At 42.2% G+C, this 983,859-nt stretch overlaps 2 protein-coding genes across 4 annotated transcripts; one reads left to right on the top strand and one right to left on the bottom strand.

Annotated features, from left to right (window-relative positions):
- Positions 1 to 19,040: 19,040 nt before the first annotated feature.
- Positions 19,041 to 184,426, bottom strand: CPA6 (carboxypeptidase A6). The gene is made up of 11 exons (XM_033933670.1): positions 183,956 to 184,426; positions 136,626 to 136,701; positions 81,951 to 82,075; positions 72,660 to 72,774; positions 63,223 to 63,324; positions 57,709 to 57,813; positions 43,654 to 43,764; positions 43,071 to 43,161; positions 25,704 to 25,906; positions 21,032 to 21,116; positions 19,041 to 19,324 (listed from the first exon to the last, which is right to left on the bottom strand). The coding sequence occupies exons 1-11, from the start codon at positions 184,054 to 184,056 to the stop codon at positions 19,137 to 19,139; spliced, it is 1,302 nt and encodes a 433-aa protein (XP_033789561.1). The 5' UTR covers positions 184,057 to 184,426; the 3' UTR covers positions 19,041 to 19,136.
- Positions 184,427 to 323,334: 138,908 nt separating this feature from the next.
- PREX2 (phosphatidylinositol-3,4,5-trisphosphate dependent Rac exchange factor 2) lies at positions 323,335 to 951,630 on the top strand. Of its 3 annotated transcripts, XM_033933976.1 has the most exons (41): positions 323,335 to 323,814; positions 412,500 to 412,571; positions 427,601 to 427,723; positions 440,483 to 440,587; positions 450,414 to 450,515; positions 458,309 to 458,470; positions 492,817 to 492,950; positions 500,981 to 501,084; positions 518,012 to 518,161; positions 533,367 to 533,511; positions 537,670 to 537,770; positions 562,021 to 562,124; positions 570,816 to 570,865; positions 593,285 to 593,360; positions 599,649 to 599,721; positions 606,617 to 606,759; positions 611,937 to 612,029; positions 621,210 to 621,358; positions 636,437 to 636,522; positions 640,842 to 640,978; positions 644,443 to 644,563; positions 656,351 to 656,535; positions 664,565 to 664,726; positions 693,785 to 694,007; positions 696,494 to 696,701; positions 706,793 to 706,972; positions 708,040 to 708,084; positions 727,161 to 727,255; positions 737,557 to 737,639; positions 740,495 to 740,585; positions 750,445 to 750,573; positions 792,553 to 792,594; positions 798,033 to 798,250; positions 807,182 to 807,284; positions 817,274 to 817,417; positions 842,814 to 842,928; positions 864,585 to 864,651; positions 868,203 to 868,393; positions 919,936 to 920,038; positions 945,147 to 945,214; positions 951,226 to 951,630. In XM_033933976.1, exons 1-41 carry the CDS (start codon positions 323,674 to 323,676, stop codon positions 951,269 to 951,271), a joined length of 4,869 nt encoding a protein of 1,622 aa, XP_033789867.1. In that variant the 5' UTR covers positions 323,335 to 323,673; the 3' UTR covers positions 951,272 to 951,630. The 3 variants fall into 3 exon arrangements, with proteins under 3 accessions (XP_033789867.1, XP_033789868.1, XP_033789869.1); XM_033933977.1 differs by lacking the exon at positions 708,040 to 708,084; XM_033933978.1 differs by lacking the exons at positions 323,335 to 323,814; positions 412,500 to 412,571; positions 427,601 to 427,723; positions 440,483 to 440,587; positions 450,414 to 450,515 and adding an exon at positions 453,420 to 453,489.
- The last annotated feature ends 32,229 nt before the right edge of the window (positions 951,631 to 983,859 follow it).

The raw sequence follows: 983,859 nt of genomic DNA, 5'->3' as shown, positions 1-983,859 counted from the left end.
TTCCATGTTTGGAGGCTCAGGGACCAATCCCTTGGGAGCAAGGCTCGCCCCAGGTTCGGTCTACAGTGGGTTTGAGCGCAGGCTGAGTGGCTCCATGATGGTTTTTCCAGGATCAACGACAACTGCTTTCCTCCCCCCCTCCCCCATCTGCATGCACAAGGTTCCAGTGGGGATTGAGGACTCCGGCCAGTTCGTTGAAGCATGAGAGGCAGTCTGAAGAGACAATCAGTCCAGATTCCAGGCTCTTTTGAGGCAGACATTTTCCCTGTGGGCTGTCTGTAGCTTCCTCACAAGCAGCTCCCAGCACATAGCATGGCACAGTAACAGGCTGGCAACCTTTAAATCAGAATTGGGTTTTTTTTGTGTGTGTGTGTGTGTATGTTTTGGTGTTAGAGCCAGGGTCCCCCCACCTCTAAAATCTCAAAATCGCTAGTTTTTGGACCCGAGTGTAGCTCCCCCCAGGCCGTTTAAGGTGCTAAAATCACTGCTGCAGTGGCCATCTTGGATTTTATGATTTGAAATTAAAAGCCTCTATCTGCCTCAAAAACATCTCGATTTTGATTTTAAAAAAAACAAAAAACAGGTGTGATAGACTCCTTAGGCCAAGATACATTGGATTCATGCCAGATTTGTGCTGGATTGTCTGTGTGCCACGTACCACTCGACACGTGAGGGGGGGGGCAGGAGCTGCTGGCTTAGCTTCCTCTTGTTCCTTGGTGGTGTTAGTGCCCAGATGGTGCAAGGGCTAGGGAAAAAAGTCCAGGTTCAAGCCAGGGAGCAGCACAAGTGCATCCTGGGCAAAGTGCAGCCGTGCCACTGCTGCAAAACTCTAGAAAGGAGGTAATGAGCATCAACATGGGCCGTCTGACCATCCTGGATAAGGGTTTCCCCCTGAATTCATCAATATGATGTTTGAAGCTTACATGATTAATAAGGGCCCTCAGAGATGGCAGCCATGCTGGCGCCGGGGGTTCCTCCCTAAGAGCAGTTCCCCAGCATAGTGCCATGCACAAGACAGGGAATCCACCCTAAGGAAAACTGGGACAAAGAGGGCTCTGTATCAATGCCTTTACTGTCCCAGTCGGGGTCTTCTGTAGCAGGAGATGCTGCTTCATCTCTAGGGGAGGCTGGATCTGGATTTGATGGAGGCCCTTGATCTCAGAGAGGACCCAACTGTGCACAGACTGTTTAAGCCCTAAGTGCTTTTGGAGGTGATCACGGAATCCCTACTGGAATTAAAGATAGAGACACCACAGTCCTCTGCCACACAGTGCTTGCTTATGAGCAGAACAAAAGGAAAGGCACATTTCCCCTTCTCATCAACAAGCAAAAAACACAGGAAACAAACACCTCTGCACCAATGAAATCCAATACACAAGAGCAGAAGGGGCCAGGTTTTCAAACTTTAATAGCAACCAGTAGTGCGAAACAAATGAATGAGTCAATCAACCAGTCATAAAAACATCTTGCAAGTTATGTGACTCGACACGCAACGTGTTTCGGCTAAAACTCCTGCAGCAGGAGACCATATATACCCTAGTAAAAACAAACCAATCAAAATCAATTCCGTAAAGGTAATCAGTTCCGTAAGGATATGTGCAAGTCCTTGCTCATTGGGTTCAGGCTCCAGCAATACAATCTGGTGCTTCATAGCCATCCCGCACTCACTCTTCTTCAGATTCACTGCACCAAGAGCGGCACGGCAAAAGGGGAGGCTGCACACTCCTGTCCAGGATTCCCGGTACTACCTCCTAGCAGCTCCCTCTCCCACGGATCTGACTCGGCTGTCTCTGGTACTGTCCCACCACTGATTCCGCAGCCACTGAACGCAGAAAACTGAAAAACAAGCACTACTGGTTGCTATTAAAGTTTGAAGACCTGGCCTGGCCTCTCCCTTCTCATCAAAACATTACAGAAATGCTGATGGACCATTGGGAGGTCCTAGAGGGGCCCCTTCAGGTGGCCAAAACCATGGCAAAGCTCTGCCCAATGGATGCTGAATTTAACCAGCTCTTTGTTCCACTGAAAGTGGATTCCTTAGTGGCACAAGTTACCAAGTGTACCTCCTTTCCCAGTGAAAGTGGTGTGGTTTTAAATGATGCCCAGACCACAGGCTGGATTTTGTTTATAAGAAACTCTTTATAAGGACATTTACTTTTTGGGAAAGGTCTGGATGATCTTATAGCCAGTGTACAGGACTGTAAGCCAAAGACCTTACTGGACAGAAGTCCTCAAACACCTAGGGGGTCAGGGCGCAGTAATTTTCGGACCACAAGACAATATCGCCAGTTCTCAGGAGCTTGGGACAGGAGCACCATTACAGCTCAGGAGCTTGGACAGAGGACCATTACATCTCAGGAGCTTGGGATACAGATCATTTCTGTTCTGCCTTCATTTTATGTGGGGACTTTCTCAATTCATGTATAATCAAGTGTATATGTGTTTATTCTAAAATGTGTAAGTAAAATGTGCTCTGTGGACTAAAATCCCCAATAAGCTTTGCTTCTCCCAGAGAGCCAGGCTGCAACCACAGAACTTAAGCCCACCCTTCTTTAGCTTCTGGGAGAGAACAGTATTAGAGAATGACACGGGGAAAAATTCTGTCCCCGTCACTGCCCCATCCCCATCCTCTTCACTGCACCGTCCCCGCCATCCCCTTCACCACCCCGTCCCCGTCTCTGCCGTCCCCTTCACCGCCCTGTCACCGTCCCCGCTGTCCCTTTCACCACCCCGTCCCCGTCTTCAGCGTCTTCTCCTCTCCATCCCCCCACCCTCAGCACCCTTCACGCAGTCCAGCAGCTCTCTCCCGCTGGCCAGCTGTGCATTTCCCTCCCTCCCTCCCTTTCCCTTACCTTTTCTTGTGGCAAAACTGGCAATTTGTATAAGGCTATGCGCTGTATTACAGCCGGAGCCTTGAAGTTGCGTCGCGTTGCCTGCTAGAAAAGTCTCCTCCGATGCAACCGGAAACAGGAAGTTGCATCAGAGGAGACTTTTCCAGCAGGCAACGCGACGCAACTTCAAGGCTCCAGCTGTAATACAGCTCATAGCCTTATAGAAATCGCCAGTTTCAACAAGAAGAGGTAAGGGAAAAGGAGGGAGGGAGGAAGATGTATGGCCGGCCGGCAGGAAAGAGGGGGTTGCCAGATCAAACGCTCGTTCACCGCGTGTGCTAACCATGCACCACTCCATGGGGCGGTGAATGGCCTTGTCCCCAATCTCACGGTGACCTTTTTTTTTGGTCACCGTTTTGGCGAGTTACCCGTGGCTAGCCGCAGGTAACAATCACCGTGTCATTCTCTAAACAGTATCCATAGTGTAAGATCGCATGCTGCATGAAAACTTGGTCTAGCATTGTCCTTTTACCAGGTTTTCACCCTTTATTTCCATTAGCATAATACAGCTTTGGTTCATTATCTAAGTCTGGAGCACAGTGTTATTTCCCACAAGGTGTGTGGACACACTTCCAACTTCCCATTGAATAGGATGTGCTGGTAGAGTAAGAATATTCTGTAACAGTTGGACTGCCTTGAAATCTTCAAATTGTAAGTGTTTATTTTTTATTTCAAGTTATTAAAGAAATTGTTCAAGACCTACAGAGTCTGGCTGATAACACTAAGGTTATATAAGTAAGGGTTAACTGAAGGGATTCTCAGAGAAGTGCCAGTCTAATTCAGTGTGTTCAGCAGTGCATGGCCATGAGGACTCCTTGCTTTTCAGTACAAAACCTGAGGAGTTTTCAGTGAAATTCTATGGTAAAGACTGTCCATTAAGGCTGTTTGTAGTGTAATGTAATTAGTGCTATAAACTAATTATAAGTATTTAGTCCTAAGTTATATGGCTCTCATATTAGGGAAAAGCACTGAATTGCATACCCAGGGAACAAACGTTTTGCTTGCTTATTCGCTTAGATAAGCCAGACCAAGTGATGCAAATAATGCTTTTATTCAGAATTTTAGTATTTCATAGAAAAATAAAATTTGGGCATACCACAATGCTAAGGATTAGATGCATGCATAAATATATATATAGCAAAATATAGTATAATATAAAGCAAAAGGGGTTCATACTCCCTATACAAAACCAATTAACAAAATATAGTGTTAATATTGCTCATACTATATTTTGTTAATTGGTTTTAAATATATAGGTATACATAGCACTGCTATACAGTTAGCAAATCTGGATCAGACACAATGGGGCTCATAATCGAAAGAGAAAAACGTCCAAAAACCGGCATAAGTCAGCACTTGGACGAACATTGTCCAAATACATCCAAGTGCCGATAATAAAACCGGGTTTTGGACGTATTTCTAAACGACCTAGGCCTTCATAGTGCCGCTGAATGACCAAAGCTAAACGGGGCTTTTCAGGAGGAGTGTCGATGGCGGGAGTTGGGCGGGACGTGGGCTGGCTTAGACTTAGTCGTACAGCATGTATAACCGAAAGTTATACAGCCCAGGATCGACGGAACTTGGATGTTGTGATTTAGACCAGGGGTGCCCACACTTTTTGGGCTTGCGAGCTACTTTTAAAATGACCAAGTCAAAATGATCTACCAACAATAAAATTAAAAAATTAAAAAAACACACAAAGCACACTGTACGCAGAGAAAATGTTAATTATTCATATTCTGGGGTTTTTTCAAAGAGGTCAAGGCAGATGACTATGCACTGTCACCTCAGTAACAACCATACAAAAATAGACAAATATACCCCCCTCTCTTTTTACTAAACCACAATAGCAGTTTTTAAGCACAGGGAGCTGCGCTGAATGCCCAGCGCTGCTCTCACTTCCTGCGCTAAAAAACGCTATTGCGGTTTAGTAAAAGGGGGCCATAGTGCAAAATATATACAGCAGATATAAATTCAGACACATTTTGATCACTAAATTTAAAATAAAATCATTTTTCCTACCTTTGTTGTCTGATGATTTCATGAGTCTCTGGTTGCATTTTCTTCTTTTGACTGTGCATCCAATCTTTCTTCCCTTCTTTCAGCCTGTATGCTTCCTCTCCTCCAGACCTCATTCCCTCCCCCAACTTTTTCTTCCTCTCTCCCTGCCTCCCTTTCTTTTTTTCTCTCTCTTCATGCCCCCTTTCTTTTTTTCTGATTCCCTTCTTTCCTTCTGTCTCCCTGCCTGCCCCCTTTCTTTCTTTCTTTCTCCCTGCCCTCCACCAAGCCACTACTGCCACCATTGGGGAACAGGCCCCCAAGCCGCCGCCGCCATCAGGTAACAGGCCCCAAAGCCGCAGCCGCTGCCGCAGCCCCAAGCTCTCCCTGCTTCCCTGCGTCAGGCCGACCATCATTCCTCTCCCCGACGTCAATTCTGCCATCGGAGAGGAAGTTCCGGCCCAGCCAGGCAGCGATTGGGTGGCCCGAACTTCCTCTCCGACGGCAGAATTGACGTCGGGGAAAGGAAGGCTGATCAGCTCGGTAGATCGCCAAGGCAAAGTGAGTCTATTACAGAGCCCGGGATGGGCTCCGCGATCGACTCACTTTGCCTTGGCGATCTACCGGTCGATCACGATCGACCTATTGGGCACCCCTGACTTAAACCATGTAAAACATGGTCTAAGTCACAAAAACCCACCTAAAGTCACCAGATAAGCACTGCAAACACATAAAACAGACCCCCACACACTACCCCAGTTATCACCGTCCCCCCCAACCCCATAAAAATCGTAATCACACCTTTAAAATTCAGCCTCCAGACCATCATCACCTGGCAGCCTGGCATAGGAAAGCCTAGTCGTCCAGCACAGAGGCGGCTTAAGCTGTCTTGGAGGTGGGTTAGGGACTCATGGAGAGGAGAATCCATGCCTATAAGCCCCTGTAATCACTGCATTGATACTTAAACATGTGCACTGCCCTATACACCCCCCAAACCCTTTTGTACTGGCATATAAGTGGCTCCTGCAGCCATAAGGGCTATTGGGGTGGTAGATAAGTGTGTCTAAGGGATTCTGGAGGTGGTTTGGGGGGCTCACCATGACCTATAAGGAAGCTGTAGTGAGGAGAAGACATGGCACCCTTTTTGTGAAGTTCACAGAAATGCCCTGTAAGGTACCCCCACTATTTAGGTGCCATGTCTGGGTGTTCAGTCCATCACTTTGCAGACCCTTCCCACGTCCAACAGGACTTTTTCTAGGCGTTTTTGACTTGGACAAAAATATGGTATAAAGATGGACGATTTAGCGACTTGGACGATCAGATCGGCAGGATGTATAGTTAGATGATTTTCGAAACAAAAATAATTTTGGACGTATTTTTTGAAAATGTGTCCTAGGCTGTTTTTTTACTTTGGACAACTTGCGTCTTAGACGAAAATGGACTTAGACGTTCCTTTCGATTATGCCTCTCTATATGCATATAGAAACAGATCTCCTAGAGACAGAAAAGCACACAGCTAAGGGTTATCACAGAACTAATTACCACATCCCATAAACCTTTCCCTTCAGGCAAATGCTCTGTAACTATCTAACCAGTTGAACAATAGAGAATTCTTGCTCTCACCATTAGTTTGTAGATGGGTGTCTCCAAGGGGAGTGAGGAATTGTTTCTTCCCAGGCAGTTAGCCAGAAGCGTGCCCAATCAGAACTCAATCGCTGTTGGCCGATTCTCTACCTGATTTTCAAACAATTGATTCACTATCAAGTTTGCATGCAAATCCACCGACTCAATTGCTCATGCGCAGAGCCTTGACAGTAGTGACAAGAGAAGCAGCCTCCTGTCACTGCTGTCCGGGCTTCTGCTTTTTTTTAATGGGACAGATGTTCTGTGTGACTTAAACGTGCACCATCTGTCCCATTAAAAAAAAACAACAATCGCGCACCCCGCTGAGCCGCTAAGCCACTGTTCGCCTGCCCGCACCCTGAGCCACCGTTTGCCGTGCTTCTCTGAAAAAAATGGCAGTAGGGATGCCCACTCCCTCCTGCCACAAAGGATCCCGCCTGCTCACTCCTCCAACTGGCAGGAGGGATGCCCACTCCCTCCTGCCACAAAGACTCCCGCCAAACCACCCGCTCCCCCAAAAAAACCAGCAGGAGGGATGCCCACTCCCTCCTACCACAAGGACTCTGCCAGCCCACCCGCTCCCCTGAAAAAACTGGCAGGAGGGATGCCCACTTCATGCTGCCATGAAGACTCCTGCTGGCCTGCCACCACAGTGCCCCTCCCCTCCTCCCCGTCCCGGTGTCCATACCTTTCTGTTGGGAGCAGGAGGTACCAGAAACATCTCCTGCTCTGCTACGCCACTGGGCCTTAGGCCCCTCCCCGATGCATCATGTGATGCACCGGGGAGGGGCCTAAGGCCCTGATTGGCTTAGATGCCTCGTGCTCCTCCCTTGGGAGAGGCCTGAGGCATCTGAGCCAATCAGGGACTTCCTTCTTGTTTATTTTCTTTATCCAATCTTGTCAAGGATAGACATAACTTCCACATTGAAGAATTTAGGTGGTATCTGTTGAATCTCCCATACTCTTAGTGCAGGTTGTGCTCAGGTTGGTGACTTGTTTGTTTTCAACTTGTTATGTGTTGCAAATGGTTAAGTTTGTTTCATCTGTCTGATGTTAGTGATATGAGCAGTATTTCAGCGCCATTTTGGGGGGGATCGCAAGCACCTGTCCTCCTCCCCCCCCACTATTGCATGCTCGCGCTCCTTCCCTTCCCTCATACCTCATTAACGTTCACAGTGTGAGCAGCATCCCCAACCTGCTGCTTGTGCCAGTGTCTGCTTTTCCTCTGACTTCACTTTCTGGACCCATGCCTAGGAAGTGATGTCAGAGGAAGAGCCTACTCACGAGCAGCAGGTTGGGGGTTGCTGCTTGTGCCGCGAACATTAAAGAGGGGAAGGGAAGGCAGAGAAGAGGGGGAGGGAGTAGGGCACCAGCATTCCAGGCGCCTCACACCCCACTACACCACTGCACATACATATTCTGAAATATCATTTACTCATTTCTGATCTGAAGAAGAAAGTGTTACCTTTGAAAGCTACCGTAATCAAAAAAATGTATTAAGTTAGTCCAACAAAAAGGTATCAACTTTCTTTTCTTTGTTTTATTTCTGCTGTTTTAATTTTGTAAGTATGTGATTGCTTTTTAATTGTTAAATGGGCAGTCCTTGAACCCAAAGGGTTGTAATGCCATATTAAGGTGGTTGTCCTAATTTGGGCAGTTTGCAATTCCAGGGGTGGAGAGTTTTAGGGGGGAGGGGTGGGTGGGGGGAGGGTCTTTTTGGTTGTTGCATTTGGATTGGGAGTGGGGGTGGGGGAGGGGGGTATACGGTTTACATGTTTCGTTCCAAGTCACTGTTTCTGGGTTTGGTGGGAGGTGGCTGATGGATGACTTGCTCCAGGACTCATCAGAGTCCAGGGCCCTGGTTCGTGTTGTGTTTTCGGAACTACATCTGTTGGGGAATATGTAGGTAGGAGATGTGTATTATGTCCCAATGGACAACAAAATGTTGAGATTGTTCTTATGTTGTGGATATTGTTCCTGTGTTCTTTTCATGATGTTGATATCATCTGTCTGCTTCTGTTGATTTGTGGTTTTCATCAATAAAATTGTTTAAACTTAATTGTTAAATGGCATTCCTTTCTATGTTCAACTTTTTAATGGACTGTAAACATCAGTTACACTAGGTATTTCCCTATCATGTGAGGGCTTACAGTCTAAGCTTGTACATGGGGCAATAGAGATTTAATGGCCAAATTTTAAATGCTAACATGTCCATTAGATTCTATGGATGCGTTAGCATTTAGCACGCACTAAATCGGCTAGTGCGCCGTAGTAAAAGGACCCCTAACTATTTTTTCTGTGACCCTCCAAGTACCTACAAATCCAAAATGTGGATTATCAGAAGCTATACACAGCTGAAAGCAGTGCAACATGCAGAAAGTGAAAAAGTATCAATGGCTCTCACCTCCTCCAGCACTGGACATTCATAAGCTGCGCTGCCTCCAACCATTGCTCCAAGCTGCATGTTCTGGAACATTGCCCGCCTCACTGCTGTAACCTCAAGCAAGCGCTTTCCTGCGTCTGCACGTGATTGGACTCCACCTCACAATTGCATACAGATGCAGGAAAGCACTTGTGTGAGGTTACAGCGACTGCCAGACACTTGTGGAATGGACGAGGGCCTCAAAATACTACCTGGTGGGCTGTGAGTTTGAGACCACTGTATAGCCCATACCAGTCATTAAAGTACTATATTTTTCTATATTGTGTCTAAGGTCATTTTGAAAACTGTAGGGTGGGAGTGAAAAATGTATTCCCCTAGGAGAATTTACTGCTAAGTGTAATTCCACACACCCCCCCTTACAATTTTCAAGGGAAGAAGTGGAAAGCTGCATTAAAGATTCTAGTAACATAGTAACATAGTAGATGACAGCAGATAAAGACCCGAATGGTCCATCCAGTCTGCCCAACCTGATTCAATTTCAATTTTTTTATTTTTTTTTCTTAGCTATTTCTGGGCAAGAATCCAAAGCTCTACCCAGTACTGTGCTTGGGTTCCTACTGCTGAAATCTCCATTAAAACCTACTCCAGCCCATCTACACAGTTCCAGCCACTGAAGCCCTCCCCAGCCCATCCCCCACCAAACAGCCATACACAGACACAGACCGTGCAAGTCTACCCAGTACTGGCCATAGTTCAATATTTAATATTATTTTCTGATTCTAGATCCTCTGTGTTCATCCCACACTTCTTTGAACTCAGTCACAGTTTTACTCTCCACCATCTCTCTCGGGAGCGCATTCCAGGCATCCACCACCCTCTCCGTAAAGTAGAACTTCTTAACATTGCCTTTGAATCTACCACCCCTCAACCTCAAATTATGTCCTCTAGTTTTACCATTTTCCTTTCTCTGGAAAAGATTTTGTTCTACGTTAATACCCTTCAAGTATTTGAATGTCTGAATCATATCTCCCCTGTCCCTCCTTTCGTCTAGGGTATACATATTCAGGGCTTCCAGCCTCTCTTCATACATCTTCTGGTGCAAGCCTCCTATCATTTTCGTTGCCCTCCTCTGGACCGCTTCAAGTCTTCTTATGTCTTTCGCCAGATACGGTCTCCAAAACTGAACACAATACTCCAAGTGGGGCTTTATCAATGACCTGTACAGGGGCATCAACACCTTCTTCCTTCTACTGGCTACGCCTCTCTTTATACAGCCCAGCATCCTTCTGGCAGCAGCCACTGCCTTGTCACACTGTTTTTTCACCTTTAGTTTATTAATTCAGAGCAGTGGATCATCATTTTGATTAGAAGGGCCAAGCAATCTAATTTCCAGTTCTGCCCCTCAAGCTCTCTAGTTGCTAATGCTGTATTGGGCAAAAATTTAGTAGGGCAGTGAACCCAGTGGCCTACCTCATTCTGTTGACTGCATTAATTTCTATTAATTTCACTTGTAAAAATTGGCATTTTCCCTTTACCCTTCCCCCCCTGTCTCTCTACCTCCTCAATTCCATCAGAGATAGCAATCCATCCCACTAAGGTGACTTTGAGATTTGGAGTAACATGAGCAGCATATGAAATCAAAGATCAGTTTGTGCTGAATAAAGCTATCATGGCCAGCTGGCTGTAACTAAATCTGAAACTTCTGCATAGCATGGATCAACTACAAGGAAAAAGCATTTAATAGTATCTCATGCACTTGGATAATAAACTGCCATGAAATTTACAAAATAAATCCTGGAATAGTAGAGTACATCAAGTTCATTGTGAAAATGTAGCAAAACTATGCTCCATTTCAATTTCATTTCATCTAACTGCCCCCTATGCCTGGAATAAATTACCCAAGTTTGTCCGTCAGGCCCCTTCCCTTGTTTAAATGCAGACTGAAACCCTACCTTTTTCATATAGCCTTCAATCCTTAACCCTACTCCTCTGCCCTCCAACCCAGCCTGCTGATTATCTATTCCCCTTAACTGTATCCATGACATACCCCCTCTTCTACGAAACCGCACTAACATTTTTTAGCGCAGAGAGCCATGCTGCTCCCGACACTCATTGTGTTCCTATGAGCGTCGGGAGCAGCGCGGGCCATTCAGCGCGGCTCCCTGCACTAGAAACTGCTAGCACAGTTTCATAGACGAGGGGCTTAGTAACATAGTAGATGACAGCAGATAAAGTTTTGGCTGTTTAGATTGTAAACTCTTTTGATCAGGGACTGTTTTCTTCTTTGTGACTGTGCAGTAGTAGTAGTAATTATAATGGACAATTTGTCATGTGTATCAATCAGCATGATTCCATGCAGATTTCAAGGAGGTTCCTTTTCACAGTCCTTATTTTGTCTGGCACTGTATTCATTGATTAATTTAATAGGTTCCTGAACTATGCCTTTTACCCAGTCCTAGAAAAATAGATTATCTACAGATAGCACTGCATCAGCTTTATTTAAATTTAGCTCATCTCTTTACATTAGTAACTCAAGGTTGTTTACAGTCAGAATAGGTATTTCCCTGTCCTCAGAGGACTTACAATCTAAGGAGTCTATTTGCTAAGCTATGTATTAATGCACATTTTTGACAAAACCACTTAACACAATCATTTTTTACCATGCACGTAAATATAAGAAATAATAGGTTGTAAAGCACAGACATACATGCAAAATTGCTCATGCAAAATGAATAACACAGTTTGTCTTAAACTTTACAATTTGCATTATTGAAAGTTAATATTATTAGAATTTATTTACCACCTTTTTGAAGGAATTCACTCAAAGTGCTGTAAGCAAGTTAACAATACCTCAGCAAGCATTACATTTCTCCCAGGATAATCAACCTCCTAATGCACAAGCTGAAGTTGTGATGTTTAAAAGAAGCCCAAGATCCACTTGAATACCATTTTAAAAAATTGTGTCTCAAATGCCAGAATATGGGGCAAGACGACATCAGAGCAGGACATGTATATGAGGGCTCCTGATTCTTTGGATTAATATCTTTACCTTGAAATTTGCTTCTGTAATGCTTAAAAGAAGAGAGAGACAGAAGGTTATCCCTCCACACGTTCAAGTAACATCATCTCCACACCAGACTGTAATAACAGCCTATACAGTCAATGCAGCAATGGTGGGCAAATCCGCTACTGGGTTGAGGGAAGAACCCAGTCAAGACAAAATGAGTTTTTGTTGAGCCCAGGAAGACCCAATCCACCTCCTGCTTCAGGAAGTATAACAGATGATTTGTCGCAAATGGAGGGCCCTGGGAGTTTACATGGAGAAAAGCACCAAAGTCCTATGTTCCACCTATCCCAACACTGAATAATGTGTCAGTGCTTTGTGGAGGGACATTGATATTGGAGTCATATGGTGGTGAGGGTAAGGGAAGGCAATGATCTGTTGTACTTGGAGCTGCAACTGCTGGAAACATGGTATCTTTATTCCCCCCCCCCCCCCCAAAGCTGTTGAAAAAACTCTGGACAATGATTCTGGACTCCCTTTGGACTGCCACTGAGAATTTACACTCAGTATGTGTTAATTTTGTTTCAGTTTATTTAAATCTCTCTGTAGGCAAAAAACATAATCTATGAAGCGGACCCAACTTACCATTTGACCAAAGTACACAGAGGGATATAGTATATCCACCGCTCCTCCAAAGATCCCATAAACAAATTTGCCACAGTGCTTTAGTCAGATAGTATGTTGGCTCCGCTTCATAAATGATGTTTTTTGCCTATGGAGGGGAACCCTGGAAGAATTTTATCAGTTCCTATTATATGTTAATGACAGGGAGTTTCATCTTCAAGCCAGTGCACTATATGATAAATTCAAACAGAAGAAAGTCTGGAAAAGAGCCAGGTTCTGTTAATGGGCATGGTTATTAAAATCCTACCCCCCCCCCCCCCCAAGGTTCTGAGAACCTATTAGTATGTGTTTTACCATATTCTCCCCTTAGCCATCAAATTTGTAAAGCTATTTGCAAACACTGGTCAATTTTAGGTATTCACCCCCCGTTGCAACATTTACCCAAATTCGCATTTAGGCATGGTAAGAATTTGGGTGAGATGTTGAAATGTTCATGGAGTCAGGATGGGACTGAACTCTCAATGAAGGTCCCACATCAAGGTTGTGGCCATTGTGTTTATTGCCCTATTATCTGGCAACAAAATTGTATCATTGTTCCCCGCACAAATAAAAAATTATTTTTAAGTACGAGCACTCTGTGGGAGTGATGGGTCCCAAGTGACGGGCTGGGTCAAGAATTGGTTGAGTGGAAGGTGACAGAGGGTAGTGATCAATGGAGATCACTCTGAGGAAAAGGATGTTACCAGTGGTGTGCTTCAAGGTTCTGTTCTTGGGCCTGTTCTTTTTAACATTCTTATAAACGAATTGCTGAAAGGTTGTCGGGTAAGATTTGCCTCCTTTACGGATAATACCAAAATCTGCAATAGAGTAGACACGTTGGATAGTGTGAATAACATGAAGAAAGACTTGACGAAGCATGAAGAATGGTCTGAAATTTGGCATCTAATATTTAATGCTAAGAAATGCAAGGTCATGCATTTGGACTGCAAAAACCCAAGGGAACGGTACAATTTAGAGGGTGAAGAACTTATGTGCACGACAGAAAAGCGGAACTTGGGTGTGATTATATGTGATGATCTTAAGGTGGCCAAACTTGTTGAAAAGGTGATGGTGATAGCTAGGATGCTAGGTTGCATAGGAAGAGGTATGGCCAGTAGGAAAAAGGAGGTATTGATGCCCTTGTATAAGACTTTGGTGAGACCTCATCTAGAATATTGTGTACATTTCTGGAGGCTGCACCTTCAATAAGATATAAAAAGGATGGAGTCAGTCCAGAGTAAGGCTACTAAAATGGTATGTGGTTTACATCAAAAGGCATATGGGGGACAGACTTAAAGATTTCAATCTGTATACTTTGGAGGAAAGGCGGGAGAGGAGAGATATGATGGAGACGTTTAAATACCTACTTAATGTAAATGTGCATGAGTTGAGTCTCTTCCATTTGAAACTCTGCAATGAGAGGGCATAGGATGAAGTTAAGAGGTGATAGGCTCCGGAGTAATCAAAGGACATACTTTTTTACAGAAAGGGTGGTAGATGTATGGAACAGTCTCCCAGAAGAGGTGGTGGAGACAGAGATTATATCTGAATTCAAAAGGGCCTGGGATAGGCAAGTGGGATCTGTCGGAGAGAGAAAGAGATCATGGTTACTGCGGATGGGCAGACTAGATGGGCCATTTGGCCTTTATCTGCCATCATCTTTCTATGTTTCTATGTATTAAATATTACATTGGACATACAAAAAGAATGATAAAAGTGTTCATAGCTGAACATTTATCTAATATCAGGAGACAGCAGCTTCAGGCACCAGTAGTATCTCATTGGGGGCAGACAGGGCACTCCATAGATGAGTTTTGTTACACTGTTATAAAGCAAATTAGAAGCTTTAGGGGTGGTGATATATCCCATAGGTTGTTAGTGGAGGAACATAGATTTATTTTCGAATGGCAGACATTAAATCCAGGGGGATTAAATGAAGAGATCGAGTGGTTCCAGTTCTGATGGTTTCATGTATTCATCATTTGGGTGGGGGTGATCTTTTCTCTGATTTTGCTTTGTTTTTTCATTTTCCATTGTTACTTTTTTAAATTTTTTTATTGAGTAACATTAAAAATCTCTGCGGGAAGTATGATGGTTGATTGTTTAATTGGAGTGTAGAGTTTTTGCTTTGATTTATAATGGAGCAACTGATGTTAACCAATCAAATGCAGAGGTGTCTTTTGATGTCAGTACCTCTATAGTAGAAAAAAGCTATTCTGTGGCTCTTCTGTCCAAAGCTTTGCTCGCTCTGTGGGTTTTCCTTTCAAATCTTATCCACGTAAGATATTAGCAGTATTTATGGTAATAGACACACATTGATTGACATATTTTGTAACAGTATATGAGATGTATTAACACTTATGAAACCTCAGGGTTTATAGTACCTTTTGTTATTATTTAGGGTTATTATTTATTTTACAGCAGTGCCCCCTCCTGACGAAGCATATGCGAAACTCGAGTAGAGGGTTGCAAGTTTGGTTTTAAATACATTTGTTCGTTTGGGATGACTGGAGTTGGATGTATGTATGAGCGCAGGAAGTTTTGGTGACACCATCCTTTCTTCAAGAATTCAAACACGTTTAAGATAACAACTATAACAGTTTATGCTGAATAAGTACTATAGTCATTTAAATTGTACTAAAGAAGGCGGTGTATGGGACCTAATAGTGCTATGATGGTCCCTTCAAACAACCTGCGCTACTACAATTATTTGTACTAATAAGCACTTTAGGTTGGTGATCTGAGCACTTTATTTGCACTTTATGTGAACTTTTTTTAAAAAAATTAAGGGCTCCTGTTACAAAGGTGAGCTAGCATTTTTAGTGCACGCACCGGATTAGTGTGTGCTATAGCGCTCGCTACCTGAAAAACTACCACCTGCTCAAGAGGAGGCAGTAGCAGCTAGCATGTGTGACATTTTAGCGTGCACTATTCCGCGCGTTAAGGCCCTAATGCACCTTTGTAAAAGGAGCCCTAAATTTTATTAAATTTACAACAGAGCTACAAAAGGAATCTTAACCTATAAGAAATAAATAACAGTATTAAAAGCAAGCGGCTGCATTCGTAGTTGTTACATAGCTCAAATTATGATAAAAATTAATATCAAAATAAATTTTATAGTATATGAAGTAAGTTCACAAATGTTATAAAAGGGTAGCATTGTCTAATGGGCTAATCTAGATTTGGAAAAATACGTATCTAGAATACTCCAATCTCTATGTGTACTTTTACGGTACATTTTTTATTGAATTTGACTAGTTGAGTATTTATTATTTTGATATTTTAACAAAAGCTTTGAATTATTATTGAACTCCTTATTGGCTTGTGGTTTCTCAATATGTTAATGCTTATCATCCCAAGATACAATTTACAGCACAATGGGATCAGCACCAAATTTCGTTTTTGGATATTCAAATCGGAATGAATCAGGAGGGTTTTAGTACCACTGTTTTTTTTAAAACCCATGGACAGAAACACACTATTGGCCTTTTCTAGCATGAACCTGTGGAGGGGCATAATCAAAAGGGATGTCTAAGTCCGTTTACGTCCATCTCGCAAGTCGTCCAAAGTTAAAAAGAGCCTAAGACACATTTTTGAAAGATACGTCCAATTTTTTTTTACTTTCGAAAATCGTCTAATTATATGTCCTGCCGATCTGATCGTCCAAGCCGCTAAATCGTCCATCTTTATACCACATTTCCGTCCAACTTTCCGTCCAAGTCCAAAATGCCTAGAACAAGTCCTGTTGGATGTGGGAGGGGTCTTCAAAGTGATGGACTGAACACCCAGACATGGCACCTAAATAGTGGGATACTTTACAGGGCACTGCTGTGAACTTCACAAAAAGGGTGCCATGGCTTCTCCTCACTACAGCTCCCTTATAGGTCATGGTGAGCCCCCCAAACCACCTCCAGAATCCCCTAGACCCACTTATCTACCACCCCAATAGCCCTTATGGCTGCAGGAGCCACTTATATGCCAGTCAAAAAGGGTTTTGGGGGTGTATAGGGCAGTGCATATATTTAAATATTAATGCTGTGATTAAAGGGGCTTATGGGCATGGGTCCTCTTCTCTATGGGTCCCTAACCCACCCCCAAGATGACTTAAGCTGCCTCTGGGCTGGATGACTAGGCTTTCCTATGCCAGGTGGCCAGGTGATGGTCTGGAGGCTGAAATTTAAAGTTGTGAATAAAATTTTTATGGGGGGGTTGGTAATCACTGGGGTAGTGTGTGGGGGGTCTGTGTTATGTGTTTGCAGTGCTTAGCTGGTGAGTTTAGGTGGGTTTTTGTGACTGGGCTGTATAACTTTCGGTTATACATGCTGAACGACTAAGTCTAAGCCAGCCCACATCCCGCCCAACTCTCGCCCTCGACACGCCTCCCGAAATACCCCATTTAGCTTTGGACATTGAGCGGCACTATGAAGGCCTAGGTCATTTAGAAATACGTCCAAAACCTGTTTTTATTTTCAGCGCTTGGACGTTTTTGAGAAATGTTCGGCCAAGTGCCGACTTAGGCCGGTTTTTGGACGTTTTTCTCTTTCAATTATGAGCCCCATATTGTCTAAAAGTAAACCTCCCTTTTGCTCAGTTCTTAAGATTTCGGCAAATTTGTCAGACGAGAGATGAATTTAAGGAAAGATCAAAGGAATTATATGCCAAGTTTGTGGAGCAGGGGTATCCTGAGGGTTTAGTGAAATGGGCCTACAAAAGGGCACTATATAATGAAAGAGAAAATCTATTACAATATAATCCAGTGGAGGAATCTAAGAAAATTATACCGTTCGTATTGCGGTTTTCCAAATTGTCCCCCTGTGTGCAATGTGCTATCCGTCTCCATCTGCCAATGTTAAAGATACAATCAAAAATGACAGTGAAAGATGTGTATCAACAATATAATAACACATACCACCCCAAGTTGATACCTAGAAATTAGCCTAAATGGAGGAAAAGATCTCAGATTCACCACTTAGGGAACATGTATCGTTCTCCCTAAGAATGTATATTGTGGTGATGAGTTTCTTTCATTGATCAAAAACCTCCATCCTATTCTAAATAAATCATTAATATTATTATTTTTTAATTTTTATTGTTTTTTAATTTAATGTTAGCAGTATTACTTCATTGTTTTAGATAATATCAATGATTGAATAAATATATTTCATTCACAGGGGCCACTCATTCTATGAGTTGTACTACTCAAAGATAGCTCCCTTATATATATCTCTCAAAGAAGTATTGGGGTAAAAAACAAACACTTACTTATCTGTAAGTTGTAAATCATTAGATCCAAAAGTTGTTTGTCCAAAGTCTGTGCGTACTCAAAATAAAGAGTCTCTGAACGCTCCCAATACCTGACCCTCTCCTTCCCTATGTTCAGCTTCTCTTCTCTCTTCCTTTCCTCCTACATTCCTTACCCTTGGATCAGCATTTCTTTCCCTCTGTCTTGCTATCCCTGACACCCACCCCCCCAAACCACAGGGTCAGCATCTTTTCCTCTTGCACCCCCTATCATTTTGCAGCTTTCTCTCCCTCTCTGTATCAGTTGGTCCAGCATCTCTCCTCCTATGGCCTAGTGTTTAGAACTACAGCCTCAGTACCCCTGAGGTTGTGGGTTAAAACTCTGTGTTTCTCTTTGTGACTCTGGGCAAGTCATTTAATCCTCCACTGCCCCAGGTACATTAGATAGATTGTGAGCCCACCGGGACAGATAGGGAAAATGCTTGAAGTACTTGTATATAAACTGCTTTGAATGTAGTTGTAAAACTACAAAAAGGTGATATACGTCCCAGATGGTGAAGGAGGGAGGGAAGGGTGGTGGTGGAAAGAAATAGAACAGACATTGAAGGAGGGTGGAGAGGAATAGACCCTGAAGGGAAATGTGAAAGACAGAGTGGGGAGAAGACGCTGGAAGGGAAGAAGACAGATGCCAGATTATGGGGGAGTGGAGGGAAAAAGATGGGTGCCAGACCAATTGGGGGGGGAGGGTGAAGGGAGAGGCACAGTAACAGAGAAAATGGAAGACGCAGAGAGAAGACACACAGTGGATGGAAGGAATTGAATGAGAAGATGAGGAAAGCAGAAACCAGACAACAAAGGTAGAAAAAAAAATTCTATTTTCTTTTTTTGCTTTAGGATAAAGTAGTATATTAGTTGTGTTGATAAAAATTTATAAACAAAGCCCTGCCAGCTAAACATCTCTTTCAGCAGCCAGAACTTTGATTTATAAGGAAGGAATAAGCTAAATATTGCAGTACTGAGGCTTATATGGATGCTGCAGGGACGGTGACGGGGCGGTGAATGGGATGGCGGTGACGGGGTGGTGAAGGGAATGGCGGTGATGGGGCGGTGAAGGGGACAGTGGGCCGGGGAAGTGATGGGGACAGATTTTTTCCCCGTGTCATTCTCTAGTTTCAATGATGGTTCTTTTTATTATGTTTTAAATCACAATTAATATTTTTAGAAATAACTGCAAAGATGTACACATGGAATTTATTGTAAACATTCCTCCAAAAATAAAAATTCAGCTTTTGAAAAGAAAAAAGAGCATCAGTCAGACCAATGCATTTAACACTCAGTGGCACTTTTTCAGGATATGCATTGTGATATTTTTAACAGCAAGCATTGTCTCAACACAAGTAGGTTTAATTAGAGACTCAGGAAGCAAAAATCCAAAATGCCCAGTGTCCCGCAGTTCAAATGCATAGGCATATGGGATGCCATTTTTGTATGCCCAATCCATGGAGCTGCCAGAGCTCACATCTGAAAAAAGAAAAAAAAAAAGACATATGGTTATTTTTATTTGAGTTGCAGTAATTTTTATTGAATTTTCAAATAACAAACAAGTATAACAAAACAAACAGAAGAACATAAAAACTAACCTACATTGGCTACATCTTACACTCGAGAGCTCACAAGAAGTTCTCTATTAATTTATCTAGTCTCCCATGTAGCCACCCCAGGTAGCGCTATAGAAATAATTAATAGTAGTAGTAGTAATAGCATGCCCATTTTTCTATTATAGTCCCCTCATATCTGATACAGTCAAAATAAAATTCTACCAATAAGATTCAGTAATAGAAAGAGAACAGAAACACAGAAATATGATGGCAGATAAAAGCCAAAATGGCCCATCCAGTTTGCCAAACCACAGTATCCACTATCTCCTCCTGTCTCTAAGAGATACTACATGCCTATCCCACGCTTTCTTGAATTCAGACACAATCTTTGCCTCCACCACCTCAAGGAGACTATTCATGCATCTACTACCCTTTCTGTTAAAAGTATTTCCTTAGATTACTCTTGAGCCTCTTAACTTCCTACATGCCCTCTCACTCTGGAGTTTCCTTTAATTTGAAAGAGACTTGCCTCATACGTATTTATGACATGCATAAGAACATAAGAATTTGCCACTGCTGGGTCAGACCAGTGGTCCATCGTGCCCAGCAGTATTTAAATGTCTCTATCATATCTTCCCTCTCCTACCTTTCTCCAGAGTATACTGTGGCCAGGCCAGGCCCCAAGTGAGTGGGAAAACCCGGCTCGGACCACAGGTAAGATTTTCAGTGTGCCTTTTATGTGGTTGGTAGAAGGAAAACCCAGACACTGGATTTCTTATAAACAAAACTTCACTGGGTTTATTGTAGGCAACAGAAAAATTATCCCAAAACCAAAATAACTGTTTTTAACAGTTTCTGGTATTACAGTTCACGTCATTCCAGTGCCTGCTCTCTATGAATCAGTCCAGGGACTGGACAGTCCTTGTCAGCATAATATAAGCAAAAAAAAAAAAAAAATCAAAATATACTTTACAGTCTTTTGGATTCTTAAGCTCTCCCCATATGGGGCTTGTGGCTGTTCCTAGCAACAGTTCTGCCAGCACTACTCAGGCACTACAGGTGCCAGCACTACTCCAAAGTATAGTGCAAAAATCAAGTGGCAAAAACGTATTCTCTCACTCTGTTTTAAAGAATAGCAATTTATCCCACTAAGGACTTTCACAGCCCTGCTCTGCAGGCTGTGTGGAAGCAAGCCTCCCTTTGCACATAGCTGTTCAGTCCCTCCCAAAATGCCCCCCAAAGTCCTTTAGCTTTGGTTCTTTGGAGACTTTGCTAAGTGAGGTTTTAATCACACATTAAAACTCAGGCACTGCTGCCTTGTTACTACCTGTAGCCTTAATTCAGCCCAGGTTTCTTTGGCAGAGACTTTTCTTTTACTGTGATGAAGGAAACAGCTTTTCACTGGTCATTTTCACATGTCCATGCCTTCTTCTAGCACACATTCCCCTGGGTCAGTCTCACTGTACCTCCCTCACCCTGTATCACTGGGGCTAGAGCAGGGGTGGGCAAATTTTTTGACTCGTGGGCCACAATGGGTTCTTAAATTTGCCAGAGGGGCCGGGCAATCAGGGGGGGTGCAGTGCAGGGGATTTTCTGATGCGCCAAAGAATGATGGCATGAAATGACTTACAGAGTATACTAGAAGCTGGACCATAGTTGTATCTTACACCATATGCTGATTGAAGAGCGACTATTGCATTGTATGCTGCAGATTCCTGTACCATAGAAGAAAAACATATTTTTTACAAAACTTTTATTTACTAGATTAAATCTTAGATAACTAAAACTGAAATAATTGCATTACATTATTTTCAAATATTTCAGTGCCTAACAACTAGAGTTATTAATATGCATTACCACATTAGCAGGTGCTAATCCCATTAACATATGCTATTTTCCTGCAGGACCCATTTTGTGCAGTGGGATCTAGTATACCAGGGGTAGGCAATTCCGGTCCTCAAGAGCTGGAGCTAAGTCATGTTTTCAGGATATCCACAATAAATATGCATGAGATAGATTTGCATCTGAAGAAGGAAGTGCATGCAAATCCATCTCATACATATTCATTGTGGATATCCTGAAAACCTGACCTGGCTCCGGCTCTTGAGGACTGAAATTGCCTACCCCTGTAGTATAATGTACTTTGATTAAAGCCATGTACATCATCTAGGGCAGTGGTTCCCAATCCTGTCCTGGAGGACTACCAGCCAGTCAGGTTTTCGGGATAGCCTTAATGAATATGCATGGAACAGATTTGCATACCTGTCACTCCATTACATGCAAATCTCTCTCATGCATATTCATTAAAGTTATCCCGGAAACCTGACTGGCTGGTGGTTCTCCAGGACAGGGTTGGGAACCATTGATCTAGGGCACATTTTACGTGAATGGAGACAGAGCAATAGCTTCTAAGTGCAATTAGATGCCTAACTGTTGTTTACTCTGGATACTTAACTTCCGTTTGAGCACCTAATTAGGGGGGGATGCACATAGTTTTCAGAATATGAAAATATATATGTTTCAATCCCTGCCCTCATTCGCCCTCCTTCTCTCCCCCCCAAGAATAACTTTGTTAAATGCAGATCAAAGTACATACAATGAACAACATACTTGTGTTTAGCCAGTCACAGAGTTGTCAGTTTTCAGACAGCCCATTTTGGGTAAAACACTGTTAACGTAAGAGTTGACATACTGATCAAAGGTCCATCAAGCCCAGTATCCTCTTTCCAACAGTAGCCAGCCCAGGTCACAACTACCTGGCAAGATCCCAAGGAGTAAAACAGATTTTATGCTGCTTACTCTAGAAATAAGTTGCGGCAATAAAGCGAAATCAGCTGCAAATTTATCAAAAAGTTTAGAACTTGTTAGACTCATTACGCAATAGATGAATAAAATGTGGGAAAACCTAGCTATATAATGATTGGGGGGGGATTGTTATATTCTGATGTAGTATGATTGCACAAATTTTTCTTACAAATATTCAATAAAAAATATTTAAACATGAGAAATAAGCAGTGGATTTCCACAACCTATCTCGATAATGGCTTTTGGACTTTTGTTTTATGAAATTATCCAAACCTTTCTTAAATTCTGCTAAGCTAACTGATTTCACCACATTCTCCAGCAACAAATTCCAGAGTTTAATTACCAGTTTAGTGAAGAAATATTTACTCTGGTTTCTTTTAAAACAACTACTTAGTAGCTTCATGCATGCACCTAGTCTTCTTCTCTCGAGAGCCTTCTTTCTAGTCTTCTCTCTAGTCTCGTTCTCTCGAGAGCCAGAAGGCCCAGGCAAGAGGCGGGAGCTTGCTTTCACTCTCACAACCAGCAGAAGGGGTAAGGAGCGTGTTTGAGAGGAAGGGCGGGTGGATGCTGCTTTCAACACGGGGGTGCGATGCGGTTCTCGCGGGAGGGGGCGTTCGTGGGGGGGGGGTGCGATGCCGGTTCAGGGGGTGCGATGCCGGTTAAAGCGGGGGGAGGGGGTGATGGAGCAGCGCCGGTAGCCTCGGGTGGGGGGGTTTGGTGGAACGAATCAAAGCGTGTTTCCATTCATTCCTATGGGGAAACTCGCTTTGATATACGAGTAACTTGATTTACGAGCATGCTTCTGGAACAAATTATGCTCGTAAACCAAGGTTCCACAGTATTTGCTTTCGTAGCCACCTTGTGCGCCCAGCTTTGGGTGACCTATATAGAATATAGGAGTTCATATCTCACGCTTACAGATAATTCATCTTAAAGACAAATATATCAGTTCAGTGTGTGTTAATAAAGTCAATGTAAACGAGATTGAATATGCATGTTGCTATCTGTATACTCTCCAGTTTCAAAGCAGTAACTAAATAATTTAACAACTAACTGAAACTTGCTGGTAGCACAGTACATTGGCATACTGTAGCAACATAGCATGGATTACACTGCTGGGGGTCTAATTTGGCTGTTCAGCCTTGGTTAGCAATATGATAGCTATGCTAAATTCCTCATAAAGATTATCCTGAGGTTAATAAATTAAAATAGTATTAAATGACTGGCAGAGAATATACAAATTGTTATTTCCCTCTTTGGCCAGCACACTGTAAAGTCCTGTAGCATGCAAAATTTAATGTGGATGATGTAGTAATTGGACCATACAAATTCTAGCTTTTATAGATACAGATTTGCTGCCTCCAGGGCATTTTAGCAGTAAAAATAAAATGCTGCAGGCTTATGCAATACTAATTTACCTTACCACTATTAATGTTTCGTTGCAGAACTACGGGAAAGAGGCAAACACAAACCCCTAATTCTGTAATCATAGCACTGGATTTAGTAAATGGTGCCCAAATTTTGAGACTGGAATATTTGGCACAGAATGTTATTCTAAAAGAGTTGATTTTGGGGGGATCTTTTGGCTCTTTACCCAGTCATATTGCACCTGTGTTGAGTCTGATCCTTGTGTCTTCTACTTCATTGAATAAAGGCTCTTCCTAAGTACACGGCCATTGTGTCTCTCGTCTGCTTTGGTATCTTGCCTCACTTTTAGAGGTTCAAATAAACTCCCTAGTTTAAAAATGTTATTTCCTGTTATGGAAACTCCGGACCATTAGATCCCATTTTAGTTTTAATGCATTCAGGCTTTTGGTTCAATCTTTAGCTTTAAGCACTTTAGACTACTGTAATTTGATTTATTTAGCTTCATGTAAAAAGAACATCAAAAGGATGCAAATTATCCAACATACAGCCGTTAGACTGATATTTAATCTGAAGAAGTTCGATCATATATTGGATTATTACTGGCGTTTACATTGGCTGCAGATTGAAGCAAGAATATTATTTAAGTTTAGTTGCATCTGTTATAAGACACTGCATGGCTTGGTTTCTACTTACCGGTACATCATTGCTCACTTTAAGTTTGTTGACAGAATGTGCTTTGCACGGGATTCTAGATTATTTGCATTTCCTTCAGTAAAAGGCTGCCTATATAAAGATTCTTTAATAGAATTCTGGCTTTAGGGATAAGAATTTTGGGATTATGATTCAAAGGTCTGATACTTATGTAATTTTTGGGAAAGCGATAAAAATCTATCTATTTGAGAAATTTTTCAAATAGCTGAATTGTTATTCACTGTGAATGCGTAGTACTTTAGAATTGTGAACCACACAGAATTGTAAGGTAGTAGCAGTATATAAATGAATTGTTATGTTATTCTGCTCACCTGTTGATATAATAGAACCATATATCTGGTGAACAGTTTGGGTAAATATCAATTGTTGCATGTCACCATCCCTGATGAAGGTCCCACTGGAGGACTGACACAGATGCCAAGATGCCAATGTCAGTAAATCCTAAGCTACCACTGCTTCCATTACTGGCCGAAATAGAGATAATCCAGTTTGAATGTAGATTCAAAAACGTAAAGCCGAATAGCAGAACTTAGAAAATGTCTAATATTAAATCTGAGATACTGTTATCACTAATAATAAAACCCTAAGCACGCATGCGCACTCCTTCATGCGTGATCCCTGCCTCCATGATACGTAGCTCCGTGGCCTGCGGCAGAGAAATGTTAAAGTGTTCGGCGTGGGCATATGTTCGGGACGTGTGCGCATGATGGTTTAATGTATCCATCAGCAGTTATTGTATGCCGGTTGCCCTTTCCACTGTATACAACACAACGCGTGATTAAAAAAAAAAGGTAGGTGGGAGAACGGGCACGATAAACAGACAGGCAGGGACATTGACAGAAAGACAGAAATAGAGACACATACACTGAAAGACAGGTAGGTAGGAGTGAAAGACACACACAGAAGGACAGGAGGCCAGGGAGAGAGATGGAAAGAAAAAAAAAAACAGACAGCGGACAAGGAGAGAGACATACAGAAAAAAAGAAAGACTGACAGACAGCGGCCAAGGAGAGGGAGAGAAAGAAAGAAAGACATACAGATATGGGGCCAGGGAGAGACACTGACAGAAAGAATGACAGACAGACAGGGGGGCCAGAGAGACAGACAGACAGCAGCCAAAGAGAGAGAGACAAAGAAAAAAAGACAGACAGACAGAAAGCAGCCAAGGAGAGAGAGACCAAAAGAAAGACAGACAGAAAGCAGCCAAGGAGAGAGACAGAAAGAAAGACAGGCAGACAGACAGAAAGCAGCCAAGGAGAGAGAGACAGAAAGAAAGAAAGAAAGACAGACAGACACATCTATTTTAGCACCCGTTAATGTAAAGGACTTAAAGACTAGTATAAGAAATATGAGCCGAGCCCTTCTGTCTCACAAGAAAATAATACTTATCAGTGAATGACATCCTCTTAATAACTTACCACACACTCAAAATTTGGAATCGCCGCATATTTGTAGGAGTACGGATACAGCAACAACTGGGCATATGCATGAAAGGATAGGTAGGCTTTGATTTGCTTCTTGCGTTTGCGGAGAAAGTTAGCGGCAGCTTTTACTTCAGGTTCTGATTCGGGATAAAGTCCACAGTAAGTGTCATCACAGGGGTGCAAAGAAGCACCTTCATCTTCAAATTTGAAAAGGAAAGAGAGATCAATGTGACTTTCATGGGCAATGCTGAGAAAAAATCACTTTAGCAGGGATGTTAACACAATATCCCAGTGAAAAACTGCAACAGTGCCAACTTGGTTTCACTTGTAGGAAAACATTATTAGTGTATATCATTGCCCTAAGTCTCACTTGCTCTTTTCTTGGACTACTGTCACCCCTAAACCGTTTATAGTTTATTTAACACTTACTATACTACTCCAACTGGCAAAGCAGGTTTAAGCGGTGTACAAGCAAAATAGGGGAGAGTGTGCAGTAGTAGTTAAAGCTATAGCTTCAGCACCTTAGGGTTGTAGGTTCAAACCCACGCTGATCCTGGGCAAGTCACTTAATCCCCCCATAGCACCAAGTACATTAGCTAGATTGTGAGCCCACCAGGACAGACAGGGAAAAATGCTTGAGTACCTGAATAAATTCATGTAAACCGTTCTGAGCTCTTCTGGGAGAACAGTATAGAAAATTGAATAAATAAATGAAATAGAGAAAAAATGAAAAGAACTATAATAATGACAGGATAGAGTTATACACAAACAGAAGGGCCTTCTCAAGATTTGACTTGATTGTTGTGCTCCCTAGAATAAGGGTTTGGTTTTTGTTGGTTGGGGGATGTGTGTTTATCTAAGTGTAATTGTTACTTTCCTATCTTGATTTGTAGTTCTTTTTACATTTTTTAGATTGTACACCGCCGTGCTCTACTTCTACAGTTACAGGTGACATAGTAAGTTCACAATGAGTAAATAAATAAATCAGTCAACGGAAAAGATGGAGTTGCAGCTAAATTTATGGATAAAGCAAATGGTGAATGAGAAAAAAAAGCACAGTGGACAGCGTTACTCGAGAGGGTTCAGAGGAGAGCGACGCGTCTGATAAAGGGGATGGAAAACCTTTCATACACTGAGAGATTGGAGAAACGGGGGTCTCTTTTCCCTGGAGAAGAGGAGACTTAGAGGGGATATGATAGAGACTTAGAAGATCATGAAGGGTATAGAGAGAGTAGAGAGGGACCGATTCTTCAAACTTTCGAATAATAAAAGAACAAGAGGGCATTCGGAAAAGTTGAAAGGGGACATATTCAAAACGAATGCTAGGAAGTTCTTCTTTACCCAACGTGTGGTGGACACCTGGAATGCGCTTCCAGAGAGCGTAATTGGGCAAAGTACGGTACTGGGGTTCAAGAAAGGATTGGACAAGGGAAATAGAAGAAAAGGGGATAGAGGGGCATAGATAGAGGATTACTGCACAGGTCCTGGACCTGTTGGGCCGCCACGTGAGCGAATTGCTGGGCACGATGGACCTCAGGTCTGATCCAGCAGAGGCATTGCTTATGTTCTTATGTTATGAAAGCTAGCGATATTTACAAACACGTCACCCAGGGGCAGGAAATCATGAAACTCTTTTCTGAAAGTTCAGGTTGGCTAGCGCATTTTAAAAAGCAGTATGCGTTACAAAATGTAAGTCTTTCTAGGGAGGCAGGTTCAGCTGACAATGAAGCTGCTGAGGAATTTAAAACATACCTGCTAAGTGTAATTGAAGAAAAGGGTATGTGCCAGAGGAGGCATTCAATGCAGATGAGACTGGCTTGTTTTACAAGCAGACTGGGAAATGGACATATATAATGAAAATGGCAACAAAAGTCCCAGGATTCAAGGCATTTAAAGATCATACCACACTGCTACCATGTGCCAATGCCAAGGGTGATTTCAAATGGAAGCCTCTAATGGTCTATAGAGTCCAATATCCTCACACACTTAAAGGAAAGAACCTCCGTTCTATCTTACCACATGTGGTGGAATACAATTTGTACTACAGCCAGGTTTGAAAGAGCGGCTACTCTCAAGAATAGATCCCTTATCTCCTTCACACGTGTGTGGAAGCCTTTGCTAGATATTACTTCGCCCCCTTACTAATCGGTATTGTATTAGGTCTTTTTGGGTTGTTTCACTCTCAGTCATACTTTGTCATTTCAAGATGCCTATATTATTGTATTGTGGAGACATGCTTTTACATTTGTCGCTGTACCTTTCTATTTGTTGTATTTGCACTTCCATATTGGTTTTTTCTCTTTTGATACTATGATGTTGTACACTGCTCATTTTTGTACATTCTTATAAAACAATAAAACTTATTGAACTTAAAAAAAAGGAAAGAACCTGAACTACATGCAATAATGAGCATCAATGTTGGAAAAATAGTTCAGTGTCATGAAGGTATGTGATCCCATGCTAAAGCACAGTCTAAAATTCAAGCTTCTGACAAGCTCTACATTTGCCCCTTATGCTAAAACCAAAGGACTTGAGAAAGAAAGCCAAGCAGACAAGGCTGACACAGTTTTTTCAGACAACAAGTCGTGAGACACACGCACCAGAGGTTGATGTGACAGAAGTTGACTTGCCAGCCTCGACTCATGCACCAGAGGTTGATTAGGCTGAAGCAGACCTGCCAGCACCAACCTCTTCATCTTCTACAGATACAGTACTGTCATTCTGGAGCTGTACGCCTGTCCCTCTCCAGAGGTTGATGTGTCAGAAGGAGAACTGTCAGCCTCGGCTCATGAGCTAGGTTGATCAGGATGAGTGATACACTTTGAGTAATACAGTACAGTACTGTACACCTGTATTTGTGTAAAGCTGGTTTTTGTCAAGCAATGTTTTCATACATGGTAGTATACCATCTCTTTGTATATGTCCATTTCTCAGTCTACACTGTAACATCCTGAACCATTTTGTCCCAGCGTAGCTAATGCACCAAAACCCCATTAATTTCTTATGGGCTTTGGTGCATTTGTCACAGGAGAATTGCTACAGTAGCTTTGTAAAAGAAGACCTAATTGCATACTGCGGTTGTATAATAATGTACAGTACATTTCTGTACCATCTCTTTATATATGTCCATTTCCCAGTCAGCGCTGTAGCATCCTATCATAATAGTGAGCACACTGAGGGCTCCTTTCAGAAAGCCCAATAGCATGTCCCAGCATGGCTGCATATTTATTTTTCAGTACTGTTGTGTGTAATTTTTCTTTTAACAGTGTTACTCTACTTCTAATGGTGAGAAAACTATGGTGCATTGCTTGGATTAATGAGCAGACTTATTCCTTACTGTGGTAGTGCAATACCGTATACATTCAGTGGCGTACCAAGGGGGGAGTGGGGGGGGGGAGCTCCGCCCTGGGTGCAGCCTTAGGGGGGGGTGCACAGCCGGCCAGGTCTGGAAAATTCTACCGGGCCAATCAGCCTGCCTCTCCCCGACATCAATTCTGCCATCAGAGAGGAAGTTCGGGCCAGCCAATCGCTGCCTAGCTGGGCGGAACAGCACAGTTACTTACCGTAACAGGTGTTATCCAGGGACAGCAGGCAGATATTCTTGACTGATGGGTGACGGCACCGACGGAGCCCCGATACGGACAATTTTAGAGTGATTGCACTCTAAGAACTTTGAAAGTTCTAGTAGGCCACACCGCGCACGCGCGAGTGCCTTCCCGCCCGACAGAGGCGCGCGGTCCCCAGTTAGGATAAGCCAGCTAAGAAGCCAACCCGGGGAGGTGGGAGGGACGCAAGAATATCTGCCTGCTGTCCCTGGATAACACCTGTTACGGTAAGTAACTGTGCTTTATCCCAGGACAAGCAGGCAGCATATTCTTGACTGATGGGTGACCTCCAAGCTAACAAAAAGAGGGATGGAGGGAAGGTTGGCCATTAGGAAAATAAATTTTGTAAAACAGATTGGCCGAAGTGTCCATCCCGTCTGGAGAATGCATCCAGACAATAATGTAATGTAAAAGTGTGAACTGAGGACCAAGTAGCAGCCTTGCAGATTTCCTCAATGGAAGTAGATCGGAGGAAAGCTACAGACGCTGCCATAGCTCTAACTTTGTGGCCCGTGACAGAACCTTCCAGTGTCAGGCCCGACTGAGCATAACAGAAAGAAACGCAAGCAGCAAGCCAATTGGAGAGAGTGCATTTAGATACAGGATGACCCAACTTATTAGGATCAAAGGACAAAAATAGTTGAGGAGATGATCTGTGGGGCTTAGTACGTTCAAGATAGTAAGCCAGAGCACGTTTACAGTCCAAGGTATGCAAAGCCTGTTCACCTGGATGAAAATGAGGCTTTGGAAAAAATACAGGTAGGACTATAGACTGGTTAAGATGAAAGTCAGACGGCCGGGCCGGTGTTCCCTCTAAGCTGAGCAGGAGTCCTCCACCCACAGTCTCACCAATAGAGGGTGCTGTTTTACTGTCACATTTTTCAATTGTGAGGGACAGGCAAGTTCTGCAGGACTCCAGGGAACATACCTGTCCTTAGCGACTGAAAATATTCCACCCCCTAGTGGTAGCAATGCAGCTGGAGGACACCTGCTCAGCTTAGAGGGAACAGTGGTTCACCTTAGGAAGAAATTTGGGGTGTGTACGGAAAACCACCTTATCATGGTGAAAAACAGTGAAAGGTGGATCGGCCACTAGTGCATGCAGTTCACTGACCCTCCTGGCAGAAGTGAGAGCTATAAGGAAGACCACTTTCCAGGTAAGAAATTTGAAATGCGCTGTGGCCAAAGGTTCAAAAGGAGGCTTCATTAAAGCGGAAAGAACCACATTGAGATCCCAGACCACAAGAGGAGGCTTGAGAGGTGGTTTCACATTGAAAAGGCCCCTCATGAACCGAGAAACCAAAGGATGAGCCGAGAGGGGTTTTCCATGAATTGGCTCATGAAAGGCAGCAATTGCACTAAGGTGAACTCTGATAGAAGTAGATTTAAGACCAGAGTCAGACAAGGAAAGAAGATAGTCCAACACCAGTCCCACTGCTAGAGACATGGGATCATGGTGATGTAAGAGGCACCAGGAAGAAAACCGAGACCACTTCTGTTGATAACACTGGAGCGTGGCCGGTTTCCTGGAAGCATCAATGATAGAGCGGACAGGCTGAGAAAGGAGTGAGTGAGCCAAAGTCAGCCCGAGAGATACCAAGCTGTCAGGTGCAGAGACTGTAGGTTGGGATGCAGTAGGGTCTGCTGATGCTGAGAAAGCAGAGAAGGAAACAGTGGAAGAGGTATGGGTTCCCTGGAACTGAGTTGAAGTAGAAGGGAGAACCAATGTTGCCTGGGCCACCGTGGAGCGATGAGAATCATGGTGGCTTGTTCCCTCTTGAGCTTGAACAGTGTTCGCAGCATGAACGGTAGAGGGGGAAAAGCATATAGGAAGAGACTGGTCCAATCCAGGAGAAATGCATCGGGCGCCAGACGGTGAGGAGAGTAGAGTCTGGAGCAAAACAAGGGCAGCTGATAGTTGTGGGGAGCTGCAAAAAGGTCCACTTGAGGAGTGCCCCATTGAGCGAAAATGGTCTGAAGAGTCGAGGGATCGAGAGTCCATTCGTGAGGTTGGATAATTCTGCTGAGATTGTCCGCTAAGGAATTCTGTTCCCCTTGAATGTAGATAGCCTTCAGGAATAAGTGACGAGCTGTCGCCCAAGACCAAATCCGTTGGGCTTCCTGACACAACAGGCGAGAGCCCGTTCCTCCCTGTTTGTTGATGTAGTACATTGCAACTTGATTGTCTGTGCAAATGAGTAGTACTTGAGGAAAGAGAAGATGTTGAAACGCCTTGAGGGCATAGAACATCGCTCGGAGTTCCAGGAAATTGATGTGGTGTTTCTTTTCCTGGGCAGTCCAAAATCCCTGAGTTTGGAATTTGTTCAAGTGAGCTCCCCAGGCGTAGGGGGAGGAATCTGTGGTGATGACTAGTTGATGAGGAGGTAGATGGAACAGCAGACCTCTGGATAGATTTGAAGATGTCAACCACCAAAGAAGCGACTGTCGAAGAGACGAGGTCACAGATATGTGTTGTGAACAAGGATCCGTCGCTTGGGACCATTGGTTCGCTAAGGTCCATTGAGGAGTACGCAGGTGGAGACGTGCGAAGGGTGTGACATGTACTGTCGAAGCCATGTGCCCCAATAGCACCATCATGTGATTCGCAGAAATGGTAATCTGTTGAAACACCTGCTGACAGAGATGGAGGATGGCGTGAAGGCGGTTGGATGGAAGAAACGCCCTCATCAGAACAGTGTCCAGAACGGCTCCAATAAATTGAAGTCGCTGGGTTGGAATGAGGTGAGACTTGGGTAGATTGATTTCGAACCCTAATAGTCGAAGGAAGTGAATGGTCTGATTGGTGGCAAGCAGAACCGCCTGAGGGGAATGAGCTTTGATCAACCAGTCGTCCAGATAAGGGAAGACTTGAAAGTTGTGAGAGCGGAGATAGGCCGCTACCACAATCAGACATTTGGTGAATACCCTGGGAGAGGAGGCCAGGCCGAAGGGTAGCACTTTGTACTGATAATGATGTTGATTGATGAGAAAGCGCAGATATTGCCTGGACGTCAGATGGATAGGAATATGTGTGTAAGCCTCTTTGAGATCGAGGGAGCATAGCCAGTCGCCCTGAGCGAGAAGAGGGTAGAGGGTGGCAAGAGAGAGCATTTTGAACTTCTCCTTGACCAAACATTTGTTGAGATCTCTGAGATCTAAGATGGGTCTGAGGTCTCCGGTCTTTTTGGGAACTAGAAAGTACCGGGAGTAAAAACCCTGACCTCGCTGATCTTGAGGAACTTCTTCGATGGCATTGAGAAGAAGGAGGGATTGAACCTCTTGAGCGAGAAGGAGGGACTGAGACTTGTTGGAAGCAGACTCTTTTGGCAGGCCTAATGGCGGAGGAGTCTGAAAATTGAGGGAGTAGCCATGGGCTATGATCGAGAGCGCCCACTGGTCGGTGGTGATTACCTCCCATCGAGAGTGAAAAATGGTTAATCGACCTCCTATGGGCTGTGGAAGAGGACAGGAGGGAGGGAGACTGGCAATGCCCAGGAGAAGGGAGTCAAAAGGGCTGAGTCGGCTTAGTCTGAGTGACATGCTTTATGGTAGGCGGCTGTTGCTGACGTGCTTGTTGGTGCTGTTGCCGCAGCCTCCGAGGTTGTGGAGGTTGAGGCTGAACTGGCCGAGCAGAAAACCGCCTCTGATATGATGGCTGCTGTCTAAATGGACGAGGAGGAGGAGGCTTCTTTTTATTTTTCAGCAAAGTATCCCACCTCGTCTCATGGGCAGAGAGCTTTTGAGTAGTGGTATCCATAGATTCTCCAAAGAGCTCATCACCCAGGCAGGGAGCATTGGCAAGGCGGTCCTGGTGGTTCACATCAAGGTCGGAGACTCGGAGCCATGCCAATCGTCTCATCGCTACAGACATAGCTGTGGCTCGGGATGTGAGTCAAAAGTATCATAGATGGACCGGACCATGAACTTCCTGAGTTGTAGGAGACTGGAAGTGCATTGTTGGAATGCAGGAAGCTTACGGTCAGGAAGATACTTTTGAAAAGAAGAGACTTGCTGAATCAAATGTTTCAGGTAAAAAGAGAAGTGAAACGCATAGTTACCTGAACGGTTGGCCAGCATTGCATTTTGGTAAAGTCTTTTACCAAATTTATCCATGGCCTTGCCCTCTCTGCCAGGAGGGACAGAGGCATATACACTAGAGTCTGCCGATTTTTTGAGGGTGGACTCCACCAGCAGAGATTCATGTGGCAGCTGGGGTTTGTCAAACCCTGGAATAGGAATCACCTTGTAAAGCGATTCCAGCTTCCTAGGGGCTCCTGGAACGGTGAGAGGAGTTTCTAAATTTTTGTAAAAAGTTTCCCTCAAGATGTCATGGAGGGGTAACTTTAAAAATTCTTTCGGAGGCTGGTCAAAATCCAAAGCATCAAGAAATGCTTTGGATTTTTTAGAGTCAGACTCTAGAGGGATGGAAAGGGTGTCCGACATCTCCTTAAGAAACTTGGTGAAGGACGAGTGCTCTGGCTTACCAGCAGGATCCTGCGCCGATGTAACATCCTCCTCCGAGGAATAATCTGCCTCGGTACCGAGGGGGTCATCAGAATCATCCCACAAATCAGGGTCCCGTACCGATGACAGACGGCCCTGAGAAAGTGGGGTAGAAGGTTCGGTATGCTTGGTTTTGCGTACCGATTTACCAGACCTCATGGACACCGTACCGGGTGACTGTACAGCAGTACGGGTGTCAGAGAACAGCACCGGCTCCGAAGTCGAGTAAGCAGTGCGTCGAAGAGACTTCTGTTCCGCCGAGAGAACAGGCATAGAAACAGATTTTTGCAGTGCCGACAACGTCGATGCCGACAAAATAGGCTGTTCGACGATCGGCACCGAATGCTCAGTAGGTACCGACACTGGAAGGCTCGGAGTCAGCAGAGCCGGGAGCAAGTGTTGTAACTGCTCCTTAAGCTGGACCTGAAGGATGGATGCTATTCTCTTATCCAGAGGCAGTCCCGATGGCACCGGTACCGCTTTTTTCTTGCTCGGTACCTGCGGTGCAGCTCGACACTCAGGCGAAGTCGATGCCGATGAAGAGGCAGTGACTTCAATAGGAGCGGAGCGTTTGCGAGGCCAGCGCGCAGTCTGCAGGACTTGGCTCACTGCTTGTTCGACTGGCGGGCTAAGGACAGTAGGGGATGGCTTCTTAGCCGGCTTACCTACAGGGTGCGACACCGAGGATGGATCTTGCGGTGTTGAAGTCACCGGTGCCGATTTGGAGGAAGATGACGGTGCCGATGCCGGGGGAACTTCCATGGCGGCACCGAAAAGAATTCGCTGTTGAATTTGGCGATTCTTTAGAGTTCTCTTTTGGAGAGAACTGCAGCGGGTGCACGTTTCTGCCCTATGGTCCGGACCCAGACACTGAAGGCACCACTTGTGCAGGTCAGAAAGAGAAATAGGACGTGCACACCGCTGACACTTCTTAAAACCCGGTGAAGGGGGCATGAAGGGAAAAACGGCCGTAGCAAAATCGAAGCCCGAGGCTTCGATGGTGCCAACAGGCCCCACCGGGGCTGACCGGAAAAAAGTCGAAAAAAATGGACCTTTTTTTTTTTTTTTTTTTTAAATAAAAGAAAGAAACGATAAGGTGAATAAATCACAACAAGAAAATAACGCGCGAGCGGGAAGGCGAGAAAAATTTGAAAAAATTTTCCAACAGCAGCGTCTTCTTAGCTCCGCGGAAACTAAGAAACTGGGGACCGCGCGCCTCTGTCGGGCGGGAAGGCACTCGCATGTGCGCGGTGCGGCCTACTAGAACTTTCAAAGTTCTTAGAGTGCAATCACTCTAAAATTGTCCGTACCGGGGCTCTGTCGGTGCCGTCACCCATCAGTCAAGAATATGCTGCCTGCTTGTCCTGGGATAACTCCTCTCCAACGGCAGAATTGACGACGGGGAGAGGAATGCTGGTCGGCCCGACGCAGGGAAGGAGAGCTTGGGGCGGCAGCAGCTTTGGGGCATGTTACCGGATGGCGGTGACTTGTGGGGCTGTTCCCCAATGGCGGCGGCAATGGCTTGGGGGAGGGCAGGGAGAAAGAAAGGTGGCAGGCAGGGAGACAGAAGGAAAGAAGGGAAACAGAGAAAAAGAAATGGGGCATGAAGAGAGAAAAAAAGAAAGGGAGGCAGGGAGAAAGAAAGGGCAGGGAGAGAGGAAGAAAAAGTTGGGGGAGGGAATGAGGTCTGGAGGAGAGGAAGCATACAGGCTGAAAGAAGGGAAGAAAGATTGGATGCACAGTCAGAAGAAGAAAGTGCAACCAGAGACAACAAGGTAGAAAAAATGATTTTATTTTCAATTTAGTGATCAAAATGTGTCTGAATTTATATCTGCTGTATATATTTTGCACTATGGCCCCCCCTTTTATTAAACCACAATAGCGGTTTTTAGCGCAGGGAGCCTATGAGCGTCGAGAGCAGCCCTGGGCATTCAGCGCAGCTCCCTGCGCTAAAAACTGCTATTGTGCTTTAGTAAAAATGGAGGGGGGTATTTGTCTATTTTTGTATGGTTGTTATTGAGGTGACAGTGCATAGAGTCATCTGCCTTAACCTCTTTGAAAAAACCCCAGAATAGGAATGATAATTAATATTTTCTCAGCGTACAGTGTGCTTTGTGTTTTTTTATATATTTTATTGTTGATAGATCATTTTGACTTGGTCATTTTAAAAGTAGCTCGCAAGCCCAAAAAGTGTGGGCACCGCTGAGCTAGAGCGTTGAAGCTGCATGTTTCTGCTGTAAAGGTCATCTCTGACGCAACCAGAAGTTGCATCAGAGACGACCTTTACGGCAGCCATATGCAACTACAACGCTCCGGCTGCTGTAAGAAGGCATTTTAGACATCGCTGACCACAGGACAGGGAGGTTTGTCGGACCGGGCCTGTTGTCCGGGCCGGGGGAGGGGGGAAAGCGCCACGAAGGTAAGGGGCAGGGAGGGAGAAAGGGAGAAAAGGTGAGGTGGAGAGGAAAACAGGGTAAAACAGAGGGGGGGGAGAAGGACGCTGAAAGCACATGGGGAAGACAGAGTAGGAAGAAGATGCTGAATGGAAATGGGGAATAGAGAGTGGTGAGAAGATGCTGAAGGGAAATGAGGAACAGAGAGTGGGGAGAAGATGCTGCAGGAAAATGGGGAAGAGAGAGTGGGGAAAAGACGCTGAAGGGAAATGGGAAAGAGAGAGTTGGGAGAAGACGGTGGTAGGGAAGAAGACAGAGATGCCAGACTATGGGAGGAGCGGAGGGAAGAAGATGGGTGCTAGACCAATTTGGAAGGAGGGAGAAAGGGAGAGGCACAGTAACAGAGCAAATGGAAGATGCAGAGAGAACAGAGACAGTGGATGGAAGGAAGAGAGTAACAAGAAGATGAGGAAAGCAGAAACCAGAGAAGACAAAGGTAGAACAAAAATTTTCTATTTATTTATTGCTTTAGGAGACACTGTTTCACTGTTTCTGTGGTGTTGCATTGTATGCAGAGTCCAGCTTCTTGCTGGTTCAATTTAACCTTTGTCTATGTTTATCCTCCCTTTTACAAAACTGTGGAGCATTTTTTAGTGCCAGCCGTGGTGGTAGCAGCTCTGATGCTCAGAATTCTATGAGCGTCAGAGCTGTTACCACAATAGCTAAAATCCACACTACAGTTTTGTAAAAGGGAGAGGGGTTAATTTGTGATGACATATTCCATACTAGGTGAAGGTGTTTTCTGTGTTCTGTGTGTTCAAAAGACATAGTTTTCTGTTAGGATTGATGGTGTAGGATTGATCTGTACTAGTCTGGCTTGTTTAGTTTTACAATGGGTGTATTGATGTTGTACTGCTCACTGCAGTATGTAAGATGCTGCCTTTTCCTAGGTATTCATGTGTGACATGTGGCTTGTTACTAAAAATCATGTTTTTTGTACAGATGGGGGGGTGTGTGTGCAAAAAAATGATGGGCCCCAGGTGTCACATATGCTAGGTACGCCACTGTATACATTACTCTATTTATTTTTCAGCACTGTTTGCAATTGTTTTGTACTTTGTGACCATTTGCCTATGCCTGCTATCCAATTCCCAGGTTAGCAAGAATATGGGATGTGGGTTCAAAACAGTCCACATATAGCAAGGCACACTATCCTGAGGAACAGAGCCCACAGCCTGGGGTTATCCCATCAGAATACACCAGAGGGAGTGACACTGCAGGATCTCCTCAGGAGGAAAGCACACATGCAACCAGTAGTTATTCCCCTGACTACCAGAGAGGGAGATATAGAGCCCAAAGTACACTACCTTCACCTACCCTATTTTTCCTATAGGATCCATTATTCACTTTATGTGGTTTTGAGACTCAAAATGTTCTGCTGGAACCTAACCTCTATTAAGGCACAGCATTTCGTTATGCACAATTTGGCAGACTTTTCTGGGAACAATACTTACAGCGAATAATGAAACATAAAAACATAGAAGATGACGGCAGAAAAGGGCTACAGCCCATCAAGTCTGCCCACTCTGCTTACCCACCCCCTGTCTATGCCCTAATGACCCAATTTCCTTATCTTGACCCTCGTAGGGATCCCACATAGGTATCCCATTTATTCTTAAAGTCTGGCACGCTGTCTGCCTCGATCACCTGCATTGGAAGCTTGTTCCAATGATCAACCACTCTCTCTGTGAAGAAATACTTTCTAGTGTCGCCATGAAATTTTCCGCCCCTGAGTTTGAGCGGGTGCCCTCTTGTGGCCGAGGTTCCCTTGAGAAAGAAAATATCATCTTCCACTTCGACACGTCCCGTGAGGTACTTAAATGTTTCGATCATGTCTCCCCTCTCCCTACGTTCCTCGAGAGTGTAGAGCTGCAATTTGTTCAGTCTCTCTTCGTACGAGAGACCCTTGAGCCCCGAGATCATCCTGGTGGCCGTCTGCTGAACCGATTCAATTCTGCGCACATCTTTACTGTAAAGTGGCCTCCAGAATTGCACATAGTACTCCAGATGAGGTCTCACCATGGCCCTGTACAACGGCATTATGACTTCAGGCTTTCGGCTTCCTGGCTCCAGGCAGATAGCAGACCTCCCTAGATTGCATATCTGGTCTGCAAATTGGTCCCTCGGTGCCCCTCAGCATGAGAGCAAACTGTAAATCTTATTCCCTCCAAATTGAAAAATAATATAAAAGATTGCAACTACTTCTAAATATACAGCCAGGCTAATTTTTTTAACTAAGCCAATTCAAGACGGTTAGTCCACTGCTGAAGAAATTACACTGGTTACCTATAGAAGAGAGAATTCAGTTGAAAATCACCTATATAGTTCATAAAGCTATACATGGAGAGAATTCAGACGGACTAGTCTCCTGTATCAATGTTACAAATTTCTTCCAGAACTCCAGATTGACCCAATGTTTTAAGCTGACCGTCCTTCCCTCTTCACATGTTCACTGGAAAAAGTTGTATGGAGCTAACTTTGAATTGAAGGTCAATGAAGTCATCAGCATATGCTGGGTGTCAGACCTTGCCTCTTCTGTTTCCTATGATGTTGAAATATGAAAATAGCAAACATATCAGTAAGGCACAAACCCAGAGTTTGACAGTTTAGTAGGTTAGCGGATAAGCAGAATAGTTGGGGAGTCTGGTTGAAAATGTTCTTTTGTAAGCAGATTTTAATAGGGATTTGGGAGTGGATACCAAAGTATATTAATAGTTTTACAGTACTTTGTCAGCAGGAAAATGAGATGATTGGTCTTATGTTGTCTTTTACTTTGTGTCTGTATGACTGATGGATAATAATAATAATAATTTTATTTTTATATACCGCCAAAGCCAAAGTAGTTCGAGGCGGTTTACAACAAGAAGAGCTGGACAGTCAGCAAAGAAATAACAATGAAGTCCTTGAATACAATGAAATCTTAGAATAACAATGATGTCTTTGAATACATGAATATTTGTAGGGAGGAAGAGAGAGAGTGAGAGTCACATTGTAGGGACGTCAAGTGCAAGTAAGTAGAGCACAGGGGTGAGGCTTTTTAAGAGTTCTTGGTTAAAAAATCAGTTGAACAGGTTGGTTTTAACTAGTTTTCTGAAGTTAAGGTATGATGAGGAGTGCTTGATGAGATTGCCTAGCCAGCCATTCTGTTGACTTGCTTGGAAAGCAAGAGTTCTGTCAAGGAATCTTTTGTATCGGCAGTTTTTTTATTATTGGGTAGCTAAACATATGCATTCTGCATGTGGGCCTGGTGGGACAGTCCAATTTAAAATGGGCGACCAGGTATGGGGGGGGGGGGGACAAACCAAGAATGGATTTGAAACAGAGGCAGGCAAATTTGAACAGCACTCTTGCTTCTAGGGGCAGCCAATGGAGGTTTTGATAGTAGGGGGTTATGTGGTCCCATTTTTTTATACCGAAGATCAGTCGCACTGCTGAATTTTATATTATTTGGAGTCTTTGAATGTTTTTCTTGAGAGAACTCAGAAAGATGATGCTGCAATAGTCGAGCAGGCTTAAAATTGAGGATTGCACCAGTAAATGGAAGGATGCTGCGTCGAAGAACTTTCTGATGGTTCTTCATTTCCATAGTGTTGAGAAGCCTTTATTGATCAGTAGCTCTGTGTGAGTATCTAGAGTGAGGTGACGGTCCAGTGTCACTCCCAGGATTTTTATGGTGTCGACAAAAGGGAAGTTCTGTCTATTCAGGAAAATTGAAGTGTCTTTGATTTTGTTGTTTGGGCTTGCCAGGAAGAATTTGTTTTTTTCGGCGTTGAGTTTCAATTTGAACTCAGTCATCCATGATTCAATTTGCTTTAAAGTTAATGCTAGATGATTCCTTGTCTCAGGAGTCAGGCTTGTTAGGAGGAGGATTATGGTGATGTCATCGGCGTAGATGTAAAATTTGATTTTTAATTTTTGCAGTAGATTCGCCAATGGAGAAAGGTAAATGTTGAATAGAGTGGGAGATAGGGGAGAACCCTGTGGGACTCAGCTGGAGGATTGATTATTATTGCTATAGACTCGGTACGATCGTTTAGTCAAGAATCCTTGGAACCAATTTAATACATTACCGGAGAGTCCTATTGTTTCCAAGCAGTCAATTAGGATGGCATGATCGACCAAATCGAAAACACTACTCAAGTCCAGCTGAAGGATTAGTGCACTAGAGCCTTGGCTGAATAGTGTCAGGAGGGAGTCCAACAATGAAGCAATAACTGTTTCTGTGCTGAATCCAGAACGAAAACCTGATTGGTTGTCATAAAGTATGCTGAATTGTCCAGGTACGTTACTATCAATATATTGGAATTCTATGTTCTTATCTTTTAATGTTTGAGATGATTTTGATTATAAACTGTTTTGTTTTTATTTTGGGCTAGGCGGTATATTAAGTTTTTAATAAACATAAACATTACAATGGGAATCAGCAGCCTGCGGTACAAAGATACAACAGGTTGATGACTCCTACGGTACATCAGGGAGTAGTAAAAGCTCATTGTTACTGCACCTTGATAATTTGCTCTAAAAGTGAAAAAAAAATGAGCCCTGTATTGTACTGGTAGCCAGGGAAGTTTATACCAAAGTTGGCTTAAGCCAGGGCTGCCCAAGTCTGGTCCTCGAGATCTACTGGTAGGCCAGGTTTTCAGGATATCCACAATGAATATGTATGAGATAGATTTGCTTGCACTGCCTTCTTGGTATGCAAATCTCTCTCTCATGCATTTTTATTGTGGATATCCTGAAAACCTGGTCTGCCAGTAGATCTCGAGGACCGGACTTGGGCAGCCTTGGCTTAAGTCATAAGCCAGATGCAGTGGCTCAGAGTTCCTAAGAAAAAGGGCACCAAAATCCCCTGCCTCTTATTTCCTCAGCTTAACTTAAAAAAATTAGTGAGGTGGTCAGCAGAGAAGCATAGCCAAGCCAGGACAAAGATGCTGCTTCAGGACTGCCCCTGCATGTCCTCCTGTCATCCCTCCCCTTGAGGCACAGTATATCTCTGTTTGAGTATGCTTGGTGGGAAACAGCTGATGCAGAAGTAGCATTTATTGTAAAAAGTGTTTCAGCATTTGGCCCTGTTCTCTTTGCCACAGCTGCTGCTATAGTGCATCAAGAGCCAACATCTCATGAAGAATAAAGGTCATTTTTCTGCCCAAGCCCCAAGTGAGAGGGGCACTTTGATCTGACCGCTGATCCAGGAAGGAAGGAGGGAAGGAATTTTGCTGAAACTTGGGCGGGGTGGGGAGGGGGTGAGCATGCAGAGCTGAAGGAAAAAGGGGAAAGCGTAAGGGCCTCTTCTATTACACTGCACTAGCAGTTTCTAGCGCGAGGAGCCGCGCTGAATGGCCCACGCTGATCCTGACGCTCATAGAGTTCCTATGAGTTTTGGGAGCAGCACGGGCCATTCAGTGCGACTCTCTGCGCTAAAAACTGCTAACGCAGTTTAATAGAAGAGGGGGTAAGTGAGTGATATTTTCATTCTGATTTGTTAAACAGGGTTTCCTGGGACACACTGACATATCTAGTGTTTGGGATATCCACAATGAATATGCATGAGAGAAATTTGCATATAACAAAGGAGATACATGGAAAATCTCTCTCCTGAAAACTCAAATGCCTAGGTGTCTCCTTTGGACTGGGTTGAAAACCAAAGGTTTAATATAATGGATTTCATTTGACTTTTCTACTGTTTTGAAAGGGTTTATTGGTATTTGGTATTTTTTGATTTATATGAGTTCTTAAACCCAGAGACTGTTCTGTGTTGGCAGAGGAAGGGAGAATTATGAAATTAAACAGTGCAGTTTCTGCGCCAACTGAAAATGTACCCATTTATGCGGCTTATACTACAAGATTGGCTCCAAGTTGGGGGGGGAGGTGGGGAGGAGGGATAAAAGCAAAAGGGTGCCACAACCTCTTGAGCTGCCCTGCTGACTGATCAAAATGAAACTGCATCTTAGGAATGCTCACTGCTTCTGTCATCACCTTGAGGATCTTTTACTAAAGTGCGTTTTTGCACTTATGGTGCCATAACAACAAAAATCAGCATATTCTCTGAAATTAATGCATGGACATGTGTATCAGTGTACATAGAGCCTGGCTGCAATTAGATATCTGAAAATTTTAGAATAGGTTAACCTTGAACTGATTTCATACTTCCTTGAGATAAATGCGACTGATGCAGATGCATGCCGAAATATGGCCATGTCGGGTCTTGTTTCAATAAACTAACTGGCATCATGCTGCTACTCCTATCTTTATATTATTGTTTGTTGGACATTTTCTCTATCTGTGACTGACTAACCCTATGTATGTCTATTTAAGTTAAGCAGGTATTTGTAGAATACTGCTTAGGCACCATACTAGCATTTATATATGTAAATGTTATTATTTATTCAATTTTCTATACCATTCTCCCAAGGGAGCTCAGAACAGCTTATATGAATTTATTCAGGTACTCAAGCATTTTTCCCTGTCTATCCTGGTGGGTTCACAATCTATCTAATATTCCTGGGGCAATGGGGGGGATTAAGTGACTTGCCCAGAGTCACAAGGAGCAGCATGGGTTTGAACCTACAATCCCAGGATGCTGAGGCTGTAGCTTTAACCACTGTGCCACACTCTGTATATCTGTGCACCTAGCTTATAGAATTGCCTTGCACGTGTTTCTTAGGCAACCAATTTTAACCCCAGAATTACTGGTTTATATTATAAGGATAAACCAAGATGCAACAGTCTTTTAGTTATGCTTCTTGGTGTTCCTAGCAGCCAAGAATATGCACTACCTGTAATCAAGTTTTCAAACGTACCACACCAATTCACTTTCCAGTTCCGATTGGCATCTGCACCGTAGCAGTGGAATCTGGAGTTCTTGGATCTTGTTTTTCTCCAAAACCGATCCTGGAAAATTAAAACAAATGGTATAGAAATTGCTTGTATCATAACCCGGCTATCTCATAATTCCTCTATTCCATGATATTCACCTGGCACAATACAACTAGGATTCTCTTCTTTGCTTACCATTTACATATTATGCAGACCATCATGTTATGGTAAGAAATGCATTCAGCAGTGTCAGTTTAACAATTTTATTAAGATTAAATAATAAAATCATCAGTATTGGAGGAGCAGTATGATTTCATTCATGAGTATTGCAGTCATCCTGAATTAGTGATAACTAAAATCATATCAATTATGTAAACATTCTTGCTTTTCTGAGTAATTCATGAATCAAAAAGTCAAGAAATCAAAAATATATATAAAATTTTTTACCGGACTGTCTTAAAACATTTCTTGACTAACTTTTGGGACCTACCATCAGGTTTACACAAAATGGCAACCACTTGATTTTACCTAGGGAAGCACATTTATAATAAGTTCTAAGATATTTACCTTGGTCCAGCTGAAATGATAGCCATCAACATTAAATACTGGCATGACATAGAAATAGAGTCGATTCAGAATCCTTCTCATGCCAGGATCACTATGGTATGTGTCAACCGCCTGTAAGACAAAATACAATAGTTAAAGTAAGTCAGATTATAGAAGAACTTTTGCAGTCTGACACAGTTTTGTTAAATTAGTTCACAGTTCCAAAAAACCATTGTGAAAATTCAATTTCATAATGATAAATACAACAAATTAACCTCTTGAGCAAGCCATTTCTTTTCCTCTTCAAGGAACAGAAATGAGGGACTTTGTTCTTGAGATGAATAGCAAAGGGATCCACCAAGGGGTACACCATACTTGCAAGTTCTCCTGGGCAATACCATGTTGAGAGACCACTTGTGGGATTGCATTATCTTGCTTAGTCTGTTCACCAGACTGTTGTCTTTCCCCGCCAGTTATGTGGCCCTGAGTACCATGCCTTGACTGAAAGCCAAGTACCACATCCTGACTGCTTCCTACTTGTTGACATAGTACATTGTCTGTTTGGATGAGGACAATTTGATGCATTAGCTGATCTCTGAAAACCTGATGTGAAGCTGAGTCTCCTGAGAAGCAGACTATTTACCATGAATATGGAGTCCATCTGCATGAGCTCCCTACCCAGGATGGATACATCTGTATTCAGTGTCTTCTAAGGAGGAAGAATTTGGAATGGGAGTCCCAGGATTACATTAGGTTAAATGGTTCATCACAGGAGCAGCTCCACAAGTTCCGGAGTGACAGAGATGATGTTTGCTAGGTTCCTAGTGGCCTGATACTATGCAGCTAGGGTCCATTGAGCCTGCCTTAAATGGAGGTATGCCATGGGCAAGGCATGCACAGTAGGGGCAATATGACCTAGCAACCTCAACATCTACTGAGTTGAGGCTTGCTGGCTCTGTTGAATCCAGTGGGCGTTGTTGATCATGGCATTGGCCTTGAGAGCCAGAAGAAGGGCCTGGACCATGTCTAGCTGGGTTCCAATAAACTCCAATGGTGGAACTGGAAGTAGATGGGACTTTAGATAGTTTATAATGAACCCTAGTCACTCCAGCACCTAAATGGTTTTCTGCATTGATTCTTGAGAACCTTCCTGTGATGTACTCTTGACCAGCCAATCATCTAGATAGGGAAAAATAAGCACTACCAGTCTGTGTACTGACACTGCGACTACTGCAAGGCATTTTGTAAAGACTGGCTGTGGATGGAAGGCAGGATGTGATATTGGTAATGGTGTTTCCCTGCTTGAAGTTTGAGATACATCTTGTGGCTGACATGTATCTACTGTATATGTGGTTGCAAGAATTGTTTAAGTCTAGAGAACATAACCAAATCACTCGCCTGATTCATGGGAAGTAAGATGTCTAGGGAAACTACCCTGAACTTTTCTTTGACCAAATATTTGTTCAAAGCTCTTAGGTCTAGGATGGGATGAAATCCCCCCCATTTTTTGGGCATGAGGAAGTACCTGTAATAGAATTTCTTCCCTTCTTCCCCTAGTTCTGTGTGAGTGTCTCCTGAATCGCAGGTTCTAGGTCTGAAACATGCAGCTAGCTGAGTGTGCACATACCAGTACTTAAGATGGAGACTGGATACCACATCAGAAGCATCATAGGTTGCCTAGATATGTGCTTTTGACACTCCTGCATGGCTACTGACTGGTGGAGATCTCTGGTCTTCTATGGAGCTAGAGTGTCTGCAAACTCTGCCACTCTGAGCATCAAGATATTCAACTAGAAGCACATGTACAGCTGATAGGACTGTATGCAAGAAATTAGCAGAGCCCTGAAATACCTTGCTTCTAAAAGATTCAAAATATCCTTCCCCAGGGGCACTGAGGCATGAGTCCTGGAGCTTTTGGCTCTTTTGAGAGTGGATTCAACCACCATAGAATGATGAGGAAGATGCTGCTTCTGGGATCTAGGAGCCTTTTGGACTCTGTATATAGAGTTTACCTTCTTATGTATAGGCCACATCTCCAGAAACTGATGCCTCAAGTTTTATTTAAAATTTGATACACAAGCTTATCAAATATTTCTAAGCGATTACAATTCTAAAATGGGGGGACAATAACATATATGGACAAATTCAAACAGATATATACTACTGGACTAGTACAAGATGGGAAAGGGGAAGACCAACAAAAGTAATAGTGCAAGAAAAACATATAGGGTTAGAACAACAAGGAGGGGAAAGAGTAAAAATAGAAGTGTGGATAAAGGCTGTCAAAAAAATGTAAACAATAAAAAATTTAAACGATGCAAATTATGTCTTGATCCTTGAGTTTAGGTTTCGAAGGTGAGGGAGGGAGGGAAGGAGTTGGGTCAATAAGGAGAAGAGGTTATGTGGTGCTTGAGGTTTGTCTTATGCCATCAGGAGCATGTGGGAAAGCAGCAGCAGTGGTGGGGAAGTGAGGAGGCAGGATACCCGAAGGAATTAGGGTGGAGGGAGAGAGAAGGGGCAGGATACTCAATGGAACTGGTAGGGGAGGGGGAGAGAGAGAAGGGGGCCAGATAATCAGTGGAATTGGGTGGAAGGAGAGAGATAAGGGGGCAGATGATGGAAGTGGGATGAAGGGAGAAAGATAAGAGGGCAGACGTTGGATGTCAGTTACATTTGCTTCCAGAATCACAAGCTGTGTCAGCTCTAGCAATTCAGAGGAACTCCCAGGTCTCTCCAGTGCACAAGCCAGTACCTCCTGTAACATCCTCAGAGGAGGTGTGATTGGTTCACTTGGGCCCAATGAAATCTCGCTGTCAAGTCGGGCTCCTTCCTTAGCCCAGCAGCAGATTGCTCAATGCAGCAGATACCACAGAAGCATAAATTATGGTTTGTTGCAGAGAGGAAGTAACAGGAGGGTAAACCTTTTGTTTCCCTATTTGTTTAGGCACTGAGGGAGTTAAAAGGTAATAGAAACGGGAGGACAGGTGTCTTCAGTTCCTACTTGGAGTGTGGAGTGGAAGGGTGCAGAGACCCAAGGAAGAAGTCTTCCCAGGCATCTGATGTCATTTAGAGGCACTGGGGTGTTGCTCATTTAAACAGCTTTCTGCCATGTTACTGTATCTGTTGGAGAAGTATATTCAGTTCCTGCCTGGAGTGTGTAGTGGAAGGGAGTGGAGGCTCAAGAAAGGAGCCACCCCAGGAGTCTGACATCATCTAGGGTGTTGCTCATTTAAACAGCTCTCTGCCATGGTATGCGGCCCACGATCGCAAGACTTTGGGAGCATGCTTAAAGAGGCGTTACCAAAGGGGAACACCCCTTTGGAACCTTATTGGAGCCAACTGAGTAGCCCTTGAAAACTCTAATTTGTATCAGCGTTGAGTTGTTCCTGAATCTCTTCCAAGGTACTGTGTATGGTTTTTATATTTCCCTGTTTTTTCTTTTTTTTTTAACCATCAAGGGGAAAAGAAAAGGCATAATAAAAAGACCTAAAAAGAAGGTGCATGGTTCAATGGATTCTTTTGCTATAGTAAAAAATCTTCTTTCAACTACTACTGCAGAGTCCAACCCTCTATCTAATGCTGAGCAAATTTGAAAATCCCTTCTTTGAGCCCAGATCCATTCTCACCACCTAATCCACCAAAAGTATCAATAAGTTCTGCTCCAGTGACCTCTAGTCCTTTGTCAGTTGTAGTTGGGCCTGGAGATATCAATCATCAATCAGAACTTGTAGAGACCTCGCAATCATTTTAGGAGTAATTTTAGGAGGATTTACATTATCACTGTTATGTCCTATTTATGTTTGATTTGTTGTACTGTATGTGATTCTGTTTGTATATGTACTCTATTGTGACCCGCCTTGGGAAAGGTGGGGTATAAATGAATAAATACAAATCAGTTGTTCCATTTAAACCTGATCTAACTTTATCATCTTCTGAGCTGCCTTCTAATAATGAGATAACTTGGTAAAGAGCCGATGTCTAGATATTCCGGAACTTGGAGGCTGGATGGTGGCTGGCTGACAGTTGAGCTCCCTCCTTTTAAACAACACTTCTTCATCTATTTAATTATTTAATTATTAAAAACACCAGCAGGAGTTCCTGGGGAGAGTTGAGCGAGGGAGCCCTTGCTCCGCCCTCTCCCAGACCAGCGGGGGACCCGAATTAAAAAATCTAAAGCACCAACGGCGCGCAGCCTTTACCGGACCCCCTCCAGCCACCAGCAGGAGTTCCTGGGGAGAGTTGAGCATGGGAGCCCTTGCTCCGCCCCTCTCCCAGACCAGCGGGGGACTTGAATTTAAAAAATCTAAAGCGCCAACGGCACACAGCCTTTACCGGATCCCCTCCAGCCACCAGCAGGAGTTCCTGGGGAGAGTTGAGCGTGGGAGCCCTGCTCCGCCCCCCAAAATTCCCCTGCTGGACCGAGTTTTTCTTCAAGAGCAACACCTCTGCCTTCGGGTGCTGCTCCTCACTCTAACCACCACTTCGGGCCGCGTGGGAGCCGTTGCTTCGCCCCGAAGCCCAGAGACTCTCATCGCTCTCCTCAGAAGCAGCTCCCTGTCTTCGGGGCTGCTCCTCTCTTCGGCCCGGTGACTTCGGGCAGCATGGGAGCCCTGCTCCGCCCCAAATTCCCCTGCTGGACCGAGTTTTCTTCGAGAATAGCACCTCTGCCATCGGGTGCTGCTCCTCACCCCAACAGCCACTTCGGGCCGCGTGGGAGCCGTTGCTCCGCCCCGAAGCCCAGAGACTCTCATCGCTCTCCTCAGAAGCAGCTCCCTGTCTTCGGGGCTGCTCCTCTCTTCGGCCTGGTGACTTTAGGCAGCGTGGGAGCCCTGCTCCGCCCCCGAATTCCCCTGCTGGACCGAGTTTTTCTTCGAGAGCTGCACCTCTGCCATCGGGTGCTGCTCTTCACTCCAGCCGCCACTTCGGGCCGTGTGGGAGCCGTTGCTCCGCCCCCGAAGTCCAGAGACTCTCATCACTCTCCTCAGAAGCAGCTCCATGCCTTCGGGGCTGCTCCTCTCTTCGGCCCGGTGATTTTGGGCAGCATGGGAGCCCTGCTCCGCCCCCGAATTTCTTCACTCTGGCCTCTTATCCTCCTTCTCTGCTCCCTCACAAACTCTTCCCACTCCCAAAAACCTCTTCCCAAACTCTCCCGATACTACATTCCCCAATAACATCTGTCCTAGGCTCAGAATTTCCCATGCTAGTATCCTCCAGACCCCATCATTTTAAAAAGCACCGAGGTGCAAACCTCTCCTCCCTAAAACCTGTTCCCCCAGCAAACCTGCCCATCCTTACCTCTGACTCTCTCACCCCAGTCCCTACTCTCTATTGTAATGCCAGGTCCGTCAGAAATAAGACCCAAATAGTAAAAGATTTACTTGAGGATTTTGATCCGGGTTTTTTGTGCATCACTGAATCATGGATCGAAAAAGATGACTTACTCACACAAAATGAACTCTGTCCCCCAGGCTATCACGGTCTTTTCTCTCCTAGATTAAATCGAAAAGGAGGAGGTCTAGCCCTTCTCTATAAATCATTCTTTAATGTTGAGCTCTTAGAAAAGGGTAGTCACCCCTCCCTGGAATTCATGCTAGCCTCAATAAACGACGAACTTCGCCCCCACCCATTAGGCATCCTGCTACTTTACCGCCCACCCAACCCCTGGAATAAATCTTCTGACTTTGTTCTTGAGACCATAACAAAGGCCTATCTAAAATTCCAAAGACTACTGATCATAGGTGACATAAACCTTCACCTAGACGACAACACCAACAATGACTCAATTGAGTTCAAAGATTTCCTCACCTCCTTAGGCTTCACTGCTTCCCCGCCCACCTCTACCCATGAAAAGGGGCACTCCATTGACATCATTAGCTTTCTTGACCTGACTGAGCATAAAACTTCCACAGATATGACCCGTTGGGAACATGTCCCCTGGTCGGATCACCTCCTAGGCTCTTTCTGCCTCCCTGTCTTCATGTCAGCCCTTGATACCCCAACCCGTACCACAAACTCCATCACCTACCGCAAAAAGATCTCAAATGAACTATTCTGGTCCCAGTTTCTCAACAAATTCCCTCCCCTTCCCACTCACACGAACCCTGACTCAATCTGGCACAACTGGGTGACCCTTTCCGAATCCACGTACCGTGCCCTTGCCCCTCTAACCACTAAACCCATCTCCTATTCTCACAAGGCTCCCTGGTACCTCCCTTACCACAGAGAATTAAAACAGAAATGTCGGGCTCTGGAACGGAGATGGAAAAAATCAAAATCTCCCCTAGATAAGCAATCCTGGAGAGAAAACATCAAATCCTACAACTCCGTACTAAAAAAAGCTAGGAAGAATTACTATGGAGACAAAATCTCCAGGTCAAAAAACCAAAACAGTACACTGTTCCACATCTGGCAGAACCTAACTTCTAAAAATGACTCCGCCCCCTCCCCCCTCCCATCTCCAAATGACCTAGCCAAATTTTTCAACGAGAAGATCACTACCATAAAGAGCTCGTTTCCCTTAGCTATCTCCTACAACTCTCTCCCCCCGAAAGACTCCGACGCTATCCCTACCGACAGATCATGGACTACATTCGAACTTGTATCCGAGACCCAGATCTCTAAACTTTGCCTCAAACTTAAATCCTGCAAGTGCATCCTAGATCCCTTCCATTCCTACCTTTACGAAAAAATCCCTACACAGGCCAACTCTTCCCTTACTAACCTCATAAACAAAGTCTTACTATCGGGCCTGTTCTCCACCGAAATGGGACACATTGCCTTATCCCCTCTTCTGAAAAAACCCGATCTTGACCCTTCCTCACCATCAAACTATCGCCCCATAGCAAACATCCCTCTTTTAACAAAACTTCTAGAGACCATAGTTGCCACTCAGCTCTCCTCTTATCTAGAAAGATTCTCCATTCTCCAACACTACCAATACGGATTTAGGCCCAATTTCAGCACCGAGTCCCTCCTAGTTTCCTTAATTTCAAAGGTGAAACAACTACACGCCCGAAACAAATTTGCTGTTCTCCTACAGTTTGATCTCTCCGCAGCTTTCGACGTCGTGCATCACGACATACTAATCTACCAACTTTCCGAGATTGGGATAGACTCTTCTGTCCTAAAGTGGTTCTCAAACTTCCTTCGCGATCGTTCCTACATTGTCAACACAAACGGCTCCAATTCCGCTTCATGGACACCATCCTGTGGTGTTCCACAGGGCTCTCCCTTATCCCCTATTCTCTTCAACATATATATGACCTCCCTGAAGCTCCTTAAACTATCCCCCCTTGAAACAATTTACACATATGCAGACGATATCCTCATCCTCCTCGAAACAGATCCAAACCTTACAAACCTCCAAGAGAACATCACATCATGCATAATGAGACTTCACGCCTGGTCCCTCTCAGTACAGATGAAATTAAATGAATCAAAAACAAAATTACTCTGGCTCGGCCCAAAATTAGCTCACCTGCCCGCCCTCTTCACCCTACCCACAGGCCCTGCTCTACACCTTGAGTTCTCAAACAAGGTCCTTGGCATCACTATCGACTCCTCCCTTTCCCTCAACGATCACCTGAATTCCCTGGCAAAATCTTGTTTTTTCAGTCTCCACATGCTGAGGAAAGTTAGATCCTATTTTCACCAAAAGCATTTCACCGTCCTTGTACAATCCATCATCCTATCCAAACTCGATTATTGTAACGCCATCTACTTAGGCCTAATGAAAAAAAGTCTTCGCAGACTCCAGCTTATCCAGAACACTGCGGCTAAGCTGATTTTTGCTAAACGCAAATATGACCACGACTCCCCTCTACTTACCAATCTTCACTGGCTCCCAGTACTTTCCAGAATTCATTTCAAATGCTCCTGCCTGGCTTTCAAGATCATTCACGGCATCCTTCCGCCCCTAATCCCTCTATCCTTCCTCGCCCCGACACCAACTACCACCAGATCTGCCCACAGACATAAACTATCCTTCCCCTCTCTACACGGAATCCTCCACGCAGGTAAACTGGGTAGATCCCTCCTCTCCAAAATCACCGGCCTCTGGAACGACCTCACTGTCCCGCTGCGGAACCTGGACTCCCTCCAACTATTCCGAAAACAGCTAAAAACCTGGCTTTTCTCTAGCATATAATAATCTCTTCTCCTGATTACATCTCCTCTTTTTATGTTTTGTAAACTCTTTCTCTTCTCTCTTCCCTTATTTTTTAAACTCTGTAAACCGTGTCGAGCTCCACTTCAGTGGAGAAGATGCGGTATATAAACCTAAGGCTTAGTTTAGTTTAGTTTAGATATAGACCCATATCGATCTTGACCTTTATAGTCTGGGTCATAGAGAAAATCGCTTTGTCCCGATTGGACAAATTTATTGATGAAGCTGATTGCTTAGATAAGAATCAATTTGGTTTCAGAAAGAATCATAGAGTTGAAACCTTATTACTTGCTGCTAATGATGAATTGTGTTTGGGTCTTTTTTTTTTTTAAACCTTTATTCATTTTTAATACTTTCATTAAGTGAATACAAGGAAAAGAATACATTTTACACTTTGGGTCTTTATCAGGGGCACTGCTTTTGTGCTATTGCCTTAGACATATCCTCAGCATTCAATTATCTTAATCATCATGGTTTACTGGAAAATTGAAGACATATAGGGGTTGCAGGTAGAGTTTATGATTTGTTTCTGTCATTTTTGACAAATAGGAGGTTGTGTGTGCATAGTAATGGTGAAGTGTCATCAGAAATCCACTTACATTGTGGAGTGCCACAGAGCTCAGCTCTATCAGCCACTCTATTTAATATTATCTATCTTCATTGGGTGAGCTGTTAGATAAAATGGGTGTCTCCTACAGGATCTATGCTGATGATATTCAGTTTTTCTTTAAGATACAAAGATGGGGAGAAGAGGAGTTGTCTAAAGAGCTAAATGGTTACATGACCAAGATCACTGAGTGAATGAAGAATAAAGGATTTGATGTGAGTATAGGAAAAACATAAATCTTGATTGTTGGAGAGGTAGATGAACACCTATGGCCCAACGAGATCCATGTATGCGGCCATTTGATTAAAATTAGTAAGGAGATTAAGGTGCTTAGTATGTTACTTGATGCTAAGCTATCTTTATAAAGTTCCAGGTTTCAAGAGTAGTCCAGCTTGCTTATTTTGCCATGCGAAAACTATCCCACTTGAAGAATGTGTTAACCAACTGGGATTTCAAAGAAGTATTATAAACAATGGTATTATCCCAGCAGGATTATTGTAATGGTATCTATATAGGCATGCCCTCTGTTTGTATCAAGGCATTACAAACTGTTCAGAACTCAGCAGTTCAAATGTTGATGGGAGGTTCTCGCTATGATCATATTAAGCCCATCTTTAAAAAGTTACATTAGTTACCCGTATCATTTGGTGTTCAATTTAAAATCTTAAAATTGATCCAACAGGGTGTTTACGAAATTCTGCCAGATTATCTGGCAAAATGCCTGTTGATGTATAGATCACCGAGAGCCCTGAGGTCTGAAAACCATTTGTTACTTGATACAGGGAAATTGAACAGTGTTCAATATGTGCAAATCAAAAAATCGTGTTTCTCTACATCTGGGCCGGTCCTATGGAATGCTATGCGTTAACTTGATGCAATTTAGAAAACTGCTTAAAACCTCTCTCTTTGCACAGGCGTTTTTCAGCTAGGTCCATGCTTTCAGTTAAGCTCATATACCCCTCTTTATGATGAATATGGTAAAGTGCTTATAACCTTTGCCCCGGCCTTTTGTCTGTTTTATACAGTATTTGGTTTGTTATAACTGTATATATAAGAACATAAGAACATAAGCAGTGCCTCCGCCGGGTCAGACCACAGGTCCATCCTGCCCGGCAGTCCGCTCCCGCGGCGGCCCAAACAGGTCACGACCTGTCTGAATCACCAGAAGGGGCTCCCTTGCCACCTTGGTTTCTCATTGAAGTCCTATCTTCCCATCGAAGTCCTAACCCTCTGGTCTTGCGCATGCACGACCTGGTTGGGTTTCTATACTTATTACCTGGTTAGCTTTCTATACTTGTGTTACATCCCAGCTCCTCCCTCAGTATCCCACGATCCCTTTATCCCTCAGAAATTTGTCCAATCCCTGTTTGAATCCCTGTACCGTACTCTGCCTGATCACTTCCTCCGGTAGCGCATTCCAAGTGTCCACGACCCTTTGCGTGAAAAAAAACTTCCTTGCATTTGTTTTGAACCTATCTCCCTTCAGTTTCTCCGAATGCCCCCTCGTACCTGTTGTCCCCTTCAGCCTGAAGAATCTGTCCCTATCCACCCTCTCTATGCCCCTCATGATCTTGAAGGTCTCTATCATATCTCCTTCAAGATCATGAGGGGCATAGAGAGGGTGGATAGGGACAGATTCTTCAGGCTGAAGGGGACAACAGGTATTTAAAGCTGTGTATGTAAATTGTGAGCCACTTTGGTTTAAAGTGGATTTTAAATGCTTTAATTAACTAAATAAATACTAGATTTTCCCTTAAGCTGGTTACATTTGGAAGCTGAAGGTATGATTTAGAAGTAACATCAAGCTCTAAGGAGAGGACTTTAACTAACTGTCTGTCTCAATTGTGCTCTTTCACAGGGGAAGCAGCAGCTAAAGTAGCCTCATTACAGACTGATTTGGTTTTGCATAGTGGGAAATTAAATGAGTATTCAGGGAAAATGGATTTATTGGAAGCCACTAATGCTTCTCTAGTGAAAGGGAATATGATACTTGAGAATAGATTAGAGGAGGTGGAAAAACAATTAAGTGCCAATAATTTTCATTTTTTTCATTTTATTTATTTATTTAATTTTATATCTCGTCCTCGCAGGAGAGCTCAGAACGGGTTACAGGTTTACATACATAACAAAGCATGGTAAAACATAGCATGAAAAACATGGTATGGTGCAACAGCATGACAAGCATTGTATGACAAAACCTAGGATGGTAACATAGCATGGCAAACAGTGTTATATTTATATATAAGAATTCTATTTCCCCTAAAGAGATGTTAAAAACAGTATATGTTGGAAGTTCTATCCCTTAAGACTTCCTTACGCCCACAAATTTCTAAAGCATATGTTTCTTCTTCTACTGTATAAAGAATGTTTCAGATGTGTGTGTGTGTGGGGGGGGGAGGAGGGTTGGGGGGGTTGAGATGGTATTGGCAGTGAATCTGACTACTATGCTGGAAACCTCTATTCTAGAGACTGCACTATAGGCTCCTTTTACTATGCTGCGATAGCGGCTTTAGCGTGCTTAATTGCCGCACGTGCTAGACCTTAACGCCAGCATTGAGCTGGCGTTAGTTATAGCCGCGTAGCATGGGTTTAGCGTGTTAAAATTCTGCATGCACTAAAAACGCCATCGCAGCTTAGTAAAAGAAGCTCAATGAAGGGAGTGTGTGGTGCAGTGGTGGGAGCTACAGCCCCAGCACCCTGGGGTTGTGGGTTCAAATCCTGCACTGCTCCTTGTGCCCCTGGGCAAGTCACTTAGGGCTCCTTTTACGAAGCCGCGTTAGTGGTTTAACGTGCGTAATAGCGCGTGCTAAACTGCCGGCCACGCTAGACGCTAACACCAGCATTGAGCTGGCGTTAGTTCTAGCCATGTAGCACGGATTTAGCGCACTAAAAACGCAGCTTTGTAAAAGGAGCCCTTAATCTCCCAGTGCCCTAGGTACATTAGATAGAGTATGAACCCGCCGGGACAGATAGTGAAAAATGCTTGAGTACCTGAATAATTTGTAATCCGCATAGAATTGTAGGATATGCAGAATTTAAATAATAAAATAAATTTTAAAAATACCTTGATAGTTACTTTTTCTTGTAGTGAAGATAGCGATAAAGTTTTGGTTAATTTCTTCAGGAAAAGATTGGCTCATTTCATGGCTCTCCCTCAATTTATGTTTATCTTAATGTCTCTCAGAGAACTTAGATGATCCATAGAGAGTTTCTTCAATTGAAACCCAGGGGAAGATTATAATTTTCTAGAGCCCAAACATTTAGAAATTGTAATTCAACTAAGGAATCAGTAAAGTCTGCATCTTCAGGTTAGTTGAAGTAATAAATATGCATTGGTGATTATGGCCCCCTTTTATCGAGCTGCGTCAGGGTTTTTATTGCAAGTCACTGCGGCAAAAGCTCTGATGCTCATAGGAATTCTATGAGCATCGGAGCTTTTACTGCAGCAGCCTGAGATTTAAAAAAACCCCTAATGCATCTTGATAAAAGGGGGCCTATATTAGGTATTTTTATTTAACAGGGTTTCAGCTAGATGAGTTCAAGTAATTGAGTCTTATCTTTTATTTTCTTTAGATTTGTCTTGTATTTTGTGTGTTCTCTCCTCTCAAGTTCTTTAATATTCTCTATGTACAGGAAATAATTTGTTTAATATCAATAATGGTATTTCTTTTATTTTTGCAATTCGTCCTGTGAAGACTTTGATATTTGATTATATTTGAGATTATATACATTTAAATTTCAATAAAAAAGTAATAGAAACAATGACATTTATGCCTAAAGGCGTTCTATTAATACTACTGCCACTTATCATTTCTATAGTGCTACTAGACATATGCAGCACTGTACATTAAACATGTAAGAGACTATTTCTGCTCAATATAGCTTACAATCTAATCAAAACAATCAAACAGAACGAATAGGGGTAGGGAATTTCTCACAGATGGAAAGATAACATGCATAATACTCTGATACCATCTTGGTTCTCTCCCTGTTCAGAAGATATGTTACTTAACTCCACTGAGAACTGAGATAGTAGTTGATGCAAGAGGCCTAGAAATATTTTGAATAGCGAGCCCTCTGAGATTTCAAAATAAAATTTTAGGGTGTATCTCAGCTAGCTCACCCTGACCCCAACTCCAGTTATGTCTTTTTTTCCTACAGAGAACTGATAACAATTTTTAAAGGGGCCTTCTCAGCAGGTAAATACCTATTTGCCCAAGACGATTCCCTTTACAAAATTGACCCCCAATGCAAACATCATAAATATATATAAAAATCATAGTCCTACTTTTCTTACAGTTCCATAGGATGTTTTTACCATATGCAAGCTCAGTTCTAGAAGGCCGCAAACCAATCTGTCTGAATATTCCTAATGAACATTCATGAGCTATATTTATTTAGTTTTATTTATTTAAGTACAGTGATACCTCGGAATCCGAATGACCCAGAACTCGAACAACTTGGAATCCGAAATTTTTTTTGTAGTAAATTTTGTCTTGGAATCCGAACTCTGCTTTGAAATCCGAACACCCTGCACATTGTATGTGTGTGTTTGTGCCCCAGAATCTGAATGCTGCTTTGGAATATTTGTTAATATTTTACCTTAATATCCAGTGTATTTCCTGTTAAAATTTGAGTTTGTGAGACCCAGGAACGGATTAATCCAGTTTCTATTATTTTCAATGGGAAAAATTGTCTTGGAACTGGAACGCTTTGGAACTCGAACTGAGTTCTGGAACGGATTAAGTTCAAATTCCAAGGTATCACTGTATTTATATACCACTTATAGCCTAAGTGGTTTACATTCAGGTACTCAAGTATTTTTCCCTATCTGTCCTGGTGCGCTCAAACTCTACCTAAGGTATCTGGGGCAATGGGGGATTAAGTGATTTGTTCAGGGTCACAAGGAGCAAATATACTTCATGCATATTCATTAGGAGTCACCTGAAAACCTGACTACTTTACAGTGCTTCTGTATTGCGATTTGATACCCTACACTAGATATTGAACCTTTTGTTTCAAAAAATAGCTTTATACCAGGCAAAAAGTACCAGGACCATAGAAAATGCCTTGTCATTTTCAAAAAGAAGCCTTAACATACACAAATCTGGCAGTCCAAGTTGTTACTTGGATAATAACACTGCATCTCTTAGAGCTTTACTTGCATCCCTTTCATTGTGAAATGTGCTCCCTAGTCTCTTAGAATAGTCACTGAAAACAGCACAGCTTTTGGGATTGCCTGGGCATGCAACACATTCATTTATAGTTTTATAGAGTCAATAATAATAAAACATTAAAAACTCACTTCTTTCACAAACCACTGGCAGAATGCAGGGCCAATCCATTCTCTTGCATGAATGCCGCAGTCTATCCACACAGCTCGTTTGTAAGGCCGTATCCTTTTGCCGAGCTGAAAATGTGAGTATTGGCAGTAAAAATGATGGATGTAAAGAGATACATTCTTAAATAATGCCAAAGTATGGCTACACAGCCTTTTCTGTACATTTTTCAATGTATCTAGCTACCAGCAAAGATTGCTACCTCTGATTCTGAAATATGGTATAAAATTCATGCACAAAATCTGTAAACTCATCACGGTAGAGTTTCTTCCCCGATGAGTTCAGATAAGTGCAGCTTTTTCTCTTAAACCATTTGGAAATGATCTACATGAGAATGAAAAGTTGATAAAATTCGATAAAGGGAAATATAATATTTATGAGTATACGGAGAGCACAATAAAATGAAGTAAGTGAGAATACTCTAGTGAAAATTAGAAAGTGTTGGATTGTGACGATCAATGATGTTAAATATTCTCATTCAAACACAGCTTTGAGAAATCACCTCTGACGGTCCTAAAAGCACTTTAAGTGATATGTTGGATATATTTGCTTATTAATGAACTATAAAATAGCACCTGTCACTTGTGTGTAATTGCCAATTAGTGGCACCAAACATCACGTAAGTACTATTCTGTATCGTAAGCGCACAATTGACGCCTATCTTTAGGTACCAATTCACAGAAAAAGACATGGGGGAAGTCACTGCTTGCCCTAGATTGGTAGCATGGAATATTGCAATTCCTTGGGATTTGGCTAGGTACTAGGACCTGGACTGGCCACCGTGAGAACAGGCTACTGGGCTTGATGGACCATTGGTCTGAGCCAGTAAGGCTATTCTTATGTTCTTATGTTCTTCATGCTTATAAATTTATGTCTACCACTCATTTTTCTAGATTTATGAGCCTAGGATTGAAAAATCAGTGCTAAGCTCCTTGCTTATAAATTTATGTCTACCACTCATTTTCCTAGATTTATGAGCCTAGGGTTGAAAAATCAGTGCTAAGCTCCTTGCTTCTTTTCCCTGCCCGAAATCCACCCTTGCTGCACCCACTTGTATTTAAAATCTGCCAATCGAGATCACCGCCCTACCCTGGCCATCTCTTAACCCTGTACTTGCCCACCCAAACTCTTCATAAGAACATAAGAAAGGCCATCTCCGGAACAGATCTTAGGTCCCTCAAGTCCGGCGATCCGCACACGCGGAGGCCCCGCCCAGGTGTGCCCTGGCATAGTTTTAGTCCTCATATCACTCTAAGCTTCTCGTAAGGAGATGTATGTCTAGCTTACTCTCGCAACATCATTAGAGAATGACATGGGAACAAATTTTTACCTGTCCCCATGGGAACTCATTTCCCCATCCCATCCCTGTGAGTTCTTTTCCTGTCCCTGCCCCATTCCTGTAAGCTCCATCCTCCTGATCTGCACAAGCCTCAAACACTTTAAAATCATAAGTGTTTGAAGCTTGTGTGGTTAAAGCAGAACTTACAGGACTGGGGCAGGGACAGAAACAGCGACAAAACTCATGGGGATGGGACAGGGAAGAATTTGTCATCATGTCATTCTCTAATCAAAATGTACTAGTAATCCCAACTTCCAGACACATCACATATGAAGGAATTCTCCGCATCATCTTCTCCATAACAGGACCTACACTCAGACTTGACACCTCGTTAGACAAATTTAAGATAACACTGAAAACCTTCTTATTTAGGGATGCATTTGGATAATTTCTCAAATCCCTTTACTCTCTTCTCGACCTACCCAAGATGCCACCCTGCATAACTACTTCTACCTCTTATTCTCCTTCCTCTCAATCACCGCAGTTAAATCTTTCCTTTATTTTCTTTTCTTCCTACCTCCTTAAATCTTTTACTATCATGATCAATTACTATGTAAACCATATTGATGCCATTGTGTAATGCGGTATATCAAAAATACATTGAACTTATATTCCTAAGTTTAGGAGTTTAGTAAAATTTTGAGTATAGATTCTAGGCGCCCAATTTAGGAGTATAACTCTGAAAGCTAGAAGCATAATCTCTTATAATAAAACCCTAAGCGGCACATGCGCACTCTTATCGGTGTGCTTCCATGATCTGTAGGTCCGTGGCCGGCAAGAGTGCGCATGCGCGCTTACTACGGCCCCACGCACGGAAGAGATTTTAAAATGCGGCACTCCCTGCTCTCAGCAATGGCATTTTTTGCACGGCGGTTTCCCCAGATTAAAAAAGAGACTATGGCGGTGGAGATAATAGGGGAAGCTGAAGAAGTCAGCTGTTTGCAACGGCCCTGCACTCGCGGTCTCGCTGGCTCCCTTGCTGGGGTTTTTCGCGGTGGCGGCTCCTCTTGCCTCCGGCCCTGTGTCTGGGGCTTCTCCGGGGGCTGGCTCCCATGGAGATGTTGTTTTTCTGTTTGGGGCTGCGGCGGCGGCTTCTCTCGGGAGCTGCACCAGCGTCGGAGACCTCTCTGATGTCACAACGGCAGAGACAAGGCTTCCGACAGAGGGGTAGCATTTTCGTGGGAGCCGGCCTTCGGAGAGGCTTGGGACGCGGGGACGGATGCGGGAGGGGCTGCCGCCGCGAAGGGCTTTGGTGAGGAGCCCAGGCAGACCGCGAGTGTGGGGCCGTTGTAAGCGCGGATCGGTCGAGGAGCCGTCGCTACCCGAGGCTTTGAAATTGCTCTCCCACCTTATTCACTTCGGGATGATGATGTCACTCCCTTCCTCCCCGGCTCTGCCTCTGCCCAGGTTCAAAAGCAGGAGAGGCGGTCAGCCTGCACTCTCTCTGTCTCTCGCTCCAAAATCGTGGACGGGCTCAAGAGTTACATTAGACAGCTTTCATCGCCCTGAGCCCCCCCCCTTTTTTTTTTCTTTCCGCTCCCTAGATTGAGACTGTGCAATGAATTTCTCTAAAGAGTCCAGATTGTCTCTCCAATTAAATGTTAACATTTCATATCTAGCACCCGTTAATCTAACGGGCTTAAACACTAGTTTTTTGAATATCAGCCTTTCATTTATAGATGATCTGGGTAAAAAATTTCATTTAACATCATTATAAAAATGTGAATTTGACAATTAAACTCAACGGTCAACAATCTAAAACCATTCTATAGGTGATGGTTTGAAAGAGGTCAGCCTTCAGTTGCTAAGGGCTCTTTTTACTAAGCTGCATTAGCATTTTTAGCGCACGCAGCATTTTAGCGCATGCTAAACCTGCGCTACGTGGCTAGAACTAATGCCAGCTCAAAGCTGGCACATGGCAATTTAGCGCATGCTATTCCGCGCATTAATGCCCTAAAGTGGCTTAGTAAAAGGAGCCCTAAATCCTGAAGCCATTTTACATATTGTAAACATTTGCCTCGACCCTATAGAATTCTACAATACTAAACAACCAAAAAATGGTGGGAAACTCTTTTCTAAAGGTCTTAATTTTTCAAAACATGCTTTAATTTTTATCCAATAGATTAAAGGATTAGACATGACAGACTACATTATACATAGAAAGCAATTTTCATACCACTGGCACTGCTGCAGAATTTGTAGGCACTTTTTACCTATGGATTTTCCATTCATTTTCAAAGTGAACGTAAGCAGGTACTTTCATTTTGTTAACTGCCTAAGATAAAAGTACCTTAGATAGTTGCATCTGATTTTTCTGTGGGCACTTCTGTGGGCATGTAGCTCTGAAAATACAAATCCAGTGTTGCACTCCCTAACCTAGGGGCCCTTTTACTAAGCTGCGGCCTACACTAATTCATACTTAAGGCAGTACCATGGGGTGCGCTCAAGTATCCTGCGATGGTTTTGAGTTCAGTGTACACTACCCATTGTGAGGAATTAGACAGGCTCCAGAGTACAATAGTCATGGAAATGTCAGAATCCCACACACATATCTGACAAAGATGCACAAATTACTCACACTCTAACCTGGGCACAGATGTAATTTACTTTATTATGATTAGCTCATACTTTCATACAATAATAGAAAAAGTTATACAAAATAGGAATGAAAACTAATCAGCACAGAGTTCTCAGGAAAATCATTACAAAAGGATAGGCAAACAGTGGTATGTGAGACGAGACAAGATAAGAGAGTCAAAGACAGAGAGGGGGTTTGTACTCCTTGCAGTGTCCTCAAAGTCAGAAGAGAACAATAAACCCCTGCTGAACCTAGCACCTTATATTGGTTTCTCTATGACAAGGCTGCTCAATTCCGGTCCTCGAGATCTACAGGCAGGCCAGGTTTTCAGGATATCCACAATGAACATGCATGAGAGAGATCTGCATACCAAGAAGGCAGTGCAGGCAAATCTCTCTCATGCATACTCATGCATAAAATTATTTGTATAAGTGTATTTATAGTTCTCATTAGCTTCATTAGAAGAGAATTGTTTAACCATTTAAGGCTATTTATTGGTGAAAGTGGTTCCATATTGAAAGCATTTGATGGATATTCATTGTGGCTATCCTGAAAACCTGGCCTGCCTGTAAATCTTGAGGACCGGAATTGAGCTGCCCTGCTCTATGACATGTTCAGAGTAAGAACATTACATATTCATTAGGTCAGGCAACCTTGGTGTAACTCAGGTCAGGACAATATAAATTCCTTTTCATCTCTTTTCATGTTCCTAGCCAATCTCTGGATAATGCCATATCCCTGGTAAATAACAAAACATGAATTGGTCCTTAGTTGGAGGGTCATGAATGATGAGCAGGGGATAAATTGCCACACATATTCCTTTAGTCATGGGATTCACTTTGCACTCTTCCTGAACTTCAGGTCTTATCAGGAATGAAAAAAATAGAATGAATGGAAATTCAGAAAAAGAACTGATGGGAACATTAGAGATTCAGGAAGACAGGCACCTGGCAAGATTGCCATTAGCTCTAGATAAAAATTTATTGTAGTAATTAAAGAATAAAGGATTCTTAAAGTCAGAGAAAGAATCATGGAAAAAGAATTGAACATCAAAGACTTGCTTTCCAAGATTCCTCAGGAGCTAATCTTGTGACCTCTTCAAAGGCTCAGTGTCCTGAAGCCTTGAGCATAGGCATCCTGCATCCTCAATTAGATACCTGCTGCATTCATATCAGTTCTTCTGTGTGCAAAGAGGGTTTACAGTGAGAAATGTATTTCATATATCCCACTATAAAACCATATCTTCTCATCTTCCCCCTCTCCTGTTTACTATGACCGAGGGAGAGGACTCTCTGCATATGGGGGCACTAATAAGAAGCAAGTCATACAGGAGAAGCCAGGGGGAGAATGTAGTTAGGACATGTTTTTGTAAAAGGGTCCCATAGTCTCACCCCTGAAAAAACCTGCACAGTATAGACAAAAGTGCATTCCTGAACCATGCACTACTGCTACTACTACTTGAAAAGTACCCTCATAATAAATTTTGTCAATGAAGAGGGTGGTCTGCATCATACTGTTTCCTATTTGGTTCATATGCATTTTACTAAACCAGTTGCTTTGTACCTTGAGCACATACAGAGGTCTTCCTTCATATGATTTTCCAATGGAGAACATGGATATAAGATCTGAATGAGTTTTATTCATATAATACATCCAACTTTGAATCTAAAATAAATACATAAACACAATTGATGTTAATGGCTGTGTTCAGTGAAACAGAATGTACCAGTCTTTCACCTTTTCCTTCATGGCATAAGAGCAGTAGGATATGAATAAGATCTATGGAGATCCATCATACACGAGGGGGTGAAAAGTTCTCACCCAACCAACTAACTTCCTAAATACTGAGCGTTATTTTGCCACTGTAGCTGAAAAGAGTGGTATCTTATTTCATTAATTGCCAATTTGCAGAAACAAAATTCTATGTTTTTGACATTTTTTTCAGATCATTCATTGAACCATTTCCACATCTTTCTCTTTTTGGTTGGGCTGAGAACTTTTCAGCACACTATCAAGGGCCATGATTGTACAAGAAAGACAGATGGATTAGGGTACCTAACTGTAAAATATTTTTCTTGCCATACTGTATGCCCTTTTCCTTTGAAAGCTATAATAAATAAATGGAGGAACCCTGAAGTACTTTATGACAGGCAAATAACCTTTTGCTTTCAATCTAGAAAAATATTACAAGAGCAACTTACAAAATTTACAGTACTCTCTGGTGGAATATTAGAAAGAAATCACAGACAGGAGAGGGTGTGAGCTGGGAGAGTTAAATCAATCAAAATCAATATATGGGGAACTCACTGTTAAATTCTGTGATATATATATATATATATATATATATATATATGCATTAATAATTAATCACAGGATCATATGCTATTAAACTTCTAAAACAATTATATATGTGTAATATGAGGTGCTCAGAACCAAAACCCAATGCCAAGTGTTAAACAAACATAGCAAGGGTTGCCAGAGGGACCATCACGGCACCCACTGTCCCAGCCACCTATAAATACAGATATTATCTACAACGAATGCTCAATACAAATACATATAACTTATCTCAATATCCATGGTGGCAGTGGCTTTTTATCAGCATTCTTTGCTGCTTAAATATGTTATTATAATTGCTGAAGTTGATCTTATAAAATCAACTCGAATTTCCATATGGACGCTTCATCAGGAGGGGTAGCTCATTCTCAGCCATTACTACCGGCTGGGCTCACAAACCCCAGACTGATCACGGTTTCAGCAAAGGCAGATCTTGTTTGATGAACTTACTGCACTTCTTTGAGGGAGTAAACAGGCATAGAGACAAGGCCAACCCGGTCGACATTGTATATCTGGATTTTCAGAAGGCATTTGACAAGATTCCGCATGAACGACTACTTCGGAAAATTGCGAGCCATGGAATCGAGGGTAAAATACTCACATGGATTAAAAACTGGCTGGAGCATAGGAAATAGAGAGTGGGAGTAAATGGACAATACTCAGACTGGGGGACCCGTGCTCTTCAACAACTTTATAAACGATCTGGACATAGGTACGACGAGTGAGGTGATTAAATTTGCGGACGATACGATGTTATTCAGAGTAGTAAAGACACAGGGGGACTGCGAAGATCTGCAACGTGACATAATCAGGCTCGAGGAATGGGCATCAACATGGCAGATGAGGTTCAACGTGGATAAGTGTAAAGTGATGCATGTCAGTAACAAAAATCTCATGCACAAATACAAGATATCCGGGGCAGTACTTGGAGAGACCTCCCAGGAAAGAGACTTGGGAGTTCTGATCGACAAGTCGATGAAGCCGTCCGCACAATGTGCTGTGGTGGCAAAAAGGGCGAACAGAATGCTAGGAATGATAAAGAAGGGGATCACGAACAGATCGGAGAAGGTTATCATGCCGCTGTATCGGGCCATGGTGTGCCCCCACCTGGGAGTACTGCATCCAGCACTGGTCACCGTACATGAAGAAGGACATAGTACTACTCGAAAGGGTCCAGAGAAGAGCAACTAAGGAGGAGTTGCCGTACAACGAAAGATTAGAGAAACTGGGCCTCTTCTCCCTCGAACAGAGGAGATTGAGAGGGGACATGATCAAAACGTTCAAGGTACTGAAGGGAATAGACTTAGTAGAAAAGGATAGGTTGTTCACCCTCTCCAAAGTAGGGAGAACGAGAGGGCACTCTCTAAAATTGAAAGGAGATAGATTCCGTATGAACATAAGGAAGTTCTTCTTCACCCAGAGAGTGGTGGAAAACTGGAACACTCTTCCAGAGTCTGTCATAGGGGAAAACACCCACCAGGGATTCAAGGCAAAGTTATACAAGTTCCTGCTGAATCGGAACGTACGCAGGTAGGGTTAGTCTCAATTAGGTTGCTGGTCTTTGACCAGAGGGCCGCTGCGTGAGCGGACTGCTGGGCACGATGGACCACTGGTCTGACCCAGCAGTGGCAATTCATATGTTCTTATGTTCTCTCTGCTCATTATTGTAGATAATATCTGTATTTATAGACGGCTGGGACAGTTGGTGCCGTGATGGTCCCTCCAGCAACCCTTGCTGTATTTGTTTAATACTTGGCATTGGGTTTTGGTTCTGAGCACCTCATAATACACATATATAATTATTTTAGAAGTTTAATAGCATATGATCCTGTGATTAATTATTAGAGTTAAATCAATAACATCTGCTATGTAAAAACACTAGCTGGGCTTTTTCAGGGACTGTCTGGGCTCTTCTTTTCCAGCTTAACTTTTAAAAGACAATGAGTCCCAATTTAGCAACAGAAAAGGAGTCTGTATGAGTTACTGTATTTGTGTTTAAAGATAAAAGGACGAGACCTGGTGCAGATAATTGAACCTTCAGTAGTGACTTAGATTACAATACTTTCATCCTAAGTACTTGAGTCTTTTTACAACAGTGCCAGAGAAACAAAGGTAATAGGGAGATCTTTCCCTTTGCTTAAATTTAATTTCTTATATAATGCATGCAAGCCCTTTTCCTTTGAAAACTACAATAAATAAATGAGGAAACCTTTTAGTACTTTATACAGGCAAATAACCCTTTGCTTTTGATCTAAAAAAATAAAATGCAACCATAATATTACAAGAGCTCTGTGCCTATAAAAGTTCAAGGCGATTTACAATTAGACAAGAGCCCATGCATCATGGGGAACTTGGAGAAGAAGCTGATATAACATTTTAAAACTAAGACGAGACAAGACAAGTGAGGGGCTTGCGGGAGAGCTGATAGAGGTAGGACAGTAAAATTCAGGGCCTGGAAACCCTTGAAAGTCTAAAGGGTCATCCTGTTGGAAGGCGGTTGCTGTAAAGGAATGTTTTCAGTTTTCTTCTAAAGTTCAGGTAGTTGGTTTCTGATCTTGTGTCTATGGGAAGGCTGTTCCAGTTTTTTTGTTGTGGCATAGGTGAATAATGTGCTGAATATGCATTTGTATTTGACTCCCATTGGAGAGGGGAGGATCATCTGGAGGTGTCGAAGATTCTGACAGATGAGAGTTGAAGTTCAAAGAAAATATGGTTTATCACATCCGCTGAGTTGGTGTGGTATATCTGGTACAGAATGCAGGATGTTTTTGAACTGTATTCTGGGCGCTACTGGTAACCAGTGCAGCTTATGGAGGTAGTTGGATATTGCATCGTATTTTCTTAAGCAGAAAATCAGCCTGATTGCAGTGTTTTGTATTAGCAGCAGTCTGTGTAGTTGTGTGGTACCCAGGCCTGTGTATAGTGAGTTGCAGTAGACCAGTTGTATGAGGATGAGCAATTGCACCATGATGGCAAAGTGGTCCTTGTCGAAGAAGGGCCTGATCAGTTGCAGTCTTTTCATGCTGTAATGTTTTTTTCCTGAGATTGAATATTTGAGGCGAATAGGTGAGTGTGGAGTCTAGGATGATACCAAGTACTTTCGAGGTTTCATATATTTGGAGGTTGGTGCCCAAGGGTAGGTTTAGTGAGTTGGGAATGGTTTGCTGTGGTGTAAGGAACCAGAGCAATATGTTTTTTTTGATGAGTTTAGTTTGAATTTGTTGTAGATGGCCCAGTTAGATATTTTGCTTATGTAATTTTCAGTTTTTCTGGGATATTGGTGGAGGCTGGCTTAATCGGTGTGGTAATTAAGCACACCAGTTTTCAGCCAGTCAACCCCCCCCCCAAATAAAAAAAACAACATTAAGAGATCAGCATCGAACTGTTAGAAAGTCTAGTGATGCCTAGGTGGAGGCACATTCCCATGCATAAGGATGCCTATGTCTAAAAGTAGGTGTGGTTATGGGTGGAAAATGACTTAGCCGTCATTAGGCTTCAGACATAGGTGCCTCCAAATTAGGCGAGGATGAGACGCTAGGTGCAGATAATTGAACCTTCAGTAATGACTTAGATTACAATACTTCAATCCTAAGTGCTTGAGGTTTTTTTTTTAACAACAGTGCCAGAGAAACAAAGGTAATAGGGAGGTCTTTCCTTTTCTTAAATTTAATTTCTTTTATAATGCATGCAAATCCATAAGCTATTGAAACAGTGTACCTTCAGGTACAGTAGGTATTTTTCTGACCCTGGAGGGCTCACAATCTGAGAAGCCCTTTTATTAAGTGTGGTAAAATCTGGGCTTAACGCATTTTAACATGACACTTTTCTAGGATTTTTCTGATCTGAGGAAGAAGGGGTTACCTTCAAAAGCTAATCATAAACTACATCAACCATAGTGCAGTTTTACAAAACCATAGTGCAGTTTTTAGCACCAGATGAGGCAGTAATAGCTCTGACATTCCTATAATTCCTACGAGCGTCGGAGCTGTTACCACCGTGGCTGGCGCTAAAAACCATGCTTGGTTTTTTAAAAAGGCGGGGGGGGGGGGATGTTAGTCCAATAAAAAAGATATTATTTATTTCTACATTTTAACTAGGATTTTTAACATTTGCAGGTCATGTGCTAATGTCCACATTAGCATGCAAGACCTGCATAAACTTAACGTAGGAGCTCTTATGACTTCCTATGTAGGAGGTGCTAGCTGGGTAATTCTATAAATGGTGCCCTAATCGTCATGTAATGACTCCTAAGTTTGGGACCCATACCCAAATTTTATTTTTTAATTGGCTTAATTGGCATGGTAATTGACCATGCCGTTTTTCAGCAAATCAACCCCCCCCAAACATTAAGAGTTTGGCATTATATTGTTAGAAAGCCTAGTGATACCTAAGTAGAGGAGCCCTCCCATGCCTAAGGATGCCTATATTTAAAAACAGGCATTGTTATGGGCGGAGAATAGGCGTGGTTGACTTAGGCATCATTAGGCGTCAGAAATAGGCGCCACCAAATTAGGTGAGCGAAAAGCTGGCCTAATGGAGCGGAACCTATGCCACCTAAATATGCTAAATGGCAGATTGACAATCATGCCAAGTGGCGCCTACAATGCAGGCAACATTCGGTACCGTTTATGGAATCTGGCCCTAGGTACTCCCATATTACTCTCCATTATCCAGTTAATGTGTGTTAATCATAACTGCGCTAGCTGGATAATGCAGGAATGCACACTTTCTGCCCATGATACACCACCTACAAAATATATATATTTTTAAAAAATTGACAATTTATTTCTGTGTCTTTTTAACCCCTCCCCCCTTTTATGAAGCCACATTAGACTTTTTTATTGCCGGCCACGACAGTATTAGCTCTGACGCTCATAGGAATTCTATGAGTGGTGGAGCTAATACTGCCACAGCCAGTGATAAAAAAAAGCCTAAATCAGCTTCGTAAAAGGAGGGTGGGGTGGGGGTTAAAACATCGATAGTCTATCAATCATTCTAGGTGGATTACACAGGTACATTCATAATTACAACAAACATACTCATCACACCAATAACACAATAATAAAAACTCAGCTTCTGCAAAGACAGTCAATAATTATGTAGCTTCATACGTCTGCTGAAACAAATTTTTAATTTTTTTTTTTTAATTTTGCAATGTTCTTAATGATGCATCAACCAAAATACTGCAGAATGTTTTAATACATTTCTACAGCAGCCTGTTATTTGCATGCTTACCACGTGTTAAGGGTCAAATTTGTACCTGAGATGATGGAGAATTAAGTGTCAAAGATGATAAGGAGCAACAGTGGGATCTGAATAGGGCTTCTGCTTAAACTATTAGGTTACTCACTTCTTTCAATTAAGACTGGCACCCTCAACTGCATTCAGCTGCTGGGAAAAAAGGTATACCTTTCACACTTTCTCCGTAATATGGCAAACCTAAATGTGAATAATTCAAGTTTGTAAGGAAATTCAAGCTATAGTTATTGTATATACATCAGGGGTATTTATTATTTCACTCTTGCCAAATTTTAAAAATGTGTTTCTAGCAGAAGCAGGAGTACTCTCATAAAACATTGGAAACTCCTGTCCTCTTTGATCTTTAGAAACTTGAGCAGTCTTTTAATCTTTTTTACAATGCATCCTCTGCAGAATGATGCAAAGACTATTTTTGAATCAGATGAAACATAGAAACATGATGGCAGATAAAGACTTATGGCCCATCTAGTCTGCCCATCCGCAGTAACTATTTTATCCCTTCCTCTCTCTAAGAGATCCCACGTGCCTATCCCAGGCCTTCTTGAATTCAGACACAGTCCTTTGTAATTTAGGTTCTGGAGAAAGGAGCGAAGTGACACATACATAAACAATTAGAACTGCCAAAAAGGGAGAAACTGCTGTTGCCTTGCCTATTCTGAGAATGCAAGTATTTTGTTAGTATATTCTTCTAATGGTTCAATGAAAATTATAAGAGGCCAATGCAGAAAGCTAATTGCATGGGCTCCTAACACAAGTGAAATGCCAAACTTTTGCTCACTGATGCAGTAAACAAATGAAATGCAAATAGGACCTGAGTAAAAGTCGCACACCAGATGCATGTGCATAAGATTCTGCACTAAGGGCAGTTAGTACTATGTGCACATCTGGCCAGAAAAGCTGTATTGATGCACATCTGTACATGCGCTGGAATGCTATTCTGCGCATAACATTTTTACAATACCAATATTTATGCACAGAACATCATTCCCTACAACACTTTACCTAGATGTTCAACATACCAATATAGTCGTATTTTTGTATGAATTGGATCATCAGAAGTTGTTCTTCAATTAGCACTCCATATCAAGGTTAATCAAAATTAACATCTATATCATCATTGATTCAGTTTTTCTTGGACGCTTACCTTGGCATCTGGTATCGATGATTTGGATTATTCTTCCCAATGTGCATTACTTTGCATTTGTCCACATTAAATTTCATCTGCCATTTGGATGCCCAGTCTCCCAATTTCCTAAGGTCTGCCAACAATTTTTCATAATATGCATGTGTTTTAACAACTTTGAACAGTTTAGTGTCATCTGCAAATTTATGTTGTTATGTACTATTGAGTCACTGTTGACTCATGCTGACCCTATGGACAGTTGCCCTGAGCTGTATTCAGTTATTAGTCATGTAGCTAATTCTTGATAGAGGGGTTTCCATAGCTGTTGAGAGGAGACTGAGAGGGGACATGATAGAAACATTCAAGATGCTGAAGGGAATAGACTTAGTAGATAAAGGCAGGTTGTTCGCCCTCTCCAAGGTAGGAAGAACGAGATGGCACTCTCTAAAGTTAAAATGGGATAGATTCTGTAAAAACGTAAGGAAGTTCTTCTTCACCCAGAGAGTGGTGGAAAACTGGAACGCTCTTCCGGAGGTTGTTATAGGGGAAAACACCATCCAGGGATTCAAGACAAGGTCGCACAAGTTCCTGTTGAACCAGAACATACGCAGGCAGGGTTGATCTCAGTTAGGGCTCTGGTCTTTGACCTGGGGCCGCTGCGGGAGCGGACTGCTGGGAGCGATGGACCACTGGTCTGACCCAGCAGCAGCAATTCTTATGTTCTTATCACATTTCCATAGCTGCTGTCATTTTTTTGATCCATCACATTGTTGGTCTTTCTCTATTGCACAGACCTTCAACCTTGCCATTGATATCTTCCTCTAATGATCTTTCACTTTGCATGATAAGTCCTTTGTGTGAAACTCAGGGCCTCTTCTATCAAACTGTGCTAGCAGTTTGTAGTGCGGTGAGCCACGCTGAATGGTCTGCGCTGTTCCCGACGCTCATAGAGTTCCTATGAGCGTCGAGAACAGTGCGGGCCATTCAGCGCGGCTTTCTGTGCTAAAAACTGCTAGCCCAGTTTGATAGAATAGGCCCTCAGTCTTGTCATTTAAGTTTCCAAGGAAATCTTAGGTTTGATCTCTTCCAAAAATGATTGATTTGTTTTTTAGGCAATCCTGTTCGTTTGTCTTGTCTGTTTAGATTGTAAGCTCTTTCAAGCAGGGACTGTCTTCTTTGTGACTCTGTACAGCGCTGCATACATCTAGTAATGCTATAGAAATAATTAATAGTATAGTAGTAGTCCACTGTACATGCAATATTCTTCTGCAGCACTATAATTCAAAGACATTGATTTTCTTCCTAACTTGATTTTTCTCTGCTCAACTTTTTCATCCATAAGGTGTTGTTGAAACTACAGTACAATAGTTTGGAAAAGTTGGATAAAAGCAAAATATACAAACTCTCACATTCTTTATTAATATAAACTTAAAAACAAGAACTGCAGTTACAACAGGCCAGTTTCCTGTGCTTATCTTATCTAATAATATTTAATGTACCTTATATATGTGAATATAAGATGATCCAAATATAAGTCGTTACCCTTTTTCCACCATAAAAAGAGGAAAAAAAAAGGTTGACGCGAATGCTAGCTTGTGTGTGTATGTTTAATATTCATGTGCCCTGCCCTGCTGAGATTTGCATCCAGCCTCCTTCACTCCCTGCGCTGCTAGGCTCTCCACCCTGTCCCCCATGCCTCCTTGCTAGGATCTGCACCCTGTCCCACCTCCCTGTCCTGTACCCTGTCCCCCCTCTCTCACGATGTCCTGCAGGCCTCCACTGAACCTGCCGTATGACCTGGTGGTCCAGTGGTAGGCCGGGAAAGGAGGGATCCCTCCCGTCTCTGGTCCGGGCTTATATGGTCAATTTTTTTTTACCTCCCTCCCGCCTCTTCCCGCTTACCTTTTTGAATCCCTAGTGGCCAGTGGAGTAACAGGCAGGAGCCTACCACTGCCTACAATTGGGATGCTGTTTATAAAATTTGTCCCACAATGTTTCATGCAGATCTGCATAAGGAACATGGCCATGGGATGGGCATGGGCAGGTCAGGGGCATTCCCTTAAAATACACAAAGTGTTAGAGAATAATGAGTATTCATGCACAGCTTGTGTGCTGAGATTTATACTTAGTTTCAGTTGGTAAGTGACCAAAGATGAGCATGGATCCTAGAGCTATGCACTATTCTATATAGGGTGCCTGTCCCAGAACACACCTGTTATATAATACCATTCAGCGCCAGGTTGTAGCACTATCTGCTGAATCCAGCCCATCCAGTACATACCTCTTCCAGTGAATGGTATGCTTCATAATTATATCCTAATACTGCTCTCCGGTTTCTAAGGGACTGCACCCCAATTTGTTTCTCAATCAAATTCTGCAGGTTTGATATGAGGACCCTGGATTAAAGAAAAACATAAATAAAATAGTCATTAATTGCAAGAATAGAGAGTTGCAGAAGACGCAACTTGGGTAAGGAGTAGTAAACCAGTGAACAAAGAATGTAATGAATATGAAAGTTATGTTTTCTCATTCTGTGGCAAATTTCTTTTGTAAATATTTGACCCAAATATTCAAAAAGTCCTCTGAGTGCGGCAGCACTATCTGGGCAGTGCTACGGTGGTCCAAAAATGGAGTTTGAGCCATCCTGGAAGTTAAATGGGCACCAGCTGTATTCAGCGCTGGTGCCTGCATGACACCGCTTAAATAGCAGTCCTAACTTTGTCCAGTTTGGCTTACTATTGGCTATGTTCGCATAACTTCGAGGTATTGCTGCTGAATTGGATATTCAGTGCCAATGCCTGGATATGGAATTTTTAAATATAACAATGATCTGTGTTAATTTTATCATGATGTAATTCCTGGTAATGACATGTCTTTTAAAGATGATTCTAAACTGCATTAAACTCCTGTTTGGGGTAGATTAGCATTTCATAAGAAATAATGTAAAGTAATTGAATATTTAGATTTAATTTAGCCAGCAGTAGCCAGCATTAAAAAAAATGTTTACTGCCATCAGACGAATATTATTATATTTGAGTTCAATAATCTAAGACAAAAATAGTGCTTGAACAAAGACGGAAAAATGTTTCTTTGAAAACAAAGAACCTATATTACAAAATTGTCAAAGTTTGAAAAATATTGTCCTTACAACTACATTGACATGGGGCTTGAAAGATAATGTTGTGTCTAAATAGATAATTGTCCAAATAGCTTAAAAACAATAATCTTAAAAACAATCCACAAAGGGTGTATACAGTCACATGTGACCCACAAGATAAGAACCAAATAATGTATACAATAAAAATGACCCAACACGGGCCGTGTATTGGCAAAATAAAAATGCCTTACTCAGGGGGTCTTATAATAATAATTTTATTTCTTATATACCGCTATACCAGAAGTTCAAAGCGATTTACAACAGAAGTACATACAGACAGTGTTTGAGATACAAAATTAAAACAATCAATCTGAAATACAATAACAGTTAAAAGAGTACATCAGTTAAATCTAAATTCTAAAAGTTGGAGCAGTGGCGTAATTAAGATGTGGACAGCTGTTGGGAAATTAATAATGAGATAGGTAGAACATGATTTGAGATTTAGAAATTGTCAAACAGACATGTCTTCAGTAATTTTCTAAAGTCAACATAAGAAGTGGCCTCAAGTATGGGTTTTCCAAGCCATGTGTTCAATTTAGCTGCCTGGAATGATAACATTCTATTAGAAAACTTCTTATATTGACATGATTTCAGGGGGGGATAATTAAATAGATTTATTCTGTGGGTGCTCTTATTGGAACAGTTTAAAGTGAACTGAGAGGCAAGGTAAGCTGGTAGCATCCCAAAAACAGCTTTGTAGCTAATGCAGGCAAACTTGAAGAGAACTCTAGATTCCAAAGGCAACCAGTGGAGTTTTTGAAAATAAGGGGTAATATGTTCCCATTTTTTTAAACCAAAGATTAGACGGACCGCAGTGTTCTGAATTAATCTCAGCTTATTAATTGTTTTATTATAAGCTCCAAGGTATATAATACAGTAATCCAGGGAACTCAAAATGGATGATTGTACTAGTAAACGAAAAGACGATTTGTCGAAGAATTTTTTAATAGGGTTCTAGGCTGTCTTAAATGTAAAAATATAAAAGTCACAAAACATCCAAGTAGTTAAGAGGCTACAGACAAGCAACACAGCTCACAAGAAGGCATTTTTATTTTGCTAGAACATAACTGTCTGAAAGCTTTTGGTCAAAACCAAAACTACAGCTAAAACTCATTACCTAGTTTCAGCTGAAACTGAAAACTCAAGTTTGGTTGAGTGAATGTGAACCAGTGAAGGCCGTCTGTGAGTGGGAGAGGCACTCTAGAGGGGGTGAGTCTGGAAGGAAGGGCAACAAATGGTACAAATTTTCAGCTTCCACTAAAAACACATGGAGGGGCATTTTCGATAGGATGTCTGAGTTTGGACGTTTTGGGAAAGATGTCCAGAAATCCAGTAGAGAAAATGTCCATTTTCAAAACAGCAAGACATCTGTCTAGATGTTTTGGCCCTTAGTACATTTATCTTTTTTGAACATTTTCGAATACAAAGATGTTCACATGAAAAACACACAAAAACAACTATTGGGACGGCCAAGCAAAGAAAAGCAAAACTTAGCAAACTGGTCACAGATAGCTGAACACAGCTGAGCACAGCAAAGCAGAGGAACATTCTAGGGGGTACTGCAGTGGATATCACATCAAAAAGTCCCAGGCACACAGGTCACTATAACCTGCTAATATTGTACAAGGAGCCCTCCAAAACTTACCCCCAAAACTTACTGTACACCACAACAATACCCCTTATGCCTGCAGATGTCATCTTTATATAGGTACAGTAGGTTTTGTGTGGATTCTGGAGGGCTCACTATACATTATAAGCAGGTTATAGTGACTTGTGTACCTGGGACTCTTTACTGCAGTTCCCCTTAGAGTACTCCTCTGCTCTGCTCAGCTCAGCTGTCTATGTGGCCATCTGAAGCTGTAATATAGATTGGAATGTACTGTTTTTTCACATTTTTAGGTGGTGGGAGGGGGTTGGCAACCACTGGGGGATAAGGGGGTCATGCCTTAATCCCTTCAGTGGTCATCTGGTCATTTTGGGCACCTTTTTGATCCTTATTCATTTTTAAAACAGGTCTAGCACCCAAATGTCTAAATGATGCCCTGAATGTTTTGTTAAAAGTTTGATTATCCCTGCAGAACATCCAAGTCCTAAGCCTACTCTAAGCTCGCCCAAAACATGCCCTGTTACAATTTAGATGGACTGGAGACAAAACAACCAGAAAGACATCTAGAAAGTCAATTTTTAAAATGCTCATTTGGACGTTTTGACTAGTAAGGCGTCAAAGTACCAGTTTATGCTGTCTTTTGGATGTCTGTCTTTTTTGAAAATGAACCCCATGGTTATTTTTGACGAAAACAAAAAATATGGCTGAAAAATTAAACTAATCTTTTGGTCAAAACTGAAACTGAGCAGAAAAAAGATTTTGGGTCAGTTTTGACACTGTAACCAAAACTGAAATTTGGTCAGCCTCTAGTGCCTAGTCATGGTACATGGGCTTGTCGTGCCACTGGGGCTTGTGCACATCTGATAAGCTGAAAGTTATGCCATCAATAGTTTCACTACCATCAGGGTCTCTCAAGGTGGACAGGCTTCAGTGGAGATGCCAGACTAATGATGTACCATTCATCTGGGCAGCAGATGGGTAGTGTTGGAGGTGGGAGATTGCGTTTGATACAACAACATTGAATTTATTCTGCACAGAAGGCCCGCAAATCTACCTCTGTATTCTGCCATGAAAACTTGATGATGATGATGAGATATAAAGAACCGACGTATAGTGCTGAAAGATGGTTCCCTAGGTCAGAAGGCACTCACTGTGCTACTAGGGAATTGCCGATAGTCACCTAGAGTATGCTCAGTGTTTGTGAAGCTGACAGATCAAAGCTGCCAGTTTGTCTTGATGCTGGATAGAAAAGGGAGATCAGAAGCTATAAAGATATTCTTAACATAGGAACATGGAACGTACGAAGCATGAACCAAGGAAAATTGGAAATTGTTAAAGATCAAATAGAAAAAAGCATAATTGATTTGATACTACTACTATGTATCAGTGAACTCAAATGGGCAGGACAGGGCCATTTTCAATCAAATAAGCATTGGATCAGCTACTCTGTTCATGAAACACACAGGAAAAATGGTATGGCTTTCATCCTCAACAATATGCTTTCAAAGATGGTACTAAAGTACAATGTAATCAGAGATAGAGTCATGTCAATTCATTTACAGGGAATTTGATCAATATCACCTTGATGCAAATATATGCTTCAGTGACAGATGCGGAAGATGAAGATATAGAGTTGTTCTAAGAAACAACTTCAAGATGAAATAGATCAAATGCCGAAACTAGATCAACTGATCATTATGGGAGATTTCAATGCAAAAGTAGGAAGAACACCTGAAGATGCAGTGGTTGGAAAGCATGGCATAGGAGAAAGAAATGAAGCTGGTGATAACTTAGTACAGTTTTGTAAAATTAACCAACAAACATCACCAGTACAAGTGAACTTCTCCAAATGGCATGTATTGAAATCAAATTGACTACATCTGCATAGGAAAAAGATGGAAATCTACAGTTTTGACTGCAAGGACTAAACCAGGAGCTGATTGTGGAAGTGACCACGAGCTTTTGACATTCAAGATCAAAGTAAAGCTTTGCAAGATCATTAGAGACCTCCCAAAATATGACATTGAAAATATTCCATCAGACTATTGGATAAAACTAGACAATAGATTTCACTGTCTTGATACAGGAGATAGAGAGCCCGAAGAGTTATAGAATGATATAAAAACTGTAATTGTAGGAGTTGTTCCTTCTTCTCACACCTGGGGTTAGGCCTCTATGATGTCTTTTGCAAGAAAAGAAGAAATCATCTTTGTCATCTCTGCTGCCTGCCAGGTGCATTCTGGACTTGTTTACAAGAACTCTGTGTTTCTTCAGCCCGGCTCAGCTCTTGAGAAAGTTGTAGGAGGGATGAGCTGACATAATCGGCATGTGTCTCTCTTATCTACTGAGGCACCTCTCTCTGAAGGTTGGTACACGAATACACAGAAAGGCTACTAATTGGGGAAAGGCTGCTAATTGGGATTGTTTCTGGATTGGTCAGAGGGAGATCATCTGATGAGAACTAAGGAAAAGGTGCCTAATTAAATGTTAGCCTGTGCTGAGGTGTAAGGAAGCTTGGATCTTAGCATAGGTTTATCTGCACACCTTCTATAATAATAAAAATCTGATAAGTTACCTCTTGTGATTAGCTCTACCAAAGAGTGAAGAAACAGGACTTTTGATACAGATCTTGTTATCACTTCACATAAGGAAACTGTTGCAGACCTAATTTACAGCTTTTCCAGTGACTAACAGACTGTTCCTGATCAGAGGAATTTTCACATCTGCTACGCTGAAGGAAACGAAGAATTCCATCTCCTGTTCTGATGAGGCATAGCCTTGAAGTGGTGAGAATAAGGAATTATTTATTTTCTCAGCTGGGTCAGATAAAATTCTATTGTTTGGGATAAGGATAGTTAGGTCCCATGGTGATAAGCTATTTTTAGATTGCTGCTATTCAGGAATTATTATTATAAGGAATTGCCTATTGTGTAAGAAGTAGTTATATTTGCTCATTTACTTAGGGATTATTGTGTAATAATTATGTAATGAGATATATGTATGTATTCAGAGATATTGTGAACAAATAATTAGTTATTATTTACTGCTGGCTTGTGAATTATATTTTTCTATTTCTATAATAAAATATTTCATATAGCCCTGATCTCTATTCTTAGTATAAACTGGCAAAAATTACAGAATCCGTGGAAAGGTATTTATAGTTTCCTAGATGTGAGACGTGTGCATGACTTATTTATGTTGCACTAATTAGTTATACTCATAAATCTACCTACATAATTACTGATGAAGCTAAAAGAACACTCCAGAAGAGAAAGAAAGCCAATAAATTGCCTTGAATCTCAGAAGAAACTAGAAAAGTAGCAGAACAAGACAAGCAAAATTTTCTGGGTGTTTCAATGTCAAGTTCAGCAAGACAAAGAACGATACTTAAAGGATATTTGTCAGAAAATTGAATAGGAACATGTAAATGGAAAAACTAGATTAGTGTATCATGAGGTTAAGAGATTGCAGCAGAAATTCCAGCCTTGGTTGGGGATGCTTAAATACACCAATGGAATGATATTGAATGATCCAGAAAGCATGAAAAAGAAATGGAAAGAATATATGGAAAATCTATACAAAAAAGGCAATGAGGATAACATTGGGGAAATTGAACAGGAAACTGAGGCTGAAGAAGAAACAGATATTTTGAAATAAGTCATAGCAGCAATTAAAGCTTTATCGAAAAACAAGTCACTTGGTATCGAAGGTATTACAATTGAATTAATCAAAGTCTCAGAAGGGCTATCATGGCTCTCACTAGCACTGTGTCAACAGATTTGGAAGGAAAAAACATGACCAACCGATTGGAGAACATCACTGTTCATACCGAAGAAAAGTGACACCAAGGACTATAACAACCACAGAATGATTGCATCAGTTCCACATGCCATCAAAATATTGCTGAAAATAATACAACAAAGGCTACAATCATACATTGAGCAAGAACTACCCGAAGTTCAGCTGGTTTCAGATAAGGTTGAGGAACAAGAGATATCATTGTCAATGTTAGATGGATGTTGGAGAAGAGCAAAATATATCAAAAGCCCCTATACTTTTGCCTCATCAGCTACAGCAAAACTTTTGACTATATGGATCATAATAAACTATGGAGAACTCTAGCACAAGTAGGAATACCGAAGCACATAACTCAGCTGATAAAGGGCCTTTATGAAAATCAAGAAGATGCAATGAGAACAGAATATGGCAACATTGATTGGTTTCCAATAAAACGTGGTATCAGGCAAGGATGCATCTTGTCACCTTACCTGTTCAACCTCCTTAGCCCCTGGAGCAGGGAGCCAAAGCTCCAGTGGGCCCCATTGGATACCTGCTCAGTACAGCTTTATATCTCCTCCATACTTGACTTCCTCTTAGGGAGGAAAGGCCTGGCTCCTCCCTTAAATTCAGAGTTTTATACTTCTCACGGCTATTGGTTTACTTTCTCAGAACAGTCCATCCCCTATTCAAATTTGTATAGCATCTTTTATGTTGATTGTAAACCGCCTAGTTTTTTAGGCAGTATAGATATTGTACTTCCTATGTTGTGTCGCTGTTTTGTAATATTTTGGCCTGTTCTCTTTGATTCCTTAATAAAAATGATGTTTAAAAAAAATCTTTCTGAGCAGAATTCTCTTTCTACAACTGCACAGGAAAGCACAGATTACTGCAAATATAATGTTAGTCCAATAAAAAGATATCACCTATAACATTTGTTGATCTTTATTTTTTTCTTTTAAATATTCAAACTCTTGACATTGTAAGGACATGGGAAGATAGAATAATAAAAATACAAAAGAATATAACTAGAGATGTTCTAGGGACAGAGAGAATAGAAGTATATTAATGAATTATTTAAGCCTTGCAATTCCTCTCTTAGATTACAATGCACCACAGCCAACTCTGCAATGAGAGGGCATAGGATGAAGTTAAGAGGTGATAGGCTCCGGAATAATCTGAGGAAATACTTTTTTTTTACAGAAAAGGTGGTAGATTCGTGGTACAGTCTCACGGAAATAGAAACTGTGTCTGAATTCAAGAGGGCCTGGGATAGGCACGTGGGATCTCTCAGAGAGAGAAAGAGATAATAGCTACTGCGGATGGACAGACTAGATGGGCCATTTGGCCTTTATCTGCCGTCATGTTTCTATGTAACAAATGTTTCTTTCTTATTGCACATTGACTCTTTAACAATTACACAGATGGAGCAGTATATCAAATACTAATAAACATACACATTTTATCTATTTATCTATACAAACACACTTTTTTTTAGCAGTAGAGTTAATCTTTCTGCTTTATCCATAGTCATTACATCATTGTATCCCCACTGCAGTCAGGTGGCAGAGTGTTAATTCCCTCTTATTATACAGGCTGTCAATCTCAGCCAAGAAGTAACCATTCTGAATGTGAAACTCAGAATTCAGCTTTTGATGTGCACTGAAAAGCAGCCTGAGAAGCAATCTTTTATTCATGTGTAGGATTTATCACAGTTATACAGAGATCCTTCCCTTCTGTTTTGGAAAGGATCATTATTACATCACTATGTCTCCAGTGAGGTTGAATGGTTTGGCCTTGTCCCCCCCTCCTGTGTTGTACAGGCTTCAGTACCAGACAAAAGGCCAAGGAGGGATTGTCTTCAGCAACTGGCCCAGACCCTATACGTGTCCAAAAAGAGGCCAAGAGATGGATCTGTCAACAAACTGCATCACTGTTGTAGAGAGATGCCTGACTTAAACGCACACTCAGGTTTTGACCACTATAGCCCAGGGTTCTCCAAAGTCCCCCCTCGAGGGCCAAATCCAGTCAGGTTTTCGGGATTTCCCCAATGAATATGCATTGAAAGCAGTACATGCACATAGATCTCATGCATATTCATTAGGGAAATCCCGAAAACCTGACTGGATTCGGCCCTCGAGGAGGGACTTTGGAGACCCCCGCTATAGCCTGAGAAGCATGAGGCTTACTGCAAAGTCTGTGGTGTAGTTTGTACCAGGAAATGGAGAGTTGTAAAACAAACGAGTGCTTCTTTTTCTATAATTAATGGACTGTGCTTTGTCAATTGCAGTGTGTGTGTGGTAAAGTATAATGACAAAACCAACACAAGTTATCTATATTTAGAAGCACAACAGACTGTGGAATTAGAGGATGAAATGATTCCTTTTTTTCTGAAAACAGCTGTAATCTAAGGAAATACTTTTTTTTTACAGAAAGGGTGGTAGATGCATAGAACAGTCTCCCAGAAGAGGTGGTGGAGACAGAGACTGTCTGAATTCAAAAGGTACATAGATAATATAGGCATCAGGCTTTATTCTAACTTTTTCAAAGTCTTCTGTAAACTAACACTTCTAAATCAACAGCACCTTGAATAATTAATTTTGTTTCCGTTTTCAGACCTCAGTGGTATTGCTGCGTGTAGTACAAATTTTCAACATATGCACACCAAAATTCAAAAGGGCCTGGGATCTCTCGAAGAGAGAAAGAGATAATGGTTGCTGCAGATGGGTGGACTAGATGGGCCATTTGGCCTTTATTTGCCATCATGTTTCTATGTTAGGAACACTGCTTTGCAATGTAAATGGCTGCAGTTCATTATACAATCTGTTTATGTCCTCAGCTCTTCATAAAATAGCTGTTTTGTTGTAAAAGAAAAACATGCTATTTTTGAAACAAATTAAAAAGCACTTTTCAGTGCAGCATACTTGAAAACAGATTATGGTGGCCTTGCAATCCTTTATTAAGCAAGAACTGGTTCTGACCGGCAGACAGAGTAGGATTAGATGCCCTTTAATTATGAAAGAGAAGCTTACTTGTATTGAAGGCTTGTGTGCTGGAGGTAGGCTAGCAGGGCTTGTGAGCTGTTTCTTGTTATGTGTACATCCACAATAGTACCCTCTGTGATGTAGGAGACACTGCTGGGCTGCCACAGATCAACCTATAGTGCAGGAACCAACCTGTAATTCATATTCATTCAATGTAGATGGGGATAAATTGTACATCATAACATATTAAATGATGGCAGACATCTAGTCTGCCCTGTAACATCAGCTGTATTGCCTGTACTCATATCTAGGGTTACCATATGGCTCCAGAAAAAGGAGGACGGATTGAGACATCCGGGTTTTACTTCCATTGAATGCAATAGAAGTAAGGAGGACAGATAGAGGCATCTGGGTATTACTTTCATTGAAAGCAATGGAAGGAAAACCTGGATGTCTCAATCCGTCCTCCTTTTTCTGGAGCCATATGGGAACAATGCTCATATCTATCTATATTTATAGCTTTATAATTTGTATCTATATCTAATAAAAATATAAAAGTGTCATCAAAATCAGTTGCAAGATTCTGCAACATACACTTGGATCAGGGGCAGGGTGATGATGATGATTGCTGACTGCAATTTCTCAGTCTCTTTTTTTCTGGTTTCTCTTATTCCTTCTCACCCCTTTGTGTTTCTTTTCCTCCTTTGTCTGCTCTTCACTGTTGGCAAACATTTTTCGGTTCATGCTCCCTCTCTCCTGCACTGTGAGCATCTACCCATTCCTCCACCATACCACTTTTCTGTCCCACAGCTTATATGCATGTTTACATTATGTTGGGGTTTGTGCCAACAACCTGCATATTAAAGCAAGGAATAGATTTACCATATGGCTCCAGAAAAAGGAGGACAGATTGAGACATCCGGGTTTTACTTCCACTGAAAGCAATGGAAGTAAGGAGAATGGATAGAGACATCTGGGTTTTACTTCCATTGCAAGGAGTATTCTGGAAGGGCCATATAGTCTTTACTATCATAGGCTGAATGTTGTATTTGACCCATTCCCTCCAGTCTCTTCGAGACCTTCCTGCCTTCATGCTCTAGGCCAGTGGTTCCTAATACTGTCCTGGAGGACCACCAGCCTGTCAGGTTTTTAGAATAGCCCTAATGAATATGAATGAAAGAGATTTGCATGTAATGAAGATAATAGGAGTGCAGATCTGCCCCATGCATATTCATTAGGGCTATCCCGAAAACCTGACTGGCTGGCGGTCCTCCAGGACAGAGTTGGGGACCACTGCTCTAGGCCTAAGTATAACTTTGACCCTACTATCTTATCTAGAGACCCTACAGTCTCCCTCTAAGGCAGTGTCCCGCAATCTTTTGACGCCGTGGCACATTAAACTTGGCACATGCATGACATCTTCATGTTGACATCCACGCATGTGCGGAGACCCTCAAGCTGTGGCCCTGAGCCTGTTTCTACACCAGTAGGAGTTACTGACAGAGGAGAGGTGCAGGGAGAGGAGGAGAGACACCTGTAAGGAGAGGTGCCGGCGCCGGCTGACAGCCTACAGGATGTGCCTCTTCCCCTCGCCAATTTATGCAGCACACCTGGAATCTGCTGAGGCACACAGTTTGCGATACACTGCTCTAAGTAAAATAAAATCTGTACCCTAGGTTCAGAAAGCAGGTCATTCCACTTCTATTCTTCCTCTCTAACTCTGGAAATCATATCTTGTTACCACAATACATTCTTTCATCAGTTCAGCCATCCATTCCTTCAACAATCAACAACCCATTTTGTTCTGTCAGCAAATGTTCAGCTGCACTAAAACACATAGGGCCTGATTCTCAAAACCGTGCCATAAGTTAGGAGATGGTAGGTGCCCTACTGCTGGCTGCCTAACTTAATTGGTTTAATTGGTTATAAATGGCATATATCCTGTGTTCTGGAAAAATTGGACTATGCAGATGGGCCTCTGTCAAATCCAGAGAGACTAGAAATTCTCCTGAAGCCACAACGTGATCACTGACTGCACCGTTTCCATTTGGAAACGTGGGATTTTGAGAGCCGCAGTCACCGCTTTGACACCCAAGATTGGTGTCCAGTCCTCGGAGCCTCTTTTTAGCACAATAAAGTATATCAAATATCTGTTGGAGTCTGAGTCTATCTCCGGAATGGGTTCTATGGCTTCTGTATCCAGCAGTCTCTGAACTGTTGCTCTGAACTTGCCACAATTTCCGTCTTCCCCACTGGGGAGTCCAGAAAAAGATCTGGAAGGGGACAATAGAACTCGAGTTTGTACCCCTCCCGCAGAATATCCAGCACACAGCAACTGCGGAGAGCCCCGCCCATTCCTTCAAAAATGCCGAAAACCTCCTTCCAATGAGTGGAAGCTCAGCTGATGTCCTGGCATCATAACTGCTTCTTTGGGGACAGAGGCAGAGCGGGCTCCTGATGAATGCAGGCCCCTAGCCCCTCCAGATCTATGCTGGCATTCTGAAATGGTTTCTTGCCTGAGGAACTTCCAGAATATTGGTGACATTGCCTGGAGGCTCAAAAAGTTTTACACTCCAATGCCTGAGAGGCTTGAACCCTGCTGTCCAGTAAGGATTTTGGTTTACAGTTTTGCACACTGGAAATAAGGCCATTCAAGTCTTTACCAAAGAGTAATTGCCCCTTAAATGACAGTTTACTTAGAGTCGCCTTGGAGAAAGAATCACCTGACCACTGTCTAATCCACAGCATCCTGCGGGCAGAGATAGAGTAAACCAACAGCTTGCTCATAACCCTGAAAAGGTCATACAGGGCATCAGCTATGTAATCCACCCCAGTAATCAAAAATGGAAGATCCTTGTCCACAACAGTGTCCAGATCGTAGCGCAACTTAGAGTGACAGGCTCAGGTGACAAAAGATGCCTCCGCGGCTTCTTTCAAACCAGAGGCCATGGAGTCAAAATGCCTTTTGAGCACAAAATCCATTCTGTGGTCTTGGACATCCTTCAACACCATGCCGCCTTCACTGGCGAAAGAGGTGTGTTTGGTAATCAGTGCCACCAGAGAATCTACCTGGGGTAACAAAGAGCTAGTTAAAAGCTTTTAATTTCAAATTGGGAAATCTAAGATGTCCACCACTGCAGCGATTTTAGTGCCAACAACAGCCTGGGGAAGCAACACAGAAAAATAAAAAACTAGCGATTTGAGGATTTTTGAGGAGAGGAAACCTAGCACTAACTCTGGAAACCCTCCAAAATCAATTTTAAGGAACCCCTAAATTTATTTGCCATGCTGTCAGCCTGTTACTCACTGTGTAATGCTGTGTGTTGGGAACTGCAGAATGGAAGCTGTAACAGCTTACAGGGAGATCCTCTGCCTCAACAAGTCTAGAATCTAAAGTGCTTGTTTCTTCTGACTGCCTCTCATGCTCAATTTACCGGCCAGAGGAATACAATTTACTGTCTGGAGGAAGGCAATAGGCCTCGATCCTGGATGAAAATTGCCACAGAGTGACATAGACTGCAATCAAGCCCACTATCGGACGCATCTGGGGCGAGCTGTGCTCCCAAGGGACCAGTCCCTGAGCTCTTGAACAGTTAAAGCAGGCTGTCCAAGTGGGTGCACTGCAAAGCAGCCAACTCCTTGGAAGTAGACTCTCTGTCTCAGAGTCTGTGCTCTTCCACAGCCAGAGCTGTCCATCAAGGGGATCCTCTGCAGCATGAAAAATAAGCCTCACAAAATAGTGAAACAAAATATTGAATTTAAAGAAAAATAAACATGAGCAGAAAAGAGAAGCTTCTACTCTCTCACTTGTAGGAAGACAACTGAGGAATTGGAGGACAGCCCAGAGAAAAGAGAGGAGGTGCAAACGTATGCAAATGAAGCTTCCTACAAGATTTCTCGTGAGGAGGGATTGATTACCTGAAAGTTCAGTTAGGGCTATGGTCTTTGACAAGAGGGCCGCCGCGTGAGCGGACTGCTGGGCACAATGGACCATTGGTCTGACCCAGCAGCAGCAATTCTTATATTCTAATGTGCATGAGAGGGCCGATAGACTATGGGAGTTAGCTGGATTGACTCCCTCAGTTAATGCTGAGTCTGGATAGTCAATGCTGGACCATTTTCAGTGTCTGGCATTGAATATCTGGTTTATTTTTGGATGCTATAAAACTTATCCAGCTAAATCGATATTAAGCACTGGCTGGCTAAGTTTATAGTGGCCAAAGATAGGCCAGCTATTTACATGGCCCAATTTGACTGCTAACGCTTTAAATTATGTGGAGAACTGGCTATGTCATGTAACATAGCCAGCTATCTGCTAAGCGCTAATATTCAGCTAATATTGTAAAATATCCTGAAAACCCAACTGGCTGGGTTCCCTGGTGCGCAAAGTTAGGCTTGGAATTTTTTGTATAGTTTTCATTTCTGCGCTTAACTTAATTGGTCAACTAGCATTCAATTGGAACTAAGGATCTATTATTTGACCTTCAGTAATAATTGGAGCCAATTAATAGTTATGCTTGTAAATGTCTTATGAGGTATTCTATAAGCACTGCATAGTACTTGCAGGCCTGAAAGGACCCAGGGCTGTAAGTATAAGAACAGTATTGTACAGTTTCATGACTTGTTTATCTCTTTTGACCATTACTCTAGCTTACTCAGTTTTAGCCAGCTCCACCTGAGTTCTTGTCAGTATTACCTGGTAATGTCTGTTAGTTGTTATGCAGAGATAACAGATGTCCATCAGGGAAGCCACTGCTTTAAGACCCAAAGTCAAGGCCTCAAATTACCTTTTTAGAATTGGATCTAGTTTGCAGTCCTGAGCATCCTTCAGGATCACACACCCTTCACTGGGAAGCAAAATATGCTTTGTAACCTGTACCACCAAGGAATCCACCTTAGGTGGTGTAAACAGTTGCTGGAAATCAGGAGCCATGGGATACAGTTTAGACATTGTCCTAGCCCCTTGCAATGGCCCCTCTGGTGTTTTCCAATGCTCAGTCAGCATCACTGGGTTTTCAAACTGCTCAGCAGTGAGTGCTGTGTTGAGGCGGTTTGCGAAACCTCTAAATCTAGTTCCCACAGAGAGACTGCAATGATTTAATTTAAGTTGGACGGTTTAAAGAGTCTGCACAATGTTGAATCCTCTTCCTGGTCTATGGCTTCTATATCATCATGGCTGTCCTTGCCCCCATGAGAAACTATATCTCCTACACAGGAGGCACTTCTGGAGAGAAGAGGCATAGACTCGAAACCCCAATCATCTCAGTCCTTCTTACGTGGTACACAGACGCTCCTAAGGCGCCCATCCAGTACAAAATTGGCATAATACAGTGGTTAAACCACCTGTGATTCTAGACTCAAACAAGGTGCTCTGAAGCAGGAAGGGACTTTTAAAATAAAATCGGGAAATTCAAGAAGGTTGCTGCGGCAGCAGTTTTAGCACCATAAACACTCTGGAGAGCTATAAAAACGGACAAAAAATGTCAAAACAGGACTTTTTTTTTTTTTTTTTGGGGGGGGGGGGGCGGAGACACCCTCAAAGAAGCCACAGAAACTTTTCAAAACCTCAATTCAACTCCACCCTGATGTCTCTCATAGACAGTAAAAGACTGTACTCACTGTGCTGCCATGTACTATGCCTGCATCAGTTTGCACTGCAGCTGGATAGAGGAAAAACTTTTTCTGCCCCAGACAAACAATCAGGGTATCCCGGGGCTTGTCTTTTAAGACTGTCTTTTACATAGGTTATTTATGTTTATTAAAATTTGATATCCCTCCAAATCTTACAACCGTTCTCAGCGGTTTACTTAAAAAAAATTCAATAAGATAAAGAAAAGAACTCCTCAAAACATAGGACAACACTAAACAACCTGTAAACCATTATTTCAAAGAGTGTGAGACGTTTAAGGAATGCCTGTTAACTTCTCAATCAATGAATCTGATCCATCAGAGAGGAATTTATGCCAAAAGCTAATTGAAAAAAATGGGTCTTCAATAATGTCTTAAAAGCCTTAAGATTTACTTCAGACCGAATATGGTTCAGAAAATGATTGCAAAGACTAGGTGCTACATAAAAAAATGTTTTATGATAGAGTAATTTCCCACTTGGCTCTACACACTATAGACAGAACTAATCTATTATCCTGCAATGATCGTAATGTACATCCTGGAGTATAAGGGATGGTCAATGAGTTCAAGTAGGCAGGAACCATAGTATGAAATGCTTTATGACTATTAAAATTTTGAATTGAATTCTATAACTAACTGGCAACCAATGATAATGTAGGAAAAATGGGAGTAACATGGTCAAATTTATTTTTGAACCCTAATAACTTAATGGCAGTGTTCTATTACATTTGAAGACATCTAATATTAAATTTTATAAGACATGCATAAACGATTTTACAGTAGTCGAGTCTTGACATAAAAAAGCATGGATTTAAGTATGAAAACTGTCATTATCAAATAAGGATCTAACTGCTCTTAAAGATCTCAATACACAAAAACCTTTCTTTATGACATCTGATACCTGGGCTGAGAAAGTAAGGTGTGAATCAATAAGGACTATCTTTTTCCTCAAAATGCAATGATATATTTGGAATAGTTAAATATCCTGTAAGCCAACATGTGAAACTTTTATTAAAGTTTATCACTAATTTGTTCTTCAATAGCTAAGGGCTCCTTTTACAAAGCCGCACTAGCGGTTTAACACGCATAATAGCATGTGCTATACCACCGGCCACGCTAGCTGCTACCGCCTCTTCTAGAGCAGGTGGTAGTTTTTCGGCCAGCGCAGGGGTTAGCGCTTGATGAAAAGTCACGCGTGTTAAACCCGCTAACGTGCCTTAGTAAAAGGACCCCTAAGTTTGAACTTGACTAAGAGAATTATGTGCAAAGGTAATGACAAAGAAATGGGACCAACTTTCACTAATAGTGATATATCATCTGCATAACAATAGACCTTAAGCCCACATTCTTCAATCAATAACAGTGGTGCCTAGAAGATATTAAACAAAATAGGCAACAATGCAGAGCCTTGTGGTTCACCACATTGTAGTAATAGTAGTAGAACGATCTATTTGAACAACTGAGAAGGATCTAATCCCTAAAAATGATTCAAACCATTTCAGCACTGTAGAACCAAAACCCAACATCATTAATCTACTAAGCAATAGTTGGTCAAAGGCTGATGTGAGATCTAATGAAATTTAAAATGCATGAAAGCCATTATCCAAAATCTCAAGAACCAGCATGAAACCCTCTATCCATCTAGTCATGAACCTTTTTGCAGATGATAACAAGATTTGTAACAGAGTGGAAAATATGAAAAAGGATCTGCAAAAGTTAGAAGAATGGTCTAGCGTCTGGCAACTAAAATTCAATGCGAAGAAGTGCAGAGTGATGCATTTGTTGGGTGAGAGGTTGATAAGCACAGATGGAGAGAAGGACCTTAGGGTGATTGTGTCTGAGGATCTAAAGGCATCTAAACAGTGTGATAAGGCAGTAGCTGTAGCCAGAAGGATGCAAGGTTGTATAGAAAGAGGAGTAACCAGCAGAAGAAGGGAGGTGTTGCTGCGAGGCTGCACTTGGAGTATTGTGTTCAGTTTTGGAGACTATATCTGGCAAAGAAAATAAAAAGACTTGAAGAGGTCCAGAGGAAGACAACGAAAATGCTAAGAGATTTGAACCAAAAGAAGTATGAGAAGAGACTGGAAGACCTAAATATGTACATTCTAGAGGAGAGGAGGGACAGGATAGAAATGATACAGACATTTAAATACTTGAAAGGCATTAATATAGAACCAAATCTTTTCTAGAGAAGAAAAAAGGTAAAACTCGAGGGCACAATTTAAGGTTACAGGGAGGAAGACTTAGGAGCAATGTTAGGAAATTCTTCTTTGCGGAGAGGGTGGTAGTGGCCTGGAATGCCCTCCCGAGGCAAGTGGTGGAGAAAAAAACGGTGACGGAATTCAAAAAAGCATGGGATAAAAATAGAGGCTCTCTAATTAGAAAATGAAGGATGTAACTTAAAGAACTAAGGCCAGTATTGGATGGACCTACACAATCTGTGTTCCATATATGGTGATTCGGTTAGGATGGACTGGGGTGGGCATCAATGTGAACTCCACTAATATGGAACAGGAGGATGTTACTGGCCAAACTTTGTGGTAGATGTCCTGCAAACAACGGGATGGTTGGATAGGTTTGAGTGAGCTTGGACAGCAACTTCAGCATTTGGAACCTAGGACAATACCAGACTTTACAGTCTATGGCCCAGAAATGAATATAACTTTATGGGTAGACTGGATGAACCGTTGAGGTCTTTATCTGCCGTCATTTACTATGTTATTAGTCTACATGCTTCTTCGAGTGGGGAGGGGGGGGGGGGGCACAGCTGGAACCTGCAAGGTCTCCAGACCAGTGTGGGGCCTGATAACAGCCTGTACTCATGCGCTTCAAACAAAGCCAGGTGAGCAGACTTCCAGGGGCCGAACTCCAAGCCAATCCAAGTATTAGGGCTGATTGGACAGACAGGTGCCCTGCAGCAAAGGTGGCCCGCCCAGTTAGGAACTTCAGAACCTTTAGCTTTTTCCAAGCAGAGCGAGCTCCAAAGTCTTGGAAAAACTTTGATTAATACCCAAAAATAATAAATATTAAGCAGAGCAGATGAAAGAGAGAGACACCTCCTCGCTTTCAGTAGGAAAAACCAATGAGAGAGGGCAGTGCATGGTAATGCAGGGAGGTGGCGTTGAAAATGTTAGATGATACTTTCTGCATTCCCCTGCTGGGAGTTGGTGGGGAGAGAAGCTACACTTTGCGGCTCTTTGTAAATCTTAGGTCAAACATTTTGGATAAATTGACTCTTTGCTGTAAAAAGGTTGCCGACCCATGTTCTATATATCATAATGACAAGAATGCCTAGCTGTTCTACATTTCATTTCTGACTTTAATTGCTCATGCTGAAATTTTGAAAGATATGCCTAGATCCCTGGTAAAAACCACAGACTGCTATATACAGTATATACCATATATGAAAGTTAAAAAAAAAAATCCTTGGCAAACACAAACAGTACTCGGTATGTTAGGCAGGTGGCAGACCTCAGCAGGAAAGGAGACGCTATAAACAGAAGTCTGAAGGAAGTTGCCTTCCAAAGGTAGAATGTTGGTGATACTATAGATCAAAAGAAAAGAGAAAAAAAAATGTTCAGAATTTTAAAGCCTTGGGCAGTGAATGAAAACCTAAATAAAGGTAAGTCACCCCTAATGAATGATAATGAATATGAATGTCAACATAGATAGGAAAGCCAAAGGGTAAATGAGAAAGTACATCTGGAAAAAGAACCAGTGATATGTCTCCAGGTAAAAAGAAGAAGATGGCATGTCTTAATCAGCCACAATTGAGACGGAAATAAACAGCCAGATGCCCTGGGCATTCTCCACAACAAAGAAAAAGAATTGGAAAAAAAAAAATCTTAGTTCTTCTAGAGCTTCTTTCAGATCTACATGTGGAAAGAAAAATAACCCTTAAGGCACCTAATAAATGTCAAATCTGCTAGCAGCAGGAATATGAGTGTCATAATACAGCTTTTAAATTTTGTGCTAAAAGATTTAAGGGGGGGGAGACAGTGAGAAAGCAGAGGAGTGCGACTGCTCGTGTCCTCAAAAGTTGCAAGCCAGTGAGATTTTCAGGATATCCAGAATGAATACGCATTTTGAAAGGTTTACCAGCTTGTAGCATCTGAGGACCAGAGATATCCTTTCTGCTGGGTTTGTACCGAAATCCAAGCAGAGAGGTGCGTAGTTCTAAAACCACATGTGTTATTGCCCCTCCTGACCTGACAGTGCGTTACACACTCTCCCATATTTACTTGATTATAAGTTAAGAAATTTTAATCAAAACAAACCTTACAAAAAGCAGAGGGTTCTCTTATCTATGAAGTTGAAAAAAATTAAGCACCCCCTTCAACCCCATCAGCAGCTTGATCCTGCATCTCTTCCCCACCAGCCCATGGGTTCAGCATTTCAATCCCCACTCTCTTTCTTTGTACCTTCAAACGTATCTTCTATAGAGCTGTGGCCTAGATTTTGACCTAAGCTGACTTTGGCCTGCTCTGGAGTACTCTCTCTGATTCATCTGACCACCTCTAACTCAACATCTTGTTTCTGCAGTGGCAGGACTAGGGTTACCAGATGTTCGGGTTTCCCCGGAAATGTCCTCTTTTTGAGGACTGTGTCGGGAGTCTAGGCGGATTTTTAATTGTATAACTTTTGTCTGAGGAAACTGGACATCTAGTACCTCCTACATGGGGTTACCAGATTTTTTGTCTGGAAAATCTGGACCCCCCTAGTCCCGCCCCAGACCCTATACCCGCCTAATGCAAGTCAATCATATGACCCTATACCCGCCTAATGCAAGTCAATCATATGACAGCGCCTCCGGGAAATAGGTCAGTGTTTTCAAGGCGCTTATCTTTGCTGTGAATCGCACCTATGTAGACGCTTTATGGCACGTAACATCCAGCATTAGCCATGCTAATCATGGCATTATGCGCCGGTAAACACCTCCTGAGACATGATTCCAGTGCCTTTTGTTTAGGCACTGGCAGGCACTTTAAATTGAATGTTGCTTGCTGTTTCTAACAGCATTTCCCAATTAACTTAGGTGCTGGAAGGGCGCTGTTTATAGAACTTCTCTCTTACTGCTGGAACAGTCTGTGGATGGAATTAGAGGCAGAGCCTGGAGTTATACCAACTGCCAATATTCAATGCCAGTGCCTGGAGAGCTAACTGGATATCTGAGAACACATAAAACGCATTCCTAATTGTGGCACTCATTTTTGAAGCACTGGGTCATCTCAAACTAGCCATAAAAAAGTCCATCTGTCGAAAACATCCAAATCACGATTTTCAAAAAGCAGAATTTGGAGGTTTTACTTGCAGTTTCTCCAAATAGCAAGGGGCATGTTTGAGCCATGTTTTGAGTGGGACTAGGGCAGGCTCATAATTAAGATTTCTTTCAAGCGATAATGGAACAGGAAGAAATGTCCAAGGCAAAAAAGGACATTTTTAACTAGGTTGTTTCAATCACGTTCAGAGTACTAAAAGGTGCCCAGATTGAGCAGCTGACCACTGGATGAAAGCATGACCCCTTCTTAGGTGTTATTGACCCTCTAGGAAGTGAAAATGACAGTGGATTCTAGGTTCTTTGACAGTTTCGGGTATGTATTATTTTATTTATTTATTTAAAAATTTTATATACTGCCTGGAGTCTCAGCAGTTTCCAAAATAAAATACAGAAAAAAAACATAACAGCATATACATACCATTATACAGTAATTCAATACAACATACTAAAGTGCAACATGAGGAATCTTCAATATTCATCACTTTCATTACAGGTAAATCAGAACAGTATCAGAAAGAGCAATTCACAAATATGCATCAACAAATAACTTTGTTTTAAGCAATCTCTTAAAGCTATAGTGGTTAACACATAATCTTAATTTACCACGTAGCTTATTCCATAGGGACATACCTATAAATGAGAACATTTTTAATTACATTACATTAGGGATTTCTATTCTGCCATTACCTTGCAGTACAAGGCGGATTACAAATGGATTGACTGGAGATTAGAAGTATTTAGGGAGTAGTTTGCACATTTCTTTGAGTTGCTAAGGATTACATCTGAGTTGTCAAGATATTGGAGATACATATGTAGTAGTTGCAGGTGATGCTTGGGACATTCCTGATTGTGTTAGTTGGGTTTTATGTGTTTTTTGAATAGAAGGGTTTTTATTTCTCTCTTGAAGGTTTTATAGTCTGTGGTCGAGATCAATAGGTTGTAGAGTTGGGGGTCGAGTATTGCAGCTCGAGGAGCTAGGAGGTTGTTGTACAGATTTTTTCTTTTGACATTTTTGGTTGGAGGGTGTGTGAATAGTGAGTGGATTCTCCTATGTCTGGTTGAGGTGGATTGAACTGTCTCCGTTTATTGCTTTAAATAGTAGGCAATAAAATTTGAAGTGTATTCTCGCTTGTATTAGGAGCCAATGTGAGTGGTGGTATGCCTCTGTGATGTGGTCGAATTTCTTCAGTGAGTAGATCAGTCTTAGGGCTGTGTTTTGTATTGTTTGTAGTTGTTTTATCATGGTTGCTGTGCATGGGAGATATAGTATGTTGCAGTAGTCTATTAGACCTAGGATTAGGGATTGTACCAAGAGTTGGAATTGTTTTCTGTCAAAGAATTTTCTGACTTGCCTAGCAAATACTTTATATTCACAGCCGTTTGCAACATCAATCGCATACTACCTTCTAATTGCAAAGCTCTAGATGGTCTATAGACCTCCTAAAGATACTGAAACCAGTAAGGCACAGAGCAATACACAGTCTGATGCACCAAGGATAACACCTTAAATTGAATGCGTTGTTCAATCGGAAGCCAATGAAGGCTTTTTAATATGGGAGTTATATGTGCTGTTCTTGTGGCCCCACTAATCAACCTGGCTGCTGAATTCATCGAGACCTGTAATGCTTTCCACCTAGTTTTTGTCAAACCCAGAAATAACGGTCATTTCTAAAAGAATAGCAAATAACTGCAAGGAGTGGCCTAGTGGTCAGTTCAGTGAACTTTGAACAACCGGACCCAGGTGTAACGCCCACTTTAATGCTTTTATTTCATACAAATACGTGAGCTGAGTTCTCCTGTAAAAGAGAAATACTTACTACATCTGAATTTATTCGGCAAATGTGATGGCTATTGCATTGGTGTACCTATAAGAACATAAGAACATAAGAAGCGCCATCTCCGGATCAGACCTTCGGTCCATCAAGTCCGGCGATCCGCACACGCGGAGGCCCTGCTAGGTATACACCTGGCTTATTTTTATAGCCAACCATATCTTTATATGCCTCTCTCAAGGAGATATGCATCTAGTTTGCTTTTGAAGCCTAGGACTGTCGATTCCGCAATAATCTCCCCTGGGAGAGTATTCCAGATGTCAACCACTCTCTGTGTGAAGCAGAACTTCCTGATATTAGTCCTGAACTTGCCCCCCCTTAGCTTCATTTCATGTCCTCTTGTCCGTGTCAAATTGGACAATGTAAATAGTTTTTTCTGCTCTATTTTGTCGATTCCTTTCAGTATTTGAAGGTTTCGATCATATCCCCACGCAGTCTCCTTTTCTCAAGGGAGAACCAATCCCAGTGTTTTAAGTCGATCCCTCATATTCCAGTTTCTCCATACCTTTTACTAGTTTTGTTGCTTGTCTCTGCACCCTCTCCAGCAGTTTTATATCCTTCTTAAGGTTGGGAGACCAATCTTGGACACAGTATTCCAAGTGTGGTCTGACCATCGCTCTATAAAGCGGCATTATAACTTTCTCCGATCTACTCATGATTCCATTTTTTTATCATGCCTAACATTCTATTTGCTTTCTTTGCCGCTGCCTGCGCATTGTGCCGACGGTTTCAGGGTCCTATCAGTACACCCAAGTCCTTTTCTTGTTCGCTCTTACCCAGAGTTTGCACCTGACATTTCTATACTCGTGTTCCTTGTTCTTTCTGCTTAAATGCATTACTTTTCCACATTAAATTTCATCTGCCATTTCTCCGCCCATTTCTCTAACTGACACAAGTCACTCTGGAGTTCCTCGCTATCCTTCTGCGATCTGATTGCCCGGCATAGCTTTGTGTCGTCTGAAAACTTGATGATCTCACTGGATGTTCCTTCTTCTAGGTCATTGATGAAATATTAAATAAGATGGGCCCAAGTACCGAGCCCTGGGGCACACCACTAGTCACTTTCTCCCAGTCAGAGAACTTCCCATTTATGCCCACTCTCTGTTTTCTGATATCTATCTATCTCTCTCTCTCTCTCTCTCTCTATATATATATATATATATATAAATATATGTATACATCACATATCACAAATATCTATGCAGGCTACAATATACACACAAATACAATAATAGACAAACGACCAGAAATTGAAACATTATAATAACAATCTGCATATAAAACATCATCAATAAAATTCTAAATACAACAACCAGTATTTCCACCCTTCCTAAATTACAGAAAGCTTCCTGAAAAATGAAAGACTTCAAAGACATACAGAAAGATAGAAATAAAAAAATCTGCTGAGTATTCTCAGGAAGTGCATTCCACAACTGTGGGTCTGCTACACTAAAAACCCTAGAACCAATTGTGGCTTTAGCGATAGACCGTAAAGGAGGCACTTCCAACAAATGATGAGACACAGACCGCAGTGAGCAAGATGGCACGTATGGTGCAATCAAATTGGTAATGCATGCTGTATGGCCTTGAACACTAACATCAGGATCTTGAATTGAATCCTCCAAGAAACTGGTAGCCAATGCAACTTGGCCAACAAAGGAGTTACATGTTCAGTTTGAGGAATACTGCTGCTGAACATACATATGTTTATTGCTTATACTTGCTCTTCCTCAAACCATCTGTCTTTCATTCCTCTGTAATTCCCCATCTGAGCATTGTGTATAGATGCACCTTTTTTTGTCCAGTCTGTCTGTCATAACTACAGCAGATTGTAAGCTCTTTCCAGAAGGGACTATCAATTCCATATTTGGTGTACAGCGCTGCATATGTCTAGTAGTGCTATAGAGATAAGTAGTAGCGGAGATTTTTATATACATAACTGACTATTTTCTGAATTAAATGGCTAAAATTATACATTGATCTGGCCCTGAGTTTTTATTTAAAAAAATGCACTTATGCTGTCAGTACCACTGTTGCCCACAAAAGTACTTTTAAATATCGGCCTTCCTATATTTAAGATTTGTTTCAGGAGCACAAATCACTCTGTAGAGCTGTTTATGGATGTTCAGTATATCATAAGCTATTTAATTACAAGCTTGTTTATTCTTGAAAGAATTCTTCATTGCACTTGTTCTAGGATTGCTTTGTTCTTAAAACATTAAAAAAATTAGAAACAAGTGGTATTTGAAGAGCAGATCACCTTTAAGCATTCCTGAGCTCTTGCTTCTAAAATTTTTATGAGAAATTATATGTTTCTGACTGAGTTAACTGGAGAAAACACTGCCTCAAGTGTGTATTAAACTATACAATTAACTTTAATTAGCAGATTGGCACAATCCTTATAATTTAAATTGTTCTAGGGTTTTAGGGAATGACAGACAAAGCAGGAGAAACATACATTTGGAAGATATACAGCTTACTAGACGAAATTACAAGGAAGTACAAGATAATAACAGTTCTTATTTAAACAACATGGTCAATGTGCCATGCTGAAAGGTTTAACTCATGCTTACAATGCTTCAGTCATAAATACTGTAACTGTACCTTACAAAATGCATGGGTGTCCAAAGGTTTACGCTCAGGAGTACATCTCCATAAGACAAGCAAATATCACTGAGTTGGCCCAAAAATTTCTGCTGAAGAATGAAAAGAAAGTGAGAAAGCACAAGTCCAAATTGAGCAGTACAGACAGATCTTGGAGGAAAACCTCTTCTAGTCTGCTAGTTACATGGGACTGGGGCGAAACATAGAAACATGATGGCAGAAAAAGGCCAAATGGCCCATCCAGTCTGCCCATCCATCTCTTCCTATATCTATGAGATCCCACGTGCCTATCCCAGGCCCTTTTGAATTCAGACACAGTCTCTGTCTCCACCACCTCTTCCGGGAGACTGTTCCATGCATCTACCACCCTATCTGTAAAAAAGTATTTCCTTAAATTGCTCCTGAGCCTATCACCTCTTAACTTCATCCTATGCCTTCTCATTTCAGAGCTTCTTTTCAAATGAAAGAGACTCGACTCTTGTGCACTGTCAAAGGCTTTGCTAAAATTTAAATATACCTCATCTAGTACACTCCTTCTATCCAATTCTCTGGTTACCCAAAGAAATTGATCAGATTTGTCTGACAAGACCTACTTCTAGTGAATCCATTTTCCTCTGGTCCTGTAATCTTCAGGATTCCAGAAACTTCACCATTCTCTGTTTTAAAAGCATTTCCATTAATTTGTTTACAACAGAAATCAGACTTACTGGCTCGTAATTCCCTACGTCTTCCTTATTTCCACTTTTGTGGAGAGGGACCATATCCGCCCTCCTCCGGTACTACTCCAAGCTCTAGAGAAGCATTGAAAAGGTCAGTCAGTGGAGCCAACAGAACTTCCCTCAGTATCCTCGGATGTACACCATCTAGCTTTGCCTACCTGTAGATTAGCTAGCTCCTCATGAACACAACCCTCTGAATATCAATCAGGGTCTACCACTCCTCCATCCCTATTCGTGTTTATCTTCTGCGGTCCTGCTCCTGGCGCTTCAGCCATGAACACAGAACAGAAATATTTGTTAAGAAATTCAGTCTTTTCTTTATCAGCTTCTACATATTTCTCCCTTTCACTTTTGAGTCTCACAATGCCACTTTTGCACTTCTTCCTATCACTGATATATCTAAAAAATGTCATCTCCCCATTTTACCATGTCAGCTATTTTTTCTTCCATTTGTATGTTTGCTTTCCTGACTACTACTACTTAACTTTCCCAGATACTGTATTTTTACCTGTCTTCTTCTTTCTGTGATCTTTTGTAGTTTATGAAAGCTAACCTCTTATTCCTTACCTTCTCAGCTACTACTTTTGAGAACCAAAGTGGCCTGCTTTCCTTTTACCTACTTGCCTCACAAAAAGGTCTGTTGCCCTTACAATAACTCCTTTTAGTTTTGCCCACTGCATTTCCACTCTTCCAGACGTTCCCATCCAGACAATTCCTTTATGTAATCTTCCATCTGAACAAAGTTAGTTTTTAAAAAAGTTTATAACCTTTACTTTTGAATGAACCCTCTTTATACTCATCTTAATATTAAACTGTACCATGCAGTGATCACTGGATGCAAGATGATAACCCACTGTAACATCAGAAACACTTTTCTTGTTTGTAAGCACTAACTCCAGGATGACCCCATCTCATATGGGTTCCATTACCAACTGCTGGAACAGTTCTCCTTGTAGAGAATCCAGGATTTCCCTACTTCTAGAAGACCCCAAATAGGGATACCCTAATCAACATCCAGCATATTAAAATAACCTATTAGTAAAACTTCCCCTTTTTTAGATATATTCTGAATGTCTACTATTAAATCTGTCCATTTCTTCCCTTTGTGAAGGAGGCCTGTATATCACACCAATGTAGATATATTTACCATTCCCTCTTTCCAAATTGATCCACAGTGCTTCTTCCTTGCCTTACAGATCCTGTAATTGTGTGGCTTTAATATGATCTTTAACATATAATGTTACTCCCCCTCCTTTTCTTCCTACCCTGCCTTAGCCATGGATCTCTGTCAACCACGTTTCCATGATCGCCACGAAATCCAACTCATCTTCTTCCATCACAGCATCTAGAGCCAGAATCTTGTTTCCCATACTTTGAACATTAGTATATACTGTTTTCCAGACATTGCCCCCTTTTCCCATCCATGTAGAGGTATTCAGTGACTTACTTACCTGAGGGTTTATACTTCCCCAGGCTTTGATCACCCTGCCCCATCGCTTCTAGTTTAAAGCCCTCTTCAGTAGATTATCCAGCCTGTTGTCAAAGCCACTTCTTCCCTTATTTGATAGATGCATACCATCCCTGCTCAGCAGCCTTTGGAAAATCATCCCATGGTCTAGGAAGCCAAAACGCTGTCGACACCATCTACGTAGCTATGCATTCATCTCCAGGATGCAAACTTCTCTGCCCTGGCCTTTACCCTCAATAGGGAGGATGGAAAAAAATACCACCTGCACACCTGATTGCTTCATCTTCTCTCCCAGAACCACAAAGTCACTAGTGCAGGGGTACCTGGCACTATCATTAGTGCCAAGGTGGATGAGTAGTATCGGATAATAGTCATCAGGCTTGATGAGTCTCAGCAAGCTCTCTGTAACATCTTGGATTTTGGCACCAGGTAGACAGCATATTTCCCAGGACATCATGTCTGGTTTGCAGATGGCTGCTTCTGTACCCCTAAGAAGGGAATCAGCAACCACCACTACCTTATGCCTCCTAGTGATCATGAATCCAGTAATTTTTCAAGCTTTGGTCTTTTCTCTCCTTGGGATGCTTTCATATCCTCCACTTCCAGGGCTGCATATCGGTTCTTCAGTTCAAGAGTGGGGCATTGAAAGAAGCAAAATTGAGTCCAGCTATCTTCCCTCAGCATAGCCTCTTCTTTCCCACTGCTGGAAATCTTTGACGCCTCATGAACCATTTCATCAACGTACCTCTCATTCTCATGGATGCTTCTCAGTATCACCACCTCCTCACTCAGTTCCTTTACTTCCTTCATGAGGGATTCCAGCCGAAGACAGCTTGCACATGGAACTATTGCCTCTGCTTGGGTAACATTTTCTGTCTGCACAGAGACAGAGGCTATAACCTGAGCGAGGCGCGAGCTCTTCGACCCCCCCCCCCCCCCGACACAATACCTGCAGGAGGGAGCCCAACCCCTCCTGCCAAGGTGCGAGCCCCGTGACTCCCCACCCCTCCTACAATACGGGCAGGAGGGATCCCAGGCCCTCCTGCCCACAATGCCCCCTCACAACCGCTCCCTGAACCCCTGATCGCCCCCTCAAACCCCACAACACCCCCCTCACCCCCCTGCACTTACATTATGTTGGCTGGACGGACGGGTTTCAAGCCTGGCTGCCCGGCAGGCCTGCCATTCTCCAAATGGCGGGCCTTAGGGCCTGATTGGGCCAGGAGCCTAAGGCCCTTGCCCGTATTTTAGGGGAGGTGGGTGGTTGTCGTGGGCAGGAAAGCCTGGGATCCCTCCTGCCTGTATTTTAAGGGGGGTGGGGGGGTCACGGGGGTTGCGCCTAGGCAAGAGGGGTTGGGCTCCCTCCTGCCAGTATTGTTTCGGGTGGGGGTGGTTGAGGGGATCGCACCTTGGCAGGAGGGGTTGGGCTCCCTCCTGCCGGTATTGTGTCGGGGGGGGGGGGGAGTCATGGGGCTCACACCTCATCAGGAGGGATTGGGTGCCCTACTGCCAGTATTGTTTTGGGTTGGGGTGGTTGTGGGGATCGCACCTCGGCGGGAGGGGTTGGGCTGCCTCCTGCCGGTATTGTTTCAGGGTTTGGGGGCAGATCGCGATTCTCCCTGAACTGCCGTGAATCGCGACTGTTCAGGGGGTGGGATCGCGATCTTGGCAGGGGAGATGTGGCATCTCTCCTGCTGTGATCGTTGTGGGGGGAGGGGGGAATTCTGTAACTGGTGTTATTTTTGACAGACACCAGTTACAGAATCCAGCTTGATAATGTGTTCTAAATTTAGATGTAGCGTCTGGGCGATTAAACTGCTGAACGTAGAGGTATGCCATTCTCAAAAGAAACCTAATTTTGGACTTTTTTTTGAGAATGGACATTTTCCCTGTTGCTACTTTCAGTGTTTAGGGCCTTAGGCCAAAAGGGGACTTAGACGTTTTTTTTTTTATTATGCCCCTCCATACTTCTGAAAAGATTAGACAGGCTGGTATACCAAAGAGAGTCTACCAAATGTTGAGGATTATCAAATGCCTTTTTTGCTCCTCCTTGCTATGCAGTCAGTCTTCATCCATACAAGATGCGGGCTAACTTTTCCACCAGCAAATTAATTCAATATGTGAAGATGTTCTCTTAGGCTTCCATAGTTGGCGTCATGATAAGAACATAAGATTTGCTGCTGCTGGGTCAGACCAGCAGTCCACTCTTGCGGCGCCCTTAGGTCAAAGACCAGTGCCCCATTTGAAATCTAGCCTTACCTGCGTATGTTCTGTTCCAGTAGGAACTTATTCAACCTTTTCTTGAATCCCTGAAGGGTGATTTCCCCTATAACATCCTCTGGAAGAGCATTCCAGATTTCTACCACTCTCTGGGTGAAGAAGAACTTCCTTATGTTTGTATGGAATCTATTCCCTCTCATTCACTTCACCTTGGAGAGGGTGAACAATCTTTCTTTCTCTACTAAGTCAATTCCCTTCAATATCTTGAATGTTTTGATCATGTCCCCTCTTAGTCTTCTCTTTTCAAGGGAGAAGAGGCCCAGTTTCTGTAGCCTCTCATCGTACGGCAACTCCTCCAGCCCTGTAACCAGTTGTCTGGGTCTTGCCACGTCTGAATAAGTGTAACCGACATTGCAGGCTAAAGAAAGCCACAGCACGATGGCTGAAACATCGGTTGCACATATTCAGATGCAGCAAGACCTGGACAATTGCAGTATCTTTGTTAAGGTGGATTAGCCTATAGATTGTAACTGGCAATTTGCACCATATGTACCTGCAGCTCTGTGCAGACTGCACCACTCTAAGCCTTCTATAAAGTGTGATGGTCATTTTAATTTTGTGTTGATTCCATGCTCTTTTTCTTTTCTCTTCTCATCCCCCTTCTTTCTCTTTATTTTGCTCCCCACTCCTTCTCCTATTTTTATTTCCCCCTTTTCCCCTTTACTTTCCTTGTTGGACCATGTTTCTTTTTTTACTTTGTAGCCCTCATTTTCCATTGACAGTGTTCCAACAGTTTATTATAAAGTAGTTTCATTCCTCCCCTAAGTTTCCACAATATTTAATTATTACTTGATTTATGATTGGAATTTACAGTATAATCATATAAACACATATCCAGTATTTTATTTGTAAAAGCTCAGCGTTATGTGTAAACATGTTGATTTGGTCTGGTTTTGCTTCTCTGGTATCTATGATGTTCCTCATTATAGTTTGTTTAATTTAATAATTTATATATTGCTTACAGCCTAAGCGGTTTGCATTCAGGTATTTCTCCCTATCTATCCCAGGGGGCTCACAATCTGACTAACATACCTGGGGCAATGGATTGTTAAGTCACAAGGAGCAGTGATAGATAGACTTGAAACTGCTGCACCCTCACTGACCTTTAGTTACCACTACTTCTCTGCAGTGATATAGTCAGACAGCCAATTTGGTGTCTCTTTCTCTTTCCTTCCCTTTCCTTCCCTTCCCACCCCCTTCCCAGCTTCTTTCTCTCCCTTCCCAACCCCCCCAGCCTATGCAGTAGTTTCTCTCTTTCCTTCCCTTTCCACCCCCCGCAGCCCGTGCAGCATTTCTGATTCTCTTCAGGTCACCAGCAGTGGTTCTTCTTACACACTGCCAGCGGCTGACTTGGAAGCCTTCCTTCTGATACAAAATGCAAACATGTCAGAAGGTAGGATTCCAGGTCAGCCCCCGGCAGTGTGTAAGAACTGCTGCTGATAGCTTGTAGCTGTTGGGTGGGTCTGAGCCCAAACTGGGCGGGCCAGAACCACCCAGGCTCTTCTCGTGGCTATTCCTCTGCTTCTCTGTCATTATTTTTCTGAAGAAGGACCATAGTCACTTGTCTTCAATCCTTTGAAACCTCTCCATTCTCCAAAGATCTATTAAATAAATCTTTAAGAAGACCCATCAGATTCTCTCTAACTCCCTCAATATCCTGGAAAATGTCCCATCCAGCCTCATGATTTTGTTCACTTTCAGTTTTTCAAGTTCTTCATAAATACTTTATTCTGTGAACAACATGAAATCTACTCGATTCCCATATATACCTTTTTCAGCCGACTGTGATCCTTCTGCAGGATTTTCTGTCACTTGTACTAGTATTCTGAAAAAAAAGTAGGTGCCTATTTTTCTTTATAGAATAGGCTTGAAATAGGTGCTTGCTTACCCTCTTATGTTAGGCACCCTATTGCAGAATTACCTTCTAAGTATTGCTGAGCATTTCCATCCAGCTACTTCATTCTATAATCTGTTTTCTGAGCAGCAGTTTTCAGTTTGTTTCCTAGATTTTGTGATATTACAAGAGATAGATCTGCCTTTTTATTGGCAGTCATACTAAGGTCCCTGTGAGGGAGTCTATGGGGTGCTTCCACTCCCCCTAATGAATACTCCCTTACAATGTCAGAACCACCTTAACATAGGGGGCTCCTCCTTAGGGGGACATGACATGGGAAGGAGGAGACAGGGAAGCAGCTGCTATGAAGTATAAGAGGCAAGGTCAGAGCTAGATTGAGGTCCAGGGGAGAAGGAAGGGGTGATTCCTGTATGCACCTTGACTACACCCACTAGACATTCTGCGTGGCTGAGGTAAGCCAACCTTTCTTTTGCTGAACACGTGTGAATTTTGTTCTGATATCTGGCTGGGGCTAGACCATGTTGCCTGACTGAAGGAAAACTGTTACAAGATTGTGTTTGGGGCGTGGCAGTTGCAAACCATGGTCCATGCCTCAGGTCCTATAAGCCACGTATGCCTGGCCCTCTGAAGTAACAGGATGCAGGACTTTTTCTTTTGCATTAATAAAGTGTTTTCCTTTACTACTTAATAACTTTATTTTTGTATACCGCAAATACCACAAGCAGTTCAGAGTGGTTTACAGAGGAAGAGACTGTACATAGCGATGTTACAGAAAATATTTTCAAATTACATTGGTATCAGGGATACAACAAGTATTTCAGAGGTACAACAAGGCAGGAAAGAGTCATAGAAATTTATCAAAGAGATAGGTTTTAATTGATTTCCTAAAGGATTGGTAGGAGGGTGCATTTGAAATGAGGGTGGTTAGGCATTTATTCCATTTGCCTGCTTGGAATGACAGTGTTCTATCAAGGAATCTCTTGTAGATACAGCCCTTTAGGGAGGGGAAGGCAAACAGATAGGCATTGCGTGTGTGAGTGGTGCTTGGGAATACAAAGTGGTGTGACATGAGTACTTGTGATTGTGTCTGGCTGTGTGGGTACAGGCCCAATCCAAGCCCCACTTATACTGTTACATGTAGTGTTAGAAGTGGGATGCTACTCAACTCACTAGAAGAAGTGAACCCCACGATCTGGGCCTGAGTAATATCACACCATATTTTGAGACTAAGGGGACTGGCTCTTGAGAGAGGAACCTGAAACAGTACAGCTAGTGCCGAATAGGCAGAATTTTTTTTTTGTACTCGGTGTGCTTGGGGGCTGCCAGTGAAACATAGAGAAACAACTACAGCCCTGTTGGAGAGCCAAAAGCAGCAGCAGCAGTTTATACTGGCACACCTGGAGCAGCAGTGGCTACAGCCACAGCTTCTGCTTGGCTGGCTGGTCGGAGACCATATGACTACATATCCGGGAAATCTATTAACAGGTGGCAGGCAAATTCCATTCCAGAATGCCAACCCTGATGGTCGTGCTCTATATAAAGATGTTAAGGCAGCCATCTTGGAATGGACGGGCCGTACCTCAGAATCCTACAGGCAAAAGTTTTGGAAAAGTACCCTCCTGACGAAAGAGGCACCTTGCAGTTTTTTCTACAGATTGAAAGAGGTTGCTACCCGGAGAAGTCTAGGGTGGCAATAGCAAATGTGGTTAGAAACATAGAAACATAGAAGATGAAGGCAGAAAAGGGCTACAGCCCATCAAGTCTGCCCACTCTGCTTACCCACCCCCTGTCTATGCCCTAATGACCCAATTTCCTTATCTTGACCCTCGTAGGGATCCCACATGGGTATCCCATTTATTCTTAAAGTCTGGCACGCTGTCTGCCTCGATCACCTGCACTGGAAGCTTGTTCCAATGATCAACCACTCTCTCTGTGAAGAAATACTTTCTGGTGTCGCCATGAAATTTTCCGCCCCTCAGTTTGAGCGGGTGCCCTCTTGTGGCCGAGGGTCCCTTGAGAAAGAAAATATCATCTTCCACTTCGACACGTCCCGTGAGGTACTTAAATGTTTCGATCATGTCTCCCCTCTCCCTACGTTCCTCGAGAGTGTAGAGCTGCAATTTATTCAGTCTCTCTTCGTACGAGAGACCCTTGAGTTCCGAGATCATCCTGGTGGCCATCCGTTGAACCAATTCAATTCTGCGCACATCTTTACTGTAATGTGGCCTCCAGAATTGCACACAGTACTCCAGAAGAGGTCTCACCATGGCCCTGTACAACGGCATTATGACTTCAGGCTTTCGGCTGACGAAACTTCTATTGATACAACCCAATATCTGCCTTGCCTTAGATGAAGCCTTCTCCACTTGATTGGCAGTTTTCATGTCTGCACTGATGATTACTCCTAAATCTCGTTCTGCTGAAATCCTAGTTAAAGATTCTCCGTTCAAGAAGTACGTCCTGCATGGATTTCTGCTTCCGAGGTGCATGACCTTACATTTCTTAGCATTGAAGCCTAGCTGCCAGGTTGAGGACCAACTTTCCAATGTAAGCAGGTCCTGCACCATATAATTCTGTAAACTGCATTCACTTACTATATTACATAGTTTGGCGTCATCGGCGAATAGTGTTATTTTACCTTGAAGCCCTTGAGTCAGATCCCCTATGAATATGTTGAAAAGAAGTGGACCCAGGACCGAGCCCTGCGGCACTCCACTGGTCACCTCCGATGTTTTAGAGAGGGTACCATTAACCACCACCCTCTGAAGAACAATTCCTGGATGGACTACCCCAGGCTATGAGACACTGGGTGAGACAACACCCCAAGCTAATGCTGGAAACAGCCTTGGAAGTGGAGGAAATGTTTCACTAAGCCCAACCAGTTTCTGAATCAGGGAGAGAGAAAAGTCCAGGGGGAAGTCCCTGGAAGCAGGACGAAATGACAAGGGTTGAGCAACCCAGGTAAAGATAATGGTCAGCAAGTCTGGGAGGTCAGAAGGCTGTCATAGAACAGTTTTCATCCTGCTTTTTTTCTTCTATGTAACCTGAAACTTTCATCATTGTGGCCTTTATAAATAAGGAGCTAAAACCTATCTTAGAGACACATTCTAATGAGAACACTAAAGCCGGATTCAATAAATGGTGCCCAAACATAGGCGCCATAAAAATCTGCGCTAAGGTAGCATTCAGTAAAGGGCGCTCAGTGCAGTGTTCTTTGCTGAACACTAGCTTAGTGCGGATTTTGCACCTAACCTTGGTCATCAACATCAGTGGTATAGCGAGGGTGGGAGGCACCTGAGGCAGGGGCGCCACCCTGCTCCTTCCTTGTAAAACCCCTCCCACTTCTTGTGTGCCCCCACACCACACTCACACCCTCCCTTCCCACCCCTGTACCTCTTTAAATCGTCATCAGCGTGAGCAGCCTCTCCAGCCTGACTCTCATGCTGGCATTGGCTTTCCCTCTGATGTCACTTCCTGGCCCCATGACCTGGAAGTGATATCAGAGGGAACCAAGCTGGCGCGAGCAGCAAGCCAGAGTAGTTGCTCGCACTGGCAAGATTTTAAAGAGGTACAGGGGGCAAGGAAGTAAGGGTGTGACCGTGGTTGGGGAGTGGAGAGTTGTCGGTGCCCCCATTATGACAGTACCTAGGATGGTCTTCCCCCTTGCCTCCCCCCCTTACTATGCCACTGGCCAGCATTTACGCTTGCTGAAACTTAGTGCAAATTATGATGCCAAGTTTTTGGCAGTTGGGCATGCAACTTCTAGTATACTATAACATCATGCTTAACTTCTGAGAATGTCCGGTGATCCATGCCTCCTTGGAGTTGTGCACTATGAAATTTAGGTGTAGATATTATAGAATAGCTACTAGGGCAGATGAATAACTCCATAATGGTGCCAAATAATGTCAATCATTGATTGTTGATGCCTCATTAACGAATTACTTTATATGTGTTTCTGCCCTCAAGGGCAGATTCTGTATATAGGATGCCAGTCTTAGCAGCTGCCTAAGAAGCAGATGAGAATCACACACTGGTGTCCTATACAGAATTGAATCTGCCCTAATGTATAGACACCTAACCATGCCTAACTGCCCTGATTCTCTAACCGGCATTCATGTCACAGGTGCCGCCTCTATTTGAAATGTAGGCCAGCTCGCCTAAGGCCACTTCTAGGCGAAATCATGCCCAGCCTTGGGCGAGCTTAAGTGTCCTAATACATTTCCCTTAACCGTGACAAACACCTACAGTATAGGAGTCCTGCCTCAGGTTTTTTTTTTGTTTTTTTTTTAATGTGCGTCCTGATTAGCTGCTAGACTGAAGTAGGGTGACTACTACTGCCTACAATTGGGATGCCCTTTTAAAGAATCAGCCCTTCAGTGCTCAAATTTGACGTCCAACTATATAGAATCTGGAGAAGAGATAACATACTCCAAAACCTAGTCTTGAGCTGAGTTAGGAGTTGATCAGCAGAGCAATACTAGGAGTGAGAAAGTAAGCCAGGGCTCTGTAGCTTAGCCACAAGGGAAACCAAACCAAGAAACATATACCTCCAAACGTCAGTCATCTTTCTTGTCACTTCTTGTTGCTAACATGCTATTTCTGAGAGCTGATTCAGCTTATTGAGCCCATCTAGTCCATTCCCACTGTCTCACATGAGAAGTAATAGGGGAGGGGGTATTGTTTTATTTTTGTGAAAAAGGAAAATTATGTTCTTTTCCATTCCTCTTTCAGTTTCAGACTTTACAATAGATCCTTTCCATTACAGAGCTGTCAAAGAGAATCAGTTTTTTCAGAGATTTTTCAGATCATGGCATCATATAGGCCAGAACTCCTTCCTGCTCCCTCATGTCCCTCCAGTAAGATAACTAGCACAGGAATCTAAAACTTAAAAATAATTTTTCAACCTTTGTTTCTCTGGTGGTGTTCAAATCCAGGCTGAAAGCCCACTTATTTGAAGCTGCATTTAAATCCTAACCTTACCAACGTATCTATCTGTCATCCCCTCTATAGTCCCCTACCATCTATTCAGCCCCCTATAATTCCCTACATGAGTACTAAGTTCATACTCTCCCTTTTTGTCCTATGTTATTCTGCCTCATCAGCCCCTATCTAATTCCCTACTTGAGCACTTTTGTCCTATATGCCTGTCATAATTAGATTGTAAGTTCTTTTGAGCAGGGACTGCCTCTTGAATGTCCAATGGTAGTGCTATAGAAATAATAAATTACTGTTGTTATAGTTTTTCATCCTCTGTATCTGCTTATTTTTGTTCTTCTCTTGTTTCCTCTCTGCTTTCACATTCCCTCTCTTAAGAATTCTTTTCCAGTCTTCCTCTCATTTCTCTTTCCTCCATGTGTTTGTCTCTCTATAGCCTCTCTTGCTCTACCTTCTCATTTACTGTTCAGTCATGTGAAAAAAGTAGGACACCCCATGAAATATGCAGCTCTTTCTTAAGAAATTGCACATATCAATGTCAAATGTTTTTTTATTTATCTCTAGAAAAGAAAGTGATATAATTGCAGTTAAACAACAAAAATTTCCTAGATTTACTCATGAAACAAAAGATATCCAAAATAATGTGTATTCTAACTGAGGAATAAATTAGGACACCTCCACATATCCTCCCACTTAAAGTAACTCAAATTACACACAGGTGTATCACATCAGGTGCACATAATTAGAGCATCGTTACTCAGCATTTTGAAGGAGGTTTGCCCTGCTTAAACCTCAGACATTTAGTATGGTATGCTCATGACTGCTGCAGTGAGAGTGAACACCATGGTGAGATGAAAAGAGCTGTCTGAGGCCTTCAGAAAGAAGATTGTAGCAGCTTATAAGTCTGGTAAGGGATTTAAAAAGATCTCAAAAGAATTTGACATTAGCCATTTCACAGTCCGGAAAATAGTGTACAAATGGAGGACTTTCCAAACAACTGCAAACATGCCCAGGTCTGGCCATCCAAGCAAGTTGACCCTCATAGCAGACTGCAAGATGCTAAAAGAAGTCTCCAAAAACCCTAAAATGTCATCTTGGGACCTATAGCAGGCTCTTGCTACTTTTGATGTGAAAGTGCATGCCTCTACAATCAGAAAGAAACTGCACAAATGTAACTGGCATGGGAGGTGTGCAAGGAGGAAGCCTTTGCTTTCTAAGAGAAACATCAAGCACTGACTGAAGTTTGCCAGAGAGAACATAGACAAACACCAGGACTTCTGGAATAGTGTTCTATGGACTGAATTATTTGGACACCAGAAAAAAGGACATGTTTGGCATACACCAAATAAAGTATTCCAGGAAAAGAACCTCATACCAACTGTGAAGCATGGAGGTGGAAGTGGAAGTGTCATGGTTTGGGGATGCTTTACAGCAGCAGGACCTGACCAGCTCACCATCATAGAATCCATCATGAATTCTACCGTGTATCAGAGGGTGCTTGAGGAACATGTGAGGCCATCTGTAAGAAAATTAAAGCTGAAGCAGAAGTGGACCCTGCAACACGACAATGACCCAAAACATACCAGTAAATCCACCAAGGACTGGCTGAAAACTAAGAAATGGAGAATCCTGGAGTGGCCGAGTCAAAGCCCTGATCTTAATCCCATTGAGATGCTGTGGGGTGACTTGATGTTGAAAAATTATATACTGGATAAGAATCTTGCCTTCCCAGACTCATGTATGGATAAATGAATAAGCCTCAGCCCACCACCCCACCACTGTAATATCTTGTTACTGCAGGTGCAATCATCACTGGCTGTTTCATTCTTCTATAATTTAGTAAATGCTTTTATTCAAATAGTGTGTTTAAATAAATAAATAATTTATTGAGTGATAATAAGAAGTACTTGGATTCAGTGTACTTATCTTATGCCAGCTGAACTCTGAGAACATGACCCGACATGTTTCGCACCATCTGTGCTGTATCAAGAGTCCCCCTAAAATAGTAACAGGAAGGTGACATTAGTGCATATTCTATAACATCACCCCACCCGTTCGGCTTTATGTATATTTTCCACCCAGCCTTAAAATCAAAATCTTACCGGGTCGCCTGTGTCATCCGACTCTGCCTATTTTTGCAAAAGAGCAAGATGGCGTCAGCGTGTACACCGGTGTTTAAATAGTATCCTCCCATTCAAATCTGTGACTCCTCCCCCCAAAAACCCTATTGGTCAAAATCTGTCACAACAATGAAGCCCATTCCAATTCGCAGTTGAGTCCATAAGGTTCAAATGTATTAAGAAAAAAGGTGTTTCTCTGCTCATGTTCATTCAACTTAATTAAACCTTTACTCGCCAATCGATCCTCGAACCCCTCTCTAAATTCGTGGATTTCTTCCTTAGGAAAGAGGTTTTTAAGATTAGGTCTTTTATAAGGGATTTCACACATTTTTTGAGGAAATTAGCTTTGGCTGATATACACACGCATGATAGATGGCTGGTTACTTTAGATGTAACCTCCCTATACACCAAAATCCCTCAACTTCAGGCACTTGAGGTGATACAAGAGGTATTAGATAAAAGATCCACCCCTCAATGAATTCCTACTGGATTCTTGTTGAAACTGGCTCAGTGGATCATCCTAGACAATTTTTTCCAATACCAGGATCAATTTTTCCAACAGACCCAGGAGGTTGCGATGGGGGACACTATGGCCCCCTCAGTAGCAGCCCTTTATATGGCCAGATTCGAGGACAGATTTGTATATACATCGAGATGGTATACCCATATATCTTTTTGGGGTTGTTTTCTTGACAACATTTTTCTAATCTGGGTAGGCACCAGAGAATATCTTGATGAGTTTTTTTCATACTTGAACTCTATTAACCCCAATATTACTTTTACAATGTCATGTCATCAAACACACATCCAATTTTTGGATATTGCAATCTCCATTATTGGAGATGAGGTCCATACCTCCCTCTTTAGGAAGCTGGTCACCCGTAACACACTTTTACATTTCAACAGTTTTCACCCTTATAAACTACGTTTTAATTTACCAGTGGGACAATTTTTACGGATACGGCGGTTATGCTCATCCGTGGAAGAATTTCGGAGGCAGGCTGATTTACTATCTGACTGGCTACGGGTGAGAGGCTTTCCTAATAGAGCCATTAAGTAGGCTTACACAAGGGCAAGATTTGCCAACGCGAACTCCTTCTTAATGAATCGGACACTACCCAGGAGGAGGAGAGTGAGACCCTCACCAAAAGCTGTTAATTTTGTAGTTCAGGCCATGAGGAGACACTGGCATATAGTGCAGGGCATTTGTCCTTGTACAATTTCCCGAGGTTTGCATACTCGAGGGGTACGACGCTGGGCCAAAAATGCAACTTCCAAAAATATGGATGTAGGAAAAGAGAAATTGGGAGTCAACATATAGGTTGTGGAAGATGCCAATGGTGTCACTTCACGATTGAGGGGAGGTCGTTACCGATTGTAACACCAGCGATGTTATATACACGATTATCTGTCCGTGTGATTTAATATACATGGGACGCACTTCAAGGGCGATACGTGTTAGGTTGACTGAACACAAATCTCGGATTCTGAACAAAGTTGCTAAAGCTCCTTTGGTTGACCACTGGTTGGTTCACAATCATAAAGTTGAAGACATGCGATGGCGTGTCATTGAGAAGGTTGTGGGGAGGGATGGTGGGAAAGATTTAATTAAGCTGAATGAACGTGAACAGAGAAACATCTTTTTTCTTAATACAGTTGAACCTTATGGACTCAACTGCGAGTTGGAATGGGCTTCATTGTTGTGACAGATTTTGACCAATAGGGTTTTTGGGGGGAGGAGTCACAGATCAAAAATTGGCTGGCGGGCAGGAAGCAGAGGGTAGGAGTAAAGGGGCACTACTCTGACTGGATAGGGGTCACAAGTGGTGTTCCGCAAGGGTCAGTGCTGGGACCACTGCTGTTCAATATATTTATTAATGATCTAGAAACGGGGACGAAGTGCGAAGTTATCAAATTCGCGGATGACACAAAACTCTCCAGCAGGGTCAGAACTGTTGAGGAATGCATAGAACTGCAGAGCGACCTGAACAAACTGAGTGAGTGGGCAAAAAAATGGCAGATGAGCTTCAATGTGGAGAAATGTATGGTCTTGCACATAGGGAAGGGGAACTCCATGTACAGCTATACGATGGGAGGGAGGGTACTTGGGGAAGGCAGCCAAGAAAAAGATCTGGGGGTATTGGTGGATAACACAATGAAGCCGGCGGCGCAATGTGCAGCGGCCTCAAAAAAGCGAGCAGAATGTTGGGCATTATCAAAAAAGGTATCACTACCAGAACGAAGGAAGTTATCCTGCCACTGTATCGAGCAATGGTGCGCCCACATCTGGAATACTGCGTTCAATACTGGTCGCCATACCTCAAGAAGGACATGGCAATACTCGAGAGGGTCCAGAGGAGAGCAACGAGGATGATAAAGGGTATGGAGAACCTTTCATATGCCGAACGGTTAGACAGGCTGGGGCTCTTTACCCTGGAAAAGCGGAGACTGGAAAATCATGAAAGGCATAGAGAAGGTGGAGAGGGACAGATTCTTTAGACTAGCAGGGACAAATAAAACAAGAGGTCATTCAGCAAAACTGAGAGGAGACAGATTCATAACGAATGCAAGGAAGTTCTTCTTCTCTCAACGGGTGGTAGACACCTGGAACGCGCTTCCCGGAGAGGTGATAAGACAGAGTACAATTCTGGGGTTCAAAAAGGGACTGGATGACTTCCTGGAAGCGAAGGGGATAACAGGGTACAGATAGAGGTTTACCTTACAGGACATTGAGCAAATAGGGTATGGACATTTTAGGTTAGGTAGGGAAAACTTTCAGGTCATGGACCTGGAGGGCCGCTGCGGGAGCGGACTGCCGGGCACGATGGACCCCTGGTCTGACTCGGCAGAGGCAATGCTTATGTTCTTATTTGAATGGGAGGATACTATTTAAACACCGGTATACACGCTGACGGCATCTTGCTCTTTTGCAAAAATAGGCAGAGTCGGATGATACAGGCGACCCGGTAAGATTTTGATTTTAAGGCTGGGTGGAAAATATACATAAAGCCAAGCAGGTGGGGTGATGTTATAGAATATGCACTAATGTCACCTTCCTGTTACTATTTTAGGGGGACCCTTGATACAGCACAGATGGTGCGAAACATGTCGGGTCATGTTCTCAGGGTTCAGCTGGAATAAGATAAGTACACTGAATCCAAGCACTTCTTATTATCACTCAATAAATTATTTATTTAAACACACTATTTGAATAAAATCATTTACTAAATTATAGAAGAATGAAACAGCCAGTGATGATTGCACCACGTAATTTCTTCCCGCAGTAACAAGATATTACAGCGGTGAAGTGGTGGGGCTGAGGCTTTTTCATTTATCCACACATGAGTCTGGGAAGGCAAGATACTTATCCAGTATATAATTTTTCAACATTAATTCTGGACATACTGGAGTAAAGATCATATGAACCATTGCCATATCTTTAGTGGGGTGACTTGAAACAGGCTGTACATGCAAGAAAACCCTCAAACATCTCACAGCTAAAAGAATTCTGCATTGAGGAGTGGACCAAACTTCCCTCAGATCAATGTCAGAGACTGGTAGGTGGCTACAAGAAGCATCTCCCTGCAGTTATTTCAGCCAAAGGGGTAACATTAGCTATTCGGGTGTAGGGTGTCCTATTTTATTCCTCAGTTAGAATGCGCTATTTTGTGGATATCTTTGTTTCATGAGTAAATCAAAGGAAATTTTTGTTGTTTACCTGCAATTATATCACTTTCTTTTCCAGAGATAAATAAAAAAAAAAAGATTTGACATCGATATGTGAACATTTCTGAAGAAAAAACTGCATATTTCATGGGGTGTCCTAATTTTTTCACATGAATGTATTTCCTTCTAGTGTATGGCCATTAATAGGACAAGTCGAATTGCAGCCATTTTAGAGCCACACGCTAAAATTAGTGCAGGCCACTTTTTAGCATGGCTTTGTAAAAGGGCCTCTTAATGAGCCAATTTTCACCAATAACATTCAACATTCAATTATTGGCAATAACTGGCAATGATTAGAATTTATACTTGCATCTTAAGGTAGGCTTTTTACAGACTTGTTTGCATGGGGGAGGGAAAACTCCTTAAACTGTTACACCCCATAATTTACTCATACAGTAGTTGGTGGATTAGATTGTCTTGATCCCCCCCAGTTTGTTGAGTTGTTCCTTCTTACCTGTGTCTCTGCAAACTATTTAATCTCTGGTCACATGTACTGTATTCTATTTTACTGTCTCTGCTAATGGCTTTTGTTAATTACAGTATGCACATCAAGGAGCTTATTATAGAAAACATATGGGCAAGCTCCCTTTGCTGGAGAAATTTGCTGCTGTCTTATATTTGAAAAATTGATGGAAGAACATATGCATTCTGTTTCAACACTGGCGTTCGTTCTTCCGTGCTGAAAATGCCTTTTACATTTCGAACATGAGAATTATCCAAGAACGCTGAGGGAGCAACAGATGTGGATTTAAAAGCTTAAGTCCACTGTTTTTCAATATTTTGTAATGTTAGCCCAAGAAAATGTATCATAATCTGGAAAGGTTCTAGTTTTTCTGCAGGACCAATATGGCAACTGGAACATTATATTTTATTTACCATACATGCGCAAATAAAAGCTGAGATGTTTTGGCCCAAAAATGGGGGTCTTGGTTTATATTTGAGTTCTCCCCTTACTGGACCCACTGCAAGTCTTTTCCCAGGCCTGCCTTAAGCACTGGTGGTCCAGTGGTGAGCCGGTACAGGAGTGATACCTCCCATGTCCTATCCTGGCTGGCTCTGTACCATCCTGCCCCCCTCTCTGAACCCATCATAGGCCTTTCCCTGTGCCTACCTTAAACCCTGGTGGTCCATTGGTGAGCCGGGGCAGGAGCGCTTCTCCTATGCTCCTGTCCTGTGTAGTATCGCTACTGAAAATGGCTGATGCAAGTTCCCGCAGCAACCTCACAAGACTGCTGTTAGGGCTTCAGGTCAGCCCAGAGAAAGGCTTGCGATGCCTGCCCTGTTCCCTGTCCTGGCCTACCACTAGACCACCAGAGGGGGACAGGGTACAGAGCCTGGCAGGGAGGAGGAACAGAGAGCAGAGCTTGGCAAGTAGTGTGGGGTTGGGTGCAGAGCCTGGCAGGGAGAATTTGGTTCAGAATTTTTTTTTCTTGTTTTCCTCTTCTAAATCTAGGGTGTGTCTTATGGTCAGGTGCATCTTATGGAACGAAAAATACGGTAGCTCAATACACTTCATCCACTTTTCTTGCAATGACTTTAACCTCTTTGAAAACAATTCTTCTGTTTGACTTTCAAACCAGAACATCACAGCTTCCTTGATTTCTTCATCACTTGAAAACCCCTGTCCATGGAGAGATTTCTTCATAATTCAGAACAGGAAATAATGTTAGGGAGCAAGGCCAGGACTGTCAGGTGGATGGTTCAGCTGCTGAAACCCACATTTGCGGATGGCAGCCTGTGATTGTTGTGACATGTATACTGGCGCATTGCCATGAAGAAGCAGCAGCATGTCTGCTGAGAGTTTTCCTCATCTTTTTTCCTGATTGACTCCTGCAGAGTGATCATTGTGTTGGTGTAACTCTCCCCAGTTATGGTTGTCTTGTGTGACATGAACTCCAGAAGCAAAAGTCCTTCATCATCGCAGAAGACAGTTGCCATTACTTTGCCTGCAGATTTTCTGTCTTGAACTTTTTGGGGATGGGGATGACTTGTGCTTCCACTGCATTGACTCCAGTTTGGACTCAGGATGCCAGTGATAGACCCAAGTCTCATCTCCAGTTATCAAATGGTCTTCACGGAGCATCTCCAAGTTCTCCTGACAGCCCTGGAGTCTCGTGGCCTCCTGACATGGCATCAGCATTCTTGGAACCCATCATGAACTAACCTTGGACATGCCCAAATTTTAATGAATTATTTTGCAAGTACTATAGTTAGACTACAAACTAAGAGGCTACAAACAAGCAGCACAGCTCACGAAACTACCCACGTATGTAGGGGAGGAGATCATGAAGCTGTGCAGTTAAGTAATGGTAGAATGGACTTTATTTTTCTTTGAAGCAGCAATGTATAAGTGTTTTGTGAATACAATGAACCTTACAACCTTACATTATTTTTGGGCATGGGCATTTATTAAATTTGTAAAGCCTACTATTTTGACTGAAACCCACAATGTTTTATGGAGCTTTCCTGATCTATGAAGACTAACTGAGGTCTTTTTCTCTACATTATTAGTTTCAGATGAATTGCAGGTTTACTAGGCAAATTTTTATGGTTTGTATGAATGGTGATTGTAATTGAAATCACCCATTATTATACTGTTGCCCAATTTGCCAGCTTTCTTAATCTCTGAAAAAAATGTCTTCATCTGTCTGCTCATTCTGTCCTGGAGGACGGTAGTATAACATACCTGTATATTCCTTCCCCTCACACATGGAATTTCTATCCAAATGGATTTCACACTGCTATCTATGTTATGCAGAATATTTATTTTGTTTGATTTAATTCCCTCTTTAACATATAATGCAACCCCCCTTCAATTTGATCTACTCTATCCTTGCAATATAATTTGTACCCAGGTAACACAGTGTCCCACTGATTGTCCACCTTCTACCAGGTCTCTGATATGCCTATTACATCTACCTCATCATTCAGTGCTATATACTCTAACATGCCTATTTTATTTTTTAGGCTTCTAGCATTTGTATACACATACTTCAAATTGTGTTTTTTCCTTGTATCTCCAGCCTGCTCAGAAGATGACAGGGGTAATTAGAAACCTTTACTCTGCCTTCCTCTTAAGCACGCCTGGTTTCTTTCACCATTGTTGAAACCTCTCTATTAGGACTCCCTAAATATCCTGTTTCAATAATAACAATGTCTTCAATTGACTGTGACTGGATGCTGAATTATCTAAATGAGTGGATGTTGAATTAACTGAGGGAATGAAGGTTGAATTAACTGAAGAAGTAGATGCTGAATTAGCTGATGAAAAAAATGATACCAAGTACAAGTAGAGAGGATGAAAAAGGCAGTGAAGTTCCTTGCTTGCCGTGGCCAGATGAAGATTTTTATACTACAGGGTGCCAAAGAATATCCAAAAGAACGAAGGTCTCTGGAATTCACTAATAAGGTCAAAGAGCTGAATTATGAAGATAGGAAGTCTCAAGTAAACTTGAGGTAGTGGGTCACATGCCAAATTGAAACCTATAAGAACAGAGATTACGGGCAGGCTCTTCTAAAAGGGTTCACTGAGATCTACAGCATGTTGCAATAGTTTTGAAATATGAGTTAATAATTTTTAAACAACTACATCCCTTATCCTATTCTCATCAATAGCTCCTTTCAACAAGTTAGAAAGATAGTACATTATTTTATTTTATTATATTATATTGTAGTTTTTCAAATGAACAGAAATAAATCCAAACCAGCAACATATAAGCAGGTTTTACGCAGCAGTATTAGAATTAAACCTTTACTTGGTTTGATTCACTTTTTTTTTTAAATTCTTTATTCCTTTTCAAACTTATAATAAGTGTGATAATATATCCAATCAAATAACCATAAATATATCACTTAATAATCAACGATACATATGATATTCTCATATCTCCCCCCTCCCCACCCTTACCTATCATATAATCAATACTTATACAACATGTAACAATAAAAATACCCCCCTCCCTCCTCACAATTGAACTTGTAAATTTAAGGGAAAAAAGATTCACTTTATCATTCAGAATTCTTCATCTTGTATATTATCAATTGATCATTGCTGTCTTGTGGCAAGTGTTGCTTATTTCAAATCCAGAGTTGCCTTTTATGCAAATAGTCACACACAGCAGGAAAGGTTTTTAATTGACTGTTTAACTGTACATGAACAAAGGTTTTTGGGGTTTTTTTTTTTAGAATTTACTTAAGATGGAACACACACATTGCTTGATTATCTTAGTACAAGACATTACTTATAAACAGTTCTTATTCATACAATATTACAGAAGTATAAAAATAGTTTTTCAGACTACAATTGGGTATATTTCTAAATCAATAAAAAATCTACCTATCCATGGCAACAAAGCATGTTTGTGCAAGCAAAAGTAGCAGAGATGCCAAAGGAGAACCATCCCAAAGAACGAGATTTACCAAGCCAAGGACTGAGATTGAAGGCCAAAGAATGAGATTTTATATCCAGGGTATAAATATTCTTCAGGTTCGGGGAAGAAATATGAGTAATAGCATGGCGGCATAGTGTCAAGCAGAGCAGCGATGCTAATACTCATGTATTTTTCCCCACCCTGAAGAAGTAAATGAAACGCGTCGGTGAGGGGAGATGCGTTAACAATATAAGCTAAGTCAATTATAGAAATATATTTATAAAAACGCACATATAAAAAGCACAAGGTTATAAACCATTACCAGGATCAATGAGGATTGCAGCCACGTTGAGTTATACTACTCATGTGGCAGTCTGAGGATCCTTGGTATATCAGGTGATCTGTCTGAAATATCTATTTGCTCTTGAGAAGACATGTAACGCTATGCTCATTGTATTTGATGTGATTTAGAAGTTAAATGAAAGCGCTGTACACTAAACACATAAGAGACAGTCCCTGCTCAACAGAGCTTACAGCAATCTATTCACAACAGACAAACAGGACAAATAAGGGATTAGGGAATTACTTATGGGGGGGAATGATTAAAACAGACATGTAAACTTATTAGTTACTGTACCTTCCAGTCTGAGCTAGAGAAAATGTCTATCTTAAAGATGTATTTTTCTAAGAATTTTTTTTCCAGCCCGAGGAATAAAATTTTCCCTCACTGGCCTGAGCTATTCAATTGCGTAGGAGGTTTTCTTTCCGTTGAAGCCTTATTTTTTAGCTATAGGGGCCTCTTTCTTTTTGATATTTCCTTCCAAGTGTCTGGTCACACATGAGGGGAATAATTTCTCTTCTTAGATTCTCTTCAATTGGAAAAATTTCTTCTTGGCAAATCTTCTTCTTAATTATCTTTAATTAAACTCATATAGTGTGCAGGATTTTGTTTGGGCTCCTTATTCATTGTTTTACTGTTTCTATTAGATCTGACACATCGGACAAAAGTATCAAATAAGGATACTGAGCAAGGACATTGTAAAAGAGGGCTCGGGACTGAGTGGGAATTTTTGGAAAAAGGACCTAAGGAAGCAATACAAGGGCCCAGGGCCAAGGACATTGAGCAAGGACTTTGTAAAAAAGGGATCGGGGCTGAATGGGAATTTTTGGGAAAAGGACCTAAGGACGCAATGCAGAGGACCAGGTCCAAGGACATTGAACAAGGGCTCAGGACTGAGTTGGAATTTTTTGAAAAAGGACCTAAGGATAAATCGCAGGAGTCTAGGGCACAAATGACATTGGTAGGCAGGACTAAAAGAGAACAACGGATTCCAGAGGGACAACCAAAAATGGGGAAACAAGCTGAGGACGAAACAGATACACCACAGGAGGAGGATGACCGAGACGAGGCTTGGGGACTAGCAACTCACAGGGGGGACGCCGGGAGTGCCAAACCACGAGGAAAACCAGCAAGAAAGGCGAACAACAGGGACTTACATTGCTTGTACACTAACGCTAGGAGCCTAGGGGCTAAAATGGGAGAGCTGGAAGTATTAGCCTGCAAAAAGGGCCTAGACATAATTGGAGTCACAGAAATGTGGTGGACTGATGACAATAAATGGGATGTAGCCTTACCAGGGTTCAAACTCTACAGGAGAGATAGGTCACACAAAAAGGGTGGAGGAATAGCGCTATATATAAAAGATTCCATACCTTCAACCAGGATAGAAACAACAGTAAGGGCGGATGACTTGGAATCACTACGGGTTAAGCTACCAAGAGGAACAGGAACAGACATAAAATTGGGTCTGTACTATCGCCCACCTTGACAATCGGAAGAAATCGACCAGGACCTGGAGGCCGAACTGAGGCAGTTATGCAAAAGTGGAAGTGTGGTGGTGATGGGGGACTTCAACTACCCGGGAATAGACTGGAGCATCGGGCACTCAAATGAGGGAGACCAATTTCATGGAGGTCACAAGGGACTGTTTCATGGAACAGCTGGTCACGGAACCAACACGGGGAGATGCCACTCTTGACTTAATCTTCAACGGACTAGGGGGACCCGCTAAGGAGGCGGCAGTACTAGCCCCACTAGGAAACAGCGATCACAACACGATCCAGTACAGGCTAGAAATTGGACCATCAAAGGGGAAAAGAACCACAACGACAGCACTCAACTTCAAAAAAGGGAATTATGATGCCATGAGGAAAATGGTGGGAAAGAAACTCAACGATACCGCAAGGAAGGTAGAGTCTGTAGAAAAAGCACGGTGCACGAAGCACAGAACCTGTGCGTCCCCAAGTTCAGGAAAGGGTGGAAGAAAAATAGAACAAAAAACCCAGTGTGGATAACAAATGCAGTGAAAAAGGCGATAAGCGATAAGAAGGCATCATTCAAAAAATGGAAAAAGGACCAGACAGAGGACAACCAAAAGGAACATAAAAGACACCAAAAGGAGTGTCACCGAGTGGTTAGGAAAGCAAAAAGAGAATATGAAGAGAGATTGACAGGGGAAGCAACAAACTTCAAATCATTCTTCAGGTACGTCAAGGGGAAGCAACCAGCTAGGGAGGAAGTGGGACCCTTGGATGATGGAGACAGAAAGGGAGTGGTAAAGGAGGAAAAGGAGATAGCGGACAGGTTAAATGAGTTCTTCACGTCAGTTTTCATAAGGTAGGACACAACCAACATTCCGGAACCCAAGGAGATCGTAAAAGGAGATCAGGATGAAATTCTGGTCCAACTAGAGGTGAGCAAGGTGAATGTCCTCAGGCAGATAGACAGGCTAAAGAGCGACAAATCGCCAGGTCCGGACGGCATTCACCCAAGGGTACTCAAGGAACTAAGGAACGAAATAGCTGAGCCACTTCGACAAATATGCAACCTATCCTTAAAAACTGGAGAGATTCCGGAGGACTGGAAAATAGCAAATGTCACGCCCATCTTCAAGAAAGGCTCAAGGGGAGACCCAGGAAACTACAGGCCGGTGAGCTTGACCTCGATCCCGGGAAAGATGATGGAAGCGCTGATTAAAGACAGCATCTGGGAACACATCGAAAACAATGGGCAGCTAAATTCGAGCCAGCATGGCTTCTACAAGGGCAGGTCATGCCTCACGAACTTATTATACTTCTTTGAGGGGGTAAACAGCCAGGTGGATAGAGGGGAATCCATAGACATCATTTACCTTGACTTCCAAAAGGCCTTCAACAAGGTACCACACGAAAGACTGCTAAGGAAGCTATGGAACCACGGGGTGGAAGGGGTGGTCCACCGATGGATCAAAAACTGGCTGGCGGACAGGAAACAGAGGGTTGGAGTGAAGGGCCATTACTCAGAGTGGCAATGGGTCACGAGCGGAGTTCCGCAGGGGTCGGTGCTGGGACCGCTCCTGTTCAATATATTTATTAACGACCTGGAGGCAGGAACAAAATGTGAGGTTATTAAATTTGCGGATGACACTAAACTATACAGCAGGGTCAAAACCATGGAGGACTGTGAAGACCTCCAAAAAGATCTGACAACGCTGGAAGAGTGGGCCAAAAAGTGGCAAATGAGCTTCAACATAGGGAAATGCAAAGTCATGCATGTTGGGAAAAAGAACCCGATGTTCACTTACAAGATGGGGGGATCACCGCTAGGGGTGGGCAACCTTGAAAGAGACCTGGGAGTGATGGTAGACACAACATTGAAGGCGTCGGCGCAGTGCGCCACAGCCTCAAGGAAAGCGAACAAAATGTTGGGTATCATTAAGAAAGGTATCACGACCAGGACGAAGGAAGTCATCCTGCCACTGTATCGTGCAATGGTGCGCCCGCACCTGGAGTACTGTGTCCAGTACTGGTCGCCGTACCTCAAGAAAGACATGGCGGTACTTGAGAGAGTCCAGAGAAGAGCAACTAAGCTAATAAAGGGTATGGGGGACCTCTCATATACTGACAGACTGAAAAAGCTGGGGCTTTTCTCCCTGGAAAAGCGACGACTCAGGGGAGACATGATAGAAACCTTCAAGATCATGAAGGGCATAGAAAAAGTGGACAGGGACAGATTTTTCAAACTAAGGGGAACCACAAGTACAAGGGGGCACTCAGAGAAATTGAAAGGGGAAAGGTTTAGAACAAACGCCAGGAAGTTCTTTTTCACCCAGAGGGTGGTGGATACATGGAACACGCTACCGGAGGATGTGATAAACAGGAGCACGCTACAGGGCTTCAAAGAGGGTCTGGACAGGTACCTGGAGGACAAAGGGATTGAGGGGTACAGATAGGAGTAGAGGTAAGGTTATAGGGACAGGATTAGAGGTAAATTATAAAATTAGTCAGAGACCACTGTTCAGGCAGTGGGCCTGATGGGCCGCCGCGGGAGCGGACCGCTGGGCGAGATGGACCTCTGGTCTGCCTCAGCGGTGGCAACTTCTTATGTTCTTATGTTCTTATATTCTGATATGATTATACTGTATATTATTTATTTACTGTACAAAGCCACTAACCTAACACATATACAAAGCTATCAAACAAAAGGAAGCTAAATAATTACAAACAATAAAAATAGAAGTTTTATCCTTTCCAAAATATTTCCCTAAAAAACATCTTTTAACTTTTTTTTCTAAAATATAAGTAAGCTCTGGAATGCATTGCCAGAGGATGTGGTAAGAGCGGTTAATGTAGCTGGTTATAAAAAAAGGTTTGGACAAGTTCCTGTAGGAAAAGTCCATAGTCTGCTGTTGAGACATAATATAACATAACAATCAGCTTATATACCACAGGACCATGAAGTTCTATGCGGTTAACAAAAGATTATAATAATATATACAATTGAATAGATTGGAAATTATATAACTTAGATAAAAATAAATCTAGCAAAATGAATTGCAGACATGGGAGAAGCCACTGCTTGCCCTAGATCGGTGGCATGAAATGCTGATACTATTTGGGGTTTTGCCAGGTACTTGTGACTTGGATTGGCCTCCGTGAAAAAGGGATACTGGGCTAGATGGACCGTTGGTCTGACCCAATAAGACTATTTTTATGTTTTTATGTTCTTAATCACAGCTGGACATCAAGGGGGCAATTCTATAACAGGCTGTCTAGAATTAGGCATCCAGGGGGCAAGTAGTAGGAGACTATGTGGCTCATAATAAAAAAACAAAAACGTCCAAAAAAGTCACAAAAATGATCTGGACTTCCAGGAAAACTGAAACCATCTAAGTCATATAATCAAAAAGGGTTTTAAAAAAACGTCCTATAGAGTTGGACACCAAGTGAAAGACACCTACGATATAGGCCGTCCATGGGCATGCGTACAGACTGGATGTCCATGTGCGATAACGGAAATAAAGGCAATTTGTTTGGGCATGCCCAAAGATGCCTTCAGTTAGATCTGTTTTAAAAATACGGAATGTGATTCCCAGACTGTCTTTTGACCCACTAGTGACCTGGTTGAGTTGGAAAGCTAGAGCCGAGCATTTGTCTGAATAACTGCAGAGTTACAGAGTGCTAGATTGGCTGTCTGTGTCCCTGTGTACTGTAACCTAACCTGCACTGCTTCTGACTGACCCATTTCGTACCCCACAGCCCCCTGCCATCTCACTTCCCCACCCCTCCTAGCTGATACTTGTCTCTCTACCTCTCCACCTCCCTTCCATTTCCACTTACTCACTCTCACTCACCTTGCTTTCTGTCGCTGTGCTGTCTGTTTTGTGTGCTAGGAACTGCAGATTGAGTGCTAATTGTATGTAAGCTATGTCGGGGGTGGGAGGGGGGGACTGATTGAGGACTGCTGCTGCTGGCTGTGTCTGGGATAGTGAGTTCTTGGGTGTCACAACATTTGTTAGGTGGTGGTAGTTAGTGGGAATAGTGGGCTGCACCTGAGGTGATGGGTCATATATGGAATTAATTCACTGGTGGTAGCTGAAGTTCTGCTGAAGAAGGAAGAGAGAGATCAGTGAGGGTCCCATAGGAGATATCCCTGCATGAGAGTCTTCAGGGCTCCATCTTGCTTCCTAGATCTCACAGATCAACAATGTATAGATAGTGGGACCGAAGAAGACAAATGCGAATAGGGATGGAGGAGTGGTAGACCCCAATCGATTTTCAGAGGGTTCTGTTCGTGAAGAGCTAGATAAATTAAAGGTAGACAAAGCGGTGGGACCGGATGGTGTACATCTGAGGGTGCTGAAGGAACTTAGGGAAGTTCTGGTGGCTCCACTGACTGACTTTTTCAATGCTTCTCTAGAGTCAGGAGTGGTACTGAAGGACTGGAGAAGGGCGGATGTGGTCCCTCTTTACAAAAGTGGAAGTAAGGAAGAAATAGGGAATTACAGGCCAGTAAGTCTGACTTCTGTGGTAAGCAAATTAATGGAAACACTTTTAAAACAGAGAATGGTCAAGTTTCTGGAATCCGGTGGATTACAGGACTGGAGGCAACATGGACTCACTAGAGGTAGGCCTTTTCAGACAAATCTGATCATTTTCTTTAACTGGGTGAACAGAGAATTGGATAGAGGATGTGTGCTAGATGTGGTGTTATTTAGATTTTAGTAAAGCCTTTGACAGTGTTCCACACAAACGTCTAATATATAAACTGAGTGCCCTCGGGATGGGTCCCAAAGTGACAGGCTAGGTCAAGATCTGGTTGAGTGGAAGGCGACAGAAGGTGATGATCAATGGAGATCACTCTGAGGAAAGGGATGTTACCAGTGGTGTGCCTCAAGGCTCTGTTCTTGAGCCTGTTCTTTTTAACATTTTTATAAACGATATTGCTGAAGGGTTGTTGGGTAAGATTTGCCTCCTTTGCAGATGATACCAAAATCTGTAATAGAGTAGACACGCCGGATGGTGTGAATAACATGAAGAAAGCTTGAAGCTTAAAGAATGGTCTAAAATTTGGCAGCTAAAATTTAATGCTAAGAAATGCAAGGTCATGCATTTGGGCTGCAAAAACCCAGTTTAGGGGGTACAGTTTAGGGGGTGAAGAACTTATGTGCACGACGAAAGAGCAGGACTTGGGTGTGATTGTATGTGATGATCTTAAGGTGGTCAAACAGGTTGAAAAGGTGACGGCGAAAACTAAAAGGATGTTAGGGTGCATAGGGAAGAGGTATGGCCAGTAGGAAAAAGGAGGTATTGATGCCCCTGAATAAGACTCTGGTGAGACCTCATTTAGAATATTGTGTACAATTCTGGAGACAGCATCTTCAAAAAATATAAAAAGAATGGAGTTGGTCCAGAGGAAGGCTACTAAAATGGTGCGTTGTCTTTGTCATAAGGCATATGGGGACAGATTTAAAGATCTCAATATGTATACTTTAGAGAAAAGGCAGGATGCGAAGTTATGATAGAAACTTTTAAATACCTACATGGCATAAATGCTCATGAGTCGAGTCTCTTTCAATTGAAAGGAGCTCTGGAATGAGAGAGCAAAGGATGAAGTTAAGAGGTGATAGGCTCCGTAGTAATATAAGGAAATACTTTTTTACAGAAAGGGTGGTAGATGCGTGGAACAGTCTCCCAGAAGAGGTGGTGGAGATAGAGATTGTGTCTGAATTCAAGAAGGCATGGGAAAGGCACGTGGGATCTCTTAGAGAGAGGAAGAGATAATGGTTACTGCGGATGGGCAGACTAGATGGGCTATTTGGCCTTTATCTGCCATCACATTTCTATGTTTCTGTGACAGCTATACAGGATCACTGTCAGTAGCTGAAACACGTCCTTTGCATTCTTAGGCATTGGGAGCTTCCAGTCTGTCCTAGCAGCCAACAGAGGACTCACCCAGCCTGCTATCTCTAACTGCCTCACCCACAAATACATCACCCTCTCTACCACCCCACCCCCAGGCCCTACAGAGCACCACAGATCAATTCTATAGCATAGCCCACTTCCTCTCATTCAGGGTGTCATAGACTGTACATAGGTTGCACTCAGACACCCCACCCCCGGCAGATGAGGCCACCTACAGAAACAGGAAAGCATTCTATTCAATGAGCATGCAAGTTGTGTGCAATGCCCAGGGGGAGATAGTGGATGTGTGTGCCCAATACCCTGGCTCTACGCATGATGCCTACATCTTATAGCATTCTGAAATTTACAGGATAGTGACCCGAGGGAGTTCAATAGCAGCTGGCTGCACCACATCACAGGGATACACCAACCCTATACCCCCTAGCCCAGGGGTACCCACACTTTTTTGGCTTGCGAGCTACTTTTAAAATGACCAAGTCAAAATGATCTACCAACAATAAAATTAAAAAAAAAACACAAAGCACAATGTATGCAGAGAAAATGTTAATTATCATTTGTATTCGGGTTTTATTTCAGAGGTCAAGGCAGATGACACTAAAATATGCAATGTCACCTCAGCAACAACTATACAAAAATAGACAAATATACCCCCTCACCTTTTACTAAACCACGATAGCGGTTTTTAGCGCAGGGAGCTGTGCTGAATGCCCCTCACAGCTCATGACGCACATAGGCTCCCTGCACTAAAAACCACTATCGCGGTTTAGAAAAAGGGGGTCATAATGCAAAATATAGACAGCAGATATAAATTCTCAAAACGGACACATTTTGATCACTAAATTGAAAATAGAATCATTTTTCCTACCTTTTTGTCTGGTGATTTCATGAGTCTCTGGTTGCCCTTCCTTCTTCTGTAAATCCAATATTTCTTTCTGCCTTTCTTTCTTTCTGTGACCTCCCCTTTTCTTTCTGTCTCTCTTTCTTTCTCTCTCCCCCTGCCCCCCTCTTTATTTCTTTATTTCTGTCTTTCTCTCCCCCGCCTGCCTATCTCTTTTTCTTTCCCCCTGCCTGCCTGTCTATCTTTCTCTCTCCCCCTGCCTGTCTGTCTTTCTTTCTCTCTCCCTCTGCCTGCCTGTCTTTCATTCTCTCTCCCCCTGCTCCTCCCCAAGACATCGTGATGATTTCCACTTTCCCAATTCTTTCTCTCTCCCTGTGGCCACCCCCCCCCAAACCAGGCCTGCCTCTCTCCCTGCTTCCCTAAGCAGGCCTGGTGCGTACAAGATGTCGGAGAGGAAGTTCCAGGCCAGCCAGTCAGCGATTGGCTGACCCAGAACTTCCTCTCCGACATCAGAATTGACGTCGGAGGTGAAGTCTTGTGGGTCCGGTGCTTGTACGCGCCTGGCTCGGCTCGGGGAGACAGGAAGAATAAGATCGCAAAGGCAACGTGATCGACTCGCGTTGTCTTTGCGATCAACTGGTCGATCGCGATCGACCATTTGGGCACCTCTGCCCTAGCCTCTCTATCATCCTCCTAAACACTCCCTCTTTGCCAGCTCCACCAATCTCTCCCTTCTGCAGGTCAACTGGAACTCATTGCCTCCCCCTCTCTCTTTGCTTCCCTTCCAAGGTAACAAAGGCTATTTTCAGCGAGCCCCACCGTGAACCCACAAAATGCCTCAGAAGAGAACTACAATTGGCAACACAGGAGCACCAGAACCATCATAGAGCACACCTTTGGTCAGCTCAAGAATTGCTTCAGATGTCTTGACAGTTCGGGGGCTGGGAAGAACTGCTCCACTGACCAGAGAAGGTGGCTCAGATATTCATGGCCTGCTGCATGCTCCATAACCTTACCCTCTGAAAAAGGCAGCCCTTCTCAGATCTCTCACAGCAACACCAGCAACAACCACTAGATGCAAATGAGGAGAAGTCCTCAGTGGAGAGTTCACCAGGGCGCGTTCCAGGAGGGGGTCTACACCAGGCAACTTTTAATACAGACAAACTTCCACTAAAGGTCAGTAAAATGAACAGGTTTATTAATGCTAAACAGCTGTCATAAACCCCAGCAACTCCACCACTCCCCCTCCCCCACTACTACTATTAATTATTTCTATAGCACTACCAGATGTATGCAGCACTGTACAATGTTACAAAGTCCCTGTTCAAAAGAGCTTACAATCTAAACAGATGAGACAGACAAACACCCCCACCCCTTCCCCACACTCCTCCCCCAACACCCTAAAAAAATGAAATTGGTATAGCTCAGAGCTGGGTACTGCTTTTCGGCACCCTGGAGAGAGAAACATAATTGAAATTACCTCCTCTTTCTCTAACCCTTCCAAAGCTAGCATCAGTAATGGTAGCAGCAGCACAATCAGATGGACCTGAAGCAGAGGCAGTAGGTATTGCTGCAACCTAGGTAAAAACTACCAGCAGCAGAGTTTCTGTAGTTGAATAAAATGCTGGCAGTGGCATAAATCAATAGGCTTCCAAGAAGGAGCGTGCCTTGTTCTAGTCTGGAAAGTTTAATTTTGATAATAAACAAATCTTTCACTATTATAATCCATCTGAATTCACATGAAGAGCCGGACCCAGAGCATCTGAGTTTATATATTCAGATTTAATTCCCTGCCTTTCGCTTGTGGCATCAAAAGCTGGTTATAATAAAAATTTACAACATAGCCTTTAAAAATGAGTACACAATAACATACACACATATAATTTAGTACTTATGAAGTGTTGGAGTAGCCTAGTGGCTAGAGCGGCGGGCTGTGAATCGGGGAACTCAGGATTCATATCCCACTAATGCTCCTTGTGACTCGGAGGAAGTCATTTATTCTCCCATTGCTTCGGGTACACAGCCCTATGGAGGCAAGGAAGTAGCTAGCATCTTGATCTACCCATAAAATGTGTGACCTAAATCCATACAAAGTTACATAAGTACGTTTAAAAGATTATATAATTCCAGATTCAAAGCGCATGGAGTCATCAAGCCCCAATCTCCCCCCCCCCCCCAGCTTAATGAGCCACAAAAATCTGTGCTCTTCCTCAAGTCAACTGAATAATCAATTCCCATCATCACACATCTGACTGCAAAGCCAGAATTTATGATTTTTTTTTCCAATAATACAAATAACTTGGCTCACCCTAAAAGCTCCAAAGCCAAAAGAACTGAGTTCCATCCATATCACAACAACAAAATAACTAAACACTAGGAGGCTCATAATCGAAGCAGAAATACAACTAAAAATTGGCCTAAATCAGCACTTAGACGATCAGTAACACAAGTCGTCCAAGTGCCGACAATCGAACCAGGTTTTAGAGGGTGTTTCATGAGTGTCAAGGGTGGGATTTAGGCGGGACATGGACCGTCCTAGACTTAGTCGTACTGCATGTCTAACCGAAAGTTTTACAATACTGCCTAGACGGAACGTGGACGTTATGACTTAGGCCTTCTAAAACCAGGTCTAAGTCCACAGAAGGTATCCAAAGTGACCAGATAAGCACTACAGACACAAAATACAGACCCCCCAAACACTGCACCAGTGATCATTGACCCCCCACCATAAAAATCATAATAACAACTTTACATATCTGCCTCCAGAACATCAGCACCTGGCAGCCTAGCATAGGAAAGCCTAGTACAGCTGCACAGGGGTGGCTTAAGTGGTCTTGGGGGTGGGTTAGTGAACCATGGAGAGGAGGACCCAGGCCCATATACCACTCTAATCACTGCATTCATGGTGAAACATGTGCACCCCCCAAAACCCTTTTTACTGCCTTTTATAAGTAGCACCTGCAGCCATAAGGGCTATTGGGGTGGTAGACACCATGAACTATAAGGTTGTTATGGTGAGATATGTATGTGGCACCCTTTTTGTTTTTATTTATTTATTTATTTATTTATCATTTTCAAACTTATATCAAGCATATTAACTTGTACAGAAAGAAGTTTAACATATGAACACATTCCATCAGATTAACATTAAAACAAAAGAGAAGAAACAAAATATATATATGCTAACTTTACTCAAGTCCTACATTAGGATCCAAGATTAACAAAATGCGAGAATATCAAGAAAATAATCACTAATATAAAACTATAGAGCTGAGGGCTAATGCCTATATTAATAAAGAGCTAATGATGTTGTTCTTCCTTCAGACGAGATGATACCAAGAAATTAGTTAACTGAAATGGTTCATAGAAAACATATTTAATCTGACGGTGATTCACTATACACTTACAAGGTTGCCTTAAATAAAAAGTAGCCCCTAAAGCTAAAACACCTGGCTTCAAGAGAAGAAATTCACGTCGTCGCTTCTGCGTTTCACGTGAGAGATCGGGAAACATCTGGATTTTAAGTCCAATAAATTCTTTTTGTCTATTTTTAAAGAATAGTCTCAAAATCCATGCCTTATCTGGCTGAAGAGCCACTGTTAGAATTAATGTCGCTGGAGTTGCCAATTCTTTATCTGATGTTTCAAGTAAAGTTGACATCAAAAAAGTAAACCTCCCGGACCCCAAGAACTGGAACCAGATAGGGGGGAGAGACTAGAGCGGAGCTGGTGGATATAACTATCCCTAATGATTAAGTGATAAACACAGGAAAGCCCTCAGTCACACAGCCACTCACTGGAAAATCCAGCGGAACAGGCTGTCACTGGCTTACACCCAACAGGGTGTTAACTGTGAAACATCCCCGGGCTTTTACACTGTGTGTAATTTATAATAAAGTGCACCCAACAGTGCTCGGTGTGAAAAAAGATAATAAATCAAAAAAACAAGTAAAGTTGAAACATCTAATGCTTCTTGATTGTTAGTCACATATTGTTGAACTTGATTTTTTGTAGGCAAATAATAAACCTGGGAGAATGGAGGCATGCACTCCTCCGTAATTCCCAGTATTTCTTTTAAGTATCATTTAACCATTTCTCTAGGGGGCACCATAGCGACCCTTGGGAAATTAATCAATCTTAGGTTATTACCACGAGCATTATTTTCCAAAGACTCAATTTTTCTCCTAAGATTTGTATTATCTTTAATTAATGTCTCTTGAACATTTTTGAAAGATATCAAGTCCTGTTCCATTTTCCCACTAGTCTCTTTAGACAGAAGCATATTATTTTGAAGTTCTTTTATCTCTTTTGTTTGTTCAATTAGCTTCCCTTCTATATATTGAAAATGGGGACTTATGGCTTTACCTAAGTTAGCCACAAGATCCCATACTGATTCCAGAGTCACTTCAGTGGGTTTGGTTATAGAAAATTCACCTTGGTTAGTGAAAAAATGCTCACCGTCTATTAAAACCCCTTGGGTTTTTCCCTTCTGGGCTTGTCCTTCACTTGAAGTTGATATGGCCTCGGTTCCCCCAATGGGGCTCTCCTGGTGAAGTTCCCCATCTCCCAGGCTCTCCGCTGGTAAACTTGCCTCCAGAGGAGGAGACAATCCAATCCACGAGGTCTCCCCACTCCGTGGAGAACTTGTGGTCCGAGGCTGTGAGGGCGGCGCTCTAGCGACAGGGCTGAGGGTGGTGTCCGGCCCAAGGAGATTCGCCGCGGTCCCGCCTTCTCTCAGCGTCTCCAGCGAGCACACAACTGACGCCGGTGGGGCACTTTGCATCCTCCTCAGTAGTTCGTCGATAGTGCCGACCGAGATTCCTGCGGTATGCCGAGAGGCAGCAGCAGCACTCCGTCCTCGTCTCTTTGGCATGTCTGTAAGTACTAACCCCTCTCGCCGAAAATTCCTTTATATCAGACGAGTTCTGAGGAGCGCTCCTCAGCTCTAGAGGTATGCGGCCATCTTGGATCTCACCCGTGGCACCCTTTTTGTGACGTTCACAGCAGTGCCCTGTAAGGTACCCCACTACTCTGGGGCAATATTTAGGTGTCCAGTCCATCACTTTGCTGACCCTGCCTACGTCCAAAGGTCTTTTTCTAGGCGTTTTTGACTTGGACAAATTTTTACACGAAAATGGGGTATACAGATGGATGACTTAGCAGTCTGTATGATCAGACAGATGGAGTACAGTTAGACGATTTTTGAAAAAAAAAAAAAATATATATATATATATATATATATGTTGGACAGATTTCTCATAAGAACATAAGATTTGCTGCTGCTAGGTCAGACCAGTGGTCAAATGTACCCAGCAGTCTGAAAATGGACCTTTTCCCATGTCCGACTTTGGGCGACTTGCGACTTAGGCCCAAAACGGACTTAGACGTTTCTTTTGATTATGCCTCTCTGGATTTTTTGTAGATGTCAAGCAAGTGTACCATTGATAGTGAAAGGGTTGTGATGACCTAAGAGGCTTATACTGTACATATGTAGATGATCCTCCAAATATTCTGGAGTTCCTTAAACTAGATTAAATGTAAATCTAGCTTCGACCAGCAGACAATGCAACCCATGTAAGATGGGTATAATATGATCATATATATTTCTGGTGTAAGTAATCTGGCCATTGTATATTAAAGCAGCTCTGATCTTTCAATGTGTATGGGCAATCCCTGATACAAACAGCTGAAAACTGAATACCCAGTGGCGTACCAAGGGGGGGGGTGGTCTGCCCTGGGTACACGCCCACAGGGGGTGCACAGCCGGCCACCCTCCCTATTCTGCCGCTGCTGCCTTTCCTTAACCAGCAGCAGAGGCAGTAAACAGGGGTGTCCACGGGTGCTCACTGGCGTTGCTCAGCTTCTGGCCGGCTCCCCTGCTGAAAGCCGCGGGTGTCCACTCCTCACACGATCCACAGCTGCATTGGAAGCCTTTTCTCTGACGTCATGACATTCATGTAAACCTTTTTTTTCCTTCTCTTCCTATATTTTAAGTTCTTGTAAACCGTGCCGAGCTCCACATCTGTGGAGATGATGCGGTATATAAACTTAAGGTTTAGTTTAGTTTAGTTAGTTTAGAGAGAAGGCTTCTGACGCAGCTGTGGATCGGTGAGGTGTAGACGCCCACGGTTTTCAGCAGGGGAACCGGCCAGACATGCTGAGCAGGGAAGGGGGGGAGGAGAGAAATGCTGGGCAGGGAAGGAGGGAGGGTAGAAATGCTGCACAGGGAAGGGGGGAGAAATGCTGCAAAGGCTGACATGCTGCTGCTGCACAGGGAAGGGGGAGGGTAGAAATACTGCACAGGGAAGGGGGGAGGGTAGAAATGCTGCAAAGCAAGGGGGGAGACATGCTGCTGCTGCACAGGGAAGGGGGCGAAATGCTGCATAGGCAAAGGGGAGAGAAATGCTACTGTTGCACAAGCAAGGGGGGGGAAGAAATACAGCACAGGCAAGGGGGGTAGAAATGCTGCTGCTGCACAGGGAAGGGGGGAGAGAAATGCTGCTGATGCAGCACCCAATTGAGGAAAGCGAGGGAAGGAGGGAAAAGGAAGACAAGGGAGAAGAACCAGAGATGCCAAGTCCTTGGGAGAGAGGGAAAGGAAAAAAGGAAAGGAGATACTAGACCATGGAGGGGGAGGAAGAGATGCCATGGCATGAGGGAAGGGAAGGAGATAAAGATACCACACTATGGTGTGGAGTGGGAAGGAAGGATGGAAAGGAGAAGCATAGGGGAGGGGGTGGAGACAGAAAAATGGAGAGGGGGTGAAGCTGAAATGAATCATGTGCAAAGGAGAGAAGGGACCCCAGATATACAGTTTATTGAAGGGACATAGAAAGAGGGAAGATGCCATATGGAAGAGAGAGAGGATGGACAGTAGATGGAAGGGGTAGAAAGAGTGTGGGCAGTAGATGGAAGGGGTAGAGAGAGAGGGCAGAAGCTGGGTGGAAGGGGCAAAGAGAGGCAGATGTTGCATGGAAGGGAGAGAGGACAAACGCTGTATAGAAAGAAGAGAGCAAAGAGAAGATGATTAAAGCAGAAACGACAAAAGGTAGAAAGATTTTTTTGTTGCTTTACTTAGAATCAAGTAGTATTGTAACTCTATTGATAAAAGTTTATAAATAGGAAATGGAAATAAGGCAATTTTTTGGACTAAACCCCTTTCCTCAGTATAGGATACCATAACAGCAGTATACTGTACTGTTCTGAAGAAAGATTTGGCCTCTGAAAGCTAATTAAAAAATGGATTAGTCCAATAAAATGGTATTTTTTAATTTCTCATTGTTTTATTTCTATTTGTTAATTTGTAAAGTGGTGATTGTTATGTATCAGTTTTTTTTCAAATTTACATCTACTGTCTTTATATTTTGCACAGTATTAGAGGACATGTATTACTGTTTTTGTGGTGTTGCATTGTATGCAGAGTCTGGTTTCTTGGCAGTTCAGTTTAACTTTTGTCTACATATTTCTATTTTTAGTTTGTGATTATTCCATATTGGGCAAAGGTGTATCTGTCTGTGTGTATGAAAGGGACATGGCTTTCTGATAGCATCAATTGACTGTGCAGGATCTGGTTTGTTTAGTTTTACAATGTATGTGTTGGTGTTCTAGTGCTCACTGCAGTGTTTAAGATGCTGCCTTTTCCTAGATACACTCTTGTGCGATATGTGGATTGTTACTAAAAATCATATTTTTGATATAGATGGGGGGGTCAAACAATGATGGGCCCCGGGTGTCACATATGCTAGGTACGCTACTGTGGATACCATTAAATGTACAATCATGATTAGATACGCCTAGTATAAGTAAAGATACAACTGGTGTATTAAACACATAGCAAAATATCAATCACATCACAGCAGATATCTGAAGGTCATGGATTGCTGCACATCCATCTTAATCCAAGGATTACATTATATTATATTATATTACATTAGTATTTATGGATAGCTAATATACCCCAAAAGGAGTTCAATGATATTTACAATTTAGAAGAGTCTGGTCATATCCAGGGATTACATTACTTCATTAGGGTTCATGACACAGATAACTTGGTTTGTGTTTGTGCAGGTGTATGATTTAGCATTTATTTCAAGGTGGTTATACATTTTAAAATAGGGTAAAAACAGAACACAATTTAACATAACTTTAACAAAATAAACATACAAGATTAGATAAAACAATGATATACACGATTAGACAAATGGAAAAAAGGGGAGAACTACAATGATTAAAGAAAAGTAAGATACAAAGGTATAAACAAAACGGAGGGATTATATAAACAAAAGAAAGAGAATGATGTGGAACCATGAAACCTACAAGTTATTCCACACTTTTCTAGACACTTTTCATTTCATATCATTGAAACAAAAAAGTGTCAAGAAAAGTATGGAATAACTTGTAAGTTTCATGGCTCCACATCATTGGTTGAGCTGAGAACTTTTCAGTGTCCCCTTGTATAAAATTCAGGGGATAAGCCCATTTTGTAGTAGCACATCTTAGTGAAAGGGCCCCTTAGTATTCTGGAGGTGTACATTTTTGGTTTCTGAATTGTTAAACTGCAGCTGGGTTGTTATCTAGACTCATGAAAAATTTGAACAGAAATAAATATTTCCATGGAATATTGCTACTCTGTTTCTTTGCCAGGTTCTAGTGTTTTTTTGCCAGGTACTAGTGGTACTTGATGGACCATTTGTCTGACCCAATAAGTCTATTCTTATGTTCTTAAGTATAAGGGCTGCCAGATACAAAATGTGTGCATATATTTGGACGAATGAGTGTGCTACAAATGTGTTGTTTTTTCAGACTAAGATTAATATTGTCTTGACTGTCCAACTCTTATAACAACAGTGATAAATTGTTAAGTCTTATTCCAAAGAATGACTATGAAGTGAGTGCACTGAAACATATATGTCTTGACGTCTCTCAAAAATCAACTTTTATAAGTTATTTTTATGTTTTATACTATTTGCCTTCCGAAAGCTAAAATGATTATGAGCTAATCAAGCCCCACAGTTACAATGTAAAAGAAGTATCACAAATTGTATTAATCCCAACTATAAGGAATCTTTTATACTGTCTTCTCTATATACATTTTTCATGCATGAGGGTTCTGGATGTATCTGAACCTGCATAAGTACACAATATGCAGTACAGTTTCATCTCTTATTGTTCCAAACTATTAAATAGCATTTGTGCTATTTTTTAATGACATATATGTTTTAAAAAAATTTTCTTTGAGTATCAAATGAAACACGAAAAGTATTTAGTCACAAATACCAATAGCAACAATTCTTACATTAAGGAAAGTTAGAAAAATGGATCTTACCTTAAATTGCTGACACATATGTTTCAGTGCAATCACTTCATAGTCATTCTTTGGACTAAGTCTTATCAATTTATCACTGTTAAAATGAAAACAAACAGTAACTGACTTGCAGACAGGAATAGTGGAAAACTTGAGCTCACCATGAGCCTTTTAAGTCATGGACTGTATGACAAGTTTCTATGAATAACTTGCTAGTTACATACACACATGGCCTAACATTGGAGGGCAGTGTCACTGGTTAGGGAGGATTTGGCAGCAGGAGGGAGTGGGCATCTTTCCTGCTGGGGGATTTGCGAGGGGGGGTTGGCAGTTCTGGCAGAAGGGAGTGGGCATCCCTCCTGCAGGGGACTTCATGGGGGGGGGGGGTTCCCTCCCGCAGTCACATAGCTGATTGCGGCAGGGGAATTCCCTTGTCGTGATCAACTCAGCAGCCATGTCTATTTGAAATGTAGGCCAACATTTTGCTGGCCCACATTTCAGGGCCCACATGGCCCGAGGGAGACACCTAGGGACACTTCCAGGTGAAACCACGCCCATGCCCAGCTTTGGATCTGTTAAGTGTCCCGATGCATCTCCCTCAATTGCAGCTAATGCCTACAGTGTAAGCATTCTACCTCTGGGTTTAAATCCCTCCCCCCCAAACCGTGCATACTGATTGGCCGTTAGACAGTGGTAGCACGCCTACCGCTGCCTACAATCGGGATACCCGTTTATAGAATCAACCCCTTAGTATAGCGATTTTCTACTTTTTTCATTGAAACATAAAAAAGTGAAAAATTATTGGATTAAGTTTATACCCCTTGATGGAGACTGCCCCAACTTTGTTTTGTGTTTTTTAATTAATAATTTATATTCTGCATATCCTACAATTCTATGTGGATTACCAATTTTTTAGGTGGTCAAGCATTTTTCTCTAACTGTCCTGGTGGGCTCCCATTCTATCTAATGTACCTGGGGCAATTGGGATTAAGTGACTTGCCCAGGGTCACAAGGAGCAGCACGGGATTCAAACCCACAACCTCAGGGTGCCGAGGATGTGGTACTAACCATTGCACCATTGAGAACTGGGCTGAGAACTTTTCAGCAGCCCCTCATAGGTAGACTATACTTGTAATAAACAAATAAAATAAATCATATTCAAGCCCTTTTCTGACTTCATGTGCAACTTTCTTTAAATTAATTTCTTTTTAACTCATGTTACACTGTTACAACAATCTATGTGCAACATGTTCCACTTCCACCTTATGCTGTCTATTGATATTGTTTTTGATTGCGTATGCCATACTAAGTACTGTTATGTGAATATTTTTCCTGCTGCAATTGTCACTTGCCTATGTCTGGATTGTTCTTTTTGTACACAGCCTTGGGTGAATTTATTCAGAAAGACAGTAAATTAAATAGCTTGTTTCACCTTTCAAATATAAGACAAAGATACTTACCTGTAGCAGGTGTGCTCTGGGGATAGCAGGCATATATTTTCACAGGTGGGTGATGTCATCCACAGAACTCGGTAAAGACACTACCAAGTACATTGCCACTTTAAATCTTTAGACAGTGCCTATACCGTGCACGTGCAAGTGCCTTCTTGCCTGATGTCAGCTCGCAGGACCATCAGTTCAATAACAAAGCTAAGAAGCCAACTAGGTGGGTTGTGAGAATATATGTCTGATGTCTTTAGAGGATACCTGCTGAGGAGAAGTGGACATAATATTCTCACATGTGAAACACCGAAACTGCCAGGAAGGAAAGTTGGTGCTCAGATACACAAAAGATTTTGCAAAGCTTCTTGTCCAAATCGACTGTCTCTTTTGGAGTTTTATTCCAAACAGTAGTGAGGTATGGACTGAGGACCAAGTAGCTGCTTTGCAGATGTCTTCAATAGCTACAGAGTGGAAATGAGTCACTGAAGTAGCCATAGTTTGGACATTATGGGCTGCCACATGGCTCTGAAGTGTCAGCCCAGCCTGAGTATATGTGAAGGAAATACAGTCTGCTAGCCAAGTGGAGATGTTCTCTTGGTAATAAGAACTCGGAGTCTGTTACGGTTAAAAGCCATAAAAAGCTGGGAGGTTCCTCTAGTCTATGAGCTTTAGACTGGTCCAGGTAGTATGCCAGACACGTTTGCAGTCCAAAGCATGGAGAGCTGCCTCTTCATGATGCGTATTCAATTTTGGAAAGAAAACAAGCAGAACTGTGGACCGGTTGAGGTAGAATTCTGGGATGACTTTAGGTAGGAATTTTGGATGAATGCAAAGCACTATTTGTTGTAATAGAATCTTGTGTAGAGAGAATCAGATGCATGCGTTTGAAGCTCACTCACACAAAGTGCAGACGTGAGGGAATGAGGAAAATGACTTTCCAAGAGAGAAGTTTGAGAGAACAAGATGTAAATGGCTCAAAGGGAGACTTCATTAGAGCAATTAGTACTATGTTAAGATCCCAAACAACAGGTGGAGGTTTGATAGGTGGTTTCATGTAGAATAGGCCTTTCATAAAATGGGCTACTAAGGGATGAATAGATAGAGGATTTTGGCCAATTGAGAGTGAAACGCACTGATAGCATTTAGATAAACTCTAACCGAATTGGATTTTTGACCAGCGTTAGCGAGGTGTAGAAGGTAGTCTAGTATGGATGGAAGTGGACATGTGATGGATTCAAGAGAATGTGAGCATAAGGATCTCATCCATTTGAAACAGTAGCAGCGCTGAGTGGAGGGTTTTCTAGATGCATCAATGACAGCAGATAATGCAGCTGAGAGGCAGAAAGCATTAACATGTTCAGTGAAAGGAACCACACTGTTAATGCTATAAAGTGGGGCTTGGGGGTGAAGGAGAGATCCCTTGTTCTGCATCAGTTGCATTGGGAATAGTTGTAACTTCCAGGGTTTTCTGGCCGAGAGCTCTAGGTTTGGTTTGGCCAAAGTGGTGCAATGAGGATCATGGTGCCTCAATCTTGGTGAAGTTTAAGTAGAGTTTTCCTGATGAGAGGTATCATAGGAAATATGTAGTGGAATCTATCTCATCAGTGAATGAGGAAGGCATCCAACATGATGCGACTGGGAGTATTGAGTTTGGAGAATTATGGAAGTCTGTTGTTGCAAGGGAAAGCAAAGAGATCTTTATCCAGTGTACACCATTTAGTGAAAATCTGATGTAAGATGGATGTGCTGCAAGACCATTTTTGAGGCTGAAGGAGTCTGCTCAATTTGTCTGCCAAGGCATTCTGCTTTCCTGCTAAGTAAACTACTCGGAGAAATATGCCACAAGCAGTTGCCCAATTCTAAATCCCTATTGCTTTCATGTAAAAGGGATGAGATCCTATGAGCCCTTGCAATGGCATTCCTGGCCAGGCAGGAGCCTGGGGCAGAGCACCCTCTCCTCTGGCCGGAGCATCTCCCTGCATATGGCTGTCAGCTCTTCCAGTCCCCCACCCGGATTAGGAAGTTGATGTCAGAGGGAGTGGGAGCTGGCGGACCGCAGACCTGTGACTTCTCCAGCACCCCTGAGAATCCTGCACCTGGGGTGGACTGCCCCTGCCCTTGTTTGTTCAGGTAGAACATAGCAACTTGATTGTCTGTATGGACAAGGACTACCTGTTGGAGGAAACTATCCTGAAATGTTTTAAGAGCATTGCCTTTTGCTCACAGTTTGAGAAGATTGATATGGATGGTTTGTTCATAGTGAGACCATACTCCTTGAGTGTGGAGGTCGTTGAGATGAGCATCCCATCCTAACATTGAAACATCTGTGGTTAGAAGTTTTGAGATGATGAGGGGCTGGAAGGAAAGAATTCAAGTGAGATTGTGAGGAGCCATCCACCAATGGAGAGAATGATGAAGTTCCAAGGTGACTTGGATTGTATCAGACAGATGTCCCGTGGCTTGAGACCATGGGACAGCAGGGTCCATTGTGAAACTTTGAGAAGAAGACAATGCAATGGAGTGATGTGTACAGTGGACACCATGTGATTGAGAAGGCATAACATCTAACATGTGGAAGTGCATTGAAGGGAGGAGACTGAGAGAGGTGAATAATAATAATAACTTTATTCTTCTATACCGCCATAACCAAAAGTTCTAGGCGGTTTACACTAAAAAGAGCTGGACAATCAGCGAAATACAATAATACAGTAAAAAAAAAATACAAATATTTGTAAAATAGAATTTAAATAATAAAACTCACCAAGTAATAAACTTATCGAACAAAGTGGTCTTAATTAATTTCCAAAAACTGCAATAGGATAACTTGCTTGAGATTGTCCACACTTTACTGTAGTAGTAAAGGTCGATTTTCAACTCCCTCCAGAAGATCCAATGAACTTCAGTGCCTGAGAAGGGTGTAGATATGACTTTTGGTAGTTGATGGCAAACCTGAGCAGCTCTAGCAGATGAATTGATGGCATGCTGAGCTGTTTGCAATGAAGAAGCCTTGATCAACCAGTCACCTACATAGGGAAATCCCTATATGCAAAGGGCTGCTGACACTATCACTAGGTATTTTGTAAAAACAAAAGGAGCCAAAGCCAGTCAAAGAGCAAGACTTTGTATCGGAAATATCGAGATCTAATGTGAAAGCAAAGATACTTCTATGAGCAGGTAGGATGAATATGTGATCTACATATTTGAGATCTACATAGCAAAATCAACTGCCTTTTTCTAGTAGAGGTAGAAGGGTTCCTAGAGTTACCATGCAAAACTTCTCCTTTATCAAGTATTCATTGAGACCTTAGAGGACTAGAATTGGTCGATGGTCTCCGGTCTTTTATGGTACAAAGAAATAGTTTGGGTAGGATCCCCAGCCCTTCTACTGCAGAGGAGCATGTTCTATTGGGTTTAGCTGGAAAAAAGCTGAGAGTTCTTGGTTGAGGAAGGTCTTCTGGAGGGAGTTGAAAGGATACTCTTTTGGGGGGTTTTCTGATAAGTATGAGATGCAGCCCTCAGTAAGCACCCCTTATCTGTTATTATAAGAGTCCAATGTAGATAGAAGTAGATTAATCTGCCTCAGATGGGGAAATTGGGAGAAAGAAGCAGGGATATATTGGCAATGCTCTCTAGAAAGGAGTCAAAAAGAAGACAGCTGTTTAGACTGAGACTGAGATTGTGATTTCTGTGTCTTTTGTTGCCTTGCATGGGGCCACTGAGCAGGAGGCCTAGAAGATGGTTGATTGTAATGCTGTTTGGTGTTATAGTAATGTGAGCATCTGATTGAAGCAAATATCTTCTAGACAAGGAAGAAGATTGAGAGGTTTGTGGTTTAGATAAAGTGGTTATATGAGGGGTGTTCAATAATTTATCTATCTTAGTAGGAAAGAAAACAGTTTAAAAAATGTTTGTTTTATTTTTCAATATAGATCCCTGATAGCTTTATCCACTTTTCCTGCAATGACTTTTAACCCCTTTGAAAAGAATTCTTCAGTTTGACCTTCAAACCAGGACATCACAGCTTCCTTGGTGTCTTCATTACTTGAAAACCTCTGTCCATGGATAGATTTCTTCAAAACTTGGCACAGGAAATAATCCGAGGGAGCCAGATCAGGACTGTAGGGTAGATGGTTCAGTTGCTTAAACCCACATTCTCAGATGGCAACCTGTGGTTGTCGTGACATGTGCACTTGCACATTGTTGTGAAGAAGCAGCACGCCTGCTGTGAGTTTTCCTCATCTTTTTTCCTTGATTGACTCCCGCATAGCCATCATTGTGTTGGCGTAACTCTCCCCGGTTATGGTTGCCATGAGTGGCATGAACTCCAGAAGCAAAAGCCCTTCTCATCCTAGAAGACAGTTATCATGACTTTGCCTGCAGATTTTTCTGTCTTCTTTTTTGGGGTGGGGGATGATTTGTGCTTCCACTGCATTGACTCCATTTTGGACTCAGGATCTCTGTGATGGACCCAAGTCTCATCTCCAGTCATGAAATGATGAAAAATATTAATTTGCTCTTCACAGAGCATCTGCAAGTTAACCTGACAGCTCTGGAGCCTCGTGGCCTTCTGATATGGTGTCAGCATTCTTGGAACCCATCTTGCACTAACCTTGAACATGCCTAAGTTTTCATGAATAATTTTCCAAACTGTACCTGCCGAGATGCCCATTTCTTCAACTATTCTGGAAACCTTAATTTGTTTAGTCTAACAAAATGAAATCCTCGACTTTCTTGCACATTTCTGTGGAAGCTGCTTCCACTGGCCATCCAGTGTGAAAGTCAGCTTCAATGGACTCCACTCCACAAACTGTAAAATGCTTGCTCCAAAATTTTACTTTATAAGATGATGGAACAGACACCATAAACTGCAGTCATGTGTTCACGGATCTCCTTTGGCTTTTTCCCTTCTTTTGTGAGAATTTTTAGCAATGAACAGTGCTCCAAATCTAGCAGTTTCTTATTTGATTCGCATGAGGACTCTCTTGACACCCTGTCTCTTGGAATGTTAGACTCACACTGAGCCACAACTGTGCATGAGTAACCTTGAGACATGTCACAACATGCACAGACTTGTTTCAACATGCTTGCTACTTTTTTTCATACTCGGGTAGATAAATTATTGAACATCCCTCATAGTATCTGTGTGTTTTTAAAAAATCTTTCCTGCCACCTCCTCAATTTTATCCCTAAATGTATTTTTGAATCTAATGCAATTGTCGTAATATCCAAAATATATATATATATATATATTTATTAACACATTAACATGGGTGTCAAACAATAAAGCTAAACAATGTAATACCTAGTAGCTTTAAAGAAGATTCATACGAAAAGAAAGCATTCTGTGACTAAGGACTAGATCAGTGCCTAGTAAAAGATTTTGGAAGGATCCCAACTGCAACAACTTTGTTTTCTCTAAATTTTGTATCAGAAAATGGGTAAAAATGCTTTTCATGGTTTACCAGTTTGGTACCATAGTTGTTATGTCATTTGTATTTGAAAGAACAAGCAGAGTGATATCAACAGCATATGTACAGCAGCCTGTACTGCCCCCACTCATGTCTCCTCAACCCTTGGTCTCCCCAGAAGCATGGTCTGAACTCGACATCACACCAGTGCCAGATCTGAATATTGTGTTCATTTCTGGAGACAGTATCTTGCTAAGGATGTAAGAAGATTTGAAGCGGTCCAGAGGAAGGCAACGAAAATGATATCTGGATTGCACCGAGAGACATATGAGAAAAAGCTTGAATACCTGAATATGTATACCCTAGAGGAAAGAAGGGATAGAGGAGATATGATACAGACGTTTAAACACTTGAATTGTATTAATCTACACACAAATCTATTCCAGAGATGGAGAAGCAGTAAACCTAGAGGACATGAGTTTGTAAGCTTAGGAGTAACGTCAGGAAATTCTTCTTCACAGAGAGGGTGGTGGATGCTTGGAATGTCCTCCCTGTAGAAGTGGTGGAGGGAAAAACAGGGACGGAGTTCATAAATGCGTGGGATCCCTAAACAGAAAGAGGATAGTAATGACACAAAACTTGACAGATCAAAAACTATAATTCTGTTTATGATGCACAGGAGTAATGCTTAAATGGAAACCCCAGCAGCAGGGAAGTGAAGATGATACTAGATGGACCTCTATAGTCTGTGTTTCCTATGTGGCAAAACAGATTGTAAGGGGCTGGAGTTAGTTTTGATGATGCCTCCAGCAGTAGAGCAGTGTGGAGCAGTAGAGCTGATTCTGGACGGACTTCTATCGTTTCCGTCCCATATGTGGCAGGATAGATCAGGAGCACTTATTTATTTATTTTATTGTTTAAATACTAGTTATATCCTAAGGGTCTCATAATTGAAATGGAAATACGTCTAAAAACCAGCCTAAATCGGCACTTGGACGATCAGTAAGACAAGTCATCAAACTGGGTATCTAAAAACAACTTAGGCCTCAGTGCTGCTGTACAACCAGAGCTGAAAGGGGCGTTTTAGGAGGAGTTGTCAGGGTGGGATTTGGGTGGGACGTGGGCTGACCTAGACTTAGTTGTACTGCAAGTATAACCGAAAGTTTAACGAGGCTGCCTGGACGGAACTTGTACATTGTGACTTAGGCCATGTAAAACCAAGTCTAAGTGCCAAAAAGGTATCAAAAGTGACCAGATAAGCACAGGAGACACAAAGTACAGATCCCCACACACTTACCCAGTGATCACTGACCCTCCCACAACACCATAAAAATCGGAATAAAAATGTACATACCTGCCTCCAGAACATCAGAACCTGGCATAGCAAAGTATGGTAGAGCAGCACAGAGGTGGCTTAAGTAGTGTGTGGGTGGGCTAGTAAACCATAGAGAGGAGGACTCAGGCCCATAAGCCACTATAACCATTGTATTTATGGTGGAACATGTGCACCCCCAAACCCTAATGTACTGCCATATAGGTGCCACCTGCAGCTGTGAGAACTATTGGGGTGGTAGACAGGTGGGTCTAGTAGGTTATGGGGGTGTTTTGGGGGGCTTACCATGACCTATAAGTGAGTTATGGTGAGATGTTTATGTGGCACCCTTTTTGTAAAGTTTGCAGCAGTGCCCTGTAAGGTGCCCCACTACTCTGTTGCCATGTCTAGGTATCCAGTCCATTACTTTGCTGGCCCCTCCCATGTCCTAAAGGTCATTTTATAGGCAGTTTAGACTTGGACAAATTTTTGGACTAGAATGGGGTATAAAGATAGACAATTTGGCGGTCTGGGCGATCAAACAGCTTGCCGTACAGTTAGACGACTCTCGAAAAAACAGTATTTTGGACGCATTTTTCGAGAATGGACTTTAGACACTGCCGACTTTGGGTGACTAGTGACTTAGGTCCAAAACGGACTTAGACGTTTCTTTTGATTATGCCACTCTAAGTAGTTTACATTCAGGCACTTTATCATGTTTCCCTATCTGTCCGGATGGGCTCAAACTCTATCTATTATACCCAGGGCAATGAAGGGATTAAGTGACTTACCCAGGGTCACAAGGAGCAGCGAGGGATTTGAACCCACAGCCTCGGGGTGTTGAGGCTGTAGCTCTAACCCCTGTACCACACACTCCCATTTATGCATATTTTATACCACATTCAAATCGTCTGAGTACAGGTCTTACCTACGATATCTTGGGGATGGGGGTGGGGAGACATTTTATACTGGAACTTAGCAAGTAAATTGAATGGCTTGTTAGTTCAACATTGCCTTGAGAATGAATGTGACCGTTGGGCACACTGGATAGACCATCTACTGCAGTTTAGTAAAAGCACCCTTTAGGGACCATAGTAAAAGCCAATGATCAACTAAACTAAAAACTGATGGAAAATCAAACTAAGATTATGATTGTGAACTCTATCTAGCAGATTCCTGATTTCATGTTCTTGTAATGCCCCTAAAAGAAATTCTATGCTTAAGCCCTTTGGAAAAACAGATTGTGGAAGATTGTGATAGTGTGCTTATCTGTTCTTAACTTAGCTGTTCACTGGATAAATTATGTTTTAGGATACACCTAAGACAGATACCTGATGAGCAAGAACTAATAAATGTATTCATATCCTGCAAATGTGAGAAGTAACAAAGTGACAGTTTGGGGTTTTTTTTTAATGCTTGAACAATTAGTTTGTCTTGGCAATAGAACAGATACCAGAAAGAAGGTATCTTTAAGTTTGAGCTTGTTCCAAATTATGACTTACTTTACCCAGACTCTTTGTTGCACTTTTGCTTTAACCATATTATCTGTCTGGGCAAGGCACTCGTTTCTTCTCTCTGGAATCCCGTGGATTACCGGACTGTAGGCAACATGGATTCAACAGAGGTAGGTCTTGTCAGACAAATCTGATCAATTTCTTTGACTGGGTAACCAGAGAATTAGACAGAGGGAGTGCACTAGATGTAGTGTATTTAGATTTTAGCAAAGTGTTCCACAAAGGCGTCTAATAAATAATTTGAGTGCCCTCAGGAAAGGCCCCAAAGTGACTGGCTGGGTCAGGAACTGTTTAAGTGGAAGACAACAGAGAGTAGTGGCCAATGGAGATGATTATGAGGAAAGGGATGTTACCCGTGGTGTGACTCAAGGTTCTGTTCTTGGGCCTGTTCTTTTTAACATTTTTATAAATGATATTGCTGAAAGGCTGTTGGGTAAGATTTGCCTCTTTATGGATGATACCAAAATCTGCAATAGAGTAGACATCCCAGATGGTGTGAATAACATGAAGAAAGACCTAGCAAAGCTTGAAGAATGGTCTGAAATGTGGCAGCTAAAATTTAATGCTAAGAAATGCAAGATCATGCATTTGGGCTGCAAAAAACCAGAGAGAGTGGTACAGCTTAGGGAAGAACTTATGTACATGACAAAAGAGCGGGACTTGATTGTATGTGATTATCTTAAGTTGACCAAACAGGTTGAAAAGGTGATGCTAGGGTGCACAGGGATGCTAGGGGTCAGTGGGAAAAAAGGAGGTATTGATGCCCCTGTATAAGACTCTGGTAAGACCGGGGAGTAGAAGGTCCACCATTTTGAAGAGGCAGGCCTGCTAGCTGGAGGGGGTAAGCATCCCTCCAGCTGGCCTTCGTAAACAAGGTAAGGGGGGCGGGGGGGGGGTTTGAGTGCATGATGGCAGCGGGGGTAGGGAGTGAGCATCTCTCCCACTGCTGGGGGGGGTTGTCATGGGGGGCTGCTTGGCGGCAGGAGGGAGTGGGCATTTCTCCCGCTGTCAGTGTGGATGCTGGGGGTTGGTGCATGGTGGTGGGAGGGAGGGAGTATCTCCTGCTGCTGTGGATGGGTGGGTTGCATGCCAGTGGGAAGGAGTGGGCATCTTTCCTGCTGCCATGTGGGTGTGTCAGGGGTTGTTGCATGATGGTGGCAGTGGGCATCTCTCACGTTTCCGGGGGGGGGGGGGTTGCATGGCGGTGGGAGGGAGTGGGCATCTCTCCTGCTGCCATCGGGGGGGGTGGGTTGCATGCCAGTGGGAAGGAGTGGGCATCTTTCCTGCTGCCATGTGGGTGTATCAGGGGTTGTTGCATGGTGGTGGCAGTGGGCATCTCTCCCGTTTCTGGGGGGGGGGGGTTGCATGGCGGTGGTAGGAGTGGGCATCTCTCCTGCTGCCATGGGGGGGGGGGAGGTTGCTTGATGTTGGCAGTGGGAGGGAATGGGCATGCATCCTTTCTGTTAATCTTCGATATGAAGGGTTTTTTTGTGAGTTTATTCTGTGTTTGTGCTGATCACTATCACCAGCAATCGGCACATGCAAATTTAGTAACCCTCCACGACCTTCTGCAAACCTCATTTGCATGCATGTTTTTTAAAGAATGACTCGCTTTTTTGAAATCGTTACAGTGGTGTCCACGATAGCTGCCCATCGGATTTTACCATGAACATTTGAGAATCTTCCCCTCAGTAAGGTAAGTACAGAAATGCAAAGCCCAGAACAATAGCAGCCTGCTGAGCTTTGCAGACAAAAAAAGCAAAGCTGTACAAGCCCTAATGAAAGTCAATGGATCACTTTGTTCTTTTTGTCTCCAGGTTAACAATAGAACCCATTGTAAAATCTCTGAGAAAAAAAAAGGAAGGGTTTGGCTGCTATGGTTCAAATCTTTTGAATCCTGCTTTAATTTAAATTTACCACAATGGAAGGATAGATTGTGCTTATCTACCGTATTACAATGTGCTATACTGATCGATTATAATTCACTAAAGTTTCTGACATATGTGAGTTATCCCTTATGGGTAAATTAAAGGCAAAATATATTTAATGGCTTTAATAGAAGTAACTGTGAGCAACTGAATGGTACACCAATGAAAGTGCGCAGGACATTGGTGCGCTGACAATCATGCGCCAACATCTGCACGCAGGATGAATGCGCACCGCCAGTTCCGCCGCTTTTATGCATTACTGTTAGAATTCTGAGGGGGTGGGGGAACCTTGTTGCCTTAGTGGAGGAACCCTCCCAGTACACTTAGAATTGGTCGCGGGGGGGGGGGGGGGTTGGGAGGGGGACCCCCAGTACACTAAAAACTTCAGTTCTCTCGATGTTCAGGAGTTTTCAGTATAGTAGGGGGGTTCCCCCCAAACGCAAACAGTTATAAGTGTAGTGAGGGGTTCCCCTTACCCCCCTCAGAATGCTAACGGTAATGCTTAAAAGTGGCAGAATTGGTGGCGCGTATTTGTCCTGCGCGCAGATGTTGGCGCACCAATGTCTGACACGCTTTTGACATGCCACCAACTGAACATATCACTTTTCCACATAGTCCCCATGCAAGATTATCCATTTGTTGTATCGTTCAACTTGCTTCTGTATTTGTACAGAGAAGACGTTTTTTGGCTGCTCCCGAAGCCAGGTGAGCACCACTTCCTTTACTTCAACATCAGAAGTGAATCTGTGCCCTCACAGTGTCTCCTTCAGTGGACCAAAGATGTGATAATCACTAGGCGCCAGATTTGGGTTGTAAGGACAATGTGAAACATAGAAACATAGAATATGACGGCAGAAAAGGGCCATCGGCCCAACAAGTCTGACCACTCTAAGAACCCTCCCCCCTAAGCACTTCCTCGAAGTGAACCCACATGCTTGTCCCATTTTTTCTTAAAACTGAGCACGTTGCTGGCCTCAATTACCTGAAATGGAAGATCATTCCAACAATCAACCACCCTTTCGGTGAAGAAATACTTCTGAGTGTCACCATGAAATCTCCCACCCTTGATTTTTAGCAGAAGCCCTCTTGTTGCCATAGGTCCTGTAAGGAAAAAAATGTCTTCTTCTACCTCAATACAGCCAGTAACATATTTGAACGTCTCTATCATGTCTCCCCTCTCTCTGCGTTCCTCGAGAGAGTATAGCTGCAACTTACCTAGACATTCTTCATATGGGAGATCCTTGAGTCCTGAGACCATCCTAGTGGCCATTCGCTGAACCGACTCCATTCTCAGCACATCCTTTTGATAATGTGGCCTCCAAAATTGAACACAATATTCCAGATGAGGTCTCACCATGGACCTGTACAACGGCATTACAACTTCGGGCTTTCGGCTGACAAAACTTCTAGCCTTGGATGATGCTTTCTCCACTTGATTGGCAGTCTTAATATCTTCACTAATGATTACTCCTAGGTCCCGTTCTGCAACAGTTCTTGTTAAGGTCTCACCATTCAGGGTGTAAGTTCTGCATGGGTTTCTGCTGCCAAGGTGCATAACCTTACACTTTTTGGCATTAAAACTCAGTTGCCAAGTTGCAGATCATTGTTCTAGTAAGAGTAGGTCCTGCGTCATAGTGTCGGGCACGATGCTTTTGCCCACTGTATTGCACAGTTTAGCGTCATCGTCAAATAATGCAATTTTATCTCGAAGTCCCTGAGGCAGGTCCCATACAAAGATATTAAATAGGATTGGACCCAAGACCGAGCCCTGCAGCACTCCACTGATCACTTCCGACGTTTTGGAGGGAGTACCATTTACCACTACCCTCTGGAGTCTACCACTGAGCCAGTCTTTAACCCATGCAGTCAATGTTTCTCCTAGTTCCAATGAACTCATCTTGTTCAATAACCTACGGTGTGAGACACTATCAAAAGCCTTACTGAAGTCCAAATACACGACATCCAGGGACTCTCCCATATCTAGTTTTATTGTTACCAAGTCAAAGAAGCTGATTAGATTGGATTAGCAGGACCTTCCCTTTGTAAATCCATGCTGGTTGGGATCCTTCAGCCTCTCATCACTCAGGATCATATCTAATTTGTGTTTAATCAATGTTTCCATAAGTTTACACACTATTGATGTGAGACTTACCGGTCTGTAATTCGCAGTCTCCGACCTGCATCCCTTTTTGTGGAGCGGAATGACATTAGCTGTTTTCCAGTCCAATGGGACTTTTCCCGTGCTTAGGGAAAGATTGAAGAGCGAAAGACATTTGAACCCAAGCTGTTGCACTGTCTCTTCTGCCGCTGCTGCTGTATGAGGACATGCATTGTCATGGTGCACCAAGACTGTTTTGGACAACATTTCTCTTCTTTTGTTGCAAATTTCAGGCTTAAATTTATTTCGCAGCAATGCACAGTAATTTTCACTGTTCACTGTTTGCCCGTGCTTTGTCCATATTGAGTCAATATCTGATGGTGAATTTCAAAAGGTTTTACTTCTTCTGCCCAAAGAAAGCACATTACTGCAAGTTGTTATTCAATGGTAGTCCAATAAGAAGCCACCTAGCTTTAGGCAGTAGGAATATATGTAACTAGCAATATTCTAGTCATTTATGCACATAAGTGACCATTGGTACACTCAGATGAACTCTTGTAGCATAGTGACTAGAGCAGATGTCCTATAGTGGCACACCATAGAATTGTGAAACACTGGCCATTGTTGGTGTGCCAATCTGCATAAGATGAGATAAGTAGATTTTGCACTATTATCTTGTTTTCTTTCTCTGCATTGCACAGAGTCATTTTGAATTTGGCAAAAAGGAGGTTATACAGTGGTGCCTCGCATAACGGACGCCTCGCACAGCGAACGCTGCGCACAACGAACTTCAGGTCTTGCTTCCCACAACGAACTTCGTTTCACACAACGAAGTCGCCCGAGCTGCATCGCTTAACTGCCCTCTCTCCGCCTGGCTCCCTGTGCAGTGGCGCTACATATTTTAAACCCCCCTGCCGCCGCTGCTGCATATTTTTAAGCCTCTGCCGCCACCGCATATTTTTAAACCTCCCCCCGCCGCCACATATTTTTTTAAAAAAGCCACCACTGCTGCAACTTTAATCTCACCCGCTCACTCGAACTAGTGGTCTAGCAAATTTCCCAGCCAGAAGCGCAGACAGAGATCAAGAGCAAGCCTTCTGTGCTACTGCCTGGGCCTGCGCTGATCTCTGAATGGCTGCAGTCAGCTCTCGCGGGACTCACAAGAACTAACTGCAGCCAGCTCTTGCGGGACTCACAAGAACTAACTGCAGCCATTCGGAGATCGGCATGGGCCCACACAGGCGTGCAGAGGAATTGCTCCTGATCTCTGCGCTTCTGGCCTGTACGCCACTGGCTGGGAAAGATGTGAGGAATTAAAAAAGGTACTGGGGAGTATGTGGGGGGTGATTATAATACACAGCAAGGATCAACAAAACCCCTGTCTCCCCTCCCCTTCACATATATCCCCTCTATATCATGCTAACAGCTCTAACAAGATAAATTTATCTTTTTTTATGTCATCTTAGCATATTTTATGCTACAGAACGAATTATTTTTTTTAACATGTATTGTTATGGGAAAACGCGTTTCACATAACGAACTTTTCGCATAACAAACTTGCTCCTGGAACGAATTAAGTTCGTTGTGTGAGGCACCACTGTATATGCCCTTGAGGTTTTGTTGGGGCAGGCCCTAAGCCGCTGTGGTGGCTAGCTTGTGCTACACTTTCTGAGGCTTTTCCCTCCTTTTTTGCATTTAAATTAACTCGTGCAGGCCAAGTTGGGTTGGTTTGTGATTGCTGGTTTTTGCTGAAGGCTCCGTTCATTGCACTAGTTGGTGAAAGTATTATGCTGTGATTATTGTTTGTTTACACCATACTGTGCTTTTGGGATAAAGATCATATGAAAGCCACACAATTGCAGGATCTACAGAATAAGGAAGAGACACTGTGGTTTAAACAGGAGAGAGAGAAAGGAAAATATATTTACATTGGTGTGATATACTGGTCTCCTTCACAGATGGAAGAAGTGGACAGAGATTTAATAGAAGAAATTCAAAATGTAGCTGTAAAAGATGAAGTAAAACTAATAGGAGATTTTAATATGCCAGATGTTAATTGGGATACCCTATTGCAGGATCTCCTAGAAGTAGGAAGACCTTGTTCCAGCAGTTGGTGATTTAGTGCTTACTGGATTAGTGCTTACAAATGGGGAAAGTATTTCTAATGTTATAGTGGGTGATCATTTGGCATCCAAAGATCTCCACAAGCTGTGGTTTAATATTAAGACAGGTGTAGAGAGGGCTCATTCAAAAGTGAAGGTTCTAAACTTTAAAAAAAATCAAATTTTGTCCTTCTCCCCCCTCTGTCTTCCCCATGAGCTTTCAGCATCCTTCTCCCCCTCTGTCTTCCCCATGTGCTTTCAGCATCCTTCACCCCACCTCTGTCTTCCCCATGTGCTTTCAGCGTCCTTCTCCCCCTCTATCTTCCCCATATGCTTTCAGCGTCCTTCTCCCCCCTCTATCTTCCCCGTGTGCTTTTAGCATCCTTCTCCCCACTCTTTTTTACCCATTTCCCTTCAGCGTCTTTTCCTCTCCACCCCACCTTTCCTCCCTTTCTCCCTCCCTGCCCCTTACCTTTGTGGCGCTTTCTCCCCCCCCCCGGACAACAGGCCCGGTCCGACAAACGTCCCTGCCCTGTGGCCGGCGACGTCTAAACTGCCTTCGTACAGCAGCCAGCTGCTGTATGGCTGCCGTAAAGGTCGTCTCTGATGCAACTTCCGGTTGCGTCAGAGATGACCTTTACGGCAGCCACACGCAACTTCAGCTGCTGTAAGAAGGTAATTTAGACTCACGGCCACGAGGTAAGGGTAGGGAGGTTGAAAGGGAGCTGTTTCAAATTCACCACTGAATTTTCCGGACCTGGCCAGCTGTTCACCCCCCCTAAGCCTGCACCCGGGGCGGACTTCCCCCCCCCCCCCGTCCCCCCTTGGTATGCCACTGAGCAGTAGGTAAAACTGAAAAGAGCTATAATGTAAGAACATAATAATAATACTAGCCTTACTGGGTCAGACCAATGATCAATCAAGCCCAGTATCCCATCATCAGAGTCCAATCCAAATCACAAGTACCTGGCAAAAAACCAAATAGTAGCAGAATTCCATGCCACCAATCCAGGGCAAGCAGTGGCTTCTCCCAAGTAAATGTAAGAGGGAAAGAAAGCCGGTTTGGTTCTTAAAAGTAGTAGCTGAGAAGGTAAGGAAAAAGAGATTAGCTTTCATAAACTACAAAAGATTGCAGAAAGAAGAGAGGGAAAAATATCTGGAAATGTTAAGAGAGGCTGGTTGAGTAGTCAGAAAAGCAAAGCCCCCAGTAAATATAAGCCCTCAGATAAGTGAATCATTAAATATATCTTTACATAATTGTGAAAAAGGGATAATGTCTGGAAAACAGTATTGAATATACTAATGCACGAAGTATGGGAAACAAAGTGATGGAAGAGGCTGAAATGGATTTAGTGGTGATCAAAGAAAAAAATAGTAGACATGGTAAAACGGGGAGACAAGACTTTTTTAAAAGATATATTGATGATAGGTGGAAGTATAAAAGTGGTATTGTGAGACTCAAAGGTGAAGGGGAGGAATATGTAGAAGTTGATAAAGGCTAAATTGCTTAACAAATATTTCTGTCCTGGGTTCACAGCTGAAGCACCAGGAGCAGGACTGCAGAAAACAAAATCAAATAGGACTGGAGATGTAGTAGACCCTGATTGATTTTCAGAGAATTTTGTTCATGTGGAGCTCACTAAACTAAAGGTAGATACAGCAAGGGGGCCGGATGGTGTTCATCTGAGGGTGCTATGGGTCCTGATTTTAAGGGGGTAAAATCTAATAACTCTAAGTACATCTGTGGTGATTCACAGATAGATGGAGCATAGGTAAAGAAGGACTAGTGCCCCCTGGTGTCTAGTGGGCTTAGGGTAGGAGCAACCCCCACTCACTCCTGCCCCTTTTGATTCAAAATGGAGTCCATGACCCCCTACTGCCAGTCTTTAGGTATTACTGCTAGGGATCAAGCTGACAAGTAGAAATTGCTCATGCCCCAAATCCAGGTAGGCTAGATGGGGTGTCTTCAAAGCCCAGGAGAAGTACTTGGGGGGTCGGCATTGAGATGGAGAAGTTATGAGGGGAGTCTTTGTGGTGGTGGTGGTGGGGGGGGGAACAAAGAAAGGGCATCTTCTATTTTCAAGCACTTAAAGAAGTGGCCTGGGAGCATTGAGCTCCAGCTTTGCTGGCAGTATTTTTCCAGGAATAATGCAGCTTTTACAAAGCCACAGTAGAGGTTTCTACTGCAAGTCAGCGAGGTAAATGCCTATGTACATCGGAGCAATTACCTTGCCGGCCTGCAGTAGAAACATCTACTGTGGCTTTGTAAAAGGAGCCCTTAGTTAGGAACTTAGCCGTAGTAATTTTTTTTTTTTTTAATCTACATTTTATTCAAAGTTTTCATGAAGTATACAACAAAATTATGAAAACAAAAAATACATTGTTAAGCTGCAAGCTCGCAAATCAGAGATAAGGGAGTCAGACTTTTAAGGTCTTACAGAAAGCGTCAAGAGGAGCCGAAGTCCTAGTAAAGCTGGAGATATTATTTTGTTTAAATGCTATTATTTCTTCATATTTTCTGAAGGTACAAAGATGATTCCACCATTCATGGAAATTGAGTTTGGAATTGTCTTTCCAATTGTAGATAATATGATGGTTAGGTAAAGCTATCATAATGTCAAAAATACTGTTGAATGGTGGTAAAATAGAAATATCAGGGTTTTAAGAACGCAATATGATGGATTTATATGTCATAGGCAGGTTGTTGTCCAAGCGAATTATAGAGAGAATTTTAAGACCAATTTAGACTCCTAACTCAAAACGATTTAAATAAAGGCCTCACTTACTATTCTTTAACTTTACAGTGATGACAAATGTTTTCTTATTTTCTCATATTTTTTCAAAGACCTTAACTAAGCTAGATATCAATTGGTCAGAAGGAGTTGATGAAAAACAAATCTTACAAGTGTAGAAGATGTGTCTTAGAGAATAGCATGGTGACTAAATTCATCACCATTCCCATCCCGGCCTAGATCGGGGCAACTACCGAGTTAAGCTCATTACTTTCCCCCTCTTTTACTAAGGTGCGCTAGCATTTTTAGCGTGCGCTGCATTGCAGCATGCACTAACCCCGCACTAACCATGCACTAACCCCGGAACTAGCACCAGCTCAATGGTGGCGTTAGCGTCTAGAGTGCGTGACAATGCAGTGCACACTAAGCGTGTGCTAAAACCGCTAACGCAGCTTAGTAAAAGGAGCCCTTCATTTTTTTTATTGGTTAATTGGTACTGATAATTGAAAGTGCCATTAAAAACTGATTTAAAAACAATAAAAAAATTCATTAGCCAGTAGGCACCTACTACCTCACAGCAGGCATCTACAATGAGGTACATACCAGTGCCTAGCAGCATCTATCCAGAAAGCATGCATGGTTAGTGCTGGAGTTTGGGCCTAATATACTCAATTTAGGCGCCGCTAGGTGCGTTTCTACAAACAGCATCTAACTTTGATTGACATATGGCAGGTACCATTTTCCTTGGTGCCAACTGAGTTAGGCGCGTTTATAGAATCAGGCCCTATGTGCCAATTGGCTTAAGACTGTTAAGTGGGATTGAATGCCCTTTAATACTGTGACATAAAAAAATGTCATATGTACTGCTTAACATATTAGATGTGCATCTTATTAATATTTTACATATATAAATAGGGGAGGCAGCAACAAACAAAAAATCCAACAGAACTGCAGTGAAATATCGAGTCGAAGAACAAAAGCAAAAACTGCAGTGATGATGTACAGAACGCCAAGTTTTAATAAACAATCATAAAAATAAATTCATAAAAAAGTTTGTATCCAAAAGAACATAAGAACATAAGGATTGCTGCTGCTGGGTCAGACCAGTGGTCCATCGTGCCCAGCAGTCCGCTCACGCGGCAACCCCTAGGTCAAAGACCAGTGCCCTAACTGAGACTAGCCCTACCTGCGAACGTTCCGGTTTAGCAGGAGCTTGTCTAACTTTGTCTTGAATCCCTGGAGGGTGTTTTTCCCCTTTAACAGCCTCCGGAAGAGCGTTTCAGCTTTTCACCACTCTCTGGGTGAAGAGGAACTTCCTCACGTTTGTACGGAATCTATCCCCTTTTAACTTTAGAGAGTGCCCTCTCATTCTCTCTACCTTGGAAACCTGTCTTTATCTACTAAGTCTATTCCCATCATTATCATGAACGTTTTGATCATGTCCCCTCTCAGTCTCCTCTTTTCAAGGGAGAAGAGGCCCAGTTTCTCTAATCTCTCACTTGACCCGACACGGTCCGTGTTTCAAAGAAACACTCCTTCCTCAGAGGGGGACTGGGCTGCACACAGACCAGCCAGCTGAGGTTGTTGCCTGTGTTAAAACTTATTCAAGACCATCATCTCACAGGAGCTCAGAACGAGTTACAAATCAGCTGATTCCAGTTTTTATCCAATAGTCATCCATCAGGTTTTTTTGGTATTGATACATTCGAGGTCCCCTGAGGAAGGAGTGTTTCTTTTTTTATAATCTTTATTCATTTTTAAAACTCACAATAAGTGTAACATATAATACAATTATTTTGTACTTTAACATCACTTAATACATCATCAAATTCTAACTCGCATCAAATATCCCCCTCCCTTATTCCCAACATTTATTCCTAAGCAAAAGAAATCACCCTGGACGTGTATGAACAAAAGGAAAAAATTAATATGTATTCTATGCAGTAATTTCAATCTACAGTATCTTGTTAATGGCTCCCAAATAACCTGAAATTTCTTAAAATTTCCCTGCTGCATGGCAATTATCCTTTCCATTTTAAATATGTGACACAAAGAGTTCCACCAAAAGCTATAATTCAGCCTATCCCAATTTTTCCAATTATTCATAATTTGTTGTATGGCAACCCCTGTCATAATGAGTAGATGCTTATTATTATTAGAGGATATTTGGCTTTTAGCCCTCATTGACATGCCAAACAATACAGTGTCATAGGATAATGCCACCGGATTATCTAACAAACTATTTATTTGACCCCATATTGATTTCCAAAAAGCAAGTATCAATGGACAATAGAAAAACAAGTGATCTAATGTCCCAGCTTCAAGATGACAGTGCCAGCATCTATTTGATTTAATAATAATAATAACTTTATTTTGTATACCGCCATACCCAGGGAGTTCTAGGCGGTTCACATCAATTAATCAAAATTACAAACAATGAAGTCGTTGAAATTATCAGGAAAGGAATGTACAGGTCATTTAAGTTAACAGTTTAGGAATGTACAATAAGAAGGAGAAGATGGAAATCAGATCAATGGTGGATGGGGTGAGCTATCTAACTTCTGTAAACGAACCGGGGTCCAAAATGCTCTATGTAACAGAAAAAAACAAGATTGTCTCATAGATGCAGACAATGCACATCTCATCCTCCAAGCCCAAATACGTGGCCATTGAGATGCAGTAATTTGATGCTTGATCTCAATGCTCCAAATGTCCCGAAGACCAGTTTTTGGTTTCTTATTTAAAAATCCAGATATACCACTGAGCGGCCTGATGTCCCAGGAAATCCACCTGAAAGCATAAGAGCAGCAAACTATACTGATTACTGAGATTTTTCCATTCGGAGAACCCAACCTGAATGGCCTGCTTCAACTGCAACCATCTATAATTTTGTAATTTATTAAGACCGAATTTGTGTTGCAATTGTGAAAAATCAAGCATCTTACCATCTGAAATAACATTATCCAAAGTACGTATACCCGCCTTCATCTAATACTTCCAGATGACCTTAAATCCGCCAATTTGAATCTTGGAGTTCAGCTATAGGGTCTGATGAGTTGATATATGAACCGAAATAGGTGTTAAATTATTCACACATTTTAAGGTTTTCCATGTATCTGTTAGGATTCTATTATCCTTATATAATCTAGGCATCTTAATACTTAATATATGACTCAATCTCAATGGTCTTGATAGATCAGAAACACTTTAATATCGGGATGGTCAGATAAAAAGAAAAGGGGGACTTAATCTTGAAAAAGCCTTGGCGGCGAAACATGTCGATTTGACAGGTCCCTGATCCGATTACATTAAAGAAAAGAACGACTTTTAAGATGTTATTTCACTTTAGCATTTAAAATTTTATGAAAATATAGTGTATAAGCATGAGCACTTTATAAATAAATACAAAAAATAGAAAAACTTTTTTGATAAATGGGCGAATGAAGAAGCCACAGCCACAGTCATAGCCAAAAAAGTTATATATCGCCAAAATGGAGGCGAATAATTGGCATGTCTGACGCCCTAAAAAGTTAATGAGAAGGATGTGTTGAGATGGAAAAGACATTGACAGAAGAACACTAGTTACACAATATATGTCAATGTAAAGAATACTGGCTGACACATTTACTTCAATCTCAATGGTGACATGACTTGCCATTCCAACCTTAACTAGTCTGGGAGATTTTCCATGAGCTCAGGGAGGATCCAGTACATACCCTGACGCATAATAAAGGCTTGATGGTACCTATAAAAGTTGGGAAAATTTACCCCACCCTCCACAATTGGCTTTTGTAAAGATACTAAGGCAATTCTTGCTGCTTTCCCCAGCCAAATAAATTTTGTCAGAATACTATTTAATTTATTGTAAAAAGACCCCTGAAAAAGCACTGGCAACATACCCATTTGGTAACAGACCACAGGCAGAATCATCATCTTAACTGTTTGGACTCTCCCCCACCAAAACAGATGTAATGGGTTCCAATGCCTACACATTTCTGTGACCTTCAGCAATAAAGATTTTTCATTTATTTTCATAGATTCTTCCAGTGTACTTAGGAAGGAGTGTCGGGTCCAGTCTTACCATTCCTTTTGGATACTATGGGGCTCATAATCGAAAGAAAAATACATCCACAAACGGGCCTAATTCGGCACTTGGATGAACATTTCACAAATACGTCCAAGTGCTGATACTAAAAACGGGTTTTGGACGTATTTCTAAATGACCTAAGCCTTCATAGTGAATGACCAAAGCTAAATGGGGCGTTTCAGGAGGAGTGTCGAGGGCGGGAGTTGGGCGGGACGTGGGCTGGCTTAGACTTATTTGTATAGCATATATAACTGAAAGTTATACAGCCCACGATCAACGGAACTTGGATGTTGTGACTTAGACCATGTTAAACATGGTCTAAGTCACAAAAGCCCACCTAAACTCACCAGATAAGCACTGAAAACATATAATACAGACCCCCACACACTACCCCAGTGATCACCGACCCCCCCACCCCCATAAAAATTTTAATCACAACTTTAAAATTTAGCCTCCAGACCATCATCACCTGGCATAGGAAAGCCTAGTCGTCCAGCACAGAGGCGGCTGAAGTCATCTTGGGGGTGGGTTAGAGACCCATAGAGAGAAGGACCCATGCCCATAAACCCCTGTAATCACTGCATTGATACTTAAACATGTGCACTCCTCTATACACCCCCAAAACCCTTTTTTACTGGCATATAAGTGGCTCCTGCAGCCATAAGGGCTATTGGGGTGGTAGATAAGAGGGTCTAGGGGATTCTGGAGGTGGTTTGGGGGGCTCACCATGACCTATAAGGGAGCTGTAGTGAGGAGCAGACATGGCACCCTTTTTGTTAAGTTCACAGCAGTGCCCTGTAAGGTACCCCACTATTTAGGTGCCATGTCTGGGTGTTCAGTTCATCACTTTGCAGACCCCTCCCACGTCCAACAGGACTTGTTCTAGGCATTTTGGACTTGGACGAAAAGTTGGACAGAAATGTGGTATAAAGATGGACAATTTAGCAACTTGGACGATCAGATCGGCAGGACATATAATTAGATGATTTTCGAAATGAAAAAAAAGTTGGACGTATTTTTCGAAAATTTGTCTTAAGCTGTTTTTTACTTTGGACAACTTGCCAGATGGACGTAAACGGAATTAGAAATCCCTTTTGTTTATGCCCCTCAAACTGTTTTATGAATTTATTTTTATGATTGTTTATTAAAGACTTGGCATCCTGTACATCATCACTGCAGTTTTTGGTTTTGTTCTTCGGCATATATAAATAGTAGAGACTGAACTAGGCTTTTTTTTTTTTTTTGGTTGATCAAGCATAATGAAAGCAAAACATACAGTGCATCTCCGGTTCAGTTGATTTGTGTGCATAATAAGCAGACAATATACAATATCCTTTATTGTCTGATATGTTGAAAAGCATCAAAGAAGATTACTTGCCCAGACACACAGAAAGAAAATCTCTTCCAGGGAAATATTAGCTGTTCATGACAACATGGATTAATATCCAGAACTTCTCATGTATGAATCCAAAAATAGAAACTATCAGATACCTAAAAATACAAATCACACCCAGGCTGCACTTGCCTCCACATGACCATCACTGTCACTTTGGGGATTTTCATTAGACAAAACATTAACGAAGTTCTAGGAAGGGATATAAATGGTATTCTGAAATCATGTTTTCTTTATTTTTGAGATCTTACATTATTTTTGAGCCAACTCAGAAAAGAATTTCCAAAATTTCATATTTTATTTTATTCCCATCATCTTTTTAAAAACTAAACTATGATAGAGGTTTCTACCACAGCCTGGCACACTAAATGCTCTGACGCTGCATCAGAGCATTTTAGTGCCCCGGGCTACAGTAGAAACATCTACCACGGCTTAGTAAAAGAGGGTCTTAATTAGGTAGAGCTGCAAGTTATTTAGTTAGATCTGAGATTAATGCATCAATTACTAATTGTGATTTTAAAAAATGAATCCTTTTGCAACACAAGAACATAACATAAGAGTTGTCATACTGGGACAGACCAAAGTCCATCAAGTCCAGTATCCTGGGCAGTATATCAAATTCCATTCCCCTTTCCTTCCCTAAAGAATTAATAATGTCCCTCCCTCCAACCTTGAGATCCAATATCTCTCCCTTTCTCTTCCTTTTCTCCCTCCTCCTCCAGGAAAGAAAGAGAATGGACCTGGGAAGAAGAAGAGGGAAGGAAAAAGAAAAAAAAGGAAAGATATTGGATCAGGGGTGGGAGGAAGGGACATTATCAGTCCTTTAGAGAAGGAAAGGGGGATGGAATTTGATATGCTGCTTTTCTGTGGTTATAATCAAAGTACGAGGGTTCTTCAAAAAGTTTCCGCACATTCATATTTTCACGGGAAATGGAGCGGGAGAAGTGGTAAGAGGGCATGTCGTAGAATATTATACGACTAGTCAGTCAGGCAAACCAGCTCACCTTGCATGCAGTGATGTAATTTGCTTTTGAGATATTTAATAAATGGCGTTAAAAAAATAAAAGTGCAGAAACGTTTTGAAGATCCATCGTAGTTCACATATTATATACAGGTGCTTATTTTGTACGAAAGACACAATGAGCTACAGTGGGAAAGAAATAAATGAATAAATAAATTTTAAAAACTGCCTTTGATTGCATGATTAATCTCAATTAAAATTTTTAATCAAAATGCAGTCCTCATTTTATTTGTGCAGAGACTGTGCTCTGTGTTATGTGGTTTCAACTAGTAAGGTGAGATTTGAAAGTCATGAAGCTCACACATTTGGAGGGGCATTTTCAATAGGACATCTAAGTCTGAGTTTGGATGTTTTGGGACAGACATCCAGAAGTCCAGTAGAGAAAATGTCCATTCTCAAAACAGCAAGATGTCTATCTGTTTGGGTTTTTTAATGACTTATGTAAGTTCTGGATGGGTTTAATGACCCAAAATCTCCAAACTCTTTCCCAAAATCTTTCCCAAAATGTCCAAACTCAGACATAGAAGTCCTATTGAAAATGCCCCTCTGTGCCTCTAAATGGCTGATAAAATTTGATGCAGGCTAGTGCAATGTGACGAACATAAATGACCCGCAAAGGAAGCGTTGGGGTCGTTGAATGACCATGGAATAAAGGGAGTGCTAAAGGAGGTCAAAGCCATTGCCGACAAACTCAACACATTTTTTGCGTCTGTATTTACCGAAGAAGATATACACAACATACTGGAAGCCAACAAGCTATATGCAGGAAACGAAGACGGGAAACTGACGGGTTTGATGGTCAGTCTAGAAGAGGTATGCAGGCAGATTGATAGGCTTAAAAACGATAAATCCCCAGGACCAGATGACATCCATCAAGGTAATCAAGGAACTAAAAGGGACTAAAGCTGAGCTGCTTCAACTATTAGCCAATCTGTCAATCAAATTGGGAAGAATTCCGGAAGATTGGAAGGTGGCGAATGTTACGCCGATCTTCAAGAAAGGTTTGAGGGGAGATCCGGGAAACTATAGACCGGTGAATCTGACCTCAGTACTGGGAAAGATGGTAGAGGTGCTGATAAAGGAACGCATCATTGATCACCTTGGTGGGCACGATCTGATGAGGACCAGCCAGCACGGCTTCAGCAAAGGAAGATCTTGCTTGACGAACTTGCTGTACTTCTTAGAGGGAGTAAACAGGCAGATAGACAAGGGTGACTCGGACGACATTGTATATCTGGATTTTAGATGGCGTTCGACAAGGTTCCACATGAACGACTACTTTGAAAAATTGCGAGCAATGGAATCGAGGGTGAAATACTCACGTGGATTAAAAACTGGCTGGCGGATAGGAAACAGAGAGTCAGGGTAAATGGACAATACTCGAACTGGAAAAGCGTCACAAGTGGAGTGCCGCAGGGTTCGGTGCTTGGACCCATGCTCTTCAACATATTTATAAATGACCTGGAAATTGGTACAATGAGTGAGGTGATTAAATTTGCAGACAATACAAAGTTATTCAGAGTAGTGAAGATGCGGGAGGATTGCGAAGACCTGCAACGCGACATAAACACTCTCGAGAAATGGGCCGCGACATGGTAAATGAGATTTAAAGTGGATAAATGTAAGGTGATGCATGTCGGTAACAAAAATCTTATACACAAATACAGGATATCCGGTGCGGTACTTGGAGAGACCTCCCAGGAAAGAGTACTGGTCGAAGAAACCGTCCACAAAATGTGCGCCGGCGAAAAGGGCAAACAGAATGCTAGGAATGATTAAGAAGGGGATCACGAATGATCAGAGAGGGTTATCATACCGCTATACCGGGCCATGGTACGCCCTCACCTGGAGTACTGCTGCCAGCACTGGTCGCTGTACATGAAGAAGGACATAGTGCTACTCAAAAAGGTCCAGAGAAGAGCGACCAAAATGGTTAAGGGGCCTCTTCTCCCTTGAAAAGAGGAGACTGAGAGGGGACATGATCGAAACGCTCAAGATAATGAAGAGAATAGACTTAGTAGATAAAGACAGGTTGTTCACTCTCTCCAAGGTGGAGAGAACGAGAGGGCACTGTCTAAAGTTAAAAGGGGATAGATTCCATACAAACGTAAGGAAGTTCTTCTTCACTCAGAGAGTGGTAGAAAACTGGAACGCCCTCCAGAGATTCAAGACAATGTTAGGCTAGTCTCAGTTAGGGCACTGGTCTTTGACCTAAGGACCGCTGTGTGAGCAGACTGCTGGGTACGATGGACCACTGGTCTGATCCAGCAGCTGCAATTCTTATGTTCTTAAAGAAGAATAATCCCAACTGTAAGTACAAAATACAGGCTTCTGAGTTTGGAGCCAACACCAAAGAAAAAGATGTGAGCTGACCGGCTGCCGATATGTAGCAACACTTAAAATTGGGCAGTGCCTCTGAATATTGGCTTTAACCAGCCATTCCCTAGCTAGGAAGATTGGAGACTGTCTGGGGCTGGAGTTTGGGCAGAGCCTCTAATAATATTAATAGATGATTTTTATATACCGTCAGCAGTGGCATAGTAAGGGTGAATGGCACCCAGGGTGGTAGCGGCCCTCCCCTGCCCTCTTCCCCACCACCCCCTGCTGCATGCGCACCCCCTTCCCTTTCCCCATACCTTTTAAACTTCTCCAGCATGTGCAGCATACCCACGTCAAGGTTGGCTCACCCTTTGATGTCACTTCCTAGGCGTGGGTCCTGGAAGTGACATCAAAGAGAACGCCGATGCCAACGAAGGCAGCAATCTCATGCCGGGGAAGTAAAAATGCTATGGGGGAAGGCAAAGGAGAGGAGTGGGAGGGGGCAGAGGAGGAGGAGGAGGGGTGCCATGCCCTAAGCAAGATGGCACCCAGGGTGGACCACCCAGCCACTGACTATCAGTACCAAAAAATTTAAAATGATTCACAATCCCAAAAGTTCTATACACTCTACGCGTTATATTTATAAAATAATAAAAGAAAAAAGGTATTTAAAATATCAAGAATTCATAAAAAATATAATACACCAGTTAGCAGTAATATTCCATCTGCTAACTGGCTAAATAAGTGGATAAAATTAGGATAGCAAAAACACTGTTCTGCCTTTATCTACCAAATTAATTGGGCATCAGTCTGAATAGTGGCTGGCGCCTGGTCAACTTCTGAGCTGCTACACTAACCTGGATATTTAATGCTGGAGGCTAGATATTCTGCGGCATTGAATATCCAGGATTAATTCAGCCCATGGCTATGAGCAACTTACAAGCTGCTTATTGCTATAGGTTGAATTGTTAAGCCCCGTCTTATAGGCATTGTAGATGAAATTTTCCAACCAGTGTATCACAGATGTCAAAAAAGCAAATTGAACTGGAAAAGGTACAGAGAAGGGTGATGAAAATGATTAAAGGGATGGGATGACTTTCTTATGAGGAAAGGCTAAAGTGGCTAGGGCTCTTCAGCTTGGAGAAGAGTCAGCTCACGGGGTGGGGGGGAGAGGGGTATGATAGAGGTCTATAAAATAATGAGTGGAGTGGAAAGGGTTGATGTGAATTACTTGTTCACTCTTTCCAAAAATACTAGGACTAGGGGGCATGTGGTAAAATCAGTTAGCTTAGCGGGGTTTAAAATGGTTTGGAAAATTTCCTAAATGAGAATTCCATAGGCCATTATTGAGATGGCTTGGGGAAATCCACTACTTATTCCTAGAATAAGCAGCATAAAATCTGTTTTACTGCTTGAGATCTAACTAGGTACTTGGAAACAGGATATGGGGCTTGATGGACCTTCAGTCTGTCCCAGTATAGCAATTCTTATGTTCTTAATGTAGAAATTATTTGGAAAAAAAAATGCATAAAACTGTTTAGGTCCCTGGTGCAACTGCATCTTAAGCATTGTGTGTACAATAGTTTTGGTTGCTCTATTTGAAAAAGGATACAGTAGAACTAAAAATGGTTCACGGAATGGAACACTTTTCTTAAGACTGAGAGAGGCTATGCTAGGAGTGGGGTAGAAGGGTTAAACACAGCAAGGCACTACTGCATTATTTAACCTTCCAAATAACATAAAAACAAGGCAAAAATTCCATGGGGCCAATATTTAGCTGGCAGCGAGCAGTGTGGTTAAAACCTGCTGCCGGCACCGAACCTAGAAATTCAATGGTGCACCGTATCCAGCGATCGGCATTGAATTTCTGGTTTCATTTTTGGCCACCAGAACTTAACCAGTTAAGCCAATATTCAGCACTACCCGGTTAAGTTCCTAGTGGTTAAAGATAGGCCCAATTTTTGACCTATTTTAATCACTAAACCCAGTGCTGAATATCGGCGTTAACTGGCTACATCATGCGATATAGCCGATTAGCCTCTATGTGCTAACTCCAAATATTCAGTGGGGTTCATAGTGGCGCGCATGACACCAGCGTGCTGACAGTTCAGCGCAAGAAAGAAGCGTGCCACCGAAAGCCGCCAAAAACTTATTTTTAAAGAGCTCTGAAGGGGGTGTAGGGGGGAACTCCCCCACTTTAATGCATAGTTTTTGCGCTGCCATTGGGGGGGGGTGTGGGGGTTGCAACCCCCCACATTGTAGAGAAAACGGAACTTTTTCCAATTTTTTTCAGGAAAAGTTCCGTTTTCTCTACAATGTGGGGGGTTGCGCCCCCACACCCCCCCAACGGCAGCGCGAACACTATGGATTAAAGTGAGGGGGTTCCCCCTAACACCGCCCGTCGGAACTCTTTAAAAATAAGATTTTTGGCGGCTTTCGGCGGTGCGCTTCTTTCCTGCGCTGAATTGTCAGCTTTGGATTGTCGGCGCGATTATCCCGTCACCATTCAGTGGAGATAACCAGGGATATTCAGAGTTGGCTGATTAAACGCTATTTAAATGTTCTTATGTTCATTGCTAACCAGTTAAATAGTGCTGAATATCAGGGGCATTAAATTAATGACTAGCAGACTGAAAACAAATTTTAGAAAGGTGGTTTTTTTCATGTACTGAATAATTAAGTATGGAATCTATTGCTGGTAGATACAATCAAGGTGATTAACACGGAGACGGTGGTTACAAAAGAGGACTGGACAAGTTCCTGGAGGAAATATCCATAAAAATTATTAGCTTGTTAGACTTGGAAGAGCCATTGTTCATCCTTGGAAATCAACTATGGGAAATAGATCTATTTTTTGGGATGTGCTGGATACTTGTAACATTGACAAGCCACTTTTGGAGAAAAAATGTTGGGCTTGCTGGACACTGGTTGAATTCAGCACTTTTTTTTAATATTCTCTCTTATTTAGAAAGACTTCTATTGTTTGGAAATCAGTTGGCTTCATATGTCCTGTTATCCATAAACATTCCCATGACCTTAAATTCTGGATAATGTGAGTTTTCTGATGAAAGGAATTCCAGTACCCATAATAAATTTTGGCTCAGTTATTCTGGGTAGAAAGGATCCCTACCGTAAATCTGGATGAAAATTTAGATTGTGTTTTCATTCTCTCTCATGACCTTTAAGTCCCAATCCTAAGATATAATGATCAGATGTTCTACAAAGAAAATTAAGATAATACCATGTTGCAAACTTCTATATGGTATAATAAGCTTTAATTATTGACAATTTTTCTTGCTGCCATCAGTTCTGAGACAAATCAGAGGAGTTTTTTTCATGTTTTCTTTTCAATTTCCACGACATCATATTCAGTCATTATGGGATGGGATGGAATGGACAGCAGGATCTTGAAATAGAAGGTTTTGAACTAAAAGACAAAAAGGCTTTAACCTGTGTTTTTAAGCTCAAAAATAGATCTTTTTCTCTGCCATTACTGGGTAAAGAGTTCCAAAACACGGGTCCTGCGATCATAAACATTGGGCTCCTTTTACGAAGCCGCACTAGTGGTTTAACGCACGTAAAATAGCATGCGCTAAACTGCCGGCCGCACTAGCCGCTACCGCCTCCTCTTGAGCAGGCGGTAGTTTTTCGGCCAGCTCAGGGTTTAGCGCGTGATGAAGTCACGCGCGTTAAACCCGCTAGCGCGGCTTTGTAAAAGGAGCCCATGGTTTCATTTAATGCTGTGTATGTCTGTTGTAATCTGCCTAGAACTTTGGATAGTGTGCAATAGAAATATAGAAAATAAATAAATAAACAAAACGTAGAAACATAGTAGATGACGGCAGATAAGGACCCGAATGGTCCATCCAGTCTGCCCAACCTGATTCAATTTAATTTTTTTTTTCTTCTTAGCTATTTCTGGGCAAGAATCCAAAGAGAGGAAGACTTAGGAGTAATGTTAAGATAATGGTAGATATCTGGAATATCCTCCCGAGGGAAGTGGTGGAGAGGAAAATTGTGACGGAATTCAAAAAGGTGTGGGATAAACAGAGAGAATTTCTAATTAGAAAATGAATGGTATAAATTAAAGAACTAAGGCCAGCACTGGACAGACTTGCAAGGTCTGTGACCCATATATGGTGATTTGGTATAGGATGAGCTGGGGAGGGCATCAATGGGAACTCCAGTAACTTGGAACATGAGGACGTTACTGGCCAGACTTTATGGTAGGTATCCTGCAAGTAATGGGATGGTTGGATAGGCTGGAGTGAGCTTGGACAGCAACTCTAGCAGTTGGAACCTAGGACAGTACCAGGTGGACTTTACAGTCTATGGCCCAGAAATATCAAAGAAAAAAAGACAAATTAATTTAATCATGAATTTATAATGTGTATAACTAATGAGAAGATTGGATGGACCGTTCAGGTCTTTATCTGACATCATTTACTATGTTACTATGTAAATAAAAATGTTGGACATGATTTGTAAATCTGGAAACTGTGTGCCCTATTATTAAAGAATGCTAAGATTTTGCAGTTACTGCACATTAATGGCCAAAATTAATCTGTGGTAAGTGCAAAGCCTCTGCATATCTTCCCATAAAGATCACACGCAACATTACACTTACCCCCCTATTATGTACTGTATATGGTGCCTAAGGATGTGCATGCACACTGCTGCATAGCCAATGTGCGCTCACTACTTAATTAATTGGCACCAAAATTTGCCAATTAACATCTGCTAACTCAGACCCTGAGTTTGGTCCATCTCATTTTTTTCTCCATTTTTCTCATCTACTTTTTTTTTCCTACCTTTAACTAGATTTTATTCATCCTTCTCACCCCCTCAGTCTCCATCTATCACCTACTTACCAGGTTTTTATTTCCTGCGCTTACCCACTTAGTTCTCCCATTCCTATCTATGTCTTACTTTTTCCCTCAGTCTTCTATTTACTGTTTTTCACCCAGTTTCCCAGTTCCACTCACCTTCCTAGCCTATTACCCCTTTCCAACTCCAGCTCCTTCTCTGTCACCGAGATTTTAGGTTTATTAAAACTTGATATTCAGCCCTAGACGGCACCAGTCCCTTTAAGTCTTATCACCTTATTCAGGATCCCATTTCTCATTTTACCTTCCCTATTTCCAGACTTTATCACGCTGAATTCTTTGACGGCTAAAGGCTGACCAATCCTAGCCCAGCACAGAGTTTGGGCTCCTCCTCCTTAGCGTCATGCAGTCATGGAGCACAGGAAGACCTAGTGCCGTTGGGGGATTCAGTGCCTAGAACAAGAATCCCTAAAGGCATTTTGTTTTAATTTGATTGGTTGGGCTGTTAGAACTTCTAAGCCTGCTCACCCAATCAAATTAAAACAAACAAGCTTTTATGAGATCCTCTCTAGGTGCTGAATCATTTAACAGCAGGATGCTATGGAGGATGATCCAGAATGCTGTGCTGGCCCTTGACAGCAGCCCCCCCTCCCCACCAATCCACACACCTCTCCAGGCCGCCCTGCCCATCCCACTGCAGTACCCCTGGTGTCAAGGATAAGCCCAGCCCTGCTCTGGCCCCAAGGTGAGTACATATTTTTAAACTACAGGTGAATGAGCAGAGAATAGAACTAGGGTAATCCAATTAACTCACTGAGGAAAGAGGACAACACTCGCTCTCTCTTTTACCTATAGGACCTGCTGAAGAAGGGACAGAATTTCTTAAGTGCTTAGATCTAGGTGGCCTCTTCAGAGAATTTTCAGGAATTGGTTCTTTGCTTTTCATATTTCCCCCAAGGTTCACCGATAAGCTCTTCAGCAGGATGAACCTCATCAGTGAAGGCATCTCCAATGCACTCCAATGTTGCATTTCAGAGTGATACAGTAATATTTTTTTTGTGGTTGGAGAAGGACCAAGTCTAACATTTAGGAAAAACGTACTGCTATCTATAATTAAGGACATGCCTGGAGGCTACGTTTACTACTACTACTATTAATTATTTCTATAGCACTACCAGATTCTGCTGCCTGCCAAATTTGGTAAAATAAGAGTTCTGGCCACTTTTAGAGAAAGTCTTCAGGTAACAGAGCTTGGGGATCCTCGTTAGCTAAAGCTTTTATATTTTGAGTTGTGAGATGCCGGGGTAGGGCAGTGGGCACAGAAAATATTATGCTTCATTCAATTTAGGGTTAGGCACACCTACAATTTAGGTGTTAGGCAGCCCAGGTATCTATCTTTGTTTAAATTTGTTGTAGAGAGTAAGACACTTAGGCCTCCTTTTATCAAACCATTGTCACAACCCTAACCCTAAGGCTCGGCTTGTGACAGGGAAGGCTTTGCCTAACCCTAGCCTGACTTTAAAGAGGGCTAACCATTGTGACAGGCCAGACACCAAGAGTAAGGAAGACTCTGAATTCCCATTCAAAACCCAGCTCACAAAACCCTGGGGAGGTGAGGAATCTGGAGGGAACAGCCTAGAACTGCCTCAGAACAAATCCACCAGCTCAGCTAACCCACAGCTGCAGGGCTTAATTAGAAGCTCAGGGAAATCTCAGCCCAAGCTACAGGCTGCCCTGCCCCCGCACAGAACAGGGCGTGGTCGCCTCAGTGCTTTAGAGGCAGCACTGAGGAGGAACCAGTCAGTCTACCCTGGGTCAGCCCAGGAAGGAGGTTCACAGGACAGCTCTCCTGAACCTCAGAGCTTTCAGGATATTGAGATGGTGGATGCAGCCCCTGTCTCTGATGCCAGCCAGCTAGCTATTCCAGAGCCCATGGAATTTATGGACACTAGCATGGATACTGAAGCATGTATGATGGATGAAAGTTAAGTACACAGTCTTTACTTTTTGTGGTGCTTAATTTTGTGAACTTTTTGGTTTTTTTTTACTTATCTGTTTGCACCTGTTTGGAGCCATTGAGCAGTGCTGGGCTCTCACTGCAAAGGTGCCTAAACCTGGAAGCCTTTAAACTGGGTTTATTTTGCTTGAAAGTTTTTGTTGGTGTTTGCCTTTTGAGGATTAAAGGCGACTGCAATATGGACTCTGTGTAGGGTGATAGTTGGGGAGAATCCACACAAGATCCTGGGTGGGATTGTGGGGCCATTTGTGGCAAGCTGTTTAAATACAGATTTGAATAAGTGGATTCGGCTATTCCCCTCCCCCACCAACTGCTTTTGAGTTGGCTGGGACAGGCCTACTTCAATCCAGGCCTGAGTACAACGCTTTCATTCCTCAAAGAAAGTGCTATAGTCTTATTCCTGTCCTGTTTTGTAAGGGCAGGCTTATTAAGACTGGACTATTACAGACTAAGCAATTACTTACCTGTTATACCTGTAAAGAAGGTGTGGGCTTTTTGTTTTGCAGCCCGGTGATTCTTTTATGTTTTCTTTTGTTCATGGAGTCAATGAACTAAACCCTGAGAAGGGTCTGTGAACTCAATAAATTGGGACTCAGTTTTATTTTGAACTTTATTGTTCCTGACCTGTTTTTGTGGTTCTTTATTGACCAACAAACCAGCAGGACTTCCAACATCTTCTGGAAGCACGTGGGCCGCAGGTTATTCTGGGCACTGACTGGGGCCAATAGTACAAGCCGGCACCGGCGGTGCCACACCATGTTAGGGTATTTTATTGCCGGCCACTGTGGTAAAAGCTCCAAAGCTCATAGGAATTCTATGAGCATTGGATCATTTATCGCATCGGCCAATGATAAAAAAAACTCCCTAACATGACTTGATAAAAGGAGGTCTACGTTAGCTGCAATTGAAATGCCTTTCTTTAGAAAAGCAATGATTATACTTTTTGTATTTAGCACTTGCTACTGAAAGGGTGCTTTAAAAAATATGCAGGAAATTGATCTTGGATTCACATTTTCAGAAAAGATGAGCTTTGGGCTTACAATAGTATTTCTAAGGGGAGTGGCTGGCTTAGGAAGGCTACATAGCCTTTCACAGACAGGGCACTGATTCAAATCAGCTCCAGAGGGCAATGACCAGAAGTCATTATCACCTGAATGCCATTTTGTAGCCTAGGTGAAATGGTAATTTCAGTCCTATAGTGTGATCTTCACATTTAATATCTACCTTCACAGTCTGACAAAATCTGAAACATCTTTGGCAGCCTTAACAAACTCTTGGAAATTGAATTATTCATTTACCCTTAGAGATGCGTCTACAGAAGAGTTTAGGTGAATTGAGATAACTTCAATGGCATAACAAGAGGGGACGGAGGGGGCGGTCGCCCCAGGTGCAGCCTTGGGGGGATGCACAGCCGGCCAGGTCCGGAAAATTCCTGGGCTGCAACGGCGACGGCACTCAGCGGCATCGGTGAATGGTCTTGTCCCCGCAGTTAAGAGAGGGAACGCACGCGGTCCCTATCATGCTCCTTCCCTCCTTACTGCCGCCGCCGAGTTGAAACAGCTCCCTTTCTTCCTCCCTGTCCCTTACCTTCGTGGCCGCGAGTCTAAATTACCTTCTTACAGCAACTGGAGCGTTGAAGCTGCGTGTGGTTGCTGTAAAAGTCATCTCTGATGCAACCGGAAGTTGCATCAGAGATGACCTTTACGGCAGCCATATGCAACTACAACGCTCCGGCTGCTGTAAGAAGTCAGTTTAGACATCGCTGGCCACAGGGCAGGGAAGTTTGTCGGACTGGGCCTTTTGTCCGGGGAGGGGGGGGGGTGAAAGCGCCACGAAGATAAGGGGCAGGGAGGGAGAAAGGGAGGAAAGGTGAGGTGGAGAGGAAAAGACGCTGAAGGGATATGGGTAAAACAGAGGGGGGAGAAGGACGCTGAAAGCACATGGGGAAGACAGAGGGGGGAGAAAAACGCTGAAAGGACATGAGGATGACGGGGGAAGGACGCTGAAAGGATATGGGGAAGACACAGGGGGGGAGAAGGATGCTTAAAGGACATGGGGAAGACAGAGGGGGGAGAAGGATGCTGAAAGGACATGGGGAAGACAGAGTGGGGAGAAGATGCTGAATGGAAATGGGGAACAGAGAGTGGGGAGAAGATGCTGGCAGGGAAGAAGACAGAGATGCCAGACTATGGGGAGAGCGGAGGGAAGAAGATGGGTGTCAGACCAATTTGGAAGGGGGGGGGAGAAAGGGAGAGGCACAGTAACAGAGCAAATGGAAGGTGCAGAGAGAAGAGAGACGGTGGATGGAAGGAATTGAATGAGAAGATGAGGAAAGCAGAAACCAGACAACAAAGGTAGAAAAAAAATTCTATTTCTTTTTCTTTTTTTTTTCTTCAGGATAAAGTAGTATATTAGTTGTGTTGATAAAAAATTATAAAAAAGCCCTGCCAGCTGAACATCTCTTTCTTCAGTTCAGCAGCCAGAACTTTGATTTATAAGGAAGGAATAAGCTAAATATGGTAGTACTGAGGCTTGTATGGATGCTGCGGGGTCGGTGACGGGGCAGTGAATGGGATGGCAGTGACGGGGCGGTGAATGGGATGGTGGTGAAGGGAATTGCGGTGACGGGGTGGTGAAGTGGACGGTGCAGTGACAGGGAAAGATTTTTTCATGTCAAAAGCTTCCCTCTGACTCAGCTTCCTGTTTCCGCTTTTGACTGAACACCGCATTGCCGATCTGAAGTTCTGTTGATGCCGGGGGTAGAAGGAGGCCCGTTGCCAATCTTAAGTATCATAGCGGGGGGGGGGCTTACCGATCTTGTTGCCAAAATCGGAAAGGTGAGGAAGGGAGAAAGATGGGCCTGCGGTGGATGGAGAGATTGAGAGAAGGGGGCAGATGATGGAAGTGGGGAGAGAGAAGAGGGCAGATGATTGAAGTGGGGGGAAAGAGAGAGAAGGGGCAGATGATGGAAGTGGAGAGAAGGGGGAGAATGAAGAGGGCAAATGATGGAAGTGGGGAGAAGGGGAAGATGATGGAAGTGGGGATAGAGAAGAGGGCAGATGATGGAAGTGGGGGAGAAGGGAGAGCAAAAGCTGAATGGAAGTGGAGAAAGAGAACATATACTGGATAGAAGAAGGGATAAAGAAAAAGGACATATGCTGGGGGAAGAAGACAGAGTTAGTGAGCTAGTAAAGGGGTGGCATGCTGTGGGTAGACATAGTGAAAAGAGGGAAACTGAAGCCTGCATAGTAAGAAATAATTTTATTTAGATGGAGGCAGAAAATAAAGAAGGAAGACCAGAGAAGGAAAGGGAAGAGAGAGAGGAGAGAGAGATGCCAGAGAACGGGGAAGGAGACAGAGATATCAGATCTGAGTGGAGGAAATGAGAAGAGAGAGATGCTAAAAACCACAGGGGGGGGAGGGAAAGAGAGATGAAAGGAGAAAGATGCCAGACCAAAGGGTCTAGAGGAGAGATGGCAGAGGGAGACAGACAGTTTCTGGAAGGGGCAGGCAGTGGATGGAACGGGCAGATGCTGGATTGAAGAGACAGGGTAGACACTGGAAGGAAAAGAGTGAAAAGAAGATAAAAGCAGAAATCAGAGACAATAAAAGGTAGAAAAAAATCATTTTATTTCTATTTTGTCATTAGAATATATCAGATTTGAAATATATATACTGCTAGAGACATAACTGGGACTGCAAAGCCCAGGCAGTGTTTCTTTAGCTTCCAGCTGGCTTAGGGCTCTCTCGGACCAGGGGGCAGTTGCCCTAGTTGCACTCCCCTAACACTATTCTTGTTATGTGTGACTGCAGTATTCTGTTAGCATGATATTTCTGTGTAGCATTCTATAATAATTTGGCTTGTTCAGTTTTCTTGATAGTAGAGGGGATATATGTGAAGGGGAGGGGAGACAGGGGTTTTGTTGGTCCTTGCTCTGTATATTTATATTTATAAAATGACAATTGTACGGAATATTGTTTCTTTTTATACTTTAATAAAATATGTTCAATATAAAATCATAACTGAGACTTGTGCGGATGGGATCAGATGGTTTGCGGGGACTGAGCTTGCAGAGACAGGGCAGAAATGTGTTTTTTAAATTTCAGTCTTAGTAGTTTGCCAGTCCACAAAATAATTATTTTATTTCTGCCGGTCCACGGGTATAAAAAGGTTGAAAAACACTGCTCTAGAGCAGAGTTGGCAGCTGCACTGAGGTGCAGGAAGGTCCCACAATGACTCATCTGCCGGCTTTGCTCCGGAAGAAGTAAGTTATGTCGGAGGGGGTAGACCAGGCAGATGCAGTCATCGCGGGTCCTTGCCACAACTCCCTGCGTCTGCCGGGTCAACCCCTTCCGACATAACTTACTTCTTCCGGAGAAAAGCCTGGAGTCATCACGGGACATTCCAGCACGTGGCTGCCGACTCTACTCCAGAGCTAGTACGTCGGATGGGGTGCACCAGCAGCTACAGTCATCGCGAGAAAGGAGCAGGACTGCTAGAATGAAAGAGTGGTGCAGGGAGAGAAAGGGGGCAGGGTGGTATGGAAGGGTGGTGCTGATGGAATTGATGTACAGGGAAAGAGGAGAGAGACATAAGGGGGAAGCATACTGGATGGAATTGGATTGGAGGGAAAGAAAGGGGGCAGATGCTGATTGAAGAAGGGTGGATGGAGAGAGAAAGGGCAGACATTGGATGGTAGTGTGGCAGGTAGAGGGGGAGCCTATGCTGGATGGAAGTGCAGATGGGAGAGATAAGGGAGCAAATGCAGGAAGGAAATGGGAGGAGAGAAAGAGGGAAGCAGACGATGGAAGTGGACAGAGAGAGGAGAAGGTACTAGATGGAAGGGGTAGAGAAAGAGGGTACATGATGGAAGGAGGGGATAAATAAAAGGAGAGCACATGATGGGGGAAAAGGATTGAGTTAGGGAAAAACTGGAGGGGATGAGGGAAAGAAGTGGCGAGCTGTAGGTAGACAGTAAAAAAGGAAATTGATGAGAGGATAGTAAGAACGTAATCTAGATAGATGCAGAAAATAAATTGAAAAGGAAAATGAGGGAAGAAAGGGATTGCAGAAGAGAAGTGTGGGAGAGGGAAGGAGAGGAGAGAGATGCAAGACCAATGGGGGTGAAAGGAGAGATGGAAGGGGGAGGCATACAGTTTCTGGAAGGGGCATAGAAGGAGAGAAGATGCCATATAGGGGCAGAGAGATGGCAGACAGTGGATGGAAGGAAGAGAGTAACAAGAAGATGAGGAAAGCAGAAACCAGAGAAGACAAAGGTAGAACAAAAATTTTCTATTTATTGCTTTAGGAGACATGTGCCACTGTTTTTGTGGTGTTGCATTGTATGCAGAGTCCAGCTTCTTGCTGGTTCAATTTAAGCTTTGTTTATGTATTTCTATTTTATTCCCCCTTTTACAAAACTGTGGAGCGTTTTTTATCGCCAGGCGTGGTGGTAACAGCTCTGATGCTCAGAATTTTATGAGCATCAGAGCTGTTACCACCATGGCTAAAATCCACACTACAGTTTTGTAAATGGGGGAGGGGTTAGTTTGTGATGACATATTCCATACTTGGCAAAGGTGTTTTCTGTGTTCTGTGTGTTCGAAAGACATGGTTTTCTGTTAGGGTTGACGGTGTAGGATTGATCTGTACTAGTCTGGCTTGTTTAGTTTTACAATGGGTGTATTGATGTTGTCCTGCTCACTGCAGTATGTAAGATGCTGCCTTTTTCTAGGTACTCATGTGTGACGTGTGGCATGTTACTAAAAATCATGTTTTTCGTACAGATGGGGGGGGGGAGGGTGCCAAAAAATGATGGGCCCCAGATGTCACATATGCTAGATACGCCACTGCTACTTAGTAGCCTCATTGCATGCCCCCCTAGTCCTAGTATTTTTGGAAAAAATGAACAAGTGATTCACATCTATCCTTTCCACTCCACTCAGTATTTTATAGACGTCTTATCATATCCCCCCTGAGCCATCTCTTCTGTAAGCTGAAGAGCCCTAGCCAATTTAGTCTTTCCTCATAGGGAAATTGTCCTATCCCTTTTATCATTTTCGTTGCCCTTCTCTGTACCTTTTCTAATTCCGGTATATCTCTTGAGGTATGGCGACCAGAACTGCACACTGTATTTAAGGTGCGGCCATACCATAGAGCAATACAACGGCATTTTAACATTTTCATCTTTATTGTCCCTTTCTTTCCTAATAATTCCTAGCATTCTAATTGCTTTCTTAGCTACTGCTGCACACTGAGCTCAGGGTTTCAACGTATCCTCAACAATGACACTTAGATCCTTTTCCTGGGCATTGACTCCTAACATTGAACCTAGCATCATGTAGCTATAGTTCTGGTTCCTCTTTTCCACTTGCATCACTTTGCACTTGCTCACATTAAACGTCATCTTGCAATTTTTCACAATCCTCTTGCGATTTAACAACTTTGGCCAACTTTGTGTCATTAGCAAATTTAATTTATCTCACTAGTTATTCCCATCTCTAGATCATTGATAAAATATGTTAAAAAGCAGCGGTCCCAGTACAGACCCCTAGGGAGCCCTGCTGTTTACCCTTCCCCACTGAGAATATTGACCATTGACTCTGTTTTCAGTGAAAAATCTGAGGTTGACTTTTTTAAATAAAGAATGAAATTTCAAGGGTTTGAGAGATGAACAATAACAGATGCTTTCCAAACTAACATTTGTTTTCAAGAATTAAACGGTATTGGCAGTTAAGTTTGACTCCCTCTTATAAGCCAATGATTTGAAATGGGGTTTTCTCTCATAGGTGCTAGTTCTGTGGGTGCTGAGTAGGACTGGGTTATTTGTTAAAATTTTGGCTATGTTGCAAATAGTGTATCGGAACTTCTCTAGAAGGGACTTTTTTGAACAATTTCTATATAATGTATTGCGTGTCTACAAGTTTTTTGAACAGATATTTGTTATATAATGCATTGAGGCTTGGATTCTCAATCCAGCACTAATTTTCGGTGCTCATTCCTCTGCTAAAAAATGCCGTCCAAAGAGTGATTTTAACTGAGATTTGAGGTGCATACCATGCCTAGAAAATTGGCACCAGAACTGCACCTACACAGGTGCTTTAGGCTGCTGAATGCCAAAGTAGGCTTGGCCAGTGCTGGAAGTAGCATTAGGCAGCCTAAAGCGCCTAGGTAGGCGCAATTCACAAGAAGATGGCGGCCAGAAATGTAGGCCCGGAAAACCCTGGCCTATCTTTAGAGTGCCTAGCTTTCTCGTTGGCGCGATTGCAAAACTGGCATCAATGCGTGATTAACATGCGATCAGCAGCCGCTTTTAAGGCGGCTACTGATATCGGTGCCAGTTTGAGAATCCGGGCCTAAGTGTTCACAAGTTTATTGAGAAGTTTTTCAGCATCAACGATAGAAACCTGTAAACTGTAAGTCTCAGATTATAGGTGTTATTTTATCTGAGCAGGTTTCTGAGAGGAGGGGGGGGGAGTGAAGGCACAGACACAGCAAGGGAGGAGTGGGGGGAGGGGGAGAGGAGGAAAGGTGCTGGCACCCAGGGTGGTCTGCCCCCCCACCCTTCCCTTACTACGCTACTGGACTACATGTTGAAATTAATCTATTATATTATCCCGGTTAGATTATTGTAACGCCTTCAAAGACTACAATTGGTTCAGAATACCGCCGTGAAGTTGATCTATGGAAAGAGCAAATTCGACCATGTGACTCCTTTGCTTTTCTCTCTCTATTAGCTCCCGGTTTATTTTAGAATTCAGGTTAAGTGTTTATGTATTGTTTTTAAGATTTTACATGGTATCTTTGCTCCTCTTGTTCCTCTGCTATGGAATGTTTATAGATTTTCATATGCGATTTGAACTTTTTCTTCCTTCTAGGAAAGGAATTCAAGGAGCTAAGAATTTTAGCAGCTCTCTGGTGTTTAAATTTCCCCAATTATGGAATGAACTTCCCCTAATTTTGAGGTGTCCCAGTTCCTTCCAACTTTTCCGTAAACTTCTAAAATCTTTTTATTCACTAAACATTTTGAAAACTAACTCTCTTGTATTTCAGTTTACTTAATTTTTTTAATTCATTGTCAACCACGTTGAGCTTCCTTTGGTTGAAGACCCGGTATATAAGGTTACATTTTAGTTTAGTTTAGTTTAATCAAAATAACACCTGAAAGCAAATACAACCTGATCAGCAATCATCCTATATAATAAAAGGCTAACTCGCGCATGCGCACTCCTATTTGCGTGCTTCCATGATCAGTAGTTCCATGGCCGCATGAGTGCGCATGTGCGAGTCCCCAGCCTTACTTTCTAGCACCTACCACTCGCCGAAGCGCTGACTCCCACGGAGATGTTGTTTTTCTATTTGGGGCTGCGGCGGCGTCTTTTCTCGGGAGCCGCACCAGCGTCGGAGACAAGGCTTCCGACGCTGGTGCGCCTCTTGAGGGAGACTGCCGCCACGGCTTTGGACAGAGGGGTAGCATTTTCGTGGGAGCCAGCCTTCGGAGAGGCTTGAGAGTGTGCATGCGCAGCCAATCAGTGCCCTCACCACCTCTGCAAGTCGAGAGAGATCACGGGCGGTCAGCGCCCCCACCACCCCGAAGATGCACACAGTAGCAGCAGGGCCATCGTCAAAGGGAGCACAAAACATGGCAGAAATTAAGAGTAATCAACAATTCCTCTTGCTTCTCACCTCAGAATCCAGGCTCCCGGTTGATAACGAAAAGGCGGAGCAAGGAGACCACAATCACAGTAAGCACGAGTTCGGGACATTAGCGAGCAGGGTTGCCATGGAAACCCCGCTCGAGTCAAGTAAAACCCTTAGACTGGAGGAGAAAAAATCTCAAAAGGTACAAAAAATCTCCCCCACCCCAAAAAAAGATGTTAACAGAATAGGAGGGAAGAGACAACTGGAACTAACCGCCTTAATAAGTGATTAAATGAAGTCCAATGTTATAGTGAAGGAAAGCCCTCAGTCACACAGCTAACCTGGGGAAAAGTAAGAAAACAGCTGTACCCTTGGGGTTTTCTTACTTTTCCCCAGGTTAGCTGTGTGAGTGAGGGCTTTCCTTCACTATAACATTGGACTTCATTTACTCACTTATTAAGGGGTTAGTTCCAGTTGTCTCTTCCCTCCTATTCTGTTAACATCTTTTTTGGGGGTGGGGAGATTTTTTGTACCTATGGAAACCCAGCTGGCATAACAAAAATGATGCAGTAGCAAGGGTCAGTGAAAGGGGATCAGGAGCGACATGCATAGCAGGGGCTTAGAGGGCAAGAGAGCTGCAGTTGGAGAGACTGAGGAAGGGAATGTTCAGATAAAGAAGAACTGAGACTGAAGAAGGAATAAAAATTAAAAAAAAAAAAAAAAGGAAGAGACACCTATAGGGAAACACAGGATTAGGAGCATACAGAGAAAACAGGAGAACGTAGAGGTTTGCAGGAATCAGGAGCATATAGATAAAGGAGAGCAGAGACCCCTGCAAGAAGAGAAAAAGAGCAAAGAGACTGGGAATGATAAAGAGCAGAGATGTTTGCAAGGAGAAAAAGCGAGGCAGTAATGTTACAGCTGGAGAGTGCAGAATGAGGAAGAAAGCAGAGACAGCGCTACACAGGGAAACGGAGGGAGGAAAGAGACAGAAAGAAAAAGACAGACAGACATATATTCTAGCACCCGTTAATGTAACGGGCTTAACGACTAGTATGAGAATAAGATTCCTAAATCCTAGAGGAACCAAATACAAAACTATTCACTCTACAACCTTCTCATAACTGGAAGCAAAATGGTGAAATCCTTTACTAGCACAACTAAGAACGATAAAGCCATATTTTGACTTTTTTTTCATTTAGATTGTTAGTACAATCTCTTATTTTGAGTTTACTGGATTATTGTAATGTTCTTTATCTTTCTATTTTTTTTTTCCAATTCTTTATTCATTTTGCATCTTACAATAAGTGCACAATATTACAACATATTAAACTTTTACATATCACTTGAAATTCATTCAATTATGATTTTACATAGATAAATTTATTCCCTCCCCACCCATACTTCCCACAGTAATTTACTTCTAAATATCATATACATATTGTATCACTATCTAAAAATAAGATCTTAAAAAGAACTTTCTACCCTTCCCTCTCCCCTATATATAAATACACTTTCATTGGAAAATGATATCTACTCATTACAATAATTTGTTAATGGCCCCCAAATCTTTTTAAAATTATTATAATTCCCTCTTTGTATGGCAATTGATCTTTCCATTTTATAAATATGACATAGCGAATTCCACCAAAATGTGTACCAATTGCTGGTAATATGTTGCATGGCGACCCCTGTCATAATTAATAAAAGCTTGTTATTACTTGATGAAATTTGACTTTTTGCTCTCATTGACATCCCGAACACAATTTCTAAACAAAACATAAAAAGGTTGCAGATCATTCAAAGTACTGCGGTACGATTGATTTTTGGATTGAAACGAACTGATCACATATCGCAGTATCATCACAGATTACACTGGCTGCCAATGGAAGCTAGAGCAATTTCCAAGTTCAGTTGTATATGTTTTAAAGCTTTGAATGGGCTTTTGCTATTTCAAATTCGTAAACAGAAAACATTTACGCAAAGTACGATTCCTTGACTTTCCATCAGTAAAGGGATGGTTTTATAGACGATGCTTTGGCAAAATGTTAGCATACCAGCCGGCTACATGGGAAAAACAAGTCAGCACTCACATATCATTTTCCACTTCCTATTTGGCTTTTAGAAAAATGTTGAAAAAACATAGTTGTTCCGGCAAATATTTTGATTAATTTGCTGTGATCATGCTATGTTGGTTAGTATTTCTTGATTTGTGAACTGCACAGAACCGTGAGGTAGTTGCAGTATATAAGCATCTATGTTATGTTATGTTAAGGAACACCCCAGATTTGTCAACTAGCTTGTCTACTTTTTTACTTATGCCCAGGAACAGCAATCAGCAAAGGGTCTGTGAGTGTTCACAGACTCTGCCCTTCCCTCCTGTGTGGTTTTCCTGTTAAGACTGGAAACCCACACAGAATATGGGGGATCAGTGAGGGTCTTGTCCTGACTTATTGCTGTTGCTGCCACCTCTGCTGCCTTCATTCTTTGGATAAGGGTATGGGGTGAACGGGAGGGGAATGACATATCACTGTTTTGCTTTCATCATAAGTTAGGAGCATATTAAATTTTATATTTTAAACCAGCGTGCTTATTTTGGAAGTATATCAAACCTTCATAAGTAAAAAAAATAAAATAAAATAACTTGATTTCACGTTGTATAAATGTTTGGGAAGCACAGACCTAGGGCACCTAGTACCGTCTGAGCTGCAGGGAGCCCAGGGGCTGCTGGAGTGGTCATGGGTCTACAGTCTGCCTGAGTGTGGCCATCAGCTCTGCTGGTCCCTGCACCCGCTGATGTCAACTTCCTGTTTGGGTCGGGGGACCAGCAGAGCTGATGGCCACATGCAGGGGGTGCTCTGCACAGATGGGGGGATGGGGGGGGGGGGTTGTTCTGACTCAGGTTCCTGTCCTGACAGCTATGCCATTGCTATCATCACATCCTAGTAACATAGTAAATGATGGCAGATAAAGCCCCAAATGGTCCATCCAGTCTGCCCAAACATACACTCTCTATAATTTAATGAAAATTGTTCATTTTCTTAGGTATTTCTGGGCCAGAAACCCAAAGTTCTGCCTGGTACAGTGCATAGGTTCCATCCTGTTGCTCCAACATTTCCTTTAAAATAATAAAGTGAACCTATTCAGTTCTGTTAAAAAAGTTTAAGGGCATGCATCCAAATATTGAATTTAAAGTGCAATACATAAAATCATCAATTATAAGGTTGCTTTTCTGAGCTGAATGGTGTTAATAAATTTGTCACTGTCTTCTGTTTGTAAAGAAAACAGCAATTAGGCTGTACAATGAGGTCCAGTGTTCTGCAGCACCTGCAGTGCTCTGGTTCTGGATACAGGTCACAAAAGCTGTGAAATAACATAACATGTCCCGTGAGGAGATTTATAATTTCTAAGGGGAGCTCTAGAGAGTGTTTGAAGAGTGCTGATGGTGGTGTCAGAAAAGAATTCACATACTTTGCCAAACTGTAAGAGGGGGGAGGGGGAGGGGGGGGAAACCCGGGTGGAGGAACTTCAGCTCACTAAGGGCTTCTTTTACGAAGCCGCGTTAACGGCTTTATCGCACGCACATTTTTAGCGTGCGCCAAGCCCCACGCTAGCCGAAAAACTACCGCCTGCTCAAGAGGAGGCGGTGGCGGCTAGCGCGGCCGGCGAATTAGCGCACTCTATTACGTGCGTTAAACCGCTAACGTGGCTTCGTAAAAGGAGCCCTAAGTTACAACAAGAGCCTTTGTGGTCCAGAGCTGCCTCTTAATCCTTCTTCAAAAGTAACGGTCGCACGAATTTGACAACCAATTTCATAACAAGCATCCGCTATCTGTGCATTTTGGGGGCCATTCCAGAAATCTGACCATTTTCATACACAAAATAATCCTTATCAGCTGGATTCACTGAATTTATGGTTTTGAAATCTGCTTTAACAAACTTGGCCTCATTTTTATTTACTGTGGTCAAGTGGGGTCACAATACAAATACGTTTGTTTCCCTTTTTCAACTCTATATATTGAAGCTACAGCCTCAGCATCCTGGGGTTGTGGGTTCAAACCCCGCGCTGCTCCTTGTGACCTTGGGCAAGTCACTTAATCCTCCATAGAGAGGTACGTTAGATAGTTTGTGAGCCCACCGGGACAGATAGGGAAAATGCTTGAGGACCTGATTGTAAAACCGCTTAGAAAACCTTGATAGGCGGTATATAAAAATACTACTAATAATAATACAGTATACTGATGAAACTTATCTAATAAACTTCCTTTGACCAAGCACGTGTTTGCAGAGGCTGTCAAATCTGAACAGGGATCCAATGCCATAGGATCTCTAATTCGATGCCATTTACAAAGGTATTAAAGTGGCCCGGAAGAGTAGAAACTGCACTTCTTCGTAGAAATTCAGAAGCATAGAAAAGCTGCGAGAATCAAGACCCAAAGGGAGGGGGGGAAAAATGCATAGTGTAAAAGCAAACGCAGTCATAAACCGGATCCCTTAAAGAAGTCACTTACCCAGCGTAGAGGTTGTTGTAGAGGTGGCTTTGCACTGGCAGCCAAATGCTAAGGAAGGCAAGACAAAGAGAGAGAGCCGCTGTCCACTTGCTGCGAGTCATGCCAGCAACCCAAAGAAAAAGGAGCCGAAAAGAAACTTTAGAACAGACCCCCCCCCCCCCTGGCAAAAGAAAAGTACTGGAGCAAGGGGTGGGGGCGACGTTATTTGCAGCTGCAGATAAAGAGAGAAACTGTCAAACTAGCAAGAGCAAGTTGCAACTTTTTCAGTTGAACTTGAGAGGGGGGTGGGGGAGGGGGGGAGTTCATTGCCACTGCCGGAGAAGCTGCAGTGTATCTTGCGCGTGAGACACGGGAGCCGCGTGGGGCTCTTGACCCGCCCCCTCTCTGCATGGGAGGTTGGCTCGCGGGACAGCAGCAGCCCAACCCGGAGCTGGGGGCGGGAGAGGTGGAATGAGGGAATCCTGGACCAGAGCATGTGACCTCCTCCCCTCAACCCCTCCTCCTCCCCCTCCCTAATGGATTGTGAATACACGGAGGGCTGATGGGTGCACCTTTACTCTTCATGGGCCTTTAGCTCTAGGGTGCCGGTTCCTCAAGCACTTTCTGCAGGGCTGTGAAATACGTTTAGTCCTGGTTTTATTTATTTCTTTATTTACATTTCTTATATACGTTTTCTAATGCTTCATTTGTTTAAAGCAGTGGTTCCCAAACCTGTCTTGGGGGACCCCCAGCCAGTCAGGTTTTCAAGATATCCCTAATGAATATGCATGAGAGAGATTTGCATACCTGTCACTTCCATTATATGCAAATCTCTCTCATGCATATTCATTAGGGATATCTTGAAAACCTGACTGGCTGGGGGTCCCCCAGGACAGGTTTGGGAACCACTGGTTAAAGAAATGTTGGATTTAAAATTCCCTCAGCGCATAGCAAGTTAAAGGATCACTTAGATCAATGGTTCCCAACCCTGTCCTGGAGGACCACCAGGCCAATCAGGTTTTCAGGCTAGCCCTAATGAATATGCATGAGAGAGATTTGCATATAATGGACGTGACAGGCATGAAAATCTGCTCCATGCATATTCATTAGAGCTAGCCTGAAAACCCGATTGGCCTGGTGGTCCTCCAGGACAGGGTTGGGAACCACTGACCTTAGATCGCAGCATGGAATGGTGCTACGTTTTGGGTTCTTAGGAAATTATTGAGTTGTCTTTTCATATATTTATAATAGTCACACAGTACTTTGTGCCATTCACTTCACTATTTATAAACAGATTCATCATATCATTTTTATCAATTAAATAAACACTTGAATTAATTAACAGCCCTTCAATGAACTAGGAGGAAGGTATATCATACATTTAGGACCTTCCATAACATACATTATCCCAGGTCTGTATTCTGTTAGATTTCAATAATCATTTATACCAAACCTCCTTCCCTTCCCTTAATTAGTTAGTTGGTATCTTTATTTAATTTATAAATATATGAAAAAAACAACTCAATAATTTCCTTTAACCCGATTTGTTTATAGTTATTCTAAAGTTTGGGTAGGGATTTATGAAAAAGGTCCGTTTTGGGTTTTTTTTCACGTTTTTGGGTTTTTGCCAGGTACTAGTGGCCTGGATTGGCCACCTGTGAGGACGGTCTACTGGGCTAGATGGACCATTGGTGTGACCCAGTAAGGCTATTCTTATGTTCTTATTATGCAATGCTATTTTTATAGATTTTTTTTTTTTTACTCCTCCTCCCTGTCACATTGTAGAGCCACCCCCTAAAAAGTACATAATGCCTGGTGAACACTCCCCACTTCAAATATATGGTGGAATACAACATAGTACAAAATTCGACATATAGGGCTCCTTTTATCAAGCTGCGCTAGCGGGGTTAATGCACGCGACTTTTCATCACGCGTTAACCCCCGTGCTGGCCTAAAAACTACCGCCTGCTCAAGGGAGGCGTTAGTGGCTAGCGCGGCTGTCAGTTTAGCGTGCGGTATTACGCACATTAAACCGCTAGCACGGCTTGATAAAAGGAGCCCTTAATATGGCGAGAAGCCCATTAATGCTAGTACTGCCACAGAAAAGTAGGTCATATGCATAAAAAATGTCCAGTCACAAAACGTCATTATACTGAATATTATTGTCCAGTTAATCAGTGCTATCCATCCAGGGATTTATAATGTGGTCATCCATGCTAACGACTGGTATCACATGGTGCCTGATGACCACAAGGCATTCTGGTAGAGTGATCCCTATAATCAGATCAAGAAATATCAAGATTGGCACAGAATGTTCATAACGTTTAAAGCAGTGTCTCAAATATTTTTTTTTTTAGCTTCAACACACTATAGCAGAAATTATAAAATTGCAAAACCAATACAAAATTAAATTAAGAGTTATTTATTTAAAGCTCTTTAAGCTATGTATGGGTAATTGTAACAAAGGTGAAACTAAAATAGAATAAAATTGCTAATCAATGCAATAGATGTGCTTGTTTTTGACTGCAAATTAATTCAAAACGTAGCTTGATAGTCAACAAGCAAACATGCATTTCATCATCCACCTTCTGCAGGCAAATCATAGGTTGCATACGCAGGAGTTTCGTCAGCCGTAAGCCTGAAGTCATTATGCCATTGTATAGATCCATGGTGAGGCCCCACCTGGAATACTGTGTGCAATTCTGGAGGCCGCATTACCGTAAGGATGTGCTGAGACTGGAGTCGATCCAGAGAATGGCCACCCGGATGGTCTCGGGACTCAAGGATCTCCCGTACGAGGAACGGCTGGATAAGTTGCAGCTGTACTCACTCGAGGAACGCAGAGAGAGGGGTGACATGATCGAGACATTCAAGTATCTCACGGGCCGCATCGAGGTGGAAGAAGATATCTTCTTTTTCAAGGGTCTCGCAGCAACAAGGGGGCATCCGTGGAAAATCAGGGGCGGGAAACTGCACGGGGACACCAGGAAATTCTTTTTCACTGAAAGGGTGGTTGATCGCTGGAATAGCCTTCCACTTCAGGTTATTGAGGCCAGCAGCGTGCCTGATTTTAAGGCCAAATAGGATAGACACGTGGGATCTATTCACAGAGAAAGGTAGGGGAGGGTCATTGGGGTGGGCAGACTAGATGGGCCATGGCCCTTATCTGCCGTCTATTTCTATGTTTCTATATTATGTTTCTATGTTCTCTTTTTTATTTCAATTTAATTTCTGTCGGAGCTGAAAATCCAAGTTTGCAAAGATAAGAAGATCCAAATGGGAATAAAGCCTTGATTTGCCTTGTTGCTCAAGTTAGGATAACTACTGCACAAAAAATAAAAATAAAATGACTTGCCATTAGCTTTCCAGGACCAATCACATCAAAGAATGATACTCGTTTGGGCAGTTGTATCCTTACACGTACATGTCATATATTGTAGTATATACTAATGAAGGGAATTTAAAAAAATAAATTCTAGAATCTTTCGTGGTACACCTGGAATCTCTTCGGGGCACACCACAGTGTCTTGGCACAGTTTGGGAGACGCTGCTTTAAAGCACGTTTCAGCTCGGATGCTTCCCCGGGATGGATGGTATGCTGTGTGGCTGAGTGTGGATGGTTGGTATGGATGGACAGATGAGTGTTGTCTGTAAGTTGGGTAGGGTGGGGATCGATTCTGTGTGTGTGTGGGGGGGGGCAGGGGGGTTGTCCTGTTTGGTGCTTGCTGAGCGGCATAAGAACACAGCTTGCTCAGCAGTCTCTCTGCTTTCTTTGCTATTTTGGGGATACTGGGTAGGGGTTGGGGGGGGGGCTTCCGGGGTGGGTGGTGTGTTTGTACTTGGGAGTGGGTAGGAGTGGGGATGGGGTTTTATTTGAAAAACTTGTTTTGTTGTACTTTTGGTGTTCTCGACCTTGTCGTACTCTTGTTTTGTTTTGTGTATTTGCTGATTGTATGATTTACACTAAAGCATGTTTCAGGTGGCTACATAAATACATTCAAGCATAACTTTGTAACTGGTAGACACTGATAACACATGGTCATTCGCCTGTACAAATCCATAACTGCTTTGCCAACTAATTAATATAAATCATTTGCAGAACATGCTATTGAATAGATTGGTTTGGCCATGCTAATGAATGAAAACAAAGTTCGTGCTTCCATTTATACACTTGTACTTAATGCAATTTTTAAAGCAATATAACTATATGAAATTAAAGCTGATATAAACTGGACCGATTCATACCTCTAGTGTCAACATGGTCTTCATCAAACCATTCTACACCTTCTGTAAGCTATCACTGCCATTAGTTGTTGCTGTCTTCTCGCAGCTAATCTGAGTGGATGAACTCATTATGGCTCATCAGGAATCCCACAATGATGCAAATGCGTCTGTTGAGCTATCATGATACAGTCCACATATTTTGCAAATTTATTGAACCAGCATATTCTGAACTAACGGACGGTAAGGCATTGTAAGGCATGGTTTTGAAACTTGTAGCACTTCGAGGCAATAGCTTTGAATGTATGTATAGTATACTTCGCAACAGAAACTACCAATAATAGGAGCACGCAACCCTTCAGAAGTCTGCATCGGTGAAACTGGTGGTGGCAGAAAGCGATTGGGAAGAAGGCTGAAGTATGAACTTCATGGTTGTTGGCAGCAGTCAGGATCAAAGCATTTCAAAATATGAGTGAAATCTTGACTTTGCCTAACATGCCCGTTTTATCAGTGAATTGCTTTGGAATGCAGATCATCCTGACTCATTTCTGAATCTTTTGGCTACCTACAGGAATCCCATCAGTCACCATTGAAGACTAAACCTCGCCCAGTCTCACATGCAAAGGCAAAATGATTTCTCTCCAACTGCTCACAATATTTTCTTTGCTGTCAGGCTGGCTCCCACAGTGCTCGTGAAGCAGAATTAATTCAGCCAACTCTCTACTCAGAGAAACCGTCCCTTCTCTCCACTTGGTTGAATGCACTTCTACCAGGATCATTTATAGCCATGAAATAAGCATCTAAGTCATACTCCAAGAAATGATGGATTGCAATATTAACGACCCTGTCATAATGAGGGTTCTCGTCGGGGCCACCATCAAATGTCACAATCATAACTGGCTTCATATGCCCAGCGCTATCTTTTATTAGACTGTCAAACTCAGATTTCTGAAATCAGCTGCATGTGACAAAGCAGTTGATGATTACATTACATTAGAGATTTCTATTCCGCCAATGCCTTGCGGTTCAAGGCGGATTACAAAAGAATTACAGAAAAGGTATTACATGAAGAAGATATCTGGTAATTTCTAGAGGAGATGAAGAGCAGATGAGTAGAATGGCAATGCATGTGGAACCAGAGTAAGATATTGCCTGCAGTTGTCTGATTTCTGGAGCTTTTATTTTAATGCTAGCACATATAAACAGGATGAACTTGCGTGCTGATACAATAACCCAATTGATTAATACGCACTTAATTTCTTAGAAAATGTCCTTGCTTTCAATAATATGTAGATAGTGTCAAATAGATCACCATCCCTAGGGACCCAATCTCCGACGTTAAGTTCCCGATCCTCAGAGACAACACACTGGGGTCAAGGCAATCATTTCCCCAATGATTAACATGTCGCTTCGTCACAGGATCTACTCTTATATTGTATTATAAATACTTATAAATATTTTTAAATCCCCTTAATGTAAAAAGTTTCATAAATAGTGTTATAGAAACCAAATTTTTAAATAACAATCGTACTTAGCTTAATTTGTGGTCAGTTTTGGGATAGCTCTGTGTCAACATGTTTCACTGGAACGTTTTTTCAAGACAGTATAAACTAAGGGGATTGGCTGTCTTGAAAAAACGTTACAGTACTTGCACCCCATCTCCTTTCTGTCCCCTACGCCTCTTCCCACTCTTCCTCTCACAATGTGCCCTCCCCCCTTCCCTGTACCTCTAGTTGTTCACTGCCGCAAGCAACAACTTCAACGTGTTCCTTGCGACCGCATCAGCTCCCTTGCTATCACTACTGGGTGCCAAGCATAGGAAGTGATGTCAGAAGGAGAGCCGCTGGGGTTGCGAGGAGCACGTTGAAGTTGTTACTCATGGCGGTGAACAACTGGAGGTACGGGGGAAGGGGGCGCACGTGTGGTAGGAGATCGAGGAAGGAGTGGGGGTGGAGGAGGGGCACCTCTCACCCTCACTAAACCACTGCAAGAGGCGCTTGTTTATTTAGAGCTGTAATTCCAATAGGAGCTCTAGTTTTATTGTCCTGACTTAGGAAACATACCTCTTGTGGACCAAGCCATGCAGCAATCTCCTCCAGCTTGTATATAGTACCTTTGGCAAATCTTCCGTCTACATGGAATTTTTTAAAGGGGGGGGGGGTTCAAACGAGGCCAGGGCTAGTGACATGCTTTTTTTATTTTAAATGTCAGCGTTCCTGTCAGTGCTGGAGCCAATCAGCACTCAGCCACTGACCCAGAAAAATTAGCGCAGAATAGTGAACAGCTAATTAATATTGCAATTTTAACATGGCATTAATTTGCATACTTTTTGTTCTGATCATGCCTCGGTAATTTTATTGCACAAGATTTATGGTAGAATTTGATTCAGCTGTGAACATTTGAGCATCAGCCCATTAATGAGCAGTTTATCTGCTTTCTAATGGCCTCTGTATGTTGAAACGGCTTCTGTGCTGCCAGGGTAGGCATCAGCACAGTTCACTGAAATAAAGCAGGCGTACAAAATAGCTGGAGCAGAAAAACAAGCTGCGTTTCAGTGAAGTGCCCCCTGATGAAGGCGTTTTAAATCATCAGTGCAGACATGAAGACTGCCACTCAAGTGGAGAAGGCTTCATCTAAGGCACAGCAGATGATGGGTTGTAACAAGAGAAGTTTCGTCAACAGGAAGCCTGAGGTCATGATGCCATTATACAGAGCCATGGTGAGACCTCATCTAGAATACTGTGTGCAATTTTGGAGGCTACATTACCGTAAAGATGTGCTCAGAATTGAGTCGGTTCAGCGGATGGCCACCAGGATGGTCTCGGGGCTAAAGGGTCTCTCGTACGAACAAAGACTGAACAAATTGCAGCTCTATACTCTCGAGGAGCGTAAGGAGAGGGGAGACATGATTGAGACATTTAAGTACATCACGGGACGGGTCGAGGTGGAAGATGATATCTTTCTTCTCAAAGGACCCTCGAACACATCCGCTCAAACTCAGGGGAGGGAAGTTTCGTGGAGACGTCAGGAAGTACTTCTTCACGGAACGAGTGATAGAGCATTGGAACAAGCTTCCAGTACAGGTGATCGAGGCCCGCAGTATCCCAGACTTCAAGAATAAATGGGATACCTATGTGGGATCACTGCGAGGGTCATACCAATGAATAGGGTCGCTAGGATATAGACTTAATAGAGCAGGTCAGTAGAGTTAAGGGGGCCAGTAGACTTAAAAGGGGGTCAATGGTATGGGCAGACGTGATGGGCTGTAGCCCTTATCTGCCGTCATCTTTCTATGTTTCTATGTTTCTAAATGCCGAAACTGGGATCCTTGTTGGGACTTCTATGTTTTCAATAAAGACTTTTTACAGTTGTTAAGACATCCACCTTGCTTTTTAAAAAAAATTTTTTTTTGCTTGTATCTCAAGGGGAGGAACATCAGCACACAGCATATTAAAATACCGTACATGCTAAATTACATTATATTACATTAGATTAGGGATTTTTATTCCGCCATTACCTTGCGGTTCAAGGCGGATTACAAAAGAGATAAAGAGGGTGAATTACAAAAAGATATCAGGTCCTTATTGGGGAAGAGAGAGAGAAAAGAAAAAAAAAATAGACCAGGTTGTTTTGGTGGTTCGGGGGGGTTAGAGGGAGGAAAGAAGGAAGCTTGGGAAGATTAAGGGGTCCTTTAATCAAGCCGCGCTAGCAGGGTTAGCACGTCGGACATTTCATCACGCGCTAACCCCCTTAGCCGGCTAAGAAACTAATGCCTGCTCAATGCAGGCGTTAGCGGCTAGCACAGCAGGCGGTTTAACGTGCGGTATTACGCTACTACCGCAGCTTGATAAAAGGACTCCAAAGTCTTTTTCAGGGTTTTCTGAATGTTTTGTACTTTGGGGTCTTTAACAGTAGGTTGGAGATTTGGTTGTCTAGTTTTGCTGATTAAGCTATTCTGCAGCAAGTAGAGCTGTGTGCTTATGTCTACCCTGGGGGCGAAATGCCTGAAATCTAGGTCGGATGCTGGTGTATAACCCCCACTGTCAGCATTGACCTCATCTCCTTCCCCTCTACCTCACTCGAGCACCCTCTCATTCCCCTAAATCATCAGACCCCATTCCCTCCCACCCCCCACTACAATATAAAACAATGACCAGCCCCCACCCACCCAAATTGTCTTCCCGGTGTCCAGTGACATACCTCCCTCCTCCCCCCCCCCACCGCCCAGAATTTAAAACCAAGAAGATCTCATTGTTGCCTCTTTCATCAAGGAACAGTGATATTTCCTCAAAACAAAACACTACTGATTTTAAACTAGCCATCGATGATTCATGTGGTATATAAATCGAGTTTAACAGTTTTCTTATGAAGCCGCATATTGGTGATACCAGTTACCAAGCAAAATAAGATGTAACTATAAATTATTTAAGAAACTGTTGAAGATGTATTTATTTTGAAAATGTATAGAAAGAGATATCTGATAATATTTGATAAGGAATGATAAGTGCAGACTTGTTATATACAAGGTTATGACTAATTTTCTTGATATGTAAGCTACACTGATATGGCTTGCACAGCTTAGAAATGTAATGACTTCTAGTTGCATTCCATTGATTTAACCCACCTAGTACTTCTTGATGGGGCAAGAGCGATGCAAGTCACTTCATTGGCTTCCCATTCGTTTCCAAATACAATTCAAACTCTTCTTACTGACCTACAAATGCACTCATTCAGCTGCCACTCACTCTCTCTCCCGCCTTCCCCCCCCCCCATGAGCTCTTCCCCTTCCCCTTCCCCGCCTTCCCCCCCCCCTCCTATCTGTGCCCTTCTCTTCAACTGCCAGCTCCAGACTCCCCTCCTTCTATCTTGCTGCGCCATATGCTTGGAACAAGCTGCTGAATCCCTGCGGCGGGCTCTGTCTCTGGCAGTGTTCAAGGCCCAGTTAAAAATCCACCGCTTCGAGAGTGCTTTGACTCCTAACTCCTCTCACCTTGGGTTCTGCATCCCCAACCCTATATGTCTGTCTGTCCAAGTTAGATTGTAAGCTCTTTGGGGCAGGGACCATCTATAAATGTAAAAATGTACAATGCTGTATACGTCTTTCAGCGCTATGCAAGTGATTATTATTAGTAGTAGATAATACAGAAATGCGAAGGGGACAACTCAGGATCTCAGGCAGGCAGGTGATCAAAATATCTTAATGGGGATGCACTAGAAGCTAAATACATTAGTTATGGCTCTTTGTCACACAAAAGCAAAACCAGTTTATCCAGTTAGCAAGGTCCAAACAACAGGTAATTTCTTCTGTGATTTATAGAAGTCTAAGGTTGGTGGGAAGCTAATTAATTTTGGCTGGAGAACACACCAGGACAGGGGATTAAAAAATAAAAGAAACAAAAAGAAATAGGTAAAGAGACCTGCCTCTGCTCTGTCAAGGGCCAGCTGTATGAAACAATTTTATATAGGCAGAAGGCCTCGAAATATAGAACCCTTAGCCAGGGGTGTGTCAGTCATTACATACGTCAGTGCTTTGACCTAAACAGGATGGTACCAGGAATCCATTAGGATCCTGGCTTATTTGTAAGCAAACACATGAAAAAATAATCTTGAAAATGGACAGCAGGCAGATATTCTCACAACCCACCCACCTCCCCGGGTTGGCTTCTTAGCTGGCTTATCTTAACTGAAGAGACCGCGTGCCCTCCGTTGGGCCGGAAGGCACTCGCGCATGTACTATGCAGGCTATCACGAACTTTCTAAGACCTTAAAGTGGCGATGCACTTTTGAAGTGGTCCGTACCGGGGCTCCATGGCTGATGTCACCCATTAGTGAGAATATCTGCCTGCTGTCCCTGGATAACACCTGTCACAGTAAGTAACTGTGCTTTCTCTTAGATACAGAACATCCCAACTTGTTAGGATCGAAGGAGACGAAGAGTTGAGGAAATGTCCAATGTGGCCAAGTGTGCTGCAAGTAGTGGGCCAAGGCTCGTTTACAGTCCAGTTTGTGAAGAGCCGTTTCTCCAGGATGGGAATGAGGGTTAGGAAAAAAAAAACACTGGAAGCACAATGGATTGATTGAGATGGAATTCAGTGACTACCTTTGGAGGGAACTTTGGATGAGAGCGAGGCACCACTTCATGATGAAACACATTGAATGATGGATACACCACCAGTGCTTGGGGTTCACTTATTCTTTGAGTAGATGTGGGAGAGATGAGAAGAACCACTTTCTAGGTGAGATATTTGAGATGAGCCAAGGTTATTGGTTCATCTGGATTTTCAGAAGGCGTTTGACAAGGTTCCACATGAACGACTACTTTGGAAAATTGCGAGCCATGGAACCGAGGGTGAAATACTCACGTGGATTAAAAACTGGCTGAAGCATAGGAAACAGAGAGTGAGGGTAAATGGACAATACTCGGACTGGAAGAGCGTCACCAGCGGGGTGCTGCAGGGCTCGGTGCTTGGACCCGTGCTCTTCAACATCTTCATAAACGATCTGGACATAGGTACGATGAGCGAGGTGATAAAATTTGCGGGCAATGCAAAGTTATTCATAGTAGTGAAGACGCAGCAGGATTGCGAAGATCTACAACGTGACATAATCAGGCTCGAGGAATGGGCTGCAACTTGGCAGATACAAAGTTATTCAGAGTAGTGAAGACACAGGGGGATTGTGAAGATCTACAACGTGACATAATCAGGTTTGAGGAATGGGCTGCGACATGGCAGATGAGGTTCAACGTGGACAAGTGTAAAGTGATGCATGTTGGTAACAAAAACCTCATACACAAATACAGGATGTCCAGGGCAGTACTTGGAGAGACCTCCCAGGAAAGGGACTTGGGAGTTCTGATCGGCAAGTTGATGTGTGGTGGCGTCGGCGGCGAAAAGGGCAAACAGAATGCTAGGAATAATAAAGAAGGGGATCACAAACAGATCAGAGAAGGTTATCATGCCGCTGTACCGGGCCATGATGCGCCCACACCTGGAATACTGCGTCCAGCACTGGTCGCCGTACATGAAGAAGGACACGGTACTACTCGAAAGAGTCCAGAGAAGAGCGACTAAGATGGTTAACGGGTTGGAGGAGCTGCCATACAGCAAAAGATTATAGAAACTGGGCCTCTTCTCCCTCCAACACTGGGCTTTAAAACCATGGAAACAGGAGACTGGGCTAGATGGACCATTGGTCTGACCCAATGTGGCTGTTCTTATATTCTGAAACAGGGACCCCCATCCTACTGTTCTCTCCTTCCCCTTTTCCCTACCCCTTTTTTTTTTTAATTTTCTATCTTGATGCATTTGTTATCTCCCCTGTCTCCCCCCCACTGTTTCAGTAAGTACCGTTCAACTGTCAACCCCCATAATATTATTTATGATTTCTTAGATTTTATATTGCTTTTATGTTTCTTTTCATCGTAATTTTACTTTTTATAAATATTGTAACCCGTTTAGGTATTCCTTGATAAACGGTATATCAAGTAACGAATAAACTTGGAAACGTGGAATAAACTGGGTGGTATAAATATATAATTAGTGGTAAACACTGCTTTCTGTAGCTTAAAATGGCATGCTGCAGGGCACACTGAGGTGTTTCATGGTAAATTTTGCATGTGCGCATGCAAACTGCAAGCTAAAGTATTTTTCAGCTTTTTTACAGAGGGGACATATCAGAGTGGAGAGTGGGTACATCTATGCAAATCAGCAGGTTGCCACTGCCACATGCTAACCAATTAGCACAGGTTTAGTGTGCGAGAACTGACTGCAGCCAATCACAGAGAGGCATGGGACCAGGCAGAAAGTGCAAAGCTTGCGCTCCGGCATTGTTTGCCGCTCTGCAACTGAAAGGCAGCTGTCCAGCAGGAGACTGCGCAGGACCACCACCTGTTAAAAAAGAGTACCGGGGGGAGGTGTATTCGCTCCATAAGACACACCTACTTTTTCGCTCCCTTTTTGGGGGTGGAAAAAGTGCATCTTGTGGAGCGAAAAATACAGTAGTTATTCTAATTAAAATAGTTTCTTTAAAAATATTTTAAATTATCTATAACAATTCTATTCTATGTAAAGCGCTCAAATAATCATTTTTTATTTCTTGTTTATTTTTTTTATTTCTTGTTAGATAAACTTAGAAATTATTCAGGTTAATATTCTCTTATAAAAAATTTTTATACCTTTTTATTTAACTTATCTCTAAATTCTGTGATATTGAAACTTTATCTTTTCTCTCACAGGTAAACATTCAGGGGTAATGCAATAGTTAAAAAAGAATTATTTTATCAGCAGGCACTGTATTATGACAATTCTAATAAGGCAGGAAGAATGTTAGCTAATTATCTTAAAGTAAAGAAAAAGAAAATAAATATTGTAGCTATTAAAGATGAAAAAGGGAAAACTCATTCCCAAATTAATAACATTTTCGAACAATTTATGAAATTTTATAAAGCATTATATTCTTCCGAGCTTGATTTGAATAAGAAAATTGATGGAATTGAATTTTTAAAATTAATTGATGGACCTAAAATTCCTGATCATTTAAAAGAATCTCTTGAAAAGCCGATAACATTGCAAGAGATACCGATAGCATTGAAATCTCTTAGAGCTCCAGGTGGAGATGGTTTCACTGCTGAATTTTATAAATCATTTCAAAATTCTTTATTACCTCAATTATTAAATTTATATCAAGATCAACTAAATAAAGGTTGTATTACAGGTACTATGGCTGAATCTTTAACTATAGTATTGCCTAAGCCAAATAAAGATCCTACTTTGGTTTCAAACTACAGGCCTATTTCATTGATTAATGTGGATGGAAAATTGCTGGCAAAAACTCTAGCCTTGAGATTGGCTAAGGCTCTCCCATATATTATTGGAATGCATCAGACAGGGTTTGTAGCTCAAAGGCATTCTTCTAATAACACCAGATTGGCGTTTCATATGTTGAACATATCAAAAAATTTAAGAGATCCTGCTTTCTCTGTGTCACTTGATGCGGAGAAAGCTTTTGATCGTGTGAAATGGTCTTTTATGTATCAGACAATGAAATGGTTTGGAATTGGTTCAGGATTTATACAAATGATTCAGACATTGTATAGCTCCCCTTCTGCTAAATTGTATATTAATAACAATATATCTAAAAAGTTTGAATTACAGAGGAGAGTTAGACAAGGTTGTCCGCTGTCTCCTTTATTGTTTGAAATTGTATTGGAACACCTTTTACTGGCTATACAACAATCAAAGGAGATTCAAGGTATTCCTTATTCAGGTCGGGAATATAAAGTTTCAGCATATGGGGATGATATTTTGCTTCCGCATTTATTAGAATTAATAAATAATTTTGGAAGAATATCAGGATATAAAATAAATTGGAAAAAATCAGAGATTCTGCCATTAAATATTCATTGTCAAAAAGGATTATTTGATTCATTTTCATTTTTATGGAAAGATGAAGGCATCAAATATTTAGGAATTTGGATTCAAAACACAATAGAAGAAACAATGAAAATAAATGAAAAAACTTTACTGAAAAAGGTTACAGAGATGTGTGAACAATGGAACCCATTGCACCTGTCATGGTGGAGGAGAGTTCAGACTGTTAAAATGATGATTTTGCCTGTAGTTTGCTATCAAATCAATATGTTACCAATTTATTTTCAGGGGTCCTTTTATAAGAAATTAAATTGTATTCTAACAAAATTTATTTGGCTTGGAAAATCTGCAAGAATTGCTATGGTATCTTTGCAAAAGCTAATTGCGGAGGATGGGGTAAATTTTCCCAATTTTTATAGGTACCATCAAGCCTATATTATGCGTCAAGGTATGTATTGGATCCTCCCTGAACTCATGAAAGAGTTTCTGGATTGGTTGACTTTGGAATGGCAACTCATGTTTCCTTTGAGTTTAATTCAGTAGATTCAACATCTAGTCTTCATAAACCACTTTACATAAACTGTTCACGATCCTCAGAGGGCTAAAGATTCCCTTAGGGTCATATGAATATATCACTGAACCCAATCGTCATAGGATTGATAGTTTATGTATATGTTTTTTATATTTTTCTAGTTTTACTTAAATCACAAAGCTATTTTTAACTTTTTCTGTAATATTATACTTAGCTTGGTATTAGTAGTCATCATTAATAGGGAGCGTCTCTACCGACACGCACATGTTTCAAGTTAATCCTTTCATCAGGGTTGAGGCTCCCGTGATTATTCTAAAACAAACAGAAAAATCAAAAATATTATCCTAAGCCCTATGAGAATATTTACCTCTTACACTAATGTAACATCCTAACCAGATTTCAGTTAAAGTTATTTTTGTAAAAGTTTTTTACCCTTTCCTTATTATTTAAAACTTACTATCATGCTTTTCCAAACACCGCTCCTCTCCATAGAGTAACATAGTTTTAGCGGCATCTGTCATCAGTTCCGGTTTATATAGAAAGCTTCAATTCGAAACTCAACGGCAAAACAAACAGGAAGTACCCATCAAAGGCATTTTCTTGTGAAAACTAGATATAACTTTATATTACAGACATCCAATCTATTTCCTCATTTAAACCATTTGGAACCAAGGTATTTAATAAATATATCCATTTCTGTTCTTTAGTATTTAAAGCCTTTTTATAATTACCACCCTCCCTCCCTATCTGTATTGTATCAATCACACGCCATCTTATGTCATGCCAAGTATGATTCATTTGTCTCCAGTGGTTGACTATCGGGGCTGTATCGGTTTCAGTGCTGACCCTTGATTTATGTTCATTTAAACGTATTTTTACTGATCTAAAGGTTCTACCTACATATACTTTTGCGCATGGACATTGAATAATGTACACTACATTCATTGTGTCACAACTTGTAATTTGTCTCGAATAAATTTCTTCTCCTGTTTGAGTATGAACCCATTTTTCTCCTGTCATAGTGAGGGAGCACCATTGGCAATGACCAAAATTGAAAATTAAATTAAGAAAAACAAGTTTTGGCTTTATTACTTAATTCCTATGAGTTTTGGAGCTTTTACCGCAGTATCCAGCAATTAAAAACTCTAACACGGCTTGATAATAGGGGGCCCTATATGAGTAAATTTTCAGTAGGACACCTATACCAACAGATAATAAAACACAAAGAATCATATAATATGGGGCTCATAATCAAAAATAAATATGTCTATAAACCCGCCTAAATCAGTACTTGGACAATCTAAAAGACAAGTTGTCCAAGTGCCGATAATTGAAATGGGTTTTAGATATACATAAAAACGATTTAGGCCTTGTCAGTGCTGCTGTGCAACCAGAGCTAAAAGGGGCATTTTAGGAGGAGTGGTGAGGGCGGGATTTGGGCGGGACGTGGGCTGATCTAAACTTAGTCATATTGCAAGTATAACCAAAACTTTAACGAGGCTACTTGGACGGAAGTTGTACGTTGTGACTTAGGCCATGTAAAAACAGGTCTAAGTGGCAAAAAAGTATCCAAAGTGACCAGATAAGCACTGCAGACACAAAGTACAGACCCCCGTACACTGCCCCAGTGATCACTAACCCCCCAACACCATAAAAATCATAATAAAAACATACACATCTGCCTCCAGAACATCAGCACCTGGCAGGAAAGCCTAGTAGAGCTGCATAGTGGCTTAAGTGGTCTTGGGGGTGGGTTAGTGAACCATGGAGTGTAGGACCCAGGCCCATAAGCCACTCTAATTACTGCATTCATGGTGAAACATGTGCACCCCTCAAAACCCTTTTGACGGGAATAGCTGATCACACGTAATTGGAAGAACCATGACAGGATTAATTACACTTTTTGGTGGGTAAATGTGTGTACCACATATAAGTATGAAAGAATGATGGCGGAACTTTTGGGGACTAGTAAGTCCTTTAATGATGTATGGAGTCCATTGACTACTTTTGTTGCATTACAGTAAGGGTCATGTTTCTTCCCTTTTCATTAGATTTCTTTACACATCCAGGGAGGGTGTGTGGGTGGGGGTAAGGAAATGTACTTTGAGGAGTTAAATTATTTAATTATAATATTGAAATCACATCATATGTTTTATTGTATGAATAATTAAGATGAGGATGGGAGTAAATGACTGTTTAATGTAATAATTGCATAGTTAGTGTGTTCTATGCAGTATTTTATGATTTACCAATGTATTGCACTATCAAAGTTTGAAAATCAATAAAGATTTAAACAAAAAAACCCCAAACAACCCTTTTGTACTGCCATATAAGTGGCACCTGCAGCCATAATGGCTTTTGTGGTGGTAGACCGATGGGTCTAGTAAGTTCTGGGGGTGTTTTAGGGGCTTACCATGACCTATAAGGAAGTTGTGGTGAGATGTTTATGTGGCACCCTTTTTGTGAAGTTCACAGCAGTGCCTTGTAAGGTACCCCACTACTCTGGTGCAATGTTTGGGTGTCCAGTCCATCACTTTGCTGACCACATCCAAAAGGTCTTGTTCTGGGCATTTTTTTACTTGGCTGAATTTTTGGATGAGAATGGGGTATAACGATAGACGACTTAGTGGTCTGGATGATCAAGCGGCCGGTCATGCAACTAGATGATTTTCAGGGGGGGGGGGAATATTTTGGACGTATTTTTTGGGAATGGACATTTTCCTTAGCTGACTTTGGGCAACTAGTGACTTAGGCCAAAAACGGACTTAGAAGTTTCTTTTGATTATGCCCCTCTATGTGTTTGAAATTCAGGTTGCACTTAAGCAGGTATTAGTGGCATAACAATTACATAAATACATTTTTTGGCACTCGTATTTTCAAATTTACTCCTGAAGATTACAAACAAGACTTTGGATTAGCCCCTTCTCTCCCTCCTCCGTGAAATGCCTTTTAAAAAAAAATCATCCAGTGAAAAGTATGAGCACTGCTTGAACATTTTTCAGGCACCTGGAAATTCACTGATACAAATTCAGCAACTCTTCCTGTTATAACTCCTTGTAGTACACACACAGATTCCAATTAAGTTTTTGCACATTTAGCCTGTACTGTTACAAACTTATATAATATGTACAAATATGACATAGCAGATTTAGCATAGGAAAAAAGAACAGGATTTCTGAACAGTGCCCAATTAGAGTATAGAGTTATTCAGTGTAGATTGTGAAGGCACTGACCACCTACTCAGTCACTTAACATGCCTGAATCTACTTCCCCATTTGGTCACAGAATGTCAAAATATATACCCTATACTTAGACTGAACAAACATTGAGATAAGAACAGCAAAGAAAGCAGAAAATGGAGGAGGAGGACTCGGAGATTAATAGAATTCTTGTCTTTCAAAGGGAATAACAATAAGTGAAAACAAACTACAATGTTCCAGAGATCCTCCTACAAAGGTTTCTTGACTCCAGGGGGTATATTTTTTCCTGGGAAGATTGTTAAACTGAAAATGGATTAATCAACAGGGTACTTTAAACTGCAAGAGCTTTAAACTTGAACACCACAAAGAGCAGCTGGAAAAGAGGACCGATTTCTGCGGCAGGGTGAAGTTGGCATAATGCTTGAAAGTACAGTATCTCCGTAGACTTTTTGATTGCAGTTCAATCTATGGAAGCTTGCTTCACTTTAATTGCACTGTACAAAGTGGAGAAAATAGCATTCAGGGCAGAAAGCAGACCTTTTCGATGAAGCCATCCATGCAATGTGCTGCGGCGGCGAAAAGGGTGAACAGAATGTTAGGAATGATAAAGAAGGAGATCAAGAACAGATCGGAGAAGGTTATCATGCTGCTGTACTGGGCCATGGTGCGCCCTCACCTGGAGTACTGCATCCAGCACTGGTCACCGTACTACTCGAAAGGGTTGAGAGAAGAGCGACTAAGATGGTTAAGGGGCTGGAGGAGTTGCCATGCAGTGAAAGATTAGAGAAACTGGGCCTCTTCTCCCTTGAGCAGAGGAGATTGAGAGGGGACATAATCAAAACATTCAAGGTACTGAAGGGAATAGACTTAGTAGATAAGGACAGGTTGTTCACCCTCTCCAAGGTAGGGAGAATAAGAGGGCATTGTCTAAAATTGAAAGCGGATAGATTCCGTACGAATGTAAGGAAGTTCTTCTTCACCCAGAGAGTAGTGAAAAATTGGAACGCTCTTCCAGAGTCTGTCATAGGGGAAAACACCCTCCAAGGATTCAAGACAAAGTTAGACAAGTTCCTGCTGAACCAGAGCGTACGCAGGTAGGGCTAGTCTCAGTTAGGGCACTGGTCTTTGACCAGAGGGCCGCCGCGTGAGCGGACTGCTGGACACGATGGACCACTGGCCTGACCCAGCAGCGGCAAGTCTTATGTTCTTATGTTCCTTCTCATGAAATCTATGTCTGAGAACTCCCGAATTCTGTTTTGCACATGGGAGAGCTCAGAGCACTATGATGGGATTGTATAGGATGGAATAAATGTTAAGCATTAAGGCATGTTGGTAATGGACTTTATCTGCACCCCTCTGGTATGGTATATTACAGGCACAGTTTCTCTGTTATTATTGAATCTTTTACTTCTAGGAAGTGAAAAAGATCCCATGGGGGATAAATCTATAACTGGACCCCTATGTAGAAAGCCCCCAAATGTGCTTATTTTATGCCTATTTTATAAAGGCCAATTATACAGGCCAACATATGCTGCTGCCTCAAATGTTAGACTAATTTCTGGATATATTTGACCTGCTGATTCCAAAAATGGCACCAGTTTTCTCCTAACAGCTCTAGTTTTTGAGATACAGAACATGTGCCAAATACCACTCTTCACTCTCCTCGCCCATTAAAAATCAGGTTATTTTAATGTAGTGTTTAAATTAATATCTTTTAAGCATGAAGGAAACATATTAAAAATGAAAAGAAAAGTATACAACATGAAAATCTACTTATTTCATACCAAAAGCACAAGTTTATGATACATACTTTTCAGTCTTTCAACACAGAAGAAGCTTCTTTTGTAAGACTTCTGAGAATGGGATCTGCCAGGACAATCCTGCATAAGATTCCAACAATAGTCTGCCATCATGTGTGCATCCCATCTTTCTTTGTATCTGGCTTCCATTGTTTGTATGTCTTGGTGTATGGTTACACTACTGAGTGGCAGAACCAGCTATATCCAGGACAGGCAAAAATAGACCAAAAATTTAATGTTGATAGCTAGATTAGGCACCGGCATTGAATTTCCAGTATTGCCGCAGACCACGGGAGATCACCAATGTTCTCCCATGATCTGAATATGAGTTAGTGAGACTCCAAATACCACACTGCATTGGGGATATATTCTGCACATTATGCCACAGTCCAGGGTCAGGACTCTCTAAGCAGACATATACTATCCAGAAAGTTAAACATTAATACATCAATGTACACAGGAAGCCCTTTTAATTTTCTGAAATAAACTTTATTGACTAAATATAGTAGATGTACTCACAGTTGGTAGATTTTTCAATATTTTGTGGCAGAGGTGAGAGAATGGTTAGTCAGTATGATATTCCAAGTTCCAAAGATGAAATGCTGAATTATGCATGTAACAATACAAAACCCCAAAAAGGGGAGTACTACAAATATAGCAGAAACAAACAAGTCTCCCCTGACCCAAAAGAAGGGTGGAGGGCAGAGGCCGCTGAACCAAAACCAACCTGCCACAAATTATTAAGTGTGAATGGGAAGCCCTCAGTCTCACAGCTTGCAGTGGGAACACATCCCTAATGCACCAGCTGTCACAGTCATGCATGTAGTCAGATAGCTTCTCCTTGACTTAGACTATACAGGGCAATTTGGAAGCATGCAGTTCTTGATACAAAGAAGTTTTACTGTTTTATTATCTTTTCACTGTTGAAGCAGACTGCAGAAGGCTGTCCTTTCAGATATGAGATTCAAAGCAGGAAGGGCCTCTAAATTTCCCTGCTGGAATTGGTTAACTTGGCAGATACAATAAACCACAGTGAGCAAGATGAATGTGTTGATCTGGGAGAGATGCATCACAAAATAAAGAGCAGGACTGTCCGAGCTGGAAATGCACCCTATGTGACACGCTGCCAGAGCTCCTATCCTGGCCATTGCATTACAGTCAAGCAAAGAAGACAACGGACAGGGCACAATGTTGGAGCCCCCACCTCCCTGTGCGGCTGTACTGCCCACACATAGCTTGCTACGGCCCTGCTAAAGTGGGCAACGCCAATGCTTGAACCTGGAAGTAAACTTGAAGTCCTGCAGGGGTAAAGAAATTCCTTGCAGGGCTTCCCTTATAAAACTGTAGCCAATGTGCACATACCTGGGTTTGTCTGTGTGCGCACATTTTGCATCTGCATTTGAAGGAAGTGCAAAGTCTACACTTAAAAGTATGTATAGAGTTTGAAAAATAAATCTTCACATGCATTTTTTACTCCCTCAATCTAATTGAGCCCATTTTGTGCTGTGTAAAGTAGTGCATGCACTTTTACCCACATATGTGAACAATAATGAAACTGCATTTTCATGTGGATAAGATGAATTTTAATTATTGCTCCACAAAATAGCTTATATTAGGCACATCTGTTCTACTGCTGTGCAAGGTTTTAATTTAGTGCTTTAAGAGGAGATGCTCGGATGTAGAATATTTGGCGGAACACCACTAACAAATAATAAGCCAAGTATACTTCAATGATACTAGAACATAAGAATAGCCTTACTGGGTCAGACCAATGGTCCATCAAGCCTAGTAGCCTGTTCTCACGGTGGCCAATCCAGGTCACTAGTACCTGGCCAAAACCCAAGGTATAGCAATGTTCCATGCTACCAATACAGGGCAAGCAGTGGCTTCCCCCATGTCTTTCTCAATAACAGACTATGGACTTTCCTCCAGGAACTTGTTCAAATTTTTCTTTAAACCAGCTATTCTATCCACTCTTACTACTTCCTCTGGCAACGTGTTCCAGAGCTTAACTATTCTCTGAGTGAAAAAAAATTTCCTCCTATTGGTTTTAAGAGCACATGAGGAAAAAGCCCTAAAACACCCAGATACCCGGAGAATCTTTGTGTCTTTCTTGGGTTATAAAATAATATTGTTGATCAAAAACCTCATTGTGTATATCCTATCAATCATCTTGTGTAATTTTAATTTTTAATATGAACCTATCAATGAAAACTTCAACAAAATTCAAATAAAATATTCAAAATTTAAGGACACACTTAACTTGCACCCAATGAAGGCCCAGCTTCTTCAGGGATCCTGTGTCCAAGGCAGTGTTGTAGTACTGAATGAACAAAGCCTCTTAAAATCATAAAGACGCCTTTTGCAAACTTCAGGGATTCAAGACAAAGTTAGACAAGTTCCTGCTGAGCCAGAACGTATGCAGGTAAGGCTAGACTTAATTAGGGCACTGACTGGCCTTTGACCTAAGGGCTGCCGCGGGAGTGGACTGCTGGGCACAATGAACCACTGGTCTGACCCAGCAGCGGCAATTCTTATGTTATTCACTCCTCAGAATAAGCTTAAAATAATATAATAAGCAGCAATAATAAAACACAGGTTTATGCCATGATTTTGAAACTTGTGCTAACATAATAATGTATTCAGAACCATTATGAATTATATCACATAATTTAGAACGCTCATCTGACAGGAAATAGACCAGTTGCTGTCAAATTATAAACATTTGCTGTAGTTTCCAATTGTTTTTGTAATACAAATGTTTATATTTATAGTCCAAAAGATATTCAAGTTTGGTACTCCAAAAAAATTAATGTAGCACATTCTTATGGAACTGCTGACATCATACATTTCAAAATGGCGCCAGCCATTTAACAAAAATGCCATCAGGATTGCAGCAATCAGATTATCAGCTGAAAAACCATAGCACACATTGGCTGCAACTCTCTGGTGGCACGAATGTGCTAAAATCAATTCAATGAAGAAAAAAAAAAAGAACCAGTTCACATAAAAGCTTTTCAATCTTTATAATTGTTTAACCCAGTGGTGTGTAAAGAATTTTGTTTCTTTTGTAGCAATTTTTTTTGCCACAATCTCCCCTTCTGATATTATCAACAACAACAATTTATTATTTCTATAGCGCTACCAGGCACACGGTAGCATGGAATGTTGCTACTCTCTGGTTTTTGGTCAGGTACTAGTGACCTGGATTGGCTACCGTGAGAACAGGTTACTGGGCTTGATGGACCTTTGGTCTGATCCAGTAAGGCTATTCTTATGTTCTTTTGTTCTTATACATTGTATGCAAGAGATGGTCCCTTCTCAGAAGAGCTTACAATCTAGTTATGACAGACACACAGAGGGGGCTAAAAGGTGGCAGGGGACTATTAAGGGACTGACAGACAGATGTGTTGCTTAGGTCAGTGTTTAAATGCAGATTCAATAAGTAGGTTTTTAGTCTAGCTTTGAATACTGCCAGAGATGAAGCCTGATGTAGTGAGCCAGGCAGGTTGTTCTAAGCATTTGGCGCAGCAAGGTAAAAGGGACAGAGACAGGAGTTGATGGTAGAGGAGAAGGATAAAGAGAGGAGAGACTTGTCTGACGAGCGGAGTTCCCGGAGGGGAGTATAAGGGGTAACAAGAGAGGAGAGATACTGAGGAGCTGCAGAGCGAGGCTATTTGAATGTCAGTAAGAGGAGTTTGAATTGTATGCGGAGATGGATTGGGACTCAGGAGCCAGTGAAGCAACCTGAAGAGAGGAGTAATGTGGGTATAATGACCCGGGCAGAATATGAGGCATGCAGCAGCGTTCTGAACAGATTGAAGTGGAGAGATATGGCATAGTGGTAGACTGGTGAGAAGCACATTGCAGTAATCCAGGCGAGAGGTGATAAGGGCATGGATGAGGGTTTTGGCAGTGTGCTCAGAAAGACAAGGAAAGATTTTAGCAATATTATAGAGAAAGAAACAATAAGCTTTGGCAGTCTGTTAGATATGAGAGGAAAAGGAGAGTGACAAGTTGAAGATGATCCCGAGGTTGCGAGCTGACGAGACAGGGAGGATGTGGGTGTCATCCGCCGCTATAGAGAATGGGGGAAGGGGAGAGGCGGGTTTAGGAGGAAAGATAAGGAGTTCAGTCTTGACCATGTTTAATTTTAGTGAGACATCCAGATAGCAATGTCAGAAAGGCAGGCTGAGACTCGGGCCTGGATTCCCATAGAAATTTCAGGTGTGGAGAGGTAGATTTGTGAGTCACATAGAGCTGTGGGATGAAATTAGAGCACCGAGAGAAGCAGTGTAGATGGAGAAAAGAAGAGGTCCCAGGACAGATCCATGCAATGTGCGGCGGCGGCAAAAAGGGCAAACAGAATGTTAGGAAGGATAAAGAAGGGGATCACGAACAGATCAGAGAAGGTTATCATGCCGCTGTACCAGGCCTTGGTGCGCCCTCACCTGGAGTACTGCATTCAGCACTGGTCGCCGTACATGAAGAAGGACACAGTACTACTCAAAAGAGTCCAGAGAAGAGCGACTAAGATGGTTAAGGGGTTGGAGGAGCTGCCGTACAGCGAAAGATTAGAGAAACTGGGCCTCTTCTCCCTCGAACAGAGGAGATTGAGAGGGGACATGATCTAAACATTCAAGGTACTGAAAGGGTTAGACTTAGTAGATAAGGACAGGTTGTTCACTCTCTCCAAGGTAGGGAGAACGAGAGGGCACTCTCTAAAGTTGAAAGGGGATGGATTCCTTACAAACGTAAGGAAGTTCTTCTTCACCCAGAGAGTGGTAGAAAGCTGGAACGCTCTTCCGGAGGCTGTTATAGGGGAAAACACCCTCCAGGGATTCAAGAGAAAGTTAGACAAGTTCCTGCTGAACAAGAACGTGCGCTGGTAGGGCTAGACTCAGTTAGGGTGCTGGTCTTTGACCAGAGGGCCGCCGCATGAACGGATTGCTGGGCATGATGGACCACTGGTCTGACCCAGCAGCGGCAATTCTTATGTTCTTATGTTAAGTACGCCAACCGATAGTGGAAAGGCAGCGGAGAAGGATCTTACAGAGCTTATGCTAAAGTTGTGACAGGAGGGATATGAGGAAAACTATGAAATTACAGAGCCCTGAAACCCAAGCGGGGACAATGTTTCAATGAGTAGGTGGTGATCTATGATGTCAAACACCGCAGATAGATCAAGGAGGATGAGGATGGAGCAGAGTTCTTTGAATTTGGCTAGAGCAGATCATTGGAAACTTTAGCAAGGGCAGTTTCTGTGAAGTGAAGGGGGTGGAAGCTGGATTGAAAGGGGTTGAGGATAGCTCAAGCCAAAAGGAAGTCATGACAACGGCAGTGGACAGCTCATTCTAGTAGTTTGAATAAGAAGGTGAGAAGGGAGATAGGGCGATAATTGGAGGGTCAGGTAGGGTCCAACGATGGCTTTTTCAGGAGCGGCATAACTATAGCATGTTTGAAGACGTCAGGTACAGTTCCAGTGGAGAGCATAGGTTGATGATATGGCAGATAAGGGGGATGACAGTAGGGGAGATGGTGATCAGCAGAGGTAGGCATTGGATCAGAGGAATAGGTAGTAAGTTTGGAAGAGGAAATAAGATGCACAGTTTCCTTTTCAGTGATTTCTGAGAAGAAAGAAAAGGTGGCAGGGGACGATGGAGGGTCAGCAGGGAAGGCCGGAGGAGGGAGAGACTGAGGTGGATCAGTTGAGAACTTGAAGGTAATTTTGTGGACCTTGTCATGGAAGTACTTAACTTGGTCTGGGGAGAAAGTGAAGTAGGAGTCGGAGGCAAGGGCACCTTTAATAGAGAGTTGAACATAGTGAAGAGGTGGCGAGGGTCGGATCAGAGGGACTCAGTTAAATGGGTGTAATAGTCTTTCTTTGCAAGTGAGAGAGCAGCTTGGAGGGAGGTCAGCATGAATTTGAAGTATACGAAGTCAGCATGGGTGCGGGATATCAGCCAGTGGCATTCCGCAATTATATCAATATTGAAACAAAGTAGGCTCTGGAAACTATTAATTAATTAATTTTATTTATTTAAAATGATTTATAATCTGCCTATCTACAAATCTAGGCGGGGAACAATACAAACATATACAATCAGCAAACTATGTTGCAGATCCTTACAATACTGACCGCTTCTAATCTACCTCTAGTTAAACTAGATCTATGTTCATTTAATTCTAAGATTTCTTGTTATTTTACCCATATAGATTTTATTGCATGGGCATAAAATACATAAACTGCAAACTTACTATTACAATTACAAAACTGCTTGAGATGATAAATTCTACCATCTGCTGGACTGAGATAGAACTTCAATTGTAACATAATTTCACAGTTCTTACATGCCCCACACTTATAGGCCTCGATTCTACATTTAACTCCTTGCGCCATTTGGCACAATTGTCAATCAACCGCTAGATGCTGTTTATAAAATTGCACCTAATAGCGCTTAAGAGTTCTTTGGTACCGGATCCTTGAATCCTTAGGCAAACTTCCAGGGTTTTCTTGGCCTAAATATGTGCACCTGAGGTATGCACCTACTAGTACCTATGTCAGTCCATACTCAAACTCAGCCCCACATCCATCCCTAACCATGCCTACTTGCTGGTTGCTACTAGAGGTCTGCACGGGAACGGGGATCACGGGAATCCCCCCTAACCCACGGGACTCCCACGGGCACCCCCCTCTGGCCCACGGGGATACCCCTCTAGCCAAAGGGACTCCCACGGGGATGGAAGGCTTTGGAAGCAGGGTTCGTCCATCTAATATAATAAAATGCTAGGCCGCGCATGCGCACTAAAAAAAATGTGTTCCCTGAGCTGTCCCGTTTTTTTTAGTGCGCATGCGCGCGTTTTACGTCATCACCTGCTCTCCACCTTGCGCCACCAATCACTGTCATCACCTGCTCTCTACCTCGCGCCACCGATCATTCCTCCTGCACTATGCCACGCCAGGCATGTCCGCAACCGGCCTCGAGCTCCTGGGGGCCGGCGGCGCAGTGCTGAGGTCCCGCCTCCGCCCTACACGGCGCCGCCAGACCCGGCCCTACACTGAGATCCGCGATCGGGTTGCCATGGAAACCCCGCCGCAGCCTCGCGGCTAGGTAGGGGGACAACAATCGCGCTTATGTTCAAGCCGCCGCCACGACTCCTCTCTCGAACCGCACCAGGATCGAGAGAGGAGCTGCGGCGGGGGCTTGAGCATAAGCGCCATTGTTGTCCCCCTACCTAGCAGGCGGCCTTCCTCACCCGGCCCCACCGTTCCTTCCCTTCAGTTCAACTCCGCCTATGTTAAAAGGAGCTGCTTTGAAATTGGAGCCCTGCCGCCACCGTAACACGATATGTCAGAGAAGGAGCGGGACCAAGGCAGAGGGGAATGTGCTACGGCAGTGGCAGGCCTCCGATTTCGACGCGGCTCCTTTTAACATTGGTGGAGCTGCACTGCACTTGATGGAGGGAGGGAAGGAAAGGTAGTTGTGCGCTGTTGAGCCCCTCTTTGCCCTCAGACCCTCTCCTAACTGCTCCCTCCTGTCTCAGACCACTGGGGGGAGGTGCCTGTCTTCAGCTGCCGGGATGGAGAGAGGGAAGAAGAAAGAAGGGGCCCTGGCAAGCGAGTTATCAAAAGCCAACCATAGCCTGGGACCCCTACATGATATGAATAATGACCAGACAACAAAAGGTAAGAAAAATAATTTTATTTTCTGTTTTGTGATTACAATATGTCAGATTTGAAATGTGTCTTGAGGGAGGCTGCTGCCACGGCTTTGGACAGAGGGGTACCATTTTCGTGGGAGCCGGTCTTCGGAGAGGCTTGGGACGTGGGGACGGATGCGGGAGGGGCTGCCGCTGCAAAGGGCTTTGGTGGGGGAGCCAGCCAGACCGCAAGTGTGGGGACGTTGTAAGCGCGGATTGGTCAAGGAGCCGCCGCTGCTGAGGCTTTGAAATTGCTCTCCCACCGTCACTCCCTCCCGCCCCGGCTCTGCCTCTGCCCCTGCCCAAGTTCAAAAGCAGGAGACATCTAGCACCCGTTAATCTAACGGGCTTAAACACTAGTATAATATAATGGACATGTCAGCCTTAGTAAAAGAGGGGTTTATAAGTTAATTACCTGAACAGAAAACAAAAAAAGGGTTCCACCAAAGAGATTCCACAAGGAAAACAGCAGCGCAAACACAAAAGAAACTGACAGGAATACCTTTCTTAAATTTGATAGTTGCCACCCAAGGAAACTAAAGGAGGGTTTACCCTTTTCTCAGATGCTTAGAATCCAGAGGAATTGCACTGAATTAGATGAATATCAAAGACAATCAAGGATCTTACAAGATAAGTTTTCCTTAAGAGGATATCCCAACCATGTGATCAATAAAGCAAGACGTCGTGCCAAATATATAAATAGGGATCTTCTATTAGATGCTGGGAGAAAAAATCTATTAGAAGATGATGTAGAAACTTGTGTTTTAAGATATTTTTCCAACAGTAACACCGTTGCACAGATTATCAGATACAATTGGGATATTATAAAACTGCATCCCTCCTTTGAAAAGAAGAACCTCAGGATAGCTTTCTCCAGGTATTCTAATTTAAAAGAGATTTTATGCCCGTCTACTATTAAATCTAAAGTAACATCTCATAATATTAAGGGCCATTTTAAGTGCCAACTTTGCAGTATTTGTGACATCACATTACAGACCAAGACCTTCATTAATCCACAGAATAATAAACAATATGTGCTCAGACATTTTACAAACTGCAGAACTACTTTCATTGTATATGTCATCATTTGCCCATGCAAATTACTGTATGTTGGCATGACTACAAGAGATTTAAAAACTAGGATATCTGAATACAAATCAAATTTAAAACGTAATAGAAGTTCAGAGGTCATAGTAGAACATTGTGCACTTTTTAAACATACTTTTAAAGATCTCCGTTGTTTAGCCATTGATCACGAGCCCGTGATTCAACGTGGTGGTGACAGGGTTAAAAGACTTAAACAGCGGGAGTTAAGATGGATTTACCTTCTTAATAGTATGCATCCTTTTGGCCTCAATACTACTATGGATTGGTCAGTATTCATATGATTTTGCTGACTTTGTTGGTCATTTGTCAAAGAAGTTTCTTTTTTGTCCAATCAGAATAATACAATAGTTTGTTTCAGAGCGCATGCGTCAGCGTCTCTAGTTTATAAGCGCCATTTTCTGAAGTGTGTTGTGTAAGAACAAACTGAACTGCTTTTGTTAAAGTAAGTACACTGTGCTTATATTTATGGCATTACTATATGCATTGAAATCTTAATTATTTTTATCATCTCTTTATGTTTATATGCAGCCCGTTTATCCTTAACCCTGACGAAGCCGCTTGATAGCGGCGAAATGGGTTCCCGTTGGATACGATACACGGGGCCAGAGCGGTGATATTTTGTATGCCGTCTCTGCAAACTAATTTCAACTTTAAGCCAAAAGAAGCCAAAAAGATAAATCAAGCAAAAAGATAAGTGCTAGTTTTTTGGCTCTGTCATATAGTTTTTTTTGCATCATTAGGCTAGCTAACGTACTAGCCAATTGGATAATTGCTATTTTGCACAGTCTGGTACATGCTCGTTTGCACAATCATTTTGAACGATGAATGAATGATTGAATAGGCTGAGCTAATGCACCAGCCACTTTACAATTGTTAGGCTAGCTAATGCACTAGCCACTTTACAATTGTCATTTGCACAGCTTTGATACATGCTCATTTGCACAGTTCCCAGATAAATTAATTTATATTTCTTAAAAAAGAAAAGTATATAAAAAAATTTAATTATATGTGGAGTAGGTTTAATAAATAATACATTCACATTTATTTAATAATGACAAATTAAGTCAAATAATATGAAGGTTTTTTGATCAATGAAAGATACCCACGCCACAATTCCATTCTGGATGATATTATTATGATCCTGGGAGTGGCAAGTCTGAGATCTTTTCCTTCATTTTGATTAATATCATCAAAATTTTGATGGTTTTGCTCTATTAGAGCAGGGAGCCATGCTGAATGATCTGCACAGCTCCTGATTCTCATAGAGTTCCTATGAGTGTTGGGAGAAGTGCGGAGCATTCAGCGTGGCTCCCTGCCCTAATAACTGCTATCGCAGTTTAGTAAAAGGAGAGGGGGGGGGGGGGGTTAATAAGCGTGGAGAGGCATAATCAAAAGAAATGTCTAAGTTCATTTTGGGCCTAAGTCGCAAGTCGCCCAAAGTCGGACACGGGAAAAGGTCCATTTTTGAAAAATACGTCCAACATATTTTTTTTTTTTCCGAAAATTGTCAAATTGTACATCCAGTCGTCTGATCGCCCAGACCACTAAGTCATCCATCTTTATACCCCATTTTCGTCCAAAAATTCATCCAAGTCACAAACGCCCAGAAAAAGACCTTTTGAGCGCAGGAGAGACCAGAAAAGTGATGGACTGGACACTCAGATATGGCACCAGAGTAGTGGGGACCTTACAGGGCACTGCTGTAAAATCCACATAAACATCTCACTACAGCTCCCTTTTAGGTCATGGTGAGCCCCCCCAAACACCCCTAGAATCTATTAGACCCCAATAGCCCTTATGGCTGCAGGAGCCACTTATATGGCAGTACAAAAGGTTTAGGGTTTGTTTTTTTTTTTTTTGGGGGTGCACATTTTTCACCATAAATGCAGTGATTAGAGTGGCTTATGGGCCTGGGTCCTCCTCTCCATGGTTCACTAACCCACCCCCAAGACCACTTAAGCCATCTTTGTGCAGCTCTACTAGGCTTTCCTATGCCAGGCTGCCAGGTGCTGATGTTCTGGATGCAGATATGTAAAGTTGTTATTACTATTTTTATGGTGGTGGGGGTGGGGGGTCAATGATCACTGGGCAGTGTGTGTGGGTCTGTGCTTTGTGTCTGCAGTTCTTATCCTGTCACTTAGGATACCTTCATATGACTTAGACCTGGTTATAGATGGCCTATGTAACAACGTCCAGGTTCCGTCTAGGCAGTGTTGTAAAACTTTTGGTTATACATAAGGTGACCATACGTCCCGTTTTGAATGGGAAAGTCCCTTTTTCAGATCCCCTGTCTCGTTGTCCCCACTCACAGCTTCGGGACGCCGAAATTTCCCGTTTTCAGAGAGGGCGTCCTGAAGCTGTGAGTGGGGATAATGGGACAGGGGATCACAGCCTGGATTCGGTAGCGGCAGCATCATTGCTCGGGCCCCGCTGGCCCTCCTATCACTCCCTCCCATGCAAACCCTTCTGACCCTCCCAGTGAGATAACCGAGCAGCAAACCTCCCTCCAGTAGCGTCGGCAGCCGCAGCACGCTAAACAGGCTGCTTCACGGCTTTCTCCTGCTGGTGAAGCGTCACTGATGACGTCATCATTGACGCGGCAGAGGGACTCACCGGCAGGAGAAAGCCGCGAAGCAGCCTGTTTAGCGTGCTGCGGCTGCCGACGCTACTGGAGGGAGGTTTGCTGCTCGGTTATCTCACTGGGAGGGTCAGAAGGGTTTGCATGGGAGGGAGTGATAGGAGGGCCAGCGGGGCCCGAGCAATGATGCTGCCGCTACCGAATCCAGGCTGTGATCCCCTGTCCCATTATCCCCACTCATAGCTTCAGGACGCCCTCTCTGAAAACGGGAAATTTCGGCGTCCCGAAGCTGTGAGTGGGGACAACGAGACAGGGGATCTGAAAAAGGGACTTTCCCATTCAAAACGGGACGTATGGTCACCTTATGTATAACCAAAAGTTTTACAACACTGCCTAGACGGAACCTGGACGTTGTTACATAGGCCATCTATAACCAGGTCTAAGTCATATGAAGGTATCCTAAGTGACAGGATAAGAACTGCAGACACAAAGCACAGACCCACACACACTGCCCAGTGATCATTGACCCCCCACCCCCACCACCATAAAAATAGTAATAACAACTATTATTAGAGGACAGAGAGGAAGGCCTGAAGCCGGCAACAGCAGTGAATTGTGAATGCTGCTGCTGCCCAATGAAGTTCAGGACACCAGGCCTTGGTTGACAGAAGGAGGAAAGGGAGCAGAGGGGGAGAGAATTGGGGAGAATGTTGCTGTACCCAACTGGAGGGAAAAAGAAGATGAGGGATGGAATGAAAGGAGATGCTAGGGCTTGGAGAGAAGAAGAGATGCTAGGGCATGGAGGGAAAGAGGAAGGTATGCCAGACCAAGGGAAAAGGAAGGGGGAAAGGAAGGAGGAGATGTCAGAGCATGGAGGGGAGGAGAGATGGAAGAAAAGGAAAGGAGAGAGATGACAGGAATCAGGGAAGGGATGATGCCAGACTGTGGGGTGGGAAGGAAAGAAAGGAGAAGAGAGAGGTGCCATAGCACAGGGGAGGGGATGGTGACAGAGACAGAAAAACGGAGAGGTGACAGAGTTGAAATCAATCATGTACAAAGGAGAGAAGGGGCACGGGATAGATAGTTTATGGAAGGAGCTTAGAAAAAGGGAAGATGCCATATGGAAGAGAGAGAGAGAGAGAGGGTGGACACTGGATGGAAAGAGCACAGAGGGCAGTGAATGGAAGGGGTGAGATAGAGGGTGAACAGTAGATGGAAGGGGTAGAGAGAGGGAAACAGACACTGAATGGAAGTGTGAGGGAAAGGGGGAGCAGATGCTGGAAGGAAGTGGGAAGGAGAAAGAAAAAAAGGGCACATGCAGGATTGAGAGAAGAGGCTAGAGTTAGTTACTGGAAGGGGTGAGGGAAAGAGGTGGCAAGCTATAGGTAGACACAGTGAAAGAGGGAAATTGAGGACTGAATAGTAAAAAAGAATTTAGACAGAGGCAGAAAATAAATTGAGAAGGAAGACCAGGGAATAACAGGAGGAAGGGAGCGGAGAGAGAGATGCGGGATTGGGGGCGGGACTGAATATTAATAGATGTCCCGTTTTGATGAAAAAAATAAATGGTCACATTAGTTATACATGCAGTATGACTAAGTCTAGGACAGCCCAGGTCCCGCCCAAATCCTGCCCTTGACACTCCTCCTGCCATGCCCCTTTTAGCTCTGGTCATTCAGCAGCACTATGAAGACCTAGGTTGTTTTAAAAATCCGGTTTGATTATCAGCACTTGGACGACCTGTCTCACTGATCGTCTAAGTGTCAATTTAGGCCGGTTTTTAGATGTATTTTCATTTTGATTATGAGCTCCACAGTCTCCTAATCTCTCTATGTCAGCCTATTTTAGTCTCCTTGTTACATACTCCAACCTGTATAGCTTTAAAAATAAGAAAATGATTACAATAATTGAATGTAAAAGGTTTATAAATGGCCAGACAGCTAAAAAAAAAAGAAAAGAAAAGAAAATCTGCATAAAGGTAAAACTTGAAGAATAAATAAAAAAATGGAGGCACAGAATGGAGGAGTAGCCTAGCTTGCAAGGACCTGAGGGCTACAGGGTCCATCCAGTTCAGAGACTGTCCTGAACGTTATAGAGCATGGGAAGATGAATTGAAAGATGCTCTACAACCAGCTAGTGTGAGATGAGTCACGGCAGAGAGAAAGAGAAAGGAAAGACATCTGCTTGGTATCACCCTCACCTGAAGCCCATAGCCAACCAAGTCACATCACTGGAACCAGATGCCAAGACCCTACTCTTACTGAGCAAAGATGCACTGGAGCTGTTGGATACTACTAGTCATGCAAAGGTCCATGTGACACCCCCTAGGAATAGGGTCTTGACTTGGGCTGGATGATAGTGTGTGAGCAAAACATTGTGTGAAATGTAATTTCATACATACTGCAGCCACTCATGCATACCTGTTTAAGCTTTATTTCTAGTGATTTTTCTCCTAAGATCCCCTCCCTTTTCCTCTCATCTAAGCTTGAGTCTTTTGTCTCACTGCTGTACTTTCTGGTCACCTCTACAACCTTTACTCTGATGGGTCTGCTACCTATTGCCAAGCTCTGTTCCTATTGATCTATTCTCTTCTCTCCCCTAGCCTTCTGGGTACTACTCACATTTCTGCTTCCATCTCATCCACAGGTGGCTGTAGTCCCCGAACAAAGACCAGCCTTTATTACCTGAAGCCATCTGACCACACACATGAACAATTCAGCATTTCATCTCTGGAACTTGGAATACCTTACTATCTACTTTTCTCACCTCTGACACAAAGTTTCTCTTCTTCAGATCTTCACCACCAGCTGCAATATTCAAAAATCTACCAACTGCGAGTACATCTACTATATTTATTCAATATATTTCAGAAAATTATAGGGAATTCCTCCATGTGCGTTGGTGTGCTAAGGTTTAGCTTTCTGTTGAATTTACCGCTGAGAGAGTTCTGGACTGAGGCAGCATGCTATATGAGAACAGAATAATAACTAAGGGCTTCTTTTACTAAACCATCATAGAGCTTTTTACCATGGGCTGGCAAAGTAAATGCTCTGACGCTCATTCAATTCCTATGAACGTTAGAGCATTTACCTCACCGGCCCATGGTAAGAAGGTCTACTGTGGTTTAGTAAAAGCCAGTGTGAGTGAAGGAAATATAATTTAAAATAAAACTAAGGATTGGTATCCCAACATAGACTGAGCATAAGTATGTAAAAATTTGATCACTATAAAACCAAATATTCAATTATTTAACCTGAATTGTAGGAGCCTGATGTGAACACAGCCTCTGGCTTCCTTAATAGTTCAAAAGATAGATGCATTGAGGACAAGAACACCTGAGAAATAACCATTTTTGAAACATTTTTCTGTTTCAAAAATGGTCATATTCACTACTAGATTTTTGTGCGTGTTCCACAAAATGACCAAATTCAGATTTAGTTAGCAATCTCTGAGGATGCTTTTTTCGTTCGGTATACGAACTTCACAAGAAGACATTATATTACATCAACGACTAGGAAGTCCTTTCATTTAAGATTACTTCATTTTTGAGACTCCCAAGACTCCTGAGGCAGGCCAATTTGGTCAAAACATGTACATGTCGAGTCATTGAGATTTTGGATGAATAAAGGACTTTTACAAAAGATTGAGTTCACCAGTCTTGGACATTTCCACTCCTTTTCTTTACAAATTCAGATTTGGACATCATATCAAAAATGCCTCTCCACATTTCTTTACTTATGATAGACTATACATACCAAGACATGGATCTGCTTGAGCAAATCCCAATTCTTGAGCCCAAAATATATGCATGTATATGACATCAAGCTACATATTTAGACACATATGACAGTTTTTTTGTCTTTTTATATTTCACTGCTAAAAAAAACATCCTCTAGAGGGCAGTATAATCACAAGGATTATTTTCATTGCAAGAAAAAAACCCCTATAAACACTGAAGTATGGCTATGGAAACCAAGTCACTTTGCAAACAATTTCTGCAATAAATATATTAAAAGTTCTCATAAGCATAACTTTTATAATAAGGGAAAAACATCAGACTTCATTTATAACAGCATTTGAGTTGTGAAATTATTTAATAGTCTACCATTCACTAACAATTTTATTTTATTTGGGGGGATTTATTAACAGCCTATAAAAGAGATTCACCCAAGGTGGTATACAGCAGGTACAGTTTGCCACAAAACTTAAAATTTTGTTAACAGAATAAACAATAAAAATGAATAAAAATAAACATAAATACAATCAAAGATAAACTTGGAGATGACAAATTAAATTCTGGTAATAGAACTAACATACTACAGAATCAGAAATATACATATTTAATAGCACTATAAAACAATCATATAATAAAAATATGATAAATGTAATCAGTTTATGTATTACAAAGTATTGCCAGGCTGCTGCTAGATGTCATAGCAGCCATTTTGGAAAAGCAGTCTCTAGGGGCAGGAGCGAGTGGGCTTGGCTCCTGTCCCCCACTAACCATGCTGTACTACAAAGGATTGCAGGTAGGCCTGGGAGGGGGGGGGGGAAATATCCTGCATATCGGTGAATTGGAATGGGAGATTAAGCGGTTGGAGGAGAGAAGGGAGTTGCCTTGGAGAAAGCTTGAGAACATAAGAATATCCTTATTGGGTTAGACCAATTGTCTACCTAGTCTAGCATCCTGTTTTCAACTGTGGCCAATCCAGGTCACAAGTATGCAGACTGCAGTATCATGCACTCCTCGTCCTCGTCCTATTTTAGTTTTAGAAAATTAGTAAAAATGAAACTGTTCAACCGATTTGTCACCTAAGAATTTGTCGTTCTGTATACTGAATTCATTGTTTCTTCATTATAACTATGTCGCTGATTGTCCAGCTCTTCTTATTGTAAACCGCCTCGAACTACCATGGCTTTGGCGGTATATAAGAAATAAATTATTATTATTTATCAGAAGCCAGGCTCATTATGAGCCAGAGAACACCAAAAGCGATAATATAAAACATCAGTTATATTAGCGTTTAAGCTAACAGCTATAATTCTCCTGAAGATGCTCTATTCAGAGTGAAACAGAGACGCTCCGTCGGAGCACTTGAGCACTTTAAAGAAGCACTTGAGCACTTTCAAGCTAACATTTGAGTACTTTAAGCCATTTTGTCTAACTCAACAAGAAGATTATACCATCAGCTGCCTATATTGTGGCCAAGAAAAAAAGCTAAGTACAAAAGTCAAATTAACAACATGCATTTCTTTAATACTGTTTGCTAACGTGATTACACTGAAAATATGGTATTTATAAGCAAAATAATATATATAAATAACATAAATTAACAAGAAAGGAGAACTTAAATGGACCAATGATAGCTTACATTAAGGCTAACTGCCTGTTTTACAAAGCCGTGCTAGCAGCTGCTGCGCGGCAACAGCCCCGAAGTCCTTTAAATCTCTATGGGCTTTGGGGCCATTACCCCACAGCAGCCGGTAGCGTGGCTTTGGAAAACAGGTCCTAAATTAACAAGACTAGTTCTAATGTCATAAATAGCTGCAGGCACTTGTTATCCCTTCTCCTACATTAGAGGATTTACCAGAATGGTTGTTGAATAAATAATTCATAATTTTCAGAGGGAGGAATACTCTCAAGCATAGTCCATCTACTTTTTGATTGAGTAACTAGTTGGAGACTTTTGTTGTGTAGGGTGTTGATTTTTGTATTATTGATTATTCTTTATAACCCACCCTCCATTGTTATGCAATGTGATATACTTGTTGGTGTCCTTCTCTTTCGATTTCTTCCGTAGTTTTCGGAAGCTTATCTTACTTTTCTGTAACTCTATTGTTTATAAAATCAATAAAATTACTGGAACTAAAAAAAAAAATAAATAAAAAATAACGTCTATGCCTGATTTAAAGTCCTAACCTTTGCTGCTGATTCTTTTAGTTTCTTTTTAACCACGTTTCTCATTTTCTCATAGTTGCCCTTTCAAAAATTAAATGCCACTACAATAGATTTCTTTAGTGACGTCACTTCAGATATCAGCTCGTATTTGATCATGTTTTTTGATCATTGTTTCCAGCGGACCCATAACAGTTACTTCTCGTACTATGCCTTACATTCCACTAAGCACTAAATCTAAAATAGCTTCCCCTCTTGTCAGTTCCTGGACCAGTTGCTTCAAGAAGCTTTTATCACTTCTAGAAATTTTACCCCACTATCACTCCTTGATGCAACATTTATTGAGTCATGTTGGAAGTAATCGAATGGAAGAGACTGAATGAATGGTGAAATGAATAGTGAATACCCCTGATCATAGGCTTCGTAATGGGGGAGGCCACAGGAACCATGGCCTCCACAAAAATTGGCAGTCGCTGGTTGGTGCCCGCCCTTCCACCCGTTTCCTGATGTACTTTAAAGCTTCGAGGCAGCCATCACACAGCATCAGTGAGCAGGCTTGCCCTGGAACCCTTCATTCTACTTCTGGGGCCAGGCTTGCTTGTTGACGGTGTGCAGCGGCTGCTACAAAGATTTAAAGTACAATGCTGGGAGGAAGTAGAGGTTGTGTCAGGGGCTGGTAATGGGCCATGCTACAGGATTCCTCTGGGACTAGGGCAGAGCTCCTGGGTCCCCCCAAACCAAACAGTGTTCCCCTGCCTATGCCCCTCATGCAGCCCGAGGCAAAACAGAGAATACCTATTGGGTGTGGATCTGTGATTTCCTGCAAAGTATGGAAGATTTACTCAGATGGAAATTACTCGGGTCAAGTTGTGACTTCACAGCAAAAATGGTGGAATACTACATCCAAGTCCTTATTTTTCACTATATTTATTTTTTGAAGAAAGTAGTACTAAATTTCTCCTTTTTTCCAGTTTCCTTTAAAAGGAACTGTCACAGAATATAATAGATGTTTTTTTCACAAAGTTATAAGTGAATTATTTTCATGAAGTTGTGAGTGAATTGTAATAAGAGTTTTTTTAAGACCCATGAAAACTAACAGGTCTTTTTCTGCACTTACATTTTTGTTCTGTTTGTGAATTAAGGATTTTGGATAAAGGGGCGAGTGCTGTTTAGGTTTGATTTTGAGTACGTATTTATTATTTTTGTGTAATTAGAAACATGATGGCATATAAAGGCCAAATGGCCCATCCAGTCTGCCCATTCACAGCATCCATTACCTCCTTCCCTCCCTAAAAGATCCCACATGCCTGCCCCCCCCCCTTTCTTGAATTCAGACACAGTTTTTATCTCTACTACCTCTTCCAGGAGCCTATGCTACGTATCTACCACCCTTTCTGTAAAAAAGTATTTCCTTAGATTACACCAGAGCCTTTTAACTTCATTCTATGCCCTCTCATTCCAGAGTTTCCTTTCAAATGAAAGAGACTCAACTCATGCACATTTATGCCATGTAAGTATTTAAATGTCTCTACCATATCTCCCCTCTCCCAGAACGAGTTACAAAGTACATCCACAATATAATCAAGACAGGACAAAGATTACATAATTTACAATATAGACAACAAAAAACATATCCACTAAGCAGCTCTGGTGAGAGTAGGCGGCGTAGATGCTTTGACTCTGTATGGCATTTCTGGGTGTATGACCTTAAGACGCTGCCTTCCTGAAGCTCCAGAGTCCATCTAGTGTTCTATCAGATGGAGAAATGGTATGCCATAGTCTGGGTATGAAATGTGAGTAGGAGCATTTGCGGGCTGTTTCAGTTTTGAGGGAGCGGCTAGGAGGTATGGTCAGTCATTTTTCTCTTTGGGACCTCAGTGGTCACTTTGGGAAGTAGATTTGTAGTTTAGTTGTCATGTAGTGTGGAATCGTTTTGTGGAAGATTTTGAAAGCGAGCATCAGGCTTTGAAGGCGCAGCGTTTTTGAATGGGCAGCCAGTGCATGGAAGCTAATACAGGGGTAACATGGTTGCGAATGCCAAGGTTTTTCAGGAGGTGGATTGCAGCATTTTGCACCCTTTGGAGGCAGGACAGAGTTTTGGTAGGGAGGCAGTGTGTTGCAATAGTCTAAGCGAGATAGTACAAAAGCGTACAGTAGTTGGGTGAATATGGGTACTGAGAAGTATGCAGGTATGGTTTTTAGCTGGCGGAGGTAGTAGAAGGAGGAAGATACTAATCTGGATACGTGATCTGTCATTGATAAGTTTGAGTCGAGAATTACTCCTAGGCTGCGGACATTATCCTTGGGTGTAAGGGTGTTTGTGCCCTAGGAAAAGGATGGATGGGGGTATACGCAAAGATCTTTGTGGATCCAGAGAAGTTCTGTCTTGGACTCATTTAACTGTAACTTGTTTCCGGTCATCGAAGTCTTTATTTCAGTTAAGCAAGACTGAAGATTTTTGATTTGTGTGTCTGGGTAGTAGGTCAGCCTAGTAGGAGGTAGAGTTATATGTCATCTGTGAAAGAGTAGATTCTGATTCAGTGTTTTTCCGCTATGTCCAGTAGTGGCTTAACATAGAGGTTGAAGAGGAGTGGTGATAATAAGGCTCCCTGAGGCATTCCATAGTGGAGTGGTTTGGGTTCAGTTAAGGATTTCCCTAGTAGAACTCTCTGGGATCTGTTGTTCAGGAATGAGGAGAACCATCGAAGTGTGTTGTCACGGATTCCAATGGTTTTTAGCCTGGACAGGAGGAGAGAGTGGTTGATGTGTTGAAGGTAGCACTGAGGTCTAATAGTACCAGCAGTGCATCATTTCCTTCATCTAGAATTTTCCAGAAGTCATCTAAGATGTCCAGGAGACTGTTTCTGTGCTTTGGTGTTTCCTGATTGGAAGTTGGAGAGGGTGACATTTGTCTCCATGAAGTCTTGTAGTTGTGTGAGTACTGTCTTTTCCAATATTTTTGAGATGAATGTGAGGTTTCATCATCTGTCTGCTTATTCTGTCCTGGAGAATGGTAGGAAAGCCCTATCTGTATATTCCTTTCCATCACACATAAAATTTCTATCCATATGGATTCCACACTGCTATCTATGTCATGCAGAATATTTATTTTGTTTAATTCAATTCCCTCTTTAACATATGTATAGCACAACTCCCCTCCAATTTGATCTACACTATCATTGTGATATACTTTGTAAACAGGTAACACAATGTCTCATTGATTGTCCTCCTTCGACCGGGTTTCTGAGATGCTTACTATATCTACTTCTTCATTCAGTGCTATATATTCTAACTCTTCCATCTTATTTTTAGGTGTCTATTGTTTGTACATAGACACTTTATTTTTTTCTTGCATTTAAAAAACTGTACAAAAGTTGACAGGAATAATTTGCATCCTTTGTTTTCCTTTTAAACACTCTTGGCTTTCTCTTACCATTATTGAAATCTCTGTATTGGGATTCCCTAAATGTCCTGTTTCAATAGTATCCTTCAAGGATACTCCCATATCAAACCATCTACTCTTAGGCGACTGTCAGCTTCTCCCCATCTGTCTCCTTTTTAAACGTTAGCACCAGTATCCTGGTTCTTTCCCTGTTAAGGTGTGGTCTGTCCTTTTGGAACAGGCTCCCCCTTTCCCAAAATGTTGCCCAGTTCCTAACAAATCTAAATGCTTCATCCCTGTACCAATGTCTCAAACAGGCATTGAAACTTTGGAGCTCTGCCTGCCTCGTGTCCATATGATTTTATAATTGTACTAATATGTTTTATATATATATATGTGTGTGTGTTTGTGTATTTATGAGTACAGTATTTTTTATGCCCCTGAAACAGCCCCGGGCAAAAAAAAAAGACCATGTCAGGCATCTGTTTTTAACAACCTTTAGGAAGATTAGTGAATAAAGATATGTTTTACTCTAGCACAGAAGTATTGCCACCCTTTGTTTTATTTGCACGATGCACTTTGGACTTGTACTATTTTTAGCTGTTTTATTGTCTGTTCATTTATCTATTGTTTTATCCTGCTTTTAATTTTTTTCAACAGTCTGCCTGTGATCTCTCTGCTGCCGCGCAGCGGTGGCACATCTGTGGACTCCGCCCCCTTTTAACCCGGTACATGTTCTTTAAATTCTGCATCTTTGCGGCACATGCCGCAAAGGCGCACACCTTTGGCGCACGCTTAAGGAGTAGGTCATGCTCCTTATTGCACTCCTTTGTACGCGACTCCTAGGGTGTAGAGCAAACTACAAAGCCTTTCCAAGTAAGTTCGTCAATAAATTCTTCTCTACTTCACTACTAACTTTTGGCCTTCTTAACTATTTCTTGTTGATATTCTATAGTGGACACTTATTCATTTGTTTGCACTCTTTTAATAGGTCCTTAAAAATGGAGAATCATCCTTTTAATATTCCTGTTATATATGGTCATCGTCTATTTAAACCAGCCAGTAAGGCATTCTCTTTACAATCTAGAGAATGCTCTAATATTCCTCTGCTTCCTCAATATTTTGCTTCTTTAAAAAATGAAACTTCAGCCTTTCCAAAACCTAACCAAATTAAAATAGGGCTAATTAATGTTCATTCTCTTAAAACCAAATATCACTTAATTAAAGATCTCATTACTCATTTCTCTTACAATGTACTATGCTTAGTGGAAACATGGCTTACTGAAGGAGAAGAAGCGTACCTTTCTTATGCTTGCCCTCCTGGCTTTTCTTATCTTTATAATCATTGTCTTATTAAACGCGGAGGAGGTCTGGCAGTTATCTTTCAGGACCCTCTAGTAGCAGTTTTAGAATACTCTCCAATAAATTCCCCAATTGAATTCCTACAATTTACCCTATGGACCAAACCCAAGTTAGATGCATTTCTTATTTACCTTCCACCACCTGTTAACTGTGCAAATCTGTTTCATCTACAATCACTTCTCTTTGATTTTGGATCCTCCTCCATTAATCCCCTGATCTTAGGAGATTTCAATATTCATTTCGAAGACCTGAATAATCATTACACCAAAGATATTCTTTCCCAGCTTGATCACTTAGATTTATGTCCACTTTTAACTGTTCCAACTCACCAAGCAGGCCATACAATTGAAATGATCATAACCTCTCTTCTTACTAAGGTTAACTATTAATTAAACTCTTTCTAACATAGCTATAACTCACCAACTTAGTAAGTATAGAGATTCCAATAACTTATCGTTAGATTCAATTGTAGCAAATTTCAATTTAAACCTTTTGGATTCAAAGACTCATTCTTTAGAAGAGCTTCTATCTCAAAGGAACGCTTCCACTAAACATCTATTGGACACATTGGTTCCGATCCAAACAAAATTCATTTCGGCAAGAAAGAGGTCTAACCCCTGGTTTACAGCAGAACTAAGTCTAATCAAAAAGCAACTTAGATCTCTTGAACGAAGTTGGAGAAAAGATAAGAGCCAATCAAATTTTGATAAATTTAAAGATCATTCTAACATATACAAAGGAAAAATAAACCAAGCAAAAATGAAATACTATTCTAATCTAATTCTTAAAGCTAAAAATGTTTCTACACTTTATGCCATTCTAAAAGCGGTTACTCCTACATTTAAAAAACAAACTAACATTTCTAATCCCGTACTCGCAGCGCAAGAACTTGCTACCTATTTCTCAGAGAAGGTTAGCAATATAAGGAAAAACTTAACGATAAAATATTCAATTCCTGCCCCGGATCAAGAGCCTGGACTATTTCTGTCCTCAAAATGTTCACATTTTAATCTTCTTAATCTTAGAGAGCTTGAATCCCTTATGAAAACTATCAACACCAAAGGAACGCAAGTTGAAGTAATTCCTCCCTTCATTCTTAAGAGATATTTTGCAATTTTTGGTCCTTTAATACTTACCTTGATTAAAGAAAGTCTGCAGCAAAGCATTATGCCTTTAGCATGGAAAAAAGCAATTATCCGTCCTATTGTGAAAGATCCCAAAATTAGCTCTGAAGAAAAATCAAATTATAGGCCCATTGCAAATATTCCCTACTTAGCAAAGTTAACAGAAAAGATTGTATTTAATCAAATTTCAGAATATGTAGAAAAAACAAACGTCCTACATTCAAACCAAACGGGTTTTAGACAATATCACTCCATGGAACATTCTTTAATAGGCATGACAACTTCCATACTCTATCATCTAGACCATCATACGTCTGTTCTTCTGATTTCAATCGACCTTTCATCAGCTTTTGACACTATCGACCACATTCTTTTATTAGATAGGCTTCAATCTATCGGTATTTCAGATCAGGTTTTGCTTTGGTTTAAATCCTATTTTGATGATCGCTCTTCCACTGTCTTCTTTAATAATACTACTTCTGAAAGTTTTTCAGCACCTTATGGAATTCCGCAGGGATCGATTCTCTCTCCTCTTCTATTTAATATTTTTCTTGCACCCTTCATGACCCTATGTCAATCTATTGGGTTTTCCGTATTTGCTTATGCGGACGACATTCAGCTCTTCTATTTAATATTTTTCTTGCACCCCTCATGACCCTATGTCAATCTATTGGTTTTTCCGTATTTGCTTATGCGGACGACATTCAGCTCTTACATCCTCTTGACTCCAACAGTTCCTTTGAAATATCAGCTATAAATGGAAAACTTGAACAGATTCATCAATGGCTCGATTCAAATAGATTGGCACTTAATATTAATAAAACAAATGTCATGCTTTTTCCTTGGAAAGACAATCATACACTCTCCTCTCCAATTACTATTAAAGGCATTGCTTTGAAGTTGATTCACAAGATTAGGATTCTCGGGATTATCTTTGATGATAAATTAACCTATCATGATCATGTTAGTTATGTTGTAAAATCCACTTTCTATAGTCTCCGCCAAATTCGTTCAATGTCTAAATTTTTATGCCCAAAATCTCTAAATATACTGGTTCACTCTTTGGTCATTTCTAAAATCGACTATTGTAATGCCCTGTTTAAAGGACTAGCTCAAAAATAAATTAGACACTTGCAAATTATTCAGAATGCTTCAATCAAACTTATTGAGAAAGCTAAAAAATTTGATCACGTGACCCCACTACTTGAGAAGGCACATTGGCTTCCAGTTGCTCATCACATAATGTATAAATTATGTCTGCTTACTTTTAATTCCTTGACATTTAAAACCCCAGCGTTTATTTATAAAGTTTTAATTCCATATACTTCATCTAGAGTACTAAGGTCAAATGACCAACATTTATTGGTTGTTCCTTCTTTAAAAGTTATTAATACACGGCAGCAATCTATCTTCTCAGTTACGGCCCCTCAAGCTTAGAATGCCCTTCCAATTTATTTAAGAGAAGAAAGGGTTTTGGAAAAATTTAAGAGCAAACTTAAGGGTTTTCTTTTTAAAGATGCATTCAAGGATTAAATGAACTGCCTATGCCTTTAATTTATCCATAATATTTTAATGACTTGTCTCTTCCCTTTCCCAATGTGTTTTTTTTTACCTTAATTGTTTCTTTTATAACTAAATTGTATTTCTTCTCTAACTCTCCTTATGTTTGACCTTGTATGTATTTATTGAATTTTAATATGTTTAGTAGTATGAGTTTTTGTTAGTTATATCTGTTTCCCTCAACTCTGTAACTTTTAATTGTACATCGCTTAGAATTTTGAATAGGCGATAAATCAAATTTTATAATAGACTTGGAAACTTCTCTTCGGCTTACTGTTATCATTTCTTCCATATTGGATCTTGTTAGCCGAACACTTTGCTGTTTTCTGAGACCCTGCTGTACAGACAGCCTATTTCGGTGCTGCCTCTGCTGTGATGCAACACAGCATTTGAAGGACTGGGGATGGGTGGATAGAATGCCAGACCTGCGCAGGTGCATGAGAGGGGAGGGGAGGGTAGAGAGACAGTTGGACCCAGGCATGGGGAAGAAAGGGAGAAGATGAGAGGTGATAAAGGTGCAATTTCAGGTGGGTCTTACTATTGGGAGGCTCTGGGCATTTTGCTAGGCTTGCTCAATGATAGTTATGCCTCTGAATTAGATGTGCAGCATCATTTTGTGTCACTTGCAGAGCTTGTAATTTATAGTTTCGAAGACCTAAGTATGGGGAATTATAATAGTCTACTAGAGGAGCATCTAAACTTTCCACCAAAGTTCTCTTATCAAATGGTAATTTTAGATCTTTCAGTTTCTAATCATTCTTAATTACATAGAAACAGAGAAACATGATGGCAGATAAAGGCCAAATGGCACATCCAGTTTACCCATCCATAGTAACCATTATCTCTTCCTCTCTCTAAGAGATCCCACGTACCTATCCCACGCTTTCTTGAATTCAGACACAGTCTCCATCTCCACCACCTTCTCCGGAAGACTGTTCCATGCATCCCACCTTCATTTTTGTAAAACATTATTTCCTTAGATTACTCCTGAGCCTATCACCTCAACTTCATCCTATGCCCTCTCATTCCAGATCTTCCTTTCAAATGAAAGAGACTCAGCTCATGTGCATTTATGTCACATAGGTATTTAAACATCTCTAAATGGTATGTCTGATTTGAGAACACAATGATAGGGAAGAATCAATTAACTCCCAAATATTTAATGCACACATTACTTCACTACTTGCATACTTATGGTTATGACCTGCAGGGTTAAGGGAAAGAGGGAAGAGTTTGATATTTGCCATAAAAGATGGGTTTGCTTTCTCATTCTGTTCCTAAGTAATACTATTCTAGTTCTGATGCATTCCTTATGCAATTTTCTTACCCAATGAATTTGGAGATTTGCTTTAAATTAGCAGAAAATGAATTGCTTTCAACCATCACAATATACATTTCAAGTTAATGTGAAACTGAAGTGCATTGGAAGAAAGTTGAGAGTAGATTACTCTATAGCTTGAAAGAGAAATTTTTGATTCTTCTTGAATCTGCAACTTAAGGGACTACCATCAAACCTGTAATTTGACTTTGTGGTATAGTAAGAATAAATGAACATAAGAATAGCCTTACTGGGTCAGACCAATGGTCCATCTAGTTCAGTATCTCATCTTCACGGTGGCCAATCCTGGTCACAAGTACCTGGCAAAACCCCAAACAGTAGCAATATTCTATGCTACCAATTCAGGGCAAGCAGTAGCTTGTCCAAATATTTTTTAAACCCATATACATTTATCGCTATTACCACATCTTCTGGCAATGAATTCCAGAGCTTGAGTATTCTCTGAGTGAGAAAATATTTCTTCCTATTGGTTTTAAAAGTATTTCTCTGTAACTTCATCAAGTGTCCCCTAGTCTTTGTAATTTTTGATGGGGTAAATTATTGATCAATTTGTACCTGTTCTCCATCACTCAGGACTTTGTAGACTTTAATCATATCTCTCCTCAGCCGTCTCTTTTCCAAGCTGAAGAGCCCTAACCTCTTTAACCTTTCCTCATATGAGAAAAAGGTAAACCATGTCTGAATCATGCTATAGTGGTTTTATCAGTAATCACATTCTGACAATCCACATTCATTTTTAGTCCTTTCAGTTTTCTTATCAGCCATCTGCATATTTCAGCTGTAGTCTCCCAGCTTCCTATTTACAAGTACATAAAGTTACAGTGCTTCTAATTTTTTTTGTGACTTTGACTCCACGATTGTGGCCAGATAAAACTGGCCCCCCTTGGAGTTACAGAATAATGATGTACCCATAGAGAACCCACCTAGGTCATGGCCCCAAAAATAGGCTTTGTGATTCTATTTGGGGTCCTGACCCATAGTTTGGGAAGCTCTGAGTTACAGTCCTGAATTAAGTCCAATTTTCCAATGATCTCGGTCTTGTTATTCCTGCAAAGATGAGGCAATCTTTTGTGAACAGAGTCACTACTTTTTATTGTGGCAGAACAAATTATAGATAGTTTAAAATTTATTTGATAATACTTAATTTTTATAGTACAGGTACAAATATGTCCCTATTCAAGGAACTTAGGGCCTCTATCAAACTGCGCTAGCAATTTGTAGCATGGTGAGCTGCGCTGAATGGCCCAAGCTGCTCCCAACGCTCATAGAGTTCTTATGAGCATCGGAAGCAGCGCGGGCCATTCAGCACGGCTCTCTGTGCTAAGACCTGCTAGCACAGTTTGATAGACGAGTCCCTTAGTCTACTGCAAATGGGTACCTAAGGCATTGGACTTACCCAGTGTCCATTGAGGACAGAGTATGATTAGAACTCTAGCTTCCCTGGTGGTTAACCCATTGCTTTAACTTCTAGGCCACTGAGAAACCATCACAAACCAATTAGCCAGTGTGCCTATCAGATGCTTACTGTACTAATAATTTATTCACAAGACAGCCATTCACTAAAATTTCAATTATAATTTTAATGACTCCTATGAAACAGCATGAAGTATATTGTTGAGAATATTTTCTAAACCAATTAAAATTTTTGGGGGCTGCTGCTGCTAGTTCCTCCCCCCCAGCCTTTTAACTAAGCTGCGGTAGAGGTTTCTACTGCGGCCCAGAGCGCTAAATGCTCTAACACTCATAGAATTCCTATGAGCATCAGAGCAGCGTCAGCATATATAGTGCTCCGGGCCATGGTAGAAACCTCTATTGTGGGTAAGAGGGCCATTATGATGTCTTCTGAGAGGCATTCTCAATATTCCTAGCGTTATGGAAATTTATTTATTTACAATTTTGACATGCCCAGTGGTGTAGTAAGGGGTGGGGGTGGGTGCGGTCCGCCCCAGGCATGGTCTTCCTAAGGGCGCGGCACCCCCACTCCTCTCCACTCCCCCATTCCTTTCCTTGCTGCGCACGCACATCCCTTGTCTTCCCCTGTATCTTTTCTACTTCCCTAGCATGAGGTTGCTGTTAGATTCAATAAATTATGCCCAAAGTTAGGTGAACGGGATGATTCAAGCTAGGCAAGTGTTCTTTAAAGGAAATTCTGCACAAAGCGCCCTTTATAGAATCTGCTTCTAGCTGTTCCCTTCTCCTCCACTGCCAATTCCAGACTTTTGTTCCTTTCATCTAGCAGCCCCCTATGCCTAGAATAAATTACCTGAGTTTGTCCACCAAGCCCTGAAAAGGATTCAGGTCCCAATTCCTGCCCCATACTTTCTCTGTCTCTGTCATATGTAAGTCAGGTACCTGGGGACACATCTTAAAGACCAGAAACCATCTTTCAAATATGTCCGTCTTTTATTATGAGTTTCACATCTTTTATACGAATCAGGTTTGCCAGCATGTGATGGCATGTGACGTAAGGTCACATGAAACTTTAAACACATCAGCATTTTTCCTATCTAGAGATTGAAGTCCAAAAGGTAAGAAAAAGCCTTGACCAGCAGAGCTTCTTAACTAAAGCTGTCTGTAAATACGGCTTAACAAAACAATTGAATTCACTTCACTACAACTCTGTTTAAACATTCATGTCAAAGAAAGAAAGACAAACATAGATGTCCTTATACCATCTTCAAAGAAGGGAAAGATAAACAGGGCCTACCTTTGCATCTTTAAACAACATATGCCTAAGGACACTTACTAAAGTTCTGATACGTGTCCGTTCAATTCCCCTCTTACGTCATGTAAATGACGTCACAAATACACAGCATGAGCTGGAAGGGAGTGATACTCTAGGTATGTCTCTCAAGGAGGGGTCTTTTTAGGAGCTGTAATACGAATAACACAGTACATGAGCAGTCAAGACAAGAGTGCAAATAATAAGAGATTATGCATTCAACTAAAGTGCTGATCCCAAAAATTAGATAAATCAGAGTTACATTTGAACTCAGCAAAGAGGTCTGCTAATTTCTGAATGTCCATAGGAGGACCTATATTGTCAGAAAGAAAAGTACAACAGCATAAAATACTGAGGAGAATTTTTCAGAATTCTCAGCTAGAATCATATCTAGGGCCATATGATTTTGAGAACCATCTGAGAAGTGGAGCCTAATTGATCAGTAATACCTTGCAAGGCGTCCCTAGAATAGTTCACAAAGCGTTGCTGATTATAATAATTTTAACTAATCCGATCAACATTCTTATTAATAGTAATAAAGGGAATAAGGAACTCAAACCCAGCCTTAACCTGAGCTCGGGCCTTAAATTCATCTGGGACCCCTCTTGGGACCCCTATAGCATCTATGTATACATGTGATCAGATTTATATCAAGACAAATAAAAGGAAAAACCATGTGAATAGGAAGGATGCCCTTCAGAAAGAATATGCAGAAGCATAGTAACCTTAACTAAAGTGCACTGGCCTATCCACTGGCTGGGTAGCTTAACAGGGAGCCAAAAGTCTCCATAAAGCCAGTAAATATCAAATCTAATGCAGCAACAATGGGGCATACCTATGAGCCAAGACAGAACAATAACCTGGGGGTAAATTACCTACAAAACTACTCTGTGTCAGATTAGAAACATGACATGTGTAATTGCCCTTATAGATGATAACGGCAATATCAAGCTTTTGCTGTCCTGGCAACAAAGGGTATTTAGAACACTGCAGTGCACAAAGAGGATAGGTAAAATTAGAGGAGATACTGGTAAATAACCCAAAAAGGCATGGTTGGATACCAGGAGGGAGGTCCAGAGGTACGGTTCCTAGATGGGGTCTAGCTTGAGCACATATGTAACAATTACTCTTATTATGTTGATCAGCAGTGAATTTCATCCATTCTAACCAAAGGTTACGTTCTGAAAACCCTACCTTAACAGCCACAATATCTTCAAAAGTGGGATTAGCAATAGCCATCATGTCAGTAAGTTTATTGAATGTAGGGGCCAGTGGGTTAGTATTTTTTGGGGCCCCCACAAAATGGCGGGAGAGGATGAGTGGAGGTAGATAGATCCCGTAAGAAAACTGATGATAGCTAGACCCACCCTTAAACCACATGTCCATAATGTACATACCTTCATCAGTAGGTCTAGGGTTGTCAATAGTAAGAGAAAGCTTAATAATTTGTGCAGGAACACTTTTCCTATAACAGTGTCCAACCTTATGAAGGGTCATACAAGTAAGCAGTGATTTACCATTTTGGTCCACTGTTTTTCAGGGTATTTTCTAGTTTATAAGCCCAGTCAGTATTAATATTCCACCCTACCACTCCCCAGAATGCACACTTATCCCCCCAACGTAAGTCAGTAACATATACATATATGTCCTTAGTTTTAGGAATCTCTGAGGACCAATGGCACAGCCTTGGGATATCAATTGATGAACAGTCCACAATGTCACAATACTCAAAGGAGAAGGTGGCAACTTGCACACTGCTGGAATTATACCAAAGGGTAGCATCGGTCTTTTCTGGATTCCAATTGAAGGACAGCCTTTGCGAGGGAGTAGTCCAGCTTGACGTCGTTCGCAAAGAGGTGTCGGGGGTGCTGTTTACAGTAGGAGTGTCATTTACAGATGGGTATGGGCAGAAAGTGTCGTGGACCCAGAACACATCATCCCTGTAGACCCAGTTAGAAATGATCCATACAGGGAGAAAAACTAGCAGCAGCGTTGCCAGTAAGAGAATGATAAAGTTGGTAGAATGCTGCAATGAGATCATCATGTTGTTCCACTGGAGGAGGTGAAATCTGCGCAGGGAAGACTTGCTTCTGGGGTTTTAGGTTAACCCTCTTCAAGCGACTTGCGTGGATCCAAACAGGAAACTCCTCAGTGAGTGCAGCGGGCCTGGGCACAGCGATCACAGTAGTGGGAAGGCCAAAGGGGAAATCCGTCTGCTTCCGATCCTTGGAAAGCTGCTGGATAATCACCAGGCTGGAAAAAATGGGTAGGAATCTGTGGAGAGAAAGGAGAAGTGCAAGACACGTTTCTTTGAACAAGCCCTAATATTTCAATTAGCTTTTGGACGTATTCCTCCTGTATCAAGGGAAAATCTACCCATGGGGCAGGGAAAGGTCATCCCGTGAGAATCTCAAAGGGAGAGCAGCCAGATGTCTGTGCATACAGAAAGAGATACTTGAAAAGAAATGCTTGAAAAGCATTCCAAATATCATTCAGCAGCTGTACTCCAATGTGATCCAAATAAGAGATAGAAAACAAGAGAAACCATGTTGCCTGTACTGAATGTGGCAACATGTAACAATACCAATTCATTCACTTAGCATAGCCATGGCAAAAGAGAGACAATACTCACTTACTTAAGGTTCTTAATTGAACAATCCAAAAGGATATGTTTTTTCGTGCTTCATATAACTATTATGCACTTCAGAGAGACCATACTGATGTACTGAATGTATTCAGAAATGTATATTGAATGGATCATATGTAGGGAACACCACGAAATAAACGCTGCATAAAGTAAAACTTTTTCTTATAACCCCTAACTAAACTATATTCAGAATATAAAAGCTAAAAGTAAAAGAACATTGCGCAGTTAGGCTAGTAAGAAGTGGAAAAAGAGCTCTAAAAATGGCCAATGTTATGTATCCTGGGGTACCCACTAAACTAAAACAAGTAGACATGACACAGACAAAACATAAAGTTTTTTAAACGTGGAGCTATTTCTCCATCTGTCAAGTGTGCAGGGCTGAATTTAACTCTGCAAATAAACACATTGATATAAAAAAACCAAAACAACAAATAATGTATATCATAACCATCTCATATTTGAAAAAAGGCATAAAGCTAATGTCTCTTTGGAGCGTCTCTATCTCTGCAGTGATAAAGAGGACCCGTGGAAAACATTAGAAATATCTGTGCCAAAATGGATCTGGGATGGCTATGTATAAATCCGGAAAAACCCTTTTAAATTAGCAACATCCTAACTTCAGCTAAAACAATAGAAAGGAATTGTATTTTCCAATTTATTTTCAATTCACAACTGTGCCAGCTGTAATTATTGAGCTATATATCTCTGTATCAAGGAGCAAAAGGTCAAGAATGAAAATATCACTAGCAAGAAGTTAAAATGTCGAGCGAGCACTACGATAACCAATACCATGATATTGGGCAATGAATAAGGGAGAGCTAGCAGCTGGTATCCAGGGTTTCCCCTCTTTGCACCAAAGTCCGTCCAAAAGGGCGGCTTTGGGCACCTGCCAAACGCCAGGCAACAAATTCAGAGGAAGCTGTGAAAAAAGAGAGGAAGAGAATCCTGTTCACCCTTGAGACCCAGAAGCCTATTTAAAAGAAGGGCTTGGACATCGTGAAAAGTATGAAGGGTAATGGGGTGACCTAGGATCAGAAAAGTAACCATCTCTACCACCATAGCACAAGCAGCCAGGGAACTTGAACAGGAGTGACTATAAAAAAAAGCAACAGAGCGTAATTTACCGCCATGTTCTCCCTTCATGGTGTTACAATAGTCCCAAACAAAGAGATAAAACATGTGGGCATAAGCAGGAAAACCCAAACTTGAGCTAGAAACCAAAGCACATCTTAAATGTCCAACATTTCATAAGTCCATCTGATAAGAGCAGTCATTTCAGAAACCAGGGTCTGTCTCAAAATCTGGTCATAGAAGGAACAAGCAGAGATCCATTGGCGGCAGTGACCAATCATAGCAAGAAAAGTAAGCATGTCTTTCTTGTTAGCTGGGCGGGGCAGAACAGCAGCAATGCAGAAAGTGCAGATTTTCCTTTGACCATGAGACAGGACAAAACCCAGGTATTTCACTTCAGATGTACACCAGTGCAGTTTATTTCGTGACACCTTGTGACCACACACAGACAACCATTATAAAAGATACAAACTATCAGCCTGACAGGTCTCCTGAATTATGGAACACAAAAAGTTGTACAAAATGAGAATAGGACCATGAGGGGCAGTGCATGACTTTGTAGAATAGCCCGAAGGACATTCCACACTAGGTATACTGTTGCTTAAAGGTGAAGGCAAAAAAAGAGCTGAAAAGCCTCACCAAAGGGACTAAAAATAAAACATTCTTTAGGAAAATGACAGAAAAAAATCATTGGCTGCCGATGGAATGGTGGAAGAAACATAAGTGCAATGAGAATTACCAAAACATTAACAGCCCTAAATCTAGGACGAAACAGGGAATGCCATCAGCTTTGGCAACAAGAGCGACGGGCGTATTATAAGAAGAGATGGTGGTTTTGATAATGCCGGAGAAAAGTCAAGAGACAAGCAGTGGAATCTCACCTTACTGCTTTATAAAACCAAGAATGAGTAACTTCAAAGAAGCACTATAGGGGGTCAGTGGAAGCCCAAACAGAGAAGTCTGGGGGAAGGGACAAAAACATTCATGCACAGACCCTGATAATGAAAGCAAAGAACAGATTAGCTTTGCTCTGCACAAGAAAGAAAACCTTTAAAACGGAATTTTTTCTTTTTCTTGTTTCTTTTTTTTTTTTTTTTTTTATGATCCAGCACAGAACACAAAGAAAGCAGCCGGTAGAAAAAACGCACAAAATTAGGCAGGATCAAAAGGAAGACAAGAAATAATGCTTGTGTACAAACTACAAGGGAAAGATCTTAGACTGATTCAAACAGCGCTTTCAATTCATTCCACATAACAGCATGTCCTACCTCAGTATTAAACATTGGTGACACAGAAAGATGGGAGCAAAAGGAAAAATGTCATACACACACACAGCCGTACAAGTCTCATTTGTCTAGGAGTAAGTGCCTTTATGACTCATTACAAAACCCATATAACAATGCAAAAATATTCGCTTATCTTACCTTATAAGCGAGGTACAGTAATCAGAGACAATAAAATCTTATACTCTATAAAAGTTTTTAACCTTACAAATGACAGAGTGGGCAGGGGGGGGTTCTATAAATAAATTCATTCTTCCCGAAAGAATGGCAGCTGCGTATATATATGAGGGGTGCTTACCGAAAGTACCCCGAGATTTTTCCCAAAAAAACTCCATAATAGAACCCAAAGCTTGAACTTAAAATAAGGGGTTGGGTACAGGTCACCACTACCCAGTGAGTATTAAAGAACAGAAAAAATTCAGAAATACTCACAAAATACCGGTGATATCATCTGCCCATCGCGGACAAGCCCCCAACTGAAAAGGATTCAGGTCCCAATTCCTGCCCCATACTTTCTCTGTCTCTGTCATATGTAAGTCAGGTACCTGGGGACACATCTTAAAGACCAGAAACCATCTTTCAAATATGTCCGTCTTTTATTATGAGTTTCACATCTTTTATACGAATCAGGTTTGCCAGCATGTGATGGCATGTGACGTAAGGTCACATGAAACTTTAAACACATCAGCATTTTTCCTATCTAGAGATTGAAGTCCAAAAGGTAAGAAAAAGCCTTGACCAGCAGAGCTTCTTAACTAAAGCTGTCTGTAAATACGGCTTAACAAAACAATTGAATTCACTTCACTACAACTCTGTTTAAACATTCATGTCAAAGAAAGAAAGACAAACATAGATGTCCTTATACCATCTTCAAAGAAGGGAAAGATAAACAGGGCCTACCTTTGCATCTTTAAACAACATATGCCTAAGGACACTTACTAAAGTTCTGATACGTGTCCGTTCAAGCCCTTTCCCTTACCTTGTTTAAAAGCAGACTGAAAACCCACCTTTATGATATAGCCTTCAATCCATAACCCTACTCCCCACTACCCACCAACCTAGCCAACAGATTAACTGTTTCCCTTAACTGTATCCATGACATCCTGTTTGTCTGTCTTGTCTGTTTAGATTGTAAACTCTTTCCAGCAGGGACTGTCTTCATTGTGACTATGTACAGCGCTGCGTATATCTGGTAGTGCTATAGAAATAATTGTTATTATTATTATTAGTAGTAATAGTAGTAACATCTGAAGTTTCTTAGTGATAGACTGTGCCGCACCCTGGAGTACTAGCGTATTTACCAGAAAATAAAACCTAGCTGGAAAATAAGCTCTGGCATGATTTTTCAAGATGCTCGTAATATAGGCCCTACCCCCAAAATAAGTTACAGTTAAGATCAACACCCAAAGCTCCCCCCCCAAATGTCCATAGTAGGAGGAGTGCCCAATTCCCCCTGCTATAACGGCAAACCCTCCTGACGCAGTCCAAGGCAGTAACGATGCTCAGTCCCTCCTGCGGATGGCCCCATCATCTCCTGAACCCCATCAACACTCCCTGATACCCCAATATCCCCGACACTGCTCAACTCCACCCCTGACACTCACTGACCCCCAACATTCCTGATTCCACCCCAACACCCCCAAGATCCCCCTGATACTCCCCGCCTTTATCCCGAATGCCCCCGTACCTTTATCTGATGGCTGGCAAGATGGATGCCTACGCCCTTCTGCTGGCAGGCCCATCCCTGCAAAATGGCAGGCCTTTCCCTTTCTGGTGCATTCTGGGATGCACCAGGGAGGGATCTAAGGCCCTGATTGGTTCAGGCACCTGGGCCAACCAGCGTCTTAGACCTCCTTCCCAGTGCATGACCATTCAAAGTACAGACACAATGTACTTGATTTAATGGTAGATTTAAAGGGAATAATACCAGTATTTTGACCCCCCAGAAAAAAAATAAGACTGTCCATCCCCTGAAAATAAGCCCTAATATGTTTTTTGGTGCAAAAATTAATATATGACCCAGTCTTATTTTGGGGGGAAAACGGTATATTACAATAGTCAATACGTGTGATAACCAAAACCAAAATCAGAGTTTGAAAGGAAGATGTGTCAAAGAAAGGGTGGCCTGAGCGGAGCTGTCGTAAAATGTAAAAAATGATTATGCAGAGAGCAGAACGTGAGGCACAAATGACAATATGGCATCAAGTATGACACCAAGGTAGCGAAAAGAAGATACAGTGGTGACTGTGGTTCCTAATAAGAAAGAAGAATATCAGGAGAGGAAAGATATCCAGTGAGCCAGCAGGTGACAGTTTTATCAGGATTGAGTACCAAATGAGCAGCTAAACCTAAGCAAGTCTGCAAAGAGGAAATGTCTGGTGATAAAACATCAGTATGGAGCATAGAAGATCAAGATGGCATCGAGTGCAAACACCTGAATAGTCTGCACTGCTCGTCTTGCCTGTTCCAGCGTTTGTGGTGACTCTTTCCTGACTGCAGTATGGGAAAGAGGAAAGGAACCTCCCGCCCTAACCCTCCAATGATTGGAACCCCCCAGCGTTTGGTCCAGATGACAATTAAGAGTGCTTTTGTCCATTCGGGTGAGGATACCTGACCTACCTCGGGGGAGAACTCAGATTTTTCAGGCGATCTCGGTGTGGGAGCGGGCTGGGCGTCGTTGAGCCCAGAACAGAGACTGGTTCCTCCCCCACCTGGAAGTGATTTGGTGCAGGAAGCAGCTGGAGTTCTGGACCTCAGCATAGGAGGGACGTCTCCAATGGAACCCACGGAGGAAGGTGCAGATGGATTAATTCAGCGATCTCCCTGCACTAAAGAAGAAGAGGTGAGAGGTGCTTCGGGAGGAAATGCTATCAACTTTGCAGAGTTGAAAAAAACAGATTGATATGGAAGCGCTCTGGCAGGCCATATTAGTCATGGATTCCAACCTTAAATTGAGTCTTTCAACCTTTAAAACAGACTATGGAACTGTATTTTCCAAGGTGGAGCAACAGAGGGTACTGTTATCTAATTTAAACCAAAAATTGGAGAAACAAGAAGTCAAGTTAAATGAGATGAAAATAGTGGAATTGGAAATGGTTAAGGAGAGATCGTATATTTCATGTAAGATGGAGAACTTTGAAAAACAATTGAGGAAAAATAACTTAAAATTTCTGAACTTCCCAAAGTGTCCTATTATATCATTGGTTGAGATGGCAAGAAAATATTTTCGTGAGATTTTAGTCATTCCACTAGAAGATTTACCTCCAATTGTGAGAGCATATTACTTGAATATGAAGAGAACTCAAGGGGAATGCCTGTAGATAAAGTGGTGGAAATTAAATTGTCTTCATATTTGGAACATTCTCTTGAGGTAGTAACGGATAGAACTACCATGTTGATAACTCTCTGGAAAGTGATAGGGAATATATTCTTCTTTTCTATTTCCGTCATATTAATGACCAGTTTTTAGGCTCTAATGTTTGTATTTTTCCTGATCTTGCTCAGAAAATTCAGAGACGAAGGAAAGAATTCTTGGCCTTGAGGCCAAGAGTCCTTGCTCTGGAGGCTACATTTGTGGTTAAATTCTTTGCAAAATGTTATGTATTATATCAAAATAAGAATTTTCTTTTTTTTTTGAGCCTAAATAGCTCTTAGAATTTATTGGGTCAAAAATAAGGGTTGGTAAGCATGTCTAATGATGTATGACCTTTCATTGTGTGCACATACCAGTTGTAGGATGGGTTATCTAGTACCGTTACTCTAATATAAGTTTAATTATTAATGAGTGGAAATTAATTTTTATCTCCAATATTGTGGGCTAAATAGGAGTTAAATATTTTTCCTTATGTTTCATTACTTTTGATTTCTTTGATCTTTGTCAAGTGGTAAATGTAATGCTTGCTTGTAAAATTGAAAAGCTCATAAATAAAAAATAAAGCATCAGTATGATGAAGAGTGAGGACATCGACTGTATATATATATGAACTGACATATAGTTCTGGAGAATGATGACAAGGGGGGCTAAGGAAAATATTCGAGAGATGTGATGCTAATTAGCAAGAATGAAGACCCCTCATGGCCTCAAAGTGTTGTGGTGAATGACATGAAATTTGTAATACATAGGCAGCTGAATATTTTAGGAGTCTGATTAGATTCAACATTAAGTATGAGAGATCAAGTAATGGCTGTGATTAAGACAGCATTTTATTTTCAAATGCGCTCGTTGAGTATACTTAAACTAATGCTGTCACAATGGGATTTTTGTATGGTAGTACAGACTGCAATTATTAAAAACTGGATTATTGCAATGCACTACTTTCATTGTATGCTAATAGATTTCATGCACATTCATTGAGGAAATCCTGAAAGCTCGACTGGATTGCGGCCCTTGAGGACTAACATTTGACACCCCTGCCCTAGAGCATTAAGGTCTGATGGGAATATGCATATATGGATGGGTTTGTACATATGCATTATGAAAATATAAGAGCAACTGTGATTTCAGGAGTAGGAGTAGTTTTATGGAACAAATTGACAGGACCACTGAGATCACTATCTGATATTTTACAATTTAAAAGGGGTTTGAAAACTACTTTGTTTACAAAAGCTTTTATATAAGGAATAATATTGTAATAAGTAAATTTATAGGATCTGTTTAAGCCTGCTGTATGTTGTTTGATAATTATGTAATGTATTTTTATAAACCGCTTAGGTTTAAGCGGGTTAGAAATGTTATAAATAAATAAAGAGTAATGGAGAGAGGATTGAGCCCTAGGGACCCCACAGGAAAGAGATTTAACCTTCGAAGTGAAATGATTAAAACAAACCCGATAGGTATGGTTAGAAAGAAAAGACCTAAACCACGCTAATACTATATGTGACAGTCCTATATCCTGTGAATGGGCAATAAGCATTTCATGGTTGAGTAAACTGAATGGGTGTTTGGTTGTCTGGGGGGTATTACTGCTGGGATGCTTGTTGAGTGATTGTTGTGACTTGAGACTGGTTGTGTGAGGTTTGCCTGAGTTTGTCTGGGGGTTTCTATTATTCAAAATGTCAATTGTGCTGGGCATCCAATCGAGGAGACTTTGTACTTTGCCTCATGGTTACCATGTTCATTCGCTTGTTGACTTACCTGGCTGTTCTGCCTTGCTTTTCTCTGTTTTTCTTTTGGTTGTATGCTCCTTTGCAATTGCTTATGAAGATATTAAAAATAAAATTGAATGTTGCTGACAAAGCAAGAACTCCTTATACTAAACCATAGAAAAGCTTCTTACCACGGGCCAGCGAGATAAATGCTCTGACACTCATTCAATTCCTATGATCATTGGAGCATTTACCTCACCGGCTTGTGGTAAGAAGCACTTTCGCAGTTTAGTAAAACCCAGCGCAAGTGAGATAGCTAGGGTTATTTGACTTCTATCGAGTAAAGAGTGGGTAAGTACTGAGGCTAGGACGGTTTCTATGCTATATGCAGACTGAAATCCTGACTGACAAGGATGCAAAATGAATTTCTTCTCCACAAATTGAGTAAGTTGAAAAAAGACCACTCTTCCAATCACTTTGCTAATGAAACTAGATGTCCAGAAATTCTATTTTTGATCCAAGGAGAATAGCTGAAGTATTTCTTTTCATTTTCCAGTAATACCCTGATTCACAGTGAATACTTTAAATGAATCCAACTGCATCTTTAGAGCTGAAGAGAAGCTATTTTCATCTTATTTTGGATAAAATGGTGTGGTAGCTGTGTTAGTCCACTTTAAAATAGAAATTAAAAAAAAAAAAATACCCCAAGAAAAAAGGATATGATACCTTTTTTTTAAAAAATTGAACTAACTGCTTTGCCATTTGTCAATCACCCACCCTTCTCTGCCTCCCATCCTCCATCCCAGCTTTTCCTGTGAGATGTCTTTTTGGTTGCACTTATATTCTAATATTTGTCATCTTATGCTCATTTCTGATTTGAAGAAGATATCGCCTTCAAAAACTAGTGTAAAAATACATTTGTTAATCCAATCGAAATTTTATTTATATACCACTTATATCCTAACGGGGTAATAATAAAAAAAAAACAACGTCTAAAAAGTGTTCTAAATGGCTACTTGGACGATCAAAAAGCCTGATCCATAACCAAAGCTGTTTTTTAGACGTATCTAAAAACAGCTTAGGCCTTTCCCCTGCCACTAAACGCACAGAGAGAAAAGAGGTGTGTTTAGAGGAGGGGAAAGGGCAGGCAGTGGGCGGGAGGTGGGCCGACCTACACCTAGGCGTACAACAGGTATAACCAAAACATTAACAGGTTGCCTAGTTGGCACTTAGACCTTTTTAACTTAGACGTAGTCAAACCAGGTCTAAGTGCCGAAAAAGGGGCCGCTGAACTCCCCTTCCCTGTACCTTTTGTTAAGTTTGCCAGACGGGAGCCAAATCTGCCTGTCCGGCAGGCAGCCAACAGCAGAATGGGGACGGATTGGCCCAGCCGTCCCAAAGCCCCGCCCACAGGTGGGGCCTAAGGCGCCTAGGCCAATCAGAATAGGGAGGGGCACCTTAGGCCTCCTTCGCCTAAAAGCCCTTCTGTTGGACGTTTGGGGCTTAGGCGTTTTTTTGTTTCATTATGGCTAAAAAGTATAGACGTTGTGTAGGTGTACTTGTAGACGTGGTGGAGATTGGGTGTTTAGGCAGAGGAAGGCCATAATCAAAACAAGGACTTTTGTTTTGGTTATGGACACTTTCCCTGCTTCTGCGTTGAACGTTTCAGGACTTAGGCCAAAAGGGGACTTAGACGCTTTTTTTGATTATGCCCCTCCACGTGGTTTACATTCAGGTACCGTATTTGCCGGCGTATAAGACGACTTTTTAGTACCTTAAAATCCTCCCCAAAGTCGGGGGTCGTCTTATACGCCGGGTACAGTTTACATGCCCTTACTTGCGGGGCTGGATGTACTCAGTCGCGCGGCTCTTCTTCTCCCTACCTTCTCTGCTTGCAGCACAGAGCCGAACGGAAGTCTTCCCGACGTCAGCGCTGACGTCGGAGGGGAGGGAGGGCTTAAACAAAGCCCTCCCTCCCTCCGACGTCAGCGCTGACGTCGGGAAGACTTCCGTTCGGCTCTGTGCTGCAGGCATGGCAGGTAAGGAGAAGGAGAGTAGCCTCGCGGTTCGAGTGGCTACCAAGAGAGAGGGGCGGCCGCCCCGCCCCGGTTGCAGCACAGCCGGCCAGGTTCCCTTACTTTTGTGGCACTTCCCCGACCGACCGATAACAGCCCGGGTCTGACAATCCTCCCTGCCCTGTAGCCGCGAATCTAAATTACCTTCTTACAGCAGCTGTAAGAAGGTAATTTAGATTCGCGGTTAAGGGCAGGGAGGTTTGTCGGACCGGGGCTGTTGTCGGTCGGTCGGGGAAGTGCCACAAAAATAAGGGAACCTGGCCGGCTGTGCTGCACCCGGGGCGGTAGAGAAGGTGTGCGGAAGAAGGGGTCGTCTTATACGGCGAGTATAACACAAAACTCTATTTTTTAACTAAAAGTTGGGGGGTCGTCTTATACGCCCAGTCGTCCTATACGCCGGCAAATACGGTACTTTATCATGTTTCCCTTTCTGTCCTGGTGAGCTCAAACTCTATCTAGTGTACCTGGGGCAATGAGGGGATTAAATGACTTACCCAGGGTCACAAGGAGCAGCAAGGAATTTGAACCCACAGCCTCAGGGGGCTAAGGCTGTAGCTCTAACCCCTGTGACATACACTTACTAATGCCTGCTTTGTAGGCAGTTAGCTCACAGTAATGTGGACATTCTAACAAATTAGTGCTAGAATATTCACTCTCTGCCCTTGACATGTCCCCTCCATGCAAAAATAAATGTTTTTAGAGTGCAGGTAGAGCACATCAATTAGGAACTTACTGCAGGAGGCCTGAGTGCGTCCTGAGTTTTAATATACAGTGCTGCATATGTCTAGTAGCGCTATAGAAATGATAAGTAGTAGTAAGCTCTCTTAAAATGAACTATGTTTATGCTTCTTTTCTTTAAAGAGAGAGATGCTTCCGTAGAAAGAAACACAGAAAATGTTGGCAGATAAGAACTATTTAGGCTACCAAGAACCCACTGGACCACACTTGTCCCTCCAACTATTGCCCCATCTCCCTCCTCTCCTTCTTATCCAAGTTACTTGAACATGCTGTTCACTGCCGTTCCATGATGGCCTCTTATCCCATGCTATCCTGGATCCACTTTAGTCAGGCTTTTTTGCCCACTGCATTCCACGGAAACTGTCCTTACTAAAGTTTTCAATGACCTGTTCTTGGCCAGATCCAAAGGCCACTACTTTATCCTCATCCTTCTCGCTCTGTCTGCTGCCTTAATACACTGTCCTTGCTGGGATTCCAGGGTTCTACCCTCTATAGTTTTCTTCCTATCTCTCCCATCACACTTTCTGTGTATGCAATGGTGGTTCCTCCTCCACAGCCTTCCCACTATCCCACTTTTCTCAATCTACACTTGCTCACTTGGTGCGCTGATCTCCTCCCACTGCTTCCGTATCACCTTTATGCTGACGACTACCAGATCTACCTCCCAGATCTATATCTCTACTGAAGCCCAGACTAGAGTCTCAGCCTGCCTGTCTGACATTGCCACCTGGATGTCTTACTGCCATCTAAAATTAAATATGGCTAAAACAGAGTTGCTCGTCTTTCTACCTAAACCCACCTCTCCACTTCCCTCGTTCTCCGTCTATGTGGACAACACTCTCATCCTTCTTATTTTGTCTGCTCGTAATCTCGGGGATCATTTTTGACTCCTCTCTCTCCTTCACCATCCAGATACAATAAATCACTCAAATCTGCTGCTTCTTACTCTATGATATTACCAAAATCTGACCCTTTCTCTCTGAGCATACTACCAAAACACTTATCCAAGCCCTCATCACCTCATGCTTAGACTACTGCAACTTGTTACTCTCAGGCCTTCAGTTTAGCTACCTTGATCCCCTCCAATCCGTCCAGAATTCGGTTGCACGTCTCATATTCCAGGAGGGCCGCTTTTCTCGCATCACATTATTTTAAGTTCTTGTAAACCGTGTCGAGCTCCATTCTCATGGAGATGATGCGGTATATAAACTTAAGGTTTAGATTAGATTAGATTAGATTACCCCTCTCCTAAAGCCACTTCATTGGCTTCCCATCCATTTCCAAATACAATTCAAACTCCTCTTACTGGCCTACAAATACACTCACTCAGCTGCCTTTCACTATCTCTCTTCACTTATCTCCCCCTATGACTCCCCCCTGTGAACTCCACTCAGCTGGTAAGTCCTCCTATTTGTGCCTTTCTCTTCAACTGCCAACTCCAGACTCCGTCCCTTCTGCCTTGCTGCTCTGTGTGCTTTGAACAAGCTGCCCGAATCCCTACGGTGGGCTACATCTCTGGCAGTGTTCAAGGCCCAGTTAAAAGTCAACCTCTTTCAGAGTGCGTTCGACTCCTAACTCCTCTTACCTTGGGTTCTGCATCCCCAACCCTATATGCCATGTTTGTCCAAGTTAGATTATAAGCTCTTCCGAAAAGGGACTGTCTATAAATGTCAAAATGTACAGCACTGCGTAAGCCTTTAAGTGCTATATAAAGTAATAAGTAGTAGTACCAGTCCAGGGACTAGCCTATTCCTGCATACATTAAGAATTATTGCCCCCAGCTCTGATTTATCACTAGTAGTTCAAGGACAGTGCTCCTTGGTTACAGCATCTTTATCACTTGCTCGCTCGCTCTCTGTCTTCCTGCCCATCATCCCTCTTCTTTCTCCCTACACCACTTCCCCTACATCCTCTTCATTCCAGTCCTTGACCTAGTTCTTTCCCATTGCTAGCCCTGCATTCCTTTTTTTTCCACTAAACACTCCTTGCTTTGCAATCTCTTTTTTTCTCCCCTTCCACTCCATGTCCAGCAGCATCTCTTCTCCTCTCCCACCCACCACTTGGCCAATAGCTTTTCCTATTTCTAAAAATGCCCTCCACTATCACAATACAAAACCCTGCAGGATGTTACTTCCCGTGTATATTACAAATCTGCCATACCAAAACAACAGTAACTCATAGAGCTCAAACAAAAACAGCTCTGTGTGAAAAGGCAACACTGCAAATATTTCACTGGGACTTAAAATACCAATGCATCCAAACAGAAGAAGTCAGACTGCTAACAGATCCCTGCTTGCACAAATATTACCTGCTAACAGAATATTTTATCTCAACCCCACTCATAAAACAGATCCCAGCTAAATACAAGGCCCTTTTACTAAGATGTGCTAAGCCTAAGAAAAGTTCAGCGCTTCGGTTCAGTTTGGTAGGGCAAAAGGATATTTGTGGGTTTTTTGCTGTTCACATGTAGGCTTTGCCCCTAACCCCTACGAATATGGAGGGAAAAGTGTACTCATTTTGGAAGTGGTAGGAATATAGAGGAACTCTGTCTAGAATAAATTGAATATATTTTTCCTTATGTTTATTTGACACTAATTAAAGTGTTTAGCCTCAGTATTTGGTATACTGCTTGAGAGGCTAGTGATTAGATGTTTGAGAAGTCTACCTCACACAACCAGTGGTTGGTTCTGCAGAGAGGTTGAAGACCAAAGTAGGGGTGTATCTGATAAGGATCCGTTATTTGTGGTAAACACAAGGACTATGATAGGCCCAAGGGCTTATTCATGTCTCATTGCCTTGCAATTGCTTGTCTCTTGACTGGAACGATATATTGGAATATACCTGAGCTTCTCACTCTTCTGTCCATACTCTCAGTGCTAAAATAGTCTCCTTTGATCTGATTTACAATTTATATGAATTTTCTGTTGCTTTTTCTTCACAAAACGTTATCAACTCTTACAAAATAGTGATTAATCAACCAATGAATTCAGATTTTGGCCCTGATTCTGTAACCGGAATCTGCCAAGGCAGGTGCCTACAAAACGGGTGCCTGCCATGTGTCAATCACCAACAGTTGCTGCTTTCAGAATCACGGCTCCCAAGGACCCTAGGTGCCGGAAATGTAGGCCATTGTTTTCCAGTTGACCTACATTTCTGGCACCCCGGGTCCTTCCTGAATCACGGCCAGCGATGCATAGTGACACTGAAATCTGGCACCACCCTTAAACACGCCCACTTTTGGGCTTTGGTGTCACTATGTGCCTGTAGCTGCAGGGGGCCTAGGTGCTGCTCCCAGAAGCCACATAATGGTGACTATTTTTTTTTAAGAGGTTTTAATTGGGTTTTAATAGCATGACCAATTATCATGACATGTAAACCCAATTAAACTAATTAAGGGGTTCTTTTATTAAGGTGCGCTAACTGATTTAGCGCATGCTAAATGCTAAGGTGCCCATAGAATATAATGGATGCCTTAGCATTTAGTGCGCACTAAATCGGTTAGCGCGCCTTAATAAAAAGACCCCTAATTTAGGTGGCGGTAGAATAGCTACATAATATACTAAATAACTAAACTATATAATAAAAGAAATCAAATACAAACAATACAAGTTGGACATCTCTAAAGGTAATCTAAGATTTAATTCCCCCTAAGATTGAATTACTTAACTTTTTCCTCTAATGATAGTTTTTCTAATTGATCTGGTTAAAATAAGATGTGGAGGGGCATTTTCGCTATGACGTCTAGTTTGGAAGTTTTGTGAAATATGCCAAAAAATCAAGTTGGGAAAATGGCCATTTTCGAAACTACAAAACGTTTATCTTATTTTTTTCAAAAATGACCTGTCTAAATGTGTTTGCCCTTAAGGCCAGATTCTGCAAAGGGCACTGTAATCAACAGCCTAAAAAAAATGCCGCTAATCACATGTCAATCATGCTTTGGTACTGTACTTACATGAGAACATAAGAATAGCCTTACATGGTTAGACCAGTGGTCCATCAAGCCCAGTAGCCCATACTCACGGTGGCCAGTACCTGGTAAAAACCTGAAGAGTACCAACATTCCATGTTATTGATCCAGGGCAAGTAGAGGCTTCTACCATATCTTAATAACAGACTAAGGACTTTTCCTTCAGGAATTTATCCAAACCTTTCTTAAAACCAGCTACGCTATTTTACTTAATCTTGGATTTCAAATGATGAGGACTTGAGTGAGATTTAAGATAAAAAAATATTTTTCTTTCCCTTTATATACTATATATTAAGTTTGAATTATTTTCCTTTTTTTTTTATCTTTTGAATTTTGCTTTCTGTACAAGTATATACTTGATTGTTATATTTGAAAAATGTATAAATAAATAAAAAAACAAAAAAACAAAAAACCAGCTACGCTATCTGCTCTTACCACAACCTCAGGCAATTAGTTCCAGAGCTTAACTATTCTCTGAGTTAAAAAATATTTCCTATTGGTTTTAAAAGTATTTCCTTGGAGTTTCAACGAGTGTCCCCTAATCCTTGTAATTTTTGACAGAGCAAAAAATCGATCCACTTGTACCTGTTGTACTCCACTCTGGATTTTGTAGACTTCAATCATATCTCCCCTCAGCCGTCTCTTTTCCAATCTGAAGAGCCCTAATCTTTTTAGTCTTTCCTCATATGAGAGGAGTTCCATCCTTTTTATAATCTTGGTCGCTTTTCTTTGAATCTTTTCTAGTGCCGCTATATCTTTTTTGAAATGAGACCAGAATTGAACGCAATACTCCAGGTGAGGTCATACCACGGAGCGATACAAAGGCATTATAACAGTCTAAGTTTCCAAGTTTATTTAAAATTTGTTAATCCGCTTATCGAATTTCTAAGCGAAGTACATTTTTAGTCTTGTTAACTATCCCTTTTTAAAATAATTCCTAACATCTTGTTTGATTTTTTGGTCACTGCCACACATTGGGTGAAAGGTTTCATTGTATTGTCTACAATGACACCTAGATCTTTCTCTTGGGTGCTAACCCCTAAGGTGAACCCTAGCATCTCAAATTGTGATTTGGGTTATTCTTCCCAATGTGCATCACTTTGCATTTGTTCACATTAAATTTCATCCGCCACTTGGATGCCCAGTCTTCCAATTTCCTAAGGTCTGCCTGCAATTTTTCACAATCTGCATGCGTTTTAACAACTCTGAACAATTTAGTGTCATGTGCAAATTTAATTGCCTCATTTGTCGTTCCAATTTCCAACTTTCGGTGGCTTTTATAGAATCTGGCCCTTTATGTTTTACACGTGAGAAAATCCTTTCTAGTTTCCATAGCAAATTAACCAGGTCATGCTTTATATTATTACAGTTGACTGGTATTACTGTTTCAAGACACAAAATGATGTGAACGTAACCAACATTTTCCAGTCCCCAAATCCTACATCCAATTATGTACTAAAAGCAATAATGAAATATACTTTCAATTATACATGATTTATTGACATGCATGTTTCCTTTCATTCTTTTTCAGCTGGGCTGCTTATGGGTCTGCTGACTGGATCTGTCCATGGAATAAATTGGTAAAACAACACAAGGAACATGACTAATAGTCTATAAACGGCTCATCTTTCTTAAACTGCCTTCATTTTCAGGATCAAAGGAAGATAGTTGTTTTATGAAATCTTATGGGGGTTTTCCCCCCTAATTCCAGTTTATGCTGCATTTTTCTCCTATTTTAGGGGCCCATTACCAAACTGTGGTTAAAAGTGAACTTACCCTGTGCTTATGTGGGTTATTTCAGCACACTAAGGGCAAAATGGCTGCTTTTTTTAAATTAATGGCCATATGCCATTAGTGTGTGAGCATTTATTGAAGGGGGAAGATAAGGGAATAGGGATTGTACACTGCCTTTGTGTGGCTTTGGTATTCAAAGTGGCGGGCACTAGGGAATTGAGTGACTTGACCAGAGTCATAAGGTGCTGCACTGGGATTTGATCTCACAATCTCTGGGTGCAGAGGCATCAGCTCTACCAGTCAGCCACACCTTCCCAACTGACACCTCTTTTGTAGGTGGTAAGGGCTTACGTGCTAATCCTGTGCTAACTGTGTGGCAGGCCCTCCCCCAACAACCCTGACAATCGCACCCCCCCCCCCAACAAACATACCTCCCTGCAAATCATTTGCATGCAAACTTGATAGTGAATCAATTGCTGTTGGAGAATCGGCCAACAGCGATTGGTTGAAAGTAGATGTGAAGGAGCATTTTCGCTATGATGTCAGGTTTGGAAGTTTTTGTGAAGTACATCCAAAAATCGGATTGGGAAAATGATCATTTTTGAAACTTCAAAACGTTTGTCTTATTTTTTTCAAAAATAACCTTTCTAAACATGCTTGCCCTTAGGGCCATATTCTGCAAAAGGCACTGTAATCAACAGCCTAAAAAAAAAAAAATACTGCCAATCACATGTCAACCACGCTACGGCACTGTTTGCAGAATTATAGCCAACATCAAAGGTAGGTGCCATTTGTAGAATCCGGCCCTAAGTATATGATATTGACACCTATCTCCTCTTCTATAAAACTGTTTTTAGTGCGGTAAGCCGCACTGAATGGCCTCCGCTGCTCCCGACATTCATAGAGTTCCTATGAGCGTCGGGAACAGTGCGGGCCATTCAGCACGGCTCTCTGCGCTAAAAACTGCTAGCACATTTTTAATAGAAGAGGGGGCTAGCGAGTGAATTTAGAACCCGCAATTAGAGGGTGCTTTATAGAGCCCTGGTACAAGGACTTTTACTCCAAAGACTATATTAAGAGGGTCATTAACCATCACCACAGCAGAAAATGCAGATAACTAAATCTCACCCTAATCTGTCAGCCAATTCTGTGCTCTTATCTACTACAGCCACACAGATACCATTTTGAGACTCTAAATAGTTTGTATTCTAGTTTAACTAAAGCATAGGTGTTCTCAACCCCCCCCATAGAATGTGTATTATATATTTAAAAAATCATCTCAATTTTCTGTAACACGTGTGTACTATTCCTGTGGCTCGTTACTGATCCTGTAGCATGTAGATTCACTATAGCATGTGTGTTCTTAGCTTCCCCACAGCATGTATGTTATCGAAAGCCATCTCAATTTTCTGTAGCTTGTAATTGATCCTGTAGCTTATATGTTATTGATCCTGAAAACTACTATGTACATATCCTTGTAACCCGTTTTGGGCTCCTAGGGAGGATGGGCTATAAAACTAGTTAACTAACTAAGGGGTCCTTTTACTAAGGTGTGCTAACTGATTTAGTGCACGCTAAATGCTAAGGCGCCCATAGAATATAATCTGTTAGCGTGCCTTAGTAAAAGGACCCCTAAATAAATAGGTAGCACTAAATGGTCTGTATTATCTGTCATGCACATAATCAGGGGCACAGGGGTGTGGCCATGGGAGGAGCATGGGTGGGTCGGAGCATTCCCTTAAAATGCACACAGGGTTATAGAACAGTCCGGATCTGGCCACAACTTGCACGCTAAGATTTACAACTGGTTTCAGTTGGTGTAAGTCCTTGCATGCAAAGTTGAGCTAGGCATTATTATTTGTATTTGATTTATTTCATTATATAGTTTTTCTTTCTTTCTTTCTAAGATTTATCAACCACCTATTCCTAGGCGGCATTACAAAAGTAACATACACAGAATAAAACAAGCTAGACTTTTACAGACATCTTGGAATTACAAAGGAATAATTACATTTTAGGGAGCTGTTATTACAGTACCATTCATCCTGAAGCCAATATTAAATAGCACATCATTTATTGAAAAAGCGTCTAAAAATAGTGCAATTTTAAATATATTTTTTTTGTGTGTAAATCATGTTTTTATTGTTGAACATTATAAAACTCAAACACCCCAACATGAACAGCAGCCAAAACCAGTTCAACAATAGTAACAGTTTTCCGTTTCACCCCCCCGCCCTACAAATTCCATATAGCCCCTACCCCTGCCCCACCCCTATGCAAAAATAAGAGGTTCAAATCAGACATCGGAAAGCTGTACTCTTATGCCGTCCGACTCTCCAGGAACTGGGACACCCAGCCCGCCCCTGTCCTAGAACCTCCCCCCATAAAAAACAAAAAAAAACCAAAACACCCATCCCACCCCTTCAAAATCAAGCACACAACCAGTCACTCCACCAGTCACACCATGGTGAGACCCCCAAAACACCCCCCAGAACTGACTAGACCCACCTGTCTACCACCCCAATAGCCCTTATGGCTGCAGGTGCCACTTATATGGCAGTACATAATGGTTTGGGGAAGTTTGGGGGCGTGCAGTGGTTAGAGTGGTCCTCCTCTCCATGGTTCACTAGCCCACCCCCCAGACCACTTAAGCCACCTCTGTGCAACTCTACTAGGCTTTCCTATGCCAAGCTGCCAGGTGCTGATGTTCTGGAGGCAGATATGTAAAGTTGTTATTACGATTTTTATGGTGGAGAGGAGGGGGGGGGGGGTCAGTGATCACTGTGTAGGGGTTTGTAGTTTGTCACTGCAGTGGTTATCTGATCACTTTGGATACCTTCTTGTGACTTAGACCTGGTTTTAGATGACCTAAGTCACAACTTCCAAATTACATCTAGGCAGTGTTGTAAAACTTTTGGTTATACATGCAGTATGACTAAGTCTAGGATGGCCCATGGCCCACCCAAATCCCGCCCTAACCACTCCTTCTAAGACACCCCTTTTAGCTCTGGACGTACTGCAGCACATTTTTAGATACGTCTAAAACCCGTTTCGATTATCGGCACTTGGACGACTTGTCTCACTGATCGTCTTAAGTGCTGAATCAGGCCAGTTTTTAGACGTATTTCTGTTTCAATTATGAGCCCCTTAATGTCCATATTTCATCTTGCAAAATAAATGCCTCTTCAATAATTTCTTAAATGCCTTGAGATTGCTTCGGGGAACCAGGACAAAAGGCAAAACAAAAAAAAAAATCTAGGCTGGTTAGGAGTTCAACACTAAACTCCGAGCCTGAGGGGATATTGACTGAATGTAGGCGTCCCAAGTCAACAGGAAGACCTTCTTCCGTTTGAAAGAGAGGCGAGCACGACGCTGCTTCAGAAGCATTAAACCATGGAGATGGTTCCGCCAAGCCCAGAAAGCAGGTGCGGTCGGTTGCATCCAAACACTCAGAATAGTTTTCTTTCCCAGAACAGCAGCCTTTCGAAGCAGCAGCCGATGTCCCCTTGCAGCGATATGAAAAGATGCATATCTATCTAGCAGAAAGCCTGCAGGCGACATCGGAAGAGATTGCCCAAAAAGGCGCTTCAAAAATCAAAGAATAGCCCTCCAAAAAGCTTTAACTGTAGGGCAGGCTCAAAAGGCATGAAAAAAGGAGTTGCTTCCCCGGCTTCACTTCGGGCAGGTCGGAGGAGAGACACCCCCAGCCCTATGTACCTGTTCCTGAGAAAAATAGGCTAGAAATACCACTCTATATTGACATTCCTGCAGTTCAGCACTGGGAGAAAGAGACGAAATATGATTAATAAGGTCTGAGAAATTCAAGGACTCCACAGGTATACCCAGATCCCTCCCCCAACGATGTCCCAAATCCTCATATCGCTTACCAGGGTAAACTTTGTAATATCACGCTTATTTCCCTCTTCCTTGATGTGGACTGGATTGTGTGCTTGTGCTATCTGAGCACTGTATGAATGAAAATGTCCAATTAAAAAAGAAAGCACTAATGTGTTCTTACCGCAACTTAAAATTCCTTATCATGGGAGAAGCAGAAGTATACCTCCCCCTCCAGGTCTGCGTCAGTGTCCTTTCGGCCCTCTTCTCCAGCTATGCATCACAGACGTCACCATACTGAGACTGGCTCACCATCTCTTCAGTCAGTATCAACCCTGAGGTATGCCTCTAAAGTGGGGTCACTGGTGCCTCGACACAACACAGCCTGTGCCCATGGCACATCAACCATAACAACTCACGATGAGGGAATCTATTTCCCTTTCTGTTACTATTTATTTATTTATTCAGTTTTCTATTCCATTCTCCCAGAGGAGCTCAGAATGGTTTACATGAATTTATTCAGGTATTTAAGCATTTTTCCCTGTCTGTCCTAGGGGGCTTACAATCTCTTTAATGTACCAGGGGCAATGGGAGAGGGGGGGGGGGTGTTAAATGACTTGCCCAGGGTCACAAAGAGTAGCATGGGTTTGAACTCACAACCTCAGGGTGCTGAGGATGTACCTTTAACCACTGTGCCACACACTCACCACTTATCTTTTCAACACTGCTGACAAAGAACTAGGGCTCACTCCTCCATCCCAACCTATGCTTCTTAACTCTCTCCCGGCTGCTAAGTGTCAACATGTTCTCAGCTCCAATGTCAGCCATCCTTGAAGCCTCTAGAGAGCCTCATACACAATGCTCCTATCACTTCAAATGGACTCACTTCACAGTTTGGTGCAATGTTCACTTGCTCTATCCCAGCACTTGTCCTCTGCCAGCAGTGCTTGACTATCTTCTGCACCTGTCTGACTCTGGTCTACAAACCACCTCTATCAGAGTCCACCTCCGCACTATCAGTGCTTTCCATCTCCCACTGGATGGAAAACCATTCTCCAGGCATCCTTTGGTTTTGAAATTTATGAAGGGCTTACTCAATACCAGACCACTAATTAAGCCTCCTGCAGTGCCTTGGGGCCTTAATATGGTTCTCTCTGCTCTGATGAAGCCCCCCATTTGAATCACTCTCAACTTCATCTCTCAAGCATCTCACCTGGAAAGTAACCTTCATTATATCCCTTACATCCGCATGCCGAGTCATTGATCTCCAGGCCCTTGTATCGGATCAACCCCATATAATGTTCTATAGGGGAGATATGATAGAGACATTTAAACACCTACCTGATACAAATGTGCATGAGTCGAGTCTCTTTCATTTGAAAGGAAACTCTGCAATTAGAGGGCATAAGGTGAAGTTAAGAGCAATGTTCCCTCTAAGCTGAGTGCATGAGCGATCGCTCACTATTTTCATTGGCGTCGCTCATAACTTTTCTTGTGTCGCTCACTAAAATATGCAGTGGGCGCGAATGGAATCGAGCGCGGGCGGAGGTGAGAGGAAGCGGTGGCGGCGGCTCAGGCCAAGCGCCGGCGTGGCACCGCATCTTGATTGATCTGAGTATGGGGAAATGAGGTCAGTGGAATGCATAAGGTCAGTAGATTTCAAAAGTAGACAGTTCTGATTTGCGGGATTGTGATGATCTCCTTGGGTGATGCCGTGCCTACGCGTCCTCCTCGGAGCCTTGTTTTTTCCATCCGCCGCTCTGCACCACTGCCTGAAATGTTTTTTGAAGCTTCAGTCTGCCCTGCTCGCCTTAGTGTATTTTAAGCTGAAAGATGCAGCGGCGGCTCCTCTCAAGATCCCTGACTGCATCGGACTTCCGACGCAGGTGGGGATCGTGAGAAGAGCCGCTGCCACGTCTTTCAGCTTAAAAATACACTAAGGCAAGGCAAGGAGCAGGGCAGACCGAAGAACAGCATGAACATACCAGTAAGGCTGGGGACTCGCGCATGCACACTCCTGCGGCCACAGATCTACACCTCACAGAACACGCAGATAGGAGTGCGCATGCGTGGCTAGTGTTTTATTATATAGGATTAAGTTACTTTAAATATCAAAGAATTAATTATTTTTAAATAATTCATGGCCACAATCTCACGGGCACTCGTCCTCCATGCCTGCTCATAAATTTGTGGAGTATGTAACTTGTCGCTCATGCATATTTTTTTTTGCACACACCTCATCAATTCTTAGAGGGAACATTGAACATAAGAACATAAGAAACGCCTTCGCCGGATTAGACCTAGGTCCATCTAGTCCGGCGATCCGCACACGCGGAGGCCCAGTTAGGTGCTCCTTATTGGAGACCCAGATTTCCCGTATCCCCCGATGTGATTTGCAAGAAGGTATGAATCCAACTTGCGCTTGAAACCCAGAACAGTAGTCTCTGCCACAACCTCCTCTGGGAGAGCATTCCAAGCACCCACCACTCGTTGTGTGAAACAGAACTTCCCGACATTTGTCCTGAACCTGCTGCCGCTCAGTTTCAGGCTATGATCTCTTGTCCGTGTCACATCTGAAAATGTCAGTAATGCTGTTTCCTGGTCAATTTTATCAAATCCTTTTAATATTTTAAAAGTCTCTAATAAATCTCCTCGCAGTCTTCTCTTATCGAGGGTGAACAGTCCCAGTTTTCTGAGGCGTTCTTTGTAGCTCAAATTCTCCATACCTTTGACTAGTTTCGTGGCTCGCCTCTGCACCCTCTCCAGTAGAGTTATATCCTTCTTAAGATATGGTGACCAGTGTTGGACACAGTATTCTAAGTGTGGTCTGACCATTGCTCTGTAAAGTGGCATTATGACGTCCTCCGATCTACTCGTGATCCCCTTCTTAATCATGCCCAACATCCTGTTTGCTTTCTTCACCGCCACTGCGCATTGAGCCGATGGCTTTAGGGTTCTGTCTATCAGTACCCCCAAATCCCTTTCTTGTTAAGAGGTGATAGACTCCGGAGTAATCTGAGGAAATACTTTTTTTATGGAAAGGGTGGTAGATGCGTGGAACAGTCTCCCAGGAGAGGTGGTGGAAACAGAGACTGTGTCTGAATTCAAGAGGGCCTGGGATAGGCACGTGAGATCTCTCGGAGAGAGAAAGAGATAATGGTTACTGTGGATGGACAGACTAGATGGGCCATTTGGCCTTTATCTGCCGTCATGTTTCTATGTTTCTATGACAAGGTTATCCTTCGCACCCACCCAAAATTCATGCTGAAGGTGACCTTGGACATTCATCTCAACCAGTCCATTGTGCTCCCAGTGTTCTTCCCCAAGCCACACTCCCATCCCGATGAAGCGGCACTCCATACCTTGGACTGCAAGCAAGCTCTTCCTTACTACTTGGATCACACCAAGCCTCACAGGACTTCCACTCTGCTGTTCCTGTCTTTTGATCCGAATAGACTGGGAGCTCCTATCACCAAGAAGACCATCTCTACATGGCTCGCAGACTGTACCTCTTTCTGCTATGCCAGTGCTGGACTGTCACTCGGAGGCTATCACGACACACAGAGTTCAAACCATGGCAACTACAATGGCTCATCTCCACTCTATTCCCACTGCAGACACACCTTCACATCCCACTACTACCTGAAGACCCATTCCAGGCGAGACAGCCAACTTGGCCATGCTGTTTTACAATATGTAATTTCCTCCTAGAAGCCAATGTCCCCCCAAGCCGCTTCATCTTACCAGGCTCATGGTTGTTGGTGATGCCCTCTTCTCAGAGAGATGATCCTGGCAGCTAGGGAGTCCCACTTGTAAGAATATCCTGCCTGCTTGTCCTTGGAAAAAGCACAGTTACTTTCCTGTAACAGGTGTTATCTGAGGATAGCAGGCAGTTATTCTCACTACTCTCCTGCCTCCCCTTCTTGGCTTCTTAGCTTGTAATTGAACTGAGGATCTCTCAAACCATGGGGAGATATGGGGAACTGGGGCATGGGTGCTGCAAGCATGCCTGAAGTTCTTAAAGTTGTATCGTATTTTTTCTTTTGAACATTCACACTGGGGCTCGGTCTGAGACATCACCCACATGTAAGAATAACTGCCTGCTGTCCTCAGATAACATCTGTTACAGGAAAGTTAATTGTACTTTTTTGACCAGACAAGACCAATTTTATTCACTTGAATAGGCAAATATCTTTCTGCTGAAATTTTTCTAACACTAAGGGCCTGTTTTACAAAGCTGCACTAGCGGCTGCAGCGCAGTAACGGCCCCGAAGCCCATAGAGATTTAAAGGGATTTGGGGCTGTTGCCACGCGGCTTTGTAAAACAGGTCCTAAAACTTAGGTAAACTTAGTGCATAATGAACAGTCTCTCTCAAACAATTCACATTCATATTTTTGTTATGCATGAGTGAATATTTCTTTGGTAAAAGAACCATTGAGAAGCCTACAGCATATGAATAAAATTATCCAAAAATAGGCTGCATGAATTTCATTCTGTCATAGAACCTCAATATTTCACAGTGATCTTCACTGCCTAAAAGATATCAAGCTATTCATTCACACTGCAGCAAAGCTAGAGCATAGTTCTTCAGGCTCACATAAAAATGATTTAGTTTAGTGATGAATATGCTTCATTTATTGTCAGTAATTTGGGTAGAATGAGAACCATATGGTCTCACTCATAAAACAAATGTGAAATTAAATATTGTTTCTAGTCACAGTACTGATTATAATGCTCCATGAGAAACAGAGGAGAGGGTAGGAAGGCAGAGTCCCTGTCATCTGCTGAAAGAAACTGTCATATTTCTTACAGATGTCACAGCAATATGCTATCAGATTACAAAAGAAAACACCAAATGACTATGGGTGATAAACTGGGGTCTTTTTACTAAAGATGTGGGACAAACCCCATCACAAAGAACAGTGTGCATTAGAGGCACAGTTTTTAGTTTTTCCAGACAGGTCGGGAGCTAGGGGAGGGCTTAAAACCATTTGTAAAGACTAGCTTTCTCAGAAGTACTGCCTACATATGGAAAGGGAGGGGAAAAAGTTAAAAACAAAGAGGACTTCAATAGGTGGCTCAAAGCCTGGTGTCATCAAGAAGGCTTTAGGCACCTAGGAGGATGGGGAAATACATGGAAAGACAAGAGACTATATTGTAATGATGGGTTACATATTATTATAGCAGGAAAAAGTATCCTTTCTGAGAAATTTAGGCAATATGTTTCTAGGCGTTTAAACCAGAAGGTGGGAATGGCATATGTATGAAGGACAATTATGGAGACCACCCCCAGCAAAAGACAAGATGTGATGGTAGTAAAGATAGCAACGTAAACAATATTAGTAACTCACATCATAGCAATGCAACAGGAAGCAAAACTAAACAAAAAAACTATACAAAAAATGAGTTTACCACTGAAAGATAGCTGGAAAGCAATGACCACAAAAGCTCGCAGTCTAAGCAACAACGTTCATGATCTGCAAGCCCTAATGTTAGAGGCAGACCTGGATATTGTTGCTATCACAGAGACATGGTTCAGTGACTCCCATGGATGGGATGTAAACATACTGGGATATAATCTTTTTGGGAAGGACAGAGATGGTAAAAAAGGTGAAGGAGCAGCTCTCTATATAAAGATTGATATCCAAGCGACTGAAATGCAGGGGACCTGGGGAGAGGAAGAAGCGATATGGATCGCTCTGAAAAGAGAAGATGGGACTTCTATCTATATGGGTATAGTCTACAGATCTCTGACTCAATCACAGCAAATTGGTAAAGATCTGATTACAGACATCAAAAGGTTTGGAAAGAAAGAGGAGGTGCTGCTGTTGGGTGATTTAAATTTGCCGGATACTGACTGGAAAGTTCCATCTGCAGAATCAAAATGAAGTAGGAAGATTGTGGATGCTCTTCAAGGGGCTCTGCTCAGATAAATGGTGACAGAACCCACGAGGGAAAAAGCAATTCTAGATCTGGTCCTCACAAATGGAGAGAGTATCTCTAATGTTGGAGTGGGTGCCCATCTGGAAGGTAATGATCTTCAAATGGTTTGGTTTGATATAACAGCTAAAGTGGAGGGTGGCCACAGAAAACTCAGAGTCTTAGATTTCAAACGTATAGACTTTAATAAAATGGGAGAGTACCTGAAGAAATTGCTGTTAGGATGGAAGGACATAAGAGTTTCAAGTTTATTAGGTTTTTATATACCGCCTATCAAGATTATCTAAGCGGTGTTACAATCAGGTACTCAAGTATGTTTCCCTACCTGTCCCGGTAGGCTCACAATCTATCTAATGTACCTGAGGCTATGGAGGACTGAGTGACTTGCCCACAACCCCAGGGTGCCGAGGCTGTAGCTCCAACCACTGCGCCACACACAGTGGTCTAAGCTGCAAAGAGCAATAAAAATGGCTACTGACTTTTATGTGAAGAAACAAAACCGAAATGGGGAAAAAAGGCAAAAGAGTTGATATTTGTGAAATATAAATAAAATCAAGAAGAGGAGAACAGAAAGGACTACCAGGTGAAATTGAAAGAAGCCAGGAAAGAGATAAGTCTGTTGAAAGCGCAAATGGCTAAAAATGTTAGATATTTTAGTGAAAGTAGGAAGATGAAAAATGGAATTTAGAGAATAAAAGATGCTATCAACTGATATGTGGAGTGTGATGAGGAAAAAGCAAACATGCTTAATAAATATTTCTGTTCTGTGTTCATGGAAGAAAATCCTGGAGGACTCAGATTGTCTGGCAAAAAGTTACACATGAGAATGGAGTAGATTCTGCACCATTCACAAAAGAAAGTGTTTATGAACAACTTGAAAAATTGAAGGTGGACAAAGCAATGGGACCAGATGGGATCCATTCCAGGATATTGAGAGAGCTCAGAGAGGTCCTGGCGGGTCATATTAAAGATTTGTTCAACAAATGTTTGGAGACAGAGGTGGTTCTTGGGGATTGGAGAAGAGTGGATGTGGTCCCTATTCACAAAAGTGGTCACAGAGATGAAGCGGAAAACTACAGGCTGGTAAGCCTCACTTCGGTTACTAGAAAAATAATGGAAGCATTGCTGAAAGACAGAATAGTGAAATTCTTAGAATCTAATGGGTTATAGAATCCTAGGCTACATGGTTTTACTAAAGGTAAATTGTGCCAAACAAATCTGTTTGAATTTTTTGTTTGGGTGACCAGAGAATTGGATCAAGGACATATGCTAGATGTAATTTACTTAGATTTCAGCAAAGCCTTTTACATAGTTCCTCATAGGAGGCTCTTGAGCAAATTTGACAGGCTGAAGTTAGGACCTAAAGTGGAGAACCGGATTAGAAACTGATTGACGAACAGATGCTAGAGGGTGGTGATTAATGAAATTCACTCAGAGAAAGGAAAAGTGAGTAGTGGAGTCCCTTAAGGATCGGTGCTGGGGCTTATCCTGTTCAATATGTTTGTGAATGACATTGCCAAAGGGTTAGAAAGAAAGGTTTGACTTATTGCAGATGAGAGCAACATCTGTAACAGAGTAGATACCAAGGAAGGAGTGGAAAACATGAAAAAGGATCTGCAAAAGTTAGAAGAATGGTTTAATATCTGGCAACTAAAATTCAATAATGAGTCAAAATGTTGTGTGATCGTTTCACTGAGGTACCCCCCTCATCAAACCCAGCATGCACCTAAAAAGAGGGAGATAAAGCCTCAGACTATTGTAGCAGTAAAGAACCAAAAGGTACAAATCAAAACTGCTTTTGATACTTCCATTGGCAAAAAACTCCCTCACAGAACAGCTCAGGTTTAGAAAAGGGCAAAGTCACCCGAAGACACGTTAAAGGACTTAGCTGACATAAGACGACTTGAGCTGCAACGCTGTCACATCTTTTCAACAAGTGACCTTGTTTCACCAATGTTTGGCTCATCAAGGGAATAAACAGTACAGCCTTGAAAAGTACAGCCATGCTGAGACCAGCCCCACATGGGTGCATGCTAGGTTTGAAGAGGGGTGTACCTCGGTGCCACGATCACACAACATTTCATTATATGAACATATTATATGTTGTGCGTCCTCGTATAATTTGTTAACTAAAATTCAATGCAAAGAAATGCAGAGTAATGCATTTGAAGATTAGAAATCGGAAGGAGCCGTATGTGTTGGGAGGTGAGAGGCTGATATGCACAGATGGGGAGAGGGACCTTGGGGTGATAATGTCCGAAGATCTAAACGCAAAGAAATAGTGTGACAAGGCAGTGGCTGTTGCCAGAAGGATGCTAGGCTGTATAAAGGTGGCATAACCAGTAGATGAAAGAAGGTGTTGTTGCCCCTGTACAGGTCATTGGTGAGGCCCCACTTGGAGTATTGTGTTCAATTTTGGAGGCTGTATCTGGCAAAGGCCATAAGAAGACTTGAAGCGGTCCAGAGAAAGGTGACAAAAATAATAGGATGTTTGCACCAAAAGACGTATGAGGAGAGACTGGAAGCCCTGAATATGTATACCCTAGACTAGAGGAAAGGAGGGACAGGGGAGATATGATTCAGACATTCAAATACTTGAAAGGTATTAACATAGAACAAAATCTTTTCCAGAGAAAAAAAGTGGTAAAATCAATGAGCATAATGTGAGGATGAGGGGCGGTAGACACAAGAGTTGTCTTAGGAAGTTCTTTACAGAGAGGGTGGTTGATGTTTTGAATGCACTCCTGAGGGAGATGGTAGAGAGGAAAACAGTAACAGAGTTCAAAAAAGCATGGGATAAACACAGAGGATTGCTAATCAGAAAGTAATGGAGATATATTGAAGAACTAAAGCTAGTACTGGGCAGATTTGCACAGACTGTTTCCCCTATATGGCCATTCAGTTGAGGATGGGCTGGGGAGGGCTTCAATAGCTGGGATGGTTTAGATGGGCTGGGGTGATCTTTGATGGAGACTCCAGTAGATGGAACTTAAACACAGCACCGGGCAGAGCTCTGGATTTCTGGCTCAGAAATATCTAAGAAAAAGGACAATTTAAATTAAATCATTAAATTATAGAGAGTGCATGGTTAGGTAGACCGGATGGACCTTTCGGGTCTTTATCTGCCGTCATTTACTATGTTACTATATGCTATCATTCAATTAGACCACAGCAGTAATAAAATACAAAATTCTACAGAGAAAAAGGAAAAAAAAAGTTAAGAGAGAGAGAAGAGACATAAAAGGAAATACTTGAAGCTCATACCTGAAGAAAAACTGGCATTTGAGAGAAAAGAGAGGTTTTAAGATAAGGTTTGAATCTGAGTCTACATGACTCTACCCTAAGAGATGAAGGAAGGCATTCTAAAATAAAGGGATTAGGTAGGCAAAGGCAGCCTATTGTGCGGTTTCTAAACACGTGACCTCTGGGGAGGGCAAAGTAAGCAGCTTATCATAATATAAATGGAGGGGTTATGCAGGTTGGTTTGGGATTAGTAAATTGAATACATTTATTTATATCACCTATATTTGCATAACCACTATGCAGAGGATAATAAGACATACATAGTGAAAAATATCTACAAATAACTAAATAAAAAATAGGTCCGTAGGAAGACTAACTGGGTATACAAATCCCTACAGCATAGAGAACAATAGAAACAAAAGGGAAGTGAGGAGACATAAGCCAAAGTCTTCAGTCTTTGAGAAGTAAACAGAACATAAGAATAGCCTTACTGGGTCAGACCAATGGTCCATCAAGCCCAGTAGCTCATCTTCACAGTAGTCAATCCAGGTCACTAGTACCTGGCAAAAGCCCAAATAGTAGCAACATTCCATGCCACCATCATCTGTTGGTTCCAAAAGACTGCATAAAAGTAATGTGTCTAACTGCTTCTTAAAAGCCACAGTCTTTCACAAGATTCTTGAGTACGGTGGAAGATTACCTCACTCTTCTGGACCTGGGATGGAAAAGCACAAGCCCTAGTTTTAGAGAAGTGAATTTGCATAGCCAAGAGACACAGAATAAAGGGTTCTACGAGTATGAAAAAAAAAAAATCATGAAACAAATCCTGAAGGAAACTGGTAGCCAATGCTGTTCAGAGAGAAGAGGAAAGGGTTCTTGTGATCAGATGTAAGGGCACTGGAGAGAAATTTAGCTGCTGAATTCTGAAGTAATTGTGGACATGGCATTAGAGGAAAGTAGCTTTGATCCTGCAGTCCAAGGAGTTAGAGTAATCTATATGATTAAAAAACAAACAAGCAAACAACGAAAACCCTCCCAATGAGTCATAGAAAAATCAGAGTGGCTCTTCCACAAAGTGTAAATAAAAAGGATTTCACGAATACTGCTTTGGGTGCTCAAAGGTTAAATATCAATGCACGAGCCTAAAATAGTGATATACTCATATAGTATAATGGGGAGATGCTGCATGGTAGGATATGAATGGGGCAATAAAGGTTATCTGGCAATCCAGGTAGCTTCTGAGTGGCTATTGGGGCCCAAAAAAGCTAAATAATATTGGTTGTAGTACTGAGCATGAAAATCAGTACTATTTAGCTTCTTATGGACCCCATTAGCCACTCTAGCGCAAACCCTTGCCCTCAGTGGCTTCTACTATGCTGCTGATATCCAGCAAGTGGCATATACTTATACATCTCACCTGACCTTAGTCACCACAATGCATTTCTGGCTACCAGAGCCAACTGGCTGTCCTTTCACAGCCTAAAATTAACTCCACAAAGTCAAAAATCCTCTTTTTTTTACACTTTTCCATCTTGCTGCTTCCAATCTGATGGTGGTGTACAAGTTGACTGCCTATTTTTTTTGTTACATGTACTCTTTTCTGCAATATCTTGGAGAAAAATGGAAGGTTGTATACCAGACAGAAATTGGCAATAGCAGAAGAATTGCGATATGGCTTCTTTAGGATTGAACAAAGGGTAGCACGTTTCCACGTGTAGGAAAGCAAGCCCATAAAGAAGCTAGTATGGATATGAATGAAAAATAAAAGGGGAGAAGTCCAGATAAAGGGATTCTTTGTTAGGTATTCCTCCATTCCTGGGTAACCCTTGTTTGTCCAGGCAAGCATTAGGCTCTCATTTCAATCCACACACTAAGCATGCCACTCACAGTCAAAGCAGTCCACACAGATATTTTCCAAACTGTGAAGGGTTTACTTTAACATGAACCTCAGATAACTGGGACAATGCTACAAAATAACTGTTTACAAGACAAAAGTATATAGGTTTAATCAAGTAAAAGTAGCAACAGTTATTTAAGAGATATTTGGAGCATTGAGATTAAGCATGAAATTACTGCATGTCAATGGCCACGAATTTGATCTCGGAGGATGAAATGTACTGTGTCAGCATCTATGAGACAAACTTGTTTTTTTCTGTTGCATAGAGCATTGTGGACCCCTGTTAGGCTACAAAAATTAGATAGTTCTTTGTCTAATAGATGTTGGCATTGTCATTTGGAAGCAGGAACTTTAGATCATTTACTGTTTCATTGCCCATTTATTATGAATTTTTGGAAATCAATTTAGGACCAAATTAATAATTTGTTAGATAATCCAGTGGCATTATCCTATGATACTGTGATATTTGGCATGGAAATGAGAGCAAAAAGTCAGATTTCTATGAATAACAATAAATTATTACTCATAATGACTGGTGTTGCCAGGATTGGAGAAGATTGGAGAAGAATGAATTACAACTTTTGGTGGAACTCTCTATGCCATATCTATAAAATGGAAAGATTTATTGCATTACAAAAGGGTTATTTCAAGAAATTTCAGGATGTATGGAAACCATTAACAAAATATTGTACGGAGTTTGTTTCCCTTAAATTTATTAGCATTAATAGGGTAGGGTGGGGATATTTTATTAATATATATTTATATTATATTGGATTATATGGTAGGGAGGGAGGGAAGGGGGAGGGATAAGATTTTAAATAATGTGCAAATGATATATTTATTGTTAATGTGATTGAATATATGTAACACTTAATGTAATCCTAAAAATGAATAAAGAATTTACAAAAAAAAAACAAAAAAAAAAACAGTTATACCTCTGAGGATTCTCCTTTTTAGTTCTCCTTTCTTAGTTATAGTTCTCAGAGTAGAGCTGTTTCACCCAAGAGGGATATCTGGGATTGGTCATTTTTCTGCTCCAGGTCAGATTATTAGGGACATTTTCAAAACACCAAGATGTCCAAAAAACAGTATAAATTTGGACGTTTTTTCTCGCCAAAATTTCCAGGTTCTGATTTTCAAAGCCGATTGCTAGGCTTCTTAGCCACTGTGCATCCAAAGTTCGAGGGGGGCATGTCATGGGTTTGCCTAGCACTTGGACATCTTGTGGTGATAATTAAACATTTCCCAAGACATCCAGGCTAGAACTTAGATGTCTGGAGCTAGACCTGTTTTTAAAAAGTGTCTTAAGTGCCAAAAAGGTACCCAAACTGACCAGACGACCACCGAAGGTAATTATATAATGACCCCCCCTACATCTCCCAGTAGTCACTGACCCACCTCCCACTCCACAAAGATCTGAATGAAACACTACATACCTGTCTCGAGAACTGCAGTAGCTAGTATGGGAAATCCTAGTAGAGCAGCACACAAGTGTCTTAAGTAGCCTGGTGGGCAGACTAATGAACCATAGGGGTCCGTTACCAAAGTTGAACATGAGATATTTAAGCACATGCAAAAGAAAGGGAGCTTGAAACGCCAATGCTGAGCAAATGTGCCCTTTTTTCTCATGTTCAACTCTGGTTCTGACCTTCTAGTTATGGACCCCTGATGAAGACAGTCATATTAGCCAAAACACGGACCTTGTAGGGTCCTATGTTCCCATTCATCTACAAGAGTTCATTTTAATGTCATACCATTTGTCAGCTGTTTTGATCTGCTAAAATTGGAATCATCATCAAGGTGACATGGTTGTAGTGCACAAGACATGGTTGTAGTGCACACCGATATTTTCGTTCTTTCTTTTTTAACTTTCTTTAGTTTTTAATGCCAAGAAAAAGTGCAATACAATTTATATACAAATAATGATAATCAACCAAGCACTTATAATCAATCAGTATCTATACAAAAGATAAAAATTCCCTCCGCCTTCCATCATTATCATCAGGAATAATACCAAAACAAAAGATATACTCCCTCCCGCTCCTACCCCCCCCCCGGATGTGTGGGTAAAAAACAATAGAAAATAAAGATAAAGGACAACTATAGCAAATCTACAAAAGATGTCAATGGTCCGCAAACTAATTTGAATATCTTATTATGCCCCAGCATGTCAGCATTCATTTTCTCATATTTATAAGTTAAACATAAGCTCGCCCACCAAAAAGAAAAAACTAAGGTGATCCCAATTCTTCCAATTGCGAGTAATCATTTGCATGGCTATCCTGGTCATAATAAGGAAAAGCCGGCATTTATAGCGGTCAACACACCGATACTTTCATGGGATTATCAATTTTATCAGTTACAGTTATTGTTTTTATGGCTTTTGGCTGGCATTGTTTTGTGGTTCTTATACTTATACTCCATCTAGCAAGAGTTAATTCTCTTCTAGTAACATATTTCACATCAGTCTCTACAGTCATATATGCACTCTGATATGATCAATTTATCATACTCATTTATGCACAGGACTTTTAGTAACACATAAATAGATTATTTTATAAGGATCAAAGTTCAGGAATCAGGTTAGAAGTTGCTTGAAACATAAATTTCTTCCAGTGACTTCTCAACGCCTGGCTCCTCAGCTATATTTTATTGCTCTAAATTATTTCTTATGCTGAGATCAGAGGCAAAACACTCTTGACATCTGCAGTCAGCAAAATAGCTTATTCGTTTGTTAAATTCACCATGCTTGCTTCCCCTATGAGATTTTGTGCAAAAATTAAGGTTTTATATTCACAGAAAATTTATAGATCAATGTGAATTAAGAAAGAAGGATACTCGTAAACAAAGACTAGTATGATTCAAACAAATAATACATTATTAAACCAGTGCATTATAATCTAATTATTTTAAACTTTGCTAAACTTCGAGCTAGAGCAATCATTTATGATAAATGGTACAGTACTTGATGCAGCAAAATGGAAGAACTAACAGCTGCTTATTTCTACAAGAAATAAGTCATGCCTGTTTGGGAATAAAGAAAAAGCATAATCCTTAGCACAATGCATTAGTGTAATTTGATGACCATAAAACTGTTTAAATCAGAGCTACAATGTGTGGGATGTATACTGTGAAATTAGAATCTGAAACTGAGGGCTGGGTGCATTGGTTGAGAGCAAAACATAATTCAGTGTAAGCCAGAGCTGACCAAATTTGGATAGGGTTTAAGAAAGCCCCTGAACCTGAATTTATCAGTTGAAATTTCCCCATTGTCCATTAATGCCTTGAAACGTAGTCTGGCTACTACCAGTCAGCAACAGATAGGTTTCTAGTCAGCAAGTTCCCTAAATATGTTGCCCATGATGCTTCTGGACACCCAGCCATAGTTGTAAACTGAGGCACAGATTTATTAATAATGGCATATGAGGTATTATTGTAGAGGGAGCTGCATGAGCATAGGCTCGTAGATGATGATACTGAGTGATCAGAGGTGAATTTCTTGTATTCTTAAGATAATGCAATCCTCCTTTTAGGGACACATGTTGAAAGCAAGCAGAGAGCCACCTTTGAATACTGCTGAGCACTAACCAACTCAATGTCACCTTGAATTTAGGAGTATTCAATGGCGGAGCAGAAGACACTGCAAAGACCCAGGAGGTTGTGTGACAGTCTCTAAGAAAGTCCAGGTGTAGAGAGTGGCGTTCCAAAACCAGTTTGATTGTAATGAAGACAGCGAGAGTGGCAAAAATATAGAAATGAGGCATGGGACCAGGGTGTACGCTGCTATCCATTTACAGAATGTAGTCCTTCATGACTAAAGCCAGTGTTGGCCCTCTTGTCATGGAGGAACAGGTCTCGCTATCTTTGCACAGGTCAGATAGGCTTGTCATTCAATTGGCAGCAAGCACCATGGCATGCCTTATGACAGGGGTAGGGAACTCCGGTCCTCGAGAGCCATATTCCAGTTGGGTTTTCAGGATTTCCCCAATGAATATGCATTGAAAGCAGTGCATATTCATTGGGGAAATCCTGAAAACCCGACTGGAATACGGCTCTTGAGGACCGGAGTTCCCTACCCCTGCTCTATGATTATAAAAGAATTTTGCACAGGATATAAAGGTAGAGGTGGCATGCTGATAGTCCTGTAATGTGACAAACTACTGTGCATATTTAGACGGTTATAGGAACACAGACTTGTTGATGCAAAGTGATCTTATTTCTCTTTCTGTAGACAGTGCTTTGAACCTTCCATTTGAGTTCTTTATATTTATTTAATTTATTTTATATCTCATACTCCAAGAAGAGCTCAGAACGGGTTACAGAGTTATATACATCATACAGAACAAGAAACAGAGTTACATACATGATTCATTTGTTGGTGTGCTGGTACAGTTGTGGGAGGTTAATAAATGGTCCAAGAGGGGCTTCTGCTGATTTCAGAATTTATGGGTTCAATGTAGGTTCTTGATTGTGGGTAGTGGTCAGCTGGGGCTATGTAAACAGATAGGTTTTTAGTGCCTTCCTGAATTTTAGTAGTGAATCCAGAGATAGTTGTTGTCTTTAAAAGTGGTTTTTAAGGGTTTCTGGGTAGAGAATGACACGGGGAGCGATCCCCGCAGGGAGCTGCGGCTTGGCTGCGGTTTGGCTGCGGGTTATGGAGACTCCAAAGCCAAATCGCCGCAGACACGGGGACAAAAGTTTTCACCGCCCGCAAAAACGGTGAAAAGATTTGTCCCCGCAGGCCAATGTTCCCCCTTCTAGGAACCGCTATTTACCTGTGTTTCACCGTGTTCGTGACCGGGTGTTTGATGTCTCCGCCATGTTGTCTGTCTCCTCCAACTCTCGATCCAACTTGCACGTTGCCGCATTGACTCCGCCCCCCAATATACTGGCTCCTCATTTGTCAGATCAACCCTTCCTGCCCATAGAACCCGCCCCCCCCCGACGATCGCCGGCAGGAAGGTGCTCAGCCCTTCATGCCGACAGAACCAGCCCTCCCCAATGATCGCGGCAGGAGGGTACCCATCCCCTCCTGCCTACCCCAACAGCCCCCCCGACGATCGCAGCAGGAGGATATCCAACCCCTCCTGCCAGCTCCCCAACAGCCCCCCTATGATCACTGGTAGGAGAGTGCCCAACCCCTCCTGCCGGACCCTCCCCCAACAAACCCCGCCATCCCGAAACACCACCCTTAGTCTTACTTTCCAAGTTGGACCAGACAGCTCCTCGCTCATCTGGCCAGCAGGCCTGCCTCCATCCAAATGAGGCGGGCCCGCCCCTCCCCTCCCCTGCCTAACCCACAGGATCCTAGGGCCTGATTGGCCCAAGCACCTAAGGCCCCTCCTATAGCGGGAGTGGCTTTAGGTGCCTAGACCAATCAGGCCCTAGGATCCTGTGGGTTGGGCAGGGTAGGGGCGGGCCCGCCTCATTTGGACGGAGGCAAGTCTGCTGGCCATACGTGTGAGGAGCCGTCCGGTCCAACTTGGAAAGTAAGACTAAGGGGGTTCCGGGGTGGGAGGGTTCGTTGGGGGGGGGGTCCAGTAGGAAGGGTTGGGTACCCTCCTGCTGGCGATCTTAGGAGAGGCCATTGGGAGGACCGGCAGGAGGGGTTGGGTACCCTTCTGCTGCGATTGTCGGGAGGGCCGTTGGGGGGGTCTACAGGAGGGGTTGGGTGCCCTCCTGCCGTGATCGCTGGGGGGAGGGGAGACTTGCAGCCGTCTACTTACCATGTAGGCTAACATTGTAAGCATTAAAAGTACATGTCGTGTTTGTTTTTGTATAGTTATTAACTAATATTTAACTAAGTTTTAAAGTTTTAAAGAATGTTTCCTTTATACGTAAATAAAGAAAAGTATATAAAATCGTACCCGTTTGAGGCTTTTATGTATGCAGCGGTGACGGTGATGGGGCGGTGAATGGGGTTGCAGTGGCGGGGCGGTGAAGGGAATGGCGGTGACGGGGCGGTGCAGAGGATGGTGAGATGGGGACGGGGCGGTGACGGGGACCAATTTTTTCACCGTGTTATTCTCTATTTCTGGGTTTAGAGATAGGGTCCCCTACCTCTAAAAACCTATTCTCTGAATTTTTTGATCTCTTATTTTGTTCCTATGGGCTATTTTTAGCACTAAAATTGTTGCCATGGCTGCCGTCTTGGATTTCACAATTTTGAAATAAAAGCTTCTATCTACCTCAAAACACTTTAATTTGGTGCCAAAACAGTCCTGATGGACTCGTCTGATCAGGATGTTAAGGACTCATGCCAGAATTGCGATGGCTAGCTGGCTGAGGACTGTACATCTTCCATTTGCCATATGGCATGTGAGGGGGGGGCGGCGGCAGTAACCACTGGCTTAGCCTCCTCTAGTTTTTCTGGAGGTTTGGGGTCCCTCTTGAATCAAGTTCCAGGTCAGAAATCCTGGCTAAAACTGAGAAGTGGTGACAGGGCATCCCAGGCAAACTGCATCCACGCATCTATTGTGAAACCCCAGAGTGGAACGCAGGAACGCCTTCCAGGGCCTTCTGGGTGACCTGGTACAGCCTTTGCTCCAGAATTTATAGGCATGATGTACGAAGTATACCTGAATTACAGTGGTCACAGTGACCCCTCAGGGGTCACAATGGTGGTAGCGCCAGGTGTTATTCCCTCTAAGGACACATTTTTCCCACCACAGAGCCATGTGTAAGATGCGGAGATACAGTCAGAAGACTGAGATGAAGTGAATTTGATATTCATGCCTTTACTGCCCCATTATCATGCCTAGGAAAATCAGGTTCCGACCATGTGGCAGCACTGGATCTCAGAAAGGATTCAACTGGGTGCAGGTTGTTTAAGCCATCAGCGCTTTTGGGGATTATTACTGAGTCTCTCCAAGAATTAATGATAGAGACTTCTCAGGTCTCTGCTGCCCAGTGCTCACTTATGAACAGCACCAAAGCTCAGACAACATGTTTTCTTTCCCATCTGGACATTACTAAGAAGATCACAGACCATTGGGAGGTCCTGAAAGGGCCTCTTCACGTGGCTAAGACCAAGACAAAACTTTATCCGATGGACATTGAATTTCATCAGCTATTCAGTTCACCAAAGGTGGATTTCCTGGTGGCACAGGTTACAAAGTGCACCTCCCCAGTGACGGGGGAGAGGTGCTGAAGGATGCACAGGACTATAGGCTACTTTGTGTCTTTGAGACAATTTTGAAGCCAGAGCTTTGAGGTTGAAGGTAGCAGCAGTGGTATCATATGTCGCATGGACTGTTATGTTGTGCTCCGGAAGCAGATACTAACACGAATCCACAGTTCCTTATGTTGGAAGTGGATTATGTGGCAGATGCTTTGTACGAATTATTCAGGATCCTGAGCAAGGTTTCTACGTATGTCATTTCTGCACAAAAAATGTTCTGAATTAGACGTGGGTGGGAGATTCATCCTTGAAAGCCACGCTGATCAAATTGCCGTTTAAGGGTCAATTGCTTTTTGGTAAAGAGCTGAATGATCTTATGGCCAGTATGTAGGATTGAAAGTCAAAATCTTTACCTGACAACAGATCAAGGGCCCTAGGGAATCAGGTCAAGCTAATTTTCATGGATTTCAGTGCTTTGCCTAATATTCTAGTGGACCTATGGTCCAGAGATCTTTTCAAGACTAAATTTAGATTTGGAGGCACTAACTGTCCCCAATTCTCCAGATCTCACCCCACAGCAGCCCCCAAGACACAGTTTTGATGCTAGGTCAGAAGCTATACCTCCAAGGATAGGAGGGAGGTTGTCAGCTTACTGGGAGGCATGGGTGAAGATCACTTCAGACCGCTGGGTATTGGAAATAATTCAGGAAGTGTACAAGTTCAAGTTCTTTCATCTCCTTCCAGACTTTTTTTTGGATTCTCCAATGGAAAAGGCAGAGAAGGCAGACCGAGTCAGAGTGACAGTAAAGAGGCTACTAGATCTAGCAGCCATAGAAGCCATCTCAGATGAAGAATTGGGCTCAGGTAGATACTCTATATACTTTATTGTACCCAACCAAGACTTAGAAGACTGGAGGCCAATCCTTGATCTGAAATCAATCAGTGCGGCTTTCAAGATACCGTGCCTCTCTGGACTTGACAGAGGCCAACCTGCATATCCCCATTTTCCTGGATCACAGGAATTTCTTGAGGTTCCACATTTTGGAACACCACTTTCAGTTCTTGGCTTTTCTGTTTAGACTGGCCATGGTGCCATGCATATTCACCAAGGTGATGGCTGTTGTAGAAGTGCACCTCTGCAAGGAGGGGATACAAGTACATCTTTACCTGGACAATTGGCTGATACAAGGTCCGTCCGAATCTGAGGGAAGGCCGACAGTGGAGTCCATGGTCCAGCTGCTACAGATTCTGGGCTGGGTCATAAACTTCAAAAAAAGCCACCTGGAGCTGACACAGTACCTGGAGTATCTGGGAGTTCTTTACAACATGATGGGCAACAAAGCTTTTCTCCCTGAAGCCTGCAGAGTGAAACTCACATGTCAGATCAGGGAATTTCAGGACAGGCTAGTACTGATGGCTTGGCATTACCTGCAAGTGCTGGAGTCAATAGTAGAAATATTAGATGTGGTCCCCTGGGCTTTCTCCAGGATGCGCTCTTATCCTGCTGGTCACCACAAATGGCTGCATTGCTGATGCCCCTATCTTGATCATCAGAGGCATGGCACAGTCTGAACTGGTGGCTGGAGCCTCAGAAGGGCATAATCAAAAGGAACGTCTTAGTCCGTTTTCGTCTAAGTCGCAAGTCGTCCAAAGTAAAAAACAGTCCAGGACACATTTTCAAAAAATACATCCCAAATTTTTTTTGTTTCAAAAATCGTCTAACTATATGTCCTGCCGATCTGATCGTCCAAATCGCTAATCGTCCATCTGTATACCACATTTTCGTTCAACTTTTCATCCAAGTCAAAAATGCCTAGAACAAGCCCTGTTGGACGTGGGAGGGGTCTGCAAAGTGATGGACTGAACAAACAGACATGGCATCTAAATAGTGGGGTACCTTTTGAACTTCACAAAAAGGGTGCTATGTCTTCAACTCACTACAGCTCCCTTATAGATAATGGTAAGCCCCCCAAACCACCTCTAAAATCCCCTAGACCCACTTATCTACCACCCCAATAGCCCTTATGGCTGCAGGAGCCACTTATATGCCAGTAAAAAAGGGTTTTGGGGGTGTATAGGGGAGTGCACATGTTTAAGTATCAATGCAGTGATTATAGGGGCTTATGGGCATGGGTCCTCCTCTCCATGGGTCCTTAACCCACCCAAAGACGGCTTAAGCTGCCTCTGTGCTGGATGACCAGGCTGCCAGGTGATGATGGTCTGGAGGCTGAATTTTAAAGGTGTGATTATGATTTTTATGGGGTTGGGGGGGGGGGGGTCGGTGATCACTTGGGTAGTGTGTAGAGGTCTGTATGTGTTTGCAGTGCTTATCTGGTGACTTTAGGTGGGTTTTTGTGATTTAGACCATGTTTTAAATGGTCTAAGTCATAATGTCCAAGTTCCGTCGATCCTGGGCTGTATAACTTTCGGTTATACATACTGTACGACTAAGTCTAAGCCGGCCCAAGTCCTGCCCAACTCCCGCCCTCGACACTCCTCCTGAAATGCCCATTTAGCTTTGGTTATTCAGCGGCACTATGAAGGCCTAGGTCATTTAGAAATACGTCCAAAACCCATTTTTATTATTGGCACTTGGACGTATTTTGACAATGTTCGTCCAAGTGCCGACTTAGGCCAGTTTTTGGATGTTTTTTCTTTCGATTATGAGCCCCTCAGTCTCTATCCCGAGGAGTGCTGCTTCGCATCTTCTCATGGGTGATCCTGATGACAAATGCCAGTCTTTACAACTGGTGAGCAGCCACACGGTCTTACCACCATACTTTCACAAAGTTTTATAGGGTAGATATAGTGGCTAAATTAGATATTGCGTTTGAATCTTTAGTACTTTCAGCATGTTCATCTGTCCCACCCTAACTCCTAGGGAACTACTTTAATATGTTCCAAGTGTTCCAGAATGATGTGCCTATTGCACTAGAAGGAAAGACCAGATACTTAACTTTGATAATCTTCTTTCTAGTAAATAGGCACATCATTCTGGAAGCCTGCCCTATCAGATGTTCATAGCCTGCTTGTTGTCTCGGACATGCCCATATTTCTGGGTTCCTTGTTTCTTTCCCCTGTCCAGTTCAGTCAAGAAGAGGGGTAATCTCTACTATTGTGAAGAGACCATGCAGTATCTTTCAGAACTCTAGGACTGTTAGTACAGGTTGCGGTTAGGTAGGTGGCCTGTTCATTCCACCACATTATAGAATTAAATGTTTAATGTTTATATGTTATGATATGAGCAGAACAGACTTGTTTCTTGGGGAGAGAACATAAGAACATAAGAATTGCTGCTGCTGGGTCAGACCAATGGTCCATCCTGCCCAGCAGTCCGCTCACGTGGCAGCCCGAAGGTCAAGACCAGTGCTCCAAATGAATCTAGTCTCACCAGTATGAACTTGTCCAACTTTGTCTTGAAACCCTGGAGGGTGTTTTCCCCTATAACAGACTCCGGAAGAGCATTCCAGTTTTCTACCACTCTCTGGGTGAAGAAGAATTTCCTTACGTTTGTATGGAATCTATCCCCTTTCAACTTTAGAGAGTGTTCCTTCGTTCTCCCTACCTTGGAGAGGGCGAACAATCTACTAAGTCTATTCCCTTCAGTATTTTGAATGTTTCGATAATGTCCCCTCGCAATTTCCTCTTTTCAAGGGAGAAGAGGCCCAGCTTCTCCAATCTCTCACTGTACGGCAACTCCTCCATCCTCTTAACCATTTTAGTCGCTCTTCTCTGGACCCTTTTGAGTAGTACCATGTCCTTCTTCATGTACGGCGACCAGTGCTGGACGCAGTACTCCAGGTGAGGGCACACCATAGCTCAGTACAACAGCATGATAACATTCTCTGATCTGTTCGAGATCCCCTTCTTGATCATTCCTAGCATTCTGTATGCCCTTTTTGCCACCACAACGCATTGTGCAGATGGCTTCATGGACTTGTTGATCAGAACTCCCAAGTCCCTTTCCTGGGAGGTCTCTCCAAGTACTGCCCCGGACATCCTGTATTCATGCATGAGATTTTTGTTCCCGACATACATCACTTTGCACTTATCCACATTGAACCTAATCTGCCATGTCGATGCACATTTCTCGAGCTTGATTATGTCACGTTGCAGATCTTCGCAATCCCCCTGTGTCATCACTACTCTGTATAACTTCGTATCGTCCTCAAATTTAATCACCTCACTTGTCGTACCAATGTCCAGATCGTTTATAAAGATGTTGAAGAGCACAGATCCAAGCACCGAGCCCTGCGGCACCCCGCTGATGACGGTCTTCCAGTCTGAGAATTGTCCCCATACATTTATATTTCCTCTCTAGGGCTGACGCTTTGGTATGAAATGAGGAATTGGAGGACAGCCCAGAATGATGGGTGGTGGAACAGAAAAATGTAAATGAGACTCTCTGTGCACACACCTGTTCCTAAAGTATCTAGACAACTGATCCTCTCTTCTCTCTCCCCTCTATAGCGATTAACTTGTTCTATTGATCACTCTCTCCTCAGAAATGGATTTCCCGTCCTATTAACCCTCTTTCTTCCTCCCCTCTTAAAGTCAATCAATTTGTGCCTTTGCAAACCGCATAGAACTTCACGGTATTACGGTATATAAGCTGTTATTATTATTATTACAGGATCTTGTGACCAGGGATAGCTGACTTTGATAAATACCTATGAAAAAGGACCGGCACCTACTAATGCTGCAGGCACTCTTTCCCCACCAAAATAACATTTGTACTTTTGAAAATACATAAGTGTGTAGGTATAGCAATTCATATTCCAGTGACCCCAGGAACACTTTCACTAATATGTTGGGTAGTTTATTTTGTAACAACTTGCTTCTGCGACGAAAGCTTTGAAAATTTTCCTTCATTTGTACAATGACCATTAAATTATACACAAAACATATCAACAGAACAAACATTTGAAAACTCCATTAGCCCTTTATTTAAAGAAACCAAAATAATGATCCAATAAAAAACGTTCTTGGACACAAAGTTTCAAATTTGATAAGATGCCAAACCTTCTTTACATTGATCTGAAAACTTATCTAACATACAATTTATGTTGCCCAATGAATATTCACATAACATATGGTATTTCGTTATATTTCTTCGGAAACCTTTGGCATTGATTCATGGCTGCACAACTCATTACCTTCACATTTTCTCTTTCAAACTGAGCTCATCTTGTTCACCCCCTGCATCTAGGCAGGGTCTACTGTACTTTAGGCAGCCCAAACAGATGTTTAACTAATCTGCTCTTCAAAGACTACTCAATGGATATTCCATCACCTCCACAAATAACTTATTCTATTGTTTATCTTTAACTATCTTGACAGCTAGCAAATTCTTCCAAATGTCTAACTGAAATCAGACCTGCTGCAAAGTGACACCATTATTTTTTTCTCTTTATTCAGTGGAAATGGGAAATTTAATTCTCATGTTCTTTATTTAAGTATTTGAATATTCCATCATCAAAATGCAACTTCACTATAAATCTTGTCACTTATTTTATACCAACAAATTTAGTATTAAACTAAAAACAAATCAGTATTAAACTAAAAGCTACATAGGAAGGAAAAAGCCTCACAGAGCAGAAAACAGGCAAACTCTTTATTTTCTATATGTTACATACATTAACATAAGAATATATACCTGTAAAGTCGTGGGTATATGTTTTGAAGTTTTGAATTTGGGCTATTGATTTTGAATGTATTGGGGGGAAAAAACCCAAGGGAGGTTTTTGCCTGTGATTAAGAGAAGTGAGTAAAGAATAAGTTCAAAGTTGTAAGTTGTTTTTTGCTCTGTGAGGCATTTTCCTTCCTAATTAAAAAGGGCCCCCTTTATCATGCTGTGCTAGAGGATTTTAGCGTGAGCCGGTGTGATAAATGCTCTGACACTCATAGAATTCCTATGAGCATTGGAGCACTTATCTCTAGCGCTGCTTGATAAAAGGGGGAGGGGTGGGGGGTTGTAAGCTTTTAGTTTAATACTGAATTTGTTTTTGCAGTATTATAAAATAAGTGACAAGATTTTTTGTGACCTGCAATTTGGTGTTGGAATTTTGTTGCGTTTCACTTCCTTTCTATGCTTTTTAGAATTTGAATATTAGCATTAAGTCCATGCTCATTCTTCTTTTCTGTGTGCTTTAGTAAACCTAACTCTTTCAGCTCTTTCTCATATATCGAACATACTAACCCCTCCCCCAATTTACAAAACCGTAGCACAGTTTTTAGTGCCGGCTGTGGCGGTAACAGCTCTGATACTCCTAGGAATTCTATGAGCGTCGGAGCTGCTACTGCCATAGCTGGCGTTAAAAACCACGCTACGGTTTTGTAAAAGGGGTGGGTAAGGGCCCCTTTCATCAAGTTGTGCTAATGTTTTTTTAGTGTGAGCTGGTGCGGTATATGCTCCGACACTCATAGAATTCCTTATTTTGCTGGCCCGCACTAAAAACCTCTAGCGCAGCTTGATAAAGGGGGGGAGGGGTAATTTTGTTGATCATATCTGGACTCCCTCTGGAATATTCACATATTTGTAGAAGTGTGGACCCCAAATTTGAACTGAATGTTCCAGAAAAGCCTTTCCTGCAGTCCAGTGGAATGGACTAATGGCTTCAAATGTCTTGAATATGTATCAGCGGGATGTCATTTAAAATTTTTTTAATAACAGCAGAATATTCCTGACATATTTAGATTGTTGCCTATTACAGTCACAGCTTCCAGCTTTCTGTAGCTCAGGGGTATTTGTGCACAATATTTGAAAATTCTATTTGGAGAATCTTTGGCATACATGAATAAATTTGCATTACTTGAGGTGCAAAATTATTTTAAATCATAAATGTAGCTATGTAGGTTTCATCTGGGCTCTATTTGAAGATCAAAAAGGTGGAGAATTATACTGTCTTTGAGGAGAACTTTGTGTAGGTCATTTACCCTCCCCCCCCTTCTCTTTTACAAAACCTTGCTAGTATTTTTAGCACTGGCCTTAGCAGTAACAGCTCCAATGCTTATACCCCCCACCCACTTTTTACAAAACTGTAGCGCAGTTTTTAGTGTGGTGGTAACAGTTCTAATGCTCAAAGAATTCCTATGAGCATCATAGTAACATAGCAGATGATGGCAGATAAAGACCCGAATGGTCCACCAGTCTGCCCAACCTGATTCAATTTAAATTTTTAAATTTTTTCTTCTTAGCTATTTCTGGGCAAGAATCCAAAGCTCTACCCGATACTGTGCTTGGGTTCCTACTGCCGAAATCTCCGTTAACACCTACTCTAGCCCAACTACACACCCCCAGCCATTGAAGCCCTCCCCAGCCCATCCTCCACCAAATGGCCATATACCGACACAGACTGTGCAAGTCTGCCCAGTACTGGCTTTAGTTCAATTTTTAATATTATTTTCTGATTCTAGATCCTCTGTGTTCATCCCACGCTTCTTTGATCTCAGTCACAGTTTTACTCTCCACCACCTCTCTCGGGAGCGCATTCCAGGCATCCACCACCCTCTCCGTAAAGTAGAATTTCCTAACATTGCCTTTGAATCTACCACCCCTCAACCTCAAATTTTGTCCTCTGGTTTTACCATTTTCCTTTCTCTGGAAAAGATTATGTTCTACGTTAATACCCTTCAAGTATTTGAACGTCAGAATCATATCTCCCCTGTCTCTCCTTTCCTCTAGGGCATACATATTCAGGGCTTCCAGTCTCTCCTCATACGTCTTCTGGCGCAAGCCTCCTATCATTTTCATTGCCCTCCTCTGGACCACTTCAAGTCTTCTTACGTCCTTTGCCAGATGCGGTCTCCAAAACTGAACACAATACTCCAAGTGGGGCCTTACCAATGACCTGTACAGGGGCATCAACACCTTCTTCCTTCTACTGGCTACGCCTCTCTTTATACAGCTCAGCATCCTTCTGGCAGCAGCCACTGCCTTGTCACACTGTTTTTTTGCCTTTAGATCCCCAAGGTCCCTCTCCCCATCTGTGCATATCAGCTTCTCTCCTCCTAGCATATATGGTTCCTTCTGATTATTAATCCCCAAATGCATTACTCTGCATTTCTTTGCATTGAATTTTAGTTGCCAGGCATTAGACCATTCCTCTAACTTTTGCAGATCCTTTTTCATATTTTCCATTCCCTCTTTGGTGTCTACTCTGTTACAAATCTTGGTATCATCTTGTAGCCCACTGTAGCCCAGGACAGGGCTCAATAGCACTCCCAGTGGATACCACAAAATAGCACACTGACGTGTGACCCAAAATGGAGTCACCCTGCAGGACTGGACTTTAAACAGGAACCATAAATCATAGCTACAACAATTGTAGTTCATAGGAGAATCATTCCATTTTATTCCTTCCTTCACAAAGGTAAGTAGATCATTAATGTAGCAGAAAAATTGTCAGAACTTCAAACAGCCTCAAAACAAAAATACCAAAAGAAGCAAGCAACTAAAACAGCACAAAATAAAGTTCAAGGCTTGCTCTCAGCATTAACTTAGTCTCAGCTGTGCCTGAGGATTCAGTGCTCCACAGAGCTAGTACTGACTGCTCCCAAGCAGGCAGTTTCAAAAAGCACAAATACAGTTCATGGCACTTGTTCCATAGCTCTAGTGCCCAAAGTTCTAATAAAGCCTCTGGCCAGTTCAGAGCACTGCCAGGAAAGGAGAGTGTCAGGTTTTGCAAACGAAAGGCCTCAATACAGGCTTTCAAAATTCCCGCCCAGGATGATAGCAAAACCTCTCCCAAACAATACACACTCCCAGCTTACCAAAACAAAAATAGTCCCAAACAGTCAAGTGCAAAAAATCACAACTCACTACTTGCTGGTAGAGACCCAGTCTACCTGCATGGCTTCAGAAACATCAGGAGCATACTCTGCCAGACTTTCCTCACACTCCATGGGCTGTTCTTCTGGAAATAGCAGCTCCTCAGCTTGTCCAGCCTCTAACAGCTCCATGGGAATAGGCTTGTTGCTCCTGCTTGGCCCCGGGGACTCCCTAGGGAGAAAAGGTTTAAACCTTCTCCCTAGCTGACCTCCTTGCCTGTTCTCAACTGCAGGTTTAAATACTTTGGGGCAACACCTTACTCTAGTTGAGTCAGCAGAGTAGCTGGGACCTCTTGGGCTCCCCCGGTGGTGGCTCGGGGATGAATCACCCAATTCTTCATCACATAAATCAGGCTCCCTCTGGTGGTCACAGGCTAAATTATCAGTCTCAGGATTTACATGCACCTTCCTGATTCCACCTCGGGTTTTCATTTTTACTTTTTTTCCTGAACTAACAGGGACCCTGGCAGGCATCGTGTCTGCCTGGTCACAATCTGCAAAAAGGCACACTTTTCCTTCTAACCCTTCAGCAATGTCACTCACAAACATTGAACAGTATTGGCCCCAGCACCGAACCCTGAGGGACTCCACTACTCACCTTTCCTTCCTCCGAGCGACTTCCATTAACCACCACCCTCTGGCGTCTTGTTTCTAACCCAGCCAGTTTCTAACCCAGTTCACCATTTTGGGTCCTAACTTCAGCCCTTCAAGTTTGTTCAACAGCCTCCTATGAGGAACTGTATCAAAGGCTTTGCTGAAATCTAAGTAAATTACATCTAGCATATGTCCTCGATCCAGCTCTCTGGTCACTCAATCAAAAAATTCAATCAGGTTCATTTGGCACGATTTACCTTTTGTAAAGCCATGTTGCCTCGGATTCTGTAACCCATTAGATTCAAGGAAGTACACTATCCTTTCTTTCAGCAACACTTTCATTATTTTTCCAACAACTGAAATGAGGCTCACCGGCCTGTAGTTTCCTGCTTCATCCCTGTGACCACTTTTATGAATAGGGACCACATCCGCTCTCCTCCAATCCCCAGGAATCACTCCCGTCTCCAGAGATTTGTTGAACAAGTCTTTAATAGGACTCACCAGAACCTCTCTGAGCTCCCTTAGTATCCTGGGATGGATTCATCTGGTCCCATCGCTTTGTCCACCTTCAGTTTTTCAAGTTGCTCATAAACACTGTCCTCCGTGAATGGCACAGAATCATCGGCACCATGGCCAGTGCTAAAAACCACACTATGGTTTTGTAAAAAAAAAAAAAAAAGGGGGGGGGAGGGAGGGTTAGCTAGGCAACATATATCAAAATCCATCTACAGTATTTAAAAGTAGGCAGGTATTTTATAAATGGCTTACCATTAGCCTTCTGTAAAATATATAGCACCATAAAAAAACATGTATTTATTGGGTGCCACACACAACAGAGGTTACAGCCTTCTGAGATGAAGTGCTGAAGTACATTATTGGCTGCCTGGCCACATGGATGGGAGGCCTCCACATACCTTGGCTTCAGAAAATTACTCAAAACTTACCTATTCAGCGAACAAGACCCTTAACCTTCCCCCCTCCTGCAATAACACCTCGCCCCTCGCACTGTTCTTCACCTCCTTCATGATATCTTCTCTCTTCCCTACCTTCTATCCTCTTCCTTCCTCATCTTTCAATCTCTGATAAAATGTTGTAAATCTGCATGTCAACGCGGATCCTAATTTAATTGATGTGAACCGCCTAGAACTCGCTGGGTATGGCGGTATACAAGAATAAAATTATTATTATTATTATTATTATAAAGACTAGGATCAGGGGATGGTGCAACAGCAGCACAGGTAAAGACAAATGCAGTGATGCTGTGCCACCTACCTCAGATTTGTTTTTCAAAAATTAAATTTTCATTAATCCAGCAGCAACTGGCCCCTACCAGTGGATGGCTGTAGGCTTTTTGTCGCGCTTGCTCAATCATAGCTATGTGTTTGGTAAGGGGAAAGGGGGGAAAGTGACATGAGATGGTATAATGATATGAGAGAAAAAACAGGAATAAATGGACAAAATGACGAGGAGGAATGAAAATGTAACAGTGAATGGTAAAAGATGAGGAAGGGAGAAACTAGGAGAGCAGAAGCAATTCATGGAAAAAGTTTCATCTTTGAGAGGGAAGAATAGGTTAAAATAAGAGATGATAGGATAGAAACACAGAATAATGAAGGCAGATAAAGATCATATGGCCTCTTCTGAATTTCCTAGTCCCCTGAACTTAACAGAAGTCCTTGAAACTTATATAGAAGAAGTAATCTGTCGTTCTACTCTTGTGGTAACATTTGTCTTTCAACAAGACAAAGAGGCACTTCTTAGACTGTTTTTCAGGTTGAAAGAGGTGACCTTTCTGGACAGTAAGATCAGCATGTTTCCAGATGTCTCAAAAGCAACTCAAGCCAGACGAAAAAGATTTCTTGAATTGAAAGTTTGTAATACAATTGGGGGCCAAGTACCAATTGAGATATCCTTGTAAATGTAAGATCCTTTTGGATCAGAATTCATATATTTTTTTTGAGCCCTCTCAATTACAATTTTTCCTTGAGGGAAAGGGAATAACAATTTCCAATACTTCTGAAGGGAATTTAGGACAGCCCTAAAAGTAAAAAGCAAGAAGATGTAACACTACAATTACTATGGTTTTGCTTTTATTCCTTAAAATCAATCTCTCTGATATGTAAATTGTTTCTCCTCAGAATGTGGACTTATTTAGAGTGAATTTTGTTAACATTGGATCCAGGTATTATTTCCTGTAGAAGTGTGGAAGTTCTCTCTTTATTTTTCATATACGTAATGTTTATATATATATATATATATATAATGATAAATTTTAAAAAAAGATCATATGGCCTATCTAGTCTACCGAACCATGCCATCTACTATCCCTTCCTTTTCCTTAGAAATCCAATATACTCGTTCCATGCTTTCTTGAATTCAGATAAACTTTGGGCTAGATTCTATAAACTTAGTAGGCACCTAGAAAAGGAGCACCTGTCAATCAATCAATTAGGTGCTGTTTGAAGAATTGTGCTTAGTGGCGCCTAAATCGAGTTAGACGCTGGTAGGCATGTACACACCTTAGGTGCCAGTATATCAAGCCAGGGTTTTCCTGGCCTAAAATACTGGCGCTTAACTGAATTCACAAACTCTGCCTCTAACCATGCCTAGTTGCCTGTAGGCGGCTCGATGTAGACACCTATATTGAGGTGGTAGGCTCCTACTGAGTTAGGTGCCTACCAGCTAATTAATTTTTTAAATTGCTTTTTAATGGCACTTTCAATTATCAGCATCAAATAAACCAATTAAAAAAATTAAGTTAGATGCCTAGATTGGTAGGTACCCTGATCTAGGTGTCTAACTTTAGGCTTCTTTACAGAATCAGTGCCTTTTTGTCTTCACCACCTCTACCAGGAGGCCATTTCACGCACAGCACATCTCTTGGGACATCATGTCTGGTCTGCACCAACCACCTTTCACCTCCTACTGGTCACTGATCCTGCAACTTTGGGGATTTTTTAGCCTTGGTTCTTCCTCTCCCTGGAATGCTCTCATCTCCTCCACTTCCAGAGCTGCATACCAGTTCTTCAGTTCGAGGGCAGGTAGAGTCACAGTATCAATCCTGTACAGTCCCATAATCTGAGTCCAGCAGTTCTCCCTCAGCACAGCTTCTTCATTTCCACTGCTGGAAATCTTAAATGCCTTATGAAGCATTTCATCGATGCACCTCTAATACTTGCGGATGCTTCTAAGTCTTTTATATACAGTCAAACCTCGGTTTGCGAGTGTTTTGCAAGACGAGCAAAACATTCTCGCAAAACGTGTTTTGCAAACCGAGTGTTGACTCGATTTGCGAGCACCCCCCCCCCCCGATAACCGGCATCGCTCCCCCCGCTCGCAAAGGGCCCCCTCCTGCTCGAATCGGCATCCCCCCCCCGAGAACAGGAACCCCCCCCGCCCGACCAACTTTAACTCACCCCCCCTTTGGCACCGGCACGCAGCCCACAAGTGCCGGTGCTGCTTGAAGATCTTCTTCCCAGTCTCTGCCGGCTTTGAGCATGCATCTGCGCATGTTCAGGCCCTTCTAATTCTCCCTCTCGCCGAGATTCTCGGCGAGAGGGAGAATTAGAAGGGCTTGAGCATGAGCAGATGCATGCTCAAAGCCGGCAGAGACTGGGAAGAAGAAGATCTTCAAGTGGCACTGGCACCGGCACTTGTGGGCTGCGTGCCGGTGCCAAAGGGGGTGAGTTAAAGTTGGTCGGGTGGGGGGTTCCTGTTCTCACAGGGGCGGGTGCCGATTCGAGCGGGGGGGGGGCCTTTGCGAGCGGGGGGGGAGCGGTTCTCGTGCGGGTGCCAGACCGGGGGGGGGTGAGTTAAAGTTGGTCGGGCGGGGGGTGCCTGTTCTCATGGGGGGTGCCGGATCATGCGGGGGGGGGGGGACTTTGCGAGCGGGGGGGGGGGGGAAGCAGCGCCCTGGCCTCAGGGGGGAGGAATGTATCAAAGGGAGTTTCCATTATTTCCTATGGGGAAACTCGCTTTGATAAACGAGCATTTTGGATTACGAGCATGCTCCTGGAACGGATTATGCTCGTAATCCAAGGTACCACTGTATTTATAATATTCAGCTTTACAGTTCAAAACAGAAAGTCATAATCCTTTAAATAAAAAATCACACCTCTTTAGATATCTTTCTAGCCCAGAAATAATGGGGGAGTTACTGAAACATTCACTATAATATTACAAAAACTATACGACGGCCTACTAGCCACTCAAGCTGCAAAAATAGATAACCAAATCTCCAACCTATTGATAACTACCCCAGACTACAAGATGTTCAGAAAGGAAATAAAAACTATACTCTTCAAGAAATCCCTTAATAAAGCTTAATACCATGAATACCCCTTCTTCCCTTCCCTTCCCCAACCCCTGATCCTTCTTATCCCTCTCTTGGAAACGATCTCTGATCTAACTTTGTAATCCTTTTTCCATAACTCTTTTTGTAATCCGCTTTGAACCGAAAGGTAATGGCGGAATAGAAATCTGTAATGTAATATAGCCCATATTATTGGGCCAAAACTTACTTATGCTTATAATTAACTCCCTACAAAGATCAGCAATTATTGTCAACCCCCTTTTCCTTAGATAGTACTTGTTTACTCAAAAATTGTTCTAATTGTAATGGATCCCAAAATATAAATTCTTTTTGTTGAAAGTTAATGATATATTTACATGGAAACTTTAAAAAGAAGACTGCTTTCAAAGCTACTACTCGAGATTTCATTTTAAGGACTTCTTTTCAACGATATTGTATTGCTCTAGTAACATCAGGAAAGACTGATACGAGATCGCCACAAAATTTCACAGATCGATTCTTAAAATATGATCTCGTTTTTAAATTTTTATCAAACTCAGTTAGACAAGTGATCAGGAGAGTAGACCTATCTAATATAGTGTCCTGGGAATCCTCCAGGAAGTCTGTTAAATCAATCTCTGTGGAAACGTATAGGTCTGTCTCTTGATCAGATTGTATTTTCTTTTTCTGAGGAATATAATAACAATTCATTATTTGCAAGGACTCTGCATTAGTTAATCCCAATATCTCCTTGAAATATATCCTAAGCAAAATTTCTGCAGATATCAAATGAGTTTATGAAAAATTAACAAAGCGGAGATTCTTTGATCGTGTCATATTTTCCATTTGTTCAACCTTGGAATGGATAATACATGAGTCTTCAACTGCAGACATAGAAACTTGCTGCAATGTAGAAACCTGTGATTCAATTGTCTTTATGTTATTATTCAATAACAATAAATTTGAATCAACGTTCTCAGATTTTTTTAACAACATCAGATGAGAGGTCTGAAGATTGTTTGATTACTGTTCTTAACAACCCTTCTACCCTCATATTAACTTGCCATAAATCCTTCAAGATAATGTCCTTTGGTTCCTCAGATGGTCTCAAGTCTCCCCCATTGCTCTCTGATAAGGAATTCACTTTAGGGATTGCAGCAAATTGCAATTTAGAAGGAGTTAAGGAAGATTTTAGAGAATCATCCAGGGATTCTATGGGATCTGTAGGTCGGTGACGGGTCAAAAGCGCGCGAGGACGAAGGTGCGCCGACAACCCAGCGCAGACAACTGAGCGCAGGGCTTGATCACGCCAAAGAAAAACCGTATTTTAAAGGGTTCTGACGGGGGTGTGTGTGTGTGGGGGGGAACCCCCACTCTACTTAATAGGGATTGCGCTGCCTCACGCTGCCATGTTGGGAAAAAGTTAAGTTTCCAGTATAATGAGGGGGGTTACAACCCCCCAAACCCCCAAACCCCACATAACGCCAGCGCCATCTCTATTAAGTGGGAGGGGGTGTTCCCCACCAACACCCCCCGTCAGACCCCTTTAAAATATGGTTTTTCTTTGGCGCGATTAAGTCCTGCGCTCAGTTGTCTGTGCTCGGTTGTCGGCACGCGCTTTTGACTATGAACCCTGTAGGTCCCATAGCTCCAGACATTGGTGGAAGGGGAAGAGTTCTGTCGAGGGGACTAATCGATGCTCCGGATAAAGATAAAGTATCTTGAGTTACCGTAGTTATAAAAGTTGGGTCAAATGATGGTCCATAGGGCCAACCAGAGCTGGGGTAGAATTTTTAACCTTTCTTTTACCCCTAGAATAATTATAAATTTTAGTTCTTACCCAAATAAAGATATGATCCCAGAGTCCTCGTTACTCCTCGGTACTCCATGGGGCTCCCAAGTGAGAGGTTGCAAACTGAAAAAACACCATGAATTCCTTCTCTTACACCAAGCAGCATCATGGGGTAAAGACCTAGAACAATTACTTTCGCCCTCTACTTATGAGGAATTTAGGAAACGTCTAAAAACACACCTGTTCCTAAAACATCTTGACAACTGATCCACTTATCTCTTTCCTCTCAATAGCGACCTATTGTCCTTTTGATCACTTTTCTCCTCAACAATGAATTGCCTGTCTAATTACTTCTCTTTCTTCTTCCCCTCTTGAAGTCAGTCAATTTGTACCTTTGCTTAATCTTTTGTAAACCGCATAGAACTTCACGGTATTGCGGTATATAAGCTGTTATTATTATTAGAGCGCGCCCCTTGGCCGCATCCTGCGTCCACGCGCAGCGGCTGCAGTTTACTTTCAGTTGGAGGAGACAGACCCGGGTGACATCACTGTCCGTCTCCCCAGGTGCCTGTCCGAAACGGGCACCAGGTAAGACAGAGGAAATCAGTAGATAAGCGCTGCTGGCCAAGGCAAACAAGGTCTCCTCAAAGACGCACCAAACTACGGTAGCTCGTCAAAGCTTCAGGAGCTGCAGCTTACTTTTCAGGTGGAGGAGACGGACCTGGGTGACATCACTATCCATCTTCCCAGGTGCCTGTCTGAACGGGCACCAGGTAAGACAGAGGAAATCAGTAAATAAGTGCTGCTGCTGCTGGCCAAGGCAAACGAGGTCTCCTCAAAGACGCACCAAACTGCGGTAGCTCGTCAAAGCTTCAGCAGCTGCAGCTTACTTTTCAGGTGGAGGAGACGGACCCGGGTGACATCACTGTCCGTCTCCCCAGGTGCCTGTCCGAAATGGGCACCAGGTAAGGCGGAGGAAATCAGTAGATAAGCGTTGCTGCTGCTGGCCAAGGCAAACAAGGTCTCCTTAAAGATGCACCAAACTCCAGTAGCTCCTCCGGATGCTTCTAAGTCTTTCCACCTTCTCTCTCAGTTCCTTCATATCATTCATGAGGAATTCAAGCTGAAGCCGTCTTGCATATGGAACCAACTCTACCTTGGAAAAGATGGAATATAAGTATACCATAAAATGTAATCACAACCAGTTAAGCACTCGCATTTTCACCATCCCCCTTGGTATGGACCTTACAGTAACTGGGTTAGAAATTGTTTGAGTGGGAGGTGACATAAGAAAGTAGTTAACTGATGATAAGGTCATTATCGGTGGTGTGCTGCAGTGATTGACCTTTAATCTACTTCTTTTTAATATTTTAAGCAATAATTTTGATACCTAAATTTACAATAGGGTAGAGGCCCTACAACAGGGGTAGGGAACTCCGGTCCTTGAGAGCCATATTCCAGTTGGGTTTTCAGAATTTCTCCAATGAATATGCATTGAAAGCAGTGCATGCAAATAGATCTCATGCATATTCATTGGGGAAATCCTGAAAACCCGACTGGAATACGGCTCTCGAGGACCGGAGTTCCCTGCCCCTGCCCTACAGGTGTGGGATTTAGTGAAATTTGAAGCAGGGTGTAGAATAGGGGTAGCCAACCTTGGGTGGCCAACCTCGGGTTTTCAGGACAGCCCTGATGAATATACATGCACTACCTCCAAGTTGCAGGATCAGAACTAGATCTGGAGGTTATAATATCTGATTATCTTAATGTGGCCAAACAGGAAGACAAGGCAAGGGCAAAAGCAAAAAGGATACTTGGTTACATAGGGAGCTGAACGGTCAGCAGGAAAAAGAAGGTGCTTGTGTCCCTCTAAGTGTCTGGTGAGATCTCATTTTGAGTACAATGTTTAATTCTAGAGACTGCAACTTCAAAAAGATATACACAAGATGGAGTCAGTCCAGAGGGTGACTACTAAAAATGGTCAGTGGTCTTCACCATGAAGTGTATGGGGACACACTTAAAAATCTCAATATATAAATATTTTGGAAGAAAGGTATGAAAAGGGAGACATGATAGCAACATTTAAATACATTGGTGCATGACAAATGCACAGGAAGCAAGTCTCTATCAGTTGAAAGGAAGCTGTGGAGCAAGATGATATAGGATGAAGGTGAAAGGGGATAGAATCTGGAGTAACTTTAGGAAATATTTCTTTACAGAAAGGGTGATGAATATGTGGAATGGGAACCACAAGAACAAGGGGGCACTCAGAGAAATTGAAAGGGGACAGGAAATTCTTTTTCACCCAGAGGGTGGTGGACACCTGGAATGAGCTTCCGGAGGTTGTGATAGGACAGAGTACATTACGGGATTTCAAAGAGGGATTGGATAAATTCCTGAAGGATTCGGGGATTGAGGGATACAGATAGAGGTAGAGATAGGACTATGAAAGGTTAATAGATAGAAGGAAAAAGGGAAATGAAGAGTTTCAGACAAAGGATTACTTTACAGGTCATGAACCTGATGGGCCTCCGCGGGAGCGGGCTGCTGGGCGCGATGGACCTCTGGTCTGACCCAGCGGAGGTAACATCTTATGTTCTTATGTTTTCAGTGGAGATAAGGACTGTATCGGATTTGAGAAAACATGGGACAGGCACAGAGGCACTCTAAGGGGACGCAAAGGATTGTAGAACTTAGTAGTTGATATGGATGAGCCAACTTGATAGACCTTATGGTCTTTGTCATCAATTTCTATGTTTTACAAGCTGTTATTATTTCTCTTTGTTAGAATATTGTGTCTTGCACAGCGCTAAGCATAAACCACAGGATTCTAACATAGCTAACCTTGATCCCCCACAATGACAATTGCAGTACAACATCAGAGAAATTTGGTCTCTGGCCTCTGGCTTCTGCTTACATGGGAAATACACCAGTGACCATGTGACTAATTGTTTTGCAACCTGATGGAAGTTCTCTTGGCAGCCCGTGCTCCTGGCAGAGAACTAGGCACTGTTGATTATTCTGAAAAGGAACAGCTCTTTAAGAACACTGGAGATGGGATCTGGATGAATCCCAAAATCTTCGAGTAAAGCAGGTTTAAACAAAAAAAAAAAGGAAAGCACTACTGTACATAGTCTGGGACAGCATCTGTTATTTTACGTTGCCAACATACTTAAATAGAACGTTTTTCCAAAACCCCTATCTTAAATGATAACTGATAAAGTTCTTAGAGGAAAGATGTTTAATCATGAGAAAGCCATCAGCGCAACAGCCTTAAATGGCCCACAATAAATAGTGCAGTGAAATCCTCAATTGTGCAACACACTTCCTTTAGAGATGCAAATTAAAGCAGAGCCTCTTTAATTGGTCTCAGCAAAAATATTGCAGGAGTTGCAATGACAAGAGAGTTAGGATAGATGGCCACTTGCTTTGGTGCAGCTAGAAATAAATTAGTATCACCGGGAAATGTCAGCTATATGTTTGGAGGCTGGGCGATATGCTTCATAAAGTCATGACAGAGAGGTGATTAATAGGCAGCTTTCTCCTACAGCTTCTTTCTAATTGGATGCAGTTGAGCAAAGATCAATCACAGAAGAATTTAGCTCATACATGATTCCTTTGTCTGGCAGATGTCGCACCGGCAAAAGCCTAATTAACGTGACCGTGTGTATGCGGGGAATGTCAGTATAAAGGAACCAATAATTCTAATGCTATTGTGTTGTAAATACCTAGGATTCATTAGGATTTTGGAGGGATTTAAATTCTGCCTTTTACTATTCCCAGAATCTCAACGCTCAAGGCAACTGCCTGGTTTACCTAATGGAAGGGTCAGTCTTATTTAATGTGGGGAATTAAAGCTGCATGATTTCAGTCTTAGGAAAAGGATGTGGGGGAGGTCAAGCTAGGTACGGAAGGGAACAGTTCAAAGTGACATTTATTTACTCCCCCCTTTTACCACAGCCTGGAGTGCTAAACACTCCGATGTTCATAAGAATTCTACGAGCATCGGAGCCGTGTCGGAGCATTTAGCGCTCTGGGCCACAGTACAAACCTCTACCACGGCTTAGTAAAAAAAAAAAAAAAAGGAGAGATTTATTTATTGACTTGATATACTGCTTACATCATTTAAGGAACAAAGCAGTGTACAAAAACAAATTAAATCTTAAAAATGAAAGGAACTCCAGTAAATGAAAGAATCGGCATACATTCATTTAAGTCCATCCGTACAAATAAAAATAGAAAGTTTAACCTCTCATTTGCCTATTGGGCCTGATTCTATAAACAGCGCCTAATCGGGCCTAACTTGTAGGCACCAGTCTGCACGGTTATCAATCATAAGACATGCGCATGACATCACCAAGTTGCATCTGCGCGGGTGCAGATGCCCTCCCAAAGGGGTCCCAAGCTGGAAGCTTTTCAAAACCTGGACAAAGTGCCAGGTTTTGGAAAGCCATCTGGACACCTGAACATGTCCTCTAAAAAGAGGATATGTCCAGGTAAATCCGGATCTCTGGTAACCCTACACAGAGCCAATCAGGATAGGATGCACCCACAAACAGGAGACACAAGAATACAAACATTCATTAGGAAAGATGGAATAGGCAGGAACATTGGGGCCAAAATTTTGTCAGTGGCAGTAAGCGGCATTGAATATCTGGGTACAACTGCTGACCCAGAAGTTAACCAGGCACAGGCTGATATTCAGACGGGTGCCTGGGTAACTTGTAGCATAAAGTTAGGTAAACTGTTTTGCAGTTATTTAGCTGCTAAGCAGCTAATTTTCTGCTTCCCCTCAACTCTGCCCCCAGACTACCCATGAACTAGCTGGTTTCAGCTTAGATATTTAGAAGGGCTATTCAGTGATGTGTGGGAAGAGCTATTGGACATGAAAGATGGCTGAAGTGGGCCAAATGCAGCGTTGTGGAACAGCAGTTGAAGTCTAGAGATTGACAAGAGCTGATCCCCAGCTAAGTATTGATTGCCATCAACCACATGAGGACGGCTAGGCAACTGGTGTCAGCAAAGTATAAGTGTTATAAGACTTTATGGATCAAGACTGTGTTTCTTTATATGTTATTTGCTGAAAGACTGCCGTTTCCTTTGGAATCTAAAAGGAAGAGACTTTTGTCCTGCAGTGTTAAATGTTGAGAGATTCTGTTGAATTTGTTTCCCAGAGTTGGTGGAAAAACTGTATGCATATGTGGATTCTAAGGGGCTCATAATCAAAACTGAAACATATCTAAAACCCGCCCAAGTTGTCACTTGGATGACCTAAAGGACAGGTTGTCCAAATGCCGATAATCAAGCCAACGTTCTGGACGTGCCATGGGACTTTTTATGCCACTGAATGCCGCTGCGTGCCCAGAGCTGAAAGAGGTGTACCGGGAGGAGTGGTTAAGGCAGAATGTGGGCGGGATGGGGGGCCGACATAGACTTAGTCATCCTGCAGGGATAATCGAATGTTTTACGAGACATCCTGGATGAAACTTAAACGTTGTGAGATAGACGATGTAAAAACAGGTATAAGTGCAAAAAAAGTATCCAAAAGTGACCAGAGATAAAGTAAAGACCCACACATACTCCCCCAGTGTTAACTGACCCCCTCACACCTCCACAAAGATCAGAATAAAAAAGTACATACCTGTCTCCAGTACATCAGCACCTGGCATAGGAAAGCCTAGTAGAGCTGCACACATGTGTCTTAAATAGCCTGCAGGGTGGGCTAGTGAACCATAGAGAGGAGGACCCAGGCCCATAAGCCACTCTAACTACTACATTTATGGTGGAACATGTGCGCCTCCCCAAACCCCCCCAAAACACTACTGTACTGCCATATAGGTGGCACCTGCAGCCATAAGGGCTATTGGGGTTGTAGACAGGTGGGTATAGTGGGTTTTGGGGTGCTCAACATAACTTATAAGAGAGTTCTGGTAAGATGTTTATCTGGCACCCTTTTTGTGAAGTTCACAGCAGTGCCCTGTAAGGTGCCCCACTGCTCTGTTGCCATGTCTGGGTGGCCAGTCCATTACAATGCTGGCCCCTCCCACATTCAAAAGGTCTTGTTCTGGGCGTTTAGGACTTGGATGAAATTGTGGTAGAAAATTTGGTATAAAGATCGACATCCTAGCAGTCTGGACGATGTTCAGCTAGACAATTTTTGGAAAAAAAAAATTCTAGATGCATTTTTTTTTTAAATAGGCATTTTCCCCACTGCCAACTTTTGGCATCTAGCGCCCTATGCCTAAATTGGACTTAGACGTATATTTTGATTATGCCCATCTAAGTGTAGTTTTTTAATGACCTATGATTAAGATCTGCCTGTTCTATCTTGTAGCATGCGTTTAACTGTAGCAGTGCACTTTACTCACTGAAGTCTTTTTTTTTTCTCCACTATGTGTGAGTTGTGCAACAGTGTTTTCCACTTCTCTGGAACAGAGTAGAGTTTTTCTTTTAGTGATTTTGATATTCAGTGAAGTGCCATTGAAAAAAAATGCCTGGATAGCTTTGCACAAGCAATTGAAATGGCCAGGAGCCTCTCTTTGAATATCAACCCCATAAATTTCATTCATGCAAAGCAGGAGAGATGGGAACACAGTTCCTGCTGGAGAGTGGAGGGAAGGCTGCCCGGTTGCAGCCAGCTAAGTTCAGACGGTCTGGCCATTTTGATATACTGTATACCAGCTCTTTGCTTGCTCTGCCAGTAGCCAGCAGGAGAGAATGTCTGATTGAGGGAATGTTTCTGCTGCTGACTTGTAGGTGGGGAGAGGGCGTGAATGGTATGAGGGAATCAGAGCAGGAATAGCTCCAAGAAGAAAACCAGCTTGATGCCTGGACACCTGCCCCTTTTTACCCCCTCTGCAGTCCCAGTCCTGATCTCAGGACTTTGCTTTGTGTGCCTTGTTTCTTAATATTTTTCTCTTGCCACTTTTTAATCTTATGGTCATATGGTTTCTAATTTAAGCTGTATGCCACCATGTAGCTTTCCTTGCCAGTTCAGCCTGACATTTGGATGGCTGGTCTGAATAAAAAATGTATTTTCACAATAGTCCTGGATGTTGTCAAATTATATGATGCTAAACTTGAACAAAACAGATTGGTGTTATGTGACTCACTTGATTGATCATACTTTTGCCTCTTAGGTTTTATCTCTTAGATAGGCAGTCTGAGCTGGCATGGTTAAAAGGTGAAGTGAAAGAGGCTATTATAGCCAAAAAACATCCTTTAAAGAATGGAAAAAGGATCCAAATGAAGAAAATAGGAAGAAACACAAGCACTGGCAAGTTAGATGCAAAACATTGATAAAGACAGCTAAGAAAGAATATGAAGAGAAACTTACAAAAGAGGCAAACACTCATAGAATATTTTTAGGTACATCAGAAGTAGAAAACCTGTGAGGGAATCTGTGAGACTGTTGGATGATCAAGAAGTGAAAGGGGTGCTCAGGGAGGATAAGGCCATAGCAGAAAGACTGAATGAATTAATTACTTCGGTCTTTATGGAAGAAGATGTAAGAGATCTACCTGAACTGGAAATGGTTTTCAAGGGTGATGATGCGGAGGAACTGAAAGAAATCTCGGTGAATCTGTAAGATGTACTGAGCCAAATCGACAAGTTAAAAAGTGATAAATCACCAGGACCAGATGGTATACATCCCAGGGTACTAAAAGAACTCAAACATGAAATTGCTGACCTGCAGTCTGTAGTATCTGAAGATTGGAGGGTGGCCAATGTTAGGCCGATTTTTAAAAAGGGCTCCAGGGGAGATCCGGGAAATTACCGACTGGTAAGCCTCACTTTGGTGCTGGGAAAAAAATAAAATTGTGGAACATGTAGACAAACATGATTTAATGAGACGGAGTCAGCATGGGTTCAGCCGAGGGAGATCTTGCCTCACAAATTTGCTTGACTTCTTTGAAGGTGTGAATAAACATGTGGATAATGGTGAGCCGATTGATATAGTGTATCTAGATTTTCAGAAAGCTTTTGATAAAGTTCCTCATGAGAGGCTCCTGAGAAAATTAAAGAGTCATGGATAGGTGGTGAAGTTCATTTGTGGATTAGGAATTGGTTATCGGATAGAAAACAGAGGGTAGGGTTAAATGGTCATTTTTCTCAATGGAGGAGAGTAAACAGTGGAGTGCTGCAGGGGTCTGTACTGGGACTGATGCTATTTAACTTATTTATGAATGATCTGGAAATTGGAACGGCAAATGAGGTGATTAAATTTGCAGATGACACTAAACTGTTCAAAGTCGTTAAAAACGCTTGCGGATTGTGAAAAATTGCAGGCAGACCTTAGGAAATTGGAAGACTAGGCATCCAAGTGGCAGATGAAATTTAATGTGGACAAAGTGATGCACATTGGAAAGAATAACCTGAATCACAGTTACCGGATGCTAGGGTCCACCTTGGGGGTTAGTGCCCAAGAAAAGGATCTGGGTATCATTGTAGACAATACGATGAAACCTTCCGCCCAATGTGCGGTGGTGGCGCCCAAAAAAGCAAACAGGATGGTGGAAATTATTATAAAAGGGATTGTTAACAAAACTAAGAATGTCATAATGCCCCAGTAATGCTCCATGGTGCGACCTCATTTGGAGTATTGCATTCAATTCTGGTCTCCTTATCTCAAGAAAGATATAGTACACAATAAAACACAGGATTTATCAGTACTATTCAAGTTTCACTAATCTTCGATTGATTATATATTACATATCATAAAGAAACCATTCTTTTTATAAATATAATACACAACCTTTTTATTAAATAATTATCAATATTATAAATATAAATACTTGCTTAAATATATATCATTCATCACATAACATACAGAACTTCCCCCAATTCATACTATCAATCTAACATAAAATCATAATTCATCCATCAATCAGTAGGACAATACTTGAAGTCTCCACGTTGACACTCAATTCATTGTACTTCCAGCTTGTTCATATATTAGTTCCAATCGATTTGTGCTTTATGGTTACTTCCACAATCTGTCCAAATTGTGTACAAGGATGTTGTTCCCCACAACCTGTCCTATCTTCCCTTCCATCCATGTATAGCATCCCCGCTTCTCTTCCCTTCATTTCCTTTGTCTTCCCTTCTATACATGTGTAGTATTCCTCCCTCCATGCATGTCCATCATGATTGACTATCTTCCAAGGGACTAAACAGTTAATGCAGAATATTCTGTAATTTGCTGTGCTGATTAACTCTCCCTTTTACAAAAGCGCGGAAGAGGTCTTAAGTGCCGGCTGGTGCATTGAATGCTCTGAGTCTGTACTGCTCCGACGTTCATAGGAATTCAATGCAGTGGCGTACCTAGCATATGTGATACCCAGGGCCCATCATTTTTTGACACCCCCCCATCTACATGAAAAATATGATTTTTAGTAACAATCCACATATCGCACAACAAGAGTGTACCTAGGAAAAGGCAGCATCTTAAACACTGCAGTGAATACCAACACATACATTGTAAAACTAAAGAAGCCAAATCCCGCACATTCAATTGATCCTGCAGTCAATGCCAACTGAAAGCTATGTTCTTTTCATACACACAGAACAAAGATACACCCTCGCCCAATATGGAATAATAACAAACTAAAAATAGAAATATGTAGACAAAAGTTAAACTGAACCGCCAAGAAACCAGACACTACAACACCACAAAAACAGTAATACATGTCTTCTAATACTGTGCAAAATATAAAGACAGTAGATGTAAATTTGAAAAAAGTGATACATAACAATCACCACTTTACAAATTAACAAATAAAAATAAAACAAATAATGAGAAATAAGAAAATACCATTTTATTGGACTAATCCCCGTAAGCTTGGTCCCCATCCCCGCAAAACACCTGATTCCATCCACACAAGCCTTGAATTGTTTTATATTGAACTTATTATACTAAAGTATAAAAAGAAACAATATTCTGTACAATTGTCAATTTATAAATCAGCGTCTTCTCCCCACTCTCTCTCCCCCATTTCCCTTCAGCGTCCTCAGCCCACTCTCTCTCCACTTTCCTTCAGTGCATGCACATAAAAACAAGCAAGTAATTTTATATCATTTTCACTCTATTCATTCATAGAAATTAAAGTCTAAATAATGCCAGTCACATAACAAAACATGATTTTACAAAAATAATTCCCTGCACAGTCAAGCCTGCAAGGATTCCTAGATGTCTTTCAGCAGCTCCCCTCCCTCCCTCCCCCTTACCTTTGTGGCCAAGTCAAAATGATCTACCAACAATAAAATTTTTAAAACACAAAGTACAGTGTACGCAGAGAAAATGTTAATTATCATTTATATTTCGCGGGTTTTCAAAGAGGTGAAGGCAGAGGACTTTATGCAATGTCACCTCAGTAACAACTATACAAAAATAGACAAATATACCCACTCCTTTATTAATAAACCGCGATAGTGGTTTTTAGTGCAGGGAGCTGCGCTGAATGCCCCACGCTGCTCTCGACGCTCATAGGCTCCCTGCGCCAAAAATTGCTATTGTGGTTTAGTATAAGGGGGCCATAGTGCAAAATATAGACAGCATATATAAATTTTCAAAATGGACACATTTTGATCACTAAATTGAAAATAAAATCATTTTTCCTATCTTTGGTAATTTCATCAGTCTCTGGTTGCACTTTATTCTTCTGACTGTGCATCCAATATTTCTTCCCTTCTTTCAGCCTCCTGTATGCTTCCTCTCCTCCAGACCTCATTCCCTCCTCCAACGTTTTTTTTGTTTCATCCTGCCCCCTTCTTTCTTTCTCTCTCTATGCCCCCTTTCTTTCTGTATGTCTGTCTTTCTCTCTCTCTGTGTCCCATTTCTTTCTTTCTTTCATCCTGCCCCCTTCTTTCTTTCTCTCTCCATGCCCCCTTTCTTTCTCTATGTCTGTCTTTCTCTCTGTGCCCCCTTTCTTTCTTTCACCCTGCCCCCTTCTTTCTTTCTCTCTTCATGCCTCCTTTCTTTCTTTCTTTCACCCTGTCCCCTTCTTTCTTTCTCTCTCTCTCCATGCCCCCTTTCTTTCTCTATGTCTGTCTTTCTCTCTCTCCATGCCCCATTTTTTTTCTTTCTTTCTTTGTTTCACCCTGCCCCCTTTCTTTCTCCCTGCCCTCCCCCATGCTATCGCCATTGGGAAACATGCTGCTGCCACCGCCGCCAGGGAAAGGCTGCCACTGCAGCCATTGGGAACAGGCCGGCGCCGAGTTTTCCCTCCCTGCTTTTCTTCCCTGCGGGGCCGACTAACTCTCGCCGCCCGATGTCAATTCTAATGTTGGAGAGGACGTTCTGGGCCAGCCAGGCAACGATTGGCTGGCCCAGAAGATCCTCTCCGACGTCAGAATTGACGTCGGGTGGCGAGAGTTGGTCGGCCCCGTGGGGAAGAAAAGCAGGGAGAAGTCGGCACCGGCTTGTTCCCGATGGCGTAGTGGCAGCCTATTCCCCGGTGGGTGGCCAGTTGTGCACCTCCTTTGGGCTCGCACCCGGGGCGAACCGCCCCCCACACCCCCCTTGCTACGCCACTGACTCAATGACCATCAGAGCAGTGCAGAGCATTCAGCACACCGGCCAGCACTATTGAAAGAAAAAAGGAGAGGGAATCTGTGGAAAGCTGTACTATGTTTGCAAGACAATGCACCTACTTACAAGGCCGGCAAATGATGGATGTTTTGACGCAGTTGAGGTTTCAGTGCATAGACCATCCGCCCTACTCACCAGATCTTGCTCCATCTGACTTTTTTCTGTTTCCAAACCTTAAAAAGAGTTTGAAAGGGAGACAATTTTCGAGTGATTTGGAAGTGATTGCAGCAGCAGAGCAGTATTTCAGTGTCCAGACATCAGAGTATTTTTTTTTTTTTTTTGGAAGGGTTACAGAAACCGATGTGCCAAGTGTAATGAACTTAGGGGTGAATATCAATGGCTCCACATCATTTCCTTCTTGGTTAGGCTAAGAACTTTTCAGCACCCCCCTCATATTTGCACACTAACTGATATAACCACTGGTAGCACAGCAGAATCTACTGCTGCCTCAACAGAAGGCAGAACGTGCATCTACACTATCGGCAGTCCAGTAGTATAGCATGTCATCAAAAGGTGCTTCTAGTGCTCATCCCTGAACACTCCAACACATGATGCAGTAACCTTGGTCTTCTTCCTGGCATTCCAACACTTGTTGAAATAACCCTGAATGCTCTCCTCATTTTCACAATGTCATCCGCTTCCACCTTCTAACTCACCCATGCCCCTGCAATAAGAAGCCCCACTCAACCAAACCCTCAATTCTCCCCTGGGATCAACTGGGAGTTTCCCTGGTGATCCAGTGGTACTGGGGCTTCAGCTGAGCCCCTTTGCATCTGCTCACGACTGCGCTAACATCCAAAACAGCTAGTGTGATCCTTAGCATCATCTTATGGCATTGCAATAATACTGCAAATTGACTGCTGCATGTCACAGTGGCCATTTTGGATCCCAGTGTAGTCCCAGGTGGTAGGAAAGGGGCTCAGCTGCCACCTAGGTACTCCTGGACCACCTGAGCGATCAGACAAACAGAAAAATTACCACATTTATAGTGTCATATGATACGTTAGATAGATTGTGAGCCCACCGGGACAGATAGGGAAAATGCTTGCGTACCTGATTGTAAAACCGCTTAGATAATCTTGATAGGTGGTATATAAAGTCCTAATAAACTTGATTATATGAAACTTGAAACTTATATATAATTAGTGAAGGTGATGATGCATAGGATACCTTAAGATTCCAGATTCATTTGCATGCCAAAATCCTTTCTTTTTCAAAAATACATTCTAACTTTTGAGAATATCTATGTTTCTTTTAAATTTTATCTCTTTATCCAAACAGCTAAAAATAAATGTATAATCTCTTCATCTCTTATTTGTTTGTAATAATAACTGTGTACTGTTTTTGTTCCAACCCCTTTGTTGTTTCATCATGCCATTCCATGTTTGTCTTTTCAAACTCTCCTGTATATTGGGTAGTTGTTCTGTTCCTCTGCTGTGTGAGCATTCTTTCAAAGGGAGAGTCATTGTAATGACATGGGGTCACTCTGCAAGGAACCTGAGCAGAAGAGTCTGGGGCAAGAGCCAGCAGGAACCCAGTCTGAACAATCCTGACCCTTCCAGGGTACTTGCAAAAAAAAAAAAAAAAAAAATTCTTCTTAAAGTCAACTTTAACTTCCATTTAAAGATGAAACTTAAACTTAGATTGTAAGTCCACTAGGAACAGAAAAAGTTCCATCATATATTATATGTTAAACTACTTTGGTTGTGCTCATTTCACTTTTTCTAATTCATCTGTTCATTTTTTGCTTTTCCATCAGTTAAGGGTTGTTTATATATTTAAAAAAACCCACTTTCATCAACCTCTCATTTCAAACTGCAATTAGGGATAAAGAGTAGAATCATTTAATTGCTAACTCTGTTTCTTATGATCATTTCAGGAAATTATTTATTTATATGATAAATTTTTGTAATCTCAACATCTGTATTTCTCTGTGACTGCACAGTCTCTTTTTATTGTAAATCGCAAAGGGAACTCCAGAGTGAGAAGGACTGGGATGAACTTAAGAGATGATAGGCTCAGGAGTAATCTAAGGAAATATTGTTTTACAGAAAGGATAGTAGATACGTGGAATAGTCTCCCGGTAGAGGTGGTGGAGACAAAGCTTGAGTCTGAATTCAAGAAAGTGTGGGACTGGCACATGGGATCTCTTAGGGAGAAGAGGAAATGGTGGATGCTGTGGATGGGCAGTCTGGATGGTCCATTTGTCCTTTTTTCTGCCATCATTTATTTATTTATTTAGATTTTTATCCCGTCCTCCCAGTAGCTCAGAACGGTTTACAAGTAAACATTCACAATGGAGTGAATTGTACATACAAGATTAGACAGTAGATTTAAATACTTGGACATACAAGACTGTGCAGCAGTTTAGATATAGGGACTATACAGCAAATTAAGAACAGTAGTTTAAATATAAGTAGTTTAGTTTAGATACAAGTTATTTGAGTATAGGCTGAGAGTGGACTATACAGAAATTTAGGCAGAAGATTAGAATGGAGAAAGAAGGGTAGAGGTGGGGTTTAAGGGGGTTGGGTGTAGACTGAGGGTGACCTTTAGTTGAAGAGGAGGGTCTTTACCATTTTCCGGAATGTCATTAGTGAGTTCTGTAGTCTGAGTTGAGGGGGGAGTTGTTTCTATACTGAGCTGAGAGACATTCATATTTGCTGTGCCCTTGCAAGGAATAGGCCTCCAAAGACACTATAATTACAGAAGTAGCTTTGAGAATTGCTTCCCTGTGTGCTTTCACCATAACTTGCTGAGTATGTGCGGCATGTCATGAACATAAGAATAGTCTTACTAGGTCAGACCAACGGTCCATCAAGCCCAGTAGCCCATTCTCATGGTTGGCCAATCCAGGTCACTAGTACCTGGCCAAAACCCAAGTCCTGTGGCCATCCTCGCTCACAGTACCACAGGCCCATAAGCCTTTTGATTCCCACCACTCGGTGCTTCCAGTATCTGCTCAGGCTCATTAGAAGTCCATCGTAAATCTGTTTTGTTTTCACCAGCTTTGGAATGATCTTCTTCCCATGGTTATCTTTAAAAAGGTTAAAGTTGCCTTAAAAAACCTATTTCTTTAAGAAAGCCTTTGGATGCCCAATGTCTGGTTGTGATGGCAGGGTTGAGGTCTGTCTTTGGAGAGTAGCTTTCTTTTTCTTTCCACTTGAAGAATGTTGGCACTCACAACTGGATGAACGTTTTTTCTTTTCTATCCACGTTTTATGGTGATCCTCTCTACTCTTTCTTTAGTCTGTAAACCCCTTTGATAATAATAATAATAATAACTTTATTTTTCTATACCGCCATAGTCAAAATGACTTCTAGACAGTTTACATTCAAAGAAGGCTGGACAATCAGCGAAGGAGAGAAATTTTACATAAGAAATAGGAGTTGCAAGAGGAATTACATCAGGTTAGCCAAGGGGAAATATAATAGAGAGAAAAGGCCATCTGTTTAGGCGATGAATTTGTCAAATAGTACGGTTTTAATTGATTTTCGGAATGCGCTGTAGGTCTGCCTGGCACATGGTAAAGGTGGTATAGCAAGTACTTAATAAACATTTCTACGTATTATTTTTATCATCAAGGCGATGAAGATAATTTGTGTATCATTTCACATCCACAAAGCATACTGGAAAATGAAACATGTATTTGAATTGTTCCACTATAGCAGTCCAATATTACCAGATTTATTCAATTGTCACTACATCCTGCACTACAAAGGGCACAGCTGGTATAAAAAAAAAAAGTTATATTTTGGCTCAGCCATTGAGTGACAGAAACGGAATGAAAATATTTTCAGGTGCAAATAATCCTTAATTGTCACAAAGGCCGGGATTCTAAAAATGGTGCCTATATCGGGGATGCCTGGCTGAGTTCCACACAGAACTCAAAATTGTTTAATTAGCTTAATTGGAGTGGTCAATTACTATGCCATTAAATGCTAATTTAAAAAAAACAACAAAACATTAGTTTTGAGTACTGTATGGAATTTGGCATAGTACCTACCGATGCCTACAACGAGGCACCTAACTGCATGCATGCATGCATGGTTAGGGGCAGAGAATAGGTGTGGCATGACTTAGGCATTGGTAAATTAGGCCAGGAAACCCCTGGCTTAATACTCATATATTGATGCCTAACATTATGACACCTCCCAGTGCCTAAGAATTGATTTAGGCGCTGTTAGGCATGATTCTATGAATAATGCCTGGCGGTTCATTGACAACCACGGCGCTAGAATCAGGGCCAAAATGCATTTTTGTCTGTGCTGGAGCTGTTTATACTGTCTGGCAGTCTATTTGTATCTCAAAATAACTCCTGTTAATTTTCATTTCACTGAATATTGGTGGCTTTTCTTTGCATAACAAATGAGACTGAGAAATATAATAGTGAACTGGAAATTTCACTGCTTGTAGCAGGGTGCCAAAATGTCCTCTCCTATGCAATTGCTGGAAGAACATTCTGCTCAGAGAGATGCTAATCATATCGGAATAGTGGGCGCCCCCGGCGGTCTATTCTTGAATGAGGCCCAATAGAACTGAAGCATAAAAATCTGAGTTCAGGGAAGGACCTTGTCTTCCTCCCACAGAAGGGTCCACAATTAGGAGCATGTAGAATTACAGCAAGTGGGCTACCCTACTCTGGGGCCCACATGAACTATAGCTCCCTGCTTAAGGGGCTAAAAGAGTAGGAGAAACGCAAAGAGGCGGACAGTCTAGTTGACAGCTATTCCCTAGTGCATACTGAGAGGAGAGAAGCCTGTTCCCAAAAAGGCTGAACCGATCTAGAATTGCCAGTGTCCGCATTTCAGGAAGAATACAGCAGAATCAGAAGGGGTAGAGAAAGGGGCGACAAAAATGATAGAGGAGATAGGATGACTTCCCTTTGAGGAGGGTTTGGGGGCTGGGGTTCCTCAGCCTGGATATTTCTGCATTTTTGATATTTGTTTGAATTAAATTATTCATTTAATGATGTCCATCAATGTTTTAATGTTTAATTAAATTTTATGTCTCATATGAAATATTTATTAATGTATTTTATTGTTTAAATACTATGTGGGCTTCCATTTGCTATGTGATGTTAATCTGTTTTCATTTTTATACATCAGTTTTTTCCTTTAATGCTGTTTGTTGCAAAACCTTATCTACCACGGTATGTTCAATCCACTTCCTTTTCTGGCTCCACTTTTTTTCACAAATTATATTTTATTAGTGTCACTTGATTCCTTTCCCATCACTTTTAAAATTATAAGTTTATATACATACTTTGCTCACTTTCTTTCCTTTTCCTTTACAACATCATGTCTTTTTCCTTTCACAATTCTTTTTGAAGATATAGAGATATATATATATTTAATATTGTCACCACTTTCTATGTTCACTATCATTTATTTATTTATTATTTTATATATTTCACATTGCATTATGCACACCATCACCTGTCTCACTCATTAAGATATTTTCTAAGTTTTATTTACACTCAATGTTTATGTTTATTAGGACCCCTGAGGAAGGTTTGTTGTCCGAAACACGGACCGTGTCAGGTCCCTTGGTTGGTAATAAGGTTGTATATACCATTAGAGTTTGAAATAAACAGTGCCTGCATCTTGTACATAGTCTGCAGTTGTTTTAAAGTGAGTTAAAACCACGGGCTTGAAAGTGAAGTTAAAAGAAAAAAAAAATTGCTGCTTTTGTAAGTACGCACAGACCATCTACATGGAAAGAAGATGGTCTGTGCATGCTTCAAGCTCACTCACTAGCAATCCACGTAGTCGGAGGCATGATCGGCAGATTAGTGAATGTAGCCCAAAGTTTTCCTTCAGGAAACACGTCAATCAAAATGGACAAAATGGTTAAGGAGACGTGATCTTAAACATAAGGATGAGAGATTTCATAGTTGCAGCAAACATAGAAAAGCTGGTGAAACAGAAGTCTGTATATTCTGTACGGAAAAGTAGAAAAAATTAATCTCATAGCTGGCTATAGCGCTCTAATGGTAGAAATTGATATACAGAGAAGTAAGAAAGTGGCATGTCTCATCCATTGGAAACTTTGTAAACATTATAACATTGCTGTACTGGAAAAGCACTGGGGTTGCAACTTTGAAAAAACTACGGAGAATAAAGAAAGTGTGATCACCTGGGACAACCCCATTTCAACTGCTAAGAAAATCAGTCACAGTGATAAAGGAGAAAAACACAAGAATAGGATTGATATTAAAAGTATTTGTTCTGAGTGATTATTATGTACATCGTGTGGAGAGAGACAAGTATCAAGAAATACAGTCATAGATCAAGAACATGCAGTAGAAAGATACAGATATATTTCCCATTGTTTGATTTAATGCAATTTTCAAGCACATCTTGATAAGTTGCTAACACTTATTACATCTTATGAATTCCAAAAGGAAGGAGTCTTCGGCACTATGGCAAGCATTAGTAATAAATTTCAGAGACTGAGATCATAATCCACATACCCCCCTTCCTACTGACACAGACTATGCTGCAAGCCTCCACATGGAATTCCACACCGAGAACCGAATCTGAGCCATTTGGAGAAACTGACTTGGAGAGCCTGTTAGTAGAGAAAGAGAAAATGTGCCATTGTGTCACACTCTTAAGTTTAATAATAATAATAATAATAACTTTATTTTTATATACCGCCAGCTATCTTGCGACTTCTAGGCGGTTTACAGTAGAAGAGATTGTGAATACAATAAAAGAAAATGTAAATACAGTAAAGAGAAGCTTTACGTACAATGAATTAGGAGTTTAACAGTGTACATCTCCATACAATAAAGAGAAACTTTTCGTACAATGAGTTAAAGCGTATAGCATTATACGTCTCGTACAATGAATTAGAGAGTGAGGCAGTCTACATCTGATAGTATTAATAATGTTAACAACAGTTTGTGTGTTACAAGGCCCGGGAGTGCCAAGCTGTTTGCACAGAAGTAGTAATATTCCGTGACTTGAATGGAGTGTTCGTAGTTAGTGATTCGGGGTTGGGGTTAACAGTTTGCAAGTTTAGTTATGTGATGATGTTACGAGGGGGGTTGATGTTCCGGTTCATTGCCTAGGTGTTTCAAGAATAGGTAAGTTTTTAGATGTTTCCTGAATTCTTCATAATTGTTTGTGTGTGCAATGAGTTTTTCTAGGTCTTTACCCCATATGGCTGCTTGGTATGATAGCAGTTGTTGATGGTGTCTCTTATATTTGCATCCTCTAGCCGGTGGGGAGACAAATTTCATGTGTGTTTTTTTTCGTGTCTGTTGGTTGGGAATGAGAAGAGATCTGTGATGTATTTTGGGGCTAGACCGTTTAATACTTTGAAGCAGAGACATCCTAGCTTGAACTTTGTGCGCGCCTCTATCGGCAGCCAGTGTAGGAGTCGGTAGGAAGGGGTTATGTGATCGGACTTATGCTTTCCAACTTGTTCTTCAGGGCAATAGGAGTGGAGGTGGGGGACAAAGGATCCCTTTCAATATGAAACAAAATGAAAAGGGAAAATTTCTCAGATTTTTTTTCATTTTGAAAATAAAAGAAACGAATTTCATTGGCTGAAAGACTTCTGGCGGAAGCATGGGGCTGTGAGCAGGGCTAGCTCATGGCTCTGGTACGCCCGCTACAGATCTGCACATTACTCAGCGGTTTTTTTTTAACCTCGGCTCTCTGTGTTTTTGAGTGGGGGATCGCAGTCGGGTTCTGTTGGAGCGCTTTTGCGGCTCTCTGGGTGATGGCCGCTCGCCTGACTAAGACGGACCGTGAGCGGAGGAAGCAGCCTGACACCAAGATGGCGGCGCACGTGGCGCCTGCCTCACCTGAGACCCCCAGCTCCCTCTGGGTCGCGGAGGTTACTGCCGAGTTGCAGGCCGCGCTGAAGGGCACGCTAGGTAACAAGCTGCAGCGCACCTTGGATAAGCTTGACACCTTGGACCAGTGGTTTGCCGCGTTAACATCGGAGCTTCGGGAGACACAGCAGTGGGTCAGCTCTGCTGAAGACGTGGTGAAGAAGCTCACGCAGGACCAGGCCAGGCATGCCACCTCTCTGGCAGTGCTTAAGGCCAAGGTGGAGGACCTCGAGAATCGGTCCCGCCGGAACAACCTGAGGTTTGTGGGCTTGCCCGAGTTCCTGGTGGACACTGATCTGGGGGACTTTCTGTAGAAGTAGTTGGTGGAGTCCTTGGCTATCCCACAGAAATTAGGCCCTCTATTCGTTGAGCGGGCACATCGCCTGGGGTCCTGGAGGGATGGTGTGGATCGCCGCGGGTGGTTATCTGCCGCCTGCTCAACTATTGCCATAAGATTGAGGTGCTTCGGGCCCTGCGCCAGGGGAAGAAACTACTCTGCAACAACAAACCGTTCCTGTGTTTCCAGGATTACTCAGCGGAGGTCTCTCGGGCTCGACACAAGTTTTCTCCCCTTTGTTCCAGTCTCGTCCGTCGCTGTGTTCCCTTCTCTCTTCAATACCCTGCACGTTTGCGGGTGATGCATGCCAGCCGGGCACACCATTTTGACTCTCCGGAAGCTGCCCAGCGATTCGTGGAGGAGAAGTTCCCAGAAGTTGCCCCGTGATCTTATGGAGGTCTTGTTCGGCAGAGTTGGCTGTGCAGGGGGCTCGCTCCTCTTGTTTCTGGCTTTGTGCGAGTTGTGCTGTCTCCCCTGTGGGACTTCACCCATTGACGTTGGCATTTCTCTGGGTTTCCTGGGAGTGGACTTTGATGCCTTTTCCTTCCCTGCTGGGATTTTGCTTTCTGGTTTTGTTTTCATCTGATGTGTTGGGGGAGGGGGTGACTGCTTGCTCTGTGACAGTGTGAGTGGGTGACAGAGTGGGACTGGAGGGGGATGCTGTGGGACATAGCTGTGGTGGATTTGCGTGTGTGAGAGTGTTCGTGCAGGGTGGGGGTTTGGGCATGGGCCAGTTGTTGTGTGGTTGGAGTGCGTCAGGTCTGTTTGATGGGGGAATGTGGTTGAGGTGGCAGCCTCACTTGCCTTGCGGTCTTGCCCCCTTGTTATTTTTTTATTTTTTGTACCCGCAGTTTTTCTGTTGTTAGCTTTCCTGGGGCTCAGCCCTGGGGGATCTTTTTGTTTCTTTGGGTGCCTGTATAGAGGTGTTCTCTAGGGCTGGGGTACCTTTGTGGGGGGCCTGTAGTGGGCGACCTTGCTTTCTGGAAGTGGCACCCCTAGGGCTGTGGTACTGGGTTTGGTTAGGGTTGGGGAGGAAGTGGGAAGGGGGTAGGGTGGTTTGTTGGGGGGGGGTGGGGTTTTCCTTGGTTCAGACAGGTGGGAGGTTGGGGGTTTCCTGGGTAAGCAGTTGGAGGGGTGGTGGCTGGGACACTCCTCCAGCTTTATGGTGTGGGATATTCTGTATCTGCTATTGGCTCTTTTTTTTAGTCTTTCCTGGAACATAACCTGATTTCTTGGAACGTGGGGAGGATTCACTCGCCTATTAAGAGGTATAAAATATTACAATTGCTGAATTGTAGGAGAGCCCCCATCGCTTTTCTACAGGAGACCCGGTTATCCTCTGTGGAGCATGCTAAGCTCTGTACTTGGTGGGTGGGTGAACATTTGGAGGCTCTGGCTCTGGAGGGGAAAGGAGGAGTGGTGATTCTCTTTTGCAAGGGCCTTCACCTGCAAACTCACAAGGTTCTTCAGGATCCTGAGAGACAGTACCTTATTGCCTCGGTTTCTCTTAACCATAAGCCCTTACTGTTTTGTAATCTTTATGCTCCTAATAATCCTTCTGCCCAATTTTTTCGGAAGTTGCGTAACCTCTTGTTGCAATTTGGAGATATTCCTCTGATTCTCAGTGGCGATTTTAATGAGGTTCCTGATCCACGGATGGATCGTTCTTCTTCTGTGGGTCGGGAGACGCTCAGGGCCTAAACTAGGGCTCTGCTATTGGCTTCTTCTTTGGGCCTGCTGGACGTTTGGAGAGTTTTATACCGGTGGAGAGAGATTATTTGCATCTTTCTTGGGCCCTTGGGACGCTATCTCGAATTGATCTTATCCTCCTTTCCCGGGGTCTCCTTCCTGCAGTTCAGGAAGTGCTACTGGGGCCCATTGAAATCTCGGATCATGCTTGGGTGGGTCTGCGTTGGCTTTGGAGGTCGCCCCGGGAGGGTGGTATTCCATGGAAATTCCCTTGTCATTTATATTGTAACGCCCACTTTCACGACTTTTTGTTGGCCAAATGGGGGATTTCAAATGTATTAATCGGGAACATAGAGAGGATCCTATCCTCTATTGGGAGACAGCGAAGGCCGGGTTGCATGGGGAAATCAGGGTGTTTGTGGCCTTCTAGGCTAAAATGCATCATAGAGCAATTCTGGCATTGAAACATAGGGTTCAGACTCTGAGGCGGCGTTTCGACAGCACCGCTACGTTGGCGCTCAAGATGCAGCTTTTGGAGACACAGCAGGAATTAAATGAGCTCTTGCATCGGGGGGCTCAGCGGTCTAGGGAGCACTATAAATTTCAACTTTTTCGTTTTGCTAATAAGAGTAGCAAGTTGTAGGTGCGTTTGGCTCGCCCTTTATCGCGGGTCCGCAGATGTCATGGCTTTGCGTGACGCACAGGGAGTACTGCATCATAAGACAGAGGATATTAGTCGTATTCTGTGGGACTTTTTCGCTGACTTGTATGCCTCGCCGGGCTCAGACCTTCTTGATGGGGGGGGGGGTCTATTTGGACAGCTTGGATTTTGCCCCGTCTCTCTGTTGATGACTCAGCAATGTTGGAGCGCTCTATAGTTGCGGAGGAGGTGGAGTGGGCGATTCGTGCTAGCCCGTTGGGCAAGTCTACAGGGCCCGACGGCTACCGCGGTGAATTTTATAAGTTGCTAGTCGCTTAGATCGCTCCGTTGTTGTCTGAAATCTTCAATTTAAATGTGGCTAAGGGCTTTTTGCCGTGTTATTTGAACTTAGCTCAGATCATTGTTCTTCCTAAGCTGGGCAGGGACCCAGCCCTGCCGGAATCCTATAGACCCATATCCCTGCTGAATTTTGAGATGAAATTGATGGCTAAGGTGCTGGCAAATCGATTGGCCCGGGTGCTGCCTTCCCTGGTGTCGGAACAGCAGGTGGGTTTTGTGCGTAATCGGCCAGGGTCTAAGAACCTTCGCCGTATTTTGTTGGCCCTGGAGAAAGTCGGTGTGGATGGTACCCCTGCCTTACTTGTGAGCTTTAACGCCGAAAAGGCTTTTGACTAGGTGAGGTGGGGGTTTCTCTTTGCTGCGTTGTGGGCATATGGGCTAGGCCTCTTTTTCTTTAATGTTATTTGTATCTCTTGCGTAAAGATGTCCGGGCTCTTTACTCTTTGCTATCGAAGTTTTGTTGGGGGGGCCGGAAACCTAAGCTGGTGGGCTCCTGGTGCCAGGGAGGTTTCGGGATGCCGGATATTGCTCTTTATAATCGGGCGTGCCTTTTATGACATGTTTGGGATTGGGTCTTGGGTACTGATCTTTATACCGATATCTTCATGGAGCATGATTATTTTTATCCTTCTCACCTCCTTTCCCTTCTTCATGCTCGGTTGGCGACGGTGCCGACTCCCTGTAGATGTAGTATTTTGTTTCGCCCGCCTTGGGAGGTGTGGAGGCGGTTGCTGCCTCTTTGGCGGCAGGATTCTCATGTTAGTGTTTTGTTGCCTCTGACTGGTAATCTCTCCTTTCCCCCGGGGTTATTTCCCTCTGTCTTTGGGCGCTGGCGAGCTCGAGGCTTTGAGTTTATTTTTCAAGTTCTGCAGGATGACGGGACGCTCCTTTCCTGCGAAGAGCTGCTGCATTGTGGTCTGCGCTCTCAGGGCCTTATCTTTGCTCATTGTCAATTGAGGCATTATGTGCAGTCCCTTCCTGGGGATTCTCTTTTCCTAGATTTTCGGATTCATTTTCGAGCCTTTTTGGAGGGGGGGGGGGGAGGATCCTGAGCCTAGGGTCTCGGTCTCCTTATTTCATAAACAGCTTGGGGCTCTTGGGCCCCCGCGGGATTTCTCCTTTATGTTGGCAGCTTGGCAGAAGGATTTGGGGCGGGAGCTTGGGGCAGATTTTTTACTTCGAGCTCTTCAACGTATCCCAGCTTTGGTGCATACTGCAGAGCTCTGAGAGTACCACTTCAGGTCCTTGTTGAGAGCGTATGCCTCCCAGAGTCGGGCCTACCATATGGGCTGTGTTGACACCCAATACTGTCTCACCTGTCACATGGAGGTGAACTCTTACTTTCATGGCCTTTGGGGTTGTGAAGGTATTCAGAGCTTTGGCGGGCTTTGGCTTCCTTTCTTCAGGGTCTGTTACGGGTTCTTGTCCCTGTCTCTGTATTTCACATGCTGTTTGCTCATTTCTCTCTGTTTTCTGTTTATACCTGCTGATAAATTGTTTTTGAGAAAATGTTATATTCTGGAGAAAAAGTGTATTTTGAATTTCTGGCTGGCTGATGTTCCTCCCTCCTTCTTGTTACTGGAGGAATAAATTGCACAAACTCCTAGGCTGGGAGGCCACCATGGCTTCTACCTCTCGCCGAAGGAACAGAGACTTTGTTCGTATTTGGTCTCCCTATTTGGACAGTTTGTCTCCCCGGGTTCGTAGTCGTATTTTGAACAGACTGCAGTTGTATTCTACCCTGCCTGTCTGATTTGGGGGGAGGGGGGCTGGAGGGGTTGGGGTGTGTGGTGGTACAGGAAGGGGGTCTGCTGTGGGGGGGGGAATCTGGGGGTTAGGGGCTCCTTGTAACCTGGGAGGACATCAGAATCCAGTCCTCTTGGGGGGGGGGGGGTCTTGTCTTATTTACTTGAATTCTTGTCTGCTTTTTGAATTTGATGGTGTATGGTTTGTTCTTGTTAATATAAAACAGATTTCAACTAATTTCATTGGCTATTTCATGTCAAACTAAAGCTCGTATGGAATCTGAACAAAGAGTGTTATTTTGCTGGACTGCAGCTGCTTGGAATGAACAGTCATCAAGGGAAGCTTTCAAAAAACACCATTACTATTTTTCTCAACATACATTTCTTTCTACTTGCCAGATCATAGGTGGGTTATGAAGTCATAAGTTCATTCTGAAAATAATAAAACTGTACTACCAAACATCAATTTCTCAGAAAAAAAAGCAAGCTGCTTTGGTCAGGTGACAGCACTCCTTACTGATATTAAAATAGAAACGATGGAGGTCAATATTCAAAGCAATTTAACCAGGCAAAAGAGGCTCCTGTCCTTTTGATTGTCTATGTCAGAGGTAGGGAACTCTGGTCCTCGAGAGCCGTATTCCAGTCGGGTTTTCAGGATTTCCTCAATGAATATGCATTGAAAGCAGTGCATACAAATAGATCTCATGCATATTCATTGGGGAAATCCTGAAAACCCGACTGGAATATGGCTCTCGAGGACCGGAGTTCCCTACCCCTGGTCTATGAGGAACAATCCAATGATATTCACTGGCACTTAACCGGTTAATATTGCTGAATAACAGCACTATCTGCTAAAGTCATAGCTGGAGATTTTGGGGGTAGTCCAGGCAGAGTCAGCACTTATGTGGTTAAGAGCCAATTCAGCACTCAACTGCATAAATTAACTGGACAAATTGGACTGCATAAAACTCAGTACTATCTTTGCCCAGTTTCAATTAGGCACTTAAATGCAGAATATTGCACTTACCCCCTCGGCAATAAAAAAAACAATAACCCTAACACGGCTTGATAAAGGGGGGGGGGGGCTTACTTTGTAGGTACAAAGTATGAGTATGTACAGTGTTTTCAAAATGTAATCTCCATGTATTTTATGCAGTTCGATCTCTACACATGTGCATTGGACAGCACAATTACTTCTATTCTCATAAAAAACATTTATTTTTCCTGCAAAACTACCTCTGAAAATCAAAAACATAAAACCCACTATACTTTTTGAGCATTAAGTTTCAATTTTTTATGACAATAATAATCATATGAATCAACACTATCAGTAAAAAATGAAGTATAATAACAAGGTAAATTAAATAAATTTCAACTGTTTGTTAGTCCACAATAGTATAAAGGAGGAGGAATTCCATAAAGATCGAAGACTATTTTATTCGCTCATTTATCAAGGAAAAAAATGGTAGCCTGAACTGGACCTAAATTAAACTTCTTGAGCGTTCATTCCTGAATATTGACAGGGGTACTTGCAGACCTCACCTCATTTTCCGAAATAAATCTTGTCAACTGTGTAGAATCAAAAAAGATATATTTGGCTCCCTTGAAATTAACCAGACATGTACAAGAAAACCTCAATACAAAAGTAGCTCCCAATTTCAAAATCTGGGGCCTCAAAAGCAAAAATTGTTTCCTTCTTTTTTGGGTTAATTTAGATACATCCGGATACATTCTTATTTTTTGATTCAAAAACAAAACATCTTTATATCTGAAAAACAGCTTCAATAACCAATCTCTATCTGAACTAACTAATGCTAATTGCACAAATAATGTAGCTAAGGTAATCTGTTCTGAATCTGATTTTTCTATTAAATTCGCCAAGTCCAATAAATCTAATTCCAGTTCCTGATGATCTTCCAGAGTTTTCTTCTTTCCCAAGAAAATATAATAAATTTTAGAAAAAGGTGGAAAGGAATTCTGTGGGATTTTCAGAATCTCTGAAAGATATCGTTTAAACATATCCATTGGTGAAGTGGTTGTTAATTTAGGAAAATTAATCAGCCTTAATTTTGTCTCCTAGTAATATTTTCCAAGACTTCCATCTTGAAATTAATATTACCATTTTCCTTCATCAGGAGATGATTTTGTGCTCCAAGATTTTCTAATTTTTCTCTTGTTCAATTGATTTTTTCTCCTGTTTATCCACCTTTTGTTGCAAAGTCAATGTCTCGGCCAATATAGCAGAACATTGGGTGGAAAAAGTTTGAAATTGAGTCCCCAGTGAAAATTGTAAAGTGGCAATTGCTTCCCATATTGAGTTCAAGTCAATCATTGTAGGCTATTCCAAGGGTGCCACAGTATAAGTAAATTTCAACTCATTTAAGTTCACAGTACCTGGTTGAATATTAGATGGTGACCATACTTGCTGTTCCCCTGCCAAAATCAGGTTACCTCGCAGCAACGATTGAAAAAGGGGAGCCGTTGACAGACTCTTAATCGCAAGTTCTTCCTCTCGATCTTCCTCACAGGTATCAGAGGCCGCCGCCTTGATCCCCTCACTCCCCCCGTCCTGCTGCAATTGTTGGGGGAGTGGCTGTGCAGGCGTATTATGCTCCTCCGGCAAGAGAGTAGTTTATACCCAATACTTTCATGGTAGTCTGAATAGGATAACTAAGTTTATTGATGCATAGTAGTGTTTTGGTGTCAATCGGATGTGGCGAAGCTATAAAAAAGTTTTGTTTTTTTCTGAATTAAGTCTTAGTTTGAATTCAATCATCCATTGCTCCATCAAATTTAGTGCTTCTGATGCCTTGGGAGTAACTTCCAAGAGAGAATTAGCAAATGGGATGATGATACTAAGGGCCCCTTTTACAAAGCCGTGGTAGCAATTCCTGTGCTTCAAATACACTGAAGCCCGTAGGAAATGAATGGGCTTTGGCGCATTTGCTGTGGGAGGATCGCTTTCACGGCTTTATAAAAGGGACCCTAAATTTCCTAGTGGTGGATTATTGAGCTATCAGAAAAGGGTTTATTTGTCTTTCTAGATTATGGTTTTAGAGAAGATATCTACACCTGGATTTTTGCTTTGTTAATTTTGTTTCCTGTCACTCTCTCTTGTATATTACTAAGGATACCTCTTATCGGGCACTATGAGGGGCTGCTGAAAAGTTCTCAGCCCAACTAAGAAAAGAATGACGTGCAGCCATGAAACTTACAAGTTATTCCACACTTTTCTTGACACTCGTAAGTTTCATGGCTCCACAACATTCTCTTCTTGGTTAGACTGAAAACTTTTCAGCAGCCTCCTCTTATGAGGGTATAATTTACAGTATATATTATTTAATTCTAATTTTTACTGGTTAGCCTTTTTGATTTGTAATATCCCAGTCTCTGGGATATTACAAGATTTTTTGAATTTGTGATTGTTTTTAATTAATAATAATTAAAAATTATAATAATAATAAACATAAAATAGAAAAAATAACCCTGAATGAGAAAAATATACAAGTGTGTGAAGATTTTTTTACAATGCACTGTATACTTATCATATTTTCAGTTTTGTCCTTTCTTTATTCTTTTTGGGTTATTTTTACATTTTATCTTTCATTCCATGCTTCTCCTTTCTCCATTAGTCTCTCTGCTATTAGTCTTTCTTGTCTTCTTTCCCATTCTGTCTTCTTTCTTTCTCTTTTCTGCCATTCATTCACTTCTCTTATGCTTTCTCCATATCCTATAGTGTCATATAGGATCTCATACAAAATTATGATGCTTATCCATCAGATCTGTTTCAATGGCTTCCCTGTATTTCTACTGATTTTCTTCTGCTGTACAAGATCCTTCTTTGCTGAAATGTATGGTGTGTCTTAAGACTTATTTATATGAAAGGAAGAAAGCGAGAAGATGGGACTTTATCTGAACATCAGGAAGACCAAAATCATGACTACCGCCAATATGAAAGTCCACATAAAGATCAACAATGAAGAAAGAGGAGTGGTTGACAGCTTTGTTTTCCTTGAGTCCCTCAATGATCACAGTGGTGGTTTGATAGCGGAGATCAAGAGTCAATTAACACTGGGGTGTGCAGCCATGGTGAGTATGGACCAAATATGGAAGTGCAAGGATGTCTCAGTCACTGTCAAAGACTGATCACTGCCATTGAGTTCCCAATCACAACATATGGCTGTGAGACATGGATACTCAAGAAAGAAGATAGAAGAAAAATCGACACCTTTGAGCTGGAGAAGACTTCTATGAATCCCATCGATAGCTAGGATCACCAACAAAGATGTTCTTGATCATATAAACCCAGAGTTGTCCATGGAAGGCAAGATTAACAGACAGAAACTGATCTATTTTGGATATGTGATGAAGGTGAATTCACTAGAAAAGGAGGTGTTACTTGGAATAGTCAGTGGTAAAAGGAAGCAGGGGAGACCAAAGGCCCATTGGCTGGATACCATCAAGAATGACACAGGAATGAACATTAAGCAATTGAAAGAAGCCATGGAAAACAGGAAAGGATAGCGAAGACTGGCCTACAGAGTATCCAAGAGTCGGACACGACTAAATGAATAATAGTAGTATATGAAAACACCAGTCTCTAGTACAGTGTTCTTTAATGCAAGGCCTGGGTGAAAATAACAGTCCCTGGAGACCTCTGGAGTGGCCCTCACTACCTCTTTACCCAAGCTTGTTATAGAAAGGGGGAATTGGATGGGGGAAGAGCCATATACAGTACTTTAAGACAAAGTATTTCTTGATAGACAAAGAGAATGTATTTGGAAAGTCCCACTTCTTCGAGGATAACCCCAAGGGAACTTTTGAAAGTGGGCTGGTGGGGATGGATGCCATTGACACTTGCTGAAATACAGTATTGTGGCCACACATTGAAATATATTGGCGGCTCCCCTTCAGCTTAGTTAGATCCAAAGTGGCACCGACATAAAAAATGAGTGAAGATTACTGCTTTAGTACTATGATGTAGGGCATAACACATTGTTCCATTTCATTTTTTCTCTTTCTATTCTTTTTTTAAAAACATATAACTTCTTTTCTTGCTTTTAAATTGATTTTCTTGCATTGTTAACCACCTAGCGGCTATAATCATAAATGGTATATCAAGTAAATGAATCTTGATCCTATCATTTCTAAGTTCCCTCAACTTTATAAAAAGTTGCCTAGGTTGTGAAGGCATGTAGGCACAACTTCCTGTGAAATCTGCAATCAATCCAAAATTAAGGTTTTTTTTTTTTTTACATCAAGGATTCTTTGTAAAGCCTCTTAGCTGAACCATGAATTCCCTCTGTTGAAGCAGCATCATTGGCTACTGGTAGCCCAATGAATAAAGTTTAAAGTCCTTACAAGGGGGGAGTGGCTTAAGGAAGATGGCCGCGGGTGGCTGGAGTTAGACGCCAAGGATGTTCCCGACTGCTGTTACCTTTGAAATGGTGAAACAAAAGTCTAAACTTCGGGTTTTTCCAGACGAATCTTTGCCAGCAGCAACGGGCCCGATGGACGCCTTTCTTCAGCGAGGGACGCCAACACAGCCGGAGGCTTTCTCGGCTGGGAGAGACACACTGGCTGAAGCGTTACAGCTCTCCCTCGAGGTAACATCTATAACCCCGGAAGAGCGGAGTCCTCCGAGTCGCCCGGGGGCGTTTGACCGGTCGATGGAAGAGCAAAGTCCTCCGAGTTGTTCGGGGGCGTTTGGCCAGTCGACGGTGGAGGAAATGCCCCTGGGTGTTTGCTCTCCAGACCTGCTGAGATCGGGAGTCGGCCCAGCAGGAGGAGGGGTGAAGCCAAATCAACCATCTGTGCATTCGGAGGAGTTGGAACAGAAACTGCCTCAGGATTTCCTGACACTGACTTCATCGCCTGCTGAAGTTCCAGGTACTTTTTCATCAGAGGTTCTGGGTGCTGAACTGATACCAATGCAGAGGCCCAAGGTTTTCAATATGGAGACAATTTGGGAAGCAATATCTAGTTTGCAAATCTCTTTGAGAACTCAAATGCAGCAACTTACTACACGTTATACCTCTGTTGTGTCTGAAAATTTGGAAATGAAAAATAGGATATCCAGCGTTGAAAATAAAGTGGATGGACATGAAACTAGAATAAAAACAGTGGAGTCCCAGGCTTCGGTCTGGGTAAGAGATAGTGGAAACCTTAATTTTAAGGTGGAAATGTTGGAAAATATGACTAGAAGAAGTAATCCTTGGATTATTAACTTTCTAAAATTACCACTTATCTCAGCGCAGGATACATTTAAAAAGTATTTGAAAGAAGTTTTGAAAGTTCCCGAAACCTCCTACCCGCCTCTCACTAAAATATATTATTTACCAACTAGAGCATCTGTTCAAAAACCAAACCAGCAGAATCTGTCTGCTGATAGTTTGGATTTGACAAATTTCCTGGAGAGGTCAGGTGAAGAGATACCGGCAACTGCTACGCTACTTGTACAATTTGCTATAGATGCTGACAGGGAATGGATGCTTAAATTGTTTTTTAAGTTTAAAGATGTACCATTTATGACTAAAACAGTGAGAATGTATCCAGACGTGTCACGAATGACCCAAAAGAGAAGAAAACAATTTCTTATTTTGAGACCAAGGGTTCTGCAGTTAGGAGCGACGTTTGTACTCAGATTCCCCTGTAAATGTGTAATGACCTATCAAGGAATAGATTTATTTTCTTTGAACCTCAGCAGTTGATAAAATTTATTTCTGCTAAAGAGCAAACTTAAAATTCTTGAGAGAATTTCAGTCTCAACCTGCTCAAGTATAAGGTTTTTGGTCTTTGTTCTCTCCTGCTACCATCTTTTATTTTCTTTGTATTATTTGATATAGATTTCAGCCATTGTAAAGCTTTCTCCCTCCTTGATTGAGGTCTAATGATACAAACCAGTAAAAATTCATTTTGGGTCTAATGTTTTTGCCATATGAGAAAGAAAAATTTTGTTTTGTTCTTGTATTTCAACTGTATATGTTCATTATTACCTATTGTCTCATTTTAATGTTTGAACTGAGTTGTATTATTTTCTTGTTTTGACTAATATTATGTCAATACTATAAAATGAAAATAAAGAATTTTTTTTTTAAAAAAAGTCCTTACACACCAAATTCTCTATTCTGGCACTCCACTGTACCTTTCCTCTTACATTATCCTTTATACCCCTTCTTGTATACTCCGCTTCTTTGATGATCGCCGTCTCTGTTTCTCATCCCCATCCTCTATGAACATTCATGCTTATCTGCATTTTACTATTTGGCAATCTATATAAGACTCTGATGAGACCTCGTTTAGAATACTGTGTACAATTCTGGAGAACGTACCTTCAAAAAGATATTTCTGCACTGCGCTTTCTTGTGCCGTTGTGCATGCTAAAATCGGAGCTTAGATGCTTAGTTGTACTCAGATGAAGGTGATTTTGATTTTCGAATCCCTGAAGAAACCATTTCATCGATGGTGAAACAAGATCTTGTAGGAGGAAGAATGGAGGAAGAACGCTTTGCCTGCCGCCTTATTCTGCTGCGTTTCCAACACAAGACAGGGACAATGTATCCTATAATAGGAGTCAGTGAAGTTGTTTGGCTACAATCAAAAAACTGACTAAATAAAGCTACAACTCCAGAGAGTAAGACCCACTTTCCAAATATTTTGCTCAGAGAATTGAAACTCTGAAGAGGGGGAGGTAATCCCCTCTTGGGACAAGAGTTTACCATCCAGTCCTTGCGCCATTAATATAAAAAACAGGTCACTCTCTGAGGTTTAAAAGGCTTATGACTTTGTATATAGTTTTTAATTGTATTGATGGTATTTCAATTTGTAAAAAGTTTGCAAAAAAGTTTGCATTCAGGTTGTCACTGGAATGTTAGGTAAACCTCACTTAGCTTTTAAAGAGGGGTTCAACAGGGTCCCAACGTGGCCCCGTTTCAGCGTCTGCTTCAGGAGACCCCACCAGCTATGATACAACACTTGCAAAGCAGTCAAGAGATGTTATTATTGTAATATCCGTGAATATTAATCATTTGAAGAGGATGGGCAGACTGGATGGGCCATTTGGCTTTTATCTGCCGTCATGTTTCTATGTTTCCTTTGGAAGTCCTTGCTAAAATACTTTTGTCTAGAAATGTCACTCCCAAAACTTAAGAGAATCATACAAGTGGGGATGAAAAAGTACACATCAACCAAGGATAAATTAGATGAGTAAATATTTATTAAAATATGATTCTGTCTCTATCAAACATTCACTGTATGTCGTGGACCCGACATGGTCTGTGTTTCGGCATTTAAGCCTGCCTCAGGGGCGTAATTAACATCCAGCAGGTAACATTCTTGTGACGACAATGATTACTGTTGTACTCAATAGCGTATAATCCAAGGCTAAAAGAGTAAAAATATATCCCTTCACTGGGAGAAGCAGCGATGCAAGTAGCGGTATGGAAACGCTGAGAAAGCATTTGAAAACCCCAAAACTTAAAGCAGGTATTAAGACTCATTTATTTCTGGCTGCCTTTGATACACAATACCTCTCTTCTACTCCTTAGCATAAGCTAAACAATAGCAAGTGCAGGTTAATCATAAGTCAAAAAACTCCACTCAACAAACAACTTCAATGCAGCAAAACAGTCTGAAAGCATCCTCGGGCATATCAGAAAAATAGTAACACTCTCTCAAGTTCATAAAGATGCAGGAAAAAACCCAGCACTTATCTTAACAGCAAAACTGGCTATTCCTCTTCTTAGCACTCAAATCCTGCACACTGTATCTCGACAGGAGTACCCTGTTTCACAATTTGCGTCTTCAAGAGAAATCCATAGAGAACTGCACAGCAACAGCAGATGATTCAAAATGGCCTACCGAGTTAGGCACCTACCAGATAATTAATTTTTTAAATTGGTTTTTAATCACTTTTTAATGGCGCTTTTCAATGAATGGAGCCGATTAAACCTAATTGAATAATTAAGGCCCTCTTTTACTAAACCACGGTAGAGGTTTCTACAGTGGCCCGGCGCACTAAATGCTCTGACGCTCTTAGGAATTCTATGAGTGTCCGAGAAGTGTAGGAGCATTTTGTGCTCTAGGCCGACTAAGTAAAAAGGGAAGGGGAAGACAGGGGCCTAGATTGGCTAGGCGCGCTGATCTGGGTGCCTAACTTCAGGTGACATTTATAGAATCAGGGCCGCAATTCATAGAATTGTATAAAATTGCATGTGTCATTAGGCAGAAAGCCCGTAACATGCCCATGCTCCTCCCACTGGTATAGCTTACTTGCAATTGCATGCTAAGTGCCATACGTGCCATGCTTACAGAATAGCACCTAGCACTTATATGCATATTTGCCAATTAAGGGCCCAAAAATCATGCGTAAGTGCTAGCATTCTGTAAACTTTGGTGTGCATTTGGCAGTTTAATTTAGGTGTGCCTTATAAACTGCTAATTGAAAGCATGTATTGTTTAGGGTTTGTGCAAATCCAGGACATACAAGGTCTGTTCATAAAGTTCCAGGACTGATTTTATAAAAATTTATTAAACAATCTTACAACTTATTATTCCATTGGGTCCCCTTCAAAGTACTCCCCTTCTGTACATATACACTTTCCCAACATTGTTTCCACTTCTGGAAACAGTCCTTAAACACATCTTCAGGAATTGCTAAAAGTTGTTGTGTCAAATTTTGCTTTATGTCTTCAATGGTGTCGAATCGCTTTTCTTTCAGTGTGGATTTAAGTTTAGGAAACAAGAAAAAGTCAGCAGGGGCCAAGTCACAAGAGTAAGGTGGCTAGGGAAGAACTGTCATTGTATTATTTGCGCAAAATTTGCAGTTGTTCTTCTGGTTGTTGGTCATCAACCGTGGAACAAACTTTGCAGAAATGCAAGACATCCCTAACTTCTCTGTTAGAATGTTGTGGCATGAACCAATGGAGATGGTGCATTCTTCTGCAAATTCTCTAACAGTTAATCTCCGATTAGCGTACACAAGAACCCTTACCTGATCAAAATGATCATTATCAGTCGACGTTGATGGTCTTCCAGTTTGCGAATTATCTTCCACTGATTCACAACCACTTCTGAAGCGTGAATACCATTCTAAACACCTTCCACTCATGACATGTTCCCCATAAACCACTTTCAACATTTCATAAGTTTCTATAGTGGTCTTAATCAATTTAAGTCAGAACTTCATGCTGTAGCGTTGCTCATTGAGGTCATACATGATGAAAAATAGCTGATCACGAAAACACACTTTCACAAAATCTGCTGTAGCATGGAGACAAAAACAGATATCAACAAACTGAAAAAAGGAGGTTACTCGTGAGGTTTCAAGCTACTCAATGCTGCCTAGTATGTCTCTAAAGTATTTCCTTTTGGCGTGCAATTCAAACTGTCTTGGAACTTTTTGAACAGACCTCGTAACTAGGCCACCATAAGCAGTTAAACCTTGGTGACAATGCTTCGGGTACAGATCAGTAGGACAAGAGACACAGAAAAGCAATGTTGTATAAAGAACTTCGTAGTTTTGTTAATTAAATGTATAGGAATTGAAGAGCTATATAGAATTTTTTCCCCCACTTTTGCTTACAGTCTGTGTGCTGGATATGTACACATATTTCACTTTTGTAAATGAGATATGACTGGAAATCAATGCAGAGATGTAGGCAGGAGCTAGGCAGTCCTGCGTCTCCCTTTTAATTTGCTTTTGCACTGAGGGACCTGCAACCTATGGCAATGCCCCTACAGTGTAAACAAGTCATCAAACTGAACCAGAGCAAGGGCTGGGGGAGCGGAGGAGTTGCCGGGTGGAGAGCTGATGTTAATCTAAGGTGCTGAAGAATTTTAACAGGCTAGCCTGCCTGACTGTAAAAGTTTAGAGCCCCTTTTTAATCCAAGGCTCCTTGTTTGTGATCCCAAGCCCTTTCTTGACAAATTGTGAGAAACAAGCAGTGCTGCTGGCACACAGTCCTTTCCAAAGCAATGCTTCCTTTCCTTTTTCCTGAGATTTGGTGAAGGGGGGTGGGGGTGGGGGAGGTGTTTAGAGGCGGAAAGCTGGATTTAGGATGAATGGGACAGAGTCACATGGATACAAGCTTTTGATTAATGTCCAAATACTTGTGGAGCCTTCAGACCACATATTACAGATCTGCAAGCAAAAAAACAGACTGTTCCTCTGTGTCCTACAAAAAGAGAGGGAAAAGAGACTCTATTTACACAGAAGGCTTTCTTCATTTGACCCCCCAACCACTTCTTCAGCTGGGCTATTTAACAGACCTGGAAACCAGCTTAAACATGTGAAGAAAAAAAATTCAGAGGAAGATAGCATGTAACTTTGAGGACCCTTCTGAACTTGTTGCAGGAAACACACTGAAGCCACTTTTTTTTCCCCCTCCACTGAAGAACTGAAGAGGAATTCCAGAACAAATTCAGCAAAAGTGTGATGCATTTCATTTTCTAAAGAGGAAAAAAATAGATACAGCTGTATATGCCTTTTGTAAAATGACAGAAGAAAGTAAAGCTGAAAGCAGAGGAGAAACGGGAAAGGATGTAGAAAAACAGCTTCGCCTGAGGGTCTGTGTTTTAAATGAACTTCTCAAGACTGAAAGAGATTATGTGGGCACTTTGGAGTTTCTTGTGTCGGTGAGTTGCCAGAGGTTCAGTTTGTCTTTATTAGAGGCTAAAATGAGAAAGACTGATGCTGTTTCAGACGGTGGAGAGTCGGAATTGTAAATAAAACTGAAGCAGCTGTACTTTAAGAAATGCAGCAAAAGGTGGCAAAAGGGGAGATTTAGGCAGAGGGGAAACTGTAGTGAATTCAGGGAAGATTTGTGACTTGTGGAATAGGATGAATAGCGAATCAATGTAGATCCTTTAACCCTTTAGATACTGATTGAATCTTTGGGATGCTACTTTAAACATTGATAATACAGAATTATTTGTGCTGTATGTGACATGCCTATGTACCTGTTGATTTAGGATAAAAAGTGACAAACATAATGGTAGTCTAAATTGTTTTGGAAAACTTTCTTACAGAACAAAGTTTGAAAAATGCAGTGAAAGGGCTAAATGATAAAACAAGGCTGTTCATTTCCTGATGATTCTGATATGACATATTGTCGGGAATTGTTACATGAAGGGGCCTCATTATTAAAGTGCATTAAGCACCTAACACAGGAATTAGCATATACAAACTGACACTTAACATGTGCTAATTCTTGTGTTACGTGCATAATATAGCATGGTGTGGGATATGGGCAAGGAATGGACACGGAATGCACGGCAACTTACTGCACGTTCACTGGAACTGCAGCGACCCAGATCACACATCCATGTTACCTGCTAGGCGCTTAATGTGCAATAAAACATATTTTCTCTGGGTTGTGGGCCGATGCTGTAAATATCCCGAGACGTTGCACACAGTGATCCTGAAGGTCACTTTGCAGTGAACCTGAAGTTGATTTTTGGCAACTATTATAGAGGAGCTGCAAAACTTTATCACACTTAAGCAAAAGGACCTTGGAGAACCAAATAAAACATTGCATTTCTGAAGCAGTGCCTTGGAAATAAAGAGAGGATGGCGGACTCTCTTTCCCAGAAGGTAACCTTTCCTTTGTCTCTTGAGTTGCAATTACTGTTGCCCCCCTCAAAACTCGGCACTGTATTCTGATAACTCTCCTGCCAATTTTGTCAGTCTTTTTGGTGAAGGAATGCAGGCTTCCTCGGTGATTTGCTTTTGTTATAAGTCAGCTCATGATGTGCCTGAACTGCAAGCTTTCAATAATGGGCCCTTTTTCCATAGGGACACAATAGGGCAATTGGCAGCTAGTTTCTGGGGCTTCACTTCACTTTTCAGATAACAGGGTAGTTTCTCCAATCTAATTTTCATTGGTCTCTGAGACAAGATTCTAGTAGGGGGTAACAGAGAGCAAAGGGGGCATGATCTGCAGCCTGCAGCATCTGTTTAGCATTAAAACCACATAATATAAGCATCCCTTCCTCAAATACTCTTTTTATTTTTCCCTTTTTGTCTGCTTTCTGTTGCCTTTTGTGCTTTCATTTTAAAAGCTAAATCCAGATATATTAATTGTATTTGAATATTTGCTATTTCTATTGCTTTTAAATCCAGTTCTGCATATTCAGTAGAAATGCTTAAGAGTCTTGGATTCTAAAGTGCTGGTAGAATTACTTGCATTATGATTGCTATTCTCTGTAGGAATTGAGCAAAATATTGCCATAGAAAGGGCACCACCTTTTGTTCCCCACCGTACTCTTGGCTTTTATTTTTTATTTTTTTCCATTTCATTTTCAATCTGCAGAATCATTTGCAGAGTTCCCCGTCTTTCGTCTCCATCTGAAGGGAAATACCTCAAACACCCAACTTCCTGCACCTGGTTGCTGAAGTTTGGATCTGTTCCAATTAGGCCAGGGACTTTGGAGGGAAGCAGAGAAGACTTGTCTATTTAACCATGAATTTTGATTCAGGAATAGCATCTAAAAATATAACCTGATGGTACTACCTGATGTTTCTTCCTTTTTATGTGTGTGTGTGTTTGAGGGGGGGGGGGGGTTTGATTCCAATTAAAAAGAAAAAGCCTTTTGGAAATTAGTAAACTGGTGATGGTTAAAGTTTCTCCTCCTGATGGTAGAGGGGGGCTGGATGGCAGATTTTGCCATTCTGGGACAGACTGAAGATCCATCAAGCCCAGTGTCCTGTTTCCAACAGTGGCCAACCCAGGTCCCAAGTACCTAGCCAGATCCCAAGTAGTAAAACAGATTTTATGCTGCCTTTTTTAAACCCTGCTAAGCTAACTGATTTCACCACATTCTCCAGCATTGAATTCCAGAGTTTAAGAAATATTTTCTCAGGTTTATTTTAAATCTACTACTTAGTAGCTTCATTGCATGTCTTCAAGTCCTAGTAATTTTGGAAAGAGTGAACAAGCGATTCACATCTACCCTTTCCATTCCATTCATTATTTTATGGACCTCTATCATATCCCCCTGAGCCATCTCTTTTCCAAGCTGAAGAGCTCTAGCTGCTTCAATCTTTCCTCATAGGGAAGTCGTCCCATCCCTTTATCATTTTGTCTCCCTTCTCTGTACCTTTTCTAATTCCGCTATATCTTTTTTGAACCTAAGAACATAAGAATTGCCGTTGTTGGGTCAGACCAGTGGTCCATTGTGCCCAGCAGTCAGCTCACACGGCGACCCTTAGGTCAAAGATCAGTGCCCTAACTGAGAATAGCCTTACCTGCATGGTTCAGCAGGAACTTGTCTAACTTTGTCTTGAATCCCTGGATGGTGTTTTCCCCTATAACAGAGTGATGCAAGGTCATTATAACATTTTCATATTTGTTTTCCATTCCTTTCCTGATAATTCTTAACATTCTATTTTCTTTCTTAGTAGCCACCACACATTGAGCTGAGGGTTTCAATGTATCCTCAACAATGACACCTAGATCCTTTTCCTGGGCAGTGACTCCTAACATAGAACCCAGCATCACATAGCTATAGTTTGGGTTCCTCTTTCCCACATGCATCACTTTGCACTTGCTCACATTAAACGTCATCGGCCATTTTGATGCCCAGTCTTCCAGTCTCACAAGGTCCTCTTGCAACTGTTCACAATCCTCTTGCGATTGAACAACTTTGAATAACTTTGTGTCATTAGCAAATTTAATTATCTCACTAGTTATTCCCATCTCTAGATCATTGATAAATATGTTAAAAAAGCAGTTGTCCCAGCACAGACCCCTGGGAAACTCCGCTATTTACCTTTCTCCATTGAGAATATTGACCATTTAAACCCACTCTCTGTTTTCTGTCTTTCAACCAGTTCTCAGTCCATAAAAGGACATTACTTCCTACCCATGACTCTCTAATTTCCTCAGAAGTCTTTCATGAGGTACTTTGTCAAATGCCTTTTGAAAATCCAAATACAAAATATCAGCCGGTTTACCTTTATCCACCTGTTCATTCACTCCTTCAAAGAAATTGAATAGATTGGTGAGGCAAGATTTCCCTTGACTTCCTCTCATTAATCCATGCTTACATATATGTTCTGTCATTTTGTTCTTTATAATACCATTTTGCCTGGCACCATCGTCAGAGTCAATGGTCTATAATTTCCCGGATTACCTCAGGAACCCTTTTTAAAAATTGGTGTCATGTTGGTCACCCTCCAGTCTTCTGGTACTATGCTGGTTTTTAAAGAAAAATTACAAATTACTAACAATATATCTGCAAGTTCATTTTTCAGTTCTAGCACTCTGGGATATATACCATTTGGTCCAGGCGATTTGTCAAATTGACCCATTACATCCTCCAATGTTACAGAGATTTGTATGAGTTTCTCTGATTCATCAGAACTGAATAGAATTTCTGGCACTGGTAACTCCCCCACATCTTTTGAGTGAAGTCTGAGGCATAGAATTCATTTAATATTTCCGCTATGGCCTTGTCTTCCCTGAGAGCCCCTTTTATCCCTCAGTCTTCTAGTGGTCCAACTAATTTTCTTCCTGGCTTCTTGCTTTAATATACTTAAAAAAGTTTTTTACTAGGTGATTTTGCTTCCAGCACAATCTTCTTTTCAAGATTTCTCTTTTCCTTCCTTATTAGCGCCTTGCATTTGACTTTACATTCCTTGTGTTGTTTACAATTATTTTCAGTTGGATCCTTCTTCCACTTTCTGAAGGATTCTCTTTTATCTCTAATAGCTTCCTTCACCTCACTTGTTAACCATGTTGGCTGCCGTTTAATCTTACTTCCTCCTTTTTTAATACATGGAATATATCTAGTCTGAGCTTCCAGGATGGAATTTTGAAATAAAATCCATACCTCATGTAAATTTTTGACCTTTGTAGATGCATCTTTAAGTTTCTTTTTTACCATTCTCCTCATATTATCATAGTCTCCTTTTTTAAAGTAAAGTGCTGTTGTACTGGATTTTCTGTTTAAACTTATTCCAGGGATTATATCAAATCTGATCATATTATGATCACTGTTATCAAGTGACCCTAGCACCATTACCTCCCTTACCAATTCATGAGCTCCACTAAGAACTAGATCTAGAATTGTTCATCTCTTGTTGGTTCCTGAACCAGCTGCTTCATAAAGCAATCCTTGATTTCATCAAGGAATTTTATCTCCCTAGCATGCCTGGATGATACATTTATTCAGTCAATATCGGGGTAGTTGAAATCACCCATTATTACTGTTACCCAGTTTGTTAGCCTCCCTAATTTCTGATAACATTTCAGCATCTGTCTGTTCATCCTGGCCAGGTAGACGGTAGTACATTTATTTCACTATCCTTTTACCCCTCACACAAGGAATTTCTACCATAGGGATTCCAAGGTATGTTTCTGCTCCTATAGAATTTTTAGTCCATTCGATTCAAGGTCCTCAATATATAACGCTACGCCTCCACTGATTCGATCACCCTATCACTACAATATAACTTGTATCCCAGTATGACAGTGTTCCATTGGTTATCTTCCTTCTACCAGGTTTCAGAGATGCCTATTATATCTATCTTTCATGTAGTGCAATATATTCTAATTCTCCTATCTTGTTTCTTAGGCTTTTGGCATTTGCATACAGACATTTCAAACAGTGTTTGTCATATCTATTTACAATTTGCTCAGCAGTTGGCAAAGATAATTTGCAATCTTTAAAATCAGCCTGCTCTGAATTTAAGGAAAATTAGTCTACTGCAGCCTGTATTGCAATCTTACTATCAGGATGCCCTGTCTTTCCTTTTATGATGATATCCTTTACAGATACCTTATCCCAAACCATGCTCTTTTGAGTGACTGTCGGCCTTCCCTCGGTTTCTAGTTTAAAAGCTGTTCTATCTTCTTTTTAAATGTTGACGCCAGCAGCCTGGTTAAGGTGGAGCCCATCTTTGCAAAATAGGCTCCCCCTTTCCCAGTTTGTCGCCCAATTCCTAACAAATCTAAACCCTCCTCCCTGCACTATCGTCTTATCCATGCATTGAGATTCCGGAGCTCTGCCTGACTTTTGGGATCTGTGCATGGAATAGGGAGCATTTCTGAAAATGCTACCTTGGAGGTTCTGGATTTTAACTTATTACCTTAGAGCCTAAATTTGGCTTCCAGAACCTCCCTATCATATTTCTCTATGTCATTGGTACTCATATGCACCAAGACATTAGGTACATAGGCTTGTTCTCCCACTGGGGCTTGCGTGCATATGTGAAACTGAAAGCTATGTCATCAGTAGTTTCACTACCAGCAGGGCCTCTCAAGGTAGACAGGTTTTAGTGGAAATGTCAGTCTAACAATGTACCACCCCTCTGGACAGCAGCAAATGGGCAGTGTTAGAGGCGGAGGATCATGTTTGATGTGACAATGGTGGTAACATTAAATTTAGACTGCACAGAAGAAAGGCCCGTTAATCTACTTCTGTATCCTGCCATGAAAACTTGATATTATCAAGTTGCTAGGACTTGAACATGAGTTGATGGTACCTAACTTTTACATAGATGCGGTTCAATTCCTGCCTTGGTAAATAGGTTCTTGGTCTGTCCTGGTTGAGTAGAGAATAGGCTGAAGTGAAATGTTTTCTGTTTAGGGCAATCTAGACCTTTCTGTGGTAGAAAAGTACCATTTTAAGCACAGACTTAGGCTCCAAGTAAGGAAAACCATGGATAGTATTTATGGAACTAAGGGTTCCAGTTTCAGCAAACAGTTTGTACTACGAACAAAGATGCCTCCTTTTATTCACAAGAATAGAAATATTTATAAAGTCTATACCTACAGGTAATTCATAATAAATGCAGTCTATGCGCTTGTATGATGAAATAGCAGTAGCAATACTTATATATCATACTTCTCTAGTTGAGAATATACCAATGCAGAAACCAAATTCTCATCAACAGAACATTTCATAACCCTATTACCATGATCAATCAACTAATATTTTTTCCTCTTTTCTTCCTCTCAGCTCATCCATATCACTTAAAAACATAAGAATTGCCATACCGGGTCAGACCATAGGTCCATAAAGCCAAGTATTCTGTTTTTAACAGAGGCCAAGCCAGATCACAAGTTCCTGGTAAAATCTCAAAAAGTAGTAAGTTTCCATGCTACTTACACCTCGGGAATAAGCAGCAGCTTTTCCTTGGTCTATCTTAATATTGGTTTATGGATTTCTTTCTCCAGAAATTTGTCTAAATCAACCATGCCTATTCTCTGCCCCTAAACATGCCTACTTTTCTGACAGGTGTTGCTAGGTGCTGGTAGGCACCACAAGGTGTTCAATGTATAACCCTAATTAAGTACTTAAAATTTTTTTTAAACAGTTTTTAATGGTGAGGTCAATTACCACGCCAATTAAACCAATCAAAAACAATTATGTATGAATTTTAGGCATCATTAGATATCTTTGATTAGGGCAGTGATTCCCAACCCTGTCCTGGAGGAACACCAGGCCAATCGGGTTTTCAGGCTAGCCCTAATGAATATGCATGAGAGAGATTTGCATATGATGGAAGTGATAGGCATGCAAATTTGCTTCATGCATATTCATTAGGGCTAGCCTGAAAACCCAATTGGCCTGGTGTTCCTCCAGGACAGGGTTGGGAACCACTGGATTAGGGTACCTAGCAGTGTCTAACCTAGGCACAGTTTATAGAATCAGACCTTAAATACGAGTATAGAATATGGTCAAAAGTCAATTACGTGCATAACTGCAAATTAGTACCAATTAAGTCTTGTTAAAGTCAATTATTGATAATAGAAACATAGAAACATGATGGCAAATATAGTCCAAATGGCCCATCTACTTTGCCCATCCGCAGCATCCACTATCTCCTACTCTCCCTAAGAGATCACATTTACCTGTCCCATGTTTTCTTGAATTCAGACACAGTCTTTGTCTTCACCATCTCTACCAAGAGCCTATTCCATGCATCTACCAACATTTCTGTAGAAAAGTATTGCCTTAGATTACTCCTTATTATTCCTGAGCCTATCACCTCTTAATTTCATTCTATCCTTTCTCATTCTAGAGCTTCCTTTCAAATGAAAGGGACTCGCCTCATGTACATTTAAGCCACGGTGGTACTTAAACGTCTTGATCATATCTCCTCTCTCCCATCTGTTCTCCAATGTATACATATTAGAGATTTTTAAGTCTATCTTGATATGCCTTATGATGAAGACCACCAACCATTGTAGTAGCCTTCCTCTAAACTGACTCCATCCTATTTATATCTTTTTGAAGTCTTCTAAATGAGGTCTCACCAGAGTCTTATATAGCAGCATCAGTGCCTCCTTTTTCTTAGTAGCCATACCCCTCCCCATACACCCTAGCATCCTTATAGCTTTTGCCAATGCTTTTTCAACTGGTTTAGCCACCTTAAGATCATCACATACTATCTCACCCAAGTTCTGCTAATCTTTTGTGCATAAAAGTTCTTCACCCCCTAAACTGTACCGTTTTTGTAGCCCAAATGCATAATCTTGTATTTTTTAGGATTAAATCTTGGCTACCATATTTCAGACCATTCTTCAAGCTTTGCTAGATCCTTCCTCAAGTTATTTACAGCTTCTGGGGTGTCTACTCTATTACAGATTTTGGTATCATCTGCAAAGAGGCAGCAAATCTTACCTGACAGCCCTTCAGCAATATCACTTACAAAATGTTAAAAAGACCAGGCCCAAGAACCAAACCTTGAGGCACAACAATGGTAACATCACTTTCCTCAGAGAGCTCTCCATTGACCACTAACCTTTGTCACCTTCCACTCAACCAGTTCCAGACCCAGTCAATCACTTTGGGGTCCATACCGAGGGCAGTCAGCTTATTTATTAGATGCCTATTTGGAACACTATTGAAGACTTTGCTAAAATCTAAATACATTACATCTAGCACACCCCCCAATTCTGTGGTCACTCAGTTAAAGAAATTGATCACATTTGTCTGATAAAAACTGCCTCTAGTGAATCCATGTTGGCCTGGGTCCTGTAATCCACTGGATTCCAGAAACTTCATTATTCTCTGTTTTAAAAGTGTTTCCATTAATTTACTTACCTCAGAAGTCGATTTACTGGCCTGTAGTTCTCTTCTTCCTTTTTCCACTTTTGTGGAAAGGGACCACATCCGACCTTCTCCAGTCCTCCTGTACCATTCTTGACTCTAATGAAGCAATGAAAAAGTCAGCCAGTGGAGCTGCCAGAATTTCCCTAAGTTCCTTCAGTACCCTCGGATGTACAACATCCAGTCCCATCACTTTGTCTACTTTTAGCTTAGCTAGGTCCACATGAACACAATTCTCTGAAAATAATTCAGGGTCTACCACACCTCCAGCCCTATTCACATTTGTCTTCTGCAGTCCTATTCCTGGCGCTTCTGCTGTGAACACAGAATAGAAATATTTATTAAGCAAGTCAGCCTTATCTTTATTAGCTTCTACATATTCCTCCCCTTCATCTTTGAGTCTCACAGTGCTACTTTTGCACTTATTCCTATCACTAATATATCTAAAAAATGGCTCCCCCACCCATGTTTTACCATGTCAGCCAATTTTTCTTCCATTTGCAACTATGCTTTCCTGACTACTCGACCAGTGTCTCTTAATTTTTCCAGATATTTTTGCCTGTCTTCCTCTTTCTGTGATCTTTTTTAGGTCATAAAAGCTAACCTTCTTTTCTTTACCTTCTCAGGTACTACTTTTGAGAAACAAAGCAGCCTTCTTTTCCTCTTACTTTTCTTACAAAATGGTTTGCTTTCCTTACAATAGCTACTTTCAGTTTTGTCCACTGCTGTCCTACTTCTTCCAGATGTTATCATCCAGACAACAATTCCTTGATATAATCCCCCATTCAAACAAAGTTTTTTTTTTTTTTTAAAGTCTAGAGCAGGGGTGTCCAACCTTTTGGCTTCCCTGGGCCGCATTGGATGAAAAAAATGTTTCTGGGGCCATGCAAATGCTGCAGCAAGACATAGGAGGGAGCCGGCAAGACGGTAAATATCCGGGGGCAGCAGAGGAAAACACTGCATTGCCCTCGACTGGGGCCGCACAAAATACTTCACGGGGCTGCAGGTTGGATACCCCTGGTGTAGAGCCTGTACTTTTGAATGAGCCCTCTCTACACCTGTCTTAATATTAAACCACACCATGCAGTGATCACTGGATGCTAGATGATCATCATCTAGCATCAGAAACACTTTTCCCGTTTGTAAGCACTAAGTCCAGTGTGGCCCCATCCTGCGTGGGTTCCATTACCAACTGCTGGAAAGGTTCTCCTTGTAGAGAATCCAAATTCTCCCTACTTCTAGAAGACCCACAATAGGAATACCCCAATTGATATCTGGCATATTAAAATCACCTATTAGTAATACTTTCCTTTTTACAGCTATATTCTGAATGTCTACTATTAAACCTGTGTCCGCTTCTGTCTGGGAAGGAGGTCTGTATATCACACCAATATAAATACATTTTCCATTCCTTCTTTCCAGATTGACCCACAGTGTTTCTTCCTTACCCTGCAGATCCTGCAATTATGTGGCTTTAATATGATCTTTAATATATAACACCACTCCCCCCTCCTTTTCTTCCTACCCTGTCTTTTCTGAACAGCCTAAAGTCCAGTTTAACTATATCCTGTCCAGTATAACTATATAGTCATGGTTCTCCGTGAACCACATCTCTGTAATCATCACAAAATCCAACTCAACCTCTTACATCACAGCCTCTAAATCCAGAACCTTGTTTCCCGTACTTTGAGCATTACTATACTGTATACTATATACTATATACTTGTTTCCAGATATTGCCCCCTTTTCCTATTTGTTTAGAGGGTATTTAATGATTCACTTCCTTGAGGACCTGGGAGCTTTGATCATCCTGCCCCAATGATTTTAGTTTGAAGCCCTTTTCAGTAGGTTAGCCGGTCTGCTGCTGAAGACACCCCTTCTTTGATCGATGCACGCTATCCCTGCTCAGCAGCCCTTGGAAAATCATCCCATGGTCCAGGAAGCCAAAACACTCTCTACGACACCATCCATGAGGTGTGCTTCTTGGCCTTGGCCTTTACCCTCAACAGGGAGGATTCACGCGCATACCACCTGCGCACCTGACTGCTTCCTTTCTCTCCTAGAGCCACCAGGTCACTTTTGATACGCTCAGAGGGAGTACCTAGCGTATCATTAGTGCCAATTTAAGGCCAATTAACAAATTAAGAGGCCCTGTTATTAAACTGCACTGAAAAGTAGCCTGCACTATTTTTTTAAAGTACGGGTTACCCATACGCTGAGGCCACTTTCTAGCTTGGCTTTAAAATGGCTGCAATTTGGCTTTCTCTGTTAATGAAGTAAACAAGCCACGAAGGAGACTCTGGTGCCCAATCACTTTTATTCTATATCAAGACTTTTGATATAGAATAAAAGTGATTGGGCACCAGAGTCTCCTTCGCGGTTTGTTTACTATTTTCCAAACTTTGGGGAAGTTGGTATCTCCTGCTTTCCCTATTAATGGCCATGCGCTAATTTCGACATTAATGCATGAACCCTTCCCATCACCCATTTTGTAGTGGGTAAGGCCTTTCGTGCTAATCCTGTGCTAATTGGTCAGCGCGTGCCAGTGCCCCCTGCACTAACCATTTAGCCTACTCTCCACCCCCAAACGTGCTCCGTGCACTAAAGAATAAATTGGTACTTTTTAGCATGTGGGTGGAATGTGCTGAGTCTGTGGTTAGCACATGGCTCCTGAGCACAGCCTACTATCACCATTTTTTAGGTGGCAGTAAGTTATAAGTGATCATCTGCTGTTATGGGAACGGATAAACTTGCTAAATTGAGCTGATAATCCTATCGGCACCATGCAGAAGGAAATGGAACAAGGATAACTGCGTTTGTCCCTGCTCCTCTGGATATAGGAAAATAAGGGCTTAGATCAGTGGTCTCAAACTCAAACCCTTAGTGGGGCCACATTTTGGATTTGTAGTACTTGGAGGGCCACAGAAAAAATAGTTAATGTCTTATTACAGAAATGACAACTTTGCATGAGATAAAACTCTTTATAGTTTATTAATCTTTCCTTTAACAGTTAAAGGAAAGATTTATAAACTATAAAGAGTTTTAACTTAAGCAAAATTGTCATTAACTATTTTTTCCACGGCCCTCCAAGTACCCTATTTTTTCTGCAGCCCTCACATTTAAAGTTTAATATCTTTCCTTTCTCAAAACTGACACATTTCAATCACTATATTGAAAATAATATCATTTTCCCTACCTTTGTTGGCTGGTGACTTTATTTTTCTGTGCTTTTTAACTATGTTTCCAGGGCCTTCTTGTCCTTTGACTGTTTTTCTTTCCGTCTTCACTTTCTGTCTTGCATCCATCTTTGGCATTAACTTAATATTCAATTTTTCTGTTTTCTTTTCAAAATCTACATTTCCATGTCTTCCCTTCCTTCTATTTCTCTCTTCTTCCGTCCCTATTTCCATGGTCTGACATCTCTTTCTTTCTTTTCTCTCCCTCCCTCCATCCTTCCTTCCTTTCCCGTGGTCTGGCATCTGTCTCCTTCCCTCCCCCAACTTTTTATTTCTTTCACCCTGCACCCTTCTTTCTTTCTCTCTCTCTCCATGCCCCCTTTCTTTCTACATGTCTGTCTTTCTCTCTCTCTCTCCGTGCCCCCTTTCTTTCTTTTTTTCTTTCTCCATGCCCCTTTCTGTCTGTGTCCCGTCTCCCTTCTTTCTTTCTGTCTCCCTGTCCCCCCTTTCTTTCTTTATTTCTCCCTGCCCTCCCCCAAGCCACCTTCGGAGAACAAGCCGACGCCGAGTTCTTAGTTCTCCCTACTTATCTTCCCCAGCACAGGGCTGACCAATTCTCGCCACCCGATGCCAATTCTAACGTCAGAGAGGAAGTTCCGGGCCAGCCAGGCAGCGATTGGCTGGCCCAGAACGTCCTCTCCGATGTTAGAATTGACATGGAACAATGGATGACAGATTTCAAGCTCAAACTTAACCCAGAAAAAACAAAATTCTTCGTTGCCTCCCCTCACCCGCTTGACAATAAAACCCCATTATGCATCAATAAATTCAACTATCCCATCCAGCCCACCATGAAGATATTAGGCGTTACTCTAGACCAATGCCTAACTATGAAGGATCATGTGGACTCCCTATTCAGAAAGGGTTTTCTTACTCTCTGGAAACTCAGATCCATTAAATCATACTTCGATACGTCAGCATTCAGAATCCTAGTGCAATCCCTCGTACTGGGTCAACTTGACTACTGCAACATCGCCTATCTAGCAATCTCCCAAAAGAATATGAGACATCTTCAAATAATGCAGAATGCTGCGGTCAGACTTATCTTCTGGCTGAAGAAATTCGATCACGTGACACCTTACTATCGGCAGTTGCACTGGCTGCCAACGGAAGCACGAGTAAAGTTTAAATTTGCCTGCCTCTGCTTCAAAGTACTATATGGACTCGCCCCCAAGTACATAACGGACCTTATCTCATTTACTAACAACAAGCACAAGAGAAACACACATTCAAAATTCATTTCCCCTCCAGTTAAAGGTTGCAAATTAAAAAAACACCACGAACACCTTCTCTCTCACCAAGCAGCCCTATGGGGTAAAGACCTAGATCAATTGCTTTCGTCCGCTACCTACGGGGAATTCAGGAAGTGCCTAAAAACGTACCTGTTCTGAAATACCTAAACAATTGACCCACTCTCCCCTACCTTAACCCCCCTCCTCAGTCCACTTGAATTTCACGACACTGTGATACTTATAAACTGTTATCTTTATCTTAGCGTAATTGTTCGTTGTTATTTTCTAAAACACGCGGCCCATTCCTAACAGGGCCTCTCGGACATCACCCACCAACATGTACATCTTAAACTCTTGCTCAGCAATTTGTATTTCTATTTTCTTGCTTTCTTAAAGTCTCTGCTCACTGTATCCCCTCTGAATATCTGCTTATTGTATTTCGCTGAATGTCCAGCTATCTTGATTGTAAACCGCCTAGAAGTCGCAAGATTGTGGCGGTATAGAAGAATAAAGTTATTATTATTATTATCGGGTGGTAAGAATTGGTCGGCTCCGCGCTGGGGAAGATAAGCAGGGAGAGCTAAGAACTCGGTGCCAGCCTGTTCCCTGATTGCAGTAGTGTTAGCCTATTCCCCGATGGTGGTGGTGGTAGCCTATTCACCAGCTGTGGCGGCGGCCTGTTCCCCAGTGGCGGTGACTTGGGGGAGGGCAGTGAGAAGGGAAGCATGTTGGGGATCCCTGCTTTAGGTAAGCTGCGAGCCGCAGTTTGCCGACCACTGACATAGGCCAATGTGAAGAAACACCACCACAGGAGAAATCATAGGGAGTAAAAAAAAAAAAATTTCTGTGGGACAAATAATCGCAATTTCCAAAGAAACACATTTTTCACATACTTGCCAAAGTCCTACAGCCCTATATTGCAACCGCCACCACAGCCTGGGATGCCTCGTTGCTTGGTTCCGGTGCTTGTGGGTGAGCTGCAGGGCAGAGTGAGCCGTGCGCTCCGGATCCGGGCTGATAGGGAGGCTGAGATCGCGAGATGCACAGTGCAACCCAGAAGCTGCTAATGCCGCCTGGAGGGAGGCTGAGACTGGGAGAAGCACATTGCCATCAAGAGGCCGTTTGTTGACATTCCCTCCGACGCAAGTCATTTACAGCACTTGCGGTCTGTACGCGATCGTCCTCTCCACAATCGGAAAACTTGTGAAGTGGAGAGGACAGATCGCGGGCCGCAAAATAGTCCCTGGAGGGCCGCATGTGGCCCATGGGCCACGTGTTTGAGACCGCTGGTTTAGATGGTTATACGAGTCATTTTTATAAGAAGTTTGGGGATCAGGTGGGATCTTTATTGGTTCACTTAGTTAATGGGGTTCAGCAGGGGGGCCTTTTGCCTGGTACAATGGGGGAAGCGGGAATTTCGATTTTATTGAAACCAGGAAGGGACCCAGCTCTATGCAGGTCGTATAGACCCATTAAGAAGGAAAATAGGGAGTATAGCACTGCTGATAACAGGAGTGAATTAAAGGAGACACATTGTAATTCATTTTGCTACAGCTAACATTTTTGTAAGTGATATTTCCAAAGGGCTATCTGGTACGATTTGCCTCTTTGTGAATGATACCAAAATCTGCAATACAGTAGACACCCTGACGGTGTGGATAGCATGAGAAGGAACCTAGTAACATTGTAACATAGTAGATGACGACAGATAAAGACCCAAATGGTCCATCCAGTCTGCCCAACCTGATTCAATTTAATTTAATTTTTTTTTCTTAGCTAATTCTGGGCAAGAATCAAAAGCTCTGCATGGTACTGTGCATGGGTTCCAACTGCTGACGTCTCCGTCAAAGCTCACTCCAGCTCATCTACACCCTCCCAGCCATTGAAGCCCTTCCCTAACCCATCCTCAACCAAAAGGCCATATTCAGACACATACTGTGCAAGTCTCTGTCACCGTTTTCCTCTCCACTACCTTTCTAGGGAGCACATTCCAGGCATCCACCACCCTCTCCGTAAAGTAGAATTTCCTTGCATTGCTCTTGAATCTACCACCCCTCAACCTCAAACTATGTCCTCTGGTTTTACCAAAAATTGACAGCTATGATTTAATATTAAAAATTGCAAGGTTATGTATTTCGGGCTGGATTTTCTAACCGATGCCATTGTCGACGGCTGCCTTAAAAGGGGCCACCGATCGCGTGTCAGCCATGCAACTGCGCTGGTTACAGAATCATGCCTCTGGCAAAGGTAGATGCCGGAAATGTAGGCCGGGCAGTGGCATAGCGAGGGTGAGCGGCGTCCGGGGCAGTGGTACCCCTCCCCGCCCTCTTCCCTGCGTGCGCACCCCTTCCCAATACCTTTTTAACTTTGGCACAAGCAGCCACTGACTTATTGCCCGCGTCGGCTTCGGCGCTCTCGCCGATGTCACTTTCTAGGCACCAAAGTCGATGTGGTCAGTAAGTTGGTGGCTGCTCGTAAAAGGGTATGGTGGAAGGGAAGGGGCACGAGTGGCAGGGGAAGGAGGGGGGGGACGGAGCGTTGCCGGCACCCCAAGGAAGATGGCGCCCTAGGCGGACTGCCCCCCTCCCCCTTACTATGCCATTGAGGCTAGGATTTTCCAGGCCTACATTTCCGGTGCCTACCTTTGATATTAATCACACTTCTGTAGGCGCTTTAGGCCACCTAGTGCTAAGTCTGGCTTTATAATAGCCAAATACAAAATAATACTTCTTTAGCTACAAATCCTTATTTCATATAGCAATTTTCTCACACCGCCACACTAAAGCATTTCTCACAACGCCACACTAAAGCATTTAGCTAATGTAACTAGTGGTGGTAGCACTCCTCACTGGAACCCTTTTGTATCGGGAGGGGATTGATGCAATAATGTTTTGAAGCTAAGTTTCACTTTAAACTAAACTATTTAAATTACTATTAAAGTATTAAAATGTTTTAGGTGTAAGCACTGTCACTTTAAAAGAAAAAAAAAAAGCTATAAAAGACATATAAAAAGTTAAAAACAATACACACCGATACAAAAGTGTGGTAACTAGTGCTACCACACTAGTTACATTATCTAAATACTTTAGTGTGGCATTCTGAGGACCTTCGGTGTGAGAAAATTGCTATATGAAATAAAGATTCGTAGCTAAAGTATTATTATTTTGTATTTGGTTATTTTGAATATTTTTCTGGTGCCTCATATGATTTGACTTCTGGCTTTAGCCATGCCTACAGTGGCATTAGGCAGCCTAAAGCACCTACAGAGCTATGATTCCGGCACCTTGTAATTCAATTAATAATGTTGTTTAAATGGCATTTATTATTTTTTTTTTTACTGAGCTTGGGCTCCTACCAGCACCTAAAAAACTGGTGTCATTTAGAGAATCCGGAACTTGGGCTTAAAAAATCCTGAGGGAGTGGTACAGTTTAGAGGTTAAATTACTTTTGTTGATGAATGAGGAACAGGCCTTGGGTGTGATTGTATATGAGGATACAGTCAAATCTCAGTTTGCGAGTACCCCCGCCCATGAACTGGCATCGCCCGCCTGCAAACGCCACTCCCCCTGCGTGAACCGACATCCCCCCGCGCCCCCCCTCCCGTGAACCGGCATCCCGCCCACCAAAACTGAAGGCTTACCCCAAATCTGGCTCCAGCACATAGCACCAACCCACAGGAGGTGCCAGTGCCTGAAGATCCTGCCTCTTCCCGGACTGGGCCTTGAGCATCTGCGCATGCTCAAGGCCTTCTGGCTCTCGTTCTCTCCGAGATTCTCAGAGAGAGGCGGGAGCCATAAGACCTTGAGCATATGCAGATGCTCAAGGCCCAGTCCGGGAAGAGGCAGGATCTTCGGGCACCGGCACCTCCTGTGGGTTGGTGCTGTGTGGTGGTGCCAGATTGGGGGTAAGCCTTCAGTTTGGGCGGGCGGGGGATGCCGGTTCGTGCGGGGGGTGGGGGGGAGCATTCACAATGGGGGCAATGCTGGTTCATGTTGGGGGAGGTGGCGTTTGCGGGCGGGGGCGATACCGGTTCACAGGGAGGGGATGTGGAAGTGCACCAGTGGCCTCAGGGTGGGAGGGGGGGGGGTCTTTTGGGGATGTGGTGGGGTGGAGCAGCGCTGGTGGCTAGGGGGCGGGAGGGGAGGTGGAACCAATCAAGCGAGTTTCCCTTACTTCCTATGGGGAAACTTGCTTTGATATACATAGTAACATAGTAGATGATGGCAGATAAAGACCCGAAGGGTCCATCCAGTCTGCCCAACCTGATTCAATTTTAATTTTTTTCTTCATAGCTATTTCTGGGCAAGAATCCAAAGCTCTACCCAGTACTGTGCTTGGGCTCCAACTGCCGAAATCTCGACCGACCCAATACATCTCTTTGGTGGATGTTTCAAGTTTTTATTAAAATTTGATTCTGTCACTTATCAAATTTCTAAGTGAGTTTACAATTAAAATGTAAGGGGTGAAAGTAAAAAACGCCAATAACAATACAAATAATAACAAAAGGAAGATAAAACAACATTAATTAAAAGGATAGAAAACATTAAACGAGTAATTTGGTTTACGAGCATTCTTCTGGAACAAATTATGCTCGTAAACCAAGGTTCCACTGTATTAAGGTAGCCAAACAGGTAGAAAAGGTGATGGCAAAATCTAGAAGGATACTTGGGTGCAAAGGGAAAGGAATGGTAAGCAGGAAGGAGGTGACAATGTCTCTGTATAAGTCTCTGGTGAGATCTCATTTAAGAGTATTGTGTTCAGTTCTGAAGAGCAGCACATCTTCAGAAAGATAGAAACAGAATAGAGTTGGTCAGTGGTCTTTGTTATAAAGCATATAGGGGAAGTCTTATTGATTTCAACATGTAAACTTTGGAAGAAAGATAGGAAAAATAGAAACATGATGGCAGATCTATCCGCAGTAATTGTGTGGCTGGGGAGTGGAGAGGAAGGTGCCAACCCTCCTACCCTTACTGCTACTGGATCATATGGTCTTTATCTGCCTTCATTTTTCTCTGTTTCTGCGTTATGTTTGCACACTATTTGTTGCCTTTGCCATTGCTGAAGTTATACGTGACTGAAATACTTTTGTCAAAACCTAGTTCAGAACTACCTATGTGGAGCAGGCTCAGTTTCTTTTATGTACCTGATGGAAATGTTCTAGGTAGCTACCTAGGTGAACATACCAGAGGTTACATATACATAGAACATTAACAGCTCCTTGACTTGGGTCTCAGGTTGTCTCTTCCCTGCTGTCTCATTCTGCCTTCTGCTGAGTTCCAAGTTCCAAGTTCTTGGATCATAGACAGCTACAGGCTGACCTGTGTCCGTTCCAACCCCCTCCCCTTTTACATGCATGCCATTTGTTGAGACAGAGATGGAGGGATGAAACCAAAGGGTGCACATCAGTGCAGAAAGCCATTGCTCTGGCTCCTTCTCCAGCCTCTTCCCTTATTATTCTCTGTTGGCTAGGTGAAGAGGAAGGTTTGGAACAGCAAACAGCAGTTCCCAGGCACGGAGATTAGTGACTCCCTCAAACTTTGGCACCAGGCTGTGTTGCCTATATGTATTTCTGGCCCTGCCATCTTCAGAATTTAGAGTTTGTCTATGTGCCTTATTTCTAAAATGCTGCAGAAGGAAGTCTCACTTGGCTTTATTCTACATTTTAGCTGAAGTTGTTATGTGGGTGGGAAGTGGTAGGACAATATGATTTAAGCAATGCTATGTTTACTGTAGAAGTGTGGGAACTACTGTATATGCCTATTAATACAGACTGGAGTTCCTAAGTTAAGATATTTGCATTGACTTATAAACAGGAAACAATGGACACCTAATTGCTAGATTGTATGTGAAAAGGTCTGAGGTTTTATATGTAGTATCGTGCAATGCCCACAATGGATCTGTCAGCATTAAAATAATACAAAAACCAAAAGCAACATGTCATACAGTAGCAACTAGATTTCATTGTGTAAAAAGTATGATTTTTGTTCTCTTTTGTTTATTTATTTTTACATCTGGATATCCTTAATTGCAAACTATTTCTAAACGTCCCAAGAAGAAGGTTTTGGAAAGGAAGTGATATACAGGAAAAAGCAGCTTGTATGCCATATTTAAATTAGTATTGAAAAATCTGGCAAACATTTATATAGCTTGTGTACACTAAATGAAGAAATAGTTTGCCAATTTTAGGGCCCTTTTTACTACACTACACGTGCAAATCTCTGCGCATTAAGGCCCGAATTCTTGTTGGGATGCCGAAAGTTAGGTGACGGTAGGCATTCTACCGCCACTTAACTTAATTGTTTTAATTGATGTCAAATGACACGGTAATTGACTGTGTTGTTTAAAACCAATTAAAAAGTAAATTTTTTAAAAAGGCACCTAGGTCCCTGGTGATTAGTGGAGCATAGTGACGCCAAAGCCTAGAAGTAGGCGTGGTTAGGGAGCAGCACTGGACTTCTGCATCACTTTGCACCACTGGCCGTGATTCTGATGGGACCCTAAGCGCCGGAAATGTAGGACTGTGAAACCCTGGCTTACATTTCCGGCACCTCAGGTCCTATCAAGCTGCAATTCTGGAAGCGGCACCTGTCGGTAATTGAGATACGGCAGGCACTTGCTTTGTAAATGCCTGCAGTGGCAGGCATCGCTTACAGAATCAGCCCTAAATTGTTTAACAGGCTAATCAGTACCGATAATTTGCAATTAACAAATAATTGGCACTAATTAGAATTTACAAGCACTACTGTTTAAACTTATTCTATAAAGTGGTACATGTTAATTCTAGTGTGTGGCTCTCAACAGGAACATGGCCAGGGGAGGAGCATGGGTGAGTCATGGGTGATCCTAAAAGTTAGGTGCACTGTTATATATATATAATTTTTATTTAGGTATTTATATACCGCCTATCAGGATTATCTAGGTGGTTTAAAATCAGGTAATATAAGAACATAAGCCGTGTCTCTGCTGGGACAGACCAGAGGTCCATCATGCCCAGCAGTCTGCTCTCGCGGCGGCCCATCAGGTCCAGGACCTGTATAGTAGCCTTCTATCTATACCCTTCTATCCCCTTTTCCTTCAGAAAATTGTACAATCCCTTCTTGAACTCCAATACCTTACCCTGTCCTATCACTCCCTCTGGAAGCATGTTCCAGGTGTCCACCACCCGTAGCTGAAGAAATATGCAGTAAAGTACAATGGTGTATGTTTTGGCCCTCTAAATATTATAAAATATAAAATATGGCCCCTGATAGAAAAAAAGTTGGATTAGTCTGGTATAGAGAGTTTGAGAGTGGGGTTGTTTGGTTATTGGTTTTTTATATTTCCTTACTGGTTTGAATGGATTGTTTGCTTTATGAGGCACATATTAACGGTTTTCAGAATTAGCTTGTGCATTTAGGCCAGACTTTTCCTGGCCTACATTTCCGGTGCCTACCTATGATGTGAATTATACATCCATAGGTACTTTAGGCCACCTAATGCCTCTTCCAGTGTTAGTTACACTCACAGTGGCGTTAGGCGGCCAAAAGCATTTATGAAGGCACGATTCTGGTGCTGATTTTTATAAGCACTTGTAGGTTCCTTGAATTTCAGTTAAAATTATCATTTCAATGGTGCCATTTACAGAATTTGGACACCTACCAGGCGCTGTTTAGAGAATCCAGGTCTTACTGCCTGCTTTTTAATAAATAAATTGAGTATCTAAAAGGGCAACATGCAACCAGATGGCTGTACACATTGAAAACAACCATGGGGATGACACTGGAGACCTTACTGGACTAGCACAAAATCAATTTCTTTTTAGATATGTAATTCATCAAGTCTCTAGGACTCGAACCTGAGTCCTAGAGACCTAACATACATCTAATTTAGGGCCCTTTTAACAAAGCCACAGTAGCAATTCTCTCACAACAAATATACCAAATCCCATAGGAAATAAATGGGCTTTGGTGCATTTGCTGCAGGAGAAGCACTTCTGCGGCTTTGTAAAAGGGGCCCTTTTTATAAAGCACTAGCTGATGCCCCGGCATTGCACGGGTATTTAATTATAGCAATAACACTGTAAATGGATTCAAATAAAGATACTTTATAGTGGTGAATGAAATTATTTTTCAACAGCTTTATAAAAAGTACAATATTCAAATTATAATGTGAAATATTTGACAAAATGAATACAATACAACTAACACATAACTTGATTATAAACAACATTTTTAGTTTCACCTCCAGGAGCAAGAACATATAAAATCTTGGGTGAACCCACCCTTGAGCAAGCAACATAGAGTTGTCCATGGGAAAAACAGGGGGATCTTAAATCCACTCCACAGTATGTAATAGTCTGTCCCTGTGATTTGTTGATTGTGATAGAGAATGCAAGTCTCACTGGAATTTGCAATCTCGTAAACTGAAAAGGAAGATCTGTTGGAATAAGTGGCATCCAAAAGTTTCAGTATTGATTTAAACAACTCAATATGTGGAAACTCAGGTTGAAAAGAAACTCCATGCAGTTTTTTCCCGGTTCAGAATGGAACCTGTGTTCCTAGTTCAGCATATGTGAGTACTCATGTAATGTAATAACATTATGAACTGGGGTGCATGAAGGAAACAGTTACAAACACAGTTAGAACATACAAACTCTATATGTATGGTGTCCGTGGTAGAATAGAAACGATGTCCCTAGTGGTTATAGTGTCATAGAAAGTGTTTTATAGTTGGAATTACTGTGAGAATGGCAGCTTTTTACATTTTTTCCATTGACATGAATGGGTGAAATCTGATTTTATGTTTGTAGCTCCGCCCACGTGTGCAGGTGGGCCGCGAGACCCCCAGAACATATCATCCCAGGTAGTGAGGGATCTGCATACCAAGTTTCGTTCAAATCGGTCAAGCCGTTTTTGCGTGATCGCGGCACATACACACATACATACCTCCGATTTTATATATATAGATTCAGAGGGTAATTTTATAAAATCATTTTCACATATATATGCCAATATATTCATGTATGATGTCTCTTAAAATTACCCTAAGCGTAAAAATATGTGTGAAGGCAAGATTGTACATAATAGGTATAAGCATGTTCTGTGCACACTTTGGGCAGAGTGTAGGTAGTGGGATGGTATACAGTATGGGGCTAATAATCGAAACAGAAAAACATCTAAAAACTGGCCTAAATCGGCACTTGGACGATCAGTAACAAAAAACATCCAAGTGCTGATAATCGAACAGGGTTTTAGACGTATTTAAAAACGACTTAGACCTTCACAGTGCTGCTGAATGACCAGAGCTAAAAGGGGCATTTTAGGAGGAGTGGTGAGGGCGGGACGTGGGCCATCCTAGTCTTAGTCGTACTGCATGTATAACTGAAGGTTTTACAACACTGCTTAGACAGAACTTGGACGTTGTGACTTAGTCCATCTAAAACCAGGTCTAAGTCCACAAAAGGTATCCAAAGTGACCAGATAAGCACTGCAGACACAAAGTACAGACCCCCCACACACTGCCCCAGTGATCACTGACCACCCACATAAAAAACGTAATAACAACTTTACATATCTGCCTCCAGAACATCAGCACCTGGCAGCCTGGCATAGAGCTGCACAGAGGTGGCTTAAGTGGTCTTGGGGGTGGGTTAGTGAACCATGGAGAGGAGGACCCAGGCCCATAAGCAACTCTAATCACTGAATTCATGGAGAAATATGTGCACCTCCCAAAAAAACCCCAAACCCTTTTGTACTGCCATATAAGTGGCTCCTGCAGCCATATGGGCTTTTGGGGTGGTAGATAGGTGGGTCTAGTAGATTCTGGGGGTGTTTGGGGGGCTCACCATGATCTATAAGGGAGCTGTTGTGAGATGTTTATGTGGCACCCTTTTTAGTGAAGTTCACAGCAGTGCCTTGTAAGGTGCCCCACTACTCTGTTGCCATGTCTGGGTGTCCAGTCCCTTACTTTCCTGGCTTCTCCCATGTCCAAAAGATCTTTTTCTAGGTGTTTTTGACTTGGATGAATTTTTGGATGAAAATGGGGAATAAAGATGGAGAACTTAGTGGTCTGGACGATCAGACGGCTGGACGTACAGTTGGATGATTAAAAAAAAAAAAAAGGTTGGACGTATTTTTTGAAAATGGACCTTATCCCATGTCCGACTTTGGATGACTTGTGAGTTAGGCCAAAACGGACTTAGACATTTCTTTTGATTATGCCCCTCCACATATATATTTTAAAAATGCACATTTTATACCTGCTTTCATGGGGTGCGTCTTATCTGCAATTTATGCATGATTTGTGCTGGTATTTAAAAAAAAACAAAAAAAAAAAACACAACACATGGGGGGATCCTCAAAAGGACATCCAAGTCAGAACGTCCCAAACAGACATTCATCTCACATGTATTTTTGATGGATGTCCATCAAAGCAAAGTGTCATAATTGTCACAAGATATTCAGCAGTATAACTGCCTCTGCACAGTTTCTAAATATGTTGTGATATTTATGATGCTTTTAGGGGCATAATCAAAAAACGAAGTTGTCAAAAAACAGCCTAAGTCGACACTTGGACGTCCTAGTTGCTGGGACATCCAAGTGCTGATTTGGGGACGTGCAGCCAACAGTGGTTCACATGCTGCACTGATGTTGGAGAGAAGGTTTTGGGGTCAGCTATGTGCAGTGGGTGAATGGCTGTTGGCTGCGCATCCCCCCAACAAGCTCTGAAGGCAGAAGGAGAGATTGCAGCAAGGAAGTACCTGGAAACATCCCCCCCCCTTCTCTCCCACTGACCCGGAAGGCTTTCCTCTTATGTCAGCACTGACATTGGAGGGAAGCCCTGTGGGTCAGCTTCGTGAGGGTAGGGAGGAGGGAGAGGCAGGCAGGGATCCTCGGCAGCAGCTTCAGTGGGTGGGGTGGGCAGCAAGGAGGGATCTCCGGCGGTGGTAGCGTGGCTTTGACGGATGGGCAGGCAGGGAATATTCTCTGCAGCAGCTATGCTGTGTACCCCCAACAAGTGGCCCGTGTACCCCCAAGGGTGCGTGTACCGCATGTTGAGAAACACTGTGCTAGAGTTGGATGTTTTGCGGGGATAAGCAAACCTTTTCAAAGACGTCTTTGATAGAACTTAGACATTTTGGGCTAGTCCTTTTTTGAAGCATCTAAATGCCAAAAAGGTACCCAAACTGATCAGATGACCACTAGAGAGATTAAATATTGACTCTCCCACACTCCCACAGTGGTCACTGACCCTCTCCCACCCCCAAAGTTCTGAATGAAACAGTACTTACCTGTCTCTGGATGAGCAGCATCTGATATGGGAAATCTTAGTAGAGCATCAATCACACAGGTGTCTTAAGTAGCCAGATGAGTGGGCTAATGAATCTTAGAGATGAGGAGCCAGACCCATAAGTCAATCTAACCACAACATCTATGGTGTTAAGTATGAGCCCAATAAAACCCTACTATATTGCCATATAACCATACCATACCATTTCTTAAACCCCACAATTATCAACAAGGAATCATTGCAGCTTACAACAAGATTAATAAGGATTCATACAGTAACATCAAGGATCAGACAATGTTGAGTTCAAGTCCTGGATTACAGTGAGAATAGATGTGTCTTTAATGATTTCCTGAATTGAAGGTAGGAAGGGATCTGTCACAAGCAGGCTGGAAGGCAATTCCAAATCTTGGACCATGGAACTCGAAGGTAGACTCGAAGAGAGATTTTTTTCCAGATTTGATATGGAGAGGGGAAGGGCAGTTTAAGGCATTTGGCTGATCTTGAGTTGTAGAAACAAATTGTGACCTGAATGGCAGATGTTAGGCCAGTCATGTTTTCCCCATATATAGCCTTGTGGACCATACATGTGACTTTAAATTGAACTCTGCTCTTAACTGGCAACCAGTGCAACTCCACCAGTAGTGGATTGGCCTTATCAAACCAGGTTTTGTGAAGGATCAGTCTAGTCGTTGTTCTAGAACAGCTGCAATCTTTTAAGACCTTTCATTGGGATGTTGCAGTATAGTGATTTGCAGTAGTCCAGATAAGAGTGAAGTTGGGCTCAGGGCTGATTTTATCATTCTCAGTTGGGGTGGTAGACTGGTGGGTATAGTAACATAGCAAATAATGGCAGATAAAGACCCGCATGGCCCATTCAGCCTGCCCAACTGTACAAGCTGTATAAACTAATGATTTAATTTAACTTGCCCTTTTTCTTAGATATTTCTGGGCCAGGAACCCAGAGATCTGCCTGGTATTGTGCTTAGGTTCCATCTACTGGAGTCAGTGGCGTACCTAGCATATGTGACACCCAGACCCATCATTTTTTGACCCCCCCCCCCATCTATATGAAAAATATGATTTTTAGTAACAATCCACATATTGCACAAGAGTGTACCTAGGAAAAGATAGCATCTTAAACACTGCAGTGAGCACTAGAACACCAACACATACATTGTAAAACTAAACAAGCCAGATCCTGCTCAGTCAATTGATCCTGAAGTCAATGCCAACTGAAAACTATGTCCTTTTCAAACACACAGAACAGAGATACACCCTCGCCCAATATGGAATAATCACAAACTAAAAATAGAAATATATAGACAAAAGTTAAACTGAACCGCCAAGAAACCAGACTCTGCATACAATGCAACACTACAACACCACAAAAACAGTGACACATGTCCCCTAATACTGTGCAAAACACAGTAGATGTAAATTTGAAAAAACTGATACATAACAATCACCACTTTACAAATTAACAAATAAAAATAAAACTAATAATGAGAAATAAGAAAATACAATTTTATTGGACTAATCCATTTTTCAATTAGCTTTCAGAGGCCAAATCTTTCTTCAGAACAGTACAGTATACTGTTGTTATGGTATCCTGTCCTGAGGAAAGGGGTTTAGTCCAAAAAATTGCCTTATTTCCATTTCCTATTTATAAACTTTTATCAATACAGTTACAATACTACTTGATTCTAAGTAAAGCAACAAAAAAATCTTTCTACCTTTTGTCGTTTCTGCTTTAATCATCTTCTCTTTGCTCTCTTCTTTCTATACAGCGTTTGTCCTCTCTCCCTTCCATGCAACATCTGCCCTCTCTTTGCCCCTTCCACTCAGCTTCTGCCCTCTCTCTCTACCCCTTCCATCTACTGTCCAACCTCTCTCTCTCTTCCATATGGCATCTTCCCTTCAATAAACTGTATATCCTGTGTCCCTTCTCTCCTTTGAACATGATCAATTTCAGCTTCACCCCCCTCTCCATTTTTCTGTCTCCACCCCCTCCCCTATGCTTTGGCATCTCTTTCTTTCTCTTCTCCTTTCTTTCTTTCCTTCCTTCACACTCCACACATGGTCTGGTATCTCTATCTCCTTCCCTTCACTCCTCCTATGCCATGGCATCTCTTCCTCCCCCTCCATGGTGTGGTATCTCCTTTCCTTTTTTCCTTTCCCTCACTCCCATGGACTTAGCATCTCTTGTCCCTTGTCTTCCTTCTTCCTCCTTCCCTCTCTCTCCCCAATTGGGTGCAGCAGCAGCAGCAGCATTTCTCTCCCCCCCTTCGCTGTGCAGCAGCAGCATTTCTCTCCCCCTTGCCTGTTCAACATTTCTCCCCCCTTTGCCTGTGCAGTATTTCTATCCCCCCCTTCCCTGTGCAGCAGCAACATTTCTACAACCTCCCTTCCCTGTGCAGCAGCAACATTTCTCTTCCCTGCCCAGCATTTCTGGCCAGTTCCCCTGCTCAAAGCTGCGGGCGTCTACACCTCATGCGATCCGCGGCTGAGTTGGGAGCCTTCTCTCTGATGTTGTGATATCAAAGGGAACGCTTCCGACGTAGCTGAGGATCGTGCGAGGAGCTGATGCCTGCGGCTTTGAGCAGGGGAGCCAGTCAGAAGCTTAACAACCGCTGGACACCCCTGTTTACAGGTTTACTGCTGCTGCTGCTGGTTAAGGAAAGCAGCAGCGGCAGAATAGGGAGAGTGGCCGGCTGTGCACCCCCTTGGGGTGTGCACCCGGGGCGGACCGCCCTCCGCCCCCCCTTGGTACGCCACTGACTGGAGTCTCTGTCAAAGCTCACTTCATCCCATTTAAATCATCCCAGCCATCAAAGCCCTCCCCAGCCCATCCTCAACTGAATGGCCATATATGGGACACAGACTGTGCAAGTCTGCCCATTACTGGCCTTAGTTCTTCAATATATACCCTTTATTTTCTGATCAGAGATCCTCTGTTCATCCCATGCTTTTTAAACTTTGTCACCGTTTTCCTCTCCACCATCTCCCTAGGGAGCTCATTCCAAGCATCAACCACCCTCTCCATGAAAAAGAATTTCCTAACATTTCTCCTAAGTCTACCACCCTGCAACCTCAATTCATGCCCTCTAGTTCTACCATGTTGCTTTCTCTGGAAAAGATTTGTTTCTATATTAATACCTTTTGAGTATTTAAATGTCTGTATCATCAGACATTTAAGAATTCTAGCTCTCCTCTACAGTTCAATACACCTAAAAGAAACTATGAATAAGTAGGGGGAAATTGTACGAAAAGATATTGACGTATAACATATCTGCTTATATATTTGAATAGTCTTATATAGCCTGAACACTGGAATGAATTTCCACGTCAATAAAAGTAATCAAGCTATGAGTAGAAATGACCAGTTTCTTAAAAGAACTTGGTAAATAGCAGCATGCTAACAAATCACATGAATAGAAGAGAAGGGAAAGGGTTTAGCTCACTGGATTTGACGATAAGCCTATGCAATTTCCTTTTCCTTTCCTTTGTGAAAAAGATTATAATGCGTCAGGAAAAGTTAAAAGGAAGTGCAAACACAATTACCATAGAAAGTTCAAATGTATTTCATTCACTGCTTGTTTCTGACTGCTGCCTGCTCGAGGGCCGCTAAGTGAGAGGTGAACTTGCATTTTGTTATCCTTTTGTGACTCACGGTTAAGATACAAGTGTGATTATGCATTTGGCTTTTATCAAAGTAAAACCTTATAGATGTACTGTAACTTTAAGGTTTACATACTCCACCCTGGCACAAGCATTGTTCATGAAAGAATGCTTCCTACATAAATCAAAGGATATGGTGGTGATAAATGGGATGGAACTCTCGTATGAGGAAAGACTAAAAAGGTTAGGGCTTTTCAGCTTGGAAAAGAGACGGCTGAGGGGAGATATGTTTGAACACTACAAAATCCTGTGTGGTGTAGACTGGGTACAAGTGGATTGATTTTTTACTCTGTCAAAAATTACAAAGACTAGGAGACACTGATGAAGTTACAGGGAAACAGTTTTAAAACCAACAGGAGGAAATATTTTTTCATTCAGAGAATAGTTAAGCTCTGGAATGGTTAATGTAGGTGGTTTTAAGAAAGATTTGGACAATTTTCTGGAGGAAATGTCCATGTAGTTTGTTACTGAGACAGACGTGGGGGAAGTCACTACTTGCCCTGGATCGGTAGCATAGAATGTTGCTACTATTTGGGTTTTTGCCAGGTACTAGTGACTTGGATTGGCCACCATGAGTTTGGACTACTAGGCTGGACTCGTTTAGAGCACTGGTCTTTGACCTGGGGGCCGCCACATGAGCGGACTGCTGGGCACGATGGACCACTGGTCTGACCCAGCAGCGGCAATTCTTATGTTCTTATGCTAGATGGCCCATTGGTCTGACTCAGTAAGGCTATTCATATTATGTTCTTATGTTAAAGGTACAGAGAAGGGAGATGAAAATGATATAAGAGAGGGGATGACTTCCCTTTGAGGAAAGACTAAGGTGGCTAGGGCACTTCAGCCTGGAAAAGAAACAGCTCAGAGGAGATATGATAGAGGTCTATAAAATACTGAGTGGAGTGGAATGAGTAAATGTGAATCACTTACTCTTTCCAAAAACACTAGGACTAGGGGACATTCAATGAAACTACTGTATAGTAGATTTAAAACAAACTTGAGAAAATATTTCTTCACTCAATAGGTAATTAAACTCTGGAATTTGTTGCCGGAGAATGTAGTGACAGCATTTAGCTTAGCAGGGTTTAAAAAAGGTTTGGACAATTTCCTAAAAGAGCCGTCTATAGGCCATTATTGAGATGACTTAGGGAAATCCACTGCTTATTCCTAGGATAAACAGCATAAAATCTATTTTTCTCCTTGGGACCCTGCCAGGTACTTGTGACCTGGATTGGCCAGTGCTGGAAACAGGATATTGGGCTTGATGGACCTTTGGTCTATCCCAGTATGACAACTTTTATGTTCTTATGTTCTAATACCCCAAGTTTGACTGTCATTTGACTTACATGAACATGCAAGAACTAGCATTGTCCAAGGGACTGTAAGAAACAGGATATAAATCCAAATAAATAAATAAAGAAGCATCTGTCCTTTTGCGTAGGCCGTTTTTAGTATTTTCTTGTCCAGGTAACTGTTTTGTGGTTGATAAAAAAATCTTTGGTCTATTCTGCCACAAGATTCTTCTGAATAGTGATCTACATGGATGAACATTTCCCAAACACATCCAAGTGCCGATACTAAAAATGGGTTTTGGACGTATTTCTAAACGACCTAGGCCTTCATAGTGTCGCTGAACGACCAAAGCTAAACTGGGCGTTTCGGGAGGAGTGTCAAGGGTGGGAGTTGGGCGGGACGTGGGCCGGCTTAGACTTAGTCGTACAGCATGTATAACCGAAAGTTATACAGCCCAGGATCGACGGAACTTGAACGTTGTAACTTAGACCATGTAAAACATTGTATCAATAGAAGTTTCGTCAGCCGAAAGCCTGAAGTCATAATGCCGTTGTACAGGGCCATGGTGAGACCTCATCTGGAGTACTGTGTGCAATTCTGGAGGCCACATTACAGTAAAGATGTGCGCAGAATTGAATCGGTTCAACGGATGGCCACCAGGATGATCTCGGGGCTCAAGGGTCTCTCGTACGAAGAGAGACTGAACAAATTGCAGCTCTACACTCTCGAGGAACGTAGGGAGAGGGGAGACATGATCGAAACATTTAAGTACCTCACGGGACGTGTCGAAGTGGAAGATGATATTTTCTTTCTCAAGGGACCCTCGGCCACAAGAGGGCACCCGCTCAAACTCAGGGGCGGAAAATTTCATGGCGACACCAGAAAGTATTTCTTCACAGAGAGAGTGGTTGATCATTGGAACAAGCTTCCAGTGCAGGTGATCGAGGCAGACAGCGTGCCAGACTTTAAGAATAAATGGGATACCCATGTGGGATCCCTACGAGGGTCAAGATAAGGAAATTGGGTCATTAGGGCATAGACAGGGGGTGGGTAAGCAGAGTGGGCAGACTTGATGGGCTGTAGCCCTTTTCTGCCGTCATCTTCTATGTTTCTATATGTTTCTAAGTCACAAAAACCCACCTAAAGTCACCAAAGAAACACTGCAAACAAATAAAACAGACCCCCCACACACTACCTCAGTGATCCACGACCCCCCCCCATAAAAAATATAAATCACACCTTTAAAATTCAGCCTCCAGACCATCATCACCTGGCTGCCTGGCATAGGAAAGCTTAGTTATCCAGCACAGAGGCAGCTTAGAAACATAGAAACATAGAACATAGAAAAAGACGGCAGAAAAGGGCTATAGCCCACCAAGTCTGCCCATTCCAAATACCCGCCCTCTGGTTTCACTCCCCTAGGGATCCCCTGTGAATATCCCATCTTCTCTTAAAGTCCGACATGCTGTTGGCCTCAATCACCTGCAGTGGGAGTTTGTTCCAATGATCCATCACTCTTTCAGTGAAGAAGTATTTTCTGGAGTCGCTATGGAACTTCCCTCCCCTGATTTTTAGCGGATGCCCCCTGGTGGTCGAGGGTCCCATGAGGAAGAAGATATCTTCTTCCGACTTGATACGGCCCGTGATGTACTTAAATGTTTCAATCATATCACCCCTCTCTCTTCGTTCCTCAAGTGAGTACAGCCTCAGTTTATTCAGTCTTTCTTCATACGTGAGATCCTTGAGCCCCCAGACCATCTTTGTGGCCATTCGCTGAACCGACTCGATTCTCTGCACATCCTTCCGGTAGTGTGGTCTCCAGAATTGAACGCAATACTCCAAGTGAGGCCTCACCATGGACCTGTACAGCGGCATCATAACTTCAGGTCTCCTGTTGACAAAACCTCTACGAATACAACCCATCATTTGCCTTGCCTTGGAAGTAGCTTTCTCCACTTGATTTGCAATCTTCATGTCATCACTAATGATCACCCCTAGATCACGTTCCGTCGTGGTCCTGGCCAAGGTCTCACCATTTAGTATGTAAGTTCTGTGCGGGTTTTTCTTACCCAGGTGCATTACCTTACACTTTTTAGCATTGAAGCCTAGTTGCCATGTTGCCGACCACCGTTCAAGCAGTAGTAGATCTTGCGTCATATTATCAGGTAAAATGCTTTTACCTACTATGTTGCAAAGTTTGGCGTCGTCGGCAAACATTGATACCTTTCCTCTAAGTCCTCGGGTAATATCTCTTATGAATAAGTTGAATAGAATCGGGCCCAAGACCGAGCCCTGCGGCACTCCACTGATCACGCCTGACGTTTTGGAAGGGGTACCGTTTACCACCACCCTCTGAAGTCTACCACTCAGCCAATCCTCAACCCATGTAGTTAGAGTGTTCCCTAACCCTATTGATTTCAGTTTGTTCAATAATCTTCGGTGTGGGACGCTATCAAAAGCTTTACTGAAGTCCAAATACACCACATCCATTGATTCTCCGGCATCTAGCTGCCTAGTAACCCAGTCAAAAAAACCAATCAGGTTAGATTGGCAGGATCTGCCCTGGGTGAATCCGTGCTGGTGTGGATCACGTAGGTTTTCCTCGTCTAGGATCATGTCAAGATGTCGTTTGATCAGTGTTTCCATGAGCTTGCACACTATAGACGTGAGACTCACTGGTCTGTAGTTTGCCGTCTCTGTCCTGCATCCCTTTTTGTGGAGTGGGATAACGTTGGCGGTTTTCCAGTCCAAGGGGACTCTTCCTGTGCTTAGGGAGAGATTGAAAAGAACAGATAATGGTTCTGCCAGGACTTCACTCAATTCTCTTAGTACTCTGGGATGTAGGTTGTCTGGTCCCATAGCTTTATCTACTTTGAGTCTTGATAGTTCGTAGTAGACGCAACTGGGTGTAAACTCGAAATCTTGAAACGGGTCCTTCTGGTTGTCTCCCGTTTGAAGCAGTGGACCAGCTCCCGGTGCTTCACAGGTGAAGACTAAGCAGAAGTATTCGTTTAGTAATTCTGCCTTGGCAGAATCTGATTCTACAAGGCTACCGTCCGATTTCTTCAGGCATTCTATCCCGTTTTTGTTTCTTTTCCTGTGACTAATATAGTTGAAGAAGGATTTATCCCCTTTTTTAATGTTCCGTGCTAGATCTTCTTCCATTTGGAGTTTGGCCTCTCTGACTGCTATTTTGACAGCTTTAGATCTGTCTAGATAGTCTTCTTTCACCTCTCGTTTACCTTTATGCTTGTAGGTGATAAATGCTTCTTTTTTCTTTTTAACGAGGTCCAAAATTTTTGCACTGAACCATTGGGGTTTTTTGTTCCCCCTGTGTTTACTCATTGTTCTTGTGTAGCGGTTTGTTGCTTCGTGTAGGATGGACTTCAGAGTTGACCACATATCCTCCACATTGTTAGGTAGTGCTTGTTTATGTAACTCCTGACGGACAAAATCTCCCATACGGTCAAAGTCTGTGCCTCTAAAGTTGAGAACCCTAGTTGCCGTGTTTGACCTTGAGAAACCTTTCTTAAGGTTAAGCCATACCATATTATGGTCGCTGGAGGCCAGTGTGTCTCCAACTGAGACATCCGAGATGCTATCTCCGTTGGTGAGTACCAGGTCCAGTATCGTTTGGTCCCTGGTGGGCTCCAACACCATTTGCTTGAGTCGTGCACCCTTTATGGAGTTCAGAATTCTTTTACTGCCACACGTAGTCGCGGAGAGTGTGTTCCAATCTGCATCGGGCATGTTGAAGTCCCCTAACAACACTGTGTCTCCCCGTAGAGTGATGTTCTCTATGTCCTCTATCAGTTCTAAGTCTTTGTCTTCTTGTTGTTTCGGAGGTCTGTATATCACACCAAGGTATAGGCATTTTTCATTTCCTCTGGCCAGATTCACCCAGAGGGATTCCCCAGAGTATCTAACATCTGTAATCCTGGTAGTTTTGATGTTATCCTTAGTGTATAGTGCTACCCCTCCACCTAACTTGCCCTCTCTGTCGCGACGTAGTAGATTGTAGCCTGGTATAGCCATATCCCACACATGCGAGTCTGTGAACCAGGTTTCTGATATTGCTACCACATCTAGGTCAGCGTTTATTATCTCAGTCTCTAATTCTAGAATTTTATTGCCCAAGCTGTGTGCATTAACATACATAGCCTTCCATACCTGTGAAGAGATCCCCTTTTGGGTTAGAGTGACTCCTAAATTATCATTGATATTTCCCTTTAGATTATCATGGATAACATGCGTACCTACCTTAGACCCAGAAGTGTGGGTGTGACTCGCCTCCTCAGGATGGTTTCTTACTGCTCTGGGATATAAATAAGTGCCCTCCCCCAACTTACCTAGTTTAAAGCCCTGCGGAGTAGGCGGGCCAGGCGATGTCCGAATACGTTCTTACCTCTCCTGGTTAGGTGTAGTCCGTCGGGTCCCTGTAGTCCCTGGAGTGTCTCACCGTGGTCTAGGAATCCAAAGTTCATCTCTGTGCACCACATGCGTAGCCATTCGTTAGTCCGTTGGATACGCTCTTCTCTAGCTCTGCCTTTGTTTCTTACTGGGAGGATCGATGAGAAAACCACCTGCGCTCCTATCTGCTTCAGCTTCTTTCCCAGGGCTCCAAAGTCGTCGGGAATGTTCTCCGTGGTACTTCTGGCAGTGTCGTTTGTACCTACATGGATGAGAAACATGGGAAAATGATCATTGGGCTTTATAAGTTTGTCTAGGCTGGTGGTGACATCCCGGATCCTGGCTCCGGGAAGACAGCAGACCTCTCTTGACTGCAAGTTGGGCCTGCAAATTGGTCCCTCGGTGCCCCTTAGCATGGAGTCCCCAATGACCACCACTCTTCGTTCCTTCCGGAGGGGCTGATCCGTGAGCCCTGGATTTGAGGTTAGGTGCTGAGTATTCTCCTGAGCCCCTTCCGTTATTTCCGTTGTTTCCTCGGTGTTCCCTTCTTGTAGGATTTGAAATCTGTTTCTGAGGGTGAGTTGTGGGGTAGTTGTAGAGTTATCCTGTTGGAGAGAAAAAGAAGAAGAAGAGAGTGAGAATAAGGTGGATTTTCTTTGCTTGCCCGTAGAGGAGGTTACCAGTTGCCAGGGGCCGGCATCTCTAATCATCTCCTGTACTCCAATCATTGATTTTAGGGCTGTAGGTTTGGGGGAGTCAAGGATGGACCTGTCGTGGGTTCGCTCTGTGATGTGAGACAGTTCCAGGATAGCCTCGTCGATGAAGGCCTCGTCATCTCTGATACTCCTCAGTCGCTTTACCTCCTCCCTGAGGTTCAGCAGTTCCTGCACGATGTCCTCGTCTGTGTGTCTCTGTCCCAGCTCCTCTGTCTGCGTAGAGACTGTAGTGAACGTTGGGAGTGGAATGGTCACGGTCTGCACAGAGACCTCTGCCCTCTGATCCGTGTCACCCTCTTTCTTCTGAGTATAGACCTTGGCCATCCCCTGGATCCCTCCAGACGCTGGGGTGTTGATCTTGATAGTAGCCTTGCTGCCACGTGTCCTCCCTGCCATTTCCGGCAGATTTATTTCTGTAAAAGAGAAGGGTTGAGATATCAGAGAGTTTGTAAGGAGAACGGTGGAGAATGAGATATTAGAGAGTATGAGAGATTAGATAGAGAGTAGAGAGTATGAGAGCTTAAGTCATCTTGGGGGTGGGTTAGGGACCCATGAAGAGGAGGACCCATGCCCATAAGCCCCTGTAATCACTGCATTGATAATGAAACATGTGCACTCCCCTATACACCCCCAAAACCCTTTGTACTGGCATATAAGTGGCTCCTGCAGCCATAATGGCTATTGGGGTGGTAGATAAGTGGGTCTAGGGGATTCTGGAGGTAGCTTGGGGGGCTCACCATGACCTATAAGGGAGCTGTAGTGAGAAGAAAACATGGCACTGGTAGAGGAGGAGGCAGACACCGGAGCAGCGTTTCTGTAAGCTCTTGTTTTAACTTACTTCAGGGAGAGGAGGCAAATCGCGGTTGCAGGCAGGCAGCGTGGGGTAGGCAAGACCTAACTCCGCCCACCCCCAACGCGTCACCAACTCCGCGACTCGGCTCCCCCTTAAAGGGGAGAGCGCCAATGGCACGTGGCCGTTCGGCGCGCGGCAAAGGCAAGCAGCAAAGGCGCTCGCCTTAGCGAGAGCGCTTTTGCGAAGACGCCTTAAGAAAGAGCCAGGAAGGTAGGCCAACAAATTAATTTAACAAACTCAGACGGTTGGTTGGGACAAAGGGAGGAAAATAATTGGTAGGAGGACTTGCTGATACTTATTGGTACAGAGGGACAACACATATAGCACACATACAGCACAGGCAGCTTCGAGGAGGAACAGGTTATGAGCAACCACGGAAACCAGAAGATGAGCTTTCCAGTCTTCTGCACCGGCTGCAGTATGTATGAGTACCTCCCCTCGGGGACTATGGCATACATTTGCAGCCGGTGCAGGGAGCTGGAAGGCCTGAAACAGCAAGTCTGGCTGCTGGAGGGAATGGTGAAGGAACTGGAAGAACTTCTCAGCAATAAAGAGGCAAATCGCACATAGGGGAGGTTGATTGTGGAGTCTAGCACTAGTGAGGCGATTGAAGAATTGGAGAGATACATCGAAGATGCCCACCATTAGATTGTGGAGACCCCAGGGCTTGAGAACAGCATCCGAAAAACCCAAGAAGGAGGAGGATTTGAAGAAGAAAGGAGCACCAATACAATCAGCACAGACGACAGACTATCTGAGGATATGGCGCAGATGACAGAAGATATGACTTACACCGAGGATACGGATTTAAGACCCCCGAGGAACCTCCAACTAAAGAAGATTGGGATTATAGTCAGAGATTCTATAATAAGAAATGTGGATAGCTACATTGCGGGAGGAAGAGAAGATAGACTGGTCACCTGCCTGCCTGGAGCAAGAGTGAAGGATGTGGCCAGCAGGATCACCAGGATTTTAGATGGAGCAGGAGGAAAGGATACGGCTGTACTTATCCATGTAGGAACCAACGATGTATGCGGACGGAAGTATGACAGGGAAGATATGAAAGACCAGCTTCGCTCACTTGGAAGGAAGTTGAAGGTCAGGGAGGTGAAGGTGGCTTTCTCGGAAATTCTTCCAGTTCCGAGAGCGGACGAAAGGAGACAGGATGAACTGAGAGCTGTGAACGCCTGGATGAGGCGTTGGTGCGAGGAGGAGGGTTTCGACTTCGTGAGAAACTGGACAACATTCTGGGGAAAAAGCAGGTTCTATAGAAAAGACGGACTACACCTCGCCAAGCAGGGAGCAAGGGTCCTGGCTGAGAATATAAAGAAGTCCATTGAGAAGGCTTTAAACTAAAGATCAGGGGAGAGCCGACAGTCGACAACCGGTCGATGGCACGGACACCAGGGTATCCTGGTGAGGTAACTTCAAGCAATCACAATGATATAGGGCAAGAACAGGAAGATACTTCAAGAGCCGATGAAAAAGATCAAATGGATACAAAAAAGGATGTGAGGACCAGTAAATCCAGTAAATTAGTACATTTTAAATGTATGTACAAACTTTCTGGGGATCAACTGGAAATTGGCAACGTCAAACTGCGGCAGGGAGTTAAAATTCCTTGAAATGTTAGGTGATTGCTTCCTTGAACAAATGGTAAGAGATTCAACAAGAGGAAATGCAATCCTGGACTTGGTCATAAATGGCATTGCTGGAAGGGCAGCAGATGTAGAAGTTACGGTCCCTCTAGGGACAAGTGATCACAATATGATCAATTTTACCATTGGCATCGGAAAGGGGAAACCAATCAAGACTAAAACCATGACCTTCAACTACAAAAAAGGAAATTATGTCAGCATGAGAACTATGGTTAGAAAACGGATAAAGAAGGGCATAGCAGACATCCAAACAGTTGAACAAGCATGGTCTCTACTGAAAAACACCATCACAGAAGCACAGAATCTACACATTCCGAGGATATCCAAAGGAAGGCGTAAAAAGAAAAATGATGAACCAGCTTGGTTATCCAAAGAGGTAAAAGACGCAGTGAGGGAGAAGAGGAACTCGTTTAAAAAATGGAAACGAGAAAAAACGATGGAAGCCTGGAACTGTCACAAAATCGACCAAAAAAAGTGTCATAAAGTGGTAAGAGACGCCAAAAAAGTCCATGAGGAGAAGATAGCGCAGGAAGACAAAAACTTCAAGCCCTTTTTTAGATATATAAAGGGAAAGAAACCAGCAAGAGAGGCGATAGGCCCTCTCGATGATCATGGAAAGAAAGGGTCAATTAAAGAGGACAAACAGGTAGCCGACAGGTTAAATTCATTCTTTGCCTCAGTCTTCACAAAGGAGGACACTTCAATAATGCCAGACACAGGGAAGATATTCACCGGGGCCACAGAGGAAAGCCTAACAACAGTGAAGGTGACGTTGGACATGATTTACTTCCAGATTGACAAACTAAAAAGCGACAAATCCCCTGGACTGGATGGAATTCACCCGAGAGTATTAAAGGAACTTAAGGAGGAAATTGGCGAACTATTACAAACAGTGGCTACCATGTCAATTAGAACTGGACAAATACCAGAAGACTGGAGGATAGCAAATGTCATCCCAATTTTCAAAAAAGGATCAAGAGGGGATCCAGGAAACTACCGACCTGTGATCCTCACATCGGTTCCAGGGAAAATAATTGAAACACTAATCAAAGAGAACATTGTACAACACTTGGAAGACCACAATCTAATAAGGGATAGTCAACAAGGCTTCAGGAAAGGGAAATCATGTTTGACAAATTTACTACAATTCTTTGAGAAAGAGAACAAACAAATGGATAGTGGAGAACCAGTGGATATAATTTACTTGGACTTTCAGAAAGCATTTGACAAAGTCCCTCATGCAAGACTTATGAAGAAACTACTAAGCCATGGAATAGGAGGAGAAGTACACAGATGGATCGGCAAATGGCTTGAAAACAGAAGGCAGCGGGTTAGCATAAATGGGAAATTCTCGGATTGGGAGAAAGTGACTAGCAGCGTGCCCCAGGGCTCGGTTCTTGGGCCTATCTTGTTCAATATTTTTATAAACGACCTTGAAGAGGAAACAACATGCAATATAATAAAGTTTGCAGATGATACAAAACTATGTCGGGCGGTTAGCTCTCAAAGGGACTGCGAGGACCTCCAGAAGGATCTGAACATGCTGGAAACGTGGGCGATAAAGTGGCAGATGAACTTTAACATAAACAAATGCAAGGTGATGCATCTAGGAAAGAAAAACAAGGAACATGAGTACAGGATGTTGGGGGTGAAGTTAGCAAAAAGCGAACAGGAAAGGGATTTGGGGGTACTGATTGACAGTACCCTAAAACCATCGGCACAATGTGCGGCAGCGGCGAAGAAAGCGAACAGGATGTTGGGCATAATTAAGAAGGGGATTACGAGTAGAACGGAAGAGGTCATAATGCCACTTTATAGAACAATGGTCCGACTGCACTTAGAATACTGTGTCCAACACTGATCTCCATACCTTAAAAAGTATATAACTCTGCTGGAAAAAGTGCAGAGGCGAGCCACGAAACTTATCAAAGGAATGGAAAATTTGACCTACAAAGATCGACTCAGGAAGCTGGGGCTGTTTACTCTTGAGAAGAGAAGACTGAGAAGGGATTTGATAGAGACTTTTAAAATATTAAAAGGATTTGATAAAATAGACCAAAAAGAAGCATTACTGAAATATTCTGATGTGACACGGACAAGAGGACATAGACTGAAACTGAGTGGCAGTTGGTTTAAGACAAATGTCAGGAAATTCTGTTTCACACAGCGCGTGGTGGGTGCTTGGAATGCACTCCCGGAGGAGGTTGTGGAGGAGACTACTGTTCTGGGATTCAAATGCAAGTTGGATGCACACCTTCTTGCATATCATATTGAGGGATACGGTAAATCCGGGTCTCCAAAAAGGAGTACCTAAATGGGCCGCCGCGTGTGCGGATCGCCGGACTAGATGGACCTCGGTCTGATCCGGTGAGGGCGTTTCTTATGTTCTTATGTTCACCCTTTTTGTGAAGTTCACAGCAGTGCCCTGTAAGGTACCCCACTATTTAGGTGGCATGTCTGGGTGTTCAGTCCATCACTTTGCAGACCCCCTCCCATGTCCAACAGGGATTGTTCTAGGTGTTTTGGACTTTGACGAAAAGTTAGACAAAAATGTGGAATACAGATGGACGATTTAGCGACTTGGATGATCAGATCTGCAGGATGTATAATTAGACGATTTTCGAAAGTAAAAAAATTTTGGACGTATTTTTCGAAAATGTGTCCTAGGCTGTTTTTTACTTTGGACAACTTGCGAGTTGGACGTAAACGGACAAATTTTTACAGGTATCACCAAGCCTTTATTTTGTGTCAGGGTATTTATTGGATCCTTCCTGAACTCATGGAGAATCTTCTGGATTGGCTGATATTGGAAAGTCATCTTATGGCTCCATTATGTCTTAACTAATGTATTAAAATAGCCCAATGTTGTTTATGACATTGTCTATGTAATATACACCATCAATCCATCAATCTTTACATAGAAGAACACATGTTGGGATGCTGTGGAGCAAAACAAAAAGGAGGAACCCGTTCTTGAAACAGCCTTCGGGCGAAACTGGTTGAACCTTAAGGTCCTTCCCGAGGTTTAAAAAAAAGAATGAAGAAATAGCTAAAGCTAAGTACAAAAGTTTTAAAGTTGTATAAGAAAAGTTTATCAATTTACACAAAACATAGAATACAGAGCACAAGCACTTTAAAAAAAACCTAAGGTCTGATGATGAATAAAAACCATAAAGAGAAACAAGCCTTCAAATAATTTGGCTACTGGTTGGCTGGAACTGAAGACCATAGAGGTACTTAGAAAGGTATTATCTGAAAAAAATATCACTTAGAAATTAGGCACTTTGAAGTTTATTATATGCCGTTGTGGATTGATGGTGTCCATTACGTCTTAGCCACATTTTGAGTATCAAGCTTCCTAGAATATATAAGGACAATAGTATTCTTCTTTCCACCTAGAATACATTAAAATTTATAAATACTTTAACTTCTACTCCAATACAACAATCCAGGTGTCAATCCCTATGGTTAAACTCCAAGATACAAATCGGTGAGTCTAAAATCCTCTGGAAACATTGGTTGCAGGCAGGCATACATACTCTAGATCACTGTTCTTTAACCGCTGGTCCATGGACCGGTGACGGTCCGCAGGAAATTTCTGCCAGACCGCGCAGGGCTGGTGAGATTGACTAACTTCAATTTCCTGCCGGTCCGCGTAGGGCCAGCAAGATCAACAGCTGAAGTCCGTGCAGGGCCGGAGAGATCATGGGGAGCCTTTGACAGTGGCTTTCTCCCCTCTCTGCAGCTTTCCTTTACTTACCAGTGCAGCGATTCACGAAGGCAGCCTTGGGGCTTTTGCTGAGTCGTGGCTGCCTCTGATGATGCAACTTCCTCTTTCCTCAGAGGCGGCGTGACCCAACAAAGGACCCGAGGCTGCCTTCCTGAATCACTGCGCTGGGAAGTAAGGAGAGCTGCTGAGAGGGGAGAAAGCCACTATTGGAGTCTGGGAAGCTGCGGGGCAAGGGAAAAAAGGGGACAGCTGCTACTGGAGAGGGAGAAGGAGAGATGCTGCTGGGAGGGGAGGAGGGAAAGGAGTCTGGGAAGCTGCTATTGGACCTGGAGGGAAGGAGAAGGAGAGATGCTTCTGGTGGGGAGGAAGGGAAGAGAGTTACTGCTGGACAGGAGGAGGAGGGAAGGGATGAGGAAAAAAAGAAGGAAACAGTTGGCAGGGAGATTAGAGGAGGGGAAGGGGAGAAACAGGCATGAGAAAGTAGAGAGATTGATGATAGGAAGGGGTCAGCAGAAAAATAAGCAGAGAGGGACAAAGATGTTAGATCTGGTGTAGGAGAGATAAAAATGAAGAAAGCAGTGAATCTGGAATGAATCATGTAAAAAGGAGATAGAGGGCACAAGCTGGATGGAAAGGGGAGAGGGGCATAGAAAGAAGACAGATACCATATGGAAGGGGGAGAGGACAGACAGTGGATGGAAGGGGCAGATGCTGGATTGAAGAGACAGAGAGGGCAGATGCTGGAAGGAAGAGAGTGAAAAGAAGATGAAAGCATAAACCAGAAACGACAAAAGGTAGAAACAAATAATTTTATTTCTCTTTTGTGATTAGAATATATCAGATTTGAAATAAATATCCTGCTAGAGCTGGTGTTAGACATAACTGGGGCAGTGCTTCTTTAGCTTTCAGCTGGCTTAGGGCGCTCTCTGACCAGGGGGGCAGTTGCTCTAGTTGCACTCCTCTAAAACTATTCCTGTCATGTGTGACTGCAGTATTGTTAGCATGATATTTCTGTGTAGCATTCTGTAATAATTTGGCTTGTTCAGTTTTCTTGATAGTAGAGGGGATATATGTGAAGGGGAGGGGAGACAGGGGTTTTGTTGATCCTTGCTCTGTAATATTTGTATTTATAAAATGACAATTGTACAGAATATTGTTTCTTTTTATACTTTAATAAAATACATTCAATATAAAATCATAACTGAGGCTTGAGTGGATGGGATCAGATGATTTGCGGGGAACGAGCTCGCGGAGATGGGGCGGAAATGGGGTTTTTTAATTGTAGTCCTAGTAGTTTGCCGGTCCACAAAATAATTCTTTATTTCTGCCGGTCCACGGGTGTGATAAGGTTGAAAAACACTGCTCTAGATGATGTAATTCAGAATGGGAAAATGGTAAATTTATTACAATTGCAACAATCATTTGGCATTTCAAAATCTCAGGGTTATAAATGGTTGTAGTTGAAACAGGCCTTTCAGAAAGGGTTCCCAGACTGGCGTAACTTAAAAAATCAGTATAGCTTGCCGGGCTTATGTTTCCAGACAGATTTCCAAGGGCACTAGGCCGCCAAGTGGTACAAACTAATATCTGAATATTTGACTATAAAACCTAAAACAAGCCTAAAAGACATCTGGAGCATTGAAACAAAGCAACATATCTCTGCTATGCAATGGCCATGGATTTGAACTTGGAGAATGAGAGGTACAGCGTCAGCATCTATGAGACAAACTTGTTTTTTTTCTTATATAGAATTTTTTGGACCCCAGTTTGTTTACAAAAGTTGGATAGTTCAAAGTCTAATAGATTGTGGCACTGTCATCTTAAGGTAGGGACACTGGATCACTTATTGTTTTACTGTCCCTTGATACTCAATTTCTGGAAATCAATTTGGGGTAAAATTAACAGGATATTGGAGGCTTCTATTCCACTGTCTTATGACATTGTTTTATTTGGGCCTTTATTGAAACCTAAGAGTTCAATTGATGGAAAAAAAACAGAATTCTTCTCATTATGACGGGGGTGGCTATGCAGTTAATAATGAGAAATTGGAAGAACTGGGACAGATTGAATGTTACTTTTTGGTGGGAAACTCTTTGTCAATATTATAGATATGAAAGAATGAATGCTGAACAATTGAGACATAATAAAAAGTTAATAGAAATATGGGGTCCATTAGCGGCATTTGTTAAACCTGATTAATCGAATAAACCTTTAATTCCTAGTTGATTTCTACACATATCCAGAAAGGGAGGGGGGGAATGTACTTTGTATTAATATTTGTTTGCTTATAAGTGCTGTGTAATGTATTGTTTGCATTTTGTATTTGATCTGAAAATTGATAAAGATTTACAAAAAAATTAAATAAATAAAATAATTCCACAAGGGCTCCCAGGACTTCCTAAGAGCTGCCTCCAACATGCCACTGTTCCTGTTGTAACATTTCCCTTGGGTTTGACTGCGGTTTGTATTTAGCTTTTGAGGCTAAAGACATTCTCTTGTACAGAGAAAATGAAATAAACCAAATTGGAAAATTCCGTCGCTGGGCATTTGTTAAAATTTCGAAACCATATGGAAAAGCTTTGCCTGTTATGCCAAGATTATATTTCCTTTCACATGTAACAGCAGGCTCAAAAAAGTGACAAGGACATTTAAATTAAAGTCAGATGATTTTGTAGTTAGCGGTTCGCTTTTGTGGTGGTAAACTCAGAAGAATTTGGATGTATTATAAAAGATTAAAGGGCCATTTAAACAATTAGATGAACAATTAAATCATTTGAACTAAGTATCATCTCTTTTTTTCATCTCTGCTCATCGTTTTGTTGTTCCTTACTGAATATTTTCTTTTTAGAGCCACAATTTATATTCGCACATATGGGATTTTAATCTTATAGGCCTTTTTGTGCACAGAAAAATGTTTTTACATGCAAATGGATGTGCTTATACTATTGTCAAAAGATATGTGTATGTGCCGAGATTTAATGGCATGCATTTTGCAAGTGGGCATTTACATAGGTACAGTGGTAAAACAAGATGACATAATTTGAGGTTGAGGGGTGGGAGACTCAAGAGCAATGTAAGGAAATTCTTCTTTACAGAAAGGGTGGTGGCTCCTGAGAGAGGTGATGGAGAGGAAAACGGTGACGGAGTTCAAAAAAGGGTGGGATGCGATCTAGAATCAGAAAATAATAATAAATATTGAAGAACTAAGGCCAGTACTGGGCAGACTTGCACGGTCAGTGTCTCTATATGGCTGTTTGGGGGAGGATGGGCTGGGGAGGGCTTCAATGGCTGGGAGGGTGTAGATCGACTGGAGTGAGCTTTGACGGAGACTTCAGTAGTTGGAACCTAAGAACAGTACTGGACAGAGCTTTAGATTCTTGTCCAGAAATAGCTATGGAGAAGAAAAAAAACAACAACAACAACAACAAAACACACAAATTTTTAGATTGAATCAGGTTGGGCAGACTACATGGATCATTCGGGCCTTTATCTGCCATCATCTACTATGTTACTATGTAATTTACTTAACAGCTGTAATTTGAAAAAACAAAACAGAACCATGAACAAGTAGTGTGACTATGGTTTGGAGGAAAGCAAAAGTCTAATATAAGACCCAGAGTCTGAACCAGTTATAATAATTTGGGAGTTGATATTCAGAAGGGTTTAAGCAATCTGAATTTTGGCAGGTGCCCGGTTAAGAACATAAGAATAGCCTTACTGGGTTAGATCAATGGCCCATCAAGCCCAGTAGCCCGTTCTCACGGTGGCCAATCCAGGTCACTAGTACCTGGCCAAAACCCAAGGTGTAGCAATATTCCATGCTACCGATACATAAGCACATAAGCACATAAGCATTGCCTCCGCTGGGTCAGACCAGAGGTCCATCATGCCCAGCAGTCCGTACACACGGAGGCCCATCTTGTCCAGGACCTGTGCAGTAGTCCTCTATCCGTACTCTTCTATCCCCTTTTCTTCAGAAAGTTGCCCAATCCCTTCTTGAACCCCAATACTAACTAGAAACGCCTTCATCGGATCAGACTTTAGGTCCATCTATTTTGGCGACCTGCACACGCGGAGGCCAAGCCAGGTGCTCCCAGATGGAGACCCTGATTACCCATATCCCTCAATGTGATTTGCAAGGAGGTGTGCATCCAACTCACGCTTGAAACCCAGAATGGTAGTCTCCGTCAACACCTCCTCTGGGAGAGCATTCCAAGCGTTCACCACTCGCTGTGTGAAATAGAATTTCCTGACATTTGTCCTGAGCCTGCTGCCCCTTAGCCTCAGTCCATGACCTCTTGTCTGTGTACCTTTTGACAATGTGAACAACGGTGTTTCTTGCTCAATTTTATCGAATCCATTCAGTATTTTATAAGTCTCAATCATATCTCCTCGCAGTCTCCTCCTCCCGAGGGTGAACAGTCCCAGTCCTTCGAGTCGTTCTTTGTAGCTCAAATTTTCCATACCTTTTACTAGCTTCGTGGCTCGCCTCTGCACCCTTTCCAGCAGGGTTATATCCTTTTTTAGTTATGGAGACCAGTGTTGGACACAGTACTCCAAGTGTGGTCTGACCATTGCTCTGTAAAGCGGCATTATAACGGCCGCCGATCTACTCGTGATCCCCTTCTTTATCATACCTAACATTCTGTTTGCTTTCTTTGCCGCCGCCGCCGCACATTGAGCCGATGGCTTCAGGTTCCTGTCTATCAGTACCCCCAGGTCCCTTTCTTGATCGGATTTGGCCAATGTTACACCTAACATTTTATATTCATGTTCCTTATTTTTCCTACCCAGGTGCATCACCTTGCATTTGTCTATGTTGAACCTCATTTGCCACTTTTCCGCCCATTCCTCCAGCTGATTTAGATCCGGCAGCAGCAGGAGGCTATTAAACTCTATGAAAGGAGCAAGCCTCAGGCAACTGGTGTTGGAACCGACAAGGGATCAGGCAATACTGGACCTGATACTTACCAATGGAGAAAGTGTCACAGAGGTCTCGGTGGGCGACACATTGGCCTCCAGTGACCACAACATGGTTCAATATCAGGAAAGGTTTCACTAAATCTACTACACTAACCAAAGTCCTCAAATTCAAGGACACAAATTTCAAAGAAATGGGAGACTTCGTTCACCAGGCGCTACAAAACTAAGAAGAAACCGATAACGTGGAAGACATGTGGTCGACTTTGAAAGCAACCATACAAGAAGCAACAAACCGCTATGTAAAATCAGTAAGTAAACGGCGAAGGAACAATAAGCCACAGTGGTTTACTGCGGAGATCTCAGACCTGATCAAGGAGAAGAAAAAAAGCATTCATCTCTTACAAACAATCAGGGAAGCAGGACTCTAGAGCAGACTACCTGGCCAAATCAAAAGCCGTCAAAACAGCAGTCAGGGAGGCTAAATTCCTCATGGAGGAGTCTCTAGCAAAGAACATCCAGAAGGGAGATAAATCCTTCTTCAGGTATATCAGTGATAGAAGAAAAAACTCAGGCGGGATTGTACGTCTTAGGAAACCAGACGGAGACTATGTGGAAAAGGATTCGGAAAAAGCCCAACTATTAAATGAATACTTCTGCTCAGTCTTCACCCGAGAAGCGCCAGGGCTCGGCCCTCAGCTACAGACAAGGGTTGGCTCAGTTGACCCGTTTAGTAACTTTGAGTTTACGCCCAGCAGTGTCTACGGTGAGCTGTCAAAGCTCAAGGTTAACAAAGCAATGGGGCCGGACAACCTGCACCCCAGGGTGCTTAGGGAGCTGAGTGATGTCTTGGCGGAGCCACTGTCCGCGCTCTTCAACCTCTCCCTTAGTACAGGCAGCGTCCCGTTGGACTGGAGGACGGCTAACGTCATTCCACTCCACAAGAAAGCTCAAAGATGGAGACAGCAAACTACAGACCAGTGAGTCTAACATCGATAGTGAGCAAACTAATGGAAACTCTAATCAAACACCAATTAGATAAGATCCTGGATGAAGAGAATCTACGGGATCCCCGACAACATGGATTTACTAAGGGGAGATCCTTCCAATCCAACCTGATCAGCTTCTTTGACTGGGTAACGGGGAAGCTGGATATTGGGGAGTCCCTGGACATCGTGTACCTGGACTTTAGCAAAGCATTCGATAGCGTACCACACCGCAGGTTACTGAGCAAGATGAGTTCTATAGGATTAGGTAACACATTGACGAAATGGGTTGGGAGCTGGCTTGGAGGTAGGCTCCAAAGGGTGGTGGTGAACGGCACCCCCTCCGAAATGACGGAGGTGATTAGTGGAGTACCACAGGGCTCAGTCTTGGGCCCAATCCTATTCAACATCTTTATAAGAGACTTGGCAGAAGGGCTTTGAGGTAAAATAACATTATTCGCCGATGACGCCAAACTGAGTAATGTAGTGGGCAAATGCACAACAGACGAAGATTCAGTGCCCGACAACATGATGCACGACCTACTCCTACTAGAGCGATGGTCTAGGACATGGCAACTCAACTTCAATGCCAAAAAATGCAAAGTTATGCACCTGGGCAGCCAGAATCCATGCAAATCTTATACCCTTAATGGCGAGATCCTAGCAAAAACGGTAGCAGAACGAGACTTGGGGGTAATCGTCAGTGAGGACATGAAGTCTGCCAATCAAGTGGAGCAGGCTTCGTCCAAGGCAAGACAAATCATGGGCTGCATACGAAGGGGTTTCGTCAGTCGTAAGGCGGAAGTCATTATGCCATTGTATAGATCCATGGTGAGGCCCCACCTGGAATACTGTGTGCAATTCTGGAGGCCGCATTATCGCAAGGATGTGCTGAGACTGGAGTCGGTGCAAAGAATGGCCACCCGGATGGTCTCGGGACTCAAGGATCTACCATACGAAAAACAGCTTGACAAATTACAGCTATACTCGCTCGAGGAGTGCAGAGAGAGGGGGGACATGATCGAGACGTTCAAGTATCTTACGGGCCGCATCGAGGCGGAGGAAGATATCTTCTTTTTCAAGGGTCCCACGACAAGAGGGCATCCGTTGAAAATCAGGGGCGGGAAACTACGAGGTGACACCAGGAAATTCTTTTTCACTGAAAGAGTGGTTGATCGCTGGAATAGTCTTCCACTACAGGTGATTGAGGCCAGCAGCGTGCCTGATTTTAAGGCCAAATGGGATCGGCACATGAGATCTCTTCACAGGGCAAAGGTAGGGGAGGGACATTAAGGTGGGCAGACTAGATGGGCCGTGGGCCCTTATCTGCCGTCTATTTCTATGTTTCTATGTTTCTTCTGGAGATCTTCACTTTCTTTTTGTGACCCAACTGCCCGACATAGTTTTGTATCATCTGCAAACTTGATTATAATACTTGTTGTTTCCTCTTCAAGGTCATTTATGAAGATATTGAATAAGATGGGCCCAAGAACCGATCCCTGGGGCACGCCGCTAGTCACCTTCTCCCAGTCTGAGAATTTCCCATTTATGCTTACCCTCTGCAGTCTATTCTCTAGCCATTTGCCTATCCATCTAAGTACGTCCCCTTCAATTCCGTGGCTTAGTAGTTTCCTTATAAGCCTTGTATGCGGGACCTTGTCGAATGCTTTCTGGAAGTCCAAGTAAATTATATCCACCGGGTCTCCGTTGTTGATTAGTTTGTTCACCTTCTCGAAAAATTGAAGTAAATTTGTCAAACATGACTTCCCCTTCCTGAAGCCATGCTGACTAGCTCTCATCAGGTCATGATTCTCCAGGTGTTGCACTATGCTATCCTTGATTAGTGCTTCAACCATCTTCCCAGGAACCGACGTAAGACTGACAGGTCTATAATTGCCTGGTTTTCCTCTCGATCCTTTTTTGAAGATTGGGATGACATTCGCTATCTTCCAGTCATCAGGTATTTGCCCGGTTCTAATTGACATGTTAGCTAGGGTTTGTAATAGTTCTCCAATTTCTACCTTTAGCTCCTTTAATACTCTCGGGTGAATTCCATCCGATCCGGGGGATTTGTCACTTTTCAGTTTGTCAATCTGATAGTATATCATGTCCAATTCCACGTTCACTGAGGTGAGGCTATCCTCTATGTCACCCATGAATACCCTTCTTGTTTCCGGTAATGTTGTTGTGTCCTCATTGGTAAAGACGGAGGCAAAGAATGAATTTAGCCTATCTGCAATTTGTTTGTCTTCTTTAATGCACCCTTTCCTTCCTTGGTCATCAAGAGGGCCAACTGCCTCTCTTGCTGGTTTTTTCCCTTTTATATACCTGAAAAAGGGCTTGAAGTTTTTGGCTTCTTGCGCTATCTTTTCCTCATAGGCTGTTTTGCGTCTCTCACCACCTTGTGACATTTCTTCTGGTCGACCTTGTGTCTAATCCAGGCCTCGGTTGTTCGTTCGCGTTTCCATTTCTTGAACGAGTTCCTCTTATCCCTTACCGCATCCTTCACCCCTTTAGTTAGCCAAGCTGGCTCTTCTTTGTTCTTTTTTCACCTTCCTTTGGATATCTGCAGGATGTAGAGATTCTGCGCTTCGGTTATTGTATTTTTTAGTAGGGACCATGCTTGATCGACCGTTTTGATTCCGGCTGTCTTATTCTTGAGCCGTTTTTTTACCATGACTCTCATTTTGTCATAATTCCCTTTTTTGAAGTTAAAGGTTGTGGTTTGGGTCTTGGTTTTTTTTTCCCTTCCCAATGCCAATTTTAAAATTGATCATGCTGTGATCGCTCGTCCCCAGGGGGACCAGGACTTCCACGTCTGATGTTCTCCTAGTTAAGCCATTGAGGACTAAGTCCAAGGTTGCGGAACCCCTTGTTGGTTCTCCCACCATTTGTTCTAAGAAGCAGTCCCCTATTGTTTCCAGGAACATCGTTTCCCTGCCACAGTTCGAGGTTCCTAGGTTCCAGTTGATCCCTGGATAGTTGAAGTCTCCCATGATTGTTACATTTCCCGTTCTACATTCATGGTTGATTTCCTTCATCATTTCTTCATCTGCTTCTTCTGTCTGTGCTGGGGGTCGATAATAGAGGCCAATTTTTGTGTCTGCATCGCTTTTTCCAGGGATCTTTATCCAAAGGGACTCCAGTTTTTTGTTTCCTTCCATCTGCCCTTCTCTGATACTCTAATCCTTCTTGGACATAGAGGGCAATACCTCCCCCTTTTTGCCCTATTCTATCTCTTCTGTATAGTTTGTATCCCTGCAGTACTGTGTCCCATTCATTTTCCTCATTCCACCATGTTTCTGTTATGCCAATGATATCAAGTTTTTCTCGTCCCGTTAGTGCCTCCAGCTCCCCCATTTTGTTTCTCAAGCTTCTGGCATTTGTGTACATACATTTGAGCAACTTTTGTGCTGGCTTCTTTGGCTTTATAGTCTTCACAGCCCTCATTGTATCTATTTGCGCTCTTTTCCTATCACTTTCAATCTCAACATGCTCTTCCCCTTTATCCAAGCAGTTGTTCGTAGGCTCATCTTTGGAATCACCTGATGCCCGGGCCATTGACTGGCTGTCGACTGTCGGCTCTCCCCTGCTCCTCAGTTTAAAACCTTCTCAATGGTCCTCTTCATGTTTTCAGCCAAGACTCTTGCACCTTGCTTGGTGAGGTGCAGGCCGTCCTTTCTATAATATCTGCTTCTTCCCCAGAATGCCGTCCAGTTGCGTATGAAGTCAAACCCCTCCTCATCACACCATCGTCTCATCCAGGCGTTGATTTCTCGCAGCTCCTCCTGTCTCCTTCCATCCGCTCTCGGTACTGGGAGGATTTCGGAGAAGGCCACTTTCACCTCCCTGACCTTCAGTATTCTTCCGAGTGAGCAGAGTCGACCCTTCATTTCCTCTCTGTCGTACTTCCGTCCACTCACATCGTTGGTTCCCACATGGATAATCACAACAGTGTCCTCTCCTCCTTCGCTGTCTATGATCCTGGTGATCCTGCTGGCTACATCCTTTACTCTTGCACAGGGCAGTAATGATCACACGGTTCTCGGAGAGGCTGCTTACTGACCAAACAACTGTGAACACACAAGAAGATAGTGTGCAATCAATATATTGATTATTATAATTTAGTAATGGAGTACCCTCAGTGTGATAGAGCAGCGAAAGGAGCAATACTCCAGCGCTTTACATCATGAGACAAGGACCAACCAGTCCCTGCCCCCACACCATCATGGGGTACTTCCAAGGTGTGTTAAATAAATCAAAAGAAGTGCAAAAAGTGCAAAATAAAGCACAAAGAAAACACAAGTGAGGTCAATCAAACAGTCTCTCAGAGAACCTCCCCCAGAAAACTCCCACAGAATCAAAAAGCCGACTTAGCTGCAGATGAAAACGGATGATAAAACGGTCTCCCAAAAACAGAGAGAACATAAGAACATAAGAACATAAGCAGTGCCTCCGCCGGGTCAGACCATAGGTCCATCCTGCCCGGCAGTCCGCTCGCGCGGCAGCCCAAACAGGTCACGCCTGTCTGCATCACCAGAAGGGGCTCACTTGCCACCTTGTTTTCTCATTTAAGTCCTATCTTCCCATCGTAGTCCTAACCCTCCGGTCTTGCACATGCACGACCTATTGGGTTACTATACTTATTACCTGGTTAGCTTTCTATACCTGTGTTACATCCCAGCATCTCTCTCAGTATCCCACGATCCCTTTATCCCTCAGGAATCCGTCCAATCCCTGTTTGAATCCCTGTACCGTACTCTGCCTGATCACTTCTTCCGGTAGCGCATTCCATGTGTCCACGACCCTTTGGGTGAAAAAAAAACTTCCTTGCATTTGTTTTGAACCTATCTCCCTTCAGTTTCTCCGAATGCCCCCTCGTACTTGTTGTCCCCTTCAGTCTGAAGAATCTGTCCCTATCCACCCTCTCTATGCCCCTCATGATCTTGAAGGTCTCTATCATATCTCCCCTGAGTCTCCTTTTTTCCAGAGAGAAGAGCCCCAGCCTATCTAATCTCTCGGTGTATGGGCAGTGTTCCAGCCCCTTTACCAGTTTCGTTGCTCTCCTTTGGACTCTCTCAAGTACCGCCATGTCCTTCTTGAGGTGCGGCGACCAATACTGAACGCAGTATTCCAGATGTGGACGCACCATCGCTCGATACAATGGCATGATGACTTCCCGCGTCCTGGTTGTTATGCCCCTCTTTATGATGCCCAGCATCCTGTTGGCTTTTTTCGAGGCTGCTGCGCACTGTGCAGATGGCTTCAGTGATGCATCCACCAGCACACCCAAGTCTCTCTCAAGTCTGCTGTCTCCCAACAATGCCCCCCCCCAATTTGTAGTTGAACAACGGGTTCTTTTTCCCTATATGCATGACCTTGCATTTTTCCACGTTAAAGCGCATTTGCCATTTGTTTGCCCAGTCTTCCAGCTTGTCCAGGTCCCTTTGCAGGTCCTCACACTCCTCCCTGGACCTAACTCTACCGCACAGTTTGGTATCGTCTGCAAATTTTATAACCTCGCACTTTGCCTCCTTTTCCAGGTCATTGATAAATATGTTGAAGAGTAACGGCCCCAGCACCGATCCCTGTGGCACACCGCTCGTGACTCCCTGCCAGTCAGAATATTGGCCCTTCACTCCGACCCTTTGCAGTCTACCCGACAACCAGTGCTTGATCCATCTGTGCACATCCCCTCCCACCCCGTGGTTCCACAGCTTCCTAAGCAGCCTTTCGTGTGGCACCTTGTCGAAAGCCTTCTGAAAATCGAGGTAAATGAGATCCGCAGGATACCAGGTCCAGGCCTCCTTTTTGGTATCTTGTTAAGTTTCTCTGGCAGGTTTCTGGAGTCTGTTTTTGGTTACCGATACAGGGCAAGCAGTGGCTTCCCCCATGTCTTCCAGGTAAGCACATATACCCAGATGTTTAGTGCCAAGAGCTGCACATGCCCTGGCATTGGATATGTGGATATTTTATACTTACTTCTATAATTCCACTGGAGTTCCTTTCTTTCCCAACCCCTGTAAACCGTGCCGAGCTCCACGCTGTGGAGAAGATGCGGTATATAAACCCAAGGTTTAGTTTAGTTTAGTTCAATTGCTTACTGCTGTGAGCTGGACATTATTCCAGCTAATTTAGTTGCTGGGGGAGGAGGAAGGGGAGATCAGAAGAAATATGTCTACTAATCATCATTGTTGTTTTTGTTCTAATGGTTAGGGTAGCAGCCTGAGAACCAGGGAAAACAGGTTTGATTCCCACTACAGCTCCTTATGACTCTGGGCAAGTCACTTAACCCTCTATTGCCCCAGGTACAAAATGGGTCTACGACAATTAGTAGGAAGACCAATTGTGGCATCCTGCCCACCAGCCACATGCCCAACATTTCTCCTTCTCTAACCTCTCTCCAGCACCATGCCACATCTCATCCTCCAGAGAGAGAGGAGAGGGAGAAATGTTGGATGTGGTGGTGGAGAGAGAACAGCGGGGGCAGATGGAAATGGATGCAAAGCCTGCAGCTTTGTGAAGAAGTGTAGCGGGACTCCCATTGGTGGCCCAAATTCTATATCCCACGTTCGTGCCCCCCTCCCTCCCTCCTTCCTTCCATTCTTTGTCCCAAGTTCACATCCCCTTCCTTTTTTTCCTTCTTTATTCCAAGTTCGTGCCCCACCTCAACATCTCTTTCTCTTCCACCCTCCATCCTATGTCTCAGGTTCATGCCCCATCCCTCCTTCCCTCTCTTCAGTATTCCAATGCGCTCCTTCCCTCCCTTCTGTATCCCAAGTTCATACCCCCCTACCACTGGTGTGTACCTCTGGCAAGCTCTAAGACATCCATATAGGCCTCCTCCTCCTTTTCTAGTCTGACAACTCTCTCTCCCTCCTTCCATCACCCTTCTCCGGAATCTGACATCTCTCTCTTCTTTGAGTCATTTCTCCTCCCCCATGTAACATTTATCCCTCCTTTCCTCCTTTTTGCCACTGGCAGTCCAGCATCTCCTATCCCTTCCTCCTTTCTGGCTCCCTCCCTGTCCAACATTTCTCCTTCCTTCCCCTCCAGCAGTCCAACATTTCTTTCTTTCTGCCTCCTGCACATTTCCTCATTCCCTACTCCAACCAACATCTCTCTCTCTCTTCCTCTCTGCCTCATGCACACTCCCTATCCTCTCTCCCTTCCCCTGAGTGTTACATTTCTCTTTCTATTCTTTCTGCGCTCCCCAACTAACCTCTCTTCTTCTCTCTCCATGAGTCCAACAATTTCTGCCTCCTACACACTGTCTCTCTCTGTCTCCTTACCCCTTCCCCTGAGTGTGACATTTCTCTCTTCTTCCTGACCCCCCAGTCCATCTCTCCCTGTCTCTTTGTGCGTTCTCTCTACCCCGCACTGACATCACCAGTGGCAGCTAATCACATACACTGCCCTGCTGCCTGGCACCAGCATTTTTCTCTCTACTGCAGACCTGTCTCTGAGGAAGCAAAATGAAACAAAAAATGTCAACAAAAGTGTGGAATAACTTGTACATTTCATGGCTCCACATCATTTTCGTCTTGGTTGGGCTGAGAACTTTATATCTAAAACTTGTATATCTAAAACTAATAAACATAAGCAGGATCCACATTATCTTTTATTCATGACAATAGGAATTGAGAACTGAGGATAATTGGTTTTGTTTCCAGAACCTACCTTGTCTTTTTGTCAGAACAGAGACATCTGTTGGGATTTCTTTCACTCCTGTCTACACACCAATATGCTTTTTGCATTATCACCTTCAGTGGTTTTCTGAAAGTACTTGAAAATAAATGAACCCCCCCCCCCCCCCAAATCTTCTTCCCACTAAAGCTCTTTCAAAAGTATATTGATTGGCAGTGATTAGAGGCTTCTTGAATAATGGCAGCAATCTCCTGGTCCTGAAGAAAGACATGGGGAAGCCACTGCTTGCCCTGGATCGGTAGAATGGAATGTTGCTACTCCTTGGGTTTTGGCCAGGTACTAGGGACCTGGATTGGCCACCGTGAGAACAGGCTTGATGGACCATTGGTCTGACCCAGTAAGGCAAGTCTTATCACTCTGAAGTAATGTGCAAGGACACTTACAGAGTCAGCTGTTCAGAGTTGGATGAAATTTTTTTTTTCCTGAAAACTATTTGCAAAAACCAGACTCAAGCTTAGAAATTCACCTGGATCTTCTGTGTGGCCAGGGGTGGGCCATCCAATAGGCACAATTAAGTGGTTGCCTAGTGAAGTAGCTTTGAAGCAGGGCAGCACAAAGGAACTGCAGTCAAAATAAAGCAATGGTGCTGACAATGACTCCAATTCAAAAGTGCCATCAGCTTGTATGCTTACACACAGGAAAAGTAAGAATTTCCAAATAGCACTTTTTTCCAGATAAATGGTTTTGGAAATTGCCCTCACTAGCTATAGGCAGTGGTGTAGTAAGGGTGAGCGGCACCCAGGGCAGTGGCGCCCCTTCCCTACCCTCTTCCGTACCCCCCCTTCCCTTTCCCCATACCTCAGGCGTGAGCAGCCTGCTGCCCACGTCGATATTGGCTCCCTTTGATGTCACTTCCTAGGTGCGGGTCCCAGAAGTGACATCAGAGAGAGCACCAAAAAGGTACAGGACAAGGCAAGGGGCACACGTGGCAAAGAGAGGAGTGGGGAGGGGGGGAGGGAGAGAGGAGGAGGGTTACTGCTGCACCTTTAGGAAGACCATATTCAGGGTAGACCACAGCCCCCTTACTACGCCACTGCGTAAAGGTTAATCTTAAAATGCATGATGTCCACGGTGACATGTCAAAACCGCGTGAGACAATCACATGCAGACAAAGCCGGACTGACAATCGCGCACAGGACATCAGCACGCTGGATTTAAACTCAATTTGAAAGCGCTCCAAGGGTGTGTGTGAGGGGGGAACCCCTCCCTCACTTAACTTAGTAGTGTTGGCGCTGCCGTTGAGGGGGGTATGGGAGTGTGGGGGGAACCCCTCACATTACAGAGGAAACTGAGCTTTTTCCCTAAAAATAGGGAAAAAGCCTGTTTCATCTATAAGGGGGGGTCCCCCCAACCCCCCCAACAGCAGTGCCAACACTACTAAGTTAAGTGCGGTGGTTCCCCCCCCATCCCTCTTCAGAGTGCTTTCAAACTGAGTTGAAATCCAGCACGCTGATGTCCTGCGCGCGATTGTCAGCCTGGCTTTGTCTGCGTGTGATTATCTCGCATGGTTTTAACTATGTATTGATGCTCAATTGTACATTTTTACAGTGTTTTTCTGGAAGGCATGGCACTGAGGTATTCATGGTGGTTGAGTTTATCAAAATCTCAGAGCAATGCCTAGAGATGTCTTGAAGTTAGTTGGAAGGGTGGCTGAAAGTTTACCTAGGACATGGCAGTTGCTATGCCGCTGGATTAGCTCGAATTATAACAATTTTAAAATATTATATAAGCCATGTGGTTGCCTATTCTGGTTCCACTGGACGTCATGAGACTTTTCTCATTGACCCAGGTACGAAACAAGGATCTCAGAGGAACTAATGTTATCTCTGAATCTCTTTTCAATATAAGGTAGTTGATGTGATGGAATATGCGAGGGAAAGATTGGAGTAGATTAAATTATAATTTCTGGTGGAATTCTTTATGTCATGTTTATAAAATGGAGCGATTTATTGCAATACAGCGGGGATGTTTTAGGAAATTTCAAGATGTGTGGGAGCCATTAACAAAATATTGTACTGTTTAGATTAAATTGTCCCTTAAATTTACAAGTTCAATAGTGAGGGGGGGAGGTTTTTATTTTATTTTACTATTACATATTCTATAAGATATTTGATTATATGGTAGGAAAGGGTGGGAAGGGGGGTGATAAGAGTTTATGTTTTGTACCAATGATGATTATTAAGTGATGTATTTATTGTTAATTTATTTGAACATATGTCACACTTATTGTAAGTTTGAAAATGAATAAAGAATTTTTTAAAAAAAGTAATATACGAGGGCAAATCAGAAATTAAAGGCAATTGTTAAATTATGTGATAAACGGATCAGAGCTAGTGAAATGCAACATTTGTACTCGTACGTTGCCTGTTGGATGGTTTGTCCACTCACAGTGCAGCATTCAGCCTTTAGTCGTGTGGCAGCCAAGAAGTCAGAAACATGGATGTTCCATTGCAAGATTGCACCATCGAAGAACAACCTGCAGCAGTACACTTTCTTTGGGCACAAGGAGTGAAACCTATAGAAATTCACCATCGGATATTGACTCAGTACGGACATAGCACTATGAATCAATGAAAGGTTTTTGAGTGGGTAAATAGGTTTAAAGCCCATCAGCATTGCACACTCAAAAGCACATTGACAGGGCAGATACCTTGGCTGCAAATTGTATCAGATATGGATCTGCATTTGCCATAATGCGTGATGGCTTGGGATACAGGAGACACTGCGAGGTCTGATGATGAAGTAAAGGGACTGGTGCTCACCTGGCTCTGGGAGCAACCACAAAACATCTCTGCAGGAATGCAGGAGCTAGTTGAATGATACAACAAATGTGTCTTCTTGCATGGGGACTATATGGAAAAGTGTTGTGTTCAGTTGCTCAGTTACTTCTATTAAAGCAGTTAAATGCTTTTTGCCTTTACTTTTTGATTTATTACAATGTTTTGACATATATGTAACACCATTAGCAAAAGTAAAAGCTTTTATATGGTTTACAAAAGCAAAAATAAGTGATTTCAAGTTGAATATCAAAAAATCACACTATCAGACAAAATATATTCAAAACAATCTCTTATCGATAACAGAGAAAAGATCTCAGTTCTTTCCAGGGATAGTTGTCATCTGGAAAACTATGTTAGCTATACAGCTTCATAGGAAAAAACATCCTTGGTCTACAAAAACTCCGTATGGTATGGTGACAACTATCCCTGGAAAGAACTGAGGTCTTTTCTCCATTATTGATAAGAGATTGTTTTGAATATATTTTGTGTGGTAGTGTGATTTTTTAGAAAAGCAAAAACCATGAAGAGGAAAAGAAAGGATAGGGAGGAAGGGGGCACCCAGAAGAACAGTTGTAGGGTCATTCACAGCCACAAGTATAGGATTTTCCCTTAGAAGTAAAGTTATACAGGTCTGTGTGGTATGAAGGAGCTATGCATATATGGTGGATTAGATGCTGCATACGGCAGGCATTAATCGAAAAGCAGATTGAGAGATGGTTTTCCAAAGAATGGAACTGCTGGTTTCAGGTCCATGTTTTATATGAAATGCTACTTCATACACACTATTTGGCAGCAATATGTAACTAAAGACATATGGTTATCATCTAAAGGGCTATTATTGCTTCTTTTGGAACAGCAATAACCAATGCTGAAATAACCATGTCTTGTGCAATCAATAATGAAAATTGCTGCTTTAAGAAATATAAAGGGAATCCAAGAAGCCAGCTGAAGAATGCGATGCCACCCCCTCCCCCCCATATGCACATGAAGAGTGTTGAACTAGATTCACTAGAAGAACGTGCAGTTCTAGACTGAAAGGTTTTCTAAAGCTCGGGAACTAAATTAAGGGCCCTGCTATAGTCAGATGGCATCATATCATGGAGAGAGATGATGATTTAACATTAAAAATCATTAGCAAAATTCGTAGCATTTTCACATGACTAGATTAGAAAATAGCATAGAGAGTGCGTCTTGCTCTCTAAAGAGGAGAGTTGTCCCCGTCCCTGCAGGAACTCAATTTCTCCATCCCATGCCCGTGAGTTTTCTCGCTGTCCCTGCCCCTGCCCCTGCCTCATTCCTGTAAACTCTGCCTTAACCGGACCAGCCTCAAACACTTATGATTTTAAAGTATTTGAAGCTTGTGCAGATGAGGGCAGAGCTTGCAGGAATGGGGCAGGGACAGGAAAAGTACTCGCTTGGACGGGAAAATGAGTTCCAGCAGGGACGGAGTAAAATTTGTCTCCAGTTCAAACCCGTGCTGCTCTTTGTGATCCTGGGCAAGTCACTTAATCCTCCACTGCCCCAGGTACATTGGATAGACCATGAGCCCACCAGGACAGATAGGTAAAATGCTTGAAGTACCTGCATGTTAACAGCTTTGAGTATGGCTGTAAAACTACAAAAAGGTGGCGTACAAGTCCCAATCCCTTATCTGTGCTTTGGAGGTTCTGCATGCTTTACTGAAGCTGGCTCTTCAGCACAGGGAAGGCTGTAAGGTACTGGAAACAGTTAGAAACCATTTACTTGTTGTGGGATGATCTGATCTGTAGCCCTGCTCGGGAAAAGAGTGGGCTGCGAGAATGTTTGGCCTTGAATATGAGAGTGAAAACAGCCATAATCTATGACTGTCTAGCCAGCAGGGACAACTTTCAGAAAATAGTACTGGCTGATCTTTGGTTAGAGGAACTACAGGGAAAACGGAGCAATGAGCAGTACAGTTTTCATAGGGAAAGTTAAGATTCTGTGGGTGGCAATCATAAGGACTTTAAAAAAAAAAAATTTTCTCTCTATCTGTGTGTGCTTTTGGATATTTTCTTCCTATTTTGCAAATTAAAGGGTCCCTTTTACAAAGCTGCAGTAAAGGATGCTGCTGTGGTAATTACTCCGAGTCCATAGGGGTTTAATGGGCATCGGAGTGTTTGTTGGATGGCAGCCGCTTTTGCAGCTTTGTAAAAGGTGTGTGTGTGTGTGTGTTAGTTAAACAGGAGTTGGCATCTGTTGAGCTATGGTATCATAAACCCTCATTTGCCACTACCCAGAGATTTTTTTCCTTCCCAACTTGCTTAGCTCAATCATTGCTATCGTATTTCTCATCCCAAAGCCATGTATAAGACTCTGGTGAGACCTAATTTAGAATATTGTGTACAATTCTGGAGGCCGCACCTTGAAAAAGATATAAAAAGGATGGATTCAGTCTAGAGAAAGGCTACTAAAATGGTGTGTGGTCTTTGTCATAAGGCGTATGGGGACAGACTTAAAGTCTCAATCTGTATACTTTGGAGGAAAGGCAGGAGAGGGGAGATATGATAGAGATGTTTAAATACCTACATAATATAAATGTGCATGAGTTGAGTCTCTTTCATTTGAAAGGAAACTCTGCAATGAGAGGGCATAGGATGAAGTTAAGAGATGATAGGCTCCGGAGTAATCTGAGGAAATACTTTATTTAACGGAAAGGGTGGTAGATGCATGGAACAGTCTCCCAGAAGAGGTGGTGGAAACAGAGACTGTGTCAGAATTCAAGAGAGCCTGGAATATGTGCGTGGGATCTCTCAGAGAGAGAAAGAGATAATGGTTACTATGGGTGAGCAGACTAGATGGGCCATTTGGCCTTTATTTGCCATCATGTTTCTATGTTTCTATAAGGGCTCTTTTGGAATCCCTACAGTTTTGGTTCTTAAATCCTGCCTCTAGTGCAGGGGTGTCAAACTCAATCACTTAAGGGGTTGAAATCTAAGTCACGGGCTGAATCTTTTATTAAGATACTTACCCCCTCTTCTATTAAGCTGCGCTAGCAGTTTTTAGCACAAAGAGCCAAGCTGAATTGCCCGCACTGCTCCTGATGCTCATAGGAACTCTATGAGCATCAGGAGCAGCGCGGGCAATTCAGCGCAGTTCCCTGCGCTGGAAACTGCTAGCGCAGTTTAATAGAAGAGGCTCGGGGGGCATGGCTTGGCTGCAGAGCAAGATGGATGCATGATCTCACTGCTCTTCCCTCAAAAGCATTATTCAGTTAATCTGTCAGTGACGGAGATCAAATTTTATCTCTAAAATTGAATAATTTACTTAGTAACATCTTCTACAGCAAGTATGGCTTCTGGGAGACAGACCAGATTAGATATAGCATTTGCTGCAGGGGTCATGGCTACACGGGCTAAACCAGACCCACAACCCCATCAAAAGTGCCTCTCCCTAAGGACACATCTGAAATGTTAGAACAAGTGATATTGGAGCTGAAATCTATAAAGGAACTACTTCAAGATAATACAATCAAGCTAAATACTGTACAAGAGGAAGTTCATACTCTCTTTCAGCAGATGAAGGTATGTGATGCCCGGACTGAGCAGTTGGAACGTCGGGTTTCAGAGGCAGAAGGCAGTTTGAATCAGTTTAAAACTGACCATAAAACACTGGCTCGTTTAACCAAAGAACTGGAAGATGCCAATAACCAAAGCAGAAGGAATAACATCAGGTTATTGGGTCTTCTAGAAGGGGTAGAGGGCTCAAATGCAATTAATTTCTTAGAGGAGTTATTGCCAAAGCTGCTCTCCATCAAACTGAAACATCCATTGGAGATAGAGAGAGCCCACCGTATACCTTCAATAGATGATCCGGCCTTTTCTGTATCCTTGGATGCAGAGAAGACCTTTGATTGAGTAGAATGGTCTTTCATGTACCAAGCAATGAAGTGGTTTGAGATAGGGCCTGCATTTATTCAAATGATTCAAACCTTGTATAGCTCTCTTTCAGCTAGAATTTATATTAATAATATGTTTTCGGAGAGATTTTGTTTAAAGAGGGGTGTTCGGCAAGGATGTCCTTTGTCTCCTTTGCTTTTTTATATTGTTTTGGAAACCTTGTTGTTAGCTATTCAGCAGGCGGAGGAGATACAGGGAATTTCATATGCAGGTCGAGTCTATAAAGTTTCGGCTTATGCGGATGATATCTTGCTTCATTTGATGAATCCTGAAGTAACTATCCCTCATTTGTTCCAACTGATAGAGCGTTTTGGAAAATTTTCTGGATATAAGATAAATTGGAATATATCAGAGGTGCTTCCATTGAATGTTCATTGTGTAACGGGATTATTTGACTCTTTTCCTTTCCTTTGGAAGGAAGAAGGAATAAAATATTTAAGGATAATGATTCAAAAGAAGCTGGAGGATACAATGATGGTAAATCTTTATTGTTGAAGGTCAAAGAAATGTGTGAGCAATTGAATCCATTACATCTTTCTTAATGGGTGAGAGTCCAAACTATCAAAATGATGATTTCGCCTGAAATTTGTTACCAAATGAGTATGTTACCAATTCAATCATCTTTTTATTAAAAAAACTCAATGGGATTCTTTCAAAATTTCTTTGGCTTGGTAAAAATCCTAGAATAGCCTTAGTTTCACTACAGAAACCTAAATCATCGGGAGTGGTAAATTTTCCAAATTTTTATAGATATCTTCAAGCTTTTATTTTGCGTCAGGGTATGTATTGGATCCTTCCTGAACTTATGGAACATCTGCCGGATTGGTTGATTCTGGAAAGTCATCTTATGGCCCCACTTCATCTCAACCATGTTGAATATCAAGCTTCCCAGAATCTATAACAATAATATGATTTTTCAGTCAACATGGAAAACGCTAACATTTATTGATCAGTTAATTCCAGTCCCGATACACAAAACCACCAGTCTGTCCATATGGTTGAATTCCAAGATATTAGTAGGCAGTTCTAAAATCCTATGGAAGCATTGGCAGGCATTCGAACATTAAATGATGTAATTATGGATGATAAAATGGCTTCTTTTTTACAATTATAACAATCGTTTGGAATTTTGAAATCTCAAGGATATAAATGGATACAGTTAAGACAGGCCATTCAGAAAGGGTTCCCTGCATGGCGTGCTTTAGTAAATCAACATAGCTTGCTGGCCATATGTTTCCAAGTGGAGGCTCATGGTCACCAAGCCTCCCAATGGTATAATAATAATAATTTTATTTCTTATATACTGCCAAAGCCATAGTAGTTCGAGGCGGTTTACAACGAAGAAGGACTGGACAATCAGCGAAAATGGTACAATGGTACAATCAGAGAAAATAGGTACCAGAGAAAATGGTACAAAAAGAGAATATAGGAATAATCAGTGAAAATGGTACAATCACCGAAAATGGTGCAATCGGAGAAAATAGGTACAATCAGAGCAAAAAGGTACAGTGAAGAAGGTCAAGACAATCTGAGTTAAGGTTCAATCCAAGAATGTAGATATAACAAAGGGGTACAGTGGATGTAGGCATATAGGTAAAAAAAAACCAGAGGGTAAAATCAGCAGATGAAGATGCAGTTTAATGGGAAGCAGTATAATTGGAAGCAGTTTAATGGGAAGCAGGACATGGTGAGATAAGAGGGGCCAAGGGTAGGGCATAGGGTTGTAAATCGGGTGAATAGATTAGTTTTTAATAGTTTCCTGAAGTTTAGGTAGGATGAAGCGCGTGAGATGATGTGGGCCAGCCAGTTATTGAGTTGACCTGCTTAGAAGGCAAGAGTTCTATTTAGATATCTTTTGTAATGGCAGGCCTTTAGAGTAGGATAACTAAACAGGTGGGTTCTGTGTGTGTGTTAGGATAAAATGGGGTACCAAGTAAAGGGGGGCCGAGCCAAGGATGGATTTGAAACAGAAACAGGCGAACTTGAATTGCACTCTTGCTTCCAAGGGAAGCCAGTGAAGTTTGTGGTAGTAGGGAGTTAAGTGTTCCCATTTTTTTAGTCCGAAGATCAGTCGGATTGCCGTGTTTTGGATGATTCGCAATCTTTAAGTGGTTTTTTTGAAAGATCCTAGGTAGATGATGTTGCAGTAGTTGAGTAGACTTAAGATGGAGGATTGCACAAGTAAGTGGAATGAGGGAGCGCTGAAGTATTTTCTGATGGATCTTAGCTTCCATAAGGTGGAGAAGCCTTTTCTGACCAGAAGGTCGGTGTGAGTTTCGAAGGTAAGGTTGCGGTCGAGAGTCACTCCTAGAATTTTTAAGGAGTTTGTTATGGGAAAGACTTGGTCATTCAGGGAGATTGAGGGGTCTTTGATTTTTTCGTTTGGACTCACCAGGAAGAATTTGGTTTTATCTGAGTTGAGTTTCTGTTTGAAATCGGCCATCCAAGGTTTTTTTTTTTTTTTTATAATGGCCTACCTCTACATTCAGCTGTTTAAACACCCAGACCACCACTACATCATTTACCACATATAATGAACCAAAAAAAGCCTAAGTCCCAAATGCCCAAAACCAGACCTTTTAGGTGAAGGAGGAGCCAGTCCTTCGCCTAAAAGCTGAATTCTGTAACCGGTGTCTGTCAAAAACACCACCGGTTACAGAATCCACCCCTACCCCCACCCCAGCAACTATCGCGGCAGGAGAGATGGCTCATATCCTATGCCACGATAGCGATACAACCAAGTGCCACCAACCGTAGCACTTGGGATCACTATCGCAGCAGGAGAGATGAGCCATCTCTCCTGGAGTGATCCACCCCTCCTCCCCGATTGAATTGGGCAGGAGGGAGCCCAAGCCCTCCTGCCCTAGCAACCCACCCCCAACACCTATCCGGGCAGGAGGGAGCCCAAGCCCTTCTGCCCAGATGACCCCCTTACCCCCACCCCCACTAAGCTATGGGCATGAGGGATCCCAGGCCCTCCTGCCCCGACGCAGCACCCCATGACCACCCCCCAAAACCCCCAATAAGCCTGCCGAATACCACCCACCCGCTGACCCGCAAACCCCCTCCACCAACCCCGCGACACCACCCCCACCCCCAACACCGCCCTTACCTTAAAGAAAAGTTGGCCGGACAGACAGGTCCCAAGCCCATTTGTCCGGCAGGCCCGCCATCCATCGAATGGCAGGCCTTAGGGCCTGATTGGCCCAGGCACCTCAAACCCCACCCACAGGTGGGGCCTGAGGTGCCTGGGCCAACTGGAATTGCTAGAGAAAGTAGCAATTATCTGCCCAGTCCTGCTAAGTGGGAGTGTGGGAGATGTCTCACTTAAACAGGAGTGTCCAGCTGAAGGTAGTAGACTTGGCAGATCTATTTATTTATTTTAAAAAATGTATTACTCGCATACATCCAACAATTCTGAGCGAGTTATAGTGTCAACATGCATATTTAAAACAATATCACAGACAACAATGACAAATGAAGACAAAACATGTCGTAAGCTATATCATAGAAAGAAATGTCTCTCTAGTTCCATCAGTTGCAGGAAACAAAACTAGCAGAACATAATCTGTCTCATAAAATCTTTCTGACTCAACCATTTATCTAAAACATTTCTGGAAAAGCAAAGTTTTAACCATTTTCCTAAATGAAAGATAACCAGAAGCATTCCTGATGTGCAAAGGTAGTGCATTCCAAAATGTAACTCCTTGCCCCCCCAGCTCTCTTTCTGAATGCACTTCTCCAGCTTTCTCTCTTCTCTTTCTTCTCTCTTCATAACCCCCCTCCCACCCTTCAGCTTTATCTCCTTCTACCTCACACATCACCATTCTAGGACTTCCCCTCTTCCCAGTGCACTTCCATGGGTTGTATCTTATTTGTGGCAGAAGGATGTTTTTTTTTCTTTTTTTGCATCCTTGTGGGTTGTGTGTAATATAAAGTGGTGTTTTTTAAATGTAGTTTGGGACAGCAGGGTCTGTTTCTTAAATAATTACCATGTGTTCTGAGTAGTTTGGAATAACTGGGTAAACTGTTTACACTGAAAAATGAGATGGAAGGCATGTGTGACCCATCTTTTCGAGAATATGCAACAGAGTCCTAGAGTGATTGGATTCTGGGATACTAGAGGAGGAGGCGGATGTATCCTCTTCCCAACCAAGACACTTCTGGCTTGTCTTCCTTCTCCCCATTTCTACCTAGTGCTGAGTAACGCAAACGGAGGAAGAGGAAAACAGCTGTATAATGGGCCATGTCCTCCTTATTTGATGCTAAGTGCTGAATTTGAAAAATAGGGCTCATGGTCAGCACTGAGCAGAGGAGGAGGATGCAGTTTGTGCAGCTGCTCTCCTCCTCTGATTGAGGGGAGGGGGGCAGAGAGAGAGAGAGAGTATGTGTGTGTGTTGGGGGTGGCGTGATAAGGAAAATAGGAGGGCAAGCCAGAGGTGCTGCTGGGGATTTGGATGTGTTTGTGTGAGGGTTTGGTGGAACAGGAGGGCAAGCTGGGGTGTGGGAATTTTGCAGGTCTGGGATGAAATAGAGTAGAGAGAAAGGCAAGATACAGTGCAAGTTGTTACTGCCTCCTGATCTCTGTGCAGAATTCCGTGTGATAAGTGCAGAATTTTGCACAGGAAAGGACCTCTGTGGAAATGCTGCAATGAACAATGGCGCAGAATTCCCCCAGGCATAAGAGCAGAACAATGCACAGTATCTGCTTTAAGTGAAACAAAATGTTTGGGTGCTATGTGACACATTTTGTCACAAAAGTCTAACCCAGGAAACTGCAACTATTTCCAATCACACTTCTGAGAGCAGCACCCACAATATAAATGGCTACTTTGAAAGATAATTGCTATAAAAATGAAAAAATAATTTTGAAGAAAATAATCAGTATTTCAATTTACTGGTTCAATTTACATTATTTAAAGTATAGACAAAGGGGGCATAACCTTTGGAATTTATAGCTTGAATGCTAACATTTTTTCTTAAGTGTTTGTTTCCTGCTCTGTGACTTCTCTAAGCACTTAACATTCTTATGGATAAACAAAATAAGCTCATGATGGCTTTTTCAGGGAAAATTTCTAAAGAACCCAGAATGCCAGTTGTTGCAAAGGCAGATATTAAAATAAGTGCCAAAAATATATACTAGAAAAGAGAATGTAACTGCAGGTAAGGACATTAAGTCTTCTTACTTCCTTCTTCCTTCTAGTTTTCCTGCTTTACTTCCTGGTGTAATGTTGCATACCCCAGTTGATATCTGGCATATTTGTCCTTTTATTTATAAACTAATGATGAGAAGAACTGAAACAAATCTCTGTAAACTTGGAAGATGTAATGGGGCAATTTGACATATTAAAGAGAAGCAAATCACCTTGACCAGAAGCTTTACATTCTGGAATACTGATGGAACTAAAAAAAAGAACTTACAGAACTATTATTAAAAATATGTAATTTATCTTTTTAAGAACAAGCTTGTTTCCTGAAGACTGCAAGGTGGCTAGTGTAATGCTAATTTTTAAAACAAGATCCCAAAGGTGATCCTGGAAATTATAGACCATTGAGCCTAGTGTTAGTGCCTGACAAAATGATGGAGACTATCATAACATAAGAACATAAGCAGTGCCTCTGCTGGGTTAGACCAGAGGTCCATCACGCCCAGCAGTCCGCTCACGCGGCATCCCATCAGGTCCAGGATCTGTATAGTAATCCTCTATCTATACTCCTCTATCCCCTTTTCCTTCAGGAAATCATCTAATCCCTTCTTGAACCCCAATACTGTACTCTGACCTATCACACAAGTTTTTCAAGTTCAAGTTTATTAGGATTTTATATACCGCCTATCAAGGTTATCTAAGCGTTTTTTACAATCAGGTACTCAAGCATTTTCCCTCTCTGTCCCGGTGGGCTCACAATCTATCTAACGTACCTCTGGAAGCACGTTCCAGGTATCTACCACCCTTTGGGTGAAGAAGAACTTCCTAGCATTGGTTCTGAATCTGTCCCCTCTTAACTTTTCTGAATGCCCTCTCGTTTTTGTAGTATTCGAAAGTTTGAAGAATCTGTCCCTCTCCACTTTCTCTATGCCCTTCATGATCTTGTATGTCTCTATCATGTCCCGTCTAAGCCTCCGCTTCTCTAGGGAAAAGAGCCCCAGTTTTCTTTGAAGGGATGAATAAACATGTGGATAAGGGTGAACGGGTCGATATTGTGTATATGGATTCTGAAAAGGTATTTGACAAAGTACTTCATGAACAACTCCTGAGAAATTTAGAAAGTCATGGAATAGAAGAATGTGTCTATATCTCACATATGAAAGAAAAATTAACTCAAATAATAATAATAAAAAATATTTAAGAAACAGTGAGAAGAGAGGCTCTAGAGCAGTGGTTCCCAAACCCTGTCCTGGGGACCCTCAGCCAGTCGGGTTTTCAAGATATCCCTAATGAACATGCATGAGAGAGATTTGCATATAATGGAAGCGACAGGTATGCAAATCTCTCTCATGCACATTCATTAGGAATATCTTGAAAATCCGACTGGCTGGGGGTCCCCCAGGACAGAGTTTGGGAACCACTGCTCTAGAGTCTTGGTGGGAGAGAGAAGGTTCATGGAGTAACTTCAGGGGGAAGGTGAGGGTCTGAGAGGGAACCTGGGGGGTGGGGAAGAGGGGGGATCGGCAAATCTTTTAAAGGCATTTGCCCCTTGCTCTCCAGGAGCATGCACTGCCTATTCACCTTAGATTGGAATTAAAAACTTTCCTATTTAAAGATGTTACGGTTGTTAGGACTCAGCAGGACTTTGATTTGCAGTATTTTTTTAAACCCCCTCCTTCTGTTCTCCCCCCCCCCAGCTTTCCTTTCCATAGATTGTATTTCTCCCCCTCTTCCCCTTTTGTTTCTGTAAAAAGTCTTTTTATGTATATATGTTCACTTATACTGTTAAATTATTTTTAAGCATTTTACTGTATACTGCCTAGATTTGTTTTAGATAGGCAGTGTATCAAAAGCTAATAAACTTGAAACTAGCAAAATAATGCAGCTTGTGAGGATGATAGTGACTTAAATTATGTATTTATTGCGTGGAGTCACTAACCTGTGGCACTGAGTTACTGCAGGTTAATGATGCCCACGGTAAGCTAAGCTGTGCTAAATTTGTTATTTTTTACCACTCTTTAGTTACTTCTCTTCTTACAGTGATTCTCAATTCAGGTACATTACCAGAAAGTGTCTTATTTCTTGGTAAGCTTCCCTCAGGAAGGAAATCTGTTAGTTACATTGTGCTAGTTTTAATAAGCCAGAACAGGCCATGCAATCAAGTATGGAAGTTCTCTGAAACGTTTGGATATGATGATGTTAATTGTACAATGCTAATAATAGCTTACTTAGAAGCAATAAATTATTTTTGAAATGCAGTTGTTATTATTGCCTAATCTTTCAGAACCAGATGCACGTTTCCCTCATGATTGCACAAAATGTACAATTTATAGGAGGTGAAAGAGTGCTCATTAGTCTGACATTTAGATCTTGCATTCCCTTTCTAGAACAGAGTGAACTGAGAAGATGAGTACTGCTCTTAAGGGGTTCGATCAGTATACATAAGCCCAGTAGCCCGTTCTTATAGTAGCCAATCTAGGTCCCTAGGACCTGGCCAAAACCCAAGGAGTAGCAACATTCCATGCTACTGATCCAGGGCAAGCAGTGGCTTCCCCCATGTCTTTTTCAATAATAGACTATGGACTTTTCTTCCAGGAAATTGTCCAAACCTTTCTTAAAATTAGCTACGCTATCCACTCTTACCACAACCTCTGGCAATGTGTTCCAGAGCTTAACTATTCTCTGAGTAAAAAAAAATTACTTCCTCTTATTGGTTTTAAAAGGATTTCCCTGTAACTTCATCGAGTGTCCCCTAGTCTTTGTAATTTTTGACAGCGTGAAAAACTCAATCCACTTGTACCTGTTTTACTCCACTCAGGATTTTGTTGACTTCAATCATATCTCCCATCAGCCATCTCTTTTGCAACCTAAAGACCCTAACCTTTTTAGTCTTTCCTCATATGAGAGGAGTTCCATCCTCTTTATCATCTTGGTCATTCTTCTTTCAACCTTTTCTAGTGCCGCTATATCTTTCTTGAGATAAGGAGGCCAGAATTGAACGCAATACTCCAGGTGAGGTCACACAATGGAGCGATAAAGAGGCATATCATTCTTAGTCTTATTAGCCATCCCTTTTAAAATAATTCCTAGCATCTTGTTTGGTTTTTTGGCTGCTGCCGCACAATAGGTGGAAGGTTTCATCGTATTGTCTATGACACCAAGAGCCTTTTCTTGGGCGCTAAGCCCTAAGGTGGTTCCTAGCATCTGGTAACTGTGATTTGGGTAATCCTTCCCAATGTGCATCACTTAGCATTTGTCCACATTAAATTTCATCTGCTACTAGGACGCCCAATCTTCCAACTTCCTAAGATCTGCCTGCAATTTTTATAATCCACATGCGTTTTAAGAACTTTAAACAGTTTAGTGTCATCTGCAAATTTAATCATCTCACTTATTGTTCCAATTTCCAGATCATTTATAAATAAGTTAAATAGCACCGGTCCGAGTACAGATCCCTGTGACAGTCTACTGTTTACTCTCCTCCATTGAGAAAAATGGAGAAAATGGAGAAAAATGGAGAAAATTTTGACCCTACCTTCTGTTTTCTATCTGATAACCAATTCCTAATCCACAACTTAACTTTGCCACCTATCCCATGACTCTTTAATTTTCTCAGAGGACTTTCATGAGGAACTTTATCAAAAGCTTTCTGAAAATATAGATACACTACATCAACTGGCTCACCTTTATCCACATGTTTATTCACACCTTCAAATAAACCAAACAAATTGGTTTGTCTACGTGTTCCACAATTTTATTTTTTTATAATTGTTTCCACCATTTTGCCCGGCACTGAAATCAGGCATACCGGTCTGCAATTTACTGGATCTCCCCTGGAACTCTTCTTAAAAATTGGCATAACATTGGCCACCCTCCAATCTTCAGGTACTACAGACAATTTTAGTGACAGGTTACAGATCACTAACTGCAGGTCATCAATTTCATGTTTGAATTCTTTTAGTACCCTGGGATGTATACCATCCAGACCAGGCGATTTATCACTTTTTAACTTGTTGATTTGACTTAGCACATCTTCCAGATTTACCGAGATTTCTTTCAGTTCCTCCTCCTCATCACCCTTGAAATCTTTGGTTCGGGTAGATCTCTTATATCTTCTTCTATAAAGACCAAAGCAAAGAATTCATTCAGTCTCTCCACTATGGCCTTATTCTCCCTGAGCACCCCTTTTGCTCCTCGATCATCCAACAGTCCCATGGATTCCCTCACAGGTTTTCTGCTTCTGATGTACCTAAAAAAATTGTTATGAGTTTTTGCCTCTTATTGAAATTTCTCTTCACATTCTCTCTTAGCCATCTTTATTAATGCTTTACATCTAACTTTCCAATGCTTGTGTTTCTTCTTATTTTCTTCATTCTGATCTTTTCTCCATTTTTTAAAGGATGTTTTTTTTTTTGGCTCTAATAGCTCTTTTCACTTCACCTTTTAACCATGCCTGCTCTCATTTCCTCTACTTTCCACCTTTGCTGATAAATGGAGTACATCTGGTCTGGGCTTCCACGATGGTATTTTTAAATAACATCCATGCCTGGTTTACAGTCCTAACCTTTGTAACTGATTTTTAACTTCTTTTTAACCATTTTTCTGATAGTCGCCCTTTCAAAAATTAAACACCTCGACAGTAGATTCTTTTGCATCATCACTCCTGCTATCAGCTCAAATTTGATCACGTTATGATCACTGTTTCCCAGAGGACCCCACACAGTTAACTCCTGTACTATTCCTTGCATTCCACTAAGGGCCAAATCTAAATTAACTCCTCCTCTTGTCAGTTCCCGGACCAGTTGCTCCAAGAAGCAATCATTTGTGATGTCTAGGAATTTTACCCTAATGTAACATTTCACAGTTAATGTTGGGGTATTATTATACTGTTGCCCAATTCTCCAGCATTCCTAATCTCTGAAAACATTTCTTCATCTGTCTGCTCATTTTGTCCCAGGGGATCTTTATACTCCTTCCCTTCACACATGGAATTTCTATCCATATGGATTCCACACTGCTATCTACGTATGTCATGCAGAATGTTTCTTTTATTTTATTCAATTCCCTCTTTAACATATAGTGCACCCCTCTCCAATTTGATCTACTCTATCCCTGAGATATAATTTGTACCCAGATAATACAGTGTCCCATTGATTGTCCTCCTTCCACCAGGTCTCTGAGATGCCTATTATATCTACCTCATCATTCAGTGCTATATACTGTGCTCAGGTTCCTCTTCAAAAAGAAGGTACTTTATAATCTTAATACTCACCAAGGAGCTAACTAATAGAGTCATTAAGTGGAATCATCCTGTGTTTTAAAAAGAGTGTGGCACAGCGGTTAAAGCTACAGCCTCAGCACCCTGAGGTTATGGATTCAAATCCACACTGCTCCTTGTGACCCTGGGCAAGTCCCCCTCCCATTGCTACAGACAGACTGTGTGTTGGGACCGACAGGGAAAAATAGTTTGAGTACCTGAATAAATTGATTTAAATCATTCTGAACTCCCATGGGAGAACAGTATAGAAAATTAAAGAATACTTTTCCTATTTCTACCTATCCTCCCAGCTGCCTATGCTGTTCTTCTTCACAAATATAGCACTGCTATTAGGTTTCCAGCTTCAGCATCACATGCAGCCCTTCTAGGTTTTAATGTTTAGTAGTTGGTCTCAGCATTAATTCTCTGATTGAGCAAGCCATTTTCTATTTTCCTAAAAAAAAAAAAAAGCATTTTTCCAAAGAGGAGGATGAAGGGTCATGATGGTGATGATGTTTTGCCTCTATTCCCCAAAGAATGTAAGAATGTCACAGGGACTTCCGGTGACGTCATGGGGATGAGTGGTCGCTGAAAAGCACTGCTCCCGTCCTCGCGAGCCCTGCCGTCTTTTTTCCCCACTTGCAATCGGGATCCGAGTGCTCCGGAGGTACCGGGTGCTTCGTTGCATCGGGGGACGTCTGTGCGGCGCGATTTTATAGCGCTTATGGCTTCAAAACCGTCCCGTCCCGCGCGTGATTGGGGCCAACTTCAGGAGCCCAAGATGGCGTCGGACGTGGCTCCCTCTAGCCCGACAGCATGTCCCGCGCTGACTTCTGACCTCGTGGCGGAGGTCACAGCAGCAGTGGAAGCGGCAATTGACAAAAAACTGCAGCAGTTCCTGGACAAAATCAATGCTGCTCACAAACGGCTGGATAGCTTGGGGCTGGAGCTGGATGAAGTTCAGCATCGGGTGAGTACTTTGGAGGACCGGGTGCAGCCGGTAGAGCTGGGATCTTCCCGGATGGCCAAGGAGCTGGCAGCCCTAACTCAGAAGGTGGATGACCTGGAAAATCGGGCTCGCCGGAGTAATCTGCATCTCGTCGGTCTCCCGGAGCATATCCTTGATGCGGAATTGCCTGGCTTCTTGGAGAGTTGGATCCCACAATCACTAGGTTTGGATGCCCGCTTGGGAAAGTTCCTGGTGGAGAGGGCGCATCGCCTGGGGCCTCGGGGACCAGAGGGTTCCAGGCCTCGTGTGGTTATATTCAAGATCTTAAACTTTGCTCATAAGACTGCTATCTTACAAGCCCTTTGAGCTGGCAAGGGTCTGCACCACGAAAATAAAACTATCCTTTGTTTTCAGGACTATTCTACTGCAGTGGCGGCACGACGCCGGGAATTTACACCTATTTATTGCTGAGTATCTTTTGTCTCCGCGCAGAAACCACGCGGTAGACCCTCTAGTCTGGTGTTTTACTTTGTTCCTGGTTCTTTGTATTCGGATTGTGGTTTACTTCTTTGTATACTTCTTTTCTTAATAAAAAGAAAATTTGAAATTAAAAAAAAAAAAAAAAGAATGTCACAGTATTTCTGGAGTTAGAGAACTGAGCAGTCCTCTAAATATGATGTCCTAGAATTTACTAGTTAATGTTTTTTTCCTTGACAATGCAATCATCAATCACTATTATCATCATCATCATCATCATCTCAATTATGAAGTGCTTTATCCATTATGGAGGTTAGTAACTACATACTGTATGGTGCATCAGCTGTCTACTACAGCCTTTCACTATGGAAAAGTCCATAGTCTGCTATTGAGGCAGATATAGGGGATGCCTCTGCTTACCCTGGGATCAGTATCATGGAATATTGCTACTATTTGGGGTTTTTCCACAGGTACTTGTGGAAACGGGATACTGGACTAGATAGACCATTGGTCTGACCCAATATGACTATTCTTATGGCATAAGTAAACTAGGCATGGACCTAGGGCCCAAAAGTTTAGAGGACCTCATCAGATATGCTGAGGACTCAGGAGTCTAGGATTACCAAATCTGGAATTTTTTTTAGGTTGCTACAGATTTGTAAATCAGTTATCCTAAAGCCATAAAATAGTTAAAGGGTCTGGATAGTTTTCAGAGTTTAGCCCTCTATATTTCTCCAATCCTTCCCCCCCTCCTTCCAAGAGCAGAGACTGTGGTAGGATCCAGCCAATGGGAAAGCTGCTTTAGTCACAGGAAGGAGGAGCTAAATGGCAAGTGTTGGGAAGATGAAAGGGTCTTGGAAACAGCTAGTGAGTAAAGACTGAGTGCCATTAGGTGAGAAAGGTTGTTGAGAAGGACTAGAAAAGTAAGAGTAATGGGGAAAATATGAGAGTAATCCTGCAGGCTGAGTAAAAGCTAGTAGAAAAATGTAAGAATTTTACATGATACTGGACAGTGTTGTTTGAGGATGGGGCACAGACTGAATGAGAACATGAACTAAGAAGCCACATAGAATTAGTAGAGTGTTTGTGTGTATGTGTGAAGAGTGAGAGCATATGTGACTGAAACGCAAGAGAGTGGATATGTGTGTATAGAAACCTCTTATCAAATATTTAAGAAAGGCCTTAAGGCATTTTTATTTATAGATGCCTTTAGAAATGATTATGAGATTAAGGGTAGTCCAGAATACTGCTGTTTGCCTCATTTTTGGTTTAAAAACAATGGGAGCATATCACTCCTTTCTATCACAAACTGCACTGGCTACCGGTGGAGTCTAGAATATTGTTTAAGTTTTCTTGTATTTGTTACAAAGTAGCATTTGGTCTGTCACCAAGTTTTCTTCTTTCTCATTTTTCCTGGAGTCATTTTAATAAAAATACACAGAGAGCGCAGTTATTTACTTATCCTTCTATAAAATCTTGCCGCTATAAGAGGTTCCTTGAGAAAACTTTCTCTTTTCAGGCTGCTAAAAAAAATATATGGCTCGGAAAAATGATGTTAGAAGCTTCTTCTTATTTAGATTTTAGGAAACTATTAAAGACTCAATTATTTAATAGGCTGACATCGTAATGGTTTTGTCTTTTTTCTTATTTCAACTATGTTGCATTTTATTCTTATGTTTCTTATCTGCATGGTTTGCACTTTCATCTTGATCAATTTTATTGAAATGTATGTACTGCCTTTTGTTCTATTTTATCAAGATTTTTATTGAAAATGTATGTACTGTTTTTTTCTTCATGCTGTGAGCCGCTTAGAACCTCGTCGGTATGGTGGCATATAAATAAATAATAATTATTATTATTAAAGAGACCATATAGCAGCTTCAGGCAAACCACTAATCCCCCTTTCATGAAGCTGCGTTAGGGTTTTTTTTTAAAATCACTGTCCATGGCAGTAAGCTCATAGAATTCCTATGAGTGTCAGAACTTTTACCACTGCAGCCGGCAATAAAAAATGCTAACACGGCTTCATAAAGGGGGGTGTGTGTGTGTGTAAATTGCAGTAGACAAGTTAAGAAGACATAGCGAGGCAGTAGGGATGACAATTGGAGTTCTGCCAGGACAAAGGAGACACAATAGCTGTTCTGTTTTCTTTCCTATATGAAATTGTATTTAATTTCCTACTCTGTTTATAATTTACTTTTGTAAACAGCCATGACAATATTTTCCAATAGCTAAATCTAGCTAAACCAATAATTAGGTTATTTATAATATAAATGATTACCAGTATATACTGTAATGTCCATCCCTTTAGATATAGCACTCGTGGATTCAGTAAAACAATACACTTCCCCTTCTGTATTCGCTGTTATAGGGGAATAGCATGACAGCGAATACAGAAAAAACGTAAATAAATTTTCGTATGTTATTCGCAGTTTTTCTGTTAAAAACACTAGAAAGTATACGAAACCGTGAATAACCTGACCTGTTCCTGTGAAGAAAGTGTAGCGATTTTCGCTATACTACGCTGGGAGCATCAATTTTCTCTGTGCAACACTGGGAGCAGTGATTTCCTCTGATGTAATTTTGGGGGCAGAGCCTGCAAATTCAGAAACCGCAGTTAATGAAACCGTGAATACGGAGGGGCAGTGGCATACCTAGCATATGTGACACCCGGGGCCCATCATTTGTTGACACCCCCCACATCTATTTGAAAAATATGATTTTTAGTAACAATCCACATATTGCACATCAAGAGTGTACCTACGAAAAGGCAGCATCTTAAACACTGCAATGAGCACTAGAACACCAACACACACATTGTAAAACTAAACAAGCCAGATCCTGTACAATCAATTGATCCTGTACAGTCGATGCTATCAGAAAGCCATGTCCCTTTCATACACACAGACAGATACACCCTCGCCCAATATGGAATAATCACAAACTAAAAATAGAAATATGTAGACAAAAGTTAAACTGAACCGCCAAGAAACCAGACTCTGCATACAATGCAACACTACAACACCACAAAAACAGTAATACATGTCCTCTAATACTGTGCAAAATATAAAGACAGTAGATGTAAATTTGAAAAAACTGATACATAACAATCACCACTTAACAAATAAAAATAAAACAAATAATGAGAAATAAGAAAATACCATTTTATTGGACTAATCTCTGTAAGCTTGGTCCCCATCCCCGCAAACCACCTGATTCCATCCACACAAGCCTTGAATTGTTTTATATTGAACTTATTATATTAAAGTATTATATTAAACAATATTCTGTACAATTGTCAATTTATAAATCAGCGTCTTCTCCCTACTCTCTCTTCCCCATTTCCCTTCAGCGTCCTCAGCTGACTCTCTCTCCACTTTCCTTTAGCGCACGCACATAAAAACAAGCAAGTAATTTTATATCATTTTCATTCTATTCATTCATAGAAATTAAAGTCTAAATAATGCCAGTCACTTAACAAAACATGATTTTACAAAAAGAATTCCCTGCACAGTCAAGCCTGCAAGGATTACTAGATGTCTTTCAGCAGCTCCCCTCCCTCCCTCCCCCTTACCTTCGTGGCCAAGTCAAAATGATCTACCAATAATAAAATTTTAAAAACACAAAGCACACTGTATGCAGAGAAAATGTTAATTATCATTTATATTCCGCGGGTTTTCAGAGAGGCCAAGGCAGATGACTTTATGCAATGTCACCTCAGTAACAACTATATAAAAATAGACAAATATACCCCCTCCCTTTTTACTAAACTACGATAGCAGTTTTTAGCGCAGGGAGCTGCGCTGAATGCCCCACACTGCTCTCAACGCTAATAGGCTTCCTGCGCTAAAAACCGCTATTGCGGTTTAGTAAAAGGGGGCCATAGTGCAAAATATAGACAGCATATATAAATTCTCAAAATGGACACATTTTGATCACTAAATTGAAAATAAAATCATTTTTCCTACCTTTGTTTGGTAATTTCATCAGTCTCTGGTTGCACTTTATTGTTCTGACTGTGCATCCAATATTTCTTCCCTTCTTTCAGCCTCCTGTATGCTTCCTCTCCTCCAGACCTCATTCCCTCCCCCAACTTTTTCTTTCTTTCATCCTGCCCCCTTCTTTCTTTCTCTCTCCATGCCCCCCTTTCTTTCTGTAAGTCTGTCTTTCTCTCTTTCTCTTCGTGCCCCCTTCCTTCTTTCTTTCTCTCTCCATGCCCTCTTTCTTTCTCTCTGTCTGTCTTTCTCTCTCTCTCTCCGTGCCCCATTTTTTCTTTTTCTTTGTTTCACCCTGCCCCCGTTCTTTCTGGCTCCCTGTCCCCCCACCCCTGTTTCTTTCTTTCTCCCTCCTCTTCCCTATGCCACTGCCATTGGGAAAATGCTGTCACCGCCACTGAGGAATAGGCTGCCACTGCCCCCATCGGGAACAGGCCGGCTCCGAGTTCGCCCTGCTTCTCTTCCCCGCGGGGCCGACCAACTCTTTGCTGCCCGACGTCAATTCTAAAGTCAGAGAGGACATTCCGGGCCAGCCAGGCAGCGATTGGCAGGCCCAGAATGTCCTCTCTGACGTCAGAATTGACGTCGGGCGGCGAGAGCTGATCGGCCCTGAAGGGAAGAAAAGAAGGGAGAGCGCGGCTGACTTGTTCCCGATGATGGCATTGGAAGCCTTTCCCCAGCAGCAGCCTATTCCCCGATGGGTGACCAGCTGTGCACCCCTTTGGGGCATGCACCTGGGGCGGACGGACCCCCCCTTTGGTATGCCATTGCGGAGGGGGAAGTGTATTTTATATCAATGTAGATGGCATATTGTAAAAATAATTTTCAACTTGAAAAACTTTAGAAACATATAGCTTCTGGAACCTGAGCAATATTTCAAACCTCTGAAAACCCAAAGTGAATGTAACATATAAATTCCTCAGATCAGCAGAGTGTTACATGGTCTGCTAACTTCCTCCCTGCAAGGAAACAAAACAGCATAGCAGTCTAATCCTGGCATATCAGTATCAAGGGAGTGACCTAAAACTAAAGGAACCTTCTGTGTAGATCATTTTCAAAAGGAAACATGGTTCATTAGCTTCTTGATAAGTTTAGTGTATGCTATATTGATTTAAAACACATTAACCTGTGAATTAAAACATATTAAGTCAGTGCTTTAAACTTAAATTAAAACAATGTGAAACAAAATGAAGAATATCCAAAATTAGGAAAAATGTCCTCAAAATTAAATGAAAATATTTTCCCGTGAGCATACCATTACAACCACATATAGGCAGTGATATTTGATTCAGTCTTGTAAAAGTGGTTTGGCTGCAGTATAATCACGTTCATTGTCAATAATGATTAAACTCAATCCAACAGTGTTGCTAACTGACAATATTTTCCTGTCAACCTTAATATGTGTTCCCCTCTCCCTCTGAGATACACTCAGGTGATATGATATAAAAATATGTATACTTGATCTGTTCTTGCCATTTTTGGGACATAGACTATATGGCCCTGATTCTGTATAGGACGCCCGGGAGGGGTGTCCTATACAAAATTGGGCCTATACTAACCCCGATTCTGTAACCGGCGTCCATGTTACAGACGCCGGTTAGAGAATCAGGTTAGAGTAGACGTGGTCACTACACTTATCGCGGCAAGGGATCTCCCTGCCGTGATAAGTATAGCGACTGCCTGTCCGATCGCCGGTAGGAGGGTGCTGAACCCCTCCTGCTAGAAGGCTGCCTCCTTGACACTACCGATCGCCGGCAGGAGGGTGCCCAACCCCTCCTGCCGGAACGCCCCCCCCCGAAATTCCTGATCAACAGCAGGAAGTTGCACAACCCCTCCTGCCGGAACGTCCCCCAAACTCCCAATCGCCGGCAGGAGGGTGCCCAACCCCGCCTACCAGAAAGCCGTACCCCCTCTGGACCCCCCCGCGCTACCACCCCCTAACTTCCCCCCAACTAACCTCTAAAGTGTTGGTCGGCCGGCCGGGTCTTGCTGCCGTCCAGCCGGCAGGCCCGCCTCGTTGAAATGAGGTGGGCCTGCCCCTTCCTGGCTCATCCCCTCTATGTCTAAGGCCTGATTGGCCCAGGCGCCTAGAGCCTGGGCTAATCAAGCCTTAGGCTTAGTGGGGATGTGCGGGCCCGATAATCCTAAGGCCTGATTGGTCTAGGCTTTTTAGAGTCTGCCTGTCCCACCCCCTTTGAAGGCCTGCATCCCCCCCCCGAAGGCCTGCCTGTCCCCCCTTTTGAAGACCTGCAACCCCCCGTAAGGCCTGCCTGCCTGTCCCCCCTGAAGGCCTGTACCCCCCTTTGAAGACCTGCATCTCCCCCGAAGGCCTGCCTGCCTATCTCCTCTGAAGGCCTGTACCCCCCTCCCCGAAGGACTACACCCCCCCTGGAAGGCCTGCGTATTCCCCCTGGCCTCCCGGAATCAATTTATTCAGCAGTCTGCAATAAGATCGCTGGCGCTAGCGATCTTTGCAAGCTGCCATATCGGAGTGTCTTCTCTCTACTGCGGTCTCGCCCCTCCTCTGATGTCAGAGAAGGGGCGTGACCGCGGCAGAGAGAAGAGAGCTCCGAAGCCGTACAGCAGCTTGCAAAGATCGCTAGCGCCAGCGATCTTATTGCAGGCTGCTGAAATTAGGAAAATTAATTCCAGGAGGCCAGTGGGGAAGACGGACAGGACAGCACAGCAGCGGGAGACCAGCGGGTAACCACTTCCCGACTGACCCTCCCCACTTGTCCTCTAAAGCAGAAGCGGCAGGCCAGCAAAAGGCAGCGCTGCCGCTCCTGCTTTAGAGGGCGAGTGGGGAGGGTCAGTGAACGAATCGGGAGGCCGATTTTTTGTTGGGGTAAATTGATTCGAATCGATTCAACCAAAATGAATCGGTGAATCGATTCGAATCGTGAATCGGGCAGCATTAACTCACATGGATTAAAAACTGGTTGGCGGATAGGAAACAGAGAGTGGAGGTAAATGGACAATACTCGGACTGGAAAAGCATCACGAGTGGAGTGCTGCAGGGTTCGGTGCTTAGACCCGTGCTCTTCAACATATTTATAAATGACCTGGAAATTGGTACGATGAGTGAGTGATTAAATTTGCGGATGATACGAAGTTATTCAGAGTAGTGAAGATACAGAAGGGTTGCGAAGACCTGCAACGTGACATAAACAAGCACGAGAAATGGGCTGCGACATGGCAAATGAGGTATAACGTGAATAAGTGTATGGTGATGCATGTCGGTAACAAAAATCTTATACACGAATACAGGATGTCCAGTGCAGTACTCGGAGAGACCCCCAGGAAAGAGACTTGGGAGTACTGGTCGACAAGTCAATGAAGCCGTCTGCGAAAAGGGTGAACAGAATGCTAGGAATGATTAAGAAGGGGATCACAAACAGATCAGAGAAGGTTATCATGCTGCTGTACCCGGCCATGGTACGTTCCCACCTGTAATACTGCATCCAGCACTTGTCGCCGTAAATGAAGAAGGACACAGTACTACTCGAAAGGGTCCAGAGAGGAGCGACTAAAATGGTTAAGGGGCTGGAGGAGTTGCCGTACAATGAGAGATTAGAGAAACTGGGCCTCTTCTCCTTTGAAAAGAGGAAACTTAGAGGGGACTTAATCGAAACATTCAAGATAATGAAGGGAATAGACTTAGTAGATAAAGACAGGTTGTTCACCCTCTCCAAGGTAGAGAGAATGAGAGGGCACTCTCTAAAGTTAAAAGGGGATAGATTACATACAAACGTAAGGAAGTTCTTCACCCAGAGAGTGGTAGAAAACTGGAACACTCTCCCGGAGGCTGTTATAGGGGAAAACACCCTCCAGGGATTCAAGACAAAGTTAGACAAGTTCCTGCTGAACCAGAATGTATGCAGGTAAGGCTAGACTCAGTTAGGGCACTGGTCTTTGCCCTGGGGGCCGCTGCGGGAGTGGACTGCTGGGTACGATGGACCACTGGTCTGACCCAACAGCGGCAATTCTTATGTTCAATTCATGTTCTCTAATTCTACCATTCCTCATCTCTGGAAAAGATTTGTTTGTATATTACTAGCTTTCCAGTTTTCAAATGTCTGCATCATATATCTCCCCTATTCCCCTATCCTTCCTTTCCTATAGGGCAGCAGTTCTGAGTCTGGTCCTTGGTTTACCTCTAGCCAGTCAGGTTTTCAGGATTCCCACAATGAATATGCAAGAGATAAATTTGCGCACAATGGAGGCAGTGCATACAAAGATATCTCATGCATATTCATTGTGGATATCTTGAAAACCAGAGTAGCTTGGACAGTGGCTTAGTAAGTGGGGAGCAGAATGCCCTGAGCACTGTCTTGGTGGGGTCCTGGCACCTCTCTGCCCCCCCGTGCCATGCTTGCACCCTCCCTTTCCCACCCCTTAACTTCTTTAAAATCTTCGCCAGCACGAGCAATCTTAGCCCGCTGGTCGCACAGGCTTAGCTCTCTTTCTGAAATCACTTTCAGGTCACTGGGGCCAGGAAGTGATGTCAGATGGAAAGCCAGTGGGAGCAGCAGGCCGGAGAAGCTGCTCGCACTGGCAAAGATTTAAAGTGGTACGGGGTGGGAAGGGACGGCGTGAGTGTGGTGTGGGGGTGTGGAAGGAGCGGTGGAGGTTGGCGTGTAAGGCGCTAGAGGCGGAGAGGAGGATTCAGGGAAGCGCCACCTCCTCGGGCACCTCCTACCCTTGCTTGCTACTGGGCTTGGTGTATACTGAGGACTGAGTTGAGCAACCTTGCATTAGGGTATACATATTCATATGTTACATAGTAACATAGTAGATGACGGCAGATAAAGACCCGAATGGTCCATCCAGTCTGCCCAACCTGATTCAATTTAGATTTTTTTAATTTTTTCTTCTTAGCTATTTCTGGGCAAGAATCCAAAGCTTTACCCTGTACTGTGCCTGGGTTCCAACTGCCGAAATCAAGGCTAATATGTCTTGTGGTGCAAATTTGTAAAGAACTTGCTTAAATTCCCTTCTCTTTCCTGCCCCATGTCCTATATTCTGTGAAAACAGAGAATGAGCCACTGATCTTCATATTGCACAGAACATAATCCGAGTAACTATGTTTTCCAGACACACTGCCTGCTTATTTTGCAGCAAGCAGTGACTGAAGAGATTTTGAATGGCATATAAAAAGGCTGATCAATGTACATTTCATTTCTGTCAAAGCTCAGTTTGAAAAATGGTTAAGATCCAGCTGTATTCAGGTGGTATTTCCCATTTTATTGCTTTATTGGTCAGGAGCGGGGAGAAGCAAAACCACAGAAGCAGATTTAGGAGCAGTGGTGAAGCATACTGTAAATTCAGGAAAGAGCTCGTTTCCTGTGCCGGATGTGGTGAACCATTTGTGTTACAGACTTTCAGTTTTATGTCCATGTCTCCCTACTGTAAATGGATAGCTTAGTGCAGTTCATTTGCAAAGTTATTCTTCATTTATTTATGTTTAAAATCATATATTCCTAACCGAAAGGAACCCCAGTGGCTTGCAATTTGGCATGTGTAATTCTGTAAAATATGAGATCCCATCAAGTTCAGTTTCTACTTCCCACACACTTTGCAGTGATCCTGAGTTAATCCTTTAACTGAGTGATTCATAAATCTGTGCCACTGACCCCCCCAGTCTGGTTTTCAGAATACCTTCAATAAATGTGCACAAGATATGCAAATTATATTCATACATATTCATTGTGGATATCCCAAAAATCAGACTGATTGTTGCATTGATTGTGTGTGTGTGTGTGTGTGTGTGTGTGTGGGGGGGGGGGGCAATGTTCCCCCAACTGCAATAAGCTGCTTTGCAACATCATGGTCCACCAGAGGGAGAATTTGGCTTCTTATAGCCCAGGTGAGAGAAAATGATCTGTACAAATGATTTGCTGGGTTGTGCATGTCACTGGAGCACAGGGGACACATACATGCACACCGCACTAGCCATGGACAAAACATATGGTGGTTCCTAGGTCAGGATTAATTCGTTGAGGACCTCTAGGCACCCAAGTCCACTGGACTTCCTGCCCCACCCCACCCTACTATGCCCTACCCACCCCCATTTATTTACCCATTTTCTTCTTTACTTCTTTTATTTTAAAATTCAAAACAAACAAAGATTACCAAAGCAGTGACAGTGTAATACTCCTCATGGTGGATCTAGTATACCAGCTGCCTTCTTTTGTTTCCTGACCCTTGAAATATAAAATTGTACAATCCATTGATAGAGACTGTATAGAAATCAATTTAGAGCTGAAAAATTAGCTATAGAGATACTATGGAGGTTTTCCATACCAATGATTGAATACACAATTGACTCTAGAATTCATTGCCAAAGAATGCTGTTAGTTTAATAGGATTTTAGAAAAAGGTTTGGATAATTTCTTAAAAGCCCATATGCCATTATTAAGATGGACTTGGGAAAATCCACTGCTTATTTCTAAGCTAAGCAGTATAAAATCTGTTTTACTTTTTTGCGATTTTGCCAGGTACTTATGACCAGGATTGGCCACTGTTGGAAACAGGATACTGAGCTTGATGGACCTTTGGTCTGTCCCAGTATGGCAACACTTATTTTCATATGTATGTTAGCACTATAGTGTTAAAAGTGAGCCTTTATCCTCCATATTTAATCTCTCTCTAACCTTTCTTTCTGGTGCAATAGGTCTTTCTGGACAGTAGGGTATTCTCATGCTCTCTAGCCATGCAGGATTTTCCACTCCTCCTACTGAAGGCTTTGCTGCCCCCTTCAGTTTTTTCTTCTGTTTGCAAACCAGGAGGTGTCTTTCTGATCTGCTCTGTATATTTCTTTATTATTGGGGGTGGAGGGGGTGGGTTTGCTATTTTTGTGGCTACCGGTACACCAGAGCTCCCAGCTCAGATGATAACTCTGCCTATGTGGAGAAGAAGCAGACTTGGGTCTGCAATTGGCATATTAATCCCTTGGGGTCCTATTTGGCCAGCCTGCAGAGATCTTTGTGGAGCTCGGAATCAATACCCCTAGTACCTTTACTCGCCTACTGAATCACAGGGGCTTGAGCACAGGCTGTTAGGCATCCAAAGAGGGCTCAGCGGGGCTCTTCAGGGTGCCGGTTGTGATTTAGCCTCCCCCCCTTTCATGTGTGTGGTTCCGTGGGGGTTAAGGATTAATCTGACCTCGGTCCGACTAGTAGCCCAAAGATTTCGGCATTGGAAGAATGACTGATTGAGGCAGAGTTTCTTCTTCCATATCCAACTACTTCTGGTTACTGTGGATGGGCAGACTGGATGGGCCATTTGGCCTTTATCTGCTATCATGTTTCTATGTTTCTCAGAGCTGAGGCAGGATGCAGCACCTTCAGAGCACATATCACAGTGTGTGAGGCTATTACAGCCTATGGGCAAAATTGTGTGTGTGTGTGTGTGTGTGGGGGGGGGGGTTCTGAAAATCTTGTTTTTAAGGGTTTCTGCCAATTTCCTATAGTGTCCCCCACCTCTAAAATCCTGCTTTCTGGGTTTTCTACTTTTAGGTGTCATTTTTTAGTTGCTTTTGTTGGCACTAACACACTGCTGTGGTGGCCATCTTGAATTTCCTGATTTTTTTCAAAGTTCTCCAAAACCTTCAAATCACCTCGTTGTACCTCAAAGCTAGCAGGAATGGAGTCCTCAGGCTCTTTTACCCCTAAATCATTCAAGAGTTGCGCTGGATGGTCGTTTGAAGAGCATCTCTGTGCAGGGCAGGATTAATTCGTCGAGGGCCCCTAGGCACACAAGTACACTGGGCCCCCCTACACCGCCCCACCTCACCATGCACCCAGGTGGAAACAGGAAGCTGCGTCAGAGGGAAGCTTTGGCAATACAGCCTTTTTGTAGTTTTACAACCACGCTAAAAGCAGTTTACTTACAGGTACTTAGAAACAAAGAAATATGATGGCAGATAAAGCCCAAATGGCCCATCCAGTCTGCCCATCCACAACATCCACTATCTCCTCCTCTCCCTAAGAGATCTCATGTGCCTTCAAGCATTTTCCTTATTTATTCCAGTGGGATCACAATGATTCTAATGAAACTGCTTATGGTTTTACTATCAATGCAGCAAAATGTGCTAAACATTAGTTCAATTTTTATTTCAACCTCTGAAGTTCGATTATGAGTAAATGGAAGTTAAAAAAAAAAAAATTCAGTTACCCAGAGATGAGATCCTCAAGATAGGTTCTTGAATCAGGGGTCCTTGGGACCTAGATATCTAAATCAATTACCCCCAAGTCTAATAGCTCTGAGCCAGAGCCCCAGGGCCAGAAGTATTTTCACTTGAAACCCTGAGCTAGAGACTTCCTGTTATTGAACACTGGACACTGGATCCTGAGCTAGGGACCTCTAAACCAGATAGATCTTTTTTCCTAGGACCCATAAGCTAAAGAGATTAATGTTTGTCCTTTGATTTCCTTGAGAGCCCCCCAAGCTAGAGAATTTTGGCTCAAGACCATAGATCAGGTTTTCAAATTCCCTCCTCTAGGGCAGCAATTCAGTCGGGGTTTCAGGATTTCTCCAATGAATATGCATGAGATCTATTAGCATACAATGAAAGCAGTGCATGCAAATAGATCTCATGCATATTCATTGAAGAAATCCTGAAAACTCAACTGGATTGCGGCTCTCGAGGAAGGACTTTGACACCCCTGCCATAGATCATCACAAACTTCCCCTTCCCACTATTTTTCCATATCCACTAAGCCAAAATGGCTGTCCTAACTGTCCAGTTACCTATCTGGTTACCAGTCTGAATATTGTCATTACATGGATAAGTACTAGTGACCTAACTGTATTAATAGTTATACTTATCTCCCTGTATTAGTAACCCTATTGAATTCTGCATCAATCTGTCCATTGTAACTTCCTGGGTAACTGACTCAACCTCTTGTAATGTAATCCATCCTTAAATAGTGGAATAGAAAACAGATTAACAAAACATACTCAGATATTCAGCATTACCTGGTATCTAGGTACCAGTGCTGAGTACCTGCCTATAAAAAAAATGCGAAATGCAGTTGGCCCAATATTTAAAAATTGGATGTCTTTATTAGTTTTGAAAATGGGTGTTTCCCCGCCCCGATATTTGGACATCTTGCGAGATATGTCCAAAGTTGGATTTAGATGCACTGTTGAAAATGCCCCTCCACGTCTTAATTTTGGTTCACTGTTTTATGTTACCCTGCATTTTTAGAATTAATTTTTAGCTGCCAAATTCTGGATCGTTCTTCAGGCTTCATCAGGAGTTAAAGCATTTTGTTGGATAGCTACTAGACTTGAACGCCCATTTTACCTAGCCTTTTAAAAATATGTGTAAGACAATGCAGGAGTGCATGCAATTGCCACCATGTCCAATGTAAACAAACCATTTTGCAAATATACATGAGGAAAAATGGGCAGAAAAACTTGGCAGATTCCATGTAGAAGTGCCGGCACTTATGCAGAGAAACAGTGATTTTGGAACTTTCATGTGTAATTGCTGACACTTCTAGCTACAGTGGAACTATTTTATAAACTGGATGCATAAGTGTTGCCATTTAACTAGTGAATTTGCAATTTTGGGGGGGAGGTGGAAATAAAAATCTGTGGATTGAGAAGTACCCCTTTAATCCCTTGAATTAAATCCTGTCTGAAACTACTACTAGTACTATTTATCATTTTTATAGCACTGCTAGACATACGTAGCGTTGTACATTAAACATATAAGAGACAATCCCTGCTCAATAGAGCTTACAATTTAATTAAAACAGACAAACAGGACAAATAGGGTTTGCCCCTAACTGTGTACCTCTGTGCAAAAGCTAGCAATGAAATTTGTTTGAATATATGCATATTTCCTTTGTAAGATGGGGGATATTTGTAAACCTACTCATTCTATAAATTTGCATGCCCAACTTGATATTTAGCTTGCAAAGTCGCATGCCCAAGTTATGGAAAGGTCAGTTATATGTGTAACTTGATTGAAACTGGATTTAACAACAAATTATTGGCTATTATAGGTGTTGAGCAGCATTAATTGATATTAATTAGCAGTTAAGCAAGTAATTACCATTAGTATTCTACAAAATGTGCTTGCAATGGGCTAGATTCACTAAGCAAACCAATTGTGTATCGCTCGGTTTGTGCTCACTTTCCTATGGCTCGATTCACTAACCTTCCTCCAGACCCCATCTGCACCCGATCTGATCTGCGCATGCAAATGAGTAAAAAGGCATGTAAATTTCTTAAGGCATCGATTCATGAAACCATTTCGTCCAAACCGACTGGTCTTTCCGTTCCAAAATGTTTTGACTGCTGAGGACCAGTCGCTTTACGTCCTCGGCGACTATTCCTGCCTACAACTGCCGTGTGCATATTAAGAACCCCATTAAAAATATATATCTACCCCGCAAAAAATCCAAAATATATCTAAACTTTAAATATATGTAAACTTTCATGTACATAAGCATTAGAAATATTTTTTTGATTTTTTTGGAATGCGCATAGCGAGCATGGGAGTGAATCTCAGATTTGTAATGCGCATGGCGAGAAAATCATGGATTAACCCTGTGCTTTCCTTGCGCATTGTACATTTCATATATCAATGCCAAATTTTAAAAAAATCAAAAATTAAAAATAACTTTTAAGGGCCAGCTATCCCTCCCCCCCTTCTTTCCAGCTAGATTGTCACATGCATCTGACGTCACGGGGTCACCTTTGGTTGCTTCGTGCTTCATTGCAGAAAGAGTCGCACAGCCTCCTGGGAGTCGTAGGCTGTATATAACAGCGCATGATCCCAGAATATCAAAAGGTTGCAGATCATTCAGAACACAACTGTTCAGTTGATTTTCAATTTGAAAAAATTTGATCATGTAACTAAATTCTATTGGCTCCCAGTTGAGGCAAGAATATTCATGTTAGGTTGCACTTGTTACAAGACATTTTTTGGCCTTATACCTGATTATATTATTGATCACTATAAATTTACTGACAGAAAACGCCTTTCTCATTTTAGATTATTTGCATTTCCTACTGTAAAAGGTTGCTTATACAAAAGATTTTTATCTTTTCAAGCAGGATCATGGAATAAACCCTTTTCTCTCCTGATAACAAACTCCAACTCCTATCTTTCCTTTAGAAAAATGCTAAAGATCTATTTATTTGACAAATGCTTCTGTATTGAATATGATTATAATACAGTGGAACCTTGGTTTACAAGCATAATTCGTTCCAGAAGCATGCTCATAAACCAATTTACTCGTATATCAAAGCGAGTTTCCCCATAGAAAGTAAAGGAAACTCGCTTGATTCGTTCCACTTCCCATCTCCACCCCACCCCACTACATCCCACCCCCGAGGCCACTGGTGCATTTCTACATCTCTCCCCACCAAGAACCGGCATGGCCCCCTGCCTGCAAACGCTGCCCCCCCCCGTGAACCGGCATTGGCCCCCCTTGCGAACGCCTGCCCCCCCCGTGTGAACTGGCATCCCCCGCCCACCCAAAATGCAAGCTTACCTCCCGATGTGGCACTGGCACGCAGCACCAAGCAACAGGAGTTGCCTTCTGGCTCCTGCCTTTCTCCGATCTTTGGGCACCGGCACTGGCACCTCCTGTGGCTTGGTGCTGCATGCCAGTTCCACATTGGGGGGTAAGCTTGAAGTTTGGGCGGGTGGGGGATGCCAGTTCGCACGGGGGGGGGCGGGTGTTTGCGAGGGGGTTGATGCCAGTTCACGGGGGGAGGCAGCGTTTGTGGGTGGGGGGGACGATGCCGGTTAGCGGGCGGGAGGACTCGCAAATCAAGTCAATGCTCGGTTTGCGAGTCACGATTTGCGAGAATGTTTTGCTTGTCTTGCAAAACACTCACAAACCGGTGCACTCGTAAACTAAGGTTTGACTGTACACTGTGCTTGTACATTCTCTTGATTGTTGTTAACCGCGTTGAACTGAGAGGTTACTGCGTAATATAAGAGAATTTGTTATGTTAAGTTATTTTTTCTAAAGTAATGGAAGTATTTGAAACTAAATAATTTATTTTCTTACATGATTTCTTTCAGGCATTCTTGCATCGAATGAGACAGTGTGCTGCTGCAAAGTCTGATAAAAACATTACTGAGGAAACAGTAAAGGTTAGTGCTTCTTAAAATATGACCCCTTTAGAAGCTGCAGAGTATTGTAAACTCATTGCAGTGTCTGGAACATGGAGTCCAGGATGGGGCAGCCATGCTATAAAAGTCCCTAAGGGATCATACATTCATTCACTTCGATAAAAACTGCACACTGAGTGAACTTTACAAAATCCAAATCAGCAAAAATAGGGCAAAAGGCAGAAAAATCATAGGAAACAAACTGAGGATATACTGTAGGGTGTTGCCATGTTATTTGATTAACAATACATTTTGGAGTAACTTGGAGGTTAAAACCTCTTTCAGGACAGTATGAACAAAATATGACAATAATAGATTTTATAAATGAATCATAAAAGCATTTTATTAATCATCTAAAGGGGAAAGGTTGGGGTGAGGAGGTGGCTAAACAGGGAGAGATGGATGGGTGATCAGAAGGTGACAAAGCTGTAGAATGTTATGGTTTACAGTTATTGGAAACCCAGACCTTTGTTAAGACTTTTCGGGGCAGATTCTGTAAAGGACATCTAAAATTTAGGCGTCCAGGAGAAGAATGCTGAGAGCAATTCTATAATGCATAGATGCACACTATAGAGAATCACGCTCTGTGGCGCTGAGCAAATCTAAGTGCATCTATATTGTTAGACGTCCTTTGCAGAGTCGCCTTTTAGGCATTGCATAGACGTTCTAATAATGTCTATAACATTATCGTGTGTTAGCATTATGATGTCATTAGAACGGTGATTTTATGCTGGTTATTTTACATTAAAACTGTATGCAGTAAAATACTGACACCACTATTATATTTAATTTATTTATCTTTTAATTATTTATGTACCATTTATATCCTATGTGGTATTTAAATTGGCTCCTTTATCATATTTCTCTTCTGTTCCAGTTAACCAGGATCACAAGGAGCAGTGTGTGTGTGTATGGGGGGGGTAGGGGGAGAAGTGGATTTGAGCCAACATCAGGGTACGGGGAGGGGCATAATCAAAAGTCCGTTTTGGGCCTAAGTCGCTAGTTGCCCAAAATCGAACATGGGAAAAGGTCCATTTCCGAAAAATACGTCCATAATTTTTTTTGAAAATCATCTAACTGTACGTCCAGCTGTATGATCGTCCAGACTGCTACGTCGTCCATCTTTATACCCCATTTTTGTCCAAAAATTTGTCCAAGTCAAAAACGCCTAGAAAAAGATCTTTTGGACATGAGCGGGGTCAGCAAAGTGATGGACTGGACACCCAAACATTGCACCAGAGTAGTGGGGTACCTTACAGGGCACTGCTATGAACTTCATAAAAAGGGTGCCATATACACATCTCCCCACAACAACCTTATAGGTCATGGTGAGCCCCCAGAAACACCCCCCAGAACTGATTAGACCCACCTGTCTACTACTCCAATAGCCCTTATGACTGCAGGTGCCACTTATATAGCAGTACATAAGGGTTTGGGTGGGTGCATATGTTTCACCATGCATGCAGTAGTTAGAGTGGCTTATGGGCCTGGGTCCTCCTCTCCATGGTTCATTAACCCACCTCAACTTAAGCCACCTCTGTGCAGCTCTACTAGGATTTCCTATACCAGGCTGCCAGGTGCTGATGTTCTGGAGGCAGATATGTAAAGTTGTTATTACGATTTTTATGGGGGTGGGGATGGTCAGTGATCACTGGGGCAGTGTGTGGGGGTCTGTACTTTGTCCCTACAGTGGTTATATGGTCACTTTGGATACCTTCTTGTGACTTAGACCTGATTTTAGAAGGCCTAAGTCACAACATCCAAGTTCCTTCTAGGCAGTGTTGTAAAACTTTTGGTTATACATGCAGTCCGACTAAGTCTAGGATGGCCCATGTCCCACCCAAATCCCGCCCTCGTCACTCCTCCTAAAACGCCCCTTTTAACTCTGGGCGTACTGCAGCACTGTGAAGGCCTAAGTCATTTTCAGATACGTCTAAAACCTGGTTCGATTATCGGCACTTGGATAACTTGTCTCACTGATCGTCTAAGTGCCGATTTAGGCCAGTTTTTAGCCGTATTTCCGTTTCGATTATGAGTCCCTAAGGCTGTAGCTCTACCTACTGCACCACACACACTCAGATAGTAAACTTCATTTCAATTTTAAAGCTAAGCTTATATCCTCTTGATTTACAAGCAGTCATTTCTCTCGGATAAATATCAAACATGTACCTTCAACACTCGTCTAATTCCTCTTTTGGCCTCTATGTTCCTTAGAGTACATAAAATATATATATATATATTGCATACTAAATCCTGCAATTTTTTGGTGTAATGAGGACTCCTTCAAAAGCAGGTCTACTTTTGAGCATGAGTTGGGTGCTAGATAGGCTTGAGTTAGGTGGATGAGTTGGGCGTCACTTAGGCATGCTTGAGGCATCTACATATGAATGGGGCTTCTATTTTTTGGGGTCTAGAGGACTCCAGTTTGATATTAAGGTCAAAAGATGTTTAATAATGCATTACTTAAGCAAAGCACATGGAATATATATATTTATTGCATACTAAACCTATTTTGGGGGTAAAGAGGACTCCTTTTTGATAATAATAGAAAAAGATTACTCAAGCAAAGATTACTCAAGCAAAACAATATATAGATGAAATATGCAATATATATATATGAAGTATGCTATATATATGAAACCTCATTCCCAAAAGGCTAAGAAAATAAGAAGAGAATCCCTACTCACAACGGCTGTAGTTCAGAGCAAGTGGAAATGTCTGATGCACAATCTTGACATCATTATGACATCATCAATATGCACCTAGATGGCAGAATGCCACTAAAATATAATAGGAATATGTGACCATACTAGGGATTTGAACCCACCACCTTGGGAAGATGGAAGAAGTGCCTTTAACTACTGAGCCACAGGAGATTTATTTTAGGCAGGTGTTACTGCATTGAGATGAGACCTTAGGAGATCATAGCATCTTAGGGGAAGTTTCCCTCTGCATCCTGGAAATGACAGAGTGCAAATGTAAGTGGCAAAGTCCACAACCCATACTCTCTTATGAGACTAAAAACTAATGGAAATGGGGGTAGCTGTGTGGATTTGAACCCATGAGATGTGGAAGAAGTGCCTTTAACCACTGATCTACAGGAACTTTAATTTAGGCAGGGGTTTCCTATTATTTTTAGTGATATTCTGCCATCTAGGTGCATATTGATGATGTCACAATGATTGTTCATCAGACATGTCCACTTGCTCTGAACTACAGCCGTTGTGTGTAGGGATTCTCTTCATAATTTCTTAGCCTTTTGGGAATGAGGTTTAGTATGCTATATATATTTCATGTGCTTTGCTTGAGTAATGCATTATTAAACATCTTTTTCTATTATTATGAAAGAGAAGTCCTCTCTACCCCCCCAAAAAATTTATTTATTTACTTTTCTATACCATTCTCCCAGGGGAGCTCAGAACAGTTTTACATGAATTTATTCAGGTCCTCAAGCATTTTTCCCTGTCTGTTCCGATGGGCTCACAATCTACCTAATGTACCTGGGGCAATGGGGGGATTAAGTGACTTGCCCAGGGTCACAAGGAACAGTGTAGGTTTGAACCCACAACCTCAGGGTGCTGAGGCTGTAGCTTTAACCACTGCGCCACACACTCCAATATCAAACTGGAGTCCTCTATACACTCAAAAATAAAGCCCCGTTCACCTTTATGCCAACACCTCTGGCACACCTAAGTGAAGTCTAAGTCACGTCTACCTAACTTGCGTCTACCTAGCAACCAGCTCAAGCTCAAAAGTAGACCTGATTTTGTAGCACCTACATTTTAGGCATTAGGTAGACACATTAGGACGCTGAGCAGCATGCGATTCTGTAAATGGATGTCTATTTCAAAGCCACACCTACGCCATGCCTATCCTGTTAGGCACAGCTTTCCCCGATGGGCGTCCACAAAATTGTGTGAATCGTGTCCAGCCTTTGCACATCTATTTTCCATTTATTGTTTGTTAAAGTCGTTAATTGGGCTTATTATCCACTTTATTTGGACGCCTAAATCGATGGATATCCACATTATGCATGCCTAAAGTTAGATGTCCTTTACAGAAACAGCCCCTTCTTGTTTCAAAGATTCCCATTTTACCTAGAACGTAGCGATCAGAGTTCAGACAGCCAGGCCAGGATGTGCTCAGTTCCAATTATTTTAGGAAACAAATTGCTGACATGGAGCCTTTTCTAAAGTAACCGCAGGTGTGTGCGTGTGATTACTGGCACATGCAGCAGCAGTTACTATTTTAGAAAGATACACATTGAAAATGTGAATAGCACAGATTGGCAGCATCCATAGAGAGGTGTTGGCATTCGCATATGGAAATTGCAATTTTACAACTGCCTGGTGTAAGTGATTGAGCCATCTTCTCATTTATATGTAGTGTTTCAGAGATCTTAAAAATACTACTGAACCTCAGATAGCGTTGAACTTGATAACTATAGTGCATACTCATGCTAATTCTTTTGGGGATCTTCAGACTGCCACCCAAGTAGCATAACTCACTGTGGTATGAATCCTCATTAATCCCAGTTTAGCATTTTTAATATTAGCATTGTTATAATTTAAATATTTATAATGAGCAGAAATAGATAAATTAAGTATAGTTTAATGGCTTAAGTTATATGCGGTTTATCCCCTTGCCGACGTGTTTCATTGTACTTTACCACTATGTATCAATAAACTTAGTTACCCTATCCAGCCCACCATAAAGATACTAGGTGTAACTCTGAATCAATGCCTGACCATGAAAGACCAGGTGGACTCCTTAATCAGAAAGGGATTCTTTACTCTCTGGAAACTCAGATCCATTAAAGCTTATTTTGATACATCGGCATTCAGAACCCTGGTCCAATCCCTCGTACTAAGTCTACTTGACTACTGTAACATCACCTATTTAGCAATTTCCCAAAAGAATATGCGACGTTTACAATTGATGCAAAATGCAGCAGTCAGACTGATCTTTTGGGCTAAAGAAATTTGACCACGTGACACCCTACTACCGACAGCTGCATTGGCTGCCGATGGAGGCACACGTAAAGTTTAAATTCGCCTGCTTCTGCTTTAAAGCACTACACGGACTTGCCCCCTAAATACATAACTGACCTTTTCTCCTTCTCAGCCAACAGACACAAGAGAAGCTCACATTCCAACTTCGTTTCCCCCCCAGTGAGAGGTTGCAAACTGAAAAAACACCATGAATACCTTCTCTCACACCAAGCAGCATCATGGGGTAAAGACCTAGAACAATTGCTTTCGCCCACTACTTATGAGGAATTTAGGAAACGTCTAAACTAAACTAAACTAAACCTTAAGTTTATATACCGCATCATCTCCATGGGAGTGGAGCTCGACATGGTTTACAAAGCTTAAAAATATAGGAAGAGAGAGGAGAAAGATTTACAAGGGCATATATAAAGAGGGGAAGTAACGGGAGAAGAGATGTTATATGTTAGAGAAAAGCCAGGTTTTCAGTTGTTTTCGGAATAGTTGGAGGGAGCCCAGGTTCCGCAGCGGGATAGTGAGATCGTTCCAAAGGCCTGTGATTTTGGAGAGGAGGGATCGTCCCAGTTTTCCTGCGTGGAGGATGCCGTGTAGAGAGGGGAAGGATAGTTTATGTCTGTGGGCTGATCTGGTGGTAGCAGGCGTCAGGGCGAGGAAGGATAGAGGGATTAGGGGCGGAAGGATGCCGTGAATGATCTTGAACGCCAGGCAGGAGCATTTGATATGAATTCTGGAAAGTACTGGGAGCCAGTGAAGATTGGTAAGTAGTGGGGAGACGTGATCAAATTTGCGTTATAAGTTTGGCTGCAGTATTCTGGATAAGCTGGAGTTTGCGAAGACTTTTTTTTGTTAGGCATAAATAAATGGCATTACAGTAATCGAGTTTGGATAGGATAATGGATTGTACAAGGACGGTGAAATGTTTTTGGTGAAAATAGGATCTGACTCTCCTCAGCATGTGGAGGCTGAAGAAGCATGATTTTGCCAGGAAATTCAGGTGATCGCTGAAGGAGAGGGAGTAATCGATAGTGATGCCGAGGACCTTGCTTGAGAACTCAAGGTGCAGAGCAGGGCCTGTGGGTAGTGTGAAGAGGGTGGGCAGGTGAACTAATTATGGGCCGAGCCAGAGTAATTTTGTTTTTGATTCATTTAATTTCATCTGTACAGAGAGGGACCCGGCGTGAAGTCTCATTATGCATGAAGTGATGTTCTCTTGGAGGTTTGTAAGGTTCTGATCTGTTTCGAGGAGGATAAGGATATCGTTTGCATATGTATATAGTGTTTCAAGGGGGGATAGTTTGAGGAGCTTCAGGGAGGTCATATACATGTTGAAGAGAATAGGGGATAGGGGAGAACCCTGTGGGACACCACAGGAAGGTGTCCATGAAGCAGATTTGGAGCCGTTTGCGTTGACAATGTAGGAGCGAGCGCGAAGGAAGTTTGAGAACCACTTTAGGACAAAGGAGTCTATTCCTATCTCAGAAAGTTGGTAGATTAGTATGTCATGGTGCACTATGTCAAAAGCTGCGGAGAGATCGAACTGTAGAAGAACGGCAATTTGTTTCGAGCGTGTAGTTGTTGCACCTTTGAAATTAAGGAAACTAGGAGGGACTCGGTGCTGAAATTGGGTCTGAATCCGTATTGGAAGTGTTGGAGAATGGAGAATCTCTCTAGGTAAGAGGAGAGCTGAGTAGCGACTATGGTCTCTAGAAGTTTTGTTAGAAGAGGGATGTTAGCTATGGGGCGGTAGTTCGATGGTAAGGAGGGGTCTAGATTGGCTTTTTTCAGAAGAGGGGATAAGGCAATGTGTCCAATTTCTGTGGAGAACAGGCCCGCTTTATTTATAAGGTTAGTAAGGGAAGAGATGGCCTGCGCAGGGATGTTTTCGTAGAGGTAGGATGGGAAAGGATCTAGGATGCACTTGCAGGATTTGAGTTTGAGGCAAAGTTTAGAGATCTGGGGCTCGGATACGAGTTCAAAAGTAGTCCATGATCAGTCAGCAGGGATAGGGTCGGAGTCCTTCGGAGGAAGAGAGTTGTAAGAGATAGCTGGGGGGAACGAGCTCTTTATGGTAGTGATCTTATCATTGAAGAATTTGGCTAGGTCATTTGGAGAGGGGGAGGGGGGAGGGGGAGGAGTCGTTTTTAGAAGTTAGAAGTTTTAGAAGTTTTCAAAGTTTTTCGCCAGATGTGGAACAGTGTACTGTTTTGATTTTTTGACCTGGAGATTTTATCTCCATAGAAATTCTTCCTAGCTTTTTTTAGTACGGAGTTGTAGAATTTGATGTTTTCTCTCCAGGATAGCCTGTCTGAGGGGGATTTCGATTTTTTCCATTTTCGCTCCAGGGCCCGACATTTCAGTTTTAATTCCCTGTGGTATGGGAGATACCAGGGAGCCTTATGAGAGTAGGAGATGGGTTTAGTGGCTAGAGGGGCAAGAGCACGGTATGTGGTTTCGGAAAGAGTCACCCAGTTGTGCCAGATTGAGTTTGGGTCCGTGTGATTGGGAAGAGGAGGGAGTTTGTTAAGAAACTGGGACCAGAATAACACACCTGTTCCTAAAGCATCTAGACAACTGATCCACTCATCTCTCTCCCCTCAATAACGATTAACTTGTCCTATTGATCACTTTCTCCTCAACAATGGATTTCCTGTCCTATTAATTCTCTTTCTTCCAACCCTCTTAAAGTCAATCAATTTGTACCTTTGCTTAATCTTTTGTAAACCGCATAGAACTTCACGGTACTGCGGTATATAAACTGTTATTATTATTATTATTATCAAGGTCGGGGAGAAACTTAACTTATGTTTGCCTGGCAAACATAATTGAAACTTATGTTTGCCTGGCAAACATAATTGAAAATATTTTTTTGCCTATTGTTTGTATATGCTAATCTCATACTTATTGCAGACCATCTTGTTGTAAGTCCAAAAGGACTCTTATATTTGTTGTACTCTACTTTGAGCCAGTGGAATAGTAAGGGCGGGTGGACCGCCCTGGGCGCCATCTTGGTGGGGGCACTGCCACCTCTCCATCCCCCATGCCATACTCTCGCCTTCCATTCCCTGCCCCATACCTATTTAAAATCTTCACCAGCAGGAGCAACTACTTCTAGCCTGCTGCTTGCACTGGCCTGGTTCCCTCTGAAATCACTTCCGGGTCACGGGGCAATGAAGTGACAGAAGGAAAGCCAGCACAAGCAGCAGGCTGGAGAAGCTGCTTGTGCTTGCGCTGGCAAATATTTTAAGAGGTATGGAGTGGAAAGGGAAGGTGAGGAAAGAGCGGGGAGAGGAGGGTGCGGGAGTTGGTTGGCACAAAAGGTGCGGGGGGGGGGGGAAGAAAGGAGGGCACATGGGATCGTCACCACCCCAGGCACTCATCCCCTCGCTACTCCACTGCCTTGAACAAACTTGAAATGATCACTATTTGCATGTGTATATGCTTTTAAAATAAAGTCATACTATCTTATGTTTCTGGATTGTTTCAACACTTCCTGTTAGGATCCTGGCCATGAGGTCATTGATACAGTGCTCTGGTCCTGAGAAATGTTTCCCACAAAGGTGTCAACTTTGGCTTGTTTTGTATAGTAGTATTGTTGTGATGTTTGTGTGCATTTATTCTTGTCTTTATCTTTTGGTCTGTCTCATATGAACATAAGAATAGCCTTACTGGGTAAGACCAATGGTCCATCAAGCCCAGTAGTCCGTTCTCACGGTGGCTAATCCAGGTCACTAATACCTGGCCAAAACCCAAGGAGTAGCAATATTCCATGGTACCAATCCAGGGCAAGCAGTGGCTTCTCCCATGTCTTTCTCAATAACAGACTATGGACTTTTCTTCCAGGAACTTGTCCAAACCTTACTTAAAAACAGCTACACTATCCACTCTTACTATATCCTCTGGCAACGCATTCCAGAGCTTAACTATTTTCTAAGTGAAGATTTTTTTCCCTCTATTGATTTTAAAAGTATTTCCCTGTAATTTTATCGAGTGTCCCCCAGTCTTTGTAATTTTTGACGGAGTGTAGCATCTTTCTTCTTACAGCCCATGAGTAGAAAAACAGAAATGCAAATAAAACCCACTTTTCAGACTACTTGAGTAAGCTATAAGAATGCTAAGACTCCATAGGCAATGCTGGATATACACAAAGCTAGACAAGCTAAAACTTGGGGTCTCACATTACACAGAGCTTCATGTCTCACTAAGCATGGAAAAATATCAGACCTAAATTTTACTTCCTACTATTTAATTGAAGGTAGCCTCTTAAATTTTTCCAGCTTAGTTTGCCACATTACCCATAAGTCCATCCCTTTCCTCAGGGCTTTCCATTCAGACATCTGTCCTGCTAGAGCCTCTCTTGGAATTTGTTGGCTCTTTTTCTCTCACCAAAACATTAGCAGATACCTGATTTCAATCCTGGTTGAATCTGAGCAGGATTCCTGGTTTCAGAGATGTAATACACACAATTCTCAAACTCACTGTGCTGTTGAATCCTTTGTGGAAGCAGGGCAGGATTGAATTTGTTGAGGGCCCCTAGGCACACAAGTACACTGGGCCCCCTGCCCCACCCCCATGTATTTACCCATTTTCTTATTTACTTCTTTATTTCCACTTTATTTCTTTTATAATTCAAAACAAACAACAAAGGTTACCATACCAGTGCCAGTGTACAATTTTTCTTCTATGCAACCTCCAAACATCTCTAAACAAATCCCCCTTCCTTCCTAGATGAAGAGATCTTCAGCTGGCAGGGCTTTGGGAAGCCCACCAATTTATATTTTCCATATGGGTAGGAGGCAGGAGGCATGGGGGGAAGAAAATTTAGTGCCCATCATTTTATTGGACTAATACATTTCTTACTTAGCTTTCAGAGGTTAAAACCTCTTTCTTCAGATCAGTAAACTATACTGCTGTTACAGTATCCCTGTCCTAACCTGAGGAAAGGAGTTATGGTCTCGCTGCACAATGCAAACACAAATCCAAAAAATCACCCAAAAAGCATTCTTCACAATGCGAAATCTAAGAAAAATCAGAAAATACTTTAACAAAGAGCAATTCAGGATCATTGTCCAATCCCTTGTGCTAAGTATTGTAGACTATTGCAACAGCCTCTACTTACCTTGCCCGACCAACACAATAAAAAAACTACAGACCATCCAGAACACAGCCCTCAGACTCATATACTCACTCAGCAAACACGACCACATTACCAATGCATACCTTGAATCCCACTGGCTACCAATAAAAGCAAGAACACAATTCAAACTCTACTGTCTCATTTTCAAAGTAACCCACGGCACGGCACCCAGTTACCTAAATAACCGTTTTCACCACTACCTCCCACCAAGAAGAAGGAGAACACAGAACCTTTTCACCTACCCACCACTCAACGGTACTCGTCGTAAGAAACTTTACGACAACCTCCTGGGGACACAGGCAGCTAAAATAGATTCTGACATCTCAAAATTACTGACCAAAACAACAGACATAAAAGAGTTCCGCAAAGAAATAAAATCATTACTGTTCAAAAAATATCTCCCATCACTCTAACCACCACCCAATGAGCTCCCAATCAACGACATCGGAAATACCCACCTATATTATCTCTTTATCTGTGATCTAGAATGTACTGTAATTCTTCTACACTACACCCGATTTAACCGATCGAGTTGACATGTATTACCTCTGTAAAATGCATTATCTTCTGTTATATGTATTATCTTCTGTAATAAGTATTATCTTCTGTGAAATTGTAGTATCATAACTCATTACTGTTCCTGTAACTTACTCTTATCCTGAAATGTAACTCTACTGGAATATCCCAGATATTTTCTATATTGTAATCCGCCTAGAACCGCAAGGCACAGGCGGAATAGAAATCCCTAATGTAATGTAATGTAATGTAATGTAAATTAGTAAAAAATGTATTAAAATTAGTTCAATAAACAGTATCATCTTATTTCCATTTTCTATTAATAAACGATTATCAATACAGCTACAATAATACCTTATCCTAAAGCAAAAAAAATAAATAAATAAAACAAATATAATTTTTTTTCTACCTTTGTTGTCTGGTTTCTGCTTTCCTCATCATTCTCTTCCTTCCATCCACTGTCTGCTCTTCTATATGGCATCTGCTCTCTTTCTATGCCTCTTCCAGAAATTATCTGTCTCTCCCTTCCATCTCTTTCTCCCCCCCTATTGGTGTGGTATCCATCTTCTTCCTTTCCCTCCTCCAATGGTCTGGCATCTCTCTCCTCTCCTTCCCTTCTCTCTCCCACACCCTCTTGGTCTGGCATGTCACTCCCTCTTCTCCCTTCCCCCCACTTCCATCAGCATCAGCCCCCTTTCTTTTCCTCCATCCCAATTGCATCCAGTATCCTTCCCCCTTATGTCTCTCTCCCCTTTCCCTACATACTAATTCCAACTACATCTGCCCCCTTTCTTTCCCTCCAAACCAATTCCATCCAGTTTCTTTTCTCTTTCCTTGCACACCAATTCCATCAGCATCTGCCCCCTTTCTCTCCCTCCACCACCCTTCCATACCATCCTTCTCACAACCCTGCCCCCTTTCTGTTCCTCCACCACCCTTCCATAGCACCCTGCCCCCTTTCTCTTCCTCCACCACCTTTCCATATCATCCTTCTCACAATCATTCCATACCACCCTGCCCCCCTTTCTCTCCTTCCATCACCCTTCCATATTCCTTTCCACTACCCTGCCCCCTTTCTCTCCCTCCACCACCCTTCCATGCTCCTTTCTTTCTCCCCCTCCAAACATTGCAGTTGCCGGCTCTGCCCTCTGAGCTCCATTAGAACAGCTGACGGCAACGGGTTACCTCCTCCCCGCATCAACGGCAACGCCCCCCACATCAACGCTCCCCCCACATCTATGGCAACGGGCCTCTCCCCCGCATCAACAGCAATGCGGCCGGATCTCTTACAGGAAGGTCCCGCGATGACTGCGTCTGCCGGTCCATCCTCCTCTGACGTCACTTCTTCCAGAGCAAGTAAGTGACGTCAGAGGGGGATGGACCAGCAGACGCAGTCATTGTGGGACCTTCCTGTAAGAGATCCGGCTGCATTGCTGTTGATGCGGGGGGGGGGGGAGGGGAGGAGGGGGGGCGTTGCCATTGATGCTGGGAGGGGGCCTTTGCTGTTTAAAAAAAATGGCAAGGTGAGTAGTCCTCCTTCAGCGGGCCCCCCTCACCTTTTCGGGCCCTAGGCACGTGTCTACTTGGCCTATTGATTAATCTGGCCCTGCCTGGAAGGCTTTTTAATCTTCTCCAATGTGTGTGGGAAAGACTCTGCTTATCCCTTTCTGGAGCTTAGAAGCTCAGGCCACAGCTACCTCCCATGCTCTTTAGAGGATGGAGAGCCACAGCCCCTTGATGCCTCCCCAGCTGCAATGAACTCTAGTTTTTCTCCCTGTGATTCATGGATCCATGTTTTGTACTAGATTGCCATCCATGAGGATGGGCAGTTAAATCACTCAAGGTTGTACCCACTTAGTAGGAGCCTTTTCTCCGTAAAGATCCCCCATTTTAACATATAGACACATCGCAGCTGTACATTTGGCCAACATTTGGCCAATATTCAGTGAAATGTCCATCGGCCAAATGTCCAGCTACGCTACAGAGAATCTCTGGTTCACACTGAATTCAAACTCACTTCATTCCAGTCAGCTGTCACAGTCCTCAAAGAAAACTATGATGTCAATATAAAGTCTACAGTCTGGCCTTTGGTCCCACACTGTCTCTTTACCATTCTCAACTCTGTCCTCAATCTCCACTTATTATCTCCTCCCTCTTTCACTGTCCAGGTCACAGGACTGATTTCATTCATGACAAGAATCACAAAATGACTCTGAAGATCTAAAAACCAGCCCTCCATTACCCTGTCCATCTCATTTCTTCAGTCTTCTTGCCTGCAACTTTCTCCTCTACTGAATTTACAGCCAACTGTCTGTTATGACAGACATTTGGTTACAGACATTTAACTGACAGACATTTGGTTGACCGACATTTCAACTCTTGTCAGTCAAATGTTTGGTGAAGTGACAGTCAGCCAAATGTCTGGGAGTCAAACACATATAGGTAGATATTCAAAGTGAACTTTTGAATAATACAGAGAGACTTCAATCATTGTTTATGTTTTTCTGATAGTTACTCTATACTTGGTGGGGGTTTATTTGTGTTCTGCATGTATGAAAGAGACCAGGTATTTGGTTGGCATCAATTATCTCTGTAGAACTAATCTGTCCTAATTCAACTTATTTAGTTTTCCAATAGGTGTATTGATCCATTGCCCACTGAGATCAATGGAGAATGGGATTGTGGGGTTGGGGGGAAGACGGGAAGACAGATAAAATGACTAATGGACAGTTGATCCTGGAAACAGAGGACAAAGGAAAGCTGTATGTGAAGACTGAATGAAAGAAATAAAGATATTACTACCAGCAGTATTATCTTAGGGGCGAAATTGAGGGTGGGGAGATGGAGCTAGGGTGAGGTTGGGGGTAGAGCTTGGGCCTCACCCAAACAAAAAGATGTTTTACTGCCCCTGTGGGGTATTAAACATCCAGAAATGACACCTGTCTATTTAAATTGCTTGTCTGTAGCTAACTGGGCATATTCAACAGCATTTAAATGGACAGTGCCACTGAAAATCCCAGACTATTTTGAAAGCATTCTCAAGGCAGAATTGGCATTTATCTTTATGTGCCTCATCATAGCTATTTAAGTGCTGACTATTGTACTTAACCTGCTATGTTTTATCTGGCTGTCTGGCTGAGTATGTCTGGATATTCAATGCTGGAGCCTGAACATGGCCCATCAGTGAATATTCAGGCATAAAGTCAGTAGCAGTCAGCACAACGCTGAGCACCGCCAGCTGAATATCTACCCCCATATATTTCTTACTGGAATTCATGGGTCTCCAGCAGTGGTGTAGTGAGGGAGGTTGGCGCCCGGGGCAGTGGTGACTGGCATTGCCGTGCGCCCCCCACTCTTCCCTGATGCTTAAGCTCTCCCCCTGCCCCACCGCATACCTGTTGAAATGTTCGCTGGCATGAGCAGCATCTTTCACCTTCGGCTTGTGTCGACCTTGACTCCCTTCTAATGTTAAGTTCTGGTCTTGTGACCAAAACGTGATGTCAGAAGGACGCCGAGGCTGGTGCAAAGCAGTGAGTGGAAGATGCTGCTTGCGCCGGCAAACATTTAGAGGTATGTGGGGGGTGGGGGGGAGGAGAGGTGCCTGTATTGGTGCCCCCCATGAAAACTGCGCCTGAGTGGTTCGCTCCCCCCTTTACTACACCACTGGTTTCCACAAAATTTTCTAAGTTTCCAAGTTTATTAAATTTTTGATAAAACGCCAATTGTTTTACAATAAAAAATGGGGGAAACAATCAAGAGTCTAATTAAAAACAATACAGACATAATGTACAATAAAACAAGAGGAAAGTGGGGAGAATGACAATATTTAAAAGAAAAGCATACAAAGAAGGTAAAAACAGAAGAGGGAGGGGAGAAATCAGAGTTCAAATAGATCAGAGCGATCAGAGGACGGGATCAATTTTCGTAAGCATCTTTGAAAAGGAAGCATTTTAAACTACCTTTGAATTTGTCTAGATTGTTTTCTGCCCTTATATGGGTTGGTAAGGAGTCCCAGATTGTGGGAGCAATAATGGCAAATGACGTGGCCCAACGAGTACTGATGATCTTCACGGAGGGCACGTGAAGAAGATGTTAGATAGTGGATCTTAATGTCTAAGAAGGTCATGTGGGATGAGAAGCTTGTGGATGAAAGCAAGTTCTTTATTATTTTGGACTTTGAAGGTAATAATGACAATTTTAAAAGTAATTTGATGCGGTATTGGTGTGTTTTTTTTAGCAGAGGTGTAACATGGTCAAATTTTTTCATGTTTGTGATCATTTTAATAGCAGTGTTTTGGATTAGTTGAAGTCTGTTTCTTGTTCTATTTAGTATTTTTCTCTCTTTCTTTCAGATGCTCTTCTCAAACCTTGAGGATATTCTTGCGATACACAGGGAGTTCCTGGCCTTTGTGGACGCGTACTTACAACCTGAACCTAACGCACATCAGGAAGTGGGAAAGTGCTTTCTGCAATTTGTACGTCTCATTTTATCATTACTGTGGACTTGAGTGAAATATCTTTTAACATCTACTGACTAAAAAGAGAAATCTCCACAAATGGCAGGAAAATGGATATTGCAACATAAAAAATATATATATAGGAGTTCTTTTACTAAGCTTCCTCTCGAGCATCCTGCAGTACATTACATTACATTACATTACATTAGTGATTTCTATTCCGCTTGTGCCTTGCGGTTCTAAGCGGATTTTGGCATCAGTGTTTGTGGGTGACATGTCAAAAGCGCGTGCCGACAACCCAGCGCAGACAACTGAGGAAGCGCGCCAAATAAAAACAGTATTTTAAAGGGCTCCAATGGGGGGGGGGGCGTGGGGGGGGGAAAAACAGAGGAAAAAGCTAAGTTTCCAGTAAATGACGGGGGTTACAACCACCCAAACCCCCCCACAACGCCGGTGCGATCTCTATTAAGTAAAATGGAGGGGTTCCCCACCAACACCCCCGACGGAGCCCCTTAAAATACTGTTTTTCTTCAGCGCGCTTCTGCCTTGCGCTCAGTTGTCTGTGCTGGATTGTTGGCGCGCCTTTGTCATCACGCGCTTTTGACTATGAACTGTGTTTGTTACCCATACTCTAAAAAATAGATTTTATTTTTTAGTGTTGGGGGTAGGTCTCAGGGTGGAGAAATGGTATATTCTATGTTAATTGGTTAGTGCAGCTACATGCCATGCGCTAACTGATTATGTGGCTAGCATATGAGCCCTTATTGTCACATGCTAATGGGAAAATTATTGTGCGGCCTTTAATAGACAAATCATAGCAATATGGCTGTTCGATGCAATCTTACAATTTTATTCTCCTTGAGGTACCTGTCTTAGGGATCCTTTTTCAAAGCTGCAGGAAAAAGTGGCCGTAGGGCATCTTTGCACTGATTTTTCCCATGCACTAAGGCCCATTTTCCCATATTTCCTATTAATAGTCATATGCTAATGTTGCCAATAGTGTGCAGCCATTAAAAAAATTACCCACTTATCACCACCTGTTTCGTAGGTGATACAGGTCTATATGCTATTCTTGAGCTAACTAGGAATGCCTACTCTTTGCCCATGATGTGCCTCCTCAAAAATATTACAAGTATTTTTTAGCACGCAATTAACATGTGCACATTCAGAATTACTGCAATACGCTTGAGTGCATCGCATGGTATACCATTTTGAGTTCTGTTAGGTGCATGTTAGCACCTAACTCGGCTTCGTAAAAAGCAGGAGTGTAGCCGGGGTGGACTAGGGAGGGTGGAAACAAAGTAATGCCTCCCTTCTGTGTTAAAAATACATTTGCTGGCTAAAGATATTTGCTGCCTGAACTGCCCCCTTTTCCTTGTGTTGCCCTAGGAACGAAGAAATCAGTGGCCTGCATCCAGTTGCTGATGCCAAGATTCCTCGCACATGCTGGCATCAGTGACTGGAAGCACGTCACTAGCTTCCTCATTCCTGCAGGTAGGAAACCTCTTTGGTTGTTGGGGCTTCAGCATTCCCGTTAGCTCTTATATGGGTCTTGCAGTTTTGGAGGGGAACTGATCCCAAAATGTGTGTGTGTGGGTGCCCAGGCCTCCAAGGGCCACCCCCTGTGGCTACACCATGGGAAAAAAATGGCCCTTACTTAAATGATTGCTATTTCTCCCTAAAAGGACATAAGAACATAAGAACATAAGAACATAAGAAATGCCATCTCCAGATCAGACCTTCAGTCCATCAAGTCCGGCGATCCGCACACGCGGAGGCCCTGCCAGGTGTACACCTGTTGTAATTTATAGTCCACCATATCCTTACATGCCTCTCTTAAGGAGATATGCATCTAGTTTGCTCTTGAAGCCTAGGACGGTCGATTCCGCAATAATCTCATCTGGGAGGGCATTCCAGGTGTCAACCACTCTCTGAGTGAAGCAGAACTTCCTGACATTAGTCCTGAACCTATCCCCCCTTAGCTTCATTACATGTCCTCTAGTCCGTGTCAAATTGGACAATGTAAATAATCTTCTCTGCTCTATTTTGTCGATTCCTTTCAGTATTTTGAAGGTCTCGATCATATCCCCACGCAGTCTCCTTTTCTCAAGGGAGAATAATCCTAGTGTTATAAGTCTGTCCTCGTATTCCAGTTTCTCCATACCCTTCACCAGTTTTGTTGCTCGTCTCTGCACCCTCTCCAGCAGTTTTATATCCTTCTTTAGGTAGGGAGACCAATGTTGGACGCAGTATTCCAAGTGTGGTCTGACCATTGCCCTATAAAGCGGCATTATAACTTTCTCCGATCTACTCGAGATTCCTTTCTTTATCATGCCCAACATTCTATTTGCCTTCTTTGCCGCTGCCGCGCATTGTGCCGACGGCTTCAGGGTCCTATCTATCAGTACACCCAGGTCCTTTTCTTGTTCACTCTTCCCCAGAGTTGCACCTGACATTGTATACTCGTATTCCTTATTCTTATTGCCTAAATGCATTACCTTGCATTTCTCCACATTGAACTTCATCTGCCATTTCTCCGCCCATGTTTCTAACCGACACAAGTCGCTCTAGAGTTTCTCTCTATCCTCCTGCGATCTGATCGCCTGCTAATAATGACACAAGAGGGGGAAACCCACATTGGGGCCCAATTGCTGATGTAGTCCATTATGAAAAGGGTCACCTGAGTTGCAAAGAACAATATACCATTAGGACATGGAATGTGAGAGGGATGAACATTGGAAAGCTGGACATTATCAGGAGGGAAATGGAAAGAGCAAGCGTGGACTTAGTGGGAGTCAGTGAACTGCACTGGACTAGATCTGGGGACTTCAGCTCAGACAACTACACCATATATTACTCAGGCAATGAGACAGAAAGGAGAAAGGGAGTTGCCATTGTGGCCAACAAAAGGATCACAAGGTGCGTACAAAGCCCCCAATACATCAATGTCCATCCACATCAGAAGGAAACCTTTGAATGTAACCATCATCTAAGTCTATGCACCAACAGCAGATGCATCAAAAGCAGGACATTGAGGACTTATATGCCCAGGTCCAAAATGCACTCAATAGAACCCCAAGAAAGGACATCATTTACATTATAGGTGACTTCAATGCCAAAGTTGGAGAAGGAGAGGATGCAGGAGTGGTTGGCAGGCATGGCCTGGGAGAAAGGAATGATGCTGGGGACCGCCTTGTGCAGTTCTGCTAAGAAAACAAGCTTAGAATCACCAACACCTTCTTCACCCATCCGAAGCGGCGCCTCTGCACCTGGACATCCCCAAGTGTGCAGCATTGCAATCAAATTGACTGCATTATCTGCCAGAAAAAATAGAAGGGATCAATTTTCTCAGCAAAAACACTACCAGGTGCAGACTGTGGATCTGATCACCAACTCCTTATAGCCAAAGAGGGTCAGACTATGTAAGATCAAGCATCCAGACATACAGAGGAAGTTTGATGTCAGTGAGATCCCTGTGCAGAATGCATTCAAAGTGAGTAACAGGTTCTACCTGCTCAGGCAGGAAGGAGGGGGCCTAGACGAATTGTGGACAGAGATCAAAGGAAACATTGCTGAAACTGCTCAAAAGCAAATGCCATGCAAGAAGCCAGTACATGGTAGGAACTGGTTAACTGCAACCACCCTCCAAATCGCTAATAAGAGAAGAGAGGCAAAGGCTAATGGCAGGTTGAATGAGACGAGGCAATTCAATGCTGATTTCCAAAGAGCAACCTCGAAAAAGGCTTGGTCTTCTGTCCTCCTTTGAGAGTGAGGGCTCAAAGAGTGTGAGAGTGAGAAAGCTTTCAATTGAATATGACTCAATCCTAATGAGTGAGACTTGGCATCTCTGGTGCACCTCCAGAATTTTCAAAATCATAGTATACATCCAGAATGTAATACATCCTTCATGCACATATGCGAGACAGATTTTTCTATTGTCTTCCTCTGCTTCCAAAACATTCAAGAAGCAGAGGCTGACATTTTACCTTCAAAAGGCATTCACAAATCAACAACCCAGCCTCCCTCCAAATATTAATTTAACCCCCCCACCCCCACCCTATCACAAAACCATGCATGAGCTTTTTAGTACCAGTCAGCATGCTGAATGCTCTGTGTTGCTTCGAGACTCATAGGAACTCTATGACTATCGGAGCAGCACGGAGCATTCAGCGCGCTGGCCAGTGCTAAAAACCTCTTGCGCAATTTAAAAAAAAGGGGGGGGGGATTAGTTATTAATTGCCTTTATGAAGCAATTCTTCCAAGGTGGTGCTCAATATGCATAACTTGACATAACAACTTGCATTGTAGTAATGGCTAACCACAGTAAAATGACCAAATGTCAGGGTAGTACATCAATTAGAACAGTGATATAAATTAAATTCTAGTAGTGGCACTAATATTATACAGTGTCAGTAATGTACACTAGAGAATGACACGGTGACAAAATTCATCACCGTTCCCGTCCCCGCGGATAACCGCGGGAAATAATCCCATGTCATTTTCTAGTGTCTATTTCAACCTCAGTCCTTCTACACCAGCATTCTTCAAAGCAAAGCTTGCGGGTCAGTGGTTGTGGCTATTCATACTCGGATTATTCCCTCTCTCCTTAAAGAATGACATGAAGATGGTTTCCCGCGGTTATCCGCGGGGACGGGAACGGTGATGAATTTTGTCACCGTGTCATTCTCTAATGTACACATTAAAATAGCACAGTAGAACATTCATAATGATACACCTTAATACGCAGCATGGTAGAATATCTTATATCCTGCTGATTTAGCCTAAAAAAAACCACTCAAGTGTTATTGCAGAGGAATGTTTTAAAGTACGGAAAAGATCTCAGTAATGCTTTAGCACAGGTTATTTAAACGTCCATGCCATCCAGCACATAATCATTGATCAGAAAAACCTTCCTTCTATTAATATTAGTTTATTTCATGCATCTTGTGTACTTGTAGTGCTATTTCACCCTATAATTTATTAACAGAACTGAAAAAGAAACAGTTTCAAAACCTAGCAGTTATTTATCTGGCTCTCAGTTCAAATCCAGATCATTCCATCCCAGGATGAGAAAGAGAAAATCTGCAACAGAAGTCTGACTCACAGTTCAAATCACTTTCCATTACAACAGGAAAATTCAGGGGGGGGTTTCTCTATAAAACCAGCAATTACTTATCTGGCTCTTGGCAGAAAATTCTGTTTCTTCTACAAAACCGGTGATCATATGTCTGGCTCAACTGATGCTCTGTTTCGCTTGATGCTTCTTCTGGAGCCTGGATTCGCCAGCTATATATATATATAAAAAAACCCTTTCACTTTCTATTGTGTGGTTTCCTTTATATTGTCATTTATCTGCCAGTCTGCATTACTCTGCAATTGTATACGCAGTTGGGATCTATAGACAGACAAGATGGGATAAATAAAAATGGGTGGCTAGATAAACTGTAAATTATATGTAGAGTAGAGGTTGACCATTGGAGAAGGACATTATGTTTGGGAAGATTGAAGGAACCAGGCGAAGAGGGTGACCTGCAACAAGATGGCTGGACACATTGTAAACAACTATGGGGATGACATTGGATGACCATTCCATAAAAACGGTAATTCATCAAGTGCTAGGACTCGAATGTGAGTCAATGGCACTAACTAACTAGAGGCTGACCGAAACAGCTTTTTTTTTTCCAGTTGCAGCCAAAAGCAAAACTGCCACTGAAACTGAAAGTTTTTGGCTGAATCCAAAACTGCAATTGAAAGTCATAACCTGGTTCCGGCTGAAACTAAGGCCTCCTTTTACAAAACTGCAATAGCAGTTTCTAGCATGGGGAGCCACGCTGAATGGCCTGCGCTGTTTCCGATGCTCATTGAGTTTCGGGAGCAGCACGGGCCATTCAGCACGGCTCCCTGCGCTAGAAACTGCTATCGCAGTTTTGTAAAAGAGGGGGTAAGTTTGGTTGTATGAATGTGAACAAATGAGGGCCTCTGGTGACTGTCAGAGCTTGTAGTCTATATCCCTCTGCAAAGCCTACAGTATCCAAGCTAGAATATAATAATTTAAATAATGAAAGAATGTATTTTACCTCCAAGCAAAATAGCCTCCACACCCATCGACTGCAGCTAATGAAAACAGAAACAATAAGCCACAATGCTTTTACAGTGACTGACTTTGCACCACACTTGGAGTGACCTTTGACCTCATGATGCCACAGAAAGGCTATTTCCTAAGGAGCTTATCATCCCAAATTTACAGACCTAAATACCTGCTAAAATTTTGTATCAAAGGCATTTATTTGGAGCATTCAATTTACCATAAAAACTATTGTGCAAGAACACAATGGCATTACTTGCAATTATGCAATTGTAGTACAAAACAAAAAGCAACAACCACCTCCCCCCCCAAAAAATAAAAAATATATATATAATTCAAAAATAAAGAGTAGAGGTACATTAGAAAGAGCGTCAGCCTGTCAGGTCAGAGAGGGAAAAATGTTTGAGTACCTGAATGTACACCTCTTAGGTTATAAGTGGTATATAAATACTAAAATAAATAAATAAATAGAGTAGCCCCCCCCCCCCCAAGACAACTTTACATTTCATGGTAGTCTAATGATATGATCAGGGAGGAAGTGATGTCCCAGTCATGTCAGACATTTTGAGGGCAGTGCAAGAATGGGCAGAACTGGAGATTGTTCCTGCCCCAATTATATCCCTAGACTATCAGGGATTGTAAGATAGGATCAGGAAGGCTTATTATGGGTGGGAAGGGGTAGGCACTCAGGAAGATCCATGAGGAAGGGAGACTCCAGTTTTGGGTGGGGAGGGAGACAAACAGGACAAAGCACAAATTTTTGGTTTCCACATTCAGCTGCTGGGAGGCAGTCTGGATAACACCTGTGATTGGCGCTGACTAAGGATATATTCAGAGCTAGGCTGTTTCTGGTGACCAGCACTGAATATCTGGGGGGGGGGGGGGGGGGGAGAGGGCAGCTAAAAAGATAACTGGCTAAATCAATATTCAGCACTATTTGGTTAAGTTTATATCAGTGAAAGACAGGACTGTCCAATTTGGCTGCTAAACTTAATCGCTCAGTGCTGAAAATAGCCAGTTATTGCATGATATACCTGGTTAACTTTTAGCCACTAACTGTAAATATTCAGTGTGCGATAACTGATTATCTCACATTGGATATTCGCATTTAACCACTCAGTGCTGTTTCTGGCTGGTTAAATAGCGCTGAATATTGGCTGCATGGTCATTTTCGTTTGAAACAAAAACATGGCTGAAACCGAAACTAGGCAGAAAAGGGATTTTGTGCCAGTTTTGGTGCCTGAAGTGAAACTGAACCCAAAATTGGGTCAGCCTCTAATGTAGCATCAAATAAGGTTTGTGGAACTGCTCTCAATTTCAGGATGTAAGGCAAGCTAGTCCAGATGTGATGCTAGTGGTTGGATAGTCAGTTTCCACAGTCATTAATGGCTTGAGAATAGAGCTAGGCCTTTATCAAATAGGATTCCACAGCAGAAACAAGATGTTCTCCAATTACCAGACTATTGTAGGTCAGCCCCGGAGACATCACACCACAGTGACTTAATCCAATGGGCAACCTTAATATCCCATTATATTTGCAAGCCCTTTTCTACCTTTCCTACTTCCCTTGTTGACAGTTTCCTAGTGGTACGCTGTTTCTTCTAAAGAAGCATCTGATCCTACATCATCACCACAATCAGTGCAGAGTGTTGCATTTATACGGCTGGAAGTCTTAAGAGACTACTCATTCAGCTATAGCAAAATATGTGTGTCTTTCCACAGACTGGTATCACCCCTAAACCAAACCGTATGGGCTCTTGTTCACAAATGGGGCACTAGAACTAGACAAGTAGAGCTGCCACAAGTGTGATAGTCATCTTCTCTCTTACTTTATTCTGATCCCGTGATCAGAGGCAGCGTTCTTATACAGTTTGGGTCAGCTTGACAAACATGAATAAAGGAGACACTCTATACTGGACTGAGTCCAGTGAGTACAAAGTAAAGTATTACTCCAGAAGTGGTACTCATTATCAGTCTGGCAGCACAGATTGGATGCATCAAGAATGTGTGTGAACCAATATGCGCCTCTCCCCTCGCTTTGTTTTGTCTTATGTCAAAAAAATAAAATGTGTGCGAGTTCAGAGAGGTAAAGTGCATTCAAGTGTTCTCTTTAAGATGAATAGACTTGATGTTGAACTCAACTATCAAGGAAGGAGAGGGGTGAGAAAATAGATTTTCCCACCAACCAGCAGCAAAACTGTCCTGCTTATGGAAAAGATACTTTTATTACTGCCTTTTGCTTTGGCATTTCAAAGCGGTGGGCACTAGAGGATTAAGGGACTTGCTGAGGGTCACAAGGAGCAGCACTGGGATTTGATCTCACAACCTCTGGGTGTGGAGGCAGCAGCTCAACCAGTGAGCCTCACATTGTGAAAACATATTGCTGTTCATATTTGGGCAATCCCTTTAAATCTAGTAACAACCAGTTTCCCCTGTTACTCAACTACACTAAACCTGGCCACTAAAGGGTCTCCTCAGTAGCACTAAACATCTCATAAACACCATGGTACAATTGCTTCCTTCTCAAACACAGTATAGTGACAGTAAAGGAAGTAGCCACAAATGATAGGGCTGTGCAATTTTCCTTGAATACATTTCTAATCTCTGCACTTAGCAAGGGTTGATAAGTAGATTTTATAAAGCTCCATTGCTAAACTCTTATCACTACCATTAACCTTTTGTATTTACTGCAGTGCATGCCATTTTATCTACATGGGCCTAACTTTAGTCTATGGAAACTTTAATGTACAGAAATCTGAACAAGTAGTACATGATGGGAAGTGAGGCAATGATGATAATATAACATAACATTATACTTATAGACCACATTACCAAAAAGTTCTACGCGGTTTACAAAAGATTATAAACATTAAACATAATCGCATATTTGAATGAGTCAGCTAGTCAGGTATCACATAATAGGAAGGACTTTGGTGATTAGGCCTAAGCTGTCATTTGCAACAACATGGGGAATGTCAACATATCTTACGCCGATGAAAATAGTTAACAAACAAAAAATGAGCACAACAAACAAACTGAAAAAAAGGACATTTTGGCCCGAATTCTGTAACAGGTACTGTTGTTGGCTGCCGCCTTAAAAGCGACTGCTGATTGCGTGTCAATCAGGTGACGGCACCTGGTACAGAATCATGCCTCCGGTAAAGGTAGACACTGAAAATGTAGGTCAGGGCTTTCCTGGCCTACTTTTTCAGCACCTACTTATGATGTGAATCGCGCCTCCATAGGTGCTTTAATCTGCCTAATGCCACTTCCAGAGTGAGCCACGTCCACAGTGGCATTAGACGGCCTAAAGCACCTATGGAGGGGTGATTTGGGCACCTATTCTTTAGGCACCAGTAGGCACCTTGAATCTCAATTAAAAATGTTGCTTCAACAGCGTTTTTAACTGAGTTTGGGCACCTACCGCCGTCTACAAAATGAGCACCTTTTAGAGAATCCGGGCCTTGATGATATTTTTGGGATTAGGATAATAGTGCATCAGGCCACGGAAATAATACCTAATCTCCTCCTTCTCCCAAAGCTCCTTTGAAAACACACACCCCATCACATCCCCCTGAAGAACTCCCTAGCAGATCACCTATTGAAGTGCCCCCCCATCACAAATTTTTCCTGAAGAGCTTCCTTTCCAACAATGGCTCCTTACCTTCCCATAGCCCCCTCCCCAAACCTACCTGTATACATCCTTGTGGTCTTTGGGCTATGGGGCAGGAATGATCCCCAGTTGCTCCTGCCTCTGTTGATGTTGGTTCAAAACGGCACTAGTGAGCCCTAGTGGTAGTCTTGTGGTACTATTACTAGGGGTTTAGCTGCCATATAAGGACATTTTGGGAGATGGCCACATGCTTTTACTTCAATTTCTAGCAGGCTAAATAGATAACATCGTCAGCATAAGCATGTATGTGGTCATTATTTCTCTGCATATGTTTGGGAGGGACCAGAAGCATTTTTGTAATGGAGTCTAAATATATCTAGAACAGGGATAGGCAATTCTGGTCCTCGAGAGCCACAGACAGATCAGGTTTTCAGGATATCCACAATGAATATGCATGAGATAGATTTGCATACAATGTAGGCAGTGCATACAAATTTATCTAACCAATGGAAGGAGAGGGTGATCAATAGTGCATTGGAACAGCATAACAAGGAAACAGACCCCAAGATCTGATATTAAGATTGTTCCTCTATACCAGTGGTAGGCAATTCCAGTCCTCGAGAGTCACAGGCAGGTCAGGTTTTCAGGATATCCATAATAAATATGCATGAGATAGATTTGCATCTCAAGGAGGCAGTGCATGCAAATCCATCTCATACATATTCATTGTGGATATCCTGAAAACCTGACCTGCCTGTGACTCTCGAGGACCGGAATTGCCTACCCCTGATCTAGAAAAAAGAGATTCAGCCGCTATCCGGATAAATCTATCTGGTCTAACTCAGCTGCAGTAATAGCTAAACAATAGATATCTCTGAATCATCACATTCAGTAGTTCAGAGATATCTATACATTTCATTTAAAAATTTACAGAGTTTATCCATACATCTTTAAGTTAATCCACTGTCAGTGAATATTGCCCCCCAACCCTCACTCATTATTTAAAACCACAGTTCATTTAGTTCTTCTCCATTTTATCACATATCTCCACCATAAGATGGATACTGACCTAGGTAAAGAAGTAAACTTTAAAAGTGAAAGTTCATGGGATTGGTAGGCAGAAATTAAAGCTAAAGCTCAAAGTAGTGACCAAACATACTCAACCCATCCAACCAAAATCCAATCACAATCCACCCCACAGGAAAAGAAGCAATCGCAGCAGACAGAACTTGGTCTCAATTCCCAAACATAACATGGCCAGAATTTAACAAATTATACAAAAAATACAGCCATGCCTCCTGTGACCTCAACCATTGCCCCTCATATCTCCTTACCACCTCTAGTATAAAGTTCCGCACCATAATTCTACAATGGATCCAATTCACACTCACAGAGGGCACATTCCCTGACAACCTCAGCGAAATTGTCATCACCCCAATCCAAAAAGACCCAAAGGCACCACAAAACCTCCCTTCCAACTATAGACCTATAGCCTCAATACCGCTATATGTCAAAATTACAGAAGGCCTAGTAGCCAAACTCCTCACCAATTACATAGAGGACCACAACCTACTACACCCCATGCAATCAGGATTCAGAACAAATTTCAGCACAGAGACACTACTAGGCTCCCTCATGGATACCGCCAGACAACAACTTAGTATAGGGAAAAAAATGCTACTCATACAACTGGACCTATCGGCAGCATTTGACCTAGTAGACCACAACATCCTTCTACAGATACTAGATGCAATAGGCATCTCAGACAAAGTATACGCCTGGTTCAAAGGATTCCTAAAACTCAGAACCTACAGTGTAAAATCAAACAAAGAAAAATCAGAATCCTGGTCAAACCCATGCGGCGTACCACAAGGATCTCCACTGTCCCCCACCCTCTTCAATCTATACACTGCCTCTCTAGGAACCCATCTGGATAATCAAGGCATAACATCCTATAGCTATGCAGATGACATCACCATCCTCATCCCATACGATCATTCCAAACCTACCATGACAGAGGAACTTCACCAAACACTGGAAGCGGTCACAACCTGGATGGAAAATCACAAACTTAAACTCAATCAAGACAAAACCAAATTCATCCTCCTAGAAAACGACAGGATCCAAACCACAACCATCCTAGAAATAAACACAACCAAATATCCCATCCAAACAACAATAAAACTACTAGGCATGACCATAGATAGATGCTGCACAATGCAGCCACAAATAAACAAAACAACTCAAAAATCATTCGCAATCATGAGAAACCTGAGACAAGTACGGAAATTCTTTGAAAGCACACAATTCCTACTTATAGTACAATCCCTAGTACTAGGAATACTGGACTACTGTAACATTCTCTTCCTCCCATGTCCGGCAACCACGATAAAACAACTCCAAACAATCCAAAATACAGCCTTAAGACTCGTCTATTCATTGAAAAAACACGACCACATCACTGAAGCCTACATCAACTCACACTGGCTCCCAATCCAAGAAAGAATCCAATTTAAATTTTACTGCATATTATTTAAAACACTACATGGAGACAGCCCATCATACCTGAACAATCGCCTCATCCAAGCAACCAGCACCAGACACAGAAAAACGCACTCCCCATTCATACCCCCCCCATCCAAAGAAGTGAAAAGAACAAAACTACATGACGGCCTCCTAGCCACACAAGCTGCAAGACTGGATAACCAAATCTCCAACCTTCTGATGACCACCCCAGACTATAAGACGTTCAGAAAAGAAATAAAAACCACACTTTTCAAGAAATTCCTAAAACAGAAATAACAACACGACCACTAAAAACCCTCAAGATCTTCATATTATCTCTCTAGCTATTCTCTACAATTCATATAAGTCTGTCATTCAGTAACACTGTAATTCTTTATTCATTGTAATTCTTTATTCATTGTAATTCTGTCCTTAAACTAACCTTTTGTAATCCGCCTTGAACCGCAAGGTAATGGCGGAATAGAAATCCCTGATGTAATGTAATGTAATGTAATACAAAATATACAAGAAAATAAATAAATAAATGATCAAATTTCATCTTTTGTTGTTGCAGAAAGATAGATTTCGGATCTACGATGAATACTGCAGCAACCATGAGAAGGCCCAGAAACTTCTGCTAGAACTTAACAAAATAAGGACTGTGAGGACTTTTCTCCTGGTAAGTTTTGGATTGGGAATTTAACATTTGCTTTGGTGAATTGTTGTTGTTTTTTTTTCTGTACAGTATTTTAGCTCATGCCTTTTCAGTGATAGATCAAGGTGAGTTATATTCAGTAAATGCACATGAAAATTGTACCTTCAAAAAGATATACATAGGATAGAGTCAGTCCAGGGGTAGCTGCTAAAATGGTCAGTGATCTATGTCATAAAGCTTATGGAGACAGACTTAATGATCTCAATATATATACTATGGAAGAAAGTTCAGAGAGGGGAGCTACTGTTTATCTTTGTATCAGTCTTGGGTCTGCTGAAACTGAAACTCCCCTTTCTCAATCAAAACCACTGCCTACTCTGCCCTTACAACCAACCAAAACCGTGATTTTCTCACCAACTCTAGGCCCTCCCTGGGCCTACCATAAGAGCCACAGTAGTCTAGTGGCTTAACATAGGCAACATCAATTCCCAGTCACTTCAGCCTATGTCAGCTCCAGTCTCAAAATGGCTGTAGTGACAGTCAGCAGCAGTCTCCCAAGGCTGCCACTGAGGGTAACAACAACTATTTTGATGGCAGAGACAGTAGAGGAAGGAGTAGGGTTATCATATGGCTCCAGAAAAAGAAGGATGGATTGAGATATCTGGGTTTTACTTCAATTGCTTTTAATGGAGGCCATATCTGTTGAAGGATATAAAAAGACTTGAAGCAGTCCAGAGGAAGGTGACAAAAATGGTAAGGAGTTTGAACTAAAAGAAGCATGAGAAGAGAATGGAAGACCATTATTGAAACCTCTCTGTTGGGACTCCTTAAGTATTCTGACTCAATAGTATCCATCGATACTCCACATTGAACCATCTGCTCCTGGGCTACTGTTGGCTCCCCTCTCCCCCATCTTAGTTTAAAAGCTGCTCTATCTACTTTTTAAATGTTAGCGCCAGCAGCCTGGTTCCATCCCTACTATTTTGTAGCTTCATTGCATGCCCCCTAGTCCTAGTATTTTTGGAAAGAGTGAACAAGCGATTCCCATCTACCTTTTCCACTTCACTCATTATTTTATAGACCTCTATCATATCCCCCCTAAGCCTTCTCTTCTCCAAGCTGAAGAGATCTAGCCAATTTAGTCTTTCCTCAAAGGGAAGTTGTCCCATCCCTTTTATGATTTTTTGTCACCCTTCTCTGTACCTTTTCTATTTCTGCTATATCTTTTTTGAGATACAGTGACCAGAATCACACACAGTATTCAAGGTGTGGCCGTACCTTAGAGCGATACAAGGGCAATTAAAAGACAAAGAACGGTTCATAGTCAGTGGCACGCAAGACACCAGTGTGCCGACAATCCAGCGCTGACAATTCAGTGCAAGACAGAAACGCACTGCTGAAAGCCGCCGAAAAACTTATTTTTTAAGAGCTCCTATGGGGGGTGTGTGTGTGTGGGAACCACCCCACTTTAATGCATAGTGTTCGCGCTGCCGTGGGGGGGGGGAGTTGTGGGGGTGCAACCCCCCATATTATAGACAAAATAGAACAGTTTCCGATTTTTTTCAGGAAAAGTTCTGTTTTGTCTATAATGGGGGGGGGGTTTGCACCCCCCCCTCCCAACGGCAGCGTGAACACTATGCATTAAAGTGGGGTGGTTCCCCCCCACACCCCCTGTCGAAGCTCTTAAAAAATAAGTTTTTCAGCAGCTTTCGGAGGCGCGCTTCTGTCTTGCACTGAATTGTCAGCACTGGATTGTCGGTGCGCCGGTGTCTCGCGCGCGATTATCCCATCACCCAATGAACACACCCATGAGCTAAATACCAAATTTATAAAGGCATACAGTCAATGGTCAAAGCTATCATAAAACGAACCTAGACAAAAAATGTTTTCAGAAGTTTCCGAAAGACTATTTAATCGGAGACATCCTTCAACTGGGACAGTAATAGTCTCTACCTTTACGCTACCTGAAAAGCAAAAGACGAGTTAAATAGTTTTACTGAGCACCAACCTTTAAAAGGGAGAAAATAAAAGGGACAAGCAGATCTTAAGGAGTGAGATTTCATGATAGGTGGAAAAAGTACAAGATCATACATACTCGTATACTCCAGTGCATCCCCTTGTAGAATCTTAAACAGAAAACAATAAAACTTGAACAAAACCTTCCCTTTGATCGGGTGTCAGTGTAAGCATTTATAGTACTGAGAAATAAGGTTATAATCTGATCAAGAAAGCGAATAAATTAACCTGACTGCAATATTTAGTACAGTCTAGAGCAGTGGTCTCAAACTCAAACCCTTTGCAGGGCCACATTTTGGATTTGTAGGTACTTGGAGGGCTGCAGAAGAAAAATAGTTAATGTCTTATTAAAGAAATGACAACTTTGCATGATCCAAAATGTGGATTATCTGAAATTAGTTTATAGATCTTTCCTTAATTGCTTCTGATAATTTCAGCTATACACAGCAGAAACCATTGCAACATGCAGAAAGTGAAAAACTATCAAAGTATCAACTGCAAGAGACAAGATTTTGGACCAACTATTTTGAGGCCCTTGGTATTATAAAGGATGATTGATTCTTTATGGAAAACTTGTGCCTTAAGTGTCCTCCACCTGCACTGCCTCCAGTAGTTACCTTACGTTCTGGAACGTTGCCCGCCTCACTGCTGTAACCTCATGCAAGCGCTTTCCTGCATCTGCACCTGATTGTGAGGTGGAATGGAGAGGACAATCGCGTACAGACACAGGAAAGCGCTTGCGTGAGGTTACAGCAGCTAGGCGGGTAATGTTCCAGGACACGACCGCCGATCACTTGAGGCACAGGTTTTCCATAAAGAGTCATTCTTTATAATACCAAGGGCCTCAAAATAGTACCTGGCGGGCTGCATGTGGCCCATGGGCCGCGAGTTTGAGACCACTGGTCTAGAGGGTTTTTTAAAAGTCATCCTTGAGCAATTCAAATAGAGAATGTTGCAATAATCTAATTGGGGTAGCAACAGTAGTATCTGAGCCAGTAAATGAAAGTGGATTGCATCAAAAGCCTTCCACGAACAGCGCAAATTCCTCATCAAGAAGAAACTCTTCCTTGACCAGGAATTTAACTTGCGGATTGAATGACAAGGTTCGATCCAGCCAGATCTCCATTATTTGAACGGTAGAGCACAATTTGAATTCCTAATTGTTAATTCTGAGCGATGAAATTTGAATCTACTCACTAACATTATTATAGTTTCATTTTCATTTAACTTTAAATGAAAGCACAGCATCCAGTCGCTTATGATAGTCATACATTTACGTGCAAGTTCAATGGCTACATCAACCAAAGGATCTATAGGGATTAGGATGATTATGTCATCTGCATTAAGAAAATCACCATAAAACCCTCCTGTTTTAAAACATATCCAAGGGAGTGGATGTACACATTACATAATGAAAGTGGGTCAACTTCCAACTCCTTGAGATTATGGATTAATAGGGGCATTACGGTTTTTGTGATACAACTTGATTTGTCCGCGGCTTTTGATTTATAGTAGTACATTATGTTAGTATATTATTAGTATATTATGTTACAGCAATTAAGATGAGATCGGACAGAATAACGGCTTGGGCTGAAGGAATTTTGAAACACAGGACTGTACAAGTACAATGAGGATATAAATTATCTAAGAAAAGGACAATGTGTTCTGGGGTATCACAAGGTTCCCTACAGTCCCCTATTCTATTTAACATTTATTTGGCTCCTTTAGGCAAGATCCTGAGTAAATTGGGGGTTATATATTTCATGTATGCAGATGACATTACACTGGTGTTCCCAATTAAAGATTAATTTTAGATAACACTATCTTTTTTAAAATAATGTGTTCAGGATTGTGACATATTAGAGGAGTAAAAGTAAAAATTAAATTAATCAAGATAAGACAAAGATATTACGGGTTGAAGGATCATTGACTAAACTTATTTGTGTGTCATTTGATCTTGGTCTTCCCAGAGGTGAGAATATTGGAGCGCATAGTAGATGCAAAGTTAACTATGGAATTTCATGTTACTATGGGAGTTCCGAAGGTGGATTAGTTAAAATCATTTAGGTGAATTAATTAACTTCCCTCAAAGGAACAGTTAGCTAATACTTACTGTTGAAGATTCACATAATACATAGAAAAGGGAGTGGAGAATATTCATGGTTCCTGTGTCAGTCACACACATACAACCTACTATCTCTGATTATACACAATAAGATCAGTCGTCATAAACATAGCATGCAAAAATGTGGGCCAGATACATACAACAAGATTGTTTTCAAAAAGCTATGCTATAATCTTTTTTGCAGCATGAGAAAGAATGTTTTGGCAGGAACACCTACAAAAATTCTGTCATTTCTGCAGCTCAGGGATTTCTTCAGAAATATAGCTACCCTGCCAATGTCCAAAACTGCTGTTCTCTAGGCCAAACCATGTCATTTCCTCCATATGCCAAAAACAATCACATATCCTAAATTCTACTGATGGTTGTTAGGATCCCCGCTAATCCTAGGACTTTATCAGGCCACAATGAAGCTACCAAGTCAGTTAAAGGTGGAGGAGTAGCCTAGTGGATAGAGCAGTAGGCTATGAATCAGAGATACCAGTGTTCAAATCCCATTGGCTGTGATTGTGGCCTTGGACAAATCACTTAACCCTCCATACCTCTTCTACAAACTTAAGGGCCTCTTTTATTAATCTGTGTTAGTAGCTAAAGTGCACCTAACACAGCTTAAAAGAGTTTACTCTGGGAATCACTCAGATATCTTGGAGTAAGTTTGGCATTAGCATATGCAAAATCCGTGCTAAAGAATTTTTACAATTTTTTCCATGGAGGGGCCATGTTAGAGCCAGAGAGTGAGCATTTCTTCACTAATCAATTAGTGCATCTATATTATCATATGCTAACTGACCAGCACAGGATTAGCGCATGAGCCCTTACCACCTACAAAATGGGTGGTAAGTGCTCATGCATTAATTTTTGTTAATGACCACATGCGCTAATGGCAACATTAGCACATGAAAACAATCAATTATGTTTGCAATTTATTTTCTTGAATTGAGATAGGAAGTGAAGTCAGTCCTATACTGTAAAGAAAACAAAGACGCAGGACCGGATGCTCTAAAATCGCCATTAAAATCCTGTGGGTCATTGTTGTACCAGGAAATGGTCCAATTTGAAAATGGTGTTCGATGTTGAAACTATTTTACATTCAAATGAGTTTTGCAGAGGTCCACTAGAATCCCATCCTATCAGTCATTGGAGAAAATGACTGACACGTGCACAGAGCTGGCAGGGGAAGCTGACACATGTGGAGAGCCAGTAGGGAAAGCCCTGAACTGCTGAGCGGCAGGCGAAGCCCTGAAGTAGCCTTCTGCCGCTCAACTGTTTGGGCAGGAAGAGTAGGTATTTTTTAATGGGTACAGATGTGCATGTGTTACACATCCACGTCTATGCCCATTAAAAAAATAAAAGTCATGCTGGGACTCCCCTCACCAAAGATGGCCCCCCTCCCCCACCAAGCTTTAAAAAAATGGCAGGACGGAAGCCTCCAGGACCTCCCTCTCCCCCCTCCCCCACACACCTTTAAATTGAAGATCAGCAGAAAGGATGCCTACTCCCTCGTGCTACTGAGAAAGAGTTCAATGAAGTCTGCAGATCGTATGGCTTTGTGATTTAGTCAGTGATGGCAACCAAAGTGCAGCTTATTTAGACTGGAGTGCAGCTTACCCTTTTGAGAGATTCCAGCTAAGTATAAGTTTCTGCAAGTTTCTACAGCTTTGTGAAATTGACTACATAAGACTGTTTTTGGAACCAGTTTTGAGTGGGACTGATTAGTAAAACTGATATAGAACTATTTTTGAATTTATCAAAGTCAAGTTATACCAGTTTATTTGGGAACAGGCGGTTTTTCTTCTTCTTGGAGTTTTTTCTGGACTGTACTTTTCTTTACCGGTTGTAAGCCAATGTATCCAGGGGCTGCTGTTTACCTGGATACAGGTTCAGGAGAAGTTCCACAGGATGAAAATTCCTCTCTTAAGCAGTAAGAGAAGAGCTTCCCGTCCTGATATGTAAAAATTGGACACAAAACACTGAAGACTTAGAACAAAATCTTCGAGATTTATTATAATAAATGCAAAGTAAATATCAAATTATAAAGTAGGAATAAGAAACTCGCATTACATTCTCCTGTTCAAATTCCTTCAACGAAATCTAGACAAAGCTATACATTTTATCCTTTCTCTGACATTAACGTACACTAGCTCCATATTCTAATTTCTCTTTTAATGATTGTATGTCTGCGCGCCAAAATAGCACAGTTTTTGCAGCATATTTATTGCTAATGCCTGCGTTTGTTGAATCTTTGAGGCTTAGGGCTCCTTTTACGAAGGTGTGCTCAGCGTTTTAGCGCACGCACCGGATTAGCGCGCGCCATAGCATGCCCTAGCCGAAAATCTACTGCCTGCTCAAAAGGGGTGGTAGCGGCTAGCACGTGCGGCAATTTAGCGCGCGCTATTCCGCGCATTAAGGCCCTAGCACGGCTTTGTAAAAGGAGCCCATAGTTTTCTTTAAAATATAGAATCAATTTCACTTCCTATCTCAGTTCAAGAAAATAAATTGCAAACGTAATTGTTTGCTATAGTGAATTTACCAAGTGTTTATTCCCTGTTAGTACAACATTAGCTTATGGCCATTAAATCATAAACTAGAAAATCAGCCATTTCCTGGCTATGAAAAAATGGCCTAAGATTTTTGGAAAAAGCAACTATAAATACAGTATATAGAAACATAGAAAAATGAATACAAAGACCATATACACTATCCAGACTACCTATCCATTCCATCTGTTACTTTTTCATCTTACATAAAGATCCTCTGTACTTATCCCAAGCTTTATCAAATTCAGATACAGCTTTCATCTCTACCAACTCCACCGGAAGGTCATTCTTTACATTCACTACCCGTCCACATATATTAATGGCAACCAGTGGAATGCGATGAGGGCTTTCAGGGGATTCAGTGTGTATCCATGTGTTTGGATGTGGGCCTCGACTGTTTGCTGGTGATGCATGATGACCTTATCCTCTGACGCAGCATAGCGAAATGGAGATTTCCCCATCGGGCACGACTGGCTGTGGGGGCCAGGCAGGCTAGTACCTTTTTTGGGTGCTTGGAAGACAGCCTGAATACCGTCTGCAGCTAAGTTTTCAAGTTTTGTTTCTTCTGATCACTTCTGAAATTGTTTGAGACTTTGTGGATGTACTGCTTTTTTTGCTCACCCATTTGAATTTTGAAATTGATTGGCGTGCTGATGATGTTTGGGTGGTTCCCTTGAGGACAGCTACAGTGTTTTTCCCACTGCTGATAAGTTACCACATGTGTGTTTGTGATTTTACCTGCTCTTGTTCTATAAGTGGAGTTCTTTGCCATATGAAGCTGAACTGAGGCTTTTTCTCCACTTTTTTCTTTGTTTTCTGTGTGTTGTTGTATGAGTGGGTTTGTACACAGTGTGTGCGGGGTTAGTGCAGTGGGTGGACCTTGCAGTGTCTTGGGGGTTCCCTTTGGTTCCTAATAGGACATAGTTTGAGAAACCATGTGATTCAGTGAATCCCTAGCTCTACAGCCCTGCTTTTTATTATTATTATTATTTGTGTTGTTTTTTTTTTTTGCTTGATGCAGTTCGATTTGTTGAGTAGGCAGCCTGATCAACCAGTCAAACTGCATTAAACAAAAAGTAAACAAACAAACAAAAAAAGCAGGGTTCTTAGGCTGAGGATTTTCTGAACCCCCTTGAAGACCCTGACAGTACTGATCTAAATTTGATTGGCTGAGCAGCAGCTGCCTGTTTCCTGCTCAACCAATAAAATTCAGAGCAGTGCCCTTAGGGAGTGGGGTGAATACCCTGAAGGCCCTGACTGCATGCCACTAACTACCCTGTACATGTTTTAGTTTAGATTTGCTGTAGGCTATGTAGCTATTTGTAACCTAATAGGTTTTTGATATTTATCATACTTTTCTATTCGGATTTTTTTTTTGTTTTTTTTTTTAACTTACCATGAAAATAGTGCATTATGCAGTAGGATACTCTTAAATGCTCTTGCCCATGTAGAATCTGAATATAATAGTAAATATGAATCATTTAAGTCAGTGTACTTTGACCAGTAAGCAACATAGCTTATTCTCAGTTTGGTTCAATGGACGTGGTACTTTACACCACTGCATATAAAAATCATCCAGCAACAAAAGGACACTCACAGTAATAATTTGAAAATGGACATTGAACAATCAATGATACAGTAAGAAATTTGAAAAACAAGACTTCACATAGCTGCCGAACTACATTTAGGCTCCCTTTTATCAAGCTGCATTAGGGTTTGTTTTTTTTTATTCGCGGGTCACTGCAGGAAAAGCTCCGACGCTCATAGGAATTCTATGAGCACCGGAGCTTTTAACGCAGAGTTTACTGGTTAGCACATGGATAACATGTGAGCCCTTAGGCCTTGATTCTATGTAACTCCTAGGTGCCATTTCGCGCAGTTGTTGACCACTAGGCGCTATTTATAGAATCACGCCTAGCGGCAGCTAAGCATTCTTAAGCACCAGTAAGTGTTAAATCCTTAGGTGTACTGCCATTTAGTCCAGGGTTCACCTACGGTAGGCACCTACCCCTGCTTAACTCAATCCTTACCCAAACTCCTTCTCAAATCTGCCCCGAATCCACCATTAAGCATGCCTACTTGTTTCTAAATTGTTTTTTTTAACAGCGCTTTCAATTATCAGCCCCCTTTTATCAAGCTGCGTTAGGTTTTTTTTTAATCGCCAGCCGCTGTGGTAAAAGCTCCGATGCTCATAGGCATTCTATGAGTGTCAGAGCTCTTACTGCAGCGGCCGGTGATTAAACCCTCCCCCCCCCCAAAGCGGCTTGATAAAAGGGGGCATAAGCTAGGTGCTTAGATCAGCTAGTCGCACTGATCTTGGTGCCTAACTGTAGATATCTTTTATAGACTCAGGGCTTTACTGCCTACAAAATGGATTGTGGTTAAGTGCTTGCGCTCACATGGTAATTTTTTTTATTTTAATGGTTGCATGCATTTGGCTATTTAAACAAAAAATGTACATAGGCCATTTAAATGGCTGCGATAACAATGGCCTTAGTGAAAAATTTGTGTAGGATGGGTGAAGGCCATGTTTTACCGCAGTTTAGGAAATGTGCCCCAATGAAAAGAGTATCCAAAACAAAACACTTGTTAAGACAAAATAAATGAAAAAAAAAAGGAAAATGATATGAATAATGAAAACTTTTCAATTGCACCTCCCAAGAAAATTCTACTACAAGCTGATGATAAATGTAGAATACTAAAATATTAACTTTAGCTAGACTGACCTACAACGCTTTTAGAAAACTCATAAAAACTGCCTTATTCGACAAATATATCATCTAAATAATTTCCTCACCGAACACTTCTCTCTCTTCTCGTTCCCAATTTACCCCCCTCCTCCCCCCCTCTGAAATCCTTATCAAACCGTATTTTGCAATTCGGGACATATCTTCTAATATGCCCCTCTGAAAAAATTTCCTAAACTGTATATTGTTAATTTTTCAATGTATTTTTATAATTTGCGACCTTTTTCCTACCAGGTCCTCTCAAAAATGTCTTAGCGTACTGTATACTTTATACTTTCGCATTCTTAAAGTTGATGTACTCTGTATTTCCTCCAACTATCTGTAACTCGCTGAATGTCCAGCTCTCTTGAATGTAAACCGCCTAGAAGTCGCAAGATTATGGTGGTATAGAAAAATAAAGTTATTATTATTATCTATTTATGCTTTAGAACTGCATGCTGCTCGGCGGCTGGAAGAACACGGATGTCCCTCTGGAAGGATATCTAGTAGCACCAATTCAGCGAATTTGCAAATACCCACTTCTTTTGAGGGTACGTACTATATGAGAGTTTCTTTTATAGGATGTTTGCTTTTATGATTAACAATTACTGATTCTCACAAAGCATTTAGGGTCCCTTTTACCAAACTATGGTAAAAAGTAGCCTTAGCAAGCCCTTATATCAGTTTTCCCATGCACTATTTTTATTGCAGCAGTAAAATGGCTGCATTTCCTTTTTTTTTTTTAATGATCATGTGCTAATTTCCCCATTAATGGATGAGCCCTTACTGCCACCTTTTTTAAGAAACATACCGTAAAAACATGACGACAGGTAAATAAGTCAACCAGAAGAAAGGACTTGTAAAGAAAGAAGTGCGATAATCACATGCTAATCACATGCTAATGTTAGCATGCTCTGCGGTATGCTATTGTAAGCTGTTAGCAATTACCACAGTATACAGCAGTACCCTCAGATACCTGTACTGTTAAATCATTATAGATTTCTGTAAACAGCTTACACAGGTGAAAGATATCATTCACTGGGTTCTGCGTTTGTTTGTATAAAGTGCAAATGCTTAGGGCAAACAATCCAGATAAATAAGGCCAATAGGCCTGTCCAGCCTGCCCATCCACAGCATCCACTGTCTGGAACGCGTTGCCAGAGGTTACAGTAAGAGCGGATAGCATAGCTGGTTTTAAGAAAGGTTTGGACAATTTCCTGGAGGAAAAGTCCATATACTGTTATTCAGAAAGTCATGGAGGAAGCCACTGTTTGCCCTGGATCGGTAGCATGGAATGTTGGGTTTTGGCCAGGTACTAGTGACCTGGCTTGGCCACTGTGAGAACAGGCTACTGGACTTGATGGACCATTGGTCTGATCCAGTAAGGTTTTTCTTATGTTATTATTAAATTATTTATATACCACTTATATCCTAAGTGGTTTACATTCAGGTACTTTATATAATATTTCCTTATCTGTCCCGATGGGCTCAAACTCTATCTAGTGTACCTGGGGCAATGAGAGGATTAAGTGACTTGCCCAGGGTGACAAGGAACAGCGAGGGATTTGAACTCACAAACTCAGGGTGCTAAGGCTGTAGGTCTAACCACTGAACCACACACTCCCACATTTCTTATGTTCCTCTCCCTAGGTGATCCCACGTGCCTGCCCCATGCTTTCTTGTATTCAGATTGAGTCCTTGGCTTCATCATCTCCATCGTGAGGCTATTTCAGGCATCTACCAGTCTTTTGTTAAAAAAAAAAAAGTATTTCCTCCTGAGCAGTGGCGTAGAGGATGACAGGCGCCCGGGGATCCCCCCCTCCCAACCTCCGCATTCTCCTTCCCCACTCCCTCCTGCCGTGCGCATGCACCAATTCCCATGCACCTCTGTAAAGTTTCTGGTGCGAGCAATAACCCCCAACCTGCTGTCGCACCAGCATCAGTTCTTCCTCTGTTGTCACTTCCTAGGCACATGTCCAGGAAGTGACATCAGAGGAAAAGCAGATGCTGCCATGACAGCAGGTTGGGGGTTGCTGTTCGCTCCAAGAATGTTACAGAGGTATTGGGGAAGGGAAGTGGTGTGCACGCACAGCAGTGAGGGGGGGGGAGGGAGGGGAAGGGGGGGAGGAGTTGGGGGGAGAGGACAGGTGCTTATACCCTCACCAAGATGGTGCCCGGAGTGGACCGCCCTCCCCACCCCCCTTACTACACCACGGCTCTTGAGCCTATAACCTCTTAACTTCTTCTTATGCCCTCTCATGCTGGAATTTTCCTTCATTTGAATAAGGCTCACCTCCTGTACATTAATGCTAGGCGGTAAGGGCTCATGCGATAATCACATGCTAATATTAGCATGCTCCGCGGTATGCTATTGTAAGCTGTTAGCAATTACCACAGTTTATTAAAAGGACCCCTTAAAGGACAAGTCAGTAAGGTGTGTCTATAGTTAGCCACCAATTACAAGCACATATAGAATAATAGAACTTATGCATGTGATTGATAACTTTCAAAACCCTCAGTCCGTTATTTCCACTGCTCCATATCCCCTTCTCTGTGTCTCTCCTTTTTGTGCTTTATAAACCTTTCTCCTCTCTGATCTTTCCAGCTGTAATTTTATCATCGTATCTATTAGAATGTATCCTCTTCTCTTTTCTTTGTCAGGAAGTAGATTACACTCAGTGCATCAGCAAGTGTTATTCTAATATCTGCTTTCTATTCAGAAAGGAACTGGGCTATGGGAAGAAGAGTTGGAACATCCACAAGGATTGCAATAGGATACTCTGTTCTGGCTGGAATGTGTATTTTCCATTGACTGTGACAGTGGCATAGCTACAGGTGGGCCTGTGTGGGCACAGACCCACACATTCTTGGCTCAGGCAACACAATCCCCTCTCTCCCTCTCCTTTTTTGGTGGTCCAGTATCTGCCCCTGTTTCTGAACTGCCTCCCCGGTGTAACTTAAAGGCTTCTTTGGCAGCCGAAGCAATTCAATTTTTCTTCCTGCACTAGGGTTACCATATGACTCCAGAAAAAAGAGGACAAATTGAGACATTCGGGTTTTACTTCTGCTGAAAGCAATGGAAGTAAGAATAATGTGACCATTTATTTTTTTTCATCAAAACGGGACATCTATTAATTGAGAGTCCCGCCCTAGCCCTGCCCCCAATCCCAACCCCAAATATGTGGTGGGTCGGGACAACAGGACTGTCGGTCCAATAACGGGACGGTCCCGTTGAAAACAGGACGTATGGTCACCTTAAGTAAGGAGGACATATAGAGGCATCTGGGCTTTACTTCCATTGAAAGCAATGGAAGCAAAACCCAGATGTCTCAATCCATCCTCCTTTTTCTGGAGCCATATGGTAACCCTAGCCTGCACCAGCCCTGCAGGCTTCCCTCTGCTACATCCTGTGGATGAGGAAACAGGAAATGATGTCACTGAGGACGGGACATGGCAGAGGAAAGTCTGCAGGACCAGCACAGGCAACAAAAATGAATTGCTGTAGCCACCCGGGATGCCTCTAAGGTACATTGGGGAGGGAAGGGGGAGTCAGAAAAAGGGTGAATTGTAGTCTGGAAGTGAAAGATTACTGAGAGAGGGAGAGATGCTGAATGCAGGGGCTGAGGGGAAAGTAAAAAAAAAAAATAAAAAAAAATCTGTATTTTATATATCTAAGGGGAAGAAGGAAGGCCCATCCAAGTTAACTCTAGGCCCATCAAAAGTAGTAGTTTTGACAATGCCACTTCTGTGTGAGCAGTATTTCTGCAGCAACTTCCAAACCAATTTTTATGGAAATACTCTGAATGCCAGATTCTGTATCCCTGCGCTGCATACTGTTGACATACAAAATCTGCATTTACAATAAAAAAAATGATATACCTAGAGAATATGATTTATCATGAACACGACACGGAAGCCCTGTGAACATCTTGGTACCAAAATGGAATCCTCTGGAAGTCCTGCACAATAAAATAGCATCTGCTGGTTGCAATTCTTTTCTGTATATGTTTTTCATTGTTTATTTTAAAATGTGGTATTAGCCAATAAATAGAGGACTCCTTTTACTAAACTGTGGTAGAGTTTCTTACCGCGGGCTTATGAGGTAAATGCTGAAATGCTCATTCAATTCCCATGAGTATCGGAGCATTTACCTCACCAGCCTACTGTAAGAAGCTCTACCACAGTTTAGTAAAAGCCAGCAAGAATCAGGTAGTAATATAACTAAGGCAGTGTAGCCTAAGTCTAAATTTTTCTAACACGCTTTTATAGTACATTACATTACATTACATTGATGTCTTCTATCCCGCCAATACCTTTCAGTTCTAGGTGGTTTACAACAAGAAATTAGCCTGGGCATTCCCAGGGAGATTACAAGGTTGATAGCTATAGTATGTGTCGGGATCTGGGAATGGTTGATACGGTTTGGTTAGATCATTTGACAAATTTCTGTGTCTAGATTTCCTCACAGAATGTATTATTTTTTTAAAGAACATTACTAAAAAATCTGTGGTGCACTTACCACATTATTGTACATAGCGCTAATTTTTCATGATACCAATCCAGGGTAAGCAGTGGCTTCCCCCATGTCTTAATAACAGACTATGGACTTTTCCTCTAGGTAATTGTCCAAACCTTTCTTAAAACCATCTACTCTAACCGCTCTTACCACAACGTCTGGCAATGCATTCCAAAGCTTAACTATTCTCTGAGTGAAAAAAAAAAAAATCCTCCTATTGGTTTTAAAAGTATTTCCCTGTAACTTCATCGAGTGCCCCGTAGTCTTTGTAATTTTTGATGGAGTGAAAAATCGATCCACTTATTTGTCACAATTATGCTAAAGGGTTATACCATTTAATCAAACGTACTTCAGAACAGTAATTCAGTACAGACTCATTTTATGGGAAAATTATATTTTAAGTGTCCAGCTAAATGTGCTGAGGGGTTCCGTCGAATAGCATTTAAACTTCTTATTCACAATAACATTTTTTTTTAAACTTCTGAAAGGTATGATTATTCTTGATGTAAGTAAATTTAAAATAGTATGAACCCTGAAAATCTTTACTAAAGAAATATGATCTAGAAGTAAATGTATTTTTATAAAATATGGCTGAGATGCACAGATAATTGCAAGTTTTTCTCTGCCATTTGCAAGGGTATCAGGTCATAATACTGTTCCAGGCATTAAAATAAGTATGTGGCTCATTGGGCTCTTTGGACACTTACGAGGTGTCCAGTTTGTCACAGAATTGGCCAAGTATGTGCTAGTCTTGTAATCTGGAGGTGGGGGGACCCTTAAACACTTGGAAATGCATAATCAAAAGATACATCTAAATCGATGCGGACATATGGCACTAGATGCCCAACGATGACATCGAGAAATTGTCCATTCTCGAAAAATACATCTAACATATTTGTTTTTTGAGAATTGTATATCTGGACGTCCAGGCTATTGTTCATCCAGACCGCCATGTCATCTATATTTATACCATATTCTCAACCAAAATTTCATCCAAGTGCCAAATATCCAGAACATGACCTTTTGGATGTGGGAGGGGCCATAATTATTATGGACTGGCCACCCAGATATGGCAACAGAGCAGTGGGGCACCTTACAGGGCATGCTATGAACTTCACAAAAAGTGTGCCATATAAACTTCTCACCAGAACTCCATTATAGGTTATAGTGAGCTCCCCAAAATACCCCCCAAAACTACTATAACCACCTGCAGGTGGCACCTACCATATTTTTGCGCCATAAGACGTACCTGACCATAAGACACACCCTAGATTTAGAGGAGGAAAACAAGAAAAAATCCCATTCTGAACCAAATTCTCACTGCCAGGTTCTGTACCCTATCCCCCTTCTGGTGGTCTAGTGGTAGGCAGGGACAGGTCACAGGGCAGGCAGGCCTAGTGACAGGCAGGACCCCCCACCCTGAGGCAGGCAGGGACACCCAAAGTATATAATCTTTCTTCTCTTCTTCACTATCCATGTGTACCATTTCCTCCCCTTCCATTACGTATCACGTCTCTGTATCTTTATTCCTCCTCTTTCCAGCATTATTCTATGTCCCTGTCCCTATGCTCCCTCCTCCTTCAGCATTTCCTTGCTCTGTTTCTTTCCATCCCCATGTTAAGCTTCATTTCCTTCCTCCTGTACTCCTGACCCCCACCCTCCACCCCGAGGCAGGCAAGCAAGGCAACCCACTCCCCGAGGTAAGCAGGCAGGCAGGCAGGGCCCCCCGTACCCCCTCTGACCTCTCCCCCGTACCTTATAGTTCCTCCGGCAAAGATTGACGTGCCTTTTCCTCCATGTCCCGCCCGAACGAGAAGGGAGTCAGAGGAGTGGCGGTGGAGGGAGCTGAGGCCCGGATGTGCCGCCCAGCATAGCCATGGGGGAAGGGAAGGAGGCCGGAACCAGTTGCCGCTGCTGCTGTTGCTGTAGCTGCTTGCTCTTGTCAGGGCCACGCTGCCATGCTGACTCCCAGCGACTTCTGGTTCCAATGGCTGCTGCTTGCGCCCGGCCCACGGGGAGTGTGTGGGAAGCAGGACTTGCTGTCTCCAGTGGCAGAGCGGCGCGCAAGGCTGCCTGTCTTTTCGGCTGACGCGACTGCCTCCTCTTCCCTTCTGTAGTGGCAGAGCGGCGCACAGGTTTGCCTGCCTGGTCCCATGCCACTTCCCACAAGAACAAAAGTGTCACGGGACTAGGCAGGCAGCCTTGTGCGCTGCTCTGCCGCTACAGAAGGGAAGAGGAGGCAGCCTTGTCAGCCAACCAGGCAGGCAGCCTTGTGTGCCGCTCTGCTGCTAGAGAGGCAGCCACGCCCAGCGAGGGAGGACACCAAAATTAAAAGGTAACCGGGGGGTGGAGGTGGTGGTTTGGGTATTCGCTCCATAGGACACACCCTTTTTTCCACCTACTTTTTTGGGTGGAAAAAGTGCATCTTATGGAGTGAAAAATACGGTTTATATTTATTAAGAACTTTATATACCGCATAACAGCCTAACAGGATATGGCAGTATAGTAGGGTTTTGGGGGGTTTTGATGGGTGCACATGTTCCACCCACATGTCATGGTTAGAATGGCTTATGGGCCTGGGTCCTCCTCTCTATGGATCACTAGCCCCTAGGTTATTTAAGAGACCTGTGTGCAGCTCTACTAGGCTTTCCTATTCTAGGTGCTGGTGTTCTGGAGACAGGTATGTATGCTTTTATTCCAATCTTTGTGAGGGTATGAGGGGGGGTCAGTGAACACTGGGGGGGGGGGTGTTGGGGGTCTTTACTTTGTCTCTGCATTGTATATCTGGTCACTTTGAATACCTTTTTAGCACTTATACCTGTTTTTACATTATCTAACTCACAACGTATAAGTTCTGTCAAGGATGTCTAATAAAACATTCGCTTATCCCTGCAGGATGACTAAGTCTAGATCGACCCACATCTTGCCCCAACCACTCCTCCAAATTCGCCTCTTTCAGCTCTGGATGCAAAGTCCCTGGATATGTCCAAAATATAGGTTTGATTATCAACACTTGGACGATCTGTCTTTTAGGTCAGGGGTGTCAAAGTCCCTCCTTTAGGGCCGCAATCCAGTCGGGTTTTCAGGATTTCCCCAATGAATATGCATGAGATCTATTTGCATGCACTGCTTTCATTGTATTCTAATAGATCTCATGCATATTCATTGTGGAAATCCTGAAAACCTGACTGGATTGCGGCCCTCGAGAAGGGACTTTGACACCCCTGTTTTAGGTCATCCAAGTGCTGACTTGGGTGGGTTTTTAGACATGTTTAAGTTTTGATTATGAGCCCCATGCTGTTTATTGGAAGCTTGTATACTGCTACTAATGACTGGGGAGTCAATTCTGAGCGGTTTACATGAGCTTCAGTAATGCATGTTCAAAAGTGCAGTAGTATTGCGGGGAAAGTCAGGGAAAAGTTGAGACTATTATTTAATTTAAGGCTCCACTCATTTATAAACTCGTAATTTTATGGTCTGTGGTATTGTCCACTGTTTTGCACAGGGATGAAGCTAAACTGTTTGATATATTAATGGGTTAGAGAATACAACATATCCCGACTGAATGGAAGAAATAGCTGCTTTAAAAAAATGAAAAGCTTAGTATATTTTAAAAAGGGTTTAGTTCATTTGGGGCAATGGGAGGATTAAGTGACTCAGTTCGTGTTTGTGCCCTGTTGGGATTGGGGTGTTTTTGTAATTCATTGCCGATAAATGTCAATAAAGAATTTGAACTCAGAGTAAGTAATGGACACTCTATGTTGCACTGGAGCCAAATATGATGCACATGAAAAGGCTGGAGCTGATCTATTCTCTGTGCATTGACAGGAATTGCTGAAGAGGACTCCAAGAAAGCACAGTGACCACGCAGCAGTGATGGAGGCCCTCCAAACCATGAAAGATGTCTGCTCCAACATAAATGAGGCAAAGAGGCAGATGGAAAAATTGGAGGTTTTGGAAGAATGGCAGTCTCACATTGAAGGATGGGAGGTATATTATAGTCAATGTTTGATTTATAGCACAATTTAAAGGCTTTGGATCCTGATGGCTAAATTGTTGAGAGGTTTCCACAGCTGTAATAAAGAAAAATATATACTCCTAAGGGGAGTCTTGTGATGAAGTGGAACCACAGTATGGAAAACAATTTACAGTTTCTTAATTCTGTAAGGAATACAAACTCAGATTTACTCAGATTTTTGTTGTTATTGTCTGCATAGATTCAGATTTGAAAGCAAATTTTATGAGGATAACAGCTACAATGCAAAACCCTTTTTTCTAAAATAGCTTTATGCCCTTGTTGTAGAGGCATTCCATATATAAATGATGGCAATTAAATATCTGGAGAGACTCAGATGTGTATATACCATTTTACAACAGGGGTCATTTACATCTGGGGAAAGCTCAGTACATCTGGATGTCAAGGAGGTAGGGGTAGTATAGGAATAGGGAGTGGTCTACGTGGACCTACAATATAAGCATATAATTCCCATTTCATATAGGGGGTCCATACGTCTGTATGGGAAAAAATAGATGTTGAAACTTAACTTAAGTCACATCTAAGTGCCTGTTGAAGGGACAGCTATAAATTCTAACTTCCGGGGCCTCCTCTGATCACTGTATTCAATATCTGTTCCCCTCTTCCTATCCCAAAAGATAGCAGACCCACCTGATTCAAGCCCTACCTCAGAGGGTAGAATATTTTCCCATAAATGAAAGCATGACCCCAGTAGCAATACGACAATATTACTGCTAGAGGTCTTGGTATCCATTTTGGCCCAGTGAAGCATCATAGCAGGAGCGAGTGGGCATTCCTCCTGCTCCACTAGACCCTAGGGACCCCTAGTAAGGCTAGGGATAAGATCAGTGGTGAGGGGTAGAGTGGTCTTTTTGAGCTTATTTCTGCACCATGGCGGGAGGGGGTCATGGGGGAAGCCATTTATTTATTCAATTTTCTATACTGTTCTCCCAAGGGAGCTTAGAACATTTTACCTGTAGTACTCAAGCATTTTTCCCTGTCTGTCCCGTGGGCTCATAATCTGTCTAATGTACCTGGGGCAATGGGGGCATTAAGGGACTTACCCAGGGTCACAAGGAGCAGCATGGGTTTGAACCTACAACCTCAGGGTGCTGAGGTTATAGCTTTAACCACTGCACCACACTCTCACATTGGGAGAGGGGGTCATGGGGGAAGCCACTGGGGGAGGGTTACATTTGGAAAGGGTTGCTCTAAGTGGGAGATTGCTGACAGAGAATAATCAAAGGAAAGAAGGTTGATAGAGGGGAGAAGGGGCTCTGCTATTGGGGCTCTTGGCAAAGGAAGCAGCAATTTTGAAAGCTGCTCCTATCTCTTTATGGGAGGGAATTGATTTTTTTCCCCTCATATGCAGCTTTCTAACATTGCTGTTCTCTCTAGTCATGGAAAGGCTTTGATACACAGCCATGCACCTATTTTATAAGAGGCTCTATATTTGGCAAAGCTCCATGGAAAATAATATGAAAATTCTTGGACGTGTGAATTCCCCCTCCACATTTTATCTAAGATGTACCTCGTTATCTTTTATGAAGGCGAAGGGTTAAACCTTTTGTCAGTCAGTGTTGAAAATTAAGCAATACAACTTTCCAAACATTGTAATGTCTGCTTACTCATGGATAGTAACCTGCTGGGCGTCAGCAGTTCAGCCATTAAGCTATCACTTTCTATTATCTAGCTAAACCTTCACATCTGCAGTGCAGTTTCCTTGTGGCATCTGAACCAGTGCGGTTCAGAATTTGAGAAGCTTTTATTTCAGTAATAAAACATGAAAGAGAATAAGTAAGCAAATTCTGGCTTCACTTTTCTTCTCGCCTAAGAAATATCCTCAGTGCATTCTACGTAGTCTTGCTGTGACTACGGGCTCCTTTTATTAAGTTGCGCTAGGGCTTTAACGCACGGAATAGCGCGCGCTACATTGCCACACGCTTGACCTTAACATCAGCATTGAGCCGGCGTTAGCTCTAGAAGCGTAGCACGCGGTAATTTTCTGCGTGCACTATAAACGCTAGTGCACCTTAGTAAAAGGAGCCCTATGTTTCAGATTCATTTTACTGGACTTGTTAGATAATTTCAGAATTATTTATGACATTTAACTTATTTTTTAAAAGGAGAAAAATTGGCTTTAGAGTTTGCCAGAAAAGTTTTATTTGGGTCATTTGGGGAAATTTTCATTTTGATCAGGTTACCCTCCCTTGTATCATCTCAGGAGAAGACACTAAGCAAAAATGTTCTGACTCAATTCCCACAGACCCTACCTGCTGTAATCCAAGTCTCTCTCCTTCTACCCCCTTCCCTGTGGCTCCTACTTCTGGCCCCTCTCCCTGCAGGCCCTCCATCCACTCCATGCAAGTACCCCAGGCCCACCTCAATGTCTGATGGCTCAGTGGTGGATCATTTGAGAGCAGCAATGCCCATTTACTCTTGCTCACGATCAGATATGCATTATGCATCCAAAACGGCACCTACAACCTTTCACCCTGCAGAAAACTCATTATATGGTATATAGTCCTCTCCTAGTGCATCCCAGGATGCATTGGGCAGGGGCAGGACACCATTTTGAAGAGGTGGGTCCTATCAGCAGGAGGGAGTGGGCATCCCTCCTGCCAGTCTTCAAAATAAGGTACAGGGGGTTTGGAGGGGGGTCAGGAGTTTTAGGTGGGTCCTAGGCCATACAGCCAGGTAGGAGGGAAGGAGGGAGGGTTGGGTCCTTGAGCTGGAGGAGGGCTGTTCTTTGAAAGGGGGGCAAGACCGTAGCCCACTAGAACACCAGGGAATATTTTTTTGTAGGGGTGGGGCTATTCAGCGGTTTCTGCAGCCGCTGAGCCCAGCCGACGCCCAGATATCCCCGCGGCGGGAGAGTTCCGCGTCAGACCTGAGTGAGGGAGCACTCGGGTCTCTGGACTTGATGACATCACTGTCTCCACCGCATCTCTCTGCGCCCCCATGTCCAGCAGAGGCACAGAGTGTCGAGCTTGGCCCCGAGGGAGAGGAGCTGGAGACCCCGGAGCAGGCAATGGGAGGAGCTACTGCCCTAGCTGGAACGCTGGGTGGAAGGGCTGCTGAAGGAGAAGGAGCACCAACAAGCACCCCAGCAGTGATACTGGAGATACTTTTGGAGGCTATCAAGAGACTGGATGTGAAGGTGGAGAAGACTGCCTCAGATATTGAGGTAATGGTTAAGAAAATGGATAACTTTTCTGAAAGTCTGGTAAAAGTTAAGCAAGAGTGCATGGACAAAATACAAACTGAGTCAGCTTCATTGAAAAATTCAATTACCACTATTGTTAAAGAACAAAATTCCACTGCCCGTAAAATAGAAATGATTGAGAACTTTAACAGAAGATTGAACTTGAGAATCCTAAATTGCCCAAGGATTTTGGCAATATCACCCATTGAGATTTTAAAAAAATTTCTGGTAGAATGTTTGAATTATCCGCAAGATCAGATTCCACCCCTAAATAAAGTATACTTTTTACCTACTTCAAAAAGAAATTCAGATATACCTAAGGGTGAGAACTTGGTCACTGATAAAGACTTGCAAAATCTTACGGCAACATTAGAGGAATCATCTATGGAAGTTAAAGAAAGAGGAACTTTAATTGTTAACTTTATCTTTGAACAAGATCTTAATGCAGTTATGAGGTTATTCTTTAAAAAGTCTGGATCACTCTTTTGTGGTCAATGTTTATGGTTATATCATGATGTAACTAGAATAACCCAGGAAAGACGGAAAATGTTTTTGGGCATGAGAGAAGAGACAAGGAAGCTAGGTGCTACTTTTTTGCTAGCTTATCCAAGCGGTCTGAAATATGTGTATTTTACACCAGATCATCTACATTCCTTTTTAGATCTCAAAGGTTTATCTAGTGGAGGGAATGTAGCTTAAAGGGAATGCTGGGTTGTAGCGTTTAAGTCTTTACTTTTTCGTTGTATTATTGTAATATTACTCCCTATAATATCTTTGTTTTCTTTTTCCTCCTCCTAATTGAGGTCTAAGGAAGAGTTAAGTTTCATATATATATTTATTTTAAATATTGCAATGTTTAATGATGTTTTTCTTTTGGAACATGATTCTGTATTTCTAAACCAAGTAGTTATACTTGTAAGTATGTTAAATTTAATAAAAATAAATTAAAAAAAAAAAAAGACTGCTTTAATGAGTCTTACTGACACGGAAACATTTAGGGCTAGATTCACCACTTAGCGACCCCTTTGTGACCCGATTTCCCTCTGACCCGACCATCCTCCAATCCGTGCATGCAAATGAGGGGGAACGGCATTCAAATATAGGCAGGCAGTGATTCACTGAAAAAAAACCTGCAATACCTACTGGGCTGGCCGATCAACATACAACTGCTGGGGACCAGTCGTTCACGTGGTTTCCAACTGCATCTCCTGCTCTCTGCTGCGATTCTCCAGCTCTCTTGCCGGCCTGCTCTCTTCTGCCCTGACTCTCTGCTGCGATTCTTCTGCCGCCCTGCTCTGCCCCAAATCTCCTGCGCTCTCTGCCCCAAGCGCTGCCCCGGCCTTCCCCTACAGTGCGAGCCTGTGGTTTTAACCCTCGGGTTTAAAGAGGGTTAAAACCACGTGCTCACTGGGCTAAGTTAAAAGTTAAAAAAAGGGTTGCTGCTCTTTAAGCATGCACAGACCATCTACAAATGGTCTGCGCATGTGTCAGGATTGCTACAGAGCAATCCGGACAGTCGGTTGGGGGCGTGATTCCGATCACCCTCATTTTCATGAGGGCGATTCGTGAATCATTCCCCCCTACACGGATTGGATCCGATCCGTGCCCTTAGTGAATCTAGGCCTTAGTGACTAGAGAATGACATTGATTTGGGGGACCTGTAAGTACCTGTGGTAAATCTGCAGTAAAAAAAAAAAGGGCATTTTTACCACCCCTGTAGTGAACCACTCCCTCCCCATGATTATCATGCTGTTTCCCTCCCCTCCCCTCAAACTTTTCTGTTCATACCTTATAGAGCCTCTGAACTCCCTCTACCATCACCAATTCTCATAGGCCTGCTATGGGGCCTTCCCTCTGCTAAAGTCTCTCCTCAGAAGATGCAACTTCCTGTTCCGCTTAGGAAGGATGCATCCTGGGGAAGACTGAAGCCTTGGGACAGCTTCTTTCAATCGCCGCTGTGGGATTCCTGCTAGCAGCGATTGAGGTTCTTGGGGGTTAAATTCCTGGGGGTGGGAGGGAGAGAGAGAGAAAGAGGAAAGATGCAAGCCGCTTATTTTGGGCTATGCTGAGGAAATGCTGCTGGGCATGGGGCCCCCTGGAACTGTGGGGCCCAGAGCAGCTGCCCAGATTGGTCCCCCTCAAACTCCCTGCTCCCTGTCCCTTATCCTGCTGTCCACTTAATTGCTCTCTTTGTCCATCCTCTCACTCTCACTACTGCTACTATGAATTATTTCTATAGTGCTACCAGACGTACGCAGCGCTGTACAGAGTAACAAAGGAAACATTTCCTGCTTGAAAGAGTTTACAATCTAAACAGACAAGACAAACAGGATGTCATGGATACAGTTAATCTGCTGGCTGGGTTGGTCGGCAGTGGGGAGTAGTGTTATGGATTGAAGGCTATATCAAAAAGGCGGGTTTTCAGTCTGCTTTTCTTCTCCTCCTGTTGCCATATCCCCTCTCTTCCTATCCCAACCTCAGCCAAACTTTTTTCTCTGTCCTTATCCCTTTACTTTTTCCTCCTTGCGCCCTGATCTTCCCTCACTCTGCCCACCACCTCTTCTTCCCCTCCTTTTACTGCACATCCCCTCTTTCCATTCTGACCCAGCCCTAACCCTTTCTCTCTTCTCCTTATGCCATCTTAATCTCTCCTATCTACTGCCATCCTCTCCTCTCTGTGCCCCATTTTGCCCCATTCTTTCTAGTTTACCATTCCGAGTCCCAAACCCACCCCATAACCACCTCTGTGTGCCCCCTGCCCTCCCCTCTCACTTTAGCTTCTTGCTCCCTAAACTCCCCTCTCTCTCCTTTACATCTGACCAGGCCAAAAATAAAAAAGGCATTGCAGCCAGTATGTCCATTCATCTCCCACCACTGTGATCATGATGATCCAACCTCTCTTTTTCTTCCTTCAGTAACCTGTAGAGGTCCAATGAATGTTAGTAGATCTTTCTTTGTGATCTAATTATGTAAATCGAATTGAGCTCCTATTTGATTCGGTAAATAAGACTAAGAATTAGATTAGATTACAGCTGTGGAAGCAAAAAATTGGATGACTGTAAGAGAAATGCTGCAGTGCCAACTGCTGCTTCTTGAGAACTTGACACAGAGAATATAGATAACAGGAGCCTGGCAAAATGCCCAGGGCCACCCAGTGTTAGGGGCTGCTTGCAGATGAGCCCTCCCTTCCACGCACCAAGTCCTGCACTTCCCCCCCTTCCCCACGCTCAGCTGCTTACCCACCTGCCAGGTTCTCCTCAGCTACAGTGACAGAGACAGCACTAAAGTCTGCCTCTGGCCAGCAGAAGTTTTCCTTTGGTGTGTCCCGTTGCTCTGATTCAACTTCTTGTGGGCAGGACATAGCAGAGAAAAGGTCCTAAAATATAACAGTCACTGGATCTAAATTCAGTTGTCTAAATTACGAAACTAAAATAAAATAAAATTGCTTATGTGCATATAAGTGTGCAGTGCCCAATCTCCTGCATTGGAGCCATGGTGAGATCAAATGAGGACCATCATTGTACTTATAAGTCCCTCTGACTGTACTGATTTTACTAATTACGCATTATCCATCAATGATCTCTATTTACTCTATATATGTGTTGATATCAAGAGAAACACTAATCTTTTTGATTTCTATCGCTGGTAATTGTTTTCAGCTATGGCTCCGCAGGATAATACAGTGTGCCATGGTAAAGGCTCAGTCCACTCCCTTGAACATGTCGCCCGAGGAGCAAAGTCTTTTGGCACAGCCCCCACTGCCAACATTGTTGGATTCTGATGTTGGCGAAAATAGTGTTTCAGAGCTGTACCAGCTCCAGGCAGAGAAAGGGGAATCCATGGTTCTGGAATTGCAGGGAGGAAGTTAAGAGCCTACATGCTCGGCAATGGTGAATAAGAAGGAAGCTGCTCAACCTGTGGGTGTTGCAGGTACTGGAATGACTTGGACCTTGGCAGCATTAGTGGGGAACAAGACAAATCTACATGGGAAGCTATTTCTGTCCTTCAGAATAATGGGCATTCAAATATAAAAAACATTCTGTACACTTTGATATGGTGGTTGCTGAATCATCAGCTTTGAAAGTGAAACCATCTGAGCTTGAAAATAAATCTGAATCTTTAGGGACAAGTCTGGATGAAAGAAAGTGTGAATATATGAGCCGAGGTTGAAATTCTGGAAAATGTTATCAGGTGTCAGAAACTCTGTTTTTTAAATTTCCCTAAAGCATTTTCTCTGTCTGTACAGGATATATTTAAGAGATATTTTTTACAGCTATATTAGGTTCTAGAAACCTTTATACCTCCAATCTCCAAAATTTATTACCTCCCTGCTCGAAAGAAACATCTTTGCTCAACCTAGCAGTTTGGAATTTCTATGGACAGTCTGGATTTGACTTATTTCAAAGAGAGATCAGATAACGAACTCCTGGTGACTGCTGCATTACTTGCTCAGCTAGCTTTAGAATGAGAGGGTATGGCTTTTGAAATTGTTTTTCAAATTTATAGATGTTGGGGTCAATATTCAAAGCAATTTAACTTGCCAGAAATAGCTTCAGGTCAGTTAAATTGTGTGTTTGGGGCTAACTGCTAATTTTCAGTGGCACTCGACTGGTTCCAGCCAAACTGCAAATCGACTCTTTTGGGGTCATTCTGGTAGCAGAGTTGGCACTTGGCTGGTTAAATGCCGATATTCAGCCCTTAACCGGCCAGGTTAACTGCATAAATAGGACTGCCTAAAAGTCAGTGCTATCTTTGTGCAATAACCCATAGCTGGTTAAGTGCTGAATATCAAAGTTAACCAACTATGCCTTAGCTAGCTCCACAAAACTACCTATTCAATGCCAAACCCTGACAGGGCCCAGCATTGAATATCTGGGTTTAATTACTGGTGATGGTTAGGAAAACACTGATTACTGCGGGCTGATTACCGCTGTTCTGTTTATGATTTATAAAATTCAAATGTATCCTGATGTATTGAGAATCATCTAGAACAGTGGTTCCCAGCCCTGTCCTGGAGGACCACCAGGCCAATCGGGTTTTCAGGCTAGCCCTAATGAATATGCATGGAGCAGATTTGAATGCCTGTCACTTCCATTATATGCAAATCTCTCTCATGCATATTCATTAGGGCTAGCCTGAAAACCCGATTGGCCTGATGGTCCTCCAGGACAGGGTTGGGAACCACTAATCTAGAAGAAGAGAAGGCAATTTCTATTGCTTAGACCTCACGTGTTACAGCTAGGGGCTTCATTGCTCTTGTAAATGTGCAATTACTTTCCAGGGAGTACGGCTCCTGGCAGGCTAAATGACGCTAAGCTGACTAACCACTAATATTCAGCGTGAGATAGCAGGTTATCTTCCGCTGAATATCCCAGTTAGCAGTTAGTCTGATTACCATCTATGCCATGTATTTATTCATTTAATTTTCTAGCCTGTCCTCCCCCAGGAGCCCAGAAAGGATTACAGCGATAAATGCACAAAGTTTTGAGGTATACGAATAGTGGTATATTTATATTACATTGACATAGGGTACAATCGTATTATAACGCCATAGGACTGAGGCATACGAATGAGGGTACATTCACATTATAAGGGTACAATCACATTAATTGGCCTAGGACTAAGAGTACATTCAAATTTTATTAGCGATAAAGGTAAGGGAAATAGCAGCTTATTCAAATATATTGGTGGCACAACGTGCTGTACTTGACATGTGCTCAATCTAGGCATATAGAGATGCCATTCTAGTAAATTGTAGGTATTTGATTAGAATACTGTCTCCCCATATTTGAGATAAGGATTAAGTCGGCAGTGGTATATTTTCACCCGAGCTGGAGACTTGAGGCTAATGAGGCCTTGAGCTGTGGGGAAGGTGCCCATAGTCAGCAGTGTGGCTAAGTGAGCTGTTTTGGTTGCTTACTGTTCAAGACTGGTTGTTAGGGTCTTAGAGTAGGTATGCATTGGTATGAGAACAATCTGGTTTTTATTGCTTTCTGGAAAGGTAGCAGGCTATCTATGGCTTAAATATCTGTGGGAGCTAGTTGCACAATTTTGTCAAACTGTGCGAGAAGGATCATCTTTGGGCAGTTTTGAGTTGGAGCTGGAGAGCTGGTGGGATGCTTAATCTGAGTGGTCTGGTCGGATGATAGATGGGGAGTTTTACAGCTATATAGTGGGGAGCCATGTTGTGGAAGCGTTTAAAGGCAATGGTCAGTTGTTTGAAGATGGCTTGTTTTCATGTGACATAGCTGGTCTGCACCTATATTCATTGGCTAACATAAGAATAGCCTTACTGGGTCAGAGCAATGGTCCATCAAGCCCAGTAGCCCATTCTCACGGTGGCCAATTCAGGTCACTAGTATCTGGCAAAAACCCAAGGAGTAGCAATATTCCATGCTACCGATCCAGGGCAAGCTAAGTTTAGCGGTCAGATAGACCTGCCTAATAGTACTACTACTACTACTACTACTACTACTACTATTTATCACTTATATAGTGCTGAAAGACATATGCAACACTATACATTTTGACTTTTAATAGACAGTCCCTACTCGGAAGAACTTACAGTCTAACCTGGACAGACAGACATGACATATAGGGTGGGGGATGCAGAACCCAAGGTAAGAGGAGGGAAGATATGATTGAAGTCTACAAAATCCTGAGTGGAGTAGAATGGATACAAGTGGATCGTTTTTGCACTCTTTCAAAAATTACAAAGACTAGGGGACACTCGATGAAGTTACAGGGAAATACTTTTAACACCAATAGGAGGAAATATTTTTTCACTCAGAGAATAGTTAAGGTTTGGAACGCATTGCCAAAGGTTGTGGTAAGAGCAGATAGCATAGCTGGTTTTAAGTAAGATTTGGACAATTTCCTGGAAGAAAAGGCCATAGTCTGTTATTAAGACATGGGGGAAGTGGGGGAAGTCACTTGTTGCCCTGGATCGGTAGCATGGAATGTTGCTACTCTTTGGGTTTTTGCCAGGTACTAGTGACCTGGATTGGCTCCCATGAGAACGGGCTACTGGGCTTGATGGACCATTGGTCTGACCCAGTAAGGTCATTCTTATAAAATCTGAATGTAAAAGATGAAGGAAAACACTGTCAGTGGCTGTCTATGTCACTGTACTAGACCCTTGTGGGGACCTTTCTCTGCTGATGCCTGGCCTATGGAATCATATAACCACAGGCACTGATTTTAATCTGCCAAGTACACTCCTGTGCAACGTCCACCCACTGCCTGGAGTAGAAGTTCATACCTAGGAATTGAACCAGGGATGTACCCCCATGGAAATGCACAGCATTTACCATGTGAGCAAAAAGGCTGACCTTGTGTGTGTGCATGTTTTCACTTTGCTCTGTCATACCAGAGACAGATTACCTTAAAGCAAACAAAGAAAAGAGGTCAGATTCAAGAGCCCTCTAACCTTCTTGCAACCCTACCACCTACATAACTGTTGCATATGTCAATATTCTGATTGCTACTCTCTTCTGCTTGGAATAGTAGATATGAGCTGAGCTCTGTCTCTCATCCTTACCCATCTTAGATTACATTGGGACCTGCCCTGTCTAGAACATAAATCACAAAAAGTTCAGGCATTCATCCACCTTTTTTTTTTTTTTAATGTGTACCAAGTAATTCTTACTCACAAAATAGTATCCAAATAAATTGATATAAGACCTCAGTGGCTAAACTCAGAGTTTTAAATTGCATTTCCAAAAGATTACTAGCCAAGCCTCATCACTGGTCTTATATCAGCATTTAAATTATCATTGATTATCTGTCTTCAATCAAAGCTTTTAATGATTTTCTTAGCTTAATCATGCCTTAATTTTAAGCATACTGTATCTCACTGTCAGGCAGTACTTTTGAAGAGGGAGTGGAAAATATGAAAAAGGATCTGCAAAAGTTAGAGGAATGGTCTAATGCCTGGCAACTAAAATTCAATGCAAAGAAATGCAGAGTAATGCATTTGGGGATTAATAATAGGAAGGAACCGTATATGCTGGGAGGAGAGAAGCTGATATGCACGGATGGGGAGAGGGACCTTGGGGTTATAGTGTCTGAAGATCTAAAGGCGAAAAAACAGTGTGACAAGGCAGTGGCTGCTGCCAGAAGGATGCTGGGCTGTATAAAGAGAGGCGTAGTCAGTAGAAGGAAGAAGGTGTTGATGCCCCCTGTACAGGTCATTGGTAAGGCCCCACTTGGAGTATTGTGTTCAGTTTTGGAGACCATATCTGGCGAAAGACGTAAGAAGACTTGAGGCGGTCCAGAGGAGGGCGACGAAAATGATAGGAGGCTTGCGCCAGAAGACGTATGAGGAGAGACTGGAAGCCCTGAATATGTATACCCTAGAGGAAAGGAGAGACAGGGGAGATATGATTCAGGCGTTCAAATACTTGAAGGGTATTAACGTAGAACAAAATCTTTTCCAAAGAAAGGAAAATGGTAAAACCAGAGGACATAATTTGAGGTTGAGGGGTGGTAGATTCAGGGGCAATGTTAGGAAATTCTACTTTACGGAGAGGGTAGTGGATGCCTGGAATGCGCTCCCGAGAGAGGTGGTGGAGAGTAAAACTGTGACTCAATTCAAAGAAGCGTGGGATGAACACAGAAGATTTAGAATCAGAAAATAATATTAAACATTGAACTAAGGCCAGTCCTGGGCAGACTTGCACGGTCTGTGTCAGTGTATGGCCGTTTGGTGGAGGATGGGCAGGGGAGGGCTTCAATGGCTGGGAGGGTGTAGATGGGCTGGAGTAAGTCTTAACAGAGATTTCGGCAATTGGAACTCAAGCACAGTACCGGGTAAAGCTTTGGATTCTTGCCCAGAAATAGCTAAGAAGAAAAAATCTTGGAGACCCCAATATGATTTAACGTTTCACATAGGCTGCATCGGGATCCCTAAAACCAGCATTAAAAAAATGAGTACTGCCTGACAGCTAGATGTGCTTAAAATTTAGGCATGATTAAACCAAGAAAATCATTAAGGGCTCCTTTTACTAAGGTGCGCTAGGACTTTAACACGCAGAATAGCGCCCGCTACATTGCTGCGCACGCTGGACCTTAATGCAGCATTGAGCTGGCGTTAGTTCTAGAAGTGTAGTGCGCGGTGTAGTGTGTGGTAATTTTCTGTGTGCGCTAAAAACGCTAGCGCACCTTCGTAAAAGGAGCCCTAAAAGTTTGATTGAAGATAGAGATAATCAATGATAATTTAAGGGCTCCTTTTACAAAACCACGCTATGGCCTTAATGCGCGGAATAGCGCACGCTAGAATGCCACATGCGCTAGCCGCTGCTGCCTCCTTGTGAGCAGGCATTAGATTTCCAGCTAGCGTGCGCTATAGTATGTGCTAATCTGGTACGTGCGATAAAACCGTTAGCGTGGCTTTGTAAACGGAGCCCTAAATGCTATCTATAACAGTGTTCTTCAACCTTTTTACACCTATGGACCGGCGTGAAAAAAAAAATTATTTTGTGGACCGGCAAACTACTAGGACTGAAATTTTAAAACCCCGTATCCGCCCCGTCTCCGCGAGCTCGGTACTCGCAAACCATCTGATCCCATCCGCACAAGCCTCAGTTATGATTGTATACTGAATGTATTTTATTAAAGTATAAAAAGAAACAATATTCTGTACAATTGTCATTTTATAAATACAAATATTACAGAGCAAGGATCAACAAAACCCCTGTCTCCCCTCCCCTTCACATTTATCCCCTCTACTATCAAGAAAACTGAATAAGCCAAATTATTACAGAATGCTACACAGAAATATCATGCTAACAGAATACCGCAGTCACACATAGCAGGAATAGGGTTAGGGGAGTGCAACTAGGGCAACTGCCCCCCTGGTCAGAGAGAGCCCTAAGCCACTGCCTGGACTTTGCAGTCCCCAGTTATGTCTAACACCAGCTCTAGCAGTATATATATTTCAAATCTGATATATTCTAATCACAAAATAGAAATAAAATTATTTGTTTCTACCTTTTGTTGTCTCTGGTTTCTGTTTTCATCTTCTTTTCACTCTCTTCCTTCCAGCGTCTGCCCTCTCTGTCTCTTCAATCCAGCATCTGCCCCTTCCATCTACTGTCTGACCTCTCCCCCTTCCATATGGTATTTCTCTTCTTTCTATGCCCCCCTCCCCTTTCCATCCAGCCTATGCCCCTCTCTCCTTTTTACACAATTCATTCCAGCTTCACTGCTCTCTTCATTTTTATCTCTCTTACACCAGATCTAGCATCTTTGTCCCTCTTAATTTCTCTGCTGACCCCCCTTCCCATCTCATTCCTGTCTCTCCTCTTCCCCTCCTCTAAACCTCTAAACTCCCTGCAAGCTGTTTCCTTCCTTTTTTCTTCTCCCTTCCCTCCTCCCCCTGTCCAGCAGTAACTCTCTTCCCTTTCCTTTCCCTCCTCCCTTCCCAGCAGCATATCTCCTTCTCCCTCTCTAGGTCCAGTAGCAGCTGTCCCTTTTTCCCCTTGCCCAGCAGCTTCCCAGACTCCTTTCCCTCCTCCCCTCCCAGCAGCATATCTCCTTCTCCCTCTCTAGGTCCAGTAGCAGCTATCCCTTTTTCATCATGCCCAGCAGTTTCCCAGACTCCTTTCCCTCCTCCCCTCCCAGCAGCATCTCTCCTCCCTCTCCAGGTCCAGTAACAGCTGTCCCTTTTTTTTTTTTTTTTTCACCATGCCAAGCAGTTTTCTCCCCTCCCAGCAACTCTCCTTACTTGCCAGTGCTGCGATTCAGTAAGGCAGCCTCGGGTCCTTTGTTGGGTCGCACCGCCTCTGAGGAAAGCGGAAGTTGCATCATCAGAGGCAGCCCGACTCAGCAAAAGCTCCAAGGCTTCCTTCCTGAATCGCTGCGCTTGTAAGGAGAGCCGCTGGGAGGGAAGAAAGCACAGTCTGAGGCTCCCCATTAACTCTCCGGCCCTGCACTCCTTAATCTTGCCGGTCCTGTGCGGACCGGCAGAAAATTGAAGATGTTTATCTCGCCGGTCCTGTGCGGACCTGCAGGAATTTTCTGCGGACTGACACTGGTCCGCGGACCGGCGGTTGAAGAACATAGGCAGCCACTGACAGTGTTTCCCTCCATCTTTTACAGTTAGGTTTTGTAGATGAAATTATAAGCAAAAGAAATAAAAGGACTTAATTATCAATGTGGGCTGTCATTAAGATATGTTATTGTATCATTAACGTGCTATTTTAGCACGAGTTCTATTTTATACAATGAGACTTAGGGCTCCATTTATTAAGCTGCACTAGAGGATTTTAGCACGAGTTGGCGTCGGTAAATGTTCTGACACTCATAGAATTCCTATTAGTTACTAATAACTGAGGTAAACTGTAATCTAACATGACTTAATAAGTACAGTACTCCCCTGAAATTTGTGGGGGTTATGTTCCAGGAACCCCTGCGAATTTTGAAAAACCGCGAAAACATTTTTTTTGGCAGGGGAGACAGGAGATGGCAGCTGGAGAGGAAGGAGAGGTCAGCCGGAGCACCGGCGAGTGAAGGAAATCACTCACTGTATTCTCCGACTGTCTTTTCCTGTACTAAAGTCGGGCTTTGACACGCAGCTCCTGATTGGTAAGGCCCGACTTTAGTACAGGAAGAGGCAGTCGGAGCATACACCGAGTGATTTCCTTCACTCGCCGGCGCTCCGGCTGCCCTCTCCTGCCCGGTCATTCGTGGTCAAAAAATACCACGAATGACCGGGACCGTGAACCGCCGACCGTGAATTTGAGGGGGAGCACTGTACACCCCAAATCATATCTCTGTTTGTGACTAGTAGAAATAGGCCTTTAGGAAATGCTTTACAAGGGAACTGGAACATATTTCTAACACATAAAAGAAGTAAAGTTGTTTTCTTCATGAATTTGTGCTCTCAAAATGCTTTGGTAATCAGGTGCATGCATAATTTCTCTTAAAAGATGTCAAAAAACAGCATCTTGAACAAATGAGTCATAGGATTATGGATGTTTTAAATGTTTATAACAGATTAACCTGTTGGAAAAAATCTTCCTCATATCTGACTTTGGGGTCCTTTCACTAAGGCGCGCTAACCGATTTAGTGCGTTCTAAAGATTAGCGTGCGCTAAATGCTAAAGCATCCATTATATTCTATGGGCACCTAATATTTAGCGCGTGCTAATTCGGTTAGCACACCTTAATAAAAGGACCCTTATATGAGGTGGTGCTGAAGAGGTTCTCTTCCCAACCAACCAACTTCCTAAATTCTTAGTGTTATTTTTCTACTGTAGATGAAAAGAGTGTTTTCTTATTTTGTTAAGTGCCAATTTGCAGAAGCAAAATTCTATGTTTTGACATAGTTTCAGATTATTGATCGAACCGTATCCTTGTCATTCTCTTCTTGGTTGAGTTGAAAACTTTTCTGCACCCCTCGTAGGTATGTGCTGTGAAATAGGCTGTTATTTCTCTGTCTGTCTCTTCCTTTCAATCTCTTCATTATCCCCAACTCCTGCTAACAAACTTAACCAAAAGCTAAACACAGACCAGTCTGGAATACATCCAGTGCCACCCATGATTAAAAGAAGCACACAGTGTTAGAAATGCTCCCCACTCCATTTAAAAGGATTTTTTATTTTTGTCTCATTTATGTGCATTTAAATGTTAGAATAAAATAAATATATGTAACATAAAACAGATTTCTAAACTCCTTGCTCAGAGCCCCAAGGTGGGAGGTAAGCTGTAGGGGATCCAGATGGCAATGAACAGGGTTGAGAAGGCTGGGGGATGGGGTTGCTCTTTGGAAGGGGGATGGTCAAATGAGTTAAGCTGAAAAGCAGGCGCTTGATTTACAATTGACATGCACTACTATAAGAATTTCTGCCCAAAGAAAAATGTGCTATTCAAAACTAACACTTAGAAACATAAGTTCACGCTCTAGTGATGACAGGGAAGGATTAATCCACACAGGTCTGTTGGTCCTTCGGACAACAAGTTAAAAACAAGAACCAATGAATGTTTTATTGGCTCTCATAAGTGCACCTTGTGGAGAATGGGGGTGGGGGGAGTGACCGTGGAGTGCATGGTGTATTGTATGAGTGGTGAGTTCGCTTTCTTTTTACTTTTTTTCCTGGATTTAGTTTAGATTTTGGTTTAGGAGGGGACAAGGATTGTATGTGGTTTTATATTCTAAAATAAAGGCTCTGGTCGGTTTGCCGAGGGCTGGGTAATACTGGTTCAGTTGTCGTGAACAGTGGACTGCTTGACACGGATTGTACTATCTTTTTTCCTTTGACCTGCACTGTTCTTTTTTTTTTTGTCATATCATGTTTATTAAGACAGAGAAAAACCAGGTACAGTTGAACAGAGGAATAAGGCAATAAACAATGAACACAGCAGATACAGAGTCTCATGAGAGGCGCAAAATGCAGCCAAACAGGCAAAGAATTCAGTACAAAAAGTAAGCATCAGACATTGCAGCATGTAGGTGTCTAGTAAAAGAAGTGTATAATGACTGGCACAGTGCATCAAGTATCTCGGTCATTTTAAACCATGTTTATATAGAATCCCCAAACAGTACGACCACACCATGCTCTCATACACGAGATCAGTCACACCAGACCCACAAATGCACCCACACATCTACACCCCACTCACATCCCTGGCCTCAGACATACAATGAGCGGTCCTCCACAGTGGCACCACAGTATAATGTAGGAAAGCGAAAGTGGAAAGGCACAACCTCCTGATACATGCGTGAGATAGCAAAATGACAAAAGATCAAAAAAATTTTTTTCCTCAGAGGGATAAGCACTCCTCCCACAGGCCACAATAAACTTTCCACTTATCTTGCTGCCGAGATAAGTAGGAATCCAGTTCACAGCGGGCTTCCTGCTTCATCAGAGCAATCCACATAGGTAGGTGGGGACATCCTCAGAGGCCCAATGTTTGAGAATAAGCTTTTTCCACAGTAATATAGCATGCAGGGCGAATTTTTGAGAGGGTAGGTCCAAGCCGTGCTGGAGCCACTCCTGTACATCCCCCAACAATAATGCAGGAGCATTCCATGGAAAATCACAGTTAAGCAGACTTTTTAAGCAGGTATGTATCGGGACCCAGAATTGCAGTTTCGGACAGTCAAAGAAGGAATGTAGAAAAGTTCTCCTCTGAAGTTTACACTTAAGACAAATGCTATCAGCCCAGAGGCCCAAGCTGTGCCCTCGAGAGTGGGTGAGATATGCTCTATGCAGTATTTTATATTGGGTGTCTTGAAGGGAGACTGCCTTTACGTGTAAATAAAGCGTTTGAAAAAACTGGTGGAGGTCATGAGTCGAGACCCCCAATCTCGTTTCATCAGACCATTCCTTGGCCAAGTGTGTCTAGCTGTCCTCCAGCTGTATACCAAGTGGATATTCTATTGGATGAGGCAGGAGTAGACAGAAAAACTGCATCAAATTTACCAGAGGTCCAGCGATCCCCAGGAACCCGGGTCAAAGACTGACAATAATATTGAATTTGAGTGTATGTGTAGGAATGAGTGACAGGTAAATTCCAAGCAGCTCGCAATTGGGGAAGGGATGGACAGAGACACCCCCCCCCACTTGACCGACAACACTCAGAGTTGTGTCCCTCTCCCCACGACCCCACAATTCCACAAGGCCATGCAGTCCGGGACCAAAGTCAGGATTACGAAGGAGAGACAAGAATGGAGATGCGATGGGGAGGTGAGCCTGCCGCAAGCACCACCACCGCCAGGCCTTCTGAAAAGTAAGCAAAAAAGGGAAAAACTGGGCACCAGTGCCCCCGGAACCCCATCCCCCCTGTGAACAAAATATGAAAAAGAGTGAAGTAAACAACACTCTGCAAGAAGAGCCGGAGGGGAGTAACGCCGGGTGGACACTAGCTGTTCGTGTATCCATCTAAGCAGCGCCGCAACATTATAAATACGGATATCAGGGAGACCTAGGCCACCCCCACTCCTTACTATGAGATAATTTCAAAAAGCTGATGCAAGCCCTTTTGCCACCCCAAATAAAAGCCCGAATGACCGACCGATAAAGACTTTCGTCAGCGCGAGTGAGCCAGACCGGAATGGTTTGGAGTGGATACAACAACTTGGAAAACAATACCATTGTGACCAAGGCTACTCTGCCCATCAAAGAGAGAGGAAGGGAGTGCCATTTATGACAGAGTTTTGATTTTGCTAAGTGTAGCAGTAATGTTTGCCATGTATAGTTTACTGTGGTCCGTATATAACATTATGCCCAAATATTTTAGTTTCCCAGGATCAATGCCTATGCCGAGATGCGCACACAGGCCGCCAAGGCCCGGAATCCCAGTAACAAAGCCTCCGTCTTATCGAAATTAATGCGGAGGCCGGAGAAAGTGCCGTAGAATGTGATAAGAGACATAAGAGATGGGACATTCCGGTCAGCATGCTTGATATACAGCAACATGTCATTGCAAACATGCTGATACGGAATTCTTGGGTGCCCACCCACAAACCCTCCATGCCGGGGTCACAACAGATGCAAAGCGCTAGAGGTTCCAAAGATAAGAGGAAAAGAAGGAGGGATAGAGGGCATCCCTGTCGCGTGCCCCGGCCCAGAAGAAAAGGGTCAGCTGCAATTGAGGGTTGTGATACAAGGCAAACACCCAGGCAAGAAAATCGCCCCGGAAGCCAAAGCGTTCCAAAACCCAAAAAAGGTGTGTCCAAACACCATATAGAAAGCTTTTTCGACATCTAGGCTAGTAATCAAAGCCCTATCAGCTGGAACATAAGAAGACTGTAATACCGCCAGTACCTTCAGTAGGTTCATGGAGGCGTGTCTGCCTGGCACAAAGCCCACTTGATCTTCATGAATGAGCGCAGGGAGAAAGGCATTAAGACTCGATGCCAGGATACTAGCCAGGAGTTTAAAATCCTGGTTCAGTAGAGAAATGGGACGATAGGACCCCAGAGCATCCAAGGGGTGGCCTGGTTTCGGCAAGATAATAATATGTGCCCTGTTATGAGAATCCCCGGGTGGAATCTCCATGCGTAGTCCCATAAAATAAGCTTGTAAAGGTAAAAATGCCCCAGGGTCCAGTAGTTTGTAAAATTTGGGTCCCGGTGTTTTGGCTAATTTAAGTTTTTTAATAGCCGCTTGAAGCTCGTCCCTTGTAAGGGTGATGCGGTGTTCCTCGGTCAGCTAGGTATGGCTAGATTGCTGAAAAAGGCTTCCTGGGCCACGGCGGTGTCTGGCTGCGCAGAATAGAGGTAGGTGTAACATTGCACAAACTGCTGTGTGATGGTCTGAGGATCAGTGTGAAGCTGACCATGTTTGTCCTTAATAGAGGTTATATGTCTGGCCTTGGGTGGATGCACCAGATTGGCGAGCAGACGTCCCGTTTTGTCTCCCCAGTGGTGCAATTTATAAATGTAACAATAAATACTATGGTTCGCCCTTTCATTCAACAAATCATTAATTTGAGCCTTTAAAAGGCCCAAGGCGTGTCTGGTAGCGTCATCCAGGCCTACTATATGTGATCTATGTAAATCATGTAACTCTCTGGAGAAGGATAAAAGTTTCTGGTCATGACGCTTCTTTTGCGCCACGGAGTATGCAAGTATATGGCCCCTCATGACTGTTTTTGCGGCCTCCCAATAAATGACAGGGCCTACGTCTTCAACCGAGTTAGTCTGAACGTAGTCCTCCCATTTCATTTTAAAATAGGAGCGGAAATTAGCATCCAAATATAGGTATGGAGACATCCTCCAGATGCGAGTGGCAGGGGAGGAACTGTATTGCAAAGGTAAGGCGAGAAGGGCATGATCAGACACCAGAGGCTCCAGAAGCTGCGCCGCTGTTTGGGAAAGATCACTTCCGAGATAAGAAGATAATCTATCCATGAGTACACCGCTTGATGGTGTGAATAAAAAGAAAAGTCATGCTCGGCTGGATGCATAATACATCAGGAGTCCAATAGGTTCAGCTCCTTCATGAGAAAATTTACCCCCTTGGCAAAGTGACCCTTTGAGGGTGGTTTGGTCGGTTTGCAATCCCAGGCAGGGTGGGCTACGACGTTGAAATCCCTCCCCCCCCTCCGTATAAGGGAATTGGAACCCAGCAGCACCAAAAGACCCACCAGGGAAGTGAAAAAGCTATGCAAATATGTGTTAGGGGCATAAACATTACAAAGTACTAAAGAATGCCCCCACAGTTCCCCTACCAAGATGAGGTATTGTCCCTGAGGGTCCGCAATCTGCTGATGGATATGAAAGGGTATATTTTTATATACAAGAATGGCCACCCCACACTTATGGGCTGTGAAAAAAGCGTACCCTACTTGTTTCACCCATTCCCTTCTTAATTTAGCATGTTCAGTGGGAGTTAGATGAATCTCTTTTAAAAATGCTATGTCAGTACGCTCCCACTTGAGGTAAGCTAAGATCTTGGTGTGTTTAACAGGTGAGTGGATCCCATCTACATTAAGAGATTTTACATTCAGCTGTGCCATAACATGAGATCAGGTGCACAGTGTAAAAGCCAGAAAGAAAAACCATACCTCAGAGCAAAGGGGGGCGTCGCAGCCATAGCCCCCTCCAACTCAAAATCAATAAGTGCCAGCAGTGGAAAGAAAAGAGGTGGAGCCACTTCTACCCAGATCAAACACACACACCACATATAAAACCCACCCACACAACCACACATACCCCCATGCACTCCACCCCATATAGTACCTCCCTCCCCCTGAACAAAGCACAGAAAGTCCATGCAAAACCCCATAGATAGAAAAAGCAACAAACAGCTCTGGGCCACGCCCAGATTTACAGTAACAAACAGTACAGTAGTAGTAACCCCAAAAGAGAAGGGCCAGTCAGCTGTGGCCAAGGAAGGCAAACAAAGCAGCATTGCCAGGCAGTGGCTGGTCAAGGTGAAATGGAGTAGTAGGATAACAAAACAGTCAACCCTGACTAGCAGCCAGGCCCAGACCCGACAATTCGGCAAGCCAGGAAGAGTGTGTGTGTGTGTGTGTGTGTGTGGGGGGGGGTCGATGACCCTGACGACCCCTGGGCATCTCAAAAGAAGAAAATCAGAAAGTCAAGAAGAACCGCAGGACCATGAAGTTCTATGCGGTTTACAATGAATTAGAAAGATTCTATGAATTACAATGAATTAAAAAAATTCAAGCGGTTTACAATGAATTAGAAGATTCTACAAATTGAATGGAACATTCATAGCTAGAGATTAGTGGTTAACAGTTTACGGGATCAGATTTGGGGGGTGAGATTATGATGGGGTCAACTGTGCAGATTCGTTACCTAGGTACTTCAAGAACAGGTATGTTTTTAGATGTTTCCTAAATTCACCATAGTTATTTGCGTGTATAATTAGTTTTTCCAGGTCTTTGCCCTATGTGGCTGCTTGATATGATAGAAGTTGTTGATGGTGTCTCTTAAATTTACATCCTCTAGCCGATGGGGAAACGAACTTCAGGTGTGTTCTTCTCTTATGTCTGTTGGTTGAGAAGGAGAAGAGGTCAGTTATATATTTAAGGGCTAGACCGGATAGTACCATGAAGCAGAGATATCCCAGCTTGAACTTCGTACGTGCCTCCATTGGCAGCCAGTGCAGGAATCGGTAGGAAGGGGTTATGTGATCGGACTTCTTCAACCCAAAGATCAACCTGACTGCCGCATTTTGTATCAGTTGTAGTCTCTGCATTTTCTTTTGGGAGATTGCCAGATGGGCAATGTTACAATAATCAAGATGGCTTAGCATTAGGGATTGTACCAGAATTCTGAATGATGAAGTGTCAAAGTATGCTCTAATGGATCTAAGTTTCCAGAGAGTAAAAAACCTCTTTCTGACTAGGGAGTCTACATGGTCTTTCATGGTTAGACCTTGGTCCAGTATTACCCCCAGAACCTTCATTGTGGGTTGAATAGGGTAGCTCAGATTGTTGATGCGTAGTGGTGTTGTGATGACAGGTGGGTGTGGCGAGTCTATGAAGAATTTAGTTTTATCTGAATTAAGCTTCAGTCTGAATTCTGTGGTCCATTGTTCCATCAGGTTTAGTGCTTCTGTTGCCATGGGGGTGGTTTCAGAGGGAGAAGAATTGAACGAGATAATGATTGTAAAGTCATCCGCATAACTGAATAATTTTATACCCTGCTGGGCCAGCTGCACGCCTAGTGATGATATGTAGACATTGAAGAGCAGTGGGGATAATGGAGACCCCTGTGGAACGCCAGATGGGTTTCTCCATGTTTTAGAGAGGTTGTAATTGAAACGTACTTGATAGGTACGGGACGTAAGGAATCCTCGAAACCAGTTAAGTACCTCTCCTCTGATGCTGATTGCGTCTAAGCATTGTAGCAATTTCTCATGATCCACCAAGTCGAAGGCTGAGCTCATGTCAAATTGCATGATTAGGGTATTAAGGTCCTTGCTGAATAAGGTGCGTAAGTAATCTAGGGTCACCGCAATCACCGTCTCGGTGCTAAACAGAGGTCTGAAGCCAGACTGGGTTTCATGTAGTAGAGAGAACTGATCAAGGTAGTCCTGGCAGCTGGTGACCTCCTCCACGGGCAAACACAGAAGACCCCCCCCCCTTTTCAATCTCCTCATCTTCTTCTTTTTCTCATCAACAAGGCAGCCTTACATCCACCCCACAACTCACCCTGAGGAACCAATTCTAGATCTTACAGAAGAGGACTACCGACGAGGAACGGGAACACGTCCAACTCATGGCTCCAACTCCAGGGACCACTGATCGACCCCCCCCTGAAGAAACGTAGAGCAATAGTCATTGGGGACTCCATGCTGAGAGGCACCGAGGGACCAATTTGCAGGTCAGACATGCAATCAAGGGAGGTTTGCTGTCTGCCTGGAGCCAGGATCCAAGATGTCACTGCCTGTATTGATAGACTTCTCAAGCCCCAAGACAACTTCCCCATGCTTCTTATCCAGGTTGGAATAAACGACACTGCCAGGAGCGCCCCGGAGAACATCAGCAGAGACTTTAGAGCCCTGGGGGAAAGGCTGAAGCGGACAGGAGCGCAGGTGGTCTTCTCCTCGATCCTCCCAGTCAGGGGCAAAGGAAGAGCCAGGGATGAGCGTATTCTAAGGACTAATGAGTGGCTACAGGGATGGTGCCGGGATATGAACTTCAGATTCCTACACCACGGAGAGGCGCTGCAAGGACTTCAGGGACCGGATGGGCTCCATCTGACCAGTAGAGGTAAGAACGTCTTCGGACACCGCTTAGCCCGACTGCTTTGTAGGGCTTTAAACTAGGTAAGTTGGTGGAGGGTACCCATTCACATATCAGTGCAGTAAGTAACTATCCTGACGAGGTGAGTCAAAGCTCCGCTTCTGAGTCTGAGGTAAGCACCCACATTACAAACAACTCTCTAGGAGGCACACTAACTCAGGTGGGAAACTACCCACAAGGTCTAAGCCATAACAAAGTATGGAGGGCTATGTATGTTAATGCACACAGTTTGGGCAATAAAATTCTGGAATTAGAGACCGAAATATTGAATGCCGACCTAGACGTAGTGGCAATATCGGAAACTTGGTTCATGGACTCTCATGGGTGGGATATGGCTAAACCTGGTTACAACTTACTTCGTCAAGACAGAGAGGGCAAGTTAGGAGGAGGGATAGCATTATACATTAAAGAAGACATCACAACCACCAGAATCACAGATGTCAAGTACACCGGGGAATCCCTCTGGGTAAACCTGGCCAGAGGCAGAGGAAAATGCCTGTATCTTGGTGTAGTATACAGACCTCCAAGACAACTGGAAGACAAGGACGCAGAATTAATTGAAGATATAGTAAATATCACCTTATGGGGGGACGCTGTACTGCTAGGTGACTTCAATATGCCCGATGTAGACTAGAACGTACTTTCAGCGACGTCCAGTGGCAGTAGGAGGCTATTGGCCTCCATAAAGGGAGCACGACTCAAACAAATGGTATTGGAGCCTACGAGGGGCCAGGTGACCCTGGACCTGGTACTCACCAACGGGGAAAGTGTCTCAGAGGTCTTGGTAAGCGATACGCTAGCCTCCAGCGACCACAATATGGTATGGTTCAACCTTAGGAAAGGCTTCCCTAAATCAAGCACGAAAACTAAGAAACTCAACTTCCGAGGCACTGACTTTGAACGCATGGGAGATTTCGTCCATCGGGCACTGCAGAACCAAGCTGTGACCGATAATGTGGAGGCTATGTGGTTAGTCCTGAAATCTACCCTACACAAAGCAATGAGCCGCTACGTCAAATCAGTAAATAAACAGCAAAGGAACAAAAAACCACAAAGGTTCACTGCGGAAATCTCGCACCTCATTAAGGAGAAGAAAAAAGCATTTATTTCCTACAAGCGAACAGAGAATGGGGAAACCAAACTAGAATACACGGCCAGGTCTACAGCGGCCAAAACAGCAGTTAGGGAGGTCAAACTTTGAGTAGAAGAAACTCTAGCAAAGAACATTAAGAAAGGGGACAAAACCTTATTCAGGTATATTAGTGACAAAAAAAAGAACACAGATGGGATAATGCGCCTTAGAAAACCAGACGGGAATTATGTAGAATCAGACTCCGATAAAGCCGAACTACTGAATGAATACTTCTGCTCAGTCTTCACATGCGAGGCACCAGGTCACGGTCCACAGTTGCAGGTTAAGCAACACGGAAGACCTGATTCGGAATTTCGAATTCACACCTGACGATGTTTACGGCGAACTGACAAGACTCAAAGTGAACAAAGCCATGGGACCGGACAATCTGCACCACAGAGTGCTCAGGGAGCTGTGTGATGTCCTGGTGGAACCATTATCTGTACTCTTTAATCTCTCCCTAAGTAAGGGGAAAGTCCCCTTGGATTGGAAAACAGCTAACGTTGTGCCACTGCACAAAAAGGGCTGCAGGGCAGAGGCTGCGAATTATAGACCGGTGAGTCTCACATCAGTAGTGTGTAAACTCATGGAAACACTAATCAAACGTAAATTAGACACAATCCTGGACGAGGAGAATCTAAGGGACCCCAGTCAACATGGATTCACCAAGGGTAGGTCCTGCCAATCCAATCTCATCAGCTTCTTTGACTGGGTAACAAAAAAACTGGACTTGGGAGAATCGCTGGATGTCGTATACCTGGACTTCAGTAAAGCTTTTGATAGCGTCCCACATTGTAGACTGTTAAGTCAGATGAAATCGTTGGGGTTAGGTGAAATACTAACTGCATGGGTCGCTGATTGGCTAAGTGGTAGACTTCAGAGGGTGGTGGTTAACGGTACCATCTCTAAAACATCGGAGGTGACCAGTGGAGTACCGCAGGGCTCGGTCTTGGGCCCGCTCCTTTTTAACATATTCATAGGGGACCTGACTCAGGGGCTTCAAGGTAAAATACCATTATTCGCCGACGACGCCAAACTATGCAATATAGTAAGCAATTGCAATTTGCCCGATAGTATGATGCAGGACCTGCTTTTGTTGGAAAATTAGTCCTTGACCTGGCAGCTGGGCTTCAACGCTAAGAAATGTAAGGTCATGCACCTCGGCGGCAGAAATCCATGCAGAACATACACCTTGCAGGGTGAAACCTTGGCTAGGTCATCAACAGAACGAGATTTAGGAGTGATCATTAATGCAGACATGAAAACTGCCAATCAAGTGGAAAAGGCGTCATCTAAGGCAAGACAGATGTTGGGTTGTATCCGTAGAAGTTTTGTCAGCCGGAAGCCTGAAGTCATAATGCCATTGTACAGAGCCATGGTGAGACCTCATCTAGAATATTGTGTGCAATTCTGAAGGCCACATTACAGTAAAGATGTACTGAGAGTCGAGTCGGTTCAATGGATGGCCACCAAGGATCTCTCGTACCAAGAGAGGCTGAACGAATTGCGGCTATACTCCCTCGAAGAGCGTAGGGAGAGGGGAGACATGATTGAGACGTTTAAATATATCACTGGACATATAGAAGTGGAAGAGGATATTTTCTGTCTTAAAGGACCCACGACCACTAGAGGGCATCCGCTCAAAATCAGAGGCAGTAAATTTCATGGTGACACCAGGAAGTATTTCTTCACTGAAAGAGTGATTGACCATTGGAATGGGCTTCTGTTGCAGGTGATAAAGACCAACAGTGTGCCGGATTTTAAGAGTAAATGGGATGCCCATGTGGGATCCCTAAGAGGGTTGAGTTAAGGTGTAGGGTCATTAGGAGTGGGATCTCTAGGAAAATAAGCCTAGGTGGGTGGGTCTGTTAGGTGGGCAGACTTGATGGGCTATGGCCCTTTTCTGCCGTCATTTTCTATGTTTCTATGTTTATCAACTGGGTATGTGCTAAACCTTCCATTATTTTTACGAAGAATGGAATGGATGCTACCGGTCTATAGTTGGTTACTGATGTTAGGGATTGTTTATGATTTTTTAGAATTGGGGCAATTATAATGTGACCGTTATTAGTTAGGAATTTGCCATTTTTGAAATTATTGGTAAGATAGCTCCACAGTGTTAGTTTAAAGTCTAATGGGGCTGCTTTCATAATGTCAGGGGGGCAGGGATCTGGAATACAGTGAGATTTAGTATACTTGTTATAGAGTTTGATAAAGTTATTCCATTCTAGATCCTGAAAGAAGTTCCAAATCATATCCACTGGTATTTCATTTCCGCGTATGTTGGCTATTTGATGTGCATGTATGTTTGTCGGACAGTTGTTCCTTAGGTTCACAATTTTTGAGTCAAAGTGCTGTGCTAGATCGTTTGCTGACGGTAATTTCGTATTGTGCAGGGATTGACTGTGACATGTGGTGTCAAATAAATTAGTAACCAAGTTGAACAGTTCTTTAGTGTTGATTCCTTTTGAACTCGTATTGGATGTATTAATTTTGGATGAGTAGAATGCTTTTCGTTTTTCTTTTATCAATTGTTTGTAGTTCTTTATCTTGGATCTCCAATTGTTCCGGTCTGATATTTCTCCCAGATCCTTTCTAGTCGTCTTTCTGATTGTTTCATTTTTAATAGTTCAGAGTCGAACCATTTATTGTATTTATTTGAGCGGTTTATTCTGTTTCATTTAGGGGCAATTTTATCTAAAATGGATGTGCTTGTTTTCATCCACTGTTCCCAGAAGTCATCCTCTTCATCTACTTCCTCACGTAATACATAATGTGCCCAGTATTCCTCTGGGTTGATGTGGCCCCTTGTGAGATGTTCTTTTTTTATCTTTGGGTGAGTTTTTGCTTTTGATTGATTCCAGATTAAGTTAAAGTAGTAGGTGAAATGGTCGGACCAGATATCGTGGCACCAGATACCATCGGATAGAGAAATGGAAGGATTTAGGATCTCCTTTGTGGACATAGCTACCAAATCTAACTGATGGCCTTTTTCATGTATTTGTGTGGATAACGGGAGATTGTAGTTTAATGAGGATAGGAAGTTTTTAAAATCTTTCGCGTCAGGATTGTCCTCGTTCTCTAAATGTAGGTTTACGTCTCCTGCTATAATATTGTAAGACGGAGTAATTGAATTGTATAGAATGAATTCATAGAAGTCCTCTTTGGCCTTTGACCAGCTTTTTGGCGGGACATAAAATATAATGCAGGAGATGGACTCTTCTAGATCCTTGTTACTAATTTTTCAGGCTAGTATTTCTAATTGGTTGGTTATCTTGGAATCTACTAAGTCAAGTTCGAGTTCTTCCTTAAGGATGACTGCCAATCCTCCCCCTCTTCTGTCTTCGCGGTTTAACATGTGAATTTTATAGTTATCTGGTATAAGGTCATTTAGTATTGGATCCTCTTCAGACAATAGCCATGTTCCATTAGAAAGAGGCAGGCTAATTGCTTGCTGATGATCCAATCTTTGATTAAGAAAGCTTTGTTCCTTACCGATCTAGTGTTGAGGTAGGCGCAGGGAACAGAAGAGGTTGTGGTGGGTATGGTGAGTGTGGTGATTTTGATAGGTTTTACTTCCCTTGTCCTTTTTTTGAGGGTACGATGTGGTCTACCGTTGCTTGTGATTACTTTAATATGATTTACTTTTTCTTCCTGTTAGTTAATTAGAAGCCTAATGGGTGTGTCAGGGTAATGGACGGAGTGGAGTTTTGGATGGAGTGAGATAACATCCCTAACATTATTGCTTAATAAATAGATTAATAGGATCAATAATAACTTCATGTTTGCCGGTTGTTGTGATTCCTTCTTGTGGTAATTGTTATGTTGGTTCTCCGTCGTTGCCAGTATTAAGTTTACACAAAGATTGCGGGGGGGGGGGGGGTCGGTAGGAGGAGCTGGTTTTCCACACCGACCCTGTATCTCTCCCCTGCTGAGGGATGCTGTGTCTTGGTTAGGGCAGCTCCCGATAGCAATGGAGTTCGGGATGGGGCGGCTCCCGATTCGAACGGAGTTGCCCTGAAGAAGAAACTTTAAAGAAAAGAAAAGGCGCCGCAAGGGCTGTTGGGGGTGGAGTTGGGCTCCCACACCCGACCAACTCCTTCCCTTGCGGCTGCTGCGGTCCTTCAGGGTTGAGGCAGCTCCCGATTCAAACGGAGCTGCCCTGAAGAGGAAAGTTTTAAAGTGAGGCGCCGCAAGGGCCATTGGGGGTGGAGTTGGGCTCCCACACCCGACCAACTCCTTCCCTTGCAGCTGCCAAGGTCTGTTTGGGTTGGGGCAGCTCCCAATTCCAAGCGGAGCTGCCCTGAAGCTGAAACTTTGAAGAAAAAGGTGCCACAAGGGCCGTTGGGGGAGGAGTTGGGCTCCCACACCCAACCAACTCCTTCCCTTGCAGCTGCCGCGGTCTTTCAGGGTTGGGGCAGCTCCCGATTCAAACGGAGCTGCCCTGAAGAGGAAAGTTTTAAAGTGATAACCTTCTCTGATCTTTTCGTGATCCTTAGGTATTTTTTAGGTTGATTATATGGTGTAAGTTTAGACGTAGTGGTGGTCTGGGCGTTTAAACAGCTGAATGTAAAGGTCCTTTAGGACGTTTTTTTTGAGAATGGACATTTTCCCTGCTTCTACTTTCAACGTTTAGGGCCTTAGGCCAAAAGGGGACTTAGACATTTTTTTTGATTATGCCCCTCCACACTTTTTAAATTTCACTGGCAGTTTTTCTTCCTATGAATTTTGTTTTCTGGTAAGTTGCAAAAGCTTAAATTCTTGGGCAGACCTACCTACAATTCCAAAATTGCAGAAGCAAAGCTGTGGACTTCTTGTTCTTTTGTCTGGCAAAAAAACAAACAAACATAACCCTTAGGGCTCTATTTTCATTGTACAATACATTCACAATTAAATTGTTCCATTTGAAGGCTGACTGCATTTGCAGCTGTTTCAAGCTTATCCATGAACAAATAATATCCCATTGTACCTTATGCCTTCCAGTCTGCAATGGACAGTGTTCACCCTCTTCATTAGTTTACCCTGAGTTGCCTTGGGGTTGCTAATGCTTTACGTGGCAGACATTCTCATTCTGAGTACACAGAACGTTAATGCCCATGTTCTTAAAAGAAACAACAAAGCATTTGTAGGTGTGCATTGAAACTATCCTTACCACCAGAACTGGCTTAATTATATAAACATCTGGTTTTCAGCAGCACCATAGGAAGATAAGGGGAAATTTTCTTCAAATTTCCTAGCAGAAGGAAATGTTTAGCACATTGCTAGCTTGGCTTGTGCAGTTTATTTTTAGAATGGGTGAGGATCAAAGTCTGGCTTAATTTCACATATGTTTTGGTAAAAAAAATAGAAATTTATGGGTGAATTGAGGATCTGCTTCAGAACATAGATTTCTCTTGCAGGTCACTTTTTACTGATATGCTGTACACAATAGAGGTCATTTTGAAAGGCTTGAATGTGCTTTTTTTTTTTTTTACATGTGTGAATAGCAGTGTTTCTATTTGTTAATGACCAATGAATGTACATAGCTGTCTTAGAAAGCCACTATATACACATACCAATTTCCAGCATGCACAATTTCCAAGGGGACATTAGACAGGCTAAAAAGGAAGATATATTAGACAAAAGAGGGTATGTCAAATTTATCAATGACAAATATAGTAACATAGTAAATGACGGTAGATAAAGACCTGAACGGTCCATCCAATCTGCCCATAAGTTATATTCATTAAATAATACATGATTAAATTAACTTATCTCTTCTTTGATATTTCTGGACCATAGAATGTAAAGTCTGGTATTGTCCTAGGTTCCAAATGCTGAAGTTGCCGTCCAAGCGCACTCCAGCCTATCCAACATTCCGTTGATTGCAGGACATCAATTTTAAAGTCTGACTAGTAACATCCTCCTGTTCCATATTAGTGGAGTTCACATTGATGCCTGCCCCAGCCCATCCTACACCGAATCACCATATATGGGACCACAGACCGTGCAAATCTGTCCAATACTAGCCTTAGTTTTTTTACTTTACATCCTTCATTTTCAAATTAGAGATCCTCTATTTTTATCCCACAATTTTTTGAATTCCATCACAGTTTTCCTCTCCACCACTTCCCTCGGGAGGGCATTCCAGGCATCTACTACCCTCTTCGTGAAAAAGAATTTCTTAACATTGCTCCTAAGTCTTCCTCCCTGTAACCTCAAATTATGCCCTCTAGTTTTACCATTTTTTCTTCTCTGGAAAAGATTTGGTTTTATATTAATGCATTTCCTATAGCAAGGGAGGGAAAAGAGGTCCCCCAGAGGCCAAAAAGAAAGAAGAAAGCTGAGAGATAAGTAAGCAGTACTATGTGTAGAACTAGGTAAACTTTAGAGAGAATCCAAATAATCTTTAAAGATGGCCCATTTCGTGTTGACTTTGGTGGTCAGAGGCCTAGTGGCAGAGATCAACATTTCGCGTGTATGCTGTAATAATACAGATTGAACCCAAAACAATAAAATTTCATGGAGAAAAAAATGCCTTCCAAGTATTTAAACGTCTTTCATTAGTTTAGCCAGGGCAAAAAGGAAGTTTCTATCTTTCATTTGAAAGGAAGCTCTGGCATGAGAGGGCACAGAATGAAGTTGAGAGGTGATAGGCTCAGCAGAAATCTAAGGAAATATATATTTTTTTAAATAGAAAGGATGGTAGATGTGTGGAATATTCCCCTGGTAGAGGTGGTGGAGACAAAGACTGTGTTTGAATTCAAGAAAGCATGGGACATGCATGTGGGATCTCTTAGGGAGAGGAGGAGATGGTGGATGCTGTGGATGGGTAGACTAAATGGGCCATTTGGCCTTTATCTGCCATCATATTTCTATGTAAAGAATGGCCATTTTGATTAGTGGATTGATTAATCAGCTGCCAAAATCTTATCAGGTTCATTGCAGATCGAATGCATGTACACTACATGTAAACTGTTTTTTATCCTACTGGGTTAATTAAAGTAGAATATCAAGTACCAATAAACATAAACATATCAAGGAATGTCCATATTGTGTCCCAGCATTGAATATCCGGGGTTAACTCAGCTCAAGGCTGTAAGTGGCGTTCAAGCGACTTTCCTCCACAGACTTAATATGAGGCCCATAGCACCTAGGGCTCCTTTTACAAAGCCGCACTAGGGCCTTAACGCGTGGAATAGCGTGCGCTAGCCGCTACTGCCTCCTTTTGAGCAGGCGGTAGATTTCCGGCTATAGCGCACGCTAATCCGGTGCATGCGATAAAACCGCTAGCGTGGCTTTGTAAAAGGAGCCCCTAATTTCTATAGTGCACAACTGCAAAGGTTGGGGTTGGGGGCATGGATCTGGAACAACATGGGAGGAGAAAGGTCATTCCAAGCAACCACATGCTAAGTTTATAGAATACCATCAGTTATGCCCATAACTGCCAGCATATAGGCACAAACATTTATGCCAGCCTTTTACACAGTGTAAGTGCTTGTGACTAAAGTTGAGTATTAAAATGGCAACGTTCATTGGTCTTCCAAAACTGAATCTAGGCACCCAGATACTGTTATAGAATTTACACTATTGACTGGGGATCACTTCTGCTCCACCATTAAGTTCCAGGGACCAGTGACTTAGTATGGGGAGGCAAACCGACCCAGGCACTGTCTTTGGGGGGGGTAGAGGGGGAAGAGCTGAAGCAGGTGTGTCTCCTCTCCAGCCCTTCTGTACCTCTTTAAATGTATGCTGGCCTCGGCTCCCTTCTGATGTCACTTCCTGGTCGCGGGACCGGAATGTGATAGCAGAAGGGAGCCAAGGCTAGCACGAGCAGCAGGTGAAAGATGCTGCTTACGTTGGCAAACATTTCAAGAGATACACGTGGGCGAGGGCGCACAGCAAAGTGGGGAAGAGTAGGGGGACACGCCACTGCACTGGGCACCAACTTCCCTCGCTATGCCACTGCAGTGAACTAACCAATAATTGGAGGGGGGGGGTGTCTTGCTGGTGTGTCTTCCATAGAAGTGGGTGTGGGGGGTATTGTGTCAGTTATAGGGTTGACTTATAGGGGTTGGAGGAGCTTTAAGAAGAGGTCTCTCCTGGGAGGGAGCTAGGTTGGCGTGCCACTTCATTTAGCACCAGCTCTTTTTAAATGCCCACCATGAGCATTAGGAGCCTTTTGTTGTTGGGAAGAAGAATCTGGGGAGAAGAAAAACACAGCTTGTGAGGTTGATCTCGTGTTACATTATTCATTTAGTGTAGAAGCCACTAACCTGTGGTGTTTAGTGACTCACATGGTAAATTAAGCTGTGTGATTTTACCTCAGTTTAGTAACTCCACCCTCCCTCCCCAAAGATGCACATTGCATTCTTGAAGACATGTAGGATAAAATCTTAGGCACTTAAGTCAGCCACAATCCATGGATGATTACTGCTTGGAAGTTTTGCATAACTTCATTAGAAGGAATGTGCTAAAAGATTAAATAGAGGACTGGACCAGATAAAATCAGAAGAAAATACTTCAGGCAAACTCCTGCCTCCCAGTTAAAAAACAAACAAACCCAAAACAAAAGTTCTATATGTGTTCTTTAAAGAAAAAAAACCCCAAACAATTGATATCTTCTTGTTCCTTTTGGTACACTGTGTTTTTGCAAATGGTAACTAATATCAATTCATGTTTTGGTTTGCGATAATATATAGAAGTAAAAAAGCAAAACTAAACTAAAAGAATAAAGGCAATGCCTTTATTATTGGACTAACTTAGGGCTCGTTTTGCAAAGCTGTGGTAGAGGTTTCTAGTGCACGCCAGCGAGATAAATGCTCCGATGCTGGTCCATAGTAGAACCTTCTACCACAGCTTTGTAAAATCCAGTGTTAGTGCATCACTTTCAAAGGTGACCCTTCTTCTTCAGATTAGAAATAGGCAAATGTTGCCAACTGTCAGTATAGGTAAGTGGAACATCAAAGCATTTCAGTGCTAAGGCCCAGATTCACTAAGGCCACGGATCGGATCCGTGGCTAGGGGGCTGATTCACAAATTGCCTTCATGGAAATGAGGGCGATTGGAATCACGCCCCCTAACTGACCGCCCGGATCTCTCTACAGTGATCCCGACACAAGCGCAGACCATTCGTAGATGATCTGCGCATGTGCTGGCTCTCCGTGCCCGGCAGAGCAGGAAACTTTACTTTTTCCCCCTTTTTTTCTTCACCAGCCCATGGTTTTAATCCGCTTTAAACCCACTGTTAAAACCACAGGCTTGCACTTGCGGGGAAGGGCAGGAGAGTCGGGGCAGAGAGCAGAGAAGCAACGCAGAGAGCAGGGTGGCAGAAGGCAGGGAAGTGGGAAAGGACCTGACGACTGGTCCTCAGCAGTCGCTTATTTTTGGATCGGTCAACCCAGTTGGGGTCCCTCATTTTGTTTAGTGAATCACTGCCTGCCTACATTTAAATGCCGTTCCCCCTCATTTGCATGTGCGGATTGGAGGATGATCGGGACAGAGGTTAGTGAATCGGGTCGGAGGGAAATCGGGTCGCAAAGGAGTTGGAACTTGATCGGTGGGCTTAGTGAATCTAGCCTTAAGTCTGTTTTTTTACATGTGTGAATAGCAGTGTTTCTATTTGTAAATGACCAATGAATGTACATAGCTGTCTTGGGAAGCTACCGTTTACACATGCAAATCTCCAGTATGCACAGTTTCCAAGGTTTTGATTTGAAGCTATTTTAAAACATCTCATAGGTTTATAACTCCATTCATTATAGTTGCTCTTTTTTCAGGGTTCCAACATCACTGATGCATGCACTGAGATGCTAATGTATGGAATTTTGCTGAAAATTTCTGCTGGAAATATCCAGGAACGTGTATTTTTCCTATTTGATAATCTGTTAGTGTATTGCAAAAGAAAACAAAGGTAAGTATGTATTTGAGCTTCTTGTTTATTCTTAATACCTAGTAATGCATATTCATTTGAAACAATACATAAATGTAAATGACATATCCTCTTATATGTAGGTATGCATGTATTTATTTATTTTAAAATGTCTTACCCACTTATCACCTAGGTAGGTTACAATTAAACATACACAAATCATTCATATAAAAGACAACATTTATAACGATACACATTAACACATAAAATATATCTTCTTTTATAGTGAGCTCAGCAACAGAACATATCTCTTAGCATAATAAGTCTTGAGCAGTCATCTTTCATACTCCACATTTTTATATAAACATAAATGACCTTGCTCAGCAACAGAACTCCTTCACGAACAAATGAGTCTTGAGCAGTCGCCTAAGGTGTTCCACATTCTTACACAAATGTACTTGACCTGGTAATAAATTCCACAATCTAGCCCCTCCTATTGAGAAAGATGCCTGGCTTGTAGACATATAAGGCCTGATTCTGTATAGGATGCCCGATCTCAGCAGCCACCGAATCAGTTTTTGAGAATCGCACACGGGCGTCCTATTTAGAATTGCATCTGTCCTAATGGACAGACACCTAACCCTGCCTAACCATCCCGATTCTCTAACCGGCCTCCATGTCGCAGGTGCCATTTAGAGAATTGCATTGCCGCGGAGTTGATCGCATCAAGGGAATCTCCTTGCTGCAATCAGCAGCAGGGAACCCCCTAACTCTCACTTGCAAGTTGGCTGGCAGGAGGGATGCTCAATCCCTCCTGCTGGAACCTCTCCCCCCAACTATTCATGGTAGGAGGAATGCCCAATTCCCCCAAACATCTGACACTCCCCAACACCTATCTGCCACTCCCTAACACCCATGTGACACTCACCCAACATTCCCCAACACTCCCTCACACCCCAACATCCCCCTGACACCTCCCAAACCCCCCTCTACCTTTAGGAGATGACCGGCAAGAGGGATGTTCACTCACTCCTGCTGGCAGGTCCGCCTCTTCCAAAATGGCAGGCCTTACCCTTACCAGTGCATTCTAGGATGCACTGGGGAGGGGCCTTAATCTCTGATTGACTCAGACGTCTAAGGCCCCTCCCATAGGCAAGATACTAAAGACCCATTCCATGGGAGTGGCCTTTGGTATCTGAGCAATTGGAGTCATAGGCCATTCCCAGTGCAACCTTAAATTGAACCCTACATTTCACTGGCAGTGTAATTGCATCAAGATTAGTGCTATATACATAGAACTGGTGCTGCCTACTAAAACTTAAGCTGCTGCTGTATGTTGTTTCATATAGTTTTTTAAAAAAGGAAATGATGTGCATTATTTCGACATAGTGCGTGTAATTGAGAAATGGCGTGTACTAATGCGAAACAGTGCTCACTACTGAAGATTAATGCATACTGTGAATAATGGATTAAACCTGAAATTAAAAGGTTTTTATTTTTTTACCAAATATAAAAATCTAGAAACTCAGTAGGTTGTAGAGAGCAGATGCCAACCTTGGACCTGATGAGTAAATCACTTTGCAGTCAAACCAAAGAGCAATAAAAGAAACTGTTGCAAAAAGGACCTAGGAAACTCCTCTAGATAGTTATCCCTGAGCAGCAGGCCCGAGGAGAGAGGGGTGCAGCCGGTACATCGCTCCAGGGCCTATGAAGCTCAAGGGGGCCCAATGAAGCCCAAGAAACATCCCAAAAACCGAAACGTGTCATTGTCTCAAGAATTTGACAACTAAGACAAAGAATGGCAAGAGAACTTTCGCATACAAGATCACGAAGCAATGAGTGAGCGCGAAGCAATAGAAGGCCGTGACAATGATAAAATACTTTTGAGTGACATAATATGGTACATTCAAGATTCAACGAACAAAAACGTGTGAAAGTGACTATCAACGAGTGTTCTCACGTGTTCATTCCTAGCTTCAAACTTATTGCTCGGATTACTCTTCCTTGCTTTCCCACCGAATCCCAGGAGGAAGAAGAAAACGGGACACGAGCCACGCTGATTCATCGTGGACTGCAAAGAAGACTTTACAGGACAGCGAAGGAAGAAATAATTCCACAGATAAAGTTTCCTGTAAATGCTGTAATTGTAGCATAAAGGACCCACTGACATCACGTGCCTTTTTGTCTATGTTATCGAGAGATTCGAGACTATAAATGGCTTGACGGTTAGCGGAAAGACAATAGCAATATTGTTCTAACTTTAGAACCACTGACAAAATTCTCTAAAGCAATACGGCAAATTTCTATGTTCTGTATTTCATTTCAGGTACTGACCTTAAACATGTCATCTCAAAAATCTTTGTACCGGGGTCTGGATTTTCTCTCAGCAGCCCTGCTGAGCAGTATCTCCAGTGGTATAGACTCCTACACTTCTCCTGCAGCAGATTCAGGAATGATACATGGCCACATTAAGAACAGTGTGTGGTTGTGAATGCTGTACCTTAGAGGCAACACTGGTAAGGATAGTTGGCCTTTTTGTCAGCTGGGAGCAAGTTTCAAGTTTATTTAAAATTTGATACAAATGCTTATAAAAAAATTTCTAAGCTGTGTACATAATAAAATGGGGGGAAACAAGAATGTTTAAAATACAAACAAGGACAAACTTGGACAACAGACAAACAAAGACGAGGGGAAAGTTGGTAGAACTACAATGGTTTTAAGAAAATAAAACAATGAGGGGTAAAATATTAGGTTGGAGAAAGGACAGTGCAGCAAGTCATATGTAAAATAGATAAGAGTCGATGATTAGGCATTCTAATGATCGGTGTGCTGAGCCTCAAGGTTTTAAGTTTCGAACGCATCCTTGTACAGAAAGATTTTCAAGGAACTCTTGAATCTATCTAATACAGATTCTTCTCTAAGATCAGCAGGAAGCGAGTCTATAACTGGGGTGCGGTAAGCAGCAAGAATCTTAAAATCTATAAGTTCTGGGTTACATGCAAATCTGACTTAAGAACATCTTTAAAAACGTGACTTGTTCTTAACCCGGGGACTGCCTGTAATTCATTCTTTGTTAAAGAATCAGCAGAGTGGTCATGAGTTATGGCATTATCGCGCAGTGTTATCTTTAAATTTTCTTGCCAAGGTCGTAGAGAGGGTTGTGCTTTCAGAACAATGTTCTTGACGAGTTCCAATTTGGGTTTCTTCCTAAACATTCTACAGAGCTGCTGTTGGTGTCAACTCTGGATTTTATAGACACTTTTAATATGGAGAGAAATCTGGAGGGACAAGCATATATTATGAAGGAATTGCAACGATTGTTTTTAACATGTCACAAGCACTAGAATTATTCAATCACCGATGAGGCTCATTACCGATAACATACCATCCTATTCACAGATAAGTTTTGTTTAATTAGTTTATTTAGTTTTCTATATAATTTTTACTTGGATGGTAGTGGGGACGGTGAAAATCTATGATGGTCCCCTAAATGAACCTCATTATGGTGTTATCACCATTCACGGGTTTTTGGGTCTGAGATTTACACAATATATAACAATATATAATTATAATTATAAGAGTAACTGTGATTATAGAAGGCATTGTTCAAACTCTGGATTTTATACATGCTGGTCTCAACCATGGAGACTGTTTTCTTATGATTTTGTTGGACATTTTATCCGCATTTGATACAACTAGTCGTCAGATTTTATCGTTGAGGGTGAGATCTCTGGGTTTGGAGGTAAGGTTTGGGAGTGGTTCCATTGTATGTTGACGGACAGGACTTGCGTGGAAGTCTCTCACGATTGTTCTGACTATTCTGTTCTTACAAAAGGCATGCCCCAAGGATCTGCTGTATTGGCTGCTCTTTTTAACAGTTACTTATTGTCTCTTTGTCAGGAACTTAGAAAACTGGGTTTAAATTTTCAGCTGTATGCTGACGATATAGTTTCTGTTTCCAGTGCAGGGTTCTTTGACTGATGCTCTCTTGCAGCTTGATAATTACTTATAGGTGATTAGAGATTGGATGGGCCAGAATCAGCTTAAATTAAATGTTGCAAAACTCAAATTTTATGCTGTGGATGTGGTAATCAGTTGGATATGCTTCCATCTGAGATTGTGTTGGATGATGTGAAGATTCCAGTATTTAACCAATGCAAATACTTTAGGTGTTATTCTTCATGCTACTTTATCTTTTAAACTGCAAGTTAAGGCTGTGGTGTCAAAAGCTTTTATAAAGATTCATTTACTATGAAGATTGAGGCTAGAATTATATTTAAATTTGAGGCTAGAATTATATTAAAATTTGCATGTTTATGCTATAAGATGTTGGCGGGCTTTGCACCCACTTATGAGACATTTTGTCTTTCCAACAAATACTCGATTAAAGAGAGGAAACTCTTTATTTTCCTTTCCGACACTAAAATGGTGTACTTCAAAAAGATTTTTGGATAAAAGTCTATCTTACCAGGCTGGTGTTTGGAACAAAATCATAAGTAATTTGATGTTGAACTCGTTTACTTACCAAACATTCTCTGAAGACTTATCTATTTGATAAATTTGTCTAAGAAACTTTAGTAATGTAACGAATTATGCTCATGAATGTATTTCATCTGCGTTTGGCACTTTCTCTTGATGTAGACTACTCTCATCTGCAAGGTTATAAATAAATGTATTATTTATTATTATTGTACAACCTTCACACTGTCATTACTGCATTGCAATTCACTTGGCCCCAATTTATCAAGCTGCATAAGGTATTTTTTTTTTTTAAATCACAGGCTGCTGTGGTAAAGGCTCTGACACTCATATAAGCATCGGAGTTTTTACCACTGCAATAAAAAAACCCTTTTACAGCTTGATAAAATGGGGCCTTTGCTTGGTTTAACGAAATATGTCATTCAGGCCTTACAGCTTTGCACAGATTGTTGCTGCATGGATATTATATGAGCTTCTAAATCTGAGCATTTTACACCTTTTTTGCGTGATTTGCATTGGCTACCTATTTCACTTTGCATTGAATTTAAAGTGGTATTTTGATTTTCAAGGTATTGAGCGACATTGGTCTTGTTGCGTTCAGCTCTTTATTTCGTTCATACCAGCCATCACGATCACTACGTTTCAAAAGCCAAATGCTGCTTGAAATTCCTTCATCTAAATCTGTGACTCATTCAATTTTTCAACGCTCCATGATATCGGAACAGGGTGCTTCATTGTGGAATGCTTTACCTGTTGAGGTTAAGGGAGCTTCTAGTGTTTTGCAGCTTAGGAAACCTGTGAAGACAATTTTTTTCAAGCAAGTCTTTCCTCGACTGTTATTTTTGTTTTTAAGGTTTGTTTCTGTTGTTTTCTGATTGTTTGTCTTGATTTTATTTCAGTGATTTTGATTACTCTGGCATGTTAGTTGGACTGAGCTTTGTTTTATCCCAGACCTGTCATCTGTGAACATATACGCCACAGTGACCCCTGATGTAGGCGTTCCTCAGACGCCGAAACACAGTGCTGTGTCGGGTCCACAGCTTCTGCTTGTGCCCTTTTCTGAAATAAACAAGTTGGTCTTACTTCAGTGATCTTTAGTGGATGTTCATTGTCCTTTCCCACTTCCTTTTGTGCTGTTTTATACCCGTGGGATCTCTGTCCTGTTGGACTTTTTGGTTTTAATGTATCCCGCACGGAACTGTAGGTTGCTGCGGGTAATACATTTTTAAATACATAAGTAAAATCAGTCAATCAATCAATCAATATCTGTATGTAAAGCATGTTTTCATATGGAAAATAAATATTATAAAACTGTGCACTGGTATACATGAATTAAAAATAGCGGGCTGGTATTCAAACAGGATTATTCAGTTAGCAGAAAATGCTAAATACATAAATCTTAGTCCCATATTCAGCAATACTATCTGGATAATGCTATTGAATATTTCCTCTGACTGCAACAACACTGTCTGGATAGAGCTGAGTGGAGCTGTCACTTATCTGGATAGCAGTGGTTTTCAGTGCTGCTTGCTGGATAAATCACATAACTTAGGATAGAGAAAAAAGCCTCTCCTAAATGTATGCAGGTTGGTTATCTGGATAATGCTTAAATATCGCCGCTATTAGGATATCTGATGCAATGACTGCAAACTCTAGACATTCAGGGGGAAGTTAAAATAAATAAATAAAATGAAATATATCATAATACCTCTTTATTGATTAATGTTGTGACTGCGACTGCATTTTGACTAGTGTATATAGCTGTAGTTGGCCCATCTCAAAATGATATAGACTAGAGGATCTAGAAAACGTATACAGAAAGGCAAACAAACTGATAAAGTATGGAATGGCTGAACAGGTTAGGGCTCTTCACCTTGGAGAAGAAACAGCCTTTTCAGGCTGCGTTTAACTCCAACCCCCCCCCCCCCTAACTCACTAAAGTAACCGTGCCTGAGAAACTTGTCCTGTTTGTTTAGATTGTAAGCTCTACTGAGCAGGGACCCTTTCTCACATGTTTTAATGTGCAGCGCTGCTTATATTTAGCAATGCTATAGAAATGATAAATAGTAGTTCGGTTACGTAGGACATGCCTTCATTGTCATTCAGGTTCATGCTAAATGTTGCATCTCCTTGTCAGTGTGGGGGTGGGGGGGGGAGCGGGGGAGGTTGTCTTAATGTGCCCATTAAGGCTTTATTTTATAGCATATTATTTTTAGCATGTGCAAAAGGGCCTTGACCTAAACATTCCATTTTACTGCATAGGCTTCTGAGCTGTAATGTGGGTTATTCTGAACTAAGTTTTATCTGGGAACAGAGCTAAGTTCAAGAATTTAGAACCAATTCAAACTGGATTCACGATTCTTCCCTAGAATTAGCCTTTGATAAGTGGGATCACCTATTCTTATACCCCTTCCTTCTCTCTCACCCTCTCCCTTTTGTGTCCAGCTTTTAAGATATTGTGGGAACAGAAAATGAAAAGAGAGGTCACTTACTTTCTGTACCTTCATCTTTTTGAATTAGCCTGATTGAGCGTAAACTAAGAATGAGATCTTTGGTTCACATTTGGATGAATCCTTGCTGGGCTGAGGTGGACTCAGATATGACTACGGGGTCCTTTTATCAAGCCGCACTAGCGGGGTTAGCGCATTGGACATTTCATCACGCGCTAACCCCCATGGCTGGCTAAAAAACTAATGCCTGCTCAATGCAGGTGTTAGCTGCTAGCACGGCAGGCGATTTAACGCACGGTATTATGTGCGTTAAACCCCTACCGCAGCTTGATAAAAGGACCCCTATGTGTCCATTCTGATTTCTTTTCTTTTTTGTGTTTTATTTAAATATACTGGAGCTTAGATCCCAAAGCTCCTCTTTGATCAAACAGAAGAATTTGTTGCACTGTTGTACACAGAGATATATATCAAGTGGTTCATTATACAGAAAACCAAAATGTGGTCTTTATGCGTGTTTTCGTGGGCTGGATAAAGCAGTAATATTACTGGGAATTTTATGAAAAGAAATGTAAGAGCGAAAATGAAATCGATTAGCATGGTAGATGCTTCAGCTATCCTTACATGCCTGGAGGGACAAAGAAGTGGCCTAAGGCTCAGTATGAGCCTATGTGAGCGAAATCTGAATGAAAAATTAGCTTTCCTATCCGAGGTCAGCAAAAAAGGAAGTTGCTGAAAATGGACAAAGTGCTTATAAAGAAAAGAGTCTTTGATCGGGTGGGGGGGGGGGGGGGGGGGGCGGGGCGAGGAAGGAGCAACATAAAAGGATGTGTGCGTAGTAAACTCCATCAGGCATAGGAATGGCAGGATGTTTTTGTTAGGAAGGCCAAGCAAAACAAAACATTCTGCTAATAATATGTTGCTTTAGTAATGGATAATTAAAAAATGAGGAACAAAAAGGTTTAATACTACAAAGCTTTAATAATTTCCATTCTCCACTAAAGAAGCCTGTTTTATATTCTAGCTGAGGTTCTCAGAAACTGTCCCTTAGCTTAACGTGTGTCAAGGAAGGGGTGGGGGGGGGGGGGGTGGAGGAATGGATCAACACACTTGTTCAGTGCTCTTAAGCTTCTATTCTCATTCTAGGCGATTAAAGAATAGCAAAGCATCCACAGATGGACACCGCTATCTTTTCCGGGGTAGGATTAACACAGAGGTGATGGAAGTAGAGAATGTGGATGATGGGACTGGTAAGTAACTTTGAGCTGATCAGAACCGCCCCCCTACCTAGACACAGTGATGTAGAAGGGGGTGAAGTGGTCTGCCCCAGACGCCATGTTGGTGGGGGTGCCGGCTCCCCTCCTCCTCTCCTCCCCGCCTTTCCCCACTCCTCCCTTCGCCAAACCTGGCACTCCTCCCCTCATCTCCACCCCCCGCTTCTTCCCTGATCCCATCTGCCACACGCGCGCTCCCTTCATTTCCCCCATAACTTTAGCTGTTCACCTCCCGCAAGCAAAAACTTTAATGTGCTCCTCTCAAACATGTTATCTCTCCCACTGACATCACTTCCAGGTGCTGCGCCTAGGAAGTGACGACAGCGGGAGTAACAACGGGATCGGGAGGAGCACGTTGACGTTCTTGTTGCTTGCGGTGGTGAACAACTAGAGGTACGGGGGAAGGGAAGGGGCGTGCATGTGCCAGATGGGATCAGGGAAGGAGCAGGAGAGGGCGGAGACGAAGGGAGGGGTGCCACCCTCGCTACGCCACTGCCTAGACACCTACAGACCTATTACAATGATTTTCAACCCAATTCGTAGGGCAAATCTAGACAGTCAGGTTTTGAGGATATCCACAATGAATATGCATGAGTTAGATTTGCATAAAATGGCGGCAGTGCATGCAAATTTATCTAACCCATGGAAGGAGAGGGTGATCAATAGTGCATTGGAACAGCATGATAAGAAAAAAGCACAATGGGCCCCAAGAATTGGTATTAAAGATTGTTCCTCTATACCAGGGGTCTCAAAGTCCCTCTTGAGGGCCGCAATCCAGTCAGGTTTTCAGGATTTTCCCAATGAATATGCATGAGATCTATGTGCATGCACTGCTTTCAATGCATATTCATTGGGGAAATCCTGAAAACCCGACTGGATTGCGGCCCTCAAGGAGGAACTTTGAGATCCCTGCTCTATACCAATTCTTATTTATTATTTATACAATTTTCTAAACCATTCTAAAATAAACTAAACTAAACCTTAAGTTTGTATACCACATCATCTCCATAAAGATAGAACTCGGCACAGTTTACAGGTAATTCAATAAATGAGGGAAGGACATAATAAGAAATTAGAGGTTATGAAGAGGATAGCTAGCTTTACATTTTAAATAGATAGCTTTACGTTTTGGAGAAAAGCCAGGTTTTCAGATGTTTTCAGAATAATTGGAATGAGTCTAGGTTCTGCAGCGGGGCAGGGAGGTTGTTCCAAAGCTCAGTGAATTTGAAGAAAAGGGATTTCCCTAATTTACCTGCATACATGACGCCTTTTAACGAGGAGAAAGATAGTTTGAGCTTGTAGGCGGATCTGGTAGTGTCAGGTCTTGAAGAATTCCAGGATAGTGGGATTAGGGGAGGAAGAATGCCATGTAGGATCTTGAAAATTAGGCAGGTACATTTAAAGTAAATCCTAGAAATCACCGGAAGCCAGTGAAGTTTTGATAGAAGCGGGGAAACATGATCGAATTTGCTTTTTGCGAAGATCAACCTAGCCGCAGTGTTCTGGATCCGCTGAAGTCTTTGAAGATTTTTCTTGGTTAGACTTAGATAGATGGAATTACAATAGTCCAGTCTGGAAAGAATGATTGATTGTACAAGGACAGCAAAATGTTGTTGGCGGAAGCAGGATCTCACTTTCCTCAACATGTGAAGACTAAAAAAACATTTTTTTACCAGAGAGTTGAGATGATCATTAAATAAAGTGTAGAGTCAATAATGATGCCCAAAACTCTCCCAGGAGAGCTCCGAATGGTTTATATAATTTATTCAGATACTGAAGCATTTTTCCCTGTCTGAGCCTTGAGGTCCATTGTACTTTTTCCTTACTGTGCAAATTTCTCAAAGACGTATTCACAGAGGATATCTTGAAAAGACTGGCTTGGTGAGTAAATGTATAGAATACCAGGATTTATGGGCTGGATTTAGTAAATGGTGCCCAAATTTGAGTGCCCAGAAAATGAGCGCTGGTTGCTGTTCTAAAAATGGTGCTCTGAGTTGGGCGCTGGTGCTTAGTGCCAGGATCCAGGTGCAATTTTAGGCACGAGGATTTACACCAACTCAAACCTGATGTAAATTCTCACGCCTACCTTAGGCGCAGATCTCCCGTATTCTATAATACTGCAAGAATCTTATGTGCCTGATCCCAAGGCCATGGCCCTTTTTCAGCTGCGTGCTAAAGAAAGTGCACCTCTTTTTTACAGAATAGCGGCTAGCACGATGCACATGGTCATTCAAATGGTAGCCAATTAGCACCCATTTATCGGCACTAATTGGCTCGTTAATTAAATTGCATGCACAAATTAGGTGCACTTCCAAATCTGTGCATGCAATTTTGCCCACTATTTATAAAATTTGGTGGTATGTATGTAAAGTTGACACTTACCTTCGAAGTGCCAGCAGGGCTTTTCTAAGCACTGATCTGTAATAGCACATGCAGGTGGCATTGTGAGTACATGTACAAAATTATATACTTGGGGGAGACAAGGGTAAGGCTCCCACTTATGTATCTGAGTGAATTTACATCCTGCAATTTATGTGACTTCAGTTATACAAGGTTAAGAGTGCAGGTAAGCAAATGTTAGGCGCATTGATATCTGTTACGTAGACACACTGATAACCTGTTACACTAGCATTGTAATGGAATCTGGGTGCCCATATACTGATATGGACTAGGATCCCACCGCACGTTCTTGTGGTGTCTAAATGGAAGCCCCCAGTAGTAGAATTGTCCTCTAAGGTCTCGCTTGTGAGGCATGATGACTAGCTGAACAATAGATTTGTGAGAAAGCAGTGGGTCATTAAGGGGGACAATTGTTTAAAGACTCTGCCTTTGGGACAAATCTACATACAGTAAATGAATCATGTCAGAATTAATCTTTCCACTTGAACTACCAAGTCATTCTCTACTTTACTCATCTTCCTGAAGATGTTGCTCTTTGACAAATCTCTCTTTCAAAGACCTATTACAATGATTCTCAACTCAGTCCTCAAAGCACACCCAGCCAATCAGGTTTTGATGATATCCACAATGAATATGCATGAGATAGATTTGCGTACAATGGAGGCAGTGCATGCAAATTTATCTAACCAATGGAAGGAGAGGGTGATCAATAGAGCAGTGGAACAGCATAGCAAAGAAACAATGGGCCCCAAGAACTGATATTAAAGATTGTTCCTCTATACCAGTGGTTTCAAACTCGTGGCCCACCAGGTAAAATAAAACAGTTTCTTGATCATATGTCTCTAGCTATAAATTATAATATTATTATTAAGACTTGGCTAAAAGGAAAGATTTATAAACAATAGAGAGTTTTACCTCATGCAAAATTGTCATTTCTTTAATAAGACATTAACTATTTTTTTTCTGAGGCCCTCCAAGTACCAAAAATCCAAAATTTATTTATTTTTATTTTGTATTTATTTATTCCATTTTCTGTACCATTCTCCCAGGGGAGCTCTGAACGGTTTACATGCATTTATTCAGGAACTCAAGCAGTTTTCCCTTTCTGTCCCGGCGGGCTCACAATCTATCTAACGTACCTGGGGCAATGGGGGGATTAAGTGACTTGCCCAGGGTCACAAGGAGCAGCGTGGGTTTGAACCCACAACCTCAGGGTGCTGAGGCTGTAGCTTTAACCACTGCGCCACACTCTCCACAAAATGTGGCCCTGCAAGGGGTTTGAGTTTGAGACTAATGAGTTTGAGACCAATTCTTGAGGTCCATTGTGCTTTTTTCTTACTGTGCAAATTTATTAGACATATTCACTGAGGATATCTTGAAAACCAGACTGGCTTGGTATGTCCCTAAAACTGAATTGTAAACCTCTGTTCTAGGACAAGGAGCTACCTATTTTAATATACTTTATTTTGGAAAGACATGGCAGAAGAAAGGCCCTGCCAGAGCTGGCTAGAAGCAGCCTGTGTATGGCGCTTCTTCTGTTCACCATCTGCCGCTACTGCCTCGGTAAGGGAAGGAAGGGGGCTGTTAGGATTGGCTGGCGCTGCTTCATCGTGACTGAGGGACGGAGGGAGATTGTCAGGTTTGGCTGCTGCCTCGGACCTGGAGGGAGGGGGTTGTCAGGTTTGGCTGCTGCTACTGCTTTGGGGACTGGAGGGAGGTTGTTTGGAGGTTGTCTGAGGAGCATGGGAGACATTTTTTTTTTTTGACTAGCAATTTTTTTGCCGGTTGGTTGAGAGTGCTAGTTAACTTGAATGCTGGTTAACTGAGATTCTACTATATGTACATATATCAATTTCAGTTCTATTTTATATTTAAAAAAGCCTTTGCTTACCGTTAACTGTTCCTATCTTCTATGACATACAAATCATAAAAGTTATTTATTTATTTATTAGGATTTATTTACTGCCTTTTTGAAGGAATTCACTCAAGATGGCGTACAACAAGAATAAGTCAAACATAAGTAATAGACAATTACAGCAATTAAAATATTCAAATTACAGTATAAAGTATAGCATTGTATGTTACACTGCAATGTCAACGCAGTATGTGATAAAACATTTTAGTAGATGGCGTAGGGTGTAAGCAAAAATGGAATATATAGATAAGACAGAGTAACAGGAGTAAGAAAGTAAGGGGACTAATTTAAAGAAAGTTGCAAATGAGGTCAGAAAAATGGCTGAAAATCATCTTAGCTAGAATAGGAATGATAAACATATCCTATTATAGTATGTACTGTATAGCTGGTACCACTCCTTGTGTATATTTGTGCTAGCAAGTTAGCTATTTCCTCCATTAAAGGCCTGGTATGATAACACATTCTATAAATAGAAGATAAAATAATTTTTTCAGGAAACAAAGCCTGGGAGATGATAGTAGGGGATGACTGAGTCTCCCTCTTTTATTGGGCTCATCTTCTCCTCCTCCTCTTGTATTTCTCCTAAGAAAATCATTTATTTTTCACCACTGTTTTTCGATTATATTGATCAAAATATTGTGTCGATATAAATCATATTAGCGTTCGATGGTCTTATATATTTTTTTGTTGGCTCCAGTCTGTAACACCACAAAAATTCCAAATTTGGTGCCCCGTGCTTTTATGCTAACACTGGGATATGTTTGTTTGGTCTTTTTTTTTTTTTTAAACCATAAAGCAAACTGCTTTTAATATTTTTTTTCCTCCATGGAGACTCTGAGATGCATGAAAACACATGCCTTCTGGGTACTGAATGAACACGCAAGCTGAATTTTTAGTCAGCAGTTTCCTGGTGGTGTGAACAATAAACTCAGGCTGTTTTTGACATTTCTCAGCCTGTGTATATGAGCCTTGGCCACCTTTCCTTCTTATTGCGACATTGTTGAAAGGATACCAGCAGGGCGGCTGAGGCTTATGATTATCACAGCAAAATGTTCAGTACTGAAACCCCCCCCCCCCCACCACCACCTCAACCCACCTCAGGTCTTATTGATTAAGAAGAAAAGTTACAAAAATAATAAAATCCTAAGGCTATTATTGGTTTGTTCTTAGCCAGAATTATTTCATTTATTTCATTTTCTATCCTGGCCTCCCCAAAGAGCTCAGAATGGGTTATAGGTTGACATACATAATATACAGTTTACAGGTTAAATTTGACATAGTTACAGTGCAAAATTTATCAATATAAGTTTTTGTCCTAATGTTCCACATACCGAGGATCTCGTACCAATATACATTTATATTTCTTTATAATCTATTGGGCCCTAGGCAGGACAGTTAGGTGAAGCAGTATGTTTTTATTACTTTCCTAAAGTTTAAGGGATCTGATCTGTGGAGGCAGTTGATTCCATTGTCTTGGTATGAAGTGGGAGTAGGAATATTGTTTGGCGGTTTGCAGTTACTGTATAATTCTTTTGCCTCAGAAGCCACGTAAGTTCTTCACCCCCTAAACTGTACCGTTCCTTTGGGTTTTTGCAGCCCAATTGCATGACCTTGCATTTCTTAGCATTAAATTTTAGCTGCCAAATTTCAGACCATTCTTCAAGCTTCGCTAGGTCTTTCTTCATGTTATTCACACCATCCCGGGGGGTCTACTCTATTGCAGATTTTGGTATCATCCACAAAGAGGCAAATCTTACTTGACAGCCCTTCAGCAATATCGCTTATAAAAATGTTAAAAAGAACAGGCCCAAGAACAGATCCTTGAGGCACACTACTGGCAACATCCCTTTCCTCGGAGCGATCTCCATTGACCACTACCCTCTGGCGTCTTCCATGCAACCAGTTCCTGACCCAGCCTGTCACTTTGGGGCCTATCCCGAAGGCACTCAGTTTATTTATTAGATGTCTGTGTGGAACACTATCATAGGCTTTGCTAAAAAATAAATACAACACATTTAGTGCACTCCCTCTATCCAATTCTCTGGTCACCCAGTCAAAGAAATTGATCAGATTTGTCTTATAAGACATACTTCTAGTGAATCCATGCTGCCACCAGATTCCAGAAATTTCACCATCCTCTGTTCTTTTTTAAATTCAAACTTTTTATTAGCATTTCCATTAATTTGCATACCACAGAAGTCAGACTTACCAGCCTGTAATTCCCTATTTCCTCCTTGCTTCTACTTTTGTGGAGACAGACCACATCCGCCCTTCTCCAGTCCTCCAGTACCACTCCTGACTCTAGAGAAGCATTGAAAAGATCAGTCAGCGGAGCCATCAGAACTTCCCTAAGCTCCTTAAGCGCCCTCGGATGTACACCATCCTGCCCCATTGCTTTGCCTACCTTTAATTTAGCTAGCTTCTCATGAACACAACCCCTCTGAGAATTGATCAGCATCTACCACTCCTCCATCCCTATTCACGTTTGTCTTCTGTGGTCCCGCTCCCAGCGCTTCAGCGTGAACACAGAACAGAAATATTTGGATAAATATAAAAGCCGTCTTTTCTTGATCATGGCGGGAATAGCTATCCAAATGGTCACACATAACTGGAAAAGCCACGACAGAATAAATTACACATTTTGGTGGGCAAATGTGTGTACCACATATAAATATGAGAGAATGAATGTGGAATGTATGGGGTTTAGTAGTTCATTTAATAAAGTGTGGAGCCCATTGAATACATTTGTTACCTCGCAATAAGGGTCATGTATCTCTCCTTTTCTTAGATTTCCTTACACATCCAGGGTGGGGGGAGGGAAATGTATTTTGAGGATTAAAATTACTTAATTATAATATTGTAATCACATCATATGTCTTATTGTATTAATAATTGGGAGGAGGGTGGGAGAAAATGATTGTTTTATGTATTACTTGTATAGTTAATAGTGCGTTTTATGCAGTATTTTATGTTCAATTAATTGTCAAAGTTTGAAAATCAATAAAGATTTTTTTTAAAAAGAAATATTTGTTGAGCAATTCAGCATTTTCTTTAGCAACTTCTACATATTTCTCCCCTTCACCTGCAAGTCTCACGATAACACTTTTGCACTTCTTTCTATCACTGATATATCTAAAAAAAATGTCTTTTCTCCCCATTTAACCATCAGCTATTTCTTTCTTCCATTTGTATCTTTGCTTTCCCGACTACTTGACCAGCCTCTCAGTGGTGTAGTGAGGGTGAGAGGCGCCTGGGGAGTGGCGCCCCTCCTCCACCCTTGTCTCTGCACCCCGCTTCTCCTCTGATCCTCCCTGCCGAACACGCATCCCCCTTCCTTTCCCCCATACCTCTAGTTGTTCACCACTGCGAGCAACAAAAACTTCAGCGTGCTCGTCGTGACTCCGTCGTCTCTCCCACTGACATCACTTCCTATGTGCAGCACCCGGAGGTGACGTCAGCAAGCACACGTTAAAGTTATTGCAGCGGCGGTGAACAACTAGAGGTACAGGAGAAAGGAAGGGTGGGCGCACATGCGTGGCAAAGGGAGGAGTGGGAAGAAGTGGGGTGGAGAGGAGGAGGGGTGCCGGCGCACCCACCAACATGGTGCTCGGGACCTCTTAACTTTTCCATATATTTTTACCTGCCTTCCTCTTTCTGCGATCTTTTGTAGCTTATGAAAGCTAACCTCTTATTCCTTACTTTCTCAGCTACTGCTTTTGAGAACCAAAGCGGCCTTCTTTTCCTCGTACCTTTACTTACTTGCCTCACAAAAAGGTTTGTCGCCCTTACAATAACTCCTTTCAGTTTTGCCCACTTTATTTCTACTCCTTCCAGACGTTCCTATCCAGACAATTCACTGATGTAATCCCTCATCCGAACATTTAGTTTTTTTAAGGCTAAAATCTTTAGTTTTGAAAGAACCCTCTTTATACACTTCTTAATATTAAACCGTACCATGCAGTGATCACTGAATGCCAGATGATCACCCACTATGACATCAGAAACACTTTCCCCGTTTGTAAGCACTAAGTCCTGTATGACCCCTGTCCCGCGTGGGTTCCGTTACCAACTGCCAGAACAGTTCTTCTTGTAGAGAATCCAGGATCTCCCTACTTCTAGAAGACCCCGCAATAGGGATACCCCAATCAACATCCGGCATGTTAAAATCACCCATTAGTAAAACTTCCCTTTGTTTAGATATATTCTGAGTGTCTACTATTAAATCTCTTATCTACTTCTTCCATCTGTGAAGGAGGCCTGTATATCACACCAATGAAAATATATTTACCATTCCCTCTTTCCAAATTGATCCACAGTGCCTTTTCCTTGCGCTACAGATCCTGCAATTGTGTGGCTTTAATATGATCTTTAACATATAATGCTACTCCCCCTCCTTTTCTTCCTACCCTGTCTTTTCTGAACAGATTATAGCTCGGTACAACTCTCCCTCCGTATTTGCGGGGGTTAGCTGCAAAGCTGGCCCGTGAATAGGGAAAAATCACGAATAAATTTTGGGGCTGGCTCTGACCCACCCCCGCCTCCCTCCTGCATTCCCGGACCTTACCTGGTGGTCTAGCGGTGACGTAGGGCAGGAGCAATTTTCCTATGCTCCTGCCCTGTGCCTCGAGACTACAACGGGAACTCACGGCAGCCATTTTGATGACGGCTATGCATGGGGCAGGAGCATTGGAAGATCGCCTCTGCCCTGCATCACCGCTAAGGTACAGCACCAGGTGAGGTCCGGGGAGGTTTGGGCAGGCTGCAAATAGAAGAAAATTAGAAGAAAAATTTGCAAATAGGGAAACTGCGAATAATGAGGGAGAGCTGTATAACTACATCTCAGTCATGGATCTCTTTGAACCATGTCTCCGTGATCACCACTATATCCAACTCGTCTTCTTCCATCATAGCTTGATTGGATCAAGTATTACAGACCATGCTGATTTCTCCCTCCCCCACTAAGGGGATTGAAGTGATGCAGGGCACCGAGGAAATGATTAAGAACATAAGAAGTTGCCTCCGCTGGGTCAGACCAGAAAGTCCATCGCTCCCAGCAGTCCACACCCGCGGCGGCCCATCAGGTCCATGACCTGTAAGGTGATCCTTATCTAAACCCTTTAGTCCCCTTAATCCTTGGGAGGGGGGAATAAGGGAGGATTTGGAGTTGGCTGTTTTGAATGCCTCTTCTGTGGGGAGATTGCTGGAGCCTGTGTGCACAGCCAATTTGATGCACAACCTAATGGATTGTCCTACTTGACACTGATAATTGGCAATTAACACTTTGTAATTGACACTAGTTGGCATTAAGTTATGCATACTGTATAACTTGGAAAGCACAATTCTAAGTAAGCACTAGCTGCAGTACGTAAATTTGAAAGGGGGGCATGACCAGGGGTGGATTTTGGATGGATTGTGGGCATTCCTAAAAGTTATGTGCAATCCACACACAACTTAGGCACAGGCATTTAGGCCTAGTTGTAGCTGGCCTAAATGGGTGCACCTAAAAGTCATGTGATGCATTGGTGCTTATAGAATCATGCTAAGTGCCGTTGTAGTCAGCAGGAATTTTTTAGGTGCCCTATATAGAATCAGACCCTTAGGCCAAGATTCTGTAAATGGCACCTGAAGTTAGGTGGCTAGATTGGCACACTTTTATTGATCTAGGCGCCTAAGTTAATTTTTTTAACTAGGCTTAACCGGTGCCATTAATTGAAAAGTGCCATTAAAAATCAATTTAAAAAACCAATTAATTAGCTGATAGGTGCATAACTCAGTAGGCACTTACCACTTCAAGGTAGGCGTCTACGAGGTGTCTATCAGAAAATAGGCATGGTTAGGGGTGGATTCTGGGTAGATTTTGGGCATGGTTTGACTTAGGTGCCGGTAGGTGCCTAACTTAGGTGCACCAATTTAGGCCAAGAAAATCCTGATATAATTGGGAGTGCGCCTAAGCATTTAACACCTACTGGCGTGATTCTATAAACAGCGTGTGGCCGATGATTGACTATTGTGCTCCTCACCACCTAGAAGTTAGTCGCCATTTATCGAATCAGGGCCTTAGTGCATAACTACAAGGGGGCATACAGGTGGAAGAGGCATGAGCCTCTCTCAGCTTGCAAGTGTAACTTATAGAAAACTATAAGTTATGTTTGCTGTATGGTGCACTTAGTTGTGCCTAGGTATGCCTGCCATTGACCTAGCATAAACTGTTGCACCTATATGAAAACATACTAATTTAGGTTTTGCACCTATATGAAAGCACACTAATTTAGGTTTAAGTTAATATTCTATAATGACATCTTGACACACAGTATAGAATTGGCGCTTAGCAGCACAGCATGTGGCATTGGTGCACCAAACTGGAGCTGCCAGGTTATAAAATTGCCTTCTTAGACTGTAAGCCCTGCAGGGACAAGGAAATACCTGATGGACTTGAATGTTATTTCCCTTTAGCTGCTACTGAAAAAGTGTGATCTAAATCCAAGTAAATAACTAAGAAGCCAAATGGATTGGAATGCCTTTACTAGTTTGCATCATTTTTTCTGTAAGTGCTAGAGACTGCCTGTTTTTGCACATCTCCAATAACCATTCTTCCTATGTCCTGTCTTTTATTTTCCTGCTTTGCTATTAGATGTCTTAAAGGCTAAGATTTAGGATTTTGGATATCTCATTACCGTGTGTGACTTAAGATAAATTAAGAAGCACATGAAATGGTGACCCTAAATAAACTCTGCTAAGAGTAAACATTAATGTAATTCATTTTTCACATGTAGTAGAGTAGTTAGTATTGTGAACCAGATATTCAATACAATACAATTTTTATATGTATTCCGCCAATACCTCTATGATGTTCACAGCGTTTCACAAACAATAAAATATCTAATATTAGGTGCTTGGAAAATTCCCTCTCTGCCCAACAGGCTCACAATCTAGCTAAAGCACCTGTATAAAAAAATTACTTTCAATACTAGGGGTAACAAAAGAGAAAAAAAGAGACCAGTCAATTTAAATCAAAACCCCAGAAAGGGGTTCATTAATTCTTGCAGTCAAGCAATACAAAGAATGAGAAGATAATAATGGAGTTGATATTCAAAATGAGAGGAGAGGCTCTGTAGCCAGCGATCTTGTGAGTGGGCTGGGGTTAGAGTTGTCGCTTATGTGGTTGAGTGCCAATATTAAGCACTTAGCCACCTATGAGATAACCAGACAAACTGGTCTGCATAAAATTCAGTCCTATCATTGATCTATTTCACTTAGGTGGTTACATGCTGAATATCACACTTAACCTCATAAGTGATAGCTAGCTGCATATAACCGGATATTCAATGCTGGTCTTGGACATGGCCCATTAATTTTGTTTTCTCATCTGTTCTCAGACATTAAGGGCCGGATTCTATAAATGGTGTCATTGTCGGCAGCCGCCTAAAAAACGTCCACAGATTGTGTATCAGTCATGTAATGGTGCAGTTTCTAGAATTGCAGCTTCATGAAAGGTAGGCAACGGAAATGTTGGCCAGAGTTTTAAAGGCCTATATTTCCAGTGCCTACCTTTCATGAGAGTCATAGTTATGGAGGCGCTTTATGATCTCTAATGATACTTCTGACATTAGCCACGCCTACAGTGGTGCTAGGCATTGTAAAGCATCTCTGTAGATGGGAGAACGGCGGCCATTTTGGAGATCCCTTAGGAATCCGCTTAGAACCGTAAGGTACAGGTGGAATAGAAGTCACTAATGTAATGTACCTCCATTTTTTAAAATCGTTTTTAAATGATGCGGTCAATTATCATGTTGTTTATCACCAGTTAAAACAATTAAGTTAGGCAGTGATAGGATTCCTACCGCCACCTAACTTAGAACATCATTACTAGAATCAGGACCTAAGAGGATAGTTCTATAAGGAGCCACCTAATTGTAGGCTGTAAGAAGGCATGTAAATGCTGGTATCTTAGTCATTTACACAAATAAGTGGCTATTTACAATTGTAAATGACCTCTTATATAATACTGACTAATGCAAAAGTACACACCATTCATGGCATGTATTTTGCTGGTGGGTATGTTCAAGGGTGGAGTATAGACAGACCATACAAATACACGCATGTAAATTACTATAATTTATGTGTGTTCCAACTCACAAATGGATGCAAACATTTATACCAGCTATAAGACTGGTGTAAGTAATTGTGCCTTAAGAGTATTTTTGGCTACTTGTGCTAGTATTCTATAAAATAAAGTAGGTTCCTATTTTTCCACAGCGTAGTTTGCTATGGAAGTCACTAACCTGAGGTAGCACAATTCTGCAGATTTGTGATTCCCATGGTAAAGGAATAAGACAACTTGCTATCAACCTCCCAAGGTGTATTTTTATGATTCTTAGGAGCACTGAGCTGCTTACCCAAGAGCCATTTTGAACCCAGCCTGGCAGGGGAAGATGCACTTAGTAATTGCTTCTGTCCTGCAACCCCAGCACCACCAAAGATGCAAAGATTTGGGTAGGAGGCCCAAGGGAGATGAGGGGGAGTTATTAGGAGGCTGCAGAGGAGCTGATGGGGTGTGAGTGGGGTGACGGGACAATCGCGCGCCAGACATCAGCGCGCCGACAATCGAGCGCTGACAATTCGGCGCAAGACACAAGAGCGCCATGGGAAAACTTAGTTTTAAAGAGCTCCAACGGGGGTGTGTGTGGGGGGTGTGGGGGGTGACCCCCCACTTTACCGCATACTGTTTGCGCTGCCGTTGGGGGGTGTGGAGGGGTGCAACCTCTCACATTATAGAGAAAATGGAACTTTTCCCGAAAAAAATCGGAAAAAGTTCCGTTTTCTCTATAATGGAGGGCTCCAACCAGTGGCGTACCTAGCATATGTGACACCCGGGGCCCATCATTTTTTGACACCCTTCCATCTATACGAAAAACATGATTTTTAGTAACAAGCCACATGTCACACATGAGTACCTAGGAAAAGGCAGCATCTTACATACTGCAGTGAGCAGTACATCAATACACCCATTGTAAAACTAAACAAGCCAGACTAGTACAGATATATCCTGCAGTCAATCCTAACAAAAAACCATGTCTTTCGAACACACAGAACACAGAAAACACCTTCGCCTAGTATGGAATATGTAATCACAAACTAACCCTTCCCTCTTTTACAAAACTGTAGTTTGGATTTTAGCCACGGTGGTAACAGCTCTGACGCTCATAGAATTCTGAGCATCAGAGCTGCTACCACCATGGCTGGCGCTAAAAAACGCTCCACAGTTTTGTAAAGGGGGGATAAAATAGAAATACATAGACAAAAGTTAAATTGAACCAGTAAGAAGCTGGACTCTGCATACAGTGCACCACAGAAACAGTGACACATGTCTCCTAAAGCAATAAATAAATATAATTTTTTTTTTACCTTTGTCTTCTGTGGTTTCTTCTTTTCTCATCTTCTTGTAACTCTCTTCCTTCCATCCACTGTCTGCCGTCTCTCTTCCCCTATATGGCATCTTCTCTCCTTCTATGCCCCTTCCAGAAACTGTATGCCTCCCCTTTCCATCTCTCCTTTCACCCCCATTGGTCTGGCATCTTTCTCCTCTCCTTCCCTCTCCCACACCTCTCCTCTGCAATCCCTTTCCCTTTTTTCCCTCATTTTCCTTTTCAATTTATTTTCTGCATCTGTCTAGATTACGTTCTTACTACCCTCCCATCAATGTCCTTTTTTACTGTCTATCTAAAGCTTGCCACCTCTTTCCTTCACCCCTCCCGTGTTTCCCTAACTCAATCCTTTTCTCCCCATCATGTGCCCTCCTTTTATTTATCTCCTCCTTCCATCATGTACCCCCTTTTTGCAACCCTTCCATCTAGTACCTTCTCCTCTCTTTGTCCACTTCCATCCAGCTTCTGCTCCCCTCTTTCTCTCCTCCCATTTCCTTCCTGCATTTGCTCCCTTATCTCTCCCATCTGCATTTCCATCCAGCATAGGATCCCCACTACCATCCAATGTCTGCCCTTTCTCTCGCCATCCACCCCTCTTCGATCAGCATCTATCCCCTTTCTTTCCCTCCAATATCCTCTCCCCTTATGTCTCTCCCCTTTCTCTGTACATCAGTTCCATCAGCATCACCCTTCATACCATCCTGCCCCCTTTCTTTCCCTCCACCACTCTTCCATTCCAGCAATCCTGCTCCTTTCTCTCCCTTCATGCATCAAGGTCCTGCGATGACTGTAGCTGCCGGCTGCCAGTCCACCCCACTCCAACGTACTTGCTCTGGAGCGGACTCAGCAGCCGCATGCTGTTAGGTCCCGCGATGACTCGTCTACTGGCTCTGCTCCAGAAGAAGTAAGTTACGTCGGAGGGGGTGGACCCGGCAGATGCAGTGAGTTGTGGCAAAGTCCCGCAATGACTGCGTCTGCTGGGTCCACCCCCTCCGATGTAACTTACTTCTTCTGGAGTAGAGCCGGCAGACGAGTCATCGCGGGACCTTCATGCACCTCAGCGCGGCTGCCAACTCTGATGCAGAGAAAGTAAGCCAGAGGTAACGTGACCATTTATTTTTTCATCAAAAGAGGACATCTATTAATTGACTGTGTATCCTTTCTTTAATTTCTTTCTTTCTGCACTCAGGCCAAACAATTGTCCCTTTCTATTCCCTCCCTCCTTCCTTCCCATGTCCTTAATGCCCCCAGTGCCTCCTTCTCATGTCCTTAGTGCCCCCAGTGCCTCCGTCCCGTGTTCTTAGTGCCCCCAGTGCCTCCATCCTGTGTCCATAGTGTCCCCAGTATCCTCCTTCCTGTGTCCATAGTACCCCAGTGCCTCCTTCCCGTGTCCTTAGTGCCCCCATGCCTCCTTCTCGTGTCCTTACTGCCACCAGTGCATCCGTCCTGTGTCCATAGTGCCCCAGTGCCTCCCTCTTGAGTCCATAGTGCCCCAGTCCCTACATCCTGTGTCCTTAGTGCCCCCTGTGCCTCCATCCTATGTCCATAGTGCCCCCAGTTCCCCCGTCCTGTGTCCTTATTGCCCCCAGTGCCTCCGTCCTGTGTCCATAGTGCCCCAGTGCCTCCTTCCATGTCCATAGTGCCCCAGTGCCTCCATCCTGTGTCCATGGTGCCCCCAGTGCCTCCATCCTATGTCCATGGTGCCCCCAGTGCCTCCTTCCTGTGTCCATAGTGCCCCCAGTGCCTCCTTCCTGTGTCTATAGTGCCCCCAGTGCCTCCTTCCTGTGTCCATAATGCCCCCAGTGCCCCTTCCCATGTCCTTAGTGCCCCCAGTGCCTCCTTCTTATGTCCCCCCACTACCTTCCAGATTTTGTCCACCCCCAAAGCCTGCCTGCTTGCCTACCTATCTCCCTCCCTCCCTGCCGCGCTAAAGCCAGCCAGCTTGCCTGCCTACATCCTTCCCACCCTGCCACAGAAAAAAAAAGCGCCTCTCTCCTTCCTTTCCTCCAGTCCGCGCCTGCAATCTTACCTTCCCGCTGCTGCTGCTAATCGCCAACAAGAAGTCTTCTTTCCGACGTCAATTCTGACGTCGAAGAGGACGTTCCGGGCCAGCCAGCCTGGCTGGCCCGGAACATTCTCTTCGACGTCAGAATTGACTTTGGAAAGAAGAATTCTTGTTGGCGATTAGCAGCAGCAGCGGGGAGGTAAGATTGCAGGCGCGGATTGGGGGAAAGGAACGGCAGGAGGACCCGGACTTGGCCGGCTGTGCACCCCCCCAAGCCGTGCACCTAGGGCGGACTGCCCCCCCACCCTCCCCCCTTGATACACCACTGGTTCCAGCCCCCTAAACCACCCCAACAGCAGCGCGAACACTATGCAGTAAAGTGTGTGTGTGTGTTGGGGGGTTCCCCATTCACACCCCGCTTCAGAACTCTTTAAAACTAAGTTTTCCTGCCCTTTATTGTCGGTGCGCTGGTGTCTTGCACGCGACTGACTATGAACCGTGAGTGGACTTAAACACTTCAGAGTAAGGGGGAATATTTTCAGGCAGAGTTTTTGCTGGGCAGACGGGACCTCTGGACCACATGTCTGTTTTGACAGTTCCGGCCCCTTTAAGGTGGTACCCAGGAGCATCAGGCTGCCTGTTCCTAGTCTGATGTTCCCGGGTAGGAAAAATAATGCCAACACTATTTTTCCTCAAATAAGGATGCTTTTGAATTTCAATGCATGCAACATTATTCGATTTACATATAAATGGAGTGTTTGCATGCATTTGCTTACTTTGCATCTCATGATTATATAGTCCGTGGTACCTTAAACGCTGGAGAACCTTTCCGGACTAGCACAAAACCAATTTCTTTTTAGATCCGCAATTCATCAAGTCATTAGGACTCGAGCACAAGGCGATGACACCTAACAAGAACAACCTTAAACTAACATGTGCTATGGTAAAATAATACACAATTTTGTTGTTTAATTTACGTTAAGGGGCAAAACTCATGCATTATTCCATTAACGCAAGCAAATGATTATTTGAAATAAACTGAAATTATTCTATTTACATACATATTGTAAAAGTTATACAATCTCAGGATTCTGCCTTAGGGAGTATAATACTTTAAGAATTATTTAACTTCTAATTTATTGTGCTTTTGATCTCTAGCTGACTATCACAGCAGTGGCAACACTGTTGTCAATGGCTGGAAGATACACAACACTGCTAAGAACAAGTGGTTTGTCTGTATGGCAAAAACACCCGAAGAAAAACAGGAATGGCTAGAAGCGATTCTAAAGGAAAGAGAGAGAAGAAAAAGTAAGTGCATATTTTGCATTGCAGGATTTTCAATTTGGATAGTAAATGCTCTCTTCCATGAATGGTGCGATATCTGCTCCATTTCTTTTTTTTTTTTTTTTTTTTAAATCTTTATTGATTTTCAGACTTTGATAGTGCAATACGATTGATTAATCATGAATACTACATGAAACGCACTATTAACTATACAATTAATACATTAAACAGTCATTTTCTCCCATCCTCAACTTAATTATTAATACAACAATACATATGATGTGATTACAATACTAGAATTAAATAATTTAACTCCACAAAGTACATTTCCCTCCCTCCATCCAACCCCCTCCCTAGATGTGTAAGAACATCTCATGAAGAAGAAAGAAACATGTCCCTTACTGTATTGTAACAAGAGTAGTCAATGGACTCCATATATCATTAAAGGACTTACTAGTTCCCAAAAGTTCCGCCATCATTCTTTCATATTTATATATGGTACACACATTTACCCACCAAAAAGTGTAATTAATCCTGTCATGGTTCTTCCAATTATGTGTGATCAGTTGAACCGCTATACCCGTCATGATCAGGAAAAGGCGACTTTTATACGTATCTAAAGTAGGCTTAACATGAAGTAACGTACCACAAATTACAGCTTCGTAGGATAAGGGAATAGATGACTCAAGACTGAGATTTATTTGTCCCCAAATTGACTTCCAGAAATTAAGTATCAGTGGACAAAAATATAACAGATGATCCAAAGTCCCTATATTAACTGTACGCCTTGCCACGAAACCGGCACTAACTACAGTTTAGAGTGCCTGTGGGGTCTGCTTTTTCTTGATACAGCTGGTTGGCTGTGAGAAGAAATAAACAGAAAATAACAGACACAAGAAATAAAAGGAGCTTTGTATTGGAAATAAAAAGAGACCTGAGGTCATTGTTTTTCCATGGTGTTGTTGTAGGTGGGTTTTGGCACCTTCGTCATGAGTGCTTCAAAACCGCAGAAAAAGTGCATTTTTTGTGGGTGCCGCTCGGTGGATGCGGCTGGTAGGTGCATGAAATGTTCTGGCCGCCTCGAGAGAGACCCGGCTTCGGATATCAGCGTGTCGGGTTCTCTTTCGCACGTGCATCACTCGTCAGCGAGAGGCGGATTGAGCCCTGGGCTTCTCCTGTTGCCCACACCGGGGTTTCCTCAGCTTCCGGTAGTCAGTCAGATTCGGTGTTGTGGTCCGCTGGGGAGGCTGGGGATTCCGTTTAAGCTGCAGCTGGGGCTGGTGGTTTTTCTGTAGCGGAGGGGTCAGCTATGCCTTCATTGCTGCGTATGTTTTCTGGTGACAATTTAGCAATGGCCCTTCCCTCAGTTTTGGCTGAGAGCGTGTCTAATTTGCCCATGGCTTCAGGCAACATTCCTCCTGTCTTGGAAAGGCAGGAATAGATCTTACATGTGTCTTGCTGCCAGGTTTTTTCCCCCTGATTTGGTGTTGGTCATGTACAAGGCTTATTTACCGGTGGCTATGGGTCCTGCTTTGGTGCCAAGGGTCTCGGGGTCATCTGGGGGGTTTGTCCCTTCCACGGCCACCCCCGTTCAGTCTCCTGCCATGGCTGCCTCTGTCCATTCCCCTCAGCCTTCATCCAAGTGGCCGCAGGTATCTTGGGATGAGGATTCTTTTATGACTGATCAGTTTTCTCCAGAAGAGGAATGGGATCTTGGGGAGAACTTTTCAGATCTGTCAGGGAGGTCTGACTTTTTGGATGGAGACTATAGAGGCGCCATTTGGAGAGGACATGTCTGTTGTGCATATATTTCAATGGGAAGAGTTGCAGGAGTCTGCAGGTGTCTTCGGTTTTACACTTTGAAGAGGAAGCAAAGGCCCCCCCTTGTGTTATGGACCTTCTGAGAGGGATCCATTAAGCATCCTACTCTTTCCCTATGTATCAGGATATCCAGGATGTAGTGCACGCTCAGTGGAAAGTTCTGAATGCGCCTTTTCGCATGGTGCAGTCCGTGTCAAGACTCTACCCCATCCCTAATGGTGATAGAGATACCTTTAAGTCTCCTGTGGTTGATGCAGTGATCTCGGCTATCACGTGCAGACATACTATGCCGGTTGAAGGCAGTTCGGCTCTGAGAGACCCTCAGGACCGTAAAATGGAAGCTCTGCTTAAACAAAGTTTTGATGTTGCTTCCCTGGTTGTCCAGGCGGCAATTTGTGGTGGTCTGGTGGCCTGGTCTTGTTTACGGTGGTCTGAGTGAGTTCTTGACCGTGAGTTCACTGACTGGTCCTTAGTGGATCAGGAAGTGGCTAAGATTGAGCTAGGCACTTCTTATCTCTCTGATGCCATGTATGCTCTTTTGCGTGCCTCGGCTAAGTCCATGGCTCTTGGAGTATCTACCTGCTGTACCCTGTGGCTTCAGGGTTGGTCGGCGGAAGCAGCATCTAAAACTAAGATGAGTAAGTTCCCCTTTCGGGGCTCCTTTCTTTTTAGGGAGGAGTTAGACAAGTTGGTTCAGGTTTTGAGTGACTCTAAAGTGCCTCGGTACCAGAGGACTGACCTCGCCAGGCTTTATGAGGTGGTTCTGCCTGGGGGCATTTGCGTTTTTTTCGGAGGTACCGTCCTGGTCGGGGTGCGATCTCTTTTCCTTCCAGAGGATATTTCTTTCAATGCATGCAGTTCTTTCAGGGGGGGTCCCACCGGGGAGGTTGCGACTTCTCTGGGGGATCCTCCACCAATACAGATACTCTCAGGAAAAGGGTCAGTTAAACTCAAGTTTTTCTCTCTAAATCAGAACCCCATATGCACACAAACACCCCCCTCTGCAACACTAACAGGCTTTAATCACACCCACACAAATCAATCACACAACAGGTAGCAGCAGGGAAAAAGAAAAGAAAAAAAGAAAGAAAGGTGGAGAAAAAGCCTCAGTTCAGCTTCATCTGGCAAAAAACTCCACCTTTCATATTAACCCCTGCACTCCAAAGTGTAGAACAAGTAGAAAAAAGCACTATGGTAGCCTGCAGGGAGATGTTACATAGCACACCGGGACACACAGCCCTCAGTTGCGAAAATGTGAGTAAATCAGCACTGTAGCAATGTAGTCCAGGATTTAGCATGGAACACAGCAAAAAAAGAAAACAACTTATCTGCTTCGGCATCCAGGATCTCTCAGTCCTTCACCTCCTGGGCCCTGCAGCCACTGAACCCGACGGGGAACCCTCCATTTTGCTCTAATCATTGCATCAGGGGTTTCGAGTTCACTGCTTCTCATACGCTCTATCCAAACCCACAAAGCTCTTCAGGCTCTCATCCCACTTCACAAATCAATACCGGTGCTCAGACGCTCTGCAGCCACCCGCTAGAAATTTCACACAAGCTCCACCGCCAGACACGATACACCAATCGCGTACATTCATACAACAAAGAAGGCCGCCCACTCAATCCGGGCATTCAGTCCCACAGGCTGAACAGATTGCTGCGTGAAAATCCATTTTTGCTCTTTCTGCCGGAGTAAATGCCTCCAATTCCCCCGGCGAGCAGGATAAGCAATGTGTTCAATTACTGTGCAACGCAGAGCTCCAAATTCATGGTTAGCTTCCAAACAGTGTGTCACCAATGGCTCCTCCAACCTCCGAGTGTGCAGACAGGACCTGTGCTCAATTACTCTGATCTTAAATTGATGGTAAGAGTGCCCCACATAGATCATAGAACAGGGACACATTATAATATAAACCATCCCCTCTGTTACACATGAAGTGGCACTCCGTAGTTTATAAACTTTACCAGTCTTAGGGTGCACAAACTTGTCTGACTCAGTCATTACAGGGCACACTGAACACTGACCACAACTTCTGTGGCCCCCTGTAGTCCCCATGTCCAGAACAGGTGAAGCAGGTCTCAAAACATTAGGGCTAAGTATATCACTAAGATTCCGATTACGCCCATAAGAAAATAAAATCTGAAGATGTTGTAGGCTCGGATGTACCCTTAAGATGTTAAAATGTCGACGAATGACCTGTTGTGAACTTCTGGACATATGATTATACGTGGAGACAAAGGGAACCATGTCTTGGGACCCCTGCCCCTGACGGTATTCAAGTAAAGCCTCTCTGTGGTTATATAGGGCCCTTTTCCTGGCCCTTGCTACTACATGGATGGGATAACCCCTATTAACAAATCTCTCCTGTAGTAAGGCAGACTGGTATCGAAATTCTTCATTAGTACTGCAGATGCATCTGTAATGCAAAAATTGGGCAAACGGGATGCTGGTCTTCATAGCATATGGGTGCATGCTGCTAAATTGCAATAAAGAATTGCAATCAGTTTCTTTGACATGTATGGTGGTATGTATCGAGCCACCCTCAACTTCCACAATAACATCCAAAAATGCTATCTTAATACAATGGAAGTTCATCTCAAATGTCAATGCAGGATGACAAGCATTGATATAGTCTCTAAATGAGAGCAACTCATCCAAGGATCCATGCCAAAGGCAAAAAATATCATCAATAAAGCGGGTCCATCCCACCATCGCTTGAAAAAATCTGGAGGGGTAAATAAACCGATCTTCAAAGTACCCCATGAACAGGTTGCCTATTGTAGGAGCAAAAGTGGCACCCATAGCAACCCCCGAGAATTGCATGTTGAACTGACCCTCAAACAAAAAATACTTCTTCTTCATAGCTAGAGCTCCACCACCCATCTGGCCCAATAACTTGTTGCCAGTCCTTCCTCTGGTTTCAGTTGGAGCCCGGCTGTGAGAGTTTTACCAGGGGTGGGCTGAGATCACCATGGATCTGTGGGTCCTGGAAGTGATTTAGGACGGTTATGCTCTGGAGTTTTCCCAACTTTTATCAGATCGCTTCGTCTTCTTTCCTTATCGGGTGACTTGGAAGAAGAGGGCTTTTCGCCAGACATTGCTCAGGTTGCTGGACCTCAATGCGGTAGTCCCAGTGCCTTCTCAAGGAGATACACACTGGCAGGTACTCGTGGTGTCCAAAAAGAGGGATCTTTTCGGCCCATTTTGGATCTCAACGGTGTCAATAGGGCTCTCCGGGTTCCCTCTTTTCGTATGGAAACCCTAAAATCCATAATTCTGGTGGTCCAGCCTGGAGAATTTGGTTCGTCTGCTCATGGCAGATCCTCTCCTACAGCCCCTATCACCCAATCTTCTGTCTCAGGGTCCCATTCAAATGTTCAATCCAGGTCCCTTTTATCTTACGGTTTGGCTCTTGAAATGGCTCGCTTAAGGAAGACAGGATGTTCAGATAAGGTGATCTCCACTCTATAAGGGTCTCAGAGACTTTTGACCTCTCAATGCGTGTTTGGCATCTCTTTGAGGAGTGGTGCTTCGCATGGGGGTGGAGCCCCTCCACGCTTCTTTGCCTCACATCTTGAAGTTTTTGCAGGATGGCCTGGAGTGCAGCCTCATCTGGTCCTCTCTTAGGGTGCAGATTGCTACGTTGTCTTTCTTTTGCGGTCTCTTGCATGGTCAGCAGTTGGCCTCTTCTCCGGATGTGATTAGATTCCTGAGAGCGGCAAAATTGCTCCCACCGCCTGTTCAGCTGGCGGTACCTGCCTGGGACCTCAATCTGGTTCTCTCTGTTCTTGTTTGTCCTCTGTTTGAGTCTCTTGGTTCCTGTACATTGAAGGACCTTACTCTTAAGGTGGTCTTTCTGTTGACCATTACTTCTGCAAGACGTGTGTTTGAACTGCAGGCTTTCTCTTGTAGGCTGCCTTTCTTGAAGTTCTCTCGAGAGCAGGTCATGCTGCGGCCATTCCCTCCTTTCTGCCAAAGGTGGTTTTCATATCTGTGGTTTTCATGTTTCGTGTCCGTGGTCTTCCTGGTCTTGGGTAGTCAGGAGGGCTCTTTGGGGCAGAGACAGTTGCGCAAATTGTTTTACCATTGCATTTACAGGAAGCTCTGCAGGACTCCAGGGAATCTGCCTTTCTCTAGCAATGGAAAACAGCCCCCCGTACTGGAAGCAATATAATTGGAGGACTCCTGCTTAGCTTAGAGGGAAGCGAGGGGTGAAGAAGGTGAGATAAGTATTCAAGATTCATTCTCCCAGGAGAATCCCAGGTTTTCAGGGCCTGATTCTATAAATGGGGACTAGGGTAGTAGGGTTTACAGACATCTGGGAAAACCCTGATGAGCTCCAGCCGCATCTGGAGGGCCTCTGAGCATGCGCGGATGATGTCACACACATCCGCGCACAGTCTAGGCCCTCCAGGCACGGCTGGAACTTGTCTGGAAGAAGAAATGAAACTTTGTGGGGTGGGGCTGAGGGCGGATTGGGGTGGGGCTGGGGCGGAACGGGGTGGTCTTGAGGCAGAATGGGGCAGGGTCATGTGTCCGGGGTTTCTGGAGAAAAATATGGTAACCCTATATGGTAGGCACCACTAGGCACCCTAATCATGGATACCTAGTGACGCCTAATCTAGTTCCCCACGCAATTTAATTGTTTGTAATTGGTTTACATGACATGCTAACTGAAAAGTTGCCAAGTTTAAAATATTTTGATGTTGATGAATAAGTAAAGATACAGGGAATTTGGTGAACTGATTTACAATTGCGCAGATTTCTTGAATCTTTTGATTGAAAGTGCATGGAGTAACTTATGGTAGTTGACCACACCAGTAAAACCCAATTAAAAACATTATTTTAATGATCAGTTTAGATTGCGCACAGATATCCAAGCTGCTCCTAGCAACACCTAAGGCAAGGCGCCCTGCGATGCCTACCTGAAAAGTAGGTGTGCTTAGGAGTAGAGAATAGACATGGTTGACATAGGCATTACTAGGTGTCAGAGGTAGGCATCGGGAAATATAAAACCTGGCCTAATATTTCAGTGCCTACCTCAGGGATGCCTAGGTGTGATTCTATAAAGGACAACCACGTGGCTGGTCGCCATCTATAGAATCAGGCCCAGAGTGTCCATTTCATGGTTTTCAGAACCAGTTTATTGCAACATTCTTTAAATGGATGTCCAAATATCACCGTGAATAATTACAGGCAAGCTTGAAATCAGAAGCCTGACACAAAATCTTATCATGTTACTCAGACTGGAGGAATTTTCTCATTTGCTTTCACATTTGGGTTTGTTGCTTTATCGACATCTTTTGATTGAATATCTGGAAGGGTTATGATATAGCTCCCAGAACTATATAAATGCCAAGAATAGCAATTTTATTAAGTTTCCATTTATTGATCTTGAATAATGTAGAGTGGTTGATCTTTTGGATACATAGAAATAAAGGTCAGTGAACAAGCTGCAGGTGATGTAGTTTTATTTGAGAAACTTAATGCATTAAGTTAATCTCATAAAAATGATATCACCTAAAGCAATCCATCTTGGAGCCACTCAACTCGTATGATCCCTCAACTATGGATTTCTTCCTCAAAACCATTATTGTCCCAACTAGGGCTACCATATGGCTCAAGAAAAAAGAGGTCCCATAAAACAAACAGGCTAATGATCTGCAAAATCTGCAAGATCCAGTCTGAACAAAAACACAGCAAATCACAGTGATGAAAATATAAACAATATTTATTAAAACACTGGCCATGTTTTTGTTCAGTCCTGAAAAAGGACAGATTGAGATATCCAGGTTTTACTTCCATTGCTTTCAATGGAAGTAAAACCCAAATGCCTCACCTCTTTTTTCTAGAACACAAAACACATTGGGCGCACCAGAAACATCATTCAAATATATAGCTTTAAATCAGGTTTTACTTCTGTGCTCAGAGACCCGTTGTAGTTGAGACCGTTAAGTTAGCAAAAATGTCCCAATCAATGCACAATTTTTTCAATGTCAGTGACAATGCAATTAGTGAAACCACTTAGCTTGTGTAGTAAAGAAGTGAAACAGATCTTTCTTATACATCCTTCATTTAAGCTAGGGGTCCTGAAGCTTTTTGCATTTCACTGTTTCAGAGAACCCTGATAGCCAAAAATAGCTTCAATGGACTTTATACTCACAGGGAGAAATTCTATAACCAGTGCCTTAGGCGTCGGTAGGTGCTTCAACCCTACCATTTCTGTAAAAAGGAAGTGGGTACATTTGACCATCTTTTGTTTTATTGCCCACTGGTTCAAACATTCTGGAAAGAAGTGTGGAATAAAATGCAGAATATATTGGAAATTAATATACCTTTTTCATATAGCATAGCAATAGTTGGAACACGTGCTACTTCAGGGACCTTACTGACAGCTAATAAAAATAAGCTATTCTTGATATTGTCTGGAGTGGCAATACAATCAGTAGTTAAGAACTGGAAAGACTTCACACTTTTGAATTTTCATTTTTGGTGGGAGACAGTATGTCTCTTTTATAGATATGAAGCTAACTTAGCTGATAGGTCTGGGAATACATAAGAACATAAGAATTTGCCTCCGCTGGGTCAGACCAGAGGTCCATCGCGCCCAACAGTCTGCACCCGCGGCGGCCCATCAGGTCCATGACCTGTCATGTTTGTTTTTATCTTTACTCTTTCCATACTCTTATCTACCCTTATCTGTATCCCTCATTCCCCCTATCCTTCAGGAATCCATCCAATCCCTCTTTAAATCCCCGTAGCGTACTCTGCCCGACCACTTCCTCCGGGAGCTCGTTCCATGTGTCCACAACCCTCTGTGTGAAGAAGAACCTCCTGGCCTCATTTAAGGATGCTTGGAGCCCCTTAGAAGGTTTTGTTAAGCAGTATGTGTGACCTACCAGACAAATGGGAAGGTGGTAGGGTGAAGATTTGGGTTAGGGAGGGAGGGTTAGATAGATAGATGACTCTGTTAAAACTTCTTGCTACATGTGTACATATGTTGATAATATATTTGTATTGCATTTCTTTCTAAGATGTTAAAAAGAAAAGATTGAACTAAAAAAACAAACAAAAAATTTGTTCAAATAACCAATTCTTAACTGATATTTTCAAGGAAGATCTACTACAAATAGATACATAAGAGCATAAGAGTTGCCATACTGGGACAGACCAAAGGTCCATGAAGCCCAGTATCTTGTTTCCAACATTGGCCAACCCAGGTCACAAGCACCTGGCAAGATCCCAAGGAGTAAAACAGATTTTATGCTGCTGTTCCTAGATTTCCTAGCAGTAGATTTCCCCAAGCAGTAGATTTCCCCAAATCCATCATAATAATAGCTTATGGACTTCTGTTTTAGAAGATTATCCAAACCTTTTTTAAACTCTGCTAAGCACATTCTCCAGCAACAAATTCCTGACTTTAATTATATGTTAAGTGAAGAAATATTTCTCCCTTTTGGTTTAAATTTACTATTTAGTAGCTTCATTGCATGCCCCCTAGTCCTAGTATTTATGGAAAGAGTAAACAAGTGATTTACATTAGTGAATGACACAGAGGTCAAAATTTTCTCCGTCTCTGAGGGAACTCATTTTCCCGTCCTGTCCTGGCGAGTTCTTTTCCTGTCCATGCCCCATTCCTTCAAGCTCTGTCCTCATCTGCACAAGCCTTAAACACTTTAGAATCATAAGTGTTCGAGGCTTGTGCGGTTAAGGAAGAGCTTACAGGAACGGGGACAGCGCCAAAACTCATGGGGTGGGACAGGGAAATTGAGTATCTGCGGGGAAGGGGAAATATTTGTTCCCATGTCATTCTCTAATTCACATGTATGCATGCCACTCACTCAGTATTTTATAGATCTCTATCATATCTCCTCTGAGCCGTCTCTTCTCCATGGTGAAGAGCCCTAGTCACTTTGTCCCATCCCTTTTATCATTTTTTCATAGAAACATGATGGCAGATAAAGGCTCTTCTCTGTACCTTTTCCAATTCTGCTATATCTTTTTGAAATTTGGCAACCAGAATTGCATACAGTACTCAAGGTGCAACTGCACCATGGAACAATACAAGGGCATTATAAAATTCTTAACATTCTGTTTGCTTTCTTAGTTGCCACCATACACCAAACTGATGCGTAATATGTGTAAGCTCCAAATGATTGAAAACCCTGCAATCAGATTGATCTTTAGCTTAAAGAAATGTGAAGGTCTCTGTCTACTACTGACAACTTCACTGGCTACCCATAGATGCTCAAATTTTGTCTAAACTGTCCTGCCTTGTCTACCATGCCCTTGATACCAGTGCTCCTGAACAAATCATTCACTTGTTCTCCAATTCATTCTTCATATCATCCCAAATTAGCAACACGCACCAACTGCTCCTCCCATCATCCAAGGGAGTGTGAAATACAAATGGATATTCAATTTGTTGTTCACCTATACGGCACCTGGAACAACCTTCCCACATCAACAAGGACAGAAGCTAGTTATCTCATCTTTAGGAAAAAGCTGAAAAAATTCCTTCATGATAATTTCCTTACTACTCAGTGACTCTGCCTCCCTTCAGTGCTACAAACCTTCTGCGATTGTTGCCTCTTCTGATGTAATGTTTACACTCCTCATTCTTCACTTGTCATCCTGTGGTCACCTACCCCTCCACTGTCTTTTTTTCCTCCCTTTTATGTAACATTTCATTCTACCTGCTTCCCTTTCTACTTGCAACATAGTATAAGAACATAAGAATAGCCTTACTGGATCAGACTAATGGTCCATCAAGCCTAGTAGCCCGTTAAAACGGTAGCCAATCCAGGTCTCTAGTACCTGGCCATGCCCCATGCTTCCTCATGTGCATCTTTTGTAAATCGCCTTGAATATGTACCAGATAAGTGCGATACAGAAATTCAGATTAGATTAGTAAATTCCACAATGCTGGAGCTGTGAAGAAAAAAAATCACAGTGTTGTGTGGATTTCAAACTGGGGTGTGGATAGGACCAACAAATGATTGTTTATAGAACGAAGTAAGTAGAGTGGAATTTATGGTCTAGTTACACAGTGAAGGTATATTGGTAGACCAAAACGTAGAGCCTTCAAGATTAGTAAAAGGATCTTAAATTTAATCTTCTGTTCAATTGGAAGGCAGTGGTGTTCTTCCTGTAATGGTGAGACATGACTGAATTTGTTCACATGGTAAAGTAAATGAATGACAAAATTTTGCAAAGTCTGCAGTTTGCAGAGTAACACCTGAGAAATGCCAGAGTAATTGATATTGCAGTTATCCAGCCTAGTCATGAAAAGAGAAAGAATAAGTGTGTGAAAAATACTAGTATCAAATAAACCCCTAGCGTAGCTGCCTTAGAGTGAAGAAGCAAACCTACATAAGGAGGAACCTTGAGGGCCTAAAGACAGCTGAGATAATGAAAAGTCCCAACTGGGATGATTTTAGAGCCAAACAATAAAATATCCCCCTCCCCCCGAGTGAAGCAAGTGACCACATAGTCAACAGTCCACTGTCTTTCCAGGATTTAGAAGCAAACGGTAATCAAACTACCATTTATTCCAAAATCAGCAAATCAGCAATAATATTGCAAATGTAATTTAAAAGTAACTTAAATGTAATTTGCTGATAATGATCAGTTTTCTAGAACTGCAACGTATTTCCAATACAGAAATCAATTTTTATGTTATGTTAAATAAGGGCCAACATTTGATTTCCGTGTCTTTGTGTATAAGCTCCATGAGGCCATCCTTATCATTCTACTTTTTTTTTTTTTTTATAATTTTGAATACTTTACAATATCCAACAATTCCAAAGGAAAAAAGGAAAAACCATATTAAACCAATACATAATCAAAATATATACACATAGTTCCCTTCAAGCCCACATTAATGGGGAGCACATGCTATATTTTCAAATAAAATCAGGAAAATAAAGGATAATAATTCTAGGTTCACACAAGGGAAACCAGATTCATTCCTTAAAATTAGGATATTAATTAATTTAATTCTCCTCATAATCTCAGCTAAATGAAACAAATCTCATTTCTATTCTCTTGCAACCAAAAATTGTAGTAGTTGTATAGGATCCCCAAAAGCATACTCAACCTCTTGTAATTTAACCATACATTTACAGGGAAATTTCAGGTAAAAGGATGCATCCAGGGCCAGAACTCTATCCTTCAATTTCAAAAATTCTTTCCTCCTCAATTGAGTGGTCCTAGATACATCCGGAAAAATCCTAACCAAATCCCCACAAAATTTCATTAACCTGTTTTTAAAATACAGTTTCATTATCAATGTCTTATCCATCTCACTCATGCATGTTATTACCAGGGTGGACCGACTCTGAATCACATCTTGTGTATCTTCCAAAAATTCAGTCAAGTTTACCTCTCGTCCTTATCATTCTACTTAACACTAATACTAAAACAGCTGCTTATACAGTAGAACACCTGGTTGATTATACAGGATATAAGGTGACTCACAAGCTTAAAAAACATCTTGCAGATGTCTAGAAGTAGCAGAACTGTAAACAATTTTCCTATTGTCTTTAAAATAGAAACATAGAAACATGATGGCAGATAAAGGCCAAATGGCCCATCTAGTCTGCCCATTTGCAACATCCATTATCTCCTCCTCTCCTTAAGAGATTCCATGTGCCTTCCCTATACTATCTTGAATTCAGACAAAGTCTTTGTCTCCACCACCTCTACAGGGAGACTATTCTACTGATCTACCACCCATTCTGTAAAAAAGTATTTCCTTAGTTTACTCCAGAGCCTATTACCTTTTAACTTCATCCTATGGCCTCTCATTCCGGAGCTTCCTTTCAAATGAAAGAGACTCACCTCATGCTCATTTATGCCATGCAGGTATTTAAACATCTCTATCATATATCATATATCATATCTCATATCTCCCGCCTTTCCTCCAAAGTATATGTTGAAACATGATGGCAGATAAAGGCCAAATGGCCCATCCAGTCTGCCCATTGCAGTAACCATTATCTCTTCCTCTCTCTAAGAAATCCCAGGTGCCGATCCCAGGCTTTCTTAAATTCAGACACAGTCTCTGTCAGACACAGTCTCTGTTCCACACATCTACCAACCCTTCTGTAAAAACATATTTCCTTAGATTACTCCGGAGCCTATCACCTTTTATCTTCATCCTATGCCCTCTCATTGAAAAGTTTCCTTTCAAATGAAAGAGACTCGACTCATGCGCATGTACATTACGTAGGTATGTAAACGTCTCTATCATATCTCCCCTCTCCCGCCTTTCCTCCAAAGTATACAGATTGAGATCTTTAAGTCTGTCCCTATCCGCTTTATGATGAAGACCACACACCATTTTAGTAGCTTTCCTCTGGACCATTTCCGGATTATATTAAAACATTTATGACTGCTACAATTAAATGGGGGTGGGGTGGGGATTATTATACATCAACATTAATGAAATGGTAAATGAAAATGAGTGTGCCTCCAATTTTTTTGAAATGTTAAAAAAATGTATTCAAACCTGGTACTCTACCTTTGGCGAAGACATTGTCTATAAGTCACATAAAATCAAAACAATACAGTATAACCCTTTAAAAGCAACCCCCCCCCCCCTCACAACTCCTTCACCTATATCTCACAAGTATTGTTCCTCTCCTCACTTGTTTAGGTACAATTTTACAGTCAGTGATAAGATGTAGTCTCATCCCAGAGGCTGCCACATACGTGTTTCTTAAGTACTAATTTAGAGTACAGTGGAACCTCGGAATCCGAACGCCCTGCACATTATATGTGTGTGTTTGTGCCCCAGAATCTGAATGCTGCTTTGGAATATTTGTTAATATTTTACCTTAAAATCCAGTGTATTTCCTGTTAAAATTTGAGTTTAATCCAGATTAATCCAGTTTCTATTATTTTCAATGGGAAAAATTGTCTTGGAACTCGAACGGGGTTGTGGAACGGATTAGGTTCGGATTCCAAGGTATCATTGTATTAGAATAAGGTTGAACTAAAATGTACATACATAAATTATTATCATTAAGTAAGACAAACATAGCATCACATTGTTTTGTTCCAGGTCTCTTGCTAAACTGCACTAGGATGTCTTTATTTTATGAAAAATGAACTTTTAAAATTCAGATCTTTTTGCAGAACATACAAATATGACATTACAAAATCAAAACAAAAGAGCATTGGCAGTACAATATATTGAGCTCTCAAAGAACATCCACTGGCTATTAATTCTTATTCATATATAGCCAGTGGATGCTCTTTGAGATCTCAATATAGGGCACTGCCAATGCTCTTTTGTTTTGTTCTATTATAATTTTGGCAGTTTTTTCAGAGATTACAAAATCAATACATGATGGGACAGTTTTCATAAGTGGCCACATAGATGCAGTCTCAGGACACTTTCTACACATGAACTTTCTAGCAAGTTAGAGAAAATTCTGTCATATTTCCATGGGCAATAGTACCTACAGAGATGTCATCGACTTGTGTTTGAGTCCTAGCGACTTGAAAATGATATCAAGTTTTTGTGGTAGAATACAGAAGTAGATTGCCGGGCCTTTCTTCTGCGCAGTATAAATTCGTTGTTGTTGCCTTTGTCGCATCAAACACAATCCTCCACCTTCAGCATACCCATCTGCTGCTGCTCAGATGGGTAGCACATCGCTAGTCTGGCATCTCAGCTGAAATTTGTCCATCTTAGGAGGCCCTGCTGGTAGTAAAACTATTGACGACATAGCTTTCAGCTTCTCAGATGGCACAACAAGTCCATGTACCATGACTGAAGACCCACAGAGATAGGCAACATTTTTTTAGGGATACATTTCTTTCCATGAGAATGATGACCCCCACTAAAAGTCCATAAGTGGCACTGTCCTGTATGAAGGCCTCCTTCCTAGACTCTGGAACCAGTCTGGAGGCCTCTAGGGGCCTGCACTGGTCCTTTCTCCATCAGGAACTGCTGCACCTGCTCATACAGCACTGATGAGGAAACAAGAAAATGCCTGCTATTCCCAATCTGGTCAGGGTCATGGGTTGGTCAGAGGCTCCAAATTCAGCATCCCTTGACACTCCTAAAGCTGTTTTCACCAGCATTATTTCTTTCCCTTGGACTACGTACAGTTTCAGAAAAGCTTACTTTTCCCCATGTAATCAAATATCCCATCTACCCACATAAATTTATTTTTAATCAAGTAACTGGCTTTTGAAAATTTCCTTTTAGCAATAATTTCATGCAGTACTATTTGGATCAGGAGCTGACATTACCTAAACAGATTTGGTAATCCATGAACCTTTGTTTCTTACAACAGTTCAATCGCCTATAAGATTGTGTTTCTGTTTTCCTCATAGCATCAGTGAAACGGTATTAGAGTACCTGTGTAAAGAAGAAAATTTGTGTCTTGACAGGTCTGAAACTGGGCATGGAGCAAGATACCTGGGTAATGATTTCAGAACAGGGAGAAAATCTTTACAAAATGATGTCCAAACATGGGAACATAATCAAAGACAGGAAGAGAAAGCTTACTACCTTCCCCAAATGCTTCCTCGGAAGGTAATATACAGTACATGTATATATATATATAATATTTTTTGTTAGTATTCATATTTGGTTTTCTGTCAGTTTAATTTTTAAATATAATATTCTGATAAGAGTTGTCCAGTAAAGACCACTAAGGACTAAATATTAACCACCACCCCTGATATTCAGCCTATGGTGGTCAACGGTTTTAAAGCCTCTGACCACCATGGGCTGATACTAACATAGATATTTTTCTAACATTAAGAACTCGCTGAGGTCTTTTTCTCCAAATTTAATAAAAAATACATATATTTATTTATTGGAAGTATTCAATGACAATGTAAATATTTATAATTCTTCTGCCTAATATTCTGCCCACAGCGGTATGTAGCGTCAGAGCCACTCATAGCTGCGGGCTGACCTGACCCCAGGTATTCAGTGCTAGGGTATCTGTGGCTCCCTACATTGAATATCTGGGTATGAGCAGTAACCTGGAAGTTAACCAGACACTGGCCAATATTCAGATCAGTGCCCGGATAACTTTAGTGCATAAAGTTAGCATTGCCTTTTGGCTGTCTTAAATTTACGTGGTTAAAAACATAGTAACATACTTTAGTAAATGACGGCAGATAAAGACCTGAACAGTCCATCCAGTCTGCCCATTAGTTGTAGCCATTAAAATTACATGATTAAATTAACTTGTCTCTTCTTTGATATTTCTGGGTCATAGACCATAAAGTCCATCTGGTATTGTCCAAGGTTCCAAATGCTGAAGTTACCTAGCCAAGTAACAGACCGAAAATCGCCACTAAGGGCCCAATTCTATAAATGGCATTTAGCTCCTACGCACTGTTCAGTGCAATGTGCCAGTAGATGTAGAATCCTGCCATTTAGGCCAGGGTTTTCTTGGCTTAAATGAGTGCACCTAAGTCAAACCATGCCTAAAATCCATCCTGAATTTGCCCCTAACTTGCCTACATGCTGGTAGGCACCTTGATGTAGACACCTACCGTAAGATGGTAGGTACCTACAGAGTTAGGCGTCTACTAGCTAATTAATTTTTTAAATTGATATTTAATTGTTTTTTAATGGTAGTTTCAATTATCAGTGCTGAATATGTCAATTAAGAAAATTAAGTTAGGCACCTATTCGGCTAGGTGCGCCGATAAAAGGCACCTAACTTTAGTTATCTTTTATAGAATGAAGGCCTAATTAGTAAGTAGGCACTCTGCCTCTGGCCCACTCCTAAACTAAGCAGTTAGGTGAAGGCCAGTTAGTTTCAAGTTTCTTTATTTTTGATATACCATTTATAATACAGGTATCTAAACGGTTAACAATAAAATAGAATAGAAAAATTAAAAAATAGAAATAAAAACATGTCTGGCCTACTCCTACACTAAGGGCTTCTTTTATGAAGCCGCGCTAGTGGTTTAACGCGCGTAATAGCACGTGTTAAACCACCGGCCGTGCTAGACGCTACCGCCTCCTCTTGAGAGGCGGTAGTTTTTAGGCCAGTGCAGGGGTTAGCGCGTGATGAAAAGTCACGCGCCTTAACCCTGCTAGCGTGGCTTGATAAAAGTAGCCCTAAGTAGTTAGATGATGGCCAGTTAGCGATATTCAGCGGCACTAACGGATTAACTGCTGCTGGATATCAGGTGCCGGGTTGCTTAGCATGGTTTAATTGAGCAGGAACCTTTCCTGCCCACTTAAACCCTTTTAAATATTGGGCCCACTTGTTATTACAGATGGTGTTTTTCTATTTTTGCTTTACTCAATACCAGAGCCATGTCTGGGCACTGCTGTTGAATATCTATGGAGAAGACTTACCATGCCTTTAATGGTGGTTACTAAACAGGCTCCAGCCAGATAACTCCAGCCGGTTGAGTGGGACAGTATTTTACTGGCTGATTATCAGAATAACTCACTGTGGTCTTTTCCGAACTTCCTAGCAGTCTCCAACTCTGCTATGCAAATGTAGTACAACAAGGTCATTAATATTAAAATTATAGTAAAATGTGCTCATTAATAATAAAAGGAACACTCCAGGTGATTCCCTAAACTTGTATCAAATTTGTGGGCAAAATTTTCCGGGAGGATCTGAGCGCTGATTAGCTCAGACACTGACAAGAAAGTAAGGTTTGACATCTAAGCAAAGTGACGGGCTGAGTCAGAAACTGGTTGAGTGGAAAAGGACAGTGGGTAGTAGTAAATGGAGATCACTCTATGGAAAGGGATGTTACCAGGTTCTGTTCTTGGGCCTGTTCTTTTTAACATTTTTATAAGCGACATTGGTGAAGGGCTGTCAGGAAAGATTTGCCTCTTTGCAGATGATACCAAAATCTGCAATAGAGTAGATATCCCGGATGGTGTGAATAACATGAAGAAAGACCTAGAGAAGCTTGAAGAATGGTCTGAAATTTGGCAGCTAAAATTTCATGCTAAGAAATGCAAGGTCATGCATTTGGGCTCCAAAAACCCCAAAGAACGGTACAGTTTAGGGGGCGAAGAACTTATATGCATGACAGAAGAGCGGAACTTAGGTGTGATTATATGTGATGATTTTAAGGTGGCCAAACAGTTTGAAAAGGTGACGACAAAAGCTAGAAGGATTCTAGGATGCATAGGGAGGAATATGGCCAGTAGGAAAAAAGGAGGTATTGATGCCTCTGTATAAGACTCTGGTGAGACCTCATTTAGAATATTGTATACAATTCTGGAGACCATGCCTTCAAAAAGATAAAAAGGATGGAGTCAGTCCAGTGGAAGGCTACTAAAATGGTGTGTGGTCTTTGTGATAAGGCATATGGGGACAGACTTAAAGATCTCAATCTGTATAATTTGGAGGAAAGGCAGGAGAGGGGAGATATGATAGAAACATTTAATAATAATAACTTTATTTTCATATACCACAATACCACAAACAGTTCAGAGCGGTTTACAGAGGAAGAGACTGTATACAGGCAGTAATATTATAAAAAACTTTCACAATTACATTAGCATGGTAAGATTAATCAAATGTTTCCTGGAAGTGTTTTAGGAGTACATCAAGGCAGAAGTGGAGTCAGAGAAATTCATCAAAGAGATAAGTTTTGATTGACTTCCTAAAAGTTTGGTAAGAAAGTGCATTCAAGATAAAGTTGGTTTAACTTTTATTCCATTTGCCTGCTTGGAATGATTGTGTTCTATCAAAGAATCTCTTGTAGAAACAGCCTTTCAAGGATGGAAAGACGAACAAGTAGGCACTACGTGTACAAGTTGTGCCTGGAAATTCAAAATGATGGGATAGATAGATTGGGGATGAACCTGTTATGGTTTTGAAACAAAGGCAAGAAAACTTAAAAATAACCCTTGCTTCCATGGGCAGCCAGTGTAGTTTTTTTGTAATTCGGGTTTACATGATCTGATTTCTTGAGACCATAGATGAGGCGGACTGCAGCATTCTGTACGATTCTCAGTTGTTTGATGGTTTTCTTAAAAGATCCCAAGTATATAATATTGCAATAGTCTAAGATACTCAAGATCAAAGATTGAACCAGCAGTCGAAAAGAGAAGAAATCAAAATAGTGTTCAATGGTACGAAGTTTCCATAAAGTGAAAAATATTTACGGAAGCTCTGGAATGAGAGGGCAAAGGATGAAATTAAGAGGTGATAGGCTCAGGAGTAATCAAAGGAAATACTTTTTTACATAAAGGGTGGTAGATGCATGGAACAGTCTCCCAGAAGACGAGGTGAATTCAAGAAAGCATGGGATAGGCACATGGGCAAAGGAAGAGATAATGGTTACTGCGGATGGGCAGACTAAATTTGGCCTTTATCTGCCATCATGTTTCTATGTATCTTTGTGGGATTAGGAAAAGAGGGGCTTAGAGAAAGATCAGAGGAAAGAGAGGTCATGATGGAGGGAAGAGACATGAAGGTGACAGAAGGGACAATTTTCAATCTTCCAGTGGACCTCACCAGTAAGTCATTTTTATGGAAAACTCCATGTGGGGATTTGGAAATTAAAGGCACAAAATATGTGTAACAAAACACATGTGGGAATTTCAAAATGAAATCCCTGCATGGTCTTTAATTTTCCTATGGAAAATATTACAAAGGAAATAGCAAGCTAAATATGCTCATTGATGGTATATGGAATGTACTGTTTTCATAGGTTTCATAGTTGTAAAAATTCTTCTTTTTTTTTCTAGTGAGTTTGTGGACTGGTTAATGGAAATTGGGGAGATACAGAAGCCAGAAGAAGGAGTTCATCTTGGCCAAGCACTACTAGAAAATGGCATAATCCACCACGGTAAGAATAGTGTTGTAATTCACATATCATTAACATACGCAGCCCAGTCTTTCATTGCACTGGCCAATACTCATTTTGGTGCCTCAAATGTTAGACCTGTTTCTGGGTATATTTGACCTGCTGATTTCACAAATGGCACCAGTTTTTTTCCCCATCAAATCTAGTTTTTAAGATACAGAACATGTGCCATAGACCACTCTTCACTTTGCTTGCCCATTAAAAAATCAGGATATTTTAATGTAGTGTTTAAATTAATATCTTTTAAGCATGAAGGAAAAAAATTAAAAATTAAAAGAAAAGTGTACAGGGGATGGGAGCGGGAGGGGGGTATATCTTTTATTTTTGTATTATTCCTGATGGTAATGTTGGATGGAGGAGGGAATTTTATTTTTTGTATAGATTCTGATTGTTTATAAGTGCTTATTTGATTATTATTATTTGTATGACATTAAAAACTAAATAAAAGAAAAAAAAGAAAAGTGTACAACATGAAAATCTACTTATTTCATACTAAAAGCACAAGTTGATGATACAAACTTTCCAGTCATTTGACACACAAGAAGCTCCTTTTGTAAGACTTCCAAGAGTGGGATTTGCCAGGACAATCCCGCATAAGATTCCAACAATAGTCTACCATCATGTGTGCATCCCATCTTCCTTGGTATCTGGCTTCCATTGTTTTTATGTCTTGGTGAAATCTTTCACCTTGCCCTTCGCTTAAGTTACCAAGGTTCTCTGGAAAGCGATCTAAGTGACTGTGATCATAAATATTACACTGTTAAATTACTTACCTTTTACAATCCAATGTTTTGAATGTAAAATTGCAGTTGTAAATATGTAAACACTCTCACTATATCTGCTAACTTGTACACAAAAACATAAGCCAGGATAGCGAGGAACTCCAGAGTGACTTGTGTCAGTTAGAGAAATGGACGGAGAAATGTCAAATGTCACAAACAAAGTCAAAAACCATACCAAAAAGTGAAAAACATGTCCAAAAGAAACAATACTTATCCAAAACTGTCACACAAACGGAAAAACCGCGCCAGGAGGAGAGGTTCAACCGCGCTGGTTTCGGGAGGAGCCCTTCTTCAGGAACCTGGCCTCCAACAGAACACAAGCAGAGAGGAAGGCTGGAGGGCGGGCTTTTAAATATCAGCAGCAGTGGGAGATCAATTGCTTTTACACCTAAGCAGCAACGGGACCAACCCACCAACCTCTGCAGTCCATTGGAGAGATCAATCTACCTGCTTTTAAATATCAGCAACAGTAGGAAATCAACTGCTTTTACACCTCAGCAGCAGCAGGACCAGCCACCACTACCAAGAGACCTTTGCCCTGATCCAGCCAGGAATGTGAGCTCCTCCCTCTGCAGTCCATTGGAGAGATCAATCTACCTGCTTTTAAATATCAGCAACAGTGGGAAATCAACTGCTTTTTACACCTCAGCAGCAGTGGAACTATCCGCAACTACCAAGAGCCCACAGATTCAATCCAGCCAAGAGTTTGAGCTCCACCTCCCCCTGCAGTACACTAGGAAGATCAACTGTTTTTTACACCTAAGCAGCAACAGGACCAGCCACCACTACCGAGAGCCCTTTGCCCTGATCCAGCCAGACAAGTAAGCTCTTCCCCAGCATTCCGTTGGAAAAATCAATATGCTTGCTTTTAAATATCATCAGAAGTAGGAGATCAACTGCTTTTACACCTAAGCAGCACCAAGACCAGCCGCCACTATCGAGAGCCTTTGTCCCAATCCAGCCAGACGTGTGTGCTCTTCACCATACAATTTGTTGGAGAGATCAATCTGCCTGCTTTTAAATATCAGCAGCATTGGGAAAACAACTGCTTTTACACCTAAGCAGCAGCGGGTACATCCGCAACCACCAAGAGCCCACAGACCCGATCCTGCCAGGAGCGTGAACTCCTCCCCCTGCAGTCCATTGGAGAGATCAATCTGCCTGCTTTTAAATATCAGCAGCAGTGGAGATCAACTGCTTTTACATCTAAGCAGCAATGAGACCAGCCACAACCACCGAGAGCACTCAGACCCGATCCTACCAAGAGTGTGAACTCTTCCCCCCCTGCAATCCGCTAAGAAGATCGACTGTCGGTTCCGGGAGGCTTTCCCGCAGAGGAGAGAATCCTGCATTCACCGTGGACCTCATCTGGGGCAGCCTCCTTGGAGCGGCTGGGGCACGGGCAGTGTGTCTGGGAGGGAATGCATGGATGGGAGAACATCGCAGGGGAGGAGACATAGGCATCCTGGGACTGTCGGCCAGAAGAAGCCCTTTCTGGATATGTCAATCGCTCCTCCTAAACTTACTTGCTCCACTTCATCACTGACGCTGACCTATTCTGCTTCTATTCCTTTCTCTCCTCTCTTCTACCTTCCAAAGTATTTAGATCAATGCTGTCTTTTTAAAATGTTTATTTTATTTTTATTTTTCCTCTAACTCTACTTTTCACTTCACTATTACCCTCCAGGTACTTTAGTTAGATTGTGAGCCTTCGGGACAGTAAGGGAATTTTCCAAGTACCTTTCTTATTTCTAATCTTAATGTATATTTTCTGTAAACCGCTTAGAACCTAACGGATGTAGCGGTATATAAGAAATAAATTACATTACATTACAAATGGCAGATGAAGTTTAATGTGGAAAAGTGCAAAGTAATGCATTTAGGCAGAAAGAACAAGGAACACGAGTATAGAATGTCGGGTGCAACTCTGGGTAAGAGCGAACAAGAAAAGGACCTGGATGTACTGATAGATAGGACCCTGAAACCGTTGGCACAATGCACGGCAGTGGCAAAGAAAGCAAATAGAATGTTAGGCATGATAAAGAAAGGAATAACGAGTAGATCGGAGAAAGTTATAATGCCGCTTTATAGAGCAATGGTCAGACCACACTTGGAATACTGTGTCCAACTTTGGTCTCCCATCCTAAAGAAGGATATAAAACTGCTGGAGAGGGTGTAGAGACGAGCAACGAAGCTAATAAAAGGTATGGAGAACTTGGAATACGACTTAAGAGACTGGGATTGTTCTCCCTTGAGAAAAGGAGACTGCGAGGGGATATGATCGAGACTTTCAAAATACTGAAAGGAATTGACAAAATAGAGAAGGAAAAAAAATTATTTACAATGTCCAATGTGACACGGACAAGAGGACATGGACTGAAGCTAAGGGGGGACAAGTACAGGACAAATATCAGGAAGTTCTGCTTCATACAATGAGTGGTGGACACCTGGAATGCTCTCCCAGAGGAGGTTATTGCGGAATACACCGTTCTAGGATTTAAAAGCAAACTAGATGCACATCTCCTTACGAGAGGCATAGAGGGATATGGGTGACTAAAATTATGGCAGGTGAACACCTGGCTGGGCCTCCATGTGTGCGGATCACCAGAGTTGATGGACCGAAGGTCTGATCCGGAGATGGCAGTTCTTATGTTCTTATGTAACAGAAGACAAAGTTGAAAAACTCATTAGAATTTAAATCTATGTGCAACTGTATTAAACAGATCAGGTTGAGAAATATTTGAAATTCAAATTTATGTAGTCTAAGGAAGCCATGTTTACCATCTACATCAGGGGTGCCCAAAAAGCCGATCGTGAAGGCAATGCTAGTCGGGCTCTGTAATAGTCTCGTGTTGCCTTCGCGTTCTACCTGCTCCCCGACTCCTTAAAGAGGATGCAGAAGCACCGGGCCGACCAGCCTTCCCCAACCAACATCAATTTTGACATCAGAGAGGATATTCCCCAACCAACGTCAATCGCTGCCCGGAAATTCCTCTCTGACATTAGAATTGACGTTGGGTGGGGAAGGCTGGTCAGCCCGGTGCTTCTGCATCCTCTTTACGGCGTCAGGAAGCAGAGAGAACTCAGAACTCGGCGGCAATGGCTTGGGGGCCTGTTCCCCGATGGCGGTGGCAATGGCTTGGGGGAGGGCAGGGAGAAAGAAAGACAAAGAAAGAAAGGGGGCAGGCAGGGAGACACAAAGAAAGGGGGGAAGGGAGACAGATAGAAAGAAGGGAAACAGAAAGAAAGGGGGGATAGAAAGAAAAAAAGAAAGAAAGGGGGCATGGAGAGAGAAAGACAGACAGACAGAAAAAAAGAAGGGGGTAGGGAGACAGAAAGAAAGAAAGGGAGTCAGGGAAACAGAAAGGGTGTAAGGGAGACAGAAAGAAAGAAAGGGAGGCAGGGAGACAGAAAGAAAAACAGACATAAAGAAAGAAAAGGGACAGGGAGATAGAAAGAATGACAGACAGAAAGAAAGAAGGAGGCAAGGAGAAAGAAAGAAAGGGGAAGGGGGCAGGGAGACAGGAAGAAAAAGTTGGGGGAGTGAATGAGGTCTGGAGGAGAGGAAGCATACAGGAAGCTGAAAGAAGGGAAGAAATATTGGATGCACAGTCAGAAGAAGAAAGTGCAACTAGAGACTCATGAAATCACCAGACAACGAAGGTAGGAAAAATGATTTTATTTTCAATTTAGTGATCAAAATGTGTCCGTTTTGAGAATTTATATCTGCTCTCTATATTTTGTACTATGGCCCCCTTTTACTAAACTACAATAGTGTATTTTAGCCCTGGGAGTCTATGAGCATTGAGAGCAGTGCAGGGCATTCAGCGCAGCTCCCTGCACTAAAAACCGGTATCGCGGTTTAGTAAAAAGGGAGGGGGTATATTTGTCTATTTTTTGTATAGTTGTTACTGAGGTGACATTGCATAAAGTCATCTGCATTGACCTCTTTGAAAAAAACACTGGAATATAAATGATAATTAACATTTACATCTGCGTTCAGTGTGCTTTGTGTTTGGTTTTTTTTTTTTTTAATTCTTTATTGATTTTTAATCAAAAACATTGTCATATAAATGAAATAACAGTAGGTATTACATATATTACACTAATATCCGTACAGGTAACATAGATATCATTCAATAATATCAGTTTCTTACATATAATAATAGCACAATATATCCTAATATATAATACAAATGAAGAATAAAGTTACCCAAATGTCGCTATCAATATTTACTCCCCTCCTTCCAACCCCCCCCCCTGGATGTGTAAAGGTAAATGAACTAAAGGAAAGATATGATAAAAATATTAAATTTAGTCAATGGGCTCCAAACTTTATTAAACACCTCACTAAATCCCTTACACTGTGCATTAATTCGTTCATATCTGTATGTAGTGCACACATTCACCCACCAAAAAGTATAATTTATTCTAGCATGGGTTTTCCAATTACTGGTAATCAATTGAATGGCTATTCCTGTTAGGATCATAAATAGACGACTCTTATATTTATCTAGAGTGGGTTTCACATGTAAAATCGTTCCACAAATTATAGCCTCATATGATAGTGGAATATTTGAATCCAAAACTAGATTTATTTGTCCCAAAATTGACTTCCAATATATATAAACGGACAAAAATATAGCAGATGATCCAAAGTCAATATAACATGCCAGCATCTATTAGACTTAGAACTATCTATTTTATTTAATCAAACTGGGGTCCAGAAAATCCTATGTAACAAAAATAACCATGTTTGTCTCATAGATGCTGACGCTGTGCACTTCAGTCTCCAAGTCCAAATTCGTGGCCGAGACACAGAAATATACTGTTTTATCTCAGTGGTCCAGATGTCTCAAAGACTATTTTTAGGCTTTTTATTCAAAAATCCAGAAATTAATTTGTACCACTGGGCAGCCTGATGTCCTACTAAATCAGTTTGGTAGCAAAGGATTTGCAGGCTAAAATAAGTTTCTAAATGTTTCCATTCAGGGAACCCACTCTGAATAGCCTGCTTCAACTGCAACCACCTATATTGTTGAGACTTTAAAATGCCAAATTATTGTTGTAGCTGTGAAAAATCAAGCGGTTTTCCATTAGATATAGCATCATCTAATGTCCGAATACCCGCCTGCATCCAATTCTTCCAAGCGATCCCAGCACCGCCTATTTGAATCTTGGAGTTTAACCATAAGGACTGCAAAGTAGATTTCATTATAGGAACATCCGTTAATTTATCAATAAATTTGATTGTTTTCCCAGTGTCCAATAAAATCACATTTTCCTTAGCATAACTAGGTATTCTTATATTTAATATATGAGAAAGTCACATTGGGGACATGATTTTCCACTCCAGATATAACCAATCTGGTTGATGTTCCAAAAGCTCATTGAGGATCCAATACATACCTTGACGCATTATATAGGCTTGATGATACCTATAAAAGTTGGGAAAATTTACCCCACCCTCCGGAATTGGTTTTTGTAGAGATACTAAAGCAATTCTTGCTTTTTCCCCCAGTCAAATAAATTTTGTCAAAATAACATTTAGCTTTTTGTAAAATGACCCCTAAAAATAAACGGGTAACATACCCATTTGGTAACAAATTACAGGCAAGATCATCATTTTGACCGTATGAACTCTCCCCCACCAAGACAAGTGTAGATGGTTCCATTGTTCACACATCTCTGTGACTTTTAATAATAGAGATTTTTCATTTATCTTCATCGTTTCTTCCAATGTACTTTTAATCAAAATACCTAAATATTTAATACCATCATCCTTCCAGATAAAAGGAAATTCATCAAATAGTCCTTTTGCACAATGCACATTTAATGGAAGAACCTCTGATTTACTCCAGTTTATTTTGTAACCAGAGAATTTTCCAAATCTATTAATCAAATCCAATAAACTTGGAATGGTAGCTTCAGGATTTCTTAAATGAAGCAATATATCATCTGCATATGCATATTTGTGTTTTTTTTAAATTTTATTGTTGGTAGATCATTTTGACTTGAACATTTTAAAAGTAGCTTGCAAGCACAAAAAGTGTGGGCACCCCTGATCTATATTTTTTGCACATAATTATTTATTATAACAGAACAAAGGTGATTTTGTCAATTGAGCTTTACATTTTTATGCCAGTGTGCATTATAGAAAAAGAAGTAGATGAACAGTTGTGAAACAAAGGTCATTATACACAAAAAAGTGGATAATTTAAATACATAAATTTCCCATTCAAAAAAGATTCTACAGAAGAGATCATTTAAATAGCAGTTAAAAATTAATAAATTCAACCATATCTAAGAAACTAGAATTGATGCGGTCTATCCAATGCAAGTTTCTGAATCACTGTCCCAAATAAACACAAGGCACCAATAAATTTTATTTTTTTCTTGGCCTGTGTTGTTAACCATCACCTAATTGAATATTGTCAGATTAGTATTTAAAAATCTTTTGTACGCTTAATCACCAGTCTATCAACTTCTAAGCATATTATTGCCACCTGAGACAGATATTGGGTCCTAGGCAAACATGCATTGGTGGGCTTCCCTAACGTGGACACTCATTTGCTTTTCTTCTCATTCCTCTGTAGTTATATTCACTGTTTCCCAGATCTTCATTCATGCCTTCTTCCCTCCCACCCCCCACCCCACACACAAACTTTATGACACCAGAAATAATGGGGAGAACTGCAGAGCCTAGCTGAGACAGCAACAGGGATGTCAAGTCTACTCATTAGGAATGTGTCATACTCGTTTGAAGGCTCTCTCTCACATCTTTCATGCAAAAGAGAAGAAAAGCCAAGTGACATAGCCAATAGGAATAAATCTGAGCACACCTTCCTGTGCTTCTCTTTTTCCCGTCTGCCTTCCCCCATACTTACAAGTACATGTGCTCTGAAGCCTGAGAAAAGTAAATATTATTTTATGCTGTTTTTTTCATTTGCAAAGCAACACTACACTTAAATCTTTCTAAATTTATATCATGAAAGCACCATCTGGAAAATCTCACTATTTGGACTTCAATCTTACTTTAGGAGTGATAAATCTCACTCTTTGGGATGTTTTATTCTTGGTATCTCTGCAGTAATAGTAGCATGAAGACTAGGCAAGCTCATACTTCAAATGGAGTGGTTAATGGTTAGAGATGGAGACCTGCTAAATTACCCAGTTTTAGATTAGGCCTGAATTGGAGCTCATTTTCCCATCCAGTCCCCACAAGTTCTTTTCCTGTCCTTGCCTCATTCTTGCAAGCTCCGTCCTCATCTGCACAAGCCTCAAACACTTCAAAATCATAAGTGTTTAAGGCTTGTGCAGTTAAGGCAGAGCTTACAGGAATGGGGCAGGCACAGGGACAGTGACAAAACACATGGGGACGGGATGGGGAAATGAAGTTCCTGTGTCATTCTCTAGATTTTGCCAGGTAATTGTGACCTGGATTGCTACTGCTGGAAGCAGAATACTGGGCTAAATGGGCCATTGATCTGCCCCAGTATGGCTGTTCTTATGTTTTTATATTCTTACTAGTATTTAAGCCCGTTACATTAACGGGTGCTAGAATAGATGTGTAGACTTTTAGCACAATGGGTCGCTGAGGCGTTTCTTTCTTTCTTACTTTATGTTTTTTATCTCTCTCCCTGCCCCCCTTTCTTTTTGTCTCTGTCCCCCTGTGTGTCTTTGTCTCTTTCCTGGCACCCTGTCTTACTGTCTCTCTCCCTGGCTGTCTGTCAGTCTTTCTTTGTTTCTGTATCTTCTCCCTTTGTGAGTGTGGGGCAGTTGTAGGCGCGCAAGCGCACTCCTTCCGGCCACGGACATACGGAACACGCAGGTAGGAGTGCGCATGTGCCACTTAGGGTTTTATTATGTAGTCATTAAGCCCGTTACATTAACGGGTGCTAGAATATATGTATGTCTGTCTCCCTCCCACTGACTCTCTCTCTCTCCCTAGCCCCCTTTCTCTGTCTGTCTTTCTGTCCCTCTCCCTGCCCCTGTGTCTTTCTTTCTTTCTGTCTCCCTCCCTCCCGCTGTCTGTCATTTTTCCCCATTTCCCTGTGCAGCAGCATTTCCATCCCACTTCCCTATGCAGCATTTCCATCTCACTTCCCTCCTATCCCCCCTTCCCTTTCCTATCCCCCCCTTCCCCTCCAAGTCCCTGTATAGAAGTAGCAGCATTTTCCCCCACCCCCCTTTCCCTTCTCTTACCGCGATCTGCTCTTCTCTTACCTGCTCTGTTCGGCCCCTCCCCCTTCTTTTACTGCCGTTGTTCTGCTGATCTGGCCTGCTCCTGACCCTCCCACTGCCGACAAACCTCCGGGCTCCAGCCACGTAGGCAGCACTTTAAACACGCTGCTTCGTGGCCTTCTACTGCCGATTTCCTCTCCCGCGTCTGTCTCCGATGATGTCATCAGAGACGCAGCAGAGGAAATCAGCAGTAGAAGGGTGCGAAGCAGCGTGTTTAAAGTGCTGCCTACGCCGCTGGAACCGGGAGGTTTGTGGAGGGTCAAAGGGGCAGAGCGGGGCTGCTCTCCACCACTCGGTTGCTGCCACTGCTCCACCGGGTCCGCGAGTGTGTTGTAGTCGCGCATGCGCACTTCTTCAGGCCACGGACATACGGAACATGCAAGTGGAAGTGCGCATGCACGCTTAGGGTTTTATATTATAAGATGCTTGTGCATTATGGGACTAGCAGCACTGATTTCAGTGGGTAGAATAAAGTACCACAGTACATATAGAACATTTAATTGGAATGTAAGTTCAAAAATTGGACTTCCCCAAAAAGTACTTGAAGTTGAGTAAATTGGAGCAGTGAGCTGAGAATCATGGAATATTGCTTCCAGTCACCCTCCATTGCCTCAGGTACAAACAAGAGTATGCCAAGGGTAGGCTGCACCAAAGTGAGATTTACTGGTAATATGTCTGAGGTATACAGAAATTTGCAAATTTTTACATGTTGAATGGAATAGTCAGAGTGGAGACAGTATTAGCACTGTTTTCAAATGAGCTTGCCCAGGTAAATTATCCCTCAATATTCAGCTAGTAGTGGTCAGTGGGTTTTGGGGTTTTGTTTTTTTTAGAGAGTTAATTGCTATTGGCTAAATTAGCTGTGCCTCACCTGAGTGTTAGCATTGACTATCTAGACATGACCAGCCAAGAATTAACCACTGCCACTTAGCAAGGGCTTGTCTAATATTCAGCCCAGATCTGCTGTGACAGGGTGTATGTCCCATCACAGGGGAAAGGGTGTCCCAGGGAGAAATCCCTCAAGTGAAGACAGTATCGGAGGACAACCTGGGTCTGAGGGTAGGATGAGATAAGGGGATTTGTCTGCTCCCTCCCCAGTAACATTCCCTTCATCTTTTTTATTTCCTTCCACCCCCAACTCTCACAACCCTCCAGCCCTGACCTGCCTCTAGCTCCAGTACTCCTTTTGCTCAATCTCCATTCAAAGATTCTGCCTGTAAGGAAAAGCCAATGATGACTCCCTCCCTCAATGCTCAGATCCCTTGCCACCCTGTGGACTTATCAGGGGATTATACCTGGTAGTCTACTGGGAGGGGACAGAAGTGGTCTCCCTTTGTTCAAAAATGGCAGTGAAGACCCCTAATCTCATGGTGCTTTGACTAGTGGCCAACCTAATGACTACTGTAGAAACCTGGGAAGCTGAGCTTAATTCTAACTGCAGCTCCTTTTGACTCTGGGCAAGTCATTAACCCTCTGTTGCCCAGGTACAAAATAATCACCCATATATGATATATAAACCTTTTTTTCCCCCCTCAATAAAAGGTTGTCTATACAAAAGATTTCTTAATAGAACCCTATCCTTTCAGACAGGACTTTGAAAGTTTAAAGTTTCAAGTTTTATTAAGGTTTGTTATCTACTCAATATCATATACTTCAATGCGTATGACTTTTTTTTAAAAAAAGGAGTACAAAACAAAATGTTTTTATACAATTGAATACAAGTTATATACGTTCTAATACATAACTGATACAGAAGGCAAGGGGGATGAACTACAATATTTAAAGAAAGAGAAGAAACATTTAGGGAAGAACATATATGGTGGTAACAAATAAGAAAAAAAAGGAGATATAAAGGCAGAAATAATCATAGAAAAAAAAAAGATGGTTAGGAACAAAAGATAGTTTGAAACAAAAGTTTTAGTAGTTTGATCTTAAATTATTCTTCTTCTTACCAGGCCTTTCGAAGATTGCTAAAAACTTATCTGTTTGATAAATATGTATAATCTAGATAAGTTAATAATTTCTTACTGTTATATATAATGTTTTGTGGTGTAAATTCGTTCTGAGCTGCCCTGGGAGAATGATATAGAAAATTGAATAAATAAATAAATATTTATATGAAGTGATGGCAAACTTAGTATGGTAAAAGATAGCATGGCAAAAACATTGACAAAAATGGTAAAACCTACTCCCTCTTTTACTAAGGTGCGCTATGCTTGTTAGCGCGCGTTAAATATTAGCGCACGCTAATCATGTGCTAAATGCCAACACGTGCATGTTATCCTAAGGATGCATTAGCGGTTAGCGCACGCGGTGACTTAGCGTGCGCTAAATGCACGCTGAAACGCTTAGCGCACCTTAGTAAAAGAGGGCCATAATATGATAAAACATGGCCTGGCGAGACACAGCATGGTGAGCATAGTATGGCAAAATCATAGCATGGCAAACATAGTATTACAGAGCATGGCTAACCTAGTATGACATGACATGGCAAAATGGTAAGGTAAGCATAAAATGACAAAACATAGCATGGTGAACATGGAACGGCAAACATTGTGTGGCAAACAGAGCATGAGAAATCATAGCATGGTAGACATAGTACGGTAAACATGATGTATAGTATGACAAAAATGATGACAGTATGGCAAAGTATAACAAAACATTGTAGGAGAAAATATGGCATGGTCAGACATGTGAGGATATACTTTATGTTAGCGGGGGGGGGGGGGGAGTGACGGTATGAGAAGGGTAGGTAGAACTGATTGCTGGGGCCATGAGTACAGAGCCTGGGACACAGGAGGGTACAAGAAGAATTATGTTTCCAACATTGTTGTTGGATTAATTTGTAAATTTTTGTTATAGGTTATGTGCTATGTATTTTATTTGCTTATTTTATATTCTGGGAACTGCCTAGGATTTTGTATTAGGTAGTACATCAAATTTAATACATTTGGACTTGAATGTGCTTACCAGCATAATGTTTCACATCATGTCATCAAATATACTCTTATAAGAACATATGAATTGCCGTTGCTGGGTCAGACCTGTGGTCCGTTGTTCCCAGCAATCCACTCCCGTGGCGGCCCTTAGGTCAAAGACCTGTGCCCTAACTGAGTCTAGCCGTACCTGCATACATTCTGGTTCAGCAGGAACTTGTCTAACTTTGTCTTGAATCCCTAGAGGGTGTATTCCCCTATAACAGCTTCTGGAAGAGGTTTCCAGTTTTCTACCACTCTCTGGGTGAAGAAGAACTTCCTTACGTTTGTATGGAATCTAACCCCTTTCAACTTTAGAGAGTGCCCTCGCATTCTCTCTACCTTGGAGAGGGTGAACAACCTGTCTTTATCTACTATGTCTATTCCCTTCATTTTCTTGAATGTTTCGATCATGTCCCCTCTTTTCAAGGGAGAAGAGGCCCAGTTTCTCTAATCTCTCACTGTACGGCAACTCCTCTCATTTAGAATTTTATATTATGCCATTTACAAGAGTGTGTGGCCACTTGCATGCAAAAATGACTTTATGAAATGACCCGTTAGCCTGTATCAGTGTGGTGCTTGTATTAGATCTGGCAAAGGATCCGCCCAACAGCTTCACTGGCTTATCAGATTTATAATATTGGCAAAGGCTAAGTGGAAGAAACTAGGTACTGATCGCTCATGAATCAAATCAATAATACTTTGAAATTATTTCTTAATTATGTTGTTCTTCCAGTTGTTTAACCTCAAGATGCATTTGTTCTTCTTGTTAAGTTTCTATAACGCCAGAGCAAGTTCCCTTACCATTTTATTACCCAAACACAGTGTGAGTTCATGATGTACTGCACAATAGGAGTGATTATATCAGACTGAAAGCGTGAGCCAGACACATTCATTTCATTAGCTTGTAGATGCAGCTGTGTTCCACCCAAAATAGATTTCTTAAAATAAAACTGAATGAAACATCTGTTCGCTTGCCTTGGAAAAGCAGGGACAGCTTGCTTGTGCTCGAAGCAGCATTCTTCAGCATTGTCTCGCCAGAGTCTGCGTCACTTCTGTGGCATTGTCTCGTCAGTATCTGCGTCACTTCTGTGGAACCTCTCTTATTGTTCATTCCTGTTTCAGGCTTTGATGATCCCTTGCACTGACTAGACAGATTTTTTTTTCTCTCACAGTTAACACACTTCTGTGAAAGTAACCAATTGTCAAAACTGCAACAAATATACAGATAAAACAAATTAATAAATGAGCCAGGGAAAAACAAACTCTTTAGCCTGCCATGATTTAAGGAGGACAAACTTTCCATTCTCTCAGGAAAGGATTGCAGAAGCAGTGTCTGGTTTGTTATTCTGGTCTTGCTGCTGGGTGAGGGTTATATTTATAAACCTGTTGCAGTCCTACAAAGTGGTCAAGAACAGGAAGAACTGCACATCAGTTACTTACAGTACAAATGCTGAACCACTTTGGTTGTTTCTTGGCTGTACACATGCTCAATACCAACCTCAACCAAGGGGCTGATGCAGAAAGCTAGCACAGATGGAAGCATGTGCTTAGTTCAGCGTCTGCACAAAATTTTCTGGGTGCACAATGCAGAAAGGGATTTTGCACAAAAGCTAGCCCTGCAGATTGAGCAGTGGACTATAGATTTCAAGTTGAAATTTAACACAGAAAAAAGTAGATTTGTTTTGCTAGACCCAATGAAAAAATTACAGACACAATACTTCATCTTAATGGGCATGAATATCCGATAGCTGCCTCTATAAAAATTTTGGGAGTAACGTGAGATTGTCAATTAACCCTGTCTGAACGCACAGATCTACTAGTAAAGAAATGTTTCTTTGCTTTATGGAAATTGCGTACCATCAGAAAATACTTTGACCCTGCATCATTTAGACTGCTAGTACAGGTATTAATTTTGTCTATTCTGGATTACTGTAATATAATCTACTTGGGAACTTAAAAGAAGATCTTAAGAAGACAGAAGAATCCAAAATACAGCTGTTCGATTAATCTTTGGCTTGAAAAAGCATAACCATGTTAGCCCATACTATCGGCAATTACATTGGTTACCCATCGAAACAAGAGTTTTATTTAAATTTGCTTGCATATGCTTTAAACCAGGGGTGTCACAGTCCCTCCTTGAGGGCCGCAATCCAGTCGGGTTTTCAGGATTTCGCCAATGAATATGCATGAGATCTTTTTGTATGCACTGCTTTCAATGCATATTCATTGAGGAAATCCTGAAAACCCGACTGGATTGCGGCCCTCGAGGAGGGACTTTGACACCCCTGCTTTAAACGGATTGTCTCCAACTTACCTTTCTTCGCATTTTGAGTTATACAGGCCCATGAGGGTTACTCGAAGTTCTCACCTATTTACGTATCCTAATTTATAATCTTGTCGTTACAAGACATTCCTGGATAGGATGCTTACATTCCAGACAGGCAAATTCAAACTTGGTTAAGTGAATGTATCCATCAAGCCCTTTCTTATTGCTCCTTTCGGAAATTAGTTAAGACCAATCTGTTTGATAAATTTATTACCGGAATTGGGTGGTCTTTTAAGGTTGTAATTGTGTATCTTTTTTTACAACTGTATTTTTCACTGATTGTCCAGTTCTCTTTTATGTTAACTGCTGGTGATGCCGGTATACAAGAATAAAATTATTATTATCAAATAGAATCCATCTACTTAGCCCTAGTACATGGCTAAATGCAAGATTTTCTGTATCAGCTTCCGAGCTATGACATTTCAACTTTCTGGTTCTATCTCTAAGTTAGAGGAACAACTCCTGGGGGAAGGGGAGCTGAACAAACTCACCATAGCGTCCTTTTACATCCTCCTCCTCTTATCACCTTTACCTTCAAAGTATTTTTGATAAACATAAGTACTAGAGATGAACATGAATTTTCCTTCCATGATATGTCACAGATGACAGGCAGCTTATATAGGGCAATTTTCTAAAGAGACATCTATAGTTAGGTAACTAGCCCTGATTCTATAAACTGCACCATTGAGCTCCATTTACAGTATCACACCTAGCAGTCTTAGACACAGGTAAGCATTGAATCCTTAGGCACACTGTCATTTAGGCCAGGGCTTTCTTATTCTAAATGGGTACACCTAAGTCAAACCGTGCCCAAATTCTGTCCCTAAAAATGCCTACTTCCTGGTAGGTGCCTCGGTGTAGATGCCTACATGGATGTGGTAGGCACCTACCAGCTACTTAATTTTTAATGGTTTTTAAATTGTTTTTATTGGCACTTACAATTATCAGAGCCAATTAAGAAAATTAAGTTAGGTGCTTAGATTGGCTAGGTGCACTGATCTAGGTGCCTAACTTTGGCATTATTTATAGAATCTGGGCCCTAGAGGTCACCTAATTTACCAAACCACACCATATTGCTTCTTATATCCTGCAATGTCTGCTAGGAATCATTGTAGCTTACATAAGATTAATAAAGTTTTAAAATAGGAACATCATGAGTCAGTCAGTATGGAACTTAAGTTCTGGACTACAGTGGGAATAAATGTGTTTTAGTGCCTTCCTGAATTGAAGGTAGGAAGGGATCTGGCATAAGCAGGCTGGGAGGCAGTTCCAAATTTTGTGGCCTTGGAACTCGAAGATGGACTCAAAGAGTGATTTCCTCCGGACTTGGCATGAAGAGGGAAGTGGCAGTTTCTAGTGCTGGGTTGTTCTTGGGTTGTGGAAGGAATGTGTGACCTGAATGGCAGAAGTTAATCTGGTCAAATTTTCCCCATATATAATCTTGTGGACCATACTTGTGATTATAATTTAGATTTTGTTCTTGACTGGTAGCCAGTTTAACTCTGCTAGTAGTGGGCTTGCCCTTTCAAACCGGGTCTTGCGAAGGATCAGTCTAGCCACTGTGTTCTGGAGTATCTGCAATCTCTTAAGACTTTTCATTGGAATGTTGCAATATAGAAAGTGCAATAGTCTTGATATGGAAGTATTATTGCTTGAGCTACTATCCTAAAGCTGGTCAGGGTTAGGGAAGATCTTATTATCTTCAGTTGTCTTAGTCTGAACAACAATTTTTTGGCCAGTGAGATGATCTGCTCTCCCATGGTAAGATCTGAATCAAGAATTACTTCTAGTACTTTTAACATTTTGTTTATCATTAGCTTCTCTCCTGATGACAGAATGAGCTCTGAGTGCAGACATGAGTTGTGATCACCGAACCAAAGCACCTTCATCTTCTGTTTGTTTAGCTTGAGGAAGTTTCATTGTGACCAAGCACTTAGATCCTCAATAAGTTTCGATATGTGTTGTAATGAGTCTGTGAAAGAGTCTTTGGTTACGCAGAGGATTAAAAGGTTGTCTGCATAGGAAAAAATGTGGGTTTGTGGGAAGGAGAACCGCTTACCCAAGGCACTCGTGTATACAATGAATAATGACAGTGAAAGAGAGGAGCCTTGTGGAACCCCCTCAGAGGGCTTCCCAGGCTTGGAACTTCCTATCTTCCTTCCTCACTTCAAATGTTCTCTTGCCTAAGAATTCGGTGAACCATTTCCTCACTAATCCATATACTCTTAATTCTTATAGTTTTAGAAGTAGCAGTGAGAGGTCAACTGCATCAAATGCCCCAGAGATAGATATCGAATTGCAATAGTACAGTTTGCTTGCCTTTGTTTAGATAGAACTTCACTTATGATGTTAATTCTAGAAGAAGAGATTCTGTGCTGTGCATTGGCTTGAAGTCATGATTTTACATGAACCCATAAAAAAGATTACAGTATATAATCAATAGGCTATAAAAAAAAAAAAAAAAAAGAGGAGGGTTTGGGAGGAGTAATGGAGTAGATGGAGAGGAGTACTAGAGAAAATAAATAAGGTTGAAGCTCACTTGAGCATGATTCTGGTGCTGGTGGGGAAGGATCCGAGTAACAGTGAGGTCAGGAGGAAGGCTTTAGTTGGTCCTGGATCTGAGGCACTGCACAGATATGTGCTGTTCCAGTAACTGTGGCAGGACACTCCAGAGCTGCGTTGCGGCCTCCGGAGTGACTTCTATGCATGCACAGAAACCCAGTGCATGCATGGAAGTGATAGGCACCAGTCTTGGGGGACAGAGCTGCCAGAAACTAAGCAAAAAGAGGGGAAGAAGGGTTGGGAAGGGAGACTGAGGCTGGGGAGAAAGTCCCCACAGCCCAGAAGCTTTCTTTGTGCCTATGCACACATGGGAGAGCAGTACACGTCTGAGTTGTGGGCAGCTGTAGAATGTTGGCTGATGTGCAGAGCCACACAGCAGGTTCAAACAGAAGCATGGGGCCATGTCTAACGTGACCTTACATCCCATTTGAACGGGATCATCCCTTTTTAGGTAGCTTATCCCATTGTCCCCAAGCACAGCTTCGGGATGCTGAAATGTCCCGTTTTCTGTAGTGCTGCCTGCAGGGCCGCCATCAGGGCGGAACTACCAGTCCTGCATTCAGGGGCCTGGAGCTGACAGGGGGTCCGGGCTCCCCCAGGGTCCTAGGCAGTATAAGGTGTGTGCATGAGTGATCGCTCACTATTTTCAGTGGCGTCGCTCATACTTTGTCTCCTGTCGCTCACTCGAGGGCGGGAGGAGGTGAGAGGAAGCGGCAGCGGTGGCCTGTATTTTAAAGTTAAAAGATGCAGCGGGGGCTCCTCTCAAGATCCCCAACTGCATCGGACTTCCAACGCAGGTGGGGATTCGTGAGAGGAGCCGCTGCCACATCTCCAGTGTCCTACCACGGGGGGGGGGGGGGGAGCGGTCCGCCCCGGCTGTGCACCCGCCCTAAGGCTGCAGTCGGAGAGGAAGTTCAGGCCAGCCAATCGCTGCCTGGCTGGGCGGAACTTCCTCTCCGACGGCAGAATTGAGGTCGGGGGATTGCTGGTTGGCCCGGTGGGAAGCAGAGAGAGCTTGGGGCCTCCGCGGTGGTGGCTTTGGGGCCTGTTTCCCCCGATGGTTGCGGCGGTGGCTTTGGGGCCTGTTTCCCCCGATGGTGGCAGCAGTGGCTTTGTGGAGGGTAGGGAGAAAGAAAGGGGGCAGGCAGGGAGACAGAAGGGAAACAGAAAAAAAGAAAGGGTGCATCAAGAGGAAAAAAAAGAAAGGGCAAGGAGAGAGGAAGAAAAAGTTAGGGGAGGGAATGAGGTCTGGAGGAGAGGAAGCATACAGGCTGAAAGAAGGGAAGAAAGATTGGATGCACAGTCAGAAGATGAAAGTGCAACCAGAGACTCATGAAATCACCAGACAAGGTAGGAAAAATTATTTTATTTTAAATTTAGTAATCAAAATGTGTCTGAATTTATATATGTTGTCTATATTTTGCACTATGGCCCCCTTTTAGCCCCTGCGCTAAAAACTTCTATTATGGTTTAATAAAAAGGAAGGGGGGTATATTTTGCTATTTTTGTATGGTTGTTACTGAGGTGACAATGCATAGAGTCATCTGCCTTGACCTCTTTGAAAAAAATCCAGAATAGGAATGATAATTAACATTTTCTCAGCCTATAGTGTGCTTTATGTTTTTTATTTTATTGTTGGTAGATCATTTTGACTTGGTCATTTTAAAGTAGCTCGCAAGCCCCAAAAGTTTCGGCACCCCTGAGCTAGAGCGTTGAAGCTGTGTATTTCTATTTTATCCCCCCTTTTACAAAACTGTGGAGCGTTTTTTAGCGCCAGCCGTGGTGGTAGCAGCTCTGATGCTCAGAATTCTATGAGCGTCAGGGCTGTTCCCACCATGGCTAAATCCACACTACAGTTTTGTAAAAGGATGAGGGGTTAGTTTGTGATGACATATTCCATACTAGGCGAAGATGTTTTCTGTGTTCTGTGTGTTCGAAAGACATGGTTTTCTGTTAGGATTGACGGTGTAGGATTGATCTGTGCTGGTCTGGCTTGTTTAGTTTTACAATGGGTGTATTGATGTACTGCTCACTGCAATATGTAAGATGCTGCCTTTTCCTAGGTACTCATGTGTGACGTGTGGTTTGTTACTAAAAATCATGTTTTTCTTACAGATGGGGGGGGGGGGTGCCAAAAAATGATGGGCCCCGGGTGTTACATATGCTAGGTATGCCACTGTATGTAAAGATACCAGAAAGCTGGCGTAGCAAAAAACTTTAAGTAAATTGTTATTCTTCTAAGCTTTGAGTATTTAACCCTCCCACAATCTCCCGGGCACTCGTTTCAAGTTTATTGAGATTTTGATTTAAACGCAATATCAAATATTTTCAATGCGTATAACAAAAATAAATTTGGGGAAATAAATAAAACAATTTGAACAATAAACATACAAACATATCCATAGATGATTAAAATTATATAAGGAGTACAAGGATAAACTACATTTGTTTAAAAATGCGTCCTCCGCACCTGCTCATAAATTTGTGGAGTATGTAACTTGTCGCTCATGCATATTTTTTTTTGCACACACCTCATCAATCCTTAGAGGGAACATTGGTCCTAGGCCACCATAGCACAAATTCCTGTATTATGCTTCTGCTGTGCACAACAATAAACAATAAACACTGCTGTCATACTTTTTTTTTGTCCCCTGCTGATTTCCTGATAGCACCCCCACGGACAAAAATTGGGGGTAAGGGGTGTGTGTGGGGGCCCAATAGGATTGCTCAGTAAGGGGCCCAGAAATTTCTGATGGCAGCCCTGGCTGCCTGATTTCTGATTCAAATCGATTCACTGATTCACTTTGGGTGAATCGATTCGAATTGATTTATATTTAGAAAAAACAAGTCACTGATTTGTCGGCCCCGTTGTAGAGCCCCGTTCAGGCATTCCCTCTGCCACCCGCTGGAGTTCTTCCATCTAATGTAACTTCTGGTTTTGCAAAACCGGAAGTTACATCAGAAGAAAGGACTTTGGTAAAGGGAGCGCCGAGCAGAGTGGACCTCTGTGTGTGCGCCTGTACAGATCGGCAACAGCAGCAAGATGCAAGCAAGTTGATTTTTATATTTGGTGGCTGGCTATTTCTCCCCACATCTACAGTGTAAGTAAAGGATCTCTGCTGGAATTGGGGGGGGGGGGGAGGGAGGTAGATGTCCCATTTTGAGGAAAAAAAAAAATTGGCCATGCCAGAAAGCAGGGGAAAGAAAAGAAGAGGTATGAAGAGAAAAATATTTTGAAAAAATGTTTAAAGTTATATTTTTATCTAAAGTAGGTAAGGTGTTTGTGTGGGTTGAGGATGAGGGGAAAATGCTAGCTGCTGGCTTGTGCTGTCAAAGCCTCATGAACTTATGTAATGTAATTTATTTCTTATATACCGCTAAACTCCGTTAGGATTCTAAGCGGTTTACAGAAAAATAGACAATAGGGTGCATTAAAATTATAAGTGAAATAGGTACTTAGAAATTCCCTTACTGTCCTGAAGGCTCACAATCTAACTAAAGTACCTGGAAAAATGACAATTAGTAGAGTAATGAAGAAATAAAATAGAGAATAGATGAGAAAAATAAGAAAATAAACATTCTAATAAGACTACAATGATCTAAAGGACTTTGAAAGGTTGAAAAAAGAGGGGAGATAAGAATAGATGCAGAGGGAGAACCGTTGAAGCAATAGAATTCTGGGGAAATTTAAATGAAATTTGAATGATAAAATAAAACAAAATAAGTGGTAAAACAATAAGTGAGATTAAAAAATATATCATAAACTAAAAAGAATTGAAAATAAAATCAAAACAGTCAAAACTGAAGTGCCTGTAGCAGCTAAGGCAGCTCAAAGATCCATGTGTGTAGCTTGATGTCTGTCAGAGCTCTAAAGGGAGCACTTATATGAAAATTATATATCAATTAAGTGTTGATGAGAGAGTGGGTGACTAGTTAACATCTGAACTTGCGGTGATACTTGGCTCAAAGCTGGATAGCTGTGAGAGCATGCATGCAGCGACATGAGTAAAGAAGACATGTATATCTGAGTAGAGCTGCCTGTAAGAACCACAAGCTGTTCAAATTAAAATATTTTAAAGCTGATTTTAGCTGTGACTGCACTTACACATTAGAAGCTTGATTTTCTGGGCCAGCATAAGTTTTACAAAAATGTTTATGACTCGGCACTAAGTTCCAATAATATTTAGGGACTCTTTTACAAAGCTGTGGTAGCGATGTTGCTATGGTAAATGGCCAAGCTAGGGAGAAGTATCAAACTATGAACCAGAACAATAAAATCCAACAAAAGAGCAGAAGAGACTTGGTCTTCAAGCCAAATCAATCTTTAATAGCAACCATGCAAGTGCTATTAAAGATTGATTTAGCTTAAAGACCAGGTCTCCTCTGCCCTTTTGTTGGATTTGCTATGATAAATGCACCAAAGCCCATAGGAACTGAATGGACTTCAGTGTATTTACTGTGGCAGCATTGCTACTGCGGCTTTGTAAAAGGGGGCCCTTAAAGTTTTATCACAAAAGTCAAAGCCTAACAGGGATAATCTCCGTCAGGTAAATCTAATGAAATACTGTAATTCACTAATTTGCCTCTGGAGGTTTCTGGTAAATATCCTGAGGCAAATTAGGATTCTACTGGCTGTGAGGTAAAGAAGTGTTGAGAAACTGTAGCATTGCTAAAATGTTTTTACCAAGATTAAGGAAAACAAGCAAAAGGTTGACCCTTAATCCCATAGAAAATGCGAGTCCAGCAAAAACAAAAAACTCTGGAGATGGTGATGTTCAGGATGCAGGATTTATTAAGAAAATTACAAATTCATAATCCACATAAAATATATCTAGGACCCAAACCATTGGACAATACTGTCTTCCTCAGGGGTCCCTAAAAGTCCTGATATAAAAACACGTGGATTAAAAACTGAAAACAACACTGAGTCGTAACTCTGCGCGAATGAGGATTACTCAAAAGCTTAATAAAACCTGCATCCTGAACATCACCATCTCCAGTTTTTTGTTTTTACCAAGATTAAGATATACTCAGGTGCTGTTTCTTTAAAATTTACACTATTGTTCTATTGTCCTTTGATACTTAAATTTTAGAGGTCAATATGGGGTACGATTAACAACATATTGGCATCAATTCCACTGACGTATGAGGTGGTCATATGTGAAACATTATTACATGTTAAACCCCCTATGGATTATTATAAATGCCGCCTTTTTCTTGTCATGACCAGGATAGCCATGCAGATGGTAACCTGAAATTGGAAGAACTGTGACCGCCTAAATTTTCCTTTCTGGTGGGAAAATTTTTGCTCCATCTATAGATATGAAATATTGAATGCCGATAGTTTGGGGCACAGTAATTTATTTAAGCTGGTTTGGGGGCCGTTGACATCATATTACCTCACTATAGTAGGTCTTTGATTATGAGTCAGTTTTGGTTTATTTTCATACACATCCATTAAAGGGGTGGGGGGGGGGCTATTTCTGTCCTAATTGACTTTTGAGTATGTCCACTTGGGGGTGGGAGGAGGGTGGGAGAATATTTTTAATCTGAATAAGGTAAGGTTATTGGGGTGGAGGGGCATAATAAAAAAAAAACATCTAAGTCCCCTTTTGGCCTAAGGCCTTAAACGTTGAAAGTAGAAGCAGGGAAAATGTGCATAATAAAAATAAACGTCCAAATGGAGGGGCCTAAGACTCCCAGCCTATTCTGATTGGCCCAGGCGCCTTAGGCCCCACCTGTGGGCGGGGTTTCAGCCGCCTGGGCCAATCTGGCCCCATTCTGGAGCCAGCTGGCCTGCCGGACGGGCGGGCTTGGCACCTGTCCGTCCGGCCAACATTTCAAAGATATGGGGGGTGGGATTGGGAGTTGGGGGTGGGTCGGCGGGTCGGCGGGGGGGGGGGTCGCAGGTCAGCGGAGGGGCCGATCAGGGGTTCGGGGGGCGGTCATTGGGGGGGTTGTGTCGAGGGCAGGAGGGCCTGGGATCCCTCCTGCCCGTATTGTAGTGGAGGGTGGGGGATAGAGGGTCTGCCTGGGCAAGAGGGCTTGGGCTCCCTCTTGCCCCGATATCGTCGGGGGGGGGGGGGTCATCGTTGCCGCGGGGCAAGAGGGCTTGGCCTCCCTCTTGCCCCGATGTTTTTTTTGGGGGGGGAGGTGATGTATCGTGGCAGCCACGATCAGCTCAGCGTCCCCTTTTTCGGCACTTAGACCTGTTTTGACTTTGTCTAAGTCAAAACGTATAAGTGCCGACTAAGCAACCTGCCTAAGGTTTTGGTTATACCTGCTTCACGCCTAGGTGTAGGTCGGCCTACCTCCCGCCCACCGCCCGCCCTTTCCCCTCCTCTAAACACGCCTCTTTTCTCTCTGTGCATTTAGTGGCAGGGGAAAGGCCTAAGCTGGTTTTAGACACATCTAAAACCAGCTTTGATTATGGGTATTTGGACGATCAGGCTTTTTGATCGTCCAAGTAGCCATTTAGGACACTTTTTAGACTTTTTTAAAAAAAATTATGAACCCCATAGTCTATGTTTCTGTTTTTTATTGAATAATCATTGGAGGGGGAGGGGGGGTGAAAAATGGTTGGTTATGCATATTTGTAAGTTGAATGTACTTTTATTAACTTATTATGATATATATTTGTGTATTGCACTTTTGAAGTTTAGAAAATTAATAAAGAATTTAAAAAAAGGGGGAGATTTCTCAAAGGAAGGCATAGTTTATGGAGGAAGACTACTATCTCTACTGCTATGCCTTTAATTTGAGACCCAGGCTGAGGTCACTGGTCCACCACAGATTTAAGGCTCATCCTGAAGGGCTTCTCTGTGATTTTGAAAGCCTCTTTAATGTTCTGCTCCATGTAAAGGGCTTTTTAAAAAAATTGTTCTTCAGTGTTGACACAGCCAGGGATATGTAAAGTTTCTGGCTGTTTTAATGCGAGAAATATTTTTTAAGAAATTTAATTATAGAATATAGATTAGCCAGGAACTCATCTGCATCCTGTAGCTAATATTGCAAAAATAGTCACTAACCCACAACATTTTTCACATATTAATTCTTCAGCCTTCTGGTTTTCTAAAAATAAATGGATTTGTAGGAATGCTGTGACTGTATTTATGCAAATATGAAGGTTTGTTTGATCTAGTTGAAAGTTCATGTTTCTCCCTGCGTCAGCCAAATTTGATGCTGTATTTGTTAAATATGTTGTTATACATGACAGACTCAGGTTTCTCCGTGTGTGGTTTTACCAGAAAATCATCTTGTGATTTTCTCGCTTACCATGCAGTCTGTACACCAGAGCAAAATATAAGTGGATTGACACTGCCTGACTATTTGTGCTTCAGTTACAGATAAGCACCACTTCAAGCCAGAACAGATGCTGTACAGATTTCGTTATGATGATGGAACATACTATCCAAGAAGTGAAATGCTGGATGTGATTTCCAAGGTACGCCATTACTGTTCGTCACTCATCTGCAAATTCTCTGCATTGCAGAAACTCTTCTTGCAACCGCAGCGGGAGTTGCTACTCACAGCACAAATTTCCTTTTACAAAGCCGCGCTAGTGGCTGCTGCTGTGGTAACTGCCCTGAAGGCCAAAGAGATTTAAAGGGCTTTGGGGCTTTTGCTGTGCGGCAGGATTAGGGGGAGGGGGGAGAAGTTAGGCACCTATTTGGCCAATCTTTAGGCGCCTCTTATAAAATTTCCCCCTAAGTGTATACCCCAGTGTATCGAAAACTGTGTACCACTTGAGATTCCAGGTGTGCTGTGAGATGCCGGGGGGGAGGAGGAGAAGCACATTCTGTAGGCAGTCGGCCGGCGCCAGCACCTCTCCTCCTCCCCAGCACCTCTCCACGCCTCTTCCCTTCCAGCAACCCCAGCTGGCAGCTCAGGGCCCTGCCTAAAACTAATATATACAAGAATAAAGTTGTTGTTATTATTATTATTTGCACGTGCTCGGATGTTGATGTGATGTCACGCATGCATGTGATGTCATCGTGTCGACATCCATGCCACAGCTACCAGTTTAGTGTGCCGTGGCTTCGCAAAGTTTGTGAGACCCTGGTCTGCCCTATGCAGTAAATGCATATTGATTTTTACATCTACTGTACAGTGAGTGCAAAAATTTACACACTTTAGTAAACATGTCCCAAAGTCAAACCCATGCAGCTATCCTGGCATATATCATTATAAACTGGATCTCATTTTAACAACCTGGGCAGGGAAAATATTCTCTAACCCAACACTGCTTTTACAACAGGAGTTTTTTTCTCTCTCTCTCTTTCTTTCATCCTTCTACCTGTTTTATTCTATTGCTATGTTTTTAACTATTGTCCCCACATTCCCTCCAGCATAAAGGAAACAGCAGGATGAAGTGTCAAACTGAATGTCAGCAGCTTTAGTCACTTCTTCCTTGGCCACAGGCTGATTTAACATAAAACAGACCCAAACAACAACCCCTCTCACTTCCAGTACTCCAGAAAGCCCCCTGCAATTGTGGCAAAGGGAAGCTGAATTTCCTGCTTCCTTCCTCTGTTACTGCACTCTGGAGATGGAATAAAAAAATTTTGAAAAAGAAAATATGGCAAACATTTTAGCCTAGGCTAAAGGAAAGCTCCAGACTAGAGAATTTTAAGACAATGTGAATTATTTTATTTACTGGACCCCACTACTAATACATAGAGGATAAAAGCTGAAAGACTGAGAACAGAAAATGAGGATGAAAAGAAGAGAAACACACATACCAGAAGTCAGTATTTTTATATATAGTTTCTTAATAGAAAACAATTTAATTAAAATATTTTAAGACAAAAATATACAAAAATAATTTTATTCCATGTGGCAATTTTATAAATATTATTCACATATAAAGCTTGTTTAACATATAAAAAATGGCTTTTATAAAATTGTGCAGCTGTGTATCTGTGTGAAAAGTATGGGTGCTAACAGGAACAACCTATTTGGGCCTGATTCTATAAAAGGTGCCTAAATCAGTAAGCGCCATTGAAATCTAGGGGATACTCAATGAAGTTACATGGAAATATTTTTATCCCAGGACAAGCAGGCAGCATATTCTCACATGTGGGTGACATCATCCACAGAGCCCGCCAGTGAAAAGCGCACCGGCACTTTAAGAGCTTAAAAGCTTTCAAACTGCCTGCACCACGCATGCGCAAGTACCTTCCCGCCTGACTTAGGCTCGTGGTACCTCAGTTCTTTGTTTTCCGTGGGGCAAAGAACTTGTGTTTTCTTGGGCTGCATAGTCTTTCCTTCAATGTGATAAAATTTTGAGCCTTGTCTCATATTTTTCTGTTTCATTTTAGTTCCGAAAATTCTTTCTTTCAGTTAAAAAAAAGAATGAAAAATAGTTGTTAATTTTTTTCCTTTTCCGTTGCCTTGTTCGAGGCTTTCAGGTCTCTTTTTTTTTTTCTTTCGGTGGTTTTTCCTCAATTAAAATTGAGTTTGACTTTACTGCCCAAATCTTCCAGGCAATGTCTAAGACTCCGTGTGGGTTTAAAAAGTGTTGTTGGTGTCACCATCACATCTCTATCACCCACCTGCACAGCTGGTGTATTCAGTGCCTCAGCCCTGAACATAAAGTGGATAGGCAGCTTTTTTGTTTGGGGGACCCAAAAGCTCCACCCCTGATCCCACCCAAGCTCCACCCCAGATCCCACCCCCATAATAGTAGTAATTATAATACCAATTTTTCCATTCATTTTTCATCCTGTATATACAGTACACACAATATAATCTTATTAACAACACATAATGGTTAACCACAAAATTAAACTACACAAAGCACATTGTATGTTTCTCAACATTCATTCCTACCAGAATACCTGGCCTTAGTCACACATGCAGAACACAGATAACCTATATGCAAATACAGGACCACAAACTAAAAGTACTAATATATACAAACAAAACCCTAAGATGTAAGACTCTGCATGCAGTACAACCCTCAGAGAAATAGAAACAAATTAATTTCTTCCTGAACATTGCAAAATATACCCCCCTCTTTTTTTTTTTTTTTTTACAAAACTGCAATAGCGGGTTTTAGAGCAGGAACTCTGATTATTGGGAGCAGCGCAGAGTATTCAGTGCACCAGCCTGTGCTAAAAACTGCTATCGCGGTTTTGTAAAAAGGGGGGGGGGGATAGACAGCAGATGTAAATTCTCAAAACTGGTACATTTCAATCAGTAAATTGAAAATAAAATAATTTCTCCCACCTTTGTTGTCTGGTGATTTTATTTTTCTAACCATCTTTTCCCACTCTCTGGCTGCACTTCCTTCTGTCAACGCTCTTCTTCGGAGTGTCCTTCTGCTTCCTCAAAGCATCGACTGTCTCATTCACAGCGCCGATGTTTGTTTTCTTCATAGCACCGATCCTCATCAAAGCACCAATGCTCTTCTTCAAAGCATTTTCATTCTCCATCGAGACATCAGAGATCTTCATCGAGACATTGTAAATTCTCATCGAATACCAATGTTCTTTATCAAGGCATCAATGATCATCATCCAGACGTTCACATAGGCGCTCTTTTTCAAAATACTCTGCCTTGAAGCATTCTCAGTCTCATTCATCTTGGTACCAACAATCTCCATCTTCAACTTCGTCAGATCGGTACCATCATCACAGAGACTCTGCTAATCTAGATCAGGACTCTAATTTGTCTTCTACTCTTAATGTGAGGCTACCTTATCAGCTCCTGAATCTTATGGCATATCCTCAAAGCCATCTCCTCCACCTCCTAGAAGGAGATCTCCTCTTGAGGGTCTCTCTTTCACTAAATACATTAGACAACTGGGTAAAGATCTTCCTGTCAAATTAGAAGCAGACATTAAACCCAGAGCTGAACTCTTTGAGGCATTGGATTTTGATGAACCTCCCAAAGAATCTTGAAGCTACCAATTCACATCCTTTGTTTTCTAATTAAAGATCCTTTATGTTTATTCCACGCTTTTTTGAATTCCATCACCATTTTCCTCTTCACCCCTCAGGAGGGCATTCCAGGCATCTACCACCCTCTCCATGAAAGAGAATTTCCTAACTTTGCTCCTAGTTGCAGGACTTCCCTGTCAAGGGTATTTGTGACAAGCAGCAGACGTTTGAATTGTTTACGAAGAGCGTCTGAGTCAAGATAAGTTTTGCAATATTTTTTGCTCCCCTTGCTTTATAAATTCCTGCCTGAGAGCAAGGTTTGATCTACTTCCGGTTTTTCGGAGTGTGTGAAGTTTTTTTCTGAGGCAAGATGGTATTTTTTTGCCCCTACCCTTATATTACTTTGGTAATGTGAGGGTGCAGTTATATCTGAGTCTTTTTTCTCCACTCTTTATGTAACCGATTTCTCTGTTGCAGATCTTCCCAATTAGTCGCTCATTTTTTGTGTGATTTTTATTTATTTGGGACTGCCATCTGTCTGAATTCAGCAGCTCGGATTTTAATAGGAGTTTCCCATTAAGAGCATATTTCTCCAATTTTGAAAAAATTACACTGGTTGCCCATACATTTTTGTATATGATTTAAAATTTTGAAACTTGTTCAGTGGGGAATTTATGATACCTTGCCAGATCATTTGGCTAACTGCCTCTTTTACGAAACCGCGTTAGTGGCTGCCCTGCGCTAATGGCCCTGAAGCCCATAGAGATTTAAAGGGCTTTGTAAAAGAGGCAGTAAGTGTTTGACTGTGTACAAACCAACTAGAGATTTGAGAGCCATTTGTTGCTTGATACATGTAAAAGGAACACAGTATGATACGTAAGTACAAAGAAATCCTGTTTCTCCATTGCTGGGCCTGATCTATGGAAAGCCCTTTCAGCAATTTTGAGATTCTGTGGAAATTTATTGCACTTCAGGAAACTATTGAAAACTCATCTATTTGCTCAAGTGTTTTTCTTGAAATGAGAGGATTAGATTAATTGCAGGTGATGTATCTTGATTTCCTCATCTTTGTAAAGACCTGATGCGTAGTATTCTTCTTTGCCTTCTATGTTTTTATTGGCTTAGTTTTTATTGTTTAAGATTGTTGTGGAAATATGTTGCATTCCATACTGTGTATGCTTATTGTGATCCGCTTTGGTTTAAAGTAGATTATAAATGTTTTAAATAAATAAATAAATAAACGGATTTCTTTTTAGATCTGTAATTCATCAAGTCGCTAGGACTTGAGCATAAGTCGATGGCACCTAATTAACTAACTTTCATTGAAATGGCTTTACTGCAGGAGTTTTAATGATTGAGCAGGGGTACGGATGGAGTGATAGCATAAGCCAGGGATGCCCACACTCTTTGGGCTTGCGAGCTACTTTTAATATGACCAAGTCAAAATGAACTACTAACAATAAAATTTAAAAAAACACAAAGCACGCTGTACGCAGAGAAAATGTTAATTATCATTTATATTCTTGGGTTTTTTTTTCAAAGAGATCAAGGCAGATGACTTTATGCAATGTCACTTCAGTAACAACCATACAAAAATAGACAAATATACCCCCTCCCTTTTTACTAAACCGCAATAGCGGTTTTTAGCGCAGGGAGCTGTGCTGAATGCCCTGCGCTGCTCTCGATACTCATAGGCTCCCTGCGCTAAAAACCACTATTGCGGTTTAGTAAAAGGGGGCCATAGTGCAAAATATAGACAGCAGATATAAATTCTCAGAATGGCCACATTTTGATCACTAAATTGAAAATAAAATCATTTTTCCTACCTTTGTTGTCTGGACATTATTCAAATCTTGTTGGTCCCAGGCTCTGGTTGTCTTCTGATAACTTGCTTGCCAGGGTCTCCTTCTTTCTTCTTTCTCCATGCTAACCATCTATCTTCTATCTCTGCCCTCCCCTTCAATTTCCCTTCCCTCCCCTGGAAGTCTGGCATCTTTCCTTTTTTTCAGCTCCATCCACAGATCCACCTTCCTCAACTACCTTTTCATCGAGCATCTCTCCCACCTTCTCCACCACCCCAGGGTCCACCATCTCTCCCTTTCTTTTCCCAACTACCCTCCTATCCAGTATCTCTTCCCCCCTCCACACCATCCCTTGTGTCCAACTTCTCTCACTTTCTATTCCTTCCCTCCCTAAATCCACCATCTCTCTCCCACTCCTCTGTTTTTATACCCATTATTTCTTCCCCCCAAAGTCTGGCAAATGCACGTCTCTTTGAACCCCCCTTCCCTCCCTCCATGTACTTCTACAGCAGGGCCCCGAAAGCTTGCACCCCACCTCTTAAAGGCCTGCCTGTCCCCCTGAAGGTCTCCACCCCCCAAAGGCCTGCACATTCCCCCCTGAAGGCCTGCACATTCACCCCTGAAGGCCTGCACTATCCCTTGAAGGCCTGCCTCTGCCCCCCCCCCCTTGGAAAGCCTGCATGTTCCTCCCTGCCCTCCCACATCCATTTACCTAATTCCTGCAGGGAGCAGCCTGCAGAGAGGATCGCTGGTACTTTAGCAATCCTTGCAGATTGCCATAGGCCTTAGGAGCTGTCTTCCCTCTGCCCCGATCCTGCCTCTGACTCAGAGGAGGGGCAGGACCGCAGCAGAGGGAAGACAGCTCCTGAGACCAATGGCAACCTGCAAGAATTGCTAAAGTACCGAGAGGCCAGGAAGCAAGCCGGATGTCGCCCAGCGGCAGCTGCTCACCCGACGGCTACAGCAAGATGTGGACCAACGGGGCCAACCCCAAACTCTCCATGAAGAGCAACGAGGGCAAGCTGCCCTGCGCGGACTACATCAACATGTCCCTGGCCAGCAGCTTCACGACCATCACCCCTCCCGATTGTTACCTAAACCCAACTCCCTTCCCCGCTCCTTCAAGCACGTCCACTGCCAGAAGGACAAGAGCGCGTTACGCCCCTCTGCTGCCTGTTCTGTGCCGAGGACTCCTCTTCCTCCTCCACCAGCAGTGGCAGCCTGGGGGGCCTGGAGGGCGGCGGGGACTGATCGAGCTGACTTTTGATTGGCCAGTGTTCTTCAAGAGGCGGGCCAGTCAGGAGGGGGAAAAAACAGAAGGGAAGGGAACCCGGCTTTGCGATCGACTGGGGTTGCCTGAGCGATTGACCAGTCAATCACGATCAACATATTGGGCACCCCTGGCATAAGCAATACTGCAGTTTTGTTATTATCCAAAGCAGATATTTACCGAGGTTGAATCCTCTACTTTGTAAAATATCTATAAAGACCCTGGAAAGCACTTGTAGTATGAAGACTGGGATTATTATTTTACAAAAACATATAATCAATTGGCACTGACACACATGATAGGCAGTGAATTTTGCAACCTGTACATATACCGTATTTTTCGCTCCATAAGACGCACCTGACCATAAGACGCACCCTAGATTTAGAGGAGGAAAAACCAAGAAAAAAAAATCAGAACCAAATTGTGCCTCTGAACCCAGCCCCCTAGAAAAATAGACAAATATACTTCAGCAGACAGATTTTTCTCACTAAATTGAATTTCTTTCTTTCTTTCTTTCTTTCTTTCTTTCTTTGTTTCTTTCTTCCTCTGGCCCACCAATTAGTCTCTATTCCTTCCCTCCCTCCTTTTTTCATATGTCCTGAGTTTTTGCCCACTCCTCCTCACTGCCTTCCAGCCTTTGTCCTTCCTCCCTCCCACACCGAAGACTGTCTGCCTTCCTCCCTGCTGCGCTGATTCCTCCTCTGGACCACTGCTCGCACACTGCTGCCACAACTCCACGAAGCCTGCCTTCCTCCCTGCCGTGCCGATTCCTCCTCCCTGGTCCGTTGCTCACCCACTGTGCCGCAACTCCACGATTGGCTTGCCCGGACCTTCTCTCCGACATCAGAATTGACATCGGGGCAAGACTTGTGGACACCGCTGGCCCTTCTCTTTCTTTCCTGCGGTGGCGAGCGGGTAAGAGGGCAGCGAGCAGCACCAGCAGAGGCAGGGGGCGGGGGCAACAAGCATCAGCAGAATGCCGGGGGGGGGGAGGGGCGGAGGTGTATTTGCTCCATAAGACTCACCTCCTTTTGGGGGGTGGAAAAAGTACGTCTTATGGAGCAAAAAATACGGTAAGTGCCACATGTAAGTAGCAGATTTTGCAAAACTGCATGTCAAAGAGAACAAATTAAAAAGTCAATCTTAAAAACTCAAATTGTTGGATTCTTTTAGATGGTTTTAAAGCTACAGTAGAGTGGCAAGCACAATTGCCCTCTCAATCATTTTTCCAAATCCCATTCCAAATGAGCAGTTAGTGAACATGTATTTGTTCCTGGGAGCAGATGCAAATTAGAAACATACAAATTAGAAACATCTACACATTTCAGGATGTATTCAATCATGCTCAAAAGAGGTCCCATTAAAACCTGGATACTATTTGACATATATTATGACATGTAACAATTTCAAAATGGCTTCTTATGTTGCTAAGAGATGCAGAATGCCCCTCCTGCTGGCTCAACCTGAGAAAGATATTGGAAAAGAGATGCTACCTTCAAGTTGGAGAGTGAATATTGTGGACATGAGGTGCAGACTCTGTTTTTACGGGAGTTAACTGCTGCCTTCAGATAATAGATACAGGAACTTGGGGATTGCATGTTTGTTTCATGGGTGCAGGTGTCCAAGGGCTTATTTGCATTTTAGGGTTGAGTTGTTCTAATCAAGATCCAAATTATTGTGGCCCAAGAAGGCCACAAACATTAACTACACTGTTGATGGGTCACTTGAAGCCTCTTAAATAGATAGCATGTCTAGTGTTGATATCTAATGAAGCATAGATATTTTTCCTACTTAATTGATTTTTATGCATATTATAAGTACTGTGTGGTAATGCAAATATGCAAACAAATAATGGGCGTTGCATTTGGATATTAGTCGATATCCCCTTTAGCATGCATTAAATACAGGTAATACCACCAATGCTGTTTGAGCATGGGACATCTTATATGAAGTAATAGTTGCAACCCTAAATATCTTAATTGACAGAAGAGATGGACCCTTTCAGTTTTTCTTTACCATATTCTACCAGGCCATTAAGTTGCATAGATTTCTTAATGATACATAGGTGTTGCTCAGTTTTTGTGAGCCTGTTCTGAATTCTGCAGTGAAATGATTTATTTTCTTTTAGGCGTTCTTTGATTGGCATTATTTTCTTAATTGTATTTCACTGTCTCCAACAGGGTGTAAGGTTGTACTGCCGTCTTCATAGTCTCTTTACTCCTGTGATAAGGTGAGCTCAGTCCATAATTCCGAAGTGTATTTGTTCAAAAAATTTATTTGATTGATGACTATGTCATAGTTTCTTACTGTATTTTTTATCATTGAAATATTGTATTGCCTTTCTGTGTTTTTTATCATCACTGGAATGTCCAGTTCTTTTTATTCTGTGAACCGCCTAGAACTTTTTGGGTGTTTTCGGTATAGAAAAATAGTTATTATTATTATTATTATTATTATTACTAATGTACATTATAAACTTTGCCATGTTACTAATGAATGCCACGTAGAAGTATTTCCTATTACCCCTTACCTATTGCTCCAATAATGCATTCTTTTTTGTACTGAAAACTTTTACTTAATCAAGCATTGAAATTGCACATACATTTCTATTCATAAGATTATTTTAACAATCTTCTGTCCCCTGGGCATGATAGTGATGGATAATCCACAAATATTCACAGTCCATATTTACAGTACAGTGTAAAAATGAGCACGAAGTCATGATCATTAAACAATAAGAAATAACAGCACAAGAAAAACAATGTAAAGCCCAATTATGATTATATCATCTTTCTGAAACTAGTTGACTGTATTGATTAGCAGGTCAATACTTAGCTGCCAGAGTCAACATTTTTTTTTTAAATGCCAGCTGTAGCAGTAAAAAAAAATTTAAAAAAATCTGGATATTCTGTGCCAGGTGCTGAATATCTGTATGAAGTGAAGAGCATCAGAACGTATCTGAATTGTGGCAATATTCAATCTGCTGCAGTGTTCTCTCTAATATTTGCTGGCCTATGTGCGCAAGAAAAACATTTTCACCTTAATTCTACATATGATGCTCAAAATTGAACATACACATACACAATTTGCATGTTAAATTTGACAAGAGCCAATTAACACAGATAACTGCCCACTTGTCAATTATCGGCACTAATTGGCATTCATTTACATTTATGGGCACATCTTTAGGAGATGGGATCCCTGTGTAAAATTTACATGTGGATCAGCAAAGGGGGCATGACCATGGGAGGAGCATGGACAGATCAGGGGCACTCCTGAAATTTGCGTGCAGTGTTACAGAATAAGGGAGATCTGTGCCTAATTGAGACACGAGTATTTATACCTGGCTCCAGTTGGTGTAAATCTTCATGCCCAAAACTGGGCATCGGTCCTGGAACCAAATACTGTTCTGTAAATGGCGCTCAACTCAGAGCGCTGTTTTATAGAATAGCGCTTATCACTCATTTTTATCATCACCCAAATTTGAATGCCATTTATTCAATTTAGGGCTCCTTTTATCAAGGTGCGGTAGGCGGTAATGCCTCCATTGATGAGGCGTTAGTTTTTAGGCTTGCCGCGGGGGTTAGCGCGTGATGGAAATGTCCGACGCGCTAACCCCCGTAGCGCGCCTTGATAAAAGGAGCCCTTAGTCCTTTGTGTGCAATTATTCAGCCTTGACTCGATGTGTGCAGTATAGCCTAGGCTCATAATAAAGAAAGCCGGCAAAAATGGTTACGCGCGCAGTTGCTAGGCACGTGCACTTCCTTTCTGATGTGTGTGTGTGTTTGTGCACATCTCAGAGTACGCTGGGCTGCTCTCCTGGTAACTTATCTGGACAACGTAAGGCAGCTTTTGTCTGATCTGTTATCTGGATAAGGTATCCAGACAGACTAAGGGCTCCTTTTACTAAGGTGCGCTAGCATTTTTACCGCGCGCGCTAACACCGTGCTGCGTGCCAAGAACTAACGCCAGCTCAATGCTGGCGTTAGCGGCAATGCAGCACGTGCTAAAACTGCTAGCGCAGTGTAGTAAAAGGAGCCCTAAATATTGGTACTATCTGGATATGTTCTGGGACTGCCCTGGCTCCACCGACAATTTGCTCTGGCCCAGATGGTCTCGGGACTCAAGGATCTCCCATACGATGAACGGCTTGACAAATTACAGCTATACTCGCTCGAGGAGCGCAGAGAGAGGGGGGACATGATCGAGGCGTTCAAGTATCTTATGGGTCGCATCAAGGCGGAGGAAGATATCTTCTTTTTCAAGGGTCCCATGACAACAAGAGGGCATCCGTTGAAAATCAGGGGCAGGAAACTACGAGGTGACACCAGGAAATTCTTTTTCACTGAAAGGGTGGTTGATCGCTGGAATAGTTTTCCACTGCAGGTGATTGAGGCCAGCAGCGTGCCTGATTTTAAGGCCAAATGGGATCGGCACATGGGATCTATTCACAGGGCAAAGGTAGGGGAGGGACATTAGGGTGGGCAGACTAGATGGGCCGTGGCCCTTATCTGCCATCTATTTCTATGTTTTTTTGTTTAGAGGGTAATTCTATGAAGTAGATGCTAACATTTCCATGCTTAATACACTTGAAAATGATTAGAATAAAGGCATATATGCCAAAAAGACAACCTAAATGCATGTGTCCGACATATACAGATGAGCATTGTAGTGGTTAGAGCTGCAGCCTCAGCACTCTGAGGTAGAGAATGACACGGTGACAAAATTCATCACCGTTCCCGTCCCCGCGGATAACCGCGGGAAACCATCTTCATGTCATTCTTTAAGGAGAGAGGGAAGAATCCGAGTATGAATGGCCACAACCACTGACCCGCAAGCTTTGCTCTGAAGAATGCTGGTGTAGAAGGATTGAGGTTGAAATAGACACTAGAAAATGACATGGGATTATTTCCCGCGGTTATCCGCGGGGACGGGAATGGTGATGAATTTTGTCACCGTGTCATTCTCTGTGAGTTCAAGCTCCAGTGCTGCACTCTGTGACCCTGGGCAAGCCACTTAATCTTTCATTGCCTCAGGTATGTTAGGTAGATTGTGAGCCTGCTGGAACAAATAAGGAAATATGTTTCAGTACATGAACGTAAAAAACGCTTAGACAACCTCTATTGATAGGCAGTATATAAATACCTAATAAACTTGGAAACGTGGTAGGTGGAGTCTGGGAAGGGCAAGGATAGGACTCACGTGTAGCTACAAAGTACTGTAAGTTATGCACATCTTAATTTAGATGCACACATGTTAGCTCTATGGGCCCTATTCTATAAACAGCGCCTAAATTATAGGTGTCTAGGAATGCGGCACTTAGCGCTTGTCAATCGTAAGTTAAGCGCCGGTTATGAAATTGCGCTTAGCCATGCCTAAAGTGGACTTGGGCACCTGAAACTTAGGGGCATCTTTTTTACGCCAAGGTTTTCTTGGCCTAAATACCAGCGAATAAGCCCAAAACAGGCACCTACATGCAAAACATACCCATGTTCCCACCCACAATCTGCCTAAAATCAAGCTTACTTTCTGGTAGTTGCTTTGGGCTAGGCGCCTACCTGAAAGTGGTTGGTGCCTATTGATTTAATCGCTTACCACCCAATTAATTTTAATGTAAGCCAATTATAAGTGCTAGTTGCTTGTTATCAGTGCCAATTAAGCTTTTAAAATAATTAAGTTAGGTGCCTAGATTGGCTAGGTGCGCCGATCAAGGCGATTAACTTTAAGCATCATTTATAGAATCAGGGTCTATATGTCCGGTTCTGCTTACTTTCCATTATAGAATAGGTGTCACATAGTTGCCTGTTATAGAATTACCCCCATAGTACCAAAGTTGCTTTGACCTTTTCCCTTTAGTATAAGCAGAATATAAAATATTAATAAACATATTAATAAACAAAACTTCTGGGTTTTTTTAAAATATCTTTATTCATTTTAAATCCAAAAATAAGTGCAACATATTCTACAGACATTTTACACTTTAACATCACTTAAATTCTATAAAATAATATTTATGACAAATACATATATCATCCCCCCCTTTATACGTATCCAACAATTGCACTCTAATTAAAAGTATCATCCCACCCTGGACATGTATGTTCAAAGGGCAAAATCAACAATCACTCCTTACAGAATTCTGTAAATGGCTCCCATATATCTATAAATTTCTTATAATGTCCCCTGTTGTATGGCCATCATACGCTCCATTAAAAAAAGTGTAGCATAGAGATTCCCACCAGGACAGGTACAATTAACCGATTCCAGTTTTTCCAGTTCCTCAAAATAAGTTATATGGCAACCCCTGTCATAATACAGAGGAAGTTTATTATTATGGGCAGATATTTGGCTTTTGGCCCTCATTAACGTGACAAATAGCACGGTATCATAACATCAAGTGCCACGGGATTCCAAATGGATCTCCAAAATGTTAAGTATCAACAGACAATTAGAACAGTAAATGATCCAATGTCCCTACATTGAGAAGACAGTGCCAGAATCTATTAGACTTAGAACTATCCATATTTCTGTAACGAACAGGGGTCCAAAAAGCTCTATGTAACAAAAAAAGCATGTTTGTCTCATAGATGCAGATGCCGTACATCTCATCCTCCAAGTCCAAATTCTTGGCGATTGAGATGTAGAAATTCTCAATACTCCATAATGTCCACAAAGAGCAGTTTTTTGGTTTCTTATTCAAAAATTCTGATATTAATTTATACACTGAGTGGCCTGATGTCCCAGGAAATCTGTCTGGAAGCATAGGACCTGCAAGCTATAATGATTTTTAAGATTTTGCCAGTCAAGGAACCCCTTCTGAATGGCCTGCTTCAACTACAACCACTTATATACTTGAGACTTCGCAATACCAAATGTTTGTTGCAGTCGTGAAAAGTCAAGCATTTTCCCATTTGAAATAACATCATCTAGTGTATGTATGCCCGCCTTCATCCAATGCTTCCAGATAATAATAATAATAATAATTTATTTCTTATATACCGCTATACCGTGAAGTTCGAAGCGGTTTACAATAAAGATACATTTGACAGTACATGGGATAGAAACGGTTTACAATAAAGATACATTTAGTCAGTACATGGGATACAAGTGGGTTACAGTAAAGATATACTTTGTCAGTACATGGGACCTTAAACCTGCCAATTTGAATCTTGGAGTTCAGCCAAAGGGACTAACATGTGAATTTATGAATCGGAATAGGTGTTAAATTATTAATAAATTTTAATGTCTGCCATGTGTCTAATAAAATTCTATTGTCCCTATACAGCCTAGGTAACTTGATACTCAAGATGTGACCCAATCTCAATGGAGACAGGAGTTGCCATTCCAACCATAACCAATCTGGAAGATTTTTCCATGAGCTCAGGGAGGATCCAATACATACCCTGACGCATTATATAGGCTTGATGGTACCTATAAAAATTGGGAAAATTTACCCCACCCGCTGCAATTGGTTTTTTTTTAAAAGATACTAAAGCAACTCTCGCAGTGTTACCCAGCCATATAAATGTAGTAAGAATACTATTTAATTTCTAAATCTGAAAAAACACTGGTAACATGCCCATTTGGTAGCAAACCACAGACAAAATCATCATCTTAACCATTTGAACTCTCCCCCACCAAGACAGATGTAATGGGTTCCATTGCTCACACATTTCTGTGACCTTCAGCAGTAAAGATTTTTCATTTACTTTCATCGTCCCTTCCAACATTTTCTGTATCCAAATACCTAAATATTGTATACCCTCTTCCTTCCAAAGAAAAGGGAATGTGTCAAATAATCCTTTTTGACAATGTACATTTTGTGGAAGAACCTCCGATTTACTCCAATTTATTTTATAGCCAGAAAATTTGCCAAACCAGTCAATCAAATCCAGTAAAAGCAGGATAGAAGTTTCAGGATTCCTCAAATGAAGCAAAATATCATCTGCATACTGTGGCGCAGCCGATGCCCGTGGATAAGTTGGGCTCCAGCTAGCGCACAAGATAGCTCACCTCCGACGTGCTTCCATAAAGCTGGAAGTCCTGCTGGTCTCAAAGTTCAAATAAAGTGAAAACAGGATTCCAAAAGAGTTAATTCCCAAAATAATTCCAACCTTGGTTTATTGGTAAATGACTCTGAAACAGTCTTCTTTACAATATTAAACAAAAAAGGAATAACTGGAACCAAAAAATGAGCTGAGAAAGATATCTCACAGCTCCCACCTTTATGCAGGTAAGTAAAAGTAAATTAACTTCCAAGTTCTGCCTTTGAAAATAGGCAGCTAACATAAGTCCACTGCTTTTCCAGTGCCTAAGCAGTGTGGTGTCCAAGCCCAGGTTATATACAGGCTTGGCCCAGCCAACTTGAAAGAAGCTGGTGGGGGGAGGGGAGTAGCCGAATCCACCAATTACTTCTGTTAACACAGAATGCCACAAATGGCCCCACAAATCCCTACCAAGGATGACAAGGGGATTCTTCCCCCAACTAACTTCCCTCACCCACAGTGTTCAAACAACAACACAAAATATAACTTAAGCAGTGCAGTTATTCAGCTTCAAAAAAAAAAATCGTTTTTTCTTTCAGGCTGCACAGAAACAAAAGTCCAGCCCATACTATTCTTCTTCATTTTAAATGCACACAGCTGCTGAGACGTAGTCAAACAGTTGCTATTCTGAGCATGAAGAGTAAACACACTTTCAAACAAGTAACCTAATTATCCTCCATAGGCATACCTTCAGGAAAGTAAGCAGTTTCCCTGGCAATCCATGGGTTCTACCTCTGCTGTCTGGTTAGCCACAGGGTCAGTGTCAAAAACCCACCATCTCTATATCAGTAGAGGGGTGAGGGTCAGGAGCCCCATCCTGAACACCTCCTTCCTGAGCTGGCTCAGGGTTAGACTGCCTCTCTTCTCCTCAGAGCAGCCTCTAATACATTGAGCCGGGCACGCCCAGTTTTCTGCGGGGGGAGGAGCAGCCTGCAACTTTTTCCTACCTTTCCTAGGAGCTGCAATCAGCCTCTGCAGCTGAGAGTCAGCAGGGAAGGAGGAAGAGATCTGAGGCTGTTCCAGGATATTCTCCTCACCTTCCCTCTCCTCCCTGGAGATCAGCTACCTGAGACTTAAAGGGGAACATATCATTTTCCCTATCTTTTACCTCAGGCTTGTCACATTGGTTAGCCCTTCTTATGGCTGGGATAGTGTTTAGACAAACCCCTGCCTGGCACAAACCGAGCTTTAAGGCTAGGGGTGTGACATACCCCCACCCTTGGATTCTGCCCATCCCTAACCTTCAGGGAAGTGTGGCTCTCCCTCTTGCATTCTTGATAATGTATCAACATTGGTGCTCAGTTTGCCCGGGCGATGCACTACCCTGAACCTAAATGTCTGCAGGGCCAAATACCATTGGGTTAGACGGGCATTATTATTCCTCATGGTGTTAACCATTTAAGCGCCGCATGGTCCGTTACCAGAGTGAACTCCCGCTCCTGCAGATAATGCTCCAGGGTTTGCATCGCCCACTTGGCCGCTAAGCACTCTAGTTCGACTGTGGCATAGTTCCTTTCATTGGGATAAAGTTTGCGGCTGAGGAACAAAACTGGATGCTCAATCCCCTGGACCTCCTGACTCAGAATTGCCCCTAACCCTGTTCCCGATGCGTCTGTCTGTAAGACCAAGGGCTTAGTAAAATCTATGGATATCAGCACCGGGTTCGTACATAAGGCTTCTTTAAGGTCCTCCACAGCCTGTCTCCCTCTATCTTCCCATTGAAGATTGTCGGGCCTGTTTTTCTTTAACATATCTGTCAAAACCGCAGCCCTTGTGGAGAATGCTGGAATGAAACGCCTGTAATAGCCGAGCAGCCCCAGAAAGCCTCTCAACTGTTTTTTTGACTTGGGTAAAGGGTATTCCTTCACACAACTCACCTTATCAACGAGGGGTCTGACTTGCCCTCTCCCCACCACATACCCTAGGTACTTCACCTCTTTCTGCTCCAGATAGCACTTTTTGGGGGTTCATAGACAATTGCGCGCAAGACAATTTCGCGCAAGACAATCGCGCGCGGGACAAAATCGCGCAGACAATGGAGCGCGAGACAACTGAGCGCAAGACAAATGAGCGTGAAGACAACTGAGCGCAAGACAACTGAGCGCAAGACAATTGAGCGCAAGACAATTGAGCGCAAATTATTTTCACAAATGTGCACGAGCGAGACAACTGAGCGCAAGACAACTGAGCGCAAGATAACTGAGCGCAAGACAACTGAGCTCAAAACAACTGAGCGCAAGACAACTGAGCGCAAGACAACTGAGCGCGAGCAACTGAGCGCAAGACAACATGAGCGCATAGACAACTGAGCGCAAGACAACTGAGCGTGAGCAACTGAGCTCAAAACAACTGAGCGCAAGACAACTGAGCGCAAGACAACTGAGCGCGAGCAACTGAGCTCAAAACAACCTGAGCGCAAGACAACTGAGCGCAAGACAACTGAGCTCAAAACAACTGAGCGCAAGACAACTGAGCGCAAGACAACTGAGCTCAAGACAACTGAGCGCGAGCAACTGAGCGCAAGACAACTGAGCGCAAGACAACTGAGCGCAAGACAACTGAGCGCAAGACAACTGAGCGTGAGCAACTGAGCTCAAAACAACTGAGCGCAAGACAACTGAGCGCAAGACAACTGAGCGCGAGCAACTGAGCTCAAAACAACTGAGCGCAAGACAACTGAGCGCAATGACAACTGAGCGCAAGACAACTGAGCGCGAGCAACTGAGCTCAAACGGTTCATAGACAACTGAGCGCGGGCAACTCAGCGCGAGGCAAGGCAACTTCCCTCATTATTTTGGAGACCTTAAAAATGCATTATTAATTTTGTTAGGCACATGCCTCTGCCCTGCGCTCAGCGGCCTTTGTCTTGGTGTGGTCTTGACCTGACACTGTTAAAGCAGAGATGATAGGAATGGGAGAGGGGACAAGGACAGCTACATAACTCATATGGACAGGATGGTGAATTTTAGTTCCTGTGTCATTCTCATATTGGAAAAATAGTTTAATAAATCAAAGTAACAGGGTGGCCAGGTTACCCAGTTCCAGGCTGCAGATTTTGGGATAGTTCCAAATTTTTTTCCCAGGTGTTTTTGTCCCGTTACCAGACACATTAATTGTGGACTGTGAGACCTGTAATAGTGGAAGGTAAATGGGCATAGTGGGTGTTTGCATTGGGGTCATAATGAAATGCCATAGTCTGATGCCTGCAGTGTCTATTCATCTGATCCATCTGTCAAATGCCTAAGTTTCATTATTTCTGTTTGTCTTGCATGATATGTTTGTTGTATGAATTGTAAAAAATTTGTAAAGCTGAATTAGCTTAATAATCGTTATATGACATAATATATGTTTTAAGTGTTTATGACGATCATTATGTCATTTTCTTTGTTTGTTTAAATCGTTATTCATGTTCAAACTTACAAGTGTCTTCATGCTCTGTCGTCTTCACGCTGAGTTGTCTTCAGGCCCAACAGATTTCAAAGATTAAAGACAAGCTTCACTGCCCCTCCCCACCGAATAAAACCCAAACAAAACTGTCCACAATTTGTTTGCAGCTTTCTAGTTATTGATTTTATGAAGTGTTTTAATATGTTAAAAGACAATAATAAACAATTTGTTAAATGACGTTAGTCATTATAAGTTCATAATGTCATTGGAGTTTGTGAGTGTAAAATAAATTCTGGAATCAATAGTTGTGTTATAATGTTTTTATTTCTGAGTAACTGTATTATTGAAGAAAGCATAATACAGTGAACATATAGAATGGATAACATAGATCTCCCAGGGCAAAGTTAAATGCAAAGTAAGTATTATTGAACACAAGTAAACATGATGTGAACAGCAAATAATAACATTGAATGATAAAGATTATTATAAGAATTTTGAAATTGAAAAGATTTTGAAATTGGTCTAAAAATAGGATGATGATGAGGGCGAAAGCATAAATTCACAGAAAGAAAAGTATTCTGTATGCTTGAGATTCAGTGTTTGAACTGGAGGATGTAAAAGGCTATGAACTTTAAAAGATCATATATAGAGAAACATACATAAATTTAGTCCATATAGAGTATGTTTTGTGCAATGCTAAAGTATTGTTTCCCCATCAAGCACAGGAACATTTGAAAAATGGACATAGTGTGGAGAAAACTGACTCTTTGGCTCTCATTCAGTCAGTGTGTGTGTGTCTGTGTGCAGTGTGAGCCACAATTGTGGTGAGGTACTTAGAATAACTGAGTACTTTGCAAAAATGTCATAGATTCACAGAGAAGATGGCTTCCTATTATGGATGTTGTGTGCCAAAACACAAGTTCTCCAAGCGTGAAGTACTCTGATTAACTGAGTACATGTCGCTCAATGCTAAACTGCTATTCCCCATCAATAGGAAAGTTAGAAATATAGGTGAAATGGACTGGGCCTGGGCCAAACTGGCGCACCTGTTCAATGCTAGTGTTTTGACACTGCACTCAGGAAGTACTTAGATTAACTGAGTACTTTGCAAAAATGTCATAGATACACAGAGAAGATGCTTCCTATTATGGATTTTGTGTGCGAAACACAAGTTCTCCAAGCGTGAAGTACTCTGATTAACTGAGTACATGTCGCTCAATGCTAAACTGCTATTCCCCATCAAGAGGAAAGTTAGAAATATAGGTGAAATCGATTGGGTCTGGGGGAAACTGGCGCACCTGTTCAATGCTAGTGCTTTGACACAGCACTCAGGAAGTACGTATTAAATACATGCTATTACGTCAGGAGACCAGTGCCCCTGTTTTATTGATGGTAAGTAGTTCAGGATTTAAAGCAAACTAAATGTGCATCTCCTTACAAGAGGCATACAGGGAGATGGGTGACTAAAATTATGTCAGGTGTACACCTTATACATCTATCACATTTTGTGTGCACGAAAGGAAAGATGTTAACATATCACCTCAATGCATTTCATCTAATTTATACTTAAAGGATTAAGCATGATAAGTGTTATACTCTATTAAGAACATCTCTAAACAAGATAAGGTGTCAATCATGTAGCATTACAAATTCTACCTAGTTGACACAGCCATGTAAATTAACACTTATGTTTGATAAGGTTTTGCATTTATCCAGTACGCAGTTGTCCTTTATTTTCAATAAGTTGTATATTAAAATGTATTTTTAAAAGTATCATAGATATGATGTCAGATTTTTCTGATCATCGAAGGAGAGCTGGCAAGCCAAGTCCAGATGTGGGAGCTGAGACGGTAGGAGGCAGGCGAGTCATGATGCTGGAGACATGAATTGTGAAGTTGTAGTCACCACTGCTGCGACACAGGAGGCTGGAGGGCAAAGAAAACACTGTGGTAAGGGAGAGAGAGGGAGGGAGGGAGGGAGAGAGAGAGAGAGAGAGAGAGACACTCACAGGAGGACTGAAGATCCCACGAGACGGTAGGAGGCAGGCGAGTCATGATGCTGGAGACATGAATTGTGAAGTTGTAGTCACCACTGCTGCGACACAGGAGGCTGGAGGGCAAAGAAAACACTGTGGTAAGGGAGAGAGAGGGAGGGAGAGAGAGAGAGAGAGAGAGAGAGACACTCACAGGAGGACTGAAGATCCCACGAGACGGTAGGAGGCAGGCGAGTCATGATGCTGGAGACATGAATTGTGAAGTTGTAGTCACCACTGCTGCGACACAGGAGGCTGGAGGGCAAAGAAAACACTGTGGTAAGGGAGAGAGAGGGAGGGAGGGAGAGAGAGAGAGAGAGAGAGAGACACTCACAGGAGGACTGAAGATCCCACGAGACGGTAGGAGGCAGGCGAGTCATGATGCTGGAGACATGAATTGTGAAGTTGTAGTCACCACTGCTGCGACACAGGAGGCTGGAGGGCAAAGAAAACACTGTGGTAAGGGAGAGAGAGGGAGGGAGGGAGAGAGAGAGAGAGAGAGAGAGACACTCACAGGAGGACTGAAGATCCCACGAGACGGTAGGAGGCAGGCGAGTCATGATGCTGGAGACATGAATTGTGAAGTTGTAGTCACCACTGCTGCGACACAGGAGGCTGGAGGGCAAAGAAAACACTGTGGTAAGGGAGAGAGAGGGAGGGAGGGAGAGAGAGAGAGAGAGAGAGAGAGAGACACTCACAGGAGGACTGAAGATCCCACGAGACGGTAGGAGGCAGGCGAGTCATGATGCTGGAGACTGTGGGTGGAGTGGGGTGGGTATGGTGTGAATGGATGTGAAGGGGTGGGAGTGTGGAGGGGGGTGGGATGGAAAGGGGGGAAGAGGGGAGGGTAGTTGTTTTTATACTCTTTTTGTATTTTTTTTCTGGGAGGGCGAGGAGCAGGAGGGGGAGGGAGTGAGGCAGGGGGGAAGAAGGGAGGGAGTGTTTTTATACTTTTTTTGTATTTTTTCTGGGAGGCGAAGGGCAGGAGGGGAGGGAGTGAGGCAGGGGCGGGGAAGGAAGGGGAGGGAGTTGTTTTTATTACTTTTTTTGTATTTTTTCTGGGAGGGCGGAAGGGAGGCAGAGGCAGGGGGAGGGAGTGAGGCAGGGGGAAAGAAGGGGAGGGAGTTGTTTTTATACTTTTTTTGTATTTTTTCTGGGAGGGCGAAGGGCAGGAGAGGGAGGGAGTGAGGCGGGGGGGGAAGAAGGGGAGGGAGTTGTTTTTATACTTTTTTTTGTATTTTTTCTGGGAGGGCGAAGGGCAGGAGGGGGAGGGAGTGAGGCGGGGGGGTGAAGAAGGGGAGGGAGTTGTTTTTATACTTTTTTTGTATTTTTTCTGGGAGGGCGAAGGGCAGGAGGGGGAGGGAGTGAGGCAGGGGGGGGAAGAAGGGGAGGGAGTTGTTTTTATACTTTTTTTGTATTTTTTCTGGGAGGGCGAAGGGCAGGAGGGGGAGGGAGTGAGGCAGGGGGGGAAGAAGGGGAGGGAGTTGTTTTTATACTTTTTTTGTATTTTTTCTGGGAGGGCGAAGGGCAGGAGGGGGAGGGAGTGAGGCAGGGGGGAAGAAGGGGAGGGAGTTGTTTTTATACTTTTTTTGTATTTTTTCTGGGAGGGCGAAGGGCAGGAGGGGGAGGGAGGGAGGCAGGGGGGAAGAAGGGGAGGGAGTTGTTTTTATACTTTTTTTGTATTTTTTCTGGGAGGGCGAAGGGCAGGAGGGGGAGGGAGTGAGGCGGGGGGGAAGAAGGGGAGGGAGTTGTTTTTATACTTTTTTTGTATTTTTTCTGGGAGGGCGAAGGGCAGGAGGGGGAGGGAGTGAGGCGGGGGGAAGAAGGGGAGGGAGTTGTTTTTATACTTTTTTTGTATTTTTTCTGGGAGGGCGTAGGGCAGGAGGGGGAGGGAGTGAGGCAGGGGGGGAAGAAGGGGAGGGAGTTGTTTTTTATTTTTTTGTATTTTTTCTGGGAGGGCGAAGGGCAGGAGGGTGAAGAGGGGAGGGGGGCAGGGGGGGAAGAAGGGGAGGGAGTTGTTTTTATACTTTTTTTGTATTTTTTCTGGGAGGGCGAAGGGCAGGAGGGGGAGGGAGTGAGGCAGGGGGGGAAGAAGGGGAGGGAGTTGTTTTTATACTTTTTTTGTATTTTTTCTGGGAGGGCGAAGGGCAGGAGGGGGAGGGAGTGAGGCAGGGGGGGAAGAAGGGGAGGGAGTTGTTTTTATACTTTTTTTGTATTTTTTCTGGGAGGGCGAAGGGCAGGAGGGGGAGGGAGTGAGGCAGGGGGGGAAGAAGGGGAGGGAGTTGTTTTTATACTTTTTTTGTATTTTTTCTGGGAGGGCGAAGGGCAGGAGGGGGAGGGAGTGAGGCAGGGGGGGAAGAAGGGGAGGGAGTTGTTTTTATACTTTTTTTGTATTTTTTCTGGGAGGGCGAAGGGCAGGAGGGGGAGGGAGTGAGGCAGGGGGGGAAGAAGGGGAGGGAGTTGTTTTTATACTTTTTTTGTATTTTTTCTGGGAGGGCGAAGGGCAGGAGGGGGAGGGAGTGAGGCAGGGGGGGAAGAAGGGGAGGGAGTTGTTTTTATACTTTTTTTGTATTTTTTCTGGGAGGGCGAAGGGCAGGAGGGGGAGGGAGTGAGGCAGGGGGGGAAGAAGGGGAGGGAGGAGTGGTGACAAGAGGGTGCAGCTCCCTCGTTAACAGTGGAGCCATTCACGGGGTGGGAGGGGTACCGCGAAGTGCTTCTAGCAAGACCTGCAGTGCCCCTGTCACGTGACGAATGTGTCGAACGGATTCTTCAGCACAGTCGTTCATGTGCTCCACCCCTGCTAAGATGGTAACCACCGCCGTGTAAATGTCCTCCACTGTTACAGAACTGGGCGGAGGATCTGTGTTTGTGGCAGCGTGAGCCACAATAGTGGTCGCTGCAACAGGGGTGGTGGCCGTTGCAGGGTTGGTCCCACAATCTCTGGTTGAGGGTCGGAGGGGGGCAAAACAGGTGGAACAACGGTTGGGGCTTTGAATGGGGAGTGGGGATGTTGACAAAGGCGGCGAAGAGGAGGGGGATGCCAATATATCTGTAATGAAAAAGAGCATGAAAAGCAGGTGGACATTGAAAAGACAATTATGTACAGTGGAAGCATCTATGAGACAAACTTGGTTCTTTTTGTTACATATGAACAAACCTAAGCATTTTATATTATATTATTAAAATTCAAGTGATGTCTTAAATCATAAATGTGTTTATTAATTGTACACTTGATGTACGTTGTAAAAATGAATAAAAGCTTTTACAGTACAAAAATTACAGAATAAAAATATCATAACACTTACCGGACTGGACAGAGAGGTCGCTAAATCTGTCCAGGATGGGGGTTGAGGCAGTACTCATTGAGGTACGTGGGAGGGCTGGGGGAGAGGCGATGACAGAGGGTCGAATTTCAGGGAAAAGTTTAAGGCAGAACTTGGGTTTAGGGGGTGGGAGGGAGGGGGAACAGGGCATTGGGAATGAAGGGGCAGGGCAGGGTTTGGGGCGTTTTTTTAGGGGGATCCTAGAGGGTGGTCTAGGGCGTCGGTGGGGGGAAGTTGGATGAGACTGGGCGGAGGTGGAAGGGGGTTGGGACGTTGGATGGGACTGGGCGGAGGTGGAAGGGGGTTGGGACGTTGGATGGGACTGGGCGGAGGTGGAAGGGGGTTGGGACGTTGGATGGGACTGGGCGGAGGTGGAAGGGGATTGGGAGGTGGGGCGTCTGCGGGGGATAAGGAACGGCCGGTCAGGGATAGGGGTGTCTTCCTCCTCCTCCTCCTCCTCCTCCTCCTCCTCTTCCTGATCCTCCTCCTCCTCTTCCTCCTCACTCGCATCTGAAGACATAAATGCATGTAGTGTCAGAAGTATATGAAAAACTGTTAATGTTTAAAATGTTTGTCTGCGCGCGATTGTCTTTCGAGTTTTTGACCTGTCAACGTTTAAAATACATGATTGTTCAACACAGATATTATGACTGCACACCTTATACCCACCCGATATTTTACTGTAACATACCTGGGGTGTTGTACAGATTGCGGCGGACAGCCCGGACCCATGCAGGGTGATGTAGCCTGAGCTCGCGGGCTTTTTTCTTCAAATCCTCAACCTATTACATAATGGAGAGACATGAGTGAGCCATGATATATGGTTCATAGAGAATAGCACGTGGACAAATCGCGCAGACATGATATATATATATGCATTGAAAGCAGTGCATGGAAATAGATTGCAAGCATAATAATTATGTAAATTTTGAAAACCCGACTGGAATACAGCTAATTAAATCAAATAAGTACATGAGAGACACCATTATCAACTGCACAATTTTTCAGCAGATGTATGATGACGCAGTGCGCGATTTCAGGAGATGCGTATCCATTTTTGCCTTCCGCGCAAAAAAAAAAATTCTTTATCCGCGCCAATTTGTCAGCGCGCAATTGTCTATGAACAACATGTATTTGATAAATACTTACGGAGCGCGGTGTGATAGCGCGGGCGTTGAACAGCTGCGCAAGTTTTCCCCAGGCCCTGTCCATTTCACCTATATTGCGTCTTTTCCCCTTAACGGGGAAAAGCAGTTTAGCATTGAGCGTGAAGTACTCAGTTAATATGAGTACTTCACGCTCGGAGAAGTTGGGCTTCCGCCCACGGAAACCCACATAGGATGCCATCTTCTCTGTGAATCTATGACGTTTTTGCAAAGCTTAAATACCAGTCACATGACCGATGTTGTGGTGAATATCGTGAGATTTCACGTGACATTGTATTTTAATGCTGTTCGGTTAGAATATATATCATGAGATAACGTAACCATGGTAACGAAAATGCATTCACGTGATTTATGTTGAAATACGCAAAGAGTCAAGGGAATCATACATAACACATCGTTGCCGTGATGACGTGTATCACGTGCTGTACGTGCGCGTGTCCTCCGATGGTCAAGCGGCCTCTAGTGGCGCGCTCAGTTGTCTTGCGCTGAGTTGTCTTGCGCTCAATTGTCTTGCGCTCAATTGTCTTGCGCGGAGTTGTCGCTGCCGCTGAATTGTCTTGCGCTGAGTTGTCGCTGCGCTGAATTGTCTTGCGCGCAATTGTCTTTGCGCTTATTTGTCTGCGCTATTTTGTCTGCGCGCGATTGTCTTGCGCGTTTTTGACCTGTCACCCTTTTTGGGATTGATAGTAAAACCAGCTTTTCTTAAAGAATCCAGAATTGCCCTTACGTGCTTCAGGTGCTGTACCCAGTCAGAAGAGAAGACTACAATGTCGTCCAAGTAGGCTTCCGCATAACTATGGTGCCCCCGTAGTACTTCCGTGATTCCTCTTTGACATGAAGCCGCAGCACCATGAAGTCCGAAGGGCATTCTCTTAAATTGGTATAACCCATAGGGAGTGCTAAAGGCAGTTTTAGGCCTGGCCCTGGGAGTTAGGGGAATCTGCCAGTAACCCTTCGTCAAGTCTAAGGTTGAGAGGAATTGAGCCTGTCCCAGCCGATCTAGCAGGTCATCTACGCGGGGCATAGGGAAGGCGTCAAACTGAGATACCTCATTAAGTTGCCGAAAATCGATACAGAATCTGGGGGTTCCATCAGCCTTAGGAACAATGACAATGGGGCTACACCAGGGGCTCTGAGATGGTTCGATAATAACCCCTAGTGTCAGCATCTCCTCCACCAGATTCTGTACCAATTCCTTTTTTACCCTCAGTAAGCCTATAAGGTTTGACCCTTACTACCTTCCCTGGGGCGGTTCACTATATCGTGAGTAACCACCTACCGTACGTCCCGGTAATCGGTGGAAAAATACATCCTCGAACTCCTGTACTAGAGACTGCAATTGCCCTGCTGCTTGCGCGCTGGACAGTTGCGTCCCTATGTAGGCCCTCTCTGCTTGGCCCATATCAACAATCTGTGGGCCGAGGTCGTCGTCATGGCTTATGACAGCCAAACAGGCTAACATTTCCCTATCACGCCATGGCTTCAACAGATTGATGTGATATGTCCTGTAATCCTGTTTTTCTCATCTTTGACCTGATAATCTACCTGATTCAATTTTTTTCATGATAGTGGCAGGTCCCTTCCATTCCGCTAGGAACTTATGGGGGTCTGAGAGGCACTAAATATCAGCACCCGTCTCCCACTTTTAAGTGGCGTTCCTGGGTTTTCTTGTCATAGTAACATTTCTGTTTCTCTTGACTCCACTCCAGATTGTGTTTTCCTAACTGGCCACTTGGCCTAATCTTTTCCTTAACTGGGCCAAAGATGATATTAAAATTGGTCTCCTCCCCCTCCTGGGACCCCAATGGTTCCTTGACAATATCTAGTATTCCCCGAGGAACTCATACCGAACAGCATCTCATAGGGACTCACCCCTAGAGAGTCCTGTACTTTTTCCCGTGCCGCAAACAACACCCAATGGAATATACAAGTCCCATTCCTTCTTTCCCGACTCCCGACCTTCTTCAGCATTTGTTTTAACGTCTGATTAAAACGTTCAACCAACCCGTTAGCCTGAGGGTGGTATGCTGAAGTTTTTAGGTGACGGATTCCAAAGCCCTGCCAGAAACTTCTCCATTTCCCTCGAAAGAAAATTGCTTCCTTGATCTGTTAGGACTTCGCGGGGAAACCCACCATGCAAAGAGTCCCATTAACTCCTTCATAAGTGCCGCTGAAGTCAGTTTTCCTCAAGGGGAAGGCCCAAGGGTATCTGGTGGCTACATCTACAATTACCAAGATGAAACTATACCCCCGGGGAGTCCTTTCCAATTGGGCCACGACTGTCCATAGCTAATCGCGAATAAGGGCTCTCCTACTTTAGGGATTGGGTATAAGAGGGGCCTTAGCTGGCCTACTTAATGAGAGTTTCTGGCAAGTAGAACAGGACTATACAGAAATCTGCCACATCCTGAGAGACTCCTGGCCAAAAGAACCTACGAGCTACCTGAATCTCAGTAGCTGCCGCTCCTTTATGTCCCGAAAGTGGGTGATTATGCGCTGTCTGCAAGACTATTTTCCTCAAACCCCGGGGATTACTAGTTTGCTCTCATGTTATCCCGATGGGTCTTTACCTGTCAAACACCTACTATAATAAACCCTGCTTCACCTTTGAAGTAACTCGGGTTGTTCGTAGGTACAGCTGCCTGCTTCCAGAGTTCTAGTAAGGACGCATCTGCTTTCTGTTCGTCTGGGAAGGTGGGAAATAGCTTCATCACCTCCTTGGGAAGCCAAGGGATGTCCCCAGCCCCACTAGCCTGCTTCAGCGCTTGGCTTCTCTGACGTTTTTGCCTCTGATTTTGAGCCCGGGAACGTAGGCCTGGACCTCGGGAGCTTCCCTCTATCACCCCTTCCTCAAAGGGAAATATGGTCCCCAGCTCCTCCTCACCAGGCGAGGCTGCAGGGCCCTGAGAGCGAGTCCCTACCAAACCCTGCTTGGGCTGGAGACATTCCTCCAGGCCTTTCCAATCCCTACCCAGTATGAGGTCATAGGGAGCACCCGGTACGATAGCAATTTTCACCCTGTACACTCTATCTCCGCTCAAGATAGTGGTGGCCCGGAGAGGGTACTGCACTCTATCCCCATGAACACACTTAATAGTGACCGTGTCTTTCTTCTCGCGCCGCCCCTCCTTAGGGAATAGTTGTTGAAAACACCGGTGGACATCATGGATTGATCGGCCCCTGTGTCCACCAAGGCCGACACCTCCCTTCCTGACACAGAACTAACACCCGATATGCCTCAGGGATTGGAGTGGTACCCTTTCCCTGGGTTGCTATATAGGTCTTTTCGAACCCTACAGGCCCTTTGGATATGCCCAGCCTTCCACCTACATCCGATAACAGGTGAGAGTAATTTCCCTATGAAGCAGGTCCTTATGCTTGACATTACCAGAGGTTTTCCCTGCATGCCCCTGGCCTATGGTTTAGCCTTGGCTTTTCCAGTACTCTGAGGAGAGGTTACTGCTCGCCTCTCGCAGCAATCTGGGCATCTACATATGCCCTAGCAACCTCCAGAGTCCTGGGCCAGGGTTTTACAACCTTGCCATCCTGACCCAACCCCTCAAATTTTTTAGGCTTGATTCTAGGAATTGTTTCCCTAATAATTTCCAGGACCCAATGCCCTGGGGTCTCCAAGCAAGGGTTTAGCCATCGCTCGGCCAGTTTGGACAGTTTTTGCACGAGTGCCTTAGGCCCTCTCTTTCTCCTGCATTTATGGTAGTCCTAAAACGCTGCCTGTAATGCTCAGAAGTGTAACCTAAGTACTCCAATATATGATTCTTAACAGCGTGGTAATCATTGGCCAACTCAGGAGATAAAGTTTGGAAAGCTGACAGTGTTTCTCCTGCTAAACAGGGTAGAAGCCTAACAGCCCACTGACCCTGAGGCCAACCAGCAGCAGTAGCAACCCTCTCAAACGCTGACAGAAACTCATCCGGAGCATCTGTTGGAGTAATTTTACACAAGTTCAGCATTGAGAGTGGATTAGCTACTCCTCCTGGTTGCTGAGTATGGCTTAGTCCTGGCTCGCCGCCTGTGGCTGGCGGGGGTGTCTGCAAAATTTGAGATAGTACCTTGGTCTGCTCCCCCATTGCCAATACCATTTCATCATGCTGTCTGCGAGACATCTCCTGGGACCTGTACCAGAGTTCTTGATTGGTTTTCAACACGGCCTGCAAGTCCTCGCTTTGTTTCTGTCTTTCAGCTGCCAGGAACGCCATCAGCTGTTGCTGGTCCATCTTCTCCCAGGCCTGAAACAGAAACAAACAGAAAGACCAACCCAAGTGCGATACTTCAAAAATAGGTTAGCCAATCTCCCTCACCAACCCCTTAGCTCAGGTACTCTTACCAGAGCTGTTGGTGAGTCTGCGCCTTTGGTTTTTGGGCCTCCTTGACCCCCAGTCGCTTGTCTGCGTTTCTGTCCTCTTATATCCGCTCTGAGGTCCTCCTCCGACTCAGGTTCACCACCGATAAAGCTGGATCCTTCTGGTCGCGTGCTCCCTCTTACACACTGGCGGAAGCCTCTGGATACTGGGCACACCCGGACAGGAACCAAAACAATAAACTAAAACAACAAGCTAAAGAAAAAAACTCCAAAAAGTCAAAACTTTTTTTTTTTTTCCTCCTTTTTTTTTTTCACAGTTCCACGAATGTCCAGCAGGAGGCGCACTATCCCACTCCTGATACCAATTGTGGCGCAGCCGATGCCCGTGGATAAGTTGGGCTCCAGCTAGCGCACAAGATAGCATCACCCTCCGACGTGCTTCCATAAAGCTGGAAGTCCTGCTGGTCTCAAAGTTCAAATAAAGTGAAAACAGGGATTCCAAAAGAGTTAATTCCCCAAAATAATTCCAACCTTGGTTTATTGGTAAATGACTCTGAAACAGTCTTCTTTACAATATTAAACAAAAAAGGAATAACTGGAACCAAAAAATGAGCTGAGAAAGATATCTCACAGCTCCCACCTATTATGCAGGTAAGTAAAAGTAAATTAACTTCCAAGTTCTGCCTTTGAAAATAGGCAGCTAACATAAGTCCACTGCTTTTCCAGTGCCTAAGCAGTGTGGTGTCCAAGCCCAGGTTATAACAGGCTTGGCCCCAGCCAACTTGAAAGAAGCTGGTGGGGGGAGGGGAGTAGCCGAATCCACCAATTACTTCTGTTAACACAGAATGCCACAAATGGCCCCGCAATCCCTACCAAGGATGACAAGTGGATTCTTCCCCCAACTACTTCCTCACTCCACAGTGTTCAAACAACAACACAAAATATAAACTTAAGCAGTGCAGTTATTCAGCTTCAAAAAAAAAACGTTTTTCTTTCAGGCTGCACAGAAACAAAAGTCCAGCCCTACTATTCTTCTTCATTTTAAATGCACACAGCTGCTGAGAAGTAGTCAAACAGTTGCTATTCTGAGCATGAAGAGTAAAACACACTTTCAAACAAGTAACCTAATTATCCTCCATAGGCATACCTTCAGGAAAGTAAGCAGTTTCCTGGCAATCCATGGGTTCTACCTCTGCTGTCTGGTTAGCCACAGGGTCAGTGTCAAAACCCACCATCTCTATATCAGTAGAGGGGTGAGGGTCAGGAGCCCCGTCCTGAACACCTCCTTCCTGAGCTGGCTCAGGGTAGACTGCCTCTCTTCTCCTCAGAGCAGCCTCTAATACATTGAGCCGGGCACGCCCAGTTTTCTGCGGGGGAGGAGCAGCCTGCAACTTTTTCCTACCTTTCCTAGGAGCTGCAATCAGCCTCTGCAGCTGAGAGTCAGCAGGGAAGGAGGAAGAGATCTGAGGCTGTTCCAGGATATTCTCCTCACCTTCCTCTCCTCCCTGGAGATCAGCTACCTGAGACTTAAAGGGGAACATATCATTTTCCCTATCTTTTACCTCAGGCTTGTCACATTGGTTAGCCCTTCTTATGGCTGGGATAGGTTTAGACAAACCCCTGCCTGGCACAAACCGAGCTTTAAGGCTAGGGGTGTGACAATACGCAGAGTCTTTATATCCCCGACCTGCATAAGGAATACCCTGTATCTCCTTTGCCTGTTGAATAGCCAATAGCAAGGGTTCCAGAATAATGTCAAAAAGCAAAGGAGATAACGGACACCCGTGTCTAACTCCCCTCTCCAGATGAAAACGTTCTGAAAAGGTGTTATTAATATATAATCTGGCAGAAGGGAAACTATACTAGGTTTGAATCATTTGTATAAATCTGGAATCAATACCAAACCAATCCATTGTTTGATACATGAAGGTCCACTCTACACGATCAAAGGCCTTCTTTGCATCCAAGGATACAGAGAAGGCTGGATCATCCATGGCTTTTGTTAAATTTAACATGTGAAAAGCCAATCTTGTGTTGTTTGAAGAATGTCTTTGAGCAACGAACCCTGTTTTGTGCATACCAATAATATAAGGGAGAGCCTTGGTCAGGCGTAAAGCCAATAACTTAGCCAGAAGTTTTCCATCTACATTAATCAAAGAAATAGGCCTGTAATTTGAAACCAATGTAGAATCTTTATTTGGCTTCGGCAAAACTATAGTTAAAGATTGTGCCATAGTACCTGTAATACAACCTTTAGTCAGTTGAGCCTGATAAAAATTTAATAGATGTGGTAATAGGGTAATTTGAAACTTCTGTTTTGAAAAGCAAAGATCCCTAAACGTTTGTGTGATTAATACAATGTTTTACTTTTGCAGGGATAAAGATTACCACCTCAGAACCTACAAATCTGTAGTCATGGCAAACAAGCTAATAGAATGGCTAATTGCACAGGTAATCACATTTGAAGGGCATTATATCAAATTCACTTTACCCAGAAAGAAATCCTAGAGGGATGTGGAAGGGGTATAGGAATCACCTGTCTTAAAGCTTTCTAATGTTTAATGATTGGTTGCACAATCTAAATATGTGTTGAGAGATCCAAGAAAACCTATTGCATTAAACAGAAAATTTTATCTTTGATTTTGAGATCTAATGGATAGTTTGTTATGAGAGACTTTTAAAGAGGACTCTGTCATTGATCGAGAGATCCTTTATGCAATATGTTTTGTATTTTTTTATTCTTTTACGTTGATTTGCAATTAAATTGAATCCAGTCCACATATGTGATCCACTTCCTTGTTATTTTTGTTCCATACTCCATAGATTACCTTTTTGTAGCTCCTTTTTGGAGCTTTTTCAAAATCCTGCAAGAAGACATCTCCAATAAACAGGTGGAATGAAGGGCTAGATCTTCTAAAATGCGGTACCTCAAAAAAGTGACTTTTTAGACCACTGCATTTCTTAACTTAAAGGGACTGAGTCAGTAAAATACTTGCAATATACTGTAAATCCAAAATAGTTTCTCATTCACCAATAATACAGGCACCATAGAAGGACTTAGGCCAAGTAAAATGTATAGTTCCAAAGGACATCTCATGTCCCACCCCCCAAAGCACTGAACCTTTGTATGCTACCACTAGAATCAAGAGAGTCAGGTATTTGTGTGATCCAATCCTGCCTTCTATTCTCCTAATACATAAGTGGATGCTCCAATTCCTCCTCCAATCCTGATCCATATATAAAGGCTCCCCGTACAACTCAGCAGATCTTTCATCCCTCGTATAGCTCATCCCTCATATTCACCTTCTTCTCAAACCTATTGCCTTTTTAAAATTTATCACATTAGTGAGTAGCTTGATAATAGGGTACTAATTAAGTGTATATTTTTTTCATATACACGAGCTCATTAGCGTGACTGAAGTCTACAAAATCCTGAGTGGTGTAGAATGGGTACAAGTGGATCAATTTTTTTTTTTTTTTTTTTTACTGCATCAAGATTACAAAGACTAGGGGACACTCAATGAAGTTACAGAGTAATACTTTTAAAACCAATAGGAGGAAATATTTTTTCACTTAGGGCAGATTCACTAAGCAAACTGATCGTGTACCGATCAGTTTGCGACTCCTTTGCGACTCAATTTTCCTCTGACCTGATTCACTAACCTCTGTGCCAACCCGATTCCGATCTGTGCATGCAAATGAGGGGAAACGTCATGCAAAGTAGGAAGGATGCAATTCACTAACAAAATTCAGGCACACCGACTAGGCTGGCCGATCCAAAAACAAGCGACTGTTGAGGACCAGTCACTTGTGCAAAAAACATGTTCTCAGCCCCGATTCTCCTGTTCATGCCACCCTGCTCAGCCCCGATTCTCCTGCCTTTTTGCTGCCCTGCTCAACCTTGACTCTCCTGCCTTTACAGCCCCTATACTCTCCTGCTCTGCCTCCCTTTCCTGCAATGTGAGCCTGTGGTTTTAACCCACTTTAAACCCACAGGTTAAAACCACAGGCTCGCGAGTAGTAAAGTAAAAAATAAAAAAATAAAAAAGCATGGACAGCAAACGCATGTTCAGACCTTCTACAGGCAAAGAAGATGGTCTTCGCATGCATTGGGATTGCTCAGTAGTGATCCATGCGGATGGGGGGGGGGGCGTTCCTCTGATCGCCTCCATTTGAATATTGTCCCATTGTGAATTGGTCGGCCTGCTACGAATCAGACACGGATCGGTTACGATAAGGCAGGTTAGTTAATCAGGCCCTTAGTGAATAGTTAAGCAATGGAATGTGTTGCCAGAGAATGTGGTAAGAATGCTTTATGTAGCTGGTTTGAAAAAAAAAGGCTTGGACATGTTCTTGAGGGAAAAGTCCATATACTGCTGTTGAGACAGACATGGGAGAACCCACTGCTTGCCCTGAATTGGTGGCACGGAATGCTGCTACTATTTGGGATTTTTGCCAGGTACTTGTGACTTGGATTGGCCTCTGTAAGATGGGATACTGGATTAGATGGACCATTGGTTTGATCCAGTAGGCTATTCTTATGTTCTTATTTCTTATGCTGATAATATTACTGTCTTTTTTCAATTGGATAATATATTACAAGATATTAATCAGTAAATTTCACAGTTTTCACTTGACTACTGATTGGATGAATGCTTCTTATCTTAAACTGAACAAAGATAAAGATAATTTGTTTAAATTGGTTCCAAAGACATACAAGGGGAAGGTTTAACTCTTAAAGTTGATGGTATTCATTAAAAATTGCTGGGAATTACTCTAGACAACAAACTGACTATGGAAGCTCAGATTAATTATCTTGCTGAAAGTGCTTTTTGATCTTTAAGAAAACTTAGAAGTATTAGGAAATATATATATCAAGATCAATTTAGATTGGTAGAGCAAGAACTAATATTAAGTAAATTAGATGACTGCAACATAATTTATCTGGGAATTCCCATGAGTCTAATTAAACATTTGCAGACAATACAAAATTCAGCTGTCTGATTAATTTATAAATTATGAAAATCAGACAGACTTACACATTCATATATAGCTTTACACTGGTTGCCAATCAAGGCTAGAGTCATGTTTAAGTTGTGCTGTTTAAAATATTATATGATTGACTCCAAAATATATGAGCAATTTAATTTGCAATAATTTATAATTATTTACAATATTATAATGTTCATAATACTTTAACATTACAATTTCCAAGTTTGAAAGGAATTATATGTATAAGATTTTCTACTATTCCTCCTTTTCCTTATCAAGCCACATCTGTTTGGTCAAATCCTGCCAATTCAAATATGATCTATAGTAACTTTCACCTTTTTTAAAAAAGCGCTTACAACTTTTTTGTTTCTGAAATTTAATCTTAATAGTTAATAATGGGATAATGTACTATTACTTATGTATATCTTAGGGCTCCTTTTACTAAGGTGCGCTAACGTTTTTAGCGCACGCACGAAATTACCGTGCACTACACTGCGCGGTATGCTTCTAGAATAACGCTAGGTCAATGCTGGTGTTAAGGTCTAGCACACATGGCAATTTAGCGCGCGCTATTCCGTGCGTTAAGGCCCTAATTCCACCTTAGTAAAAGGTTGCCCTTAGTTTATTTATTTATTCCGTTTTTTTATACCGTTCTCTCAGGGAGCTCAGAATGGTTTACTTGAATTTATTCAGGTATTTCAAGCATTTTTCCCTGTCTGTCCTGGTGGGCTCTCAATCTATCTAATATACCTGGAGCACTGGGGGACCAAGTGACCTGCCCAGAGTTACAAGGAGCCCACAACCTCTGGGTGCCGAGGCTGCAACTCCAACCCTTGCACCACACTCTCAGACATAGTATGGTAGGAGGTAGCATGGCACACATTGTCCTGACAAGGATGGCAAAACATAGTTAACAAAGCATGGTAAACCATAATATGACATGGTATGGTGAGAATAGTAGTACAAAGCATGGCGTAGCATAGTATGACACAACTTGGCAAAATCGGGTAATGCAAGAGTGCGTGATAAAATATAGCATAGAAGACATGGAACAGCAGACATTGTGTGGCAGACATGGCATGAGAGAGTGAAGCATGGTAGACAGTGTGCAGACATAATATGGTAAATATGGAAATAGTATGGTAATACAAAGATCTATTTCTTTGTAAGTAATCTGCTAGGAACTATTTGTTGGCAACAGCGGAATATACATGATTTGACTGTAACTGTATTCCATACCTAGCGTCAGCCGGCTGGTCCCTTTCACTCTATTTCTCCCCTTCCTTTCTTCCTCCGTTCCTGCTTCCTCCGATATTTCTTTATCCCGTGCATGCTCCATTCATACTACTGAACTTATTCTATTACTTCTCTGTCATTAACAGATGTTAAGCTGCTCAGACATGTTTAATGAGTGGCATAGTAAATCTATTAATAAACGTGAAACGTGAAACTGAGCATTAATGGGAGTGATAGCACTGGTGGCTGAAGAACAAGCGCAAGTTGGATGCACACCTTCTTGCAAATCATATTGAGGGATACGGGAAATCCGGGTCTCCAAAAAGGAGTACCTAAATGGGCCACCGCATGCGCGGATCGCCGGACAAGATGGACCTCGGTCTGATCCGGTGCAGGCATTTCTTATGTTCTTATATAACACCACTTAATTCTTTGCTGCTCAGGCAGCATGTGAGGAGGCTCAGGCGGTGGATCACTTCGGCTGGCAGGGCTTGAATATCCCTGAATGTCATTCCACACACGGGGCCTTGCACCCAAAGTGAGGGGGGCCTAGGTCCCTGAGGCCCTCCTTCCCCCGTGGCTATACCACTGTTGTAACAGGAATGGTAGTTATTTTGGCTTAACTTACTCTTCTTGTCTGTCAGGATAGTGAGTCAAATTAAACCAAAGAAAAGTGGGAAAGGAACTGTACACATCAATTTAAGGAACAAATGCAATTTTATTATAAACAAAATTACTTAAAATCATATCATATATGTATAACCAAGCCTTATGAAAAGTCCATGGGCTCCTTTTACAAAGGTGCGTTAGGGCCTTAACGCGCGGAATAGCGCGCGCTAATATGCCACACGCGCTAGCCGCTACCGCCTCCTCTTGAGTAGGTGGTAGTTTTTCGGGTAGCGCACGTTTATCCAGTACATGCGCTAAAAACACTAGCGCACTTTTTTAAAAGGAGCCTCCAAGTCTTGTTGATTTAATGGACCCAACACGGTCCATGTTTCAACTTCTGTAGAAAAGCCTTCCTCAGGGTCGGCCTAGTGGGTGACGCTCAGTGAAAGACTCTTCAAAAGACAAGGCTTAAAGGCTGGTAAAACAGGGCCAAAATGGGCGTATAATCCACCAAAATGCCATAGAAATATGCACACAGCGTTAAACAAATGCTGTGTGCATATTTCTACGGTGTTATATGCATCTGGTGTGCGTAATTGCAGAATAAGTGCTACAAATTTAAATTTCTGCCCAAAGCAATATTCAGTTCATGCATAAGTGAGAGATGGGAGGCTCCTGCCGGGTTAAAATCCAGTGAACTGGCTGGCTGCTGATATTCAGCGGCATTTAACTGGATAATGCTGCTGAATATTGCCACTAACCATCCTATTCCCTAACTAGCTGGGTTACATGCTATTGGGGGCGGAGTTTGGGCGGATCTGCAACGTAGCTGGTTACCATTGGTTTTCAGTCCATTAACTAGATAAGTATGCTGATAAAATTAGGACAGCTGAAAGGCTGTCCTAACTTTATCTAACAAGTTAATCAAGCACTGCTCTTAATATTGGGCAGTGCCTGGCTAATTTCCAGGCCAGCACACCTACTTGGATATTCTATGCCTGAAGCTGAGAATGTCCCAACATTGAATATCTGGGATTAGTTCAGCCCTCGGCTGTTAGTGGCTTACAAGCTGTTTACCACCGCAAGTTGAATATTATTCCCTATATAGTATGCCCCAGATTTTCAAACTGTCGCCGATTTTCTAGGCACCAGTAGGCGCCTATACCTTCGTTAAAAACCATCCAAACAGCGTTTTAAAACTAGATTTGAGGTACATACCGTCACCTAGAAAATTGGCACTGGAATTGCACCTATGTAGGCGCATTAGGCTGCCGAATGCCTAAGTAGGCCTGGCCAACACCGGAAGTGGTGTTAGGTGGCCTAAAGCATCTACATAGAAAACCTTGGCCTAAATTTCTGGCACCTATCTTTCGTATTGGCGTGATTCTGAAACAGGCTCAATGCATGACTGATATGTGATTGGCGGCTGCTTTTAAGGTGGCCGCCAATATCGGTGCCGGTTCGAGAATCTGGTCTTATGTTTATAATATAAATCTGCTTAATATTAAACAAGGAGAACTATACATTTAATTGTCTTTGTTTAATAACCTAAATTGATTTACTATTAAGTAAAGCAAATGTTTGTGGAGCTATGCTAAAAAAAGAGAACATTAAAAATTGTCTTTTTAAAGGGTTGTGCTTGCTCAAGCTTAGTGCATGCTGACGGATGTTATCAAGTTCTAAGTGTCGCACAACCCATAGGAATAAAAGCAAGTCACATACCAGACTTTAGTAAACATGGCCTTTGTCTCGGAGTTTTTCTCTTTTGGTTTTCTAATAAAATATTCAAAAAAAGGTTTTCATGGCCTGGTTGAAAGTTTTGTTGCAAATCTTGGATGATAAAGGTGCTGTATTTTACCATGTTTCTGGGGCTTGCTTTTCTCATATTTTTATGCTTTGCAGGGAGATTGTCGAACGCGGGAAGAAGCAATTATCTTAGGAGTAGGACTTTGTGACAATGGGTTTATGCATCACGGTAAGAAAACCAAACCTTACAATCTTTTTTATTTGAATGCAATGCTAAAAGTCAATGTATCAAAAAAACCCACAAAAAAAACATAGAAACATGATGGCAGATAAAGGCCAAATGGCCCATCTAGTCTGCTCATCCTCAGTAACTATTATCTCTTTCTCGCTCTGAGATCCCACGTATCTACTAGGCCCTTTTGAATTCAGATACAGTCTATGTCTCCACCATCTCTTCTGGGAGACTGTCCATGCATCTACCACCCTTTCTGTAAAAAAGTATTTCCTCAGATTACTCCGGAGCCTATCACCTCTTAACTTCATCCTATGCCCTCTCATTGCAGAGCTTCCTATCAAATTAAAGAGACTTGACTCATGCGCATTTACATTATGTAGGTATTGTCGCTCACTAGGCCTCTAGTCAAGACAGCAGAGGGCGCTGGTAGGGACTAGATTCGAATCCCTGGCGTGATCCCCTGGAACTAGGATAACCCGTAGGAGTAAACTCTGGCATGGGCACTTGCCTAGGGCTACACGGTAGGCTGGCTGTATTAGCCCAAAATCACCATCACACAAAACAAGTAGTGAAAAGAAAAAGTAGTCTTTATTTAGCCCTTTCACTGGGCTAAAATTAAAATAGTCAGGCTGGCAATTGTAAATCACAAAGGCAATCCACACCACAGTTTTCATGAAAATCAAAAGAGAAAACTTTACAGAGGAACATGCAATGCCAAACAGAACGATGATACACCGTAAACTGCACCACTGAGTTGTAGCTGTTTGCAATAGCCTGCGCTGCAGATGGTCTCACAGGTTTAATCAGGTCCTATAATGGCTTTATGCTGGTAAGTACTTCAAAGAAAGGAAGGCTGTTCCTTTTTCTCCTGGTTGAAGTGGTAAGTGTGGTCTGGCTTGCAAAAATGAGAAAAAGTTTACACATTAGCATTTATATATATAAAAAAAAACCCTCAAAATAAATGCCAATCCTCTTGGTCTGCAGGGCAGGATTAACCAATAGGCCCAGTAGGCACGTGCCTAGGGCCCAAATTGGTCAGGGGGGCCCGATGAAGGAGGGTATCAACATTGTTTTTTCCAAACGGCTATGGGCCCCTCCAGCATCGATCGCCAATGCGGGCACCCCCTACCGATCAGCAACACGGGCCCCTCCCGATCGACAATGCAGGCCCCCCGATCAGCCACACAGCCCCCCTCCCATCGACGGAAAGTAAGACAAGCAAGCAACGTGGGTAAGAAAGGCAATGGGAACTGTAATTTTGCAAGCGGTGCTGCTTGCCCAAAGCTTCCCTCTGATGCAGCTTCCTGTTTCTACCTGGGCGCATGGTGGGGTGGAGCGGGGCAAGGGGCCCAGTGTACTTGAGTGCCTAGGGGCCCTCGACAAATTAATCCTGCCCTGTTGGTCTGACTTCTAGGGTTCTTGAGCTTTCTCCCCAAGTACACATTCCCAATAGTCCACACCTGCCTGAGATTACAGCCATACTGAGCAGTAGGAAAAAAAACAAAACACAACCTCACAACCTAAACAATGCAGGAAAAGAAAAAAAAAACCCTCAAACACTGGTAGAGGAAAAGAAGAAAAACAAAACACCCCAAAAAGCAGCCTCTTGCTTCCTCCTATAGAAGCTTCTGCTTGCCAGCCCAGTTTAGACAAACTGTCAAAGAGAAAGAAACCCAAAACATACTGTTCAAAGGTTTAAGCTTTTCAGGGACCCACCTCCATAAAGTCAGGGAAAATCTTGGCCTCCTCTGGCCCACAGGTGGTGTCCATTGCCTCTCAACCTGGTTGTTCCCTGGGAGTTTGCGGTTATAGCCAGTGGTTCCTCAGCATTTCCACTTCCTGGCCCATCCATGGCTCAGCAAGGCACTGCTCTGCTCCCCTTGGTCCCAGCTTTTCACCAGCTCCTTCCACTGCTGCTCTGTGGTTGTTTCACCTGCTCCTCCAGCTATTTCCCCTGGTCTTCCTGTGGCTGTTCCAAGTCCTGCATTTATGCTTGGGATAGCCACGCCTGCTGCACCTGGAGCGGGGGAAGAGGAACTGGCTCTCTAAGCTGTAGAGCCTGGCTCTCTCCAAACTGCTTTTTTAAGGGACTATCTTAAAATAACATGCTTCCCTTTTAAAACAGTAAACCTTCTTGGCTCAGAAATAAACCTTTCCTGAGGTGTGCTTTGTGTGTGGCTAGGTAACCAATCCCTGTCCTCTTCAGCTTCACTGCCTGGGGAGTAGCTAGCTGACTCCTGACTATGGCTACTGACCTGGTCAGCTCTTCTGGTAAGGAATCATAAGTTCCTAATGCTGCATTCTCTTGGGAGTAAGCCAGCACTGGTGCTGGGTTGGTCACAGTATTTAAATGTCTCTATCATATCTCTCCTCTCCCGCTTTTCCTCCAAAGTATACAGATTGAGATCTTTAAGTCTGTCCCCATACACCTTATGGTTCAGGAAAGGGAAATCATGTTTAACAAATTTACTTCAATTTTTTGAGACCGTGAACAAGCAAATTGATACTGGAATGCCGGTGGACATAATATATTTGGACTTCCAGAAGGCGTTCGACAAAGTTCCACATGAAAGACTTCTCAGGAAACTACAAAGCCATGGAATAGAGGGAGATATACACAGGTGGATAGGCAAATGGCTGGAAAACAGAAAGCAGAGAGTGGGCATAAATGGGAAGTTCTCAGACTGGGAGAAAGTGACTAGTGGTGTGCCCCAGGGCTCGGTTCTTGGGCCGATCCTATTTAATATTTACATCAATGACCTGGAAGAAGGAGTATCCAGTGAGATCATTAAGTTTGCAGACGACACAATAGCTATGCCGGGCAATCAGATCGCAGGAGGATAGCGAGGAACTCCAGAGCGACTTGTATCAGTTAGAGAAATGGGCAGAGCAATGGCAGATGAAGTTCAACGTGGAGAAATGCAAAGTATGCATTTAGGTAGTAAGAATAAGGAACACGAGTATAGAATGTCAGGCGCAACTCTGGGTAAGAGCGAACAAGAAAAGGACCTGGGTGTACTGATAGATAGGACCCTGAAGCCGTCGGCACAATGCGCGGCAGCGGCAAAGAAAACAAACAGAATGTTAGGCATGATAAAGAAAGGAATCACGAGTAGATCGGAGAAAGTCATAATGCCGCTTTATAGAGCAATGGTCAGACCACACTTGGAATACTGTGTCCAACATTGGTCTCCCAACCTAAAGAAGGATATAAAACTGCTGGATAGGGTGCAGAGACGAGCAACGAAGCTAATAAGAGGTATAGAGAACTTGGAATATGAGGAACGACTCAAGAAACTGGGACTGTTCTCCCTTGAGAAGAGGAGGCTGCGAGGGGACATGATCGAGACGTTCAAAATGCTGAAAGGCATCGATAAAATAGAGCAGGAAAATAAATTATTTACATTGTCCAACGCGACACGGACAAGAGGACATGGTTTGAAGCTAAGGGGGGACAAGTCCAGGACAAATGCCAGGAAGTTCTGCTTTACACAGCGAGTGGTAGACGCCTGGAATGCTCTCCCAAAGGAGGTTATTAAGGAATCCACTGTGCTAGGATTCAAAGGCAAATTAGATGCACATCTCCTTACGAGAGGCATAGAGGGATATGGGTGACTAAAACTACATCAGGTGTATACCTGACTGGGCCTCCGCGTGTGCGGATCGCCGGACTCGATGGACCATGGGTCTGATCCGGAGATGGCAGTTCTTATGTTCTTATGATGAAGATCACATACCATTTTAGTAGCCTTCCTCTGGACCAACTCCATCTTTTTTATATCTTTTTGAAGTTGTGGCCTCCAGAATTGTACACAATATTCTAAATGAGGTCTCGCCAAAGTGTTATACAGGGGCATCAATACCTCCTTTTTCCTACTAACCATACCTCTCCGTATGCAAACTAGCATCCTAGCTTTCACCGTCACCTTTTCAACCTGTTTGGCCACCTTAAGATCATCACATACAATCGCATCCAAGTCCTGCTCTTCTGTCGTGCACGAGTACCTGAATAAATGCATGTAAACTGTTCTGAGCTCCCCTTGGAGAACGGTATAGAAAATTGAATAAATAAATAAATAAGTTTGTCACTCCTTAATCTGTACTGTTCCCTAGGGTTTCTGCAGACGAAATGCCTGACCATGTATTTCTTAGCATTAAATTAGAGAAGCCATATTTCAGCCCATTCTTCCAGCTTCGTCAGGTCTTTCTTCATGTTATTCACACCATCCGGCATGTCGACTCTATTGCAGATTTTCGTATCATCAGCAAAGAGGCAAATCTTACCCGACAACCCTTCAGCAATATCGTTTATAACAATGTTAAAAAGAACAGGCCCAAGAAGAGAACCTTGAGGCACACCACTGATAACATCCCTTTCCTCAGAGCGATCTCCTCTGTCGCCTTCCACTCAACCAGTTATTGACCCAGCCCGTCACTTTGGGATCCATCCCGAGGGCACTCAGTTTACTTATTAGATGGGTGCTTTTACTAAAGGTAACAAGGAAAGCACAAAAAGGGAGAGGAGAGCCCCCACAGCAGGTCCTTTTGGCATTGTAAAGGAGGTCCACTTTTGAGCGTAGTTTGGGCTTCAGATAGACCTGAGTTCTATGGACAGAACTTAGGTACAGTTTGGACATTCTTAATGCTATCTGCTAATTAGCAAATAACATTGCTGTTTGTCCCCAAATTAGAAGGTTTTGCATGCAATGTATCTGTTTTGATGTGCCCTGTTTATATGGTGCCTTATTAAATGTATTTTGAGCTTAATAAAGCAAAAATAAAAACCCAGAGAACTATTTAGCAGATTGAATTAAGGATGTCCAAACTGTGCCTAAGTTCTGTCCATAGAACTCAGGTCTATCTGAAGCCCAAACTAAGCTCAAAAGCGGACCTCCTTTACAATGCCAATAGTTTTACAATTGCTATGTAACTTGCTAGCTTACTATGTAGCACACTGGTTAAACCTACAGCCTTCTACCCTAATGTTGCTGGTTCAAATCCCAGTCACTCTCTGATGGATGAGAAATAAATAAAGCATTAAACAGATCCAACTCCCAGTATCACAATTATAATGAAAAACAATATAAAATCACTATTCTAATAACATAATAATAATAAAATATTATAACATTAAGGACACGTCTAAAAACACACTTGTTCCTAAAGTTGTTCCACAACTGATCCTCTCTTTTCTCTCCCTTCTATAGTGATTAACTTATCTTATTGATCACTCTCTCCTCAACAATGAATTTTCTGTCCTATTAATTCTCTTTCTTCCTCCCCTCTTAAAGCCAATCAATTTGTTACCTTTGCTTAATCTTCTGTAAACCGCATAGAACTTCATGGTATTGTGGTATATAAGCTGTTATTATTATTATTATTATTGTTTGGATGTCTAACTCTCACCTAAAACCCGATTCTCTAAGGAAGTCTCAAAATTTGGACGTCCAAACAGTGCTGAGCGTTACTGAATGCAATTCTACAAAGAACGCCTATCTTGGACGTCTAAACTGCGCCTAACTTTAGACGCGCTTTGCAGAATTAGGGCCTACATGTATATTGTAATCATCATTGATTCATAAAGTCTCTCTTCCCAGAGCGTTATCTATTACACTTTGACTCAATATATGTGACCCCTGAGGAAGGCATACTTCATGCCGAAACACAGTGCTGGGTCGGGTCAAGACTACTGCAAATAGATATAATACGCATGTATTTTACATAATCCCTTTTGGCTCCTTCTATTGTGGAAAGTCCATTGTCCAATCCCACTCTTTGCTTGTCTCCTTGTTGGTTTTATGGGGTGACCTTCAGTTGAACTTTTTGTGAAATTGATTTAAGCAGAACATACAGTACATGGAGTGCATACATTATAAAATACTATGATTTATGGTTGTTGCTCACATCTAAGTACCTGCATTTACACAAACCTTGGGCCTGCTGTAAGCAATCAGGCCTTAATCAAGGCATGTTTTAGCCAGTTATGCTGGTATTTTAGGTGCCTATTTTATAAAACAGGCTTAAAATAGGTGCCTTAATTAGTGTTTCTAATAGGGGCAATTCTATAAGTGGGCAACTCTTTTTAAGTGCCCCAATGCTATGTAGTGACAACCTGCTCCTCAACAGCATTTGGGTACCCAATTTCCACCTAGAATACTAATGTAACCAGGTACTGGAAGTCCTCACATTTGCATGCCCACAATTAGATCAGCCATAGTCCTGGTGTAACTACAAGCCTTAAATACAGCAAGGGAATTGGATTGAACAAAATAAGCATTCTGCCCGTCTCCCTCTCATTCTCTCTACTCATGTGCACGCCCATTGTATTTAAGTGGTATGCCACTTGTGGGCTCCCTTATTAAAGAGTGCTCATTTGATTTGCTGTCATTTATGCACAGAAGTGCCAGTTTTCTATACATTTATGTGCGCAAGTTATAGACTTGCCCTTCATGTGAATACCATGCTTGTACACTGAACCACCTTGGCACACATGCCGTCCTTTAATTCATAGGCCTCAAATGCCTGAAGTGTGGTGATAGTTGAACCAGTTTGCTTTGCTCTGGCTGATCAGTGTGTGAGCCAATGCCTTTTCTTAACTGTTGCTGTGGGATTTCTAACTACTTTGCTATAACTAGATTTTTATTATATTTGGTTTATTTGTGAGTCCATACCTCAGATTCCGAATGAATTTCAGCAATATATCTAGTCTACTTATGCATGTTGAAATGGACCTTGTCTTTAAAATCCAAATTTGCTTTAAGTAGTATGCATACTCTTGAAATTGATTCATGCCACTTACACCATACAGGATTTATTAATTTGTTCTTGTTTGAATGAAGCTCTGACTAAACCTCACAAGGGGCTAACTTTGCGTTTCTGTATGAAACAGTGCTGGAGAAAAGTGAATTCAAAGATGAACCTCTTCTGTTCCGATTTTTTGCCGATGAAGAAATGGAAGGGTCAAACATGAAGCACAGACTCATGAAGCATGATTTAAAAATTGTTGAAAATGTCATAGCAAAGTCATTATTGGTAAGTTACTAGTTACAATGTATATTTTCTTTATGATTCAAAATAATATAAGGAAAATAATAGAGCCCAAATGTGAAGTTACCTGCTACCAGTGGCAGGGTGGGGAGGATTTTTTTTTTTTTTTTAATTCTTTATTAAGAACATAAGCCGTGCCTCTGCTGGGTCAGACCAGAGGTCCATCATGCCCAGCAGTCCGCTCACGCGGCGGCCCATCAGGTCCAGGACCTGTATAGTAACCCTCTATCTATACCCTTCTGTCCCCTTTTCTTTCAGAAAATTGTCCAATTCCTTCTTGAACTCCAATACCACTCTGCCCTATCACGCCCTCTGGAAGTACGTTCCAGGTGTATTCATTTTTAAAACTACAGTTGTGCACAATAAATGATACATTTACATAGAATATTAAAATTAAAGCACAATAAACTTGCAAGAATTAATGACAAAAATTATTTTCCCTCACCCTTCCACCAGTTAATCTATAAATAAATAAATACCTATAAACAATCTAAACATACCTCCTAATCAGTTCCAAAACATACCCCCCTCCCTGGATGTGTATGTTTTCCCCATCTAGAAAGGTCAATCCTTACAGTATTTAGTTAATGGTTCCCAAACATCCATAAATTTTTTGTAACTTCCTTGCTGAATGGCCATGAACCTTTCCATTTTAAAACCATAACATAGGGACTCCCACCAGAATGAATAATTTAGGGCTCCTTTTACAAAGGCCCGTTAGCGGTTTAATGCGCCTAATAGCGTGCACTAAACTGCCCAACGTGCTAGCCGCTACCACCTCCTTTGGAGCAGGCGGTAGTTTTTGGGCTACTGCGGCTTCGTAAAAGGAGCCCTTTGTCTGTCCCAATTTTTCAAATTTTTTTAAAATAAGCTGCATGTGCACGGTGGGGAGGATTAAGTAATCAAGTAACATTCAAGGCATTCCTGAGAAGATACACTCTGGAAAGAAATGTTTCCCACCCGGGAACCAATCAAATGACACATTTTGCTTCCTGCGCAGAATGCGCAATTGGTGGATCATCACTAAATTTTTAAAGGACTGGATTTCTACCAAATACACGAGGAACTCAGAGAAGCAATATCAGGAGCTATTTGAAATTTCAAAATAGTTGCAGATCTCTTTATGATTTTTGCAAGTACTGTACAAACATGGAGAGGCCACCTAATAGGTCAGTTTTCAGCTCCATGGCTGGTGTTATTTATTTATTTATTTTTAATGCTGGCTGCAGCATTTAAATACTTTATGTATATTTAGTGCCGTTCTCCGTAGAAGTGATGGTACTGAATATATGCAAACCCCTAGATTCTATAAAGAGCATGCACATTTCTGCATGCAAAATTGCACACTATTTGGAGATGTACACACAATTAAATTGGCTAATGAGCCAATCAGTGCCAATAATTGGGTGCTATCAATCAATTATTGGTGTAACTTGGCAAATAATTTGGATTTGTATGTGCATCTTGCTAAGTGCCATTTTATAAAGATCTGCACACAAATAGGGTTGCCAGATTAACCCGAAGGAAAATCCGGACCCATGGACATGTCCCCCAGGCCTGCCCCATTCTGTCTGTGTCACGCCCCATTCCTGCCCCCAGCTGGCATTCGTGCATGCACGGAAGCAATGCAATTATATCAAGTGCACGTGCGCGTGATGTCACCGTGTTGCATTTGCACATGCGCAGATGCCCCTTCCCGATGTGATTTTGAGGGAAGCTTTTCAAAACCCGGACAAAGTGACAGGTTTTGGAAAAGCCTTCCGAATCCCCGGACATGTCCTAGTAAAGGAGGACATGTCCGGGGAAATCCAGACGTCTGGTAACCCTGCATGCAAATCTTGTAGCATGCAGCTCAAAAGGGGATGCACCCATAGGAGGGGCAAAGGTGGGCCAAGGGCTATGTTCCCTCTAAATTGAGCACTTGTGCCATTGCTCATACATTCGAGGAGTGTCGCTCACAGATCTGACATGGGTTGCTCACAAAAATACTTGCGAATCTGAAAAATTCTTAGCTTGTAGAATTATTTTTATTTTTTAGATCTTGTCGCTCACATGAGGAAAAATTTGCACGCACCTGACCAGTCCTTAGAGGGGTGTTCACTAAAGATGTGTGCCGTTACTGAATACTGGGGATCTGTGCCTAACTAAATGATTGGCTGGGCTCGCGCTCCTCATCCTACCTAAATTTCAGAAAATTATTAAAAACAAATCTGTTCAACTGATTTGTATCCTAAGACCTCTTATGCCTGACCTCTTGTTTCCCATGATCTCTTATGCCTTCCACTGTTATTCTGCTCACCTTTATATATTGTACCTATATATTGTACCTGTATCCTGCTTACCTATACAAATTGTATCTATATTCGCTGATTGTACCTATTTGCTGATTGTCCAGTCCTTCTTTGTTGTAAACCGCCTCGAACTACTACGGCTTTGGCGGTATATAAGAATAAAATTATTATTATTATTATTATTAAATTACATGCCAAGATTCACACCAGGTTTCATTTGCTATAAATCCTCGTGCCCAAAGTTTGTCACTGAAATTGGCTCTAAGTGCTACTCTATAAAGAGTGTACAATTTGCAGCACCGTTTATAGAATAGCACTTTGCACAGATTGTGTACGGTACCATTTTTTGAAGGCCATTTACTGAATCTAGTCCATAACCCCATAGCTATGCATGTGAAGGACAACTATTTTGCTATATTTACATGTGGAAGAGATGTATCCACATGTAAATATAGCAAAATATAGCGCTATTCTAATAAGAGCACTTATAAGTGCTATAGCATGAAAATACAAGGGGGTGTATATGAGGGCTGTTCAAAAAGTATCAGATCTTTCTTCATAAAAAATATTCGTATGTTTATGGCATTGGAGGAATCAAGTACATCGTTTATTTTTATTTGAGAGCTGGGAAGTTTGACGTTCGCCTAGAAAAACTCGTCTTTTTATGGAGGTTTGGGATCCTTATATTCAGAATCTTTCACCAAGAATAAGAAGTTTGGTTTGCAATGATTTACGATGAAACTTAAGTTTTCTAATTACATTCCAGTTTATTTTATTTCTTTATTTTTTTCAACTTTCATCCAGGGTGAGGGATTTCATTTGGGAGAAAAGTAGGGGGTAGGGGATGGAATTAAGGGGGGTGTAGATAAGATTGGATTAGTTTATGTGGAAATTTAATTTGAAGGAATGATATAAATTTATATGAAATATTATTATTGTGATTCTTATTGTATTGAATGTATTTTTGTATTTTCTTATTGTATTGATTATTTGATTCTTTCAATAAAATTGTTATAAATTAAAAATACTCGTATTCAGATACAACAATCTTATATTAATCTCCTTCAAAGTAATCCTCTTGGGCTGCCACACACTTCTTCCAACGGTTCTGCCACTGTCGGAAGCAGCGCTGGAACGCCTCTTTTGAGATTGCTCGCAACTGGTCCGTCACATTCTGCATGATGTCTTCTCTTGACTGAAATCTGGTACCTTTCAGGGTTGTACCCATAAACCCAGGACTCATCGCCAGTGATACTGTGCTGAGGAAGTTGGGATCACTGTTCACAGCCTCCAGCATGTCCTGTGCGATCTCCAAACGGAGTTGCTTCTGCTCGATCGTTAGCAGCTTTGACACAAACTTCGCAGAAATTCTCCTGAAGCCCATATCCTCAGTCAAAATGGAATGAACGGATCCAGCGCTGATGCTCGCCTCGTCTGCAAGTTCTCTGATCGTGATTTGACGATCCTGCATCACCAGAGTCCTCACTTGGTCAATGATGATCTCATTTCTGGATGTTGAGGGCCTACCAGAACGTGCTTCACTCTCTACTGATGTGCGGCCATCTCTGAAGCAGTTATACGACTCCTTTATCTGTGTGGTGCCCATTGATTGTCCTCAAAAGCCTGTTGAATCTTGCGGATCGTTTCCACTTGGGAATTGCCAAGCTTTACACAAAATGTAATGCAGTAAAGTTGTTCAACTTTTTCTGTCATTTTGTCAAAAAAGAAAATTGGACGGCGCTCACTAACACTTCCTCACTCATCAGCGGTCTGCCGGTGACTGACAGCTTCTGTAGGCGGGAAATAATTCAAGCATGCGCATTAGGGTCGCCTCTATACATGCACCAAACCACGCCTCCCTAGCTTTATTTGTTTACACAAGAAAAGTTAAGGTCTGATACTTTTTTGAACAGCCCTCGTACCTAGGCAGAACACAAGCTTGCCAAATTGTATTTACCTTCCTCCTCTTTTATAAAAACAAACTGTATTTCAATTTAACCTTGGACTCATGTACTGTATATGTGATTTGTTTCAACCTGTTTATTGACTATATTGAGTTTTAGATTGTAAGCCACCCAGAAGGATTACCAATGACGTGAGATAGTAATATTGTAATAAATTTGGAAACTTGGAAATCCCTAGCAAATGTAATATCAGAACCACCTACTATAGGAGTGGGCAACTCTGGTCCTTGAGGGCCGAAATCCAGTCGGGTTTTCAGGATTTCCCTAATGAATATGCATTGAAAACAGTGCATGCAAATAGATCTCATGCATATTCATTGGAGAAATCCTGAAAACCCGACTGGCTTCCGGCACTCGAGGACCGGAGTTGCCCACCCCTAGACCCACTACCACTGCTCAAGGCACATTGGCAGAAGGCTGAGTGATGAGCTGTGACTTGTCACTAAGGAGCACTCTGTTTCAACCTCTGAAATTTCATCTTGCACCCCCTGGGGGTGCGGGCCCCTGTGGTGCTTAAAACCAAATGGCTTCTTTTAAAATTACTCCCTACAAGTTCTATGTGGAAAAATAGATATCATTACTGAATATATGCATGATGTGAAAATATCTAACCCTCCCCCCCTTTTAATGAAGCCGCATTAGGCTTTTTTATTGCGATGGTATTAGCTCCGATACTCAAAGGCATTCTATGAGCGCTGGAGCTAATGCCACCGCGGCCAGTGATAAAAAAGCCTAATGTGGCTTTGTTAAAAGATGTTAGATGTTTTTAATTATACTTCCATCGTATGGCTCAATAATGATATCATAGTATTTAAACATAATAAAACCTGAGTAAAGTTGAAAGGATTTTGTTTTTGTCGAAAAATATATTATTTCAATTATTAATTTTTATTGATTTCTATTTCAGATTAAACCTACTGAAGGAAGCTATGGCTTTGCATTGGAAGATAAAAATAAGGTACCGATTGTTAAGTTCCTGGAAAAAGGTTCCAGTGCTGAGGTAACACATTTTAATCAAGATAAAATCTACTAATTAATACTGGAATTGGATAGTAATTACCCTGTGTAGATTGATGCTATTCAATCTGACATGGCTTGCATTTAACTGTGGTATATTAGGTTCCATATTATGAGAATGGTCAGGTTTTACAGGGTTCAAATTTGAAAAGATATGCAGCCGTGGGTCTTAGTCTACAGTTAAGTTATCTAATATTAGATGCATTAAAAATGGAATTGTCTTAGTGGAAAATGTATCCAATTTTAGGAACAAAAAAATTTGGACATCTGATAGAGGAATAATTTTCTAAGGGGTCTATTTAGTAAACCATGGTAACTGCAAAAATTAATCTGGGGTGGGGCAAAACCTCCACTGTAACTGCTGGGGGAGTTTCAGGCGCCTGGGAAAGGCAGAAATAAACATAGAAATAGACGGCAGATAAGGGCCACGGCCCATCTAGTCTGCCCACCCCAATGACCCTCCCCTACCTTTCTCTGTGAATAGATCCCACGTGTCTATCCCATTTGGCCTTAAAATCAGGCACGCTGCTGGCCTCAATAACCTGAAGTGGAAGACTATTCCAGGGATCAACCACCCTTTCAGTGAAAAAGAATTTCCTGGTGTCCCCGTGCAGTTTCCCGCCCCTGATTTTCCACGGATGCCCCCTTGTTGCCGCGGGACCCTTGAAAAAGATATCTTCTTCCACCTCGATGCGGCCCGTGAGATACTTGAATGTCTCGATCATGTCACCCCTCTCTCTGCGTTCCTCGAGTGAGTACAGCTGCAACTTATCCAGCCGTTCCTCATACGGGAGATCCTTGAGTCCTGAGGCCATACGGGTGGCCATTCTGTGGACCAACTCCAGTCTCAGCACATCCTTACGGTAATGCGGCCTCCAGAATTGCACACAGTATTCCAGGTGGGGCCTCACCATGGATCTATACAATGGCATAATGACTTCAGGCTTACGGCTGACGAAACTCCTGCGTATGCAACCTATGATTTGCCTGCTACTGCTTGTTGATGCTATGGCTGCTAACACAGAATGCAATAGGGTTACCGGATTTTCTGCTGTAGTAACCCAGACACATGGCCCCACTCTGTTCAGCCCCCCCCCCCAGCCCCGCCTTGTTTCACCTCCAGCCCCAACCTATTCTACCTCGAGCCCTGCCCTGTTGCACCCCCGGCCCTGCCCCCCACAAAGCCTCATCTTTCTTCTCTGACATCCGAGCCACATCTGGAGGGCCTCTAAGCATGCGCAGATGCTTGTGACGTCATCCGCAGATGCTCAGAGGCCCTGCAGATGCAGCCGGAGGTTGTGGCTTTCCAAAACCTGGACAAACTACTGGGTTTTGGAAAGTCCATCCGGGCACCCAGACAGTCTTCTAAAATGAGGACTTATCCAGGTTTTCCTGGATGTCTGGTAACCCTAGAATGCAATTAATTACATGTTTAGAGATGTAGTTAACTATTATGTCTTATCTACTGTTACAGCCAGTTATTGAATTAAGTTGCATGAGCAACTGACCTTATTCTATAAATTGCACACAGAACTTTGTGTGCTAAGGGCCCGATTCAAGAACTGGCATTCAGGTTTAGACTTTGTGAAAAATCTATGCTAAGCATTATTCTATAAAGGGCACTCTGACTGAGCACCCTCCCCAAAGGGCTGTATCTACAAGAGATTCCTTGACAGAACACTGTCATTTCAAGCAGGCAAATGGAATAAATATCTAACCACCCTCATTTCCAACTCACCCTCCTACCTATCCTTCAGGAAATCAATTAAAACCTATCTCTTTCACAAATTCCTCTGACTCCTTCCTGCCTTGCAACTTCTCTGAAACTCTTCCGGATAGACCTAGCTATTCCTGGCTTACCAATGTAATTATAAAATTTTTCTTTGTAACTTCGCTGTCTGTGTACAGTCTCTCCCTCTGTAAATCGCTCTGAACTGCTCGTGGTATACAAAAATAACGTTTATTATTATTATTATTATAGAAAAGCGCTTAGAGTAGATTCTTGTGCCCAGCTATGGTGCGAGAACTTACGCCAGCTGAAACCTGACCATAAATCCTGGCGCACAAATTGAAAGTGTATAATTGTGGTATTGTTTAACACTGTGTATAAATATGTGAAAAGCCCCTGAAATGCTCACGCCCTCTTTAGGGTTGCTCACAAGACACTTTGGGGCTGATTCTATAAACGGTACCTATAGTTAGGTGTCTAACTTAATTGGCAAAATACCCTCAACAGCCTCAATAATTGGTTTAAAAATAATTGTGAGATAGGCATCTATCCAATTCTATAAATATAGCCATCTATCATAACACGCTTAATGGCGCCTAACACCTAGGTGGGCATATCTGTGGGCGGAGCATGAGTTAGGCCCTGCTAAGTACAATTCTCCAAAAACATAAGTGCCTGAAATGTAGGCCTTTAAAACTCTTGCCTACGTTTCAGGTGCCTAGGTTTTTACATAGGCGCACTAGCCACAATTCTGTAAATGGCGCCTAATCATGATTGACACACAGCTGGCACCTTTTATTTTAGGTGACGGTCAGTTTAGGCACTGCTTATGAAATCAGCCCCTTTGGGTGCACAATGTCATAGAATAGCGTGTAGGCAGGTGCACTCATAAATCCAAATTACTGCCAATTAGCACCCAATTAACTAATTAATCTGCATGTGAATTGGGGTTCTGCAACCAAATTTAGGTGACCTATATAGAATCTGAGAGTGTGTCGGATGCCTAATTGTAGAATTAGGGGGTTAATGTACACCGTTGGGCTCTGCTTGCAAATTGTTTGGTACATAGAACAAAATCTTTTCCAGAGAAAGGAAAATGGTAAAACCAGAGGGTATAATTAGAGATTGAGGGGTGGTAGACTGAAGAGTAATATTAGGAAATTCTTCTTTATGGAGAGGGTGGTTGATGCCTGGAATGATCTCCCAAGGGAGGTGGTGGAGAGGAAAATGGTGCCAGAGTTCAAAATGCTTGGGATGATCACAGAGGATCTCTAATCAGAAAATAATGGGTATATATTGAAGAACTAAGGCCAGTACTGGGCAGACTTGCATGGACTGTTTCCCCTATATGGCCATTCAGTTGAGGATGGGCTGAGGATGGCTTAGACGGCTGGAATGGTTTAGATGGGCTGGAATGAGCTATGATGGAGACTCCAGTAGATGGAACCTAAGCACAGTACCGGGCAGAGCTCTGGGTTTCTGGCCCAGATATATCTAAGAAAAAGAACAATTTAAATTAAATCATTAATTTATAGAGAGTGTAAGGTTGGTCAGATTGGATGGACCATTTGGATCTTTATCTGTCATCATTTACGATGTTACCTGTGCTCCTGTGTCCTTGCGCTGTGCTAAAATTTCCCATTTAGAAGACAGTTTAAAAATCAGTATCTGCATGTAAAGCAGTGTTTTTTGTGTGCATGAATAGAGTTGTTTATATAATTAATATCCAATATATATGCATAAAGGGGTCCTCTAATTCAGCTCTCTGGGAGAAATGTGGCACTAAACTCTTATCATGGATGAGCAGGACACCAGTGCACTATTCACCCTATATCTCTTTTGGAGACCTATTTACTAAGATGAAGTAAAATGGTGCTAGAAGCTATGTGGGATTTATTGCAGTGGTTCCCAACCCTGTCCTGGAGGACCACCAGCCAGTCAGGTTTTCAGGATAGCCCTAATGAATATGCATGAAACAGATTTGCATGCCTGCCACCTCCATGATATGCAAATCTCTCTTATGCATATTTATTAGAGCTATCCTGAAAACCTGACTGGCTGGTGGTCCTCCAGGACAGGGTTGGGAACCACCAGTGGCGTACCAAGGGGGTGGTGGGAGGGGCGGTCCGCCCCGGGTGCCAGCCCTGAGGGGGTGCTCCCGGCCTTGCCGTTCAGTCCCCCCCCCCACTCCCGAAGGACCGCTCGCCCCACTGACCTTCCTGCACCACCTGTGAAGCAGCCCACAGCGTCAGCGATCCCTGAACTGCTTGGGTGCTGCTTCCTGCGCCACGGTCCCGCCACTCCTCTGACGTCAGAGGAGGGGCGGGACCGCGGCGCAGGAAGCAGCGCCTAAGCAGCGCAGGGATTGCGTCGCGATCCTGCTGCGGCTGCTTCATAGGTGGTGCAGGAAGGTCAGTGGGGCGAACGGTCCTTCAGGGGTGGTGGGGGGGGACTGAACGGCAAGGCCGGGAGCATAGGTAGTGCTGCTTCATAGGTGGTGCGGGGAGGTCAGGGGGGCGAGCGGTCCTTCGAGGTGGGGCGGGCGGGCAGGCAGGCAGGCTTTCAAGGGGGAGGGGGGTGACAGGCAGGCAGGCAGGCCTTCAAGGGGCGACAGGCCTTCAAGGGGGGGGGACAGGCAGGCCTTCAAGGGGGGAGGCAGGCCTTCAAGGGGGGGGACAGGCCTTCGGGGGGTTGTGCAGACCTTCAAGGGGGAGGGACAGGCCTTCAAGGGGGGGCAGGCAGGCCTTCAAGGGGGGGACAGGTCTACAAGGGGGTGGGACAGGCCTACAAGGGGGTGGGACAGGCCTTCAAGGGGGGGACAGGCTCTCGGGGGGGTGCAGGCCTTCAGGGGGGGTGCAGGCCTTCGGGGGGGGTGCAGACCTTCAAGGAGGTGCAGGCCTTCATGGGCGGGACAGGCCTACAAGGGGGTGGAACAGGCCTTCAAGGGGGGTGCAGGCCTTCAGGGGGGGTGCAGGCCTTCGGGGGGTGCAGGCCTTTGGGGGGTGCAGACCTTCAAGGGGGTGCAGGCCTTCAAGGGGGGGGACAGGCAGGCAGGCCTACAAGGGGGGACAGGCCTATAAGGGGGAGACAGGCAGGCAGGCCTTCAAAGGGGGGGGACAGGCCTACAAGGGGGTGGGACAGGCCTTCAAGGGGGGTGCAGGCCTTTAAGGGGGGACAGGCCTTTGGGGGGGACTCTGGTTTAGAAGTACACGGAGGGAAGGGGGTGTTCAAAGAGACGTGCATATGCCAAACTTTGGGGGGGGGAGGAAGAAATAATGGGTCTGAAAATAGAGGAGAGGGAGAGAGATGATGGACCATGGGATTTAGGGAGGGAAGGAACAGAAAGGGAGGGAAATTGGACACAAGGGATGGTGTGGAGGAGTGATAGAGATACTGGATAGGAGGGTAATTGGGAAAAGAAAGGGAGAGATGGTGGACTCTGGGGTGGTGGGGAAGGAAGGAGAGATGCTGGATGAAAGGGTAGTTAAGAAAAGGTGGATCTGTGGAGTGAGATGAAAAAAAGGAAAGATACCAGACTTCCTGGGGAGGGAAGGGAAATGGAAAGGAAGGACAGAGTTGGCAGATGGATGGTTAGCATGCAGAAAGAAGAAAGAAGGAGACCCTGGCAAGCAAGTTATCAGAAGAAAACCAGAGCCTTGGACCAACAAGATTTGAAATATAACCAGACAACAAAAGGTAGAAAAATTAATTTTATTTTCTGTTTTGTGATTATAATATGTCAGATTTGAAATGTGTATCCTGCCAGAGCTGGTGTTGGACTGCAAACGTGAGCTAGGATTTAACAGAGAGAGGAAAAGTCCTTTTTGTTTCTTTATTTTATTTACACCATAGCGCCAGTGTGGTTAGGAGAAGCCAAAGGGCGTGAAAAAGTTATAAAACCCACCAGGAGTTTTGAAAAAAAAAAAATCACCCAACTGGCCAGGAAAATCGAATTGAAAAACCAATTCAATAGGCTGAATCGAATCAAAATTTTTTTTCCTGAATCTGGCAGCATTAGTTTGCGCTACTGTCTGAGACTTTAGGACCTGGGATTGGGTAGAGATTGCATCCTCAGTACTTTATAATGCAAGTGAAACGAGGATTTGGTCAGGCTTTTGAAGGGTCTGCAGAAAAAAAATATTGTATAGGCTGGGGACATGAGACAGCAGGAAATGGGAACTTTTTGTCCTTCTATTTTTGTGAATGGAAAGGCTGAGGATGTCAGAGAGTTCAGTTAAAATATGTGCTTTATAAGAAAATATAATAACGTGTTTTATAAAGTTTATAGCATAGCTGGCCTACCCAGTGAGGTGTTCCTAGTGGTGGTGGTGGCAGCGTGTCAATGTGTTGAAAGGAAGAGGTGGTCTGGGAAATTCTGCTGAGCAAACTCCGGGCCCATTTCCACCCCCCAGTTAGTCCACTCCACTCAACTGGTTCACACACTGAGTGGGTCTTTGGGTGTTATTATGGGATCTCTTCCAGTGGTTTATCAGTATCTCCTTCTGGTCCAAGGAAGGAAACTTTGTTATCCTTAGCATTGACCTACAGAATATGTTTGTAACAGCGCTGCTTGTGTGGCATTAGGCTATGTAGTGATCGAAAGAAAAAAACAGACCTTTGCACATTTTTGCACTTTATGGTGGGTGTATGAGGAGATTCACATTTCCTGCACAGCTAAGTCCATGTGAAGTTACCTTGTGCTGTATTTGACATCTAGCAAGGTCTCTGTTTGAAAGGAAAGATCTAAACTTAAAAATGAAGTGGCCAGAAGTTATGGTAAAAGCAGATAGTGTAGCTGGTTTTAAGAAAGATTTGGACAAATTCCTGGAGGAAAAGTCCATAATCTGTTATTAAGACATGGGGGAAGTGTCTGCTTGCCCTGGATCGGTAGCATGGAATGTTGCTACTCTTTGGGTTTTGACCAGGTATTAGTGTCCTGGATTGGCTACCATGAGAATGGGCTACTGGGCATGATGGACCATTGGTCTGACCCAGTTAGGCTATTCTTATGTTATGTTCTCATCTGTAGGGGCCTTTGTTTTCACTTCTTATTTTAATGTATTTTTTTTCTGGGAACTTATCAGTGTTTTTTATAATGGGAACAAAAATGGAAGAGAATTAATGTGTGTGGGATGAGGGGGTAACTAATTTCTTCAGCTAAATAATTCAATCCACTTCAAACAGACATAGTAGAACTCACGCACCATTCACACACCCTCCAACCAAAAACGTCAAAAGAAAAAAACTGTTCGACAACCTCCTAGCCATTCGAGCTGCAACACTCGACCCCCAACTCTACAACCAATTGACATCGACCACAGACTGCAAAACCTTCAAAAAGAAATAAAAACCCTTCTATTCAAAAAACACATAAAACCGAACTAACACAATCAGAACTGTCCCAAGCATCACCTGCAACTACTCCATATGTACTTCTGATGTCATGACAATTCAGACATAATTTATGTTATGTTATGTTTGGAATATAAGAAAATTTTCACTGCCTGTTTCTATTCTGATCATTTATTCCGTTTCATGGTCATTACAAAAAATATTTTTTTACATGGGGGGGGTGTGTGTGTCAAAAAATGATGGGCCCCGGGTGCCACATACCCTAGGTACGCCACTGGGAACCACTGATTTATTGCATAGCAATACTTGAATACTCCAGTTTAATTAATCTTGTGGCATTTTTCTATGCCTTGCTGTGATTGAGAAATTTGTGGATGTCCAGCTGCATCAATATCCAGTGGTGGGAATACCATCTTAAAATGACAATGATGCCTTCCATTGTTGTCTCTAAGCCAGAGTTGTCCAAAGCCGGTCCTCAAGGACCACAATCCAGTTGGCTTTTCAGGATTTCCCCAATGAATTTGCAAGAGATCTATTTGCATGCATTGTTTCCATTGAATGCAAATAAATCTCATGCATATTCATTTGAGAAATCCTGAAAACCTGACCTGGCGAGGGCCGATGTTGGATGCCCCTGCTCTGAGTTGAGCAGGAGTCCTCCAACTGCATTGCTGCCAGTGGGGGGCAGTGCTTCAATATTGTAGTTTCATTCACTAGGGACAGATAGACTCCCTGGAGTCTTTCAGAGTTCACTATTAAAGATGTGATAGTGATACAGTACCCCACACTGGCAGGGCTATATGTGGAGGACTTCTGCTCAGCTTAGAGGGAACTGTGTAATATCCTCCTCCCCACCTGCAAGTACCTTGGTGGCACATCTACCCTCACTGTTTCCTCCCAACCAGCCAGCTCTTAGATATAAAAAAAGTACCCAGCAGTTAAACCATAACCCCAGCCTTCAGATCCCACTCTTCTTGTAGACTTCATGCCCTCCCCTGGGGATTGTATTCCACCCTCTATATTATTCAAAAGTACCAGAATAATTATACATGCTCCTGTTCTGCGAGCTTTCAACAACAAAATGATACCAGTGACTCTGGGCTTTCCTTTGCTAGTAATATCATCTTAGTAACTGCCCCATCTCTCTGGAACTCCTTGCCAAAATATTTAAGAGAAGAGATGCCTCTAAACCATTTTAAGTCCATACTTAAAACTTTCCTCTTTGCTGATGCTTTTGGACTAAATAATATCTAAATTTGTATCTTCCTTTCTCCCTTCCTAATGTTTTTACCTTTTCCATACTTTACTTTTAAGATTGTTGTTCCTCCCTTTTTCCTTCTATTCCAGTTTGTCCTACTTAATCTGTTTGTTAACTAACTATACTTATGATGTTTGATTTTATTTATTTACTTACCCCCTCTTCTACAAAACTGCACTAGCAGTTTCTAGCGCAGGGAGCCGTGCTGAATGGCCTGCGCTGCTCCCGACGCTCATAGGAACTCATTGAGCATCGGGAACAGAGCGGGCCATTCAGCGCTGCTCTCTGTGCTCTCTCTGCGCTAAAAACTGCTAGCGCAGTTTCGTAGAAGAGGGGGCTAGTTTACATATATTTAATGTAATGTCTGATTTTATTAATACTTTTTTGTTTTATATAATCCTTTTTTATTATTGTACACCGCCTTGAAGCCTGATTAGGCAGTATTTCAAACTTTTAATAAACTTAGAAACTTACACAGTTCATTATCATAATCATGTTGTACCTGACTTAGGGACCTAGAAAAACATACAGAAGCTTACAAAAATTAGAAGTGTCGCACAGTATTTCAAAGTACTCCCTATGAGCACAATTTTATCACGTGCTAAATGAAGTTTGCTGTTAGCTCAATAAACTGAGGCCTTTGCAGGGCACATGCCTCTGTTGTCGCAGAATGGCAATTCTCTGATTGAATTTGGAAACAAGATACTGCTACATGTCAGACTGGCATCACATTTTATCTCTTGAATATAATACTTTGCAATAAGGCATACCAGAAGCTTTTCAATTTTACAATCAATTGTAATTGGTTTTGTTATTTCGCTTAGCTTGCAGGGCTAGAGGTTGGAAAAAAGATATTTGCCATCAACGGTGACCTAGTTTTCCTGAGACCATTCCATGAAGTGGATTGTTTCCTGAGGACATGCTTAAACAGCAAAAAGCCCCTCAGGGTACTTATGAGCACAAAACCGAGAGAGTAAGTTACTCTATGTATGTAGGATGAATGTTTATAACTTACCAACAAGTTTAAAAAGTGGAAGAGTGACTAACAACCAGGGAAGCACAGTTCAAATATCAATGCTATTCCTTGTGAGGTTTTGTAAGTCACCTAGCCCTCTATTGCCTCAGGTAGAAATTTTTCAGTCAATATTCAGCTAGCAGCAGTCACTTAAAAAAAATTAGGTCCCAGTATTTAATGCTGGTGGCTAACTAGATCCCAGTAGGCTCACAGAGCTTATGCAGGTCCTGACCAATGTTCAGCTAAGTCCCGCATGAGTAGGGCTACCAGACATCTGGATTTCCCTGGACATGTCGTCCTTTTGAGGACATGTCTGGGGGTCTGGATGGCTTTTCATAACCCATCACTTTATCTGGGTTTTGAAAAGCTTGCCGCCAAAATCGCATCAGGAAGGGGCATCCACACATGCGTGGATGCAACACGGTGACATCACGGGCACACGCACATGAGGTCAATGTGTCACGTCCACGCATGCGCAGATGCCATCTGGGGGCGAAACAGGGAGTGACAGAGGCAGAACTGGTAGTCCTGGGGGTGTGGCCATGGGTCCAGATTTTCCTGAAGGAAAATCTGGTAACCCTACGCATAAGACAGTTATGTAGACCCCAACTGAACATCTGCTGGACTCACATAACATTCAAGGGGGTCCTCAGCTTCTCTATTTTCCTCTTCTACCCTCTGAAATGTTCCCTATCCTTCTCATTCCCCTCATAACTAGCCCAGAGCTACCTAAGATACCTAGTGGTCCGTGGGGTGCATTTGGGGCAGGAGTGATCTCCATTCACTCCTACCCCTGGCAACTTTTTCAGCACAATGGCTGCTGAGATCTCTAGCATCAGGCCTTTGGTTGAGCCAACTGCTAGAGGCAAGAATGAGTGTGACCATCACCCTTTCTGGGCCACTTGGACCAGTCCTGGGGGGCCTATTGTGATGGGTGAGAGTCTACCTTACTGGAAGAGAGGTTTGTTCAGAAGGTAAGGGGGCAACCTCAAGCCCTCCCTGCCGCAAGCCAGAGATTAATCAAACACTGGCCATTATTTAGACCAGTGCTTTCAGGTGAACCGCACTTCATAAAATTAGGACAGCCTTTTTTTCTGTCCTAGCTCTATGTGAATATTACCACTAACCAGCTAGATTGCCATTCTGATCTAATTCCACCCCTGATTTGTCCTTAACCTTGCCAGTTAGGGAATGGCCACTTAGCAGGAATATTTAGTGGCACTGCCCATTAAGTGCTACTGAATATCCCTGCTTAGCCACGGACATGTGATTTAAATGGCCAGGATCCTCTCATCACCATTTAAATCACTTTGAATAACTACCTCTTAGATTGTGTGCTGTCCATGTAAATACTTAAGCCTCAATGCACAAGGATCCGATGCCATGGTAAAAATTACCATGGCAGGAGTGATTTTTCTGTGCCGGATGATGCTGAATAGCATGGAAATTACATGCATGCTATTCCTCTGGAACAGCCTTGGTACAAGGTGAAGGAACTGTGCCTAGCGATTATTCAGAAGAGCAATCGCTAGGCACAGGCCTTCCCCACCACCCTCCCTCCTGTCAAGTTTGCCCTGGTAAAAAAAATCAATATGCTTTTAACCGTTCTCCACCACTCAGGATTTTGTAGAATTCAATCATATCTCCCCTCAGCCATCTCTTTTCCGAGCTGAAAAGCCCTATAAAAGAAAGTGTTCTAATTCACGCTGAACCTCACTGCAAATTGCAGTATTCAAACATTTACGACAAGTACAATATAATACTAATAACCTTTAGTATGAGCTAATGCACACAGGTTAGTGAATCAACCCTATTTAAAATAATGGAGCTGCATTAATTAACACACATTAGCTCATGTTAAGGTTCTTGCAAACCACATTAATTTAGTGCAGGGTAGCACATTACCATGATTATGGGCTCAGTGTCAGTGCTAAGTATGCTTTTCTGACCCTATTTTTTCTTTGTATCTGCTGAGTGTTAGGAGCAGCGCTGAGAATTCAACGCAACTACCTATGCTAATAACCGCTATTGTGGTTTAGTAAAAGGGGGCAGGGAAGGTTTAATGTTATGTTGGATAAATTAATTATTGGAATGTATAGTAGGTGGTGAGATGAATGTCAATAATTGTTCCTTCTTTACCCTCTCCCCAACCCATCCCTCTGAATTCTACCCTGATTACTTGATACATAGAAAATGTATAGTGTCAGATATGTGCAAATTAAAAAATTCTTGTTTCTAAATTGCTTGTCCAGTTTTATTGAATGCCATAAATGGCACTTTGAGGTTTTGTAGAAATTTTTTTCAATTTTTGCTCAGGCCTTCCTTGGTTAGCACTTTGCCTCTTTGAAAGTGATGCCTCTCTATAATGATGATGTTTACTTCTTCTAAGACCGTTATAATGTATTAGTCATTCTGATCCCTAATTTTCATCTGCTTGTATGTGGTTCTGTTAAAATGTAAGAGTCTAAAACTATGTATGTTAAACTGTGAGTCACTTTGGAGAAAAGCGGATTATAAAAGAACTCAAAAGCGGGCTCTTCAGCTTGGAAAAGAGACATGTGAGGGGAAATATGATTGAAGTCTACAAAATCCTGAGTGGAGTAGAACGGGTACAAGTGGATCGATTTTTCACTCCTTCAAAAATTACAAAGACTAGGGGACACTCGATGAAGTTACAGGGAAATACTTTTAAAACCAATAGGAGGAAAACAATTTTCACTCAGAGAATAGTTAAACTCTGGAATGCGTTGCCAGAGGATGTGGTAAGAGCGGATAGCGTTTTCAGAAAGGTTTGGACAAGTTACTGGAGGAAAAGTCCATAGTCTATTATTGAGACAGACATGGGGGAAGCCACTGCTTGCCCTGTATCGGTAGCATGGAATATTGCTACTCCTTGGGTTTTGGCAAGGTGCTAGTGACCTGGATTGGCCTTGATGGACCATTGGTCTGACCCAGTAAGGCTATTCTTTTATATATATATATATATATATATATATATATATATATATATATATATATATATATATATACTGTATTTATATTTCTTTATTAGTTTTATAATTTTGACAATCACAATCAAAATACAAGAAAAATATCATGAAAAAGAAAAATAATCCAAATAATTCAAGGTAAATTTTGATTACACAATATAGTTAGTCCACTATTAAGTAGAGACAGAGCTGAAGTTTCTGAAATTTAACATACAAATTATATAACCAGGAAAATCAAAAGGAGGCTCGATTGCCGTTGAGCATTTCTTTTCTAAACGGATTAAAAGAATCAGAATAAGCAATTACTTAATTTCCTGAGATGCAATAAATTTAGATAACTGCTGTGGTTCATAGAAAACATATCTGTTCTCTTTATATACCATGACACATTTAAAGGGGTACCTCAAAACAAAGGTCGCCCCCAACTGAACCACCTTAGGTCTCAATATAAGAAACTGTTTTCTTCTCTTCTGTGTCAGACGTGAAACGTCTGGGTACATTCTTATGATATTAGACAAAAAGGGAACATCTTTATATTTGAAGAACGATTTTAACAACCATTCCCTATCTGAATCAATAGCAAACTGTACTAATAAGGTAGCTGGTACTTGAGACTCAGTTTCCGACCTCTCCAGGAAATTAGTTAAACTCAAACTATCTGCGGATAAATTCTGCTGATTAAGATTTATAGATCTCACAGGCAAGTAATATATTTTAGAGAGAGATGGATATGATGAGTCAGGTACTTTCAAAACTTCACTTAAGTAATGCTTAGATGTATCAGTTGGTGATATGGAAAATAATTTCAGAAAGTTAATAATCTGCAAATTAGTTCTCCTAATGGAGTTTTCCACCATTTCTTGCTTGAAATGAAGACTTGCACTATCCTTAATCCATGTTAGTGCTTGCGTTTCTAAAAATTTTATTCTGGTGTCATAGTCATCTGATTTATTTTCCAAAGCCAAAACTTTATTCTTCAATTCCAAACTTTCCGATAATATCCCAGTTCAACGTTGAGAAAGTTGCTGTATCTGGTTTCCCAGGGAAATCTGGAGACTAGAAATGGCCTCCCAAATTGATTCCATATTAAAGACTTTAGGTTTACGTAATTCATTTATGCCCTTTGTCATAATGGGGTCCTTTTATTAAGGTGCGCTAGCCAATTTAGCATGCGCTAAATGCTAAGGCCTCCATAGAATATAATGGATGCTTTAGCATTTAGCGCGTACCTTATTGAAAGGACCCCAAAGTGCTTTATCTTCTTTACTTTGTTTATCTGTTGATTCTACAGGACCTGGTGTTTCTTTAGCTTTATAATTGACCTCCTTGTGTCTTCTCTGAATTGGAATTCTGGGTACTGCCCAAAGATAAATTGAGCCCTTTTTGTAATTGTCCGCATGTTTGAATTTCTCATATTTTTTATTTTTATTTTCTAAAATTATCAAGTCTAGAATTTAATGCTGCCCTATACATTTCAAAATTAGAATCTTCTATTTTAAATCGATTTTACTTGTCAATTCTATCAAGCTTGCTCTTTGATGTTTCTATCAACAATATCATAAGATCAAGAGAGTATTTAGTTTATATTGCACACTAATTGTCAAAAATCCTTTTCTCTAGACAATTGTGGATCTTTTAAAATCCTGAGTATTCTAGGTATGCATTGTACCCGACAATAATGGAGTAAAGTAGCATAGTGCACCTCAAATTTAATAATGTCTTGTTTACATTCTGTAAGATCTTGCCATCTTTCAATAAGAGATTCTTTGTCCAAGTTCTCAAAAACAGGTGGTTCCTGGAGTTGATTTAATCGATCCTCTGAATAACTTAAGGCATTGGCCCAATTCTTGAAGGCCATCCCCTCAATTCTTCAAAGTAGTAACACAGAGAGAGAACCAGAGTACAAGCCACACAAAGACAAAAGAAAAGCACAAAGGGCCTTCAAGTCCAGGCAATCAAATGTAATTTATTAAGACCTGACATGGGCTGTATTTCAGCAAATCTGCCTGTGTCAGGGGTCTATATAAAATAAACATAAAAAATGACAGACAAAAGTCAATAAAAACATATAATTAAGCATAAATAAAGACAAGAATATAAAACATAAGGGTTAAGCATAAATAAATATAAGTATATAAAACAACATGCACAGTGATACTATGCCTATTTAATCAGTGCATTGATGATGTGAGTTCAGTTATAAATCAATAGAATTTGCAATGAAAAACAAATAAGCCAAATGATAAAGAAAATACTGTGTGCAGTGACATAAAAACATAAAGAATAGTTCACTAATCACTGGATACACAATCAAATGCCTAAAGAATCAAAGTATGTATGTGCTTATATTAATTTAACAGGCCAGAATAAAAGTAGGGTGAAAAAGCTCACTCTCAGACTTGCTTTATAGACATATATAGAATGCTCATACCAGAAGAAACCACATAAAACCCCCAAGTACATTACATAGATTGTGAGCACGCCAGAACAGATAGGGAAAACTGCTTGTGTTCCTGAATAAATTCATGTACAGTACTCCCTCGAAATTCATGGGGGTTTTGTTCTAGGAACCCCCGCATATTTCAAAAAACAGCAAATGCGGTTTTTTGCCTGTCAAAAGGCAGGGGAGGCAGGAGAGGGCAGCTAGAGTGCCAGTGGGTGAAGAAAATCACTCGCAGTCTGCTCCGACTGCCTCTTCCTGGAGTAAAGTCAGGCTACACCAATCGGGAGCTGCTTTGACATTCAGCTCCTGACTGATGTAGCCCGACTTTACTACAGGACGAGGTGGTCGGAGCAGACCGCGAATGAGCGAGTCTGCGATTCGCAAACCGCAAATTCAGAGGAACACTATAAACCCTTCTGAGCTCCCCTTGGAAAACAGTATAGAAAATTCGAATAAATAAATAAATTAGTGGGTAAACACAAAAAAATAGATAGAATGCATCAAGAATATAAGTATCTTACCCCCCTCTCATTATCAAGCTGCGCTGCCATACAGCGTGAGCTAAATGCCAAGCTGTCCATAGGATTAGAATGGACAGCTTAGAATTTAGCTCATGCTGCTTTGTAGTGCAACTTGATAAAAGGGGGGTGGGGTGTTAATAATTGCTAAACTTCTCTATTCATGAAAAAAGTGGTATTAAACCACCTACTGGAACTTTTCTGTGTCATTGTCTGAATCCAGCCCAACGTCACAATGCTCTTGTGTTCTGAGGTGTGTGGGTACAAAGGGCAGTTGGAGAAGAAGGCAGATCTTCCTTTGTTGCTGCATTCTGGTGGTGAAGACTTTATATTGATGCATTTATACATGTGCTCAGTTTTTAATTAAGTTTACATTAAACTTGTTTTTTCCAAGGTTGATGTGTACCGTCCCACTCCCCACTTGTTTTTCTTTTTTGGAGATGAACAATCTCTAACTTTATTACTCTTGCTCTCGAGAGGCAAGAAAAATTTTCACAGCAGGTTGAAAATAAAGTTGTTCTTCACAAAACAACGCTCTTTGAAATAGCTGATAAAACTATGGGGCTCATAATTAAAAGAGAAAAACATCCAAAAACCGGCTTAAGTCGGCACTTGAACGAACATTGTCAAAATACGTCCAAGTGCCGATAATAAAAATGAGTTTTGGACATATTTCTAAATGACCTAGGCCAGGGCTGCCCAAGTCCGGTCCTCGAGATCTAATGGCAGGCCAGGTTTTCAGGATATCCACAATGAACATGCACGAGAGAGATTTGCATGCCAAGAAGGCAGTGCAGGCAAATCTCTCTCGTGCATGTTCATTGTGGATATCCTGAAAACCTGGCCTGCCAGTAGATCTCGAGGACTGGACTTGGGCAGCCCTGACCTAGGCCTTCATAGTGCCGCTGAATGACCACAGTTAAACGGGGCATTTCAGGAGGAGTGTCGAGGGCAGGATTTGGGCAGGACGTGGGCAGGCTTAGACTTAGTCGTACTGCATGTATACAGCACAGGATCGATGGAACTTGGACGTTGTGACTTAGACCATTTAAAACATGGTCTAAGTCACAAAAACCCACCTAAAGTCACCAGATAAGCACTGCAAACACATAATACAGACCCCCCACACACTACCCCAGTGATCACCGAACCCCCACCCCCACCCCCATAAAAATATTAATCACAACTTGAAAATTATGCCTGCAGAACATCATCACCTGGCAGCCTGGCATAGGAACGCTTAGTTGTGCTGCTTAGAGGCATCTTAAGCCATCTTGGGGGTGGGTTAGGGACCCATGAGAGGAGGACCCATGCCCATAAGCCCCTGTAATCACTGCATTGATAATGAAACATGTGCACTCCCCTATACACCCTGAAAACCTTTTTTTACTGGCATATAAGTGGCTCCTGCAGCCATGAGGGCTATTGGGTGGTAGATAGGTGGGTCTAGGTGATTTTGGAGGTGGTTTGGGGGGGCTCACCTTTATCTATAAGGGAGCTGTAGTGAGATGAAGACATGGCACCCTTTTTGTGAAGTTCATAGCAGTGCCCCACTATTTAGGTGCCATGTCTGTAAGGTACCCCACCATTTAGGTGCCATGTCTGGTTGTCCAGTCCATCACTTTGTAGACCCCTCCCATGTCCAAAAGGTCTGTTTCTAGGCGTTTTTGCCTTGGACATAAAGTTGGACAAAAATGTGGTATAAAGATGGACGATTTAGCAGCTTGGATGATCAGATCGACAGGACATATAATTAGACGATTTTCAAAACGGAAAATAATTTGGATGTATTTTTCAAAAATGTGTCCTTAGCTGTTTTTTACTTTGGATGACTTGGACGAAAACAGACTTAGAAGTTCCTTTCGATTATGCCACTCCACATTTTTATGTCTTATAGTAAGAGGAAAGTGCATGTGTCATATAGAAGAAACATAACTTAGCACGGAATTCAGGAAGCATATTTTTTCACAGAAAGATAATGAATGAGTCTAATGGCCTGGAAAGTATAAGATCTTGCAGTCTTTGGATCAACTAACAGAACCATAAATTGATTTTTAAATATTTACACTTAGAATGGGCAGGAAGATATCATTATCAAGAATAGGGTAAGGTTTTTTTAATGGTAATATATGTTTTTGTGCTCTGTGGAATGATTATTGGGTGGGCGGTTGGGTGGGTGGATGGGGAAAATGGTTGATTATGTACATGTGAAAGATGAAGGTATTTTTATTGTATCATTATTCATTACTTTTGTTGTATTGCAATGTTGAAGGTTTGAAAACTAATAAAGAATTAAAAAAAAAACCCAAAAAACTAGCAGAATCTGGTATTGGGGTGCCTAACATTATACTAGCCATAGACCTGGCATAATTTATTAATTTGTTGGGATTTATTAGCCACATTTATGAAGAGATGCCCCAAAGGCAGTATACAGCATAAAACTTACAATTTTGCTAACAGCATGACAGTAAAAAGACCAAATATAAATACAATATAATGAATGACAACTCAAAATCAGCAAATTGAAACTTAATAATAGGATTACCATGAAACAGTTTCAAAAACATACTTATTAACAGCACTGAAATTTATATAAGGGAGATATGTAATACAATATCAGCTTAATACTTATAAAACACCGTGGCCAGTGCTAAAAACTGTGCTATACTTTTATAAAAGGTGTGTGTGTGTGTTAGTTAATAAGCACACGAGTACCTTGGTCCAACCCCTGCGGCATACCCCAGGGTTTCCCACTGTCCCCTACTCTCTTCAATCTCTACACTGCCTCCCTTGGTGCCCACCTGGACAAACTAGGCCTAACTTCCTACAGCTACTCAGACAACATTACAATTCTAATACCTTTCGATCAACCAAAACCCTCTATGACAGACACACTACACCAAACACTAGAAACAATAGCGACTTGGATGAAAGATCACAAACTGAAACTAAACCCAGACAAAACAAAATTCATCCTCCTCGAAAATAAGAAAGTCCCAACCATAACAAATATAGAAATCAACGCAACTAATTACCCCATACACCCACCCTAAAACTACTAGAAATGACAATAGAAAATCAATAAAACAGTATAGAAATAATTTGCAGTTATGAGAAACTTAAAACAAGTTCGAAAATTCTTTGAGAAAACACAATTCCAGCTCATAGTACAATCCCTAATACTAGGTCTACTAGATTATTGCAACATCCTCTATCTCCCTTGCCTGGCAACAATAACAAAACAAGTACAAACAATTCAAAACACAGCACTGAGACTCATCTACTCATTGAGGAAACATGACCACATTACAGAAGCATACCTCAACTCACACTGGCTTCCAATCCCAGCAAGATTACTATTTAAATTCTACTGTCTACTATTTAAAACTATAAATGGAGACGACCCAGCCTATCTGAACAACCGCCTCATCCAAACCACCTCAACCAGGCATAGAAAAACTCACACCCCATTCACACACCCTCCAATCAAAGAAGTTAAACGGAAAAAACTATATGATGGCCTCCTAGCCACTCAAGTAGCAAAACTAGACAACCAAATCTCCAATCTACTGATAACGAGCCCAGACTACAAAACATTCAGAAAATAAATAAAGACTATACTTTTCAAGAAATTCCTGAAAAAGACTTAATACCACAAGTTTCCTTCTTTCCTCCCACTAACTCCCCGACCCCCTCCCCCCCTGAAAAAAACCTGCTCTACTCTTTATCTTCCCGGGAAATTGACTTGATATTCTCCCTACCTCCCCTGAAAAATGACCAGATATTTTTTTTGTAATCCACCTTATATAACTCTTTTGTAATCCACCTTGAACTGCAAGGTAATGGCGGAATAGAAATCCATAATGTAATGTAACATTCGAATAATAGATATGAAGCTAATGCTTTTCATTATATATGACTGATACCTACACGTAATCAGAAAAATAATATAGAATACTGCTAATACTGGACAATACACATCAGTATTGTAAGCCCAACAAACTTGAAGGGCTATGGCCTCAGAATCAGAGTCTACGCACAGCAGTGAATCACAAACTGGGATGATCCGCATAGTTATACAGCTCCTGCTCCAATCATTGGCCAGTATTTAAATTTTTTAAACTTTTTTTTAAAGCAATTCAATGAAGCTAAAACCCTTTCAACTTTAAAGGGATACTGTGTATACGTAATAGCCAGGATTTGAAAAAAAGTTAGACCAAAAAGACTTATCTCAATACTAGACTTGTCTTTACAACATATTCGGTCACTAGTGTCTGTTTGCCGACGCGGCCACGTTTCGCGGGAATTTTTTAAAACATCCGCTGCGTCAGGGCCACCAGGACATTCGAAATCACAGGCTCACTAGAAATCAAAAACAAAATTAGAACATTCACACTCCCAAAACCAGCAAAACAAAAAACAATAAACCAACACTCACATCAGTTCACTCGGTCACAGATTTTCAAACCGTGTCAAGATGGTAGCAACATCAATTTTATAGCGTACTCGTGACGTCATTACGTAACACTACGCACCCACGTTACAGTTCATACAACAAAGAGTGAACTAGTAAAAATGTTACCATTCAAACGATCTATTAAGGCCTGTTGGCCACAATGTATCCAGCCTATTGATCCAGCGTTGCTCCCTTTGAGCAAGATATCTTCTAAAGTCCCCCCCTCTACTACCCGGAACAACCATCTCCAAAATTAAAGCTCTTAAGGACCCAAAATCATGGTCTCTTTCAATGCAGTGTCTAGCAAGTGGTGCCCCAACTACCTTACTTTTGTGCTCTGTAAGTCTCGTGGTAAATTTTCTGGATGTCTGCCCCACATAGATTAGATCACAGGGGCATTTTATAATGTATACCACACCACAGGATTTACAGTCAGAAGTATGTCTTAGAGTGTACTCTTTCTTATCTTTAGGATTACAGAACTTATTGGTACACATCATAAATTCACACATCTGACACGTCCCACAAGCTCTGTGTCCCATCCATACTGTATCACACCTAGGCTTAACACTAGAGAGCACAGAGGGGCATAAAATTTATTTCAAGTTTCTAGTTCTGCGAAAGGCTATCCTCAGATCATAAGCTTTAAAAATGCCAGAGGTCTGTAAAATTGCCCAGTGTCTCTTTAATGAGCGCACCATACGGTGACACTGGCTCGAATAACCCTAACCCTAAACGTGACAGGAAATCATGTAAAGTACTATAGTCTGTAAGTTACACATGTAACTGGGAGTTGTGTCCATATCACGCTCATGCACCAACCATATGTTTGCTTCCCCCCCATTGTAGCTAGTTATAGACCTACCCTAAAAATCATGTAATAATTTAAATAGCCAGCAAAACTAGTATGGCTGCTTTTGTTTCCCAAACATCATCCAGATTTTCCGTTTCCTGCATTGGATTGACTGTGCATCTGAAGAAACAGTAATTAAATATTTTAAATAAAATTCAATTGAAATTATCTTCCTGTAGTGTGCGCTTAGTCTTTCCAGTGGCACGCAAAGATCAGCAAAGCTAAAAAAGTCAGTAGATCTATATTTGGTTGAACCGGTTTTCAGTGTTTTATACTTGATGCGTAGAGTTTGGCTTTTACTGTGCAGGGCAGAATACTGACAATGAAATATAGTGCATTTTGTTTTTCTCTGTGAACATGAGATAAATCAGAGAACAGGTGCTAAATGTCACTGCTGCATTAAGGCTGCCATCTTTCCATGTCCTGGTTAATCACTGAATACCATCAAACATGTCAAAAGACTACCGGATCTTCACATCAACTCTTTTACTTCCCAAGCCATTAGACTCATTCGTTATCTTTTTGTGAGAAAAATGCTTCCTGAATCCTGTGCTAAATTATGTTTTCTTCTGTATGACACATGCCCTTTCCTCTTATAAGATAGGATATAAAAATACAGTCTTATCAGCTATTTCAAAGAAAGTGCTTTTTGTCAAGAATGTTTTTATTTTCAGCCTGCTGTGAAAATTCTTCTTGCCTCATAAAAGCAGAGTAATAAAATAAAATGATGGGGACTATTTATCTCCAACAGAATGCAGCAATAAAGGAAGATCTAACTTCTTATCCAGCTTCCCTTTGTACTCGCACACGTCTCAGAATACAAGAGCATTGTAACATACTAGGGAATTCTATATACTGTATGGTACCTAGCATTTCCATGTTGATTTTTTTAGTTTTGAAAAGTGTTCTAACAGAAGCAAGATGCCAAATGGCCCAAAAATAGCAGATCCATATGGAACTACTCTTACGCACCCGGTTATAGAGTAGCAGCTAAGTCTTTCTAAGCAAATCTGAAAAGGGGATGTAACACCACTCCTGAAAAAAGCACATTGGCTCCCAATTACGCACAGGCTTACATACAAAATAATATTGCTGTCTTTTAAAACATTAATATCAAAAGTACCGCTATTTATAGACAAACTATTGATATCATATACTCCCTCACGCATGTTGAGATCTACTGACCAACACCTATTAACTATCCCTTCACTGAAGATATTTAACACAAAGCACTAAGACATCTTTGTCACTGCTCCACAACTTTGGAATGCTCTACCAACGCATCTTAGAGAGGAAAAAACTCTAGACCGTTTTAAAGGCAAGCTGAAAAGCTTTTTGTTTAAGGATGCCTTCGATCTAAAAAGTCCAGCGGATAAGCATGCCACAGTCAATCTCTACGATAATTTTCTATATCTTTTCCAAATCCTATTGTTTTTGCCTGTAATGTTCCTCTATTCTATTATGATTGTAGTTCTCTCCTCCTTCCCTTTTTTTCAATTTGTTTGTTTATTTTGTCCTATAAGTAATCAATATGTCAGAACAACAAGAAAATTGACCCTGGTCCCTCCACAGAGAGTAATATCGAAGAAATAAAGAAATCGTGGAGCGTTAATGTCCAAGATGAAGGCTTTATTCAAACAAATAATCCACATAAAAATGTCTAGTGCCTGAACTTCTGGGAAACATATAGACCCAACACGGTCCGGATTTCGACAATATAGTCTTCTTCAGGAGTCCTATGGATAAAATATATAATAGTGTATGTCTTAATGCATGATTAGAAGAAAAATAAATAAATAAATAAAATGTGTATGGAACTTGATTGTTGCCATGTGTTAACTAAAAAAAAAAATGAAAAAGTGATACCAAAAGATATACCAAAAAAAATACATGCAGACTCCAACAAATAGACCAATCAACTGTACAAGAGCCAAACATAAATTTGGAACATACAAAAGTCCCTTGCAAAGAGTGCGCATGGGAAAAGTACAGACAAAGATATGTGAAAGGACCCCTGAAGAAGACTATATTGTCGAAACATGGACTGTGTTGGGTCCATATGTTTCCCAGAAGTTCAGGCACTAGACATTTTTATGTGGATTATTTATTTGTCTGAATAAAGCCTTCATCTTGGACATCGACTCTCCACGATTTCTTTGTTTCTAAGTAATCAATATGATCATATGTTTTAAATTGTACCCATTTTAGTTTTTGCACTTCGCTTAGAAATTTGATAAGCGATCAAATCAATTTTAATAAAACTTGATAAACAAGGGCAGGTCAGGGGTGCCCTCATACATGCAGTGTTATAGAATTGGGGGAGATCCGTGTCCAACTTGCGTGTGGGGATTTATACCTGGTTTCAGTTGGTATCAATGCTCACACCCATCCCAGAGCTCCCTTTATAGAATTATCATTCAGCGTTGATTTTTTTTCCGCATCATATACTGAATCCAGCACGTAGTGTGTCAGGAAAGAGGATATTTTGGCCCTTCGTATCAGGGTTTTTTTTTTAAATCACAGACCTTGAAGCAAATTAGTAACTGTTTTTACTGAAATTTAGGTACAGATACAGTTTCTAGCACATTTGCATCTTTAGCTAAATTTTGACTGAAAACTTTTCACGTACCAAACTGGCAAGACATAATTTTTTTAAATGCCTCCCTACGTGTTGTAGTACCATGCCCTTTAAAGAGGCCACTGCCTCTGTGTCATAGCAACCATACTGGGAAGCCTTTAGATCCCTGATAGGCCTGTGGCCTGATAGACCTTACCTTCACCAGATCTGATCCTGCCCCATGTTTAAAAAAATAAGTCCAGGACCACCATCCATCCTTCTGTAACTCTTGACTCGCTGTTTGGACACTGAACACTCATGGAAGAACATATTGATTCATAAGCATTATTATTTACACAGTGCACATTGTGGTCAGTACATCGGTCATTTTGATTTCAATCATCTTGGTCACCCAGTGAAATGCGTCTGTCATTTCACATATGCGCAAATTTACACCTGTGTTTTGATTATCTCGTTGTCATTGTGGTGTATTACTCACATTGATTCAAGTCTAGTATCATAAGCACTAGAGCACCATCAAGTCATCAACCAGAATTCACTTTTTATTTTGCTTTATTCACACTCCTAAAAACATAAGAATAGCCTTACTGGGTCAGACCAATAGTCCATGAATCCCAGTAGCCCATTCTCACATAGGCCAATCCAGGTCACTACAGTACCTGACCAAAACCAAAGGAGTAGCAATATTCCATACTACCTATCCAGGGCAAGCAGTGACTTCCCCCTTATCTTTGTCAATAACAGATTGTGGATTTTTCCTCCAGGAACTTGTCCAAACTTTTCTTAAAATCAGCTATAGGACCCCTGAGGAAGACCTTTTGGATCAAAACACAGACCGGGTTGGGTCCTCTCCAATTACTAATGTTATGGATGAACTGTACTACGTTTAAGATTGAATACACTTCTGAAGCCTAATAAAGCCTGCATCAGTGAACATCGGATTCCACAATCTCTTTTGTTCTGGACATCTACTCTTCTGTGGATCCAAGGGGGTCAACTTTTTTGGTTACTCTTGACTCAACACCATATTGCCAGATACCAGAGGAGGCAGGAGCAATTCCCGCACACTTCTACCTTGGCATTCCTGCTCTTAAAATGACAATACTTGACATCTAGTAGTACATCAGGATAGGAGGGATTTTCAGCTTTGCTTTCTGAAAAAGTAAAATTTTTAAATTTGCATTTTCCTCTTTGTTAGGACAGTGAAGATCCCAGACTCTGCAGATGGACTTGGGTTCCAGATACGAGGGTTTGGTCCGTCAGTGATTCATGCTGTTGGCAGAGGTGAGAAAGAAACATGATGGGTAAGAACAAAGTCGATAGAATAGCCAGCTGCGGTAACACAATAATCTGTTGCAATTATATCAAACTCCCATCTAACCATTCCAATCACCAATACATAGTTGAAAGACCTCTCTAAGGCAGAAGCATCATCTACTTCCCCTCCTCACAATACCAGCAGGGTTTGATTACTAGGGATGTTCATTTTTAGCACAGATTCTATTCATTAAGATGTTTTAAAAAATTATAGTGTGTGCAGAGCAGTGCATTTTTTCTAGCAAAAAAGGTGCTGGTACTCAAACGCCTGGCCATTCTTCAGGAGTGAGGTGATCACTGAGGGACTAACCCCACAGTAGCCAGGCCCCCTGCAAGCAGTCACAGAATCCATGAAAAAGCTGCACTGCAGAACCTGAGCTCTTTATTAACCCTTTATTTGACATTGTTGCTCAGAAGCAACATTTGTTTCTATGGCTCTTATGGGATATCATATCAAACTACACGCTCGACCTAGTTTACAGCACAGCAACCCCAATCATGAAAAACCAATAGAGCCGTAAAGAAAAATACTTATTGTCACCATAGGCACCAGATTCAACAACCAAAAACAGACAATCCACAACCAGCACTTCAAAAACGCTTCTTCTCTGAAAATTACCTTGAGATAGGAAAAAGCCTCAGATCCCACCTCCACCAAACCGATATCTCAGGTTGTAAATAAGTGGAGACTAACCGGGGTACATTTAAATCATCGGCATAAAAAACCTCCTCATATAATATTTCACTATGAGAAAAAGCCTTGTGCAATGCAAGTGGGTCAAAGTCCGCTTAAGGTTCAAAACTACTGGCGCCTATAGTGACATTAAAGAGCAATGTTTCGCAGAGATAGAGACAAAAGCACACCACACATCGACGATGGCCAGCGTTTCGCTAATTATTAGCTGCCTCATGATGTGGAAGGCGGTCAGTCTCTCAATCCGGCTCCAGAATTAAACATAGCGGTTCCTCAAACGAGAGTGTAGTTTGATATTATCATTGGTTTTTCGAGGGTGCTTGTGTTGGATTTGCTAGTCTTATAGGATATCTGCATCTCCAAATGCCTGTTTACTTGGCACTGTTACTCTCATTCAACATCAAGTTATGTAACACAGCGATTTTCACCATCTGCCAATTAAAGGGTTAATACTTGGAGCTGGTCCAGAGGAAGGCTTCTAAAATGGTTGGTGGTCTACATCATAAGGAGTACAGGGACAGACTCAAAAATCTCAATATGTATACTTTGGAGGAAAGGCGGGAGAGGGGAGTTATGACAGCCACTGTCTTAACTTTATCCAGCCACTTACTTGATTAGAGGTCTGAAAATGCTGCAGGGCAACTCCTAGCTTTGCCCATACTCTGCCTTCAGACTGCCCCGGTGCTAACTGGGTAGTACCATGGGGGTCTCTCAGACTTTCAGTAGAAGTTTTTGGTTATGTACATGGGGATCACCCAGCTAGCACAATTTAAACATGGGGATCACCCAGCTAGCACGATTTAAATTGGCAGGAACTTTTCCTGCCTGGTTAAATCGTATTAAACATTGGATCGATGCTGACTAGAATTAATTCTCTATAATGTCAAAACAACTGTTTATATCCAAGCATTAAAAAGTAGCTAAAAGCAATCTATTACTTTCACAGTAACTTAACATATTACTTTTGTTAAACAAGTAACTAGTAACTGCAATATACTATTTTTTTCCTTGCAGTAACTAGTAATGTTAGTATATTATTTTTACAAAGTAATTTGCCCAACACTGTATACGAGTTTGAAGAACAACATGAATAGGATTCCCTTATGTTGAAAACTTTTCTAAAGTGCGTGACTGTGGGGGGGTCTTGTCAGGGGCAGTGGAACATTTGTTTTGAAGGGGGGGGGGGAAACAAGCTCCATCCCAAACCTACCCATGCTCTACCCCTAACCCCAGCATTTCCCTTACCTACCATCCCATAGTCGTCGTCCCCACCACCACAGCGTCCAGCATCCTTTCCTGCCTCTGAACACCTCCTCCCCATTAAGATGCTAAGCACTTCTCTCCTTCCCCCCTCATAGTATTCAGCACTTCTCTCCTTTCCTAACCCCTCCTACATTCTGTATGTCTGTCCCCCCTACCCTCTTCTATCTAGCATAAATGCCTCTCTCTTGTATTCAAGCTCTTCCTTCTTTCCCCTCCTGTATTCAGCTACCCCTGATCGGTGCCGCTGCTACTTCTCCAGACTAACAGCAGCAACAGTGATGGCAGCAAAACAAAAATGAAGCCATTGCAAGGCCCCTCCATCCATCCTTGCTGCTACCCTAGAACTGGAAGTGATGTCTGAGGGAGATGGTCTGGCAGCTGCAAGGATGAATGGAATAGTCCTGCAATGGCTTCATCTTTGTTTTGCCGCTGCGGCTGTTAGTTTGGAGAAGCAGCAACAGCGGGGCCCAGGTGCGGGTGAGTTGGGCAATCTTCATATGCCTGGCTTTGATTTTTGTAGTTGCCAGGGCATCCGTCGCTCCCCTCATTCTGACACCTATGGGTCCTGTGATGTGCTAATACAGTTTTCAGCCTTGCATATTGTATAGACATGTGCCATTTTCTTCATTTTGAGTTTCTGTTGGGAATTTGCTTTTCCCTAATTTTTGCTCTTGATCTCTAATAGCTGTAGAAGAGGTACCACGTGACTACCACTAGGAGTTGCCTATGCCATTATGAATCCTAATCGTAGTGCTGGTGAGGGCAGGAGCAACTAGGCATTGCTTCTGCCTGGACCACCACTAAACCCCTGAGGGTGGCGTATAGGTAAATAGAGGGGTGGGGTGTCAATCATGTGTAGGGGAGAAACTATCTGGGCGAGGGCCCTGAGGTCAAGGAGGCATCTTTTTGGGTACTACTGGCTGGGGAGGTCTCTTTGGAAGGGAGACTGGAGAACTGGTCTTAATGTTTTGGAGCTGCTTCAGATGGGGAGGGGGTTCAACGCAGGGTGTTGTCACAGAGGGGTGGGTGAGGTGCCACTCAAGGTCAGCCGCTATGAACTCTGTGCAGTCTCTCTACGAGTAAGAAGAGGCCCAGGAGCATTGGGACATGGCTTTGCAGCCCAACTCTCCCAGAGCGGTAAAAAAAAAATAAAAAAGAAACCCAGACTTTTGGCTGAGGTTACTTTACAGTTATTGTAGGACTCTAACACGACTTATGGTTTCACCTGGTGTTCACTGCAAGTTGCATTATAGAATCTATATAATAATGAGCTGATTTACATGCCACTATATATTTTATATCTCATTACTATGCACCATGTACCATGTATCTCGCTTTCAAAGTTCAATCTAACCACATCCCTTAATTTATAGACAGACTGTTAATCCCGTATGAATCTCTGTGATAACTCCATTCACAACAATATCTTCTAACGGTCCCTTCTGCCCGTCAGTTGTTTTACGATAAAACACGCAAGACTATCTACTCAGTAGTTGCCCCCACATTGTGGTATACCCTCCCTTTGGCCCTGAGACAGGAAACTAACTTCAACAACTTCAAATCTAGCCTCAAAACCTTTCTCTTTAAAGATGCCTATGAGATCTATACTTAGGACTAATTGCTCATGAGACTCAGACAATGGCCACATATCAGATATTGCCTTTTTCCCTCTCATTTTCCCCATTTCCCTTTCTTTTTCTTTTTATACAATGTATCCCACCCATTTCCCTTTTGTAGCACGTTTTGTCTGTAAGACTGTGTAGTCTGTCTTTTTACACTATTTTTATATTTTAAAACATTGAAAAATTTTGTATAATGTAAACTGCTTTGGTAATTAAAGCAGTATATCAAGACTAAATAAACTTGAAACTTCAATGTGTTAGGATAAGAAGCCAAGCATTAGAACTCTTTAAATTGCACAAAGGGGCTAATAATATGCGTTATTGACCTAATACACTGAATTACAGTAATTGCGCTGGTTTCTACATATTATGGATTGGCATTCGTCTTTAACAGAGCAGCAGAACTCTATCGTAAACTCTTCTGTGGTCCAGCTTTTTATTTTGTGTTTCCATGAGCAAAGCTTTTCAAATATGTACAAGAAATTGAATCTCTCCCTCCCCCCCCCCCCCCCCCCGCAATTCTGATTATTTTAGCTCTTTACAAAGTGGAAGAAATTACCGGTGTTTTTGTGTCGTCTTTGAATTTGCACATTCTCAGTTCAATTTATTTATTTGCTCCATCCATTTGCATTTGATTCTGTATGATTTCTAAAAGTTAATCATTGTTTTAATTAAGACTTCATATGCTTTACTCCTCCTTCTTACAGGCACAGTGGCAGCTGCTGCAGGTCTTCACCCTGGTCAGTGCATTATCAAGGTGAATGGCATTAATGTCAGCAAAGAGACCCACGCCAGTGTCATTGCACACGTCACTGCCTGCAGGAAATATAGGCGACCAATGCAGGTAAGCAATTTGAAAAGTTACAAAAAAGAAAAACTTTATTTTTTCACAGAAGAAAACCATCAAAGAACAAAAGCGCAATATTTCTGGCTGACTAACGTGGATTACTGAATACTAGTTAACCAGACTTTAGATTTGAGGCAAATTCTCAAACTTTGAGAAGTTTTATAACCTGAGGGCATGCAATCTCATTTTTACAGAGTCCAACATGGGCCTAGTATAAGGGGCCGCTAAAAAGTTCTCAACCCAACCAAGAGAATGATGTGGAACCAAGAAACTTTCGAATTATTCCACACTTTTCTTGACACTTTTTGTTTTATTTCACCGCAAAGTAACACACCCCCAACACCCCTTTCCGGCAGTGGGAGAGATGCCCACTCCCTCCTGACGCCACCATCAAGTGACCCTCCCACTAGAAACCCCCCCAGCAGTGGAAGAAATGCTCATTCCCTCCCACCACCAACTTCAAGCAACCCCAACCCAATACCCCCAGCAGCAGGAGAGATGCCCACTCCCATACCAAGCGGCACACCCACAACACTCCCAGGCAGCGGGAGAGATGCCCACAACTTCCCACCACCATGCAACTTCCCCTGACAACCCCCCCGTGCCTCCGATGACCCCCAACGCCTCCCCTTTTACCTTATTTACAATGGCTGGCCGGGATGCCTACTTCCTCCAGCCAGCTTCCTATAATGGAGGGATGCCTACTTCCTCCAGCCAGCTGACCTGCCTCTTCAAAATGGTAAGCTTTCCCCTCCCTGGTATATCCTGGGATGCATCGAGGAGGGGTCTGAGGCTCTGATTGGCCCAGGTTGTATAAGTCCCCTAAGGGAGAGGTCTAACTTTCCTTCCTCTCTTCCACCTCAGGAATCCCCTGAATTCGGTTGATCTAACAATTCACTTTCTAACTCTCCCTTGTTATCAGGGGCCAATTCTATTCCTTCATCCTGGAGTAAATTTAATATTCCTTCCTTTACAACTTTTGAAAAGTGTCTTTCTTCCGTTCGTAAAACCAGATGCCCATTGGACCACATTCCTTCTTCCTGGATTGTGGAGGCAAGAGATGGTTTATCATCTCTTGCTCACAATATGATTTTGTTCTTCCCTTTCTATAGGTGTGGCTCCTATAAACTGGAAAAAAGCTGTGATTTTCCCAACTTTGAAAAAATTGACTCTGCATAGCTCTGTCCTATCTTATTTTTGTCCAGTGGATTTGCCTTTTTTCTCTAAACTACTTGAGAGATTTATTTTTGATCAATTGACATAACACATTGATGTTTCCAATTTTCTTCATCCCTCTCAATACGGTTATCGGAAAAAAACATTCTACTGAAACAGTGTTATTCTACTCTTGATCACGGTTCTGCTGTCCTTCTTATCTCTTTGGGTCTATCATCTGCTTTTGATTTAGTTAGCCACTCTCTCGTTTATAGTCACTAGGTATTGCAGGTATAGTTTTCAGTTGATTTCTTTCATTCCTCAGTAATTGAACATTCTCTGTTTGTTATGCTTCTGAATCTTCTTCCTGTAGTTTACCTTGTGGCGTTTCATACAGTTCAGTGCTGTCCCCTTTATTGTTCAGTCTTTCTTTCACCTCTTGCATTATTAATATAAGAATTGCAGATACGTAGTTACATTTATGCAGATGACATTCTTCGAGTTGTTCCTCTTAATCCAGCCATCCAGATTTTACTACTGTTCAATCATGCTTTAATAAGATCTCTGATTGGTTAGCCAATCATCTGATACTAAATACTGAGAAAACAGTAGCTCTTCGGGTTACAGGTTCCCTTTCCTCACCAATGATTGTTCCTAATCTTTCTGGTTCTCCAATAAAGCTAGTAAGTTCTCTTAAATATTTAGAGGTTTGGATGGATAATGCTCTTAATTTTCAACAACACATTTCCTCTGTTACAAGATCCTGTTCCAATTTACTTCGACTTATTAGATCTGTTCGTCCATACATTGATGAGAGGTGCTTTGCAGCTCTTTTATATGCACTTGTGTCTTTAAAGTTAGACTACTGCAAAATTGTTTACAGTGGTCTTCTAGCATGTGTTCTAAAGAAACTTCAATCCATTCAGAATTCAGACTCTTAACTATCGCATGTCGCTATGACCATATCACCCCTCTTCTTAAGAATAATCACTGGTTTCCTGTTAAATGCCGTATTAGTCATAAAACATTAACACTTGCATTCAAAGCTATACATTCTGGTATGCCACATTTTCTATCTAACCTCATTGATCTTTATCTTCCAACTCGCTCACTCAGATCATCAGATTTACATTGTTTGTCCATTCCCGCTGTTCATTTGACTAAACTAAATATTGCATAACTCTCTTCTTTTTTTCTCCATTGTTCCTTTCTTGTGGAACTCCCTTCCTTTAGGAATCCAGACTGAATCTTATTATTTGACGTTCAGAGCTCTTCTCAAGGCCCATCTATTTTCACTGGCTTTTTGGGAGTAATTGTAGTTGGAGATCTGGAATGGTATCAGCACATTTTTTTGTTTTTAGATGCTTTCCTGTTCAGTAGGTTTTTAAACATCTCTTTCATATCTCTCTTCACCCACCTTTCTTCCAAAGTACACATACTGAGATCTTTAAATCTGTCCTCATATGCTTTATGACAAAGACCACTGACCATTTTAGTAGCTGTCCGACTCCATTCTCTTTTTATCTTTTTGAAGGTACAGTCTTCAGAATTGTACACAATATTCTAAATGAGGTCCCACCAGAGTTCTATACGGGGGCATCATTATCTCCTTTTTCCTACTGGCCATTCTTCTCCCTGTGAATCCTAGCATCCTTCTAGCTTTCACCGTTGCCTTTTTTACTTTTTCGGCCACCTTAAGATCATCACACATGATCACACTCAATTCATGCTCCTCTTTAATTCACAAAATGTCCTCAACCCCTAAACTGTACCTTTCCTTTAGGTTTTTGAAGCTCAAAAGCATTATCTTGCATTTTTAGCATTAAATACTAAGCAGCCAAATTGTAGATGAAGATTAAGATGTAGATTGAAAATGATTTTTATGAGGAAAATGGTGCTACTCTGTCAGTTCTCCTTACATATTACATGTAATAGCATAAGCATAATGATAAATGTGCATGCAGATCTCATAAATGTTATTAAAGAAAATTCAGGTCTAAATAGATTTGAATATGTTAAAACAATTAGGTGCACATTCACACAGTTCTCTCAAGGCAGTGGAAATTGGTTACTTAACTTTTGTTGGTTATGCGAACTGAGCCTCCACAGAAAAGCATGTGCTACATGGTTTTGTGTTAAGACTTTATCTCTGGTATCTTATTTCATAATTTTTTTTCTGTAGCTTATGTGTGAACAATAAAACTGCAGATTTTTTAATGGCCTGTTGAAGAGAGAGAGCATGTAAGGAATGTCTGTTGCTGAAACAAGGTGCATTTATTTCAGTTGTAAATGTTCTTCCTTTACAGCAAGATTCCATACAGTGGATATATAACAGCATTGAGAGCGCACAGGAAGATCTTCAGAAAACAACCAACTCCAAACCTCCAGGAGATGATGGAGGCGATGCTTTTGACTGTAAAGTGGAAGGTGTGATTTGGTTTATATACCTTGACAACCTCCATTTATTCTACTTTAAGTGTTACTCACCTGTACTTAACCAGGAAATTGGAGAGAATACATAAAGGGTGATTCTATAACTGGGCACTTGCATTTTTGCATCTTCTGCACATGTAAATGCACATAATATCAACCTTTGTGCATATAAGTGGCAGCAAAGTGATTAAGAGCTATTTTGTAAGGGGATATGTAAGTGGCAGAGGGCATAAATGCAGAGAGTTCACATGGGTTGAGTGTGGGAGGGGCATATGATAAAGTACCTGAATGTAAAACCACTTAGGATATAAGTGGTATATAAAAAATAAAAAATAGGCAAAACTGGTCAATGATCTCAGTTATAAAAGGTATGGAGACAGACTTGTAGACCTCAATATGTACTCTCTGGAAGAAAGGTGAAAGAGAGGTGATATGATACTCGACGACAGTTGATCTTTTCAGTTACAGCTCCCCAAACCTGGAATTCTCTCCCTAGCCATTTAAGGGAAGAAACCAATATAGAAAAATTTAAAGGTAAACTGAAGAGTTTTCTCTTTAAAGATGCCTTTATAAATTAATCATTTGTCTTTGAACCAATTTCATTTTTTCTTTCTATAATTTTATTGAAGTAATCTTTTTTTTTTTTTTTTTTAAATTTTTTTCTTCTTCCCTTTCCTTATGTGTCCCCCTTATTTGTTTCTTTAACTTTTATATAAATTGTAATTCTTACCCATCTCCTCCCTTATGTTTCTAGTCTTATCAAATTTGTCAATAATCTTGTTAGTCATATTTATTGTATTATCCCCCTTACATTGTAATTTTATTAACATGTACATCGCTTAGAATTTAGATTAAGCGATTAATCAAATTATTATTAAAACTTGAAAAACTTGATGATTGAGATTTTTAAATATCTCTGTGGCATTAATGTACAGGAGGCAAACTTCTTTCAAAAGAGGGAAAACTCTGGAATGAGAAGGCATAGGATAAAGTTAAGAGGTGATAGACTCAAGAATATTATTATCTTAGATAATATGTAGGTGATTTATCTACATATTACCTTAGTTAATATGTAGAAATAAAACAAAAACTTAAAGGAGCAAATATATATATCTTTTTTTATTGGAATAACTTACTTCCCCCTTATTTTACAAAACAATAGCATGTTTTTTAGTGCTAGCCACGGCGGTAACAGCTCTGAATTCTATGAGCATCGGAGCTGTTACCACCGAGGCTTGCACTCCAAGCCGCACTACGGTTTTGTAAAAGGGTTGGTTAATGTAGTTTATGATTAGCTTTCGAAGACAACCTTTTCTTCCTGACATCAGAGGGATTACCTTCAAAAACTAATCATGAACTATATTAAGTTAGTCCAATAAAAAAGCTATTTTTTTCCTTTATGATTTTGTTTTATTTCTTCATAATACCTTGAAGAATGCACTAACAGGGCCACCACACCTTTTCACTCAAGATGGAATAATCTAAGGAAATGCATTTTTTTTTTTTTAACAGAAAGGGTGGTAGATGTGTGAAATAGTCTCCTGGTAAAGGTGGTGGAGTCAAAAATTGTCTAAATTCAAGAAAGTATGGGACAGGCAAGTGGGATCTCAGGGAGAGAAGGAGATAATAGATGCTGAGGATGAGCAGACTGGATAGACGTGGCTGGAGGCGGAACTGGGTGGGGTTATGTGTCCGGGGTTTTCCTTTGTAAAATATGGTAACTCTACACTGTAGCTCATTGTGATCATGGGCAAGTCACTTAACCGTCTGTTGTCCCAGGTATAAAATACAACTGCCTGTATATAATATGTATACTGCTTTCATTGTACCCAGAAAATGGCAGTATATAAAATCTCATCCCCTATTTTAGTTTCTTTATTATTGTTACTGAGTTGCTTACATGATAATGATTAAATTAAGAAGCCGTATATTAGACTGCACCAGAACCAGCTGCAAACTCAGAGATGCCAAGTGTGGATCTTCCCAAAGAGTTAGACTGAAGGCCAAAGACTGGGCTAGATTCACTAAGGGCATGGATCGGATCCGATCCGTGAGGGATCCAATTTCATCCGTGTCCGGGGGGGCTGATTCACGAATCGCTTTCATGCAAATGAGGGCAATCGGAATCACACCCCCAGCCGCCTGCCCAGATCGCTCTAAAGTGATCCCAATACATGCGCAGACCATCTATAGATGGTCTGCATATGCGCTGGCCCTCCAAGCCCGGCAGAGAATTTAATTTAATTTTTTACTGTTTTTTAACTTTTTTGCAAGCCCATGGTTTTAACCCACTTTAAGCCTGCAGGTTAAAACCACGGGCTTGCACTGGGGGAAAGGGTGGGAGAGTCAGGGGTATAGGAGTTTGGGGCAGGCAGAAGATTGGAGCTGTAGGAATTCAGGGCAGGCAGGAGTTCGGGGCAGGCAGGAGATTGGGGCAGGCGGGAGAGTCGGGGCTGAAAGCAGGAGTTTGGGGCAGAGAGCAGGGCGGCAGAAGACAGGGCAGTCGGAAAGGACCTGAGTGACTGGTCCTTAGCAGTCACTTGTTTGTGATCGGCCAGCCCAGTTGTTGTTGCAGGATTTCTGTTTGTGAATCGCTGCCTGCCATCATTTGAATGCCATTCCCCCTCATTTACATGCATGGATCGGAGGATGATCGGAACACAGGTTAGTGAATCGGGTCAGAGGGAAATCGGGTCACAAAGGGGCAGTGGCGTACCTAGGGGGGGGCGGGGGGGGCGGGCCGCCCCGGGTGCCAGCCCTAAGGGGGTGTTCCCGGCCTTGCCGTTCAGTCCCCCGCCACCCCCGAAGGACCGCTCGCCCCACTGACCTTCCTGCACCACCTGTGAAGCAGCCCGCAGCAGGATCGCGAAGTCAGCGTCAGCATCCCTGCGCTGCTTCCTGCGCCGCGATCCCGCCCCTCCTCTGACGTCAGAGGAGGGGCGGGACCGTGGCGCAGGAAGCAGCGCAGGGATCGCTGACGCTGACTTCGCGATCCTGCTGCGGCTGCTTCATAGGTGGTGCGGGGAGGCCAGGGGGGCGAGCGGTCCTTCGGGGTGGGTCGGGGCATCAGGCCTTCAGGGTGGGGCGGGCGGGCAGGCAAGCGATGCCTCTGACGTCGGAGAGGAAGTTGGTGCAGTACTAGAGGAGCGTACTGGAGGAGGAGATCTGGTTTTCTGATCTTCCCGTCTGCTGCACATAGAGGAACAGAGAAAGTCAGCTATGCAAGGTCTGCCCTGGAGAAGCCATCTTAGTGCCTCTGTATTTCACAGATTTAAAAAAGCAAAAACCCAGAAACTAAAGAGTTTCCTTATTTATATTCTTAGAAAACCAAGGGGCCTAAAGTTCACACACAAAAATCTATGCTGTACATGTAAATTTTCAAGGGGGAGGGGGTGACAGGCAGGCAGGCAGGCAGGCAGGCCTTCAAGGGGGGTCAGGCCTTCGGGGGGGGGGGGTGCAGACCTTCAAGGGGTGCAGGCCTTCAAGGGGGGCAGGCAGGCCTTCAGGGGGGTGCAGGCCTTCGGGGGGGGGTGTAGGCCTTTGGGGGGGTGCAGACCTTCAAGGGGGTGCAGGCCTTCAAGGGGGGGAACAGGCCTTCAAGGGGGGAAAGGCAGGCAGGCCTTCAAGGGGGGGGACAGGCCTACAAGGGGGGAGAAGCTACAAGGGGGTGGTACAAGCCTTCAAGTGGGGGACAGGCCTTCGGGGGGGGGGTGCAGACCTTCAAGGGAGTGCAGGCCTTCGAGGGAGGTGGTGCAGGCCTTCAAGGGGGTGCAGGCCTTCAAGGGGGGACAGGCCTTCAAGGGGGGAAAGGCAGGCAGGTAGGCCTTCAAGGGGGGACAGGCCTACAAGGGGGGGGGAGAAGCTACAAGGGGGTGGGACAGGCCTTCAAGTGGGGGACAGGCCTTCGGGGGGGTGCAGGCCTTCGGGGGGTGCAGACCTTCAAGGGGGGGACAGGCAGGCAGGCCTTCAAGGGGGGGACAGGCCTACAAGGGGAAGGGACAGGCCTTCAAGGGGGGTGCAGGCCTTCAAGGTGGGACAGGCAGACCTTTAAGGGGGGACAGGCCTTTGGGGGGGGACCATGATTTAGAAGTACACGGAGGGAAGGGGGTGTTCAAAGAGACATGCATATGCCAAACTTTGGGGGGGGGAAAGAAATAATGGGTCTGAAAATAGAGGAGAGGGAGAGAGATGATGGACCATGGGATTTAGGGAGGGAAGGAACAGAAAGGGAGAGAAATTGGACACAAGGGATGGTGTGGAGGAGGGATAGAGATACTGGATAGGAGGGTAATTAGGAAAAGAAAGGGAGAGATGGTGGACTCTGGGATGGTGGGGAAGGAGGGAGAGATGCCGGATGAAAGGGTATTTAAGAAAAGGTGGATCTGTGGAGGGAGATGAAAAAAAGGAAAGATACCAGACTTCCTGGGAAGGGAAGGGAAATGGAAAGGGAGGACAGAGTTGGCAGATGGATGGTTAGCATGCAGAAAGAAGGAGACCCTGGCAAGCAAGTTATCAGAAGAAAACCAGAGCCTTGGACCAACAAGATTTGAAATATAACCAGACAACAAAAGGTAGAAAAATTAATTTTATTTTCTGTTTTGTGATTATAACATGTCAGATTTGAAATGTGTATCCTGCCAGAGCTGGTGTTGGACTGCAAACGTGAGCTAGGATTTAACAGAAAGAGGAAAAGTCCTTTTTGTTTCTTTATTTTATTTACACCACAGCGCCAGTGTGGTTAGGAGAAGCCAAAGGGGGTGAAAAAGCTATAAAACCCACCAGGAGTTTTGAAAAAAATCACCCAACTGGGCAGGAAAATCGAATTGAAAAACCAATTCAATAGGGCTGAATCGAATCAAAATTTTTTTTTCCTGTATCTGGCAGCATTAGTTTGCGCTACTGTCTTAGACTTTAGGACCTGGGATTGGGGAGAGATGGCATCCTCAGTACTTTATAATGCAAGTGAAACGAGGATTTGGTCAGACTTTTGAAGGGTCTGCAGAAAAAAAATATTGTATAGGCCGGGGACATGAGACAGCAGGAAATGGGAACTTTTCTTCCTTCTATTTTTGTGAATGGAAAGGCTGAGGATGTCAGAGAGGTCAGTTAAAATATGTGCTTTATAAGAAAATATAATAATGTGTTTTATAAAGTTTATAGCATAGCTGGCCTACCCAATGAGGTGTTCCTAGTGGTGATGGTGGCAGCGTGTCAATGTGTTGAGAGGAAGAGGTGGTCTGGGAAATTCTGCTGAGCAAACTCCGGGCCCATTTCCACCCCCCAGTTAGTCCACTCCACTCAACTGATTCACACACTGAGTGGGTCTTTGGGTGTTGTTTTGGGATCTCTTCCAGTGGTTTATCTCCTTCTGGTCCAAGGAAGGAAACTTTGTTATCCTTAGCATTGACCTACAGAATATGTTTGTAACAGCGCTGCTTGTGTGGCATTAGGCTATGTAGTGATTGAAAGAAAAAAAACAGACCTTTGCACATTTTTGCACTATATGGTGGGTGTATGAGGAGATTCACATTTCCTGCACAGCTAAGTCCATGTGAAGTTACCTTGTGCTGTATTTGACATCTAGCAAGGTCTCTGTTTGAAAGGAAAGATCTAAACTTAAAAATGAAGTGGCCAGAAGTTATGGTAAAAGCAGATAGTGTAGCTGGTTTTAAGAAAGATTTGGACAAATTCCTGGAGGAAAAGTCCATAATCTGTTATTAAGACATGGGGGAAGTGTCTGCTTGCCCTGGATCGGTAGCATGGAATGTTGCTACTCTTTGGGTTTTGACCAGGTATTAGTGTCCTGGATTGGCTACCATGAGAATGGGCTACTGGGCATGATGGACCATTGGTCTGACCCAGTTAGGCTATTCTTATGTTATGTTCTCATCTGTAGGGGCCTTTGTTTTCACTTCTTATTTTAATGTATTTTTTTTCTGGGAACTTATCAGTGTTTTTTATAATGGGAACAAAAATGGAAGAGAATTAATGTGTGTGGAATGGGGGGGTAACTAATTTCTTCAGCTAAATAATTCAATCCACTTCAAACAGACATAGGAGAACTTGTGCACCATTCACACACCCTTCAACCAAAAACGTCAAAAGAAAAAAACTGTTCGACAACCTCCTAGCCATTCGAGCTGCAACACTCGACCCCCAACTCTACAACCAATTGATATCAACCACAGACTGCAAAACCTTCAAAAAGAAATAAAAACCCTTCTATTCAAAAAACACATAAAACCGAACTAACACAATCAGAACTGTCCCAAAGTATCACCTGCAACTACTCCATATGTACTTCTGATGTCATGACAATTCAGACATAATTTATGTTATGTTATGTTTGGAATAATGGTTACATATATGAGGTTCAATAAAAGAAAATTTTCACTGCCTGTTTCTATTCTGACCATTTATTCCATTTCATGGTTATTGCAAAAAAAAATAAAAATATTTTTTACATGGGGGGGGGGGGTCAAAAAATGATGGGCCCCGGGTGCCACATACCCTAGGTACGCCACTGCAAAGGGGTCATAACAGATCGGTACACAATCGGTTTGCTTAGTGAAACTAGCCCTAAGACTTTCTCACGCTCACACTTTGAGCTCTTTCTCTTAGTTACTGTGTCCTCAGTAGCAATGCACTTATCCTGATCCCTACCTTCATGAAAGGCAAGCCTCAGAAAGAAAAAGCCATGTCCTTTGTCTTCTCCCCTTGCCCTTTCCATTCTCTTTGTGTCTATAGTGGTCTGTGATTTTTAAACTATGCACATACTTAGAACCACTGAGTGGAGAGCACTTATCAGTTCTGAAAATTTGCACAGGTACCTGTTTTGTTATCTGGGTAAATTCCTTTGAAAATTATCTCTTTTTTTCCCTCCTCTCTGTCTACATGCTTTCAGAAGCACCAGAAAAAAAATCACTTGCCATGTTATGCTGTTGGGGATTTTTTCATTTCTAGAACAATATGGCATTTAAATCTTTTTAGATTTATAGTCCAGACATAGGGCTAGATTCACTAAGCAAACCGATCATGTACTGATCAGTTTGCGAACCCTTTGCGATCCGTTTTCCCTCCAACCCGATTCACTAACCTGTGTCCTGATCATCCTCCAACCCCACACATGCAAATGAGCGGGAATGGCATTCAAATGATGGCAGGCAGCGATTCACAAACAAAAACCCTGCAACACCGACTGGGCTGGACGATTACAAACAAGTGACTGCTGAAGACCAGTTGACTAGGTCCTTTATGACTGCCCTGCCTTCTGCCGCCCTGCTCTCTGCCCCGAACTCCTGCTTTCAGCCCCAATCTCCTGCCTGCTTCAACCTCCCGTCTGCCTCGACTTTCCCGCCTGCCCCAATCTCCTCCTGCCTGCCCCAAACTCCTGTCTGACCTGAACTCCTGCAGCCCTGACTCTCTCACCCTTCCCCACAGTGCAAGCCTGTGGTTTTAATCTGTGGGCTTAAAGCAGGTTAAAACCATGGGCTTGCAAAAAAAGTTAAAAACAGTTTAAAAAAAAATTCTCTGCTGGGCTCAGAGGGCCAGCGCATGCACAGACCATCTACAGATGGTCTGCGCATGCGTTGGGATCGCTATAGAACGATCCGGGAAAGCGGTTGGGGACATGGTTCCGATCGCCCTCATTTGCATGAGGGCGATTCGTGAATCAGCCCCCCGGACATGAATCGGATCGGATCCGATCCATGCCCTTAGTGAATCTAGCCTTTAGTGTGATGCATTTGTAATGAGTGAGACTTGGCATCTCTGGTAGCCCATATTAATGACAGATTTTATTAGGGTGTTATCTCTTGCAAAACACTATATTAGATGCCTGATTTACTAACTAACTTACTGACGCCTTTTTGTTTTATTAATTGGTGAAATTTGTATTGACTCGATATATTGACATTTTATATTGGGGGGATGCTTATGATGTCCTGTCATGTCTATGCTATATATGAAAATCATAGGGAAACAAGATTTTATGTATGTGATTTATAAGCGGTGTACAAATCTTTAAATAAATAAAATAAATAACAGGCATTAACTGAATGTTTTGTGGTAGATAATATTGATGTATCATAGTTGGTAGCAAATTATCAGCATCACCAATGTGCAATTTGTATTAGCCTATTTTAATATTAATGAGCTGATTTGCATGCATTTGTATGTGATAAATTTTAATAGTTTCATTACATTAATTTGCATTAATAGTGTATAGACTAACACACAGTCCAGTCAATATTCAGCCCATGGTGGCCGTGGGCAGAATTAATAAGGGATATTCAATGCCTGGCCATGTCCTGGCACCAGTACTGTATATTTGGGGCTAAAGCTAAATGTGCTGATTGTTGGATCTTATGCAGGTCCCAGCTGATATTCAGCTGGGAACCACATAAAGGAAATAGGTGTCCTCACCACCTCTGATTCTCCCTCCCTCCCCTATGATCCTGATCACTTTCCCTCCTACCCAATGACCTGAAGTCCCAACCAAGCTACATCCCATCCATTCCCACCCCATAGGTCTCTCTAGGCCTACTTTATATAGTCCTGATGATCTAGTGTTTTTTTATGGGTAGGAGCAATGCCCACTTGCTCCTGCCAGCCTTGGTTCCTTTTACAAAATGGCTATCACAACCTCTAGCCCTAGTGATCATCTTTTATTCTATTTCCTGAAGCCCAGAACATGACACTAACTGAGGAATTCGGGTAAAGTTCATAAACATATTCCTTCCTCATAGATGGATACCCATTTCCTCATTCTACATCATAGTCCACTGACCATGAGAACCCTTATCCCTGCAACAGTGCTACTGAATCTCTCCCCATCTCTTCCAACAGGAAGAACTTTTCTAATCCTGAACAGAAATCACTCGTTATATGTTCCTACTCCAAACCTCGCCTATAATTACACAGCTGCAAATAACTAAGTTATATTTATTCCCCATGGCATTGTTTTCAAGGGTGATGATGTGGAGGAACTAAAATAAATTTCAGTGAATCTGGAAAATATACTAAGCCAGACTGATAAGTTAAAAAGTGATAAATCACCTGGACCAGATGGTTTACATCCCAGGGTACTGAAAGAACTCAAACATGAAATTGCTAACCTGTTGCTGGTGATCTATAGCCTGTCACTAAAACCGTCTGTAGTACCTGAAGATTGGAAGGTGGCTAATGTTATGCCGATTTTTAAAAAGGGTTCCAGGGGAGATCTGGGAAATTACAGTCTGGTGAGCATGACTTCAGTGCCAGGCAAAATAATAGAAATAATTATAAAAATTAAAATTGTGGAACACGAAGACAAACTTAATTTAATGGGACAGAGTAAGCATTGGTACAGCCAGGCGAGATCTTGCCTCACCAATTTGCTTGACTTCTGTGTGAATGAACATATTGATAAAGATGAGCTGGTTGATGTAGTGTATGTAGATTTTCAGAAAGATTTAGATAAAGTTCCTAATGAGAGGCTCCTGAAAAAATTTAAGAGTAATGGGACAGGAGGTAGTGTTCAGTTGTGGATTAGGAATTAGTTATCAGATAGAAAACAGAGGGAAGGGTTAAATGTCTATTTTTCTCAGTGGAGGAAGGTAAATAGTGGAATGTCACAGGAATTTGTAGAGGAATAGGTGCTATTTAACTTATTTATAAATGATCTGGAAATTGGAACGAGTGAGGTGACTAAATTTACAGATGATACTAAACTGTTCAAAGTTGTTAAAACATGCAGATTGTGAAAATTGCAGGCAGACCTTAAGAACTTGGAAGACTGGGTGACCAAGTGGCAGATGAAATTTAATGTGGGCAAATATGAGGTTAAATCAAAAATTAAAGGCAAAATACATTTAATGGCTTTAATAGAAGTAACTGTGAGCAATTGAACATATCACTTTTCCACTTAGTCCCCATGTAAAAAGTGCATTTGTTGTATTGTTCAGCTAGTTTCTATATTCCTGCAGAGAAGTATTTCGGCTGCTCCTAAAACCAGGTGAGCACTGCTTCCTTTACTTCATCAGGCTTTCTCTTTGCTCTCTGGGCCACAGTGATGTACTTGTGTCTCGTAACCAGTGACAATTCTCTCCAGAATAGTCAGATCTTCTTCATGCCACCTCAGGAACTGGGTTACAACCTTCACACATTGTTGCTTGTGCAGATCAGTAAGCTGTTTGGGAACCCATAGTGCACAAACTTTCCTGTATCCCAGATCATCATGCATTATGGTAAATGCAGATCCATAGCTGGTATCCAAATTTGCAGCCAATTGAGACACCGTTGGTCTTCTCTAATCAATCATTCGCCCTGTCAATGTTCTCCTTTCTGCACGATGTTGATGGGTGATCGGTTACACCTGTTCTTCCTGTTTTAAATCTTTTTATCCACTCATAAACCTTTTGTTGATTCATGGTACTTTGTCCATACTGAGTCAATATCCAACGGTGAATTTCCACAGGTTTCACTCCCTCTGCTCAAAGAAAGCGCACTACTGCACGTTGTTCTTCGAAGGTGTGTGAACGAACTATCCAACAGGCAATGTAAGAATACATATGTTACATTTCATTAGCTCTCTTCTGGTTATTGTGTAATTTAACAATTGCCTTTAATTTTTGATTTGCCCTCATACAAAATGATGCACATTGAGCCGAATCGCCTAAATCATAGTTGCCACCTTGGGAGTCAGTGCCCCCGATGTGGTACTGGGCAGACTTACACGGTCTGTGTCCTGTAATTGGCAATTCTGCTTAGAACAGGCTGGGGATGGCTTTGGTGGAAACTCCAGTAATTTGGACCATGCAGACAGTGCTGGGCAGTCTTTTACAGTATGTATGTATCTCTTCCTTTAGGACAGCAGGGACACAAAGGCATACTACTAAAGGTGGGACTGGCTATAGTGGACCAAGTTCTCTGTGGGGAGAAACAACATCAACAATGTACATACAGTATGTATGTATAGTACAGTATGACAAGATGGTTTGGATAGGCTAAAGTGAGTTCCGACAGTACATCCAGTAGTTGGAATCTAAGAACAGTACTGGGAAGACTTCTACAGTCTATGGACTAGATTCACTAAGCCCACCGATCGTGTTTGCGATTGTGTACCGACCCGATTCACTAACCTTTGTGCTGATCATCCTCCAATCTGATCTGATCCACGCATGCAAATGAGGGGGGAACGGCATGCAAAATAGGAAGGATGCGATTCACAAAACAATTTCATGAACACAGGCTGGGCTGCCTGATCAAAAAACAAGCTGACTGCTGAGGACCAGTTGCTTGTGCAAAAACCCTGTTCTCTGTCCCGATTCTCCTGCTCTCTGCCTCGATTCTACTTCTCCTGCCATGATTCTGTTTCTCCTGCTCTCTGCCCCGACTCTGTGGTTTTAACCCACAGTGCAGCCCCGCTTTCAACCCGCGGGTTAAAACCATGGGCTCGCGAAAGTTTCCAGCGTTAAAAGAAAGCATGCTCAGACCATCCACAGGCAAAGAAGATGGTCTGTACATGCTCAAGGATCGCTCTCCAGCTATCCGTGCGATCGGTGGGGGGGGCATGCCTCCGATCACCCTCATTTGCATTGCTCCCATTTGTGAATCAGTCGGCCTCCCATGGATCAGGCAGGTTAGTGAATCTAGGCCTATATCCCAAAAATATCAAAGAAAATCAAAGATAATTTAATTATGAATTTATAATGCATGTGGCTGTTGGGAAGAGTGGGTGGACTATTCAGGTCTTTATCTGCTATATTATTATATTTGGATGTCCTTTTATTTTTATCATAGAAGTAATAGACAAGTTTAATACCATGGCAATAATTGATGGAAAGAAGGACCTTGTAAGTCTGACTGTGGATAATGTTTACCTGGAGTATGGAGTTATCTATGAATATGACAGCACTGCTGGAATAAAATGCCATGTGATGGAGAAGATGATTGAACCGAAAGGCTTTTTCAGTTTGACAGCACAGGTAGGCAGCACAAATGTTAGGCCTCTATTGTTTTATTGTGTTCCTTGCTTTGAAGATAACATCTTTTTTTTTTTTTTTTTGCAAACAAGCCACTAGGAATTTCCTTTCAAGCCTAGGGGCTCCTTTTATCAAGGTGCGCTACGGGGGTTAGCGCGTCGGACATTTCATCATGCGCTAACCCCTGCGGCAAGCCAAAAAACTAACGCCTCGTCAAAGGAGGCGTTAGCGACTAGCGTGGCAGGCGGTTTAACGCGCGGTATTCTGCGCATTAAACCCCTACCACGCCTTGATAAAAGGACCCCTAGGTGTTGTAGAATATTTGCATTCCTCTTGTTGCTGAGTACCTTGGCTTGTAATGAGTGAACGGATTGATTGTAGCAAAGAAAAAAAACCCAGTAATCAAACGATCAACATGAAAGCTCAAAAAACATGCCATCAGCTAAACAATGATCAATTCCCATAATTACTTCTCTGCCAATTCAGGGGCTTATGTACTGTTTCCATAAAAACAAAAGTGAACGCTTGTTTTGAAGATATACTGAAGAAAAATTTCAGTCAAGAAAAATGATGGATTCTTACAGATATTGGGCTTGATATTCAAAGCTAGTTAACTGGGTGGCAGATGTTGTCACCCAGCTAACTAGGGTGAGTCAGTGATTTTTAGTGTAATTATTTGGATATTGCCTATCTGGGTAGTCTAGGACAGCTAAGGTGAGCTGGAAGTTACCTTGTACGTCTGATATTTAGTACTGTTAATAGATAACTATATGGGCAGGTTAGGACAACAAAATGTAGAATGCCTTTCAATTAGTGGTATATAAAGGGCTCCTTTTATTAAGTTGCTATAGCATTTTTAGTGTGCGTAGAATTGCCATGTAGCACTAAACCCGTGCTACACGGCTAGAACTAACACCAGCTCAGTGCTGGCATTAGCATCTAGCATGTACGGCAAACCGCTATCACAGCTTAGTAAAAGGAGCCCAAAGTGTTATAAATAATAAGTAGATACCAGTGAAGAATTTTGGGTGTACTCAGATAATTTCTGGCAGATAGTGTATAACTGGATATTCTGACAGTTCCATGTTTAGATTGAAACGCTGTAAGTCAACATTTGACTTCAACATTAACCGCAATATTTATATCAAATCCCTTTCCTTTTCTCTTAAATATCAGGGGGACTGAATTAGAGGGCATTTTCCACTCCTCATTTCTAATAGCAGCATCTAAAAGCCTTATCAGTATAACAAGAAAAAGGTGGGAAGGGATAATACCCAGACCTCACGAACCTCGCATACCTCACGGATCTTAACTGAACGCTCTTAAAAATCTGAAGTCTGTGCCACTTTTTAGTCGCAGCATAGGTTATGGCTCTGACAGACTTCTGTGACACTTTAGCTCTGACGGATCCTAATGCTTTTCCCTCCCTATGCTGAGACTAAAAGTGGCATGGACCTCAGATTTGTAAGGATGTGCAGTTAAGATCTGTGAGGTCCGTGTTTTACCCCTTGCCGAAAAAGGGAGAAAGGAGTAGATATATATGGGACTTGTGCTGCCTGTTGCTGACTGAATATCAGCCCCAATGCCATTTTGCATTAACATACTAAGCTACTTTCACATGTATGGCTTTAGAATAATTCAAAATTGAAAAAAAACAACAACAACAATTTTGATTATAGTAATGCTTGAAACAATAAAATACTTGAGAATAATTTTCTTTAGAGTTCTAGGGGCTGATATTCAGAGCAATTTAAGTGTATGTACATAAATGTTTTCCCCACTCTTACGCCACCCAGACTCAGTCCATATGTTTGCCTACCTGCAAATTTTGGCAAATACTTACAGAATAGCACATAGGTAGAAAAATTGTCATTTAGGCCACACCTTCAAAAAGATATAAAAAGGATGGAGTCGGTCCAGAGGAAGGCTACTAAAATGGTATGTGGTCTTCATCATAAGGCTTATGGGGACAGACTTAAAGATCTCAATCTGTGTACTTTGGAGGAAAGGCGGGAGAAGGGAGATATGATAGAGACATTTACATACCTATGTAATGTAAATGCGCATGAGTTGAGTCTCTTTCATTTGAAAGGAAACTCTGCAATGAGAGGGCAAAGGATGAAGTTAAGAGGTGATAGGCTCTGGAGTAATCTAAGGAAATACTTTTTTACAGAAAGGGTGGTAGATGCATGGAACAGTCTCCCAGAAGAGGTGGTGGAGACAGAGATTGTGTCTGAATTCAAAAGGGCCTGGGATAGGCACGTGGGATCTCTCAGAGAGAGAAAGAGATAATAGTTATTGCGGTAGGGCAGACTAGATAGACCATTTGGCCTTTATCTGCCATCATGTTTCTATGTTTCTATTTCATACATACATATACATTAACATAAATACATAAGTTGCTGGACTGGGGCAAACTTAAGGTCCATCAAGCAAACACATGTGCCAAGTGAATGGAGTTGATGGTATGGTGAATAGCACTCTCACTAATATTGCAGTAAAGTCATCTTACAAAAGGAGACCCCTAGCTAACTGATGCTAAGAGTAAGCCACTATAGGGTAAATGGGCCAACCCTGATGAGTCAAGGGGGCAGGCCTCAGGAATGGAGTAGTTTAAATGCCCTGAGGCTGAATATATCAAGGAGGCCATAAGGAGGCAAGAAATCTCCCGCAGAGATCTTAAGGGCAAGGATCCTCACAGAGTGTTCTGGCTTAGGGTACAGTAACTGGTGGAGTCCCAGGGAAGAAGGATGGCCTAAGCACAGACCTTGTATGCTGAATGAGAAGAAGTCTGAGGCTTGTAAGAGAGAAGATTGCCAGGGTAGGCTCAAAACCATTTGGTACAGCAGAACCTCAATATTCGCGGGGGATAGGGGCAGAGCCGGCCCGCGAATATTGAAAAATTGCAGATAATTTTTAGGGCTAGCTCTGACCCACCCCTGCAAATAACCGAATCCCTGGGTACTGAAATCGCGGTTTCGGAAGGGGAACTGTATATCATTTTAAGCTATGATAGGTGTTAGAGATGACAAAAGAAATATTACTGTCTTAGGTGATATCAACACCTCAAAACATGCTTGTTTGCCTCCCTCAAGCCCCTACTAGCACCCAGGCTCTCCTCACTCTTGAAAAACATTAAGGCAATTCCAAGTCTATCATTATCCAGGCGAGATGTTGACATCTTTATCATTATCATTCCCTCCCTCTCCCCTGATGTTTAGAATATGAGGCCCAGATGTACTAAAGTCTCTGAATGTCTAACAAATGATGCAATACCAGTTTGACTGATTTAGTGACGACCTTAATTTGCTGACCCGATGTACACAATGGTTCACTGTGTGCTTATCCGTGCGTTCATACATTCTCTGACTCTGCTATGCAAAATATCTCCTCAGTGTTAAAATGAGGTAATTAATATTAAAACGAGCACTCCAATCGATGGCCTAACATCTCTAAAACATGCACTAAATTTAGCAATGGCTAATAACAACCCAAAAAAACTGACAAGTCGATAACTGTTACTGACAGGTTTGCCATATTTTTTCTTTTTTTTTAAATGGCCACAGATGCACAATATCTGCCCCATAAAAAAAAGCCATGCTGCCCCCTCCCCGATGATGGTCCTCCCCTCCGATGATGCCACAGAACATAAATAAAGAGAGGCAGGATGGATGCCCACTCCCTCCTGCTGCTGGGTGGCCCACCATAGAATTGATCCCCGAAGCCATGAGCCCCCTACGCCGCGAACCCCCTATGCAGCGAATCTCTTCCCCTTTCCCACCCCTGAACTTTGAAAAAAAAAAAAAATCAGTGGTAGTCCTCCCCATGGAAATGACCTCCCTCCATGACAAAACTCCCCTCCCCTTCCTCACTCCCTTTACTTAAAAAAAAATTGGTAGGAGGGATGCCCACTCCCTCCTACCTCAGTCCCCTAGCCTCTCCTGGCTCCCCCCAAACCCCTAACATGTCCCCATACTTTATCTGAAAAAGACAGCAGGAGGGATACTCAGCCCCTCCTGCCCACAGGCCCGCCTCTCCAAAATGGCAGACTTTCCCTTTCCCGGTGCAGATGACATTACCATATTGTTACCCTGCAAGGTTATCTCGAATGAATTGATTACTCAAATTTCCAATATTTTGGAAAAGGTAGAACTGTGGATGTTACAGGTTAGGTTGAAGCTTAATCCTGAAAAAACCCAAGATTTTTCTAGCTAGCCCTAATGATAAAATTCAGGAAACAATTATTCAATTGAAGGGTCAAAGCTTTGAGATAGTGCCATATTAAAAAAATTTGGGAATAACTTTGGATCGTAGCTTAATTTTTAGGAAGCATAAAGACTTGCTAATCAAAAAAAATTATGCAATATTCTGGAAATTGAGGACCATTAAGAAGCTTTTTGATATGGAGTCCTTTCGGTTGCTGGTCCAGTCTACTGTGTTGTCTACCTTGGATTGTTGTAATATTGTTTATTTAGGGTGGCCAAAAAAGACTATTAAGACTCCGATTAGTTCAGAATGCTGCAGTCTGTTTGATTTTCGGTCTTAAAAAATATGATCATGTTAGTCCTTTTTATGCTAGACTGCATTGGCTGCCATTTGGGGCCAGAGTGTTTTTTAAGTTTGGGTGTATTTGTTATAAATCACTTTTTGGATTATTACCCTCTTATTTGGTATCTTACTTAAAATTGTCTTATTCAATAAACTGTACCAGAAACTCAGGTATGTTCATCTTCCCTACCCCAAGGGCCTGTCGTTATAAGACTTTTTTGGACAGGACATTGGAGTATCAGGCAGGGAAGATGAACTCCTGGATGAGCCCGTTAATTGCTCAAGCCTATTCTTACTTTACATTTAGGAAATTATTAAAAACTTATCTATTTGATAAACAAGAATGCTGAGTTTTTTTTATTATTACGATGGTGTTATATACCGTATTTTCACTCATATACCGCGCACCCGTGTAAAATGCGCACACGGGTATAGCGCACGGGAAACAGTAATTTATGTAAATAAATTTTTATATACCGCACACACCTGTATACTGCGCATGCCGCCCCGACTCTCCCGTCGCCGCCCGACTCTCCTTTCACCTGCCCCAACTCTCTTCTCCCCCTTGAAGTCCTGTCCCCACCCTGAAAGCCTGATGCCCCCCCCCGACATCCGATTCACCCCCCCGCAGGACCGCTCGCACCCCCACCCCGAAGGACCGCTCGCACGCACTCGCACCTGCACCCGCACCCCCACCCCCACCCCGAAGGACCGCTCGCATGCACTCCCACCCGCACCCCCACCCCGAAGTACCGCTCGCACCCCCACAGCCTCCCGACCCCCCCCCACCCATCATGTAGAAGCTCCTACCGTTGTCCTGCTGCTTCCTCTTGGCGGTCCCGGCCCTTCTGTGAGCCCTGCGTCTGCGCTGCTTCCTCTTCCGGCGGTCCCGCCCTTTCTCTGACATCAGAGAAAGGGCGGACATCAGAGAAAGGGCGGGACCACCGGAAGAGGAAACAGCGCATACGCAGGGCTCACAGAAGTGCCGGGACCGCCAAGAGGAAGCAGCAGGACAATGGTAGGAGCTTCTACAAGATGGGGTCGGGGTCGGGCGGCTGTGGGGGTGTGAGCGGTCCTTCGGGGTGGGGGTGCAGGTGCGGGTGGGAGTGCGTGCGAGCAGTCCTTCGTGGTGGGGGTGCGGGTGCAGGTGCGAGTGCGTGTGAGCGGTCCTTCGGGGTGGGGGTGCGAGCGGTCCTGCGGGGGGGTGAATCGGACGTCGGGGGGGAGAACTATGTAAAAAAAAAGTTGTAAAACGCGCTCACGCGTATAACGCGCAAGGTTATGCACGGTTTGTAAAATCGTGTATAATGCGCGCGTTATATGCGTGAAAATACAGTAATTATTTTTAACCTATGTTTTAATGATTGCAACGAGTTGAAATAGCATCTTAGCTGTTGCTGCATTTGACTGATATATGTAGAAGTGTGTTTTTGAAATTGTATGTTCTGCTGAAATGTTTCAGTTTCTTTGTTGTGAACCACCTAGAACTGTTTGTGGGGCGGTATACAAGAAAATAAATTATTATTATTATCCTGGGATGCATGGGGAGGAACATAAGGTCCTGATTGGCCCAGATGCCTAAGGCCCCTCCCTCCAGCATCTGAGCCAATCAGGGCCTTAGACTCCTCTGGGCAGGGAGCCTAAGGCCTTGATTGGCTTAAATGCCCCTTGGGGGGGCCTTAAGCTTCTGAGCCAAGCAGAGCCTTAGGACACTCCCCGTACATCTCAGGATGCACCAGGAAGGGCAAGGCCCGCAATTTTGAAGAGGCGGGCCTAAGGGCCTAAGGTCTGGGCATCCCTCCTACTGTCTCTTGCAGATAAGGTACGAGGGAGGGGAGGGGGTATGGGGTGAGTTGGGGGAGCGTGTGGCTGAAGCAGGAGGGAGTGGGTATTCCTCCTGCTGATTTTTTTTAAGTATGGGAAGTAGAGAAGGGAAGGGGAGTCCTAGCATGGGGGATCGGCTCCGTGAGGGAGGCCACCCAGTAGCAGGAGGGAGTGGGCATCCCTCCTGCTGATTTTTTTTTTTTCAAAGTTCGGAGTTTGGGAAATGGAGGCGGTTCACAGCATGAAGGTTTGTGGCATCGGGGGTTGGTTCCACGGTGGGAAACCCGGCAGCAGCAGGGAGCAGGCAACCCTCCTGCCACTATTTTGTTTTTTTTGGGGGGGGCTGTAGGCTGCTTCGGAGCTTCCCTTGCCGGCTCTGTGCATATGTGAGTCGCTTTCTGAACAATCAATTGGATGGGATTATGGCTAATCTCTGCAAAACTCATTTTGCATGCAAACTTGTTGGAACATCGATTGCTTTTTTAAAATCGGCCAACAATTCAGCCCACAGCAACCCACACAGTCTTAACAACTGTTTTTAATGCACCCAAGCCTGAGTCAGCCTGCCTTTACACTCTTCACAGAAAGCCTGCTTCTTTCTGCTCCTATATAGGCTTCCTGTTTCAAACAGAAATTGTGTGGAAGGAGGTGAGGCTACATTGGGCCTTGTGTTTGCTGACTCTGACAGCTCCAGGGAGTCCTGTGGCTCAGTTGATCAGGGCAGTGAGAGCAGTTTGAGCCTGACAGAAGCGAGGAGCTGTGCCTAGCAATTGCTCTTCTGAGCAAGCACCGGACACAGTTCCTTCCCCCTTTTACCGGTGATTCTCCACACAAATAGCATGCAAATAATTTGCATGCTGTTGTGAACATCTCCAGTAAAGCAAAAAACAAACACTGCCACTATGGTATTTTTTTTTTTACTGTGGTGTCAGAGCTTTGTGCATCCTGCCCTCACAGTCCCAGCATGAGGGAAAAGATGGAGCAGTGAGACCTAATGATATGTCACTCCTTTGGTTGACTGAAGTGGACAGGATGAGGGTAGGTACTCTGAAAGAGTATCCTTATTTAGATTATTATTAGGGATTAAGCTTTGTTTTAGAGCCGAATACAGCCTGTCATTGAATTTTATGCGGCCAACAAGACCATTGGAAATATGCACAGAAAATGCCATTAACCAGAGTTCTGACAATGTAAATACCATATTTCTCAAATACAGTACTTTCAGAATAGCCACTCTAACAGTTTGTTTCCATAATTTGTAGTTATTTATACTTATTTGTAGTTATTTGTACTTATTAATCACAAAAGTTCTACGGAGCTCTGTGCATTTTCGGTTCCAACACTACCTTTTAATTTCAATGACTTCATTGTTTGTAACTCTGATTAACTGATGTGAACCGCCTAAAACTCCCTGGGTAAGGCGGTATACAAAAATGAAATTATTATTATTATTATTATATAAGGTTGCAGCCCACTAGGGATAGTACTGACATTCATGCAGCCCTCTGGGTCTAAAGGTTGCCCATCCCTGTTTCAGCATTTTCTGTGGGTATTCTTTCCAATCAAAAATAGAGATTTATTTACTTTAATCCTCCAGAATTACTGATAAATGAAAGACACATTAAATTCATACTTTCTACTTTTGACTTTGTGATTGCAGCTCCTGGAAGCGTTGGCTAAAAGTGATGAACAATTTGTACAAAATTGCAGCAGTCTCAGTTCTTTAAATGAAGTTATCCCTACTGATCTGCAAAGTACATTCGGTGTCATCTGTAGTGAGAAAATTGAGCATATTTACAGGAGAATATCTAGTTATCGAAAGGTAAGACTTCTAAAATGTCCTGCAGATTGTTCAGAAGTTGCTATTTAAAAATCTATCTATCTATAATACGAGGGGCCGCTGAAAAGTTCCCGGGCCAACCAACAAAGCTGGGGCTGTCTCTGTCGAGGGCTATACACTTAGGGATCCTTTTACTAAGGTGCGTTATGCATTTTAGTGCGCGCTAAATATATGCGCATGTTAAACACTAATGCGCCCATTATAAGTCTGTGGACGCGTTAGTGTTTAGCACATGCTAAAACGGCTAACGTGTCTTTGTGAAAGAGGAGGTTAGTCCAATGATTTTCCACTTTTTTCATTCCTTCGGAAAATATGGAAGAAAAAAAGTGGAAAATCACTGGACTAAGGAGTGCTCCTTTTACAAAGGTGCGCTAGGGCCTTAATGCGCGGATTAGCGCACACTAAATTGCCACATGCGCTAGCCACTACCACCTCCTTTTGAGCAGGCGGTAGATTTCCGGCTAGCGCGCGCTAATCCGGTGCGTGCGCTAAAACCACTAACGCACCTTCGTAAAAGGAGCCCCACGTGTGTGGCCCTCGATAGAGATTGCCCCAACTTTGTTGGTTGGGCTGCAAACTTTTCAGTGGCTCCTCGTACAGGACTATGCAAATGAGTCATTTTTACCTTACATAAGAGCATAAGAAGTTGCCTCCGCTGAGGCAGACCAGAGGTCCATCTCGCCCAGCGGTCCGCTCCCGCGGCGGCCCATCAGGCCCACTGCCTGAGCAGTGGTCCCTGACTAGCTCTATAACCTATCTCTACTCCTATTCCTATAACTTACCTCTACTCCTATCCCTATAACCTACCTCTAAACCTATCTATACCCCTCAATCCCTTTGTCCTCTAGGAACCTATCCAAACCTTCTATGAAGCCCTGTAATGTGCTCCTGTCTACCACTGCCTTTGGAAGCACAAGCACGAAGCGGCTTGTGCCATGTGAAAAACTTTTATTGCAATCTAATCTGGAGTTTATTAACTTCTTTTCTGGCCATTATAGTCCACGCAGGTGCTAGAGTAATGTTATAAAAGGGAAGGTAGTGTAAATGTATTTTCAGGTGCCTATTTTAGTTTTAATTTTATCATTTAAATTTATAATTTTATAAAGACAAGTAGGTCTCTGATTTTCTTTACAAAATACTAGCATGATAGGCTGAAACTGCACCTACATTTAAGATGCGGATACTGTATATAAGTCTGCCCAGGAGCAGATGTAAACATCCTCATCTGTGAGTTTTTAAGACTCAACACATTTTGTTGTCCTTTTACTATGCTGTAGTAAAAAGTGTGCCCTTATGTGGGGTTATCTTCTTACCATCCTAACCGACTTACCATTTTTTATATTTAAACATGATTTTTGCTCCTGGTCAGTAAGTGTAATTTTGTAATTGCTCATGCCCAAAACATATAGAAAATTTCTTATTTCCATAAAACTTTGCTTTTGTGATCAGCATAGTCAACTTTTGCAATTTACCTATTAAAAACATAAAAAAGGCCAAATGTTCATCTTTTCATTCTTATAAACTCATAAAAAACTCATAAAAAGCAACATATGAATTATTTAAATGTATTTATATTGAAGCTATACAAAGATGACCACAGAATATTTAAAAGTGAGTAAGTTTTTGAGATTTGCAATTATGTTGAAAGTCACTTTCATGAATCAGCCCCCAGATGTTGTCTCCCATTATATTCTTTATTGGCCTTGGTAGCAGCGATCAAAGTCCAGTATATCCTACTGAAAGTGCTCATCTTGCTCCTCTGAGTTTGCTCCCATGTGCTCTTTAAATGTCTCAAGATGAGCATCAAGGACATAAATTTTTAGAGACAAGATACAGCCCATTTTCTGTAATTGTTCACTAGATTTTCAACCATGTAGTTTTCGGCCATGTGATAGCCCAGGAAGCCTTGAACCACTAGAACAAAGCTGTTCCAAACTGCTTTCTCCTTTCTAGTTAGCTTCTTGGTAAATTCCTTGCACTCCAGGATCTTCTTTATCTGTGGTCCAACAAAGATAACAGCTTTGATCTTTGTCTCGGGCAGATTAGGGAAGATGTCTTGAAGATACCTGAAGGCTGACGATTCCTTATCTAGAGCTCTGACAAATTGTTTCATTAGCCCCAATTTGATATGCAGTGGTGGTGCCAGCACCTTTTGGGGGTCCACCAGTGGTTCCCATTTGACATTGTTTCTCTTCATAGAGAACTCGGTCCACTATGGCCAATTCTGCCTTTGGTAATGCCCCTTTGTGTCCCATCTGTCCCAAAGACAAGAGATAGCAGGGAAACTTGGTTAAACCCCTTGTAGACCCTTTAGGAATACCACCACTTTGACGTTTCCGATGACTTCCCAGCCGTACTCATCATACTTGAAGGCACCTAGTAAGGTCTTGATGCTGTTGTAATCTTCTTTGAAGTGCATTCAATGGCATAGTAAAGGGGGAGCAAGGGGTGAACCACTCCAGACGCCATCTTCACGAGGAGCACTGGCACCACTCCTTCTCTCTGCCCCCTCCCGTGCACCTCTTGAAATATTCACTGGTGTGAGCAGTATCTTCCACCTGCTGCTTGTGCTGGTCTCGGCTCCCTTCTGACATCACTTCCTGTTCATGGGACCAGGATGTGACATCAGAAGGGAGCCAAAGTCAGCACGAGCAGCAACTGGCAGATGCTGCTCATGCCGGTGAACATTTCAAAATGTAAGCAGGAGGAGGGAGGCACTGAAATGGTGAGGGACAGGAGGTGCTTGACACAGTGAGGAAGAGCAGGGATGCATGATGTCGATGCCATGCACCACTGCCCTGGGAACCAATCTCCCTATCTATGCCCCTGGGTGCATTAAGTGAGCCAGTGGAAGAGATGGGTACTTGTTCCCGTTATGGAGCAGCACAGCTTTGATGCTCCTGGATGAGCTGTCAATGAAGATATGCTACTCTTTTGGGTTACAGGCGATTCCAATTGCCTCAAACAGACTGGTCACATTGTGTCAAAAACAGAGCATATCTTGATGGGTGATGAAGATGGAAAAAGCTTTGTGATGCTTCCTCTGATCTGTGACTTGCAAGCTTTCATCTAACAAGTTTCTTTGCTTGAGCCTAGACATCAAAAGCTCAGCATTGGACTCGGTGCGACCAAGATCTCTGATCAAGTCATTGAAGTATTTTTACTTTGGATAGTATGGGTTTCTCTCCTCAGCTGCACCACTGATATTGTAAACTGCATCTACATCTCCCTCACTCTCTGACTTGCTGCTCTATTCTGAAGGCAGCTGCTCTCTTTCTGGGAGAGTGGGTATAGGTAGCTCAGGGCAGTGGTGTAACGAGAGTAGGAGGTGCCTGGGGCCGTGGCACCCCCCCCCCCCACACACACACACGCCCTCCTCTCCTTCCCTGCCCACACTTTTACCCTTCCTTCTCACATACCTCTTTAACCCCCTCTTTTATGAATGCATAGCATGGGTTTTAGCGCCAGCAGTGATGGTAACTGCTCCGACGCTCATAGAATTCCTTTGAGAATCAGACAGTTATCGCCGCTGCCGGTGCTAAAACCCAAGCTATGCATTCGTAAAAGAGGGAGTAAATCATTGCCAGCATGAGCAGCTTCTCTAGCCTGTTGCTCATGCCGGTGTTGGCGTTCCAGCTGACATCACTTCCTGGCACTGTGACTAGGAAGTGATTTCAGAGGGAAGTCAGGAGAGAGTGGAAAACATTTGTAGAGGTACTGGGGGAAAGTGAGGGCACGAGCGTGGTGTGGAGAGGTGCCAGCACTCCCACCAAGATGATGCCCAGAGCAGTCTGCCCCCCCCTCCACTCACCTCTACCCGTACTATGCCACTGGCTCAGGGCAATGTGGCATCAGGGTAATGGATGAAGGAATGTCTGGATATGTGATTACAGATTTATGCTTGCAAGTTCAGCGTTTGGAAGGGACCACCATGCAGAAATAGTAGTTGCATGAGTGGTCAGTGGGTTCCTGCCAAATTCTTGGAATAGCAAACTTCATGGCTCTCCTTTCACCTCTGTACCATCCTATAGAAGAACAAAATTAAATTGTGGTAATGCAAACAATAAATTTATTTCACCTAAGACTTATGTGACCATACGTCCCGTTTTGAACGGGACCGTCCCATTTTGAGATTCCCCTGTCCTGTCGTCCCCCATGCACAGCTTCGGGACACCAAAATGCCCCGTTTTCAGAGAGAGCATCGCAAAGCTATGCGTGGGGACAACAGGACAGGCGATCGCGGAGCCTGGGCTCTCTCCCTGCTCCCCACCACTGACAATGTAACAGGGCCAGGTGAGACGAATGCCAGGCAGCGATTGACTGGCCTGGAACTTCCTCTCCAATGTCAGAATTGACGTCAGGGGAAGGCTTCTGGGCCGGTCGTTGTGCAGTCGCTGCACTCGCCTCGCCTCGCCCTGTTGCTGCGTCTGCGTTGGGGAAGCAGGGAGAAATTGTCTGTGGCGGTGGTGGTATGGGGATAGGCAGGGAGAAAGAAAGAAAGAAATAAAAAGTTAGGGGAATGTGGCGGTGGCTTGGGTGGAAGGGAGGCAGTGGTGGCTTGAGGGGCAGGGAGAGAGAAAGAAAGAAAGAAAGAAAGAAAGGGAGAGGGGGTAGGGAGAGAGAAAGACAGAAAAAAAGAAATGAATGAAAGAAAGAAAGGATGCACAGTTACGAGGAAGTGCAACCAGAGACTCACCAGACAACAAAGGTAGGAAAAATGATTTATTTTCAATTTAGTGATCAAAATGTGTCAGTTTTGAAAATTTATATCTGCTGTCTATATTTTACACTATATTTGTCTATTTTTCTATAGTTGTTACTGAGGTGATATTGCATATTTTAAAGTCATCTGTCTTGACCTCTGAAAAAACTCCAAATATAAATGATTAACATTTTTTCTGCATACAGTGTGCTTTGTGTTTTTAAAAATTTTTTATGGTTACCATTATGAATTAATAAGATATTGTGTGTACATGAAAAATGAATGAAAGAAAATGGGGGCGGGGCTGGGGCAGGATTGGGGCGAGGTTGCAGACGCCATTTGAAAACTCAGCACTTTGGGTTTTGAAAAGCTTCCTGACATAATCGCGTCGGGGAGGGGCATGCGCGGAGGCATTGCGCATGTACGTGCATGCACGGATGCTGTCTGGGGGTTGGGCTGGGGAGTGGGCAGGGTGTGACAGATGCGGAACTGGGCGGTTCTGGAGGCGTGGCCATGGGTCCGGATTTTCCCCGAAGGAAAATCTGTTAACCCTCTGTAGGGAATGTCTCTCCTTTGCCAGCTTGGGCTCTGGCACAGTGCAGGATCAGGCATGCTGCCCAACATGGTCTGTGAGGGAGAGCTGTCTCTCAGGTGAGAGGAATGCTGTAAGTGTTCTGGAGAAGGCCCATATTATGGCAGGTCTGGGTCCAGCCACTCTTTTCAGGTAGGGTTACCATATGACTCCAGAAAAAGGAAGACGGTTTAATAATAATAGCCTCGATCCTTAATCACCTATATGGCTTATTCAGCAAAGGAATAAGTGCTCTGATTTTACAACTAGACTTCAGCAATGCTTTTAATCTTGTTGATCAAGAAATAATGCTACACTGCCTAGATGCAAAAGGACTTATGGGAAGAGTAAGGAACTGGATACAGGGTTTCCTAACAAAGAGATCTTACCGTATGGTGGGACATACTCAAACTCCTGGAAAAACCCCTCGGGAGTACCACAGGGTTCACCACTATCTCCCACACTATTCAACATTTACATATCATCCCTAGGACACTTTTTTACTGCAAAAGCTAAACTACTATATATATGCAGATGACATTTCAATTTTAAACCCAATAAACAGCATTACAAACGAAACCTCAGAATACATTTCTCATATTATGACCGAAATAGAACATTGGACAATCAACTTCAAACTGAAACTAAACACAGAAAAAACAAAAATCTTCCTTGCAAGCCCAACAGACAAAATTACCAAAACAATGCTACATATAAAAGATCACGACTACCCGATTACTAAAACAATAAAAATATTGGGAGTCACATTAGACACACATTTGACAATGGTTGAACACACGAATGCAGTGGAAAAAAAGTGCTTCCTGGCATTATGGAAATTAAAGGCCATCAAAAAATACTTTGACCCATTATCATTTAGATTACTAGTGCAATCACTAGTGCTTTCTACTCTGGACTATTGCAATATCGTTTATATGGGTATAACCAAAAAAACAGTGAGGAAACTTAGAATTGTTCAGAACACGGCAGTCCGCTTGATATTTGGATTGAAATAAAGCGACCATGTTAGCCCCCACTACAGACTGCTGCACTGGCTGCCAGTCGAGGCACGAATAATATTCAAGTTCTCTTGCATATGCTTCAAGCTAGTCTGGGGACTGGCTCCTACATATTTGCTATCTCACTTCATATTATACAGTCCCATAAGACAAACCAGAAACTGCAATCTATTTGCATATCCAAGCATTACCGGCATTAAATACAAAACCTTCCTGGATAGAACTTTTATGTACCAAGCAAACAAACAACAACACTGGTAGACAACTACATCAATGGAGCTAGACTGACCTACATCGCTTTTAGAAAAGTCATAAAAACTGCCTTATTCGACAGATATATCACCTAAACAGTACTACACCAAACACTAAATATAATTCTATTATTTCTAACATGTCCCCTCTGAAATACTTAACAAACTGTTTATTGTAATTTCTCTGCATTCACTGAAATTTCACTGATTATCTGCATACTGTAACTCGTTGTTTGTCCAGCTCTCTTCAATGTGAACCGCCTAGAAGTCACACGATTATTGGCGGTATAGAAGAATAAAGTTATTATATGACTCCAGAAAAAGGAGGACGGTTTGAGACATCCGGGTTTTATTTCCATTGCTTTCAATGGAAGTAAAGCCCAGATGTCTCAATTTGTCCTCCTTACTTCCATTGCTTTCAGTAAAAGTAAAACCCGGATGTCTCAATCCATCATCCTATTTCTGGAGTCATATGGTAACCCTATTTTCAGGCCTCTGTCACATGCTCAAAGGGTAGAGACTTAGGCGTAGCCAGCAGACCCCAGGATCAGGAACCAACAGCACTCCCTCTTCTTAGAGAGTGATAGCCAGGAACCACAAGACCTATCGGAAGTTCATTTTTATAGTCTTTTGGGCTCGGCTCCTAACTGGGAAGATGCTACAAATGCCTCCTGCTCTGACCTCTTGACCTGAGCATCTTCAGAAATATCTTTTAGATATTACTTCAGGGAAATTCCAGGAACTTTGGCTCCTGGCTACTGGCCCCTAGAGTATTTAGGCACTAAGTTGTCTAAAAGGGCCAGTGTGCTCCAGATAAGGCTCGATGATAAGAAGTCCCAGTTGCTTCACTTCAGTGCATCACTGATAAGACACCGAAGGAGCAGAAGTAGGCCAGAGGTTTGTCCTGTCTCTGAATTTTAGCAAGAGAAATGCATTCAGCTTCTATGTAAAAATCTATGTGTAGGCCTAACCCTTACAATCCCCCTTCTTTCGAACTCATTGGCATAAAAGTGCCTACCACACTGGATATACTAACTAGAGGTAATAGCAAGTGTGTTTGCTTGCAATGTAATAGTGAAATTGGCCTAACGATACATAAATGCCAATCTCTAAAACAACATATGCTAACACTGCCAAAATGTCAAGCGATGCAATTACCAGTAGCTTAAGCATACTTGAAATAACAGTAAATGAACAAGCATGTGAACAGATGAAGCAGATGGCAAATAAATCGCATCCAATAACAGTCCGTTGGTGCAGTTAAGCAGCAAGGAAGGCACATTGTGAATGTTTATGACAATCAAATGTTCAATGACTTGAAAGTTATTGAAGGCATAGTCACTTTAACACAAGCCATGTGCCCACTTGCAATGAAGAATGTGGCAAATGTGTGATGAGATATTTCAGTGTCCATAGTAGGATACACAGTTCATGGGTAGGCCAGACATGATCGATATGCAAGCCAATTATCAACGAAGAGATATCACTTCTTCATATTTGCACACAACGTAAATTAGTAATTGAAACGTATAAAGCAACTTCCATATGATAGATAAGAAATGTCCATTAAACAGTAAACCCATATATAGTAACTGTGTTGGGACAGTATCACAAATGAGTAGGTAATATTACATGACATTATGCTATTGTACATATTTCAATAGGCAGCTAAATTATAACTGCTGATCAGTATGGGTGGAAAACATCTTTAAAAAGAGAATGGAAAAGCCCACATAAATCTATTATCTTAGGACTCCTATTACTAAATGGCACTAGAGTGTTTTAACATGAGCCGGCGAGGTAAATACTTCAATGCTCAAAGAATTCCTATGAGCATTGCGCATTTATCTCGCTGGCCTGTGCTAAAAACCTAGCTAATTAGTATAGAAAAAAACATCATTAGAAACAGAATGGAAAAACCCTCAAATTTATTATAATGGCTAATTATCGTAAAATACAATGGTACTATGTGTTAAGTATGTTCATATGTAAGCAAGGGAATGTCCCATCCATGTGTATTGCAAACACAGGTATGCCCTAACAAGGTAGCAAAAATATCGGTGGGAAAATTGCCACACATACGTATGCACAAAGGAAATCTATCTAAAATCTCTGAGCAACAGGGAAAACTGCTTGAGTACCTGAATAAATGCATGTAAACCGTTCTGAGCTCCCCTGGGAGAACGGTATAGAAAAATTGAATAATAAAAAAAAATATTATAGGTGTGAGTGTGCCCGAGCTAATCTTATGCTGGTAAAGAGATACATAATAGACAAAGGGCCTTATTCTCGAAAATGTGCATCCCGATGGCAGACGGCAGTAGGTGTCCTACCGCTGTCTGGCAGCCAATTGGGATGCATGTTAAAAAAATAAAAAATCCCCTTCAAGGCAGGACACTGTAGGCCTCCGGATCACGTCTACGGAGAGGTGCAGCATGTCTATGTAGACACATAGCAACGCTTAAGCACACCCAAGGCAGGGCGTGGGCAGGGCTTCACCTGGAATTGGCCTTGGGTGGGCTTAAGCATCGCTACGCGTCTACATAAATGCAAGACAGACACCTTAAATGTAGCCTGCAAAATGCCGGCCTACATTTCGGGTATCTGACCGGGACTGTAGACGTGATTTTCTTTTGGACGCCAATGCGTGATTGACATGCGATCGGTGTCTAAAGAGAATCAAGCCCCAAAGGTATGAGTGTTTAGATCCCACGAGGATTACATTTCATGTGGTACATGTGGTTTTACAATTGCGTTTCAAGTTTTAAAAACAAAGGTGCACCTTAAAACAAAACCAAGATTGAACTGGTTCCGGATTTGAAAGGCATGCCTGCAGTTTAAAACTCAGGGTGGGGAGTTTGTGGCACAGTGGTTAAAAGCTACAGCCTCAGCACCCTGAGGTTGTGGGTTAAAACCCATGCTGCTCCTTGTTACCCTGGACAAGTCACTTAATCCCTCCATTGCCCCGGGTACATTAGGCAGATTATGAGCCCACTGGGACAGACAGGGAAAATGCTTGAGTATATAAACCATTCTGAGCTCTCTTGGGAGAACACTAGAGAAAATTGAACAAATAAAAAATAAAGGTTTATATGGATAACAAGTTAAATATGTTCCCCACAGTAAAGAAAAATTTTGAAAAATGGAAAAACAATCCTTTTTATTTGTTTAAATCTCAAACCCAAATATCAAAATAAACATGGCTCAGAACCATTCAGACTTGCTTGCACAACAAGGGAAAGGTTCAGCTCTTAAAACAAAATATAAGAGGTTCAGGATTCAGCTAGATCTGAGCAAAAGTAAAACTTTTTCTTTGGCTTTTTGGGGGGTTTTTGGCCTTCTGGCCCTGAAAAACAGTTCCATTAGTAAATTCACACACAAGATAAACATAACTCACACTGTTTTTAACATGATTGTTAGCAGGGTAACCAAAATAAACATCTGAAATGGAAAATATTAATGATTTAAAACCAAAGGCTCCTTTTACAAAGGTGCGCTATCGTTTTTAACGCACGCACCAGATTAGTGTGCACTATAGCACGCGCTAGCTGAAAATCTACCACCTGCTCAAAGGGAAGCTGTAGCAGCTAGCGCGCGGCACTATTCCGCGCGTTAAGGCCCTAGCCCGGCTTTGTAAAAGGAGCCCCAAGTCTTCCTCCCCCTTTTACGCATGCGCTATTGTTCTGTGTCGTTAGTAACTTTTATGAGTGCAAGCACCACTGCTATCTGGAGGAAACAATAAAACAGGTTAGAATTATTTGTAATGTCAGTTACAACATAAGCATTCTTTTTATCTTGTGTTACAGTCGGAAAAAGTTTCTTGGCGTGGTTTGAAACTTTACAGAAGAAATGCATTTTGCCCATTTCATTTTAATGATCAGGAATTTTCGTTTTGTTCCCATGTTCATAAATCTTTTTCGAGAATAGATTATATATTGGTTTCAAATTCATTAGTTCAACAAGTAACACAAGCCTCCCTAGATCCAATTATTTTGTCTGATCATGGTGGGGTGTGGATTAAAATTAAGATAATTGATAAAGAGGATAGTAGACCTATATGGAGATTTGATAATACATTGCTGGTGGAACCAAATTTTATTGAGGAAATGCAAGTGAAAATGAATGATTATTTTCAAATTAATAATACGAAGGATATCTCTATAGAAACATTATGGGATGCTTTTAAGGCAACCATGAGAGGTCAAATTATTTCTTTTTCGGCATATCTTAAAAAACAAATTAAAAAACAATTTTATAGTTTGGAACAAGATATAAAGATATTAGAGTCAAAATTAGTTGAGAAATGGGAATATTCTATATTACAAGACCTCATGAAAGCGATAGGTTCTGTAATTATTTATTTGAACTTAAGAAGTTTGGGATGCTTTGGAGGAATTACTAAAATTTAGAGAGTTCCGGTCAAAATGCAAGCTTTCCTAATGACTTCAATGGCAAGGATTGTTTATATCTGTTCTTGCTCTGTCTCTTTGTCTCACTCTGGTATTTATGTCACCATTCTTGGTTATCATCCAGCAACGTTAACAAGGTCAGTATGATGCTTAATGGATTTACAATGTGAAATTCTAGGAACAGTTAAATGATGGCATTTTAGTCAATACTGTGTTCCTGATTCCAGGTTGGGAACCACTGGTCTACATGATATGTAAGGATATGGAGGGTTCTGTGTCCAATAGACTAATGAACACTGTTTATCACTTTTACCTTCACTTTACAGTGTTCATTAGTCTATTGGACACAGGATTTCTAAATATGGACTAATGTAAAGGAGATGACTGGATTTTTACTTACACAGTAGGATATGGAGGGTGACACACCCCTATAGAAGAATCCCATCATTCATGGTGCCTAAAAAGCCACACAGGTCACACATCCAAAAACCTAGCCTGTAGCAGAGCAAAGTGAGAATGGAAAACCAGGACTTAGTAGCTGAGCCAAGAGGGAAACCATATCAAGAAACAGAGGGCAGAGAGCTCCTTACCCCTTTCCAAACTCTACCCATCTCTCCTATAATATCGTCCTGCGGCAGGCATTCTACTAAATTGTCTTTGGGATGATACAGCATAGCGAGCCCACTCAGTTCAACATCACTGTCTCCCATAAGATGTAATGAGGGATGACAGAGAGAATGACACGGGGACAAATTTTTCCCCATCTCCACGGGAACTCATTTTCCTGTCCCATCCCGGCGAGTTCTTTTCCTACCCCTGCCCCATTCCTGCAAGCTCTGTCATCATCCGATGACAGTTTTATTCTTGTGGAAATAAAAAGGGAGATGGTGTTACTGTCTATTCCCTTTTCAGTTTCAGGCTTAGTCATATGTCTCTCCATTTCAGAGCTGCCAAAGAGAAGCAATTTTAAAGATATTTTTCAAACCATGGCATCAAATACTGGTACAATCACCTCCTGCTCCCCATTACCTTCTAGTAAAATTACATATTAATTCTGGTGACTACAAGGCTGGAGAAGAATGGCAAATTACAGCTACCGCTTTCCCCTGAGCCAATTGTAGCTGGCACAGAAATCTTTACTAAAAACTTAGGGCTTCCTTTTACTACGGTGTGCTAGGGCTTTAATGCGCAGAATAGCGCGTACAACATTGCCGTGCGCGCTAGACCTTAATGCCAGCATTGAGTTGCCGTTAGTTCTAGAAGCATAGCGCGCAGTGTAGCACGCGGTAATTTCCTGTGTGTGCTAAAAACGCTAGCGCACCTTAGTAAAAGGAGCCATTAGTTTCCCAACCTGTGTATCTCTAGTTTAATTTCAGTTTTCTGTCTCTACTTATCCTTGGTTTTCTCTTTTTCCTCACTTTCCTTCTTTTAAGGATTCTCTTCTAGTCTTCCTCTCATGTCATCATAATTTCTCTTTCCTCCATGTGTATTTGTCTCTCCATGGTTTCTCTCATCTCACTTTCTTCTAGTCTTTTTCCCTCTTGCCATTTCTCACCTTCAGGTCAGTTCTCTTTACCATAACCTTCAGCTGCACTTTTCCCAGTCGTACTCAGCTACTCTCCATCTCTTTCAGCAAATCTGTCTGCAGCTTGTGTCCCCCTGTCTGCTCTTTTTCCTCTCTCCCAGATCACGTTTCCTTCTGCTAATAACCTTCTCCCTCACAGCCCATGCTCTCTCCCAGAGTTCCTCTCACCCTAATGGTCTGTTTCTACTCTTCTCCCGCAGGTCCACTATCAGTCCCCGCTCTGTGCCCCATCACCCAGCCTCTTGTCCCTTTATAGCGCCTTTATGCTTCTTTCAATATTTCTCTCTCCCAGCTAATACATCCTTCAAAATTCCATCCCTTCCTAGCCCCCTATAATCTTCTCCAAGTACTTCTTTGTCTTATTTTTTTTACCTTAACTTCTATACTCATAGATATTAATTTGGCAACATCAGTAAAATATACAGTATATATAATATATGACTACAATTTAGGTGTGACCACTTACCCAGCCATGGACCTGGTGCAAGTTGAGGGTGCCTTTGTGTGGCAACGACCAGCAAAACTTACAGTTTTAAGTAAGATTCACTCATACAAGGGAGCCCTACCTGTGTCTCGTCCATGTTCCTCCTCTGTTTATGCCCCCTTGGAAATATGCACTATGTAAGTTACATGGATAGTTGCAGAAAAGCACATATATGTACACATATGCTAATACTCTAAACATTTATGTTCATAATGCATGTGTAAATATTAGCACCTATTTTATAGAATTGCCTCCTTAGGTCTGGATTCTATAAAAGGCGTCATTGGTGGCTGTCGCCTTAAAAACTTCCACAAATCACGTGTTTATAGAATTGTGGCTTTGGGGAAGGTAGGCACCAGAAATTTAGGCCGGGTTTTCAAGGCCTATATTTCCAGCACCTACCTTTGACATAAATCGCACCTACAGAGACGCTTTACGATGCCTAATGCCACTTCTGGCAATTTTTATAAGTGTTGGTAGGTGCTACATGCTTTTAATTTTTCAATTTAAGTTAGATGCTTGACTTAAGGTGCTGTTTATAGAATATGGCCCTTAGTGAATATTACCAACACATGAATGTTCCAAGGATCGATAGTGCAGATATACCTTCTCTTCATGGAGTTAACTTGTAACCATGGTAACCAAAATCTCTCAGGATGCTTTAGCTCTGCTGTTAGTTTGAGTTGGAACAGTTTAAGTTCTTAAAATAGAAATCTAGCAGCAATGCCTGTTATCAGGACACTGTGCTCTTAACAGATTTTTTTCAGTCTGGTTCCTAAAGTCCCAGATGCTTCAAAACACGTGGACAGAAAATATCTCTTAGCCTTGACACATGACCTCATTAAGGGTCTGATTCACTTTGCTTTTCCCCCATGGACAGAATGGAAGATCATAGTGAATGAGGTCCTAAATCACAGCCAGGCATGTGGTCTCTGTGGACCTGGATGTGTGGGAGATTCAAATGAGAACCTTGTGCTTGTTTAGAGAACATTTTACCATGAAATGTCCTTGGTTCTCTTCCTAATTATTCATATATTCCTGGGCTCTGAAATCATTCTATGTTTAGATTTCTAGGTTCCCTTTCTTATTCATTGTGCTATCCATTTGAAATCTTTCTGGTGGCAAAATACTCGTATTAAGCAATTTCTACTTTTTTTAATAATAGTACTGCATTGGTTCCTGTTGTTTCATGAACGCACCAATATCAAAATGAAATCAAATAGCTAAAGTCCCTTATTCAGCTTTTTACAGATATATTCCTCCCGTCACCATTTCCTATCCCCTTTCCTATGCCATCTTTGCTATTTCCTCTCCCCCTACCATTCTCTCACATTTCCCTTATCATTCCTAAATTTAAGTAGAGCGTTCCAGTCAAATTAGCTTTATCATAGTTAATCAATAGTCATTCATAGACAATGTAAAAAGTCGATTGAGTTGGCTTTTTACATTAATAAATCCATTTGTTGGAATGCCATAGATGTATGTTTCTTCGTCTTCTCTGCTGTTATTTAATTTTTCCTTGAATCTGCAGTGGATTTGCCTTTTGTTTTGTGCAAATCAGTGCCAAAGAAATGCTTCAATTTCAGTCTTACCTTTGTTGAATTTTAGGAATTCTGAAAGTAGGGACATTACCTTAGGCCAGTGCACAAAATTGTTTTAATATTCTGATAACCTACTCTTCTTATCGTACTATCTGCTGTTTAGAGGTGCATTAATGGGCTTCCATAATATTTGTATTTGGGGATTTGCAGCTCAATTGAATGAGCTTGCATCTGATGTTTTGCTTATCCAGTTGTAGTCTTGCTAATGCAACATCAGACTGTTCCACTGAGGACCACATTCCCTTCTTAAAACAGATAAATTTCTACCTCTTTCATACCTTCAAACAGAGCTCCAGTTCACAATGGAACTAATTCCTACTTCTCTGTAACAAATAGGAATGTGCATTTGTTTGAAATGACAAGAGAAATGTGAATAAAATGATAGTGAGGGGTATTTTCGATAGGATGTCTAAGTCTGACTTTGGATATTTTGCAAAAATCTTCTAAAAATCAGTTGGAGAAAATGTCCATTTTTGAACCCACAAGATGTCTATGCGACCCCCCCCCCCCCTCCGAACTGTTGCAAATCGTCAGGAGAGATGCCCAATCTCTCCTGCCGGCACCTCCACCCACCAAACTGCCACAAACCGTCAGGAGAGATGCACAATCTCTCCTGCAAGCACCCCCCCCTCCCCCAACAAACCCGAATACTGGCAGGAGGGATCCCAAGCCCTCCTGCCAATGGTGCACTCCCCTTGTGAACCCTCCTGAGCCCCAGAATGCCCCCCACTACCCCTGACACCCCCTACCCTGGACACCCCTCCTAACTAACCTTAAAGTTGGCCAGCTAGACGAGTCCCCTGTCTGGCCGGCCAGCAGACCCTCCATCCTCGGAATGGCGGGCCTGCCCCTTCCTGGTGCATTGTGGGATGCACCAGGGAGAGGCCCAGGGCCTGATTGGCCCAGGCACCTAAGGCCCACCCCTACCCATCTCCACCATGCCCCGCCCCCGTTTATTTACCCTTTTTTTTTTTTTTTACCTTCCACTTTATTTCTTTTATTTTAAAATTCAGAACAAAGATTACCATACCAGTGCTAGTGTACAGTTTTTCTTCTATGCAACTTCCAAACATCTCTGAAGAAATCCCCCCTTCCTTCCTTCCTTCCTAGAGGAAGAGATCTTCAGCTGGCAGGGCTTTGGGAAGCCCACCAATTTATATTTTGCATTTGGGTAGGAAGCAATGGGAAAATTTAGTGCCCATCATTTTATTGGACTAATACATTTCTCAATTAGCTTTCAGAGGTTAAAACCTCTTTATTGAGGTCAGTAAACTATACTGCTGTTACAGTATCCCTATCCTGACCTGAGGAAAGGAATTATGGTCTCTGAATTAGTAAAAAATGTTTTAAAATGAGTCCAATAAACAGAATCACCTTATTTCCATTTTCTATTACTAAATAATTATCAACACAGCTACAATAATACGTTATCCTAAATTAAAAATAAATAAATAAAACAAATAGAAATTTGTTTTACCTTTGTTGTCTGATTTCTGCTTCCTCTTCTTCTCATCATTCTCTTCCTTCCATCCACTGTCTGCCCTCTCTCTGCCTCTTCCATATGGCATCTGCTCTCTTTCTATGCCTCTTCCAGAAACTGTCTGCCTCTCCCTTCCATATCTTCCTCCCCTCCCCAATTGGTGTAGCATCCATCTTCTTCTCTCTGCTCCCCCCATGGTGTGGCATCTGTCTTCTTCTCTTCCATCTCTCCCTCCCTCCCATTAGATTTTAGAATCTCTCTCTCTTTCTCTCTCTCTCTCCTCTTTTCCTCCCCTCAGATCTGGTATCTGTCTTGTTCCTTCTTTCCTCCTCCCAGGTTTGGTATCTGTCTTTTTTTTTTTTAATTCTTTATTTATATTTTGAACATATTATCAAGAATAAACTTCTTGTACAGAATATGATTAAGTCAACATAATATAAAACAAATGAAGTAACATTTATATGACAAAATTATTATTTACTCAATCAAAATTAAAGTCCCAAAATTTGAGATCCAAGATGTTCCTGAGCGAGAAACTATTTAAAAGAAAAAGAGAAAATTCAAATTACAAATTAGGCGGTCAGATGAGAATGGACCAAGAGTAAGTTTATACATTGAGATTTTCTTTATCCCCTTCAAGGCCCCTCCTGGAGAGAAATCCTGTCAGCTGAGAGAGTTCAAAGAAAATATAATTGCAAGATTTATATTTTACAATGCATTTGCAAGGATATCGTAAAAGAAATGATGCCCCCATTGCAGCGACCCCAGGCTTAAGAAGCAAAAATTCCTTCCTTCGTTTCTGAGATTCCCTTGTCACATCCGGAAATATTTGAACTTTATATCCAAGAAATTCTTTATGTCTATTCTTAAAATAAAGCTGTAATATCTAATTTTTATCTGGTGATAAAACCACCATAGCCAATAGGGTAGCTGGGATAGCTACCTCCCTCATTGAAGATTCCAATAATGATGTAATGTCCATTTGTTCACCCTGACCTTGTTGTTCTAGTGGATGCTGTTCTTCTAAATTTTTTGATGTTGGCAAATAATATATTTTAGAAAAAGGAGGAAAGGCATCATTAGGAACATTAAGAACCTCACAAAAGTACTTTTTCAAAACTTCTTTTGCTGATAAAGAAGGAATCTTTGGGAAGTTCAAAAATCTAAGATTATTCAACCGCATATTATTTTCCATCATTTCCACCTTTCTCCTAAGGTTGAGATTGTCTTTAATCAGTGTCGTTTGGATTTGATTTACTTCACTTATCTTTTTATCTATTTTTTCCACATTATTTTTCATCGATATATTTTCCTGTTTAAGTCCATTTATTTCATTCTTTTGTTCTAAGAATTTCTCTTCTAGTACTTTAATTTGAGGTGACAATGTTTGTCCCAGAGTAATTACCAAGTCCCAAATAGAGTCTAGGGTAACATTCATGGGTTTAGGAACAGAGAATATACTTGCATGCATTGTCCCAGCTTCCACAGCAGTGGCAGTCCTCTCTCTCTGGGAACCTTGCTCCATTTCAAGTCCCCTCGTTGTTCTCACTGCAGTCTCGTCTTCCTCCAGTGCTTTGCCCATTTCAGCCTCCCGGGAAACGAAGTCTGCCTCCTCGGACTGACTACTCTCCCGTGGAGAGCTAGCACGCTGTGGCTGAGGGGGCGGGGTTCTAGCGTCGGGGCTCAGAGTTGATTCTAGCCCAGGGAAACTTGCCGCGACCTCACTCCTTCCCGGCGATTCCAGCGGGCGACTCCCCGGTGCAACTGCTGCTTCTTGGTTTAGACGCCGCAAAAAATCCTCCATGGACATCTGAAGAGGAGTCTCCGGGCGCCTCGAGGCTCCAGAAGCGCCTTTCCCTCTCCTTTTCGGCATCGATAAGGCAATAGGTAAATGTTGTTTCGTTAGAATCTCTGGCGGCATCTCACTCACTCTCATCAGCTCGCGGCCATCTTGGGATATCTGTCTTGTTCCTCCTTTCCTCCTCCCAGGTTTGGTATCTGTCTTCTTCCCTTCTCTTGCTCTGACATCTCTCTCTCTCTTCTCCCTTCCTCCTGTTCTTCCCTGATCTTCCTTCTCAATTTATTTTCTGCCTTTGTCTAAATTCTCTCTTACTATTCAGTCCTCAATTTCCCTTTCATTGTATCTACCTATAGCTTGCCACTTCTGTCCCTCACACCCATAGCTTGCCACCTCTTTCCCTCATACCTTCCAGTATCTAACTCTATCCTATTCCCAATCCAACATGTGCCCTTTTTCTCTTTCTCCTCCCCACTTCCTTCCAGGGTCTGCTCCCCTTTCTCACCCCTTCCATTCAATGTCTGTCCCCCCCACACTTCCATTCAGTGTCTGTCCCCCCTATCTCTATCCCTTGCATCTACTGTCCACCCTCTCTCTTGCCCCTTCCATCCATTTCCCTCTCTGCCCTTTCCATCCAGTGTCCACCCTCTCTCTCTTCCATATGGCATCTTCCCTCTTTCTATGTCCCTTCAATAAACTGTCTGCCCTGTGCTCCTTTTCTCCTTTGTACATGATTCATTTCAGCTTCACCCCCTCTCCATTTTTCTGTCTCCACCCCTTCCCCTATGCTCTGGCATCTCTCTCTTCTCCCGTCCTTCTTTCCTTCCCACTCAACCCCATGACCTGGCATCTCTCTCCTTTCCTTCTATCTCTCCCTCCCCCCTCCATGCTATGGCATCTCCTCTCTTTCCTTTCCCCTCTGGTCTGGCATCTGTCTCCTTAGTTGCCATTCCCTCACCTCATGCTCTAGCATCTTTCTGCTCTCCTATCTATCCCTCCCACTCCATTATCTGGCATTTTCTCTCCTTCCTTTCTCTCCCTCCCTCCTTCCTTGACCCTGGTCTAGCATCTGTCTCCTTCCCTTCCCTCCCCCTCCATGGTCTGGTATCTCCTTTCCTTCCTACTCCCTCCCATGGTCTTGGCATCCCTCTTCTCCTCTCCTTTCCCTGGTCTTCCTTCTCCCTCCTTCTCTCTCTCTCTCCCCAATTGGATGCAGTAGAATTTCTCCCTCCCTCCTTCCCTCTCTCTCCCCAATTGGGTACAGCAGCATTTCCCCCCCTTCTTTCCCTCTCTCTCTCCCCAATTGGGTACAGCAGGATTTTTCCCCATCCCTCTCTCCAATTGGGTGCAGCAGCATTCCTCCCCCCCCCCCGACTGTCTGGTGAGGTCAGCTTCCCTCCCTTCCACTCCCTTGCTGCCCTCTTTCCCACCACCCACAAGTGAACTGAACCCAAGCTGCGGGGCTCTAACATTGCACATGCCGGCTTCCCTTTTCGTCTGAAACAGGAAGTTACCTCATTCCTGTTTCAGACAAAAAGGGAAGCCAGCACGCGGAATGTTAGAGCCCCCCCTCCGCCCACCTGGGTTCAGTTCACTCTAAAACTGCGCGCCCCGGCTTCCTTCACGTAACAAGAAGGGAAGCCAGCGTGTGCAGTGTTAGAGCGAACTGAACCTGGGAGGGGGGGGCTCTAAAACTGTGTGCACCGGCTTGAAACAGGAATAATGTAACTTCCTGTTTTGGGTGAGAAGGGAAGCTGACGCGCGCAGTGTTAGAGCCCCGCGGCCTAGGTTCAGTTTGCTTGCGGGCAGTGGGCAAGAGGGCAGCGAGAGAATGGAAAGGAGGGAAGCTGACCTCACCTGGTAGTCGGGGGTCCCCTGCCCTGTTTGCTTCCCCCTAACACCGGCCCTGGGGTCCCCCTGATATTTTCAGGCCCAAAGCATGTGCCTATTAGGCCTACCCTTTAATTCAGCCCTGGGGACAGATAGTGAAAATGTTTGCATACCTGACTGTAAACCACTTAGATAAATTTAATAGGTGGCATAAAATTCCTAAAATAAAATAAATAAATATAATGTATGGTGAGCTCTCCAAAATTCCCTCAACCTGTCTACCACTTCAATAGCTCCAGGTTGAGCTATATTTATTTATTTATTTATTTATTCAATTTTGTATACTGTTCTCCCAGGGGAGCTCAGAACGGTTTACATGAATTTATTCAAGCATTTTTCCCTATCTGTCCCAGCGGGTTCACAATCTATCTAATGTACCTGGGGCAATGACGGGATTAAAGGGCAAATTCTATACGAAGCGCCCAAAAGTTAGGCGCCGATATAGGCACCGTTCAGCGTGATTCAAGTAAAATTGGGTGCTGTTTAATGAATCGCGCTGAGCAGCACCTATTTGGGCACCTATTTTGGAGGCACCCAATAAATAGGCCAGCTCTAGGCACAACTAAAAGTTAAGTGCTCATGCGCATGCTTAAAAGCAGCGATTCTGTAACAAGGTGGCTAACACGAAGCCACGCCCACACCTAACATGCATAGCGCCTATTTTTTTGAAGGCTGCCTTAATTTTAGAGGCGCCTTGTGACATAATCGCTCTTTCTTGATAGGCGCCTAAGTTTCAATTACCGTATTTTCACCCATATAACATGCATATGTGTATAACACGCATACGCGTATAGCGCGCGGGTCCAAAGCATTTCAGTAAAAAAATTTTTTATATAGCACGCACACGCGTATACCACGCATTCTGCTATAACCTCCTCCCACTCCCGCTTACTCTTCTGAGAATCTCGGAGAGAGCGAGACCAGAAGGCTTTGAGCATGCACAAATGCTCAAAGCCCAGTCCAGCCCGGCACGAGGAAGAAGGAGGATCTCCCTGCAGCGCCCAGCACAGCCCAGCCCAGCAACAACGAGGGAGGATCTTCGGGCACTGGCACTGGCACTGGCACTGGCACGTCCTGTGCATTGGTGCTGGTGCCGGTGCCCAATCGGGTAAGAGATGTTTTGCGGTGCTGGGGGGGATGTAGGATCGCGGGGGAGGGGGGGTGACGCGAGCGGGGGGGAGGATGCCGGATCGGAATGAAAAAAAAAATTGTACAACGCGCTCACACGTATAACGCGCAAGGTTATGCACGGTTTGTAAAAATTGTGTATAACGCGCGCATTATATGCGTGAAAATACGGTATTGCTGATTAAAAAGCTTAATTGAGCTTGTTATTCAATTTAGATAGGCGCCTGTCTAGATGGGCCCCTCCATAATAGGTGCCTAGCATAAGGCGCCAGTTACAGAATTTGGGCCTAAGTTACTTGCCCAGGGTCACAAGGAGTAGTGTGGGTTTGAGTTCAGAGATATTAGGGGGTTGCATTAAAGAAAAACTGTACACTGGCAATGGTATCTTTGTTTTGAATTTTAAAATAAAAGAAATCAAGTGGAAATAAAGACGTAAATAAGAAAGCAGGTAAATAAATGGGGGTGGGGCAGGGCCAGGGGGCCCAGTGTACTTGTGTGTCTAGGAGCCCTTGAAGAATTAAACCTGCCCTGCATATTCTGTGTTATCACTAGATTAGTGGCCCCACTGAAAGAGCCACCAATTCTCAGATCACAAACATTTGTTACACTATTCAATCTTTGCTCTAAATTAGGCCATTTGTCTTTAAGTAGATAATTATATCAAGATAAATTTCACTTCCTGTCTCTATGACATGTCCCTATGGAACATTCTCTCACAGACCAATTGAGTTGTGTTTTGAAGCTTTTTAATGGAATGTAGCTTTTGCTAATTGCTGCACTGGGACCACATGGAAAGAACATGGAAAGAAATCCTTTAAATTCTGTCCAGATCTGCTTGGAGTCAAACAAACATCATCCTCAATTCAGAAAGATCAGTAGCATGACTTTGCAACTAATAAATGGTCTTTTTGAAGACTGTCAGTCCCCTACCATTGCACTTCAAATTTCTAAACATTTGTATTATATTTATTTCTGCTCAATAAAGAAAAATAATCAAATCTGTCTTAACTTTCTTTTCTGTTTGCTCATTTGCCATTGCACCAAGATTTTTCTGAGAATAACATGCTTCTGCAAATATATTCAGCCATGAAAGGCTTGCTTCAGTCATCTGAATAGACTTTGCAATTGCTCAACAAAATTGTAGTGTAGTTTTCTCAAACCAACCACCATCCAATTATTACATCCAACCTCCACCTATCTTACACTCTTTCCAGTGTATTATCAATCTTTAACATACTATTATATCATCTTCAATATATTATATAAACGAATGTGGCCTCAGGTACACCTCCTCCACCTTTGATATAGTCCTGCATTCGGTGGGGATATCTGTGTGTCACATATCCTCATTGGCCTACATTCTTTTTAGTTGTCTTAAATTTCTAATTTTTTAATTTTTTCATTAGCATGATATATCTAGAAGTTTTCATTTAAAAATATAAATAATTTCTTAATACCCTTGTTTACCAGAGCCGCTGTGCTATTCACCTTACTCAAAATTCATCAGCAAGATGGCGGCAGCGTGCCTAATCAATCTACTTATAGTACTACTACAAACAGCTGACTCCCTGCACAGCCCGAAGGAGGAGCTAAATCAATGTGGTCCACTCGACCTCAGAATTGAGGCCATTTGGAGCCACCGTATTCAACCTGTGAATCCAACCCTGCTCTTTAAAATTTAAAACTTGTTCCATGTTACCCTCCAACCCCCTCTCCACTGTCTCGATCACTCGCCATTCGATCTCTTCTACTGTATGATGTTTATACATCCAATGCTGTACCAGGGGTGCTTGCTCATTTTGGGTGACTATATGGGACTTATACTCATTTAGCCTGGTCTTCACCGCTCAATTCCTCCCGTTAGATTGGCTTTTTTGAGAGCGCGTTTTGCGCAGCATGAATTACTATTGCAGGAAAAGGATGCAGGGGTTGAGAACAAGCAGGAAGATCTTATATGCATTGTCCCATATTCTCTGGCAGTGGGACAATTCATTCAGATCATGAAGAAATATTGGGAGGTCGTGAGCCTGTATCCTCCTTTACAGCAGTGTCCAATGGTGGTATATAGTAGGGGTAGGACGCTGGGTCAAAGATTACACCATTAGTGATCCTACTTTTCCCTCTCTTGGAAACCTTTTCTGATCTAACGTTGTAACCCTTCTTCCATAACTCTTTTTGTAATCTGCTTTGAACCGAAAGGTAATGGCAGAATAGAAATCTGTAATGTAATGTAATGTAATAAGTACAGTGTCAGTAGTGATGAGGAGACTTACCTGCACACCGGGTGCAGACGGTGTCAATGGTGTAGCAAAACCATAGGTGGCAATACTTGAGTAGTTCCTAACAAAGGATATACTATTAGAGCGAAAAGCAATACCAATTGCAACACTACCGGGGTAGTATATGCAATTGTTTGCCCCTGCAGACTGGTATACTTAGGACGCACTAGTAGAGCGGTGAAGACCAGGCTAAATGAGCATAAGTCCCATATAGTCACCCAAAATGAGCAAGCACCCCTGGTACAGCATTGAATGTATAAACATCATACAATGGAAGAGATCGAATGGCGAGTGATCAAGACAGTGGGGAGGGGGTTGGAGGGTAACATGGAACAAGTTTTAAATTTTAAAGAGCAGGGTTGGATTCACAGGTTGAATACGGTGGCTCCAAATGGCCTCAATTCTGAGGTTGAGTGGACCACGTTGATTTAGCTCCTCCTTTGGGCTGTGCGGGAAGTCAGCTATTTGTAGTAGTACTATAAGTAGATTGATTAGGCACACCGCCGCCATCTTGCTGATGAATTTTGAGTAAGGTGGAGAACACAGCGGCTCTGGTAAACAAGGTATAGGTTTAAGGATAAAATAATATTTAGGAGTTGGATATGGGAATGTTTTAGATGCTAAGATACCACCCCTATTGGTGACATGATCAAGTTAGCGAAAGGAAGCTGGTCAAAGGGACCTGCAATCCTACCCTTATCCAGCTCCTTCTACAACTTTTCTTTTGCCACCTCCCCATGTTGATGGCAGGACAATGAATTCCATGAGTATTTAACTCCCCCATCTAATGGGCCCGTGTATGGAATCTTAAACCCTTCCACAAACCCCCGTTGAATCCCTGCGGCATTGTCCCTCCTGGGATAGAGCCCCAACCAATACTGCAAAGCTTCAAGCTTGATGGGTGTTGGCGCTAGCTCCCTCAATGGGACGGCCTATATGCAGTAACTATGTCCTTCGATTTCTACTCACTCAGCATTGGGATGCTGACTGCGCCCCCCCACCTTCTCCCCCACACACAGGTTATATGCATGCCAGAATCGGCAGTTGTTCCATGTGCATAAGCCATTATTGAACTGCCTACAGGTCTTTCTGAATCTTGAGTATCCAGCCTGTCTGCCACTACTCCTGTATCTGTTTGGATGCTCTCCCTTGTGGACTGACTGGGGGCCTCTGCCTGTCTCCCTGCCCCTGAAACTGCGTTAGAAATTGATCTGGTTGAAATGGTCTATGTGCTGACATCTCGTCGAGCCATAGGCCCATCACCCTGTGCTTCCACGTGATTGATCTATTCTCCGCCATACTTTTCCTAAATTTGATGTCGTAGTTCAACCAGGCCCACCCCCCATAGCGCTTGTGTGCCCTAATTATAGTATCTGAATATCTAATCAAGTAAGGACTCAAGTTAGGTTCTCTTTCCACCATTATGCTCATAAATATGTGGAAAGCCAAGATCCAGTTATTGATCGATTTGTAAATCTTTGGCCTTTTCTCCCTGTCTAGCTGAATAAAAATTTGGTTGTTCTCAATACACTGCTCCTCATCGGGCTCCCTTTGTAGCAAGGAAAATATATAGATATAATCTTTTTTCCATATTTTTTCTTTTACACATCTAGGAACACTCCCCGCTAAAGTGGACACTCCACAATTTACCTCTTCCCTATGCACCCCTGTTCTTGGGGTGGGAATAGGCCCCGTCTGATCCAAAACCCTACTAGTGGTTGCCCCTTCCCTATCCTTCTCAAAAGAAGACAATGCCTCCCGAATCATGTATACCAGGGTAGTCCTGCTGTTTGTGTGTTGGGCCTCCGTGCGAGAGGTTGTGTCCACAACCTGCCCCTCCGAGGCCTTACCCTGTGGTTGGCATGGTATTGCTTAGTGTGACCATATGGCTCCAGAATAAAGGGGACGGATTGAGACATCTGGGTTTTACTTCCATTGAAAGCAATGGAAGTAAGGAGAACAGATTGAGACATCTTGGTTGTTTTCAATGGAAGTAAAACCCGGATGTCTCAATCCGTCCCCTTTTTTCTGGAGCCATATGGTCACACTAGTATTGCTTGAATCGAAATGGACGCTGTGATGTCTCTTGAGGGAGTCGGACTGTCCACTGGAACAAGGTTGCTTCTCTCTGCTGGAGGGATCCCCATTGTGCTAGGGGGCATCCCTGTTGTGCTCGCTCCTGCCGCCATTCAACTCCTCTCCCAGCAAGTCAGAGGCCAACACACTCCCTTCCTGAATGCCTAGGAGCCTCTGGCGGATTACTTGCACGCCGTGCTGCTCCAACTGCCTCCTCATAACCGTCATTAGCTCGTCCAGTTCACGTTTCGCCTGCCTCGCTGAGGTGTTCTCACGTGTGGGCACCTTCTTGGGCCTCTTTGGCATTTTCTTCGGAGCACCCGCACCCTGTACTGCAGCTGGACTGGCTCCTGCTGCTTGCTTGCCCGCCGCAGCCTGCCTGGACATCTTTTTGCGCTGTGAAGGCATACTTCTACTACAAACAAACACACATTTGTTAATACTGAAAGAAAACAAGGAAACCCCCCTTTACCCACCGGCCACCAGGGGCTTCGCCCCGCTTCATGCCTAATTTCCCCCCAAACCCCCCCCATTCATCAGCAGCTAAGGCATCTTGGTGTTAAAAAACACAATACACTGTACATCAAGGATATAATAAAATTGGAAAGGCAGAAAAGTGAAGAACGTACACATATCCACCCACCCCACCCCGCTGCAAATGCCTGCACACATTCCTTGTAATCCACTTTGCTTTTTATTTAAATCAAGAATTGACCTGCCTGTTTGTACTATAAGCGCTACCTCATACATTCTATTTCCTTATTTAACTCGAAATTGACCCTGCCTGCTTGTCCTCCAAGTGCGGCCTCACCTCCGGCCCCCCAATACCGTGCCTAGCCACCATGTGGGCTATTCCCTCACCTCAAGACCCACATACAGGACTCCACCACCACATGGCCTGCTTCCGGTGGTGCCGCTGATCCCCCCTCCCCTCTCGTTCACTCACATCCTCATCCTCCTAAACTGCCGCTGTTTCCTTTCTCTTCTTACCTGCTCACCACATGCTTTGCACCTGCTCACCACACGCTCCCCCCGCCCGCTCGCCCTCCTTCCCCTCGTTCACTCCCATCTTTCCCCCCTAAACTGATGCTGTTACTTTCTTTTACCCGCTCACCCCACACTAATCACTCTGCGTCGCATTCTCTCCTAAATAAAAGCGGCCGCCCATAGCGAGACCCACCATTAACCGCATACTGGAGCCGGAACCCGGAACTCGCTGCCCACTGAAAAACGCTGGCTCGCTGAGCTCATCACAATGTCTCTGCTCCCTAAGGCCTGCCTGAGAGGAAACGCTGCAATGCGGCCACCTATGCCTGATGCTTAGCTGTAAAGAGGCTTGGGATGGAGCTCGCCTACTCAGCATGCTTCCCCAAAGGCCCGCCTCCCCCATGCCTCATTGGCCTACACCCCCCCACCCCGGTACTGTCCTTTGAGCCTGCCTCCTTCCCCCATCCCTCTTTCCTTTCCCCATGTTGGCATGGCCTCAGCCATTTTGTCGCCACTGCACACTCCATGTGGGGGGTAGGGCGCTCTTCCTTTCCCTGCAGTTTCATCAAGTGTCCCCTGGTCTTTGTAATTTTTGACGGAGTGAAAAATTGATCCACTTGTACCGGTTCTACTCCACTCAGGATTTTGTAGACTTCAATCATATCTCCCCTCAGCCTTCTCTTTTTCAAACTGAAGAGCCTTAACCTTTTTAGTTTTTCCTCATATGAGAGGAGTTCCATCCCCTTTATCATCTTGGTCGCTCTTCTTTGAACCTTTTCTAGTGCCACTATATCTTTCTTGAGAAAAGGAGACCAGAATTGAATGCAGTACTCCAGGTGGGGGTCACACAATGGAGCGATACAGAGGCATTATAATATCTTTAGTCTTGTTAACCATACCTTTTTAAATATTTCCTAGCATCTTTTTTACTTTTTTGGTCGCCGCCACACATTGGGCAGAAGGTTTCATCGTATTTTCTACAATGACCACCTTTCATATCTATTTACTAATAATAGAGACTAAACCTAAATAAATGGATCACTTTATAACCCTAATAAAAATAATTACCAGAATTTGTCCAGCTATAAGCAAACCAAAGCTTATATCTTGATATTCTAAAAAGCTAGAGCGAGTACAGAATAACTGACCCTGACCCTGAGGAAAGATTTTGAAATGCATCGGAAAGTGACATGGTTTAAAAAAAAGTTTAACCTGTCTCTGTTAACAAATAACAAATAATAATTAAAAGATAGTAAAAGGAAAAGGTACAAAAAATTATTTATAAAATGGAGATGGGCCTTTGAAGATGTGGGATAGTGTGAGTTATGTTACCACATGGCAATCTGAGGTCCGAACAAAGTTAGATTAAAATGACCTGCAGAATATGACCTTAACTATAAGAATCCCATCATGTTGTTTTCAGTTGTGAAATTGTAACAGTGTTCTATAATAGCATCTGGGTGCCCAGATGTTGTTATAGAGTTGTCTCTTACTGCATGTTATCAGGGCACCTAAAGGAAGGCAAGTACTTAAAGAATTGCCCCCAAATGTCTGACAAAACTTCAGGGAAGGGACAGACCAAATGATTTCCAAAGGAAAAGGTACCAGTGGACCTGCTCCCAAAAAACTTTATTTGTTTATTTGTTATCCACCAGAGGGTAACAAATCTATCCAAAGGACCCAATGTTGTTCATAAAAAAAAAAATCAAATTTTTTTTGGTCCAAAAACCAATTTGATTAGAAAAGCTGAATAAAAAATATACTGTCCAGCAGAAGATAATGAATATGTTCAAGGACCCATTGTTGTTCAAATTACCTGACACATATCTGTGTGGGCAAAATTGCCTGCTTCAGGGGGGACACAATTTCTAAAACATAACACAAATATGAGATGAGCAATAAATATAAACATAGAAACATGATGGCAGATAAAGGCCAAATGGACCATTTAGTTTGCCCATCCTGCCAGTAATAATATATATATGTGAAAAATATATTTTAAAAATAGTTTTTTCTGCTGTTTGGTGCATGGCTTTTCTCCTTTTTTTGTGTATTTGGATCCCAAAATGTCTGCACATCCCTATCAAAGAGAATGTCATTTTGTTTATATTTGAAAGGTTTGTTTTTGTGTGTGTGTTATTAACAAATGTGAACTTTGAAGATGAGCAATAGCTCTATGTGTTCCTGCACATCACAATGCGCATTAAAGTTTGTTGAACGATTCATATGGCAAATAAATATTATATAAATAATCACTCCAGGTTCCACATACAATTGGCTTGTACTTATTCAAGAGGGAAAGACCTCAGTAACCTGCTCCATGCACCGAATACAAAATTCAAGCAATGGTTTCTTCAGCAGGACAAAATCACCATCATTGGTCATAAAACCCTCACAACCAACCCAAACAATTTTTTATGACAGTGTCTATAGCACCTTATTCTTTAAATCGGTAAGTGGTTGAAAAAATATATATGTAATGCACTTATCTGTTCACAAATAAGAGCCCGACGGGACCCGTTTCGCCCTCCTATTGGCTTCTTCGGGGGACTTTCTGACAGCTGAACAGAAATGAGAAAAACAAGTGCTTCAAACTCCTATACATCAATGGCACAAGCAAACAATTGTTTCTAACACTTTTTTACGAAATAGTACTCACTGCATTCAGTTTAAGAGGTTCCGTTCCATTTGTTTTGGAGTAGTAGTTAAATAAATATTATATGCCAATGATTTAAGTAAGAGGAATATTTTATTATTGTCACTATTGTTTGCACCTTTAGTTTTCCCGAGTCCTGAAAAACAGAGCTTGGCCAACGTTTAAACAAGCCAAGTCAAAGATCTCCCCACTGCACAGCAGTGACTTCTGTCCAACCAACTGTCATATCAACGTGATGGAAGTGTCATATCCAAAAACATCAACATCTCTTGGTAGTGCCTTTGGTGTTCAGTTGGACTACAAGAAACAAGCATCTCAAGACAAACAAAACAAAAATTCTGAGCAAGGTAGGACAGCTTATTCTGTTAAGTCAGTTTGATGAGGTAGGATAAGATTGGTGACTTTTTATTTTAAGTATGAAAAATAAACTTTAAATGGAAATAATAGTGAATGTGGATTTAAAAGAAAATGCTGCCAAATTTCAATCAAGGAAACAGAAGGTTACCGATACTAGCAAATCTCTATGATTATATTCTCTCTTATGAGCTGCCTAAGTTTTTTGTTAGAGAAATGTTCTAAACCAGTAGTTCTCAACCCTGTCCTGGAGAACCACCAGGCCAGTCGGGTTTCCAGAATAGTCTAAATGAATATGCATGAGAGAGCTTCATATAATGGAGGTGCCAGGTGTGCAAATCTGCTCCATGCATATTCATTAGGGCTGTCTTGAAAACCCGACTACCCTGGTGGTCCTCCAGGACAGGGTGGGAACCACTGTTCTAAACTATGCACTATGGACTGGATTCTGTAACTGGCACCTATAAAAAGATATGTGCCTAAAGTAGGCACCTATAGCATGTCAGTCACACTTAGTCACCCATTACAGAATCGCACCAAACTTAAAACAAGTGCCTATAATGTAGGCCAGGGTTTTAAAAGCCTAAATTATAGGCACCTAAGTCCTTTAAATCTGAATGTATGTAAACAGGAGCCCATTAGTTAATTATTTTTTTTTATATGTGATCCTTTACCTGATGCCTACTTTGGGACCAAAATAAAAAATATATATAGTTTTACTTTTTGGTGGGCAAATCTATGCTTAAGTTATATGTATGAGAAAATGAATGCTTACATGCTAGGCATACTAAGATATTCAAATTAGTTTGTGGTCCATTGACGCCTTTTGTAGAGTTGTTATAGTTGTCCTTTATCTTTATTTTCCGTTGTTTTGCACCCACACATCCAGGGGAGGGGTGGGAGTGGGGAGTGGGTGTTTTGGTATTATTCCTGATGGTAATGTTAGGTGGGGGGAGGGAGTTTTATTTTTGTATAGATACTGATTGATTATAAGTGCTTATTTGATTATTATTATTTGTATGTAAATTGTATTGTACTTTCTGTTGGCATTAAAAACTAAATAAAGATTTTAAAAAAATAATAATAAAATAAAGATTAAAAAAAAAAAAAAAATATATATATATATAAAGAAAATCTGCATTTGTCAATTCTGTTTAGAAATCTGTTGCTTTTTCAAAAGCTCAGAATCTGTAGGTACTTTTTCCTGCCAAACCACCTTGCAGTTATGTAATCCACTTCCCTAATCCTGACAATTGGAAATGCACTGAAGCACTTCTACACAAAAGGAGGCTAGACAGCTTTCAAATAGCCCAGTTCTGCAGGTAAAATGCCAGTTTTTCTCATCAGTGGCTTAGCAAGGGTGAGAGGTGCCTGGGGGGAGGGGTGGCGTCCCTTCCCTGCCCTCATCTCCACCCCCTCTCCTTCCCTGATCTCTCCTGCCATGCACGTGCCCCTTCCCTTCCCCCGTATGGAAGAAGAACTTCAACATGCTCTTTGCGACCCCGTCAGCTCTGACGTCACTTCCTATGCGCAGCACATCACAGAGACAATGTGGTCACGAGGAGCACGTTGAAGTTGTTGCTCATGGTGGTGAACAACTAGAGGTTTGGGGAAGGGAGGGGAGGAGTGGGAAGAGGTGGGAGGGATGGAGAGGAGGAGGGGAGCTAACGCTCGGGGAAGACTGCCCCCCCCTTTACTACGTCACTGTTTCTCATATAAATGGTTTTGAAAATTGCTGTTAATTGGTAGAGTACTTTCTTTTAGGCAGTTTCTACAGTGAAAACAGATGCAAAAGCAGGCATAAAACATACCTCTTGACTTCTCAACAAATAACTGATTAAATTAAACTAAGCTAAATGCCAAATAGTTTTCAATGTGAAACATTTCTAACAGTACTTTAGAATTGACCTATAAATAATAAAATGGTTTAGAGGTATACATAGACAGGAACAAAAACATTGTGGAGATGACGATGTCCAAAATGCAGGTCTTTATTGAAAATACAGTCAATTAATCCACATGACGAGATGTCAAGGACCCAACAATTGAAGACTAAGGACCCAACACGGTCTGTGTTTCGACAACCCAGCTATTGATGTTTTTTCAATCGCGCAGAGTTTTCTACTTGGACAAGTCCATCCCCATATTTGACCACGTTTAGGTTTTAGGATTTGATTCACGTTTTTGCATTAGGACTTTCAGGGACACCTGAGGAAGACAGGGTTGTCGAAACACGGACTGTGTTGGGTCCTTAGTCCCCATTTTTTGGGTCCTTGACATCTCGTCATGTGGATTAATTGACTGTATTTTCAATAAAGACCTGCATCTTGGACATCATTGTCTCCACAGTGTTTTTGTTCCTGTCTTGGTTGAGCTTCGGGTCTGTGGAGTATTAAGGGTCAATTTTTGTGTGTTTGGGGTATACATAGAAACGGAGCAGATAATCATTTTCACCTGAGATTCTTTTAATCACCTACAGGAAAACTGAATCCTATGATTTATATTCAGCATACCATTACCACAATGGCAGCTCCATCAGGACACTCACTGGGACAACAGGATGGCCATGGCCTGAGGTACCTTCTAAAAGAAGAGGACTTAGAAACACAAGATATATATCAGAAATTGTTGGGCAAACTGCAGACTGCCCTAAGAGAAGTGGAGATTTGTGTTTCACAAACAGATGAGTAAGTATAACTTATATGAAACTCCCATGGGAGTGGGTTTCTGACAGGACTTAGAAAGAGGTGTTTGTGAATAATGGGTTTGAAACCAGCAATTATCTATTTGTGTTAAAACTGAAGAAGGGTTTCTGTATGCCACTTATCTGACTGTAGGAGGATTGTATCCAATTTATGAAAGTTACATGACTGAGTGTGCAGAGGATGTGGATAAACTCCATATGCAAATCATGCACTGAGGGATGAACACTCAAACACTTGGATGAAATGTTATGCATTTTAAGTGGTTATCTAATGAATGGGAATAAAGCTTGTGGACTCAATTGAATGTGGGGATGTGAACTGAGCAGAGCTGAATCATAATAACAAAAGTGAATATCTACTCTCCAAAGGTTCAATGAGGGAAGAAATGGTGGGAGAGAGAGAGCCAGCATGCTGAATTAGAATCTATAATCTGTGAGTTTGCACGGCTTAGTGTCATATCTCTGAATTATACTCATTTGGGAGGTGGCGCCCTAGATGGGAAACACTGTCACTGGCTGACATACAACAGAAACTCAGGGCAGAGGACCAGCAGCCCTTGGGAGCTGGGTTTTAGGCAAGTGGCCTTTGGGAGCAGTTCAAGGCAGAAGAAAAGGGCCTGCAGAGGCACTATCAGTGTCTGAGGAACAAGAAGAGCAGAGGGCACTCCTCTAGAGGGAGCCCTGTTACTGGTGTTCACCGAGCCCTTTTGAGGGCTGGTAATCAGGACCCCAGCAGGGAGCTACCCTAGAAGTTCCTCTTGAAGGAAGGGAAGGCTATTTGAATGCAGATTGGATAAATGCTCCAACACTGCTCCGACACTCATAGAATTCCCCTGGCCTTAGGCATCTGAGCCAATCAGGGCTTTAGGCCCCTCCCCATGCATCTCAGAATGCACTGGGAAGGGGAAGGTCTGCCATTTTGGAGTGGCGGGCCTGTGAGCAGGAGGGACTGAGCATCCCTCCTACTGTCATTGTAATATAGAGGTATGGGGGAGGTTCGGGTGTCTGTGCGGTGGTTCTGGGGGTCCAGGAGGCAGGGAGTGGGCATCCCTCCTGCTGATTTTTGGTAAAGCGGGGAAGGGGAGGGGTCAGTTTTGGGGGGTCTAGGCCATGTGAGGTTCAGTTTGGAGGGGGTGTTTTGCAGTGGCTGGAGGGAGTGGGCATCTCTTGTGCTGATTTTTATTGAAGTGCAGGGAGAGGGAGTCCTGCGGGGGAGTGTCATCATCAGGGTGGGGGTCCTCAACTTTTTTTTTATGGGCTAGATACTGTGTGTGTGTTACACACACATTTGTGCCCATAGAAAAAAAAATGAAAAAAACAGGCGGACCTGTTGGTGATACAGTTACTGACAGATTAGACCTGTCGTTTTTTTGGGTCGGTATTACTGATCCGATTCTGGCATGCAATTTTAGGTCATCGATCGGATGGCTGGTTTTAATATTAATGACCTCATTTTAATAGTAATGAGGTCATTTGCATGCCAGAATTGGAGAATGTACGACTGCATGGAAAACCATGCAGTGAGCCCTTATGAGAATCAGGTCTGCAAATTTCCTCAGTCGCTAAACCAGTCAAACTGGTTTAGCAACCACTGGTACATGATCAGAGAATTTTGGGCACCTAGCATAGGGGTGGGCAACTCCGGTCCTCGAGGACTGGAATCCAGTCGGGTTTTCTGACTCCCCCAATGAATATGCATTGAAAGCAGTGCATGCAAATAGATCTCATGCATATTCATTGGGGAAATCCTGAAAACCCAACTGGATTCCGGCCCTCGAGGACCAGAGTTGCCCACCCCTGATCTAGCCCAAAGATCTAGCAGAAAGCTTCACTACTAATTTTGGCGTTCACCAAGGTTCAATTCTTTCACCCCTCTTATTTAATATCTTCCTTGCCCCTCTGATGCCCCTCTGCCAGTCTATAGGCTTCAGTGCGTTTGCCTATACAGATGACATACAACTTCTTCACCTCCTTGATCCCAATAATCATGCAGAAATCCATTCCATCAATGAAAAACACTGTCAAATTCATCACTGGCTCAATATAAATAGATTGGCACTCAATATCAATAAAACTAACGTAATGCTTTTTCCTTGTAAAGAAGAAATTAACCTCATTGATCCTATCACTTTACTCGGTACCACTCTACAAACAGTTACTTCTATCAAGATACTGGGGGTCATCTTTGATCAGAAACTATCCTTTCACAAACACATTAGCAGTGTAGTCAAATCCACATTCTTTAGGCTGAGACAAATTTGTGTGGTATCTAAATGGTTGGAGCCCAGATCTCTTAATATATTAATTCACTCTTTGGTCATATCAAGAATTGATTACTGCAATGCCTTGTTCATAGGAATCCCGCAGAAAGAAATCAGACGGTTACAGCTCATTCAAAACGCTTCAATCAAACTTATATGGAAAGCAAAGAAATTTGATCATGTTATCCCACTTCTTGAGAAATCTCATTGTCTCCCAGTAGCACATCGAATAATCTATAAGATCTGTCTTTTAACTCTTAAGTCTATTTTATATAAAACCCCGGCTTTTATTGAGCACGTCTTAATACCATATACTCTCGCTCGATCACTTAGATCTAATAACCAACACTTGGTCATCCCTTCTCTGAAATCTATTAATACCCAGAGGCAATATATTTTCTCTGTCGTTGCTCCACAATTCCCTCCCAATATATATAAGGGAAGAGCGGCTTAAAGACAAATTCAAAAGCAAGTTGAAATGCTAACTATTTTTTTTTTTTAGAACTCCATCACTATTTTAATTAATTTTCTCCAGATTTTTAGGGTTGTCTTTCCCCTATAATTTTTTCCTTACTCGTCTCCTTTACTCTCAAAATATTGTATTTATTCCCTCTTTTTCCCTTAGGGTCCGTTTTGTTTGTTGGTTGGCCTACGTTAATGAGGTCATCTCCCTATATTGAGAAATGTACTACATGTTTTTAAACCTGTTCATTGCTTTGAATTATGATTAAACGATACATTAAATTTTATTAAAACTTGAAACTTGACATCACGCACATACACGCATGAGCGTGATGTCATCACATTGATGTCCATGCAGGTACGGAAGCCCTCTAGATGCGGACTGGAGCTCAGCGAAGGAATAAGAGGTTTGTGTGGGGCTGGGGCAGAATGGAGTAAGGCTGGGTTCAGAATAGGGTAGGGATGGGGTGGAACAGGATGTAGCTGGGCAGAATGGGGTGGGGTCAAGGGTCCTCTTTTAAACAGGAAATCTGGTATCCTTACTTGTATCTTGTTTAACTGTACAAACAACTTGCCATGAATTTAGCTCCCATCTGTTTATCCCAATGAACTCTGTACCACCCATTTTGCCCCATCTAATATCTGCATTTGACCCCTCAGCTATAGGATAAACTATATTATAGAAAAGCAATACCTATATTATTTGAATGTTCTGATTTGTGCTTATTAGATGCTGCATAAGTAATGTGACCATTTATTTTTTTCATCAAAACAGGACATCTATTAATTTTCAGTCCCGCTCCCAATCCCTCCTTAGCCCCACCCCCAATTTCTTCCATTCATTTTTAATGTACACGCAATATCTTATTAATTCATAATGGTAAACAAAATTTAAAAAAACACAAAGCACACTGTACGCAGAGAAAATGTTAATTATCATTTACAAGTTTCAGGGTTTTTTCAAAGATGTCAAGGCAGATGACTTTAAAATATGCAATGTCACCTCAGTAACTACAGAAAAATAGACAAATATAGTGCAAAATATAGACAGCAGATATAAATTCTCAAAACGGACACATTTTGATCACTAAATTGAAAATCGAATCATATTTCCTACCTTTGTTGTCTGGTGATTTCATGAATCTCTGATTGCACTTCCTTCTGACTGTGCATCCAAACTTTCTTTCTTTCTTTTCCAACATTTCTTTCACAATCGAGCCCCATCCCCTTTGGGTTCAGGTCTCTCTCTCTTTTCCCTCTGTTATCCTCCCCAGATTCAGTGTCAGTTTTCCTTTGTACCTTTGTTCCAGGTCTCCCTCTTTTTCCCTCCTCTGTTATGATCTTGCATCTCCCTGTTCTTCCTAAGGGTCTCTCCCCCTCTGTCTGAACTTCCCATAGTCCGCTGCATCTGCCTCCTGTCTTTCCCCTTTGGTCCAGGCTTTTCTCTCTCTAGCCTTTCTAATCTGCTTACAACCCCCCCCCCCTTTTCTCTGCCTCTTTCTCTCCTTCCTCCCTCCCTCCTTATGTCCCCCTCACTGCCTTCCAGCCTTTGTCCCACCCCTCCCCCGAAGCCAGCCTGCCAGCCTACCTGTCTGTCTGCCTCCCTCCCTTTGAAGCCTGGCCTACCGCTGATTCTTCTACTACCCCAACTCGGTCCACCATCGCAGCCCGCTGCTGCTTCCCGCCCACCGCCGCATTAAAAACTGCAAGAAAGGAAGGTCCAGGCGCCAGACCAGAAGCATTCTCCCTGACGCCAATTCTGACCTCAGAGAGGAAGTTCCGGGCCAGTCAGGCAGCGATTGGCTGGCCCGGAACTTCCTCTCCGATGTCAGAATTGACGTCAGGGAGAAGGCTTCTGGGCCGGCGCCTGGACCTTTGTTTCTTGCAGTTGTTGCTGCAGTGGGTGGGGAAGCAGGGAGAGAGCCCATTCGCCCACGCTCGCCTGTCCCGTTGTCCCCACACACAGCTTCGGGAAGCCGTCTCTGAAAACGGGACATTTCGGTGTCCTGAAGCTGTGCGTGGGGACAACGGGACAGAGGATCTGAAAAAGGAACAGTCCCATTCAAAACAGGACATATGGTCACCTTATGTATAAGTATTAAGTCTTTTTTTATAGAATCCCATCTACATAAAGGTGCCTACCAGAGATGGATTCAGAGCAGAGTTTGGGCCTTGATTAACTTAGGTGCCAGGAGAAAACTCTGGCCTAAATGTTATAGTGCCTAAGAATTCTTAGGTACCACTAGGAGTGATTCTATAAATGGTGCCTAGTGGATAATTAACAACCATAACGAATGGCACCTAGAAGTTAGACACTGTTTATAAAATCAGGGCCTTTGTATTTAATGTGGTTTACTATAAGAGCTTGTTATGTAGTTATAAAATGTATAACCAAGCAATCTACAATTGATTGGTTTATAACCACTACACAAAATTAAATTGTACATATCAGACATATCTCATAATAACACATTTTAAAAACACACACACATTTATGCCACAGCTATTCTTAGTCATTACTTTATTTGCTATGACAAATCAATTTCTTTATAATTTACTTTCACAACCAATATTCTTTGGAAAAATTGTTTAAAAAGTGTCCATGTACCAGAACCATAGATAAATTTTCTTTAACAAAAACCCAGCTGCACTTGTGGTATATGGAAATGTCCAGGAGATGTAAGATCATGATGATTCAATTATCAATAGATGATATAGGGCGGAAGCTGTCCTACTCTACGAGAAGCAAAACAATTTTACATATGTATTTAAATACCTAACTCAGTTACCCATCATTTTATTTTTCAGTCAGAACATTAGGTACTATGTTCTGACTGCTCACACCCTGCTGGTTCTGGCTTCCACCCTCCCTGCTCTTCCTGTTCACCCTTTTCAAGCAGACCCCTTGGGCCTCCTTTTTCCCTAACTCAGTTACCCATCATTCTATAAATAAAATGATAGATAACTGAGTTAGATATTTAAATACATATGTAAAATTGTTTTGCAATTAAACTCTGGCAGCACACTAATAGCCCACTAGGGAGAAAGATAAAGGTGCGCTAGCGTTTTTAGCACGCGCAAACCACGTGCTAAACGAAAAATACTAATGCAAGCTCTATGGAGGCATTAGCGTTTAGCGCGCAGCTAAAACTGATAGCACACCTTAGTAAAAGGAGCCCAAAAAGTTGCAACCTGGTTTCCTGATAGGCCCTACATTCCTTCAGTTGCCCCATTCTTAGATCTTATTGGTTTGGCAATTTAAATATCTTTAGGTGCTCATAGATCATCTCCGCCATAGTTTTAAAAAAATGTTTTTGGGCCTTGCGACAATTCAGAAAAGTTCTTTCCTTCCTGGATGAATTTCCCGAAAGACTTTAAGCTCTAATATCTTCCCAGCTGATTACTGTCATTTGCTGGACTCCTTCTTTACCTTATAAAGTGATTGCAGTCTGTACAAGACATGACAGAGTTTTATGTCATGCTTCAAAGCAAGATTGTGTTACACTGCTATTGATGCAGCATCACTGGCTTCCCATACAGTGTAGAATTCACTATAAAATTCTTACATTAACCTACAAGGTGAGCTTTTTTTGGTGCAGTATCATTACTGTGGATTTCAATGACACTTCCTCTTTGTATGGAGCCTCCCTTTGTCAACTTTAAGGTGGCTTTAAAATGCTACTTTTCTCATTTAGCCTACCCCCAATTATTATAGATTTCAGTAGACAACTCCAGAGCAGATCACTGGCAGAGAGGCTTCAGAGGGACAAGGAAGATATTAAATAAGAGGGGTGAAAGAATTGAACCTTGGTGGACTTCAAAATTAGTAGTGAAGCTTTCTGAGATAGTATTGTTGAATGAGACTATAGAAGAGTGGTCGGTAAAGTATGAACGAAACCATGCCAAGACTTGATCTGTGATCCCGATCGCTTCAAGTCGTCTGAGAAGATCGTGATCTACAGTGTCAAATGCTGATGAAAGGTTGAGTGATATTAAAAGAATGGAATTATGGTAATCCAGTTGGTAGTGAATGACTGTTGACATGCCTATTAATGAGTGCTATGTTGAATGATGTTGTCTGAATCCTGTCTGATTAGGGTGTGGAATATTTGTCTTTTTAATAAATTCTGAGATTTGGGAAAAAACAATTTTTTCTGTCAATTTAGCCAAAAATGGGATATTGGCTATGGGCCTGTAATTTGATTTGTTATGTGAGCTGTTTTTATGATTTTTGATAATTGGCCTGATATTAGAAGTTTTCCATGAGTTGGGAAGACTACTCTGTTGCAGACTCTCTGTTACCAAGGAATGAATAAAGGGACCAAAGACTGTAAAGAAACTTTTAAGAACAGATGGAGGAATCGGTTCACCCTGTGTGCCCTTGATATTAATGTTTTGAATGTGACGTCCGATCTCCCTTAAAGTGGAGAGATTAAATCCTCAATCTCAACCTCAAATGAGCAGTACTTTACTTTCGGATCTACCCACAGCCCAGGAACTCGCAGCTTATTTTTCTCAAAAAGTTACTGACATCAGACAAAATTTGCCCAAAATAATACCACAACCTCTTAACATTGGTTTTTTCCACTCCATCCACCCCTCTGCTATATGTGCTAGGTTTATAGATTTTAGAATTGCATATAAGACTGATGAGTTTTTGATACCTTCGATTTTCTTTGTGTAATATTTCATTTTATTTTGGATTTATATAAAGTTGCATGTTCTTTGAACTTGTTCAGGTTGACGAGGATTTTACTCTATCTCCACCGTCCTTCTAGAGCTCTGAACATCCGCACTGTGCAGAGGCCCTCCAGATGTGGCCCTGAGCTCAGGGCCTTCCAAAACCTAGACAAACTGCCGACAAATATCTTCCTACTTGGGGCCATGACACCAGTAATGCTTCACGACATTCATTCCTACCAAAACACCTGGCCTTGGTCACACATGCAGAACACAGATAAACCCTATGCAAATATAGGACTACAAACTTAAAGTCCTGATATACACAAACAAAACCCTAAGATACTAGGCTCTGCGTGCAATATAACAACAGAGAAATGGAAAGAAATATATTTATTCCTGAAGTACAAAATATAGACAGCTGATGTAAATTTTGAAAGCTGACACATTTCAATCACTAAATTGAAAATAAAATATTTTTTTCTACCTTTGTTGTTTGGTGATTTTATTTTTCTATTCATCTTTTCCCAGTCTCTGGTTGCACTTCCTTCTGTCTGTGCTCTTAACTCTGTTTCCAGGGACTTCTTATCCATTTGCTGTTTTACTCTCTGTCTTCATTTTCTGTCCTATATCCATCTTTGACATTAACTTTTAACATTTAACTTTCTTCCATTTTTCTGCTTTCTCCTCAAATCTATCTACTTTTCTATGTCTTCCCTTCCCATCTATCCATGTGTACCATCTTCTCCCTCTTTCTTCTCCCCTATTCCCATCTATCCATAAACAGCATTCTTCCTTTTTTTTTTTTTTTACCATTCCCCACTCCTCCCATCCCTATGCACAATCTCCTCCCTTGCTCTCCCTTTCTCCTTCCCCACCCCTCCCATCCCTGTGCACCATGTCCTCCTTCTCTCTCCCTTTACCCTCAATCCCTGTGTACCATCTCTTCCCTCACTTTCCCTCTCTAACAATCCGACATCTGTATTCCCCATTTCTCCTTCCTATGGTCTGGGATCTTTTACCTCTCCGTTCCACAGTCTGGTATCTCTCTCCCTTCCTTCATTTCCCTTCTCCCCCTTTGTGGTCTGGCATCTCTGTCTTTCCCTTCTCCTCCCCCTGCCTTAGTCAGAAATCCCTCCCTCCCCTTTCCTTTCACTGGCCTTACCTTTCTGTTCTCCCCCTCCCTCCCACACACACACACTTCCCCCTCTAGTGATCTGACATCTCTCTCCTTCCCTTCCCCTCCTCTTTTGGTCTGGTATCTCTATCTACCCCTTTCCTTTCTTCCCTTGCAGGTCTAGGGCATCTTCCCTTTCCTCCCCATCCCCGCAGGCCAGCATCTTTCTTATTCCCCCCTCCCCCCGGGATCTGGTGCTTGCTTATTCGGCGCTGCTGTAAACTCTTGGTGCCGCCAGCAGCGTGAGTGAACAAAACAGGCTGCCTTCGGTGACCCAGAAGCTTTTGTTCTGTAGAGAGAAAGCTTCCGGGTTGCCAAAGGCAGCGTGTTAAGCTCACTCATGCTGTGAATGTCATGAAGAGTTACAGCAGCACTAGGTGAGCAAGCACAGGATCCCATAGGGATAAAGGGGTGGTGGCAGGAGGGAGTAGGCATTCCTCCTGCTCAGCATATTTCAGGAGGGGTTCAGGGACAGGAGGGAGCTTAAAATGAAATGCACTGTAAAATATGAGGGGATGCTGAAAAGTTCTCAGCCCAACCAACCAACTTCCTAAATTCTGAGCATTATTTTGCCACTGTAGCTAAAAAGAGCGTTCTTATCTCATTAAGTGCTAATTTGCAGAAATGAAATTCTGCAGTATGTTTGGACATTGTTTCAGCTCATTGATTGGACAATATCTACATCATTCTGTTCTTGGTTGGGCTGAGAACTTTACAGCACCCCTTCATAGAGTTCTGTGGCAGTCCTTAACAGTGCAAAATTGCATTACTTTGGACACTCATCCCACATATACCTCATGAAGTTCAATGTGGCTTAAAAAAGAAAAGCTGGAAATACCCAGGATCATGATAAAATATGTTTAAGCAGATTTGACTTATGCAAAACAAATTTTTAAGAAAGTTTTCAACATTTTGCAAAATAGTTTATAATGTGTTGCCTCCCTTGCAGCCTGACAGGGGATCAATAATATGACCACAGATTTGTAAACTATCTACTGATTTATGGTTACGTGTTTTTATTGTTTTACCAATTTATGTATGTAATACCATGTAAACCGTTTAGGACTTAGACGGTATAGAAATTCTTAAAATAAATGAATAAAATAATTGGGGTTAGAAAATGACGATCTAAATAATATCTTTAGAAGATTTTTTTTTTTTTTTTTTTTAAACATATTTTTATTGACAGCGAGAGAGAATACACCATAATTTCTGACTGATATGTTGATAAGATTTGACATGTAACCTGGAGCCTGTCAATGTAATATCAAGGCTACAAAAAAACAACGTAATTTAAAGATAGCCCAGGCTTCCACTGAAAGCCAGTGCAACTCAAGAGACAAAGGTGCTACACTTTCAAATTTTGATACCTTAAACAAGAGTTTGCCTCTTTTTTCTCATTTCATTTTTCTGTGGCGCTCAATAAATATTGTACAGCCTATTGACAAACATTGTAGAAATGTACCCAGCATGCTTTGTTTTATCACATTGCAGCCTCCTATCTTCAATAACATATTCTCCCAAATGTGACCGTAAAACACCTGAGTCAATAACAGCAGGTGAGAATGACAACGAAAAAGGAGAAAAGAATGGGAAGAAGGTTTGCTTTAATGTGACTGGAGAAGAGCAGGAAGATTCAGGTCATGACACGATCAGCAACAGAGACTCCTACAGGTAACTAAACTTTCCTTTGCTGTCTGTTTTTGCAGGAAAGAGTTTTGCTGGGGAAAGCAATTCAGTAGTTCTAGAAGCTTGCATTTGTAATAAATGTATGCATTCGTGAGCATGAATTTGGTTTCCTTGATCATCTATGACGTTAATGTACATATAATCACAAGTATGCATGTATACCTACAAATTTCTATACATATTCCCCAGAATTCTATAAATGATGGTAAAAATTGTGTGCAATTTTGGGGGTGTGCCCAATTTATATGTACAATTTAATTGAGTAACAAGCCAATCAGTGCCAATAATTGGTATCTAACAATTAACTATCCACCTTGGAGCTAATTGGAATCAATTAAAAGTTACGTGCATCTGGATCCTCGTAAAAATTTACTTATGACCCCCTCCCAAAGGTGGCGCAGCCATGTGAGGGTCATAGGTGTATCGAGGACATTAGGTGTAAAGATTTATGCCAGGGTTAAGTTGGTAAAAATGGTCAGACCTAAGTTGGATGCCGTTCTCAGCACCAAGTGCTATTCTGTACACATTGCCTATCTTTGAGCACTGTTTATATGAGTAGAATAACTTTGAGCAGTGTTTGTAGAATAGCACTTAGTGTGTTTTATTAGTCGGTACCAATTTTCTGGTGCCATTTATATAATAATCAACTGTGTACACACAATCTGTCTAAATAATTAATACATCCAACAATCATGAAAAAAAAAATGCTCAACAAATTGTGAAAATTTCATTTTAGAGTATAAAGCAAACTTTTTATGGCTGTACACACCTCCAGTTTGAAACTAATTTCAGTTTTACTTAATCGCCTCATTCAGTAATACCGTATAACTCTTTTGGATTCATAATATAGGAATCAATGCAGGATTTCCGATTGTTTAAAGCATTTTGTCATTCAAGGGAATCTCTGCCTGCTGCTGCTTATAGAGAGCGCTCCTGAAGGAAGTAGCATTATGTTTGTTAAGATTTTAAATAAATAAAGTTATAACTGTTGGAAATGTGAATTTAATATCGGGGTGACTGCCTTTACTTTTTCTGGAACCATTCTTCTGTAGGACTGTGTCCTGGCTCAGAGAGCAGAACGAAGTGAGTTCAGAAAGGTAATGGAGGATTTGTCTGTATGTTTCATTTTAAGTGAACATTAGTATTCCTTGGGGGCCCTTCTACTAAAATGTGTTATGCTTTGGGCTTAATGTGATATTTAATGTAGAATTTTAATGCACAGAAAGCCCAAACTAATGCTGCATCAAGAAGGGACATTCCCAGTATTTTTTTTTTTTTTTTACTGCAATTGTATGTTAATGTTCAGATTAATACATGATCTCTGCTCCTAACTAATGTAGAAGCACTTAACATCTCCTATTTAAGAAGTAGTAAGTGGTCCTGTGTTAACTCTGAGTTAGCATGCAGTAAACATAATACGAAGTTTAATGTGTGAAAACAGGCAACCTGCCATAAAACCCCTTAACATAGTCACACAGTAGCCTATTTCTGAGCATTAACCCCAGATTCCGTATTGGTTGCTGAATTTGCCATGCCAAAATTTGGGTACAGTCCTGAGATGCACATGTATCTTAATGGAATGATGAGCCAATTAATGCCAATAACTGAATGCTAGCCATTAGTTATTGGTGTTAATTGAGAGTTGTGCATGCTCCCTGCTGTGCTGTACGTTATAACGCTGCTTTCACAAAACTCATAGGGCTAGATTCACTAAGTCCACCGATCAACTTCTGACCATATAGCGACCCCTTTACAACCCGATTTCCCTCCGACCCGATTCACTAACCTCTGTCCCGATGGTCCTCCGATCCGTGCATGCAAATGAGGGGGAACGGCATTCAAATGCAGGCAGGAAGCGATTCACTGAAATAGAAAAGCAACACCGACTGGGCTGGTCGATCCAAAAATAAGCCACTGCTGAGGACCAGCTTTGCTCTTATGCTCTTTAAGAACCAGTCCTGAGAGTAGCAAGCAACAGTCCTGGTTCTTAAAGAGCATAAGAACAAAGCTAAGTACTTTAAGCTCTATGAGGTTTAAAAGTTTACAGCACTTATGCACTTTTTGAAATGGCACCTTTAAGTACTAGTACACTTTTGCGCTAGTGCACTTTCTGTTGGTCCAGAGTCTCTGAAATGAACTGTGAGGTTTAAATAGTCTGTTTTATGAATGAATTACATCAGTGGTCTCAAACTCAAACCCTTTGCAGGGCCACATTTTGGATTTGTAGGTACTTGGAGGGCCTCAGAAAAAAATAGTTAATGTCTTATTAAAGAAATTACAATTTTGCATGAGGCAAAACTCTTTATAGTTTATAAATCTTTTTTTGGGTTAAGTCTTAATAAGAATATTGTAATTTATAGCTAAAGATAGATATGATCAGGAAACTTTTATTTTATTTTTGTAATTAGGATAAACATACCGAGGGCCTCAAAATAGTACCTGGCGGGCCACATGTGGCCCCCAGGCCGCGAGTTTGAGACCACTGAATTACACAGTCCCTTTAGTATCAGACAGTATTAAAATGTATTAAATAGTAGTTTTAATGAAAATTATTGAAGAAATAAAATTTATACTTAATGTTAGAAAAAAAAAAAAAGATAGGGAGGATGGGCTCAAGCCAGTGATGTGAATGTGAGTAAGAGAAAAGAAATGTATTTCTCTTTGAAAAAAAACCCTGAATGGGTGAAAATCTAATACTCAGTATTCTGAGGCTTGTCCCCGTCTATAAATAGAGAGAAAAAAAAGAGAAAAGAAATTATATCCAGTGTCATTTTGGTGGTTTTATATATTGTATTTAATTGATAGATAAGTTTTTTCTACTTTTGCTATATTAAATAGCAACATTTATACATCTAGACTGCATATGAGTAGATGTATAGTATAAATAGCTATTTTAAAAAGCGTCTATTTGCATATGTACTGTATATCCCTGGGAAATAGAGATTTCAAGGGGGTATGGTTTGGGCGTAGATGAAAATAGGTGTGTGCTTCCCATTCCTCAATGGAAACACATGTCTATTAATGTAGATTTCCCTGTTGGTTTTTGCAGCTGCCCTGAGTGCCAGCTACTGAATAGACCTAGGGTCTAAACAAAGGGGTAAATCTAAGTCATCTTCCCCATGCCCCCAGTATACATTTTAATACCATTTCCCTTACCTCTCCCTCGACAGCATCCATACCACTCCCACCCCTGAACACCTTTAACAGCATCCATACCACCTCAATCCCCAAGCCCCCAGCATTTCAAATATTCCTTACCCTTCACCTTTGATGCCTAGTAGGAAGCAGAGGTGATCTCTGGACACTCCTGTCTCATCAGCACCCAGGTTCAAACTTGTGCCTCTAATCCTCTAGTGGTAGTCTCATGGTACTACTGCTATAAGTCTTGTTATCAAATAAGGACTGTTTTCCATGGAATTGCCAGTGCGTCAGGTGGTGGAGGTTTATGTCCCATCCTAGATCTCAGATATCTTACCCTTTTTTCACAAGTAGACACTCGAGATGAATATTCTTTCCTCTATTCTACTGTTCTTAAAGAACGAGGATTGGATGCATCCCCTAGATCTTAATGATATTTACGCACATATATGAGTATTAGCCTATCCTCACTAAGACATGAACAGACATCCAAAGTTGTCAATGGCACCATCATCGCAAACTCAGTGATGCAGAGTACTCAGCTCTTCATTCACCCCAGAAAATGGTAAAATGGAAAAAAGAGCTCCCCCCCCTCAGTCAAGCACACATATTCCATAAACTTCAATTTGTACAGCCTCCATACCAATGGATATTTAAAAGAGAAGTGCACATTATGAGTGCACATATTGAGTCATATGTAACCAAGTCATGTGATGATAGCAATCCTGATACATCAGTTACTCAACCAGTATACTTACTCAGGTAGCGCCATAGTCAATATCCTTGCTTGGCTATATAGAACAAAGCCAGGAGATAGGTTCCTGAGGTCAACGAGTTTTAAGAAACTTTATAAACTCTGCATATTCACTATAATAGTTGGTATAATTGTTCGAAGTTACTGGCATCCTTGTGGGATAATTCTTCCTGAATTCACTCACAACTGAAAATTGTGGGTGAAGGGCTAAAATTTATCGGTGTTGCTATGCAATGGTCTTAGCAAGGCCCACAATGAACAAGATCTTCTTATCATGCAAAACTAAGCATTGACAAATGCTGTGCATAACACAGAAGAACCCTAACAACAACCGGGCAAGACTAATAAGAGTCTCGTACCAGACATGATGAGACTTAGTATGTGTGCTCTAATTGAAAGGCCTTAGAAAATATCATTCCCAAGAAACATGGAATAAATCTGACCAGAAATATCACCATATCCAGTCCTTTGACTCATTCGGGTATGTCTAAAATGTGCACATTAGTATGCTGATTATGGTAGGAAAGGTCCTCTATGTTGAGTTGAAAATTCAATTATAATGCTCTTTCAACAATTCAAGAACAACACAGCAGCTTAAAATGACCTTTCCATCTCCCCTACAAATTTGCCCCAAAAAACCCGATTTGATCCCACCTTTGAATTTCAAGGACCCAAGGTTTGGAATAGCCCGTGGTTATGTCTGCATCTGATCCCCTCATACTACCAGTTCATGAAAATGCTAAAAACATATCTCTTCTCTCTGTAACACCCTGAACTTCTCTTAACTTACTCCAAATACCTAACTGAAACTGTAATGTAAACTTCTGATATCTTATTGTAAGCCGTATAGAATCCTAGTTGAAATTTTGCGGGGTATAAAAAATTATATGCCATGATATGGTATAATAGCTGTCCTCTACTGGAAATTCATTTCCACTCTGCTCCATTTTATCTTGAAATGCGATAATTGTAATGTACAATATCTTTTAACCAATTCAGCTTTTATTTCCTTTACCATTTTGTGGCTAGCTAACACCATAACTTTGAGCACCTGCAGTTCTTCTATACACCCTGAGAGATTTATTGTCCTTAACAACCATTATATCTGAGGATGGTAAGTCACATTTGCTCCTATTTGGCCTGGATGTGATCATAAATACTGCCCTTGCACTTGCCGTTGTCAAGATCTTACTGGCCATTCCTCTCCCTATGCACTCAAGAATCCTAGCTTTCGCTGTTGCCTTTTCAAACCGTTTGGCCACCTTAAGTTCATCAAATACTATCACACCCAAGTTTTGCTCCTTTTTTTTGTGCACAAAAGTTCTTTATGCACTAAACTGTACCATTTTACTGGGTTTTGCAGCCCACATGCATGACCTTGCATTTCTTAGCATTAAATTTTAGCTGCCAAATTTCAGATCATTCCTGAAATTTCACTAGGTCCTTCCTCAAGTTGTTCACATCATCAGGAGTATCTACTCTATTGCAGATTGTGGTATCATCTGCAAAGAGGCAAATCTTGCCAGACAGCCCTTCAGAAATATCGCTTTCAAAAATGTTAAAAAGAACTGGCTCAAGAACCGAACTTTGAGGAACACCACTGGAAACATCCCTTTCCTCAGAGAGATCTCCTTCTGTTGCCTGCCACAACCAGTTCCTGACCAAGTCTGTCACTTAGGGTGTTATACCAAGGGCGCTCAGTTTATTTATTAGATAAAAACCCTCCCATGGTCACTCCTCATTTTTAGGGCCACATACAAACTTTCTGTGTGGACCAGGATTTGTAAATATTAATGTGTAACTTTAACTCCAATTATCACCAATAATGACTGTTAGAACCTAAATATCGGCACTAAAGGGGAAATTCTATAAGGGGTGCCTAAAAATAGGTGCCTAAATAAATATATGACTAAAGTTAGGTGCTTAACCAGTGGTGTAGCGAGAGTGGGAATTGCCTGGTGTGGTGACGCTCCTGCCCTCTTCTTCGCTCCTCCACTGCATTTGTGCATCCCTTCCCCTGTACCTCTTTGACTTTTCTGGTGTGAGCAGCATCTCCAACTTGCTGCCTGCGCTGGGGGACCAGGAATTGATGTCAGAGGTAGAGCTGAGGCTTGGTTGGAGCTGCTGCTCGCAAAGGCAAAGAATTAGAGATACGGGGAGAAGAGAAGGTACATGCATGGTGGGTAAGGGGTGGGAAAGAGCGGGGGGCAGAGAGGAAGAGAGGTGCCGGTGCCCCCACCAAGACAGCATCCAGTGCGGTTTGTACCCCCACCCCCTAACTATGCCACTGTGCTTAACTTAATTAGTAAATTGATATCATTTAAGATCTTTAACTGTTCCCTCGGGTTTTGCAGCCCAAATGCATGACCTAAATCTTAGCTGCCAAATTTCAAATCATTCTTCAAGCTTCCTCCTGTTAACCACACCATCAGACTAACTCTTGTCTTTCATACTGCAGACAAGGTTTATTTTATTTTACATAGTCAGACCAGAAAGCAGCTTTAAGGTTTAATCTGTAGTTGGAGATTATAGCACAGAAGCTGCTAGCTAGATTTATTAGGAATATTTAGAATTTTAAAAAAGGGGGAAAAAAGATAGATTTCAGCAGAATTTGTATCAAGGTGTCTCAATTGCTAGGCCCTCCTATAGAACTGCTGATAGGAATCTTGGTGACTCACTGTGAGGAAAACAGCCTCTTACAGCAGGGGGTGGTCTTCGTCTCTGAATAGTGGAACAAAGCACACTTTCAAGCAGTTGACTTCCAGGTGCTGTTCTGCAAGGACCTGATCTGGAAAACTGCTAAGTGCCTTTGATTTTATTCTTAATATCTCAACTGACTGGAAATAGGTTTTTGCTACCTGAAATATTTTTTCTCTTGATTTGCGCACTTACTTTAATATTTAAATTATTAGGATTTAAAATGGCTGTGTTTTCTGGGCTTGAGCACAAACTTGATTATTTATTTAATTTTGAGATTGAGACTGTTTCTCTAGACCTGAGCACAGACTTTATTATTATTATTTATGTAATTATTGGGCATTAACTTTAAGAACTGTTTGTCTATAGTGTACGTAACTCTTCTGTCTTCTAACCTAGCCCCCTACCACCTAAAAAATAAAACAAACAAAAAAACAAGCCTTCCCTCCTTTTCTTTTTCTGCTTAGCTCTGTCATTAGAGGGGATAAACTCTTCTGACTAACTTGTGTTTCATACCACAGACAAGGTTTATTTTATTTTACATAGTCAGTCAGACCAGAAAGCAGATTTGGAGATTATAGCACAGAAGCTGCAAGCTAGATTTATTGGGGATATTTAGAATTCCAGCAGAATTTGAATCATAGTGTCTCAATTGCTAGGCCCTCCTATAGAACTGCTGATAGGGATCTTGGCGAATCACTGAAAGAAGTAGGGAGATCATGGATGCCTTTCAAGGGGCTCTGCTCAGACAAATGGTGATGGAATCCACGAGGGAAAAAGCAATACTGGATCTGGTGCTCACAAATGGAGAAAGTGTCTCTAATGTCTGAATGGGGGCCCGCCTGGGAAGTAACGATCATCCTATGGTTTGGTTCAACAGCCAAAGTGGAAGATGACCACACAAAACTCAAAGTCCTGGATTTCAAACGCACAGACTTTAGTAGCATGGGAGAGTACCTGAAGAAAGAGCTGATTGGATGGGATGACATAAGAGAAATGGAGAAACAGTGGTCCAAGTTGAAAGGTTCAATAAAAAGAGCTACTGACCTTTATGTGAAGAAAATAATAAAAATAAGAGAAAAAGGAAACCAATGTGGTTCTTCAAACTAGTGGTGGAAAAGATAAAGGCAAAAAAATTGGCATTCGTGAAATATTAAAAAACTCAAGGAATACAGAAAAGAATATCGTATGAAACTGAAAGAAGTCAAGAAAGAGATACGTCTGGTGAAAGCACAAGCAGAGGAGCAAATCGCTATAAATATTAAAAAAGGGAGACAAAATTTTTTTCCAATATATTAATGAAAGAAGGAAGACAAAAAATGGAATTACAAGACTGAAAGAAGGTATGAACTGCTATGTGAAGAGTGAGGACAAAGCAAACGTGCTAAACAAATACTTCTGTTTGATATTCACAGAAGAAAAACATGGAGAAAGATCATGATAGGTTAGCAAAGTTACACCTAAGAATGGAGTGGATACTGCACCGTTCATTGATGAAAGTGTTTATGAACAACATGAAAAATTGAAGGTGGACAAAGCTATGGTTCCAGATGGGATCCATACCAGGATAATGAGGGAGCTCCGAGAGGTTCTGGGGGTCCTCTTAAAGATTTGTTCATTAAGTCTTAAGAGACAGGAGAGGATCCGAATGAGTGGATGTGGTTCCTTTACACAAAAGTGGTTGCAGAGATGAAGCAGGAAACTACAGGCTGGTAAGCCTCACTTCAGTTATTGGAAAAATAATGGAAACGTTGCTGAAGGAAAGGACAGTGAAATTCTTAGAATTTAATTAATTACAAGATCCAAGGCAACATGGATTTACTAAAGGTAAATTGTGCCAAACAAATCTGATTGAATTCTTTGACTGGGTGACCAGAGAATTGGATTAAGGATGTGCGCTAGATGTAATTTACTTAGATTTCATAGAAACAGAGAAACATGATGGGAGATAAAGGCCAAATGACCTATCTAGTCTGCCCATCTGCAGTAATCTCTTTCTCTCTCTTAAAGATCCCACGTGCCTATCCCATGCCTTCTTGAATTCAGACACAGTCTCTGTCTCCACCACTTCTTCCGGGAGACTGTTCCATGCATCTATCACCCTTTCTTTAAAAAAGTATTTCCTTTGATTACTCCGGAGCCTATCACCTCTTAACTTCAGACTATGCCCTCTCATTACAGTGCTTCCTTTCAATTGAAAGAATCTCAAGTCATGAGCATTTATGCCATGTAGGCATTTAAATATCTCAATCATATCTCCCCTCTCCCATCTTTCCTCCAAAGAGTATACATATTGAGATCTTTAAGCCTGTACCTATATGCCTTATGATGAAGACCACACACCATTATAGTAGCCTTACTCTGGACCAACTCCATCCTTTTTATATCTTTTTGAATATGCAGTATCCAAAATTGTAAACAATATTGTAAATGAGGTCTCACCAGAATCTTATACAGGGGTATCAATACCTCCTTTTTCCTACTGGCCATACCTCTTATTATGCACCCTAGTATCCTTATAGCTTTCGCCATCACTTTTTCAACCTGTTTGGCCACCTTAAGATCATCACATACAGAAAGGGAAGCTGAGACTGTCAGAACTCTTCCAATTTCTCGTTATCATTTGGATGGCTAACCCTGTCATCTATATATATAAAATCGGAGGTATGTATGTGTGTATGTGTGTGTGTATGTGCCGCGATCACGCAAAAACGGCTTGACCGATTTGAACGAAACTTGGTATGCAGATCCCTCACTACCTGGGATGATATGTTCTGGGGGTCTCGCGGCCCACCTGCACACGTGGGCGGAGCTACAAACATAAAATCAGATTTCACCCATTTATGTCAATGGAAAAAATGTAAAAAGCTGCCATTCTCACAGTAATTCAAACACGGCTTGACCGATTTGAACGAAACTTGGTATGCAGATCCCTCACTACCTGGGGTGATATGTTCTGGGGGTCTCGTGGCCCACCTGCACACGTGGGCGGAGCTACAAACAGAAAATCAGATTTCACCCATTCATGTCAATGGAAAAAATGTAAAAAGCTGCCATTCTCACAGTAATTCAAAAACGGCTTGACCGATTTGAACGAAACTTGGTATGCATATCCCTCACTACCTGGGGTGATATGTTCTGGGGGTCTCGCGGCCCACCTTCACACGTGGGCGGAGCTACAAACAGAAAATCAGATTTCACCCATTCATGTCAATGGAAAAAATGTAAAAAGCTGCCATTCTCACAGTAATTCAAAAATGGCTTGACCGATTTGAATGAAACTTGGTATGCAGATCCCTCACTACCTGGGGTGATATGTTCTGGGGGTCTCGCGGCCCACCTGCACATGTGGGCGGAGCTACAAACAGAAAATCAGATTTCACCCATTCATGTCAATGGAAAAAATGTAAAAAGCTGCCATTCTCACTGTAATTCAAAAACGGCTTGACCGATTTGAACGAAACTTGGTATGCAGATCCCTCACTACCTGGGGTGATATGTTCTGGGGGTCTCGCGGCCCACACCTCTATGTTGCTTGCTCAAGGGTGGGTTCACCCAAGAATTTATATGTTCTTGCTCCAGGAGGTGAAACTAAAATTGTTGCTTATAATCACATTTTGCGTTAGTTGTATTGTATTCATTTTGTCAAATATTTCACATTATAATTTGAATATTGTACTTTTTATTAAGCTGTAAAAAAATAATTTCATTCACCACTATAAAGTATCTTTATTTGAATCCATTTACAGTGTTATTGCTATAATTAAATACCCGTGCAACGCCGGGGCATCAGCTAGTTATCAATAAAAGCCGTCTTTTATAATGATCTAATGGGGGCTTAACATGCAATAAGGTACCGCATATGATCATTTCATATGTCAGCGGAAATGTTGAATCAAGAATTTCATTGATCTGTCCCCATATCGATTTCCAAAATCTGAGTATCAGAGAACAAAAAAAACAGCAGATGACCCAATGTCTGTATGACAATGCCAGCATCTATTAGAACTAGAACTATCTATTTTTTGTAAACGCAAAGGGGTCCAAAAGCTTCTTTGTAACAGAAAAAACCAAGTTTGTCTCATAGATGCAGACATTGTACATTTCATTCTCCAAGCCAAATTCGTGGCCATTGAGCTACATTTCTGGTGGGCAAATTTACGCTCTATGTAAAAATGTGAAAAGATGAATGCAGAATTATTAGGGAAGAATAAGGTATTTAAATTAGTGTGGGGCCCGTTAGCAGCTTTTTTTTACATCTATTTAAGTTATATCTCTTTTCAAGTTAAGTTAGGTTTGGTTCCATACACATCCGGGGAGGGAGGGGGGTATTTCATAGCAATGTATTGGAATATGTCTATATTTCGGGTTTGTAAAGGGTTGGGGGATAATGATGATCTTTTAAAATTTGTTGTTCAAAGGTGTGTTTTTATGGTTGATATCTTTCAAATGTATACATTTGTATTGCACTGTTCATATTGGAAAATAATAAAAAAATTACCAATAAGATCATCACATACAATCACACCCAAGTCCCGCTGTTCTGTTGTGCACAAAAGTTCTTCACCCCTAATTGTACCATTCCTTTGGGTTTTTGCAGCCCAAATGCATAACCTTGCATTTCTTAGCATTAAATTTTAGCTGCCAAATTTCAGACCATTCTTCAAGCTTTGCTAGATCTTTCTTCATGTTATTCACATCATCAAGGGTGTCTACTCTATTGCAGATTTTGGTATCATACACAAAGAGGCAAATCTTACCTGACAGCCCTTCAGCAATATCGCTTATAAAAATGTTACAAAGAACAGGCTCAAGAACAGGACCTTGAGGCACACCACTGGTAACATCCCTTTCCTCAGAGCGATCTCCATTGACTACTACCCTCTGTCGTCTTCCACTTAATCATTTCCTGACCCAGCCTGTCACTTTGGGGCCCATCCCATAAGCACTCAGTTTATTTATTAGCTGTCTTTGTTGTACACTGTCAAAGGCTTTGCTAAAATCTAAATATATCATATCTAGCGCACTCCCTCTATCCAATTCTCTGGTCACCCAGTCAAAGAAATTGATCAGATTTGTCTGACAAGACCTACCTCTAGTGAATCCATGTTGCCTCTGGTCCTGTAATCCATAAGATCCTAGAAATATCACTATTCTCTGTTGTATAAGTGTTTTCATTAATTTACTTATGACAGAAGTCAGACTTACCAGTCTGTAGTTCCCTATTTCTTCCTTCCACTTTTGTGGAGAGAGACTACATCCACCCTTCTCCAATCCTCTGGTACCATTCCCGACTCTAGAGAAGCATTGAAAACTTCAGCCACGGAGTTGTCAGAACTTCCCTAAGTTCCTGCTGTACCCTTGGATGTACTCCATCCAGCCCCATTGCTTTATCTACCTTTAGTTTAACAAGCTCCTCACAAACACAATCCTCTGAAAATTGACCAGGTGCTAGTTCTACCACACCTCCTGTCCTATTTGCTTTTATTTTCTGTGGTTGAACTCCCGGCGTTTCAGCTGTGAACACAGAACAGAAATATTTGTTAAGTATTTAGCCTTATCTTTATAAACTCTTTTTTAAATAATCAGCTTTCCTCATTGCTCACAACTGAATTGGCAATGCATTCCGAAGATCAGCTATATAAGAATGAAGACCAATACTCAACCACAAAAACAGTTTGAGAGGAAGGAGCATCCAACAAATTTCTCAGTTCTGATCGTAATTGATATAAGTGCAAATACAAAGGTACTACTACTGAAATCTGACCAGCTACCACCTTAAACACCAATAAAAGGATTTGATAGGTAGTACAGTTCCTTTAGTATGGGAGAGATGTGTTCAAACCTAGATAATCCACATAACACCCTAGCAGTTGCACTTTGTGCAATCTGCAAGCTCCATAATACTTTATTTGGTTGACCGATTAATCAGAGCTTGAAGGTATAATACTTTGCATCACTAATCTAAGGTTCTGTTCGTTAAGATAATCTTTCAGATGCCTTAATTTTAATTTGTGAAAAGCGTCTAGTCTAGAAAAGCGTATGTTTTTCACTAATGCAATATTTTCCCCATCTAAAGAGAATGAAGTTGGGACTTCTGCCATTGGATATGCAGTAAGAAACATGTAGCATGTAGTACCAGGATCATTACTCAGCTTTGGATATGAGGAGCTAAACCAACTGAAACCAGGTGTAAATCCTGCTGGATAAGTTGGTCATGGATCTGCACTGTTCTATAACACTTCTCACATTCTAAGGGAACTCCCTTGACCCACCTAAGTACCTCCTATGGCTATCCCCTTTTGCAGATTTGTGCAGGAATACTTTGGCGTTATTCTAGAAATGGGTGTGTATGTGTGTTTTCATGCAGATCTTCCCCATTTGTTGACTTGCATCTATTAGAATGCTTTACTGGATCAAAGATTTGGCATGGAGGTACAGTACTCCCACAAAATTTGCAGGGATTATGTTCCAGGAGTCCCCGCGAATTGTGAAAATTTGCAAAAGATGGATGTGGTCCAAAAATACCTGATTTCTTTTAGGGCCCATCTCCCCTCTCTGTTTTTGGCTTCTCATTGCCACGGTGAAGTTGGCTGGAAGGCTCCATCTCGTGTGCGCACTCTACCACTGCAACTGCCACCGATCTCGGATCTCTCTCTCTCTCTCTCTCCCCCTCCCCAGTCTCCCTCGTAGTGGCCGCACGAATAATAATCGGTGGTGAAAGCAGCAAGAGGACTAAGAACCCCTCCCCCCACCGTGAATGACTGAAGCCGCAAACTACAAATCGCAAATTCGCAGGGGAGTACTGTAGTACCTAATATTCAGTATCATATATAGAATTCCCCTGTTTGTGGATGCTACTTTCTGGTTTCCTTTTTATTTAAAAATTTATATACTGTATATTACCTATACAGAAATAGGATGCTGTAGAGATTGGTATTTACTTATTTGTAATTTTTTTTGTGCTTGTCACTTTCCCATCATGAGTCTCTTATTATATTATCTCAGGGGCTTTTAATGCAAGATTCAGATATTCATGTTTAGCCAAATGCAGATAAATGGATAATTTTATTTTCGTTGAGTCAATTTTTCATCTTTTATGTAAACTAATGATTTAATAAAAGTAAAATAAAATCATTTTGTTCATCCACAGTAGTAGTTGCAACATATTATTCTCTCAGCTCATCATCCAAAAATTAACCTCGGGGTCCTTCTCTTGTAAGGGTGCCCATTAGAATCCCACACAAACTCCTTTAGTACAGTCCTTCAGTGGTCTCACCTACACCTGCTGGAATCTGGCAGCCCTTCTTTCATTTCCTCCCAACCAGCTCTTTCGTGAAAGGAGAGAATTTTAATCCTTTCCTACTCAACTATTGTGTGGGGTCTGCATTTCCCAGGCATATTTGATGGGAACCACATCTAAAGCCCCCTCCTAAGAAGGAGCCATTATATTTTATTACTGGCTCTCAGGCTTTTTTTTTTCCCATGAGCTATTTCACTGGCAGAGCATAATAATCTTCTAATAATGTCTTATACACATTGAAGACTTCAGAGCAGAGGAGCAATAAATCACTTTAATCCAACTATTTAACTATTCATAACTAGTCTTTAAGCCCGTTACATTAACAGGTGCTAGAATAGATGTGGCCGCTTTCTGTCTGTCTGTCTTTCTTTCTTTATTTTTCTCTTTCCTCGGCTGTCCACCACCAGCCCTTGCCTGCTCTCAATGTCCAGCAGTAGGCCTTCCTTCCTGTTACCTCCCCCCCTGTCCAGCAGCACCTCTTCCTTGCTCCCCTTGTCCAGCAGTAGGCCTCCCTTCCTGTTACCACCCTCCCTGACTCCCTTCATAGTTCCTGCTCCTGCCACCAGTGCCGCTGCTTCTCCTCCGCTGCCACCCGTCGGCCTGCGGCGCCTCTATCACTGCCACCCCTCTGGCTCCGGGCATTTCCTCCCAAGCTAATAGAACTCTAAGCGCGCATGCGCACTCCTACCTGCCACGGATCACAGATCACGCAGGTAGTGCTCATGCACGCTTAGGGTTTTATTATTAGTGATGCTTTCTGTACTTTGTTCTCCAAATACTGTTTTATGAAGTTTTATATTATTGGTATGCTTTATGGTGTTTGATATTATTGTAATGTATGTGATTTTTATTTTGTTTGTACTTTATTGTGACCCGCCTTGGGAAAGGCAGGATATAAATAAATAAACTAAACTAAGGGGATTTAGCTGCCAGAGGGGAATTGGTTCTGTTTTAAATGTATGCAAATTTCAATAAACAAGCTGAAACTAAAAAATGATATAAAATCAACTTCCCAACTTACATTACTGTATTTCCCTCTTTAAATCTTTGCCAGCGTGAACAACTATTCTGGCCTGCTGCTCACATCAGCATTGGCTTTACCTCTGACATCACTTCCTGTTACCTAGAAGTGATTTCAGAGGGAGCCAGGCAGCGCGAGCAGCAGGCCAGAGTAGTTTGCGCTGGCAAAGATTTAAAGAGGTATGGGGGTGGGAAATGGAGGGCACACAAATGGCATGGGGGGGGGGGGCAGAGAGATGCCAGCGCTCTCACCAAGATGGTGTCCAGAGCGGTCTGCTCCCACCTTACTACGCCACTGTATACAGCTAAGCAAGATATGAGGAACTGGTCTAAGTTACTAGGTATGCAGAAAGCTAGTACAGTTGTGGAATAGAAACATAGAAACATGTAGGCAAATATAGGCCAAATGACCTGTCTAGTCTGCCCATCCAGAGTAATCATTATCTCTATGTCTTTCTGGAGATCCTTCGGGCCTATCCCAGGCCCTTTTGAATTCAGACACAGTGTCTGTCTCTTCTGGAAGACTGTTCCAAGCATCTACCACCCTTTCTGTAAAAAAGTGTTTCCTTAGATTACTCCGGAGTCGGTATAGTCAGTCACCACATATAGTAAAGGCTTGGGAGAAGAGCTAGGCTTTCACCTACTCCCTGAAGTAGAAACAGAAACATGAAGGTAGATAGAAGCCAAATGGCCCATCTAGTCTGTCCATCCACAGCATCCACTATTTTTTCCTTTTCCTAAGAGATACCACATGCCTGTCCCATGCTTTCTTGACTTCTGACACAGCCTTTGTCTCCACCACCTCTGCTGGGAAACTATTCCATGCATCTACTACCCTTTCTGTAAAAAAAATATTTCCTTAGATTACTCCTGAGCCTATCATCTTTTAATTTCATCCTATGCCCTCTCATTCTGGAGCTTCCTTTCAAATGAAAGAGATTCACCTCGTGCATTTATACCAGGGAGGTATTATTTTTTATTTGGAAATTTTTATTGAATATTACAATCCAAATGCAGGAAACATCAAAACAATAATATTCATACTAAGCAATAATAATAATGCTAGAGTATCACTTCTTTAGAAATTCTAAGATGCAAGTCTACATCATGAAGAATCAAAACTGGACATAAGAAAAAACACCTTTTGGAAATTCCTGCAGAACAATGGCAATAATCAATAACCCATTTAACCAAAACATGAGCCATAACGTGTGAGAGTTTCTGTTGTGGAGCACAGTTCTTATCTCAGTAACTGAATGCCATCATTCAATATTGCAAAAGGTGTGGACCGGGCTCCAAATCTTAGCATAGGAGCACATGGATCTGTGCTTTTCTGCTATAACACTTTCATATTTCACTGTGAGGCATACCGTGTTCCACCATGTAGTATAATTCGTCTGGCATAAGTCCTTCCAACAGTGTAGTATGTTTTTGAGGGCCAGAAAAAAAAGGGTGTTAAGAAATCTTGCATTATGAACAGGTAACAGTTGGTGGAGACCATGGTGACCCAATATAATAAAGCGCGGATTTATGGGCTCTTGTATATCCAGGATAGAGGAGATGGTTTCCCAAACTTTGCTCCGCTCTAGTAACTATGGCTGCATGTTGTGTCGACATTCCTCTTCTATATATATAGGCTTAGATCAGCTTGTTGTATCACGTGGATATTATTGTATGCATTTCATTTATATGTTCAACATGTCTGTATCTTGCCTCGTTAACATTTCTCTTTCTGTACTTAATGTACATTGTATATTAAAATCAATAAAATATTTGAACTAAAAAAAATAGCCCATTGAACAACCTGAATCCAATAAATATCCTAATGTAGGTTCCATAGGTAACAAAAAAGTTTCCAAATAAATAGAATCCAGAAAAATATAAGAATGATTTTCAAATGTGATCAAGCATTTATAAGGAAACTTTAAAAAGAATGTTGTTTCCCCTCCCCTCCCCCCCCCCCCCCCCACACACACACACTGCTAAAATATGAGAATTCAGCTGAAGGAAGGTTTGGCCACATCAAGAAACATTTGTACTGTTTGAGTATAGAATGGTATGCTCTCTTTAATGTAAATTATGTAGTCAACATTTTCATTTCTACAGAGTCTAATGTAACCAACAAAATAGCTCTTTTAGTTATATTATCCTGAGATGTTTCTAAAAATTAGATAGATATAAACCATCAGGAGAGTTTAAATGATCAAAACCCTCCTAACATCTCAAAAGTCTAGGAAGATAAGAGGAATTTTTAATTTCCAGAGATTCTAGCGATAACTGCAGTAAAATCACTTACTGTATATACATTTTCAATAATTCACTGGATGCAAGGTAAGTTACAGGTTCTGAAAGCGTTCTCTAAGTTTTCCATTGAAGGTGGATTAATAAACTATCTTTAGTAGCATCATTGCAACTAAGTCTCTACCTTGGCTTCATCTTTACTTACGGAAACAATCTTTGGATCATGTTCTTTAAACTTAGCTACTGTTACCTCTGTGAATTTACTAAATACATACAAGTTATCCTTCAAATTTATACCCAAGCGAGCAATTGCCTTGTAGACAGCTATTAAAGAAATATCTGTCGCCTTCCATTCAACAAGTTCCTGATCTAGGAGCAGATTCTCAAAACTAAAATGTACCTTTAATAAGCTCACTAAACCAGTTCCAGACAGTTTAGTGTGCATGTATTTTAGTGGCGAATTATTAAAACAGCTTACTGTGGTCTTTTCTGAGTTTTCTAGCAGTCTCCGGTATTGCTAGGCAAATGCAGTACAACGAGCAGTCTGAGCAAGTCTCTATCATTGCCAAGTGATTCCCTAATCTTGTAGTGCCACATTTGTGGCCAATATTTGCTGACAAGTCTGAGTTGTCGCTGCATTACTTTCTGATTAGTGCTTGAGTGCTGATTGGCTGAGGCACTGACAGGAATGTAAGACTTGACAGCTCAGACATGCCAGAAAATTTTGCCGTCAAGAAACTCTCCGAAACCCCCACCCGCTCCCCCAGCAGCAGGAGATATGCCCACTCCCTTCTGCTGCTAAGCAAGGTCTTCCAACACCGCCCCCCCCCCCCCCGGTAGTGGGAGAGATGCCCACTCCCTCCCACCACCAAGCAAAGCCCCCTCTGCCACCGGGAGAGATGCCCACTCCCTCTTGCTGTCAAGCAATGTCCCCCCTCCAATACTTCCCGTGCCTCCGATGACCCCCCCCTCCCCTTTGCCTTACCTTGTTTATGATGGCTGGCTGGAGGGATGCCTACTTCTCTGGCCAGCAAGCCAACCCCTTCAAAATGGCAGGCTTTCCCTACCCCTGTGCATCCTGGGATGCACCAGGGAGGGGCCTAAGGCTCTGATTGGCTCATGTTGTTTAAGGCCCCCTTCTTTTGGTTTACTTGAGAGGACTTAATTTGAGAATTCCAGCTTTGGACTGCAGAAAAGGACTGGGTTTGGAATAGCCAAATCCAAAGATTGAGATTTACTACCACAATGTTAGACTGAAGGCCAAAGAATTAAATTGTTCAAATGGTGTTTCAGGGTGTAAATCTATGTGCTCCTCTTCCCAGCAACCAATTCTCTTTGACCTTAATTACGGTAATCTGTCCTCTCTGGTCTCAATCACTACCCTCTATTCCACAGCAAACCTCTTCCCCAACTTCAATCATTTTCCTTCACCAACTCACATCTCATTAGCTCTGGCAGGCTCTTGCTACATGCTACATCACTGCCCTAGTTCTGTTCTTCATATCTTGGCAGACGGGACCAGAAGGACTCATCTGGAAGCTCAGCAGAATTCTGGATTGCCTTCTGTTTCATTAGCTGCATGATCGAAGGAACTCTGCCTAGAGAACACCACAGCCACTCAGTATTGCTGCTCTGGCATTTTTTCCTGCTTCTTTGGCTGGGGATACCTGGGGGGAACTCGATAGTCATTCTCATCCTGGTCTGCCACTTAACCTCTTGAAGTTTTCCAGAATGTATAAAAGGAGGAGCTACATGGATGCATGTATAACAGCTCCTCTAATTAAATAATTACTATATATAATGAAGGCTACAACACTGAAGTGGCAAGAATGACCAGAAAACTGTACACATAGAAGCATGAAAATGCAAATATTCTGGTTACACCCTATTTTATTAAATGGTTCCTAAATGTGGTAGTATGAAATTTAAAGGTGAGCAATGTCATGCTAGTTTCCTTTATAGAACAGACTTCAAATAGGCACCTTCTTAGTGCCTAAAAATAGATGCCCCTTTGTAGAATTACTCTCATTCACCTGGATTCTATGTAGGCCATGGGAATTTGGATGCTGGAATTTACGAGACTTGTACCTAACCTAACAAGGAAATTGGCACTAATTGTCCATTTGAAGTAATCGTTGCTGGTTGGTGCTCAGTTGAAGTTGTGTGCTGAACTCCCCTGTGTGCTATTCTATAATTTGCTCTTAAAATTTTCTACATGCAACCCAAAAGCAAGCATGGTCATGGTTAAATCCTGGGCACCAAGTTATGGGATAGTGCTGATCATTACCTAACGTCTGTTTCTATCAGACATAAGTCCAGTGCTAAAAGTTAGGTATGACCCATGTGCTATGCCGGTATTCTATAAAGGAAAGCAAAAAGGAGAAGACAACATTCTACCCAAAACTAAATGGATAAACAAAGAAGCAGAGAAGACCAGACCTTCAAACTGAAGCTTTTATGTCACCAATAGGAAGTGGAAAACAGACTGTGTTTCATCTACAAAGCCTGCATCAGGAGTCCTCAGGCTGTCCACTCAACAATTAGACAATAAAAATAAGCTAATGTAGCAATCTAATTCAACAAAAACTCAGATGCTGTTGGATGTGAGTTTTTGTGGAATTAGATTACTACATTAGCTTATTTTCATTGTCTAATTGTTAAGAAGGCAACCCGATGACTTCTGATACAGGATAGCGCCTAACTTATGGCACTATTTATAGGATTTCCTCCAATGTGTATAACTTGGCAACTCTGAGGAACCCCTATTTTGGTTTGTGTAATATAACTGTACTTAGGAATTCCTGTTTCAGTCAGCTTGATACAACTGGGTTTGGGGTCCCATACTCTGTATTTTGGTGAGGGACTTTTTTGTGCTTTGCAGGTTGTTGTTTTTTTCTCCTTAATTTTGAATTAGTTAAGAAAACATTTCAGTCAAATAGGATTCACTTAAATAAGGAACAGTTATGTTAAATGTTTTTTACTGGTAGCAGTGGACTGAACTGTACTATTGTGTTTTTCAGCGACTGCAACAGTAACAGAAACTCCATTGCATCATTCACCAGCATCTGCAGTAGCCAGTGTAGTTCCTACTTTCACAGTGATGAAATGGATTCAGGTAAAGTAAACATGGTAAATTAGTTAAACCTCGCCCCATTAGTTTGGAAGTAATTTTCTTTAGTCCTTGGGATGGGTAAAAGTACTGTTTGGTAGATATTCTGCACCATCTGTCTGTAGTCACTTGAAAGAACAGAGTCGTATTTCTAGTCTTAGTGGGTTCATAAGAATTCGCATGCATTGGCTAATATTTGGGGGGGAAAAGTCATCAAGGTGCAGTAAGGGATTGCTTTTTGCCACCCCTTGATACCCCATGAGATTCAGCAACCTGCAGTATCCCAGTATCACGGGTTGTTGAATCCCATCTTATAGGAATAATGCTTCTTGCAAGCCATCTCACAAGCAGTGTTATTCCTGTGGCCTAGGAGCATTGGGACGCACAAATCCATGGCTCGATGCTCCTGGGCTGTAGCGGTGAGTTCCTCCCCAACCCAGCCCCCCCCCCCCATGTATGCCCCTCCCTGCCCCTCCTTGCCACCAAACCCCCTATTGGCTACCTGCCAACTAACTGGTGATCAGGGGTAGTTCAGTGAGGTCTGGGGGCTGCATCAGCTGGGGTCCAGGGGAGGGGATCTGCTGGGGTCCAAGGAGGTCCAGTGAAGCCTAGGGTGCATCCACTAGGGCCCAGGGGCATCAGCCAGGAGCAATGTCTAGTCACTCCTGGCCACTCTGGCACCAACCTCAAAATGGCACTCCTAGCAGCAGTCTCACTTGATTACCCTGTGCTTTTAACATTCATTAAAAACCATGTTGTATGTTTAACACAGTTTTAGAAATAGGTCCCTTAGATGCCAGTTTTCAGAAGGTGCTGGCAGCTTGCAGGTCCTTGGATATTTTGTACTTGCAGCTATACAAACCAATTTCCAAAAGATACCTGTGGAGCCTTTTAATATCCACCTGACAGTCTGTACCACAAGGAGTGGTTAACTTCCAGTTACAGAGGATGCAGGTTAGATCGGTTAAAATCAGACATACAAGTAGATATTTGAAAATGAAATCCACATGCTTGCTTGTGCTGACACTGTTGACAGCATGGGTGTTTTTCTCTGCAGAGGACCCAGGGCAATTCTGGAAGGGGATTTCCTTTCAATATTATAATATAATATAACATAATCTATATATATAAAATCGGAGGTATGTATGTGTGTATGTGCTGCAATCACGCAAAAACGGCTTGACCGATTTGAACGAAACTTGGTATGCAGATCCCTCACTACCTGGGGTGATATGTTCTGGGGGTCTCGCGGCCCACCTGCACACGTGGGCGGAGCTACAAACATAAAATCAGATTTCACCCATTCATGTCAATGGAAAAAATGTAAAAAGCTGCCATTCTCACAGTAATTCAAACACGGCTTGACCGATTTGAACGAAACTTGGTATGCAGATCCCTCACTACCTGGGGTGATATGTTCTGGGGGTCTCGCGGCCCACCTGCACATGTGGGCGGAGCTACAAACAGAAAATCAGATTTCACCCATTCATGTCAATGGAAAAAATGTAAAAAGCTGCCATTCTCACAGTAATTCAAAAACGGCTTGACCGATTTGAACGAAACTTGGTATGCAGATCCCTCACTACCTGGGGTGATATGTTCTGGGGTCTCACGGCCCACCTGCACACGTGGGCAGAGCTACAAACAGAAAATCAGATTTCACCCATTCATGTCAATGGAAAAAATGTAAAAAGCTGCCATTCTCACTGTAATTCAAAAACGGCTTGACCGATTTGAACAAAACTTGGTATGCAGATCCCTCACTACCTGGGGTGATATGTTCTGGGGGTCTCGCGGCCTACCTGCACACGTGGGTGGAGATACAAACAGAAAATCAGATTTCACCCATTCATGTCAATGGAAAAAATGTAAAAAGCTGCCATTCTCACAGTAATTCAAAAACGGCTTGACCGATTTGAATGAAACTTGGTATGCAGATCCCTCACTACCTGGGGTGATATGTTCTGGGGGTCTCGCGGCCCACACCTCTATGTTGCTTGCTCAAGGGTGGGTTCACCCAAGAATTTATATGTTCTTGCTCCAGGAGGTGAAACTAAAATTGTTGTTCATAATCACGTTTTTCGTTAGTTGTATTGTATTCATTTTGTCAAATATTTCACATTATAATTTGAATATTGTACTTTTTATTAAGCTGTAAAAAAATAATTTCATTCACCACTATAAAGTATCTTTATTTGAATCCATTTACAGTGTTATTGCTATAATTAAATACCCGTGCAACGCCGGGGCATCAGCTAGTATGTTATATAATATAAACCTCCGCTATAATCAGCAAAAACATAAAGCAATTTAGGTAGGCAGGAAAGGCTCCTGCCCGCTTAAATCACATGTGGGCACCTAACTGGTGATATCTAGCAGTACTTAATCAAGCACTGCCACTGAATATCAACTCTGGCCAGCTGTGTGTTAAATGGGTAGCTTTTATTTATTTATTTATTTTTTTTTGGGGGGGGGCGGTGTTATGGGAGCTGAGTTGGGGAGGAGATGGGAGTTATGCAGGTGATAACAATGAACTTAGGACCTTAGCTATGTGGATGCTGGCACAGAATATTGGCTGGCACCTACATAAAATAATTAAAAATAAAAAGACAGAAACATGATGGCAAATAAAGGCCAAATGGCCCATCCACTAGCTCCTCCTTTCCCTATTGGCTAAGGCTCTTTACACCTGCATTGTGAAATCATAGAGTATTATGGTTATAGAAACAAAGAAACATGATGGCAGATAACGGCCAAATGGTCCATCCAGTCTACCTGTCCGGAGCTTCCACTGTCTCCTCTTCTCCCTAAGAGATCCCAAGTGCATGTCCTATATTTTCTTGAATTCAGACACAGTCTTTGTCTCCACCACATCTACCACCCTTTCTGTAAAAATATATTTCCTTAGAGTACTTCTGAGCCTATCACCTCTTAACATCATCTCATGCCCTCTTACTCTGGAGTTTCCCTTCAACTGAAAGAGACAGGCATCATGCATATTTATGCCACATGGGTATTTAAACGTCTTTCAATAAATAAATCATAGTGACAATAAAACCAACAATTTATGAAAATGTGACCCATCCACAGTGGACTCAATTTCTCAGATCTTACATTCAATAAAAAAAGGTGGAGAAAAAGCCTTATTATATCACATAGCAATCATTGATGATTTTTAAGCTAGCGTTGTTTTTGTCATTGGCAAAAAAACTCACACCCAAAATAATGTAGGGATCTAGAGAGATTCAAAACCCACTACTGTGCACAGTAGAAAATAATCTTTTTTTTAGGTTTTTAAATTTTCATTTTATATATATACTGACGGCAGTGATCAGCGGAGTACCACAGGGCTCGGTCTTAGGCCCGATCCTTTTCAATATCTTTATAAGGGACTTGGCTGAGGGGCTTCGCGGTAAAACAACGTTATTCGCCGATGACGCCAAACTATGTAATATAACAAGCAAGAGCACAACGAACAATATGAAACACGACCTACTCCTATTGGAGCAATGGTCAAGGACCTGGCAACTGAGTCATGCACCTTGGCAGTCAAAATCCATGCGAGACTTACACCCTAAATGGCGAGATCCTAGCAAGGACTGTTGCAGAACGGGACTTAGGGGTGATCATCAGTGAAGACATGAAGACTGCCAATCAAGTGGAGCGGGCTTCATCTAAGGCTAGGCAGATCATAGGATGTATACGTAGGAGTTTCGTCAGCCGTAAGCCTGAAGTCATTATGCCGTTGTATAGATCCATGGTGAGGCCCCATCTGGAATATTGTGTCCAATTCTGGAGGCCTCATTACCGCAAGGATGTACTGAGGCTTGAGGGTCATTGGGGTGGGCAGACTAGATGGGCTCCGGCCCTTATCTGCCGCCTTTTTCTATGTTTCTATGTTTATATTTTCACGCATATAACACGCACGTTATACACGATTTTACAAACCGTGCATAACCATGTGCGTTATACACGTGAGCGCGTTGTACAAATTTTTTTTTACATAGTTCCCCCCCCGACGTCCGATTCATCACCCAGAAGGACCGCTTGCACCCCCACCTTAAGGGACCGCTCGCATCCCCACCCGAAGGACCGCTCGCACCCCCACAGCCTCCCCCCCTCCCCCTCCCGCATGGAGAAGCTGCCTACCATTGTTTCCGGATGCCTGAGAGTCCAGCTGCTTTCTCTGCCGGCGGTCCTGCCCCTTCTCTGAGCCCTGCGCTGCGCTGCTTCCTCTTCCGGCGGTCCCGCCCTTTCTCTGATGTCAAGTGAAAATATGGTACTTAGTTCATCAAAAAAGCCTATAGTTTTAAAGGCATTTAAACAACAACAGATGAAAGGTAGAAAAAAAGAAAAACTTAGCTCTGGCGCCAGAACTTCACTGTAACAAAACCAGCTTGCACATGGAACCACCCCCTCTGCATGGGTAACATTTTCTGTCTGCACAGAGACAGAAGCTGTAATCTGGGCAACAGGTTTGGTGACAGTGTTTCCCAGCCATACCTTGGTTGCAGAAGTACTTGTACCTAATGAAAGAAAAGAGAAGAGCAAGCAGAAAAAAATGTTCTCTTCCTAATTAGCTGAAGAGTCTATATATCAAAAGATCAGCCTTGCGGTGAATTGGAGAATATTAAACACTAAACAGAGACTTTTCTCAACTGCTGTCTGTGCTGTTATTTTATGCTCTGAAATGGTACCTAAAATACTAATCTAGACTAAAACACTTTTTATATAAGACCCTAACAGAGACTCTAAAAGCTACACTATTGTCTAAACTGCTGAAAAAACAGAGTACTGAACTATAAAAGAGAAAACCAATGATATAACTTACCAGTGGCATACCTAGCATATGTGACACCCGGGGCCCATCATTTTTTGACCCCCCCCATCTATATGAAAAATATGATTTTTAGTAACAACCCACATATCGCACAACAAGAGTGTACCTAGGAAAAGGCAACATTTTAAACACTGCAGTGAGCACTAGAACACCAACGCATACATTGTACAACTAAACAAGCCAGATCCTGCACAGTCAATTGATCCTGTACAGTCGATGCTATCAGAAAACCATGTCCCTTTCATACACACAGACAGATACACCCTCGCCCAATATGGAATAATCACAAACTAAAAATAGAAATATGTAGACAAAAGTTAAACTGAACCACCAAGAAACCAGACTCTGCATACAATGCAACACTACAACACCACAAAAACAGTAGTACATGTCCTCTAATACTGTGCAAAATATAAAGACAGTGGATGTAAATTTGAAAAAACTGATACATAACAATCACTACTTTACAAATTAACAAATAAAAATAAAACAAATAATAAGAAATAAGAAAATACCATTTTATTGGACTAATCCCCGTAAGCTCGGTCCCCATCCCCGTAAACCATTTGATTCCATCCGCACAAGCCTTGAATTGTTTTATATTGAACTTATTATATTAAAGCATAAAAAGAAACAATATTCTGTACAATTGTCAATTTATAAATCAGCGTCTTCTCCCCACTCTCTCTTCCCCATTTCCCTTCAGCGTCCTCAGCCCACTCTCTCCACTTTACTTCAGTGCACGCACATAAAAACAAGCAAGTAATTTTATATTATTTTCATTCTATTCATTCATAGAAATTAAAGTCTAAATAATGCCAGCCACATAACAAAACATGATTTTACAAAAAGAATTCCCTGCACAGTCAAGCCTGCAAGGATTACTTGATGTCTTTCAGCAGCTCCCCTCCCTCCTTCCCCCTTACCTTCGTGGCCAAGTCAAAATGATCTGCCAACAATAAAATTTTAAAAACACAAAGTACACTGTACGCAGAGAAAATGTTAATTATCATTTATATTCCGCGGATTTTCAAAGAAGTCAAGGCAGATGACTTTATGCAATGTCACCTCAGTAACAACTATACAAAAATAGACAAATATATCCCCTCCCGTTTTTTACTAACCACGATAACGGTTTTTAGCGCAGGGAGCTGCGCTGAATGCCCCACTCTCCTCTCAACGCTCATAGGCTCCCTGCGCTAAAAACCGCTATTGCGGTTTAGTAAAAGGGGGCCTTAGTGCAAAATATAGACAGCATATATAAATTCTCAAAACGGACACATTTTGATCACTAAATTGAAAATAAAATCATTTTTCCTACCTTTGTTTGGTAATTTCATCAGTCTCTGGTTGCATTTTATTCTTCTGACTGTGCATCCAATATTTCTTCCCTTCTTTCAGCCTCCTGTATGCTTCCTCTCCTCCAGACCTCATTCCCTCCCCAAACTTTTTCTTTATTTCACCCTGCCCGCTTCTTTTTTTCTCTCTGTCTGTCTTTCTTTCTCTCTCTCTGTGCCCCATTTTTTTCTTTTTCTTTGTTTCACCCTGCCCCCTTTCTTTCTGGCTCCCTGTCCCGTCCCGTCCCCGTTTCTTTCTTTCTCCCTCCCCTCCCCCATGGCACCGCCATTGGGAAAATGCCGCCACCGCCGGTGGGGAATAAGCTGCTACTGCCGCCATCGGGAATAGGCTGGCTCCGAGTTTGCCCTGCTTCTCTTCCCCGCGGGGCCGACCAACTCTCGCCGCCTGACGTCAATTCTAACATCGGAGAGGACATTCCGGGCCAGCCAGGCAACGATTGGCTGACCCAGAACGTCCTCTCCGACATCAGAATTGACGTTGGGCGGTGCGAGTTGGTCATCCCTGCAGGGAAGAAAAGAAGGGAGAACTCGGCCGGCTTGTTCCCGATGACGGCAGTGGAAGCCTTTCCCCAGCGGCAGCCTATTCCCCGGCAGCCTATACCCCCTTGGGGTATGCATCCCCCTTGGTACGCCACTGTAACCTACTGAAGTTTAATTTTTCCCAAGTCTAAATGCCAGAAGGCAAGATATTCCAATAGAGTTTTTCTTCCCCTTGGCAGATCCTCACTTAGCTGCCTCAGGTGAGCTCAGAACAGTTTACATGAATTTATTCAGGTACGCAAGCATTTATTCCTCTCTAGCCTGGCGGGATCACAATCTAATGTACCTGGGGCAATGGGGAGATTAAGTGACTTGCCCAGGGTCACAAAGAGCAGTGTGGGTTTGAACCTACAACACCAGGTGCTGAGGCTGTAGCTTTTAACAACTGCACCACACACTTGTACTATAGCAGTTTTAAAATAGCCCCTTGAAATGCTAGGCTATGTACTCTAATTGAAACTTTCTATGCTAAGAAAAAAACAGAGACACGATTATCTGGTCCTGTAATGCCCCGTTGCTTCTCCGGGTCTTAAAATGGCATTGACATTGGTGTCAGTGTGCTGCCACTGGCTTTGCTGGACCCAGAAAGAGGAAGTTACATCAGAGCTTAATATAACTTTCTGTTTTTGAGGTCAGGCAGAGCCAGCTACAGCACGCTAATGCCATTACAGACCCAGAGAAGCAGTGGGCAGTACAGGAACGGGTAATGGAAGATATACAGGCTCTTAGAAGTCCTTGATAACTCTTCCCTCCGGTGTTCAGTGTGTGCTGGAGAATGTCATTGGCTGGTTTGTTTTCCCCCAAGAAATTCAGGGATTTTCCTAGCTCTACAAAGAGGGGGGAGCTCTGGGTATGACTGCAGGAAGAGCCCTGAGGGGAGGAGATTGTATGTGGCGGGCATTTCTGGGATTGTGGAAATGGCATTAATTGCATGGTAAGGCTTCATGCACAAGAGAAAATATTAAAAAAGCCAGAAGAATAGATATGAGCCCGAGACTCCACATCTAATTTACAGTACTTGCAATTGCTGCATCACTAACAGTCATTTAGATATCCATTCACCTTTTCCTTTCTATAATCTCTGTGTTTCTTCTGCGTTTTCATCAAGAGTTTTTCACCTTTTTTCCATCCTGCTTCACTTTAGTCCCAAATGTACAGTACAGAGAATTCAAAATGTAGACTCCTCTGTTAAGTGCTATTTGAAATCAATAGCACTGCAATTTCCCCCATATTTTATCTTATGATTTCTCTGAAATTAATTTTACTTACTTATCCACTGCTTCTGTTGCTTTTAAAACATGAAATATGACAACATGGATTAATTCTAGATCTACTCTTGAAAGAATATATTTTTCATATTTCTCCATAACCTCATGTGCACTAAAGTTCTTCTAGATACGTGCGTGTGGATGAGGGGGTGAGTCTGTGGTTGTGCTTAGATGGGGAGGGGTGTTACTGTATGTGGGAAGTTGGAGTGAATATATTTGGCTGTGGGTGTGTACGGGTATGGGTGGTGTCTTTGTGTGAGGGGTACATGCTTTATGTTGGAGAGTGTACGTGGGGAAGTGTGGTGTGTTTACACTTGTGGAAGCAAGTGGTATGTCTGTGAGTGTGTTTGTGTTGCACACAGATGTGTAGAAGGGATGGCACATGTGTGTGTATGTGTAGGGGATAGGGATATATCTGTGGTGCATCTAGAGATGAATGCTATCTACTGGATGGCTATCTACTATACTGGATGGCTATCTACTATACTGGATGATTTTGTTTAAAGCTTTTGGACTATGGATTTCACAAATGTTTTCTGAAAATGGATATGAAAGAGTATGTCAAGTAAGTGTTTGCTGCCATTAAAAAACTGGTATGTGACTAGAAAACTAAAATGTAAAAACAAGGAGGTGTTTCAGCCAATATTGATAAGGGGAGAGTTGAAAAAGTTTTCTGACCCCTGAGTCTGAGGCTTTTCCTACCCTGCTAAAGAGATTTCAGAATATGAAAAAAGATGTTAACAGTGGGTAGAGATTATTAGGTGTATAGGAATAATGTTCAGTCAGTCAAACTGGTACAGTTAATGTTTAATATTGTTAATGTTTGAAACTATCAATAAACAAGTGGTTTATGCTTGATTTCAGAAATTATTTGTGTTTGTATTTGTCGTATTTTCTTTTAAAATATCTTACCTATTAATCACAATTAATCATGATTAATTGCTACTGCACTATGCGATTAATCACAATTAAAATTTGTAATTTTCCTGCAGCCCTATTTTAAATAAAATAAAATGGAGTCCCTGAGCTTACCTCTTTAGCTTTAGGCCTCCCTTTTCCTAAGATGCAAGCAATTTCCCAGCAAAGTCTTGCCAGTGAAGATCTCTCTGTCTCTGGAAGTCCTCTCACAGCACCTCTTCAATCCCCCCAGTACTGTAGACCTGATTCTCCTGACGATACCTAGACCTTCCTCCCATCCTCCTCAATAAGGCTAGTCCCTCTCCTGACAAAGTTAAGTTCCCTTCCTAACTCCCCCTCCCCTGCTAGGATAACCCCCAGGTCTTTCTAAATTACCTGGTGCTTTACTTGCTCCTGCCCTTAGTGACTGACTTGACAAAATGGTTGCATGATCCCTAGGTCACAGCGGCCATTTTGTGGGATTTGTTCCTGCCCCCATAGCACTGCTGGACCACAAGGGAATTTAGGTAGACATGAGGAGGGGGACTTATCTTGACTGGGAGGGCATGGAGGGCTAGCAGGGGGAGGGGGATCAGAACTGGAGCACTAGGGAGGATTGGAGGACTACAGGGCATCTTTTTTTATATAGATCAGTCTCAGACAATATTCAGCTGGGCCTGTATAATTGTCTTAAGTAGGCCAGCTGAATATTCACCAGGACCTGCATATGCCCCAGATTAATATGGTTACCAGATGTCGGGATTTACCCAGACATGTCCTTTTTTAGAGGACATGTCCAGGTGTTCAGACGGCTTATCAAAACCTGGCACTTTGTCCAGGTTTTGAAAAGCTTCCAGCTCGAGACTGCATTGGGAGGGCATCTGCGCACACACAGATGCAACTTGGTGATGTCATGCACATGCACGCAGGCATGTGATGTCATTACATCACACCTGTGAATGCGCAGATGCCCTCCTGACGTGGCTTTTAGCACGAGAACAGGTTGCGGAAGGCTAGGGGTGGGGCTGGGGCAGAATGGGGTGTAACTTGGGCAGAACAGGGAGGAGCTAGGTAGAACTGGGCAGGCCTGGGGGCAGAGCCATGGGTCTGGATTTTACAATATTAAAATCTGGTAACCCTACCCATATATCCATTGCTGGTGCCTGAACATGGCCCAGCACTGAATATTCAGGACTAATTCTGCCCGTGGCAATCAGCATTTTCTTAAAGACAGTGATCACTGTGGGCTATATATAGACTGGATAGAAATTTGATTTTTTGCTGAGTTACTTGATTCCATTTCACAGTAGATCTTAAAGTTCATAGAACGCGAAAGGTGATTTGTATCTGTTTTCAAAATGCTTGAAAGATTATTTTTCAAACTTGTCATTTCTTTATACTTAGGTGATGAACTTCCAATAAATGTACGCATTTCCCATGATAAACAAGACAAGCTTCATAATTGCCTGGAAAATCTTTTTAGTCAGGTATGGTGAGATGTTATTTTTCATGATTAATCTACAGTAACTCAAAACTTCCTAGAAATAAACACACTGAATTCAATGGATAAGAACTGAGGGGCTAATATTTAGCTGTGGCAGTCACAAAATACCGGCTTCCATGGTTAAAATGAAACCGGATATTCAGCACCAGTAACCAGATACCTGCTGAATATCTAGTTTCAGTGCTGACCTGAAAGTGCTATCTGGTTAACAGTAATATTCAGACTGATAGCTGGATAGATAAATTTAGCATCAGTTTATTGCTAGCACCTAATTATTCCCATTAATTGACTCTTCAACCAATTAAGTCATGCATATATCTCAGGGTCTCGCCTAAACTTTGACATGTAAATTTGGGTGACCTTTATAGAATGCATACATCTAAATGCAGGAACCCCAAAACAATCGGGAAGAGAAAATATTTCTTAAGGGCAAAACCCACTTCCACAAATCTAGCAAAAACAAAAACATAAACTTGGAAGCGGCACTACGCCAAATGCATACATAGGTTTATAACCCATTCAAATGCACATGCAGACTTGAGTGCTCAGGAAAAAAGTTGGCAGACTGAGGGACAAAAACTAGACAGTTCTAAGTCTAATAGATGCTGGCATTGTCATATTAATATAGGGACTCTGGATCACCTGTTATATTTTTGTCCATTGATACTTAATTTCTGGAGGTCAACTTGGGTACAAATAAATCTTATTCTTGAGTCATCTATTCCCTTAACTTATGAAGCCATAATTTGTGGTACGTTACTACACGTTAAGCCTACTTTGGATAAATATAAAAGCCGTCTTTTCTTGATCATGACGGGAATAGCTATTCAAATGGTCACACATAACTGGAAGAGCCTCGACAGAATAAATTACACACATTTTGGTGAGCAAATGTGTGTACCACATATAAATATGAGGGAATGATTGCGGAATGTATGGGGTTTAGTAGTTCATGTAATAAAGTGTGGAGCCCATTGACTACATTTGTTACATCGCAATAAGGGTCAGGAATCTCTCCTTTTCTTAGATTTCCTTACACATCCAGGGTGGGTGGGTGGGGGAAGGGAAATGTATTTTGAGGATTAAAATTACTAAATTATAATATTGTAATCACATCATATGTCTTATTGTATTAATAATTGAGAGAAGGGTGGGAGAAAATGATTGTTTTATGCATTACTTGTGCAGTTAATAGTGCGTTTTTTGCAGTATTTTTATGTTCAATTAATTGTATTGCACTGTCAAAGTTTGAAAATCATCAATAAAGATTTAAAAAAAGAAAAGAAAAAAAGTTGTCAGACTGAGGAACAAGCCCACTTGGTGGAGCGTCTGAAGTGGTGATCTCTAGTCATAGCACATCAACGAGTAAAGTGTATACTTTTTTTGTTATAACAGTGCAAATCAAAGAAATAAAATGAACTTATCTGAGAGGTAAGCTGTAAGGGGTCCAGAAACATGTTTTAGGTTCTGACGTGTTTCACCAAGGCTGTATCAAAGAACCCGTACTGCAGCGCTCAGATGTGAATTCTGAAACAAAAATACAAATATTACAAACTGCTTTTTTAAGGTATAAAAGCAAACCAATTCAGTGCAAAAAACTACAATACACAATCAAAGAACTCCAGTTGGTACCTGCCGCACACAGCCACTTGTCACTTCTTAGGCTTGAAAGCAAGTGGCGGAGAAAGCTGACAGAGGATAAAACACTCCCACACCGGAAATGACATCAAACGCAGCTGCAGGAACTTTAAACAAACTGAAAGCTAGCTGTCAAGTGTGATGCAGGAAAGCCCACCATTCAATCTCTTTATTCAGACCCAAAGGTGCCACAGTTTGCCAATGCATTTGGCATAGTGCCACTTCCAAGTTTATGTTTTTACATCTAAATGCAGACAGTTATACCCACTTTAGATTTAGTGTAAGTGGTTGTACCTAGATGTACATGCTTTCTCTGCACCTGCAATAGCATTTCATAAAGAAAAGTAGACGCCTGTTTTTCTTTATAGGAAATTCTTAAAATAGGCACCATTAACCACACCTATATTACCCACTCTAATTTGTCTACTACACAAATCCTCGTACCTGGTTTCCAAACTGTTTCTTTGGGATGCTTTCCATGGTTAACACATAATTAACATAAGAACATAAGAGTTGCCATACTGGGACAGACCGAAGGTCCATCAAGTCCAGTATCCTGTTTCTAACAGTGGCCAATCCAGGTCACAAGTGCCTGGCAATACCCCAAACAGTATAACAGATTTTATGCTGCTTATTTTAGGAATAAGCAGTGGATTTCCCCAAGTCCATGTTAATTATTGCTTATGGACTTTTCTTGTAGGAAACTATCCAAACCTTTTTTTTTAACCCTGCTAAGCTATCTGCTTTCACCACATTCTCCAGCAATGAATTTGAGTTTAAATACACGTTGAGTGAAGAAATATTTTCTCCAGTTTGTATTAAATCTGCTACGTAGAAGCTTCATTGCATGCCCCCTAGTCCTAGTATTTTTGGAAAGTGTAAACAAGTGATTCACATTTACCTGTTCCACTCTGCTCAGTATTTTATAGACCTCTATCATATCTCCCCTGAGCCATCTCTTCTCTCTCATTCTCTGAGACTATTCTGTTTCATAGTTTAATGGTAATGTTATGTATGCAGTATTCAGTCTTAAGGGTCAAAGACAACATGAAATTAATTCATGTTTTAAGCAAATTATCTTATTTTAAATTAGACAAATTATCTTATTTTTAAAAAATATATATTTTTAATATTGCATTTTTAACAAAGGTTTGTTATGTGTCTTGTTTTTCTTCCTATCCAATTCATGATCCTTAACAGGTGGACTCTATTACCAGTTTACTGAGAGGACCAGCTGTTGCAAGGGCTTTTGAACAGACCAAGTTCTTCACTCCAGGTCGAAGCCTGCAAGGTGATCAGAGTCAGCTCAAGGATGAAACATTTTTCTGTCCCTTAGATTCCTGTTTAGGGTTATTAGTATTATTCAACTAGATCTACAAAGGTACTTTTTTGTATACAGTAATAGTGCTTGTTACTATGGATAAAGGCATTATCCACCAATATTCGGTAGCGCTATCCAGAAAGTGTCACTGTATATTCTTACAGATCACCTTTAGTCTGTTGCAGAAACCAGTATATTCTGCACAATTCACCAGCAAAATTACAGGTTTCAACTGCTTTTACAAAATGATATTCTCCATCATATATGGTTTCTGCAGCTACTATAATAATAATAATAATAATAATTTTATTCTTATATACTGCCATACCCAGCGAGTTCTAGGCGGTTCACATCAATTAGTTTAGGATCCGCATTGACATGCAGATTTACAACAATTGATCAGATTTACAACAAATTTAACCAAACTTGACAGGTGATGAAGGAAAAAGGGGAGAAGATAGGGAGGAGAGTAGCTATCATGCGGGGAGGAGAAGAGCGGAGTGAGGGGCGAGATGTTATTGCAGGAGGTGCAGGAACGAGGGGGGGAAGGTTAAGGGTCTTGTTTGCTGAATAGGTAAGTTTTGAGTACTTTTCTGAAGCCGAGGTATGTAAACCATCCTAGATTATAGCTGCTTTAGCTACTTCAGACTCCAGATCTGCCTCATTACAGTAAAACCTTGGTTTGTGAGCATAATTTCTTCCAGAAGCATGCTTGTAATCCAAAACACTCGTATAACAAAGCGAGTCGTTCCACAACCCAAAAACTAAATACAAAATACTATGTGTATTTGTATTGCAAGACCTCGCTCATCTAGAACAGTCACTACGCTACCGCAGCGTCAGAGAGAGAAGAACCATCAGCTCAGTTGTGATGATGTGATGCGTGTATACTGTATGTACTCGTATTGCAAGACCTTGCTTGTTTAGAACTGTCACTATACTCTTGCAGTGTCAGAGAGAGAACCATCGGCTCAGTTGTGATGTGTGTATACCGTATGTACTTGTATTGCAAAACATTGCTTGTATATCAAGTTAAAATTTAATAAAATGTTTTGCTTGTCTTGCAAAACACTTACAAACCAAGTTACTTGCAATCCAAGGTTTTACTGTACTTGTATAATCTATCCACTAAATGGAATACTTTTTAAAACAGTTAAACAGCAACTTTGGAAAAATAATTTAGAACTGAAAGTGTTAAACATGGGCCAGAAAAAAAAGAAACCTATGAGCAGGAAAGAGGCTCATTCCTCTTAAAAGTTTTCTCCCATGCCTGTTGCACTTTATATTTCAACAACCACTTCTGTGCTCTTTGATACTATTTTGGTTACATTCACTTCTCACCTGTCAAATGCTGTTTACGTTATAGATGTAAAGAGCCATAACCAGCACAAATAGGAAGACCACTACAAATGAATATTACCTTGTGCTTTCAAATACATTTGATTCAGTGTATATCAGTCCTTTTCAAAGCTTTAGTAAGATAATAATAATAATAACTTTATTCTTTTATACCGCCACAATCTTGCAACTTCTAGGCGGTTTACATTCAAGAGAGCTGGACATTCAGCGATTTACAATATGTAGAAGGGGTACAGAGTACAGGGACTTGAGAAATCGAAATTACAAAATATACTGTTTGCTAAGAATTTCAGAGCAGACCTGTAAAGAAAATTTGCAGCTTTCAGAAAAAATGAAAAAAATGAAAATTACAATATACAGTTTGTTTAGAGATTCAAAAAGACAGCAAAAATTACAATATGAGGACATTTTCTTCCAAAATTCAGAGTTAAGGGTGAAAAAATGAGATTTTTGCAGAAAACTGATCTTCCCTATTTGGCTGGCTTGAATACTATTCAAATGTGTCAAAGGAACTGGATTAGATTATCAAGGAACTGGATTAGATTATCCGACATGTTTCGCACATATTTCACATACTTGTGAGTCGAATGACAATGGCGACCTCGGGAGACCCTTGAGACAGCACTATATGTGCGAAACATGTCGGGTCAGACTCCCAGGTTTGGCTGTGATTCAGCTAAGTATTAAAACTTTTGTTATGTATTAAAGCTCATATATTTATATATATCATTCAAATTTAAAAAATATAGAAATAGACCAAACTGTGAACTATTAATATAATATTTAAGACGGGCAGCCAATGATGAGGCACCATGTAATTCTCCCGCTTCTTTGAGACATGCTAGCGGTGGAGTGGTAGGGCTGAGGCGTCCTTCTGTAGTTAAATGTAGGAGGTATATCTACACCTTTAATAATCTAATCCAGTTCCTTTGACACATTTCCAGGTACTTTAGTTAGATTGTGAGCCTTCGGGACTGTAAGGGAATTTTTTAAGTACCTTCTTACTTCTCATTTATAATCTTAATGTATATTTTCTTCAAACCGCTTAGAACCTAACGGATGTAGCGGTATATAAGAAATAAATTACATTACATTACATTTATATGGAAGGTTAGGGCTGGAGAAACCTAATTGATAAACACTTGCCATTGAATTATAAGCTTTGAATACTATTCAGGCATGTAAGGACGGAGGTGTTCCTCAGCACTATCCAGATGACACCGCAGAAGAACAAAGATGAAGCATGGGTGTTCCATCTAACTAGGAATAGGCAGTAATAGGCAGCTTAGTCAATCTTTTGCCTTCAAGCTGGTAGAGATGTGGAATGGACTTCCTGACTCCATTAGACTGATAGGCCAGCTACAACAATTTCGTAAAGCCCTGAAAACTCTGCTGTGTATACAAAACTTAAATAGCTTAACTATAGTATCAAAGAACTGATGATAATCCAGCTTTTTTTTTCTTCTATGCTCTCTTATGTACTCTAGTCTTAATTACATGTGAACCGAGTCGAGCTCCGTTGGGAGATGACCCGATATATAAATTGAAGACTAGATTAGATTAATATTCCACCACTTTCCACATATTGCAGCTACATATGTAAATTTAGGATAGCAGAAAGCTCTCCTAACTTAAACTGCATCGCTATAAGGACAGCGGCTGAGTTTAGTTGCTATCAATAGAGCAGCCACCCGTCTCTCCGTATAGCTGGTGCCACTCCCTATCTAGAAATGAACACCGAGTATACAGGGTAGAATTTTCCAAGCCCGACCATGGAATCTGAATATTGATTTGTTTATAAATTCTATAGTGCTGCCAGATGAGCTTTACAGAGTCAATTTCTGTTCCTTGGAGCAGACAATCTAGTCAGCCAAGACACCCGGGAAAATTAATAAATGAGAGGTTTTGAGTTAAAACACTGATTGGGAAGAGCTAAACCTGGATGAGGTAGGGCTCTTATGTTCTTCCACAACTGAATATCCGGACTCACCACAAGGCTGCCTCTGGCCTGGGATGACACTGATTATACAGGCTAGGGATCATCCACCACTAAATCACTAAAACCCAGATTCTCTATACATTGCCAATATCGGCGGCAGTCTAAAAAGCGGCGTCCTATTGCGTCTCAATCACTTGATGGCGCCTTATAGAGAATTGCACCTCCAGTAAAGATAGATGCTGGAAACATAGGCCAGAGTTTACCAGGTCTACATTTCTTGTGCCTATCTTTGCCACGAATCGCGCTTACATATGTGCTTTATGGCGTCTAACACCTCTTCTGGTATTAGCCATGCCCATAGTGAAGTTAGGCGCTGGTAGTTACCTCTGGAGGCACAATTCTGTCACCTTTTCTTTAGGTGCTGGTAAGCGCTCCAAATTTAAAGTTATTTGTCATTTCAAATGGCATTTCCCTATTAAAATTAGACACTTGTAGGGTGCCTACCAGCACCTAAGTTAAGGTGCTGTTTGTAGAATTTCCCCCTAAATGTTGTCCTGGAGAGCACTTGGGGGGCAATTCTATAACTGGGCACCCCATACAGGCTGCCTGAGGCTTCACAGTTGGAGCCTTTTCTATAACAGAATCTGGGAGTATACCCCGTTATAGGCCTGCCTAACTTTTAGGTACTCGCAGATACATCAGCTATAGGATTGGCATAAATAGGGGCACCTAAATGTGGCACCAATGCGCATAACTTACAAAAAAGTTGCATGTGTAAGTGGAAGATCCTCTCATGTCCTTCCATGCTCCACTCCTGTACACCTCCTTGCAGCTGTGCAAGTTAAGTGGATATTTTCAGAATAGCGCCTAGGTATTCTGTTAGGATTTAGGTGGGTATGTGCACATGGTGGAAAATGTGGCTTAGTGGTTAGAGCAAAAATAAAATTCACTGGTTTTAAATTCAATTATTCATAAAATTCACTTCAATTATTTTTGTGTATATATGTGCCAATGTATATAAGTGCTCAGTGCCCAATCTCCTGCATTGGATCCACAGTGAGATCAAACAGGGACCATCATCATACTTATAAGTCCCTTTTATTATTGAAGATCTTAATATTTTAGACATTATCTAGAACACCATCAGTGCTTGCTCTTTACTCTCTATTAATGCTGTTATTAGAAGAGGCACTTATCTTTTTGATTCCAGCACTGGTGAGTAATTCCAATTGTGGTTCAGCAGGATTCCACTACATTGTGTTGAAAATAGTAAGATAATGTGACCGCTCTTGTATCTCCCCAAACCAGTCCTGAGTTTCGCCACGAGGGCTTGTTCAGGAGGAGTATCAACAGAGCTTCAATAATTTGCACCAAGGCAAGAGCCTTATCCTGCCAGACAAGCAGATAGCCTAAGACTTCTGTGGTCTGTGCCCTGTTTATGGCTAGACACATCTGGATGGGCTGGAGTGGGCTTTGATGGCAACTCTAGAAATCGGGGAGTATGTCCATTTCTGGGCAGACTTCTACATTCTGTGCCTTCAAAATAGCAAGGACAGATCAAGATCAAGAATATACAGTATATATTATTTTGCATCATATGCTATAAGTTTATTTTATTGGGCAAACTGGATGGGCAGTGTAGGTCTTTATCTGCCGTCATCTATTAATTTACTGTAGTGCTCATTTTGAAAGCAGATGGTACCTCAAGACACCTTTAAAAATGACCATCTGCTACAAATTTCCAGATCCTGAGTTTGGAAAGTTAGAATCTGAATGTTTCACACTGCAGTTTGTCCAAATACCAAGGGGGTATTTTGGGTGGGACTAGAGAGGGTTCAAAAGTAGGACCCATCAACAGCAATTTTCAAACAAGAAAAAGCATACATGTGTAAAAAAAAAATTTTTTTTTTAAAGGAACATTTTTATCTAGATCTGTTTCAGTCACATCCAAATTATACAAAGGTGCTCGAATTGAGCAGCTGACCATTGAAGGGATTAGGGCATGACCTCGCCTCCCTATCCCCTAAAAGTGATACCAGAAAGGAAAGCCAGGCACTATGTTAGCTGTAGGTAATAAGGACCTTCTGAGCAAAACAAGTGGGTCAGAGAAGTAGCCTAGTAGTATAATAGAATGTAAACCAAGGGTTACAGGCTCAAATCCCATTGTAACTCTATTAATTTTTTCCCTGGGGCTTCGTCCAGGAAGAGAGAAATTCTTACTGTACCAAAAGATATAAGACATTTGCAAGCCTGATTGGCTTTTTTTCTAGCTGGAATTGTATGTTTCCCTTGGTTTCTAGTCCAATGCATTAACATTTAGGTTAGTCTTCTGTTCTGCTGGGATATCTGTTTGGCCATTTTTGTAAGGATGCTGCCAGAAGTTCCTGTGCCTTCGGTTCCTCTATTTATAATTTAAAAGTTTCATTTTGTAAAATGGTTGTTCAGGATGAATGTCTACAGCATAAAGACATTCTTCTCACATATTTTTAAATAGGAAATCTGGGCATCTTTCCTCTTGGAAAATTGCTATGAAATGGATGTTTGTTTGTTTGTTTTTTGGAGGGGGGACGTTATGAGCAGGATGTTTCAATTGGATGACTTGGAGTTCTTTCAAAGATGCTCCTCTGTTTTACTAACAATCCAGCATCATTTTCTCTTCTGCACTGAAAGAAGTTGACAGACAACCGGTGGCATATTTTGATAAAAGTTCAAAAGGTCTAACAGAGAAATGATTCAAAGATCAAGATAGGGAGGATCTGAGAGGGAGAAAGAGGATAACATTGTTTGTCTCAATGTACAGAAAAGTGAGTTTCAAACATCTCACGTTGTGCCTTTAGACCCAGAGACAGTGACAGCACAGTTGAAGAGAAATAACACTATAACATGTTCCAACCAATATTCTGGGAATGGGCTAAGAGTTAATGTTTGATGTGAGACCTGATGAAGCTTGAGGAATGGTCTGAAATTTGGCAGCTAAGATTTAATGCTAAGAAATGCAAGGTCATGCATTTGGGCTGCAAAAACCCAAGGGAACAGTACAGTTTAGGGAGTGAAGAACTTATATTTATTTATTTATTGAGGCAAGTCTCTTTCAATTGAAAGGAGACTCGAGAGTGAGAGGGCATAGAATGAGGTTAAGAGGCATAGAATGAGAAAGAGGTTCAGGAGTAATCTAAGGAAATACCTTTTTACAGAAAGGGTGGTAGATGCGTGGAATAGTCTCTAAACTAACCTAAACTAAACCTTAAGCTTATATACCACATCTTTCTATAGAGATAGAGCTCGGCATGGTTTACAAGAGTTTTAAAGAAAGGAAAATATAATAAGAATTAGTGATTATATAGAGGGCAGCGGAATTTACATTTTTGAAAATAGTCACATTTTCAGATGTTTTCTAAATAATTGGAAAGAGCCCAAGTTACGCAGCTGGTCAAGAAATTTATTCCAAAGCTCAGCGATTTTAAAGCAAAGAGATTTCCCTAATTTTCCAATATAGATAATGTCTTTTAACAAGGGGAAAGATAATTTAAGCTTTTGGATAGATCTGATAATATCAGATCTTGTAGAATTCCAAGATAGAGGAATTAAAGGAGGAAGAGTGCCATGCAAGATCTTAAATGTTAGGCAGGCACATTTAAAGTAAACCCTAGAGATTATTGAGAGCCAGTCTCCCAATAGAGGTGTCTGAATTCAAGAAAGAAAGAAAGTGTGGGACTTGTATTTGGGATCTCATAGGGAGAGGAGAGGATATGGGATGCTGTGGATGGGCAGACTAGATGGGCCATTTGGCCTTTATCTACCGTCATGCTTCTATGAGATAGCCAGCTAGCCACAAACTTTAAAGTGCTAGCTGGCTAAGTTTAGTGGCCAACTTGGGCCATGTAAATAGCTGGTCTATCTATGGCCTCTATAAACCTAATCCAACAAGAAGAGGCACTGGAGATGTCAAATCTAACCGAATGGTCAGAAATCCTTTATTTGAAGTTTGCATCAAAGTTTTAAAACAAGCAAAGTTCCAAAAGACAAAATTGGGACTTCGTCTTTTGGAACTTTGCTTGTTTTAAAACTTTGATACAAACTGAAAATAAAGGATTTCTGACCACTTGGTTGGATTTGACATCTCCAGTGCCTCTTCTTGTTGGATTTGCTTTGCTTCAAAGTTTGGTACCTTCTTTCCCTTTCCCTTTATAAACCTAGCCAGCCAGACAACAATAAACTGGATATTCAATGCCACTCAGCAGAAATGGCCCAACATTGAACATCTGGCCATCATCTTTAATAGCGTCTTTATGAACAATTTTATTAGCACCATTTTGATTGATTTATTCACTACATGTTGATTTCTCACTATAGAGTGTTTGGGGTTTAATGAACAAATAGAATTGTCTGTTATGACCCTTTGTCTATTAAAGGGGCAAATATTCTCTTCTTTGAATTACTTTGGACAAGAGAGTCAAACAGTCATTAATCAGGCATTTCTGTCTCTGGGACCTCTGCTCTACCAAACTGAATCATATAAAAAGCTTCAGTATAGGAATCAATCTTCCACAGGACAGATATGATATCCCCCTGAGTCAGACCCAACATTTTTATGCAGCGTGAGAAAAAATGGAGCAGGCTGAATATTTCCAGATATTTGGCCACAGATTGTTCTAGAGTTTTGAAAACTTAATGAAGGAGTGGGAATGGGAGGTGGAGGAGGAGTGCTGTTTTGGCGCACTCTGCAGTTAAATGAGATTTCTGTGCTTCTGTATACCTTTTATGCTGAGAGGATTTTAAATATACTGTATCTATTCTTTTGGTACACTGTGCTCCAGAAGAGAGGGTGCTTTTATTTATTTATTCCATTGTATTGTAGTCTACCTTATTACCACCCCCCATAACAAGACAAATTCATAACACAGGGGTAGGCAATTCCGGTCCTCAAGAGCCAGAGCCAGGTTAAGTTTTCAGGATATCCACAACAAATATGCATGAGATAGATTTGCATCTCAAGGAGGCAGTGCATGCAAATCCATCTCATGCATATTCATTGTGGATATCCTGAAAACCTGACCTGGCTCTGGCTCTCGAGGACCGGAATTGCCTACCCCTGCCATAACACAATCTCTTCTAAAATTTTAACTGATGACAATACCAAATGCAGACTCTTGCTAGACAAAAGCCAATCCTTTCTCCTATACCACACAATCACTTTACTGCTTTTCCAGGATAACTTTCCAACGTTCCATCTCCTAGTGCAGGCATAGGCAACTCCGGTCCTCGAGGGCCAGAATCCAATCGGGTTTTCAGGATTTCCCCAATGAATATGCATGAGATCTATTTGCATGCACAGCTTTCAATGCATATTCATTGGGGGAAATCCTGAAAACCCGATTGGATTCTGGCCCTCGAGGACTGGAGTTGCCCATGTCTGCCCTAGTGTATAAGTGTATAACTGTAGCTCAAAGAACTTTGCTTTTATTGCTGCTTTTGATTTTTCCTTAAATTAACTAGCTAAACTGTTTGAAATTACTTCAAACTTAGGGCTCCTTTTAATAAGGTGCGCTAGCGTTTTTAGCGTGTGCTACATTGCCGCATGCGCTAACCCCACCCTACATGCCAAAAACTAACACTAGCTCAATGGGGGCATTAGCGCCTAGCACGTGCGGCATTGTAGCGCGCGCTAAAACCGCTAGCGCAGCTTAGTAAAAGGAGCCCCTAGTTCTCACAGAGCACCATTTATTACTACTACAATTTATTATTTATAAAGCGCTACCAGATGCGTGCAGCGCTGTACAACAAACACACAGGAGATGGTCCCCACTCAAAAGAGCTTAAATCTAATTAAGACGGATGTAGGACAAAGACTTATACATGTTACTTAGGAGAGGAAATATAAGGGACTAGAACAGTGTATCGCAAACTGTGTGCCTCCTGAGATTTGAGGTGTGCCACGAGACGCTGAGGAGTTGGAGACGCGCCGACGCTGGCTGACTGCCTACAGGATGTGCCTACAGGACCAGCGCCTCTCCTCTCTGCACATCTTCCCTGCCAGCACCCCCCACTGGTGGCTCAGGGCCCATCTGGAGGGCCTTCACGCATGCACGGACATTGAAGTGATGACATCACGCATGTGCGTGACAACATCGCATCGACGTCCGCTCACTTCTGGATGCCTTGAGCCACGGCCACTACGTTTAGTGTGCCATGACTCGACAAAGTTTGCGAGACACTGGACTAGAGGTAGGAGAGTAAAGAGGGAATGGCAACAGATACAATAGTGCTGATCGTTTCTTTATTGTGCCAGTTTTTTTAGGCACCAGATACTGTATATGCACACAAGTGCTACTATTCTATAACTTCCATGTGCAATTGGTGGCTAGCTTTAGGTGCCAGGGTAACGAATGAGAGGGATATAGTTTAGCCATAAGCAAAAGATTTCAGTACCAATTTTGGCATTTGACAAGTAAATCTTAAATATGCAGACAATCCAGCAGAGATTTTGCTTCCGGAGGCTTATTTGAATCCATTTTTCTGCCCTTTTGTCAGAATTCCAACAGGAAATGGAACCGAAGCTTAGCTGTCCAAAACGCTTACGACTTCACATCAAACAAGACCCTTGGAATCTGCCCAGCAGTGTTCGGAATCTTGCACAGAACATAAGAAAATGTGTTGAAGGTTTGTGAAAATTGCAACCATAAATTTCTTATTAATGTACAGTGAATGAAAAATGAAAGAAATTAGGTTTTCAACGGTCTACCAAAGGTACCAGATAATAAAAATGAATACCAAAAGAGCTAATAAGTATCAATAATGACTTGGGGCTCCTTTTACATAGTGCACTAGTGTTTTTAGCGCATGCACCAGATTAGCCGAAAAACTATCACCTGCTCAAGAGGAAGCGGTAGCGGCTAGCGCGCGTGGCTTTTTAGCGCGTGCTATTCTGCGTGTTAAGGCCCTAACACACCTTTGTAAAAGGAGCCCTTAGTTATTTTGTACCTGTTGAAAAAGCACAGACTGGCTGCAGTCATGTAATGTATGTAAAGGAGCTCTGAAAGCAGTGTTGAAAAACCTGGCCTCTGCAGCAATTATTGACTCAGGAGTAAATTCATTATATTGTTGCCTAAAAAAAAAAAAAATCGATGCTTAAAAATTGGCATTTAGTGGTTGTCTATAAAACCATCTTCAGAGTTGGGTACGGTTTATAGAACCATGCATTACTCCCATCTGTGCAATTAATATTTAGGCAAGGCGTTTATGCCAATGAAAACCAAGCCTAAATTGCATGTGCCTAAGTTGTGCATACATTGGAGTATTCTATAATAGTTGGCCTAACTTTTAGGAATGCCCATGACCCGCCCATGCTTCTCCCCAGGCCACACCCCCTTTTCAGATCCACACACTAGAATTTACATGCACCACTTTATAGAATATGCCTAGAAACTTATGTTATATTATTTATCCAATCAGTGCCCAGATTACGCCTGACTCTGCCCCTATACATCCCCAGGAGTAGAGAGTGTCATTGCCATATGTGGTAATATTCAGAAGAAATGAGCACCCAGGAAAATTTTGTTTTGTATCATTTTCCATGTTGCATCTGAGAAATTTCATTTTTTTTCATTGTCCCGAGGCCATTTTTTTGTCACAGGAGCAAAGTTGTTGAGTGTGGTTTTTCTTTTTGCATCATTTGATAATGACTTGCAACAGCATGGGGTATGTCATTGACCGGGATGGGGAATGAGGGCCGCAATCTAGTCGGGTTTTCAGGATTTCCCCCAATGAATATGCATGAGATCTATCTGCATGCACTGCCTCCATTGTATGCAAATAGATCTCATGCATATTCATTGGAGAAAACCTGACTGCATTGCGACACTTGTTCCCCACCCCTGGTCACTGACATTTCCCATATTGTTACAAATGAATGGCCATCCCTAATGTTTACTGGCACTCTTCAGTTATGTGCTGCCAAGTATCAGCCCTGGACTCAGTCAGCATGATTTAACCAGGTAGGTTTACTCATATCACAATAAATGTTAAGCCCATAGTGAATGACAACAGATAAAAACAAAAATAGTACTGTGAAGGTGAAGTTCTTGATATAAAAATTTTTAATTGCAGTGATTCTTCACAAGTTAAAAGCTAATTTAAGCGATGCAGTCAAAATAAAGTCAATATATATAACACATAACATAACATCAGATCTCTAGACTGCATAACCTTAAGTTCAATGCGGTTTACAAGAGTTACATGATAACAAAGAGAGGAAACAATAGAAATCTAATCGACCAAATATTTTGAAAAAAGGTAAGACTTCAATTGTTTTCTGAAGTGTTCATAGGAATGAGATATAGATAACAGCGGTCGGAAATCCTTATCATGAAAAGCTGCTTGAAATGAGAGAGTATGACCATGCTATTTCTTGCTTTTACAACTCTTAACGGAGAGAAATACAAAAAGGGCATACGATCTTCTACTGTTCTTTTGGGAAGCTACTAAAAATCTGTCAACTAAGTAAAGTGGGGCTAGGGCTAGGCCAAACACACAGCAAAAATTATGGTGCGGACCCAACATGGTCCAAACACCGAATGCAACAATATTTGGTTATGTTATAAAATATCCAAAAGTATGTTCGTAAAATCGCCAAGAACTGACAGCGTTTGATGTGCGGTGCGTACAACACTGTCAGTTCTTAACGACTTTACAAACACACTTTTTGCCGCTTTTTTACCATAACTAAATATTGTGACATTCAGTTTTTGGATCCCAGAAGAAGGTGATTACAGCCGAAACACAGGTCTTGTTGAGTCCGCACCATAATCTTTGCTGTGTGTTATACATATTGACTTTATTTTGACTGCATCACTTGAATTAGCTTTCAACTTGTGAAGAATCGCTGCAATTAAATTTTTTTACATCAAGAACTTTGCTTCCACAGTACTGTTTTTGTTTTTGGCTTTCCTTTGGTGTTCTGTGGAACTTGTTGGTGCTTCTGTTGTTAACAACAGATAAAGACAGAAAAGAGGTCATCTAGCCTGTCCAGAAGGTATTTCAGTTATAACTGCCACTCTGTGCAGGTTACCTTAGAGCAGGGCTGCCCAAGTCCGGTCCTCGAGATCTACTGGCAGGCCAGGTTTTCAGGATATCCACAATGAACATGCATGAGAGAGATTTGCATACCAAGAAGGCAGTGCAAGCAAATCTCTGTCATGCATATTCATTGTGGATATCCTGGAAACCTGGCCTGCCAGTAGATCTCGAGGACCGGACTTGGGCAGCTCTGCCTTAGAGCAAGAGTGTCCAACCTCAGCCCTTGCCATTTCGGGCTTTGAGGATTTCCAAACAAATATGCATGAGATCTATTTCCATACAATGGAAGCAGTGCATGCAAATAGATCTCATGCAAAGTCATTGGGAAATCCTGAAAATCCAACTGAATTGTGGCCTTTGAAGACCGACTTTGGACAATCCTGCCTTAGAGCCTTCTTGGATGCACAGTTCAGGCATAAGAACATAAGCATTGCCTCTGCCGGGTCAGACCAGGGGTCCATCGCGCCCGGCAGTCCGCTCCCGCGGCGGCCCTCCAGGTCCATGACCTGAAAATGTTCCCTACCTAACCTAAAAAGTCCATACCCTATTTGCTCAGTGTCCTGTGAGGTAAACCTCTATCTGTACCCCGTTATTCCCTTCACTTCCAGGAAGTCATCCAGTCCCTTTTTGAACCCCAGAATTGTACTCTGGCTTATCACCTCTCCGGGAAACGCGTTCCAGGTGTCTACCACCCGTTGAGTGAAGAAGAACTTTCTTGCATTCGTTTTGAATCTGTCTCCTCTCAGTTTTTCTGAGTGACCTCTTGTTTTAGTTGCCCCTGCTAGTCTAAAGAATCTGTCCTTCTCCACCTTCTCTATGCCTTTCATGATTTTATAAGTCTGTATCATATCCCATTTCAGTCTCCGCTTTTCCAGGGTAAAGAGCCCCAGCCTGTCTAACCGTTCGGCATATGAGAGGTTCTCCATACCCTTTATCATCCTCGTTGCTCTCCTCTGGACCCTCTCGAGTATTGCCATGTCCTTCTTGAGGTATGGCGACCAGTATTGGATGCAGTATTCCAGATATGGGCGCACCATTGCTCGATACAGTGGCAGGATAACTTCCTTCGTTCTGGTAGTGATACCCTTTTTGATAATGCCCAGCATTCTGCTCGCTTTTTTTGAGGCCGCTGCACATTGCGCCTCCGGCTTCATTGTGTTATCCACCAATACCCCCAGATCTTTTTCTTGGCTGCCTTCCCCGAGTACCCTCCCTCCCATCGTATAGCTGTACCTGGAGTTCCCCTTCCCTATGTGCAAGACCTTACATTTCTCCACATTGAAGCTCATCTGCCATTTTTTCGCCCACTCACTCAGTTTGTTCAGGTCGCTCTGCAGGATTTTGCATTCCTCAACAGTTCTGAACGTTCTGGAGAGTTTTGTGTCATCCGCGAACTTGATAACTTCGCACTTTGTCCCCGTTTCTAGATCATTAATAAATATATTGAACAGCAGTGGTCCCAGCACTGACCCCTGCGGAACACCACTTGTGACCCCTATCCAGTCAGAGTAGTGCCCCTTTACTCCTACCCTCTGCTTCCTGTCCGCCAGCCAATTTTTGATCCATCTGTGCACGTCCCCTTCCACCCCGTGACTCCACAGTTTCTTCAGTAGGCATTCATGGGGCACCTTGTCGAAGGCTTTTTGGAAATCTAGATATACGATGTCTACGGGGTCACCTTGGTCCAATTGTTTACTTATCCCCTCAAAGAAATGCAGTAGATTCGTCTGGCATGATCGGCCTTTACAGAAACCATGCTGGCTTGATCTCATCAGATTATTTTTTTCTATATGCTCATTGATACCTTCCCTGATCAGTGATTCGGCCATCTTCCCCGGAACAGAGGTTAAGCTCACCGGTCTGTAGTTTCCCGGGTCGCCTCTCGATCCTTTCTTGAAGATCGGTGTAACATTCGCTATCTTCCAGTCCTCCGGGATTACCCCTGTTCTCAAGGACAGGTTGCAAATATGCCGCAGTAACTCTGCTGTTTCATCTCTGAGCTCTTTCAGTATTCTCGGGTGGATCCCGTCTGGGCCCGGAGCTTTGTCAGTTTTTAATCTATCTATCTGCCTGAGAACGTCTTCGAGGCTTACCTCCATGCATGATAATTTCCCCTCTTGATCTCCCCTGAAGATTTTTTCTGGTTCTGGCACACTGGATGTGTCTTCTATTGTAAAGACCGACGAGAAGAACTCGTTTAGCCTACCAGCCACCTCTTTTTCCTCTTTCACCACTCCATTTTATTGTTATTTGTAACTGAACTGCCTCTCCCTATAGGTTACCCCTGGGCTTCACTTTCATTCTCTTGGCTCTAGAGTACTGCTTCTCAACTCAGTCCTTGGGGCACACCCAGTCAGTAAGGTTTTTAGGTTATCTACAATAAATATGCATGAGAGAGATTTGCATACACTGCCCCTTTGGAATGCAAATATGGATGGATTATGTCACTGAGTTGGCCACTGTCTCATGGCAATGTGAACAGTGAGGAATCCTCCCTGGGATATTTCATGACAGAGTAATGGAGTGGTTTGCCATTGCCTTCTCCCATGCAATGTGTGGCTCCACTATGTTGCTGCTGTCCAACATAGGGCCCTACAGCTTACAGTACCTGCTATTTCCCGGCAGTTTCCCATCTAGGTACTAGCTAGGCCTGACCCTGCTTAGCTACTGATAGTAAAAGCGGGCCTACTCAGGACATAACATAAAAATCAACTTCTAGACCGCATAACCTTGCAGATCTATGCGGTTTACAAAAGATTACATCAACTTGCAACCGAGCAATCATCATGGAATTTAATTACTCCAAAATCTAGAGAATAAGTAAGTCTTCAAATGCTTTCTAAATTCCAGAGATGAGAAAGACATGAAATAATTGTTTAAATTCTTTGTCTTAACTGGCAGCCTGATTTGAAAGCATGCGTTCATGAAATCTTTTGAACTTACAACCCTTCACTGATGGATAAACCAAAAAAAAAAAAAAAGCATGAGTTTTACGTGAATGTTTTTGAGTAGCAAAGGAAAATGAATTGATCAAATAAGCTGGAGATTGACCCAGCAAGACTTTATAAAAGACACAATCCAACTTTAAAATAATACAGCCAGGCCATAGGCAGAATGCAAAATTATCTTATGCATATTCATTGTGGATACCTTGAAAACCTGACTGTCTAGGTGGGTCCTAAGGAATGGATTAAGAAACACTATTTATCCTATGCCTTTTTGTAAAATTCTGTTTGTGTCTCCAGAAAGCATGCCCTGTATCTACCTCTTTTCCCAAGGAAATAAAATATTTTCTGATATTGTTTCTGAGTATTGTACAGTAATTATTTGTAAACTTTTCACTTTGGACACAGTTTTACTTAAAGCAAGACTGATATCATCTGAGAGACATCCTCCAAGTTTGTCTCAGTACAGGTAATGAGCTGAGGAAAATTCACATTTTCAATATCCATCATATTCCTGGAATCATTAAAATACACATATCATATTTGTTTTTGAGACAACCAGAATCATAATCTGTATCAAGGCTCCGCACAATAGACATTATCTCAGATGTATCAAAATTGATTTTAGGACCTGTTACATGATTGTATTGTCAATTCTAGTAAGGGATTAAGATTTGAGGTTCTAAAACATATAACAGCACATCAGTGTACGTAAGAATTCCACTCAAAATTGAAGGTTTAGATATCATGTTTAGTTACATTACATTACATTACATTAGTGACTTCTATTCCACCTGTACCTTGCGGTTCTAAGCGGATTACATTGGAAGATAACTGGACATTTCCAGGAAGTTACATTACGTTGGAAGATTGCTGGATATTTCCAGGAAGTTACATTACATTGGAAGATAACTGGACATTTCCAGGAAGTTACATTACATTTGAAGATAACTGGACATTTCCAGGAAGTTACATTACATTGGAAGATAACTGGACATTTCCAGGAAGTTACATTACGTTGGAAGATAACTGGACATTTCCAGGAAGTTACATTACGTTGGAAGATAACTGGACATTTCCAGGAAGTTACATTACGTTGGAAGATTGCTGGACATTTCCAGGAAATTACATTGCATTAGAAGGTAGCTGGTTTCAGGTTACATAATGAGGTTTCAGGTTATATTTTGTGACATAGAGAAGAAGTTACCAGAGGGGTGGGTAGTTCGCGGGAAATTTGCAAGGGGATAGGAGGAGGGGGAGGTTAGATTAAATGAATATGTTTTTTGAATAGTAGTGTTTTTATTTCTTTTCGGAATGCTTTAAAGTCAGTTGTCGCGGTCAACAGGTTGGAGATGGAGGGGTCAAGTTTCGCTGCTTTCGTCGCTAGGAGGCTGTCGCACAGTTTTTTGTGTTGTTAGTTAGTTAGTCAGGATGCGTACACAGCAGTTTTCAAGATCAATAACATACAAGCTACCGGATCAATCACAAGCTACAGAAAATTGAGATGGTTTTTGATAATATACTGTACATCTGTGTATCACAAACTGTGATGCAGCACACTAGTGTGCCTTTTGAGATTTTAAGTGTGCCACGGCTCACAGGGCAGAAAGAGAGGCTCCAGCGCCTGTGTCAGCTGCCTTCTCCTACCGTGATGGGACGGAGTTTTACGGAACTCCTGCCTTCCTCGTCTCCGCGCCCTTGGGACTCCTGTCTTCCTCATCTCCATGCAGCAGCATTCGAAAAAAACTAACTAAACAGGTGACCCTTCATTCATAAAAAACAAATGACCATTTATTCATAAATTAACCCCCACATCTATCAGCTAGGGTTAGAATAATGTGGCCTACTCTATTTCAGAATTTAAACCAGCCGGCTCCACGGATTCTGTAATTTTTGCTTTAGAGTGGATCCCTGACGAAGCGGCAGCGAAACATGTCGGGTCCACCAGCCTAAGTACAGCAATACTTTTGAAGATAAGTACATAAACTTCATTAGTCGCTAGCAGTAGGTTGCCTGATGAAACCGGGCTAAACTACTGCTAACAGCAACTGTGTGCCAAAGTTAAAAGCACACAGTGAGCTGCCACCAGCAGTGACATGAGAGGTATTGCTGGACAGGGAAGGGAGAAGGGGTACTGCTGGACATGGGGAGCAGGGATACTGCTGGACAGGGGGAGGAGGGAAGGGGTACTGCTGGACAAGGGGGAAGTAAAAGGAAGGGAGAAGAGGTGCTGCTGGACCTGGCAGAAAGGGAGGGAAAGGAAAGGTGCTACACACTGGAGGGGAGGGTGAGATGGTGCATGGGCATGTTGGTTTGGGGGAGGGAAGGAGGACCAGAGCAGAAGCATGCAGGTAGAAGAGTGAAATGTTGGACTAGTGGAAAGGAGGGAGAAATGTTGTACTGGGAGGGGGGCCAGAAAGGAGGAAGGGAAAGAGAAATGTTATACTGGGGGGGGAGGGGAGAGATGACTAAAGGAAGGAAAAGATATCAGATCAGGAAATAGAAGGGAAGGAGGGGAGTCTGGTAGCACTATAGAAATAATAATAGTAGTAGTAGTAAAGAGAGATGCCAGATTATGGGAAGGAGAGGAGAGAGATGCCAGACTGGGAAGGGGGAAGGAGGGAAGGAGAGAGATGTCAGACCATGGAAATAGGGAGGGAAGGAGAGAGAAAGAGTAGATTTTGAGAAGAAAGCAGAAAAATGGAAATATTGAATGTTAAGTTAATGCCAAAGATGGATACAAGGCAGAAAGTGAAAAAGGAGAGATAAACAGTCAATGGATAAAAAGGCCCTGTAAACATAGTTAAAAGCACAGAAAAATAAAGTCACCAGACAACAAAGGTAGGGAAAATGATTTTATTTTCAATATAGTAATTGAAATGTGTCAGTTTTGAGAATTTATATCTGCTGTTTATATTGTGTGTATATGAAAAATGAATGGGGAAAAAAAAATTACATTTCAATTAGTAAAGGGGGTGGAATCTGGGGAAGAGCTTGGGTGGTTCTAGGGTAGAGTTTGGGAGGTCTGTGGTTGATATTTGTTAGACTTCCCTGCTGGCACACCCTACTGGCATTTCAGGGCCTGTCTGGAGGGCCTCTGCGCATGCGTGGATGTCAGCGTGATGATGTCATACATGCATGTGATATCATCACGGCAACGTCCACGCTCTTCTGGGTGCCACCACCTTTAGCGTGCCCCAGCTTGAAAAAATTCGAGAGACACTGATATACATTCTATGGGGAAACTAAGAACATACATGCTACAGGATCAATAATGAGCTACAGGAACAGTATACACGTGTTACAGAAAATTGAGATAATACAAACTATATAGAGTCTCAGAGTGGTATCTGCATAGCTGAAATAGATAAGAGAGCAGATTCGCAGATAAGGCTGACAGATTCAGGTGCCCTGAGTTACGGTGCGCCGGCTCCCGGTCGGTTAAAGTTTGAGACTAGGAGCGAGTTGGCTCGTGAGCAGTAGTGTCGTAACTGCCTTCCAGAAGGGCAGTAGGTTGTCAATTTCCCTGATAGCAGGAGCCTCAAGACCACAAAATGTAAACTTTTACGAAAATCAGACAATATTTAATAGTTGCTGATGACATATGTACTTCCTAGAAATATGTACAGACCACTAGCTGTTTAGCACATACCATATGATGAATTAAAAACAGCTGCCTTCACCATTCAAACAAAGTGCTAGCAATTTAAATGGTGGTTAATAATGTTTACAGCATAATTGTTGTAGCTAACAGCCGTGATGTTTAGTGAAGTTGAACAAAATGTATCAGTTATTGTCACTGTCCAAATTGTCTGGTGCTTCTAACATTTTTTTCCAACCATTAATGACTTTTTTTTTTTTCGCTTCTGGAAACTTTGACTGATGTTCTGATAACCTGACAGAGAAATTGCTTTTGTTCTGTGCTTTCAGTAGTGCTGTTATTGAAGTCCTAGATTACTTTAATGCCTCTCTCAGCTGTGTCCTTCACAGCTTTGAGATGCGCCACGATTTTCTCCCTCTGCTGGAACTCGGTCCTTCTGTTGTAATTCCCTTTTAACTTCTGCCACCTGGTTAAACATCTTTTCTAGCCCCTCAATTGCATTTTGTTCTATCACTGTGAATGTTAGCCATATTCCATAAATGAAATGTGGCTCATACTGTATTTATTTTATTTTTTAACATTTATATTCCGCTTAAAGCTGAGCGGATTACAATTTACGATATATTGTATTGAAGTCATAATAAGCTTTCCTCTCTGTCCAAAAGGCACACAATCTAAAGTGCCTAAAAAGAAGAAGTATTAAATATATATATTACATTGTGTATAAAAAGCAAAGACATTGGGCTCCTTTTATGAAGCCGCGGTAGCGGTTTAACGCATATAATAGCATGCGCTAAACCGCCGGCTGTGCTAGCCGCTACCGCCTCCTCTTGAGCAGGCGGTAGTTTTTCAGCTAGTGTGACGGTTTGCGCGTGATGAAAAGTCAAAGAAGCCCATTGTATATTGTGAATTCATCCTTATTCTTTGCTTACATATCCTATGTTGGTAGAAAACAACAGAAAGGCTCTTCCTATTGGCTGGAAGTTTCATTCCATTTATGTCTTTGCTAACAGGCTCATATATGCATATATTTGTGGCACTACGTATAGTACAATAATGAGGAAATGTGGCAGTACTGGGCCTCCATAACTAATTGCATATAACAATTTGGCCCTGACTCTATAAATGATGCCTAAACTTAGGTGCCTAGATCGATGCGCCTATTTATCAGCCAAACTCTTGCCTTATGCCCTAACAGACCCCTCCGCTCCCAGGAGGAAACGGGTCTTCAAATGCCCCCTGGTTGGAGCCTCCAACTAGAAAGTGCCAGACGAAGGTCATACTCTCACTTCTTACTGAAGAACTGGAATCAGCTTACCTCCTAACATCAAATCCCTTGATGGACTTTTGAGCTTTAGGAAAGCAATAAAAACCCACCTCTTCACCTGACCCCTCAGGACAAGCTAGCATTCAGACTGTTACACCCAAACCACTGTACAGCTCTCCCTCTGGATTCGCAGTTTCACTACTCGCAAATTCGATTATTCATGATTTTTTTTTTACAGGCTGCCCGAACCTCCCCGGACCTTACCTGGTGGTCTAGCAGTGACGCGGGTCAAGAGCGATCTTCCTATGCTCCTGCCCTGTGCAGAGCTATCATCAAAATAGCTGTTGTGAGTTCCCATTTTAGTCTCGAGACTACAACAGGAACTCACGGTAGCCATTTTGATAATGGCTCTGCACGGGGCAGGAGCATAGGAAGATCGCTCCTGACCCACGTCACTGCTAGATCACCAGGTAAGGTCGGGGACACAGGAGGGAGGTGGGGGTGGGTCAGAGCTGGCCCCAAAAATTATTCACGATTTTTCCATATTCGCAGGCCGGCTCTGCACCTAACCCCTGCGAATATGGAAGGAGAAGTGTATTCCTAATAGATGTCCAACTGACTCCCTCCCTCTGCACACTCTGACTCTCTCCCCATGCATGCTTCAGGCTTCAATTGCCTGCTAATCCAGAACAATTGAACTATACACATCTCATGGTGCTCTAGAACCTTAGTCTTCTGTTCCCTACTGTTAACTGTTATGTCTTGTTTGCTGTTATGTAGGTTACCATGTAACCCGTTCTGGGCTCCCTGGGGAGGAGAGGATATAAATTGAATTAAATAAATAAATAAATAAAATAAATAGCCAGTTTATGTGCCTAACTTACACCCCCCCACCCCACCCCCAATTTTATGAAGCTGCGTTAGCGATTTTTTAGCGCTGGCCGTGGCAGTAAAAGTTACTATGCTCATAGGAATTTTATGGAAGGTTTAATTATTTAAAAGGTTTAATCGGCACTAATAATTAAAAATTAGCACCTCATTAATTGACATAAATTGGATGGTAGGTGCCTACCACTTTGAGGTAGATGCCTAGTCTAAGGCACCTACCAGAAAGTAGGTATGGTTAAGGGAAAGGGATTGGGACTTGGATACCACCTTTTTGTAGTTTTACAACCACACTCAAAGTGGTTTACATACAGGTACTTCAAGCATTTTCCCTATCTGTCCCAGTGGACTCACAGTCTATCTAATGTACCTGGGGCAATGGAGGATTAAGCCCCAAATTCTATAACCAGCGCCTAAAGTTAGGCACCTATTTCAGAGCTATCCAACTAGATAGGCGTCTATCTAAATTGAAGAACAAGCTCAATTAAGCTTTTTAATCAGCACTGATTGAAACATAGGTGCCTATTAAGGAAGCAGGATTCTGTAACAAGGTGCCTCTAAAAATGTAGGCGGCCTTCTAAAAAATAGGTCCTATGCATGTTAGGCATGGGCGTGGCTAGGTATTATGTGTCTTCTTACAGAATCACTGCTCTTACGCGTGCTTAAGCGCTCTTACGGGTGCCTAACTTTTAGTTGTGCCTAGAACTGGCCTATTTAATGGGTGCCTCCAAAATAGTTGCCACTCAGCGTGATTCACTAAACAGCACCCAATTGTGCTTGAATCGGTGTCTAACTTAATTCTTAAAGAATTTGCTCCTAAGTGACTTGCCCAAGGAGCAGCATGGGATTTGAACCCCAGCCATTGCACTCTTCTCCCTTGAAAAGAGGAGACTGAGAGGGGACATGATTGAAACATTCAAGATATTGAAGGGAATTGACTTAGTAGCGAAAAAGAGAATGTTCACCCTCTCCAAGGTGAAGAGAACGAGAAGGCACTTGCTAAAGTTAAAAGGGAATAGATTCCAAACAAACGTAAGAAAGTTCTTCTTCACCCAGAGAATGGTAGAAATCTGGAACGCTCTTCCAGAGGCTGTTATAGGGGAAAGCACCCTTCAGGGATTCAAGAAAAGGTAGGATAAGTTCCTGCTGGAACAGAACATACGCAGGTAAGGCTAGATTCAAATAGGGCACTGGTCTTACCTAAGGGCCACCATGTGAGTGGACTGCTGGGCACGATGGACCACTGGTTTGACCCAGCAGTGGCAAATCTTATGTTCTTATGCTCTCCAGTAAGGGCTGGGGCAGTTTGATAGTGGAGTTAGTGCAGAGCCAACATACAGTTGGAGGAGATTGAAAGTATCCATATAAACTGCTGTCTTAACTTTATCCGGGCAGTTATCCAAGCACCAGTTTGAATATTGGCCAGTACATGGATAACTTCTAGCAGTCACAAAAACTGGGATATTCAATGCTAGTGCCTGGAACAGGGCTGTCATTGAATATCCAGGCTACTTTCTTCCCACATCAGTCATCACCTTTGTAATTGTTGGCCACCATGGGTTTAATATTGGCTCATAAAATCTTGTTGTCCTTCAAAATTTTGATTCCAACAACCACTGTCACAAAAATTGTCCTTAGCAGGATTAGATAGACTGCACGTTTTAAATAGTCAAATTTATTCTTTGAAAATCAGATTCTCCCTACTGGGATTTTCTGATCATCAACTTAATTTTACTTTACATTCCCTATACTGTTGAAGTTGTTACTGAAACTTGTTATGAGATTCACTGTACAGAGTATACTGAGCAATGTTTTGGCATGAGTGGCCAAAACACAAGACACTTAACTTTAATTCAATGGTGGGATGTGAGAAAGGTAATAATTAAATTGTCAACAGTATATGAAACAGGTGACAACCTAATCAGAGCATGAAGGAGCTGGAGGAAGAAACAAAGGAAATTTAGAAATTCATTGAGAAACAAAATACCAGGCAACATGAAAACCTAGAGCGAACAAGGATATTATAAATGAATCTATTAGATAGCAGTGTGCCCTAGCACAAGTTCATTGCTAAAGAATGAATGAGATGGCTGCTCCTACTCTATATGCTGGGAAAGTGATGCAGAGGTTTACAGTGGAGGCTGCAAACACTTCTGAAGCCTACTTCTTTCAGGTTACCAGAAGTCCACCTTTATACAGATAGGTACAATAAGCATATCTCATCCCCTAGGATCATGACCCTGACAAAATTATAGATAATGAAGGTATTGTGATATCCTGGGATGCTCCTAGTCCCACAGATAAAAAGCTTAATCTAAGCAAGAAAACTGGGCATTGTCGTAAAGAATAAATGCACAGGAAGGCATCATTAAGGCTCACTGGTACTAAGCCGCGACCCAGAGTGCTAAATGCTCCGACGCTCATAGGAATTTACCAAGAATTACAATCAGAGGCCAAGGAAATGTTGCAGAAAGATACAGAAATAATCACTGATTAAATTTTGTTCTGCATAGGAACAATTTATTCATGTCGGATATTATTAGGAAGGTAAGTAAAAACCAAATGCAATATTTGGAAATGGAGGCAAAATGTTAAACAATAATGGGCTCTAATGATGTTTTATGGTTTATTGAGAATATGACATACTACCTTTCTTGACTTGTGTATCAAGGTGGTGTACAATGTAATAAAATAGAGAAGGGAAAGAAATCCACTATTTTGGATAGGAAAGCACTCTAACAGCCAAATCACAACAAGAGAAACACAGTCACGTATGTTCTGAATGTAACGCTTGGGCCCTTTTGAATAAAGTTTTGAGTATTTTAAAAACAGAAAGATTAGACCATGAGTAATTCCTCTTAAGCTGATATATATTTGGCCTCTAGTGAAAGTTTAATCTTCTAGAAGTAAGTCAAGCTTCAAGTATAAAATATTTTTCTAATAAAACAAATATAATACTGTAATACCAATGAAATATTGAACATGGATTTTTGTGGCTATCAGACATAAGGAGGTGAATACAGAAAAATATTTTTTCTAGCTCTGTGATCACTTTTTCATTTTCAAAGCTGCAGAGAACAAGATTGCAAAGCTGTTTATGTGGATGCTTTCCCAATTAGAAGACTGAAAATCTCCACCACCTGTGTGTTGGCGCTGCACTAACTCCACTACCAAACTGCCCCAGCTCTTACTGGAGAGTGCAATGTCTGGGGTTCAAACCCTGTGCTGCTCCTTGTGCAGATCCCTTAATCCTCCTTTGCCCCATTTACATTAGATAGATTATGAGCCCACTGGGACAGATTGGAAAAATGCTTGAAGTACCTGTATGTAAACCACTTTGAGTGTGGTTGTAAAACTACAAAAAGGTTTCCAAGTTTATTTACATTTTAATATACCGACCATCAACGTGTATCTGGCCGGTTTACAAAGCTAAAAGCATAATAATAAATATAAAACGGGATAAAAAAGAACAAAAAGAGAAACATAAAGAAGATTAAGATGTTGACATATCTGGACTTGAGGGAGTTGGGGGGAGCGGAGAGTTAATAATTACATCATAAAAGTAAAAATAAAGGGAGGTATGAAGGGAGGTGGAAAGACAAGGATTGGGGGGGGGGGTCGCTTCATAGAAGCGGTTCTTTATGTGGAGTGTGCTTCAGTAAAGGGAGGTAATTATCATGTGTTATGGAAAGCGTCTTGGAATAAGAAGGTTTTGAGTTTGGTTTTAAATTTATCGAGAGAGTTTTCTTGGCGGAGATGAGATGACATGGCATTCCAGAGTGCAGGGGCTATAACGGAAAAATTTGTATTTCTAGTGTAATAAAGTTTTTTGATTGGGGGAACAGTCAGTAAGTTCTGATCTGCTGATCTGAGGGCCTTTGATGATGAGTAAGAAATGATGTGCTTGTCAAGAAATGCTGGAGCGCGCGTAAGTTTTATTTTTTGAAGACGAGCAGGGGAATTCTGTATGATGTGTGATGTGGGAGGGTATACAAGTCCCAATCCCTTTCCCTTATCTATACCTTAACAAGTAATGTACAGTGGTGCCTCGCATAAAGAACGCCTCGCACAGCGAACGCTGCACACAACGAACTTCATGTCATGATTCATACAACGAACTTCGTTTCACACAACGAAGTCGCCCGAGCTTCCACGATCGCTGCCGATGTATTGCATCCTTCTGCGCAGGCACTGCAGGCAGTCGTTAGTCACTGCGCTTAACGCGTTTCACATAACGAACTTTTCGCATAACAAACTTGCTCCTGGAACGAATTAAGTTCGTTGTGTGAGGCACCACTGTACTTCAATTTGACTCACACTGTTTTCAGTAGTAACGAAGGTGAGGTACATTCAGGTAAACTAGGTCTTTCAATCTAAGTGTGTATTTGAGGCAATGAAAGGTTAAAGCCCCCTTTTATTAAGGGTTGTTTTTTTTTTTTTTTTTTTTAATCTCCGGTCACTGCAGTAGAATTCCTATGAGCATCGGAGCTTTTATCGCAGCAGCCAGTGATTTTTTTTTTAAACCCTAACATGGCTTGATAAAAGGGGGCCTATGTGATTTGCTTAACATCAGCATGGCACTCTAACCACTAGGCTACTATTCCACTATATGAGGACAATTATAGAACTTGGTGCCAAAATGTAGGCACCATAATGGAGCATGCTTAGCATCAATTTTATAAAGGCTTCAGGGCGTGCCTTGAATACTAGCACAAAGCAGCACTGACATGCCAAAAATTATGTGAACCCACTTACTTGCATAAGTTATTGAGCCTAAGTGCACCATGCAACACACTCAACTGATACAGCAGTATTTTATAAATTGCAAGTGCTGCTTGTCAACACACCAATGGTCTGCCCATGCTCCAGCCACATATATGCTCCCATTACAAATATGCACTCTCAGATTCTGTATAGATTGCCCAAATTTGGGGACAGATCACAGATATGCACACTTAGGCACTACCAATAAATTATTGGAGTTAACTGGCACTGGAGAATGACACAATTTTCATTGTTGCAAATGTACTGCTGTAACGGTAGCCCTGCAATTAATTACTGGAGATGGAAAAGCAAAATGTTTTCCCACCCTGTGGGAACAGTAAAAAATTTTTGTTCCTGTGGTAAAATTTAAAAAGTTATTTGCTCCCTTCCCAAACTCCTCCCCACAGGTCTATCACCTCTTTCTACCCTCTGCTTGTAATGTTCCTGCAGCCTGGCAGTGATTCACACAGTATATCCAAAAAATGGTATATAATATAACTTCATACGTGTGTGCATTGGAAGATTTTTAACACCAGTGATGTGTTTGCCCCTTCTGATGGTATATCAGTAGTTGGTAGCCAGTGGTGGCTGGCTAACATAGCCTTTCACTTGTTCTGAGCAACACTGAGGTTTTTCTCCCTTAATAATCTGAAGTTTTCGGGGGCGTGGCCTGACTACCGCGAGGACCACACGCATGGAATAGCTGCTCCTCTTCACCCACACTCGTGCCAGATTAAAAAGTGCTTTTTTTCACGAAAACTTCGCGATTTTCATCAGGATCTTGCTGCCTGAGCTCCTTATGTCGCCACCAAAACCGGCGAAAAACGAAACCGCTCCACCCGCGCGGCTCGGAGGGAAGAGACTGAAACCCGATCCGAGCACGCCGGAGAAAATGGCGCCGAAGACCGACGAGGCTTCCCTTGACCTGCTCCTGAAGGAAATAAGATCACTCCGAGGCATTATACAGGAGCAGGTTGAAGAAACCAAGCTTTTAAGAGGTGAAATTGAGGCAATTAACTCTCAATTTGTAGATGCCCGTCATCGCTTGGATGCCCTGGAGGAAAAAACGTCTGCCATTCCTTCACTACAAGAAAAGGTAACCAAACATGACAAACTGATTACTACTTTACAGAGAGATTATGAAGATCTTTCTAATCGCAGTAGAAGATCCAATGTAAGAATTATTGGGCTGCCTGAATCATCGGAGGGCTCTGATATGGCTTCCTTTCTCTCTACTTTCCTGCCTGCTACCCTGGGGCTTGTCTTTTCACCGCCGCTAGAAATAGAGCGTGCTCACCGCGTGCCATCTCACCTCTCTCCACATGCCACTTCTCCCAGACCCATAGTGGCTAAGATGCTCAGATTTCAGCATGCGCTGCAAATTCTCACAGCAGCAAAATCTAAATCCCAGCTCTTACATCAAGGCAGGAAGTTCTTCATTGTGCCAGATCTTGCAAAAACCACAGCTTTGAAGAGAAAAGCATTTCTATCCCACCGGCAGGAGCTTAAAGACATTGGAGCCAAATATGGTCTTATGTACCCTGCCAGGATGAAAGTAACCTACAATAACCGTACCACCTCCTATACTGATCCCGAGGAATTGGCTGCATTCCTGGATTCTTTGAAAATGAACTGACATGCTGTGCTGCTGATGTCTTTGATTGCCTCTGTTTCTGATGTTATAAATTGCATATACATAATTGTATAATTCACTGTTACTCACTGCGTGTGGATAAGCACACCACTCTCAGGTTTCTCAAATTGAGTGGGTGTGGAGTAATGCAAACTGTTCTATATGTGTTGCTCCTCCATGCTCACAGGAGCACCCTTAAACTGTTTCATCTCATGCATGATAGTAAGGTCTTTCTTTTTTCTGACCTTGTATCGTGCTTTCATTGCTAGTCTACTTACTCTTACTCATATTCTTATGCTCTCTTTATTTCCTTTCTCTGGCAGGAGTGTCTACCTGATATCCTGGTTATATTATTTGTCTTTTTCCCATAAAGGTGATATTTACTATGTCCTAACATTGCTTGCAACAGACTATGGCTGATTTACATGTCTTTTCTTTTAATGTGAACGGTTTGAACCATCCCATTAAAAGGAAAAAGATAGCTAACTATGTGTTTAATAAGCATCCTGATGTGATTTATTTACAGGAGACCCACCTCCCGCCTGCTGCCGCCTCTAAATTTAAGTTGAAGGGATATTCCACCCATTTGTATTCCCCTGCAACTCAGAGGAAGAAAAATGGGATATCAATACTTCTCAGTGACAAGCTATCCCCGGTTATTCATTCTGTTAAAACCGACTCTGACGGAAGGTGGTGTCTGGTACATGCTGCGTTGCACTCAATAGATTTTGTGCTCCTTAATATTTACGCTCCTGTTTTGGATCATCCGGACTTTTTCAAAGATCTTCAGCTGGCGTTAGTTGAATATAGTTCTTGCTCTCTGATATTAGGAGGTGACTTCAACCAAATTCAGGACATTTATATAGACCGATCATCCTCTTGCAGACCCTCAAAATCCAGATCTTTCTCAGCCTTACATGCTTTAATGGAAGCCTTCTCCCTTGTATATCCATGGCGTTTACTGCACCCGAAAGGTAGAGAGTACTCTCATTTTTCACCACCACACAACACTTACTCAAGAATTGATTTCTTTCTTCTTTCCCCCTCACTCATTCAAGACGTAACAAATACTATCATTCATCCAATATCTCTTACAGACCACGCAGCCATTTCCTTACACTTAACTATCTCGGCCTCACGCAAATAATCTCCATCTTGGCGACTTAACAATGCCTTACTTTTAGATGATGCAATAGTGGACAAAATCAAATCTTACCACGGAATTTTTTGAAATTAACACCAAAGATTCAGAAACCTGTCCTGCTATTGTTTGGGAAGCTTACAAAGCCTCTCTCAGAGGTGAATTGATTAAACTTGCTTCCTGGAAAAAAAAACAATCCTCCCATAAAGAAAAAGAATTGGAAATCTCTATCAAAAACTTAGAACTGCAACATATGTCCACTCATTTACATGATCCATCCATGTTCCAACGCATTCAAAATCTTAAATATGAATATAATACCCTGGTTTCCCACACAGCCCGGCATGACATTTTCATTTCCTCCTCCGGTCACTATATGGGAGATAATCTTATGGGTCGCCCTTTAGCTAGGTACCTTAAAACTAAATCAAAATGTTTGCACATCTCAGCTATTCAAGACTCATCAGGACAATTAGCTAGAACCAGATCTCTGATTTCTTCCCAATTTGAAAAATTTTATACTGCTTTATATCAATCTGAGCTTTCAACCTCTGAATCGGACATAGATTCTTTCCTCGCCTCCTTAACTCACCCGACTGTATCGGAATCTATTAAAACAAAACTGGATGCTCCTATCACCACGTCTGAGATTGAAACTGCTATATCCTCCTTACCCACTGGGAAAGCCCCAGGTCCGGATGGCTTTACTAATGAATTTTTCAAAAGTTTCCGAGCTCTCTTGGCGCCTCAACTCCTCACGTATTATGATTTTCTCCACTCCACTCCGGATAAACAGTTTAATTTCGCTGAGGCCACTATTGTAGTTATCCCTAAACCAGAACGTGATGCTACTTTGGTTAAAAATTTTCGTCCTATCTCTCTCCTTAATTTGGATTACAAAATTATGGCAAAACTACTCGCATTAAGACTCACCACAGTGATCCCAACCCTAGTACACAAAGATCAAACAGGATTCATCAAACAAAGATACATAGGAGATAATTTACGCTTATTTCACCATATCAATGCTCATGCCAAAACACTGTCGGATCCTGTGATTGGTCTAGCCATTGATGCTGAGAAAGCCTTCGACCGAGTGGAGTGGCCATTCTTATTCTGAGTACTGAAATGGTATAATTTTGGTCCTTTCTTCACAGATTGGATAGAAACACTATATAGACAACCCACAGCTCGTATCTTGATTAACAACTCTCTCTCTAACAAATTCCTCCTTCATAGAGGCACCCGTCAAGGCTGTCCCCTTTCGCCGTTGTTATTTGACTTAGCACTGGAACCTCTCCTGTCAGCTATCCGACAATGTCCCCTAATTAAGGGTATCCCCTTGTCCACTCGAGACATTAAACTAGCAGCCTATGCTGACGACGTCCTCCTCTTTCTCAGAGATCCTCTCATCTCCTTGCCCCATCTTATTAACACTGTCTCTCAATACTCTCAACTCTCTGGATATTCTGTTAATTGGGAGAAATCAGAGATCTTTCCTCTCAATGACCATATCTCCTCCTCAGATCTGGCTCAATTTCCTTTTTCATGGTCACAGGGAGCTGTGAAATATTTGGGGGTCCTAATTCATAAAGATCCAGTACACGCCCAAGATCTTAACATATCCAAAATCAAAAATTTAGTTTCAAACACTACAACTCGATGGTCCCCACTTTATTTGTCATGGTGGGGTAGAATAGCCTCCATTAAAATGACTCTAGCCCCGCAAATTAATTACACCCTTTCCATGCTTCCCCTCCTATGCCGGAAAACATTATTTCACTGGCTCAATAGAAAAATCTCTGAATTTATTTGGAACAAGAAAAAACCCCGTATTGCTCTCGCCAAGCTGAAGGCCTCTAAGAATAATGGCGGATTAAATCTACCAGATTTTTATTATTATTACATCGCATCTTTAGCCAAATATGGAGCTCATTGGACCGTTGATTCTAATCCTTTTTATGTGCACCACTACACGTTTCCTGCTTCCTTACAGTGTCAGTACCTAGACACTTGAGAAAGTATTCTTTGTTGAGTGCAACGCAGCATGCTTTTCATCTTCTAGATGCAACAGCTGAGATTTCTGTTAGCGAAAGCCCACTCATGTCCCTCTGGAATAATTCTAAAATTCAAAATAAGGGTAGATCCCTCTCATGGAAGAGATGGCAGCGGGCGGGTGTCGAGTTTGCCCATCAATTGATTTCCTCCACCTCATTCGTTCCTTTTGATACTTTTTGCTCTACATATTCACTTCCATCCTCCATACATTCCCAATGGCTTATGCTTACTGGAATACTGTCTAAGGTACATATGCGTTCTGACTTTATGACCTCTATCCAAACTGTTCGCCACTGGTCTTCTCTGGCCTTAATGAAGGGTAGAGCGATATCTCTTTTTTATAGTATTCTAAGGGACCACTCTTTCACCTTTTCACCTCAATCAATGAACCATTGGGACTCGATTCTGCAGACTACGCTTTCTGATATAGATTGGGAACTTTTCTGGTCCTCCACAAATCGTCCTCTCCTATCTTCCAGAGTCTCGCAATCAATGTTCTTCGTTATGTGGAATGCAGTATGGACACCATTTTGCATGTGGAAAGCGAAGCTAAAACAAGACTCTACCTGCTGGAATTGTTTGAAAGAGTCTGGAACTATCGATCACATGCTTTTTCATTGTTCACTCCTTCTGGATTCGTATTTAGGACACTATAAAATCTATTACTAAGTGTTCAGAAGAGATTTCCATGGACATTGTAATTCTTCGTTCTCAACACCCTTGTTTCGCACAAACAAACTGCCCACCTAAACTCATTGATGCCATGTTTGTAACAGCTCTTATGCATATTCTTAAAAATTGGAAATCATCCTCGTTACTTGACTACACCTTTTGGTGGAACTCTCTGACCATGTATCATAAATTTGAATCTTATGCATATGAGAAGAACATGATTTCTCGACTCTCCACAAACATGGTGCGAAATAAATCACCTTGGTCATTCTTAGATTCATATGTTCATTCTAACCAGTAAACACTTCTGCCTCTTTATCTATCTATCTGTCTCTCTCCTTCTCTCTCTCTCCCTCTTTCTTTCCTTCTCTCTTATTTCATTCTCTCTGCTTTTCTGCCTTTCATATATCTTCTATTAGCAGTTACGCATACCCTGGATTCTTTTATTAATCTGGTTGTATGTAAATGACTGTAAATATGGACTTTTTCTACACCAATATTTCTTATTCAGATTTTGTGTGTTTGAACTGCTTTCTCTATATTTCTTATAATATTCAATAAAAATTATTGAACTAAAAAAAATAATCTGAAGTTTTCTTGTTTGCTATACTCACTACTTCTATATGAATGGTTTCTTTTGTATGAAGTGATTCACATGGGCCATGACTTTCTATCTGCCGTATCCTACCCTCTATACCAGGGGTAGGGAACTCCAGTCCTCGAAAGCCGTATTCCAGTCGGGTTTTCAGGATTTTCCCAATGAATATGCATTGAAAGCAGTGCATGCAAATAGATCTCATGCATATTCATTGGGGAAATCCTGAAAACCCGACTGGAATACGGCTCTCGAGGACCGGAGTTCCCTACCCCTGCTCTATACTGTAACTTTTTGTTTTGACATAGGCCATATGTTCTCTATCTGCCTTCATTTTTCTATATTTATCTGTTTCTATCAATAAAAATGTTGAAAGACTGACTAATTTCCAATGGAAGTACCACTAGATAAGGCAGGAATACAATGCAAATCAGACCAGAAAAATAGAGCACACATACTGTGCAGCAAACATTTCTGGCATAAATTCCTCACACCTCCAGAATAAGCATGGAGGTATAAATGATGTTTGTCAGCCTGCTATATCTAATGTTTTAATTTATAATCTTTTTATTGAAAGCTTGCCTGGCACAAATTAGCTAGATTAAAAATTTAAATAGCTAGATCAAAAATTAGAAACACACATAGAACTATGCATCATGAAAACTATGCCATATCAAGGTCTTTGCTCCAAATTAATTTCTTAAAAGTACATTCACAGCAAAGATGGCATCTTTTTTCATATGCAGTGATCAACACAACAACATAGAAACATAAAGGCAGATAAAGACCAATTGGCCCATCCAGTCTGCCCATCCACAGCATCCACGTGCCTATCCCATGCTTTCTTGAATTCAGACAGTCTCTGTCTCCACCACCTCTTCTGGAAGACTGTTCTATTCATCTACCACCCTTTCGTTAAAAAAGTATTTCCCTAGATTACTCCTTAACATCTCTCCATAACATCTTGTATTTTGGCACCAGGCAGATAGCATACCTCCTGGGACATCATGTCTGGTCTGCAGATGGATGCTTCTGTACCCCTCAGAAGGGAATTACCAACCACCACTATCTTACGTCTCCTAGTGGTCATGGATCTGTGTGGTCTAAATAACTACATGAACAGGCTACATACCCCTTCAGTTATCTCCAGAGGAGGCAAAGCAAAAAAACACAAAGCCTAAAACTGCAGAAACAAAAGTGTAGTCTAAATATTCAAGGCCTTGGGAGTGTTTTTGGCATTCTACTAACTGGTAGGACAACATCCAAAAAGTCATAAGTGACTGGCCTTTTTATTGGGATTGTGACATTATCAATTAATTCATTATTAAACATACATAGTTGGTACATCTTCTAATTAGATTACTTCAGCAATGTTCTTTTGGTTCTATTCAAGTCATATGGTTTCTGGTTACTTATACTTCATTAGTAATTTTCCTTAGCAACAATAATGACTTAAATTATCACATGTTATTGAATCACAAGACATCCCAGCAAACCTTTGTGCCATACTGATAAACAGCTAAGTTTTGCTTCCCAAGCATTTGCCAAGGAAACAGTGAAAAATATGTTAGTTCTTAGGTCAGTGTGACTTTTAGCTAGTCAACTGTTATGATTGTCACACATGTTTCCAGACATTAAACCAAAATAAAATATTGTTCTCTCTGCTTCACTGGTAACAGAAAAATATGTACTCTGCGTGCTCTGTCCAAGTTTCTGAAGCATTTCTATCATTCAGCTTCATCTTTTTATATATACATATTAGTGTCTTTTCAGGTTCCCAGGCAAGATTGTCTCATACATATGGGATTATAGCCCTCTCCCCCTTATATCCTGCATAATACAATTATCTCCATCAGCCTCAGAAATTTATGGGATTTCAATCTTTGTTTCTTCCTCTTCCTGGGGTGCTTTCATTTTCTCCACTTCCAGGGCAGCATACCAGTTCTTCAGTTCACGGGCAGGTAGAGTCACAATATCAAACTTGCAGGGTTCCGTAAGCTGAGCCAAACTGTCTTCCCTCAGCACAGCCTCTTCTTCCCCACTGCTAGAAATCTTTGTCACCTCATGAACCATTTCATCGATTTACCTCTCATTCTCATGGATGCTTCTCAGTCTTGCTACCTCCTCTCTCAGTTTTTTTACTTCCTTCATGAGGGATTCAAGTTGAAGACAGCTCCCTCTGCCTGGGTAACATTTTCTGTCTGCACTGAGACAGAAGCTGTAAGCTGAGCAGCAGAGCTTTGGTGACACAATGTTTCCTAGCCATACTGCCGATGAGGAACAGGAGCAGGAACAGGAGCAGGCCCAACACACAACTCTATCTCCAGGGACAACTGACCGGCTCCCCCCAAAGAAGCGCAGAGTAATAGTCATCGGGGATTCCATGCTGAGGGGCACCGAGGGACCATTTTGCAGACCGGATATGCAATCTAGGGAGGTCTGCTGTCTGCCTGGAGCCAGGATACGAGATGTCACCGCCAGTCTGGATAGACTACTCACGCCCCGAGACCACTTTCCTATGCTTCTTGTCCACATAGGAACCAACGACACTGCCAGGAACACACCGGAGACCATCACCAGAGACTTTGGAGCACTGGGTGAGGGGCTGAAGTGGGCAGGAGCGCAGGTGGTTTTCTCATCGATCCTCCGAGTTAGAGGCAAGGGAAGAGCAAGAGATGAACGTATCCTGAGGACGAACGAGTGGCTACAGGGATGGTGCCGGGATATGAACTTCGGATTCCTAAACCATGGGGAAGCGCTACAAGGACTTCAGGGACCAGACGGACTCCATCTGACCAGTAGGGGTAAGAACGTCTTCGGACACCGACTAGCCCGCCTGCTTCACAGGGCTTTAAACTAGGTAAGTCGGGGGAGGGTACAAATTCACAAATTAGTGCAGAAAGGAATTATCCTGATGAGGTGAGTCGAAACTCCGCTTCCATGTCCAAGGTAAGTACCCACATTGCAAACAGTTCTTTGGGAGTCACACCAACTCGAGTAGGATACGCCTCACAGGGACTTAGCAAACACAAGATATGGAGGGCCATGTATGTCAATGCACACAGTTTAGGTAACAAAATTCTAGAATTGGAGGCTGAAATAAGGAATGCCGACCTAGATGTGGTGGCAATATCTAAAACTTGGTTCACGGACTCACATGGGTGGGATATGGCTATACCGGGCTACAATCTACTTCGTCAGGACAGAGAGGGCAGGTTAGGAGAGGGGGTAGCTCTATACATTAAAGAGGACATCAAAACCACCAGGATCACAGATGTCAAGTACACCGGGGAGTCCCTCTGGGTAAACCTGGCAAGAGGCAGAGAAAAATGCCTGTATCTAGGTGTGGTATACAGACCCCCAAGACAACTGGAAGACATGGACGCAGAATTAATTGAAGACATAGAGAATATCACTACAAGGAGAAGCTGTACTGCTAGGGGACTTCAATATGCCTGATGCAGACTGGAACTCATTTTCAGCGACAACCAGCGGTAGCAGGAGGCTCTTAACCTCCATAAAGGGAGCACGTCTCAAACAAATGGTAACGGAGCCCACTAGGGCCCAGGCAATCCTCGACCTGGTACTCACCAACAGGGAAAGCATCTCAGAGGTCTCAGTAGGAGATACGCTAGCCTCCAGCGACCACAACATAGTATGGTTCAACCTTAGGAAAGGCTTCCCTAGATCAAACACGAAAACAAAGGTACTCAATTTCCGGGGCACAGACTTCGCACGCATGGGAGATTTCGTCCATCAGACGCTGCAGGACCAAGCGGAGACCGATGATGTAGAAACTAAGTGGTTAACACTGAAATCAACCATACATGAAGCAACTAGCCGCTTCATAAAATCAGTAAATAAACGACAAAGAAACAATAAACCCCAATGGTTCACCGCGGAGATCTCGCACCTCATTAAGGAGAAGAAAAAAGCATTTCTCTCCTACAAACGCACGGAGAAAAGAGAGGCAAAAGTAGAATATAGGACCAGGTCTACAGCGGTCAAAATGGCAGTTAGGGAGGCAAAACTTCGAGTGGAAGAAATTCTGGCAAAAAACATTAAAAAGGGGGACAAATCCTTCTTCAGGTATATTAGTGACAGAAAAAGGAACACAGGCGGGATAGTACGCCTTAGAAGACCGGACGGAAGTTACGTGGAAGCAGATTCCGATAAAGCCGAACTACTGAATGAATACTTCTGCTCAGTCTTCACCTGTGAGGCACCGGGACACGGTCCGCAGTTGAAGGCAACACAAAGCACAGAAGACCCATTTCAGAATTTTGAGTTCACACCAGGTGAAGTTTACAGTGAACTGGCAAGACTCAAGGTGAACAAAGCCATGGGACCAGACAATTTGCACCCAAGAGTGCTCAGAGAATTGAGCGATGTCCTGGCGAAACCGTTGGCTGAGCTATTCAATCTCTCCCTAAGTAAGGGGAAAGTTCCCCTGGACTGGAAATTAGCTAATGTCGTTCCTCTGCATAAAAAGGGTTGCAGGGCAGAGGCTGCGAATTATAGACCGGTGAGTCTCACATCAATATTGTGCAAACTCATGGAAACACTAATTAAAAGCAAATTGGACACGATCTTGAATGAAGGGAATCTTCGGGATCCCAGTCAGCATGGATTCACCAAGGGTAGGTCCTGCCAATCCAATCTCATCAGCTTCTTTGACTGGGTAACAAGAAAGTTGGACTTGGGAGAGTCTTTGGATGTCGTGTACCTGGACTTCAGTAAAGCTTTTGACAGTGTCCCACACCGCAGGCTGCTAAGCAAGATGGAATCGATGGGGTTAGGAGAGACACTAACTGCATGGGTCAATGATTGGCTGAGTGGCAGACTTCAGAGGGTGGTGGTTAATGGTACCCTCTCTAAAACATCGGAGGTGACCAGTGGAGTGCCGCAGGGCTCGGTCCTGGGTCCACTCCTTTTCAACATATTCATAGGGGATCTGACTCAAGGGCTTCAAGGTAAAATAACACTATTCGCCGATGACGCCAAACTATGCAATATAGTAAGTGAATGCAGTTTACAGAATTATATGGCGCAGGACCTGCTTACATTGGAAAGTTGGTCCTCAACCTGGCAGCTAGGTTTCAATGCTAAGAAATGTAAGGTCATGCACCTCGGAAGCGGAAATCCATGCAGGACGTACTTCTTGAACGGAGAAACTTTAACTAGGACTTCAGCAGAACGAGATTTATTAGTAATCATCAGTGCAGACATGAAAACTGCCAATCAAGTGGAGAAGGCTTCATCTAAGGCAAGGCAGATATTGGGTTGTATCAATATAAGTTTCGTCAGCTGAAAGCCTGAAGTCATAATGCCGTTGTACAGGGCCATGGTGAGACCTCATCTGGAGTACTGTGTGCAATTCTGGAGGCCACATTACAGTAAAGATGTGCGCAGAATTGAATCGGTTCAACGGACGGCCACCAGGATGATCTCGGGGCTCAAGGGTCTCTCGTACGAAGAGAGACTGAACAAATTGCAGCTCTACACTCTTGAGGAACATAGGGAGAGGGGAGACATGATCGAAACATTTAAGTACCTCACGGGACGTGTCGAAGTGGAAGATGATATTTTCTTTCTCAAGGGACCCTCGGCCACAAGAGGGCACCCGCTCAAACTCAGGGGCGGAAAATTTCATGGCGACACCAGAAAGTATTTCTTCACAGAGAGAGTGGTTGATCATTGGAACAAGCTTCCAGTGCAGGTGATCGAGGCAGACAGCGTGCCAGACTTTAAGAATAAATGGGATACCTATGTGGGATCCCTACGAGGGTCAAGATAAGGAAATTGGGTCATTAGGGCATAGACAGGGGATGGGTAAGCAGAATGGGCAGACTTGATGGGCTGTAGCCCTTTTCTGCCATCATCGTCTATGTTTCTATGTCTGTGTTACTGTTGTTGCAGAAGTACTTACACCTGAAGAAAAAAATAGAAAAAGTCTACCAAAGTAATGCCCTGTTCCTGGTTGGCTGAAGAGCCAATAACCCTCTGCCTTGGGGTGGACAGGAGGGAATTAACCTCAAGGGTCTCCTCTGGAGTCTGATCTCTAAGAAAGTCCAGTCTCAAACTAAGAGAAACCAGCCAGAGGTCTCTTCTCAAGGAGTGCTTTTCAGTTAGGGTAAGAGGATTCACACCCCCATAAAATATAGCATGCTTGACATGACTTTAAGAGTTTTCCAGGCCTCTCTTCCTCTTACTACTCCCCAAAGTCTCAAAAAGATCCTAAACAGATCCAAGAAGTTTTCTAGTCAACAGTTCTCCCCTCAAGCAAATATATGCAACTTTATATAATAATAATAATAGCTTTATTTATATCATAGAAACATAGAAACAGAGAAAAATGACAGCAGAAAAGGGCCATAACCCATCAAGTCTGCCCACTACTGACCCACCCCCCTAATTCTACCCTCCTAGAGATCCCTCCCCTAATGACCCATCCCTTAACCCATCCCTCCCCTAATGACCCATCCCCTTAACCCTGCCCTCTTAGAGATCCCACTGGGCATCCCATCTACTCTTAAAATCAGGAACGCCGCTGGCCTCGATTACCTGCACCGGAAGTTCATTCCAATGAGCAACCACTCTTTCAGTGAAGAAATACTTCCTGGTGTCGCCATGAAATCTCCCGCCCCTAAGTTTTAGCGGATGCCCTCTTGTGGCCGAGGGTCCTTTGAGAAAGAAGAGGACCCTCGGCCACATACCTTTTCAGTTCAAGACGGTATAAAGTAGTGGATAAGTACAAAGTGGATACTGTGGAAACAGGTATTGATACAAGTAAGGGAGTAGGGAGTAGAGGGGATTGGGAGAGAGAAGTGGGATGCTAAGGGAGAAGGAAAGGTTGGGGTGAGAAGCGGGAAATAAAGGGAGGAGGGGGAAGGAGTGCTGAGTCTGAGTTAGGGACTTGGAAGATCAGACAAACTTATCGAATAGGTGAGTTTTCAGTGTTTTTCTGAGAGTTTGGTATGATGGAGAATTCAAGAGGAGGTCGCTTAGGGTGTTGTTCCAGATGCCTGCTTGGAAGATAATGTTCTGTAAAGGAATCTTTTGTATGGACATCTCTTTGGAGTTGGGAATGAGATTAGCAATGTTTTGCAGGAGAGGTAGGATTTGTCCTGTAGGATGAAGTGTTTCAGGAGGTAGGTGGGAAAAGTGCCGAATAGTGTCTTGTAGCATAGGCAACCAAATTTGAAGATGATTCCGGCCTCGATTGGTAACCAATGAAGTTTTTTTGTAGTATGAGGTTATGTGGTTGGATTTTTTAATGTGTTTTTTTGTGTGGGTGAGATCGTAGGTAGATAATTTTGCAGTAGTTCAATGAACTTAGAATTAGAGATTGAACTAGCAGTCTGAAAATACAGTTTTATTGTGCGTAGTTTCCATAGTAGGCTAAAGCATTTTTTGCTTAGGATGTTGGTATGGGTGTCAAAATAGAGTAAGAAACATCATTCACATTGTCAAATGTGACACAGACAAGAGGTCATGGACTGAAACTGAGGGGCATCAGGCCCAGGACAAATGTCAGGAAGTTCTGTTTCACACAGCGAATGGTGGATGCTTGGAATGCTCTCCCGGAGGAGGTTGTGACGGAGACTACCATTCTGGGATTCAAAGGTAAATTGGATGCACACCTTCTTGCAAATCACATTGAGGGATACGGGTTAACAAGGTCTTCATCAGGGAACACCTAGCTTGGCCTCCGCGTGTGCGGGTCACCGGTCTAGATGGACCTAAGGTCTGATCCGGTGAAGGCATTTCTTATGTTCTTATGTTCTTATGATGGTAATGCATAAGATTTTTATTTTGGGGTTGATTGGGAAGTTTCTTCCATTTATGTCGAGTGAGGATTCGATGTTTTTGATAGTTGGGGAAGCCATGAAGAATTTGGTTTTTTTCTGGGTTAATATATGCATTTCAATGGTTGCTGCGAAAACTATCTTTAATGCTGAGCCTCTACAACAGGGCTGGCCAGTTCCGGTCCTCGAGATCTACTGGCAGGCCAGGTTTTCAGGATATCCACAATGAATATGCATGAGAGAGATTTGCTTGCACTGCCTTCTTGGTATGCAAATCTCTCTCATGCATGTTCATTGTGGATATCGTGAAAACCTGGCCTGCCAGTAAATCTCGAGAACAGGAATTGGGCAGTCCTGCTCTACAACCTCTCTCTTTGAACCAGGCTTACTGAGGGCTAGGCACTAGGCCAACATTCCTCGCTTCAAAGGACCCCAGTGGAGAGTAATCTCTAAGAAAATCCTCAGAGATCAGGAAGTTACATCATTCAGCACAGTGAGCACATTAACCTTAGTTAAGGGTATGTATTGCACTAATGTTTAGCACAGGAGTGTCCAACCATGGTCCTCGACAGCCTCAATCTAGTCAAGGTTTCTCCAATAAATATGCATGAAATTATTTACATGCACTGTCTCCATTGTATGCAAATATATCTCATGCATATTCATTAGTGAAATCCAGAGAGCCAAGGTTGGTCACCCCTTGTGTAGCTCATTTACTGGATCCTCTGCTATAAATGTCACTACACGCCACTGCTTATCATTTCTATAGTGCCAGATACTGCAGTACTCATCTACAAGTTCAGAAATTTTGTCTTCAAAATCCCATCAATAAAGCAGTGTCATAGCATGCTTGTTATTAGTAGCTCTCATATGGTGGTGAACAGACTATGGCTGTGCTAGAGTTGTTTGAGAGTGTACCACTAGTGGTATATATGTACTTGGTGTGGGGAAGAACTCAAGTCAGGGTGAGTTTGAGCAGTGTTCAAATAAAAAAGAAGAGGTTTGAAGGGAGGTATGCAAATGAGACTGGGGAGCGATAAAAATAAATAGTAGTGATTGTTTTAATATCTGTAAATGTTCTGGTTGGTTAAAAGTTTGTTCTGATCATGTACACTTAGAGGAGAGCATGCCTGCAGGAAAGTATACATAATTAGGTGACCTGGATACAGCTACAGCAAAAAGTCATTTGATTGACTGATAGCTCAAGCACTAGGTTTAAAGAGGAACTTTAGCTAAGACATGTGGAAAGAGATGGTTAGTGAAATTCTGATTCCTTCTTTTTTTTTTTAATAAAAGAAAAACAGGAGTGTGTATGGGTGCTGAGAAATGCTGATTTATGAATAAAACATGCTCCATGGATTGGGAGGATTTGTGATATGTGAAAATATATTTTGCTTTAGTGAACTTGCCAAAGTTTAGAGAGACTTATCAGTGAGCAATAAATATATAATCCTCACATACTGAAATCTGATGATTTAGCTTTTTCTGACTCTATTGAAATCTGTGAAGCTTTGAGCTATGGGAGGAAGTGGTGGTGGTCGGGGGGGGGGGGGGTGTTAGGGAAAGGCAGAAGAGATGCTGGTTAGGAGAAAAGAGAGGGAGCAATGTGGGACCCAACCTTGACTTATACATGGGTTGCAGCATTTTGGGCCATTTTCATTCCTAAAGCTGACCTTAACATATACATTAATGAACAGATAAAGGAACTAGGCAAAAAATACTTTCCACTTTAGACGGTGCTCAGAATCCAAGATGGAATTGAAGAACTCAAGGTGGGGAATGAGCCCCTACCAGAACTCTTATGGTATCTATCATTGCACCATGATTACTGTGAAAAGTTGTTTGAAACGCTTAGATAATACTGTATAACTTGCACTCTTTCAAATAGCTTGTAGAAATTTGAAAATTCAAAGGTAAGTAACTTAGCTGAAGATTGCTGCTAGCGTTAGTTAGGCTGGGTCCTGACGCATTTCGCCTCACTGGCTTCCTCAGAGAACCCGCAAACAATCTTGCATTTGTTATTTGTCCTGAATGAAACAGAAGAACATGATACATATGAAAAATAAATGTAATGAAATTCCAAATTCATACCAAACTCTCGACGACGGAGGCAAGGTACCTGGATTTAAATCAGTGAATTTTTCTATTTCCTGTGACGTGAGCGCTCAGCTGAGCACCCGATATTTATGCTTGAGAAGAAATGTCAATCACCTAGTAGAGAAACGCCCACCACTCCACTTCTTTATTCAGTCCCAAAGGAGTCACTGTCTGCCAATGAAAAATTCAACTCTGTTCGTGCTTCCATAGCCACGCTTGAGAATCACCCCCCCTCCTGCAATGAGCCACCTCAAGAACCAAAAATTGTAGATCCTGTACTTGGTGCGGAATGGCGAGCCAGTGTTGCACTAGAGGAGCATTAGTATCGCCCCTTCTGATTTTACTCATATGCTCGATGATACCCTGTTCTTTGGAACTAGCTTTGCTTTTTTGACCTAACCCAGTCGTTTATATTGGGACTTAACATATACATGACATTGACTTAAAGACTAGTATATATGGTAGTCTTCATTAAGCATGAGGAAGCCACAAACAATAACAATTAACTATAGGGATAACATATCTCTAATTAAATATAGAATGAATTTCCAAACAACAACCATGAGTGGATAACAGATCTCCAGTGTAACTCTAATGGAGCTTAATCAGCAATTGAATGAAAAGCTCTGAGTGATATGTGATTGCTGATTAAGCTTCATTTCAGTTGCACTGATCTGTTATCCATTCATCATTATTTGGGAATTCATTCCTTATATTTAGTGGGGATATACTATCCCCTTAGTTAGCTATTTTTGTTTATGACTTCCACATACTTAATGAAGACATTACCATGTCTACTAGTTTATAAGTCAATCTCATGTATATGTTGAGGTCAGCTTTAGGACTAAAAAATGGCCAAAAATGCTGCAACCCATATATAAGTCAAAGTTGGCTCTCACATTACTCCCTCTCTTTCCCTCCTCTCCAGCATCTCCCCTGCCTTTCCCTAACCCGCACCCACTCCCCCTCTTCCCATAGCCCAAAGCTTCACAAATTTCAACAGGGTCACTTAGCCAATCAAGAACATTTGTGAATTCCTGATAATTAATATTTTAATTGGCAGATGGTGAAATGTCTGCTTTACATAACTGGATGTTGAACGAGAGAGCAACAGTGCCATGTAACAGGCATGTGGAGATGCAGATCTCCCATAAGAGCCACAGAAAACAAATGTTGCTTCTGAGCAGCAAAGCCAAATAAAGGGTTAAGAACATTATATACCACCCTCCCCCCAAAAAAGCAGGGGGGTTTGCCAAAACATAGTTGCATCAGGTCTGCCCAATAAACTCCCTTTTGTTTGCTATACTGGAGCTCTAAAGCAGGGCTGCCCAATTCCGGTCCTCAAGATCTACTGGCAGGCCAGGTTTTCAGGATATCCACAATGAATATGCATGGGAGAGATTTGCGTGCAATGACCTCTTGGCATGCAAATCTCTCTCATGCATATTCATTGTGGATATCCTGAAAACCTGGCCTGCCAGTAGATCTTGAGGACCGGAATTGGGCAGCCCTGCTCTAAAGCTTTCTAGTATCCTTTTGCTGCTCCTGGATTTTCTTACTCAGTTGTTACGCTGATCACTACTTCTGTAGTTTTGCCCTTATTCTGTACCTTTTCTTATAATACTTGATGTATTTTTGTCAAAATGTCTTTATCTATAGGATGTATACATTTGTGCTATTTTTGCAGTCTTTATTGGCACTATAATATCCTTTTTCTTGCATGCATTTATGTTCAAATATTTTTTATTGTGAATGCAGCAATATCACGCAACAAAGATACAACAAAACCAAGGAACCAATATCCAATACTAAATTTTGGGTTTCCCCTTTTGATTTTGCTTCGGTAGAACAAGAGAAGAGAACCCTTCCCCTTGCCCTCCCCCCAACCCCACCCGACCATCCAAGTCCCCTAACAGAACCTCCCTCCCCCCCAAGAAGTATACAAAAGAGACCAACAGGTCTTCAACATTCCAAAGGCCCGTGTTCTGGTATCCGCAATAATGATTCTCCCCTCCCAACAAAAAAAAAAAAAGAGAGAAGAGAAGAAAAAAAGAAAAGAGGCCTGCAGTGACTGATCCTGGGAGTCAACAAGTTGCACAGCAACAAAGCTAAGGAAGAGGGTTTAAGAGGAGGCTATGACCTCTAGGAGATAAGGAAGCCAGATAGACTTCCCAAACGAGCAGAAAACTACGCCTACGACGAGGGCGACCAACCACCTCTCGGGCCTCCCATGTGGCCAAATGATGCACCAGAGATCTCCAGGTCCAAAAGGAGGGAGGCTCAGAAGCAGTCCAGGATTGCAAAATGCATTTGTGAGCAAGGAGACACACCTTACGACACCAGTGGGGACTCCCCCTAGGAAGGCCAGGGAAAACCCCAGACAGGTCAAGGACTAATTGTTCTACAGTACTGGCAACTGGACTTAAAAATAAGCCCCGGAAGTAATGGATTATAGACTGCCAAAAAACTTGTACAGTCCAACAATCCCAAAAGGAATGAGCAAAATATTGGGATCCTGGCCACATTTCAGACAGAGAGGTGAGTCAATACCTCCCATTTTATGCAATTGAACCTTGGTATAATAGGCCCTATAGATTACTCTAACATAACACTCTTGAAACACCTCTCCCGTTATCAAGCGAGGGACCCCCCGCAGGGCACGCAGAATATTCCAATGAAGCTCACGCCCCCAGTTCCCTTGTATCTGGGATACTTCTTTAGGGTCTGCAAATGCCAAAAGGGCCTTATACAACGCCGACACCGCAGTAGAATAGACCTCCACCCCATCAAAGAAAACCTGAAGGCACTCCCCCAGTGGCTGTGCAATCCGTTTTCCTGCATGCATTTAAATCACAGAGCAGCCTATTTTGTTGCTGTATTAGGCTACATCTGAGGTGGAGTGTTATTGGGAGTCTAGACCATGGACTGGTATTATAAAAGCATTTCCTGATAATGAGATCCTCTTTTTTAAAATGATGCTATTTAAACTACAGTATGTCTTTAAGTTCGTATAATCTTATTTTTTAAATGGTTCAAGAATAGCAATAATTTGAGATCTTTTTGTTGCATAAAATAATTAAGCTGTACCTTTTACAGGAACAAATAGACTGCATTGTTTCAGCAGCAATAAGGGTGCAAACTTGTACAATGGCCTCTGCAGCGCAAAGGACAAAGCAGGATGGGCCAATTATTGTAACTTCATTATTTCTTTCTATAAAAGAGTGCCTTTGCCTTTCTTGTAGAACACCGCATACTGTTTTCATTAACTGTGTTATTGTTGTAGAACAATGTTTCTATTCAGCCTGCTGCATAAGAAAGTGGAAAGAATTCATTTTGTTTCTATATATGACATCTGTTGGATAATAATTACAAGAGCCTTAGAGACTTGTCTTGTTAGCACTATATCTTGACTGGAGAAGCATCCTAGTGATTAAAGCAGTATGCCCAAACTAGGTAAGCCAGGGTTCACAACCCCCCCCCCCCCTCCCGCCCTCTTTCTAATCCATAGCAAGTCTCCAAACCCTCCATTGCCTCAGATGGATTATAAGCCTCTGGGAGCAGGACAATACATGCAGTTTATACTTGGCTTGAACCATTTCCAGAAAGGCAGGATATAAATACAAAGCCCTGTTTGAAAGTCTCCCTCCATATTCACGGGTTCGGCACTTGTAACTTCGATGATTCACGGTTTTCATCTCACTGACTCCGTCCCTGACTGACATCATCCTGGGGTGCTGAGAGAAAAGTTCAGCGCTTTATTTTCAGCTTGGTCGGGTAAATGCCAGCATCGGAGAAGTGTCTTTTGCTGGGGTGCCGAGAGAAAAGTTAAGTACTTTGCTTCTGCGTGGTTGGGCAAACAGCAGCGTCGGAAAAGTGTGCGACTGTGAGCTTTGCTGCAGCTACACCAGAGGTATTATATGAAGTCCGGGGGCATTATCCAATACTAGCTCCTCCTTGGTGCCTAAATTTCACACACTACCCATATCTAGTATTGTCTCTTGTTCAGGGACAGATCAGGTCTCCCTCCATATTCGCAGTATGGCTACAAATCATATGGCTCCTAGTGCTATTGAAAGTGCTCCCAAGAGGGAAAAGAAATGTAGACCTTACCAGAAAATATTGAATTATTGGACATGCTTCATAGAGTAAAATCTGCCTCCGCAGTTGCTCAGCATTATTGCATTAATGAATCTACCATTAGTTATATAAAGAAGAAGGCAATGTCAATCTGTGAAGCCGTTGCTGCAGCTACACCAGAGGATGTGAAGATATTAAATGTTGTGTGAGATAGAAATCTCTCTTGTATGGATGCAGGATTGCTATAAGAAGAGAATTCCTGTACACTCTGTTGATAAGAGGAAAGACAAAGTCTTTCTATGATAACTTGAAGAAAAGGGAAGGGGAATTGTCGCAATCTACGGACTTTCAGGCCAGTAAAGGGTGGTTTATTAAATTCCTGGACAGGTATGGCCTATGTAATGTGAAAGTGACAGGAGAAGCATCATCTGCCAACCAAGAGGCAGCTAGAGAGTTCCCTGCCACCTTTAAGGTAATTATTAAAGAGAAGGGATATGAATCTGAGCAGGTATTCAATGCCGATTAAACCGCTCTATTTTGGAAGAGAATACCACAGAGGACTTTCATAAGCAAAGAGGATAACCGAGCATCAGACTTCAAGGCTGCAAGGGATAGACTAACCATGCTACTTTGTGCAAGAGCAGTGGGTCATATGGTAAAGCCTACACTGATTTACAAAGCTGCGATCCCCCAGCCTTGAAAGGAAAAGATAAGTTCCAGCTACCTGTTTACTAGATGCATAACAAGAACGTTTGGCCAACAAGAGCACTGTTCCTTGAGTGGTTTCATCAGTGTTTTGTGCCAGTAAGGGAAAGGAATTCAGGGTTCTGCTGATATTGGACAATGTCCCCCTGGAAATCCAGAACCACACGAGTTCCACACTGAGGGTTTTGAGGTTGTCTACATTCCTCCCATCACAATATCTCTCATCCAGCCTTCCAACCAGGGGTTAATAAGGACATTCAAGGCACACTATACACAGTATTCAATGGAAAAGATTGTTCATACAATGGAAGAAGACCCCAATGTGGAGAACATCATGAAAACTTGGAAGGACTTCACTATCACTAATGCCATCAATGTTTTTGAAAGAGTGATGGAAAGCTGTCAAGCCTGAGACAGTAAACTTGTCCTGGAAGAATCTTTTGGCCTGAATGTGTAAAGGAGTTCACTGTCATTACCAAAGAGCCAGTCAAAGAAATTATGAAAGACATTCTGGACTTGGCAAAGAAGGTGGATGGTGAAGGCTTTGAAGATATGGATCTGGGGATATTCAAGACTTAATAGACACCAGAGGCAATGAATTAACAGAAGATGATCTAATTGACCTGATTGTTCCTGAAAGAGAGGTAATACCAGATAAAGAAGAGGATGGAGAAAAAGAACAAGTGATAGAAGACAAGTTTACATTAGACAATATTGCAGAGGCTCTACATAGGTTCAATGCTGTCATGGACCTATTTTTATGACATTGAACTATCCATGGTGTGTGCCTTGAAGGTGAAGGAGTTAGCAGAAACATCAATGTCTACATACATGAATATATACAGTATAAGGAAATGAAGAAGCATAAGAGCCAGACTGAAATCACAATGTATTTCCAGAAGATACCAAGAGTCCCTGCCTCTCCATCCACCTCTTCTGCATCAGCCACCCATGAGGAGGCACCCACTCCTTTTTCTCCTCCTCCTGCACAGCATACTGAACATGTACAGGATGAGAAGGCACCTGAGGATGCACCCCCAAACTCCCCCGACTGTCCACACAGGAGGAGTACCCAATTCTTCCTGCCGCTACCTTTCTGAAGCATTGCTCCCCCTTCCAAAACATCCCTCAGCAGGAGTACCCAATTTCTCCTGCCACCCACCCCTTGAAGCATCACTGAAGCATCTCCAGCCATCCGGGAGGGGCCTTAGTATTTAAGCCCATGGGAGGGGTTTTAGGTATCTAGCCAATCAGAGTCTTAGGCCTTTCCCAGTGCATGCCAGGATGCACTAGGAATGAAGCCTAAGACTCCAGTTGGCCCAGGTGCCTAAGGCCATCCTTTGGGAGGGGCCTTAGGCATAATAGCCAATCAGGGCCTTAGGCTCCTTCCCGGTGCATACCAGAATGCACCAGGAAGGGGAAGGCCCACCATTTTGCAGTGGCAGGCCTGCTGGCTGGAGGGTGTATGCCTCCCTCTGGCCAGAACTTCATTTTAAAATATACAGGGGAGTGGGGGTTGGTCTTCCTCTTATCAGGGATATCAGGTGGGGTCTACAGATGGGTGGAAGGCCCTGGAAAGAGGGGGTTGCTAGGTGGCTGGAGGATGCTTCGGGGGAGGCGATGCTTCTGGAGGATGGCGGCAGGAGGATTTGGGCACTCCTCCTGCTGAGGGATGCTTTGGGGGTGGCGGCAAGAAGAATTGGGCACTCCTTGTGCCAGGGGATGCTTCGGAGTGGGGGGATGGTAGCAGGAGGAAGTGATCAAATTCCACACTTTCTAATGTTCTCCAAATCACATTAATTCAAAACATATTCCTTATTTTATTCACTGGTAATACTCCAGACTTTAACAACCATCAGATTGTCACCAAGTAGTGTAACTTGAAGTGGCTTAAATCCTCATTGGTCCGCTGAAGTTTTGTGATATTTTTTATAATTAAATGTACTTTTAATCTATTTTTTTTCTTATTAGTACTACAGGTACTTAGCTTTAGTATCTGCCCCCCATTGTCACCGACGCGTTTCGTTTTACTTTTTCAAGGCAGGGAGATACTGCAATATAAAATACAATGTTAGTTCAGATACCACCAACCAAAACTAATTAACTGCCCCCAAAACATTACTTAATATAAACTATTATATTCTTAACATTATAACGTTAGCACTTGCTTATCATATTACTACTGTTATTGAGCAAAAATGGCTGTGGCGTTTCATCACTCAATAAAATAGGAAAAACCCCATGACATCACACCCCACGTCGAAAGAGGAGCTAAATTTAATCCGCCCCTGAGTTCAACCAATCAGATCTGCAGATGAACCTGTACTTCAAAAAAATGGGCGGAAATATAATCTAAACAGCCAATGTCAGCCAATCAGATGTAAGATTTAGTCCCTCTGGTTGCATTGAATATAACTCAAACATCTATTGGAACTCCTTAATGTTCAGAATGTGCACCACATTGCCACCCTCCCACCCAATATTCACTGATTCAAGATTTAAGATCCCTTAAAGTATGTTTAAACAACATCCAGTGTCAAACAAGGGGTGCAATTTCATTTTAAGTGTTAAGTCTAGATTTATGTTCGTTTAATCTAGTTTTGATAGAACGCATAGTGCATCCTACATACAGTTTCGAACAGGGGCACTGAATAAGGTAGATCACAGAAAAACTACAGGTTGTGCGACTTTTTGAATAGTATACTTTCTCTGTGGTAGGGTGTGTCCAAGATTCACCTTCCAAAGTGGACGCACACCATCGACATTGACCACATGCAGAGTGACATCCACGTCCTGCCACTTTACGTTCTTTTATAATACTGTGGTTGATTCACCTTCCACAGTGGATACACACCATCGACATTGACCACATGCAGAGTGACATCCACGTCCTGCCACTTTACGTTCTTTTATAATACTGTGGTTGATTCACCTTCCACAGTGGATACACACCATCGACATTGACCACATGCAGAGTGACATCCACGTCCTGCCACTTTACGTTCTTTTATAATACTGTGGTTGATTCACCTTCCACAGTGGATACACACCATCGACATTGACCACATGCAGAGTGACATCCACGTCCTGCCACTTTACGTTCTTTTATAATACTGTGGTTGATTCACCTTCCACAGTGGATACACACCATCGACATTGACCACATGCAGAGTGACATCCACGTCCTGCCACTTTACGTTCTTTTATAATACTGTGGTTGATTCACCTTCCACAGTGGATACACACCATTGACATTGAACATATGCAGAATGACATCCACGTCCTGCCATGTTACGTTCTTTTATGGTTTTTAGCACCGGCCGCAGCATTAACAGCTAATGTTTCTATCGAAGAAAGTATGGGGAGACTGGTGATTTGAATGGTGCACATAACCAGTCTCATTCATTCAAATCACCAGTCTCCCCATACTTTCAAACTTTTTCCATTTTTTTTAGTTTATAATACTGTTATTAATTTTTTATAATGATTTTTTTATGGATTTTCATTTGGCTGTTCAGCTAATCCTAGCTGGCAGAATCACAAGGTTCTCGAAGGGATCCGCCTTTATCTTCATTAATCCATATATTTTTTAAAAACAATTTTTCTTCTTTAGCTTTCTTTCAGTATGTGAGGATTATATATTTATCGCTCACTGATAAGTCTCTCTAAAATTTGGCAAGTTCACTAAAGCAAAATGTATTTTCACAAATCACAAATCCTCCCAATCCAAGGAGTGATCGATAAAATTCATACTTTAATACACAATTCTGCTGTAGAGAGCGACACGTGGACAAATTTGTCCCCGTCCCCGCAGGAACTCAATTTCCCCATCACATCTCCGTGAGTTTTGTCCCTGTACCTGCCCCATTCCTGTAAGCACTACCTTAACTGAACAAGCCTCGTACACTTATGATTTTAAAGTGTTTGAGGCATGTGTAGATGAGGATAGAGCTTACAGGAATGGGGCAGGGACAGGAAAAGAACTCTCGGGGAAGGGACTGAAAAATGAATTCCCGCGGGGATGGAGAAAAATGTGTTCCCTTGTCATTCTCTACTCCACTCCACCCTTCTACTCAGCCTGAGTTTCGCTACTGCTTCTTCAGGAAGAGTGACAGCAAAATAACTGAAAAATCTCTCTGCCCCGGCATCACATTCCTAATACTGTGATGTCAGGGCAGAGAGTTGCGCATTACAGGATGAATTTTATTGATCACTGGTGGGAGGAGTAATCGTTTGGAATGCTGGATCCACCAATGAAGGAAGGCCACTATATAAGATAAGTTTACCCTTTTGAGGTGTATTATTGTTATTATCAGGATTATTATTTTTTATGTGTGCTATGATGGTTCCTATGAGTCCTGCAGTTTAATTATACAGGTGTTATATGGGCTCTGTGCACATCATATCTCCATAATATCTAATTATATTTTTTAGTTGAATTGTTGAGAACCCTGTGAAATTGTACAGGTGGATTTATTACACCACCTTCTTTATAATATTGCATATTAAACCTACATGACACTGCCTCAGCACTCCTGATAAGGTCATTAGCTGGCCCAGGGACAGCAGCTATTTATAACTGGTCAGATGGTAGAGTTGGGGAATGGAGCATGTGATTGCACAGGAAGCTTCTCAGGATAAAAAGAAAGTCTGAAGAAAATGTTGAAATCAGTATTAGAATTTAGAAGGAAAACCACAAAGCAAAGAGGGCTAAAAGAACAGAGACATGACGAGTAGGTGGAATGAACCTTCATATGACATATCCACCGTGGATACGTTTCGGCACTATGCCTGCATCAGAGGTCCCTAAAACAAATGCTATGAGAGCCAGTGGGTTTGCCCTGTTGCTCAATAATTTCTTTCAACTAGCAGAAACTTATTGACTAGATCTCACTACTAGCTGTTTGAAATTTTGACAATTACATTTGAGATTCCCATGATGCAGTCATAGCACCGAAACATGACTGTCATAATAAAGGTTCATTATATCTACTGGTCACATCTCCGTTCTTTTGGCCTTGTTTGCTTAGTAGTTTTCCTGTTTGTACTGCGGAGTTCGTCGTCTTCCCTTTCAGTAATTAGAAGACCATAAAAAGGGAAGGAATGGCATCTTCATGTAGCATTTGTTGCTTAGCACAAACAATGATATGATATTTGATTGATAAGATATACACATACACACATCTTTATTTATTTATTTATTTATTTACTTACTAGCATTTCTTTGCTTCATTCCCAATCAGAAATTGAATGTGTAACATGTTAGAAGAATGCTTTTGACTGGTGTAAAACTTTATATATATGTTTGTTTCACAGAGGTGAAGTCTCGGATACTTTTGGCCCTCCTGGAATACACAGGTAAGATGCTTGTTCTAGTTGCATAAAGGAAGCATGAGCTAATGATTCTGAATACCATAGAGTAGCCTTGTAGTGGAGAAGGGAGAAGAACAAGCAAAAACTATGGGCAGGGACTGATCTTGCAGACCTTCCCATATTCACAGAATCACAAGAAACCAGGAACCTGGATTGTAGAGACATAATTGTACCCAGAGTACTGGAGATAGAATTTTGAGGTCTTCTACTATAAGGGAATACTTTGTCTCTGGCTAGTCCATTGGGCAGCTCTCATCCCCAAGGGCCAGACAGAATGTTTATTCCCAGTCTCCTCTCCCCTTCACTCAACATCTGCACACTTTTCTCCATGGGGGATTGGTCTCTCCAGAGGGAAAGAGAATGACACGGGGAGAAATTTGTCCCCGTCCCTGCAGGAACTCAATTTTCCCATCCCCATGAGTTTTGTTGCTATTTCTGCCCCTGCCCCATTTCTGTAAGCTCTACCTTAAGCACACAAACCTTGAACACTTATGATTTTAAAGTATTTGAGGCTTCTTCAGATGAAGATGGAGCTTGCAGGAATGGGATAGGGGCAGGAAAAGAACTTATGATGCCCCTGTATCGCTCCATGGTGCGACCTCATTTGGAGTATTGCATTCAATTCTGGTCTCCTTATCTCAAGAAAGATATAGTGGCGCTAGAAAAGGTTCAAAGAGTGACCAAGATGGTAAAGGGGATGGAACGCCTCTCGTATGAGGAAAGACTAAAACGGTTAGGGCTCTTCAGCTTGGAAAAGAGACGGCTGAGGGGAGATATGATTGAAGACTACAAAATCCTGGGTGGAGTAGAATGGGTACAAATTTCAGACCATTCTTCAAGCTTCACTAGGTCTTTCTTCATGTTATTCACACCATCCGAGAAGTCTACTCTATTGCAGATTTTGGTATCATCCACAAAGAGGCAAATCTTACCCGACAGCCCTTCAGCAATATCACTTATAAAAATGTTAAAAATAACAGGCTGAAGAACAGAACCTTGGAGGCACACCACTGGTAACATCCCTTTCCTCAGAGCAATCTCCATTGACCACTATCCTCTGTCATCTTCCACTCAACCAGTTCCTGACCCAGCACATCACTTTGGGGCCCATCCAGAGGGCACTCAGCTTATTTATTAGACATCTGTGTAGAACACTGTCAAAGGCTTTGCTAAAATCTAAATACACCTATCTAGCGCACTCCTTCTATCCAATTTTCTGGTCACCCAGCCAAAGAAATTGATCAGATTTGTCTGACAAGTTTGATGTGAATGTTGGTGAGTTTGATGTGAATGTTGGGCAAAATAGTTGAAGCCATGCTGAAAAGTAAAATTACTGACCATCTGGATAGACACAGAAATAAGTGGGACAGAGCCAACTTGGATTTAGCAAAGAAAAGTATTGCCTTACCAGTCTGTTAGATTGTAGAGTAGACAAGTGAATAACGGTAAGTTGATGGTAACAAGCATGTGGAAAAGGTGAACTAGTGGATATAAAGCCCCACGGGGCTCAATGTGGGAAAATTAGACATATAGGTTGGGACATATATCTGGTGTTATTCAACTTTGCTGAACACAAATGGCTCAATGACTCATGTTGGGCCATTTCCGGTGACCAGCACATATCTGATTTTATTTTTAACCATGGCAGTTTGACCGGTTATGCCAATATTCAGCACTATCCCGATTAAGTGCTTAGCAGCTACAGATAGGCTTGCTATATATGCAACCTATTTTAGCCACTAAAGATAGATATTATTATGGTTTGGGCCAAAAATTGAGCAGTTGCCTAGCTCAATTTTGTTAGCCTCTGGTGACTCACTGAAAATTGATTTTTCATCTGGGTTTTATTCTAGATTCTTCACTCTCATTATCTAATCAAATTAATCATGTTACTAAAAAATGCATTTTCAGTTTAAAGATGCTTAGAAGAATACATCATCCTTGTTTTTCAGCAACATTTTGCAGTTTTGGTTCAGGCCATTATTTTATCTCAGTCGCTTTATGCTTGTTTAAGTAAATGTAATTTGAGGCGGCTACAACGTATCCAGAATACGGCGGCTAAACTGATATACGGTAAACATAAATATGATCATGTCACACCTTTACTAAGAGCCCTTAATTGGCTTCCTGTTTGCTGGAGGATCCAATTTAAATGTGCAACTGTAATTTTCAAAATCCTATATGGTATTTTTTTCTCCTTTGGTTCCTGTCTCATTTAATTCACAAGAAATCTCTAATTCTAGGAGCTCTCAGAAATATAAACTTGGCTTTCTCACTGTTAAGGGAATAAAAACCATGGCCAATTTTTGTCGATCATTTTCTTTTTTTATTCATAAAAGTTTGGGATGACCTTCCTTCTATAATTAGAGTTCTCTCTCATCTACCCACTTTTTGTAAAGTACTAAAGACATATTTATTTCAGAAATTTACAAATGATCCTTCTTTTTAAATAATCAATCATAAAAGATAAAATTTTGGTCTAAAAGATATAGGGCTCCTTTTATCAAACCGCATGTTACCCCCCGTGCTGGCTAAAAACCACCGCCTGCTCAAGAGGAGGCGGTAGCGGCTAGCGCGGCCGGTGGTTTAGCGTGCGGTATTACACGCATTAAAACGCTAGCTTGGCTTGATAAAAGGAGTCCATGGTTTCTGTTCTAATCTCCTGTATAATTTTATTAATATTTTGTTAACTGAGTCGAGCCCTTCTGTTGAGATGAATCGGTATAAAAAATCTAAGATTAAATTAGATTAGATAGTTTGGCGCTGAATGTCCGTGCCTAGCTAGCTATGTTGCACAATATAGCTGCTTAGTCACTAGCTGCTAACTGCAATTATTCAGCAGGAGATAGCTGGTTATCTCCCTCTGCATATCCGTGGTTACACACGGATATACTAATATTTAACCTGCCAGGATTCCTTTCTGACTGGTTATATAGTTTTGAATACTGGGAGGACATTCCTTTGTAAGATTCATATAAAAATGCTGGCAACGTCCAAAGTCAGACTTAGATATCCCATTGAAAATAGCCCTCATTGTCAACTGAATAATTTTGGTTGTGATATTTTCAATTCAGTCTCTTAAGAATACTGTAGTTTTATGTTTATAAAGCTGACTTAAGTTGTATGAAGATCTTTAATTTTACTTTGTTTATTTTTCATGTATATTACCAGAAAATAAATGAATACCTAGTTGGTATTACCTCTGTTTTATTTAATTAATATATTAATTATTTTTATTTCATTGTGGCATTTACATGCTGACCAACCTCAGATGTTTGATAGTAAGTTCTATCCAGAATACACTTTCACAAGAGCAATATGCTATGTCAAGTGGAAAATAGACAGCGTAGCTTAGGCTTAATTATAGTGTGCAGTTAAAAAATTGGAGGAAAAAGCCTCAGACAGGAGCCCTCCCACCTCCACAAAGATGGTTGACAGGCGTTAACCTCACTGGCAAAAAACAAGTAAGTGCTATACAGTTTCCACTATCAAAGTGGGTGGCTGCTTCTTACTTAACTAACTCAATGGATTGACAGAGCCCTACACTTTTCTTATGCAAGCTCATAAAGGAAGTAATTTTATAAAGGGCTTTTGTAACATCATCATAATGATTACATGTGTAAATTTACACACAGTGACGCAACCTGCATGTAACCATGTTCTGGGATAGAGTTTGGGCAGAGCGCAGATTGAGTTATCATTTACATCTATACTCAATTTGTTAACATTTATGTCTACTCCTGAGCAGGTACAGATATTCGTGGCTTCAATCTAACCACTATTTTTGCTAGTTTACCCCTAATATTTTATAGAGACACCGAGGCTGAAAGTAGGATGTTATAAAATTTACTTTTAAAAAGCTCAAACTACATGTGACCAAGTCATTATTGCTTTAAAGAGGCTTGATGGTCTATGCACTGCAGTGTTAGCAATTTGTAGACAAGCATTTGGTTAATCCCTACTGCTTTGACATCGCCTCTTAGTCACTGTGTTACTTGCAGTCCTGATTCAAATGGAAAGAGAATGATTACGGATACCTCATTGAATCTGGTGGAGCCACATTGCATCCCTGTCTATGGAGATGAGTTGGTGTCCTCAGTCTACATCCAAAGGGGCAGGGATCTGCGTAACTAAAAGCCACCACAACAACTGGCACTATTGTTAATAATCTCAGTTTAGAAGGCTTGCAGAGCTAGAGAAGAAGCCTGGACTGTCACTCCTTTGCTGTATCTATTCTGTAGAAAAAAAAGGAAGCATGCACACGTCAGATTCGCTAGAAAAAAAAAGAAATAACAGACAAAACCTCTACGAACTATGATCAAAAGGTAACACCAAAAGTAAGAACATAAGAACAAAAATAGAGCTGTAGAAGATCCTAATCTCAAATAATCACATCTATGATGTTAAAAATATCTATAAACTTTATATCCTGGCTGTAGGCTTCTACATGAAAAGAGGGGAAAAAGACCTCAGATACCCTTCAAATCATTTCAAACAGCCAAAGCTAGTCAATTGAATGGGATATCCATTTAATCACTGGTCATTAAAAAAAAAAACCTTTCCATTATATAAATAGCAATTCTGATATGAGTTCAAAATCAAAAGACAGCTTGGTTGGAGGAATCCTGATACCAACAGGACCCGTTTCACCCTAGGCTTATACAGGAGATCAGTGAAAGTGTTTAAATATAAAGACTGGTATCAAGACCAGTTCCCCCCTCCATCACCAACCAAATAAAGCTTCTTCCTAAAACAAACACACAATCAGACACACAGTATCTATAATTATTTTGACTAATTTACCATACAAAATATAAAAATCAGAGACTAGATCTTAAAACTAAGATCCTGGGAAAAGGCAAGCAATCCCTGGGAAAAGGCTTCTCACACAAAAGTGTGTGTAATTAGTAAAACATTACACTGATACAACTAACATTGTTATCCGACAAAAATAACAATGTGGCACTGCAGAAGAAATGGTCCAACGTATAGTCCAACCAAGCTAAGTCTTTTGATTTTGAACTCATATTACAATTGTTATTTATAGGGTCCTTTATAAGGCGCACTGACTAATCTTTAGTACATGCTAAATCAGTTAGCGCACCTTAGTAAAAAGACCCCATAAATAATGAAAAGAGGTTGTTTTTTTTTAATGACCAATGATTAAATGGATGTCCCATTCAATTGACCAGTTTGAAATGATTTGAAGGGTGTCTAAGGTCTTTTTCCCTCTTTTCATGTACAAGCTTACAGCCAGGATATAAAGTTTATCAATATTTCTAACATCATAGATGTGATTATTTGAGATTGGGATCTTCAACAGCTCTACTTTTGGTGTTAAGATTTGCTAGAAAAACAGTTAACATCAAATAATTTTCTTATTTGATTTTTGTTTTATCTATTTATTTGTTTTTGGTTAACAGACAGTGAGATACAACTCAGGCGTGACATGGTCTTTTGCCAAAGTTTGGTGGCCACAATCTGTGCTTTCTCAGAGCAGTTACTGGCAGCCTTGAATCAAACGTTTGACAGCAGCAAGGAATATGAGATGGAAACTAATGAGGCCAGTAGAAGATGGCTGGAGCAGATAGCTAATGCAGGAGTCCTCATCCACTTCCAGTCTCTCTTGTCACCTAGCCTGGTAAGACATCTTAAATCTATTGGAATAGTAAAGACTAATGACTATTGGTAGCAAAGTAAAATTGAATGGAAATACAGGACTAGAGTTCCATTTTATTTTCATTTTCATTATCATTTTCTTTTTTTTACTTCATTTCTGTTTTCTTCCAGTCCATTTGTTTTTATTTTAAATCTTAACTTTTCCATTTTATCAACTGGGTTTGGTTAAGGTTCATGATAACAAAATTCACTTGAGTTCATTTTTAGTAGCAGAATAGGATTCTAGCAATTTCTGGATTGTTCCATGTGCATCATAGATTATCAGCTTTGAATTTCATCTTGGAATATTACTGATAAAGAGCCTAATATTTTATGGGGGTTTTAAAAGTTTACTTTTAATTACTTATGATCTTATTACAGTCAAACCTCGGTTTACGAGTGCACCGGTTTGTGAGTGTTTTGCAAGACGAACAAAACATTTGCAAAATCGGCGCCTCGGAAACCGAGCTTGACTCGATTTTACAAGAACCCCCCCTTCCCCCCGTGATCCCGCATCCCACATTGCCCCCCCTGCCATGATCTGGCATCCTCCACTCACCCACCCACCCACCCAAACACATTTGCTTACCCCCATCTGGCACTGGCACCAGCACCAACGCACAGGACATGTCGGTGCTGGTGCCCAGCGATCTTCCCTCTTCCTTATGCTGGGCCTTGAGCATCTGCGCATGCTCAAGGCCTTCTAGTTCTCGCTCTCTGTGAGAGAGCCAGATGGGGGTAAGCAAATGTGTTTTGGTGGGTGGTTGGGTGAGTGGGGAATGCCAGATTGTGGCAGGGAGGGGGCGACGCGAGTGGGGGGGATGTCGGATCATGGGGAGGGGTGTGTGAAGCAGCGCTGGTGGCCTGGGGGGGGGTAAGGTAGAGCAGCGCCGGTGGCCACGGGAAGGGCGGGAGGAGGTGAAACGAATCAAGCGAGTTTCCCTTACATCCTATGGGGAAATTCGCTTTGATATACGAGTAAATTGGTTTTCGAGCATGCCTCTGGAACAAATTATGCTCATAAACCAAGCTTCCAATGTATTTGTATTCTGTTGAAGGCTTTATATTCCAGGGCCCCCACAGAACATTTATTTGCTCTTGATCCTCTCCCATTTGTTGAATGCATATACACTCTTCTCGAAGGAATCAGGTTCTCTTTGGGAGGAGAAGGATTGAAAGGGATTTCTCTTAATGGCCCTGCATACAGGTCCCTTCAAACAATCACTCAGGTGCTACATATGAGGTGCTACAAGTTGCAAACCAAACACTTCTTTGAAGCAGTCTTCCTGTCCTGAAGTTGTACAATATTAAATGTACACTGTAGTACTCTACACATTTGTTTTTAAGTGCTATGTGATCTCTTTTATAATTACTAGTCCTTTGGGGTAAGTGTTTGGGCAAATCTATTCCTTTTTGACACAAAGTCCCAGTCTATCATCTGTGTGATACCTGTCCACACAAATTATTCCAAATATGAATTATCTAGCACATAGTATTTTCTTTATTACTACATTTCCTGAGTGGACTTCCCTCTCTCCTTGAGCTTTTGGCTTTGAGGGTCAAGCTGCTGCTCTACTCTTTAATTTAAATAGCAGATGGTGGGGGTGGGGTGAGGGGTGGCAGTGGCATAAAACCTCTTTCTTTTAAAATAATTTCACACTGGAAAGAAATTCAAAACTTGAGGGAGACTTCACACTGGATATAAGCTAAGTAGGCCCAATTTGATCACGTCACCTCACTTCTGAAAAAGGTACATTGGCTACCCATATCCCACTGAATAACGTTTAAAATACTTTTTTCTCACCAGTAAGGTATTATCTAACCATTCACCTGCTTTCATTGTTAGACTCTTGGTTCCGTATGTTACTTCCAGACCACTTCGATCGACCCAGCAATTCCTTCTTGCAATACCCTCTGCTCGTCAAATATTTTATGACACGACCCGAAAAACAATTCTAACAGTGGTAGCCCCAACATTATGAAACTCGTTGCCACTCATGCTGAGGCAAGAATCTAATTCCTCTAAATTCAAATCAATGCTTAAAACCTCTCTCTGTAAGAGGCGTACGAGACCTAGACCCAGAGCATGACATACAATTCGTAGCATGTCCTTTTTGTTTTTTCCCTTCCCACCACTTTTTTAATTTTTTTAAGCAATGTAATTCTATCCTTTTTTCCCTTTTCTATCCAGTGTAGCTGTTTAAGTGATTTGTCTAACAGTGTATTCCTATATGTAACACCCCCCTATTTTATTGCTTTTTAATTTTTACCATTGCATGATGTAAACTGCTTAGGAATGTAAAGCGGTATATCAAGCACTAATAAACTTGAAATTTCAATCTGGACAGAAATTCAAAACTCGAGGGAGGCTTCACACTGGGTATAAGCTAAGTAGGCACAATGGTTGACCCTTCAATCTGCCATCAGATCATTCTCCTACCATGGTGCCCCCTTCTCTTACCCTATTGTTTGCCAACTCTCTCTCTCTCTCTCTTTCCCTAGTCCACCATCTCTCCTCTATCACCTATCAATCTATTTCTCCTCCCATATCCAGCATATCCTCTTTACCATCCCCTATCTTTCCAACATCTCTCCTTAGTTCTGACCCCTCACAAAGTGGTCTATCATTCCCCCTCTCTTCTTTCAAGTTTTATTAAAAATTTGCTAAAAAGGCTTATAAAAAATTTATAAGCGATTAACAATATAAAAATAGGCATCTTGTAACATATAAATGACAAATTATCCTCAAAATAATAAGTCAAAGACCAATAACCCTTTTGTTGTGATGAACGTAAGAAGTAATTCTTTACAAAAACTTATGTATAAATACTGATTTTGATATACTTATTTTTGAAGGCTAAAAGACCTCAAGTGTTCACGGCCGTCTGTCTTTGGAACAAGTCCTGACAGAACAACCACCTGTGAACTATCATTGGTCTCATATGCCTTTCTTTTTATATTATCCTTTGTCTCTATTAAATATTTGTTTATTGATAACTTATTTTTTATATAAAAACTTTTAAAATCCCAATTTTAAACTACAGTATAAGTTTTTTTTAAAGTAGTGATGCAGCAAATATTAAATCTGAATAGAAGTTGTTTCACTCTTCAGGCTTATTAATTTCATAAAGCCTAAAATATGTGGAGGGGCATAATCGAAAGGAACGTCTAAGTCCGTTTTCATCTAAGTTGCAAGTCATCCAAAGAAAAAACAGCTTAGGACACATTTTCAAAAAATACTTCCAAATTTTTTTTTGTTTCGAAAATCGTCTAAGTATACGTCCTGCTGATCTGATCGGCCAAGTCGCTAAATTGTCCATCTTTATACCACATTTTCGTCCAACTTTTTGTCGAAGTCAAAAACACATAGAACAAACCGTGTTGGATGTGGGAGGGGTCTGCAAAGTGATGGACTGAACACCCAGACATTGCACCTAAATAGTGGGATACCTTAAAGGGCACTGCTGTGAACTTCACAAAAAATATGCCATGTCTTCATCTCACTACAGCTCCCTTAAAGGTCATGGTGAGCCCCCCAAACCACCTCCAGAATCCTCTAGACCCACTTATCTACCACCCCAATAGACCTTATGGCTGCAGGAGCCACTTAAATGTCAGTAAAAAAGGGTTTTGGGGATGTATAGGGGAGTGCAATATCAATATTGATATTCAATAGCAATGCAGTGATTACAGGGGCTTATGGGCATGGGTTCTCCTCTCCATGGGTCTCTAACCTACCCCCAAGATGGCTTAAGATGCCTCTGTGCAACACGGCTAGGCTTTCCTATGCCAGGCTGCCAGGTGATGATATTCTAGAGGCACAATTTTCAAGTTGTGAACAATATTTTTAGGAGGGGGGACACGGTGATCACTGGGGTAGTGTGTGGGGGTCTGTATTATGTGTTTGCAGTGCTAATCTGGTGACTTTAGGTGGGTTTTTGTGACTTAGACCATGTTTTAAATGGTCTAAGTCACAACATCCAAGTTCTGTCGATCCTGTGCTGTATAACTTTCGGTTATATATGCAGTAAGTCTAAGTCTGCCCACGTCCCGCCCAAATCCCGCCCTCAACACTCCTCCTGACATGCCCCATTTAGCTATGGTCGTTCAGCGGCACTATGAAGGCCTAGGTCGTTTATAAATACGTCCAAAACCCGGTTTCATTATTGGCACTTGGATGTTTTTGACTGATGATCGTCCAAGTGCCGACTTAGGCCAGTTTTTGGACGTTTTTCTCTTTCGATTATGAGCCCCTTAGCTTATTAGCTTCTAGCTGTATAATGTGTCTTCAGGATTAGCTCAGCTGGTATAAACGGCTCAAAGCTGAATTCCTTGTCATACTCTGCTATGCTCGTGCTCTGCTTTGCTCAACGGAGCGTCTCCGTTTCACTCAAATATGAACTTCCTCGGGAGATCTTCAGCTATACATGCTAGTGGTTAATTCTCATTTAGCCATCACTATTAGAAAAGAAAAACCAGCTATTACAACTTCTATTCAGAAACAACTTCTATTCAGATTTAATATTTGCTACATCACTACTTTAAAAAAAAACAACTTGTAGTTTAAAATTAGGAATTTAGAAGTTTTTATATATAAAAATAAGTTATCAATAAACAAGTATTTGATAGAGACAAAGGATAATATAAAAATAAAAGCATATGAGACCAATGATATAAATGACAGATATTAACCATAACAAACGAGTGAGAGGATGGAGGGTAGAACTACAATTTATCACGAAAAAGAACATACCGTATTTTTCACTCCATAAAAAATGGGTGAAAATGTCTGTGCATCTTATGGAGTGAATATAACAATTTTTTGCACACACCTCATCCCCCCCCATACCACTATCCTGTCCCCACGTATCAAGCCGCCAATGATGAATGTTCTCAAACCCGCACTCCCACAGTTTAGGCTACATCACCGGAAGACCACTCGGTGTTCTCTCAAGCAGCCTGATTGGTTCCCAGTCCGGTTACCTGACCTGCTGCCCTCGCAACCTTGATTGGCTGTTGGAAACAGCCTGGATTTACACTTGGCATGGAACGCGCTTTGTGATAAGAGTCGGCTGCTTGTGTGTGCTCGTGATTGCTCCACTGTGCTGGAGGGAGTGGGCTCAGCCCGAAGATGGAAGATGGGGGTACAAAAACAGGGCTAGGTCAGTTCAGTGATGGGGCGAAGATGGTGTATTAAGGAGATAGGATGCGTCTGTTGTGTAGAGAACGTAACAAGGACTAGGGTAGCACAAGGAGAGGATAGTGATGGGGGGATTCAGGAAGGCACTGGGGTAATGGAGTTGAAAGTACAGGTCAAAGATGGGATGAAAGAGAGGATTAGTACAACTGCAAGGAAGATAGGATGCTGCAAGGAGGTGATGGGGAGAGGGTACAGCACAGGGTGGTGGGACAGGGTACAGAGCCTGGCAGTGAGGGGGAACGGTGCAGAGTACAGCGTTTGATTTAACCTTTGGTGGAAGACATCCCTGAGTTTGCCCCTGATGAAGGATACGAAACGGGGCTCTGTAGGGCGATCAGTTGGCACTCCCGGACAACAGACCCTCTTATTAGATGGTTGGCGGCTTCTGAGATAAGTCCATATAGATGGTAGTTTAAGTTTATTGGACATATGTGATTTCCTGCTTTCACAAGGCTCATTTTTGCACTTTTCTGTGCTTGTTGAAATTCTGGAATGCTGTAATTTTGCACTTGACACTTTGGACACTTTATTATTACTATTATCAATTTTTGCACTTCTGAATACATATTTATTAGATTTTTATATATATATACAAAAAAAGCTTATTGAGCTAGAGCTAGAGGATGGCGTTATGTGATGTTTGTGGGTAACCTTGCAGGCACTCTAGGGTGCTGTATGCTTGACTAGCCCTGGTGAACTTCTGACTTTTTGTCTGCTATTTTTTAAATTTTCAGAACCCATTGGTGTTTCTAACTAGTATTAATTAAGTAGTGCAAACTTGAAAGCCCGTAGGTTCAAGACCGTTCCAAAAATTGAGAGTAGGTCTCTTTCTTCCAATGAAATTGTAAGCATCATTTTATATTTGAGTCTTGCTTGTAAATTACTTGCAAAATTATAGATATATGTGTTGATAGCTCAACAAATTTAAAAACTTTACCCTAATGTTATTTGGGACAGAAACCTTTGTAAAACGAACAGTGTAATAGATTTAAGTACATTTTAAAGAACTGTATGAGAGTGTTATGAGACAACGAAAGGCATTTTTGAAAGAATGTTCAAGTCTTGGAGAGACCTCCCAGGAAAGGGACTTGGGAGTTCTGATCGACAAGTCGATGAAGCCGTCCACACAATGTGCGGCGGTGGCAAAAAGAGCGAACAGAATGCTCGGAATGATAAAGAAGGGGATCACGAACAGATCGGAGAAGGTTATCATGCTGTTGTATCGGGCCATGGTGCACCCTCACCTGGAGTACTGCGTACAGCACTGGTTGCCGTACATGAAGAAGGACACAGTATTACTCGAAAGGGTCCAGAGAAGAGTGACTAAGATGGTTAAGGGGTTGGAGGAGCTGCTGTACAGCGAAAGATTAGATAAACTGGGCCTCTTCTCCCTCAAACAGAGGAGATTGAGAGGGGACATGATCGAAACATTCAAGGTACTGAAGGGGATAGACTTAGTAGATAAGGACAGGTTGTGCACCCTCTCCAAGGTAGGAAGAATGAGAAGGCACTCTCTAAAGTTGAAAAGGGATAAATTCCGTACAAACGTAAGGAAGTTCTTCTTCACTCAGAGAGTGATAGAAAACTGGAACGCTCTTCCGGAGTCTGTCATAGGGGAAAACACCCTCCAGAGATTCAAGACAAAGTTCCTGCTGAACAAGGACGTATGCTGGTAGGGCTAGTCTCAGTTAGGGTGCTGGTCTTTAACCAAAGGGCCGCCATGTGAGTGGACTGCTGGGCATGATGGACCACTGGTTTGACCCAGCAGCAGCAATTCTTATGTTCTTATGTTCAGAATTAGGACATATGCTCACAACATCCAACTCACCCGACCCCTGCCCCCATCCATCTTACGGCCATTTTCAAAGAGGAAAAACATTGGGGATTCCTGTTTGAGAATATGTGAGAACATCCAAAATGAACAGCCATTTTCCAAAATAAATAATCCAAATTATGAACACAAAAAAAGGACAAGGACATTTGTCTGGTAGCATTTTTAAAGAAATAGCCTTTAATTCAGGGTACCCAGGTTCATATTCCACTGCAATTCTATTATTTTAAATGATGAACCCTCCAGAGACAGGGAAGTACCCAAATGTGCACCACCTCAGTAGTCTTCAGGCTTACAGGTGGTTTTAAAATTTAGGTATAGTCAGAATGGATTTGATTTAAACATTTTTTTAAGGTATATTTATACTGCCTATCAAGGTTATCTAAGCAGTTTATGATCAGGTACTCAAGCATTTACCCTATCTGTCCCAGTGGGCTCACAATCTATCTAATGTACCTGGGGCAATGGAGGATAGAGTGACTTGCTCAGGGTCACAAGGAGCAGTATGGGGTTTGAACCCACAACCTCAGGGTGCTGAGGCTATAGCTCTAACCACTAGGCTACTTCTTTCTCCCTGACATTGTGAATGGATTAATGGAATTCATTTACCCAAAAAAATGTAAACATTGCATGAATATAGAGTCTCATGCTACATAATTAAAAAATAATTCTTATTTCATGATGAATGACTTTTGGACTAGAAAATTATCTTTAAATAGATTTATCCTCAAAAGCATTTTATTTAACAAAAATTTAATTTAAATTTTAAAAATCTGATTTTGTTTTATCCACCCTGGGTATAGTAGATATATCTTTGTTTCTGGAAGACTGGCAATTAAAAGGTTAAATAAAAGAGTTGGGATTTGAACCTACAGTACAGTAGTTCCCTGGCGTTATGATTCCACTGCATTGACCACAAGGCTATACTTCAGATCTGCTTGCTGCTCTTTTCAGAATTATCATAATTCCTCATGTCAGGGAGCCTCATTTTTCTTTCCAATGTCACTTGTAGGAGTGACGGAGGGGAACAGTAACCATTGGGGGATTCTTGAGGGGGTCATGCCTTAATCCCTCCAGCTACTCATTCAGGGCACCCCTTTATACCCTTGATCTGATTAAAACAGGTCTAATTTAGAACTTGGGTGTATCTTGGACACGTCTGTAGGACATCCTAAATTTGGGCCCTCCCTAATCCTACCCACAATATGGCCCCTTACTGTTTGGATGAACTTCAATATAGAGATGCCCACTCTCTCCTGCTGCCAAGCAAACCCTCCCCCCCCCCCCAGCAGTGAGAGAGGTGCCCATTCTCTCCCACTGCCACACCCCCGTCCCCTGTCCCCTGCCCCTTGAATTAGATGGCTGACCAGAGGGATGCCTACTCCCTCTAGCCAGCTGGCCCAGCCCGCCTCTTCAAAAGGGGCCTTCCCTTCCCCTGTGCATCCTGGGATGCACCGGGAAGGGGCCTAAGGCTCTGATTGGCCCAGATGCCTAAGGCCCCTCCTACGGGGCATCCAGGCCAATCAGAGCCTTAGGCCCCTTCCCGGGCCCTGATTGGCCCAGGTTGTTGAAGAGCCTTAACCACTTAAGCCCTTCCACTTAGGAAAGTATTAGCAGAATATAGAAAATTAACACACTTGCTGACTTGTATAAGGTACAATTAAAAATATAATTTAGTTTGAGCTGTAATAGGGTTGTAACTGTAAAATAGATTACTCCTACTTATCTAGTAGATGGAATAGGAGCCTAATAAAAGCAAATCAATTTTCAGCCACTGTTAGGAATCAATTACTGTAGTTTGATATATGTTATGGCTTTTAGTAGGGAATGAGCTTTCAATACAATAATCATGGTTTCTCTTTATTCTCTGTCCTGTTTTCTAGACAGATGAACAGGCCATGCTAGAAGATACCCTGGTTGCGTTATTTGACCTTGAAAAGGTTACATTTCATTTTAGACAATCAGAACACGAACCACTAGTTGCAAGTGAGTCTTTAGAATGGTACTTTTATAATAATTTTTATTATGTGTCAAAAAAACCCATTGTTTGCTAGTCAGATTGCATTTATTTTATGTCTCTTGAACAGTTTGCATATTAAACGTTAAGCAAAAATATGAAAATATATTACTACGCTGTAGAGCTGTATTTTAGCAATAATTGATATATCTCTTAAAAATAAAGGGCTCCTTTTCCAAAGCCATGGTAGATATTTCAACCGTAGGCCGGTGATGTAAATGCTCCAACCCTCATAAGAATTTTTATGAGTGTCGGAGCATTTATCTCACTAGCTTGAAGCCAGTAAAAGTGTGTTACTTTCAGTGGTCAGAGGTGAAAAAAGGTTGTGCTCCCTCTCCCCCCCCCCCAGCAACTTTTAACACTTATATTATATTTTGTGTTTTAAATGTAGTGAGGTGTCATCTGCACTTAAAGAATTGATTACAGTCTATTTTTCCTTTAGACTAGATAAAACTGTTAAACCCTATTCATCTGTTCGAACGCTGATAGATTGCACTGGGTACGGCGGACCTCATCCTATTGAAGTTTTTTTTAATGGTCAGCATAATGGTCCTGCTCGTTTTAAACAACGTGGAGATCGAGTGTTGAAGTTAGTCAATTCAATTAATTTGTTCAGCACTGCAGATTTCAATTGCATTCCTAGTGCTTATTTAAATTCAAGATCAGTAAGGAACAAAGCACCTTTAATCAAAGATTGGCTTGAAGAACAACAGTTAGGTTGCTTGTTTATTACGGAGACTTGGTTAACTTCAGATAATGATCCTATCATAGAAGATTTGCTGCCACCTGGGTATAAGATAGTTTCTCTAAGTAGGGAGAATAGAAGATAGAAGAGGAGGTGGTTTAGCTATTGTTAGAATGTAAAGGATAGTTTTGATTTTACAATGTTAGATTCTAAGTAAAATAAGGATCTCAAATTTTATCTTGTAAAGTAAGTAGTCAATTTTTGAAGGATTCATTTACTTGCATATTGTTTTACATTTCGCCTGGCAGCTGGATTAACTAATGCTGTGAACTGTAGATGCAGAATTATATAATATAAACTCAAAAAAAGCATCTCTGGCTTATTATTAGGCGATAGCAATTTGCATATGGAATTAGAGGATGATCTGCACTAAAGGAGTTGAAGTTGTTTTTGTCATCTCAGTTGGGCTTTTGTCCTCTTTATAGTACAGAGACTGTTTTTGCATCCCTTTTAGACTTCGTGTACAGTCTGTTTAGTCAAGGTGTTGGGGCATTGATATTACAATTTGACCAAAGCAGTGCATTTGATCTTGTTAATCACTGTCAACTACTTAGGGCTCCTTTTTATTAAGCTGAGCTAGCGGGGTTAGCGACTTTTCATCATGCTCTAATCCTCGCGCTGGCCAAAAACTACCGCCTGCTCAAAAAGAGGCGGTAGTGGCTAGCGCGGCTTGATAAAAGGAGCCCTTAGATGTTTGGATGCTTTGAGCATTTCTGGTAATGTCCTTAAATGGTTTCAGGGCTTTTTGCATTTTTGTACCCACCAGATCCGATTTGGTCTCTTTTAATCTTGAATATAGAAACATAGAAAGATGACGGCAGAAAAGGGCTATAGCCCATCAAGTCTGCCCACTCTACTGACCCACCCCATTAAGTCTGAGTACTAATGACTTAGTTCCTTAACTCGACCCTCGTAAGGATCCTACTAGGGCATCCCATTTATTCTTAAAGTCAATAACGCTGGTGGCCTTGATCACCTGCTCTGGAAGCTTGTTCCAGTGATCTACTTGTCATCTTTGGGACATAGGTTATCTAAGTTAGGTGTGACATTTTCTTGGTCATTTCTAGGTCATTTTCACTATGGAATCTGGGCTCCTTCCAATTATTCCGTAAGCACCTCAAAACTAGGATCTTCACAAAATTGTAATGTTCTCTCCCCCCCGGACTCAACATCCAACCCCTCTATGCTACTCCTTCCTTTATTAAACTCTTGTAAACTGTGCCGAGCTCTATAATTATGGAGAGGATGTGGTATATAAACTTAAGGTTTAGTTTAGTTTACAATTATGCTGATGATATTACTATTGCAATTCCAATATATTCATCATTTTCTCAATCTATTCAGTCAATTTCCACCACAGTCACAACTGTAGAATTATGGATGACCGATTTAAGTTAAAACTCAATACAGAAAAAACAAAATTCTTCTATGTCAAGAAGAAAGAAATAGAGACAAGTATAAATTTGAATGGAATTTTGTACTCAATTAATCCTACTATAAGAATTCTAGGAGTTATTTTAGATCAAAATCTCACTATGAATTCAAATACAGATGCTTTAGTAAGGAAAAGTTTCTATATTGTTGTGGAAATTACAGATTATTAGACCATATTTTGATGTTTCTTCTTTTAGACTGTTGGTACAGTCATTAATTCTAAGTATTTTGGATTACTGTAATATAGTTTACTTAGCAGGTTACCAGAAAAATCTTCCTAAACTCTACATCATACAAAACGCGGCAGTCCGATTAATTTTTGAATCGGAAAAAATCAGATCATGTCACACCTTATTACCAAAGACTACATTGGTTACCAGTCGAGGCCAGAGTCAGATCTGAGTTTGGTTCTTTATGCTATAAAGTCTTATATGGTTTAGCACTTGATTATCTTATGGATCATTTTTTGTTTATTAATTTACAACACCCAAGACATGTAATTTGTTTGCTTTTCCATCGGTAAAGGGTTGTTTATACAAGAGCTATGTTCAATGACTCCTATCTTTTCAGGCAGCTTCTTATGATAAAGAGTTTGTAAATCTGTTAGCTCTGTCTCTTACCAGCAGTTCAGAAAATTATTGAAAACCTACGTAAGACATTTTTGTAATTTCTAGGTCATTTGTTTTTATTGTCACTGTTTCAATTTTCTTTTGTAAACCACATGGAACTCCTAAGGTACTGTGGTATATAAATAATTTTTTATGTTATGTTATATTATATTATTTATTTAATTTTCTATACCATTCTCCCAAGGGAGCTCAGAATGGTTTATATGAATTTTTTCAGGTACTCAAGTGCTTAACTATTGAATCTGAATTTTTGCAAATTTTGAACCTTTTTTTATTTATTTAAAACATGAATATCCCGCATATCCAAAATCTATGTATTTCTTGATACTATACCTATTACAAAACACATTTGAAACAGAGCATTTTAACTCATTAGAGTCAAGCCTATCTGACATAGCTTACAGCAGGGCTGCCCAAGTCCGGTCCTCGAGATCTACTGGCAGGCCAGGTTTTCAGGATATCCACATGAATATGCATGAGAGAGAGATCTGCATAGCAAGAAGGCAGTGCAGGCAAATCTCTCTCATGTATATTCATTGTGGATATCCTAAAAACCTGGCCTGCCAGTAGATCTTGAGGAGTGGACTTGGGCAGCCCCGGCTTACAGTGTACATGTTTTAATTCCCTTGAGATGTTGTATCTATATGCTTTGCTGCATGATTTTGACAAGAAAGCATGTTACATAAAGCTAGTTCTGCAGAATCAGATTCAATAGTATCAAAATATAAGTGATTTCCATTCTGAAAGACGCACAGTAGGAGGAGCCTGTTCTTTAACTGCATGTGGGCAGCAGGTTCTATAACTTGGTATTGGCATCACTGTTCCCGCTAAACTGAGCTTTGCTGTCAGTGGGTGATGGTGTTTGAATATTATGTTTTCAATTGCTAAGGACAAGCAGGTTCACGGGAATCCTGCAGAGGTTGCCTGTCCCTCACTATTGAAAATGTGAAAGTGAAACAGCACCCTCTATTGGCAGGACTGTAGGTGGAAGACTCTTGCTTATCTTAGAAGGAACAGTGAGGGAACCTACATGTAGTAGGGATACAGGCAACTTACAGTATTCGGTATGTGATGCATTAAGTAGGAGCCCCACCCATGCATATGCCCCCATATATTTACATATTATGTAAATTAGTGTTGTTACAGATTAGCACTTAGACATCCTATTGGGTAAGAGTACACTTATACATGTAAATACCAATATTTTAGAGATTTATACATGCAGAGGATATGTAATTGTAACTGCCTGGTGTCTTGTTCTCTTCTGCAACAGTCTATAGACAGCTTACGAGGCGCCACTGAAAAATTTTCAGCTCAACCAATAAAGTTGGGGCAGTCTCCATCGAGGGCTATACATTTAGTCCAGTGATTTTCCAGGTTTTTCATTCCGTATTTTCCGATGGAACCAAAAAAGTGGAAAATCAGTGGACTAAGTGTTTAGTCCTTGATGGAGACTGCCCCACTTTGTTGGCTGGGCTGAAAACTTTTCAATGGCCCCTCGTTGTTGTTGTTTTTTTAGAGATGTTTTAATAAATCATCTATAAACTATAATATAGAATTTTTGTTTTCCAAGATGAGATGATATTTCTTTTAGATATATTAAGGCCCAGATTCTCTATATGATGCCTATATTAGTGGCCGCCTAAAATGTGAAGGCACTGTATAGAGAATTGTGCCTCCAGGAAAGATGGCCGCTGGAAATGTAGGCCAGGTTTTTCCAGGCCTACAATTCCAGCATCTATCTTTGTCGTGAATTGTGCCTACATAGCCACTTCCAGCGTTAGCCACGCCCACATTACAGAGGCGCAATTCCGATGCCAATTTTGTAGGTGCTGGTAGGTGCCTTGAAAATCAGTTAAAAACGTCATTTCAACTCCATTTTTTATTGAACTTGGGCATCTACTAGGGCCTAAACATTCAGTGCCAGATAGAGAATCCGGGTCTATGTGCTCATATTCTACAGACTGACTTGGTAAGGGATAGCTTCATTTTTAAATCATTCTACAGAGTAGTGGCTTGTACTGTTCCACATCAGAAAGCAGAAGAATGGCACTGTGTTGAAAACTTTTCTTTTTAAAGATGCATTCGCAAGTTAATCTTTTATCTTATTGTTTTGGTTTATTTTATTCCCCCTGTATGTCTTATTTCCCTCTTGTATTTTCCCTTGATGTCTCTTCTTTTCTTTACGAATTGTATTTCATCCCTTCTTACCTATTGTTTAGTAATGTTAATTTTTATCATAATAATTTTATTTATTAATTGTATGGACTGTTTTGTTCACTAACATATGTAAATTTGAAGTGTACACCGCTTAGAAATTTGTTTAAGCGGTTAATCAAGTCATCTAATAAACTTGAAACTTGAACTGTGACCAATGTTTTACAAACCCCTGTTGTCTTATTGGTGGGAACAGTGTATGAGCTTCCTTTTGTATTTATTATATCTGCACTTTGGAATACTTCATGGTTTCCACTTGGCATAGTTGAAGACACTGGTGCACCTTCAATTAAAATGCTGTCTGCCTCATCAGCTTGCTGGTCTAGCCAAAAAAGAGCCATTCTACCTTTCCAAGAAGGAAGACTTGAGATGTGTGAAAAAAAATCTGAATCAGCCTCAGTTTCATCACAACCTTTTCTTCAGTTAAGAGAGACATCTGGTATACTAAGGAAAAGGAAGCTTACTGTGACAGAATTTTAAGTAGAATGTAGCAACAAATCTGTTGTCATAGCTAATGAGCTCTTTAATTAGTGCTGCCATTCACGGAATAGTATTGCAGTTACATTTCAGTTTCTGAGCAAACTACGTATTATAAAATAAAATTAGCAGTGCTCAGATCCAGCAGAGAAAAGTGTATACCATCAGGACCAATTTCCCTCCAAGTTGTTTTGAGAAATAACCTGCAAAGTCATCTGTCTTTCATTTGGTGAGAGAGAATTGTAAGCCAGTGGTTCTTAATCCTGTCCTGGGGAAGACCCCAAGCCAGTTGTGTTTTCAAGATATCCTTAATGAATATGCATACAAAAATGAGCTATATTCTTAAACCATATATTATGTAAATAATTATCATTTATTCAATTATTAAATTACTCATATTTTATTACACCATATATGAGTAATTTAAAAATTGAATACATGATAATTATTTATATAATATATGGTTTAAGAATATAGTTCCTTTTTGTATGGAATCATTGTATAATTAACTAGAGCTATTAAAGGCATTTTAAAAATCCCATTGGTGTTTGTGTATTAATGAATATGCATAAGAGAAATTTGCATGCCTACTGCCTACTTTATAGACAAATATCACTCATGTACTGTATATTCATTAGGGATATTTTGAAAACCTGACTGATTGGGAGTCCCACAGGACAGGTTTAAGAACCACTACTTTAAACAATTATCCTCCTAGAAAGAACATGGAAGTGACTGTCACACAGGCATGTTCAGGTGTAGAGTATAAGTTCTGTGGAAAATTAATTTGCTCAATTGTCTTATTATTCTCTTCATTACTTGGAAATTATAGTATAATTTTAATATCCTAGTTTTCTCTTTCTCCAAATTGAAGATTGCTAGGAGAATTGCCCTTTTATGTATTTACCTTGATAAGTTTCTAAACATTTACCTTTACCCCCTTTTTTTTTTTTTAACTAAACTGCGTTAGAGGATTCTACTGTGGCCCAGTGTCCTAGCATCTGTAAGAACAGTCTAGCCATGATCTTGAGAGCTGACTTTATAGCATAAACATGGGCTATCAGCATGTGGATTTTGACTTCTGGCAGACAAACTTTGGACTGAATATGCAGATTGTGAAAAATTGGAAATTGGAAGACTGGGCATCCAAGTGGCAGATGAAATTTAATGTGGACAGTTGCAAAGTGATGCACATTGGGAAGAATAACCTAAATCTCAGTTACCAGATGCTAGGGTCCATCTTGGGGGTTAGTGCCCAAGAAAAAGATCTGAGTGTCCTTGTAGACAATTCGATGAAACCTTCTACCCAATGTGCGGTGGTGACCAATAAAGCAAACAAGATGCTAGAAATTATTAAAAAAGGGATGGTTATGGTGCGGAGTTTCCAGAGCACCGAGATACTTTTTCCGACTGTGATATCAGTGTGTTTATCAAGGGATAGATGTTTGTCCAGTGTGACTCCCAGTATTTTTAAGGTTTGTTCGAGGAGGAAAACGGATCCTTTTACTTGAATTGTGGTGTTTTTTATTTTGTCTTTGGGGGTCGCTAGGAAGAATTTTGTTTTGTCCGGGTTTAGTTTTAGTCTGTAGGATAACATCCAGTGTTCTATCTGGTTGAGTATGCTTGAAAGGGAGGTGAGGAGCTCTGGTGTGAAACTGGTTAGCGGGATGACTATAGTGATGTCATCTGCGTAGATAAAGAATTTGAGTTTGAGGCTTTGCAGAAAGTTTCCTAGGGAGGCGAAGTAGACATTGAACAGGGTGGGGGACAGGGGGGAGCCCTGTGGCACGCCACAGGAGTTATCTCAGCTGTAAGATACCTGAGATTCTTCAGGAATTTAAAAGATACTATTCTTCAGGAATTTAAAAGATACTATGAAAAACTTTATTCCTCTGAACTAGCTAATAAAAAAAATATCTCACACTTTCTTAGATGGAATTGACTTACCATCTTTACCTACTTCAGCCCAAGAGCATCTATCTTTGCCAATCACACAAAGTGAGATAGCTGACACAATTGATGATATGGCCAAGAACAAATCTCCAGGCCTTGATGGGTTTACTACTGAATTTTACTTATCTTTTAAACATATACTTGCCCCATACATGAAATAATTTTTTACATATTTGATATCACAAGGAGCTGCTTCAGGTACTTTTACAGATGCGACCATTATAGTTATCCCTAAACCAGGAAAGGATCCCCAGTGTGTAACCAATTACAGACCGCTTTCCATGATTAATGTGAATGCTAAAATCTATGCCAAGATACTGGCAACAAGATTACAACAAGTAATACTACTCCTGATTACCACAGACCAAACTGGATTTATCAATGGTAGACACTCTTTTAATAATGCCCGTATGTTATTGAATGTTATTGCAGCATCTCAGTCCTCTACTCAAAAATTTACACTAATAGGTCTTGACGCTGAAAAGGCATTTGATAGAGTGGAATAGCCTTCTATGTATGCTACATTACATAAATTTGGTATTCCTGATCATTTTATTAACATGATAATGATGTTATACTCAAATCCCAGAACAAGAGTTTCCATTAATAGTCACCTCTCTGATTTCTTCAAACCCTCTAGAGGCACCCGTAAAGGATGCCCGTTGTCCCCGTTTCTCTTTAATTTATCGCTGGAACTGCTATTGGTGGCTATAAGAGCAAAATCGGATATTCAACATCATCTTGAATTGGCCTATTTGGCAAAAATATGATATCTGGACACTGCAAGATCTTTTATGTAATAATCGATGGTTGGCTTTTGAAGAAGTGTGCGATAAATTTAATCTACCAGCCAATCAATATATTAATTGGCTTCAATTAAAACTCGTTGTGTGTGCTTCAATTCTGGAACTTCTAAAATTGAAGCCAATACCTGATCTCCTTCAAAATATTATTACTGTAGCTCCTTTTAAAGGTGTTGCCTCTAAATGGTACGCTTTATTGAGACAAACTTCACCTGGGTCTATATCACTAGTGCATGGCATCCGGATTTAGACATTTCCGCTGATGATGAGCTTTGGTAGAAAGTGTGGACCAGAGTATTCAAATCTATTAGATCGGCTCCATTCTTTCAATCAATATACTTTCTATTACATCGATCCCACTGAACGCCACATAAACTTTTCAAAGAAGGCTCCAATCTATGCAGGTCCTGTGAAAAATTCGAAGGTACACTGCTGCACATGTTATACCAATGCTCAAATATTAAATTGTATTGGGATAAAGTCTGGAGCACCATATCCACCATTCTAAATATTAATGAACCCTTATATCTTAAAATTATTATTCTTGGACAACATGGTCTCACATATTCTATGCCCGAACCCAATGCTCGTTTACTTAACATCTTATTATTCTTGGCTATTAAAAACATCTTGCACTGTTGGAAGGACTTATCTAAGGCAGAATACATTGTATGCTGGAACACTGTATGCATAACCAACAAATTTGAAAGTGTAATAACTGAAAAACATTATTCTATTTGTTCTTTTCTCAAAGTATGGAGACCTGTTCAACTTTATTGTGACTTGGACCATTGACATAAAATTATCTCAATGTAATACCAATGTAATATTTATAAAATATATTTAGAGTCACTTTTTGTCAGTTAATTAAGTCGCTTGGGATGCTCAGTATGATGCTCATTGGGAACTCTCTTCTATTCTTTTCATGTATACTCTCAGTTGAAATTATATGTACTGGCCCTGTTGGATTTGGTTGACATGAGACACTGGTTGTATTGACTTATAAATAATACTATCTTCCCGCTTATTAACTGTGATACGTACAACTAGTTTGTTTCATGTTTAAGTTATCTTTTGGATATTTGCATATATGTATATTTGCATATTTATAATAATTATTTGTATACTTTATATATTTATTTTGAAAAATAAAAATTTAATTAAAAAAAGAACATTACTCAGAGGCTTCCATGGTGCTACAAGAAAATGGTAACATTTTTCAGCAGCAGGCACCTCTCACGCACAATTATATAAAACTGTTATTTAACATTTTTACTCATTTTTATTTTCTTTGTTCTGTTTCTCCATGTTTATTTTTTTGCAAAATCAATGTTCCTGTTTTGCTGGTGTTTTTATATGTTATTTACATAAGTCTGTGCATTTGATAAAGCCTTTTGTAAAATACCAAGAACCTGTGGACTTCTTAACTTAAAGTTTGCATTACCCATATTCTGTCCTTGTGCAAAACTGGACCACTGATGCTAACACATCCTATCTTGAGGGCTAATTTAACATATCTGCTAAAATTTTATGTGATTTATTTGTGCAGAAGGTCCAAAATAGAAGAAAAGGGTATATAGTGCATTGGTGCATTGCAAAATTCCAATGCCTGTGCATTGCCTAGGTAATACAAATTACATGTATTTACCTCTTGCTTGTTTTTTTTGTAAACACTAATCATAAAATATTTTATTTTGAAGATGCTCCAATTACATTTCAAGCTGAAGGAAGCCGTCAAGCCTTGAAAGTTTACTTCTATGTTGCTGGTTACCATTTTGAACAGCTGCCTCAAAAGCTGAAGACTGGAGGAGGATTTAAAATTCACCCTGTTCTTTTTACACAAGGTACAATGTTTAGTTGTTTTGGGTGGTTGTTTTTTTTTTTTTTAATTGCTGCTCCTTTACAGTATATCTAGCAATAAAACTACAACTTTATGAAAATATGGTACCCAAAAGTGATGTCACTGTGCAACGGTTACTGCAGCACTATTTCTAGTGCATTCCATCCATAATTTATTTTCATTAAACAATAGTAAATCTATCCCTTTCTGATTGTTTCATATATCTCTTTTCCAACTCAAATCATGACAAGATTCCTGCAGTCAATGGAGACTCTTTCCTCCAGCTGTTGCCTTCTGTTGTCCTAACAGCAGACTCCTGCTCTGGAAAGAAATTAGGGCCTTTGTTTACATTCCCTGTCCTTATGGCCCATCAACAGGTCAGGTTTTCAGATAATCCTGCTGAGAACAGCTGAGTTCAGTTTATCACACTATGCCTTTAGTTTTTCTTTGGCTCCTGGGAGAACCTTGAGCTTTTCAGTCCCTCCCCTTTCTTTAACCCTTGTTGTATCATATTGTTTGCAAAGGGGTTTAGCTCAGTGGTCTCAAACTCAAACCCTTTGCAGGGCCATATTTTGGATTTGTAGGTACTTGGAAGGCCTCAGAAAAAATAGTTAATGTCTTATTAAAGAAATTACAATTTTGCATGAAGTAAAACTCTTTATAGTTTATAAATCTTTCCTTTTGGCTAAGTCTTAATGATAATATTGTAATTTATAGCTAAAGAGACATATAATCAAGAAACTGTTTTATTTTACTTTGTGATTATGATAAACATACCGAGGGCCTCAAAATAGTACCTGGTGGGCCGCATGTGGCCCCTGGGCCACAAGTTTGAGGCCACTGGTTTAGCTTGAATGCTTGTGTTGGCTTTATAAAAGAAATGATAGGAAAGTGTAACAGGTCCCCTGCTCTTCTCTGTCATTTCCCCACTGATCTGCCCTCCCTGGCTTCCCTTAATGACACTAGAAGAATGGGCCAAAAAGTGGCAAATGAGCTTTAAAATAAGGAAATGCAAGGTCATGCATGTAGGGAAAAAGAACCCGATGTTCAGCTACAAAATGGGGGGATCACTGCTAGGGGTAAGTAGCCTTGAAAGAGACCTGGGAGTGATGGTAGGCAGAACATTGAAGGGGTCGGCACAGTGCGCCACAGCCTCAAGGAAAGCAAACAAAATGTTGGGTATCACGACCAGGACAAAGGAAGTCATCCTGCCACTGTATCGTGCAATGGTGCGCCCGCATCTGGAATACTGTGTCCAGTACTGGTCGCTGTACCTGAAGAAGGACATGGCGGTACTTGAGGGAGTCCAGAGAAGAGCAACTAAACTGATAAAGGGTATGGAAAACCTCTCATATACTGACAGACTGAAAAAGCTGGGGCTGTTCTCCCTGGAAAAGCGGAGACTTAGAGGAGACATGATAGAAACCTTCAAGATCCTGAAGGGTATAGAAAAGGTAGACAGGGACAGATTTTTCAGACTATGGGGAACCACAAGTACAAGGGAGCACTCGGAGAAATTAAAAGGGGACAGGTTTAGAACAAACGCCAGGAAGTTCTTTTTCACCCAGAGGGTGGTGGATACATGGAACGCGCTTCCGGAGGCTGTGATAGGCCGGAGCACGTTACAAGGCTTCAAAGAAGGTTTGGATAGGTTCCTAGAGGACAAAGGGATTGAGGGGTACAGATAGGAGTAGAGGTAGGTCATAGGGATAGTCAGGGACCACTGCTCAGGCAATGGGCCTGATGGGCCGCCGTGAGAGCGGACCGCTGGGCGAGATAGACCTCTTGCCTGCCTCAGCGGAAGCAACTTCTTATGTTCTTAAACCAGTGACAGGCTCTTCCCTGCCACTGTATGCATTCCATAATTGTAGCTAGGTTGGAGTATCTGAAATCAAGGACATAAATGAGATATTAGCTTTTATACAGTGACACAATTGTATCCATCTGTAAAGTTGATTTTTAGGAGGGCTGCATTGTTCTGATATAATTTGAAATGGAATATAGGTTGAGTTCTTATGTAATTGACCAACATACCAAACTCTAAGCCACTGCAAAGATTTCCAGTTGATAGGATGGCCTTGTATTTTGATATATGGGTTATTCCAGATTAGAGTTAATATTGTGCTAATCCATTTATGCTTAGCATGATGGTAAACTTCCAATATTGCTTCTTTAGTGGAACTGATTATCAATAGTGCTGCCCGATTTCCGATTTGAATCGGTTCACCGATTCACTTTGGGTGAATCGATTCAAATTGATGTGTATTTTAAAAAAATCGGCCTCTCTGATTTGGGGCCCAACCCTCCTCCCCGCACCCGGCTGTCATCGCGGTCACGAGGCCCTGAGTATGCTGGAGGGAACTGACTCGCTAAAGCTATGGAAGGAGAGAGCGGTGCAGCTGCTAATCCAGGCTAGTGTTACGGGGAGGGTTTGAAAAATCGCCTGTTTTTTTTTTCTTTTTAACTTTCTTTGGCTGGAGTCAAACACAGAACTTCAGGCTGTGCCGAGTCAGGCCGGGGACTCCACAAGCCGGTGAGAGCCGATGAGAGCCTGTTAATCAGGAAGGGGAAATGGTGTCAATGGACCAGGGAGACAAGAGGGAGGGGTGCTGATAGGAGGCAAGGAGAGGAGGGAGTAGTGCTGCTAGACCTGGGAGGTGAGTGGGTAAGGTACTGCTTCTAGTCAGAGGGGAGGGAAAGGGAAGGGAGAGGAGCCCTGCTAGTAGGAGAGGAGAGGTGCTGCTTACACTGAGGATGGAAAGGAGAGGTGCTGCAGCTAGTTGGTGGGGAAAACGGAAGTAGAGAGGAGGGGAGGGGGAGGTACTGTTGAAGTTGAGTGATGGAGGGAGGTGAGAGGAAGAGGTGCTGCTGAATTGGGAACAGAAGAGAGTGCTGCTGGACTTAAAATGGAAGTGGGAAAGCTGCAGCAGGACTGAGGGGAGAGCAGTGGAGGAGGAGAGTGAGAGGGAAGGGGAAGAGAAATGCTGCTGCTGCACCCAATTGGAGAGAGAGAGTGGGAAGGAGGGAGAAGGAAGACCAGGAAGGTAGAGGAGAGGAAAGAGAGTTGCCAAGACCATGGGAGGGAGTGAAAGGAAAGGTGATACTAGACCATGGAGGGAGAGATGTCAGGACATGTGTGTGGGGGCGGGGGGGGGGGGAACGAGACAGATGCCAGACCAGGGGAAAGGAAGGGAAATGGAAGGGGAGGACACAGATGGAAGATGGATGGTTAGTACGGAGAAAGAAGAAAGAAGCGAGTTATCAGAAGACAACCAGAGCCTGGGACCAACATGATTTGAATAATGACCAGAAAGCAAAAGGTAGAAAAAATCATTTTTTTTTCTGTTTTGTGATTACTATATGTCAGATTTGCAACGTGTATCCTGCCAGAGCTGGTGTTAGACCGCAAACATAAGCTAGGACTTAACAGAGAGAGGAAAAGTCTTTTTTGTTTGTTTATTTTGTTTACACCACAGCACCAGTGTGGGTAGGAGAGGGCAAAGGGGGTGAAGAAGCTATAAAATAAACCCACCAGGATGTTTGAAAAAAAAAAAACACCCAATTGGACAGGAAAATCGAATCGAATCAAAATTTTTTTTGGCATAGTTATCAGTTATCATAGTTTTTGCACTAGTTATCAGATCTTCAGAACACACACACATGGTTGTCACAAATGACAGATATCTTAGACTCAAAAGACCTCAACAATGTTTTTTCATCAATTAACCATGTGGGCATATTTTATGCATCATAATCAATCATCCATCATGAGTCTTGTTGTAATATGAATGCAATATGATACTCATAAAAAATTGAAAAGTTAACCCCTCCATTCAATTTAGTACATTTAAGTTTCTTAATGGAAATATGCAGATTTTTGTTATTCTATAAAAATTTAGATAGCAATGATTCTAACTTGTGATATACTTGTTTCTTGAATAGTAAAACAATCTTGCTTAATGTATAGTTTAGTTTATTTTGGGAACAAAAAAGGAGTAGGGAAGGGACACAAAGTAACTGTTGTGAGGACAATCAATTTATTAAAAACATCATATATTCAAGACATATATGTGTTATATACATAAAATACGGCAGGCATAAAATCATAACAAACATAAAAATGTAACTGTATAGACTGGACCCCAACATGCTCCGTGTTTCAGCTGGGATAGCCTTCCTCAGGCTATCCCAGCTGAAACATGTAAAATGGAAGCCCAGTAGATGGTGCCAGATTACTACTAATTAAAAAGATACTGCTGAAAACAATAAGATAGTGCTCTCAAAGTTTGCTGTCAGCTACGGTGCCAAAAAGAACGCTGTCTGACAGCAGACTTTGAGAGCAGTACCTTATTGTTTTCAGCAGTACCTTTTGGATTAGTAGTAATCTGGCGCCATCTACTGGGCTTCCATTTTACACACCCCTGAGGAAGGCTATCCCAGCTGAAACATAGAGCCTGTTGGGGTCTAGTCTATACAGTTACATTTTTATATTTGTTATGATTTTATGCCTGCCGTATTTTATGTATATTGTATATGCACAAATATCTTCTATATAAAAGTGCTCCAACCTGGACCATATATGCTTATATATATTCTAAAGGAAGCCTCAGCCCCACCATTCCACCGCAAAAGTATTATCGTATTGCGAGAAGCTTTATGTGGCGCCTCATCATTGGCTGTCCTTGTTTTATATTGTTTTTTGTATTATAGTATAGCTTTAAATAAATATTTGCTTATTTCAATAAATATCCGTGATGTAATAAATATAAAGTGCTTATGCATTTGTTTGTGTATTACTTAACTTTATATCGTTGAGCTTAATTCACAGCCAAAACTCAGGAGTCTGACCCTGGCGCCTCATCATTGGCCGTCCTTGTTTTATATTGCTTTTTTGTATTATAGTATAGCATTAAATAAATATTTGCTTATTTCAATAAATATCCGTGATGTAATAAATATAAAGTGCTTATGCATTTGTTTGTGTATTACTTAGCTTTATATCGTTGAGCTTAATTCACAGCCAAAACTCAGGAGTCTGACCCTTGAGTTTTGGCTGTGAATTAAGCTCAACGATATAAAGCTAAGTAATACACAAACAAATGCATAAGCACTTTATATTTATTACATCACGGATATTTATTGAAATAAGCAAATATTTATTTAAAGCTATACTATAATACAAAAAAGCAATATAAAACAAGGACGGCCAATGATGAGGCGCCACATAAAGCTTCTCGCAATACGATAATACTTTTGTGGTGGGATGGTGGGGCTGAGGCTTCCTTTAGAATATATATAAGCATGTATGGCCCAGGTTGGAGCACTTTTATATAGAAGATGTTTGTGCATATACAACATTATTGAGAAACATTCATCTGGACATTTAATTAAATTAATTGGGCCATTGCAGACCATACTGTATAGTATTTTATGTATATGACACATATATGTCTTGCATATATGATGTTTCAATAAATTGATTGTCCTCACAACAGTTTTACTTTGTTTCCCTTCCCCACTCCTTTTTTTGTTGCTATATCCTGTACATGGTGTTGTTTTTTTCCTTTGTATTGTATGATACATAGCTTATTTGGGGATCATTTTGATAGTTTCTTGTCTGCCCCACCATGACAATTTCAATGGAGACCAGTTTTGAGTTAACGAGTGCATGTAATCCATTATATGTTTAGCATTATACTAAGTTATTTCATTGATAGTGGGACCAAAGTACTGTATATACCAAGATATTTCATTTTTGAAGTTGTTAATTTTAGATTGAGAGAGCATTGATTGCATCTTTATCTATAGTGTCATTATCAAGCTGCGGTAGGGGTTTAACGCGCCTAATACCGCACGTTAAACCACCTGCCGTGCTAGCCACTAATGCCTGCATTGAGCACGCGTTAGTTTTTTTAGCCGGCCACGGGGGTTAGCGCGTGATAAAATGTCCGACGCGCTAACCCCCACTAGCGCGGCTTGATAAAAGGAGCCCTAAGTGGCATTATTTTAGTCTCTGACACATTTAATTTATATACAGAAACCACAGAATATTTATTGATTACTTCTAAAATGTTAGTAATGGAATCAGGAGTTGTGTATATCAATAGGTCCTCAGCATAAGCAGATAATTTAGCTTCTGTTTCACACCATGTATATTTGGATTTGTTCTTATTGCTATTAGTAAAGGTTCCAAAGTGATGTTAAATAGTAATGATGATAGTGGTCAGCCTTGTCTCGTTCCTCTTGATGGATTAAAAGGTGCTGATAGAAAGTCATTTATTTTGATTCTGGTGGTAGATGCCTTGTATAAGACTTTTAACTTTTTTATGAATTCATTATTGAATCTGAACCACTGCAAAGCCTTTTCTATGTCTAAAGCCATGGCCACTATTGATTTGACTTGATTGACTGGCTTTTATAATAATGGTAGAAAACAGTCTGGTATTATCACTAGACAGTCTATTGTGCATAAATCCATTATGATCCAAGCGTATTATTTTGGGTAAAATATTTTGTAATCTTGATGCTTCCATCTTTGCAAATATTTTAGCATCCACATTTATGAGTGATAATGGCCGGTAGTTTTGAACGCAAAGTGAATCTTTATTAGCTTCTGTAAAGGAGCCAATTATTACCTCACCACACTCAATTAGATATGAGAAATAATTCAGTAAGAATGGCATCAGAGGGTCTTGGAAAGATTAATAAAATTCAGCAGACCATCTGGACCTGGTGGATTTTTTCACCATATTTTGTATTATATAGTTGTGATTTCCTATAGTGCAATTGGTTGATTGAGCAAGTGGTTGTCATCTTCGGTTAGAGTGGGATGTAGTAAATCCTCAAAAAAGGTATGTGAGGCCATATTGATTGCCTCTGATATGTAAAGTTGTTTATAAAATGTATAGAATTGATGTGTTATATCAACATCATTTTTTAAACATTGCCAAAACTATCTTTTATATCTCGGATAGATGCCTTTACAGACCTTGTTTTGAGATATTCAGCCAGCTGGTGACCACTTTTATTAATATTTGCTTAATAGTTGGCAGATTGCATAAATATTTGCTTGCTTGCAGAATGGCTGAGAGTGGAGTTGTAGTCAAAAGTTAATTTGTGTAATTGTTCCAGTATTTGGCATTCAGAGGGATTATACTGGTGTTTACTTTCATGGTCTTTGATTTTATCTTCCTTTGCTTGTTGTTTTTATTTGTTCTGTTTGGATTTTTTTGCAGCATAAGAAATAATGATGCCTCTTGTATAAGCCTTGAAGGAGTCCCATAAACAATACCAAGAGGTTTCTTCCACATTATTTACATCAAAAGTCTTTTATAACCGTATTTACATATGAACGAAAATCAGTATCATTTAGTATCGAAGCATTAAACCTCCATGATCTAGACCTCTGTTTCCCCAAATCTTTGAGAGTCAACATGATGAGAGCATGATCTGACACTGCTATTTCAGGTATTTCAGATGACTCAGTATTTTTCACTAGAGAATAACTGATGAGAAATTAATCGATTCTCGAATAAGATGAGTAAGAAGCAGAATAGAATGTATAAGAACATAAGAACATAAGCGTTGCTTCTGCCGGGTCAGACCAGGGGTCCATCGTGTCCGGCAATCCGCTCCCGCGGCGGCCCCCCAGGTCCATGACCTGAAAGTGTTCCCTACCTAACCTAAAATATCCATACCCTATTCACTCAATGTCCTGTAAGGTAAACCTCTATCTGTACCCTGTTATCCCCTTCGCTTCCAGGAAGTCATCCAGTCCCTTTTTGAACCCCAGAATTGTACTCTGTCTTATCATCTCTCCGGGAAGCGCGTTCCAGGTGTCCACCACCCTCTGAGTGAAAAAGAACCTCCTTGCATTCGTTATGAATCTGTCTCCTCTCAGTTTTTCTGAATGACCTCTTGTTTTAGTTGTCCCTGCTAGTCTAAAGAATCTGTCCCTCTCCACCTTCTCTATGCCTTTCATGATTTTATAAATTTCTATCATGTCCCCTCTCAGTCTCCGCTTCTCCAGGGTAAAGAGCCCCAGCCTGTCTAACCGTTTGGCATATGAAAGGTTCTCCATACCCTTTATCATCCTCGTTGCCCTCCTCTGGACCCTCTCAAGTATTGCCATGTCCTTCTTGAGGTATGGTGACCAGTATTGGACGCAGTATTCCAGATGTGGGCGCACCATTGCTCGATACAGTGGCAGGATAACTTCTTTTGTTCTGGTAGTGATACCTTTTTTGATAATGCCCAACATTCTGTTCGCTTTTTTTTGAGGCTGCTGCACATTGTGCCGCCGGCTTCATTGTGTTATCCACCAATACCCCCAGATCTTTTTCTTGGCTGCCTTCCCCGAGTACCCTCCCTCCCATCGTATAGCTGTACATGGAGTTCCCCTTCCCTATGTGCAAGACCTTACATTTCTCCACATTGAAGCTCATCTGCCATTTTTTTTGCCCACTCACTCAGTTTGTTCAGGTCGCTCTGCAGTTCTTTGCATTCCTCAACAGTTCTGGCCCTGCTGGAGAGTTTTGTGTCATCCGCGAACTTGATAACTTCGCACTTTGTCCCCGTTTCTAGATCATTAATAAATATATTGAACAGCAATGGTCCCAGCACAGACCCTTGCGGAACACCACTTGTGACCCCTATCCAGTCAGAGTAGTGCCCCTTTACTCCTACCCTCTGTTTCCTGTCCGCCAGCCAATTTTTGATTCATCTGTACACATCCCCTTCCACCCCGTGACTCCACAGTTTCTTCAGTAAGCGTTCATGGGGCACCTTGTCAAAGGCTTTTTGGAAATCTAGATATATAATGTCTACTGGGTCACCTTGGTCCAATTGCTTACTTATCCCCTCAAAGAAATGCAGTAGATTTGTCTGGCATGATCGGCCTTTACAGAAACCATGCTGGCTCGATCTCATCAGATTATTTTTTTCTATATGCTCATTGATACCTTCCCTGATCATTGATTCGACCATCTTCCCCGGAACAGAGGTTAAGCTCACCGGTCTGTAGTTTCCCGGGTCGCCTCTCGATCCTTTTTTGAAGATCGGTGTAACATTCGCTATCTTCCAGTCCTCCGGGATTACCCCTGTTCTCAAGGACAGGTTGCAAATATGCTGCAGTAACTCTGCTGTTTCATCTCTGAGCTCTTTCAGTATTCTCGGGTGGATCCCGTCTGGGCCCGGAGCTTTGTCCGTTCTTAATCTATCTATCTGCCTGAGAACGTCTTTGAGGCTTACCTCCATGCATGATAATTTCCCCTCTTGATCTCCCCTGAAGATTTTTTCCAGTTCTGGCACACTGGATGTGTCCTCTATTGTAAAGACCGACGAGAAGAACTTGTTTAGCCTACCAGCCACCTCTTTTTCCTCTTTCACCACTCCCTTCCGGTCACCCTCATCCAGGGGCCCCACCTCCTCCCTCGCTGGCTGTTTCCCTTTCACATATCGGAAAAATGGTTTGAAATTTCTTGCTTCCTTGGCTAGTCTCTCCTCATACTCTTTCTTGGCTTTCCTGACTACTCGGTGACATTCTTTTTGTTGCTTCCTGTGCTCTCTCCAGTTTCCTTCAGTTTTGTCCTTTTTCCACTTCCGAAATGATTTTTTCTTGTCTCCTATCACTTTCTTTACTTCACTGGTTATCCATGCAGGGTCCTTTGTCTGATTCTTCTTGGAACCTTTCCTAAATCTTGGTATATATAGGTTTTGTGCCTTGTTTACTGTGTCTTTGAATAGGGACCAGGCTTGCTCCACAGTCCGAGTTTCCTTGGAGCTGTTTCTGAGCTTCTTTTTCACCATTTGTCTCATGGCATCATAGTTCCCTTTCTTGAAGTTAAATGTTGTTGCCTTGGTTCTCTTTCCCATAGGTAGTCCTACTTGCACTTTGAACTGAATCATGTTGTGGTCACTGGTTCCTAGTGGTCCTATGATCTCCACATCCTTCGCGGGGCCTTTCAGCCCATTGAGGATCACAAGTGTAATAATCACAAGTGTTCTGGTGAATGAGTCTCCAAGGATCAATTTGTTTCATTTGATATATCACATTATGTAATGTGTGCCAAGCTTTGGTTTTTCTAAATACAACTGAATTTTCTGTCAATTTCAGGGTTTGAAACAATATTAAAATCTCCACATATTATACAAGCCGTACTTCCTGCAAAAGTTATTAATTCAACAATTTCTTCAAAAAAGTAAGGAGAGTCAACGTTTGGGCCACATATAATTATTGCTGTTAGAAACATAGAAACATGATGGCAGATAAATGCCAAATGGCTCATCTAGTCTGCTCATCCACAGTTACCATTATCTCTTTCTCTCTCTGAGAGATCCCATGTGCCTAACCCAGCCCTCTTGAATTCAGACACAGTCTCTGTTTCTACCACCTTTTCTGGGAGACTGTTCCACGCATCTACCACCACTTTTACATCTGCTTTCACCCATCTTCCATGGGTATCACTGGTATGAGAGACAATATGAATATCTGATTTATTTTTTTTATAACCAAAGCCATTTTTCTTCCCTTCAGCTGATGAGAATAAAACTGAGTTTGACCATTTTGTTGCTAATTTATTTGATTCAACCACTAACAAATACATCTCTTATAGAAACAAGAGATCAGGTTGAAATTCAGAGATACTATGAAAATCTTTTCCCTTTTGATAGGGTTGAATAATTCTTTAACATTTATTGATAAATATGTTAATAATGGTTGATTAACCATATTTTAACCAAATAATACAAAAACTAGCATGTGAATATAAGCTTGGAAAAGAGATGACTGAGGGGAGATATGATTGAAGTCTACAAAATCCTGAGTGGAGTAGAATGGGTAAAAATGGATCGATTTTTCACTCCATCAAAAATTACAAAGACTAGGGGACACTCGATGAAGTTACAGGTAATTACTTTTAAAACCAATTGGAGGAAATTTTTTTTCACTCAGAGAATAGTTAAGCTCTGGAACGCATTGCCAGAGGATGTGGTAAGAGCAGATAGTATAGCTGGTTTTAAGAAAGGTTTGGACAAGTTCCTGGAAGAAAAGTCCATAGTCTGTTATTGAGAAAGACACGGGGGAAGTCACTGCTTGCCCTGTATCGGTAGCATGGAATATTGCTACACCTTGGGTTTTAGCCAGGTACTAGTGAACTGGATTGGCCACTTTGAGAACGGGATACTGGGCTTGAAGGACCCAGTAAGGCTATTCTTATGTTCTAAATTGCATCAGAGAATTCAATGCAATGTTAGAGCATAAATGATAAACAATGTAGTGTCCATGACAGATCCTTCCTGATGCCTGCAAGTTTGTACAATACCTAACTATAATCCCTAGGTGAACAAACCTGCAAGTGCAGCTACAGGAGTATGTTATGTTTATCAGATTTTTCTATTCCGCGTTTACCTAATTAGTTCAAGGACGAATAACAATAATAAAGAACTGGACCAACTTGTCATAGAATTACCAAATTGAAATGAAGACTTATATTGCAATAATTAAGTTCCGTAAAGATCAATCATGATGAAAATAAAACATAAGTATAGCCTTACTGGGTCAGACAAATGGTCCATCTAGCTCAGTAGCCCGTCTTCATGGTGGCCAATCCAGGGTCACTAGTACCTGGCAAAAACCTAAAGATGAACCCAAAGATAAGGTCCACAAACATGAAGTCTCAAAGGAAGCTAGTTCCAAAAACTAACCAATTGATATTGAACAGACAACGAAAATTGTCTGATAGATTTCATGTTCTTAGATGTAAAAAATTGTAATTGATAAAGATTTCTCATTTGATATTTAGAAAGAGGATTATACAATAAAGCTACTAGATTATTCAAATAATTTGGGGCATTACCTGTAAAGATCTTGAAAACTGTGACTCCTAGCTTAAATTTTAATCTAGCTTCTAAAGGTAACTAATGAAGTTTACTATAATAAGGTTGTAGATGCTCAAATTTTCAGTGAAGGTATAAAACAGTTTGAATGTAGATGTCAACAGTACAATATTAGTTTATATGTAAAATGTTTTAAACAGAAAACAATCTTAAATTTAGTAAGATATTCTTATAACCTAGGCAATTTGAAATAAAACTTATATTTATAAAGGTTGCCAATTCATATGATTTGATACTACAGTACCTCAGCATATATCTATATGCTCCAGAGCTAAAACAGAATAAGATAGTTAGGAAGATAATCAGTTCTTCAGGTTTTGTCAATTGTACTTGGATGAATCTCTTCAATATAGTCAGCCAGATCCGATGGACTAATAAAATCCTTAGTGCAATTGTTGAACATGACACATATCCGTACAGCAAACATAAGACAAAAAAAGAAACTTGCCTTAATATGAGACGAACAAACCAGAGAAAAGGCAAGCGAGATGTCGAATTATTAGTGATAAAAGACACAATGTCATAAAAACATCCCATGCAGGGCAGAATAACCTACACTTAGCCCCGATTGCTTTTTAATTGGGTCAGTAGGCAAGAAGTTGTTTTCGGCATTTAGCTGTTTCGTTGCATAAGTCTGGTACCAAGAGAATAGTATTCCATTTGTATTTGATAGGAGCCCGCAGTTTGGCCCTTTGCAAGATCTCCAATATTTGATGACTACTTTGTAGTACCACTAATATGGGCTTTGGGTATTTTTCCCGCTGAGATTTGTTTGCTGGTAGTCTGAAAGCATAATCGATCTCCAGCAGTTTTTTGAGCTGTAGATCTAGTATCTTTGGTATAAATGCTTCTAAAAATTCAGTTGGTCACAGGCATCTCTTCCTTCCAGCAGCTCTAGTAGACTGAGATTGTTGTTGTGTGCCTTATTGTGTATGTCTTTTATATCTCGCTCCAGCAGCACAACTTTTACTCCCCTTCCTTTTTACAAAACCACACAAGAGGTTTTTAGCAACGGTTGGTGTGCTGAATGCTTTGCGCTGCTTTGATGGTCATAGAGTTTCTGTGAGCATCAAAGCAGCGCAGAGCATTCAGCATGCCAGCTGGTGCTAAAAAAAATATTTTGCTTGGTTTTGTAAAAGGGGAGGGGGTTAGTTTGATGGAGTAGCGATCTGAGAGATTAGTAAGTGGGTTTTGCTTTCTTTTCTAATACATCTACTCTTGTTTTGAATTGGCTAAATTCTTCATTTAGAATGGTAAGTTCTACTATTATATCTTCAGTATCTTGTTTTTTCTCAGTTAATAATTCACAAAAACCTCATAGTTCTTCCAAAATAGTGGCTGATGTTTCTTGCTCTGCATTATTAGTATCTCTTTTCCGATGAGATACTGGCTCGGGATTACATCTCTTACCTGGTTTTCCTGATGCCATGTCGATTAAACAATGGTGATCACAATTTGTACAGTGGAAGCTCATCAGCACCTCCTTATTATTCAGTTTTTTAAAAAATATTATTTTTGTTTCTGGGCAATGTCATGAATAGTGCACAGTATTGTAAATAGGGCATCCTATTTTTTTCAAATAATGCACAATAGGCCACACTAGTAATTAACTTCTGGATATATAGGACGGAATTCTATATATTGCGCCCAAAAAACGAAGCCAAAAAACTTTCCTAGGTTCTATTCTATAAACGGTGCCTAAAGTTAGATAAAAACATAGAAACATGATGGCAGATAAAGATCAAATGTCTCATCCAGTCTGCCCAATGCAGTAACCATTATCTCTTCCGCTCTCTCTAAGAGATGTTTATGTTTATATTTATTAAAAACTTTATACTGCATACTGCATAACAGCCTAAAATGGATCCATGCGGTTTACTATGTATAGTTCACATTCATTAAAAAAGAACTCCATTTAAAAATCGAAAAGGAAAGAATAAAAGCAAAAGTTAATTTTTTTTCAAAAAATACTATAACAATCAACATCTCAATAATAACAATTCTAATAATAAAAATTCTAATAGTAAAACAGTAAAACAATCAAATCTCAATAAACCATAACTAATACATACAACTAAAAATTTCCATAACAGAAATGAATCATTATATAAATACAGATTACAGTCCCAGACTCAATTCTTCAATTTGAGAAAGCCAGTTGAAAAAAATGTGCTTTAAAATGTCTTTTAAAATTTATATATGATCCTTCTTTTCTCAAGTCTATGGGCAAATTATTCCATAGCCGCGGAACTAAATAAAAGAACGCACAATCTCTAGTAGACGCAAGATGTGCCTTCAAGATATGAGGAATGACTACCCTATTGTCATTCAAAGATCGTACAATTCTTACTCCAAAATAACAGTTAATCAATAGCTGTTAATCACTAGCTTTTAACTATGTTTATTCCACTCAATTTGTACCATCTTTTAATCATTGTAAACTGCATAGAACTTCACGGTCCTGCGGTATATAAACTGTTATTATTATTATTATTATTAAATGCCTTGGGGCATAAAATAACACCAAGTTAGAAAGATATGAAGGCTGTAGCTGAAATAATGCTCTATGTGCCAACATCAGGATCTTAAATTTGATCCTAAATTCTATTGGTAACCAATGGAATTTTTAATACAAAGGTGTCATATGATCACGAATATATGCACGACCTAATAATCTAATCGCAGCATTTTGCACTGTTTGTAAGCGCTTCAGCTGTCTTAATACCTGCATATACTAAATTACCATAATCTAACTTTGACAATACAAAGGCATGAATTAGTGTGTGCAATGATTTCTCATCCAAAAAAGCTGTCTTAATGCCCCAAAACCTTTAGCAACCATGGTTGAAACCTGCTCCTCAAAGTTTAGATGACAATCGATTATAATTCCCAAGTACCTGAAACTATTTACTAGCTTTATATTATAATTATTTAAAGAAAAATCTAATTGCGGTGCTGCCTTATCTCTTGAGATACAACATGCTATAGCCTTGGACATATTTAGAATCAATTTATGTTCACTCAACCATTCTTCTATTCTATTTAATCCATTTAAAGAGGACCCAGATCTAAAGTTGCAGGTGATGTCATCTGCATAAATATATGTACTGATTCCTAGTTCCTGAATTTGTCTTGCCAAGGGGCTCAGAAAGATATTAAATAGAACTGGTGATAAGGCTGACCCTAGAGGTACTCCACAATCTAACGATCTATCCTGAGATATTAATCCCTCAGTGACTACTCTAAAAGTATGTCCTCGGAGAAATGCTGAAAACCAGTCCCAAACTATTCCAGGCTTTCTTTAATTCAGACACAGTCTCTGTCTCCACCACCTCTTCTGGGAGACTGTTCCACACATCTACCACCCTTTCTGTAAAAAAGTATTTCCTTAGATTACTCCTGAGCCTATCACCTCTTAACTTCATCCTACACCATCTCATTCCAGAGCTTCTGCTCAAATGAAAGAGACTCTACTCATGCACATTTACACCAAGTATATATTTCAACATTTATAGAATAGTGCTTACACTTGGGAGCGGCACCTGAACTTTAGGGATGACCATGTGCACTAATAGAAACATAGTGCAAGACCTTATGCCTAAAGTTAGGTGCAGATGCCCTTGATTCTATAATTACAAACATAACTTTGAGGAGCACCCCAAATCCTCCAATGACTCGTTCATTTCCATGTCTTCCTTTTGGCATGGTGTGCAAATTTTAGGTGCAGATCCCATGCATAAATTTACACACATACATTTAAATTAAAACCAATTAACACTAATAATTGCTTGTTAAGATAATTATCAGAACTAATTGGTTTATTTCATTAATTTGCATATGCAAATTAGGTGCATGCCCAAGTTTGCATGCACAGCCCATAATACCATTTATAGAGTTTAGGGCAGGGGTGCCCAACGCGTCGATCGCGATCGACCGGTAGCTCAGGAAGGCAACATAAGTCGATCGCAGAGCCCATCCCGGGCTCTGTGATAGACTCATGTTGCCGTCCCGATCTACCAGGCCTATCAGCCTTCCTCTCCCCGACGTCAAAGATGTCATTTCGGGGGGGGGGGGGAGGGCGTGGTGGCGTGGCGGCGGCAGCAGCAACAGCCTGAAAAAGAAATCATCCTGGCCGGGGTCGGTGTCATGCTCCGGAGCTTCTACAGCCTTCCTATCTCCCTCTCCCTTCTACCTGCTTCCGGCCACACCCCCTGCTCCGCGGCTCTCTTCGGCAACTCAGCAGCAGCGATCGACACAAGCTTCTGACATCGGGGCCTACCCTCTGCGAGTCCCGCTTGTTTCAACTTCCTTTTTCCACAAACGCGGGACTCGTAGAGGGAAGGCCTCGATGTCGGCAGCTTGTCTTGATCACCGCTGCTGACGAGTTGCTTAAGAGAGCCGCGGAGCAAGGGGGTTTTGCCAGGTGCAGGTAGAAGGGAGAGGGCCAGATGCAGGACTTGTGGGTGAGGGAGCAGAAGAGAGAGAGAAAGAGAGAGGGGAGGGAAACAAAAGGAAATATTTCATACTGGGCTGGGCCGGAGTGGATGGAGGGTGGAAAGATTCTGGCTACAGGGTGCATTAACAAAGGAAAAGGGGGGAAAGCTGAAAATGGAGATAGTGACACAAAGAAGAGAAAGAGTAAGCAGGATCTACTGAATAAGGATAGAGATACAGAGGGGACATGAAGAGGAGGTGAAATAGAGACATAGAAGTAATGCTGAAAAAGTGTGTGGGGGGGGGGAGATAAAGACATTGAAAGGGTAAATGGTGAACATGGGGTAAAGACAAGGACAGAGACAAATAAAGATTCTGAAAAAGTGGTGAGATAGGGATATAGATGAGATGGACACAAAGAAGGGTGATGCTGGAAAATAGGTGGAATGGTAATTCTGACAGACACAGAAGGGAAATGCTGGATCAAGGAGAGATGGGGCTCAGGCTGGATGGAATGAGGAGAAATGCCTTGTTGGCCCGGAACATCCTCTCCTATGTCAGAATTGACGTCAGGGAGTGGAATGCTGGTCAGCGCGACGCTTCTGCAGGGAAAGCTTGGGACGGCGGTGGCTTGGGGGCTGTTCCCCAATGCCGGTGGCAGCAAACCGAGTGGCTTGGGGGAGGGCACGGAGAAAGAAAGAAAGGGGGCAGACAGGGAGACAGAAAAAAGGGGGAACAGGGAGACAAAAAGAAAAAGTTGGGGGGGAGAATGAGGTCTGGAGGAGAGGAAACATACAGGAGGCTGAAAGAAAGGAAGAAAGATTGGATGCATAGTCAGAAGAAGAAAGTGCAACCAGAGACTCATGAAATCACCAAACAGCAAAGGTAGGAAAAATGATTTTATTTTCAATTTAGTGATCAAAATGTGTCGGTTTTGAGAATTTATATCTGCTGTCTATATTTTGCACTATGGCTCCCTTTTACTAAACCGCAATAGCGTTTTTTAGCGCAGGGAGCCTATGAGCATTGAGAGCAGCACGAGGCATTCAGCGTAACTCCCTGTGCTAAAACCTACTATTGTGGTTTAGTAAAAAGGGAGGGGGTGTATTTGTCTATTTTTGTATTTTGTTACTGAGGTGACATTGCATAGAGTCATCTGCCGTGACCTCTTTGAAAAAACCCAGAATATGAATAATTAACATTTTCTCTGCCTTTCAGTGTGCTTTGTGTTTTTTTTTTAAATTTTATTGTTGGTAGATCATTTTGACTTAGTCATTATAAAAGTAGCTCGCAAGCCCATAAAGTGTGGGCACCCCTGGTTTAGGGGATAGTGTACATCAACAGTGATGGACCTAGTGTATGTGACACCCAGGGCCAATCATTTTTTAACACCCCCCCTTCCCATATAAAACAATATATTTCGTAATTTTATTTATGTTTTTATTTTTTTTATACCGTCCAGCCCAGAGAGCTCAGAATGGGTTACAGTTTAACATTCACAGTGTTACAATATAACTTTATTTAGGGTGCTGTGGTGTAAACAAAATAAACAAAAAATACTTTTCCTCTCTCTTTTTAGGTCCTAGCTCACGCTCACTGTCTAACGCCAGTTCTGGCAGGATACACAGTTCAAATCTGACAAATTGTAATCACAAAACAGAAAATAAAATGATTTTTTTCTACCTTTTGTTGTCTGGTTGTTTTATTATTCAAATCATGTTGGTCCCAGGCTCTGGTTTCTGTTTGTCTTCTGTTAAATTGCTCATCAGGGTCTCCTGCCCATTTGATGTTTTCTTCTATTTTTGTGCTCACCATCCATCTTCCATCTGTTCTGAGCTTTTTGGGGAAAATGGAATAGAAAACTAATTTAATAAATAATTAAATCTTTGTACCTTCCCTTCCACTGCTATATTCAACATTTCTGGGTTTTTTCCCACTGTCTACCATTTCTCGCTCTCTCTCTTTCTCCCTGCCTTGTGCCCTGGGTCAAATCTCTCTATTCCTCTCCATGCAGCATCTCTCCCTTCCTCCCCTACATCCTCACATGCAACATTTCATTCTCTCTCCCTATGCACCATCTCTCCCTGCTGTCTACCCTATGTCCAACATTTCTCCTCCTCTCTTCTCCATGCATGTCTCCCTCCCCACTACCATATGCAGGATTTCTCTCTATCACCCCTTTCTACCTCTTTGATGCATCTCCCTTCCTCTTCTCCAGCCCATGCCCCACAATTCTTCCTGTCTCCTCCCCCCCATGTGCAGCAGCTTTCTATCCTTCCCATCCTCCTGTGCAGCACCTCTAAACCTGACCAACACCCCCCCACACACACACACAGACAGACACCATTCCACCGTGAGATTTTTTTGCAGCTTGCTCCACCAGGGTTTCTCTCTGTCGCATCACCAGTGATGTTATCAGTGACGCAGCAGAGGAAAGACCCTGGTGGCAGCCTTAACTCACCTCTCTGCCAGCATTGAGCCTTCCTCCTGCTTCCGCGATGACAGGACCCAGCAGAGAGGAAGGCTGGATGCTGGCAGAGCAGTGAAATTCCCAGACCATGATGCCGATCCTGGGAGCACCTCCTTATGGCCTATACCCGGGGCAGACTGCCCCTACCCCCTTGGTATACCACTGTATATCAATGAAGGATAGTGTGCACTATTTGAGTGAGAGTGCACACAATTGATACAATTGGGGGAAAATACAAAATTTCAGGATTTTTCATTTTGGAAACAGAAAGAATGAAGAGACACAAGAGGTATAAAATGACTTAAGTTATGTAATTTTTTCTATTGTTAATTTTCTTTGCTAAGAATCTCTTTTAAAAGATTGTTGACTAAATATATTGGAAGTATAAATGAATAACCAAAACACTGATTTAAGTGGAATTGGTTTATAAGTTTTCTTTTTAATAATTTATGTTAATCTGAAATACAAGTAATGTATTGCTTGTTTGTATTGATAAAATTGAATAAACAAATAAAAAAAAAAAAAAAAAAAAGTTATGTAATTTGATAAGAAGATGGGCAGATGTATCCACAGTTTTTCATGAAAGCAGAAAATGGGAAAATACTTTAGTTCATCTATCCTTTGATAGCTTTAAAGAAAATGAGTATTGAATATTAGAGACAGAAGAAAACTGCAGTATTATGTTTCTTTCTGTCCATCTGAAGGAAATAGCAATGCTATTAAGTAAATTAATTTCTTATACTTCACATAGTTTTTGTGAAGAAGCAATGTAAGTATGGGAAAAACTGCAGGGATTCTAATTTCTATGCTTATAGCCAATGAATGAATTAAGTCAAGGTAGGAACAGCAGGATTTAAAATTCAGTGTGCAAATAGGGTTATGGCCCTTCACGCTGTCCTTGTCTGAATTCTGCTTATTATATGCACATCTTGTTTTTGCTTGCTGGATTGTTTCCAAAAATCGTTAAGAATGTAATCAAAGTTGTAATACTGTCAATTAAATCTTATTTAATTGTTAACAAAAAAATTGTAATGTCTAATTTCAAAAGTAATTTCAGCCTGTTTTAACCTTACAGTATCTAACAACTGATACTAAAGTACATAAATAATGTCAGTTTAGGACAGAGCGGAAGTCCATCAAGCCAAGTATCCTGCTTCCAACAGTGGGCAAACCAGGCCATACGAACCTGGAAGATCCCAAAAAAGTACAACAGATTTTATGCTGCGTATCCTAGAAATAAGCAGTGAATTTTCCCAAGTCCATCTTAATAATGGTTTATGGATTTGGCTTTCAGGAATCTGTCCAACCCTTTTATAAACCCTGCTAAGGTAACCGCTTTTACCATATTCTCTGTCAATAAATTCCAGAGTTTAATTGCTTGTTGAGTGAAGAAATATGCTCTCTGATTTTTTCTTTTTCTTTTTACCACTTAGTAGCTTCATTGTGAGTCTTTGTATTTTTGGATCAGTCCTTGGTCCAGTTCTTTCAACATTTTTCCACTCCACTCAGTATTTTGTACACTTCAGTCATCTCTCCCCTCAGCCATTTCTTCTCCAAACTGAAGCGCCCTGGCCTCTTTAGCCTTAAGAACATACAAAATCATCCCATGTTCTTTATCATTTTTGTCAGCTTTCTCTGTACCTTTTCTAATTCTGCTGTATCTTTTTGGGGGAGGCACAGTCACACCACGGAGCAATACAAAGGCATTATAATATTTTGGGTTTTTTCTCTATTCCTTTCTTAATAAGTTCTAACACTCCATTTGCTTTCTTAGCTGTCGCTTCATACTGAGAAGAGGGTTTCAACATATCATAAACAATGACACCTAAATCCTTTTCCTGGGTAGTGATGCCTAACATAGAACCATGCATCATGCATCTTCTCTAAATGAATCAATTTAATTGAGTAACAAGCCAATTACACCAGTAATTGGGTACTAACAATCAATCATTGATGCTAATTGGCAACAATTTGGATTTATAGATAGTAGCATAGTAACATAGTAGATGACGGCAGATAAAGACCCGAATGGTCCATCCAACCTGCCCTGATTCAATTTAAATTTTTTAATTTTTTCTTCTTAGCTATTTCTGGGCAAGAATCCAAAGCTCTACCCGGTACTGTGCTTGGATTCCTACTGCCGAAATCTCCGTTAAAACCTACTCCAGCTCATCTACACCCTCCCAGCCATTGAAGCCCTCCCCAGCCCATCCTCCACCAAATGGCCATATACCGACACAGACCGTGCAAGTCTGCCCAGTACTGACTTTAGTTCAATTTTTAATATTATTTTCAGATTCTAGATCCTCTGTGTTCATCCCACGCTTCTTTGAACTCAGTCACAGTTTTACTCTCCACCACCTCTCTTGGGAGAACATTCCAGGCATCCACCACCCTCTCCGTAAAGTAGAATTTCCTAACATTGCCTTTGAATCTACTACCCCTCAACCTCAAATTATGTCCTTTGGTTTTACCATTTTCCTTTCTCTGGAAAAGATTATGTTCTACATTAATACCCTTCAAGTATGCGCACATCTTGGTAAACAATATTCTTTAAAGCTGTGTGCATAAATTTTTTCATGTGCAATAGAAAGGTGGGGGGGGGGGTATGGCCATGAGAGGGGCATGGGCAGATCAGGGGCATTCACTAAAGATGTGCAAACTAGTACTGAATTTGAGGGATCTGTGTCTAATTCACATATGAGGATTTACACCAAGTTTCACGAAAGAAAGGAAAACAAAGATAAAAATGTTATAATGCCCTTGTATCGCTCTATGGTACGGCTGCACATTGAATACTGTGTGTAGCTCTGATCGCCGTATTTCAAAAAAGATATAGCGGATTTAGAAAAGGTATAGAGAAGGGTAACGAAAATGATAAAAAGGATGGGATGACGCCTCTTTGAGGAAAAGGTTAGGCTAGAGCTCTTCAGCTTGGAGAAGAGACAGCTCTGAGGAATTTGAGAGAGGTCTATAAAATAATGAGGAAAGTGAAAAGGGTAGATGTGAATCACTTGATCACTCTTTCCAAAAATACTAGGACTAGGGGATATGCGATGAAGCTACTAAGTAGTAGATTTAAAACAAACCAGAGAAAATATTTCTTTACACATGTAATTAAACTCTGGAATTCATTGCTGGAGAATGTGGTGAAATCAATTAGCTTAACGGGATTAAAAAAAAGGTTTGGATAATTTCCTAAAATAGAAGTTCATAGGCTATTATTGAGCTGGCTTGGGGAAATCCACTGTTTATTCTTAGGATAAGCAGCATAAAATCTGTTTTACTACTTGGGATTTAGCTAGGTACATGTGACCTGGGTTGGCTACTGTTGGAAACAGGATACTGGGCTTGATGGACCTTCAATCTGTCCCAGTATGGCAACTCTTATGTTCTTATTGCATAAATCCATAGATACGGATCCTGGTGCTATGTGCTATTCTATAAATAGCACTCAAATAAGAGCACCATTTATAGCAGGGGTGTCCAACCTTTTGGCTTCCCTGGGCCGCTTTGGCCAAAAAAAATGTTTCTGGGGCCGCATAAATGCGCAAATGCTGCAGCAAGATAGAGGAGGGAGCCGGCAAGATGGTAAACACCCGGGGGAAGCAGAGGAAAACACTTCATCGCCCTTGACCGGAGCCGCACAAAATACTTCACTGGGCCGCATGTGGCCCTCGGGCCGCAGGTTGGACACCCCTGATTTATAGAATGGCATTCAGTGCTCATATTTTTTGGTACCCAAATTTGAGCACCATTTACTGAATTTAAGCTTAGATGTTATCTGACATTTAGATGCCCAGTCTCTCAAGGTGCTCTTGCAATTTTTCACAACCCTTTTGTGGTTAAACAACTTTGAATAACAAATCACCTCACTCATTATTCCTGTTTCCAGATCAATTATAAATATGTTAAAAAGCCATGGTGGTGGCCTAGACCCCTGGGGATCTCCACTATTTACCCTTCTCCATTGAGAACATTCATCCTTTTTTAACCCTACTCTGTTTTCTATCATTTAACCAGTTCTTTTTTTTTTTTTTTTTTTTAAATAATAATAATAACAACTTTATTTTTATACACCACAATACCACAAAGGACACTGTCTCTTATCCCATGACTTTCTAATTTCCTCAGAAGTTGGTTCATAAAGTAGTTTGCCAAATGCCTTCTGAAAATCCAAACATACAATATAAACTTACTCACCTTTATCCACATGTTTATTCGCTCCTTCAAACAAATGTAGGAGAATGGTGAGGCAAGATTTCCCATGGCTAAATTTGTGTTGGCTTTTTCCCATTTATTTATGTCTACGCATATGCTCAGTAATTTTGCTCCTTATAATCTTTACCATTTTACCCGGAACTGACATCAGGCTCATAAATCTATAATTTTCCCTGTCACCTCTGGAACCCAGGTCTTTTGCATGAACATAAAGCCAAGGTTAAACCCTCCAATCTTTTGGTACCACGCTTAATTTTAAAGATAAATGATGTATTATTAATAATTGTTTTGCAAGTACATTCATACATAGAAGATGGTATAGAATTTTCAGTGCTAGTAGTGTTTTAAAAATAATTAACATACCAAGAGTTGTGGTGATCTGTACTCTTCATTGTCATACTGGACAGTCAATTTTGGAAAGAGCTTTTGAGGCACATCTCCCTGTTTCAGTGAAGGTGGAGGCTACCAATCAAATATGAGGTAATAGGAGATTACAAGAGAGAAAAAAATCCCGAGAGTACATATAATAGTTTTCACCTACCTCTTCCAAAAAAGGTAGGTTTAAAAACTATTATAAGCTTGTACATGTTGTAAACTGAAACCCATTACTTGTTTGCTTCCTGGTATATTTGGAAACCATGTTTGACATAACCCAAAACTGCATGTTGCATAGTTGGTCTTGGCATATGGTCTTGTGAGATGATTACACCATATAAAGATTCTCCAGTTTTATATCAATCTTCTAAAGACTTTATTATGCATGTGACCTACCCATGAACAGAAGAGTATTAAAGTGGATTAGTCTAGCCTAGTGGCTTTATGTTCATACAAAAAACCTGGGTTTAATCATTGGGTTATATCTTCCATTCAGAGGGCCACATAGGGCTTAGAATACAGCAAAAGCAATATTCACAGCCTTAGAAAGAGTCCCAATCATTGCTTAATGGTCTTGGGACAACTTAGGTTGCAGGGTTCCAGAAGAAGACCTTGTGCGTGGTCATGGGGCTGTAGATGAATGTTGTTTCAATGTAAATAGAGTAAGAGGAAGATATATAATAGGAACATAGAAAATCAAAGGCAGATAAAGACTATATGGCCTATCTAGTTGCCTATCCATGCCATCTACTATCCCTTCCTCTCCTTTAGAAATTCAATGTACTTATCCCAAGCTTTCTTGAATTCAGATACATTTTTTGTCTACCCTTTCCATGAAAAAGTATTTCTGAGATTATTTCTTATTCTATCCTCTTTCACTTTCATCCTGTGCTCCCTCATTCCATCCACATAAAAGTAAATCATCCACATAAAAGCCTTAAAGGACCTAGTCCGCTAGGGATACAGGACCCAACACGATCCGCGTTTTGACAAAAAGTCTTTCCATTGCAAATGCAAGCAGTGTCTCACTTCCGGTTCACCACACAATTGTTTCCCACATACACACCTTTATAGGACCCCCAGGGACCACTGAAGAAGACTTTTTGTCGAAACGCGGACCGTGTTGGGTCCTGTATCCCTAGCAGACTAGGTCCTTTAAGGCTTTTATGTGGATGATTTACTTTTATGTGGATGGAATCATTTTATGTGGATGATTTTAGTGTACCTTTGGAACTTTGATACTTTCAAATAAAGTCCATTTAGGAACATCGTCACTCCACAGAGTTTTTTTGGTTTTCTCTGGATTTTCTTCTTTGTGGATATTTTGGGGTCAATTCCTTTTGTTTTTTCCACCAAAGTATACATTTTGAGATCTTTAAGTCTGACCCCCTGTGCTTTATGATGACCACTCACCATTTTAGTAGCCATCCTCTGGACTTTACATATGATCACACCGCCCAAGTCCTGCTCCACTTTCAAGTACAAAAGTTCTTCACCTCGTAAACTGTACTGTTCCCCTGAGTAGTTGTGAATTTTTATAGTAGAGTGGAGTCCAGTTCTGAATGAGTTGAAAGTTGATATTCAGTGCTAGATGACTGGGTAGGAGAGGCTGCTACCTGGTCAACTAGTGCAGACCAGGTCAGGTGGACCTAAATTAACAGGGTGACTGAATATCGAGGATGCTAGGGTAACTCCCAGCAGCCATCTTTTAACCAGTGTTGCTATCTGAATAAATGCTTTTGATTATTAACTCCCTTGCTTTTGTGTAAATGTTATTAAAACAACTGCTTTCAACAATTGGAGGTGAAATAAGTTGCAATAATGAACCTCTGATCAAACTAGGTTTTTGCCAGATACTTGTGAGCTGGATTGGCCACCATAAAGATAAGATACTGGGCTAGATGGACAATTGGTTTGACCCAGTAAGACTATTATGTTCCTATGTTCTTATCACAATTCTATTATTCCTGTATTTTTAATTGTTGTTTTTTTCTCTCTCTTGTAGCACTGGAGAGTATGGAGGGGTATTATTACAGAGATAACGTGTCAGTAGAAGAATTCCAGTCACAGATTAATGCAGCTTCATTGGAAAAAGTTAAACAGTATAAGCAAAAGCTCAGGTAACAATCTATTCTTTCAAGATTGTTTCTAAGTGGGGAAGCTATCAATGTAGGCTACTGTACCTTAGTTTCGGCAGACTTGACTAGAGCATACATGGAACAGAATCTACTCCATTGCTGGTATAATTGAATGTAATAAGTTACCATTGATACTAAGGGGAAAGGGCAGAAAAACTTGAAACTGCTTATAAATGCTTATTGAGAAATCATTTACTTTCATATAGGACCATGCTGTGGTTCAGTTTTACATTACATTAGTGACTTTTATTCCGCCATTACCTTGCAGTTCAAGGCGGATTACATAAGAGGTTATCTGGACAATTCTAGAAGAGATTACTTCAGGGGACTGAGATGCTTCCTGCAGAGTTTGTCTTGATAGATTTCTTGAATAGCAGGGTATTTCTTTTCTGAAAGTTTTGTAATCTGTTGTCATGATCAGTAGATTGGATAGTTGGTGGTTAAGCTTCGTTGCCTTCGTGGCCAGTAGGCCATCATACATTTTTTTGCATTTGACGCCTCTTTAAATAGTAGACAGTAAAATCTGAATTGTATTCTTGCTTGTACTGGAAGCCAGTATGAGTCGAGGTATGCGGCGGTGATGTGGTCGTATTCTTGAGCGAATAGATTAGGCTCAGGGCTGTGTTTTGTATTGTTTGTATTTGCTTTATCTTGACTGCGGGGCAGGGGAGATAGAGGATGTTGAAGTAGTCTAGAAGTCCTAGGACTAGGGATTGGACCACAAGCTGGAATTGTTTTCTGTCAAAGAATTTTTGGATTTGCCTTAGGTTTCGCATGACCACGATTGATTTCTGTATTGTTTTGTTGATTTGTGGTTGCATGGTACAGCTTCTGTCTATTATCACTCCCAGAAGGCTTAGGGTGGGTTGAATGGGGTATGTGATTGATTTGATTACTAAGTTTGTTATGGTTTGGGTTTTGTTTGTTTCGAGAATAAATTTTGTTTTGTCTGGGTTCAGTTTTAGTTTGTGTTCTTCCATGTGGCCACCGTTTGTAGTGTTCTATGTAGTTTGTCTGTCATGGAGTGTGTTGGTTGATCAAAAGGAAGGAGGATGGTGATGTCGTCTGCATAGCTATAAGCCTAATTTAAGCCTAATTTGTCAAGGCAGGTGCAGAGGGATTCAATATAGAAATTGAAGAGTGTTGGGGATAAAGGTGACCCTTGGGGTAATCAGCAGGGTTTGGACCATGGTTCTGATTTTTCTTTGTTTGTTTTTACTCTGTAGGTCCTGGATTGTAGGAATCTTAACATTGTTCTGCATTCTCTGAGCAAGACTCTGCATGGGTCCTTGTAGAGAGCATTGCTGATAGATCATACCATCCAGACTTTTTTTTTTGGTAGTTATCGCCTCAGTGAGGAAGGTCTCAGAGCTGCAGGCTCTGTCATCAAGAGGACCTTTCCTTAGGTTTACGGAAGCTGAGGTCTCACTGTGCATGGTAACTTCCTTTCTATCAAAAGCAGTCTCGACCTTCCACATAAATCAGGACATCCAGCTACCAATGTTCCATTCCATGGGCTCGAAGAAAAAGGTCAAAGCTTTGGAGTTGCTGGAAGTTAGAAGACTTCTTTGTTACTTCGATGTGACGAGGGATTTTCGTCTCTCAGATCATCTTTTTTGAATGAATCCTAGCTGTTTGGGGAAGCTGGTTTCTAAGATTCCCATTTCAAGATGGATTGGTAAGGCTATTCCTTCAGCATACATAGGGTGTGGTAAGTAGCCACCAATTTATCAGAGGGCACACTCTATGAGGAGTGCGACTCTTTCATAGGATGAGTCACGGGCCCGAAGAGATTTATAGGAGATTTCATACTTCCACAAAATGGTAAAGGGTGGAAGTAGCCAATTGAATGGATGCTGCATTTGGGTCCTCAATGCTAGCTTCAAGTTCAAGTTTCAAGTTTATTAGGTTTTTATATACCGCCTATCAAGGTTATCTAAGCGGTTCTATAATCAGGTACTCAAGCATTTTCCCTATCTGTCTCGGCGGGCTCACAATCTATCTAACATACCTGGGGTTATGGAGGGTTAAGTGACTTGCCCAGGGTCACAAAAAGCAGTGCGGGGTTTGAACTCACAACCCCAGGGTGCTGAGGCCATAGCTCCATCTACTGCGCCACACACTCCTCCTCATCTGCTGTGCCGTAGAAAAAAGAGAACCCAATGGTTTTAGTAAATGGGAGAGTGCGGGAATCACATAAGTGTTAGTGTTGGTTGCACTCAGGTAGGAGGCTTGTTGAGTTTCACATTATTTCATGTTCCTATTGGTACTGCTTTGCTTTAATTGTATTTTAATGACAGAACAGACTTGGCTTGGTTGGGGAGTTCCCTATGTCCCTCCTATTTCTATTTCCTTTCATAGTGGTTGTCAACAGCTTTGGTACGAACTGGGGAGCACAGAACACAGAGCAGGGATAGAGGAAGAGGAGCCAAAAAAGGTAAATAACACCTTCCACACAACTTGTGATTAAAACTGAATAATCCACTGGTTCAAAACTCATATGTCTTTCTACTAGAAAGAAGATTCTTGAGGTAAGGACCTGATGATAGGATGCTTAAAAAAACCAATTTTAACTAGATTGTAAGGGTCTAACTGATTCATAGATTTGCAATCATGTACTCAATTCCATATCTTGCATGATTTGTACACATTTAAATATAAGACAAACAATAAATACTTAAATTGAATGTAGTACTTTAATGGCAACCAATGTAACTCAACTAGCACTGGAGTAATGTGATTGCACTGTTATGTTTTGGCTAACTGAAAGGATCATAATGATGAATTAAATAATACAATATAGATCATATTTACAAAAACCCAGATGTAGAAATACTAACACCTAGACCACTATTGTAAAGGCGCTGATAAAGGACCGCATCATTGATCACCTTGACGGACACGGTTTAATGAGGACCAGCCAGCATGATTTCAGCAAAGGCAGATCTTGCCTGACGAACTTGCTGCACTTCTTCGAGGGACTAAACAGACGGATAGACAAGGGCAACCCAGTCGACATTGTATATCTAGATTTTCAGAAGGCGTTTGACAAGGTTCTGCATGAACGACTACTTTGTAAAATTGCAAGCCATGGAATCGAGGGTGAGATACTCACATGGATTAAAAACTGGCTGGAGCATAGGAAACAGAGAGTGGGGGTAAATGGATAATACTCGGACTAGAAAAGTGTCACCAGCGGGATGCCACAGGGCTCGGTGCTTGGACCCGTGCTCTTCAACATCTTTATAAACGATCTGAATATTGGCACAGCGAGTGAGGTGATTAAATTTGCGGACGATATGAAGTTATTCAGAGTAGTGAAGACACAGGGGGATTGCGAAGATCTACAAAGTGACATAATCAAGCTCGAGAAATGGGCATCGACATGGCAAATGAGGTTCAACGTGGATAAGTGCAAAGTGATGCATGTCAGTAACAAAACTCTCATGCACGAATACAGGATATCCGGGGCGGTACTTGGAGAGACCTCCCGGGAAAGAGACTTGGGAGTTCTGATCGACAAGTCGATGAAGCCGTCTGCACAATGTGCGGCGGCGGCAAAAAGGGCGAACAGAATGCTAGGAATGATAAAGAAGGGGATCATAAACAGATCAGAGAAGGACATCATGCCGCTGTACCGGGCCATGGTGCGCCCTCACCTGGAGTACTGTGTCCAGCACTGGTCGCTGTACATGAAGAAGGACATGGTACTACTCGAAAGGGTCCAGAGAAGAGCGACTAAAATGGTTAAGAGGCTGGAAGAGTTGCCGTACAGTGAGAGATTGGAGAAACTGGGCCTCTTCTCCCTTGAAAAGGGAATACTGAGAGGAGACATGATTGAAACATTCAAAATACTGAAGGGAATAGTCTCAGTAGATAAAGACAGACTGTTCACACTCTCCAAGGTAGAAAGAACAAGAGGGCACTCTCTAAAGTTGAAAGGGGATAGATTCCGTACAACGTAAGGAAGTTCTTCTTCACCCAGAGAGTAGTGGAGAGCTGGAACGCTCTTCCGGAGGCTGTTGTAGGGGAAAACACCCTCCAGGGTTTCATGAGTAAGCTGGACAAGTTCCTTCTAAACTGAGACGTACGCAGGTGAGGCTGGACTCATTTAGAGCACTGGTCTTTGACTTGGGGGCCGCCGTGTGAGCGGGCTGCTGGGTAGGATGACCCAGTAGCGGCAACTCTTTATGTTCTTACTAATCTGAAATTTTTTTTGTTGTAATTATCCACTGTGTTTTTGGGGCATGAAACACAGGGATGTGTCTCTGCTACAAAGATGTGCCCAAGCCGTACTATTTTCAATGACATCATAGGAATATGAAATTGAGACAGTGAAAAAGCAAGACAGGAAGAAAATCAATGCCTTTGAATTAGGGCATTGGTGAAGAACACTGCATATACTGTGGGCTACCTAAAGAACAAAACAATCAGTAATGAAGGAGATCAGTGCTAAGCTTTCCTCAGAAGCTCAAATAAAAAGAATTTTACCGAATTCAGACTCATTATGCAAAAAGAAAGCTCATTAGACAAAGACATCATGCTTGGCAAAGTTGAAGGTCAACACAAAAGAGGAAGACTGGTAATGTGATGAATCAATATAGTTAGAACAGCTATGGATGTCTCTTTGTCAACAATTAGCAGCCTGACTTAAAAACGAACATAGCTTGGAATGTCTATTCATACAGGCCTGATTCTATATATCATGCCTAAAAAATTGGTGCTGACTAGAGCAAGACAAATTGATATAGCATTCCATAGGCCATAGGATTAATGCTGTTGCTTCTTCTGAGTACTTGTGGTTGCCAAAACTCAGCAACTGAACTGGTTACCAGAATGACTTTGAATACCATTTGCAAACTGGAAATATAAGATCATTTAAGTTTTTCGTGTAGATAGTTCATAATCCCAGTCTTTTAGAGAATTGTCACTATCTAGCTTCTTCCTTTCCCTTCTCTTTGCACCTTTAGTGTTAATAAATTATGCAGATCTTGTCTTTAACAATATACACCACCTTATGCCTGCTTTGTTAGTCTTCCTGTGTTTTCCCATAAGCCCCCAATTTCATTAAGGCAACTTTCTGCTATGCTAATAATAGCATATGGCGCACCTAGGCCCAGCACCATGATATATTAGAAAAAAAGTTCTAAAACATTGGCATCATGCCAAGATTACTATTAGATTTTCCTATGAAGTTTGATTAAGGAGCCAAACTAGCCTTTAGCAATCAAGTAAAGTGCTTCAGAAATTTATAAACTCTGTCATGTTCTGAAAATTCCAACAAAGAGCTTTTATGAAAAGCAGTGGTGGAGATATTTGCAGAGTGAAGCTTGCAGCGTTTTGCAAATTGCTTTAGACTGAATTCATTACATCTAAGCTGTTTTTATCTTTAAAATTAGTGGATAGCTGATGTCATCGAAAGAATTAATTTGCTGCGGTCGTGCAGTACCTAAGGAATATGGTCATAGACTTGTGGTAATGAAAGTGCTCTGAGATTTATAGCCCAGGTTTGTTCCCTTGGAAAAGCTTGAATCCATCACCCACAGTACTTCAGGAGAAGTACTACAAGTGCAGGATTACAAACCCTCTACCACATGCGATAAGTTTGAGTCACTTAAAGGATGACTGCCTCTGTTTTATTTCTTTTTATTTTTAAATATTATTCTAAATGTTTTTTATTTGGTGGGAAATAAAAGCGGGGGAAAACATGTTTATAATTATTATAAATAGGGTTTCTGTTCCTAGATGCTTATAAAGTGTAAATTTAGGTGTTAATTTCTATCTAATTAGGATTTTTATTGGTGCTGTCAGACCACAGATACTATCTAGAATCAGAAAATAATAGTAAATATTGAAGAACTAAGGGCTCCTTTTACTGAGCTGTGATAGCGGTTTTAGCACGCGCTTAGCACGCACAGAATTGCCACGTGTGCTGGACGCTAAAGCCAGCATTGGGCTGGCATTAGTTCTAGCCGTGTAGCGTGGGTTTAGCGCGCGCTAAAATTCTGCGCACGCTAAAAATGCTATCGCAGCTTAGTAAAAGGAGCCCTAAAGGCAGTACTGGGCAGACTTGCATGGTTTGTGTCTGTATATGGCCTTTTGGCTGGGAGGGTGTGGATGGGCTGGAGTGAGCTTTGACGGAAACTTCAGCAGTTGGAGCCCAAGCAAAGTACTGGGTAGAGCTTTGGATTCTTGCCCAGAAATTGCTGAGAAGAAAAAAAAAAATTACATTAAATCAGGTTGGGCAGACTGGATGGACCATTCAGGTCTTTATCTGCCGTCATCTACTGTGTTACTATGTTATGTTACTGTTGCAAGTAGAATCAAATATTCAGACTTGTATCACTTCAGTCATCATCAAAGAAAAGGCACAGTGAGTTGATGATCCAGCATAAGCTAAGGGAAAGTGGTATATTCTCATTGTTTATCCAATAGACACCTAATTTAATTAGGATGTTTTATTGCTGTGCATATCAGTTGAAACTTAAAACCAGAAGACCTAATTATGAACACTGGCCAGTAAAATCCAAAGGTCCAGCACCCAAAAAAAATCTAGAATACTCAAGAGCTCCCAACACAAATTGCAGCTATAAATCTTAAATTTAATCATTTTAACCATTTCTTTAGCTGAGCATGTTGTTTTGGGAATGTGTTTTTAGAGCCAAAATGAAGCAGTCAATTCTGATCCTTGGACAAGGTGGGTTGCCCATTGGTATAAATCATTTTCCTTTGTAGCTTCTTCCATTTTTTATAAACATGGTGGGTGTTTTATAGAACTTGTTACTGAAGTTTTCATACTGGACCTTTGTATTTTATTGAACTGTGTTGATAAGGAACTTGTTGAACACATATTCTTGCTAGTATCAGCAGTCAACCTATTCCCTACGCTTGTTTTTTTGCCATTGGAGTAGAGTTGTGTGTGTGTGTGTGGGTGGGGGGGGGGGGTTCATCTCTCCTGTTCTTTGTTAATGTTTATCACTTCCAATCGGAGGCTGTAAATTAGCACTGGTTTAAAAATCAGTTCTATGGCCTCCATTTACAAAACTGGGATAGCAGTTTCTAGCGTGGGGAGCTGCGTTGAATGGACCGTGCTGCTCCCGATGCTCATTGAGTTCCTATGAGCGTTGAGAGCACAGCGGGCCATTCAGCACGGCTCCCTGCACTAGAAACTGCTATCGCAGTTTCGTAAAAGAGGGCATATGTTTTGTGAATCTATGAAATTCTTGCAGTGATATTGTTACAATCCTCATCAATAATAATAAAACTCTAAGCGTGCATGCGCACTCCTACCTGCGTGATTTGTGCTCTGTAGCTCCATGGCTTCGCATGCTCAGTAGAAGGAGTCAGCAGTGGTTTCCGACGCAGGCGCGGATCGTGAGAGGAGCTGCCGCGGCAGCTTTAAACTCAAAAATAACTTCGGCAAGGGACTGTAAGGGAGCCTGTCAGAAACAAACAGAAATGCTGCTGCACAGGGAAGTGGGGGAGGGAGGGAAATGCTGCTGGTGAGAAAAGGGGGCTGGGGCTGGAAGCTGAAAGGGAAAAGATGGGAGAAGGGGGGGGGGTAAAAATGGGTTTGGAGCTGGGGCTGAACATAGGGGACATGTGAGGGAAAGAGGCTTTACTAGCACCCGCAGAGAAAGGGGTGACATGATAGAGACATTCAAATATCTTACGGGCCGTATTGAGGTGGAGGAAGATATGTTCTTCCTTACAGGGCCCACGGCAACCAGAGGGCATCCGCTCAAACTCAAGGGTGGGAGATTTCATGGTGACATCAGGAAATACTTCTTCACCGAAAGAGTGGTTGATTGATGGAATGGTCTTCCACGTCAGGTAGTTGAGGCCAGTAATGCACTCGACTTCAAGGGACGATGGGATAAACATATAGGTTCACTCTGGGGAAATGCTTAAAAAGAGGGTTCTTGTTGAGGAAGGGTTCTTGGAGTGGGTTTGCTCCGAGAAATTCTTAGAGGGAGGGTTCTTGTTGAGGGAGAGTTCTTCGAGTCGGCAGACATGTTGGGCCAATGACCCTTTTCTGCTGTCATACTCTATGTTTCTATGTTAATGTAACGGGCTTAAACACTAGTTTAAAATAATTGTTATTTATAGTTGTTAAATCAAAAGGTGTAGTGAAATTACAGTATGCTTCCTAGAGTGGCTTGAGACATGTATTAACAAATAAGATTTTTCTCTCTGTCTTTAATGGTCACTGGGTTTTCTTTGCTTACATGCTATTGTTAATATATTTCAACCACAAGAAAAGAGTAATGGTACGAAAATGAAGGAAGTATGAACAAATTAGAACTGGGTTTGACTGCACTGAGATGGTACATCTTTAAAAAGGTTTTGTGCACTAGAATTATTTTTAGAACATTTTGTACGTTCAGACTGTACACCAGGAGTGTCAAAGTACCTCCTCGAGGGCCGCAATCCAGTTGGGTTTTCAGGATTTCCCCAATGAATATGCATGAGATCTATTTGCATGCACTGCTTTCAATGTATGCTAATAGATCTCGTGCATATTCGTTGGGGAAATCCTGAAAATCCGACTGAATTACGGCCTTCGAGGAGGGACTTTGATACCCCTACTGTACACGGAGCTTTACTGGTAATATGACATTACTTTAGGAAGACAAACAGAAAAAAACAAATCCAGGGGTGCCTTTGAGCACAGACCAAGATGACCAAGTAAACTGAGAGCTCTAGTTGAGCCTGATTTAAAGATCAAATACCATGCATGGTGACTGCTCAGCAACTACCTTAAGGATCAGAAGATGGCTTAAGAACATAAGAACATAAGAAGTTGCCTCCGCTGAGGCAGACCATAGGTCCATCCTGCTCAGCGGTCCGCACCCGCGGCGGCCCATCAGGCCCATTGCCTGAGCAATGGTCTATACCTATCTATACCCCCCAATCCCTTTTTCTTCTAGGAATCTATCCAAACCTTCTTTGAAACCATTTAATGTTTTCTTTTCTACAACAGCCTCTGGAAGCGTGTTCCATGTATCCACCACCCTCTGAGTGAAAAAGAACTTCCTAGCGTTTGTTCTAAACCTGTCCCCTTTCAATTTCTCCGAGTGCCCCCTTGTACTTGTGGCGCCCCTTAATTTTAAAAATCTGCCCCTGTCTATTTTTTCTATGCCCTTCAGGATCTTGAAGGTTTCTATCATGTCTCCTCTAAGTCTTCGCTTCTCCAGGGAGAAAAGTCCCAACTGCTTCAATCTGTCGGTATATGGGAGATTTTCCATTCCCTTTATCAGTTTGGTTGCTCTTCTTTGTACTCCCTCAAGTACCGCCATGTCTTTCTTGAGGTACGGCGACCAGTACTGGACACAGTACCCCAGATGCGGCCGTACCATTGCACGATACAGCGGCATGATGACTTCCTTCGTCCTGGTCGTAATACCCTTCTTAATGATACCCAGCATTCTGTTTGCTTTCCTAGAGGCTGTGGCGCATTGCGCCGATGCCTTCAGTGTTGCGTCTACCATCACTCCCAGGTCTCTCTCCAGGTTACTAACCCCTAGTGGTATTCCCCCCATTTTGTATGTGAACATCGGGTTCTTTTTCCCCACGTGCATGACCTTGCATTTCCCCACGTTGAAGCTCATCTGCCACTTTTCGGCCCACTTTTCCAGCTGCGTTAGATCCTTTTGGAGATCCTCGCAGTCTTCCTTGGTTTGAGCCCTGCTGTATAGTTTGGTGTCATCTGCAAATTTAATGACTTCACACTTAGTTCCCGCCTCTAGATCATTTATGTAGATATTGAACAAGAGCGGTCCCAGCACCGACCCTTGCGGAACTCCGCTCGTGACCCCTTTCCAGTCTGAGTAGTGTCCCTTTACGCCAACCCTCTGCTTCCTGTTTGCCAGCCAGTTTTTGATCCATCGGTGGATCTCCCCTTGTACCCCATGGTTCCATATCTTTTTAAGCAGTCTCTCGTGTGGCACCTTGTCGAAGGCTTTTTGGAAGTCAAGGTAAATGATGTCTATAGATTCCCCTTTATCCACCTGGCTGTTCACTCCCTCAAAGAAGTACAATAAGTTTGTGAGGCATGATCTACCCTTACAGAAGCCATGTTGACTCGGTTTTAGCTGCCCATTTTTTTTGATGTGTTCACAGATGCTGTCTTTAATCAGTGCCTCCATCATCTTTCCCGGGACTGAGGTCAGGCTCACCGGCCTGTAGTTTCCCGGGTCCCCCCTTGCGCCCTTCTTGAAGATGGGCGTGACATTTGCTATTTTCCAATCCTCCGGGATATCTCCGGTTTTTAAGGATAGGTTGCATATCTGTCGAAGTGGCTCCGCTATTACGTCTTTTAGTTCCTTGAGTACCCTTGGGTGAATGCCATCCGGACCCGGCGATTTGTCGCTCTTTAGTCTGTCAATCTGCTTGAGTACATCCTCTTGGCTTACCTCTAAACAGACCAGCTTATCGTCTTGGTCTCCTATTACGATCTCCTCGGGTTCCGGAATGGTGGTTATATTCTCCATCGTGAAGACTGACGTGAAGAACTCATTTAACCTGTCAGCTATCTCTTTCTCTTCTTTTACAACTCCCTTTCTGTCTCCATCGTCCAATGGTCCCACTTCTTCTCTCGCCGGTTGCTTCCCCTTGACGTATCTGAAGAACGACTTGAAGTTTGTTGCTTCCTTTGCCAGTCTCTCTTCGTATTCTCTTTTTGCTTTTCTAATCACTCGGTGACACTCTTTCTGGTGTTCTTTGTGCCCTTTTTGGTTCTCCTCTGTTTGGTCTTTTTTCCATTTTCTGAACGATGCTTTCTTGTCGCTTATCGCCTTCTTCACTGCACTTGTTATCCACATTGGGTTTTTTGTTCTATTTTTTTTGCACCCTTTTCTAAACTTGGGGATGCATATGCTTTGTGCTTCGTGCACAGTCTCCTTGAATAAGGTCCAGGCTTTTTCTACGGATTCCTTCTTCCCTATGTTGCCTTTGAGCTTCTTTCCCACCATTTTTCTCATGGCATCATAATTTCCTTTTTTGAAGTTGAGTGCCGTCGTTGTGGTTCTATTCCCCTTTGATGATCCAATTTCAAGCCTGCACTGGATCATGTTGTGATCGCTGTTACCTAGTGGGGGTAATACCGCCACCTCCTTTGCTGTCCCCCCTAGTCCGTTGAAGATTAGGTCAAGAGTGGCATCGCCCCTTGTTGGTTCCGTGACCAGCTGCTCCATGAAACAGTCCCTCGTGACTTCTATGAATTTTGTCTCTTTTGCACAGTTTGAGTGCCCAATACTCCAGTCTATCCCAGGATGGTTGAAGTCCCCCATCACCACCACATTTCCGCTTCTGCATACCTGCTTCAGTTCAGCCTCCATCTCCTGGTCGATTTCTTCCGGTTGTCCAGGTGGGCGGTAGTACAGACCCAGTTTAATGTCTGCTCCTGCTCCTCCCTGTAGCTTAACCCATAGTGATTCCAGGCCATCCGCCCGTACTGTTGTTTCCGTCCTGGCTGATGGTATGGAGTCTTTTATGTACAGCGCTATTCCTCCACCCTTTTTATGTGTCCTGTCTTTCCTGTATAGTTTGTACCCTGGTATGGCCACATCCCATTGATTGTCCTCGGTCCACCACGTTTCTGTGACTCCAATTATGTCTAGGTCCTTATTGCTGGCTGTGATTTCCAGTTCTCCCATTTTGGCCCTCAGGCTCCTAGCATTTGTGTATAGGCAGTTTAAGACCCAGTTTTTAGTCCTCTCTTTTTGTTTTCCTTGTGCTTTGGTATTCCTGTAGTTTCCCTCATGGTTTGCCAGCTCCTGAGCTTCGTCCTCCTCCTGTTGTGTGTGTGTGACGTCCTCTGCCTGTTTCCCCTGCGCCTCTTGCTCTCCTAGTTCCCACTCCGTCCTGGGCTCTTTTTCACAATGACTTTGCCCCTCTGTTTCCTGTTGTTCTGTGTTGGTGCCGCTTACCTGGTCCATTTGTGCCCTCGATCCCTGCAATGCGTCTTTAGGTCCTTTTTCATCCCATACACCCTCAGACCCGAGTCCTCTTTTACACTGTCCCAGTTCAGTACCTTTGTCAGGTACTGATGTCCGATGTGTCGAGGTCAGGTCGACTATCGGCTTTCCCCTTCTTCTCAGTTTAAAGCCAAGTCTATGACGTTCTGGACGTTGCGTGCCAGCATCCTCGTCCCAGCTGTGCTAAGGTGCAGTCCATCTTTTCTGTAGAGCTTGTTCTTCCCCAAGAAGGTAGTCCAGTTCCTAACAAAGTGGAAGCCCTCCTCCTCGCACCATCTCCTCAGCCAAAAGTTAATTGATTGTAGTTCGCTCTGTCTCTTTGTGTCCGCTCTCGGTACTGGCAGGATCTCTGAGAAGGCTATCTTCCTTGTCCTTAGTCTCAGTTTCCTCCCCAGGGTCCTGAACTGGTCAGTTAGTGTAGTCCTGTTGAAGTTTCTCCTGCTGATGTCGTTGGTTCCGATGTGGATCACTACTGCTGTCTCCTCCGTCTCGGCTCCCTCCAGGATCCTCTCGATATTGCTGATGATGTCTTTTGTTCTTGCCCCCGGGAGACATGTTACCAGTCTGTCCTCTCTCCCTCCGGCTATATGACTGTCTACTCCTCTCAGGATTGAGTCCCCGACCACGATAGCCAATCTCCCCTTCTTCAACTGTCTCTCTGGTCTCAGATCTGTGTCATATGTGTAGTCCGTTTGTCCGTCCTCTGGGCTCTGCTGTGTCTCCTCCCCTGGTCTCAGGTCTGTGTCATCTGCGCAGTTCGCTAGTCCTTTCTCCTGGCTCTGATGGATCTCCTCCTCCTCTGCCTGCCCAGGTCCTCCGCAAGGTCCTAGTTCCATGGTGTCTGGTGATTCCTGTCGTCCAACTGCCGGTTCCCTCCTGGTGTATTGGTGGTCTTGTGCCTCTACCATCTTGCAGGCCTCCTCAATGAATTTCTCGAGCTCCCTAACTTGTTCTGCGATGTGGCTCTCTCTGGCGGTGTCCACGGTTGTCCAACACTGTTCTTCCAGGGTGCACAGTCCCTCCAGTTCTTGTACTCGAACCTGCAGTCTCCCGACCTCCTTCTTCAGGCTATCCAGTTCCTGACATCGATTGCAAATGTATACCTGCCTCCCGGAGGGGAGGTAGTCATACATATGGCACTCGATGCAGAAAACTGGGTAGCTCCCCTGGGTTCCTGTAGCCTCCATTCCTGTAGCCTCGGTGATTTGGGAGCGGTGCCTGACGTGCAGTTATCTGAAAAAGTAGAGAGAGAGAAAGAGTGATTAGAGGAGAATAGAAATTTTTTATTTTTTATTTTTATTTTTTATTTTTATTAGGTTAGAAGTTATTGAGGTTAGAAGTTAGAAGTTGGGTTAGATTTGCTGCTGGGCTGCCTGGGCTCCTTCACAGGCTTCCTTCGCCGTGCGCCGAACGGCTGGGCGCCGTTGGCTCCCCTCCTTTTAAGGGGGGGAAGTCCGGGCACCGACGCTGCTGTGACGCGGCTTCTCTGATAGTTTATAATTTATTCATTTGTACTCCGCTTTGTACAAAGTGGGTCACAACAAATACATACACAATATTAAAAACACCAATACATATACAACAGACTACACATAAATAAAAAGACATATCAGTGGCCAGCGCTCAAATATATCACAGAAGGCTCAGTTCTCATACTTTATCTTACGTAAGTACCTCTTCAATAATCTCTTAAAATTATGAAGATTTTCCTGCTGTCATATGTACATTGGAATCTCATTCAGTTCTCGAGGGCCTATACAGGAAAACATGCTTGTCTTAGACACTTTCAACCTCAATTGCTTTACCGGTGGAATATACCGATCAGTATGATTCACAGAATGCAATTTTTGAAGCGGAACATAGGGCAGAATGCTTCTACAAAACACTTCGGTGCTAATCCATGCACACAGAGATAAACCATGAACAACAGTTTATAACGTGTATCCTGTATTCCAGTTTCAGCCAATATAATTTTACATAGTATTCTGACACATTGTTCACTCTTCCCTAATCTGAAAAGTATCCTGACAACCAAATTTTGCGCAACCTGCAAAGCACGTGGCGTTGACGCAGGCATGCCTAAAAGAACTAGATTACAATAATCAAGGCCTGATAAGACTACTGTTTGCAAGACCATCTTAAAAGTGCTGCCTGACAAATATGGTCTAAGATTGCTCAAGGGACGCAGCTTAAAAATATTTTTCAAATCATTAGTTGAACATGGCTTCTAAATGTCAAGCAGGAATCTACAAGGACACCCAAATACTTGATCTCAGTCTAGTGTTCGTGAGTCACAGCATATGTGGAACTCATATTTCCTCTATAACTCTGCCCATATAGGAAGCATGACTCACTGAGTGCTATAACAGTAATGTAGCTCTAACATCATAAATTTACCTTTTATGTTAATGCTTACAGTCTTCCCTTAATAGGACGCGCTATGGGTGGACTACCTAATTTGATCTTGAGTATAGAGGAGAGTGTTGTGTAGGGGTTAGAGCAGTGGTTCTTAACCTTGTTGGAGGTACTGAACCCCGCCAGTTTCATATGCGTGTTCACCGAACCCTTCTTTATTGGAAAAATAAAATATGATTTTTACAAATTCAAAACATAGGTATACAGTGAGGGAAAAAATAATATCAATTTTGAAAACAAAAAAGTTCTCCTATATTTCGAATAATAATAACATAATAATGAAATTTACTGCAAATCAGTATGACTTCTGCTGTTGCCTCTCAGAGGGATTAAAATATTAAGATAGGTATCACACGACGTACCATCACAACAGTTACAATTTGACTACTGTGCGCATCAAAACCCCTGCAGCACAGATAGGCCAAGCGATGTTGCGTGATCACCTGCAGCCAATTATGGACAAGTGGGGCGTATCATCACGAATCATAAGCTCTTCGGTCACGTTCAATCATCTATCAGTTAAATCACAAATTTTGATCAGGAATTGATTGATGTATATAAGGCGTTAGTTACAGATTGATAGATCAAGAAACCGAGTACACGATCAGTCTTGACCAAAATCACTGAATAACTGATAGATGATTGAACGTGACCGAAGCGCTATATGAGTCGGAGGTGTGTTTTGACCTCCGCCGAACCCGCGAGACTGACTCACCGAACCCCTGGGGTTCGGTCGAACCCAGGTTAAGAACCACTGGGTTAGAGCTACAGCCTCATTAGCCTGAGGTTGTGGGTTCAAATCCTCCGCTGCTCCTTGTGACCCAGGGCAAGCCACCTAATCTTCCACTGCCCCAGGTACATTGGACAGACTGTGAGCCCAATGGGCCAGAAAGGAAAAATGCTTGACGTACCTGTATGTAAACCACTTTGAGTGTGGTTGTAAAACTACAAGACGACAGTATATAAGTCCCAACCCCTTTTCTCCTTAAAACATTTTCATTCAACATCAGTTTCGCTTTAAACTGTCCCCCCAAAAAATAATGAAACTGACAGCCCTTCACTTCTTTCTCTAAGGCCCATTGTCCAAACTTGCCTTTTGTTACATACCTAAATTGTTCTGTAAGAGAAGGCGGCAAGAATGTAAAGTTATATCCGGCTCTCGCTTTCATGAAAATTAATTGAACTGCTGCCAAACTACTAGGGCAAACGTTCACTAAACGATGTACATAGATTTTTGAAGTGTTGACAATAAAAATTAGGTGGCATATTGTACTCGAACATAAGCTGAATACTCTTGGAAAATGTTCAGTATAGAAATCACATTTTTCAGCTTTGTCTCAACCACTTAATTGGAGGATCATTTGGCATTTTAACTTGGAAGAAATCCATATATATCAGCTAACTGTTACTTAATGCATTCTTAGTTTTATGGTTTCTAATGTTATAGGCTGTACAAAAACAAGAATTTTATCTGAAGTGAAAGTGTTACCATTTCTGGACTCTAGGTTTCTCTCAGGTTCCCTTTTTTTTGTTTTGTTTTGTTCATACCTAATATGCTTTTCTATCTGTAGACAGCAAGGAATAGCTTACCTCTATCCCAAGTTTTTTTATATGACGTCTGACAACAGCACAGCCTGGTGTAATGATGATCTTGGCCTATGCCAAATGAATTGATGGGCTCCCAGTGGACAGATTTCCACATCGTTTAAAGGACATCACAGTTGTTAATGTTAATTGAATCCATTGTTGGCAGTCTCAGCAGAAAGGCTCAAGAAAGAACAATATGGACACTGATTTATTCTCTCAGCTCTAGCAGTGACCGCTCCAGAGAAGGGCTGGCATATTTTGGCACAGCAGTGTATGGAAACTAATATTGCCACTACATCAGTGTTTTTGAACAGCCGATCCGTGGACTGGTGCCGGTCCGTAGAAATTTCCTGCCGATCCACAGGGCCAGCACGTGCATTGGGCCTGAGACAGTGTTCTTCAATTGTCGGTCTGCAGTGCAATCAATGTGGCGTAATCTTTGGGCCAGCTCCCTCTTCCTCAGTGCTGCAGTGCACAAAGCCGCGGGCAGCAGCTCCTACGCACGTCCTGCGCCTGAACCAGAAGCCTTCTCTCTGATGTCACAACGTAGGAGGGAAAGCTTCCAGTTGAGGCGCGGGATGCGCAAGGAGCCATTGTCCGTGGCCTTGTGAACTGCGTCAGTATGGAAGAGGGAGCCGGCCCGAAGATAACACAGGGGGCGGCATAAAACAGCCAGGTGGGAGCAGGCCAGAAGGTAAGGCACAGCATGGAGGGAAGGAGACAACAAAGGTAGGGGGAATGATTTTACTTTTAAATTTAGTGATTGAATTGTGTCAATTTTGAGAATTTACATCTGCTGTCTGTATTTTGTACTGTTTAGGAAGAGATGCATTTGTTTCTATTTCTTGGGTTATAGGCATGCATCTTAGGGTCTGTTTGTATATATTAGTACTTTTAGTTTTTGGTCCTGTATTTGCAAAGGGGTTATATGTGTTTTGGTAGGAATGAATGTTGAGAAGCATACAGTGTGCTTTTTTGTAGTTTAATGTTGTGGTTAACTATAATGTGTTGTTAATAAGATTATATTGTATGTGTGTGTGTGTATGTGTATATCCTATATAATAAAATGCTAGCCGCGCATGCGCACTCTTGCCAGCGTGTTCAATGATCCTTATGTCCGTGGCCGGCAAGAGTGCACATGCAAGCTTACAACAGCCCGCCTCATGGTCTGGCTGGCTCACTAAAGTTTTTCATGGTGGCGGCTCACCTGCCCCCGCCTTCCTCTTCCTGCCAGTCTCAGCCGGGCTCACTCCTCCCCTCTTCCCTCCCCCCTGGCAGCCCTGAACCTGTTCTCCGTTCCCCGCCAGTCTCCTCCTCCAGTGGCTAATCCACTGTCGCCTCCTTCACTGCTTGGCACTCCCAAGATGGCGGGATCGCTGGTGGAAAGCGACGGGCCGGTGAGTGGCGCTACAGGGGCAATGCAGGTGGAGACTGTCGGCCGCGGCGTCTCTTGGCGACTGTCGGTGGCAGGGGCAATGCAGGTCGAGACTGTCGCTCTTGGCGGCTCTTGGTGGCTGTCCGGAGGCCCGACGCGAGGTAAGGGGTGCTGCTGGACAAGGGAACAGATGGGGGGGGGGAGAAAAAGGAAGGGAGGCCTGGGCAAGGGGAGAAGAAAAAGGAAGAGGCCTATTGCTGGAGAGGGGGACAGGAAAGAGATGCTGATGGACAGGGGAAGAGACGGAGTGGGGGGGGAATGAAAAGGAAGGGAGGCCTACTGCTGGACAGGGGGACAGGAAAGAGGTGCTGATGGACAGGGGGGAGATAAAAAAGGGAGAAGGGCTGCTGCTGGATAAGGGGAGCAGTGAAGGGGTGGTGGTGGACACAGGGAAGGTAAAAGGAAGGGAGAATGGGTGGACAGCTGAGGAAAAAGAAAGACAGAAAGAAAGACAGAAATACAGAAAGCAGCTAAGGACAGAAAGAGAGAAATAAATAAACACAGACACACACACACACATATATTCTAGCACCCGTTAATGTAACGGGCTATAAGACTAGTATATATATATATGAAAAATGAATGGAAAAAATGGTGTTACAATTAGTACTATTATGGGGACAGGGTCTGGGGCGGAGATGGGCGGGGTCTGGCTCAAAACTTAGCCTAGTGTTCTTCAACTGCCAGTCCGCGGACCGGTGCCGGTACACAAAATAATTCTTTTATTTCCACCGGACCATAGGTGTCAAAAGGTTGAAGAACACTGCACTACATGATTTGCATCTGCTCTGTGTGTAAATGGATAACTTTGGTTTCCAGTGGGGATAATCCTGCACTTTATTAAACCTGTGGAGGGGAATTATGTAAATGAGTGCTAATTTTAGGTGCCAAGAATACACCCATTTAGAGTCTCATTCTCAAAATGGCGTCCTGAATGTAGGTATCCTATTACTGTCTAACGGACCAATTGGGACGCATGTTTTTGGGTTTTTTTAAAATCAATGAGGTGAAAGACACCTACAGTGTAAGTGTCTGACTCATGCCTATGGAAGCACCTAGGCATGCCTACAGACGCCTAACGATAGCATAGTCATCATGGCTTATGTCGAAAGTGGTCTTAGGCGTCTGTAGCCATGCCTAGGTACTTCTATAGGCACAAGTCAGATGCCTTAAATGGAGGCCTGTAAAATTCTGGCCTACATGTAAGGGGTCTGGATGCGACACCTACCGGTGAATGACATGTGATAGGTGCCCATTTTGCAGGTGCCTATTGCGGCAGGCACTGTTTATAGAATTAGACCCTTAGAGCTTATTCTATAAAGAAATAAAGGTACCTACTTTTCTTTGTAGAATACTAGCCTAAATGATCAAATAAGAACATAAGAATAGCCATACTGAATCAGACCAGTGATCCTTGTGGCCCAGTATACTGTTTCCAACAGTGGCCGATCCAGGTCACAAGTACTTGGCTGAGATCAAAATAGTAGCATCATTCTATGTTACCAATCTTAGGGAAAGCAGTGGCTTCCCCCAAGTCTTTCTAAATAGGAGGCTATGGACTTTTCCTCCAAGAACCTGTTGAAACTTTTTTTTTTTTTTTTTAACTTGGCTACACTAACTGCCCGTGAGAGATTCAGGACTTTTCCCTCACTGAAGTTGCAGTTATATTCCTGGACAGTAGGGGGCATTAGATGAATCAAGTTTATTTAAAATTTGATAAAAATGCCTATAAAAAATTTCTAAGTGAAAGTACATAGAAATGGGGAATATTAAACAATTAAAGTTTAAAACAGACCTAACGAATAATGGATGATTTACAAACAAAAACATGATGGAAAAAGGGGTAGAACTACAATGGTTATAGGAGAGAACAATAATGGAAAAAGTAAAGGGTCGGGGACACAACAAGATTAAAATATTTTAGATAAGGTAGTGGAGGGCAAAGGAATAAACATTTTTTTATTTGGACAAGATTGGATTAATGTTCCTAACTTTTAAATGTGTCCCAACTAGAAAAGTTTTCAAGGAACACTTGAATCTGTCTAAAGAGGTTTCTTCTCTAAAGTGGGCTGGAAGTGAGTTCCATAATTTGGGTGCAATGATTGAGAATATTTCATTACGTCTAGTGTTAATGATTTTTAATGAGGGCACTGAAATAAGATTTTGCTTGCTTGAATGTAAGGCTCTTGGAGGGTAGTGGGCTATTAATAGTCTGTCTTAGAAAGTAGGGCAGTTCGTTTGTTGAATTTTGAATGATAATATGGCAGTTTTATAGGAAATGTGGTGGGAAATAGGCAACCAGTGAGCATTTTTCAGAAGCGGTTACGTGATCATATTTTTGGGAATTTGTTATAATTTTTATTGCAGTATTTTTGGATTAATTGCACATCCATCCATCCTCTTGCACATCCATCCATCCACTGCCCATGGCAAAGTCTCGGTCATCAAAACATAATATATACTTTTGTGCTGGTCAGAATTCTATGTATATACATGAAACCCTTCTCTGAGCAATGTTAACTCTTATTGGCTGGAAACTCAAAACTATCACTGGTATAGGCTCAGAGACCCTGAAACTCTAAGGTGTAAAACTAAAAAAAAGTCCCACTGCCCAATCATTGCATATACATTCCTTACTTTTTTAAAATAAGCTGCTTGAACACTACAAGATTGAGATAAGTTTTTTTGTTTTGTTTTTGCAAGGCTTTTTGAGGGTATCAGAGTTCAAGCAGCTTATTTTAAAAAAGTAAGGAATGTATATGCAATGATTGGGCGGTGGGATATTTTTGAGTTTTATACCTCAGAGTCTCCTGGTCTCTGAGCATATACCAGACTATCACATTTGAAGTGTTAGTTTTCAAATAAGAGTTAACTTGCTCAGAGAAGGGTTTTCATGTATAAGTATATGTATTTGGATTTTCCCTTCCTATATTTTTAATATCAGTTACCCCATTCTTAACCAGTGACTTGGTCAGTATGCTATGTGCACAAATTAGAATATCAGGAGTTGCACACATTCTCGGCCCCTACAACTATCTCCTAAAGGCCTAAGTCTTAAGCATTTTTCTCATAGATACATTGGAAGGAATATGATAAATGGTGCTGAAGTTTTGGCACTGAAAAAATTGAACGCTAAGCATTATTCTATAAAGAGAGAACACACTTTATAGAATACTGTCCAGCACAGATCTGACACCTAACTTTTGGACGCCGTTCTTATGGCTGCTAAAAGCAGATGTAAATTCAAGTGCCCAACTTAGACAAACTTCAGTCAGATTTTATAAATCCGCAATGCAGCTTTCTGGAATGCCCCGACAAACCCCCCTTGGCCTTACCTCCTTTTCAGATACACACCATTGAAGTTAAGTGCCATACTTTATAGAATAGTATGCAGCAAGATGCTTTGCTCATATTTTTAAGACTGCTGATTAACATCAAAAATTGTTAACACCCAATTATTAATGTTTCCAAGCTCATCAGTCAATTGAGTTGCGCTCAAAGAGGTGGGTGTGGAAATTTGAGCCTGATATATAGAATCTGGGGAATTGAGGGTAATTCTATATGGAAATTGCCTAGATTTAGGTCGTACAAGGGGCCACTGAAAAGTTATCAGCCCAACCAAGAAGAGAATGATGTGGAGCCATGAAACATGCAAGTTATTTCACACTTTTGTTGACATTTTTTGTTTCGATGATATGAAATGAAACGAAAAGTGTGGATTAACTTGTAAGTTTCATAGCTCCACATCATTCTCTTTTGGCTGGGCTGAGAACTTTTATGTGAACCCCTTATATATGCTTGTGAAAATGCTATATTCTGGTCACTTATGTGTATTACTGATAATTATCAGATCATGCGTTATTTTGTAAGTATGTGCTATTCTGTTAGAGTACAGATATCATCAATAGCATTTGTTTTGCAAGTGAGTGTTCACTTGGGCCATGTTTGGGTAGAGTGTGAGTGGCACACACATACACTGGTAATTTGGAGAGTATTATAAACTATGCATTTACCTCCTGAATCTATTTGAAAACATTTACACTAGCTTTGTAGCTTATAGAAATAATCATGCATAACCACATATGTGTTTGCGTATAAACCGGTTCAGCTTTACAAAACTTACTATTCATGTTTTCTTCTGTACTATAACCTATAGTGTGATATGAACTAATACATTTAAATATACACTTAATGCTAATATCTTTTTTTCTGTTTATTTTTAGAGCCTTCTATCTGGACAAGTCAAATTTACCTACGAACTCAACCTCTAAGGCTGCTTTCATAGATAAGGTAAAGAGCCACCTAGTTATTTAATTATATTCAACAAATAGCATTTTTAAGAAATGTGAGTTCCAAAATTAAGATCAAGTTTGGTACTTAAAGGGGTAATTTTGGTTGAGTTTTGATATATTCTATAACATAAAAAAACCACACCCTGACAGAAATTATCTTCAGACATGCTGTATTGTACAATTTATTTTATTTGATGTATCAGATTGGTTAATAGATATTTTATAAATAAAAAAGTCTCTCACACAGTAAAAATAAGTTTTCTCTATTTGGAAAACAGGATTAAACAAGCAAAGAGGGATTTATTAACCTCCTTTACGAAGAGATTTGTTTATAAAATTGTATGACCTTATGCACATGTGTAATTGTATGAACACCATAAAGTTTGAATGTATTTACAAACACCCCATAGTAGTAAAGTTACATAGCTTTTATCATACCTAATTTGCATATTTTTGATAGGTGTCTACATCTTCTGTTCCCCTCAGCCAGTTAGAAGCGAGGATCTGCCCACTCTCTGCCTTTCTCCACCCTTTTATGACATAATTAGATATGATGTTGTGGCCACACTACATTTGCATAACTCCACCCTAAGCCCTGTCTCATTTGCATAACCCCAATCAAACCCCTCCCCTTATATTTAACCTCGCACCGTACCCCACTCCTTTGATAGTATCACAGGAAGTGATATCCTAATTCTGCCCAACCATACCCTCTTTTCACACACTGGCAACACACACTGAAAGCCCCTACATAATTTCCTATTTTGCAGTACTCACCACCATCTATATGTAAGGTCATGCATCTCGGTAACGGAAATCCTTGCAGAACTTACACCCTGAATGGAGAAACTTTAGCCAGGACTACAGCAGAACGAGACTTAGGAGTAATCATCAGTGCTGACATGAAAGCAGCCACTCAAGTGGAGAAGGCTTCATCTAAAGCACGGCAAATGATAGGTTGTATCAAGAGAAGCTTCGTCAACAGGAAACCTGAAGTCATGATGCCATTGTACAGAGCCATGGTGAGACCGCATCTGGAATACTGTGTGCAATTCTGGAGGCCACATTACCGTAAGGATGTGCTCAGAGTTGAATCGGTTCAGTGGATGGCCACCAGGATGGTCTCGGGGCTAAAGGGTATCACGTACGAGGAAAGACTGAGCAAATTGCAGCTCTACACTCTCGAGGAGCGTAGGGAGAGGGGAGACATGATTGAGACATTTAAGTACATCACGGGACGGGTCGAGGTGGAAGATGATATCTTTCTTCTCAAGGGACCCTCGACCACAAGAGGACATCCGCTCAAGCTCAGGGGAGGGAAGTTTCAAGGAGACGCCAGGAAGTACTTCTTCACGGAGAGAGTGATTGAGCACTGGAACAAGCTTCCAGTGCAGGTGGTCGAGGCACGCAGCATCCCAGACTTCAAGAACAAATGGGATACCTATGTGGGATCCCTGCGAGGTCATGCCAAGGGATAGGGTCACTAGGACTGAATGAGCGGGTCAGTAGAGGGACAGTATAATCACAATTATACTTTAAGGGGTCAGTAGACTTAAGAGGGTGGGTAAATAGTGTGGGCAGACTTGATGGGCTATGGCCCTTATCTGCCGTCATCTTTCTATGTTTCTTTCTATCTTGGATGTGCCACATGACAGGAAGTGGTGTTGATAGCCCAACACTGCCCCCTCCCCCATGAGCACATGCAATTTGTTTTTCCATTCTTTCTTTTTTATATTTTTAGCCATTCAACCCTTCCAGTTTGTTTTTTAGTCCTCTCTTTTTTTTTTTTTTTTTTAATAATACCTAAAAATGCTCAGGGGCAATACCTTTTCAGAAAAATAAAATTCAAGTGACAGCTGTGCCCACGCTCCACCTCTTTGCATTTATGTACTATCCCCTGAATTGTATATATGACACCCAGATTTGGGCATGTTGCCGAGATGCACACGCATCTTAATTGGTCAATAAACCATTAACGAGCAATAATTGGACACTAACAACCAATTATTGACATTAGTGGGCACAACTGGGATTTAGCAAGCATCTGGTTTCACACTATTCTGTAAGACCAGGCACCCAAATCCCATCGCGCACAATACACGGTATTGATATAAAAATGCTTGACTCCATACAGTGTATTTGGAAGAATTCTTCATTGCTGAAACTTGATTCCCTAAGTATATCCCTGGTGGTTGGGTACTGTTCCATCCCCACGTTTTGGACTTTGATTTTTGTGGGGTTTTTGTTTCCTTGTCTTTGGTGGATCCATTTTTTGAACACCATTTATAGAATCCTTCTGAATCTGTATTTAAAATCCATTACTGATATCTTTGAAAAACTCTCTGAATGTACTCCCCAGTCATTAGTAGCAGAATAAAAGCTTCCAATAAAGATAAAGATTACTGTAGAATGCTTTTCATGCACAATTTTGGCATGGAAGCAGCACCTAATATTCAGCACCATATACAGAATTATCCCCTGAAAACCCCTTTTGGCTGCTATAGAAATTTTCAAGAGCTTACCAAAAAAGAAGGCTTCTCCCTGCCCTCCCTAAGCCACTACCTTCAGGGGAACAGGCCCCCAAGTCACTGCCGCCGAGTTCTGAGCTCTCCCTGCTTCCCGATGCCATAAAGAGGACGCAAATGCGCCGGGCCAACCAGCCTTCCCCACCCGACATCAATTCTAACGTCGGAGAGGAAGTTCCGGGCTAGCCAGGCAGCGATTGGCTGGCCCGGAACTTCCTCTCTGATGTCAGACTTGATGTCGGGTGGGGAAGGCTGGTGAGCCCGGTGCTTCTGGGTCCTCTTTACGGCGTCGGGAAGCCAGTAGAACGCGAAGGCAACGCGAGTCTATCACGGAGCATGGGATGGACGATCTACTGGTCGATCGTGATCGACCTTTTGGGCACCCCTGCTTTAGTAGATGCACTCAGTTTATACAGTGAGCACAGCTTTCCCCCTGTCCCTTTTGCAGCCATTTTCTTTAAGGCAGAATTATACTATCTCTTCACTCCTTAGTGTGCATCATCCTGGTACCTAATTTAAGTGATCTATTCAGAATTACTTGAGTTTAAAATATTAACATCACGCAAAATTTACTACATTTACAACACTGCTAGGCTATAATAGCCCTTGAAGTCTATAAACCTGTCTGGTTTAGAGAAATAATCAGAATATGTTCTTGCATCAAATAAAATTCTGCCAATGGTTTGAATTTGAACAATGAGGAAATCCTGACTAGCTAATGTAGCTTTCTAGGGCTGTGGCTCACTGGTTGAGCTGCTGCCGCTGCATCCAGAGGTTGTGAGATCAAATCCCGGTGCTGCTCCTTCTGACTTAATCCTCCAGTGCCCACTGCTTTGAAATGTCAAAGCTACAAAAAGGCAGTATACAAGTCCCTATTCCTTTCCTATATATTTTTGACAGTTTTGCAATCCTATCTTTGGAGAGATTTGATTGTCACATTCCAATAAAAAAAATTTTTGTACAACTAATTACTTCCTGGAAAAACTTGTCTAACATTCATGTTTTCATTCTCTCTCCTTGGCAGTCAATGCGACCGCTGAATGCGCTGGATGAACTTTATCGACTGGTAGACTCTTTCATCAGATCCAAACGCACAGCAGCTTGCGCTTACACTGCCTGCAGTGCTTCAGGGGTTGGCTTGCTGTCAGTGTCTTCAGAGCTCTGTAACAGATTAGGAGCCTGCCACATCATTATGTGTAATAGTGGAGTGCACCGGTAGGAGAATTTACCCTTTTGTTTTGTTGCATTTATAGTTACTGTAATATGGTTTGGGTATTTTGCCTGGGATTTCTTGGAAGTTTTGTGCAATCGGGGGTGGGGGGTGTGTGTGGAAATTTCACCTCCAGCAGTGTGGGACTATACATAGCGTGGGTTTTAACGCCGGCAGCGGTGGTAACTGCTCTGACACTCATAGAATTCCTATGAGCGTCGGAGCAGTTGCGGCTGCTGCTGGCGCTAAAACCCGCACTATGCATTTGTAAAAGAGGGGGTAAGTGAGGGTGACAAGACATCAGAAATTGAATTTCATTTTTTAATGAGCATAGATAATTGACAAATACTCAGCTGCTAATTGGTGTGTTTTCATATTCTGAAAAAGGTATTTAGAATGATCTGAAAAAGAAGTAACCGGTACTCAGGGAGAGTACACTTCTCCCTTGGTATTCGTGGGGGTTAGGGGCAGAGCTGGACCGCGAAGAGTGAAAAATCACAAATAACTTTGTGCCGGCTCTGACCCACCCCCAGACCTTACCTAGTGGTCTCTGCCTCCGATCGCCTCCTTCCGTGCCTGTTTGCAGGGGCCAGTGCGGGTGCTTCTCCTCTTTCCCCGCTTTGGTGTGGGGCCAGGCAGAGTGAAGATCATTCCCCTCTGGGCTGGGCAGCCTGTGCCGGCCTTATCTGGTGGTCTAGCAGGCTTCCGGAGCAGGAGCAATCTTCCTAAGCTCCTTCCCAGTGCAGATCGCCAATAGGAAATGGCTGCTGTGAGCTCCCGTAGTCTCGCGAGACTACAACGGGAGTTCACGGCAGCCATTTCCTATTGGCGATCTGCACGGGGCAGGAGCGTAGGAAGATTGCTTCTGCCCTGAAAGCCCACTAGACCAACAGGTAAGGCCAGGATGCTGGGGGGATGGCGGGAGGGAGGCAGGGAAGGTCCAAAATGCAGGTTGTTTTTTTTCCCCCCTAAAAAAAAATCACGGATAATCGAAACCGCGAACATCAAAACCGTGAATAGGGAGGGGGAAGTATATACTGAATAAATGGCCTTAGGGTTCTTTCGAGGGCAAAGTTTACACTGCCCACATCATAGCAGTGACTTAATGGACTGACTAACATGCGCCTAATGCAACTTAAAACTGCTTACCGTGAGATACACTGAGGTGTCCTGCAGAACTTTGGTATTAACATATGCCATCTATATGCAAAATTATTTAAAAAATTTTTCCATGGAGGGGGTGTGTCAGGGCCAAAGAGTGAGCATTTCCACACTAATGAGCACATCTACATCACTATACACCAACTAATTAGTGCAGGATTAGCACGTGAGTACTTACCATCTACAAAATAGGCAGTAAGCATTCAGGCACTAATTATTTTTGTTAAAGGCTGTGCACCAATGGCAGCTTTAGCCTACGAGGTCTGTTCAAAAAGTTCCAAGACAGTTTGAATTGTGCACCATCAGGAAGCTCTTTAGAGATGTGCTAGGTGGCGTTGAGTAGCTTGAAACCTCATGAGTAACCTCATTTTTTTCTGTTTGTTGATATCTGTTTTTGTGTCCGAGCTACAGCAGTTTTTGTGAAAGTGTGTTTTAATGATTGGCTATTTCAGTGGCGTACCTAGCATATGTGGCACCCAGGACCCATCATTTTTTGACACCTCCCCATCTGTATGAAAAACATGATTTTTAGTAACAATCCACACGTCACACAAGAGTATACCTAGGAAAAGGCAGCATCTTACATACTGCAGTGAGCAGTACGTCAATAAACCCATTATAAAACTAAACAAGCCAGACTACAGATCAATCCTACTTAGCCAATCCTAACAGAAAACCATGTCTTTTCGAACACACAGAACACAGAAAACACCTTCGCTTAGTATGCAATCACAAACTAACCCCTCCCCCTTTTACAAAACTGTAGTGTGGTTTTTAGCCATGGTGGTAACAGCTCAGATGCCTACAGTTTTGTAAATGGGGTATAGAATAAAAATACGTAGACAAAGATTAAACTGATGCACCAAGAAGCTGGACTCTGCATACAATGCAACACCACAGAAACAGCAATGCATCTCCCCTAAAGCAAAAAATAAATAAATAGGATTTTTTCTTCCTTGTCTTCTCTGGTTTCTGCTTTCCTCATATTCTTGTCATTCTCTTCCTTTAATCCACTGTCTACCCTCTCTTTGCCCCTTCTATATGACATCTTCTCTCCTTCTATTCACCTTCCAGAAACTTTATGCCTCCCCCTTCCATCTCTCCCACACCCCCATGGTCTGGTATTTCACTCTCTCCTCTCCCTTCCCACCACTTCCATCAGCATCTGCCCCCTTTCTCTCCCTTCACCACGCTTCCTTACCACCCTGACCCCCTTTCTCTCCCTTCACCACCCTTCCATACCACCCTGACCCCCTTTTTCTCCATCCATCACCGTGCTATTCTCCTTTCTCTCTCCATCAAAATCAGCAAGGTCCTGCGATGACTACTTCTGCTACCTCTGCTCCGGAAGAGGTAAGTGATGTCGGAGGGGGGCTGGGCCGGCAGACGCAGGGAGTTGCGGCAAGGTCTTGTGATGACTGCAGCTGCGGTCCACCCCCCTCCAATGTCACTTACTTCTTCCGGAGCAAAGGCAGCAGAAGTAGTCATCGCGGGACCTTCGTGCACTTCAGCACGGCTGCCGTATTTATTCCAGAGCAGAGTCGGCAGCCACGCTGAGGTGCCGTTTTCAGCAGCACGGGAGCTTCCAGACCCGGCCAGCTGTGCACCCCCTTGGAGCGTGCACCCGGGGCGGACCGCCCCCTCTTGGTACGCCACTGGGCTATTTTTCATTATGTGCGACCTCAATGAGCAGCGCTACAGCACGAAGTTCTGTTTTAAATTGGTTAAGACTGCTACCGAAACTTATGAAATGTTGAAAGTGGCTTAAGGGGTACATGTCGTGAGTTGTGGAAGGTGTTTTAAATGCATAAAAATTCACAAATTTTGTGCAAAAAAACGTGATGACAGTTCTTCCCCAGCCACCTTACTCTCCTGACTTGGCCCCTGCTGACTTCTTCTTGTTTTCTAAACTTAAATCCACACTGAAAGGAAAGCCGTTGTAAGATTCTGTAATAAATCTTTATAAAATCAATCCTGGAACTTTTTGAACAGACCTCGTATAGCCATTAATCCGAAAAATAGAAAACTGGACGTTTTCCAGCTGTGGGAAAAATAGCCTTAACACATAGGAAATATCTGAGTAAGGGCGCACTAAAGGCAAGTTTTCCCCATGCCTAACTTTAAACGTGGCTTATAGGATAGTGCTTCTTTTGGCGCCAATTTGTTTGGTGCCATATATAGAATTTAGCTCTTAGTGCACAAAATCACGTATGCACGTTATAGAATGAGAGTTGTGTGCATAACTTAGGCCCCCCTTTTATAAGCTATGGTAGAGCAATTTAGTGTGGGCCAGCAAAGTAAATGCGCAGACGCTCATAGGAATGGAATGAATATCGGAACATTTATCTTACTGGCCCACGCTAAAATGCTTTAACACGGCTTGATAAAAAAGGGGCCCTTAATAGATTAATTAGCAACTAACTGGCATTAATGACCAATTATTGACCATAATTGGTGTTAGTGTAAGAGGGCTTAGCCATATGAGGGGCATGGGTGGGTCTGAGGCGGGCCCAGCACATGAGTACAAGTTATAGAACACTAGCTGGTTAAAAGTATATTATTTTGAACTTATGGAATTCAAATATACATGAATGTTTTATGTATATTATACTGTATTTGATTATAGGAATTTTGTTTGATGTTTTATGTATGCTTATATAATATTGTTATGGATGTTTTATTTTGCCAAATGATAATCTGCCTAGTAATTTTGTTGTGCTGCTGTGGCATAGAAATTTGTTAAATAAATAATCTACAAGCACAACAGTGAAGGAGCTATAAAATGAATTGGTCTAGTTTGGGGAAAGTGGAGGGAGTAAAAGAAAATGGTTTGAGATGTGCACCAGTGTTAACCAGAGAAGGGTAATTAATAACCTGCATTTTTTGGGGGGAAAGCAGGGGCCCTATTTATGTTGCTAATTCTTGAATTTTATTTGTGGTTGTTCTTCTCTTTGGTTGTCACTATCTCAGATTGTTGGCACAGTGGTGCAATGTACTATCCAGCTGAAACTCAGCAGTTGTCGCACTGTATGCTTGGAAGGACTTCAAAATATGCCTGGGGCTGTTTCTGTTTTAAGAAATGGTCTTAAGAACATTTGAGACGAGCACAGACCTGAAAATTGAAAATGTCAAGAATTTGGGTTATATTCAAACTTTTTTTGTTTTGTTAGAATTAGCTTTCACTTGTGTATTGGCCGCTCAAGGCAAATTACATTCAGGTACAGCAGGTATTTTGCCGTTCTCCAAGGGTTTATGATCTGAGTCTGCTTTACTAACTTGCATGATTTACAGCCCCAATGTAGATAGAGCGTAGAAATCAGAACTGATATGTCCAGGTCAGGGCATGTACAATTTCAGTATTATTTTAGAAAAGGATCTGCCAATGTAGGGCTGGATTCACTAACCTGCCTGATTGGGCCCGATCCGGGCAGGTCTGACGAATTCACTAAAGTAAAATATGCAGATGGGGGCGATTGGAGGAACGCCCCCATCTGCCTGCAAGGATCGCTCATGCGCAATCCGTGCGCATGTGCAGACCATTGGAGAAGCGATTTTTTTTTTTACTTTTGTAGTACTTTAGTAGTTTTGAGCCCTGTGAGCCTGTGGTTTTAACCTGTGGGTTAAAACCATGGGCTCGAGGGGTGGGGAAGGGCAATGCAGGGTGACAGGATTTTGGGGAGATTTTCAACTAGTAGATTCACGCCGATTCTGTATTATACTGTACACTTACTGCTTGTCCTGCTCTATCAAGCCCTTATTTCTCCTCCCTCGTCACAGACTGAACCGGAGCAGCCTGGAATTCTATTGGTCACTTTCAGCTAGTTACCAAAGCTAATAAAAAGATAAATGGAGCCCATGGTTTTAACCCGCTTAGAGCCCACAGGTTAAAACCATGGGCTTGCACTGCGGGGAAGGGTGAGAGAGTCGAGGCAGGCAGGAAATCATGGCAGTTCGGGGCAGGCAGCAGTGTGGGCAGGCAGGAGAAGAGCATCGGAAAGACAAGCTGCAGGAGATAAGAAGCAGGGCAGCATTTGGGGCGAGCAGGCAGGAGAGATTGCAGGGCAGAGAGCAGGGCTTCCAGTCAGAAAGATGTTTTCGACTGGTCCACAACAGTCACTTTTTCAGGTGATCGGCCAGCCCAGTCGGATTGGAAATTTGGTGTAGTGAATCGAGTCGCTGTCCAATTTGCATGCGTTTCACCTCATTTGCATGCATGAATTCGAAGCGGATCACAGGAGAGGTAAGTGAATCAGGCCGGATGGAAATTTGATAGTAAAGGGGTCGCAAACCAATCAGGACACGATCGGTTTGCTTTGTGAATCTAGCCCGTAGAGTCTTTTCTAAAATACATACAGGAGTGTGCATGCATTTGTCTGCACATGTAGTAAGAGCTTTGTACCATTGTACAAAGATGCATGGTGAAAACCTGAACAGAGAAACACAGCAATTTATATATGTATATGCTGACATTTGCACATGTAAGTTGATATTCCACAATCTACATGTGTGTCAGCACTTTTTTTTGTCACATACAGATGCAATACATATAGTAATTTTCTGACCCCAGAAGGCTCATAATCTAGATTTGTACTTGAGGCAAAGGGGAGGTAAGTGACTTTCCTATGAAGAAAAGCAGGGCCGGTGTTAGATATGCTGGGGCCAATGGCAGAAATTAAGTAGGGGGTCCCCAATTCCTCTCCTCCCTGCCCCTCCCCCAATTTCCACACCCACAAAAATGCCCTCTCATCCAGCATTTCTCCCTTCCTTCTCTTTCCTCCCTCCTTCCCTCCACTCCCAGGTCCACCACATTCCCTCCCATCCAGCATCCCTCTCTTCATTTAAAAATCAGCTGCTCCAGGGGGGCCCCATAAGCCAGGATGTCTTTCCCTTTTCCCCACCCCTTTCTGAAGCCCCCCTCACCTTTTGAAATACAGAGGGGTTGTTGGCACAGCGGTGATTCTCTAGCGCTGCTCACAGATTCTTCAGTGCTGTTCCCCTGCTGTGGTCTACCCAAGCATAAACATGAAGTTAGGACTGGGGGTGGGGGGGGCAGACCGTGACAGGGGAACAATGAGCAACACTAGAGAATTGCTGCCATGCCGGTAACCCCTTTGCATTGTAAAAGGTGAGGAAGGCTTCGGAACAGAGTGGGGAGAACGGAAGGACATCCTGGCCCATAAGAGCCCACTGGAGCTGTGGAGCTCAGGACAGTTGCCCTGTTTCCCCACCCCCTCTCCCCTAATGCTGGTCCTGATCTCTCCCAATGAGACACAGTGGAATTTAACCTAGATTCCCCTATGTCGTAGCCCACTGTTCTAACCATTAGGATACACCAGCACTTAAATAATTTTGCAAAGCTACACATGTACATGATGCTAATTAAAAATAGAGGCCTCCGACCCTAGTTATTTTCCATACTGGATGGGGAAATAAGCATTTGGGAATAAGAGAGTACACTCCCTTAATTCTCCTGTTAAAGACTGACTCAGATGAGCACTTTCTACAAACTTATGCAGGCTTTTTACAAAGCTGCGATAGAGGATACTACTGCAGACCGGTGAGGTAAATACTCCAGCAGTTGTAGAATTCCTATGAGTGTCGGAGCATTTACCTTGCTGACCCATGGTAGAAACCTCTACCGCAGCTTTGTAAAAGGAGCCCTTCCATATTTAGTTTACTTCATTGACACTTGGTATAATGCCTCAGCTGACACTCAGGACAAAGCATAATGTTTAAAACACATCAAAGAAACTGAAAGGAACAGCAATTTGGGATAGTACAAGTGCACAATCATGCCGGATAGAGCAGCAGAAGGAAAGGTTAAAAGAGGGGAAAAAGGGCAGAAAGCAAGAACTCAGGGCTAGATTCTCAAAAATTCACGTTAAAAACCGATGGGCTGCTGTCGCAGGCATTATTGTAGTGATTTATAAAAAGTGAACCATTCTCCAAAAAACACTCATGCAAATGAGGCTGTCAGAGAGTAGTGAAGATTTGCTAAATTTGCATGTGCTCAATGGGCACAGGCACAGAATAAATGAAAACAAAACCCCAACAACAACAAATCGAGCCACCAAAGTCAAGCAACCCCCACCTGACAACCCCCCCACCCCCAGCAGCAGGAGAGTTGCCTACTTCCTCCTGCAACACCACCCTCGACCACCCCCCATGCCTCCGATGACCCCCCTCCCTTTCACCTTCCCTTGCTTACAATGGCTGACCAGAGGGATGCCTACTCCCTCTGGCCAGCAGGCATGCCTCTTCAAAATGGCAGATCTTCCCCTCCATGGTGCATCCTGGGATGCCCTGGGAGGGGCCTAAGATATGTGGGCCAATCAGAGCCTGAAACCCCTCCCCAGATGCACCGGGGAGGTGCCTAAGGCTCTGATTGCCCAGGTTGTTTAAGGCCCCTCCTAAGGGTAGGGCCTTAGGTGTTTGGGGAGGGGACAAAGATTCTGATTGGCCCCCATATCTAAGGCCCCTCCCATAGCAGGGATCTTAAACAACCTGGGGCAATAAAAACCTTAGGCTCCTTCCTGGTGCATCCCAGGATGCACCGGGGAGGGGAAGGCCCACCATTTTGAAGAAGAAGTAGGCCTGCTGGCCAGAGGGAATATTTATTTATTTAATTTTCTATATCATTCTCCCAGGGAAACTCAGAACGTTTTACATGAATTTATTCAGGTACTCATGCATTTTTCCCTATCTGTCCTGACAGGCTCACAATCTATCTAATGTACCTGGGACACTGGGGGGATTAAGTGACTTGCCCAGGGTCACAAGGAACAGCGTGGGTTTGAGCCCACAACCGCAGGGTGCTGAGGCTGTAGCTTTAACCACTGTGCGACACTCTATGGCCAGTCATTGTATGCAAGGTATGGGGGAGTGGCGGGGGGTTATGTAGAGGTGGGAGGAATGGGTATCTCTCCCGCTGCCGGAGAAGGTGTCAGGGGGTGCGTTGTTAGTGGGGATGGTTGTCAGGTGGCATTGCTTGGTGGCGGGAGGGAGTGGGCATCTCTCCCGCTGGGGGGGAGGAGGTTGCAGTGTCAGGTGATTATGTGAAGTGGCAGGAGAGAGTGGGCATCATTCCTGCCAATCTTCAATTTGTTTTTTTTTAATTATTATAATTTGTATGGGGGGAGGGGTTTGAACTTTGAGCCAATCAGCACTCAGGTACTGATCAGAAAGTGAGGCAATGACAGCTCAGACCTGTTGACAAATTACAGCTGTAAATGTGGCACAATGGGGTTAGAGAATCACTCGACGATTATAAAGAATCATTTTAATATTAATGACCTCATTGTACTACATTTGCATTTTAATATTAATGACCTCATTGTACTACATTTGCATGGCAGTATCAGAGACTGCTAGAAAACTTGGAAAAGACCTTGGTAAGCCATTTTGATAATCCTCCGCTAAAATATATGCATGCTAAATTGGCTGGAACCGGTTTAGCAAACATGTTAAAGGCAGATTTAGTTTTGAGAATCTGCCCCTGATTTCACAGTATCTTAGACTAGGGTTACCAGACGTCTGGGAAAACCCAGACAAGTCCTCTTTTTTGAGGACTATCCGGGCTCCCAGATGGACTTTCCAAAACCCAGCATTTATCCAGGTTTTGGAAAGCCCCTACCAGTTCCAGATGCATCAAGAGGGCCTCTGAGCATGCGCAAATGATGTCACACACATCCGCATATGCTGCAGGCCTTCCAGACATGGCTGGAGCTGGTTGTAGAAGAGAGGAGGCTTGCCAGGGGCGGGACTGGGAACAGAACAGGCGGGGCTGGAGGCAGAACGGGGCAGGGTTATGTGTCCAGGGTTTTCTTTTTCAAAATATGGTAACCCTGTCTTAGACACACAAGAAAGACAGAAAAGGTGACCTGTGATGCTCAATTCCTTTATTATGATCAAGATGCAAAATATACATGTTTCAGTCATAATGGCCTGCCTCAGGAATCTAGAATCTGAATCGTTATAGAAAAATATATAACATAAATATTCTCAAATGGGTAATAATAAGTTGTTTAAACTGATGTGGGGTCCATTGATCAATTTTATTAATTTTAATTAAATGGTTTATTCCCCTGTTACCGGTTTGATTTGCACATCCAGGGAAGGGGGTGGGTGGGAGGGAGAGGGATATTATATTTGGATTTGTATATTAGTTCCATGTATGTACTGTTATATGATTTATTGAATACATTGAAATTAGGGTGGGTGAGAGGGGGTGAAAATGGTTTCTCATATATTTATTGATTGATGTAAGTGCTGTTTTTCAAATTACTGGTATGTATTCCTTTATGCACTGTTTTTAGACTGAAAAATTAATAAAGATATACCAAAAAAAAATGTTGGACGTATTTTTTGAAAATAAACCTTTTCCCGTGTCCAACTTTGGGCGACTTGCGACTTTAGGCCCATAACGGACTTAGACGTTTCTTTTGATTATGCCCCTCCACGTAATAACGTAATCCACGTAGGTCACAGTTTAGTACGGAAACAGTTTTGGCAGCTGTACTACTAAAGCCAGGCTAGTTTTAGATAAAAGGATTCAATTATTTTGTAATACAATTGGACTTAACAGCAGTTTTTGATTTGGCACATCATGATTGTTGAATTTGTTGAGTGATATTGGAATTTCAGGTAATATATTAAATTGGCTTTTCTGGGTTTTTGAAGCACTGAGCCATCCAAGTAAATTGGCAGGGTAAATGTTCAAGTGAATGAAAAATGACAATTTTATTTAGCATCTGATTGGAAGGGGAAAGGGATGGGACTTGATATATTGCCTTTCTGTGGTTACAATCAAAGTTGTTTACATATTATATAGAAGTACCGTACTTATTTTGTACTTAGAGCAGTGGAGAGTTAAGTAACTTGCCCAGAGTCAGTAGGAGTTATATTGGGAATTGAACCCAGGATCAAAGCCTGTTGCTCTAACCATTAGGTTACTATTCCATGCCAAGATTGCAGATGTAAAACACCCCCAAAAGCTTTATCAAATTTCCTATGTATTTATGTCAGACATTTTGGTTTCCTCATCTGTTACTATGGAGTCTTTTTAGGGCTTACTTGTTTGTTTCCCATCTTTCTTATCTCTCTCTAAATCCCTCACATTTCTAAAATGGCTTTAACAAAGTAATGATTGTTGGGAAACGGGCACATCCAACCCCTTCTCTAGATTATTCCCATTTCCGTTTACCTCCATATCTTTACAGCTTCACAAAAAAATATTTATGTAACCCAAAGGTAAGCAGATTATGGTGTGGAGGCATATCCAATTCACAGGCAACTTTCCTCTGACCCAGAATAGAAACATCACTTCCGCCAGTCTGTGGAAAAGTAAGTGACGTTCATAAGTCAAAAGAAGTGATGTTATCACTGCAGACAAGGCTGCCCTCAAAGAACTGTAAAATGTTTGCCTACCATATATTCAGACATCATTTTATATTGACCAAATTAAAAGAGCATACTTCATCTAAGCTTGTTACAATGGTGTGGACCTTTAGAGCAGTGATTCCCAGCCCTATTATAGAGGACCACCAGCCAATCAGGTTTTTAGGATAGCCCTAATGAATGGGGCAGATTTAAGAGCATAGCCTTATGGGATCAGACCAATGGTCTACCTAGCCCAGTATCCCATCTTCACGGAGGCAAATCCAAGTCACAAGTTCCTGGCAAAAACCCAAGTAGTAGCAGCATTCCATTTCACCGATCCAGGGCAAACAGTGACTTCTCCCATGCCTGTCTCAACAGCAGTTTATGGACTTTTCCTCCAGGAACATATCCAAACCTTTTTTAAACCAGTTACATTAACCACTCTTACTGGCAACACATTCCAGAGCTTAACTATTTTCTGAGTGAAAAAATATTTCCTCCTATTGGTTTTAAAAGTGTTACTCTATCTTCATCGAGTGTTTCCTAGTCTTTGTAAATCTTGATACAGTAAAAAATCAATCCACTTGTACCCACTCTACACCACTCAGGATTTTGTAGGCTTCAATCATATCTCCCCTCAGCTGTCTCTAACCTTTGGTCTTTCCTCATCCCTTTTATCATCTTGGTTGCTCTTCTTTGAACCTTTTCTAGGGCCATTATATCTTTTTTTCAGATAAGGGACCAGAACTGAACGCAATACTCAAGGTGAGGTCACGCCATTGAGCAATACAGAGACATTATAAGATTCTTAGTCTTGTTTACACTTCCTTTTCTAATAATTCCTAGCATCTTGTTTGCTTTCTTGGCCACCGCCACACATTGGGCGGAATGTTTCAGCGTATTGTCCACAATGACACCCAGACCTTTTTCTTGAGTGCTGACTCCCAAGGTAGACCCCAGCATCCGGTAATTATGATTTGGATTATTCTTCCCAATGTGCATCACTTTGCATTCGTCCACATTAAATTTAATCTGCCATTTGGATGCTCAGTCTTACAATTTCCAAAGGTCTTCCTGCAGTTTTTCAAAGTATACACATGTTTCAACAACTTTGAACAGTTTAATGTCATCTGCAAATTTAATCACCTCACTGTCACTTGTATTATATGCAAATCTCTCTCAAATCTTGCTTTGATTTGACTTTTTTTGTTAGTAATGGCGGTATATCAAATAAAATAACTGTAACTGTATAACTGTTAGGGCTATTTCGAAAACCCAACTATCTAGTGGTCCTCCTGGACAGGGTTGGGAACCATTTCTTTAGAAGGTAGTTTTGTAACAGGACACCCAGGATAATTATAATTATTTGTTATTTATAAACATCCAGATTCTCTAACCTGCACCAAAGTTGGCAGCCACCTTAAAAGCTGTCAACTTCGATTAGCTGAACCAGCAGGGAGATCCCCATGTCCTCTCTCTCTCTCTCTCTCTCCCTCCCACCCACTGATCCCCCCAGCCCCCTCCAAAGATAGCTCCATCCCACTGAGCCCGACACCCCACATACCCCAACACCCCTTCATTCCCCCAATACCCCCTGACATCTCCCCAGTCTCCCCGACATCCCCTTAGCCCCCTCCCGACATCCCACACACACCCCTGTAACTTTAGATGAAACATTGGCATGAGGGATGCCCACTCCCTCCTGCTGTTAGCTCTGCCTTTTCAAAATGGTGGCCCTTCCTCCCAGTGCATCTTGGGATGCATTGGGAGGGGCCTACTGCCCTAAGCAAATCAGGGAGGTGTCTAAGGCCCTGATTGGCTTGGAGCCTTTGTCCCTCCCAGTGAATCCCAAGGTGCACTGGGAAAGGGAAGAGCCACCCTTTTGAAGAGAGAGTGGGCATCACTCCTGCCGATGTTTCATGCAAAGGTACGGGGGGTGTAGAGGGGTGTGTTGGGATGTCGGAGGGGTGTTGGGAGGGGGCTGGGGTAATGTTGGAGGCATGGAGGGGTGTCGGGGTGGGTGTGGGATGTCGGGCTCAGCAGGAGGGGGCTGTCTTTGGAGGGGGCTTGAGGGATCAGTGGGTGGTTGGGAGAGAGAGGAAATGGGGATCTCCCTGCCAGTGCAGCTGATCACCAATCAGCTGAGCTGGCAGGACTCCTGAAGCCAGTTCAGCTGATCAGTGATTTGTGTGAATTGCATCTACACAGGCGCTTTAGGTCGCCTAATGCCACTTCTAGCATTTGCCACACTTAATTTGGTGTTCAGCAGCCTATGCACCTACATAGGCATGATTCTGGCACCTTATATTTAGGCATCAGTAGCTGCTTTATTTTTACTTTTTTTTGCCATTTTAAATGGTGTTTCTCAATTAACTTAAGTGCCAGTAGGGCGTCTACTGGCACCTAAGTTTTGGCGTTATTTATAGAATATCTAATCTAATCTTCTATTTGTGCATCGCTCATACCTATACAGGCTCAAGGCGACTATCAATGGAGGTTGTTTAAGTGGTTTACATTCAGGTACTCAAGTATTTTTCCTTATCTGTCCTTGTGGATTCACAATCTACCTAATGTATCTGGGGCAGTGGAAAATTAAGTGACTTGCTGAGGGTCACAAGAAACAGTGTGGGGCTTGAATTTACAACCTCAGGTGCTGAGGCTGTAGCTCTAACCACTAGGCCACTCCTCCCTCTATTTATAAAGAAAAGTAGGCACCTATACATTTGTCATGCATGCATATAAATTATACTATTTTATAATCTATGCACATACTTGTGCACTCAGCCCATATTTTGCCCAATTTCCACTCTATGCACACTCACCAGCCAAGTACAAGTAATTGTATCATGGTCCTTACTTTGGTATGTTGCCATAGCCATATATAAATGATTAACATGTTCTCCAAAGGGAATATGTACTTTATTGTTTAACGCCCCCTCTTACAAAGGCAATTATTGCAGTGGGCCATGTTAATCACTCTGACGCCCAAATGGATTCAATGGGCATCGGAGCATTTGCCTTGCTGCAGCCTCTACCATGCCTTTGTAAGGGGGAGGTGGTAAATCATATGTCCCCTTGTAGGATTACCTCCTCAGTGTGGCTGAAAATCCATTGGCAAATCTGGAAGCTTGGACCTGTTAGATTTTTCATCTGCTTAGGCCTTAAACTTGGATGAAGATGTTTAATGGTTTAGATTTATCAGTTGAATAAATCTTTGGTAAATTGAACCATCTCTCCCCATGTGAATCAGCCCATTGACATCTACCACTAGATTTGCATTACCAATCCATGAAAAATTCATTTTATTCGAGATCATACGAAAAATAACAAAATATTTATAACTCAAAAAGAGCACATTTTCAGCATTTGAATGTGTATTTGAATTATATATTTGCTTTATATTCATAGGTGACTGCTCAAAACCTTATCAGAAATTAGTTTTCTTAAACCTCCTTTTGACTGGAAAGAAATTGCTTCTTGCCTACTAGATAAAACTTCTTGAAATAATTCCTTGTTTAATAATGGGCTAAGATAATATCAGTTCTTTGAGCTGCCAGCAATTATTTCCCTTTGCGTCCTATAGGACTGTAAGTTTGGTCAGTTTATATTAAAATGGGTATCTTCTATATATTTCATGCAGAACTATTTAATATAATACATTTCATTATTTAAAGAGAAGGAACTAGTGAGAGCTGAACGCTTCAGACTTTCACTGTTCTGAATGATGCATGCCTCTTATTCAATGCCAAATTCTCATCTCACTGATGCACCAGCAGGGAGTATGTTAAAAAGCTCCCAAAATATGCCAGGCATTTTAACATAAGTTTTAATGAGGCCAGAATTTATGACCTGTCACGTTGTTCTGAAGAAAACTTTAAGCTGATTATGTTCTATAAGCCGTCCTTGGAAAACATAATCAGTTGACATATTTTGCAATAATGAAAGCTTTTTTGAATTTCATTGAAATATGATGCCAATTCTAACTGGCAAGAGACTGTGTGAACAGACTCAATGCTCATTCATGTTAAACCGAAAGAATATGCCACCCTAGGATAAGCATGAAACACTTGTAGAGATGGGACCGCATTTATCCCTTCCCACAACCCTTGAATTTCCTACCAACCCGTATCTTTCTTCACCAAGAGAATGGTTAGGTAGAAGAAAGTCGGTCTGGCCATACTTTGGGAAGTGATAGCTAGAGTAGAAAAGGAAACAAGGGTGGGATCCAGGGCATCATGCCATAGGGAATAAATAGAAGCAGGTTTTGGGAAAAGTGTAAAAGTGAGGGCAGTGAAAGCAGGATGTACGCATATACAGAAGGCAAAATGCAAGTTACATTTGAAACAGAACAGCTGTACTTACAATACATGGCAATTATTAGTCTAACCCTGCCTTGAAATTTTTATTAACAAAGACCATCAAGTGCAATTATATAGAAACATGATAGCAGATAAAGGCCAAATGGCTCATCTAGTTTACCCATCCACAGTAACCATTATCTCTTTCTCTCTCCGAGAGATCCCACATGCCTGTCCCAGGCCCTTTTGAATTCAGGCACAGTCGATTATGCAACTGTAATGTGCATTAAGCACTCATGATTTTATAAACTTCTATCATTTCCATTCTCAGTTATTTCTTTTCTAAGCTGAAGAACCCTGATATGTTTAGCCTTTATCATTTTCCTGTTATGTATTCTCTTAGGCTTCCATGGCTGGTGTTATGATTGCTGCAATCTTCAGGGTCTTGCTGCGCCTAGGTAGGTAGAACCGACGCTTCAGCCAATGTCGGTTCTACCTACACAGACACGGCGAGACCCGGACAGCTGCAACAATCAATTCTTGTTATGTACTTTCTTTTTTATGATGGGGCAACCAAAACTACGCACAGTGGTCAAGGTGCGGTTGCACCATGGATTTATACATTGTCACAGGGAAGCCCCTGTGAACTCTGAGTTGCCCTTGCCAAATGCCAGATGCACACCTCCTGTTGCATAACCTAGATATTTGCCATAAGATAAACCGGAGGTTAACACTCCCTATTTATATCTTTCTCAAGAGGCTCAACAGGCAGTTAAAATTAAGTCCTTAAGTACAAACCAGAAAGGAGAAATACAACCAGATTATATAGTTTAAAACGGAGCCCAAATCCTAGGCAGAAAACTCTGAAAGGTCAGATAAACACACCTCCAAGCACTGTTCCAATCAGAGACAGGCAGGGGAGCTAAGCATATGTATCCCAGCACCACTAGCCAAAAGGGAGGAAGGATTCCAAGCAGGCCACAAGTTCCCAGCAGAAGCTATCAAGGAAAGCAGCCACAACCCAAGCCCTTCTGGATTCAGAGCAGGAAAGAGGACCAGTATCTGCCAGAACACAGGTGCCAAACTGATCTTGAAATTCCTTGCTCTGAATCAATAAATGAAAGTTGTTTTGAAATGAATGAAGTGGCTGAAGTCATGGAATGTTCTAGTAATGGGGTAGGCTGTGACTCCATGGAGTTATAAAGGGGCTGAAAACTTGCAGGAATGTGGTATGGACTGTTTAATTGTTCTGTTTCAGTACAGATGAAGGTACAAGATAAGCCCAGGACTGTTAAAGGGTTTCCAGCTGTGAACATAGGCAGAAGCTGGGTGTGTGGCATGAAAGAGAACGTACAGGCGGCTGGGCAGTTATATCCAGATGGTAAAAGTGTTCTTTTCTTTCAAAGACCAGTGCAAGCAGTGGACTGAATCCACCTGGAAAACCTTAATGAAGTGCAATTTGCTAACCAAGGCCAATATTGCTTTGAATTCTGATGTGGCGTAATGAAAGACTTTAATATATGACCTGCAGGGTTCTCGGGCGGATATAACCCATCAGATTTATATAGGGAGATCGAACCCACTCCTCTGTGCCGAGCAGATAGGGCACAGAGGAAGTATTAGCTGTTTTTTTTCTTTATCTTGCTTATGGAAGATAGCCTTTAGTAAATTCCACTATCTTCACCATTTTGTTTGAGGCCTATGGGAGAAGGCATGTGTTCAACCACAGACTAAAGTATGGGAGGCCTGCTTCAAGAGCAGAGGAAGGGCAGAAGAAACTGGAACTATGTAATTCCTGCCCATGGAAATATAAGCAGTAGCTTAGTGAAGCTAATCACTTTTTTTTGAGGGGGAGGGGGGGTTCCCTTCTATTTTGGTTCCTGGTTGAGTTGTTGGGGCAAGAGCCCAAAAGGACTGGAAGTTTGAAACTGAGTGCCAGGGGAATCAAGTTCCAGTGGAGGAGAGCTGAGAATAAGGCCTTTAACTGAAGATAAGTTTTCTAGCAGAGATATTCGTTGTTTGCCTATGAATATACAGTATTTGATTTATGGATTGCAATAAAAACAGGTCTTAGTACAAAGCAGAAGTGAATGGAACTCTTTTTTTTTTTTTTTCTTCTGTTGCATGCCAGTTACACTCCCCTAGCCTCTTAAGACTAGCTGCTCAATCTGATTTACTTGTAGTCAACCCTATGTGGGGCTGTACTCTGCCTACACCCAGTCACAACATACATGCAAATTTATCTTTATGTGTATTTGTTATGGATAGCTTGAAAACCAGACTGGCTGGGGGGTTCCCCTGGGAAATTTGGGAACTACTGCTCTAAACCATTCCTCAAGCTTAGTTAGATTCTCTCCAATTTCCTCCTCATGTTTTCCACACAGAGGGAATGGAAAGATTAGGCAGAAAGCTGATGAGCAGATAAGAAATGAAAATAGAGAGATTGCAGTGAATGGAAGAGACAATGGAGATAAACGAAATCTTAAGTTTGTATACTGCATCATCTCCATGAAGATAGAGCTCGGCATGGTTTACAAGTAATTCAATAAATGAGTGAAGGACATAATTAGAAATTAGAGGTTATGAAGAGGATAGCTAGCTTTATGTTTTAAATAGATAGCTTTACGTTTTGGAGAAAAGCCAGGTTTTCAGATGTTTTCGGAATAATTGGAATGAGCCTAGGTTCCGCAGCAGGGCAGGGAGGTTATTCCAAAGCTCAGTGAATTTGAAAAAAAGGGATTTCCCTAATTTACCTGCATACATGACGCCTTTTAACGAGGGGAAAGATAGTTTGAGTATGTGGGCGGATCTGGTAGTGTCAGGTCTCGAAGAATTCCAGGATAGTGGGATTAGGGAAGGAAGAATGCCATGTAGGATCTTGAAAATTAGGCAGGAACATTTTAAAGTGAATCCTAGAAATCACCGGAAGCTAGTGAAGTTTTGACAGAAGCGGGGAAACATGATCGAATTTGCTTTTTGCGAAGATCAACCTAGCCGCAGTGTTCTGGATCCGCTGAAGTCTTTGAAGATAAGAGGCAGTGTACTGGTCTCAAACTGTGCTCCAATATATTGTAGCATTTACCAGCAAGAAGACAGGCGGCTTACAAAACACAACATACACAAACTTAATTTCATTAGACAGCAAATCACACATCAAAATATTCAACATAAAAGAACATAAAATCAAACAGTACAAATGCTAACCTAGCCTGTCGCTTATGAGATAGCTCACTGATATTGATCTGCAATACCTCCTTTGTAAAGCTCAACGGCCTACCTCTGAACCTTGCAGTTTACCGCTGTTGCCAAGTTATATGGCATCCCCTCAGGGCCGCCATCAGGGCAGTACTACCAGTCCTGCATTCAGGGGCCCGGAGCTGACAGGGGGCCCGGGCTCCCCCAGGGTCCTAGGCAGTGTTCCTTCTAAGGTGAGCGCATGAGCGATCGCTCACTATTTTCAGTGGCATCGCTCATACGCTTTCCCCTGTCGCTCACTCGAGGGCGGGAGGAGGTGAGAGGAAGCGGCGGCGGTGGCGGCCTGTATTTTAAAGTTAAAAGATGCAGTGGCGGCTCTTCTCAAGATCCCCAACTGCATCGGACTTCCGACGCAGGTGGGGATTCGTGAGAGGAGCCGCTGCCACGTCTTCAGTGTCCTACCAAGGGGGGGGCGGTCCTCCCCGGCTGTGCACCCGCCCTAAGGCTGCAGTCGGAGAGGAAGTTCGGGCCAGCCAATCGCTGCCTGGCTGGGCGGAACTTCCTCTCCGACGGCAGAATTGATGTCGGGGGATTGCTGGTTGGCCCGGTGGGAAACAGAGAGAGCTTGGGGCAGCCGTGGCGGTGGCTTTGGGGCCTGTTTCCCCCAATGGTGGCAGCAGTGGCTTTGTGGAGGGTAGGGAGAAAGAAAGGGGGCAGGCAGGGAGACAGAAGGGAAACAGAAAAAAAGAAAGAGGGCATCAAGAGGAAAAAAAGAAAGAAAGGGCAAGGAGAGAGGAAGAAAAAGTTAGGGGAGGGAATGAGGTCTGGAGGAGAGGAAGCATACAGGCTGAAAGAAGGGAAGCAAGATTGGATGCACAGTCAGAAGATGAAAGTGCAACCAGAGACTCATGAAATCACCAGACAAGGTAGGAAAAATGATTTTATTTTAAGTTTAGTGATCAAAATGTGTCTGAATTTATATATGCTGTCTATATTTTGCACTATGGCCCCCTTTTACTAAATCGCAATAGTGTTTTTAGCGCAGGGAGCCTATGAGCGTCGAGAGCAGCGCTGGGCATTTAGTGCAGTTCCCTGCGCTAAAAACTGCTATTGTGGTTTAATAAAAAGGATGGGGGGTATATTTGTCTATTTTTGTATGGTTGTTACTGAGGTGACAATGCATAGAGTCATCTGCCTTGACCTCTTTGAAAAAACCCCAGAATAGGAATGATAATTAACATTTTCTCAGCGTATAGTGTGCTTTGTGGTTTTTAATTTTATTGTTGGTAGATCATTTTGACTTGGTCATTTTAAAGTAGCTCGCAAGCCCAAAAAGTTTGGGCACCTCTGAGCTAGAGCGTTGAAACTGTGTATTTCTATTTTATCCCCCCTTTTACAAAACTGTGGAGCGTTTTTTAGCGCCAGCCATGGTGGTAGCAGCTCTGATGCTCAGAATTCTATGAGCGTCAGGGCTGTTACCACTGTGGCTAAAATCCACACTACAGTTTTGTAAAAGGGGGAGGGGTTAGTTTGTGATGACATATTCCATACTAGGCGAAGGTGTTTTCTGTGTTCTGTGTGTTCGAAAGACATGGTTTTCTGTTAGGATTGACGGTGTAGGATTGATCTGTGCTGGTCTGGCTTGTTTAGTTTTACAATGGGTGTTGCTCACTGCAATATGTAAGATGCTGCCTTTTCCTAGGTACTCATGTATGACGTGTGGTTTGTTACTAAAAATCATGTTTTTCTTACAGATGGGGTGGGGAGGGGTGCCAAAAAATGATGGGCCCTGGGTGTTACATATGCTAGGTATGCCACTGTATGTAAAGATACCAGAAAGCTGGCGTAGCAAAAACTTTAAGTAAATTGTTATTCTTCTAAGTTTTGAGTATTTAACCCTCCCACAATCTCACGGGCACTCGTTTCAAGTTTATTGAGATTTTGATTTAAACGCAATATGAAATATTTTCAATACGTATAACAAAAATAAATTTGGGGAAATAAATAAAACCATTTGAACAATAAACATACAAACATATAGATGATTAAAATTACATAAGAAGTACAAGGATAAACTACATTTGTTTAAAAATGCGTCCTCCGCGCCTGCTCATAAATTTGTGGAGTATGTAACTTGTCGCTCATGCATATTTTTTTTTTGCACACACCTCATCAATCCTTAGAGGGAACATTGGTCCTAGGCCACCATAGCACAAATTCCTATATTATGCTTCTGCTGTGCACAACAATAAACAATAAACACTGCTATCATACTTTTTTTTGTCCCCTGCCGATTTCCTGATAGCATCACCCCGGACAAAAGTGGGGGGGAAGGGGTGCGTGGGGGGGCCCAATAGGATTGCTCAGTAAGGGGCGCAGAAATTTCTGATGGCGGCCCTGCATCCCCTTGTCATTAGTCTTTCTACCACTTTGTAAATAGATAGTGTCAACCTTCTTTGTAACTCCACTGCTTTTCTCCTTCCCGAGTCTTATTGTAGCTCACTGACGCTGGTCAGCTTTTCCTATTTTGTAAACCGCATAATAATGCACAATAAAGAAATATTGTAACAAAAGGTTTCATGCTCAACATGGCAGTTACTGCAGTTTAAATGTCTTGATATTACAACCATGCTCTATCAGCTGCATTTGATAGGAATAGCTCTGTAAAGTTTATCGATCCTAGTGACCAATGCAGACTGCACAAGATCTTTTTCTTTTGACAAAGATGTATTAAGAGATGACAGACACTACATCACAACAAACAAACTGGCAATGCAGAACGTGTTTCAAACTCGTAGCAAACTATAATATAAAAGTACAGAGCCATTTTGACTCTGAACGTATTGGAAGTTCTACAAGAAATATTTCTTCTACCATCATGTATTCAAAAACCCTTGTGCAATCCAAAGTAAAGACTTGCAAGAGATCTTTTTCTCTAACTTCTCTATGCCTTTGTCCTGTCCTGCATGGACACACTGTTCAACGGCTTGACAGCAAAAAAATCTCCAGTGTCTACAATGCATACAAAACGCAGCATTCAGACCCCTAAAAAAACCTCCATGCCTGCGACTCCGTCACAGAAACACTATCATCAGCTCACTGGCTACCCATTAACAAATGTTGTATCTTTAAGGGCCTAGTAATAACACATAAGTCCCTACACAACATGGCACCCAGCTACATATTAACCAAACTTTCTCCATATGTTCCATACAGACGACTCTGCTCCTAGGAGCAAATATGTCTGCAGATACCTCCTGGTCACGCCCTCCAACTCCAGAACACCAGATGCCGTTCCTACTCCCACTTCCTACCAAGCTATTGGAATCAACTGCCTCCTCACATCTGATCCCTCAAAGGGCTTCTGAACAGCAGGAAAGCAATATAAACCTACCTCTTCCCATAAATCCAGTCACTCCCTTCCAACCATATGTATTCTAATGTACACTGAAGTAGATCCACTCTGTTTGTGAACTGACGATATAAATAACAGTATGCTAACTTAAAATGACCAAATTATATGCTAAACTTGACTCTGTATATCTAACATTACTGTATGCATGTAAATTCATAATTTGTTTGTCTATGCATTATGTATGTCAACCTTGTTATCCGTTCTGAGCTTATTGGGGAAGGTGGGATATAAAACTAACCAAAAAATAAATAAATACGGATAGCTGCTTAATATGGCATGTTATATTGTGAATATATCCTTGAGATGTAACGCCTGTCCCTTTCAAGGGATGGCAAGCTGTAATGTGAAAGTAAACAGCCATTTTGCACTATATAGCAAGTTTTAATATAGAGGCAATCCCCGAGTTACAGACGCTCAACTTAAGAATGTGGTTGCGGCTTCATTTGATTTCACTGAGCAGTATATCCAGTGGCATAGATTCAGGAATGATATATGGCCACATTAAGAACAGTGTGTGGTTGTGCATGCTGGTAGGCATAGTTGGCCCTTTTATCAGTTGGGAGCAGAGGTAAGCAGCGAGAATCTTAAAATCTACAAGTTCTGAGTTACATACAAATCTGACTTAAGAACAGCTTTAAAAACGTAATTTGTTCTTAACCCGGGGACTGCCTGTATAAAAACCTCTATGAGCGTTGGAACATTTACCTCACCGACCCATGGTAAAAACCTCTAATGTGGCTTAGTAAAAGCCAACATAAAATTAATTAAAGTTGTAGAACATAAATGCTTCATTGATAATTTTTGATGCTTTCCTTTTAATTTACAAGACTTACTAGTGGAAATTGTCATACCAAAATCCTAGCTATATGCATGACCCTACCAGACACTTTGAAATATTGACTGAATTATTAGGGGAAAGGGACTTTTTGTAGTTTTACAACCACACTCAAAGCAGTTTGCATACAGGTACTTCAAGTATTTTCCCTATCTGTCCTGCTGGGCTCACAATCTATCTAATGTGCCTGTGGCAGTAGAGGATTAAGTGACTTGCCCAGGGTCACAAGGAGCAGTGCTGGGTTTGAACCCACAACCTCAGGATGCTGAGGTTATAGTGCTAACCACTACACCAGTGTTTCTCAACTCGGTCTTGGAGTATCCCCTTGCCAGTCAGGTTTTCCGGATACCCACATTGAATTTGCATAAACTTGATTTGCATACACTGCCTCCATTATATGCAAATGTATTTCATACATATTCATTGTGGATATTTTGAAAACCTGACTGGCAAAGGGATACTCCAGGAGTGAGTTGAGAAACACTGCACTAAGCCACACTGTCCTCTCTTTTTTTTTTTTTTTTACATTTAGAGCCAATTTCTAACTTACTTCCAGCCTGTAAATAAATGACATAAAAATGCCATATAATTATAATGGATAGAGAAGGGAAAGCGATTGATGTGGATGGTTGATTGGGCTTCTTATATATCGCATACAACATAGCAATTATTTTAAATTGCATATATTAAATTAAGCATTTAAAAAGTATTCTAGAGAAGTAGACTTCTTTTTCCTTTTATCATGCCCATTTCACTCTTTTTGTCTTCCCTAATGAAAAACATAATTTAGCTTTATCTTGAAACAAGAACAACTTTGCCTTAAGGCATGTCTTCTTTGATCCTTTGATGAAATTTAATAATTAATAACCTGTTTTAATAACTAAAAGGTTGACATTCAGAAAAGTCTAACCAGAAATGAGAGACTTCTGCCTGGTTAAAGCATAGTCTGTGTGCTAATCTTGGATTTTCAGCAGCACTTAGCTTCACAGTGTGATCTCTGCAGCACTCGCTAGTTAATGTCAGGGTCATCCAGAGGTTCAGTTGAGGAGGAGCTGGTAGTTAAGTCGGCACTGGTGATTTTAAGTGCTAAGGTTCACATAGCTAACTGGGCTTCTAGGATGGCACAAAAGACAGTCCTCACTTTTCCCAATTAGCTATCTGGGTGAGATACTGACTATCAGGCATCCATACAGTAGTATGGTAAGGGTGGGGGGGATAGGGGGCAGACCACCCCGGGCATCATCTTAGTGGGGGCGCTGGCATCTCTCCACCCCCACCCCGACATGCCACACTCATGCCCTCCCTACCACCTTGTAGCTCTTTTTAAATCTTCACCAGAGTGAGCAACTTCTCTGGCCTGCTGCTCATGCCAACCTGGCTCCTCTTTGAAATCACTTCCTGGTCACGGGGCCAGGAAGTGACATCAGAAGGAAAGCCAGTGCCAGAGTGAGCAGCAGACCAGAGAAGCTGCTCATGCTGGTGAAGATTTAAAGAGGTATGGGGGTAAGGAAGGACTCAAGAGGGGGAGGGGAGGGAGCCAGTGCCCAGGTGCCTCCTACCCTTGCTAAACCAATGCATCCATATAACTTCCAGATGCCACCAAATATTCAGTTCTGATGCCCATATGGGGCCCTGGCTCTGAATATCCAGGACTAAATTAGCCAGCAACAAACACTCATTAATATTCAAATTGGTTGATGAATGATAGTATATCTTTATCTTTATTAAAATGTTATATACTGCCTGTAAAACACCAGAGTTTGTGCAGAGTGGTTTACATAAAATCATTCTCATAAAATCAGATAATAAAACATCCCTGGAAAGATCCCAGCTTCAGCTTATTTTTCAGCACCAACTGGGCATTTTCAGTGGCAATAACTGATTAAATGCCACTGAAAATGCCTAGTTAGCTGCTGAGAGGCAGGTTAGATGCAGGAGAGTGTGGTGTAGTGGTTAGAGCTACAGTTTCAGCTCTCTGAGGTTGTGGGTTCAAACCCTGTGCTGATTCTTGTGACCCTGTGCAAGTCATTCAATCCTCCATGGTTCCAGATACATTAGATAGATCATGAGCCCACCAGGACAGATAAGGAAAATGCTTGAATATAAAACTGCTTTGAGTGTGGTTGTATATCTACAGGCGGGCAGTATACAAGTCCCAATCCCTTAACCAGTTGGCAGCTATTTTCAGCTGGTTAACTCAAACTGAATATCATTATTTTCTACTCTCAATTCTGTAGGCAGAGTGTTTCACCCGGGTATGGGCCATAACAGAGAACATCCTGGATCTCTTCCTCAGTCCCCTCATGTCCTTAACATATACTGCAGCAGGCTTCACTCCAGATATTTGGGGTTGTATAAATCAGAACAAAGGGGTTGAAAAAAGAGCATTAGTGAAAGTAAACCTGTAACCTGTTCTTAGCTCTCTGGGGAGGATGGGATATAAGGAGTTTCCAGTGGGGATGGTACAGATGAGAAAAAGATGACTCCAAGAGACACTACTGAAGGAAAGCGGATAGGTCCTAGCAATTTCAGAGATTAGGAAGTACTCTAAATTGCAGAGGAATGTGAAAAAGATATTGAATAATGAAAACTAGGCAATATTAGAATTCAGCCTTTCCTATAATCCACACTGTGCATGAGTTATCAATGAGGAAGTCATACTGTAAATGCACTTCTATACACCTATTGTTGACTGTCAAGAACAAGAAAGAGAGAGAGGGCAACAACTTTTCTATCCTCTTCATAACTGATCCTTATCTTCAGTTTAGTTTTCTTATTAATCTGTCTTGATAAATGGGTGCTTCTCTATAATTCTTCCCTCCTACCCTGCTAGCAAGAAAAATACAAGTTGTGAAAGAACAGAGAGCCTGGAAGTTGCTTTTCAGGTACATATCTAACTCAGACCAAAGTGAAATATCCCTCACTCACTCTAGTTGTTTTCTCATAATTACCCTGTAAGATATATCAGTTCTTAATAGCTTTACTTAAATATATGTTTTCCCTCTCCAAACAAACACAGCTTTAACCCCCACTTTGAATTTTCCCTGTCATAGTCCTGCCATTTTAACTCAGGGCCTCTTACCTGTTATGTTGTGTGTCCTGTCTAGATTGTAACCCTAAGGAGCAGAGACTGTCTCTTATAAGTTCCTGTACAGTGCAATAATACCCAAATGATAATGAATAATTTTAAAGTAAGATAGGGATAGGGATCGTATTTTTGGGAATTGACCTTCCACACCACATACAAACAGCTAAATGGATCAGGAACATATTCTTAGCAAAATTATAACCAAATGATTATAGATTGTGTAAAATTAAAATTGTACCTGTGATGTAGCAACAATAGAAATATACGTATGTTCTCATAGGCTTCCGTAGCTGGCGTCATAATTGCTGTAGTTGTCTGGGTCTCGCTGCGTTTGGGAATTCTGAGTATTAGAGTATTTACCTCACCGGCCTGTGGTAGAAACCTCTACCATGGCTTTGTAAAATCCAGCGTAAGTAAATGTAACTAATTACTGTACTTATTAGTTTTACTTTTTAAAAGTACATCACAATTGTTACTTTTGCTGAAATAAAAATTTTACCAATTTTCACAACTTTTATTTATTGGCATTTATTAGCCGCCTTTTTCATGAAGAGATTCACCCAAAGCAGTTTACAATAGACTGAATAGTAATAAGGTACTCTGAAGTACTTTCCCTATCTATCCCTACAGGCTCACAATCTAACTGTGGTACCTGGGATAATGAAAGGATAAAGGGCTAGATTTACTAAAGATAGTGACTCAATCGCTGTTGGCAGATTCTCTGGTCAATTCTTCAACAGCGATTGATTCACTATCAAGTTTGCATGCAAATGATTTGCACAGAGGTGCAAATCATTTGCATGCAAACCTGACCGATTCAATCGCTCAGTGAGCGATTGAGACATGTGCACAGCCTTAACAGCAGTGACATAGAAAGCAGCTGTCACTGCTGTTAGGGCTTCTGTGCCATGCCATGCCCCCCCCCCCCCCGAGCCACCGCCACTTCCCCCCGAGCCCCTAAAAAATATGGCAGGAGGGATGCCCACTCCATCCTGCCACCAGATGTTCCTGCTTCCCCCCTCCTGGAACCAAGAATAAATGGCAGGAGGGATGCCCACTCCCTCCTGCCACCGGACGCTCCCCTCCAAACTGAAATATATGGCAGGATGGATGCCCACTTCTTTCTGTCACTGGAGGCCCCCCTCCATCAGCCCCCCTCCTCCCGGTACCTCAGGAGCACTAGAGGTCCCTCTCACTCCTCCACCATCTGCCGTCTGCAATTGTCAGGGGAGGGGATAGGGGTGCGCAATTATCGGGGGTCATTGGGGAGGGCCTGTGGTGGGGGGGGGGGGATTTTTTTCTTTTTGTATGGACAGATATTTTCATGTGTAATACACACAAAATATCTGTGCCATTGAAAAAACAGGAAGACCTGTTGGTAACAGTTACCGAAAGGTCTAAAGCAATCGACTTTCAGGATCTGTAAATAGCCAAGCATTGTAAGTGAATCAATCACTTGGCTATTTTGCATGGGGTTTTACTAATATGCATGGCTGGATCAGAAAATGGGCGATCAAGGGGAAAAACACGCGTTGGGCCATTTGGTGAATCAGGTCGGTGAGCAGGTCACAGATGATCGCTGACTTTAGTGAATCTAGCCCAAAGTGACTTGCCCAGAGTCACAAGGAGCAGACTGGGATCAAACTCGCAACCTCAGCAGCAGTTCTAACCATGAGGCCACACCTCCACTTCTATTTACATCTGATGCTTGCAGTTAAAAGTAAAAAGCAGAAGCAAGATGTAAATGACGAATCCTCAGAAAACCAAATCAAATGGCAATACCTGGAACAGGATTTTGCTACTGCAAACCTCATCATGCAAACAACGGATCACTTCATCTTAAATTTTGATGTTCAATGAATGTAGCCTATAAGAACAGTGGCGCTACCTGTGTATGTTGAAATGGTTATTGGTTTCCAGCCAAACAGAACAGTGAAGAGTTGGGTTATTTTGAAGTGGAGATGAAGCTGGGGCTGGTAGCAATTCTTGTCTCTACCATAATAGTCTACTAGTCAACCCAAGGAAAATTTTTACATTAGGGTGACTGTTCAAGGAAGCCTCCTTGACTGAACCCCTGACTGAAGGGTTTCCATTGGAGAATGATGCAGAGGAAAATTTGTCCCCGTCTCCATGAGCTCAGCCCTGTCCCCGCCAGCTCGGTCCCCCATCCCCAACCCGTCCCCACCAGCTCGGTCCCTATCCCTGCAAACCATCTGATCCCATCGGCACAAGCCTTGAATAGTTAAGATTTTATACTGGACTTATTTTATTAAAGAATAAAAAGAAACACTATTCTGTACAATTTTCATTTTAGAAATCACAAATAATACAGAGCAAGGATCAACAAAATTCCGGTCTCTCTCCTCCCCCTCACAAATATCCCCTCCATTATCAAGAAAACTGAAGTCAAATTACTATAGAATGCTACATAGAAAAATCAACAGAATACTTCAGTCACACATGATAGGAATAGTGTTAGGGGAGTGCAACTAGGGCAACTACTCCCTGGTCAGAGAGAGCCCTAAGGCAGCTAGCTGGAAGCTAAAGAAGCAAAGCCTGGGCTTTGCAATCTCTAGTTATGTCTAACACCAGCTCTAGCAGGATTTCAAATCTGATATATTATAGTCACAAAATAGAAAATTAAATTATTTTTTCTACCTTTTATTGTCTCATCATTTTATTCTTCAAATCATGTTAGTTTCAGATGCTGGTCTCTGTTTTCTTTTGTCTTCTCTTAACTCACATTTGCCAGGGTCTCCAGACCATTTGACATTTCCTCTTTCTCCATGCTTACCATCCATCTTCTATCTCTGTGTATGTATTGTTCCCCATGTTCAGCGTCTCCCTTATCTATGTCTCCTATATGTTCCTTTTTAGTATTTCCCCTGTGCCCATCTCCCTGCCTTCATTTTCTCTTCATTCTATAACCCCCCTCCCATTCCAGCATCTTCCTTCCGTGCTCTTATTCTTCCCCATGTCTAGCTATCTTCTCTCTGGCCAGGATTCTAAAATGGCGATTGTAGGCGGCCAACTGCTGCCTAATCAGCCAATTGGGTCGCACGTTTTCTAAAAAAAATCCTCCCTAGACAGGCCGCCTACATTGGAGGCTCCTCCGGGAGCCTAGGAAGGTGCGCAAGCCAGCCTAAGCTTGCTTAAGGCTAGATGTAGGTGTGACTTGGCCCAGAAGTACCCTTAGGCAGACTTAGGTGTCCATACGCATCTCCGTAGGCCCGCAGTAAATGCGTATAATGTAGGCCAGCACTGTAAAATGTAGGCCTACACTGTAAAAGCAGATGCAGCTGCTGAGCTTATTTTGGCAAGGGATCAACCTGCCATGATAAGTTTATACAGCCACAGACGTGGCCACTTGTCCCCTCCCTGTATATCGCCGGAAGGAGGGATGCCCAGTCCTTCCAGTTGACATTTGCCATGACTCCTCCCCAAACGATTGCAGAAGGAGGGATGCCCAATCCCTCCTACAGAACACCACCCTCCCAAACGATCATGGCAGGAGGGATGCCCAGTCCTTCCAGTTGACATCTGCCACAAACCCCCCTAAACGATTGCAGTTTAGGGGGGTTCGTGGCAGTCCATCCTGCCAACAACTGCTGTGAGCACACCCCCTCTCCCCCCGAACGATCACGGCAGGAGTGGTGCTCAGCAAACAGCATGGAGGACAGCTGCAGCCTGGAGAAATCAGCTGCCTGCCTCATATGTCGGGCCTGCCCCGACCCTTGATTCTGTTGGAAGAAACAAAGGATAAAAGGTGATGGGGAGAGATTTTGGATGTAGGAGTGAGAGATAGAGACGAGGTGTTGGAGGAAAGGGGAGAATATATGCTGGATGGAGGGGGCAAGACAGAAAGAGAAGATGCTGGGAGTGGGGGGGAGAGAGGAAAGAGTTAGCAAAAAAACTGCAGGAATAGAAGCAGATGGAGATGGAGGAAAACTGAAAGGAAAAGGTTAAAGTCAGAGATGGATGTAGGATAGACTGCAGACCGTGGAAAGAACATAAGAAGTGCCTATGCTGGGTGAGACCAGAAGTCCATCGTGCCCAGCAGTCCGCTCGCGCGGCAGCCCAACAGGTCCAGGGCCTGTGTAGTAGTCCTCTATCTATACCCCTCTATCCCCTTTTCCTTCAGAAAATTGTCCAATCCCTTCTTGAACCTTATTACCGTACTCTGTCCTATCACGCCCTCTGGAAGCTCATTCCAGGTGTCCACCACCCGCTGGGTGAAGAAAAATTTCCTAGTATTGGTTTTGAATTTGTCTCCTTTCAGCTTTTCCGAATGCCCTCTCATTCTTGTAGTTTTTGAAAGTTTGAAGAATCTGTCCCTCTCCACTTTCTCTATGCCCTTCATGATCTTTTAAGTCTCTATCATATCCCATCTAATCCTCCTCTTCTCCAGGGAAAAGAGCCCCAGTTTCTCCAGTCTCTCCGTGTATGAAAGGTTTTCCATACCTTTTATCAAACGCGTCGCTCTTCTCTGAACCCTCTCGAGTATCGCCATATCATTTTTAATGTATGGCGACCAATATTGAATGCAGTACTCCAGATGCGGCACACCATCGCCCGATACAACGGCAGGATAACTTCTTTTGTTCTGGTTGTATTACCCTTCTTGATTATACCTAGCATTCTATTCGCTCTCTTAGCGGCCGCTGCACACTGTGCCGATGGCTTCATTGTCTTGTCCACTATTACCCCCAAGTCCCTTTCTTGGGTACTCTCGGTCAATAACATCCCTCCCATAGTATAGCTGTACCTCGGGTTTCTGCTTCCCAAATGCAATACTTTACATTTCTCTATATTGAACTTCATAACATAAGAAAATAAGCAATGCCTCTGCTGGGTCAGGCCTGAGGTCCATTAAGAGAAGACAGAAGAAAGCAGAAACTGGGATAAGCATGAATAAAATGGTCAGCAACATGAACAGAAAAGGCAGTTTTACTATAAATTTGGACTGCTTTCTTTTTTAGCTTGGAAAAGAGATGGCTGAGGGGAGATATGATTGAAGTCTACAAAATCCTGAGTGGAGTAGAACGGGTACAAGTGGATCAATTTTTCACTCCATCAAAAATTACAAAGACTAGGGAAAACTCAATGAAGTTACAAGGAAATACTTTTAAAACCAATAGGAGGAAAATTTTTTCACTGAGAAAATAGTTAAACTCTGGAACGCATTGCCAGAGGTTGTGGTAAGAGTGGATAGCTTAGCTGGTTTGGACAATTTCCTGGAGGAAAAGTCCATTGTCTGTTATTGAGAAAGACATGGGGGAAGCAACTGCTTGCCCTGGATCGTAGCATGGAATATTGCTACTCCTTGGATTTTGGCCAGGTACTAGTGACCTGGTTTAGCCACTGTGAAAACTGGCTACTGGGCTTGATGGACCATTGGTCTGACCCAATAACACTATTCTTATGTTCTTATATTCCAAAGTGTAGAGTGCTGTTTCTCTTTCTCTAGTATTGAACTGCATATGACTTCTTGAGATTTAAGTTTGGTTTTTGTCTACATTTATTTAAGGCTTATGGTTGCCTTTAGTTGTGTTTTCCTATGTAGGGGCCTTGTTGTGAATATGTTAACTTTGTGATATATGCATCACAGATATTTGTATTATGTTTAGTGACTTATGACATAGCTGATGGGGAGTGAGGGTGAATAGTCTTTATAGATTTGCTCTCCATGATAACCCACATTTCTAACCTCGGTTTATATTCAAGTCAACCTTTTTTCCCCCTTTTTTGAGGGAAAAAAAGGATAACTCAGTTTATATATGAGTATATATGGTAGTACAAATGTAAACTTCCGACAAAAAAAGTTAAATGGGAATATGCATGGCACCTAAGTACAGATTTAGTAGCAGGTTAACAGTTGAATTTATAAAGATGAACAAATTCAAACCTCTTTCTAAGCATGCCATCCATTTTGTTAGAGCAGTATATAATTCACTTTGACATACCAAGCAACCAAAAGTAAAATATTACACTGAAATTTTCTTCTCATCAGCATTTATGTTAAAAGTGTTTATGAATGACATTCTGATAAAACTCTTGGCTTAGTATGACAGAATATTTATTGAGTAGTAAAGGAAAACTCTATGATCAGCAGAATAAGAAAACAGCACGTTCTTCTTATGTGGAGAAAAATTAGATTGAGACATTTCTGAGTTATTTCCTCTTTTCCTTCAAGAACAGCACCAATTACAGATGTTCACTCAGCAATAGTTTCTTGACAAAACCTTTATGCACATGGTGACTGCTTAATCAAAGAGGTGCAACCAAAGCAGATATGTGCATTGAAATAAAATAATCACTCATATGTGGGATATCATTTCATAGATACAATATCTGAATATGCTGTTTGATCGACCATGGTCCAATAATAGGAACGAAAATATGTCTCTCTCAAGAATTGTAGGCTAAAAGAACTGTATCAAACTGGCCTCTTTAGCTTAGTTCTGTGAGTTAAGAACTTAATAACTCTTTTCTCATATATGAGGGAGATCTATGCTATTCACGTGTTTTATTTATTTAAAACACTTTGAGCTCCTTTTCCAAATCCGCGGTAAAAGTTTCTACCACAGGCCTACAAGTCACCTAATCCCCCATTGCCCCAGGTACATTAGACAGAGAGTGAGCCCACCAGGAGAGATAGGGAAAACATGTTTGAGTACCTGAATGTAAACCACGTGGAGGGGCATAATAAAAAGAACAACACATCTAAGTCCCCTTTTGGCCTAAGGCCCTAAACGCTGAAAGTAGCGGCAGGGAAAATGTCCATTCTACAAAAAAAAAAAAAAAAACAACTTCCAAAATGAGGTTTTTTTTGAGAATAGCCAACCTCTACGTTCAGCTGTTTTATTATTAATATTTTTTTTAAATATATTTTTATTGAAAATGGCAAATGGTACAGACATGGAGTCATAGGCAGCAAAATAACAATACAGGAAGGACAAAGTAACAATGAAATATCTAGGAGAGCCAAATTTCTCCAAAGGGGGGGGAAGGGGGGGACTTATAGGGGAGGTTTGTTTGAGTTGAGTGCTTGCGTTGAATGTTATTTGTCAGCTGTTTAAATGCCCAGACCCCCGCTACGTCTAAATTTACAACACATTATCAACCAAAAAATAGCCTATGTCCCAAACGCCCAAAACAAGACCTTTTAGGTGAAGGAGGGGCCAGTCCTTCGTCGAAAGCTGATTCTGTAACCGGCATCTGTTAAAAACAACACCGGTTACAGAATTCACACCCACACGTACATCGCGTGACCCCCCAACCATCCCCACCCCCAAATCCCCCCTTAACTTACGAGAAGTTGGACCGACGGGTCTCAAGCCTGTCTGCCCGGCAGGCCCGCCATCCTCCGAATGGCGGGCCTGATTGGGTCAGGTTCCTAAGCCCCTGCCCACAGGAGGGGCCTTAGGCACCTGGGCCAACCGGAATTGGCCCAGTTGCCTTAGACCCCCATCATGTAGGTGGGGCTTTAGGCACATGGGACGGGGTTTGGGGGGCAATCAGGGGTTCTGGGGGGTGGTCATGGGGGGTGCGTCGTGGGAAGGAGGGCCTGGGATCTCTCCTGGGCAGGAGGGCCTGGGATCCCTCCTGCCCGTATTTTAAGGGGGTGGGGGTGGATCGCAGCAGGAGAGATTGGGCATCACTCCTGCTGCGGGTCGCGGCAGTTCGGAGGTGGGGCAATCACAATCACGCAAGGGAGATGAGGCCCCTTTTCGGAACTTATACCTGTTTTGACTTGGTTTATGTCAAAACATATAAGTTCCGACTGGGCAACCTGCTCAAGTTTTTGGTTATACTTGCTGTACGACTAAGTCTAGGTCGGCCCACCTCCCGCCATTTCCCCTCCTCTAAAAATGCCTCTTTCGCTCTAGGCTTTTAGCTGCAGGGGAAAGGCCTAAGCTGGTTTTAGATAAAATCAGCTTTGATTATCGGTACTTGAACGATCTGGCTTTTTGATCGTCCAAGTACCGATTTAGGCCCATTTTTGGACGTTTTTTTTATTATGAGCCCCTTATAATATAAGTGGTATATAAATACTAAAAATAAATAAATTAAACACTAGATTCAGGAGAGAGGGTGGTTGTGGGGATTGGGGCTTTCTCTTCAGCCTTATTTAAAGGAAAGATAGTGATCACAGGGTAGAGGAGAAGCAGTTTGGAGCTCTCTGTTGAGCATTAGGTTTCAGGAAAGAAGGAAAGAGAGAGGATTATGATAACTGGTCCTGAGGCACACAGATAATTACTTAGATTTAAGCCTGTTATTCCTCTGCTTAGAGCTACCCAGCTAAATTTAATAGGCTAGCATTAAAAATAGATGCTTATCAGCTAATAAGACCCACAATTTATTTGAGTGGCTAAAGTATAGTGACCTGTCACTGGATATAATTCATGCCTCTCTTATAGTGAAGTTCTCTGGAATACTCAAGGTCAGCAACTTACAAAGAAATACCTTTATTCTATCCATATGTGGACACCTCACATTTCCAATTTCTGTACTTAGGCACCAGGACAACCCAGAAGTGTATTAGCAGTTCTAATCTAATCTAATCTAATCTAATCTTTAGTCTTATATACCGGGTCTTTCCCCTGAGGAACTCAAACTGGTTAACAAAACTTAACTTAAGGAGACATTAGTGAACAACAATAGGACAGGAGAAAGTCAGTAAATATCAACATTCAGTTAATGTAATGTAATTTATTTCTTATATACCGCTAAACTCGACAACTTGAAAATTCTTAACAGATACATCATCTTTCAGTTTTGTTAGAAATTTCTTAAACAGATATGCTTTCAAGGTTTTTCTAAAGCATGTCAGCAAAGAAAGTGTTCTAATATCTGAAGGGAGATCATTCCAGATTTTCACCATATTAAATGCCAAAGAGTGTGAGAGCCTACCTAAAGTTTGAATCCCTCTAATAGAAGGGAATATTAATTTGAATTTATGTATATTCCTAGTAGATCGGAGACGATAAGGGTTAAAAGAAAGAGGAAACAGTAGGGAAAAGATCACATATAAACTCTTAAAAACAACATTAGCACATTTAAACTGAACCCTCCAATACATCGGAAGCCAATGTCCTTTTTAAGGACACAGTGACCAAGGCACAAAATCTATATATACCACATATCAACAAGGGATCCAAGAGGAAAAAGAACAAAGAACCAGCGTAGCTCACTGTAGAGGTGAAGGAAGTAATCAGAGACAATAAAACTTCATTTAAGGAATGGAAAAGGTCAAAAACAGATGAAAACACAAACAACATCAACGCAGGTGCCATAAGGCGGTAAAAGGGGCCAAAAGAGACTACGAGGAAAAAATAGCTAAGGAGGCGAAGAACTTCAAGCTGTTCTTTCGATATATTAAGGGGAAACAACCCACGAAGGAAGCGGTGGATGACCATGGATGACCATGGAATTAAAGGGAGAGCTAAAAGAGAACAAAGCAATTGCCGACAAACTGAACACATTTTTTGCATCTGTATTTTCTGAAGAAGATGTACACAGCATACCGGAACCCATCAGGCTATATGCTGGAAACGAAGATGGAAAGCTGACAGGATTGACGGTCAGTCTAGAGGAGGTATGTAGGCAGATTGATAGGCTTAAGAGCGATAAATCCCTGGGACCGGATGGCATCCATCCGAGGGTCATCAAGGAACTGAAACTGCTTCAACTAATAGCCAATCTGTTGATCAAATCGGGAAAGATTCTGGAAGACTGGAAGGTGGCGAATGTTATGCCGATCTTCAAGAAAGGTTCAAGGGGAGATCCGGTAAACTACAGACCTGTGAGTCTGACCTCGGTACCGTGAAAGATGGTAGAGTTACTGATAAAGGACAACATCATTGATCACCTTGACGGACACGGGCTGATGAGGACCAGTCAGCACGGTTTTAGCAAAGGCAGATCGTGTTTGACGAACTTGCTGCACTTCTTTGAGGGAGTAAACAGACAGATAGACAAGGGCGATCCAGTCGACATTGTATATCTGGATTTTCAGAAGGCGTTCGACAAGGTTCCACATAAACGACTACTTCGGAAAATTGCGAGCCATGGAATCGAGGGTGAAATACTCATGTGGATTAAAAACTGGCTGGAGCATAGGAAACAGAGAGTGGGGATAAATGGACAATACTCGGACTGGAAGAGCATCACCAGTGGGGTGCCGCAGGGCTCGGTGCTTGGCTCCGTGCTCTTTAACATCTTTTTAAACGATCTGGACGAGCGAGGTGATTAAATTTGCGGACACGAAGTTATTCAGAGTAGTGAAGACGCAGGGGGATTGCGATGATCTACAACGTGACATAACCAGGCTCGAGGAATGGGCATCGACATGGCAGATGAGGTTCAACGTGGATAAGTGTAAAGTGATGCATGTCAGTAACAAGAATCTCATGCACGGATACAGGATGTCCGGGGCGGTACTTGGAGAGATCTCCCTGGAAAGGGACTTGGGAGTTCTGATTGACAAGTCGATGAAGCTGTCCACACAATGTGTAGCGGCGGCAAAAAGGGCAAACAGAATGCTAGGAATGATAAAGAAGGGGATCACGAACAGATCAGAGAAGGTTATCATGTCGCTGTACCGGGCCATGGTGCGCCCTCACCTGGAGTACTGCATCCAGCACTGGTCGCCGTACATGAAGAAGAACATGGTACTACTCGAAAGAGTCCAGAGAAGAGCGACTAAGATGGTTAAGGGGTTGGAGGAGCTGCCGTACAGCGAAAGATTAGAGAAACTGGACTTGATCGAAACATTCAAGGGACTGAAGGGGATAGACTTAGTAGATAAGGACAGGTTGTTTACCCTCTCCGAGGTAGGGAGAATGAGAGGGCACTGTCTAAAGTTGAAAGGGGATAGATTCTGTACAAACGTAAGGAAGTTCTTCTTCACCCAGAGAATGGTAAAAAGCTGGAATGCTCTTCCGGAGGCTGTTATAGGGGAAAACACCCTCCAGGGATTCAAGACAAAGTTAGACAAGTTCCTGCTGAACAAGAACATGCACTGGTAGGGCTAGTCTTGGTTAGGATGCTGGTCTATGACCAGAGGGCGCCGCGTGAGCGGACTGCTGGGCATGATGGACCACTGGTCTGACCCAGCAGCGGTAATTCTTGTTTTTATGTTCTTAATGCAGTGCCCTCAGCAATGAAGTAACATAATCAGATTTGTTTTTACCAAAAATCAATTTGGCAGCTGTGTTCTGAATAAGCTGTAATCTCTTCCAAGTTGCACTTGCTTAAACCGATGTAAAGGGAATTGGCATAGTCTAGATAAGCTAATATTATAGCCTGAACCAATATAGCAAAGTGATGTTGATGAAAAAAACGACACACTCTCTGTAGCATCTGTAAACTAAAAAAAAATACTTTTTAGATATGTTATTAATTTGATTAGACAAAGAAAGAGTGGAATCTAAAACAAATCCAAGGATTTTAGATGAAAATTCAATCTTCAGGGAATCACCAGAACTTAATCTTATAGAAGAAGGTATGTTGTGTGTAACAGGACCAAACCGTAACAGTTTGGTTTTAGTGGCATTTAATTTCATACGCACAAAAGAAGCCCAATCTTGAAGTCTTGAAATACAAGAATTAATATCTACTGTTAAATTCGACAATGATGAATCAACTTCAAGTATGATGAAAATATCATCAGCGTACGTAAAAATCGATTCTGAGATAGATAAATTCAAATATTTCATTGTCGTCATATATATATTAAATAATATGGGAGACAATGGAGAACCCCGAGGTACTCCGCAGACAGGAGACCAGGATGGAGAAAATTTATTCTCAACATGTACTTGATACGATCGTAGTTTCAAGAAACTGCTGAACCAAGTCAAAACTTCTTGATCTAGACCAATATTAATCATGACCATACAGAGCCTGCACGAACTGTACTTAGCCAAATGAAAGGCTCCATGCATCTCTCAGGGGCAAGGTTTCCAAATGGGTTAGTTGCATGAAAGCATGACAGTAATGAATCTAAGCCACTTTATGTGGGATGTAATATCAGTATTTCACATTTACCAGTAATGCTCACTGAAGTACTTGCATTGTGCCAAAGAAAGCTTCTATCTGGAGTTTATAAGATGTAATATGCTTAGGCAACATAAGAACACTGAAGAAATTTGACCACATCACAGAGGCATACCACGACTCACATTGGCTCCCAATACAAGTGAGAATACACTTCAAATTTTACTGCCTACTATTTAAAGCAATAAACGGAAACAGTCCAGCCTTTTGGAACAATCAACTAGTTCAATCCACCTCAACCAGACATAGGAGAACCCACGCATCATTCACACACCCTCCAACCAAAAACATCAAAAGAAAAAAACTGTACAACCTCCTAGCCACTCGAGCTGCAACACTTGACCCACAATTCTACAACCTATTGACCACGACCACAGATTACAAAACCTTCAAAAAAGAAATAAATACCCTTCTATTAAAAAAAATACATAAAACCAAACTGACACAATCAGAAATGTCCCAAGCATCACCTGCATCACCTGCAACTACTATATATGTACCTCCAATATCATGACAACTCAGATGTAATTCTTAGCAATTCAAAGAAATGTACAAACTACTCCCTAAATACTTCTAATCTCCGGACAATCCATTTGTAATCCGCTTTGAACCACAAGGTAATGATGGAATAAAAATCCCTAATGCAATGTAATATAATGTAATAAGAATAGCCTTACTGGGTCAGACCAATGGTCTATCAAGCCCAGTAGCCCATTCTCACGGTGGCTAATCCAGGTCACTAGTACTTGTCCAAAACCCAAAGAGTAGCAACATTCTATGCTACCAATCCAGGGCAAGGAGGGGCTTGCCCATGTCTTTCTCAATAACAGACTATGGACTTTTCCTCCAGGAAATTGTCCAAACCCTTCTTAAAACCAGCTGCGCTATCCGCTCTTACCACAACCTCTGGCAATGCGCTCCAGAGCTTAACTATTCTCTGAGTGAAAAAATATTTCCTCCTATTGGTTTTAAAAGTATTTCCCTGTAACTTCATTGAGTGTCCCAAGTTCAAGTTAGAGGTCTGCACGGGAAAGGGGATTGCAGGAATCCCGCGGGAATCCCCCCCTAACCCATGGGACTCCCACAGAGACCCCCCTCTGGGCCATGGGATTCCCACGGAGATGGAAGGCTTTGGAAGCATGGTTTGTCCATATATTATAACTAGTCGTTAAGCCCGTTACATTAACGGGTGCTAGAATATATGTCTGTCTGTCTCTTTTTCTTTCTATCTCTTTCCTCCCTCCATTTCCCTGTGTAGTGCTGTCTCTGCTTTCTTCCTCACTCTGCACTCTCAAGCTGTAACATTACTGCCTCACTTTTTCTCCCTGCAAGCATCTCTGCTCTTTCTCATCCCCAGTCTCTTTGCTCTTTTTCTCTTCTTGCAGGGGTCTTTGCTCTCCTTTCTCTATATGTTCCTGATTCCTCCTCCATCCCACTATCCTCTGGCTCCTCTCTGCAGCTTGAGTTCTCGAGCAAGGTCTTGGGCATCATCATTGATTCCACATTGTCCTTCAATGACCACCTCCAATCCTTGGTAAAAAAATGCTTTTTCAGCCTTCACATGTTGAGGAAAGTTAGATCCTGCTTCCATCAAAAACATTTTACCCTCCTTGTCCAATCCATCATCCTCTCCAGATTGGACTATTGCAACTCTATCTACTTAAGCCTAACTAAGAAAAACCTCCACAGACTCCAACGGATTCAGATTGCCGCGGCCAAGCTCATCTTCGCTAAAAGTAAATTTGACCATGTCTCCCCGCTCCTGGCCAAGCTCCACTGGCTTCTGATAATCGCCAGGGTCCACTATAAATGCGCCTGTTTAACTTTCAAAATCCTATATGGTATCCTCCCTCCCTTTATCCCTCTTTCTTGGAATTCCTCAAACCCTAATACCACCAGATCCTCCCACAAATTAAAACTATCCTTCCCCTCGCTAAAAGGCATTTCCCACACAGGAATGCTAGGGACCTCCCTCCACTTCAAAATCACTAAGCTCTGGAACAACCTTACCTCCCCTCTTCAGAACTTGAGCTCTCTCCAAGTTTTCCACAAACATCTGAAAACCTGGCTTTTCTCAAAAAATGTAAGTCTCCCTTCAACTTAGGAATCAAGGAAACTCATATCTTGGCATCCCAAGTCCTTTTAAATTTTCTTCTCACTTCTACCTCTAACCCTCTGTTGTAGTTCCTTCCTATTTCTCCTACTATAAACCGCGTCGAGCTCTACGAAGGTGGAGATGATGCGGTATACAAACCTAAGGATTAGTTTAGATTAGATTCCTGCAAACTTCTGTTTTCTCTGTATGCTCCTGATCCTGTGTTTCCCTGTAGGTGTCTCTTCCTTTTTTTTTTATTCCTTCTTCAGTCTCAGTTCTTTATCTGAACATTCCCTTCCTCAGTCTCTCCAACTGCAGTTCTCTTGCCCTCTAAGCCCCTGCTGTGCATGTCGCTCCTGATCCCCTCTCACTGACACTTGCGACTGCATCATTTTTGTTATGCCAGCTGGGTTTCCATGGCAACCTTGCTCGCGGGTCTGTGAGTGTAGGGCCATTATGTTATTTCCTCGTGGGAAGCTGTCCGGGTCTGGCGGCGCCGTGTTGGGCGAGAGCGGGGAGGCGGGGCCTCAGCACCGGCCGGGGTCCCGTGATCGGCTCACGCTGCCGGCCCCCAGAAGCCCGAGCCTGGCGGCGGGAGAGGCAGGGACATGCCTGGAGTGCCATGGTGCTGACCTCGGCATTGAAGCTGCTGCAGAGACAGACCTACACATGCCTGTCGCACCGGCACGGTCTTTACCTGTGCTTCGGAGGCATGCTGCTGCTCATCGTGTCTGCACTGCAGTTCGGACAGGTCAGTAGGCAGCTCGGCCTCACCTCGGGAGAGGCCACGACGGGTGGTGCAGACTTCCTCGGCGGTCACCGTTTGCGAAAGGTGAACGGTCCTGCTTGGTCTGCCACTGCCTGGAGGAGTTGAAGAGCAGGGAGGACCGCGTCCAGATTCTCTGACGGGTACTGTCACAGCTAGGCGCACATGCGCACTCCTGCGGCCACAGACCTACTGATCACGGAACACGCAGATAGGATTGCGCATGCGCGGCTAGCGTTTTATTATATAGGATGGACACATCAGCCTTAGTAAAAGAGGGGGTTTATAAGTTAATTACCTGAACATAAAACAAAAAAAGGGTTCCACCAAATAGATTCCACATGGAAAACAGTAGCATAAACACAAAAGAAACTGTGGAATTGATGATCTTGTCAGAAGTAATTGCTGCTTTTTATGGGGACGGGTGGGGATGGAGGTAATTCCTTGCGAGAACGGGTGGGGACGGAGAGGATCCTGGTGGGGACGGAGAGGATCCTGGTGGGGATGGGTGGGATTTCTGTCCCTGCGCAACTCTCTAGTTCAAGTCCCAAATTAGCTTTCTGTTCTTTTTTTCCTTTAAATCATGAGCCTTCAAGAAACAGACGTGGAGGGGCATAATAATAATAAAAAAATGTCTACGTCCCCTTTTGGCTTAGGCCTTAAACGTTGAAAGTAGAAGCAGGGAAAATGTTCATTCTCAAAACAAACGTCCAAAATGAGGTTTGTTTTGAGAATGGCCTACCTCTACGTTCAGCTGTTTAAAAGCCCAGATCACCACTACGTATAAATCAATCAAAAAAGGCCTAAGTCCCAAACGCCCAAAACAAGAGCTTTTAGGCGAAGGAGGGGGCCAGTCCTTTGCCTAAAAGCTGGATTCTGTAACCGGAGTCTGTCAAAAACAACACCGGTTACAGAACCCCCCGCCCGAAACCCCCCCCGCCCCCGGCAATGATAATGGCAGGAGAGATGGCTCATCTCCCCTGCCGCGATGGTGATCGGCCCACCTCTGAACTGCTGCGACCCGTGGCAGGAGAGATGCCCAATATCTCCTTCCCCGATGTAGCCCCCCAACCCACGATGCAATCCGGGCAGGAGTGAGCCCAACCCCTTCTGCCCTGGTGAATCCCCCACCCTGCCCGACATGATCCAGGCAGGAGGGAGCCCAACCCTCCTGCCCCATTGACCCCCCTACCCCCCACCTCCACCCCCCACTAAGATACGGGCAGGAGGGATCCCAGACCCTCCTGCCCACGAGAACCCCCCTACATCTGCCCCCCAAACCCCTGATTGGCCGTCACAAATGCCCCACCCGCTGACCCCATGACACCCCCTGCTGACCCCGTGACACTCCCCCCACCCCCGACATCCCCCCTTTACTTGAAAGAAGTTGGCTGGATGGACAGGTCCAAAGCCCGTCCGCCCGGCAGGCTTGCCATCCACAACTGGAATTGGCCCAATTGCCTTAGGCTTGAGGCGCCTGGGCCAATTATACCCTAAGGCCCGCCATTCTGTGGAAGGCGGGCCTGCCGGGCGGACGGGCTTGCGGCCCGTCCATCCAGCCAACTTCTTTCAGGTAAAGGGGGGGTGTTGTGGGTGGGGGTGGTGTTACGGGGTTGGTGGGGGTATCGCGGAGTCGGTAGGTGGGGGGGTTTGGGGGATCGATCGGGGGTATGGGGGTTGGTTATGGGGGGTTCATCATTGGCAGGAGGGCCTGAGATCCCTCCTGCCCATATCTGAGTGAGGGTGGGGGGTAGGGGAGTTGCTGGGGTAGGAGGGGTTGGGCTCCCTCCTGCCTGGATCATGTCGGGGGGGCCTTGGATCTTCGGACAGGAGGGGTTGAGCTCCTTCCTGCCCATATCAGATCATGTCGAAGGGACTGCATCGGGTGAGGAGGGGTTGGGCTCCCTCCTGCCCATATGAGATCATGTCGAGGGGCTGTGTCGGGGCAGGAGGGGTTGGGCTCCCTCCTGCCCAATCTGATCGGAGGGGGGATGTATCATGGCAGGAGAAATTGGCTATCTCTCCTGCCATGATAGCAATCCAAAGTGCCGTGGGGTATCGTTATCGCGGCAGGGGAGATGAGCCATCTCTCCTGCTGCGATTGTTGCAGTGGGGGGTAGGCAGGTTGCTGTGGCCGCTGAGCTGATCGTGGCAACCGTGATCAGCTCAGCGGCCTCTTTTTCGTCATTTATACCTGTTTTGTCTTGGTCTAAGTCAAAACGTATAAGTGCCGACTAGGCAACCTGTCTAAACTTTTGGTTATACCTACTGTATGACTATGTCTAGGTCGGCCCACCTCCCACCTTTTCCCCTCCTCGTAAAACGCCTCTTTTCGCTCTATGCATTTAGAGGCAGGGGAAAGACCTAAGTTGGTTTTAGATACGCCTAAAACCAGCTTTGGTTATGGGTACTTGGACGATTAGGCTTTTTGATCGTCCAAATACCCATTTAGGCCACTTTGTAGACATTTGTGTTTTTTGATTATGAGCCCCATATTTGTATACCTATTGTACCTAAATATGACACCTGCAAGTCTGAATGATATTGAGATGGTATATAGCCAGGTATAGTAGACATTTCCCTGTTCCTGGAAAGCTGACCATTTCAAATAAGAGTTGTAGGGGGATATGAACCTTGGTGCCCTGGTTTACAGTCCACTGCACTGATTATCAGGCTGCCCTTCTGTTCTGCTAGGGCATGTGTGGCCATTTCTGTTAAGATGCTGTTAGATGTCCTTGTCCATGGATCTTTAGCATTTATAATTTGAACATTTTAGTTTGTAAAATGGCTATTCATTTTAGAAACCCCACAGTATATTCTGCCTGACAATAGTTTTTCTGGACATTAGCACCCTAATTCTATAAAAAGGGCTAAATATTGCACGTGCAATTTTGGTCACATACTTAAATTATGCACATAGTTTAATTGAATAACAAGTGAATTAGCACAAATAATTGGCATTTTAACAAGCAATTATTGGTGCTAATTAGGATCAATCAAAAGTTATGCATGCAAATTTAGGTGTGAGATACATGCCTAAATTTTACATGCGAATCAAAAAAGGGGGCAAAAATGTGACATTACTGAAAGTTATGCATGTAATTATCAAATAAGTGCATCTGTGCCTAAATTTAGGTGCAGGGATTTGCATCACATTGTAGTTGGTGCACATAGTCAGGCCTAAGGGCTCCTTTTACAAAGGTGCGTTAGTGGTTTAATGCACGTAACAGCACACGCTAAACTGCCGGCCGTGCTAGCCGCTACTGCCTCCTCTTGAGCAGGCGGTAGTTTTCCGGCTAGCGCAGGGGTTAGCGTGTGATTAAAAGTCACACGCGATAAAGCCGCTAACGCGGCTTCGTAAAAGGAGCCCTAAATTTAGCCATAATTCCTGGGCAGAAGTTCTATTCTATAAACTGCGCCTAACTTTAAGCATGGTTTATAGACTAGTGCTTTTTTTTCGGTGCTGTGTTTTTAGGTGCAATTTAGTCCTATGAGCAGGATGTCCTAATTCTGACTTGGACATCATTTCAAAAATTCTCCTCCACACCACCTAATAAAAATAGGTTATATTTAATCACTCAGGGATGAAGGAGGAGAATTTTCAATAGCAATTGTTCTTAACTAGCTAACTCCCAGTTAGCCAACTAAACTCATGAAAAATCATCACGATATGAATTAGTATAACTATGGATAACTGAATGGGTGATAAATATATCAGGTACTATTTTTTGTCTTGGTGGTATGTCATCATTTAGGGCTCCTTTTACAAAAAATGGCAAAGCCAAAACAAAATGAAACTGTGGAAACAACCAATGTTCAAAATTTTCATTTATTTCTTCAAAACACTAAAAACACTGTCCACATTTGTATAGAGCAGACAGTGTTTTTAGTGTTTTGAAGTAATAAACGAAGATTTTTAACATTGATTGTTTCCGTAGTTCCGTTTTGTTTTGGTTTTACCATTTTTTTCTCTGTGGAAACTTGGGTCGCTTCTTTTGTTCCTCATTCTTTTACAAAGCCACATTAATAATAATAATTTTATTCTTATATACCGCCAAAACCATGGTAGTTTGAGGCGGTGTACAACAAAGAAGAGCTGGACAAACAGCGAATACAGGTACAATGTAAGATCATCAAAATACAGGAGAGCATGATACAGAGGTGAGGCATAAGAGTTTTTGGGAACAATTCGGTTAGAGTTGGAGAGGAGAGGCTTGAGAGGACTTGGTTACAAATTGGTTAAACATTAGGCTTTTATATTACTGACTGCTGCGGTATTAACTCTGTCGCAAATTCCTATGTACGTCAGAGCTAATACTGCCACAGCTGATGATAAAAAAGCCGAATGCAGCTTTGTAAAAGTGGGAGGGTTAGTATTATTATTTTTTTATTTTAAGCAGGAAATGACTGCATTCTGGAAATAATTTAAAACATTAAAATAAGAGTTAATTTTTTAAAAACTAGATTTACTAAAGTGCACTATTGTGTTACCATGCACTAACTCTTTTAAGGATAAAATAGGTCCTGTGGCAGATAACATGTGCTAATCTTTAATAAAAGATCCCTTTAGAAAATAGATTCCATTCCATAAAATGTGGCCTTCAGTAAATAACATTTATTTTATTTATATACCACTTCTAGTCTAAGTGGTTTACATTCGGGTATTCAAGCATTTTTCCCTATCTGTCCAGGTGGGCTCATACTCTGTCTAATGTACATGAGACAATGGGGAATTAAGTGACTTGCCCAGGATCACAAGGAACAAGCATTGGACTTGAACCCTCAACCTCAGGATGCTGAGGCTATAGTTCTAACCACTGCACCACACACTTCCCATGCTTTGCTACTTGTTAGCGTATATTAATATGGTAACATATTCTAGTAAATCTAGCCCTTTTTTGCTTAGGCAGTGTATTATTTCCTGTAAAACTTTTATGTGAAATCTGTTTTTATTAAGCAACAACCAGATCACAAATAAACAGCAGGGCAAAAACATTTCAAATATAGAAAACAGAGCTCCCTACCCCCAAGAGGACTGGACTCTGATGTCCTCTCAGGTTACATAGTATCCCAACCCCCCCATACCCCCCCAAAACCCCACCCAGCACCCCACTCCCCCCAACCCCACACCCCCAAATCAGACAGGCGAGTATCTGTTCCTGTTTCTGTATATCATATGTTATTCGCTCATTTTTCCTTGTTTTCTGTGTACACATCTGCGGAGAAATTGTTTTTGAGCAAATGTTATATTTTGGGGAAAAAATGTATTTTGAATTTCTGGCTGGCGGAGGTGCCTCCCTCCTTCTGGTATTGGCGGAATAAATTACATGCCCTTCTGAGAACATTCCAGTAGATAATGTTTCATATTCATTAGTAAATGCAGATCATATAATTGCTTTCCTTTTAGAGAGAAAAGCATGTGAGGAGAGAACACTGCAACGTAAGAGTTGTTTGCTCTTTGAATTATTGAAGCACCTGTTTAGCATATGCATTTGATTTCTTATATATTCTGTACACATTCAGCTTGATAAGTTCTTTCTCTGATTTTCAACAGATATTATTATCAAAATACATCTGTATTCTGCTCATTTGTATCACTTTTTCCCCCATTTGGATTCAGATTCAAGCGCTTGCATATACAGCATTAAGAAGATAATTTTGTAAAAGTTTTATGTCATGTAAAGTCAGTTTTGCTTGCAATTTAACCATGTATATATAAGCATGCTAACAAGATGGCCTGTACTTAAACACACATAAGTGTAAACCGATATGTAGTTTTGGGAGAGCAGAGCTAAAATTATATATACACACCTATTTTATAAAACACATAAATACCCATGTGTCAGTTACATATGTAAATGTTCGGAATACTAGCATACAGTATATGTTTGTAAGTGCACACAGTTGTGCATACATGCTGGATATGCATCTATGTGCTATTCTGTAAATACTTATATATCCTCACTAGCATGTATTTTACAGGTGGGCATTCACATGGGTGGACTCTGGGCAGAGTGTAGGCAGAGCACAGATTAGCCCCTGGATTCTGTAATGGTCACCAAAATTTAGCTGTGATCCTGAGTTGCATGCTCAACTAAATTAGTTAATGCTCACTATTTTGCTGCTAACAACGAGTTATTTGCATTAATGGCACTAAATTAGAGTTCTGTTCAATTGCCCTTATGAGATTCTACAGTATAAAGAACTGTAATGGGGGGGGGGGGTGATCATGGGAGAGGCATGGGCGGGTCAGGAGCTTTCCAGAAAGTTATGCACAGAGCTAATGAATTTGGTGGTTGCGCATCAAGATTTACACCATAGTAACATAGTAGATGGCAGCAGAAAAAGACCTGTACAGTTTCATCTAGTCTGCTTAACAAGATAAACTCATAGCATAAAGTATGATGTGATACTTCATACACACCAGGTTTCAGTTGGTGTAAGCACTCAACCAGGGCACTCTTTATAGAATAGCGCTGAGTGCAGTATTTTTCTGTACCATTTAATGAATCTGGCCCTAAATCTATAATTTAGAGAATATTGTAAATAATGTGCCTATCACTGGCACTTGAGTCCATACATTTATGCCAGCTCTACGGTTGGCATAAGTGCTTACACTTAGGGCTCCTTTTACAAAGGTGCGCTAGGGCCTTAACGCGCAGAATAGCGTGCACTAGCCACTACCGCCTCCTTTTGAGCAGGTGGTAGATTTTCGGCTAGCGCACGCTAATCCAGTGCGTGCGCTAAAACCGCTAGCGCACCTTCGTAAAAGGAGCCCTTAAATGCTTATGTATGTATATACCTGTTTACACTCGTATTCTATAAAGAAAGTCCTGAGGAGGAGCTGAGAGAGGCTCTGCTAAGGGAACGAAAAACTCCACTGGAATATATCTGCTAGCATTCAAACCTGGGAAAAGGCAAAACTTGGGCTTCAGTAAGTTATTTCATTGTCCTCTTTTTTATTTCAGTACTCTGCTTTTTTAGCAAAATCAGTTTAAGCAATAGTGTAGCCTTTAGAGCAGGGGTCTCAAAGTCCCTCCTCGAGGGCCGCAATCCAGTCGGGTTTTCAGGATTTCCCCAATGAATATGCATGAGATTTATGTGCATGCACTGCTTTCAATGCATATTCATTGGGGAAATCCTGAAAACCCGACTGGATTGCGGCCCTCAAGGAGGGACTTTGAGATCCCTGCTTTAGAGTCTCTGTTAGAGTTTATATATAAAAAGTTTTAGCCTAGATGAGAATGTTAGGTTACATTTCAGAGCATTAGATTAAGGCACAGATAGCAATTGATGAAAGACTTGTTTAAACATTAGTTTAAAATACAGCTAGAAAAAAAGTAGCCTACAGAATATATTTTTTTTACAAAGGTCTCTCAGTTAGGCACTTTGAAACTGCTCTTTTGTTTAGTTGCCTTTCAGTTAATAAGTGCCTGAATAAAGGGTGACTCATCCAGGAGGTATTGCTGACATCACTGCACTTTAGAACAGTGGTCTCAAACTCAAACCTTTTGCAGGGCCACATTTTGAATTTGTAGGTTCTCAGAAAAAAATAGTTAATGTCTTATTAAAGAAATGACAATTTTGTATGAGGTAAATCTCTTTATAGTTTATAAATCTTTCCTTTTGCCTAAGTCTTAATAATAATATTGCAATTTATAGCTAAACAGACATATGATCAAGAAACTGTTTTCTTATATTTTTGTGATTATGATAAACATACCGAGGGCCTCAAAATAGTATCTGGCGGGCCGCATGTGGGCCCCGGGTCGCAAGTTTGAGACCACTGCTTTAGAAACACAGCTAACAAATAAATAGCTAACTTAGATCTCAACTGCTCTTGTCCTGAAGAGGAGCTGAGAGAGGATCTGCTAATGGGAAGAAAAACTCCATTGGAATATCCTACCCGCTAGCCATTATTGAAATGGCTTGGAGAAATCCACTGCTTATTCCTAGGATAAGCAGTATAAAATCTGTTTTACTACTTGAACTCTAGCTAGGTACTTGGGACCTGGGTTGGCCACTGTTGGAAACAGGATAATGGGCTTGATGAACCCTTGGTCTGTCCCAGTATGACAATTCTTATGTTCTTATGTAAGTAGATACCTACTTTTCTTTGTAGAATATGCATCTATTTTGTGCCCTTAGTAGGCAGATTCTATAAACTGTGCCTAAGCGCATCTACATTGCAGCTACCACTCTGCGCAGTTGTCAATCAACTGCTAGGCACTGCTTATAGAATTGTACCTAGCAGCGTAGACGGACTTAGGCCTCGCTAGATATTCTAGAGGTAGGCACTGGCATATTAAGCCAGGTTTTACTTGGCCTAATTTACTGGCTTAATTTGGACACCAGGAGAGTGTGGTGCAGTGGTTAAAGCTACAGCCTCAGCACCCTGAGGTTGTGGGTTCAAACATATGCTGTTCCTTGTGACCTTGCGCAAGTCACCCAACTCCCCCATTGCCCCAGGTACATTAGATAGATTGTGAACCCACCGGGACAGACACGGAAAAATGCTTCAGTACCTGAATAAATTCATGTAAACCATTCTGATCTCCCCTGGGAGAATGGTATAGAAAATTAAATAAATAAAATAGTCTACCATGCTGTTCTCTGCCCCTAATCATGCCTACTTTTCAGGTAGGTATCATTAGGTGTCAGAGGGCGCTTAGACATAGGTGTTGTTAGTTGCCACTCTGAGTTCTACATGGTACTTTAAAATTGTTTAATATTTTAAAAAATTTATTCCAATTAACATCAATGGTGTGGTCAATTACCACACATTTTATGATGATTGAAACAATTTGGGCTGTGCACAGATTTTAGTTAGGTGTCGCTAGTCGCTAGGCACCATTTATAGAATCTGACCCTGTGTGCCTATATACACGCATACTTTATAGAATTACCCCATGAGGCTTGTATTGGCTTTATAAATTAGGCATAAAATTGTCATGATCTTGGACTTTCATCACTTATATAATTTTCCTCCCCAAAACATATATATGGGGGGTGGGGGGTAATACAGTAAATGGTATTGGCAACCAATCCCCGGTCCGCTCATGTTCCTACTATAGCCACATCCCTTTGGATTTGCACACTAAGGGCCAGATTCTAGAAACAGCACCTACATCAGCCAGTGCCTACAAAAACAACATCACTCAAATGTCACTCATGCATAGGTGCCATTACCAGAATCACGGCTACCGTTAAACATAGGTGTAAGTAATGTAGGCCAAGGACTACGTTAATGGTGCCTATCTAGACATGAATTGCATCTGCAGAGGTGCCCAAGATCATTTTCAGCCAAAACCATGCCCGAAGTCATAATGCCTTTGTACAGATCCATGGTGAGACCTCATCTGGAATATTGTGTACAATTCTGGAGGCCACATTACCGTAAAGATGTGCTGAGAATTGAGTCGGTTCAACGAATGGCCACCAGGATGGTCTCGGGGCTCAAGAATCTCCCATATGAGGAAAGGCTGAACAAATTGCAGCTATACTCACTCGAGGAACGTAGAGAGAGGGGGGACATGATTGAGACGTTTAAATATATCACAGGCCGTATCGAAGTGGAAGACGATATCTTCTCTCTTAAAGGACCCTCGACCACAAGAGGGCATCCGCTGAAAATCAAGGGCGGGCAATTTCATGGCGACACCAGGAAGTATTTCTTCACCGAAAGGGTGGTCAATCATTGGAATGAACTTCCACTACAGGTGATCAAGGCCAGCAGCGTGCCAGATTTTAAGAAAAAATGAGATACGCATGTGGGATCTCTAGCGGGACGAAGTTAAGAGGGTGGGTCAATAGGGTGGGCAGACTTGATGGGCTGTGGCCCTTTTCTGCCATCATTTTCTAGGCTTTCTACTTTGAACTTAGGTGCTGCTAGGCACCTCTGTAGATATGATTCCAGTGCCTACATGTTTTAAATGAGGTTTAATTGGTTTTAAATGGCATGGTCAATTACTACACTGATTAAAGCCAATTAATCCAATTAAGTTAGGCAGCGATAGGGCACCTATTGCCACCTAACGTATGGTGCCATTTCCAGAATCAGCCCCTAAGGGACCGATGTTGAGACCATGGGAGAGAAGCCATGGTCAGTACTGACCAGTAGTTTTCATTGTTGAGCCATGTCCGGTGACCAGCCTTAAATATCTGGTCTATTTTTGTCCAGCTCAAACTTAGCCGACTAAGTCAATTTGGAGCGCTGGCCAGCTATGTTAAAGCAGCCAAAGCCAGATCTGCCTTTTGTGCAGCCCAATTGGCACTTAACTGGTTGTTATCACTAGCCTCACTTTCGTTACCTGGAAGCTGTTGCAAATTCACGGCTTTAGGGTAGCTGTGCAGTTGGCGTCAGTTCCTGAGGAAAGGGCATTTAAGTCCTTGAAATCAGCTCTGGTCAGACCTGCTATGAGGATTACCACATTACAGAGTAGCCTCCGTTATCAACAACGTTGAACTGCCAGCTAAGTGCTCTGTTAATATCATTGCATCTTGTTACGAAGGAGACAGGGATCTCTTCAGAGCTCCACATAATAAACACTTTTTGTGATCTAGTAGCTAAGTTGCTCCTGACACCAGTTTGAAAAAACAAAAATATTAAGAATTAAAAGTTTTTGTGCACTTCACATTTCTGTTAATGCATGCAGGCGTGCCCCATGATGGTGTGTGGCCAAGTGAGGCAGTGGTCTCGCTGTTTGAGCCATTCTTACAAGCGCTGGAACAGGGTTGTTCACCAATTCCTTATGGTTGTTGTCCCACACCGAGGACACGCCTTTCACTAATATAATTTATTATTATTATCATTATCATTATTATTTTAGTGGAGGGGCAATTTAGTGCTCCATGTAGGTTGCTCATGGATTGATCTACTGGCTTTGCTGCTTTTATACGTATCTTTTAAGAACCACTAATATTAAGCAGAGAGAGCCGGGTATCTCCACTGAGTATTAGCATTTAGCTGGCCAAATACTTTTTAACCAATCAGGAGCCATTTCTGGCCAGGTAAATAATGCTGAATATTGGGTGGTAGATGATTCTACTGTATCAATTGATGGCTCATTAACTAATGACTATGTACACATATGCTCTAGACACTCAAATTTCAAATTTGGGCATCCTCTATAGAATCCAGGGATATGTGTGTAAGCATAAGGATGCGTATTTGTGGAGACATAAAACTGATAAATGAATTCAGAGACTGTGTTAACAGCACATAACCTCTCATTTAAAATTTGTTTTTCATTGCAGTTGCACTTTAAGTGTTTCCTTAGAACAGGCCATTATTCTTGCTCGGAGTCATGGCCTACCTCCCCGCTACATTATGCAAGCTACAGATGTAATGCGAAAACAGGTACGTTTGGAAGAGCTATTTTGCATGCTTCTAAAATAATGTGTTTATACCGCAAATGGAGTCAGACAACCTGTCAACTTTTCAATATCAAAGCACTAAATATGATTGAGCAATAAAGATGCTGACGAAAACCTTCATGTCAGGGATATGTAGTACATGTAAAGGATAGAGACTGAAGAAATTAAGATACAGTATAGATTCCATAAAGCAAGATTGTTGCAGACGTTTAGAGAGAATGCCATGATAAAGTCAGATTTCTTCCCTAAGATATTCCCCTTCCTCAGTCTGGGTACCAGTCCCTTCCTTGATTCTCACCACCCCACTAGGTACCCAATCTTCAGCCCATGGAACCTCTTTCATGGGCAGAATAATCCCCTATCATTTTTGTTCTGGTGCTGCTAGAATTGAAAATAGCAATAGGTTATCCAAGGCTATTACATAACATAAAATTTTATTTATATACCACAATACACCATGAAGGTCGATGTGGTTAACATGAGTTAGGTAGAAGACTGCACATGAGCGGTTAGGATACAAGTAATGTAGGATGATGACAATGTCAGAGTCAAGTACAATAATGGTAACGTAATATGACGGAACTCTAGGAGGATATAAGTACAAGTTATATAGGATCATACAAGGTCAAAGCCAAGTACAATTATGGAGAGGTAGCTTGAGAAGAACTTGAGTAGAAGAACAGTTTGGTTTGTTTTAGTTATATAGCTATAGCTATTTTCTTGAATAAGTGAATCTGCTGTACATGAAAATAGTATTTAAACTGGTCCATGTTGTTTTTGTTATCCTAGTGAGATCTTTATTGGTGGGTTAGTATATGGTTACCAATAACATCACTTTAGAAGATATTTGGAAGGCATTGGCTTAGAACCAAGATTACTCTGTAAAGCACTATTGCTTAATTGTGTACATTTTCAAAAGAAACTGTTACCAAATGGGAGAAGCTGAAGCACAAATGATTAATTTGGGGACACATGCTGGCTTCACATGTGGATTAAATCAAACACAGTTTGATTTTACATAATAACAGAGCTTTTGGAGAATGTGGCTAGGGCAAGATTTTAAGACTTTTTAAACTTCCAATTGACGCTCATAGGAATTCTATGAGCATCAGAGCACTTACCTTACTGGCCTGCAGTAGAAATCTCTGCCACCGTTTAGTAAAACCCAGCAAAATTTTTTAAATATATCTAAAGAATGTGCTCAAAATCTTTATTGGGATGGACATGATGATCTCAAAAATGTGCTATGCCCACCAGGAGTTCATGAGGAGAATTTGCATGAAAGGGTTTAGAAGTTATCATGACTGTGAATGTTCTTGATTATCAAGCTTTTGAAGTACTCGCAAGAAGACATGCTCTCTTGTGCTATATTGCTGGTCTCAATTAGTTTCAATATTCAAAGGATTTATGCTTCTAGTTTTGAGAGTTTTGCTCTTAAATTTGCCTCTTTGAAAATTTACTAGGCTGGGGGTGGGGGAAGATATCAATATTGGCTACTATTAAGATGTATTAACTACTGTAGATCTCATTGCATAACATGGAACCTGTGCTAAAATAGAACATTAGTGGTAAAATAACACATCTTAATAAAAGTAGCCTACGCTGATAACTATGTGCCTGAGTGCTTAGCTCTGTCTAGCCCAAATGCGTGAATCTGCTTTTTTTTTTTAGGGGGGATATAATATGTGGGTGACAAGAGCGGATTTAGGGCATGGAAAAAAGTTTGCAGCTTAATACTGATTTTCATCGCAGGCTTCATAAATATTTTTGACCGGATGACCAGAGTGTTTAATCAAGGGAGAGCACTAGACATGGTGTACTTAGATTTCAGCAAAGTTTTTCACATGGTTCCACATAGGCAACTTATAAATAAAGTGGGTAACATAATATAATATTTTATTTATGAATCACATTTACCTCATGGTCCTATGCGATTTACAAGAAACCAGCACATTAACTGTTGAATTTAAAATCAATTAAAACCATGCAATAATCATTTTCCAAATTCACTAAATAAATACGTTTTCATTAATCTTCTAAAATTATGGACTCCCATTTGGCCACTTGGTAGGAAAGTAGATTGGTTACATACTTTTATTTTTGCATTCCTTTACTGATGGAAAAGCAAAATAAGTAATATTTCACAAAGATTGTTTTCGTAAAGAAAATGAAAGATGAGCATATAAGTAAGAAGGAACTAAACCAAACTTGTTCAACATCTATATAAGAGACTTGACAGAAGGGCTCCGAGGTAGAATAACATTATTCGCCGATGATGCCAAACTGAGCAATGTGGTGAGCAAAAGCACAACAGACAAAAAAGCAATGGCAGACGATATGGTGCATGACTTACTTCTGCTGGAGCACTGGTCTAGGTCCTGGCAACTCAGCTTCAATGCCAAAAAATGCAAAGTCATGCACCTGGGAAGCCAAAATCCATGCAAGATTTACACCCTAAATGGCGAGATTCTGACAAGAACTGAAGCAGAAAGAGACTTAGGGGTGATTGTCAGGGAAGACATGAAGTCTGCAAACCAAGTGGAGCAAGCTTCATCCAAAGCAAGGCAAATCATAGGTTGCATACGCAGGAATTTCGTCAGCCGTAAACCTGAAGTCATTATGCCACTGTATAGATCCATGGTGAGGCCGCACCTGGAGTACTGTGTGCAATTCTGGAGGCCGCATTACCGCAAGGATGTGCTGAGACTGGAATCGGTCCAGAGAATGGCCACCAGGATGATCTCGGGACTCAAAGAGCTCCCATACGAGGAGCGGTTAGGGAAATTGCAGCTCTACTCACTCGAGGAACGTCGAGAGAGGGGAGATATGATCGAGACATTCAAGTATCTCACGGGCCGCATCGAGGTGGAAGAAGACATCTTAATCTTCAAGGGTCCCGCGGCAACAAGGGGGCATTCGTGGAAAATCAGGGGCGGGAAACTGCACAGTGACACTAGGAAGTTCTTCTTCACTGAAAGGGTGGTTGATCGCTGGAATAGTCTTCCACTTCAGGTTATTGAGGCCAGCAGTGTGCCAGATTTTAAGGCCAGATGGGATAGACATGTGGGATCTATCCGCAAAGATAGATAGGGAGGGTCACTGGAGTGGGCAGACTTGATGGGCCGTGGCCCTTATCTGCCGTCTATTTCTATGTTTCTATGTTTCTATGTTTCTATAACAAGCACATCGCTGTTTGAATAATACCCTGGCCTGTATTGGGAACCAATGTAATTTCTGGTAAGAAAAAAAAAAAAAAGGAAAGTGATCAAATTTCTTCAGATTAAATATCAAACACACTGTGGAATTTTGGATAATTTGTAACCTGACTGCTGGCACTAACATTTAAAAAGGAGATAGAGCAGCTTTTAAACTGAGATGAGAGGGAAAGCTGACATTTGCCCAGGAGCAGATTGTTCGGTGTGGAGTATCCTTGAAGGATACTGTTGACACAGGATATTTAGAGAGTCCCAGTTGAGAGTTTCAATAATAGTGAAAGAAAACCAGGAGTATTTAAGAAGAAGACAGAGTAAATGACTCAAATTATACCATCTATATCCACATAGCACAACCTCAAGAGTATAGGATAACAAGTCCAAGTGTTACTCTTAAGGGAGAAAAGATCTCAGTGTCTAATAAGGAAAATCAAAGCAACCCATATAGACACGCTAGTTGCAAATATCACTTGCAGCCAGCAGACACATCCTCGGTCAAAAACTCCCAAAAAGTTGAGGACACAATTTCACAGTGAATTTCAACAGTCTTAATTCTAAGTCTCAAAAAGTTTTCAAAAAAACACTTATCTGAAAATTGTTGTCTTCTCAATCAAATTGCAAACACAAGAACGTGATCCTGGAGCTTGGAAGCAGGAGAAAATCACTCCATAGGAGACAAACTCAGAGCATAGCAGCTACTAAATATCACCACTAGCATAATCCAACAGGGATCCCTGTTTCGCTGGTGCGCTTCTTCAGGGATTTGCTGGAAAAAAACACAAAAACAGAGCTTAAAAAAACTCTAAAAGGACAGGAAAACATATATTCCACTGCAGCTCAACTCACAGCATCGATTCACCCGCTTCAATTTCTGTCAAGAAAATGGCCCCCCGGCATTCTAACTGATATAGGACTCCTCCTGGCACCACACCCACATGATGACATCAGCATCATGCATATTCACTCCAAAACAAAAGTCAGAGTGAAAAAATTCAAAACAAAAGCATTAGAAAAAGGATTTCCATTCCACACCCCAATTCAAACCAATGAGAGTACAGGATTGAAGAAGAAATATCCAGCGTTGTTCTCTCTTAAGTAACAGTTGTTTAAAATCCCCACCTCGAATGGAAGGAAACACACACTCCAAAACCCAGCAGCGTAATTCTTCAAATGAATGCTTGTAATCCATGCAATGTTGCACCATCGGAGCTTTAGTGTGTTCTCTCAAAAGACATGACCGGTGCTCTATGAGCCGAGTCTTAAAGGCTCTCGAGGTCTGTCCCACATATAATTTATTACATGGACATCTAATGATATATACAATGCCACTGCTAGTACAGTTAGTGGAATAGTATATTTGATAACATTTCAAATCTGCTGGATTGGTGAAAGATGAACTCCCTTCCATAACACTGCATACGGAGCAATGACCATACTTAGTATGTCTTCTTACCGTATTCATATTCCTCTGTTCACTTACAGCTTCTATAGCTACCATGCTTGTGGGACACAATTCATCTTGAATAGATTTATTGCGTGCAAAAGAAAACATCATAGTGCACTCCCGAAAACAAGGATGCACTGATAGACATTTCCAATATTTCTTCAAACTATGGCCATAGACGCTAGCCTGCTGAGAATAAGGCAACACACGTGATTCTTTGATCTTCATCCCTAGATTTAGAATATTCCAAAAGACGTTCTCTGGGATTATAGAGTGCTCTTCTATAAGCATTGTTGTCACATTGTTCAGGATACCCTCTACTGTGCAATTTCTGTTTCAATCTAACTGACTGTAACTTATATTCCTCCTTAGTGGAACAGATCCGATGATATCTTAAAAATTGAGAACAAGGCAAGCTCTCCTTCAAATGCTGAGGATGAGAGCTTGAAAAATGCAAAAAGGTGTTATGATCAGTCGGTTTACAGTAGACAGTAGTAAAAAAAAGTCAAATCTCTGATCTCAATCTGAACATCCAAAAACACAATTTTCTTGAGATCACATGTGCAAGTAAATTTAATAGATTGAGTATAACTATTCAAATCATCTACAACAAGCAAAAGATCCTCCATGGATCCTTCCCAGAGGGCAAAGATGTCGTCTATATATCTGCACCATAGTTTCATCCTTGAAAACCAACTTGCTGGATAAACATATGTATCTTCAAAGTGTGCCATGAACAAGTTGGCTAGCGCCGGAGCACATGATGCCCCCATTGCAGTCCTACTACACTGCTGATAGAACCGATTTTGAAACATAAAAAAATTTTTCTTTAGGGAAATAGATAGAAGTTGAATAATAAACTCAGAGGGCACCAAGTGTGGACGCTGGCGAGATTCCAGTCTAGTACTCAGAACTGACAATGCTTCTTCTTGTGGTATGTTAGTGTATAATGACTGTACATCAAGGGTAACTAAAACTGTAGAACTAGTAGGGTGATGTTGCTGCAAGATCTTCAAAAAATGAGTAGTATCCTGTACAAATGATGTGATTGAGGGAACTAATGGGTTCAAAAATAGGTCCACATACTGATTTACTCTTTCCAGAAGAGATCCCTTTGGCTGATACAATTGGTCTCCCAGGGGGACAGGAAAGGTTCTTGTGAATCTTAGGAAGGGTATATAAAAAAGGAATTCTAGAATACTTCAGTGTCAAAAACTTAAACTCATTTTGAGTAAGAAAACCTTGTTGTAACTCCTTACCTACCACCTCAAAAATTAGCTCTCTAATGTGTTCGGTGGGATCCTCTGTCAATAAATAATACACAGAAATATCTTGGAGCTGTCGTGTAATTTCTGAGATGTATTGAACCCTATCCTGTACCACTACTGCTCCCCCTTTTTCCGCACGGCAGATAATAATTTGATCATAACTTTGTAATTGTTTCAAAGCATTCTTCTCTATTCTAGACAAATTCCAATGTGGAAAAAAATATTTTTGCTGTTTAGATTCAATATCCTGCAGAACAAGGTTTTTATATGTCTGCAGTGCAGGATCTAAAGAACCTGAAGGAGTCCAAGTGGATTTATCTCTGATCACTGATCTATCATACCCCATACCCTCATCTACATCTGAAAAAAACAATTTCAACTGCAATTTTCTAAAAAATCGCTCAAGATGGACTCTAAACTCAAACGGGTCTACTCTTTTCTCTGGTACAAATGTAAGACCTTTAGCCAGCACATCCAATTCTACAGGAGATAAATAATAATAATAATAATAATAATAACTTTATTCTTATATACCGCCAACAATCTTGCGACTTCTAGGCGGTTCACAACGAAGAGAAACTGTACAGACAGCGACTTACAGAGTATAGCTGAGAACATCTGATAGTAACTAACTAAACTAAACTAAACTAAATCTTGGGTTTATATACCGCATCATCTCCGCAGATGGAGCTCGACACGGTTTACAAGGTTAGGGAAGGAACGGAACTCCAATGTAATAATATAAGTAAGAGAGAAGAGAGGTTAGGTGTGAGAGTGCCAGGAAGGGGACGGGGTTACGTTTTGGAGAAGAGCCAGGTCTTCAGAAGCTTACGGAATGGTAGAAAGGGGCTCAGATTGCGGAGAGGGGAAGGGAGACTGTTCCAGAGCTGAGTGATTCTGAAAGGGAGGGAAGAGCCAAGTTTACCAACCAGGGAGATGCCTTTTAAGGAGGGGTAGGATAGTTTTAATTTTTGTGTGGATCTAGTGGATGTTGGATTTGAGGAATTCCAGGATAGAGGGATAAAAGGAGGAAGGATACCATGGAGGATCTTGAAGGTTAGGCAGGCACATTTGAAGTGGACCCTGGAAATAACGGGCAACCAGTGGAGTTTGGATAGGAGCGGTGAGACATGGTCAAATTTACTTTTTGAGAAGATAAGTTTGGCCGCGGTGTTCTGGATTAGTTGGAGTCTGTGAAGGCTTTTCTTTGTTAAGCTTAGGTAAATGGAATTGCAATAATCCAATCTGGAGAGGATAATGGATTGTACGAGGACGGCGAAGTGTTTTTGGTGGAAGCAGGACCTCACTTTCCTCAGTATGTGAAGGCTGCAGAAGCATTTTTTTATCAGGGAGTTGAGGTGGTCATTGAAGGATAATGATGAATCTATGGTGATGCCCAGAACTTTGCTAGAGAACTCTAACTGTAGAGAGGAGCCTGTGGGCAGTGGGATGGAAGAGGGTAATTGATCAAGTTTAGGGCCGAGCCATAGTAGTTTGGTTTTGGACTCGTTCAATTTCATTTGTACAGTGTGAGCCCAGGATTGAAGGTTGGTTATGCAAGAAGAAATGTTAGCTGCGAGATTGGTGAGGTTCGCGTCAGTCTCGATGAGGACCAGGATATCGTCGGCGTAAGTGTAGAGTGTTTCTAGGGGGGACAGGTGGAGAAGATTCAGGGAGGACATATAAATGTTGAAAAGGATGGGAGATAGGGGGGAGCCTTGTGGGACTCCACAAGTCGGTTTCCATGGGGAGGAAGAGGAACCATGTTTGGTGACGGTGTAAGAGCGAGAACGTAAGAAGTTTGAGAACCAGTCAAGGACTGTAGAACTGATGCCTATCTCGGAGAGTAGGAAGATTAGAATGTCATGGTGGACAACGTCAAAGGCAGCAGAGAGGTCGAATTGAAGGAGAACGGCAAATTTTTTGTGAGAATGAAATTGTTGGATCTTCGAGATTAGGGAGGCCAGGAGGGTTTCGGTACTGAAGTTGGGTCTGAAGCCGTATTGATAGGGTAGGAGGACAGAGAATCTTTCCAGGTAGGCTGAGAGTTGGGAGGAGACGATGGACTCTAGCAGTTTGGTTAGGAGCGGAATGTTTGCTATTGGGCGATAATTGGATGGGGAGGAGGGGTCTAGGTCAGCTTTCTTCAGTAGGGGGGTCAGTGCAATGTGTCCCATTTCAGGGGAGAAGAGGCCCGATGATAGGGCAGAATTTATGAGTATAGTGAGAGAGGAGATGGCCTGTGCGGGTATTTTCTCAAATAGATAGGATGGGAATGGATCCAAGGTGCAGTTACAGGATTTCAATTTCAGGCAGAGTTTGAGGACCTGCGAATCGGATACTTGCTCAAAGGTAGTCCAGGATCTATTGACTGGGACGGGGGTGGGGACCTTTGTAGTAGGATCGGGGAAGGCGGGCACCAGAGGATTGTAGGAGACTACGGGAGGGAAGGAGCTTCTCAAGGCGGTGACCTTTTCATTGAAGAAGTTTGCTAGTAGGTCCACCGATGGGGAGGAGGGAAGTATAGAAGGGTTGGTGTTGGGAGTTAAGGAGCGCCAGATATTGAACAGCATACTATTCTGGTTTTTTGATCTGGAGATCTTGTCGCCGTAAAAGTTTTTCCTAGCTCTTTTGAGTGTATTGTTGTAGAGTTTAATGTTGACTCTCCAGGTTTGTTTATCTGCGGGGGATTTAGATTTTTTCCAGATGCGTTCCAGGGATCGACATTTTTGTTTTAACACCCTGTGTTGTGGGAGGTACCAGGGGGCCTTACGGGAGTAGGAGATGGTTTTGGTGGAAAGCGGGGCGAGAGAAAGGTAGGTGGATTCTGAGAGAGTGGTCCAATTGTGCCAGTTGGTTGCAGAGTCTGATGGCTTAGGCTTGGATGAGAGATTGTCAAGAAATTTGGGCCAGAACTGATCACTTGAAATTTTCTTGCGGAAAGTAATGGACTTAGAGGACTGAGGAGAGGTTCCGAGGTGAGACATGAAGATGGAGAGACAGAAGGTTCCTAGGAAGTGGTCGGACCAGGGAACGTGGTCCCAACGGATGTCATCGGTTGAAGTTTTGAAATCCGTGAGATCGAGGAAGCTGATGAGGTCTAGTGTGTGGCCTTTTTCATGGGTTGGAGAGGAGGCAGGGGAGGAGAAGCCGAGAGAGATGAGGAAATTATTGAAATCGGTTGCATCTTTGTTGGAGGTGTCATCAAGGTGGAGATTGATATCTCCGATGATCAGTAGTCTTTGGAACTTAAGGAATGCGTTAGATATGGTCTCGTAAACAAGTTCGGAGGAATTGCTCCAGGGGGTGGGTGGGCGATAAAGTAATAAGATACCTAGTGGGTGTAGATGGAGCTCATCATTGATTGAGGCTAGCATATATTCTAGTGCGTGGTGGTTGCCTTTTTCGAGAAGTTCAACATTAAAGAAAGATTTGTAGAGGAGTGCCAGACCGCCTCCTTTTCGGTTTAATCTAGGAGAAAAGAGGCCTTGGAAGCCCTGGGAGCAGATCTCGTTTTGTGTGTAATAATCATCTTTTTTGATCCAGGACTCTGTGATACAAAAGAATCCAGGGTCAAAATCTGTGAGGAGGTCTTTCATAATTTGGGTCTTGTTGCATACGGATCTGGCGTTGCAGTAAAGTATCGGGACTGGGGTTAGAGAGTCGGGGGCAAGGTTGGGAAGGTTGGCGGGGGGCACAGGCTTTAAATAGGCGGGGTTGGCTTTGCGGGGTTTATGTTTGTGAGAGTGACTTCTAGTGCGCAACAGCGTGGGGATTTTGAGGCTGGGGCAGGTATTAATGACATTTGGGGAGTCTGGTAGATTGGGGGAAGGGGGTTTCAAGCAGAGGGTGATCTTAAGAGAAGAGCAGAGAAGGAGAAATAGAAGCCAAAAGGGAGGCTTCATGTTTGGTCTTGGGGAGCCTTTTAAGCGGGGAGGCAGGCTTGTTTGGATCGTGAGTGAAACAGTTTGCTAAGTGGGGAGAGTCTTTTCTTTTTTTTTTTTTTTTTTTTTTTGTCAACACAGGAGGGAAAGAGTGGTTATTCCCGAATCCAGCAGTGAGAGCGGATTTACCTCTGAAACTATTTATCTTTTGGAGCCTGAGCAATAGGGTATTCCATGTGGAATCGTATGCAGAGGGGGCTTGATCGGAGGGGTTTAGCAAGGGGGGCTGCACTGTCGGGAAGCCTGGACCGGGCGGGGACTTAAATGAGCTAGTGGGAGGAAGGGTGGACAGGGAGGGGGTTCAGGTACAGATCATGGAAGGAGTGCAGTTTAGCATCTAACAGTTTCTAATGGAATACAGTACAGTTTAGCATGTAACAATTTACAATAAACTACAGTGAAATACAATGAGGTCCAATGGAATACAACTTTGGTGGCTGAACGGTATAGCGATAAGGCAGGAACAAAGGGAAGAATACAGTTCGGTATAGTGGCTAGCTGTTACTGTGAGGGGGACGGGCAAGGATCGCAGTAATGGGTGCAATATAGGAACTGATGATTTGAGGCTAACAGAAATTCAGAGAGGGAGGGGGGAGGAGGAACTTAGGGCAATGAGGAGGGAGGGGGAGCGAAATGCTACCTCTTTCCTCTGTTTTTATAAGTCGCTAGGGGAAGGAGAGACTATTCGGCGGACCTCGAGGGCTGAAGGGTAAGGTCAGGCGCAGTGGCAGGCAGATCCGCCCGAACCGAACAACAGTGATAATAATAGTAACAGTTTAAATACTGCAGGACCGTGAAGTTCCGTGCGATTTACAATGAATTAGAGAAATTCCATAAATTGAATGGAGCAATCATAGTTAGAGATCAGAGGTTAACAGTTTACAAGATCAGATCTGGGTGGGATTACGAAGGGGGCTATTGTCCTGAGTCGTTACCTAGGTATTTCTAAATTCACCATAGTTGTTTGTGTGTGTAATTAGTTTTTCTAAGTCTTTGCCCCATAAGGCTGCTTGATACGATAGAAGTTGTTGATGGTATCTCTTATATTTGCATCCTCTAGCCGGTGGGGAAACGAATTTCAGGTGTGTTCTTCTCTCATGTCTGTTGGTTGAGAATGAGAAGAGGTCTGTTATGTATTTAGGGGCTAGGCCAGATAATACCTTGAAGCAGAGACATCCCAGCTTGAACTTCGTACGTGCCTCCATTGGCAGCCAGTGCAGGAGTCGGTAGGAAGGGGTTATGTGATCGGACTTCTGCAGCCCGAAAATTAACCTGACTGCTGCATTTTGTATCAGTTGAAGTCTCTGCATTTGCTTCCGGGGGATGGCCAGGTGGGTAATGTTGCAATAGTCAAGGTGGCTTAGTATTAGGGATTGTACTAGAATTCTGAATGCTGAGGCGTCGAAGTATGCTCTAATGGACCTAAGTTTCCAGAGAGTAAAAAACCCTTTTCTGACTAGGGAGTCCACATGGTCTTTCATAGTTAGACCTTGGTCCAGTAATACCCCCAGAACTTTCATTGTTGTTTGAATGGGGTAGTTAAGATTGTTAATGTGTATTGATTTTGTCGTGATATGTGGGTGTGGCGAGGCTATAAAGAATTTAGTTTTATCTGAATTGAGCTTCAGTCTGAATTCTGTGGTCCATTGTTCCATCAGGTTTAGCGCTTCTGTTGCTGTGGGGGTGATTTCAGAGGGAGACGTGATGAACGGGATAATGATTGTAAAGTCATCCACATAACTGAATACTTTTATACCCCGCTGGGCCAGCTGCATGCCTAGTGAAGATGTATAGACGTTGAAGAGTAGTGGGGATAGTGGGGACCCCTGTGGAACGCCTGATGGGTTTCTCCATGTTTTAGAGAGGTTGCAGTTGAAGCGTACTTGATATGTGCGGGTTGTGAGGAATCCTCGGAACCAGTCGAGTACCTCGCCTCCGATGCCGATTGCGTCTAAACATTGTAGCAATTTTTCATGATCCACCAAGTCGAAGGCCGAGCTCATGTCGAATTGCATGATTAAGGCGTTATGGCCCTTGCTGAATAAGTTGCGTAAGTATTCAAGGGTAGCTGCAATCACCGTCTCAGTGCTAAACAGAGGTCTGAAGCCAGACTGGGTTTCATGTAGTAGCGAGAACTGATCAAGGTAGTCCATCAATTGGGTGTGTACTAAGCCTTCCATTATTTTTACAAAGAGTGGAATGGATGCAACCGGTCTATAGTTAGTTACTGATGTTAGGGATTGTTTACGATTTTTTGGAATTGGGGTGATTATAATGTGACCGTTGTTCGTTAGGAATTTTCCGTTTTTCAGCATATTGGTCATATGACTCCACAGTGTTATTTTAAAGTCTAATGGGGCTGCTTTCATAATGTTGGGGGGACAGGGATCTAGGATGCAGTTTGATTTAGTATATTTATTATAGAGTTTTATGAAGTTATTCCATTCTAGATCCTGAAAGGAGTTCCAAAGCATATCCACTGGTATTTCATTATCATTTATGTTGGCTATTTGATGTTCATGTGTGTTGTTTGTTGGGCACTTGTTCCTTAGGTTCACAATTTTTGAGTCAAAGTGTTGTGCTAGATCGTCTGCTGATGGAAGTTTTGTGTCGTGCATGGAGTGATTGTGACATGTGGTATCAAATAAGTTTTTAACCAGGTTGAACAGTTCTTTAGTGTTGATTCCTATTGAACTCGTATTGGGTGTAAGTATTTTGGATGAGTAGAATGTTTTTCGTTTTTCTTTTATCAGTTGTTTGTAGTCCTTTATGTTTGATCTCCAGTGGTTCCGGTCTGGTATTTCTCCTGTTTTATTCCAGATCCTTTCTAGTCGTCTTGCTGATTGTTTCATTTTTAATAGTTCAGAATCAAACCATTTGTTGTATTTATTTGAGCGGTTTGTTCTGTTTCGTTTAGGGGCTATTTTATCTAGGATGGATGTGCTTGTTTTCGTCCACTGTTCCCAGAACTCATCCCCTTCATTTATCTCCTCGCGCGATTCGTAGTGTGCCCAGTATTCCTCTGGGTTGATGTGGCCCCTGGTGAGATGTTCTTTTTTTATCTTTGGGTGAGTTCTTTCTTTTGGTTAATTCCAGATTATGTTAAAGTAGTAGGTGAAATGATCGGACCAGATGTCGTGGTACCAGATACTGTCGGATAAAGAAATATTGGGATTTAGGATTTCTTTTGAGGACATAGCTACCAAGTCTAACTGATGGCCTTTTTCATGAGTTTGTGTGGGTGAAGGGAGATTGTAGTTGAGTGAGGATAGGAAGTTTTTAAGATCTTTTGTGTCAGGATTGTACCTTAGAGATATTAACCACTACGTCGTGGTCTGATGTTGAGATCTGGTTACAGGGCGATTGTTGTTGCCGCCAAACCTCCCCCTGTTTCTTCTTTGGCCTCTCCTTCTCTGCCCTCCTCGCCCTAAAAAATGCCTAGATTGTCCATCACTGGCTGATGATGAGTCAGAAGAAAGATGGAACCTAACTCCATGTTTACTTGAATCCTGATCATTCATGTCAACCGGTTTCATCCAGGTATAAACATACCCCTCTGAATAGTCCTTTTCATCTCGCTTAAATTTTTTAATCTTTTGGAGTTTAGATTCAGTACGGAATTTATCTGACTTAGATTCTAGTGCATTCAATTGAACTTCATAATCAGCACTGGATTGTAAATCCTGAATCTGTGATGTTAAAGTGGTCGAATCAGAGCTGATCTTAGACTGGGCAGTATGGATGAGTAATATCATTAGGTCCAAAGAGCAACGATTCAAAATTCTGTTGAGGTTGTGCTATGTGGATATAGATTTATTTAACAGCCTCCCTTGGTTCTATTTATTTTTTGTCAAATTATACCATACCATGTAGCTTCTTATATCCTGCAATTTTCAGCAAGGAATCATTGTGGCCTACAATAATATTGGGATCTTAGGTTCTAGACAGCGTATTGGATAAATATCAGTGAATTATAAGGAGAAGCTTTGGATCTGTTATTACAATTAGAAATTAGATTCTAGACAGTGTATAGGATAGAGATCAGTCATTATAAGGAGAAGAGATACATATTTAACATTCTCCTGAAGTTGTAATAGGAGAGGACATGATGTAAATATAGGGGTAGTCTATTCCATATTCTGGGTCTCAAAGATTCAAAGGTGGTCTCAAATAGTTTTGCTGTTGAACATGATGAGGGGAGGAGAAGGAGCGCTTAAGATGTTGCATCTTTCTTGCGATATAGAATGAACAGGGAAGGTTGATGTCTGATACTAGTCTGTCAGAGTTTTCACTGTAAATCGCTTTATAGTTCATGCAGATGATCTTGAAGAGAATCCTTTGTTTCATTGGTAGCCAGTGTAATTCTTCCAATAGTGGGCTAGCTCTCTCAAATTTGCCTAATCCAAAAATTAATCTGGCCAAAGTATTCTGGAGTAGTTGCAAGCTCTTGTGTTTGTTCTCAGTAATTGCAAACCACTCAAAACACAACAAATCGCAAACCACTCAAAACACAACAAATCGCAAACCACTCAAAACACAACAAATCGCAAACCACTCAAAATTTTCTCAGTAATGCCATAGTACAAGGAATTACAGTAGTCTAAATATGGAAGCAAGACAGCCTGTGCTACAATTCTAAAATTAGCTTGGCTTAAGAGGAAATACAGTGTTCCCCCGGTGGTTCGCAGTCGGCGGTTCGCGGTCCCGGTCATTCGCGGTATTTTCTGACCACGAACCGCCGACAAGGAGAGGGCAGCAAGAGAGAGCAGCCGGAGCGCTGCAAGTGCAGGAAATCACTCGTGGTACGCTCCGACTGCCTCTTCCTGCAGTAAGTCGGGCCTTATCCAATCAGGAGCTGCTTGTCAATTTCCTAGAAATTTGACAAACCATTTAAGGATAAATCCATATATGTCCAATTCATTCAATTTTAGAAGGAGTAGTAAGTGGTCTATCACATCAAATGCAGCAGAAATGTCAATCTGTAGCAACACAAATTGTCTACCCCTGCATAAATATGATTTTGTCTTTGACGTCAATTCAAGCAGTAATGATTCTGTACTGTACGATTCCCTGAAACCGTGCTATGAACTGAGGAATCCATCTGTCTGGTTTAAGCAGTCAGTTAGTTGTATATTGACACAGAATTGTAACAGTTTTCTAGGCCAAGGTATTCCTGTAAACAGCCTAAAATTTCCACTCTGGACAGGTCTAATCCCAGTGCCTTGGGTATGGGGGTCAGGGCGATGAAAAATATTGTTCTAGAGTACGTGCTACTACCCAAGCATTTGTTAACAGTTTGTTAGCCATCAGAGAAATCCCGGAAGCGCATGCTGTAGCATATTGGCTAGGCAAATGTCCAAACAGCAGAATTTTTTGAGAGTTTGCTCAGTAATTCTGAGATATCTCAGGAGGTAATTAATTCCAATTTCTGTCAGCTGATATTCCTTCTTCTTTACTGACATTTACAGGATCCATCTCAACACTATCGGCCAGGGAGTGTGTAAATGTCTCTGATTATTCTGATCTTTTCCTGAAAGTAGTTTGCTAGATGGGTCCAGAGAAGAGAGACAAAAATGGTTAAGGGACTGGGGGAATTGCTGTACAATGAGAGGCTAGAGAAACTGGGCCTCTTCTCCCTTGAAAAGAGGGAACATGATCGAAACATTCAAGATATTGACGAAAATTGACTTAGTAGAGAAAGAGAGATTGTTCACCCTCTCCAAGGTGAAGAGATCGAGAGGGCACTCATTACAGTTAGAAGGGAAAAGATTCTGTATAACCGTAAGGAAGTTCTTCTTCACCCAGAGAGTGGTAGAAATCTGGAACGCTCTTCCGGAGGCTGTTAAAGGGGAATGTACCCTTCAGGGATTCAAGACAAGGTTGGATAAGTTCCTACTGGAACAGGACATATGCAAGTAAGGCTAGACTCAAATAGGGCACTGGTCTTTGACTTAAGGGCCGCCGCGTGAGCGAACTGCTGAGCACGATGGTCCACTGGTCTGACCCAGCAGCGGCAAATTTTATGTTCTTATGTTCATCAGGTTTGTGTAACATGGTATTGGATATCTAATCTAATCTACTCGTTGTGTGTTGCACACTACCTGTGTAGGCTCAAGGTGATTTACAGAGAATAAAAAGGGAGAACATAGAGAACATTAGAACAGAGCAGGGTCTAGGAGATTTGTGGAAGAATTTAGCGGGGTAGCTATAGGAAAGGATCTGTCGTAATAGAATGGATATATTTGGTGATTCATGTAGAGTTCAGGTATCAAAAAGAAGGGACTTTAGTTTCTTCTGGAATATTTGGATATTACATCTTTGGTAGAGATCAAGGATGTGATAACCTTAAAAAGGCTCTTGGATGTGTTCCCTGAGTGGGCTATCAAGTTATCTTAATATGCTTTTTTTGCTTCTTTTGTGGCTAGTTTGTACTGTAGAAGAGCACTGTTATTTTATCTACACTGTACCATCACAGGAAGTCTTCTCAGCTTTCCTTTTATGTCATCCTCATTATTTGGACCTTCCATTTTAAAAGCATACTTTATCATCTTGGATAGCAGTCTATATCATTTTTTGTTATCAACAAATTAATTTAACTTCACCTGGGAAACGTAAAGCACATAGACACTGAGCACTGTCTACTTCTAAAACTCATCTCTGAGCCATTTTCTTTGTGGACATGTGCAAAGCTGCTACATGGTCCTCCCTGCATACTTTCACTAGGCAGTATTGTATAACAACACTTCCAGAGCTGACAGTTCTTTTGGATAATCTATTGTAGAAAATGTGCTCTCTTGACTTTTGTGCCTCCACCTAGATGATTCCAGGGGTTGCACTGCAGCTGTATGTATACTCTACCAACCCATGGCTAGGGAGTTGCCAAATGTGTCTGCATTATCCTGCAGCCACAGAGAAAACAAACATGTTTATCTGTAATAGGGGCTCTCTGTGGACATCAGGCTAATGCAGATATACCTTCCTTGCCACCTTCCCCTCTGAGATTAAAAAAAAACAAAACAAAACACCTGGTTTTCAAGCTACCTGCCTTTTACTGTCTATAGGTTCTACTTTACTTTTCCTTGCTAAAATACCTGTTTTATCTGAATCTCATGCTAGTTCCACATTGAACTGAGGAGACTGGGATATCACCAGAGTGGGAAAGAGCTCCAGCAACCTCATTGGCTGAACATTCTACAGTCAAGTTAGAGAGGCAATTCTGGTTGGGCAGTTGCTAATGACATCTGCGAACAGTGTAAATCTGCATGTTACTGCTGCTGTTCATATCAGTTTGTACAAACTGCTTTAAGCAAAGCTCATCTTCATTTTATTTATTATTTCAAAACAGTACAGATTTATTTATCTAGAATATAATGCAAGTAAGAGGATCAATTACCTTTTCCCTTATTAAAAACCAGCCACAGGGCTCCACTTTAAGAGAAACTATTAATGCAACTGAAAAAAAAATTACAAGTAAAAGAATGCAAAACAGCTTTGATAAAATAATGGTACCACTGATGAAAGCACTTATCTTAATGGATTTGCCACTAATGCACTGGTTGGCAGTGCCTAGTCTAAGAGATGTTTTAATCAATACAATGGGTTCAAATATTTTCTTGAATGTTATGGAATGAGATTAAGAATGCTTTTAAGAAGGTAGAAATTAGTGATGCCAATAAATTTAATTAAAATAAAATAGTCAGGTAAAAATATGCAGCTCAATTTTCAAAAGATTTATGTGTATATAGTAGCCTGTATATACATAATTCCTCTATCTGACAATTTTCAAAGCCCTATACAAATAGTGCTGGACAAAAGTTGCTCTAAGCAGCACCAGTGGCGTAGCAAGGGTGAGAGGTGCCTGGGCGGTACCGCCCCTACCCTGCTCTTGTCTATGCCCTCCCCCTGCTCATTCCCCATTCCTAACTGCTACACGCACGCCCTCGCTCCTTCCCCGATCCCTCCTGATTTGCTTGCCCCCCTTCCCTTGTACCTCTAGTTAAATTTGTTGTTCGCGGTGGTCAACAACATGCTCCTTGCGACCCCGTTAGCTCTCCCTCTGACGTTATTTCCTATGTCAGTGGGAGAGCTGAAGGAGTCGCGAAGAGCACATTCTTGACCACCGAGGTAAGGGGAAGGGAAGAGGGCGCACACATGGAGGGGAGGAATGGGAAGAGGAAGGGGCAGAGAGCAGGAGGGGTGCCGGGCCTCCACCAACATGGCGCCCAGGGCGGACTGCCCCCTCACCCCCCCCAAAATGGCACCTAAAGTTAGACTCCTAAATAAAAAAACTCTTGCGTGGTTTTGTAAAAGGGGGAGTTAAGTAAATTGGCTTCAATAATGAACTTTAACAAGCTCTTAATTGAAAAAAATAAAAATTTAATTGGGAGATAGGTGCCTATCTTCTTAGGTGTGATTCTACAAAAGATAAACATAGAAACATAGAAAAAAGCGGCAGAAAAGGGCTATAGCCCACCAAGTCTGCCCATTCCAAGTATCCCCCCCTGAGTTTACTCCCTTAAAGATCCCACGTGAGTATCCCATTTTCTCTTAAAATCCGTCACGCTGCTGGCCTTTATCACCTGGAGTGGGAGTCTGTTCCAATGATCCACAACTCTCTCGGTGAAGAAATACTTCCTGAAGTCGCCATGAAACTTCCCTCCCCTGATTTTCAGCGGATGCCCTCTGGTGGTCGAGGGTCCCATGAGCCGGAAGATATCATCTTCTGACTCGATGCGTCCCGTGATATACTTATACGTTTCAATCATATCTCCCCGTTCTCTTCTTTCCTCAAGTGAGTACAGCCGCAATTTCTTTAGTCTTTCTTCATATGTGAGATCCTTGAGCCCCAAGACCATCCTGGTGGCCGTTCGCTGTACCGACTCGATCCTCAGCACGTCCTTTCGGTAGTGTGGTCTCCAAAACTGAACGAAGTACTCTAAGTGAGGCCTCACCATGGCTCTGTACAACGGCATCATAACTTCAGGTCTCCTACTGATGAAACCTCTGCGGATACACTCCATCATTTGTCTTGCCCTGGAGGAAGCCTTCTCCACTTGATTGGCAACCTTCATGTCCTCGCTAATGATCACTCCTAGATCGCGTTCCGCTGTGGTCCTAACCAAGGTCTCACCATTTAGTACATAAGTTCTACGCGGGTTTCTCTTTCCCAGGTGCATTATCTTGCATTTTTTAGCATTGAAGCCTAGCTGCCAAGTAGTTGATCATTGTTCCAGCAGCAGTAGATCGTGTGTCATATTATCAGGTAATAAACTTCTGCCTACTATGTTGCAAAGTTTGGTGTCGTCGGCGAACAGTGATACCCTTCCTCTAAGTCCTTGCATCATATCTCTTATGAATAAGTTGAATAGAATCGGACCCAGGACCGAGCCCTGCGGCACTCCACTTATCACGTCCGATGCTTCGGATGGGGTACCATTCACCACCACCCTCTGATGTCTACCGCTCAGCCAATCCCCAACCCATGTAGTTAGAGTGTCTCCTAATCCTATCGATTTCAGCTTGTTCAGTAATCTTCGATGAGGGACGCTATCAAATGCTTTACTGAAGTCCAAATACACTACGTCCAGTGACTCTCCAGCGTCCAGTTGTTTAGTAACCCAGTCAAAAAAGCTAATCAGATTAGATTGGCAGGTTGGCAGGATCTACCCTGGGTGAACCCGTGTTGGTGTGGATCACGCGGTTTTTCTTCGTCTAGGATTGTGTCAATATTCTGTTTGATCAGTGTTTCCATGAGTTTACACACTATAGACGTGAGACTCACTGGTCTGTAGTTTGCTGTCTCTGTCCTGCAGCCCTTTTTGTGGAGTGGGATTACATTGGCGGTTTTCCAGTCCAAGGGGACCCTTCCTGTGCTTAGGGAAAGATTGAAAAGAACAGATAATGGTTCTGCCAGGACTTCCCTTAACTCCCTGAGCATTTTGGGATGTAGGTTATCTGGTCCCATGGCTTTGTTTACTTTGAGTCTTGATAGTTCTTCGTAGACGCTACTGGGCGTAAATTCAAAATCTTGAAACGCTTAATACAAAAGTAGGTGTGTTTAGGGGTGGAAAAAGACTTAGGCGCAATTCTCTAAAGGACTTAGGTGCCTAGAATGTAGGCCTTTAAAACCCTGGTTTACATTACAGGCGCCTAAGTTTTAAATTAGGCACCACTAAGCTCTATTATGTAATGGCCGCCTAAGTGTGATTGACATGCAATAGGAGCCTATTACAGAATCTGGCTCATGGGGGGCATTTCTATAAAGAGTGCTGAACGTTAGGTGCCAAAAGTCTGCCAACTAAGATAGCACTCTATAACAGCATCAGGGCACCCAGATTTGGTGACACTATGTTTTGCATGAGAATGTGTCTTAACTTGGCTAAGCTGACCAAATTCTGGGCTAGATAGTCAAGTTTGTGAAAGAAAATGCGGGGTGGGGGTAGGGGGCTCAGAGCCAGTGATGAATGTGTGGTAGATGAAAGATGACTGAGAGATAATTTTGTTCAGAGCATCCAATAATATTTTTTACAGGGGGAATATAGTGGGGTATTTTGGCGGGCTTTGCTTTTGTTTTGTGGAGCCTGGGAGGCAGGGTAGGAGTTTGGCCCTCCCTATGCTTCAGGTTGTTAGTGGTGCTATATGAGGATGGAGGTTGGAGATAGTCGCAGTGGTTTCCCAGCATTGAATCATTTGGGTTCTGAGCTCCTAATTTACTGTGGATAAAAGGGAGGGTTGGGTTCATGTTCAGTACCTTCATGAATCCAGGGATCTAGCAAAATGTGGCACTACTGTAGAGCTCGCCTTGGGGTGGGGGCAGGGTTGATCCGTGTTGGAGACTATTGTGATGTGGTTAGCTCAGTGCCATCTACCTGGTACAGTTGTGACATGGAAAATGGTAAATAGCTGTAAGGTGTTGGACATGGGGGAATGGTATGATATTTATATGTTCAAAAGTGTTCAATAAAAGCTGTAGCCGGTTATTGCCTGGTTGTTGTGTTTATTGAACTGTAACTTCAGAATTTGGAGTGCACAGTGGTGTAGTAAGGGAGGGGGGGAGCGATCTGCCCCCGATGCTGTCTTGGTGGGGGTATCAGCAACCATCCTCTTCTCTGCCCCCACCCCACCCGTTCCTTCCCGACCCCCCCACCCTGGCCGTGTGCATGCACTCCTTTCCTTCCTGCCCAATCAGAGCAAGCAGCAGGGGCGGGGCTAGGGCGTAATTAGGGGCAGGGCTGGGGTGTAACAGGGTTCGGATTGGTGGGCCTGGGGATGGGTCTAGAGGTCCAGGTTTTATAAATGTAAAATCTGGCAACCCTACCAATAGGTGCCTTGAAACTGAGTTAAAAATGGTGTTTTAATGTCATTTTTAACTGAGGGCTCCTTTTACAAAGGTGTATTAGGGCCTTAACACGCAGAATAGTGCGCGCTAAATTGCCACACGCGCTAGCTGCTACCGCCTCTTTTTAAGCAGGTGGTAATTTTTCAGCTAGCGCGTGCTAATCTTATGTATGCTCTAAAAACGCTAGCACACCTAAGTAAAAGGAGCCCTGAGTTTGGATGCCTACTAATGCCTAAAAAATCAGCGCTGGTTAAAGAGTCTGAGCCTAAGTGGCCACTTTAGACCTATTAAAAAGCAGTCCTAAGTAAACTGTATAGGCTGTCTGTGTCAATGTATGACTACTTTTTGGCTGTCAGCATCATGTATCTATATCCAGCACCGGTATTATTTTTAACCACCACTGAATATTGACCCAATTGCATAGGCATAGATGGCTTACTTTGTTTGGGGAGAGGGGTAAAGGATAAAGAGCTCTGATTAGAGGAGGAGGACAAATTTTCTCCCCTCCCCTCAGATTGCCATTAATTAATTTTCTCCCTTCCCATCCCAACATGCATGCACTTTTTGCATACGTATACACACACACACTCTTCAGCCCCTATCTGTTTTCCTCCCCCTGCCAGCCTCAACCTTCTCACATGCTCAGTAGTAGATACAGCAGGGTGATACATAACATTTTCAACCTTTATATATCTTTATTTTTTTTCCCCCTTTTTCTGCATTTTCTCTCCCCTTTGATTTCTACAGTCTTTTTTCTTCCGTCACATATTTTATTCTTTAAGAATTTCATTTAATTTTTTCACTCTTCTGTCTTCTTTCTTTTATTTTTATTATAGGTTTCATTTCTTTCGTTATCATCTTTATCCCACCTATGCTCGCATTTGCTTTTCCCCTCCAGCTCATATCCCTCACTTCACATCTTCACACACATATTCTTCCTCACCACCTCTCAATAATTCCCTTCTCCTTCAGCTGATTCCCTCATCTCTTCCTCCACTCCTCCATCCTCATTTCTCTCTTCCATAGCATTCCTCCTCCTTATTAACCAGTTCAGGCCTTCCCACTCATCTCTATTCCCCCACCTTTCTTTCAGCAAATCTTTCTCACTCTCCTTTAAAAAAAAAAAAAAAAATTGTTTATTTGTTCCATTTCTTTCTTAACTCTCTTCTTCTTACATCCTCCCCCTCCTTTCTCCTGCTAGGTCATACAAACACACACCGTCTCTCCCCCCTTCATCTACCCCTGCCTCTCAACCCCTCACCATCCTCATTCCTTTCCTGTTGCCCATCCCCACTCTACCTCCCAACCCTTTCTAATATCTTACCCCCTTATCCAGTCTCTCAATCCACTTTGTAGCAGTAGTGTGGTCAGCCATCCAATTTTGGGTTGACCTGAGACCAAAGTGGTCAGGCATATCTCTCTCATTCCCTCCCCAGCCCATGCAGCATCTCTCTTTCCCTCCCTTCCCAACACCCTAGTCCTTGCAGCATTTCTGTTCTCTTTAGGTCACTGGCAGCAGTTCCTACATGCTGCTGGTGGCTGACTCAGAAGCCTTCCGATGCAAAATGGAAACGCATCAGAGGAAAGGCTTCTGGGTCAACTATGTATGAACTGCAGCTGGTAGCCAGGCTAGACCCGCTCTGTGACTGTGTCCCTTTGGAATTCCAGTTCCACCATCTTTCACTTCCTTCAGAGACTTGTCCCTTCATCTTACACCAGACATGGGCAGCCGGAATCCAATCGGGTTTTCAGGATTTCCCCAATTAATATGCATTGAAAGCAGTGAATGCAAATAGATCTCATGCATAGTCAATGGGGAAATCCTGAAAACCCAATTGGAAACCGGCCCTCAAGGACCGGAGTTACCCACGTCTGTCTCACACCCTCTCCATAGCCCATTAACTCCTTCCCAGCATCCTTTGTCTCTAACATCTTCCACATATCCTACTTCTTCCTTCAGTATTCATTTACCCTGCCTTTCTTACTTACCCCCAGCATCCATTCCTCTACCGCTCTATCTCTATCTTCTGCTGAATATGTCCTTCCTCCCTGATATACAGCATTTCTCTTTTCCCACTCCAAAACTAGCATCTCTCTTCTCCTACCCAAAAATTAGCATGAACCAGCATCTCTCCCTCTCTCTCCTTTCTCCCTGTTGAGCATCAGCCCTTCTTGGCCCTCCCTCTCATCATCCACACCCTCCCCTCAAATATCTCCCTTGTCCTGTAGCTCCTTCTTGTTGTCATGACTGTCAACACGAAAAAGAAATGAAAAAAGCAACCAGCACAGAGCCTAGTTCTCAAGCACTCTACAAGTTTGTGCCAGTGCTGTGCCCATGGCAGCAGAAAAAAAAAAATAATAATAATAATAACTTTATTTTTCTATACCGCCACAATCTTGCGACTTCTAGGCGGTTTACATTCAAGAGAGCTGGACATTCAGCGATTTACAATATGCAGATATTTAGAGGAAATACAGAGTACATCAACTTTAAGAATGCGAAAGTATAAAGTGTACAGTACGCTAAGACATTTTCAAGAGGACCTGTTAGGAAAAGGTCGCGAATTACAAAAAATACATCGAAAAATTACAATATACAGTTTAGGAATTTTCAGAGGGGCATATTAGAAGATATGTCCCGGATTGCAAAATACGGTTTGTTTAGGGTGTCAAAAGGAGCAGGACCAGCACACCCTTGCATGGTGTTTGAGAACTAGGATTCATGCCAATTCTTTTCTTTTCCTTTTTTGGGGGGGATTAGGGGTGCTGACATTTTTGGCAACAGGAAGCAAGATGAAGTAAGGTTTGAGTAAAAGGTGGGGGGCAAGAAGAAATTATGTTGGGCAGGGGGAGGGGGAAGGAAGAGGGAGAGATGCTGGACCACATGGGGAAAGGAAGAGGGAAGGAGGCACTCTGTCCTACAATGTTTGGTGGAGGAAGGGGTGTCCATCTGTCTATTAGCTGAAGATTTTTGAAGGAAGGAAGTTTTTTTGACACAGCTAAGGTTTCTGTCTAAGACAAATCCTGAGTCAGGGTTTTCAGTATCCTTTAAACACTGACACTTATGGCATCATCTTTTCCACTTTTTTTCATGCAGATGCATTATTGAGGGCTAGAGAATGTATAACTGACAGAAAATATGGCTAGCTAAAGGATTAGCAAAAAAGACAGGGCTATTCTACTCCTTGTAAAGCAGTGTATAGTCCATGGTAACAGCTAGCATTCCCTTTCCTTCAGCAAGTACAGGTTCAATTCCTTAAGTTTCTCTATGGAGTACTTGTGTTGCTTAACCTGTACCATTTAAATGGTCTTTTTCAGAAACTGTTTCCATTCTTTCAGTGTTAAAAGATGTGCTTCTAAAACTGAACACAGAATTCAATACAAGTTCTTGCTTGTGACAAAGAAAGGGAAATTTATCTCCTCTTTCTAACACTTTATTATACTTGAGTGGTTACCGCTTTCAGGTTATCTAGCCCAATTATTCATATTTAGAAGCTACCAGCTTTTATCTTCCTAATAGTGTGTGTGAGCCATGTGGAAATGCCCATTTGACCAATAGATGTTTTTTGAACTGCAGAAAAGAATTGTTTAGACCTCATTGATCGAAGTCTGAATCTTGACAATTAAACTTGAGATTCTTTATTAAGGTAATATAATATTCCCCTGAAGCAGGCACAAGCCAAATGTGGCATGTTAGGCAGGTGACCTTTGTACCAGGAAATGAGCTAAATATTATTAAAGACCTTTTACCACACTACTTGGTTTTCTTGATTGTTTCCAATTCTATCTTCTGACTGAATCAGGCGTCTAGACATAAATATAGAACTGTCAATTAAATGTGGTACTTGGTTTATATTCAGTACAACATTTTCCATTACATTATAGGGAGCAAGAGTGCAAAACACTGCCAAGAATCTAGGAGTAAGAGACCGAACGCCACAGTCAGCACCAAGGTAAATATGTTACAAGTTGCTTTGTAAAGATAGTGTAAGGTTTGTGAAAATACTGTAAACCAAATATATATTTTTTTATATATATTTTTATTAAGGATTTAAAGTTGGCTACAACCTATTAAAAAAAATAAACATAAAAAATAACTCAGGCCACATTGGGCCCAGGCCTGAAATTTGCTCATTTTTTTAGCACTCACTTTATATGTAGAATGATATCCCTTCACACCAAGGTTTGAAGACTCACTTTTTCCAATGGAGTTTTGAATAATACATATAATTAGGTTCATAGACAACGGCGCGAAAGACAAAAGCGCGCGCTGACAATTGAGCGCAGCGCGCACCGCTCTAAATTACAGTTTTTAGGTGCTCCGACAGGGGTTTTTGTTGGGGAACCCCCCCCAGTTTACTTAATAGACATCGCGCCGGTGTTATGGGGAGTTTGGGGGGTTGTAACCCTCCACATTTTACTGTAAACTGAACTTTTTCCCTAAAAACAGGGAAAAAGTGAAGTTTTCAGTAAAATGTGGGGGGTTTACAAGTTTCCCTCTAAGCTGAGCAGGTGTCCTCCAGCTGCATTGCTACCACTAGGGGGTGGAATATTTTCAGTCGCTAAGGACAGGTATGTTCCCTGGAGTCCTGCAGAACTTGCCTGTCCCTCACAATTGAAAAATGTGACAGTAAAACAGCACCCTCTATTGGTGAGACTGTGGGTGGAGGACTCCTGCTCAGCTTAGAGGGAACAGTGGTTACAACCCCCCACAATGTGGCGCGATGTCTATTAAGTAAAGTGGGGGGGTTCCCCCCATGCCCCCCCGTCGGAGCACTAAAAACAGTAATTTAGAGCGGTACGGCGGCACGCGCTACGCTCAATTGTCTTGGCGCGCCTTTGTCCCGGCGCGCTTTTGACCTGACACCTATAATTATGGTCCTCTTTAGCCATGGTCTAGTAGGATGGACTGTACCTATGGACTGGCAAAACATCAGCTGCAATTGGAAACGTTTCTTCTTCTTTTAAGTATGTGTATGACTGAAGCTGTCCTGTTTTGTATTGTAGAGTTTTCCCCCCCCCCCCTTCTTTGATTAGTTGTTCACTGCTTTAACCTGTGTATCCAGTAAAGGTGGTTAAGTAAATATTAATAAACCTTTGGGGATAATTCTATAACTGGGCATCTCCAGTTATGCGCTGATGCCATGTGCTGAGCACCAGTTCTATAAAAGCATCTATATGCCCAGAAAAAATAGGACCCCCAAACGCATGTCCAGATAATCCCAAAATGTCCTACTGCAACAGAAAATTCTGCCTGAAATTTGGGACACTTCCGAGTACTTTATTCTTCAACAGGATGACGCGCCAGCACATCAAGCTTGCAAAACAATTGAGCTCTTAATTAATGAAACCCCAGAATTCATTGAGCCAACAGCTCAGTGATGTTGAAGACTTTGTGAAAGTGTCAGGGTCGAGGGAGAACACTTTGAACACAAATTATGAATTGACTTAGAAAAAGCGCATTGTAGTAATATATTTTCAAAGGTTATGCTAAATATTTAAACAATTGCACAGTATTTTGAAACTATGTAAGAGGTCCTGTTTTTCCCTGATCACTGTATAGAACACTAGCATAAGTCAGCATAAACCAGCCTACATTTAGGCATGCCCACTTAGACTAGGTCTATGTTTAGCATTAATGTGCACACCTAAATGTGGCACTTTAGTATTTTGTAGCATAAATGAATATGTAGGAACTCTGCCTATGTAGCAGCCATGTTCATCCCTAATGAACTTCTGCTTGCATTTATACGCTAGGGAAATTGTGAGTATACATTAGAGAATACTTTTGAGCTCTCTGCTGACACTTAAGCACACGAGTGCGCATTCACCAGCATAAGGGCTAGTATTCTATAAATTTAAGCATGCATATTTGGGAAAATTCTATAAAGTCTGACTGAAGATAGACACCTGTATTGGCATGCCTAGCTGAAGTAGGCACCTAAATTGTTTAATAGACTTAATTGGTGCTAATTGACAATTAACACTTTGTAATTGACACAATTGCATTTAATTGGATGTTAGGTGCCTACTTTGGTAGTTGCTTAAGGTAGGCACTAGAGAATGACACGGTGACAAAATTCATCACCGTTCTCGTCCCCGCGGATAACCGCGGGAAACCATCTTCATGCCATTCTTTAAGGAGAGAGGGCAGAATCAGAGTATAATTGGGCATAACCACTGACCCGCAAGCTTTGCTTTGAAGAATGCTGGTGTAGAAGGACCGAAGTTGAAATAGACACTAGAAAATGACATGGGATTATTTCCCGCGGTTATCCTCGGGGATGGGGACAGTGATGAATTTTGTCACCGTGTCATTCTCTAGTAGGCACCTAGTCCAAGGTACCTACCACAAAGTAATCATGGTTAGGGGGTAGGTTGTGGGCATGTTTTGTATATAGGCACCTGTTTTGAACTTAGGCAACTAACTTAAATGCAGTTATTTAGGCCAAGAAAACCATGGCATAAATATGGTGTGCAATGCCTAGCAATGCCTAAGGCCAGTTAGTCGGTGCTAAGCTAAAGTGTGCCTAACTTTTATAGAATTGTGCTTAATACTGCACTAGTCGGCCCTATATATAGAATCGGGCTCATTGTGCTTATAGGTTGTTACTATCCATTCCGTCATGTCCGACCCTTAGCTACTCTGTAGGCCAGTCCTCACCATGCTTCCGTTTTCCACAGCTTCTTTCAATTGTTTGATGTTCATTTCTGTGGCATTCTTGATGGTATCCAGCCAACGGGTCTTTGGTCTCCCCTGCTTCCTTTTACCACTGACCATTCTGAGTAGCACCTCCTTTTCTAGTGAATTCATCCTCACCCTGCTATAAAAGGAAGGGAATTATAACATTCTTAAGCTTGCTTACCATCCCTTTTATAATATTTCCTAGCATCTTCTTTGCTTTGTAGGCCGACTCGGTACATTGGGTGGAAGGTTTCAGCATATTATCTACAATGACACCCAGATCTTTTTCTTGGGCACTGACCCCCAAGGTGGACCTTAGAATCTGGTAACTATGATTTGGGTTATTCTTCCCAATTTACATCACTTTGCATTTGTCTACATTAAATTTCATCTGCCATTTGGACGCCCAGTCTTCCAATTTCCTAAGGTCTGTCTGCAATTTTCACAGTCTGCATACGTTTTAACAACTTTGAACAGTTGTGTCATCTTCAAATTTAATCACCTCACTCATAATTCCAGTTTCCATATTATTTATAAATAAGTTAAATAGCACAGGTCCCAGTACAGATCCCTGCGGCACTCCACTATTTACTCTGCTCCATTGAGAAAAAATTTGAAATGGTTAAAGCTACAACCTCAGCACCTTGGGGATGTGGATTCAAACCCACGCTGCTCCCTGTGACCCTGGACAAGTCACTTAATCAACCCCATTGCCCCAGGTACATTAGATAGATTGTGAGCCCACTGAATAAATTCATGTAAACTGTTCTGAGCTCTCCTGGGAGAACGGTATAGAAAAATGAATAAATAAATAAACTCTACCATCTGTTTTCTGTCCAATAACCAATTCCTAATTCACAACAGAACAATGCCTCTGATCCCATGGCTCTTTAATTTTATCGAGGCTCTCATGAGGAACTTTGTCAAAAGCTTTCTAGATATACTACATCAATCGGCTCACTTTTATCTATATGTTTATTTACACCTTCAAAGAAATCAAGCAAATTGGTGAGGCAAGATCTCCCATTAAATCATGTTTGTCTACGTGTTCCACAATTTTATTTCACAAAGAACGGAGAGAAAATCAATAATCTTCTGTGATAATGACGTAACACGTGTTAACAATAATCACAGCTCCAATTATATATAAAAATTACAATAAATAATTATGTGAAAAACTCAGACCCTGAACCCGTGAACTGGTGATAACACCAACTGAGGTTCAATGGGGGACTATCATCGTTTCCACTGTCCCCTAATACCATCCATACTAAAAATATAAATAAAGAAAAAAAACTTATCTGATTCGGATGGTAATATGCTGGCGTAGAACCCCAGTGGCGTTAAAAGTGACTCGTGCTGATAAAAACAATTTCTATGTTGATAGTTGTTTAATTCACTCTAATGACCCTGTCCCCCTGACTCGAGTTTCAAGTCTTCTTCAGGGAAGGACACTAATAATCCAAAACATAAAAAATAACAATTAGAAAAATCATAAATCCATATAACATGTCGCAAGGGTCCCAGGGATATGTATATCCCATTCAATTCTTACTAATCTTAATCTTAAAACTATTTTTCATAATTGTTTCCACTATTTTGCCCAGCACTGAAGCCAGACTTCCCAGTCTGTAATTTTACAGATCAACCCTGGAACTCTTTTTAAAAATCAGCATAACATTGGCCACCCTCCAATCTTCAGGTATTACAGACATTTTTAGTGACAGGTTACAGATCAGCAATTTCATGTTCGAGTTCTTTCAGTGTCCTGGGATGTTTACCATCCAGTCTAGGTGATTTATTACTCTTTAACTTGTCAATTTAGCTTACTATAGTATGTCTTCCAGGTTTACTGAGATTTCTTTCAGTTCCTCTGCATCATGCCCCTGAAAACCATTTCCAGTTCAGGTAGATCTCTTACATCTTTTTCCATAAAGACTGGAGCAAAGAATTAATTCAGTCTTTCTGCTATGGCTTATCTTTCCCGAGTGCCCCTTTTGCTCCTTGATCATCCAATGGTCAATATGTGTTTTGTTTTATACCTGTCACATAATCATAAAAGGGTAGTCCAGGGATGTTACTTGGCAGAGAATAATATTGTTTTAGGGCATTAGAATGATCATTTATGTTCTGTAATTAGTAGTATATGCTACAGAATAATTAATAGATATATAGAATAGATATAGAGAAAATTAGAATAATGAAGGTAGATAAAGACTATATGGCCTATGTGGTCTACACATTCCTGCCATCTTCTCTTCATTTCACTCCATGAGAGATCTTATGTACTTGTTTCAAATTCAGATGCAGTTTTCATCTCTACCACTTCACCAAATTCAACACCCTTTCTGTGAAGGATGTTTGAAAAGCTGTTTGCTGTTGAATGCTATCAGTTTTTGGTGGATTTTAAAGTGCAAATGGGGTTTGTCACAGAGCTCTAGGAGCAACTGTTTGTTTTCAAACCACACTTCAGCAGGCACAAGTCGCACAACCCTGATTCCAGGGTTTGTTTTTGTAGGCTCAGCTCCATAAAAACAAACTCCAGCAGAAACCTGAAGACAGATGAAACCCGTTTCCTGGAGGGTACAATCAATTATAGGTTAAAGGGGGTAGGGAGCAGTGGTATAATAAGGGAAGTTGACATCAGCTCCCTTTTAGCTCCCTAGAGCCTCACCAGCCCCTTACCCATTGCTGCCCCCAGACCAACGATGCAGCAGTGATGGTCATCATGAGAAGGCAGCGAGACCTCTCAGCTGCACGCTGATGACTCCGCCTTTCACAGAAACAGGAAGTCTGTGTCTTAGGGTAGGCAGGACACTGACAAGTTATCAGTGCACAGGTGACGGGGATGTTTCACGTTGAGACCGAATGCAGACTACAGCAGCAGTTGAAGTTGGAGGGAAAGAATATAGCAGTCGTCATTAAAAATTGCCCTTATGATGATGATTTTTTTTTTGTTCTGGGGAACTCGGGAAATGGGGCAGAAAGCAGCAATGTGCCAGCTGAAGTCACCATTGCCAGCGCTCCTGCTAAGACAGCATCAAAGGCATTCCTCTACCGCCCCCCCTTCCTACATTATTGGGGGAGCCAGGTTACACTAATGTCATTAATAAATAACTAAATTGTGGAATCATATTTTAGAATAATCATAGTGAAATGGACTGTTTTTATATATGATTTCAAGAACTTCTATTTTTATGATTTCTATATGCTCTCTAGCAGTTTTATTAAAAACATACTCAGTAGCACTAATATAATCTTTCTATTTGTTTCTGGTAGATTGTACAAGCTGTGCCAGCCACCACCACCTGATGGAGATGCATAACATCTGTCTAAGAAGAAACAACCCAACAGTTTTACAACAGTATATTATCAGACCCAAATATCTGATGCTGCTTGTAGCCTAAACCTGGAATGTTGACTAAGTAATCTTCCTTTACACAAATTAAAATGAGGCCTAATACTGTGTTATCTTGTGAGAAGACTGCTGGACTGCACATAACAGGCTTCGTCCAGGACACATCAGTATTGTAGGCATGTAGCAAATGTTACCTGGAATTTCTACACTGGAAATCAGATTGTATTTGACAGAAACATGGATGCATCCCATTAATTTTACTTTTGCTAATTAAAAAAGCAGGTCTTGATATATTGTATATATATTAAACTGTCAATTAATGTGTACTGTGTATTTGTTGTATATATCTATATCTATATATAAACCATGTAAATGTGTTCCTATGCATGTTAGTCTGTGGCATTTAAAGACAATGGGGTTCATTTTCAAAGCACTTAGACACACAAAGTACCACAGGTTTGAAAATGAGCCTCAATATCTCTACCGAGTTTGGATGTCCAACTGGTATTCCACAAGGTTCTTCCTTGTTGGCTATTTTGTTTTAAACATCTTTTTATTACCTATTTGTAGAGTACTGAATAGCCTTGGGCTTAATTTTTGGATCTATGTAGATCAGGGGTCTCAAAGTCCCTCCTTGAGAGCCGCAATCCAGTCAGGTTTTCAGGATTTCCCCAATGAATATGCATGAGATCTATGTGCATGCACTGCTTTCAATGCATATTCATTGGGGAAATCCTGAAAACCCGACTGGATTGCGGCCCTCAAGGAGGGACTTTGAGATATCTGATGTAGATGATATCCAGTTTCTCATGAAAATTGACAAGACTATTGAAGATGTCTTTAGCACTTTACGTACATATTTGTGTATAATTGATTGGTGGTTGAAGGGTAATCAGTTAAAAATGAATATTGCAAAAACTCAGATTTTGTTTTTGGCCGATTATTTGTCTCCTGCCATTCCTTGTTCTTTGATAATGGATGATGTTGAAACCCCTGTGGTTGAGGCGAAATCTTGGAGTACTGCTTGTTTCCAGTTTCTCACTGAAATGTCAGGTTTCTAAGATAGTCCAGAAAACAGGAGAAACTGCCTAGGAAGTGATATCGGAGGAAGAGCCGACGCTGCCGCAAGCAGCAGGTTGGAGTTGCTGCTTGCGCTGGAAATGTTAAAGAGGTACGGGGGAACGGAAGGGGCGTGCCGAGTGCTGCAGTAAGGAGTGAATGGGGGGGGCAGAGAAGAGGATGGGGGATGGGCGCCTCTCACCCAAGCTACGCCACTGCTAGCGATTGATTAACAACTGCACCAAATAGCACCATTTGATGCTGTTTATGGAATCAGAGCCTTACGGCCTCTTTTACAAAGCCGCGCTGCAACAGCCTCGAAGCCCTTTAAATCTCTATGGGCTTCGGGGCCGTTAGCGCAGTGCAGCCACTTAGCACGGCTTTGTAAAAGAGGCCATTAGTGTGTTATGATTAGTGCATGCTAACTGGATAATGTAGGGTTAACAGGGGAGTAATAGGAGATAAGTGCTCCTACATTAATATTTTGCAGGTATTGCATGGTAATGGCATTAGTGCACAACCTGCAAACTTAAAAAAAAAAATTAAATAAATAAATGGACTACAAAGCACTGCGTTAAATCTAGGCTTAGGCCCTATTTTACGAAGCCGTTTAGCGTGGGCCGCTGCAGTAACGGTCCCAAAGCCCATAGAGATTTAAAGGGCTTCGGGGCTATTGCCGCGCGGCATCTGCTAGTGCGGTTTTGTAAAACAGGCCCTTAGTGTGTGAGAAAGTCCCACATTGGAAGGCACTAAACCCGGATTTTATCACACTTTAGTAGAAGATGACTCTGACTGAACTAAATCCAAAACTATCCAAGCTGCTTTACAAATAGAAAACTCTTCATGGGCTTCACTGACTTGGGACTCAAAAATGAGACTTTTCTTTTTGTGTAAACATTACCAGTCTGCTTTATTCTGTTGTACTGCACATCAATAATAGCGATCAAGATAGTAAAGGGGATGAACTCTTCTCGTATGAGGAAAGACTAAAATGGTTAGGGCTCTTCGGCTTGGAAAAGAGACAGCTGAGGGGAGATATGATTGAAGTCTACAAAATCCTGAGTGCAGTAGAACGGGTACAAGTGGATTGATTTTTCACTCCGTCAAAAATTACAAAGGGAAATACTTTTAGAAACCAATTGGAGGAAATTTTTTTTTTTCACTCAGAGAATAGTTAAGCTCTGGAACACGTTGCCAGAGGATGTGGTAAGAGCGGATAATCTAGGTGGCTTTAAGAAAGGTTTGGACAAGTTCCTGGAGGAAAAGTCCATAGTCTGTTATTGAGAAAGACATGGGGGAAGCCACTGCTTGCCCTGTATCGGTAGCATGGAATATTGCTAGTACTTGGGTTTTGGCCAGTTACTAGTAACCTGGATTGACCACCGTGAGAATGGTCTACTGGGCTTCATGGACCATTGGTCTGACCCAGTAAGACCATTCTTATGTTCTGGTAATAATCCTCTATAATAAAACCCTAAGCGCGCATGCGTACTTAGGACGGCGTGTTCCCTGCCACCGTGGTGTCTGGGTCCGTGCCAAATTCCATTTTCAAACATGGAGACAGGGAACACGTCGGCGACTCTCCCCTCCGTCAGAGGAAACATGCTACCGAGGTGGAGAGCGGGCTGCAAGGTTCGCTACAGCTGGCCGGCGAACCTCAGCAGACTGCTTTGAAGAGGAGCGGCAGCGGTTCGTGCTGGTGGGCCAGAAGACACCAGGAAGCCGGATGAAGGGAGGTTAAGAACAGGCATGCACAACAGGGAGCCAGGGGGAGAGTGAAAGGGAGCTGTTTTGGGGGGAGGGGTGTGCTGGGGCAGACAGCAATCATGCTTTGCTCTGGGAGGCGGGGGGGGAGGGGGAACAGAAGGCGGCGACTGAGAGACAGGCAGGCATGGCGCAACAGAGAAATACAGACAGGCAGGGGGCCAGGAAGAGACACAGACAGAAAGACAGCATCCAAGGAGAGAGAGAGAGAAAGAAAAAACCCAGACAGACATCAACTCTAGCACTCGTTAATGTAACGGGCTTAAACGCTAGTTGTTTTACTATTTCTTGATTTTTCTATTTCAAACTGTTCTACCTTTAGATATAATTTGGATAGAACATGCCTCTTCATTGCTTATACCAGCCTCAACTCTGATTTTCTGCAGTCTATCCTAATTGCTTTATTCTGCTACCTAGCATTGCAATTTAATATTCAAGCCAGTTTCCAGTTACACGTTTTTCTCTTTTGAAGTGTTTATTGTGTTCTTTTATATTTATTTACTTTTATAGAAGAAAATGCTTTCTTTTTATCTTAGACCTTAAGGACCCATTTTATTAAAGCTTAACATCGCTAATGGATATTAGTGTGCATGCTAATTGCTTTGCATCCTATACCTATAGACCACATGGTATTTAGGGCTAGATTCTGTAACCAGCGCTCAAGTCAGTGGCCGCCTTAAAAGCGGCCGCTGATCACCTGTTAATCATTTTAGGGCACCGGTTACAGAATCGCCAGGGATGTTGGCAGGGGGTAGGGGTGCTGGCAGGTGACAGGTCAAAAGCGCGCGAGGACAAAGGCGCGCGGACAACGGAGCGCAGGGCTTAATCGCGCCGAAGAAAACCCATATTTTAAAGGGCTCTGACAGGGGTGTGGAGGGAGAACTCCCCCACTCTACTTAATAGGGATTGCGCTGCCTCACGCTGCCATGTTGGGGGGGTGTAACCCCCACATTATACTGAAAACTTAACTTTTTCCCTAAAAAACAGGGAAAAAGTTAAGTTTCCAGTATAATGAGGGGGATTACAACCCCCCAAACCCCCCACAACGCCAGCGCGATCTCTATTAAGTAAAGTGGGGGGGTTCCCCACCAACACCCCTCATCGGAGCCCTTTAAAATACGGTTTTTCTTTGGCGCGATGAAGTCCTGCGTTCAGTTGTCCGCGCACCTTTGTCCTCGCGCGCTTTAGACTAAAAACCGTGCTGGCAGGAGGGAGTGGACATCACTGGTTATGATCCTGAGAAGCCTATCCAACACATTTTAACACTTTCACTTGTCCATAACTTGTTGTGCCAGTATTCACTCCCTGTACATCAAGGCCTGGTCTCTGGCTTTTAAGCATCACAGCCCCTAGGTTCTTCCTCCCAGCCCTCAGGAACATCAACACCCCCCAAGGATCCCCTTCCTTGACCAGGTGGCAAATGTATTGATAAGACTTCATCTGGAGTATCATGCTCATTTCTGTACTGTAGGTTACAGATTTATAAAAACATTGCAAGTGAGAAGAGGGTTACCAAATGCAGCATGACCCATAAAAAGGCCATTGCAGAGAGTCTTAATGGACTCAAAATATATTCTCTTTTGGAAAGATGGAAAAAAAATGACACGAAAGCATTTTCCATTAATTAAAAGCCATATGTGAATAGAATCATGAGATGAAATTGAAAGAAGGAAGGCACAGAGGAAACATAACCATGTGACTCCACTTCTTAAAGCAGAACATATTCTTCCTATAGCCTACTGAATCCCCCTACAAATAGTTATGTCCTCTGGACTTCCTTTTTTCTTGCAAAGTTTTTTTGGGTTCATTATGCTGTATGGAGATCTTCTTATTCATCAAACCAACATCTTTAGAGTGTTCCTTCTTTTAGGCAGTTATTTCTTGATATACACAGAAATTCTTCATTCATGGCACCTACTTTTTGGAACTCTCTTTCCATTTATCTCCGTGAAGAAAAATCATTCCCTACATTCAAAGCTCAGTTAAGGCATTCTACTTCTCTCAAGCATTTTGCTCATAGTGGGTTTTTTTTTGTTTTTTAAAAAAATATACTCTAAATTATTTTTACTTTTTCTTTTTTAAGTAAGTTATATTATGGTGTCCCCTTTTTTCCCCTTTCCCTAACGTTCCCTCACAAATTTTATTGTAATCTGACTTTATTGTTTTTTCCTTTAAATATAATGGAATTTGTTTTCCTCCCCAATTTTTATTCATTGTAAACCGCTTAGGTTTTAACTTTGGTTTTATATTTGTGGTATATTAAATAAATTGAACTTGAATACGGAGAATGGTGGATATCAAGAACAGTTACTAGCCTACTGTGACAGAATTCTTGCTTAAGGGGATGGATGAAAATAAAATCATAATGGAAGGTTCCAGGATCTTGGTGCATATATACAAAAACATTTGCTTATCTACCTAGGATGACAGTGTCAAAGAAAGAATAAACAAGAATGCTAACTTGCACAGTACAGCAATCTGACTGCATTAATCTTCCGGGGAGAAATGGCATGATCAACCAATATGGAGGCTTTGGTACAAGTGATTAGAAGTGGTAAATTGCCAAGCACGGACAAGCTGGCTTTGTTACATTTCCCAGCCAAACAAAAAGGAACAAGCTCCAGAATGTAATCATTTGTATAGCTGACAAATTGGATATCTCTTTAATGTGCAAGACAATGGTAAGAGCAGAGATAGCTTAGTGTAGGCAGAGGCAACGTGGCAGAATGGATGGCCCAAATGGCCCTTTTTTGCCAACGTCTACTATATTAAGCATCATGAGCAAAAAATAATGTAGGATTAATATGAAAATGTGGTTTAAATAATTTGAAATGATGTACTATTGTGGATGTTTTGCAAAGTACAGATGCAAATGAGTGGTTACTGAAAGTGAACAGATGGTTGTAAATGAAAGAGGAAGAATGTACAGTATTTATTAATATTGAATTGTGGGGGCATCTATTATAGGTAGAAAGGTGAAAACATAATTTAGCACTCAGTATTTGTATGTAGTTAGAGATGAATGGATAAGATTAATCAGGAGCTGAGGGGGATGAAGTAAGGAAACAGATTAAAGTTTGAGCTTTCTAATTTAGTATTCAGAAGAATAAATGGCATATTAACATAAGTGTAGCTTTGCATCTGATAGGTCTGATGGACACTTATGAGTAAAGGAGAGGTACAGAATGTCAAACAGGTATATTGATGTAAAGGAATTAAGCAGAGAGGAGGTTTTATATAGGGATCAGATGTAGGAGTTAATTAATATTTTTTTAGTAAGCAAGGAAATGTTGCATGAAGACCTGATCATGACAAAAATACTTTTTTTAAACAGTAATCATTATGGTTGGGGAGTGTTTTTCCGTGGAAGAGGACTGTTCCCTATATCAGTAGAGGTTGTTTCTGTTAGTAAGGAAACCACTTTCCTCTCCTTGTGTTTCTAACTCTGATATTATTTTCCATCCCGCTGCCAATGATTTGGTAGAGAAAATTAAATCTTATCTTTAAAGAACACTATCAGAACTTTCTCTATTAAATTATGTCTTAGAAAATGTAATACCAGATGAAGTGGCTCATTCCCTGGAAATACAAGCTGACAGGAGTTGGGAGTACTTTTGTTCAAGTTTCCCCTCAGAGAATGCAGACTGTTACATAAATTATCTTCGGCACACTGTAGATTAAATCCATGTCCACAATCTTAATGAGAGATATTCCATGGGATCTAATTATTTGGTTCACAGAGTTATTAAAACTGTGCATTTTGCCTGGGAGTCTTCGTCACTGTTGGAACTATCATATGAACACCTCTGCCCAAAGGTGAGGGTTTACATTTGACACTTCTTGGCAATTTCTGCCCAGTTGCAAGTATTTCTATTACCGTATTTTCACGCAGATAACGCGCACCCGTGTAAAACACGCACACGGGTATAGCGCGCAGAAACCACGATTTTATGTACAAAAACTTGTATACCGCGCTCACAGGTATACCGCGCATGCAGCCCGACTGTCCTTTCACCCGCCCCGACTCTCCTCTGGCCACCCCAACTCTCCTTTCGCCCTCCCCGACTTTAACTTAACCCCGCCAATCAAAATAGGCCCTGGAGCCTTAGGCCCCACCTGGGGGCGCGGCCTGAGGCACATGGTCGGGTTGGGCCCATATGCCTCAGGCCGCGCCCCCAGGTGGGACCTAAGGCTCCAGGGCCTATTCTGATTGGCCCACGCGCCTTAGGCCCCACCAGTAGGCGGAGCTTTGGGACGGATGGGCCAATCCGGCCTCATTCCGTTGTTGGCTGCCTGCCGGACAGGCGGGTTTGGCTCCCGTCTGTCTGGCCAACTACCAAAGGTACGGGGAAGGGGGGTGGGGGTGTCGTGGGGGTCGGCCAGGGGGGGTCGCGGGTCGGCTGGGGGGGCGGTTGGAGGTTCTTGGGGGGGCGGTCGTTGGAGGGAGGGGGGTTTGCGTCGAGGGCAGGAGGGCCTGGGATCCCTCCTGCCCGTAATGTAGTGCGGGGTGGGGGTAGGGGGTCACCGTGGCCAGGAGGGTTTGGGCTCCCTCCTGGCCCGATATTGTCGGGGAGTTGGCCGGGCAAGAGGGCTTGGGCTCCCTCTTGCTCCGATCGTGGATGCGGGTGGGAGCGCATGCGAGCGGTCGTTCGGGGTGGGGGTGCGAGCGGTCCTGCTGGGGGGGTTGAATCGGGCGTCGGGCGGGGTGGGAACTATGTAAAAAAAATTTTGTATACCGCACTCACGCGTATAACGCGCGAGGGGTATGCGCGGTAGGTAAAAACGCGTATAACGTGCGCGTTATATGCGTGAAAATACGGTATATAGTTAAATTATTAGAAACACTGGTAGCTCAGCAATTTTCAAAATTTTTAGATAAGTACGATTGCTTTCATACATCATGATATGGGTTTAGATCACATTTTAGTACAGAGCTGAAGTAAAACAGGTGCTGATTCAAGGTGGTCAAATGATTTTGATGTAATTTGATATATTAGCAGTCTTTGGCATAGTTAATTGTGCTTTACTCATATTAAGACAGACACATTGGAGTTGCCAGTGCAGGATTAAGTTGGTTTAAAGAATTTCTTCAAAATAGAAAATATTGGGGCCCTTTTATTAAGCTGTGCTAAAAAGTGGTCTATGCTGTTATTAGCCCATGCTGAAGCCACTTTTTATTGTGGCTCTATAATGGCTGCAAATTTCCTTTTTCTTATTAATGGCCACATGGTACGAGGACACATGCTCTTTTCCATACACACACACAAAACACAGAAACTGATGGTAGATATGGCTCCCAGTCTGCTATCAATATAAGCTTCTAACCTTTCCTCTCAGAGATCCTACATGCTTTCCCCATTTCTTTGAATTCAAATATAGTCTTCATCTCCATCCCCTTCACTGGGGTCATTCCATATTCCATGTTCTATTTCCATTTTCACCTTCATCCTAATATTCCTCATTCCAGAGCTTCCTTTCATTTGAAAGATTTCAAGAAAAAATATGAATGTAGTACAAGGTGTAGAAGGTGTGGGCTTTGTCCATTACTTGTATTATTTTTTCCTTTAGTATAAGTTTTTTTTCTCATGTTTTATTATTACTATCTGTTGGATTAGACCTTACATCCTATTGTTTTGCTTACGATTTTTTTCAACTTAAAGGTTGGGTCAGAATTGTATGTACATCCTATAATTACTGAAAAATTTTACAGTTAATCAAGACATGATGGCCCAAAGGAAAGAACTCAAAGAGCTGACATTGAAGGAAAAGGTTGATCTACATTTTCTGGAAAGCTGCAGCCAAAGAAAGACAACAGAACATTTTGATGTTAGAAAGACCACAGATATATGGTAAGAAAAGGGGAGCTCTACAGCAGAAAAGGAGGAAAACTTCCTTCAATTAAATCAATGAAGCCACATTAAGCTGGTTCAAACAAATGAGAGCAGTTAACACCCAAATCTCCAGGTCGATGATCAAAGAAGTTGCTAAAAAATTTACACAGGAATTCAGAGTGGCAGATTTCCAAGCATCAAGTGGTTGGCTCTGGAAATTTAAACTGTAACACGAGATGTCCCAGAAAGTCTTGCGTGATAAGATAAATAAACAAACAAACTAAATCCAATGACGCTCCAGAAAAAGTTGTAGAAGAGTTTATCAAAAAGTTCCCGGACTTTGCCAGAGGCTTCAAAGATGATGGCATCTTTAACGCTGATGAGTGTGTACTCTTTTTCAAAGTGATTTCTGACAGGAGCCTCATCATGAAGGGAGACAAATGTAGGAGTGGAAAACTTTCCAAAGAACGTTTCATAGTTCTGCTTTGCACTAGCTCAACCGGAGAGAAACAAAATCCCTTGGTGATTGGTAAATTGGCAAAGCCATGTGCATTCAAGAACCTGAAGCCTGAAGACCTCCCCATCACATGGAAATCAAACAAATGCATATGGATGACTGGTTCCCTGTTTAAGAAGTGGGTAAGGGGCATCGACCGAGAAATGAAGAAGAAGAAACAGTCTATTCTACAGCTGACAGCAAACAACTGTTCTGACCACCTGCAAGTAAATCATCTCACAAACATGACACTGAAATTTCTGCTTCCAAACATGACCTCAAAAATCCAACCTCTTGGGTGCTGGCGGAGGGGGAGGAGCCTAATTAAGGTGGTGCTGTGAGGAGCTCGGCAGAACGCTGCCGTCCCTTTTGCCTCTTACCTTATAGTGAAACGGAAATCGAAGACCCAGGTGTTTCCATCTGAACCCGGGCCAGAAGTTCAGAAGTTGGGGCAGATGGACACTTTTGTCAAGCGTCAACCCAAAGGTGATCCAGGTGAGCAGTCATCGGCTATAGGGGCGAGCATGTCGAAGGAATATCGTTCCCCTTTCAAGGCAGCCAGCCTTTCCCCGGAACAGCGGTACATGCCAGCGCAACCACTCCCCCAATCGTTGTCCTTCAGTGCAGCGAGTAAGGGAAGTGAAGCAGCGATGTCAGAGCTGCGATGAAGCTGAAGACCTCGCAGTTCGGCAGATATTGGACAAGTCTGCATTATAACCAGGGCCGTATTTTCCTATAGGCTAACTAGGCTTCAGCCTAGGGCCTCAAGATCAAGAGGGGCCTACATTCAAATTGTTAGCAAAATTAAAATTACACTATTCTAAAAACAGTGAACACTAAAACACTGAACCGAAAATAAGAAGAAATTCTACGCATATGACTAATAAACAAACATAAACATATATCGGTTAAGATCAACGCGTTTGGCTCATTGGGTCTGTTCGTTTGTATATACTAGATTGCACCAAAGTATAGTTCATACGTTCACTGATTGCTATGGCAAATATTGACGTGCCTTATTCTACTAAGCTCTGGTTTGTTCTTGCATAAATAAAGTGCATATTGGTGTAGATTGGAACAGACAAACGAACAGACCTATTGATATCCCGACGTTCGGTTATATTCGTGTTACTTCGATAATATGAAACACGTGTTAATGTTATTAGAAAATATTTTTATTTTAGGATTGCGTACACGATCATTTGATTCTCACCTTTTGAGTTCATTAGGTTCAATACTTTAGTGAAGTGTTTATAGACTATTGAAAAAAATTTTTGTGACAATATCTTCATTTCGCAGAATTCTAAGTAAGTTCTTAACATGTTTTAATTTGCATATTTTAAAATGTATATTACGTGCTTTATTTTATATTTTCATGATTATATCATAAATAATAAAATCCTAGAGTGCGCATGCGCTATTGAAATATCGTGAGTCCTGGTGGCGTGAGGTGTGCTTCTGTGTCATTCCTCATGGCGCCTGCATCAGCGACTCATCAAAATTCAACCGGGGGTGGGGAATCCAAATTGCACACATGCTCCAGCTCTGGATCGGATCCCGCTGCTCCTCTCTCCTCCCCCACCCCTTTCCCGGCTCCGGAGGGGAATTGGTCTGAGCCCCGGGTGGGGGCGCGCGCCGATCCCCGGTCCGATCCTGCCTCCGGTTCAGGTTTTAGCCGCTCCCCGGTTACCTCTGTTCCGCTTCGGGATCGGAACCGGCTCCGGCCGCAACAGGACACCAACTCGGCTTCTCTCTTTCTTTTTCTCGCACTGGGAGGAGGATCGGGGAGGGAAAGACGTTAGTCCGGTATCAGCTGGGCAAAGCCCAGCCCCGCAGGGAGAGAGGCAAAACGTGGATCGTGTCACATTTTTAATAAAGGTTAGTACCAATAACAACATGTTTCATTTAACATATTGATATATATCACAGTAATAATGTATTTTATTATCTCTCATGTAATTTACAAACTTAAAAATGGGAGGTGAAAGGGCCCCATAAGTGGAATAGCCTAGGGCCTCTTTTCATCTAAATCCAGCCCTGATTATAACCGCTGCAGTGCGAGACCTTGGAGTTGTCTGTGGGAGCACAGAAACCACTAGAATTTCCTGGTTCTTCAGGTACTGTGAAATCAAAAATTGCTATGGAGTTTGCAATAGCTCCTTTAAAAAAGCCATCAACAATTGATCTAAACTCAATTTGGGAAGCAATATCAGAATTACATTCTTCATTAGGTAACCAGATCCAGAATTTAACAACTGTGTTCAGGAGTCTTGATAGAATCCTCTAAAATACAACAAAAGGTTAAACAACTTGAAAAAGTAGTAATAGTTCATGGGAAAAGATGGAAGTATTAGGAGCTCAAAACCAGCTCCTTATAAAGGAAAATGGAAACATTAACTTTAAACTTAAAATGCTTGAGAATGTTACAAGGCAACAGAACTTAAGGTTAATTAATTTTCCTAAGTTAACTACGATTTCGGCTTTGGAACTATTTAAAAGATATTTAGTAGAAGTTTTGAAGATACCTCAAACATCCTTTCCACCTATTTCGAAAATTTACTACCTGCCGACTGGAAAGAAAAAAACCTGCTGAAGACCAACACGACCCTGAAAATGATTTAATGGACTTGACAAACATTCTAGAAAGTCAGATTCTGAACAAGTGTCTTTAGGTACACTGTTTGTACAACTAGCTTTAGATTCAGATAGGGACTGGTTACTAAAAATGTTTTTTAAACATAAAGATAAACTTTTCCTGAATCAAAAGATAAGAATGTATCCTGACGTAGCTAGAATAATCCAAAAGAAGAGGAAGCAATTTCTAATTTTATGGCTCCAGGTTATTCATCTGGGAGCCACTTTTGTACTCAGATTTCCTTGTAAATGTCTTGTTAATTACAAAGGAGTACCTTTTTTGAATCCTCTCAGTGATTACTGTTAGCATCCCAGTTGATGAACAAGAAGTACGCTCATAGATAGTAAACTGGGTTTGACTCTGGCGCTCATTGGTTATCCTTAAATAATCTAGTTGTAAATGGAATCCGACTGTTTCTTTGACTTTCTTTCCCATGAATAGTGGACTGAAATAACAGAACAAAAGAGGAATAATTGCCATATTTAATTTTTAATTGTATAAAATTATTATTTTTGTTTCTGTGTAAATTGAATGATTTTGTGATCATGGAAAATTGAAATTTCAATAAAAATAAAAATTATTAAAAAAAAAAAAAATCCAACCTCTTGATCAAGGCATCATCAAAACATTTAAAATGTACTACCGAGCCCATCTCCTGTAGTGGGTCATTACAAAAACACAAACCTGTGGTCCGCCTGTGGTAGCAACTTCATCCACTGCATCAGTTAACACTCTGGCTGTTGTCCTCAGCCAGAAATGATACAGAAGTGTTTCAGGAAAGTTGGATTTGTCACAACCCAAGAGCATGATGTTTTGATCCCATCAGACAGCCCATTTCCCATGACAAAATTTGAAGGAGTAGATTTTGTTTTTTTGCAATGGATGATGAGTGGCAACCTGTAATGAACCTGACCCAGAAACAATTTTCCAAGAGATATTGACTGAAGTAAAGACCAGCGTAAAAGTGCACGAAGCAGCGGATGAAGTGGAAGAAGCAAGTGCAGATGACACAAAGATGCCAAATGAAGAGGATGTCAGGCATCTGATAATGCAGTTGAAGTCATTTGCTGTGGAAAAATGCCCAGTATGTTGAGTGGTGTAGCCAGCATTGACAGTGCTTTCTCCACTTACCTTTGTAATAAGAATAAGAAACAGACCAATGAATGATTAAACCATGAGAAAATAGTAAATGTATTTATTTTGTATGATACTATGGGCCTGTTTTACAAAGCCTTGCTAGCGACTGTGCTGCGGTAATGGCCCCGAAGCCCATAGAGATTTAAAGGGCTTCGGGGCCGTTGCTGTGCGGCATCGTAAAACAGGGGGTATATGTATGATTTTACTGTGTTTTGATTATATATGATTTTGTATGATATTCTATAATAAAAGCTGTACAAGAAAGTAAAGTACATGTATGTATCAGTACAGTAGCCTAGTTCCTTATGTTGACCACCTCCGTATGTTGACCAGTTTGTTACAGTCCCTTGGGTGGCCAACTTACAGAGGTTCTGCTGTGTTTTCCTGGTTCTCAATACTGTATCAAGTTTCAAGTTTATTAATTTTTAATATACCAACCATCAACTGGTATCTAGCCGGTTTACAATAAAATGTTAAAAATAGAGATAAAAGATTATACTTAAAAAAGGAGTTTAATGAAAGTGTACATTAAATGACATGGACGGGACAAACTTGAAAGTGATGATAAAGGGGAAGTGGAGGGGTAAAGTTATATAATTAGAAGAGGAAGAGAGAAAAAGAAAAAAAAAATGGAGTTTGAAAGAAAATGGAGGGAGAGGATAAAACATTAGGGACAGGATCGCTTCATAGAAGCTGTTTGAAATCTGAAATTTGTATTGCACAAAGCCATCTTAGTGTTTGATTTACTGGAGGTTTTTTTTTTTTTAATGTCAACGAGGTCTGAGGCTTTTTCCTCCAGTACATTATGGGCTCCTTTTATCAAGCCGCGCTAGCGGGGTTAGCGCACATGACTTTTAATCACACGCTAACCCCCGCGCTGGCCAATAAACTACCGCCTGCTCAAGGCAGGCGTTAGTGGCTAGCACGGCCGGCGGTTTAACATGTGCTATTACGCGCATTAAACTGCTAGCGCGGCTTGATAAAAGGAGCCCTATATTTGGCCTGTGGTGCAATTTGTAATGTTATGTACCGGTAGTTCTTTTTCATTACATATTAGATACACATGTTTAAAACCTATGCGCTCTTTTTAAATTTCCAAAAGAAGTGGTTTCTATTTTCTCGAGTTGAGTTTCATTAACAATTTAGGTGCAGCCATTATGCCAATGAAAAAGCTGGCAAATCCGAGCCTAAATAGCTGACACTCTTCGTTAGTTCTTCCCATTCCTACTTAATCTTTGATAGCATTCCCCCGAACCAGTAGGGACCCTCACAACTCAAAGAAGAGCTCCACTTCTCACAACAGTGGGAAGAAAACTCACCCATCTCTGAACTCACTACTGAAGGTCACAGACGCTACAGAACAAAAGGGAAAAAAATAAAATAAAAACGCCTCCTCCTCCCCTAACCTCCCCACACCTCCCAACCTGCACATCACACCAGTTACCAAACAGCAGAACCTCCTGCACCCTACACAAACATCACCATGCCTCCCAACTTTTCAACAAACGTACTCCTACATCTACTACTCTTCCTACTCCTAACCAACAGAAAAACAGAAGGTTATCACACATCCTCTATCCCAACCTTAACAGAATCCCAAAGGTTCCCACTACCTACCAGAAAACTTCATTCACCCAGAAACCTGATAGATTGCTCCTCACTCAACCACATCAGCATACCAACCAGCTGGGGAAAAAGACCACCTCCAAAACCAAAGCCAGAAAACCGCAACCATCATCCACAAACCAAAGAAAATCTCCTCCACCCAAACCGCTCACCCACTCCCCAAATTCTCAACATCTCATTATCCTGCGCATACATGAACATCAGATCAATAAGCCCAAAAGCAGACCTCATTAAGGACTGGATAGTTAAAAAGCAACTAAGCTGCTTATTCCTATCCGAAACCTGGCTAACCTCGGAATCCGATCCCACCATCACAGAACTATGCCCTATAGGTTACAAAATAGAACTGATCTGCAGGAAAAAAAAACGTGGTGGAGGTCTAGCCATCATACTCAAAAACAACATCAATATAAAGACCCTAGACAAACACACCACCCCTCACCTAGATCTCCTAGCCTGTCAACTATCCGATGACTCTCTCACAGGAACACTAACATGCATCCTCTGTTACTCAACACCAGGAAAATGGAATAACAACAAACAAGATATCGAAGAATTTATTTACCAGAACTCCCTAACCTCACCTCATAATCTAATCCTAGGAGATATAAACCTCCATCTTGAAGATCACACCTCTAAACAAGTAATAAATTTACTCTCATACCTCAAAGCACTGAACTACCAGATCCTTGACCCCCAACCCACACACGTAAAAGGCCACCAACTAGATGTCGCTGCTTACATGACCCAACACCCCCACAAACCCGAAATCCATATCTCAAATGGGGCCTGGCACCCCTCACTCTGGTCAGACCACTATGAATATACCTTTAACATCAACTGGCCTCAAAGCATCAACAAACAACCGCCAAAAAAAACCTCCTTCAAAACACGCCAAAAAATCGAACCCCCCACATTCTGGGACAAAGCAGACCACTCCATCACCAACACAGCCCCCAACGAATTCATATCCCAATGGCGAACCATAAGCGAAACCATCCTGAATGAACTAGCCCCAGAAAAATTAAAATTTAAAATATGTAGACCTTCTGATAAATGGTTCGACTCCGAACTCCTCCAATCAAAAAAGCTCTGCAGACAACTAGAGAGAGACTGGAAAAAAAATAAGAGCTTAAAACACACTAAAACAGCATGGAGAAATCAAATTAACCAATATAAAACCAAACTCAAGGAAAAACGGAAAGCCTACTACTCCAAAATGATAGGCACAAAAATCCCAGACACAAAAAAGCTATTCAACCTAGTAAAGAACCTCACTGATACTAAACCTTATCTTGCCACTCAAGGTATCCACCCACCGACAGCCATCCACCTAGCAGACTACTTCAAAAACAAAATCACTAATATCAGAACCGCATTCATCGATACACCCACCCATCTCGAAAAGATAACAACAAACCCAATAACAGGCGAAGCCATCGTAGCAGACAGAAGCTGGTCCAAATTCCCAATCCTACTTTGGTCGGATATGAACCGACTCTACAACAAATACAGCCATGCCTCCAGCGAACTAAATAATTGCCCCACCTACCTGTTATCAAACGCCTCCACCACATTCAAAACCAACTTTATGTTATGGATTCAAACCACACTAACAGAAGGCCAATTCCCACAGGACTTAGGAGAGATCTTAATCACCCCAATCATGAAAGATCACAAAGGCCCAATAGATAGCCCCTCCAACTACAGACCTATCGCTTCAATTCCAATATACGTCAAAATAATAGAAGGCCTAGTCACACAATACCTCACAATCTACCTGGAAAAACATAACCTACTCCACCCCTCACAATCAGGATTTCGAACCAACCATAGTACAGAAACACTACTTGTCTCTCTTCTAGATACAGCCCGGCAACACATCAGTAAAGGAAAAAAGATGATACTAATACAACTTGACCTCTCTGCTGCATTTGACCTAGTTGACCACACCATATTACTACAGATACTCGACGCCATAGGGATCTCTGGCAAAGTTTACAATTGGTTTCAAGGGTTCCTCAAATCAAGAACCTATAGGGTAAAATACAATAATATCAAATCAGAGCCATGGGCAAATCCCTGCGGAGTTCCACAAGGATCACCTCTCTCACCTACACTCTTCAACCTCTTTATCTCCTCCCTAGGAGCCACCTTAGATAACCTAAATGTCACATCCTTTAGCTACGCAGACGACATCACCATACTCCTCCCCTTCGACCCTTCAGAGCCCACCACCACCGCAAAGCTGGAAACAACCCTAGATACAGTAGAAAAATGGATGATGGATCATAAACTAAAACTAAACTCAGAAAAAACAAAATTCCTCCTGCTCGAAAAAGCCAAATCTCCTACCATCACAGAACTGATAATCAAAAATAACAAATACCCAATACAACCCGAACTAAAACTACTAGGAGTCACCATAGACAGATGTTGCACAATGCAGTCCCAAATCAACAAGACGACCCAGAAAGCTTTCCTAACCATGAGAAACCTACGCAAAATCAGAAAATTCTTCAACCAAACACAATTCAGACTAGTCGTACAATCCCTAGTCTTAGGTATGCTAGACTATTGCAACTCCCTATATCTTCCTTGTCCAGCCATTATGATAAAGCAACTCCAGACCATACAAAACACCGCCCTCAGACTGATCTACTCACTTAGAAAATATGATCACATAACAACCGCCTTCTTAGACTCCCACTGGCTACCCATACAAGCACGAATTCAATTCAAATTCCTTTGCCTATTATTCAAAGCAGTACAAGGCTCTTCCCCATCCTACCTAAACAACCGCTTAAACCAGATCTCCACCACAAGACAAAGAAGAACCCCAAATCCTTTTGCCTTCCCTCCACTCAAAGGCACACAACGCAAGAAAATGTTTGACAACCTTCTGGCAACACAAGCAGCAAAACTCAACCATTCCATCTCCAACCTGCTGACAACATCGGACGACTTCAAAACATTCCGTAAAGAAATCAAAACCCTGCTTTTTAAAAAATTCATCCAAAAACCTTAAACCACTTCACATACCTTCAGCTAAGTTCACCTACCTCCAGATAATTCACCTACCTCGACTGAACTCATCTACCACCAGACAATCCTCCCCCAATTATCACACCTAATCACCCTTCAAGTAAACAGACCATAAAAAGATTGTAATCTTGCCTACTCTAACTGTATTCCATTTGCTAATATCACACTGCTAGGCACTGTCAGTTTTCTATCCAACCCATAAGATCCCCAAGAAAAAAAAAAAAAAAAAAATTGTATCCTCACTGGAAAATGTCCAGTAAAATCCTCTGTAATGTGATCATCACTGGAAATGTCCAGTCAAATCTTTTGTAATCCGCCTTGAACTGCAAGGTATAGGCGGAATAGAAATCCGTAATGTAATGTAATGTAATGTAATGTAAATTGTGTGCACATCAGGTGTTTTCTTTAACAGTGCACCTAGCTTTTAGGATTACCCACGACCCTTCATAGGCCATGTCCCCTTTAGAGATCCACGTGTTAGAATTTACACACACCCATTTGTTGGTGTGTTGCTTTGTATTTTATGACTGTCACCTTAGTGCTTATATCGCACCACAAGTGTTTTACCTGCTTCACACTGCACTTGACCACTCCCAGTGCACTCACTTCTGTCGCTATCTGTGCCCAGATTTTATTTTTTGATGTGAAACTGCTATATGACCATGGGTGTAACTGGGGGTTTAAGCACGAGAGCTCCTTACAGACACACCTTAGAAGAACTTCATTTTCTGCATCCATGAAGTGTACAGGTCATATTTTTTTTACCTGTCCGTACTAGAAAACTCGGGTATGGATTTCTGCCTGCAGCACCCCTCCATGCCTACTTCAGATAAAAACAAAGAAAAAGATTTAGAATAAAACAAACATAACAGAAACATGTGTGCATATTTACACTCACTTTTATTTCATTGTTGGATTGGAACCAGCGGTACAAACTTGGAGTACAGTTTGTTCATTTTAAGATCTTTGCACCTGCATCACCATTTGAATATATACATTTCTTCATTTAGTGAAGTTACAGCTTTGGATCCTGAACTGTTTGAATGTTGATATCATCTAAATTCAGCTATGGATCCTGAACTGTTTGAATGTTGATATCATCTAAATTCAGCTAAGTACAATCTTCAATTTAATTATTATATTTTTTTGCTTTTGTAAGTTGACTATCATAGTCCAGATTTATATATTCAACAAACAATAAATAGGTTGGTAGGCAGGTGAGTGCAATGATATAGACTCATTACATCTTTATTCTACAAACCCGCTGGTTTTGAATAAGATAATACACTGAGCACTCAAAATTAAAATTAAAATGTTATTTTTATTAAGTATTATATTACTGAATTCACTTTTTTAGATATTTACACTCACCTTCATAAAAATTCAATATGGTAGGGGGACCCCCCCCCCCCCCAGAATGCCAATGAAAGCAAGCATGCACACAACCATGAAAACCTGCAGAAAAGCAGATATCACCAAAACATACATGTAATTTTTTTGGGTTTTTTTTCCTTTTTTTTGGGGGGGGGGGGGTCATCCTTTAAACCTACCTCCGTACAATAAAAAGTCTACAGGCAGGCAAGCAAAGACAAACGCCTAACAAGATAGGAATAAAGATTAAAAACCATTAACACACTTCACTGAACATGCATGCATCTTATACCCATCTCAAACCCCCCCCCCCAAAAAAAAAAAAATACTGGTACTGATGCAATTAAATGTAAACACAAAGAACTACAAGCAATTTTTTTTAAAAAAAACTTTGGTATTTCACAGCACTTTTTCAGAAGTATTTCCTCCCTTTTAAGGCACAAGGTGCACAAACATGACCATTGCACATGTGACCAGCAGTGCTAGAACACAGCAGCTAATTAGAAGTAGCAAAGACTAGGCTGAGAAAACATCTCTGTATCCAAGAGGGTACGAAGTCAGCAGGCCTGGCAAAAACTGTTTAACAAAACTCTGTGATAGCTATTACCTAGTCTGGATTTTTTGGTGATATTTGAATTAATCAATTAAGAAAAATTTAGGTTTTCAGGCAAGAAAGGCCAAAGAGAAAGAATAAGTCTAGTGCAGAGAGGCAAATGGACAATCTTTAACCATGAAACATATTTAAGAGATTTTGCTTTTACCCATGCTATGATCCTGTGACAAGCCCTAAGCAAGGAAGCAGAGCCCCTTTTGTTGGCAGGTGTTCCTCCTCTATGGAGTGTGGATATTCTAATATTACCAATAATACTTATAGCGACACTAGCTTGAAAAGCAGTAGTTTATTAGGTATCCATTTGGAGTCTGACCTAAAGCATTGAAAGATAAAGCTAGTGTGGCCCTAAGAATTGGACCCAAACTGAGGACTCAAAAATTTCAATACAAAATATTCATCAAGAACTTAAAGTATCACAACAAATTACTGAGGTATTAATTAAAGATAATACTAATTTAAGAAGGAAGATGGAAGCAATGGAAAACTTTTCTCGTAACAATAATCTCAGATTGATAAACTTCCCTAGGGTCTCTGTGATAGCCCCAAGGGAAATGTTGAAACGTTATATGACGGAAATATTGGAACTCTCTGATGAATCATTACCACCATTTACGCAGGTTTATTATCTTCCAAGTAAGCCTCAAGACCAACAACAACAACAGCAATTACAACAGAAGTCGGGACCTGATTTAATGAATATATCCAATATATTGGAAATGTCTGATAGAGAATTAGTGACCCCTGCAACCTTATTATTGACAGTAGCTCTCGCACCAGATAAAAACTGGTTGCTGAGACTTTTCTTTAAAAATAAGCAAAAAGAGTTTTTAGGTTGTAAAATTCAGATGTTCCCAGATTTGGCCAAGGAGACGCAGAGAAAGAGAAAAGAATTTCTGTTAAGGAAACCTGGTGTTTTATCTCTGGGGGCAACTTTTTACTTGCGACACCCATGTAAATGTGTTGTTAATTACCATTCTCATAAATATGTTTTCTTTGAGCCATCTCAACTGACAACTTTTCTCACAACTGCATCTTTGGAGAAAGAAAGTGCTTAGTTTAAGAAAGGGTGCCTTAATCTCATTCGACTAGCTATTACTTTGTTTTAATAATTTTCTTGTCGCCTATTTTCCTTCTTGGATCTTTTTGAGGACTTGAGTAGAAATTTATGCTTATATGTTCTTTGATATATGTTTTCATTTATATTAATTTCTTGCTAAATTTCCTTTCTGTACAAGTTATAATATGCTTGAATATATTGAAAATTTCAATAAATATTAAATTAAAAAAAAAAAAAGAATTGGACCCAAACAAACATCCTCAACATTCTGAGCCCACAGGACCCTCACATAGACCCACCACTAGACAGCAACAATATTAACTCTCTCTCTTATTTCACTTCACAAAAGGACATAAACTCAAAATGTAAAGGAGATTTTGCACTGGACATAAACTGATTAGATCCAAGGGTTGAGCCTTAAGCACACACAATCCACCAGCAAAAGTCCAATACACTTTAGGGTATCTGACTTTTATAGAAACATGATGGCAGATAAAGGCCAAATGGCCCTTCAAGTCTGCCCGTCCACGGCATGCACTATTTCCTCCTCTCCCTAGGAGATCCCACATGCTTGTCCCCATGCTCTCTTGAATTCAGACACAGTCTTTGTTTCTACCACCTCTACCTGGAGACTATTCCAAGCATCTTCTATCCTTTCAGTAAAAAATGTATTTCTTTAAATTCCTGAGCCTATCACCACTTAACTTCATGCCATGCCTTATCACTCTGGAGTTTCCTTTCAATCGAAAGAGACTCGTCTCATGCGTATTTATGCCATGTAGGTATTTAAACATCTCCATCATATTTCTCCTCTTTTGTCTTTCCTCCAAAGTATACATGTCGAGCCTTATGACAAAGACCACACACCATTTTAGTAGCCTTTCTCTGGTCTGACTCCATTCTGTTTATATCCTTTTGAAGGTGTGATCTCCAGAATTGTACACAATATTCTAAATGAGGTTTCACCAGAGTCTTATACAGGGGCATCAATACCTCATTTTTCCTACTGGCCATACCTCTCCCTATGCATCCTAGCATCCTTCTAGCTTTTGTAGTTGCCTTTTCAACCTGTTTGGCCACTTTACAATCATCACATACTATCAAACCCAAGTCCTGCTCCTCTTTCATGCACAAAAGTTCTTCACTCCCTAAACTGTACTGTTCCCTTGAGTTTTTGCAGCCCAAATGCATTACCTTGCATTAAATCTTAGCTGCCAAATTTCATGCCGTTCTTCAAGTTTCGTTAGGTCCTTCTTCATGTTATTCACATCATCAGAGGTGTTTACTCTTTTGTAGATTTTGGTATCATTTGCAAAAATGCAAATATTACTTGACAGGCCTTCAGAAATATCGTTTACAAAAATGTTAAAAAACAGGCCCAAGAACAGAACCTTGAGACACACCTCTGATAACATCCCTTTCCTCAGAACAATCTACATTGAGCACTACCTTCTGTTGCCATCCACTCAACCAGTTTCTGACCCAGCCTATCACTTTGGGGCCCAACCCGAGGGCACTCAGTTTATTTATTAAATGCATATATGGAACACTGTCAAAGGTTTTGCTAAAACCTAAATACATCACATCTAGTGCACATCCTCTATCCAATTCTCTGGTCACCCAGTCAAAGAAATTGATCAGATTTGTCCGACAAGACCTACCTCTAGTGAATCCATGTTGCCTCTGGTCCTGTAATCCACTGGATTCCAGAAACATCACTATTCTCTGTTTTTAAAAGTGTTTGTTAGTTTACTTACCACAGAAATCAGAAGTTACTGGCCTAATTTTTCCTTACTTCCATTTTTGTGGAAAGGGACCACATCCGCCCTTCTCCAGTCCTCCGGTACCACTCCCAACATATAGGAGTATATAGAACCACTGCAGCCACCCCAAAAGAGAAATGCTGTAATGGAATGGTGCATACCTCCTTCTCTACACTGAGCTGGTATGTTCATTAATGCAAAAGCATACTGAAAAGGAACCTTATACCTTTCACATAATTTTCTTCAAATTTGGGAAATAATCACACATTTACAGTAACAGTCATAGAACACTTGCAGTAATTTATATAAATTATACATAAACATTTCTTAGAGCATTGTCTATCCATTTCTGTCAGGATTGATCAGGCCACAACATGCTCAATATCTGGTAGTACCACCAACTTGCACAAGTGACACTCAACCATTTACTAACCATTTCCCAATATTATGTTAACATATTTATTGCCACTCCCTTTATCATGCAGTTAATAATATATTCCGTCTAGCCTCGTGGGCCGTAATCCAGTTGGGTTTTCAGGATTTCCCCAATGAATATGCATGAGATCTATTAGCATACAATGAAAGCAGTGCATGCAAATAGATCTCATGCATATTCATTGGGGAAATCCTGAAAACCTGACTGGATTGCGGCCCTCGAGGAGGGACTTTGACACCCCTGGTCTAGACTGATAGCAAATCATAGTTAACTTCTTTTGCGAGTTGCCACACATGAAAATTAGCCAAGGATGCAGTCACCTATTATTTTCTGTAATTAAATACCTATATGTAAATGCTTGGGTTAAGTACTTAATTTATATACAACTGACAATGTGAAGGACTATACAATAAGGAATACCTGTTGTCCTAATCTTACCCTGATCTTACAGCCAGTAACATACATACATACATTCATTAAGCAAATTTCTATTTTGCATTATCCCTGCCAAGGTTGGCCATGAACAGCCTGCCTCCTGCTGTGCTTCAGGTAAGGAAGAGAGGAAGGGAGTGAGTAGGTTTGTGGCTCTGGACTGTTGCTGCACTAGTGCTTTAGGGCAGGAGGGTGGGGGAATTGAGTGTGTTAGACAAGGTTTCTAACATAGTCCCAATTAACAAAAACAGTTATCCAGTATCCACTCATCCCTGTGGGTGCCGGATAACTGAGATTCTACTGTAGGTTAAGAACATAAGAAATTGTCTCCGCTGGGTCCATCGTGCCCAGCAGTCCGCTCCTGCGGTGGCCCATCAGGTCCATGACCTGTAAGGTGATCCTTGTCTAAATCATTTAATCCCCCTTGTCCTTCTATCTATACCCTATCATAACCTATCTCTACCTCTATCTATATCCCTCAATCCCTGTATCCTTCAGGAATTTATCCAATCCTTCTTTGAACCCCGGTAGTGTACTCTGTTACAACATAAATCAAATAAATATCTGAAGCAAGTATTCATGTGTTTAGAGAAGTTTCTGTACACCTTTTGCTTCCCTGATCACATATACAGTATATCCTATATAATAAAACGCTAGCTGCGCATGCGCACTCAGACCTGCGTGATCTGTAATCCCTGATCTGTGATCCGTATATCCGTGGTCACAGTGCGTATGCGGCGTCCAGATCGGGAAAGCACAGCACAGCCGGCGACCCCCCCCCCGCCCTCACTCATAGCCAAAACCACCACCTCCTCCTTCTTGCCGGATCACCCGCCTTTAAATGGAGAGAAAAGCGCTGCACCGCGCTAACGCTGGCTTTGCCGTCTTACGTCCACTGCGGCCCGCCCTCTCTGACTACTTCCTATTTCCACTAGGGTTGGCCACAGTGGATAGAAGACACCGAAGCCAGCGGCTGTAACCGCCGATATCCGTTCCTCCAGCGGAGGGGGGGGGGTCTGGGAGGCGAGGGATCGCGGCCGCTCAGCGCCCCCACCGAGGAGCCCAGTAACTTTCCACTGCCCGGGACCCGAGTCATTTGCCGCCCCCCTTCCCTTCCGCGGGCCCGACTGGCGATTTAAGCAGTGTGTACAGCAGTCTTCACACGTTGCTTCGGGCCCTTCTACTGCCCTGATTTGCTCTGCCGCGTCTCTGATGATGTCATCAGGGACGTGCCAGAGGAAATCAGGGCAGTAGAAGGACCCGAAGCAGCGTGTGAAGACTGCTGCACACGCTGCTTGAATCACCATGTGTAGTCGGGCCTGCGGGAAGGGAAGGGGGGGGGGGCGGCAAAGGACTCGGGACCGCGGGAAGGGAAAGGGGGGTAGAGGAAACGCTAATGCTGCTGCACAGGAAACTGGTGTGGGGGGAGGGAATGCTGCTTTGGACAGGCAGACAGACAACGGGAGGAAGGGAGACAGAAAGAAAAGAAGACACAGGGGCAGGTGCACAGGGAACTGGTGTGGGGGGAGGGAAATGGAGGGGGAGGGAATGCTGCTTCGGACAGACAGACGGAGGGAGGAAGGGAGACAGAAAGAAAAGAAGAAAGACACAGGGGCAGGGAGATACACAGAAAGACAGACAGACAAAGGAGGCCAGGGACAGAGACAAACAGAAAGAAAGACAGCGGGAGTCGCGTCAGGAGGGGTGCGGGATGCGGCAGAGGGAACTTTTCCAATGGGTGCAACTGGGCGGCTGTCGGGAACCTCTGATCAGGGGCAGAGCAAGGTAAGTGTATCATAGGGATAAGAAGGAGGAGGGGGGGAGAAAAAGGAAGGGATGCCTACTGCTGGACAGGGGGAGAAGGAAAGAAGTGCTGATGGACAGGGGGGAGGTAAAACAAAGGGAGAAGGGCTGCTGCTGCATAAGGAGAGCAGTGAAGGGGTGGTGGTGGACACAGGGGAGGTAAAAGGAAGGGAGAATGGACAGGGGGAGCAGGCAAGGGGTGGTGATGGACAGCCAAGGAAAAAGAAATAAGCGGCTAAGGAGAGAGAGAGAAATAAATAAAGAGAGACACACACACATATATTCTAGAACCAGTTAATGTAACGGGCTATAAGACTAGTTAAATAATAAAGGTTTAAAGTAAAGATATAACTTAAACATTCAGTAAGGTCCTTAATGTTAACTCTTGCAATCTTATGGTCTTCTAGGTTTCTTGATTGGCTAGGTCATCTCATTGACTGAAGCTTTGCCATTAACTACAGTATATACAACCCTTAAACCTTTAACAGACAATTTTATAAACTGGGCACTAACAATTACATACCAATTGCATGCATGAATGTTTAGAATGCTAGCACTTACATGAATAGAAGGGCACTAAAGTGTTATCTGCAAATATCTACTTAACTTATACAGTGCATGCTTTCAAGAGGGACAGTTACATGGGTATAATGTAGGTGGGGCTCCCACTGACATGGGTAACTTAACAGAATACTGTTAGTTATACATGTCCCTGCCACTTGGCACCCTACTGACTTCTTGTTTCTAAACTTAAATCCATGCTGAAAGGAAAGCAATTCGACACCATTGAAGACATAAAGCAAAATTCGACACAACAACTTTTGGCCATTCCTGAAGATGCGTTTAAAGATGTTTTCAGAAGTGGAAATGATGCCACATATACTTAACACTAATTGTGGGCATCTAATGTTATGTAGTCTAGGTAAGTAACATTGTATGAGATCTGTTCATAAAGTTCTAGGACTGATGTTATAAAAATGTATTAAACAATCTTACAACTTATTCCATTGGTCCCCTTCAAAGTACTCCCCCACACTTTTCCCAGCATCATTTCCACTTCTGAAAATATTGACATTGATGGTCTTCCAGTTCACAAATTATCTTCACAACCACTTTTGAAGCATGAATACCATTCAAAACACCTTCCACGACTCATGACATGTTCCCCATAAGCCACTTTCAACATTTCATAAGTTTCTGTAGTGGTCTTACCCAGTTTAAAACAGAACTTCATGCTGTAGCACTGCTCATTGAGGTCGCACATAATGAAAAATAGCCAGTCACGAAAACACACTTTCACAAAAACTGCTGTAGCCCGGAGACAAAAACAGATATCAACAAATGGAAAAAAGGAGGTTACTCATGAGGTTTCAAGCTACTCAACACGGCCTAGTGTGTCTCAAAAAAACTTCCTGTTCACGTGCAATTCAAACTGTCCTAGAACTTTTTGAACATACCTCATAAATGACCATAGATAGACTTGCATGGTCCATCCAAGGTGGCCAGAGCCGTGCCTGCCACCCATGCTTAAAATACGGGTTGTCATGTCTTTACCATGCCAACCGTATAGGCAGACAAACATGGAATTAAAGATTAGGTTCTTACAGGAGTCTGATCAACCTGTGCTTGTAAACTGTCACAGAAGTAAGTCAATCATATCTTTCAGCTCATCTTTCTTCGTCAGTGGAGTACATAGTGCCCTCTTCAGTATGTACCAAAGCAATTGATTTCCACTGTAACAGAAGAAAAGATAAAGAGGGGCATGGGGAACTTTTCCAGAGATATTGTACATATCTGTTCTGCTCTGAAACTCATGAAAAAGAAAAATAATTAGCATGAATTTGCAACATAGATATATCAATGAACAAACCTGATGTGTGCAACGAACACCAACACATAAGGAGCTCCAAAGCTCAACAAAATAATTCATTCAACTGACAGGAGAACTCCTGTTCCGGACTATAGAGTTGTCTGAGGCAGAAAGCCAGCAAACTATAAAATTCACAGGGTCGGCCATACAGACTCCTGTGTACAGTATTTTAACAGAAAGAAAATGATCTAGGCAAGAACCTTATTTTTCATTCTGTTACATCAACACAGGAGTCTGTACATTAGGCAACATACCAAAGCAGTGCAAGATGTCTAGGGTGGGACAGATGAGCATGCCCACAAAAACATTGAGCTGCCACATCCACTCTGTAGAACCTTGTAAAGGTATGGAGAGTAGACCAAGTAGCTGCTCTACAGATCTTTTTGGGTGGAACTGCCCAGGACTCTGTTCTTGAAGATACTACATTTCTGGTTGAATGAGCTTTTAGATAAATAGGTGGCTGATTGCCATGTGAATCCATCTGGCGATAGAAGACTTGGAAGCTGGTCTGCCTCGTCTTGACTGACTAGTTAGAACAAAAAGATGGTCAGAAATGCAAGAATCATTGGTCCTTTACAGGTATTGAAGTAAAACTCTTCACACTTCCAGCCTCTGCAATATCTAATCTTGCTTAGTTGAACCTGTAGGATGAAAAGTGGGCAAACTAACCTCTTGGTTGACGTAAAAGGCTGAAACAACCTTCAGTAGAAAGGAAGGTACCACAAGCAGTCAAAACCCAGCCTCTGGGATCCTGAAGAAGGGCTCTCTGCAAGAAAGAGCAAGTTTCAAGATCCGTCTCACTAAGACTATTGCCACCAGAAATGCTATCTTCAGTGTGAGATCCAGATGGGAAGCCTCTTGGAGAGGGCCATACATAGGCTTAGAAAAGCCCTTCAAGATGATATTAAATTCCAGGATGGAAAAGGCTGGCACAATAGAGGCTGCAACCTGAGCCCCTACCTTCAAAAACCAGAATACATCTGGATGAGATGCTAGCGATAGCTTTCCTCCTCAAGCTCAGAAGAACAATAGGTGTGTCACCTGGACTCTGAGACACACCACCACTAGGCCTTTTTCTAGACCAGCTTGTAGAAATGCGAAGATCAGAGGAATTGGCATCTCAAAAGGCTCTACCTGATCTTTGGCGCCAGAGCTGGTGAAGTGGGCATGTACCACAAACAAGGCTGCTGCTGTAGCTTTGATCCTCTTAAGAACCATGACCACCTTGAGATCTTGTGCATCCTTTAACATCACTTCTCCCTCATAAAGGAGGGAGGTATATTTAGTGACCATCTTGAGATCTCGTGCATCCTTTAACATCACTTCTTCCTCATAAAGGAGGGAGGTATATTTAGTGACTTGAGGTACTGTGGAATCCACCTTTGGCTGACTAAATAGCTGGTGAAATTCAAGAGCTATAGGGTAAAGCTTGGACATAGTTTTTGCCACCTTTAGGGAGCCTTCCTGATTCTCCCATTACTCAGTGACCAGTAAGATGATGTCCAGATGCACATGAAAAAAAGGTGGTCTGAGCATTTGTGCCGCTCATAATCATGCATTGTGAGGTGGATGGCTGCTGGGGCTCCAACTTCAATTCCCTGAGTACATCTGTAATAACATGTGGGACGGTAGTCAACTTCAACAGCTGCTGCACCGAGGGATCTTCTTCCTGGTCAAGTGCAACTATCGCCTCTTGACTCCCGATCCCTGACAGGGAACTGGGTACATGGACACTCCTCTGCCAACCATCCAGTATAAAACTGGCATAATAAAGAGGAAGAAGAAGCTGAGAAGTCCTTCCTAGTCAATTTTGAGCCAAATCGAAGGGTTTTGAGGCAGATGAAGGCTTTTGAAAAAAAGACAGTTTAAATCCAATATGGTCGCTGTCAGGAAATTTGTGCCACAAATGGCTCATAGGGACTCCCCTGAAGTTCAAAACATCGCTTGTTGTACTTTGGGGCTCAGGACTTCTGCCATTTTGAGGGTCATTTTTTTTTTTTTTGCCGATTGGTTGAAAGTGCCTGTTAACCAAGACCCAGTTAACTGAGATTCTATCGTAAGAATATGTTGCCTGTAACCTGCCTAGCACTCTAATTAATGATTCAGCAAGATATAAGATTGCACATAACATAACATTTCCTGGCAAAGAATTCCAGAGTTTAATTACATGTTGAGTGAAGATATATTTTTTCCAAGTTGTTTTAAATTTACTACTTAGTAACTTCATTGCATGCCCCCTTGTCCTACTATTTTTGGAAAAAGAGTAAACAAGCGATCAACGTCTACTCATTCTATTCTACTCAGCATTTTATAGACTTCTACTATATCTCCCCTGAGCACATCTCTTCTCCAAACTGAAGAGCCCTAGCCACTTTAACCTTTCCTCATAGAGAAGTCATCCCATCCTCTTTATCATTGTTGTCACCCTTATTTGTACCTCTTCCAATTCTACTATATCATTATTTTTTTACCCCATCAAAAATTACAAAGATTAGGGGACACATGTTGAAGTTACAGGGAAATACTTTTAAAACAAATATGAGGAAATATTTTTCACTCAGAGATTAGTTAAGCAACAGTGGTGAACGTAGCTGGTTTTAAAAGAGATTTGGAAAAGTCCATAGTCTGCTATTGAGACAGACATAGGGGAAGCCACTTGTTGCCCTGGGATTGGTAGCATGGAATGTTGCTACTATTTGGGTTTTTGCCAGGTACTTGTGACCTGGATTGACCAATGTGGAAACAGGATATTGGGCTTCCCAATATACTGCACCGAGTGTCATATGTATGACTACCTCCCCTACGGGAGGCAGGCATACATATGCGGTCGATGCCAGGAACTGGATAGCCTGAAGGAGGAGGTCGGGAGACTGCAGGTCAGGGTCCAGGAGCTGGAGGGACTCTGCACCGCAGAGGAACTGTGCTGGGCAACTGAGGATACCACCAGAGAGAGCCACATCAAGGAGCAAGTTAGAGAGCTCGAGAGATTCATCGAGGAGGCCTGTAGGATGGTGGAGGCACAGGATCACCAGTAATTCAGAAGGGAATCAACAGATGGAGGACAGAATCCACCAGGGGACAGGAATCAATATATGGAGGACAGAATCTATCAGACGCCAGGGGAGAAGGACCTTGCGGAGGAAACGAGCAGGCAGAGGAGGTGGAGACCCACCAGAACCCGGAAGGTGGATTAGCGGACCGCGTCACTGATACAGACCTGAGACCAAAGAGGAAGCTGAAGAAGGGGAAATCTGCAATCGTAGTGGGAGACTCAATCCTGAGAGAAGACCGACTAGTGACATGTCTCCCGGGGGCAAGAACGAAGGACATCGCCGACAGAATTGAGAGGATCCTGGAAGGAGCTGAGATGGAGGAGACAGCAGTGATAATCCACGTTGGAACCAACGACGTCAGCAGAAGGAACTACAACAGGACTACACTAACTGAACAGTTTAAGATCCTGGGGAGGAAACTGAAGCTCCTGCCAGTACCGAGGGCGGATGCAAGGAGGCAGACCGAGCTGCAAGCAATAAATGGTTGGCTGAGGAGATGGTGCGAAGAGGAAGGTTTCCACTTTGTACGGAACTGGACAACTTTTTTGGGGAAAACAAGGTCTACAGGAAGGATGGACTGCACCTGAGCACGGCTGGAACGAGGATGCTGGCACACAACATCCAGAATGGCATAGACATGGCTTTAAACTGAGGAGAAGGGGAAAGCCGATAGTCGATCTGACATCGACACATCGGACAAGAGTATCAAACAAGGATACTGAGCCGGGAACATGTAAAAGAGGGCTCGAGACTGAGTGGGAATTTTTGGAAAAAGGACTCAAAGATGCAATACAGGGGCCCAAGGAACAAACGAAACTAAAGAGCAGGAAGAAGAGAGAACAGCAGGAGCCAGAGGGACATCCAAAAATGGGGAAGCAGGCTGAGGACGAGATAGACACACCACAGGAAGAGGATGAGGATGAAACAGACATACCACAGGAGGAGGATGAACAAAACGAGGCTCGGGGACTGGCAGCTCATGAGGGGGTCAGCAGGAGCACCAAAACACGAGGAAAACCAACAGGGAAGATAAACAATTGGGACTTAAATTGCCTATACACTAATGCAAGGAGCCTAAGAACCAAAATGGGAGAGCTAGAAGTCATAGCCAGTAAGGAGGACCTAGACATAATTGGAGTCACAGAAACATGGTGGTCCGAGGACAACAATTGGGATGTGGTCATACCAGGGTACAAGCTCTATAGGAGAGACAGGACATACAAGAAGTGTGGAGGAATAGCGCTATATATAAAGGACTCCATTCCTTCAACCAGGATGGAAACAACAGTAAGGGCGGACGGCTTGGAATCAATATGGGTTAATCTACCAGGAGGAAATGGAGCAGTCATAAAATTGGAACTGTACTATCGCCCGCCAGGACAATCAGAAGCAAATGACCAGGACTTGGAGGCTGAATTGAGGCAGGTATGCAAAAGCGGAAGTGTGGTGGTGATGGGGGATTTCAACTACCCTGGAATAGACTGGAGTATTGGACACTCAAACTGCACGAGGGAAACAAAATTCCTGGAGGCTATGAGGGACTGTTTCATGGAACAACTGGTCAAGGAACCAACACGAGGAGATGCCACTCTCGACCTAATCCTCAATGGGCTAGGGGGACCCGCAAAGGAGGTGGTAGTACTAGCGCCACTAGGAAACAGCGATCATAACATGATCCAGTGCAAGCCAGCAATAGGAACATCAAAGGTGAAAAGAACCATAACGACAGCACTCAATTTCAGAAAAGGGGATTACGAGGCCATGAGGAAAATGGTGGGAAAGAAACTCAGCAGCAGCTCAGGGAAGATGGAGACCGTAAAAAAAGCCTGGTCCCTACTCAAGGACACTGTGCACAAAGCACAGAACCTGTACGTCCCCAGGTTTAGGAAAGAGTGCAAAAAGAATCAAACAAAAAACCCAGTGTGGATAACAAATGCAGTGAAAAAGGCGATAAGGGACAAGAAAACATCGTTCAGAAAATGGAAAAAGGACCAAACCAAGGACAAACAGAAGGAGCATAAAAGACACCAAAAGGAATGTCACCTAGTGGTTAGGAAAGCAAAAAGAGAATATGAAGAGAGACTGGCGGGGGAAGCAAGAAACTTCAAACCATTCTTCAGGTACGTGAAGGGGAGGCAACCGGCCAGGGAGTAAGTGGGACCATTGGATGATGGAGACAAGAAGGGAGTGGTAAAGGAGGAAAAAGAGATAGCTGACAGGTTAAACATGTTATTCTCGTCAGTCTTCACGAGAGAGGACACATCCAATATTCCAGAACTTGAGGAGATCATAAGTGGGGATCAGGATGAAAAGCTGGTCCAACTAGAGGTAAGCCAAGAGGATGTCCTCCGACAGATAGACAGACTGAAGAGCGACAAATCACCAGGTCCGGACGGCATCCACCCAAGGGTACTAAAAGAACTGAGAAACGAAATAGCGGAAACACTTCGCCAAATATGTAACCTATCCTTAAAAACTGGGGAGATCCCAGAGGACTGGAAAATAGCAAATGTCACGCCCATCTTTAAGAAGGGATCAAGGGGTGACCCGGGAAACTACAGGCC

This window comes from Geotrypetes seraphini, chromosome 2 (assembly GCF_902459505.1).
Source record: "Geotrypetes seraphini chromosome 2, aGeoSer1.1, whole genome shotgun sequence".
In the NCBI taxonomy this organism is placed as follows: Eukaryota; Metazoa; Chordata; class Amphibia; order Gymnophiona; family Dermophiidae; genus Geotrypetes; species Geotrypetes seraphini.
Note: the sequence above shows the minus strand (reverse complement) of the source record. Positions and strands in the feature narration are given on the sequence as shown.

Bases quoted from the DNA above. Each gene is read 5' to 3' on its own strand.
- PREX2 (XM_033933976.1), top strand. From the start codon at position 323,674: ATGACAGAAGAAAGTAAAGCTGAAAGCAGAGGAGAAACGGGAAAGGAT. The intron at 636,523-640,841 runs GTGAGAAAGAAA...TCCTTCTTACAG, and splicing joins GATTCATGCTGTTGGCAGAG to GCACAGTGGCAGCTGCTGCA. The intron at 644,564-656,350 runs GTGTGATTTGGT...TTTTTATCATAG, and splicing joins TTTTGACTGTAAAGTGGAAG to AAGTAATAGACAAGTTTAAT.
- CPA6 (XM_033933670.1), bottom strand. From the start codon at position 184,056: ATGACTCGCAGCAAGTGGACAGCGGCTCTCTCTCTTTGTCTTGCCTTC. The intron at 43,162-43,653 runs GTAAATATCTTA...TTAATTTTCCAG, and splicing joins ATCATTTCAGCTGGACCAAG to GATCGGTTTTGGAGAAAAAC. The intron at 25,907-43,070 runs GTACGTTTGAAA...TCAAATTTGAAG, and splicing joins CTGGAAAGTGAATTGGTGTG to ATGAAGGTGCTTCTTTGCAC.